This window comes from Anser anser (assembly GCF_964211835.1).
Source record: "Anser anser genome assembly, chromosome: 2".
In the NCBI taxonomy this organism is placed as follows: Eukaryota; Metazoa; Chordata; class Aves; order Anseriformes; family Anatidae; genus Anser; species Anser anser.
In genome coordinates this window covers 40,525,913-41,674,516 of record NC_139721.1, presented here as the reverse complement: position 1 = coordinate 41,674,516, position 1,148,604 = coordinate 40,525,913, and the positions used below count along the sequence as shown (strand labels likewise).

Sequence of the window (1,148,604 nt, the reverse complement as noted above, 5' to 3'; positions counted from 1 at the left end):
TCCCCAAGCACCACGTCCAACCTTTCCTCGAACACCCCCAGGGACGGTGACGCCACCACCTCCCTGTGGGCAACCCGTCCCAGTGCCTGACTGCTCTTTCTGTGAAGAAATGTCTCCTCATTTCCAACCTGAACCTCCCCTGGAGCAACTTGAGGCCATTCCCTCTAGTCCCATCACGAGTTACCTGTGAGAAAAGGCCAACCCCCAGCTCCCCACGTCCCTTTCAGGTGATGTGCAATGCCCCCTTGGGCTTGCAGTGAAGCAGTAGGAGTCACCTTCTTGACCCAACATCCATCCCACACACTGAATATACAGTCACTGCAGCCTGCTTTTTTTTTTTTTTTAAATACCCATCGTTTTTCATTTTCTCACTTTCTAACCCCGACACTGCAACAGGGCAAGCTTACTCTTTCCTCCACCTAGAAAGTGGGCAGCTGGGCCTCGATCTCCACTTCTGGTAGAGAGGGCTGAGAGACAGAATTAGGCCTTACTTCAACCAGTTCCTGTTTTATGAGTATTTGTAATTTCTGCCTCATGGCATTCTGCATTTCCTGCTTCTGCTCTGCCTTTTTGTGCTGCGTTTAACTCTGCTCTTCTTTCTGGTTCTGGCATCAGGCACCCGGAATGAACATGCTCACCTTTTCCACAGTCATTTCAAATCACGTTACCAGTGATGATAAATATGGCTTTACTCATTTTATAAACAAGCCAAAGCACAAAGGATTTACAAGACGATCTGAACAAGCCTTGAGGCTTTTAAAGTGGGACTTGCAGAGTGAAGGCATGAAAGACCTGTACAGTGATCCTACAGACTACCATTCAGCCCTCATCTAACCTGGAGGCACTTCAGGCTTTCCTTCCTTGAAAATTCCTCGGTCACCCAGAATGATATTTCTGTTCAAATCCCAGATCTCCCACCACCTCCCGAGCACACTTCTGGCTTAACCAAATACAAGTAACAAAGCACTCTGGCTGAATCGGAGTACAAGTATACATAGGACTGTGATTCTCAGTTCTAGTCCCTACTAATAATATTGCTTCAGTACTTTGTCGTATATAGTGTTCATGTAAGAAAAATAAAATTATTTCAATTTGGTGCCCAATGTGATCTCTTATTTGGACTGTATATTAGGTCGTCATTGGTACTTTTCAGAACAGAGAATTTTTCTGCTAATTGCACCATCTACAAGAGTCTAGCACCATCCACTCAGTCTGGCTAAAAGAAGATAATTTGCTATTTGCAGTCAAAGTTTTGATACTACAGCAACAGGGTCATTTTCCTATAGAAAGGAACTTTGGAAGGATGTGATTTGTATGTTGACTTTGTCATAAATGGCAGATTCTAGCTTTATTACTCATTTCACAAGCTGTTGAGAGGCTACAGTAAAAAATATTTTCCTATAGCTTTTCTCTAACCTTGGAGTGAGGTGTAATGGCTGGAAGTATGCATCTACTGAATTATCAGAAAGAGAAATGCAAAGAGAGGAGAAGTAATTGTAATAGTAATTAATCACAGTAGTTTTGTAACAGGTGTTCCGGGGGACATTTCCAGAAATAATAAACAGCAAACAGGACATTTATACCATGCAAGTTGAACACACCCTATTAGAGAATGCAAACAACATATGGTTCTTCAATATACCTGTATAAAAGTTTACTTAAGTTACGTATTTTTCTACACCATGTAAAGGAATAAAAGCAAAACATTAACAAAAAGCCACCGCAGCTCTGTAAAAGACAGTCACGTCCCACATCTCTGCTGGAGTTCTTTGTGAGTGTGGAGAAGGTTGGTGCAGTAGACTCCACTTGGCTGATACAATCCACTTGGATTTCCAAGAGGTGTTCAATGAGATGCATATACAGATGTTTTAAAAACAAACAACAACAACAAAACGCTGTTGTGTTAAAAGGAAAGGTCTGTGCATTGATTAGTAACCCTTGAATGGTATGTATACAAATTATATGAATGATATGTATACAAATATGTTCAGCTCTGGGACCCCCAGCACAAGGAGGACATGGACCTATTAGAACAAGACCAGAGGAGGGCCACGAGGATGATCACAGGGCTGGAACACCTCTCCTGTAAAGACAGGCTGAAGGAATTTGGGTTGTTCAGACTGGAGAAGGGAAGGCTCCAGGGAGACCTTATGGCAACCTTTCAGTACCTGAAGGGGGCTACAGGAAAGCTGGGGAGGGACTCTTTGTCAGGGAGTGCAGTGACAGGACAAGGAGTAATGGCTTTAAACTAAGAGAGGGGAGATTTAGATTAGATGTCAAGAAGAAATTCTTCACACAGAGGGTCGTGAGGCACTGGCACAGGTTGCCCAGAGAAGCTGTGGATGCCCCATCCCTGGAGGTGTTCAAGGCCAGGCTGGATGGGGCTTTGGGCAACCTGGTCTGGTGGGAGGTGTCCCTGCCCATGGCTGGGGGGTGGGAACTAGGAGATCTTTAATGGCTCTTCCAACCCAAATCATTCTGTGGTTCTATACAGCAGAGGGTAGGAATAAATGAACAATCCCATTGTATGTCATCAGTTTTGGAGAGTACCTCATAGTGCTCTATTCATGCTGCTTGATGCTCTGAACTGGAAATTGCTAAAGCTTACAATTGAAAAAGTGCTATGGTCTTTTTTTTTTCTTTTTTTTTTTTTTCCTCATAAGTATCCAGCCTTTAGGACTCTAGTGCTGCAAAACATATCTCATTTAGCTAATTTTGGTCACATCAATGCTTGTCCACAGCTGTCCTGGCAGCACAGCTTCACCTGAAGTTGCTACATTTAGATGACTTCATTGATGTGTGAAACACAAAGAAAAATAAAATACATATCACTGTGCAGGAATAAAAGTCACTAATTGCTTGGATCACAAATAATAATAATAATAATAATAATAATAATAATAATAATAATAAAAAGTTATATAGTTTAATACTAGGAAAAGGAATGCAGATGAGTCATCCTCAGAGGAAGACTACAGACAGCTGGATCATGAGAGTATTTTCCTGTTCCCCTTTTATTTCTTGTAATAAGAACTATGTATCATTGTTTCTCATATATTCTGCAAATTACAGAAGTGTTTTGCACACTTGCCATTTAACCTTTAGGCATTCACTACATCACTTGGCTGTCTCTTGCATGTCTGTACAACTGTTTAGCACATATAGAAGTGGCTTAGAAGGCTTATCCAACTGAAACATAAGTACAAGATAATGAAGAGTGAATACATTGCTTTAATCCACAAAATATTCTTGACAAATAAAAAACAAAAAATGCCAAAAATTGCAAAGGAGGACATTTTCAAAGTGGTACCTATACACTAGAAACGCACAGAGAATAGCCTCACCTTTAAAGGGTTATCATTCCTAAAACAAGCACCTCATTTTACCTTAGGATGGTTCATCCAGGGCTTCAGACCAGGTATTCCAAGTGCTCAAGCTTCCACTTTTCCAAGGCTTAAAACCCATCCTCCCAGGGTGAAGTGGAAAGGAACAGCACGTACATTGCTTGACAAGGGAGGGATGAGAGTCATAGGCGTGGGTTTCTTTCAGCGTGATAGGATAAATAGAACTAATTATTTTAAAACTTTAAATAATATCTAGGTAATATGCTTTATATTTTCATTTATTTATTTATTTATTATTTTAAATGTGTTATAGGTATAAATTTCAGCTACAGATTAGTCAAAGTCACTTTGTACTTTCAAATGGACTTGACTTCTTCTACAATTCTGGTTTGTCCCTATTTACGTCCCATGGTTTTCCCTCTCAATCCATCTCTCCCAGCAGATTTTGTGTTTGCCTCATGTTAAGATGCCATTGTCAGAGGCATCAGGGAGGACCCTGGGGATAGGGGATGCTTTCTTTTCTCTCCTGTCTAAAAGAGGAGGGTTGTCACAGAAGAATCTTCCCTTTCACAGGCACAGAAGTGACCTTTCAGTGTGAGGTGCTTCACTGAACCTTTTTCCTCAGTAATTAAAGCAAGATCAGCCCACGTTTGTTTGTTTCTTTTACTGCTTCAGCTGTCTCTGTCTTCTCCTCTTATTTTATCTCACTTTAGTGTCTGTGTCATTATGGGAGATCAGTATTCTGTGAACACTTTTTAAACAAGAGTATACCCTGCTTCCTGAAACCAATGCAGAATGATCTGGCTTCTTGGATCATTTCTATTTTTAATTAATCAGATCCTGGCTAAGGGATCCAGTAAAGCTAATACACCACAATTTAGCAAATTTCTTACCAGGCAATCTTCTGTTTGATCCACTGCCTCTCTGAAATTAATTTTTGCATTCTCAGTTAGGATACCACACATATCTTATCCTCAGTAAGAACTACATTTTCTAAAGAAAAATAAACTACAATTTTGTTGTAATAAATACATCTTCAATCTTCCCTCTCCCCCTAGTAGAACAGAATAATGCTAAATTGTCCAAAAATTGAAAGTGAGGTACTGGACAGAAACAGGAACAGAAAGGCCAGAGCAAAACTAACTATTTACAGTCATGAGAAATAAATGCAGCTGTAGTTAAAATAGACGGCTACGTTGTTTTAGAGAGTAGGGAGATATGTCTTTCAGTCTCATGAACATGCAATTCTGTGTTGAAAGCTTGAGGATCTCAGACTCTTCAGCCCCTCTTTGCAGCCTACAGTATCTCTCCTCTTGTCACCATCAGTCTCCACTGCAGTGTCACCTGCTTCATGCTGGTGGCACTTGTCTGGACAATGGTTGGCTCATGAATGCTTAGAAGGAGCACACTTCTCTGGGAATTTGCTGCAGCAGCAGGTGAAATGAAGCCCACCTCTGGGGTAAAATGATAATAACTTAAAAAAAAAAAAAAAAGCAATAGATCTTCTAACTTCCTCCTCTCTCACATAAAAGGCTAGGTCAGAGCAGTAGCTTCTTGGGGGAGTAACTCTGCCAAAGTCGGGCTTATTACCAGGGCTTTTACAACAGCCTTCTTACTGTGCAATGATTTCTAGTGCAATTCAGCTTGTTAAGCCAAATGCTGGGAACAGTGTTTTCTCATTGTTCTGTGTTTTTCTCCTCAGCACTTATTGGATTTTTCTGAAAAAAGACAAAGGTGTGACAACGGCACTTCTCACAAGAGGCGCCATAAGGGCAGGTGGCATTATATCTACCATATATCTGTAGTGCTGAATTGTCAAAACTTATGACTCTTGGCAGAAAAAAATAAAAATGTTTCTTTAGACATTTTTCAACCTGAGCAGGATGTTGTAAGCTTTCAAAATAGATGGAATATCCCATCCTACACTTTCAAAATAGAAAGTCTTTGGGTTCGTCATTTATAGTAAATTCTCATTTGGAATAGTTTCAGCTAATTCTAATAACAACACTAATATAAAATACAAAATTATTAACACTGGAAGTATTTTCAAATGATGAACAAACTAAAAGACTGATGATTTTCAGTGCACACTAACATGTATGATTTTGACTTTCTTCTCTCTCCAGAATAAGAATTTTTTTTAAGGATCCTGAATGCTTTGCCACAGAAGAAACTCTATAACTTGCTTAACTCTCATTAAAGCAGATTTGTAAGCAGCACTGCAATTAATATTTGAATTAGAAGTTCACCATAGCTCAATATTCCTCTTACTTTTTCTGTTTCTCCCATCTGTATTTCAAAAAGCACAAAAAAATAAATACTGAGTGAATGTTGACAAACAGGAGTCAGTCCTCTACAAGGCTAAGAGAAATAAACTATTAATAATCTACCTGGAGTCTTAGCCTTTATATTTAGTTTGTCTCTATCCACAGACGTGTCTGCTGCTAATGTGGTGTTTTCCTCCGGGCTGGAAGGATTACCACTAGACCATCTGTTCGGTCGCTTAGAAAAAATGTGATTGACAAGTGCCACTGACCTAAGGCAGACGTCTCCATTTGGTGCTGTCCGCAGAGTATAACTATGTGGTGGGTTGCTACTTGCTTTCTTATAGAAAGCGTTTCATGATTGTTACTGCCCATTTCTCCGACACATATTCAACCACTGTACACCCTTCTTCCTCCTTTTCAAGTAACTAGAACCTACAAAGCAGTAAATCTAATCTTTAAGCTGGCATGATGCTCAGGGGATGAGGCACCACAGATAGCTGAGGGCAGATAATCCTGTTTGTCTCCAGAACGGTGGAGACCACAGGAGGAACTGGCAAGCTGCAAGAGGCCCTGACATTTGCCCGTCGGCATAAGGACGAGCCACCTCTATGTTGTTGTCATTCAGCCCAATGTCTGGGATTTGGTTTTGTTTCATTGTTAAATAAAACCGGTGCTTTTCCAAGAAAGGTCACTGCAAGATTGGATTCAGGAAGAGCCTTTTATTTCCCGATGTGGAGGCAATTTTTGCTGTACTTCAGGACTCACAGCTACCGTGCAGACAACTGTCAAGAAAAGGACACCCTGCAAAGTGAAAATGAAGAGGATATTAAAACAGTACAGCAGCTTTTCAAGGTAAGGCCTTTCTCAAGGTTACATCCAGGGGAGGGCAACAAAGGTGGTAAAAGGGATGGGAGGCATGTCCTGTGAGGAGAGGCTGAGGACACTTTGGTTAATTTGGAGAGAAGGAGGCTGAGAGGAGACCTCACTGCTCCCTGAAGCTCCCTGAGGAGGGGAAGCAGAGGGAGATGCCGGCCTCTGCTCCCTGGGAAGCAATGGCAAGATGATTGGGAATGGCACAGAGCAGCGCCAGGGGAGGGTCAGACAAGGCATGAGGAAAAATGGCTTTATCGTGAGGGTGGTCAAACACTGGACAGGCTTCCTAGTGAGGTGGTTGATGCCCTGTGCCTGTCAGTGTTCAAGAGGCATTTGGCTAATGCCTTTAATGATACTCTTCAATTTTTGGTTAGGCCTGCAGCGGTCAGGCAGTTTGACTTGATGATCTTCGTAGGTCCCTTCCTGCTGAACTATTCTAACTCTAAGACAAAATCCAGGGTTACCACATGCCCAGAAGGAGGGGGGAAATTCTCTATCTGGAAAGAAGCCAAAATAAAGAGTTAATGTGATATATAACAGCCGTAGACCATTTGTTGCCAGGACCTCAGTATTCAGGTAGCTTTCCTCTATTCTTGAGCCTCATTCTCCACCCACTGTTCCTCTGTGTGTTGCAACCAGAAGGACAAAGGAGCTGGTGTTCCACATTCCCTTTAAGGGTCTGCTTTCAAACAACGAAGTAAACATCCATCTAGCTCATAAATATGATTCCTACTTTGTGGAGCTAAACTGTGGTAAAAGGGTGAGGGAAAACATGTTGCTTCATGGTGTTTAGATGCTGAAGAGATCTACATTTTTACTGATGCTACCTCAGATGATTTTTATTGGTAGTTAACAAAAGCAGGTATCCCAGAGAAATCAAATACAGTCTAATACTAAAACCTATTAGGGTGTTACAGAAAATCTTCTCTAGTAAATCTGTAGAGCTGAAACATTTTCCTTAATTAAAACCAACTGTCATCTATCGTCTAGATTTTGTCAAAAGGCTGAAAGCTGTCTGAGGGCTGAACCAAAATAATTTGTGATGAGCAGCATGCTCCTATGCAGCTCAGTGGAGCAAGAGATACAGGTGTAAGACGCTATCTTATTAAAACTTTGATGCAAAAATAGTACACCCTTGTGCATGCTAGGGAAGAAGATGTAATAGCAAACTTGAACGCTCTTGGAATAACAAAGTTGGGGGGAGGGTGTTCAGACTAACAGCACCAGAGTGGAGAGAAACTAAGGCAACTAATCAAAGAAGCAGATCTCTTTGGTGAAAGGCAAGAAGAGGGAAGAAGCCATTCCCTATTCCTTAACAGCCCTAGAGACATTCAAGTTAAAACAAGAAATGGCTTCTCCATCCCATCTCCTTCCCCGGTGCAAGTCTGTTTCCCGGAGGCCATTTCATTTGAATTAGACACAGGAATACACTCATCAGAAGTCCTAAATGACTTTCAGTGCTTTTGCTGAGAGGAAATATTCAGCCTGCTTTGCTACTCTTAGGAACCTGTTCTTAATAATCAACAAAGTACCTCTCTTTCAAAATTTCATGTCATTCTGCCTAGTTATCTGTCCATTTAGCCTGGTGCCTTCTTGGCCTTCTTGAAAGCAATAGGAGTTCTGTCACAGGCACAATGGTTTCTGAATTTAACCTTTCTTAGTCACAGCTTCTGGAACCCATACACTGAGTTCTCCTCAGCTCAGGTACCTGGTCGTACACCATGTCTCTTGCCTGAAACTGTGGTTTGTTAATGTGTCTCTGAGAACATGGCGGACAGGACTGAGTTAGGGACCTAATAGAGTATGACATATTATTTCACTTCTCTGTAAAGGAGTTTTTCTCCAGAGGGATCTAAATGACACTGCAAGGTTCAGGGTCTCTTACTGTCCACAGTTATTTAAACAGCACTGCCAGCTTCCCTTCTTCCACTGGCTATCTGTCCCATTTACTTTGATTTGTGCTTATATCTCTAAATGCTGCAACTCCACTGGTGTGGCTCTGATCTCTGGTAGCTTGGACACCCCAGGAGCTGCTCTGTAACCACTTCATGAGCTCAGCTGTGGTGAAATTCCTGTCAAGTGGAAGCTCTTGAATAAGGCTGCATGCTGTGGGGGAACAAGTCTCCACAACTTCATAAATCATATCAGCAAATGATTCAATATGCAACATGAGCAATGTTACTAGCAGATAACAACTGTCCAAAAGGGCTGTGTTAGAAATTACAAAACTTACCCATCTAGAAATGTGTACAGCCCTAAGGCTGAGGAAATATAACTGGCAAGCCTTGCTTCATCTTGGAAAGCAATAGTTTTCTTTTTTACTGATAGGGAGCCAAGGCACAGAGGGTTGACATGATTTCCCAGGTCTCAGGAAATAAGTTTGAAGTTTGTGTAGTTCAAGACCAGTTTGTCACTTAGAGTCCCAGAACAGACAAGATCATATTAGAACTTTTTTCTTGGTGACACTAAAGCCTTCAGAAAGTTCAGATTCTTTCTGGTACAGTGTTTCTATATGTGACATTGATCACTATGGACAAACTATATCATTAGAGCCATACATTTGCTTGACTGACAGGGACTTTGATCAGACTGATTGCACAGTCTTCATTAATTCTGGTGTTCCCGTCAGCCTTAGAGGAGGTTTTGAATTTGCTGCTTCTGAATCTGAGCAGTGGCTGCTTCTGAGAACAACTTGCATCGTAATTCAACCTGCCATATAGTAAAAATCATTGAAATATTAAATAAATTGAGCATAAAAAAAAAAACCACAACTATTTTAACAGAACACTTGAATTAGACTTTTTTATTCTTGAACACGCTTTCAAAGAGAAACTGAAGAGAAATGTTTTTGGAAAATGGTAGGCAGAGTTTAAAGGCCTTTTAAATTATCTTCATGACATTTAAATCAATTCGGTGAGTTGTTTATTTCTAAACTCCATTTGCATTGCTGAAAACGCCTTTCCCTCTGACATGTTTACAGCTTGTTTTATAAAAGTGTTAAAAAGCAAAAGTGAATAAACTTTTTTACCAGTCTCAATACAACCATGCAGAGACTTATTTAACCCAAAGCTAACAGGGACACATTCTCATGTACTCACAGTGTACTTTCTGCCAGTTAACAACGCCCAAGAAACATTACACTGAGCAGGAAGATAGTGAGAGGGTGCAAATAGGTCACCTAATATCTTCCTAATGACAACATTTGTCTAAAGTCCTGTTACACGCAGCTCAGTGCCATCACTTTCTCAGAAGAGAATAAGACTGTTTGCAAAGATGCCACATTTTAGTTCATGCCCAGGTTACATCTGGGTAGGACCCATTTCACTCATGTAATGTAATTAGGGCTTTTTAAGCATACTGGCCACAGATTCAATTGGTTTTACATGAATAACACACCTACGGACAATATGTGACTGGGGGAATGCAGATAGGATGACAGTGTCAGGTCTCTGAGGGCACTAATAAGCCTTAGTGGCCCTGAGCAGCCTCACCTCGGGCTTCCACCCACCTTCATAGGACCAGCAGTGCTATTTAAGCTCAACCCTGAGGGCTTATTTCTTGCTTGAGCTGTGTAGGAGGAGTGCTGGTCTCCAGCCAGGCTCCAGCCACATTCCGTGTGGTAATGGAGCTACCTGGTTGAGACCATAAGCTCTGGGCTGACTTCCTGGATTGCCCTTGGCTATCCCTGGTCCATATGGCCTTGCCTGGTGACTGTGGGACATGATCTTAACCCTGACCTGGGGACTGACTTCCATCCTGCCATAACAGTGTGATATTGCCTTATGGTCTGTACTTTTGGTTGGACCTGGCCACCATCTCCATGCCTCTGCTGTTTGCCTTGCTCAGGTACTATGGGATGGGCCGTGGCAGGTGAGGCACTTGTCCTGCTGGCTGTGGGATCCCTATGGCTCCTAGATAAACTTTTCTAGGGAGCAGCCCTGTTGTTCTTGCTGCTCCCTGACAAGCAACATCTTTTCCAGCTTCTGCTGAAATTGTCTTACCTGTAAGTGCTTTCTTTGGGCTGTTCTCAAGGTGTGGGGAAAAGCATAGTGTGAAATGAGGTGTGTAGCAGAGAGCAAATGTTAGGTTTCCTTAAATGTCAGCCTGTAGGCTGAGACCATCAACCTCAGGCTGAGGCCTGAGCACCCAGATGAGACCTCAGTTACACCATCACTGCCTTTCTGCTTCCCAAGCCCCACCTGTCCGAGTTTTGTGCAATTCCAGGCAGAAACTGAAATGGCCAAAAGCACACTGGAGGTGCAACCAGAGGGAAGTACAGTATCCTTTTTCCTTTGTGTAGCTGATCTCAGCTCTGCAGAAATCCTTTGGGTTTGGGGATGTCAAACGTTATTCCATGAACTGCACATAACATGGAAATCACTCGTGACCATGCATAGCTCATCTAGATGAGTCAGCAATTGCTATGAATCATGATTTGTTTGATGAAATATGGATCCATTCACAAGCAACTACAAAAAGGTCAAAAATCATAAAAGACATTATTTGTGAAGGACAGCATGCCGGTTTGTGTGATTACACTGTTCTGCAAAGCACTCTAGTGTCTTCAGGTGATAATTGCTGTTAGTTATTAATTACTGTTAGCAGTCCTGCTGAAGTCAGATATTGTTATCTTTCATAAGAGTAGGAAGATTCCTGATATTAGTAAATATACTCACCCTCTTCAGTCAATATAATCTCTTCCAAGTAGATTTCCATGGCAGTAGTGTTTATTTGGTGAATTCAATTTTTCACACTTAGTCACAGTAGCATTTATATGTTTTAAAGCTTGTGGTTGTGTCACAGGATGTTAGAAGCAAGCCAAACTAATGTATACCAAGAACACATTCTTGCTGTTCTTTTGAACAGGTGTCGTGCCTAGTTAAATAGGCTGAAACATAGTTTAATAGTCACATTTTATTTAATTCTTATGTTTGAGATGGGCAGGGGATGCTAACTGTATGGCTGTGGATTGAATCACTTGGCAGCTAACACTCTTTATCTTTGCCAAAACAGTTATTCTTACATAGCAGCTCTAACATTTGAGATATGTTTGATGCTCTGTTTTATTCATGGGCAACATTGTTTCAACCAAAGCCAGACTTCTGGGAGAGAAATAGGAGTATTACAGGGTATTGACATCAACAAATTATGAGTATCTAGTCTTACTGACAACTCCTCTGAGGATACAGTAGATCTGTAGGTAGGAAAAAGGGTGCCTGTTTTGCTGAATAGTTACAGATTAGAATAAGATACAGAGCTAAAATAGAATATCATTGGTTTTAAAGGTAAACAAAAAAGATTCTCCAGATAGGACAAACTGGAGAACATTATTTCTCTGCAGTTGTCTGTGCTGTTTAATTTTGTTTTCTTGACATGTGTCCTTTATAAGACGGGTTTATCTTGTCCCTGATGTGTTTTTACTAGTTAAGAAAGTGTTATTCCTGCATACTTTTAGAGTATCAATCTTTTTGAGACCTGCAGTGTCCATCTAAATATTGGGGTCCATCTCTTAAGCAGATCTATTAGGATGATTAAGGCCCATCAGACCCCACTCTAAACAGGGTCAGGTGAAAACTGGCAGTGGTTTCTCATTTGCATGAGGATTCCTCCAAAGGAAAACCTGTTGCATTAATTGCCGCCTGCAGAGCTGAGGAAGCACTCTGGCAGTATTTCAGGGTTACTCATACCCCACCCTATAGCACATATTAGTCGTTTAGGGGTGAGAGTCCTGCCTTTCAAGATATTAATCTGAAGAGGGATGTCTTCTAGCTTAACTATATTATATGTAACTATGGTAAAGACATTTTGTTTTTGAAGAATTTCTTTTAATCAGGGCCAATTTCCTTTACTCTGTGGGTCAGGTAAAGCTCCTACAGTTTTCTGTATTGTGTGAGGGAAGTAAAACAACTTGAAATTAAAAGGTACAGGACTGAAATCCTGCTGCATGTAGGTGCATTGGTGTCCACTAGAGCCCAAGTTCCAAGTTAGGGAGCAGCTACCTGTGTAATGTGTGAACAAAACTGAATACACAGGAAGAGGATTCAAAAAGCCACTCTTCTGGAGAGGCGGCCATCAGCAGAAACACCAAATGATGTGGAGATGGGCCTGTCCTTTCATTTGTGAATCACGGACTCAGACACTCTCCTGAAATTAGGCTCAAAGAGGGCAAAGAAGTGCTTTCTCATTTGATAGCCCAGCACTTACTGCTGTCTCCCAAATTATGGAAAGTCCAGGTTTAAAACCTTCCCCTGAAATGACTTAAAACCCGTGGAGGTTTTACTCGGGTGGGCAGCTGAGCTCCACCTCAGCCGCTCTCACTCCTCCTACTCAAAGAGAAGGAGGAGAAAATATGATGTAAAAGGCTCAAGGGTTGAGATAAGGAAACTAAAAGCATCTTCCCCCCATCTACCCTCTTCCACCTCCTCCCCTCGAGTGGCACAGGGGAATGGGGAATGGGGGCTGCGGTCAGTCCCTGACGCTTCATCTCCGCTGCTCCTTCACGGTCCCTCTCTGCCCCTGCTCCCCGTGGGGTCCCTCCCACGGGATGCCGTCCTGCCCGAACTGAGCCTGCGGGGGCTGCCCACAGGCAGCAGCTCTTCAAGCACTGCTCCCACACGGCTCCGTACCACGGGGTCCATCCCCCAGGAGCAAACTGCTCCAGCACGGGTCCCCCACGGGCGGCAGCTCCCCCCAGACCCCCTGCTCCTGCGTGGGCTCCTCTCCACGGGCTGCAGCTCCGGCCCGGGGCCTGCTCCTGCGGGGGCTCTCCATGGGCCGCAGCCTCCTCCAGGCCACATCCACCTGCTCCACCGGGGGCTCCTCCACGGGCTGCAGCGTGGAGATCTGCTCCGTGTGGGACCCATGGGCTGCAGGGGGACAGCCTGCTCCACCAGGGGCCTCTCCACAGGCCGCAGGGGAACTGCTGCTGCGTGCCTGGAGCACCTCCTGCCCTCCTGCTGCCCTGACCTGGGGGGCTGCAGGGCTGCTTCTCACCCCTTGCTCTTCCAGCTGCTGCTATGCAGGAGTTTTTTTATTTTCTTAAATCTGCTCTCCCAGAGCTGCAAACAGCATTGCTTATGACTAGGCTCTGCCCAGCGGCGGGGCCCTTATCTAATGTGGGGCAGCTTCTCTAAATGCCATGTAAACCCACTACAGAACCACACACTCTGGAAGAGTAACCTAACTGCTTACTGCAGTGTATCTGCGAGAAGGATAGCAGGTGTCCCTTCCTTTCCTGTTGCTGAAATTATTCTTTGCTGAATCATAATTAAGTATTCCTTGTAGGATAGAGTGGGTGGTGATGCTTTACTGTGTTTAAAGCATTTACCAAGCAAAGGTCTGAGATTCACTGAGAAATACTTCCATTTTCATTTTCCTTTTTAACAGGGATTCAGTGAGGCCCAGAACAAAATCCATAGGGAATTCTAAATACATTAACAGCAGCGTGGAGGCCTGTGACAGTGACTAGGGAGGTATCTGAAGCAATTATGCATATACAGTGCCAAATCAGTCCCATCACTTTCTTTGAAGTATGCAGCATAAATGCTTGTTCCTGTGTTTGGGAGTTCCCTCTGCCCCCATGGGGCAGCTCCCTGTTCAGTGTGTTGGGGCTTTTGGACAGCGTGTTTAGATACCCAGCCCTGTCCATGTAGGAGGAGGGAACAGGCCCTGCTGCCAAACCGCCTGTGGGTCCTGCTGGGTGCTGCAAAGGGTGTGCCCTGAAATACCAGCTTATAAGACTCATTTCACCACTTGCTTGCTATCCCTCTGCAGCTTTGCACAGATCTTTCCTGTTTGGTTTGGGGTTTTCTACTCCCTATGTTTCCTTTGAATGCCCTTGGCATACCAGTGTGCTCCAGGCAGCTCAAACCATTAAACTCCTTTGAAAAATAATAATATGCTTAATTTTTTAGAATCATATGTGAATGAATGAACCAATGAATGGGGCTTATGGGTAAATTATTCTATTAGCAGAAAACGTTGTTTATTAACTACTGGAAGAGTGGTTGAGCAGCGGCACAGATTACCAAGGGAGGTGCTGGAGCCTCCATCTCAGAGGTATTCAGGCCCTGCTTGGCACTGTCCTGGGAAGCCTGCTCTGGGTGATAGGGGCTGGACTAGACGATCTCCGGAGGCCCCCTTCCAACTTCAGCTATTCTGTGAAGCAATGAGCTCATCACAAAGTCCTTTTTAAACTGTTCTGTAATTGCTTAGTCTAAATGGCATAATAATAGCTTTTTACTTTATAAAAGGTTTTTCTTTTGCATCCATAAACAGCGTTCTGGGAATAGATATTTGTATTGTTCGGTGTTGTCTATGAGCCAATAATAGCTGTGCAGACAAAAATCAGAGGGCATTCTTTTGTAAAAGTTGTCAAAATAATAAAGTACTACACGGTAATGGGAGGAAAACTTGCATATTAATGATGTGCGAATTTTCTAGGCCTCTGAGATAATTTGTACTAATTAGCAATCATGTGTTTTTCCAATTTAGTGATTTACATATTTTACCTTTGAAATAACTCTAAAACTTCTTTTTAGCTGTGCATCTTTGAAATGGAAAATGCAGAAGCCTGGGCTGATTAGGATATTACTGTCAGAGAAAGTATTTAATGACTACAAAAAACAAGGCAAATTGTTTTTGTACCAGTTCCAGATTTTTTTCAGCAAAGCAATCCCAGACCAGCCTGAATTACAAAGTTTGTTTTTATTAATGTAAGATGACTGTCTTTAAGTGGAACAAAATGTCACACTGGCTAATATATCACCTGCTCAGCCTAAATCTAAATGAACTAATTCAAGGTATGGGTATGGGTAAGTTAGGACTTAAAAACATGCTAATTTAGGATTTTCTTCCACTAGCAAGAATTGATGGTTTAGATAAAGGATACTGAGGAAAAGCAGCAATCCTTTCGCTCTGGAATACCATAGAAGTATCTTCTTTAAAAGGCAGTTATCTTGGGTGTCTGTGAGACAGGAGGGATTACAATTTATTCCATGATATGTCTCTCACACCCAGACTGATGAAAGAAAATGGTCTCAATAAAATAAAATAAAATAAAATAAAATAAAATAAAATAAAATAAAATAAAATGAAGTATCTTTTTGCATCACTGACCCCAGAACGATAAGATGTAACACAGTTAAGGTTGCTCTGATTTATGCCATCTAGAGGACATCATGTGATGGAGATCATATGAGCACCATGTGTTCCTATGACACCTGGTTTTATTTCCAGTACACCTTATGCCCAATGGTGCAGAAGAAAAAAGAGGAATTGTTGCGGGTTGTTTTGTTTTGTTTTTCATTTCAGATTTGTCAGAGATTTCTGAGTGGCAGAGGAATCCTTAAGTGCCAGAACAAACTGTGCCTGGGTTACAGGTATCAGCCAGTCCACCTTAATTAGCAAATCCTTCCAGTGACCAGGAGAATCACCTGGGGTGCAGTATTGTCAAAGGCAGTTCTCGGTATGAGCTTGAAAGCACCATCTGACCCTTGCTGCTACAATCAGCTACCCCCAAGCCCTTCCTGGCATGGGTTTACTTCACTTGCTTGTTAAAACCTCACTAACAAAGACGCCACAATCTAGGCATCCTGTTCCTGTGCTTCACACTGCTACCATTAAAAACCCATTTTTAACCTAAATATGCCTGCCTGCAATTTAAATCCATTATTCGTTGTTGTACATGTAGCAAGCATGGAGAGGAATTTATTACTTCCCCTTCCTTGTCTGTATGCAATGCAAACTACCTGGCATGTGTTTCTTGTGAGTGAAGCAAAACCACAAAATTCATGAATCACAAACGTTTTTTCACAGCAGTTTCTTTACACAAGAAATTTCAGAGACTCCAGGGGAAGAGAAATGTTTCTTTCAATCCATTTAAAGCTTACCCAGTCCTACATTTAGCTGACGCCTTCCACGCAATAACAGGAGAGCTTTTTGCTCCCATTTCGTTACATGTCTTTATAAATCATCTTTATACAGTTAAAAGAAAGATGCAAAAAGAGACGATAAAATCCTGCCACAGAGACCCTGCTCTCAAAGCCCAGCTCCAGGTTGCTAGGTGAGAGCTGGGTGCATCCTGCTCAGAGCAGGACAAAGTCCCCCGGGTATGCAGGGGGGAGACCTTCACACTTCTCCCAGAGTCCTCGCAGGGAACAAAAACGCTGTGTTGATGTACAATATAGGGGACTGTCTGTTTCATCATAAGCATAAAAACAACTCTGAGGCAGGCTGAGTGTTATTTTTCTACCAGTCGCGTCCAAAAGATGTGCTGAATGGTAATGCTGGTGAAATGGAAGGGATCTGTGAACATGTGAAGTGGTGAAGCCTGGCTCCCGGGGCATCTGCACCTGCCCACCGACCGATTTCAATGTCTGACAAGGCAGTGCCTCTCCCACAGCCCACCTCTGCGCTAGGCACTGCTTCTAATGAGACTTTGGGGAACTTTGAGTTCTCTGACTTGGAGATCTGCAGGATTCAGTAAATGAGAAGATGGTTCTTACCAATTCTTTCAGCTTAGGCATTTCCATTGGGGGTTATCAGGATAATGAGCGAAAACAGGAGATCAGACTTTGAGATAAAATAACAAAGGGTCTGAAGGGCAAGACACATGAGGAGCGGCTGAGGTCCCTTGTTTTGTTCAGTCCAGAGTGGAGCAGGCTGAGGGGAGGCCTCATGGCGGCCTGCAGCTCCCTCACAGGGGAGCGGAGGGGCAGGCGCTGAGCTCTGCTCTCTGGGGACAGCGACAGGACCCGAGGGAACGGCATGGAGCTGGGACAGGGGAGGGTCAGGCTGGGGGTTAGGGAAAGGTTCTGCACCCAGAGGGTGGTCGGGCACTGGGACAGGCTCCCCAGGGCAGTGGTCATGGCACCGAGCTGCCGGAGTTCAAGGAGCATTTGGACAATGCTCTCAGACACATGGTCTGATTCTGGGTGGTCCTGTGTGGAGCCAGGAGTTGGCCTTGATGATTTTTCTAGGTCCCTTCCACCTCAGGTTATTCTATGATTCTGTGATTCTAATGTATTTGTTCTTCAATCTTGTTCTGAATAACAATCAACATTTATTTTGAATGGTAGAGGGATTATAATATTTTTAAGTTGTGGGTGTTTTTTTTTTTTTTTCATCGCAGTACTTTATTTTGATAAAAACATGGTCTTCACATTTTATTGCCAAACTAGTTGGTTTAAACACCAGCATTCTCCTGTGGTGGATGTCTCTGGGGAAAGGAATCTCCTTTTAGGGCCTCCTTACCAATCCTGGAGCTGAGAATCCCAAATAAGCTTTGGCACCCACGTTCTTTGTAGCTTTTGGTACTTGGAACTTGCATTCAGGTTCACACAAGTGCTCAGAAGGTGCTAAACAAGAGTTTTAAGGGGGTGTTTCTCAGTTTACCACATCTTCTGGATGGTTTGGCATGAAATAGCAGGCTAGCTCTCTGTCAAAGACCAATGCATTGAGTCACAGCCTTAAATGCCAAGGGCATTTTTTCAAAATATAAATTTCTCAAATGTTCACTGAAATATTTTATTCCAAAAGATAGTTGCTGTTCTTATGACTGACTAGCCTTCCTCGCTGCACTGTCTATTGTGTGGATACAGGCCCTGTGCAGATGAATGAATGTGCTTCATTTAAGAACAAGAATAGCGTCTGCTTGAGTGATTTACCTGATCAAGAGTAGCATGCTTAGACTACAAAATTGCTTCAGACTCATAAAAATCTGTGCTCTCTCGAATATCTTACTGTGTTGTAAGCAGACACACTTTAAACAGAAAGAGAAGCCAACCTGCAGCCATTCCAAATCACCAGGAGAAATAAGTTAAAGGTGTTACAGATCAGAGAAAAAGTACAGGCTGTTGCAGACAGGACACTTTCAGGTCCGCTTTGTCTTCTGTGTGTTTGGGCAGGTGGTAGGTTTGAAATTAACTGCAGAAAGAAGGCTGGGAGGGACGTTTTATCCCGGGAGGAGGATGTGGTCTCTAGAAACAGCAGGGTAACAGGGAAACTGCCACGAGTCTGGTCTGCTAATGAGTTGGTTTGAGTGACAACGCATAAAGGGGGGATATAAAAATGGGTTTGTACCAGTTTCTACCCATCTGGACTTCTGTACTCCCTCTTTAAGACACTTCTGGAATCTGCAGCAAAGTACATTGGGTTTTCAATCACAGAGAAATGTAGCAGACAGCCTGGTGTGGCCATGGAAAAAGGACCAGCCCGCAGTGCCGGTTTCTCTCAGCATCAGATGGAAGAAATGTGGTTTCACAGGGAAAAAAAAAATCAAATACTTTCCCCAAAAGCTCAAAACAGGTCCTCTGCAACTACAGCCTGTAACTCAGTACGTATGGTATCAAAGGGGACCTGGGAACTGATACCATTTGTAAGGCTGCTCCTAAGCCTAAAGCAAGCATGACATTTAGCCAGCAATTCGTGCTGCCTGCAGTCACAGTCTGTGTAATCCAGGCATGCACACCTACTGTGAGATCGCACAGGGCATCTCTGAAAAAGATTAGTAAGAGATTCTGCAGGGAAGCCCCAGGCCTTTCTTCTGGCTTCCATAGGAGTATCTACACAACAGGGATAATCTGGCCTCTCCAAATGAGTACTCGTTAACTACCATTATTACTTAGTACACTGGGGAAAATGTCACCTGGAGCATTCCCATTTCCCAGCTGCTCACAGCTGCTCCTCACCGTTATTCTTATCAGGTCTGCTCCTCTTCCTCACATCACCATTCAAAAGTCTGTTTTAACATGCTGGAGAAATACTACTAGTCACCACCTCAGACTAGTGTGCAACGAGGCAGGCACGGGATTTGCTCTTTGTGCCAGCATCTGTCAGCCTAGAACACTGTAGTTTCTGATATGATTCTCTTTAACCTCGTACACTTTAGCAGTCTCTTACTGCCTGCATTTTTTTTTTTCTTTTGTTCTTTTTTCAAAAGAATTACAGTGTATTTCAGCCATGGTGTCTTTTCATGTTCTCAGCCACATCCTGTGAGTGGATTATATTTTCTCCCATCAGCCTTTTAACACGGCTGCATAATTCCTCCAGATTTTCTAAGGTCCAAAATCTGGTCAAAAGTCAGTGGCACAAATCCCGGTGGCTTCCTCGGGAATCTGCTCAAGCTGCAACATTATTGTGCAGCCACTTTGTGCAGCCAGGTTCCCAAACCCACTTTGAACTATCCAAAAAACCCAATCTGTTCAGGAACATTGGTTCCAAATCACTCCATTGATCTTCCTTAGTGAGTCAGCTCTGGAAGAAGACAAATTATTTTTGTAGCTTGATAGACCTTGAAGTTGCAGTCATGTCAGTTTGGGATTTATTTATTTTTTTTAATTTAACTATAGTTGTTTACCAAGTCGTGTGTAGTAAGGAGTCTGCATAACAATTAGATCAACAATTCATAACAATTTTGTATGCCACAGAATATCTGGGGTATTTCTGCATGTCATGGTTAGATATGCATCTCTTGAGTGATGTAGATACTATGAAGATCGTTTTTGCTTTGCTAATCCCGAAAAGAGGAAAATATTTTTGTCTCCAGATCTAGTTCAGTTGATTTCCATTATAGGCAGAGAACGGGACCCCTAACAGGAATAGTGCTTTGGCACATAACGTTACTAGTCCTCAACTGATGAGGTTCTCCATTCAAACCGTAGGTGCACAGTGACACCTTCTGGAAGCCTGTAATGAGAGGTACTTGAGCCGCTTCCCTCATTTCAAAACACAAATTTTACATGTAGAAGCTAATCCTTTTCTGGTCAACATTTTGCACAGCTTTTTGGCACAAGTTCTGTAATGTCATTGGGACATATAGTAGCAGAACACTGTCCTGATGGTTGACTTTTCTTCAGAAATCAACCCCAAAGTGTAGGCTTTTTTAATGACTACAAATAATTTGAATGTTTATGCAAGAAAAAAATAGAGGATAGAATTAGTGATGTATGTTAACTGCGCGATTAAAAAAAAAGGTATTACATTCTTAACTATTTATTGACACAGATAAGGAAAGAGGGTCAGACAAAATGTAGAGGGGCAGCAATTTGCCAAACAGGAAATGAAATGAATGGCATAGATTCTTGCTGCAATCTTGCTTCAGCAAAGATTTCATTTTAATATGTGTTATGTTGCAGTTTCTGATTAGACACTCTTTGCCCAGGCTGCTGACTTCCTGGGTAGTCTGCCTGCCAATGTGCCAGGATCTCTGAGTCACGGAGGATTTTAAGCCCATGAGTTGTGCCACAGACCTCAGTCCGAGGGCTCGCAAACCCCGCGGTGCCTGCGTGCATCAGCTGGATGGGGGCCAGAATGGGAAACAGAGCCATCGCTGAGCCGACTGTGATGCTCTAACGCCCAGCATTCGGTCCTGTTACTGGAAAACAAGTTCTTATTTCTAATATTTAATTCCAGCTCAAGGATTACTTCTCCTTAAGCTTCCTGTTCCTTAGAAGCAACAAAGATGTGATATGTAGGAGTGGAAAAGGAACAGGGCTGTGAGTGGAGCCAGCAGAGGCTGATTTCCAGCCTTCCCAAGACAACACAGTAGGTGCTGACTGATACGGATACTCGGAGACCCACTGAACCCAATAGGTTTGTGACTCACACCAGCTGTGGGTTGACTCTTTGGTTTCCAAAGAGAGTTACCCTGATGTATCTGGAGAAATCTGTTTCGCCACTATCTAAAATGACACAGTCACTACAGATTCAGATGGAAACTGCATAGAGAGCCACGTCTTCCCACAATGGTCAGCAGTTTTGGCAAAAGAGTAGTACTATATAAAAGTAATCATTGTGTAGCAGAAAGAAATAAAGGCTGACAGTTCTGGCAGGACATCCATCTAGGCCCAGCCAACCCTGGGAAAATACATTGCCCTAGAAAAGTACCTTATGGAGCTGTAATAATTAGCAAAGTGCTAAGCAGAGCCATCAATAGCAAACAGTTCTGGCTGCACCGAGATCTAAGCCAAGACCAGCCATTACAATGGCTTTTCAAGCATGAGTTAATGCAATTGCTTAACCTAATGCAATCCCAGGTTTTAGCACAAAACCTCGAGGAAAATTAATCCTCCAGCAAAAGCCTAGGAGAAACCCTATGATTTACATATCTCCTACTGAACATTATATTTTGACAGTGTAAATGAAATAGCCTTGGGAGGAACTTCTCCCCAGTGTGAATTTCACACGTGGGCTTACACAAAATCGGTTCTGCTGGAAAATTAATACATTGCTGTTAATGTTTATAAAATATCAAGCACTAACATGCAGTGCCTGCAAGTAGGATGGTTCCTTTATGGACTGCTCCGTGCAGCTCTATAGTTTGTTTTACATGTTTGAAGACCCTGGTTTATTTTTGCCTCTTGAACCTAAATCTTCTGTTTCAAGTTATCTACTAACAGATCCATTAGGAAAAGCTGCTTACACCTGTCAGTAACTAATGTTGAAAGAATGCAAATATTTAAAAGTTGAAGAAAGAATATCACTAGGAATACATTCACTACAAAGTATGTTTACTTCAAATGATCTTTTTTAATTACATATATATATATTTACATTTTAATTTTTCTTTAAGGAACAAAATACAGCAAATATTAAAATATTGCTGATTTAAAAAAAAAATAATAATAAGACTAAGGAGTTCAACTAAAGTTCCTGGAAAGCCATTTTACTTCTGAAAATATCTCCTCTCCCCAAAAAGCCTCTCAGTTCTCAAAGTGATTTGCAGCAAGAGCACTTTCATGTTGATGAAAACAGCCAAAAATGGCTCCTCGCTTGCTGTTTGAATCTCTCTCTAATTCACTATGAATCGGCTCTACTCAACAGTTCAGAAACTCACTATTTCACAGTCTAAGTGAGCAGGAAACAGTAAAATAGATTAGCACCCATAAAGCCACCAGGATTCCTGCTCCTTCACATAAAAATGTGCAAACCCTCTCTTTGGGCAAGGAGCAGAAGCTGAAGTGTGAGGCCCAGCAATCTGTCCTAACACCTTAAAGCAAAGCAAGACAAAAAAAAAAAAAAAAAAGCTTTTGACATTATGTTATGTCACCCATTGAAGTGTGATTGCCAGAATGTTGAAATATAATAATGTTATTAAAATACAGATACACGTTCTATTTTGTCTTTACTCTAACTTAACGTTTTCAATTTTTTTTTTTTAATTACTGTTTAGGTTTATGATAACTGAGGTTTCTTCATTCCCACAAATGTTCAGAAAAGTCTAATATATATATATATTTAATGCCTTACATAATAGCTAATATCAATATTGAAATCGAATTGTGATTTAATATTTACCTTGTATATTACAAAAAGAGGTGACACCATATGTGATTAGGAGGTACTTTTATTAAATCCACAGTTCGTGTGTAAACCGAGAATTGTCCATAAGATATTTTTTGTAACAAAACCAAAGCCCAGGGCCAGTACTCCCAGCTGGGTTGAGAAGGTGTCCACGTTTCCCTTCCCCTCTGTCCTGGTGAAGGTGAATGAACCTGTACAAAGGGGGGCAGCAGTGGGGGCTAGAGTACAGCCACAGATGTAGGCTGTACATCAATGTACATCTATGTACAGCCACAGATGTAGGCAAGCAACTGCAATGGCTGAGGGAATTTTCTTCCCATGAGCATGTGAGAAATGCACGCGCAGGTTTGCTGTAGGAAAAGGAAGGGCTGAATCTGTGCATCTCAGCTGTTGACGTTCCTCATCTTTAAACCTCTTGTCAAAGAAGTGCAAGCACTCACTTATGCAGTCCTGTCTTACGCAGCTGGACATCAGCCTGCAACCGTTAGTCAAGGAGGGGACGATGCCTATTTTTACCAATTCTGGGAGGAGTTAGGCCTCCAAGCTGCTCAGCAGTTTCGGGATCTAGGTGGCCGTGTACATAGGCATTGATGTACCTGCCCAAAGAGCGTGGTAAGGTTGTCTATAAACACCAGGTGCTGGAAGGTGCCCAGCTTAGGTGGCTGTGCTTTTCTAACACCATTCACACTAGGGAGAAGGGGCGCTATCTTTACACAATACGATGCACTGTCGCTATGCTCTATTCTTGTTGAAAAAACATTTTTAATAATAGTGTTAGGTGACCATGGTCCTCCTAAGCGAAACGTGAAGGATGGGGCAAGACCATGGCTCCCAAAGGGTCGCGCTGCGCCAGCACTTGCTGAAACACCCCTACTAGTGCTTCCAAAGCCACCTGGGACAAGAGCCTGGAGAGGGCTGCGGGGAGTCACATCAGCCCTGCCGTGGGAGGTGACCGCCCTTCGCAGCACAACGGCTCAGAGCTGGGTTCAGTGGTGCAAGCAGGTGTTTTGCTCTGGGTCCCAGGACACAGGAAGAACCACCATGGCATACCTACTGGGTCTTTCTTCCCTTTTCCCTGCCAAGGAGCGAGGCAGTATCTTGCAATCCTGACTATCAAGCCTGGCTTGGGCCGCTGGGGACGGTGCCATCCCCGTGGGAAGGGCTGTCTTCACACCGGGCAGGCTCCAGTTCCTCTCTGATGCCAGGAGAAGGGCTGTGGGCCAGGAACGGGGAAGATATTCTGGGACGGGCTGAAACGGAGCCCAGCGTCGGAAAAGGCAGAAATCACGGCTGGGGAACAGGGAAAAGCCAGAACCTGGGTGGCTCCGCCGAGCTGCCGGGGGGAGCGGAGCCTGCAGGACCCTGGAGAGCGGCCGGCCCCGGCTCCAGCTCGCGGGGACGTCCTGGGTTTTATTTATTTAATTTATTTTATTTTACTTTATTTTATTATTTAATTCTATTTTACTTTTTCTCCTTTCCTTTCCTTTCCTTTCCTTTCCTTTCCTTTCCTTTCCTTTCCTTTCCTTTCCTTTCCTTTCCTTTCCTTTCCTTTCCTTTCCTTTCCTTTCCTTTCCTTTCCTTTCCTTTCCTTTCCTTTCCTTTCCTTTCCTTTCCTTTCCTTCCCTTCCCTTCCCTTCCCTTCCCTTCCCTTCCCCTTCCCTTTCTTTTCCCCTTCCCTTTCTTTTCCCCTTCCCTTTCTTTTCCCCTTTCCTTTCTTTTCCCCTTTCCTTTCTTTTCCCCTTTCCTTTCTTCACCCCTTCCCTTTCCTTTATTTTCTTCTCATTTTCACGGGGGTTGCCGTGATCCCGTCACCCCTCGGATCAGCAGCGTGGCGGAGGGGCTCCCCTCGGGGCTGGGCTGCGCAGGACACCCATCTGCCCCCCAGTAACATCTATTTTATGTTATTTTCTCTCGCTCTCACGCCTCCCCACAGCCCCCGAGGCCACCCGTGCCCCTCACCCCGCTCTCCAGCCCCTTCCCCCGGCGCCGTGAGCACAGCGTGGGGGCCGCCCCTTCCTCCTCCTCCTCCTCCTCCTGCTCCCCTCCGCAGCGGGGAAGCCGCCCCCCGTCCAGCCCCGTCCTCGGGCGTCCCCGCGGGGTGTCCCGGGGCGGCGGTCCCCACAGAGCGAAGGGGCCGGGCCGGGCCGAGCCGAGCCGTGCCGGGGGGCGAGGCGGGGGAGCGGCGTTACGTGCGCCGGGGGGGCGTGGGGCGGGCGGGGAGCCGCAGCCCTGCGGTGCCTTAAAACGCCGCGGCGGCGCCGGGCCGCTTTTTGGAAACGGCGGCGGGGGGAAGCCGAAGCCGCCGCCCCGCCTCGCACGCACGCTGCCCCCGGTGCCGGCCCCATGGCTCCCCCCGCGGCCCCGCCGTCCCCTCCCCGCCGCCGCCGCGGTGCCGGCCCCTCGGCCGCCGCTCCCCACGCAGGGCGCCGCTGAGCCCCCACCGGGACCCGCCCCGGCCGCATGCGCGGGGCCGCGGAGCCGCCGGGAGCGGGCGCGGAGCCCGGCGCCGCCGCCGCCGCCGGAGGGGAAGCGGCCAAGGACGCCCCGCGGGGCCCCGCCGCCGCCGACACCGTGAGTAGCGAGCGGGGCGCGGACCCCCCCCCCCCCCGCAGCCCCGGCCGCCCCCCGCCATGGGGCGCACCGGCACCGCGCCGCTGCCCCCGGCGGTGCGCAGCGACCCCTGGCGGCCGGGGGCGGCACCGCCTGGCGGGGGGGGGGGAGGAGGAGGAGGAGGAGGAGGAAGAAGAGGAGGAGGTGGAGGTGGAGGTGGGGGGGGTCGGTGTGGGCGCTGCCGGTACCCTGGGGGTGTTCAAGGAAGGGTTGGACGTGGTGCTCAGGGACGGGGTTCGGTGGGTGGCATGGGGTAGGGGGTGGTCGGACCTGGTGGCCCTGGAGGGCTCTTCCAACCCCAGTGGTGCTGCGGTGCTATGGAGGTGGGGTCGGGCTATCCCTGTGCCTGTCACCGGGCATCACGGCCCTTTGGCAGCCTGGTGGTTAACTTGCTGCAACCGCCGCTATCGCCTTCCTGCTGCTGTTGGGGGGCACGAGGCAGGGCCCTGGTTGTGTCCCGGCTAACTGAGAGCACGCTGAGACCGACTGGCGGCGGCATCGTGGTGACAGACCGCTCTAGGACCGTAGGGTGGTTACTTCGGATCTCCGGGAATTTCTTCTCTGCCCACCCTGGTCAGGGCCCGTTTGGACACCTTCCCTCTGGGTCTCCAGCAGGCTGACGGGGAGGGACCATCCCTCAGCCTCACCACTACCACCGGCCTAGCCTCCTGAAAGAGTGGCACATGTTTTTCAGCTTGGGGTGAAGTGCTGAACCTGGACAGCTCCGGGCACTGAGGCTCCTTTCTGCCTCTCCTGGATCCCAGGTGACAAGCTGATGAACCATCAGCACAAGGCCAGTACCAGTACTCAGTCACTTCTGCAAAGTGACCCCGTCTTTTTGTCGCTAAGCTGTCCCAAGGAGGCATCAGCCATGGTGAATAGTGCAGAGACCTCCTGGTATTCAGAGGAGCAGGATATTAGCTAGAGGTTCCCGACCCTTAACTCTCAGTGAGCAGGCATGTTTCAAATGCTTTCATAGCCAACTGATGCAAAGAAGCCCATGGGGTGTTGTGGCTGAAGGGTGCTGAGCCCGGTCCTGACCTTACCTCAGCCTCAAATCGGGTTGGTAACGCTTCCCAGGCCCCGTCATCCATCGGGCTGGCGGCGGGCAGGGGCACCGTGAAGGCGCCCTCCCGGAGCGGCCGGATTCCAGCGTAGTACAACCCGAAGTGAATCGCGACAACCAGGATCAATAGGGACCGGCTTGTGAATCACTATTTAATGCACTCCGGCATGAGTCATCCTGACTGAAAGCAGCTTTCAGCCCAGGACAATGTCAGTCAGCTCCTACCAGGTTGGGAATGAGTCAGATCTCAGCCCGAGTACAACACGGCGTGAGTCACCGGCTGCTCCATGTGACTCCAGAACCCAGCGCGAGCTGCCGGAGCCGCTGCGTGCTGTGAGTCACTTCGTAGTACAGGGAAATGGGCTTTCTGGAGACCATTCATAATTAAGCACGATGCAACCAAGCGCTCGGTTGGAGATGCTCTGCTCGCTCCCATCAATCTGCTCTGCGCGCCCGCTCCACTGTGTGCATAGTAAAGAGGTTTGTAAGATGCTAGGCTGAATGAACTTTTTGGTACGTGCGTGCTTGTTTTAAAGCGAGCTGCATAAAAATAACCAGAAGCAAAGACTTCCTCTGACTTTAAAGGCAGCCCAGGCAAGACTGAAGCCGCGTTAGAACTGCCGACACTGGAGCAAGCCCCTGGTCCTCTGAGGCTGTTTCCAGCAGCCACAAAAGATGAGGCAAGGGATTCCGACAGTCAGTGCCCTACAGAGGATCTGGGCTTGGTGCTGACTTCACTTAATTCCAGTTTACAATGACTTGGGTTGTGAAGGGACAGTTATGTACGTACTTGCTTTCATGCTACTTGACAATCTCAGCACCCACATAAACGGCTAGACTGGAGCGACAGGTTGCTTTTGTTGCTTTTTCTGGCTAAAAGGTATAAAATTCTTTCATGTCCTTTGCATATCACAGGAGAAAACGGGACAGAGAGTGACCCTGCTAGCTACATTTTGGAATAACTTTTTCAGTGAAGTCCTACATGTTGAAGTCCAAATGAAAGACATGCTTTTCTCTGCAATAGTACCAGCGGGGAAACAGAAACAGGGCAACGCTCTTAAACACACCCCCTCCGCCCCGTAACTGTTTCTTAACAAGAAAGCCAGACTTTACTCAGAAAGAGGTTCTAGTGCAGGTGGTGTTTTGCAGAGAGCAGGCTGATCTTGCAGCCAAACGTGCAGCACCGAATACTGAAGAAGGAGCAGAGCACATTTAAGCCCTCGGTAGAAAAAGATCTAAGTTACAAGTGGCACGATCTAGGTGCCGTTACCTGTTACTGTGTGGGTGTGATACATTTTCAGCTATTCCTTTTGAAATGTAAAGCAAGGCGTTCATCTGGAGAGATGAACCGAGCTCCTCTGAGCTGCTGCGCCTCTGGAAAAAATAAATGAAGTAGAACAGGTAAAGGCCCTCAGTTTCTGGGCATCTTATCTAAAAGCATCCCAGAACTGGTGCTTACACTCGGGGAAGGGTACTGCTTTCTCTTGTCTCTCACCCATGCACTGAAGCCTTTGACAGACTTGGGTGCAACCCATCTGAAGCTGCATTACATGGCGTGGCTCCCGGTATCTGCTCTATGAACGCCCGTCTTGCCTTCTAAATCCTCAGACCCTTAAATCCTCCCATTTCCATTACAAGAGATCAAATCCCCAGTAATATGAAATCTGCACAGAGCTCTTACTATTAAGTGGGCAGTCCGATAACTATGCATAAAGTATGTGCATGCGTGTGGGTGAGTTCATTGACATAAATTACAGTTCTTCTCTATTTAAAATAGCACACTGCTCAATGCAGAAAGCACGTGTCAGATTTGTCAATGAAGAAGAAGAGGCGCGAGTGTCAGGCTTCCTGTTCACATTTCAGTTGACAACACACTGCCAGAGGCTTCAGTGAGAGCATGTTGTGGCACCAGGTATTTCTGAATTAATAAAATGCAGATTCAGACCTACCTTGAGCTCAACCCCAGCTGCAAGCCTCGTCTGACATCAGTGGACAACGACAATCTCTTTCTTCCTACTCTGGCTGTCATTACTGGGGAGAGGTCTGAAGAAAGAGCAGCAATTGCAATATTTATGTAACCTCACCTCAAGCTCACTGAAACCCATGAGTATTCTTCATTGTTTCAGTGGAGTTTGGATCAGGCCCAAAGGGGCTACTGAAAAAAGACTGAACTACAGCCATCCAAACCTGGGCACTCCCACTGGCTGCCAGCTACTTTTATAGCACGTGGCTTCACACTCTGTGTACTCACTGCAAAATCTTCAGGCTGTGGCCGTGCAGATCAGGCTCTGGCACAAGCTAGGGCTTGCACACCTGCTTAGCTGTAGTGTGTGTAGGGAGGGAACGTGTTTTATGTTTAACAGAATCTTTGCTCTTCGCTAAGCTAAGAAAACTTTATTGTGCTTTAGCATAAAATGAGGATAAAAGTATAAACATTGTCTACCATCTTTTTGGGGGGGATGGTATTGTGATTTATTTTTTTAATCTCACCTTTGCAATTTATATTTTAAATATTCCTCCTTTGGGAAGGCTGTTTTCTGGGTAGACCACCGTTCTACTGAGAGATGAGCAAGCGCTAGAAATGTTACAAGTTAAATACCATTAGAGATGCTTTTAACCAGGGAAGTAATTTTCATTCCTGACCTTCACACACTGTTGTTTTCATAATGTTACATACAGAAATGCCTCCTAACCTGAACAACAGATAGGCATGCCACGGAGTGGAAAAGGTATGACAGTCGTACTTCTTTCCAGTACTTCAGTATTGCTCTTAAGGCATACAGGATTGCTTCTCCACTGTTGTCAAAAGTAGTTTTTCAAATACTTGCCTTAAGTCTTTGGGAGATTTTGTTCTTGTATTTTTGTTTTCTGAATTACTCATTAGCATTCAGTAATAATGTGTGTGCTTTTTTTTTTTCATTTTTATGAATCATAGATGCTGTCTAGCTAGATAAGAAGCAAGATTATGTGCCATTATTTTTCTCTATTTTTAGTTCACTGCTTTTTAGGGATATTTTTCTAATGGATTAAGTTTGTTGTTATTAAATAGGGAAGGATCTCTCTCTCCCTGGGAGATCTAGAAACTCCACGTCTAGTCATCGGTGTGCATGTTACGTTACACTGACTTACCACAGTCAACTGACCAGAGACAAGCTGATCTTCTCAACAACTACTGCCCTTCTCAATTAAACACTCGACTAATTGGCACTTCGCCATGGGGGGAATCAGACAGTTCTGTGGATTTCTCCAGGCAGAGCCTTGCTGTGCCTAGACCAGTCTCTGTATGTTTCCCTGTGCTGATTAACATCCTGAATCTGGTCCTTCCAGAGACTCCAAGGCTGCAAAACTGGTCAAACCTCACATAGGTTGCAAGTAGTCAGGGGAATCTCATCACTCACGTGGAAGCAGTCAGAAGAAACTTCCTGCAGATGCAGAAATGATTACCTGTGAAACTGTCCTACGTGACTTAGGCAGCTAGGAGGTGTGTGTGTAGCTTAAGATAATCACTAGGGGTGGATCGTGGATGTGCCAGAGTGGTCCCAAGGAGCACGGGGCAGCTGGATGCAAGAACTGTGCAGTAAAGCATGACTGAGGGAGTCTTATCTGATCTAGCCAGCAGTGCTACAAGGACCTCGGAAGAGTGTTGCCAGCAGGCCAAGGGAGGCGATCCTCCCCCTCTGCTCAGCCATGGTGAGGCCACACCTGGAGCACTGTGTCCAGTTCTGGGCTCCCCAGTACAAGAGGGACATAGAACTGCTGAAGTGAGTCCAGAGGAGGGCTACAAAGATGATTAGTAAATGATTAGGTGCTTCAGGACTGAAGCACCTGTCGTATGAGGACAGGCTGAGAGAACTGGGCCTGTTTAGCCTGGAAAAGAGAAGACTGAGGGCAGGCCTCATTAATGTGTATAAATATCTGAGGGGAGGATGTTGAGAGGATGGAGCCAGTCTCTTTTCACTTGTGCCCAGCGACAGGACAAGAGGCAACGGGCACAAACTGAAGCACAGGAGGTTCCGGCTGAATATGAGAGGGCACTTCTTTACTGTGAGGGGGACAGAGCACTGGGACAGGCTGCCCAGAGAGGTTGTGGAGTTTCCTTCTCTGGAGATATTCACAACCCGCCTGGATGCCATCCTGCACAAGGATCCTGCATGCTCTAGGTGATCCTGCTCAGCAGGGAGGTTGGACTAGGTGATCTTCAGAGGTCCCTTACGACCCTGCCCATTCTGTGACCTTTGCAACAGAAACTCCTTTTGTCACCTGGACACTGACCAACTGTCCTGCTCCATAGCCTTGATTCCCCGTGCAAATGTCAGCTCATGCAGAGAGATTTTTTTTAATTATTATTTTAAATTTCATTTGAAGACTTTTGAACTTGGTACGGGTGGGTCACACTTCATGCTGCTAAGTTCTGCCAGCTGAGACTGGTGACAGAGTTTGAGGATGACACCTCTTATCACAGTGAGTTGCTACTAGCAAAATCAGATCCCACTGACTACCCAAGAGCCAGCAGAATAGCACCTTTTATTCCTTCACTATCCCTATGAGCCAGTCTGTTTTTTTTCTATGAAGTTATGGCCTTCACCAAGCACATATAGGTGTCTTTGACAGCGCCATAGGCAAACTAATAGAATTAGACATAGAGATGCATTTCACGTTATATCCAACAGTTGGCTACAACTGTATCTATGCTGGAGTTAAATAATGCTGGAGATGGTAGAGGTAAAAGTCCTTTGGTTCAAGGTATCTCATCTCATTCCAAAAAAAAATCTGAAAGTATTTTTCCTTTCTTTTGAAAGATTCCTTTCAAAACATGTATGAGATAGCAGCCCACCTCCAGTTTTTAAGTCTTTCTCCCCTGCCTTTTATTCTCAAACCCACTTTCAACAAGGCACATTTCTGCTCCAGGTGGTGGGGAACAGAGAAGGCAGATGCCAATTCTCAAGTGCAAACAGCCTCCAGCACAGAGGATTCTCACACAGCTTGCTCTTGTTCATAACACCTTCCCGGAGGCCTGGAAATCTGAGAAGGTAAAGGAGGCTCACAGCACAGGGACTTTGGAGCAGTGAAATTTCCATTTTGGTATGAGGACGTTACCTACTGGAAGAAAAACAATTCCTGATTGTCTTGTTTTTCCCCTCCAAACCAGACTTTAGAGCATGGATCTCTCGTGTAGTACAACAGCCTAGTAAGGGCATTTAAGGTAACAGGGAATTAGAAAAGAACAAGAAACTACAAAGTAGCTGAGGGTTTTGAAATCCAGGCATATTCTGGAATATCTCTCTCACAAACTAGGTTGATGAATTTTTCCATTAACTCTCCTCATGGACTTCCTTCTCTTACCTTGAAGAAGCGATATAGCCTTGCCTGAAATTTAAAAAGGCAAAGCACTAGAACTCTGTGTGACTATCCAAGTGACTTTCAAAATCAACAGGCCAGTAACTTGGACTTGAACCTGTGAGATGTTGATCTTCATGAAGATTACAAAATTTCTTTGAGGATAAACCTATCCACTGGTCCTTTCCCATTTCAATGCTATAGTGGCAGAACAACAGTCTCCTGTCCGATTTGAGTGACCCAAAGGCACCAGGCGTAGGAGGATGTCTGTACACCTTGTTTTCCTCAGGAATGCACCCTCTTGTTCCACAGCCAAGTAACAGCTCTGGGGAACCCCCTCACCCTTGAACACACTTATATTTATATATACTTCATCAGTCTGGGCTTCTCAAGCTCCAAAGTCTTCTAGCTGATCGCTACAACTAATGTTTCCCCTGCCCAACCCTGTACATGCGTTTCTGCAAAATCATGCGACTGGTTCAAGAAAACATTGATCATTATTTCAGCTTAAAACAAAATAAGAAAGCAAAGCATTACGATCAGGTTGTGGGGACAAATTTAAACCATGTCTTAGGCTACCTATGAAAAGCAGCAGCTGGCAGGGGAGCAGTGCACAGGTACCTCTCACCCTCCTTCCTCACTCCACCACCCGTGAGTCTGCAAAGTGTATTCTCAGCTGGGAATGAGGAGAAAAATTATTTAGCTAAGCATAAGTATCAATGTATGTCATTCCCTTTAACAACTTTAAAAGTAAGCTATTAGCTCAAAATGTCATTGATGATTGAAATGTTGTCATTAATCACCTACAATGTTGGTCTGGAACATAAGAAAGTCCTCTTGCAGCATGAGCAGTCACACTTTTGTTTTGATTTCAGATAGTTCAGGCCCTTCAGCTGAATACTATGAGATAAACTTGAGGAGATAACAAGTCACTGATACTAGCTACTATAGTAGTAGGATCCACAGGTCAGTAATTCTTCAAATTAATAATGTTTACTGCAAGTCTCTTCACTGATGCAAAGAACACAGATTAGATTTTTTTTTAAGTGGTTTTACACCTACTGCATGACCCAGTCAGAGCATCTGATATCCCAAATTAACAACCATAACATTTAATGAACACGAAAACTGTTTACCAGGAGGTCTAAAAACCCCTCTCCTTTTTGCCATAAGCATTTAGAATCTACTGAAGACAAAAACAATGGCCATCATTGCCATAGATACACAAGGCAGTCATGCAATTGTTTAAATTGTTGCTAACATAAATTGTAACGTAAAGAAGCAAGTGGTTTTGTAAATTCCTACCAATACTAGTCACTGGAGTTGTTGGGAAAGCTATTGCCCATTCAAGCATACAGCACAATTCAAAACAGTAATTCTGGTGACTGACTGGAAGGGCTCATTACATAGCTGTGGTAGCAGCAGGAAAAAGAAGAAAAGAGTGGTAGTGAAATTCTGGATCCAGTAGAGTCAGCAGAAGAAGTACTACAGACATAAATAAGTCTTTTCTGTTTGGGTCCTGTCAGTAGCTCACTGCATGACCTCAGAAAAGTTGCATCATCTCTCATCTCTATAACTTTTTTCCATTACACCTTCCAAGATCATTATACTTCTATGCATACAAGTCCATACACAGGTAGTTTCAATGCTTTTTAAAGTACTTTTATTTGAATGCCTAGATGAATTGCATAATCTCAGCCTTTGTGCCTTTGCCTCTGTTCCAGCTAAGGAGCAGTTCACACCACACATGGCTGTAAAATTGCAGCATTTCTGTTCCCCTAGTTTTTTTGTTGTTGTTTTTTGTTTTTAATAATTTAAAAATAAAAAAATAAAAAGGCAAAGAAATTCAGAAAACAAGTACATATTCTGACTATACGCATGGAACTGACATAGCTTTGAGCAGGGTCTACGTCTTACGGCATGTTTAGGTTCATGGTTGGCAGTACATGGTCTCAGCACGATCACAATTGGAATACACATTTGTAACAAACTGTGCTGCAAACATGTTTTTTCATTTATTTATTTTTATTTTTAACTTTATTATATGGCCAAAGGGAGGTGGGTCCCAGTGGATTATTATAGATAACAATGTGCTTGACTGTATTTTGGCTTAGAACCAAAGCTACATTAAAAAAAAACAAAAACAAACAGGGAAGTGGTGCTGGATGGATCACTTACTCATTGCCTGTCCTGTGAACCTGGACCAGCCTGATGTATTTTTTGTCTCATGGGTCTTAATGCTATTTGCCAAAGAAGTTTTTTCAACTTTGTAATAACATGCTGCACCGCTCAGTTGTCTACCTTGCTACTCTATAAAATCTATCCTAGATTTTATTTACTCCAGGAAAACACATTATTTATCCCTGAAAGGAATAGGGAGCAATAATAACCTTCTACTGATCAGAAGATCAACATGCTTCTCGGTTTGCTTTTCTAGATTAACAACCCTAACTCCTACAATTTCTCCTTGTAAGTCGTGCTTTCTTAACATGTTGCATACCCTACACACACTGTCTTTCTTGGCATGTGATGCCCACAAGTACTCACACAGAGGAGTAAATTACTTCCCATATCTTAACACAGTATTCCTGCTAATACACCTCAGAAAGTCACACCCTATTTAGTTTGTGATCCACCCCAAACCTCTATCATATGTGCAGTATGGCTGTCAGCAAGCCTGTATTACCTGTGGTAGAAAACCATTGAACAGCTCTGTAATAAAAGCTTGGGTTGTCTTTAAGCCAACAGTCCTTTCTCTTATTTCCTGTTACTCTAACCCAGCTCTGCTATCACGAAAGCATGCTTTAGCTGCTAGAAGTATCTTTCAAAACAAGTCTTCATCACATAAGTGACCAAAACCTACTTGCTTATTCAGTGAGAAAGTTGGTCTACATCTGCCAAATAAAAACGAAAACGCATAACTTGATCTGAGAAAACATGCTGAATTTGTATTCCTTGATCCTTCCCTTTCTGTAAGTTGTGTGAGAAGTCATGCAGTGCTGAACGTTCATCAAAATGTATAGTACCAGAAAACTTCCAAGTAAGGGGGATGATTCAGAAGTAAACCAAAGAACACAACGCTACTGGGCAGTTTTTGCTGTACAGCTACTTCATCAAAGACGTCAAAGGACAATTCTGAAGAAGAACCTGAGATGGCAACAGTGGATCCAGAAAGATTTTTTTTGAATTAAGTCGTAGTGGGATGAGGTGGGGAGGAAGAGTGTATTCCTACTATTCCCACCATCTATTACCTTTCTGCTTGAAAAAAAGCAAACAGGAACAAGCTTTTCCGCTCAGACCACTGTCAGTTCAATTGTAAAATGGATTAGAGAGATGAACTTATGAACTATCCACATAAAACATCTCAAAAGGAAGAGTGGCTGGATTAGGCTATATAGACAGCATATATCTAATTCCAAATTACGCTTTTCTAATCATTAATAACTGTTTACTGTCCAAGGAAGCCTGAAATGCTATTAGATAAACCCAATACTTTATAGTTCATTACTTTCTAACTGAAATACAAAAATGCCTTATTTTTAAAAAGGACGGGTATCTGGAAGGAAAGTAATAGTTATTACTTTAATACTACAGAACTCTGAAGGAAAGAAATATGAATTTACAGATGTACTCTGCATTTCACATTTACGTTTCCACATTTTGAAATGAAGAATGTCTTGGGTTTTTTGGAAGCTATGTCCTTTTTCTGATTTTCTATTTCTGGGCATTTAGGAATTGCTTGTGAGAACAGGCCTGTGGAGTTACCAAATAGGTTATCGTTTCTATCTGCATGGTTCTTATGTTTTATTTCTCCTGCAAAACTGGAGCATCTTCTACTCAGCATGTCATACGTTTTTCCCTTGGGAGAGTGGGTGGTTCTCATAAAAACAAAATAAAAACTATTAAGCTCTATAATAGAAAAACAAATTCAGCACAAAAAAAAATCCAGTATAATTTAGAGCTGCACTCTGCTAAAATAATCCACTTACTTCTGGCACTTCTGAAGCCTGTGACAATGTCTCTGCATCCTCCCTCCAAGTTACAACACTATTTCCTAAACTTGACTGAACATTTTAGAAAGGAAGGCAACTTTTAACTATCTGGTGTTCAGCTCATCAGATTGCGTTCCAAGTGTGATATTAAATTATCAACACACAAATAACATTTGTAGCAACCAATTTTAGTTCCCCTACAATCATCACAGCCTCGCAAGGTTTAGCAACCTGAAAAAACCTACACGCCAAGGGAGCACTTGATATAGAAGGATGGCTAGTTATGGATCCAAGAATCAACCTTGCAAGTCAAAAACCTCAGGAGATCCCTTGCAACCACTAGGCTTTTATGCCAGTGCCCTAAGAGCTGTGGCTCTCCAAGAACAGACACACCTCACTTCACCAGCATGCTCCTTGGCTCCCCATTCTCATTTATATTCCCGTTTACGTGCAGAATTCATTGGCCCCTTGCCTTCCATCACAGCACTTCAATGAAATGCGTGAATTTTCCGCAGGGTTCAATACCTAGCAGCTTCTATGGGGAAAAAAAGAAAGCCCAAGCATTTAACTTCTCAGTTCTTTTGAAGCTGTGGCTTTCAGTAGTTCTTGGTAAGGCTTTTGTAACAAAAGCAAAATGAAAAAATAAAAACACGTGTCTTACTTTCCCCTTCTCTTGCTGTCTTGCAGCCCATGGGATCAGAGCGGATGGAGATGCGCAAGCGGCAGATGTCTACGACCCAGGAGACCCCAGGCGCTGCACAGGCTCAGCACAGCACGGGCAATCGAGGGTCCAACGCCTGCTGCTTTTGTTGGTGCTGCTGCTGCAGCTGCTCATGGTACACGCTCTTATTCAAGCCTCTGGGGAACGGAGTAGCAGGGGAGGGAGGTAACAGCCAGCGTGTAGGACAGCATAAGCTAAACAAACCACCTGGGAAATTCTGCAGGGCTGGGACTGTGAGAGAGATGACTGTGCTCTAGTACTAGACACAGCCTTCTGCTGTAGTGTATTTTTTTGCCATTGAAGTAATGGATATATAAAATCTCTGTAAAGTATCATCAGAAGAGATCAGAGTAGGAAAGCATTTTTTAAAAAAAGGTATTTTAGTCCTTGCCGTAGCTTTCCTCTAGGTTTTACAAGTGCACACCTGTACACACGGAAGTGACCCCCTTTTAATGAAGCTCACCTAACATGTTCAACTGAAGTTTTAAAGAAACACCACAACAACAACACAGCAGTAAGAACAGTATTTTTTCCTATGGGCATTAACGGTTCTGTAAAGTACTCTTACGTGCCTCCTTTTAGAAATCCTTATCATCCTCACTCTGCATACTTTTGTTGGAGAGCATCTAACTCTGATTTGATTTCTACCTGTACAGCCATTCACCCGTAGAAAAACTGCCATTCTATTTATCAGGATTTCATACCGAAATGGATACCTTCCTCTAAAGCGTTTCTACACAACTCCAGTTACACAAAAAGGGAGCTGTATGGCTAATACGCCTTTGACACACAGAAAATATATTCTCAGTGTCATTTTATACAGAACCAAAAGCAGCACTTATTTTTGAAATCAGATCTATTTTTATTTAAAAAAAAGGAGCTAAAAAAAATCATTTATTACGTAAATAGTTACGGTGATGTCCAAAAGCCTGGTTATATCACAGCTCTCCACTCTAAAATGCTGACTCTGCTAATGCTGTGGTACCAAATGGCTTGGATCTCAGCCCTCGGCTTTTTGTTGTCCAAATTAGGACACAAGGTCAGAGCTTGCAACACCTGAACAGTTGAAGGAATAGGACAAGCTTAACCAATCCCTACGTAACTGCATGTGTGACGATATATCTTGCTATTTTAACTTTTTTGGAAACAGAATGAAAAGTCTAACACGCTTTTTTTTTTTTTTTTTAAATTTCCTGGTATCTGGTTTTTTTTTTTTTTTTTTCTGCTGATTGTTCTTAGCCTTTTCCTTGAACTGTCAGTTCGTAGCTGGTATATCACATTCTAAATGAATACTTCAAAGCTTATACTGGTTATAAGAATCATCTGACCATGCTCCTGAATAATACTGGTGATGCTCAGTCAGCGGCAGTTTTTAAACCATCTTTCACTTGTTTCTCAACACCTTACACCTTGAAGTTTTACTCTATCATTACACCTGTTGCCACCCACTTTGTAATGGATGGTCTGTTTTGTGAAGGACTGGTTATCCAGCCTTGAGCTTCACTAGGGCTCTCAGTAAAAACTGAAAGCAATACCAAAATATGCAATAGTTTTGGATTTAGGATAGGGACTTAGGAGCAGCATAGACTGTATTAAAGGGAGTTAGGAGTAGGTGTAAGAATTCATTAGTCAGAAATCTAATAACCAAGTGTCCAGTCCTGTTTCTTTGTTTCAAAGGCAAGCAGATCTTTTGTCATTAATTAGCGGTGGCAACCCATGGCACCTACAATTCATATGAATTTAACCCTCGGGATTAGAGACTTTAAACACTGCATGCATTATTTAATAAGGATGAGGAATTAGGCAGAACACAATTCCAAAGAACTCCCACTGCAAGCTGTTGAACGGGAAAATTAATCAAGGAAGCACAGCAAGAAAGGAAAAGGAATCACTTGATTCCTTAAAGTAATGATTTGTTCACTTTCTCTCTCGTATGAGCTCCTCCAGATCCAGCTGATTCCATTCAAAATTCAAGTAAAGCTTGCTGTACTCAGTTCTGTTTCTGTTACGCCCATTATTAATTAATGGCTGAGACCAGAATTTTTACTGAAATAAGGAAAAGTCTTAAACAGCCATAGGAGTTCAGCCAAAACAGTGACAGCAAGCTGAGTGCTTCTAATAAATTCACTATCCACCACATAAGCACTTCAGAGCAAGCAAACCTGGCAGTGAGGTGAAGGGAAGAAGTCATAAAATAACCTGGTCCTTCTGCCTGGCCAGACAAGGAATCTGTTCACCATTACTTCCCCCATACACACACACACCCACACACGCCAGCAGTTAGAAGGAAATGCTTTCGAGAAGAAGATGAGAAGCAAGGGAAGAGCAGGCTCATCATTCCTCTGCTGTTGGTACTCAGCTTATCAGAAGTTATACAGACGCAATTCTGCCTTCCCTAATGAAAACAGTGAATATCCTGTAGGGTCGAAAAGCTTTGTTTTTTGCAAGATGTCAAGTCCTCTGGCTCTGATTCTACAAAGCTTCTCAGCAGGTGCATAGAGGTAAACTAAGGTAACATTTAGAGAGAGATAATTACTGTGCCTGGTCAGGATTGGAGTTTGTTACCTCGCGGAATGGTACCTATGTTAAAGCATCGCTATACAAATAGCGGTGTCATCTGAACAACTGTCCAGTGCAATCTCAAATGGCTCAGGGTGGAGCTGCATGTTACACATACAAACATCTTTCCATAAAAGAAAAAAAAGAATCTGTGAAGTCAGAGTACATAAAAATTGCATTCCATCTTTTAAATTGTTGCTAAACTGCTTTTTTAACATCTTACCTGATATTCTTGAGAATGCTCATTATCTGTGCATCTCACTATTCAAACAATTCAGAGAAAGCAATTTACTCAGAGTGTGTTAAATTACCCAAATTTCATGATGCTTAAAATTCCTATTTGCATTTCAGAATCATCTGGGAAACCAATACAAGCTCCAAAACAGAGCAGCTTGTTTTAGTTTTAAAATAATTTGTGATTTCTTTTAGAACGATTGTTTTCTAGTAGCAAGAAATGCAAAACAAACCGTAATTAAGCTATTTTTATTTCCTATTCATAAAGCCTTTCCTCAAAATAGCTCAAGTACTTTGAGCAGAAAAATTATGAATAGGAACAAAAATAACAGTCTGCATGAGTCATACAGCTGAGTTGCAGAACATCCAATATTCAGCATACTCCTAATAGTAGACTTAGAATGAAGAAATGGTGAAACAAGTCTCTCAGCCAGATTCTCACAGCCTGTGTTCGTACTACAGTTAAAACTCAAGCCTCCCGTCCGTTACTCTTCCAAAACCTGAGAAGATGCAGTATTGCACGTTTAGTCTCTTTGCCTATGTTTCCCTATACATTTCTAGGAAGTCAGCCAGCCTGCAAGGGTACTTTGTGAGACATGGCGTGTTCTTTTAAGGAGACTTAATTTCATCTTTTTACCCTTTTGTGCGTCATCCTATGAAGACTGTAATCCTTTCTGTTGGATCTGTTGACTCCCCTCAGTGTAAGAACTCTGACAAGTGCATAAATTCTTGTTTACATGTGTGAGGAATGCATAATATACCACTTTTCATATTAAAAAGGCCAGCACTATTGGCACTAAGTATAATAAAAGCCTGAATCCCATAGACCCAAAGAGAACAGAGCACTAACATTCTTTAACTACTAGTTTTCTTTTCTGAAAAAGTGAATTCAAATAGTTCACTGGTTTGAATGTATGGTTCAGATGTTGCTGAAAAATATGTTTGCAATTGGCAACATGCTTGCTCTCAAACTTCACAACAGGAAGGTTTTCCTACCTCTTCAATGCATGCCTTGGCAAAGAGAAATGCACCTCTCTCCTCTACTGTTAAGCCTCCAGCCACTCTTCTCAAACCTTAAAATGTTACAATCCTTCATCCTCCAAAACGGTCCCTGCAAATTATGGACTACCACTGAAGAGAGCAAGAAAATGAGTAAGCAGTAAATAGTAAGACTGCAAATAAGACAGAGCCACGAGCTTAAAAGGAAGAACGCAAATTAAGAATCAGCTGGTTTAACAACAAGCCGTGCTAGAGATAAATGAGATTCTTGGGGATTAAGACATCAAAATTGTTACAAAATTTACATTAAAGTAAAATACAAATGAAGAAACTGAGTTTGGTATTTTCCTAGAATTTGTAACAACTGTACTGCTTTATTTCAGCTGAAGGATTTGTATCATACAAGGTACTGCCTGTAATTCACAGGGACCTTTACTTCTTGACAAACTCCAAGCAGTTTTACAGATTATATGAATGTGTGTGCACACCTGTATTTCTCACTAAACTATGGTAATCTAGAATACAGTCCCCATGTGCTAAAAGGAAACATGCACATGCTGAAATTCAGTATCAAAAGAATCATCTGCAACTCTAAAAGGATTTTTTTTTTAACTAACTAGTTACGTATACTGACCTTTGAGAAAAGCAGCTGGAGTTGACACCTTCCCTTCCAAGGGTCATTAAAAATTATCAGTGATCACTAGTGACTGCAGCACACTTTTTTTTTTTTTTTTAACTTTAATGCTACAAACAAGCTAATACTCATTTCCAGTCAAACGTAGTCAAATGTATATGCTGCTTTTCTCCAGGCCTCAAATCTGTATGCATATACTAGCATTTACTTAATGCTGCAGTTCATAACCTCACAATGTGGCTGTATCTACATGTGATCTCTGAAAGATGCTTACCCTTTCAGCAACACATACAGAAGCATCTACCTGGCTTAGAACTTTTAGCTCCAGCTCCAGCATTCAGGCTTTCTTGAGTGACATGGTGTCACCACTCTGAACCAGAATCTTGGCACTCATCATGCCTTATGGATATAAAAAATAGCCAGCGTGTAAATAGAAAAACAAAAAAGTTGAAGTCTAACTTGCATAAAACCATTGCATCAAGTGTAACTCATGTAAGAACACTGCATCAAGCACACAATCAACACAACATAATAAACCTCAATGGAGTACATAGAGATTTTGTAGCTATTACAGGCTACTTGTGTGTACATATACTTTCTACACAGTGATATATATGATATTGAACAGTTCTGCTCTAAGTTTGCAGATTTACACAACGGAAGAACTAACATTAGAGTATAACTATGAGTATTGTGGCTACTGTTAGCTTCTGTCCTTTTAGTTGAATTTTTGTTTTTTAAATATTAGAGGAAAAGCATCTGCTGTATGTTCAATCTTTCCCTTTATAAAACTGACAAATTAATTGCTACCTTGCAGTCTTACTGTTAGAAATCAAGAGGAAGAGAGAACAAGGAGAACATCCCATGAACTCCAAGCAGAGGGTATTCCGAACTGTGAGGAAAGGTATGGTCTTTCTTAAGTGTTCTGTCAAACTAATAATAAAACAAACCCAAACCACGCTAAATAATTGGATCACCCAACATACGCAATAAACTACTATTGTCCATTTGTCATTTAAGCTGAATTTGCAAGTCACCTGTCTTGCCCCCCTAAAGAGCCAGATCTGATCTATAATCTTTAACCTTGTTTATACGCGGTGTATAAACAAATCCCAACTTTCACAGTACAACAATAAAAAAAGCATAGTAATTACAGACTCCTTTTTTTTTTTCTGAAATATTTTTAAATATATCCTTTTCCCACCCAGCAAATACATACCGAAGCTAACTGGTAGCACTCAGCCTTAAAAAAGGAATAAATGCCAAGGGGACCTCAGATCCTCTTGAGAATCAGGCAATTGTCTCTTAAGAGTTAGGCAAACAGACAGAAGCCCCTGTGAAGTTGTAATAGACCATGTCTTTTATGGTATTTGGATTGTTACTTCTTCTTAAATATTTTCATTCAATTTTAAACAATGATTCCACAAGAACTATTAGGAATTAAAAAAAGCTTAATTGTTGCTGAGGGACTTCTTTACTGCAATTACTTAGAGCAGTAAAGTGCAATTTCTGCAAAGTACAGGCAATCATCTGCATCTGAGTTTTTGAGAGAAAAAAGCATCTTATAAATATATTTACTAGAGTTTACACTTAGGTAGCTGCAGTGCAGAATTCAGAGGCACATGAACCTTGCATTTTTGTTCCATTGTGATGGCAGATGCCTCCTACCAGATGAAAAGAGTTGAAGTAACAATCACTCATTTCTCCTTTCTTGCCCTCCTCTCCTCCTTCCTCCAGCCCTGCTCCTACTCTTGAAGAAGTAAATGCCTGGGCTCAATCATTTGACAAGTTGATGTTTACGCCAGCCGGCCGAAATGCTTTTCGTGAATTTCTACGAACAGAATTCAGTGAAGAAAACATGCTTTTCTGGATGGCCTGCGAGGAACTGAAACAAGAGTCCAACAAAAGTGTCATTGAAGAAAAAGCAAGACTAATTTATGAAGATTACATTTCTATCCTTTCTCCAAAAGAGGTATATTACTTTCCCCAATACATTCTTTGATGCTGCTTTGCACAGTTACTGAGCATGTGTTTAAAGCCACAAAAATACCCAGGGATAGCTTTTCTTTCCCCGTGCTCCCACATTTCAGTGCTAACAAGGAGAGATCTAGGGCTAAAAGGCAAACCCATTGTTGAGGTGAGATAGTCAGTACTGCTTTCACTGGCTGTAAGAAAACTCTTCCTATGCTACCTTGATATGCTGATGTGAAGGCTTTAGTTTGAGGCATAACTAGCATACAGATGAAGATTTTATCCTTAATTTAAATTTTGTTTGTTGGACAAATCAGTGTGGATTCTTTTGGTATGTGTCTGTGTGTGTGTAGATTGGGTCTACTAGGAAAGTGTTGCTTGCACAGCACAAAAAAAAGTGTTGCTTGCACAGCACAAACTGCTCTTGTGCAATATGTGCAACTTGCACGATTGCAAAGCACAAAGAGCAGCTGACAAAATACGGCACAGAACAAAGCCACCGGCTTCTTGAAATTTCAAACCTACTTGTCTGTTTGCTGCTAACAAGCATGTCAAATTTCAAAGACATCTCGTGTCAGCTTGAATATAGTCCTAGAAATAGGCTGGAATTTTAAACCTTTCTATATCCCTACAAAATTCATACACTTCATTATTTGTGGTGGAAACTGTACATATAAATATAATGTTTAAATCCAGACAGTGCTTTCCAGTAATGTTAACATCTTTCTACCTCCTAGTACTTGCAGGAAAAAAAAAGTACAGCATAAAAGCAATGCCTGGAATCATTATGTAACTATAGTTTCAGTCCACATCAATTCATTCTGCTTTTTAACATAGGAATTTGATTAAGCAACAGCTTCCCAGGTTACAGTTTCCGTCTGCGTCATCCTGCTTACTCCAAATTCAGTCTCTTTCCAACAGTGCTACTTCCCGAGGAAACAAACTGTCACAAAACATTACAGAGCCTCTCTACTACAGAGCAGGATGTTGGTCTGGGAATGGCCTACCAGTCTCTCAGGTTTTAGTAACAACGGGATTTCAAGCAGTGTTATTCAAAGTAAAGTTGCTCCAGTGAGAAAGTTTCTCTAACCACATACTCAGCAGGTTACTACTGCCAAATTTCAGCATTTTTTGTGTAAGTATATTTAACAGTCCTTAGACTCTGGAAGGACACCACCTGAACCTATTTAAAATGCTTTCTTTTTCAAGCCAATAGAACAGCAACAAACAAACAAACAAAAAAAAAAAGAAAAATCAGCTACTGTACACCACTATTATTTACATGACTTTTTATTTTAATATGCAGGTCAGTCTGGACTCCAGAGTAAGGGAAGTTATTAACCGAAATATGCTGGAACCCTCACAACACACCTTCGATGACGCACAGCTTCAAATTTATACCTTAATGCACAGAGACTCCTACCCACGGTTTATGAACTCTGCTATTTATAAGGACTTGCTTCGGTCCTTATCTGAAAAATCCATCGAAGCGTAGGATTTTTTTCTTAAATGTATTTATTTTAAAACAAATGGGACTCTGGGCTATACCAAACAGGGAATTTAGTATTGATCGGATATTTACCTGAAAATAACTCAGGCAAGTTTTACTACAGACTGAATGTTTGAAACCCACACAGGGCTCTGACACAATCAGCTAACTGCAGTTTCTGATCAAATCAAGTATTACTTTGCAAAAGAGAATGAAGAGAAGATGTTAACATTAAAAAAAAAAGAACCCGGTATTTTTACAATGCAGCATGCAACTCACAGACAGATCTCTTATAATGTATATCTGAAGTACAAATGCCAACTGAGCATGAAAACTAATTTTTAAGTGGAGTGCCAGAATTTTCTTGAAAGCCAAATCAGTTGCCCTCATCCTCCCTGTGACCAAAGTAAAAACAGTTGTACTGGCAAAATCTGGGTTACACTAAACTGAGTTTCACAACCTATATGAATCATGCCTGGCACGGGTACACTCCACTTCTCTTGGTACATTTAAGGTGCATACAATGTGATAATGGAAATCAGTATGGCAATCTCAAGTTTATGGAAGCTAATGGTTGAAATAATGATGCCTATAAAACCTTTTGCTGAAAAAAAATGTTATTTTATTACTAGAGTCTGCTGGAAGCATTTTTAAGTTCATATTGTTCATGTTTATAAAGTTAAATTATTTAATTAAGAGGAAGAAGAGTCTGGGCATTTAAATTCTCAAATAAAGCACAATTCTCACATATTTATCTTCCTTCTGTAGGGATGTAAAAAGCATTTCACTATTTGTTCTTGAAAGGATGGTGGTATCAATCATCTTGGTTTTGTACATATTAAATTGTCCTGTTAGCTGACAGAGCTTCTATGGTTTATATAACAGATACTTGTACATTGAGAAGAGAAGGAAGCTGGCACTATCCTGTTCCACAGCACTATTTCAGACTGTCCAAAAGAAAAGCAACATCTCCATCCGCTAATAAACTCCATTCATTACAGTACCCCCAAAGCATTGCAGTTGATTTCCAATCCTATCTCAAAACTAGTAATCACAGGAAGCACTAGGAAGAAAGTAAGCTGAATCTGCATAATCTGTTTGAAGATCTGTTATTCTCGTAAATTCTTTATTTTAAATTACAAGATCCACTACAATTCCACTATATTAAACTTTGGAGCTTACAGTGGACTTCCATTAAACTGTAGTTTTACCCACACATTTATTTAAATAAACCAAATTGGGCAAATTCTAGAATTTGGGCAATTTGGTTCTAGAACCAAATAAGGCAGAATTTAGGAGATCAATTTGTTTCCTTAATACACTAGGCAGGAGACATGATCTCCCCTTAGTGCATTTGCAGTATCAGACAAATAGTAAGGAGCTTTTTAATTGCATAGCACCACAGGAGAAGATCTGATACAAGCTGAGTTAACAACAGCTAGGAACTGGTTTCTATCATCTTCCAAAACCAAGACAGTATTCAACACGCCATTTAAAAATACAGAGAAAAATAACATACCCCGAGAGACAGCAATACAAAATACTTTTGCCCTCTGTAGGGCAACACTGGTTGACTGAGTTGAGAGGAATTCCTTCTGTATACTGCTACTGAAGACATGAAGACATCATATCACAGAATCATAGAACGGTTGGAAGGGACCTTAAAGGTCACCTTGTTCGAACCCCCTGCCATGGGCAGGGATGCCACCCACTAGATCAGGTTGGCCAGGGCCTTGTTATGGTCCAGTTAAGGATTGCCACTGCTTAATGTATCGACATTGGTCATCTCAACTGACTTTGTAGAAGATACACCCCCAAAGCACTAACAGTACAATCTCGGTTTATGGAAAATATTACATGACAGGCAGTAACTTCAACAAAAGATCAAACAAGACCTGTTGGTAAGGCAGCATTCATGGGAGCTTGCAGTCAAACTGAGGATGCCATAGCTGCTCTTTTAATCAGGTCGGGTGAGCCTGCTCTGAACTGACAAAGTAAGTTTAACTAGGTCAAATTCTGTTTGCTGGAAAGATCAGACACACACATCAAAAAAAGTTCAAAGTGTTATCATTTCATGAGATGGATGATATAGTTTCTTTTAAGTTATCTCTCTTCCCTGCAAAGATACCTCATTAAGAGCTGGAAGACAGACTGAACACTCGTGCTTTACAGCAGACAATATATTCTATTGTCCTGAAAGATGCACTGAAATTAAAGGGGAGACAAAACTATATTGGTTCGGGCAGTTCTACGGCTAACATCAGACCATTAAAAGAAAAAGTAGTGATTTCTAAACTTACTTTCCATGTGCCATAATGTCTAACCAATTAAAATTACCTAGTTTTCATGTTACTTCTGCATTACAACATGTGGATGTTTGCAATGCCCATCCTTCCTTAAAGATCTTCAACATCTATCCTTTGTTTTAGATTTGAGCTTACACTCAACACCAGTGGCAGAATGCTGGTCCCTACCAGAATGCTGGTATCCTGATGAGAGGACCTCTTAAAAAATACACAACCCCTCCACTAACCACATTATTCTGAGGGTTTTTAATGTTGGATTTAATTGAAGGGAAAAAAAAAAAAAAAAGACCAAAGCAAAAACCCACCCACAGAAGACAGGTTTTTAACTATATTTCATTAGCATGTACTTGCTAATTACATGTCAACTTTTCTCAGGGCAAATGTGAATTACATTGAAATGTTACAATGGAGATGCTGTTACACGAATTGGAGGAGAAAACAATGATATTGACACAAGATATTATTTATAATTCATAAAGTAAAAAAGTACCACAAAGTCGATTTATCCTAGCTTGAAAATAAGCATGGCTGGCTTGCCTTGGTATTTACCTAACCGCAGGATATCATTAAGCTGTAACAACTTTACAGTCCACTGCTATTTTCTTCAATGTCTGCTCTTTACAAACCAGTAGCTCCCACCGAACACGCATACTGTTAAAGACTGCTCTTTCCATGAGCCTGCTAAGTAGTATTAAAATTGTATGGGCTCCTTCAGCCAACATATTGTGCTTTGCACTGACCTTTACATTCCAAAGTAATTAGCACAATACAAATGAAAAAAAAAAATACAGCCCAAAACATTCTGCTATATATATGACTGATCACAAAAACATCATGCATTCTTCCTGATTAAAAAGAATAGCTGAAACAGAGAAAGTGATCAGTGATCATCTCAATGTCATTTTTAAACGAGTTTGCTCTAAACAGTACTTGAGAACACACACAAGTATTCTGCCATAAATGGTATCAGTACCATATTAATGACAATAATAAAAGATTTTCTATACTAATCCCACATTTTCTATACTAATCCCAAAGCTTTATAAATGTTTGTTTTTTGTTTTTTGTTTTTTTTTTTTTAAAAAAAAAGTCAAGACTAGCGATGATCTACCAAAACAGAAGACACATCAAAACGATGGTCAGGACAAAATAATTTTAAACCCCAACATTCTCCTGTGCATGTTAACAGAATTATGTATGAGGAAAAGCCATCCAGCTAAGGATCCAGAAGCCAGAAGTGTTTTCTGAGCAGCGGGAACCTAAAGCCTTTCAAACAAAAACATGAAGACGGCACTTCTAAAATACCTTTTCTCACTCCACCTTTAAGAGGAATAAGCCTGGGAGAACTGAAGCACCTGTTGCACAGATGTGCATCCAAAGCTCACTGCTGAGCACCTTCCTTTTCGGACTCAGGTAAACAAAATGAAGCATGAAGAGATTTTAGGCACCTATGGTTTCTTTTGGATCTACTTCTTGGACTTCACCCTTCTCCTACAAGAAAGAAACTGTCCTCTTTACTGCAAAGACCAACAGTGAGGGGTGAAGCTGCTACCACGGCTGCAAGGTAACGTTAGATGAAAAAAATGTTTTATTTGAACTCCTGCTGGATACACCTACAACAAAGAAAGCAGTATAGCAGTTCTAGCTCTTTTAATAAAGTCCAGATGTAATTTGGTAAGTACAGAAAAACAATTACCATACTTTCCTCAAATAGGGATTTTCTTACATGTCACAGATGTGCATAAAGATTAAAGGACAAGCAGCACGAGGAAGCTTATGCAAACCAACTTGTGCCTGTCCTTTATATATGCTTTGAACAGCAACGGAAATTTAGGTCTTCTTGTCATCCAATCTGCAATCCTTTTTAACATAATTTTTTGGATTTGTTCCTTTAGAAATGCACCCAAACAAAGCACTGATATTAAATAGCTGCAATTAGTTAGCTGCTTAAACAAATGAAAAAAAAATCAATTATGCATCTAAATAATTCCTAAGAAGCATTCTTGCCAAAGGACCTACACATAGGCTGAAAATAAACCCATTCTGCTAATAGAAAAATAAATGTTTTCCAGATTAAGGCTGTGTTATCAAATAAGTTCAATTAAACATGTTTTTATACAAAATTATGGAAGAAATTTTGAAATGCTGAACAATGTTCTGCCTAAAAGTGTTTAGATCCATAACTAAACTTCGTTTTAAGCATTTTTCCTCTGAACAGAAAAGCCACTTTTTCTTCCTTGAACGAACTGACTGAAAAAGTTTGCTCTATGAAGTATTTACCAAACACTTCTTGTCCCGCAAAGCTCACGTTATTTCAAACTCCTGTTAAGACTGCTTCCATCATGCAAAAAACACCCCCCAAAATTTGTGTGTCTCCTTTACAGTCAATGAATTTATTCTCCAGGGACTGCACATACTCTCCCTACCCTTCCCCACAAGTTCTGTGTACACTGTCAGGATGGACCTCCTCAGCCCCAGGCTTTGATAAATTAGATAACACAGACCTAGGTACAGGGTGAGATCTCCATCTCTTCTAAAGATGTTTTTGTGGAAAGTGAATCTGAAAGTACTTCTAACCATGTGCACCATTAAGAAGCAGGCTGTAGCAAACGGGTATTTCTATCATCCCACATATGGAAAAGGTCGTAGCTTTAAAAATTTATTCTTGCCTGCAGGTCTACGATTTACATCAGATATTCAACATCTCAAAACTCAGTTCATAAACAAAATTAATGCCATTCATATGACATGAATTTAATATTAATTTCCCGGCCATCTTATCTTGTCATGAATTGGTCAGCTTGGTGTCAGCAGGACAGTCCACAACAAAATGGCTTTGCTTATATGCAACATCTAAAGCAAAGTTGGTTTTCAAGCACAATAAGGAAAAGTGAACAACCAAATCAGATTTCACTGACTATTTTAAGATATTCCTAGAAATAATACCTACTGATGGCATCTAAAATACATGCTTTGGGCAATAAAATAAATTGCATTGATCAAAGCTGGTTGCATAAACAAGCTTAACCAATCATCACAAAAGAGGTTATCACATCCATTAATAAAGCTCCAAAACCCACGACCAGAAATTTAGTCCAAGTTCAGAACTGGTATGTACACACCAGAGATTTAGTTAGCAAGCAGGTTCAACATAATTAAATTCAGTCAGATACCTTGACTCTTTGCAAAATTAGTGAATACAGCAGCAAGAAGCAAATTCCAGTCTTACAACCGAGCAAATGTGGAGAGGCAAAATACGTATCAGAAGAAGGTGTATGTTCCAGAATGTAATATATATATATAATATATATATTATATAATATATATACACACACACACATACAGTAAGTACATCATTCACATAGGAAAAAAAAAAACAAACCCATTACCAAAATATTTAATTGGTAAAATTTTAATGTCAACTTACTTATAAAAATGAAAAAATATTTTAACATTCACCATACAATTGAGCAACCTGGCCCTACCGACTATTAGCTATAGGAAGGCATTTAAGGAAATGATGGTTGTGTCAAAACAAAGGCTAACTTCAGGCATGTATGCTGCTTTGAAAAAAAAAGAAAAAAAGAAAAAAAGAAAAAAGAAAAGAAAAACAACTCATTTGCAGGAAGCTAGATGCTTAGCCTAGTTTTTAAAGCTAATTACAAAATCCACTTTCATACTGGTCCAGATGTCTTGACAATTTCTTCTTCTAACAGAACTGTCAAAAGAAAAGAAACTTTATAAGGTCTTCATACAGCTTATTTCTAAATCCTTGCAAGAAGAAACAGTAATATGACTGTTACATATCCATAGTTAGGATATGGAAATTACTCGTTAAAGCATTTGCTTATATAATACAAACATTCCTTCACTCAAGCATTTTATACAGAGACTTCCATAGCTGCCACCTTGCAAAGGGTTCTAAGGACAAATGCACTTTTTCTACATGACGCATCAAACAACTTCTAAGGTTCATAAATTATTTAGGTATCTCGGAGCACAGATTTGAACTGTATTCAGTAATAAGATGCATAAAAGATGCATAAAAGATTTTTTTAAGCCGTAATCTTAATGTATGATGTGTGAAATGGTTCTGCAGAGCTGCAGCATTCTTAATATAGAAGACTAACAAAATGAAGATGCCTTGCTTCATATTGCATGCTAATGTTAGTAATAGAAGAAGAAATAATACAATATTGTTTAGTATGTTACATTTGCGATGTACTGTTCCGAGGCTGCGCTTGGAAGATACAAAATATATGTGCAAGGGTAACATGAGAATGCACCAATTCATGATGAGGAGTAAGGAGGATTAAAAGAATGCTCAATTTGCAAGACATCTAGATAACTGGGGCTTCTTGGACTCTGGGAACTGGGTCAAACCAACCTTGCGGTTTGGACTGAGACCAAGGGCTCAGAGAGCATGCGTGAAAAGGAAGGGTTAAAAAGTTCAACTCTGATGAAGACATCTTACTTCATCCCGACGACCACCCGGACGACCACCAGAGAGTGATACGCAAGCGCAGAAGGACTGATAAGATAATTAGCATACGAAGCGAGGCTAGGTGGAGCTAGGAAATGAATATGCATAGATGAGTTGTGAAACCTAATGCATATGTAGTATCTTAGGAGATAAAAGAGAACTAAGAAAACAAATCAGACGAAGTTAGATTTGGGCAGGCATGCCCCTAACTTCCGGCGCCTAATAAAGCACCTTCATATAATCACTTTGTGGATTATGTGTCTTCATGAACGCTAACATTTTGGCGACCCAGATGGGACCTTGCGGGCACTGCTGAGGCGGCTCGCGAACTGATCACGCTCCAGCCGGCACCGAGGAGTTTCTCGGGGAGCCATCGGCCGCGACCGACCCCCGCTGCTCACAACGTACCTCTGAAAGGGTAAGAAAAAGGTGCTTTCTGGTAATCGGTACCGATCTGGTCTGGGAGCCTGCCGGTCAGACGCGGCGAAAGCCACGCACGGTTGGGCTAGGGAATTCCCGTGGTAAGCCTAGGCGCCGTCCGTCAGACAGTCGCGAAAGCGCTGCAGGTTCGGCATCAGTGGTCTGGTTTCGCTGCAGGCTCAGCATCTGGTTCGGTTCGGTAAAAGCTATAGCTGATAATGGAAAAACTTAAAAGTATTCTGGGCGGTAATGCTTCGGTACTGCGATCCTCCCCTTTGGGCTGTTTACTAGCACACTGGAAGGAGGGGTGTTTCGGGCAGGAGTTACGAAAGGGTAAACTGGTTGATTACTGTAATGTTTGGTGGCCACAGTATGAACTAGAAGATCAAGAGAGTTGGCCAGAAAACAGAACCTTACAGTACAATACTATCTTACAATTAATGTTATTTTGTGAGCGAGAGTGCAAGGGGCCTCTCTGTGTGATTGCGTGATTGTGTTGTGAGTGAGACGCAGCATCGCTGCGAAGCAAGTGCGGAGTTCCGATCCGCGGTTCCATATTCTCCGCGAGGGGAGCGGCCGGAGATGAACGAAGCGCATGACAGACCGAAAAGAAGTGCTGCTTTATCCAAATGTTGATTGGTGGTGCCCAATACACGGGCCCGGCGGTGCATCTTGCAATCCTATTTCGTTCTTAAATGTTTTGAGTGTGACAAGGAGGAAGGTGGGAGCATTATCTAAGTAACAGTTTAGAAGTTTCAGTATATTTGCGGTGGTGTTTGGTCGGTTTCCCAAGTATCGGGGGAAGGGGGCTGACTGATTATCAAAGCGGTAGAATGGAGGGCCACTTCTTTGGTGGTTCGGGCCTGAGCCCTGGGAATTTGGTAAGAAGGGGGAGTGGGGGGGGGCGCGGAAAGCGAGAGGATTTCCACTAAGTATTGCAATCAATTGTGGCCACTATATAAACTAAATGGCCACTCTATGGGTCAATCGACTATAACAGTGTCTTGCAATTAATGTTGTTTTTGAGGAGAGAAGGAAAATAGGATGAAATGTTGTATACTGATATGTTGTTTCAGCATCTTGGAGGGAAAAGGTATGGAATTAAGTTGGTCCCTGACTGAGCCTTTGGTGTTGGCATTAGAAAAGTACAGGCTGGCGGAAGATAAAGGAAGTGTTAAAAGGGTTGTTGAAGGTGTTAAAGGCTGTGTGGCATGTAGTATTTAACAGAGCTGTTTGAAGTTGAATGAGCAGGGGAAGAGGATGTAGGAATGTTAATAGTTCCGCCTCAACCCGAGGCTGAGATCTCAAAATCGCGGTGTGAGCCCTCTGGGGCAGGGGGACCGTGATGGGTCCGGGAGAGAGTTGTCATGGAAACAGAAAAGCAGCTAACTCTTGAAACAACCTGAGTTCATATGTGAGCTCAGATTGCCAATGGGACCGCTCAGGGAACTTTCAACCATTGCATTCCCCAGACCGACCCCCCCCCCCCCCCCCCCCCCCCCCCCCCCCACCCGAGACCCTTACCACCCCGGAAATTATGTAAATACCAAAATCTGGTTAAATTGGGAATTGAGAATCTGTTCCAACAAGGTCCAAAAGAAAACCCTATGGAATTTTTGAATTTTTGGACCAACTTTGAAATGCAATGGAAAAAAAAAAAAAAAAAAAAAGACAGAAAATTTGGACCTGGCTTCAGAAAACAAACAGAGGCAATTGGCTAGCCTCTTTCTAGGGCAATCGGCCCCTGATATCAGAAAGAATTTGTCTTAGGCTGCAGGATAAACTTACAACAGTCAGAAATGACGGGGACCTGGGGCATCTACCCTAGCAGGTCCACTAGTTGAAATAAAGCTAGGAAACGAAGAGAGAGGCTTGAATTTTTTTGTTGTTGTTGGTTACAGGAGCTTCTTTCTCTGTGTTAATTAGTCTGTAAATGTAATAGGAGCAACATATTCAGTGTTAAATAGTTTAAAAGGACGATTTGGAACTAAGACAACTACAATAATTGGAGCCACAGGGAAGGAGGAGGAACGGCCATTCTTACAACCCCTTGATTTGCGTTTTGGGGGTAAGGAACTAACCCATGAATTCTTGTATGTACCAGAATGCCCGATTCCACTCTTGGGACGGGATCTATTAGCTAAATTAGATGCAACAATAACCTTTGAGGATGGAGAATTAATAATGAAGGTACCTGAGTCCAAAGTAGGACAAATCCTAATGATCAAAGATAAACCCTTTGTTAATATTCCAAGAGAAGTAGAAAATGCAGTTATACCAACAGTATGGGAAACAGATATACCAGGGAAGTCGAAACTGGCACAACCGGTAAAGGTGGAATTAAAGGAAGGAGCCAAACCTGTTCGAATCAAACAATATCCACTTAAGATAGAAGCTAGGCAGGGGACAGTGAAAATTATTGACAAATTTCTCAAACATCAGATTCTGGAAGAATGTAAATCGGAATACAATACTCCAATTTTTCCAGTAAGGAAGCCGAATGGTGAGTATAGATTGGTACAAGATCTTAGAGCAATAAATGAAATAACAAAGGACATTCACCCGGTAGTGGCTAATCCTTACACATTGTTAACATCTGTGAGAGAGATATATAAATGGTTTACTGTGATAGATTTAAAGGATGCCTTCTTTTGCATACCTCTTGATAAAGATAGTAGAAAATTATTTGCCTTCAAATGGGAAAACATATTGAAGTTTTTGTACCACATATGGTAACAACTGTTTTAGAACAAAAGGGGGGCCACTGGCTATCACCCAGCCGAATGATGAAATATCAGGCAATACTAACTGAACAAGATGACGTAACCTTGAAAACAACTAACCTGTTAAATTCAGCAGTATTTCTAGGAACTGTTCCAGAAGAAGGACCGTTGGAACACAATTGTGCGGAAATAATCGAACATACCCATGCCAGCCGCGAGGATTTGAAGGATGTACCCCTTGAAAGGTATGACTGGGAACCTTTTACTGATGGTAGTAGTTTTGCGGAGAATGGAACACGATATGCAGGGTATGCAGTAACAACCCTGAAGACAGTAATCAAAGCAAAACCTTTACCACCTGAAACATCAGCACAGCGAGCGGAACTGATAGCCCTACCTCGAGCACTGGAACTGAGTAAAGGGAAGATGGTAAATATTTGGACAGATTCAAAGTATGCTTTTGGAGTAGTCCATGTTCATGGAGCATTATGGAAAGAAAGAGGGCTGTTGTCCTCACAAGGAGCCAATATAAGCTATCAAGAGGAGGTGTTAAATTTGATAAATGCGGTGCAAAAACCAAAACAAGTGGCTATTATGCACTGTAAAGCTCATCAAGGAGGAACCTTGAAAATATCAGAAGGGAATCGGCTGGCAGATCGAGCAGCTCGACAAATTGCTCGGGAGGTGTGGAATGTAATGGCTTTGGTACCACTCAAGGTAGGCCCCACTTGTCTTAATCTTCCCAAGGAACCAAGATATTCACCAGAGGATGAGAAATTAGCAAATCTCCTAAAGGCCCGAAAGAACTCTGATGGACGGTATGTAACTGCTATGGGCCAGGTAGTAATACCCCCCTTGGTGATGCGAGAAATACTTCAGACAAGACATAATGAGTGTCACTGGGGTGCAGAGGCAATGGTAACATTTTAAAATGTAGCATTATCTCTACACATATGTTAACAATGGCAAAATCAGTAATGTCAAAGTGTGAGATTTGTCTGAAAAATAATCCAGTAGCAAGAAAACATGCTGAAATGGGAAGAGTTAGAGTAGGAATAGAACCAGGAGATTACTGGCAAGTTGATTTTGTAGAGTTACCTAGGACTAGGGGATGTAGGTATTTGTTAGTAGGGGTTGACACCTTTTTCAGATGGCCAGAAGCCCTTCCCTGTCGCACCAATCAAGCTAAAGAGACAGTAAAATGGTTACTGCGGGAAACCATTCCGAGGTTTGGGGTACCATTAGGAATATCCTCGGATAGGGGGCCGCACTTTGTTTCATCTGTGGTTAAAGACGTAAGTCGGCTATTAGGAATTTCTTGGAATTTACATACTGCATGGAGACCCCAATCTAGTGGACAGGTAGAAAGGATGAACCAAACTCTAAAGGGACAGATCAGTAAAATCTGCCAGGAAGCCAAAATACAATGGCCACAAGCTTTCCCTATAGCTTTACTGAGAATAAGGATAAAGCCAAGGAGTGGAATGTCAGTAAGCCCATATGAGATTACGTATGGAAAGCCTTATGAATCCCCAGAACCAAATCCTAATATGCATATAACAGGGAGCCAGGATGTTTATAATTATATATTGTCTCTTGGTAAAACTTTAGCTCAACTTCAAAGTGTTCTGGTGTGGAACCGACCGTTGGCACTGGAAAATCCTGTCCACGACATTCAGCCAGGTGACCAAGTGTACATTAAAAACCGGAATGAAGAACCCCTGAGAGAACGGTGGGCTGGACCTTATCAAGTATTATTGACTACTTTTAAAGGTAGAAGGGGTGGATGCTTGGATTCATTATACTCGGGTGAAAAAGGTTCCCGAATTTTGGTCAGTGCGAGCAATCGGAGATACAAAACTACAGATGAGGCGCGTATAACCATACAATGTTGGGGTTCTTAACAACAGTAACGATAACAGTAATTGTTTTGTGTAAATACCTTGTAATTGAGTTCCTAGAAATACCAGGAAAATATAAGAAAGAGGAAATATTCAAAGGAGAAAATGTTACTTTGGAATGTGGAATGCACAACGATAAACCAATAACAATTAGCTCTCTACAGGTGGTCTGGGGAAAAATAAATGACTCCGGACAGAGCCAGGAAATATACGTAGACACAACCAGGGACAATACTGGACTGAAGGCTGGATGGAAGGGGAAGGCATACGTAAGGCATACGTAAGGCATACGTAAAACCATAGAATTGGGCCAACAACTGAGAGGAGCTACCACCTGAACCCTGTTTAGTGTTACTATAGTCAACAAAGGAAACTACCAGTGCATGGTAACACATGAAAATAGCACAGATTACGGGATAAGAGAGATATTGGTATATACGAAATTGGATAAAGGAATATTGGTAGCCCACCAAAAAGGATCTAGAAGAAGAAGAGAGGGCCAGGCACCATGGACACAAGTGGTACAGATCCCACCTAGGCAACCATCAGAGAATTTACTGGTAGGATTGATTAAAGATTTTGCCATAATGAAAGGAACTGATAGAATTACTGCTTGTTTGCCCATCCCAAAAGCAACAGGGGACCCGCTTGAGTGGGGTATAATAACCTCCCCACTGCCCCAAGTAAAAGGAAATGAAACAATTCAATGTAAAGAAGTGAAAGTTTTAGAGAGGATAAATGGTACACAATACTATAGGAAACTGAGCCCCCTAACATCGAGGTCTGAATGTGAAAAGAAGAACTATCATTTCATAACGATAGGCAGATTTAAGAATGTGGGACAGTGTTATTACGACGAACTACGTGTAGTAGAAGGAGTTAGAGAAAAGATTGTTTGGGAATGTCAAGAGAAAAATAAGCCAAAAGGAATGAAAGGGTGGGATAGTGATTGGACAGTAAGTTTATTGCAGAAATTCCAGTATGGAGGGAATACATCATGGTGTATTAAATGGCAGGGGAAGCAGAATGGAACTGATCAGTTTTATACAGTAAGCCGGGTTGATAGTAGTGGTAGACAAGAGTCAACAAAGGTAGCTTGGTGGACTTGTGAGAAGAAATATACTTGCGACAGTAATAATGAAGATATCAAGCACTTACTTCCGGTATTGATAGCTCTTAGGGCAGGATGTGCTTGCCGAGGAATTAAGTACAATTTGGAAAGAAATAGCCAGGCTAGTCAAGTCGCAGTGGATTGTAGCTATAGTACCATAAAAAGTCCAGGACAATTTGTATGGGCAGCCAGTAATGGAACTTGGACTACACACCCGCCGATAGATGGGGAAGTAAAAGAAATAACTCTAGGACTCCCTCCCCACACTGCATCCAATATGGAAAAAGTCTCCTTTTAAGGGAAAGTTGGAAACCCTACAAATTAGTAGGGCAAAAAGAAGTTTAGAAGAAGGGGCAGATGAAGATATATGGCATGAACCCTCGGATGGAGTAAAATTCAGTTGGGCGTTAGAATCTCTGTTTGCACAGGTAGCTACTTATCGAAATAGGGAAATGATTTATAAACTTACAGGACAAGTGAGTAGGCACGAGAGCCACGAAAGAAGGCTTTAGAGACCTTAATATCCAACTACAATCTACAACTAAAATGGTGCTACAAAATCGATTGGCATTAGATACACTGTTATTAAAGGAACATGGAGTATGTGGATTTCTAAAAGATCATATTGATCATTGCTGCATCCACATTTCAAATGTGACTATTGATGTAGAACATGTCATAGAACAACTGGCTTGAGTGGAACAAGATGCAGAACAGGAAGAGAAAGATATGACAACAAGCTGGTTGGATAAAATTTTTAGTGGATGGAATATTAGTAATTGGGTTAAGTCCTTACTGGAGACAATAATTATATTGGTGATTGTAGGGGTACTAATTTGGTTAACATTTATAATGCTGAAAAGTCTGATTCTAAGGAAGACAACCTGGAACCGGACAGTGATGCAAACTATTGCTCGGTAAATGGAACCACATCCTCAATATCCTCCACCGGCATCTAACAACTTTGGATTTCAGAGAAAGAATCTGAGGAACCCAGGAGGTGAAATGGAATGAAAACCGAATAGACAAGATCAGTTTCAGATCAAGTGAACCCAACCAGAAGAGCGAATGTAACATAAAGCAGAAGTGGTGGACTTATGAAATGTTGTGACAATCCTAATCTTTGTAATTTCCTTGATTCTTAATGATGTAATTTTCCGTGGTTATATTATTGGTGAGCACTGAGTGTAAAATATTTTAGTTAGTTAGTGAAAGCATTTGCCCTCCTCGAAAGGAGTGAAATGCTTTCAAAGGGGGGAAATGTTAGTAATAGAAGAAGAAATAATACAATATTGTTTAGTATGTTACATTTGCGATGTACTGTTCCGAGGCTGCGCTTGGAAGATACAAAATATATGTGCAAGGGTAACATGAGAATGCACCAATTCATGATGAGGAGTAAGGAGGATTAAAAGAATGCTCAATTTGCAAGACATCTAGATAACTGGGGCTTCTTGGACTCTGGGAACTGGGTCAAACCAACCTTGCGGTTTGGACTGAGACCAAGGGCTCAGAGAGCATGCGTGAAAAGGAAGGGTTAAAAAGTTCAACTCTGATGAAGACATCTTACTTCATCCCGACGACCACCCGGACGACCACCAGAGAGTGATACGCAAGCGCAGAAGGACTGATAAGATAATTAGCATACGAAGCGAGGCTAGGTGGAGCTAGGAAATGAATATGCATAGATGAGTTGTGAAACCTAATGCATATGTAGTATCTTAGGAGATAAAAGAGAACTAAGAAAACAAATCAGACGAAGTTAGATTTGGGCAGGCATGCCCCTAACTTCCGGCGCCTAATAAAGCACCTTCATATAATCACTTTGTGGATTATGTGTCTTCATGAACGCTAACACTATCACATCTTAAGTACTGAATTTTAAAGGCTTTCATTCCAATAATATGTTTTTCCACTTTATTGGACTACCATTGTTCCTGAGAAGTTTGTTGATTTTGTTTTATAATCCCCATTCCCTGATCTTAAAAAAAAATTAAAGCAAATTATCACTGTCCTACTACACTTAACCTGACACAGAAATAAGGCAGCAGTCATCTCTTTTATCCCCGTTCTTTTCAGAGTAAAAAATAAAAGGAAAAAGCAACACAAGGTGTAAAAAGGTCTATTCCACCCATCAAACCAGAGATTAAAAATAGTAGGAATATCTTTGGGTGAAGAATGGGAAAACACAGTGACTAACTTGCCACTTCTCTGTATGGCAAAGCATAGTACCTAAATGTCACAAGGTCTACACCAATATCCTGATTTTACTAGCCACCCCCAGCCAATCACTTGTGTGTTCTCAACGCCTTCAGTCAACAGTTTTCCAACCTAACACTATTTCACAATACAACATATAACATCATTACTGAATTAAGAAACAACCACAAGTCAATAGAAACTCAACTGCCATTTACTGTAAAACAGAAAATGAAGCACAGCCCGGCTGTCTACTATCAGGTATGCAGAACAGTCGAATAGTCTTACCTTCCATCTGTTTCCACATTCATTACAGACAACAAATGTTGTCATAGGTTCATCAGCACTGCGTGTTTGAACCTTTGGCAAAGGCAAGAGCCAGAGCAGAAAAGGAAAATTAGTATGTTCAACCTTTGTTATCATGTGTTCAATGCAAAGGTTTAAAATCAAAGTGTAACATTAAGTAAATACATTTGGATTAAGAATATAAGTTAACTTTTTGTACCCATTGAAGACTTTTTTTTTTTTTGGTTTGGACTGCAAAGTGATCATAAACTTATGTTTTGACAGATTTAGAAGCACTAAAATACCTAATTCAACATCAAAACTGTTCATATACTTCTAGGACAAAAAACTGCAGTAAAGCAGTTCAACTTTACATATATTTACTGATACAAAGGCTTAAAAGTCTCCTGATAGAAACACAGCTTTGTTTAAAGCAACCAACATACAATACTAAATTATAAACGTAGCTGATCCTGTGATCAAAATTAAATACCCTGCAGCACTGCTAAGCAAATTAAAGCACTTCTTGTGCATATATTAAAATAGAAAAAGGTTGTAGGAACAACTGTAAATCAGGGCCTAAAATCAGTCAAATGGCAGGTTATATACATGTATTTACTCCCTCTGTTAAGAAAAAAAATGTTTATAGATTACAACCAGTAAATTATTTCTCATTCACATAAAACCAGATTATTAAATGTAATCAGAAGAATTAGCAAAAAAAATCAGCATTGCAAAGAAACTGGCATTTCAAGCTACATAAATACTCAGCTTAGATTTAAATACAATCTTTGGTAAATTAATACAAAAAAAATTCTCCATGTAAGCACATCTAAGTAGATCCAACTGTCTCCACATATTTTGTAATTTGTTAATGTTTTGTTAAATGTTCATTTTGTAATTATAACTTTTTTCCCTGACAACGTTTAGATGTATAAGACTTCAGCTTTGAAAAAGGAAAATGAACAGTCTCAATAGCCACATACCTGGGTATAGGTACAGTTCTTCTTTTTGCACTTGCCACATGTAAACAGATCAGTTTGGGTACCTCCTGTTTTAGCCATCTGGTGCTCTCTGATAGCTTCTTTGGTCAGATTTTTGCGCATTTCTTTCAGCTCATCACTTGCCATTTCCTGTTATAGATAAAGTGCAGAGAGTTTACTAGGGAGTTTTTTAAAGAAATCATTACTAACATGCAAACCATACAATTCTAAATGCACATACCATTTCTTATCTAGAATTCACGAATAACTGCTCTATCAAAGGGCAAAGTAATTCTACAAAGTATTGCTTTTACAAAACTTAAGTTGGAATGTCTCAAAGAACACAAGCTACAAAAGGTTTAATTTTTTTTAATGCAGTTGAATAAAAGTTCAAACACCTAGAAACATTTATATGCAGACACATTTCTGAAGTTCAGAAGTATAACAGATACAAGGTAGGGGAGGATTTAAAAGGTCTCTTGAGGTAAGGAAAAAGGTCCTCTCCCTAGATTAGATCCTTGCATAACTATCTCATTGACCTACAGATGATAATGACTGTAGGAAGAATTTCCACCATCTTGACTATTTCCATATTTGTACTGAGAAATACAACTCTGCCATAATTTACTGCAAGTTACCAGAAGTCCAAAATCTTAGTATTAACTTTTAACCTTGGAAGTATGCTTCCCAAGCTAAAAATCATATACCTCATCAAGCCTGCACTTCAAAACTGTTTGCTAAATTGCACATTCCCTTATTATCGTACACCGCCACAAACCCTCTGTTAGATGTACAATAGGCACATCCCTTGTCATAATGACAAACCTTGTGTCAAGCCTGGATGCCAGGCAGAAACTCACAGAAAAAAAAAGTCCAAAAATCTGCTACGAAATCAATGCTATCAGGAACACAGGAAGAAAACAGGTAGGAACAGAAGTGTTGTTCCTCACAAAAAACCAAAATGATCATTTTTCAAACAGGCACAGGATCTGGTTTTAGATAAAATGTTTTTCCATCTGAAAAAAGAAAAAAAAATCATATTCTAAATTTAATACTTTTCTGTTAGCTTGAGAGCCTGGATTGCCAGAGACCATGTTTCCTTTTCAGAGTGGCTTCTACAAAATACGCTTCCAAATAAAGGCTCAGACCGGATATCTAGTTGTGCTGCAGCACTGTCACTGTAGAACAACGTAAACTGTAATGCCTATTACTAATTATCTGTCACCTCATAAGAATTGAACTAATACTTAAAGAAAATTGGAACTTATTTTACTCTGGCTTTTCTTCGTAATTCAAGGCATTGTATCTAAATCGTGTAAATATAAATAGATATTAAATTATCATCAATAGCCCATTTGTATTGCAATTCATAAAGAAACTGTAAGTTTAATGGTGATGGTTGACGTATGTCAGAGTAAAGCCAGACAATGCTCTTCTACTGCAACATAAATTTGTGGATGCTTTTCCCAAGTTCCTGGCAAAACAGAGATATTAAACCAGTGCCTACGCTCAATAGTGGTAGCTCTACTCAAATACAGATGTCTCATAATACTGCACAAGCCACATTCTTTGATCAATTGCATAACAACTTCTAGTTCGTTTTCCTTGACTTTAAGCATTTATTTGGGTAAGATTATGTAAAAGCAAACTTTGTTTTGCATAAAACTTCACACATACAGCTAGTTTCAAAATACTAACTGAAGAGCTCAGATTCACTGTTTGTTGTTTTTTTTTTTCAAATCTTGTATTAATGCGGTTTGACGTCAGAAACCATCTTTTTGATATAATAGTGTATTTTAGCCATTACATTTAAAATTTTAGTCCAAGACATCAGTTAAAACAAAAAATGGGCATTGGATAAAATGAAACATATTTTTGTGCACATTTACATACACATGCATGTAGAATAGGAAAAACTCAAAATATGTATTTAACTTACTGGTCCTTACACATTCCTTTATCAGCCTCCATTTGCCCTAGCCTTGATGTAAAGCTTTATAAAAATCTATTCCTTTAGATCAAAACTAGTCATGATTTTTATTACTTGATCATATGTTTAATTTCTTCTCAGTCTCCATGATATTCCTTTATACCTGATTGTGGCCAGTACAGGAAGGGTGGGAAGTAACAGAATCCAATACGTACAAGCAGAACTACAAAACTGAAATCAGATGTTAACCATGCTTTTATTTTCCTTTCCTATAACATCTAATTTTTTACTTCAGACTTCCTAGATTTGTTTTGATTTATAAATATAAAGACAGTGAGCATCTGAACAGGAATTTCTATTAAAGTGTTCAAAATGTTCTTTCAATAACATAAATTTAATTTGATTCAAAGGGCAATTCTCCTAGCTTCTTTACCCCATCATTTATGTCTTCTTTCTATTTATTGTGAAGTTTCCTTCAAAATCACTTCAAGTAATCTGTCAAGTTTGAGATAAGCTTTAAATCAACACTGAAAACGCCAAAAGGAGAGGGACTGATTTTTACCACAGTGTTATCCCATGCACAGGGGTATAACAGCAGAAGTTAGTATTTGAAAAATAAAATGGCAAGACAGGTTAACACAGATGGTAGTATTACATATCCAGAACCGTGAATTAGTTGACAGCTTGAAATCACTAGCCAGATATATTTATTTACATCTTCTGAACTTAAACTATCACTGATATCTCACGTGACCTTTCAAAAACTGCCCAGTATTCTGTTTCAGAGAAATTTGCAAAAGACAGCTTACCTGTCTTCTGACTCACAGAGAAAATCAGATGTTTAGGAACCATTAACACAGTTAACACTTCCATTTGCTCTGCACCAATAAAGCCCTGTATAATTCAGACTGTGAAAGCCACAAACAAGCCATAGCCTCTCAAAAGTACAAAGAGCTTGTATTAATTGCTTCTGTGGCCAGGATATAAGTCCAACAGGGTAACAGTTCAAGACATATGCTTTACTTACCTCTGCTGTCATTTTGGCAAACTTGTCAGGAGGTATGTTCCCACATAACACATTTTTCCTTAGGTTTGGATTCTTTGCATCCTTGAGATTCGCTATCCTACTTCGTACCCTATTTTTGTATTTCATATCAGTGTTTTTTAATTCCTGAAAAATTGGTGCTTTGGATTTAAGGAACAAAACATTAACAAGTAAAACAGCACTACAGAATATTCTTTTTGGGGGGGGGCGATCTTTTAAAACCAAGTCCTTCCCCCCACCTCCAAACAACAGTTACTTTCTTATTCAACAAAGCAGACAGTAGTTCATGTCCTGCCAAAGCATAACCGTAATTTAGCACACGGTTTGCGAAATGTGAACTTGGTGCTAATAGAATTTTAATCAAAATCCTCAAAAATCAGCCATATATTTAAGTCCAGATCCTCAACCTCATGCTGAGGATGAATTAACTTCTGTATAAAAAGTAAGAATAAAAATCATATACACACACACAAAAACCTACAGGTTTTAAGGTATGTGGTTTAGGCTGTGGTATTTTTTTTAAAGGCTGAATTTCTGAACTGATGTGTTGAACACAGTTTGCTTGGTTTTGTCCTAAGTTAAATAAAATACTCACTATACAGATCAAATAAACTAATTTTTAAGATTATCAATGTTCTCTTATCCTAAAGCACCCAGATGCACAACAAAGGATATCTTCTTCAATCTGAGAACCCAGCTCTTCCTCATCAGCACCAATAGCAATGTAATCATCTGAGCAAAACAAAAAATAAAATATTAATTATTAGCGCTCTGACGATCTTGGCAGAATTTTATATCACTGGGAGTCCATTCGGAACATCAAAATAGAACAAACTATGAAACAAACACAGTGAATTTTCTTTTTGAAACAGAAAATTTAATCTACTAAAATCTTATTATTTTGAAACTTTACTTTGAAGAAAAATAAGCGAAATGAAGAACAATAGAAGATTATAAAAAAGTAGAATAGCCTTGTATCTTTCACACACAAAAATTTCTGTCTAGTTGCAAACACAAGTAGTAATAAAAACCAATTTGCTATACAGAAAAAAAAAAGTCTTCTATTAGGCTTGGCATCTACCCATCTCCAAAGTGCATCTGTGCATAAAATAGGTTATTATAAAAAGAAAATATTCTTCATCAGGTTTTATCAATTCTTTCTGTGCTCACAACAAAAGCCATGCAATGTTTTGCAAGCATGCAAGAGACGGATTTCATTAGAAACACTGTAATTAAATAACAAACAATATTATTATTAAAAAAATGCAGAGCTGCAAAGGGTCATAAAACATGCAAATTAGAAGAAATAAACCATAGCAATCTTGGTAATATTATGAAAAGACTTCTTGGAAACCTAGATAAAATTCCAAGTACATATAATTATGAAAACTAAGATGCTATATGCAACTTCCTGGTTACAAATGTTTTTAAAGTCTATGAACTACTGATACAGAGGACCATAAATTCAAGATCTTTAGTCAGCTTTGATTACTGTCTGTGTTGAAATTTACGTGAATTAAAAGCAAAGAACAGAAGAGTGAAGAGTAAAAAAGATTACTTCAGAAGTCTTCTCACACTGTGTCAGCTTCCCCTAAGCTAAGAACAGAGGAAGAAGAGGTGGGTCATAAGTTCTGGTAGAAGAGAAGGACCCACAAGAAAGAATTCAGGTCATTCTGAGGAGTCCAACTTTTTATTTGCATCTCATTCAATTTGCCAGTTTAAAAACATCCAAGTGTACATGATGGGGGGGGGGAAAAACACCACTCACACACACAAAAAAAACCACAACAGTAACAGTCAAGCAATTTACAGATGCTTGTAAGGCATGAAAACTGAACAGTGCAAGAATCTTACTGTGATTGTATCAGTGAAACTCCAAGGTTAAATCAAAACAAAAAGGCAACCTTCAAAAATTGGAATCTGAAGGCTCACAGGACCTCTGGAGTAAGAAAGGCAGTCGTGTATAAAGTGTCACTTTCAGTCACAGATAAGACGAAAAATAGCAGCTTCCATTAAAAGACTCAAATGAGGCATTACATAGGAAATAACTTCCTGAAAAGAAGGTCCACACTAGGCAAGATATCAGTTGAACACAAGCTACAAAAAGTCCCATATCACCAGCAACAAAAAAGTATTTCAATACATACCCATATTGCCAAGGTTACCCAGTTACTTGCAGGTTGGGTGAACTGGCCTATGGGTATGTACACACAATTGGACATAAAGAATACAATAAACAAGGGCAGGGGAAGAAGAGAGTGGGAAGGACTGAAATGGAAAAGAAAATAGTTAAACTTGAAAATATAGTTTACAAAGCTCACCTCCTGTTCTGAGAGCTGCAGAGAGCATTTCTCTACATTTCACTCGTACAGAATCCGAAGTGCTTGGAGCTCGAGGAAAAGAAGGGATGAAAGAATTTGAGGGAGCACTACCCTCCTCCTTCCTGCTGCTGGAATTGCTACTTGAACTGCTAGAAAAAGGCAAAAAGAAAACTAGTATTAAATATTTTTTTCTTCTTCAGATGACTCTGTTCTAGGGCAAAACACAGATCTTTTGCCATATCCATTGATGATATTGAAGAAAAAAAAAGAGAGAGGTCACTTTCTAAAAGCTATTTATAGCTCTAGAGGTAATAAAATTTTAAAATGTCCTTAGAATGTTAGCCAGAGTATTTCACACAAGAGAGATCAGCAGGTATTTCATTCCGTTATGTGGTATGTAAGTTTTAATTCTCAGTTCTCTACATTAACATGAAACCATTTTTTCCTCATGGAACTTTGCTTTATAAAACAGTGAAGAAATACCATTCTAATATTCAGTCTGCAGTGAGTGCATTGCATTCACTCTACTTAGTGTACTGAAGTGGTACTACAGTTTAAGGTCACTTTTGCAAACTGTAAAACAGTTTTCAATTCACATTGGGACAAATGATTATAAGTTAAATTTCAATTTGAAAATGGCTCATAAAGAGACTCACTACAAACAGAAACACACTGAAAAACTAGACTTGTTGATACTATTTTGCAAATACTCATTAGCTCCTCAAGTGTCATTTACATGGGCTCATCTTTCTGACAACATACATTTTGACTTTATTAAAAAAGGTGTAGAACAAGACTGTTTATTAAACAAAATCTAGCAGACAAAAGAAGTATTCCAAACCTCTAGCATATGTAATTACCACAAAGTTGTAACTGAAAGTTGTTTAACGGTTCTCAAAGCTCAGTGCTAGGATTGACAGAAGAAAGTATCTGACAGATAAAACAGATTAAATAAATAAACAATAAATATTCCGGCCATAGCTTGACCTGTGTCTTTTTTTCTTTTTTAGTATGCCAGCAGCTATCTCTAATAGGACAAATTTGGGCCACAGTTTAAATATATGTACACACTGGTTGATTTTTCAGGTTAAAGCCAATGTATATTGAATGACATTACTTGTCCTCAAGAGCTACGTACCTTTCTTCTCTTGCTTCAGGGCTGTTTTGTGAGGAAGATGCAGGCTCCTTTTTCTTTTCTTCAGAATCTTTATCCGTTGAAGGTCCATCTGGGAATACAAAACATGAGAAACTTTTACTCAATAACTGATTTAAAACAGTGGCAGAGTATCCTTGATGGTTTCTTCTGAACCAGTTAGAAATGCTATCAGCTCCCGCTCTCTGATTTGACCTTCTCTTGCTGAAACAGCTTTCTACCCTCAACACCCTCACCAACCCAGCAAATGAAATATATGTTAACACTTAGATACTTCAGGTCAAGACCAGTATCTGCTTAAAATGACAGTGAAGACACGATGAAAATATAAACTTTTATAATTTATTTTTGCCAATTCTACTGCATGAGATACACAATAACTTCTTAAACTTCTTAAACAGAAGCTTCATTAAGTCTCTGAAGTTCATCTTCCATGTTTTAAATATGAGTTCCTACTAAACATGTCATTCTTTTCAATTATATTCACAGTTTCACATTCTATTCAACTATGTTTAAAACACTGAATGAAAGGAACTGTAGGGTAAAAGCTACCTATGGTTGCCAAAAAAAAAATAAAGGTTTTGAAGGAGTTTCACAGATGTGCACACAGTATTTTCTGTGATAGCTCTTAGAATATTGTTTAAAAAGATTTAAAGTTGCCTTTCCCACACAGGATGTATTTAATGATGATAACATCACAGAAAATAAGAACAGTATTTTATTAAAAAGGGCAATCACAACACTTATCTTCAGCCTCGTGAACACCTTTTTATTGTAAAGAGCAGTTCAGAGTGGATAAATCAAGCTCCAGCTTTGACTTGCTTTCAGAAAGGTTGACTCTCTCCACTAGTTAGAAAGATTCGTGTCACCTACCTAAAGTTAGATTTTGTGAATTCCTCTCTCTGAGCCCTCATAAATCTGGCATCATACATCTAACTCTACAGACCGTTAATATTTTGATTACAAACTTCTTTAAAAAGAACTAAAACCAGATCAAAATAGGGAAATCTGATAAGGCTCAGTCATTCCTGTAGAGATACCCCAAACCACATATCTACACCTTTGCTTAAGCATTTAAAAGTATCCTCATTTCCAAAAGAACCCCATCCCCATATATCTCGTGGGAACTCAGTGGTACAGATCACAGATTCAAGTCTCTTATTCAAGCACTTAAAGCACACACATAGTATTCTGTCTCCAGCTGCCTCAAAAAATAGATGCCTACAAAACAGTATGGGAACTAGGCAAATACACAAAATACTTCTCCAGAATACTGCCCCAGACTTCAAGAACTTAAAACTTTAAAGATTTCCTCACTAAAAATCACTAAGTAAGTAAATGAGGCTATAAGCTGAATGGATCGTAGACATTTTCTGCTATGACACCCAAGGTGCACAGAGAAAGGAAACAAAACCCATTTTAACATGCATATTGACATGATTACTTTCTATGGCAACAAACACATAATATATAATTTAAAAAATATTCTATATAGGCATGCTATCTCATTTACCCTCATCTTAAGTACATAATCATTTTTGTCAGAGGTTTTAAGACAAACTGACAGATCAGCAGGTATCCTGGGGTAAGCATTTACCCCAAGCCTCAGGACACGGAAGTATTAGAATGAGTCCAGAGGAGGGCCACAAAGATGAGGCTGGAGCACCTCTCCCAAAGGACAGGCTGAGAGAGCTTGGGCTGTTCAGTCTGGAGAAGGGAAGGCTCCGGGGAGACCTTATAGCAGCCTTCCAGTACCTAAAGGGGGCCTAAAGGAAAGCTAGGGAGGGAGTCTTTGTCAGGGGGTGCAGTGATAGGACAAGGGGGAATGGTTTTAAACTGTAAAAAGGGAAGATTTAGAAATACAAGGAAGAAATTCTTCACGCAGAGGGCGGTGAGGCATTAGCACAGGTTGCCCAGGGAAGCTGTAGATGCCCCATCCCTGGAGGTGCTCAAGGCCAGGCTGGATGGGGCTTTGGGCAACCTGGTCTGCTGGGAGGTGTCCCTGCCCATGGCAGGGGGTTGGAACTGGGTGGTCTTTAAGGTCCCTTCCAACCCAAACTATGCTATGGTTCTATGATTTGTGAACATTTATTGATACCCTGATTGCTTCTTTCACTTATGAAGGGCAGAGTATACGTGAGGCACAGGGGTAAAGTAAGAGGTAAAAACATGGCTCTTTCTACACCTGCAGACCAGTCTAACCAGGTATGTCTCAAACCAACATCAAACTTCACCAGTCGAGACAACTGGACCGTCCTCAACAAATATGCATTCAAAACTACACTATCTTTAATCACTTGAAGTTTACACAGATTTCACAGAAACCTTTTCTTCGAAATCTTTTCTTCATTTCTGTTTAGTCCAACTTCAGTAATCTGAAAATAAAGTTAACAATATTCTCTGCTTAGTAGAAATATTCTAAGTCATTCACTCTTATGGTCATATATTGGAAAGCACCAAGGACAGGGGATTCAGTGTCAAGCAGTATTAATTCTTAAACTCACACATGAGCAAGGACACTTTATTTTATTAAATACTGTACTGACAAAAGAATAGTATGCAATTAACAGCTTGCTAGACAGCATTTCAACTATCCTTTGGGGAGAGGACAAAAAAGTTAACCTTGAGAGACTAAAGTCTCTTCTAATTAACTTATTTTACATTCAGTGGTCAGACTCGAGCAAAGGGAGAATGACAGCTAATGGAAACTACAGACAACCACAGAAATTCTAACAAAGAAAGAGGGAAAAACAGCCTTTCTGTGTAAGACATTTAAAAATTCAAATGAGAACATGATTCACGTCAGGAAATCTATAAAAGCAGAAAAATGTTTAGAGAATTTAAATTATAATTCTAAGTTCCTTTAAAGAGGCATGAATATTTTTTAAACCGTTCAGCTATTAAAACTTACCCAAATTTCTTTTTTTTTCAGAAAAACTGAAATTGTCATCACTTTTAGGAGTGAAAAGCATAATTTCAGTTTTAGCTGCTGCAGCTTCAGAAGGCCATAAAAAAGTCTTTTTTTTTTTCCTTGTTTAAATAACAAAGTAATTTATCGTAAAGCCCAGTTAACAGGAGGTTAGTGAATGCTACTCCAATCTACAAGAGGGGCAGAAAGGAGGACCTAGGGAATAACAGGTCTGTCAGTCTGACCTTGGTACCAGGGAAGGTCGTGGAGCAAACCATCTTGTATGTCTTTACACAGCACATATGGGACAACTGAGTGATCAGATGCAGCCAGCATGAATTTATGAAAGGCTGGTCCTGCTTGACTAACCTGATCTCCTATGACAAAATGACCTTAGTAGATGAGGGAAAGGCTGTGGATGTTAGTTACCTGGATTCCAGCAAAGTATTTGACAGTGTCGCACAATATTCTGTGAGAAACCATCTGCTCATGCCTTGGACGGGTGCACAGTTTGCTGGCTGAAGAACTGCCTGGATGGCCAGGCTCAAAGAGTCATAGTGAACAGAGTTCAACCCAGATGGCGGCTGGTCACCAGTGGCATCCCCCAGGGCTCAGTACTGGGGCCAGTTTTGTTCAACATTTTTATCGATAATCAGATGCACCCTCAGCAAGTCTGCAGACCACATCAAGTTAGGCAGGACTGCTTGAGGGTGGGAAGGCTGTGCAGCAGGACTGGCCACATCCAATCACACGAGATTCAAGGAGGCTGAATGCCAGGTCCTGCACTCGGGTCATAACAACCCCATGTGGCGGTATAGGCTTGGGGAAGAGTGGCTGGAAAGCTGCCCAGCAGAAAGGGACCTGGGGGTGCTGGTCAACAGCCAGCAGTGGTGGCCAAGAAGGCCAGTGGCATCCTGGTTTGCATCAGAAATAGTATGGCCAGCAGGACAAGGGAAGTGATTGTCCCCTTGTACATGGCACCAGTGCTTGAATACGGTGCTCAGTTCTGGGCCCCTTGCTAAAGGAAGGATATGGAGTTGCCTGAGCATGCGCAACAAAGTTGGTGAAGGGATTAGAAAACAATAATTATGAGGAGCTGCTGCGTGAACTGGACAAGAAAAGGGTGAGGGGAGATGTCATCGCTCCCTACAACTACCTGGAAGGAGGTTGCAGTGAGGCGAGTGTCAGACTCTCTTTTCGTGTGACTAGTGATAGGACATGAGGAAATGGCCTCAAGTTACGCCAGGGAGGTTTAGATTGGGTATTAGGGAGAACTTCATGGAGAGGGCGGTCAAGCATTGGAACGGGCTGCCCAGGGAAGCGGTGGAGTCCCCACTCCTGGAGGTATGTGAGAAACGTATAGGCATGGCACTGCGGAACGTTGTTTAGTGATGGGACTTGATGACCGTGAAGGTCTTTTCCAACCTAAATAATTCTACAGCTCATACCTGATATGTAAATTAAGAGATGTTCTAAAACTATTTTTGCACTTGATATCCTATAGAGACACGTACTATTGTTATGCATAGTAAACACTATTCTTGAACATTCTTAGATTGTCATTTAGGAAATTGTTTTGTCAATAACAATTTTTTTGAATACAAACAGTACGTTTTTAGATGCTCTTGAACAACTTTACCTAATGACAGCCGTAACATACCTGTAAGATAGTCCTAGACTGTACCAGCTTGTTCCAGCAGAATCAAAACCAGATTTGAAATAACAGAAGATAGTATGCACAAATTCCATTGAGTAATACACTTCTGTGTAGTCTGGCTGGCATTATCTTAAAAACATTAAGCACTTATTAAGTATGACTAAGCAATTTTGGTTTAAGATATATATATATATTGAAACAGGCATTTCAAAATGCTCTTGGACCCATTTTTAGGTTTTTGGTGTGTGTGTGGTTTTTTGTTGTTTTTTTTTTTCTTCCCCCTACTGGGAATATATGATCAGACTTGTGCTTACTGACAAGAGTATTGTCCAATCATTCTGCATCTTCAGTCCAGATCACAAGCTTACTGAAGTTAAGTTTACTTAGTTAAAGGTCTGGACTTTTTTTTTTTTTTTTTTTTTTACTGTATACTCTTAGAGTTTGGTAAGTAATTATTTGTGATAGAGAATGTTAAATTCCTTAGAGATTTTTTTAATGAGGATAACTTCATCAAAACCCTCATAACCTAAGTGGATACACATAGGCATCTGTATAACATACTCTACATACTCAACTACTTGGCAAAACAATAACTACCTGCAAATTCCACATTATGACTTAACAGTATTTCATTCGGAGAACTGAATTTGCTTCTTCATCTAAATTGCAACCAACTAGTCTGTGTGGTTTAACGTTTTTATAACATCTGAAAGCAATCTTTCACTGTAGCTCACACAGTGACTCACTTCAGACAATGCCTGTGAGCCCTCTGCTGGGCAGCTTCTGACCCTGCTGAAAAACCATTTGTAACCTGCCATGGTTCCAGGCGAGCCATAAATATCTGTTAACACTCTGGTGATTCACAACCTTATTTTGATTTCTTCTCTGTTTCCCATGCATCTTTAAAACACATGTTCCAAAAGCATTCAACTTAGATAGTACATGCACCCTGAACAGTCAAAGATTCTTTCCTAAATTCAAAATGTCATTTATAAAAATAACTCACAAAGACTTCAGATCTCTGAGTACAATGCTTGGTACGATTAACAGCTGTCCGCTTCTGTTGCCATCTTTGATCCATACCATTTTACATGCACTATAAACAGCACAATCGAAACTGATTTCTCAAGCAGCTCAACATATGGTATTTCGTATTCTTCTGAGAAAGTCAAAACTAATGATAAAACAGAATAAGAGTACTTTGTAAGATTCCCACCCATGCTTCATGCAGCCCAGATACCCTATCTTCCAGAGTTATGACACTAAGTTCTAATGAATACTGAGCAGTGAAATAAGAGGTGAAACATTTAACCTACTGTGCTTTATTATACGGTCTACACAGGAGAATTTAACTACATCAGTTTTTAATATAAGCAGTGCTGTATTTTCAAAATTTGTTTGATTTTATATAATAAATGCACAATCACAACTGTAGCAAACCTAGCACCGTAATGTACATAGAGCAATATCTTCCCCTGTAACGAAAATTAGAGAATGAACAAAGGTCACATACCCTCTGCCCCAAGAACATATTCAGTTCTGACTGTTGCCAAATATTTGCTATTTACATTGCAGTTCCTCACATTTGACATCACCTGATGAAAGCAGTCTTAAGGTAGATTTCACAATTGTCTTAAAGCAATCTGAATGTAGCAACCATCAAAAGCAGCAGTCCCACCTTTCCCCAGCTGCATGTTACTGCCTCAGTCCCTGTGCAGGAATCAGTAACTGCAAAAGGGATGGATCAAGAATCTGATACAGTTGAGATATAATCCAGAAGAACAGTATGTTTAGTTTACAACTGGTCAGTTCCCATCTCTGACCTTCTGGATAGCCACTTGAGCACTAGTCTTAGCACAGGAAGGAGCAAGAAGGCACCTCTGCAAAAGGGAGGTCAAGACCACCTCTTTCAGCAGCAGCCTACGCTGAGATCAACCTACCATCATCATCAGACAGCAAAGACTTATTTCAGACTTCTATAGCAAGACCACCCTCAGAGGCTGAGGAATAATTCCTGTGTTTCACAATGTTTAAACAGTTACATATCAGTCAGCTATAGGTAACAATATATTAAAACAAGTTTGACTGACTGACTGACTGAAATTATGTTTAAAATAATGAAACAGAAACCTTTTTCTACTGTCTTAACAAATAAATTGCAATTCCTTTGCTCAAAGGACAGTGACACCCAGAACACTTAGCTAGGGCAAAATGCAGTATCTGGGCGAATTCCCAAAAGCTGAGAATTCTGTGGAAAACACTATTTCTTCTGCTTTGTTGCCTAAAATAAGTTGCACTATCAAAAATCTAAAAAAAAATATAAGAACAACCAATCAACAATAACAAAACAACAACAACAAAAAACAACAGGGACAGGGCCTTTTTTCTTTTCTTTTTTAAATTGTTTATTACATATTTCTTACTTAGATGAGTAACTTGAGAGATCTAGGTTCCTCAGTCCAGCTGCTGCTTTCAAGTATCTAGAGGAGGTCAAGTTAATATGCAAGTCTATTGCTGCTTTTACATATCTTACCATTTTTATGCATCAGATAGTTGGACTTCAAGATATAAGTAGAAATTTAATCAGAAGTACATGATTTCTATTTTTTACCAGTGAATTCTGATCAGATCCTTTATAAAGCATGCATTTATTTTATATTAAAATTAAGTATGATTTTAGAAGTATTTAGGCAATACGCAAGATGCTGATAAAATTTAATTACTACTACTAGCCTAATGAGCGTTACCCAGCATTTTAAAGGTAGGTTAAAAAATATCTGTGGTATAGAAGCTGTTGCTTCTTATTAGGATATATAAGTTGTAGAAAAGAAGATTATGAAAACTGTCACAATTTGTCCATATTTACGTGCATACACTGGCAAAGGGATATAAAGTCATTTTTACAACATTTACAAAAGGAATAATAAAGTATTTGATAAAATACTTCATAATTGCTAAAATGAGGCTGACTGGGATAAAATGAGACTAACAGATTTGACAAAATGAGGCTGACTGAGGCTACCCCTGAAATGGAACCCAGGTATTTAACATAGTTTTCTATATTAGTTTTCTATATAGTTTTCTATATAGTCAAATATTTAAATCAGGAGAAAATAATAAAAACTCTTTCCTATTTCAAAATTTTAAGCTTTCTAAAGCTTAGTTTATCTAAAATGGGATCCAAAGAAATGGAATTGAGTACTAGTGTTATGAGCAAAAATAACTGAAAGATACAGCTTCAGATTAGAGTGTTTTCAAATACATTAGAATTAAGTGCTCCAAGGTATCCTTGAATAACCATCTGTTAGCAAAAAGGTTTTGATAACTCTATTCATTGCTGTAATGAAAATTAAACAAAAAGTATTAACTCAATCAGTAAGTTATTTAAAACTATCAAGGTTTTAGAGAAATATGTACCATCTGTAAGTTATAACAGAATTTTAAAGGTGTTTTTTTTAAGTGTTTGTTCTCTTCACATGTCACTGTATAACCAAACTTCAAAGTCTCTACACTTTCATGTGAGTTTTGCACAAACTCTTCTGAGTATCTGTTATATTTGACAAAGGAAATAGTCACGAAAAGGTTCGTTAGTTTTTAGTACTGCAGCACAGTCAGTCTAGCTCAACAGCAGGCAAAGAGACTTCAGAAATGAGTCATGTTGCAGAAGTTGGTTTCCTACTGTTTGTCAGCCCTAATCAAAGTATATTAACTTTGTTTCTGAATACATTTTCACAGTAATGCACTGGTGATAGTCAAAGAGATTAAAAAAAAAACCTACCTTCACACAAATAGTTTCAATACTTAAGTAGGAGCACAAGTATATCTGAAGCAAGGAAGTGGAAGGATTTGCATCAAATCTGCATATAGCTGAAACAGTAAAACAACAAGTAACAAAAAAATAGAAGTTTGTGTCACCATACCTAACAGTTTCTTCCAAGACTTGATCAGAGATTTTGCTAAAGATGTAACTTCTTCATCTGTGCTTTGCTTGCGTATTGCATTCACTGACATTCCAATTCTGGTAGACTGCAACAGAAATAAAAACATATGCTATGAAAGGTGACATGAAGATAATTAAACAAATATAAATTTTTATAAAGTTGTCCAAATACAACTTTTTTAAAAAAATAAACTATTTTTGTTTGTTCTTAAGAATATTAGGATGAAATGCTGCAAACCTTTACAGAACTTACTTTAAGAACATCTACATTTTACAATGAAGTACAACAACAGTAACATTTGTATACATCACAGAAGTCTGGAGGTGAAGAGGAGTCATTAGAAGATTCCTGTTCCCAAATCATTTCAAAAAAAAACCTCTACAGAACTACTTACCTAAACTAAGTATGGCATTCAAAACATCTAACAAAGTGAAAACCTTATATAAATTTGAATGTTATAAAAATATTTTAGCAAAGGTTCTAACCTCACAATCTTATTTTTGTTTGAAGCAATGACTATATTTATATTTTGGCACGAGCAGAAGCTCGCTAACTGCTTCAGTAACTTCATATTCTTCGAATTCCCATTCGCTGGCTGTGAAAGAAGCTGTAGTATCAGTTGGGAGTGACCATGTTTTAGGTTCCTAGCAATTTTAGCAATATTGAGATTCCTTAAAATCTTAAGTACAGAGGTTTCTGCTTTTAGGTAGAAACAGTAAGAACTGCCCACACTTCTGAAAATGCCACGCTGGTGACAGGCTTTAAAACTTTGGCACTACTGCCACCTACAGGGTGAAGATGAGATTTATTTACAATCCATTCCTTTTAAGAATTAGAATTTTTTCCTTTTAAGAGCTATAATTTATGTCCTCGTGAACATTAGATTTAGATTAACAGCAACAGAAGTTTCACTTCAGAGTATTTTCAGCTAACATGTTATTATAACGGAGTACTTCCACACTTTTAGTTTTGGGAAAGGAATAAAGCATTTAACAATATAAATAAGCATTTTACTACGGTTTTATATTTTGATTGATGAGTAAATTTTCTGGATTGTTCTTAAGATGCTCAGCTTTGCTGCATTTATTATTCGGCAGACTCGTTAAATGTAATTTATTCTATGTACTTTTGAAGTGGTTTGTCATAGACGTCTTATCCTTTAAAGGAAAACTTAAATCTTTGTGTTACACTAAAAACGGAAACGATTTGTTCCTGTAAATTACTCCTTACAGCCCACACAAAACACTTCTTTGTGCACCACGGATGTGCTAAATGACTGGAAATGTACTGAAATATTCAGCAGCTATTTCACCAAAGGAAGCATATCAAAATCTCAGGTCTCAGCACCAGTTCTAAACATATTTTAGACTAAAGAAAACAGATGGCTACTCACTTGTATGAAAGGTTTTTTCAGGATGGACTCTGCACACTCAGACTAACAGAAAACACCAACTAGATGCAGCAGCTCTTCCTCTCCCTTTCACTTTTCCCCTTCTGTGGTTGAGCACTGAGGACAGGCCAAGGACTTCACTTACGGGCTGGCACTTTGCATTTCTTCCTCTACTTTTAACTGCATGCTCTTTTCATGATATACTTTAGCATCACACATCACACAAAGGCCTAACCAGAGCAGTACTGACCAACTGCCTTGACATGTTAAATATATACTCTGGACATTATGTTCAGACAATAAAAATAACATACATTTGGAAATCCAAATTGTACTTGTCACATCTGAATGAGAAAAAATGTACCTACAAAAAACAAACAAACAAGAAAACCCTTTGCAGATAACTGGGTATAACCATGGCCTACTTTTATCAGAAATGGGGAAGGACACCAACCTACATCTTTACTTAATGTAGAAAAACTCAAGTAAAACTCAAAATTAATTATTTTTTTCTCTGATCACACGAGCAGAACCTATGATGGTAACTGTCTAAACTCTCAGCTTTCTTAAAGTAGTATGTAAACTCACTTCATTTGTTTTGCTTTTTGTTGAACACGTGATCTGGCCTCACCAAAAAAGACAGGAAGGTATGATCTTCCTAACTATTTGCCTGCAAACTGACACAGGTAATCACAAAAGGTCATTGTTATATTCTCTAAATGACCATACTTCAATTACATATCAGGTTTAGTCTTCCAACCTAAGGAACTGTTACTGTGAGAGCCATTTTAAGTGGAAGATTGGTATTTTTGTCTAGTCCAATTTAACCTGTGAAATTGTATTATCTCTGTGCCAGTTTATAAACATGCAGGTATCTGTATGGATCATTCTTCTTAACTTCAAATTCCCAAGCGCTTCTCATTCACTTTTCTTTAAGAGGCTCAGACTTAAGTAAATATCTGTTTTCACCTCCAAAGCATTCAAGCTGTAGGCCAAATAGCCTTTACACGGTATGAACAACAGTCATCACACGTAACCTATATGTGAACCCAAAACAAAGCACACAGTGGTAGCTACTCTTCTCTAAAATAGACTAAAGGACCAAAATGAAAGGAACAGAGCTAGGGAAGAAAGGCAACCACTGAAGCAAGCACAGGTGCTACCATTTTTAAACTGTACGAAAGTAACAGGACAGAGAATTTGTGAGCACTTGGACCAAAAGAAAGCCAAATTCAGTCCTAGAGAATGACCACCTCCAACCTCCCAGGTCTCCACAACTTGCCAATGGGCTGGCGAGTCATTAACAAGGACCATATATCATGGCTTACTTCTGCACAGGGGTGTGTGCATGTGTGCGCGCGATTTCCAGTAAAACCTGTTGGTTAAAATAAAGACCGTCTCTCTTTAGCTGCAGCACTACCCACAATTAGCGTCAGAGAAACAATGTCTTTAATATTGTGCAGCTGCTAAACAGATTTGTAATTCTGATCACCACATAAATCACGTGCTACAAAGGCTACTGGCTCCTTGCATAGCTCAGCTCAACAGCTGTTAAGGAGGCACATCACCCTGCTCACATATAACTTGGTAGATACGACAGATTATTGGATATAATCACTTCATTCTTCTGTGGCAGAAGGCAGGTAAGAAAGACCCACGACACAAGCACAAACCCAAATTACTGACACGTACCTTCCTATTCCTTGCACTTGTAAATTGTCAGAGGATCTCCCGGGCTCAGACTGAACTGCCAGTCATGTCACAAGACGAATTGTCACTCCTTTTATTACAAAGGAATAATGAAACTACCACATCAATCAGCGGTGCTTTTCTCAAAGTAGCCCATTTTGAAAACTGCTCAAAAATGAATGTAGAAGTATGATTTTCATTTGTGTCCTGTGCTTCATCAGTCCAAACATATCAATAGATATCTCAGTCTACTTAGAGGAAGTAAGTGCTCCCACTTTCACACCATCATCCTCCTTAACGTTAGCATACTAATGACCCACCATTTCAACTGTTGCTCCAAGTCCTCCACTGTTTAAGCAATTTTGGGAGACCAAAAAAGAAATGTAGAATGGATGTTACACATTTATAAAACTCTTTAAAAAAATGTAAATTTCAGTTTAAATGAAATCTTACACAGCCAAAAAGCGTCTGGGATACAGCAATGGATACTTCAGAAAAACTTCTTAACAAAGCTACAGTCGGTCTACTAAGCAAGACTAAAATAGCTCATCCCTTTAGACTTACTGCTAGACTTACAGAGAAATCTTCTTTAAAAACTCATATGGTGCCCCCCAATACAGATTAAAAACAACCTTTCATTAGAAATATTATTCCACTTTAAAAATAGGTACCCGTGATGTGGATGGAAATAAATAAGCTTCTTTCAAATAGAATAAAAAACAGGACAGGATTAGTATGCAATCCATAGAAATTAAGTCAGGGTCACACAAGTGCCCTAGAAGAGAGACACTTGAGTTTATACTCACCAAGATTAAGAGTCCCCTCTGCTGATAACACTAGTAAGAAAAGTTTTCATTGCGACTAAAAAAGAACGAGTTATCTACCTGTACATTCTTCAGATCCTTAAGGTTAAAGGGTAAAGATAGTTCTGCTGTTTTGTATAAAACCACTCCAAGTCTCATTCATCACACTAACCAGAAGAGTTTTGCAAAGCAGTATTTACACATACATAAAGAATTTTCAGAGCACTTGCACAGAGATTTTTCATTCCAAAGGGGAAATATATACATACATACATGTATACATATATATATATATATAAAACACAACTAGTTTTAATAAGATCTGCACAGCGAAACTCAAAAAAATTAGGGTAGGAGAAGGTGCTTTGTTTCTCTGTTTTAGGAACAAGGTTGGACATAGGGAAAAACGTTGCAGAGTTGTATCAGCCATGCTCATTCATGCATGAAGGTGAAACTTTCAAATTCCTATTTTTGGTGGCAAACGGTATTACTGATAATGTACTGAAATAAATACATTTTACAAATATATAGGAAAGACTGATGTTGTTACTGATACTTTTATCTTTCTAGCTAATTCTTTATCTGCGGCCACTGTCACTTAGCAAAATGATACTTTTCAGTCTTTTGCCATTTAAGTGGCTCCCACAGCAAAAATCAGGTCTTCCACTTACCTCTGCTATTTGCAAATTTTCATAGAGATAGGTAATATCCAGTTAATTTGAAACAAAAGTTGATCACTGCAGAACTACATGACAAACTCTGAAATTTGACATGTAAATAAAGTTCACTGAGTTATTTTTTTGAAAAGTTTACAAAAGTAGTATACTATGTTAGAGATGTAGAGATAAGCAAAATGAGCGCGTATGCATCCAAGTGTGAGACAGCACCACACCTGCACAGAGGAGCAAAACCAGTACTGTAATTACCTTAAGAACTACGCTACTCAGAGTTACATGGATAAAAAAGGAAATGCTCAAATACAACCTACCTGAAGGTATGAACTACTGTTCTCTTCACTTAAAATCCAGCTACAGAACAAACCACATAAAAGCAGGAGCTCTAATCAGGTGCATTCTCCCTTACAGAGAGGGAAATGCATCACATTTCTGTTAATAAGAATCTGAAAGTATAAGTAAGGCAAGTCTATAAGCAGTACTTTTCCTTTGTCCGTAACAACATTGACTACTGTCAACTCAAAGATGACCTTCAAGAGTGGAAGTAAAGACTTAAGTGTCCTGAATCAGGGTGAAATAAGACTAGTTACCCAAATTAACAGATTCTTCAGGTGGTTTCTCCATAGGAATCTATTTTAATTAGTGCAATCTTCCAAATTTGCTGGCTTCATCTTCATTATTACAGGGTTAATTTTTGCAGCATAACAATAAAAAAAATCATACCTGTAATAATTCAAGGGTCATGGGAATATTCTTAAGCTCCTTTAATAAATCAAGAGCTCCAGCCTGAAAAAAGGAAAAAAAAAAGTCAATTTAGTAGCAATGAGGTATTTTAAAAATAGTATCAACAACATACTCTAACGTGCCTTAAAGGTCCCAGACTGGATTCAAACCATCAGTTCCCAGTTTATTCATGGAACAATTCTAGGCCAAGGAATGTTCTGCTTCACAAACTAAAAATTAACTCAGAATTCAAAGTATTCACCAAAAGACTAGGGAAGTTTTATCCCATATAATTCAAATGCCAGTCAGTGCATTCTGTAAATTGCCACTTAACCAACACACATCCTCAACAACAGGAGTCCTCAGGCACATTTCCCTTAGTAGCATCAGAAACAAACCAGACAACAGTTGTTAGTTTACAACAACCTCACCTGTTCTAGAACAAGAATTTGAGTTGAGAAGCTCTGTACAGTCCATCAATAATGCAGCTCATTATAACTCACTTTCTTAACTGTATTTATAGTGGTGTGGTAAAGCTGTAAAATTATGCTGGTTAAAAAATGATAATCAGATTACGCTATTTGACTAGACACGGGTTTACTGTTCCCCATAGAAATGACAACTGTGCATGCATGTCTACTAACAAATGCCCCAATTAAAAAAAAAAAAAGTTGAGCAAGACTTGCTTTTGAGTCTTATTTTCAACTACTGACTTTAAATATTAATTCAATGAAATATACATACTAGACTGCATAGGTTAGCGCAGACAGACAAGAGTATTTAGCCTACACCAGGCAGGCCAAGCATCAACATTTTCCAGACTGGAAGCCAGAGCCCATCCTAATGCACTAGAACATCTGAGCTAATGCATTTGTTTATTATATAGCTGCCACGCAGTTTTCTTTATTCCTCTTCCACTGCTAAGATAAGGAAAGGTATAGATTAACGTTATAAAAGCACTAGTTTTCTAGATAGATGAGTTTATTTCAGAGATGATACCGTTAGCAAACCTCCTAAATATTGATGACAATCTATATACACAGCTGCTCTAACAATTTGTTCATTTGTGATGCTGGCCTTACTTAAAAGTTTTCATAAATGCAAACAAGAGGCTTCCAAATTTCCTCACTCACTTAAGCAAAGCTCTGCATCATCCACTCCTTGCTACACGTGTTGGCAGAGTACAGCAAACTCCCAAAGGTTAAGAAATGCTTGCTGTTATTCAAGTACATGTGGTTCTGTACCTGTGACCTAAGAACAGCAAGAAGGCAAAGGACTTCTCATATTAGAGGCCACTCTGCCCAGACTAACCCCATTACCTTATTGCCTTTTTTTTTTTTTTTTTAAATTCACAGAGGTTTAGAAACCAACTTCACAAAATTTCCATCTTTCTTTTCTTTAGAAATCGATCCTTTTCTCTTTCCTTACCTCTCTCTCAACTCATCCTATTTTATGTACTTCTATATGCATTTTACATATTCACAAAGTATGCATTATAACATGCATTTTGCATCTTTTCATTTCCATTTGTCTTTGTTTTTAAATTCTTCCCAACCAACTTCTGACACCTGTTGCAAAGAAACTCATGTAATCTGCTGCTGCACCTGCACGGTCTTCCAACTTAACCACTAAAGATAGCACATAAACCAACCACCAACAGGCCGAGTAAAACAAAAGTGGCATTTTAGAGTCACATCCAAACAGGCACACTTTCGGATGCTTTCAAATGTCTACTACAACCTTTGTTTGTTTGTTTTTAAATGTGTGACAGCAAAGAACCATCTAAAAGTAAAAATTTCAGTACTTCCCACCTTACACAAACTCACTTCACTCATAAAATCAAAGCTTTACTGTTTTGCTGTCCCAAGAAAAAGGTCTTATTTAACTTTTATTCGTGCTGTACAAAGCTCCTCCAGTTTTACCTATGGAATTTTAGTAGCAGTGGTGCAAGACCAGCAAATCTCATGCTGGTTTTTTTTTCATGAAAATCTCATGCCGAACTGAGTTAGTATACTAATCCGTATCTTTCTCTAAACAGTCATAAGCATGTTTGGTTTTGTTTTTTTCTGTGCAAATATAGACTGAATTAAAACAAGTCAATTAGCTTTACTCCTACCAAAATTAAAAAAAAAAATCTTAGCCAAACAAAACAAGTAACAAAAAGAATAAAAAGTCCTTTTTGAAAATATAATCAGGTAACACTTACCTGCAAACCAACTAACTTATTAGCAAACTGTACACGGTTTGTGATTTCAAAATAAACTCAGGACACTGTAGTCTGGTACTGCAGTCAGCATAACAATGATACTGTAATACAAAGTAGGGATTATAGCTCTCTTTTTAACTCATCTTGCAGGCAAAAATTTCGAATGGAATGTATTTCTAATTGTTTTTCCAGCTGTAGGTGTCAAAACAACTCTATTGTTCCCAGCCTAAATATTTTCCAAAACTAACAGCTCGATATATAGGTTAACAGGCCATGCAATAAATCACAAAATGATGCACTGTCTGTCCAGTGCCTACATTTCATGCTGTTGTCTGTACTAAATTCTCAACATCTCTAACGCACTGGTGCTTTCTAAGCCTTAACTCTTCTCTAGTCAATTGCATTAGGTGTACTAAGAACTAGATGCATTAAATTTAAATCAAGTCCAAACTGTAAAAGCAACTATGCAAGTTTTCACAACCACTTTTCTTATCATAAAGTCGAACGTCCTCTTCAACCCAAATCAAAGTGGAAGCTGTAATTCCAATTTTTCTAGTGTAAGACTGTCCTGTTTTAAAAACTATTACAGACATTATTACAAATCTTTTTTTGCAAGACATTTCTATAATTTTATAGAAAGTGAAAGGCAATGCCCCAGCCCCATTCCTGTTGGCTTCCAGTTTACCTGACCTTTAAGCTACAGACTTAATAGATCACTCCTCTCAGCTTCCCTCAGTTGACCAGATCACAGCAACAGAATGATGTTCTCTACGCATATTTTAAAGCTATGCTTCAGGCTATAGGAAATGGAGTACGTTTCTGAAGACAACAGACCTATACAGTTACAGATCTGTTCTACTTATGGGAGCAAACATTTAATAATTTGGACAATTTTCTTCCCTAAACTTACTCAACTGTTGCTATTTTTTTTTAATCCATGGGTGCAACCTTATCTTTCATAACCATTCATTAAAGTAACTCAGTAAGAGAAGAGCGTATTTACATACAACAAAAGCTATAGGAAGGCCCAACACACATTTTAACCAAACCACATTAATTCTGAAGGAATGGTGACATCTATTTCCAATATGCAATCAATACTTGAAGTAACAGCAGAAATATGCATCTCATAGTGTGTTAAATACAACGTTGCTTGATTATTTCGTCCTTCAAGAACCGTATTTATCGCTTCAGTAAATAGTTGTGAAATCTGCACAGCTGCAATTAAAGCTTTAGTCAAGGCAAGTCACCAGGAACCTGACTCAGGAAGGGTGTCTGCACTGGCTGCCTTTTCATCTCATCAAAAGAAATGCCAAACAGGGCTCTGTCACAAACCGCAGGAACACCTCTTGTATGCGCGACTGAGTGTCTCTTGCCATCTGACTCCTGACAACTTCAGAGGGAAAAGGTATCAAAGCCTTTCTTATTGATGGGTTTCATCAAATCATTCGCAAAGACATACACCAAATACTGAGAAACATAAAAAAGTATTTTAGATTTTAAAACAGGTGCTTGGCAGCATAAGGAAACTGTCTAAAAATTTCCTGTTCACGTTGAGTAAAAATGGGGAAAGGAACACATGAAATTGTCAGGAACATGATTGTCTAGTCTGTGCTTATGTAAGAGCACATTTCTCAACCCAGCTTCATCTTTGTGAGACAACCAAGTACCTCTGTATAGAAATTATCTCAGTCACTTTGCTAAAGTTAGCATTTTAACTGCAGAGAAGGATTAAGTGCAATTAGAAGAGAAACACCTTATAACTGACAAAGACCAGCATGAAAAACACAGAGAAAGCTGCAGAGTTAAATACCGATGCACTCCTTCTCCTGACATACATCTCAGGGTTGCCACCACAGCACACACGCTTTGGATAAACTGCCAGACCTCAACTATCTGCCACAGGGGCAGGCCCTCGGCACTGCAAGGTTTCCGAGGCGGCATCAAACCCCGCAGGGAGCCGCTGGCGTGCAGCAGCGAGCTCTGTTCAAAGTCCAAACCACAGCTGGGGCTGTTGCTGGCGGTGCTCGGGCACAGAGCTGATACTGCCCCGGCGCTGGGCTTCGCCGCATCCGACCCAGGCTGACCCCAGGGAAACGCTGCGCCGCTCCTGCAGCTGTGAGCTGCCTGCACTGGGTCACCTGCACTACAGCACCTGCCTGCATGTCCCCAGCTGCTGCTAAGGATTACAGCCCAGCCCCTAAGCCACCCAGAAACGCCTGGCGGTCATTTAGCACCTACGGTATCGCCGCACTGATGCTCCCCAGCACCAGCAGTTGTTCCCGCATTATCGGGGAGTTGCCATCTTCTTTCTGTTGCCAGAAGTCTTCCGAACAACACGGAATTGACTGTACTTGACTGTCCATATGTTTTTATCACAAAACCACAGAATGGTTTGGGTTGGAAGGGACCTTAAAGATCCCTTAGTTTCCACCCCACTGCCATGGGCAGGGACACCTCCCACCAGAGCAGGTTGCCCAAAGCCCCATCCAGCCTGGCCTTGAACACCTCCAGGGATGGGGCATCCACAGCTTCTCTGGGCAACCTGTGCCAGTGCCTCACCACCCTCTGAGTGAAGAGTTTCCTCCTAATATCTAATCTAAATCTCTCCTCTTTTAGTTTAAAGCCCTTCCCCCTTGTCCTATCACTGCAACCCCTAACAAAGAGTCCCTCCCCAGCTTTCCTGTAGGCTCCCTGTAGACACTTGAGGTACGAGATACATCACAAAACAGAACCACTACTCCAACTTCAGAGTTGGGAAAGTGAGACAATGAATCCTTTTGTGCTTGCAAGTAGGAGGAAAGAAAGAAAAGGAAGAACTGTGAATTACTACATGCCAGAAAAGCCTGCAGACTAGTTTCATAAGGGCATGAATCAGGACGTGAACACCTTCAGCATGAGAAGGACGAGGACTACAACTCCCAACACCCTGGATCCACTAGCTGCAAGCCACTGTCCTTTCTGTCAGCTGTTATTGAAAGCGTTCGGTGCCACTGTTTGCTGTAAGGAAATTTGATCCAGTCAGTGGGAAACAAACAAATTTCACTGGTATAATACAAGTGGTATTTCTATAGATAGGTAAGCATTACTAAAAGCGTTAGTGGTAGTTTACGTCATGTTTAAGAGAAAAAAAGTCATTGACGTGGCTACTATATAGTACTATGAACACTTTCACACAGATAAGCTTTGAATAAGAATCATTGAGTCATTAGGGTTGGAAAAGACCTCCAAGACCATCTGGTCCAGCCATCCCCCTACCACCGATGTCACCCACTGTCCCCAAGCACCACGTCCAACCCTTTCTTGCACACCCCCAGGGACGGTGACGCCACCACCTCCCTGGGCAACCCGTCCCAGTGCCTGACTGCTCTTTCTGAGAAGAAACAGGCACTGAGTATTTAAGGCACCCATAAAAACTTTACGCATTAAGGTAGTATTGTGTAAGGAGATCAACGATATGAAGAACTACAGGAGGAGAGCCCCGCGGCCGCCCGGTACGGAGGCGGCAGACACGCCGTTTACACGCCTGCCGTTCCGTGCAGCTATCACCGGGCGCTCGCCCCCCGGCACGAAGGGAACAAGGCGAAGGCGAGGCCGAGGCCGGGGCCGGGGCCGGGGCCGCGCCGCGCCCCGCCCGCCCCAAGCCCGCCGCCGCCCCGTCTCACCGCGTTCTTCTTCTGCACCATCTTGTCCATCTTCTTGGCGATGCGGATGATCTCGTCCTCCGTGGTCATGGCGCCCCCCGGGCGGGACGCCCGCTGCCCGCGGGACGCGGCCGGGGCCGGGCACGGGCACGGGGTCGGGGTCGGTGTCGGGGACGGTCCCGGAGCCGGAGCCAGGCCGCGGCGCTGCGTCCCGGCCCGCCCCAGCAGCACCAGCGGCGGGCGCGGCGCCGCCAGGCAGCGCTCGCCGAGCGCCGGCCGCGGGAGCCAGGCAGCGCTGCGGAGCGCCGAGAGAGCCCCCGGGCGTGTGTGGAGAAAGGGGGGGGGGCACCCAGACAGAAGGCAAAGCGCAATGAAATGGGCTCCCGGGCTGTGCCGGCCCCGCCGGCCCGACCCCCGGGTTCACCCCGAGAAGCACCGCTCAGGGGTAGTTTTCCCTAAACCTTCAGCTCAGCGCCTGCGGAGGAGCTGGCGCACAACGCGCTGCACAACGTGCCCTAAGCGAGTCAGCCATTTTAGGGCTGCACGGCCTGCCTCCGCCCTCAGGTCCGCGCTGACAGCGTTCAACCTGCCAAGCTTCGGAAAGATGGGAAAGCCCTCCTTCCCTGTCACCGAAAAGACCTTCTACAAAGTCCGTCTCTTCTTGTTTTTGTGTGACACGGAGGATTTCAAATTGCGTTTTTCTTTTCTCAGATCCAGGATCGGGAATTCATACAACTGAGATGGAGACAAGGAAAAAACTTTTGCATTAGCCAAATAACACCCTATACTGTCTCAATTCCTTCTAAGTCTTTAAACTAGTCTAAACTTCGTATATGGCCATTATATACATATGCAATTATAAAGTTTAACATAAATCTGTAATATGTACCATAAATTTCTGTTTGTGAATGTCTCATTACCATTCATTTTTTGTTGTAGTTGGGAGAATAAAAAAGACAAACAGCATCATTTAACTACTTTCTCTATAAAATCAGTGTGTTTACCTCAAGAAAGCAATCAGCATTTCCACACGTTATGTAAAGATTACACGCCGATTATCCCCTACTAAGATTCAGGAGGGTGCTTATGTGTGCTTCTGGAACCTATTATTAGTAAACTGTCAAATGCTGTGGGTGCATTTGTGGGTGAGGGCTGGAAAACACCGGCATTTTGGAGAAGAGGTAAGACAGGCATTTTCCTTGAGCTGCCACTCAAGAAAGCAGTTAGAGCAAAGACTACTGACACTGCAATTACACGTCATGTACTTTGCAGCAAGACTGCCTGAAGTTCTGAAGCCACATAAAGGCAGGCGGTTTTAGAGCACTTCTGCACGGTGCTCAATGCACACAGAGGTTGCAGAATCTGCTAGTTGAACGGTCTAGACATACACAGACATTTGAAGCAATAAAAATAATTTGGGAGCTAGCTAGGATCTTCCCAGAGGGTAGATCAAGGCCATGAATTGGACAAGCATACAGAAACGTTGTAGCTTTTTCCTTTATTATATGCCCAAGGAAAAAACAAAGGTGCCATTCCTTTAAAAGATTACCTTTCCTTTCATGGACAGATTTTGGAGAAAAATAGCAATGCTCTCAACATTTAATGGCTTGTGACAGCTCAGGTTTAGTTCATTTTGTCTAGATGCACTGACCCAGTACTCGTAATAACTAACTCAGATTAAATTAAATGCTAACTTCAAATGAAATTTATTATTGTTTTTCTCACTACCGTATCAACGATAAAAGCGGTACACGACGTGTTAGCAGCTGAGAACTATCGCTACACTGTATGGTAAACAAGCTTGTTTGTGTTCTACAGTAGGTACAAATTAGGTCAGGGATAACACTTATCAGAAAACCAAAAATCTCAAATCTGTCAGTATGCTTAGTTCAAACATATTTAAGTTCTGAAATGAAGTCTTCCCGTACTAATCTATTTTAAAAAAATACCAATCAATACCTTATTCTTTGGAAATGGAAGTAAAGTTCTAAAATGCATATTAGATCTTACTAACATTCAAAACGTATCAGGTAAGGAAATCATAAATGTAAATCAAATGTGATGTAGCACTTACAAGGGGCTGCAGCAGGACTGTAAGGAGAAAGCAAATCATACATTTAACATCTAAAGTAATGAAAGGAGCACCAGAGAAATATTTCAGTAGGGAAATCAAAGACTAACCAAATGGTAATGCATATCCTTTTCTGCAACCATCTGCATTAAAAAAAAAAATGCAGCTCACATAATTATCATTCTGATTCTGTAGCACATTGTACAAATAAACTGAACCACTACTAACAATATTCTGTATATTAGCTGCTCTGTCATCCTTACTGACAGCGATTCTTTATTGGAAAGAAAAACACAGCACTCTCCATGGTTGTTCTTTTAGATGACCCTTTAACAAGAAGCTTTGTACAGCATCAATTTCTTCTATAATGTAACATTTTAACTCCAAAGAACAGGAGAGGGGAAAAAAAGATCAAAAGTTAAAACTATGCAACCCTTCTGTTCAGAGCTTCTTTCTCCTAAATAACCCATTAGAAAGAAGAAATAGCATACCATTTGTTGCACTGCATTTACCTGTTATAGCATGTTTTGACAATTCTTGTGTGACATTCTCTCAAAAGTACCATACATATGCTGCTGCAAAGAGCCAGTCCCTAATTCAGTAGTGCTCCTCATTTGCTGGACTGCAGGACCTTCCACAATACCAAGACTTAAGAGACAGAAAAGGTTCTCCAAAGAGGGTGCACCTACGAAATGTTGCATGCTTCTGCTACCTAGTCTCTTTTGTTATGAGACAGAATAGCAAGAAATTAAGGGGGAGGCTCACACAGTAGCACAAAAAAAAATTTGTAGCAAAAGATCTCTAAACTCCTGTTGATGTACTTAAAGCCTTCCATTTTTAGGACTAATATTTCATATGAGAAAAGCTCCTCTAATTTTTGTTAACACATCTACGCAGAATGTAAAATTCACAGCGTTCCAAAAAGTTTTATGTAACCACAGAACATACTCATTGTACCCCTCCTCTTTATTCAAACACTTTATGAACAATGACTTCAGTCTATCAAAACAGAATTGCAATCAGTCTGCATCAGCCAACTGACTCTGTTCTTCACAGGGAAAAAAAAACAAAAAAAGATTAGTACAAGATTCAATTCATGACAGGAGCTGTAGCAAGTGGGAGTTCTGATTTTTCATAACCGTGAGATTTTCCTCCAAACTTTCTGAAACAGCCACATGCATCTTGAGTAGTTAATTCTATTGTTCTTCAACAAGTAGGTTTTTTTATTTCCTTGGACTAGCCAAAGATTATAATGGCATGACCTGAAGATAGACCAAGTGCCATTTTCAAATTGTGTTTGCAGTAGGTTAAGTGCATTTCAAAATGCTATTTTCACATTTTTCCACTTGGAATAAGTATATGAAAATTGAAAATATTTAAGAAAATGTGTTTTATTATTATTTTATTTTTTAAGGTCACATTATTAGACTCACTCAGAAAAGTGCTTTTCTCTGTTCTGGGACAACCTCCACTTATTATTTGTATAGAGACTCAAAATACTCAAGTCTTTTCAAGACTCTCCCTCTCCCCCAACCATTTAAAGTACTATGACATAGATAGCAAATTATTCCAAGTATAAACTAATTTAAGAGTTTGCTCATATTCACTACCAGGGAACATCCAAATTCTGACTTTGAGATTCCATCTGTTAACGTAGACAAGCAGCCTTTTAAAAACTCTGATGTGTCCCCAAGGGAAAACTACCTTGTCTACACAGAGAAACTAAACCTCTCACGTTGATGCCTAAAGTAAAGCTGACTACACCTCTGCAAACTGGCTAGGCGTTTTAAGTTTTACAGGTTTTGCAGAGAAAAAAATGAGGCTGTTCTTTTCCAGGAACTGGAACTAAGAGAAAATCATTATCTACTGATTTACTTTGTGGATGCCGATTAAATTATATAAGTACTTCGTTTAAATCAGCTTTAATAAGTTATATCAAAAGCATGTTTCACTCAGGGAGAATTAATAAAACCTGCTATCCCAAAGGCAACTGGTGGTAATGAGAGAGTGGCAAGCAAAAAAAAAAAATTAGTCTTCAAAGAATCCCATTTACAGGTTAACAAGTTGACATGCTGAGAATTTTGTTACTTTCTTCATTTACCACACCAATGGTCTTATACCACATTGGATAAAGTTTAATACAATATTACCGTAATTTTTTACTATGATAATTCTAGGCAACTTTTCTCCTCACAACTGTATTGCTACTGAAAAGTGTGCCATGGCTGAAAGCAAATGGACACTGAAAACCAGTCAGTTTTTCATAAACTGACAAATTACTGTATATTATTGCATTTTTATTGTCACCAGCTATATTTATACCTGTAAGTTGCCACTGTATATTCACATATACCACTGCATCTAATACACATTTCCATCCATTAATTAGCTTCATCAATGTATTCCACGCTAACATGTAGATGTCACTCTATGCAGACAAGCAGACTTTTAGTTTTCTTTAAACTGCTTGAGGGAGGTCTGCTTTTACCACATGAAGACCCCATTCCTTTTCATGTTTTCAGCTAAACACTTTACAGTATTTCTTCCCAGATAATCTCTCTGTTTTCTCTTGGGAGTGCCTCACACTGCATATACCACTTGATCTGCCTCAAATATCAGTTAGCCTAAGGAGCATGTAACCCCTGACTAGAAAACTGCTTCTTTAACAAGTATATCGAGTGGTATGTATGCTAAACCTAACATAACTTTGAAGGGTTCTCTGACACTGCAGAATCCCCATGGAAAGGTTTAACAGTACACAGAGAGAAGACTTTGGCTCCTCAGTGTCCTAAAATAAGGGTACTGGAAAATATTTTAATTTCCTCTACCTTTCAAAATTACTGCAAATTCCAAGAAAGCAAGCTAAATGAAAATTAACCTAGAATATGAAAAAAAAAATAAAATCAATTCATGCTTAGCATTCTTCTCAACAAGGTAGCAAATCATAATGTGTTGTGTTTTTTTTCAGTAACTACGAATCATCCTTTTGTATTACAGAATCATGCATCCATTACTATGCAATACATTTGCAAGAGGTCTCCAAGTGCCCATTTCACAGCACATGAAAGCTCAACTTCTTTCAGGTATGTACGGAAAAACTCGTTAGTACTTTCCCAAACACTGATTGATATTTATTTCACAATGATAAAAACTGAAAGATTTTACAACTTCCCTACTACAGAAGTAATTTTCAAAGTTGTGTCCTTACCATAAATAAACTAAGTAAATTACATCTTAAATGTTTATATTAAATATAAATGGCTTATACTTCATAACACAAAGAGCAAGTGTTCAGTATTTCTTTATAAAATTTAAGATATGCAGGCCTTGTACATATGGCTTCATTAACATATACAGTTTGTTATTAGTCATATCCATTAACATAAACAGTGCCCCTACTTCAAAGATTCATCCTAATAATTTTAATGAAGTTCAGTATACCCCATTAGAGAGAACATGTTTTAATTAACAATTTTAATACCAGCGACAGTGTACAGTACTTTTTACCAATCTACTGTGTTGTAATCGTACACAATAGGAAGAAGAGACCAAATCATACAGCCTCCACCACAGTACAGATTTACTTCAAGAATGGCCGGAAGATTTGGCTCACAATACATGATTCAATGTGTTTACTTAAAAATGGGGAACATCTTCTAACAAGAAGTCAGAATTCTGACGTCACAAAACTGCAGTCAAATTTAAGTTCAAATGTGAAATTCAAATGTATTAGGGAGTTCGATACCCACTGAAACAAACTGATCTGCAAGCAGGACATTTTCACATCAATGCTTAAACAGGCATTTTTAAGGCATCATCCCATTTTGATGAAGTTTAACAACACAAAAAAATAAAATTAATTCTTGGAGATTTTCAATCGCAGTTTCCGAGAACAGGATCTTCATATTTAGAGCACTGACAGCCCAACTTCTCCATTTTAATAGACTGTCGTGAAAATAAACACACTGGGACAAGCTACCATTCAGCCTAAAAACACGTGCCAGCAATGACATCATGCACCAATCCCAGCATCAAATCACGTCAGGTAGTGAGTAAGTTCAGCTAAGAGATCACACACAGCTTTCAAAGGAGCTGGGAAGTTAAAAAAGACAGGAGCTCAGTATACACACACTGCTATGGGAAGAAATGGGACAGGCTTCAAATACATCCATGAAGTTTCCTCTGGTTTCTGGGCTCTTTAGAAAACCCCATCTACAACGTAACATCTCCCCTGCATAAAAAGCACGAGGAAGGACTCTTCTCAGAATAGAAATTCATAATTAAGTCATGACATTTGCTTACATTTACTTTGGTAACACAGCTCTTTGTGGATAAAGTAAGCAGCAAAACATCAGTGTGAGAAAAAAATTGTTATGCTAGCTGAGTATTTAAACAAAGTTATCATATAAAGCGTTTCTAAAAGAACATTTCAAAGCATCATGGAGACAATAGCTGAAGCTGTTTTAAGTTTAAAACGCAGAAGTGCTAGAAACTGACCACAAGCTGTGAAGACTGTGCATCAAATTGAGAAAAGAGTTAAGCTAACACAGAATAAAGCTAAGTCCTATCTCATTCTAACATCTTAGAAATACTTTTTAAACTAATCGCAACAGAAGAGAAAAAATGTGAAATGAGCAGACTAAATTAGAAGATAAACAAGAGCAGCTGGACATTGTTATCAAACAATTTCCAAACAGGACAAGAAAATAATAAAAAGATCAGAAGGTTATGCAGAAGTCTGGAAACAAGACAGTATTTGGAGAATAACAACAGGGGAATAGGGATCGATCTGAAAACTAAGGGAAATAACATACAGCTTGACTACAAAGCTTGCAATTCAGCAGGACTGCAAAATTAGCTAATGCAATTTGGGAATGACTCCAAGCCAGGAAATACAGTTTTCTCAACACAACTTTGGCACAACTACAGTAAGAATATTATGGTTTCTTCTGTGAAAGAAATTAACTGAAAGACAAATTGGCAAATATATAGAACAGTGACTGAGACTGAAAAAAATAATTAAACTTCAAAGTTAATAGACACCTCATCCACGCTGATAGAATTTGTAGAAGTTTCTCAATACCGTTCAGAAAAAAAAATCATTTTCAATTGAGATATTTAATAATCCAGAGAAACAGGATTAGAAAAGAAAAATAGCTTCCTAAAAATGAAGTGCAATACGTATGAAGAAAAGTAATGAAAGCTGAGAACTCAGACCAGGTGAACAAGCCAGATTTCTGGCAGCAGCTATGTCAGAGGGATACACATACATAATTCCTGATTTATACATTTGTACTGGCAGGTTCCTGTGATGTAAATCCAAATATACTGTAAGAGGACCACCTGATTAAGCTGGGTGAGTAGAAAGTACCTTATCTACAGGTATGTATCACAATGCTGACAACACAGATGCATCCAAAACAGGAATATTCTTTGCTTGCAAACATATTTCAGTATAGAACATTGTTAAGCAGCTTATTATGTAGTAAAAAGCATAGCGTATTTTTTAAATATCCCTAGCATGGTGATGGCCTCTAAATGCTACAGAAAAACAGCTATTTCCAGAAAGTGAATTACAGCTCTTAACTACTAAAAGCATGCATTGATTTCTGTAATCCAGTGTGTTCTAAAATTTTATGCTTCGGAAAGAAGAGACATTCTGTATCTTGAAGATTTTTTTCCCTGTAGTAGGTCTCCATATTCTTAGGCTACATGGATCTAGGGAAATATACAACCATATATTTGAAAATAAAATTCTGTTTTCTTTTTCAGAAAAATCTCAAGTTTCAAACTGAAATAAAAGAAAGTATCAGACAATAACAATTTAAAGTTATCTCAATTCCACTTGTGGTTCCACAAAAGAGAATCTAAACTAGTCAATGTCTATGTTACAAATGAGACTTCAACAATACACAAAAGTAAAAACTACATGGCTGCACTGTTTTCAGCCTGTTACTCCAAAGCAGACAGAAAAATCAAAACTGTATGCTGGAATCGCTCATGTAAAATACATCATGAACATTTCTACATAAATGAAAGCTACAATGATTAAAGCATAAGATGAATGTTCAATATGAAAACATGAATTTTTAAATGAAACTCATATTAACCTTATGCACTTCTTCAGAATTCTGTTCCAAGTCAGTATTTGACATAATTTTATAGTAATCTAAAACAACTGGCAACAAGACAGCAATGAATGATGGTGTAACAAGTACTGAGTCCCTTTATAATGATATAATTATCAGTATCTGCTTGTATGAAAACAGTTAAAAATTGTGGTGTTTCAAATACAGGATATACCTCTACTGACTAACAGTCTTTCTAGGAGGACAACCCTTCTATCTGGAGTAAGAATTAATGTTTAACATTTAAAGCTTTGTCCTCAGTAACATTTATTCTACCACCATATGCCCACTGTTACATACTTTTATACAACACTTGTTGGGTACTTTATGCATCCATTATATAAACAAAATGTTTTAATTTATTTTCAAAGAGTATTAAGAACAAACATGTCTCAAACATACTAAACTGGTCACATTTATGTTGTCCCCTTAAATTTAGTCTTTAATTACTTGTACAAACGGTTCAAAATTTTGCAATCAAAAGTCAGACATGTCTTAAAATAGTATGCTCAGTTTACATTCTATCATTGTTACCTAGCTGCCTCATTCTTACAATTTCATCAGTGGATGATCAATACTAAAAAGATTATCATTTCTTGCATTTCTTGCGTATTATTTAATCCTTGTCCTAAGTATAAATTTGCAACACAGTAGTAACACTGTAGGTACAGAAGTAATGCTTCCTGTCAGGCATGTGAAAAGATTAACGCTCTACCACAGTTGATGCTGGTGTTTTTTATGTAGAAGGCTTCTCACGTATCATTTCAGTCTACGGGAGGTAGATGTTTGTCTATGAACTGTTTTACATCCATCATCTCCTGTTCAAAGAGAAAGGTATGTATTAGTTGAAGTTCACTACTAATATGTATTCAGCCACACTAAATAAGGTTTCAAAAATTCAGTTGTGAGCAGCTGGGCTAGAAATATTGAATATTCAATTAGTTACTTGATCTGTTTTTACCACTTTGCACACTGCAAATCAAAGCAGGTAACTTCAATGCACTAGATATATCTTTGCTCAGAAGAGGTTAAAGCCAAAGAAAAAGAACAAAGGCCACCTTTTTTCTCTGTGAGGTTGAACAGGCAAGCTACATATTAATCAAGTAATGTGAACAGCACCAGGCTGAGGATGGACTGGATTTGAATGTAGCTACGGCTGCAGGTTCATGCATACTTTAAATCTTTGCAAGTTAACAGTGGTGCGAAAACCCAGCAGCATCTCTTCCTAGCCAAACAATTTTACCTTCATGATATTTCCTTCCTTAAGGAAGGAAAAGCAACACTGTGAAATAGACTGGGAAACCAATCCACATAAGAAATAATTTAATTTTTGTTTTACTTTTTTTTAAACCAGAGAAGCTCCTTCATAGGAATACACAGTAGGAGTACATGACGGTAGCACTTTATGCAAGTTTAGAAAATGCATTAAGTTATGACCCCCCCAAAAATTAAAAAAAAAAAAAAAAATCACAAAGTACTAATTGTCATAAGAAAGAACACATACATTTACATGACAACCCAATGCTATTACTGTCTAAATGTAATTAAACTGCATAAATGTTCCAAAGAGATGCAGCAATCCAAATTTACAAAGTTACTGAAACATGGAAGACCTGTTCGTTGCTGCCTATTCAGTTTTTTGCTCCTACCATTGTGCGGGTTCAAATGCTTCAACTCACTAAGGCAGCAAAACTTCAGCCAGCAGCTTTTACCATTTTAGCAAATTCAGATGGTTCAAAGAAGTTTCTGATCAGCTCCAGAGCCGGTGCAGGAAGAGAGGGCCACAAGGTCATGAGCAGAGGGAACTAGTCCTCCCCTTTCTGGCAGCAGCAAGCCATTACATCAGCTCAACTGCTCTCCGGGCCAGAACCATAAACACAGATTTTGAGGCTGCCTCTTTCTAAATTGCAACACCCCCCTCCACGTTCCTCTGATGTCTCCAAAACCATCCACAGAACGTGCACTTCTCCCCAGAATGCCAAGTTGTATTGATGCTGTGAGAATTCAATCTGCATTCCAAAGTGGTGATTATTTTAATAAGCGAGCAATAAAAATTAAGAAAAAAAAAGTATTTTATAGACCAACTAGCCTAGACCCAAAAATAAAGTCTTCTGATGAAATCCCCACTAGTCATATAAACTTTTCCCTTGGATGTTTTTTTCAGCCAGGCATTAACTTACTCAGTAAAATAAGTCAATAGCACCATGCACTTTTAATTAAAAAATAAAACAAACAAAAAATTGTTTGGAGGGAAAAATAAACCACACAACTACAACATTGTACATTGAGAAAATTACCTCATTACATGAGCTATGCATCATGCCAGAGTAAGTCCTGAAGGTTACATTGGCTGGATTTATCATACTCTTTAGCTTCTCAACAGTAAGAGAACCGAACATTAAAGGAACAAGTGGGTCACAGTCCCCATGGCACTGAAGAACGGGAATCTCCTTGTTGACACCACTGATAGCGCCCTGTCCGGGGTGAGATTTAAAGGGGGGAAGAGAAGAAGCAGACAGTAAATGAAGTAAAACTAACATATTTGAGATAAAATTACCCCAGGGCACTACTCCCTGTGGCGTGACAAAGTAAGCTGAATTCTCAAGGAAGAACATAATGAATAGCGCGCAAGTTCCCCATGAAATACATTCTATGCCTGACCACCCATTAAATTTAACAACAACAAAAAAAAAAAACAACAAGAAAAACACACCTGCATGTAAGATTTTGGCACTCATTTCAGAAAAGTTCTTCAAAAAAAAATGTGATTTCTGGACTAGTAAAACAAACCGATACTTTGTTTAAATACCTAGTCTTTAATAAGACTTGCAGACGGAACTAGTGGCAAATAGAAAATTCATCTTCAAGGAAAATCTTGCCATATTCTGTAAGTTTCCTCTGAATGTCATTTTAAGCAGAGGTAGTTACTGAGTTCTTCCTCATTTTCCCAACTTGCCAAACTCTAAAACTGCAGTGCCCTATTTTAAAAACTTCTGAGCTATCTCACTGCAGCCAATACTCGGTAACGATGGCCACTAATTCCTGCACAAGATACAACCTTCAGATATACTAATTTCACAAGTGCAGAACACCTTAAGAAAGAAACATAAATACCTGAACAAAGGAAGTTCGCAGAGGAAGCCAACAGCTGAGGGCTACGACACCTGCTAATTTTTGTTGTGTTGTAAGAGCTGTATACAATGATAAAGCACCTCCCTAAGACAAAAGTGTTAGTATTAGTATGCTGAAGGTAATGTTCCTTTTAATGTTTGTTTCAAGATTGTCAGTTTCTCCTTTAAAGAACTCTTTCCATTCCAATTTATTCTTCCTTAGAACCAATACTAAAACCAATACCAAGTATTCTTATACATCATTTATTGTATTTTCCCCCACCTCCAAGTCCATGTTATCAATTCACAAGTAAAACAGCAAATTTACCGTAACTAACAGCTGAAAGTTAAACTTGAAAGCTAGACATGAAATAAATTACTACCACTCATAACAATATCATCATTACTTTAATATTTTAATTCACTTTCACACAGACAGTTGGCATATAGACCCAACTGGTCTATAGGGCATTGGCCTATTATGATATTTTACAAGCCACAATGGTCGAAATATATTTCCCAAACAAATCCAGACCATGAAATATCTACCAAATTAAATTAAAAATACTAGCAAGATGTTCAAGAAAAAAGATTTTCAGGCAACACTACAGAAGACTTCAAATAGACTATCCACTTTAGTAGCTTTTTTCCACGTTCGTTTTTCAGTGAGCAGTAGTGATTTGCTTAACGCGAATGACTTCATTTTTTCAGGCAAAGAGAAACTGACTCCTTAAAATTTCAGCAACACCTAACATCAGCTTTTCTTAGTTCAAGTCTGGATTTCCCACATTAGGATAGCTAGGTTATTTCCCTTGAAAAAGACACAGTTCTTTCCAACCATACCTCACCTGAGAAAAGCCTCCCAGAATAATTCGATTAGAAGGAATCCCATTCTTTACTTCTTGATCTATCAGTGCTTTAACTGCAACATAAATAAAGGCCAGTAGTTAAAATGCATTCCACTCTGTAGAAAGTCTATGAGAGAGACCATCTCCCTGATGCCAACAGAAAGCTAACAAAAGGAAAATTTCATCTGCTTTGCATTAAAAAGTATCAAAAAATCTAGGACATGATAACAAATTCCAGTGCCACTATACAATTTCCAAAGAGGAAAATGCGCAAGGAAGTCTTGCAAAAGTTTCCCTGCTAGGGAGATAGTATCCTCTTTTAACTACCCAGCAGCACAAGTGGAAGACTGTTCTAACTTGCTATGCTATCCAGAGGCTCTTAAAAATAACAAAAAACCAGCACACTAGCTCCCACGTACATTTTATCATTGAGAATATGAAGTGTATGAAGTGTTTATACTGATGAACTACCTACTAGCTCATGAAGTTTTTTAAAAAAAAATGCAGTTAGCTAAACTCAAATCAGCAGTAATGCAACACATCGTATTACCTTCCCCAATGATTTTGACTTTGTCAGTCAGCAGACTGTTCCAGACTAATGATCAGTTTCAGAATACAAAGAAGTACTTTTAAGACCTAAAAAGCATTCCTAAACATACCATTCTCTGCTGCCTGCTTGATCCCAGCTTCATCTTCTTGTGAATCTGGAGAAAGTCCAATGATATCAAACCTTACAAAAATATCAACAAGAGCATTACTCATTAGAGCATCCATTCCACTTCCTTAAAACACAAATAGTAAAACTGAGATATTTTCCAAACTAAAATGCTTGTTAGTTGACTTATTTCCTAAGAATCGTCCATAGTTCACAAGAAATCATGGACAATCTGTGGATGTAGATAAAATGCTAGATCTAGTCAAAGTTGTTCAGAGTTTTGCTACCTTCTGTAATTTACTGCAGGTTCAGCAGCTCAATTTTGCTTTTGCTCCAAAAATATCAGCAGTCATTTCAATTTCATAGAATCACTGAATCACCACAGAATGGCTTAGGTTGGAAGGGGCCTCAAAGACCATCCATTTCCAACCCCTCTGCCATGGACAGGGATGCCACCCACCAGACCAGGTTGCTCAGGGCCTCATCCAACCTGGCCTTGAACACCTTCCAGAGATGGGGCATCCACAACCTCTCTGGGCAACCTGTTCCAGTGCCTCACCACCCTCTGAGTAAAAAATTTCCTCCAATCACCTCCCTTGACCTGCTGGCCACTCCTCTCTTGATGAAGATTTAACAGTTTTGTGTACAATTTAACAGTTTTATGTACAAAATTAAAATACTGATTGGAGAAATACACAAAAACCAAACACGAGTTACTTGAGAAAAAAATCAAACAAGGACTGGTTTAAGAACATTGAAATCTATCAAAGTTTTTCCGCTTTCTATTCAGAATGGATGTTCTAAATTTTCTAGATGTTTTACTGACACACCAAATATTGCTCACTTAGTAGCAATAGTATTTTCATTCCGAATCTCCACTTACTGTTGACTAAATATAATACAGACTATAAATTATATTTGTAAGATAGAATGTTTTTTGGTTGTTTCCTTAAGACATGCAAGTTAGTCCTGAGGAGTAACCACTACCACACAGGGAATTAAGTGTACTCATGAGAGCCTTTTTATAAAAGGGAACTGAACCAAAAAAAATTTGACACATCCAATTAAAACTAGCCATTTAGGTTGTTCAGGATTTTTAATAAAGAACAATGAGTTTAAACCTCAAGAATTGTCTGCAGTTTAACAAAGCACTTACCACGATGGCATAGCCATGTTCATGTTTAAAGAAACTGGCATAACTGGCCTAAAAGTAAGAATGGACAAAAGTGACATAAGGCATACACTGCAATTTGATAATACAGATGCAGTTACGTCATTAAATTACATATCTCTAATTCTGTCTTACTTTTAAACCATAATTAACATTAGCTACCCTGTAGCATCTCTTCAAGAAATCTCCCTTGAAATTAGTCACTCCAAGCGTTTATTATTCAGGGCTGATTTATCACCCTCAATGGAAAGGAGGCAAAACGCTGACGGGCTGCTTTATATATGTATACGTACACATGTAAAATCCACATATATATATGCCTCGTAATTATTTCTAAATATTTCTTGCAGTTCCACATTCTCAGTGGATGAAGGTAGCACAGCACAAGCAGCAAACCTACAGAACCAGCGAAATGCAGCACAACAGGCCGAGTCTGGCCATATTTGCTTCTCTCAACAGGAGAACCTACTTAACAACGCCTGCCTCCACTGCGAGGCTCCTTCCCACCCTTGTGCTGCTGCATGGCATCATCTCAGACAACTTCATGCCAGGGATCAATACTGGCTGCAGTTTTAATCTACTGAAACGGAGGAAAGTAAATTCTGCGGGGAAGACTAAAAGATGACAAAGGGCAAGTGAAGAGAACAGCAGAGACTGCTGAGCCCTTTTGGAACAGCTCAGTAAAGCGTCGTCATGCGGTAAAATATATAAATAATTCACAGCCCAGTAATCAACTGATACACACCAAAATATCATTTACCTATCCTCCCTATCACGCCTGCTCCCTATCTCCTAAGACTGTTAAGGCAGAAGACAACCTGAAATTTGTGTTAAAATAAGTTCAGTAAATAGACAGATAGATCTTAATGCTTTATTTACTGACTCCTGACCCAGCTCAGAAGTATTTCACTTCTCAATTGCATTATCTGCTGAAAATACGAATAAGAATATCCTGTTAATCTTTGAAATATGCTGTACATCACATGCAAATTGCATCTTCTGTACACACACTTGAGTTTAAGATTTGCATTTGCATAATGTGAAGTATTTCTAAAGGTCAATAAAATACAGAAAAATACTCCTTGTTCAGAATGGCTTTTAACAAATGACCGTGGAGGAGGGGTCATTTCACTCAACCCAGCGAAAGCATAAAGTCAAAAACAATCCTACTTTATACATAAAACTGCCCAAATATTTTTTCAGTCTGAATTAGTAACAAAAGGAAAATATGAATAAAAATGCAATTTTGTCCTGAAGTAAATAACCCAGCAGCTCCTAAAAATAACAGCATCAGAATTATTTTAAATGTTTTTAGTTAAAAAAGAAAAGTGGAGACATACAAATCCCATTTGACTTCATCACCTGTGCAAGCATCTTACAATGTAACTCTACAGAAAAGGTAAAACAATAAAAGTTACAAACTTACGCATGTGGGCAAATGTATTTTACATGGGGGCTTTTGATACCTGCAAGTGCTTCTGACCACCCATGCCTGTTAACAACAACAAAAAGAAGTATGTTAAACGTCATTTATGTTTTAGCTTAGCTCCTCTATGTTGCTGCAACAGCACAGAGCAAGTATGAGATATGCTGAATTAGGTCAGTGTTTCTAGAAAAAAAGTACATGTAGTACAACATGCTATGGATATATTACTGAATTTAAAAGGTTTATTCTGCCTCTGAGTATTTGTTGCATATATACAACCACGGACACTAATTTGAGTACCAGAGCTGTGACACTGCTGCAGAAATGCCACTCTGGCACTATGTAGAGCCTGCTCCTCACCTGGCAGGGTTTAACAGCTTCGGCACTGCAACATACAAGCACAGGTATGTGCTGCTTCTGGACTCAGTGCTAGCCCGCAGGCTGCTGTGCTGCTGCTGTAGAGCTAGGGAAGCTTTTTTCACAGGCAGCTTTGCCATTTCTGAATCACATCTCGGTGTGGGAGAGTAGCAAATTGACACCTAACCTAGCTCCTTATGGAGTCACCTAACCGAATCAAACATATTAACTTTGGCTTAGCTGGAACACTCTCAGATTCAGGCAGTCCTGAACAACACTCCACATCCCAGGTAGGATTTTCAAATCTCAAGCATGTGCTGCATGAGTGCACAGAGCCTGGGATTTGCACAGGACATGAGCCATCAAGCTTCTACAAACCAGGAAACTGGAACTTGTAATTTAAATAAAGAGCTCTGCAAGACCCATGCCAGTGTTCATCTAGACTTGAACTATACTGGACCCAAACCTGAATCCACGCAGCCTTCCCAAACATTTAGCAGTACCCGAATTTCCTTATTTCCTGATTTTTCTCATTTTCCAGTATTCCCAACTCATGCAGTAAACTAGGTAACAGAAAGTTGATTCTACGCAGCACACATCTGTAACAAATTCATCAGTGACATAGCTGCACTAACCTGTCCAACAGCAGACAAGCCATAACATCATCTTCGTTTTAATTTTAGTATCATCCTAAGAAGTCAATGTATGCGACATGAAGGTAAAGAGGTTTCAAACACACAGAGAGCGTGGGCATTTGAAGCTCTGGCTGTGCATGTCAACCTTCTTCCTACCAATACTTTTACATATACTAGTAACCAATAGTGGGTGATCTTACTCGCATAGTATGTTCAATAAAGTACAAAATACCAAGTAAGAATCTAAAGGAGATATATGAATGAGAAGAACTAGTTAGATAAGAATTTGGGAACTTTTTTCCTTTAGCCAAGTATGAAGATTAATGTGACAAATTTGAAAAACTGCACTGTATATACATTTACACTCTCTAGAACAAACCTCTATGTTGCACATTTTCTTCAGATTATAATGAGTATGTACAAATCCTTGTGCCACTTACATAGAAATGAAAGAACAACCTCTAACATGTCAGACATCTCAGAGTAAGAAAATGAAAGTTGGTAAATTGAATTCAGCAATTTAAAAATTCACATGAAAAAATACAGGTCAGTTTGTGATAATTTTGAAAATCTTTAATCTGTCTCTTCAAACAATTCTTTTTTTATGTTCTATGGCTTTTTTGGGGAAAAAAATGGCAGCATGTTCAAGGCAGCTTTAGCTAATCTAATCTGCAGCGGACTAGAGGAATAACACAGCAAGTCACCCTATTTCCACAGAGGTGTTACAACTTCAGGAGTACATTCTGGTACACTCAGAGCATTTGCAAGCTTAAGACTGTGTGGCAGCTTTGTAACTAAAACAGAAACGTCACATTTGTATGAGGAAAAACTATGTTAAGGAGCAAATTTTTCATTTTTCTCCCCTTGCCAGAAACATCAACCCCATTCGCAAGGGCTCTAATCCGGAAGACCCAGAAGATTCTGCAACCACTTGCTGAACATTTGGTGCCAAGATGCAGGAAGTAACTGCGGCCTCAGCTGCGTCCTACCAGCAGAGAGGAAGAGGGATAATTCAAACACGGTGACGAATTACCAGTCAGCACAATAAGTGAGAGCAAACATCTCCACTTGTAAAATATTGCAAAATGCATGGACTTAACTCTTTTCGAGTTACTGAGTGTCCAAGTTACATAAGTTTCAGTTATGACAGCTGACTGGACTTTTTTTTTCTTTTAAAAAAGCTTATTTCTTAAATTTAAACACTGTCAATTTCAACCTAGAGGTGACACTGAAGTTCTGTGTAACAAAAATGGAGTTCTTCAAAAAAACACTATGTAGTTTTATCCATAAAGGAGCACAATAGACACAGCATTCACAGTAATTATTTCCAGTACCTAAGTGCTTATTCCTTTAAAATCTTCTAGAAAAACAAAAAAGAGTTTCAACAGCACGTTAAAAAGTTTCAATAGCATGCTAATTCAATGGCTTTAATACTAGAGAAGAATGAATGCATGCTTGTATCCTGCCACACACAAGCTTCAAACAGGAACATTATACCACTCCTAGACTCCTCCCAAGGATTCCCTGCTCTTCTTATTTCCATTCCAACATGGAATTTCCAGGGGCAAAGGAAACAAGGTATTTTATTTCACAGTCTGGTTCTTGCTCAGGGTGGGGGTTTTTATTGGTGGTGGTGGTTTTTGTTTTTTTCTTCCAAGAGTGTTAAAACCATATATCAGATAGAGAAATCTGTAGGCAGTAGGTGACTGTCTAGCAGTTTGCTCTGAGGCGTTAAAATTCAGGCTTTCTTGATTTTAGTGTCACATACTGAAGAAGAACCCGTGAACTAACTGCACCTACTACCAAACCAGAAATAAAAAATCTTCTAAATTTAGACAAACACAGGAATGACCAGGAACTACTCTCCGGAAAGAGAAACGTCAGAAAGGCACGGGGCTTCTTTTTCCACCAAATTTGAATCCAAAAGTGTCCCATTCAGACCAAACTACGTGTTTGAAAGAGACGGAAGAGAAAGCTTTTGAGGTTCATTCTGGATATTTACAATAAATGGTTGCCAGCGTTGTTGCAGCATACGTGAAATTACGGGTAAAACAACCAAAAAAGAAGAAGTTTAAATCCCTTCAAGTCGCACCCAAACGCAACCCCTACCGCGCCCGCGCTACCAGACCGGCATACACACCCGGTATCCCCCAATCCGTGAAGAAAAATCACCTAGAAAAGAGAACCAGAGCGGCGTTAGAGCCCTAATGACGAGTGTCCCCGCCCCCCCAGCCCCATCCGCCATGAGGGAGCCGCCGGGGCCCGGCCCTGCCCGGTGCTCCCCGGGCCGCACGGTCAACCCGGCCGCCCGACCCCGCCGACCTTCCCCGGGGCCGAGAACAAAGCGGGGAAGGACGGAGAGGGAGAGGGAGAGGGAGAGGGAGAGGGAGAGGGAGAGGGAGCCGGAGCCGCCCGCCCGCCTGCCAGCCCAGCCCGCCCCGCTGCCCCCGCCCGCACTCACGGCGGCCGTCGCCTTCCTGGCGGCCGGGACGATGGCGGGCAGCGGCGCCGACATGTTGTTGCCGCACATGCACGGCGCTGCCGGGCGGCCAGCGGGGCGCCGGCCAGCAGCGGCGAGGCGGGGCGCGGGGCGGGCACGGTCCGCCCCCCCCCCTACCCCCCCACCCGGCCGCGGGGACGGCGGGAGAGGGGGGGGGGGGGGCGCTGAGGCGCGGCCGTTGGGCGTCGCGCAGGGGAAGGGGCGACCGCCCTCTCCTGAGCCCCTCTCAGCCCCCCTCAGCCTCAATTTACGGTTCGATTCTTATAAAAATCGCTTTTCTGACGTTCTATAGAGGTCAGGGATAAAGGGAAGTCCCGATATTCATCAGTCAGACAGCATAAAATAGTTATGGGAAAGAGTGAAAACACAAATACGACAAAGAGCATCGTTAGACAGAACTCATTTGTCCCTGTCAGATCGGACGCCTTCATCGCCAAATTAAATCTGGGTTATGGCTAAAGAGTGAATGGTTCTTATTCATCCTGACATGCATCGGGCTGTTCAGGCACTGCCTGCTGAACTGCTGCATCGTCCCAGTCCACTCTGAACACTTGGACCAACTCCGGATAAGTACGGCGAACACATTTTTGTCAGAACGAAACACTCGGTTCTTTGTCCTCTGCTCCATACATCTTTGTCAGATGCTTCCTCCAAGAAAGTCAATCCGCTCATTGTGTTTTGCTGGCTGGTATCTGGCTAACACAGACGCTATTTTGGCAACTCAAACAGCAGCTGAACGCGTGCTGTATTATGTGAAAGCACATCCTTCCCACTGGCACACTCCATACCAGGCAGGGATGGTTTTCTGCAGAGCAAATTTTGCTCAACAACGTTAATATTTTTGTCAGCATGGCTGCATAAAATATATGAGAGAAGTCTTTGCACCAACTGTGTAACTTTAAACACGACCTCTTTTCACATGACTATTACATTGCTTTGATATATAGTACTGATGCCAAGAGGCCCTGTTATTGCCAAAATTGAATTATTTTAACATGAGGCTTTTTAGTGTTTTATCTCTGCACTTTATTGTGTGTGTTCTTGCCTCATGCCTTGTGAGCAGTACTGTTTAATATCTTTATCAGTGACATAGTGGGATCAAGTGCACCCTCAGCAAGTTTGCAGATGATACCAAGCTGAGTGGTGCAGCCAGTACAATAGAATGAAAGGAAAACATCCAAAGGGACCTGGACAAGCTAGAAAAGCAGGACCATGTGTAATGAGATTTAACAAGTCATAGCACAGCGTGCTGCACCTGGGTTGAGACGAGCAGAGACTGGGAGAAGAACTCACTGAGAGCAGCCCTGCAGAGAAGGACTTGGGGGTTCTGGTGGATGGAAAGCTCAACATGAGCCAGCAGTGCGTGCTTGCAGCCCAGAAGGCCAGCTGCATCCTGGGCTGCATCACCAGAGGAGAGGCCAGCAGGGTGAGGGAGGTGATTGTGCCCCTCTGCTCTGCCCTTGTGAGGCCCCACTTGGAGTGCTGCGTCCAGGTCTGGGGCCCCCAGCACAAGCAGGATGTGGGGCTGTTAGAGCAGGTCCGGAGGAGGACCACAAAGATGCTCAGAGGGCTGGAGCACCTCTCCTATGGAGAAAGGCTGAGAGAGCTGGGGATGTTCAGCCTGGAGAAGAGAAGGCTCCAGGGTGACCTCATTGCGGCCTTTCAGTGCTTGAAGGGGACTTATGAAAAAGATGGAGAGTGACTTTTTGCTCATCATGTCAGATAATGATAGGATAAGGGGGAATGGTTTTACACTAAAAGAGGGGAGATTTAGATTAGAGCTTAGGAGGAATTTTTTCACTCAGAGGGTGGTGAGGCACTGGCACAGGTTGTCCAGAGAGGTTGTGGATGCCCCATCCCTGGAGGTGTTGACCTGATCTAGTGGGTGGCATCCCTGCCCATGGCAGGGGGGTGGCACTAGGTGAGCTTTAAGGTCCCTTCCAACCTGAGCTGTTCTATGATTCTACGGTTCTATGATGCACCCAATCCAAATGTGTTACAAAAATGTAGTTCTTGCATAAAAGATTCCTAAAAGATTAGGAGCTTCATGCAATGTCAGGTGCTTATCAAGCATGATAAACCTGACGCTTGCTGTAGAGGAGGTGAAAAAATTCTGTCTTCCCTTTCCACCCCGGCATTGACTACACTGTCTCCTATTTAGTAAATGTAAATGTCACGAGGCGGCCTGCTGGTGCACCTCCTGCCTAGAAGGTCAGCAGTCAGCTCATAACTGGAGCAAGCTTTCAGTCGGCGCAGCTGGAGTGAACTCGCAGCCTGGTTAGGGCTGCTGCAGAAACAAAAGCTCCGTGCGGACCGGGCATACAAGAGCTGCACAACAGCAGAGTGGCCTGTGGGGCACGGGGCAGCCTGCCGACTGCGGGCGGGCGTTCAGGGGACTTCGCTCCTAAAATCCTAAAGGCATCAGTGAAAATATCTGGGCTGTGAATCTTTAGAGCCTGGTGAGTTGGATATCTCTTTACAGGGAAAGAGGAGTCTGCATGTGAATGTTTTCTAGGTAGCCTGAGGTAGTGCAAGCTTTATAAGGCAAAACACTAGGTATTATAGTAAAAAAAATAATATGTATTTTCCCTGCCCTAGTGGCTGAAACACCCTGGGACGGTTCCGCACACCATTTCGTACAGCTGTCTGGCAGACCACCACGAGAAGCAACACACTTCGCCCTGACCCTCGCACACTTTACAATGCAGCCACCTCCCCCCCCTTCACACCCTCCCCCGGCCGCCATGTCGGGGCTGCGCTTTCCCGGGCGCGCTCCCGCCTGGGCAGGGGGGGTAAGCGCGACAGTGCCGCGAGGTGCGCTTTGCGGCTGCTGCCGTAAAGCAGCTCCTCCCCGGCGGCGGCGCTGCCGCCCTTGGGCCGGGATGAGCGGCCCCGGCGGGAGCAAGGCCCTGGAGCTGCTGCGGTCGCTGCCCAGGGTCAGCCTGGCCAACCTGAGGCCCAGCCCCGGCTCCAAAAAGAAGGTGAGCGCCTGCGGCGGGCGGGCGGGTGGGGGTGTCGGCGTTGTGCGTTGTCCCGTGTCCTCTGAGCCTGGGTGCGTGGGGCTGTCCCTGTAGACGACTGGGCGATGGGTGGCCTTAGCTAAACTTGGGGGCCGTTGTTGTGGGTGGGAGGCTGTAACAAAAGTCACTGGGTGGACCGTTCCGTGGGTAGGGAATTGGCTTGAAGGCTGCGCACAGAGGGTGGTGGTCAATAGCTCTGTGTCCAAGTGGAGGCTGGTGACGACTGGTGTCCTTCAGAGGTCTGTCCTGGGACCACTGCTTTTTAATATCTTAATCAATGACACAGACAGTGGGATTGAGTGTGCCCTCAGCAAGTTTGTAGATGATACCAAGCTAAGTGGTGCAGCTAATACAACAGAAGGAAGGCAAGATATCCAAAAGAACCTGGGCAGACTGGAGAATTGGGCCTGTGTGAACCTAATGAGGTTCAACAAGTCCAAGTGCAAGGTGAAGCACCTGAGTTGGGGCAATCCCAGACATTAGCACAGACTGGGAGAAGAACTCTCTGAGAGCAGCCCTGCAGAGAAGGACTTGGGGGTTCTGGTGGATGAAAAGCTCGACATGAGCCAGCAGTGTGCGCTTGCAGTGCAGAAGGGCAACTGCATCCTGGGCTGCTTCAACAGAGCAGGGTGAGGCCAGCAGGGTGAGGGAGGTGATTGTGCCCCTCTGCTCTGCCCTTGTGAGGCCCCACCTGGAGTGCTGCGTCCAGGTCTGAGGCCCCCAGCACAAGCAGGATGTGGGGCTGTTGGATTGGACCAACAGTGCTTTCTAGAAAGGCTTACAGAGCTAGTGAGTACTCCTTTGCTTACTTTTAACCGCAAAGAGATATGACAAGGCAAGAAAATAGATGTTCTCTCCTGCTGCAGCTGTCAGGGTTCCCCTGTCGAGTGACTTACCTTGACCCAACTTCACCAGGGTCAAGAGGAACGGGAAGAAGAGGTCCTGTACAGAGCTGATGTGGTTATTCTTAAGGATTTTCAGACTAGTTCAGGCCCCAAAACAGCGTCTTCAGGTTTAGCATCCAGAAGTTCTGAGATTTTCTGAATTTGAGGTTTAAAGAAAGTAGAGCTAATATTTTCCTTTCAGTGTTTTCTCTCAAGACTTTTTATTTTTCAAGATAGCAGCTGGGGTTAGGAAAACACTTTTTTTTTTTTAAATCACCTCTTGAAAGTAGAGATTTTTTTGTATACTCATTGGGTCCTTAGCAAGTAACTTGCAATTTCAAGTAGGAAATTAATTATTATTTTATTCCTATGTTAGCACTAACTATTGGCCTCCACAATTGTACAAGTTAGAGCTTGTACAGTTGACCTCACCTCTCTTTCTCATGGAACCTGACATCTTTAATCTGTGATTATTCTGCTCATGTGAGTGGATTTAGGAGCATTTTACTTCGCAAACAAGTTGCCAAAACAATCCAGATGTTTGGATTGACTTCACTGACAGTCTGGTCAATATACCAATTGCACTCCAGTTTTGACCCCGAATCACCCGTGTATTTGTGTTAAATGAAGCCACTGCGTACACGGCGGTGTGGGCAGGTTGTGCCCTCCCTCTGCCTCCGAGCGCAGTGAGCCAGATCACGGAACTAAACCTGATGAAAACTAATTAGGCCAAAAGTTAGTTTTCATCCAGTTTAATTCCCTGGTCTGTCCAATGCAGGGGCAGGCGGCACAAGGGATCCTGCATGTAAAGCAGCAGCGTGTGGGTGAGGGACGAGACAGCTTCCTTTGGTGGCAGGAATAGTCCGGTCTAGCGTAAAGCTTCACTTGACCTTTACGCTGCTTAGCATTAATACAGGTAAAGCTGTGCATCTCAGATCAGGTGTTTCAAGCGTGTTCATGCATTTTTTTCTGATGTATGTCCACATCGGCCTTCTTACTAATATGACAGTATACAGGAGGTGATCGGTAACTTTGGAAAACTTGCAGGCACAATAGAAAGCATAAAACATCAAACTTTGTGTCTGTGGTGGTAGACAAATAGTCAGGTACCGTGATGCACTGAACAGTTTTCAGACCTCACTTTCACTGAACGTTCTGTGCTGCAGTGTTACTGCATAGCAAGACCCGCAGGATACGGGGTGTCCGCGGTTTGGCTGAGTGTTGAACACGAGAATAGAATGTGAAGAAACTGCCTGTAGTCTCTTCAATAATGACTTCTTTAAATTATTATTGATCCAGCAGGGACTCAGTCAACGTTAGCTTGTAAGCATTACAAATGCTATTTGAAATGTGTTGCTTTACCGGTTCAAGTTGAGGAACACGATGGAAAATAGCAAGTTTGTGTATTCTGTTGTGGAGATACGAGACTTAGCGATATGGCACTGCTCCTTCCACGTGTGTTTGCAGTCCAGTCAACGTTAGCTTAAATGGGAAAACTTTGTGAGGCCAAATAGATCCTACAAAATGGTGCACAGGTATGGTCGTGCCTCTTGGAGCTGAGCAGAGATCCCTTACTACGTTCAGCACAGCAGTGAGGAATCTGAAGCTTATGGCTTATCCCCAACACAGCATGAAGAAATCAAAGTGATCCTTAGTGCTGCAAAATCCTCAGTGCATGAAGTATAGCCCTCTGACACGGTAGGCTTTTAATAGCTAGGTCAGTGAGGGCTCGCACCGCTGCATTTAATATCTGGCACTCCCAGGTGCTCGTTCCTACCATTGTTTACTGCCTGTCTTGTAATGCTACAGCTACTGGCATACCTGTGCTGTACCGAGTGGTGCAGCTGATCTGAATTTGGGGGGGGGAGGGAAATAGAATCATAGAATCATAGAATATCCTGAGTTGGAAGGGACCCTTAAGGATCATCAAGTCCAACTCTTGATACCGCACAGGTCTACCCAAAAGTTCAGACCATGTGACTAAGTGCACAGTCCAATCTCTTCTTAAATTCAGACAGGCTCGGTGCAGTGACCACTTCCCTGGGGAGCCTGTTCCAGTGTGCAACCACCCTCTCTGTGAAGAACCCCCTCCTGATGTCGAGCCTAAATTTCCCCTGCCTCAGCTTAACCCTGTTCCCGCGGGTCCTGTCACTGGTGTTAATGGAGAAAAGGTCTCCTGCCTCTCGACACCCCCTTACAAGGAAGTTGTAGACTGTGATGAGGTCTCCCCTCAGCCTCCTCTTCTCCAGGCTGAACAGGCCCAGTGACCTCAGCCGTTCCTCGTACGTCTTCCCCTCCAGGCCTTTCACCATCTTCGTAGCCCTCCTCTGGACACTCTCCAACAGTTTCATGTCCTTTTTATACTGTGGTGCCCAGAACTGCACACAGTACTCGAGGTGAGGCCGCACCAGCGCAGAGTAGAGCGGGACAATCACCTCCCTTGACCTACTAGCGATGCCGTGCTTGATGCACCCCAGGACACGGTTGGCCCTCCTGGCCGCCAGGGCACACTGCTGGCTCATATTCAACTTGCTGTCAACCACGACCCCCAGATCCCTCTCTTCTAGGCTGCTCTCTAGCGTCTCATCGCCCAGTCTGTACGTGCAGCCAGGGTTTCCCCGTCCCAGGTGCAGGACCCGGCACTTGCTCTTATTGAACTTCATGCGGTTGGTGATCGCCCAGCTCTCTAACCTATCCAGATCCCTCTGCAAGGCCTTTCCACCCTCATTCGAGTCCACAACTCCTCCAAGTTTGGTGTCATCAGCAAACTTGCTCAAAATACCTTCTATTCCTACATCCAGATCGTTTATAAAAATATTGAAAAGTACCGGCCCTAAAATGGAGCCTTGAGGGACCCCACTGGTGACCGCCCGCCAGCCTGATGCAGCCCCATTTACTATAACCCTTTGGGCCCTGCCCGTTAGCCAATTGCTCACCCATCGTATGATGTTTTTATTTAGCTGTATGGTGGACATTTTGTCCAGTAGGATCCTATGGGAAACCGTGTCAAAAGCCTTGCTGAAGTCCAAAAAAATCACATCAGCTGGTTTCCCTTGGTCCATCATACGGGTGATCTTATCATAAAAGGAAATCAGGTTAGTTAGGCAGGACCTGCCCTTCACAAACCCATGCTGGCTGGGACCAATGACTGCTTTGTCCCCCAGGTGAGCCTCAATAAGTTCGAGAACCATGTTCTCCATGATTTTACCAGGCACTGACGTGAGACTGACAGGCCTGTAATTGCTAGGGTCTTCTTTCTGACCCTTCTTGTAAATCGGCACAACATTTGCCAGCTTCCAGTCTACCGGGACCTCTCCAAATTCCCAGGATCGTTGAAAAATAATTGAGAGAGGTTCCGCGATGACGTCCGCCAGGTCTTTCAGCACCCGGGGATGAATCCCATCCGGACCCATGGACTTGTAGGGATCCAGGTGGAGTAGCAAATCCCGCACACGTTCAGGGTCGGTTGGGAGTTTGTCATCCCCACCGTCCCAGTCCTCTAGCTCAGGGCACCCTGGGTCCCGAAGCCCATCATCGGCATTGAAGACAGAGGCGAAGAAGGCGTTAAGCGTCTCTGCTTTGCCTATGTCATTGTCTGTGAGGAGACCTTCCCTATCAAGGAGCGGCCCTATGTATTCTTTAGTTCTCCTTTTTCCATTCACATATCTGAAAAAGCCCTTTTTATTTTCTCTCACAGACACAGCCAGCTTCAACTCTAGGTGTGCTTTGGCCACACGAATTTTCTGCCTACAAACACGAACGGCATCCCTGTATTCTTTCCATGACACCTGGCCCTCCTTCCAGTAGCGAAACACTCTCTGTTTCCGCCTAATCTCCATTAGAATGTTCCTGGTCAGCCACGCCGGCCTCCTGCCCCGCCTGCCTGACTTGCGATATTTAGGAATTGCCTGATCTTGTGCTTCTAGGAGGCATCGTTTAAAGAATGACCAGCACTGGTGGACATCGAGGCCTTCAAGAGCAGTTTCCCAGGGGACCTTGCTGACTAGTTCCCTGAGCAGCCTGAAGTCCGCTTTCCCCATATCTAGGGATGAGGTTTTGGTGGCACTTTTCTTTCTGTCACCGTAAATTTTGAACTCAACCACTTCATGGTCGCTTTGACCAAGGCGGCCACCAATCACCACATCTCCCGCCAGACCCTCTCTGTTCTCCAGCAACAGGTCTAGGAGGGCACCTTTCCTAGTTGGCTCCGTTAGCACCTGCACCAAGAAGTTATCATCTAGGTGCTTCATGAACCTCCTGGACTTGCTCGTGTCAGCCGTGTGGCACTCCCAGTTAACGTCTGGCAAGTTGAAGTCCCCCATAAGGACAAGGGGAGTTAATCTCGAGGCCTCTCTTAGTTCTGTAAAGAATAATTTATCGGCGCTATCGTCCTGGCCAGGCGGTCTGTAATAGACTCCCACAACGACATCCCCTTTATTCGTTCGTCCCTTGATCCTTACCCAGAGGCTCTCAACTTTGCCATCTCCGACCTGAAGTTCCACACAGTCCAGCCCCTGCTTCACATACATCGCCACCCCACCACCTCGCCTACCCTGCCTGTCCCTCCTGAAGAGCCTGTAACCATCTATCGCGACACCCCAGTCACAGGACTCATCCCACCAGGTTTCGCTTATGCCGATGATATCGTAGTTGCAGGACTGGGCCAGGACTTCTAGCTCATCCATTTTATTCCTCATACTGCGTGCGTTCGTGTAGAAGCACTTCAGGTGCGTCTCCTTACACTCAGCACCTTGTGGATCTGCCCGAAGGACCTCACTGGCACCCAGCCCCTCTGATTCTAGCGTACCTTCCCTTAGGTCTTCACCGGTGTGCCTGGTTTTAGCCCCTTCCCCCTTCGACTCTAGTTTAAAGCCCTATCTACCAGCCCTGCCAACTCCTGACCAAAGATCCTTACCCCTCTCCGAGAGAGGCCCATCCCATCCGGTGCCATCAGGCCCTGTGTAGCATAGACCTTCCCGTGATCAAAGAACCCAAAGTTCTGCCGGTCACACCAGTCTCGAAGCCACGAGTTTATGTGAACAGCACGCCTTTCAGCTTCGATCCCCCCTATCGGAAGGACAGAGGCAAACACAACCTGCGCCCCTGATCCTCTAAGTAGTCGCCCCAAATCCCTAAAGTCTCTTTTGATCGCCTTCGGACTTCTCGTTGCTACTTCATCGCTACCAGCCTGAAAGACCAGTAGCGGGTAGTAGTCAGTGGGCCGTACCAGGCGCTGGACTTTCTTGGCGAAGTCTCTCACCCGAGCCCCAGGGAGGCAACAGACTTCTCTGCGAGTTGGGTCCGGTCGGCATATCGGTCCCTCTGTCCCTTTCAGAAGGGAGCCCCCCATAACAATAGCCCTTCTTTCTTTTTTGAAGGATGATGTGGCCATGCGGTGTGTAGGTCGCCTTGTCTTAGGCGCCCCCTCCAGCTGGGACGGGTTTTTATCTACTTTATCGTTCGGATTGTCTTGTTCTAGTCCTTCATATCGATTATTTAAGGGTAGATGAGAAGGTGAGGTGGGCAGAGAGAGGGCTCGCCTACCACCCCGAATAGGCACCTGCCTCCATTCCCCCCCTTGATCTAGTTTTACCTAGTTTTACCTTTTATGCTCTAGTTTTACCTTTTATGCTTTCTATTGTGCCTGCAAGTTTACCTAGTTTTTTTATATTGAAATAGTTTTACCTTTGCTTAGATCTTTGATCCTGTTCACCATTTAGCTATGTAAGTGCTTTTCCTGGCACAAACAGGAGGTGAGTGCAAGAGGATTGCTGAAATGCTGTACTTATGGCTGCAATTCTAATTTAAAGCGCTCAGGAAACTAATTGTGTAGTTTCATGGTCTTAATTTAAGCAGTAATAAAGTTTTGAAATATAATCTTCTCTTCTGATTTGTAGCCAGTGGTTTCAGACTTGCTAAAAAGTCTGAGTCCATGAAAAGAACTATATGTATGTATAGCATGTGTAGTCTGTTCCCTTGAAGTGATTTTTTTCATTGTTAGTGTTCAGAAATTTCTGAGCACTGAGCAGCTTTCTTGTGAAATAGGAGGAAATATCAAAGGTTAATTCAGAGGAATTATCTAACTTGGGGAGAGCAGGATATTAAGAGGTAGGATTAAGTACTGGTATTTCTTTTGTTGCAATACCTGCCTAGAACTGTGTGCAAAAATGACATCAACTGCTTTTCTGAGTATTTTTCCCCTTAGAAAAGAGCTATTTTTTTTCCCTCCGAGAATCGGCATTTTGTTAAGTTGGTTATACCTCTGAAATCTTCTGTTTTATAAATATTTATCTACAAAGTCGTTGACTAACTGTGCCGTTCTTTGTTTTCAAGGAGAAAAGACGTGGTCGCGGAAGATATGGAGGTAGAAAGTGTGGCAGAGGTCACAAAGGAGAAAGACAAAGAGGAAATCGTCCCCGATTAGGCTTTGAGGGTGGCCAAACTCCATTTTATTTGGCCATACCAAAGTATGGGTTTAATGAGGGACATAGGTAAGTTTCCTCACATTTAAGCAGGCTGATTAACTTCTGAGTTTAAGTGTTCTCCTGAAGCCAGAATCTGTATAATATGCCAAAACAGGACTCACTGAAGATGAGATATTCCTCTGTGATCGTTAGCTTGCCTGTCAGCACAATCTCTCATTTCTTGGGAGATTTAATTTATTTTAATGAATTAATTTATTTTTTGTTGTTTTATGCCTCTTATTTGCCCTTTTCTTTGCATGATTCTTCGTATGTTGCATGTGCCCATGCCCCTACAGCTGAGCGCATTTCTCCTCTGAGGCCATTCCTCTGTACATGTTTGTTTTTTCCCATTCCTCTCTTCTCAGCAGATAGCCCATTGGACTGACTGGAAACGGCCCCATTAGTGAACTCCTGTGAAGATGTTAGGCTTGGAAGTGTAATCCAAAGTCTTTCTTTGTTATTTCACTTTGCTTTATTCACTCGAAGCTCTGATCTGCTGCCAGCCAAACAAACCTGCTTCTGCTCATTACTGTACATTTTAGCCATGCGAAGCTGCTGCCTTTGTCTGTCCGTGCTCCATCTGTTCCACCTAGTATCTTAAACTGTTTAATACCAAATCTGTTGGATGAGTCCATTAAGTCATCTTTCGCCATTGTTCTCAGGCATTCTGCCTTGGCTGTCACTTCTGTCCCTTTTTCACATTGTACTTGCTTGTGCCATTGTCCATCTTCCAGCTTTTTAAAATGATTGTCCTAACATGTCTTTTCTCTAGTTGCTATTCTTAGCTGTGGATCTGTGTGTCAGTGTTTTTATTCATTTTCTTTGCTATACTGACAGATAAAAATTCTGTGTTTTTTTTGTCCTTTTTGTTTAAATCTGGTTTTTGTTTCCTACGATAGCATGCATGTTGCCTGTGTCACTAACCATTTTGTTGCCTTTACATATGGTCTCAAAAACTTCTATATCCATACAGTGCTGCTCTGCTACAGGTACTAGTTACAAAAATGCGCCACATCTAGCAGACAGTTGAAGAATGAAAGTACTAATGTGTATTTATTCAGAAGTTGTTAAACTTGCAGTTTGATTTCATTTGCTGATAAAACTTCAGCAAATACCTGCACACTTTTATAGTTTCAATTTATACATGAAGTGTAACTTACAGACCTGTCCTCTATTATTAAAGGTTTTCTGTGCAAGTCTTGTTAGTTTTGAAGTGTTTTAAACTATATTTCCAAGTACTCTCCCTCTTTACTTAATTTATTGTAAGAGTAACCAAGAAGCACTTTTGATACACAGAGGATGTGCTGCAGAATGCAGACGCTGATATTATGTTAACAGCAGTCACAAGTTTATTCACAAAGAACACAAATCCAAGCCTCTGCAGTGAAAAAAATTGAACAATGTTTCGGTGCTTTTTGACCACATCTGGCACATGTGGAAACAACAAAAAAAACTTCATAATTTTTCAATGTTTTCAAAATTCCAGTATGAGGCTACTGTAAATGTTTTTCTAGTGAACATGGTAAGTGCAATTGAGAGACTATTGTGGCAGGATAGGAACATGCTGAACAGTGTCTCTACCTGTTTATCTTCACATCATTCTTTTTTTTTCTGTCTGCAGTGGTGTTTCTCTGCTTTTTGAACTCTTGCTCTGTTAGGAACTGTCTGACGGGTAATTCTGCTGCTTGGTTGTTTTCTGTTTCGTTTTGCTTAGCATACCATTAACAGAGATAAGCTTTTCATTTTTTCTACTAACACAGATTTCCAGTAGTGGTGGTGAAATAGATCATTTGAGAAAGTTCCGAGCAGCAGCATAACTGGTATGCAGGAGGTGTAGAACCAGGAAGGACTACCCAGAGGATTGGTTTGTGCAGTAAAGTTAGAACTTCATAAAATGCAACAGCAGATTCTGCTGAAGATGACAGCTACTGACAAAATATTCCATTTTCCTTTGGGGATATGGATTAATGTAGATGTTCTTAATATTTCCCTCCCTTGGAGGATGTTGAGGAAGATTCCATTTACTACCTGTTAGATGTCAGGTGCAGTGGTAATGAACTAAAAAAAACTTGTTGGATAGAGGCAAGCGGTGCAGGAGCATATACTGGGCTTGGCTGCTACTCTGACTAAATTTCTATGGAAAGGCAGAGGCACTTTGTGTTTTTATTGTGGGTGTTTTTTGTTTGTTTTTATTCATTTGTTGTCTTTTGGTTGGTTGGATATTTCTTTTGGTCAGATTTTCCAGATGCATCACTGAGGCTGCCAAGATGGATTCACTTTGAAAGTGATAGTTATTCAGAATCTTGTTGACTTACCAAGAAATGCTGATGCTTCAATTTCTTCATGTCTTGCTGCTTCCTTAAAACAGTCAGCAGATAGAGAGGTATTCTGGAGTAAAAGGATTAATGTCATGTTAGGGATGGGAACTGAATGCGTAATGCAGTCTTGAGCTCTAACTGAGGCTTGTAAGTTTAGTTTAATGCAAATATGGTTTTGGCTTATGGATGACTGTTTCAAGCATTTTCTTGGTAGTTCTAGGACTAGGTAGAAAATGCAATATGTGCTGTATATCATTGACCAGGTCTATTCAAGTTTCATAAACATCTTTTGTTCCTTTTTTTTTTTCCTCTCCCCAGCCTCAGACGTCAGTATCAACCACTCAGTCTTCAGAAGCTGCAGTACCTGATTGATCTGGGTAGAGTTGACCCCACACAACCAATTGACTTAACACAGCTTACTAATGCCAGAGGTGTAACAGTACAACCTCTCAAACGAGATTATGGCATCCAGCTGGTGGAGGAGGTATGCATACAAAATAAATTTGTTTTAGGCGGTGTAAAGCATTGAGTTTTCAATTTTTCCACACCAGGCTGTCCAACTGTCCTTCTCCTTCCTCTGTTTTGGAAGCATCTTTGTTTTTGCAAGTTAGTTTTCTGTGGATTTTTTTTGTGATATTAAATCCACTAGAGGGCACTGTGTGTTAGCAAAATAATAGGGTGGTGTTTCAAGACCAGAGAGACTATACAAAGGTTAAGGAACACATAACAAGAGGTCAAAAAAGTATTTCAGAACAGAAAACTAGAATGTACTGAAAGAAATGTCTGAAAATTTTGGACAGGCAGGCTTTTTTACTTGAACCAAAGTGACTGAATGAGAACAATATGGTTACTGTTCTCAGTGCACCAAACAGACAAATCAATATTTTGCAGGACTTAATGTTTCTTGTAAGTTTGCAGAGAGGATTGAATGTATGCCTTAAAACAGTCATTTTAATGTTACTCTAATATGTTTTGAAACTTACAGGGTGCTGATATTTTTTCAGCAAAAGTAAACATTGAAGTACAAAGGGCATCTGAGTTAGCAATTGCAACCATAGAAAAAAATGGAGGTGTTATTACAACATCGTTCTACGATCCAAGGAGCTTGGGTAAGGATTTCCACTCTTTTCTGTCTGTGAGAAGATGAAGTCATCCAAATCTCTCCAAATAGTTCTTACTGGATGATCCTCCACTTTCTCTGTTCTGAGACATCCAGCAACATATATATATATGTTATATATAACACTATGTGCTTTTTTAACTGTTTAACTGTTCACCTGCTGAGCCCTACTAGTGTTAATAGTTATTTACCAATCAACCAGTTAAAGAAATGTAAGTAGCTCTGTAGATAGTGGAACTAATAAAGGACTGTTTCTTTGGATTTTTGTATTTCAACTTTTCCACACATTTAATAACCCTAGGAAAATTCAGGGGAAAAAATGGGCTTAAATAACAATGGGTTGTTGATATATTTTATTTAAATACTTTTCCACTTAAAGTGAGGAAGTAACTAAGCTAGAGAAGGTCAGAATGGTTCCAGTCAAAATGGCTATTGTTTTGAGAACACTTTCACTGAAGAATGTGGCTTTACTTTGCTTGAGGCTGCATCCTGTCTAATATTCATTCATGCACTTTTTATTGGCCATAATGGAGATTTCATGTGTGAATGAAGCTGAGGACAAGAGGAGTAGATATTTTCCAGTGTGCAAAATATGTTACCCTGGACTGATACAAGTTTGTTTGTTTTCTGATCCAGAAAACGATCTAAATATTGAATTTAAAAGGGTCTGGAAAGTAACTTGCCGACTGTAGCAAAATTTGAGGAGAGGATACTCTCACAAATGTCTAAAAAGAATCACAGAATAGTTTGGGTTGGAAGGGACCTTAAAGGCACCTAGTTCCAACCCCCTGCCATGGGCAGGGACACCTCCCACCAGACCAGGTTGCCCAAAGCCCCATCCAGCCTGGCCTTGAACACCTCCAGGGATGGGGCATCCGCAGCTTCTCTGGGCAGCCTGTGCCAGGGCCTCACCACCCTCTGAGTGAAGAATTTATTTCCTATATCCAGTCTAAATAGGTGTACATACTGTTGATTCTTCATTTAAAATACTTACAGAAACATGAAATTCTATACTTGTTGACTGTGTAAATAGCCACTTCTAACCTGGAAGTCCATCTTTGGAATAAGATGCCATCTTCTGGCTTAGTTATTGTATCTTTCCAAAGCAGACATTCTAAATGCATTAGAAATTATGATTCATCTGGATTGTTTTAACTGATCTTTATAGTGACAGTTGTCACTAGAATTGTTTGTTTGGGTAAGTGTGACTTGTAAATATTTAATTCTGAACAAGAATATTAAGATTTGTTTTTTGCTTGATATTCTTTAATAAATGAGTTTAATAACTTCTTTAGCACAAAATACCAAAGAAAAAGTGTAATGTCTCTAAATGTTGATTATAAAGCATCATACCTAATTTTGTCTCTTCTCTGCACACAGAAATTTTAATTAAGCCAGTAGTGTTTTTTCTGCGTGGCCAGCCTATTCCAAAGCGGATGCTTCCACCTGAAGATCTAGTTCGCTACTACACAGATGCCAGTAATCGGGGGTATCTGGCAGATCCATCCAAGGTTGAAGAAGCCAGGCTTGAACTTGCCAAGAAATATGGTTATTCCCTACCAGACATAACTAAAGATGAGCTCTTCAAAATGTTAAGCACACGCAAGGATCCCAGGCAGATATTTTTTGGTCTTGCTCCAGGATGGATCGTAAACATGGCAGACAAGAAAATTCTGAAACCAACTGATGAGAGGCTGCTAAAATACTATAGCTCATGAATTCAGGACTAGAGACAACTGCAGGTGTACAGGAAACATCTGGGTATGAAATAATGGATACAAAGTGGTGTTTGTTTTTTTTAAGACTCCTGTTACACCAGACAAAACAAAAATTATTGTTTATGTAATCTACTGGCGTAGCTCTCAATTTTTTTATTGTCATAATACTGTCCATAAAAAATCTTAACGTTTGGAAACAGTTTAGAGTCTGACATAAATAAAGCGTGTGTTTGGGCACTTTCTCTTGCTATGATTTACTGTTTACTTTTTCAGAAAAAATATCCCAGTGCTACATCTGTTTTAGGGGATGATTCCAGAGAGTAGCTTGACTTGTAGTTTGCATTCTTCTCCCCTCAAAATAAAATCTGAAACATGGTTGTACAAAACAATATTAAGTTTTACAAGTGGTGCATAAAATTTTCTACAACATTAATTGGAATGCTATCTTGAATACCTCTGAGAAGTAAACCATCCCTTATTTTTTGGATGGGGAAAATTAAGAACAACTGAAAACATCGTACAAAGTACAGAAGAATTCATTAACATCTTCAAGTCTACAGCAATGATTTGCATTTTGCCACTGCCATCAATAGCAACAATGTTTGAGAGAGATTTATTTACTTATTTATTGTCTTATTCCTTCAGATGGAATTGAGAAAGACATGGTGTGCAGTTTAAAAGAATTTTATCTAAATTTAAAAAACAAAGGATAGCTCTCTTAAATCAATGGTTATCTTTATTCAAACAGCACTTAAAACTTATCCAGACACAAATGTAATGTCATCAATAAAAATGCATCGCAGAATCCAAGGTGAATGAATATCCTTGCATCTGATGACATTAGATAGTGATGCACAAAACATGCAGTAAGGGTGCAGTTTTCAGCTTGATCTCAGGCTGTTTGTGGCAGCAGACAAATTAATTTCGGAGATGTAAAAATTATCAACAAAGTACTTTTATGGGACATAGTATCAATTTATCAATAGTGTCAATTATCAGTCTGGGTAAATAAATTTTCCAACAAGTTGTCTATCGTACTATGTTATTTCTATCCTAGGTTTCATGTGCATGATTAGGATTGGGCATTTGGGATGACAAACCAAGCAGTAAATTGAAAGATGAGTCTACATTCATGTGTCAGAACTTGATCTGACTCCTCACAGGTTAATAAGATGCTTCATAATGACTTGAACTTTTAATGGAAGCTGAATTTGGCTTTAAAATGGGGATAATTTGGATATCAGGATGCAGGAAATGGTCCGGAAGACCAGAACACAAGAATAAGTCTTGCTTTCCAATTTTTTATGTGCCTTTGGAAATGCTGCTTATAGTTTCCTGTAGCTGCCAAACCATCCCATCTCCTCGAGAAAGCCGTCCAAGTGCCAGAATCTGCTTCTCCTGTGTAACACCTGCAATTCACTTGTGTGCCCCAAGAAAAAAATCATCTGCGTTTTCTTTCAGAGAATAACACGAAGCAGATTAATTTTTTTTTGGCGTTTGTCAAACCAACCCAGATTGTCGCGTCAGTCAACAAATGACATTTACAATTAGTATGAGCATCTGTAACCCAAAGCAAAGTAAAATGTCTTCCATCCTCATGCTGATAAAATAGGATGGAATCCAGAGATTAATAATGAAATATAACTAATTTTTTGACAATTTACTCTTCAGTTTCTGTTGTCAGTTGTTAACGTGTGCAAGATGCTATTAATAATGGGACCTGACTTGTGGTTTTAAGTATAGGTGAAGCATAGCAAAACAACACCAATACAAAATTGGATTGTGAATAGGAGGATTTTGGTCTTAGTGGCGTTAACATAAGTATTTTTTAAGGTGCACAACGCTTTTTTGGCACGTTAGGGCTAATACCTTGTGCCAAAACAAGTATAGGTAGTGTTAACTTGAATGTGAAGTAAATAACTTTCTCACTTTAGATGTATCCTGTTCTGCATCCTGATGATTGTTGGTTTGGAAACTTAAATGACAAGCAATACTCTTTTTTTTTTGGCCTTTTTTTTTTTCTGTTATTACAATACTACTGCCTCCATTTGGAAGGAGTTGGAGGGGGGGAAGAGTATTTATTGCCTTCCCTTATTTGTGCCATAATGTTTCTGTTTTTATGAATCAATTCACAATTGTGTTATGTGGAGGTGGTGGTACTCAACAGGAAAGCTACTTAACTGGAAGCAAAGAAGGAAGTTAGTCATATTAGTGAAGACCAGAAGACAAAAGTGTTTATGTATCATTGTGTATTTTTGGGAGGAGAAGAGGGGGGAAGGCAACTGTGTTTCCACTCCTGCTCTTTGTATTAAAATGCACAAGTTGCTGAAAGCATTTTTTTTTTCTAAATCAACTTCTTTGATACACACACGCGTGCACACACTGGTTACTGTAGGTTTCTAAATGGTTTTCAGGTGAAAGGGTAACTTGGATAAAATGATAACAGTGAAAGAAAGAATGAAAACAGGAAACAGATGTCTGGTGACGTCGAGTGATTGGATAGCACTTATTCAGTGAACGACGTCTTAGTCACAAGGCAGCTGTATCCTGGCTCTGATACTATAATGCTCCAAGTACCTTGGAGCCAAAACAGCCACGTTCCACAAAATCCGGTCATTCTACTTTATAAAGGTGATCTTTTATCATCGTATAATTGGAGAGGGCAAAAAGGGCTGTATGTTGCTTTATTTAAAATATGCAATGCTTGTCTTTTTTTTTTTCTGTTTACAGTAGCTAGCATTTTATAACACTCGTTCTGATTTTATTTACTAGTGAAAAAAGTGACAAGGCTATAGAGGATTTCCTGTTCATTTTATCTCGTCAGGAACACAAGTCTCCCAGCAACCAAATACAGAATTATCAAAAGCACAAGTAAGTTGTTGACAAGGTTTTTAATAAATGCACAATAAACAACCTCCCAATGGACTGTTGCTCACATGACGGTCAGGCTCTTTGATGCACGACTATAAGCCAGCACTGGCATCTAAGCATCTAAGGCCAATCTCTTTACCAAGGAATTTGTACCATGTTCTAATATTCATAAGATAAATGATTGCTTTGGATAACCTATTCTGATGGTTTTTAGTTGTATTTTTTTTTCATATGCAAAATGTATTATACAGCAAGAAGCACCGAGTTTGCCATAACTGGAAAAGCATTATCAAATACCTGAGGAAAAGAAACGTATTTGTGCTGTAAAATACTGAAAGTCATGTTAATTTTCAGCAATAGTATGATACTCTTGAATTGTTCCTTGGTAAAACTGATCATATATGTGAGACTGAAATCAAAAGAAAGGCCTCTGAACAAATACATGGCTACATAATTAGAAACTGTCTATTTGTTATGAGATGGACCCTACCAACAGTAGCTAGTCAGTATTGTACTTGCAGGTGGTTGACTGCAGACTTGAAGGCCAAATAAATGTATTTTCCCTTTCATTTATATGTACAACAAAGTACTTCAAAGAGCTGCTGACTTTTCATTCACTATACTGCATACTATAATATTTGTGTTGAACAGCCAAAAGCTGACCAAACCGTTCGCTGATTTCCAAAAAGTAACAAATAAATAAGTTAGTGGCCCTGATCTGGATCTTCACTGGCAGAGCGCCAACATTGTTTTGACATACAAGTGTAATTGATGTCAGTGCTCCAGGAAGTCATATAAAAGTGATCAATTATGAAGATAGCTTCCCATTGCTATTTTATTGTTTTCTATTTCATTGCTAAAATCTAAAATTTTTAAATGCTCATTCAAAGCTAATTTTGTACTGTTGAGCACTCACAAGTTCTGTAAAAATGTCTCTATTAATTTGAAATAGTTGCACAAGTTTCGTATTTTAAATATTTATTTTATCTCTCATATATCTCTAAAATAAGAGAGATCCAGTGTCTATCCAAAATGGACAGTTTAATATTCCAGATGCAGGTTTCTCTCTTAAATTTTCCTGATCAGAGATCAGATGGGAATAGTTTTACAGAACTCCCAATCTGTATTTCAGTTTATTGCATTGTGGTTTAATATGTGAAAAGTTGTACTTGGAAGTCCTGGTGTGCCAGAATTCTTACCCAGCAGAGGAAAGTTATGAACGTTAAGCTCCTTCATCTCCTAGCCCAAGTGGCCACCTTGGTCTTTCGTAGCAGAAATGTCTGGCATTGTCTAAAGAACTGCCAGTTTCTCGGTGGGAGCAAACTGCCCTCTGATCTATTCTGTCTCCTTCGGCTACGCTCCCTCTGTTGCATCTGCACCTTTCAGCCGCCTCTTCCCACTTCTCCTGTTGTAGTTGTGGGAACTACAGGGCTCAATCATTCTCACAGTGTCATCCTGTCTGGCCCACTCCAAGTTTGAAAATCTGGTTGTTTTATGTGCCTCTGGAGCAGGAAAAGTGTTGATCATTCCTGCATCTGTTTATACGAGGGGGTTTTTCGTGGCTTGAGTTTCCTGGACTGGTGTTGCTTTTGTTGTTAAAAATGTCAACAGCAAAGTTGTTTACTTGTTAACCTTGTAGATTCCAAGACACATGCTGACCGGTGCGTGGGGCCCTTTCAGCAATGGATTTGGAGCTTATTAAGAGTCAAAGAGCACTCCTAGAAGGGTATCTGGGTGCTTAACTCAAAATTGCACACACTAGGTATAAGTCTTAATGGACAGGTACGTCTGCATTTCAATGCATCAATGCCCAAATCAGTCCCTCCTTGCACTTTTGGAAACCCAGCCTCTGTAAGGTTCATACTAGTCTCCTGTTAGGATTGCCCTGTCTGGAATCTAATCTGTAAACATGGGCAGATTTGCCAGAAAGCCTGCCATTTCTTGACGTTTATATTTTTATTGTTCTCCCCTGGGCGGGTAATGACACTTAGAACAGTCTATGAAAAATAAGTTGATAAGTTAATTTACGATAAAGTAGTTCTGTGCAGATTTTTGGATTATTATTATTTATTTTTCAATGCTAGTATAGTTTGTCTCGCTCCTAATGTGGAGTACCTAAAATTAAGAAAATAAATTCAATCTTAATATCTAAAAAGGAAGGTGCTTTCGTAATTTGCTTGAATGTAGCTGTGGTTCAGAGCTTCAAATGTTAGCATCTAAGTCCGCTTTAAAGTTAATATTATGAGATACTTTCTAATTTCAAAATTAATGCAAGTCTAATTTTATATTGCTCACAAGTAGACAATTGTTTAATTTTGTAGTCGGTAGAAATCTGACTTGAAATCTTGATACGGTCAATGGAGCCTGTAGAATCACTGTGTTTAGCCTGAAGCAGACACCTGGGCTGCTAAATTGCTCTCTGGGCTCCACGGTCTGCAACAGTAGTTCTAACACACAGCACACTCGTATACACCCAAACCTCAGGTGTCTGGAGCTGAATCCCACTCTCTGTGTCTTCAGTGCTTGAAGTGTGAGCTTGGATGTTCTCCTTAAGGATCCACATATCCCCTGTGTGAATTGCCTAGCTCAGCATTGGGAACTTCTGAAGCCTAATGACGTATTTGTCTTTGAAAATAAGCATGCTGATTTAAAAAGCAAGTCAGAGGACATTGTAATGCCACAAGAAATGAAATGCTGGCAGTCATATGATGCGTGTTATCTTGCAGCTATGGGAGACAGCAGCTTTTACAAGTTACGGAAACCATTGGTAATCCCCTCCTAGAAGTCTCTGACCCTTTCAGGGCTCCCAGTTCCTGGATCTGCAGTGGTATTGCCGTTCAAAATTTGCTAATCCTCTTGGCCCCCACTGTGTAAAAGGTTGCTGTTGCTTGTGCTAACTCTAATGGATGTGTTTCCTCTGTAAGCAAAGCATGGAAATTAAAGCCACCTGAACACGTGAATCAGAACAAATGGGAGAGGAGGATGGTGCCTTTCCAAGGAGTCTGCTTCAGCAAGTGGTGCTTGTAGCTGTCAGAGGTGACAGCCATTTAGCCACAGGTGGAGTCTCATTGCCTTCTGAGAACATACAGTCCAGTGTGCCTCTTATGGACCCCCCCATAACTGCTGTGGTGAGTTGTGATGTTCGTATAAAACACATATTCGGGACTGATCCTTGTACAGATTTTGACTTGCCATTTCTTCTGCTTTCAATGATTTCTGGGTCCCTGGCACCCCAAAGACAGGTTTGTTTTTCAGTGCATAGGCAATCATTTATCCCTCCTTCCCCCCCTCCACCCTCCCCCCCCCCCCCCCCCCCCCCGATGTAAATAGCACTAATCACCACAGCAAGCAGTCTGGGTATGGGCCATGTAGTAGACTTGAGACTGCTCCAGTCAAAATATTATTCTACTTGTTTTATGTTGGGCTTGGCTGGCATGACTTTGCTGCTGCCCTGACTTTAGGACTTGTGAAATGCCTGGGACTTTGTTAGTTTTTGTTGCCTCATTTTTTTATTTTTTATTTTGGTCATTGTAGGAAGGCTCCAGCAATTACAGGTTCATCATTAAGGACAGGTATTTACTAAGGAATGATCATGAAATGAATTACCATAATGAGGATGTGAACATGTTGCAAAATTCTACCTGTGCCAGTTTTTCTGCAATCATTTGTGTGCATCTGAGGGAATCAAAGCACAGGGATGCTATAATTTCTTCTTTATTAATTGTAGAAAAGCTTCTCTGTCCATTAAGAGAACCTAGGAAGAAAAAGGAAGGCAATGATCTGTCAAGTAATTTTTGCTGCACCTTGTGAAAAGTTCATTTTTTCCCACTTTAAACTATTGCTCTCGATGAGGTTGGATGACTTTCCTTGCAGCATATTAGGAAGCCATGCACAGAACCTGCAATGGTCCCAGATCACTATGAGCATTGACATGCAGCTGTGGCACTCTAGTTGGCCCTAGTAGAAGAAAAGATCATTTTCACAGGCTTGGAAACACAAGAAACAAGGTATGAAATTCTCCATCTGAAGAGATTCCAAAATCAGAAAATGGCCTACTATTCTGCAAGCCCTACTCAAACTCTGCTGCTTGCTTAATTACCCTTTATTTTTGCTGACTATACTGCTATGGACTGTGAGTGTTCAAGAAATCATTTAAAGAATACATTTGAGGTTTTCTTGGTTGTTCTTACAGTTTTCAGCCCCGCAGGAATCTTGTTTCCAAGCATTGTTCCTGTATCCAACAAGGCTAGAAACAAATTTAAGAAGTGGGAGCCAGCATTTTTGTGTGATGGCATTATTCCAGGAACTGGTGCTTTAGGATAAACAGTAAATATTGTAGGGCTTGCAAAACAGTTACTGATTCATTGCTTATACCCTGCTGATTTTATTAATTGCCTGAGAGCATAACTCCACTGCTGTATACACAGGTGACCTCTGGTCACATCTCCTCAGCATGGAAGTAACATTCAACACTCACCTTTTGTTTCCAGCATCCAAACCTGAGGGTAACAAATGCTATATGACCTGGTGCATAACCATCCCACGCAAACAGCATCCTTTCCCCAAATTACAATACTGCTAGGATGATTTGTAGTGCTGAGATTTGCATCAACTCACTGGGATAGGGAGAAGGTCCCGTGTCCTTCTGGACAGACAAGGCTGACACCTAGTGACGGGATGGATTTATTCCTAAGGGGATTCACTGAGTCCTGGTTCAGCGACTGTTGAGTCATTTCTAAATCTGGAAGGTTTAAACTTTGAAGTGAACAGTTCATTTGTTTAATCATCACTTTTGGACTTTGTTTTCGGTGTTTCTAGTGTACTCTTCTAAAGGTCAAGTTAAGGTGGCTTGAAAGCTTGTTTAAATATTGGAACCGTGAAAGTTTTTACATGTATTCTTCTGAGAGCTGTACCCTGCAGCTGCCCAAAGCAACTGGGAGATGGCTGATAGCAATCAGTATTAAGTTCTGAATATGGTCCTCATATGTTTTTTTCTCGGTGAAATCATGGCTGATCTTGGGGTTTGGATTCTCTTTGCTCTTCCTGTTGTAATTAATCCAAAATCGAACGTGACGGGATATTATCTGGGTTGCAAAATTTTCTGTCTGCTGATGTCTGCTGACCAAGGATAGCATCTTACGAGGACACTGCCACTTGAAAATCACAACCTGTCTCATCATCACTGCAGATTCTGCTGGAAATAATGTGAGATCTGTGCCTTAGCAAACTGCACGTTGAAGACAAAGAGTAAAAGCTGCTAAAAGGCACTTCCAGAATGCTTCTGATTTTTTTTTTCTTACCTAGATTAAAATTTCAGGAGCATAACAAACTTCTAGGAATTGTGTGTGACCTTTATTAAAAGAAGTAGCCATATGAACTTGGGGAAACATTCCCTAACCCCCCTCCCCCCCCCCAAGTGTGAACCAAAGTAGTCTCTTCCTTGTAAGAAAAAGAATTGACTCCAGAAGGAGACTGCAGAGGTTCTCAGTGGTTCCCCAAGGTAATGGGTTTCACATGAAGCCATAAACTGTAGCCCTGAAGAAGCCTTCTTGGAGCAATCCTTGGGACGGGAGGAATTTTTATTTTTCAAATATCTTTTAAGTGTTTCTTCAAATGTTGGAAATAAACATTTTGGTTGATTCAGCACGACTCTTTGCTTGCAGCACTGTATTTGGCTATGCAGAGAGTCAGAGCTCAATGTTTTTCTGTGGCTGAAAGGAAACTTTGATTCTTCCTGAATGAAATAACTAGGAACTTGCACAAGCCCTGTGTTGTTGAACGGAAAAAGCAGGCTTCTTTTCCTTCAGATAATCTCTTGTATCTGACTCAGAGCTTTACAGGCAGCTCAGATTCTGTATCTGTGGTGTGTTTCTAATTAGCCCATGAAAAATATAAAGGTTTTGTATGTTAAAATCCACAGAGTTTTCATCCGCTAACTGTTTCTGATAGGATGTATCTCTGGAGAGAGTGGTAACAAATTCCCGAGGCAGAAGTCTCTGCCAAAGGCAGCGGAGTCCAGTCCCTGAGCAATATGAACCTCCAAACTGTCCAAATGGCACTCACATGTGTTTTTTTCAGAGAGGGAAAAGAACGGTGTTACACGTGTTTGTTTGGGCAGGTTTACTGTTTATACTCCTAGTGTCAGGGCACCGTTCGTACAGTTTGGTGGGCGTCCTAAAACTTTCACCCAGCAATATGTGCCTGAGCAAAAATTTGGTGTGTTTTTTCACTGCTGTTTGCAACTGGCCTTGGTTTCTCTCCAGAAAGAGCTCAAAAACAAAGGAGGCTGAAAACTAATTCATTTGCACCATCAATGTGAATAATTATTTTAAAAATTCACAAAAATTAACTCTTAACATAACTTCATTCACACTGGAGACCTCATGAGTTTTGATGAGCTGTGACTCGTAGAACAGGTAAAATGTAACTTCAACCCGTTATAAGCCATGAAAAGAGTACTAATTCTTATTTTGGAAGCTAAATATTGGTAACCTTGAATGTTGTCTTTGAGTTTAGAAGAAATGCAGTATTTAGTGAATCCCCACACACACTTTTTTTGGGGGGGGGCGGGGGGAGTCTGTTAGTCGATCAGACTAAGCCAGGTGTTTTCATTATTTCAGACTGCTAGCACAGGATTCCTGCCCCTGTTCAGAGCAGTGTCATGGGGAAGAGTGAAGTTCTTCTGGATCAAAGTAACGTTTTGTGGAGCAAAGGAGGTCATCTACCACAGCTGCATCTCCACGGGCAGGTGCAGGTCACTGCACCCTTGCAGTACTCCCCTCAGAGCAGTAGCAAAGAGCTAGATCCATACATCTGCTCTGAAATACCATGCAGCATGGAGCTCCAGCAGTGTGGGCACTTATAGGCTTAGCTGCAGGAAATCACCCCCTGTGCTCTAAACTATCTCCAAAGCATTCTCTGTGCGGCGACATTCCTCCGGCAGTGTCAGAGCCTGGAGGTGAGGGTGCATGGAGAGCCCCGCGACCCAGCCATGTGCTACCATATCCTCCTCCTGCTGTTGTAACCTGGGTGGGGAGCAGCTTGGGTGCCCCCCCAGCTCACTGGGTTAAACCCATTTGCTGCTTGCCGGGCTGGGAGCCAGAGGGATGGCCTTCCCCTGGGTTAAAGCAGCAACAGGCAGACCTCATGCATGTTTGGCGTGGAAATCCCCAGCCTATTATCTTTCCCACACATCAACAAGCTCAGCAGTGGAGGCACTGCTCCCTTTCTGGAGGAAAGATGTATGGTTAAAACTGGGGCAGATTCTGAGAAGGGGTAGCTTTTAAAGAGTTGGCTCCCTTTTTTAATATTTTCCAATCACCTACTGAGATAATGTTGCCCTGTTGGTACAGAGACAGTGACTTGCCCATGCACTGTCTGCCCACCTGTCTGAAGTCTGAAACTGCTGCAAACAGAGGACGTTTTGCTCACGCATTATCCTGAAGCCACGCTCATATTTCTCCTCCAGAAAAGCTCACCTGCAAGGGCCCCAGTATCAGCTGCCACCCTGCAATGGGCAAGAATCACATTTCCTTTTTTCAAATAATGGCAAACCCACCTGAACAATCACAGGCCTACCTCTGCCTGCTAGTATGATGAACTAACTTCATACCAAAGAGCTCCATGAATGTCTTTTTGTGTATTTGAGCAATTTGTTCAAATTATTAACAGATGAAAAATGCTTACTAAAAGACAGAGAGGTCAAAAGGAAAATATAAAGTTCTCATATGGATGAAAAAAGTTGTTATGACATGGAAAGAAGTTTAGAGGCTTTTTATTTTTCCTGGGAAATGTTTTCTCTCTTCACACACTTCCACCTCTTCAGTGCCATCCTTCCTACGAAGTTAAAACCTCTGACCATGTGAGAGGTACGTCTGTGGGCCCCACAGGGCACAAGTCATCTGGCTCACAACACAGTTTGGTTCTGACTAGCCCCTGCATGCTAATTTGTTTAGATTAATTAGATTACACATCTTTTTTCTTTATTATTATTTTTATTTGTTTGTTTTCTACATCCTATCTGAAAACAAATCTAGAACAGGGTCCCTTATTTGCTATGAAAATATCATTGTTACGCCTTGACTGATGATCAAAATTTTGTTCTGGTAAAAGCACTGTGCACATAAACCACTGATTTTGTTAAGGTTTGGCCTGGAAAACATAAATACACCACCTCTGTGTATAAACTTTACAGAGTTTCAAGTAAAACTTTGACCTGGATGCCTGATAGCCTACAGCGTTTCTGAAAGACAGGTGGAGGTCCATTGGTCACAATGTTTGGGAGGCACAGACAAAGCAAGAGCTGGCGATGTCTCCAGAGCCACTTGTTCAATGGACAGCAATGCTCTCAGCTGCAGATCTACCCACAAAAGAAAGGAAATACACTTTTAGCTAATACTGACTGCCCCATCCCTGGATGTTTTCAAGGCCAGGCTGGATGGGGCTTTGGCCCACCTTTTGAGTAGTTCTGGTTCTCTCTGATGGAGGAGTGGAGGTGTCAAAGTTGGGAGCTCCACCAAGCCTCGTAAAGACAAGCAGAAGCCATGTGTCTCCCATCCCCAGAGCTGTCTGAAAGATGCACACAAACATACTAAACAGAGAGGGGGATGATGAAATCAAATCCACAAAATATCCCATCAAAAGTAAAATTTTTTTTTTTTTTTCTTTCCAAGTATCTTCCAGTTGCAGCAATCTTAACATTGCTTGTAACAGTAGCAAGAACAGTTCTTGTGGTTGCAGCATGTCTTATACAAAGTTGACAGCCTTTCAAGGCTAAAAATATGGTAGTTGGAGACTTTGTTTTCACATCATCGAGTCCACACCTTTCAAAGCAGTTCAAAGTGTATTTAATTACAAACTCAGTTCAGCACACTGAATTATTACACGCTGCTTTGTTCCGGTTTTGTACCTGCCTCCACTGATGGTCTGACTGCGTTTTTTTTAATTGCGACTTCAGCAAGAGAGATTTTGTTGATTAATATCGGAAAACATCTGTACAGCACAAACTTGACAGAGAATGAGAAAGATTGGTAGCTGATATTAGCCTGGGGGAAGATTTTAATAACGAGATAATGCCCTAATTTTCTGAGAAGAACATTCACTTTTTACTTAAGTGCTGTGTTTGACTCGGTGGTGACTTTTACTGGTTACCCAGGCGAACATAAATAATGCTTTGTGTAAGCGCATTCTGCAGATGCAGACTGTTTCCAAATCACCTAAACACATCTCTCTCACTTTGCTACTAATTTTCCCTGGGAGAGGAACCAGCTCCTTTCCTGCCCTGGCCAGGGCAGGGAGCATGCACCTGCCTTCCTCGCCCAGCTGCCTGCGAGGAGGTGAAGCAGCTCTGCAGGGGCCAGAGTGTTTCAAGGAAAGGGCTGGCCGCAGCGTTGGTGACTTCCCAGCGTGTCCCTTGGGGATGTAGCCACTGAAATATGTTTATTCCTAAAACACCAGCACAGCAGAAGTGGGGCCCTGGGAGGGCCTGGGGAGCAGAGGCAAAGGGTGAGGAGGAAGCAGGGGTGGGCAGCAGACTCCAGCCGTGCTCCTCAGCCCAGGGGGGTTTGTGCCACTGGGTGGTCACTCTGAAATCCTGCCTCAAAGCCTGCACCAGGCTTCTGCAGGGCTGCGCAAGTATAGTGGCAGCAGTCCCTCTTCGCAGGAATATCCACGCAGAGTTATGCAGCAGGAGATATATCCATGAACTCTACCGTTTCACACGAAATGATAACTAAGGTTGAAGTGCGGATGGTTGGTTTGGGTGTTTTTTTGTTTGTTTGTTTTTACCCATAAATTAACGTGGAAAAATTAAGTTAGAAAAAACAAGTGCCAGGACCACTGGGGGGAGGTGTTATCCCGGTGATCCTGGGCCGGCTGCACCTCCTGCAGCACCCGGCTGCAAGCGCTTAGTGCAGTTTGGGGTGAGGCATTGAGAGGAAAATTTGCTTGCTTTAGGTGTTCCCAAGCTTTAATACTTCAAAATGTGCTCTGTACCAAAGCAGAGAGTGCTGCTTAAAAAAAGTCAGAAATGCCCTGAAGTGTCTTTTTGTAATTAATTGGTCATAAAAGCTTTTAACACTTTCAGTCATGCATGGAAATCAATGAGGCAACAACTTTAGGGGAAGGCAAGGAGAGTTTTAAAAGATAATGGTTAGTAAATGGGGAAGCTGCTGCTCTATTACCTTTGCATTTCCTGGTGTTAAAAACTGCAGTCTTTGAGGATATCTGTGAGTCAAAAGTGGAAAGATGAATACTCTCATTACAATGAAGTAACTGAGCTGTGGTAAACTTCTTCAGCTTGTCAGGAAAAGAAGCAGGAACAAGGCAATACTAAAAGGACCCTTGTAAAGATACTTTTTCTTCTGCAACATTTAAATGGCAATGGAAAGTATTTATTAAGCATGGTAAGTTTGGATCAGTTCTCGAGATATTTAGAAGTACATTGTGCTGCATTTCTCGACACACAGTCCCAGTGAATTTCGTCTGTAATTACTGTTTAATGGGAATAAATTTATTCCCCTGGAGCTCTGCTTACAAATTATAGAACTAAAGGTATGCTGTGATTTAGTCTTCCAGGTGGGAAAGCAGTATCAAGCAGTTAAATACTGGAACGAGCAGCCTTGAGGAATCAGATGCAACACTAATGAACAGCATTTTATTTTCATGTGCATTTCTACAACTAAAGTACCATGGGAAACCATTTCTGTGATGTGTGTTTTGTGTCTGTAATATGGCAAGAGGCACTATAAGTAGCCCACTGATAGGGGAAATGTGTCTATTCTCCCTTTCGCCTTAAAGCCAAGTAACAGATCCTTCTGTGGACCCAGGCACAAAGTGGCCGATTCTGAGATCTCTAGTATCACAAACAGTTAGAGCAGCTTATTTCTGGAATACAGCTGTGTTACCTTCTGGTTGTCAGTAGGCAGTGTTAAGCTAGGACAGAAACTATGTATTTTGCCTTTACCATCAGTAAAGTATCATCATTTTCTTTCTTTTCTTTTCTTTTCTTTTCTTTCTTTTCTTTTCTTTTCTTTTCTTTTTCTTTTCTTTTCTTTTCTTTCTTTTCTTTTCTTTTCTTTCTTTCTTTTCTTTTCTTTTCTTTTCTTTTCTTTTCTTTTCTTTCTTTCCTTCCTTTCCTTTCCTTTCCTTTCCTTTCCTTTCCTTTCCTTTCCTTTCCTTTCCTTTCCTTTCCTTTCCTTTCCTTTTCCTTTCCTTTCCTTTCCTTTCCTTTCCTTTCCTTTCCTTTCCTTTCCTTTCCTTTCCTTTCCTTTCCTTTCCTTTCCTTTCCTTCCTTTCCTTTCCTTTCCTTTCCTTTCCTTTCCTTTCCTTTCCTTTCTTTCCTTTCCTTTCCTTTCCTTTTCCTTTCCTTTCCTTTCCTTTCCTTTCCTTTCCTTTCCTTTCCTTTCCTTTCCTTTCCTTTCTTTCTCTTCTCTTCTCTTCTCTTCTCTTCTCTTCTCTTCTCTTTCTCTTCTCTTCTCTTCTCTTCTCTTCTCTTCTCTTCTCTTCTCTTCTCTTCTCTTCTCTTCTCTTCTCTTCTCTTCTCTTCTCTTCTCTTCTCTTCTCTTCTCTTCTCTTCTCTTCTCTTCTCTTCTCTTCTCTTCTCTTCTCTTCTCTTCTCTTCTCTTCTCTTCTCTTCTCTTCTCTTCTCTTCTCTTCTCTTCTCTTCTCTTCTCTTCTCTCTTCTTTTTCTTTCTTTTCTTTTCTTTTCTTTCTTTCTTTTCTTTTCTTTTCTTTTCTTTTCTTTTCTTTTCTTTCATATTGTGTTCAGCAAAGATCTGAATGGATAGTGAAACTTAGGATATTTTTTATCACAGTATTGCAATATAAGTGTATTGGAAGACTATTTTGTTCTTAGCTCTGCTGAGGACAAGATTTCGTCTTCTGGGTTTTGGCAACCTGATATTTCCATAAGCTCTGTTGCTTTCCCAAAGCCTACATACTGTCAGATATCTTGTTAGAGGGGAATTACAATGTCAACTTCATGCTTTCCATTTTCTTCCATAAGGCATAGCAAGGGCTGCAGCTCCTCCAGTTAGAGCCATGAGGAAATGGGAAAACACAGGCCCCTAAGATCTGACAACAGTCACTGTTGTCTTCTCCATGCTCCCCCACAGGATGAAGCATCTTCTGTGATGTTTCAGAGACCTCTCACAAAAGAGAAGTTCCACACACAACAAAACCAGATTGAGTCTTCTAAACTTAAAAACGTTCCAAACTAGGAGCCGCCTTCTTTGATTTTGGTATTCCTCCATATGCACACACAGCATAGTAGGAGCAACAATCAAAAGAACAAATACAGTTCATTCTATTCCTTTTTTGACAGAAATAGTTATTCACAAAGTCAATTGATTTATTTTCTCCAGTAACGTATCCAGGGAGTGATGAGCCCAGCTCCAACACAAGACCTCTTTTCTACACATCCACAGGATGAAAGCTTTGTCCCTAAGTTTATCTTGGAATTTCAGTGGAAGGTTTGTGACTGAATCCTGCTAGTACAAGAAGGGAATCAGCATCTATGGGATTTCTCTCCTGTGTGGCCTATATAACGGACTCCTTAAATTTTTTTATCATGTTCAAAGGCTAACATACTGCTAAGTTTGTTGATTGCTTGTGCCCTACCAATGGCAATGAGCTTCAGGACACAAGAAGCCATCCCGGAGCATTCTGGAATAAGGTGAAAAGAGTTGCCCAGGAAGTCCCTTTGACATGTATGAATCTTAAATGTGAATCTCAAGTGCATAACCAAGGTTGGATGATTTTATTTCTTATGGATGATAGCTCTAATTTACACAACATAAACATGAACAATACCAGCTAGAAACTGATGTCATTCAGCATGCTCAGAGCAGATTCTGCCCTACTTAAATCCAGCCTTACAAGCTTAAAGTCAAAGTGCAAGGAGAGACTTCTAGAGACTTTTCAATTTCTGTTTATCTTAAATGACTGTGGAAGAAAAGAACAGAAAGAGCTCTTGATGTGTGGAAATACATAAGCCCTATCTTCAGCACAGTGGAAATGGACAGCCATAGGAAATATAATGTACTGTGCCTTTACGTGATGAGTGATGCAGGAGATTTTTGCGTTTGTGTACAATGAATGCAATTGATTGCTTTGGAAGAGATTCTTCTAGTTTCTCTCAAAGAAGTCATCATCTCTTTAAAAAGATCAATTGGAATAAAATCTGAACAGAGTAATAAAGGAATTCCTAAGCTTTTCCACTACCAAATAAATTTGATATAGTTTTGACGTAGAACTATGAATCTTCGAATGAGATGTGGCCCAAATTAAAAGAGGAGTTCCCAGGTATCGGGCAGCCTGGTTCATGAACTTAGCTGAGATCTTACCATTTAATTGCTCTGTTTAAGAAAATACGATTATATTTATTTCAAAGGTAACCTCAGCACTTCCACGGATTTTGCAATACTGCACAACGGATGGGGACTTAGAACAAAAGCACAAGTGCAGATTCAGTCATTCTGAATTCAAACCTGCATCTATGCAGAGTCTCGTGTAACATAAATAAAATCCCTGCTGAGACAATCTTCTGCTTATTTATTTCAGGATCATATGAGCAAGCAGAGAATGTCCTAAGCTTTGTTCCTAGCACCAAGGTTGACAAGCTGTCCAGAGTCAGAATAACCCTGGCCTCATACTTCTTGCTACCGTCTCCTGCTGAGTGTAAAATATGGCTGTCTTGCAGTTTGAATAAGGCTTTTAATATGCCATGGGATGTCACGGTCCACTAAAATGGAATACAGCGTTCTGCTTGCTGTGAAATAGAAAAAAAGCTAACCAAACTGGTTCCTTCCTCCTGAGTACATAGTGACTGATTTGAAGTTCAGTCACTGAGACTAAAAGTATCAGCCTTGATCACAAAAAGAAAAAAGCACTTGACAGGTGGATTTAGTCTTCCCTCAGCATGAACATCTATTTGCCGCTAAAAGTTTGGTTAGTATACTGAAGCTGAATAATGGGATCTCTTCTCTTAACCCATCATTAACAGACTATGGTGTGAGGCAGATCTTGTTTCTTTGAATTGAGCTCTCTGGGGGGAACGTTCAGTGCTCTGGTAGAAATCATGCTATTTGGAAGGGTGTACATGGCTGGGCGAAAATAAAAGTTTATTTGAGAATATAAAGAGAAAAGACTCTTAACAGCAGGGCTTTTTTTCACCGCATGGCTACACTTACCGGAGCTGAAGTGCTGACTCCCTGTCCTCACACGCACAAATACAAGCACAGATTGCTCTGATGAGACCAGTCAGTGCTTTGTGTGATGCTGCAAATAAAGGTCAGTGAATATAGCAGCGCTACAGGAGCAGCAAACACGGAGTGTGACATCAAACGTCGTCAGTGTTGTTGGGTATTCCTACATGTTTCTCACCACCTTTACCTCCCCTTCTTCCTGATGCAGTGCTATTAATGGCAGAGCAAGATGGGATGTGAGACAGATAAGTGCCCCGTTCTGTCCAGCCACAGTGAAAGGTCTGACCAGGGTCATGGCCGTTAGTGGACGATGAGATTTCAGAAACAAAATCAGTGCACACTGCCTTGTGTAAAATTCTGATCAGTGGACACAAAACTGGCTTGGAAGATCCATAATGAAGGTGGAGACCATGTGTGCGAGTGTTGAAGTATGCTGTGGAACTGGTGAGACAGCTTAAAGATATTTTCTGGAAACCTTTGCCCTCTCTCACTGCCTGTACCAAGAAAGCCCTTGCTGTGGCCCTGATTTTGAGGATGACAGTGTTTTTCACTATTTTCTGACTTCGAAGCCAACATAGAGCTGTGTTCTCTTTCAAGTTCTACAGTGTGCTGTTTTACCATGTTGGACTCAACTAAGGCGACTGTCCAATTTTAATAGATGTATTTTCCACAGGAAATTAATGTATTGTTTCCCCAAAGCTATTTCAGTCAGTAAACTTCACTGCAGCCTGCCCAAGTCGCACGTTACTTCAGCCAGCCAGATGAATTGGGTGCCGTCGTTCGGTCCTCTGACTAGTTTTGGCCAAGAGGGTTATGGCAGCCTCAGATTTTCAGCTACCAGGTGACAGCTTGCAGCAAGATCTGGTAGCTGAACATCCCTGTGTATTTTTATCAAGGAAAACTGTGTATAGAGAGGGTCTTAACTGTTGTGTTACTTCTTTGACTATCTATACTATATATAACTATATAGTATGTAGACATGACATATAAACTAGTATGTGTATCATAGTGCCAGGGTATGGGATGCAGAGTATATGGGATGCAGAGTATATGGGATGCAGAGTATATGGGATGCAAACTCTGCCTGTGATTGTGGATTTCTATTTTTTATAGCCTTTTCAGTATATTTTTTTAATTATTACAGACAGTTTGAATTCTTTATCTTCTCCAGGAGGTACAGCTAAAATGAGAGTGGAGGCTCAGCTTCACCTCTCTAGAGATAAAGCCTTGCAAGCAGCCACGATCCCTTCCCCGAGCCTTTCTCTGTCACGATGACAAGCAGCTCACTGCTGTCAGGCCCGCGTAGGAAATCCACACAGCGACGCGGAGAATGTTTATTGTGGAGGGAGAACTTTTGCCCTGTGAAGTCACCTCCTACCAGTCACCAGTAGGTTTCTGATATTCTATCACAGGAAATTCCTGGTGGACCACAAAAGCAGTCCCCTGAGTGCAGCTGCTGGGGGGGAGAAGCGGTGCGCTGCGCCGCGGGGCCGAGCCGCGGCGGCCAGGGTGCAACCGAGCACCTGTGCCCTGCAAAACGCAGACTGTGTGCTCTTCAAACAATGTTCCAGTGAGCTATACAGGGGGGCAAAGGTCACGCGAACCATTATTGTGCTGCATTTTATGCAAACAAAAAAAAATGTATTAGAGGATGTGCTTTGTATTGTAACAAGGTACTGTAAGATTATATTTAGGCTTGGTGGCTTTGAAGCCCTTGGTAACAGAACTGTATAATCACAGCTCTTGATGTTAATGAGGAAGTTATATCATAAGGTACTCCAGCTTACTGGGAACAGTGTAGGAAGAATTAATAACCTTTAGGAGAGCCTATAAATCCATCTATTGAAGCCTCAAATGCTGGTTGTATGAGATGGATACATATATATCTCTGTAAAGCAGGAAGAATCACAGAATGGTTTGGGTTGGAAGGGACCTTAAAGATCATTTAGTGCCAACGCCCCTGCCATAGGCAGGGACCCGTCCCACTACACCAGGCTGCCCAAAGCCGCATCCAGCCTGGCCTTGAACACCTCCAGGGATGGGGCATCCACAGCTTCTCTGGGCAGCCTGTGCCAGTGCCACCCTCATAGTAAAGAATTTCCTCCTTATATCTATTCTAAATCTACCCTCTTTAAGTTTAAAACCATTCCCCCTTGTCATCTCCCTGATTAAAAAGAAGGAAGATACCAACTGGCAATTGCTGTTCTCACCTTGCTTGCCAGGCACCAGTTCTTATACACCTCAGGGTGTGGAGCCCTCATGGGCACATCGCTTTCCTCTGCTCTTCTGCCAGAGTTTCAGTAGGGTATCACAGTAGCTACCTCAGCAAGCGAGCAAGACTGGATGAACCTTTATCTGAGTGAGTTAGAGCACGACGGGGAAGCAGTCTTGGAAAGGGTGAACACCATGTGGCTGAATGCTACAAGACTGCATCTCCCTTGCCTAAAAAGCAGGCTCCTCCTTTCTTTTAAAGATAGGGATGCTTTGGAAAGAAAATGCTATCTGACGCCTGCTAAAAGCAGATTGCATGCTTCTAGAGAGCTGTTGTTAACTTTATACCAATGTCTGATTTCTGTCTCTAAATCAGCAGTAGCTTTATTATAAGGCAGAATTTGAACAAAACAAGAATTGACCGAAATATAAGCTGTTCCATTCATACTTATACAACCCTTCTACAACAAGTTAAACTCTTCTCTTCTCTTCTCTTCTCTTCTCTTCTCTTCTCTTCTCTTCTCTTCTCTTCTCTTCTCTTCTCTTCTCTTCTCTTCTCTTCTCTTCTCTTCTCTTCTCTTCTCTTCTCTTCTCTTCTCTTCTCTTCTCTTCTCTTCTCTTCTCTTCTCTTCTCTTCTCTTCATTTAAACATTCACTTCGCACAGCTTTTTCCAACTACTTGAAGCCCCAGAATGTCTAAATCTTGCCAAAAGGGCTTGTGTGGGGTCCCCATAGGATTTTGATGCTGTGCACATTTGCTGTTCCTGCAGTGCTCTCTATTCAGAGATGTTTGCATCACCATGCTGTCACTCCTCATCAGAGCACACTGTATGTAGGTGTGAGGAGCAGGGAGTCAGCATCGGAGGCATCAGCTCCTTTAGCAGTGCAGAGGGGTGCAATTATGCTCAAAGAGGTTGTGTGTTTGGGGATTCGGTGGGTTTGGGGTTTTTCATTGAGTTAATGAGTGTGACTATCTTCTTCTCTTTTGAAGGGACTATTTAGAGAGTGAACACTAACATTGTGCCAGCCTGCAGTGGCTGCACCAGGTTATTGCAACCCCAGAGCACGTAGTCTCCAGACCTAGAAGCAAGGGATTATAACGCTGTTTTCAGAGGGTGCCCATGTGACTGAGAAGCATATGAACGGTTTTTAAAAAGTGACTTACTGAGAGATGATGGACTCGGCAGAACCTGCAGAGAAATCAGATGCGCATTTTTGAAAACTGTGCCCCTTATTTTAAAAGAAAGGAAAACGTGAGGCAATCGCAGCTGATTCAGCATCCGGCAGTCTCAGCCAAGTCATATTTTACCTCTTCCCTTCCCTCCCCGCACAAAACTTCCAGGAAAACCTGCAAAGAAAAGGCATATGTGGGTAGGAGGAGACCTGCTTTTAATTTCTGTACCTCCTATTCAACACAATGCCACACAATGCACAGGATGCGAATATCCCAAGGCACCTTATACAATACAAGTAACAAAAGCACACACATGCGCAAGAAAGGGGGGAGAAGCAAGCATGACAGAGTTATAAAGCAAAATACAGGTAAAGCTGTCTTTAAAGTGCTTACATGAAGGAGCTTCATGATAAACTCATCTTTAGAAAGGAGAAGTTGGGGACTGGAGAAATATTCCAGTGATCACAAGAATTGGATTTCCATTTCAAAACGTGATTTATCAGTTTTTCTCTGTTGTGTTGAATGTAGTGGCCAGATTTTTTATGGCCCCTTCCAACCCAAGCCATTCTATAATTCTGTGAGTCTGTGATCTTCATTACCAACAGAGGAGGACTCTAGTGCAACATGCCCTCAGTACAAAGTCCACTGATGCTCCTATGGTAATGTCTATAGAGCAACCTGAAGCCAGCACTGAGTCTCATAATGGCTGTAATGATAGCCTGCAGGAACTGCTGTGGTTAGAAATATATCACGGGTATTACCGTTTGGGCTATCAAGAGGTGAGAGTGCGTGTAGGAGGTGCTGACTCCCACAGAAACACCACCTCACCTGACTAAAAGAGATCCTTCAGGGGACAGGACTGCAACCGCCATCCAGGTCAAGTGCTGCAAAGTGTTTAGAGCAACGCCCAGCATTAAGGCTGCTGTCAGCACTAAATGAGTGCATCAGAGCCTGATCAAAGAAATCTAGGGCTTCTTGCAGCCTCTTGCTGAGGCACTGCTCCGCATTTCGATGAGAATGACAGTGTTGTGGGTGAAGCACCTGGATCCTTGCCTGGCCTGCTCTCAGCTCAGGCACAATTCACTCAGATTTTGTGAGCTCATAAAATCCACGAAGAAAACACAATTTCTGAGCCAGCTACTCTTCAACGTTTGTCTGGAGTTGCCAAGAATGTATTCTGTTTTCAGGCAGGAATAATAGAAAAACACTTAAAAAATAGTGGGACACAATCTTCACAATCTTTACATACATCTAATATTAAAAATATTTTATTTTATTATTATTTTTTAATAGAGGGCTTCATACATAGATAGGAAAGTCTAGATGACTTTTAATCACAATAATGTTGGCTGGTGCATCAAAATCAAATGTGAACATACAGAGGCAGAGAGAAGTAATTGGAGGCAATATAAGTGGGCTATAGCCATGAATCACATTCTCCTTATACAATGGGGTCACTGGTGTAACATATTATGCATTACCTCTGTGTCTGAGAAAAAATGAAGCTGGTATTTGTTTATTACATTTGCATATTGGTAGACAGTTGCTGTCACTATAGTAGTAATTATAGTGGGCAAAGAGAAGCATTTTGAGTATCTGAGCTGCCTAATTCTGAATCTACCAGCACAAAGCTCTCCTTTAATCAAAGAATGGCTGGGGTTGGAAGGGACCTTAAAGATCATCTAGTTCCAACCCCCCTGCCATGGGCAGGGACACCTCCCACCAGACCAGGTTGCCCAGGGTCTCATCCAACCTGGCCTTGAACACCTCCAGGAATGGGGCATCCACAGCTTCTCTGGGCAGCCTGTGCCAATGTCTCACCACTCTCTGAGTGAAGAATTTCTTCCTTATATCTAATCTAAATCTACCCTCTTTTATTTTAAAACCATTCCCCTTTGTCCTGTCATTATCCGGCTGAGCAAAAAGTCACTCTCCATCTTTTTTATAATACCCCTTTAAGTATTGAAAAGCTGCAATGAGGTCACCCTGGAGCCTTCTCTTCTCCAGGCTGAACATCCCCAGCTCTCTCAGCCTTTCTTTGTAGGAGAGGTGCTCCAACCCCCTGATTATTAATCAGTTACCAGATCAAATACACGCTCAGTGTAATCTTACTGGGAAATTCACTAGAAAGAAGGAAGAAAAACAACAACAACAACAAAAACAGATAAATCTTTCTTTCAGCTTGCATTCTGGCTTTTGATTTTATTGTTCTGAAAATTAAAAATCAAACAAATGTGATAGTGATGTGCAAAGGAAGGGCTATCTTAGCTGCATGCAGTAGTATCTTTTACAGTAAGAATGTATTTAGGATTTTCTGTAGGTACGTATAAAAATTATTTTGTATTAGCTGAGTAAACATTATTTAAATATTTGGCTTATCTTTTGTGTGTTTGTGCACTGTAAACAAAGTTCTATGCTTTATTGGGAAGTTGCATAGACAAATAAACAGTTCTTCCTTCATCAGGACCAGCCCCACTCTGCAGCAAGCTCCTCACCTTCCCCTAGTGACCTGCTCCCCCTGCTCCCACAGCTCTGCAGATCTGGCTGCCTCCGGCCTCAGCTGGCACTTCGTCATCCCGGCCGGCTCAGGAAAAGGAGTCATTTGTTGCCTGAACATTGGGCCGAGTTGGTAAAAGTGACCGAAAATGAATCCGTAGGTTAGTTCCAGTAAGTGATTTCATTTTTCTTGTGTTTTAAATTGGCTAAAAGCCAATGGTTTGCTTAGAAACACGCTGAACACCAGTGATGCCCCCTCTGTGAAAGTCAGCTCATGCCATGCACCATATCCTTTTAGCATGTGCTGATGCCTCAAAGTGTGCACTCAGAAACAAATCTTTTTATAGTAAAATAGCTTCCAAAGCTTATCCCATAGACACTCTGCACCTAGTTTTCTTGCAGAAAGCAGAGCTCTTATCAGTGTGTGAAACGTGCTGATGTATTCCCAGTGATCCAGAATCCAAACTCCTGCGCAGGAGGAAATTTTTGCAGGGTCTTGGATCTCAGATAGGGATTGGACAGGCTCAATAAAAATTATCTTTGCTTTCTGCTAAACTTTCCAGCAGTTTTAAAAGATTCCTGTTCTGCACTGATGAAACCAAGACCTTTGGTGAATGGAGTGGTTTTCATTTGTTTAAATTTGATTTTTATTTATTTATTTCTCTGTGTATGCGTGTGTTTGTAAAACCAGAGGGACTGAAGCACTGTGAAGTAGCCCTGAGACCCAAGACCAGGAATTTAAGAACTAGTCAAATTCTGACTTGATCATCAGAGTACTCATTGCACTGTAGAGAAGCTGTCTCAGTCATTCATGGGCTACAACACCACTAAACTACTTTAAACAAAAATCTACATTGTGGAGAAATTAATTTTATTATTTTCCTTAGATCTACTTTTGAATGGCAAGATAGCCTTACTCAGCACAGATTGCAAGCTATATTTGATCTACTGTCCTGTAATTCCAAATTTCCTTCATCAGAGTTTGGGAGTAAAAAGGAACAAACTATAAATTGCTGACTGAAATATCTAAAACCCAGGTATTGAAAAGCTGGCACACATTTAATTAACCTTGAGAGGAGAAAGGGTTTTTCTGTTAGGGTGTAGAGAAAGGAGGAAGCTTTGGGTGAGCAAAGGTATGGAGAGAAGTTTGCTGATATCTTTGTAATGTAATAAACCGTAACTTAATCACAGCTGACAACTTCACACTGCAAAACAGGTCTGACACCCCCGCATGCCTCGGGCATACACAGAGCTCTGATGGCCTTCCAGGTTAGATACAGACCCATAACCCAGATGAACAATAGTCACCAACACCGACAACCTCAGCCTGCCAGGACAGAGGGAAAGTGGTGCAAAATTCAAACCCTAATTTTGCATTTTGCTCCAGATTCACAAACACAAACATCTAATGCTTTTAATTTATTTTTTATTTTTTAATAAACAGAACCTAAATTCAAAATTTAAGCTCATAGCCACTTCTTTTTTCCCCTCCTCTTCTTGTTTGCATTGGCTTCCATCAGGGTCTCTCACTGGAGTAACAACAGTGATATTTGTTTTCAGCAATCTAGTAATGTCTTCAAAGCAGAAGTACAACTTTGGGAGCTTGTGACCCATGTTTGGTTTTGACTAACGTTTGTATTTCCAACTAATGGCCTCAGTAAATAAAATAAATAAATAAATAAATCTATTTCTACCCTGCCAGTGCAGCATAAACTTACCAGACAAGATGAGATGTTCTTCTAAAGCTGCTGGTAAAGGATTGTGTGGGCTTACAATTAGGAACAATAAACAACACAACAAACTTCAGTGCTTATACTGATTGCTGCTGGGAGGAATGAGCAGGTGACTGTGCTGCTGACTGCTGTGTCTTCCAGGAGCTCATTTGCTTTGACAGCTATGATGTGAATTTGAGTTCCTTTCCTCGGTCTTGATTAATTATTGTTGGAAAGGTGGGACACCAAAGTACATCCCTTATCTGCAGGTGGGGAGCATGGGCTATGCTATTTTTAATGCAGGTTTTGGCCAGGAAGCTTCATATCCAATGGACATTCTCACAATTCTATCATTAGAAAAAAATCACAGTGTCTATCCCAGAGTGTCTGGACAAGACTTGGACATTATTGTCTGGGTTATAAAGTGACTCAGTGCCGTAGGAATGCCAGCAATGAAAAGAGGAATTCTTTACATCCCATTCAGGGGAGTAAGAGGGAATCTCTGGCACATCCCTGCATGCAGTCCAAACAGGCAGACAGCTTCCAGCTGCTGGGCACAGCTCTACTTAAAAGTGAACTACAAAGTAGGGGGAGACATGGATGTGGTTTGTTTTGACTGTGTTGTAGAGCAGAAAGATCTAGTTTTCCTCCAATTTTTTTTAATTTTTTTTTACTCTCTCTCCTCCCCACGCTTTCTGTTTGCATTTCTTTTGTTTGTTTGTTTTGTTTTTAATTTGGACTTTGCTCGTGCCTGGAAGACTCTGTGACTAAACAGAAATAATAGTAACAGGAGTGAAATCTGAGAAACGGAGTGGAAAGGGTTTCTGCAAATGGGGCAGCTCCAGCATTCTCCAAAAGGTACAGCACATGACTCAGCAGCCTCTGCCGTCGCTAACACCGTACTGACTTCTGAGTGTTGAATTACTTGGCCATAAACCTGTGTAGACACCCAACCACATGCTCTTCTTGTGGGCTCTTTGTGGAGGTGCCTCTGGGTGTCTCTGATCCCTGGGACCCAGGCTGCCTCCATAAGAAGGGTGAGTTGACGTGGGTGGTCTGGGGAGAAGCTGCCACCATCCCCAGAGAGAAAGGTAACATCAAAGAGGGACCTCTGCTGTTGTTTTCCTTCCTGCAGCTATGGGTTGGTGAGTGCCATCAAATGAATGGTTGCAGGCTTCTGCAGTTCAGTGAGCTGCCTCTGCTCCTGGGAGGGATTTAAAAGGTTAGCTGGACAGGAGTGTGTGTGCCAGAGCAGCAGGAACAAGCAGTCCTCCTGTAAGTGCCTGACAACCTCACGTGAAGAACAAATTCCTCGGCACACCCAGCAGCTGATGCTGGTGCACTGCAGCCCGGGGTAGGCACCAGGGTCTGTAGCACCAAACAGGGTGCAGAGCATCAGTGTTGAAGTAGTGATGTGGATTCAGGACTTATGTGGGTTTTGGAGCCTGGTTTGGTACATGCGCCAATGGAGGTGTCTTTCAACAGTTCTCTGTTTCTCTTTTAGGGGCATCGCTAATACTTTATCCCTTGAATTTTACTGTAAGAGCTCAGGACAGGGGAGCTTTTGCTCTTTGAAGTGTTGCATGGCAAGATGGAAGAAGGTAAGAACAGTAGGTAGAAGGTGAAGAACTTCTTAGGCCTTCATTTCAGGCTCCCATGTATCCGCATTGTTAAGTCCCTTTCCAGCTGATTTTCAGTTTCTCTGTAATGAAAGCAGAAGCATTTTGAAGATTGGCTTTCCACATCAGAAGAGATTAGATAAAAAGATGATGTAAGCTCACTTTAAAGAAAGAAAAGAAAAAAAAAAACAAAAACACATGAAGGTGACCAATCAATCTCTGTAACCTTAGGACTGATTATTAGATATAATCTTTTCATGTTTGTTTGTTTCTGTGTCATTAACTGCAGGTCTTAAGGATAAATCTTTCCACAAAACCCTGAAAAGCAGCTTGCAGCAGGGGTGGTGGTTTTAGGAATCCAAGAGTAAGTAGTAGCTGAGCTGGCTCAGCAATTTCCTGAGTTAGCATTGATTAATCCTTCTTTCTAATGTTACCTGTATGAAACAAATAGACCTTTGCCATTTCATTTGGTGGCCATTTATGTGCTGCTTGTTTAATAGCTATTTTAAGCTGTCCTACGTCATTAGTACTGCCTTTATTTTCTGTTAGTTATCTGCCTGGTATGTGTTTTTGCTGTTTTGTGTACCTCCAGGTATTATGCATCATTACTGAATTATTTTCTAAACAATGCTCTGGGGAAGCTTAGAGATCACCTGAAAGGTGAGACCTACCGTTGAATTCCCAAACTTTCAAAATCTTTGTATTTAACCTCTGCCTGAGCTTTCAAGGTATTTTGGCTATGAGGTTTTTCACGTCTTAGCCCAGCTCTTCCCAAAGCTAATTGTTAGTGCCACTGACCAGGAGTGAGTTGAGTGAGGATCTTGACAGCTCTACACCCACCTTATCCTGATTTTTTTTCTTTCTGATTTAGTGTCTGATGTAATGTGTGGCCCTGAATTCCAGTGGTGTCTCATTAACGGATTTTTTTCCTTCCTGTACTTTATTTCGTATTTAGATCGAATAAGTGTGGATGACTGCCGCTAATGAATGAATTGGCAGTCCACAGTCTTTGTTGACAGATTCAGCCAGCAATATATCTGTATTTTTTTAAGATGTTAATCAGTTGTGTGGTCACTAATGACTTTTGAGACTACGAAATTTAGGGCTAGAGTGATGAGGTAAGTGACATACTTCCTTGGAAACACTTCCTAGTGTCATGATGGTTTTCAGTGCTCACACTTATCATTAGGGGTACAAAATGTCTTGTTTCTTCCAGATACAGCACTGTGCAGTTGAATAAGTGTATTAAGGGAGCAAAGCAGCAGAATTCACAAATTTAATAAAAATTGGTTATTTGCAACATCCATGAAAAAGTTTTTGCATGGATGGGTTTTTGCCCTGTGTGGTGGGGTAAGAATCATGTCTTAAATAAGAATGACCTTCATGTATTGAAATCCGAGATATGTCCCTCTGCTATATCCCTTTGAATTCGATTCAGTGGTTGTTTAGTTTCTTTAGTTTGCAGCTGAATTACCTCATCCCAAGCTGGCAAGTTCGGGCCACCTGGGGACTCCACCTGGGTTATGGGTGCTCCAGGAAGCGTGGATGGTTGAGCGCGGTGGGTGGCACGCTGCCCACTGAGTCACTGCGGCAAGGCCTTCACTGCCGGGCAAGGGGGCATGGGGGGGAGGCGTCTTTCAGAAGAGACACAGCACTGGCCAGTGGAAAATCCAGGGTGTTTTCTCAGCAGAGAGAAAGCAGTGTTCTACCTAAGGAATATGTATGTGTTTTGCTGTTAGCATCTCTCTTGTACTGCTGAAATAGATGTTAGTGTGCTGTTCAATAGCTTTCCTATTCAAGCACAGAGGCATTTGTACAGGGTGATGTGATTCACTGGAGACACAAATGAGTAGCACTCCTGCAGATGCATTTACTAGAAAAACGTTCAAGGGTTTAGCATTATTTCACTAAGCATTGTTTAAGTTCTGAGGATATACAGGGTAAAAATATTTTATTTTCCTCTACAAGGAAAAATGTTTGAGTTCACGTTTAACTAATATACTAATAAAACCCAGCCAAAAGTCCTCTCTTTTAATCAAGACAATATCCCAGGGCAATACCGCCAGGTTTGAAAATGTGTCTTCTAACTGGGCTGCTGAGAACAAATACCATAAATAGCTCACTGAGCTCCTTTTCGTGTGCCCAAATGTGTTCGGTGTTGAGCCTGTGCAGAAAATGTCAATGTACACAGCATATCTCAAAGTGACCATCACAGCTTACTCTCCAGTTAGTTTTTGCAAATGCTGTAATTTTTGGTGGCATCTTTACTTGCTTCTCTCACAACGACTTTGATTTCTTGACACGTTCTGCCAAGGGGAGAAGGATGTCTCTGGTCCGGCCCCAGCCCCATGGGGCTGCAGCTGCATCACTCTGCCCTCTGGCCCCAGTGGCCTGGCTGGTGTAAAGCATGCTGGCCAGCAGGACAAAGCGAGCAGAGGTCCAGCAGCAGCCAGAGGAGCAGCAGAGCAGCTGAGGCAGCCCCTGTGGCCTCCTGAGTCCTTCCCCTCTCCAGGCTTTTCAGACTCCCAAGCTTGGTTCCCTCTCTCTCATTGGAGTTTGAGCATCCAAAAAGTGGTATGTTAGAGCACAAAGTTGAAAATAAAGATGAAAGTTCAGATTTGTGAAATAAAAAGATACTTAGCACACGACAAAGGGGTTTGTGTTGTTTATTTAAGTCTTTGAAGGGCTGTCAGTTCTGTTGTGCAAATAAAATGAGCCAAAAGTAATAAGATACCTGGAATGGCAGAAACTCTGTGATCAGATTTGAGACAGACTTTTTCTTCTTTTATGTGCACGCTGTTTACCTGGGACCGATGATTCCAGTAGAAGTCCATCAATACAAAGTGAAATAGCCCGATGTTTCAGTGCAGCTGACAGGCACGAGCACGCCTTCTGAGCGGGTGTATCGTGGATAACACACTTTTAACCCTACCTCCACAGAAGGGCTTTGCGTTTTTCCTTATTACTTGTCTCTATCCAGTTCAAGTTCACAGTGATAAATGTAGCTTATAAGGCACTTACAAAGATGGGTGTGGTGTGCTGATAGCATTCATGATTAAGTGCTTTCCTGTGTCAAATATAGCCTGTAATATACTACAAACAGGCAGTCGATTTTTATACAAACTGATCTGGCTGCTATCAGACTCTGACATTTTATACTAATACTTAAAATAAATCTAGAAACAGGAAAGAAAGTACAGAATTATTGTTTTAAGCAAACTGTGAGGGCTTATCTTCAAAGTGGCAGAGTTTCTATTGTATTTAAAGAAACTGGTTAGTATACTGGTGTAAAGGTTAGAAGTACGCATGAAGCTGGAGTTAACTTTCAGCCTCAGTTTTCACTTTTGATATAGATCCTCTAAGATGCTTTTTGTTCTAACTCAAAGACTTTAAAATATGTTTGCTTTATTTTATTTTTTCCAATCTTGCCAACTTTGAATTGAAACCCACTCCTATTGAAATCTCTGGGAGTTTTTGCCATGCATTGCAAAAGGACTGGGATGCAGCGGCGTGCACTAAAATGTGTGTGACTTGCTCAACACTGCAGGCTACTTACAGACGAGCTGAAGACACTTGAGCTAACTTTAGCAATCTTTTCATTGTGCGTCTTATTACATGTAACATCCGCATGTCTTTTGAGTTCCCAGTTTTAAAGGCTAAGAAAATGCTTGCAGTTTGGTCCCCTTGCAAATCAAGACTGTTTTCGATCTCAGCGTGCTCACCTTAGTGGACTTCAGAGAGAAGGCACTTGAATATAAGGAAAAAGTGTAAGGGCTAGGGAGGAACTGAACCCCAAATCTAGCTGAAACCAAAACTGATGAAGTAGAAAACATTTTAATGAGACTCATCGATGTCTGCTTAACAGAGGACACATTTCTTAATCACATTTGAGATTTTGACCAGATTCTTCTACTGCCAGCTAAGGCGATTTCCATGACCCTATCCGAGTCTCAGTATGTCAACCATCCACATGGTTTATGCCCACGCTCACACATGGCTTAGGCTTGATTTCAGCTGTGGTTTGCTAAGGGGAAAGCCCAATCGCACCTGCACTGTGATTTGACCTGAGCTTCCTTTCCCACTGTCTGGACAGATCAGGTGTGATATGATAGTCCCCAGAAGATATCTTATGGGAGTTTGAGCTCCATCTGGACTAATAGGCAGCAGTTCAGACTGAATGGTCCAGGAGTATGGAGTTTCCCATTGTGAGCCTATATTTGGGGCTGCTGTTGATTTTATTGTGTAAATGCTTCTCTTGTCTTTTCTCCCACAAGCAAAAATGACTAACTGTGGCATGTCAATGTCAAATTCTGAACCTAGGGAAATGTGAGACTTTAACAAAAATGACTTTTCTATAATGGAGAAACAAAAATGAGGAACTTCTTCAAAATGTGAAAAATCATGAACTTTAAACAATTGAGTTACAAACTCTATAAGATAAAATCCTAAACAGTCTAATTAATTTAATAGTCATGGTCTTTTTTTTGTTAATGTTGTCATGAGTTTTTACTCTTCTCATAGGCCTCGACCCTATGAAACATAAACAGGGAACTATTTAAACCCATGAGAAGCCACCCTACTGGGACTGCTTGCATGTGCAAAGTCACTCACTGGCTTATGTATCCATATTTATGGCACGAAAATCCACACTTCAATACTTTTGGCTAAGAAAGAAATAGAAAATAATAAAACAGCTTTATTAGCCTGTTAGCTTCCTTAAAAGGACAGGTATTACCAGATTTATTTATTTATTTATTTTGGGTCTTCAACTGACCAGTCTGAAAATAAAACTCAATATTTATTTTTTAAATTCAGTATAACACATTTTTGTTCAATACAGGTAAGGGCTAGGTTATATATATTGAGTAGGTGGCTGATAGTCAAGTGAAACTTTACTGAGCAATGTATCAGAACTTCTTTTTTGTTAGTAATTAGAACATATATCCCACCAGTTTAAATCAACCAACATGAACAATGTTGTCACTCTAACCTAGTACTTTCTGAAGTCATCTGAATAGTTAAAATATAGCTTTTTATTTATCTTGTATAGAAAAATTTTAAGCTGAAAGAAAAAATGAGAATATTTCTAGTCTGAGTCTTTTTTTTTTTGATTTGTCTCTCTCTCTTTTTTTTATTTTTTATTTTTATTTTTACTTTTATTTATTTATTTATTTATTTCCTCTTGCTGACTGGTGTTCTTTTAGGTTAGAACTATGAATTTGTGTGTAATTGGTACATTTTACTTGTGCAACACTGCTGTCATCAAAGGTACAAATGACTTCCTGAGAAAAGAGAATGTTTTAAAAAATCAAAATTATTGCAAAAATCACACGCCTGTTCTTGAAGTGTGGATGTTTGGTGAATCCTTGCAACAGACTAGTTTTAACACACTGTGATGACAAGGGGTGAGGGAAAAATGAAGGAAAAAATACCTGACTGACAGCACTCCACCCAGATAAGGCCACTGCTTACAGAAACTTGGGAATGGCTCAGTGCAAGGGCTGTGCCAGGAACACACGCTCTGCTGCATCCAAGAGTGGTTTTCAATCATTCAGCCCTGAAGAGGTCAGCAGTAGCAACAGCCTGCAGGCCTGTCCTCTCACCACAGGAAAGACTCATGCCACTCCTGAATCTGATTTAGGTCCTTTTCCTTACAATCTCTACCTTATTTATAGAATCACAGAATAATTTACATTGGAAAGGACCTCTGGAGGTCATCTCGTCCGACTCTCTGCTCAAAGCAGGGCTAACTTAAAAGTCAGATGAGGTTGTTCATAGACTTGTCTACTCAAGTTTTGAAATTCTCTGAAGATGGAGATTCCAAAACGTTCTCGCTGTGTTTAACCACTCTTACCTGTTCTGATTTATTTATTTATTTATGGTTGATTGATTGTTTTGGTTTGGTTTTCTGTTTTTCTTTATTTATATTTCCTTCTTATACTTGCTGAGAATTTCCTTGGCAGCAGCTTGTAAGCACTGACATTTCTCCTTTGGCTGCACACCTCTGAGAGAAATCTGGCTCCATCTTGTCTGTAGCACCCTTTTAAGTAGTTGAAGATTACCATCAGGTCCCCCTCCCAACCCCCAGCCTTTTCTTCTTCAGGCTGGCCAAACCCAGTTTCCCCATCCCGTCCTTGACTGCCCTGCACCACAGTCCTGCTGGCCCTCCATTGGTCTAAGCCTAGCGTGTCAATGCCTTTTACTGGGGAACTCAAAACTGGACATGACACAGTACACCACATGTGGCCTCAAAAATGCCGGTCGGAGGGGAATAACCACTTCCCTCAAGCTGCTGGCTGCTCTCTTGCTAACGCAGCCTGGCATGTGGTTAGCTTTCATTGCCTCAAGGGCGCACTGCTGACTCGTGTTCAGCTTCTCCACCCCAGGTCCTGCCCTGCAAAGCTGCTCCCTCCCCAGCCATTCTCCAGCTTGCACTCTTTCAGGGGCTTCTTCTGTCCCAAGTGAAGGACTTTGCATTTGTTCTGCTGAAGTTCATGAAGTTTCTCTCACCCAAAAAGGATGTACAGTGTTACACAACATCAGCAAATCCATCATCCCTTTCTCCAGAGGAAAGGTCTTTTCTATGCATCTGTATTTGAGTTTTAACTTTCTGGCTCTTACCAGAAGCCAATGGATGAAAAACTAGTCTGTATCCCATAACACTGGTTCTCTAACAGCCCTGCATCACAGAATCTCTGTGCTTTATAATCAACCTGTACACAAGTGTGTAGTGTCAGACAGGATTTATCTGGTGCTCAACAGACGGGGCTGGACATACTGTCCTGTGTCAGGTCAAAAAGGAGCAGAATATTGCAAGTGGTTGTCTCATTGGGCAAAATGAGGAAAATAACAGGGAATATGAAGGACACAACCCTAATCAAGTTATTTTCAATCCTCTGAAGAAAGCATTTAATAGTTAGGTGAACTAGACAGAAGAGTTGACGTATAAGACATTGTCGTCACAATGGACGAGTTAGTTCATCCTGGCCTTTCTGGTATCATTCCATGGAAATGTGCCAGAAGCAGGACCCTATTCCAGCTCTCGATAGGGTGTGAGAATCTCTCTTTCTTGTGCTATTGGAGAACAAGATAAATTTCTGGGCATACACACACAGGAATTTAGGAAACATTCATTGTCTAGAAGTATTTATTATTATTATTATTATAATTATTTAGCACAGGTGGCAGAAAAAAAAACACAGGGGTCTGAATTTCTTACTGAATGCCATGTCTCTTTTTCTGTTGACAGTATTCAGGAGAATGCTAATGTAGTCTTTTGGGAAGGTAGGATTTTGAGTGAAACCAGGGCTTTTACACTTCCCCTAGCGGAAGTTCTTCTAGGCTTCTTCCTGGAGAAGAAGTTCCTAAACTCTTAAGCTCCTAAACTCTTAAGCAAATTTTGTATAGTTTGTGGAAAACTCTTAGCTTTTTGCCTGAAATGCTGAAATGTCCCTTGTTGTCTATTTAAAAGTGACATGCATCTTACGCAGTACTTTCTAAAAGTGTGTGGAAGTGTTTGAAAATTTTTTTAAAAGGCTTCTTAAAAGGCTAGGTCATCACTTGTTGTGTCAGGAATATGTGGTTACTGTACTAATTAGAAAAGGCCTGGTATGCTTATTAAAATTTATGGGAGTTCTGCTTTTGAATTCAGCTGGGACAGATTCAGTATCTAAATCATAACTAAACTTCTGCAAAGCCAAGTAACAGAGGTGAGAGGAGATGAAACTTCTCCCACCATCACAGTTATATCTGATTATGTGCCCATCCTGCAGAATGGGAATACCTCAGAGCAGGAGATGTACATGGGAAGCATGCCAAGTCCTGAAGCCCTTTGTTCTTTTCACCATGAGGAGGAAATAAGGAAAACCCTCAGTGTCTGACTCATGTCAGACCATCAGTGGCATCAAGTTTGGAGTGAAGCAAAAATTATTGTTGCCTAAGGCAGTAAAGAGAAATCACGGTCAAAGGCATTGCTGAGGCTAGCTTCAAGGATCAGACTCTGAGGTGACAGACTGACCTAATTTCAGGGATTTGATAAAACCAACACATCTGAATTAAAAACAAAATATGTGAGGAAAAAAAACGTAGCTCAAAGTGTTTGAAGGGCTTTTGCCAGACGTTCTCAGCACTGAAGTTCTCACTGTTCTGGATCACTTCTTTATTGTTTATCTTAAGTAAAGCCCTTTGTAATTACGTTAATACTGATTTAATCATGGCAATCATAGCTGGTAGATATCCAAGCTAATGATAAAAAAAAAAAAAATTAAGCAGTGGACAGATTGCATCTATGACAAGAGATTGAAGAATAAAAGAATACTGCAGGGGCAGGTCATACTGCAGTTTTCCTACTGTAACTACTGTTAAAAACAAACCCAAACAAGGCAGAAAGCTAGAGCTGCTTCTTCTGCGAATATTTAATCATGCTTTGTGTAATAATGTTGGACTAGTTTGTTAACACAATCCCACGTAGTGGTGAGGATTTGACAGCCAGTTCATTACATTGCAACTTGGCTTAAAGATGGTGGGAGACGCACTCATTGTGTTTTAGCTAATTTGTGTTCATTAGCAAGCACAAAGTCATCAAAACCATGTTTGCCTTCTCCTGCTAAGTGAGGCTACAGCTCTCTCACCTGGACTCAGCATCATCCAGATATGCAGCAAGGTTGTCCCATCTGATGCCTCATCTAGAGAGAATGAGTTGGGATCATGAGGCATTAGGCACAGCTCCTCTATTTCTTAATTTCCTTTAATTACCTGGCGAGTTGTCTGCCCAACAGTAGCAGTAGATTGGAGGAGTCTTGGAGGCAGGTGGCGGAGCCACTACCTGCAGTGCCAGTACAATACTTCATCAGGCTTAGGTCCCCATCCTCAGACCAGTGCTTGCTCAGATAAGCTAGCCAGCGCTAGCAGAGGAAAACCCTTTAGCATGATTCATGTGTTACCTGAAACAATGTCACAGCCCCATTTCAGATTAGAAAATGTAATTACCCTGATCAGTTGTTTACTAAGAAATTGTTTGAAGCTTTCCAAAGACATTGTTTGCAGTCAGGGCAGTATCACTTCCATTGTGTGTTTTGTGTACTGGCCTGGATAGATAATGATGTGAGCTCCTAGAAAACGACCCTCCCTCAAAAGCACTGAAGTTTAAAAAGAGTTTACAACCCAGCTGTAGAATCTCATACAAGACACAAAATGTATCAGCCTTTAAATCCATGACTATTAAGCTCATTATGTTTTAATTTGAAGATTGGACACTCAGTGTTTCAAGGATTTATGACCTTACCCTTCACACGCTGAAGTCAGCGGGAGTTTTGTCCTTGGCTTCATTTGGAACAGGATTAAGTTCTTGTGATGTAATGTTTGATCTCCAAGCAATGAATTCAAGAAATAACTAGATCTGAGTAGTTATCAAGATCACTTAGAGCTAATCAGATAAAAGGACTGCAATTTTGAGGGAAAGAGGGAGGGTGCCTGAAATTCAGGGCCACTGACTGCCATGGGAAGACATGGTGGAAAGCATTTCTGTGTTGACTAAATTTAAATCACAGTCACAGCTGTTCTAAGCCAGCCCAGGCTGGAAAAAACCTTGTCTGACTTACAGAGCAGAGCAGCTCCGAAGGACTGCCATTTCATTTTAAATTGAAGTTCAGAATTGATGCCGAACTTAAATGTTACATTGCCCTGGGCTCGATATCTCAGATCTCTCACTGGTACTAACCTGGAAGCAAAATCTGTTCTGAAACAGTTGAGTACTGGGGATTGCTACCTTTGAACACAAACAGGTTCAGACTTTTTTCTTTTTTTTTTCTTTCCCTTCTTCACACTAATGTTAGGCTACTGGAAGTGGAGAAAGGGTGGAATTGGCTGTAGTTCTCCCATACTGATTTTCCAAAATGGGGATATTTTCTACAAGGAAAGAGCTTTTTAAATGAGTTAACACGGTGACAAAAACATCAGAAGACGCAGGCGAAGAAAACATCCTTAACCTCAACTGTGCTTTGATACGGGTGATTTCACAGCTGATGTGACCACATTCTGCACTGACTTCCAGTGTTTTACAGATGTACCTTTTGAACTTAAATGTATCCTTATATATGTGTGTCCTTATATGCACCCCGACTCCCCTTACACTCTAAAGGTGCTTGAAAACGGCAAATCTAGCACATGTAAAAAATTGTGATAATTAATTCACTGGTTTTCAGCTTTTTTGGAGAAGCTTCAGGCCTGCGTAAAATGCACAGATTTCAAGTGGATGCCTCTGCTGTGAGGGATACGCTGAGTGCAGCGCATGCTGCTCAGGACGCCAGCAGAGCTGTTAGCTCAAACTGCCAGCAAACTGATGGCTGCCCGGTGACTAAACTGGATTGTAGCATTTCTTCTGGTTATAGTGCTGGTGGCTGACTGCATGCCCTGCACTGGTGTGGTGCTGGCACACAGCTGGAGCAGAGGTTCACATTTGCAAAGTCTGGGGTGCAAAACTGAAAATAACTAGTGTGAAAGAAACACCCAGGGAAACTTGCTGCACAACGTTTATTAACTAATACTTTTCAGTGGCAGGGAAGGGGCATTTATAGCTATCCTCTTTCACCTTTCTTTGCCTGGAAAAGCAGCAGTGGTTTTAGTTTTCTCTGAAACTCATCATATTCCCTGTACCCATGCAGAGGTGAGAGAGCTGCTGGAGCTGTGGAAACATCCCCACGCAATCCCCAAGGACTGGTTTCAAGGATCTCCTCCCCCTTCACTCCACCTTTCTCCTCCTCCAATCTGCCTCCAAGGGCTCCCTTGCTGAAGGCTGTGCCAGAAGGAAAGTGCAAATCTGTGTTTTAATTTACTGTAAAGCCTGGGAGGGCTATTGATACACCCTCTTCCTACCCGTGTCAGAGATCTGCCACATGAACATGCCTCGTGTTGGAATTATTGGGAAACAAACATTTGCTGCAATTCATCATATTGGTTTTACAAATCCAGAGCTGGGTCTCACCTTCTCCGAAGCAGCAGTGTGGACATGTCTCAGCTGGCACTCCTGAACCACGGTGCTGCTCCGTTGCTGATCCCATCACCAGTCTTCTACCCAATTTCAGTAATCAGATTACAGCATATACACGTAGATTCAGTCATCAGCAAGGAAGCAGTGATTGCCTCCCTTGCTCATGATGGCATCGCATAAATCCACTTCCTACATAGAGAATAATGAACCGGAATCTTTCCTCCCGTGGAAGGCCATATCCTCCCTCCAGTCACATGCGCAGAGCCTGGACACCTAAATGCATGTTGATCACAGGGCCTTCCACAGCGATACTTCTCCTGCTCTCTGTCTGAAGTAGCCGTCCAGGTGGAATCATTTATGAAATCCAGATTTCTTTTCTCACATGTGAAGTAGCTTTCCAATATCCCAAAAAGGAGATTTTTGTGGAATGGGATAGAATAAAATTATTGCAGAATTAAACCCGTTGGTTTAAGCTATTTCTCCCACTCCCAGGATAACGCAGACACAGCTGATAGATGCCCACACAGGTACGAATGTAGCAAGAATATCCAAGTGTCTGCAGCACTGGAAGACACTGAAAATGTGAAGGGGTCTGAAAAACTGGTATTTAATGCACTGATCTTTGGAGCCTTCACAATGAGGCATTGTTAGATATAGGATCTGCTAAACAATGAGTCCTTGATAGGACATAATACCTATTCAGAAGCTCAGCTTTGCACACTTGCTCTTAAAACATCCTTAGCTCAACTTAAATTTACCTTTGTTGCACACAATGCACATGTGACAGACAGTTGCATTCATTCATCTACTTTATTTAGATCACTGACCAGCTTACCTACTGTCTGCTGTAAAGCTGAGATTGTTATGGGTTCTTGAAGTGGTGCTATTGATAGCTGGTAGTTTTCGAAACTGTCACTGTCAGATGCTTCCCTGAAATAATGTTGAGGTGAGGCTAAAGCCTGGAGCTTTGTGAGCACAACCTGGTTTTGTCTGGTTGCTTTTTTGTGCATACCTTATATGCCTTGTTTGGACACTTTCTTCCTTTGAATAAGAAATGCAGCTTACAGCACATGCTGTACTTGGTATACCAGTGATTAAAGATCCAAAAGTACTGTTTGTTGTTAGCAATTGGTTAGGCACCTCCTATTACTGCGGGCTGATAGCCAAGCTTGCAGGTCTGGAAAAGGTAAGAGAATGCAGGACACGATAGCCTGACTGTACATAATGTACTCTGCCACTCGAACAGATTTTCCTCAGTGAGCACACTCGTGTACAGCTGGCATTCCTATACGACTACGGCACATGAAGGTGACAAAAAATGGCAAAGGTTTTCACCAGAAACAGTTTGTTCTGCCTTGGATTCTGATCTTGGAAATGTCTCACAAAGAAAGTAGCTGCTTTAACAAACATGCCTGCTGTTTCAAAGTGTGCAAGTTCCCCCTGCAACACCTGAACAAAACTGACCATTTGAAAATGTGTAACCTTTTAACATTTCATACACTAAAGATAGAAATTTCAGGGCACCAAAACCTGTAGAGACTTGTTTGTCCATTTTTCCAGCTGATTTTAGATTTGCTAATTATTTGCAAAATCTAAGGAAAATTTTCCAAAACAAAAAGTGTCAGTGGTGATTTTCATGTAAAATATGTGTTTAAATTGTAGTTGTTTACAGCAATTTCTAGGGACTCATTCAGCTGGAAAAATACTTCCTACCTGGCTGAGGTGTTGGGGTGCTGCAGTTCCAAAGAGTAAAACCCATCGTGTGGCCAGGCATTACCTTGTAGCAGTCACAGGTTTAATCAGAGGTAAATGCTACTGAGCTCATCTGACACAAATCTTCCCAGAGGCTGAGTGGATCATGATTCACACTTTTGTCTGCTGCAGTAAAGTTGCAATGCTAATGGTAGGGGAGAAGAAGAAAGGAAGGGCTGCTGAGTGAACAAGTTCATGCTTGTCCTTTGGACAAGCCTGTTCTTGCTACCCTAACAAGATGGTTTGCATGGTGCTTGACGCAGGAACAGGAGGCTGACCTTTCAAGGAGGGGAACTTGTGCAGTAGGAGTAATTAATTGCCTCTGTGATGGGCTAAGTGACCATCAGAATGATCTACAAAGCCCTTCAGCGTGACCGTGGTTTGATCAAGCGTAAGGGTGAGGAGGAAGTAGTGTATTTGCACATGTCCCTTGTCTAACTGTTAATGCAATAGATGTAAATTAAAAGTAGAAGTTGTGGAAACTCCAGGAAGCAAATTTGTTGCCTTTAAGCCATCAGGAAATGAAAACGAGAAACTTAGCTCAAAATTGGAACAGCTGAGATTTCATTTGGCTCTTGGGAGCCCTATCATTGCTCACATTCACTGCTAATTTGGGTGTTGTGGGCTGATCTAGAGACAGACTGTCCCAGGTTTTACAGTTATTTCTGAGTCCTTTGATAACTCCCACTTATCCCACCCCTCCTACAGTGCTTTAAAATGACATTGGGTATTTACATTTTCGATAGTGAAAAATATAGGCCTGCCTTTTAAATGGCCATCCCTTTCTGTTACCAGGCAGCTTGATTGCCTGTGATTGAAGACAATTTTGCATGTAAATTAGGTGCTTGGAAAGGTGGCAGACATAGGGTCTGTGGATTGGCATGCACAGCCAGCAAGGTGGAGACCAGAGTGGGGACACTGTGACTCATCTGCTTTGCCTGGGAGGCTTAAAGTCCCACTGGAAGGGACTTGTTTCTCTATGGTATCTGGCCACATCCTTTTTCAAGCCAAGGAAAATATTCCTGGAAATTAGGCCATCCTTCCTGTCAAATATGTATCTTAAACATCTTTCTTATAGATCCATAGGACAAGCACAATTGCATCTAGCTAGCATGAGACCAAGCACTAATGTATGTTTATTTTTAGAGAATTAGTTAGCTGAATGGGAATTTGCCTTCTTGTGTTTTTGTGTTGTTTGCACAGTGTTTTCAGACCTGGTTTCCTAAAGGTTAAGGGAGATCCTTGCCAAGGCTTTGAGCATAAATCTCAGCTACCTCTGCAGGGTTTCACCAGCTCTATGGCACCTTCTAACAGGGATGCAAATCTTGGCACCCATCTTTGCCTTCCCCTCTCCTGGTGCAAACTAGTATAGAGGGGGCCAGAACTTACCATGTCCAGGTTTTGCAGTGCTTTCACCCCACACTGGCTATCAAAGGCAACTGGGATAAGTCTGCCTGAATTATCAGAGCACAAGTCCATGTAAACAACAGCTTGTCTGACACTTGCTTTGTAAAAGAATCACTTGGTAGCAGAGAGGAGTATCACTACAGAAATATATATCTTGGGCTTTATGGCTCATGTTTTTCATGGCTATATATGAGTAGAAGGAGTGGAAATGAAAATTTAAGTGTTTTACGTCATTTCTTCACCAAAGTTGCAAAAGCCTTGGGAAGCTTTTTGGTTAAAATTATCCGATGCTGATGTCTGTTATTTGTTAGGGCTAGTAAACCTTCTCATACACTGAAGTAAACTATATTGGCTGGTTCATGGTTATAGCATCCCCAACAATACTACCTGAGCACCTCACAGCCTCCTGCTACTTCTTTCAGACATCCCTTAGAAAATAAAGGCTGTGCTCCTATATCACTTAAGACAGCTGCAGTGTACACAAGGCACAGGTAAACCTGCCCAAGCTGATGCAAGATGTCTGTGGTGGATCAGAAAACTCAGTGTTGTTTGCTTGAGTTCTAGATTAGTCCCCCACACCAGAGAAATTCCAGCTTTCCAGTCTGGGATCTTGCTTGCTCTTTGCTCTGCCTGGCCAGCCTGAGCATCCCCTGGGCAAACTGCTGGCCCTATGGGGCTGCAGCACCTGCTGCCCTGCGGTTTCCTGACTCCCAGAAAGGAGAGGGGGAAAAGGAAGGGTGGGGGGAAGGCAGGAACAGCTCTTACCCCACAAGCCATCTGCTGTCAAAGACATGTAGTGAGCATCCCTCTGGCCTACATCACCTGGTACTCTGCCATACCCACTGCATCAGTGCTATGTGAGACCCCACCTGTAGCACTGTGTTCTGCTCTGGGGCCCTCAGCACAAGAAGGACACGGACCTGTTAAAACATGCCCAGAAGAGGCCACGAGGATGATCAGAGGGCTGGAGAAACTCTCCTACAAAGACAGGCTGAGGGAGTTGGGGTTGTTCTGCCTGGAGAAGAGAAGGCTCCAGGGAGACCTTACAGCGGCCTTCTAGTACTTAAAGGGGGCCTACGGGACAGCTGGGGAGGGACTCTGTGTCAGAGAGTGGAGTGATAGGGCAAGGGGGAATGGCTTTAAACTAAGAGAGGAGAGATTTAGATTAGTTATAAGGAAGAAATTCTTCACTCAGAGGGTGGTGAGGCACTGGCACAGGTTGCCCAGAGAAGCTGTGGATGCCCCATCCCCGGAGGTGTTCAAGGCCAGGTTGGATGGGGTTTTGAGCAACCTGGTCTGGTGGGAGGTGTCCCTGCCCATGGCAAGGAGTGTTGGAACTAGGGATTTTCAAAGTCTCCTCCAACCCAAACCATTCTGTGATTCTATGAGTCTAAGTGATGTGAATGTCACAGAGCTGGAGGAGAGGAGAGGAGAGTGCTGATGGGACATAGGAAAGGGGAAGAAAAACAGGCAAATAAGAGTGAAATTGAGGGGAGAGGCAAAGCCAAGGTGGAAGTGTTCAGTATTTCTCATGCAGTCCATGGTCTGATTCAGGTCTCTTCATGAGAAATCATAACCCACCATGAAAACTATTTCTGTATTGGAGAATGGATGAAACAGCAAAACTGGCACCACGAGGATAAGGGCCAGAAGAGGCGGAGGTGACTGACTTATTGTTAGTGCTGTGAGTCACTGTTGTATGTCAAGGCCAGCATTTTGTCTGGGGAAAGTGTTTTCCTTCAAGACAAGGGGCAAGGGGGAGCTGACTTTATTGCTGCATCTTGCAACAGCTGCAGAGCTAGGAGTAGGGTTAGAGGCGGCCAGGTGAAATACTCCACTGCTGGTTCTGTGAGTGCTAGAAATCTCTGTGGTACAATTCAAACTGAAGTTTTGGAGTGGGAAGGAGGGCCCAGGGTACTACAATAAGCCTAGAGCTAGGTTTTTGTTGTTGTCTGTTTGTTTCTGGATTCTATAAAAGCTGTAGCCTTTCTAGTGAGAAGTTCAGAGAGCAACTTTTGGAACTGTATTTGGGTCACTAGACAAAACTGCTGACTCCAGCCTTAGCAGTAGACAAGTGCTGGATAGTTTCATAATGGTATATAACCACTTGGTTATAGTCATAAAACAGAAACTGGACCCTTCTCTATCTTTAGTCATTGCTTTGAGACCGTAAGAGCCCTCAGTCTGGCTTGGCTGGAACCTGCAGCCACCTCAGTTTTTGGCTCCTGTTGTCCTAAATTTATTGTCCATCTCCAAAGCTCAGCTTTACTTTGGCTTGTGAAGTGATCGATGGACTCCCTGTTAATAAACTTGAAGCCCTTTGTTACTGTCTCCAGCCTTTGCTAGGCTTTGCAAGCTGCCTTCTGCTCCAGCTAGTTCCAACCCCACTGAAGCCCATTGAGCCCATCCCTGCCAGTGCTGGTTGTTTCAACACCAGTCTGCATCTTATTCACTTCCAGCATCTTTTTCACTTCCAGTTGGTGCCTGCCCTTATCATAGACCTCTAGTTATTGTAAAATTCAGTGATAAAGCAATCTTTTCAGTTCATGCTGTGCCTGACCAGAACAAAAGCCCAAATCTAACTGTAGGGTAAAGTACAGCACAGCAAACTCAGAAGAAGTAATTTACCCATTTTGGCTTAGTCTTCATCCCACTACTGCAGCTTTACACATCCAGTAATACAGTCAGCTCTGTCCTGGACACAAACTCTAACCCCAAGATGAGACTGTAGCCCAATTCATTTTATTTGTTAGCAGACCTATGTGCTTTAAGGTACGCTTTTTGCATCAATGTTTATGCTGCAAGCTACACAGGGTCACTCAGCTATGGTTAAGCCTTAGTCTTGAGTATCACAAAGGTGAGACAGCTCACTGCTGGATCCTACTCTCCCTGCAGGGCTGGGATGAAAGTCCAGTCTGACAACTGAGAATATTTTAAGGCAGGTTTTAAAATGTTTTGGGGTCATTCTAGGGCTGGGTCAAGTTTCTCATAACTAAAGATGGAAGCTGTATGTTTGTGCAAAGTCCTGCTAGAGTCACTGCTCCTGTGGGTATGGACAGAAAGATTTCATGTGGATACAAGCCCTTGGGATACTGATAAATTAGGGTAAGGTTAAAGAGTCTGTAAAAGAAGAATGTAGAACTGAAATTATTATTGGATGCTGTATTGCTGGTCTTGCTAGGAGAACTGATGTGAACAACGTGTTGAGGAATTTGTGATAGCCAAGAATTACATGGGTGTTGGGTTGGGTTTGGGCTTAGGTTTAGGATAACTCCAAGACAGGTAGCTTTGTAGTTGGACAGATAAAGCTCTCAGAGATAAAGTGAAGATGAGGACCATTAACATATTTAAAGAACAAATAAGTGCTATTTTTATTTCTGCTGTAGAAAGGATTTCTGGGCTGCTGTGAGGTTACTCTGGGGATTAGGGTAAGGATTCTGGACAAGTAGAGCTAGGTGTATTTCTGAATCATACAAAACATTGCAAGGATGTAGGCTTTTTCTAGTCATGATAAAAGCCTTTTGATTAGTTCTGGGGCAGGTACAAGTCACTGGGATAAGGTTCAAGGTTAGTGTATGCCTAAACACAGCTTTATTCTCCCTCCATTTGCCTGTGGATAGCAGAACATGCGCTTCCTGTTTGTGACTTTTCTAAAAATGAACGGGAACAGTTCAGGTCTGAAGGGTCTCTGGGTTTTGAGCAAGCTGGGGTCTCTGAACAATGTGGTCCTGCTCCCATCCATCTGGAATTCAGAAACATTAAATATTGAGTGGGAAAATATCCAGAATGCAGTGCCTTGCTTAAATGCTTGTTTTTGATTTTTCAAGAGCAGGAGTTGAAACAGAACTGTAGTTGTCTTTCCTGGTGCTTGTTTAATCTGTGCTTATTTTGCTAGAAAACAGCCTAATTGCCCAGGGTGAAGAGTTAAAGTTTATTTTTATGCTGCTCTGTTTTTAGCTGCAGATTGACATAACTGGCTAGTAGTGGAAGCCTCTTTGTATGAAACATCCCTTATCGTATATGTCCCTCGAGCATATTATGTGCCAAATTATCATTCCTAATAGGCTGGTTGACTTTCTGGACAGAGGAAACATCTTGATAAGTTTGCTAAATATGTTATGTCAGAGAAAGTGTATCACGGATCTTTTATCATCCGCATAAGAACTTGCTCAGTTCAGCTCTGAAGTGCCAAATTCCCTAAGCTCACCTGTTGAGCAGCATGTTATTCACGGCATCTGATTATCCAACTGTGTACACTTGGCTGCCATTTTTTTTAGAGACACTTACGCAGTGGCGTTGTGCAATGACGTCAATTCTTTTCCTGTCTGACCTAGAAGACTATGGTGACTCAATGTTGGCTAGGCACCCTTAAAGATTAAATCGAGGACACTAGCTTAATTACTTTAACAGTCCCTTTAAAGGATTTCCCAAGAATGAGAATCATGACAAATGGTAGCTTAGGGGATTTTAGTAATTCCTGAAACTGAAGCTAATGATGCAACCCAAGATATGCTCTGCGTTCCTGTTGATACACTGCAGATTTCTTAAAAGAATAAGCATTGGGAAGACTTTTGTGCTGTAAAACCTAATTTCATTTGGAGCCTAATTCTGATGCACCTATTTTGAGACTAGTCCTGCTACCCAACTGGAATATCTTACCCAAGTAAGACTTGCAGTATTTGGCCACAGTAAAGTATTTGCAAAATAAATTCAAGTCTTTCTTATATCTAGCCAAAGTAACTTGTGATAAATTAAAAATAAATAAGAACTATTTTCATATATTTTATCAGTGTTAAGAAATGGTCAAAGCTTTAATCTAAAACTATCTATCTTCAGATTTCATTTTCATCTGCAGAGCTTTGTCACAGAATTTGGAGAAGCTATATTTGCAGTTTTTACTGAAGTGAGTACTTCTGCTTGTCCCTTTGCTAATAAGCATAACAGACTCTGATCTCTGCTACTCCTTCAGAAATATGAAGTAAAACAAGTGATTTTCACCTTATTGCTCAAGCAGTACTGTAGTCTTTTTTTTATATGTTTAACTTTGCATTTATTACATCTGAACAGAAATACTATTTTTTTCTGTAGATTTTTTCACAATAAGGTACTCTGTATCAGCATTAGAACATAAAAAAATATTGGGTCAAATGTTTGCTTCAGTTACACCGGTGTATTTCCAAAGTAACTTTAGTACAGTTAGTGATTTCACCCAACACTTCTACTGGAGCAAATAAGACAGATTGTTAGCAACCTTTATCATCATTATGATTGGAAGAGAGAGCCCATCACAATCTTGATCCTTGCAAATTCTGCTTGGGTTCTCATCATTTACAGTCAGTCCAGCTTACAGACTCAGATCTGCAGGAGGAAGAGAATCTACTCTTGCAGAGCTAGAGAGAAAGGAAGATGAGTAAGTCTGACAAAATATTTTGGACTTCTGTGCAATGCTTAAAACTTGCTCAGCACCTCAGAAGAGCTATCTTCTTCCTCCATGTAGCTCTCCTAACCACAGATTAATTTTCCTTCCTGTAAACTGTAGAGCTGTTGGGGAAAAAAGCTAAAGTATTTTCCCTAAAAGTAACTTGCTTAAGGTAAACTAGGATTGATGATAATTAATGGTGATTAAAATATATAGTAATGCTTGTAAGAATACTGAAGGCAGTCACGTACTGCAGTCTCCAAACGCAGCAAATTCAAGGTAAGATGCACTGAAAAGATGCTCGAAGTTGAGCTACGAAGATTCTGATCCACAAGGGAAAACAAAAGATCTTTGAATGTCTTAAATTTCTGTGGTTAGTTTTGTAGTTGTTTGACTTTTTATTTAATGGTAGGCATTATCTGTGCTCTTTAAAGCTTAGCTCCCTAAAACACATAGCAACAAACAGAAAGTGGGCCAGAGTAACTACTGGATGGTAATGCCTGGCAGTCAGCTAAGTGGAATGTCCTTAAAAAGGCAAAGGAAAACCAGTAGTTCGGTATCATCAGTTAAATGTGCTTTTTTGTTTTTCCTCCCTGTCTTGTTAAATTTACCAATTCGAAAGGATGCAATATTGAGTTTATGATAACCAATCAGATACTGAAATGATTTACAATGGTTATAAAATGTAGACATGTATGGTTTATCTAGGTATCAATCTACCTCTCAAAACTCTCTGAAGACAAGATACCTTTCACAATGTGTTAGCTTAAAAAGTAGCCCCCGAACGTGTCAAGAGAACAGCCTCTCCTCCCTGGACCGGGGTCCTGTGGCTTGACCAGGATTTTAAGAATATCCTCAAAAAAACAAGAGTACTATGAAATACCCAACCTATTTACTTTTGATAAGAGCAACAAGAAATGCAAAGAGAATTGTTTGCTCAGTGGGAGAGGCAGAGCTGGATGATCTGAGGAGTTTTATAGCCAGCTGTGTGTACGGCGCATCCTGAATTCCACAGTAGCCCCATTTAGCAAGGCTGGAGATTGCTTCTTTCTCAGTGCTGAAAGCTTTCTCCTGCTGCCTGCAGCTTCTTTCATCTAGACCAACCACATTCAGCCTTCTCAGTAACATTTTTAGAAAGTATACTATCGAAACAAAGGGGTGATCCTGTTAATTCCATTATATCCACACATCTTTGACTTTTTATTGCTTTTTAGCTAAAGTGAATGACTTATTTTGAAGGAAATGAGTATGTTGTGTTATAAAATAATTGCTAAGTTTGGGTTTAACCAAGCTTATGTTCAAAGCATTAAGGGGAAGAAATTTTCAAGGATGCTGTCCTGAGATTCAAAGGAGTTGCCTTGGACTTCTCTGGGAACAGACGTAGAGGAAAAGAGCACTTTTGAATAGTTTGGTATCTCAGGAGCACACTAAAGTATAAAAACTAGCTTTGAGGAAATTGCTATGTCCTGAAATGCAGTCATTATTTCTAAGTAACATGAAAGAGTCTCAAGGAGATAGCGGAGCCACCGAAGTCATGAATTGTGCATATGGCATGTTGGGAATATAGCTTCTGTCTGAAAAGATCTTTGCCTTTCTTTCTGACATGTCATACATATGAGGTATTAACAAAGAGTAATCAAAAGGAACTTAAATCAGGAATAAACTGATATATGACTCGTCATGAAATATTCCTATCTTCACAGCTATTGTGCTCTTTATCTAATTTCCATAGCTATCTGATCGGGGCTGTTTATTTCACTGTTGAATTATTGCTGAAGTCTGAGAGGACTCTGTTTTAAACAATGGAGCCAGTCAGCAGTGTTAGCAATTCATTTCCATAATATCTAGCCCTGTGAGGGTCTGCAAAGTCTGGATTTGTCCTTGAAGCTTTCTCTCATACCAGATAGCTTCTGTAGATACGGTCAGAATAGTGCTGGGTTTCAAGGACAGCAAGACACATACTGTAGTGGGTGTCTCTGTGATGAGTACCTTTGATATTGTTTTTGGGTATGTATTTGCTAGTGATGATGGATGACTGTTAAATTTGAACTACAAGATTGCTTGTTTCTGAAGGAGTAAATGAACGAATGCTGCCTTCCAATTCTCAGATCACTTCATGTGACTTTCTAGGCATTTTGTTAAGTAATTATCTCCTGGTTTAAACAGCAGGGAGCTGACAATAGGGAGTTCTTGTTTGAAGCATCCCTTTTTACCAGGTTAACTTCCCTAATGCCATCTCCGAAGCCTGTATTTACTATATAATACTAAAGCAGTATTGCTATGGTGGGTGTGGAAGGGAGGGACAAATGGAGCTCCCTCTTCTTCTTGACTGATGATTGAGCAGACAATGTATGATGCAAGGATATATATATATATATATATTTTTTTTTTTCTCTCTGCAGTGTTGTATGCCATGATGCTCAGTCTACACACACACACACACACACACATATATACAAAAATTGGTAGGTCTTGACAATATTTCTAGTAACAAATGGTTGGTGCCCCATATTTACCACTCTGATAAAAATACAGATGCTACTGGTATGTGACCTGATGTTTTAACCTGCTGTGAGTGGCAGATGGCACCAGGGATATTCCAGTTTGCATTCAGTGCTAGTCAGTCAAGTGGGGAGGTATTTTGTTTGATGGACATTTTCCAGTTTTCCAATGTTCTGAGATTTTACACCTGTTTTAGCAGAGTAGCAGACCCTTACAAAGAATGGATGTGTAAGGGTACAAGGAACTGCTACGTTTATGCCTTATCTTGTCAAAGGAAAGCCCACTGACATTTTCATGAGAACATGGATGGGACAAGACAGTTGATGGATGCGCAGTGAAGCACAAGTGTCAGCTACAACCAAGTTTTTTGGAAACTCATTATGGGAAAGCTCTCGGCCTGATATTGCACTCCCGGTCTGAGGAGCAGGCTCTCAAGCTGCTGCTCCCAGTGGAGGGATGTGTGACACCAGCAGAGGTTGGCTTTTGGGAGCCCACAGAGGGATGTGAGCCCTGCTGGGTTGCTCAGCTCCCTGCCTGTGCTGCCTGGCAAGACCCACTGAGACCTCATCCATTTGTCATTTTATCTCTGCTCATCTGACACCAGAGCTGGGCTGGGAGGTACTCTTTCTCAGCTGTTCTTAGAGATTTTGACACCTGCTGCTACTTTGCACATTGTTCTGGTGGGCAATTTCAGCTTCTTCCCTGGACACGGCCTGTCCCAGTGAAAATAGAAGGGAATTTCCATGAATGTCAATGAGGCTGCACCCTCTTTAAGCAGGAGCTGGTTTTGACACTAATTCTTTCTTGAGGAAATTGTTGGTGATAATCAGTGCTGATCTGTAATAATCACCCTTGCGGTCTGCCTGTGCTGCACCCGCACCTCTCACGTGTGTCCTCTGGGTTTGGGCAGAAATAAGGCTTTAAATGCTATTGCTATAGGAGGTTTAACTGGATTTACTTTGCACATAGAGAGCTCTATTTGGGTTTATTATGGCTTGATTTGAAAGTCTGATTCCTCAAAGAAGCCAAAGTTCCTGAAGAACTTTTCCATCAAGGAGATTTCAAAGGTGCCTGAAATAAAACAATTATCAGTTGTGTGGATGCAGGATTATTCCTACACACTGTAAGCTCAGGGAGATGGCTGCAATACCTATAAAATGACATCTTGGGGAATTATCAAGTATATCACTTGTTTTTCATCCTGAACATTATACAGTACAAATAGGAAATAAAGTATTATTATTGGCAAAGACAGACGACAAACCTTGTTTTTTTGCTTGTACACAAATTGTTTCCATGTTTCATTAGCTTCTGGAGGTATTCTGCTTCTTTCCTCTCCTTGGGGACCAAAAAAGGAACTGGAACACAGAGTGTAACCCCTTCCATGCCATTCCTCCACTGACTGGACAAAGCCTTTTAGAAATTAAAAAAAACTATCAAGACTGATCTGACTGTTGCTTTACTTTATATTCATGCAGGATTTAGGAAAACATGAGGCAGGATGGAGATAATTGCAAATGAATAATTACAAAGAATAGACAGGAATAGATGGATAATTACATAGCTTCTCTTAGGGACAATATTACTTGTCATTAAATTTGATGGACTGATTTTCTTTAGGATAAACAGGCAAATGTGCCTTCCTAAACACTTAAAGTTACTTCCTAAGAAACATACGTTTTGTTTAGACAAAATTAACCCTTTCTGAAAGGAATTAAATGTTGGTAGAAGTAAAATCCTTGACTGAATTACAGCAGCTTTTGAGTGGATTGAAGAAAGCCAATCACATAATGTTTTAAGCTCCCTGTTCAAGGAATAGGACAAAAAAATGGATTAATTTACTACTTTGATTTCATAGGAGCATGCTAGTTTCCTCATAGCTCTGTAATATTACTTGTTTTGTGATGCTTTCTAAGATAGGCTGACCTGAAGGTATTCAGTCAGAGCAACCACAAATATTAGAGGAGTATGAACCTAGACGTAGGTCAATATTTTAGATTTGGCTCCTTTTGGACTGAAACCAAATCTGAACATTTCCCTGAACTTTAGAGAAATGTACTTTTATGACTGGATGTGAATCCAAATATTGCACTTCAAGCAGCAGTGAGCGCAACACAATGGAAAAGGTGTGTAAAACCTCCAGTGTGCTTACACCAGTGATTCAGTCAATTTTGTGTCCTCTGTCTCTGAAACTGATAAAAATCCAGTACTCCAGTTACCAGAGTTACAGAGGGGCAGCTTTGCTCTGATTGCTGAGCATGAGGCTGGGCTCCTCACAGTGTAGAGGCTGGGGTCTCTCACAGAGTGGTGCTGGATGGGTATTGGTGATGCCACAGGGGCTTGCAGGAGGGTGGGACACCCCACATGTGAGTTGGAGTGGCAAAACCCACATAAATCAGACCCACTGTGCATCAGAACCATTTCAGGGTCATTTGAATAGCGATGCCTTAAAGCATGAAGACTTACGCATTTTGTCAGTGCTAGAATTATTATGGTGGATATCCCCATCCACACAAATGTCCAGTCATTGTAAATCCTGCTAATTGGAAAAGACAGCATCCCAGAACTGTCATTTACAATAACAACCAAAGTGGTTAAAAAAAAAAAAAAAAAAAAAGAAAAAGCCAATTTAAAAATGAAACAAGATAAAAATAGACCTTAGGACAAATCTGTTGTGTTGCTGTTGGGTGATGGATTTTCCACCAACATGTCCTCGGCAGTGCCGACTGGTGAATAACGTACACATCCCAAACGCCTGGCAACACCAGTGCATGAGTGTGTGTATGTGCGTGTACCGCCCCACACCACTGCAGCCTGTGCGTGAAGATAATTTTTTCCCCCTCCAGGGTCGCAAAGAGCAACTGTACAAAAGACTTTTTTAATAGAATATGTTCTTATCTTTCGTAAAACATGGACCCACCCGACACTTGGACTGGTCTGTGGGCCCCACCCTTGCCCTTTTGTTTGGAGCCTGGGATCATAGGATGAACGGGGTTTGTAAGTTGCTGTTTATGTTCTTCAAACCTCATCTATTTTGTTTTACAAGAATACACCAAGCTGCTGTGGGCTTATTTGTGCTGTGGTAGGGAGTATTAGTTGGAGTGGGGTCCAGAAAAGGGAAGGAGAATGTGATCCATCTATCGTGGTCCACTGGTGATTCCAGATGTGGGGCTGGTGACAGCATGATAATGGTGTTTTAAAAATGAAGGGGCTGGTGTCTGAGCTTACTGTTCTAAAAATCAGGAGCAATTTCACTAAAATTGCTTCTCAGAAGTGCAAAATGGCTTCTGAGAAGAGCAAAAATAATGTGTCTGAAAACAGAATCATGCCTTTGAACTCCTAGGTTTTCAAAAAGAGTTGTAATGCATTACGTTCAGATGGTTTGTGACACTTCAGCAGGCACCTGGGGCATGTAAAAAGGACAACCTTGGCCTGCTTCTGATGTTTCCCATTTTAATCTGTTCCCTTCACCAGACTGATGTTTGGTTCACAGTGCTGTTACTGAGGTGTTTCTGGCCAGTGCTGAAGCTCTAACACAGAGCTCAGAGGCTGTGTGTTATTGATCATGTTCTGGTATTTGCCACAAAACACTTTTCCCACAGGACAATGGGCTACTAAATCAGTACAGTCAGACTCAGTGCCAGACACACGGAGGCTGATGGCAGGGGCTCGGTGGAGCCAGTCATCACAGAGGAAGACTCGGGAGGAACATTGTCTCCAGAGATATAACACTCTCTGTCACAGAGGACAAACGACCCAGTTGTAGGAGAATGGCTTTATCGTCTGGTGCAGACAACAGGCCAAGGTAATGAGGTAAATAATGGCATTTCTGGGCTCCCTGCCTCATTTGGGTGGCTGGAAGCGATGGGGAATTAGGAAGGGAGTGCTGTTGCCCTTCCTTGAGGGCAGGGCCAAGTGTTGTGCCTGACATTTCTCCAGGAGGGTGCAAAAGTTACAGCAGTTCACTACACGTGTAGAGGGGTCCTGCGTGGGCCAGGTCACACGTTTTGTCTGCTGCTTTGTTAGCTTTCTTGTCTGCTGTGGTTACAGTCCAAATTGCATTTCACACAACATCACAGCAGGGTCTGTTGACAGGGCTGACAGCTTGGCACGAAATGTCTCCTTACCGCCTGCCACCCAGCCATGCCACTGACAACCACGTCAACCTCCCTGAGGCTGCAGGGGACCGGGGGGGGGTGTGGGGGGATGGCTCTTAGTAAGGTCCGACACCCAGAAGCTCCTGGTCTGACTGCAGATCCAGGAGGCAAGCGGTGGTTGACGGGGGGACCTGGAATTGCTGTCTTTTCACTCTGTGTGGTGCAGGACCAGAAAGCCTTGGGACATTTCTCCTGGAGCCAGCACTTTTGGAGGTGACTTTGCCACAGATAAGCTGAGTGTGTCGTACCAGAACTTGAGACCTTGGAAACACAGAGTGGTCAGCTGCAGGACATTGGAGCTGGAACCAAGGACTCAAGAGAGCACTGGTGTCCCTGGACCTAAACTGATTTGTAGAAATGGCTGCAGAGTCCCATTGGTAACTGCCTTGGGTTTGATGAAAGGTTTTTGAATTCAAAAGATTACACATGAAGCATTTCTATAATCCACAAAATCTTCAGTTCTAGTGCTGACATGCATTGAAAGCCACTTTATACTGTTTTGCCAGACACTGGGCAGTATAGGTGGTATCAGCTAATATATTACCAAGCCTTGAAAAATCCTAAATCTTAAATTTGCTCAATTTCTTATTTTGCAAAAATAATCAGATGAGTTTAGACAACACAAAGATAAAGTGCATTGAAAACAAATGTCACTAACGCTTGCAGCATGCCTGGTCTTACCTAAAAAGATTTGTAGAGTAAAATGGAAATATTTAGCAGCAAGGAATAAAATTGTAAACTAAGTATTGCTATGTCAATCCTGTAGTTTACCTGTTTCAGAGGCCATCTTTTCAAAATTTGTTCCAGCTGAAGCCACACTTGATTTCAGTCTGGCAGGATAGCCATGGTAACAGTGTGCTTCCAGGTATTCATCAGGGTGGGGTGAAGAGTTGGACACACTCCAAAATTCTGCTTCGTGCTTTATTAACACCCTGAAACCCGACTTGCAAGTACTACAAAATAGGGGAAAATAAGGGTTGGAGCTGGAAGAGAGAAAGAGAGAGGAAAATAGCTGCAGTAGTTAAATGTTTAACACATTGTTACCATAATAAAATTACAAGTAAGGTTTCTATATCTGGTGTGAACCCACCTTGTATGCAATAGTATGACTTAAAGTTTGCTGCAGTACAAATGAATATAGGCCATGGAAGGGGACCTGATTCTTGCTTGCAGAGTATAGACTTTGGGAGACTTTTGATGTGAGTAAAATAGAGGATGGTGGAACAAACAATTTTGAGAATACAGAGCCTGCCACACACGCTCCTCAGTTTGTTTATTTATCCCCTTTTGTTTCTTTCATGTTACTGTTCAGAAATCCTCTACATCTGATTGCTGTATTAGAGACACAGTCCCTGCACCTGTGTATCCCTACATTCAATGGGACCAGTCAAAAGGTACACTGTGACTGGAGCAGAGATACCATGATTTAATTTCATAAGGAAAAATACCTGTATATGTCTCCTTATTCACCTCTTCTTTTGTGCAAGAAATGGCAGTGAGAAACAAGAAGCATGCCAAACCAAAACAAAACAAAATAAAACAAACATCCATTTAGAAAAGCACCAGCTATTTGCAGAATTGAATTGAAGTATCAAAAGCAAAACTCGGCTTATTTAGCATCACGGGGGCCAGTGGAACTTTTCCTAAACAGTGTTGGGGAAGCAGTGTAAAACAAACAATCAAACAAACAAACTATATATTGTCCACTTAGCAGAACAGATATACTTTGGAAGTATGGTAGTTACTGGTACCTTGGTTGACACACTAGGAAATTTAAAGTATGAGGTACAGAGATGGAACTAAAGATCAAAGGCTTATGTACTGCAACAAGTGCATATCCCTGGAGCTGCACACACCAACATATCTACAATGCCTGCTTCATGCAAAGTGCTCAGATAGGTTGTTTCCCGGTGAGAGTGACTGGGCTTCTTGGACTATACCTGCTGCGTTGGCCTGCAGAGCAGGAGAGAGAGCAATGTGGATGCATAAGATGTGGGGTTTTTTTAATTAGGTGTGGGGCATGTTTTCGTTGGTCTGCTGTTAGTATGATATAAATGTAGTTTCCAAGCTAGGATCTGTCCAAGTGTTCTGAAGAGTAATTTCATTTTTAATGGCTTTACCACAACAATTGGCTTTTTATTTATTCATTTACTTATTTATTTATTTTTATAGGCAGATTTGTGTGCGTCAAAGCACTCAGAAATGAGGGTGGGAGGAAGAAGTGCCAAATTTGTTTGTGGTCAACACAGATATGTCTTTTGGAAAGGTTTGCTTCTGGTGTTTCCTTTCTTAAATTTATTTTCATGTTTCCATAAAAGCATATGAATTTACAGGTAAATATATTTTTATATATAGAAAAAAATGATAAAGGAATTTTTGGCCTTATCAACCTTGCTCTGCTACAAGGCCAGGCACCACAGACTACATCTATTACTGGTCACATACTGAGTTCTGGTTTCTGTTTTGTCACTAAGAAATTTGTTTGAAAACCACAGTGGTTCAGAAACTGCTTCAGAATTGGCTCAGCTGTCTGGGCAGTGATGATCATTGCAGGAGATGGGGAGAGCAGGCCAGTCCCATCCACCAGGAGCATGACCCAGGGACTTGAATCAGGAGAAAGGTGGTTGTGAGATTTAGGGGGAGTAGAGCTAGGTAAATACCAGCGTTCCACAGGTAACATCTTTTGGTAAGCTGCTCACAGTCATGGATACGTGATTGAAAGTGAATGAGTTAACACATTTATAGGAGTCGCCATCCCTTAGCAGGAAGTTATTATCCTTCAACCAAGGAACAGTGGCTGTGTGTGTTCTGCTCTATTGTGGCATTCAGGACAATGGGTTAGTTTAAATCATCTTAAAGCATGCTATTTTGATAACTTGCTTCTGTAGGAGCGAGCCCTGATTTTGCATCTTTTTAAAATTGTTATTATTATTATTATTATTTATTATTATTATTTTCAAGGGAATACAAACCATTGTAAAGTTTTACAAGGCCTCTTTTGAGAGGAGATGTCCCACTGATTCTCATAAGGACTTTGGCTGGTTGGCCTTGTTTGAAGAACTAAACCCCAGCTTAGAGGCTTTCAAATTCAAGAGACTTTGAATTAACCTCATAAATCTAGTAAGACAGAAGTTCTCTTTAATGGGACATTTCATTATTACATGATTCTAAAGTAGTTGAAGAGTTTTCATAGAAAAACTAGAAAAGTGTAAATGAGTAATTTTTTGAATAGAATGAAGAAGACTTCCCTGAAAATGGTAATGCTTTCTAGTGAGAAGAACATGAAAATGAGGATTTAAAATAAAAATTTTAGAAAATTATCATTAGCTGTAGCAATCAGTGTAACTGTTTGTAGTGTGAATGACCCATTTATTTTTTTCATATTATCTTTGTAGTTGTGAAATTATTATTATTATTTATTTTATTTTATTTTATTTTATTTTATTTTATTTTATTTTATTTTATTTTATTTTATTTTATTTTATTTTTTGCCTGTGTCAAATCATATCCTAATTCCTTTGCTCATCCATTGAGCTATACAATGATGTAGACTTACTCTTTGGATTTTCAGTTTTGGATCTCCTAATCCTGAAGTGAATGAAATTCGAATAAGCATATATCCTGGGAATCTTAGCTATATAATAAAAACAGTCTTTTCCACACTTCCTTGCTGAATCAATCATCTGTAGGTACGAAGGCAAGAGAAGCAAGGTCCTTATGGTGCAAAAAAAGGCCATGAGACCTTCAAATGAATCAAATCCATTCATCCAGGTACTAGGTGTACTTCTGTTTGTGTTGTCCACAGAGAGGGAAATTATAAACCTCTCACAGACTGCAGCAACTGAAGGTTAAGAGTCTGTTCCCTGTTACTTTTAATGTGACTTACAGAATTAAGTTTTATGTGACAATGAAGAAAAGGTGCTTTGCTGGAAAAAATGAGATCTTCTTGTTTACACACACAGATTTCCTTCATGGAGTGAGATCTCTGCTCCCAATTTTATGAGGTAGAATAAGATAGCATATTGAAAAAGCCAGCAGATAACATTTGCATGACAGAGCTGTACAAAACACCAATACCAGTTCTGACATATGGTGCGTGTGTATGCAATTTTATAATTTGATCTTCCCTTCTTAAGATGAAGAGCTTGATAGTTGAGAAAAGAATCATCACGTGGGGGACCCACTGGCATGACAGGTCAGACGTGCTTATTATTCTTTACTGGGTGACAGGATGGGTCCCATAACTCGTGTAAAAAGGAGCGGAGTGGACTGAGTGATACTGTTCTCCTACATTCCAGTAAATCAAATGCAAGCTGTGTTGCATCAGTCTTAGTTACAGCCATGCCCAGTACTTCTGCACTGCTGCCTTCTCCCTGCTTGTGGTGTGGCATTGAGCTTTGAGTAAAAGGGATGTGCTGAGCTTTGCAAAGAGCCCTTCTCCCATCCTGCCTCTAATCTCCCCCTTCCTTGCTGAGACCACGGAGGGTGAGGGTGGCAGTAGTTCCCTCCAGCTTGCAGCTGGAGGAGCAGCACGTTTCCAGTATCAGTCCCATACAAGTATTGTTATTTTTCCTGTCATGTTTGTTGGGGTACAGCTTTTCATTTATTTTTCTTGCAGAAAGACAGGAAAGCCGATCTGGAAAAAAATACCGCTCGCTTGTCATCAGTAATTACTTGGCCGTTGTGCCAGGCATTGGCTTGCTGACAGTTTCAAGGCGGAGAGTGGGTGAGACCCAGCTGCAGCCAACAAGAAGAAAGAGGGAGAGAGATCTTAATCTGGCTTGGGCTTCACTCACCCTCCCTTCTTTTCCCCTCCATCCTTCCCCTCCTTGGGGAGCCACAGCTACTGCTTCACACAATTAGTCGTCCCCATTCTTTGCAGGACTGCCTTTCTCTGGCCTGTGCAGATTTCTGTCTGCTTTCTTCCACTTGTTAAATGTAACATCTACAGAAACAACCTACACTGAGGAGGGAAATGCCTTAGGAGGGAATAGAGGCCTTGCCCACCTACAGGAAAAAAGATAAGTAGTTTAGTCTATAGGGAGCATGAGAGCAACAAGAGGCACCATGATTCTGCAGATAGTTCCCAACAACTATTTTTAAATTCATAGAGTTTGTGAAATGTAATCTATAATATACTTGATAGCTTAAAATTGTTCAAGTCATTGCCTAGAAAGGATGAATAATGTCCCACAACAGCTCAGTGTGCCAAACTGGAGTATGATTCTGATGGATCCAGAAACTGGGAGTGCCTAACATTGCTCAGGTGGGAGGAAATATGATGTATGGAGAGGCAACAGGTAGGAGGTCTTCTCTCTCTGACACCGTTGAAGTAAAGCCACAATTCAGGTGTGTGAAATGCTTTCAGGATGAGGGAGAAGAGGCTCACTGCTGGTACAGCACAGGCCTGCAGGCTGACCTTGTGCTGCTGGCTCAGGTAACTGCTGGCTTTCAACACAGCCAGGCCGTGAGATTTTCAAATCCCAATACAAAGTGGTCTCCCTTGATGTAGGTGTGTATCTAATGGGGAAAAGAGGGACTTTCTGGGTCATATGGTCACCCACATTTGGAGTTAAGCCAGGATCCTAGTGTGTTCAGCTGCTGTGCTGGTAGATTGCAACCTTCTTTGCTGTGGCTTCTGAGTTGTTTCACTGTGGTGAATCCTGCAAGTGGTGGAAACTGGTGTCAGCCATGGTTTCAGAAATCTGACAGATTGATCTGAGAACACCTGGCAACATCAGTTCAACAGAGTTTTTTATGTGACAGAAATGAGAGCATGTTTCTCTGTGGTATCTGCTGAAAGCCCAGCTCAATCTGAGAACTCTGGGTGAGGATCCCTTTTTTCCCTGGCTGCAACACCACCAAACTGTCTAGCGCTTGCCATTATGGATTTAGATTGGATTAGTCAGCTTAAAGAACAAGAGTGTAACAGGATGATATTCTCCACTCTGTGCAAGCTGTGTCTGAGTTCAGGGAAGAGGAGATCTGGGGAGCAAACATGATTAAACTGTGAATTAAGCCTATGTAGACATAATCAGAAAAGCTAAATGTTAGGTACTTCGATATTGATTGGCAGCACTTTGATTTAAGAATCCCATATTAATCAGAGATAAAACACACTGCACTGTTTTTTGTTGTTACTGTTGTTTTGTTTTTATATCTCTTTTAAATATACTTATTTATTAAACTGATTAAAATACTTCTTGTGGGTGGACAGATCTTCACATACTCTGCACAGTGTTATGTTTCAGCCTTGTAAGGAAAAACACAAGACTGCATGAAGCTTAACATGGGTAAAACCTTTTAGGCTTGCAGGAAGGGAGTTATAAATTTGCATCTGGTTCTTAACAGCAAGGGGGACACGGTAAATCTCTGTCAGCTTTTAGGCAAGTGATAGAGCTGATAGTGCAGATGTGTTAATATCAAACTGCTATCAGTATCATGTCAGTACCTATCTGTCTCAGAATTTATAACCTGTTAACGGCAGGGAAGTGATGTGGTCTAATGACCTGAGGACAGGACTATGAGCCAAGAGGAAGTGGGGAAAGGAAGCTGCATAGAAGAACAACTTCTCTGAACAGGATGTCTGGTCCTGCTGCAGCCCAATTTTGCTATATTTTCCTTTGGAGTTCAGTACATCTTGGAGGGTCATTCTCCTGACTCATTAGGCATGTTTACAAACTAGCAAATTACATTGCTGACCGTGGTATTAATTGCTCAAAACTGCTCTTTTTTCTGGTCATTTAATAATGGTTACCTGACATATTGCTAAGTTTATCTCTTTCTCTCAAGGTTTGTGTCCCTTGGCAGAGCAATCAGGTATCAAAATCACTTTCATTGCAACTCTTCAAAGCCCTATTTTAGCAAGACAGCTTTCCAATGTGAATGTAGAAACCTTCTGCTTCACCTCGGGTTATCTTGAGAGATTTACTGGGATCCCTAAAAGTGAAAACTCAGATGTTTTCCTTTTGTCTATCAGTTTCCTGAAAGTTTCTGAGAAGTACTGCTTCTGGGGAGAGGAAACCTAGCTGTATCTGAATTAGTAAAAACCTGTGTTTCTCCACAGGTTCAAGAAAGTGGAAAGTCAAAGCCATTTTCTTCATACAATTTAGAACAAGCTGTGTAGGTAGAGCAAGCTCCAGGTATAGATAAGACAGGCAACTGCTAAGGCCTAAGGTAGATTGACCATACATGCAATGCCTTCTTTGTTTGTACGGGACCTGCAGAAGACAAGACTGGAAGCAGCTGCTGCTCCTCCACCCAAGAGAGAGTTTCATGTCCACAGGGCTGTTGAAGCAAGGAGGGGCTCTTGCCAAAATATCCAGGGCTCCTCTTGACCACTCCAGATGAGCCCCTTTTCCCTTTCCTGATTCTTATAACAGGAATGGTCATGGCTTTGTCTTGTATTTTAGAGCAGGAAAATTCAACGCTTCTGAGAAGTATTAAGTCAGCTCTGTGTACCTATGCCTGATGTGAGAGATACTACTTTGTACTGCTGTTCGCTGACAGCATTTACAAACATGCTACGTGAGTCACAGAGGATATGCAGAAGATGATCCCAGCTTCACTAAATGCTTGTATCACTAATAAATGATGAATTTGACGGGCAAATGAGCAAAAGGGTGAACACTAAGCTGGAGCAATTCAACAAGTTTCTACTAAGGATGATGATATTATGCTATATCCACTCACAGCATCAAGGGTCTGGGCCCACTGGCTTTAATTAAGTTTTTCCTGGTGTACATCAGTACAAATGGAAGAAAAAACAGCCTTGGGAGAAAGACAGTCAAGCAGTAAGAATAAGGGTGTGGTATATAGGATTAGGCATATAGGATTAGGATGTGGTGTATGGGAATAGGATTAGGTATGGCTATCCAAGTGGTTTGAGTTTCTTGGTGAGTTTCTTTGCTCAGTGTACACAGAACTTCAATGAAGCAATATTGTAAAAAAGTTCCTTCATCCAGAGCTTGTGTCAGGTTCGGGTGAAACTGGATGGCTAGATTGTGGAAGGTCATTCCTATCTGCTAGAAAGAGCAGCATGGAAGAAGGTGCGGATATGTTTGAGAGATAAGAACGAGAAAGGAGTATTATGTGAAGGATGACTGATGTAACAATGAAAACATTTGCAGTGATGTTGTTAACAGATGTAGGAAAATGCGAATAATTTTTTTTGTTGTTCTTTAATTTAAATTCCTGTTGTTTTCTTTACAGTGCCAATAATTCCTTAGTCTTCCTTGTCCTTGTATTAGATGAGATTCTCACAGAAGATATGCTTTGTGCCGCATCTCACTTTTATGCTGTGATATGTATGTTTTTTATACTCTGGAATGTGTTTCTGGCAACTTGCCATGCATGGTGGAAGGAGGAAGAGAAGTCCTTTTTGGAGGGCTCAGAGCTGGGACAAGGACTGGGGCTGGTAACCATGAGCATGGAACATTCTTTGCTACAATTTTTTGTCAGTTTGTAAACAAAATGAGCTTCCTAATTAAAGCAACCAGTAAACCGTTTAACTTGCATAACTAGAACTGACTCAGTACATTAGCCCAGGTCTCACTGACCCTGGCAGAGTGACAGGACCCGTATTTTGTGTGGATGAAATGTTCAATAATTTCTCCAGAGCATTATGTGCAAATGGGCTTTTCTTTAACAGCAGGCATGCATGTCTTCTCCTTCCACTTTCCTGTTTATCAGTCAGCAGATCTTAGGTGGACAATGTGAGAAATCATTACTTTCTCTTCATCTTTTTGTTCCCATATGTCAAATGGAGTATAGCGTGTTTATACAAAAAATATGATCATCATATTACACATATAAAGAATTCTAAACTTGACACAAGATATGTCTAATTTTGGGGTCTAGGTGGAAACTCTTTCTGGTGTATACATTAAGCAGCTGGGGTTTCTTTCACTGTTACTTCAAACATTTGGTGACACTCATAATTTGGTGTCACTCCCTTTCAGAAATTCTGGGTGTATATATGCCTACATCCTAAGTGGCAAGTTTGAGAGACATCTCAACCTAGTAGTTTGAATTAAATATCAGTAACTTTATAACCTACAATGAGCAAGCAAAAAGTGATAGTAAATAACCACCATGGTGCTACTGAGCTTGGCAATTCATCTCTTTTCTCTGTGTTCTGGGCTTTAGCAACAGTACATGGAGCTTACATAACTTTTTCATGCAAGTGCCTCAAAAGTACATTGCAAACATTGCAATGAACACTTTTAGAACAGTAAGGGTTTCTATGTACTTTTTTTCATTGACAGAGATCCAGAGAACCTATGGAAGTCCTCCAAAGCACTATGTGCTCCAGTTAAGACTGAAGAACTTAATTCCCTCAACCTGGTAACTATGCTGGTTTGGGTGGAGGAAGCAGGGATGAAAGGACAGAAAGAAAAGGAGAGGGAGGACAGAAGCCTAAGAGAATGCTTTTACTTCACTAACGAGTGAAGATAAAAGATGGAAGGAAAGGAGAGAGACATCAATTAAGACAGGTGATGGACTACTCGTAATAGGAAGCAATTCATGATATTTTGGTATGTATCCATTGCATTTTTATCTGTTATCTTTGTAATGTGAATTCTTAGGTTCTCTCTGTTTCACAGAATTGAATGCCAGGTACTCCAGGTACACATGTGCTAAACCTCAAGTCTGTGAGACTGGTCTCATTGAAATCAACAGAATTTCTTGTGGTGTTCAAATTAAAAATGAATGCATGCTTGAGGATAGCACAGAAGGGAAAGATGGATGATGGATGTCAAACTATTTCCATAGGTATAAGACTTGTGGTTTAAATTGAGAGGAATTCTTTAGGTCTAAAACTCATGGTTTTAATTGAGAGGCAGGGGGATTCCACAGTGACTGAGGAATCTTCCATTCTCCTGGGAGAAGAACTCACTGAGAGCAGCCCTGCTTATAAAAAAGATGGAGAACAATATTTTACGCAGGAAGATAATGATAGGGCAAGGAAGAATGGTTTAAAGCTAAAAAAAAATGAAGATTTAGATTAGATATAAGGAAGAAATTCTTCCCTCAGAGGGTGGTGAGGCACTGGCACAGGTTGCCCAGAGAAGCTGTGGATGCCCCATCCCCAGCTGTGGATGTTCAAGGCCAGGCTGGATGGGGCTTTGGGCAACCTGGTCTGGTGGGAGGTGTCCCTGCCCATGGCAGGGGGTTGAAACTAGGTGATCTTTAAGGTCCCTTGCAATCCAAGCCATTCTGTGATTCTGTAATTCTAGGATTCTAAGATTCTAGGAATTTATTCAGTCCTTGTGGTATAACATAGAAATGCCATACAGGGTCAGAGCATGTTCTGGCTCTGCAGTCTGCCTCCAGCAGTGTACCGGGTGATGCTGTTTGGAGAAAGGCCTGTATGGCTGGCCACATTCAGTTGTGCTTTCCCCTTACGCTTCCTAACAACCACGGATGTTGTATGAAGGATATACAGGGACACATCTCTGCCTGTTCCTTTCAGAAGCTGTTTATGGAGCTGTTTCCTATGAATTTGCCTAACCTATTTTTGAACCACTGCCTGCCTCCGCAGCCTCCAATGGAAGCAAATTCTCAAAGTTTACAACCTGCTATGGAAAGAAATACTTTATTTCTTTTAAACCCATCTTCTAACAGTTTCAGTAAGTTTCCTCTCATTCTGCTACTGCAAAACTGATGCTTAACAATTCTGCCTTCATCACATGCACCTTATCCACCATCTTCATGATTATCTCAATAATATCCCCTTCAGCCTTGCCTTCTCCAGCCTGAAGAGAAGCAATCTTTTTTTCAATCTCTCCTTGTAAGACAATTCTGTGTCTGATATAATCTATTTGCACTACAGTAGAAGCTATTAGGCCTTGTCTGCAGATGGATTTCCTAGCAGTATAGTTGGTGAATATTAATACCTCTTATGGAAATGAAGACATTGCTTCAGTGTCTGTGACTTAACCCTGTAGTCCTTCTTCCTCTGAAGTATCTGGAGGTAAGAGACAATTGTGTGGGACAATTGATTTCTGCCAGGGTTCACAGAACCTTCTTGCTCCTAAAGAGGAGTTGTTCTTGTAGTTGCTCTCTGATTTTGCCAATCAGTAGAGAATCAGTCAATGCAAAGATAGGGCTTTTCTGTGCTTCAGGCATGGTTTCACTATAAAATGAATATATAAATAAAATTGCCTTGAAAGTAGATACTTCATAAAGAGAAGGTGAAAAAGATTTCATGACAGACCTATAGATGGTATCTTTGAGCCCAGCTCTTGCCCTAGTTTCTCCATTTTGCAGCAGTTGAAGGCCCTCAATATATTTGTCAGGTAAAACTGTATTGATCTTATGCTGTAAGGCAATCATTGCATAGCTTAAACTCTCAGCTAGGCTAAACAGCAGATCAGTCAGAGAATAATTTACTGATGTTAAGGCTAGCGATGTCTTGTGTTTCAACCATCCTCCTCAGGTCTTGACTTAAGAAACAGAGACTTCTCTGTCCTCTCTCTCTCTCTCTTCAAATGCAGGCCCCACAAAGGTCCTGTTTTCTGCAAACAAGACAAAACAAGGAAATGAGCTATCATCCCTGCCTTTCAATGCAACATGTCCTCTTGACAGGTAAGTCTTGTGAACTTGTTCACCAGGGATGTGATGTTATTGTTTCACATTCCTCTTGTAACAGCATGTGATCACAAGTGAATCTGAGATACTTTGGAGCAATACAATAAAGATCCTGTTTGTTTGCTGCTGTACTGTCAGAGGGAATATTTTAGCACCTGATAGCACTGCATAGATTAGGTTTGAGAGGATGTCCATCCCTAACTAAAACAATAGTAATCTGCATCTTTTCTATTGATGCCTTCTCCCTGCGCTCTGTACCTGATTCAATTCTAATCAAGAAGGCATTGTATGGGTGCTGCATGTATAACCAGGAAGGTGAGTGGACTGTGGATTACCTTTGCTTTCATCTCCTAAACTTTTTAGAGGACTAGAAGGCTAAATTAGGGTAAGGATGCATTCTAAAGGCTTTGAAGTACTTGTTAGTAAACAGAAGTTTGACATATCTGTCCTTCACTAGAAAATGTTATGCATTTCATTAGTGTACCTCCTGAACTATTACTCTTTACTAATGTACCTGTTTTACTATTACTTTGTATTAACTAGGTATTTCTTGAGATGTGGTGAAAAGTAATTTATTTCAAAGAATTAAAAATTATCAACATGCATGCAGAGACAAATGAATTCTCTGAAATGTCACCTGGATTTTTTTTCCCTTTTTTCTTTCTTTTCATTTCTCTCTCTCTCCTCTTGTATTGAAACTTTCACTCCTATGGCTTATTTCTTAAAAAAAACCACCACAATATATGTATGTCCTTAACAGTCGCTGTTCTGCATCAGAACAAGGTCTGCTTAACATAGTACCCCATTTCTGGCAGTGGCCAAGAGCAGATGCCCAAGAGGAACTTTAAGAACAGGACAAGCATATATCTTATTTTCCTGAATGCTCTCCCAGTCTACAGGCATTGAAGCTTGATTTCCTGAGCCAGACAAGGTTTCTATATTAGTAGTCTCCCTCTGCAGGGAAAGGTGACTCCATCCCAGACAGACCCAACACACATGAATTTCTTTTCCTCTGGTTTTCTCCCTGAACTTGTGTAAGTGTCTTCCATCCAGAGAAGCTTTACAATTTCTGCATATTTGAGAAGCTTATTGGATCAAGTATTTGCCTTTTTTTTTTTCTCTTTTTTTTCCCCAGTTAAATAAGATGGCTTAATAATATAAGATTTTAAATTCTTTTTCTGTGCAAACCTTGTCTCTCTCATAGCCTTAGTGCTGTGATGAGGGCATTGCTGCTACAAATTAAGACTATACTGGAAAGTCTTTCCTAATGGTATTTGAAGCTGTTCATGGGATCTATTTAATAGCAACAAGAACATTCATGCTGCCCAGTTTTAGGCATCCAATTAAGGTTTCTTACTTGCCAGTTAGTCTCCTTAGGCTTGCTTTATATTCAGGGGAGAAGGTCTAGTACAGAATTATGTAAACTGGAAGTGTAATACAGAGCTCTGAATTGTCTTCTGGAGAAGCCAGTCTACCTTTGCAAAGAGAATTTAGGAAGACCAGATAAAGGACCTTAGATTGCTTGGTGTGAATATTTCCACATATGAAAGAAGACACAATGGCTTGATTAAAAATGAACTATATATTCCAACCATAAATGGAGAGACAATATAGATATGCAAAAAAATCCTAAAGGGTCTAAACTGGAGTACACTAAGATTAAAAATATTGTGCTTATAAAACATATAATGAAATTTCTTTAGACCTCAAGAGACTAAAAACTTGTCTTGATAACTGTTATAATTAGAACTATTACATAAAATAATTGCAATTAAAATTTACGATTGAATCAAAGAGATAAATTAACTCAGTGTTGTTAAAGATGTGTCCTTTAGGGGCAGTCATATACCAGCATTCTGTCTGAGCAGAAATTATAAGAATTGTGCTAGCAAGGCTTTTTGAGAAAACAGCTGTATGGAATAGATGCCATATGAATCTTGTTCAAAATAGCAGGGAGATTTCTAATTGCTATTTAGATTCTCTTGTTAATGAATCTCTGATTTTAGACATCTACACAGTGTAGACCAGCCTTTATTCTTAATTTGTAGAGGTCATAATTTTGAAATTTAAAAAATGAAAGTATGGCAATTATATCATCTTTCAGAATGTGGCACCTGCTCTTCAGAGGTGATGCTCATCCATGTTTTTAAATGGAAGTAGTGTTTCTATGGGCATTTTAGCCAGAATTTGAAAATCTAGAAACTGAAAAAGTAACCAAAGCCATGGCTGCATTAATGAAAATGGTATTGCATTTGCAATTCATCTTTTGAGAGCTTTGGTGACACTTTTTCCTTAGTTGCTTGTCCTCTTTCTCTAAACAGGGTAATGATTAGTGTTCAGGGAGGCTGAAGGATAATACTTGACAGGACTGACCAGCTGATCTAGGATTCATATTATAACCCCAGTTTTCAAGAGACAGGAATTGGTGGTGGTGATGAATACATGGTGAAATTGGTGAAATGGTATGTAAGAATACTTGCATTCAAAGTAATGTGTTGCTGTCAGCTTGGACAACGGAATATTATTCTTCAAAAGTCTTAAATTATATATATATAAAAACTTATAACATTTCTGATAGTCACATCCATTTTGCTTTAGAGAAAGGTCTATAATGACCCCTGTTACTATCACTGTACAGGAAAAGGGCCTCAGAAGGTTAAATATATAGCTTTCTATAAAGACAGTGAATTTGATTGAGAGCTTTCTGAGGTTTTTTTTGTTTGTTTTAAAACTGAAATGCAGGACTTGACATTTCAAATATTAGTCAAGTCCTTATTTTTATTTATATTGTATAATATTATTAAAATAACATATACAACTAATTGATGAAGTATCTGAACAGAAAGATATAAAAGTTCTCATGAGCTCAAAATATTTCACTAGTTAAAAATACGCTGTTACAGCACTCTTATGAAATTCTTTATTATCTATCAGTCTGAACTTTCCAATACAAGTGTATATCATTTGCGATATAAAATTTCTAAGCAGCTGTTAATAAAAGTTACTGGCACATATGATTTTTACTGAGCCACAGAACACAGCGTAATTCATTAAAAAGTGTAAGTTTTATGATATATATAGTATATATATATCTATCTATATAAATATATATAAATATAATATAAATATATATAAATATAATATAAATATATATAAATATATATAAATATATAAATATAAATAATATATATATATATAGTAATTTTTATGATATATGATAAATTAAATAATGCAGATAGTGTGATAATTAAATGAATATCAAATCCCAGGTGCTGAAACGTACCTGAACTCTGATTCCATGTGACAGAAGGCAAATTTATGTTAAGAGAAATTAGGAAGGGGTATTCTCTTGGGTATATTGTTCTATAACTGGATATTTCAAGGCTTCTTAAATTCTCTGAACAAACCATAGCACCTGTCTTACTACATTGGGTTATGTAGACTATTGATCTAATTCAGTTTGTTGCTACTGCAAATTAAGGAATATGTTATATGGTGCATTATCCGACTTTTTTTTTTTTTTTGTATTTTGTGTATTAGGAAAATGTGGATGAGTTAATTGTTTCACTTTCATTAATGAAATCTTACATCAGACATAACAGGCACTGAAATACAACCTCTACATCTTATTAGCTATTCATGTAGTATTTTGAAATGGTATTGTCAGTCACATTTTTGGTGAGGTGAACTTCCTTCATATGGCAAAACCTCACATATATGGGTTTTGTGACACTGTAAAATAAGTTTCTTTGGAGTACAGAAATAAAATCATTGTTGATCTTGAGAGTCATCTGAAATAACTGTTGTAGGAGGCCAGGTATTTATTGTCTTCATGACTTGCAGTCAAACAGTGAAATGATTTTATCATCATTGTGATGACTTTTTTTTTTTTTTTTAAGCAAAGTTTCTAACATGCCGCTTAGTTTTGTCATATAAAGAATAGTGCAACCAGGCTCTCCTATTGCACTGCTCTTAACATACTTGAAACAGTTTCACGCAGAAAAGCTAAGTCAGGACAAAAGCCTGGTGTTTTGGCCAACTGAGGCATTGACACAAATGTTCAAGTGAATCAAGCTGGAGAACTTGAAGAACTACTTTTCCCTTTCTGACTCTTTGCTTCAGGTTACATCTTCCTCTGTCTTAAAAGGAATATATATATATATATATATATATGTGTACCATACCTACTTCAGTGCAAAATCAGCCAGTGTTGTTTAAAACTGTTATTTGCCTACAGTTTATGCTAAGCCACTCAACTTTGTATTGAAATATCTGAGACATCCACATAAACCCTGTTTCACTGATCTTATAGCAGCACTAGGGCACAAAGACACATCCTGACAACCATAACATATCAACATTACCTTTTATTAAAAGCTAATGTGTCATTGTCCTGATAGCAGCAGAACTGGTGGCTGATGTTTGAAATGCAGCCTTCAGGTATCAAGTCATTGCTTGCATTCGAGTACATCTGCTCCTTTATCAAAATTTGTCTAAGGAGTCATTTGGTTTAGTCATCCTGGTTGCAGTTTCTGGACTGAGCCTCATATGTTGTTCTAACATTTGAGTTTACAGTGAAGATAGCCAGAAAAATGAAGATGAAGAAATCTGGGAGTGCTCTTATAAGAGATTTCCTCACCACCTTTAACACCACCTTGCAACACATCACAGGTCCTGTGAGCTGGGAGTGGCTGCAGGATGTCACAACCCCATCACTGCTGCAGCCCCTTCCATCCCTGATGGCTGCCTAAAAGTAGCTTATCTGTTCTTAATGACATGAAAGCACTACATTTCAGTTGTCTTTTTTTTTTTTTTTTAATAGCACAAAGTGTTCTATTAAAAATATTCTTTCTAATGTGCTTTTTAAAAAGGAAATATTTTTCTCCATCTATTTTAGTCAAACTTCTATATAGTGTTTTTATTCAATGCTTTTAAATGAATAAAAATGTGTTAGTAGAAGAAACCTTTATGCTTAATGGCAGGGGGTAAGAAAAGGAGAGGGTGGAAATCAATCTTTCCTGAAAACATAATACAGCAATAAAGGATACCCACTCTTGAACATTGTTGGCTGCTTTATGATTTTTTTCTCAGTTCAGACAAAGCTGTATTCAAAACAAGGATAAACATATCAATGCTAATTTTATATAAGACTCTTCCTTCTATAGTAATTTCACATATTCTATTCATATAGTAAAGAGCAGGATTTCTTTGATCTCTTCCTGCAATCTATGTTTTGCCATTTAGGCTACTACTTAATGTCTTTTGTTCTGGTATATATTTGCTAAAAGTGATGGATCATTCTGTTTATAATCAACATAACTGTCTATATTTCTGCCAGATGTCAACTACTGCTCTTTCCTGTTAAAGTTCTCAGGAATATATAACAGTAAATAACTCAGTACCAAACAACAAAAATAGGGGACGATGTTTTGGGTTCCCATGTGAAAATCTCAGTATGAATGGGGAGTTTTTAAGCTTCACTCATGATTATGTACTGAGAAATTAACAAAGAATAGGTCACTTCCATGGGGCAGGATATCTCCCTGGATGGTCACACTGGTATGATTAGGTAGGTTTGTTGTTTTTTTTATATTTAGGATCATGAGATGTGGTCCACTTGTCATGTTACATGACATGCAATATGACTGTTATTTCTAGTTAGAACAAGGGATGATACTTCCATTACTGGCTCACTTACTTTGCTTTCCTACTTGCATAGGGATCCCAGGAGACCATGACTCTTTTTTTGAGAGCATGGCTCTTTCTTACTGTTTCTTTTTTGCTAAGAGATTTCAGCTGCAGCACTCATCAGTTTTCTATACTCAGTACTACCTTGTTCAATGTGCAAAGTCTTTAGGAGACTTTGTGAGATTGCTACCAAAATATTATTTTTATCTTATCAAGCATAGCAAAGACAGTAAATTGCCCTTCTTTTTGTTGAGGTGAAACTAGGGGATGAATAAGAAAATGTATCTGTGGTTTCATCAAGAGGACCAGAGGAAAAATTCCAATTAAACCATCTTCTGCTTATTTACTCTAACATTTGCTACTACTTAACATAATATCATTTAGTTATTTTTAGCAATTTGTAAAACAAAGTGGTAAAAATAATTGCCATGTTACCTGTCCATCCGAATCACAGAACTGGTAGCCTGTTTTAGATGGACTGTGTATCATACTCATTGATGGGCGTGAGACCATCAAACATGATCCATGTTCAATATTTGGCTAAAATTAATTTTGCTCAGACATGAATCTCACACAGAACATTGTGGCCTGTTTTTCCTAAATGTTTGGGAGACTCTCTGATCTTCAGCAGCTTGACTTCTAATTGGATCTTTAATGTTTTAAGTTGACAAGCCCTAAATAGCCTGGAAACCCTGCAGTGTTATGTTACCGCAGGTTGGTTCAGTGGGAGACCTTGTGCTGTAAGGAAGGGACCTGTTACCACTGACTTTTCTGAAAGGACCTGTCAGCTTAATGCATCTTTTTCTTTACTCCCATGGTTTGCAACAGTCAAATATGGTGTTCTTTGGTATGTTGTGAAAACAGCATTTTTGAAGACGTGTCAAAAGTGTGAGTTCAGGGTGCAGACAAAAGGAGTACTCCATGGGTGTAGAAGATGCTGGGAGAATTCAGTGACTGCAGGTGTGCACTTTCTTCCTGTGTTTTCAGAAAGCATCGAGTAGTACAAGCATCCTTCTAGGAATCTAGAGTGATTTTCATTGGGCAGCTCACACTCTACAGTATAACCTTGGTTTGCCTTGGAGCAGGGACAGCGGGTAACATAGTTGACATGGGAATAATGCATAAAAGCTTCATTTTCACTTCCTCATGGAAAGTTTGTGAGTGTTGTCATTTACTAGAATTAGATTCCAGTATATAAACTCTTTTGCACTTTTCTCAAGCACTGAATTTCACTTAAAAACGCAAAGCCATCTGATGGCAAAAGCATTTAAGAAGAGCTTAAGGAGCCCGTTTTCTTAGAAGTAGCTAGCAGGCACAGGAGAGGTGTTACTGCTCAGATAGTGGATGGAGAAATGCCTGGGGGAATTTTGTGGCTTCAGATCATTATCTGCTAAGTCTCTTGAAAGCTCCTTAAAATTCCAAATGAAATGCTAGTGGCAAACAGATACCCACTAAATCTTTCACCATACAGTTTTATAACCCTCATTCAGCCAACTCCAGTCTTCAAGCAGAAGGAAAGTGGATTTAATCTTCTACAGTAAACTAGAGGAGAGTAGAAGCCACTCTGGGAATGGAAGACCATTTAGCATTTCATACTGGTTGGAAAGGTTCTGACTTATGGGCTGTGGTAGTTTAGCCTTGGTAGATTTACACCTCCTACACAAGTTAGTACCTGTAGCAGGGTAGAAGAGAAGATCTGTACCTGCACCTCAGTCTTTCTCTTTCATGGTGTAATACAGTGGTGCACATCATCCTTCATCAGCTGCTTCAGATGAGATAGTATAAATTGGAATTGCCAAAGGGTGGGAACATGCTCTGGGGATAGAAATCTCTGGCAGACAGCTGGGAGAAGAAAACTACAGTCATACCTTAAATTTCTGCCACTCTATCCATTAAGCACCACTGAGAGAGATTTTAACAGAGGGAACAACAATGCTTAATCCAGCTATGCCCATTATTTAAAATAACATTTTTTAACTGAAATTTCTTCTGGTTCCATAAGTGAAGTAAGGCATATTGTTCGAACCATTTTCTATAACAGCACACAAGAAGGAGAAGGTAAATAGGTATATCTAGTCTGAAAACATTTAATAAAAATGAAATCCAATATCCATGATTCAAAATCAGTTTTTGTTTGACTTTGAGGAAGATCACAGACAAGATTGAGAATATCAGGGAAGAGCCCATAATATTTAGTCACTGGACTACAGAATTTATGTAATGAAACATATTTCACAGATTTCCATTTACAGAAACTTCTTTATTAAGGTATTTTTAAGTGTCCTCCACATAGCTATCACTGCATCATTCCTTTTTCATGAGAAAGTTACCTCATTTGTTCTCTATCTTGTTCACTTGGACTTCATTTCACTATATCATTTAATTGGGTATACTTGACTATATATGGTATATTATGGTGCATGTGTACTAGAGTACTGGTTGCTGGATGTAATCTTACAAAAAAATGAATTTCAGCTGTCTCCAAGGAAAGGAAAGAGAATGTTTTTATGGTCCATAAGTCTGAGAAGAACTGCCTCTGCTGGGCAAATTAGATGTAGAGTAGATTTGTACAGAATATATCTCTGCCTCTATTCTAGGACTCTGTTACTTGTACAAAGAGAAAAGTACCTGTATACAACTGGTAAAGCAACCAGATTTAACTTAAGGTAAGCAAAATTAGGCTAAACTTGATGCCTTTGAATACATAACTTACAATAAAACAATGTAAACAATACAGTAATGACAAGGATGTCATTCTTTTCATGATATATCAGCATTAACTTTATATAACTGCTACATAGAAAGACTTGAATGTATCACAAATGGTAGCTGGCAGAGCTTTTTAAAAGCCTTGTTGCCTCTGACTTGCAGGATTTGTGGGTACACTTTCAGGTCATTTATTTTGGCCCACTCTTAAACTGTACTTTGATGTTCAAGTTCAAGTAAGTGTAAAAATTTGGTGTGAGCTTTAGCTGGTCCTACCCATTTTTGCATCAGTCCCATTTTAATAAAAATCTCTAGATCGTGCCAGAAATTGTCCTAGTTTTGCTCAAAACTTAATGGAAAATTGTGCCAAATTTTGTCAGGCTCCACTAACCCTCCCCTTATGGAAGCGCCACACAATGGTGTTGCACAAGTTTGTTTTTAATGGCAGATACAAAGAATTACTTCCAAGCAAGTAACATGCTATGAACGAAATCCTTCTCTCTGTTAATTCTGTGCTAACATGGATAAGGTAATGCAATCACATGATCATAAAATATGTAGAATTTACCTCTATACATTCCCTTCCTTGGTACGTTTAACAAACTGAAAAGTAGCTGGTCAGTTAGAGCTACCTCCCAGTCTGGTTCATTTGTCCCAGCGGTACTCAATCAACCCAGGAAAGGTCTCACTGACCTTGGCAGCTCATATAGGTAATATATTTTTTGCTAAACTGAACTTCTTTTCACCTTTCTCCAGCAGAAATAAGCTTTGACTCTTAACAGGGATGAAATTATACAGTGCCTGAGATGCATTTTCAGTCACTGAATTTTTGCATGTTCCTATGGAATTGGTCAAAACCTTTTCTGATGAAACACAGTTTTGTTTCTAACTGAATGGAGAAAGCATTCAAAGGCAAAGTTTTTCAGCCTGAGAAGGGACTTAGAAGGGAATTTGCTTTCTGTGTTTTGACCAGATGTGCTGACAAACATTCATGCACATTAGAAAATGCCCAGGCCACTTCCCCTATAGGAACGTTCAAGTTTTGCCAGTTTTAGTTTTATTATAATTTCAGTTTTTGCACAGATCCAAAACATTATTTAGGGTGATAACGCAGTATTCATGGTTCTTGCTGAATGGGCATCTATTCACTTTACATTTCTTTTTCAGATACCATTTTTCCAGTTTTGGGTATCACCTTCATAACCTAATGACATAATTTTAAGTAAAATCTCTCCATCCAAACCCTCTTGAGCTTGGAGGTTTCTGACCTGGGTTCACCTTCTGAAAGTCAGGTTCTATTTCAACAAAAACAATTATTGGTGGTCTGGTGTGTTCGGAATGCATGAGTCAGGATCTCCCACTTCCCAGGTCAAGAAATGGTTTGAATTAGTGAAACTTCAGATGTAACAAATTGATGGGTTTCTTTATTAAGGCTTCTGAACTGTTCAGATTCACATTTTTGTTCTACTCAGCAACTCTGAATAATGAAATTTTTTGAAAAACAATAACATCTTGGATTTGGGAGCTTGGGCTTTAAAAAAGCATCAAATATTGTATACTGGCTACACTCTTGAAATAAAAAGTCATTTAAATTCCCTCAAAATCTCTTTCTGATAACTGAAAATGCAGTATTGAAAATTGTTTTCCTTGCTCACTTCTTGGATCTTTTTGCTGTTCTCATTTAATATTTCAGTGAAAGAAATGAACTACAAAAGGAGTCTTGCTGTACCATTTTTTTTTAAAATATTTATATTGCTGAGTGACTCTACAAACATAAAGAAAGAGACACACTGTCCTAAGCAACGCAGAGTGTCAAGGTATGTGTGAAAAGGCAAGTAAATAATCCTCTTTTACATGGTCAGTCATAGTTCTGGTACATCTCCTGTCTAGTCCTGGTTGGACGACCACACATAGCCATCACAGCAGGTATGATACCTCCTTTAACCTCCACCAGTGCATTCCAGCTTCACACTTCCCATCTCTGTATTATTTCTTTCAAGGATATCTTATATCTTTCATTTTGCTTTAATTCTTATAAATCTCTTTATTTTCAAACTAACTTTCTTTGGTTTTGACAAAGACACTCCTCCAAATATCTTTTTTTTTTTTAAATTTAACTTTATCAATGAAATCTCAGTGAAAATAGCAATAAGCAGCTGTTCACAAACAAGCAAATAAACAAACAAAAAAACACAAACAAGCATAGAAACCAAACAAAGCCTGCCAAAACCAAGCATATGTAGCAAAAGCTCCCTAACCTATATAATGAATTTGACTTGTGTTCTCTGCTTTGTGCAGTTGTAACCTCCTCAGAAGAAGGTATTTCTCTTCCCCTGCATTGCACTTCTTTGCCTACTGGATATACAGCAGCATACAATAAAACTTCTGGATTTAATGGAAGAAGCAAATTGCCTAAAGCATGCAGATCCTCAAGAAGACTGGACACTTTTTCTTATTGAAAAGCTTGAATATTTTCTTTCAATAAATCTCTTACTCATGGAACCTCTTACTTATGGCTTCCAGAAGAGGACCCAGAAAACAAGAGACTAAAGATGGTCCTATGGCTGAAATAAGTAAAAAATAAATTTAAAAAATAGTCAGGTTGGATTTAGGTTCTTTGCTTTTCTCTTTGCTGCTACTGCTTTTCCTACAGAAAAAAAAAAAAAGAGGAATTGCAATGACCAGCATACAACTCTCACTTTTGCTATAGATTAGATAAACATCTTGGTTGTTATTTTATAAATTAAAGGTGTGCAGTTAAGCAACCTCACCAGTTAATCAAGAATGAGTTCCTCTGCACCTACTTGGGGCCAGATCCCAAAGCATATGCACAAATTTACTACTGTGAATAATTGTATTTTTAGACAGTTTTTTGGAGCTGGTCTATTTTTGACATCCTGTTTTCATTAAAGTGAGTGGGCACTAGATTACACCTTTTATGTTTTAGATGGCCTAGTACAATAGTAAATTGTTTGCCTTCCATTTAACAATATAAGCGTAAAATAGTAGTAGCAAAATTAAAGTCTCTCTATGCCTGAAAGTCATAGCATTGTTGGGATGTGGCCATGTATTTTTGCATTGACTGACTTAAGGGTACATGGTTAAATCCTATTGGGGAACATTTGGATGGAACTTTTTTTTTTTTTTAATAGAGATTTAAAAAATCATAGGAATATACAAAATTCTACAAAAATAATGGTGGGACCAAGACAGACACTAGTCCAATCTAGGCTAGTTAGTATCCCCTGAACAAGACAGTAAGAATGAATGTGATATTAGGCAAAATCTTTGCACTCTCTGATTTGTCATTATGATCTCTGGCTGTTGACTGGATCTGAACTCTTTCATGGCTGTCCTATCAGATATAAGCTATTCTAAGATGTTGTCTTTCAGCATCACTTATTGTCTAGAGATAACATCTCAAAACTACCAAAAGGCATGTTGCCAGGCTTCCCCCATGCCAATATAGGTGAAGAGCAGAGCAAAACTTCAACCCCAGGAGGCAAAACAGTGAGTGAACGAACCACTGTAGCAGGTGGCTCTCCTGCTGTTCCTCTCTCTCATTTTCAAAGAAAAAATGTAAAATGTCTTTATTTTATGATGAGATGGAAGAGGAAGGAAATGTAAATCCACCCACTTCATCAGATGGGAAAACCACTTGCCATTGGGTTTAACTGAACTCTTTAACTTATTTTGAAAACCTTTAGTGTTGTAAAACAGAGCAACAACCCTGGACTTCTCACTGCATGTGGCTCTTTTGCAAGCCAAACTTAGTAAGAGCTTTCCCTGTCTCCTTAACTTGCTCTCTGACCTTTTCTCCATTGGGAAACATTGAGAAGCAGGTAATGTTTGGAAATATAGCAGCGCAAACTAAACCACTTGGACTCAGCTCTGCTATAGCGGATCAAAACCAGTACTAAAGCCATTTCCTTTAGCATGCCTGGGGTCAAACTGAATTGCTATAAACAAACTGGTCTGCACCCAGAAGAAATGTTTATGTGAAAAAGTACTTTCGCTGTTGCCTTCCTCTCCTTCCCTCTTCCCCTTACAAAGCTGCTAGAAGCAAAAGGCAAACACAGCAAACAAGGATTTTTATTTATTTATTTATTACTTTATTTATCTCCCCCCAGTAAGCTTAAAGAGACAGGAGCTGCGATTTTGCACTTGCAGCTGTTTATCTTTGGAAAATAGTGCAGTTGTTACATAGCTTAAATACAAGAGGCTCCGCTGCTGGCTTTGCTGTTGGGTCCTCTCTCAGGCCTGATAGTACTTCCTTCCTGACCTCTCATGACTTCCTGCCTCTGGCCTTATCGCGGCAAAAAACTTGACACTGTACTGGCTGTGCCACTTGGAATGCATTTAAATTCCGTAAATGGAAATACCCTTACCTTTACATCTGCAAACAACTAGCATCTGTAGATCACTCAGTTATTTCCTACAGATACTTGTTTTTCTTTTAGATATGCTATGTGGAATAGAGAAAAGAAAAAAAAATGAAAAAGGGATAAAAAAGGAAAACGGTCTTCTAGGTTTTCTGCATTTTCTGCATTCTGAGAATCCATCTCCTGGGATGCTGAAATCAACTTTGCAATAACTTTAACAGCCCTGTGTCAATTTAGATCAGTTGAGGAATATGCCTCTGCTCTAAACACAAAAAAGGAGAATACTGCTGTGGCTCTGTAGGTACAAGAAATGAGGGTGGCACATCAGAATAAAGTGCAATTGTAGCCCAGGTGCTGCAGCTTTCCACATACAACACTGCTTTTCCCTGATTCTTTCATAGCTTCTAAGAAGTGCAATATAGGCTTTTAGACCACATAATGCTGGAGGGATGTCAAAATGATTCTATTGACTTAAGTTGGCCAGATCAAACTTGAATAATTCTTTTGAAACAAAATGCTGGATTTGCTGAAGAAAAGAGTGCAGTGCACCTCATACTCTGCCCAAGTAGCTACAAAGCTGTGTGAAACAATTCAGCAATAGCCAAGTGTCAAAATAATATGCTGTTCAAATACTCTTGAAGAGAAAAATATTTTTTTGCAGAACATTTTTTAACGACCATTAATACAAATTCTGTCATCTGCACACCTTAAAGAGCAATCATCTTTCAGTTTAATCACAGTGATAAAGACTTCAGAATATCACTAGGTCATGCACTCCAATGGGCAACGGGCAAGTTAGGGAAGCATTCCAGTTATATTGAGTTCCATTGGTTTCTATTCATTCATTTTAATTATTTATTTATTTATAAGTCCCTTTCCCTAAGGCCTAACTTCCAACCTCAACTTACTCTGGTATTTTTAAAATGATGTCCATATCTTTAATATATTTTTCTGAAGTGTAATCACCACAACTGGACACAGTATTTGAATAGTGCTTTCCTTAGTACCATATACAGAGCTGATATTTTTATTTTACTCTTGTACTTCTTATAATTCTATATATTCTTATATCACATAACATTTTGGTCTTAGTAATTTTGAATGTTTAAGTTTGGTGGTGCTGATTTTAACAGAAGCTCTACGCCTGCATACATATGTTTGCATATATGCATGTAAATGTGATTATATCTCTCCCTGCTTGTTTTCCTTGTTTTCCATATCACCTTTTGATAGTATTAGATAACAAATATCTCTAGAGAAGAGCTGTATTTTCCCATTTTTGTAAAGATGCTTTGAGACTGGTGGATGCTATTGAAATACAAATATTTTATTATATTAACAAACAATAAGTGGATTTATTGCACAGCCTAAGCATGGGTGCCATCTACCAATGTATATGATAAAGCAGATTGAACAGGAACCTCAGCCTCCCCATTTGGTTTGCAAAAGAACAAATTCCTGAGTGGGAGTTCCCCAACCAGTCTTTCCTTAGCAGAAAAAATGATAATACTAGAGTCATAACCTCATCCAGTTTAGGCATAGCCTCCTTCCTGATTAGTCAGTTGGAATATTGTAATCAGTGACATCATGGTAATGGTGAGAGAAGAGCATCTGTATTAAAATACCTGGATGAGTGAGTCAATCTAGAGATTGGATTCTCCAAAATCAAACTCTTCTCTGGAACATGTTTATTCTTTTCAACCAATTTTGCAGATAAACAACTGAGATCTTTTAAAAAAGTAGTGTGCCTCACATATCGAAGAAAAATGGTATTGAGTGGCTTAAAATATTCCATGCTCTCTTAAGTAAGCCTATCTCTAAAATGTCAAAGCATGAAGTTTTCCAGGAACTCTTGCATCAGCGTGAGGGATAAGGTTAGGAAGAACAAGCACCATTTAAATTGAATCCCATTTACTTCCACACTTGGTAAGCATAATTCCTAAGTGATTCTTAATGCCACACACATGTACTGACCAAAGTTTCTGGATTTTGATTTCAATAACACAAAAATTTAAAAAATAATAAAAAAGTTAATGCAGTATTTAATCCAAAGGGAAAAAAATGAGAGTATGATGATCTCTTGACATATTAGTAATGGAAAGAGAAAGTGTATCTACTGTCTGCTCAGATTAAGTATTCATAGAATCATAGAATGGCTTCGGTTGGAAGGAACCTCAAAGACCATCTAACTCCAACCCCCCTGCCACAGACAGGAATGCCACCCACTAGATCAGGTTGGCCCAGGCCCCATCCAGGCCTTGAACACATCCAAGGATGGGGCATTTACAACTTCTCTTGGCATCCTGCTCCAGTACCTCACTACCCTTACAATTGAACATATCTGTCCCATCACTGTGCTCTGCTCTACTTTACCATTGAGACTTTTAGCTGTGTAGCTGTATTGTGACCTTTGGATTCCAGGGCTAGATACAGAGTGAGCAGAGAGACTGTGTGTGTGGGCCTTGCAGTTTGTGCCAGATGAATGGATAGAAAAGGATGAAAATGAGGAATTTAAGTATGTCCATGCCATTACCAAGGAAGGTGACCTTCATCAGGACAAATACATTGTTATTCATGAAAACATTTCAACCCAACTTTAAATTAGAATTTTACAGCCTTCGTATTTTATATGCAAACCCCTGAGGGAAAAAGAAAATAAAATCATGTGCAGCTTTCAATGAAGAGTGCAAATAAATCTTTTTGATACAGGTAATTTTTTTATTTAACCAAAAAATCACCATACTTTTCAGAGTTTATGCCTACAAAGGAACCACACAACTAGATTCTATCTTATCCATCCATCTGGCTGTCTTTAAAGCCTTATCATTAAAGGAATGACTGTGCAGTCATTCCTGGATTTTATTTACATTATATTCTTGTGAGGCAGGGAAATAATCTCCACTTCAGAGTAAGTGGACAAAAGTTCATTGACTTTCTGTTGCAGGTTAATACAATGAAATGTCATATTTTAGAAGGAATTATTATGAAAGATTGTGAACCTGAGACACATTATGAACCATGATCTCTGCTGACAACTTCTGAAATTTGGTTACTTTACACAGCTTCCTATATGGGAGTGCTTTCAAACAATCTGGTTCCTCTTACAGGTAGACTTCTGAAATTTGATAGATCTATCCTGTGATGGATGCTAGTATGGCATCTGCTAAAGGAAGAGCCTTTGTTGTAAGACCTTTCTTCCAAATCAAGAATAACAGTTATAATAAAATGACTGGTTTTTTTACAAATGTCTTATGCATATTAACTCATTAGACACAGTAGGATCCTGTAAAACAAGGCATTTGTCGTTTTTGCAAATGCTAGATAAGGCAAAAGTATTTTGAATTGCATTAAGGAGAACACTTCAAGTGACAGTATTTATTTAGGGCAGTTTATGTCATAGGGAATAAGACTGGAATTAACATGGATTTTTATCATGTCCTACTGTACTTCCCTCCAAATACTTAGTAGTATTCTTATTCTGTGCCAGAATTCCTTGAGTTTATTAATATTCCCTACACATTGTGTTTGTTTCTGTTTTTTAAAGTTATTGCCAGATTATAGCCTGTCTGTGCCTGATAGTGGTTGTGTTTGTATATGAACACAGGGTCATCTGATAACAAATTGTAGCACTGTGCGATAAGCTGTGTTTAAAATGGGTACAAGCCAGAAACCTATGGCTCCCAGTATACTTTTAGAAGGTCCCATCAACAAAAGAAAGAGTTCAAGGTATTTCGGAAAAGGTCATTGATTACAACCAACTTCATGATCGTTCTGGATGTGTTCCTTCCTGCAGAGACATAATTACATTTGTTTTACAGTAGAACTTATTTTCAGCTTTGGGCAAGGACAATTGCTTTCAAACATGATTTTGACTCACATGTACCGGTTTAAGAAAGCTGTTAACTCTGAGTCAGTGGAATAACAGTAGTGTCTGTACAACCTTGCTTGGGCCTCTCAGAGAAGTTTAAATGTAAAGCATAGCGTAGTGATAGGTTGAAAAGCAGTTACCTTGCAGAATGCTGATCTTGTTTTCTAGCAGGAACTATTTTACTCAGAATATCTTCCAACACAGGAACTTTCCGCTATCTTTTACTGAAGAAGTTCATGCATCTCTGTCATTTCTTTCTTTTACAATCAGCTGAACAACAGTATTTTCTGTAAAAATTGCTATAGTTGTAATCCAAGTCAACCTGTGATTTCTTTGGGATGCTACCAGATAGTCTCTTTCCCATTCTTTCTTTTGAACAATGTTACCCTTACTGGTGATACATGTTTTGAACCTAACTCACAAAGGCATATGTCATCACGTTTCCTAGGTAATACAAGTTTGTACAAAAGACAAATGTTTTTCTTAAGCATAGCTTTTATCTAAAATGCACATTTGTCTGTAAAGCTGTGGTTTTAACAACAGGTGGTGGTTGCCTCAGGCATGTAATATTTAGGGTTACATACCTGGTTGTGGTTAATCTATTGGTACTGTGGTATCACGACTGTTTTAGATAGGAGTGGAAGTGGTTTCCAATGTGAACTAGACCTATATAAATAAATATTTCAGATGATTTCAGAGACTCTAGGCTTGCTGTAAGCTTTCAGTACATTAGCTATCTTCATCTACCCTGTTTCAGTGACTGCATAGCTTACGATGACTGAGGCAAAGAATGTTGTCTCAAAACTCCATCAGTTCAAATTAATCTTAATTAACTGAAGACCTAAGTGGTTTTTGTTGTTGTTTTCAAATCTTGTGCATTAGAAGACCATCTGTTTATTAGCACATTTAATATTCTACTGCTTGAAAAAAGGTGTTGATCAATGTTTATTGTAGTCATACTATGAAGAGTTAGTTTAGAAAGAGAATAAGTTATTAGATAGAGTTTCTTGTTTTCTTTTAAAATGTCTACAGTCTCCCCAGGTACAATTTCTTCATCTTCTTTTTGGATAAATTTTACAACTATAGGGAAAACAAACAAACAAACAAACAAAACCCATCAACCCTTTGATTTTATTGTCATTCAGAGTTCTCTGGAGTATTTATGAAACCTGGGAACAGTATTTAATAAGATTCTGTTTATTTAAAAAAACAAATAAAAACAAGCAAAAAAAACAACTTGCAGCCATATATATATATTAATATAACTTCTCATAAGACATTGGAATGGCAGGACCACAATGATTCTTGCCCAACACTGAGCAATATTTCATTGTTTGGACTCAGGACCTGCCCTCAGTGCTGTACAGTATCATAAAAGCTCTGATGTTCTTTTCAGTGCTCCAGCAGAGTGATAACCAAAGGAATTGCCCAGAGATATGTTATTTCAATAATTCGTCTAGAAAGATGCTGGAAAATATGAGTGGAGGCAATGCCTGCACCTATGTCTGCACGGGTGACCAATCCTAGCTCCTGGTCTGAAGGAAATATTTTCTCCTTACAAAGCAACAGCAAATTTCATCCTCCCAAAAGAGCCAGAAGACTCTCCACTTACAAGGTGTAATTATAAGGTGCAATTACAAGGTGTAATTCAGAATCTCCATTAGGGTCAAGAGGAAGATTCACACTACCTTCAGGATAATACTACACAATCTACTTTGAAAGCATTAAACCACTATTATTACATGTTTATTATTTTGACATTTGACTTGTGCATTTACTTATATGTTTTAGTGTTAAATTACTCCAAACCAGGAGCAGTTGCTACAGTTTGCTTTACAAACCACTTTTTTCCTTCATTTCTTTCAAAATAACATACCATCCTTCCAACATAAACACTGAGAGGAAATAGATCAGTGAGTACGTAATCACAAAACTATCTCAGGCAGCAGGCTTCTGAAATGTGTTAAAACCCCAATCACAACATACTTCTGCTCCTGGCAGTGTCTGATGAATATCCTTGTCATTTATATTCTCTTCTGGCCACTTTCCTTCAAATACTTGAAATATAATTAGCTTTTTTTAAACATAATTTCCTATAAAACAGCTGCAGTAAATACACAATCATCCAAAAATAAGGTAATACATAATAGGTTGTACAAAAGTATTTCTGCTACACTGTGGTTTCATTAACTGAGAGCCAAGTGTGAAATACCATAAACTTTTAATTCTTTTTTTTTTTTTTTTTTATTGTAGGGAAAATCTCAGGAATTTCTGTGGCTGTTTTTTCCTCCATTGAAATATTTATGACAAAAGAAGAGGGCACTCGTTGCCAAATTTTTAAGTTCTTACCTTTAGTCGATTATTTTTTATAACAAATTTGAATTAGAAACTTTCTGTAGGATCAATTCTGTGTTCGTAGTACATTTGGATGAATGCATGTGCAACAAAGAGGTCAAATGTCAGCTTCAATCTCAAAGATCGAGCACATTCAGACCAGTTGGTGCCTGGAGGTGCCTGGGCCAGTGTGGCCTCTCACAGCCTTCACACCCATTGACAGCTAGGCTGTGGCTCCCATGGCCATTGAGAGTCTTCTCTGTCTAATGGCTCTCTAAAAAGTCTGTGTTGGGCAAAAAAGAGGTGTGACAATGAAAATGGAGAAAGAATGATCCCAACGTCAAGCAACAGTAGGGTGCTGGGGAGATGAGAGCCCCAACCCTGGGCTGGGAGGTAGAAGGAGAGAGCAGCATTCGGCACCTGCATACTGACAGGAAAAGATCAGTTGTGCTCCCCAAGATGATTTTTTTTTCTCTTGAATTGAACTGACTTCACCCAGGAATGATAAGACTGTGGGCACAGTTAAGTCAGTGATGTCAGTGGTGCAGCAGGCAGCTGTGGAGAAGCATGAGGTGGAAGGCCTCTGCAGAGGCTTCTAGAAGGAGGTGCTCCGCAAGGGTGAGTCTGACCTGGCCTCTCAGCCTGCTGAGGGCAGGCAAGATTTTGAGTGAAGAGAGGTGTTTTTTTCTCAGCTCCCTTTTCCATTGTGTCTGGGGAGAGGAGAAAAATCACCTTTTGTGTAGCCAGACACAGACTCTCATTTCAAGAGTGCCATGAAATTCTCTCTCACCATCACACCCAGCCGGTCTCCACGGGTTCTTGGTAACAAGAATGAAACAAGGCCAAATCTGTTAAAGCCAGCTCCTCGACTGTTGAAAATTGGTGTTAGGTGGCTCCTCTGTAGTTTCAGGAAAATAACTATAGTTATACAAACATTCTTGTATAAACAATGTGCCATAACCTTTTGATAAAGAAAGATACAATTGGATATACTCTCTTAGAAGAAATCTGTTGACTACATTGATTTTGTTGGTATGTATGAATTAGTGTCACATTGACCTCTCAGTGTTGCAGATAAAACACCAAAACTTTTGGCTACTTCATGTATGTTCCACTTCTGCTGTCAGGAAAACTTGAAGGACTGATTTTATAACAAAGATAGTTTCATAGCCAAGATTTTCTCATGGATTATAAAACTAGAAAGTATGACAATCTAGTCTGAGCACCTAGAAAACACACTTTAAGGTTTTGCCAATTTTATTTCTTTTATAACCACATTGTACTTCTAGAGAACGCTACTTATGAAAAAATATGGATGTGAAATTCATGTCCTAATGGGAAACAAAAAGAAATTAACAGGATGGTGAAATTGCACCAAAAAAAAAAAAAAGAGTTTAAGAAGGTGCAAGCTATGCAGAACCTTTTGATTTTTTCTTCGACTCTGTCAGATTCTTTCCTGTGCATACTCCTTCTTCCTCCATCCCTGTGTGAAACTCTTGTCGACTTTTCTTTTTTTTTTTCTTTTCAGTTGACCGATAAAAATATTGAGCCAAGAAAAACCTTGTAATTTCTTTCTTTGAAAAGCTAGAATTGCAGTCATTGGAACAGCTTTCACTTTCTCAAGATATATGTACGTACGCTTTAATTGATCTTAATATACTCTTAGATAAGGTTTAATATAACCTTGATAAAGTTTCAAGATACCATTTGCCATAGTTTCACAACTGCTTTGAGATACACATATATATCTACTTCTAATATATATCAAAGGGAGTACTGTAAGGCTACATGCTAACATGCTCCTTGAATTTCTTCTCGGAAAGGCTTTTATCTCTGTCATTTGTAGCACGTACGCTTTGTAAATAAACTGGAGTTTTCACTTCCCTGCTTTGTTATTGAAAGCTATGATTTGGAACTGGAGCCGTTCTGTCCCTCTGTAAAAAGACACTTGTTTATGTGTTGTCTAGAATATTGGGGCCTGTTTGCCAGAGGATGTACAGTAGATGTGTCATCTCAGCACAGCATATTTTGTCTGCCGTTGCCCTGTTTTAAACAGTTGGGTTGAGAAACATTTTTTTCCCACAGTAGCCTTCTGCTAGCAAAAAAAGATAACGACTTTATGCTGCTACTCCAATCCACTGGAATGAGATTTGGGATTTCATTTCTAGATTTTCTCCATAAAACTGATAGCCTTATTTGGTGTTGTGTCTTTCAAAAATAAAGTTATTATCTGAGTGAAATTTCTGCTTATGAAATGCACCAAATCCAAAATCTGAAATGCATAGTATATTGAAAATGCATAACGTTGTAGCAGTTACTGAAACTAGATAATAGCTTGGAAATACTTTCTTTTGGTGGAAACATAGGTTGCTTATCAGGTGACTTATAGAAACATGCCATTTTAGTCCTGCAGTAATGTGATCACTATCTCCTTCCTACCTGAGGCTGTTCATGCTTTTGGGTCTGTTAATGAAACTCTGCAATAAAATCCTTTACTCTGAAACTACAATGCTAAAATAACAAAATAAGTGAGAGACAGTTATTTGTGGTGTAATCAACTGTGTTTAATTTGCCCACTTCCCTGCGCCTGCCATAGATAGCATAATGAAGGTGAAAATGAAGGTTAGGAATCCTCCTCCCCTTCATTCAGGACTCACGGGGGCCTCAGGTGGAGTCTTTAGAGGACCAACTTCAGCAACCCAGGACACAAGTCTTCAGAAGGGCTGTTTGAAAATGGCATACCACCAGTATGGTGATTGCAGTGATGCAATGTATAGAAAGATTCAGAATTAAAAAATGTCCTTCAGATGTATTTTATTTACCACAAGTATTCTTCAGAAGAATTTCCAGAACAACCGCAAAAATATTTCGCAGTACAAGTCAAAATGGTTCTGAGCCTTCATATCTTTAAAGGTAATAAGCAAAGCAGCAACATCATACACAAGAGTCCCAGGTGAAAACAAACAGATTAATTAAAAAGTATCTTGCTGTGAAGTGATTATGGCCTACTAAAGTGGTGTAAAGTTTTTGGAATAAAGATTCTTTATTTTGCATGTCTACTAGTTCTTTCACTTAGCCCTTCACCAGATCTTTTAACTGTTGCTATTTAATGACTAGAAATTAATTGACTAGAAATTAATGATTAGAAATCGTTACTTAATACAATCACTATGTGATTTCACTTTTTTTTTCACATTTTTTCTACCTTACTGGAAGGTGATTTTCATGTTAAGATATTTGTTTTCCTCCAGCAGGAGGAAAGGAAAAATCCTTATGACACCTTTTCTTTCTCTTTAAAATTATATATAAAACCATCAGATTTTGATGAAAATTACAAATAACTATCTTACTGAAATTGCTCAGGTTCAGTTGACCTGTCATCTAAAAAGCACTGCTTTTATTTTGACGTAATTTTGAAACTGGGTCTTGTGCCATGAATCAGCGTTAAATCAGGAGGAGGCATATTTTAAAGTGGCAGGTATAATTTCCAAACACAGCTTCATTGTTCTAAATTAAATAATTATCTGAGGACGTAAACTAGCACTCCTTAGTGTGATCTTGCTTGATAAACTCTCCCAAACTGTGAAGCCAACACCTAAGAAAAAATCCTTTTCTTAGAGCCTTAAAATGTATTTCAATTGGAATAAGTATTGAAAAACACATTTTTAATTAAAGGAAGGATAATTCCAACATTTCCTTGGAGAGACTGTGCCAGTAGCATTCTAAAACCAGAAATTGAGGAGGATTTGCTTTTCTGTAGTTGAGAGGCAAACACCATAAGAGAAGTGATGGCTTGCTTTTCATGGGTTCTCTTGTGGGCACCTTTTAGTTCCTCATGTGAGGAGCTTTGGAGATTTTTTATTTTTTTCTTTTAGTTTTTAGATAAGTGATTTATAAGTACAAAATTTGACTCTAAGGTCTCTACAATTTTTTAATCTTTTTATTATTACGAATTGGGAAAAAAAAAAAAAAAGAAATAAAAAATTGTGACCTGAGCTCTCTTTGGGAATAAGTGTTGTCCCTGTAGTTCTAAATCAGTTTCCTGTTGTTTGTTGTTATTGTTTTAAACGTTAATTGTCGTGACAACTCCAATGATGGTTGCTGTTGTGGTTAGGCAGGCCAGTGGCAGTCTTTTATTAGTAGAGCTAGGAAAGCTTTTCTTTGCTGTAAAGCAAATTTGCTCTCTTAAAGTATTCTCATAGTTTTGATGAGGTTCATTCCTAGGTTATCGTTACAAGCTGGCCTTTTTATTGAGATTTGGCATGAGAATGCTTATCAGGAAAAAGAAAAAAAAAATCCACACACACACAAAAGAGGTGTTTTATAGGCAATTTTTTTTTTTTTCAAATGGATGTGGGTCTAATTGCATTCAAAGAGCTGTGGTGTATTACAAAGCTTCCTCATTTGCACTGGACAGGGCAAATTTTCCTATCTTTCAGCAGGTAAATTTGCATACAGCTGCTTAAAAGATTCTTTATTTTTAGTTGCCTGACTTCTTTAGTAAACCTCGAATACAGGTAAATACTATAAAATAAGTACCTCATTCCAGTTAATTACTAAAAGGGAAGCTTGCAGTGTCAACCCCCACAAAATTCAGTGTGAATTTGGTAGGTCTCTACTTAATCTACTTTGATTTCTTCATTATGTTTGGGACTGGTCTGAAAAGGGGGTGTTAATCGCTGAAGTCGCTAGAAGACAATATCCAGTGTCGCTGAGAGCGAAAAGAGGCTTGTCTTCAAATCCTGAAGGTGTAGGTCTGGAAAAGGGCAGGGTCATCATTAGTTAAATGGTATGTGCAACAGAAAGTAGATATAATTAATTTATTGTGCTGTGTGAACTTCACAAAAAGGGGCAGATGTTAGGCCTTATATTTTCTAGTATACTTACATTGCCAGTCTACAACCAGTATATATACTGAAACTGTTGTGTTTGCATATATAAGATACCCTGCAAATGATGGCAGAATTCTAGCCAAATCTCTTATTTTCAAACCCAACTAAACAAAAAGGTATAAAATCAGTCTCACTCTTGTTTTTGGTGCCTAAGAGACTTGATAACTTATGTGTACAAGCTTTTTAATATATATTCTTGATGGCACATGTTGCTTACTACACTTCAGCTTCTTGCGGTGTTGTGAAAAATGCTATTACATATTTTGACTCATATCAATTTGTATTGGTTTAAATCCCCATTTTTATGTTGCTTATCAAATAAGAAACCTTCCACAGGTCTTGTATAACTCCACGTAAAAGTGAGAAAAAGATCTCTTAACAGTGGAGTTGTATGGGAAGAAACTAATTTTGGCAATCACTGATTCTGAGGTACTTACATTAAAGTTTGGGAATAAAGCAAGAAACTCTCTTCATAAGAAAATATATCTTCACCAAATACTGTCTCACTTACTCCTGTGATTATATCTGCATCAGTGCAAAACTTTAGGGTAGGCAACCTGTGCTATTCAGTTTGGCTTTCTTGAAATGGGAAAAAGGTACAGTGATGAAGAAAATACAAAAACAAAACAACAACAAAAAAACTACTGTTTTTTATTTCCCCTGTCAAAACCAAAAAACATAGTACTGCTCTCCTGATGGCTGAAAGCTGTAGCATGAAATATATATGAATACACACATATATCTAGATATGATTAGGCCTTTATCATTCCTGTGAACAGCAGCTGATTGTTTCATTGAGAGCCCAGAGTGCTCGCAGAAACTTGTGATCACCAGACATAACCTGCCAAAATTGGCTTTTTACTAAAGCAAGGTCAGAAGACTCTAGAAAGTAAATAAATATTTTTTCTTAAGCCTGACTAAACAGTAGAACCTGTGGAGCTATTTGTTCAACTGTTTTTTGTTGGTTTTGTTTTGTTTTGCCTTTTTGTTTGTTTTGTTTTGTTTTTTAGAGTAATGCTTGTAGTTTTGCATAATGTAAACTCTCAGTCCTGTTGACTTTCGGTGAAATTTGAACTCTTCAGTGATGGGGACCTGTCTGAAAATGGAAGGCAGATAATGAAATAACTCAGATAGTTCTGAAAGTAAGAACACCCAAAGCTTCAAAATGAAACACCGTTGTATATCCATCATCAGTGTTTTCTGAGACTCAAGAATTAGATTCTGACACCAGAGCACCAGCCAGCCAGAGCCAAAGTCTCTGTAGAGCAATTCAATTATTAGTTGATCTTGAATGACCAAGAACCTTTTTAATTCATGGAAAAAAGGAAGCTAAGACACAGATGTGCTGGTTTTTGAATGTATGTGGCTCATTTTGTTTGTTTGTTTGTTTGCTTCTTTTGTTTTGTTTTTAATATTGTAAAGGGCTTTGCATGACTTCAGGTTAATTACAAAAAAGAAAAAATTGTATCACAAATGCAAGGAATGCAGTATTCTCCTTATCATTTTCCAGTAAACAGGAAACTAGTATGGTATAGACTTTTTCATGCCTGTGGCCCAAAGTGGAAAACCTTACAAGAACTTCTTCAAAAGAGTTGTGGTTAAGATACTTTTCCAAATTGGCAGTTTATGAAAATTTGCTGCATTTTGTTTTCTAACCTGCTATTAGTTTTTGCATTTGGCTCAGTACTGAAGGTATACTAAGTCTTCAGAAAGTCTTTCAGAAGTTCTCCTTAATTTGAGAAGCTTTTTCTTGATCAAGCAAGCAGAATCAATATATTAGATGCTTCTGAGATCCTGGAATGTAGCTTTAAGAAATTACAACAGTTACAAATCGTGAGCCAAATCCCTGCCTTACACAAAGTGTACCAGTGATAAATGAAGGTCTTACTGACCTAATAAAATGCTACAGATTGATATTCCTTTTGTTGAGCAGCCTGTAATTTCATTAATTTTATTGACAGTAATTATAACAAGTTAAATTTATGGTAGCCATAAAGAAAAGTTAGTCAACCACATGAAAATGTCAGCATGCTCACTTTGGTATGAGCAGGCTGAAGGTTTTGGGGTGTGTGTGTGTGGTGGTTGCTGGTCTGTTGTCTTCTTCCTGCAGTCAGCTTTGAAGGCAGTTTATAAGGGCTAGGGAATGGTGTTTTTGTTGTGCCCATCGCAGTTCTGTCTGTAAAACTGAAAGGAGGTTCTTGTAGCCTTCTGATTTCAGGCCCATGTTTTCATTTTTTTCTTAATAGTATTAAGGGATTAGCTGATAGAATTATGTGAAACATCAAGCTATTTGTCCAGCTGGATGTCAACGCTGAGGATATAAGAACTGAGCATTGAGGGAGGATTTTCGGTTCTTCTTTCTGGGTGTATTAAAGTACAAATGTAATGAAATCATGCCTTTTATTTAGCCAGGCAAGTTGCTGGTTCACTGAGTTGTTGGAGACTTGCCTGTGCTGGGAATACAGGACTGGGCCTGCTTACATTAAACGTGTGCCAAAATTTCTGTATATGGCTGTGGAAATTAGCACATGTGGAGGATTAGCACTGCTGGAGGATTGCATAAACATTATAGGGCTAATGATGCTATGAGTACCCTTACCTGACAAAGCAGCACCTCCTGTAAGGAGCACCTGTGAAGATGTGCCTACTACAGGGGCACGTGCCTATTTCTCCAAAACTTCTCTTTAGTGTAAGCTGGGAGGGAGGGGTGTGTGCATGCGCTTATGTGTCTAAGACTGGTACCTAAGATTAAATTAAGAAATTAGAGTTCTGGACCCCTTAACTAGAAATTAAGTAAATATAACAATTACAAATAAATAAATAAAAATAAGGTAATGGTCATTGAAGTCAGGGAAACATTGGTGAGAAGATTTTAAAATAAAATGCCTGTAAGAAAAATACTTATAAGAATAAAACATTTGCAATGCCGTATCTTAAAGACAGAAAAAGGAATGATAACTGGCTGTGCTAATGCTCAGTTATATGATAAAGAGACATGGAAATAGCGATAAGAGAGTACAAATAGGATCCAAATTTAAAACTTAGGAATCACAACACATTTGTTCAATTTCCATACTTTTACCTCAAATACAAAACAAATCCAGGTCAGTCATTTTTTCTGTCACTGAAGCTTCTATATTGTAGCACTTTTTGCTGTAGTAATGTAAATATTGAAGAGGTACAAAAAATCTCAAAACTTGCAACTGAATTTTTGTGTGTGAGTTTATTTGCAAGCCAGAGTGTTTTTCCTGGGAAGATTTCTGGAATTTGATACAACATAGCATACTCCACCAGTAAAATATTTGTGTTTCAGAAATGCTTTTTAAGATCCTACAGTAATGCCATAAAGATAGATATGCCATAAATGAAAATCCAAGGGGGAAATCGCCCCCAAAGCACAACTTCATGATGATGGTATAAGTTGTTTAAATGTCATAGTTCTACCTTCCAGGCTGGTACTGATTGTGAAACCTCAGCTGAAATTGCCATTCTCTGTGTCCTTTTTCCAAATGGATACTGTCCCTAGAGCTCCCTGGCCAGCAGCACCAGAGCAAGTACAGTTCCTACTTTCCTGACTGATGACAAAGTGAACCCAGCAGTGGCTGAGATTGGTTTTACTCTATCTTATGCTCTTAGCATATGGGACTGTGATCTGGAAGACAGTTTGGGCGAAATAACAGAGGTTATATTTGGGTATTTCTGAAAATAACTTTTAGTTTCTATTTTAACTTGATGAGCAGAAAAAAATATTTTAATGTCTTATGACAGTAGCCTTTCTACCCCAGCTTCATTTCTCCAGATGGGTATAGGTTAATGGTTTGGCTTAGATACACCAGCCTTGCACCTTTCTCCCTGAAGTAGTAAAGAGGGCTGCAGCAGGGGAAACAGTGGTATAAGCAAGTGCCAATTTAATAGTTGTTGTTTACTAAGCTTGATATTATCAAGTCTTAACAGGACTTTCCTAAAGCAAACTTCTCCCTGGTGGCCTGTCTTCATTGCTTCTGCAGTTTAAGAAAATTAAATGAGAGTAATAGTGCTAATTGTTATTAAGTAACAGGTTATCTTTAATCAGGACATTTTGTGCTACAACATAGTGCATTTGGGAAATACCAAGATGTAAGGAGGACAGAAAAATGGCTTTGTGTGTGCATTTTAAAATTTCCTGAGTCCAGGGATGGCTGGATGCCCTATTTATTCAAACAAACATATGTTAACTCCTAATTAAATGCTAATTATTAGCTACACTACAAAAATTTTAAATGATGGGCATCTCACCAATAAGGTCCATTCTGCACAAGGCCCTCCTTTGAAGTGTAAGTAGCATTTTAAGATGAAAACCTGCTTGCTGTAACTTGTTTCATAAGGTGAAACAAAACATTATCCATACCCCATACCCAAAACACTAAATATGGTATGCGTGGTCTCCGTGTTGCATTTGTTTCTGTAAATAGTATTTCTAAACATCAACTGCAGTAAGCTGTGACCTGTTCAGACATTTTATGAAATGTGGTAATTCACATGCGTCTGCTATCTACAAGTGGTTTTTTTTTTTTTTTTTTTTTTTTTGTTGCTTAAGGAGTTATTCCCGGTGCAACTGAAAACAAAAAGAACTTAAAGAATGGCATGCAGTTTATATCTGGTAAATTAACTAATGCATATAATTCTTAATGTGAGTGCTGTGAAAAAAAAAAAAAAAAAAACAGGAAACAAAGTTGTTGCCCCTGGAATCTTGTATATTCAGTCTGCAAGAAGAGTAAATTGTCACTGCCACTTTATAGGTGCTGTTCAAAGCAATAGAAAACTTGGAGTAGTGCCTCTAAAAAGACTTGTGTTAATCCTGCATTACTTTATTTCCTTACATTGTAATGCTGTAATGTCTATCAGCAAGCATGTGAGTCAGCCTGCCCCTTGCTTGATTTCATTGTACAGATAAGGTATTTGAAAACTGGTTGCTACTCAGTAGGAAGCAAGAGCATGTAGCGTGGCTTCCATATCTAGAAAGGGTATAAAAATATATAGTGCATATAAATTGAAATAATTATCTGTTAAAAAATTAGTATTGTTTGTTTTAATTTACACCGAGCAAGGATATGGTCTGTATAGAGGGTTGTCTTCAATAAGAAGAATACTGAAAAGCAGAAAATATGCAACCTCTGATTATTTTTGCTTTTAAACATGCAAATCATTTTAATGTGCTTTTTTTCTTACCTAAATCATCAGCCAGATTTACATTCTTGCTGTTCCACTTCATTTAAGAACTGTTTATTCCCATTGTTTCACTTACCTTGTTATGTTTTTATGCTATTCTTTTGACTTTTATTAAATAGGACAATTTTCTCCTCTAAAATTATTATCTTTCCCAAACGCGATAAGGGTGAATTCCTCTTGATATATACTTTTACCAGTTTAGTTTTTTTTCTAAAGTAGTATATCAGCAGGATCGCATCTTTCATTGTACTGTGGATTCCTTTCTCTAGGTGCAGACTTCCTGGGAAGCGTAGTCTCCCCACAAGCCCCTCTCCATGCTCTGAAATTCAGAATTCACCTATTCCCAGAGCAGCAGCATGTTCTATTGCTCTATTCCAGGAATCTTTCACAAAGAGCCAAAAATGACCACGTGCTGTGCAGAACTGTAAGTTTTTTCCTTTCTGATATCATGGTTCAAACCTTTTTTTTTTTTTTTTTTTCATTTTCTCCCCCTCATCTCCTCTCTTGTGTCAGTTCAAAAAGCAGGGGAAAGAAAGGCTGTGTCATGGGGATCCAGGGTGGCTTTTGCCTCTATTCAGTCACCTAAAACGTTTGCCTCTTCTTAATTATCTTTGGTCTTATGTAAGGTTCCTAATACTTTGTTTTTATTTCTGAGGAATAAGAGATTGAGTTTTGAAGAAAGATTTTCAAAAACACTTTCATTTTCCACATGGACTGCAGTGTTAAGAGCAAAAATTACTCCACAGACCACATCTTTGAATGGGCAGGGAATCTAGAATTTTATTTTCCTGCTGGAATTTTCTTCTGGGATTTCCTTCTGGATCATACCACAGTGGTCACACAGGAATTAATCACACTTTGCACTTTCTCAGGCCCCAACCCAGATGCCCATACCTCTCATTTTAACATCTTAATACTGTCAAACTGAAATAATTTGGATGGAAAATTTCCTCTATGAGTTTCTGGCTCATAGTACCTTTGGTATCATTTTCTAATGTAAACAGAATGTAATGAATCCTCTAAAGATGAGATTTGGAAAAATACATTCTTTAGCCATGTTGTAGTGTTTTGGTGTTTAATTAATACTAAATTGCAAAAATCTGGCAGCTATCTTATTTGGCACATGGACTTGAAATTTCAGATGCTTGGAGGGAGGTAGGGAATTACTGTGGAGCTGTGGAGTATAGGAGATGTACCTCCTATAATTTTCCTGAAATAAAACAAAACAACAACAAAAAAGAATTTTATATGCTTGGATTTTTCACTACATTTCAAGCTAATAAAAAGCCTTTGCCACTACTGAACATGTCACAGAACACAGTAGCAGAGGTTAAGGAAGGCCTTTTCTACAACTAGTCTTGAGCTGTGAAAGTTGGACAGAGGCAGTTCCTGTGTTTTTCCCCTCCTCCTTCTGGCACCCTGGAGAAAGGAAGATAACTTCAAATGCAAATAGTTGGAAAAAAGGGGAAGAGATCGGTTGTGGGAGACCGTAATGTTGGGGGAAGGACAACGGACAGGTATAAGATGTGGAAAAGACTAAGGAATGTAGAAAGGTAATGTATTAGGAATTGTACGCTGCGTGAAAAGGAGCAGAAAAGTCTACAGTTGCTATAGTGTACCACTTTCCAGAGCTTGAAAATAAATACGGTGCTGAATAGGTTCTGCATTCTGACCACATATGGAAGGTCAATTATTTTTCCATTCATCCTGATTTCCTTGCTCCCATCATGATGCTCCACAAGAGGGCTTAATAACTTGGGCCTTCTGCTGGTATTGCTGAACCTACTAGAGGGCAGATGTGGAAGAGGCAATAGTACTCCAGTGGTACTGATGGTACCACTGGTACTAATGGTAGCAGTACTACTAGTATTGATAGTAGTAGAGAAAAACGTAGGGCAGAGATCACTGCAGAAGTGTTGGGGATGGGTGAGGAGGAGAAAGACTGTGGGGGTGGGAAAGCAGAGAGGAGTTCTGAGGAGAGGAGGAAACTCAGGGAAACCTTGGGAACAAGGAAAAGAAAATAGAGTTGTGACACTGATGTCCAGCTACAAACAGTTTGAGAAATATTCAAAAAATTAATTTGATAAAATGCAACTTGGCTGTAATCACAAAACATTGAAACTTTGGTTCCTTAACTTTGCCGTAATCCTGCTCCGTCATGTGCTCTGTGGGGAGTTTTGTTCCTGGTGAAGTGCCATGTGATCTTTAATATTTGCAGATCTGAATATTGATTTCTGCTCTGTTGCATGTCACTTACCAACAGTCTTGAAGCCACCAACCACAGCAAATTATTGATCCAAAATTCCTTGCCACTATTTTGGTCTAAAATTATCACTTAAGCATCACACCTGAACCCTGAAACTTGTATGGGTGAAAGGGCAGAGACGAAAGAATTCCAACTACTTATTGTTTTAATCCTTCTTGAGCTCATTATAAACATTTATTTTTACACCTGTTCTCTTGACTATGGATCCTTTTCGTTAAAGAACCATCCTTCTTTCACCATATAAGTCCTCACATGTTGAAAAACTATTTTGTTGAGGACTTTTTTGGTTCCTTTTTGCATGTTTTGGCACACTTCTCTTTAAAAAGATCCTGTAGAAGATGATGAAACAGAATCTGTCTCTCATATTCTTTTAAACTCTACACAAATATAATCTACATCATCATCGGGGCTGTGTAATGTGTTGCTATAAAATGGTTTTCTGGAGTTGCTCCAGTAGAGATCCAAAATCTGCCCCAAACTATAAAGGGGCAGATTTGTAAACCCTTTTACAAACCTGGGTTGCCTTAGCACTTAGCCTGGACTATGTTGTGGTTTTTTGCCAAACTATGAAAATCTTCATTTTATGCAACTGAAATAGAGTGGGGACGGAAAAAGACAATATTTTCTGACCTCCCTCTGATAGGTCAGTTGCCTTTAACTTTTATTCCAAAACAAGATTGATAGTATAAAAACCTTAATACTAAAACCTTAATATTTAGCAATATGGATCCTGCTGAATAGTAGTGTATGCATAGATCAATATGAAACTGCAGCCCAAAGTGCTTTATGCAGGAGACTGCAGAAGAACTGGCAATTAAAAAGGGTATTGCATCAAGTCTTAGTTGAGGATTTTGCCAGACCCTGATTCAGTTCTTTTTGATCTCAGATTAGTTAGATAGATTCTTGACTCTATAAAGCCCCGGTTTTACTTGAAGATCTTCTGTAAAGCTATTTCCCTTCAGCAAAGTATTTTTAACTATTTGACTCAAATATAATTTACTGAAACACAAGATATTCTGTATTTGTTCAGAATGAATAGATTACTCCTTCTTTACTTGTTGGGAAAGACTAGATGGTAGACCTGTAAGACAGACCAGGACTCAGCACAGTTAGAAAAAAAAACATTGCCACTGTTTAAATAGGATTCTTCCTGGGTAGAAAAATAGGTGCACATGGTAAGATACTGTATTCTGGCTTTTCATTAAATCTGACTGCATTTTAACCTATTTGGTGACAAAGGTTGTAGTGCCCCTTGCAGTTTAATTCCTGTCTCCTACCACTAGTAGTAGTAGGTGTGCAACACTCATGTTAGCTGCTGGCTTGCAGGCACACGTTTTTGAGACCAACAGTTACATAGATACTTCTCATCTTCCTTCACAGAGTTTCTGTTGCACCTGCTTAAAGAGGTAGAACGTATCAGGAAGAAACATGGAGAAGAGAACCGGCAAGATCATTTTAGGACCAGAGAGCCTGCACGGCTGCACTGTGGGCGGCCACCGATCTAGTCTCTGCCTTCACAATGCAGATCGAAGTGTGATAAAGTGTGTAGGTCACGGTCATGAGTAGCTGAGTGCTGGCTGTTACATGAAAGTTGACGTTCTCTACTAGCAGCCACTGTTTGTTTTTCGCTGTTGACACAGAGCTGAGATGTTGTGTCTTGTTACTAGCTCTATACAGAAAGTGCTACTTCCTTACTCGGTGCGTGCAAATATTTACTGGATCTTTGGACAACCAGGTGGATCAGTCTAAAGGAGACACTCAGAGAAGTACATAGAGTAGGGTAACTCCAAGGTCATGTCTAAGCTGCTACCAGTTTTTATGTGTTGTCACTGCATGGAAATAATAGGCATGACAAGGAAAATGTTAACCCTTTGGGTTGTCACATCTACTACAACTTTTAGAGGAACTGAGAAGCTTGTAATTCAGTTTCTTGGCCTTAATTGTTCAAAAGCAAGCATATTTTCTTTCTTTCTTTTCTTTTCTTTCTTTCTTTCTTTCTTTCTTTCTTTCTTTCTTTCTTTCTTTCTTTCTTTCTTTCTTTCTTTCTTTCTTTTTCTTCTTCTTTGTATTAATTGAGCAATCATCTCCAAAAATGAGACCTTCAGGACCTGTCAAGTTGATGTCTTGTGATTAGAATTACTCATCACTTTGTCTTTACATACGTCACTCTTTAAGTATTTTGTTTATATTGATAGATACAATGTGAACATAACTTGTAAATTTATTTTTTATTATTTATATATATAATTATACCTATTTTGTAATAAGCCACTTTTTGACACCCATATTGGTTTGGCTGAGAAGTGTGAAATAGTTTAATTGCTATTATATTATTCTAGAGGGTATCAAAATTGTTTTAATCATGCAGAGCTTTGAATAATTTATTTCGTATTCCTTTGAAGCCTTTCCTTCTGTATGTAGTGTGACTTAAAAAATATGAAAGTTGTGATACTAAAGTATTCTGGATTACAATGCAGTTTGAAAATGCAATTCCTTGAGAGGATTCAAAATTTGAAAATTCAAGAAAGCAAGTTTTAAAAGCATTTAAAAAACTATTTTAAGTACTAATTTTAAAGACAATGTCACAATTTATTCGTGAAATCTTTCTCTTAACGCAAACTGTTATTTAACACAGGCATAACTGTTTGAATCTGGGGACTTTGACTTCACGGTGTATGAATTATCACTCTCATGGATGAGATCTTGCTCCACGTAGCCCCTCTGTAGAATCAGGTTAAGTACAGTGTCTTAAATAGCAGACCACTTTTGCATATGCAGTTTAGGAAATTAAGTTAGGAACAGGCCTGCTGCTGTAGTGATTTTACTCGTTTAATACATAATGCATAATAAATTAAATTTGTATTACTTAATGATAGGCTTCTGTGAAATATTTTAATAAAACAAATACAGGAAGGTAACTTGCCCATTGAAAGAGTTGTTATCTTATGATAAAGTTAAGCTATGAATTACTACATACTGTTTGAAAGGTTATTTAGTGTAAGATCTGGAATAGATTTATTTAATGCTGATATAAGAAATTATTCCTTGTTTTACAATAATTTCCAGAGATTTTAATAAATATCTGATACTTTTGAAAAGGAAAATATTGTTATTCTCACTAAGTAGCTGTACCTTTTGTTGCTCCATTTGCTGTCAGTTCAACAGAACACTTAAGGAGATCTATAAATCCAGCATGATGGGCATTTATGTTTATCTGTAAATGTATGTTTGGAAGGAATATGAGCATTTCTTTTGGAGAAACTGCCTGGACTGTAAAATGTGGCTTCTCAGGAACAAAGGCACCAGATGCTGTCTGCATTATATTGTGGTCCTTTTTTTTTTTTTTTTTTTTTTTTGCTTTTGCTTTCACGTAGATTTTGTACTTGCACTGGGACTAACGTGATTTTTTTTTCAGAAAATCAGAGCAAATGGTGGGTGGGAACACACTGATGCCACATCCTTGAACTCCTTTGTGTGCTAAGAACAATGTCTGTTTTAAACAGAACATATATCTTAAATAAACCTGGAAGAATTAAAAGGGGTAAAAAATAAAAAGATAGGAGAACTGGCCTGCTGAAATGACTCTTTTATTCTGTGTGATGGTGATAGCAAGAGGCTGCTGTTTAAAAAGTGCGAGGAACATAACCGGCATTTTGGGGTAGCAAAGTACGACTTTTCGAATAATCCTGTCATCAGCTCGTTTATTGCTTGTGACTTTAAATAGTTCCCTGAGAGCCCAGTGTGAACACCACTACCAGAGTGAAGTGGAAAAAAAAAAAAAAAAAGAAAAAAAAAAGATGGGCCTCGTAAAGAAGAAGCCATCAAGTCTGGAGGCCTCGCCAGATTTCCTCTGCGCGGCGAGGCGCGGTCCGGGCTGCGCGCGAAGCTGCCGTCGGGCTGACCACCCTCCCTGCGGAGCCCAGCGCCCGGCTGGCCACGGGCCAGGCCGCCAGACGCCAGGCCCTGGGCTCCCAGCGCTGGGAGAGGCCGCTCGGGCTGCTCATACAATGGCATTATCTCAGGCCAGCCACTGCTGCAGAAACTCTCAATGCTTCCTGTCCTTGCAGCGGCAGCACAAAGTGTCCGCTTTTCCAACCGCTCGCTGACACCCTCGCCAGCTCCTGGTCGCCAGACTAGGTGTATAAATGTCTAAAGCTACTTCTTTCCTGGGATTTACAGGCACTGCATGCAGTAATGTATTGTATTTTTAGTCGCTTCTGTCATGATCAACACGATCGTGAGTCACGCAGGGAAAGGGAATACGCTTCTATTTCAGGTCCTATAAAACCAGCAGAGTTATATAGTAGAAAGGATACAAATTCTTTAATGATTATGTTCTTTTTGTCCTTAAAGAATGCATATTCTTTTTAAATTTTTAATGGTCTAGCAGCTCTTTGCAGTAAATGTCAATTTCATTTCTGCATATAGGAGCAGGATATTTGAAATCAGTTCTGTTCTTCTGCTTGATTTTAATTATGGTAAGGATTTGAGAAGTTATATTTAATGTGAACTATTTTATAGATAAGAAAGGTATCAGAACTACTAGAAAATAAATTGTAACTTACATAAAATCTTTAATAAAAAAAAAAGACATAAAAAGACCAATATAGTCTGCCATGCATATTTCTGGTTCTGTGTCTTGTTCTTGAGGTACGTTATGTGCCCCTTGGTGATGAAGAGTAGAACAGTCTTGATTTCTACTGGATGTTAATGAACTATTAACAACTAACTTGCATTTAATAAACATTTCCATTAATTTAATTTAGAAAAAGTAATAACTGTTTAGTATAGGTGTATTTTAAAGACAGTTTATTTAAAATATCTAATCTGTGACACACACATATATATAATGGTGTGATGGGCCAGATTCTCAGCTTCATTTGACCTAGACATATGTCTGACAGGTTATCTTCCTGGTGGAGAGAGTGGACTCTGCCAATAGTATCTGAAAAGCTTGACTTTTTTTTTTTTTTTTTCTGTGCAGTTCACCAAGTCTCAGTGGAGGAAGAAGGAAACATTTTTCATGCTTACTACTGCTTGGTCCCATACATAAGTATTTATATATTCCCTTACAAAAATATTTATGCTTATTTTTAGTGAAGTGTAGGGAAAGGGGATAATTCAGGTCTTATTAAGTGCAAATTTTTTGTTAAGACAGTAACTGTAGTTTTGGGAGAGTCAATAATGCCAATGCTGGAATTTGTGTAATAGTGAGATGTTAAAAGATATAGGCCACGAGTCTAAAAATGTTTGACTTATTCAGAAAATGGTTTATTATAATCATCATTCATAACAGTTAAGTCAGTGCAATCATCACAGCATGACATGGTTTTGTCTACATCACTTGAATTAGAGTGCATTATTTGGAGCAAGACAGTTTTCTGTTAACAGAAGAATGTTTACCAGATGACATCAAACATCTGAACTGATCTACCAAAGAAATTGAAAGTTTTTTTTCATGTGTTTCTGCTTAATGTTTATTAGATTTTTAAAATGTTTTATCTACATTTCTTTGCAATTTTAATCTTAAAATGAATAAATAATTGACAGACTTGTATCTTGGAGGAGTTTTTATAAAAGTCCAGGTGTAGAAGATCTCCTGATAGTAAGGAAAATATTGAGTATTTGCCATATATGTATAATTTGATTACTGTCTAAACCTATAGCTCCCTTTGCAAAAAAGAAGTGTGCAGTGCTTTTTCTATGACCTGTGTGCATGACTAACCCTCTCAATGAAGATGCCTTAAAATAAATAAACAGGATACAGATGATGAAATCAGCTACCTAGATGTACAGTAAAACCAGTGCGCAATATATTAAATAAAGACCTATAAAACTGAGGTCCTGTTTCTTCTAAATAGGTCAGGAAGATCCTGTGGTGTTTCATCAGAGTTACCTCAGTGTGACCACACTGTATGTATGAATGTATGTCAATACATTCCTTACTCATCTCTTTTATGAACACTTTTTATTACTAGTTTTTCTACTGGTCCCATAGTAATTTATCAGATTTGAACATTTTTTCCTAGATTTTAAAAAGGTGATTTACCTTTAATTTTCTACAGTCCTGTTGGTCAAATGGTTTAGAATGAATGAAGTACAGAGAAGTTGTTTCTTAGTTTTGCAATTTCCTTGATATAGAAATAAAGAACCTATTTTAATAACAGTTGTCTTCATGCGTGTTACTGGTTTACTTAAAACTAATTCCTGCAGTTGCATCTGTGCATGTAAACTTTCTGTGTACAAATCTGACTGTACTTTTAGAATCATCTGCATGCTAATAAGACAAGATCATTTAGCTTGGTTTAAGGCAATTTTATTAATAAAAGGAAAAACAAATCTCTTTCTCACAGAAACTTTATCAGAAAGTTGTTTCATACATTATTACTGGTGGAAGTATAGTTTCTGCACTGCTACTTCTCCATCAAACTACTTAGTCCCCTGTTCTGAAGTGTCAAATTTCATGTTAATTTTTTTTTTTATGTTTTGTTACAGAATGGAAAAAGTGTGATGGGAAAATATACCTACCTGTACATTGGATATATACAAGTATTTTTAGCAGAGAATGTGTTGAAACAAACATTCCTTGTTGCTTCTGTTCATTTTCTGTGAAGTGTCTAAATTAAAAATTGAAAGTTAACTGAGACGGCATTCATAAATCCATATCTTTGTCTGCTTTTAGCTCAGCAGATAACACAACATTTGGATGATTATTTCCTTAATAATAGTTTTAAAATTTCAGTGATCCTCAGCCTACAATGTTAATACCACTTTAAAGTGGAGAAGTAGTTCATGAACATCAGAGCTTTATTTTTTGTTTGTCTTGTACTTGTACTTTATGCATGTAAGTGATGATAATTAGTTTAATAACTACATCTATCTGTCTGAAAAGATAATCTGAGGAATGGGTGAGCATTTAATATGTTCATGGATTTATAGGTTTCCTGTCATGGTAGGGACCTCACAAGTTTGTCTGTTGGCCAGCTTTGTGCTGAAGTGTCTGTAATGCTCACATGTGCAAGACTGGTGATAGCCCTTTGCTAAACATGTTACATGCCAAGTCTGCTTGGATGAGTAAGAAACCATGGCTATCACTTTCTAACTTCGATGTCTAAATGAAAGACAGAGCTTATCTCATGGGAAGCCACAAGTGTTTGCTTGCATAGACTTTATGACATTGGTAAAGCAGTTTGGTGTCTTTTTTTTTTTTTCAGTCTAAAGACTTCTAATGCTTATTTTCTTAAAGTAAAACTTAAAGAGAGCTTTTCCACTGATCTGTGAAATACTTTCCTCACAGATTTCTGTCAACATAGTTATCAGTGATATGTATATATAAGTCCATTAATGTTCTGTAGATTTTTGTTTTCTTATTACTTGGTCATAGAAGTTCTACAATAATAAGAGTATATATGAGTGACATCCTCATTAGAATATGTGTAAAAACATACTTATAGGGCCTTTTGAGAAATATTTATGTAGCATAAAACAGAAGTGATTCTTTCCACCTAAATAATTAATCTACATTGATTTGAATACAGAAACATGAATTGATTTAACTAAGGGGGACAAGTTTTCTTTTGTTCCTTCTGTGGAGTTCATTATAATACATGAGCTGTATTTGTGACTTCCTCCCTTTCTGCTGCCTACACATGCATTCAGCTCTCTCTGAAGATGATGTGTTTGTTCATTTAAATGCATTTAAGCTTATTTTCATGTCACCAGTTTGGGAACTGGTAACACAGGATTTAGCCATTGCTTACTTGGAGGCTTAGTTAGACTTAGCAGCTGATGTTGAAGTGTGTGTTATCAGGCTGAATTGATACCTGGCTTAGGCTGTGTTAAACTTACTTCTGTCTGTCAACACAAGCTAGGGTTACATTTTGGACTGCAGCACAGATACATGTTATGACTGCCTTTATCCCTGTATGAAGTTTAGATACAATATTTCCTAAATGTCACTGCATTTTCAGCTTTCACTATAAATATTTCGCTAGAATTAAAGAGGAATTAACTCCATATATGATATGCTAGTGTTGATCTGAGGCCTTTGGGTAGTGTACACAAACTCAGTTTTTGTTGCGCTTGATAAAGAATGGAAGGGGAGAAAGTGATTAGGACTCATCCATGAAGACTTTGAAGCTCTGGACTGGGAAAAGCAGATTTTCAGATGGGAAAGGTAAGGAATTAGCTGATATTTCAAAGACTGAATATGAAACGGTGCCTGGGAGAGTGGGTTTCATGGAAGCTCCTGGCAGCTTTGGAGGGAATACAGATAAGTACAGGACTCTTCTCATTCTGCTTCACTTTTTCTAGCACTTCCTGACTTTTCCTTCCAGTCTTGTATAGGTTCTGACTTCTTGGGCTGCTGGGAAGGAAGGCAAGGAGTCATTTCCTAATGTGAGGAAGGTTGGTGACACCTGAGGCAGAAGTATCCAAGAGGTAGAAACATGGTCTGCAGCCACCTCTAAAGCCTGTTTTATCTCAACCTTATGGCAGTGGACGGCAAAAGAAAAGAGTAGATGTTTGAGTCTGGAATCTGCCTCTTTTGAAGCAGGCAAAGTATGCATCCCTGCTGTGTAGGCAGCATAAAGTTGCCCCTGGTTCAGTTAGTGGCTTCTTTTGTGCCTGTTTCTGCAAGAACCGGTCTTAACCTTTGATAAATGGAAATCTCTGCATTCAGAGACAAAGTTTTGTTTTACTGCTACAAGTCGATGTTCAGTGTGATTCCCCGCTACTCTTCTAACATTTGTGAATTATAACTTATTTCTGCATATCACACTTCAAAAAGTGATCAGACTTAGTATCCCATCCTCACGTTGTCCTTGATACAACTGCATACAGCTGTGTGTTTTCACAAAGACTTCCATAGATGTGTTGAAATCATTTCACATCAGGATCATTCTCGTTTTAAAGGAGAATCTTGGATTATGCTGCTTATGTTAGAGATCCTCCTTTGGAATAGCATATTCTTCCAAGAGAGGAATAATCATTTCTACTGAATTTCTGTGATTGTTTTAGATGGTTCCTGCTGTTTAAACAGTGTATCGCTGAGTTATTATTATAAACACATCACTATAATTTAAGAAAGAATGAGGGAACACAAGGAAGAGGAAATGACTGACTTTCTAAAAAGACTCCTATAAAACAATTCTGTGAGAGGATGGAATACTTGAAGCTACTTTAAAATCCCAACTCCAAATTTATCACTTAGTGAAAATTTGAAGCCAGTGATGTCACATTATATGTGAATTTGACCACTAGCTTCGGATGGAAAAAGTATCTATTTGGGACTACATAGTACGAGAATTAATAAAGAGAATAAATTAAGACAGAGTATATTAACTATTAAGTATATATTAAGACAGAGGTGAAATTCATTTAGGTCAGATTGCAAATCTGTGTTTTAGTTGGATATTGGAATATAGAATTTGGTTCGGATTAATTCAGAGGTAAATCTAGATAATGCAATTACACTGGATGTGCTCTTATATCTCTCATCTTCCAGATACTTTCACAACTTGAAATGGGGAGGAGATGGGAGAGGAAAGTGAGTTCAGAGCTGGGGTTTCTAGGTATATCTTGTTTGTTTGTTTGTTTGTTTGTTTGTTTTGTTTTTATTTTTTAATTTTATACATGAAACTGAACAGCTTAAATATTTTTTTCTATTTCTATGGAAAAATATCTAAGAAGAGGAATATATGTTATATCAGGGAGACATTTTCTTCTTCTAGACATTTCTACTTTCCACCTTTGTAAAACTTGTAATTCCTGTGCACTTTTAACTGTATTTTTACAAGTTATTTTTGAATATTTTGATAGTATTTTTGAATCAGTACTGTTAAGTCTTGAACTTCTGAAGTAGTTTTAATGGAAATAATCCACAATTTTTCAGATTACAATAGAATTTGTTAGGTACCTAATAAGTTTTAAAAACACAGAGCTTTATAAACATGCTCAACTGCAACTTTACATTAGTAACACAACCTCTATGTTTTACAAATAGATATGTTTTCAGGTTTGTTGTGCAGGTTGTACTCTAACCCAAAAGGCTGTATATGGTATACATATACATATATGTATATATATATGGTATCATAGGCTTCATATTTAAAAATCAAGGCGATACACAGAAGTTCAAAATAATGACCATTAGACAGATAAATCTGGTAGAATTAAATGCATTAATCCTTTTTTAAAAATCTAGATGGAAGAATAGCATTTACATAGCAACGGACAATGACTTATTTCATGCATATCATGGACACTTAAAATTTGGAGGGAGAATAACATTTTAATAAAGTTGTTCCTATTAATAGGAAGCTTATCTCTTCTTAAATTTCAGCTTTAAATAAGCATGTAGTAACAGGAAGTAATGAAAAATCTAACTAGACTTGTTGAAGAGCTTGTAGAATTGAGGTGATGATGCGGCTGAGACAGATAAGAGAATTCACCACAGGAATGAGACAGAGATGGACAAATGCCAAGATAAAGAAACCCAATATGATATTTTTTTTATTTTTTTTTTTTTAGACCTAGACTTATTCACCTTGGGATACTCCCAATTATTTTTAGGGACCTTACTCATTTCCTAGATGACAGATTAGAGACATTACATTATGAAGTCCTTGTGATTAGTGAAAGAAAGTTATGGAAAACCCCTTTGTTGTTCTACTTTCTTTAATGTCCTAGAATGTAACTATGATGTCTTCAGACTCCTAGTCTGAAGCCAAGAATGGTCCAGCATTTGAAATCAAAGTAAATAAGCTCATCTATCTGAGAAATCTTAGACTTTAAAGAATTGAAGATCTTGCATTAAAATATAATTTGGAGAAGGTCTTGCAGATACTGTTTGCTGTTCTTAGTAAGTAAGTTGATTATTTTTCTACTTCCATCTTTAAACCAAAAATTGTAATAGTTGATTATATGCAAAAAACCAAAACAAACAAAAAAAACCACCAAAAATATGCAACTGTAACAGCTCCTTCATCTTTTGCGTTGTTATTTACAGCTACATTAAAAGCTGAAATTTCACTTTGTAATGAAATTACATTGTTCACACCTCACTTTCTTACTGGTGCGAAATGGATTTTAACAATGGGGTTGAAATCTCTTTGTTCGTTAATATTTGGAAACATTATCATTTCCATAAAAATATGAATAAGCATCCAAAACTGAAGTGTCTTGTTTTATTAAATAGATACTCAATTTGGTACAATGATTTTGTAAGGAGAGTAATCTAATTAAGGAATTTCCATTGAAAACATCAGTACATCCTCAAAACAAAACCTCACAAAGTTCACAGTTGAGGCTTTTTATACTGAAACTCAGATGCCTGCAACCTTGAATGGCCTGGCATATTTTCAGTAGCATTCATGCAGCTCATGCAAGTCTGCTCTTTAGATGGATTTTTCTAAGAATCTTAAAGCAGCCTTCAGAGAACCTATATGACATAGGACAGATGATGTTACTTCATGTGTTTTGTGCTAGGTATTTTACAGAAACATCAAAGTGTTGGTACTGTGGAGTTGGCAGTCTCAGTCACTTTAGGTGTGACAAAAAGAAAAAAGAAAAAAGCATCAGACAAAAGATGTTACTGGGAAGGAAAGATGGAGGATATGGTTATAAGCTTCAGTAACACAGGAACGCTTGATCTTGGCACTGAAGTAATCAAAATGCAAATCAAAACAGATATCTGCATGGAGATAAACTTATTTTGAAATTAAAAGCATCTCAAGATTTAGATGAAGTCACAGTGAGTGTTCATTTTTTTAAATAAAAATCCTCATTTTGACTTTTTAGTTGATTATTCTCTTTTCTGCAAAATGACATTTTTTTTTTTAAATTTATTTTTTTAATGTCAAGAAGCTGCTTGGCAAATGGAAGCTATATATGTTCTTTACGAAATAACAGTCTATTAAGGGTGGGGAGGAGCAGAGATACTTTTTGGATGTTTCCAGTAGCCTCCTGTAATTTATCACGTGGTACAGATTTTAAAAGATCTTTATACTCAGGAGTCAATTGCCATTGTGAGGGTTGCATTTAATTCCTGGTGGATTTCTTGTAAGGCCTCTTCTCCAAGGATGGCTTTGATACTCCCCTGTGAGTGGATAGGTGAAAAAGAAGTTTGCCCACTAAAGGATTTTTCTGTTCCACATTTCTGCATTTCTGCAAAGGTATTGCATATTGTTAGAATGATGCAAGCATTTCAATGGAATGTTTATTTATTTACCTTTTAAAATAGTTTTTCTTGGTTTTGTGAAAACTCACTTTTATAGAATGTACATTTTAGACTAGACTTGTGGTCTGTTAAAGGTTAAGAAAAAATGCAGTTCCTAAAAGTATTATTATTCCCTTTTATGGATGAGCACCAGGCTTTAAGACATCAGTGTAAATAGAGTTTCCTGTTCCAGGGAAGTTTGGCTACTGCAGGAGCCCAAAGGTCCTTTGGGAAAAGCTTGATAGGAACTATGAGTTGAATGTGACCTGAGGCTCCAGGAACTAAAGAGCCAGAACTGAGGGAAACACATTTCACAGCCCTTTTGTGCAATCTTAAGTCCCATAAGCACTTCTGGGAAAGTAAACCCTTCATCATACACACAGTATTTATTGCTAAAGGAGAAATCTTGCTAATGGTTTTCAGAAATCGTTCTGTTATCTCTAGATCTGTAACTTCTTTCCTTGAAGCTTGCTGTAACTTCAGAACAAAAAACAAAACAAACAAAAAAAAAAACCTGCAGGCTTGCAGAAATGCTGAGCAGGAATAGGAATGCTAAACACTTCTCCATGACTGGTAGGCATCTTGCAGAACACAATACAAAAGGCAGTTTTGCATTCAGCATTGTTAGGAATTTTCTGAACAAAGTATATTTGAATCACTACATGAATTCTCTGCTGTTAGCAACATTACTTTATCAGAATGGTGTGTTTATTTATTCAGAAATGGGTGTCGATTCTTTTCTCCTGCTTTGCTCACCCTCTCCTGTTCACAGTTGGGCAAAATTTGTGCACGTTAAGAAGGAAGGAGGAAAACAAGCTGTGTGGCTGAGGTGACTTAATGTGATGTAGAACATCCACCAGACAGCTCTGTTAATGAGGTTACTCGTATGACTGTTACTTGACTGCATCTTTTTCTTCATCAGACCAAGTTTCAATTGTACCTCTGCCACAGATTTTCCAATGTGACATGAAGTGAATTGTGTAACCTCTCACTCTATTCTATACCATTAAAAAAAGAAGCGATAGTATGTAGTTATGTGTTCTTGTTTTTACCAGATTTTTTTTGGCAAATAAATGTATTATCATACTATGCCCTGTCTTAGATGTGATCTGTAGGCTCTGCTGTAATGCAAATATTTGAAACACTGAAGTAACTTCGAATATTTGAAGAACAACATTTTAAGTAACATTGACATTTGTTTTCATATTTTCATTTGATTTCCTGTTAGGAATATTAAAAATAACAGATTAAAAAAAATGAATTAACATTCTGGAAAATCTCAAAGGAAATATATTTTCAAGAAAAACAAAGTGGAGAATAAGAATTACATTGAGTATAGGGACTGGAATGAAATAATGCAATCCTTCTTTTCTTTATAACTTGCATTGTGCTGCACACAGTTGTCCTTTGGAAGTCGGGGGCATAGCTTTCATAATAAGAAATTAATTCTGTTAAATTACCTCAGTTTGATGATGCTGAAACTAGACAAGTATCCCTTTTTATGACCTAAACTTTAAAAAGTAATTTTAACTCTTATTCTGCAAAGACTAAATTTCAGGTATATTTGGCAGTTTATCTATAAGGGTTATTCATGTGAAGCAAAACATTGGGTGTGTGCTTTCTAAAGACCTCTGTAAATCAACAAAGCTATACATAGCACAGTCTGATGTAGATACCAGCTGATATTTCTGCAAAGACTCTCCAAATAAGAGAGGAAATTCCAAACTTCCTTATTATTCCAACATGCTGAGCTTGCTAGTCAATAAAAGTTTTCCAAGTTTTATTTAGCATATTGGTGGCATTTGGCTGTTACAGTGGCAGGACCCATTTGTTTCACGCTTGCTAGCTGTGAGCTTTTCAATAGTGTTGCACTTCATAAACACTCCATTTTTATTCTATGTAGTATAGCAATCAAGTTCTTTCCATCTTAGCATCCTATGTACATCTGCTTTTGACTAACCAGTATTAAAAACAGTATTACCATGAGTAGTTTCATAGGGAGTGTGCCACTTCTGTCCATGGAATTTGGAGAACTCTGCTTTGGGGATCTTGTTTAATATTGCATGTAAAAAGGGGAATTGAGCCTAAATATTATACAGTTTCAGATTTCTCTTGTTAAGCCTTGGTACTATTCATGTTGTCAGAAGACAGCTTCTGAAAACCCAGGGAATCCAAGCTGAAAAATAACACCCAAAATAAAAATAATAAATAGTGGAAACAAATGAGGTTGATAGGAAAGAGATGTAATACTGAGTAAGGGTTGTTATGTAATTGTTATGTAATAAAAATATGATGTAATTAAACCAATAAAAGATGTGATAAAGAGTAAACAAACATACTTTACACTATAGTGGAAAAGCTGTGATGTTGGAGAAGCAGTGAATAAAAAGAAAGCAAAATCAGAATAGCCACATTAGTAACCATAATAGACAAAGGTTTCTATGTTTTTCGATAGTGATTAGATAAGTTAGTAACAAATTTACTTGCTATTTTAAAAGTTATCCAGTGTCTTCCACCCCAAACATAACGATATTCATGTGTCTTCTCAGTAGCTTTAGCCAAGTGCTGTAAAGTGCCCAATGTATATGATTATTATAGATGAATTAATTTTGTTAAATTAGGTAACAGGCAAAAAAGATGAAGGACCTTGAATAAAATTTGTGTTGACTCAAAAATAAGCAGAATAAGGTGCAAAATAAGCTCATCTCTAAAAGCTGAGACTGTTTATCAAGCAACCTGAAGAGTAAGTGAAATTAAAAAGAAAAATATATCCCAAATGTGTATAAAATAAGTACACACAGAGGAATTAGAGAGAAAACAAGTGTAAAGGTAACATGAAAAAAGTGTAACATAAAACTCTATCTATTCCTTTATAAAAACTGTTGCAGGAATAATAAGATGGTGTAGTCTATAGGAAAAAAATCATATCGGGAAGTTAACAGTGGTTCTGAGATTTTTGCTGCTATCTGTTATTGTAATATAAAAGTGTGTGCTTTTTAAGTTGAAGACTAACAACTAATCAAATACAAATGCAAGAAGAAAATGCAGGCAAACAAGAAACGGAATCTTACATGCCAGTAAATCTGTTGAGCTGCAGAGGCATCTTTAGCGTGATGCAAATTCAAAAGGAAACAGCAATGAAGAAACTATATTAAAGCTATGTGATGCAAAGTTATGGAGCCAAGAAGACAATACAAATTACAAGGTGAATAAATGTAGAAGACAAAACTTTAGGTTGTGAAGATAGATTGCTAGAAACAGTTTTCTGAAATGAATGTGCAATTCCTCAGTCACGCAAATCGGTGATGATTCATGTCATATGGGCATCGGTGAAATAAAAAATACATCTGGAAAAAGATGATGTTACCCTGCTAGACACTTCATTTTATTACATGGGCATTTTTTGTTGCTAGGATGTGTTTGAACAGCCAGGATATGCTAACCAGTGTTATAAATATTACCGAGTGATCTAAGTGGCACAAATACAATGTGACTCCTAGAAGTTAGGGCTTAGAGGAAGGTCTTACTAAAGGTACAACCAGTAACTTTCACAAAAATTTAACTTTTCCAAAAAATGTCTTACAAAAGCAAGTTCAATACATATTCCAGAGTGGAAACTAAGGGAAAAAAATTGTCTGTAGATAACTACAAAATATTTTTTAAATGCTATAAGAAGGGATATGTATAGCTAATAGGTTTTTTAATTATTTATTTTATTTTTTTTCCTAGCAAGCTTTGCAGCAAGAAATATATCAACAAACATAAGATCTTTGATGTGTTTGGTGGATGCTTTCTGTGTCGTTCCGCATTTCCACGCCAAACTCTAGAGACAATCTGAGAAAATGCAGAAGATCAGTATTTACCCATGCTTATACACCTTTTGTCAGAAAGTCAAACACAGAACGAGTCTGGAACTCTTGATGTTAATGAAATTAAATTATACCACCACAGACAACTGGCACCCTTCACCGAGCAAAGAGAATATAATTCTCTCCAAAGTGCACATATATGCTGCCCTAGGATAGACATGTATTTGGAAAACCAGGGGTACTAAGAATGACTGTAAATAACAGAAAGCTAACAAGCAGCTGTGGTTACATGTAACAAAGAGCAACGAAGAGATGAAAACAAAGAATTCCCCAAAGGCTAGATAACAGTGTAGCTAGAAGTGTTGCAGAATTCCACCATCCTATAGCCTGCAGTTCAAAATCCGATAAAAAAATAGTGCATACCGTCTAGAGCAGGGAAGAGCAAATTTCTGGCATTTTTCTGAGACTAGGCATATGTTTATTTTGCATTGAGAGCTCACTGCAGACAGGTATGAAGCAATGGTGGGTTAGCAAGACAGATTTTGAAGATTCTGTAAAAGAAAAAAAACCACACACACAAAAAACAGGCAAGAAAAATACAAGTTGTCCTAAACAAAGAAACACTTCCAGAGAAAGTGCAGTTTGGTAGAAAACTTAGTGTGCTGATGTGTGGGTCTATTGCAGTTTTAGATACCATATTAATACAACAATTGTTGAAACTGATGAAATAAAAAGAACAGAGATATGAGAAAGTCTTTGTCTTCTATGAGCAGCAAGCTGAAATGCACCAAAATTACAAGCCTTGTTATGATCTAATTGTTTTCAGATTCATAATTTGTCCTAGGGAAAAGAGTTACACATGTTGAATAGAAAATAATTTTCAAAAGCATAAGCTGGAATGGGCATATATTTAAACAAAATCATAAATACCGCTTCACATTTCTATCACACAGGAGGAATAGAAATGTGGAAAAACACTGGGCAGTCCACAGAGACCTGACAAAGGATTGTTTAGGAAAGCACCAACCCACGAGTGACACAGAGACAGAATTATCAAGGGAAAAGCTCTTTCTTACCTGGAAATACAAAGCTTGTTCTAATTGCAGTATTTAGCTCCCATCTCTGCTCTCTGGGGTGTAATTTTCAGCTCTGTGCTAGGGGAGGTCATCAGCCCTTTGCCAGCTATATAACTATCAGCCAACCAGGTATAACATTTTTCATCTTTTTTTTTTTTTTTAACAGAACATGTGGCACCGTAATGTGACTTTAAGGTAATATTAACACCTTTATGCACTAAGTAAAGTAAAGTACATTTTAAAATAATTTTATTTTACTTTATTTATTTTATTTTACTTCCTTTAGTGCATAAAGGTGTTAACATCACCTTAAAGTCACATTATGAACTTGAGATGCTAGCATTAGGATATTTGAGAAGATGTGTAATGGTATTGATAGAATTTTCCTTTCAAACGTCCAGAGACAGTTTAATTCTTCAGTCATGAAAACATCCTGGAATTGTTGTGGTGGTAAAAATTAAAGGCTCTGTAAATTAGCTGTTAGGTTCTTTTTGTACTTTTATCATGCAAATCTACATATGACAGTTCATTTTCGTTTCCTTTTACTTTATTCCTTCTCTGATTTAAAAGCAAAACATTCCTTTTTGATTTTGTAAGGCAGATGAGCAGTTAGTACTTTAGCGGTATGTTTTGCTGTTATTGCTATAGGTGCTCCAAAATAAACAGCTAATTTCTGAAGTTGGAAGTCTTTCAGGATCCTTTGTATGCATTGCAATCCTGGATGAAAGCATGCTTTGCTAAATCTGCTTATCTTTTACACAGATTATCTGGTTGGAATTGCTCTACGACATTGTTGCCAGGTATTTCCCCAAAAAGGTTATACATATATTGTTCATAAAATCTTTGGATTAAAATTCAGTAATCTTTCTCCTAAAGAACCTTGGAACAAGATTTTTTTTTTTTTTTTAATCAGAAAATCACTCCAAACAATGCAGCTTGTCCTCAGGAAGGCAGCATTTGAACACAAGAGTCCAATTTAAAGACTGGTTTTCATAACAGTATATGTGTTAGAGTGTAACATTTATTAAACTGGGCTGCAAGACTTCTGTGCAGTCTTGACTTCAAGTTGTCAGGTTTCATGATGTTTTCCCAAATGAATATATGCATTACTATGCAATTTCTAATCTCTAAGAGGATTTTTCAAGAAAATTCTCTTCTATTGATACCCTATGGAAAAGTAAATGGTGTGAATTTTTGGTGTTTCATTTTAGCACTATTTTTTTTACACCTGTTACAAACATTGTACATTGTCCTTGGTCATAGGACACAACTTCTCCAGGGAAGTGTTTTTTTCAGCATGATAGACTACAGAATAAAACTATCTTTACCCTATTCCAGGCCAGCATAGTACTCCAAATCTTACAACTTGAGAGAAGTTAGCCATGCCCTTTAAGAGCTATCACTCTCTATTAATCTTTTACATTTCCTCATCTGGGAGGCTGAGCTCCCTTCTCTCCTTCAAAGATGCAGTACGTGTTTTCTTATTCCCATGCTAAGTTCCAGAAATGTACTCTTTCATTGTGATTTAAATGTCTATCTGTTTCAGTAATAACTACTTTATGTTTTACATATTCTTACCAGTTCAACTCATCACTGATTTGGTTTCAAACACCTGTGAAGGGCATTAGGCTGAAATTGCATTGTTATCATAAAGTCATAAGATCCTGTTGTGTGGGATTTGGCATTAGTCTCTCTAACAAGTAGAAAAAGCAGTGGTTGATGCTGTGAATGTACATGCCTACATATACCACAGAGTTATCAAAACTGTGAATATTACCAGATTATTTTTTTTAAGCGAACTGTATTCACTAGTTCTTCGGAGCATTCTTGGGGGTGTTTGAGGGGAGAAAAAAACACACAAGGATTGCTTTAGAAAACTAAAAATTCTTAGAATAAATTTCTCTACAGTAGGTAAGTAAAGTTAATACCCTTTCTAAATAGTTGTTCTTCATCAGTTTAGATCTATACATACAACATTCTGAATTATTCTATATTCTTCCATCTTCCATTGTGTTTATTCCTATGCATGCATCATCCGAAAAATATGTAACTTTTTGCTAATTTACCATTACAACTTCACAGGTCACATCAGATTTTTTTTTCTTTGACTCTTCTAATAGTGGTAAGCATTAGCAAGCAGCCTGTCCTTTCACCACCTTCTTTGTTGGACATCAGAAGTCAGTATTCTTACCTGCTGGAGTTCAGACAATGTCAAAGTGAAACAACAACAACCAGTAACTGGGGCTGTCTGTCCATCCTTTCACTGTGTGAACAAGGAGTGTTTTGAGACTCAGCATTTTTTGCGGAATGAATTGTACCAGGACTTAACAAATTAGAAAAAAAAAAATATGTTTAGGTACCTTAGTAAGTGGAGGGATTTCGGAGTAGTAACTTTTAGAAACACATCGCTCAGTCTAGGAACTGGTAGTAATTAAATAAACATTTTGATAAGTACATCAAAGCAAACGAGGCTTTAGCTGCTAATACTTAGATGGACAAATATAGCTTTAGATTCCTGCTTTAAATGGTTGGTTGATAAATCTGGGCATATTCTTCAGTACTGTGAACTTCTCCTTAATACGTTTTCTGCAATGTTTTTTACTTTGTTATAGGAAGTTCTGTTACATTTAAAGTCTGTGGCGGCTCATCTCTGTAAGAGAAATTCTAAAAAGAATCTGTGAATAATAGTTTTACTGCTATAATGTCATTCAATGATTTTGGAGGGGGTTGGTGGTCTGTAAATCAATATCATTACGTCTTTCATTACTTGGCTGGGAAATTTGTTTAAATGTTTTAAAATATGTGTCTAAATGGTAGTTATACATTACTAGAGGTAACTTCAAAGATGCCTTTAAGAAATAAATACAAGTTTAAATTTTCTTTATCTTTGTCACAAAGTTTATTTGTTGATTCTGGAGGAATTAAATTGATAACTGCAGTGCTCAGGTAGCACCCTGTGACATTTTAACCTGGGTTCAAAGCTTCTCTTGTAGCTCAGCTCCTTCAGAGAACCTTTGATGTTCTTACATTCATTCACCTCTCGTTTGCTATTGTCCTAAGTATTTACTCTCTGGAGTTTATTTAGGAAAGGTATTCTAAGATGTAGTAAAATATCTTAAAACAGAACCACGGTAGGATAGAAATGCTTACAAAGATGTTACTCACCTGTGGTCTGTCATGTACTTAGATATAAATTGCAAGGTCAGTACTGCACACATATGATTCTGGATTTATTTATTCCTGTTTTCTTCTTTTTCAAACTGCTCTTCAGACTGGGGTTTTCATTAACTGATCAAATATCTGGCCAAATCCCTGTCATCCTACTCACATGGATAATCTTACTAGATTCTCCAGGATAATTCATGTGAATTAAAACAAACAAACAAACAAAATCCCAAACCAACAGTATTTGATTTATTGTTGATTGACAGGTTTGTATCCCCATGTACTGAAGTCAGAACCATTTAAGATAAAAGCAGAGTAGGGATATAAAGTAGGGATATAAAAATGAAAATAAATTTACTCTATTTAAAACCCTGAAAAAGAATTAATTTCTTTAACAATATATTTCAATTTACAGAAAAAAATAACAACCAACCAACCAAAAAAAAAAAACACACGAAAAAAACCCACAACCGAATCATACAATCCAGTGACGTTTTTATATCTAGGAAGGGGCAATTAAAGACTAAAATAATAGTCTTAATATCCTGGATTGCTACTTTTGACGTTACATAACATGGACTAGAAGAAACTGAAAATAAAATATAACCCTTAATTTTTAATATCTGTTAAAAGTGAGAAAGTAACTGTGTTTCCTTCGAAGATATCTTTGTCATTTCCTTTTTGTAATGGTTTTCACATTTTGGTCTTAATTTTAAAGTTTAAGCTCCAACATTAAAGCTGAGTTAGAAAAATTTCTTGAAAGTTGCTTAAAAAATAGCCTTTCAACATTTGGTATCTGATAATTTGATATCTGAAATAAGTGGAACACCTGCCTTCTGTTCATAGCAAGGCTGACTGGTGGCACTAATGAACTTTATGCATGAGGTTGAAAATTAAACTGTGAGGAATTAGCATAATATGACAGCACAACATGAAATCAGAACTGCACAGTTATAACTCTTCCTCCAGGGGACACTGCTGAGAGATTTTTTGTTTGCATACTTCCTGTATATAAGATTTGTCTATTCAGTTTTATTTTAGAAAGTCTTTTTATAATTTGATAAAAAAACAAACAAACAAAACAAAACAAACAAAACAAACAAACAAAAAAAAAAAAAAAAACAAAACAAACAAAACAAACAAAACAAAAAAACTGTTTCGTAAGGCTGTTTCAGTGAATTCACTATTTTAGGGATTTACAGAGGGGGACTATTAGGTAGTAATGTATTGAGTACTGATTGTAACTTAGGAAATGATTTGCCTTCTCTGCAGTTTTTGAACAGCAATTTCTAAATGAACAAAGCCATACCGTGAAATTGAAATGATAAGTCAAGAATTTAAGTATGGAATGAAGATAATTCATCAAATTTGCTTTTAAAGTCAAAGATAAATATTAACATAATTTCTCATTAAAAGCTGAGAAAACTAAGGATGGAAGGAACTTCAGAGGCTGCCTGAGTAGGGAGTTGGGCAGGTCGCCTCCAGAGGTCCCTTCCAGCCTCAGCAATTCTGTGATGCCGTGAGCTGATTCAAGACATGCTGTAGGTGTGATATTCCTACAGAAGTTTGTCAGCCTGTTTTTCAAACATATTTTTTCTTTATTTATGAAAAGCAGAGGTTTTTGAATTTTCCATAGGCAACGTATTTCAACACATCTCTGTCTTTTTCTTCTTTAGACTATTTTTCTTATTTTTAGAGTTAAATTTTCCTTAATGCAAATTAACTATATCATGATTGTCCCATCTTCTGTGAATATTAACCTATACTGCATCAACTGTCTAGGAACATGAAAACTATTATACTCTCTCCTCTTCTTGAAGGAGAAAGGAAAGGTCACTTCACAGGTTGCAGAGAACATACATATGGTAGCAAACCATTGATAAACAACATCTGATTATCATTGTACAAAGAAAATGAAAAAAAAAATGTTGTGGACATTATTCTCTGTGAAAGTTTTACTGCAATAACTAAAAGGATATCTGTGACTTACTGCAAACAATATATATCTCTAATGATTGCACATATTTATAGAGGACCTTACCCAGAAGAATTCAAAATTTATATGCAAATTAGGTATATTAGGGAATACTTATCACAAAGACTTAGCTGTTGCTTGGATGGATTACAACTGCAGTCTAATAATTCACAATTGGCACTACCCAGTGTTTAAAAATGTAAAATGAAAAAATAAAACCTTTTTATTTTTTTTTAATGTGGGATTCTTCCTTCTTCTCTTTAATTTACATTCTCTAATCCCTAAATTAAGAGCTTAAAATTGGGCAGTATGAAATCGGGCATTGTTCAAAACAAACTGTAGCAAGTCAAAAGAAATTACCCAAACTGGAATTTGGTCTATATTAAGTTAGCAATTTCTGTACCCTTAATTTTACAAAAAGGTAAAAAATGGTTTCTCATCAAATGGACAAGATTTTTTTGTATTATCTAAGTGTGTTTAGATGTATAAAAACATTGTTTTCTGTGTTTCTGGTTTTGTTTTTTTCCCCCTAATATTTTTTTATTTATTTTGGCATATAATATGATTAGTAAAATGAATAATTATATCTCTTTCCTTTACTCACTTATTAGCAGAATAATTATAAAACATCATAGTTAATTATACATGAAAATAATGAAAAAAATCAGGTACAGTAGTATTAATTATGTATATGTCATATATACTATACAATAAGTATGGAAGAAAACACATTAATTGTGCTGATTTATATACAAATATAGCAAATTTTGTTCTATCTGTATGATCTACCAATTTACAATTTTCTAGGATCAATACGGAAAAAAAAAAAGTTTACTTAAACTTAGAAGAGAGGAGAGTTAAGCTGCACTTCCATAATTGGCTCACAGAACGCACAGTAAAAACGAAGGTTTGAATTTGGCTTGGGTTCCTCATTTCTCATTATCTTTTGAACCAATGATTTACCCTTTTCCCAACTGACTGTAATCAGTTGCTAATCTCTGATGAGTCATCCTTCCAAAGGCAGGTAGTTCTTGGCACAATCTGCTAAAGAGTCCTAAGGATGCTCTGATTCTTATGGTGCAAAGCAGGATGATGGGCAAAGGGGGAGCTGAGACGAGTGTCTTTTGGTTCACCATGGAACTGCACTGAGATCTGGAGAGGGAAAAGGGAAAGGCACGCGATCCACATCCTTTTACTGTTCAGTTGCAGCTTTGGCCAAGTTAGTTAAAACAGCAAAACAGCTGTTTGTCCTAACTTCTCAAAGGTCCAGAATGCTGTCGATAATATTAGCATATCTTTGTAAAGTGTTTGTTGGATGAAAAATACTATACAGATGCCCTTTTGTAGCATGAAGGTATGTGAAAACTCTGTCTGGAAGAAGTGTAATACAGAAGAACTCTTTTTTTTTTTTTCTTTTTTTTCTTTTTTTTCCAGAAAGTCCTTGATTACAGGGTATAAACAGTAAGTAGGTAGAGGTATGGTAAACATGACTTTTAGTTGACCATCTAGTGCTGCAGGCTGCAGTCACATAAGAATTCTCAAGGGGTATTATATCCTCTTACCGTTTTTCTTTAGTTTGTGATATAACGGCTGTTCCAAATAGTCACAGAATCACAGAATCACAGAATCATCTAGGTTGGAAGAGACCTCCAAGATCATCTAGTCCAACCTCTGACCTAACACTAACAAGTCCTACACTAAACCATATCACTAAGCTCTACATCTAAACGTCTTTTAAAGACCTCCAGGGATGGTGACTCAACCACTTCCCTGGGCAGTCCATTCCAATGCCTAACAACCCTTTCAGTAAAGAAGTTCTTCCTAATATCCAACCTAAACCTCCCCTGACGCAACTTTAGCCCATTCCCCCTTGTCCTGTCACCAGGCATGTGGGAGAACAGACCAACCCCTACCTCGCTACAGCCTCCTTTAAGGTACCTATAGAGAGCGATGAGGTCTCCCCTGAGCCTCCTCTTCTTGAGGCTAAACAACCCCAGCTCCCTCAGCCACTCCTCGTAAGACTTGTTCTCCAGACCCCTCACCAGCTTCGTTGCCCTTCTCTGGACTCGCTTGAGCACCTCCATGTCCTTCTTGTAGCGAGGGGCCCAAAAGTGAACACAGTATTCGAGGTGCGGCCTCACCAGAGCCGAGTACAGGGGGACAATCACCTCCTTAGACCTGCTGGCCACACTGCTTCTTATGCAAGCCAGGATGCTGTTGGCCTTCTTGGCCACCTGAGCACACTGCTGGCTCATATTTAGCTGACTATCAACCAGCACTCCCAGGTCCTTCTCTGCCAGGCAGCTTTCCAGCCACTCATCTCCCAGCCTGTAGCGCTGCTTGGGGTTGTTGCGTCCCAGGTGCAGGACCCGGCACTTGGCCTTGTTGAACTTCATACAGGTGGCCTCAGCCCATCGATCCAGCCTATCCAGATCCTCCTGCAGAGCCTTCCTTCCCTCGAGCAGACCGACACACGCACCTAACTTGGTGTCATATGCAAACTTACTGAGGGTGCACTCAATCCCCTCATCCAGCTCATCGATAAAGATATTAAAGAGGACCGGCCCCAGCACTGAGCCCTGGGGGACTCCACTAGTAACCAGCCTCCAACTGGATTTGGCTCCATTCACCACAACTCTTTGGGCCCGGCCATCCAGCCAGTTTTTAACCCAACAAAGCGTACGCCAGTCCAAGCCACGAGCAGCCAGTTTCTTGAGGAGAATGTTGTGGGAAACGGTGTCAAAAGCCTTACTGAAGTCAAGGTAGACCACATCCACAGCCTTTCCCTCATCCACCAAGCGCGTCACTTGGTCATAGAAGGAGATCAGGTTCGTCAAGCAAGACCTGCCTTTCATAAACCCATGCTGACTGGGCCTGATCGCCTGCTTGCCCTGCAAGTGCCGCATGATGACACTCAAGATAATCTGCTCCATGAGCTTCCCTGGCACTAAGGTCAAGCTAACAGGCCTATAGTTCCCCGGGTCTACCCTCCGGCCCTTCTTGTAATGTTCAGTTTTGCACGTGAAAAGGGGTAAAGCTGCATCTGTTTCTGTGGTCTTGGTGTGCTGTCTGCCCTTTAGAGGCTTCTCAAATGGTAGTTCTCAGCTTCTTCCTTGCTGCACCACTATTCTGTTCAGACATGTAGTTATTCCATTCAGCTTGGGCCGGAGCTTCTTTTAGATTTAGTCAAAAAGATGGTTAAACACTTCAAATTGAGAGCTTTGTTTTACAATAATTTGTTGCTGTGGAACTTACATAATTGATTTGGAATTGTTTACTATCTGGAAGATTCTTTTAATACTATTAACATGACATCCAACTCTTCTTCTAAGATTCAAGATGGTTAGCCATTTTAATTTTTATTTTTAATAATAGTAAGTGGATAAAATATATATATATATTTTAAAGAAAAATTTCCCTAGGGAATGTATCATGCTGTAAACTAACTAGGATAGATTTATTGATTCAGGCTAGAAATTTAAAACTTGTCGTTGAATGCTTTGTGATCTTCCCAGTCTTTTGTCCAAATTACCTCAGGTGCCATTTATTGTATTTAATTAACAATATTATTTAAATTATTTCTCTAAAAATATATTTAACCAGGTTATTTACTGAAGGTATATCATTGAATTTTACAGAGATGAAAAAGTAATTTATTCACAATATTTGCTGTCCATTTCTGTCACAGGTATGTCTTTCTACTCACCTCTTATTTCATTACTGTAGGATAGATTTTGACATTCACATATATAAACAATGACCTTAAAGTGCAACTAGTTGGTGGAGGAAATCATATTAAATATACGTGAACCTGTAAGTTCATCATGACATATAATGATGTGCCTTGTAAATGATATATAAAGATGTGCCTTGTAAAGGCAGCCAATAATCAGCAGTCTGTGTCCTTAACCTTTTTAAAAATATAAAATTAAATCCTAATTAAATATACAACTTAGGGAACTACATAATTCAGTATTGCATGCTATTTCAAGTTTTCATAAGTCGTGCCATTGCAGCTGTCCAATCAGTCACTGCTCCAAAACTATCAGTTTCTAGTTGTAGTTATTATAAGAAGAAATGAGTGTTGTATGCCCCCGCTTATCAATCTGTGCAAGAGAACACATCAGAAGCTGGCAAAGAATTTCTGCAAGAGCTGTACAAGTGATCTTCTTCTGTCTGTGACAGCAACTCAGTGCATATCACAATATACCAGTTTTCAAATATACCTTTTTTAAAATTTCTCTTTTATTGAAATTCTCTTACAAAAGAAAAAAAAATAGCTTCACTTATTTTATTTTTTTTCCCCAGTTGAATAAAAAAAATGATAAGGCATGTTTGCTAATGAACTACAGATAATTATGAGCAGTGGTGGTTGCTTTTAAGGAAATTTCAAAATGTGAATTTGAAATTTCAGGCTGAGTCAATAACATAAAAGGCTGTGGTTTATAAACAGACACAGAAAGTCAATAAACATGAACACCAAATGTTCTGTAACATAACGGTTTAGTGGAAAAAACCCTACTGAATACTTCACCATTTTAAGTGCTCAACAAAAAGACTTCTCTTGAGACACAAACGTATGCATCTGTCAAAGGAATACTCCACATTCTGTACTCATGCCTGTATGTAATTTAGTAACTAAATAATTTTATTTTTATCTTCTTGTTTTAATTTCAAATGAATTTGGTGCTCTAGTAAAGTGAAATTCTGATAGGCTAGTGCCAGCCAGTGCTATCTTCATGTTCAGCATCTACTCAGAGAAAGTTGATTGACTAGCGAGTCCCTAGTAATAAGGACCTCTGCCAAAGACAGGTGATATATCTGGTTTTAGTCAGGTCATCACATATTTGTTGTCTGTATTTCAGAATGCTTTTGAAGCTACAGTCTGCAACAACTCCCCCCTAAGAACTAGTTTGAAATCATTTTACAATTTTGAATGGCTGTCTTATGTACAACTGTTATCAAGTCTTTGTTACCGAATTCCAGCATCACAGAAAGGTTGAGGCTGGAGGGGACCTCTAGAGGCCATCTGGTCCAACCCCCTGCTACACTACAGCAGGTTGCTTGGATTTTGCTATTAAATTAATCTGTCAAGTGGCAAACATGAAGAGATCTTAAAAATACACCCACCCAACAAAAACCGATTGCACTGATATATATTTTATTGTTATTATCTTTTTTTTTTTTTATTATTGAAAAAATAGAATGCAGCTAGCTTTTTACTTATCATCAGTTCAGATCTGTGCTGTGGCATCAACTGACTTTTGACAAGGGCTATCTAATAAAATTAAAATGCTGAGGAAATTATATTAATCAGTAATTATATATTAATCAGTAATTAAGAAACAAACAATAAGAACAGAGAAGACACTAAAAGCAAAAGTAGTAACTTAACAATATTTCATGATATTGAAGGAAAAAAAAAGGACAGCTATCAGGAGGTATGCAAGGTGGGCAATATTTAGTGCCAGTAACGTGCTGGCTGCTGTAACCACCTCCACTAGCAAGGTTTTCCTGTTTAGATGGGCGGCAGTGTAGCTTTACTGCTGAACGGATCCTGAGTTTCAAACGAAACACAGAGACACTTTTGCAGCTTCATGGGGTTGTGACAGCTGCCAAGAAGCACTGAGGCTCTGCCCTGTGCCCAACACTCCTTGTGCACACTCAGTCTGGCCCTGGAAATAGCTGAATGTCCTCCCTGGGCAGCACAGTTCTAGTGCTAGCTGTGAGCCCTGGCTTTTTTTTTTTCTACTCTCAGTTACAATAGAAGATAGATCACTAATGTTTTTCAGTTTGACCTTAAAGAACATATGAGAATACATTAGAGGGATGCTTCTTCCCCTTGAGGAAATACAATGTGGGAAGTGTATTTTTTGAAATATTTTAATTTTTCTATCAAAAAATTTTATTTACTCAAAAATACTCTTCCTTTTGAAATCATAGCTTGAAGTATTCAGTGGAAATATATTACAAATACTACCTAACTAACAGTATGGAGAAGGCTACCTAGGACAACATAAACTGTTTCTCAGTGACATGCTGCGGGTATGAGAATGGTTTCCCTCAGAAATATTCCATTTGAAAGACGGCTGTAGCATCTTCTTCACTACTTTTTGTGCTGCAAACACTATGAAGCAAGCAGCTACATAGTCCTCTTCTTTCCTGTTGGCAGTCTGTGCGGCTCCCTTAGTTGGCAGCTGCTCCTCACAGCAGCTACAAAGCTTTTGGATGGGTTGCACAGAGGCCTCAGCAGGTAGCAGGTTAGTCGTGCTACAGACCTTGGCTTTTGGGGAAAATGGGCTCCCTCTGGTGAGTGGATGGGTGGTTATCAATGGAAACATCTCCGTGTTTTGGGCTGTTTTAGCTTGGATTTCGTTTTTTAATTGACTCTCATGGTACTTGAGCACCCACGTGCCCTAGCATATAAAGTGTCACAAACAACTGCAGCAGTTGGTGTCTTTATGTTCTGACAGGGCACAGGTCTTGCTCTAGTGAGCCTTGCAAGCCTTCACCAACTGGGAGAGAAGACTGGGAGACTACCACTGGGAACAGAGGACTATGGAAAATTAGGTATTACAATCACATAACATAATTCTGGAGTGCTTCCATTCTAACTCTGGCCATAGTAAATCACCGGTGTAGTTAGTTAATGTTTCTTAGGCATTTTTCAGTTTATTCTGTGCTGAGTGATATACTAACTTTACATTTTGTAGGATGCTGTTATGAACTGAAAGACACAAGTACGCTTTGCTATTATAAAGAGTATATGCATAGACACATTATGTCAGAAATTAAAGCTCCATGTCATCCACTTAGTTTCATTAATTTAAACCTCTGCAGGCTTTAATGGTTGAAAGATGTCAGGATGGTACAGCTAGGTACTACATACACTGTCTCCTAAAAAGATTTGACTGAATTCTTAAAAGTGTAAAATGTTATTAAATTTATCATTGAAGTAAGGCTTCTAAAATGAATATTCTCACAATATTTACATCTAGAGTTTGGTTAAACAGGCATCCTATCTTAATGAAACTGGTAAACTGTGATAGCTGGGCAGAAGTTGTCTTAGATCTTGCAACTTGTTTGCAGTAGAAGTGAGGATCTCTAGTTCTTGATGTTGATACAGAGTAGGTTTATTGAAATTCCTCGTTTTTTTTTTTTTTTTTAAAAAGTTTTCAGTTCTCTGTGATAACCGCTCTCTCATCCTTTCAGTAAATATCCTTCAAAGGGAGCTCTGAAGATAAAACGGTGATGTTAAGGGGACAAAAGAAGAGGAAAGGGGACTTTCGGTTCCCAGGTTTTAATCAAACAGAAATAGACCAAGCAAATAAAATAGTTGTGAATGATGCCTAGATAATTCTAAACACATCTCAAGGCCAAGTTAATAATGATTAGATTAAAAAACAACAACAACAACAACAACAACAACAACAACAAAAACAGTCACCATGTATTGCTCATCTTCATTTGGTGGTTTTTGCAATGCAGTTGCTAGCTGAGTTCCCTTCTCTCTCACTGCTCAGTGCAGGTCAGAGGTCTTCAGAGCTGTAACGCTCTTCAGGTGAAACTTCCCTGTGCCCTATAAAGCAAGTAGATGACTGCCACTGGCACTGATGCATGCTTGGTAATCCTTAAAAACATGATCAGATCGACTGATTTGGATTTCTGGTAGTCTGCAGAAAAAGAAACTGCTAGTGGATTGTTAATCAATAGGCTAAAAATAAAATTCACTTTCTCTATTAATAGTTATCAAGAAACATAAACATCACAAATCTGAATACTCACAGCTACCAATAACCCATACCTTCTATTTACCAGATTTGTTTTCTTTTCATAATTTAACTATCTACCTAAATGTTAGTTGTCAGGAACTGTAGTGCGCTTAATTACTGAATATAATTGCAAATAAAAAAAAAATGGAGCATTTTCGCTGGGAAAATTTTAAGATTATAATCTTAAATTGATATTTTGATTTGAAAAAACAGCTTCAAAGTTTTTATTCAGATTGCATTGGTTATAAAAAATGCCCTTTTTGAAAAAGTGAGAAGAGAAAAATATCTCTTCTCATGTAAGAAGAGATATTTTTAACATTACAAGTACTTCCAATTTCAGCAAAAGAAAGAAAAGTGAAGAGTTTTTTGTTTGCTTGATTGTTTGGTTCTTTTGAAAAATAAATGTATGATGTTGTCAGTCTAGTTTTATATAGTTTTATTCAGCTCTAGTGTTGTTAAGGTTTAAATATGTTCTTAATTTCTTTCTGATCTTGTTCATTACAGCTGATTGATCAGAACTGCAGAAGGCAAGCTGTTGAGATTTGAGGTGTCATTGTCACGGAATACTTCTGGTAGTAGCATTTATGTACTTCTGCTAAACTGCCAGCAGAAGGATTATTTACATATGCTGAAATCCCAGGTCACCTCTGCTGTGATGAGAGGTAGCTGGCATGACAGCACGTTACCTGCCCCAGCAACTTTCTCGTTTGTATAACGCAGCAATTTTCTTCTGGCTAAAGACAAAGAACTTTTCACGTGTGAAACGCTGTGAAATACTGCTACTGAAGAACACAAGATATAAACATATGCTATAAATCTAACAACCACCATTCTAATATGTAGCAACGTATCCCACCTTCTAGAGCATATTCTATTACTTTCTTTCGTTCTGGCCATTGTAAGCGTATGGGAGCTGGGCGATGGCAAAGAGGAAATTCATTTCACTCCGGTGTAGTTGGGATCAGCTTTTTGATTGTACGGTTACACGAATTGTCCTCTGCTAAGCCGTGACTTTAGCATCTAGCTTGTCACAATAAATCTTGCGCTGCTACAAGCCTGTGTTAGCTCCACTGACATAAAACCAGCATAAATACAAATAGGCTAGCTCAAACTGTTTAGCTTAGTTCAGATGCCTGATCTCTTGGAGCAGCTCCAGCATTGTATCAAGCTTTTCATTTTTTTTTTTTTTTTCTTTTTAAATCTTATCGCTGGCGTGTACCGAAGCATAAAAACTAACAGGATTTCTGTTCTTGGAAATTCAGGCACGGGGTATCTGCCCGGCCCCAGGTGTTGCACCGCTTTTTGGCCCTGCACAGCTCAGCCTCCAACCCAGATCCGAGACGGTGCCGGCCCCTCCCGGTGCAGAGTCCAGCGGCTGCTCCCTAACTTCACAGGGAGAAAGGCAAAGATCCTGGCGATCTTTGTCATCACCAGTTAATCCTTAAATAAAATGAGGGGATGTGCGGGTGAGCAGCCTGGATCTCGATCGCTGCCAATGGGGGGAAGGCGGGGGTGGGGGGGGAGGATTTTTTTTTCGTTTTGGGGGGTTTTGATTTCTTCGCTTCAGTAGGGCATCATCCCTGACTAGGGGCTCTGAGATCCAAACACTTTCCTAACTCAACGTCCTTAAAAGTCTTCATTCGGGGCGATTTCTCGCACCGTGCAGTGCTGTCGGAGCGGCGGCTTACATTTCATGGATCTGAACCGCTTAAAAGAGGCGAGGCGTGCTGCCTTTAAACACGAGTTAAAAAAAAAAAAAAAAAAAAAAAGGCTCTTGTCTTGAGAAACTGCTCGGTTTGCAGGAAACCCTCCGGATGTTTGCTGCTTTTCATGTGGCATTTGTGGTCGGCTCTGATAACGCTGGGAGCACCACTTCCAACCCCGCGCTCTGAAATAGAAACACATCGCTCGCCGGAGGATCCCCGCGCCGCGTCCCGGCGGGTTTAAAAGGTCAATAAATCAGAAGGATGAACTCCCGGCGGCATTGTTGGGTTGGGAAAGTTAACGAATGACCCCGGGATTCGTGCGACCGTGAAGGTTTCGGGAGCGCCGGGAGCAGCGCTTTGCGAAACGCCCCGGGGAAGTGAGGTGTAAGGCGGGAGCCGAGCTCGGCTCCCGGTCAGTGCTCTCGGCTTGAAGTTACAGCTCGAAAGTACCTAAAGAGTCAAAACGGAAAGCGAGAAGAGAGCTGAGATAATCTATTTATGACACCGAAAGGGTCACAGACTGCCAGCATTTTCCGTACAAACCAGGGAGCTTTTACTTTCTCGGCTTCGATTCAAAACACACCTTTCCTTCTTTGATCCTCGATCAATGAGCTGTAGAAACAGTATGCACAAATCTCCCGAACAAAGTCAGCGGCAGTTTGTTTAGTTTATTACCTCATGTTCATTATATAGCAAAAAAACATTTTCTCTTCTGCTGGAAGTGACAGCCCCCAAATTACTGCGAAGTGTGTTTGCAGGCATGCCCTCTACTTGATCAGCGCCAGGTCTCGCAGGATTTGTTCCCTTGGCTTGCGAAAATATTTCTGCAAAATACAATAAAAAGAACGGTTTGACAGTTTAATAAGAGCAACTCTTAAAAAAAGAAAAAAGAAAGAAAAGAGAAAAAAAAAAGGAAAGAAAAATAAATTTAAAAAATGGTAATACCTTCTTCTAGGCGTTAAACTCCTAGGTGGTCAGTTTTGCCCGAGTCAGGACCAGGCAGTGAGCTGGGAACTGGAAGGCACTGAGAACGCACCGACTTCGTTAGGGCAGTGCATTGTTGCCTTCTCGCTTTTTGTTTTCCTTGGACCTTGTCTCGCTTTCTCCGCTCAGCTGCGTCTGCTGCTCTCTGCATTCTCCTCGTGCGTGATTTTGCTCCAGATAAGCTCCGTTTTCTGCTTAATTTAGAATTTTCCCCGGCTCTCAGCCTTGCATCGACATCGCGCTTCCCTCTGGCTGTTGGCCTGGGATGAGGGCTTCTGAGTCCTCGGCACGTCGGGCCGGGAATGGCACGAAAGGAAAGCCGCTGGTACTTCAGCCTTGAGCCTACGGTGGGGTCCCAGTGGTGCTGAGCTGACCACGGACGGAAAGGTGCTGAGCTCCTGCCCGGTGCCACCAGTCCCGGGCTTTCTTTCACAAGCCGTGTTAAAAGCAATATGCTTTTGTAGGGATTGCTACGTGGTGGTGCACCACTATGCCCTCGGTGTACACAGGCACGATGCGCACCAACGGTGTTTGCGACTCCGCCACCTTTGTACAGCACCTGATGTATGGAAAAAGGAAAAAAAAAAAAAAAAAGACACAAAAGAGGTGCTTGAATTGCCGGACTCACGCGTGTGCTTGAGCGGGAAGAAACCGAAAAGTTTCTTTTTGCTCGCTTTTAGGCAGGTGCTCCTCTTTTGGCAATGATTTAGTCTATCTGCATATAAATAACTGCAGGCTATCCTAAGTCTGGAAATACATCTCCTGTTTATAGTTTCTAACAAACACGGCGGAGAGGAGAGCGTGGATGCTAAGTGTCTCGAGAATGACTCTCCCTAATGTCAGTCCTGTTCCCCTGCACCTCTGCTTTCTTATTCTTTTACGGAATATCTGCTGGGCTGGCAAGTGTAAAGCAACAGGTTTCTAAGAGGAAACGCAGAGTTAGAGTTCGTTAACGGTGATGCTGGCTTCGTTCATTTCATTTCAGCGAGAATCCCGACAATATTGGTTTATTTGATCGAAGCGGTTGCCCAAACAAAGGTGTCCTTAACCAAATAAACCTCTTTGATCTTCAGTTTAAAGCCCGGCGGTTTCTCAAGTAAGCATCGATGCATTTAATGGCGCCACATAACAATGCAAATATTAATCAGAGTGCCCGTGAAAACAACGTATTTTACATTAGGTTGTATGCCAAAAAAAAAAAAAAAAGTCATAAATGGTAGCCAGATAGAATTTGCCTTTATTCTAATGTGACGGACGTACTGCAGGCATCTGCTTGTGTTTATAGTTGGTTTACTCGGGCTAAGCAGAGACATCGTGCACACGATATGAAGCCAAGTGCAACAAAAAGTGCGTGCTGCAAAGCGCTCCTTAGGGACAACCAAGGCGACTTCAGCACTAAAGGCACGCTTTGGGGGAATACTGAAGAACCCCATTACAAAGCATGAAAAAGGGGGTAGGCGGTACCTAGAGGGTCTGCTGTGGGTTCGGTAGGGTGCCGTGCCCCGAGAGGTTCACGCTGCGAGGCGAGGTGTGCTCGGGTGGTAGGGGAAGGTGTAGGGTGTAGGACTGGCTTACTCTGACCGCGTCCCTTTCCAAGCGTGCCTCGCAAAGGAGCGCAGCGCTTCGCTCCGGGTGTTACGGGACATGGAGGTGGGCTTGGGAAGGATCTGTCCCTTCCACTTCTATCGTGCCTGCTCCGGTCAGCGCCCTGCCTTTCCGACCGGCCACTAAGGGGCAGGGAGGGCACCCAGCGGGGAACCCCGTGCCGTCGGAGGGCCGCCTCTTGCTGCCCCAACGGGGAAGCGGGGCCGAGGTGTGTTTGGGTGTTCCCCCAAACACCAACCCCAATCCTCCCCCCGTCCCAGGTGCCGGGCCGGGCCGGGCGAGCCCCGGGGCCGCCCCGCGCCGCAGCGGGAGCCGCCGGCAGCGCCCCGCGGCGCGCCCGCCCCCGCGGCCCCATTGGCCGCGCCGCTGCTCAAATAGGGCCGGGCGCGGGGAAGCCGGCAGCAGCGAGCGGGGCCCGGCGGCCAGCCCGTCCCCGGCCCGCACCGAGCTCTCGGCATCGGCCCCCGGGGGGGGTGGCAGCGGCAGCGGCAGCGGCAGCGGCAGCGGCAGCAGCAGCAGCAGCAGCAGCAGCGACGACGACGACGACGACGACGACGACGACGACGACGACGACGACGACGACGAGCGGGGCCCGGGCGCAGCCCGCGAGATGAGCAGCCCCGATGCGGGCTACGCCAGCAGCGAGGACCAGGCGCAGGGGCGGTGCTCGCTGCCCATCATGATGCCGGCCGTGGGCCCCTGCCCGTGGGCAGAGGCGCTGAGCCCGCTGGGCGAGGCGAAGGCGAAGAGCGAGGCGGCGCCGTCGGGGCCGTCGGGCGGGCGGAGCAAGAGCGAGGCGCGGATCCGGCGGCCCATGAACGCCTTCATGGTGTGGGCCAAGGACGAGCGCAAGCGGCTGGCGCAGCAGAACCCGGACCTGCACAACGCCGAGCTCAGCAAGATGCTGGGTGAGCGCCGGCGGGGCTGCGGGCGGGCACGGGGGGGAGATGGGGGGTCGGGGGGGTTGCGGGGGTCTGCGGGGGTCCGCGGGCTGCGGGGCAGGGGGTTGAGGGGGTCTGGGGGCTGCGGGGGGCCGAGGGTCTGCGGGGCCGGGGCGTCGGGGCGGCCGGTGTGACGGTGCGTGTGGGCGCAGGTAAATCGTGGAAGGCGCTGTCGCTGGCGGAGAAGCGGCCGTTCGTGGAGGAGGCGGAGCGGCTGCGGGTGCAGCACATGCAGGACCACCCCAACTACAAGTACCGGCCGCGGCGGCGGAAGCAGGTGAAGCGCCTGAAGCGGGTGGAGAGCGGCTTCCTGCAGCACGGCCTGGCGGAGGCGGCGGCGGCGGCGGCGGCGGCCGGGCCGGGCAGCGAGGGCGGCGGCGGCGGCAGGATGTGCGCCGAGAGCCTGGGGCTGCCCTACGGCGAGCAGGGCTACGCGGCGGGGCCGGGCGGCGGCCACTACCGGGACTGCCCGCCGCTGGGCGCCGCCTTCGACGGCTACGGGCTGCCGACGCCGGACCCGTCGCCGCTGGACGCGGCGGACAGCGAGGCGCCCTTCTTCGCGGCGGGGCTGCCGGAGGAGGGCGGCCCGGGGCCCTACGGCAGCTACGGCCCGCAGGCGGCCGGCGAGTACCCGGCGGCGGCGGCCGGGGAGAGCCCGTCGGGGGCCGCGCTGCGGCGGCACCTCGCCGCCGGCGAGCCGCTGGGGCCGGCCGGCTCGCTGCAGGGGCTGCTGGGCTGCCCGGCGCCGCTGCACGCCTACTACGGGCAGATGTGCCAGCCGCCGGGCCCGGGGCGCGGCCCCCCGCCCGTGCTGCCCCCGGTGCTGCCCCCGGTGCTGCCGCTGCCGTCGGGGGGGCAGCCGTCGCCCCCGCCCGAGGCGGCGCCGTGCCGGGAGGCGCTGGAGCACTTGCCGCAGGACGAGCTGCTGGGCGAGGTGGACCGCGCCGAGTTCGAGCAGTACCTGCGCTTCGCCTGCAAGGCCGAGCTGGGGCTGCCCCTGGCCGGCCACGACGCCGCCGAGGGGCTCTCGGCCGGGCCCATCTCCGCCGCCGTGTCGGACGCCAGCAGCGCCGTCTACTACTGCGGCTACCCCGACGGCTGAGGAGGGACTGCCACGGAGCCGCCCGGCCCCGCTCCTATTTATGTAATTTATTGGAGGCTTCTCGGGACACTTTCGCAGGCTCCGGCTGGGCGGAAAGGTGCGGTTGCCGTGCAGATTAAAAGCATGTGTTTCAAACTGGTCCTCGACTGATGTGCCAGCATGTTTACACTTCTTATTTTTTACGTCCGTGCCCGAAATTATGCTCACTCTTGCAACATCAGCACCGTTACTTGTCTTCCCAGAGCACAGTTTTACCAGCTGCTTTTAACTATAAATTATTTTTCTTTTTTTCTTTTTTTTTTGTACTTCAAGGAAATAAATTAATGTACAGCCGCTTCTGTCATTCTTGTCAGTCTTATGGGCCTCTAGGGAGGCTAAACTACGGTTAAATCACTCATGCCCTAAGGTGCGGTGAGGAGAATGCAGGTGCCGTGTGACACGTGCTTTTACCGTAACAATGACTCTGAAGGAGTAAAACAGTCACCAGGACCGCAGGAGTTTGTTCCCTGGCATGGCTGCGTTCCTGTCCCAGCTGATTTCTGTCCCTTGGAGTTAGGACACGTGACTGTACCTAGCTGTGGTCTTTGTAAGCGTGTTTTTTTTTCCCCTCTTTTGTAAGTGCCAACTAGAATTCGCAATTGTCATTAATGCATCGGGAATAATCTCAGCCCTGAAAGTGTAATCTCTGTAACAGAAGGAACTAGGTAAGTTTGAGATACTGCTTTCAATGTACTTTGTCAGATTTGGATACCTGTAGACGTGAAGGTGATTTTGCCTTACATAGTGTTTTCTATTTAAACCAAATTATTTGCAACAACTCACAAACGGTATTTGTACTGTATTTACAAGTTCTTTTACTTTCTGCCACCTACCCTTAAGAAGGTTTAGGCCATTATGCCTCTTGGGATTCAGGCTTCCACCAGTAAGGAGAAAAAAAAGTTGCCCAAATGCTCATCTCAATTGCTCTCAGTCAACTGCCGGTATAAATTACCCATTAAAACAAGAGCTTTTTTTACTGATTCACTTGTACTGCCCTGTGACATTTCCGCCCGTGCAACAACATATAGCTACATCTCCTTGTCATTGTAACACTGTCTGTTTATGCATAAAGCATACCTGACTCTTCCAGCTGGAAGGTGCTGGCCGGGGTCAATGCACAATAACTGTTGTAAAGAGTTTCAGATATTTTAATTATCAAATGACACTGGAAGAGATATCAATAATATTCATAACATAAATATTTTTAGATAAAAGTACTTTATCTTGCACTAGATTCTTAGACTACTGAATTGTGGATGAAGAAAGTCAGCAAAAATTTCAATTGTGTAATCCATGTTCAGTTTTGTCAAAGTTATGGTAATTGTGGTCTATGACAATGGCTATTTGCTGAAGACCTGTTACATACACAGCACCAGCTGAATTATTTTCAGGCAAATAATCCAGTAGAAGCATGCTTGATGAGATAGTGTTTTATATATTCTTTCAGAAAGTGTAATTTTATTTAATTCAGAGGAAATTTTGGTTATGTCCACTGACTTCAATGAAGTTGGGTTTTCACTGACGCATGTAAACTCTTTTAACTGCATGTGTGGGGGATACTGAAAAGTTCACTTGGAATTGTGGTTGTCTCAGATTATTGTGCCATCATTTTTTTCTGATTTTTTACAATGGAAAAATTACATTTTTACAATGTGAAGGGCGGCGTCAGGTTTCTGATATTAGGCGGTTTAGGTACAAGTTGGGAAGCAAGACCCATCAGTGTTTTACATTCTTATTTTAATTTGTCTGGAAAGAAACATTAAACATGTTACAGCTAGTACAAGTTTAACAGCAGTGAAAACACTTGTAGCTCCTAGATGACCAGCCCTAATGATGACCATCGTGGTTCTCATACTCCTTCATTACGGACTGCTAAACCTAGGAGGTGCTCTTGTTCATGCCCTTGCATAAATGTATTTTTTCTAAAAGAGCAAAAGACTAGCAAAGACATGCCTTAGATGCTTACATTCAGAGTAGACGTTTATATCAGTAGATATATTGAAATCATATGATTTTTGTAGCCATTGCTTTTGTTTTCTTATATTGATTTGTTGCAGATGTCCCAAGACTTTTTTTTCCCTATAATACCATAGTATTATAGTATTATTAACAGTATCTAACTGAATTACGTGATAAAATTTAAAAAGAATCCTCCTGTGAAAGAAAATGAAAGAAGAAAAACTTAATTTAGGTAATCCAAAAATAAAGTTAAAAAATATTTAGAATTAAGGTTACTGCTAAATAACTTCTAGAGAGTAATGTTATGACACAAGCATTTATTGGATATGGATGTGCATATTTTCTATGGAACCCCAACGCAGGTAACACATATCTTACATAGAATGGACATACAAAGACTGAAACCAAAAAACTCTGTAGTTCTAGCACTTACAGCACTTTTTCTTTCCCAAGCCAAGTTCCTCTTGCCTTCAGTTGCAGTTATGAGAGCTCAACACTTCTGGAAATGGTCCCAAACTGACTGCTTGGTGTAATGAGATGGTTTGGTGCAAGGTACTGAGTCTCAAAGGAAATCTATTACTGCATAGAACTTTATAACTGTAGCAAATACAGAGTGCAGGTCTCCAAAGTATCATTAAATTGCCCTGACATTGAGGTGACCATTTTCCTGCCTCCTTTGACCTCTGCTGTTGCTCATCCCTTTTTCATTTGCTGTCTGCCTTCTAATACCAATTTTTTCCTAGAACTTTGTTCGTCATCTGCATGAAATGAAGCAGCAGCTGAGGAATGCCTTACAGCATGTATCCCATCCGGTATTTTGAGCCTGTATTTTGACCTGACACAAGGTGAGGATTGAGAAACAAACATCGACAGTGGGGTTTTTTGAGATAAAAGTTCAGGACAGCAAAACGATTCCAGGCTTGTGGAATAATTGGTTTGATTCCTATGTCTGGAAGGACAGCAGTTATTTTTGCTCTGTCTTTTCTGTATTTTTCCTTTTGCTGTAGCTTCTTTCTACCATACTCTGACAAACTTATATTCCTTTTATGGCTCACATTAGCATTCTTCCATTTCTGTAACATCCCATACATTCCTACCTGGTCTGCATAACCCTTTCCTCAAACAACCTTTTCCTGTATTATCCTCAAACAACCAAGTTTCTTCCCTTTGTCTGAATTCTACCCATATGCCGTTCCTTTTCATAATTGCTTTACTTTTTTTTTTTAAAACTCTTATTCTTTCCTGCTGATAGTTCCCCACTCTCTTTATCCACATCCCTACACCTCAGCGTAATCCTCCTGATTCTGTTCCTGTCCCAGCCATGCCCTCTTTCCTACCTCATTAAGTCCCTTCATCTTTTCTCTTCTTTTCTCTCTCCTCCCACTGTGCCTGTGAGGTGGCCCCATCTTTATGAGCTTCTTCCCTTCCTTCCTGCTTTATGTTTCATGGTCCGATACTCCTCATCACACATTTTTTTTTTTATAGTTTCTATTTTGGAGTTTCACAGAGGAGAATGCTAGTCACACCTCTGACACTGAGGTGATGCCTAACTCATGTTAAAAATTAAAATTGTACTGCAAAATGTTTCTAGGATTCATTTAATAATATATTTGAAAGAACATATTTCATTTTCAGAAGTATATGACCAGTTTTACTGGAAACTTCTGCCCTCCTCTAGAGCCAGCTGTTTGGGATGGAAAATTTCTGGTTGTCCAAATATGCTGCTAAAACTATAGAAAACCAACTTGATGTTCTTGAAATGAAAAGTCCGAGATGGCTCCAGTTGTGGGCATCAGTATCTATCATGTTCACCATCAGTAGTGTTTTATTTTGTTTTATTTTATTTCCCAGAGGCTACATTGCTTTGATTAATTTCCATATTAATGCAGTGAAACTGATACTCTTCCCTTTGCAGATATTCTTAAAACTATTGACTTACCTATTGAAAATCTTATCCATTCTGAAATTAATATGGATATTCAGACAAGGACAACCTATTAAGTGTTTTAGCAACCAATACGTTTATGCCTGCATGTGGAAGGAGGACTATATTAATCTAAATTGATACAGAAATTTTAAAGTCAGGGTTACATGCTGCTGTATGAAGAAGAGAAGCCTAGGTGAGTTAGTGGAACAAAAACAATTTAACTATGGCAGCATGGTCCTAAATGATGGCAAATTTCTACTTCTTGTCACGTAAATTATAAATAAACACGGGGGTTACCCCAGTGATTTAAAAATGTATTTAAAAGGGTACATGACTGTGTACAGACGGGATTTCTCATTGGATGTCCATGGAAGAACTTCTGACTGAAAACCAGGTAGTATGTTGTAACATACCCTCATTAGTTCTTTTACTTTTTTTTTTTTTTTTGAGATTAAATATAATTCTAAGGTATCTGCCTTAGACATAGTTGAAGCATTAAAATACCTTACTGTATATGTCACTTCCATTTGAAAGTGCCGCAGATCTTAGATTATCAATGACACAAGTTTCAAAATTTTGAAAAAAAAAGTCAGCAGCAAAATCCTGAAACAGTGAAAGGTAATGTTGTACATCACATAACACAGATGAAACTGAGAGATAAATCATGATCTCATGAGTCCCTTAGTAAAATGAATCTCAAAATGAAGAACACCAGGAAAAACACAGAACATTTTAACGCATGTGTAGAAATGCCCTTTGAGATATTCATAAATTTAAAACAGATTGTTCTGAAACTTGTTGTAGTCTCCATGAATTTCACAGTGAAATCAATTTTAATTTTCTGTTTCCGTCTGTTTTCCGACTAGCTCAGAACAGTTGTTACAGGAATGTATTTTACTAATAGTGTCAATAAGAAGCAAAGTAAAAATGCTTGAGGTGTTGAGATTCTATTGTTAGGCGTATCTCTTTTCCATATTAAATCATACATTTATATGTCATACCTGCACTGTGATACAAAATAATTTCACATCCCTGACATTGAGAAACACTGAAGTAAAGTTTTAGAAACAAAGATCCTCATTAAAATCAAATTTTACTATGTAGGTGTTTAAGGTAGGATTTCAGCATCTTCTGCATTTTAAATAAGCAACAATTCAGAGAAAATCAATTTCCATCCTTTTCCTTATCAGAGAGAAAACTTGTTTCACGGAGTATTCCACAGAGTTATCAGGGGAATACGGTCATTGTTCACATTGAGGGTGGCAGCTCCATTTACCCATAGAGAATATATTTAGGTACCAGCAATCTTGGGTTTCTTCCAAGGTATTGTGGAGTTGCTCTACAGTGTCTGATTTACTTTAAGGCTTCTTGTTATTGCAGTTTAGGAACAGAATTTATCCTGCACACATCCTGTTCAAAACAAAATTTTGTCTCCTGTTGAACAAAGATAAAGAATATTAGAATATGTTTTTGTGGCTAAAGGTTGTGTCCACATTAACTGGAAAGGTAAACTCATATTTGTGAATTCATGGACGTGGACTGATTGATACAATACCAACTCTGCTTTCAAATACACAGAATTATATTTACGGGATGAGTCTCAGGTACAGTCAGGCTATATAATCTTGATTTTTTTTCACGCTTTAAATGTTTTTATGAAGAGTTTCACTTCTGTCAGTTACTGTGGTGAGTCTACATACATTGCCTTTATTACATGCATGGGCTTTCAAGATGTCCATGTATGGTCATTTTGCTTGTGTAAAATCAATGCTGGAATCAGTGTTTCTGTGAGCAAAAAGCAGATTTGGCATCAGATAATGCAATGTGTCCTTTTTTTTTTTTTTTTTTTTTTCCATACTTTTAAATAGAGTATGATGTCTGAAAGCGTAATACTACAAACACACTGATATTGATATAAGAACCTTGATTCCCAAAGTCCTGGACTTGCTTTAAAAGAACAGACTTGATTCACCATTGATTTGGAATACAGCAGCTGTTCTGCATCACAGAATCATTTAGGCTGGAAAAGACCTTTAAGCTCATCAAGACCTTGTCTTAGTGAATGGAGTACAATGAAGAAACTTATCTGGTTAAACCTGTAGTGAGTTATCTAATGCATAGAAAATAAGCTAGAATTCACCAAGATACAAGTGCTATCACTTCTACACTCAGACAGAATTTCCTATGTTTTTTTCACTACAAATATTCTTGGAAAGCAGAATGAGAAACTCATGTGAAAAGATGAAGCAAAAAAGAGAAGATGTTCAGCTATTCCAGAGTAGGTCAGAGCAGTGCTCTGGGGGAAAAAGGTGCTGTTTTATGTGTACTCATGTATAGTCTGGAAATCCCCACAGGAGATATGAAAAAACAGAAGGCGGCTGTTATTTTGGTGCTGTAAATTGAAGTACCTGAAAAAGAGCTACTCCTTAGTAATCTACTCCTTTTCTTAGTGCCCCACAAGGACTCTCAGAGACAGGTGTGTTTCATTCAGATGCAAAGAGCTTGATTTCCATTTACAGCACATAAAACACTCCTTGCTAACTTGCTAGCAAGTGTAACATCAGCTATACCCTACATCACCTATACCCTGTGTCATTAGTGTGAGGGACAGCTGCCTTGATCCAATGGGTTAGTTTCACTGAGTGGTTTGGTGTCCTTATGTAAGGAATCTTATGTAGTCACTTATAGTCTGTTCTGGTAGGAAGATGCAAAGAAAACAGCTTTGTCTTTCGAAGCCTTTCACATTTCATCCTTATAAATTTAAGCTGATTTCCAGGACAAACGATTTTGCAAACAAGCCGTCTCTCATTGAAACACTTTCTTTAGAAATTTGAGAGCCTTGGCAAGATGGGAAGTAAAGGATCTGAACAAAAATTTGCTTCAAGTACATCAAGCTCAGAGCATCACTACTAAATCACTTCAAAGGCAGAGGAGAGAACACTCTTTGAAAATCCCATGTCAGGGCTTTTAACTAGAGTGACAAACCTGAGGTTGAAGTTCCACAAACATTTTTCATGGTGACAAAACCAATAACACCGACTCAAGTTAAAATATCTATTTTTGTTTTTTAATCCAGTTTTGCTAGGAGAATAGAGTTCACAGAACTGTAGCTGGAGCAACTTCTCTACTTTGGGTTTGTGTCAGTGCTGAGAGCTTTGTTTGTGGCTAGTGGAAGACATGCAAGTGCCTGGCATTTCAGCATTGACTAGAGTCAGGGAAGCAGCTAAGTACCACTGAGGGTTTGGGGCTGTGCAGCACTTCATTCTGGTTATGATACCAGTAGAGCAAAACTGCAGCACTTTATAGCTGTTTTTTTTTTTTTTTTCATAGAAATTACTATTTCAAATTACTACTACTAATTTGACTTCAAAGTTTGGTCCTTTTAAAAATATAGAGCAGAATTCACAACTCATCTGTTAAATTTTTTTCAGAACAACAGAATCAGATGCACAATAGGGCCTGAATAACTGAATATGCATCACAGAGATTGTAGTTATGTTTATGTAAACAGCTCTGCTGCCTATGTCCAAGGGAAGTCTTACCAGAGGGCACAGCCACTTGATAGATCAGAAAGGATAAATAGTACCTGAAAACTAATTTGTTCAGGTAATCTGCATTTCTATAATTTATGAAAATGTTGCAGTCTATACCCAGAAGCAGACAGCAGACCAATTGCTTGTGTTTATAAACAATTCTCCAGTTTTAGCAGAATTTGAATTATCTGATGTGACACAATTAATGTTATTTCTTTTGACAGACACCTCAAATTCTGTAGGGGCGAATTGGACATGAATGTTCTTGCATTCCTAATGACATCAGTGCTGCTGCCAGTCAGGATAAGCTGGGTGGATTCACAGAATCACAGCATCACAGAACGGCTGAGGCTGGAAGGGACCTCTGAGACCACCTGGTCCAAGCCTCTGCTCAGGCAGGGCCACCCAGAACACGTAGCCCAGGCCTATGTGCAGGCAGCTTCTGAAGATCTCCAGGGAGGAGACTCCACAGCCTTTCTGGGCAACCTGTGCCAGTGCTGTCAGCTGCACAGTAAAGAAGTGTATCCTGGTGTTCAGAGGGAGCCTCCTGTGTGCCAGTTTGTGCCCATTTCTCTTGCCCTGGCACTGGACACCCCTGAACAGAGCCTGACTCCGTCCTCTTCGCCCTCACATCAGGTACCTATAGACATTGGTGAGATCTCCCCTGAGCCTCCTCTTCTCCAGGCTGAACAGTCCTAGCTCTCCTAGCTTCTCCTCGTAGGAAATGTGCTTGATGTGCCTAGGCTAGTTTGGAATGACTACCTATTGCTATCCAAATGTATGTTCTGCTAATAGTTGGGTCAATATGGGCTTACTGCTGTAGCGAAGCAGCCTGCTGCAGTAACACAGTATGGCATGTTCAGGCTAGTCCTGTTGCCTGACAACCTTGACATAAATGTGCTATTTCCTCTATTTGTATAACAATCCCTGGCTACCACGCACATCCTTGGATGTGAGTTTTCATTTCACAGTTCCCAAATGGCCTTCATACAATTTGCTGCGTGTGCATAGCCTGAGTATTGCAGAAATAACTACACCGATCCTAAAGTTCAGCAGGGCAGTATGTTAGCAGGGCAGTTAGACATCCAGCTGCCTTTTCTATTCCAGAATCAATTTATTTATTATGCTTTAGTTTGGATTTGCATAATAACAAAGCTTTTTATTTTATACACCACTATAATACTACAGCAAAAAAATTATTTGACACAGGAAACATTGTCTGCTTTTAGACTCCTTTAGTTATGATCTGCTGCTAGCAAGTGTGACTGGCAGTGCATATAAAAAGAGAAATTTTCCCTGAAATGAAATATTAGAAATGCCCTGCTTGCCTTCTGTTGTGTAACCTGTGCTGTTCCCAACCTCTGCTTATGAGCAGCCTGGCAACTAGGCTGCTTCCTCTTCCTTGGGAAAGACTGTTGCCTCTACTGCTCTGCTTCCTGCATTGCTCATTTAACTATCCAATACCTTCAGAAAATGTTGCCAATTGTTGTTGCTAGTGACAAACGATCTGCTTTATATTTTAAATTTTAACTACAATATTAGTGCTCATCTCTGTAACAGGGGTGCTGCCGTTTTGGGGTTAGAGTTTGAAACATGATGCTGATGATCTGTAACCACAATAGACACATTTTCATAAAGTTATTAGAGAAGCTTTTTGAATTCGACGGTTTTTGTGTTTTACTGGGGTTAGAAATCTGAAAGGAAAGCCAACAGGCTTTTCAGTGTGATCTCCTATCACACACAAAACTGTGTTCCTGTTTCCTGGAGAGAAGATTAACAGACTGACTTTACAGGCAAGCATGTACTGTGGTATGTACTAATCTTTTCAGATGCATTTTCAGACTTTAAGCCTAATCAAGAACCTTATAATCATTTTTTATTCATGGTTTAGAGAATCCTTACCTCCACTGAGGGACAAAATATGGTAATAATCGAACATCTCAGAAAAGGAACAGAACTTTAAACATTTTGTTACTGCATGCCAGAAAGTTTAACTTTGTCTTTGAATTTACATCAGCAATAAGACCATGGAATATCTCTGAGTTTTGGAAAAGCTCGCTATCATTCTTGTGAGCTATGCTCTCATCTACAGCCTGTGAAATATATTCTCAAGGTTTTCTATGTATTCTTCATAAATAGATTTCATGACCCAAATACCTTCCAAATAATACTATGGTTGCCTAAACCTAACATCATTTGAGATGTCTCAGGATATTCAAGACAATAGCACAGGACAAGCAGACGTGGTACAGGCTTTGCCGAAGACCACTGCAGCCTTGTGGAGCAGTAACAGTGTCTTGGCTGGAATACACACTTGCTCATACCATATAAATAGCTCCTTTTGGAGCTGAATTTGTCATAGACCTGAAGGGTTCTTGACTTAAAACCTGGGAGTGAATCACAGTGTCTGAGCTAGATAAAACACCACATCTTCTGCAACCTCTTCAGCTGTCTCAAGTGTTATGTGAAATTTCTGCAGTTCGTAGATAGTTTGGAAATACTCCAAGCTTCCTTTGTGCCATGTGATGAACAATAACTTTGTTGCAATGTCTCATATAAACAAACCACATTAACTTGACTCTTCATATTTCCTAAATTAGAACTACAGCAATATCCAGGAATTACAGATATTTTCCAATATTTGTAACCTTCAGGAGTTCTCATGATTCACTCTAAAGCAAGAGAAACTGTTTTCTAAAGTTTACCTTCATTATCCTTGATAACAGGAAGGCAAACAGTGTCAACTTAACTATGATTGTCACAGCTTGGAAAGCTCATTTGTCAAACAAGTTTTCCCTCCTCTTCCAGCAAGATTGAGAAGACTATCCTCTGAAACACTGCTGTATTTGTAGATTCTTAAATAAAAATGCTGAGGAAGGACAACTAATACAAAAAAAATAAATAAATCTAGACATCAGAGGTAACTTGGTGAAACTAATCATGACATTTTCCAATTTTACAAATTTTACAAGTTCACAATCTTGGGCCAGATTCCCTCAAATGGAAAAGGACAAACATAGTATTTTTCTTAAGGAAAGCCTGACCTGGAGAGTTGCAAATAGTTTGGCCTAACTTTGATAACCAAAAATATATTAAAAATGATAATTAACATTACATTGCAAGTAGTGAGAGGATAATGAAATTAAAAGAAAACAGAGTTTTTCAGGAATTGATTTTGTCAAACCAAACTGTTTTACTATGCTAGCAGAGTAAATAGTTGAGTGTTTTAGGGAGAAACAGTAAATACAGCTTGATGATAGCATAACTTTTGATGTTGCTGTTTTATGTTACTTTCTCTTATATTAAGGACATATGGTCCAGATTTTAAATTACAGTTAAGAATAGTTATCAGTGCCTTTACCTATAAATATGAAAGCTGATTTTATATGGAATACTTTTATGTTCCAATTTCTTTATTTTGTACTTTTAGTACTGAGTTGGGTGAATACAGACTAGATTTTTTTTTATTTTATCAGTGTGGGAAGGGCTGCAAAAAACATTATAAAGGATAAAATGAGAAGTTAAACTGGTCCTTGTAATTTGGATGAATAGCCTGAAAGCAACAAGATGAATTTCAAGAAAAGCACAAACACAGTTTAATAAAGGAACAAATATATATGTAAAAAAAAGACCATTATTTCTGTTAAAAAATGAGGATGGGAAGAATCTCAAAGCAACACTGGTGTGTGAACCAAGTCCCTTATCTAACAGAATGCTATGGGTTATAAATGATTTAGAACAGTTTGAGCAGCTGCTTTTATTGGGGAGTTACATCTCAGTAGAGATATAATAACTGACCGTATTTACAAGCCTAGTTCCCTTCAGTGTAAAATAAAGTACAGTACCTTAGTCTCTTTCTTTTCTCTTCACATTCTTAATGATGTGGATCTAAAAAAATGCTGTGAAAAAAGCAAAGGTCATATTGACACGCATGAAGAAGAACATATGTGACACCCAAGATTTAACAACTTTGCCATACAAAATAGATAGGAGACCTCAGGTGAGTACTGCCTCTATGTTTGCACACCACACTTGAATAAAGAGAGAGATAAAGTTAGAGTGGGGGACAGAGGTTTGAAAACATGATTTACGAGTAGAGATTGAAGGAATTAAACTTGTTGCTTTAGAAAGAGGAAACTGAGTCATGGTACTAGTTTCAAAATGTAGAACATTACAGAAAAGATGATCAACTGTTCTGCGTGACCACAAGGCAAAATGATTTATCTCAATTTATTTCCCCACAATATAAATAAAATAGGATTAGAAAGTACTTTAGTAGTGTTTTTCAATACAGATAGAATTGTGCTAGCATGTAAGCAATTGCCTCCAAAATATTAAATATTGTGTGAGCAAATAGTATTTCAGAGATCATAATAACATGCACGTTGATATTTTCCTTCATCAACAAAACAGTATGAAGCTCTTGAAATGTTCTAACAGGGCACAGGAAGTAGAGCTGCTCCATTTCTGTTACTCTTGTTTCATGTGTTGGATCCCAGCAGCGAGGGAAATGTTAGCAAGAGACTGCGCAGGAAAATAATGGAGCTAGGTATGACGTGACGCCCCATGTATCTGTGAATTTTTCAGTAGTCATGCATAGTGAATAAATTGAGAAACTGACATAATGCATTCCATTTATTATGTCAGAGCCAGAGACACTGACCTTACCTGGTAAACTGTACTGTGAACCATAATTATTGCTGCAGGTGAATGTGTAGTCAGCAATCAGTGGAAATCAAATGGCTGGTATTTTGTGACATAAGAAATGGAACATAGAAAAGTTGGACTTGGACAGTGCAAATACTTCCCAGTTCCTGAAGGTGATGGTATTGTCAAGAACACAGCTAATCCTAAAAGCACACACACACCTGATAACCTGCGCACACCTCAGGCGAGGAAAGAGGATCTTACTTAATTGGTGAGAAAATACAAGAAAACATTATTGGCTTGCCTGAAGGTTTAATGGTTGTTTTCACAACTAAAAGCTCTGTATTTGTTGATTTTAACCATTCACATCATCAGGTTATCATGTTATGTTCCTAGTTGCCAACTTTACTTAAATACATTGCAGTAGGGAGCAAATCTCTAAATCAAACGGGGTAGTTGATTCATACTAGAAAAAACAGTAATATAATCAAGTATCTGACAGTCACAAGGAAATATGTAAGTCTGGAGACAGTGCAAATCAGGAGTACATTTCCTTAAGAGGAACTCAAACATTTAAGATTCAATTAGTTTACTTCTTTTCATCATAGGTACATTGGCAGAAAAAGATATGATACATAAAATTTTACGGAGCACAGATTACTTTAATTGGAAACATGACTTCGTAATACCTGAGTCCTTTCTTTTAGAAACAAAACAAAACTATTTTCTGATTTATTTCTTGACTTTTTTTTTTAACAGCATTCAGCTATTTTCAGAAAATTGCTTTTTTGAAAAATAAAACAAAGTAAAACATAATCCACAAATAGCAGGCTTCTTGATACTTTCTACTGGAAAGATTCATTGAAAACTAACCTTCTAGTTAAAGCAAATCAGAAAATAAAGTTCGAATTAATTTTAAAATACTGTGAAAATGTGTTTGATTGTTTTTTCTAAAAAATTAATGTTTGGTCTCTTGAAGGAAAGGTGTTAGATTCATACAATTAGGTTAATAACTGCTAATCAGTATTGAAAACTTTGGTGGTCTATGTGTAACTGTTCTCACAGACACATATATCATTAAAACAAATTATATTTAAAGAGCTCTGTAATGCTTATGGTGGAGCAACTCTGAATCTAACAAAATTACTTTTGTATTATTTGAAATACAGTAAATGCAGATGCTTGTCTTGTGTACCTTCATTTATTTTTTTATATGTACAGCCAACTTTCAGTAAAGTTTTTTTGTTCAGATAGTGGCCACCTATGGTGTCTGTTTGTCCTGATGTGTACACCCATGTGTAGGCAGCTTCAGCCTGTAAGCCAAACAGAAATTTCATTTAACCAAACCCAAGTGTGCTAATCCTATCTCAGCAGGCGTAAATTAAGAAACTTGTGGTGCTGATGATAGGTTAGGGGCTCACAGATTGTTTTAGGGGGACTATTCTAATTAACAAAGGATATGCCAATCTAACTTAAGGGTGTATTTGCTGACAAATTATATTTAACATATTTCAAGATAATGTACAACATAAAAATAGGACTACACTAATGCATTGAATAGTAAATCTAGTATCACTGTAGAACCTTGTGATTAGTCAAACTTTTACTTTAAAGAAGAGATGAAGATGTTTGTGCAAAACATGAATGTAGGGACACTGGGAGGAGAGACAGCAAAAAATCCTGTTAGTTCAGCATTCATGGCTCAAGTATCATGGTTCATAAAGTATCAAGTTCATAAAGTTTATCTTCCATCTCTGCCAGATGTCCTCTTCTTGTATTCAGAAACATCCAAAGCTAAAACCAGAAGTTATCTTAGTATGGAAAAGCTATGGATGAAAATAATGCATTGTCACAATGCTGCAGCACTTTTCACATAAACAAAATATCTCATTTAGAGTTGTTATCAGAAGTCTAAAATGAATAGTTAAATGTATCCCTTCTAAGGATAAAAGATACTCCTGTGAGAAACTGCTTACAGGTCGGATAGAGTAGAAAAATGCAGTAGTGAGAACATTTTTTGTTGTTGTTGTTTCATTCTTGATATCTTATCTTCATATAAGCAGATTTTGGCAAATTTGGAGACTGTGATGTATAAACCTTGAGAAAACTGAAGCCAGTCTAGCTATGTTTATCTTATATGTCTGAGAATACAGAGATATTGCCAGGAATGGAAAGCCAGGAATTTTCTCAAAATGTACATATTATCTCGTTTTTCTGTGCTTTGCAGTGTTTATTATTTTAGTAAGATAGTTTATATATTGTAGGTGTTATATGGAAGCACTGTAATGCAGATTAACAGTTATTTTTTGTTGCAGAAATTATTTTTATTGACACATATACTTCCATCCCATTTGCAGACATAGACATAAACCCAGACAAATATATTTGCTTTCTGTGCTTTGCAAGTCCCTTCCCCAAATAGGCAGATTGGTATCTTTCTTTAAAAAGATAATGGTAGAAGCCAGTATAACTGTGTTCAAAATTGGGAAAATTTTCAATAAATTAACTCCTCTGGGTTGTATCTTTAGCAGTATTTCTTCCTTTAGGTTTGAGTTCAGCACAGTCAAGCAAGTTAAAGCCTGCTGCTGAAGTCTGTAAAACACTGCCTTCAGGAGGAATTTTTCTGTGAACACTTGCAAACTGATGCCTTCAGCCAAATTTGGCACCCAAGTAAAGAGGTTCAGTATAATGGAAGGCTGACGTGAAAAAGGAGTATGTGTGTTGTTGCAGCATATTTGGGTGTTCCATACCATTGTGCTGGTCTGGGAGGAAATCTCTTGCACCTTACTGAACTGGTGCCAAGAGCAGTGCGGTAGGCCTTGGACATGGCTCATTTGCAAGTGTTAGAGCTGTTAGAGCTCTACTTCAGTTCAAGTTGTGGACAAGAGAAGGTTCCCTCTGCATAACTTGGGTCAGAGCTACATCACACATTGTGTTGCACAGTAGAAATCCCATTCCTAATTAATGTATAAATGAGCTAGCTCAGGGATTTAGACACAATACAGGCACAGGAGCTGGATGTGGACTGTTGTAACCCATTTCTGCTACTGTTCTAGACTCCAGATAGCTCCCGCAGACTTAGGTTGCCTATCTCCACACTATCTTGCCTGCACAAGGACAAACTAGGCTTTGTTTTCAGAATCACAGATGTCTTATCAGGCTACAAGAAGCAGGGTACTAAGTACCGGCTATCTCCTGGAGATGGCTGATATGCTGTGCAGGGGAGGAGTCCCAGACCTTGTGTTTAGGGCTGCCTTGGTGACAGCACTGCTATGTGCTGCACATCCATCGGGCCAGGTGGCAATGCATGGAACTAATAGCTAACGTTGCTAGTGATTAAAAAGAGTGATGCTTCACAGGAGAATAATCTGATTATTTATTATTCATAACTTAATAGAATGAGGGGAGGATTGGTAAAATTGTGTTAAAGACATGTTAAAAACATGTAAGTACAAGTAGGTACTTGTAGGGTTACAGGGGAAGGAGGAGAAGCCTGACAAGCCTGGATTCTTCATTTCCTCATGTAACTTCTTGGGATAAGAGCTGTAGGAAACAGGGCAAATTTTCTGCCTGTCTCTGTTCTGCCAGAAGGCTGTTCTGATCAGCTTCTGTTACAGGATTGTTTCTGTAGTGTTAATAAAACAAGGTACAGAGGGAAAATACTCCAATTCCCCACAATTTAGTGTAAAATACCAGAAAGAGTTTAGGTTTCAGGCTTCTGCTCGGCCACCTGTCTTGGTTTCCTAGCCTTTTGGCCTCTGTCTGCCCTGTAGATGACAGATTAGCTGCGAACATCCTCTATAAAAGGAAATTGTGTTCTATAAAATTCACACCAGGGTTTCCAATTTAGTATCAGAGTCAGGACATCCTAAAATAAAATTTGTTTCAAAAATAGGTCAGGGGGGTGTCAGGGTTAAAAGCAAACAATCTACTGATGTCAATTTATTCTGTGAGAAAACATGCATGGAAAAGGGGTTTAGTGTCTTGTTCAGGTGCAGTAGTTTTTTTTGCTGATGGGGAGTAAAGCAAAGGCAAACAATAATAGCATGTTCCTTGAATCAAGTGTGATAAAGAAGAGTTCCTATATAGCAAAACAGGAAGTTTAAAAAAAGGCCAAACAATTGATCTTTAAGAACAGGAATGATATTTTAATTTTAACCTTTTTGTTTTGATTTTAATTTAGAATTTACAAAGTGATACAGATCAATGTCAGTAAACAGTGTTTTAGTGCATTCAAACCACAACATGGTGATGATACATTAAGAGATATTAAAATATTTTAGAGCTTTAATTTTAATTCTGCAGATGAAATGCTGAGCTTTAGCTACCTGAACTGTGTAAATCAGGACGTTTATTTACTTACACGACTCATTATCTTCCCAGCATGTTTTTTTTCTATGGATTGTACAACAAAACCTTAATCTGAGCTTTCCCAAGAATTTTGCTCTAAGGACTTTGTCCCTTTCCTTTGTTTAAATGTATGCATTGGAAGTATTATTTGCCAGATCCTGTCTATGGCTGAGGATAGTTTGTTTTGGAAGCCTAAGCAAAAACAATCAACTCTCTAACATTGTTAGTAATTTTTGTTCAAAAATTGAACTCTACCTTAACAGAGACCTTGTCTAGGCATTTGCACCTTGAATTCATTCATTTTTAAAAATATTATTACTGTTTTTGTATTTTAATAAAATAGGCCAACTTTATGTGATTTATAATTAGATATAATAAAATCTGATACTGTTAATTTAATCTTAGGGAAGTTTAAGACTGTCCTGTTTTGAAAATCATATATTAAATGTAAGTGAATAATACATGATACAAGGATAAGCTTTTTTTTTTTCTTTTCTTCTGAGTGCATTAACTTTCTGTTTATCTTACTTCAATATTCAGAATAAACTGACGCTCTTAGTTGCTTAATATTAAATATCAGAAAAAAAAAAGAGTTTAACTAATTGGTAAACACTCTCATTATTAACGTTTGTCCCATTTGTTCTGAAATTTTGGCTTCAACTTCCAGCCATTGGATCTTGCTATATCTTCGCTGATAGACTGAAAAAATGTTGTAGTGCCAGTGTTCTCTCTCTGGGTACTTAAAGAGTGTGATCAAATCATTGCTTCAGCTTTTCTTTGTTAAGCTAAAAAGATTGAATCTCTGGAGTCCTGCATCATCAAATGTCTGAATCATTCCTGTACTTGTCTTTGATGTCATTGTAGTTTGTCAGTGCTCTTAACATATTAACTTGAAATCTGATTATGCCTTCTAAGAGAAGATGCAGCACCACCAAACAGAATGATAATGGAAGTTCTGTGCTTATATTTTCTGCTGTTGTTTCATATTTCTCCTTTTAAAAATCACAGAATCACATAAGCCTCTCTGGGCACAGACTTCTCTAAAATCTATGTTCAGTTGATCATCCTTTCCAGTGGTTCTGATTACCAGAGAGAAGTCATTGTCTTTGTTCCCATGCATGACTTTACATTTGCTTATCTTCAAATGCATTGCAACTCGTTGTGTCCATGTTACCATGTGATCTAGATAGCTCTGTATCAGTGAACTCTACCCTTTCTGTTATTTGCCTTTTCCCTAGACTTCACATCTTCTGTAATGACTTTGTTTTCTTCCAGAAGTGTTAAGCTGGAGGAGATAAGAATTGATCCTATGGAATCCCATTAAAAACACATGATTTCTTGTCAGCTTATGTCTAGATGGCCATGTTAGTCCCATGCTGAGCAGCATCCTGCTTATAAGCACGTGCCATGGCTTTTGGACTGGAATTGCATAGCCAACCTGATCTTTGGCTAGCCGGCACAAAGTATGGATGGCACAGGCTGGAAAGTACATTCAGTTGTGGATATGAATGTGCTCTTTTTATATTACATTGACACTGTTTGCTATTATCAGCCAGACTTACAATACCATCAAAAAATTTATCAAGTTAGTTGCCATGATCTAATGTAAACACACATATGTTAGCATATCATTTCTGTTCTGAACATTTTTATTGACTGAGTCCTGCTATAGACATTGTTCTATTTTATCCAGCACTTTTATGAGGTTGGCAGACCCTGTAGTATTGAAGTTATTCCATTTTTACTTTTTAGTAGTTATGAAAACTGGATTTCTTTCAGTGTCCTGATTCTTCCACAGTATTCTCTGACCTCCTGAAAATTGTTAGGCATTCTGCAGAGTTCCTCTTCCACTTGTTCTTCAAGCTCATGGGTCCAACCCATTGATCAAAAAATATCTAACTTTAGAAAGCTCTTTATAAAAGAAATAAAATAGAATTTCATCAGTCTTATGGTTTGACTGCATCTAATTATCCATACATAAGACAGTTTAATGAACTATTCATTGAATATTTCTGCTGTGCCCATATTATAACCAAGGATTTATAGCAATACCATTACATTTCTATTATTCTCAGTTTACTGAAAAATCATTCTCAGTTTTTTCTTATCAGTGATCTACAGTTCTTTTATTCATGATTTTTACGACTGTCATTAGTTCTATCTTATTTTGTTTACTTTTCTTTTTTCTCTCTCAGATTGTGGCTTCTTGATCAACTGTCTCATTTCCTAATAATTGTGCCTTTTGTTTAAATATTTTCTTCCACCTAGTTTCACAAAATTGTATTTAGCTCTCTGACACTTTAAAGTAGCTGATACAAAGATGCACCTCTAAATGCATCTGTGTGTATATGTATAGTTAAGTATATGTATATATGCAGAGGACTGTTTTGTGTTTCCTTTGGTAACATAAAAGATGAGGTCTCCAACAAGCTTCATCTGTACTTTCTGTTTGATCTTCAATTTCCGAACATAAATGTCATAACACTGAGCCCTATTTATGTTACTGCTAAGGGCAAAGTGATGAGTGTAATGCCAAAAACTTATGTTTTTGAGGTCTAGAAACAACAAAGCCCATATATGTTGTCCGTATTGTATATCTCAGCTCTCATTATTGGTAATGCCTGCTAGTCACACTTAAGATTTCTGAACACTCCCACAAGATTTTGTAACCCATCTTTTCTGAACTCCAGGACCAATTTCACAACCTTCCTCCCTCTTGATGATGTGTAGGATTTAGAGGAGAGTGGATAACACTGAAGGAGACCTGTAGCCTCTTCATTTGCATCCTTGATTTGCTCAAGACTTAGGCAATAACCTCAGTCAAGAACGCTACTGGGAGTCTCAAAGGAAGCTAAGTAATAAGAGAACTACTTGAGCTTAGAAAGAAGTAGGTGAACTGTAGTGAAGATCATGTTCCTGTTTCTTTGAATCAGTAGATAGCACCCTATAGCTTGACACAGCTGTACACTGCTGAAAGGTTTTTTTATCTTGTTGAGATGCATATTCAGTCATATACAGTATCTCCCCTCCATTACAGAAGAATCATTCATCTGCCTGGGAAGACAGAGGAACAGCTCTCCCTCTGGGCAGATCTGAGTGAAAAGCCCTCGACACTTAGCCTCACATCCAGTCTGAATCTGCTTGAGGGCATGGGGATTTGGCAATTGCTCAGCTGGTTTAGGATCATAGAATGCATGATATTCTGACTTAGCCATCCACCTGAGCTAAATAAGGAAGAGAAACTGGGAAATATCTCTACCTGCCTTATTAGGTCAGTTATCAATTTAGAAAAGCAAAAAACAAGCAAAAACAACACAAAACAACAACAAAAAAACCACAAAACAAACAACAAAAAAAAACCAAGGATCACAGTGTTTTATTTTCAAGCAATGCAAGTCCTTTCTAAGAGTATAAATGAAGAGCTGTTGTAGGAAAATTTTATTAACAGAAGAATATTGGGAAAGTAGAAAATGTCCTCTGTAACAAATGCCTGACCTCTTTGTAACTTTTTAATCAGATGGCTGCATTTTCACCTTTACTTATTTAGTTAATGCACTTAGCACTTAGACAACAACAAGGGAACCTTGATTTTTTTTTTTTAAATTTTTTTTTTTGGTCATTGTGGAGATCATAGATATTTGTTGCATCTGTTTCCTGTTAAGGAAGCTCAGTGCTGCCTTTTGTCCAGCAGGTGGAAGACTTGCTGCAGTATGTATAGCTCAGCAGTCTGTATGTAAATGTTTTAAAAAGAATCCAGGTTTTTTAGGCCATCATGGCAAGCAGATGTTATTAAATACAGATTTGAATTGATATGTTGTTTGCAATGACTCTGTTGGTCAAGGAAATATAATGGTAGAGTAAAAGAGAAAACTCTGTCTGCACTAGAAAATTTAAAACCTTAGTAACTGCATCTGAGAGATGCCACTAAGGTAAATCCCAGCACTAGAAATAGCTGCGCTAGGCCTGCCGGGTTTTGTTCTATATTCACATTATCATCATAGCTCTATAAAGTATTTCCCCTTGAGTTCAAGGCACACACAAAGCACTGCATTTGGGAGATTTAGAGAGAATTAAAGTTCATTGGGAAAGTAATATTAATATTTGCATTTTTCATCAGGGAAAATATCTGCGAAAACATTAGAGAGATCTCAGTCCCAAGCAAGCAGAGAAGGCTGTAGGACTTACTGTGACTTATGTGCAACCGAGCTGACAAGATACTGCTTCTGAGCCTGTGACCTGCATTACACAGCCTGTTGTGATATGTAGATATGTAGATCATGCAGAGTGCATCTAGAGATATATGATACAGGTAGAAAGAGAAATTGCTAGTTCCCTTTTATAAATAATTGATCTGTGTGAAGAAATTTGTTTACATGAAGGAGCTAAGAATTACTTTAAATCATGTGTAATATATATTACACACATAAAAGTGAATGAATATGTTCACTTTTATGTGAGGTGAAATAAGATCTGAAGTGATTCTTTGTCTATGCACCTGTTAAACATTTTTGTGTGATTGGTATGTTACAGTAAAAGATTGCAAAGGGTTAAAACTGTGTGCTAGGCAGATAGCTGTTTTGCCATATTAAGCCTTAGCAGTTACACAAATAGGCTAGTCTTCACCATTTCTAACCAGTGAAAACATGAAATTCAGTAAGTTTCTCTACTGAATGAAAGAAATACACTTCAGTGTTATTGTCTTTTGTCTTTGAAGAGCCTGAATAAGTCATTGAATGTAATCCTGGGACAATTACACAGTCTTCTTTTTAGCCCTCATACTGCCACTTTAAGACTCATGTTTTTTTTTTGTCCTTCTGTCTGCTATTGACAAACACAGTTGATTTTTAAATCCCACAGTCTTAAATACCTGCTCAGTTCATGTTTCTGCCTGCTGAAAAGCAAATATATATTGCTGTCTTTCATGTGCCATTGGAGTGGTCAAGCACTGGGTTTGGACATCTCATGGAAGTCCTTGATGTTGGGTGGAGTACTGCAATGAGAATGAAGAAATAATTAAGTTAATGGACTTACTAATGTACGTATATTTTGGAGTACTAAAATATAAGAATATGCTAAAACTTGTGAACTTCATCTAGTTTCAGAGCTCAATGCCTTTCTTTACTTCATTGACTTGGTGACTTGGCCTAGAGATAATACTGCCAGCAAGATTTTCATATGTTAGGGTATGGTTATTTGGGAGATGAGAATGGTAGCGCTGATTTCAAGTGGACAAACAATTACTACAGAATGGGATTTGGGGTAACAATGACATGGTAAGTGTCTTGAAAGGCTGTTTTTTAGAAAGCAGGAGATAAAAATGATATATTTCCATTAGACTGATGAGCTTGGCTAAAATTGTAGGACTAAGTCTGGCAAAGGTAGGGTGTGAAATTCTGTGGTGACTCGAGAAAATATACTTGTTAGCCAAGCCTTAATGTTTTTATCAGATGAAAGTCTGCAGACATTACTCTTGAGGAAATTCAGAAGTAAGATTAATGAGTTTCCCAACTGAATGTCCTGGCTACAAGCTAGATGTTTTTTCAACTTATGCAAGTTATCCAGAAGTCCAATCTAAATTTTCAGTGGTTGTGTGCCTAAAACTGTTGTGTCTGTTCCATTCTGTGAGTGCTATTCTTTGCTCAAAAAGACCCCAAACCAAAATCAAAACAAACAAACAAACAAAAAACAACACAAAGATTTTGGTCCTTTATTTTCTGCTGTCCAAGGGTAGCGAAAATGATTAAAATTTATGTGCAATCAAGTAGAATATCTTAAGAAATGCTCCTAGCAATTGTTACAGTTCATAATGTAAATGCTGGGTCAGTGGTAAGTAGATAATTTTATTCATTTAGATGAATTATTGCTCATTTTTAAATATAGTCCCAGTTTGACTTTAAAAGCTTGCTCTTAGTTGCTGTTTGCAATGTGATGATAACACACTAACTCAGCTATGGCTGAGCAAGCTGTTGTGCTTGGGCAGGCCCACTGCTCGCAGGATCTCACAGCTGTGAGTTTGTGTGTGCAAGAAGGCTCAATGGCTCTGGTAGGATTGAGTATTGCTGCTGCTAGATTTATTGCAACAAAGGAGAATTTAAAAGGTCTGCCAGGGTTGGCATTAGTATAAGAAACTTCCACTTTCTTCTTGCTGTATCTGATGTCAGCTACTCAGGTGTGATTCAGATGATTTATAGCATGTTTGTATACAGAGAGAAGTGAGCAACCATTACAGATAACTGTACTAAGGTGATATATACACTTTTAATAACAAAATAATGGAGAAGCTGTTACTGATTTCATCTAACTTCATCACAGATAAATTGTTCCATGAGGTGGAAGATGATGTGCAGGCCAAGAACAAAGCTGGGTAGTACTTGCTTGTGAAAGTTTTGTGGACTAATCTGCAGCTGTGGCAGATGATTTTTCAGAGAAAAAGTTTCTATTCCGTGGCAGTGAACAAGGACCCCAGTTCTGCCTTTTCTTAGATGAACACACTGGGTCTCAGGCCAGACTTATGAGAATCACTCAGAGGGATTTTAAAGTCAGAACTTATTTTTTTTTTTTTTGCTTGTCTTGGTGTAAAGCTTTAACGATGTGTGATTAATATCTGTGATATAGACTTCATCTAAAGAGAAAAAATGAAGCATTCAGTTTGACATTTTTGTCCAACTGCATGTTTTCTCTGAAGCAAAGAGTGATTTATGAAGGGGAAGCACTTATACTGACAAAAGGGACATCCCCCCTTAAAACAGTGCTAATACAGTAGTGTGTTCCTCTGACAGAGAAGACAGATGTTTTTTCTATTCCTGCTCTGTGCTCCAGCCATCACCTGGATTGAAGAGAGGCATCAACAGAGCCATAAAGAATTTTGTATGGTTTTAAGCACTGAGTTCCACTGTGGGGCTAAGTCAAATAGCCTTATGGAGCATAGTGTTTTCTGGTGTTAGACCTATTTAAAAAATTGAGGTGGGAGGATAAAAACCCAATGAGACTGGGTAGGGAGTAGCAGAGTGTTTGAAGCAGGTTTGTCTGAATACCATGTCATGCCTTCCTTCAGTTACGCCATTGTACTCTGCTCCTTGCATTTTATTTATCAGCAAAAAGAGAGAAGAAGAACAGTTTGTTTTTGTGGAACAGAAAACATGGGGTTAATTATTTCAATGTGTTGCTACTGTTAGCTTTGTCACTGGACACATACGTCCTTGCGACTACAAGTTTCATATGCATGTTACTGATCTCACTACTTAGAAACAGTAAGATTTTTATTACTTAGAGGATAGAAAGAGCATACTATAGGGGTGATGCTAATATTAATTTTGAAATCTTTGTAAATCCACACTTAACATTGTAGTGACAAAGGAGAGACATTCTAAAGCCATATAAAACATGTCTGGTTTTATGGGACTTGAAATCATAAATTTAAATATTTTTGGTTTAGGTGTAATCCTCTTTTAGAAGCAGATTTCTCCCACAGCTCTGGAAGTCTGGGCCGTATGGGCCCATCTTAATTTTTCTCTTCTTTATACTTCATTGTGATATAGCAGAACCTTCAGAGCATAATTAACACATCTATTTTTGGTGGCGTACTTTTACAGGATTGTTGAAACAGTCTGTCTTATATAGCTGCCTACACTGCAGACTGAGCCAGAAAACTTTTTAAGTAAACAAAAAACAACTGTACAATTTAAGAGAATATCTGTGAAGATGAAATACCATTGTAATCAAATAACCTTCCTTCCCTTGTTGGTCTGCCTTCATCTTATTCATTTTTGAAACGACCTCCATGACTGAGATTTGAGATATGTCATCTGACACACGACCACATAGCTGTGCTTTTGTACCTCAGTGTTGACTTTTATTGGAACTGCAGACCTAGGAGAACCTGGAGGAGGGTGGTGAGGGACAGTGAGCCCTGTTACTGCCCTCAAGGCCATGACATTGAATGGCCTTGCAATACTTTATTCCTATTTTTTATGGTTTCATTCTGTAGCAGTTCTCAGGGTGGACCTTGTTAAAAACAGATGGGAAGTATTAGATTTAGATATCATCTTCAAAACTATCTGGAAATTTTGGAATATGGAAGAACACAGAGCAATTCACTGCGTTTTGGTAATATACTGAAAAAGCACAGGTTTCTTCTGGAAGAAAACAGATGCTTTATGAGACTTGCACGCTAATTGCAAGAGATAATTTGAAAGGTGTTAAAAGTGTCACTGACTTTCTTATTGTGTGTCATTTTATAATTCATGTCAGCAAGCAGGTGCTGCTGCATATGGTATGTACCAGAGTGCAGTGTATCAACAGGATGACTTGCTGTATCAGTTGCTAAATGGGAAGTGTTTGGGGGCTGAAGCCTAGCAGGGTTGTTGAGAATCTCCGTTTATGTACATCCTTCAGTTTTTAACTGTGAAACTGGTGTAACTGTGCTTGAAAATCTCTTCTTTGATTGAAATTAATGAATACAAAAACTATGAATGTGTTTCTAATATCAGATTATTCTAATTTAAGGCATCAGACATTAATGCTTTAACAATACCTTTTATAAGACATAAACTCAGAAGTTTGCAAAAATATATGAAGGAATATTTTCTTGTTAAAGAACCTTGGCTAACTGAAATAGAAATATTCACTAAAATAATAGAATTTCAATAGCAGTCTGGCAAAAAGTGCTTTTGTCAAGTGCTTGTCCATATACACATTCACACTGGGCGTAATTCCTTTTTACAGATTTTGAGCCCAATTTGTTGTGCCCCCATAGTACTCAGAGTTTGCACATACTCTACCCTCTCTTCTGCACATCCATTAAGTAAAAGCTATTTGGATAAATCTACTGATGGCCAAATAGTAATTTCTAACATGTTACTAGTAATAGTAACATAGTAATGCCAAAAGACAATTCCTGTTTAGACAAATAAAATATAGAGGAACTGTTCTCAGTGGGAAAGGACTTGACTCAGCAAAGGTTATACATACATCTCTCCTCACACCCACTAGCTGAGCGCCCTGAAGGGCCAGATCTATCACAGGCCTTTAAGACCATTAAGGGACTTCTGCATTGCTTTGTCTGGTGTAAAAGGCAGAACTTAAGTCCTGACATTAACCTTGCCCTGACGATGTGGGAGATGAAAAGCTGTTTTTCACCTCCGGGTGGCACTGCTGAAAAACAGTTCTGTGTGCTTTAAGGCTGTCCGTCATGCATTTCACAATTACAGCAGCATGCCTCATCATGCACAACAGTTAATCTGGTAAGGAAGGGAAGAGAAGCCATCTCGTGAAGGGTTCTGCTGCGGTTCTGAACTACAGGAACAGAGCTCCAGGGTTTTGTCACTTTGTGTCCATTTTCCATATCCTAGAATCTCAGCTTACTGTTTTTCAGAATATCTATTACTGGTACTCTGATTGTTTTTCTGAACACTTAATAAAGATTTTCATATAGTTTTTACATGAACCATTTATACAAAGTTATGCCTACCCAATGACAAACTGTAGAGGGAAAGTCAGAATAGAAAATTCCGTTGGATCATTTACCTATCCCAGATATAACATTCAGTCGATCAAACATTACTCTCTTCCACTTGCAAGAAGATTGTAGTGTTGCCATCTTCAAGATTCTTTAATGCCGTAGATTAGTGATAGGACCCGAGGGAACGGCATGGAGCTGTGACAGGGAAGAGTCAGGCTGGGTTTTAGGAAAAGGTTCTTCACCCAGAGGGTGGTCGGGCACTGGAATAGGCTCTCAGGGCACTGGTGATGGCATTGAGCCTGCCGGAGTTCAAGAAATGCTTGGACAATGCTCTCAGAAGGGAGCCAGGACTTGGACTCGGTAATCCTTGTGGGTTCCTTCCAGCTTGGGATATTCTGTGATTCTATGATTCTATGAAATTATCATCCTAAATTCATGATATTAACAAGAAGGTTTTCTGGGTTTCTTTTCATTTGTTACAAGTTTTCAAGGCATCTCCAAGTTAGTCTCTTCAGAACTGTCTGAGTGACCACGTTAACTGGGGATATACTTAATGGAAGATAGGGCTCACACAGTACCAGATTTTATGGAAGATACCACAGGCTAGGAAACTCCTGAGAAAATTAAGACAGCTGGTGGTGTTGCCTAGACACAGGTTATATACACACTGTCTCCCATTACCTCTTGCCTTCTCTAAGCCCAGCTCAACAGAAGGTCCTCTCTGTTTAAACAGAAGAAAAGCTGGGGCAGGTGCAGAATTATAGTGTTACCTAGATTCTGCAGTCACTTACTTAGGTTGGGTAGAGGCTACTTTATTCTTCTATTTGAAATAGCGTGGTACAGACCCCGGGTCCGATGCAGATGTAGGATGTTGGAGTAGATGTGGAGAGGATCAGATATACACTGCTGGAAGGAGGAATCCCTGCTGTATTTGAAAATAAAATCTTATAGGCAGAGCCTGCTAGCTATCATCCTACTTATTTATTTTACTGGTAGAACACTTAATTTTGGAACTTATTTTTAATTTTTTCATTTAGCTTTAATTTCATTTAGCATTAATTTACTTTCTGCTTCTCTGAATTTTGTCTTCTGGTGCGGCGAAGAAGACCTGCAAAGAATATTGAAGAGAAGAAAAAATACCTTATGAATTGGCCAGGATATAATTCTTTGGCACTTTGCTTTTCAAAATTAGTTTCTATTTCAGACTAGTAGTTTGTTCATCTACATACTGAAATATGAATATATTATGTGTTGTATTTTAGGCATTGTATTATGCCCTGATTCACCAGAGCATCATTCTGTTTTCATGTAACTGCAGTAATTTAAATGAAACAATATTCTAAACTGCAGTGCTTCTCAGTAAGGTTCCCAGTAATTCATTATTGCATCTGTCATGTACTTCAAAATGAGTAATATAACACAGGTTTTTTATTATATAATTTGATAATTTGGATAGATTCTTTGGCCTGGATGCTTGATTTGGAACTGCTCCTAAACTCTCCTAAATCTGGTCTTGGATCTCCACAGCTTCTGAACCTTAAGCAAGTCCCATTTTCTTGAAACAGCAAAACCCTTTACCTGATATCCATCCAATTTAAGCAAACAAGTTGGTGCAGCTGTGGTCAGGGAATACAATGTTTCTCTCAGTCACTGTATCCTCAAATACTTTTCCTCTCTGGTGCATTAATCTCTGCCTTTTTTGTTAAATTTAATACAGCTAACAGAGCAATTTCTTGTGAAAATGCTATAAAGGTTCATTAACTAATGTTTGCAAAATGTTTTGCATGCTGTCTTTGCTAGTGTAATTGATCTATCTTGGTAATAAGTAATTTTAGATTCTAAGAGGTGCCAAACTTACCGTACATGTGAGCATTGGAGAAGTAGAATAAGATCTTAAATACACTATTTTTAAAAGCTTACATCAAGTGTTTCTCTACAGTATTGAACCCTAGTACAAAAGAAAACGTATCAGGGGAAGTTTACAGCACAGAAGATAGATGCTACAGAATAGCAGTGGCTATCAGTAGCTTACATCTTACATACCACTCAAAGATTAATGACTGAAACTATGTTAAGGGAGTGGTCAGCCTGTTGCTTAAGTGTTCTATACAGTGTTTGCTGTTGCTATAGGTACTATAGAAAATGGTACTAAACTGACATCAACATTTGCTTTCAGCCAGGGCAATAGCGTCTGGAGCACACCAGAGCTGGAATACATGGGAGCTGAAAGAAGCAGTGTCCATCACTTAAGTATTCTTTCACATATTATTACAGCACTCCAAAGACCTTGGGTCAGGTAATATCTCTTTCACTTTTTTCCTGATGATTTTTTCTATAGACTAATAATATATCGGGATGAAATTATCTTCTGATTACACTACAACGTATTGTATCTTTTTTTTTTTTTTTTTTTTGAGGGGTTTGGACCTAAAATCTTTGTTTATAATATGTAACATTTAACAACCATTACATTTGTTTGTCTTCAGTTACTTATTCACTTGAAATCTTCTCTGTCAGCCTTAGGGAAGATGTGTAGTGATATTTCACAATTTTGCTAGAAGTTAGTCACATTTCCTCCTATGTGTGGAGTTAATCCTATGTCACTTGAAATTTTCTTTGATTTCAGTGAGAGCTCCTTTAAGTAAAATATTATTTTTATTTAGAAGCTTAACATTAAGACTCTACATTAGAAAAAAAAATGGTGTTTGTGATTATGAATACACCTTCAAAATTGATCATAGTTTGAGATGTCTCTTTTAAAAGTTATAGGACAAATTGGGAGTAGCACATTCTGCTAGAGTATAAAATTGAGGAAAATATGTAAATAAGAAAGAACAGCTTAATATCTTCCTTTGTAACTGTCAATTGCAGTCATACCTACTCTTTACTTGTGTTTTTTAAATCCAGATAAAATATTTGGCCCCTGTGAAAACTATTTTTACCAATTAAATTTCTTGTACAGCTCAGGTGAAATTAAAAGGATTTAATTTACAGAGATTTTATTTTTAAACTTTTGAAAAATCCTATAAACTATATTAGGATACAGACAAACCAAAACCACTTACTGGTTTATGTGACCTATCTTGTAAAATATGTCTTATGTTTTACTTAGTTAATGAAAATATACTTTCATATACTCACGATGCTGGCCGTGAGCCCAAGCACAGTAATTGTTGCCATGTACTGCTATTGCCTACTGGCTGAGTGTGGGATGCACATTACCAGCATTACCAAGCAGTGGTAGATATCTCTGTCAACACTTTTATATATTTGTAGTACTGTATGTTCAGATTTATGGATTTTTCCAGTGTGGCAAAATATATGAAGAGTATTCTGGCAAAATCCATGAGAAAGACATTAGTGGGTTTTGGAGGGGAGAGATACATCTTCAAAATATTGAGAAAAATATTAGCATTATAGAAAAACAGTTCCCAACAGAAAGAGATCTTGGCTGGAAGATTTACCACAAAATGCTCTGTCTCTCTGGGTCCTAAACAATAATTCTGGGATATTGTACCTGTAGCTACACAGATCCTCTAGGAATAAGTGGGACAAAATACACAAGCTGTAGCTCTGTGTGATTAGTGGAGGAAAAACAATGAAGCTCTTGAGGTGCCATATATTTGCTTTACAAATTTCTCAATTCAGACACTCTGGTTAGCCTGCTATATTAGTTGGCCTTAACAACCTATATCCAGTGGTTTGCTGAAGGTGTTCTGTATTGGGCAACAGTAGTTATATTCTTTTCTATTAGGATTTATATTGTACTATTCTTACTTTCCAACTTTTCACAGACTTCACACATGACATAAACCATCTTTGCCTACACAGGAAAGCAGCAACATTAAAAACAGTGTAAACAGCAACATACAACTGCAGCCATAAGTATTTGTATACAGCAAAGCCTATATATTACCAATTAAATCAGGGTCTTACTGTGGTAAGCCCTGTATGAACAATTTATTGAACATGATTCCTGTCTCAGCATCTACAGTCTTAATGTAGAGTGGCAAAATGCAATGAAGGGATCAAAACTTTTTATCTGCCATATCCTCTGGATCCTACTTTTCAGTTTAAGTGACATGGTATAGAAAAAACTTCAGTAGAAAGATACAGAACCTTAAGGATTACAGTGCCTGAAGTCAGTTTACCTTAAACTCATAAAGTATCTACTTATGGTTAATAGATACAGTAGTTTCTTAAGATGAAAGACATATCTGATTGAAGGAGTTGTTTTTCTTTAAATAAATCAATTTTGTTAATTTTAATGTGGTTAAATGTTGAATTAAGTTCTCGTATACTGTCCTACGAAGTGCCAGCCTGGGTAAACTACACCTTTCCTTACATTGAGTTGTGTTCAGATCACTCTTACAAGGAGACACTTCTGTTTTGTTATTTCCAATATCAGAGAACAAAGATGAAAGAGCATGTTTGGATGACATGATTACTGAACTCTTTTTTTGGAGCCAGTAAACTAAAATGGAAAGTGATACACAAACAATTTCAACTTATAATATTGCTTTTGAGCCTCAGAAACCCAACTTGAGATTTGTTTGAGAGTCAGGCTCAAACTGCTCTTCTAACAAATTTGAAATTATTTGTGCCAAGTAGGACAAAATCCACCAGGAAAAGCTGAGAATTGCTCCAGAATAAGCAGTAGTGAAGTTATTTTACTGAGATGTAGGATGGTATGCAGCTGCCTTTTTGCAGAAGTAAACTCAACACTACATTATTTTGAATTTTGCTCAAACTGCTTTGCAGACATAGATTTATCTGACTTGGGTCTGAAAGCTGAGAGCATAAAAACTGCAAGTTTGCATTTACCTTTAAGGAAAAAATGAGAAAACTACAGACAATTCTGGACATGCTGAATTCTCATTCCTTGATACCTAACTTGGGACTGCAGAGTCAATGGCTAGGTGGATTTAACTCCTACCAATATGCTTAAGAGGAATACACATTCTACTTTCATTGATTGTGCCCAGAGATGATGGTTAGTACTAAGTACTACAGGGAATGACATAGCTACATCCATATTTATAGTGCTGAAGTTAACTTAATTATCCTAACGGTAGCAAAACACATATTCTCAACTTCTGTTACCTTATTTCCTATGATGTAAACGATTGTATTTGCACATCAAAAAGTGAGTTATTTGTCTCATTATAATGCTTTTTTTGAATGTTTAAATGAGCTTATCCTTGTTGAAGTGAATACTCTATGCATTTACTCTTTGGGCCATGGCAATACATGCTTTCTGTTTGTTTGTGTGTACTCTACTGCCTTGGTATCACTTTTATCAGCAGAACATGCAAAATAAATAGTATCCTAAGAAACTGCAAACTAAACATAAGAACACAATTGGTACTGTATAGCTTGTGATTTCATTTCGCATTCTGAAATATGATAAAGATCACCTGGGAGTGACCTGAGTAGTCATAGTTGTACAATATTCAGTGACAAAAAAATTGCCATCCAGGAGATTTTACCTGAATGATGAAATAGTACAGAAAAAGTATTTGTTGTGTAAGGAACTAAGTGTGCTGTGCCAATAGACACATGACAAGAAAAAACAAACAAACAAACAAATAAAAAAACCTGTTAGATTGGGCTCTGTTTTCTTGTTTTTATCATGGAAAAGTTCAAAAGAGTAAATAGTTATAGAATTTCATTCTCTTTCTTTCTAACGTGCCCATTTTGTATGGACAGTTTAAAGAAAGAACTCAAACCAAAATACGCAAAACTTGAGGGGACATGGAAGAACTACCTTCCAATGGCTTAAAAGCATTTGGTAAAATATTAATTATTTCCCAAGAAACTGAAGGTGTGCACTTCAGCTTTACTGTAGAAACTTAATTTCAAGTATATATTTTTTAAACGATTTTATACTCATAATTCCCTTCTCTGTGATAATTCCCTTCTCTGTGTCTGTCATGTTCTACTGAGTTGCTCTGGCCATACTTCTCCAGCTTTCATGAAAGTGATTAAATGGCATATTTCAGGAACTCTTTTCTGGTACATTAAACGTGTCTATTTTTCACTGTATAGAGAGTAGTAGCTGGTCTGTACATTTCAATCTATCTTCAGATGCGTTGATCTGGTTTAGTAGAGGGAAAGAGAAAAACGAAATGTAGAAAAGTCCACATAATCAAGAATGAAGCTAAAAGTTAATTGCTGTTTCTCATAACTAGGCCAATATAGTTTTGAGGCAGTAGATTTGAAAGGGGAAAGGAAAAAGCTGTTTTTTTACACAAAATCTGAAATTGTGGAAATCTTTGCCATAAGCTGTCATGGATGTTTAAAAGTATAAACAGACTAAGAAAGGAATAGAAAAAGCTAGTGAAGAATATATTCATCATCAGCTGTTGAATTTTATGCTCTGAAAGCCACCTCAGACTCAGGATACCACCCACCTGTGGAACTGGCCAAGTGTTGTGGGCCGGAGAAAGGATCTGTAGAAACTTTGTTTGCGTCCTTCCTCCCTAAGACTGCTGCTGACCATGGTCAGTGATTCTGGCTGAACTAAATTTTGGTTTGCTCTAGCCTGAGAGTTCTGAAGTTCATATATTTTTCTTCACAACAATGAAAACCCTGCTTTTATCACCCTGGTATGGGAGGATAGTAATGAATAAAATGGGCACTGTAGTTGGGAAGATCCAACTCCTTCATGGTATTTTATCACGCTGACTCAAAGTAGTCTCTCTTTCCTCCACCCTTCAGTTTTGTTGCTGACAGATGATCCAAGAGGAATGTTTTATTCTATCCACAAACCCAAAGTCTCTGCTGCTGAAGGATTTGTGAAGACTATATGTCAAGGTAGAGTTGTCTACCACAAGTCGTCAGGGTGAGCTTTTTGAAACACAACACAGCAGCAGCAGCCTTTCACAGTAACATTTGATGAAAGCAACATCTTCTGCATAATTTCTGTTCTATACCAACCTCCTCTGCCCTTTCACCACAGCATACTCTGCTGTGCTTCATGGCATCGTTGCTCGTTGTGATAGATTTCTTTAGCAGATTGTAGGACCTGTCTTTTTAAATGCCACAAAGACGTCATGAATATCTGCTTTGCTTCAGTAATAATATCAGGAGCACAAAAATTAATAGGAAGCAATCTAACTGGGGAAAAAAAATAAACAACAAAACACACACAACAACATAAGAAAATATTTTCCTCCTAAAATTTTTCTACCTACCACCTGCAGATGAAAACAGCAAGTCTGTGATTCAGATTTTTTTCTAGTGATTTACATTTGCCAAGCAGTAAAATATTGCACTTTTCCTAGCTGTTTGAATATGCAGGCCCACTCATCTTAAAAATAGTTCAGCTTTGAGTTTGTCTTTTCGTTCCTTTGACAGGAAGGATGCTTTGGCTTCATTCTAAATGAGTATCTACTGTTTGACTTTTGTTAGTCTCTTCAGTGAATATCCTATTGTTAGCGATCTAGGTCTGCAGATTCATAGAGTACATTTTGCCAAAAGCAGAACAAAACTCGTGTTTTATTCTAGTAGAAAAGCTTTGGTAATATGTTCAATATTACATTTGCACTAAATTCTAAAATACATTTTGAACTCAGGTCTCTGCAGGAGGGTGCTGAGAGATTTAGTCAAACAATATACTTAGCTGTTCAAATCAGGTACCTAAACTTTTTTTAAAGTTAAAAATATCAAAGTTTGGATGAAAAAAAAAGGTTGAAGCAAGAATAGAGCTAAAAATACAACCTGATAAAACTTTAGAAATGGAATGTATTTTCTCATTCTAATCAACTTAAGTTGTAATTGCTTCCCAACGAATTGTTTTGTCAGTCTCTCAGAATCCCCTGTGCAGGGGATACCCTAGTGCATTGTAAATGTTTAGACAAAAGCATTTTATAACTTTTGCATTGATTAAGATATTGAACTTCTAGAATACCACTGGATGTACTACTTTAGTAACGAGAGAATAGACTGGTGTTTTGTTCATCACTTAAAAAAATTCAGTTGATTGGTTTAAAAAACATCCACAATTGGTTCATTTTATACAGTTAGTCAGATCAGAAATCTAGATATTTTTCCTTAGCTTTGTGTTTCTGAATGATATTACCTCTGGTTGTTTACCATTTGCGTAGTTTTGCCTTAGTTTTGCTTTTAAATTTTGAAGATGTTTAATTGTTTGCATTTTGTCTTTTTTTTTTTTTCGGTGAAAATCTTTATGAAAGAAATGATGTAGGACTTCATTCACTTCTCAAAACTTAATTTCATAAAAGTTTTACTTTTGCAATTTTTTCTACAATTAGAAATCATGAACATACTGCTATGGAAAAAGAGAGAAAAAGGCATGCTTTACAGGAAAACTAAACAGAGTATCAGCTAGAAAAGTTAGGGCCAGGACAAAGAATGTTGTAAGGCCTCAGCTGAGAGAGACTAAATTAGACAACTCACGCTAAGTTGAAGTAGCTGAAGGTGTTCAACATTTGATCTGTTCAACATATGATCTGCCTGCCTAAACTTTAGGCTTCGATCTTATTAATCACTTTTTAAAAGGATCACTTTAAAGGGAGGCATTTGCCTCCCTTTAATTTTGACTACAAAAATCCTGTATCAGGCCAGGTTACAAGCTACCAAATATATAAGTGTTTTATTCTACTGGGTAATATAACATCAGTTGAACTATCCAGATGGTAAGAGGTATCAACGCTGGGCATAGTTCTACCTGTTTTGGTCATTTAAGTCTATGCAGTTACTACCATGTTGGTCCAGAAGGCTGAATAGGACTTTATTGATAAAAACCCAGGTTTTCTGGGAAAATCCCAGAACATTAGATTTACTTTAATACAGCCTTCTCTTCATGAACGAGAAATGCAAAGTATATTTCCAGCTTCAGTTCTAAGGTTTTACTTGAAGTAATTTTTATCTATTAATAGGAAAATTTTAGAAAAACCAAAATGTATTTTGTGGTTTAGATTGTGACATTTAAACTGTTGGACCCTCTACTACAGCAAAGTTTAAAAAAAAAAAGAAAGACTGTAACCATTTCACTGTAAGGGACGGTGCTCACTAAGCTGGATGACTTACCTGTGTTTAGATAAAACATTCATCAGATTTTGGATGATGCATATTCTTTGCTTTCCACTTAGTCTTTCCAAAACCAACAGAAGCAGGATTTGAATGTTCACTAGCCTTTTTGCATGACCTGCTCAGGAATCAGTTTGTAAAGGATGGGACTCTAGTTATTTTAGTGAAAAATGAGTGCCAAATTGTTGTGAGAGCTGCTTGCACACTGTTTAATAATGGCATCAAAATATCAACAAAGGTAGGGAAAAAATAATTGATTAATTTATTCAGATTCAGACAGTTTTTGTGGTCATGGGCTTGCTGCTGTTCTCAAACTGAGCACTGTAGTCCTTAAATTCTAACAGTGCTTTTACAAACTCATATCTGATGACCATCATATCCTTGTCTTTTTTCTACAAGGTTAAAGATTTTGAGAGCCTGTGTTAAATATCTAATGCTCCTGGTTGATAATTTCATATGTTAAAACCCCTAGGAAGTAAAGCAAAACAAATTCTGCTGTCCATTACTTTGTTTGTTGTGTGATTACGGATTATGAAGATTAAAAAATTAGTTGGACTTCTGAAAACTGGCTAGCAGTTAAACAAGTTTCTTTCTCTTATGTCTATGTTAAAAATCCTTGCATTTGAATCCTCTGTCCTGTGTCAGCCTGTGGAAATGGGTTGTCAACAGGTAACTACAGCGGCAATGGAGAGGAATAATCTCTCCTCTTCTCATTCCTAAAGCAGTTCTCACTCTTTGGCTGTTTCTGTAATACATCTGCAGCAGAAAAGGACAAATGAATGTGTTACTCCCCTTCTAAACTGTTACCTGGATGCCAGTGAACAAGAGAATGCCTTAAAGCAGAGTTCTCTGCAGTGTTGTTGTGATTGTTTCAATTTTTTTTTTTCTTCCCAGATACTTTTTGCAATAAAATTGTACCAGTTTTCTTGCCAAGAGCTTTTATCTTATGTAGCCTAAGGGGGTAAAAATCTTAGGAGAAAAGTTTACTCTGCTGTAGTAGATATTTTGTATGTGAAATATATCTTTCTAAATCTAAAGGTACAAGAAAAAATGTACAAGAAAAAGAATAATTCCCAACACAAGATTAAGGCATAGATGTCCTGGAGTGACTCCAGCAAGGGGTCACTAAGATGATTAAGGGATTGGAGCATCTGACATACAAAGAGAGGCAGAGAGAGCTGGGATTGTTTAGCCCTGAGAAAACTCAGGAGGGATGTTGTCAATGTGTATAAATAGCTGATGGGGCAGGGAGGGGAGAGTGAAGAAGATGGAGCCAAACCCTCCTGAGTAGTATCAGTGAAATGACAAGAGGCAATGGGCACAACTTGGAATGCAGGAAATTCCACTGGAACATAAGAGAAAGCATTTTATTTTATTTATTTATTTTTTTATCATGGGGCTGATCAAATACTGGCACAGGTTGCCCAGTAGTCCCATCCCTGGAGATATAGAAAAGCTGCTTGGATGTGGTCCTGTGCACCTGTAACAAACAAATGAATATTTGCTGGACAGAAAATTTAGTCTAGATTTTAAAGCACTAACTGGCACTCACTTTCTTTATTGTAAAAAAGGACAATATTATTTATTTTATAAGTATAATTTAATTAAGGACTATAACTACCACTAAAATGCAAGAATTTACATGGGCATCACTGAGGTAGAGAAGGAGGTCTGCACTGGGACCTTGGATGCTAAGGAACTGGAGTATTTCCAGAAGCTTGTGAGATTTGTGTTTGTACTATGATGTTTGCTTGTTCATATGAACAAGCCATCATCTAACTTTTAACTGTCAGTTTAATTTGAGCACATGCAAAAGATGTATTTTCTTCCTTTTTGCCTGACTCAAAAACCAATTTGCTTATTAATGTTAAACAAGTAAATAATTGCTTGTATGGGAAATATATGAAATATGTGTAACAAATAGTTGCTACCAATTACCTCTAAAATTGAGTTGCAGTTTTAAGTTTGTAGCATGCAAGTAGTAATTATCTTAAAACTCACATTCTTTTACTGATCTAGTCAGAGTAAAAGCCGCATGAAAAATGTTAGTCAGCAAGTGAAAACACTGGGAAGTGATTTATCTTAGCAGGGAGGGAGCTAATCTTTTTCCAGGTTTTGTCCGGAAATTGATGTGTTCGTTTCATAGATAAGACTCTGCCACCAAAGGCAAACTGAAATGAGGTGCTGCAAAAGGCTTATGGGTGGAGACAGTATTAGTCAGTACTAGCACAGGAGCAACTTTGTCATCAGTTATAAATATCTTACTAGATCAAGTTAAGTGATAAGAATTATTTTATGACATTTCAAAAGTACCAATTTATAGCTGTTCTGTCAGTCTAATATTAAAAAAAGAGCAAATATAGAATCCCAAATTACTGTGAAATAAAACTTATCAGATTTGTGTGTTTTGAGGTGTATTTTTGCCAGAGGTTGGAGCTGAGATAGAAAATATGCCTGAATATTACATAACCCAGAACATTTTGCTATAAATTTATCCCAGATATACTACAAACTTTATGCTTTAACAAGACAGTCTCCTTCTTAGATATTAACAGAGAGCTCTAAGAAATACTAGGCCAGATTCACCATCGGTATAATTTAGGTTACTAAAACCTCTTTTTGTATATGGAAACAGCGGAAGGTTGGAGGAGAAACCAAACAGGCTTCCTTTTCTGTATATGGATTTTGCATCAACATTTCTTTTTGATAAAGTGAATTTTCTTCAGCCTTCCCTCCCTAGAATGGATGTGGTTGGATCACTCCCTCATGGTGCAGAACTCTCAGGGCTATGTGGTCTTTTCTGTCTCAACGAGGCAGCTTGCTCTGATCTAACCCTTTCTTTTGTGAATAGTTATGTTATAGGAGTTTCTACTTTAGGATAGTAATAATGAGGTAAAAGCTCAGGAAATATGATGCTACTACTTTATTATAAACTTCAGTCCAAAGATTTTTTTGCACTGTATTTATCCAGTGACCTCACACTAGGATTCTGGTTGAAGTTGTTTTTATTGCTCATGTTCTCATTTATTTCAGTGTGGGAGATAATATAATCTGAGTAGAATACAACAGTAGCACCTCTGTTAAGGGAATGAACTAATTCTTTAATGGTTTAGAATTACCATTTTAAAAAATTTTAAATCCTTTATGATCAAAATGTAAGTGTTGAATATACCATGCAATTAGTCACATTAGTAAAATTTGACTAACAGAGGGCATGGCTATGATTGCTTTAAAGCAAATGTAGCAGCTAAGTTTGATTCTTAGGTGGGTACATATATGTTACACATTGGCTTCATGTAACCTTAAAACTAATTTTCTTTAAATATCAACAGATTCCTTTTTAAATTGAACTGTTGTCTAATTACTGACATTGCTGTGAAGAGAAAAGGATTGAAGCAATGCTTTGACATGTACTTTATTTGCATAAAAGAGACATTACTGTTTGCCAGCATAAAGATATTAATCTGTCTTTCAACAATGTGCAGTAAGCTTTTCATAAAAATGCTTTTAATACTGAGTGACATTTATTGTCTTTCTTCTGAGCATGTCTGTAACTATATGAACTATAAGTATGCATTTTTAAAATCGTGTTTGAGTTATTTATGCATCAGTACTATTGAATTGTTTGTAGACATTAATTGAATGGCATGGTTATAATATCATAGAAAAATCTTCTGCTGGAGCAATTTGCTGCAAGTCCCCAGGCGTTAGGATAGCAATGACAATCTCTGTCAGCTGGCATGTGGCAGTCTCCCAATTACTCAATTTCTATATTATAGTTTCAAATGTTAGAGAAAACATCACTTTTTAAGATGTGATCATTGTCCTGACCTGTTAAATTCTAAATATGGCCTTTTCCCACCCAGCTAACATTTTTGAGATTTCATTTTTTCTTTCCTCATTTTCAGTAAAGCCAGAGTCAAAATCACAAAGGAAGGACCAAGAGGAAAAAGGCTATGATCAGAAATATTTCATTTAAATAACTTGCTATGGGTTTCTTTTGTTTGTGGCCTTTTTTTTTTTAAACTATTTAAACATATGGTAAGTTTCTAAAAGAAAAGTGTCTCCAAACCAGAGAACTGAAATTTCATTTAGAAAATAGTCAGATATTTGGCAGCTTTTTTTTTTTTTTTAATTTCAGTTCTGAACTGCACCGTGACTAAAGCAAAATTTATTTTCAACCTTATTTTTCTCTTATCTACATCTGCTGCTACCAGGCATAGTGTTGAAACAAGGAATATTTATGAGGCAGTAATTACCATGAAACACCTTGATTTTGCCTAAATTAATTGCACAAGTGGGGAGCTGCAGTTTCTGAACCCAAGGATCTGTGCTTCTCCTGGTGAGTGTCAGTGGGTGAGCAATGGCTAAGGGCCAAATGCCCACCCAGCCGTTCACTCACTCCCCTCCTTGGCAGGACAGGCAGAGAAAATAGGATGAGAAAAACTTGTGGGTTGAGGTAAAAACAGCTAACTTGCATACCAATTACTGTTTTAGGCAAAACAGACTTGACTTGGGGAAAACTAATTTAATTTACTGCCAGCCAAAATAGATTTCAGTAGTGAGAAACAAAGACAAACACTAAAAAAACAGCATCCCTCCCTCATCTCACAGGCTCTTCAGACTTCTCTCCAGACTCTACCCACCCTGAGCAGGGCAGGCAGGGATAGGGGCTACAGTTAGTCTATTATGGTTCCTCTCTGCCTCTCTTTCCATCTCATGTTTTCTTCCCGCTCCAGTATGGGTCTGTCCACGGGCTGCAGTAGTACAGAAAAAAAATCTGCTCCAGCATGGGGTCTCCAGGGGCTGCAGTTCAGAAGTCTGCTCTGACAGGGGGTCCTCCGTGGGCTGAAGTGCAATCTCTACTCTGACACCTGGAGCTCCTCCTCCACCTGACCTTGGTGGTCACACTGCTATTTCTCACTCTGTTTTCCCCTCCTCTTCTGCCTGCCTAGCATCTTTTCCGTTCTCCAATACCACACCCATGGCTGATGGGTTTAGCTGTGCCCCGCAGCTGGCTGAAAGCAGCCGTGTCTGGCACAGGGCAGTCCCTGGGCTCTGCTCACAGAGGCCACACCGGTAGACCCCCACTCCCAAACCCTTGACACCAATACCAACACGTTAGCTTATCTGTCTGCAGCACTGAAGACGGTGCTTATGGGAGGGACCATACCTTTGTCATATGCCATAAAAGACAGCGTGGTCTAAGACTTGCAAACGAAGTAACAAATCTTTGAACTTGACAGCATATAAAAGCCCTTCAGTTCTCTAATAACGTTTATTTATTTAGCTTCTCTGAATGAATACATATAAACAATTTGTTGCCTTTAAAAGGATAGCTTTTAATATTAATTATTAAATATGCTTTAATTTGTTTTCAGAAGACCAGTTATGAGTCATCATTATCCCTTACACAATCCCATTCTCCAACTTTAGGATTTACATTGCTCTTCACATTTAAAGGGATCACTAAAACATTTATATCGTGGTATATCTTATATATTTGCGTAGTGTATGTAATGTGATTGGGAGCCCATGGAATTCAGAATGAAACTGAATTATTAAAGATAGAAGGTAAATTTAAATGAATCAGTTCAACAAAGCTCTGATGTATGTAAAATTAAGAAAATTCACAACTGCACTAGGAAGGGGTCAAGAATGGTGTTGAAATTTCAGGCAGAATGTTAGGAATTAAGAGCCAAAGGGCATTGATAAAGGAGAAGAAATAAAATAAATGGGATTACCCATTTAATGAGACTAGGAATGATTTAAAATTCAACAGAGACTCTATTTGGAAAAGACGGGAGAAAAAAATCTTTTTTTTTTTTTTTTCCAAAGATATATCCAAAATTTCTGACTAGATCTTTAAAGCTTATAAATATTGATCTAAAAACAAGCTGATTTTGCAGATCCTAAATTTTCAGAAAGTATACACTAAGAAAGACGAAAAAAACTTGGAGTCTGGCTAGCATACAAATAGACCATAGCTACAGGTATTTCTGACTACTGTGTGCAGAATGCAGTTCTATATGTGTGTGGACATTTATGCTAAACATATTTGTACTTGTTCTTCTGACTAAAAAGGACTTATGCATGTATTTAATTAATTGTCAAACTGTGAGTATATTTAAGGGCATCTTCATTTCCTTGATGTACGGTTTCATGAAATTGCAATATGAACTAAATTTAGATATTGCTATGCTATGCTGCATATATGAATATTTCTCAGTGAATATACTAACCTCTCTCAAGGTGCATCAGTCTACAGAATCACTTTTCACTTTCAGATTCCAGGATCTGGGTTACTCACATACTTCCTTTTGTACTTTTTTATGCCAGGATGAGTACATCTATGTGTGTGTGCATGTGTGGAGGGGCACTGGGTATGGCTCTTGTCTAACCTGTCAGGTTGCCAAGCTGGTAGAAATGGTTCTCGTATATGAAAAACCACCGATTTTGAACCAGCTCCTTTTGTATAATACTAACACGTTGCTATTAATTAGTAGTCTCTCATCTTATCTTCTTGCCTGTGAAGCTATTTTAATTTACATCCTGATAAGGATTTTTTTTTTAAGTTGCAAATAAGTTTGTCATTATTTATTGCAGTATAAATAAATCCAGTTATGTTAGAAATGACCTGTTAATATAATATTTTTCTTTGAGAAAAGCATGTGACACTTGTAATTTAAAAAATATCAATGGCAATAAAAAGAAAGAAATTCATATAAATGGAATGAAAATGTGTTTTGTGGTCCCTGAAGTGGGACCACATAAAAATCACTTTTCCTCCTCATTCCTTTTCTTTCTGAAAAGAAGATATATGTTAAGTGTTAGTATCTAGAAAACATTCTGATGAAAGCCTATTATATTTTCTTTTTCTCTGAAGTTCAAAAAGGCAAAAGAGTATCTCAGTTCACTTTGAGGTTACCTTACAAAAACTTTACAATGATTACAGTAAGCTGTGATATCATGATAAATAAATGTATGATGTAGCATAACACATACTGTGTTTTTCAAGGAGGAAGTCTGATTCCCAAAAGCAAAAATAAACCTAAAATAGCATTAAACCAATAAGACAGTCTAATTGCTTAGAGAGTTTGCGTGACCAGATTATAGTATGTCACTTCTTTTTAGATCAGGTTCTTCTAAGTAAACAGACATCCTTCAGCATCTGAATATTTCCCCGTGGCAGTCTGCTAAGAAAAACACAAGAAGAGATCTATCCAACATCAGTCTTTCCGCTAGCTGTTCCCAGTGATTTATTTGAAGTCCCAAGAATTGCTTATCTGTTGAGACAGAGAAGCAGAGCCCTAGTGCCTACCCATTTGCTCTGTGCAGCAGGTCTATTGTTCTGTCACCATTCCTGAGTGATTGCTTAGGTTGACCTTGGCTGGTGCCCTGATCGGAGGTGATTTTGCAAATACTGGTTTATTTCAGCAGTATTCAAGTAACTTTTGTAAGTTGCTTTTTTCTTAAGAGATTCAAACTCAGAATTGCTAGGACTATAATTCCAACTAGCTCTAGAAGAGGGACTGTATTTACTCATTAGTTTTTCATTCTACAAGGCTTTGTGCTGTCTTCCACATCTCCAAAGGCACAGATGGCTGTATCTTCAAAAAGAGGGAGTCCGCTGCTGCTCTGCCTTATTTTCCTTCTTAATAAATCCACAGTAGTAATGACAGTAGTCAAGGATATCTCAGATACTCTGATTCTTGAAATGGAAGCCCAAGTCTGTACTGAATTGCACTGGTTTCTTTTATAAGTGGAGCACCAAAATGATAAAAAAAAATATGATAAAATTGGGTTCATTTCCTGGGTTAACAGATGCTTAACCAGGATATGCTGTTTAGTCAGTCCTCTACAGAGGAAAAGTAAGGAAGTACTATCTCACACAGATGTTGTGAGGGAAAACTCCACCAGTGATTGCCAGCTGTTAGAAAATGAAATGGTGAGAGCTGTATAAATACCAAGCAGAGTGGAACTAGAGTCAGTAGACACACAGCTGCAAAAACATGATGCTTAGAAGGGGTTTAAAGAAATTAGTACAAGTCAGAAGTGTAACTACATAAATATGCCTTTAGCATATTACGGAAACATGGTCAATATTGATTTTAGTGTATACCTCTTCTGTCAGTGTAATACAAGCCTCTATGTCATCTGTGTCACGAGGTTCCAGGGTGTTCATCTGAATATATCTCTCTGATTTAGCATCCACTTAGACAATGTTGGATCTGTATGAGAATACTGCTTTTCTTTATCATGGTCTGAAACTCTGTGCAATTTTTCTTAATTGTCAAGAATGAGTTAAAGGACAGTGACAAATATTAACTCATACAAATTATACTTTTTGTTAGAAAATCGTCTGGAAATAAACATTGTTCAATATTCAGTATAATGAAGATAAGAACATAGAATAGCACGGCATAATGCAGCTGTATCCTGAAGGCGAATGAGGCATCTGTCTAGACCTCCTCTCCAGATGCAGCCACGTTCCCCAGGCGCTTTATAGCAAGCATGAGCTAGATGCTTGGTGCAGGCATTGCTGACACAGCATGAGAATCTGACAAGTAAAGCAGAAGGAGTAGGAATACATTTAGGTAAAATTCCTGCATTTGCCTGTGTTGTATTAGAAATTATGAAAAATTAATGTAGGTGATTATCCCAGTATAAGAGAGACCTAGGCATACTGGAAATAGTCCGATGGATGGCTAGCAAGATGATGAAGGACAGGAGCACCTCTCCTGTGAGGAGAGGCTGAGAGAGCTGGGATGGCTCAGCCTGGAGAAGGGGAGACAGAGAGGGGATCTCAGTGATGTCTATGAGTACCTGAAGAGAAGGTGTAAAGCCAGAGCCAGTCTATTTTCAGTGGTGTCCAGTGCCAGGACAAGAGGCAATGGGCACAGACTGGAACACATGAGCTTCCTCCTGAACACCAGGAAGAACCTCTCTGTGCAGGTGACATAGCACTGGGACAGGTTGCCCAGAGAAGCCGTGAAGTCTCTTCCTTGGAGATATCCCAAAGCCACCTGGACATGGTCCTGGGCAGCCTGCTCTGGGTGGCCCTGCTTGAGCAGGGGCTTGACCCAGATGGCCTCCAGAGGTATCCTCCAGCCTCTGTCATTCTGTGATGCTGTGATTCTGTCGTTGGCTGTAGAGCTGAAGTGAGATGAACGGACTGTGAAAAAGCAGATAGAGTACAGATGTTCAAAATCTAAAATAAGTGAAAACAAAGCTAAACACTTCAATATCATGGAAAACGACAACCTTTCAGTTGGTTCAAACATAATTACAGATTTTTTTTTTTTTAATTTTCAGCTTATGATTTTTCTGAGATTTTGACTCCCTGACCAAATTTATAAAGGAAAAAATGCAAAAATATTTGATGGGGCAGAAAAGGAATTTTCTGTTTGCCTCAAGTAAGAATAATAGTAGTAAGAGGAGAGGAAGCTTGAAAATGCATCAACTTTCTGTCTCAGTGCAGCAGCAGAAACAGAAATTCTATTGATAGTCAGTGGTCATGTATTTACTTCATGGATTTTCTATTTACAAACATTTTTATTGCTTTTATTAATGATAACTTGTTTTAAGATGAATAAGATCAACACCAACTTATTTTTATTAAAAAATAAATACTTCATCTGACTATTGAAACTAATTAAAATGAATTAAACAATATTAATGTGTGTACAAAATTTTTTGTTGACAATAAGGTTCATTTAGGTAGTGGAAAAGACTGACAAATAGAAACTTAATGGTGATAATACCTCATAAAGTTCAATTATTTTTGAAAGAGGTGGACATTTCTCTTCTATTTCTTTCTTGAGCATATGTCCCAAAATCTTTATCCCTCTAATGTCACCTTTTAGTACTAAATAAGATTAATAACTCTCACTGTTCAAGAAATAATGTGCACAAATACAAACTGTATGCCTTCATAAAGAAAATGTTCTTTTTTACACCTCTAATTCATTCAAAATTAAATATACATATAAATCCAGTCCTTTCGTTAAATAGTGTCTGTGTATGCGAGTGAGATTGGAGGACTGTATTTCCAAATCAAAATAAAGTGAAAGGAAATATACAGTTTGGGGAATATACAATAAAGGCATTGGAAAAATGTCAATTTGATTTAAAGGATATACAAGTAACTGAAGTTACCTGTGTAAGAGTTTGTTTGCCTGAATGTACGTGTCTGTATATCTATATGTACTTAGATACATACATGCATATACATAAATATCTACTTACGACATTTGTATAAGAGTGAGAATCAATGCAGAAGGGCAAATGCTGAGTATCCTGGAGGGCCACAGTAATGGAAGCAGTGACTGTTCTCCAGACTTAAAACAGAGCGGGAGTCCTGGCTTGATTTTAGGAACATACATTCAGTGATATGTTTCAGCTCCATATTTTACGTCCACTGCTGCAAGTATGACAGTCACATATAATTCTGTATTTTCTCTCACAACATTCTGTACCTGTATTTTCTCAGAGCTTTTTCCTTGCACCTGTGGTTTACACAACCAGGGGATTCAGGCACAGAGATACAACACTGGAGACAGTCGACTTGTTTCCTCTGGGAATCCCCAGCTTTGAGTTAGATATCTTGGCTCCTGAATCATGGGGAGATGCAGGGTCTTTGGACTGGGGGTCACGTTTGATATTGTTTCCATGGCTGACAAAGAAATGAATATCTAAACCCAGGCTCAGAGTTGCATCTTGCTACAGGGCATTTGTAGCCATGAAGTTGCTTGTGGATTAGATGCTGCATGCAGGTCAGTCTTTTTTTAGATAAAACCTAGACAGGAGGAGGACCACAGTGCTGTTTCACTGTCTTGAAAACTGAGATGCATGGACTTAAATCCCTGCTCTAAAACAGGCAGTGAACCAGCCCTCCAGAGTTTTAAGAGCTCTAAGTACTAGCCAGAGGATTGGAGGAGAGCAACAGCTTACTGCCTGGGCTGTCAGAAGGGATGGTCAGGTTTCTTCAGGCAAGATGAACAAAACAGTGACAAGCTGTGCATTGCACCAAGGCTAAGACATTAAGTGGCTTAGTGTCGTCAAAGCTGTAATGGCTGTACACGTGCTCAGCAGCAAAACTGTACTGTTAGAAATTTAGGAGGCTCAGGAGACTGGGCACCTAAGAAGCAGGCAGCAGATCAGAGCAGGTGTTTGAAGATGTAAATTTTAATTAAAATCTTTACAGAGTTTGTTAGGAAGGAGGTAAACCTACATAAAGTGTCTAAGCCTTGTCTTTTTCCTTCCTCGTTTTCAATTTATGAACTTAGACTTCCTAACAACCTCTGAACTCCATCAAGGAAATAACACCAGACACCAGTAAAGGATTTTATGGCATCCTCCAGAGGAACCAAAAGATCTGTCTCTCACAGTCACTTGCCCTGCTGGAGCTTCTTGAGGTTTCTTTAGTTTATGCTTTGCAACATCTCTATGAAATATGAGGGCTGGAAAGGGTCTTTGCATCCAATTTCAAATACACAAACTGAGTAATATGGATTTAATATTCAAGGTAAACTGATAAAAGACTGGCAAGGGAACTCAAGTTTAATCCTTTGCTTTGACCCTGCTCCTTGAAAGATGCAGAAAATTATAATAATAAATAACAGATTGATAAGAAATACAATGAAATTAAATGAGTATAAAAAAAATACGTGGCAACCCTACGTTATTTAAACAAGTTAAGTTTTCAGTAAAACTTTCAGGTCCACATAGGAGTTTTCTAACCAGTAGGGGGGAAAGTCAATCTTTAATACACCAGCAGCATGAATCAGACCAGCAGTTAGTTGTGTCATTACTGTTTTCTGCAATTCCTTGCATGTTAAGATCAGTACAGGTGATTGTATTTATTAATTTGATGAAAGAATTGTGACGGTTGTGAAGACAAGTATTCAATGGAAAAAAGACATTTAAAAATGTTGTAGGATAAGAAATCCAGGGGCAGGGAGAAATATTCTAGTTAATATTTTTCCAGTTTATAGAATTTGACACACTCTGTAAGAATTCACATATCAGTGTAATGAATTATGTAGACGTAAAAAGCAAAACAAAACAAAATGTAGGCCAGGGTGGCTCTTTTTTTCCAGATGCTTAAGCTCAGAAAATATGAAAATATCTCTGACTCTTCACTTTCAGTTAGCATATTTTACAGAACAAAGGCAAATGTAGATGGCTAAATACATCTGATGTAAGATAATAAGAAAAAATAAGCAGAGAATGTTTATGCATTTAACTTTGAGACAAGCCGTACACTTCAGAATTAAATTCTAACCCACTTGAAGATGATGGGAGAATTTGAACTTCTGTCAAGGCAGAAATTTCCTATAGGAGGCTGTTTTCTGAACACAAACAGCCATTCAGATTTGGGTTAAGTTTAGTGAGGCTTGGTGGTCAAAAACCAGAACAGCTCAAACAGGCATTTTCAGACCTCAAATTGCAGTCCGTCTAACCAGTCAGAGCTCTTAAAAGCGAGGCACTGGTTGTATTTTGTTTTGCTTTGTTTTCCTTCCCATAGGCACACTTTTTTTTTTTTTTCCCCTCATTCTGCATCCCCAGCTGTTGGTTATCAAATCTCTGTTGGAGAATTTAATGAATAAAAGTCTGTGGGGATTAACTTGATAAGACGTTCATGTATATCAAGCACTAAAATGCTGTTGTAATGCAATAGTTCAAAATCTTATCAGTAGTAACATATTAATAATGGCACATTTTTTGGAAGGCTTTACTGGAAAGGATGTAAACAGGCTGGACACACTGGAGGGAACTTAACCCAGGCCCCTGCCTTCAATGTGATAATTTCCTTTTTAGCTTGATAGCAGTTTCCTAATTCCATACCTTACCGAGTCTGATTAAAAAAAAAAAAAAAGTAAAAAAAAAAAAAGGTAAAAAAAAAAGAAGTAGAGGTATAAGACGTTGAAGGGACTTGGAAATATAAAGCATATTATCAGCTTTTTCTTGGGGCACAAGGTCAATACTAATAGTTTAACTAGTGTAGCAACTGTCCTTTTTAAAGGAGTGACTCATACTGGAATGATAAAAATACTCCAGTGCTAAGTGTTGTTCCATATGGCTCAGACTTAAACAAAGGATGTCATTCAAGGGCCATAGGACTGCCAGTCAGGGAGGGCCACACCGCACACTGTTCTGACCCTGCTCTGACTCAGGATAATGCTGCAAAAAAGGCTGCTTATGTTTCTCAACCTGGGATGCTGGTTATCTGCTAAGGAAAAAGAATATATCAGCAAACATGATAATGTAATTGCTAACATTTTTTTCTATCTTGCACATCAGTTTCCTAGATGTGATTCGGATCCTGAGAAACACTGATGACTTACAGAATGAAGTTGAAAGTGTTGGGTTATATTTAGGTACCTGAGTATTTAATCAGTTTGGTTACTGACGCAAAGTCCATAAACAACAAGAAGTAATAAATCAATATCAGAAAGAGTAAAGATAGAATCATTTTTAAAAGTTGTTTGGATGTTGTACTTTCCTGGGCTGATCAAAAGAATTTTGGAATTTCAAAATTTCTCTCGACTTTGAAATCTTTCTCTTGACCTTTGGTTCATCCCAGGGATTGTAGACCAAGTGTTTGCAATAGGTGCTTGGCTTTTTGCTATACAGAACAACTTTTGCCGTATAGAACAGCTTTGTGGGCAAACTGAAGGCACTGGACCATCAATTGTGATACCCATACTGCTGTCTTTCTAGAAGACACACTTTGAAATAAAAATGAAAATTGCCACTGATCCCTGTGGTCATTAGAGTAGATCCTTTGTGTGTATCTGTCACTGTGTTCACAAAGAACCAAGAAAAAAATACAAATATGAACTTTTGCTTTTCCTCTTCTTTCTGATGAAAGACATGAGCTGAAGTTAATGACTGCCTCACAATGATATGGCCATAATTTCAGCTATGAATCAGGAAACATCTGTAAGTGTGGTGTCTTCCCATGAGAAATACAGACTATCAATATATTTTATTTCATATTATTTATTTTTCATGTCTGAATGTACTGTCAAATGCCTTTTGATTAATAAATGAGGCTTTAATGCAACATGGTGTCATTAGTATTCAAATTTTCTAAGTTTCATTTTCATTTTTTTCCATCATTATTTCTTCTGTTCCTCTAGTTTTGGTATGATCACCGAGTTTGATTGCAAAATTTACCTCATAGAAACAGTGAATTTCATAAATACCTGAAGAACTTCTCATTTCTGTGCAGTAACTTAAGGAAACATACAACCAAGCTTAGGAGGTATACACATACATTTAAAATGTTTGAAGATGGCAATACTACTTGCCTTTTCTGACTGTGGAGACTCGTCTGAAATCCAAATGCAGCAAATCCCTATGGACCTGGCTATAGTGCACTGAATTATTGCCAGCCCTTCAGTTGTTTGTTACCTCTGCTTAACCAGGTATATCTCATCTTGCAGGCTTTCATGAAGAACTGCGTATACTGTCCACACCCATTCAATGCAGTCAACTGAGTTAGCTTGCACTGCTTATATAAATGCAGTAGTCAGCCTTCTGTACACCATTTTCTGGTATGGGGAACGTACTATAGAGCTCACGAAAGCTGAATTTCAACAGCAAAATTTATTTCAAATCCATCTGTATTGGGTTTACATAGCAAAGCTTTGGTAGCTGGGGGGCCATAGGAGTGGCTTCTGTGAGAATCCAGAAGCTGCCCCATGTTAGATAAGGGCCCTGCCACTGGCCAGAGCCGAGCCAATAAGCGATGTGGCTTGTGCCTCTGTGAGAGCAGATTTAAGAAAGGGGAAAAAAACAAGCATACAAAAAGAACTGCTGTGGAACAGCAGCTGGGAGAGAGAGGGGAGAGAACCAGCCCTGCAGACCCCCAGGTCAGTGCAGCAGGAGGGCAGGAGGTGCTCCAGGCAGGCAGCAGCAGTTCCCCTGCGGCCTGTGGAGAGGCCCCTGGTGGAGCAGGCTGTCCCCCTGCAGCCCATGGGTCCCACACGGAGCAGATCTCCACGCTGCAGCCCGTGGAGGAGCCCCCGGTGGAGCAGGTGGATGTGGCCTGGAGGAGGCTGCGGCCCATGGAGAGCCCCCGCAGGAGCAGGCCCCGGGCCGGAGCTGCAGCCCGTGGAGAGGAGCCCACGCAGGAGCAGGGGTCTGGGGGGAGCTGCCGCCCGTGGGGGACCCGTGCTGGAGCAGTTTGCTCCTGGGGGATGGACCCCGTGGTACGGAGCCGTGTGGGAGCAGTTGTTGAAGAGCTGCTGCCTGTGGGCAGCCCCCGCAGGCTCAGTTCGGGAAGGACGGCATCCCGTGGGAGGGACCCCACGGGGAGCAGGGGCAGAGAGGGACCGTGAAGGAGCAGCGGAGACGAAGCATCAGGGACTGACCGCAGCCCACATTCCCCATTCTGTGCTGCTCAGGGAGGAGGTAGAAGAGGATGGATGGGGGGAAGGCATTTTTAGTTTGTTTTCTTTGTTTTTCACTTCTCTAGCTTGTTAGTAATAGGTAATACATTTCTCTAATCTCCCTATGCTGAGTCTAATTTGCCCTTCACGATAATTGTTGAGCGACCTCCCTGTCCTTATCTCAAACCTTTAGCCCTGCCATTGTAGTTTCTTACCCTTTCCCTTTGAGGAGGGGGAATGAGAGAGCAGTTGTGGTGGAGCTTGGCTGCCCACGTGAGTGGAACCACCACACCCTCTTAGTTTAATTATCAGGTTTGTAAATGGATTCTTAAAGTAAAAGCAAATTATTCACTAGTAGTTAGATTCATGTACTCAATACTAGTTCCATATGCACAACTGTCTCTTGTCTTTATCTGTACTTGTGTTCTCAGTGATTAGTGAATGTATTTAGTATCACAACCATTTTGTGCAATAAGGTAGCTGACACTTAGAAATACACTTGGGTTTCTGTAAACTGCAACTGAAATCAGAGCTAAAATGCCTTTTAACATAAAGCTCAAAAGGGAGTCCGAACAGACTTATCAGAGGCCTGGAAAAGATGGGCTACTGTAAAGGATGGAAAAAAATGTTTTCATTTAGAAAGAGATGAATAATAGAATATAGAATTTAAAAAGTACCTACAAAGAGGAATCAGTTTGGAAAGGACAAAGTAGAATCAATTAATCATAGAATGGCTTGGGTTGGAAGGGACCTTAAAGATCATCTAACTCCATCCCCCCTGCCGTAGCCAGGGATGCCACCCACTAGATCAGGTTGGCCAAGGCCCCATCCAGCCTGGCCTTGAACACGTCCAAGGATGGGGCATCCACAACTTCTCTTGGCAACTTGTGCCAGTGCCTCACTACCCTTACAGTGAAGAATTTCCTCCTAATGGCTACTCTAAATCTATCCTCTTTTAGTTTAAGATCATTCCCCCTTGTCCTATCATTATCTACCCTAGTAAAGAGTCCTTCTGCATCTTTTTTATAAGACCCCTTTAATTACTGAAAAGTCGCACCAAGGTCTCCCTGGAGCCTTCTCTTCTCCAGGCTGAACACCAGCAGTTCTCTCATCCTTTCTTCATAGGAGAAGCCCTCTGATCATCTCGTAGCCCTCCTCTAGACTCGCTCTAACAGGTTCACATCTTTCTCGTGCTGGGAGCCCCAAACCTGGATGCAGCACTCCAGGTGGGACCTCACAAGGGCAGAGTAGAGGGGGACAATCACCTCCTTTGACCTGCTGGTCACACTTCTTCTGATGCAGCCCAGGATGCAGTTGGCCTTCTGGGCTGCAAGCACACACTGCTGGCTCATGTTGAGCCTTTGGTCCACCAGAACCCCCAAGTCCTTCTCTGCACGGCTGCTTTCGATGAGCTCTTCTTCCAGTCCGTACTCATGTCTGTGTGCAGCACCTTGCACTTGGACTTGTTGAACCTCATGTGGTTGGGGGAATGGGATAGTCTCTTAAGATCACTTCTGAATCTATTTGTCTTTATGTTTCTCTATTTGAGGTCCACTTGTCTAAAGTTGAGAATCATTCTTTCTAACTTTTGCCAACTAAAGACATGAGTGGATTAAGCCCCTTTGTAGTTATTGGAGGAAGATAGAAGAAAAAGTTGATATTTCCTGACCTAGAAAAGTTGGTACAAATCAGACACAAGCAAAGTGTCTTTCTCTACTGACAAACCTGTACAGCTGACTTAGACTAAAAATCTACTTTTTAGGTAGCTGAAATCCTACCTTGTATTTTTATATAAATTCTATATTAGTCCACAGATGAATTATTTAAAACCAAGTTGCATGTAAATATGCAACAAAAATATTGAAATCCTGAAAAATTTCATAATGAAAGAGATAAAATATAACTAATTCATGTTTTTTTTTTTTGTGGATGGCTAAACAATTATAATGCCTCAATGATAAAGAATAAATAAATAAATAAATAAATAAGCCAGTATATATGTCTAATGTCTAGAAGTCTAATGATTCTTAAAAAGTGAAAGCAAAATTGCAACCCTTCCCATTAAAACAAAGTATTGACCAATCAATAACTCTTAACTCATAGGAAAAAAAAATAGGACCAAGAAAGACATTGAGTACAGGTTAAAAGTCATGTTTAGTATCAGAACTGGGAACTGAAGATGTTCTGGAGATAAGCAGGCATATAATTCAAAAGTGAAAATGGCAGCAGCCCAGAAAATTGCAATCCTACTTGCAATTGCAATTTCAATCACTGAAATGTTTTCTCATGTGGCCTGATTTTGCATTCATACATTTTCAGGACTAATTTTATATTCCCCAAATTTCCTTACAAAATATAGGAAGAACATCTTTTCTCCAAATATTAATGTCAAATTCTTATCATGTCATTTTAGTAGTTTCGTGAATGTTAGTGACCTGAACAGATGAAAAGTGCTTTTGTGTGGATACTGACCATTACATGACTGTGATAATCTTTTGTCCCGTTAGCTCTAAGTCTAATAGGAATTGAAAGCAATTCCTATTAATGTTATTTTTACTATGAAGTTGATTATTTCTTCTGTCTTTTCAGAGTATGAGATCTTTTTGTTCATAGTACACAAAGAAATGCAGTGGAGCTTTTAAGTTACATATGTCTGGACAGAAGCTTTGTGAGCCTTTTGAAATGTTACAGAATTAAGGGGCACTCATACAAGAATGGTGATACTTGTTTATCCTCTTCACCAGGCTGCAGAAGTATTATGCAGTGGGTCCCAAATTCCAATGGTGCACAGAAACAACTGATGTATTAGTTTGTTATTAAAAGTGGCTTTACATGCACTGGAAAGCTAATGAGACTAGCAGTGATATCTTAAATCATGCCCTTAAAAGAAAAAAAAAAGTGAAAAATTCGGTTAAAAAGTTATAAGACATCAGAACATTCAAACAATTAGAATTCATGAATGTCCAGATGTTCCTTCTGCTGATAAATATGTTTGGTAATCTGATAGCTGGTGAAAGCTGTTGGGGAAGATGTATACGAGTATAAACAGAATATTGGTGGGAATATAAGCAGGACATTAGCTGAGAAACATTAAGGACCTAAATAATTAGATTAATATAATATTTAAGAAAACAATGTTTATAGCAAAATATCTATACAAGATCATCTTTTAATATTTGTACCTACACATCTTACAAAAGTGGAACAAAATCAGCATTTAAAAACTTCTATAGGAATTGGACTCTCTACTAAACAAAACAGTTAAAAAGTCATTGTGGTATGCAATGGGAGTGTGTACTGAGCAGTGCTTTTGTTACTGTTCTACACAGCTAGTTTTGAGAGCTTGCTATAATCTTCATTAAGTAAAGAAGCTCTAAATCAGATTATACATCTGGCAGTAATTAAACAAAACAGTTACCATCCGGGGACGTAGTACTTCCACTGGAAAAAAAATCAACGACAACAACAAAAACCCAACCCAACATTCAGTGGTATAATAAAATTACAGGCATACATAATTCCCTTGTATCTTCATGAACTATATTCACACACATTTATCTTCATTACATCAGCCTTTTGCCAATACGTTGAACTGAGGAATGCACCATAGATGACAAACTACATCAGACCATGCAATGTTTTATTGTGTGCTGTGAAAAAAATTGTGGAATTATTGCAGTATGATATCTGAATAGAGGAGATATGGGAGAATCTTTAGCACAAAGAGGGTCATCTTGACCAGGATGTTGAACAAAAACAACAGTTAACGCCAGGAGATAGTTAATAGTCTCAGAAAGTGATTGGTAGAAGCACCACCTCATTTTATATTTTTATCACTACAAAATTTGGTTTGAAGGATATCAACAAACATATTAAAAGATAGATTAGATGACCTATGTTCCCCACCCTCATTTTTATTTTCTGTGGTTCTGTGAGTCTTTTGAGAGACTTAAATAAAAATTATATAAATTAAATATTTAAAAGGAAAATAAGGTTACAAGTAATATAAGAGGACTTGCTGAATGAAATGTTAGACAGTCTGCTCTGAACAATGGCTACCTAAGGTGAACCTAGTCTGGTGATTAACATTAGCCAAGATTAAGCAAATGGATTATGATGTTTTTTCCTAGCTGAGCGCACTTGGAATAAGACTGAGGATGTTCACTTCATATGGCATAGGCAATTTATGAATCTCTGAAAACAAGCTATTTTTTTTTATTTACATAGGATGTGACAGTGGGTGAGTATAATGAAATTATATGCAATACTTAACAGCTAAGAGACATTAGATTTATTCTTATAGTTCAGAATAAACTGTTCCACTTAGTGTCGTTATAAAATTGAGCAGCTTTGTGCAAAAACTTTGAACAATTGATTTGGTTTATGAGAATGCAGGCAATGAGATTCATTTTTGAATTCTGTTCCAGTTTCTTGCAGAGTCAAATTTTTAATGTTGTAATTGTCGTGCTATCTTAGACATTCTGGATGATGTAAGATCATCTGATTATAGCTTAATTTTAGAAGAAAATTGTTAGAATGTGACAACCTGTAGAATGAAATCGCAACTTCTACAACATGTTGATTATTAATTTGTTGACATATTTCATATTTGTATGAATGATGATAAAGTGAAATTATAAGGTATCTGAAAGATGGATAAGCAATTTCCACTATTAAAATTAATACTAGAAAGTATTTGTGCATGGTGTGCTATGCATCCATCAGTTCCCTGCCAAAACTATATATCATTCATTTTCTGCTTTGCTAAAGAAGACTTCTTTTCCTTAGATACTTTTGTAAATTCAAATTATTTCATGTTTATAATGAAAATTGACATTTTGCTTTCTGTATTTTGTCTTTGTTTTTTTTGGATTCTGTTACTGCTGGTGTCAATATGCAGTCTAATAATTATCTCTGTGTAAACTATATTGTGTTTCTCTTCCAAATATTGATGCTTACATAACTGAATGTTTTACATGAGTACAAACGTCCAGCACAACTTCTAAGAGTCTAATTCAAAAGCAATTATTATCAGTAGCCTTATCAACCAGCCTTAGTCTGGTTGAAAGGGGGTAATTTGCCATGTAGATCACCTAGGAACTTTTCTTCTGTTATAACTGCCTTCTTTTGTGTGGATCATTTTCTCTGAAGAGTAGAAAAGTTCTTGTTCCAGCTAGCAACATAAATGCCCTGAATAGATTTCCTCTAGGAACATTACTATGTAGAGAATAAGGCATGAGACTTAAAAATGTCTGGTCCAGATTGTGTCCCTAGTCTTAACTCTAAAACCTCTCCATTTAGAACTGTAATGAAAATTGAAGCAGCTAATGAACAGAGGTGTCAAAAATGAACAACTGTATTTCACAGTGATTTCAGTAGAAGTGGAGCTCCACCCCATGATAGAAAGCAAGCCACTTCTGTAGCCATCATGAACTAGCTTGTATAACTTGCTGCATCCAACTTGTACATTTCCTCCTGCATATTCCTTATGGTGGTTGTTGTTATTATTTTAAATGGAAATTTGATTGCCTATATCTATCTTTGTATACATCGTTCTCATGCAGATCTCTTTGTTTTTTAATTTTATCACTTAAAACGAGTAAAATTTGCACCATAGATAGTATATTAAAAGGTGACTTTCTTCCTGTGCCCTGATCATTGTTCAAAATAAATAAATAACTATAACTATATATATACATATTAATTGTTAATTTTATAGTGACAGGAACATTTAAGAAGTTATTAACTCTCAGTGAAGGCAAAACACCCAAGCTGAAAACAGTGCTTTTTTGGAAAAGCTGTAAGAACACAAGAGAATCTTGACAAATTTGACTTTATTTGAATCTTGACTGTCTTGAAAAAGGTAACATTTTCTTATCAGTTTCAGAACTGAAGTATTGAAGTAGTAGAATACATCAAAATATTGTTTTCCATAGCTTCATTAAGAAAAAAACATAGTAGTCAGAAGAGATTGTTCCATTAGTGGGTATGGCAACTGCATCAAGGTGACATTGTCAAAGAATTTAATTTATATTATTTTGATGACGAACATATTCCCTGAGACTACTATTCAGCTTTTTAGTAAAACTGTGCTAGAAGTTCATCTTCCAGGCTGATTAGTTGACTAGAAGTTTCTACTCTGTGCTCTAGCCAAAGCAAAACAATCATTAAGATACAGCAAATTTATTCAATTAAATGATTGTCATTAAAGTATCTGCATGTAGATTGGATTCAAATGAAAAGGCTGTTGTGAGAGTACTCCATTTTCAAGCAGGAAGACAGTCGACATAGTTGTAAGAAACAATCTGTTATTTAAAAGAACATTATGTAAATGTTTCAACCATAGAAAACTACTACTACTACTGAAGAATACCTGAAATGTAGTGTCTTTATAAAGGATTTAAAGACTTTTCTCTTAATAAAAAATCATATATGATCAGTAGGTTTTCACTCAGTATAACTGAAAATATTGAAGTGGTTGATTTATTTATCATGAAAGATAAAACTTACAATAAAATAGCAAATGATCTGTTAATTTAAGATGTACCATAGCATTAACATTTTTTGGGCCTTCTTCTGGTATAATTTACAACATAGTAAATCAGGAGTCTTTTATCTGAATCCAGTGTATTTGTCCTGGTGTAAAACTAATAGATTAGTAAAGTAAAATAGATTTTACTAATAGATTAGTAAAGTAAAGTAAATTATATTGTCTTTCAGTTTTGTTATTTTGGACTGAATATGGCTTATGAATTGAAGAAGCATGAATTGCTTCTTTCTCATAAAGATTTTGCTAATATATTAAATATGAAATGCTGTCATTAGCTTCATCCTCAAGGAAAAAAAAATGTAATTATCATTCTGGACTAGGTACCTTCTACCAAGGAAAGGTCTCTTGTACCAAAATGATAAGAGATTTGAAATTACATTGGAGAGTGTTGGGAATACTTGCAAGCAGAGCTATGCTAACTTAATCTGACAGTACTGGAGTCTTTGTGGAATTTAGAGATAACAGCTTGGATCCATTTAAATCCAATGATTTTTGGCACAACTTTCTGCTGTTCATTTCTTATAATTCTCTTTCTGCACCTTTCAAAATTAAGACTGTCTTATTGCTAGTCATATGAAAACTTTTACATCTGTGTCCTCTTTTTTTCCCCCCAGGTTGCTGTCAAAATGAGTGAAACTCCTTCAACTAGTTACTCAGTGAATCAGCCAAACTCCTCTGAGAGTGAACAGAGTTTATCTACCCGCCATTTCAATGTTACCGAACCTGTAGTGGCCAAACGGATCTGTTTCTATAAAAGTGGAGATCCTCAGTTTAATGGAATCAAAATGGTCATTAATAACCGATCTTACAAAACATTTGATGCCTTGCTCGATAGCTTATCCAAAAGGGTCCCATTACCTTTTGGAGTAAGGAATATCAGTACACCAAAAGGGAGACACTGCATCACCAATCTTGAAGACCTTGAAGATGGAAAATCTTATATTTGCTCCCATCAGAGGAAAATGAAGCCTATCAACCTAGAACGGGCTAGCAAAAAGCCATTGCCCTGGCAGATCAGTAGGCCCATCAGCGCTCGCCGTCGTGCTGTGCAGTTAGCAAGGGAGAATGAAGTTGGATTTGGACACAGAGAAAGAAAAATAACAACTCCTAAAAAGATCCTTGTTTTCAAAAATGGAGATGTAAGACTCAGACGCACCATAATTCTGGGAAAGAGAAATACACAAACCTTTGAGGCCTTTCTGGACTATATGAGTGAATTAATGCAATATCCAGTCCTGAAACTATATACCACTGATGGCAGAAAGGTGAGAATAAGAGCACTGATGAGTTTTGTATGTTTGCTTCTAGGTTATTTTTAACTGAAAAAAAAAAATTAAAATAAAGTGACTTTATCAATTATAAACTAGGGACACTGGCCTGGTGTAGTATCTAATGTGCTGAATTTCAGCTGTTGTCTTTCTATGGTTGTTCCCCTTTAGGAAGGCTACTAGCTTGGAGGAAATAAATATACATGAATCTAGTAATCACAGAGAAACTAGTGGGGATATTTTATTTCAAGTCTTCATGAAAAGCCATTTTTCTTTTTCTTACTTAGGTCTCTTTCAGGCATGCTTTCAGTTATATATTTTTTCCCTATTTAAACAGAAATTTCATTTAGTCTTAAAGCTGTTTTCTGTGATTTTTAATGTTTTAAAAATATTATGGGTAGTATCTAATAGCCATAGCTACTTTATTATTACACAGATGGACAGTGTTTTGCCATTAATGCCTTGGAACTAGGAGACCTTATTGTATCTTACAGTTTCTAAACTGCAGACCAAGTTTTGTACCTCTAAACCCAGATGATGTTGCAGCAATAATAATCCTGAATTTCATTTTACATGCTGTTCTGTGTAATTTTATCTCATTTAGTGTTTTTCCTGCGTGTTGTTTAACCGGCGAGAAGGACTTGTGATCATACCTAACAGGTATCTGGAAAGGGAATTCCATGCAGAGTGCTTGTTCAAGGGAAATCTTGTGTTTTCCCTCCGTTTGGTCAAGATCTGTATTAGGCTGGGAAACTCTCCCTAGCTCCTATGTCAGTGAAATGCAGTTTTCAAGCCTTAGCTTGCAATATATTTTGGAACATAAATTCAAATCTGTTAGGCAAGGCCCTGAACAACTTGATCCAAAGTTAGACCTGTTTTTTATACTAGATGACCTCCAGACATCTTTTCCAATACATATTTTGTGATTCTGTCCAGTTCCTCTGTGGCAGTACATGTGAAATATTTGTGATGTATTCTGAATTTTCCTTTTCTTCCTCCAAATAGATGTTCATATATATACCTACCTCCAAATTCATAGTCTTATTCCATGGCTATGAATGATCACTCTTCAATGATGAAATAAAACAACATATGCAAGCATTACATTATAAGAGAATTTTGATCTGTATCCAAGTGTTGTTTCTTGAAGTCTTTTTCTAATATATTTTTATTTATATAACAAGACATACCCTCACAGAGATAAGAATTGCCTTATAGGAATTGAAAAATTAATTCTGTTCTGTGATACATATTTAACAGTCAGCTGCAAAATGATGTAGAGGCTAAAAAGTGAAGATATTAAAACATAAAAGGGATAAATCTCTTACTTTTTTTTTTTTTTTTAGGTTCCTAATCTTCAGGCCCTGATATTGTGCTCTGGAGCTGTAGTCGCAGCAGGGAGAGAGCCTTTTAAACCAAGCAATTATGATTCCCTTGGGTATTCACGACCAGCTAAATTGCTTGGAATTGCAAATCGTGTGTACCCAAAAGCAAATGCCAAGTCAGAAAGTGAAAATAGTAAGTTCTTTGAATTAATTTTTATTCTATTATTTGGTTTATCTCTCTCAGTATAAGACATAAACCATGACAATCTTACTGGGATCAAGGATATTCTAAAAGGACAGCTGAAAATTTATCTGTAGGTATAAGAAAGATGAAAGTGTTAATTTTCATTATAAAACACGTTTCTTCTAAGTACTGAGCTAGCATGCATATTTTCTCTCAAACTGACTTATTTAGAACATGGATACAAATCTATATGTATATTTTGTTGTAATGCACTTGATTGTCATTGTTATTAATTTTTTGGCATCACATTTAATAACAGTGGAGGTAAAAGAAAACCTACAGGTTACTTTAGAGTTCTTAACTGGCTGAATTTATTGAGGAAAACTTTTGTGCCATTTTTAGGACCTAGCAAATGGGGATTTGACTTGTCATTATCATGACTTTCATTTTTTCCCCATGTTCCATGCTCCACATAAACATGAAAACCATTACAGCACTCATCCACTTACAAACTCAACATGTTTTTGTGAAGCTGCATCCTATAGGAAATTCTTATATCCTTATGACTGTAATATATGCTTTTTGGTTAAGTTTGGGAAAGGATACACAAATACATACTTTCACTACTCAAGGAGCTGTGTCACTGACAAGAGTTAGTGAGTGTGAGTTGGCCAGGGGATGATCAAGAATTGTTTCTGTCCTGAGACTTTCCGTGGTAATCCTCACTATGTCATGGAGCACATTTCTACATGAGGCACTTCTATTTACTTAAAGGTGTTTTTTCCACATCCCTCATAGTTTATTATGTCTCTACTAAACTACTCATTTTAGTTTTTCTCAGACTTCATGTTCTTTGACATTCCACAGCTTCAGAGCTGTTGGTCTGATCTCCATTAAAGGAGTTAGTCTAAACTTTTATTTAATGGGAAAGCATATGCATGGGAAACTCACAGGGCATTCCCCCTGAAATTATAGACACCTATCTATAATAGCAATGTGTCAATCATGAAAGTCTTTTTATAAAAACTTTTGTAACTCTCTTGAGCAAAACGTGCTTAAATTCAAGTAATGTGAGATAAGTTAATATTAGTTATGTTAAAATAGCTTCCTGCAAGCAAAACCTTTCAATTAAATTAAGAATTCTGTATATTTAGGTATCAGTAACGGTTGTAGATGTCTTTGTTTGGGTGTACATGCACCATTTCACTCACAGCCAGATCTGCTTGGAAGACAGCAAAATTTTATTTTTATCTTATGCTCTTTTATCTCTCACCTCTTCAGTGACAACCATAAGAGACAGATAAGACATTATTTAAAGAGCCAAATTATTACAGGTTAATCAAAACATGTTTTAAGAATATTTACTGTGTATGTAAACTCATGTTGGGCCATAGTCAAGACTGACTGAAGTCTAAAAGTATTCTCCTTGGCTTTACTGGGTTTTGTACCATCTAATCTAGAGTACTGTAGCATAAAATATATTTCAGAATGTCATGATTTAAATTCAGATTTTATAAGCAGTTCAAGTGCTTCAATGTTTACATATCTATAGGGGACTGAATCTGTAGCCTTTAGTCACGTGTGTCAATGACACTACTCACAGTAATGACATATGCTGCAGATTGTTGAATTAATCCCAGAGATATATATTTACACCTTGACTGACACATTTTAGCACTAACTGTGAGGACTAATAGGAGGTGACAAGTTAGTGACTGTTAGGGCACGGAGAAGATGTAAATTTAGTAGCCTGAAGCCCCAACAGATGCAGGTCTGTGAACCTCTTAAAAAAAGTTCAAGGTAACCTCAACTCCCAAATGAGTATAAAAAGAGAGAATTTAGAGAATTTAGTCCTTTTTTTAGGCTTTGGAGCTTCAAATAGGACTATTGCTCTGGCATTAGAAAGGGCCTATTGAAAAAATATATGATGTGGAAAAGTAGTTAAATCTTTGATGTTCTATTAAAAATTGGTTGTATTTCTCTCTTGAACAACTTCTTAAAATTAATAGCAAAATTAGATATGTTTTTTCTATTTCTTTTTATTTTCTTTTTCTTTCTAATACTCTAGAAAAAAAAAAAAACTTTATTAGGTTCTTTTGTACTAATTTATCTCTTTCCTTTTTTTGTTTCCTCTCTTTTTTTTTCTTTTTTTTCTTTCGCTGCTTGTCTGCTGTCTTATCATCTGGATCCTTATCCATGATATCTGTCTGCTCTACTTTCCAACTATTGAATGAATTTGGATTCTTTCAATGTAATTATTGGTAGCAAGAGTTGAAGTGATCTCTAGCTCTAGATCTCAGATATTCTCAGTTTCTTCTGGTAAAGAGTCCAGCAATGATAACAACTCAAATGATAACAACTCAGAGTCTTCCTATGTTCCGGCCAATCATAATGGTGTAGGAGAAAATCAGTCAGTTAATGGGGAAGAATTATCTGTGGCACAGTTTGAAGATGACATTGAGAAATCTGTTCACCTTAATCAAGATGGCAGTATGACAGTGGAAATGAAAGTTCGATTCAAAATTAAAGAGGAAGAAACTATTAAATGGACAACAACTGTAAGTCGCGCTGGCCTTTCAGGTGACAAAAATATCACCATTTGCAATGCTGCAATGGGTGCAGAAGACTGCTTATCTAATGTAAATATATCAGAACGTACAAAACCAATGGACACTTCATTTTTGGACAGCTACAATAAAGAAGATGGAGACTCATTAAAACAATTCAATGAAGAAGTCTCAGGCAAAGAATCAGAATCTGATTTAAAAATGGATGGTTGTAATATCCATCAGAAGAGCAAATCTGCAGATCTAGCTATAAGCAATGTACCTAAGGATAATATCAGACCTCGATTTTATAGGCCTCCCACCCCTGGGCCAAGACGTGTTAGACAAAAGAAAGCGGTAGTTGAAAGTGTCACCTTGGTATCTGAGAAAGAGGTTCAGGAAAAGACAATAGGACAGTTTTCCTATAGTGAGGAAATACAGAATGGAGAAAACAAATCTGAGTATTGCATGGTAGCACATTCAAGCAGAAAAAAATCAAGCGTCAGTAATCCAAAGTTTAGTGAGATGAGTGACAATGACATATTAAAGCTTTCTTCAGAGAATATAAAAGAAGAAATGCTTTTTAAAGTAAGCCAGAAAAGTCATGATTTAATAGGAACCACAAATAGGAAGACATTAGATGTGCCTGATGACAATGAATTGGTACAGAACATATTGGAGAAATCAGTTGTGGAGCAAGGTGCATATAATAGCTTAGTATCAACCTGCAAAGCTAACATCAGTGGTTTCACACCATCATCAAAAAATTACCAGACAGCTAGGCCAGTTTCAGCAGATCATATCCATGAATTATGTGATATTAAACAAATAAAAAGATCACTGAGTTCTTACATTAGATATTCAGAATTATCTCAGTCAAAAAATGAAGAAAGAAAATGCAAAGCTTCCAATTTATTAGCTTTTTCTCAAGATTCAGTGCATTCAGTCTGTCCTGGACACAACAAGATGGAGAAAATGATAGCTTCATGTAGTAAAGCACCTACAGAGAAAATAAATCCAACAACTGCATTCTCTCCTGTTACTGAAAGTGAGAATCTAATCAGTGTCAGGGCCGAATCTGTGACAGCATCACATCTGATTGATGAAAGCCAATCTGCATCTTCCCTTACTAAAAAGAAGAAAAGAAAATTATTGTCTAACTTTCTAGAGAAAGGTATATATGAAAATCAAAAAGATAAAGAAATTTCAGGGATAATTAAAAGTGAAGAAGTGCTTGTCACAAGCAAAACTACACAAGTTTCCACAACCCAGGATAATTGTTCTGAAATGCTTCAGAAAAAAGAGATGGAATTACTTGTAAAAAGCAATGATGGGTCTGACAATTCAGACAAAAGCATATGTCCTGAAGATGAGTTCTATCCCCATAATTCAGCGGAACAAAATAGATTATCACCTAATGAAAAAACAAGAACTAAGAAACGGTTGGCTGAGGTAAAATCAAAGTCAGGCAAAAAAAATAGTTCCCTTTTGTCTGGAAAGAGTGAAGATGATCTAATGACAGTTGATTCAAAAAATGAAACTGAAAGCAGTCAGGATGCACAGAGTACTGTGAAAGAAGGCAAGCATCTCACAACTAATTCTATTGAACAGACACCTAACTTGGCAATGATTTCAAAGACATTGTCAGAAATGCCAAAGGTTCATAAAATAGAAAAAGGAAGGGAGGATAACATTTTGGAAAATTTGTCATTAAAGAAGGAGAAAAAGCAAAAGAAGATGAGGAAAAATCTAAGTAAAGGTGCACATAAATTAAATATGTCAGAGAGCTCCATTACAGTAGAGGCTTTGAAACAAGAGAATTTTCAAGAGGAGATTGTTGAGCATTCACTTGAAAACTACGTCCAAACTTGGCTGAAAAACCTGTCACCAAATGCCGTCTTACCCCCTATAAAGAAAAAAGAGGGGAGTGTGGAGAATAGCGATGTCTGTCATGTTTCTAAAGAAAACACTGATGCTTTTATAGATAAAGAAGCTAAATTTATTACGAATAAAATGCATGTGACTGGAAAAAAGCATCTGTTTGAACATAATCAAACCAAAAAAACATTAAAGCCTCTTTTTGAATTGGGAACTTTAGAAGAATCATCCAAACATTCACGTCAAAACCAAACTGACTCTTTGATTTGTGGTAATACAACAATGGTAGAAGAATCCAAGTATTTACTGCAGTCAGAATTTCATCATGACAGTCAACTACACTTGTTTCATGAAACACATGGCAATGATAAAAAAGTATCAGAGTCTGATATTCAAGACACAAATCTGTGCCATAGAAAAAAATCTGAAGTTGCTGTTCAAGTTGATTGTTCAATTGTCAGTGAGAAAGTGGGAACTGATACTCAGAATAATTGCATGTCTAGCATGCTGCTTCATGAGTTACAGTCAACTTTGCTTGGTCTCCAGAAAGAACACACTGGATGTATAGGAAAAACATACAGTCTTTCAGATATTTCTCCTCCAGTTTTTGGTTCTTCCTCCAATCTCCTCCTAGCTTGGCTACTAGTACTGAATCTGAGAGAGAGTTTGATTGGTACAACCAAAGATGATATGCAAAAAGCTACCTGTAGCTGTTCTGAAGTAATTACGCAGTTACAGTTTCTGAAACAAGCAACAGTTATGCAAAAAGTTGATGAACTGAAGGCTGCTTTCTCACATTTTCAAGAAACAACAGAAAATAACTTATTACATGCTGCGAAGGAATTCAAAAAGCAGGATTCCACACACTGCCATGAGAATATACCCATACTTGAAAATCATAATGATATACATTTGCATGAAGAAGAAAAATCAGTTGAACCTTGTATTGCAAAGAACAGCTTAAATTCCGAAGAAGCTCTAACATTATCGAGTGAATTTGAAAGCTATTCAGATATACAGAAAGAGCTTTGTAGAGCAACAGAGATTTCAGATTTGAGTGCTTCCAAAACACAACTAGATGGTCAGTATGCTGATACTAATTCTATTAAATGTAACCTTTCATCAGCTATAGAGCCATCTGAAACAAATGAAGAAATGGCTTATAATCTATATGAAAAACCTCATGACAAAAACATTAATGAAGAGTCAGATACTTCAGTAGAACCTAATTCAACAGTTCACAGTGTAACGTCTAATGATAAAAATTGCATTTTAGATCAGGATACTTCCGAGATAGAAGGTGAAAAATATATTGTTGATGTTACTACTGATCAAAGGGAAGATGAAAAAGTTGATCCAAAGTCAACAGGTAATGACGAAAAAACAAACAGTCAACTTAAACTAGTTGCTGACACCTCTGCAGAATATAATTATGAGGATTGTTCTGTACAGGAAGGGAAGGAAGACACAGAAACTTGTGAGGAAACCTCTGAGAGGTTATCTACAGTTTCTCCATTATCTTTTTGTTATGAATCTAAGCAAATTACAGAATGTGACATGAGTGAAGGAGAACAGAAATTGCAAGTAGAAGAACTGGAGAACAGAACATGTTCAGACACTTCTCAATTAAAAAAATGCTTAAAAAGTCCTGCTACTTCAGACTGGTCAGATTACAGACCAGATACTGAGGAGAGTGATTATAACTTCAGAGCATCCAGTGATTTGACCAATGAAAGTGGAGAAGAAGCAGTACTTGAAAAACACTATAATACCAGCTATGTAAAAAGAACTATTGAACGACTTTATGGTAAGACAGAAGCTTCATTTAAGCCTGACTTTCAGAAAGGATTTCCTTACATGTCCAAAGCATTACAGAAAGATACTGAAGAATTCAGCTCTGCAGTGGTGAAAAAAACCATTCAATTTTTTCAAGAACCTAGGCCTTGTTTTGCAGAGAAATTTTCGCATTCTTCATTGTCATCACAAGAATTTCCAGAAATCATTAACAAAGATGAAACTACATGGAGAAAAGAACATATTTCTTCACCAACACCACAACCTATTCCTAATGGAGAAGAGACAAATTATATTAATGACTACTCAGGGGAACCTCCAAAGCAACATTGTCAACCTACCGTACATGCTAATGAAGATGAAGGAATATTGATTGATAAAGGCAAATGGCTTCTCAAAGAAAACCATTTGATAAGAAGATCACCACCTGAGCGGACTGGAATGTATGGCAATTTGGATACAACATCAACAGACACAGTGCTTGATACTAACAGTGATGATGCTCCATACTCACACTTTGGCAATCTGAATCCAGTCCTCAATGAAATATCTTCTTCAGAGCTTGAAGATATGGCTAAGCCCTCTAAAAATTTCTGCAGCTACTTCAACATACCTCACAGTAGTGATTCAGACCCTTTACAGGATGACTTAAGTAGGGAAAGCAAACCTGGCCTCAATGGCAAAATCACCTCCCTTCCTGTAGGGAACAAAGAAAAGATCAAACCTTCAGTCATGGTAGGTTCTGCTTCTACACATCTTTCCAGAGAAGCTGATACCAATTTTCCAGCCTTTACGTCTGTAGAATTTAGATTGCCTGATAACAAGGTGCATCCATTGGAACAGCCTTTAAATGATGAACCCATACAATCTCAGCCAACAGATGTTAATAATACTAACAGAAATGCTCTTCAGGAAGATTCTCTAGATAAGCTCCATGCTATATGTGGCCAACATTGTCCAATACTGATGGTGATGGTTACACCAATTAATGAGAATCAGAGGGGATATGCTTACCAAAAGGCATCCGATATTGAGAACCAGATGGGTCTATGTTTGTTGGCCAGTAAGAGTGAACATTTACAATGGTTAGGCAAAGATTTAGTAAAAGATGAAAATAATTATGTGACCCTGAAGAGGAACTTCATCAATAAGATTGCCAATAATATTTTTACCAGGTATTATGCTAATAACACTATAGATTTTATTAGTAACATTGGGATACTTACATCTTCAACTCTGAAAGACAAGAGCAATTTAAGGAGGTTACATGGTATAAAGAATATGAATTTAAAGCCTATGGAAGTCAGCAATTGTCAAAACAAGGTATCCAAGCACATACCCAGTGATTATATGGTGGACACAAAAAGTAAGCCACCCAACACAAAGCCAAAAATATGCCAAATATTAAGAATAAGCCCAATTCACATTGTTGGAGAAAAATTGTCTCCCTTGTTGACAGATCCAGCAGAAACCTGTCATTCTGAAATATTTCTAAAATGTGACACTTTTATAAATAACATTGAACGTACTGCCTCTGAAAATATGAAAAATGCAAATGCCTTTTCTACAGAAGAAGAAGAAGGAGGAGGAGGACGAAGAGGAGAAGGAGGAGAAGGAGAAGAAAGAGAAGGAGAAGGAGAAGAAGAAGAAGGAGAAGGAGAAGAAGGAGAAGAAGGAGAAGGAGAAGGAGAAGGAGGAGGAGGAGGAGGAGGAGGAGGAGGAGGAGGAGGAGGAGTTTGCTTTTGTGCCATGGACAATAGATACAGCAAAGATAAGAAAGACATGTAATAGAGATCTTGGAAGTTCGATAACATCAGATTAGTGACAACTTCAATAAAAATATTACCAAAATAATCTACTGAATGCCACATCCAATAAAACTCCCAATGTGAATACAACCCAGATGAATATAAAACATAATTGTGTATCTTTATGGAAATATAGATAATTGCTTAGTTTTTTTGTCGGAAACAACATAGGAAAAAACAAACAAACAAACAAACTGTTCTAGTGGTGGTTTCTTAGCTAAAAAAAATACTTTTCTCCTAAAGTTATCTGTTCAGACATATTTAGTAATATACAAACCATGTCTTCTGTAGAGAAAAAACTACTACTAACTAAACAACAACAACAAAAAAAATCAAATTTTAAATATCTGCCTAAATTCTAAGATAAGATACTTGTATTACATGACTTTCAAGAAAGAGTTTGAGAACTACCGTTCCATATAAATGCTTTGTCTGGGACAAAATCAAATGATATCTTTAATTTGAAATGAAAAGTAGGATATACTCTTCAATTGCTGTAATACAATGAGAAATAGAAAGTGGTAGTCATGTTAATTTTACATAGATTAACATTATCAAACAACTATTTCAGTTTTTAAAGCCAACTTCAGAACAGTTAGGTGGGTAAAGATGACTTTTGGTCTCCATATAGGAACATCCAGACCACAAATGAAATTTGCTGCTTTTATCCAGAGGATACTGGAAAAGGAGCTTATTTATTATTTAGGCTTACACAGGAGCTGAGAAGGGAGATTGTGCATCCAGACTTCTTGACTGACTTTGCCATATTCCCTTCAGAGGCTGCACCACTTACACTTAAAACTGTTCTACATACACTACAAGTGTTGTGTTCTTTTTTTAACCTTTGTACTCTTCATTTTTTTTTTCTTCCGTAAATATAATGTAATATGAGAATCCTAGGCATATTTAATACATTTCAGAGTCTTTCAATCTATTTTAGAATTGTTTTGGATGCCTGTTTACATCATTTTTTAATATCCTTATACTTATTATGCAGTTACATATGGTTTACAATTTTCAGAAAATGATTTTAAATATAAAATTGAAAAATAATGTATATTGTGATTAGGAAGAGTATTTAATTTTTTTTTTGTTTGTTTGTTGTTTTTTTTTTTTGTTTGTTTTGTTTAGATTTAACCCCTAATTCTGCACAATAACTTACTTCAGTATCAACCAAGTCAGAGTTACACCTGAAGAAGTAAAGTGCTATTTTTTCAGTTAGAGAATGAGAATTTGTCCATTCTGTACCCTTGGAGGCTGCATCTAGACTAACTGGCATGTACATGGTACCACATGCTGGACCATGGTCATTTAGTTATCCAGACTGGGGACTTAATTAAAGCCTGACACAAATCCCTTTTGGCCCATGGGCCTTGATTGTCTCCCTCTGGTGAACAAGGCACATATAAGAGAAGTAGAAACAGGACCTGGAGCAAAAGGGATTTGCAGTATGGGTAGGAAACCTAGAAGCTCTCCAATTCCTTTTAGGAGTCTAGTGTTAACCATGTTTCCTTGTAAATAACTGATAAGTTTCTGTTGTTTGAAGCAGTGTTATATTCTATGTAATAAACCAACATAAAAAACCTAAAGCAATGTTGTGATATTTACTAATAAAATGCATGCCAAATAGCTGTGTGTTTATCTGACTACACTGGTCTTATTTATGATTTTCTTACTCCCATCTTCACATTTTTGGGCATCTTTTTTGGCATGTTTTAGAACTGCTCCAAATGAAGAGTCTCAAGGATATTTTTTCATCCTTTTACCTATGGTAAAATAAAATAGAAATAAAACCTATGGTTTGAAAATGAAGCTTAAAATAATTAGAATCCAATTAAATGCCATATAGCATTCTGCATACAAAGTTTCTATGCCATGAATAATGCTGAAAGGTTAAACTGGCAGTTATATACATTACTCCATCACCTGCAGTCTTTCTGTTGGATTCATAGCATCCTGTGCTGCATTCTCAACACCTTAATTTATTCAGACGTTCAAGAGCCTTTAATCAGATGTTTATTGTAGTGTTACTGATCAAACTGAGTACTCAAAAGGTGAGAGGTGTGGTATAGCCTTAGGTTACAATTAACAGAGACCACAGCAAGCACTGAAATGATTGTTGTATTCAATGAAGGACTCCTGATTTCAGAATGTTAACAGGAAGAGAAGGAATAAAATAGTCAGCTCAGAGCAGGACAAAAGGTTGACAGTCAGATGTTCAATGCTGTCACAGAGTTTATATATTCATTAATGGTTCAGGGAGGATACAGAATATTAAGTGGCTGAGATACACAGAGAAAATAAAATTGCTTTTATTAGGTAAGATTGGAAAAGACTGAAGAGAGACCCTCAAAAACTGTTGACTAGAGGAACATGTTGATTGACAGCGGGAAAAACACCATGAAGATTAATATAAACTTCTTATATATAGCTTAATTCTGTAAATTAGCTGCAAAAGGCATACAAAGTCTTTCTGAATGAGCCAGGGTAAAATATACTTGGAAGTGACAAGCCTATCAAATAATGTGTAAAGAACAGAACAGGAGAAAATTCAGTAGGCATTTAAAGGCTTTATATAAATTATGCTATTCTTCTGGAAGGAATTAAATTTTTGTTTTGCTATTGTTAAAAAAAAGAAATAGCCAACATAACATGTAGACTATAGTCTCATGAAGAGAATTTCAGTTTATCTAGTTTGTGTCTCTACTAGAAAAACAAACAAACAAACAAAAAATCCCCACACAGAATCATGTAATAATGTAATATAAAATCATATAAATAATGTACAACATTTAAGGACTAAGTCTCGTGTTAAAACTTATCAGCTATAGTCATTGTCATTTCCATTGGAGGGGTGTTCTAGAGTTTGGGTCCTTTTGCTGATATCCATCTTAACTGTTTTCCAATTTCTATCCAAAATCTAGTCGTAGTTAGTTTACATTCATGTGTACCAAATCCATCAGCATCATTAAATTAGATATGTCTTTTCCTCCTCCTGGTATCTTTTGACAAAATCAGATATTCTCTCACTTTTTTTTCCACATAAGGCATTGTCTTCATTTCCTTTAATCATAATGGTTGTCTTTTTCAGGACCTATTCTAGCTTCAATTAATTTGTTTTTGAATATGGTTGCCAGAACTTATTGCAGCATGTGAAAGATTCTCTTTCTGAACTCTTGGACACTGACAGTAACATTTCTCTAATTAGAAATCTTTCTCTTGGTGCATCTTACAGTCACATTGTTGCATCATATTAGTGAATTGCTCTCTCTCTCTCTCTCTTTTGAATGATAAATTCACTGTTTGTAGCATTATGTTTTGGTAGTATTTTAAAAATACATTTCCTTGCATTTTATGCTGTTTTGTATTGCTCTTTTTACACTACTCTGGATTTTCTGATCCTTTTATGCTTTGATAACTCTTATTAACTATGGTACAGAACCTATGTTATGGAGTATATTGACAAAATTAGGAAATCCAGATCAATCCCAACACAAATTCATGAACAATTTACTACTATTCTTATAAATTAATAGCTCTTATGTCAACACAAACTTATAATTTCCCATTTAGGTAGTTATTTTGTTTCTTTGCAGTCCAGCACTAATCTAATTTTCCATTTAAACTACTAATTTCTCATAAAATGCTAAGGTAGTGTTCATCTATTGTAATTTCCTTGTCTAAAAAGATGAATTATTATGTCCCACACAACATCATCGTCTCTAAATTGGAGAGAGGTGGATTTGATGGATGTATCACTCGGAGGATAAGAAGTTGGCTGGATGGTGGCACTCAAAGCGTCTTGGGTTTTCAAATTCAACACATGGTGCACATAGCGTTTTCTTTGCTTATTCTCTTTCAATGTATATGGTCAAACAATATTTTTACAATTTTGTTTTATTTTCCTTTTTTACATCTCACTTTTTGACTTCGTTTGACTTCATTAACCTGTTCCTTTACTTTTGGAAATTTGCTGGTTTTAGATCAAAGGCTTCATTTAAGATATTTTTTTTGTCCTACCTTAATTTAAAATGAATCAGTTTATGATTGCTTATTCAGGGGTATTTTGTAAATCTCTTTCTAAAGGGTATTCACTGCTCATCAAATCTAATTAAAAATTGTATTTTCCTCTAGCAATTATTTCAGGAAGAAATGTACAGATTCTGACATTTAGAAATAACTTCTTTCTACCACCTAGTAGGATTTATTCACCTTCCTTCACAAGTTAGACAGTCTCATTATGGTACACTTCTTGGTTCTGACTTACATTGTCTATCTTTCAACTATTCTACTCCAAAGTAAATGTAATCCAAACAGATTCTGTTTCATTTTGCATTATCCATGTGTACACTTGTAGCTTTCCTGAAGGCTGCATGCCTAACTTATCTTTTGGGATCCATGCTCCAAGTGTGATTGCTTTTTCATAATTTTACCTCTGAATATGCAGATCTCTGTTTTATGCTAACAATAACTGCATACCTAGATTACTGACCTCATCAGTATTACAGCTTTTGTTCATTTTACTGTTCAACATCCTCTAATCATTGCTTTTTCTACATTTATCAGATAGATATTCTACTTCATGTGCATTGAAACTGCCTGTGCAGAATGTACAAGTTGCAATATATTTACTCCTTATTTCTTGGTCTGAATACTTTTTACCACCTATGTCAGCCATTATGGTACATCCATAGTCTCTCTGGCAACAGGAGCATGAGTACATTCCATGATATCAAATCCTTCCTCACGAGTAACCAGTTGATTTTATTACCTTGTTTACCTTTGAAACTGGCTGCTCTTGGCTTAGACTGGCGTACACTTCGTTGGGTTAGAAACTGTCTGGGTAGCCAGGCCCAAAGAGTCATGGTGAATGGAGTTAAATCCAGTTGGAGGCTGGTCACTAGTGGAGTCCCCCAGGGCTCAGTACTGGGGCCAGTTCTCTTTAATATCTTTATCAATGATCTGGATGAAGGGATAGAGTGCACCCTCAGTAACTTTGCAGACGAAGCCAAGTTAGGTGCGTGTGTCGATCTGCTCGAGGGTAGGAAGGCTCTGCAGGAGGATCTTTATAGGCTGAACCGATGGGCTGAGGCCATCTGTATGAAGTTCAGCAAGGCCAAGTGCCGGGTCCTGCACCTGGGATGCAACAACCCCAAGCAGCGCTACGGGCTGGGAGATGAGTGGTTAGAAAGCTGCCTGGCGGAGAAGGACCTGGGAGTGCTGGTTGATAGTCAGCTGAATATGAGCCAGCAGTGTGCTCAGGTGGCCAAGAAGGCCAAGAGCATCCTGCCTTGCATAAGAAGCAGTGTGGCCAGCAGGGCTAGGGAAGTGATTGTCCCCCTGTACTCGGCTCTGGTGAGGCCGCACCTCGAGTACTGTGTTCAGTTTTGGGCCCCTCGCTACAAGAAGGACATGGACGTGCTCGAGCGAGTCCAGAGAAGGACAACGAAGCTGGTGAGGGGTCTGGAGAACAAGTCTTACGAGGAGTGGCTGAGGGAGCTGGGATTGTTCAGCCTGGAGAAGAGGAGGCTCAGGGGCAACCTTATCGCTTTCTATAGGTACCTTAAAGGAAGCTGTAGCGAGGTAGGGGTTGGTCTATTCTCCCACGTGCCTGGTGACAGGACGAGGGGGAATGGGCTAAAGTTGCACCAGGGGAGGTTTAGGTTGGATATTAGGAAGAACTTCTTTACTGAAAGGGTTGTTAGGCATTGGAATAGGCTGCCCAGGGAAGTGGTTGAGTCACCATCCCTGGAGGTCTTTAAAAGATGTTTAGATTTAGAGCTTAGTGATATGGTTTAGTGGAGGACTTGTTAGTGTTAGGTCAGAGGTTGGACTAGATGATCTTGGAGGTCTCTTCCAACCTAGATGATTCTGTGATTCTGTGACTTCCATTTTAGAATATCAAAGAACTCCACTTCCCTCTAGTTGACCATCTTCTTCAGCATTTTAGAGGTATTTATTCATTCAAGTGGCAATTTTAGCAGTAGTGTTTGTTTTAATATTAATAACGGCTGTTGAATGTACCTTTTTCATAAAGATACTCAAAAAAATTGTAAATTTGCTTTAGCAATCAATGTATTCTTCTGTTTGTTTGTTTGCTTGTTTGCTGTTTTTGTTGTTGTTTCTTTTGTTTTGGACCTGGTAATATTTTTTTTTCTATGTCATCTTTGTTTCTGTTTGGACTCCAATCCACGAACCATCTTTTCTTCATGTTTAGTAAGACTGACTTGCCAACTTTTTCTTCCAGACATTATGTAGTGGACCAATGGATACTTGTTTTTCTCCATTATCTTGTTTGCTGATATGGGATTTCACAGGTCATTTTCCTTATCAGTTTTTCAGGCTGTATCTTCAGCAGCTTTATGCAAACCTATGCAGTTCTTCTTACATTAGGTACACCTGCATAGAATGACTTAGATGTCGTACACTTATCCAAGTTTGTCATTTATAACTTAGATTAACATGGAGGGTTATACGGTCACCCATCATCAGCCATGTTTCACAGAAAGTTGGGTAAAGAACTGCCTTTGTAATAGAAACAGTGAGCTAAATTCAGCTGTGGACAAAGCAGATTGCAGCAACTTTTAAGAAGTGTCACACAGCTCTGTTGCTGGAAAATGTGATTCTGTCAATTGCTTCTTTTCCTCAGGTCTAGCAGTTAGTACTTCCTATTTTTTCAATTTAATGTGTTAAAGCTATGACAACTCTCATGAAGATGAAGTTTAACCTAATGATAGGAATAGCTGTTTGGCAGTTTATTATTTAATAATGACAATATAATTATTTAGGAAGTGTAAGGATAATGGCTGCATATTCACAGTATTTTTCAGAAAAGTGCTCTCTCAGTTTGTGCAACTGATACTAATGCATGTATCTATGTCAGCAACAGCTCAGATATGTGGAAAGACTCATAGCAGTTGTAAACTTCTGGAGTAAGAAAACTAATTCTGATACTGTTTTAAAAGAGATTCACCCAGTTACAATTCGAGGGCTTGAGTTTTGTCCTCAAAGATGAACCAAGCACCATGTTAAGGCTCTCTGTCTCTCCACTCAAAATCTGGAGGACAATATCAGTTTTAATGGTTACTAATTCTACACCATGGCAATTCCCAAGAAATGTGTGCTTTATGCACAGAGCACAGTGGCCACACAGAAGCAAAATGTTTATAGCAAGAGCTTGACTACAAGCAGGACTTGTAGATTCTACCACCAGGCCTCAGTAATATGTTAGGATTTGATAATGTACCATTACTGGGCCTTGTTTTCTGCCTTTTATCAAAACCAATATTAATAATTCAAATATATCTGCTAAGTGGTATGGAGGACATAGATTCTCAACTCGTTTACTTCCCAGAGAGAAATATATTGACATGCACCAAGCCTAGGTCAGCCTGATCTATCTATTTCTTAACCACCTTTCCTTTTAGACATGGCTAAACATGAGCAAGTAAAAATACTAATCCTGTACTTCTAAAAATACTAATCCTTATTTTTTCCAGAATGCCACAGAAAACTAAATGCAAATTCCTCAAACTAGTGGTTTCATTGGTCCTCAAATGATATTCTGCTGCACCTTGATTCTGTGCATGTATCATGATCAATGATCATTAAATCCTTTAAGAAAATGTGCACTGCTAGCACTGAAAATACTGGGTGATACTCAAAACAAAAGTGGTTTCACTGAATCTTTCAACAGAACTGTAGGATTTTGTATTGCCTGGAGTTTAAGACACATAGAACTATTTTAGGCATCTCAGTTTAGAAAAACAAAATTCATCATATCATACCCTTACTATCTTATTTTCCAGTGTTTTAGCCAGAACAGACAGGATTAAGGATTCTGTTATGGAAGTAAAAGTTAGAAACATCAGTAAAATGTGTAGAGACATTAGACATTAGGGGACTTCTGTAGTCAGTAAAGCCCTTAAATACTGCTGCTGTATTTTAAAAGAAATTCTCTTTTGAGAAACTGCTACATTAATCAGTGGTGCAAAACAGTTTTAGCAAGCTTGGGAGGTGCTTAAAATGTTTATCATTTGAGATGGGCACCAGCTATATTGGGTGTGAAGGTGTTTTCTTAGCATTCCTTCGTAATATCCCTGTTAAAATGAAACAGGCCATAGTTATCAGCCAGCCCTCAATGATACCATTTCCCTTAATTCCCTGCCACTGATATTCAGCCTCCACTGAGCCAAAGCCTAAATACATATACTTGGTCTTGATAAAAATGAATTTTCATAAAAAGACTATTAATAACTTAGGGTTTAATGACAACACTGCAATGCATGTACATGGCAATCCCTTCGTGGATTTTGACTGAGCTGTTACATCTGTGAAGCCCAGCATAGCTTTGTAGACATACAGATCCATTCTTAAAGGTACATTCAGTGCTGTACCTTTCAGCAGAGCTAATTAGCTTTAAGAGACCCTAACATTCAGAGTGATGAGTTTGTGATTCCAGAGGTAGCTTGTTGAGAGCCTGCAGGGATGTCATTACACAGCACTGCATTGGGCAGACACACCCTAAAAAAACAGAAAGCCCCATTTCATATCTTTTAGTACAATATTTCAAATACTGTGTTTGAAAATTGATTTGCAGTCATGCAATTTAAGTTTGTCATATGGCATATGCATACTCTAAAGGATGTGAATGTAACCTGACGTTTCTTGGTTTTCACTTGCATAACTTACCAAAGTCAATATTTGCTGTATTTTTGTGAAATATGTATTTTTATATTCGTTGACATGATATTATTTAGAATTCTGATTGCTGAAATACATTTTGCTTAGGAATCTTGAGTTTAAGTAATTCAGAAAGTCTTTTTATCTTTTGATAGCTAGGAAATGGAAGGTGTCAGTCCTCACCAGTGATATGCCATCTGCAGAAACAAGTTCAAAGGTTTATATTACATTGTATGGGGATCACAGCAATTCAGGGCCTATTTTTCTTGATGGAGAGGAGGGAAAATTATTTCAGAGAGGCAATGAAGACATCTTCACAGTAAGTAATATATATTCATTGTGTTGCCTTCTTGTGTCCCGCCAGATTACATGAAATTTCAAAATCTATATGATGGAAAGACAGGCAGTTTTTGCATAGCACACATATCTTCAAACAAGAAGCAGCACATAAATGGACAAATAAATTTAGTATCTTTTCCCCCTCAGCCATCCAAAAGCCAGTTTGCTGCAATGTATTTCTTATCTGTTTAAGGAGAACTTTATACAGTGCCCAAGAAAATACCAGGAAGAAGACAACAGGTACTTGTATAGTTTTTAAATTTGAAATGGAGCAAAAATATTAAAAATGAAGCAACAAGTGGAGAATTAGGGGATGGAATAAATTTTTAACTTTGTTAAATCCCTGCTGCCTTATTTCAATTAATAGCAGTTTTTGACAACTCTAATAGAATCTGTCTGAAGCTGCTTCTCCTTGCAGTTGCACAAATAAGTTTCTCCTCTATTGGTCTTGTTCTGTGATGATTCCAGTAAGCCTGAACTTATCAAGAACTGCATAGCTTGAGTGTATAGGTGGGATAGTCAGTGGATCTCTCTAGCAGGTGTTTGCTGTAGGGCCATATAGCAAATAGGTATTTCCATTATTAACATCCATGGTAGCAAGTACCCATCTGAGAAGAAGTATGGTAGCATTGATGAGGAGCTCACCTTTTCCACAATAGTCTCACAGCTATCTGGGATGTAGGAAATACTGTTCTTAGGTCTCATCAGCCTGATGGGAGTTTCTCAGGAGAATCCAGCACCTCTGCTAGTATGCTTTTCTCTTATCTGTGATATCAAAAAACAGATATAAAATTGAAATGAGTAGATAAAATAGGTAACCAGGGTAAAAATAATCTTTTCATGAAAGAGATTTTTAGCTGTGTTTCATGCTCGCTTTATCATCATTAATTTAACCTCCAATGACTCTTAACTGCAAAATATGAAGACAATCTCTGGTTTGGACACCAGGATTCCCCTTGTAGGTGAGAATCCATAGCACCAAATGCAATTAAGGAGTGCATACTCACAGAATCACAGAATCACAGAATCATCTAGGTTGGAAGAGACCTCCAAGATCATCTAGTCCAACCTCTGACCTAACACTAACAAGTCCTCCACTAAACCATGTCACTAAGCTCTACATCCAAACGTCTTTTAAAGACCTCCAGGGATGGTGACTCAACCACTTCCATGGGCAGCCTATTCCAATGCCTAACAACCCTTTCAGTAAAGAAGTTCTTCCTAAACCTCCCCTGGTGCAACTTTAGCCCATTCCCCCTCGTCCTGTCACCAGACACGTGGGAGAATAGACCAACCCCTACCTCGCTACAGCTTCCTTTAAGGTACCTATAGAGAGCGATAAGGTTGCCCCTGAGCCTCCTCTTCTCCAGGCTGAACAATCCCAGCTCCCTCAGCCACTCCTCGTAAGACTTGTTCTCCAGACCCCTCACCAGCTTCGTTGTCCTTCTCTGGACTCGCTCGAGCACGTCCATGTCCTTCTTGTAGCGAGGGGCCCAAAAGTGAACACAGTACTTGAGGTGCGGCCTCACCAGAGCCGAGTACAGGGGGACAATCACTACCCTAGCCCTGCTGGCCACACTGTTTCTTATGCAAGGCAGGATGCTCTTGGCCTTCTTGGCCACCTGAGCACACTGCTGGCTCATATTCAGCTGACTATCAACCAGTACTCCAAGGTCCTTCTAAAATGTATAGAAACAGTCAAGCCTCTCTGCTTGCATTTTGTGCTAGATCTAAGTTAATTCAGGTCTGTCGTCTCTACTCTGCATCTTTATTGTTTATAACACTGCTTTCAGGAAAGTTCACAATATAGGGAATTCAGTTCACACCCATCTCTACTCTGTAAATGAAAACATGAAAATCAATTCTGTAGAAAGCGACAGAAGAACAGTGATTCCAGGCTACATCATAAGAAAATAATGATACTGCAAGGAGGTGAAGTGCTCACCATATGTTTCCAGTGCCTTAAAGATAAGCTTTCTATTTATATACTTAAGTTCATAACTAGTTGTTTAAATAACCTTCACACAAAGTGATTCCCTCAGCACCCTGTTATCTGTACTGTATATGCTCATCCAGCCTGCACAAAAGCTGATCTTTCAAATACAGCTTTTTAAGTTGATTTAATTGAAATGATTTGTAAAAATAAATATCAAAGCTGACCACAATTGCTTCCAAAATCATAAGGCATACCCTCCTGGAGGTGCAGGGAGAAACTCAGAGGTATGTGGGAGGTGCTTGAGAGGCAGAAATCATTTTATAGCAGGTCAGTAGCATAGATACTAAACTGAGACATGAGACAGGTCAAGAGGCTTTTTTTTTTTTTTTTTTTAGTGATACCTATAGTCTGTATTCATCTCTCACTGAGGCCAATATTGAGTGAGGAAAAGAATAGCTACAAGGGCATCTTGAGTCATTTAGACAGGGTTGGCAGGCCACATGGTTTGCCATAGGGGTTGTCTTTAAAAGAAAGAGCCGAGCTTCTAATGATAGTCTGGAGCAAAATATTTTGGAATCACCCGTTTAAATATCAGAATATTTTATTCATATAAACTAAATGAACTTCTGTTACATATCTTTCTTGTAAGAAATGTTGTGTGCTTCATCGGTTGTGTTCGTTCTACAGGTTCATACCGGAAACATAGGAAATCTCTACAAAATACGCGTAGGACATACAAATTCAGGAAATTCTCCTGCCTGGCACTGTGAAGAGGTAAAAGCAATGAGAAGGAATTTTGTCTTTCCAAAAGTAGTCACTATGACAATATGAGTCAGAAAAAATCCTCAGGATATGTATGTTCGCCTCATCAAATACTTGTAGCTTTGTCTATGAGATTATTCATGATGGAGTCTTTTTTGTGAAGAGTGAGAGGTGACTTAGGATGACATCTATCTTCACTGCTTGTTTACAGTGTAGTGAGAACTGTACATTTCTTTAAAAATTCATTGCTAGGCAGTAAGGAAAGCTGCTTAAGTGTGCTGCTGTAGTCTGAGTCTTCTGCAGCCTTTGTATGCTACAAAGGGTGTCAAGAGTTTGTTGAAACCCAAGTCATTAAACTTGGTCTAGCCGAATTGTCCTCAAATCTGTGACTGACTGTGATCTTATGCACAGCATCAGAGCTAGACTGCAAATGTTTCTAATTCTGTGTCTTTGAGGAAAAAAAAAAAAGACTAACATTCTCTTCTCTCCTCACTTAATAAAAAAATCTCAGTGAAGGTAAAGCAAATATAAAGTGAAGCAAATCAGCTAGTTCTGTTTTTAGCTTTGGTTGTAACACCTAGTGGATAGGTTTTTGGACTGGAAATGAAAATATCTGGCTTTTATCCTTAGTGCTAGTGAGGTACTATGTGTGCCAATGATAGACTATGCATGCCTGAAATACTTCCCTCTTTGTGCCAGAGTTTCTTGTCCTTTAGTTAGCAAAAAGCAGTTTATAAAGGGCTTTAGAAGCTTTTGCTGAACTCACCATTATAAGCATGCTTTAGGGTAAATTTTGATCTATCTATTGAAAAGTGCCCACTCATGTTAAATATTTGCTTATGAATGTTTGAACTCTTTGGTTGTTCAATGCTTTAACTAGTTGTTTTCATTTGGGGCTGAGACTCAATAAGAAGACAGAGTATGGTCTGGGTAGTATATAGAGATATATATATAATTGTATGACACACCCATTTAAAATGACTGATTTAAGAGACAATGCTCTATAACTGCAAAGCTTTTATAACAGTTAGGCATGCTACTCCTCGCTCAATATTCCATGGTTTCTGTGACTGTCTCTGTACTGAGATAGTTTCAGGACTGCAAATGTCCACAAAGGTACTGCTTCTCTAACTCCCAGTTCCCGTACAAGATCTCTCAGCAGATGTTGGCAGGCTGAGGTGTGCCAGGTTTTTCAGACAAGATGAATTTCTTTCTTTAAAGTTCAGTATTAAAGCAGTAAAAGTGATGAAAATGTTTCCAATAATTCTGAATTTATTCAATTAAGATTAAAGGATAAATCTCCTAATTAAGGAGATTAGATTCTGCACAGCAATGAGCAGGAGTGAAATTACAGGTAGAAATATCTTTGCTTCTCTCTACTAGTCCAAAATCTAGTGTAGCTACTGATATAAATTAGCATAATCAGGGACTATTCTAATGTATAGTAGTCTCTGAGATGCTTACTATGGAATATTTTGAATTACATAATAACTGGAGCTCCTTCAGCTGGTGTCCATATGGTCCTTTTACTGCTATATACCAGAAGTTGGGTATGGAAGAAAATTGTGCGGGGCAGACTGGTGTTGTTGCTAGCACTTTCAAAGTTTATTTACATCACAAGCAGTGCTGAAGAATCAAAACCCATTTCTTTAATATGGATATGAATATTTTGTAGTAATAAAAAAAAATTAAAGGAATAGATTTGCAAGCATTACCAAGCTTCCCAGTGAGAAGTTACCTATTTGGTAAGCCAGGTTACCTGGTGACAGCCTATGTGGATATACCAGCTGCATGGCTGTATTTTGCAGAACTGTACCTGAGCTGATAAACCCTTTTTCTCGTCTATGCTTTAGTTACTCTGCCCTGAGCTCCTGAATCTGATAGACTGAAAAGTCAGGTTGGGGACAGTTGTATCCAGGGAGCAGATGTGGCTCAAGCCCATGGTTTTGTGATCATGCCACGGAGTTCTACCTGCACAAGTTTCAACAGCATCCTACAGATGTCAAGTTCTGTTCTGTTCGGACACAGATTAGTAACTTAAATTGCAATTCTTGGTGCTGCATTAGGTGCAGTTGCTGAACCTTTTCTCGGGGGAGCAGTTTTCTTTCCCTGCACATCGATGGCTGGCCTGGGACCAAGCTAATGGGGAAACATCCATGGAGCTTCCTGTTTTCTGTCAGGGTCAGCCTGTTCTTCCAGGTAAGCATAATGTCACTTGGCTAAGTCAAGTCACAACCAGATGTTGATAGAGTTCATTGTTTTTCATCAGGCTCTCTATCACATTTTGGCAGCCACAACACACTTTCCATGCTGTTTTCCTGTGGTTATTGGACACAGGTAAAAGGTTAAGAATCACTGGTGAGGAGATGGCAGGGTTTTTCATGCTTTGAGTTTCACAGGTACTTCAATGATATCCTCCTGATTTTATAATATTTTCAGCATCTGTGTTTGCTTTAAAATAGAGACAATATTAAAGACACCTCACAGATATTGGCTTATATTTTTATTTATAAAAGAGCCAGAACACAAAAGCAACACACAACTACCGTGAAGACATCACATGAGTCAAATCAAAAACTCGACTTTCAGTTACTCTACATAGCTCTACTATGTCTATTGCTGCTACTTTAGTTTCTTGTAGGTGGCTGAGACAGGTTTGCAGAATACTTCTAATTTCTGGGTTTGGAACAAAACCTAACAATATTTCAAAAGGTTCTAAGTGTTAAAAGCTCTATCACTGATATAATACAAATACTACTATAATTATATTGTGATTCTAAAGGTCATTGATGCCAAACAATACCAAAATTATTAGATGTTGCTGCTGTTTCACTGCTTTAAGTCTCTGCTCTACCACACTAATCCATTTTGGTTGTTGTTTCTACATGGTCTCTCTCCTTCAGTGATGGGAAGGAAGTCAAAGAAGTCTGCACTTGCTCTTTCTTTTCCTCCATTTGTCCTTGCTCTTTCCTAGCCTAAGAAAAAGTACAAAGGCAGAGCAAGGTCAGTGTACCCTATGAGAGATGTGGGTGATGGAACAGGAGTGCTGGGGAAGATTCCCATCCTTCAGGGTGTGAAGGTAGAGGGGGAAAATCATAACACCATCAGTATTACTTGTGCTGAAGCTTTCATTTGAGAAAGATCCTCCTGGGACATGTTCCAGGCCCTCCTCTCCTCCCTTACCAAAAGAACAGATCAACTGTAGAGAACAAGACTAATTCATGAGAGAAACTTCCCTTCAGAGCTCTCAAAAAACTACAAACACCTCTTTTCAGGACGTTTAAAACTATATCAGTGCTTAGTGGTTATTATGGCACCTTTGGTTGACCATCAAAAATTGAAACGGTAACAGCCATCACTGTTGGGCTACAGGCTACAGGAGGAGGATATAAATGAATTGAGGGTTGGAAGTTGAGAAAATGGCACATGAATGTGGGAAAACTTACCATAGGACAGTAACTCTAGTAGGAAAGAGCTTGGTGGCTTGGAGCTGTATTTACGCCTATGATGGTTTAGCACTGAGGTTAAGAACCTGGAAAGAAAAGCATAAAAAAGTCTTGTGCCTCATTAATATGTCTTTAAGAGAAGAAGAATAGCAGGAAATGTTTCCTCCAATGATCTAGTTAGCAGCTGTAAATGGCTCATTAAATACTGTAAAGAGGGCCTGGCCAGCCCTAACCACAATGATTTGTGATCCTGAGTGATTTTTATCTTCATACCCTTAAGGGCACGAAAAGCCTCATATGCATTCAGCCTGCATCCTCATAGGTTAGATCTCTTTGGGAGACTTTGGTATTATTAGTGTAGGGGGACATACAAGCACTTCAGTAAAAACAAAATAAAATTAAAAAAAAAACCCACACTTTAAAATAAATGTTAATTAATAAGCATTAATGGGTTGTTAAATTGAATATACTCAGCTCCCCTACATGAAGTATCTGTTCTTTCCCAGTGTTCCCTTACATAATATTCTGGGACCTTGACCTTTCCCACCTTCCAACTTTCAGGCTTTTCTTTCCGAATAGGCTGTTCTTTTGTTTCTGAAATAAAGATATAATGAAAGACTTTTATTATCAAGTAATCTTGATGCTTTATAAAGCACAACAGCACACTTAAAACATCCTCTCAATCTGCATTTTGTAGTTAACAATTTCTCTCACATAGGAAAAGAAGAAAAGAACTGTGTATTTCTGCTAACCTCAGTATAAGAGGGGTCATGCTGAAGGCTTTGGAGAAGGGAGTTTCATCTCTAAGTTAGTAATTGAAAGACTGTGTCTTTTTGCCATTATTATATTTCTGCATGAGACAGAGAAAGAGAACATAGCTTTTAACTTCAGAGAAGATAGTTTGATAACAGAACAAGTGGAGAGGTCTGGATTCAGTCTGAAAGAGGGATGATGAGAGGCACTTTAAAACCAATTTCTGAATAAAAAGAGGCTGAAACACTTTCTGATTTAACAGACTTTTGCATTCAAAGAAAAAAAATATGTCTGAATTAAGCTGTTCAGAACTATAACATAGTGACTCCATAGCTCTAATTCTGAGGGACTGAGCACCAGTTGTTTGACTTTTTATCCTCAGCCATTTTACTCTTGTTCCCTTCTTCTCATGTCTTGTGACACAATTTTTGATGATATGATAATGAAGTATTTGCTGGGGATAAATCAGAGTTACACAGTGTTTGGTTACTGGGGACCTCTGCTTTTCTTGTTGCAGGAACTGGAAAGTGGACAGTCAATGAAGGAGGGAGTTGTAGCACTAAAGAGGACTGTTGGTCTGGAGAATTGAATTCTCTTGCCTGCCTCTACATAAAATGGGGAACCTGTTCATGTGGGTGCTGTAAAGAAAAAAGAAGTGGGGAAGGAAATAGATCAGGTGGTGACATGGTGAATGAAGTGGATAAAAGACAGAATTAACAGGCAGTTGTTAAATGAAAACTATTTTGAGTATTAAGGCAGGTTTACTTTGGAAAACAAAACAAAATATAACAGTACATGACTGCTGTTAAAGACCATCTAAAGTCCCTGTGACTTAAATGTGGCTGTTTTTTGTCCAAATGCTGATAGGTGATCTGTAAAAAGTTGTGTGTTCTCTCCCCTTGTTCTGGCTCTGCTAATTCACAGGCATAGGGGAAAGAACTAAATTTTGAAAATAATCCTGATATTTTCTAATTTCAGAATGCTGTGTTTACAAATGTAATGTTTTACACTTATGGAGAAAAATAGGTGTAAAGAATACAATTCATTCTCTTAATTTTTTTCTGCACAGTATTCTGTGGAATATCTGAAGGAAAGATGAGTCACTATGTTTTAGGATAAAAACTATAAGAGTTATAAATCGTGTGATGACCCCTAGTCTTATGAGAGGTAAAAGTATCAACAAATTGTGAAAATTTAGAGGTGTCAAAAATTGTGAAAATTGCTTTATTTATTTATTTATTTATTAATTTACGTATTTGTTTATTTATTTAGTTTTTCTGAGTCTCTAGTCTAGGCTTATCTGTAGTACAATACTCCAGTGGAGTGTAGAGGCAGCCAGTGAGCATTTCTGAACGAGCTAGTCCTGATGATAGAAGCAAGCTAACACTATATTGTAGAGCTATGTGTGTGCACATTAAAATAATCCGTACCTTTGCCAAGTTTCTGCTGATGATTATAATTGTATACTTTTATCTTAATTCTGATTTTTCTAGGGTTCTAACATCTGCATTCTAAAAACCACATTTTTCTATTGATACATATGTTTAATATACCATAGTCTTTACTTCAGTTTCATGGATTTTGACTCAAGTGTTATTTTGTATTTTTGTATGTGACAGAGGAAGTTGATGCTAATGTATTTCGTGAAGCGGTAGAATATTAAAACAATGCAGATTTCTGAATTCTGAGGTCCTAGAAAAATAAAATTACTGTGATGGATTTTTGCTTGTTTGGTTAACTAGTGCATTCAAAATGTTGATGGACTCCATTGCTTGCTATAGTTTTGGTCTCGCTACTTACATTGAGCCTAATCTTGGACTTCTGTTATTTACTTTTCAGCTTAATGATGTTTTCAGATGCTGCTGCGGGACAAAGGCATACTGCTGTGCATTTAAAGTTCAGTTCTCTTTGCATTCCCATTCCACATTATCTTACTTAATATTGAATAGGAGTTTTAAGATTTTATACTTAAAATATATATTATATATTTATACTTATGTCAACTGCTCTTGACATGAATGTATTTGGACTCTACAGGCACATTTGCAGCTAAATGTTATTCTAACTATAATAGTGTTTATGATATGAAGGATTGTCATCTTTTATTGTCAGTGACTGTCTATGAAGTACATGTGACAACAGGAGAACTGTGGAATGCTGGAACAGAAGCTGATGTCTATATTTCTATCTATGGAGAAAAAGGTGACACAGGATCAAGACAGTTGCTCAGATCACAGAAACCCAAGAAATTTTTGAAAGGACAAGTAAGTGAAAGAGCATTTTCTGTTAAGTTTGTCTGGCTTTTCTCTCTCAGGTGGGTGGTTATGCAAATCCAATTATGAGAGATGGCTACCACATTCCAATGTCTCTTCAAAATTCCACAATTAAGCCAAAATTACTCTCTAAAGGTATATCAGTGCTTATGGAAGATGATTAGAATTTTCATTTATAAAATAGGTAAACCATGTGCTTTAATACTTCATATTTAATTCCTTTAATTTGATTTAATAGGTGGAAAGAAAATGAAAATTTACATTTTATATCTGCATATCTGAAGTTGAAATCCTCTGCAAGTTGTATTTGTTTAGCCAATTGAGCTTTGAGCAGCTTTTCGTTTTCTGACCACATTCATTTTGATGGAACTATTCCCATTAGCAAAGTGATCAGGCTTATTTCTTTTGATTCAGGACACCTGTCTTTGATTTGTTCTGACGTTATCATTAGCTGATATTTCAAAGCGTGCCTTTGGCAGAAGAGTTTTATAGATTTAAGTAGGTCTTTGGGATTCGATGGATGGAAAAATGTTTTGAATTTCAGATTTAACTGAAGTTTTGTTGCTTGATTACAGACTGATATCTTTTCCGTGGAAGCTGTTCACCTTGGACATTTGTATAAGATTGTTATAGGACACAATGGTCTTGGATCAGGTCAGAAATCTCTTTATGTAGATACTGAATACTACTTGTGAAGTTATTCATCTTTTCCCTGAAATACAATATGTATTTTTAAAATTAAATGTATGAAAATTTTTCAGAAGTGAGACAAATATTTCTAATGAAACTGTTTAAATGACACAGTTACCTTATTTAAAATATTTTGTTTTCACTTTCAGTATGCTTTCAGGCATTATGTTAAGAATCCCATCTGTAACTCCTCTGTCATTTTTAATAAATACTCAAAAAATGAAGAAGGGCATTACTAGTTACACTCTGAAGATGCAGTTGGAGATTTTGGTTGCAGTATCTTGTCATTAGACTTACTGATAATAAATCAATCTGCTTGCAATCAAAAGATTTGTCTTGTAAAGTCTTAAGCCTAAATATTTTAAAACATAACAACATAATTTGAGCCAAATAGCAGAGCTGTTTAGGCAATGTAAAATAAGTTGTAGAATAGTTCTCTGCCCAGTTTTCTCTTCTATGCTCAATCGTGCTCCACTCTTCTATTTACTTATATAGCTAGAACATCTCAACTTTTTCTCTATTGGTAAGGGAAAGAATATCACTTATATTCTGTAGTCTTCCTCTGTAAGTGGCCATAGCTGGATGCCTTTAATCAGAGGCAGTGCTCAGATAGCTTTGAGGATAAAGCAATAAAGATATTTCTCTCTCCAGTACTCTTTCCTGCCCTACTTCTAGATGGGGAGTTGCTGGAGGTTTTGTTTACTTGCTTTGTCTCTTTTCGTGGCTGTCAATGGATGAAGAGTGCAACAAATGAATAAAGGTTTCCCTTTGAATAAGGAGACTGGAAGAGAATAGTCATCCCTAGATGTTCTCAGAAGTTCTTTTTCATGAGATTACATAGGACTGGAAAGGAAAACAGCTTTGAGAAAAAACATTTTGTGAAGATCTTGCTTTTCTCCTGTATCCCCAGTGCTACCTCCTGTGAATTTTCTAGTGAAAGTCTGCTCTTAATTCTTAGCTCCTTACTTTCAAGATCTACTCCACCACTGTTTTTGTTATGGGCTCGCTTGAACTATGCTCTTAGCAACTCAAGTAGACTGAGGCTGCACTGTGCCAAACTCAGAACAAATTTGGTGAGACAGTTTCTTTTTCTGTACCTGCACTGAAGAAGTGGGAGAAAAGTTTTCTAGTCAGTTGCCTTGACCATCACTTATGTTTGTGAACCTGTCTAAAAACCTGCAGTTTTTTTCTACAGACGGTAGAAAATGTAAGGTTACATACAAAAAGCTTACATTTGCCTTTTACCTTCGGTGGACCCTCTTATCTCAGTGTATAGCTTCCTATAGTGTGTAGACCAGAGATGTTATTGAGAAGCTTTTTTTGGGGTGGGTGAGATGGGGTGTGTTTTTGTTTGTTTATTTAGTTAGTTGGTTTTATTTTTCCTCGTTACCCAGATTTCACTACACATTAAAATCATAATGTTAACATAGATGCCATTCTTAAACCTTTCCACTCCTAGATGCTTTCAAGAGAGAATCCAATGCAAGCTGATGTTTTAGTATGCGATAAAGCAGTTGTCTGTAGTGAACACCTGCAGTGCTATGCTTGATTCACAGCAATAAACAGAGATCAACAACATCATTTTTTTTTTTCTTGTCTTTGCATTAGCCAATATGGCCCCACAGAATGGGAAGTGGCATCTTTAAACTGTCAAATGATGAAACTATCAATTTCCTGGATGTTTGAAATATCCCAAAGGATTAACACTATCTTTTGCAGTGTTTCACCACTAAGAAAATACTGCACCATTTGACCCTTGAACTCTCAAGGAATGTTTGTTTTTTGCTAATAATATTAATAATGTTGTATGTATCCTACCATGAATATTCTTATATATTTTAATACTAACTCTAGAATTAAAAATTTAAAAAGCAGATAAAGTGGTATTATCATGATAAGCTGCCATCTAATCTAATCTTGTTGATATTTTGATTGTCAAAACCAAAAAGTTTTATACTATGACTAAATGAGAAGAGTTGCGCAGTCAGAGCCACAATAGTCAAGTAGGGAGCTAGCGTCTTGCCATCCTATCAGCAAGCTCTACAGTACCTAGAGCATGTAGTTTCCTCTCCATCAGGGCAGCCATGACTCTAGCAACCTGCCAGTGAAGCTGCAGATTTTGCAGTTCCAGTAGAAGAGAGAAAGCCACAGGAAATAAGACTTCATTACATTTGTCTCTCATTAACTTTTTTTTTTTTTTAATAAAAGGAAATGGATGGTATCTGGACAAAGTTGTAATCAAGGATCCTATAACAGATCTGGATTATACTTTTCTTTGTCACAGGTCAGTGGTGTTTGGTTTTTAATAAATTTCTGATTATCCATAGTCTTTCTTCTGAAAACTGTCAAAGTTTCTTCCTGTCAAAGCAAACATATTTATCCAAAAGTGAGCTGAAGTGATCTAATTCTTTTTACTGCTCTCTGAGTTGCATCTGCCCCAAACCTCTGGTGTGTTTGAGCTAGAGAAAAAACAATAAAAATTTCTGCCATGCAACTTTCCATTTTGGCACCTAGTGAACGATATAAAAGGTACTTTTTTTGGCACATTCCTCCATATCCAACACTTTGGACCTGATGTCAGCAGACTCATTCTTCCATGTCTTGAGATAAAAGGCTTTTCAGAAGAGTAGGTTGCTGTATCTCTGGCAGACTGATCCTACTTTACTGAAACCAGCATGGAGACTAACTTAAGGTTCAGGATCAGACTTGAAGATTGTGTGAAATGGCTATCATAGGTACAGCTATCTGACCGCATCTCTCTTTATTGGCTTTACAGACTGTCACAGGGTTGCATCATAACTTGAAGCAATCCTACCTTCCCTGATTTTTCCCCTGCAGATGCTACTGCTCTGAGTCTTCTGTTCTATAGCTCATTTCCAATTTTATCTACTCCTGATTAATTCTCAACACCTTATGGAAAAATTATAACTGATAAGGATCAGTGCAAATACTAGGAATGAAAAAGTCCAGTCACGTATGAATCTAGCTACAGTTTGCCACTGGCACCTCAATTCTATTTCCTCCTCTCACTTCTCTGAGTGAATAAATAATTGTCTGAGACAGCTCAGAGTGAGCGATGTGCACAGTGAAGCTGATTTATGTTTGAGTAAGGGCTTTCTGCCTATCAGACAGAGCACCTCATCTTTGCCTGACCTAATTTTGATTCTGTATTCTAGATGAGATGAACTGCTATGAAGAGATCTATAATGCTAGTTTCATACATAATTTAGGGAGAGTTCAAATCCATTTCAGGCAGAAAAATATGGGGTATGTGCTAGTTATTCTTAGAGCCTGATGCCATTCTCGATGATCTTGCTCCTGTTATGTGTGAATCTTTCAGACTCAAATGAAGTTAGACTTGACTTATATAAGAAGATGTGAAGCAAGTACAATAGCATTGTGAAAACATAGTTTAGATGTGGTGAAAGCTGTGCTTCTGTTGGATTTGCATCCTTATAAAGGGATCTGTGGGACATGCCACAATTTGCATCCTGTTGTAACCTTCTTGCAGACAGGAAGAGCAAACATTATGCCACTGCACCTTTCATTATTGATCTGGGATCAATACAACTTCTATTATTTGTAATAATTCGCTTAGGTTCTTTTATCTCAGTTGAGGAAAGTGTTTACTTATGTTTCATAAAGAAAGAAAGAAAGAAACCCCCCCGTGAACAACTCCCAAACCAGCCAAACAAACAAAAAAAAACACTTCTGCCAAAGTCAAAGTCTTTTCACTAAAGCTGGATTTTTATATTGCAGTATGTTAACCTTGAGACTAATGAAAACAAGAGAAAGTGTCAGTATACAGATGCCATGTATACAGTACTGTGGGAATTACCAGTCATGGTTATATTACTGAAATGGTGTCTGGTTTTCAGATGGCTGGACAGTGGGCAGGATGATGGCAACATTGCTAGAGAACTGACCGTGACAGATGCCAGCACATTTCCAGGAAGTAGGTGAAAATTGGTGGGGAAGAGAACTCAGATTCACCACAACTGTACTGAATGGAATAAGGGTGCTTTATAAATTAATCACATGCTTTTTATCTATACAGGACAAGAGCTGGAACTCAAGAGAGAAGAAACTGTAAGGACTTACCTTAAAACTTACTTAGTTTTATTTAAACAATTCACATTATGCTTTGAATTAAATCATGTCAGTTATTCTCAAGCATGTCAAATTCCTGTTTATCATCTTCTCATAACTCTTTTCTGCTTGTTTACAAAACCAGTGGGCTGCTGAAAGGTGGAAATTCCAGAAAGGCAATACACTTCAGTTTTACAATAGGCTCACCGGTGGTTTCATATGCCTCAGTCCAGATAGCAAAGTAGATGCTCTTGGTGACAAGAAGAACAAATATGGTAAAGTATATTTCATGTATGCATAAATGATGCAAGAAAGAAGAACTTCATAGTTCACTGTCATGCAGTCATGCAGTGATTCCTGTAATGAATAGGAATAAATAATTATAATAAAAAATGCTTTTCCTTAGAGTTTTTACTTGTGTTAATGACTATAAAACTCATGAATTATATGTTTAGTTTACATATAAAGCATGAAAAAATCTCATATGGTATCTTGTCATTGTCCCTTACAAAATAGAAACTTGTCATCTGTAGCTTGAGTGATCCCATGAAAATGCCATGGCAAACACAGACATAAGCCATAATCTTAGATCCATCCAAGCTAATTAGTTCAACTTTCTAGGTATATTTTATTCATGGGGAGTGTATGTATATGTGTATTGTTTTGTTTCATCCTTGTCATTGATTTTAATGTCATTCTTCCAGTTCCTCTTCTTTATCAGCTTCGATCTTACCATGTTACTAGCACTTATTATAGCTAGTATCATATTAGGCACACTTTTTTTACTTTATTTTTTAAATTTTCACGAAAGTGGAGTTGCTCAGCCTTTCTCACATATTCCTAGTGACCTTACATGCATGCTTTTGGAAGTGGTAGAACAGAATTTTGCAGGACACACCAAAGGCTACATGGACAGCAGGGAAATACTTCTTTGTGTAGCCTATAAATACACCTCAGAAAAGCTGCACCAGAAAACTCAGATGTATAACATAGGAGACCAGTAATATTACAAACATTGCAAGTGGGTGTTAGTTACTCTGTTGTAGTAAAGCTATTTTTATTAGTTATCATTTTGGATCCTTTAGTTCAAAGTATTTGGTGATTCAGACACTGAATAACTCAAATCTCCTATCTGCAATGACTACTGGAAGTCAGAAAAAATAATAGCATGATCTGCAGCCTCCCAAAGGACTTAGTAAAACTTAGAAATTAAACTAGTAATAAAAAAGGGCTTGATTTTTCTGAACAATATTATAAAGTTGCCATAATATAAGAGGAAAAGACGTAGTCACCTGGGAATAACTATTCCTATTTTTATAGTTCAGAGTACAAAAAGAACACTAGTACAAAATGAATGAAAGCACCTACCATGCAGGTCTTCTGCCACCAGAACAACACTTTTCTCTCACAATTTCTTTCAGATTTATATGTTACTTAAATGAACAGTAATCTACAGAGTGGCTAGGATAGTCATGTACAACAGAAGTCCATAAGTGCTCTCTTGGGAGCTGTTGTCTAAATTTTCATTAAATTTTCAACTGCTTCTTTGTGCACGCTTTGGAGTCCTCCAGCATAAGCTATGTACTTATCTTTCCTAATGGAAAACTTCATGTTTCAGTTACTGGTAGAACTGTTTATTTATCTTCAGCAGATCTAAAGCAATATAATTTAAAGCCCTTCACTATGCTGATGGCAAATTGTATTAGGTGATGATTTAATTCAAGGTTTTTTAATTTCTCAAGAAGCTTTATCTCTATCTGAAAGCAGAGAGACCCATTGTGTTAGCTATGTGTCATCCCTGTCTTGCTCCGAGGGCTGGAATATACATTTGTGTTTTACAACTTCTGACATCTTCCCAATGGGCACAATGATCTCTGGCTATATAGTTCTCGTAATCCTGAAGACACCCTGAAAATATTATGTTGTGGACACTCCAGGAGTCCACCAGAGACAGATGCAGCTTGCAAACAGGGCAACACAATGTACTGGTAGATCGGTTTAAACAATAGTCTGTTGCTGCTGGGAACAATAAAAATGGCACTACTTTAACTTTCATCAGTATTTTGTAGCTATAAGAGGCAATTGCTTAGAATATTGGTCAGATTTAAAATTTTAGAAGCCATGAACTGTGCTGCAAGATTTGCATTAAAAATTCTAGTATGAATATATAGAAAATGAATTCTGCTTTCCTATATGAGAGCTTTATGTTTCTTGGATGATCTGCTATTTACCATGTAATTTGCTGCTATAGTCCAGTTCATTATACTGTAGTCTTCAATTCTTTTTTACAGATTTTTTTTGTAAACATATGTGCTGATCAAGAGAAATTTGTTCCCTATCATTAGCTCTTAGCGATTTTTCCTCAAGGCAGAGAATTAGATAATTGTCTCGAGATACCCTCTCCAAAAGGAATAAGGAGGGGAATTCACAGATTGGAGAGGTCAAACTGTTGAGATAATATAATTTAAAATGATAAATCACTGATTGTAATTAAATAGAAGTATGAATTAATATACTTTCATACTCCTATCATTTTTTTTTTCATTTAACTCTTAGGTCTTTTTGATGTAATTGTCAAAAGGGGAAATATATGCATATTCAGCAGTCATCAGATACCACATCTTGCTCTTGCTCTTGTTAATGGCTATGCAACTGGAAAGGTAGGAAATGCTGTTACTGATTTCTGCTTTGTAATAATATTTCATCGATTAAAAATAGCGTTGTTTTTAATCTAACACGTAATCGTGCAGCCAGATAAGGAGCTAAGAAGTGCAGAACTGAACCCAGGAAATTACAAATGGATAGGCAAATTTAGATGTAGGGCTTTGTTTTCTCAGTTTTCTTTTTATTCTTGGATGGATATTTTTCATAGCATAAATGACTTGGTACAGGAATATCTGACCATTCCAAGGTGCAATTGATATCTGCTTGTCCCATGCTGCCAAGGTATGTAGAATACCCTAGTATCTCCTCTTTTTGTGTAAGTATCAGTTCTAATGCTGATTTTAAATGTACATTTTTCCTTTTTTGTCTTTTTCTAAATAACCTATATGTCATAAGCAAATTGAAATATTCCAGGTTTGTTTGTTCCATCTTCATATTCTTACTATTGCCTTTCTTTCTCAGCACTTGCAGTATGCAAGCAAGCACACTGAGCTGTAGAATTTAGTTCTTTCTGATTAAACTCTTCTACTGATGAGGGAAGAAACTGTTTCTCTTTTTCTAGTTCTTCCCTTTATTTATTTAGGGAATAATCGCATAGTCAAAGCTGGTCCCATTCCTTTCTTACATGATTTGCATTAGCATTAGAGGGAATAGAGAACTCTCAATAGAGTTAGATTTCTCAGTGGGAATGGCATCAGGCTGCCAGACAAGCTGCTAGACAAACTGCCAGACCTCCTTGCAGGACTTTTTAGTGTTCCTGTTCATTACTGTAATTCTGATACAGGGGGATCCTTGCAGTCTGTCACATTTGCAGTGTCTTACTATAAAGAGAGCATTAATTAGACACAAATTCAAGCTTTCTCTTTTCTGCTTTGCTGCTGACATATTTTATGAGTTTGAGCAGCCTATTGAAAATCTAGATTTCCATTTTCTTGTTTTTAGTTGTGCAAGATGTTCCTCTTCTCAAAGAATGGGAGAAATGTTATTTTAAACCTCTTTTGATGTCCTTCGAATAATGAATGATAGGTTAAAGTAAAGCAAAATGTCAATACAAAATTTACAGTTGACCTTACAATATGCTTTTAATTACACTTTGATGGTATGCTGGCTCACAACCACTTTTAAAATCCATCATTTTTTTTCCTTTACATTTGAAAGTAGATTGAGTCTGATAGACAAGTTTTTCTGAGTATGAAGCTTCAGAAGATAGTGAAAATTTTCTCTAGAAAGTTTGATTATCTGAAGTCTTAAAAATACCAATTCATAGAATGATTTGAGTTGGAAAGACTCTTTAAAGATCACCTAGTTCCATGCTCCCCCTGCCATGGGCAGGGACACCTCCCACTAGATCAGGTTGCCCAAAGCCCCATCCAGCCTGACCTTGAACAGTTCCAGGGATGGGACATCCACAGCTTCTCTGGGCCACCTGTGCCAGTGCCTCACCACCCTCATAGTGAAGAATTTCTTCCTAAAGTTTAGTCTAAATCTAACCTCTTTTTGTTTGTTTGTTTGTTTTTGTTTGTTAGTTTGTTTTAAAGCTGTTACCACTTGTCCTATCACTACACTCCCTGATGGGAAGAGTGTCTTCCTACCTTTTTTGTAGGACTCCTTTAAAAATTGGAAGGCCACAACAAGGTCTCCCTGGAGCCTTCTCTTCTCTAGGCTGAACAGCCCCAGTTCTCTCAGTGTGTCATCATAGGAGAGTTGCTCCAGCCTTCTGATCAACCCTTTTGCCCTCCTCTGGACTCTCTCCAACAGGTCCATGTCCTTGTGCTGGGGGCCCCAGAGCTGAATGCAGTAGTGCACGTAGGGTCTCACAAGGGCAGAGCAGAGGGGGACAATCATGTCCCTTGCCCTGATGGCCACACTTCTTTTGATTCACCCCAGGAAATGGTTGGCTTTCTGGGCTGCAAGTGCGTGTTGCTGACTCATGCCAAGTTTTCCATCCACCAGTATCCTAAAGTCCTTATCAGCAGGGCTACTTTCAATTCATTTGTTCTGACTTTTGAAAAATTGTGAGATCATGTAACCAAGTGATAAGATAAGGGGACCAAGTGATAAGATGCGGGGAAATGTCCTCAAGTTGCACCAGGGGCGAAGAGGGGTAGGTTGAATATTAGAAGAAATTTCTTTACTGAAAGAGTAGTGCAGCATTGGAATAGGCTGCCCAGGGAAGTGGTTGAGTCACCATCCCTGAAGGTCTTCAAGAAATGTGTAGATGTAGGACTTAGTAGCACGGTTTAGTGGTGGACTTTTCAGTTCTAGGTTAAAGGTTGGACAAGATGATCTTAGAGGTCTTTTCCAACCTGAATGGTTCTATGACTCTAAGCCAGAAGTCTTTGAAATTATTGGGCAGATTATTAGAATTTTTACATTTATTAAAATCCTAGTTTTATTTAAAAATAAGAATGATGATGGAGTTGATAAAATATTTAAATACATATTCTGTATATTGTATCTTTCATCCAGTGGGATCACAGTCTGCAAATCTCAGAAGATAAGCGTGGATATTTTTGTTGCTTTGCTCTTTCATATAAATCTTATTTCTTTAACTGTTTTCTGTGAGATCAATATAGACTGATGAGGACAAACGTTATTTGGAACCATCCTGCAAATGAGGGTAGCAGATAGTTAAACTAGTTCATTTCCTGTCAGTGTTACATTCCATCCATCTTTGCCAAGTCTGTTGGCTGTTACTCTAACTCTGTCTCCAGTTGAGATATCCAGGTATCTTTCATGTTAGTTTCAGATTTGTGTCATTTTAAGGTGAACTGTTTCCGTGATTTGAAATGCAACAGAGTCCACAATTTTAGACTTCGGTATTAGGACTGTGAATCTGGAAAACAGGAAGACATTTTAAGACTAGAGTAATAGTATTGTGGAAACTCAAAATAAGCAGAAACTATATCGTGATCCTCTCTGTTTTGGATTTTACCATGTTTAATAGTTCATATAACTTATTATTACTACTTTGTTTATGTTAGAGCAAAGACAAGACTTGCTGTGAGCTCCGTGTTCACCTTCAACCAAATGGTTCTGCCATTCTTGAGTCAGCCAGGAACCCAGGTCACACAGTTACGTTCAATCTTCAAGGCAAAGTAGCTGATGACACAACAGGATATGCTGGACTGTCCAGAGAATTTGTTGTGCATGTCAAGGTAAGATGGGGGAGAGAAATTAAGAAGACTTTTCTAAAATTTACTGTTACAAAAGTAGATCACGTCTGATCAGATTTGAGGATTGCAGGCTGAAAGAGTGATCCTCGCCCACCAGGTGGAGCTAAACTACAGTTTACTAGGCGTCACTGGAAGTTTTCCTTTACTGCTCTCCTGGGGCAAGCGATGACGATACTGTAGCTGGTATATGCAAACAGGGTGGGCTGCAACAGAGAAAGAAAAGATGTCACTCCAAAATCTTTAGAAAACCTTCTAAAAGTAGGAAGGTAGGTACATACAGGAGGGCTTGCATGGGAAATTACTCAATTTGAAAAGAGAACAAGTTCCTTAGCTTGCCACACTACTTGTGCTCTGAACGTTATGCTGTGCTTCTGAAAGACAAAAAGCAGGGAAGCTGCAGAGCAGTGAAAGGTTTCTACTGTTCAGGTTGGTGTCTGCACAGAATGCAGCAAGTATACAAAGGTCAGATGTATGCTTGAATTACTTTGGACATTCTCTTATGTTTTATACATGGGAATACATGAAAAAGTGCTTAAAATAACCTCTGTGGACAGTATCAATATCAAAGATAAACGTGGAGAAAAGCTGTGCTATTGACAAAGGGCTTCTTATCTCTCATCTGAAGGGTGTGTTTCATCATGGTGCCATCATTCTGCTCAACACAAATCTCTGCCAGGCTCTGACCCTCAGACCTGATGGGAGCTGCAGTGGAACAGGTCAGCAGCAGCAGGAATCCTACTGGAAAGTACATAAAATCGGCTCTGGAGTCTGCATGTTTGAAAGTGTGAGAAACCCAAGAATGTACCTGAAGATCAAAGATGGCCAGTGTAATGGAACAGTAAGCAGTTCTTTGCATTTTCCTCTGCAGATAATTTGATTAGATTGTTAATGATAAGAGAAAATAATTTTTAATTGCTTGGATAAAAATGTGGTGGAAGTATTGTTTGGATTTAAGATTTTTCAGATCTTTTCCTTCATTTTCTAAGGAAAGACAGAAAAATATAGCAATAAAAGCTATCAGGTCCCTTTTGCACTTAATTGTGAAAATATGATTATATTTTAAAATATTGAGAATGTGTATGTAGTTAAAATTTATTTGTTGCTTGATGGCTGATGACTCTGTCAAGATTCTGTTGTATTAATTTCATTATTTTAAACTTTTATACTGGTGGGAGTTTGTTTTAGAAGATGTTGGAGTGATATTGGCATCCTAACTTTAACTGAATGATTCTATTTTGACTGAAACTAAGAACCTGATTTTTTTTTAATTATTATTTTGTCAACCAGCCATGCAGATTTTTCTTGAAATACCTCACCACTTATAAGTAGGCTGTATATGGAGGAATAGAACTAGGTTTGGAGGATGGCTAAAATATTCTAATTCTTGGACCAATAATATTGTCCACCTAATTGGACTTTAACTAATGCATATTTACACTTGAGAGAGGAGAAAACAAAAACAGAGAGAGGAACATTATTAAATAATAATTAAGACTCATTAGACTTGGTGTTTATTAATCCTGTGTCAGTTTGCTGATAAGAACTGATATAACTGTTTTGAATGTGACAGAATACAAACATGTTGAGGGGTTTAAACTGGTATTTAATCTAAATAAATTGATGATTTTAAAAAAAAAACTACTAATGAGTAAGATTTAAACAACTTCATGCAGAGCTAACTTTTTGCAATGTGGTTGTGTTAAAATGAGTGAAAATTCTCAAAATTACTCATAATTTTTATTTGGATGTTTAACCCAAGTGAGTGTGAAATAGAGCTGTTTACTTACTCAGATCTGAGATCCATGAGAGTTTTGCCATTGAATCAAATATATTCCAATTAGAGATCAGAATATTTGATCCACATTTTGGATATAGGCTTTCTGAATATTGTACATTTTTAGCAGCGTCCTCACCAATGGATGAAGAGGAGTTTTTCATGTACAGCCTACAAGCTTCTCTCTAGCAGTTTGAAGTTTTATTTTGAAGTTAAAATTGTAATATATGAGAGAGAATGCTCTTTCTGAGACACATTAAACTGGAATTTTTATAGTCTGTTCCTGTTTATTGTCCAGTAAGGTTTTCATATTCTGAAAATTTGTTGAATCATAGTGCCTTAGCCCCTGTTACAGTGATAGCTGTGTTTGTGTGCACAGTACTTTCAAATCCACAAACATACCCACTTATCATTGTTAAGAGCCTGATCCTTGGAGAAATCTGAGGTTTTGATTGACTAAGGCTTTAAAATTAATGTAAATGCTATAAAATGCAGAAAAAAATGTTAAGAGTGAGTGGTAGTAGTAGTTTGTGAAAAGAAAAATATATTTGATAAATGTTGTTTTATCGTGTAGGATTAGCAAATCTGCACTATGTATAAATTCATACACATATCCTCTTTTGTCTGAAATGGATATTTTCACATTCCCTAACCCTCTAAAAGCTGATTAAGTGGGAAATTCCTTTGAATATATCCTAGACTTTGCCTAAATCCTCACATGATTCAGAGTACTTTCATATGTGTTCTTTCACTTACTTGAATTATGTGCTTGGTCTTTTTGGTCACAAACGACTAAACAGAGCCAAGATGCAGGATATGTGTGTGTGTGTAATAGTGCAGCACACTGTGAAGTACCTAAACTTAATCTGAATTGTCATTAGAAGAGAGTAACATTTAAGTCTTAAGAAACATCCAGTTTGCCTATATATATCAATGTAATTATTGAATTTATGTTTCTTTTTTTCAATTTCTTAGGGCACGGGTGATGAATACTGTCATTTTAAAATTGAGAAAAATTTTGAAGCTGGATCTGTAAGTCTAGAATCAGTGCGAAATAAAGGGATGTATGTTGGTCTCCTACCAGATGGTCAGACTAAGCCAGTCATTAACATTGGAGAGAACAACATTTTTTTCTACCCACAGATCATCAAATGTATGTGGTTTCTTGATATTCTGTTTTTCCTTAGTGGTTACTGTTTCTGACTGACAAAATTTAAAACAAAAGCATAAAAGCTTATTTAGACTATTTTCCTTGTTGTGTTTTAGTAATTTTAAAGATGAAAAGTCTATTGTATTACACATTGTCTCCCATGTAGCTAGTTAATTTTGCTTCATTTCTTTCCTTTTATAGCAGTAAGTGATGCAGAAGAATTTTTTTTTTTTTAACTGAACAAATAATCTTTTGAGCATGAGAGTCAAAACAGGTGACAAGATAGAAATGGAGTTGACTTCCTGGGTCTATTCCCCATTCTGGCCAAAGTTTATAGAAGCCTGGGAGATACTGTCTTGCTGTCAGTTATATCACTCTTTCCTGTTTTTATAGGGAAAACAGAAGACTTACAAAATGCATTATGTAGACTTACAAAATGTCCTTATGCCCTAAACAAGTAGGGTACTCTTGGCAGTGTTCAGCACCATTTCTTCTTTAATGGTGCTAATACATGTACTGTCCCTGATTAGTATATTGATTATGTGATTCTTTTATCCCATAGTCAAATTTGAGAGCTATTTGCAGGCAAAAGGCTTGTTTACTAGACTGACCTCTTCTACTTGACTAGCTAGGGCTCAGAAAAGAGCCCTGTCACACTCTGGACCACTTTGTCCCATCTCCTTCAGGAGAAAAATGTGTTTAATTTGGTGAACAATTCATAGCCAGCTGGCTGGGATTATAACTGTAGAAAACAGTGGAAATACTATCTTTATTTTTTTATTTATTTTATATACTTATCTGGTGGGCAAAGCCACAGAGATCAAGAAATTAAACATCTAATGAAACTGTTAAACTGGACATCAGTTCAAAATTCAGAATTCTTTCAGATTTTTCCAAGACACAAGCAGAACAAGTTCATCTTGAATGCTTTGATCAGCAAAGAGAAAGTAACATACAACCTGTCCTATTACTAATTCTGTTTTATGTATATTGTCACCAAGATATAAAGAAGCATTATCAAAGTCACTGTAATGGCATCCTTACCGTTCAGTCCCTACTTGCTGCAAGGTGACAAGAATATTTCAGTCACTGTGTCCTTGTAGACAAAAGGAAAGGGGTTTTCTTTGTTACCTTTTTGGAAGTGCAGGTTTTCAATGGAAATTCTCAACAAAGCAGGGCTTACTGATGCTATTAAAATAAAGCCAACTGTTACTTTGTTACAGGCATGAGTTCTTCCAAATCCTTGTTACTCAGTAAAAGGAAGGCAGCAGGAGCTAATATTTTCTATTAGAGCAACCAAGATTTGTCTGTTTGCTATTTCATATTATCAGAAATGGCCTCTAGCAGTTTTTCTTTCAGCATTCTTACTCTTAGGAAAGGAAATATTGGGGGAATGGAGAAGCTGATCTTGTGGAAAACTACATTTCAGTAGGTCATTTCATTCATGTATCTATGTTAAATTGCTACTTAGATTTTCAAATCAGTAAATGGATTGCTACATCATAATTTTTCTACTTCTTGCAGCATGCTGCTAACAACAAAAGCCTATTACTAGTGGCTCTGCGCTACACAGAGAAAAGACTTTGGTGTCTATTGTGTTGAACAATTGAGAGATCTATTATTACTGTTTGTCACTGAAAATGTGGGAAGCTTCAGAGCAGAAAAAGCAAATGATTTGTAGCTAGTGACAGAATTTACATTTGATTGTTTCAGTTGGCCGGGAAAAGCCTATGGGAACATCTGCAGCACCCAATCAGGAAAAGAAAGGCTTCAGAGAATCTGAACGCCAACCAGCAAAAGCCCAGAAGCAAGTATCTCAAACCCCCTCAACTTTTCCACCCTCAAGTAAGTAATAGTTAACAAACTAGTTTTGATACAACATTTTAGTATGTTGTCCTTCCGTGTATGTTTTCAGTTACTTATCTCAGCTTTTCTAGACCGTTGACTTATGCATATATGCAACACGAACACATTACCAGTTACTGTTTTTCAAAAGGGCATTGGAATGTGGTTCATTGATTAGGTAACAATCAGCATGTAATTGTTGAGGATTTCCACATTACTGTTTTTCAAATTCATGATCATCTATCATAAGGACTATTTCTGTGGAAATTAAGAGGCCGATATCATAAAGAGCACAATCCAAATCCCACTGAAAGCAATAGAATATTTCTCTCACTTACATTTTCTGCTTTATAATTCACTGGGGGAAAGAGTAAGATTTTGGTGTGCTTCATGCTAGCTTTATATCTATGTTGAGGAAGTTAAGAATACTTAAATAATGTTCAGACTGCTATTTCAAACTGTATCTGATGAGTTTGTCAATGTGAATCAGACACCAAGTATGGAATAATTGTTCATAGGGTATAATACTGGGAAGTATTTTAAATAAATTCAGTTGAAACAAAACATTCTGCTCAAATTCAAACACAAGTATGGATTATTTCTGACAGTGTTGTTTCTATTTTTAGCTCAAAACAACTATCTTCAGCTTCCAGTCTATCAGACCTCATGCTGTATTATTGTGTCACAAAGCGTTCCCAAAATGTTGTGGGTTGTCATCACATAGTGTGATATGCTGAATTTAAAACTCATGGCAACAAATTCACAAACCATCAAACCTGTTATCAAAAAAGTAGGATGTTTTTAGGGTCAGGTACAAAGAAGTGATATCAACCATAAAATTGGTTAGGTAAAGTCTATAGCACTTTTTTAGAAGTATTTCTGACACTCATACATGTGGACTCTGCTTATTCAAAATTAGTAGAAATATCAGTCACTCTACCTTTCAAAGAAAATGCTCATATTTTGTAAGATATTTTCACTTAGAGTACTTTAAAGGTTAACTGACTTCGATGTTTGGGGTGCGCCTTCAAATTTTTAATTGATATTCATTAAATACTCATTTACTTTTTTATAGAATTGACATTCAGAAAACGGTGATGTTTGTAGTTACTATGCAATCCAGCAGTAGACATACTATTCAAGCTCAGGACAGATTGGTTAGGCTGACCAGGCCACCTTCTTTATGACAGCATTTGCTAGCTAATAGCTATTTCTTGGTTGTTGTTTTCACAAATAATAATTGGTTTAGGATTAAACAAACAGAAAACTGTGCTACAGCAGTATGGACTTCTATTGTTGCAATGTCAGTTCTCTGTTCTTCAAGACACTTGTACCCTACAGAGATGCTGGGACATACCATCATTCACTTAATAGATCATAGAACAGAGGATTAGAGTGACAGTCAGAAACATATCAGCTAAAATGAAGTGGGACCACATTATAGACTGCAGACTGATCTAAAGTACTGCCCAAGTGAGAACAGAAAGCGTATATATATATATATATATATATATATATATACACACGATTAGAAGATCACAGAAAGGCTAGGAATGGAGGAGATGAAGTAGAAGACATGAAAAACTGAACTCAAAGATTTTTAAATCTGCTATCATACACAAAATCAAGAGCCCTACTGACAATATAGACTTGTGTCATGTTCTGTATCAACCAGTGAGCAAGACTGGACCTTACAGGATTTCCCAAATGACTTGGTATTGTGGATTTCCCCTTTGCTTGTTCCTTTTGTTTCTGAAGTCATGCTTAAATTTCAATAGTGAAACATGAGAGTGCATACGCTAGTCAAAGTAAGGAGAGAGATGCCATTAGCTTCTACAAGGTAAACACAGTCTGTGACACTGAGAACAACTTTGTGGTTCAGCATTAACAAATTGTGTGTCTGAGGAATGATTTCTATACCCTGCATGCTCCTTTCCCATATGTCTGGAATACTGTTAGTTACTAATAATTTTAACACATTTTATTTACAAAGCTAAATAAGACACAAATAAAGTCTGATCATCATTTCCATTAGTTTTACATTGGAAATGATGATACACAAGAGTGCAATAAAATACATCGATACGTAAGCCTCTGCTCTATAAACTCATTTTTCTGATGCTTTATTTCAAAAGCATCTCTCAATCATGTGGTATTTTGGGACCAAATCACTCTCATTTTGTTTGAGATTTGGGATAAATAAATAAAACAGCAAAGTAATTTTTATGAAACTGTGGGAAGGATTGTGACTTCTCCAGCATTCTCATGAAGGGCTATCAGAATGAATTTTTGTTGCAATGGAATTATATCACAGTGCCATGAAGTGTATAAAATCCCATAACTAATCCAGAGTAACCATCAAATCTTCTTTTCAGATTGGAATATTTTTAGCCTGTAGCAAATCAATGTGACTGATTTCCATTTGTAAGAGTGCCAGTAAATTACAAGGCAAAAAACATTCCAAGTTTGTGAATTGTTCGTGCATTATAATTGTTTTCAGGAAGTAGTAGTTTGTGCTTGCAGTAGGTACTCTGTGTAACAATAGCCCAAGTATGGAACTCGGGCTATTATATATATATATATATACGTACTTGGGCTATTATATATATATATATACGCGCTTAGTATACAGAGCAGCCTGGGATTCCTTATGCTTCTTGACTGCCTGTGCATTTCATGATACTTTTCATCTGTTTGCTGGGGAATACCTGTGGGTCACAACTTACACCTGAAGAGTAGGATGTGGTGTTTTCAGAGTTACAGTGTAGGAACTAGAAAACTCAAATTACAGAAAGTAGTGTTACTTGAAGAGTGTTAAACAGTCAAATTCTGAAAAATATTTATTGTACCAAAGCAACTAGTTTGCTTTAGTTTCTACTTCAGTTACTGAAAGCCATACGCCATGAAGAATCTGTTGCTCATAAATGTTTTGTAAGAAGCAAGTCCCAAGGATTCAAATTGGCTTTCCATTTTGTCTTCAAACTTTTGTTTTATCGCTAACAACAAAGTATACTCCAGTGAATTTTACAAGTCTTTGCCATAGGCATAGCTTTTTTTTGTTTAGTGTTTGTAGTGAGTTTGGCTGGGATGGGCTCTGTTTTCTGTATTTCAGACTGATGTTGTCAGTGTTGGTTACACACCAATGCTTTATATATTTCTGAGCAATGCTTGCACAGCACTGAAGCCTCCACTGTTTCTTACTCTGCCCCACCAATGAGCAGTCTAGGAGTGGGTAAGAGGCTGGGAGAGGACACATCCAGGACAGCTGACCTGAACTGACCAAAGGGGTAGTTCATAACAAACAATGTCATGCTCAGCTATAAAAACTGGGGAGGATTTTTTTCCAAAATAGTTGTTCCTTGGGGACTGACTGAGTATAGGTGCACTGGTGGTGAGTGATTGCTTTTGCGTCACTTGTTTTTTGTGTTAGATTTTTTTCCCTTCACTTATTAAACTGTGTTTATCTCAGGAAAAAAAGAAAAAAAAAGAAAAAAAAAAAAAAAAAGAAAATCCCAGCCAGAGCCAGTACAGCATTTTAATCAAGCAAATAAAAAAACCAAAGGGCTCTGATAGCAAAACATGTAGTGAAGCAGGGACATGCATAGTGATGCACTGGGAATTCTTCAACAAATCAGTATCAGTGGCTTTTATGAATTCCACAATATCCTAAGTGAATTTATACATTTAGAGCCTCTGGCCTCAAAAAGCTTGGTTCATAGAAAGCCACTTAACAGATGAGGAATGAGTTATGGGATACAAAAGAAAATTAATCTGCAGTGCAGATTATAGTTAACATATTAACTGTATGTATTACTATATATTACTATCATCCATTATAGTTAGCATATTCTCTTTGCAGCCATATGAAAAGGCCAAATGAAGAACTGTTTAGGAATCCTTGAAGGACACAGTATATATGCAAATGTTGGTTCATCTTTTCAAACTCAGGGCTTAAATCTACCTCTTGTGTCAGAACAGATTATAAGTATTGGAGGGCAAGAGCTCCCTGTTTTGGAGAAGACTTCCTGGAGAGGAGTGTGTAGAGGTGACTTTATAGTGGTGCCATTATTGAAAATTACTGTTCCAGATATCTGATGTTTGCAAACTCCACTTTGACTAAAATACTCAAAATTAATTTCCTTCACCCCATGAGCGTCTACTTTTTCATACTTCAGTGGTGTCATTTGACATCTCTGCACATATACTCTTTTTTTAATCTAAAGGGTATGCAAAAGATCACTAGGTGCTATTCTCAAGTTAAATATGTTTCCTGAAATTATATTTGTTCAGTCACTAAAGCTGTGAATTGTGCTCATAAAGTGGTACTGCACTGCTGTTGTCTCATTTATGCAGAAACTCCCTCAGCCCAAACACAGACACTGTATACTTAAGTATGGTTGGCAAGGATATACTGTGCTTTTTTTTTTTAGTACTTTACAGTATTTAATACTTAACTTGAAGAAAGTTAAATTCCTAAACCATTTTTTTTTGATTTGAAATTAAAATTGTCTCTACTTTTGGACATGTTTCTGTTTATAATCTCCCAACACAAGACATTGGAAGAACATTTGCACATAATTCTACTCATTTCTAAATGTAAGGACCCAGAAATGTTAATCCAATGGCCATAATTCTACATCACAACATCTTTACTTTAAACCAGAATACATATAAAGAATAGGATGAGGGAGACTTGTTCTTTTCCAGTTGAGTGTTGTACCTTACCCAATCAGTACATTTTGGTGTAGACAAGAAACATAAATCAACCTTTTCAGACTATCTTACTTGCAATGAAAAAATACAATCCCCTCTCTGTTATGGTCTCCTTATGTGCTGAAGTTACAGCAGTGACTGGCAGTTTCATGTCGATTTTCATCTCCCACTAATGTTCTGTATTTCACAGAGGAAATGAGAAATCCCCAAGGTGGTGAGTGTCCCCCTCCTTCAGCTGATGAATGGAAAGTGTCAATGATGACAGGAAATGCAGGAACTCAAGTAAATGTCACTCTCTGGATATATGGAGACAGAGGAGCATTTGGACCAATAACTCTTGGCAAGGACAACAGGAAGCAGCTGTTTCTTCCCAGGCAGGAGGATGAATTTCAGGTAGCTAATGAAGGCTAAGAACATTATTTTACTGTGTACCTTTCCAAAGACTATTCTGTCACGTGAAAAGAAGTGTTTTTCTGTTATGTTTACTGCATAAAATAAATCTCTATCTAATCTCTGTGAATTCTGCATTGAATCAGCTTGGTGCATATAGTTAGCATTGAAAGAAATATTATTTCTTTCAACTCCCTCTACCAGATATAGTAGTCAGAATAGGACAATGGCAGGAGTAAATTGATTTCTCTAAGGCCATTGATTTGAAACTAGCTTCAGAAACTATCCACACATAAACAAATCACATGTGATGTGAGGCTTGTGTATCATTTAGTTACCTTTAGTAATGAAATGTTCTTGTGTACAGTTTTCAAAGCATACTATAAAATGGATATTGTGGAGTTAGTTCAATTAAGGAAGATAACTGAGCCATTTTTCAGCCACCATATTATAAATAGCTGGAATACTAGAAGATTTACCAATGAAATTACTGAGAGACCAATAAACTACCTGTTATCATGTCATTAAAAAAAAAAAACTTTTGCTATTATTTAAGAATAATCCCACCTCTATTTTAATAGGAACATTATTTCTAGATATGCTGAGAAGAAATTAACAAAGGGGCTAAAATTTCTGTTTTGTGTAAATCTTTGTCTGAGAAGCATGTGACACATCACTGTCTTCAGATAACTGATGCAGACGTTATACTTTTCATATTTTGTGTAATTTTTTTCTGCACTCTTCTAATGCAATCTTGGCACAAATCAAAAATTTTACTGTCAATATTAATAATAATCTCTATGAATAAGGCATAGACAGGAAGCTAACTGACTGTAATGTTCATTTTTTAAGCATGTGAGCTATATATTATGATCCACGGGGAATCCTGTTCTCTTAATTATTGAATAATTCATGAGAAGCATTGGGTAATAGCATGTTTACAGTGTTAATCTATACATTTTTAAGAGATGGACCAGTTTCTCTTCTCTGAAATAGACATTGCACATTATAGCTGTGTGCTCTGGATAATGATCTTGTGAGACAGCAGAATCTTTTTAACAGTACCTGGGGCTCCTACTGTATTTTTTTGCATCACACTGACACTATTATGTTCAGGCATTAAACAGCAAATGGCACCAAAGTGCTTTTTAATCTTTAGTCTGCAGAAAAAAAAAAAGAATAAAAGGTAAAAAAAAAAAAAAAATAAAAAAAGAGTAAATGTTCCTTCTTCCCCCCCCCCCCCCTTATTTTTCCTTTAAACTTTATCCTGTACTTGTTTAGCATGATAAGTCTTGAAATGCTGATAGGAATGCAATACTTTTAAAGGATTATATTTTTGCTATTTGCATCCTTGAGCTGGATATATTTTTACTGATATTTTCTAGAACAAAAGATACTAAATTTTACTATTTAAGTAATCAGCTCAATCATAGCTCTGGCCAGCAGTTCTTGGAACAAAACAGCTACCAAGAGCCTGTGGTAGTTGGGCAATTTGGAGTCAGTTTTCTTTAACCTTTTACTTTATCAGCAGTATGCACAACTATGAAAAATTCAAGTAGAACTATTTTAATAAGTGAAAACCCTTCGTATGTGGCCTTCCTTCTCTCACCTTACCCATATGAGTAGTCACTGCCTGTTTGATCCTTTTTAAGACTGTGCATGTGCAAAATGTCAAGAAGGATATAAGTTTTTTTTTCCTGGGAAATCTCTGCTTGTTTTAGGCAGAAGTCATTCTTTGCAATTTGACAAAGCCCAATGCATTTATGTTTTGTATTGATATTTGAAACGAATATATAACTGTTAACCAAATAGTCTAAAGAAGGATTGATTAGAATACGCAGAAAACATGACAGTAATGTATATTCAGTGAACAACAGCTCTGTGAGGGAGATGGTATCTCACATTACTTGAGAAGGGGGCTAGTTTGTTTGATTTACTTGATTACTTCTCTAATCCAAAAGTCTCCCAGTTACCCAGTTAATAAATCTACACATATAGAGAAATATTAAGGAACATGAGCAAGGATATGAGAATCTGACTCCACAGAACAATGCAAATTTCCTAAACCATTGGAACAATGTAAATAGCTTCTTTTTGTATAAACAATTGAATGGAATAGGCTGTTGCCAAGCTTTTATTAATAGAATTATTACTTGAAGATAATATGATAATGCTTTTATTTTTTCTTTCCTAGAAGTTCATTACAAATGATCTAAAAACTTGTGTTCAATTTAAGTAATGGTTAGATTTCAAATAAACTCCAGAAAAGTGCGGTAGAACAAGACTTCATGGAGTAGCTCTCATAAGTAAGAGCACTAGAATGCACTTTGAAAGTGCAAAGAAATTGCATATGTGCAAATCACAGAGAGTCAGAAAACAAAAATAGTATTAGTGGCTTTCCAAGTTTTGCAGATGTTCTGCTAGCTTTTGAGAACTTATTCTTCAAGGGCTCCAAAAGCTTTTTATCCCTTACTTTCACATACCAGGGTTTATGATCATTTTGCTGTGCTGCATTATGGAAAAATTTGTGGCCTGTAATTTAATGGATTTACTTTCACATTTATTCTCTCATGAGTGGCCCTTACCAACTTTTTTTAAATCTTCAAACTTTGATGAGTTTAATTATCCGCCAAATCATTTTCCCTGCAAATATCTTGATTTCATTAGGCTAAAATCTGGTCAAACTAGAGCTCAGACAGAAATCTGCCTAGACAAATTGCAAGCTGTCTCTTTTCTGGACTATGTAATCTGAATCTGATGGTCAAATGTGTGCTGTTTTTATACACTTAGATACTACAGTGGTTCAGAGAAATCTGGAACCATGCAAAGATAAACCATGCATTTTTATGTATCCTTTTTCGCATGTGAGGTAACTTTTTTTTTTTCTTTTTCTTCTGGAAATATGGGCCAAATTGAAGGCATGGAAAAATATGGAAATACAGGGCAAATGTTTTTTGTGCATAATGAGAACTGAATTTTTGAGTCATTTCACATGTGATGATAGAAAATACAATTTTTATTTTTTTCCCCCAAGATTCACAGCTGTAATAGTTCTAAGCATAGAATACCTAGGCATATGCTTGCCATTGGGATGCCTCTTTTTCCATGTGTGTAGGAGACTGAAGTATCTCTTAGTCATTAATTAGATACAGTGCTATTTTGCAAGGTATGGCCTTCCTTAATCAGCATGCAGCCTCTACTGCACAAACTTAAATTATGTTATATACAATTTTTGTGTAGTCATATGTTGTATTGTTCTGGTTTTATTTCAGGTTAAAATAAAAAACGTTGGGAATATCTACAAGATAAGAATTGAACTCGATGAATTACCAAATGAGCAGTCAGAGTGGAATTTACAGAGTGTAAGATTTTTATGATAAATTCTTTTTTGCTTTATTATTTTTTATATGAACTAAAACCCTATCTCTCCATAAAGCTTTAGCTTCATGAATCAAAAAATGATGGTTGTGATACATGCTTATTGCTTTGTCATAGGCTGCTAGGATGACAAAACTATTGATGCAGTAAGTCACCTGAACTGAATTTCTGGACTTTTTTTGAAATTATTCTTAATTTATGGAGCTTGCAGATGTAAATTTTAGTGTATTGGTGGCTTCTATGAAGTTTTGCTTTGTAAAAGCTCGCCTGTATTCCTCAGTGTTTGCTAGGGAGATCCTAACTATAAATTCAAGCTATGAAAAATTGAAAATGATGGAGAAGCAATTATTCCATGACAACTGCATGCAAAGAGTGAAGAAAGTTTGCTGAAGAGTAGGCTGGTTCTAACTGGCCCAAACATAGCTCATAATTATAACAATTTTCAGGGAGAAAAAAAAAAAACACAAAAACAAAACAAAACAAAAACCAAACAAAAAAAAAAACACAAAAAACCCACGATATTTTAAATTTAGAATTATTTTTTCTTTTCTGCTTCTGTTTTAACTCTATTTTTCTCATGATATTCAGGCATATTTGCCAGATTAAACTCATTCTAAATTCTTCCTAACGCTGACATCCATGCATAATTTCTTTCATGATTACAGATAAGTATTCATCTCCCATTTCTTATTTTGTATCCATAAGACATAATCTCAGTCCAATTTAGACAACCAGAATTACAGAGTAATAACAGATTTTGACATTTACTGAAAACTCTAACTGCACCAAAACTGAATGCAAATATAAATATTTCTGTTGCTCAAATGGCTGCAGGAGTCCTGCTTTCCATTCTGGTGGTTACAGAATATTTCTTTAACATCTTGGTCCAAATTTCAAAGGGTAACACTGTGATTTCAAGTATTTCTTTTCACAGGAAGAAACAAATTACGTTGAAAGCTGTGTTTTCTGACAAAGCAGTTAATATTTGCTATTGTTATGAATCAGCAGGGGGAGCTCTGCCAATAAACATTACAGACTAAGGATCACTGCTGCAAAAGTATTTCACGTTAGAATAAATGCATGTTTTGGTGCTAAAAGAAGTGTTCATTTTAGTTAAAATAATATTTTATTGGAAAAGTGAGATAAAGGCATATATTGTCCCAATTTCCAAAGTATTAGAATCTGAATGTAAATACATATTTTCATAATTTTGTTCACAAATGTTATGCATGCTATATCCACATTCAGAACAGAACAGCAGAGTGACAATTTTCTGCTACTTATTTCCTTTTGCTTGTGAAGACCTGTGGAAAAACTGCAGTACACACTATTATAATTCAAGACCAACAAAAACTGCTGCCATGAAAGAAAAAGAAACACTGCTTCAGTTATAGGAAACAAGTAGGACAGCTATCATGATGTACCATGGCTAATAACTTGAGAATTTAAATTCTTCAGAAGAATAGATAGAAGATGCTGGTACTCAGACTTTCTTTTGTTCTGGTGTAAAAAGAGCCAAATACAACATGAATTGATTTAATATTTCAACATATCCTCTCCTTGCCAAAGTATCCTCTCCTTGGCAAAATTCAGGAAGATATAGATGATGAGTTTCGTCCTGTTTCCATTTTAATTTAAAAATGTATCAATCTTTCCACAACTTCCAAAAGCTCAGTCTCACCTATCCTCACTTACTAGAATGTTTTCAGGCTTCACCACTCCAAACAGTGTTACATAGAGGTGGTCCATTGACAGAAATCAGAACTGATGACATTTGTAAAGGAAAAAAAAAAAAAAAGAATTTAAATTATAGATTTGTTTGTTCCAAGAATAAGATAATTTTAAAGTGTAGGGCATTTTTAAAGAATACAGGCTGGCAATTTCAGCTGAGATAACAAAGATGTGAATAAAGATCCTCTCTAGTTATAAGTAAAGTAGCAGTTAAAATGAAAATGTTTTCATACTGCAATTTTGTGTGTCATATTTACTGATCACATTATTTTTGTCTGAGATAGAAGAGTTAAAGAAACTGTTTTGTTGTTGAGAAGCAAAACACTGAAGAGAGTGAACTGAGTCATAGTTAAACTGCTTCTTCCTTAGGTGACACTGCAACATCTGATGAGTAAGAAAACTCTGAATTTTCCAGCAAACACATGGTTGTCAAAGAATAGTGTTGACAGAGATTTTGTCTTTGAACTTCCAGTAGTGGAAGCTGGAAAACCTATCTATCCAAGTATGTATTGCACAGTTACATATATATTGGTTACTTGGTTTTCAGTATTAATGTCATCTGAATTATACTCCATCTGCTGTATATCCATAAATGTGGTCTTAGCAATCTTAAAAACAGATAGTTAGACTGAGTTTGGGAGAATATACTCCAGCAAATTAATTGCAAATCATATTTTGCAATCATACTTAACATATTTTTCTTTTGGTTATGTTCGGAAGTTGTTTTATACCATGTTTATGTCTACACTGGTGACTTGGAGCAAGCTGATACAGATTCTGCTGTTTATCTGTGTATCTATGGAAAAAGAGGAGATTCTGGTCTAAGACTTCTGCGTAAATCTGGTATACCAGTGAAATTTCGGAGAGGAAAGGTAAGTCTTTAGAAGAATTTGCTTAGCTGTGTAAACATAATTAAGTAATTTTAATTGATCTTAAAAAGTTCCTAATAAAAAAGATCAGGGACTTAGCACCTCACATGTTCAACAGAGGTTTAGCAACTAAGGAAAATCAGATGTTATGAACCCAGGAATAAATGAATGAGTAAAACCACAGGCAGGTAAAGGGGAAGAAAAATTATATTAAGAAACCCCTGGAAGCTAATGAGAAGAGCTTTCTGTGAATATAAAATATTTTCTGTCAAGGTATAATGAGTTATGGCTGGCTACAAATGAGTGCACAGAAATCATTCCATGATTTCAGATCTTAGTAAACTGCTGGCTATGTACTTCTTTTAACACATATTAGTATAGTATTGAGATTAATGCAAGGCAGTTTTGAAGTTATTTCATCATTCAATTACATCTGATCTCCTCCATAAGTAATATATATATATATCATCCTGATTTTCTGCAGTAGCGTATGGTTGAATGTCAGGAACTACTGGGCTTAATCTTAGCTCTGCCGGTGGCCTTCTTATGACCTTCTAAGATACAAGCCTGTTACTTCATTTGTGAGCTATTGAGGATTAACACTTGCATATCTAACAAATGGCACGAGGCTCTTAGATGAACAAAAACAAAACAAAAGGCAGTATATAAAATACTAGTAATAACCCATTGGAAAACTCCAGAGGTATATGTACTGTTTTAGAATATGTATTTTACATCATTACTAGTGCATTAGGTATGAAGTTTTATTCAAATTGAAATTCAGAATTTAAATGGAGTTGTCTAGGGGATTATTCTAGCTGATCTGATGGAAAATTCAACATTTTTTATCAGTGGAATAAGGGCTGGTTCAAAGTACAGTTTGTTATAGAAATGGGTGAACAAGACAGTGGATTGTAGGGGGAGGTAGAGCAGGGCCTGGGATATATCATTCTGTGACAAAGGCGGCTGAATGCTGACTTGAACAACATGATTGTTGTGGTTTAAACTGTCAAGGAGTTCAGCACCACACAGCCATTTATTTACTCCCCACAACGAAGGGGGAGAGAATCAGGGCACAAAACCCAAAAAACCTCATGGGTTGAGATAAAGACATTTTAACACAGCAGAAAAGGAAGGGAAAATAATTATTATGATAAAGGAATATACAAAACAAGTGATGTGCAATGCAGTTGCTCACTACCTTCTGATTGATGCCCAGGCAGACCCCAAGCAGCTGCCACCCTGCTGGCCAACTCCCCCAGTTTTTATAGCTGGGACATCCAGTATGGGACATCCCTCTGGCCAGCCTGGGCCAGCTGTCCTGGCTATTGTCCGCTTCTGGTGCACCCCCAGCCTCCTCACTGGCAGGGCAGCACAGGAAGCTGAAAAGCCCTTGGCTCTGTGTAGGCACTGCTCTGCAACAACTAAATCATCGGTCTGTTATCAACAGTTTTCATCAAAAATACAAAATGCAGCATCATATCAGCTACTAGGAAGAAAGCTAACTCTATCTCAGTTGAAATCGGGACAATATCTACCCTTTATTCCATACCACCTACACCATGCTCAGGTTCCACACTTTCCAGTACATCCCAATTAATCACCACCTTTCTTGACTTTTGATGTATATACACATATAATTCCCTTAGTCTACAGGCAATCCCTCTAACATGTCTGAATTTATTTAATCCATGACTTTGGGCCCCATCCGTCATAACAGTCTTTCAGGGCAGAAGAGATGGTGTGTGTTGTTGGATTGTTGCATGTTTGTTGTTGTTGTTGGATTGTTGCATGGCATCCTTCAGAAAGGATAGTTTGCGATAATATATCATGTATACACAAGGAAGAAGTAAAGTTGCACAGGCAATCTTAATTCTGCCATTTGCTAAGGACTGAGAATTTTACAGACGTGAATTTTCCAATGTAGTTCTTTCCTTCATTTTCCTTTTACTGAAGAGTGTGATCTGGACAGTTACAAGGAGGGAGAAAAAGCTATATGCTTTTTACCATGACAAAAAGTTACCAACCTGAACCTTTCACCTGATCAACTTCATGCTCCTATTAAAACAGTCTTTGCCAACAGTAAGCACATGTCTAAACGATTAACAGTGACATGTCAGACTTCAGTTTCTTCAGGCAAAATGGAATGTAAATAGAGGAGGTGAGACCACAAAGAGCAAAGCATGAGAATGTCCGTATTTTAAATAAACTTTAACAAAGGAAATAATTGCCTGAACTGGTTCTTACCTAGAGAAGTATTGTGGTAAACAGTGAGGTACTGGAATAATAGTGAAGGGCAGTAGGCAGCATTTTGTATGATGGGTGAAAAAAAGTATTTGGGATTATTATTACATTCTGATTTTAGTTGTGTTTTCTCACTTAGTCTGATGCATAATCAAAAGACTTGACTTTTTGGATACAACCCCTTTGATACAGTCCAGCTACCAGTAAAATCAATAGGAATCTTGAGCCACTGTTAAGGGTTACATCAGGCTTTTAAAATACTGTTGCTTCCAGACTTTATTAATGTTTTGCAAGTTATGGAATGCCATCTCCTCTGTGTCCTAGGTCAATGCTTTTGAAGTGGAAGCTGTATCTCTTGGAAAACTGCAGAAGGTGCTGTTGCGCTGTGAGGCTAATTCTAAGTCCCAGTATTGGTACTGTGATAAAGTCATTGTCAGAGAAGCTGAGAACAACTTGGAATATGTTTTCAATTGCGAAAGGTAGCTTTTACAAGAATTATCTTAAATATAAGATAGATTTCTGAGGATATCTATGGTTTCAATAACAGTATGATACCAACAAATGTACTAAATGAGTATTTTCCAGAAAAAACAGATTTGGATTATTGTGCAGTTGTATAAAAACCACAAAATGTGTTGCTCCAGAATAAGTTGCTTGAGTTCATAGGCTATGGTTGATATCAAAGATTAAATTCTTAGATCTCATGGTTATATGTTCATGGGTCATGGTGACTAGATTATACAGTGTAGTCTTATTATACGAGGATCAGTGCTATAAGCATGCCTTACCTATTCAGGAAGAAAAGATAAAGCACACAAAAAGGGTCTAAGTTTTCAGTTTTGTCGTCTATCTCATGGGTATGTGCATCATTTGAGGGAAATGGAGGGAGCACAGAGAAACAATGTGACCATGTGAGAAGGCACTAGAACAAATAATATTTAAATAGAATTTAATAAATATTATTTAATAAATGCAGGATGCCTAGTTATCTTGTCTGGATTTTTATGAATTTGTTATGTAACTTGAACAGCTTCTTGCAACTCCAGGTGTCACATCCTCAAAAGAGGAATAAAGATACCCTCTTACTTTTTTAAAACTCTCTAAAACATATGCTTCAGTCAGGAGAGAGAGAAGCTTTTTCATTCATAGCTTTTCTAAAAGGAAACACTGCCACTGAAAAAGGGTTAAAGTAGGTCAGTGTTGGGGCTCAGGGCTAGCCTCCATCTGGGCCCAAATGTAAAGCTGAAACACTCTGCTCTGTTCCAGGAGGAAAGCATTTTTGTTCTTCAGAAATCTAGTATATTAATCTTCAGCCTCACAGTTTTATTTTACACTGATATTTTATGATGCACAGTATTAACAAAATGCTGTATTTTTGCTCACTTAGCCAAAGAAATATCACCATCTTATCTGACTTAAAAAAAAATTAAAAAAAATCTGATAACTAGTTTCTGAACATCCAACAGCTGTCACTAGATTTTAGTTATACACTATGCCTTAGTTATCTTAGTTACTTTTTAACATTTGAGATTGCAGTTTATACCTGTGATCAGGTTTTATCAGATATGATACAGGTAAGCTGTGTCTAGTAAGACCAAATTTACTTCTTAGGGACTAGTTCTAACATAAATTGGTCTGTTAACGTTTTCAAGACAAAAATAAGAAACCTAAAAGACTGCAGAATTCTGTCAAATATTTGTCATTTTAGTTACATGTTCCTATGAATTGTCCTTGATCTAGCATTTCTTGGCACCTAAAGACTTAGTTGTGATACAGTAATACAGTGAAATAAGTTTGTGGCTTGTATGGTAATCTCAATCAGAGAAGTTTCTTTACAGAAATTTAGAAAGGAGAGAATTAATAAGAATGTAACAAAACAGCAACTGAAAAACAATAAATAATGGTATTCTCTTTGAATTTCTTTTGGATTTTATTTGTCAGGAAAATGTTCAGAAAATAGTTATAATTCTACTTGTCTTTGTTCTAAAGACTCTATTTATTTTTTCCTGGAAATAAAATTGCTGGAATATTTGCCAGGGATTGCATTGACCTTTTTCCTGAGGGTGTCACAACCATTTTTTGTTCATTTGCTGAACCTGTACCTGCTGTGGCAGATGTCTCTTCAGTCCTTTGCCAGGTTCATGCTACTCCTTGGTGTGAACTTGTCAGGTAGGGTTGGTGGGAAGGGGCGGGGGGGCACCCAGGAATAGAACTCTGGCACTGTCTGGGGATGAGGCTTCAGAGACTGCTCACTTGAGACTTGCAAAGACTTTTTCACCTTTAATGCATGTACACCACCTGGTAAGCAACAGAACCGCACAGAACCTGATGACTGGATATAGAGGGTAAAGGAAGGGAGGCCTCTGCAGGTGGGATGGGCAAGCATGTGTGCCACGGCTGAATGGTGTTGTGTCGTTGTTAGGGACATGGAGAACAATACACTTGCAGCTTTGTGTCTTGTTAGCCTGCTCAGGCTCTCATGGACCTGAAACTGTGACTATGGAGAGAACGGTGCTGCTGCTGTTATGCATGCCAGGGACAGCTCCTTTTCCTCTGGGCTTTTCTATACAACCTGTCCAGTTTATGACGGTTTGCAGGCAGGCTTCATAGGAGACTGAAGGAATTAGATCATTCCTGGAGAGTCCATGGGAGTGGGCCTAACAAAGAAAAAACAGCAGCCCAGAAGCTTAATTAACGCATTTTTATTCTGTAGAAGAGCGGTGTGTGTGTGTGCGTGTGTGCGCGTTGTTTGGTTGGTTTTACCAAGCAGGAGGAAACTAAAAAAGTTGCTAATATATGTTCTAAATAAAAGGATTCAAAATAGTCATTAGCCTAGTGTATCAAGACTAGAAACCTAGCCAACATATGCCTTCATTTATATTTCTTCACACTCATCTATTTGTCCTCAACTGGTAGGGAGAAAAAGGAAGTGCAGAATTTGTTTCCATCTTTGTTTTTGTCACTGAACTTTGAATCTTTGAATTTACAATATAGCACGATAGATACACAAAAATTGTAATTAGCATTCAGACTATAGTACTGTTCCCCCCCCTCCCCCCAATGTTCTTTTTAGCTGTACAAATAAATATTATTGTGCCACATGAGTCCCTTAGGGACAGAGGTATATTTTTATGTTTTCACAGCTCTTACATTTGCACAACTATAATTTCTTTGTTGGGTCAAATCCTAAATTTCTACTTTAACATCTATCAAATCAGCTACTGAAGTTTTTAGAGGTTGTATACCCTTGCTGTCCCCTTGTATTTGGTATGAAAATAAAATGTAGATAATTCACTTATATTGCCATATGTTGGAGAAAAAACTGATTCCTACTGGCTTTCTTATATTTTTTTTTCTCTTGTTTTTAGGTGGCTTCCATTTATGTCCCAAGGTGTAATTCATTCAGAAATTGATCTGTATCCTCAAGGTAAGTTTTAGTGTTACTCTATGGAAGTGTTATCAATAAGTTGTAATTTCTTCCTCTGAAGAAATTTAGGCTGAACTTAGACATTGAATATCAGAGTTAACCATTTTGTGGCTTCCTTTGTTATATTTTTAAGAGAGTACAGTTTGTATTTATATTGCATGATGGATATAGGTGTTAGTGAGGAAGTAAGGGACGGAAAGTTTTCTTGGGACGGAAAGTTTTCTTGTATTGGCATGAAGGCTTGAATCCAAAATGTCCTTCATCTCTTCTTTCAAATCTTTTCTTTAACATTGAAGGATAGATCCTTTATTAACTGCATTTTTGTTATATTTTGGCAGAAATTCAAGTAAATCAGCAGCTGAAAATGCAACAAGAAACAAATGGTAAATACTCTTGTCTTCTGTCTTTAATGAAGACTATTTCTATTTCAGAACTAATTGCTTTACACACTTATTGCCATTTATATTTATTTTAAAACATGAATTACAGCACACTATTTTAATATTTAGTAAACTTTGAACTTCACATTCTAATTTAAATAATAAATTACTTTATTTATGCTTTTTCTTATTCCGTATTTTTTCTTTCCAATAATGTTAATTTTTTCTCTGTTTACTTGGAAATTCACATTTTTTTCTATTATTTTCTTGTTATCTATCTTAATTTCTGCTTTTTTAGTTAACATTTTACACCATGATTCTTTCTCCCAGATTACATATAGGTTTGTACTCATCATTAGCTTTATATTTTCTGTTTCACTTGTGATTTCATATTTGTTCATGTTGACTTTTCCATCCTCACAACCAGTGCAGATTAAATTATGTATCTTAATAACACATAACCTTTTCTCAGCTGTGAGAAGTGCTGTAGGTTGAACAACAATTTGTAAGATGTCAGGAGAAAGTTTGAAAATGTTTATTCATACATTATTATATCCATGGAGACACAAATAATTTGTTTTAAATGGCATCTCAATGGAAAGTCATTAATTATAAATTTTGTATGTAGTTATTTTTACAAATTATATTCGAATCCCATTCTCTTCTTAAAATCCTTATTTTGAATGAAAACTATATTTATCCTTGCTCCTTTCTATGTCTTTTTTCAGAAGGTTTGTATTTTCAATCTGTTCATCAGTCTTTGTGTCTTACCTGTTCTGCTAGCCTAGATTCCATGAGGCCTGCACCTATAGATCCTTCTGTACATAATTCAAATCAGTCTGCAGAGTCCTTGAATTTACAGATCTCTACTTTGTGTCATTTAAGCTACGCTTGTCTGGATGTATATTAAAACCTGCAACAGACACAAATTGCTTTATCAACCTAACAAAAAAATGACAACAAGAGGGAGTAGATTAAGAGTATATTTAATTGGCTTATCGTCAATGGAGGTGGACTTGCAATTTTGATCACAGCACTCTGAGTTGGTGAGAGAAATATCTTTGTGCTGTCCAGAAGACCTGGTCAGCTTTGTTATTGGCAAAACTTATCTGCTGTCAAAACAGGTCTGTTTTATAGAAACATAAAATGGATTTGTTGCAAATGTCCTCAGTCAGAGTTGGGTAGCCAAAAGTATATGCACCAAATAGCTTAATGTCTGGGACGCTTCCTGAAATAAGAAACAGCGAGAAAGAGACCTGAAGCTGGGTATCCCATTCCTAATGGGAATGCTGTGATTACTGAATGAGTGGCTGACCTGAGATTTTGTTCACTTTTTTTTCCCATGAGTTTATATAAATATCAAAATTTCATTGTCTTTATTTTTTATTTTTTTTCTCAAACAATTATTTTCTGGGCAGTAGAACTTTCTAGTGTATTGTACTGTTTCTAATCTGTAAAGAAAAAAAAAAAAGAAAAAAATATCTAGAAAATCCCCTGTGGTAAGGTACCATTTTCTGACACCCCTGGGCATACACTTGGTGTCAGGTTGAACCTTTCCTCCATGTATCCTAAACGAAAGTCATCTCTTTAAACATTTTTTCATATTATTTTCTCCTCAGTGTGTAATCCTCATCAGTAATTAAGAAGCAATTGGTCTTCTACCTCATCAGAACAAAACCTAGCTTTTTATGCCAAAGAGAACGAGAATTACGTGTTTGCAATATTTACCATTTCCAGTTTTTATTTGTAACCATGAAGGAATGCCATGAGAATTTCTGGCATCAAAGAGATAAGAAAATTTAGGATCCTTCTCCTATACTTATATTTTCCTTCAAACACAAAGCCCTGTTTTCAGAAAAATTAAAAGCCTCAAAGTCAATATAGAGGAGTACAAGCTAAATTTTTTTATCATATTTTTTGGGGGATGTTTGGTTCCTTTTTTACCTTGAGAGTTGCATTGCATTCAGACTGTTTTACTGATACTACACTTACCCTTTGGAGGCAGCACTGTAGCTAGCTAAAATATATGGTCTCAAGAGTACTAACTGTTGTTTTGACGCTGTTTTGCTTAACAAAAGAGAGACTTAGAGAGAGCATAATAGAACAGAAAAGGCCATCAAAAACACTTGAGGTACGATAAATCAGACAGTGAACAAGTCCAAAATAAAATAAATTCATTTTGCCTCTTTTAAAATTATTATTTCTGAATGAATTTTGAATTTTTCACTGTATTGGAGGAGTAGTGGTCATATTTTATCCTTTGTCTATACCATTTTTCATAAGCATGAAGTTGTCCTTATTTTCCAGCCACATAGTCTGAAGTGACATATTTTAAAGAAATTAATATTATACTGCTGGAAAACAGTAGAGGCTGACTTTTTTGGTAAATGAGCTCTTTGAAGGGGCAAGGAGCCTCCTGCCTTATGATCTTTGCTTCTGCCCTCAGTGTATAGAAGCTGTTCACCTTTCTAATTGATGTTAAACCTTTTGTAGTCTGGTGCTATAGTTCTTTTGTCGAGAAAGTGGGTATATAGAGAAAGCTGTAGGGTTTTAAATTGTCTAAGGCACAGAAGGGAAGAGGTTGTTACAAGCTGGAGACTGACAAGTTTCAATGGAAAATATGGTGATTCACTTCCTTATGTGTATCCAAAAATCTTCTGTCACTTTTCAGAACGAGGGTTCAGCCAGACCTCAAGAATTTGGAAAACAGGACATGAAACTTCCTTGCTCCAGTTCAGTCTTCATGGGACAAATTACTAATGGATAACGGGGCTGGCCCAAGATGTACACTTCTGTCAGACAACAGATTTAATTCATTCAGGCACTACCAGACATCCTTCTATTAATAAAACTGCAGTGTACACTGTGGCATTTATTTATAAGATGACTGTGGGCTGGTATTTCATTTGTTGTTTGCCTTGCAGAGAATGAATTAAAGTCACTAAGTGGAAGTTGTTTCACACAAGCAAAAGCTGAAATAAAAAGAGAGGTGGAGAGCATCCAATCCCAGCTCTTCAGATGTAGAAACGCATTTTCCAATTATGTATAGTTGTTTTTCCTCAATTAGATTTATATTAAGCTACTTTCAGATACTTACATAACTTGTGTGCATTTTCTGGAGACAGAAGACATTTTACCATCAGGGAAGCTTTATATAAAATGATTTTCTAAAAAGTCCTCTTTTAGTTTTAGATTTTTCTCCAAAATCATTTCTTTCATGCCAATTTCAATGTCATGCCTCCACCCAAGCAAACAGAGCTCTTGCTGATGTATATAAAATGAAAAATTGTATGCAGTTGGGATGCTTTGATACTTTTTCTTGTTGCATTTCTTGTTTATACTTTTTGTCATAAACCAGATTCTGGAGGATGAGCTTTTTCTGTGACAGGGGTATTGCTAGAAATCTTGCCAGGCACAGCGTTCATATTTCCAGCATTAAAGATTGATGAGGATTGCAATGTACTAAAGTTACACACCTTATCTGAGTTTGAATGATGTAGTATTTAGCCAGCCTTCTATTGCTACTCCTAGCATCGTTACTTTTTAAGTGCACATTGGTTACAGTTCCTGGGTTAAAATATGCTTTTATTTATATCATCTAAGTAACTTGCTACATATCAGTAATGGTTATAAAAGCATTTTTATTTTATTTTTACTTTGCAGAAGGAGACTGGAAGATTACTGTAGTCACTGGAGATTTTGAAACAGCTGGCACAACAGCAACAGTATCCCTTTACGTTTACGGAGAAAAGAAAGCTTCTGGTCCTATTATTTTGGGATCTGGGAAACACCAGCTGTTTAATCCCAACAGTGAAGATACATTTAAGGTACAGTATGGTTTTTACATAAACACTGGGGAATTCAAAACATATGCAAAATAGCTTTTCTCAAAACTGGAAAATAATGATAACAAAAAGGATTCAAAGCAATATGTGTATAAAAGAGTCATTTAACATTTCTGAGGGAGCGGTGGACTTTTATGATAGTAAGATTTGAATCAGCAAATGTATTCAGAACTGCATCAAGCAGACACGCCTCTCAGAATCTGCTTCATACTTGCATTTGCTTGATGTGCTAGTTTTAACTAGACATTGTTCGTTTGCAGACTGAAAGAAATTTCTTTGTTTGTTCGTTTTGTTGAAATAATAAGCTATGGCTAGTATTACACAGCCATTTTTCGAAGCATCCACTGTAAATTCTTCCATGGGCTTCTTCAAGGTTTCACTGACAGACACACTCATGCAAGCCTTTTCTTGGATCAGATAAGGAAAGGGAGGAAGGATAGAGACTAGAGTCAAGTTGTACCTGGTTGGTTAACTCAGGTCATTTAGACTAGCAATGTCCTACTTCTCCAAGGAAAAGGGAAGGGACTGTAACCGTGAAAGATGCTTCAGAAGCCTGACATTTCCCAGGGAGTTTCCAACTTCCTACAAGTTCCTCTAGTTCCTTAGGACTCTACCTGTTGCAATTGTTAACAATGTAATATATAATTTAGGTTGAAATAATTTATGCATAATAAACAGATGGAGAATCAGCAACAGATGTGACAAAGTCACACCTTTTTTTTTTTTTCTTTTTCAGTTTGAAGTGTAAATATGTAAGTTCTTGCAGATGCAAGTCAATGGTGGCCTTCACTTTATTTTTATTTAAGTTGCTAATGACTTGGCTAAAGTTTCCAAATAATGCTGGGTTAAAATTATCTCGTATCAAAACAGGAAAGTGTAATCAGTGTTCATCTGCCCTTCTGAGAGATATTTCTGTCAATATTCTTTTGGCAGCAACGCCACTTTCTGAGGTGGGAGGCTTTTCTTTTGAAATCTGTCTTTCCAGATATGACTTCTTGTAAGCATTTAGTTTGATGAAGCACATGCCTAATGCACTTGAGAAACTATCCATCTTTCCATTTTTTTTACATATTATATAATGTGATATGGAGGGGAGGCAGAGTGGGGCAACCAAACGCGCAAGATATCTAATGCCAGGGAGAGGCACACAGCTACTTTAACTCTGCTTCTGCTGGATCCTGTGTCTACAGTGCAGGGAGTTATTTCTCAGCATAGGAATTTCTGGCTGAGAGAAGAAAAAAAACCAAAACCACACAACACTGCTTATGGAGAAGCAAGTGTCTGCCTTCTTTTTGCTGTTACTCTCACAGTACAAACTGAAGCAGATATCTTTTTTCAGTCCTGGTGAGGAGAAGACCCTATACATTTCAGCCTCAGCTTTACATCAGAAAAAAAGACTGAGAGTCAAAACAAGTTTCCCAGATCCTTGGTCTATCCTCATACCTGTGGGGTTGTTGATCGGTACTGGCTAATCCTCAGCTAAGGGAATGAAAAATGAAGTGATCTCTTCCCCAGATATTTCTCTGCAGTTGTCAATGAGAAATTCCATCAGGAACTTCGCCTGCACACATAAAACCATTGGTTTCAACACATGTGGCTGAAAATTTATCCAACAGCCTTTCCCATCCTGAGCCTTTTGCACAGAAAGTTGTAGCTTCTAGGAACCTCTTCCACAAGCATTTGCTCAAGAGATGAGGCAGCGAGGTACCTATGAACAGCAAAGCTCTGATGGGCCCCGAAGGCTGCAGCTCCTTGGTAAATTCAGCCTATCTTGTCAGTTGCCTGCTTCACTGTTTCCAGATGGAGTAGTTTGTCCTCAGATGGGCTCAGCAGATTTGTCTCAATGTAGATGGCAATGCTACTGTAGCTCATCCTGCTGGCTGAGAAGTTGGAGCAAGTTGGCTGGTGTGGTGGAACAAGGAGAGCAACTGCTTGAGGAGGACAAGAGTGGCTCTCGGCAATTTGTCAACCACTGTGAGGTAACACAAACATAGCATTAATAAATTAGATGTTACCATCATATGTCACCCAGGCTTTTCTAAGGCACATAGCTATGTAGCTATGTTGCATAGCTTTCAAGGTGCTCTAAGCAAGCTACTGGCTTCCATGCTCCTGTACCTCAGGTAGGAGGCACATAATTGTTTCCCAGCTCCTGATTTCACACAAGCCTACTCAAGGGAAGCCTACTTGTCCATGCCTGGTCTAGAGCAGAAAACACAACTTCTTTTAAAAGGAGACCATTGCTCTTCAAGCAAGCCCCTGGCCTCTACCAGCCCCTCTGTAGTAGGCAGGCTGCTGGCTAAACTTACTCTTTCATTCCAACTGCTCTTCCTTGCTTGGCTTCTTCAGAGGCCATGTCCAGTTTAGGAGGAAATCCTGCAGTGCCCAAAGCTCCAACTGAAGCTTTGAACACTCCCGTTAGGACCACCAGGAGCACCCCTGAGACTCTGGCTCATGAGGAGGTGGGTGGGAGGCAGCTACCTGCGGGTACCTGCCCATCAGCACTGAGAGAGCAGGGAGCTGCTGGGCTCCATTCCAAGCAAACTCCCATTCCTCTAATAACTGGTCCTAGCTCTTCTGTGCTTTCTGGTCACCCCAAAACCTCTGTGTGTCTCCCTGAGGAGGCTACAGTGAAAGAAACTGTAACTAGTTTTCCATGGACATGCCAAAAATCAGGGGCAGAGCAAGAGGAACAGAAAAGCAGACAGGACAGAAAGACACCAGGTGCAGAACTCAGCCTGACTGTAAGCAGCGTTTGGCTACACTGTGGCTTTAGCTTGGGGTCCCAGATAAGCCTAATGCAGCCCCTGAAGTGGGCCCCTGAGGGGCAGCAAGGACCTCTTACAGCTCCAGGTCACCACCTTCACAATGAGTGCCAGAAGATGCACGGGCTGGCTTTGCAGGCCCACATCTCCTCCACTGGAGGGCCAGGTGCAGGAGAACGTGACCACAAAGATCCATGCGGAGGAGCACGTCTCCTTCTGTTCTTCCAGGCTCTGGGTTGCCTCCTGTGGAGCTGCCTCGCAAACAGAGGCAACCAGGGCCAGGCCACTGCCCCAGACCTGAGGTCTGGGAAGGAGCCAGAGTTGGCAGGCCAAGGACCTGGCCTGCAGGCCTGGACGGGTACAAGTGTGTGCTAGGGGCAGACAGCCCAATCACCCGTCCCCTGTGCTCCTTGGTACCTCTTCTGGGGACACTGCCTCTCAGGAGGAGCCAGAGTGATGGTGGCCCCTTACTGGGCTTGCTTACCTGGATGGGCTGGGGCAGCATGCCACAGAGAGCTGCCAGGGCTGGCCCAAGTGTGCCCTTCTGCATCCAGAGCCTGATGTCCCTGGTGCCTCTGCAGCAGTCAAAATGCATTGCTGAGCAAAGGGCCAGGGCAGCCCCTGCCTCCTCCTGGGGCTTTCTCCTGCTTGCAAACGGGAACAAAATTATAAATCCCCAAGTGAAAATTAGCTGGCAAGTGCTCTTGGACCTTTCCTGGTGCGCAGTGCAGTGCTGAATGGTGTGGCAGGACATGCAGGGAGACAGCATTTAGAGCCACAGCTCAGACTCAATGGTTTCTGAGGTTCCTGAAAGCAAGTATGTAAGGACAGCCTGTCCCCACCCTGCATTGCCCTGCTGATGCTCTGCTCCAAGGGCTGGCAGCAGCAGAGGCTGTGTGTCCTCGGAGAAGCATTCAGCTGCCACAGCCCATAGGCTTTGCTTTCTCTTGCAGGGAACATCTTTACTTGCAGCGCCAAACCTGCATGGAGACACTCACAGGACAAATGAGCACAGCCACTCCCCACATAAGCACTGTCCCATTGCCACTGAGTGCAAGGGAGAGGCACTATTTGGGAATGAGGGAGCCTGAGGGCTCAGGTTTCTCCTGCACAGTGATGAGGACTGACCTGCTCTGTAGGAAGCGCAGCAGCAGCTCCAGTTCAGCAGAAGTGCCTGCTTGCAAGAGGAGGAAAGAAAGCCATTCCTGCCTTTCTTCAGGCACTCAGCTGACAGAGCTGAAACAGGAAAGACACCCACAAAATGGCGGCAGCTGAGTCCCTCACCAGCGTTTCAATGGAGAGAAGGCAGGTCACCCTGGCCCCACTTCACTCCTCCTGCTGGCCTGGGAAGGCCCAGAGAAAGAGCTCTGTAAGACCCAGGCTGCTTTTTCTCTCTCCTGCTGGCCAGTGGACTCTTAAAAGTGGTCCCCAAACCCCCAGCTACAGCCCAGCAGCCAAGCAGAGAGCAGCACTCCCTGGAGAGCTCCGGCCTGCAGTGTGCTCAGGCTGCTTCCCTGCACCTCTCCCTGATGGGAAGAGCGGAAAAAGAGGCTTTCTGTTCCTGCTCCCCAGAGAAACATGCTTACAGGCGCTCTACCTGCAGCAGTGGGAACTGCAATAATTCAGTGTAATGTAATAGAAAAAAAAAGACAATCGTCATCCACAAAAACAGTCAATATACTGGGTCATTTCAAAATCTCTTTGGCCACAGGTGTAATTACAAAGAAATGACAAATGTCCCACCAAAACAAAACAAAACAAAAAAAAAGAGACAAAACTGTACTGGAATGATCTTAATTAAAAAACAATATTAGTAGTTGCATAAAAAGTACAGTCAACTGCATAGTAACTGGGTTTCCTAAAAGTAAATCATAAATATTCAGTAACGTAAAAAGTCATGAAAAAATAAAGTTATTAAAACTTGAGTAAATCAAAGTGTACTCTTCTGTATACTCCTGAGATTTTGTTGCTCATCTAGAACTTGATTTTGATGTTGCTTGCATTACAGTATAAAGGCAGTATAACATCATTAAATTTGGTTACCTCTGATTACTGGTTTTGTAAATTAGCTTAAAAACTGTTTCACCTCCAGTATAATGGAGGTAGAATGTAACAGTGCCCTTAGAGACTTCGATCTGAGTGCAGCATATGAAATTCACTGAAGATAATTTAGAGTTGTGTAACAGGAAGAGTTATTATTTCCAACTGGAGTCTTTGGTTCTAGGTTCTCACAAGATAGTTGTGTGTAAACTGTCCTATATTTGCTCTTGTGGCTTTGATATTTTCCAACCAGATGGGAAAGTCAGGGAAGAACAATATGGGAAGGGGAAAGAAAAGGAATTTAAATTTGATGGATTTCCCCTTCTGCTCTATAATTGTTCCAGTGTGTTCAAAGGATCTACTTCTAGGCTATGGCTTTCTGATTCTGTTACTATTCAGGCATAATTTTTAGGGAATAATTTTTCTGTTGAGAGTCATTCCCCCTCCAACAGAGGGACATCAATCTACTGTAAGTTACAGCTTCTATCAGAACTCTGATATGTTTCCAGCATTTTCCTCTGGTGTCATAACAGTCTCTGAGTATTTCTCAGTATTTTGAAAATACTGATTTTGGCAGTATGTTGAGTTGCTCAAGACACTGAAACTTTAATTATATTGTAAATTACATTCTCCAGAGCTGTGTATTCTGCATCGTCATTCTTTGAAGCATGGTGAATTATCTTTTATGAGTGTACACATTGTTTGATAAAGAAATGCTTTTCACGTTTTATTTTAATGTTTGGTTATGCCAAATATTCCCTTCTGTGTCCCAAAGAGAAGTGAGCAGAAGCCTGTAAGCCTATTATCTTCCCTAAAAGCCAGCTACAATGTCTCAATTTTTATTATTTCTACACAGAATAATTCCCTACAAGTTCCGCTCTTCTAGTAATAATGAAGTCAGTAAAAGCACTGGCTGATTCAGTAATTCTACTTTCAAAATACTGTATCCTAGCCTTACTCAGAGTGGCAGGACTTAGCTCCTCCTTAGCAAGGATTCTCCCATGCCTTGCCTTGTGACATTTGCTTCATTGTCAGTTTTGGAGTCTCTTTAGGGCAATGTTAGTCCTACTGTCCTCAACGCATTGTCAAATTCATCTTCACTGACAACATATTAAGCTATTAAGAGTATTGGATTTTTTTTTCCTAAGAAATATTAAAAATTTTCACTATAGTGAAGATATTTTACAGTCAGTGGCTGTCTTTGTAAGGAGGATGGTTGTTCCATGTTTGCAAGTGTGGAACATGCATGATATTTCAGGAGAATTGGACATTGGAATCCATCACAGGTGTGAATTGTGCTCCATGAGTGTTTCTATAGCTCGTGAAGCTGGCCTCATAACCAGTTACACTATTTAAGGTTTCTTCATTTGTATGAAGCACCCTTTAAACACAGATTTTATTTAATTTATATAGTCTATTACAGCAAAATGTCGGAGAATAATTAGGTAGATGAAAAGCAAGGCTCCTACTAATATTTGGAGAGACACTTGATCATTAAGTTTAACAAATACAGTATTCCTGTGATGAAGTTGCTAGAGGTGTTAAAACCAGCTTTTTTCCTTCTACTTATATGTACGTTGTTTGTGAAGAATTGTGTTCATCCAGTGCACCTTATGCTGTATTGCATCACATGCTGGCTTTATACTTAAAAGATTATTTGTTGTTTTTCATTTTGGTTTCCTTCACTTTGCATAAAAGTATCAGTTGTTTTAAGTAATCTGTGCATTAATAATTAACATTACTTCCTTTAGAATCAGCCTTACAGACTATAAGAATTTGTCATGTTTCAGTGCATGTCTTTCATTCCTGTACCTTGGATTCATATTCATTGTTTCATCAGTCAAAACTGAGATGTCTAAAGTAAAATGAGAAGCAGTGCAGGGAAAACCAAATGTTATAAAATAGGTTGTAACAAATCCATTTTCATGCTTTTCCTCCCATTGTTAAAATAAAAGAGCTTGTAATGAGCTCAGTGAGAATTCTTCCTGAGTGGGAAGATTGTAAAAGTGACTGTGAGCACTAATGTAGCTATCCACTCTCTTAACCATGGGACTGCTGATGCCTAAAAGCTAGGCATAGCTTGTGTCCTGCTATTTTCCAGCTGTCCCTGTTTGCCATAATGGCCACTTAGGTCCAGAGACTGTTGAATAAAACTTAGAGCAACCCAGGCTTTAGTCAGATATGCTTAAGGCAGCATAAAACAGACATATTGCTAGCTTTAACTCCACTTGAAACTGTCCATCTCTCTACTAAATCTGTATGATAACAACATGAACCTCATTCCTTACTGAGATAAAAGGGAGAAGTATGTAAAACTATCTCCAGCAGCTACAGGCTGTGCACAAAGCAAAATTTATCTGGTTCCAAGAAAGCAACGTAGAAGGATTGTAAAGAGCTCGCAGACAACCTCGGAGAAGAGCACAATTCAAGTCATCTTCAAGAAATGAGGGGGAGTGAACATGGTGTTGCTTCTTCAGTAATTTTGCAGTATGGGTTCTATAGTATGAGCATATATATTCCATTTTAGGTAGTTTCTTGAGGGACTTTTATGTCCTGTTACTCAATTTCAGGTTCAGTCTTTCAGCCATCTATGTATAATTCCCCTCCACCACTATCTTATAACATTGCAACTCCAAGGTGAAAACATATTGAAAAAACCCTGTTGGTGTCCCATGTGAGTCCTCTCTCTCAGTTTACACTGTCAGTTTAGTCTCCCTGGTCAGCTTCAGGCAGTTGTATCTGAGATTTTGTGACTTTAGTGTCCTTTGCTAAGGGTCTCCCTGTTAAGATCTCCCTTATTTTCCTGTGCCAAGGGCTCAAATTCAGACATCCATACTCCTGTCTTGCCTTCCCCTCTGCCATTTTCTAGTTTATTTGTATCCATATGCCTCCCATCATCTCAGTATCTGAGCACTTTTCAGAAGTGAGAAGTATGACTAATGATTATGGCTTATTCTCTCATTCTTAACTCTTAAAAATCAGTTTTTTTATGGGCTTGGCATGACTTTATAAAGATAATATACACTTTTAAAAGTACAGGGCTTATGCTAAATATAGTGAGATCAATGCACCTTGCACTGAAACAGAGATGATAATGTTTGTGGTGGTTTCTACTTAACATGGCCAGCTCTTTGGCAGTCTGTCTTCTGTGAAAATGATTTACACTGTGCACTGTAGGGATTTCTTAGTACCACGGATGTTGAATCTGGTTCTCACCTCAGATATGATGATGTCAATAAGGTGACTCCATTGCACTGAGGTCTGCAGAACTGAAGAATAGTTGAGGTTAGAAAGTCCTACCTCCCTGCTCAAAGCAGGGTCAGCTAGACCAGGTTGCTCAGGACTTTGTCTGCTCAGATTTTTAACATCTCCCAAGCCGGAGATATCTCTACAACCTCTCTGAACCTCTCTGGATAATTTGTTCCAATGTTTGACCACTCTCATCCTTTTTAATTTTTTTTTCCATATGTTTAAGTGGTTTTATATTTCCATATAAATATTTCTACTAGTGCCAATTGCCTCTCGTCTTGTCATGGGGTACCACAGAAAAGAGCTTGACTCTGGCCTTTTTACCTTCTCCCTTCGGGTATTTATGCACATTGATAACATACCCCCTGAGTTCTTCTCTTCTCCAGGCTGACGAGTTACAGCTCTCTCAGCCTTTTCTTATATCAGAGGTGCTTCAGTCCCTTTGTCATCTTCATGGTCTTTCACTGGACTCTTTCAGTATGTCCATGCCTCTTGTACTGGGGGGCCCAGAACTGGATGCAGCACTCCAGATTTGTCTCATCAAGGCTGAGTGGAGGAAAAGGATCTCTTCCCTTGACCTGCTAGCTGTGCTCTTCCTTCTTCAGCACCTAAGGTTATCGGCCTTCCTTACATCAGGATAAAAAAATATCCTTTACTCCCTAGGAAGGCAACACAGAAAGCCTGATGTGCTCCCAGTAGCCTACACGGTTGAGAGAAGGCACTGTATTCAACTGTTGGGTGTCGTATTTTTTTCAGGGCTGATGACTTCATGCCTGAGTGATAAATATTGCTGTAAATCCACCAGGCGATGACAGACATATTTTTCAGAGGTCGGTTCATAGTCTGCCAGGTTATTACAGAATCAATGGTCAAAAGGAAAGTAAATCAGAGATCCACTCTTACTCCAAGGTTTTGGATAGAGGTGACTGTTCTGTATGTACCTTCTCTTAAATGAGTCTTCATGAATCTTCAGACTGTTCAAAGCATTGTTATGTGCTCACCAGCATAATCTTTCTTATGATCCATCAATTCTTCATTCATAAGGTGCTCTCATCCAATCACAGCATCATCCTGTTAGCATGATGTGTGTGCATGTGGTGAAGGTTAAGTAGAACTTAAGTTTTCCTACATGGCCAGACCTTTGTTGAGCTTTATTACAGCCAGTGCTAGGCTGTATTTCAGTTCACATCCTCTGGTAGGCAGTGTTTTAATTCCCCATCTATTGTCAAAAGTTTGACATCCAGTAAAATACTCCTGGTCTAACTTGGAAAACTGCCAACCACTCAAAAAAATCTCAGTTATGGAAGTAGCTACATTCTCCTAATACAGAAGTTTCATGCTTATTTTTAAGGCCTGACACCCTGATACTCTAAATACTTGGAGCTGGCATAACTATCCACAATGAGAATGAAAAGAGTTCTTCCACATCTTTAATGTTATTCTTAAAACATTTTCCCGTGTTGTACTTCAGGGTGGAAAAAACAAGCTGTTGGTACCGCTAGTTGAGCAAGCAATGGTAATGTGACATTTTCTTTCTCTAATTAACCTGGAAATGGATAATTGGCATACATTTTAGTGAATGCTAGCACGTTGTTAGCCTATATTGGAAGGTCAAGGGAATGAATATGATATGGAACTAGCTATAGGATGAAAAGAGGTTGAGTGGACTGTAAAAAAAAAAAAAAGGTGCAATGAGCAGTGCTTATTTACCCAGTTTATTTGTGTGACCAAAGCAAGTATGAAGGAAAAAATAATGCTGATTTTTGTGTGGCCTGTAAACCTACTTCTTACATGTCTATATCCACCTTTTTCATTAGACTATTAAGATGTGAACATCTATGGCATATTCTGATTCTTGAGGTAATGCATAATTGTACCAAGTTCATTGACTACAATTCATGAATAGGCTGAGTTCAGACTTCTGGAAAATGCAAACTCTGTGGGTGGACCATGGGTGCTTTGCTGGTACATCTGTTATGATATTTTTGGCAACATGTGCCAGCTGCATGTTCACAAATTAAAAATGTCTTTTACATCCAAAGATTTCTCCGTTACATACAGATGCTGAAAAATTTAAACTAATGAAGTCAATGATTTCTCATCCTTTTGGGAATCTGCTGCACATGACGCCTCTGAAATTCTGTTAATGAGATTGCTTTACATGAAATTAATAACTGTCTGTCAAATATAGCCTCTAGCAGTTGTGTTAGACATTGAGATTTTGGTGGAGCCACTCTTGAAGTGTTGACTTATACAAATGATTTTCATGCTAGCCTGAGCTTATTTCAAAGAGACTGCAGAATAGTGTCTGTACAACAGGAATATAGTGACATTATTTTGCTCCTTCCACTATATAAAGAGAAATAAAGTTATTACATATATTCTTTCCATCCATTTACTGAAGTATCTTTCCACTGAACAGTCTCTTGTTAAGGTCTCACTTTACTTTTCACTTAGTTAAACATCTCAAGTACGTGAAAATAGGTCATACTGACTTCACTCAAAGTATCTGTATGCTAGGGACTGAAAAGAGTATTTGCACAGCTCATTTAGAAACAGAATTAAAATGTAGTCCTTGCATTCTCCTTAGGATTAACTTCTTCCTAATAAATCTAGATTTTATCTTAGGGAAAATTGTAGAATATGAGCTTTGTTAGGCTTCAATTTCAAAAAGTAAGGACAAGTTTTCTACGGCAAAGTTTAATGAAAATGTTCTCATTGCCTTTGTGGAGAAGAGAGTGTAGTCCTATGTTTTTTCAAAAAAAAAAAGTAGCAGTAATGAGCAAAGAATACAGTTGTATCAATTATCAGGCAAAAAATACTATTACAAAAAGAAAAATATTACAATGAGAATAGAATTACTGGGATTATTGTACTCACAAAGATATTATGGTTATTAAGTGCTGGCGATCTCTCTCACATAAGCATAAGTGTCTGTATGAGGCCAAAATGTCCATTCTCTTCAGAGCTCATCACAGAAATTGGCACAACTCAGCTGACACATCAAAAGGGGTTTCACAGTCAATCAACAAGTGGTGACTCTGATAGTATGTAAAACTATCCTGGGAAGGTTGTGAGGTTAGCATTTGTGAGAAGACCTTCTAATAGGCAATCCCTAGGAAGGTCAGCATATCTGATGTTTGTGATATCTGGGTTCTTTTGCCTAAAGGAGATACCTGTGTTTACAGGCTGTTTTTAACTCTGTGGGACTTTGGGTCTTTTAATGATCTATGCATGGCTGACCTAAGTCAAATCAGAAAGGTCCAAAACTGTTACCTTTTAAACTTTACAAGTTTAAATTTCCATCCACACCCAAACTCTACTGTATCAAGTTGGAGATTTTACAGGAAGAAAGTTTGCAAATTAATTTTTAATATATTAAATAAACTAACCTTTGAACCGTCACAATGCTTTGACCATGTTCTTTGTTTGAGGATTGAATATCTTATGATTTTGTCAATTCTATTTCTTTTTCTATAGACCAGAAAAGATTAAACTCAAGCTGCCACTTTTGCTGCCACACTTTTGTTCAGTGGCCACCAGCATTAGTGTGCCTGGAGAAGCAGTACTATCGGTCTGAGGGACTATTGTGCTAACTCAGATATAGTTCCAAGGACTCTAGCAAGTTTGCTCAAGCCATTGTAGACTTATCCTAAAATACATCATGTAGCTGTTTCCTTGTCATTTATGCAGTTTTGAGTGCCTACAGCATCTGTTTACATTGGTGGAATACATTATTATGTTGACTGTGTTTTTCAGCAGATATACAACATATTCACTTGAGCAACTTGTTCTTATTCTTCCCTTATTCTGTGCACAACTTCTGCTAGCATCAGCAGAAACTGCATTCCCATATAAAAGAGAGACGAGGTAATTGTAAATGACATCACATTATCCATGAGAGAAAATACTAGCTTTATACAGTTAGCTGGGAGATCTACATCTGGTGATTTTTGACTGAGTTATGGGAAAATAGCAACCAACCCAAAATCAGCAGAAAATTTTAGAATTTTCTAAAATTTTGGACAGAATTTTGGACTTGCGTCTTCTGAGAATCTCAACATTTGTGAATAGCGCTTTGCAGTGTCCCTGTGAGAGAGGTTAAGTGTTGCCCTTGTTGTAAATTTAAGAAAGTGAAGAAAAGAGGGCTAGTGAATAATGTAATGTTTCTCAGGAAGCCTAAAGCAGATCCAGGAATAAAATATAGTTGTCTGAATTCTAAACTGGTGCTTTAGTTCTGGGACCCTTCTGCATGGGTCTCTACATGGACATTTACTGCATTTCTGTTAGAAAGGCTATTTCCATATAAAATTCAGTTACTTTTGCAGCCATGAAACTATAGTAGAGAACAGCTAGAATAAGTTTTTTTGTAAGCATGTTGTTTACTAGGGCAACAGAGTCAAATTTGCTGTACAACTTTTTGCAGAATATTCTGGGTGTGAAAGTAAATTTATAAATGTCATCTTGTGTTCAAGACATGCAGATGTTCAAGATGAAGACTGGCTGGGAGAGTTGGGTTTGTTTAGCCTAGAGAAGAGAAGGTTCCAGGGAAACCTTACAGCAGGCTTTCAGTACCTAAAGGGGGCCTAAAGGAAAGCAGGAGAGGGACTTTTGTCAGGAATTGCAGTGATAGGACATGAGGGAATGGCTTTAAACTAAAAGAGGGGAGATTTAGATTAGATATTAGGAAAAACGTCTTCACTATGTGGGTGGTGAGGCACTGGCACAGGTTGCCCAGAGAAGCTGTGGATGCCCCATCCCTGGAAGTGTTCAAGGCCAGGTTGGATGGGGCTTTCTGGTGGGAGGTGTCTGTCCATGCATGTCCTGCCTGTCCATGGCAGGGAGTTGGAACTAGGTGATCTTTAAGGTCCCTTCCAACCCAAACCATTCTATGATTCTATGATTTAGTCAATAATGGAAATGAAGGAACAACCTCAAGATACAGTGCTTACAGTTGGCAAAATAATATCATTAGCTCAACCATGTTATATGAGTATTTTCCTCTGCATTTCACTGCAAGAGCAAAATTTGACATATATTTGACAGAATTCCAGTTGGCAAAATGTAATGTGTTAACTAAGTCAATACCACTGAGAGACCAATGTGATATCTGTTCTGACAGAAAGATAAATTGTTCCTACCCCAAAACTACAACAGAAGCTGCACCTACGTTTGTAATTGTATTATGTTTTCCAGAACATCTTATGCAACTGATTTGATCTCTGCTGTTGACATCCTTGCCTTCATTTCCACACAAGAATAAACATGATATTTTTTGGCCCAAGAATGCCCTTAAACAATTAGTCAGAAACATAAATATTATTAAACATGTTTTCAGATTGTCAGTGTTCTGTATTTTTAATTATATTTAAGAGACCTTTCAGTCCCAGAAGTATGCCATTATCTATAATGGCTCTATGTTCCTGCACAATTTACCATTCTAAAAATCTCATAATCTGAGAATTTAGTAGTAGTCAAAAGCACACATACATTTGGCTTGACACTTTGGACAAATTCACAATCAGCACATGGTCATAACTTCTTTAATGTTGCTATATTGTGTCCTCTTTTAGAGGCTGAATGTTAAGGAGGGATAGGAAGCATAGAAAAGACACAAATACAGAAATTTAGAGATGCTAAACAGGATGTTAGTGAATCTAATCAAACTGTTTGCAAATAGGAGTGTCTCCTGGAGAAACATAACCATCTGGACAGTGCTTTTTGTTCTGTATGGATTTTTCTGGAAACTCCATTTGATCAATTTTGGTGGGTTACTTATCCAGTGTTCCTTATCCAGTAACAGGAAGTCCTTCTATTTCATTTTTTTTTCTTTCTTTTTTTTTTTTTCCTTGTTCAGTTAACGTATCTCTGCTTATGTTTTGTGAGCTTTTCTTTCTGGTTGTACCAGTGGTATGCTAAATATCACCAACAATGTTGAAACTCTGCAAATTCACCTGGAAATTTATCTCCCATCTTACCCATCTTAGATTTCCTTCTGGGGAAAAAAAAAAAAAAAAAAGCATATTAACATGATACGCTAAATAAATCAAGGAGCCCACTTTTCAGCCCACTTGTGTGGTGATATCCGTTATATATGTGTGGGATTTTTTTATCAATAAACTCTCAGTTATTCAAATGACTGATTAGATACTTCAGAAGACAAAAGAGGCTTTTCAACAAAGTTTCCTGATCCTGACTCAGTGACCTGGTAATGAAAACTGTATGCAAAGATGCTTCTGACACTCTTCCTTCAACAAGGGCTAATTTAATCATGGGCATGAGGTTGCAAGGTTTCAATGTTTGTTTATTTGTTTGTTTTTTACCAAATTGCCTTTTAAAACTTTTGCACCACAAATAGCAGCCAGTGTCTCAATCTCAAGGGAATACCACCTTTGTTTTGGGTCAACGATATACTCCATTCAGTTGGCAGTTAAGGGGGAGGGTTCTAATATACTGTTATATTTGTTTGCAAGGCAACCTTAGCAGTCACTTGCCCACTGCAAAGGTCTCTGCTTTGTGGCTGTGTGAGAGGGTTATTATGGTAACTTAGCCTACATCTTGGCTACAGTTGTGATTAGTTCCAGAGAGTTTTTATCTGCTGTTGTAATTTTGCTGTATTAGCAGCATATTTTTAATGGGCATGATTTTATTACAATAGTTGTACGTCAGTTAGCACCTCTTACTTTAACATACTGTTTTAATATAGGAAAACCTGCTACTTGGCCGTAAGTGTGATTCTATTCAGACTTTATACCATTACCATGTGTCATGATATCATCTTCTGAGCCCACATTGCACCAGGCTTGTCTCAGGGAAGCAAGGAAATGGTGATCAACTAAGGCTGCAAGATTCTCTTCATGGTGGTCATGAGGACCATCACGATGGTCATGAGGACCATCACCATTTAGTGATGGTCCTCATGACCAAGAAATGTCAGAGTTAGACTAGCCTGTGTAATTGCCTAGGAAAATATTTCAACAAAAGAGTGAAAGTGGTATGTGTCTATTTTGCCTGTTCCCCAGCTCCACAGAGCTGTCCCATTAAGAACATTAGTGTGCAGTGTTTCTTTGCAAAAAACATTGAAGGGAAAACTCTTGTTCTGGGTCAGACATTAATATTACCTTCCATAACAGTCCCAATGGAGACCCAAATCCTAGTTCATCATTTTTAGTCATTCTGACAGCTGGGGCAACGTTCCTGTTTGTTATCTGCTTGTCTATTTTTAGCTATCTATCTATCTATTTATCTATCTATCTATCTATCTATCTATTTATTTTATTGCTAAACAGTAGCAAATTGGTATGATGGTAAAAGAAACAACTATTTTTTTTCCCTCTCTGTGATTAATTTCCCTGTACCATCAGCTTTCAAGCACATCACTGAAAATGAAAGTGGTTAACCCTGCTTTTGTGCTTAGGTTCCTGCCATCAGCATTGATCAAAAAAGTTCTGCAGTCCAAACCAAAGTGGCTCTTATTTCAGGGCTGCAGTATTCAATGTGACATAGTCATGTTTTATTGTTTAAATTTGCTGCAGTGTGGCATCAGCACTTACATAAAGGGTTAACCCTGACACCAGTGCACATAAAAATAGAAGACAAAGCGAAAAGTGGGCCACAGCAGACTGATAAGTGGTAGGAATAGTTAATGGAGCTCTGCTGATGGTAACTCTATGGACTGCGAAATATATTACTGCGTGCAGCAATGACTGAAGGTACTTCTGTTCATTAAAGTATTTGTCTAGAAATAGAGTTTTACATTAACACACTACAAACTGGATGCTGTCAAGAGATCTAAAAAGCAACTGAATTGTTTGAGCCCTTTAGTCACTTTAAATAATACAGTACTTGAGTCAATTAAATTACTCTTGCAAACTACTTCATATGCTTTTATTTGATTGCTCTGGGACTCATATTAAGGCTTCATTTTCTGAAGAACAGAACTCTGGGTTACATGTTAGCTGCACGCTTAGCTTGCATGCCCAGTATAAGAAGGATTGTTAAAAGATAACATTTTATATTATTTTTATTTTTTTTTGTTGTCATTCCAGATTAATCTCAGGGATCTTGGGCAGCTATATAAAATCCGCATTGGCCATGATAACACTGGAAGTGATCCCAGTTGGTACCTGGAGGAAGTCAGACTTGAAAGACTAGTCCCTCTTTCTCAAGAAGAGATTTGTCTACCCATAGAGTGCTGGCTTGCAGAAGACAAGGGTGAAGGTGATACATGGAGAGAATTGGCAATAAGAAACCCCACAAAGGAACTTTTGCCATGTACGTGCTCAGTATTTTAGATCATGTGTTCACTAGCCTTATCCTTTGAGTATATGACAGCTTTTCATTTTTATTTTTTTTCCAGGGCAGACTGCCCCAAAGTCAGTGTAACCATGAAACAATCCCTTCCATTACAAGACACTTTCTAATTCCAAACAAGTGGGAAGTGATCATTTTATCCCACTCCCTTGCTCCGTACAATCAGAATAATAGCTGTGGCCAGGGTATCTTACCCCTGTAAAATTCATGGAATCTCATAATACCCCTAAATCACTGGCAAATACTTCTCTTTAGAACAACTAGCCCATACATGTAAGGCATGAAATCAAGGCATATCAAGGTATGTAATGTCATCTGACATCAAGTTCCTTATAGCAAGTTTGATGTCATACTTTCTTTTGCTGCATAAGATATTCTTTACCAGAAATCTATGATCTGAATCATCACATTCACGTTTTCCAAATCAGACTCAAGTCACAGCCATTAACATAGAAATTGTTAGCTACATGGTGGCACTTTTGCGGCCTCAAAGTTTATCCACAGCTTTGATGCACTCAGTTCTCTTCAAGTGAAGCAGAAAATAGCCCATCATATCAAGTTATTATTTAAACAGTCCTGAGCTTCTATACAGGAATAGAGAACCAGTATAATCGTTTAGCACAATGCTTTCTTAATAGAATTCTCTTGACATTAACAGAATGACAATGATACAGCTGTTAGACAATACTGTCCAACATTGATAGGTCTTGTAGACATAGCTGCTATGATTCAGGCAAACTGTATTCAAAATAAAGTAGTGACTATTGCACAGAATCAGTGGTTCAAGATAAAAATGGGTCATCATGCACTTAGTGAGATCAAATCATTTCAGAAGAAAATATCAAATGGGAAAAATATTAAGAGAATGTAATTCTCTGGAAAAGCTGTAAAGACTGGTGATATGTGAATGTTTTCTATGGGTTTCAAGGCCAAAGAGGACTACTGATCTCCTCTGTTAAAGAAGCCAGAAGATACTGAGAAACACATCAGCTGACCTCTGCTCTTTTTTTTTTTTTTTAATTATTCTACAGAGTATTTAGTGAATTGAATTCAAGATTTCAAAAACTGGGACTGATCAGGATGAACCAGACCCCACGGTGCATATACCACAGTGTAAGAAGCACAGCTGCTTCTTACAGTTAAATAAAAGTCATATTCTGGTACAGTAGAAAAATAGTGGAGAAGACAGTTAAGTTATATAAACAATCAGTTCAACATGAAGAACTTAAATCTGTATTATGTGTCCTGAAATACCCATTGATAGAAAAGTACTAATATTCTGGTAGGTGCACTTTATTCAGGTGGTTGTAGGTGATGGAGCAAGGTGAAATGCACTGAAAAATCAGGTCAGTGCTGTCAAAGGCTAGGAATATTTTTAAAACAGCATGTTTATTCAGACTTTTAAATCATACTATTACTGAATCTTTCATTACTTTTGCAGGAGCATTATCTTTATTAAAATATATGTCTCAAGATTTTAAGTAAAGATGCATTAGAAAGGATTTGGAAATTTCCTGAAATTGTAAGTTTTACAAATTACTTATTGATTTTAGGCACATTTAAATTGAATATCAATATAAACTCAGCAAGGCCTCCCAAGGATTTCCTATTTAGCTTCTCAAGAACAAGCAAATGAAACACTATCCATCTGCATTTCCCATTTAAAAGCTAATTGCTTACAAGTACTGGACAAACCACATCAAGTCATTTTCTCCAGCAGAATAAATCATGTACTACTTATTACTTAATGATAATCTGATATGATTTAGTAATTTGTCTCCTGTACTTTCAGTTCAATCTGGTATCTACTAGTCGTAATACACTTAACTATGAAAATGATGTGATGAAAACTTTAAACAAAATGAACAAATACAAATTAGGCTCAGAAGGCACACTTTTTAATTTGCTGTTCTTTAATACTTTATTACCCAGCTTCTTCTGTGGAAGAAAGGGTAGTTTTTCTCTTATCGCTTTTTTGGCTTTCTCCAACCAAACTCTACTATATACCCAACGAGGACTCAAAACTGTGGAGTTGATTTTTGATTCCTTGTCTTTATTTTTTTTTCTTTATAATTTATTTTCTTCATTTCCTAAGCTATTTACAGATTCTGACAGCTTTTCTTTAACTTCCTCTCTGAAATCCTTTCTTTTCCATCCAAATTTCTCATATTGGTAACCTCCTTTAGTTTTTCTGACTGTCCATGTCACTTTTTCTAGCAGTTCCAGACATTATTTTTAGTTTACCAAATGAAATGAAAATTCTGATCTAAGTTGATGCAAGATATGAGAAGTTTCAAAATTTTTTACTCTTTTGTTTATTTGACTATAAACTTCAAATAAGAATGTTCACATAACTGAAGGAATACCTGTACTGATTTGAGACAGAAGACAAATCTTGAGGCTGTGGCCAGAAAAAATCCAGCTCAAAATATTTAGACTTTTCCACTAGGGAAAATGTGCACACAAATACAGAAAGAGGTTAGAATGTGCTGACTGACTGAAAAAATGCAAAAGATGACTGATGCAAATAGTAATGACTCAAGCATTATCTCTACAAAATTTGTATCCTTGTTTAATCACTCAAGAGGCACCAACTACTTATGTAAACAGTCCGGATTCATTTTCCTATTGTAAAATTGTTTAGTAAGTGTTTTTGTTTGTTTATTTGTTTTTATTTTTGTTTTTTGTTTTTCCCAAAGTTGAAATGTTCTGGAGATTGTAACCTTCTCTGTGTTACTCAGGATGAAATTGCTGGGGCTATGAAATCTGAACAATAGTTCAGAAATTTTCTTCTGTTATGTTACATTACATGCATCACAGGGTTTGCTTTTTGTTTGTTTGTTTATTTATTTATTTATTTATTTGTTTGTTTTGTTTCTCTTTGAAGTAGCTGATCTTGTGCAGTAGTGAAGGCAAAATGACTGACTAGGAAGATTTGTTCGTTGCTCTACTTGGGTGTTTTGAGAATTTAAGTCTAATGCTGCTATGTTTTGGGGGCTGTTGTTTGAGACTTTGGCAGTGCAGTGTTACAACTGACAGTTGACTGGAGACATTTCCCCAACTGTGTCAGTGCACTGTAGAGATGTGCTGTAACTGTTTTGCTACAAGCCAGGGCTGTGACCAGGAGAGTAAATGAAGGGAGTCCAGAGACTCAGACTCCAAAGACTAAACATCTTTTCCCCTTATCCTCCCTCCTCCACAAATAAACAGCAATAGGAAAACATCATTGGAAACTTTTATCAACCCCAAAACTTGAGAACAGCTTATTAGCAAACCATATTTTTCTTCTCAACTGCCCTGAGCAGCTTCTGAAAGGCTATCTCCTGGTACTTACAGCTACAATGAGCAGATAACCTTCATGCCAGGCCCTTTCCCTACATAAATATTATGCTTATATAGCTAAGTACTGAGGCTGAACAGGGAAAGAACGTGTTCACATGCAAGGATTTAGCTTGAATTTCCGGTGCTAGACTCCTAGGATAACCATTACACATATTAAATCATTCAACATTTTCCCATATGTTTTTTAGAATATTTCTCTGAATATCAGGAGTAAAGCCTGCGAACTGTAATTCTAACTGAAATGTCTTCACCTGATAGTGTTTTTGTATTTATGACTCCTCACATAATATATGTTTCAGTTCTGGGGAAGATAGTACATCTCAACCACTATCAGCCATTAAGAATTTGTTCTCTTTAGCCTTAATGCTGCCCCAATCTGTATTTTACCCTTCTGTCACAGCAGTACAAAACACTGGTACTGCAAATCAGGTGGTAAGTAGTCAATGATAAAATCCCATGACAGAGATTCCATCTTTCTGTTTAATGAATCAAGCCAAAATGACCATTTCATTAAAGCAGACATCATATGGAAATAAGAACCTGGAGCAGTACCATGTTGCACAGTACTAATATTTTGTATCACCATTCTTAACTGAGGGCTGAATAGAAAAGGTGTGATAATTTTAACATTGTACATCATTTATCATCTCTCTAGATTTTGTATTCCTTGGCCCATTTGTCTGTTTACACTGTCAGACTGATGGGAGTGGATTGGTACAGTGAACCTATAGGTGCTAAAAAACCCAATGAGCTAAGAATCCAACATTTCTGTCATGCATATTTAAGGAGAAGTTACTCTGGGCTTGTTCTAGACTGTTCCTCTAGTGTGATGGCCAATTTCTGTCAAGATCATCCTAATCGTTTTCCTGTAATATATCCTTTTTTTTTTTTCTTTTTCTTTTTCTCTCTAAAACCACTCTATGCTACAAACAAGAAAGATATAAGGAGGTCCAATCAGGGAATTCAGTTTCTTGATTCAAACTAGTGTGCTGTTGTAGGCACACCAGTGTCATTAGGCTCAGCTGTAATGCAGAGGAAGCTTATCTATTGTACTATGAGTAATGTGATACTTTTATTTATCTGGAATTCATCTTCTCTTCACTAGAATTCTAAAATAATGACCGTGCTTTTCTTGTAGTAGAATTAGTTTGGAAGGAACTAACAATGAGAGTGTAATGTTTACGAAGTCAGCAGAAAAAGACAAATATTTCTGCAGCAAAAACTTTCTTTTTTTGTTATTCTCACTGATAAATTCTTTAATCTTTTAAAGATTATTATCTTCTCCTCTCAAAACATAACAAAATATTAACTTAGTGTTTAATGCAATGTAGCCTGTACTGCTTCCTCACTGATTATATTTTCAAAGGAAAATATCATAGGTGACTGAATTCTGTACATTACTCCCTCAGAAGGAAATGAGAGTCATACACTTTGCTTGCAAACTGGGGCTAAACTAACTCTTGCTATTGGCAAGTGATCAGGAATATACCTAACCTTCTACACTGTAGACCCTGATTCAGGTTCTCAGAATAAGGAGTGTGAAAAAGGGGTTCTTTAGCTTGCATTCTGTTGCCCCTATATGCCTTTAGGTTACATTTTCTTAATAAACAGAGAAACAAAACTTCCTTTCTTTCTCCCCTTTATCCAGGTAGTTCATGTTCTCATGTTATCAGTAGAAGACAGAAGCTGGATTTAGGACTTGACAAAACACCAGAATTCTCATGGTAACATTTCAAGAGGCAGTATTAGTGCAGTTTTACTGACTGAACGAGATTTGATGCTTGTACATCTGACTGGTCAGTGACTTCTACATTCTTTTTGGCATTAGGTACCTGTGCCATTTTTAAGCATAGTAATTATACTGCTTTAGTGTCTGTCTTTCATGGAGCCTTTTAGAAGCTCATCACATGTGCCTGAAAACATTTCACTTCCCTTGTTTCAACTTTTTCATCCATGCACCCACGTCCAAGAGTTTTCTGCTTGATTATAGAACTTATCTTAAGCTACTCTTTTAGGAATTTGTGGATCTTGATCACTTACTTTCTAAAAGGTCATTTTCTTTTCTAGTGAGTGCTATCCGAGATTTTTTTCCAACTATTCTGTGTTAATTAATCCTCTTGTATCTTTTATCAAAGCTATTGAATTTTTCAAGACATTGGTTCTATTACTTCAATGTGTCCCACATTAGACAGAACTGCCTAGATGTGAGTCTGACAGCTCCCTTAGACCACTGAAATAGTATTCCCTATCTTCTGTTCAGTAGTTGACTTTATTTTTCAACTTTTTCTATCCCATTTTTTGCCAATTTTTTTCTATCATTTTTTCTATCCCTAATTATTTTGCCTACTTCTCGGCTTTGTCACGCCAGTTTTCAGTTGATGTAGTTTCGTTAAATCAGTAGTGTATAGTAAAATGAAATTTCTACTACAGTGCAGAAGATCAGGCTATAGAGTTCTAATTATCAAAGTTTTGTGATTGCTTTTTCTTACTGCAGCATCTACTTTTCAGATGGGCAGCAGTGGGGGCCTTGGAATAGATCAGTTTCTCAAAGGAAATTAAACCAGAGATACAGAGGCTGAATATATTTTTAGGGTCTTTTAATTTTATTCAACGCACACAACAAACAATGAACAGAAATCCACAAACAGGCAAATTTCACATAAGGTGAGTTTTGCTATCTCAACAGTATTTTCAGCTGGTAGGTTTTCTCCAGACTTGGTTGTACCTGTCTCCCGTGCTCATCAAACTACTGGTGTACTTTGCCTTATCTGTTACAGAGTGGCATGCTTTTCCTTGTTCTTATATTTAAGCAATTTCTAGCTCAACAGCCATTAACACTAGCATCTTTTGTAGCTGTTCTGCAATCTAGAGGAACTACTTGACAGTTTAAAAAAACTGCATCAAGTCAAGCTACTCTGTACCTAGGTTTCTATTTCTACAGAAAATGTTTAACCTACACAACCTGTTTAGTTTATATGTTATATATATGTTATAGTATATATGTTTATATGAATGTTTATATACTGTCCAGGCATTTTTCCATAGTGGCATGTGGCACATACAGGACATTTGGGAGAATATTAGAATATTTTCCTTGCTTTTTTTAAAAATTATTATTATTTTATTTTATTTTATTTTATTTTATTTCTTATGTTTCTTATAAAATGCATTGTAACATACAGGCAAGATAAGGTAAATTAACATTCCATTTACTGTCCTAATATAGCAGCCTAATTCACAGAGTATTGTTAATTTATATGAACATTTGAAGCATAAACCGGTCCTTCTTTTAAGGAGGTTCCTTTCTAAATAATACAGATTGTGTAGCCTAAATAAATGCCAGACCTAACATTCTCCAGATGGTGAGAGATGTATAGACACAAGGAGCTATGGAAAATATTTTCCAGTTCTTTACATTTCAACATGTACATGTTTTCTACTTCAGACTGAATTATTTAGGCATGTGGCAATAGAAAGCTGTACTTGATTAGATCATTATTATCTCTCTGGTTACCAGAGAGAAGCACAGTGCTACAAAAGCAACTGTCATTTATTTATCTGTTAATATCTTTGTTTTGTGATATAATTCTCTCTTATTCTGTTCTGATATGTCCTGTACTTAAACTATTTAGTTTGGTCACCCTCCAGAAATTAAAGAACTTATTTGTATTCTTTTCTTCTAATCATTTACTGTTAAAGGGTTTCTTTAAAAAAAAAAAAAAAAGAAAGAAAAAAGACTGCTTTAAAGTAGTGCTTATAGTTACGGAAGTTTTGCAGTTTTGATCACAGAAATTACTTGTAGGTGTAAGTAATCCAGATACCAATTTTTGTATATAAACAGTCATAGTATAATCAGTCTATGCCCTTTCCTTGCCTCCCACAGATATTCTGCTTTTTCAAAACTGAGAATGTAAGCAAGAATGTAAAAGCATGGAGGAGACTTCATGTTGATCTGTCCCAGCTTTTACTAATTTGTAGTGCCTTCCACATGTAGTCCAGCTCTGTTATTCAAATGGGTTGTAACAGATTAATATAATTTTTATGTTTTGTTTTGGAAATGCGACTTTCCCCTCCTCCCTGAAAGATTTTTGCCCTTCATGATCAATATGGCTCTTTGCTTTCTTAAATGTTTCCTTTCATAGCATGTTTTGACTCATTATCCTCTGTCCTTTAAACAGTGCATTTATTCTTCTGCTGCTAATCTACACACAGTATGAGCACAGTAAGAGTTGTGATATACAAAGAGTTATGAGTACTTGGCCTCACCTCAAGCATTATGTGAAGTTTTGGCAGCTCCCTCACAGGGGAGCGGAGGGGCAGGCGCTGAGCTCTGCTCTCTGGGGACAGCGACAGGACCCGAGGGAACGGCATGGAGCTGGGACAGGGGAGGGTCAGGCTGGGTGTTAGGGAAAGGTTCTGCACCCAGAGGGTGGTCAGGCACTGGGACAGGCTTCCCAGGGAAGTGGTCAAGGAAATGAGCCTGCCAGAGTTCAAGAAGCGTTTGGACAACGCTCTCAGACGCATGGCCTGATTTTGAGGTGGTCCTGTGTGGAGACAGGACTCAATGATTCTTGTAGATCCATTCCAACTCATGGTATTCTATGATTCTCTGATAATAAATGACATATAGCTTAATTATGCTAATTAACAGATCTATTTGTCTTTGTTACGTACCAGCCATTTTTTGAACATGATTCATTCTGTTAGAAACCTTGCAACTAGTTTTTATAAGGCTCTGCCAAATTTTTGATGTGTGTGTATTACTGAGATCAGTCATGTCACAGGCTAAATGGTGATATTCTAATGCATGGATGTGAGAGCTGCAATGAATGCTTGGCAGTAGAGAAAATAATAAAAACGATCAGGACATGCCACTCCTATTTTGAGTCATAGTTGTAATAGTAGTATAGAGTTGGAGACAGTGCCCTTGCCAGTTCAGGGTAATTTTATATGAATTAAAAGTATTCTAATTTGGTTGAGCATACAGTCTATTCATCAACTCTCCCTTCCTACTTTTGAGTACATATGTGGGTATTTTCTGCCCTTAATTATCTACAGGATTATTTTACTACCTTTTTAACTTCTCTGCTGGGAATCAGAAATAAGTATTCTTCAATGATTGTAGATGATGTGATGTTTGAGTTTTATAAGTTTTATAAGCTTTTATAAGTTTGAGTTTTATAAGGAAGGAATGAACGAAAATTTATAGAAATGTCAGATTCTACTAAGTATTTGGTAGCTTAAAATTAATAAGGTTTTAATAAATATTTGTAGGATACTGTCCAGTATAAAGCATTCTGTGATTATTTTCTGTTTTCATCTTAGTTCCATGCTAAAAGTAGTGTTATTCCAAAGAGCTATTAAAATTATCGATTACTGAAACAATAATCTTCTCTGTGATCTACTAGATTGCAGCAGAAATGGCCAGCTGTGGTTAGAACAGAAAGAATGTATGGAAAAATTGCCATTAAGATGTAAACAGGAATTATTTTTTTTGGAAAGTTATAATTAGAAAACCTGCAATGAAATTTAATAGTATGTAATTACTACAAATATTTATTTTAAAACAAGTTTGCATATCTGGATAATTATAATGGTATTACTGTGGTATAAAATATATTAATACAGTAACTCTGAATTATATCCCAGAATTCTTTGAAGGTGCACAATTTTGTCTAGACTAGAAGGAAAGACATTATAAAGTTGTAAATATATTTCAATTGAGAGCTACTTTTAAAAGTGTTAACATACTCTAGTGATAAATGTTGAAACCTTCAAAAGTAGTTGGGTATCCACCTTTAACAGATGAGGGAGCCCATTTGTCTTCTTGCCCAACGTTCTACGTGAGGTGAAAATCTAAAAATCTGAGGATTCATGATTACTATTCTCATTTTAAGGTCACATGAAGGTTAGCTGCCAGAAATTTCTGTTTTGCACAAATCTGGAGGTAGACAATGCCTTGGGACCAGTGAAATATAACTATTGTTTGAAACAATGACTAGGCACAGTTAGATAGTCTCCAGATAACTTACAATGATTTTGTAAATTACATTGTGAAATCATGAATACTCAACACAGAGTGAGAGAAGAAAATGGAGCACTAGGGAACATTTACTGGATGGGCTGCTTTGCTGAGCAGATGGACTGCTATACTCAGCATAAATACTTTTTTTTTTTGAGTTTTGTATTTTCATATTTTTTGTGCAGATAATTGCAAGATTTGAACCTAGATTTGACAAATGTATTGATAGCTGTTGCTACTTCCAAACTTGAAAGTCAAGGTACTTTTCTGGCCAAATTTTGTTGGGAAAGCTTTTGAATAATGTACAAACTATAAGGTTAATTTCAAGCTTTTTCTTCTTCTAGTGCTGGTGTATGAGATCCATGTATACACAGGGGCTAAACTTGGTGCTGAAGCAGATTTTAATGTCTATATCAATCTTATTGGGACAAGAGGAGATGCTGGCAAAAGGAAGCTTCACAGATCTAAGAACAATAATGTAAAGTTTCAACATGGACAGGTGAAGTAAAAGCAATGCTGTTTGTGATCAATAAGAGTAAATCATGACTTGCAAAATATTTCTTAAAAAATGTAAATATCTTCTTATTTACAATTTTTATTCAAACAGTTCACTGCTTTCTCACGTATTTTCTTTATGCAAAATTACATAATTATATCAGATGAACAATTTTTACATGCTGATTTTGCGTCAGTCATTTACTGACAGCACTAGATAGCAGAATTTGCATAGTGTTGATTATTTATATGAGACATATAGATAAAATAGTAACTATAGCATTTGTGTTCTCCTGAACAGACCACCGTGAATTTTAGAATCAAGTTCTAAATCCTTATTCCCAAGTTTTCTAGTCTTGGCACTAGAAAATGTATTGTAGAAATGTAGAAATGACCAAAAAATTCTTTGCAACTTATCATTGTGTCATGCCAAAAGAATCAAGTGCTATCTCTGTGAAGTAATTTAAAGGTGTTATTCACCTCAGAAAGCTTTAAAAGATCCTCACTGTCTGGCCACGACCAATATAAGACACCCATGTTCATTTTGTAAAAGGAAAAAAAGAAGTAACTATTCTATCCTGTTACAGTTAAAATGATAGCTAAAGTTAAGACCTTAATTATTTTCCTTGTATGTTTCCACAGATGGACATTTTTTTCATAAAGGCTGTTTCACTGGGAGACTTGGAGAAAGTTCTGATTAGCCATGATGGAGCTGCTCCAGGTAGGATTTAACTTCCTAGAGACCAATCTGTTTTCAAGTCCTTTTAAACACCACGAACGCTATTTATATTGCATCCTTCATTCAAAATGGGACAGAAGGTCTTACAGTGATAAAAAGTCTTCCTGCAGAGTAGTCACTGTGATGGGATGGTGAAAAACAGTGGTAATGGTCAGCAACAGAGGACATAATTTTAATTCCAGATAATCCACTCTGTTTCAAGTTTATTTGTAACAGAGCACTATTTATTTACATATAGAAAATTTGTGAGAATGTTGCTCACACAGGTAAAATAGTCTTTCATTAAACAAAGAGTGAAGATCAAATGGAATGGAAATAAAAGATATTCAACAGCTGCTTTACTACCAAGGAAATATTGAATAGCTATAGCATTATGTCCTTGCTCCTTTGGGCAATGGGAGAAGATGTGGTTGTTAATTTAATCTGTGCAAGTCAATATGGACCTAATCCAGTACATGGCATTGCATTTAGTTTGTAGAGTTTTCAGGAAACAAAAAAAGAATTTTGCAATGAGACGAATTTTTGATTGAGGCCCTTGAGTTGTGTATCTCTGGAACAAAGTAACTGAACAGAAAGATGGCGTTTAAAAGCATTGAAGATGTAAATACTGCAAATATGTTTGCAGGTTAGTGGCTATGAAGAGTCTAAGTGAAGAGAAGGGTTTATAAAGCAGTTCAAGACCACACTGATGCTAGATTAGAAAAGCACCGTTACTCTACTCTCTTATGAAATGGCGTCAGGCAATGCCCAATTTACTGACTGTACTGTCTAAGGCTCTGAGCAGACTTGCGACTATGTAGAAGTAGCCTTATTTGTTTGGTTTTGGTATGGAGTGTAAATCTGATTCTCATATCTTTGTAGTTCTCTAGAGTTTGCTGCCTTCAGCAATACGGATGATCATACCTGAGAGTTTCATATACAGACATGCCAAGACATAACTGTGAAGGCAGTGTAGTGGTGCCCACTTTCACTCTGTCCCCCCATACATCCGTACCATACTCTCCTCTTCCTTCACCTCTCCCATAATAGACAGCATAGCCATATCACAGAATCAGCATTACAAATCTGCAGCCAGACTCAACGATCTTAATGGATTTCAAAATCTGTCCTATTTGTCTAAAGAGAATAATGGATTGAATTCTGTGTGTAATAATATTTATGCCTAGGTAGTTGAAATAATCATTCATTGTATGCACCACAGACAGATCTCACAGGTCTCTTTTGAACTCCTTCCCAAACTAACCTGAAATAAGCCTGGCCTGAGGTGACTGAGAGGTGGATAAAGGAAGGGCTGAGAGCTAGAAAAAGATGGTAATTCAGGAGAGAGGCCATCTACAGACCCATTTTTTTCATGCTGAGAAGGGAGAATAAGGGTTCCTTTAGAGGTGGTGCTGTCCTTTAGTTGAATCACTTGCCCATAGGGCAGGAGATCTTTAGTCTCTATTTGAGAAGTACCCTTGATGGAGCATGGAATAGATACTTTCTTTGGGGTAGGAGAGAGAGACACCTTTGTAAGGTTTAGGATCAAGGTCATAGTCATCTTTTGCAGGTTTCTTTGTAGGTGCATGGATGGAAAATGCTCTTATAATCACCTGGTTTGTGTGCCTTTGTAGCCTAGTTTAGGCTTGCACAGTGTCAAGAGTATTTGGGGTGTACCACAATGCAGTGTCCTTTTTGTAAACTCTGTTGGAAAGGTCACAGACTGCAGGGCATAGATCTTCTCCCACAGCCATCATGACAGCAAATAAAGGAAATTTTTTTCGTCAGCAGGGTTTTGCTGTTGGCCAGGTGTATGTCACTAGATGATGTCTTATCTGCTGAAAGATCCTTCTCCTCTATACAAACCCTCAAGACGTTGCTGTACCCTTTCTTCTTTTTGATCAGTTTCAAAGTGTTCTGCCTGTTTGCTAGTGAGTCTTGGCCAGGCCAGTAGGCTACCTCCAAGGAGGTAGCATCTGAGCTCTGTATGAAGTATAGGGGGATGGAAGGAAGCTTGCAAAGCGTCCTAATGTGCCATGGACCTGAGTCTTGAAGGGGAATTGGCATTCTGATCCATGCATTGCTTGGGCAAGCCCTCCTGTTAGGACAGATATTGCTGCCTTCTAGGGGCTTCCATACTCGGATGCAGCTAGGAAGGCAGAGCATGAGGAAAACAGGACAGTTGTCTGCTTCTGACCAAAACCTCTCTCATGCTGTTTTGCTACAATGTGCTGGCAAGTAACAGTATTACTCAGGCAATACCTTGTGAGACATGACAAATTGTGGGTGGTGCAGACACAGTGAAAACAGGGTATTTGGAAAGGGCTTTGCATACCAGTCACTAGGATGGGCACTGGGAGTGATCTAAGCGATCAACATAAATATCATAGCATCATAGAATCACTGAGGTTGGAAAAGACCTCTAAGATCATCTAGGCCAGCCTTTGACCTGAACTCCACCACTAAACCATGCTACTAAGTCCTAAATCTGCATGTTTCTTGAAGACATTCAGGGATGGTAACTCAATCACTTCTGTGGACAGCCTATTCCAATGCTGCAACACCCTTTCAGTAAAGAAATTTCCCCCAATATCCAACCTGAACCTTCCCTGGTGCAACTTGAGGCCATTTCCCTTTGTCTTATCATTTGGTGCTTGGGAGAAAAGCACCATATGACAGTGGTTGCCACTGTTAGGGAAAGTACGAATTTGGTAGCCTGACAGAGGTGAGGCTGACACAGGTCCATGCTCTCAGGTCCCCACTAGTAGCAAGACTGAGTACATGTTCCCAACAGGCACACCAGAAATATATTTATACGACGTATATATGTATGCACATGGCTGGCCACCCAGGTCAACAAACAGAAACTCAGCACTCATACAAACAAAAATAGGACCAATGGTTTCATACATTTGCCCTGTCCAGCTGAACAGAATGGCAGTCTGTCAATGGGAAATATGTACATAATGTATCTACGTATAATGTATAATGTAATATATACATATAATATATGGTATGGTTCTGTCAGGCCTCCAGTAGCTGGCCTTAGACACTCAGTCTGCCCAGTAATAGCTCTGGATCCTCATTCTCCTCAGCTGCAGGCATCTGGGTGTGCCAGACCCCAAGCCTCACAGCTCCACTCCAGCTTCAGATAAAGATCCCCAGCTATAATCTGATGGCCACTGTCATATCAAGGAGATTGACCAAGTCAGCTAAGAGAAACCCAGCCAACACTAGAGGATTCTGCACACACACTGTGGATTCAAAAGTCAATGCAACAAAACATGGAAGACTGAGAGAATAACTAGATTAATAATTTTCTTGTGCAGTTTTTCAATGTTCACTAATGTATGCTTTGTATCAATGAAAATTATAAACAATTTGCTTGCCAGCCCTACTTTTTTCTCCCTGTTTGTGGCAAAGATAAAGCTCTGTTAAAAAACAAACAAGCAAGCCAACAAAAACAAGACTGGAACAATGCCCTGTCTTTTAGTTTATGAGAATTTCCATTTATTTGGTGAGATCAAGTTCTTAAACATTTCTTCCTAGCAATGCAGTAAACCAGTAGCAGTCATACCTCAGTTAATCTCATACTGATGAATGAATTTATTACTTGAATATTACTTGAATATATTTTTTTCCCTATTCATATCACTAATGTCTATATTTTTTATAGAATCCAAAAGTATGTTAAAACTTATGTAGCTTTACTTTAAAGTGGATTCTCTGACCTATCACAAAGTTTCAGGTAGAAGGTGATTAAACTCAGTGGTAAAACTATAAAGTGCTTAGGTGCTTTGTGATTTAAATACCATATAAATTTAAATTGCTGCTGTTGCAAGACCAAAAGAAAATTTTTCATGCTATTTCCTTGGGCAAGAAAGCAAAAAGAGACTTCAATAAAGACTATGATATTTCATATTAAAAAAAAATAAATAAATCTCTATAAAGAAGGTTCTTTCCTCTCTTTACAGAGGACAGATAAACAAAAGCATGCCCTTGAAACATAGACTTTAAAAGTGGAAATTTGAAAAACTTTTGAGGAGGCTCATCACATGCCCAGAAGAACTCCTGTTGTTTGTTTACAACAAATTTGTTTCTATCAGAATTGTTAATATAATGTTTACGTAGACTGATGTAGTATTTTGACTTTGCAGTTTATGCAAATTTGCCTATACTGTAAAAGCTAAAGCATATATTTTTCAGAAGCTAAGTAAGAACATATGCAAATGGAAACAGTAGATATTAATGGTCTGTTAATACTGTTATATGCAATAACAACTTCACTCACAGAAGACCAAAAATTCCATCTTTCACACAGATCTTATTTAACTGCATAAACAGATTTGTCCTAACATCCTTGTGCCTGATCACAAGGAATCAAAAGATGTAGGCTGGGATGGTGATGGTGTTGGCAGTTCACAGATATATGCATATACTTGTCTCCAAGAAAAAAAATCCCCCTTCTTAAGATTAAAATAGCAAGGCAGAGAAGAATTAACATTGTACCTCTTCCAAGAGACACAGAATGATAAGCTTTCGTTGTATTATTTTATCTCATCTATTTAGTTGAGCTCTGTGCTAATGGGACCTGTTTCTGTGATGAAAAAATATCATCTGGACTTTTATATATATTTTTTATTTTGACAGAAGTATTATTTTAGATTATAAACTTTTTCATTTCAACACAGGCAATGGATGGTTCCTGGATAAGATTGTGATAAAATATAAAGAAGGAAAGGAAGCTCAGGAGGTTGTATTTCCTTGTAACAGGTATGTCATTCATGGAGAAGCAGAATTAGTTTGTTACACTCTCGGCAACCTGGGGAAAATTTTGCAGAAAAGGTATGTGCACACAGCCTAGATATGTGAGCAGTGCGCAAGAGTTTCTCAAAGGACAAGGGTTGCAGAATTTTGCTTCTGAAGCCAAAGTTTGTTGGAACAGTAGCAAAAGGAGTCATAGCCTAATGTGAAGAAGCCCAAAACTGGAGAAAGGGTGCATTGATATTTCCTTTATCTTGATTATACAGAGACCACATGAAAATAAATAAGCTTTCAGTTCTTTATCTTCTAAACAGTATTATGTGTAAGGATCTAGACATACTGATTTTGGTCAATACCTCTTTCTCAGTCACTGAAAACATTATATACATACCAGAAATCTTTGGAACGCCCTTAACTTTCCTCCTAGAGAAGGGCTAAAATATTTCCTTTCATTTAGTAAATCTCTATTTCTCTGTCTTAGTAGGTCTAGAATGTTGCTGCTATGGACAAAATTGGAAAATGCCTGACTTTCTCAGTTCTAACAATTACTAAACAGCATGTTCTTCCAAATATTTTATTACTGGAGGCAACTGCAACCTGAAATTTTAGCTGTCAGTAGGTTGAGTCACATGACTACAACATAAAAATAAAACAACAACAACAAAAAGTTAAATATACCAATAGGCAAAAGCAGGGATTTGTGTGTGTTACCTCTGTGTATTTAAGTAAGGGGGATTAACTGCAGGAGTACAGGTGTGTTTTTGTAGAGAAATAAAGGAAATCTACAGGAAAGGTCCTTAAATTCATCTGCATAACAGAAAAGGAAAGTAAAAGAAAAAAAAATCAGTTAATTGTTGCATATTTGTAGAATATCTATAAACTTCCAGATCTTCCAGGTTTTATCTATCCTGTTAAGTATGATGAATATAACTGACCACTGCAGATTATATAAACCCCTCAAAATATACAACTGAGTATCTGATCCTGTAAATGCTTACTACATCATATAGTATATTTAATTTGAAGTACTATAGCACTTCATAAAACTGTCATGAAAATTCCCATTGTTTGATGGGAGAGTGAGCCAAATACTCCCAATATGAATAATGCTAACTCTGATGAAGGCATACAAGAAAATTGGGTCTAGAAGGTACTTTAAAGACCTAATTTGATTAAAAAAAAAAAAAGAGAGAAAGCAAATGTCAGATTACTTGTTGATTATTATCAATACTGATAATTGTTATTAATCTTATTATTTTATTTATGCAATGAAAGATGGTTAGATGAATATCAAGATGATGGGAAAACTCAGAGAGAGCTAACTGCCAAAAGTAAGTATTTTGTTACAGATTTCTTTTTTTGTGGTAACAATACAGTGTTATTTACTGCCTAATTATTACTGAAGATCCTTTCTGAATATGACCATAACATAAGAAAAAAAAAAGTGATAAAGAAGGTTGCTCACATTATTTTTTTTTCTGCTAATATTTTAGAAGATGGCAATTCAAAGAAGTCATTCCTTAAAGGTAAGAATTGTTTTCTACACAATTGTCTTTGCTGTTTGAATTTAACCTCCAAATCAGTAGTAAGTGGCAAATATGTGAGCAAGTGACCTCATCATATAAGTAAGCTATCAACTGTGAGAGAAAATGAATACAAATTGGCTAAAGATGATCTACAGAAGTGATAAACTCTTTACAAGTAATTGAGAAAAACCTTCTGTTCATAAACCATTTCTGGTTTTCTTCATATTTCTACTATTCTGTCCTGAAATCAGCCAGGAATTCCTCTGAGAAAAGATTCAAGTGTTGCTTTGTTTATCTTAATGTCACTGTCATTTAATACATGGGGACAGATACCCTGGCAAACATGAGCATATTGAAAGATGTGTTGTGAAGTGGCAGTGAAAGCATTTTCAGTTCAAAGTCCACCAGGGCAACCAGGGCATTCCAAAAGTAACCAGAAATATTGCAAGATTGAGCTCCAAATGTGTTAGTGAAACTGGAAGTAGTATACTCATTTTGTTGACTAAATCTGCTTGGATTTTTGGAGTTAAAAGATTTTAATAAAAAACTACCCACCCAGTTGTCTATTTATATGCCTGCAAAGACAGTCTATCACCATAGACTAGCACCATAATACGCTAGGACCTCCCAAGTGTTCAGAATGTGAGATACCATCTCTGTGTTTCTCCCTAACCAGAAAAGAGAAACAGACTGATACAAATTTCTTTATGAATATTTTACTGTAAATGCATATTCCGTGTAACTGTGTCTGAGAACAGTATGGGAGAAACTAGAGTAAATAAAGTAATGTTTACATATAGCTCTGAAAACAGTGGCTTGCCTTCTGTAGCATGAGTGCTGATCTCTCGATATAATTGCAGTTTCAGTGAAAATATAATCATTTGCATTCAATCAAACAGTTTAGCCAACAGTTTTATTGTTCCATGGCAAGATAACTTTTACAAGAGGAGACTGATTAACTCAGGTAAATAAAGACTTTCCCACAGAGAGATTTGATTTTCTTGAGTGACTTGGAATTGTACTCTACGTTCTGCTCAGCACACATTTCTGAAATGCAGCCATAATATCTGTTTCACCTTATGTTCAGAAAATAGACTGTATTTTAATACTAATCTAAGTTTTTTTTGTTTGTTTGTTTTTATTTTCGGTACAGCTTCATTTTTTATTATGTTACTATAAGCAGGCAGAGATGCAAAGGCTGCTGAGAGCTTGTGCATGTCAAGAACATTAAGGCACAATACATTGATTATGAGGTGAAAGGAGCATCTTATGCTTTATCAGTTTGTGAAACATCACACTGTCAAGATGTTCAGGAGGACCCAGGGGATGTGTCATCATTAAGAAGAGATGAGGGGTTCTGAATTATGAAGATATAAAGAAGAAGAGCATTTTTTAGGAAGTCCTCTGCCAATTATCTATGCAACACCTTAGCTTGAACTTCTCTTTAGTCATCTTTTTCTTTACCCAAGAGTTCATTCCAGTGAGGAAATGAAATAGATGAGAGACTGCTTTTTATACCTTTTGTAAAAGAGATGATGAGCAGGGCTGATCTCAGGATTGTTCATTTTTAAATTGTGTTGTCTTAATGGTAATATTAGAGGTATTGTAAGTGAAAAAGATTGAGATTTTTAGTATGATAACAAGCACAAGAGGTTTGGAAAGTTGTCGTATATTCAGTTCTGTGTCAATCCATTGTGATATAGTACTAGTATTAGTACCACTAGTGCTGATAAAATTCCAGAGGTGAAGAGTCTTGGAATAGAAAGTAATTGCTTTAAATTCTCCGAGCATCTGCAGCACTGAAAACTTTACATGTTAGAGAAGATAGCATTAATAAGCAGTTCCACTCACAGCAGATGTGCAGACCGTCCATATAATGTACATTTCCTGAATGCAGCAGTTTTGATGTTAGGGAGACAATATTTTATGCATTCATGTGGTCATATATTATGTGAGCTGCACTCTGCAAGTGGGCTTCAGGAAAAGTCATAGAAAGTTGATTGGTAAAATTTGGCATTTGGTGATTTCCAGAATAAAGATAAGCTCAGGTCAGGTCTAAAGCAATGGTTTCAAAACAAAACATGTAGTAAGTCACTCTGAAGGTCGGAAATCTCATTCTCTTTGGAGAAGGCTAACAAGCTACTAACCACCAAGCCAAATCAGAGAGTTTGAAAGTTGTCATCGCTAAGCGAGTTACTTGACTACTCCCGGTTCTTTTTCAGACAGGCCCCTCTTATGCCAGCTTTAATGAAACATAAATTCCAGATCCCTGTGAACGCTGCTGGTCGCTATGGATTCTGCCTAGATGCAGAAGGCCCATGTCAATTTTTTTCAGCAACTTGTGTACATGTGTAGATTATGGAGAAGCTTTGGCAAATCAAGCATAGGAACGGATTTATTCATCTTCTGTTTATTCCTCCATGTATGTTTGATGCAAGAGAAAAAAAGACAAAGGAGATTGTATTGGCAGAGAATATGGATAACTGTTCTCAAGTCACAAATGATGAAGTCATTCTGAGGGAGAATGGGACTTTACATCACTCTCTAAAAGTCTTCTACATTGCTACTTCCTCATTCTGTTTTTTGTTTTTCTTTTCCTTCTCTGTTTAAAATAAGTTGAATATAATTGGAGTACCTAGTAAAAGATTTTTTCTCAAAGCAAAACCACAAACATGTTCCAATGTTGTCCATTCTGCAGTCAGTTAAAATGAGCTGGGTTCCTGTAGTGTGGTTTGTAGGGTGCTCTGTGGCATTGTGGGCTTTTGTGGGTAGCACACAAAATACAGTTCAACTTCAATGAACGCTGTTCAGTTAATAGATATTTCTAGGTTGGATCTTGTGTTGGGAAAGGTTTTTGGTATTAAGACATTTAGAAAATTCATAAGAAAAGAGAAAATATGCAGTAAATTCTCCTTTGACTTTGTTTTCAAATCATTCACTATCTGGCAAGCTTTTGCTAATGGAGTAAGAATAATCACAGATAACTAAATTTCAAATAGCATGGTTCTGCTTCACCAGAATAAGAAAACTGGAATAATATGTCCTAAAAACAGTGACGGCAATCCTCTAACAACACATAAGTTGTTAGTATTTTGAAAGAAGAAAAAAAACACTTTCCTTTTTCAGTTTTCTGAATTATATAACAAAATGTTGACTTTATGTTTTACCTTGCCCAATTTGCTATGCAGAGAAGTCACTGAAGGTTTGATTTTCACAATTTTGCTGCAAGCATTTTTCAGGCTCCAAACTAGTGGTTAAAAGAATTTCTGGAAAGATATTTTTATGATTGATCTCATTTCATTCCTTAAAGTCAACAAATGCTTATAATATGTCTCTGGATATATCTCTGTAATGTGAAATAAGATCTTTGGTTATATTGCTTAAGCGAAGAGAAAATATGGAGATTTCTTTCTGTTTCTGAAGTTCTGTTTCATCTCCACCATTCATTTTAGCAGTATTATACTGATATCTCAAAGAAAATGGGTATACCATTGCACATCTGCTAAAAGTAAAATAACACAGTAAAGCACTAGTCACTCCAAACGGAAGCTAATGTAGTTCAGTAGTATCAGGGAAAAAGGATTTTTTTTATGTGGCCGTGCATATGAAGTACAGAAGGTGACCTACCTACTCAAGACAAGCTATCTGATTTTCAGAAGTTACTGAAGAGTTTGGAATTTTCTGAAATTCCAGATATAGAAAAACAATATAGAAGTCACTGAACCCAGTATGTATTAGTAATCGGTCTCCTGTCTGATGACTGCCATCCTTATGAAGTAGCTGTCTAAGATAATATAATATTAAAAAAAACATTTTTTTCTTATTCTGGCATGAGCAGATTAAATGAATTTGCTGAACAGAAAGAAAATACTGAGAGTCTGGGTTAGCTCTGTTACCAAGCAGTAGAAGCATTCAAAGCAAATGTAGGAGAACAAGCAGTCACAGATGCTAAGAGGCTTTAAATCTGTTAACTACTGATTTATTTCCTGGAAAACTCCCAGCTGGTGTCTTAGTCTTTCTTCTGAAATGAAAATTAAAAACACAATTCTGCACATTAATTAAAATAAATCACCTTGCCCAAAATACCTTCTTTAAACATGCTGCCTCTTGGAGCAGAAGATAGGCAGATATGTGTCCTTGCTTTCTCTCCTGAAGCAGGAAAGAAAGCAGAAAAAAGAAAGCTCACCTGGGAAACACAGTAATGCAAAATTATCTTTATTTCCTTTCTGCTCTTTCCAGGGTCAGTCTTCAAAATGGGACATGGTTGGAGTGGATATGAGGTTCAGGGCTATGTCAGGAGTCTTTGTAAAAATTTGAATCTGCTCATAAACCCTCAGAGTGCTCAGGAACAGCAGAAGCTCAAATGATGCTTGACTTCACCAAGTGTGACACCCTGAAGGGTACCACATGCCAACCTGGCACAAGGAAATAAAATTCAAAGCTGGCACAAATGTCAAACAACAAACATTCCTCATTAGGCAAAGTCTGCATCTTCCATAATACTACATCTGACTCATGAAATGACCTGAAAAAAAGAGTTCAGATGGAAGGATCCTTTCAGCTCCTGTGTTACTCAGCAGACTGACTGTGAGATGTGTATTTGCCTGCTGTTTTGTAGCTGAGCCCAGAAGAATCAGGGAACAGTCAGATGTGATGAGAAAAAGCTTCTATAACAAGGGGGAAAACAGATTTAGCTAAAGAAGATGAAGCAAAAAATCAGGGGAAAAACCGTAAGTCAGGAAAACCAGAAAAGGTTTTCATTCAATCTCCACCTCCAAACAGGTGGAGGAAAACAAAAGGTGTGAAAAAAAAACAGTACTGTAAGAAAAAGAATCACATCTAATTTATTTCAGAACTAAACTATTCTACAGGTTATTTTGTCAGCACATTGCATTGTGGGCTGACACAAAATCATGAAATAGTTCTCTTTTATGTTAATCTCATTAGCAAATTATCCTATTATCACAGTATTGGTCACGGACTAAACATAGGTTTTTAATTTCCTTCCACTGTTAAGTTCCCTTTGCCATGCAGGATCAAGTGTTGTATCTGCAAATAATTCTTTCGGATTCAGGGCAAGATTTACAATCAACCACTTAAACAACTTTCTAATCTGTATTATCCATCTAAGACACGGTGTATTTTCACACACCTGGAATGGTTTTCTGCAGTTTCTGAGTTGCATTCTGGACTTTCAAATATTGCTATGAATACATGTCATCTACCAAAAAGAATGTCTGAAATCCATGAGCTGAGTTCAGTGAACTTTGCAGTTCCCTAGATTTTGGATTCAGTCCTAATGAATGATCTGACACATGAGCAGACTGAACATGACAAATTAGGTTAGAAAAATCTGAGAAACGAAGTTTAGTTTTCATTATTTAACTATCTGTGTATTAGCCAGCAGTTTTTGCAAATGGATCATATACAAGCTTTCCAAAATGTTTTCTTTTTCATGTAACATAGGAACACTTTAAGTACCAAAATTTAATAAATGAATTACTGCAATTAAAACAAGTAATTTGTTATAAGGAATGCAAAAGCATAGCCAAATATTTACTTTCTTTCTTCCTTTGTATTAATTTCTGCTTGCACACATATTTGGATTGTTGTGTTTTGTTTGTAAAATCTTATTCACATTATAATTATCTTCAAGAGAATGAATGTCTATTTGTCTATTTTTGTAAAACAGGATGTAAGCTCCTAGTTATCTTTAAATTCTTTGTTGTAATAATAACAAAGGCATTCATTAGTCTCTTCCATTGATACTGAAAATGGGTTGTTTTTATTTTGTTTAGCTCAACAGTGGAGAGTGCAGGTTAAAACAGATGGAGATTCCCCAGAACCACAGGATTGTAAAAGGACCCTTGTGATTTATGGCTCAAAGGGCAAAAGTGATAAGATCCTGCTTTCTCCACAAAGACCAGGACATGTGTGTTTTCTACCCAGAGCAACGGATGAATTCATTGTAAGTCTTAAATATACAGTACTACACAGAGCTTCTCATGTCATTACTCTACAGCCAAAATACATGTGGAATTCTAGTTTTGTTGTTAAAATGACACATTTATTGCCAATGACAGAATGATGTAACTTTAGATCTTGGGTCGTCTTCTGCTTGTGGTTCGGTTCTACTACAGCCAGCTGCCATGTTCTCTTTGAATTTTCAGTATGTATCAGGGAAACAAACAATGCGTTTCATGTAATTTATTGCATTCATCAGCTTGTCTTTTTTTTTTTTTTTTCCTGCATTGCAGTTGTTACAAAAGCAATATAAAACTATTTGAGAAAGCAGAAAATTAAGGATTGGACAGTATTCCTCTGGGACCTGAGTGGCTTTTTCTTTCCTTCATTTCAGTCTTTCTAAAGCATTCTCCACTCTGCCCAAAAATGGTTCTGTCCCTGAGGCCAGCAGGCAGCAGATTTTCTGGATAATCATAAATCACAGGAGAATGCATATCAAAGTTCCATGGAGGCACTTGCACTGAGGCAACAGCATATACATGACCAATATTAAAATCACCCCTAATACAGACCTGACTACCTGTACACCTCATACACATCCTGCTGCTTTGAGAGTATTCATCTGAGGTGTCTTTTTAATGGTCAAATTCTGTCCTGGCTTGCTAGGTTACATCATTGTAAACTATGTTCATTGGCCTGAAGTGCAGCTTCTAGATAGACAGAAGAGAGAAATAGCTTGCAATTCAAGGCAGTTTTTTAAACCTCAGAAATGCTTTTCAGTGGCTGCAATAAACATTCTGAAAACAAAGACAAAACTACATTTAGAAAATGTTGTCAAATATTAATCATAATGACCTGATCCAGGCTGATTTTTTAAAGTTTAAATAACAAGCTAAAGCAATTTAGGAACTTTGCAGTAATGAAAACATTGAGTAAATGAAAACATAAATGACACTTGTTAAAGAAAAGAAAGCTGCTACTTATTAGAAAACAGAGAGGAAACTCTGAGCAACAAAAGGCACTTCCTAATCCACTAACATAAACTGAAGAGGTCAATAGAGGCAGTGTCTATCATTGCATAAAGCAGACCTCTGCTACATGTAACGTGTTGGTAATTTCCCAAATGACATGTACTCTTTGTCGATTGCCTGATTTCACCGACTGAGTACCATGCTAGGAGAAGCTAGTATTGTCATGTGTCTGTCCTGGTTGTCCCCACTACTCTACTATCCTAGGTTCTCTACTATCCTATGTACCATAATACCATATGCATCATACTGAGGTTCCACCCTAACAGTTTTCTAAATGCTTCTTCATACTTTGGGTTGGCTTTGGGTTCATGTCTGTATCTTTCTGACAGCTATCTGTGCCCCTGGTTTTGTTGCTTTCTTTGAAAATGTTAATACTATTTCAGTGTTGTTTACTGAGCGTGAAATTTTGTCTCTTTGCTTCAGTTCTTACAGTGTTTTCCAGTTTTTGTAGCACTCTAAGGAAGTCAAACTAGTAGGCCCTGAGGATCCTCAGATTCAGATATCATCATAAATTTCCTCTTATCTTCTCTAGGTGGTTCAGCTAATAAATCCAGTTTCTTTTTACTCTCTCTTTCTTTGTTCTTACTAAGGCTTTCGGAAGCTTTGCTCATGTTCTCCCACTGTAGCAGCAGGCTGGAGGCACGAGCATGATGTCACCAGTGAATTCACAGATGTTTCCAGTGTTTCAACTTTGAACAAAGTTTTTTTTGTGAATTCAACTTCCCAACAAGCAGCAGTAAATGAACTTTTAAACCTCCCCAAGATCCTGGTCTTAGACAAATGTTCTTAGTGCAGTAACAAGTACAACAGGTTATGTGCTATAAGCAGCTCATGCTTATTTTGAAACAGTAGGCTTATTTTTGATCTCAGAGATACATTTATTGCACACTGAGGACAGGAAGGCATGTAAACTCCTGATCTTCCAGGTGTTCTCACAGAAATGTATGCAGATGTACATCGTATTCAGAATGATTATTTGATCCAAAATATTTCAAATCAACTCCTGTGAAAGAACAGGTGTAGTTTAATTGCATGTAGCAAGAGCAAAAAATAGTTTGTTAGAAAAAACAGCAGCACGCTAGCACGTTGTTGGGTTTCAATGGTCTCACATAGCTGTAGTAGAGTGAGTGATCTGCTTAAATAAGAATAAATTTAATTAGAATACATCATTTATAATAAATAAAATGAGAAATAAGTAAGTTTGTCTATGTTATTGAACCATCTGGGAGTTCTAGCACTGAAGATAGCAAGGCAAGAAACCATGCCAGCTCCAATGAACAAACACATTGGAAAATAACTGGGAAAATGTAAGTAAACTGACAGTACAATAGTAGATTTTTTTTTCTTTTATATTTCAGTGATGATAAAAATCAATTGTTGATCTCTAATGGAATGAGCAAATTTGTAAAGTATATATATAACTTTCTCCTAGTCCTCAGCAGGTTTCTTGGTTGCTTACAGAGTAAGCTTGTCAGAGCATGCTTTTGGAGAGTCCTACTGTACTGTACACTTTCTGTTATACAGATAATTATAAAATGCAGAGTTACATTGACTGAGTGATCTTGGGATAAAGATCTTTAAAACTATTCTCCAAAACACTAGCACAGGTAGTATGAAATGAGTGACAGTACTGTAACCACAAAGCTCTGGCAGGTACAACTGTTCATAAATACACAACAAATATGGAATGTATATTCAGTTAAAGACTATAAGGATGACAGAAAATTTTAGATTATGTAATGCTAATATGCTAGGTATTTTCCAAAGTGTGGGATGATGCTCCAGACAACAAGTAGTTGGATTTCTGGAGCTTCTGACAGCTGTTCAGGTGAATTTTAGGATGCTTTACCACACCCTTTACAATTAGAATCATTTATGCACAGATATATATATATTATAGAGACGTAATGAAGAATTTAATTTAAGCATGCACCTAAACAGTGAATTTTACAAAGCTTTAATTACATTAGGCTTGATGCCTTTGGACAAGTCCTGTGTGATTCAGAAAGGAAAAGGTTTAAAATATTATGAAATTCTCCTACCATTTTCATCAGTTACTTTCTCTGAGAGCTTCAAAACCCCAGTGGCTTTGCCAAGGCATCCTCTTAATTATAAGAACTATGCTCCTTCAGTCATGTAATGGAAAAACACTGTGTTATTTAGTATATGACAAATCACGTCCAATTCAGCTCAGATTTCAAGTACTGAACATTACATAAAACCATTCAGAAGAAATAAATGTGGATAAATTAATCAGGAAACTTTAATCATAAATAAAAATGAGGTAAATAGTTTCCTCTTGCAAACATTCTGTAAATTTAAAAAGAGGATGTTCGTTGAATATGTACTTTGTGATGGATTATTTGTCTGTCTCTGCATTGAAGGTCATTTTGCATCAATTAATAGGCATTGATGGAAGGCAAAGCCAATTATGGGATCAAAGATAGGTTATCATATTCCAAAGGGAAACTGACCATATTAAATTGCTCAGAAAGTGATTATGAGCATGATGTAATGACAATGTTATGTTACATTGATGAAACTAAAGAGAAAGTATAATAATAACTGTGGAAAAAATCCCAAACAAATAACATAAAAAGGGGAGAATGTAATATCTATTACATTCACTTGGAAATATTTGGTGTTTAATTCAACAGATTATGGACAGTATGATTGCTAGTTCTTCATGGCTCAAAGGCATGAAATTCATTGAAATTTTGGTTCTAGAAAAAGAAGGGAAAACAGTGACTCTTAAATAGTCAGTCCTGTATTCTTAAATTATTTTCCTATATCTGATCTGTCCATTTTCTACAATGACTATTGAACATGTCTTTATGAGAATTTAGAAGTCCAGAGAATTGCAAATTTGGGTAGCAGAAGACAACGTAAAATGTGAGGTACAGCTTGCCCTGTTAAATAAAAATAACCAAATTCTGTAATGTTGCAGTTCAAACCACAGAGCTTTATTGAATGAGTGGTACATGGCATTTAGAATAGCTGTGTGATACAGTCATGAGATCTATCTGCAAGAAATAAAATCTGCAGGCAATCATTTTAAAAATCAGTAGTCTGGCTCTGAAAGAGCAGGAGCAATGATTTTATTGTGTGTGAGGGGACCATAGTTTAGACGGGTGAAGAAGCTGTGCACTCTTCTCTTGATGAACCTGGATAGTTCCCTTTAAGTTTAATAGGAGATGAATGCACATTTTTTAAGAGGAATTAGACCATTTACTGTGCCATAGCTAAAGATATCATTTGCAGCATACACAGCATGAATGAAAAACTCTTGACAAGAAATTCTGCCCATGTATTTCCCTATTTATGGAGCAATGGTGGAGACCAAGTCAGGATGTGAGGATGTGGTAAATCCAAGAGGCATAACCCTCCTCACATGTGCATCACAGTCTGGGATGCCCTTAATTCTGTATACTTGACAGCATACAGGCAAGCAGGGCAGTCTAGGCTCAGAGGACAAATCTGGTGTCCTCGTTGATGTCAAGATACAATTGTGTGTCTATTTTACAAGCTGTGAAGTTACAGTTCAGGAACTGAGAGATTCCCTGCAGCCTTGGGGCTGCAGAACTGTCATAGAAACAGGCCCATGCTTCTGGTTTTACATAGATGGTGGGTGGGAACTCTTCTCTGGTCCTTACAGAACAATGCCTTGAATCCTGATTTTTTTTTTTTTTGAATGACATGGCAACCTCTTTTGACACTTATTCAAGAAATTTAGACTGGAAGGCATCTTTTAAGTCATCAGGTGAAATTTCTTGCCACATTTCATAAGTTCTACTTCATAAACAGTTCAAGCTTCTGTAAAATGATTTTGGCAGGTTGCTGTTTTTTTAAATTAACAGTTCCTTTTCATACACTGCGGTTTTACCATTTTTTATCTGCATAACGTTTATTAATCAGGGTACCCAACTCTCTCCCCAAATGACAAAGACATGCTTTCTATACTGTTTTTCCCTAATAAGAATAAGTTTACTAATATTTCCCTGCATGTATGTCTCCATTAAGCAAAGGCACAAGAACTATCTTTAAGCAAGGTAGGTCAGCACTGAACGGCTGTCAAGAGCAGAGCTAATAGCAGAATAAATTAAGTTGTTAGGAGCTCTGTGCTGTGTCTTAAGAGCCAGTCTGCTAGTTGTTCTAGAGCATGGTTCTGTAAGACTAACTTCAGAATCTTACTATGATGCTACTGGGTGCATAAAGGATTTATTTCCTGGCAACAGTCACCAAAGCTTTTGTTGTAGCTGGTCTGGGAAAATAAAATGCAATAGGTGGGAAGAACAAGGCTGCTGGCAAAGTTTTCTGTTTTGATCCTCAAAAATAATTGTTACATTTTTTAGAATAGTTCTGTTTTCTGTTTCACTTGAAATTCCCTTCCCACCAGATCTTTCTTCTTGTTGACCAGTGAAAGGCTGCAGCACCCTACTTCCTGGGGCTCAGAAGACTTATTGTGCAGTTGCTAATGCCATGCAGATCATTACAACTTGATGCAGTTTGATCGTCCCAATTCCCACAGCCCTAGGTTGGATGGTTTAATCACATCTCACAGAAGCCCACAGCCAGCAACGAGATACTGAATTTCTCATGTGTAGTATGGGAACAGGGCTATGCTGTTCTACAGAGTTATTTCTGTAACATTCATGATTCACATTTCTGCAGAAATATCCCTCCTCTTTTCCTCAGAAGTGGTTGTAAAGTAATTTCATGTTCTAATTCTAATCATTTTGCAAATGAGAATTTAGTTAAATTTTTTTCTGCTCGTAGTAATTATCATTAATTTTAATACATAACGTGACTGCTGATATCAGAGCCTTTAATTGTAAGTTAATGTACTCCGGTAAGGTCATAGCTTTACATATTACCTTTTGTCTTATGTGCAGATATTACTAATTTTAATCTTGGCTCACCCTGATATTAAAGGGTCCCGCTCACATTGCTAGTAAGAGAACAGAAGGAAATAAAGAAGGCAACCTCACCCATGGTGAAGAGAAGGATGGATTGCCCTATCATACTCATCCAAGCCATAGAGCATCTCCATTGGTTGATGTTAAGTTAAGGGATTCTACACAGCTGGGGAAATCTCTGTGAGTAAAGTGCTCCTGACAGTACACTTTTCCTTATGATGTTTGTTGCAGGTTGAGACTGGAGATGTGGGAGATGTATACAAGATTCGGGTCAGCTGTGTTGATGTGCCAGGCTTTGAGGGCTGGCATTTGAAGTCTTTCCACTTAGAAGAGCTACATGCAAAACAAAAACTAAACTTTGACTGTAACTGCTGGCTCTCTATTAGCAAAGACGACAAGGAGCTTGTGAAAGAATTCCCTGCAGTCAATGAGGACCAGAAAACTTTACCAGGTGAGAATAGTGAAGAGATACGAACAGTCATAGAATCACAGAATCATAGAATGTCTTGGGTTGGAAGGGACCTCAAAGATCATCTAGTTCCAACCTCCCTGCGACATGCAGGGATGCCACCCACTAGATCAAGGTTGCTACAGGCCTCATCTAACCTGGCCTTGAATACCTCCAGGGATGGGACATCCCCAGCTTCTCTGGGCAACCTGTGCCAGTTCCTCACCACTCTCTGAGTGAAGAACCGTGCAAACTAACCTCTCAAAAAGAAATCAACAATACATATAGAATAGAGCACTTGGTCTGCATTTGATATCTTCAGTGGCTCTGTGGTAACTGTTTTCATACAAGCACTGCAAAAATGCTGACCATTTAAGAAGCTTTAATTTTCCAGTTAAGTGACAAATTGGGTTTCACAGTTGCTAAATCTTCTGCATGATTCTGTGTGCAAAAATGAAGAATATAATTATATTTTTTAAAGGTATAGCACATGTTCAAAGCTATGGAAATGATTTGTGGTAGATTTACTGTTGAATTACTCAGCTTATAATAGCTTAGTTACTAACAGGAGGAATTCTCATTGTAGAAAAAAAAGAAAAAGTTTTGTATTTGTTTTTCCCTAAGGCCCTTTTTTTTTTTTTTTTTTTGACGTGCTGAGAGTTTTAGAATATATTCAGAAATGCCCTTGGAATGTGAAGGCCTGTGGAGACACTGCATTTATTCAGAAAATTGGGTAGTTACACATGAGATAAAAGTAATTGGAGATATGACTGCTTTTCTAAACTAAAGTTCCAGTAGTGCTAGTCCCTGACCATCTCAAACCTGTTCACAACTTTAAAAGAAATTATAGCATTAAGTTAATTAAATGTTAACTCAGCAGGACAGTATGTTAAAAATGACATTTGAAAAAATTTTGGCCATTCATTTTGTCTAAGTAGCAATACATCTGCAATTTAATGATCCTTCTCAACAGAAAATCCAAATCTGACTGTGTAGGTTGAGGGAAGAAAGTGTGTTTGTACAGGAGCAACACAGAGGCAAAGAAGTTTTACAGTTGCTGTCATGTGCCTTAAATTAATAAATGCATTTGGTAAATTTTTATACTTATATGTCACGCATCCAGCCTCTGCTAGTCTATTTTACATAAACTTTACATAGTAGTTTATTCGTTGACCTGTGATGGTTATTAACTATTGCAAAGATCATTCAGTTTCTAGCAGTCCCTGAACAAATTCAGATGAGTTCTTATTTTCAGGATCTTGTACAGTAAAATACAATTGGACAGAATTTGTCTGGATACTGGTAATTCTAAGCTACAGAAGTCTAAGTTGTCTGAGTACAATTTCACTTGAATTTCTAAGGAAGCTAATGGAAAGAATTTATTGAGCCTAGCTTCAAGACATCACATTCACAAAGAGTAAACCGACTATTTCAGATTTTTTGGTAGTTGCAGAAATAAAAAAAAACAGTAATATCACTAAATAACCTACATTGTTGTTTTCCTTTAAGTACATCTTTTATATCACTTTTTATTTTATTTTATTTTATTTTATTTTATTTTATTTTATTTTATTTTATTTTATTTTATTTTACTTTTGTTTTATTTTATTTTATTTTACTTTTGTTTTGTTTTATTTTATTTTATTTTATTTTATTTTATTTTATTTTATTTTATTTTATTTTATTTTTATGCAGTCCATAAATATGTTGTCTCTGTACATACTGGTGACTGCTGGGGAGCAGAAACCTTTGCAAATGTTTATATCACTCTTTATGGGACAAGAGGTGACACCGGTGTAAGGAAACTCCATACATCGTTAACACCAGGAAGAAAATTTCAAAGGAGTAAGGTAATGGCACAAAAATGCCATCTTACATGTTACTCTACTGCATCCCTAAATGCCTGATCAGACTACATCTTGTTACAGAAGAGCAAGAATATGGAAACAGTATTTGTCTTCCAGATATTCAGAGCAGACCAATACCACTGTTGTTTCCTTCCTGTACCAGTACATCCCCACACAATAATCAGGGCTCTGTGTGAGCACATACAGAACAGATTGCTGGGAGAACCTCTGTGATCACACCTCTTCTTTCTTCTATTCTGAATTTAGGTCATCAAAGAATTAAAAAATTTAGATACAAAATTAGTTACAGAAATTGCTGTGAGACTTTTGTATTCAGTGCTTTTTCTGTAACCTAGTATAAGCAATAACTGAATGTCTACTCAATAACTTTAGATGGGAGACAAGAATTCCACGTACAGTAGAGAATGCACATAAAAATGTTGCTTCTAGATGACCAATAACAATACAATTCTTCTAATGTGGTCAGCTTTCATAAGCTCACTGAGCATTTAAGTTTGAAAAAGCATATAATCTTATTTTTTGCTCACTATCAAGATATACATTATCAAGGAGAGTACTACATTTCTGTGAAATAATTTCATTGAATAATTACCACAGCACTGGATTTGGTACATACTGGGGGAATTTCTAAAATTGATTTTCCATACATCTCAGGACTATATATACATTATATATTATATATATATATTATATTATATATTTACAGAAGATAGCACTTTTCAATAATTATTTTACCTCCATGAACAGATTTATTTCCTAAAATGTCCTAATTAAAAAAGTTCAGGATTTTGGCTTACAATCTGGCTGTCAAGTCCTGACTATTGTTAAAAAGAAAATGGGTATTTTTGTCATACAGAAGTACTTTTAACGTTAGCAACTGAAAAGCTACTTCTCCAGTATTTTATTTTAAAAGTAGCACAGATAACACATAGGACTTTGGTGAGACCTGCATTTTTTAGAGATCAGTTTGCCAATAACTTCTTTTAGTTGCCCATTCAGCAGGTTTAGTAAGTTCCTACTACTGAGTTAATGTTTTATTGGGATGATGGTGTTAATTATAATCAAAGAATCAGAATCATAGAATTTCCCAAGTTGGAAGGGACCCATAAGGATCATCGTTTCCAACTCCTGGCTCCACACAGGTCTACCCAAAAATTCAGACCATATGACTAAGAGCATAGTCTAAATGCTTCTTAAACTCCAACAGGCTTGGTGGCGTGACTATGTCCCTGGGGAGCCTGCTCCAGTGAGTGATCACCCTCTCAGTGAAGAACCTCTTCCTGATATCCAGCCTGAACCTCTCTTGTCACAGCTGGACTCCATTCCCTCGGGTTCTATCACTGGTCACTAAAGAGAATAGATTGGTGCCTACCCCTCCACTCCCCCTCGTGAGGAAGCTGTAGGCTGTGATGAGGTCTCCCCTCAGCTTCCTCTTTTCCAGGCTGAACAGATGAAGTGACCTCAGCTGCTCCTCGTATGTCTTCCACTCTAGGCCCTTCACCATCTTTGTAGCTCTTCTCTGGACAGTCTCCAATAGTTTCACATCTTTGAAATCATAGATAGTGTTGTTTAAACTCCAGTTGTTCATAACCTTGTTGACCTTTATAAGCTACCATCAAGACCATCTGGCCCTAGGCTGGACCTGGCTTTCTTATAAAACAAGAAAGAATTTAGTGGGGCATGTAATTTCCTTTTTTTTTTTTTTTTTTCCCCTCTTTTTCCTTACTGTGTCTTTTCCATTCTGCTCCTATCCCTGGTATTTTGCTCAAATTTCTTCACATTTTTCCCATTCATCATAATCTCCTTTCTTTTGCTTACTTGTCCAATTTTCTGTTTCTGCACTAATTTCTATTTTGCAAGAAAAACAAAAATATAGGCTTTTCTAACTGTTGGAGAGGAATTTAGGAAGCCATCTGGTAGTGAACACTCTTTCTAGATTTCTAATTTTTCTTTAGGACTATTAATATAAGTAAAATCTGAATGATCTATAAAATATAAATTTGCCTGATACATTTTAGAAACTTGAAGTGCCCTGAAAGAAATTTGATTAAAACCAAAATCTTGTCATAACTGTTTGCCTGTCAGAAGGTATATACATTTTAATGTGATGTGCAATGATTGAAGAAATACAAATTGTCCAAAGATCAGAAGAAGTTATGTCATTAAAGATAAACAGGATTCAATGTTAGATGTAATCAGTGTGTGCTTTCTTAGATTCAGAGGGGAGATGTTATGTTAAATGTTACTAAAAATATGTATATGTATATATCCTCAGCAAAATCCAGGCTAAGCTTTCCCTTGACTTCAAGCATATTTGAGTCCAAACTTTTTTTTACTAAGTATTTCCCTTTTTTTGCAGGTGGATTCATTTTTGGTGGAAGCTGTTTCTCTCAGTCATTTGCAAAAAGTGGTTATAGGGCATGATGGAGAAGGATATGGGGCTGGCATGTACCTCAAGATGATAACAGTCAGGGAATCACAAGACTCAGACAAAGAATGGGTCTTCCCATGGTGGAACTGGCTTGATACTCATCTGGGATCATGTGAGACTGTTTGTGAGATAGTTACAGTTGGTAAGCTCTTCTGCAAAACTGGTCTGCCTCTCTACATATTTTTGAATTTGGCTATAGACCTTTCAGATCTCTATATTGTCTTTCTTTTATTGCAAATGTGATTTTTCAGTTTGATTTTTTTATTATAGAAAGACTGCATCTAGTAATGTCAAAGTGAATAAAATTCTGTTCTGTAAGTATGTTTTGTATGAAACTCTCACCTTCTGAATTAGATTTAGCACATTGCAATGAAAGATTTAAAGCAGGTAAAAGTTTTAGATGAATGCCTTATGGGGATAAATAGCTTAAGTTTTATGCATTAATTTTCAGGTCACTTAGGATCTAATTTGAAATCCAGAGAAAAATTACTCTAGTTAAATGAGCTTAGTACCCATGGTATTATTCCACTGTGCAAAGAAACAGTGCCATTTTTCTATGCTCAGTTTATACTCATTTCAAGTTTACTACACCAAAAGTTGTGCAAATCCAAATCTGGATGTATCTGGCAAAAGAACAATTACAGCAGAACCTGTGGCAAAGATTCCTTCCTTCAATCCTGTGAAAACAATTTCATGTAAATGAGCTGTTAAAGTTCATCCAGAACAAAGAATATGGCTTCAAATGATAAGGTGCCCTTGATAGATATGTAGGCATTCAGTTGTATATTTTTTTCTGAATTGTAGAAAGCAGATTTTTCTAAGCTGTTTCCTTCCATTAAATCATTTTCATTTCCCATAAAATGGTTAAAATGGAATGAAAATGAAGGATAGCAGCAATTAATAGAGAAAAAGAGAGGAAGATGGTAATATTGAACTCTTAAGGATCTGCAAATATTTTCATGTGCTTACAATAGGTTTATCTGTCAGTCTCACACTATTATAACACATTATATTGCTAAGTATTATATAGTTGCAAGTGAAGTTCATTGTTATTGTTCATTTTGCAGTAGGTGTCTACAGGCTACAGATGGCTGGTTCTTCTAAATGATAAAATGGTTTCAGTAACATTGATTGCTTTTTTTAAGAACAATTAATTAGACCTCTAAAAGGTGTCTGACTGTTCTCTTAGTAATTACTTCCAAACATGACAAGGAGAATAACATGGCATCGAGAAAATACCTGTGAAACTAAAGTTTAAACACAGCAAGAACATTAAGCTGTTAAATTCTTGGCAAAAAAACAAAACAAAAACAAACAAAAAAACCCAATATAATAAAGGTATTGATGTGTTCTTCTTAGTGAACTGTTGCCATAGATACAACATAACCTGCAAATAGAGCTTGCTTAGTGTACTGTAAAGGCTATGGGCCTGTTATTTTATGCCATTCTGTCATACTGTTGTCTTTCCTCTTTCTCTTTGATCATTTTTAAAGGTAGAAGATTGATTTCTTGTCCTAAGCTGCCTGAAATCAACATGCAGTCATCAGGTCTCTGGATAATGGACATCACTGGGTCTGACTTGAGCAATGAAGTGGATCCATTACACCTTTCTTTCATCTTCTACGGCAACCTGAATCACAAAAAGTTGCCACTTCAAGTTACAGGAAAAGCAATTCAAATCAAAGTACTTCAACCTTTATCTATTGAAAGAAAAGCCTAAGGATCATGTACCTGATGACCCTCTTAATTCTGAGATAAATTGTTTCTTTAAACTAAACTACCAAATTGATTTTTAAGTCCTCTATGTATTTTGGCACAGGTCATCATTTTTGTTTGTAGGCAGTAAGGCTGTCACTGGGGCAATGTTTTTTGAATGAGTAGAAATGAACCTTTTCCCAAGGTTTCATACTGACAATGTTTAATTGAGCAAAGTGGTTCCTATGTGCTTATCACAGTGCATACCAGCCTGCAGGTGCTGATTTACAGTTCTTGTTGATCTCACAAAAGCAATTTGTAAACATACAATGTGCCATGGGATGCTATAGAGATTTTAGGGCAGATGATGGAGAAGGAAGAATTGTGTATGAGATGAAACTTAACAGAAAGTTCATTTTTGTCTTTCATGTAATTTATTCATCCTTGTCACCATGTTTTTGCAGTCTAACTTCTTTTTCTTGCATTGTTTGCCTCTTTTATTTTTGCCTGTCTTAATCACTTTATTTTTCCTCTTGATCAGCTCCTTTTCACCCACAAGTTTTCCCCTTTATTTAGTTATTCTCATCTTCCATCATTTGTCTTCACTTCCTCCTATTACTCTTCAACTTAAATATTAACAACCTTTTGATTGAATGAATGAATTTGACTTACATTGAAGTATGGCCTGCTTCTTTCCCAATTCTTTTACTTTCCTCTCGTAACTATAATTCCGTCCTCAGTGCCAAAGCTGTGTTACTGTTATGCTATTCTGATTTTACTCTCCATTAATGTAGAGTACATCTCTCCAATACAGTAGAATTTGGAACTGACCTGAAGGTAAACACTACAGAGAACTCCTCTACTTTAGGAAATCCGTGAACCGCAAAGTGCTGAAAACTAGGAAAATATTCAAGGGAAGTGTGACTATTACCTGTCCTGTTCTTGTATTGCTTGTTCCATCTTTCCATTGGCCTTTGTGGGTTCTGAGGAAATGGTTGACCCCTGTGAGAAAACTGGAAGTTTTCAGTTGGTTTGTTAGCCTTGTTTTAACCTTGATCCTGCATCTGCAGAAACAACTATATGGCCAGACTGATGGAATGGGAGCAAGTGGACAGACAAGGCAGTGGGAGCTTCTCAAACCAGCTTTGTATCACAGAAATATGTTCATGAAGCCACATCCTGAAAGATGTTTCTTCATGATTGGCTGCTGAAACAGCAGAAGCAGGTAGCAAGGGAAAAGCAGGAAAATAAAGGTGAAGGGATCCCTGTCCCAAAGAGTGAGTGAGAATACGTTACTTTTGATCATGGGGGTTCATCAGAAAGCAGCCTTGGAGTCATGAATAAAGAATCTGTTCCTGGTTCTTCCTACTAGTCTGGTAAATAGGACTTAATGATTACACCAAGGAAATAATTGGCTGTTTTTTCATGTTCTTCCTTTCTTTAGTGAAAGAGGAAGTAAGCACACCAGATTAGGGTATAAACATGTTCCAAAATGAGGAGTACCTAGTTCTGCTAAAGAACCTCTTCTAAATATAAAGAAATGGTATGAAACTGGAAGTACCCTGTCAGAGGAAAGGTCAGGTCCCATGCAGTGCTGCTAGCTGGGCAGTATTTCAGTGCTACTGTCTGGCCAATATTTGCAATGAAAGAGCAAGGGAAAGCATATAGTTAGAAAGGGGAAAAATGGTAACAGTTATAAATCTGCTCCAATTCTTCAGCTATTGAAGTTTGCTCAGCTGTTGCATACAGCTGTCAACTACATTTGATCTGGCATAATTAGAATGATATCCATTCATCTCTTTTTCTCACTTAGGATGAACTGGCAGATATTGGCTCACTCTACAAAGTTCAGGTAACTGGACCACATGGTGAGCTAAAACAGCCATGGCACTTAGATTTACTGCATATGAAGCACACAGGCACAAAGGAAGAGATGTATTTATCTTTTGACTGCTTGTTCAACCCTAATGAAGACAAATGTGTGGAACTGCCAGCTCTCTATGCAGATCAGGAGCCTTTGCCTGGTAAGCTAAGTCTGTTTTTGTTACTGGGGTCAGGATCTGTGTCACTGGAATACCAGTATATCTCCTGGGCCTGAAATACTGTATGAGACTTTCCACAAGAATTTGATTAAGGAATATGATGCTTTGCACTTGCATTTATCACAAAAGAAAACTGAGCAAAGAGGAATCACTTGTATCAGGATTATGACAGATGTTATAACTGCTGACACCAGACATAGAATATGGTTTCTTTCATGTGAGACAGTTCCAGTTTTAGCTCTTGATTATTTATTATCTCTTCAAATTAATGCTGTGTCAGCTGAAGATGTGTACAAAATACTAACTTGTGTGTGATATTACCTGAATCTTCCTATCCACAAAGAAATGTGTGACCTAGAAAAGTAGTCAATGTTTTAAGAATGAAAGAATTGCAGACACCATACAAAACAGATAGAATTAAAGAAAAAACAAACAAACAACTTGTTACAATCAGCCAGCAAAAGGGTAGCCAAGAATTTCAATTGCACTAGCATATTATTGATGTTGATGAGAAATTTATAGTACAGCTAGTATTATTCCAGTGAAAATATATTGAGTTGCAGTTTTCTCTGATGTTATTAATACATGTGAATTGTGTATATGATGATGACAGAGATATGATAAAGTGATTACCCCCAGTCCCCCAGGAATATGGAGAACAACCAATTGCATACTGATGGCTTGATCACTCGCTATTTAAGAACAGGATTCCCATTTATGCAGCTCATTAGAATAAAGAGGATTGATGCGGATAGTAAAGATCATGTATTGAAGCTTTTAGTGACAGTTAAGGGGTTTATTGCCAGAGGCTATAGTACAAAGACTGTTCTGCTTAAACAGAATAGAAAATAGGAAAAGATGGAAGCTGCCCAGAAAAAGGAACAAAATATTCCATGTGAAGTTTGGCACACTGTTCCCTAGGGATATTTTCCTAAATATTTTATCCCATTTAAAGTTGAAACTTGAACAAATAAAATAATGAAGACCTTATAAATCTCTGATTTTATGTGGGTTTGCATAACTTTAAACAATTAGTAGCCTTGTACTCATGTACTGAAAAAAAAATAAATCTTATGGTTTTTGTCCATCAGGTTCAAAATAGCATTGGATGTTGCATGTAATATATTCAGGATGTAAAATGCTAAATACGATAACTCTGGTGCTTGTTAAAATCTCTATTACCCCAATTTATTTATGAAAAAAAAGGGGAAAATTATAAGTATTGGTAACTATTTTCAGAATTTGGAATTGCTAAATGTTTAACTAGATATTACTAACTCCAAAAAGTTCAAGCCAAAATAAAAATTCTAGAATTCATCTCTCAAAGTCTTCGTTATGCTAAGAACCAAATGGAGATAATGTCAGAGAGCAGTAATGTTATTAGCAGAGCAACTCAGTTGAGGTGAACTGAAAGGCTGAGATGTTTTCCTTGGAAAACTTCTAAGAAGAAGATGTGTACAAAGTTTCTGACACAAATTGTCACATAGTTGGGTAGTATTTACTAACTAGGAAGTTTCACACAGACCATTTAGTGGAGTCCAGAATAAGGGAAATGCCTTAGGAGGAATTCTCTTCTAGATTTAACTGACTTTGAGTATGTGAGCAGTCCTTTTGAACTCACACGTATGTCCACAGTTGAAGTAATGACATTCGAGATACTTAAAGATACACCTTATGAATGATCCACAACTGAAACTATTAATACCAATCAGTTTTTTTTTTTTTCTCTGTGGCCCCAACACTTATTCAGTCTAAAATTTCTAAATATCAGCTTCTTCCTTGTATTCTAGCTTATCTACTGGAGACAAATCAGTTGTATATGTTTGCACTCATTGTTTCTTCTAAAGAGACACATTTATGGAGATGTCTTCAATAAACGTCTTGGTAATATAAATTCAAATAAAGACAAAAGAACAATTCTGAATGATAAAGATCGTTGCTATTCCCAGACAAATCAAACAACAAGTAGAGAACTCTTTAGGGAGCAAAGTAAATGCAAAAAAACATCCAAGTAAAGAATATCCTTTATCAGTTATGTCAGCTGCCTGTTTGTAATGAAGGCCATGTTATTATAAGTACTTCTCTTCTAAACTAAGTAATTCCATGAAATTTAGCAAGGCAAAAATAGATATCTGTGTTCATTTGTGATCTTCAGGAAAATCACAGCTACTTCTTTAAGGTGTTTTTAGTTTGCTTTTAGTTTCTCACTGTTCCAGTCTGCTAGTGATAGGCAATAAATTATATTAATCCCCCTATGCTGAGTCTGTTTTGCCAGTGATGATAATTGGTGAGTGATCTCCCTGCCCTTATCTCAACCCTTGAGCCTTTTCCATTGTATTTTCTCCTCCTTTTTTCTTTGAGGAGGGGCAGTGAGAGAGTGGTTTTGGAGTTCAGCTGCCCAGCAAGGTAAAGCCACCACATCATCTCATCTGGTGAGACATGAGGATGATTTAATTCCCAGCAAATTACAGTTATCAATTGTCATTGAATATATTTTTAATAATTAAAAACAAACAAAACAAAACAAAAAACCACACATGCACAAATATTTAAAACTGATTCTCTGAAATTGCTTTTTCTATCATCTGTAATATTTATTTCTTAAAAATGATTGCCCAAGCTCAGCCTATAGGTAACTTCCTAGGTACAATTATATTAAATATCCAAGGTCAAACAATTGTCTTGCATGCTTGCATTAGATTCTGTGGCATTATCTCAGGGATGTATTTGCCTTCTGGATATTAGCTAGTATCACAGAAGCAAATATATTTTCCATTTTCTTTTCTTTCACCTATCCATCCTAATATTTTATAAACATATTTTTTAGTCTATCTGAATCATTGTCTAAATTATTTATCATGCATCTTGGTGGACTTAAAAATAAAATACACTGATTATTATTAATATTATTATTTCATTATAAAATCTGTGATAATTCTGTAAAGGACATTAATGTGCATATTAACACTCATACTGACACAAAGTCATTGCACACTTAAATTGTGAGGTGCTTTTGAAAATGTTGTTTTCAGTTACGATTAAAATTTTAGAACTTCTAGCTCTTAGCTTCTGTATTTCTTGATGCTTTCTAGATAATTTCTTGATGATTTTTAGAATGCCATTGTTGTTAAATGTAGTTGAAATCATGTATCAGAAGTTATATAGCAACATATATCCCAACATAGAAGTTATCTGAAGTTAGAAGAACTTGCAATATGTAGTTGTCAAAGTAACCATTGAAGATGAGTGTTACCTTATATTTACTAATGTATTTTTAACACCAGTTATGAATTGGACTCTTCTGGCTCATATTAGGGTTCTGTGATGCAAACTAAGTATTTTTTCCACAACATGAACACAAATTCCAACATCCCCCCTCCATCCACCAAGTCTGTTAACATAAGATCATGAGTTAAAGTGCTTAACATCTGTAGCAATAAACATCTGTATTAACAAACATATTCATCTTTAATAAAAAAATCACCCAGCTTTACATTTTTACAGTATATAGATAAAATATAACTTTTTCACTGCTTTGTTAATCATAATAGGTCATTGTTATGTAGTAGTGTACCATGATGTATTGAGGCATGGAGAAGTATTAGCTTGCTTATTGATACTTCACTGCACTAGATACCGTTCAGTCCAGCAGCTCACGTTTATCAAGTAATTCCCTTTTCATTAGAGGCAATGATAAATTCCATGTTACCTTCCAAAATGAAAGTAGTTCAGAGATACTTCAGCTAATGTATTCTTTTGACTTATTAGACTTATTAGCCATGGCTTGTTAGCTCAAACATAGCACCAACCTAGCAAGAATGAGTCTGGCTTGGGTGTTGAGGTGGTGAAGTGAGTCATAGTGTTCTGCTTAATTTGACTAATTCGGATTCCTGCTAACTCAGGCCTCTCTTACCACACACTTAAGTAGAGATGAACCCTGTACTTTTGATTAGATTCATAATATCAAGTATTGAATGGGTACAAGATGATTTGCTCCACATTCTTGAGCCTTTCTTAGTATTTTTCCCCCATTGTAAAAAATACCTGTACCACTTGATTTCAATGCAAATCTAAAATCATAATAGTGTAAAAAGTTTAACTGTACCTCTGACATTCAGATAGGATATGGTTGTGCCATTTAAACTGTTTACCCTGAAAAGGTATTGAGATTTATATAGGCAAATGTTACTGAATTTTGCTCTAAAAGGTATTTGAATAAGTTTTGATTCATAGTAAATTTAAAAAAAAATGGCAAATTCAAGATAACACCTTATCATAGATCATCAATCATAGATCGATGATCCTGTCTAATTCATGTTTTCTTTTTCTCTTTTTAATGAGCACTAGGTGATCATTTCCAATTTTCAATGATATTGACTTACATCTCAAACAGTCCTCTTTTATAAAGAGAATTGGACAGAGACAAAGAATGGCAAGGTTGAACAGAACATCTTATTTTAGTGGATTTTTGTCGGTAGAGGGACGTTGTCTATTTGATAGTGAGAATAGTCCCAAATCACCCTGAAAACTTTTACCCTTTTCCCTAGAGTCTCATTTATATTATGCCTTCCTTCATAGGAGTTCCTTTGTATATTTTGTTCTGTTTTGTTTTGTTTTGCTTATATAGCAACAGTCCTTTCTCTTATCCAAAATCTTTGAAAATTAAAGGCGAAATATTTGCTGTGACTACAGTGAGCTTTGAATCAGGCATTAACAGTTCCATATGGAACTTCTAACTCAGCAAAAATATTAGGTATGTTTCTAATTTTGGTACGTATCTCCCTTGAATACAGATATTATGAAGTAATTAGTTGTGTGATTAAAGTAGAGACCATGATTAAGTATATTAACGATCATGGACCAAAGCAATAAAAGTGTTTGTAGACATTGTGATTTCTAATCCACACTACATGAGTGGTCAGATCTGTGGTCCAAACTCTTTCTAATCTAATTCACACAAGCAGCCTTTTGACTTCAATGGGTCTGCTCACATGAGCAAGTTATACATATAGTATACCTACAACAGTCTAGATGAATAATATAGAGGCTTACCATCATATCCTAGCTCCTCTAAAAGCAAAAATGCCATTGGCTAAATTCCAAAGAGTCTCTTGGACAGCTCATATGCTTTCAAATATCTAGATCTCCAGCAAGGGCAAGTCTGCATAGCTAAGTTCACTTTATTGCAACTATATTGTCTTTCATCTGACAGTGCATATTTACCTGCCTTGAAGAAAGGGATGAGCTATATTATAGTTCCAGCCTAGGAAAAATTTTTTTCTATTTCTTATCATCAAACATAAGCGATGTCATCAATTACAAGCACTCTCCCAGGTCATGGTTTAAATGTGAAAAAAAAAAAATCCAGGATAAAATCCCTTAAGTTAATAATGACACAATGAAATAAAGTTACTTTTCAGAAAACAGATTTTTTCAGTTACCATCCCCACATAGCAAAACATGAAGAGAAACAAAGACATTTCAGTATATCACAATGAACGTTAGCAGACTAATACAGCCCCTTCATTATTTAATGAATCCTTTTAGATATTCATTTTTCAATCAGTATGCAAAACCACCCAGTATGCAAAACCACTCTCATTCCAGTGATGTGACCTTTTTATTTTAGACACATAAAGAAATAGCTATATAAGATGTCACAATATTTGAATTCAGGCCTTTTGATTATAACACTCAATATGAATAGCACTAACTTGTGAAAAGAACTGTAAGAAAAGCTTAAAAATAAATATCCTCAGAACACTTTTTTTTCCTCCCTGTTTTCCTATCACCTACGCATGAAAATAAATGACAGCCTTAGCTCTGGGTTCTTAACAATCATTCTCAAACCTACCAGAAATTTCTCATAATTATATCTTTTTAGAGGATGTAGTTTGGCTAAATGGAGCCATTTCTGTCTTGGAATAAATTTGATTCAAGAGGTAAACTATACTGAAAATATCAGAAGTTTCCAGGATCTATACTGAGTTATTTGTGTATCTTGTGATGTATTTTAGACTGAAATATGTATTTCAGTTTTGAATAATGTGTGTTTCAATGCTTTCTGGCTTGTATTGTCAATTGTGCGACTGAAAGTGCTTTCTCAGTTGCTCCTTGGTTCTGTGTTTGTGTAAAGCACTATTTCTCTTCGTACACACACATTTCCTGGAAAAGCAAACCAGGACCAAGGTACGGGCAAGCAGCAGAGTGAGGCTGGAAGAGTTTCTGCAGAATGCAACTGTCACACAGTCTAGACATTGCTGAGATTTGCTTTACTGTGCCAGTGATGAAGACTGTGGGAGTTGTGGCTGTATAGTTTGGAGTGGTCAAAAATAGTTCAGTACACATAAAATGCTGGATTTTAAGGGTGGTCAGTCCTTCAACATATCAATCCTAGACCTTATGACAAAAACCGTTCATGAGATAATAAATGCATTCTTCAATACATTCATGGTATGTGTGTATTGCTTATTACCCACATCCCAAATGTGACTTTTACAGTGGATAAAAATGTTCTCCTCCTTCTGAAGTGCATTGGAAAAACGTGTTTTACAAGCCAGTGTGGCTGCAAAGATAGCTTTTTTCCTTAGGTCAGAGTAACAATGCTTGAAGTTGGAAGCAGAACATCCAGACTGTCTAAGTTTAGACTCCTAACTTTTAATGTCCATCTCTAGAATATAGGGGAACCCATCTTAGGTGTTTTCTACAGCACCTGCCTTTCTCTGCTGACTACGTAAGGAGCTCATATTCCTAACATAACCACCAAAGTTAGATACCTAAAGTCACAGCACTGGCAGTATACAAATTAGCACAGATTTATTATTGTAGTCTGAATAAGAGCAGGCTTTCAACATTAAAAATACAAAGAAACAAATATAAAACTTCTCATTTTTTCCCTGAGCTCCTTCTTGTTAAGATGATGCAAATAATCATGAATATTGAGATTGTGACCTGCTTCTGTTTAAGTGTTTCCTCATTCCTTGACTCCATTATAAATTTGGTGGCTAAAGTCATTTGAAAAATGAATATAAGATTTTTCCATGAAGTTTCTTTGGAAATGATGTTATCTGATCTCTTCTGAATCACCTCCCTGTGTATTGTGTCAGAAAGAGGCAAGGAAGAAGCTCCACAGCATGGCCATACATGTCTCTTCTAATTGTTACTATCACCACAGCTGAGAAAACCAGGAATGCTTTCCCTTAAACTCAAATTTCACATTTCACATTCAAATTTTACAGCTGATTTGTATATGAACATTATTATATGTACATGGGAGGTTCATTAGAGACTGATACAAAATGTGAAGAGGATTTTCTATCTGTGTTAAAGCAGATGTTGAAGTTATTTTTAATTCATTATTTCTGTTTCACATTAACTTGTTTTAACTTCAAGTTTATTCTAATAGTGTTATGGTCTGACTAGTGAGAAAGCTTGATAGTCCTGATGCATTAGTCCAGTGAAGACAATTACATGAGTTTAACGCTTAAGACAATCAGATCTCGGCTTTCTTCTAAATCACTTTATAAGTGCTAAGCTCTGTTTTCAAGAAGAAAATATGGTATGAGATTCTGATAAATTTGCAATGATTTCTACCAGGGATTGGTAGATAACACAGGTGTTGGGCAGGAAGACAAGCAGGATTTTCTCATGCTGACTTTTTGTTTTTGTACATATATATATATATATTTTTTTTTTTCTTTTCCTGAAGTTGTGGAATATTCAATCCATTTGCACACGGGAGACTTGAAGAAAGCAGATGCCACTGGTGAGGCTTATCTTTGTATTCAAGGAGAGAGGAGTGACTCAGGGAAACGATGGCTTAACTCAAGAAACAGCCTGATCACTTTTGCTAGAGGGCAGGTAAAACAATAAGCAAAAATGTAACTGAATCTGTGAGTGTCTTTTTGTTAAAACTTATGTTTACATACAAGTTTTCATGTACAGAGTATCAAAAATACTTTACTAACTTTTGCATTCCATTTATACACGATTTTCTCTTTTAACTAAGAGGTGGTTGTCTTCATAGGTGACATTTTAAGCATTACAGAATGGTAAAGCAATTAAATTGATAAAGTAATTTTTAAATAAATTAAATATACTCTAAATATACTTTAATATATTTTAAATATACTCTAAAAGTTCTAGTTTAATATTGCAGACTTTTAAGGCGAGAGAGGTATCTGTACTTTGTTTTAATATGGCTGACAGAGCTGATAGTATTGCCTTTCTACTTACATTAGACCATGACCTTCTCTTATTAGCTTTCCTGAACAGTAATGTCCTTGTTCCAAGCAGCATTTTATTTTTTCATGTTTCCAATTTTTCCACACACTTCTTGCTTTTAAACATTGTAAACACATTCTTGCATTTTTGAGTCTTAAAAGGCTTTTCCTAGAAGAGCAATTCCTAGAGTAGTTACTGACTTAAGAATAAAGTAACTAAAACAAATTTCAGGTCAAACAGAAATACCTATTTCAGATCAAAAGAGAATATCTAGCTGACACTTTATTAGACCCTACTGTTTGGTCTATGTTCAGGTTTGGAAGAATTTGGAACTTTAAAGGGCTTTTCTATATCCTGGGTGACCTTAGTCACCTTCTTCTATAGAAAAGATCTCATTAACAGCTATTTGGAAATTCATCTTTTAACAGCTTTCTTTATTCCAACTTGCTCCCAGATGGCTAATTCTCTGTTCTTAGCATTTGCTTTTTTTTTTTTTTTTCCCTACTTGACTCTTGTGATCAACATGGTCCTCACAATATCATGAATTTTTGTAAGTCATTGTACTTGGCAGCAACTCTGGAATCAACAAAAGGTTTTTATTTTTTGCCTTCTCAACCCAAAGCAGATCCCCATTTTTTTGTCTTGAAATTGCATTTTCAACCCAATAAAGATTATTTCTCTGTCTACACCAGGATAGCTCATGAAGTCATAAGAGATGAAAGAGGCTTACTTGTGGAGATTTTGCACTTGTTTTCCCAAGAGATTAGACAAATCTATTCATGAATATCATATTTACAAACCTTGTTTCTAAGGCCCAGTTCAAAAAAGCCAAGAAATGCACGCTTTAAGCTATCTGTTTCCCTAGTGCCAGTGTGAGCTGACTTATGTTAGCTTTCCCATTAATAGACAAGAAAGATGACTGAGCAAAGAAGAAAACAAACATGTAAGGTCAAGAAGGTGACTATACTAGGATTTGCAGTAGGAAAGAAGGGAAGATACCATGAAGTATGTTCATCATGCAGTTCTAGTGTATGATAAAAATCTATCATAGAAATAGCTTCAATGAAAAATCTTTATTCCAATAACACAGTGGTTGAAATCTTCCTGCAATACTATTCATTCCCCATTTACCTAATTCCTGCTAAATTATCTGTGATTTTTAGTGAAAGTGCAATTGCTTCACATTTTCAGAATTATTAAACACCTGTAACTTTCATTGAGTTAGCTTCTGGATCAAAGTAACTTTCAACACAAGTAGAAATTGAGCTGATTTGGTTGTTTTAGTCTATGAAAGTGCTAGACACGAGCACTTTACTGCTGGAATGTGTATTTAATGTTTTAAAAATTACTTCTTGGTAAGTACAGCAACATTTTGAAATTGATAATTTACAATATTCACTGGTACAGAAAATATCAGTTATCACATGTACTGTTTAATTCTGAACTCAAAGACAGTGGAATAGCATGAATGAGATAAATTTACTTCCATTAAACACAGAGCAATGCACAAGGCTGAAATAATAAATATTCAAAAGCAGATACATACTAAGTTTAACTATATTATTTTTAAATTATTTTCACATTGCAGGTGGATGTTTTCAAAATCAAAGCAGTATACCTTGGCAAGTTGAACAAAGTTCTTGTTGGATTTAAGAGTCCAAAAAAAGGTCAGCATTTTTTTTTCAGTTAACTTATAGTAAAATTAATATAGATGATCAAATTTAGGGAATCCTGGAACTTCAGAAATATCTTAAATTTAAGATTAAAAATCACAAGTGTTTTTTTTTTTTAATTCCAGAAAAAATGAAATTACTCTCAATTTCTTGCTGTTCGTTATTTCTGTTGGACTATACATGTCAAGTATCTAACTTGGTTTCACTAAAGTAGGCAAAACATTCCTAGCAAATACAGTGACAATGTAAAATGGTAAAATTATATGTGAAACTTTTCTCCATAGAAGTTACTATGTATTTTTGATTACTGTCAACTAAGCCTTTATATTTCACAAAGCAATATGACTTCATCCTTTTGCAATTTTGACATTTTTTCTTCCTTTCCATTTTTGGGTGATGGACATTTTCATTTTTGAGTTTTTTTTTTTTTTTCCCAGTACTTCGCTACTTCTTCTAAGAAAATAAAATAAAAGAAAAGAAAATCACTCCATCAGATTAGGAAGTGGAACATGGAAGGAAGGCTGTTCTGGCCTCATAGTTTTTTCTTCTAATCCCATTAGAAACATATTCTTTCTTATGGGATTTTGAATAAGTGAGGTTGAGTGGCAGATAAAAAGGCTGCATTTCCTGCAGCATTTTTTTCTTGTCCTCCTTCCAGCTCAACAGCAACTCTTGTTAAAGGAAATTGCTTACCTCTTAAATAGCAACAGCAAGGAGCATCATGAATTGATATTTTCTTCAATACTTTGGCTACAGTTTTGGCACAACAGTCTTTAGAAGCAAAAGAACAGAGGCTCTGCAAATATACCACTCATGTGGTTAATGTCGATAATGCAGATAAATCTTTTCCAGTGCATGATAAACTGAGTCTTTTATTTTTATCTTTATCAAAACAAAAACAAACAAAAAACAAAACAAGAAAAAAATATATAAGATAACTCTGTAAGTTAAATTCAAAGACACGCGTACACAAATTGATCTGGGGACTATTTCCCATTTATTTCCTGCATGGTAACATTGAAATGAATGATCAGACTTTCATTGACTTCAAGACTTGGAGTATAACCAATTTTACCAAGACTTGGAGGTCTGAGCCTTCAAACATATTGTTTCCAGAGAATCAATAAAATGGCCTCCAGCAAGAGAAATCCTCCAGCTAAGTTTGAAGCTTATTACGTAGTATAGATCCTTACCAGAAAGGAAGTTGTGTTTAGTGGAAAATTTACAGACCAGAAGGCCAGCTGCATCGTGGGCTGCATCACCAGAGGAGTGACCAGCAGAGCAAGGGAAGTGATTGTCCCCCTCTGCTCTGCCCTTGTGAGGCCCCATCTGGAGTGCTGCGTCCAGGTCTGGGGCCTGCAGCACAAGAAAGATGTGGACCTGTTAGAGCAGGTCCAGAGGAGGGCTACAAAGTGCTGGAACACCTACCTCTCCTATGAGAGAAAAGCTGAGAGCTGGGGATGTTCAGCCTGGAGAAGAGAACGCCCTGGGGAGACCTTGCAGTAGCTTTCCAGTACCTAAAGGGGGCCTACAAGAAAGCAGAAGAGGGACTCTGTTCATGGAGTGTAGTGATAGGAGGAAGTGAATGGGTTTAAATCTAAAAAGTTCAGCCTGAAGAAGAAAAGGCTCCAGGGTGACCTCATTGCAGCTTTTCAATACTTAAAGAGGACTTATAAAAAAGATGGAGAGCAACTTTTTGCTCATTCAGACAATGACAGGACAAGGGGAAATGGTTTTAAACTAAAAGAGGAGAGATTTAGATTAGAGATTAGGAGGAAATTCTTCACTCAGAGGGTGGTGAGGACTGGAACAGGTTGCCCAGAGAAGTTGTGGATGCCCCATCCCTGGAAGTGTTCAAGGCCAGGTTGGATGAGGCCTTGGGCAACCTGATCTAGTGGCATCCCTGCCACGGCAGGGAGGTTGGAGCTAGGTGATCATTAAGGTCCCTTCCAACCCAATCCATTCTATAGATTTGTATAGTAGAAATCCTGATATACTGTTTTCCTTTAGGACATTTATAACATCATTTCATATGTGGGACCTCTGTGCCTTCCCATCCTTTGGGGCACTAATAGATCTAATCTGTCCATTTGTTTATTTTCACAAGGTCTGAAAAAAACTTTAAGAATTCTTCACTATATCAAATATACCAGAGAGTAGGAGAACAGACAGATACATACACACACAGTCAATATATTTTCAGAAGTCTTGTTTCCTTAAGAAGTCAGACAAAAGAAAACATTTTATTGATTTTCTAAAGATAGAAAATTATGACTGCATACGCAGAACATTTTGTTGCTTAAAAGGTATAAATTAATAATGTTCTGTTTATTTTCAATCAGATGAGTGGTTCTTGGAAAAAATTGTTATAAAAGAAGTCAGCTACCCTTTTTCTTCTCACGTCTTTGCTCACAATGACTGGATCAATAAATGCTCTAAGAAAGATTTTGTAGAAGTGGTAATTCCGCTCAAAGGTAATGCCAGCAGAAATGTCCTCAATTTGTGTGAATCAGTATTGCATGGTAAAGCAGAATAAAGTCAGCACAATGCTACCTCACAGTGTAGCCAACCTGAACAATGGTATACCGATGTGTGAGTGGCTGGGGCCAGGCCCAAGGCAAATCATGTCTTCTGAAAAAAAAGGAGGAGGAGGAAGAAATCATGCCTGGGATGGAAAAGGTGGGAATGGCAACGCTGCACAGCTTGTTCTTGCTGCTGCCAGAGGAGGTAATGAGTAGTCTACCCTTTCAATGGTTGGCATCACCCTTCGTGAGTAGCAGCAAGTGCTGGCAGCATGTATCCTGTCCTTGGAACAAAGCAAAGAAGATAGGCCTGGCACCTGCACAAATGTCACGTGTGGATTTGTGAGGCTGCTAGCCTGGTTTTCCACACCTTCACAGGGCTACAATAAGTAATAGGGCTTTTGTGACTTTGCCGCCTGACTTGCTTGTGCTGGATCCAGCCCTACAAGGCAAAACAATTTTATGTTGTGGCTCATACTACCTTATAACCTAGACATGGACTCTGAATATATGTTTGTTCTCAATGCAGAAATGTCTGTGACATCTCTTCTTACAAAACAAATTGATACTAAAAGTAGAGGACGATGGCAAATGTGGGTACACTGTACGCAGGTACCAGAAGACGTGCCTGATATTCAAGTTGTTGTATTTGGAAGAAGAGGGAAATCTCCTGCACAGAAAGTTCAGAATCTGAATGATAATCCATTTTTGGTTAGTTTCTTTTTTATTTCACACAAATCTTACCAAAGTTTGTCAGTAAAGTAACACTTGTAGCTCTATATGTGAAGTTGTGTGGAATGAATTTTTGTTTGACAGAGTTAATGTTTACACCCCCATATCTTAAATAAACAGCACTTGAAGAAGTTCTTACATGGGGGCTGATACATAAGACTTACCAAAGCTTTCTTCTTGAGTCAATTGCAACATTGACATGAAAAACCTTACTAACTTTGAATTAAGGCTAGTAGTCTTTAACAGTAAGTCAATAACTAAAGAACTTATTTAGTACGTCCTTTACTTTTTATTTCTCTAACTTTATCTAATCTGTTTTCACTACTCAGAAGCTATGTATCTTTACCATGAGCTTGGGCCTGGTCAAATACCAGTTCTGTGATTTATGCATTAAATTAATGGTAGCTTCTGGACAGGTGTTTGAAACTGGGCCACCCCTTCTCATAAACATTTTTCTTCTTAAACATGAAAATTCAGTCATTAGTCATCTTCTGCAAATAGGCAATAAACATCACTTCAATTTTCCCCCTTTATTTTTCTAACAGTTGACTGTTGGAGATATTGGAGATATAACAAAAGTTTCCTTTGTGTTATCCAGTCCATGTTTGGGAAGAGGAATTAAACTTCACAAGGTATTCCAAATGCAGTACATATAAACATAAAATACTCTGCTTACTACTAGTATAATTAGCTGTTGTTGAAGACAGATTGGTAGCTTCGGCTTTGCACAACATCAGCAGGGCCACACATCTTGTGGCTCAGTTACCTTATGTCTACAGATGATTGTCAGCAGCTTCCAAATCTCTCTGAGGGTAGACCTACCTTACTTCTGCCTTCTGACACACAGATAGCTATACCGATTCACTGATGTGCAGATCCATACTGCATAGTTCACCATGACGTGGAGGGCAGCATTTTCTGCTGATGTTAGAAGATGCTAATCCCTGCATGGAAATACTAACAACCTCCTGACACAGAGCAGCCTAATTGTGGAAAACTATTAAACTGGTGCTTTTTTTATTTATTCAGTACAACACATTCATCAGTGGACCTTGAACATCTGACTGAGATTTAATATGTACTTAAGTTCTCTCAAGAAAATGGATAGTGAAAAGATTTAATGTTGTCAATATTATGATTCAAGCAGACTTTAAATGTATACCTTTCCCCAGGTGTGTAGGAAGATTGAATAGAAGGGTGTTGGTCCTGATAACACCTGGGCTTTGGGGAAAAAAAATTAAGCTTGGAGGTTAATGCAAGGAGAAGTTGTGTTAATGAACTATTCCTGGAGGCAAGTGTCCAAAAAGTATTGTGTACATAGCACTGAATAATTCTCAAGATAGTAAAATAATGGTTTTCTGAACTGGGCCACACAGTTCCTTTACCCTACTGTAGATTTAAACAGACAAGGGGTGATTCCCTAGATCAATAAACAGTCTAGAAACTGTTCTGATGGGAAACTCTAGAGACAGCTGCATTCCAGGGTAGAAGCTGAATGGGCTTGTGATATTCAAGGGGTCATTAAGTCTAAGTTTATGAGCTCCACTGGAGAGGAGGAGTTTATCTTTTTCGTATTCTCTCCCAACATGTGTTTGTCAGCTAATTTTGTAGTCTCAGATCAGGCTATAAGAATGGAAGGAATAGGTAAGCAAAACTAATTTCTCATTTTAGAAATACCTTTCCAGGCCATTTGATAAAACATTCCAAAGACTGACACTACCCTCACAACATCCATTACATAATTAAGTAACGTAAGATTTCATTCCCCAGAACAGGTGGCTCAAAAAATGGCAGAAAATTCATAAAAGTCATAGTTTCCTATCTGCTTTCTTTTCAAAGACAACCCTCTGCAAACGGCTAAGTGATTTTTGTTCATACTTTTAAATACTTCAATAGTTATTTAATAAATGGTTTATTAGTAGCTATACATTTTTACTATCTGAAAGTCAATGGCTTGCTATAGACCTGTGTAGTCTCTTCTACTGGTGCACTTACAACTCACAACATTAGCCACAGTAAGATATACTGCTTGTGCCAGTAATACACTTTTAACATCTATTACTCATTTATCAGTATGTTTATAAATTATTTATATATGGAATCTTAATCTAAAATATAGAGTGTTGGTTTGGTTTTAATAGAACTTACAGTGCAGTAAAAAAAATAGATATGCTTTATAGAAATCGAAAGTCTATTGGACTCAGTCAGTATGTGTAAGTTCACTAAGAATCAGTGGTCAAGCCAAGTCCCAGTTGAAAAGAGCGAAGAATTGTCTTCCTTATTTTCTCATTAAATGAAAGAAGTAATAGACAAAATTTCAGAAATCTCACAAAACCACAGACTACAGATGCAACTGCAAAAGATAAAATAGAGATAAAATCTCTACATTCCTTTTGCTACTTTCTTGTCTATTCTGATTTTTACAGTACCATCAGGCTACCATAAATTTTCCTGCTGATCTATGTTTTACTGTATACTTTTTAGAAAATGATCCAAGCTTAGCTAGAATTTATATATTTTCTGTAACTTTTGAAGACTTATATACTAGAGAAAAAATTTTCTTGCTTAAAAGCAGTCTGTCTCCCTTTCCAAAATGAAACAAAAATTACTTTTACTTTCATAAAGTAAAATGTAAATATATGATTTGAGATAAAGTTCACCCTTAGATGCAATCTTATGACTAACAAGAATTTGTCAGGTACATTTTACTGCATAAATTTACACTTTTTTTTTTTTTTTCTGAGGGGGACAGTTTCTGTTATGTTTATGTAGTTATAATTATATTATATAGTTAACCCTTTGTCTAATTTTACTACTGAAGGAGTTTGTGATACTCATTGATATTTAATTAGGGATATTTATCCTGATAGAAGTTAGGGAGGATATCTGTGTGTGAAAAGAAGATAGACATTTAGTAAAGATATTCAGTTATTGCAGGTGCAAAAATGGATACACAACACACTGCAATTTCAGTGGAATTTAATACTGTCAAAAATCCTACTGTTTATTCAAATTACTAACAGTTTGGTTCTGGAAATCATCATGGAAAATTGTTTACATTCATCTGGAAGCTTTTTGCTTGATCTTATGAAGCACTGAGCACATGGCATAAGCAGAAATGGAAAATGTTCAGTAATTATATTTTTAGGAACAAGTCTGCCAATTTTTTAAAAAATTAAACTCTCAAATTCCTAATAATTTATATAATTCAATGATATAATAATGTATACATTTCACAGCCTACACTTGAAGTCTATGTAAGGAAATGCATACTCAAAAGTCAGGGTTTCCAAACAATGGTATTGTGTATCCTGTATGATGAGACACAAGCTTCTGTTGCTGCTGCAGGTGCCAGCAGAGGTAGTAAGTCACCATAGTAATTTTGGGAATCCCTGCCTAAAGGTTTCAATTACAAGTGACATTTTTACCTCTTCCTTTCCCTTTCCCTTTCCCTTGCCCTTGCCCTTGCCCTTGCCCTTGCCCTTGCCCTTGCCCTTGCCCTTGCCCTTGCCCTTGCCCCTTTCCCTTGCCCTTGCCCCTTTCCCTTTCCCTCTCCCTTTCCCTTTCCCCTTTCCCTTTCCCCTTTTTTCTCTCTTTCCTTTTACTTTTCCTCTTGTCCTGTATATAATAATTCTATACAAAGAGATTCTAAAGTCTTAAGAAGTCATTTCTGCAGACTTGCAGTTATTAGCAATGTATCACGTTCAGTCCTGAATATTGTAGCACCAGAAATATTCTTGCATATGCTTGATACTTTATTATTCTGTATTTTATGAATGGCCCTAGAATAAAACTCACGACCTAGGTTGCCCTCTTGTGAGCCTGATCTCTGAATTAACTGCATCAGGAGCTAGGAAAGCAGGATCCCAAAGCCATGCTTCTTCAGCTGGTTTGGAGGTTCTAAGTTCACAGATTTGGAACCTAATTTACCAGTCTCCGTTGGAGTACTTAAAGTTAGGAGGAATTAATTTGGACATGGGCTCACACTTCCTATTGGAATTCATTCTTCAAATGACACCTAATTTCTGCTAACTTTGAAAATCCTAGCTGTGACACAGCAAGTCACATCGAAACAAATAAAAAACAGCAAAACAATTTTTTTTTTGAAAAAATGGGCAAATTTGAAATTCTGGAATTTTAAGTATGTATTGGTCAATTTAATCCGTATCATTCACTTGGTTCCTTACAAACAGGCCCTATGCCAGTGTCAATACTCCCTGAGGAATACAGCTATTAACAACAGGCTGCAGAATCAGGGGCTTGCGGCACCCACTGTAGTTCTCCTTAGGCAGAATGTGATAGCTTTTATAAACTGTCTGTGTAAAAATAGGAAAAATGTCAGTTTCTACAGGGATGGAAACAAGAAACAAAATATTTCAGAGAAGGACATTTGTTTCTGCTTCTGCCTGCAGCTTCGGCTAAAAGATCTGGACACTAAACAAGACTTGGGCTTTTTCACTGAAGCCCAGTGTCTGTTTGGAGAAGATGGATCTGAGACTGTGACAGAGCTAGCAGCAGTCAGACCAGACAAAGCACCACTCAGGGGTATGTTGCTGAACAAGAAATAAATACATAAGCAAGTACACAAACAAACTCCCACAAAGTTGTGAACTACCTAATGGAATGAGCACAATGAGCAAGACTATGAAGCATTTTAGAATAAAAAACTCACTCAAAATTATTTTTAAACATTCAGTCAAAATATTTGGGTCTTTAATAACATGTATGGTTCACATATTTTTTCTGGTTTAAACCAGCTGATATATTGTGTTCACTAGGCTAAGTACCAGTTTGGAAGTCTGAAAAATACATAAAGCCCAGCTAGTATATTTTTGTTGAAATCTTCAGAAAAAGACACTTATACTAGGTGAGGGAGGAAATCACAGATTTAAAAAAGGCATATGCAAATTCATAATGTCATGATTCACAGAAGGAAAAAAGAAACGTTATTTCTGAGGTTTTATTCAAACCCCATTTCTGCTGCAGTAAGTCACTGTTTCATTTAATCACTGTATTTAAAATATAACATCTTCTTTTGTTCTGACTACGTTGTAGAAAATATTTAGCAAAGAAAGATCATTCACTATACTCAATGAACAGAAGTCCTCTCAGTTAAAATATTTAAAACTTTTTACATTTGCTATCTAACTAGACCTTAGTAGTCTGTTATAATATTTAATTCTTCACATAGTTCACCGAACCCATGTAGAAAAGATCATGTGTCCTGCTGTCTCAAGCAATATTTACTACGTAACTCATCAGCAAAAAGTCATGGCAAGCTGTTCTTTGTGGTGAATAATAACAATAATAATAGTAATAATAATAATAATACATAACCTAATAAATAGCTGAGCCATTTTTCCTGAACAAATTAATTGATGCTGGCCATAATTATCAAATTGCCAGGCAAAAACAGAATGCAGCTGATCCAGAAAAAAAGAGTGGATTTCATCTGTGTTGTATCTGTGTTTATGCTTTGGTACAACATTATTACATTGGTATATCCTAACTTAATTTTTAATTCCTACAAGAATTTAAAGCTCATTAAAAAGCCTGACATAATCAGTGAGATCCTTTTAGCTGATTTCAGTGACCACTGGATAAGACTCCACAACTAAGGCAGTGTTTTCCGCATTTGTAACAGTAAACATGGATTGTTGCATTGATTCATAAAGGACATTTCATCTTTAATGCTGTACTGTGTTGTAGTGAGGTAATTAGCAAGCTATATGAAACTCAGACAAAACATTAATGTCAATTATGAAAACTTCTTTCCTTGGTCTTGAAATCAATCTTTCACCTAGAATATATTGATTTATAATGATTGGTAATTGCATTGCTAAGTTTGCTGATTTGGTAACATCTTGTGTCATTGATTTGGTAATGTGTCACTGATTTCTCATGACAGAAGTTCATTACTCAGTCAGTGTTCATACGGGAACATTGCCTGCATCAGGGACTGATGCAGACGTATTTATCACAATATTTGGAGAGCAGGGAGATTCCTGCAAAAGAAGGCTAAACCACTCACATTTTGAAAGAGGACAGGTTAGTACTGAGTTACGTTCCTTACCTGTTTAATGTGTTTCATTTATTGCTTTCTTCCAAAACCGTATTTCTTTTCAATTATAAAATACAAGCACTGATTTTACACTGTAGTAACCTGTGGAAAAGATGTGTTGCTTACTAAGAATGGACATTTTACTTGAATTTGAATAGTAGTTTAAGTAAAGTTCAAGTTGCAATAAATTGAAAAGCCACAAACCATTAGTAACTGTTCTTAGAAACTGAAATTAAACCCAATGATATATAAAATTCTGTGGCTTAATTTTCAGTTGTCTGTGAAGTTTACTTACATACGAATATCAGAGTGATATGATGTGACTTCTTCCTGTGACTGCTTCTTTAAAATCTGCTTCGTAAAAAATATGTTCTGATACAGGTTAAAAAGAGTTTTCAAATGTGCTATTATATGCTAATTAACCTATTTATAAGTAGAATCATAAACAGGTAAAACTGCTTGCAAACGTACTGTAACTGCTCAAGATAAGTACTAGGAGAGAATTTCTGGTCAACCTTTGCCAGTTACAATATCAATGACTATATCTACACAACGTGTTCACACATGCCCTGGAATCAGTCTGGATATCACTAGATAGGATTTTAAAAAGACCTTTCAATTGATCCCTGTGCAATGAAACAGGATCCCCTATACTTGTTTCATACCTTTTCTTAAGATTTCTTGTGATTGAGATACCATAGTTTTCCTAGGCAGTCTGTTCCACTGCTTCATTAGGTTTGACCTTAGACATTTTTTTTCTTTATTTGCATTACAATGTCAAAATATTTTCTCAAGAATAAAACCATGGTAGGTTTGCCATATTGATTCAGCACGAATCTCCAGTCCAGGCTCATGTTTCTGCTGGCAGCCAGTTGCTGGCTTCCACCTAAGACCTATACAAACAAGAGAAACATAGTATATACTCACCAGGCTGTTCTCCCAGCCTGTAATTATTGTCAGTTAAATATCTTCTTGAACCAGCCACAACATCCTTTTGTTTTATAGCCATTGGTAATTTGTTTCATAAATTCACATAATTTCCTTTTAAACATGTGATGAGCATCCACGATGGCCTGTGGTAGTACAGACCACACTTTAACTACAGCCCGCATAAACCTTCCATATACCAGTTCCATCTGATTTCCATTCTTTTGCTGGAAGACAGTGTGAATGATTTTTTCCCTGTCACCCCATCTTTGCCTTTCTTGGTTTTATAGAACTCTGTTCTATGCTCACTTGTTATGTCTCTGGGTTGTTCATTGTTTCTTGAGTAGAAGAACACATCTTTATCATCCTAGTTAACACTGCATGTCATAGAATCATAAAATGGTTTGGGTTGGAAGGGACCTTAAAATTCCTTCCTCCTAGTTCCAACCTCCCTGCCATGGGCAGGGACATCTCTAACAAGACCAGGTTGCTCAAACCCCCATCCAGCCTGGCCTTGAACACCTCCAGGGATGGGGCATCCACAGCTTCTCTCGGCAACCCGTGCCAGTGGCTCACTACCCTCTGAGTAAAATATTTCTTCCTAAATATCTAATTTAAACGTTTTTTAGTTTAAAATCATTCTCTTTCTCCTATCACTACACTCCGTGACAAAGAGTCCCTCTTCTGCTTTCTTGTAGGCCTCCTTTAGGTACTGGCAGGCTGCTACAAGGTCTCCCCAGAGCCTTCTCTTCTCCAGGCTGATCATCCCCAGCTCTCGCAGCCTGTCTTCATAGGAGAGGTGATCCAGCCCACAGATTATCCTTGCTGCCCTCTGGACCTGCTCCAACAGCCCCACGTCCTTCTTGTGCTGGGGGTCCCAGAGCTGAACACAGCACTACAGGTGGGGTCTCACAAGAGCAGAGTAGAGGGGCACAATCACCTCTCTTGCCCTGCTGGCCATCCTTCTTTTGATGCAGCCCAGGAAATGATTGGCTTTCTGGGATGCAAGCACACACTGACGACACATGTTGAGCTTCTATGATTCTGATTCTCATCAACCAACACCCCCAAGTCCTTCTCCTCAGAGGTGCTTTTTTAATATCTTTTTTTTTTTTTTTACTTAAGTAATATATTTGCAACCTCTTTAAAATTTTGTTGACACCTCCTCTGCTTCTATTTTTTCTTCTTTGTAATAGATCTCTTAGCTCAGCTCTAGGTATTATATTCAGAAAACTGTTGCTGTGAATGGACTGTGTGATATAGAGGACTGTGCACTTTGATGCAGGACACTTACATACTAGTTTACCTGACTTTTTGAATGTGTCATTTCACATTCCTAATGACCCTCATTGCCTATTGTAATATGAAGATAACCAATACCTCAGAGAAGAATGAAAAGAGGTAAAGGTATATATTTCAATGAAGCTTACCCCTCCTTTAATTTACTACTGAGGAAAATGACATATGTCATGTCATTAAGCAAATACGCTTAATTTACCCTTTTCTTAGAAATAATATAGTGCTAGATTCCTAAAAAAAATTAGTGTCCTATTATCTACTGAAATTCATAGAATCTTAGAATATCCCAAGTTGGAAGGGACCCATAAGGATCATCGTTTCCAACTCCTGGCTCCACACAGTCTACCCAAAAATTCAGACCATATGACTAAGAGCATAGTCCAAATGCTTCTTAAACTCCAACAGGCTTGGTGGCGTGACTACGTCCCTGGAGAGCCTGTTCCAGTGTGCGACAGCCCTCTCAGTGAAGAACCTCTTCCTGATGTCTAGCCTAAACCTCCCCTGTTGTGGCTTGACACCATTCCCATGGGTCCTATCACTGTTCACTTAGGAGAATAGATTGGCGCCTGGCCCTCCACTCCCCCTTGCGAGGAAGCTGTAGACCATGATGAGGTCTTCCCTCAGCCTGCTCTTCTCCGGGCTGAACAGGACAAGCGACTTCAGCCACTCCTCTTACGTCTTCCCCTCTAGGCCCTTCACCATGTAGCCTTCTCTGGACACTTTCCAGTAGTTTAACATCCTTTTTGTACTGTGGTGCCCAGAACAGCACATAGTGCTCAAGGTGAGGCTGCACCAGCGCATAATAGAGCAGGACAATCACTTCCCTCAACTGACTACCAATGACGTGCTTGATGCACCCCAGGATATGGTTGGCCCTCCTGGCTACCAGGGCACACTGCTGGCTCATATTCAGCTTGCCGTCAACCACAAACCCCAGATCCCTCTCTGCGGGGCTGCTGTCCAGTGTCTCATCGCCCAGTCTGTACGTACAGCCAAGGTTGCTCTGTCCCAGCACTTGTTCTTGTTAAACTTCATGCGGTTGGTGATTGCCCAGCTCTCCAACCTGTCCAGATCTCTCTGCAAGGCCTTTCCACCCTCAACAGAGACAACAACTTCTCCCAATTAAGTATCATCAGCAAATTTGCTCAAAACACCTTCTAGTCCTACATCCAAATCATTTATAAAAACATTGAAGAGAACCGGTCCTAAAATGGAGCCTTGATGACCAGCTCCCAGCCTGATGTGAACCCATTTACCACAACTGTTTGAGCCCTACATGTCAGCCAATCGTCCACCCCTTGTGATGTTTTTGTTTAGCTGTATGCTGGACATTTTATTATGAAAGGGGAGATATTTAGTGATTTGTCCATAGTTTTTCTATCAAAAGTATTAAGCTGTATTTGTCTTTCCTCTTCTGCTTTTTCTTATAGTTTCTTGCAATCTCTTGCAATCTTTTTTTTTTTTTTTTTCTCTAGATTTCATTGTTTGCAGAATCCTGCAGCAACAGTCCAAACAGTGTTATTAAGGTATAGGAAAAGTGATTGTGACATTGTGATAACTCTGTAATGCTTCGTGTTCAGTTGAGGTGAAACCAAACTAAAACAGAACAAAACAAATCATAGAATCATAGAATCATAGAAATATCCCCAGTTGGAAGGGATCCATGAGGATCATTTAGTCCAGCTCCTGTCTCCACACCAGAACACAACAAAAATCAAACCATATGTCTGAGAATATTGTACAAACACTGTTTGATCTCCATCAGGCTCGGTGCTGTGACCACTTCCCTGGAGAACCTATTCCAGTGCTCGACCACCCTCTTAGTGAAGAACCTTTTCCTAACATCCAACCTGATCCTCCCCTATTGCAGCTCCATGCTGTTCGCTCAGGTCCTGTCACTGTCACCAGAGACCAGAGATCAGCACCTGTCCCTCCTCACCCCTTGTGAGATGAGATCTCCTCTCAGTCTCCTCTTCTCTAGGCTGAACAAACCAAGTTACCTCACCCACTCCTCATATGTCTTGCCCTCTAGACCCTTCACCATCTTCATAATCCTCCTTTGGACACTCTCTAAATGGTTTTGTCCTTCTTATCTGGTGGTGCCCAAAACTGCACACATTATTTGAGGTGAGGCCACATCAGCGCAGAGCGGAGTGGGACAATCACTCCCCTTGACCAGCTAGCAGTGCTACGCTTGATGCATCCCAGGGTATAGTTGGCCCTTTGGGCTGCCAGAGCACACTGTTGACTCATGTTCAACTTGCCATTGATCAAAACCATCAGATCCCTTTTAACAGGGCTGTTCTTCAGCCTCTCATCTCAGAATCACAGAATCACAGAATGGCCAAGGCTGGAAGGAACCTCTGAAGATCATTTAGTATAACTCCTCTGCTGAGCAGGATGGTATCCACATGAGTTTTGAATATCTCCAGAGAAGGAGACTCCATGACCTCTCTGGGCAACCCGTTCCAGTGCTCTGTCACCCTCACAGTAAAGAAATGCCCTCTCATATTCAGCTGGAACCTCCTGTGCTTCAGTTTGTGCCCATTGCCTCTCGTCCTCTTGCTGGACACAACTGAAAAGAGACTGTCTCCATCCTCTTGACAGGCTCCCCACAGATATTTATACACATTGATGAGGTCTCGCCTCAGCCTTCTCTTTTCCAGGCTAAACAGGCCTGGTTCTCTCAGCCTGTCCTCATATGACAGGTGCTCCAGTCCTCTGATCATCTTTGTAGCCCTCCTCTGAACTTGCTCCAGTAGTTCCATGTCCCTCTTGTACCGGGGAGCCCAGAACTGGACACAATACTCCAGGTGTGGCCTCACCAGGGCTGAGCAGAGGAGGAGGATCACCTCCCTTGACCTGGTGGCAACACTCTTCTGAATGCACCCCAGGATACCGTTGGCCTTCTTGGCCACGAGGGCACATTGCTGACTCATGGTCAGCCTGCTGTCCACCAGGGCTCCCAGGTCCCTCTCTGCAGAGCTACTCTCCAGCAGGTCAACCCCCAGCTTGTACTGGTACTTGGGGTTATTCGTCCCTAAGTGCAAGATCCTGAACTTGCCCTTGTTGAACTTCATGAGGTTCCTCTCAGCCCAACCCTGCAGCCTGTTGAGGTCCCTCTGAATGGTGACACAGCCCTCTGGGGTATCAGCCATTCCATCTCCTAGTCCTTACATATATCCAGGATTGCCCTATACCAGGTGCGGAAATCCAGCACTTGCTCTTGTTATATTTAACGCAGTTGGTAAGTGTCCAGCCCTCTAATTTGCCAAGATCTCTCTGCAAGGCCTCTCCACCCTAAGGGAATCAACTATTCCTCCTAATTTAGTATCTTCTATGAACTTAATATGCATTCTAGTCCTGTATCCAGCTCATTTATAAAAATCTTGAAGAGAACTAGCCCCAAAATGGAGCTGTGGGGAACCCCACTAGTGACTGGCTGCCGGTCTGATGTAACCCTTTGAGCCTGACCCAAAGATTCCATTTGTTCAGGAATTACCAGAAAAAATGACGTGCCCACCCCCTCCAATGTAGAATATATTGTCATGCCTCCAGGTAAGTTCTCTTGTGAGGGTGCATAATAAATGCTGTGCCTTTTACTGATTCACTTGCTTAAGATGTATAAAAAAGAAAGTCAAGTGATATGAAGTATCTTTCATACAAGGAATGACTAAACAAACAAGTACTGTTTGGCCTAGAAAAGGGATGTTATGAGGAAAGGATAAGGAGATAAGAAAAATAAAATGGCATATAGAAAATGAGTAATTCTACTTTCTCATGAAATACGAGAACTCAATAGCATTAAATGAAACCTGCAGGTGGCAGATTCAAAGCAAAAGGAGGTGGCTTTTTACATAGTGCATAATTAATCTATTTTACTTTCTGCCACAAGATGTTGCAGATGGTAAAATGCCTGTTGGTGCAAAGAGCAATTGCACATTGTCATGGAAGACAACCGGTAAGTGAAAAGACACTCTGTCTTGGGAAGTCCCTGAACCACAAATTGCTAACACTTGAGAATGCTGATATTAAAGAATTATCTCTATAAATTTTCCCTCTTTCTAAACTCTTCCCCAGGAATCTATTATTGGCAGCTATTGGTGACAGGACTAGATGGATCTGTGGTCTGATATACTATTACCAGTCTTATATTCTTTTTATAAGAATTACATTAATGAAAAAGTTGGAACAAGGTTTTAGTGACAGTATCACGAATAGAAGGTGAAAGAAAGAGATGTAAAGGGCAAGCTGTCTTGAGGGACAGTATCACTGGAAAATATGAAGTGGACAGGAAAAGAAGACAAAGTTAAGGAAACCTGAGATATGAAAAAGGAAGAACTCGCCTGGTTTCTCTTGATTGATAAAGGACTATAATATAAGGAAAAGCTAGGAAGACAAAAAAATATAGCAAAATATAAGAAAATACATTAGGGCAGAAAGGACAGCCTGTTTCTGTTCATTCAAGTAATCATGTATAACTTTTTTACCAATTTAGTGGGTTAAATAAATGTGGATTGTAATTTTGCCTAGCTAACACTTTATCTAAAGCAAAAATAAAATCCTTTTGGCTTTTATTAATAACACTTCCAGTAGTGTGTTTAATACATTTCCTAATGCCTTTATACTGAGCAGGGAAAAAAAATATAGTGGCATCAACCAAAAGTACATTCTTGCTAAGGCTGAAGGAGTAGGCAATTTAATGTATTATTATGAAAATTCATTGATAACAATGGGTGATTATGACCACTGTTGTCTAATGACTGTTAATTATTATCGCAAAGAATGAGACTAATGATAGGTCCCTTTTTTAGAGAGAGTTAGCTGTGAAGGAACATGAATATTAGCGATACAGTCCATTTCCTCTAAGTCAAGGGTCATGTAGACTGACAAGAAAATTATATTTAGCTTGGAATTACAAAGAATAAAATTAAAAAGCAATGAGTGCTCCCAAAAAGTTATTTACAAGATGTTCCTCACTGCTACGTCTTAGTTTGGGCTGCATATGCATTACATGGAGGTCTGTAACTTCCCATGGTAACTGTTGGGGAGGTCATGTGTATAACAAGGTAAGAATTCTGGAAGTCCTAAGGCTGTGATAGGAATAATAACTCAGATGTTTTCTTTCTCTGAGCACGTTATAGAGAATATTCCCACACTGCTAGGAGAATGGGCCAGATGACATAATAATTTTTAAAAATCATCTCTTCTTTTGTTGCTTTCTGGTCATCATGCTTTTTCCTGTCTGGTGGCAAATTGGTTGGCAACAAATAAAAATTACAACGTCTGTTTCTACTATCCATCTGCGTTTTTTTAATGTCACCCACACACATGCCCATGTATCTACCCACTCACTCACATTCTCTCTTGCACGGAACACATTCATTCTCTCACTCATATAATTTATTCATCCCAACATGCACTAGTGCAGTTGCCATTTAGCTTTTGTTTGCTGGTAGCTGTAGCAATATTTAAACAGATGTCTATTTACATCCGAAGAACACATCAATTCTTGCCTGTATGCGTGCACAGCCTTACTTATAGTTTCTAATGTCAGTATCATCCTTTGTTTGCATAGTCATCAACAGTGTCAGTATTTCTGTTTAGAGTTGAATAATGCTGCATTTCCCATTTGAAAAATGGGATAACTTAAAATATAAAATACTTTGACATGTTTAAAAATCAAATGCCTTTTTAAAACCAAGTTCAATTTACAAGGCCTGTCCTGATATTTCAAACACTCTCTTTGATTCAGTTATGAGGGAGCGGCTGAATTTTCATGAGACTTCTGCAAGTAAATTAATGATCTGAGGTTTCTTTCCAGTGAAACTGGTGGGATATTTTTCATAACAGAGACTGAAATACAGTGATCATGAACAAGGAAAAATGCATACATTCAAGGGTCCACATATTTTCTGAATAAGGTCTCTAAATACAAATGTCAAAATAGCAGAATATTTTTCTTTTCTGTTCGAAAGGAAAAGATACTTCAGTATTAAAAGGAGTACGTCTTTCCAAACATATTTTTTCAGTTTCATGGTATTTATTTTGCCTTTACCTTCTCAGGTCAGTATTTCTGAGATGAGAGCAGTAGACCTTGGGCAGTTAAGCCAAGTGCTTGTTGAGCACAATAATGTGGGTTATGGAGCTGGATGGTACCTGGATCGGATTGTCATCCATGACTCAGGCAAGACTGATGGCCAATATGCATTTCTTTGCCAGCAATGGTTAGACAGTGGAGTTGGCGATGCACAGATGGAAAGAATGTTGAGACTTCTTGGAAAAGTCAGGAATGGAATGCTGACAGGAAAGATTCATGGTAAGGCCCTAAATCATCAAAATTCCTTCTGGTTTTTGTTTTAATTGTAATTCATATTATTTTTCAGGTTATTTTTAAGACTAAAACCAAAATACAGAAACAATATAGCTTAAATTTTAGTTGTACCTCTCAAAGTGTCTCTCCAGACATGGCATATAGAATTATAATGTTGAGGGAAGAAAGACTGGAGCAAAAAGAAGAGATTAAGTGATGGAGGCAATGGAGAAAGTATGTTTTTAGTTGAGGATTGTAAAAAGCTGAAGCAGAAAGAGGTAGGTTGTTCCATATGGCAGTCAATGCAGAGCAGAAGGCTCCTGCAACAGTGATGAAATTACAAGAAGAGATACAAAAACTCTTTTAGCAAATGAGACTTTCCCGTATGTTCATATATTTGCAAAAAGCATTTGCTTTTATTTGCAGTTTTCTTTTTTTACTTACATCAGTGGCATGAGTTCCTGCAAACAGTTAGTTGATCTGAACCCAATATCCCATTCAAACTGTTTGCTCAAAGGACCAAAATTCAGAAACAACTTAGACATTGAAAACATGGTAAGTCTTTTTGTACTTTGTCATAGGACTGGATTTCTTAGCTGTTTCACGTCTTTTATAAAGAGGTGTAAAATGTTGCTTTGGGTCCATTTATGAAATTTGTCTCAGAACTGGTAGACCAAACTATGTAAAGTTTAACTAATCTGAAGATGTTAATTTGCATTCTGAATCAACAGTTTTGTACATTGATCGGTATTGATTTCTGTACTCATGGATATTCCATTTTATGCTTAAAGTTTTATATTATGCATAGTTGCAGACACAACTGTAGTAAGTACCCATATATTTAGCTACCTGTACTTTGTCCAGTATCAGGTATTTTATATCACCTCTGGAAATACAAAAATAATGTTACTGGGACAACAGAAGGACAGAGTAGCATGGGGATACAAACATCAGATGAACAGCTTGAGTAGTGATAATTTCAAAATAAGAAATAGCTGTACTGCAACACTGCAAGTATTCCAGGTCTCTAAAAAGGTAGATTCCTTAAGTACCCTATTACAGAGCACAGCAGGCTTCTCCTGAGGGTTATTTGGAGCAGAAGCCTAAGGCTGGTCAGGGTCTATTGTGTCTCTCTTCACTGACTATATAAAAGGTGTGAGAAATCTTGCATCCTTATCTAGTGTTGGAATGTAGCTTTGTAAAAAAATCCACCATCACATACATATAGTCATCAAAAATTTGAGTGTAGACTCACTAATATTTTCTAGTCTATGGTTGTTAAAACTCAGTTGTGAAACTATTCAACGTCAGTTCTCATCTGTGTATATAATACCTTTCAGAAGAATATTACAGGTAATCAGAAAGCCTATAAGGAATTTAGAAGTAAGACTGATCAGCAAAGATCACTATACCTCGGAGGTCAGAAGGTATATGGATACAACAGGACTTACTAAATGTCAGACTGAGTCAGATTTTATAAAGGAATTAAAACAAATAGCAAAGGTTCTTCAACCATTTACTTACAAAAAGAAAATGGAAAGATAAGTGACTATGCAGGAGCAGTAAAGTGGAGACTAAAGGTGACGTAGGTAGAGTCTTTAAACAAATTGAATACTTCTCCCTGTTTTCATTAAGGACCCACAATGTGGGCAAGGAAAGCAAAATCAAAGTTACTAGTGGGAATGAAGTTATTGGAAATCACCAAATCTGAAATGCAAATATAGTTCAAGTTTCGTGTAGTCAGTGGCAACCAAAACAGTCTTTAGCCCAGAATATTGAAGGAACAGAGAAGTGAGGTGGCAGATCCAGTAGCAAGGTTGTAAAAAATTTTATGAAGATGAGAAGTACAACTTTTAAATAGCAAAAGTAGTACTTCCATCTAAAATATAGAAAATGTAGTTAAGATGCCAGAGGTAAATAAGAAATGAAAGAAATGAGTTCACAAATGATAAATTGTGAAACAAAGTTGATACTTTTTAGAAATATTTTCCAGAAAGAGAAATGTAATGGCATTTACTCTTTCTAAATTTCAGTACTGAATTTTATTTGCTTTATGGGAAATTATTAGGTAATTGGAAATTAGAAAGTGGAGAGTAGTAGTAAAAGAAAAATTCTAAAGAGCTAGAGAAGGGAGAGTGAATGTGTTAATGAAATCTGTTGGAGCTACAAAGCCAGGGTTATTGACAAGAGGATGAAAAGGCTGGAAGATAAACCCCGAGAATTGGAGGAAAGCAATAGAACTGAATACAGCAAAGCTAAAACACAATTAAACCCGAATCCAACTATATATTTAAGCTCTTAATTCTGGTACAGGTTCCTAATTTGCGTAGAATTTATTGGGAAATTAGGAACTAGGTAGTAGATAAGAGTCTAAAATACTGTATTGGATCTGTATGTCTTTTAATGATTTCTACTACAAGAGTTCTTCAGCAGTATATGAGTAGGAGAAACACCTGGATTTGATATATGAACACAGAATAATTTTGAGAAAGCGATGCGATTTGGTTGTGAATGAAGTAATTGTAACCCTACAATGTATGGAAGCATTATCAGTAAAAACAGAGAAGTAATGACACTGTGCAAAGAAACAATGATATTTCACCTGGAATGCTGTGTACAGTTCTGACAACTGTGTCCAGAGAAACTTGTTCAAACTTAAATGGATGTAAAGAAGGTGCGATGACTGGGGATATGGCAAGACTTTGTTGTGAAAGGATATAAAACAAAAACAAAAAACTTGATCTATACAGACTGGCAAGTTAAAGGTTGAAAATGGACACAGCTGAGATCTGTCAAAGTAATTGGTGCTTACATATCAAGAAGGAAAAAAGTTATTTAAGCTAATGAACAAAGTTGTCATAGAAATAAATGGGTTTCATCAGACACCTACTGCCATTCTGTCAAAATTAAAAGATTTCTGAGAAAAATAGAATGATTTTTAGCATAGTTCTCTTGTAGACTAAACTAAAGAAAATGAAAGAGATTATACAATATAGTTAATATGTAACAGCAGATTAAGGTGCTGTAGGATCCAATAGATAGTCCTTCCATTCATTGTTCCTAGGCAGCTATATAATAATAGTTTAATAGGCTTAATATTTCAGTATTCCAAGGCTAAAAAAATCTGGATTATGTCAGAGTTGATATTGTAAATTTTCATTTTAGTTCTTTTTTTTTTTCATGGATATCATTGATTTTATTTGTATTTAATGTTCACAGACCTGAATGTGGGAGCTGTTTATGATTAGCTGTAAAGTAATAATTTTTGAAGTTATTTTAGATGATTTCAAGGATTATGAGAGCTTTTTTTTTTTTTTTTTTTTTTACTTTCACAGCATTCTGAATTCATGGCATAGATCCTTACCTCCTGTAAATTAATAAAGCTTTATTTAAATTAATTTATACCAGGAGATAAAGATTTGCCTATTGTGGTTAGAAAACAGGACTTTACAGGACAATAAAAATTACTATTTCCATTACTCAAAATAATTCCAGATTGCAAAATAACTATTAGAAATTATTAAATTCATACTTTGGCTCACTTTGCATAAACAAAGCTCAGTTTGTTGTGGTCCATTCTACACAAGTCCAGGTGACCAAAGCCTTTCTGTAGAAGTCATGATTGTTTTTAATGAAAAACATGATTTTTATATTTAATTTTATACTTATATTTATTTATATTTTATTTATATTATTTTATATATTTATATTTATATATGAAAACATGATTTTTATATTTCAAGTTCTGAACCAGTTTATCTCTTCTTGTTACAGAATATATGTAGCAAATTTTAACAACCTAATTTAAGTAGCTCCTCAAAAAGTTGGAATGCAAACAGTAACCTCCAGGACCAATGGCAAACCTGATAACCAGTACTATCTAGAGGAAATTATGCTGGTTTTAGGCGGTGATTGGTGAGAAAGAGATTAAAATAATCAGAGAAAACAATTAAGAAGGGAAAAAGGTCAATAAGTTGTCAAGGCTCTTCATAAATCTCTGGTATGGAACTGGCAGTCTTATCTGCACAGTCCTACTAGCCTGGTCCCTCTTTAAAGGGCCAGCTGTCATTACAGAAATGCTGGTGTCTAAATCTGTTTCTCTGTGTGTACTAAATCAATAACAAGTGAATCTATTATGTTCCAAGGTTTTAGTTCAGTGCAAAGGTGGGAATGGTTTGCTAATCACTCACTAACGCAGCCCATTACAAATTGCTGTATTATTTTGGATATTCAGCAAATTAATTAATTATTTGCTACTATTTTGCTTCAACAGGGACGTGGGATGTCTTTGTGACAACTAGTGATATTTCTTCTAGTTCCTTGAATCCTAAAATGTCTCTAACTGTGTGTGGTGAAAAAGGTGCCTGTACTTCAGTCATATTCGCAAAAGGATCACTTAAAAAAAAACAGGTTTATGAGACTTCAATTGAACTAAATAAGAAATTCAATACTATATTCAAAGTTCGCCTAGAAATTGAAGAAGCTGGAGAAGGAGAGACTTGGCATTGCCGTGAGGTAAAAAATAAAACTAAAGCATAATAGTTCATATATTTATTGTAAGATTATCTTATTTCCACATTCCTTGGTCAGTACTTCTGTTTTCCAGTTCCTTTTGAAATTACATAATTTTTGATTTACAAAAATAAATGCGTCTGCTAATTCAACACTGATAAATTCAGAGAATGCTCAAAGCATTTGTTAAAATACCTTTGGATAGCAAAAATCTTGTAAATTTAATTGGATTTCTGGAGGGTGTATGCACAGATGTGCCATTACCTATAGCACACCCCATTGTCTCTTTTTGGAGCTGGAGCCACTGACATGCAGTGCAGAATTTACATAACCCCAAGTTGACTGTTACATGTTGTGGACCCAGTGATCTGAGGCAAACAATTAAGCAAGACACCAGAAATGCCTTTTGATGAAAATATCTGCCATTTAAGTTGGCATGTGAAAAAAAGAAGTGAATAGTAAAATTGACAATCTTTCTTCTGATATCTAAGATGCTGAAGTTAAAATCTGATATCACACTGAAATTGCTGTGGCACTTTACAAAATATATCTTTATCCTCTTAAGCTGGGAAAATAAAAAGGGGTTTAAGGGAAAGAATAATCTTCTTTCAAACTGCAGCCACACTTTTGCCCATAAATACTTTTATTCTGTACTCATTAAAAATTGGAGAAAAAAAAAAATTTAATCTCTGTTACATGATATTAAATAGACATCTGAACCCGTTGACATTTAACTGGTAGGCAGGTTGCTAATTTCATCTTCATCACCTAACAAATCTATTGATAAAATTAAGACTGCTTCTTGGAGACAGTGTATCACAAAAAAAAAACGAGAATAGAAACTTGGCTGTTGCAGTGGTATCTATTAATCTGCTTTACTTCATTAACTCATAACAACAACTCAAAGCTGAGTTAGAAAATAATTAGCATCATTTATATAGAAAAAGAAAAGGTACAAATTTATATCAGGTAGAACTAGAAAGAAAATATAAACTACCAGGGTTTTAGGAAGATGTTTGCTCTGCTATTCCATGGATTCTGTAGCAGGACTGGTTGAATTCTTATATGAAATAACTAGGTTGATATAAGGGTTGTGGATAATATTATCAAAGCCAGGTTATCAGTCTGTTTACACTGCTTATTAAATTTACACTGCAGGATGGTCAGTTCTATGCCATTTTATTTTGATTTTACAAGACTTTCTTCACAGAGGCTGAGATTTCCACTTTCTATCACAAGCAGGTGCTTCAGATGGTTGAATCCCATATATAGTTTCAGAACTCAAATTAGAACTGTAACTGCAAAATAATTCCCTTGAAGTTTTTGAGGAAAATGGAATCATTATAAAGTAATATCTGGGACAAAGAAAAAAAAAAAAGAACTTTATTTCTGAAGAACGCAGAAGCTAATATCTTTATTCTTGATATTCAGTTCTTGAAGAAATAAAGCACAGTCAATAAAACGTGATTGTCAAGAAAATGTTCAGGAATGTAGATGTTAGTATGAAAGGGAAAAAGTATTAACTCTATATTTTGTCTTTCTTTAAAAAAATATATATTCAATATGTCTGCCATCATGAAAAATAATAGGAGTCTTTGGAAGACAAAAAAAAAAAAAAGCTACAATCTCCCACCAACAATTGCTAAACAAAGATCATAGAACTGTCTGAGTTAAAGGTTTGGTCATTTTTAAGTGATAGTGAGTTAACTCATGGAGAAATGAATGAGTAAATTTTCTGTGCTCTGTTAAAAGTGGGGTTACTTCCTGAAACCTATTTTCAACTGTTTTCTCTGGTCTATCTTAAAACAGTTTAGAAAATGGGACTTTTATCTCCTATTGTAGTTGACGAGAAGAGTCATTATCAAAATCTCTTTCCTTAGAATAAGACTGAGCTGCATAGCTCAGTATCACCCTCTGACTACTTTATATACAATGTTTAATAGAAATTCAAAATATTCAGTAATATAATCTGTATATTCATATGATACATATGTGCAGATATATACATGTCATAAACATGCTCAATTTCAATTTTTCATTTTTTTTTTCCCCAGAAATGCTAATTTTTCTTCCTCCAATTACACAGAATGAGAAGACATTCTGCCCTAAAAAATGTTATGGTTTATTGACATTTCTCACAAGTTGAAATAGGCATATCAACACTTCTTTTTCTTCCATATGCTGAATGAATAGATTACATAAAGGAACCTTTTTGAACCATTCCAAATCATTTTTTTCCCTGTAGTGCAACAGTATCTACAGCAATACTGCTGACAACACTTTAATTACTTTTAATTGGGAAAATTTAATTGGGAAAATTTCTATTTCTTGTCTTTTAAAAATCTGTTAAAAAAACAAACAAAAAACCATTTTAGACAAATTTATTTCATCTTCTCTTTTGGTATTGCACTATGTGTCAGTGTTTTTCAGCAGTATGTCTTGCTATAGTTTGGTCTAGAGCAAGTGACACATGCTAAAAGTATTTCTTTTTGTTCTTTGGTAAGGTAAAGCTTCAACACAGAGAAAGTAAAAATGTTCTGGAATTTCCATTTTGTTGCAACTTTGCAGATGATGAAGGAGTAAGAGTGGCTGAGCGTCCAGTTCTCACAGACTGTTCTCCTTTTCCAGCAGGTTTGTCACAAATCAGAAACACTGGAAAAGATGTGGCCAGTTATGATGGCTCAGATTTTCAGAGCATTCCAGAGGATTTATCAGAAAAATTGTATTCATTTTTTAAAAAGTATCTCAGTTCCTGTAGTTAGTTGTGCATTTTGCATTCCAAGCCTGAGATCAGTCTGGGACACATAAAAGAGCAAGCATGCAGCACTAAAAATATTAAAAATGTTTTGACCGGTATTCAGAGTTCTGCTTTTTCTTGGTAATATTATTTGGTTCTCTCTCAAAGGAAGTATAGGAGATCCAAAAGAAATAACTCTCGTAATGTCAGATAAGAAGGAGGTCCATCACCCCACAAACATCTGTTTGTATTGCTAGACTTTCAGGCATTCTTCTAGTAGTTATATAGCATGAAACTCCTTCTTGTGAGTTGTTCCTTGATCACCTCGAGACCAGATAGTTTTCATTTGTTCTGTGTTTGTTCACGGATTTGATAACCACAGTTAGTGAAGAATGCATAAGCTCTTTTCCTAAAAGAATATTCTACCATGAGAATAACACAGTTACAACTAAGGTTTTCCCAAAAGATAAGGGAATAGATCATTAGAACAAGTAATCTGTGTGTTCCTTACTTTAATCTGCTGTGTTTTCAAAGCTAATCCCAAGAAAAACACTTGGGCAGAAGCACCTTGAATATAAATTTGAAAAGAGTACTGCTGGGGTATTCCCTGGAAAGGCACTTTGCCTTTTAAATACTTTCACTTTTTTTTTCTTTTTTTTTTTTTTTTCTGAAAGAGCACAAATGTTTAAACCTTCACAAATGCTGCTCCTCTTTCTAATAAGCTTCAAACATGAGGACACACAGTGTTTTCTTGCTTCATCTCCATATTTGTTGTCTTTTTCAATCAAATGTTTTGGTGATGTTCTTTCTTATTTTGGGGGCCAGATCACCAGTGTGCTATGCATTTCTCTGGGACTACAACCAGGAAGTTAACATGGTCAGCCAAGAAACGCACAGCTGAACATCTGTGAGATACATCAGAGAATATATATTTCTTGAAATTGTCTGCTGAGGCCAATAACTGGCCTCAACTGGTACAGTATAGAGCAGTCAGCCATGGGCTGGACCATTATCCAGAGCAAATGCAAAAACTGTCATCCATCTGATGGAGTTCAGCTTCATTTGAACTCAGAGAGGCTTGGAGAACTGATGTTTTTTGAGTAATTTAATGTTGTCCTTAGCCTAGGTACTGTTACATTCATAAGTGTTATTTATTTCAGTGTATGCAAGTATGCAGTAGAGTATTATTTACATTTTTTATAATAATTTGTGATCTCTGTTTTATTTTTCATTTTCTCTTCTTCCTTTATTCAAGGCCCACTCACAAACTATTTGGCTCATTATTTGTTATTATAGTGGTTCATAATTTTTTATTACAACACTTCTGTGTTTTTCTAGGCATTGTAATATTATTTGACCAGTTGATCTCTTTGGGCAGGAACAAAAACTAAGAACATGATAGTAATTTATTAAATAACATATTTTTAAAATCTGATTAAGCTTTGTTAAACTTTTCATCTTTTTCTCAATAGTGAAAAGCTATGTTCTCTACATCACCACGGGAGCATCTCCTGGCTCAGGAACAGACGCAGATGTGTATGTCACGCTGCAAGGCATTTTGGGAGATACTGGCAGACGAAAATTAGTCAGAAAAGGAGGTGATAATTTCACTAAAGGAAAGGTATACTTATCATTTATGTGTGATATTTTGCAATTTTATAGCCCAGTCCAATTCACATGGGCTGAGTGGGAGTCCATGTGCGACAGTCTACAAAGTCCAGTTTGTAATGCTTTGAGATTGTAAGTGTATCTGTGTGTGAATACCTATATCTATATGTATTTTAAGAGGAAAATACTGATGTTTATGCAACTGATGCTAACAATACTGAAAAGTAATGAAGTGACTATATCAAGTACTTTTAGGTTCAATGTTGCAAATATCGAAGGTCTTCAGTTACAGGCCAGTGGCTTAATACCTGTTTTCTTCCCTTGCTAGTCTCCAGGCTGAGGCTTCTTTCCACCGCTTCTGCCTGCTCACTGCTACTCTGCTCCTTATTCTGGCTCTTGCTCCCTCTACAGACAGGCAGCCAGGGCCCTCCATAGATTTCGTTAAGTCCACTAAGAAAGTCATGTCCTCACAGTGCAGGAGAGAGTCTCTCAGCTTACAGATGTAGACCAAAGACCAGCATAGCTGAGAGAGATGCATTTGCCTGTAGCATTGTCAGTATAAGCATAAATTAGAGAGAATTTAGCTAGCAAATGTTCTGTAGAAATGTGGGCAGGTTTATGGCAGAAAGCATGTCTTTGATGCAAAACCTAGACCCTTTTGGATAAAGGGAGTGAAATTTTCAGCTAAAAAGTTCACTAAAGTTTTTAAATGTGGGGTTAACTAAATGTTTATATCTTCTGCAGACCTTTATTTTAAAACAAACTTGAAGGTTAAAGCAACTAAAAAAAAAAAAAAAAAAGAGATCCTGAAACAAACATTAGTTACAGAAAATTTCAACTGGAATAGCTAAAATTTAGAAAGGAAACACTAATGTCTCATAACCAGAAATGCAGAACATATTTTACAATAAAGAGTGCTGTCTATTTTCCTTATAGCTTGTGCACCATTCTACCTTTTTGAGCTCTCAGAGAATATTGTGATTGTGGTAGTCTTTTGAATTAGAAGTATCATACAGTATACTATTTCCTTCTGCAGGTGCCAGCTGCCAAATGAATGACAGTTTCTCTAAGGAAGCAAGTTTGCAAATCAGCTTAGATTGATAACCAAAGCAGAGGCATGATATGTAAGGTTACAAGTAGCTCAGTTCCTAACTATTCCCAGTTTCGTGAATTCAATGAGAGTTGAAAAGGGTCATTACCTTGCTGGGTTAGACACATTTGAAATGATTCATAAGAGAAGTGACAGAGTTTAAATCTTTATTTTTAAGGGACTAAATGCTTGTGGATGAGGGTTCTTAATTTGAAAAAGACATGTTTGTCTTCCCTAATTTTGAAATTCATATTACGGTTTATTGGTAACCTATGTTTGAGTCATTGTATGTTAGAGCTACAGTCCTTTTGCTATCACTTTCATGGAGTAGTGAGTTTAATGTAAGTTTTAGTGGATTTCTCCTTAAGTCTTAATTCTACAAGTGTGCACTGAAGTTTTTAATCAAGAGGGACCAGGGATGCACATGCAGAAATGTTACCTAGTAAAAAAGAGATTAACTACAAAGATAATCTGAAGGATGTTTTTATGGTGTTTGCTTATACTCCTGTATGGCACAGAATTTTCATTTTTTTACAGAGTAAGAGGCAGAGCTGGCATGTACCCATCTCTTGTTTCCATATTTGGCATTTCATAGGAGCAGTATGTGAATGCAACATAGTATTATGCTTATAAGTAGATATTAGCATAGGAATATTTTAGGGCCAAAAAAGAAATTACTTGTAGATAATTAACAGAGAAAACTTAGAATTCTAAGTCTCAATTTACTCCTTGTTCAATGAAAATGAACGTATTTGGTTAATTGACAAAGACTAAATTGTTTCTGCAAGCAAGACTCCTGCCTTTGCAGCATTTTCTTCATGGCGGGTTTTGGAAATTTCCCAATGTTTTCTTCCTATTATAAGTAATCTCCAAAAAGACTCTCAAGTGTAAAATGTCTCTTTCTGTACCAGCCCAATCACATATTGTGCTGAGCACCCCTGCAGTCAGAGAATCTGGACTTGGTGGTTTAGGGGATTTTGGCATATAACAGACATGGAATTTGCATTCTGAATCTTAACAGTTGTTCTGACATTTTAAAATGTGCTTTTCCTTGCAATAATTTTTCCCCTGACTACACAGTAACAGCTAGTGAACTGGAACAGTGTTTCTGTTAGAAATCACATCGAAATATGGTGTTAGTCCCACAGAATGTCAGGGCTGCTACAAACAACAGCTTAGCAATGCAGAAATGCAAGAAATGTTTAAATATTCAGAGGACCTTGCAGAGGGTTGGAGGTATACTTTTCTCATTTAGCAAGTCTTTTATTTACATGAGCTCAATTACGTGACAGTAAAAGACTGAATTATCTTCTTACATCTGAAAAGTTTCTTTGTGTCTTTCTAAAGTCTTTACATCTGCAAAATCATTGGAGAACTGTTAGATAAAGTACTGTGCATGAAATTATTCATTCACCAGTAAACATCCTGTCGCTCACCCCATGTCAGAGAGAGTAACACTGTCACCAAGACAGCTGAGCTTCTGGTGATCCATTTAGAAAAATAAGTATGAGGTCAAGTGCTGCAAGAGCTGTATTCTTTTGAATTGCTATGACATTGATGCCTTGTCTGATGTTCTCCTAAAAACTACAAATTTAGACAAAGCAATCTTATTGCACTTCTTCATGCAGTTCAGGTTTCATGAATTCCTAATACTATTTATTCATACTTCATGAGTCAGTTCACTTCTGATAAATGTTACCTGCTACAAACACTTTCTTGAACCAAGTGTGCTCAGTGCAGACATTTTGTAAAAATCTAGACCCAGCTGTGTGAAATCATCTCAGCCTTACCGTATCTCCACATTGCTTCTGGCACCCAACGTTTTGCAGCTAATGAAATTCTTTCTGCTTCTTTTATGTGGTCTTTGATAGACTTGCTGTATGTTCTGTCGTATGGCTGTGAGTTACATTCTCTTTGAGAATGTGGCTTTTTTCATATCAATTCAATCAAAGTCCGTAAACTACACTGAATATGTTATGACTGATATTTAAGTGTTTTAATCTCTGTTTGATGAAAGTGGCCAGTATTAAGTACTCTATGTCAGTAAAACAGTAAAATCTCTGTGAATTTTTACTTCATTCTATTAGTTGTTGAAAAGATATATCCTTTATCCTGCCCTATATTTAGACATCAACTGCTCAGGTTGGTACCATGGTAACTGCAGCACATACAAAAATTGTCACTGAGAGGTGACTGTTGGTGTTCAGTTTCCATACTCACTTACAGATTAAGCATTGGCAATTTTAAAAATTACTTCTGTAAAAAAAATCCCTGAGTGACAGAATACACTAAAAAGGGCATGAATGGGGGACAGTGTACTGTGGCCACTATAAAGAAGTCAATATTTGTCTGCAGTGTACACATCACATCATGAATACTATTATTGTATAAATGCAGATAAACCGTTCTCTTATGGAAAGTGTACCTGACATAACGATTAAACAATTGCAAAATGATTTTTTGATGAATTATTGCAATATTATTATCTTTTTTGATGAATTATTGCAAGACAAGAAATAATATAAAGATCTGCTGCCAAAAATTAGAAAGTAGAAAAAATTAATTTGCTCTAAAATTAATTACTTGGGGGGTTGCTCTCTGTCTATATAGAGATGCAAAATAAATATTACAGTTTTAAAGATGAAATACGTCTCAGAACTTTAATTGCCTATAATGTACACAATCATTCTAACACGATGGTTTGAGTTTATTCTGCAGAAATGAAGTGAAGTAGGAGCTTCCAGGAGGTGGTTTCCTTCTTTCTTTTTTCTTTTTTTTTCTTTTTTTTTTTTCTTTTTTTTTCTTTTTTTTTTCTTGTTTGTTTGTTTGTATGTTTTTGAATATTTATCTTAAAAATGAAATGAGTTATCCCCAGGGGGTACCTTCTGCTTTCTCAAAACTATGGGGAAATTAATTGTCTTACAAAGACTTACTTTAGATAGCAAAAAATAGGTGAGTGAATTCTATGCTGCATTTATTTCATTAATTTTTAGTTAAAAAAAAGATAATTTTGAATAAAATACAGCTGAGATTATTAACTTGATTTATCATAAATTTTAAGAGTCTGCTCAACCCAAGCCTGCAGTTTTCAGCAAAGTATTTAACCACTTTTTCTCAGTGCAACAAGAACTGAATTTACTTTAATGTAAGTTAAATAGTTTAGAAAAATTATCTAATTCAGTTTTAACAGCCTCTACTGATGAAGGGCTCCTCTAGTTGAAAAGTTGTATCAAAGCTTAGATATCCTTTTTTAAAGATTCACACTATTTTGTGTCTAAATTTGTCAAGCTTTATCTTCTTAGGCACTGGATTTTGTCACAGTTTTGACTCAGCCTGGATAGCTCTCTTGCACCGAATTTCTGCTGACTTTGACAGTTTTTATGACAATAAGCAAATCCCTATGCTTGTCTTTGACAACTTAAATAGATTAGAACATTTGATTCACTGGAAAGCAGGCTTTCCAGTGATTTATTAACTCCCACAAATCTTTTCAGAGGACTCTTCAGTTTAACACCCTACTTCTTCAAGTGTCATAACTAGCAATTGTTTTTACATCATCTCTAAAATCTTCTTTACCTCCGACTAGCTCATGAAAACATTAAAGTGCACAGGTTATGAACTTGCCTCACTACTACACATCTGCTTGAAAATATTCCCCATTTACAGCCGCACTTGGAGATGTACCAGTTAGACGCTTTATAGTCCTATTATCAGCCAGCTTTAGCCCACATGAGAGTCAATAGAATGTTGGATTGTGGTGTCTTAACCAAAACATTACACAATCAAATGGGTTTTTAAAATTGAGGAAAATTATATCATTTCTGTTCTCTTTACCTGTCAAACCGTATCTCAAACCTGGACTGTTATTAAATCAGTCTAACAATCAGGCTGCATCAGATCCATATGAGTTTGACTTTGTTCAAAGTGATCTTTTTCATGTCTGTGTGTATTTTTATTTTATTTTAATTTCTTTGGTGTAATATGATGTGTGTTTACAGATTTAGATGTGGCTGATGATACCATTTTCTGTAGCAGTCATTCTGCATTTTATTAAGTGTACTATACTTGAAGCCTGATTGCAATGCCTTTTACAACCTAGTTGAATTGTTATAGCTGCTGATTATTATAATGTACCACTATTCTTTCTTATTCCTATTACTGTTCTATGCATAAAAAATCTGTTTCAAAAAGATTCTACTCTAGTTATGCTAAGCAACTTAACATAAGGTCAGTTCTAGGGCAGGTATTAATTTTATTTAATTATTTATATTTACTGCCCCTATTCTTTCATTTACTCTCAGCTAATCCTGTTGAAAATGGATGAACCATGATAATTGTAAGGTGTCAGAAAACTCAAATTATGCATTCATTGTAATTTGGGCATTTTTTTTCATATAAAGTTTTTAAAGAATTTCTGGATGAGAATTTAACACAAAGGAAAAAAAATGCTTGCAAAAATGTCAGAGGTTTGGATTTTTCAGATATGTGGAATCCCCTATTTTTAAAGAAACTTTAAGGAAACTTTTGTACAGAGCACAGATTTGAAGATGCTAAGGGCACAGTCAGAGGTATTGTTCGTCCTTCCACTGAGCTGGGTGAAGATATTACTGCTACTAGTGCTTGCCATTGCTACTGCTTACCACCCAGTGTTTCTACCCCTTGAGTCTGCTGGCAAAGTGACATACATTCAAACATTTTTTAGTTTAAGCAATTAATGTTACTAATAGTTTGGGCTTTTCCACTAGATCTATCTTGATAAAATTTGGCTTGACACAAGCTGGTTTTGTCGTTGTAGATGCACAGCTAAAAAGGTGATAATCTCTGTTTAAGAGAAAGCAGTGATGTACAAGCAATTGGGACAGGACAGTGAAGTTCAGTTCAGCACAACTGGAAGATAAGATGTGACCAGAATCTGAAAAGTGATGTATCAGCACAAGTTATTTTTCTCATTTGTCTCCTCTACAGGAATGTTCAGACACTTCCTGATTCTGGCTCAGTGTTACAAGGGCTTTTATCTTGCCTTCCAGTGCTAAAACTCGTTTGACTTCTGTAGAGTTTCTCCAGATTAACAAGTGAGACCAAAATAATCAGGCAGCAAATCAATAGGTTTGCTAAGCTTAATAGAAAAGGTCCTTTATCTAGACACTATCTCCTTTTCCAATAAAAGCCTATTAAAATGATAGTAACATTAGCAGTATGGGAAATCACTTGTGCATACAGGTTGATGAAATTAAGCATATGGTGTGTCTTGACTTGCCATTTTCAGTTCTGCTGGGAATATCGTCATTAACCAACCACCAGCTCTCAATACTGAGCCTATAAAATGATTGGCATTTTTAAAGGTAAATATTGCATAGTGACTGTTCAAGTGCTTCTTCTGTTACAAGAGCTATTGCAACTGCTACTGATATGTTGCCAGCATTGACATTGAAGGTCACTGAATAAAGCCAAACGGGGTCATAGATTGAAATTAAATGCTCAGAACATGGGTCCAGGGATAAAAAGAAACATTTAAAGAAAATCTGAATATGAGTTAATGAAAATAAATTCCAATTAGTTCAAAAACGTTGCTCGCATGATTGTTTTTAAGGATTTTATCAATTTTTTTTTGTCTTATCTAAAAAATACAAAATGTGTCAATTCTGGTTTTGTGAGAGGAGTTTTTCTGGGTCACAAAGATATATGATGCAGGCTCTTACATTGCCAGTCTCAGCTGCTTCTTCTTGGAGAATATCTTTCTTTTTCCAGGCAGTGCGTATTAAGAAAATTTAGTGGACTGTACGTACACACAAATAGTTTCAAGACTATTCTGAGAAAATTACATATAAGCTCTTATGAATAAGAAAATATTATTATCAACATTTAACTTTTTTTTTTTCCCATTCAAATACAATTTGCTAGCAGTAACTATAAAAAAATTAACATTTTTCTCAAGGGTAAAATTAATTTTTTTTTAATATTCTATAGGTTTCCCTGTCTTCCATGTTCTTTCTTTTCTTTCCCTTTTTGCAAAAGAATTAACCTTTCAGTGACTTAAAAGGTTAAAAGGTCCCCATCTGTAAATCAGATAAGAGAAAAAGTATGAAGAGAAAGAGAAAAAGTGTGAAATATAAGACCTGTCAACAACTCATATATTTCTTATTATTTATGCGTATTCCATGGTCTGAAATGAAGCCACAAAAATATTAGCTAAATTATTAATAATGATTGAATTTGTTAAAATTGTAATGAAATATATGTATTTATGTCATAACCTGTCATTTTGCAGACAGCTTACAAAAAGTGGATTAAGTTTGGCAAATAAATCATCTCTAGCAAATTGTTCATCTAACTAACAGTTATAGTTACTGCTTTTTTCAATTCACTTTTTTTTTTTTTTTGACTCTTGACAACACATCAAGAGAAAAAGTACTCTTGTCTGTGAGGTGCGTTTACCCCAACTGTCACAATTCCCAATCTAGTTAATAGTTTTTCAGCTTATAATTCATTATAGGGGTGAATTTTCTGCAGATTTTACCATGGATTTCTGAGATTTTTCATGCTTCAAAATAGGCACTTTTAGATTAAACATTGGCAAATGCTGAGGTAGAATGTCTATTGCAAATTGAACGTTGAGTTTTCACAGATGGTTATTCAGCCAAAATATATCTTTCATACATTGCCAATATAAAATTTGTGTTACCTGTGGCTGGATTAGGTTATGAATAACCCAAAGTATGTGCTGCACCTGAGTTATTAAATGCCTTCAGATGCACACTAGAGATATCGGTGTACAAATATTTTAGCCATTACTGTGTGAAGAAATTTCTAGTGTAATGAAGTTTACTAACAGTCAAGCATAGTGCAAGTCAAACTCAACTAGCCTACTGCTGGAGATAGCACAAGTCTAGTAGTTTGCAGAATATTCTCTGTATGTTTCTTTATTCCTAAGTCTCTCTCCTTTCCAAAAGTGGATCACTGACAACAGATTTTTTGGAGATGGTAGTGTCACTAAATTAGTCATCTTGTAGAGAACTCTTTTCTCTTAAAAAGTATTCTATTTTAACAAGTATTCTAATCTGACAGAAACTTCTTCATGTTTCCAATAAAATAATTCATGTACTTTGTATTAATATAAGATCACCATTTGCAAGAAGAGAGAAGTATTTTTAAGATAAATTTTCACGTTTTGGAGACTTAAAATGTTTCTTTACTAACAGAGACAGGTCTGTATTCTTCTTTCTTGAGTTTATCTGTGGTTTTCACCCATGTTTTTCACCCATGTTGGGCGCAAACTAAAACACAAGAAGTTCCAGCAGAGTATGAGAAAACACTTTACTGTGAGGGTGACAGAGCACTGGAGCAGGTTGCCCAGAGAGGCTATGGAGTCTTCTCTGGAGATAACCAAAATCTGTCTGGATGTAATCCTGTGCAACATGCTTTAGGTAACCCTGCTTGGTAGGGGGCTTGGACTTCATGACCTCCAGAGGTCCCTTCCAACCTCACTCCTTCTGTGATCCTGTGATCCTGTGATGTTCCATCTCCGTGTACTTTTAATACAGTTTATTTTGTAAACGTAGCAAGCCTGCACTTACTGAATATGCTTGTTCAAGCATAATACTGTATCTTTACCAATACAGTTAAAGATGGAATAAAACTCAAACTCATATCACAATTAAGGTAAATTAAGAATTCAGATTAGTGGCATTCAGTCATCAAATAAATCCAGTAGGTAACAATATGTAATTGTGGTGCTGACACTAAATGCTGCTTTTTTTTTCTTTTTTTTTTTGACTTAACTATGGAAAATGTAGAGTAGCCTCTTTCCTTATTCTCACATTCTATCTAAAATTTCATCCCTTCCAATGTATTTGCTCTGCTGCTGAAGTGCATCATTATCCTGAAAACCTTCATTTCCATCTTACACTTTTGCCAGTCTAAATTCCCTGAGCAGCTGATAACCTTGAGTCATCATAAGGAAGTACAGCAATTCAAGTGCCTGTTTAACACTTTTTCCTTAAAATCATTGTCATCTTGCTGTTCTCATTTTCCTCTTTCAGATGATAACACAAAGGTGACTTAGTAAAAACTGATGGTTAGATGATGCACCATAGCAGCTTTTGAATAACACAGTTTTTCAGTCTAGAAGAAACCACTGAGTAATTCAACATCAGGTTAGCAATTAATTTTAGGAAGCTATTAAAAACATTGTTCCCAAACATACATGTTTACATGTATATATTAATGAAAAATGAGGAAAAAAGTTAAAGATTTCCCAACAAGAATGTATCTGAAGAAAAAAAGTTTACAATTTTTCTGTGGTTTGTATATATATATATGCATATATATATATATGTATATATTTTTATGGGTGCCTTTATGTATTATCTGCAATTTCTAACTCAATATTTTGACTCACTGAGGGTCTCATTCTTGGCAGTATTAGGCAAAGTATCACCAGCAGGTCAAGACTGATGATCCTTACTGTCTACTCAGGGTTGGTGAGGCTGCACCTGGAGTACTGGGTACAGTTCTGAGCCTCTCAGTACGAGAGAGACATGGACATACTGGAAAGAGTACAATGTAGGGCCACCATGATGATGAAGAGACTCTCCTGTTTGGAGAGGCTGAGAGAGCTGTGACTGTTCAGCGTGGGTAAGAGAAGTCTCAGGGGGAACCTTGTTAGTGTCTATAGATACCTGGAGGGAGAGTGCAAAGAAGATGGAGGCAGGTTATTCTCAGTGGTGCTCAGTGCCAGAACAAGAAGTGATGGGCACAAACTGGGACGCAAGATGTCCCATTTAAACATCAGGAAACATTTATTGTGAGGGTGACTGAATATTGACACAGGTTGCTCAGAGAGGTTGTGAAATCTCCCTCATGGAGGTTTTCAAAAGCTGTCTGGACATGGTCCTTGTGCAAACTGCTTTATGTGTCCTTGCTTGAGCAGGGGGTCGGACCATATGGTCTCCAGAGGTCACTTCCAAACTCAGCCATTCTGTGATGCTGTGATTATGTTGCAAGCTGGTCAGGCTGCCCTTGGTGATACAAATCTTTCATCAGTTTTTCACCTGGAACTTCTTGCTGATGGTGCAAGAGGTCAGTTTTTCTCTGTTTAGTCTCTGTATAATCCTTTGAATAAAGATTGTTACCGTGTTGGTCTGGACAAGCATTTCAGGGTGAATTAGACAAAGACTTCATAGGATTCAGTTATCATTATTGTGATTCAATCTCCTCAAAAACATATTTATAACTAAATCATGTAGCATATTCCATCACAAATAACACTAGTTTTTACCAGTTGTGAACCTTAATAGAAATGAGATGATAATTCATAACTCTATAAAGCAAAACATTTGGAAGATCTCTATGCCAAGAAATTAATCTCTTCTTTCCAGCTGAGAAAGTAGGTGTGAGACACAATCAGCCAAAATCACATTTGTGGCAATATTTAATATCTGACATCTCAACATTTTCTTTAGGGATCCTTCATGAGTGTTATCAACATTAAAAAAAAATAAAAATTTGTGGACTTTCTGACATATAAGGAATATTAGAACTAATTTAAGCTTTGTAGTGGGTTTATGTGGCAAGATTTTGGTAGCAGGGGGCCATAGGGGTGGCTTCAGTGAGAAGGATCTAGAAGCTGCCCCATGTTTGGTAAGGGCCCCACTGCTGACCAGAGCTGAGCCAATAAGTGATGTTGTTTTGCACCTCTGTGAGAGCATATTTAAGACAAGGAAAAAAAAAAAAAAATCTGCACCACACAGCAGCTGGGAGAGTGAGAGGAGTGAGGAACAGCCTTGGAGGCACCAAGGTCAGTGAAGAAGGAGGGGGAGAGGTGCTCCAGGTGTCACAGCAGAAGTCCCCTGCGGCCTGTGGTGAGGACCATGGTGAAGCAGGCTGTCCCCCTGCAGCCCGTGGAGTACCACGGTGGAGCAGGTTCCACGCTGCAGCCCGTGGAGGAGACCACAGTGGAGCAGGTGGACCTGCACTGATGGAGACTGTGGCCTGTGGAACACCCCTGCCAGAGCAGATTCCGGGCTGGACCTGTAGCCCGTGGAGAGGAGACCACGCAGGAGCAGGTGACATGTCAGGAGTTGCTGCCCGTGGGGGATCCAGGTTGGAGCAGTTTGCTCCTGAGGGATGGACCCCGTGGTACGGACCCATATCTGGAGCAGTTCTTGAAGAGCTGCTGCCTGTGGGAAGCCCAAGCTGCATCAGTTCAGCAAGGACTACATCCTGTGGGAGGGACCCCACAGCACAGGAGACAAGAGTGACCGAGAAGGAACGGCGGCGAAGAAGCGCTATAGACTGACCATAACCCCCATTCCCCCGTACCCCTGCGCTGCTCGGGGGGAGGAGGTGGAAGAGGGTGGTTGGGGAGGAAGGTGCTTTTGGTTTCTTTCCTTTGTTTCTCGCTTCTCTAGCTTGTTAGTAATAAGCAATAAATCTTACTATCTCCCTATGCTGAGTCTGTTTTGCCCGTCACAATAATTACTGTGCGATCTCCTCGTCCTTATCTCAACCCTTGAGCCCTTTTCATCGTATTTTCTCCCCGTTCCTCTTGGAGGAAGGGGAGTGAGAGAGCGGTTGTGGTGGAGCTCAGCCGCCCACCTGAGTAAAACCACCACAAGCTAATAACCTTTTTCTAATATTCTCATTAAATTCAATTATTATTATAACTAATCCTATATTAATTCAAATCTGGGATCAAGTTTGTCATTCTTTCCTAAGAGAATAAAACGTTATTTCTGCCATTCTTATTCCATGCATTTCATCCCTCAGAAGGGAGACATGGCTAGTCTATCTTATTGAAAGTAAGAAATGTTTAAAATGGTGTTCCACATCTTTAAATGTGAAATTTGGTAAGGAAAATCTCTCAAGAAGTGAGCATGAGCAGTGGATTGGTCTATGTAGGGAGGTGGAAGTGTTTTAGCAGTAGATTACAGAATCACTGAGGGAGTCCTGCTTAATGCAGGAGCTTTGCATCTTTAAACTTGTCATCTCTGGTTCTGTTGGTATTTTTTGAATTACTGAAAAAAAATAAATCCTAATTTTCCTCTCACTTTCATATTTCAAAGTACAGTGTTAACTTAGTTTGATCATTCTGTTTCTCTATTCATGTCTTTTTGATACTGAATTTTCCAGGTAGATATTTTTCAAGTGGAAGCAGTAGATATCGGGACTCTGCAAAGGATGGTGGTCGAGAAAGGCAAAGGCTCTGACTGGCTTCTAGAGAAGATTACTGTGAAAGAGTCAGCAGCTGCTGGGAAAGAAACATTGTTTATGGCTCAAACATGGCTTAAAGACAGAAGTGATGGAAAATGTAACTCAGTAACTCTGAATGCCACAGGTCAGTATTGTCTTGAAACTATCATTTGGTAAGAAATTCATTCCAAACTGAAGAATGTGATTTGCTTCTATAAACAAGTTATGGTATAAAACATTTCAATAGAGCATGTCATTATATAGGGAATGAATGTGGCTGAACACTGTTGTTTTTTAGTACTATTTAATAACCTCTATTTGCAAGAGAATAATTTGTGTTTTGTTAATCTAGATTTGCAGTGGTGGCAATGGCTGCATTGGCAAGTTTTACTTCTACTTTGAAACTTACAAACACTTTTTAAAGCTTCAAATGCTTCTGCTTGCCATTTGATAGGCATAGGAAAAGTGGGGTAGATAGTAGGGCAAACTGTGTTTAAGCAGTGGAGGATATGTCACCATTGTATTCAAGCAGACTGTTTAACATGATTTATGCCACAATGTTAGGGTAGTTTTTCCCCAAAACTGGGCATACGTTTGGCTGATGCCAAGTGGGGACACCTAGAGCAGGCTGTTCAGATGGGTGTTGAAGATCTCCAAGGAGGAGACTCCACAGCCTCTCTGGACAACCTGTGTCAGTGCTCCATCACCTGCATAGCACAGAAATGATTCCCGACATTCAGAGGGAGCCTCCTGAGTATCTGTTTATGCCCATTGCCTCTTGTCCTGGCACTGGGCACCACTGTGTGTATGTAATGTATATTTAGTGTATATAAGGTTATACAATATGGTTTTACACGCACACACGCAAAGAAAATAGAAGGGAAAAAGAAAAAAAAAAGCTTTTGATTATTTCTCCAAGAATGCATTGATTTGGTAGAAGAATTTTTTATTTTTTTTCTGTGAGGTTTTTTTTTTATATATATATATATATACAATAAATGGAACATCTAAGCTTGGTTGAAAGTGGTTGAAAGAAGACTTTGGTCTATACTGTCTGTACCAATAGATATACCAATTCATCTATACCAATAGTAGTTTTGGTCTTTAACAAGTCCCACAGAAACCAATGGGAGCTGCTATCAGCAGGAGGAACATCAACTCCTAAAATGGGCATTAAAAGCATCCCATTAGTTCTGAGCATAAATTGTATAAATGAAACAGAAACATTTTAAAATGAAAAATACTTGAATCTTCAGGTTACAACCATTCCATAGTAAAGTGCTAGCTGTAGAGTCAGTTCTTTAAATATACTGATATGTAGGAGATGGTGTTTAAGTAGAAAATCACATTGTACACTTCCTAGTTAAGTCTTAATCTAAATGATACAATACTTAGCCATTTGCCTCACTAGTCATGAATGCAGACATTTATTATCATTTAGACATGGTTTTACAAAAGTATTAATTTGGTCTTCAATCTTCTTTAATTAGAAATTCAGGAGAGGAAGAGCACTTCTGCCTGGCCTTTAGGAAAAGAGCAAATGAATTCAGGTATAGCTCTCACAATTACATATACTGACTTATTCATCGGTTTTGAAATAATAATGTGAAAATATTTTCATCACAATATAGCATTACATTTACTGGTGCTGACATTAGTTTCACTTTTGTAATAATAAGAAATGTCAATATATTTACTGAGCTGATCTGCACCTAAATGCTCCCCGTGTAGAGTAAGACACATCTTAGGAATATTACCTCAGGTGCTTTGGTTAACACGCGAAATCAGAAATACCTTCTAATCTTATTTTTTTTTCCATTTTGTTTTCCTTATTTTATTTATTCAGAAGGCAGATGGAGGATTTATTTCACAAAACATCAAGAAGAAACAAAAAAAGACTTTGAAAAGTTGTCAGAAAATATATCCAAGTTGGTTATGGTTTTTTATGGAAGCAACGGCAAGTCAAATCCAGTTTCCATGGAAAACAAAGTGGAACATCAGGCTAAGAACCAAATAACATATGATGTAAAATAATATATAGATTTGTCTATATTTGCATTTTCTTTGATTTTCCTTTTAAAGAGAGATAATCATATATATGGTGAAAATATTGTAGATGTTATTCTTTAAATATTCAAGAAAAGCAGAATTGAAATTTTTAGTTGCATACTTCATTTTTAAGTTTTGGATTTCTCAAGTTCATGACGATCAAGTATATCCTTTTTTTTTCATTTATATGTCAACAAATTGTCATAGTTAATAATGCCTATCAATTTAAATGACATCAAGTATTTACATTTAGATATCAGTGTAGTCTGCAATTTGAATTTGATAGAATAATTATAATGACTGCCCCTGGAGTATAAAGCTAATTTTTTTCCATAAGTGCCTGAAGTCAACCTGGTTCTGCTGCCTAGGAACCCAGTGGGACTTACAGAACCAGTACTGATGCAAATGGGGCTAGGTCAGTGCTGATCCCCGAGAAGAAAACTTCCTCTCTTCCTTTAAATTAGGTACACATGTATCTATGTTTATTTTTGGATGCTAACTCGTAGTTTTGTTGCTTCCTAGATACATTTACCATCTGATTTGGGAATGGTTTATAAAGTGAGACTTGGACTCCAGAGTTTGGAAAACAGCATGTCACAGTTGTCTCTTCATCACTTTAAAATGCAGAACACATCCACCCTGGATACCTTTAGCCTGACTATAAATAAAACACTTCCTCTTTCTCTTAATGGAGACAGATGGATTGAATTCCCTGTAGAGTGGCCATTAAAAGAAACACTTTCTGGTAGGTATAAATGTACATTAAGGTAGTAGAGTGGTACAGGAAGTTAACACATCCTAATATTACAATTGGAATCTTTATAAAACCAGAAAATTTTGTTGTATTTATTTAATGATAAATAAAGCCTGGATAAGAATTTTAAATGTGTGAAGGAAAATGTTATCCACTCAGCTTAATGCCTGTGTACCATAAAGGGTGAAATGCAATGCTCACTTAATTGCACAGAAACTTTATTATAAGCTACATAGAATAGTAGTAAGAAATATTGCTTTCTTGCAATATCATAATATTTCTGTTCTCCTGTATTTAGTCCTCAGCTGCTCATATTACTGACATTAAAAACACAACTTTTTTAATTCATTTTCTATTAACTGAATCTTTTTTTCCTTTCCTTTCCTTTCCTTTCCTTTCCTTTCCTTTCCTTTCCTTTCCTTTCCTTTCCTTTCCTTTCCTTTCCTTTCCTTTCCTTTCCTTTCCTTTCCTTTCCTTTCCTTTCCTTTCCTTTCCTTTCCTTTCCTTTCCTTTCCTTTCCTTTCCTTTCCTTTCCTTTCCTTTCCTTTCCTTTCCTTTCCTTTCCTTTCCTTTCCTTTCCTTTCCTTTCCTTTCCTTTCCTTTCCTTTCCTTTCCTTTCCTTTCCTTTCCTTTCCTGCCCTCCCCTCCCCTCCCCTCCCCTCCCCTCCCCTCCCCTCCCCTCTCCTCTCCTCTCCTCTCTTTTTTTTTGTATGTTGCAAACAAATATTCTTGGGAGAATAAATAAATAAATAAATAAAAACTATACAAAACAAAAACCAACCAAACAAGAAAAAACAACAACCACCACCAAGCCCACCCTCTAAACTACATATAAACATCATTATTGCCTTTATATACTCCAAATATTTATGTCTGGTACAACTAGCTCAACAATTGTCTTACATATAATCTTTGTTAAGCAACATAAAAGATATCCTTTCACCTGAAGTCTACTATATCTTCCATACTTTTATAATGTGATACTCGCTAAATGCCACCATTTACCAAACAATTCTCAATTTAATAAACAGACCAAGTAATGATACTTAATATTGAAATCATTTCTGCCTGAGTTTTATGCAGAAGACAAATGAGTAAAGACTAAGTCAGTTATTCAGAATAAGTCAGTGTTAAATGAACTATTCTGATACACTTTGAACCGGAATTTATGGCCCAGTTTCAGTGAGGTGTTTATAAATTTCTAAATGTAAGCATGCAAAAAATCTGAGTGGAATTAACAGGTTTGGTGTTCTTTTTTTTTTTGTATTTTTCTTTTCATATTTTGACTGTAACTGAAAATTTAAATTTCGTATTTAAGCTTTAGATTTTGTATTGCTTAGAGCTGTTATTTTCACTTGAAACAAAGACTTGCACAGTAACGGATACAGACTAGGGCTTAATGGCTTTAGTCTCCTACACACAAGATTGAAACAAGAAGGACCTCCAGATTAATATAAAAACATGACTGTAGCCCTTGCAAAAGACAGATCACTGTCACATGCAGATATATTGAGGGTACATGTACATACACACAGAAACAGTGAGAGAAAGATGCAGCATAGATGATAAATAGGCAGTGAGACTGGAGCCCTAATGACCTTGATTCTTACTCTTCATCAGTGACTTCATCACTGACTTCTTGGTTGAAAACATCATTTACTGATTCTTTGTGTTTTCTTCTTTTTTTTTTTTTTTCTTTGGAGGGTTGGGGGTGGGCTAGTGGAGGGGGGAGTTTGTAATATTTTCCTTCTTTGTAATGCACTTTGAGATCAAGAGGTAAAAATCACAAATAAGGAATAGGTAACATATTATCTATATGTTCAGGTAAAAAAAAAAAAAAAAAAAAAAAAGCTCATCTCTGTTGCATTTATTTGTTTCCACATAGGGTTTAGAAGTGTTCAGTGAGGGATTTGTAACCACAAGGAAGAAAAAACTAGGACAGTGTGAAACATTCCCCAAATCTTTGCCATTTTATGTCCAAGAGAGCTTTAAGCAGTTCCACAGCAGGTGGCACACATGGAGTTCAAAGTGATCCTTTACACACAAACCTACTTGAAATTTATTGTGCAAAACAGATCTGCTTCTCTGCCAGATTTCTAAATCTAATTTATTTTCTCCTCGTTTTTCTTTTTCTCAGCTAAAAGCAAAACCAGTATTGTGCTAATTGAAATGGAAAGCAGCTGATCATAATCACCTTAAGTGAGAAGCTGTGTGCCGTTGAATTTCAGATACAGCTCAGTATACTGTCATTCATAGAGTGCCTTAGAATTTCATCTCTCAGTTGTCTTTTCCATTTTTTCATTTTGTACTTGGGACTGTGATGAAGCATGGCTAATTCAAGCCATCAAAATACAGTGCAAGCCCTGGAGATCTGGCTGTGTACCAGTCCATATGTGCCTTTGGGTATATTAATGGGGAGAGGCCTCCAACTGAGTATATGCATAGATTCTCTGTAGCGTACCTTCTTTTGAGATGCTTGCACCTCAAGAATCCCCAGGGATAAAACAGTGCTCTCTCTCTCACTCACAGGGTTGTACAGAAAGTGAATGAATTTTGCACTACTGTAGCATTTAATGCAAAACAATGAAATAGAGAAAAGGTTAAATAAAAATGTATTATGTTACTTTCAAATAACTGATTATTTTCACAAAGTAAAAATAGAGTCATAATTCACACAGAGATTATGAAATCATTGGAATTTTATAAAATTAATGGAGTTGTAACATTCATATATGTATTGTCCTTATTGAATGTAACTTCTTTTCAGAGATTTCCCTTCATCTTTCCTCCCTCCAATCTATTCAATTCACTACAGAGATAAAAGCTTATTTGCCCACACCTATGATGGTTTGATCCCACTACCTGAACAAAGACCACCGTTTGAGGATTTTAGCCCTCTTCCCTGGCCTACTTCAGTTTCCTTCAGTTGCTTCTCTTTTTACAAAGTACTCCACCAGTTCTAACCTCTGTATAATCTGATCCAAAGTTCATTTAACTCTAACTTTAGTTGACTACAGTGTGCCAGGGCCATGATAAGACAATAGATCTTATTTGCCCTGGAAAGTCTCACCTGGGACCTCTAGTCAAGCCCCTTCTGCACGTGAGCATAGGACATCCATTTAAGATCATGCCTGAGCTGCATTAGATGTGCACCAGTCTTTAGACCTGTCTCTGGCCCCATCTCCTGAATAGACTTAGGACAAATGCTGTAGCCTTGTGTTCAGTTCTGTCTTTGTCCCAGCTATTCCCAGCTGGACCACCAGAACGGATCCCGGATCTAATTCATAATTTGCCAAGTTTGGGACTGCTGATGGCTCTGCCTACTACATGCAGATGCTGCAGGACAGTTCCCTGGTCACTGCTTGCACTGTGGTCACTCCCAGATCCTGTCTTATTCTTCCTCATGGAGCAGTCCCACTCCTGCTGCTCTCAAGCACAGTGATCTTTGAAACAAGCCTTCTGAATGCAATCCTTTTGTTCTTCTCTTGAGCTGGTCTAGCTTCACATCTCAACTTTGAGATCTGGGAGACTGTATCAAATAGAAGTCACGGAAAATAAAAAGAGGTCACTTAGAAAATCAGAGGTATAGTCAAAAATAACACTACCTAGATTCTTTCTTCTGTGTTGCAACCTACTTGCTGCAACCTACTCTGACCAAATATATTGTTTCTTCTCCTGTCTCTTCATCTTGTTTGTAACACCATTGACCATATCCCATACAGTCCTTGTATTTCATCTTTTATTCTATATCTTACCACGCCATGATTTGTTCTTCCTTAGGCAGCACTGATTTTTTATTTTCAATATTTTTCCAAATATATATATTTTTATTTAAACTTGGCTGTTTCCTGGGCTTTTCCTAACTTTTACCTTTACAGATAAAGCTATATACCTCTTTGTGACTCTGAATTTCTTACTATGCACCTGCTCAACTGCAATATGCATGCAACAAGAGTCTGTTCTCTCTCTCTTATTGCTGATGCTCGGGAAACAAGGCAAGGCTCATGGAAGAGAGCTAGTTCTTGTACTGAACTCAATATTTTAGATGATCATTAGATCTGAAAGCTGATAATAACAGCTTGTGATCCACTTAACTGTACTTTTCTTGACTTTGAAAGGATGCAGGTAATCTGCTAATATAAGCTGTCATGTTCTAAGCTTTGAGCCATTTTCTGCAGAAGCATTCTGCAAGGTCAGGATTCATCCCCTTCTACCAGGGTAGAATATAAACAGATGCTTTGTGAATGCATTTACTTTTAAAGGTGTTCAGATGCTGTCATCTTGTCTTCAATTAAATAACTATAACTATTGCATAAATCACAAACTGCACAAACTCATGGGTGACAACTTCAGTCAAGATAGACTTGTCTTCCTGGGGTGACCCATAGTCAGAGGATGTGCTCCATTATAATAAAGTTCAGAGTAAGAATTTAGGTGCTCTGAAGGACTTGTTTCCCTAGCTAAATTCTGTCTTTGTAAAGACCCCAAAGGTGTTTGATGAATCTGAAACTTATTAGGATTTAATCTATTAGTCATTTGGCATTAAAAAGAAAAAGGTAACTAACTGGCTGCGGTAATTTCTCCATAATCTGAAACTGTGAAAAACAGCATAAAGTATTGACATGTTTTTCTCTCACTGAAGGTTGTCAACACCACCAATGTTTATAGTTACAGGACAAAATTAAAGAAAAATATTTTAAAAATTGAATTTAATTATCACGTCAAGTGTGTAATAAGACAATGATTACTATCATTGTCAAGTATAAAGTGTCATTTTTAATTCCATCTGATTGTGCATTGCTATGTTGTCAAATAGCTATGCAAGGCTGAGACATGGTATTAATGTGATCTCTTTCTGCTTGATTTTGCAGAGGTTAAATATCATCTAACAGTATTTTCTAGAAATATTTTGACTGTGAGAAATGTCATGCATATGACTGCGTGTATATATGGTACTTATGGTGACACAGGGGACAGATCCCTTCTCTGGTCATTGGAGAATGTCCAGCAGGAAGAGAGCAATGAGGTACTCTGTATTTAAAATTAAAGTTACTTAAAATTTATCCTTTAATCCATTCTTGTACTTCCTATACATTCTTTTTCCTCTATACTTGAAATAATATTGTTTAAGATTGTAATATTGAACAATTTTATTTTAGTCATTTCTAGTTATTGTGGCTGCTGTTGAACTGGGAGAACTGGACAAAGTTGTTCTTTTAATCAGCAGTAAAACAGGTAAAGTACTTTTGCTGCTCTTTAAAGTCAGTGATGTGAATCACACAGATAATCTGTTAAGAGCAATACAATCACCACCAGAGATAAATTCAGATTAATTTCCTTTGGTTATTTTTTTAAAAAGATAAAATTTTATAAAGCAAAATCCTACATTTTGTCGCATTTAAATCCTTGGAGCTGAAAGCTGTATCATTATTGCATCGAGAAAATAAACTATTGCATTACAAACAAGAAAGAAAAACAGAAGATTAGGATAAATAATTTTGTTCTCCTACTAATACACAATGTAGGAGAATAATTATAACTCAATTAAGAAACTGGCATTGTTTAATTTTTTTTCTGTGATTCAGTTATTTTTATTGTTTTCTCCAGCTGTTCTGTTTTCTTACTGTACCTTTTTTTTTTTTTGGGGGGGGGTGGGGTGGGGTGGGGTGGGGTGAGAGTGTACCTCTTTTAAATGTGATGAACTGTAGCTTTGCCAACAAATTCCATTGTCTCATCTGTAGGATGGTTATCATGCTACTAAGGAATATTCTAAGGATGTTTGTAAATGTTTTCAAGTCCTTTAATGAAATTTCTTATATAATTGTGTATTGTTACTTACTATGTATTGCAGTTGACCATTTGTAGACAGGTTTCTAGGAAAGCAAGGGATATACATTTCTACTCTGTCTGTCTTGTTTGTCTGTCTGCTGGCTCCTCATAATAACCTTCTAAACTCACCATCGAGCTTCAACCAAATTTGAAAAATGCATATAAATATCGAAGACTTTTGGGTGGTCAACACATTCTGCACCAGAGCATGATCTGCTCGAATGCTAGGGTCTTCAGAGGGGGCACAACATGGAGCTGCAGATATTACAGTGGGATAGGGAAGGGGAGGGGCAGCCCCGCTGTACTGCTGTTGGGGGCTCACTACGTTTGTTTTCTGCAGTTTCAGCCGTGAAAGTTAACTACAGTCATCTGTCTCACTGACAGTCATTGAATATGGCAATTACACATTGCCAAAGGGCACCACAGAAAACATGACAGGCAAGATTTTTCCAGTCAGGTTTGAAGACATGATTCACAAATGAGGGACTTTGGTGCTCATTGGCTGTGTGTGTTATGAAGAAAGGATTGGACAGGTGTATAATACATTTCTTCCAACAGAATTACTTAGATGATAAAGCACTTTGGATGAGTAAGAGTGTCCACATTGTGTCTAGAGGTTTATTGAGTTGTTTGGATGTAGACTTTGAACCAAAAATCCCCAAGCACAAAAGCTCTTTAGTGTCTGAAATCAAATGTACCCTGCAGGACTGGTCAGCCCAGGCAACGTATTGATTTTCTATATTTATGCTGCTTCTACAATCAGAGCTGGTTTTTAGGATCAGGTGGCTCTTTCCTCACTGCATGCATGGTTTGAGATTTTGAGATCCCCAAGCTTCTGAGTGTCTCCATGCACTGTCTGGGCAGATCATGAGTGCAACACCATGCCCTGAATTCCTCCACAGGAGCCTGATCCTATTAGACTCCTACTGATTTATAATAAAAGAGACTTAGACAATAGGAGAAGATATTGGGACACACTTTGTTGAAGAGAGCTGCAGGGACAAGTGACAGAAGAAAAGAGAAAGTGAGTAGTCTTCATGACTGGCTAGTGGCAAGAGATTCAGGCCAGTGTCATAGACAGCATGTACCCGAAGCCCCCAGCAGAAAATTCAAAAGTGCAATTCAAAGAGCAATCTCTCTTATACGGAAGAGGATAACACTGAGTTGTTGAACTTCGTTCATACCTGTCATTCAATAAATCTTTGTAGTGCACATGGAATGGAGTTCCAACCCTTTTGTCAACCAGTCACTGTGGAGGAAGCACCAGATACATATTTCTTCTCTTCCTTCCCAAATGAGCCTGCCTGAGTTGTACGGAACGTGTTCTGCATGTCTACTGCTCTCCTGTACTCCTCTGCTTCACTAAGACAAGGGAAATACTTCTAAACTTCTAAGTAAAGGTTTTAAATAGAAACAAAGTAAAGAATGTTTCAATAATTGAAGGATTTTATAGTCAATTTTTGTTATATCTAAATGAATCAATAAATGATGTTTTAATATTTTACATAATTCTTGGATGCACAGTACATTTTCACTATATTTTATTTTCTTGTTTTTAGACTGCAAACTGGACATTAAAAAATTGCATTTGAAAGAAGCTTTAAAGAATCATCCTATCTATGTGTTTGAAGTGAATGAGTAAGTACCATACGAGAAGTTAGTCACTTTGTAGTATAATATTAGAGAACACTGAGCAGGCACTGGATTAAAAGGATTGTCATAGAATGGGTCAGTCAACAGATTTTTATTTTTTTTTTAAAAAGTCCATCTTCCACTGTCCCATGTAAACTGATAGGATTTTTTGATTTAACGTATAGATTACTTACCACAAAAATATATGTTTTTTGTTTTGCAGGACATTTTCTGTGGATCCAAATAAGCCAGAAATACAGAGAGAGATCCCAGTATCTTTTATTATTACAGGAGACAAACAAAAGAATGGCACAGATAGCAACTTAAATAAGGAAGGAAGTCAAGCAGAAAATCAGACAGAGTATACTATTAAAGTATACACAGGTGACAAAAGGGGAGCAGGAACTGATGCCAATGTGCATATTATTTTATTTGGGGATGAGGACAAATCTGAGGTATTTCACCTCTCTCAGTCACTGGAGCATCAAGATCCCTTTGAAAGAGGAAAGGTGAGGATACAAATTTCTGCCTGTTTCAGGATTGGGAAAGTAAATATTAAATCTATGCAAGACTTTTATGAAACCTTAGGCATTTGTCCTCTTTTCCATGCAATTAGATGGGATATAGACACCTTTCTCTGTGGTTAGCGTTTTCACCAGAGTAACCAAGGGACATTTTACCTCTGGTATATGTAACTGACCATGACTAACTATTGCTGTTAGTCCTAAACACATCCTCATATTGCATCCACTCATCTGCTCAGTTACATGTTTCATTGATCTGCAACGCACAGCATGCATTATCTGTGCATGTGCATATATGTGCAATATTCTTTGATGTTACACAAACTTTGAATATTATGTTTGAGAATACATCAGTCTCTGACATCCCATTGGTTTGCCTGGCAATGGAACGTGGTGTAAGCCCATAACCAGACAAAATGGAGAAGTCCAACTGCATCCTGGGCTGCATCACCAGAGGAGTGACCAGCAGGTCAAGGGAGGTGATTGTGCCTCTCTATTCTGCCCTCGTCAGGCCCCACCTGGAGTGCTGTGTCCAGGTCTGGGGCCCTCGTCACAAGAAAGACGTAGGGCTTTTAGAATGAGTCCAGAAGAAGGCCACAAAGATGATCAGAGGGCTGGAGCACCTTTCCTATGAAGAAAGGCTGAGAGAGTTGGGAATGTTCAGCCTGGAGAAGAGGAGGCTCCAGAGGGACCTCATTGCAGCCTTTCAATACTTAAAGGGGTCTTATAAAAAAAAGTAGACATTAGGAGGAAATTCTTCACTCAGAGGGTGGTGAGGCACTGGAACAGGTTGCCAAAAGAAGTTGTAGGTGCCCCATCCCTGGATGTGTTCAAGGCCGGGCTGGATGGGGCCTTGGCCAACCTAATCTAGTGGGTGGCATCCCTGCCTATGACAGAGGGGTTGGAGTTAGATATCTTTAAAGTCCCTTCCAATGTGAGCCATTCTATGATTCTATGATAATATGATTCTATGATAATATGATTCTATGATTTTATTCAGAGATTTGTAGTTCTGATATAAATATTTTCATAAGAATGCTTATTCTCTATAAGGTATCCTAGTACCTTAACAGAACGTTCTGTTTTTAATAAATATGTTACTTTGGCAAAGGAATTGCTCCATTTACTCACTACCTCTAATGGTGACCCTTATATAACAAGAAATAAATATATTTCCCATATTTTTCTCCTGTGGATTTCTTGAAAGGTAATGAATGAATAATTAAAACTCCAGTTAAGATATCTTCCTTATGAGATCTACTTCGTTATTTCCAGCAATAGTAAACGTCTTTTTACGTATAGTTTGGCTCAAGTTTTTTCAGCCAGAGTGTCTGTGGATATCCTCTAAAAGATCTTCACCATGTATTGACTTCTATACTGAGAAGTTTAATAAAGCTAGTTACCTACAGGCACAAGGAGCAGATAAGAGTGTCTTGAGTAATACTTCCTTCTGCTTAGTACTACACAGGAGGTATCATTGCTCTTTGAAAAAGAAGAGTAAATACATAGAAATTATATTATTAGCTAATTAACAATCTAGCTAAATCTATGTAAACCAGTGAGATCTTTAAGAAATGTCTAATGAAAAAAAAAAAAAAGGATTTGATGAAAATATATATGTGGGAGATATAATAGTAAATGCTGTACAAGCCTTTCTCTTTTGCATTCTTAAACATATATTTATGTATAATAAACTGTAAACATTTTAGAAGGCTATGTCAACTGAGATAATTCATGACATTTAGTAAAAATACTTCTTTGATATATGAAAGTCAGGAAAGAGATGTGGATTTTCCTTCCCTAAGATTTGTCTACTCTACTGTATAAATTGTCCCACTATAAGATTGTCCTACTGTAAAATATAGAGAGGATCTACCAAAGACCTTTGCTAAGGAAAATAAACCATACCAGGTGTCACCCATCTATTTCAAACTGATATTATTACATTTGAATTAGTCCTGAAACGGGCCTTAACAAAAGTATAAATTTCCAAATGTATATACGTAACTTTTTATAACTGGCTGTATTTTAATATTAAAGGTTGATACATTCAAGATTAAGACAAAAAAATTAGGAAGCCTACATTCCATTGAAATTGGTCATGATGGAAAAGGATTTGGTAAGTATACTGCATGTGTTCAACAGGCTTGTTAAAATCTTCTGCTTGAATATCTGCCTGACATTTGGAAGGTCTTTGAAGTCATGCTATTGCTACAGCTAGCTAATACAAATCTGTATACAAATGAGGTCAGTTTGACTGCTCTTGCTTATACCACCCCTGTCTTTATCACATTTTCCTTGACTTTACCTTGACTTTTTTTTTTTTTTTGCTAGAAGAGAGGAAATATAGTTAGTATGTATCTCTGAAGGCTTTATTCTTCAATCATTGTTCAGCCAAAACTTTTATCAGATGTGTTGAACAACATAGGATTACCATGACACACATGGCTTTCCTTCGTGTGAAAGCTAAACTATAAGGAGAGCACTGGACTGCAGCAGATCTTGACCTGATTTTAAGTTAGGATGCAGCTACAGTATGAACCCAGACATGATGATAGAAACTGTTTCTAGGTACAGTGTATTACACATAATCTCTAATACCTGAATTTACCAAACTATAAGATAAGAGATTAGGGCATACAGCATTTGGAATTTACATTTACTGATGCTATGAAATTAAAACCTAGAAAGACAGAAAGATAGAAGATAGAAATATATAAAGAGAAATTGCAGGCAATGTACAGCTTGAATCACAAAGGTCTCATTGTTTAATAGAGTTAAATCCAGTTGGAGGCTGGTCACTAGTGGAGTCCCTCAGGGCTCAGTACTGGGGCCAGTTCTCTTTAATAACTTTATCGATGATCTGGATGAGGGGATCGAGTGCACCCTCAGTAACTTTGCAGACGACACCAAGTTAGGTGAGTGTGTCGATGTGCTTGAGGGCAGGAAGGCTCTGCAGGAGGATCTGGATAGGCTGGACCGATGGGCTGAGGCCATCTGTATGAAGTTCAACAAGGCCAAGTGCCGGGTCCTGCACCTGGGGTGCAACAACCCCAAGCAGCGCTACGGGCTGGGAGAGGAGTGGTTAGAAAGCTGCCTGGCAGAGAAGGACCTGGGAGTACTGGTTGATAGGCAGCTGAATATGAGCCAGCAGTGTGCTCAGGTGGCCAAGAAGGCCAAGAGCATCCTGCCTTGCATAAGAAGCAGTGTGGCCAGCAGGGCTAGGGAAGTGATTGTCCCCCTGTACTCGGCTTTGGTGAGGCCACACCTCGAGTACTGTGTTCAGTTTTGGGCCCCTCGCTACAAGAAGGACATGGAGGTGCTTGAGCGAGTCCAGAGAAGGGCAAAGAAGCTGGTGAGGGGTCTGGAGAACAAGTCTTACGAGGAGCGGTTGAGGGAGCTGGGATTGTTCAGTCTGGAGAAGAGGAGGCTCAGGGGCAACCTTATTGTACTCTACAGTTACCTTAAAGGAGGCTGTAGCGAGGTAGGGGTTGGTCTATTCTCCCACGTGCCTGGTGACAGGACGAGGGGGAATGGGGTAAAGTTGCGCCTGGGGAGGATTAGGTTGGATATTAGGAAGAACTTTACTGAAAGGGTTGTTAGGCATTGGAATGGGCTGCCCAGGGAAGTGGTTGAGTCGCCATCCCTGGAGGTCTTTAAAAGACGTTTAGATTTAGATCTTAGTGATATGGTTTAGTGGAGGACTTGTTAGTGTTAGGTCAGAGGTTAGACTCAGTGATCTTGGAGGTTTCTTCCAACCTAGATGATTCTGTGATTCTGTGATTCTGAGATAATCTAATCAGGTGAGTTTTACTAAACCACTCTGGTAAGTAAGAAATACACTTAGGTTTAGTAAAACCTTATTTATTAATAAGGCATCAAGAGTGTAGCATGCCTAGGATGAACCAAACAAAATACTGCAACTGGCAAATCTTTTTTAGGCAAAAGTTGAACAGGGGTTTTCTGACTACCTAGTCATATCATACATGTGATGGTACTGAAAACTACATATATATACACGTCTATAAATCCTCCTGCTGAATTTCATTTTATTAGTGTTAGCTACTGTACATGCACACAATTCAGCTTAACACCGGGGAATTCTACACCAGCAGACTTTTGGTGCTCTGAGAATTGCACAGAAGCCTGCAGGGGAAATACACATTAAACTTGTAATTTCTGGGTCCCAAACCATCAACAACATGATTATCTTTACTCTCCATGTTCTGATCAACATTGCATAGTGCCTTCCTAGCACAGCTGGTGTGTGTAGATCCATGTTAAATCCATGACTTTCTTCCTCTATTTTTTTCTCTGAAATTATCTCCAAATGTCTTTTGTCGTGTCAGTTGTAATCTGCACAAGTCTCCTCAAAGGTAACACCTCTTTGAAAAGTTTCATCTGTTTGCTAATCTTTCCTATCTGCCTCTAGATTTCTCCATACCTAGAGCATTCAGTGAGGTCTGCTGGAGTTATGTCAATAAAGGATAAAGCATTAGATTATAAACTTTTCAGGAGAGCAAACATAGCTTAATATTTGTTTATAAAGTGCTGTGCAAATTTGAGGGACTGTAAATTTTTATTGCTAATAATCATGACTCTGAATTACAGAGATTTCAGGAAAGGTCATATATTCCAAGTAGAGTCTACGATATATTAAAGCATTCAGAAAATTTCATTAAAGGAGTTCCAAAAGTACTTCACAATTTCAATAAACGACTCCTGCGGATTGAAGATGAAAAATGTAGACACCTTTATGGCCTAGTTATACTAGATAATTGTTTGAAAACATCCATGGAAGGGGAAAAACATTGCTATGCCTTTATGTTTTATCTACATTGGTACAGTTTGCAAAATATTTTATGTTATGTTTTTAGCCTACTTACAAATTATATGTATATATATATATTTAGCCTACATGATAGTTTCTCCAAATATTTGAAAACCAAAATCATTTGTTAGAATATAGTATTTTATCTCTAAGACATGCAAAGAATACCAAAAGGTTTTCAGCTGCTAGCAATATGATCCTAATTGGTTTTTAAATGTTGTCATTAAGTGTTTACATTGGCAAACACAACTAAAGACATCATCACAAACATTACATTTGTATATAATAAAGTTATATTTTAAAAACCTTCATAGTTTAATATTGTATAAAATAAAATACTATAGCATAAGAATGACGGTATTTTTCACACATCAAACTTGTTGAATATAGTAGAGTATTAAATATATTCTTAAAGCTAAAACAGATATTAATGTTGGCCCAAAATTGAGATGTTATTCTGAATCATTACTGACAGAGAAATGTGGATATGAACATCATTCGGGTTCATCAATTGGTTTATATAAGCATATATAAGTATATATAAGGTTTATATAAGTATAAATACATTAATTAGAAAGGAGTAATAGAGTTTTCCTATTCTTAGATGATCATTAAAATAATAAATCTACTAATATAGTCCATCTTTTTTTTTTTTTAGTTTGGTAGACACTGAAGATCAAAGCATATTGGGGTGTACTATGAGTGCATTTCAGACTGCAGAAAAGGGCAAAATGGGATTTCAAGAATATATTTGATATTACAATGCACTCTGTTTCATTTGCCTTATACCTGTTCCATTCAATGTGGAAATATAAGTTAAGCTGTAATAATTTTTTTCCTTTATATTTCCTGTCAAAAACATCAAAGACCTCCTCAAAAAACTGAAAGAAGTTGGTAATAATTTGAATTATCGACTTTTCAGTTTTATTATTGATATTGAGTCCATTTGAAAGTGCTGAACCACACAGGGTTTGGAAATGAAATCAGAAACATTCCTTATGCTTTATATGTGTTTTAGTTATATCAAATTTGTCTTTTCTTCTTCGTTCTACAGAAAGTGGCTGGTTTCTGGAAAAAGTAGAAATCACAGATGCATCTAGGAATTCAGTGTATTGCTTCAACTGTAACAGGTCAGTAGATCAATTCATTATTACTCTGTAGGTGCTGTTTTCTTCATAACAACAACTACTAGTGGTCTTTTTAGTCTCTCAGTTGTTTCTCTTCTGGTTTCCTAAAACAGTACGAATTTTGAAACCATGCTGTTTTTCTATCTGTCCATCCCTGGTAACTTTTGAACCTTTTGACCATTTTCCATCTAATTTGCCAGAAGAATATTTAGAGGAAGACATTGTATTTTTCCATGGTATTAAAACTGGATGGCTGTAGAAGAGACAGACGTATTTGAGTGCCTTTGCTGAGAGAAGATAGTAGTATGCCATTTTCATGAAGTAGAAGCTGTCTGGTGAACCATTGCACAAGTATTAGCACATATGTAGCTCTGACTAGCATATCATATGTACACAGACATGAGAGGGAATTAGAAATAAGGGATGGTGGGTGGATAGTAGGATATGGCAGTATAGATACAATTCTGGAGAAAAAAGGTTTTTTTTTTGTTTTTAAAATAGAAACATTAAAATCCTTCTGTTTCAATGTCTACCTAGTATCGGTCTAAGATATGTTCAGCTGAATGTAATAAAGTTAACAGAATTTTTTTTACAATGACACGTAAGAGGTAAATTTAGAAATTTATTCAGATAAAGGGGTTTTAGGGTAAACAGGTTCTAATGTACAAAGGGAAGATCCACTTCAGTCTGTGTCAAACTGAAACAATACACTTTCAGAAGTTGCAGATTAAACTGAATGGTATATTTGGGGTGACCATCCATTACAGCATACAGTTTGCAGCTTAATACATTTCAGAGTAAACAACAGAAGCAAATACATTCTTGTCTTTCTAAGTGTAAAATAAAATTTTAATGCATCTGGAGAGCAGAGAAGTATGACACCTTACAAGTTTTCAATATCTAGGAAGAGGGATGTTGCCTGGTGATCTGAAAACATAAATGGTAGCCAAGAATATTTAATTTAATTCTTCAGAATGTTTCTGTAAACTTGACAATTCATCAAAGCCAAATCTCAAACCTGCAACCAAAAGAAAAAGCATCTATTTTTTTAAATTTTATTTTTTATTCCTGGATAATCGGTTAGACTCTACAATCTAAGTCATGAGAGTGCAGAACTGTTAGCAGCCTCAACAGAAGCTTCAAGCCCTCAGTGCCTGACAATCCTGGTCTGCAGCTTGCAGGGGCCAGCTCTACAAAACATGATTAATGTCACGCAATATCTCAGAATATATCTCTACACAGCACTGCACTAAAGTCTTCATGTAGGTTCCATAAAACTTCCTCCAAACACATGTTCTAATCTTCTAGATACCTAAATTTAAGTTAATGGGCATGAGCGAAATTTCTTAGATCACAATATCACTTAGTTGTGCAACACAATCCATGAGAGGATTTTTAACTGATGTCATAGAATCACTGAGTGGTTGGAAGGGACCTCTGGAGGTCATCTTGGTCAACCAGTGCTGAGTGGAGGTGAAGGATCACCTCCCTTGACCTGCTAGCAACACTTAGCCTAATGCAGCCCAGGATACCATTAGTGACCTTTGCTGCAAGGACACATCGCTTGCTCACATTCAGTTTGGTGTCCACCAGGACCCCCTGTCATCGTGGCGCCCCAGAGTATTGACTGACACAGAAGCTATGGGGCACTCCTGAGATACAGGAAACTATAAGTACATGTCCTTTTTCCAGCTTGCACAAAATGCTTATGTCATATCCTACTGGGTAAATAGTGAATGTGTTTATTCTCTCTCCTCCCGCACCCACCCCACCAAAACAAACAAACGAAGATTCCTCTCATATCCTCTGATACAAATGTTGTCTCTATAAGACATTCATCACTGAGAAACGTGAAAGGAGCTCTGCCTCCTTTACTAACTTGGCATTTTATCTGGCAAGACTAGTTATGTTGCAGCCTGGAACTGTTTGGCTTCAGATGTATCTCCCAGCTGTTCAACAGTGCAATTTCAGATGTGAACTACGTTAATGCTATACCAGCTGGGAATTCCTCCCATACTCGTTACTAAGTAGAAATGACATCAGCTAGTCTGGAATAAGCCTTGCAGAAGCATTAAAAGGAGCAGAAGCTTTGGAAAATCTCTTTGGAAGTGAATGCCATTGCCTCCATGGTTCCAGTTAACCAGTCTATCTGAGTTTTAGATTCAGGCGGGTTTCTGGTATAGTCGATGGTAAAACCCCTGTAGGATCTTATGGGGCATGGTTAAGGCCCACCAGTATTTTGTAAGCCAAGGAGATATGAGAAATAAACAGTTCCTGGTATGGAATAAATGGACAATAGCTTACTATCACAGAACACACTTTCTTACTCTAAAATATCCTGATTTTTGCCACTCAATGAAACAATCTGCTCATCACCTGTTGTTATGCAATCTACACATAAGATGTATGTATATTTAATATAGTTATACAGTTACTTTAAAATTATGCATATATGGATACTGAAAGAAACACCACTCCTCAGATTGGTTACTCCTACTGTATAAGACAATGTTGAAACTCTCTTAGAAATAAAAAGGTGCAGAAGCAAGCCCTTTGTCTGTTTGTTAAGTTTTATATATAGAAATATAGAATTAGTTAGATTGTAAAAGACCGCTAAGATCATCAAGCCCAACCATTAACCTAGCACTGCCAAGTCTACCACTAAACCACATCCCTAAAAGGCATCCACACGTCTTCTGAATATACTGTATCTTTGAACATGTTCTATGCTTTTCTCTTTAGGTGGCTTGCTGAGGATGGAAGTGAAGGCAGCACTGTGGTGCAACTTTATCCATAGCTCCTTGTCTTCTGATTCTTTCTGAGTGTACTGCTTATCTAAATTCCTGATTATTTGATTTACTTGTATTTTATAATTCTGAAGGTATTGTAATTACTGTGAAGGAATGTCAAAACAATGCATTAAAAACATCACAGTAAATTAAACATGTCTAATGTGAACACTGCATTCCAATCCTGTTAGAGCTGCTCAAAAATTTTTCATGACTGAAATTTAGAAAACATAAATTGAGATCTGTAACATGGCACTGTGGACTTGAGCTGAGCATTCATGATGGTAGACATATGTAGTAACGTTTAAACATTTTGATTTCAGTAATAATTTGTGAATAATTTCAATTTAGCTTGGGTCAAATCTGTCAATAGTTATTAAATTGATAAATTGTTTCAATTTCAACATTTATTAAAATTTATATTTCCTCAGAATCATTTTCCAAACAAACCGCACAACTCTTTAGACTTAGCATGTATTACTTCCTTTTCCTACAAGATACCATGTATGTAACAGTCAGGAATAAAGAACGTGTTATTCAGGAGTTCACTCTGTGTTAGTAAGTTTCCCACTGACATTTGATTGCAAAATCTTGTGGCTGAGCCAGAACCTCAGCTAAGAACTTTTAAGAGAGACTTTTCATCATCTGTTATCACTACCATTGCAATAGCTTGCCGGGTAACTTAAGCAACTCTCTGTTCAGCTTGCTGATTTTTACAGTACTCATTCTTACGCATCCATCTGCCTCTCTAAATCTATATGTGTGAATGCCTTTACTTCAAAAAATACCAGTTATTTATGAAAATGCACAATAAATAGAAAAATATTTAGCTATAAATGCACGAATGTCTAATAAGTAGATCAATGTTTGTTTTGGTAAACTTTCATATTGCCAGAGTTGACTGAGTTGACTGAGGAAGAGTTTAGGATACAGATGAGTCTGAAATGAAATCATGAGTTACACACCACTCGAAGTTTCATGTATGTAATCAGAATACATATACTGTATATTAGTTACATAAGGCATCTCTCTGCTTAATCAAAGACCCCACCCTTAGTACCTCCAAAATTTAAAATCTGTATGAAGATCTGAATTTTAGACATGTTTCACCTTTAAGGCATACCACGCTTTGTAGCAGCAATGTGCTTCCTATAATTATAAGAATTAAATAAATTTCTAATCTATGAAATGTTGTCTGGCTTTTTAGTATGTTTAATGTTTATTTACTCACATTATTATTTGAAATGAAGAATGTTGGCCAGTATCTGCATGGGTGATGAGATTTCAGTTGTTACTTTGACTCAGAAAATAATAAATATAACAGGTCTTGGTAGGTACTTTTATTTTTATCTACCTTATACGTCATCAAAGGAAGAGCTGGTGAAGTGTGGATGTGATCTGAGTGAGCAAAGGAACAGAGTAAATTTCTTCTGAAAGTGCTCTTTTTGCTTACACTGCTACCATGCGCACTGGAATGGATTTAAAATTGTATCCCTAGAGTGCACAGTTCACTTACTTAGTATCAGTATTCATTACACTGAATCACTTCGTTGTGATCTATTATGTGATTTGTTTCATTATTATGTCTTTCATTAATAGTTTGTAATACTAGCTCTCTTTGATGCCATCTCTGATTTATCAAGTGTAAATAATGCCTTCCTAATCTGTTTTTCATTACTAGCAGTGAATACCCTCTTTCAGCAGCTGGCATCCTTATTTGAAAATTATTTCCTCTACTTATACAGTGTACAAATCAGATGTTGGATTCACTTACCTGGATCCAGAGTCATGTAAACACCTCCACCCTTTTACATCCAGAACACCACCACAGAAGAGGGTTTCATTTCAAGTGCATCACGGGTGCTTGCAGCACATATTGCTAGGGGATTACACTTTGATAAGAAAGCTTGAAATACCATAACGTCCTTATCAGGTCTTGCTTCAAAGACATGCCGGTTAGCATATTTAGCTTGTGACGAGAGCTAAACTCTAACCTTGCCTCTTCCACATGGTATACAGTGATGCCTGTTGTGTTTGGCACGCAAGTCACTTAATCTGTGTCCCCTGCAAGTGGATAGGGACAAAAGAGCTGGCCAGAGAAATACTGCAGAGGTGCCAGCTCATGTGCACTCTGTTGTTGCTGCACAGACTAGGAGCCTTGCTTTTCTGCTGCCAGCAGCCCACCCTGTACATAGAGACCCAGAGCATATATGACATCCGTGGTGCCTCCACAGGGAACAGGGGTGTAGCACAGAAATGAGACTGCCTGGGTCAGCAAGAGACCCAAGCATTTGGCATCCTTGGGAGCCACGGAAGGAGCAGGTAACTCGACCAGTTGGAAGAGGCAAGGCTGTAGTGAAGAGAAGGGTTTGACTTTTGCTGCCTCTCCCTGCCTCTCCCTGCTGCCTCTCCCTGCTGCCTCCTGTCATTACAGATGACAGGGCACTGGCTAGAGGATTTTGTTATTCTTATTATTGCTATTATTATAGTGAAGCAATAACAGTTCATTTTACAGAGAAAGCCTCAAGCTCGAGCTGAGTGCTAAAATACAGACTCTAGAAACATAGCATAGACTCTTAAACATAACAAAGTCTGATGGCAACCATTCAACTCCAGTATTAGTTAACTGTATCTTTTTTCCATATCTAGTTCTTCTGATGTGCTTTTATAGATATATGTTAAGTTGATCTAGCTGACGTATTTCTGTCCATTCAAGCCCTATGAGTATCTCAGTCTCTTCTGTTAATGATGTTAAGGATTTCAAAAAATATAGCCATGTTCTGACTGACTCATTGGACCATTTAATCTCTGAGCAATTCCAAGTACTGCCTAGCTGAAACTCGTCATACTAAAGAAAGCATTCCCTCCCCCTAAGTATATATGAGCAGTTGTATTAGATCTATCCATTTTGTAGCTTGTCAGTTGTGGAAATGGAATCAGAATAAGAAAAAAGGATGTTCCAAGTGCTCCTTTGAGTTCCTTTAGAAGTCTTGGATGAATACCATCTAGTCCAGGGGGTTGTTAGTGTTAGTATTTATAGAAGTGCTTGCAAATGTAAGCATCCTTTGCTAACACATCAATTTAAAATGTTCCTTTGGACTACTTCCCCATAAAGAAAAGCAGCAGTCTCAAAAAGTCAGCGAACTCCTCTGTACTGACCAGTGCTAAGAAGCATCAGAACTTTCTGTGCTGTGCCTGAATCTTTATTTTACAACTCTTTTGCTTGGCATGAATTCACTTTCATAGAATCATAGAATGGTAGAATGGTTTGTGTTAGAAGGGACCTCAAAGATCATCAAATTCCAATTCCCCTGCCATGGGCAGAGATACCTCCCACCAGACCAGGTTGCTCAAAGCCCCAGTTTTAAACAGGTGAAGCAAAAAAATGGGAAAGAAAATGGGACTTATTACCGTCTTTTTCAAACTTTTGAAAATTCTTAATTGTGTATTAAATGTAGTCTCATACATAGGACATGTTAATATTCCCTTGAGCATTCCATAAATGCTTTTTCCATTTATTATAAAGTGTGATTTACTTGCTTGCTTCTTGGGTTCTGCACGCAGAATGGCAGTGAAAGTGTTGTACGCCTTGTACAAAGCTTGGCTGTAAGCTCACTTCCTGTGATGTCTTCCCATATGTCTGTCTTCTGCTATCGCTCATTATATATTTATGTCTATATTTGATTATGCTTTTAAATACATAGTATGAAGTAACATGAAAGGTAACTGACATCCCATTTCTAATTAATAAATGTAAATTTAAGAAGTCTTGAGTTGAATCTTTCAAAATGTCTAAGGAGCCATTTCTTCTTTCATATATAACATTAAAGTCAGTATGGTGTCATCAAAGCAGTGATGCTCTCAATCATTCTGGCCCCATAAACTTGGACTTGTTGTTTTGAGTAAGCAGTGGAATGTATTGACATATATTTAATGCCTAGACATTCTGGAAATAAATATAACACAAGAAACTACAGCCCCCAATTCACCATGAAATTTAAGTATACACCTAAAACAAAAGTATATGCCTAAATCATAAGTATATAAACTATCCCACTAAGCTTGATGTATAGTCTAGTTAAAGTCTGGTGTGCACCTAAGAGCCCTGCTACATTGAATCTCCTCCTTTGCAGATCTTCTGAGGTAGGTGCATATGGGTTGGATTTTCATGACCGACATGTTACAAAGAAGAGATCTATGTGTAAGAAATACATCTAGAGGTATATTACAAAACTAAGTAATTTCTGAAACCAGTGAAGATTTCAGAGTATTTTTTGTAATTGAAAAATTGAACTAATATATTAAAATACTTGATTCACCCTTCTCAATTTTAAAGACAATTTTATAGTTCAAGAACATTTTTGTGTGAATCTACCTGTAGACCTATAAATAAAGTAATTTCAAGCTAAAGCAAGCAAGCAATAATTGTTAATACTCAGTGTTTTTTAATAGAAATTTAATATTGATTTTCTAAATAATTTACCAAATTACCAATGTATTTCTGATTTGAGTTTTTGTTAATTTAATGAAATACTAGTTTTATTGAAAGGAAATGCCTTCTCCCTTTCCAGTGAAGTATCTATGTTATCAGAACATACAATGGCCTGTACCCCTTGTGAATGAGGCTATTTGGGCAAAAAGGCAATTAAATAATTTAGTGTGTAAATATTAAAGTTATATTCTATATCACAACTTCTACTGGCATTTGTGTAACCTAAACACAAATCTGGTGAAAGCATCTGAAACTTGCGAACATTTTGTAAAGTAATTTTCATTTGCCGATTCTAAAGTAATTGAGTTGCATGTTTGTAAGCACGTGTGCCTGAGAAGCTCTGCTTTCATATGGAATACTGCTTAAAGTCAAAAGTATGGAAGACACACTACTGAGGCTATGTCAGAGTGAATGAATAAAGAAAATGGATGTTCATCAGATTCTCTGTCAGATCACTCCAGCTTTACATCATGCACAACAAGAAACAGTGCGGGAAAAGGCATGTAAAACAGGTATAGGAAGGTAGTTAGAAAAGAAGGAGGAATGAAGGAAGGAGGAGAGGGAGCAAATTTGCTAGCAGAATCACAAGATCTTCTGGAAGAAGTCACTGAAGAGCTCCTTATGACTTGGGACTTCATTTCTTTCTGAGGGAACCTTCTTGGGAGCACTGCTCAGCAGGAGGAACCAAGCCCTGCCAGAACAGCAGTGTTTTGCACATCAACTTCATGACACAGAACTGCCAGAACTGGTCTCCAAAAGACTGAGTCTGGTAAGAAATTGTTGTGGTTTAACCCGGCTGGCAGCTAAACACCACACAGCCGTTCGCTCACCCTCCCCCCTCCCTCTCTGGGATGGGGGAGAGAAACGGGAAAGTGAAGCCTGTGAGTTGAGATAAAGACAGTTTATTAAGACAGGAAAATAATAATAACAATAATAATAATAATAGTGATAATGGTAATAGTATTAACAATAATAATGTGTAAGAAACAAGTGATGCACAATGCAATTGCTCACCACCCGCTGACCGATGCCCAGCCTATTCCCGAGCAGCCGGCCCCCCCACCCCGGCCAGCCACCCCTATATATTGTTTAGCATGACGTCAGATGGTATGGAATACCCCTTTGGCCAGTTTGGGTCAGCTGTCCTGGGTCTGTCCCCTCCCAGCTCCTGCTGCACCCCCAGCCTGCTCGCTGGCAGGACAGAGCAAGAAGCCGAAAAGTCCTTGGCCTGGTGTAAACACTGCTCTGCAACAATTAAAACATCAGCATGTTATCAGCGCTCTTCTCATCCTAATCCAAAACATAGCACCCTACCAGCTACTATGAGCTACTTAACTCTGTCCTAACTGGAACCAGGACAGATATCCACCCCTTATTCCATACCATTTATGTCATGCTCAGGTTACACTCTGTCCAATACATTCTAATTAATCACCATTTTCATCTATGATATATAGCAATCATGGTAGTGATGACATACATTATTATATAATAATTAACATACTACAATTCAACTCATGGGCTATTCTCACCCAGTATTAAATCCCCTTGAGGTACACACCGGACCTCCCCATTCTTTTGCATTACCCACCAAGTGCATCCAGGTCCCTGAGCAAAAGCAATTCCACGAATGGGTTTGCCTTTTCCTGAGGCAGGAGTAGCCCAGACTGTTTTACCCAGCATGTTTCTTACGTGCACTACAGGAACTTTATCCCCTTCTACAGTGCGTAACAGGTTTGATTGGGCAGGTCCAGCTCGGTTGGCAGATCCCCTGGTATTGACTAACCAGGTGGCCTTTGCCAAATGTGTATCCCAATTTTTGAATGTCCCAGCACCCATTGCTTTCAGTGTAGTCTTCAACAGTCCATTGTATCGTTCAACTTTTCCAGAGGCTGGTGCATGATAGGGGATGTGATACACCCACTCAATACCATGTTCTTTGGCCCAAGTGTCTATAAGGTTGTTTCGGAAATGAGTCCCGTTGTCTGACTCAATTCTCTCTGGGGTGCCATGTCGCCATAAGACTTGCTTTTCAAGGCCCAGGATAGTGTTCCGGGCGGTGGCATGGGGCACAGGATATGTTTCCAGCCATCCGGTGGTTGCTTCCACCATTGTAAGTACGTGGCGCTTGCCGTTGCGGGTTTGAGGGAGTGTGATGTAATCAATCTGCCAGGCCTCTCCATATTTATATTTCAGCCATCGTCCTCCATACCAAAGAGGTTTTGACCGTTTGGCTTGCTTGATTGCAGCACATGTTTCACAGTCATGAATAACCTGTGCTATAGTGTCCATGGTCAGGTCCACCCCTCGATCACGAGCCCATCTGTAGGTTGCATCTCTACCTTGATGGCCTGAGGTGTCATGGGCCCATCGGGCTATAAATAATTCACCTTTATGTTGCCAGTCCAGGTCCACCTGAGCCACTTCAATCTTAGCAGCCTGATCCACCTGCTGGTTGTTTTGGTGTTCTTCAGTAGCCCGATTCTTGGGCACATGAGCATCTACATGGCGTACCTTTACAACCAGGTTCTCTACCCGGGCAGCAATATCTTGCCACAATGCCGCAGCCCAGATGGGCTTGCCCCTGCGCTGCCAGTTGTTCTGCTTCCATTGCTGTAACCACCCCCAAAGGGCATTTGCTACCATCCATGAATCAGTATAGAGATAGAGAACTGGCCACTTTTCTCGTTCAGCAATATCTAAAGCCAGCTGAATGGCTTTTACTTCTGCAAACTGACTCGATTCACCTTCTCCCTCAGCAGCTTCTGCAACTCGTCGTGTAGGACTCCATACAGCAGCTTTCCATCTCCGATGCTTTCCCACAATACGACAGGACCCGTCAGTGAACAAGGCATATTTCTTCTCATTTTCCGGTAGCTTGTTGTACAGGGGGGCTTCTTCAGCACGAACCACCTCCTCCTCTGGTGATATCCCAAAGTATTTGCCTTCTGGCCAGTCCATAATCACCTCCAAGATTCCTGGGCGACTGGGGTTTCCTATTCGAGCCCGCTGAGTAATCAGTGCAACCCACTTGCTCCATGTAGCATCAGTTGCATGATGCGTAGAGGGGACCCTTCCTTTGAACATCCAGCCTAGTACCGGCAGTCGGGGTGCCAGGAGGAGCTGCGCTTCAGTACCGACCACTTCCGAAGCAGATCGAACTCCTTCATATGCTGCCAATATCTCCTTTTCAGTTGGAGTATAGCGGGCTTCAGATCCTCTGTATCCCCGACTCCAAAACCCCAGGGGTCGACCTCGAGTTTCCCCAGGTTCTTTCTGCCAGAGGCTCCAGGTGGGACCATTCTCCCCGGCTGCGGTGTAGAGCACATTCTTTACATCTGGTCCTGTTCGGACTGGCCCGAGGGCTACTGCATGAACTATTTCCTGCTTAATTTGTTCAAAGGCTTGTCGTTGCTCAGGGCCCCATTCAAAAGCATTCTTCTTACGGGTTACTTGGTAGAGCGGGTTTACAATCAGACTGTAATTTGGAATATGCATTCTCCAAAACCCCACGACACCTAGGAAAGTTTGTGTTTCTTTTTTGCTAGTTGGTGGAGACATAGCTGTTATCTTGTTGATCACATCCATTGGGATTTGACGACGTCCATCTTGCCATTTAATTCCTAAAAACTGGATCTCTCGTGCAGGTCCTTTAACTTTATTCTGTTTTATGGCAAAACCAGCCTTCAGAAGGATTTGGACTATTTTCTTCCCTTTCTCGAAAACTTCTTCTGCAGTGTCACCCCACACAATGATGTCATCGATGTACTGCAGGTGTTCAGGAGCTTCCCCCTGCTCCAGCGCAGACTGGATCAGTCCATGGCAAATGGTAGGGCTGTGTTTCCACCCCTGGGGCAGCCGATTCCAAGTATATTGGACTCCCCTCCAAGTGAAAGCAAACTGTGGCCTGCACTGTGCTGCTAGAGGGATGGAGAAAAATGCATTAGCGATATCAATTGTGGCATACCACTTGGCTGCCTTTGATTCCAGTTCATACTGGAGTTCTAGCATGTCCGGCACTGCAGCACTCAGTGGTGGCGTGACTTCGTTCAGGCCACGATAGTCCACTGTTAGTCTCCACTCACCATTAGACTTTCGCACTGGCCATATGGGACTATTAAAAGGTGAATGAGTCTTGCTGATCACTCCTTGGCTCTCCAGTTGACGAATTAGCTTATGGATGGGACTCAGGGAGTCTCGGTTGGTGCGATATTGCCGCCGGTGCACCGTTGTGGTAGCGATCGGCACTTGCTGTTCTTCAACCCTCAGCAACCCCACAACAGAAGGGTCCTCTGAGAGACCAGGCAAGGTAGACAACTGTTTAATGTCCTCTGTCTCCAAAGCAGCTATGCCAAAAGCCCAGCGGAACCCTTTTGGGTCCTTGAAATATCCTCTTCTAAGATAGTCTATGCCAAGGATGCACGGAGCATCTGGGCCAGTCACAATACGGTGCTTTTGCCACTCATTACCGGTTAGACTCACTTCAGCCTCCAATACAGTTAACTGCTGGGATCCCCCCGTCACACCATAAATACAGATGGGCTCTGGCCCTTTATAGCTTGATGGCATTAGAGTACATTGTGCACCGGTGTCTACCAAAGCCTTATACTTCTGTGCGTCTGACGTGCCAGGCCATCGAATCCACACAGTCCAATAAACTCGATTGTCCCTTTCCTCCCCCTGGCTGGAGGCAGGGCCCCTCTAGTCCTGGTCAGAATCTTCATTTCTGTGTTTAAAGGACTGCCTGCTGGAAGTTGGAGCAGCAAACCTTTCAGAGAACTCCTTTTTCCCAATTGTTTTCCTTTGCAATTCACGTACCCGTGCCTCTAGGGTCGCAGTAGATTTTCCATCCCATTTTCTCATGTCCTCTCCATGGTCACGTAGGTAAAACCACAGGGTGGCGCGGTGTGTGTGCCCACCATATTGTCTTCCTTGCATAGATGAACGTTTACCCCTAATAGCTGAGACACTGGTTTGTACAGGTGGGGGGGAAGATAAATTCTCTTTAAGTTGGTGGACCTCTTCAGAGAGTTTCTCCACAGCTGAGACACAGGCCTTTAGGGAAGAGGAGAGATTTCCTTCGTACTGCCGGAGTATTTTAGTCACTTCATTCACTGTGGGATTCTCCTCCGTTTTCCAGGCTAGCATTGCCAATGAGCTGGCATATGATGATGGGGCACTCTGTACAAACTTCCGCCACATGGGTAGTGTACACCGGACTGCATCTGGATCTGCGGATGTTTGTGCGTCGTCTAGGTCCTTATAAATTACTTCCCGTACGGCCAATTCCCTCAGGTACTGAATTCCCTTCTCCATGGTGGTCCATTTGCTTGGTAAACATACAAGTTCTTCCTTGAAGAGATACCTTTCCTTCACAGCTGACAGGAGACGCCTCCAGAGGCTGCGAGATTGTGCTCCATCTCCAATTGCTTTGTCAATGCATGCGTCCCTAGCAAGGGATCCCAGCCGCCTGGCTTCCTTGCCCTCCAATTCCACATAATTGGCTCCCGTGTCCCAGCACCGGAGCAGCCAGGTGACAAGCTGCTCGCCTATACAGCAACCAAAATCTTTTCGCACATCTCGTAGCTCACGCTGGTATAGAGTCCGGGTAATTACTGTTGATTTTTCGACATCCTCATCCTCATCTTCAGTCTTCTGCACCTTTGATGGCCGGTGTAGAGTCCGGGTAGTTACTGTTGATTTTCCGACATCCTCATCCTCATCTTCAGTCTCCTGCACCTTTGATGGCTGGTATGGAGTCCGGGTAGTTACTGTTGATTTTTCGCCATCCTCATCCTCATCTTCAGTCTCCTGCACCTTTGATGGCCCAGCCTCGTCTTCACTACGCCCAGACTTAGCAGAAGACTGTCTGCGTTTTAAACGACCTGAGCCTCTATACCATTTTTTCACCTTGTCTACAGGGGCAACTTGCACTGCTACAGCTCGTTTCTCTGACCCAGCCACAGGGTCTGCCACAGGGGTTGGAATACCCTCTGCGGGGTCAACTTGCACTGCTACAGCTCGCTTCTCTGACCCAGACGCAGGGTCTGCCACAGGGGTTGGAATACCCTCTGCGGGGTCAACTTGCACTGCTACAGCTCGTTTCTCTGACCCAGACGCAGGGTCTGCCACAGGGGTTGGAATACCCTCTGCGGGGTCAACTTGCACTGCTACAGCTCGTTTCTCTGACCCAGCCACAGGAGTGGGAGCAGCTGCACGAGCTGGGGCAGCTGCAGGAGCTGGAGCGGCTGCAGGGGCTGGAGCTGGAGCGGCTGCAGGGGCTGGAGCGGCTGCAGGGGCTGGAGCTGGAGCGGCTGCAGGAGCCGGAACGGCTGCAGGAGCTGGAGCGGCTGCAGGAGCTGGAACTGGAGCGGCTGCAGGAGCCGGAACGGCTGCAGGAGCTGGAGCGGCTGCAGGAGCTGGAACTGGAGCGGCTGCAGGAGCTGGAGCTGGAGTAGCTGCAGGAGCTGGAACTGGAGCGGCTGCAGGAGCTGGAGCTGGAGCTGGAGCGGCTGCAGGAGCTGGAGCTGGAGCGGCTGCAGGAGCTGGAGCTGGAGCGGCTGCAGGAGCTGGAGCTGGAGCGGCTGCAGGAGCTGGAGCGGCTGCAGGAGCTGCAGCTGGAGCGGCTGCAGGAGCTGGAGCTAGGTTGCTAATAGCATCAATTGCAGCTCGATAGGCACAAGCCAGACCCCAGCACGCTACAGTGATTTGTGTCACTTTGGAACTGCCAGAGTCATGACACCTTTTTTTCAAGCATTCTGCCAGCTTTTTAGGATTTTGCAGTTGTTCAGGGGTGAATGTCCAAAACACTGGAGGTGACCACTGCTCTAGAAACCTGCCCATATCCTCCCACACTCCCTGCCACTCGCAACTATCCCGCCTCAAGACAGATCTCCGGATGAGATTCCTAAGTAGTTGTTTAACCCTCCACAAAATCTGAAGCGCATTCAGGAGACATAACAACAAGAGCAGGCTGGTCTGAGTATCCCAAGGATATTCAACATCTCGGAGAACCACCGTAACTAACTCGGGGGATAAGAGGGTGGTGGTGAAGGAGAAAGGGAGAGTGAACAGGTAGGGAAACATGTCTTCCCCTGTCCCCTTCACAGATTGGCTCCCTAACGAAAACAGGCAATAGGTGTAATTGCTAATAGTTTCCGAGATATGGGTTCCAAAGTATAGAGTCGACGTCAGTGCTGAGTACAAATACCAGGTTAAAGTCATGACCAGATATCTCACCATTTCATAAGCCATTGCTACACCGCACAGTACCATAACAATCTTAAACCAGGGCCCGGAAAGGATAAACAGTGCAACAGGGAGCACATACAGAAAGTAACGCACCATAAAACTCAATTTGGAATACAGGTACAGCAGACTGGAGATTAAGGCAATCAACATCGTGACTAGCAACTATTAAGCAGGTCCAATACTTATACCAATTTTAGTTTAACACACTCTGGTCAGATTTGTCGATATCTCAACCCTTCGGGCCCCACGTTGGGCGCCAAAAAGGCTGTTGTGGTTTAACCCGGCTGGCAGCTAAACACCACACAGCCGTTCGCTCACCCTCCCCCCTCCCTCTCTGGGATGGGGGAGAGAAACGGGAAAGTGAAGCCTGTGAGTTGAGATAAAGACAGTTTATTAAGACAGGAAAATAATAATAACAATAATAATAATAATAGTGATAATGGTAATAGTATTAACAATAATAATGTGTAAGAAACAAGTGATGCACAATGCAATTGCTCACCACCCGCTGACCGATGCCCAGCCTATTCCCGAGCAGCCGGCCCCCCCACCCCGGCCAGCCACCCCTATATATTGTTTAGCATGACGTCAGATGGTATGGAATACCCCTTTGGCCAGTTTGGGTCAGCTGTCCTGGGTCTGTCCCCTCCCAGCTCCTGCTGCACCCCCAGCCTGCTCGCTGGCAGGACAGAGCAAGAAGCCGAAAAGTCCTTGGCCTGGTGTAAACACTGCTCTGCAACAATTAAAACATCAGCATGTTATCAGCGCTCTTCTCATCCTAATCCAAAACATAGCACCCTACCAGCTACTATGAGCTACTTAACTCTGTCCTAACTGGAACCAGGACAGAAATGCAGGCTTTTGTGCCAAAATACTGCCACATGGCATTGTTCTAATGCTTCAGTTACTCTGAGCTAGAAGAAAATGCAGAAAGGTTAAGCACCAAGCAGCATTTGCCAGAAGTGCTGCCCACTGAAAGAAAATAGATTTGGGAATAGTCTGGAATGGATACATGCAAAAAATGTCATAGTTATAGAGAATAAAGATATTCTAATGGTGAAATGAGAGGACTACAAGCAGAGCTTGAGTATATTTTGGTAGGGCTTTCTTTGCTATATAGCTAAAGAAGACTGTGAAAATGATAATGGTTGGGAATCTGGGGAAAACCAAAACAAACAAACAAACAAAACCAACCAACCAACCAAACAACAACAACAACAAACACTGAAAAACAAACAAAAAAACAAACAAACAAAAATCAGTGGAAAGATAAGAGGACTGGAGCCCAAAGTATTTCCTGGACATTTAGGTTTGAGTTGTTAACAGTCTACAATGAAAAGCAGGAAAAAAAAAAAAAAAGTGTTCCTAAACAAGACAAAGGTGGTTTGCAGTTTGGTGTTTTAAGGAGGATTAAAAAATAAATAAATAAAGCAAACGGCAGCTGCAATTCAGAACAAGGCAAAAGCAGTACTTGTGATACCCCTGCAAATGCTTTCTTCAAAGAAAGGTGGAAAAAAAGAAAGCCACGAATAAAATGTGCTTCAGAGAAAAAAGTAGCTTTACATGAGAAATGGATGTGTCTGTACTTGAGTTAATGAAATATGTATTGATGTCTGCGATCACATTTTTGCCCTTCAATTATATTTCATAATTAATAATTTCTGAGGTTTAGCAACAACATTGGCTTGCTGAAGGCATGCTGGTTTGTACACTGTGTGTATACAAACTTTTCTGGCCCTGATACAGCTCCATAGAATCTATGCCAGTGTAACAAAGAGGAAATTTGTTTCTGTTTCTTGGAAGCAATTTCTTCAACACTTACATATTATTTGGGACCCTTTCCATTTGTTATCTTTTAAAGTAGAAAACAAAACAGAAGACATTCCTCTGGAAGTATTACACAGCCTTGAATTTAATTTAGGTTTAAATGTTCATCTACCGCACTGCCTTTGTTTTGCAGAGAGATATTTTAAGTGTGAAAAGCAGTGAGAAAGAATATTATTCCACTCACAAATACCACAATAGCTGAATCCAAGAAGAGAAAAACAGACCAAGCAAACAAAATAAACAAAAACAACAACAACAAAAAGAGGAGGAGAGGAGAGGAGAGGAGAGGAGAGGAGAGGAGAGGAGAGGAGAGGAGAGGAGAGGAGAGGAGAGGAGAGGAGAGGAGAGGAGGAGAGGAGAGAGGAAAACGTCCATTCTCTTCCCTCTCTCCCATCCCAACCATGTGAGGCTAGGGTTTCAGCTCCAAGAGCACAGTTCCCTCAGCAATCCCATATTACCCTATAACCTCCACTATAAATTTGTAGCATCTTTTGGATCTGTATATGTCAAGCAGACTGAGTTAAAGTAACTTAAAAGGCACACTAGAGCATTTTATTAAAGATGTAATAATAAACAGAATAACTTGGGAACTTGTTGATATATATAAACCACCAACTTGCAGATAAATTAGCTTCAGTATTAAGCACCTTCTCTGCTGAGTAGGGAATCTTAAGTGGATATATTGTATTAAATATAGGTGCTGACTGAATTATTAAAATATACCTCTAGAAAGAAGCAATTTGCATTAAAAGTCTAAGGCAATAAAGATCATATGGACCATAATGAGAGTGAAATTAATGTGGGGTTACAAAAGGAACAGAAGTAAAAGTACAGCTATACCACTGCAACAGAGATTGCAGAGCAAATGTATATTATTTAAGAACCATTATGTGATGATGTAATTAAAGACTCTTGTAATGTGTGGTAACATGCAAAAGAACAAGCAAAATTAGGCTTATGTGTGCTCTTCACCTTTCAAAGCCTGATTTCTGTGTGCTTAACACTCCTTGAATAATGCAGCAACGCATGCTATAATCTTTTCCTGAAATCTGAGGCATGTATCAGTACAAGCTAATCTCCAGAAGGCAACTTTATACTTACCGTGCACATTCAAGAGTTAGAAGGCATAATTTTTAGCTGTCCATATAACTTCTCTTTAATTAATGAATTTGAAAGGGCTATATTTAGTCAGATATCTTAATGTAACCGTACCCTATCATAGTCTCATTGGCATTCCCATTAAGATATTCCAGCAACGTGGTTGAACTGTCTCACTGCTCTATTTTAAGGAGGGAAAGGAGGGAGAGGGCATGCTTCTAAAATATTCTGCAGGGAAAAAAAAAAAAAGAAAAAAAAAAAAGGTAAATCAGTCGCTCATCCCGTACCTTTTGGGTATGTACCCAAAATGAGCAGAAGGGCCGAGGGAAGGCAGCAGACGCTCTCCCCACCCACGGCAGCGGGGGCTGATTTGGGGGACGGGAGGCTGCCGGCCTCCAGCACCGGGGAGCCCCCGAGGGCGGAGGCTGCGCAGGGGCAGCCCGGGGGTGCCGGCAGCTCCGCCCTGGGGGGCTCCTCGATTAAAGGGGACCTCTGCGGGCACCCCTGCTGCCGAGCCCCGGGGGGCGAGCTTTACAGAGCGGCCTCGCTCCGGGGGCAACCGGGGCTGCGGGGATGGGGCGGCGAAACGGTCCTGGGGGATTTTGCATGGGGAAGGGTGTGGGTAAAATGGGTGGGCATCGGATGGGTAGGCATCAGACGGGTGTGCATCAAATGCCATTTCTCCGGGTGGAGGAATAAAGCGGTGTCTCCTCACCTTCCCCCAAACGCCTCTAAGAAAGTGTGAGTCACGACATAATTTGGGAATCGCACCTCTCCCGCTTGCATCTCGCCAACTTGCGGCAACTAGAGCAGCGTTTCCGACGGGACTGGCACGGGCAGGGGCAGGGGCTGCTCAAGGAGCTCGCCGGGCTCCCCGCGGACCCCCCCATCCCCCTTCCTCGCCCCGACGGCACCGCGCCCCTCCCGTTACCCCGGGGCACGGCGCGCCCCGTCCCCACCCCGCCGCCCACCGACACTCCCCAGAGGTGCCTCCGCGCCCCCCCCCGGCTCCCCTTGGCCGCCCCGTGCCCTTCCCGGCCGGGCGGCGGCCGAGCGCCCCTTTCCCCTTCGCCGCCCCTGCGCCGGCGCCGGTGCCGGTGGCGGTCGGGGGGCGGCGGCGGGGGGGGGAGGAAGGATGAGGTCATCCTCTTCCTCGGCGTCAGTCAGCTGGGCGGCGGCGGCGGCGGGGCGGGCGGAGGCGGGCGGGGAGGCGGGGAGGGATGCTCGGCTCCGGGCAGCGCTGCCCTGCCCGCTCCCGGCTCGGGCAGAGCGCGGCGGCGGCCCCGGTACCGCCGGAGGAGGAGGAGGAGGAGGAGGAGGAGGAGGGGAAGGCGGCGAAGAAGGGGGGAGCGGGCTGAGCGCGGCTCGCCGCAGGCAGGCGGCGCTGCGGGCGCGGTCGGCGCGGAGGAGCCGCCCGCGGGCGCGGGGCGCGGAGCCGGGGCCGCGGGGAGCGGCGGGGCCGCGGCGGAGGGCGGGAGGCAGGAGGCAGGGGGAGGAGGAGGAGGAGCAGGGGGAGGCGCGGGATAAAGGAGCGCCCGGCGCTCCCGCTCGCTCTCCGGCGGGGCCGAGGGAGGCATCATGGCCGCGAAGTCGGACGGGCGGCGGAAGATGAAGAAGGGCGGCGAGGTGGCGTTCACGCCGCTGCAGAACTCGGAGCACTCGGGCTCCGTGCAGGCGCTGGCCCCGGGGCTGCCCGCCGGCTCCGGGCCGGGCGGCGGCAGCGACGACGACGAGGCGCCCGGGGGCGGCTGCTGCAGCGGCGGCGGCGGCGGCGGGGACGGCTCGGGCGGCGGCTCCCGCTGCTGCTGCTGCTGCTGCTGCGGCGGCGGCAGAGGAGGAGACGGCGGCGGGGGCGGCGGCGGGGGCTCGCGGGGCTCGGGCGGGGGCTCGTCCTCGCTGTGCCTGCGGCTGGGCAGGGAGCAGCGGCGCTACTCGCTCTGGGACTGCCTCTGGATCCTGGCCGCCCTGGCCGTGTACTTCGCGGACGTGGGCACCGACATCTGGCTGGCGGTCGACTACTACCTGCGGGGCCAGCGCTGGTGGTTCGGGCTCACGCTCTTCTTCGTGCTGCTGGGCTCCCTCTCCGTGCAGGTCTTCAGCTTCCGCTGGTTCGCGCACGACTTCAGCACGGAGGACAGCACCGCAGCCGCAGCCGCCGCCGCCGCCGGGCACTGCCCCGGGGCCGAGAGCAAGCTGCTGGTGAGCAGCAGCTCGGCGGCCGCGGACATCGACGCCGCCCGGCCCTGCACGCCGCAGCGGCAGGCGTCCACCGCCAGCAAGAGCAACGCCACCAACAGCAGCAGCAGCGGCAGCAGCAACGCCGCCGGCAGCGGCCCCGCCGGCAACCGCGGCGGCAGGTCGGCGTCGTGCGCCTTCTGCGTCTGGCTCCTGCAGTCGCTTGTCCACATCCTGCAGCTCGGGCAGGTCTGGAGGTGAGCGGGAGCCGGGAGGGGGGCCGGGAAGGGGGCGGGAGAGCGGCCGGAGGCTGTCAGGGGTCCCTCCTGGGGCGTCCCGCCCCGTCGGGGGGCGCCGCGCCCGGCTGCAACCCCCGGGCGCCGGGACCCGTCGGAAGGTCCCGGGGAACCCGTGCGAGGAGTTAGTGAAGAAAGAAAGGGAAAGGGGGAGCATCCCGACGCTATCCAGCCTCTGCGGCGTGCGTGGCCGCCGGCCGGGAACTTCACTGGCAGCAGCGAGGAGTTTCGGGAAGCGCCCGTGCACCCCCCCGGTGCGGGGTCTTGGCACGGTGTGGGTGGGCAAATGCTCTGCTCTGCATCCGCTCCTTGCCAAGAATATGTGTTTGTACGTATGGGATGTAGCAGAGAATGCCTCCTCCATCAAACTTTTGAGCCGCTGCCGGCGAAAGCGCTCGCAAGCAATGGTGCGTGCTTCACCGAAAGGGTGTGCTCAGGTGGGCTGTGGAGGGCGCCTGCTGAAAAGGGAGATGACATCATAGTTTGCAAAAGTAATGCTTTCCTGGGTTTTAAGCACACTTCCAGTGAAGAATTTTGTGGAGAGCAAACGCCCTGAAAATACATTTCGTGCTGCCCAAGCAGGGCAAAGTTCAGCGTGCGCAGTGTGTTAGGAGATGAAGTTTCCATCTGGGATTGGGGCAGACAGGTGCTGCGTTGTGCTGCTCATCCAGCAGGGCAGGGCACTCAAGCAACAGTTGAAAGCATTTTGGGGGTTTCTCGTTCAATGGGTGGAAAGGAAATACCTCAAGTTTGCTTTGGAAACCCTGCTATTTCAGAATTATTTCATTAGAGAGTTTAATTCGTTGTTACTCTAAACTTCTCTCCCTTGGATTCTTAATCTCATTCGTAATCCCCGATGTGGTCAGGGACTATTTTTTACTCTGTTCATGCAGCTCAGCTCTGTTTGTGGCCTTTAAGCATCAAGGATCACAAGTGCTACAAGGTAACAGACTGAAGACCTTGGGGTGCCATAGCTGTCATCCACATTTGAGATGCTGAGGTTTATTATAACAAGTAGAATTTTCTATGCTTGTGAAACCGACTTGAAGTTACTAGTGTGCTTGTTATAAGGTATGGCACAACAGGACTGGAAAAGGGATTTCTGAATGAAAAGTGATGCTTTGTTCTAGATCTTGCATGCTTGTAAGCTCTTGTATGCTCTGTCTCCATGGCTGAACCCAAGATAAATTTAGGACTTTCTGAATGAGATGGCTTTTATGTAATGTTTAGTGCCAGTTCTCTAGAGACAGAAGGGTAGATATAATGGCTCAAGTTGTACATACAAATTCATGTCAATATTTGTCTGCATAAAAGATAGAGTGTGTGACATGCTGAGTGACACAGAAGAGAGTTTAACAACTCACGTCATGACTCTGTGTTGGAAAACACAAAGAGAAGGGGGTTGGGTGGAGCAGGGTGTGATCAGCAGTATTGTACAGCAGTTCTGCCAGAGGAGGTGCCTGGGATTTACAGCTCTCCAGCTGCTTGCTTTTTGGTGAAGCGCAATCTCTTTTAACATAAGATTTGCTTCTTTCAAGACTACCTAGTCCTTTGTATTTAAAGCTAGCTGAGCTTCTTTTAATCATGTATAGCTTTTCTTCATGTTTATGTGCAGTAGCGTAAGACTACCAGAATATTAAATTGACAGGGCATGTTAGGACATTATTTATGTTTTAGCCTGTTATGCTCTTTACCTTTTTCTTCTTTCAGTGAAATAGAGACATAGAATTGTTTTTCTGTCAGTAATTTAGCAGTGCTTGTGTTTGTTGTTTTTTCAAAAATGTACAAATTATGTGGTCAATTGTATGCAGTCTTGCATATCAGTGCATCATAATTAATTAAAGTGACTTCATTTTAATTCCCTGGGTATAACCCTCATAAGGGAGATCCTTAGCAGCCATCTGAAACCAATAATAAGTGTCAAAAAGGAGAGGTCATATCAATCCCTGAGAAACTCTGTGTTTAAATGAGGACTCAGAATTAGCATGATTTGTGGAAAGTAATTATGATTTTCTGGAAAATGGAGCGTACACGATTTGTAGTCCGAAACTTCTTCTCCACAGTGTCACATCTGCACTGCCCTGAGCAAACAGCCCCATGAGAGTTTAGGCTGAAGGAAGATCAAGTGTATTTAGTCGCACGTGTAACTCCTCTGACATAGCTAAACAGACCTTGGTGGCTGTGTTAACATCACAGTCCCCACAGGTGAGAAAAGCCCTGTTTTGCTTTGCTCTGTGCCCCCCTCTGTGTGTTTTCTCTCAGCTCTCAGTTTTCTCTTCTCTTTCTTTTTTTTCTGTTGGCCTTGGTTAAACCTCTCCTATACCTATATTTAAGTTTCCTAGTGCTTATTGTATTGAATTAAACACAAGTGACGAATGACAGTGATATTTCTGTCATTTCTCTGTTGACAAAAGCCCTAGGTATGAGAACTGAGGTTTGGGTGTTTGGTAGTTTTGCGTGTGGGTAAGGATATCAAGGTGTGTGAAGAGAGGTTTGTTTGTGCCTTGTTGTGAACATGGGTGCTCACTCTGGCTTTATTCAGCCTTCATTGTCCCCTGTCTCCTCTTAAAGTATTAAACCAATTCTTGAATTATTCAATTTCCTTTCATTTGTTTAAATGCCAAAGATTTGGGGGGAGTTGTGTCAACAGTTTATTTAAGGAGGCCATCCTGAGGAGCACTGGGCACACTTGGCAGTCCCAGTGTCCTTGGATTAAAAAAAATAGTTTAAAAATATGTTTTTAGTTATTAGTTCTGTAGGCTGACTTTTAACAACTCCAAAGCTTTTCCCCATTTTGCATTCAAGATTAATTTTTGTTTACAAAGCTATTGAAAGCTGGATCATTGAAAATGATTGTGTGTTAATTTTAACTAAAATGTGCTAATGGGAAACGAATGAGGTCTTTAATGCGGCATGGAACAATACTGTAAGTAGGCAATCTAAAATTATTAAAACAAATTTTTGCTGGAGTGTAAAGAAGGGGAACTGCAGGAACAGCTAAGCTGCAAATCAGTTCCGAATAAAAGAGTGTCTTTTTTCTTTTGAAATTGGTATAATTTTTCCCTCTCAAATCATAGAATACCGAATTCTTCCATTTTGAAGAATAAGCACATAAATACCTTCTCTAAAATTTTCTTTTGAGGGGTGTTGGATATCCACAGACTTCCTGAGAACACTGTCCCTCAATTAAAATTCCAGTGGAGCCTCTGAGGATTTGCTTGCCACAGCTGAGTGCAGACACAAGGCCTTTGTTGGCAGCTAATTTTGTAATAAAATATGATCACTGATGAGATTTTCTGGTTTTTGAAAATGCATTGTGCCTTCAGAGGTAGATACAGATACATTCCTTACCCATACTTACATGAAAGCCACATTGTGGAGCCCTGTTCTCCCCAAAATGTAATGAGAGATGTGGCTTTTTATTAGCAGACTCTAGGGAGTACAAAGAAGATACAACGCACAGGGTCTTTGTATTCCATTGTAAGGAAGTGAATGCTTTAATATCCCTCCCCAATTTATAGTCTGTAAGGACTTTGTGGATGTATGTGGGCCAGTAGGATTCAGATAAACTATTGGCCTTTGAGCCTGGCATGAAACAATGTAGACACTGCCCTTGAGCATCCCTTTGATACACTGAGCTTCCCAGGCTTAGCCCTGGCTTTCAGATCTTGCAGTGGATAACAGGACATGGTGACTGGATGCAAGAGATAATAGCATTCATTTGGTGTTTTTAGAGACAGGTGGTTTCCTTGAGAGCTTTTTTTTTTTTTTTTTTTTTTTCCCCACCTGGATGAGATTCCACTGGTCTGGCCGGGGGTTTAGGGGACCATGACTTGTGGAAACTGGGCAGACAAGAGGAGGATACTGGAGGAGTCAATGGTGCTCCTGTTGTGTTGTCTGGGAAGCAAGAAGTAGGTCTCCAAGACAACTTCGTACCTTGAAGGGGAATGGTGTGAGCAGGCTGCCTAGGTACTCAGAGCGCTCAGAGGTTGTCATTTTGTCTGAAAGGCTGCAGTCAAAGTGCCTGAGAGGCAACTGTCAAGTTTCTGTAGCCGACAAGGCCAGAGGAAGGGTGAATCATTGGAAAGAGGAGGACTTTAAATTGCCCTTTAAATTTATTTCTGGGTAGATGAGATGATAGTGAGATGGCTAAGTATATCCCTGTCGACAGAATGAGGGGTTTTGGCTGAAATTTGCTAGCTGTGTGGGAACCCACACAGAGGAGGAGGAAGATAAGCCAGCTTAATCACTGACCCTTGCAGGTGTCGCTTGTTTGGGGCAGTTTATTCCAAAGTGGGTCTGGTTCCCTGGATCATAGAATCACAGAATGGCTTGGGAAGGGACATTACAGAACATCTAGTTGCAGCCACCCTTCCATGGGGAGGGATGCCACCCACTAGATCAGGTTGCCCGGGGCCTCGTCCAATGTTAAACACCTCCAGAGATGGGGCATCCACAGCTTCTCTGGGCAACCTGTGCCAGTGCTTCACCACCCTCCCTTTAGGAGTGAAGAATTTCCTCCTAAAATTTCCTCCTCAGAAGTGCCCTGCATTATGCTTCCTCCTCTGCTCTCAGTTCTGCCTAAATATCTGCACCATCTTCATCTACAGCTATATTTGTTTGTGTGTAATTTTAAGAAATCATTATCTTTGTTCTCCTTCATGGTTCTTATTTGGAAGAAACAAACAAACAAATAAACCACGTTGCAGTAGGACTGTAGGTGTGATGCTGGATTCTGGAAGCAGGGTGAGCTGTAGTTCCTCTGGTACCCTGTGATGGCATTTTTCACAGAGCGGGATCATTTGCTAAAGAAATTTCATTATCTGCACTCATAAGCTTCACCTCTACAATCAGCTGATGCTTTTACAATTTCAAAATAATAAGGGAAATGGTGGCTGCATGATTCATGAGAAGTCCTTACAACTTTCTCAGGTGCTCACTATTAATGACTGGGCCCTTAAACTGGAACTCTGAACAGGTAGTTCAAATTAGGAAAAATACCATTAGATTTTACATCAACCCACCTCCATCCTCATGTAGACTTGTTTTTTTTTTTTCACTTTTCCTCTATCATGTAGTTTTGACACTTTTGTTCAGTAGTAACGTAGGAGCTTGGTGTAGTTAGATGGTCAATAATTCCAGCTGCCATTGGGCTTCACACTGAGATGTGATAATATCTCAATCTGACACCGGCTTTTCTAACTGTTTTGAAATCTGTCAGATAATTTGTCACATTGAGTCCAAATTTATGAGTCATAGCCATTTCCTAGATAAGATTATTGCATATCCTCCCCATCTGTGTCTTAGTAAAGTGAAATGCTACCACTCAGCAATACCATATTTCTTTTATTGAGTTACTGCAGTTCTTGACTGAAAGTCCTGCTGGCTAACTATTTTGCTTGCTGCGTCTTTAGGATTCGGGAAAGGTGATGGACTGTCAGAAATAGGAATTAAGGTTTTTGTTATTTTCATTTTTCTGGAAACCAGGAGTAGAAGGTGCAGACTGCTTTCTAGGTGGCCTAACTACATTTAAAGTTTCACTAATAAATGGAGCAGTATGAATATTTCATTCCTTTTTTTATTATTTTTTTCCCCAAAGTCAGTGATATGCAGGTGAAGGCTGTGCCTTTCATATATATATATATATATTATTTTTTTTTTCAGAAACACAATTGTGAAGCTTTACTTACCATGTTCTTAAAAATCTCTTACAAGTCTGCATACAAATCAGATTTGGTATTCAGTTTATTCTAATAACCTAAGCTGCATGTAAAAGATGCTGATGTACTTTAGAAGAAAGATACTCTGTTTTAATAATTAACAAGGGTTCTCTCTATAGAGAATATTTATCACTTACATAAGTTTTTGGATTTTCAAAGGACTGCTTAGGCACTAAAATTTCTGATTGCTCAGTTGGCTTAGTAGGTGAACCAATATTTTATACAGAGGATGCTTTCTAGCAACTTACAGATGAGAATAATTTATATTTGGCTTTTTCCAAAGAAGTGGAAAATCTATAACATTTTAAGGTTAGTGCTCCAGAGGATTTCCTGTCACTATGTGTAGATGCTGTTCTAGAGTTCTCTATTGAAATGCAGGAATGTCTGTATACACATGCCATGAATTCAAAGAAATGTTTCATGTTATAATTTGTTCCTAGATGTTGTAATCTTGCAGAAAATTCTTATAACCAGATGAACTTTTCTGGCTAAAATTTCCTCCTGTTTAACTTGCATTAGGGAATATATTTAATGCTGAAAGGTCCAAATCCCCTTGGAAAAGAAAGAATGAGGAACATCACAGTTATCCTGCCCCATATCTTCAGGTTATTTACGTTGTAGCCCACCTTGTCCAGAACAGTACTCTCAGTCAGCTGGGTTAGTCCTTAATATTTGTCCGTAAAGACTGACTTGCCTACAAACATACAAAAGTTCTAGTAAAATTAAAATGAAATCAATATCTGTGTCACTTAACAATAGTAGCTTGTTCTCCCATCTCTCTCTTCCAATTAAGTAGCGTTTCATATACTGTGGGTTAATCACAACAGTGACTTAGTTTCAAGTAAACAGCTTGTTTGGGAGGGATTTATCGTACACAGACAAAATCAATAGTTCTTTTGCTTACATTTCAAGGTACAGTAGACATTTGTGGTTGCTAAAATATGTTTACAAAGTAGTGCCACTTTTGTCCATTTTAGCACAACTGTCAGTTGTATACATTGTGTCAAGAAGACATATAGGAGTGGAAGTGGCAAACAGTCTATAAAAAGAATGTTGTTTGTTTGTTTGTTTTGTTTAAATGAAAGGAGGCTGATATGAAAGAGAGCATGAGAGAATTGAGGGAGCATACAAAAGGAGATGAAAGGTTATGAAAAGGCACAGGAATACCAGTTACTCCTTGGATGCTCTTTACCTAACTCCAGCTTATTTTACTTCAACCACTGACCAAATAGAGGCCATCTGAATAATTTTAAACGTGATTGCATGAGATACTGGAGAAGAAGTCAGAAAATAAGAATAGTTATATAGCTGGACAAACACAGAGAAAATGTTAGATGCAATTTTAACTCCAATTGCAGCCAGTAGTCATCTGAACAACAATAAATCCAAATGTGAGGTACAAGTTTGGCATCAGTTTACTGCAAATACAGTACCCTTAAGTATGTTTTTGTAAATTTTAGAATTAAGAACAAATAGGCCTTGGGTATATATTTTTCCAAGAGATTTTACTTGAATTTCCTAACAGCCATAACCTGAATTAGCATCTCCCTGTGATCTCTGATTGTTGAAGTGATTCCTTATCACTCTTCCTCTCATTCTGTTTCCCTCCTGGAATGGCTGAAAAGAGTAATAAGGTATTTTTTTCCCCAAATAAAATATTTGCTATACTACATTGTTATTTCCACTACTTTTCCTTTGCTACAACACGCTTGTGCTGTTCAATATGTTCATGGTATAAGATTTGTGTGGTGAGCTATATAAATCTTCTTGATTGGCAGAGCTCATCAGTGGGGGTGGTTAATGCTATCAGTTACAAATGATTTGGTATCACGATTTGGAGCAAATGGAATGAGACTGTTTTGTGGGGTGTTTTCAGAGGAAGTTTGGCAGTCAATGATGTGGCAACAAAAGTAACTTCTTGTTCTTCTAAAACTGGAAGGTGTGACTTAGGCAAGACTAATGTACCAAGGACCAGTACCAGCTGCTTCAGAGAAAGATGCAGATGTTTTACCATGAATAAAAAGTGAATTAACCTATGGATGGAAGAATGCTTTTCCTTATCCCTGTCAGCTGCTATCTATCAGATTGATTTCTGTCCTTAAGAATGAAGGTTAGTGGTGCCACAGTTTGCTACATTACTCACTATAATGGGATGTTTTCATGTAAACATCTAAATCTATTCTGGGGTCCTGCCAACTTCTTTCAGAGTAGTGTTCTTCTGTCTGTTGTGCCTAGGATCAGTTCCAGCAGGTCCAAAGAGATTACCTTGTAACAGTGAGCTCGAGACTTCAGTTCTCTATAGAGAGCCATGTAACCTTACACTGAAAGCTTTCAAGTGTACACGCAGAGAAAAGAACAGGAAGACACTGGACACATTTTCGTGGTTTAATATTGGTTAGTGTGAAACAATCAGCTTTGTCGTAATAATTGTGTTGTCTTTTTTATCTTAAAGAAGGGTATGGGCGGAGTTGTGTCACTTCTTATTTTTCATCAGCCCTAACCTTTATATTCTCACTTTGTATGGAAATCCTTCTGTGAACCAGATCTAAAAGGGGTCTTGTCACTGCAAAGCAGAATTTAGATGTTCTTTCAGGCAATAGACCTGAAAATATGACCTAGAAAATTTGGCTCAGCAGCCTTGTTAGGAAGTTCCTTGAAGAACTTAACTACAATGGCCCATAACCTTTGACTTCAAAGAGTCCTTGAGGCTTGTATTTCTGCATTTTGGCTGTGCCCAAATTGCCCCAGTACACACACCTTGAGTTCCCGTTTCTCATTTAAGCCCCTTGCAAACCAGGAACTAGGCTGAGTGGCACCAAAATCCCTTAGTGCATCCAGTTGTCAAGCATTGTTTAAACCTTCTTTAAGAGCATTGATGAGCTCAGATCCCTGACAAGCATTATCAAATCTGCCTTATTTCAAAGTAGTACTGGAGAAATGTCCTCTGTGATTAGAGTATTCAGGTTTTAGAAGATCTGAGCCCACTGCCCTTTCCAGCTGTGAGGGCTCAGATCCTGTCTGCCAGAGTGCCCTCTCTACTGAGGCTTGGGAGAGACTGGATGGGGACATTTACTCTTCTTTGCACTGGAGCTGCATCATCATGCTGACAGAAATGTAACACTCATGAGGCCAGAGAGGAAGAGCACAGTTCTGTGACCTAATACTTAAGGCCCTCGAATGGGACCAAATACAGATTTCCCTGTCTTTCCTTTTTGCTTAATTGATTTTAGTTGCCCACCTTTTAACCTTCTCTCTTTCTTATCCTAAATGTCTATGCTGACAGTATTTCTGTTTGCAAACATTCATCTTGCATGTATAGCATAGCCACAAACAAGATCATTGTAGATATCCACGTGAAAAATACCTGACTAGCTTGTAGGAGCAGCTCTAGACAATTGAAATAGGCTGACAGAAGGATTGGTATATTCATTTTTTTCATCAACCTTTCTCTGTCATATACAGTCAACCTTAGAAAAAAGAGAAAAGACATTTTTTGATGTGTCACTCAGTATCTGTTTCATCCTTTTTGACTGCGGTCTCGTGCAAAAGTAAATTAGACAGATATTTAAAAATGCTTAAGTCCCTGGTTCTTGCTCTGAGTTTCTTAAAAATGGATTTTATTTTTTTAGTTGATTTTTCTTAATGTAAAAAGCACAGTTTTGTGCCTGAAATAACACCTGAGCAATTCTGTGTCTTAGTTTCCCAACTTCTTGTCTCCCAACTCACCAGAAGCTCCACAGCAAGTAGAACTCAAATTTTCAGTGCGCATCATTTTGGTTGCATTTTTTTTTTCACCTATCTAAATTTCAGAAATGGAAAACTATACCTCAATATTACTTTCACTAAAGTGATGTTTATTATCACTTTTTTTTTTTTCTTAATGGGGGGAGGAGATTTAACATGCTTCAAATTGGCAGTCAAAAGTAGTCTATACTTCTGAAATTATTCCTTAGTCTTTTAATGTATATTTATCAATATAGTTGCTATATGGATATTTTGAAGCTTAATATTTATACAATATGTTGAGGTACTCATGGAAAATGATCTAGGTGAAAACAATTCAAAATAAATTATCTTTTCAATTAAAAGTAAAAGTTAATATTCAGTTAAAAGATGCTTTAAGTTAAACATGTTCAAAACCTGAACAACTCTCCATAATGGACATCATCAGGGCATTTAAGCAAAAAATTAATATTTCAAGGATTTCTTTCCCCAAAGATTTGTACTTATTAAGCCCATAATGTGCTAAATGATGTAAAAAAAATCCTGTCCTTCACCCTCTTTTCTTAACTTACCCACTTCTGCTGCTCTAAGTTAGCTCATCACCTCGTCTCTTATACTGTTTTCATTATCTGTTAGTCTGCTTTTTAAACTGTATCCAATATGCTAAGTTAAAAAAGGGCCTCGTAAGAAGTGTTGGGACTTTTTTTTGAGCATAGAGAGAATGCTAGGATCAACTTCAGTCCAAAGCTTCCAAGCACCGGACATTTCTGCTTCAAAAACAGTGACATGTATGGGTGACAGCAGACAAATGAGGTGAGTGTAGATCTCATTACCTTTCTGGTAATAATGGTGGAAACTACATTTAATGTGGAATTATTGGAAAAAGCATAACTGTATACAGAGTTCATAGTATATTAAACAAAGATGTTCTGTAAGTAAAGACTGGGCAATTAAAGAAGATTTACCCAAGTGAAGCCAAATACAGTGCAGAGGATAATTAATGTGGCTGAGATAACTCAATAATAATGGCTTTGAACTTTTACAATAGTGCATTAATGCATGTGTCAGAAGGAGGGATTGCATTTACAATCAACAACCATTTGTTAGGACTTTTTTACCACATAGGTTAATTAAATACTTGTGATAACAGAATATGAAGATTACCTTACTGAACTAAGGGCTGTGCTTGGTCCTTAAGTATGCCATTCATTATTTTTCGTGTACCTAAAAATAAATTTTTTTAGATGTGTTTTTTCTATAACCAGTCCTTATTCTGAAAATGTCACTTCTGTGGCAGAGCAATGCCATTAATAGTCAAATTGACTTAGAGAATTAATTAGCTATTGGCTTTTTTTGCCTGCATGGCTGTTCTGGAGGGCTGTTGGAAAAACTAGCAGTTTTAACACAAGCCACCCCACTGTCAGTTCCTAGGCTTTTCCCTGAAGAGAGAAGCAGAGCATGAAAGCTGAGGAGCTGAGAAGCTCAGAGGAGCTCTAGATAAAACGGACCTGTTCCTTTGCCGGATAGGAGCTGTTATGTAGGTGCTGACAGGGGAGTTGGACTTGCTTTATGAGTGTGTGGTGGTTTTAACTTCACCAAAAAGTCTCTCTAGAGGGAGCAGCTAGTCTCATGACCAAGCTGTGATTTGGGTCACGGGAGGTTCTTCGTGTGGGACTTACTTCAGACAGTTCAGGGCAGGTCTTTAATCCTTGTGTCTCCTTTTCTCTTTCTGTGCAATGTATTAATGGTTTCTAGTCTCACCTGTGCTGGTAAGGTAGTAAGCTTTTTGGAGGAAGGATTTCTTTCCATTCCTTCAGAAACTTTGTAGCACAGCAGAAAGCTGGTATTATTTGGAGTTTTTGGGGTACTTCTGTAACACAAGTAATGAGCAGTTGCTACTCCTTGTAGTTTAAGAACATGCTCAAAATAGAGTGGTGTTTCTGAACAGGTGCCTTTCCCAACTCCTCTGAAGTCAATTCCAGAGCTGGACTCAGTCCTTCTCCTTTAGTATGGCTATTCCTACATGTCCTATCTCTTTATTATGTAGTCTGTGGATTCTCCCAAGGAAGCCAGCCCCTTCTGTGATAACAGCCAGCACTTTTCTACAGGGTTCCTATCTTTTAATAGGACAGGTACCAGACCTGTAGTATGTCCTGCTGCTGCAGAGTTCATATTAATAAGCTTTTATCAATGTTATTTGCAGTGTTTTACAGATGAGCAATTTCTGTGATAAAAAATGAGGCGATACATGCACATCTTTATATTTATGAGATATCAAATGATCTGACTGACTTCCTTTAAGTGTAGAAAGTATTGGATGGGAAGAACATCTTGAAAAAATGTTGACTGTCAGCTAAATTACGATTAAGTATGTTTCAGTAATGACATAAAAGTGTTCCTAATGGATACTCTAAGTAAGAAATAGACATGAATTACAAGGAAGAGTATACTGTTTAAAATTTTTGTATCTAACGCTAATTCTTAAAGGAACCTTTTAAATTTCCATAAAATAATTCATTGAGCTTTGAAACAATTGGGGTTTAAATTACCAGCTTGTATTAACACGGGATGTTTTCAATACCTTGGCAAATCCTATCTTCCTAATTTTTAATTTTATATCAATACCTAAGGAGTAAAGGTGTCCAGCAGCTTTATTTGACATCTAACACTAATATAGGAGTCAAACTTAAAAGGACACTGTTCATGATCATCATAAAAAAAAAAATAGAACGTACAAGTATTCTTTTGAAGTTCAATTATGAATTCAGTTTGACCTTGTTAATGACTTGTTCTGATATCTTGAGCTTGAACTTTATTAGTGCAAATATTATGGAAGGTGTATTTTAAACCTGAGAGCCAGAATATTAATAAAAAGCTTAATTATGTATTCATTAGTTATATTCAGAATTCAGATGGGTTTTACTTAATTTCATTCCCCATCCAATCAAGGATCAGAAGCAATGACACATGATTTAAATAGCAAATTGTTTTGGATATTTCTAATTAGCAGACATGAGGGACTGGTTATTAAAGAAATTAACTTTGGCATGTTGAAAACTGAAGAGTAACCTTGAATTAAGAATAAACTCAATATTTAAATCTGTTCACAGAAAATTTATAGAAAGATTTAATCAATTTCTAGTGTGTATAAGCTATTTTCTCATTTATAAACAATAGAAATATGATAGAAATATGTCTTCATATGTTGTGCCATAAATCATTCTTTGGAGAATTCTTCATGGATAGCACCTTAAGAGTTGTGTGGATGGAGAATGGGAGATATAAAGATTATTTATGTACCTTTCAAAACTTTATTTATGTACATTTCAAGTAATCGTTTTGGGTTCAAATGTTGCAGCTGTCACTCAAGAATGCACTTTATTCTGAGAATACCTCTTCAACTAAATAAATTCTAATTTAGTCATAATGCAGAATATGTCACACTGGATTTATCTTACTTTGTGAGAATCTGACACTACTTCTTTGGTGTTTTCACTCTGCCACCCTCAAAAACCTGTGAAGACTCCTTTTGAAGGGGCAAGGGTTTGAAAAATGTTTGAGCACTTGAAGGATCCGTGGAAGAATTGGGTCCTTCTCCCTGTTCCTACTGGCACTCCATGCTCAGTTAAGTGTCCTTCAGCTCCACTACGACCCAAAGCTCTTTGATTCTGTGATGTACCAGTCTTGATGCCAGAGGAAGGCTGTTTTGCATCTCCCTTGGAGCTGGATTTCTATGAGTGTTATTGTATTCTGCTGGCAAGGAAGCATATAGCTATGGGAATAGTCTAGGACACCTATTGATTGCCATCACTGAATGTGTACGTAGGTGTGATTTGTTGCAAGAAATTTCCTGACACAGGCTGTCCCACATCTTTTTTTATTTTCTAAGGTGAACATCATTTTAGTATATAGTCTTCACAAAGGGAAGAAGAAGATGAAGGAATCAGGTAAAATCCATGAGCTGTCAGTCACGGAAGTATCTTTTTTAATTTTCTTTTTCTCTTGGCATCTATTTTTATCATATTCAAGCATTAGCTCTGAGAGAGAAATAATGTTCACTTCAAAAGCCACTTCCTGCTCAATAAATAATTCAGAGCCATAGATTGTTCATGAGGAAATATCAACAAACTAGTAGTAATTTAATACACCGAGCAATCGCACTCACTTTAGCCTACGTATGATTTAAATAGAATATGACAGTTTAGGGTCTCCATTTGCCCTATGGCACATTGGGATCAAACTTGGCAAGTGATTGCAGTGTTCTCATATCTTCTGAAGAAGTGAATGAAAGTTGCATAATTCAGAGAGGATTTCTTAATTACATGCTAAATCAGAGTTTGCCTGTTTGTGTTCTGAATCCAAATTATTGCCTAGGACCAGCTTTAGAGCATGTGAATGTTTTCTCTGTCCTTTGTTAACTAGCATCTCACAATCATGTCTTTTTATTTTTTTAAGCTTGAACTATTATTTAGAAGCACAGTTTAAGTATGTTACCTGTGTTTGCTTTATTCTGTGGATAAAGGTCTATGTCTAGCTGTCTGACCTGTGATATCCATCTACAGAGGTCAACCTGCTGTAAGTTTTATCACACTTTTCTGTTCTAAACACTAACTGTAGTACTTTTTCTTCTTCCTTTTTCACTAGTAGGCCAAAAACCTATGTCACAGGGTGTTAGCTACTGATTGTGCTGGGAAGGTTTGTGTTTCTGTCTTAAATAGTTATGGTTAAAAATAGATGAACTCCTTCTGACTCCAGTATCCTCTCCCTAGTGGGAGGAAAATGTAGAGCTCAGAGTATATCTATGTTATGGGCATTGTGTGCTACTAGAACAAGACTACATATCTGTCATACCTAAACTTGAGTTAGGGCTTCTCCTTTCCTTCTCCACATCACTTTATGTGGTGTGGTTCATCTGTATTTGGACTTGGTGCATCATAAATATGGCATAAAGTTTCTTCCTTTTTGGCTCTACACATGCAAAATCAATCTAAACTCTGCATGACAATAAATGTTCCTGTGAAGTGGCTATAATCAATTGAACCATAGCAAATTTATCTCTGGTTTCCATCTGTGGAAGTGGTTTTGCATTGAAAGCAAGGGATGCCTACTGTCAACGGACGGTAGGTGTAATGCATAACTTCCTAAATTTGTCCTTTGTGTCTTCTAGGGTCTGTATCTCCTAATGAGCGTATCCTTAGGAAGTCTTCCAACCATAACAGAGTGTTTATCCTGAAGATATATAATGAAATCAAACATAGGTACATGTAATTGCCTTGGTGATAAGATGCACCCCAGGGCTGTGCTTCTCCAGGAAAAGAGCAGATTGCAATTGAGGAGTAACATGTTTTTCCATGTTCTTGGAATGGAAATAATTGCTCTTCCTACTTCTATAGCATTCTCCCATTCATCTAGCTGATACAGTGAAAAGATAGCCAGGGCTTCTCTCACAAACATCTTCACCTACAAAGATGGCTGTACCTGAGCAATTCTTTCTCCAAAGTTCCATTATAAGCTGAATAGATCTAGAAAGGACTCAAGGGGAGCCATTCGTCTTCATGTGAACCCATGCTCACCTGCAGAAATAGCATGTCTCAAGATCTGACTTTTTGTGAAAGTATGCTGACCTTGGTTGCTGAACTTTCAGTTTAACCTGATCTTGCAGTGCGAATATGCCAGAGGTTTTCGCCTTGGAAAGAGTCTGCTGATCATGTGTCATCCATGTGAAATCGGGGAACATTAGATCCACGGTAGATATGTCTCCTTTGATTCAAAATGTCTTTAAAACTTTAAAATGTTCAGAAATTTCATTTATGTTCCAGTGGGATAAGAGAATGGACACTTGATGGAACAATGGTGATCATAACTCAAGGACAGTGCTATAAGGGATGTGTTTTGGAGTACCAGACATTAAATGCAGCTGGATGGAAAATATGTCTAAAGATACACTGTTCTTGTCTAACTGAGAAACTGGCTTCAAGTTGAAGCTGACATATGAGGAAGGCCTTTAAACTGAGAAATTGGAGAAGACTGTGGGAAACTCACTTATCCCCCCCTCATATATTTCTATATATACACATAAATGGGTGTGAGATGAGTAAAATGGGGATAATGAGGATACAACAGTGGAAATGGAAATGGAAGTGGAAATCATAATTTGAATAGCAAAGAAAAATAAAATTATAAGCTGCTGGGAAAGTAGAAGGGAAGAGGACACATTGCTGCTAGGAATATGCTTGATCTGTTTAGTGCCTGAGTGATGTCCCTAAGGAAAAGATGAAACGTAGATAAAGACCTGACAAAAACCTGTGCAAGAAAAGGGAAGAATTAGGACCATCTGTGCAGAACCTGAATTCATGACTGGAAGTGGGTGTTTGAAAGTTTTTTGCTACTGAGGAAAGACAAATCAAAATAGAGAATTGCTGGTATACTACTGCGTATTAATGATGTAATAACTTGAAAGTGTAAGTATGTGTTTGGTTATTTTTTTATTTTTATTTTTTGAAAGGACTGCAAAGGTGATTAGCTGTAATGGCTTGTTGGAGTCCTATTGTGAGAAGGGTAAACATTCCAGAAATCTTTTGAAATGTTATCATTATGGGGGATTTAAACTACCTAAATCGATATTGGAGAACACAGCCTATTAGTAACCATCGTAAATGTTTGCATGTGGAAGCTGACAGTCTTCATCAAGTAGCTAATGTATCAATTAAATGTGTTACAGTGTCTTGTTTTATATGTGAATGTAGTTCTAGAATTTCTCAGTAAGCAATGAAGACACTATTGAAAGGTGATAACACCAAATAACCTTCAACAGAGTAAACACAGATTTCCTCAGTTTATGTTTCTTGAGGAAATAAAAAATAATAATTGAAAAGATTGTTTTCTGTTTCAAAAGACCAATAGGGACTGGCTAGTAGAAGGAACTTGCAGGTATAAATATATAAAGAAATTCTAAATTTCTTAGAAATCAATGATGCTAACACTGCCAGGAATCTGAATGTCAAAAAGAGAGAAAGATTTATAGGTTTGGCTCTGAAATAAAGTGTATATATTAAAATTTTGTGACACCATTAGGAATAAGCAAGAGACACCTTCCTCCCTCCCTGCCTTCCTTCCCAGCTGTCTGATCAGCAACTCAAACTGAGTCTCAGAGGTCAAGAGGTTTGGAGATAAAGCAAGAATTCCCAAAGCCAAACTGAGCTGGGCTTTGCAAAAGAAATAACAAATAGCAAAGCATTCTTCAGCTATATAATAGGGACAGAAAAAGGATGAAAGAGAGCTGGTATCTTGTGAGGATGGATATTAAAGATAATCTAGATATGGCTCAGTGCTTTCCTTCATTTTTCAGTAAAGATGATGATGTTAGCACGGTAGAAAAGGGAAGATAGATAATGTACACGGAGGTATTAAAATAGAAATTACCACAGCTACAGTGAAACCAACAGTGAATGAGTTTATCTTAGTAAAATCAGGGGGAATGAACAATTTCCATTCCAGAGTACTGAAAGAACTGGTGAATTACATGTATATGTTGAATCTGTTAAGACAGATAGTACCATAAGGCTGGAGAACAGCAAATGCAACTGTATATTTAGGAAGCTGAGAAATTATACAGCAACTATAGATCTATGAGTGAGTGAAGCTTTAGGTATCCTTACCTTTAAAAACTTCTAAAGACACACAATTAAAGGGGCAAGTGGAATAAAGTGCAACTGGACTTACTAAAGATAGATAGCACCAGGCTTGACTGGCAATTTTCTTGGTAACGTATTAAATTTTATAAATGAAGGAAATGTGGTGTGCATACTCTACATGGCAGGAAAAAACTGCCATACACCCTGGAAGTTTTCAGCAGAGATGGGCGAGAAGGGGGTTAGCAAAGGGCTGTAGAGTAGGAAAGAAACCAACTTGCTAGCATGTATGTTTAAGAACAACACATGCATTATTATCTGAATTATAACAGGGGCACTGTGTAGTCACAGCCACTGTTTCAGTGAATTATCAAAAGCTCATGGTGCACTGAGTGTTTACACCCCTCATAGCATCTTCCTTCCCACCCAGGAGACCTATGCTCAAACAACTACGTTGCCATTTTGTAGATATTTCCAAACTATAGCTGCTTTTGTTTTCAAAATTCTGAATTTTATATCAGATAGAAGCTTGCATTTCACAGCCTGGTCTGAGCATATTGGGATTTTGTTTATTCTCCAGGCATGATCTGAACAGATAAAAAAAATTGCTGGTAGGAATACAGTCAAAACAAATTGAGGCTTTCTACATTTTGATTTTGCTCCACAGAGATGTATTGTCACATGCTATGAAATCAGAGAGCTTAAAAACTTCAGAGTCAATGATTTAAGCTTCCGCTAAATATCTTCTCAAACAGGATCCAAGTGTCTGTATCTGTGGCATACCTGGAGACCACAGTTAAATTAGAACTCTCCATATGTTGCGGCATGCCATAAAATTGTACTTAAGCTTTGCTATGATAATATATATGTGGGACCAAGATTCTTCTAAAGGTACAATCTTTGTACCTTTTTACCTGATACATAATCTCAGAGGAGTTCACTGGGTGCTTAGCAGTCACAAGGATTCAGTTGCTTACTTAGGTGCCTATAAAGTGACAGAGGAAACCAATTGTTACAGCTGAAAATTGCGTCCAAATTTTTATAATTTAGACCTGAAGTGTAGAGAAAAATTAAAGAGCTAGCATTTTTGATTTATTATTATTATTATTATTTATTATTATTACTAGACCATGTGCTTAGTACTTTGTAACACTTCCTGCTTGGAGTTTTTAGGATTACAGTAAAAAGACTTTTGACAGTTCCTGCAAGTCAAGGCAGCAATGTGTTTTTTGTTTGTGTCCTATAGTATCCCTAAATTGAAATCTATAAATAACATGATATTATTGTGAAAGCATCCTTATTTTAAGTTTTATACTTTACTTTGAAACATTTTTACCTGCTCCTGAACAAGTGCCATATTCAGAAAATGAGACTAATTGAGAAGCAGAACAGTACAGTTTCACTGAGCCCAGTTTTGTACACCTTGTCCAAAATTGTAATGCCATTGTTAAAATAGTGTTGAAGAACTTTCTTTAGACTGTGTTCAATAGTTTTGTTGTTGGTTGGTTCATGCTGGAGTTTTTCTAACCTCAGATGTGGAGGTGATTCTTTTCCCCAGCATTACATAGAGCTAAGTGCTTCAGAAATTGAGTTAGTTCGAAGAAAAAAAAAAACGTTGTTTTGGGCAGAGTCTGGAACACACTCGTTCTTCAAAGTACCACAGCCCCAGATAGTTAAATGGTGCTAAGTGGAAACTGTGGTTGGGAGTAGGGCTGGCCAGTGTAATTGCATGGTGTGTTAAAACATCTAGCAGCAGAGGAGGCAACTGGGCAGGTTACCCTGCATGCCGGGCAAGGGCAGAGGCACCCATCTTTGGGATCTGCATAAAGTCCCCACAGGCTTAACCATGTGTCTGACTCCTTTATCAGCCACTGATTCCAGTTCAAGGAACTCATAACATAAGTAGTATCTTACTCATCCCAGGCAAAAATGACAGAATCAGGCCATTAGGTGGTATTGTAAGTTTTCTAATAATAGCTGCAAAACGGATTACTCAATCACTGTGAGCTGTGGCACCTTTTTTTTTTTTTTTCATAGAGTTGGGATTTTTATTTGGCGAGTACTGCTTTAGCAGCTGTCATAGTGAGAGGAAACACCGTGATGTGCAGGAGAAGGCACAGCCACATGTGTGTACTAGACTTCATAGCTGGCACAAACGAGAAGTAACAGCCATGTCAGGATGCCAGACCTTCTAAAATTTCGTTTTGTTTCCTACCTGTAGAAATACATACAGAGCTCTGATCCTTCAAACACCACAATGCCTGTGTTAAGTACATATACAAGCAGCTGTAGAACCAGGAGCAGAGCTTACTAAGCTCAAAAAAATATAGTCACGATCGTCAGAGAAAGAGATGATTAACTAAATTAATTACAAAGTATGTGTAATACAGAAAAATCACTTTAGGATTATATGATTTCCCCACCTTTAAAAGAAAAAAAAAGGTAAAAGGTAACTACCACTCATTCAGATACAATAAAATATTGTTGGGCCAAAAGATTGGTTCAATTTCAGCTACAGATTTGGACTCATGAGTAGACATGAGACACCTTAGATAGCAGATTAATTTGCCCTGCTAGAGTATCCAGGAGTTGTATATTCTCCTGATATTCTATATTTGCATCTTCCCATGTGCTTCTTAATCCTAAAACTCACTTAATTTTTTTTAGAAGTCAGCAAAAATGATTCTGGTTGTGCTTTATGCTAGTGAATTTTTTGCTGAAGAACAGGACACATTTCAATAGCGAGATTAGCTAGACTGTGAAATATTACCCCTCAGGGATGTTGTAGGAGACCAGTTGCATGGATCATTTAAATGCAATTAGAAAAAGCAGTGGAGGATGGAGGCAGGCAATTTCCACCCACCTCCCCGACTCCCCCCCCCCCCCCCCCCCCCCAGTAAGTTTGACAAAATGTCATTTAGGGAAATAATAACAGATTCAGGTTGCATTTCAGAAGTAGTTTGGGCTGAAGAGGAACAAATTTGGAGACAGTTTATTTCAGTAATTTTGTGAAAATGCCTGCATTTTTGGGAGAGAAGTCCTATGCTAAACATGTGACTTGTCATTTTGAAATGGTATTTTTCATTTAAGAATTGGCTCACACTTGTTCCAGGTTGACATGAAAATATTTAATTACATTTTCTTTTCCTGTCTTTCCTCAAGCTCACAATGTAATTGAGCTATTTTTTTTTTCTCTTACTGAACCGAAGAATCTATTATTTGCACAGTTCTGGGGCACAGTTCTAGAAAATACACTGAAAAATCAGTTTGGGTGTTATAGAAGGACGGACTTCATCTTTTTCTGTGAGGTCTTTATTATTTAAAGTCCCTGATTTACAGGTGGAGTTGTCTGCCTCAGTTAAAGTGCTACCTTTAGTAGATTTCAAGTTTGATTTTTCTGAAAAATTGGGTGATATGTATCAGTGACTTCAGTTTCAGTAAGAGATACACTTGCTCAAACCCTCTCAAAACTGGGCTCTAAGTAGCTAAAATTTGGTGTTTAAAGCTGAAGCAGTTCAAAAAAGAACTATACTAAAGACTAAGAGGATCTTTAGTGGTTCCTAAATCTTAGATTGCTCTTTGGCACAGGGGTGAACTTCACCTGCTGAGCACTGGAAAGTTGCCTCCTTTGTAACTTTCACTGCGTACATGTCAAATTCTGTGACAGAGAATTCTCTGTGGGAGAATTGAAATTGGTGAGGCTTCATAAAAATAAGAGGTTTGGGGCTACTGGGATTAACACTGATGGAATTTAACAACCTACAGTAAATCAACAGACTCAATAGAGCTCAATATACATAATTTCATTATTTATTTTTTTTCCTAAATGGTGATCAAAAATAAACTCATGCTTAGAAATGAAAGTTATCCACAAAAGGTTATTTTTGCCTAGTTGCTTCAGAAAGGTGGTGTTTTTTTCCCCTCTGTTGCTGTCTGTTTTTAATTAGGGAAGTAGAGATGGATGTGTAGAATTAGGTTGCACATAATCTCATCTGAATATTTAATCATAAATGATTAAGATGAAGATTTATAACACAGATTTTGACATTCTGGCTGATATAGCAAGGTTAATAGAGCTATATTCTCCTCAGTTACAGATTGTCTGGGAAAGCAGGAAAGCCAATAGTGTCTACAGACATTAGAGGGCAATAAGGTCTCCAAAAATGTTCTTTCTGTTCTTTATTTTTTAGAAAAAGGATTTATGCTGATATTCTGATGTAATTTAAAAGATCTGTGAGAGAGAGTGTAAGCACAGACACACACAAAAAAAAAAAGAAAAAAGGAAAAAAAAGATTAGACAACACAATATACAGTAGCGGACTCTGATAGAAAAAAAAAAAAACAATTCTACAGTATCTGAGAAAAACTGAGATGGCATTTGATAGAATATTCAGCTAATATGATATGGTATGACCAAGGGCAGACATTGTCCTATGCTGTCCTGTAATACTTTTTTGGATTAGAGACCAGTGAGTTACATATTATACCCACTCTGTAGAATATAAAACCTTTGATACACTGGCAACCCACGAGTTCGATGTGGCAACATATTAGCTATAAAAATAACTGGTAATTTACCAGTTTTAGGAAATTAGGAAGTACAGTAGTACTACAGTTATTAGTACATTATTAGTACAATATATCTCATAATCTCCCAAATTAGAAAGAATGATCATTTGGTTACAACACTATACTGAAGGACCTGAACTATCATTAGATAATCTTTGATTTGTTGGAAGAACTAAGATACTGAACAAGATGCATCCCACACTCCTACCAAAAAATAGGCAAATAAATAAATAAGCCATGTATGATGGAAATTGAGCCTCTACACCCACAATTCAGTCTGAAATTCAGTTCAGCCACTATTTCAGTCTGGAAATGTTCAAACTCCATAAGCACCATAGTTTAAGCTATGCATTTACATAGGTGACAAAAGAACTGCTTCTGACAAATAGAATATAATATTAATATAGTTGGTCAGGTTGATGTCTGTGTCAACCCTAGCTGTGCCTGGGATCCAAACATTAAGTGCTCCGCACATCTCTTATGAAGATGCACTGAGACAAACAGTTTCCAAGGTTGCTGATGAATATTTCTGGCATCAAGATCTCAGAAAGTGAATTTATTAACTCAGGTGTGGTGCTGTTTTCTGGTCCTGTGCTAGTATACCCACATGATGCCTCTTGGCCTCATGCAGATGTAGTAGCCTGCTGATGATCGCTCTGTGCTTGTATTTTCTCTCTGTTCGTGGTAGGTCTTAGGATAGGATATTTATGGGTACTAGCATCAGGCATACTATATTGACACTCAAGTCAATGAAAGTTGTTACCATGGTCTTTCAAAAGAGAGCTAGCAGATTGACATTTTTGAAAATCTACAGTGTAGGAATTCACAAAGACTGAATTTATCCTAGGAAATATACTCTTGCATTCAGCTTAAAGAAAGGAGTTTCTCCCAGGAGGGAAGTTAACAGTGGAAGACTGGTGATAGCTGCTTGGTGCTTTGAATTATCACCCTGGAAGAACCCATCTCCTCTGCTGCCCGTAGAAGAAGCCCACAAAGCCGAAGAAGTTAACCACTGTAAACATCTGCCCACATGGCTTTCCATCCTGTTCTCCCTGCTTCTATTTTCCTAGTCCTGGACTGTCCTTGCTGCCCCTTTCCCACTTCCTCTGATATTCCCTCTGCCTATCCCTATTGTTGGTGCTCAGTGTTAACAGAACTTGGGTGGGAACACTACCTAGGCTGCTCACAGGTGGCTCTCGTATAACATTAACCTGTCTCTGATGCTTATATCTGTTTGCCTGTGAAATTCATCTCATAATTTGTGCTGAGGATAGAAGGATAACTGTTCTGCACTGTAGGGATCTGTCCTTTTTGGTTTTGTAGAGGATAGAAAGGATTTAAAAACAAACAAACAAACAAAAGAAACCTACAGTTTTCAGTGGCAAGTGAAATATTTAAGCCTTTTTGCAAAAGTCATTGTTCTCTTTTTGTAAAGTCAAATCGACATGATATCTCATTAGTATGTTAATCAGTACAAAGATAAATGTCTTATATATAAGAATGAATACAGGTTATGATACCAATTAATTGTTAGGCTTTGTAAGTATAAACTACAGTATCTATAAAAGTTTTTTTTTTTTAATTTCATAGATAATTTAGTATTCTGAATATATGGTGGTCATAGCTGAAAATTGTTAGTCTACAGCAAGATGTGGTTATTGTCTGTGCTTTCTTAGGCAAAAAAAAATATTTAGCTCTTTTTGTTTCTTTCATACGCTGTTGAAGATTTTGATGGAGGAGGTTTTTAAACTACTTTGTAAACAAATATGAGGTGATCAAATTCACATAGGCAAGTGGTGAGTTGTGATCACTGTTTCTTAACAGCTGCATATTTATTATGAAGCTAAGTTTGAGGTCTCTTTCTGTGTTGTTGATCAGCTGGATAGTTATTTACTGCTGCAAAACAAAGCTTCAAAACAAAGCTTGATCCATGAACAAAATCCTGGTATTTTGTACCCTGCTACGTATAGATGTGTGTGAGGCAGAACAATGTGTTGTTAGCTCCCATTTTATTTGAAATTTAGCCCTTCTCAGCAACTTTTCTTCCCTATGTCTTTTTTTCTTTTACTTTCAAAGCTTTGTCTTAGGATATGTTTCTGTGGGTAATTACACTAAGTGCCCCCATTTGAAAGCCTACTGATTAGGGCTGGACCTTTAACCTGTAAACTTTCTCAGGCAGAGACCATAACTAAAGTGCTTATAAAATTTGTATGTCAGCAATAATGGCTAATATGTCTGGAATTGGAAAATAATAGCAGTATCTACTGCGAGGATTTTCAGAAAATTAACACGATCAAGTCGACCATCTTAGCCCTGATGCGAGAGATGCCTGCTTTCCTAGTCCGATCACCCTTTTGTGTGGGAATTATATGAAGTCTGGAAAAGGGACAGCGTATCCTGATAACTGGCTGCTTTTCCTAGCTGTATCAACAGGAATAATAAGGGATATTTCCCCTTCCGCCAAACCTTCATCCCTTTTATCCTAAAGCCATCATGCCTGCAGCAGCGCTACCACATTAAATTGTAAGGCAGATTCGTGATGGGTGCTTGGGAGTGAGTTAACAGCCATGAACTGACAGTGACCTGAAACATAGCCAAGGGCTGAAGGTACTGAAGAAATGCAGAGGTGAATGGTAAATGTGTTAAGATATGATGCATGTAGCAGCCCTCCCAGTGCAATTCCTGAAGGGAAAGCATAGTAAATCTGGATGACAGACGTGTCTTTTTGTATGTGCAGTATTTCATTCATGAGGGAAAAATAAACACTTTTTTTGTTTGTTTTCTGTTGAGTTTGCGAAACTGCAGACAAGTGACAGTGTCAGTTCATACAAAATAAAGAAATAGTTAATCTCTGCTGCCTGTATTAGAAGAACAGATGTGACAGTTTCCTGAAAAACTTTTCCTTTCATATGTTGAAGTCAGGAAGAGCATAATAGTAAGTTAACTTAAAATAAGAACAAGTTTTCTTATTGACAGCTGTCAGTAAATATCAGTATAGCAAAAAGTATTTGACCACACCCTATAGTAGTAAAATTGGTAACTGCTAAATTTGCTGAGACTGGTCATGGATTATTTATTTATTTATTTATTTAGTATTATTATTATTTTGTTGCTAGGAAATGACACGATTCAATTTCCATCTTGAAGCAATTTTTATTGCCATACTTAGAAAATATGAAAAAATCTTTACTGGCACTGTTTGTAGGAAATTTCATTTTTTCAAAGCCATTCTACTAAATGTACTAGAGTTTCATAATAGCTTTTGATTAAAATAGGTTGGCTTTTTTTTTTTTTCTGCATCCTTTAAATCTCTTCTGCCAGTGCTTTATTGCATTAGTTCAACTTTACTGCTGTCAAGGCAAAATTCAAGGGATGCTTGAATTCTGCCAATAGGCAATACTTCTAGACAGCAATGCAAACAGTATTTTTTTAAGGGATAATTTTAGCCAGAAGAAAATCCCCACAACAAGGTTTTGCAGAAAGGCAGTCTATGTATCTGTATTCCTGGAAACTACTTGATGTCCCTAAGAGGTTGTGTAGACATAGACCTCCAAATTATAATATTAGATATGTCCAGATCCATCCTTTCCCCTTATTTCTGGAGGAACCTGTCTGGTGCTTCTCAATGACTCAATTTCAGGCACCATTACTAGTGCTGTCCCTTTATTCTTGGGACAATTCATTACTGGTATAAATTTTGACCAATGATGACTTAAGAACTATCTGCAGTTTCACAGTAACAATGGCTAAGAAGGCTGGTGGCTTTCTGGAGGTCTTATTGGGACCTACATGCTCACTAGTTTCTTTGAATGTTTCCATCATGAAAACTCTTCAAAGCATTTACTTTAAGTGAATGGGATTGCTTGTTTCAGACCATAATGACAGCTCAGTTTTGCTAAGGTTGAGCACTGCCTTGCAGGACCTTTATGGATGCAGAAGGGGAGGCCGAACCTCCAACAGCATGGTGAGAAAGGACTCAACAAAATAAGATGTGAACAGTCAAGATGAAGTGAACAGTCAAGAAAGGGGAAGAGGGAAAATCAGCTTAAACTTGTCTCTCTCTGTTAATATCATGGGTTACTATAGATACTAATAACAAATAGGTAAATTTCAATTGAATTTCAAATTTTAAATATTTAAATATTTTTAAAAATCTTATCAAATGAAAATATTTATCAAATTATTACTATTGTTTTAAGTCATCAAGCTTAACACTTTGCAAATGACAGAAAGAAATCAAATGGGGATAGCTTTCTATCATTAAGTTTAAATTACATCCACTGTTTCGTGTTTTATTTTTGAAATTAAAGATTCTCTTCTGAAAATTCTGGCCCAAATCCATAATCAGAACTGTAGTGTACTGGAACCCTCCAAAAATGTAATCTAAATTAAATAGAAGTGTGAATACACAGTGGATTAATTAAATGACATTAAACTCTCATGTGGATACTCTGAATCAGAATTAAAAGTGTCTTGATTCAATTTAACATAATTTCCAGAGCAAATTAGTTAGATTAAATGTGCTGTAATTCTGAAGGAAAGTGTCTACACAGAGGTTTATTATGTTTTGACTAATCCACTTTAAAAATGAATTCAGATTAACTTTCTCAAGTGACTCTTGCATTGACAGACCCTTAGTAACTTGCTAAAATGAACAACGCTGAAAGGATAGTGCTCAAAAAGAAGACTATAGTCATAACTTATAGCTCAGACTTGTATTTTGTGTTGCAGTTTTGTATAATTAAGAGGCAGCTTTATGTCTTGTACCATGAAATATGCTTCGTGGAAGTATAAATATTTTTTTCAGTCAGACAAAGGGGAAATAGTTATGCAGCCTCAAAAAATGAAGTGCACATGTTGATGCTTTTGTTATTTACAAAGGAGATTGCTATATATGATACAATTTTGAGTCTCAGCAGGGACATCCCATGTATTTCTGGTACTGTTAGAACAGAACAGAATCACAGTGTTTCTCAAACAGGGAAGAGAAGAAGAAGTCTAGTTCATGTTTTTTATTTGGAAAAATATAACGGACCACCATGGACCTATTCTACTATTGATTATAAGTTGGAAGAGAAATCATTGGAATGAGGTAGAGTAGTGTCCTAGTATAAGGAAAAGCAAATTCATCACTAGCTTTACAAGGTGAGTACGCATGTGAGTGAATGAGAAGAGAAGGTGACTGTGGCTTGGTATATGTGCAGCAACAGAAAAGGCAATGGAGAGGAAGAAGGAAGTGGGGAGGCACAAGTGTTTTTTTCAGCAGTGGTGACTACTGTGCAAAAAGTGTGGGCAGACAACCCACACTTTTTGCACAGATCAACCCAGAGACTAACATATTTATTTTGGTCAACAGTTTGGGTTTTTTTCCCCTTTTTTTGACTGATACTTTATTATTGTTTTTGTGGTAAGTAATTCGGGCTATTTTTAAGACTTCAGGACTCAGTGCTATATAACAATAATGTGATGCAGAGAAGCTACAGTGTTGAGGAAATATCCAGTCCATGCTTTAATCATACTTCGAACATTCGTCCTTATATTTATCCACTTTTCTTGTACTGTGTCCATTACAAGAACCTTTAAGACCAAATATCAGCCTTCATGCAGTTACAGAAATTACAGCAACTAATGCTAGGAAAACAGAGAAACAGGTGCATAAGAAAATGAGATTTTAAATGCTTGCTTTAATTTTACCACAAAAATAAGCCCTGGGAACAAAGCCCTGATTGGAAAAGTGCAGAGAATCAAAAACAAGTTGCATGGGTGTCTTCACTACATCTTTTAATTATGGGGAAATTTTGCCACATTTTCATTCTGTATTATTATCAGAGCACAATTTTCATGCCTTTCATATTCTAAAAACTCCAGAATGACACACACATTTATTTCTAGTATTAAATTGTGCTGCTAAAGCACATTCTGTTTGGTGTGACGTCCTTTCAGTTTAATTTTCTCCAGAAATCCGTTTCATCTTTTCAGAATATAAATGGCATACTATTGACCCTTCAACTTCCTGCTATTCCCTCCTGTCTTCAGTACTCAGATGACTAAGTTGGGAATGTGTTCAAGTGGTGGCATCTGGCTCTTTGGGGAGCTCTTTGAGCAATTATGTTGGCAGCTTTACAGATGGCTCTTCACGCACTGTGGGGTGAATCTGAGCTTTTATCTTTTAGTTATCTGTGATTTGGAAGAACTTGCATGCTGGTAAATAACTGCGCTCTTCCCTTCTTGAGCATCCGTTCAAGGCTAAAGTAAATTCAGCTGTATGAAAAGCTCATTGCTTTATGAACCAGACACAAATAAAAAACATACAAATGGTCATCTACAAAGTTGTTTTTAGAGGCTCAGATACACAAATAGCATTCTTCTCAAAGTCTCTGGTATCTGTCATCCAGATCACAGACATTGTCTTTTTACCCAAATTTTTTCCAACTGGAAATGTATGTGTTAATGCTTGAAAGAGTGTTTCCTCAGCTTATACTGCCCTTTAAAGACTAATTGACTCAGATGTGTCTGGAGGACCTTAAAACCTGGGTGCTTGGAGGTGTTTTCTTTTTTTAAATCTATGTATCTGTTATAAATATTTAGAATAATTAGAAGATGGCCTTCTCAAAAGGTTGTATCTTCTCAGAAAACAGTTAGTGAATACTGAAAGAGGATGTGGAAATAAGATGGAGATCAGAGTGCATTGACAGCGCAAGAGGGTGGAAGTTACGAGGCTCTATGTCCTGTGATTTTTAGACCCAAGATAAACAAAAGCATGGAAACCAGACAATTTTGTCTTTGTTTTCAGTGCACATCTCACTTATCTCAAGCAATTTACTTAATTTGTTTTTGGGATATGCAGGCATGTGTAGGTAGGTATGAATAAGTCTTGAATATTTGTCAGTATTGGTAACAGAATTAGCCTGAGCCTGTAAAGGACATCAAAGTCCAGAACAAGACATCCTTAAGTAAAGGCCCCATTTCAGCCCCTTCCTTTCCTGAATCCAGAGGACAGCAGATTCACATATGAAAATGAAATGACTGCACCTGAAGACTTAAGATGGGGTATTTGTATGAGAAATCTGAATTTTTAATGTTAAGGATTTTTATCTAAAATCTGTTTACAGAGCATAGTGAAAAGTCCCATCTTCAGGTTTTTTACTTGGAACCTGTGAAGGGAATTGCTGGTAGGGTTAGTCTTCTGATAGCCTACATTGGTCTAGGAGGGTTTGCTTTTAAGCAAGAAAGAGGGCGCAGCAGCAACCTGGCCACTCAGTTGTTTTCTTTTAGTCTTTTCTTTACATTATGATTCCTATAGATAACAGATTATAGATTAATAGGTAATGTGTTGTTCTCAAAAAAACTGTCCTAGGTCACTGAAAAAGTTAGTAGTTATATTACTGCTAGGATTGTGCATTACCCATTGGGGTCTGAGCTGCTGAATAATCAGCTTCTCAATGCTGATTGATGGTGAAATCAAAGTTTTTTAGGCAAGGACCAATTTTTTTGTATTTGCACAGCTTCCCCTGGAGCGAAGAGAGGGCCTGGGACCTGGCAATGAGATAAACACTCCCAGAAATGCTGAAGAAAGAATTGAGGTACATAAAGTAACCTGGAAAATCCTGGCATCAGGATGCTGTGTCATTTGAGAAAGTTCTCTAGAATATTTGTGGTGATTAAAATTGCTTGAATATAATCTTTGATTATAAAACATGTTATAATGCGTTCTTTATGAAGCATTCCAGGAATGAGGAGTTTCACATAGCATTTCTATTGAGATGGATTTTAAGCAAATACACCATATCTGAGTTATGTGTTCATAATCTTTTTTAATACTTAGAAATAGCAACTTCTGGCTAATCTTTTTCCAGTTATAAGTCTGTAATATACTCATCTGAAAGATTAGCTGATATTTTGTAAGGATACCTACAGAAAAATGTGAATCAGCTTAAAGGACTTAGCAGGAATCCAGATTTTTTATATATCCTGTACAAGATTGAACTGCAGTCCCTGAAGATCCTGTGTTCACAGTCCTAATCTCAGCGAAGAAACAGTAAAAATTCTTAATGGACTGTGCAGATCCTGTGACTTTCCTGTGTCTTAGCTGATTTGATTATTAAACTGTAGCTGTTTTTAAAGAGTTAATTTCTGCCTGAGACAAGTTGCACAGAGAGGAATGCAGCAATGGCTTTAGACAACCCTTCTGCTGGCATTTAAGAGAAAAAATAGGGAGCTAGCTAATTCTGAAGGCGATCACAACTCTCCATTCCTGCTGCCTGGGGGAGAGAGATGAACAAAACTGGCCAGACTCAGAAGCACCAGACAGGAGCCTAAGGGAGAATGCTGAAGTTAGGTAAGATAAGATATAACCTGGCTTTTGTGTCAGTGTTTTCTCTGGTTGCTTTTTCCTATGGGTTCTGAAGGAGCTGTTCTGAGTTACTGTATTTATCATCCGGCCATGTCTCCAGAGAGATGTCCCTTGCAGATGTCAAACTCATTAGAACCTACTGAAAAATGAGGCTGATGTGCAGTGAAGACATCTGACTGATGAATCCAGGAGTTTTTTCTTGTTTAGGTGCACACCTTTGGAAAACAACCTAATATAAATATAATAAAACAACCTAATCTTGTGATGAAACCTGGGCATATACCCCTGGTGTCTCTGAAAAGAAATCTGTCTGTTTGACTAAGAAGAGCCAGACTACGCACCGGAAGATCATTTGGTCTAAATAAGAGAGGCCAAGGTTTCAGGGAGTATTGTCGTGTGCATTTAACCTGTGCTTCAGGAGCAGTTTGGGGGTCTAGCTCAGTCATCTCCGAAGTAGGGTACATGCACCTCGGGGGTGTGGGAAGAAAATATTTATCATTAATAAATAAATACCGTTAATAAATAAAATAACATATTTTAAAATAATGCTTATTTAATCTTTATCTCATCCATTTTAGTATCTATTTTTGTGTGTTTTATAATCTACATAACATTAGTACAATAGTATGTGTATGTAACTTAAATAAACATACATTTATGAGGGTTGCTCAATTTTATTTTATTTTTTCTGATAGGCAGATACAATCCAAAAAGCTTGGAGACCACTACTGTAGCTGATTTCTCAGGTGAAGGACTATTGGGCCCTTCCACCCAGCAGAAGGCAGAACTCTGTCAGAAGGCTGCCTTCAGATGATACTCTCTGAAAAGTCAAATGTACAGTCTCTCTGCTGTAGATCTGACAAGAACACAGAAGTTATGTCTAAGGGTAGCATGTCAATGGGGTTTTAATCTAAACTGTTGATGAATTGAGGTATATGTGGCTTATATATTAAAGTCAACTGACAGTAGTACACCAAAATCTACCACAGTGTATGTATATGGAGACAACCAGCATCAAAGCTTATGAACAGTCATTTTTGAACTCTCATCCTGGTGAGCTCAGAGAATAGAAGAGAAGCTATAGCCTGCAGCATGCCCTGGGTTTGGTAGAGCAGGGGCTGTTGACCTGACATAGTGAAAGCCAGGACCACACAGGAAGAAAGTCCTGAGGGCAAGGCTTGAAAAAATGGGTGCTTTCAGATTCTGCCTCTGAGCTGCTTGCAATTGACACTGAAGCATTTAGAGAAGTCAATTCTCTTGTTATTTAGGGCCAAAACAGTTTTATATCAACCTCTGTATCTTACTACTTGTATACACTAAATACAAAATTCTCTTTCTGTATTGCACTGAACTCTTATTTGTTTCCAGATTTCTATATGAGAGTATGCACAATGTATGTGATATAGGTAAGTCCATGCTTTACTAGCTTTTGTTTCTAAAAGACTTTGAGGCACAATATATTACAATTGTTTAATGTGCAGAGTCATGTCATGAATAGCTAGAATAAGTTACTTGCTGCTGCTTTGTCTTTAAATTAAGTGAGCAGCCATGTTAAAAGGTTTCTAAGAAATTAATGGCATCCCTTACTCCACTTGCTGTAAGAACAATGTAATTGCATAGAGGATGAGCACAGTGATATATGCATATATTTATGCATTCCATTGTGTAACTTCAACAGTTCAGGGACAAGTAAAGATTCCAGTGTGGTTCACACCACACAGTGCACAAGCAATACAGCCACTAGCAATATTTGGCGTACTTGAACTGGAAAACATTCTCAGTAGTCACTATTTTTTGTCAGCAGTGCTGCCACCCAGCTTATACCACATAACTCTCCTTTGGAGATTCGAGTGCAAGATGGTTCTCCCAGGCTCCTCTGAATGCGGTGAAACCTTACTGTGCCTTCTCACACTGTCAGTCCTTGGCTGACATAAACCTTTCAGCAGCTATCCTCCCTGTTCCACCACAGAGGTAAAAGTCACATAACCCTTGATGGCCGTTAGGCAACAGCAGTTTTTAATAATAAAATTAAATAACCCCAACTAAATAATAAGATTTTTCCCCTAAGAATGCATACTAAACTTATTTTCTGTACCTAAGATTAACAAAGTTCTAAAGAAGAAAACTGCCCATAATAAATGATAGAGGGTAAATGAAAAATACGTATAGCAGTTATAGGTTGGGCATGGGATCATTAACTATGCTGGTATTCCTGCAGTATTGCCAACTTGATCTTTAGATAATCTCCATTTGCTTACAAAATATGAAATTTTAACGATAATGAATTTCAAATTTTTTTTCGTTCTACTTGTTGGCTTTTTAAGATGAAGGAGAAAATTACTTCAAGATTTTTCCTAAGCATATGGCTCAGAATTGTATTACTTTTTAAAGATGTATTATTTTCATGTAATCTCATTACACCAGCCTTAGGGAAAATACCAATTATTGTGTGATTTGCATGAGTTGGCAACACTGAAACAGTATCATGGTGTGGTGTAGTGCATCACATGCTAATATCACAGCACTGAGGGGGCTGATCTGCTGTGTTAATTCTTTATTCTGTGGGGGATAGCTTGAGAAACCCCTTCCCTGACAATAATAATCTCACTGCTGACCCTTTAAATATCTTTAATTGTTTTAAAAGCTCACAGAGAACAATGTGACACTAGTTTCTCTTTCTCCTGTGGATCTAGTGGGAAGTGATGAAAATAACAAATACAGAACAAACAAACGAAAAATCCACGGGTTAATTCTCCTTCAGGATTACATCATGTTTTACACATTACCACTGTTCACAAAAGTCTTTCTAGCAATCTTTTGAAGATGACATTCATAGCTCCCAAAATAGGTACCACAAGGTAATTTTTCTTACCAGTTCTGAAGATAATATTTTAAAATTAATTTTGCAAGCGGAGTTTGTTTTTTAGTTTGCAAGTCAAAGGTTTTATGGCTTCAGAATATGCTGTGTCTTATTGCCTTTATGGATTTATTGTCCAAGATTTAGACTGAATAAAGTAGTGACACATAAGAGACCAAATTTTGATGGCATTTACTCTCTTGCGAATTCAAAGTAACCCCTCTGATTTTAATTGATAATACTGTGGGTTTACACTGAGATCATTCAGAAAGCTTTCCTAATTAAAGCTAGATTAAGAAAGTGAATTACAATTTATTTCATTAATAAAGTTTATCATTCTAAAGGTTTTAATTCAGGATGAGATCTCCAAGAAAATTCATTTTTGTGCTGTCTTCCCAGTCCACTCAGTGAAAGTGTTACTGTCATCTACTGTTAGACTAGAGATAGGCCTTGGAAACCTCCAGTTGCTTTTGTGTTAGCATTAAAGGTTTTTGTTGTTGTTTTGTTTTGCTTTTACTAAAGCTTCCAATGCTTGCGTACTTTCAAGAGAGTGTGAAGGCATGAGACATTGAGAAGGTGGGCGTAGTATGAGATTGTAACTTGTAATCATGAGGTTATTGATGCTGAAACAATAAAATTTACCTATATTATCATTTATCAGACATGCTAATCTTACCATGTTTACTAATTTATTTTAATATTTATATAAAAAAGACTGATAACTGTCTTCAAATCAGCTATTTTAAGAGAAAAAGTTACCGTTTGTTCTCAGTCAGCCAAGAGGGCCAAGAATTTTCAAACTGGGGTGAATGTTAGCAAGGACTTCCAGCCTGGAAGAAGGAGGGAGCAAGTGATTGGATAAGATTGTCCAAGAAGTGACTTGGAATCTGCTTCATGCTGTTATTTTGAGCTATGGAAGGGGAATGGGAGCTGAAACCAGTTAGGAGAACATTGCTGAGGTATTTGATTTGATCATCTTGGAAGAACTTCACAGTTCTGCAATAGCAGTAAGAAGAGCTAGGAAAACATCTTATTTCAGGCAGCTACTACAGCAAAATATTTATGAAAAAAAATAATATGTATTTACACCTGCAGTCCTTTTTCAGCTGAAGAAACAGTAGTTGCTGAATGCATTTAATTTAGAATTAGAACACTAATTATTAAAAAAGAAGCCTTCTGAATATTGAGATAATGACAGTTCTAGGGGTATATTAATGAATCTGCATGAAGGAAAGACAAGGCTGGAAAATGGATAATCAAAGCACAAGCTATTTTAAAGCAATTCCAATTTTATCTCATGACCTTCGCAAAGATATTCAATATCTGTATCAGAAAATATTGTTTTTTGCTTTTTCTTTCTTTTTTTCTTTCTTTTTCTTTCTTTGCCTGCCTTCCTCCCTTACCTCCTACCTTCATTCCTCCCTTCCACACTCCCTTCCTTCCTTCTTTCCTTCTGCTTGCTTACTGCTTTAAAAATATTTTCTTCTTTATACTCAAGAAGCAGAGAATAGATAACACTTTGGACTAAATAGGGGTCAAAATACATTTCTTATCATTACCTGTATTTGTAGAACTGTCAGTTTTTGAGACCAGCCAAATAGTTTAAAGAAGTGTACATTTAGGGTAACTTTAAAAAATGTTCATGTACTGTCCAGAGGTGATAAAAATAAGAGTGCTAGATAATATCTATTATCATAACATCTGAACATCCCAAATAAACATTTAAACGTATTAGAAACTTAGTCTTGTTTTATAAGTTTATGAAGCTCAGAATCATCACCTGCTCCTAACTGGTGGGATACTGTATTAAGAATCTTGCTGTTCTCTTTGTTGTTTAGGGTTTGACATAGCAATGTGTTTAGGAGATAACCTGTCCTGTTTTTTTTTTTTTCCCTCCAGTGTAGTATTTAATGGTAGCACAATATAAATAATAATGGTTTGACAACTTTTTCATTTTTCTGTTGTATTCTCATCTGTTTCTGTTAATCACACAAATGCTGTTTTTAATTGATGAATGAAATTATAACTATGGCAGTTCATGAATCCAAAGACAGAGAGTGATCTGGTGTCTTCAAGACCCTTTCCCTATACTGAAAACCAAAGTTGGAGTCTGGTTGGATTGGGCTTATAGCTTTAGGTTTCATGTGCTTATTGGTTGCAGGACAAAAAATAAGAAATGCCTTTGTTCTTGCATGGCTATGTCCTCACAGATTGACAGAAGTTATACACCGTGTAAAGTTTCATATCATGCTTATTATAACACTTAGTGTTGGATGAAATGCTGATGTTGTCTACACAGAACTTCATAGCTCAGTAGCCTTTCTTCTTTCTATTGCTGAATTCCATCAGCTTCTGATCAACAAGATAGAAAGTTATATCACTCAGTACCTTACAGATCCTGGTGAATTGCATCTTTTTGTTGTTGTTGGTGGTGGTGGTTTTTTAATTTTGTTTTGTTTTAGTTTTTATTGTTGTTATTTTGGTTTGAATTGTTTGTTTTAAATACAGGAACCCCTGCTTTGAGTTCTACTTTGAGTTTTGAAAGTGGATTTGCCCTTGCTTTGTTTGAGTTTGATTCTATTGAGTTTTAGTTAACTTTTGGCATTCCAAGGACAACACCAGAGTCAACCATGCAGCAGTACAATTAAAAGTCAGGAATTCCTTGGATGCTAAGACAGGGTAGGAAGAGAATACAACAAGTTGATGAAAAGATCCCAGTTTCCCTTCTTCCATCATAGGAAGTCAGCTAACGGCTGCAAAAGGGTATAAAAAAGGATAAGTTGCATTAAGTTGCCTTGTATACCATCCTCCATTTTGTTATGTGGTTATTTAAAATAAGTCACTTTAGGAAACATTTCTCAACAAGATTTTCATATCAAATGCCATCTTGTTTATAGCTGAAGCATCGTCTCCACCTGTTTGTTTCAAAAAATCTTTTAGGGATGCTTTGTGAAATACAAAATTAAATTAATGTTCAAGAGGAAGAAAGGATAGTAGTGGTAATAACAAAGTAATCTAGATTCAGTCTTACATCTGTAAACAGTCAGGCTTAAGTTAGATACAGAGGTGGGTTATATACATTTCCTCAAAGAGGAACTGAGCAGAGTGAAGGCATGAATATGGGTCTCTCTCATAGTCATACCACAGAATGATTCCCCTATCAATTGGAGCTCCCCATTGGAGCTCTCTTGCTTCATATAAAGATATGGTCGTAATGCTGGGGAAATGAGTGCTGATTCTAGAAGTGGTGGGCTTCTTTTTGGCCCGCTGAAATGTTCTTTCATCAATATAAAACAGAACAGTTCCAACAAAAGTGACTAGGAGAGGTTTATTTAGTATGAAGTCAAGTTCCAAGGAGATCCCTACCACTTGCCTTGTGTGTCTTCTCCCTTTTACTACTGCCCTGCCCTTATTTTTATTTTGCGAGCTTTGATTGTATGTGAGTATGGAGTAAAATTAAGTTCTGAAACCTTGCATTTTTATTGACTCATTTCCCACCTAGTTTTACTTTTTAAAAAGACAGTGAAAGTATGCATCTGTTCCTGTGTATTTTTGCAGAATCACAACAAAAATTGTACTAAGCTTATTTCAGAGTTCATCCCTTTAATGCCTAAGCTGTTTTTTTCACAGGGTCACAACTGAGACACTTACATTTAATAATTAATTTTAATATTGTACTTTATATTTTTATGACACCTGCTGTCTCTAAGGTCTTTATCTAATTCACAAAAAAAGTTACAATTTTAGTCTTATCCCTTTGAGGTAAGTAATAACAAATATTTTCATTATATAGCTTCTTTTTTTTTATTTTTTTTTTCACTGGAAGGCTGAGAAAAAAGTGTCTCTTATTTTCAAAGATTTTGCTGTCTTTGATTTCATAGTGGTTTGGTTCCAATGATTTCCTTTCCCCTTCTTTCCCCTTCTTTCCCCTTCTTTCCCCTTCTTTCCCCTTCTTTCCCCTTCTTTCCCCTTCTTTCCCCTTCTTTCCCCTTCTTTCCCCTTCTTTCCCCTTCTTTCCCCTTCTTTCCCCTTCTTTCCCCTTCTTTCCCCTTCTTTCCCCTTCTTTCCCCTTCTTTCCCCTTCTTTCCCCTTTCCCTTTTTGGGTCTAAGGAATAATAAGCAGGAATAACATTAAAGATTTTTTTTTTTAACCAGAAGCCACATCCACTTATCACATGCAATTAAATAGAATTTCCATTAATGTGTAGAATGAATTATTTTAGAATGAATATTAGAGGGCAGTAAAGTTGAAGAAAACCGTCATTCTATTAAAGTGGGAATCCAAATGTGTGGTAGTCTACTCTCATGGGTGAGACAGAATAAAAAGCAACCCATAGCAGGTCTGGATACTTTGGCTGATTTAAAACCCAAGGAGAGCAGAGCTTTTATCCTATCTGATTAGCTCACTTACTGACTTGCTTGCTCACTTTTCTCATGGTGTTTCACTCCCTAGGTCTTGGCTTCCCCACAGAAGGGTGGCTGCTGCTGGTTGGGCAGAAAGTCATTTTGGTTCATGCTGTGTTGCTGCTCATAGTCACCCTTTCAAGTGTCATCAGCCAAGGTCTGTGGGCATTTGCTGGCACCCATGTGCTTGCAGCAGATTGATCTTCAGGATCTTCCCCCTACTTCCAGGAGATATCCTCCGGCCAAGATCTTCACCTGCTTCTTTCCAGGCACCCTTCTTCTTTCTGAAACCACCTCATCTATTCAGGAACCCTTCTATCTGACAGCAATTGCTTTCTCCAGAACCCAAGCCCCCAGTTTCCCAGTTTAAATAGTCTCTCTGCAGAAGCACAGCACATGATCAGCCTGCTTATTGGTGGCTCTGCCTCGTGTTTCCTTATTAATAGGAGGATTCAGGGCATTCCGCTTTTGTTTAGTCCACTTTTTACTGAGTTTTGCTCTTAGCTTCTACCACTTGGAGCTAGTGAGCAGCAGGCTTCTCCTTGAGAATTTGAAAGTTTCATTTTGGACACACATCCCCTCACACCCATTATTGTCTGCCTATTAGCATTCAGAGTTCAAGCTATTTTTTCACCTAAGACACCCATCTACATTGGGCAAACAAGAAATTCTTATATTACAGTTTTCAGAATCCTCCTTGCTATTTTCACCCTAACTGTTCTCCCTGCTATAATGGTTTTAAACCAAATTGTCTTTATTTCTTTGGAGACTGTTTGCGCAAGGCTTTATCTCTAAACAGTCTGTTGTGTCTTCTCTTTCTTTTTTGTCCTCATCTCAACCCTTTTAAGATTATGAGTTTTATTTTTTTCATATTCTCCTGGGCGTGTTCCCAAACCAGCCTTCACATCCAGTGCTGCTATCTGCTCTGCATACCTTTTTTTCATCTCAGCATTCAGCTGTGTTAAACTACCTTTTCTGGTCTGAGAAATGATTGATACTCATGGGTGAATTTTAATTGCACTGTACAAGGAAGGGATCATGTGATTCCCATTAACATTTATGGGAGTCATATAATTAAATCCCTATGCACCACAGTGAAAATTTACCCTTTTATCTCCTTCCCTTTGTTGGGCAGTTGTATGCTATATAGATGGAGTAGTTTGAACATATTAAAAGAAATGCAGAAATACTGCTCTCTTTTTCTTTCTTCCTTCTCCTTCCCTCTCACCTGAAATTATCCTCCTTTTTAAGGGAGTAAATTCTTAGGAAATTCTTCCTTGCCATCACTGAATATGCCACAGTCAGGATGTGAGTTATGAGTATGGAAGGTTGTTTCTTGCTGTTTTCTGATTCTGTCAGACTTCCAAGACTTGTAAAACTTGGATGTTCTCCCAGCAGCTGCCATGTAGCTCCACAGATGACAGATTAAGTTTAATTTAGCAGCCCTATATAATGGAAGGAGGTCAAAGTTTTCACTTTATTTTGGTTGTTGATTTGAAACCACACAGGTTGACAGTAGCCAGAATCATTATTATGTGAGGAATTAGTAATTGCTTATGAAATAAACACAATATTCTCAATAGCGTCCCAGGTGGATAAGATTCCACACAGCAGTTGACAGTGCAGGAATTATTAGTGCTTTTAAAAAGAAGCCATAGATGAAAAAAGCACTGGGGCTCGACAGACGTCTGACCCCAGGTGGTGATTGCACATGGTCAATGGTGAAAGCAAAGTACTGTCAGTGTAAAGAAAGTTTTAGTGACATTGCAAGTGCTACCCTAATATTATGGCTTAATTAGATTCTTTTGCTAGTGCAATAATGGGCTTTCAGAGACAGCCGCTTTTATACTTATATATTGTAAAGAGGAGTGTAAGTAGCATTTATTTCCTTCTTGTAAAAATTGAACTGGTCTCAATGTGATTTCTGCACTTTCTATTAGCTAATCGCACCCAGGGCTGTGGCAAAAGGAACGGTGTCGTCCACTGCAAAAGGAATGTTGCTATTTCCCATTTACATAAACTATAACTCGTGTTCTGATTGAGATAAGCAATGCCTTAGCAGTCATCTGCTATTAAATGCTGAGTCATTGATTGCTGTTTCTGCAGTATCTTGCTGACTCCAGCGATGCTTCAGCTCCTCGCTTCCTGGTCAAAACAAAGACCTGAATCAGAAGAGGCAGCAGCAAGCTAAATACTGTGAATGCATTTTTAATTTAGAAAAGCCCTCACTAAGAACAAGTTTTCACATGTTTCTAAGTCAAAACTAGCTTTAGGATATTGGGGTGTGGGTTTTAGTTCTACCTGATTGCTCAGGTCTTTTCGTATCTTTTCGTATGCATGTGTGTGCGTGTATGTCTATATTTGTACGTTTATATATAGTATGGGTATATACATTTATACATATGTATGCATATATATTTAATTTAATATTTTTTATCTCAATGTTGGCTAAAATGGTTGTTGAATAAGGTAGGGTCCACATTAAATTATCTGTACATGTTATGCAGTAATTAATCTCTAGCACTTAATTCCAAAAGTGCCCTTACAATTGATTTACATAGACAATACCAACATAAGGCAAACTGTGTCTTGGCCACAAGAAAATACAGTTCATTTCATTTGTAAATGTTGTTGAGATTGGTCTTTGCTTTGACAAGACTGCATCCTTAATTTGACAGTGGAAAATCTATATAGACAAAATGTTCTAAACTTACTTTTTTTTTTTTTTACTAATTTAACTTCACGATGCAGTGTAAAAGTGATGCAGTGTAAAAACTGGACTAACGCTGAAGAAAGCTTTCCTATATTGTGATAAAAAACAAAATGTAAATTCCTGAGTGAATACTTAAAATAAACCTGAAAAGACTATTACCAAGCAGATGTGCTTGTTGATTCCAAATAGAATGATATAAAATTTGACATAAATAAGTTTTGAAAGTTATTTCATACAGTCTCTTTCAAATTCAAACAAAGATATTTATTGTCCTTATAACATATCCTGTTTTCTCTGTGTTACCATAGCCATTGTTAATTCTTGTAATGAACAGGTGTTTATTAAAAGTCCTCCTTCAAGTACACACGAACTTCATTATCTGTCTCTAATTTCTGTTGCTTTTCTGTGTTAAATCCTAATTCATTTTTAAGACTAAGATTTTTATATGAGCGTTATTTACTGAAGATCTTGAGCTGCAAGTATGAATCAAACTTCAAATATAGTTACTAAACATATACTGCTTATATTCAAGCTCTTTCATAGACAGCTAGCACATATTATGGCAATTATTATTATTTCATACAAAAATCAAGTCTTGCCCCGATGACTGTTTTTCAATTATTTTATCACTTTTTGGTCTGTAATGCAGCAAGCACTTTAAACATTTACCTGTCTGAATTCAATGCTAACAAAATGAGCTTTTACCACCTCAACAGTGGTCAGTGACTTTCACTCAGCCAGTCTTTAGCCAGTTGAGTCTCACAAACAAACCTTAAATTTTGGTCCCAAGTGATGTCAAGTAAATAATACCTCCAATCTTTTTCTTTTGAATCAATCTCCCATTGTATCAAGTGTACATATTGTGTAAACTTTCTTGATGTGTATTGTCTTGGCTAATATTTCAGCTTGAGCTTTAGCTAAAATTAGGGCCATCTGTCAAAGCTTTTTTTCAAATGCCTTAACCCTAAATTTTCAAATCATTTAATAATTTCAGTGCACTTAATAATCCAGTTGGTCACAGAAGAATGAATGTGATCCTAGTCATCAGCCATTTGAAACCTCCTCTTCTTCTATTTTTAATAAACCATAGTTTATTAAACTAGGATTTAGTGAATTAAAAGTAATTAACAAAACTCCTATTGCTTCTATTTTGCAAGTATTGCTGTAAAATATTTAGATTAAGTTTTAGGCTGGAGAAGTCTTGTTTCTGTGGGAAGTGTTGAATTTTCACCCTTTGGAATTTCCTCTACAACATGCTGGAAGCTAATACTCTTTTCTTCTCCTAATGGACCAAAATGTGTGCACTATTAACATAGTGAGCTCAAAAAATACTTGTAGTTTTGTCTTCCATTAACACCTTCATTGAACACAGGTCAGCCTTGATTTTTATCCCTGATGACAGAGGGACATACTTTCTGATAATATCTTCACACTTTAGTAGTTATCTTTTTTTTTCCATGTAAGAAGGTACTGTATAGTGTGATGGGTTCCCAGAGTCTGACCCTTATATGAATCTGTTCCTACTTGCAGTGAGGAGACGGATGAGAGGAAAAATGCGATGGCTGTGGGGCTATGTTCTGTAAACAAGTGGACTTGTTAGAGCACATAGACAAAGCAGATCATTTTTGCTGATTCACTTCTGTGTTGTCTTGTACAGTAGTTCTGCCTTTGTTATGCCTTGAGCAAAAGATGTAAGAATGAACATAAGCATAAAATATAATAAAGATGAATTTGCTAGTTGTCATGCTGTCAGGCCTCACCTGCTTCCTTTACTGTAAGCAATTTACGTTCCTAGGGTTTTTACTAGTTTGAAAGGACTCATTAAACCACAAGGGAATGTATTGGATTCTGTTTTAGCTGAAATAGTAGCTTTGTTAACTACAGATACACATAGCTACTCTGCAGTTTGGAGGTTCTTGAGCTAAATTAACTATTGTGGACAAAAATTGAATACAAAAAAGAAAAAGAGAAGGGGGAGAGGAAGAGAGGGCAAGGCAAGGCAAGGGCACACATGCGCAATGAAAGAAATTTACTCTTCTTCTTGGATAACCTGCTTCAGAGCATGGTGAATTTGATGATTCTGAGTTCTGTGCTATTGCCCCTCATTAGCTATGTACGCAAGCCACTTCACTCGCAGCTAGACTGAGCATCTTAAGACTATCCTGCAGACTGCAGTGTGAGTTTAAGACAAAACAGGGATGATTTGGAAATGAGGAAAAAAAGCACATTCACCTTTCTAAACCCAGACTAATTTACCAGGGTCAGCACTTTTCCCATGATTTCTTCCACATAAGTAATTTGAAGAGACTGTGTAATTCAATTCACTTGTCATTCCCAACTTAAAAAAATATTATATGTGTTGCTTATGTATATCTTTTAATAAAATAAATGACTATTACAAGTACTGAGACATTCAATATATTGTGTGACAATACATTAGTTATTTTGTTCAAAAAATGGAAAATGAATATTGTGTGCACCAGAACAGAAGATGCTTTATTTAACACATGATAGAGTCATCTGCTGAGCCCCCAAACTACCAGTTAGCTCACTTTCATTTTGGCCATGGGAAGAAGAGAGATGTCCAAATGGGCCTGGTAAACGTCCTTCACATAGATTCTATTCTAGATTTTAGCAGGGCTCTAGAAATGCTTAGAATTTATGTGTGTGTATGTGTGTGTGTGTTTTAAGAGCAATTTTTTTTCATTTTCTTTGTCCAACAAAGACTTAGGACTGCTCCAGAACATACTTTGTCCACTGGACAACATCTCTGTTATCTACTTATAACAAAACTCCAGTCACCAGTCAGCAAAAAGTGCTCCACAGGAGCCCCTGCTTTTGGCCCCAGATCCCAAGTTTCCATCTTTCTGTCCCAGGGCACATTGTATTTGCATTCCTAATATTAAGAATTCATTCCGCTGGTGCAAAAACAGTCAGTGTTTCCCTGTGGTCTGATCTGAACTCCTTTCAGGAGTGCTGCATCATGGGTTGGTGAAAGCAGAAAAGAAACATTTTGTTAGAGCATCACTGGAAGGAGGGATGGGCTGTGGCTTTCAGAGGTTTCAGAAATCTATAAGAGCAAGGAGTAGCATTTCAGGTTAATCTATTTCAGGATTTTCTCCAGGATATATGTAAGTAAAACTTACAGTGCAAAAGAAAGAGTTAAAGCAGCTACGCTCTTTGAATGCTTTTATTTATGTTTTACTGCTAGGTATACAGTTTAGCTCTCTGAGTTGATGAAAATAGCAGATTAGGATCAGTTGGGGTCAATGTAGCTTCATGTAAACATTAAGACAGGTTCTTTCTTTGTATTTACATACACTAGATTTTACAGTAGCAAAAGATTATCATATACAATACTGGTTTACATCAAGCTATTTAAACAGTTCAAGTAACATGGATTGGTTTCCAAACATACGGTGTGTTTCTCTCAAATGACAGATACCTTTGCAAAGACAGTTTCACTCCTGCACTGAAGAAAACAAAAAAGATTTGTGGCCCTTTGTAACCAGCTTGTAATTCTGACTTTGCTTTCTGCAAATGGAGAAGGCCAGCCATGTATTTTGTGACTTTTATTAGAAAAAATGAAGTTAACTGAAAGGTTTGATTTCTGTAAAGCAGTGCATGCATATTTAGTAACACAAATGATTTAGAGCTATTGTTAAATCCCCTGAAGCATGCAAATTTTTGTTAAGCTTGATTAGTATTTGTTAGTTCCATATGTTCAAAATCTTTCCATTTTAGGCCTTCTGTTGTTCAGTAAGGATTAATTTCCAATTTAATCTTTCTGTCTACATTGTGTCCTTTACAGGTACAGTCCTACAACAAGACAGTATCAGTTATTGTTAGAGAGTAAATTGTGCTATCTGTATTAAAATACAGACTCATTTTAAAGATCATGTGCAACTAAGCTGATTGCATTTACTTCAACAAAAAGTAGCCTTGTGCCATATGTACCTATATCTTAAGTAATATTCCTGTTTTCATAAATTACATCTGAAGGATTTAATTGTCATTTGAGAACATTCATTGTCCGTGGGTTGGAATTTCTCTGTCTTTCCAAAAACTCTTCTTAAAGTTACAGTTATGTGTACTGTACTGTTTAGAAAATCTTTGGCTTGAATTGTAGCCCTCACAGTTGCAAACAGTATGCCCAAGAACAAACCTTAAGGAATATAGAAGAAAATATAAAATTAAAAACATACATTCAAATTTTATCTATGTGCATACAGACCTAGGCTCACCGTTGCTGAGCATTTGGAGTTAGCCACGTTTGTTAGCAACATTAGTCGGTAATTCTAAGAACTCAAATCCTGATGAAGAATGGACTTCTCTGCTGCTCAGCTTCTCCCTGTGTAGAATCCAGGACTGTACATTGCTGGAGAATGCAGCTAATCTAGTATGCAGTCCTGTAGTAATTTACAATAAATATGTATTTGAGGAAATTGGGCATTACCATCCGCTAGCTAGCTAACTGTGATTAGATGCTTTGAAAAGAAGCTTCTTATTGTAAGGTATGAAGAATTAAAGTTAAAACCGTTTTTAATGATCTGCCTGTCCATTGATAACAAGGATTTCTATCAGTTCATTCTGTTCAACAGAATTACCATTACTCTGACCAATACTGAGAGCAGACCTAGGTGTTGGTTTTTTTTAATTAATATTATTTTACTTCAGCCTTAAGAAAAATAAGAGAGAATTAATTGTGGGACATTCTGTTGTTTGCACTTTTGCCTTAATTAATAACATTGGATACTCTTTTCTCTGTGTTGGAGCATTATTTAGATATTTTAACAGACATTTCCTTTTTTTTTTTCAGTCCACAGTAGCAAAATGATTTAACTTGAAAGGTCAGAAAAGTAATTTCCAGATTTGCATAAACTTAAAAATGTCAGAGGTATGTCCACTCTGGATTGCTATTTCTAGTTATTTTGTATGGGATTTTTGGTGTTAAATATCTGCATTTTTCACACAGAAAGGGTCTTGGGTTGATTGGTTTCCTTGGTAACAGCTCTTTGCTCTGATTGCATAAGCACACTGGAGTGGTGCAGAACAGATTACTACAGAAACACACTGGAATTAGTCTGATGTAATAGGATGTTGTATGAACTGTTACTGAGTTCTTAATTCTATTATCCTTTATGTTATTCCCATTAATACTATATTATAGTGAAATAACATGTAGGTTACTTAAAACTAATCAAATTTCCTTTAACAAGTTAGTTGTAGGCTTCTGAAATAAAATTTTAACTGAAGGAAAGTAACCTAACAAGACTCTGAATGAAATGTACAGTCATGAATGGTGCAAATGAATACTTAATTCTTGGTGAGTGAGCTTGCAAGATGAAAATATTTTTACAGTTTAAATGTCTGTTGATGGATTGCCTCATTCATCTTTTCTTCTTAGTCCATGAAAGAGTTCCCTTTGGTACTTTTTACCAGATTCTCTATGTCAGTCTCCAATACTCTTTAGAATGTATGTATTTTAATAGAAATTATATTATGGAAATTATAATTAAATCTAAAGTAGTGGAGAGAATTAGTTAGATCAAATGAGATATAAATACAGCAGTAGAATTTTTGAAATGGATACATTTGAAACAAAAGGACATCAGCTGGAAAAATAAAAAGAAATTGTACGTGTTACAAACCACCACATGCCAGACTGCTGCACTGCTGCACAGGAGGCATTTGAGTTTTCTGGCATCTTGTGACACTTCTCAGGTACAGTCCCCAGTGTTATTCTCGTGCAGAAATGAAAGTGTCTATGTCCAGTCCTAGGATATCTGGGCAAGTGCTGGCTGCAGATGTCTGTAAGGCTTTGCTTACAGTAACTAGCATGGTGGTGTAAGAGGAACCAATCTCTGGAGTGGAATATTGCCGAAGTCCTCATGTCCGTGTCAGCATTTCCATTGTTTCTCATTGGACTGGTTCAAATGAATTAGATGCACTCCAGGGCATGGTTTGGGGTTTTGTTTCATTCCAAAGAAATCTGGTTGTATATACCCCAAGACTTCTTTATGATCAATGGATTAACTTGCCTCCCTAAAGTAAATGTAAACTGCTGGGAGGTTTGCTTTAGAAACACAGTCCTGACCAGAGCCAAAATTACTAAAGAAGGACACCCTGAAAAACCCTCAGGGCCTCAGTGTTGTGGTCATTTTTTGGACACAGAACAACTGGTTGAAAGGTGTATGAAAGCTAATCAAACTGAAATAAAACAGGTGGAGAAGGGAATCCTCCCCCTAAAGGAGTTAATACATTTGAACAAAACAATAGATCCTTACTTGTGTTCCATAACTGACTATCTTCATCCCTTTTTCAGCACAATTACTATTAGTGAGAGTCATGCCTGGGATCTGTGACTGGTCTCCTTGCTGTTTCTTTGTCTTTCCTCTTGAGTCATAGGACACTTTCTTTTTCCTCTGTGTAACCAATTTACCTCATCTTTGGTCTGATAATTACAGTAGGTGCTTGTGTGAAGAGCTGTCTTCATTTCTTTCTTCCTGTGACATTGAGAATCTAAACTCCTTTCAAGTCATTCATGCTGTGAGGCCTCTGAAACCCAGCAATAAATCTGGTCTTTGTTTTGCTTCTGAGGGAATTCCATTACTCCTGGACTATTTCCTTCAGAGAAACTTCCCTAGGGAGATTTTCTGAGGTATCACATTATGTTTCCATTTAAGTAGGTCTTCCTAGCAGTGGGCTTTCTGTATATCTGACTGGAGAGAGATGTGACACCACCTTGGCCAATTCTGTCTACCCAGAAAAGTTCATTGAAACAGCAATTTCATTAACACAGATGGAATATGTAAGTAGGACACAGGCAACAACACCATACCAAACCTGGAGCTCTTAACTGAAAAAGTGCTGCCATTGTTTAATTAGAAAGGGGCACATTGCTGGTGGACATCTAACCTGGCTTCTCTTTTCAACAAAATGTCCCTTCTTGCTCCAAGAAAACAACAGTACATGCAGTGGGTTCAGCACCATGTTTGCTTATGCAAATATGCAAACAGGGTTGCTTTTGAGAAGTGGTGCCCTGAAAAAAGATCACAGTATTTGCCATAGAACTGCTGAACTGCTGGAACAGAGTAGCCTGTCATTGTTTTGTAAGTTTTTCTCTTATTATTTTATTCCACATTGCTGGCAGTTGTTTTCTCACTGAAATTTCAGAAGGTCCAATTAAATTTGTAATAGTATATATAACAGAAGAATGAAGATGTATAAACCCAAAACAACATATTGCTTGCATGGAATTGTAAGCCTAGCTCATGAGAAATGAATCTGATAGTTACTACTGTTTTTAAACATTTTCAACAAGTTCAAAACTTTGGAAAGAAATTTCCATATTTTTAATTGTGACTGAGAAGTTTTTTGTGTCATGTAGATGACCCTGAAAATCACTAGGGTTAAATAATGAAAATGCTACATTGAGTCAAGTTTAAATCAACTTCAAAGATTTATGGATCTTAGTAACTCAGAACATTACCAATATATAGCATAATCAACAAATACATCATAGTACCTGCTAGAAGCTCTCTCAGCATTTTTCTGAGTTTATTTAGATGGTTCATTTGGAACTTTAAATATTTCTCCTGAGCTATATCCTGTTGCAGGTGTTGGAACAAGGTTGTTTTTAACTGTGGTTGAGTTTTGTGACCCAGTTTATGAAGTAGCCAATATACAGCTGTACAACTCAGCAGATGACAAATTGTGACACAAGGGCAAGAAATGAGCTGTGGATAGAGATAACCCCTTAAACCATTTTCAAACTGAAGAAAGAAATGTGGGAATTCCTGTGCTGAAAAGAAGTGTTGATTTCAGTGTATGCACAGTATGTAGAAGCAAGACAAAGGACTGAGTTGGCTGTCTACTTACATGTATATATCAATACAAAAAAAGAGATTTCTCCAGAATTTTTCAAGGATTGTCACAGAATCACAGAATCACAGAATCGCAGAATCATCTAGGTTGGAAGAGACCTCCAAGATCACTTAGTCCAACCTCTGCCCTAACACTAACAAGTCCTCCACTAAACCATATCACTAAGGGCTACATCTAAACGTCTTTTAAAGACCTCCAGGGATGGCGACTCAACCACCTCCCTGGGCACCTCCCAGTCAATAACTACCTAACTTTATTATAAATTAAAAACTTTTATTGTGTAATAATACTAAATAACTAAGAATGCTACAGTATTTTTTGAAGATTTTAAAGGCATAAAACACACTGTTTATAAATATATTAAAAAAAAGAAAAAAAAAGTAGTGAACATTAAAACCTAATGTTCAATGCCTTCTTCACACATTTTATACAATGGTCTGTAAGGTAATCAGAGAGTATCACAACAGTTAAGGCTATTAAAAATGAACTATTTTATTAAAGATAACTAAAAATTACAGGTCTCTTGCTTTTACTTCTCAAGTCAATTTGATTTACATACGCCTTTGTTAGGAAAACTTCTGTGTTACCACTTAAACATTTTGGAATAATGCTCTCAAAACTAATGTAATTAATTTTGTGATTCCAGATCAATCTAGGTGCCATTCAGGAGCTGATTATTCTTCCAAGGCTGTTTCTCCTTGGGAGTGGGTTGACTAAATTTCAGACTGTTAAGACTTTATTCAAAGCTGAGTACTGTTTTTCTTCCTTCTAATTGAGTGCACACTCCATTTTGTTGGCTTAGTCTGAACTTCCTTGAGCAGAAATGATTTCATTGTGTTTTCATACAGGGAGCACCTCAAGAGAGTCTTGGTTTTGGCTGTATTTTTGGTGATGATGTGATGCATATAGATAATGACATTGTACAGAAGAAAGGGTGGGAAAAGTTGACCTTGAATAGTACTCACAAATGTTAAACTTTATTCAGAATTCACAAATGTCTAGCTTATAAATCTTATTTATTATTTTTTAAGGTGATGCAGCATCTGGTGGAAAAATTAAACTGTGGGTTGTTCAAAACTCAGTCAGAAAATCAATCTTCTTAACCTGTGATTATTATCAATTTTGTTGGAAAAATCGAGTGGCAGTAACATTTCACAGTCAGTCCTTTCCATGCCACCCATTCTCATGTCAGGCTGATACTTCTTCTTAGACAAATCCAAATCCAAAGCAGCAACAAGTCAGTGGACTTAAATCTACTTGAAACTTGCAACTGAGAGAGCGAGAGAGAGGATTTAGTGTATCTATGCCAGCAGAAGATTGGGAGTCTTAAGCTGCTTGCAAGCCATCCACGATATAGTTGTGCTGTTGAAAGTCAGATGGCTTATACAGTGTGCCGTAACTCTGCCTTTTCTTGCCCTGTCACGTGCAGGGTAGACACAGGCATTTAAACTGCAGGGCTTCAGTTCAATCATTTTCTATGCTGTCTGGGCAGGTGACCTGTGTTCTCCTTCTGGATTTCTTCTAATATTTCTTGGTTATCAAATTTTACATCTAAGTTCCCTAAGTATATAGGATAGCACTTTATCTCTTTCTGTCCCTCAGAGAGTTTGAGTAGGTTGAAAGTCATATAAGTATATATATAATATGTATATATATATAATAAAAATATGTATATATATAATAAAAATATGTAAATATAATATAATATAATAAATATGTATATATAATTTTTGTGTCTTTTTTTTTCCTTTTTAATTGTAACAATTATTTGAAAACTAAAGATAAGCATTAGGGTGTTAGATCAAGGTTGGTGAAATTTGCAAATTTAAAGGCACTCAGAGTTAGGAAGGGAAAGATAGGGTAACCTGCAGGAAGAACAGGGCTAGTTACTGCAGCAGTGAATACTGCAAGTTCACTGTGCTTTTCCTTCTGCATGAGTAAGCTGTATTATATAAAATACATCCTCTTCAGATGCAACACCAAGGCTTCTCTGAAGGATCCTGAAGGGATTAAGTAGCCTATTCAGGCATCTTGAAGTTAGAAAAAATATAAAGGCCTAAAGAATATAAAAGAAAATTGCACATTTTAGCTGTTAGACAGACTTAAAGATGGGTAAAAGTTATGTCTGTAGCAGTGAAAGGGACCTGAAGAATTACTTGTCAAGTCCCTTCTAAAACCATCAAGGTCAGCTATGAGGACTGGGTTATTTGTCACAAATTGCTGCAGAAAGTCTCTTCTTTAAGTATCTGAAATTTAACTTTCTACAGCGTTCCTATATTCAAAATTTCATCAATACTATGACATTGGTTAATACAACATACGAATGAAAACAAAGATATATGGCCAGATGCCATTGTAGCTTGGTACAAAAGTGTAATACTGTCTTTAGTTCATAAACACCTTCTGCTTCCATTTGGACAACTCAACAGGAATAGGTTTTAACTGTTCAGGATAATACCTTTGCTCTTAAAATGTCTGTCTATACTAAAAGCTGACTGAAATTACATAGAACATCATTATAGGTGCTGTCAGTCAGTGACTTCCAGATCAACCTTATTCATTTTATAATTAAAAACATTAATTTATTACTTGATGTGCAGATTACAAAATGCAGGTGTGCTGTCTAACCATCTTCAAAGAAATTTCTCATTGTAGGGCTCCATAAAACAAAGACTCCAGCAAATTTTTGCCATTTATTTATAGCAGTATAAACAAGCTCTGATGATAAAGCAAGAAAAGTTTCTTGATTCTGTTAATGTGTATATTATAAATTATCAGTATTTATGTATTAAAACAAGCTGGGCACCAATTTGGCTGCTATGGTCAGTCTGGCAGTATAAAAAAAAAATAATAAGACTAGTATTTTTGGTTAAAGAATTGAGTGGTGTAGAAGAATATACAAATTCCTATATCTGCCCCTCTGAAACCTCAAGACATCCCCTCTGCTCTACTCTTATAACTAACGTAGTGACTATATTCCCTTTCCTGTGCCTCAGTTACCAGATTAGATAATAAACTGGGTGACACAGGAACTGTTTTTACTATACACAACTGTTTTTTGTATACATAGAGAGGTGCTAGAGGGTTCTGCCCTTCATTTAGGGCTCCTCTCTGCTGCTATAGTGGCATGAGTCTTCTCTCATGCAATTTATTATATCAAAATAAGCACTTACAATTCAGAATAAAGTGTCTGAATAAGCTGTTGGTTAAGAATGTGGCATTTTTACAGGTTTAATCTACATCTTGACTTTTTTCTTGCCCTTGCTCCTCATCCCATCCCTAAGCTTCCTTGGCCAAACCATATCGCTTTCTGGAGATTCAATTTCATAATTTCAGGCCACTGGCAGATACATTTGGCAGCTACAAGAAACGTTAAGCCATTTTATATACTATATTTACATTCAGACTTACATGTGGTATCGAGCCAATTCTTGTAACTACAAGAGGCTGGAATTTGGTTTCTAGAAAGTAGCATATGTATTGTTACTGAAAGTATGCTACATTTGTTGATCTTTATAAATGTTGTTTAAAGACTGTTTTTTTTTGTTTGTTTTGTTTCTTTTTCTTTTTTTTTTTTTTTTTTAAAGGCCTAAAAACTTCAAAGTTAAAGCACAACAAATTCTGTTATACCTGTCTAGTGTCAGTAGGGTATTTTTAAGACTCTCATCCATTAAAAGGAGAGAAATAGTGCTTTTCCTAGTAAGTGTGGAATAAAAGTGATAGCAGTCACAGGGTAATTGCATGATTCCATGGGGCTTTTGGACTGGGGTAATTAGGGGATTCTAAAATATGGGGAGGAGAAAAAGAAAAAGAAAAAAGAAAACTTCTAAATCATTTTTTCCCCTGCCTTTAAGGAAAATTCTGATTTCTTAAGGAAAGTTATTTGAAAGGAGTAGGAGGAATTAAAAAAGAATTACAGATTTCAAATCTATTGTAGTTACAGAACCACGAGAGACATTTCAGTGTTGACAGTAATCAGAAAGAATCATCTTTAATGCTGTTTTCAAAGATATCAGAAAAAAAGAAATGGTTTTCTGTGAGGGAAGAACATAATCTGATAAAACATACTGGCAATATGAATTCTTACCATGAATATTGTTAAAAGCAGATTACAATATGGGACTAAAAATTAGTGTCTGTCTTGTGTCCTTGAATTGGCAGAGAGAGGTAGGGAGAGCTGAGGCTACTAAGCAAGCAGGAATGGAGTTGTGGCTCCCAAACTTTTGCAGCTTTGAGTGGAAGCACAGGCTGTAGGGTGCATCAGAGAAGCAGTTCGCCCTGGAGAGGCATTTGTCCAACATTAGGCCAGCAATGCATGTCTATTTCTGTAAAGAAAAAGTATATTTTTTAGATCTATGTTTTTTTCTTGAAATAAAGGCCATATATAGTTCAGGGATCCTCGATCCTCTAAAGAGTGAACTCAAAGCATGTTTCTCTCCTGCTCCATGGGTTCAAACCAATATTTTTGCCTTGGATAGGAGATACTGGAAGGACTGCCTGTGTCCTTTATTCAGATTATTGTTACTTCTTCTTGCCACGCCTTTCCTCCTTTCTTTTTTCCGTATCCACCTGACCCTGCTTGTCTGTAGAAAATATGCAGAGGTCACAATGGCCTATATGACATATCATGAAAATTTCAAAATTACCAAAAATTCTGACAGGGTCAGGAGACTAAACAATATCTCAGACCCTCCTGCAAAACTTAAAATAGATTAATTTTTATTCCTTAAAAGAACAAAGATTTTTCCTGTATAAATTATTGCACATAACCAGCATCTCTCAAATCTTTCCTGAGGTTGCAGTTCTTTGAGATTCAGCACTGATGATGCTCGCTGGAAGTGCTGTGATTACTTTAAGCCCTAAACCTTATTAACATTTTCTAAATATCCCACTGCAGTGCATTTTATTGATGTGATTGATCAGGACTCTTGTGTTTTATTGTTACTAATCTTTAATATCTAGATAATAAAATTTTAGTCCAGAAATATATCTTACTCAGTGTAACGTAGTATTGAACAAACCATCAGCTCAATATAAGGCAGCTCATATCAGTAAGGTCAATTTAACAAGGTATTTCCTTCTTCTCTTGAAAGCTGACACAACCAGTGGTCTGTATTCAGACAATTCAGACATGTATCTGAATTGTGTGTACCTTATTTCATAGCCATAAAGCAAAGATGACTCCATCTGTTTTGTCGATGTTAAAGAGTGAATGCCTTGTCCTAAGAAGAAATTAGAAAACTGTGTCTGGTTTCCCCTTCTTCTTCTCTTGCAATGCAGAGGCACCTCAGTCAAAACCCAGTTTCTGCTGTTACTCTTAAAAGTCTGAGGGAAGAGAGCTCTTGTGATCATTTTGTGTTATTTAAGGATTTGTGTAATTCAAAAGAACTTTCTAGTTGGGGTACCTTTGGGGCTGGTTTATGTTACTAGTCTACCCAATGCAAGGAAAACTGAATTTCTAAGAGGGCGGGGGATACTGTCTTTCAGGCTTCTGGGTTTATTGCCAAAATGATGTGGAATAACTATATCACAAAAGGTAGAAGATATTTTTGTGGCTTTAATTTAAAACAAACAAAGTTATGTTACATTGCCAGCAGTGTTTACTTTTGTAATTAACAACAGTGAGCCTCCATGTGGATATTACTCAGGTTTTCTCATGACACTACTGTAGTTGCACAGTACTGCAGAAGCCAGTACTGCAGAAGCCATACACATCAAGGGCACCCCATATTCAGAGGAGCTTTGGAGGTCTTGCTCTTAGTTTTGCAGTGCTTAGTTATACCATGTTTTAATGGTGCTTAGGTAACTGTTAGTGTGGCATTTTCATGGTTGTTAGAGGACATCATAACAGAAAATTACTGTTGTTTGAAAATAAATACAAGTTTGAGTTGCATTGGTCCTGAGTGAGATACGGCCTGCTTCTCCTGCTTGCACTTGTTTCTGTCGTTTGTCAATGCAAAAGCAGTTCTAAACACTTCCATCTTGACTTTATGATTTTTCTGTCTGCTTTCCTACAACTCCAAAAGTTACAGCTTTCTGAATCCTAATTTGCTGCTGATCAGAAAGGGTATTTGTACTTCGGGCAGTGGAAATACTTTTAAAACTCCTCAAGTGCTGGCAGTGTAGGAAAGGTACACATCAGGTTTTTGTTTCCTCTTCATCTTCTGCTCACAGCCGTTGCACTTCACAGGTTTGGGGGGTTGAAGATGATACAAGAATAGTAGCCTGCGAACTTTTAAGTAGATTTAAAAATAATTAGCTAGTCAGTTTAAGTAATATTTTTATATTGGTCTTAACAAAGAAGTTGCTAAGAAAGTAAATAGGGACTAACTGAATGTTGATTCTGTCCCATTGCCCAAACTTTTTGTAGACTGATTAAAAGATATAGAGCTAAATGTATCACTAGTATAGTAAATGTAACTTCACAGTCTAGAGTGTACCCATTTAAACTGTGGCTATGGATTGTTTCTAGTTCCTTCTCTGAGGTGTATTTTATATATTTTTCTTTTATTTTGTCTGACATTTAGGACTGGCCCGTAAAGGATAAAAACTAACTTATTTTGCATAAGATCTATTTTTTAAAGCAAAATGGACTTTGATGTTATGTCAACAGATGCTGTTTGAAAAAGTTGTGCTGGAATTGCAGTTTATTCTCAGTTATGCAATGACTTTAACAATTTCGAGGGGAAATCAAATGCTTGAGTTATTTACTTCAGGACTTGTATTTGGGTAGGGAATGGATTTCAGGAAGAGAAGTGTAGAGAAAATATGAATGCAAATAAATAAGAAGCCTTTATACGTTGCCCACAGCCCTGTTTCTTTACCTTGTAGTCTCTTGTTTCCAGGAACTTTGTACAGTTGAACTTTATTTTTTTCTTAAATAGCTGATGACCATCTTTTGAATGATTTGGACATGAAAATATTGCCTATTAGGTCTACCACTGTTTCTTATTATGTTTGCAGGCTAAATAATGCTGCAGAAAACATCAGCATTTCTTAGTTAGCAGCAAAGGATGATCAATGGTTCTATGATAATTAGTATAGTTGACGGTCAATCAAAGTGATGAAAATAAAAAGCTCTGATCAAAAGCCCTTTTCTTCTGTGTGTTGTAAATTAGCATAAACATAGCCATCCCTTCATAATGCCAGTAAAACAGCAAATATTGCTTTGGCATAAAAAGAACACTGATATGGTTAAAGGGCAATGGAATTGAATCCACTGCAATATCCATTGCAATATTAATATTTTTTCCTGATTCCTTTAATTTAAACAAATCAAATTTTAACAAAACAAATACTTCTTCTTAGAGGTGTGGAGGGTGTTGCATTGCTTGTTTTTAATGTCTGAGATCAGCAGAAGAGGACGTCAAAACTGGTTCATATAAACCAACCAGAATTAGTGAGGCCTTAGCGCAGGGGTGATTATGTCAAGAGAGAAATTAGGTTAACTTAAAAAAAAAAAAAAGCAATAGTATCAGGAAAAAAAGCTCACAATCTAGAGTGGTAACCTCAGTTCCTGAAAGCTTACACCTTGCATCTGTTCCCTGAACTCTGGGAAGCTGTGGGAGCTGAGCTGTGACAGATTGCATGGGCAATGCAGTTTTACCTTGTCACACTCTGTTTTTAGTGTAGCACCTGTGACTTCCATTTATTTAACTTCACTGCCATTAAGGAGATGACTCATGATATTTGTAAGTACTCACATGATTAAGCCCTACTATCTAATGATAATTTTATTCTGTGTAACAATAACCATGAAAAATACTGAAGACAAAACCTTGTTATAAGATCCACCTTTGTGTGAATCTTACTTTCAAGAGGCAGAGGATAGATCTTTTATAAACAATCCTTATTTATAAGATTTCTTTCTCTAAGGGTTAGAGTTAGGCACTCAAGAGATAACATTATTAACATTAATAACATTAAACATGGTGACAGATTTGTTTTCCTTGACCTCTACTAATATTCCATGTGTCCCAAACTAACTAAAATGCTTCAATACACAGATGTTTCAAGAATATTCCCCATTTGTATAACAAAGCATTTGTTTCCCTTTTGCCACCATTATTGTTATTGATGACTGCATATCACTTCAGCTACCAAACAATGAAATTGCTTCACCTTTCTTTCTTCCAACCATTGTAGACATTACATGTTGTGGCTAATTTTTTTTTTGAAAAAAAAAAAAAAAAACAAAAAAACCCTCCACTGTCCATATTTGGTACTTGAAAGTTGACCTTGACAGCAGTGAAGTCTTATGCTAAAATGTTAAGGTATCAGTTAAGTTAAGAGGGAAAACAGGACCATGTCCTGGAATATTGTCATTCACTACTTACCTACTTTGCAGTATTTTCACTTACTGGGGGGTGAAGCTACACAAAAATTTAAAAATGTTCATGAATGCTCTTCAGGCTGATTTTCATTTGATCGTACCTTGGGCCTTTTTAGTTCTTTTTCACTGAATATTCCAACAACTTGATTTGCAGGAAGAAACATTTCATGAAATTTCTAGCACTCAGTAATGAATTCAAAGACAGAAGGGAAGGTACCTGTGTACAGCCAATCATCCTGATCAACCATTTTCTAGACCAGGATCATTTGTAATAAATGAAAGGGGATCAGACTAAGGGGGAAAAATAATCATGTGAGTGTATGGGAGGACTATCTACATGCTAGATAGAGAGCAGGACATCTCAGCAGTGTATAAGTGAATAATCAACAGGTTAGAAAAATTAATACATGAATTCCAAATATAATATCCTCTGGATATTTTGGAGGCTTATTGGGCTTATTATACCATAGTTTTTGAAAACCTGTTTGTTTGTTTTTTAAATTTTAATTATAATTATTATTTTTTATCTGAGGTAATGTGGTCAGATATGGCACATGATTTAATTTCTTTGCTTCTTTTTGAATAGGACCAATTTACAAAGAACCTTTTTTTATTATTATTTTTATTTTTTGCATGGAAACTGATGTCTAACTGAGTAGATAATGACCGACCAAGTAGGTATTCAGATAATTTGTAAACATAAGAAGCAAGGTAGTGGTGTTTTGTTTTGTTTTGTTTTGTTTTGTTTTGTTTTGTTTTGTTTTCCTCCCCTGTTAATGACTATAGTGCATTAAAACTTTTCTTTTTAGGTCAACGAATGTACGGTCAGTGCAGATCCTATGAGATCTTTGGTTAGACAAGTCACTGTAGTCAGTTGACTTCATGCCTGAAAAACACAAAAATGGTTTATAAAGCAGAGCAGAGACCATTTCATCCACTGAACAGGATTTCAGAAGTATAATTTACCAGCAATTAACCCCCCCCCCCCCCCGCAATGTAAGCCAAATTACTCTTCTCTTGGGATCCCTACTACCATTTAATTTGTGTTTGTTTTATCCTTTGGCATTTTATCTTCTAATAAGCCTTGAAGGGAGGATAGAATATTAGCTTTTTATTAAAAGAAAGGACAAATAGATGCGGGATAAGTACACTCTAATGGCCAAAATTTTTCAAGATTTTTGGCTTCAACAGCATGCAAATAAACATCTGCATTTACTGGGCTGGAAAAGTTTGTTTGTTTTACACAAAGCATTTGCAAGAATATATTTCCAGATAATAATTTTTACCATCTCTTCACCATTTGAGTAGATACAAATTTCCTTAGGTTATTTGTTTGTGGAACTGTGTCACTGTACTTCTGATTCAGCATTTTGTATTTCTGTGTTCCCCAAATTTGAATATTTCTTTAATAGAGAAGCTGATATTAAAATTAAATTCCTCTAGTTCTCCATTTATCAGACAGCTCTCTCATGTGTGACCCAGACAGTTTATTGCCTTGGCCAGCTGGTGCTGCACAGTGAATAACCAAAATACTACCAAAAAGTGCCACTAAAATGAAAATAGAATGGTATTTCTCAGATTCTCTTGCCATTTTCTGAAACAACAGATCTCTGAACTGACATTCCATTTATCTAGCCCAATTTCTGGTTATAAAATTAGGGTAAAAACGCTTTCAGAAAGGTCATTTTTATTTTATATGCTTTTTTTTTTTTTCCCCATTTTTTTCACCCACCAAGACACTTCAGTGTACCTAGAAATACACCAGAGGAGCACAGCCTCAACTTGAAAGTGTTTGAAGTGTGATTAGTTTAGAAAGGTTTGCAGTTTCTTGTACTTTCTTTATGCTTTTGCTCTCTTCAAGTCTGTTTTTATTACCTCTGATTCCCAGAGAATATTCGATTACCTTGCACTATAAACTGTCTTCTCTCTAGAGACAATTTCTGAAGAGAAGCTTTAGAAGACTACATAAATGTCATTAAAGCCCTCAACTGCAAATATTTAGCTGGTGCCCACCTTTGAGTTGCTTTTTTAATCTCCTAGTAGTAAGGGGAAGCATCTCCATAGATGTGTTCTCAGCTGGGGTCTCCAGCCTGAATTCCCTTCAACATGCTCCATGCCGACAGGAGTCTGGCTTAGGGCCATGTTCTGTAAGATTAGCAGGTGGTCTAGCGTACAGTGTAGTTCTTGACCCCAAATATATTTAATGAAGGAGGTTGCTGGTATCTTGGTGGCACACACTTTTAAATGAATGGGTAAAGCTCAAGTGCTGTAAATCCCTTTTGCTTTTGTGGCATAAACATAAAACAGACCTTCCTGAAAGTTTCCTGAAAAGCCATGTGGTATGCAGAGGTATATGGACCAGGCTAAGCATGCTACTTCTATCCAAACAGAGGGACTTAAGCTCCCAGCCCAGCAACATCCAGGAGTTTGCCTTGGGTGTGTGCATAGGAGTAGATTTACATTCGTAGAATCATAGAATATCCTGAGTTGGAGGGTTCTCACAAGGATCATCGAGTCCAACTCCTGGCAATTTGACATTGGAATAGTGTCCAAGGTTGGGCTTGGGCTCTCACTTGAATTGTGGTTAAAATACAGACAGAATTAATTTTCTGTGCCTGTGAGGAAATTTACACAAAATAGTGCCTATTTATTCATTCATTCATTATGCTTGTGTTGCAAGGGGCTAATATGGCTATTTAGGGCCTGGAATGAGAAAAAATTCTGCTCACAAAGAATAGCAGTTGAGCTTTGGGTATATTTACCCCAAGCGACTAGAGGATTTCCCTGATATTGCTTAATGTATTTTTCTCAAAAGAGGAACAAAACTAATTGCTGAGACCTTTGTGTCCTAGGGGATGTGTCATGGTGAGAGAAAAATATTCTTCACAGCCATTACCTTCTCATAGTTATTTCTTGCCAGACCCTCAAGGATAAGCTGTCAGTGCCCGTATACAACAGATTATATAAGATCATAATTTTCCACTCCATATAAAATGTTACTTTGAAAGCTACATTCTGATATTAAATAAAAATACTTCGCACTATATTAAGTCTTTCATCCAAAGACATAAAAGTACTCTCCAGTGTTATTATTCATGTATAACAGAAGATTAAAATGAGCCATGCAAGGGTGAGGTGATTTGCACAAGGTTACAGGGAGTCAGTAGTGGTTGTCCTAGTCTCAGACCCCCTTCTGAAGCTAAAATGTTGGGTGACTTGGTCATGCTGTTTAATGCAGAGAAAAGCCTCCCTGTTCATATGTAGCACTAACACAGCAGGAGGATTCAGAGAGCCTAAATGTCATTAGCTCAGATCAGATTACAACATAGAGCTTTAATAAGTGACTGCGATGTAAATCCAGTAGACAAGTTCAAATCTTCTTGTTGGACATGAGTATAGATAGGTTTTACAGAATAAAAAGTAGTACTAGATACAGATCCAGGCAAAATTTCTTCAGTGAATCATTTACCAAAAACTGAATATTGGGGATAGGTGAAACTGTTTGCTAATCCAGGTTAAAATGTTTTATCCAATTCACACTAAATTCTTTCAGTTTAATTAAATATCAAACACTAATTTGATGTTTTATTTTATTTTTATTATTTTTATTTTTTTTTGTACTCACCCAATGTTTTATATTACTGAATCCAAAAGAGTGCCTCCTTATTCTTACTAAAAGTTTACTTGGAAGTGAGAAAAACTAAATTGTTTTATGTTTTTGACAGATAGTTAGTATTACTGTGTACATGGACTGTACATCATGTAAATAGGCTTGTATTACTCGGAGGTGTGTTTTGTGCCCCTCATCTTTGCAATACTGCTAACGTGGTGTAAAAATATCTGTGTAAGCCAAGATAGGGACTTTTCATGGGCACTGGATATCAATTTAAAGCATTATAATTGCCAAGTTCTTTCCACACACATTTTTCTTGTATCTCTCCCTCCCATTACCACTTGCTACACAACACCAAGCAGGGCTGCCCACAAACCTCCTTCTCTGCTGTTCTTTTGCCGGAAAGGAGCCTGCCTGAACCATTACCTAGCTCAGGAAATCTCTGCAGCCCTCACCAGCAATGATAGTTTTCAGATCCACAGTACTCCAGAACTGTGACCTTCTCTCTGCCCCTAGGGAAATCTGCTCGATTTGGTAAGATCATGTTTCTGTCTCGCCTGTGCTCCTTCTCCCCCAAGTCTAGCATCCTGCTCAGAAGGGATTCACCCTCCTTGATCATATATAGTTGTGTCCATATGCATTAGGTGACTTATCTGAATAGCTGTCTTGACAATTTACAGTGGCTTTCTGGGTTTGAGAAATAGCATGCCGATCTACAATATTAATGTCAGTGATAAATTAGGGTTTCAGTCTCACAGTACTGGCTGTAAAAGAACCTTTCTCACACATTCAGTGCATTCCTCTACACCTGGCCTTTCAGAGAAGCTCCACTTACAAGGCTTTCATCGTTCTGAATTAGTTAGATCTCTCTCTCTCTCTCTCACACACACACAAACACACACACACAAAGTAGACAACACCTCTGCAAAGTTTTTTCACCAGCTATCACAAATGTCCTACATTTCAAGATAATCCATTAATTTTATTGTGAGGGGGAAACAAATAAACAAGCAAACAAAGCATGAAAAACAAACAAACAACAAAAATCCAACACCCAAACCGACCTTCCCTTTTGATGTTTGAGAGTGTCTCCTGGCATCCATGCAGGTATTTTCTACAACATAGCACATCTACTCATGGCCAATACCGAGACTAGTTCAACTGAGGCACTTCAATGGTTGTTATTGTTTTAGAAACTGTATGTGCAGCATTTACACACTACTGTGATTGTTTAAATCTTGCTGAGCTACTGTTTAGTTTACATCTAGTGCATTTGCTTCTAACATCTACTAGTGCATATGCTTATCCTCCTCTTTAATATATGGGCATTGACTCTTGTCTAACCTTTTCGAGGATTGTCCATACACCCATCTAAAATTTATGCTTTTCATTGTAGAAAATAGTTATTTAAACAAGGTAACATTTATACTGAAGAATCGGACTGGTATGGAAAGAAATATCTAGGATACACAGAGAAAACTTTTTTTAAAAAATGATGATATTGCTTAGTAGTAAGATACATTTGAATTAATTAAGATACATTTGAATACTTTCACAGCCACTGCCATCTTCACCAGTGTCCTTTGCCAATCAAGCATTATAGAAAGTAATCACAAATACTGACAAGAGCACAACTGTATGAGCCTAGCAATACCTTTGCCTGCTGTAACTCTGGTTCCTTCTTTCCTGTTATTAGCTCTGATGATCTAGCATATGCAGATGTGTTCATGACAGGATTCATGGACTTGGAAAATCAAGTATTTACCTCTTTTTCTCATCCAGTTTTCCTTTGATCGCTTTGTTTTTCCAGACATGAATTCTTCAGTTCAAAAATTACTATATAGCATATGTAGCCCAGGTACTAGAAAGAGCACAGCTGTGCAGTCTGTAGGTTTGTTAAGATAAAATAGCATCATGCATAGACTCAGATCAGGCTTAGATCACTTAAAGTTAGTTTAGTATCTCTGTGTGGTAATGCGTTGTCTACCTCTGCCTTTCTGATGTCTATCTGAATAGCATGTCTATCTGAGGTGACTGTAACGCGTAACTAAGAAGCTGACATATCATACACTGAACAGGTATGATTTGTAGGGTTGTGGGTTTTTTATTTTGTTTTGTTTTGTTTTTGTTACATGTAGTTCAAGATGGGATAGAAGAAAAAAATTTTTTTAAATGAAAAGAATGTCAAGCAAGTGATAATAACTATATTATTTGATGTATTATTTATTTGTTGGACACAGATAAATATAACAACGCTATACAATGCAACACCATAACAATGACACAATCCTTCATCAAAGAGCTTACCATATAGAAGCCCAGTCCTAAAAACCTGGGGAAGATTCTTAATGGTGCTTACACATATTAGGGATGGGCTGTAAATAGTATTGTGAATGATGGAGTATCAGATAAAATGATAACAAAGAAAAATGTGAAGAGTACAAAATGTCAAAACTTGGGATTTGGTTTGATATACAAACACTTTTTCTATTATTATTATTTTTTTTTGGTATTTTGTTTATATCTCTGTAATTACCTACTTTCTCAATTCCTTTATTAGATTTAATCTCATTTCATTTATATGTTTTTTTCTCTAGTAAGAAAGGACAATGATCTATTGCATATTGATAAAAGGAGATTTTACAAGCCTATAGTTACTTCTACACACTGCAGTGCATTAGCAGTGTAAAGGAATAAGCCATGAAGCATTTGTAAATTAGAATATTCCTTGTATTAAAGATTTTAATGCCTTTAACATTCATCTACTAGAAGTTACCTAAGCCTGCTCCAAAAATCTAATCCCTGAAGGTTAGGTGAAAACAGCTTTCTGTTAGATGTCATTCAGCTAGATTTACAGAATGAAGGGTGACAACATCATGTGAGAGCCATTCACACAAACTGTCATGTTACATTTCCAGAAGGAAAAAGATTTTAACATTCCGTTTATATATATGTTGGGCTTTTTTCTTATCTTTTCCCTCTTTCCCTTGACCCTTCTGGAATTTATTTTCTCCACTGTTTCTTTGGGGCAAAGCCTTAGCACCCTGTAGGTTTTCTGTTGGACATTCTGGCTTGCACTCATGACCCAGCTGAGCGGACTGAAAAAATGTGTAGCAAGATAAAGGTCTGAATCCTCTCTGAAAAGCAGCCATTCTTCACAAATGCAATACCAGTTACTGAAACAGAATTACTGTGGGGCTGTACTTGAATTTGTGTTGTGAATAAAATTGATTTGAAAATTACCCATGCCAGTTTACCTATTAGAATAAAACAAATTATATTAAATCTGTATTGGTATGTGCCTTGCATCCTGCTCCTCTCTCTCTAGAATGCAGAGAGAACAGCAATACAGATTGCAGACAGGACCCAAATTCAAAGTCTGAAGGGGTGATATTTTTTCTTCTCTCTTCCAACAAAGCACATTCACCTGGCTTCTGGTGGAGCTGATGACCCTTCTTTGTTATTTAATAGTTCATTATTTGGAGCAGCAGCATATGTCTCTTAATAGAGTGTGAGCTGAAGAGTGGGTCCAAAAAAAAAAAAAACAAAAAAAAACCCAACTTATTCCATTCCTACCCATTCTACACACTCCTTTATGTACAGCTCACTACATCTGTTTTATTAGTGAAGCAGAAATTCTATACTGAGATTAAATACTGAAGATACTATATATACTGTCTCATATATTAAGCCAACATTGTGATACAGCTGCTGTGAGCCCCTCTTCACCATGTACATGTACTGAGCATGCATGGTGTGACATGGAGCTGATTTAGTAGTGTTTTTTATTAAGAATGTCCAAAAAAATGTATTTTAACATCTCACTTCTCAAGTTCTGCACAATTAAAGAAAGAAATATACTTGCCAGCAAGCTATATTGCAAAGAAAAATGATTATAGCATTCAATCTGTGTAATAGCTTGTAAAATGAAAGCTGCAGATTATATTTTAGACACTGAGGGGTTCTAAATTAACTGCTCTGACCAAACTAGGAAATCCTGAGTTAAATCTGAAAATCTATTCTAGGAGTTAGATCTTATCGCCGACCATTAACAGAAAGCAAAGCTGCAAGATGAGATTCATAGAATCATAGAATGGCTTGGGTTGGAAGGGACTTAAGGTCCGTCTAGTTCTAAACCTCCTGTCGTGGGAAGGGATGCCACCGACTAGATCATCTGCACAGCCTTTTGGTTTAATCTCGGATACGGTCTTTTCTTTTCTTGTGTATGTGTGTGTTTTGTTTGCTTTTCCTAAATAATAAGTAGGTCTATTAAGGTGCCAGTTATGTCCATAGGTAAAACCCCTAAGCTGAACGCCCTCATCTTTTTCCTAGTTTGAGGTAATAAGCACATCAGGAAGTATAGACTGAAACCTGAAATAGTACTATTTGGGGCTTGTTAACATAACTGCTCTGTGAAGTGCACACCATTTAATACCACTCCAGTAGCAGTAGTTTTCTGTTGTCTTCCTATGACTCTGTGGATCTATAGGAAGGAGAGGCAACTTGTTCTGTAAGTCAGTAGGAAATAATTCAGACAGTTTACCAATAATCTCAACATCCCCTCTGAATGAATGTAGTGTCAATATAAGCACAAATGTTCAAATTTATTCTATGGCAGAGATATACCAGCAGAAAAGTAGAGTTACCTCAGTTAATTTTGCATTCTCAAGGCACTTTTGCTCATACTGTTGTACTATATCTCTAGTTGTATCACAGAGGTCAACTAATATTAGAAACAGAAGCAGCAGTTATGGCCATTTTATTTTATATGCTTGATGTATATTTGGGTAGAAGATATGATATACGAAAAGTGAAGAAAACAGATGGAGAAGAGAAGAAAGATGGAGAATCTAATTACTGACTTCAACTACATCATTTCAGGAGGTAGGAGAGGACAGACTCAGGTGCTCAGTGAGAGAGTGGCAAGCAGTGGACACAAGTCACAGCCAGGCATGAGGAACAAATTATTCACCATGAAGGTAGGCAAACATGAGAGCAGGTTACACAGAGACCTTGTGGGATCTCCACTCTTGGAGACATTCAAAGTCTGACTGCACAAGGCCCTGAGCAACATGATATAACTTAAAAGTTGGCCCTGTATGGAAACAGATGACCGCCATTAGAAGGTGGGCCTATGTGGAAACAGATGACCTCCATTAGGACTTTCCTAACAACATTTTATACAATTCCACGACTTTTTTCCCCCTTCCCCTTCTCCTTTCCTTTTCCTTTTCTTCCTCGCTTGTGTTTTTTTTTTTCTTCTTCTTTCTTTTTTCCTGAGTGCAAATCCCCACTAGTGAGCACACTGCTGTGCTTCAGCACATCATCACACCTCTCTTCTGGAGCATGGCAGGAGCCATCTGCCAGGCACGTGCAGCTCTGGAAAAAATGCATTATGGAGCATGAAATTCACTGAAAAGTTGTGTCCATCATAAAGGGTTATTCAGTGAGCCAGGGAAGAATTAGTTATTAGCACTAGATCTTAAGTATTAATCTCAGATACTTGACTCAAGTCAGGGAGTCACACTCAGCATGCCAGACTGAGGCAGACACTTGCCTGGATGGCCACAGTGAGAAACAGGAGACTGGAGAATGAGTCTCATACTGAATGCAGATTGCATAAGCCTTGGCAGGTTTGCTCTGATTGTATTTCATATGGAAGTCTGTTAGTCTCAGTTGGTCCTAAATATTTATTTCAGTCACTCTGGAGCAGCTCCACAGTCTCTTTAAATGAAGGGTGATGTGCTGCAGAATAAGTGCTTACCTGTGTTACCCTAGTTAAGACATTTAGATGAGCTCTGGAAGGATGGAAGAGACAAAGTTTGCTGAGAAGCTCAGATTCCATTAGTCACAGGAGAAAAGGCCATTTTTTAGGAAAATTTATGTCAATATTTGATGTCCATCTTGGCTTTCTTTTCTGCTGAAGTTTCCTTTCATTGTGAGTTTCCTAGTATTCTTTGAAAAGTTAAACCTAAATGTTCTTAAACTTCACTAGTAATTTGGATGTGGAGGGCTTCTGCATTGATATCCTTTATTTCTTTACTCACACAGCTCCAACTGGTTCATTTTTAAAGGCCTTTAGAGCTCATTAGGAGTAGCAGCTTCACATCTGAGAACAAAGAGTGTCCCTTTGGTTTTTCAAAGTTGAAAATAGCGGCAATCTAATTTCAAACTGTATTTGTACTAAATTCAGATATTAGCCATGTCACTGCACTGTATTTTCTGTGTTGTGTTTGGAAATAAATTCAATGATCCAATATGATTTCTGAACCTGGAAAAAAAAAAAAGGCCTTCAGTTTAGATAAGTACTTTCAAAAAGGATTTAACATCTATTTGACAGAGAAAATGCTATAGTTTTACAAATACATGTGTAATTCTCTTTTGTAAAGGCAATCCAATGTGTCACCACAATTGTATGTTTTCTAAAGATCATAATGTTGTTATGTTTTTAATATTCTCATGTATGTCTGAGTATAGATAAACTGAAAGCATGCATAAGTTTTTCTTAGATTCTTGCCTATAGATTATATGTTTTTTTTTGAGGTTTTTGGTCACTTGTTCTGATGGCAATCAGTCTTTATTAAATAATAAATGTAAATATTTTGCTATGATGTGCTATAGTTCCTATGACCTAAAAAAATCTTTTCACTTTGTCCATTTTAAAATAGTCTGAAGAATTTTTATTTATTTATTTATTTATTTTTAATTTGGCTGTTTGACTCTTATTTCATTGCACAGGTAATGATGTATGAGACATATATTTTGTTATTTTTAGTTAATATAATAGCTTTTTTTCATGGTATTCTTTGGTCTACATTAGACTATAAACTCCTCAGGGTGGGAACTGTCTCTAACAATGTCACAAAAAAAGTTATAATGAGATTTGGGGGGTATTATTTATGATAAGAATAAGACTAAATAATGTCTTTAAATGAATCTCAGACTGGTTATAGTGGTTTTTTTTGTGCTTCTTTAAATGAGCTTTTCTTCATCAGTCTGCTCTATGTGTGTATTCAAAATTAAATTGCAGATCTTTTCTTTTTATAAAAGCGGTCATTTTTTGGAAACCTTTTTCCCTTTTAGTGATGCTGATAGTGATGATGCTTTGCAGGATAATAAGAGCATTGGTTTGTCTGTGTCACTTGCAAAGTTATTTAATGAAGTTGTGAATGTCAAATCCTTGCTGATAAATGATCACAATGAACGTAGCTTGCTTTTTAAACTCTAGACTTTATTTGCAGGACTATAAAAGCTGTCTCTCTGACTATAATATTCTTCATCTATGATCACTGAGAAGCAATGAACACAGGCATCTTTTGAAGCAGTATAGGGTTGTAAGTATGAAACAAACACTTGAGTTCATTCTGTAAGTCCTTCAAGTGATGAAATACCATAGATTTTCATTAAGGTTTTGCATGGATTGCTAGAAACAAATCGTGGTAACAAATTCTTCTTAGATTACTATTGCTCAATTTTGAATTCAATATGTTTATTGCTAAAAGGTTATACATTGTCATTCCTACTACTGTCAAAGAAATGCAGACTACTTCTATAAGGCTCTTCATGGTTTCAGGCAGAAATCTGACAGAGCATTCATATTCATTGCTCCTTCAGGAGGTCTAAGACGATTTCTGCTAGGTATGAGTGAATAGAGTACAATTTGGACATTGAAGTGAAAGATCTCGCTACTTGGATAGCATCTTTAATACTCTTCTACTTCCACACATTTTAAAGGAGCATTCTTAGTCAATCCATGTTCCCTCCTTCCTTCCTTCCTTCCTTCCTTCCTTCCTTCCTTCCTTGCTTCCTTCCTTCCTTCCTTTCTAGGTTTGCACTTTGAAGAATGATGAAAGAAGCACTGGTTTATTTACACTGACATAAACCTCTTAGAAATATATCTTACCTCTGAAATAATTGCTCCTGGTTAAAAAATATACTTTATCTGCTTACAGAAAATGAAATGTGGTTTGTAAAATCATACAAAGTCAGAGTCTGGTCTCTAAAATAGTTGTTTCCCAGTGGAAAAGAGTTTTTATAAAGCACTCTCAGTAGCTTTCCTCTCAAGTGTGTCTCATGTAGTGTGCTGTATTAATGTTATGCTGCTTCTGGTGTCCCACTAAGTTCATTTAGGATTAGCTTATATATCCATCTTCAGTAAAACATTTTCACTTTACCTTGGGAGGTTTGGTCTTAGCTGGTGTTTTTTTAATCTATGTATTACCTATATAACTCCTGATCTGCAGTGGCTATTTGCTGATTTCTGGTTGAAACTCAGTGGCTGTGTTGACTGCATTTTCAGATAGTGTTGATCCTCTGTAGATGGGGATTTAGAGCACTAGCAGTGGCCTTTCATTTTAAAATGCCTTTTCTTCCTAGTTAATAGATAGATCTTCAAGGTGTTCATGATCTTCAAGATATGCAGCCTCTCTGCTTTATCATCTTATTTCTGAGGATGGCTTTAGGTCAGTTTGTAGAATACTGGAAAGCAGAAAGTTATTACTGTGAGCAGTGTTTTGTTCTAGTCATCTCATTTATAATGTTTATAATTGTTCATTCTTCATAGTGCTAAAAATATGCTTCTCATGTTAAAATATGAATGTTTTGCAGCTTGCAATCTAGGTACCAGCCTTTACAGCTTTTGTTCTGCATTTTTTTCACATATTGGAGTCATAAGATCCTCCACAAAAATTAATGCAATCAGGCTACTGGTGTCTGTCTTTCTCCATCAATAAACAAGAATAGCAGCTAATATTTGTCATCATAACAAAGACCTTTTCATCTCAGTGGTTTTTTGTTAAAGATAAAAATTTAATTATACAGTGGACGGCAATTTTGTTTTAGCAATATGACTAAAGGATTAGATGATATAATTAACATTACTTATAAATGCAAATCCAGCCATAATACAAGATGCTTGATACTCCAGTTAAGTTAGTGGATTACCCCTCCTTCAGTTCTATTAGCATGATTATGTGCCAATCATATTTTATTTATTAAAATATGTTGGTTATTATTTGCTCATACTTTCATACTAAAGGATTTGAGCAGGATTTTGCAAAAACACTATGTCTTTCACAAGAGGAAAATTAGACCTTGAACATATCAGTGGTCAACTAAAGAAACTTCTATATACTGTTCCAAAAAGGCTACTGTTGTTGTTGTTGTTTTAATAAATACATTAAAAAAAAATCAGTTAATTCAACTTCACAGGATGATGTGTGTTCATCTGAGAATTTATTTTGGGCACTGTAGAATGCATTATATTTAAAGGGAGCATTTAACTGTGATATTACTAAGCTTCCTAATTTGCTCTTGACTTCTTTGGTAGCACCTATCAGAATGAAACAAAGGGATTATTTGGCTATGCAGCACCATGAGAGTTTTCTGGCATTCAGCATTTTTTTACATTGTAAAACTTTTTTCTATATATTCAGAGAAGGGTGATAACAGAAGTTTGGAAACCCCTTCTCAGCATGTGGTATAGAATATAGAAAAGCCTATATGCATATTTCTTAGTTTATTGGAATATTAACTTGAGTTTTTGCAATTCATCTCCAGACTATGAATGTATGAACTGGAGTTGCTCTTGATACTGAAATGTCTAACTCTTAAGTATCTATTCAGGTATTCTTCTTTCCTGGGTTCCTGTGAGACTTTTTTCCTGAAATCCTGTGTTCTGCCTTCAGTTTGATGCATATTTCTTTTGCATTGCTCTTCAGAAATTACTATTCTATTTCATCCCTTCACCTACAGGAGATCAGTAGCTCTTTCTAGCTCCTTTCTGCAATTCAGAAAATTGACCTGAATAATCCAGGTATCAGAGTTTCTTCCACTGAGGAATTCATCTCATGAAAGTGTGATTCATTTAAATCAGACACTTATCCAATATTCTGTGTTTGTATTTTAAAAGCTATCTATTTAAGAACAGCAATGGTGATAAATAATTTGAATGTCTATGATGCTTCTGTTGAGAGACTTCAATGTGCAAGAGAGAAAGGAAAAACTAAAATCTCAGAAAACGTAAATTCTTTTCTCATAGCTAGTTTGGGATTGCCATTTTGCTACTAGCTCATCTTTTGGTGACACCAGACAGCATTGCTGATTTTAGGAGAACAGTGAGTTCTGGTAGGAAAACATCCTAATATCATAGCCTACATAGTCTGTTGGCTTTTCTCAGGTTCATCTCAGACAGAAGCTGTTTCCCATGCTTCCCCTTGTTTCCCATGTTTCCCTTTGAAACATTCTTTTGAATGTTTCATTTAATTTAGTATGAGATGAAATTGTAAGCTTCTAAATATTTCTCTTGGAAGATTAATTTAAGTCCTAGCAGAATTTGTTATGACAAAGAAAATTTGTGATTCTGAAATTCTTTAAAGGTAAATCAAATTTTCCCATTCATATTGACTCAAAGAGACTCCTTGAATTCCTTTCCTTTCAGATAGTAGTTTAGACCACGCTTTTTATTTTGGGTCAAGAGGCAGTCATGTTTCCCAGATTATATTTAAGCAATAACAAAGCATAGTAGAAGGATGTGCAATGAAACTTCTCTAAAATTGCTATCTTTCAGGTGAATGATAAAACCTTATCAGTTAGAAAAATTCCAGTGACATCTATCACATTGAATCAAGGTGTCATGTGTTGTTTTTCAGCCTATATTGGTTATTTTACAGCTAGCTTAAAAATTTTTGTAGAGTACTAGCTGTGGGAAAATATTCTTTTTCTAACTAGTTCATGGGTGCTAGTGAATCATTTCGTTATACTGAACAAAGTAATTTATTTCTGTCTCAGTTTGCAAAATACACTATGATGTATAGACATCATAGACATAGATATAGACATCAGCTAATTCTTGTGGTCCAATAGGTAATTTTATTAACTGTATTCTACAAGCACTTTTTCTTTGGAAAGGATGTGTTTCCTGGTTAAAGGAGCTCTTATTTTTTGTTGGATACCTCAAAAGAGAAAAGTATTTGGGGGGGGGGGTGTTTTTTAATTTAGCAACTGTATTTCACTGTGTGACCTTTTATTTGAGGTATTTTAATAGATAACCTGTTAATGTATCATACTTTTATTAAGATAATTTCAGAAGTAATACATGTAAATTAGATTTTCTGTATTATACATAGATTCAAGAAAGATCACCTGTCATGCTGTTAAAGTCATTGGAGTCACAGGAGTGCAAGACTGACCTACATCTCTAATTCCATGAGCAAATGAAGATATGAATTAGAACAGCCAGTAGATGTCAGTAAACACAAATCTGAATGAGAGAGGTCTGAGAATATTCAGCCTTTTGGGGTGTTTGGCTATTCAGTATTGAAGTGTGATTTACATGGGAGGTAAAGAGAATCAAGTGTCTCCCAAAGGAGCTGAGTATTGCATTTTTATGTATCTGAAGTATAAGTGATAAGCATTGTTTTTTTTGTTTGTTTGTTTGTTTTTGGTTTTGTTTTTTGGTAAGCATCTTTCCATGGGCAGAGGGAAGAATTTCCAGTCTTTGCCTGCAAATTCAATATAGCAGCTGTGCAAGATTACTTGATTCCAGTGCTTGAGTTTAGTGGCAACCCATAGAGACAGTGACTGGGATCAGGGAAGAGGAACTACAGCAACAATTCCTAGGAGCTTACCCCTGCCCAAATCTGTACCAATTTTCTCAGTCTTTGCCTTCCCTCTACAGACAAAATGCAACTTAGGGAACCATTATAGCCTATGTCAGGAAGTCACTTCGAGGCACTGATGGAAGGAACAGCAAGACTTGGCTCTGAAACTGTTTCTCCACACTGAGCATTGACAGAGTTTAAGATCAATTGTAACGCTGGCACCATTCAAAATGATTATATTCAGAGAGTCCATCCTTAAATATTCTCTCAGTTGCATAGAATGAACATCAGAAGTAGGTCTTCTTCTAATAAGAGCATTTTAATGACTCTGATTGTGACAAAAGTACTTTTCAAAAGGTTTCAAAGAACAGTGGAGGGTTGCAGCATGGCAATGTATCTGTAGTACTTATACCACACACTGTTAGCACGCTAGGATTACTATTGAATTAATAATGGACTCAGGCCCTTCACAGGAGACAGGGTGGGCACTCTTTTAAATTGACCCATCAGAGAAAAAATGGTGCAGCTGCCTTCTGTATAACATCCAGGTGTTTGAAGCAGAAACTGTGCTGAGAGGGGGGAGTCCTGGGGTCTCTACCCTTACTTCTGTGAAATCCCTATGGATTCATTGCAGTTCAGTAGTCTCAGCTTCAATAAGAAAAGGTTGATTTTCAACCCCTTTTCAATGAGTGATTGCAAAATACTCTTAGTTCTGAAATGTCTCATGCTGGAGGAAGAAAACCTGGTGTCTCCCACGTCATGAGTGTGATTCCATTCATCAGGTTGTTACCTTACAGAATGGCTTCAACAGAGTATGAAACACAGCTGAGTTTTAAAGTAAAACTATGAATCTTGATCTCTTATTTGAAAAAAAAAAAAAAAAAAAAAAAGATTGCAGGGACGGGAGTGATTTTGGAACAGTTCTTCTTAGGCAATGAATGAGGCTCTCTGTCCTTGGTGGCCTAAGTTGTTTGTCAGTAGCATTGAGTCAGCTGCTTTAGCTTAGAAGAGAAATGGGATGTCAGATACATCTCTGTGCTAAGCATTTCTGGTGAGAGAGGTCTGGGCACTTCATTGTTTAAAGGTTTTGAGTTACTGTGCTGAGATGTTTTGCCTTGTGTTATGCACTACATGTGAAACCAATATGCTTAATACGAGTTTCTGAATACTACATTTCTATATTGGCTGTTGAGTGGAGGGGCTACTGAATAATGATGTGAGATTGAGGGCTTTACATAGTGGACTAGGCACTATCAAATATAGATAGTTTTCTCCTGTGATGCTAATGGAAGCCATCCATCCGTATGTGTGTTAAATGGCAATGGTAAGTGCAGGGAGAACACTATATTTTGTTATTACTGTTGCTGCTTGCAGCCTTTAAGAAGGCTATTTTAACCATAGTACAGAAGTGTCTCAGTATCTTTGAAAAAAAAGAATGAAATCTTTTTTTGTGTGTGTGTGTGTGTGTGTGTATGACTTTTGAAGGACTTCACTTCTTATATATGCTTATTTCACTTCAGTGAAACACCTCAGTTATCTTGGTCCTGTTTTTCATACCTGCAAGTAAATGAAAGCAAGTCAGAAGTAATTTACTCAAAACAGAACATTATTTTAGTTATGTGCTTAAGGGTCAGCAAAGCAAATGGCAAAAAGCAATAAAGCTTTAAAGCACATCTCTTCCCTTACATAAATCTTGTTTTCTCCCAAGTTTCAGGAAATGCTGCTCAGCTCAGTTACTTTCACAAACAACCCACAAACCACAGATGTTGTGATTTTTTTCCTTTTCAAAACTCTCTCTCAAGCTTCTGATGATAGCCCCATTCATCTTCATCTCCAGCCTTTTTTCTTCAACTGATTTCAAAGCAGAGGCCTGGAAAGAAAGCACTTGCAAGAACAGTTGTAGTCAAATAACAATATTCTCCAAATAATAGCTCCAGACACTGATCAATCAAAAGTCTTTCTCTCTGTTTTTGTTCAGTTTCCAGATACCTTCATCCATGTCAGCCTCAGGGGCTTTAATACTATAGGACCCCATAAACTGAGGTGCATGTGATGCAATTTTCATATATAATGCAAATATTTGAGTGATGCAAGTATTGTTTTCCCTTTTCCATATTGTATTTGTCTTCTCTCTGTATCTCTTGGTGATATGTTGTGATAGAATTCATGTGCACTTTACGCATATTTGCGTTAATAGAGGGTTCCAAAGATTTAAGCTATGTAAGGAAAAGTTTAATTTTGGTCTATCAAGATTTCCCATAAGAGAAAATCCTGACCTTGCTTTTTTCCATAAGTCTCTGTTGTTTTGCTAGAATTGAAACTTCTAAATATTGACTTACTGTTTTGTGAATATGAAGACATTTCTTTTTTCCTTTGCTTCTAAATTTTGCTCGTCTTAAAAGGAAACAAAACATTAAAAAAAAGCTATTACTCTCATGTACACGTATATGGATTTTATATTTACATTCTTTATTTTACCTGCAATATTCCAACAATCTGGTAAAAAAGAAAGTGCAAGCAAGTTTTGTGACAAATTTTATATGGAAAAATCAACTACAGACAGCAAATTGAATACGCTTAAATGAACAGGATGTCAGGTAGAATTGTATCGGACTGACTGCATTGCTGTGGGTGAGCTGAGTGTAATACAAATGTCTGTATTGCTTCTGTACTGCTTACTGCTAGTCAGATGGAAACATGTATTATTGGGTGCAATATGTCGTGCAGTTGGAATGAATGAACTTGGGACAAGGGTCTTCCATTAGACTTGCTGAAGAGAGTGAGAAGTAGATAGCAGTCTAAAAAGATTGAATGGTGTGTGATTACATGGCAGTGAAAAAGCATCCAAGAAGATTAGGTTTTGGTGCAGGGAGGTCTAAAGTAATGTCACAGCATGAAAACCAACTCAGTGTACTAAACACAGTGCACATAATGGGACTAAATTCACAATAATGCTTTATAATTATACACATAATTAAGCAGACAAAGTAGCTAGTTGTGTTTGAAAAATACATGTAGCTGTAGATTTGAAAGTGGCAAGTTAAAAGTATGTCTATTGGTTTCTTAGTTTCTCTCTAAATTACAGGGGGTTTATTTCTATTCCTTTTTAATTTTTCCCAAAACTGATAAGCACTACAAATGGAAAAAAAAAAAAAAATCTCTGCCCTTTGTTAGGCATGAGGAAACTGAAATCAATTCAGGATTTCAGCACAGTTCAGCCTTTCTCCAAACACACGAACATACTATACAAATTTTGTAACTGTTCCAAACAAGTCAACTTGAAAAAATATTTCTCACAAATACATACTTTTTTTTTTTTTACCATTTTTTCAGTACGCAGATGTCTTCTATTAGATTTAAAGTGTTTGCATTTTTAGCACTTGTTGCACAAACTCTTTTCCCATTGAGATAAGGTGCACAAAAACAGAACAAAACAAAACAAAAAACAACCAAGACATCTTTGCTCCTAACAGAGAGTCACAGTGAAAATGAATTTTGTTCTCATGCCATATTAGCCCCTGGGGAGATAGGACCGCAATCCAGAAGTAATCAGGATTTTTTAATGAAGGAAGTTAAAATGTGAATAAAAGCTCCAGCCGCTTATTCAGGCACAGGAGATCCTATTATCCTTTTATTCTCTGGTGGGTGCACCGTTTACGTGACGGAGTCTTTATTACCAGAAGTTGGCAGTAGAACGTGACACAACCAGTCTCCTCCTTGAGAGGGAGCTGCGGTTTGTTCTCTGAAAATGTAACTGGAAGATATATCTCAGGTTCTTCACTGGAACCTGCAAAATGATCTTGCTGTCTGCTATTTTCTTCATATGTACATTTCTATTTACATGTCCCACCTGGTCCATGGTCTATGTTGGACCAATACAAGTCTTGCAGTTTTTCCTCATAACTCTGTGTGTCTAAACACCTGCTCCAACCATTTCTCCTGCTGTCTTCTGGACTCTCCCTAATCTGCCTGTCACTGTCTTACCATGATCTGGGCAACAAGAGGTATGATATTCCAGCTGTGTCAGCACTAACTAAGCACACCATAAGAAGATTTGCTTCTGGACACATATGCTGCTGGTTCCTGTTTGCTGATAGTCTACTGTTGTTCCTGGTCTTATTCCTGTCTATCCTGTCATTACTCATTTATCAGTGTACTTAAGGTTTTTTTTGTTGTTTGTTTGTTTATTTGTTTTTGCCCAAACATGCTAGTACATATTGAATTCCATGACATTGAATTTGGGCTAGACCTTGAAATGGCCAGCATCACTGAGTTCTGATCCTTCCTCTAGAACATCACAGAATCACAGAATTGTAGGGGTTGGAAGGGACCTCAAGAGATCATCGGGTCCAACCCCACAAAATATCTTTTCTTCTTTCTGTTCCATCATGCATTGGAAAAAAAATGAGATAGGAATCAGGTGAGCCCACATAAAGCTATTCTTGAAAGACCATTTTAACTGAAAAACATTTTTAAGATGTCTGAGTGAGGTGTTTTTTTTCCCCAAGCAGAAGGGTGCTGTTTTATGGAGATTTCATCTAGACCGTGTTTTGTAAGTCTAAGGGAATATAATTCAGCTTTCCTTATATTTTGGGTAGCTTTATATAAAGCTAACCTTAATGACCTACTTAAGGCTGGAACTTATGTTTAGTGGATGGAGAAGTCAGTCATATTTTGGGGAGTTAGCGAAAAGATGCCCAGAGTGCTGCAATACTAAGCCATAAATTGAGTGTTCTATTTAAATCTTTATGCAACAAATTTCCTGTAACCTAGACCCACGTCATTCATATTCTAAACCTTGTCAGAGTCTGATTCAACCAAAAATTTTAAAACACTTTTTTTCATTTTGGAATTGGAGAGAGGCTTGAGTCATTTTAAATTTATCTTCTTCTGTAAGTATTTTAGGCAGGCAGTGAAGCAAGTACCAGGTTGTTATTGTGGTACAGGCTATACTAAAATAGAAAAAATATTGAATGCCAGTATCTCCACATATCTACTTCCTTAAACTTACAGAAAGCAGTGAAGCTTGTGGGAAGCCAATGTTTTGAATAAAGTGAGCAGAAAATCAGAAAATAAAATTAAAGTATATCTAAAAACATGAAAATTATTTATTTTATTTTATTTTATTTTATTTTATTTTATTTTATTTTATTTTATTATTTTAATTTAATTTTTTAACAATCCAGCATTCAGCTGACAAAACCACCAGGTAGACTAACAAATTGGCTAGAATTCCTGGATTCAGATTGCCTGATGAGGTAATGCTTTTTGCTTTCACAATATATGCTGCAGAAGTTATATTTTTGCTTTCAGTGTATGCAGGGCTTTAGCTTCACTTGCAGAGCTAATGCTTGCAGAATATTTGTACCTTTGTCTTTTAAAGCTGCTTTAATTTTGTTGTTGTTGGAGGGGGGGTGTGTCAGGACCTGCTTCAGCCTTTTACTGGGACTTGAAACTCAAATGTTTTGAGTCTTTTAAGAAATATTTTCTGTCAAAGGACACAATGATACATTCAGAAAGTTCATTCATGGTTACATGCATCATTCATGGTTTTTATTCATATATAATATCCTATTTGTTTTGAAAGCTTACTCCCAAAATATTCCATTGTGTTGGAAATTCCCCGGAGCACATTCCTTTTACAAATAATCCAGTCTTTTATAGGTCGCTTCCAATTTGGACACTTCACTGAACACAGCTGCCACAATTAGAGTCAAATTTGTGATTTTCTCCATTGTATGGTACCAGTGTGAATGATACATAAACACAGCTGGCCTAAATGCAGATTTCTTCACATGATGGTGCCTATCAGCAGCATCATTGCTCTGAGGCACTGACCCAGGGAGGCCAAATTAAAAATCAAATTAAGCATCATAAATGAAACTTCATTACTATTCACACTTTGAAAATCACTAACGGATATGGTTTATATAAGAAAATTGACTGAATGTCCCTGACTGAAGATGTGCACAGGTCAGTGTAAGGTTTCATCATATCTCAAGACATTTTGGCATCAGATTGTTCCCAGCTCCTGCAGATATACATATTATTTCAAAGGATCGTTGAAAAAAGGGTGAAGCTGAAAGAAAGTTTCCTTCCCCATGTGTGTGCCATTCACTAAAAAGATCAATTCAAACTAAAATGACATGGAATTTCAGTAAAAATTGTATTCAAGTTATTTATCTGTGAATCACAGACTCGTACTGAGATATGGATTTGGCAAAAAAAAAAGCGAAAGGACTAACTGGACAAAACAGCAGAAGATGAGCTGCAGTGCAGGGACTTGGGCAGAAAAAGAAGGGACTGGGATCAAAAAGAAGGAAAAGTTTGTAAGAAGATTAGGCAGAGAGGATGAATCCAGGTTAAATTGTGGAGGAGAGAAAGGGAAAGGTTGAAGCCTGGGTCTGTGATGTAGATCCGGGGATAGGGAAGAAATGAAATGAGTAAGAAAGAAAGAAGTTGAGCAAAAGCTGCGATGCTGGAGGAGCACATTACCAATACAATCAAAATTTCTGAGAGTGACGGAGAGAGAGTTAGTGAATCTGGGCTATGCAGTAATGAAGCTTGTTTTTCTCTAAAATGTGTTTCAATCTATTGAGAAAGACAGAAGTTTCTGAATGGCACAAGGGTGATCAGAAAGAGAGTTTCAGGTTCAAGGCAGTTAAATTTTCCTTTGTGAGACTAGATTCTGTGCCTGATTATGTACCACATGTTTTATATAAGAACGCTAGATAACTATGGTTCTATTATTCTATAAATCTTTTAAACCAGACCTCCACAAATGGTCACTGATCACATGTATTTTTCTGTGTGTTCAGCTGAATTCTTTAACTTTTGGGTTATGTCCTCTCAAAATAAGTTGGAAGTAACTTAATTTCTCATGTGCCAAACAAAAACACCTATAGTACTATCTCAGTCAGAGAAGTGTACTGAAAATAGATCGGTTTATATTTGAACCACTAGAGTATCACGGTGATGAGCACTGCTGCAAAGCCCAGGAGGAAGCTAATTCTGTTCCTGGAGCAAGGTTGGACAGGACGCACTAAACATGGCACAGGACCATATACCAGCCCTTAAAGAGGAAACAAAAGAGAAGCAGAAGCTTGACCAGCTGATTTTTTGCAGAGCATTGTTCCTTCCTGTGAGCTGAATACAACAGTGGTCCTGAGGGGAAAAACAGTGTGTGAACATGTAATTACAAGACTGTATCATAATGTTTATACCCAAAGGGACTGGATTAATTTTGCACAGGCAACCTTACTTCTGACATTGCCTGACTCTGAAATGCATGATTAGTGACTGTAACCAGGAGCAGAGGGACTGCTCTTTTGGTAGTTCTCATGTGTTTAAAAGAAAGAAAAAAAAACAAAAACAAAAAAAAACACCCACACCCACACAACTCTTCAGCATTAATTTTATTTCAAATGCAGTAACATCATTTTATCATTTTCAGTCTTATAGTTGTAGGTGAGTTTGTTTGTTTTACTAAGACCATAATTTTTGTATTTAAGGTAGGTTTGTATTAATTATTTCAGCAACCCAAACTTAAGGTTAAATTTAGCATGTGAGGAGCAAAGTATGTAGGACAACTCTGAGTAACACAACAATTTTCTTGATAGTCTGCAGGGACTGGCAGCATAAAATTGCTTGTTTAATATTCAAATCTGCTGTGAGATACTCCTTGCAGTCCTTTCTCAAATGACTCCTTGAGCTTCCCCAGAGACCCAGGCTGCTCAGGGTGGAAGGCTGAGCCAGGAGAAACCAATATTTCTCCTTGTTTGGAGGCTGTGGTACTATGTAAGTGAATTTTTCTGTATGGAAAGGCTGAGTGTGAGGCTCCTACAGCAAAGTCCCTTTCTTCACTGGTCTGTTTGTGTCCGTGGCTCTCTGCACTGAAATGCTCCTCAGCTCTTTCCCAGTCAGCAGTATCAATCCAGGACAACCTGCAAGAAAAGCACCTGAGGACTGTGAACATTCAGGGGACTAAAGCTGGATTTTAGTTTATATGATTCATCCTACCACAGGGATTGGGGGGAGGTGGGTGATATTTTTTTTCCTTCTTTTTTTCCTATCTGGATCTTATATAGAAGCGGTGTTAACCTTGCCCAGTATTCTCACCTCATAATACCTCAAAGATCCATTACTCTGAGTACAGTACAATCTGTGATTCTCTTCTGGCTACACCTGATTTTGGGGCCAAACGTTTAGCAAGAAAATTCAGATTCAGCAGCACAAGAGCATTTAATGAATCTACCTTGGTTTTGCAGATTTGTCCCTCTAGGAGAGGGAGCTTTTTTTTTTTTTTCCTTCATTTTCAAATGTGTTGGTTGGTTGGTTGATTGGTTGTTTTTTTTTCTAATTTTTATCAATCCACTGTTGTGGTTTGTTTGTTTGTTTGTTTGTTTGTTTGTTTTAATAAATTTAGTTCCAACTAGAGTTATAGAGTTTAGTTCCAAGCAGAGTTATGGAGTAACTGTATAACAACTGCAGAACAAAGTACTCTTTGCTTTTTAACCACCAGAGTAAATGTGTTGTGCTAGAGCTATCTTCCCATTTTCTAGTATGAATAGCTAAGATTCTTCCATTATGAGAAAAATTTGCCTCAGATTACTGGAATGTCTGACTGCTTCATAGTCTTATATGTCCCTGGATTTGGTCTAGCCAATTAAAGATCATGTTTCTTAACTTTCTGCTCTTAAAGAGCAGATTCAGACAGAAGGGGAGAGTGCCAGCTGGGGTTTGTGATATATATACATAAATATTACAGCTGCTACATGTTTGTACTGTCTTTTTTCCTCTTTGGAAAACTATAAAATCATGAGGTACAGTACATGTCTAACTTTGAAATTTCTTGTGAAGATGCTAAAATGTATAAAATTTCAAGTTAGGAATGGACAGTAGCTCTGTAGAATCAGACTTGTTTCTGTGTTTTTCATTGTATCCAGCATTTGTCTTGCCACAGTCTGATTTTCCATGCATGCATTTTTTTTTTTCCAGTAGATTTTCATGGAATAAAGCGTTTAATATATATATATATATATATATTTAATAATACTGCCTGAATATCTTATTTTAGAAGAAATATTTTGCATTCATATGATCAGTGGCATTTCAGCATTTAAATTCATTGATACTAACTTGAAACATCTGTGGAAGATAAGAAAGCACTATTGTCTCCTCATAGGAATAACAATGAAAAGCAAAACAACATGATGGCAGTTAGGCTTGAAAACTGAAGCAGAATAGGCTACTTGATATATGTAGCAAGACAAAGTTGTGACTTAAACCTATAATCACTTTAGTGGGATAACATTGCAAAACAAGATCATATACTTACATGATAAAAGCAAATTTGACCACAGTTTCTTGCATTTTTTGGTGTGCTGACTACAAACCTATTTCAAGTGTTCAACTGCTGGAATAAAGATAAAGACTCCTTCTATCATGAATAAATGTTTTAGTCTTTCCAGGATAATCTTTCCATCATGCTTCTGAAAAACCACTTTCCCATGAGATTCTCCTGAAAGCTACGGGCTCTTCCTAATGGTCCTACCTTTTACTTTCTTTCTTTTTTTTTTTTATTATTTTTTTTTTATTTCAACTAATGGTCATGAAAGAGAGAACTTGGCTCCAAAATAAAGCAGGGCTGTGACTCTAGTTTGGCTACTTGTATAGAGAAGCCATTAATACAAAATTTAGACTTGAAAGAATTTGACTTTTAAAATGGGCTACAAGTTGTGCTTATGGTATCATGTTTGACAATAGAATTTCTAAGGGAACATAGAAATTGACATTTTACATCAGACCCCATGTTAAGGTAAGCTAATTATCTGAAGATTCTATATAGGGCAAACCTTTTCAGGAAAAGGATATCAGAATTCAGGGTAGACCAAGGTGAAGACTATTTCTGTTTTCCTTCTGATTGATAGGAGTTTTACTTAAATGTGGAAATTTAAGAATCAATGCTACTGCCAAAACTTGCACTGTAATAGTTCAGATACTGCTATCTATATAAATATTTTTATTTGACTCCTATATTCCTGACCTCAGGAATTCACAATTGAAGTGAATTCTATAGTTTCATTACCTAGCATACCAAGAAGCATTTTCAGATAACAGTTTTGAATATTCAGTAATATTATTTTTTTCTGTTTCACTGGGTACCCTTTCACATCATGTTTATGATTGCTAACTATTGTTTTCACACTTAGAACACAATTGTTTTCTTCTACGTGAATTATTTTCATGAATATGAATTGAAATGAACTGAAAACTGGGTCATTCTGAAACTATTTTATTTAATATACTGATTTTTGCAAAACAGCAGGCCCTTATTGTACAGTAACTGAGAGCAATCTAGTTACCAAAGCATGGAAGGCCGGGGCTGAAATCCCTCTTCTAGTGTGACAATCTAAACACATACCTTTTAACTTTGGAAGAGATCACCTTAACCATGAGCCTGCAAGATGTGCTGGGAAGAGCTGTTTCCATTTTCTGTAAATATCAGCTTGATATGCACTGAGAGGGTAAGGAAAAGTGTAAGAAATGAATTCTGCTGTTTGTATCAATAGTGGAAATTGAGGAATGAACTGAGATTATATGTCCTTACCTGTTTCTCAAGTCTTGTGAACATAGCCCTTTGTTCTGCAGGCAAAGCAAAACATCAATTGCTTACATATTCTATACTAGTATCATTCCCATTACTTTTATTGAGTTGACAGCTCCAGTATTTTCCAATTATACTCATGGTCAGAAGCGTGGTTTTTTTTTTCTTCTTCTGAAAAGCATTCTCATTTCTTTTCCTTGAGCATCTCCATTAGTTCAGCAATATTCTCTTTGAAAGAAGTAACAAGCTCTCTGTACAATATTGCATGTGAGACTGACAGAGTTATAGGGTGTGATGCATTTCTGATCTCTTAAAAATGTATACCACTTAGGTGAGCTTAGGTATACCTCCTTGAGGTGAGCTCACAGACTGAAAGAAATTCAAGATCAGATCTTCAGTGCCTTGTGTAGCAAAGACATTTACATCAGCAGCTTTTGTTCTGGGAGATGGGATCAGCAATAAGTACAGTATGCCTTTGCAAAGGAAAATATCATTTGTTTTTATGAGTGTGAGCAAGGCATAATAACACATATTTTTGCAGGAATTATAGACCTTCATGTATAGCTCTGTTATATTCCTTTGTCCTTCCACACTAATAAACAGTTAACTGCTCCAGAGTTCTGTCTCAGGCAATAGGATAACGACTATATGGCCTTTATAGAGTGAATTTTTCATTCATTTTTATACTTTTGATATATAAGCTTTTAACCACGGCAAACAAGCTCTGTGGCGTAACTAGAGGTTTGGGAGCAAGTTATTCTTGTTTGATAGCTCTGTAGTCTCTTAACCCTTAAAAACTTGTCAGGTTATTTTATATGGAATTTACATCAGATGGCAACTGACTACGGTTAATTTGAACAAACATATATGCAAATCAGAAACTTGACTTCTGGTGAAACTTGTAGCTCTGAACTGTTGTATTACCTTTGTGGACTGCAGTTTGGAGTATTTGTTGCTACTCTTGTTTTAAGGACATTAAGTAGAGAGGTTATGATCCAGTCTGCCTAAATCCTTCTTACAATGGAATTAGGAAGCTTTGAAGCCTGCTGAGTCCTAGACAATGATTCAGTCTGCATAGTTAGTAAGACTGTTAAATCCATGAGACATTGAAATTGATACCCCCCCAATGCAGTCTGAATGTTTCCTAAGCACTAACATTTTGTCAGTCTGTATGTACACAAGAGCATTTCCTTCTGGAGAATTGTGTCCCCAAAGGTATACTGCAATCTAAGTTTAAGCAGAAGGGTACTTGAACCCTTGGAGAAGCCCCAGATGTTAGACTGTGCAAAGTCTGTGTCTGGCTTCAACTTACATGAGGATGCTACTGGACAAATATGGATGAATCCCATTTCTGTCCTAAGTGATAAGCAATATGACAAGGACATGGCATAATGTGATATCAGTAAATAAGGAAGTCCTCTCACAACTAAATGTTTTAGCTAATAAACTGGACTTGAACTCCTGCAGTACTTTCTCCCCTTCTGATGGGAGAAGAGCTCTTGGGTAGAGAATTTGCTTGGGCACTCTCCTGAGGCAGAGCCTCAGCTCTAATTAGGTTAAAGATAGCCTGGCATCCAGATCTCCCAACTTTATCACACATTTTAAATACCAAGACAGTTCAATGAAGTGCTACAACTTTGGTTTTATTTGGCATCTGTCCTCAAAATGGGGCTGGTAGATGAGACTAAGTGCAACATACAAAAAGAAGCTAAATCCTTTAGCTTCTTTAACAGACTGGACTGACGTCATCTGAAAATGCGTGGAGCCCAAATATAGGCAGGACAGAGGGTGAAATACGTAAGCAAGAAAGAATGGATATACTTTTGCAAGTCTTCAAATGTACCTGACTCTCTCCATTGACTTGCAGAGAAAATGGGCAAACTAAACTGCCTTCCCTCGCCAAACACGTAAAACTGAGGTGATGCAATATCTAAATTGAGCAGACTGGATAATACCCTGAAAAACAATGTTCTGTAGCCAGATGGTTGAATGAAAATGGCATGAGTCTCCTGCGGTATGAATATTGCAAATGGCAAAATTTCATGTTGCCCTTGCCAAGCAAAAATTTTGTATAATGAACCTTATTGCTGGAGGGAGGAGTCACATGTACAACCTTTTCTCAGACTCTACATGAACTCCTTCATCCAAAAGGTGCAGTAGCCTACTTATACCTTCTGCCCTATTGTTAACGTGCTGTTCTGTCTCAGCTGTACAGCTTGAGAGCAAATGACTTTGATGGATTCATATTAATTTTTATATTTCACTGTGACTAGTTTATCATGATGTTCAGGGACAAAGCAAAAGATCTGTATCAGCCACATTTTGATATATTACACCACCTCCACAGGGCAGTGGTTTTGTTTTGAGTATTATTCCTAAATGACTGGTAAAACAGTGTAATATGTAACTGCTCACCTAAGGTATAGAGAAGTACTTCGTTAAAACATGAATTGCTCACAAATGGGGCCCTGAATTTTTTGGACAGGTTGAGAAAAAAGGAGTATTTGTGTGTGTTTGGGAGCTGGTGGGAGTGTTTTGTTTTTCCCCATTGCGCATCAAATTGATGGTTCCTGTTTTAACTAACTGGGCAAGTCAATGGGATAGAATTGTATAAACCTCATTCTTTTTGACCTATTTGAAAAATCCCATGTGGACTTAACAAAATGCCTTTTCACAGTGAAGGGCTTGTTGAAAGCATATCATAGCCTGTTCAGCTTCCTTTGCAGTCCTCGAATATTTACCAGGTTCACCAAATGTACTGTCTTGAGCTGAGCCTGCAGATGCTACTTTACTTTTGTTCAAATCACATATAAATTAAGTATTATGATCTTCTATTGACCAAGGACAAGCTTGGCCCTTCTTGTTCTCAGGTTGCTTGAAGGTTTGTGATGGACTTTTTTTTATCTGTAAACTGCTATGTGCTGTCACAAATAATTTTTATTTATTTATTTTTTGTCCAGAGTTATCTAAATAGTTGCCCTTCTGCATATCTGCATATACACATATATATTTTGAGTTTATCCAGTTTTTTTGAACAGTGAGATTCCAATCTATGTGAGCACATTTTTGTAATCCCTTTCTTCTAGGTCTGTATTTTTTATTTCTTAGAAGAGAGAAGCAAATTAATTGTACTTTACAACATATAATAATAAACACTTTTTTAAAAGTGTATGGTTATACCAGAAATCTTTTTTAATCAGAAAAAAAAGAAAAACTTTTAAAAATTGAGGACTGATTACTCTAACCTTTAACAGGGAGTTCCTGTATCTTCTTTGAGGTTTAGCCTTGGCATGACATTACACAGAAGCTGTACAGAAGCTTTAACTTTAGGACATATCACTCTTATTTTTATACTTTTTCCTTTTAACAGTGGATATCAACTCAAATGTTTCACCACTGTGTTTTCAAGGCACTTAATGGTTCTGGTATAAAATATTTGACATCTCCGTTTGTTCCTGACTGCTCATTAATGTAAGATTTGGCAGGTTATGAAGCCTGAGACTGAACTGTGTGCCTCTTAAAGATTTTAACATCATTTATGATGGTGGAATTCACTTCTGATTACTGGTTAAAATAATAATTTGTCTACACACTAAAATTTAAAAGAATGTTTTACTGCTTTTTTGACTTTTTAAATAAGGAGCTGATTATGTTCCTATGAGCCCTGAAATAATTCTCTGCATGATCCTTAACCTTTTGATTTATTATATAAAACAAATTGACAGTCAGAGAGGGATTATGTTAAAAGTTCATGGAATATCCAAGTCACCTACTCTCTGAAGAATTCTCAGATCTGGTTTAGAGATTTTTCCAACAAAACTCTGTTATCAAGCACAAGGAGGAGGGACAAGGGAAAAGGAAAGTGGCTTTCTGAAGCCAACTGTTTTGAATAAATGTGTCAGTTGGTTTTGAAGATCATCGAAGCCCACAAACTGAAAACAAGCTTCCATCGCAGCTGGGCCTGGTTTCTTCCTCTTGGTTTACCTGGCTGAAACCCACCCCATCACTTCTCAGGTCTTCTGCTGGGTGTGAGGACAATGCAGAGCCTGAGAGCTGCTCAGGGGAGAAGCAGGCTTTTGCCAACCCCACCAATACCTTGAGGCATCTGGGAATTAGGGCTGCACTGAAGCCCCTTATGTCTGGGTCCTGCACAGCCAGGCTGTGCAGTGCTGGGTCAGGAGGAGGCAAAAATGTGTTAAATAAGGCTGCTACATAATATGCAATTGACCTTCATGGCCTTAGGTCAACTTCACACTGGCTGCTGAACAGGTGATTTTAGCCTGGTACAATAATGATTTCTATATATTTTTGATCAGTGTGAGACTTTCATGTGCTTCATTTTTTAAAAAAAAAAAATCTGGTGCAAGGAGCTGCAATGGCAAATTTGTAGGATTTATTGATTGCTTACAGCACTTCATAACTGGGGTCTCTCTTTTTCTTATCATTTCGAGAAATCTGACTAACATGTATAATTCTTTCTCCCTCCCCCAATATGCATTCTGGGAAAACATCCTTACCCCTAACCATCTATCTTTCTAATTTGAAATGAGACTCTTAAAATATTGACTTTACCAACAGTATATGAATTGTGAGTTCTGAACATCTACACTGATTATCTTGATCAAGCTAATTTATTTTAGGGATGCCCTGTCCTTGGTTTTAAATTATTAAGTGCTTTCTTGGAAGAAGGAGCAATTGGCATTCTGTGATAGTTTGAGAAATTCAGGGTGTTCTTTTTTTCTTTAATATAGTATAGCCATGGTGTGGAAGAATTACAGAGACATGGCTCCAGCTGTGCTACTCAGCTTCTGTAAGCAGAATTAAAATTACATATAAATGCTTTAATTGCCCTTCAGTTTGTAATATTACAAACACAAGCTGTGGCTTTTTTTTTTTTTTTTTTTAATCTATAGTTATAGGACCGGTATTTTTTTAATATTTAATGTGTAGCCATTCTTATTTATGTTGACAGTTGTGGGTTGTGGACAGTAAGATAAGGTGTGTGCCTCAAAAGACATACTCTTGGTAGATGAAGCACTACAAAGCTGGTACTTGACATTATTTTCCTACCTGGGGTGACTCACTAGATTTTGATTAATGTTTTAAAAGAAGCCAACACTCATTAAATACAGAGTAGCTATTATCAACAGCTACTATAAATGAACCCTAATGGGGTTATTGAATTTCATTTTACATATCAGCAACAGCTGTTCTGTTCAGAGAGTTCCCATTCAAAGTCTTACAGTCCTATGTACCTGAATAATTTTTGTATGACTGAGTGTTCCAGTCTCAAACTGTTGATGGGTTTAGATGCCTCCTGGTGCCACTGTGGAAACTATGAGAGGCATGCAAAATCAAGGATAATAAAATATGACAACATCTTGTATCATATCATTAAACAGACTGTTTTTATATTGCATTCACTCAGGCTTCTCCAGTGAGATGTAAAGTTGTGATCGGTCTTGTCCTTTATAGAGGGGGGAATTCATTCCTTCTGTGAAGTACCACACACTAGATCGCTTGGATAATATTTTTCTAGTCTTAGGTGGAAGATATATTTTGTTGGTAAAATAGTGTGTGCATGGCTTATCTTACATGTTTGTTTTGGTAGGAAATTATTTTGACTGCTTTTTTAATTTAATTTTCTCCTGAAGGGAAAGAGAGCGGAGACAAACATCTACATTTTTTATTTTAGTGTTCACTTAGAGATTAATGTCTATTCAACCATGGAACTTCATATTGCCATATCAGCAAAAACCTGTCCAAAGTCTATGTAGCTATGAATTTCTGTCACTTCATAGCCCAGAAGTTATTATTATTCATTTAGCATAATGGATAGATTGTGATTGCTTATGCTAAACAACCTAGGCATCAGCTAACTACTATCACAGAGTTAACAAAATGGTGTGGCAAGCATAATGTACTGCTTCTATAATGGAAAAGTATATATTTTTCATTTTTTATAGCTAGATGAGGAAAGCACATTTATTTCATCCTATCCTGTTTGGGGCTTGGATAAAAACATATGCATTTTTCATGGAAAGAGTCAAACACCCTTGCAAATTATGAAAATGTATTTGGGTTTTTGATCTGTAGTCCCACAGTGACCCTAAGGACTCAAAGTCCATGATTTTTCACCTCCATATCTGCAGTAGAGTAGTACCATATTCATGTCAAGGTCCTATTGAAATTAGTTGGATTGCTGTTAAAATAAAGGACTCTTCAACAAGAGTATAGCTGCTTTCATTAATAACGTGATTTGCAATTGCAAGCGGTGGTCATGTGATGGTCATGCATGTCTAAAGAATGATAGCAGATTGTGAATTCAATTTAGCCAGACCTTTACTTCTGTCGTATTTCAGTGAATCTAGGTTGACTTTCTCATTTTTTTCTTCTTTTTTCTTACTTTCTTTTTTCTTTCTCTCTTTGTTGTGATTTCAGAAGCAAAGCTTTTACTAGTGAAGCTTTTTTAAAGATAAAACTGCTAACATCATCCTCCTGCTAGTCCTATGTGTAATTTAGTGGCTTCGAAGAGATTCTAAAGTACATGCAGCATTAACTTTACTTCTTATTCTAAATCACCACTCAGAATGGATAGACTTCTTATCCTTAAAACTGTATCTATCTCTCCAGACTCCTAGGATCATAAAAGGCGTAAAAGCATGAGACACTGATTGTACTTAAGGGGGGACCATTATTCTCTATTCTAGATATTTTTTAAAACTCCATCACACTGCAAGAGGCAAATGCTTGTGCTGTGCCTCTCTCAGTTGTTCTATTTATGCAAAAACTCTGCAGTGAAAATCATCTCCAATGCTTTCAGAGAGGAGAATATAACTCTGTTGGAGGCTTTTCCATGGCTATTTTGTTGACACACCTGATCAGTGTTGCACCATTACACAGACCCACAATGAAGTTTATATATACCCACCAGAAATATTTATCCCAGTAAGGGGTTCCCTGCAAAAAAAACCAAAACACAGTGCTAATATGGACTGGCCAAAAGTGCTTTGTTCCAGAAGTTTTATGGGCTCTTTGGATGTAGCCCAATCTGAATGCACACAACACTGTCATCCTTGTTTTCCACTCTAGATACTGTTAATCGCATTTGTCTTTATGATGGAAGATTAATAGATAAAATCAAAGATCTGTTCCATGTTTACTTGGCCCCCACAACCTCAGGGAATATTCTATATCATAAACCGTCAAAGGACAGGTGTTACTTCAGCTGGCTTCCAACACAAAATTTGGTAGCACTATACTAGTAAAGGAGATAAAATAAACGGGGTGATAAGTATCACTCTTGTTTTCATTTACTCTGAAGATGTTTCCCATGCTAATTTGCTCCTGGCTTAAGTAGAAGTGCCAGATAATGTTAGGACAACTCAGTTATCAGACTCTTGACAAACTCGATTTTGCCTTCCAAAATAGGAACCATAAAAAGTGCAACATTTCTCTTTCTTTATTTATTGCACCTCTCTGCAGATCTTGTTGTGTCTGTCTGTATGTACAGGACTTTAGTTCTAAAACTCGTAATTTAACAAACAATCTAACCTTGTTGCCAACTCAGCTTTCAGTTAATGAAATGCTATCTAGCGTGACATTAGCCCTTGCTACATAAGGACACTGTTGAAATGCAGCCCCTTGCTGGGTAGGCTAAGGCAGTGTAATCAACCTGAAGAGCAGAGCACTTCATACAGTGCAAATGTACTCCTTCCTGATCATAAACACTTCCACATTACTGCATGAAGTCAATAAGAGTGCATAATACTTAATAAATTGAGAGGCCCTGATTATGCATGAGTTAAATCTGGGGTTTGGATTGGGTAACTGTCAATGACAGTTTGCTAGGTTTCGGAGACTGTGGTATTTTAAGGATCCCATGACAAAGTAAGCACTTATAAGTGCCTGCACCTTACTGCATGAGAGATTTCTGCTTAAAGTGACCACAAGTAGTAAGACATCAGTGAAAAAATCCTTCTCAAAGGCACTGTCTTGCATACCTAACTTGTCAAAGAGTGCACTGATAGCAAAGGAAATTTTCCTAGTAGTGAGACTCCCAACATGTGCTAGAGCAAGCTGATTATAGAAAATAAATAGCTTCAACTTTGCAAACTTACATTTTAAACTGACTGCCATCTCCTTATGCACTATATGTGAAACATCCTGAATTTTTCCAGAATCAGTAGAATTTCAGTATCAAATTAACTGGCAAATATAGTACATAATTATGTGGTAAAAACAGTCTTGATTAAAAAGTGACCAGATGGGATTAAAAATTTCTAGTGAAGAAAATAATGTGACACCACAATTATAAATACAGAAGAGAATTGATGCGTCTGTTCAATTTACCTATGAGTACAAATACTTAGTTTGGGTACTGTTGAATGAAGCCTCTTCCTATTCGTATGATACAGAAGTATCTGAGTGTATCTGAGTATCATGTATAGGAAATACTGGATAAAGTTTCATCCTGAAGTGTTTATTCCTGTGAGCAGAATTCTGTCATTCAGAATGGACTGTGTTTGATGAATTCTTCTGCAGAACCAAAGCAGAGTTCAAAAGAGGAGAATTTTTTCCCCGATGAAGTCAGCAGTGAGTCTGATGAAAAAATCACTCTCATCAAACTGCTGCAAGGCTTAAGGGTATTCTGGTTCTCTGGAAATATTGTATCTTTTGCATTTAGTCCTATTTTGACAAAAATTAGACTCAAAACGAATCCAACAGCAATGACAAAACTTTTCTGCCATCAGGAAGTCCTAGTTCTCAACCAGCTCTTCATTTCATGGGCTGGAGATGGCAGACTTCTGATGTACAGAGCTTTGGCTGCAAGGCATTTGCACATAGGAGCTCTACATTAGGTTTACCTTTGAGGTCTACCTGTGCTGCTTCCTGCTACATGTGAAAGAAGCAGTTTGATTCTTTAATACATTCTCTTGCATAGGGAACAGTGGCCAACAAATGAAAGGCTTTGATTGATGCAGTAATGGAAACCAGAGCTGGTAGGAAACAGATATTTTGAATCTATGCATAATTCTAACATTTGGAGCGTAGGTTGGTGGCAGATTTGTGCCAATGTGAAATGGAAAGAAAACCCAAATTTCAGTTTCTTATGAAATAGACATTCCTTTCCCTTCTCATTGACTGTTTCCAGTATAAGCTTTGATGGTTTGGGTTTTTCGTTAATGTAACATTGTACGTAAAATTTAAAAATAATGTCAGCCATAGGCTCCTAATTAGTGTTAAAGCTTAATAGGTTCAAAAGTATGACTCAAGTACTATCAAAGTTTGACTTTTGACTTTCTTCCACTGAATATCAACTGGTCAGTCAACATAATTTCACAAAATAGAAAAAGGAAAAAGAAAAAAAAAAAAGATGGATTTTTAAAGGAAAACTGTATTGCTCAGTCATACCAAATGCCTTCTTGTCACTTAAGAAGGCTTTCCAAGTGCCATATTCTTAAACATGGTATTACTTATTGAAGTGTTTTGTACTTGAAAAAGTGTTTTGCTTAGTATACCTAGAGTTTGATTGAATTAATTAAAAAATAATAATCTAGATAAATATACTTGTGGATAGGCATTTTCAAGGAATTGCATATTGGTAGGGGTATTAACAAGCCCTGCCATTGCTACCAGATAGCAAATTAGTAATTTCCTTCATGTGAATAATGCCTGTGAAAATGTATCACCTGATCTGTCTCCTTGAATCTTCCTGTAAATGCTTCAGCAAGAATTTATGTACAAGAGAAGCCTGTGTAAAGGTGTAAGTTATAGATGAATTAAGCATACACAGGAAAAGAAAAGAAAAAAAAAGTAATTTTCATAGAATCACAAACATCTAATAATCTCAACCACCACCAGTAGAGCACCATCTCAGGAGTAAAGGGCTCCTACTCCCTTTTTAAAACATGACAGAACTAAGTGAAGGAAGGATGTGGAGGATCACATGGAAGTCCAAATAAAAAGTGAAGCTCTTAATGAGATGCCAATGCAGTGTGGAATACTTCTTTCCTCAGAAAGAGTGAAAGGACTGCACTTGGAAAGAATGAACCCAAGACAGCAGAGGACAGTATGCATACTGAATTGAGAAAGTAGCATACTACAGTGTTGAATGTTTATCATATTGTATGGTGCTAAGTAACTCTTTAAAATCACTTCCTCCAACAAAGCAGATGACCCATTTCTATCTGGCAGAGAATGAAAAATAAGATGTGTAATGGTAGAAGTGTGTCCTAGGGAGTTTGTTTCTTAAGCATGTGTAGTGCTCTGCCTTTCAATGCATAAGTTCTGTGCCTGGTGCCAGCTTTATTTCACTCACCATTGAGCTGTGCTTCTAGCAGCTAGTCTGACAAAATTTCTTCCAAGTTACAAACATCTGTGATTTGTCCAGGGTTGAACTTCAATGAAGACCAGTGCACAGTGATACTTAAGCCCTGCATGTAATAGCTCTCTTGCTAGGGGGCACCACTGCTGTGATCTTTCTTGCATGCTCACCCACCACGTAGAAATTTTCACTGGCCATTGTGTGATCACCCGATCCATTTCTGTGGACTGTGATCACTTATCACAGCACGAGACAGATGCCTTCTCAGGTTTTACAGGCAGTACGGCCTCAGTAGTGTAGCAGTGCACACACACCAGCTAATGAGTCCTCGCATTCACCCAGATTCATTACTCTGGGTGCAGAACCAGAAGGCACAGTGGCACAGCAAGATCTCTTAGTGCTATTCCTCCCTCGGTCCATTCTCCCCAGGGGAGCAGTGCAGAGGGAAAGAAGTTTAGAGATGAAGCAGAGGGGGAAAATTCATCCTGCTGGGAGCAAGCACACTTAGGCCTGCCAACCTAAAACAATAATAATAATGATAATAACAACAACAACAACAACAACAATTAATAATAATAGAAGACCACAGTGCACGACAGATTTTCTCAAGGTAGTGTGAATGCAGTAGATGAGTGCACTGAGTCACATAGCCAGACCTAGAGGCATTTGGGGCATATGAGTGTGCTCAGGTGCAGATCTCATGCCTCCAGGGGAGGCTTTTGACCTGCAAGTGCCCAGGGAGCCTTGCTGTTGTTATGTTAGAAGGCAGCTGTGTGAGAGTTTTTACAAACATTTGTACTAATGTCCCCAAATGCTACCTTTTTAGAACTTCTCTTTCAAGTTTACATCATATTTCATCCAATATTTGTTCCAGCTTTTCAGGAGGCATGTCAGCCCCGTCTTCCCTTCTGACTTCCCTAGCACCCAAGCAATGAAGTTTTACCCACATAACTCTTCAAAAGCATTGTCTCAAAGTCATATACCTGTAAGATGCAAGGCTTTTTTTTAGAGCTGGCACAGTGAAGATCTTGTACCATCATACAGCCTGTGAAATAAAAATGATTGTGGGACTTATTAGACTAAGGCAGTGAAAAGCGGAGATATCAAATACAGCAAATAATTTTATGATTAATCCATAGAAGGAAAAATGCACCAAACACATTTGGATTCTAAATTGAAGGAAATTACAATCTGCTTGCAGATATTTTGCAAGAAAACCATGAGGCTAAATTGTTCCCTAAAATTACTTGCTCATAATCACAGTCAAGAAAAAGAGCTTCCTCAAGAAGAATAAGTGCAAGAATAGCTTTAATCTTAAGGAAGGGCTAAATCTCTCAACCAGTAAACCAGAGCAGTAGACTTGGGTGATGGACGGCAGCCATTGTTCTTTGGCACTGAAGTGCTTCCAGATTGTATGAAATTATGAAAATGCTTCAGAGGGCTGGGAGGATGGCAGTAACCCTCAAGCCTTTCTACATGCAAAGTTCCAAGCTTCTGGTGCTTATTATCTTTTACTGATTTTCTCTCTCCCGCCACACAGGAGAAAAAAAAAAGACAAAATAATATATGATAAATTTATATTATATATAAATATATAAATATGATAAATTTAATTTTGTAATTCTCCTTCCCTTCCAGTGTCTGTTACCCAGTATTTACTGCTCATCACTCATTTTTCATTAAATATAATTTGTGCTAAAACTGGGTTAGTGGTAGGAACATCTATGCATGAATATTTTGTCAAATTGGAAATTGCTGACTGAAGCTCTCAGAGAAAATCAGAGTTCATTACTAAATTAAGCTGCTGTGATTACAGTTTTACTCTGTGATGGTGTTTGCATCTGTATTAAATATGGGGATAGCCACCCTTTTGTGTTATCACAATGCAGATAAGGCCTTAGTGTGGGTTACATTCAATTGTTTGAGCATACCCACCTGGGCACTTCTGGGCACGTTCTCTGCATATATCCTCACAGGTTCTCAAAGTCCATATATAACCATTATTCCACTCCCTGTTGCAACAACTCCTTCTTGTCTGCATGTATACAGTGGTATTTTCAACCCTGTGCCAAATCCCCATATCATGCACGAGAGGAGTTTCAAGGAAAGACTTGCAGAAAATGGACAGCTGAGTGGGAAGCCCTGTAAATTAATCAGAAGGGAAACGGTAGAGAAGTGTACAAGAGAGGGAGGAATACCAGTACCTGGGCTCTGAGGGTGGCTGAAAGGCCAAGATGAATGTCACATCTCTGTCTTCACGTCTTGTCCCAAAGCATCAAAATCTGCTGGAGCTATTCGCTGAGGTCAGATCAAGTATTTAAGTAGCCCATGCTGTGCTGTCAAAATTATTTCAGTTTCATGCTCATTCTTGGCTCCTTGTATTTATTTACCTCTGCTCCCTGTTCTGATTTGGGATGCAAGCTTCCTGTCCCTCCTCCCAGTTGTAACATGCCTCATGCAGGTTGTAAGTGTGTTTGGTACCCTCAGGGCATGTCCACAGGACCGGATGCTGCTGGTGAAATATGTGTTCCTTCAGCTGAACCACAATCCTCTGCCAAGACTGCATGGTAGAGTATGTCTCGGGACACATGGAGCGCTGTGTGAGCTGCAGTTTAAATGGCTTTTCAGCTGCTCAGTGTCAGAAACTTAGGTGCAAGAGGCCTGGACCTTGGCATATTGGAAGCTGAACAGCAGGTGAGTGACACTTATAAATGTCAGTGGCATGTCCTAGGCAGGCATCAGAAGCTGACATCAGGTCAAACATTGACGGTATATGTGCTCTTAATGAAACAAGGCCAGAGCATGGGCCCTAACCTCTAGCCTTTTCCCTGGCTTAGCTATGGACCAGGCCAGCTATCACTCACAACAGATCAGAGAAAGGCTGTTCACTAGCACATTCCCAAAGGCAGGGTCTTGGACCACATTATTGTTTAGTATAGATGAAGCCACAGGTTCTCTGAAATGAAACAAGGAAATGTTTCTAGACCTCCTAATCCTTCAGTGTGACCACTCAGCCACAGTCTCAGGCTGTGCAGTGGTAATACAGAGCTGACTAATGTGATGACCATGCAGAATCTTTGATTTTCTCCTATGAATACCTCTTCCCAGATTATTGGCCTGACCCACACTTCTAACAGAGTGGAAACCCATGAGTGACCACGTTGTTTAGCTGGAACAATAGATAATGGTTTCTCCTGTTTAGCAGTTACATTGGTGAAGAGGGTTTTGATTATAGATTTTCGCAGACTTATGATTTCCATGAAAATGTAGTCAAAGAAAGCAGCTTTAAAAATATATATATATATATATTTTCATTAGATTTTTTAAAGCAGGAAAGAATGGGTCAGAAAAACAAAGCTGAAATATCTATTGTTATTTCCTAAACCTAGCATTTTTCTCATAGATTTAAGTAACTTTGACTTAGCCTTGATACTCTTTTCACTGGCATCTGAAGCTCTTCTGAGCCTGTTTTTTGGACTTATATTTGAGTCCAAACCTACCAAAAGTTGTCAGGGTTTCAGTTACCGCAATGTTCTTGCCACTAATGTATTCTGAAAGTGAGCTCTGAGAAGCTATCATCTGGGTTGTCAGAGAATTAGCTATTCAGGCTGGACGAGCACATTAACTTCTGGGTTGCACAAACAAAAGCTCCATTTAGCTCTTGGTTATTCTTTAAATGTCCTCATGATAACTCCAAACCATATATCAATATGAATTTTTGTATATCACACTCTAAAATATTCACAAACTCAAAAGGTATATGTATACTCCATCACTTTTGTCTCTCACTGGGGTTTGTTTTCTTTATTTTCATTTGGTTGTTACTTGACTTTCCATGCAACATTTTCTAATTCTCACCTCCCTCTTCATGGACTGAACAGTTCCACCACTGAAGTTGGTCCGCTCATACTGAGTATAATTTTCAGCAGAAGTTTTTCTCGGCTCTTCCCAGATTCGTGTGCTCTCTAAGCCAGTTGCTGAGCCAGAAGACAGATGCAGGGATGCTGGGAAGCAGTACACTTCTTCCCATAATTGTGTCTGGAGTGTCATGCCAGTCTCCAAAGGTTGCCTGACTATGCTGCAGTTTTGTGCCACAGCAATAAGATGTTTGTTACCCAGCAGCCATCCTGCCAGGCATACCATTTAGTAATCGCAGGCTGTATCTTCCAAACTGGAGCTGCACTGGAGCTATTTTCAAACCTCTTATGGCTCAGCAATTTCAGCTTAGTGATTCTGAAGTGAGACACATCGCATAAGCCATGCGCGCTAATGTGTGGTAGGAATTGTGAAATGGTGCATACATTGAATTTTGTTGTATTAGGATGGTGCCTATGCTGAAATCTTGCCTGAGAATTTCTGATACTATGGTGTCTCCTGAAACTTGGTTTTGGATGTTAGATGCTGCTTCATCCTGATTCCTAAAAGAAAAGTTGGTTTTAGAAACTTATGACAGTATTTCAACATTCTTGCCTCCTACAGGATTTTCCAGCAAGGCAAATTGCTGTTTTTTGTTTTGCTTTGTGTTTTGTTTGTTTGTTTGTTTGTTTTTTCTTTTTCTTTTTCTAAACTTTGATCAAGGTTCTAGTGACTATAATTATGACAAAACTTTCCAGAAATTGATATGTGTTTAAGATTCTGATTTTTGCCTGTAAACAGAATAAAGGACAGCATTGAACATAATGAAGAGCACACATATTGTCACATATTTAAGATGGTAATGGTGCTGCAAATTCATAATTGAGGATAACCAGCATGAATCATTGAGAAATATATTCTCAATTCTATTAATATTCTTATGGACTCTTATAAAGTCAGTGGCAATTAACGAGGGCACCTGGGTTCTGAGGTTAATTTGTAGATAACTAGGACTAAGCATACTTCAAGTTAGAGCTTTCTCCTTTAATGCCTCCCTAAAGGAGTCCCAGGTTAGGAGATAAACTATTCCTTGTGGCCAGCTACACTGGGTAAGTATCTGCTATGTGTTCTGGTAGTAAATCTGACTGACTGGCCATGGCGGTCTGATTTACTTGCTTATTTATTTCAGAGTGGTGAACCCTTTGACTCTAGATGAACCGAGGAAATTGTGAACACTGATAACATGAGCTTTAAATTACTAAGGCTGGTCTGTTCCTCATGCGAAAGTTGTGTTTGTGTGTTCAGTCTCGGACTGAACATACCTGGCTGTGTTCAGATCTCTTTATACTGTAAGTAGGGATGGATGGGAAAACAAAGTATGTGCGCACTCTGCATAGAAGTTTTAGGCTTTCTTTCTTCTCAGAAAATATTTATGTCTACCTGGGAGGCTAAGCCCAAAATTCCTCTATGATTAAATAGTTAGAGCTCCTTTCAACAAAGTTGTCAAATGTGTGTTAATATATGATGCTCTGGTGGAGCTATTTAGGTTTCACTACTTGCTAAACTGTAAAGGATTTGTTTCTCTGTGGTCAGATGTCATCTTTGATCCGGTAAGATTAAGCTTAAAGACCTTTTCCTCTGTCTTTTGGCAAATGATCAAATCCAGCTTTCTTTCATAGTCTTCTGAGAAACATGTCAAGATTATCAAGATTTCTAGTACCTCACGTTTTTTCACTGTATTGAACCCCATAGGTTACAACTTGTTCTGCAAAATATATGATCTGGAATCTCATATTGCAGGAAGAAAAAAGTCAAATCAATTTAAGCCAAAGTATATATATTTTGGCAAATAGGTAGTATTCCCTGCAAATGTCTGTAGAAATTTTCCAAGGATCTGATTCTTAATCAAAATAGCTGAATGTATGAAATGGGATAAGATATGGTTTACAGTGCTACTTTGCTCAAAGATTCGGAAGAAGACCTCAAAATGCCATGCCTTTTCCTATCCCATCCTGTCTCTTGATACACTCTTAGTCTACCCCATAGCGAGTTTTGTTCTTCTCAAGGCAAAATGGAAAATGGTGTAGTCTGTGGCCAATGTATTTGACCTTATTAGCTCTACAGTACTTGAGTCTCCTCCTACCCAGAAGAAAAAAAAAAACAGATATTGTTTAATTCCTCTTCTGCTCACTGCCTTTCTAAAAGGGTTCAAATTCAAGGACTCTGTTTTAACACATTTTAAACAACAGTTTTAGTACCCAAGCCCCTTGTGGAGGCTTGTCCTCTTACATTCTGATGTTTCACCTTCTGATATTTGAGGTGTAAACTATATATGTCCTGAATGCTGGGACTGTCCTTCCATAGGGCAAAATGTGTTTGGAATTTATTAACATGACCTACTCTGTTCTTCCTGGAGTCTTTTAGAAAACCTGGGAGTTTGGAAAAGGGATTTGATCCAAAAGGTAGAACGTAAAGGAAACAAGTTTCTGTGGCTGTATGGAAACACACCGATTACCTTTATCCCTCTGTCTATTCAGCGAAATCGTTACATTATATGCAGTGATGTTGGCAATTTATTCTTTGCCTTTAGAGAGTCCACATAATCCTCTTTTCTGACCTGTAAGTAGTAGGTTATGGGTGCAACTACAGAAATATGTAGAAAGCTTTTGTATTTCCTTGGCTAGCATTATATGTTTCTAGCTAATGAATTACTTAAAATTGTTAGGGACTGTAGCAGAGCTTATTTACAGCTCTATTGATTTTTGTTATCGTGAGTGCCATCATTGCCTTCTCTAGCCTTAGATGAATGATCAGTAACTTAATAAATGAAAGCAGTGTTAGTTCATGTTCAAAAAGGGAGCAAGCTAGTGCAAGCTGTATGACCATTGGCAATTAAAATAAAGATTTCAAACATTTCTTATTAAATATATATATCCAGTTTGTGAGTCCCAGCTGTTGATGTGGATTCTGTAATTCAGTTAATAAGCAGAGAATGAAAACTGGTGTAAATAAATGAGGTAGGAGAGGTCAGAACATAGCCTGGACTGGGGTGTCAGGGACCCATGTTCTATTTCCAGCTCTGCCATCTATTTGATCTGATGCCAGGCTGTTTGAACCATTTTCTCTTTGTACTTTTTGTCTATCATATACAAGACCTTTTGTAGCATAGTTTTCTTTTTATGGTTTTGAAGAAGTGATGAAATGGATCCCAATTTCTGTCAGTATCAGTGGATATTCACACAATACAAAAACAAAAAAAAACAAACAAATCCACACTATTACTCAAATTTATCTTACAAAACTAGATCAATACTGAAAGATAGAGTTCTACAACAAATGGAAATATATGGATATATATATATATAGATATATGTCAACCCCTCTAATTAAGGTGGTGTAATGTGTTCTTTAAATGCTTCCATTGAATCACTTATAAATTGACTTGTCAGGAAGCTGATTCTCCCATTTGCAAAATGTTTCAGGACTGCAGTAGTTCTTTTATTTAGTATTAGCGTGACCCTGTTTTCCCACAAGCATTCTCTCTGCTTCACCACCCCTACCCACACTCCCTAAAAAAAAAAGTGTTATCCAAATATCTGTGTCTGCCTTCCATCCAAGATAAGCCAATAGATCTCTGTTCAGAGACAGAACTCCTCCTGGACAGGCTAACTTTTTAAAATGAAATTTCCATAGTCAAACTCTGTTACAAGTAAAAATTTTTTTGTAAGACACAGGTGGAAAAAAAAAAAAAAAAAAGCACCAGCCTGTTTCTGAAAAGGAGAAGAACGTAAAAAAACAAATAATCATTCTTAACCATAGGAATAGCATGATCAGATAATAGTTACTGTAGAGTAGAAATGAGTTATCTGAATTTAAGTATAATATATATATATACATGATTGGTTATGTTTGATTAATTGCTAACTTTGCAGATTAGGACAATGATCTCATATAAGATGTACAATGAAACTGTGAGAACTTACCTAAGGAATGAGGATAACTTGAGTAGAAACACACATTGTACCAATGTACTTGGAAAATCAGTTTAGACAATTTCTTGTCCAGAAGAGATGTGTTTCCTCCATGAAATGACAAGCAAATAACAGTCTACAAAATGTACGCATAGGAAACGTTTTTATCTCTCTTTTTTCTCTTCATCCTTTTTTCCTCTTTCTTACTCATGCTTTGGAATATTTTATTTCAAAGTCTTGAAAATGGACCTCGTACATTTTGGGTCTAACTTTGGCTGTGGAGCAAAGAACCTGTAAATTTCTCTGCTCAGTCTTTGATACCTGTTGAAAACGGAGACACAGATTCTACTTTCCAGGGAAAAAAAAAACACATTTCATTCAAGGTGCCTCCATCTGGTCATGAAACTTCAAAAGGAGATAGAAACTTTTAATGCTATGCCTTCCAAAATGCATGTTTGTACATTCACATACTACAAGAACTGAAATAAGTAAATACCCCAAAATAATTAATATATATTTCAGAAACATGCATGGGATAGATTTCTTGGATTCACAGTTGTATTTGGCAGCTTTTCAGTTTTTAATGTTTTTCAATTAGTAAAGCCCTTTTTCTCTCTAGCATTCACAGTAGCGTAGTATTTATCCTTACAGTTTTCTGTAGGAGAAGCCACATGAGAGCAGTCTTGCCCACAATGGCACAGCAAATGCAAATGTGAGACTCAACTACAAGCCTGTATACATTGCATAGATGATTGTAACCATTAAATATGGGTTAACTAATGTTGCTGAAACAGTAGTGTTATACAAGACTAAGTAGCAAAGTGGGAGTGTGGAAAATGAAGGTCCTACATAACTGTGCAATGAAAGTCTTTAAGTCCCCATGTAGATGATGGCTTTTTTTGTTATTATATGTTTGTTTTGTTTGTTTGTTTTTCTTTGTGTGTATTTGTTGTTGTTGTTTTAAACCTGAGTTGTAGGCAGCTCTTTTGTGTAAAACAAAAGCTCAGGGTTAGGCTTTGCGGTACATTTGAGTGCTTGTGAACAGTCACGCTCAGAAAAGCCTGTAGGCTTCTTCAAAAAGTAGAGTGCCAAGTAGCATCCAGATAGAAAATAAAATTGGCTCAGCTAAGGGCAGAAGTATGCAGAATCAAAACTGCCTGTAAGTAGACAGTACGTTTGATTACAAAATGGTGTCAACAATTAAGACCTACTGCTCTTTTCTTCCTTCCAAGCTAATTGAAAATGAAAAAAAACATTGTGAAAGAAAAGGGAATCTAGCATTAAACTCTCAGGCTGTCTGATGTCACAACTTTGAGGCCAATGTTACTCAGGTAAAAGTTTCATATGCGAGTTGAAAGTTGAAGAGCTCTGGGAAAAAAAAGAAAAAAAAAAGCAAAAAAAAAAGCAAAAAAAAAGCTATGTCAGGAAAAAAAGTATAGAAAGATCAATGCATTAATTCTCCAAGAGGCTTCATTTAGTGTTTTGCTGAAGAGGAGAAGGCTTTGTTTTGATCTATCATTTTCATGTTGTATTTTAAATGTTGCCTATAAATGTTTGTTGCCACCAATTCAGAGCTCTAGGAAATATGCCCAGCACTAGATTATTGCTGTCTGGGATATTTTTCTAAGAGATTATGCACAAAAATTTGCACTGGATGCTAGGATGTGATAAAATCAATTCCCAGTTATGTATAAAAAATAGGACAGGAGGATGCTTACAGCACTTTTTTTGTAGAAACCATTAAATCAGATATTTACTCAGTTTCTCATTAGATGTTATTCAGAATTGCACTGACATAAATGGATTATGCAATAAAGTATGGGATAATATAAAAATGACAAAACAGCAGACTGAACTGAGACAGAACTATACTTTTGTTCTTTTGGGAGTAATAGGGTTGATGTCTTTTGTGTCCATCCCTTCTTGGAATTTCAGAAGTTTTAGGATGGGTATGGAAAAATTGTAAAGCTCTTACAGGCAACTTTGAAAAAAAAAATATCAATAACTTTGGTTCATATGTCAATAAATGCCTTGAATGGTCTCTGTAATTAGCTATTGCTTAGTCGGGGGCAATCTCTCTCCAGGTTATTGACGTATGAGCTCTCTGGAGAGTTGTTGCCCTAAGCACTGTGTTACAGTCACTGGACTCACACATGTAAGAGATGCTCTAGGAACCTGCAGGCTGCCTGGAAATCTGCTTTGACCTGCTTTTGAACATCACCGACTGCTTCTTCTTGCTGTGTTTTAGCTCCTTATCTTGCCTTCTGCAGGCCTTAAGATAGATCCCATTGCTGCCTATCCTTGCTTATCCTGAGTCTTCTCCTTTTTTGGGATCCTCTTTGCTACCTGAACTTCTGTGAATAACAGTTTTTGGCCTGATTCCTGACTGTGTTCCTCAACTCAGTTTATATTTTGGGCTTCTGGACCCTAACAGTCTCTCCATCTCATTGAGATGGCCATGCTGTTTTCCTCATGATCCTCCCTAAGCTCATTAATCTTTCTTCATTTTTCTTCACATCAGCTGCAGCTGGGACAGTATCCCCAGTCTAACACTTCATCAGGCCTTGAGCCAGACAGGCTGTGGGTTTCAGACAGGCTGATGCAGAGAACATGGATCAGTATGAAACGAGAGTGCATTGTCTGATTACAGCGCATTTATCTCAAATCATTAATACAGTTAATATCTCTTTTCCTGTATATGATACTCAAATCTCTATCCAGTAGCAGAAATCAGATGACAGTGCTAGAGTGATGGAAAACTGTTTCACTTTGCTACAACTTCTGTATTGCATTAGTACAAAATGTTGACTGAAAATTCTACCTCATTTCCAGAGATGCCTGTAAACATGGACCTCGCATGCAGTTTTATATTTGAAGATGTTCCCATGAACATTGCTTACAGGAAGATGCCTTCAGCACATTCATGGTGGAAAGGAGGTTATGTATGTTCTGTGTCTGTATTAGCTTTCTGAATGATCCTGCACTTTTTCTTAGATCCCTTTTGGCTGTTACACATAGTTTGCGTACATCATGCTCCCAACCAGGAGAAGTAGGCAAAATCTCAAAGAAACGTGAACACTTTTGTTCCAGTAAAACTTTTTAAAAGTCCAGCATACTTTTTGTGGTTTACAGAATGTGAATTTGAAATCTAAAAGGCTGCCAAAGATGTTAAGGAATGTTGAGTACATTAATATAATGTAAATCTACCTTTTTAAAAGAGTAATTAATAGAAACAAAACTGGAAATCACAAAGGTGGTGTGAGGAAAAGTATATATTTCCATTGTGCATTAAAGGAAACCTTGTAGACACTTGGGAGAATCTGCCTCATGATACTTTCTTTTCTCTCTAAGTAGAAGAATATGTTTACAGTGTAGTTGTTTATTTTTTATATTTATTTTTTATTAATTGTTATTGTTCATTATAATGTTATAAGTTCATTTATCAGCAGTATAGTCCATTCTGAACTTTGTGCATGGATTCTGGTTCCACTGGATGCTATAAAAGCATATCAGATGGAATTGTGTGGAATTCACTTGTGATATGCTTTCTTCTTTTAGTTTTAGAAGCATGAGACATGGTTAATTTGAGCAGGTTGATGATGATAAGAGTTACCTGGCCAAACACTTTTAATGTAGACTTGTTCCAGGTGAGCACTTAACAGCATCAAAGTGTCCTAGAGTTACACAAACTGGTAATTGTATGAAAGTAATTGGTCTCGGCTCTATTCTCATTTTCTGACTCATGATGAAGGAGCATCCCCTCCCCAAGTCCATGTTTTAGTGAATGCACTGAAACAGCACCTGCTGCTATTGTTGGCTGTGAGGTCACCCAGGCCATGGACTTTGGTTTTGTTACCCACTTGCTGGGTGGCTGACCACAGCATACCATGGAGGCAATGGAGGGAAGGACATGGAAGGAAAAACTGCTTTTACCAGCTCAGACAGTGCTGCTGCCAAATAGTTGGCTGCAGTTTATGACCACTAGGGCAGAAAGCCTTTGTATGAGAAGGTAAGATTAAGCTCTAATTAAATAACTGCAAGGGAATCATTGCAGTAGTCAATGTGAAACACCCATGAGAGGAAAAATCAAGTTAGGATGGAAAGGTTTTATTGAGGCAACTGAGAGCATATTTGACATGCTGCGTAGACTGATTCTGCTAGGCAGGAACCAGAGAAATTGTTTTTAACATGAGAACCATTGTGACATAGGGAGCCAGATTGGCTGAAAATTTTGCTTTCTTTTTTTCTGGTAGATTGCCCTATTCGAAAATCTGATTGTAATTGAAATTGCAACCAAATGAGTTCTCATAATAGACAAACTAAATATACAAGGCCATGAGAACTGTGATTCAGCAGATTCTGTAGGTTGGGCATTCAGATGGGAGATAGACACGTGTTTGAGTTTTTGCTCCAGGAAACACTTATATCCTTGCCTTGATATATAAATAAATCTTTGGGTCTTATATTTCATGAGAATTAAACCTTTCAAGCTGGACCAAGCTAAAAATTTCTTTTTATTTTTTTAAAGGTATTAACATAAAAATTGCTAATATGCACTGCCCTAACCGCATATCTCAGTCTTTGATTTTAGATCACAGCAGAGCTTGTTTACATTGTCAGTCCATTTTGTGTCCTGAAGCAAGTTACGGGGAAAAAAAATAATAATAAAAATAATATAAATATAAATAAATATTATATATAAAATAAAATATATTAAAAAAAATTTGAAATTACAAAACAAATTTGGAGTTCCTGAAAGTTTTCAGAACTAGAGTTATAAAAAATTATAAAATGTTTTCAGTGTGTTTTTTTTCTCAAAATGAAAACTTGTATGCAAAGTAAACATTTTTAACCTTACAGATCCAATTTAAAATGGGCAGTAAAAAAAATAAATAATTTTAATTTTGAAAGATTATTAAAAAGAGAAGCAGCATCCACGAGCTTGTTGTGCTTTTCTAATTGGTCCAGGCTGTGCATGTGTGGGAGAATCCATTTGGAGCAGCCTCAGTGAAGATCAGCCCACAGCCCACTGTACTCATGGCACTGCCCTGTAGCTAGGTCATTGCAGGGAGGAAGCCTCCTGTTCTCTTGCTACACATGATCATGGTCCATGCCATGCAGTCTTTTAAATAGGCTTGAATTCCACTAAAGCTCTCTCATGTATCGATGAATGGAGAAAATGTTTACAGCATTATCTATTTAACTGGCCTCATTTATTTTTCTCCTAGTCTTCTAAATGAAATGTTATTAAAATTAATGCAATTAATCTATCTTCCAGCCATTTAACATTAGCTGTTTACCTAAAGAGTACAGGAATAGAAGTGCTTTTTAATAAGAGCATGACTCTGAGTTTTACTTGTGCTTAAATCAAATTAAGAGTGTAATTAGAGCACTGATAACAGTGCATGTATTCCACAGCAACTAAGAGAAGGCTTTTGTTGTCCTTCATAGCAATACTCTGAGCCCTCTTAAAGCTCCCTCTATATGGCCTGTATCTTCTCAGATCTTATCTGTACACGTACAGATGTAGAATCTTAGCATTATCTAGGATGGGAAAGAATTTCAAGGTCATCAAATCCATACATCAACCTGACCTACCGAGTCCCACCACTTAATCATGTCCTTTACTGCCATATGTAAAAACTCCCAGTGGTGTGAAAGGAATATTTCATCCTTCCTCTTTATCAACAATAAGAATAGTACTTTTATTTTATCTTTTACCTTTTTATCCTTAATAATATATTTCATTATCTGAATGCTCTCATTTCAGACTTTTGCAATAGTCTACCCCAAGAGATTCTGGTCTTCATGCTCAATCTGATACATCTAATCACTTCTGTATATGTTACCTTTCATAAACTGGTTCTTGAAGATATTATTCAGATTGTTTCAGGTAGTTTCAGGATGTAGCTTTATGGATGATACAGGCATATTTAGCTCTTTCACCAGTTGTGCCACCGTTTCATTGCCTTACACTGGATGAGCCGTGGTCCCCATGTCCATCACATGTTAAAGATGAGGCACAGTGAGAGCAGCAGTTTATAAAATGATATGATACCTGAGTTAAATATGAGTTCAATATCTGTATTTATATCCTAGGAGAAAACAGCTCCCAAAGGAAAAATATTTAGATATCTCAGCTAATTGATAGATGCAATTTTTGACTTTTAACTCTTTAGCTTTAGCTCTGTTACTCAGATCAAATTAGGTGAGGAAAGTGGTATCCTCAGCCTGTAAAATGTATGTCTAGGCTAATAGGTAATGTATGTCAAGGCTAATAGATAATTGCTGGCTTTTAAGGAGTGGTAAATTCTAGGTTTTATTTTTAAATTATGGTATCACTAGCTAGGTTTAAAACGTGATGGAAGTTGGGTCCCTTAAATATGTAAATTAAGGTTCAGATAGAAATGGCACATGGCATATCATAATAAATAGAAGACATCTGGCTTCCAGTTGGTGTCTACCAGTACTAGTAGACTGCTGCAGATTTCACCTCTTTTGCAGGCATGCGGTTTATCAGGGGGAAAAAAAAAATCTGATTACTCTCAAGAAAGGCAAATATGTCCCTATTGCATCAGGAAGCAGGGGAGAGAGCGAGTGGACAGTCTGAACACTCCCAAGGGAAAAACTGAGGAAAAACTGGAAGGTTGGTGAGAATGGATGAGCTTGCTACTACTTCCCTGTACCTGTAGCCACCCTTTTATGCTCAGCATGTTCAGACACTACATGATATGTGGAGGGAAGTCCAGACCAAGATGTGAACACATTCAGGTCCCATTGCCTTTCTGGGAGCTGAACACACAGAAAGATGGCAGGATTTGTTTTCTTTAGACACTGTAATGATTTCTTCTTTGAAAAGCTTGTGTAAATAATGTGTGACTTCAGTTATTTTAAAGATGGGCATTACAATTCTTGATTCAGTTTTACAGTTCTTCAGAGAGGAAGTTCTTTGTCTTGAAGATACTATCAATGCCTATTATGTTGCCAGTGAGGTGCTCTAAGTCAGAGTTAGAATGTGATTTAACTATGCTGAGGCTAGACATAGGAGAGAGAAATCAACCTTCAGCTAAAGAAATTCTAAAATTACTGTGAGACTCCTGGTTATGTAACTATTGAACTATCTGAGATATGATCTATAAAGTGCAGCCCAGTCATTAAGTATTGAGAGGTCTCTTGCATCTACCCTATTTATTCTCTAATATTTATTCCTGAATCACTGAAACAGTCAGCAGTAGGGAACAGACGATTAAGGGAGGATTGCACAACTAAACACTATATAGTGATTACTCATTCCAGAAAAATATTTTTTCCTTGATATATTTGTATTAGACAGTACAAATACATTTAGCTTTTAGAAGAATCTCACAGTAGAACAGTATATTTCTAAGACATTCTATGAAATTAATCATTTTTTCCAACACTGTTTACAGCTTTATAGGTGAACTGTGAACCATCATCTCTGAATCTGTTCATAAACTGCTTTAGGCACTTAATTCAATATCTCTCAAATGCCCCATATTTTGATGATTGCTGCTCATTTTAGCTCTAAATTTAACCATGTTCCACCAAACTTAGTATCCCTCTAGTATCCCCTTAATATCCCTAGTATCTTCTCTCTTATTGAAAACTTCACACCATACTTAAAATATGTCAAAGTTCACGCAGAGCAAGCGATGAACATGGAGGTAAGACATGAATTCTTCAGCTCTCCTTGCTTCCCACAGTCTCTTCTGTGTCACATTCTGCCTGAACTGCAGGAAGGATGTATTCAGTGCTGTGCCCAGCAGCCTCTACCCTCAGCTATACAGACTTGCTGGGGCACACAGCGACTGTCCCCGTCCTGCCTGCGCCCTCAGCAGCCAAGGTGCATTGCCAAAGCCAGGAGCTGGGAAACGCTCCCTGGGCTCAGAGTTCAGCTGGACCTGCGATGTTCTAAATTACATTTTGTGACATGAGATTTTAATACCTGTCACTTGAGATTTTTGTCTGAAGTTAAGTGCTCTTCCCAGTGTATACTGCTGTCATTTTATTTTAAGCATGTGCACAACTGGCCAAACCAAGCCGTGACAATCTTGGCAATTTTCAGCGTATTTAGAGCCTCCCTAGCCAGCAGATTGTTTCCTGTGCAGTTAATCGTAACCTGCACCTGATCACGTAGCCAACTCAGATTGTTCTGGAAACCAGCTGTTGGTGTTGATTGGGTACTGGCCACAGCCAGCAGCAATTTAGGAGGACCAGAGGTAATGGAGTCTATCAAAATCTGTTACCTGAATGATAGGCTTTAAACACAAAAGCAGACTGGGACCATTCTGTCTGCTGTCAAGATGCTACTATGCCACTAAGAAGTTATGGCATAGCTGAACTTGCCATAGGGATCCTGGGATTTGAGATGACCTGGAAGGAAAGAGGAGGAAGAAATCTGCAACAGGATGTTGGGGGGTACAGGTCCTTGGGCTGAAAAATCTTCTTCGTGAACGTGCAGCAGAGTGATGTTGCTTGGTGGTGATAGCACAGAGTTTGGGATTTGGGACACAGAGTCTCTGAGCAGCCTGGCTGCACACAGCTGCACCTTGAGCATGGCTCAAGCAGACCTTGGCTGGTGTTCTGGTGGCACATAGCAGATTGCAAATGTTGGTAGGGTATGCGAGTGTTAGATCCCTGGGCAGATTAGGAAACAGGAACAGGTTTCCTAGATAGGTGGTTCATGCCCTTGCCTGTCAGTGTTCAAGAGACGTTTGGACAATGCCCTCAATAATATGGTTTGATTAGCCCTGAAGTGGTCAGGCAGTTGGACCTGATGATCTTTGAAGGTCACATTCTATTCTATTCGTAAACTTGACTCTTGAAGCATTTCTGGTCTTGATTTTGGCAGCCAGTTTTATGAGGTGGTCATAGAAAGTCGGCCTTATAAATACAAATGCTAGGAGGCACTGTCTGCAGAATGTTAACCAGCTCTTGGTCTGACGAGGAAGCAGTCACTCCCGTGTCTGAGTGGGAAGGTGATTTGAAAGAGAAAAGCGCACACAACTGGTTTAAAAGCATTCAGCAGAGCAAACACCGTTTAAGGCTGTATGGTATATAGCTGTTAAGTCAGCATCACAGTAGCAATAAGTTCTTAAAGACCTGAGAACAGAGACCTGAAAATGAGTGCCCGAGCAGAAACTGTGAGCTAAAAGAAACCTATAGAGCAGTTTCAGATGGATCATGGGGGTAAAAGTTACAAACAGCAGGTGCTGTTACTGAGCCCTGAAGATGATAACTGAGCTGAAATTTCCAAGAAGAGGCTTTGTGGACAACTTCACTCAGAAACAACAGCATGGTTCTTTCCACAGTGTCATGAGCAATGTGGGGAATATTCTAGAGTTTCCTGAGCAGATTGCTGGGCCTCACCAACTTACTTGACACAGATATTTACTGTCCAAAATTGCATTTGTAGCTCAGGTTCCTACCCTCAACGGAGAAATTGCAGGAGTGTAGGTTCAGTGCTTACACATCGGGCGTTGGCAGTGAAGGTGGAATGGAGAGCAACTAGCAAACTTGTTATCCAGTCTTTCTTAGCAATCATTAAAGTGTCAGTTCTCACTATTTTTTCGTAGCTGCAGGCAGCAACATTACTGCTAATTTTCAGCTCCCTGCTAACACTTAAATTAAGACTCTAGAGAGATTTGGTTGGGTTTTTTAGCGCCTGAGTAGTCATTTGACAACTTGCGAAGTAGCAGATGAATACTGGTGAGGTTGAGAACTAGGTGTTGTCCAAGGGTAAATATGTGTGGCAGGGAAAAATCACAACAAAAATAGGCTGTACTGACCTGGGAATGAGGATATTTGAAATAGAATTGCTTCAGGCAAGCCTGTTCTCAGAGTATAAAGACCAAAACAAGCTCCCCGGCCTTACTGATGTGTATGGAAGAATTTGATGTGACCTTGGAAGAGTAGTGTGCTTGAAAACCAAGAGTCGAGAGAGCAAAGGTCTAGGCTGGGGACTTAACAGCTTAAACAGAAAGCCAGGATAAGGTTTAAGCCTAGAGTTTAACCTGGTATAACATGCAGCATGAATGCCATGATGGTGTTTAAATCAGACTGAGGGAAGCAAATCTCTCGCTTTTCCAAATAACTCTTGTTGCTATGAATTAGCAGTGTGAGAGGATCATGAGTGTTTGTGCACAAGATTTTGCACAGTTAAAAAGTTCTCTATTATGGAAAAAAAAATGATTTGCTGAACCTGATTTTCCATAAGGTGTGGTAAATAACATGCAACAGCACATGCTGATGGCACCAGGAAGCTAGCTAATTTCTGCATGGTTTTAATATGAAGATTTTCCACTGATGTTACAGCTTTGCACACACAAATTTCTGAGAACTTCAGATAAAGTTATAAATGAGAGGTCTGATCAAAACTTTGCAGGTTGGGCCAAATTAAAAAAGCAAAACAAAACAAAACAAAAAAACACATTTGCATGTATTTGTTATATGATAGTTTATACGGTTTCTTTAATTTACACCTTTTTTCATTTTACAAACACACATTTGGATTTTACTGAAACCACAATATAAATTCACAGTGTAAATTTCTGTAAAAAATAAGATTAAAATCTAGAGAAATTCATTAAATAAAGGCTGATCAAATCGGTGATACTAATGGCACTGTATATGACTATGAATGCTATCAAGGATTTATAAATCAGAAGACAGAAAAATGATCTGTGTATAAATCCAGATATTTCCACTGCTTCTCTAAAATCTGAGATTTAAATAAGTACTAAATATCTAAAAAGAGTCCTCAAAAGAACAGTACTTGGCTTTCTCCAGTCTGGAATCCAATAGCTTCCTGTAGAACTTGAGTGAGGTTTTGCCTTGTCTTGGGCAGAAGAACATCATTTTAGTAGTCTCTTCTGACACCTGCATAATGCAGAATGTGAAACATTGAACTGAAAGGCATGGTTCATTTAATTTAAGTGAAGACCTGGATCATTTAATCATTACTGCCTGACAAAATAATTTATAAATTACTAAGCAGTCTCTGACAGGGAATGATACTTTAAAAAAAAAAAAAAAAACAGACAACACTTATGTGGAACTGTTGTAAGCAATTTCCATTTTATTCCTTTTCAAAATGAACTTGCACTTACTTACCTCGAAGATGAACATAGGCTCCAACCTCAAATATTTAAGTGCACTAGGGAGAAACTTAGGCTAATACTGTATCTTTCTGTAATCTGCAATGCATGACTCTAGTGTTTCTTGGCTCATCCCTCTGTGTTAAAAATAGAAACACTATTCTAAAGCAAGTTGGCTTATAAATTTGACTCAAATACCCACTTGGCACCCTGTTTTCCTGGTGATGATTGTATGGAATATAGTCCCCTTTGGCCTCTTTTGCAGCTCCAAATGCTCCCTTGCAGGGCTGGTGTGACAGCTGCAAAAACAGATGCCAAACTCTGTATGGTACCGTATTTTTCTGTGTATAATCCTTAAGTAGTTTGTGTAAAACAAAGCAACTCTGCCAGTATGCACCCAGGCCATTTCCTCTGATTCAGCAGTAAAAGAAAGTTATTTATGGGTATAGATAGTATCATGGGAAATTTACCTCTTTGCTCCTAATATCTCTAATATTACAGGAGGTGCTTTCTTTTCCCCAGTAACCTTCAGTCACTGCCTCTCATTTGTGTGAATTACAAAAATATGTCCTAGTACTTAACTGGTATTAGCTGGTTTATAGTTGGCTTATTAGAAGTACAGGAGAAATACGCACACACACAAAAAAAAAATCTATATTTTTAAAGGTATTATCATTTTCAGCTGGCTCCCTGAAGGTCTCTGTTTAAGGAGCATTTCCGAATGTGTAGGCACTTCAGAGCTGAAGTGGGGTGGAGTGTACATCGCTTGTGAGAATCATTTCTACTTACTTTATTTCATATCATATATTTTTTTCCTACTGTACTCTATAAAGGAGGTACCCATTACTGTAAAAGGGAATAGCATAATAGTACTTACTGATGCTTTTATGTCTACGGTATTTAAAGCACCACTATTTTCAGGCTACTTTTTAAAAAGATATACAAGTGATGCTTATTTTATGTATTGCTATTTAAAGTTTTCTCTCAAATATGTTAATCCTGTTTTCTCAAAGAAAATAAGTGTTTTCTGTTAACTTACCATTTTCAACAACAGTTTTCAGATTAATTTTTTTTAATTATTCTTAAAACACAAATGCGAAAAATGTTCCTAAGCTTTTCAACTTGGCAACATCTTAATCAATTTTTATGACTTTTTTTCCACCTGCTGTAAATGTAAGAACAAAGAATATAACCATAGTAGCAAGAAGGATATATAAGCTTATATTCATGTGTCTGTTTGGAGAGGTTAACGGATTATATTTGACCTTGAATGGCTAGGTTATGTGTGTAGACTTGGAAAACAGCATTCTCTTAGCTTTATAATATAATAAAATTTACAGTACTTCGTGTCACCCTGATTTCACTGTCCTGCATTTGTGACCCTTTGTTTCAGAAACACTGCCCTAAATCCTTATTTAAGTACACTTTGTATTAAATTGTACTTGAACGCTGAGAGACAAATCATATTGAACATGAAGGATCTAAAGTGAAGAACTGTTAGGATTTAGACATTTTGCAGTATTCTTGGCAAAATGTCTTACTGAGTAACTCTTTGAAGGTGTAGGTCTTCATGCCTTCAAAATTATATTCACTACCAAACGAGAAGAATGAAATTCTAAGGTTTTCCGAGAGGTTACTTAGAAGAGATAGAGACTGAAGTTGTGCATGTCTTTTGCGTTTTAGGGCAGCTGTCAATATATTTTGTCCACATAACTAGAAAATCATACACACGCATTGGTCCCTTCCTTAGACCTACCTTGTAAGATTTAAGGAAAGCTGAGTTCATTAGCTTAATTCCAAGCCCAGGGTAATATGGTCATGACCTCTTTTTTCTGTCTTAAAGTATGGGCAAAAGAAGCTGATGTCTGCTTGAAGCATGGGCTGAAATGAGTGTGGCTGCTGGGACATATTGTGCTTTCTTTGAACTCCAAACACCTCCATGAATACATTATGGCCACTAAGACCTTTTCTGCATAACCAGAAAAAATCTTGGCATTATTCACATATACATTTAGCAATGTTGTAGCCACTGAATGTACCATTTTAATCCTCAGCTTCCCCATTTGTAAAACAGTATTAATGATGTGTATCCACTTCAGAGGCCAAAGTACAAATTCCTAATGCTATATTTATGCAAAGTATTATTAAATGACCATCTGGCAAAGGACGGATTCTGGCTTGCAGCCCTTTGTTCTTTCATCTACGCCTTCTGCTACTATTTTTTAATATTTCTGAGTTCCAGACAGATCTGCAAGCCCAGCAAACCTTTTAACACCTCTGAAAGCTTGGGATAAGCTAAAGAATTCACAGTAACTCTTGCAGTACACAGGGGAAATGGGGAACAAGGATCCCAAATTCTCTAAAATAGCAGAGATTTTGTTCCTGCTATCCCCAATTATTCCCCACAGGAGTGGATGACAATTCATGGATCATTTAGTCTGGTTCCTGCAAACACAGCCAAGCATGTAATAGATGTAATAGTCCAGAAGAGACCACGGGAAAATTCAGCCTGTCTCTGCTACAGCAGCCACCACAAAATGCTTTCCTTCCCAACATTCCCGTATATAAGGCACAGTTCTCCCAGAATTACAGTGTCATAGGAAGAGAGCAGCACCTGGATGTCCTGGATGCCCACAACACAACAGGCTTTGCAATAGTTCCATGCAAAGTAGACTGTGACTGTGCTACACAAGGCAGTTTTTTCCACCCTCACTGCCCCTTGAGTTGTCCACAGTCTGACCTTTATTTCTTCTTTCCTTCAAACCTGGTCACAAGTATTTTACCTCTAAAAACACAGAGAAGTCATGAAACCAGGAAAGCAAGTGTTTTCTCAGCTCTACCAGGAAACCTGCCCTTCCTGTCCCAAAACCGCAACATCCAGCCTCAGCTATGGCAGAGTCTTCAAAGGATAATTGCATGCATCCAGAGGAGACTGGAAGAGTACAGTTCTTTCTTCTTTAGTTCCTGCAGACAGACAGTCAAAGCCCTGAGTCAGAGGAAGTCAGGCCTGAAGTACAATTTCAAAGAATCTTGATGATGACTTTGCATTAGTGCCTGTCATAGAGGTTGATTCATATACTCCTACTGTAACAGTTCTTTTTGCAAGTGAGAACTAGGCATAATAGGAGATGAGGTGCTCAAAAATGGAGTAGTAGAATAAATTGAAATTAGCTGGTGGGACTAGCCACTGTTCAAGAAGGAACTAGAGAGATGTTTGGGAAGGAAGTGGCTGAGCTGCTAATAAAATGTAACATCATACTAGAATAAATTACTTACCTACAGCCCTGGAGTGTAACAAATATTATACTTCTCTTAAAAAATTTATGAGGGGTGATCCTGAGGAACATAAAGCACTGACCTTAAATTAGGATCGGGAACATTAGTTGAAAGAAGCAAGATAGACTCTATAAAACATTAAACTAAGCATAATATAATAGATGCAAATTAGTCTGGCTTTTGTGAAGAAAAAAATCTAATCTTCCTAATCTCATAGAATTCAAATCTGTCATTAAAATAGCAAAAAGCATTTTGTCAGCCAGTTCTTTATCTAGATTTTTTAAAAGACTTTGCCAAAAGCCTCTAGCAGGATACTATGTCTGGCATTTGTTACAGTAGGAGGCTGTCTAGGGCAGGAGGCCATTTGGAGCAGCAGATGACTTCGCCTATGATAAAAAGACAGCCTAGATCAACCCTTCCAGTAAAAGGTGCCTTCCTTTGCAGTTCTGCTCCTGCTCTTCTTCCTAGCCCCTGGCAGGGTGTGAGGCACAAGGAAGTGTCTAGGGGCTGCTGCACAGGAGAACAGAGCAGGATTGCTTGATTCAGGCTGGAGGCAGCAGAGAAATGTCAGCAATTTCTGTGAGAAGGATAAAGGTAAGCACTACCAGAGGGATGAGCAACAAGAAGTCCTCAGAGAGAGAATGCTGAGGAGAAGCCAAAAGAAGCCCTTCACGTACCTGCCCAAAACTTCACTGGTCTTTCCTCGCATCCACATGTCTTGTAACTCAAATTACCCTTTACCTGATTTTGTTCCTCCTCACAGACCTTGAAAATCCTGCTGACTCTTCAGGCATCTTAGGAGCCAGCTCTGCCATCACAGTGTTACTGCACCAAGAAAGGAGAAATTCAGCTGTGCCTTGATATGAATTTGTCAGAGGTATTTAAGGAAATTAAGATAGGCAACCCCAAAAGTGTTATAGACTATAAACTGACTGAGGGAAACCAAGAGGAGCTATAGGTGTTTTATGGTCAGTATGGAAGTAGGTTAATTACCATTTTTTTTCCAGGGCATTATAACCGGACTGATGCGTTAATGACTTAAGAGTGAAAATAAGATGCGGTAAAATTTGAGAATAACAAAGTGTTATTTAGCTTAATCCCAAACAATGAAGATGGCAACTCTCTCTTCTTTTTTCATCTAATTAAGGTAGACCCCAAATATATGATAAAATGAAAATAATATGTAGTGTTAGGATATATTTTTTTTCGTGCATGAATATATTAGTCTACCTTAAATCCATACATCATAATGGCTTCTCAAATGGCATCATCTTGGTATACTTTGCAAAGACAGTGGAAGCTGTTGCCAGCTTCAGAGATCCCGTGCCTCATCTTCAAGATGCTGAAAATTTTGTTTTACCAAAAGAGAGTTAAAGTTGAAAGGAAATCTGAAAAGCTATGAGAGGTCAGCATGTTTGACCAACTGTCTGTAGAGACAAGCTGGCATGGAAAGCACTAAGGAACTGAACATTTTTGTTTCAGAAACATGAAGAATTATATATGCACCCAATATGGTTTTGATGTTCCCCTCCTGAAAAACTAGTTTTCTAAACAATTTCATGAAAGGGGTGGTCTTCAGTCGTTGCCTCTCATTCTCACTGTCTCTGAGGGAGAAGGAAAACAAAATCTTGGGCCTTTTGGAGATTTAGGAATGTGTCAGGATGATCACATATGCTCTGTAGAAGGCTGCTACCTGGGTCTTGTCTGCATAGTTCAATTTTATTCTGAAGTGGGAAGAATTTGTCACTGAATTCTGGTCAAGGCAAACAGTTTAGTCTAACCAGCATGATAGTCCTTTGTGTATGCTTTAAATTTAACAGCTGGGCACTACAGCAGTTTAAATATTTGTATCATAAAAAGAAATGAAACAAGAAACAAAAATGCACATCAGTAAAATGAAAGACCCATGCTTATAATTCCAGAACAAACAATAATTTAATAAAATTTGGTTCAGTTACAATTATACGAGTTTTTCTGTCTGCAGCATGGAAGACGAAACTTTTAACAATAAATTAAAACACCAGCAAGCTAGTAAAATTAACTGAACCTCTTTCAAAAATATTTCCTCCCTCTCCCTGACACCCCCCCCCGCCAAAGAACAGCACCTAAATTATAGTCTAGAAAAAAATTAAGAAATTAGTGAGTTAACTGGTGAATCTAAATTGTAAAGCTAATTGTTGGTGTCACTATAATCTGTACACACAGAAGCGCATAAAGGGTGAAAAAATAGCAAGAGTTCTCATGCTTTTTCTAGAAATCAAACATGTAAAATTGACCTCGAGAAGTTTTCTTCCACTCCACAAGCTAAAGAAGTTTAAATAGTTCCTTAGAATTGATAGCAATGGTTGAAAATATGAACCTGACATTTTAAATAGAGGAGGCAGCAGCTAAACCCATCCCTTTACTGTATTTCTAGCTAGCAGGTGAAGTGTATAAGCTCAAGGGTTATAACAGAACAAAATAGAGGTACACTAGTTCAAACAATATTTTTATTACTGCTACCTGAAATATCAGCCTGACTACATTGCTTGGAGGAGGGTGAGAAGTGCAGGAGAACACTGTTCCAGCAGTGCCCTTTAATCCACTGCCTTTATAGCTGAAATATTTCAGTTATAAACTGAAAAATATAATATTTAAGTTAGTCCTTTGAATGATCCATTTAAATTCTTTATATCTGTCTGAGCTATTGACCATATTAGACGTTTATGTAGACTGGAAGACTAAGCAGATATACTATAGGGAAGTCATACCATTTTTACTTGTATTTGAATGATAACTCATGTTGTTAACATGGTTACAAACTAGGAATACATACTTTAAAAGGTCACAAATTGATTCCCCATTGAGATTAAAGATCCTTTATGTATGTTAATGATAGCCAAAATGAAACTTTATCTTAATTTGGGCTTGGTAATGTCTTCTTAGGATCTGGTGATATAAAAAGTATGAAGAAGAGGAGGGCACAAGCTGGCTGTCGTGAGAAGTAATCGTGAGATTATGTCGTGAGAAATAATAGGCCTTTTATCAGTTACTTGGTATATATTGTATCTCTATCCAATTTTTTTCAAATAGAAGCACTTGAGCAAAAATGATTTAAAAGAGATACTGAGCTTCAGAATCTGGGGAGATTCTATATTCTAATTCAGATTCTAGAATTCAGCTACCAAGAGTCCTAGACTACCATGATCATTGTTTTCAGTGTTTTTTTTTAATGCACAGTCATTCTTGAAAGGTACGCTACTGCAGGAGCTTTGTGTCCTTTTAAATAGAGGGCAGTAGAATTGCTGTAGTAGAATTTCTACTTATACTATTAGAATTATATTGTGTGTAGTTACATTTCGTATGGGAAAAAAGCTTTAAAAGGGAAAGCCATTTTTCAAGATTTCATTACATTTAAGACATGCAGTGACAAATGATTTAATTTATGCATGCTACATTGCTTAAGTCTACCCTTGTCTGCTTCTCAATTTAAGCTTTGCAAGACTAATTTTTCAAACTCTCATTTGTTGGAATCTCAAAGAGAACATAATTGATTACAATTAGATAAGGTTTTTAACAGGCATAATATTAGTTTTGCTACTTGTGTTGGATACTATGTCATAACATAAAGTATTAGCAAACAATTGCAAAAAAAACAGAGAATATTTGCATGTTTTCATTTTTGGGCATATGTGTATGCATGTGCATATATAGAGAGAGTGCTATTCTCTGTGTTGTGTATATATAAACCCACAAGAGGTCTGCTACCGCATATTCATATTTAATTGGAGGAAGGAATGCTTAAATATTTGTAATCTGTCCAATATCTAAGTAGAATTGTAGCCTATAATCCTCTCTAAAACTTTTATGCCAGTCCTATGTAATATCCGTACCTTTTGCTAAGAAAAGAAGCAGAATGTGTATTGCGATATGTATATTACCCAGGTGGTGGTTTTTAGTCGTTTTTGTTTGTTTGTTTGTTTGTTTTTGTTTTGTTTTGTCAATCCTGTAAGCTATTGCCAAAACCTAAAAAGATGTTCAACAGGATAGTGCACAACAATCTATGAGTCCAAGCTGTAACTAATCCTTTCTGAATGCATAGGACTTTCTTCAGTATGTGTGTTAACAATTGATTTTATTGGGAAGAAGCCAGGTTTGTTTGCTGCAGCCAAGGGCTATGGTGGTTTTGGATGAATGAACTGAAAGCATGCATAAAGGAAGTCTTATGCTGTTCATAGCTAATGAATTTCTCTGGTGCAAATTCAATATTAAGTGCAGATTACAGCTGGAATTGTTCTTGGGGGAATTCAGGAGGATATTGCATCTTATGGGGATGCTAATTTAAAAGAATGGCTGGCCAGGATGCATTTAATAACCATTGGAAACCATGATGCAAAAGATGAGAACAGGGAGAAAATAGTGCCTGATTTGATACAGATGGAGGGTAGCAGTCTTCATTATGAAGTACCTGGGATTGCCATGACTTTTATGGAATAGCTAGAGTGCTTTTATTTCCTGAAATGTGAGAGGAATTATTGAGTCTTGATTTATAAACAATGTCTACTGAGAAGCAATAATTTTCCTAGTCAAAATTGAATTGGTAGGGTTCTTACTTACATCTAGCCATTTTAGAAAAAACTGGAATCAGTGCTGTGCTAACTTATTAATTTAATAGAGTAGAAAATGAAGCTTAAAAAAGTTTAAAATGAAGGAACAAGGTGGGTAAAAGGCCACAGCCATTTCTTCTCTTCAAAAACAATATATTGTTTCATTTAACATGGAATTGTATTTGTGTGTACAAATGTAGCTATCGAACCTACATACATATTCATTCTGCAAGTATGTTCATATCTCTGTTTATGTATAAGGTAGCCATGTATGTGTGAGACAGAGTTCCAAGCCCTAAAAAGAAATGAACTTTTCCAGTTGCTTACTTTGATTCTTTTCCTCTGTTAAAAATGCTAGTTTTTCCTTTGCCATTCTAGATGCTTCGAGATGGCTGGTGTTTTGGGGAAAGTGTAGGAGGGAAAAGAGAGGGTTCTGGGAGGAGGAGCTGGTGTTGACAACTTGTTAATGAAATTTCAACTTTAAAACACACCGAGGATTTCTGAGAGATAATGTTCTGAAGAAAAAAAAAATCCCTCACTTAACATGACATTTTAAATATAATCTCTTTCACTTATATAGCACCTGCCATCCCAAGGAGCTAGTATTCTGCATATCTTAATTTAATTAGCCTCCAAATATACCTACCATGTTTTTGAATAGTACCATTCCCATATAGAAATGAGAGAGGTGCAAGGAGATAAAGAATGTAAAAAATGCTATGCTGCATTAGAATTAATGAATTAATGCATTAGAATTAATGACCTGTCTTATGTTTCCTTCAACACAGGAGAATACTTAGGAGGATATACTGAGGAGACAGGCAGGTATCTGAAACGTCATCTGCTTTTGGTTAGATGCTGAAAAATAGCTGCTGGTTCTTGTCTTAATACTTAAAACTATACAAGTTGAAACAGCATCAGCCTACAGTTAGGTGTGTCAAGTATTGCTTAGGTAGTGCATGAACTTCCTGCATGTCTTCCCAGACTGGGATTTCACAGCCCAGTCTCCCATTTCTAGGGAGTTACTCAGCCAGAAGGCTGCAGGAAAGGTTTGTAATAAGAGCACACTCTGCTCTTGATCATTTAAAGTTGCTTGGGCCAGAAAAACAGAACAAGGGTTTAGGGGCACTTTGTGTGCAGGAGTGATTGAGGTTATAGCCTGTATCGGGTCCATGTTGAACTGGTGGCACATAAATGTTGGTACATCCCATAAGGACAATTTCAGAGAGGAGATAAGGACTTGTTCAGCTGGGCCGATGTGGTGGCAGCTCTGGACATTGCCATCATTCTAGAACTCATCATGAATGATATTGGATACACCACTGATTGTTTCCTCCTCAGAAGATTTGTCAAAATTTGTATCATGCTCTTGGCTGTAGGTGCTTAAATTGGATTGTTTCAGCTCCATGTGCGCACCTGTTTTTGTGTCTTATCTTTTTATACTGAGTATGTTACTAGCCTTTCTATCACCATTTAAGTGATTCTGCAAGTTTATATGGGATATACTGTGAGAATTGAGACTGGATGTTCCTCACTCCTTGTGCTAATCTTTTAGAGTATTTCCTCCCTTCAGCTTGAAGAGTCTCCCCTTGTCACCAGGATACAGTTCAAATCAAGCCAAGACAGTGATAGATGAAACCCCACAGGTTTGCCTTGAACAGCAGTTTTAAATGGGAAGAGCTTAACAGGAGCTTAGTCAAATTCCTTAGTACAGTAAAATTAATTTCAAGGTCTCAAGAGGATCAGTCTTCTTTATGACTTCTGGCACTCCCTGCTCCCGGTCAAGGTCCACTCATTGCAAACCTAGGCCAGATTCCCAGAGTGCTGAAATTTGTTTCATCAGCTTCCAGGACAGCTTGATATACTGAAGACCAAGAGCATGAAAAAAACAATGCTGAAAGCCAACTAAATGAAGGGATTTAGACTGGTTCATTTAGGGTTTTTGTTTTGTTTTTGCTGTTTTTGTTTGTTTGATTGTTTTTGCTTGGTTAGTTTATTCGGTTGGGTTTAATTTTGAATGGGAATGAACAGGTTCACTTATTTTTGATCTGTTCTTCTTTTAGATAAACTGGTTTAAGCCAATTCAGTGCTAAGCATCAGATTAAACCCCGGGGGGGGGGGGGGGGGGGGGGGGCGGGGGGGAGACGGGGGAATGAGCTGTAACAGAAGCATTTACAGCTGGACAGCAAATTATAGCAAGGGAAAGGTAATATGGCCTTTATTCTCTCCACTGAAGTAGCACATGAGCCTGGGAACACTACGGGAATTGCATCCTGCAAGGCGGGCTGAAGGGAGAGGCAGCCTCTGGCTGAGCTTGTTCTTAGCCTTTGGCTGAAATTACTGGCTGTACCATTTTGTTAGATTTAGTTGGGAGAACTTCTGTCAATATTACCTCATTTCTTTGCCTTAATTTCCCTAGAATGGTTTTGGTCAATCTTGGTTTGTATCTGTAGGAAAATAAAGTTAGGTCACAAGTATGCAGACTCTTGTTGGGTGTCCAACAGATGTAAGATATAGCATGATACAGTATGTCAGTGCATATATATGGAGTGTGAATGCATGCATTTACGTAAAAGCATATATATAAAATCCTCATCCTGTCCCATTTCATTGATCAGACCTAATATTTGAAGGAAGCTAGAGGGCTCAGTCCCACTGATTTCAATCAGAGTTGGGCCTCTGCCAATGCTTTCTGGGAAGTGGGATGTTTCAGTATTCTGTGAAGATGTAGCTATAATGTGTTTCTAACATAAAGTAATCTGGAGCCAAGCTTAATCAGATACACATTAGTGAATGGAATGCACTTTTCAAATAATGAAAATCTCATTGGACCACTCAGTGCAAGATAAGAAAATCACAGCAGATGCTACTAAAGCAAAGGTGGGTGTTGAGGGCAGAGAGTGCCAAGAAACACTAAATGTATTTTGCAGAAAACCCACTGATTTTTGTGAGTGTCTCTTTCTTTGTGTGCCATCTCTCTGCAACTAATTTTCCCCTAGGAAGTTGTAAGGTCACATTGACCTGTATGTTCAAACCATGCGGTCAGGAAGGGAAAAAAGATAAAAACGTATTCGTGAAAATACTTAAATAGTCAGTACAAAAGTAAACCCTTGGCCCAGGAACAGATTTTTCTGCAGATTTTTTCAAACTTGATTTCAAAAGCAAATTAAAAGAGTGAATGATGGTCTTTATCTTGACCTAGGGTTTCAGTGCTTCACAGGTATTTCATGCCAGTCTGCAGTCAGGTTTGGAACATGCACAACAATAAGGAAGAAAGAATCACAGGTCCTTAAAGACATTGTTGATCATTAATGTATTTTACAAGGAAAATAAGTCTTTTTCTTGTAGAGATTCTGTTTGCTCTTTTTGCTTTCAGGTCCATCTTGACAAGCACAAGATGGAAAAACAGAATGTACTAAGAAATCCATTAAGAAATATACTTCAGTACCAGAATGTTTTTCTCTTCCTTTCAAGTAGTTTATAACACTAAACAAGAGCTTTAACTCTTTGTTAAAAGAGAAGAAAAAGAAAAAGAAAAAGAAAAAGAAAAAGAAAAAGAAAAAGAAAAAGAAAAAGAAAAAGAAAAAGAAAAAGAAAAAGAAAAAGAAAAAGAAAAAGAAAAAGAAAAAGAAAAAGAAAAAGAAAAAGAAAAAGAAAAAGAAAAAGAAAAAGAAAAAGAAAAAGAAAAAGAAAAAGAAAAAGAAAAAGAAAAAGAAAAAGAAAAAGAAAAAGAAAAAGAAAAAGAAAAAGAAAAAGAAAAAGAAAAAGAAAAAGAAAAAGAAAAAGAAAAAGAAAAAGAAAAAGAAAAAGAAAAAGAAAAAGAAAAAGAAAAAGAAAAAGAAAAAGAAAAAGAAAAAGAAAAAGAAAAAGAAAAAGAAAAAGAAAAAGAAAAAGAAAAAGAAAAAGAAAAAGAAAAAGAAAAAGAAAAAGAAAAAGAAAAAGAAAAAGAAAAAGAAAAAGAAAAAGAAAAAGAAAAAGAAAAAGAAAAAGAAAAAGAAAAAGAAAAAGAAAAAGAAAAAGAAAAAGAAAAAGAAAAAAAAAAGAAAAAGAAAAAGAAAAAGAAAAAATACAGTACATTGGTGCACCGAGTTAGACAATACACAGAAAGATCTTTAATGCCATTATATGTCTGGTATAAGTTAGTTAATGAGCAGACAGGATTCTTGGGATGATAGTATAGTATATCTGACCAGCATGCCAGCTGAAGTACCTTTAGATACCTCTATCTCAAATGTCAGTAAAAGGTAGGGGGGTTCTAATTAGAAAAAGAATCAAAGTATTTCCTGGGGAAATATAGCAAGGCAAAACAGCATACTTAGAACCACTGAAGTCTTTCCATGAGGCTGCCTTGCTATAGTAGTGAGTCTTTCTCCAAGCACTGAGCATTGTGTTCCTATCTTCCTCTTGCCTTTGTCTCCCCATGGCTTCCAATTCTTTCACCTCTCCCTGCAGCTCTGGTGCTCTGAGATCTTCACAGAAACATTTCAGTAAGCTAAGATGACAGAAAACTAACCAAAAATTAAATGGGTTAGTTCTTGATCAGCATGGCACATTAAAAGAGCTCAGCATGTATTCAGCTGTGTGCAGGAGCTGGTGCAAAGAAGGGAGTGGGTTTGTGCATCTGGGATTAGTGGAAGGTGGGCGCCAATAGGTAGACGTAGGCTTCTGCATGGCTTTAATTGCTTTTTTGAAATGGCCTTCAAGGCACAGGGTCATATTTGTCTTGTATCTCTGTAGGTGCAAATTGCAGAGACAAGTAAATGTGAGCACAGAAATGGAGGATGGTAGCAGGAAACCCTTCTGATCATTATAATTGTCTTCTTGCATGAAGAGATGCTTTGAGAGAGCAAAGAAATGCTGCCAGAAGCAAACATGTCAAAGCCCTTGGAAAAACAATAGAATCGAACACCCTTGCAACTGAGACAAACATTTTTAAAAGGTGCTTCACTTCCTTCAAGTTTTTTTTTTTTTCAAAGACCAGTTTTCAAACTTAATTAGCATTCCTAAGACATAAAAGACCTTCTCTGACATGGAAAATGGTAGAAGATATGTAGAAAGCAAATGCGTTACCTTAGCTACCTGTTTGGGGTGACATTTTAAATACAGAAAATAAAGCTGGTGGAATTATAGTGACCTTTCAGCCTGAACAAATAAAATAACATCTGCCAAATCTAAATGGCTGCCTCTAGCTGTAGGAAATGATATGCATCTTTGAACACTAATGCATAGGTCTTTAGTAGAGCTAGCTTTAGTAATACCTCCTGGACCTAAACAATTTATTTCCCAACGGAGCATGAAAGACTGAAAATTCACAGAGTGTGGTATATGTGGCAAGGGGCACATGGGGAGCAACCATGGCTGTGCATGTGGGGAAGCTGTCTGCATAGTTTTCCTCCCTCTAAATCTATCACGACACCCTCTTTTTCTTTGGAAAACCCAAGAGGAGCTGCTTGGTTTATCCATGTATGTTTGCATTGCTCCTCCTATATGTTCACATTGCTGTGTACTGAAGCAGTCTTCCAAGTTATTTTCCCTTTCTAAGTTTCCTCTGGAAAACCAGGGCATCTGTGGCCTGGGAGCCAGTAGTAAGCAAACAAATTGCTGTTAGAAAGGAAACTAGTGGGACTAAAAAGGGAAAGCTTCTCTTTATGATATTCTCCATAGGAAAAGAATAACTTTTAAAATGACTTTTTCTGCTTCCCCAAGCTCTTTTAACTTCTGATGGCAGCTATGCCAGCAGAGAGAGCAAGTTCTTGATTGTGCTCTCAAAAACCTGAGAAGATCAGTTCATAGTTTTTATTACCTTCTTTATCAGGAACACTTATATGCCTTCACTTCAAATACTCCTTAAATTCAGAGCTGCTGCACATGGAAAACCTAGTTCTGCACTTGGGTGATTGGGATCCACAGGGGAAGGAAATATCATGGGGACACTGGTATTTTACCTACCTGACATAGAAGGGATGCAGGCCCCATGAATTGCAACAGTAATTAGCCAAAAACACTGAATTTCTTAATGGTTTCCAAAGGTTAAAGGAAGTTCATGCAATTTGCTGCCTGGATTAATAAAAATGTTTTCTAATTCAAGCAAATAGTGCTTTATTATTATTATTATTAACAGTAGCATTATTAGCAGTATGTACAACTTTGGTTTCATTTGTGATATGGAGAGCATTTTTAGTCACTGTGCAAACAGCTGCAAATACATGTATCATATCTTCTTTGAAGAAGCCATAAACTGCAATCTAGGCCAAGAATCAGGCTTGTAACAAGAGATAATTTGGAGATTGGGTGTCAGTCTGAACAAGGAATTCCAGCTCTGGCATCTGGCATATGTCTGAGGGATTTTCAGTGACAAGGATGGGTAGTTAAAGAACTGTCTGCTCACTATACAGATGCTAGAATTACATTTTATTATATTTAATTTACTTGTAAGCTTTCTTTTTTTTCACCAGTGCTGTATCTACAAACGTGGCCATAAGACCTACCGTAACAATACCTTTTTAGTTTCAGTATTAGACTCCCAAGATGAAATGACTGGCATGGTAGATGAGGGGAGAGCAGTGGATATGCACTTCAGGAGGGCTTTTAACACTATCTCCCATAACATCCCCCATAGAGAAGCTCTTGATGTATGGACTGAATGAGCAGATGGTGACGTGGATTGAAAACTGGCTGAATGGGTGGGCCCAGGGGGTGGTGTGACACAAAGTCTAGTTGGAGGCCAGTAACTAGTGGTGTACCCCAGGGGTCAATACTGGATCTTATCCTCTTTGGCATCTTTCTTAATGATCTGGATGATGGGCGACCAAGCTGGTGAGGGGTCTGGAGAACAAGTCTTACGAGGAGCGGCTGAGAGAGCTGGGCTTGTTCAGCCTGGAGAAGAGGAGGCTCAGGGGCGACCTTATCGCTCTCTACAGTTACCTTAAAGGAGGCTGTAAAGAGGTGGGGGTTGGTCTGTTCTCCCACGTGCCTGGTGACAGGACAAGGGGGAATGGGCGAAAGTTGCGACAGGGGAGTTTTAGGTTGGATGTTAGGAAGTACTTCTTTACCGAAAGGGTTATTAAGCATTGGAACGGGCTGCCCAGGGAGGTGGTGGAGTCACCATCCCTGGAGGTCTTTAAAAGACGTTTAGATGTAGAGCTTAGCGATATGGTTTAGCGGAGTACTTAGTGTTAGGTCGGAGGTTGGACTCGATGATCTTGAGGTCTCTTCCAACCTAGAAATCTATGATATCTGTGATATCTGTGATGGGGCAGTGTATACCCTTAGCAAGTTTGTGGATGACACAAAACTGGGAGGAGTGGCTGATTCATCAGAGGACCATGGTGCCATCTAGAGGGACAATGACAGTGTGGAGAGATGGGCTGACAGGAACCTTACACATGAGGTTCAACAAGGAGAAGTGCAAAGTCCTGCACCTGGGAGAAAAAACTCCAGTCACCAGTATGTGTTGAGGGCTGCCTAGCTGCAAAGCAGATCTGCAGAAAAGGATTGGGGGGTCCTGGTAGAAACCAGGTTGAACATGAGCCAATAGTGTGCCCTTGCAGCGAACAAGGGTAATGGTATCCCAATGGCAAGGTTTTGCCAGCCCATTGAAGGATGTGATCTTTCTCCTCTACTCAGCACTGGAGAGGCCACACTTGAAGTACTGGGTTCAGCTCTGGACTCTTCAGTACTGGAGAGAGACATGGACACACTGGAGAGAGTTCAGCAAAGAGCCATAAAGATGATGAAGAGACTGGAGCACCTCTCCTGTGAGAGAGCTGGGACTGTTCAGCTTGGACAAGAGAAGGCTCAAGGGTGGTCTCATCAATGTCTATAGATACCTAAAGGGAAGGTGCAAAAAGGACAGAGCCAGGCTCTGATCAGTGGTACCCAGAGCCAGGATGAGAGGCAATGGGCACAAACTGGCACACAGGAGGTTCCTTCTGAACATCAAGAAGCACTTCTGTGCTGTGTGGGTGATGGAGCACTGGCAGAGGTTGCCCAGAAAAGTTGTGGAGTCTCCTGCACCTTGGAGATATCCAAAAAAACACCTGAATATGGTCCTGGGCAGCCTTCTCTGGGTGCCCTGCTTGAGGAGGTGGTTGGACAGATGTCCTCCAGAAGTCCCCTTCCAACCTCAGCCTTTCTGTGATTAAGTTTGTAATGGAAGGGTAAAGCATATCACCCTAAGTTAGTCAGTCTCAACGGACATACCAGAGCCAAAACAAGGTTTGGAGATATCCTTAAGAGCTCTTCTAACCTGAAGCATGTTTTGGGAACCAGCACTGGGGATTATTCCCTGGCCACATGCCAAGGGCTAGTGCCTGCTGCTGAGTGGGGAGCAAGTGTTCCCTCCACAAGTCCCAGATGAGCCTTCCAGCTCCAGCATTTTCCCCCTCATCCTGATTAGGAGCAGATTGCCCTGTGTTTCCTGGCAACCCTCCGTCCATCTTCATCCACTTGAAAGCACTCCTGTGCTACATTAGGCTCTTAATTGTTCTGATTTTCAGGGCAACCTCATGAATTCAGACTTGATACTGAAAATGTTGTACTTTGTGTAGACATATAGCTGTTTGGGAACTACCTGCACACAGATTTTGTGTTTGTTTTGTTACCTTTGTAGCATTTTAAGAATACAGTCTCCCAAATTTTAAAAGCCTTCTATCAGTTATACCTTTCACTCTTCGAATGAAGATTCATTTACTGAATGGGAATAACAAGCTTATACATACACATCCGTATACAAATATGATAGTGTTTGTGTTGCAACACCTTGATTATTTTTACCCCTATTAAAAATCGTGTTAAAAATTGGTCATATACCCCTCGGGCTGTCCTTCTCAAAATATAATGTAAAAGAGATTGATGTGGTCTTTTCTCTTTTCTCCTGTTTGCCCAGGGAATTCCTGCCACAGCAAAAATCTTTCTTCATTTTTGTTGTGTGCCTGTGTTATCTCTGCCGTCTTTTCTGAATAACTTTACAAACAAAATGGCTGTTGAATTCACAGCAAGCTTAAGGTTTTGTTATAAATTCATACCTTTTGATACTAGCTATTCCTCAAAGCATTTTTTCTCAGAGGCATTTGCTATCCTTCAGTGCTTCTGGGGGTTTGAGCTATATGTTGAGATGGAACTAATAATGAAATCGAATATTCCTATTAGACTAAAAATTGTAACTCTCTAATAACACAGTTTACTTTCAAGTCCTAGATGTAATTGCTGTCTTGCCAGCTCATACTATTTTTTTTTCCTTTGGCTTGTGTGCTACTGCCAGCATGTCACCTCTTATGTTCCTTCATCTTTCTCTATAATGCTCTATTGTACATTGCAATATTAAAAGGGCAAACTGGGAGGTCTGTAAGTTGTCAAAATTCCCATTAGATTGCTAAGGGTCTTTTTCTCACTGGGGCCCTTTGGATTTGGCCTATGGGAATTGATGAAAGGCTGAAATGAAAATGCTGCTGTTTGCCCTAGACCTTTCTCCCCAGACAAAAGCCAAGACAGAAACTTTATTCCAAAGATTTCTGAACATTATATTTGCAAAGCGCAAAGACAGAATTCATGGTGCGGTGTTCAACTTAGTATTCAAGACCATTTCTTTGTGAGATGCTGTTCAGCACTGCCAGTACTATTAGCTGGCAAAGTTGTTTTTGAATTTAATCTTATATAAAATTCTTCAATCAAGCAACATTTAAAGTACATTCACTATTAGTCAGGACCACTTATAAGCACCAACAGGAAGTTAGCTTGAATTCATGTTAAATAACACTGACAGTCATTTGCATATCACATAGAGATCACATGAATACTGTCTGTCCATGTCTTAATGAGTGACTAATCCCACATTCCTTCCTGAATGCTTATAGATTGCTCCATCCAAACAATGAGCATTAAATTGTTAGGTGTTTTGTATTGGAGGATTAACTGATAGCTTTTCCTGAGTACTTCAAAGAAAAAGCTGAAGCATAGACTGCTGTATAAATAGGATGAAAAAATAGTTATTTACAACATAGATATTTCCAAACAGAATTCTCAGTTGTGTGTTTTCCCTGAGCTAGAAAGAGCAGGCAGGTCCTATCAAAGCTCTTATAAGCAATTTGGAAGGTTTTTTGGAGGCAGAAAGGGGAAGGTTGGCAATAGTTCATTTTTACTGGTTAGTGGAGGCAGCTAGCTCCTGCTGTTTCACAGTGTAGGATTACGTGCAAGGCCCCAAGAGTGACACAACCCAGATTCATCCTGGCACACACCAGTAGTCATGAAAGAAAGATGCGTATATGGAAGGAAACACATTATATTTTGTCTGTGGGGATGAAATATAGCCTGTACCCTACCCACTCTGATGCTCTGGTATTTGTACTACTGCTGCTTCTTTTGACTTTTGCAAAAGATTCTGCAAGCATCTCCTCTGCTTTAAAAATGATATATATTTTTTTCTTTCCTGCACCAAGGAAATCACAACCACCATTTCTTTTCCTGTGGAAATTGACAATGGAAAGCTGCTTTTTCTGCAGGCAGCTTCATCTATTTAATTTATCAAAGACACCAGAGAAAATAACAAATAACATGGGTTCTTGTGAATAACAGAGTGAAGTTTTTCCCGCTTCTAGGTGGTGAGTTTGACCAGACATTCACGAGCTCACCACTGAGAGGTTTTCTAACAGAGCTGGCTATGAGCTGGTGCAGACCTCAAGGGTATTTACCCCCCTAGCTGCTCCAGTGCTTCACCTCCATGTTGAACCCACTCCCTGAACAGTTCAGAGCAATAAATAGCCCATGTCCCTCTGGAAATGGTTTGAGAGATGGATGCTGGGAGAGAATCAGCTTCCCTGGAGGGGCCTCAGCATCTCAATGTGTGCAGTGTGAATAATAAACACCGGTACCCAGGAGGAGCCTGCTCCCAGACTGCAAGGTCTCCAGCTGTGGGATTTTCAGAATGTGCTGTTGTACACTTTGCTCCTGTGGAAACTAATACAGGGCTAAGAAAGGCAAAGGGTTCTTGATACCTTATCCTAGCCTTATTCTAATATGGTGTTGGGATGCTGCATGGCTGCTTATCTGGAGACCTGAAAGATACACTTGCTGCCCAATGCTTCGAATAAGCCAGAGGCACTGCTTTCCAGCTGTGCCCATTTCTTAACTCTACAAGTGGTCACTTCTTCAAGTGTAGTCAAATAAGTGATCATGAGACAGGTGCATCTTCCCCACTGGTCTCACAAGGAGTGTCTTGGGACCATTTCCAAGGGCTATTATCATAATTCTATCATAGCTGGGAAGGAACAAAGGAACAATTCAGCTTCTGCTGCAGCCCTGGGGGCTGGTGAATTGAGGATGCCTATGATTATATTCCTGTGGCAGCTGCATGCTATGGATTCTTGGCCATGACTAATTACCTTTCCAGGGAATGCCTGAAGGTCTCTGTGGGAATCTGTGATTTTCTGCCCCTTGATTCTTCTTGATATCTTTAGCCTGGGACACGGAGGCAAACCTGGATTTGTTTCCCAGGATGTTTTAGGATGAATAGCATGCAGACAGACTTAGTAGCAAATGAAAATATGATGTGAAGAGGAAGGTAGGAAAAGAGGGGAAAGAAATTCTGTGTAAGTCACTATTGATCATGGACGTCAATTGTTGTTCAGAAGACAGAGACAGCCTTCCACTTGAAGACCCCTGAAAAAGCTTTCAGGCTGCAGGAGGAAAACCAGGAGACTATAGAGGAGTCAGGATCTGAACTTAGCTCTTTGGAGTGCCCTAGCATTAATCAGCAAAGCCATGTTTCCCTAACAGTTTTGGGTAAATTTTGGTTTAGGAAGCCTTTATGTACTCTTTGAACATGATGGGACATCCCTTGGCCTCTCAGAGGACACAGAGCAGGGAAGATCTCTACTCTGTCTGGTCTGGTTTTGCGTTCCTTTGGGAAGCCTCTCATCCCCAGGAGTCTGGTCTCACATGGGTATCACTTCCAGGGCTGCAGCCATGGTGACATGTAGAAAACTCCAGTATTTCCCACTAGTGGAAACCAAGGGGCCTCTGGGGCCCACAGCAATTTCATCAGCTCTTGATGAAGCAGTGGCTGTGGTTAAAGAGCACGCAGGTATGTGGTGTCATACAAAAAACAGGAGTGCAGTAAAAGTTGTTAGTTGTGCTGCTGAACATCTAAATGGCCTCGTCCCTGGTTAAACAGGAAAGGCAGCTGTTACACAGCATCAGTGGCAACAACTAACTGAAGAAACACTGTGAGACATGTAGCTATAGATGGCTCCACCATGCTACAGAGCTTTTTTCTAATTTCATTTCATCATTTTCCTTTTTTATTCTGGCCCATAGTGAGCCATGCAGAAAAAGCATGAATGTTTGCCCCTGTGAAGTATCAGGGCAGTGTCTTGAGGAGCTGCAGATGATGTCTATATCACATCTTCTGACAAGGTTGCACCATCCTTGTCTCAGAGGAGCAGCTGATGGCCACCAGGCTCTGCCCTGGGCCCTGATGCTACAGAGGGAAAAGCTGTTGTGAGGACAAGCTCCACAGACAGGGCATGGACAGCCTGTAAACATGGGGAGGCACAGACCAGTTGGGATATTCTGGGGCTGCCAGGCTGACAGGGAGACCTGGCAGGTGAACAGATGTGGAATGCTCCAGTTTTGAAATTAGAAACATGGAAATAATGGAACTAAATATTTTTTTTTTGTCTGTCCTGTCTTCTCCTTATTAAATCTGCACCTCCTCATACCTGCTCCTACTGTCTCCCTATAACAGCAGTTCACACACCATAGCTCTGCAGATTGGCCTTATCAAGAAAGGAAGAGTGCTGGGGTTGACTGGTCACATTTGATGAATTCAGATGGTAGGAAAATTCAGAAGGCCGTAAAAATTCAGATGGCCATAAAATGCTGCTATATGACTTGTGGCCATTTGGAAAGGATCACCTAGTCGTGGAGGATGCTGGAGAATGTTTTAGAGGTCATAACAAAACAGATGTAATCATTTTGTTTATGATCATAAAGTATCCTGCTTTGTACAAAAGTAAAGGAGATACTTCTCTGATATCTTTGAATAGTACAAGGGAAAATTAAATTCAAGAATTTAGGTTTTAGTTTTGATTTTTGTAATGGAGGTGTATTCTGGAAATAAAGCTTTTAACATCTTTTATGATGAAATATTCCCCAGTGGGATCTGTCCTCATGGATCTCATCTCAGTGACACAGATGAAGATGCTGCACTCATAATTTAAAGTAAATTAAGCCCAGACTTTTGACTGCTGGTAAATTGCCAGAACCGTGCTTGGTTGGACAAGCTTTGGTCACTGCTGTGCTACAGAATGTATTTCAGTTTCCTTTTGCACATTAAACCTTAATGCTCCCATCAAAAAGTAATTTGATTGGAGAATTAAAAATTGGCTGTTACAGTTTGTTCCTTCCTAGAAAAAGGAATTAAAGCTGAACTGATTTGTCTCCTTTTTCAGAACAAAAAGAATAAGTGTTAGCATGTTCTGATAAGAAAGTAAGTGTTCCTGCTAAGGAAACTCTTTTTTTTTTAAGTATTCGTGCACACCTAGTAAAAAGGCACATAAGAAGCAAAATAGAACAATCTGTTGTTATTTAACACAGCAAATACTGTTGAGATACAAATACAGTTAAGTTTTTCTGGTAACCAGGCAACAGAAGAAAATACCACTTTTCTGAATTGCTGTTTATTCTACTGTTTTTTAGCTCTACAGTAGTGATTTTTATTCTCCACACCTCAAACACAGAAAGAGCAATTGTTCACGGTATGGCTAAATTGTTTAATGTACTGTTTGATATGGGGCAAATTAGATATAAGAATAAATGTCTCAGATTGCTACAGCTAGCCATTAATGATTTTTGATCTCACAAATGTTTCAGTAGATTATGTAACGTAAGCAAATGTCCTCTACTGACTTAGGCAATTGTAATAAATATGGACTACATGAGGCATGAAATCAGAACATTTTCATTTTTCCACGGAATGCAAATGGTCTCCCATTCATGTGTATCATCCTAAGGACTTTTTAGATTAAGCACATGGTAGCAATGTGATCTTTGACACTTCTAAACTGAAGGCTTTTTTCCAGAGCTGCGTATATTACCATCAGATGGATGGTTTCATTAAGGTGAAAATCTGTAGCAAGAAGTACTCAGAGCCATAGCCAGGCTGGGCTTTCGTATGTCTTGGTGCTTGTGCATGCAGATACTTGCATACATTGTCTGAATGAAAAGGAACTGAATTTAACTCTTCTTAATCTCCAAAATCTCAATTTCTGGCTAAAGATTTGCAATAAAGTGTGCAGGTGGAAGAAAGGAGGTGAGTGCAAATGGAAAACTTTGGGATAAGAAGCCCAGAGGACGTCAGAAGACTGAAAGACATTGACTGAGCCAAACTACATGCGAGGAGAACATCTCAGTCCCACATACATGGGAACAACATGTCCACCAGCAATAAGAATTTGGTTTTGCTGTTCCATTTATTACAAGACTCAGCCTTCTATGCTAAAGGGAATTGTATCTGTGAAGCACAATGGAGCAACTTCTGAAATAATTTCTTAGAAAGTAGTAATGGGCATAAATGACACCCAGTTACTGTGAAGAATACTGAGTAAAAAAACAAGATCTCCTCTTACTCCCAGAACTCTCCAGTTTTAATGACACCAGGATATTTACCTAAGGTCTTTTCTTGAAAAAGTTCTTTGAGACATGAACAGGCTGTAGTCAGGTTGGAAGACTTCAGCCCAGCTGCCAGTGGCATCTCAATTTTCTCTTCCAGAATATCTGAAATCTGAGGAATTGTCTCCTGTTTGGAAAGTATTTTGAGGATCTCTTTGTCTGCCTTGTACTGTGGCAAGAGCTGGGGGAGATTTATTCACATATTCAGGACAAACTATCACATTCCTTAGAATAAGGGAGAAAGGAGGGAGATTTTTCTGCACAACAGATAAGGGCAACTTATCCCTACCGTGGGCTTACAAAACGTCACCTGGCTTTGAATTTGCTGAGTAAATGCTATACCTCACTCCTACAGGAAAGTATTACGTTGGTCAGCTGCCAATTCCTGGGGAATGAACCCTGTGAGATTATTTACATGCATCCCAGTTAATCAATTAATGTTTGTAAGGCACTTTAACTTGGAAAGCACTCTTATAAATATTTGGTATTATCATATAATTACACTACCACATCTCAATTAAATGTGCAATTGGGCATGGTTTAATTATGCAATTAAATTGTTACCAGAAGTATTTCAAATGTAGGTATGTCACTCTATGCTGACCCTCCTCAAGTTTAGCATGAGAACCTGGGGCAAAATGAGGACTCTTGACTTTTGAAACTCTGGAGAGTTTCTGATCAGAATGAATGTCTCCTTTGCTAGCAGAGAAATATATATATATATTTTTCTGCAACCACAAATATAGGTGACTCTTTGCTTCTATTTGACTTGCATCCTGAACATTTCTTGTGTGCAGCACAAAGGCTGGTCCGCTTTCCTGTTTGTTTCTGACTTTGCTGCCTTCCTTCATTAATATAATGGGGAAAAAAATGTCACTCGGGATCTTGTCTCGAATTTATATCCTTCAGGGTTATGCTTTATCAATGGTATGTATACTGTGCTGTTTGATGTACTGAAGTAAATTAAAACAATTAAATGCTGTAGCATTCTCCATTTCCTCCAGAGAGTGAAAAAGACATTAAGCCCCAAATAACAATATATAAGTTGCTATATGATTATTAGCAATATAGGAAATATTGCTTCCTACTCCCTTCTCTTGGGTTTTGTTGTGGTCTGTCTAGAAAGGAAGGAAGGAAGGAAGGAAGGAAGGAAGGAAGGAAGGAAGGAAGGAAGGAAGGAAGGAAGGAAGGAAGGAAGGAAGGAAGGAAGGAAGGAAGGAAGGAAGAAAAAGAATTAAAAGATCTGGTATTAATTTTTCATAGTACATTTTATACTCTTCTAACTTTTTCCAGCTATAGGAAATGCTGTTACTTCTAAGGTTTTCTCCACAAATATAAGAACTATAAAACTGTGGAATTTGAGAGGGGTGGCAGAGGGGATTTTTTTGTTTGCTTTTTGACTTTTCTCATGATTAGAAACATTAATAGACTATCTTGATTTATTAGATGAAGTACTTACTTTCCTAGATGGCAGAAGTGGTTACTTTCCCAGGTGGCAGTATTGTTACCATATTTCCCATTCCTCCTTTCTTCCCTTCCCCCTCTGATGCTCAAACTCTCTCTTCTTCAGTCCTCGTCATTTCTTCATGTCAATTAAATGTTCTTTGGGGAAATGGATAGGCAGCTTTTGTATATTTGTACAGCACCTGCACAAGGCTGTAGTTGAGGTCTCTAGATGTAATCACAACTGAAACAATAACACACCTGCAACTCCATGTGCATTGGCAACAATTTGCTCCACAATGAACCTACGATAGTTTCCAATGCAGAACTGTCATTAATTCTTCCTATTTCTTCCTTGAATGGCTGTATGTAAGAGCCACAACCTGGCCTCAGAAAAAAAAATATGAGTTCCACCAGAATGATACCAGAGGACCAGAATAAGAAAAACTCTTCAGGGCAGGAACTACCTCTGAGTGTGTCTGAATAGCATTTGCTGACAGCAGGACTCTTGTGAGTGTCTAAGATGCAATTACATAATGCATATATATATAAAATGGAATGTGTCATTACTGCAGTGTTAAGCTATATTTGGAAACCACAACAAGAAAAGTACTTTTTTTTTTTTTTTTTAATTTCACTGTGGGTAAAAAGAGTCTGATATATGATGCATTTTATTAGACCATCTTTTTATTTTAATAACTGCTAATTTGCACACCTAACATCAATTGCTGGTACAATTAATTGTGGATGCAAATGAGAATGTTTAGCTGTCTAATCACCTGATTGTGCCTATAAATCAGTGACAGTAATTATGTGTGTAAATGCTCATTTCAGCCTGCAATTAATTTGACCAAAATTGATAGGACAGGAAAAAAAAAGGAGAAAGAAAAAAAAAAAGAAAAAACAAAAAACTTGGGCTGAAATTTGGTCCCCGGTGTGTAAAAAGAGAACGTATCTTCTTCCTCTGCCTCTTGTGTCTAAATTGCAGAGAGCTAAGTAGACAAAGAGCAATGACTCCCCAATCCCCAATAACTCACTGCCAATGTTTCACAATAAAGTGCAATGGGAGAGGAAATATTTCCATAAGGGTTCATTAATCACAAAGTATTTGCCATGCACAACCACTCTGCAGAGCAGGTAAAGAACCCTCAGGGACGTTGCCTGGCACAGCATGTCATTTTCATAATAGGAAAAGTATTTTTTGCACAAATGCTGTAGAACTGAAGTTGCAGATGGCTCCATTGGCAGGGCTGGAGCCTCCTGGCACAATGCTCGGCAGCCAAAGCTACTTTAGATATTTATAGCAAGGGTTAGTGATAGCTCAAAAGAAGGATGCTGAAGATTCTGTCTGCCCCACTGTGTGCAATATTCCCAGGTGCGCCCCTTGAAAGGACATATGCGACAGGCCAAAAGCAAACAAACACAAAACGCAAACTGCAGAATGATATGCAAGTCTTACCTGTCCCTGTTGTGGGGCAGGACACTAGGGAGAGGTCCAGGAACAATTAAACTGATTGCACCTGAGAACCTGGAGATCCAACAGACCACACTAGCAGAACTATATGGAAAAGATGGTTTTCCACCTCCATGGCTTCTTTGAGAACTGGGCATCAGGCCATTTCACCCTACCTAACCTTGAGGACACGGAGAGCCCCTGTTATCCCAGTATACTCTAACCCATCTGGACCTGCTCAGTTTATTTGCATGAGAGGTGGGGTTGATACCTTGCTTTCTGTACCTCTGTGGTCTTGATCTCTGAGTCGTTCATTGCTACTTCACTCCCAGATGGAACTTTGATAAAACTCAGAACCACCTGATATAATTATAATTTCAGTGTGAATTTAATGTGTTTTCCTTATATACTGCTACAATGTGCAGCAGAAATGCTGCAGGCTCAGATATGTGTTCTCAGTTCTTTGTGCTACTCCTTGTTTGTGTTTGATGCACGGTCCTGAGTGAAGCTGTTGCTCTGCTATGATATGTGCATTGGGTACAAGGACAGTGTCATTTGCTGGGACAGCTGGATCTTGGGCTGCTCTGACAGACAATCTGAGCTATTGTCAGGCAATGGGTGTTTTTGTTGTTGTTGTTAGGTGGGTGTTCAGGATATAAAACCTTGTGTGTGACACTCTTCCAAGGGCTGACCCATGTGATCTATTTGCCTAAGTACTGAAAGAGGTTTTAGCTCCCCTCAACAATGTGCAACATTGCAGGTTCCCTTTTCCAAGGCTGTTACTTGGACCCACTGTGTGCTAAGGACTTCATGGCTTCTAGGCATCTAGAAGAGAGCTCCTGGTCTACCTGATGCCGAGCCTGGCTCTGTCAGGAACTGAACATCATTATTTTTTTCTACATATGAAACTACAACTTGTGGGATTTCAGTTCCACGATATTTTAAAAGTTTTGTTCTATTTTGTTTTATTTTTGGTCTGATTTGGGATGAAAATCTTACCCAACAATTACCACGGAATAGAGATTTCTTAGCAGAAATTTCCTGCTTCCTTCAGGATCTTGGTGGGATGGTTACGATGAAGAATAATGTATCTGAAAGAGGAGAGGCCAGAGAAGACTCAGCCTGACCTACAGACAGACAGACATAGCATTCAGAAACAATTCAGCTGACACGTGCTTTCTGCCCATTACTTCTCTCATCTGCTGGTTACCACTATCAGCAGCAGCAGCCTGTTGGGCTCCTGGCTCCTGCTGCTGCTCCCTGCTGCTGTGGCACGTGAGTGCTCTTAGTGAGTCATTTCCAATCACCAAGGGGACTCACAGCCACATCTCCACTTCTCCTAAAATAGAAACTCACTGCTAGATCTTCTCTCCTTCTAAAACAGGCAACCTATGAGAAAAAGCACTATACATTTATCAGTATCTGAAACATAATAATAAACTCACTAGAGCTGTGGAGAAGCAGGGCTATGATCTAAGCAATAGCAAGGGCCCAGGTTGGCAGTGCAGGTGGTCTTCCAAGGTGAAATAGAGCCACATGGAAATGGGCTTCATTCTTTGTAGTCTGCGGTCTTTGCAGTAGAGGCCATTGCAGAATCAGCTTTTTTTCCTTCCATTATTTGAAAAAAATCTCTGAGGGAGGCCATATAATCAACACATCCCCCTCACATTTCAGTTCAGAAAACTGTCTTTGAAAGGAATACTATTTAACAAATGAGATAATACTAAGTTTTTTGAACAGTTTCATGAAGGCAAGTCTTGTCTGTGGTTTAGTTTACTCTTACCACATCAACTATTATAAATAGCAGGATGATATTCCGTTTAAATAAACATTCATTACATGGAAGTACATTGGGAAAATGTGGGTTATTTTCAAGCACAAGTGTTACCTACAGGTACATTATTCTGTGTTTCTATAACCTCTCTTTTTTATTTCCAGGTATTTCCACACTATATATTTGGGTATCCGGAGTCGACGGAGTGGAGAGAATGACAGATGGCGGTTTTATTGGAAAATGGTGTATGAGTATGCAGATGTGAGTATGCTGCATTTGCTAGCCACGTTTCTGGAAAGTGCACCACAGCTGGTCCTGCAGCTCTGTATTGTTGTGCAGACTCGTACACTTCAGGCTCTCCAAGGTAGGGGTTCATTTAATCTATTTGTTTTTTATCATTTTAGGAAGATGTAATTCCTATATATATTTATCCTTTCAAACTGCTGTGTCCCTTGCATAAGAGCAGATCTCGCCTGCTAGCTGCTATTAAGCTATTAAGCTGTTAACTATGACTCTGTCAAGAAAGCCTGTACTGCTGGAGTTTTTTAGCGTTTCTTATTGGCCCTGGATTGTGGGTAGGATTTACAATGTTTTGCTTTCTGCACATCTTGTAATAGAAGAGCTCTTCTGATTATCCACCGGGCCAATGTGAAAATTGCATCAATCAAATTACTGCTCCTCTCCCTATGCTTCTTTTTCTGAATGCTCAAAACCCTCCGAACTCCAGTAATGATGTTCATAGGGTATTATGCAAAACAGAAAACAGCACAGCAGAAAGCAGCTATTCTGTGAAGAAAATGCCAGAATCTGTGGAATACGTGTCCATCATTTCTCGGCCATGTTTATCTGAAATAATACAAGTCAGCTGCTGAGCATTACAAGAACACTCATTCCTTCAAGCTCTGGGTTTTCTCCTAAGGCTGATGCTTTCAGCAAGCATCATTACTTCTTTAAAATGGTAAATGCATGCACATGTCCTTCCAGGGGATTGTCAGTCACTGGAACAGGTATAAAAATACCTCATTCTCCACTTCTTTTTTGATGCTACTTTTGGATATCTGGCAGCTTTCCTTTCATGTTGTACCATTGTTTTGTCTTGCGGCTGCATGTGGGCAGAAATTATTGGCAAGTGAATGAAGTGAACTTGGGATCCCGGTGTCACAAATGTCATGAGGCAGTGAAGAGGGGAAGGGAGGAATGGCGGGGGGGGGACGACGACAGGGAGAGGAAGGAAATTCAACACTTTTGCTATTTGTTTTTAAGAAAATTCATGTGCTTGCCACTGTACAAGATTGAACTGTGACAGCACCTTGCTCCAAGAAGCTCTCAGTCTCATCAGCTTATTATGAGTAAACATGTGGTGAGACTGTTTAGGTGTAAAGGAACTGGGAGTAAAGGGGTAACTGCAAAAACCTTGATTCTGGGCAGTTTCCTGTGGATGGATCAGAGGTTTTCCATTTACTTGACTTTGAACTGATGTCTAATACAGGCTCTCCTGGTTCCTGTGGTGGTTTGTTTTGTTTTGTTTTGTTTTGTTTTGTTTCTTTAGATCTGAAACTCTGTCACCTTAAGGGGAAAAGAAAGCCAAAGTTTCTATTTTAATTAGTTGCCTAAGAACTTCCTACAGCTATTTCTCAAAATGCTGCTGCCCCACACCAACAAGTCCAAACCCTTATTGTTCAGGAGATGCTATTATCACTTCAAGAAGCTTGGACCCTCCAGAAAAAGATGCTCCAGAGAGAGACTCAGGAGATTAACATAGCCTGAATACTGTATGGTCAGCTGTAATTGAGCTATCTTCATAAACTATTAATACAGAAGGCCTCTCACACTCATTTTTGTGCAATAACAGATCTGTCTATGAGAAATGTGGCTGGTGAGTAGGCACTAAGCCTGAGATGTACTCTGTGAATGGTTGTTAATTAGAGAAAACCTGAAATTTCAATTTAGAAGGCAAAAATTGTTCCTGAAGCCTGCAATCAACTCTGTAAATTCTGTGTATCAGAAACCAGAAAGGGATAAAACCATAATTATGCATTTCAGCTGAGAAGGCTGACAATATTTACTGATCCGATCTTCCCCCATTTTCTTCCAGCATCCCAGGAGAAAAGGCCCTATTTAAAACGTTAGGAAAACTAAACAAGGTTGTAGCATTTTCTTAAACAGTGGTACCATTATATTCTCCTGATGAAACTTAATATATTAACATATGTTGCCAGCTGTGAAAATCTTTTTTCTATTCTTTGTACTTTAAAGAAATGCTAAAGATAATGCATTGTACTATAGGCTGGCAGATTTGCTGTGAGGTTGCATAAGGAGAACATAATTTCTCTCAGTGGTATCATGCTTCAACTGGGTGTTTAAAAAGGCTATCCATACTGTACATGCTTCAGCTAGCTGTCCGCTCACTGAGCCTGTTACAGATATTTCTAACAAGGATCAATGAGCAGAGGTTTTGATTGATTTTCTTTGTTTAGAGAAAGCTGCTTGTTTTTTGGTATCGTTCCTTTAGCTCTCTCTCCCACAGGATAGCATTATCATGACAATTGGGAAATGCTGACACTGCCGGTCCACCTCCTTAAAAGTGTGCTTACATTACAAACCACAAATTTGGCATGGGGAGCGAGGGATACCGGAAACATTTTGGTCTCTCAGCAGAGTATTTCTAATATAAAGCCATTAATGCCCACAAGAAAAACTGTTAAATATTTTATTTATGAAACTTCATTTATTCCATTCTAAATGCACCAATATAGCCTCATTCCCAACAGGAGAATGCTGTCAGCATCGCTGTAGATCTCCTGTTTTGAAATGGGTGTTGGCTAGGTGTATTTTCCTGCTTCTTTCAGTCCTTAAGCCTTGCTAATAAAGGTAAAAATACATACTGACATGTGCAGAAGTCCTTATGAAGATCAAGAAAAATGCAATGTGATGCATGCAAATCCTCCCTCTCAGTCTTCCATAGAGTGCAGGGAGGGCCATTTCAAAAGCCAGAGGATGCACCACAAGGATTCTTTAGCACTTGCTTGGGCTCCCTAAGTACGAATTAAGAAAATGCATTGTTAACTTCTAGCAAGGACTGTGTATCACTGTACCGTGACTGCTGCAGCAAAACATTGCTTAGGTAGGAGGCCACAGACAGTCAATACAGAGTGCCTTCATTCTTAGGCATTGGTACCCAAAGAAATCTGAATATTGATAAAATAGTATCAAAATCTCATGCTTATTAACTTCAAATTTTATTCTTTAAGATTTCATCAAAACTTGAAAAATTAGAGGCAATGATCTTTCTTATTCTGCCTGCAGCCAGCAGCCATCTCCCTCCCAGAGTGGAAGGAGTGAAACAGGTTATGGGGGAAGCTGATGATTTCTGAGCACTAATTGCTCAAGAAGATAAACAAGTTCATTTTGATGTTGTAATAAACTGGAGCTCTGCTAATCTTCTCTCGCTCATTTTACCTATTACCTCCACCTTTTCCACCCTGGTCCTTTGTGTCTGAGGAAATATCTACTGTCTAGAAGACAGAAGCGCCTAGAAAATAAGTAATTCCTCATTCTTTTCCTCGTGGGAGTCTGTTTCCCTTCTTTTCTCTTCATGCGCTCTGAGCACAGCACTCCCACAGCAGCTTCTCTGCTGAGCCAGCAGCACCTCCAAACTGCATTGCCTTTTTTGTAATTACTCTGTAGAAAAGTAATCTAAGAAGCTTCATGGTGGGAGTCACTAGCTTCACCAGCCTTATTCTAGGTGGGAACTGTATGAGGAATGAGGCAACTCTGTATGTGTGGGGGACAATAGCAGAAAGTCCACAGAAAAAACTGATGCTCATCCTACATCCATCTGTTTGCATAAGGACATATATGTGGATAGAGTGTCTAAGCTGTCTGCAGATGAGCTAGTTCAGCTACTAGAAACAGTCTAACAGCAATATCCCAGAGGCCAGGGTGAGCAAAATGATCTCAGTGCAAGCCTATACCAACCACCTGAAACTCCTTGTGTGCTTGAGCACTTCTCTCCATATTTTCAATTGCACTCCCAGGGCTGGGCAACCAGGCCCTTCATTGGACGTTTGGTTCTTCAGGCCACAGAGAGTTGAAATAACAAAGGTGAATGTGTTTGGAATATAGGATTACCCAATAAATTTGTTCATAGTGCCAGCACTGGAGAGGGAGGGGGACACAAAGTCAGCATAGGTCAGGGCTACCCCTTCCCGTGTCACATCATTTTGGAACCCTTCCTTCAGACTAGCAAACATCCCTGGGCCTTTTCTCTTTATTTCTTTGGGTTTTCTCATGGTTACATTTGATTTTAGAGACTCCCTGTGTTAACATTTGTGAAAACAAGCAAGCAAAACAGCCTGCAGTTCTGACTGGAACTCCTTTATGTTAGCATAGACTTACTGCTATCTTATTCCAGGCATGGTGTTGTAGCTGCTCCCAGATGAGCAGACAGACAAGATTCCTCCCTGGATTTACCACACATTTCATTATGTATATTGTATTAATTAAGACATTGTTTAAATTATAGATTAGTTTCTCATTCCTGTTTACTGCATATTATGCTGGCTAGTCAGCACTTGACATTTTATTCTCCATCAGACCCTGGGGAGTTTGCTCTGGCTTCTCCATACAGTACTATTTATCAAAGTCTCTATCAAATTTTGATCAAAGTCTAATCAAAGTTTTTTTTATCATATTAAGCTACAGTTCTTTATACAGACTGACAGTAGTGCAGAAGCAAAATGATAAATTCATCAAGTTTTGTTGAAGTTACCACACACACACTCACAGGGCCACTGGATTCTGCTGAAACCACATTTCCATGAAATCTCTCTGGCCAGCCATCTTCCCATTTTCTACCAGCTCTGCTGGAAACTCCAACACTGTTTGTGTGCTGACACACAAATACCCACAGTGCCACCAAGGATCACTCTCTAGACTTTCTGCTCCAAACAGGTCACTGTTCCTGCCTGAGCTGAGCAAGAATTTCAGAGACATGCTGGTAGTTTATGACATGGCTGATAGGTCCTAGCTTTATCCGACTGAAGGAAATTATGTGTTAGCTAGTTCATTATAAACTCCTCTGGCAAAACTCATCCTCACGCATCAGGAATTCAAACTCTTTTCACATCAGTGCAATAAACTGAAAGTCATTTAAGTCTTTTTTTTTTTTTTTTTTTTGTGAGGACAACGCTGTGCTTTACAAGGCTTTTTCTTGTTTCGTGACCTTCACAACAATTTTGGGTTGCTGTGTAAAATGCTGTGTACATTTGCAGTGCTCTTTAAATAAATAAATAAAACAAAAACAAAAATAAAAAGAATTCTGATGGAAAATCTTATACAATTCAAAGTATATTTGTATGGAAATAAGGTGCAGCTCTTGAGTTCTGGGCAAGCTGCCACTGCTTTTCTGTGTGCTGTCAAGGTTCTGCACCACTGCAATCCAGCACCCAGCCTTTCCGGAGAGAAAGAAAAGCAGAACAAGCAATAGTCACAGAATCTGCCTGCAACTTGGCAAAACAGATTTTCAGTGACAAAGATGAACAAATATGGTACACTATGGAGTAAATGTGTCATCTATAAATGACTTAAACTGATCAATATGTCCCCCTTGCAAATCTTAAAATGTTGTCTTGCACTCATTAGGGTAGAGCCATCATATTAGCACATCTGTGTTTCTGATAGGACGAGAGAGGACTTCCTGAAGGCAATCATGTCATACAATCCATTTCATAACCTGATTAGAATCTTAAAACTAGTTATATCCTCTGTCCTCAATATACCAGTTGGAAGTTTAATTCTCTGATTGATAAAGACCTTCTGCTGCTGTCCTGCCTTTTTAATTTCGTCAGCGGTCTGTCCTTATTTATTCTTAACCTATCCCTATTTTTACACTTGTTCCCCATGGAAATGATGATTCTGTGATCATATAGTCCATTTCTGTCCTTTGTTCTTGACTTTAAACAACTTTTGAACTATTGTACTATTTCAATCAAATATAAAAATACAGCAGAAATCTCAAAGATAATTAAGTTTCTTTAAATGTTGTGAAAAATAAATAAATAAAAACAAACCAACAGGTTAGTCAGAGGAGAAAGAAAAAAAAAAAAAAGACAAATTAGATCCTCCACAAAGGGAAAAAGCGGGCAGATTTCAGCCATTATCCATTTTGTTTGGCACCAGCCACTAGCCAGCCCAAGCATGTATCCTTCCAGATGAGCCATTGCATTGCTGTCCCCTACCCAGTGGGACTATTGTGATAGACAGACAGAATTAGGGAATAGGAGACACTGTGCAAAGAAAGTCATTCATTCTGCTGTTTATTCTCTCATCTCATGAGAGGTTCTGCATTCTCTTGATTATCTTCATAGACTTTGCAGTTTTAATTCAGCAGTTCCAGTTTGAATTCATCATTGGGGAATATGGGTGACCAAGACCATAGATTATCTTAGATTGCATTTTGCCAGTACTCTCATATTTCTACTGGCAATATCTCACTAGGTATGACCTAGAATTGTAATTCCCTGTTGACTCAGACATTGCACTGGTTAATGCTAGTTATTTCATGATCCTTTAAAACACACACGGGCTCTTCTGGTGTCATATCACTCTGATGAGGCTTCAATTACATTATTTTTTTTTATTAACAACTAAATGCATGTAATCCAATTTCATCTTTTTTTTTTTTAATTTTATTTTATTTTTCCAAACTGCAAGGTTCTTGTGAATTTTCCACATATCACTTTCCTTTTCTACATCGATAATGTCTCCCAAAACCTTATATTGCTTCTTAAAACCAAGGTCAGTAAGAGAAATATTCAGAGAAGACTGGTTCCAAGTGTAATCAGTAAAGAAAAAATGAATAGTAATCCTACTCCAGTCCAAGAGTTTTTCAATAGCATTTCAAGAGAATCCTGCAGTCTTATTTTTTTAAGCAAATTCATTTACCTGTCTTATCTATCTTCTACTAATCCCTGTCTTCTCACACTTTACCAGTATTTTCCCACCAGCATACTAATAGTTATTCTACCAAAGTTTTGATAGATTAGATCTCCCACATTTTATTTGTTGAGATAGAAGTTACAAAAGAAACATATCGAGTTGGTCTCCATTCTGTGGCTCTGTTATGATCTACTTTTTTTTTGGAAAATATACGTTACCTTCATCTTCAATTAGTTTTTGCTTTAAAAGCTGCTCTAAAGCTATGATATTTTGTTTTGAAGCTCTCATTGTAGGTCTGTTTTAGCCCATTACTTGTGTAATGCATCACATTTACAGTCACATGATACCAGTTTTAAGTGGATGGATTATTTAAGATGCTTCTCACCAGAAGCAAGATTTCATACGCTGGCTCTTTCAGGATCCCAGAACAGAGATTTTCTAGTTCCACTGAGTGACAACATGAAGCTTGAAATTCCGCTTCTATCTAACACAGACTCATTTTCTGTTCTCTTTTCCCATTAGCTGGTTCTATATTTTATCCATTGATTTAAGTGCCCTTATTGAAACCTGACCTTCAAGGTACTGTTTTATTGTTGATCATCCTTTTTCCATTTCTATCTTGGCATTGTTTTTGAGGTGGGTTTGCATACAGTTACATTCTGAGACTTTTCCAGAAGTTTTTCCTTTTTCAGAGTTTAAAAGATCCAAAAATTCCTGTGTTTTGACTTAAAGAAAATCCAAGCCTCCTCCACAAAGAAGTCCCTGAACAATTAATTTGTGTGGCCTTCACTCATTTCCCTAAATTTCTTATAGATAGACTGACTACATATCTATTTTTGTTTATCTCTTCAGTTTGTTAAATTGAACATTCATGTGATCTAATGGTTTGGTTTTTTTTTGTTTTGTTTTTTTTTTACAATTAGCCATTCTACAACAAGCTCAATACTTTCTATAAATAAGTTAAGAAAGAAGCATCTCTGCTTTCTGTCAGAAAATCTGTCAGTTGTCACACTCCAGAATATCTGGGCTGTCTTCAGCAGCATTTGGTCTCCAGCATATATCTGAGAATCGAAGTCTCCCATAATGATACAATTCTCTACAGAATTTCTCCCTGTAATAGAGATTTGATCATCTCTATCCATATCCAAATTTAACTCTGGAATTCTGCAGCAGACTCTAACAACTACCCACTATCTTTCCCCAAAAGTAATTTTGCTTGCAAACAGGATCTGTTATACTGGCAATCCCTTTCTGAAACTTCAGTCTGCCCTTCCATTCCCACACTCGACTTTTACCATTATTTCCATCTTTCCTGAATACCAGCTTCCCTCCAGTATCTACGTCCAGGGGATGATTATGAGTCCATGACGTTTCCGTAACCCTGTAGTACACTTTGTAACCCTATAGTACTTCATGTCCTACAGCCATGGCTTTATTTCCTGCTTGATACCCAGATTCATTGCAACAGTACTGCTCTTATTCCTTAAATTAACTGATTCAATTTTCCATACATTAGACACTAACCTTTCACCAATCACCTTTAGCCTCACTCACCAGACCACAGCTCTCATTAATCACTTTTTTTCACACTTCTTCCTGTATACCTTGATGTTATTGACATCCATATACCAACTGGTGTATTCTTGTTTCCAGATATCCTATTCATTCTGCATTCAGTCTGCAGCTATAATATATCAGTACAACTTCATATAAAGGAGGAAACATATGCAGTATGGTATGATCACAGCACATCTACAACAAACCCAGTGTCCAGGTCTTCAGCCTCTGAAAATCAACTAGAGAATATATTAGTGAATATTTTTCTTCTTTCCATTTAAGGGCAGTAAAAATATTTCTCTAGCACCATCAGGAACAAGAGTGGATCTGCCTCCAACATTTTTTTCCAAATTGTATGTTCTGGTTAATCTTTCTTACTGAGTTTATGCCTGTATCTTTATCCCACGGATTCTGTTTACTTCCTATTAAACCATCATAAAAAGTCCACAGAATCACATAACACCATATCGGCATATCAGTATGAGTTTGTAATATTATGGAGAAAATAATATTTGCGGAGCTTTGTTACTTATTACTCATTTTTAGCACTCAGTAAATCATGGGAAAAATGAAGAATATACTATTCTTCTGATGGAATAGCAGTAAGGCTTCATTACATGACAGCTTGAAATCTGCATGTGTCATTTTAATAGAAAAAGGTAATTAAAAACACTATTAGGAAGACTTAATATATGTGCTACTCTCTAATTTAGTGCTACTATTTTTGTCCCCTTTTTTTCTGACCACATTAGTGAAATTTTCAGATACAGATGTCTCCAGTTTAGCTTCACAATCCTATTAAAAGACTGCAAACAGCCAGCTGATTACCAAAGATATTAGCTGGGTGCCTCCTTCACTATTTTTTTTAATTGTCATATTTTTTAACTGTGAGTCCAACTTTCTGCAAATAATTTGTAATAACTTTAAAGTATTATGCCAGTCTGAAAGGAAATAAAGTCCCAAAATGACATGCTCACAGTGGAGTTTGTGCTGACCTTTGTGAGGCTCTGCTCAGCCTGCTGAGTTTCCCCTGAAGGGCAGCCCTGCCCTCCAACACATCCCAGCAGCTGTTCCACTCTGGTGGGTCCAGGCTTAAAGACTGTTATGAACCCAGAGGTCCTATGAAGGGAAATTCTTTGGGGGATAATTGGAAGGAATGGCAATAAATAAATAAATAAATAAATAAATAAATAAATAAATAAAAACCACTTTCATGTCATCTACAGGATTTTAATCTTAATAGTGGTTCCACATAGCTGCTAAGATATACATAGTGGTAAAGACAGCCCAAGATGCAAAGTAGTGCATTGAGTTTCTATAAGCGTGATATATTGCCTACACACTGAATTTTATCTGTTAGGGAATGTCACAAAGTTAGTGGCATATCCTTCTGCTCCCTTTATGTTGTGCTAAAAGCACATTTGCCAAGGAACAAATTCCTAGTTTCATGCTTTGGGTTACTATATTTTCTATGACGGGTACTTTTGTTCATGGGTGGGAAAAAAAGTGAGGTACGCTTGGCACAGAAAAAGCTTTTCTGTGTCTAATATAACAGTGAGAACTTTCAGTCACGATTGTTTTTTACCCAAAGACTGCACCATGCTGCAAAGATAAAAATTAACTTGAATTTTTCACCATGCAATGGCCTTTAAAGCTTCAGTCAAGGAGACAATAGGCATGTCTAACTTTACTCTGAATACATATATCCAACATTTTCTCAGTCATTTCCTTGCCCATCCATGATATCCGTCTCCCTTATTCATCTTGTACTTTTTGTCCTGCCTGCAAAATTGATCTTTTTCCTAAAATTTACGAGAAGGGTAATCCTGCCTGTTGAGAGTGACTTTAGCTAAAAGTTCCATGACAAAGTGGGAATGCATGCATTAGAATGTGTCTTGCACGATTTTCAAGTTTAGATGTATATGGGATATAATAGAGGTGATGAAGTCACCTATGGAGATTAGTATCCATAAATTATATTAGGGATACTAGTATTTTTTTCTGTTGTGCATACACTAGATGAATAATGAATGGTGAATATAAATGAAAACCAGTTGTATTCCTGTTTTGGCTCAGAGTTTCATAAGTATCAGTGAATAATATCCTATGCAAAAGTAAGACTCAAACAAAGGGTCCAGTATGGCACAGGAGGGTCACCCTGTGGGAGACTTCTCATAGGAGTCAGTGGAACTGCTTCAGGAATAGAAACTACTCACTGGACTGGGGCTTACAAGACCATTGTTTTACAAAAAGTTATTAAATAGCTGTCTTTTGTGTTAGGCTTGACAATATACCCAATCTAATGGGGATAAAAACCCATTAAATATTTTGTATTCGTTTTTTGTTTCCCTAACTAAATTATAATGACAATGGATTTCAAACCCTTTTTTTTTTTTTTTTTTTTTTTTTTTTTTCCTGTGGGTGTTATTTTTCATAGTGTGTCAGTTAATAAAGTGGTAAACTGGATTCTCTTCTCTCCCTATAATGAATACAATTTAAAAACAAAACATTAATGGGTTTTGTGCTACAAAGGGAGAAATAATTTCTGAATTTAATTCTGATTGAGGCATTTAGCATATCATTTGTGCATAGGTGGCCAGTGTGCTCTCATGAATTAAATAGCCTGGGCAGGAGGAATCCTATGATATCAGGCTACTGAATCACTATTGATCCCAGCCCATTACATTTAATAGACACTACGTCTGCATGCTCTATACCACCCAGTGGACGTTTCAAGGTGCAGAGGAATTCTTTCATTCTCACATAATTGAGTTCAAAGCGTGAACTGAATCCTCTCTCAATGTAGCTTTCTCAGCAATAGTTCTCCATTTCACCTTCCAGCAGGCATCACAGGGTCTTACAGGAGCTGCAGAGGTCTGCAAAGCCCCTCCTGGTGTCCCCACAAAATAACGCTGGACCCAACAACTTTGCGGCCCTGTCAGAGAGTGGCCAAGGGAGTGATAAGGAACAGCCTGCAGCTGCTGGGCACCGGGGCCATGAGGTCTTTGGGACTCACATGTGACAGCAACCCCTCTGCTAGCTTCTGTGTGGCTACGAGCAAGGCTGCCGTATGTCCCAGGTGATGGGGACAGTCAGGTGACTCACAACAGATTTCCTGATTTGCTGCAGTTTTCAGTCTGTGAAATTAAATAAGCTAGCCCCAGCCTGAGCTATCTTGTGCCCTGTTAAAATCTGTGGTATCTCAGGGGCTGCTTTGTGAACCATGCTGTTGTCCCCTTCCCGAGGACAAGCAAAGGGTTGAGTGTAGCCCTCCTTCAGCCATCTGCTGCCACCCTTGCACCAATGCCTTCAGAAAGCTTATGCAACTTCAGGCTGTTCTCAGGTTTTAACAAGTGCCTTCAGTGCTCTCATATTCTCTTTCCTGCTCTGTGGTAAGATGTGTTGAGTGGTTAATTGTGACTGGAAAGGTGGCATGCTGTAGATAGCAAAGAGCTGTCCATGTGCCATCTAGTTAAATAAGATCCTTCTCAGGTCTCTCATGCCACAAAAAGGCATCCATGGATCATTTTAAACTTCTAGGTTAGTCACTCTTGGTAATGAACCTTAATAAACAAGGCATCCTTAAACCACAAAAAATTGAGCTCTAGTGATCTTCTTGATTCTGAACCTAAGTAGCATGGTAGCATTTACTGTCTGGGTGTTTGTAGCAGCTTGTCATCTCTATTACTTACAGCACAGAGCATAACTGCTTCCTTCAGTAACTGGGGTTTTTGCTGGTTTTGCTCAGCAGAAGATAAAAAAATGCAATGCGAGTCCAAGGCAACAGCAAACTGTAAATGGCTTCCCATACATTTTTTTTCAGATCTACTGCAGTCCCAGCAGACTTTGTAAGCATGCCACGAGAGCCATACTTTCATCTAGAGGTTTTTAATCAGGTGTTTTCACCTCCAAGCACAATAGACACTAAAACAGTTTGCAGTATAAAGTGACTTTTCTAGGTGATTAATATTTTATATCTTTTTCTTGTCATTTCCTTCAAAAAGTATCTTTTTACTTTCCATTCCTATGGAGTCAGTTTTGTTCTAAAGAGCTGTCTCAGAAACACCAGAAAGTGTCTGGAATGGTGGATTCAGCAGGAAAGAAATGGGGTTACAATCATCTCCTCAAGAAAAAGTCCAAGGTGTTGTCTATTTCTGTTGTGTTTTCTTCGGGCCCTGAACTACACTTCCTTAACAATGGGGATAGCAGCAAAGCTGGGACGGAAAGTTAGAAGGAGCACATTATGTAGGCGTATGCGTGGCTAACTTCTTCCCCACGCCTGTTTCTGGGTGTTTCTGCTTTCAGCTACCGCAGTGCCATTCCTTGAGACTTGGAGCAGCATAAACAAGGGCAGAATCAGGCCTCTGGCTTCGCAGCAGCACATCGTGTGGCAGCATGCTGCCTTTGGAGCCAGATGGGCGTTCTGAGCAGGGCATAATGGATTGCAATTGAATTGATATTTTAAGCTAACAAATGTTTAGATCAGAGATGCTCACAACACAAGCACTTACAATACAGGGCTGATTGCAGCATGGCAGAAAGTAGCTAAACGCTGTAATGAGGAAGGTGGTGTCAGCATTTCACTTCTAAATTTCAATTTTCAATGACTTTGAGCAGCTGTACAAATGAATTTTAGCTGAGGCTTGAATAAGGACACAGGCAAAGACCCAGAGCATTCCAAAAAGAGATCCCAATTCACCTCTGTGTGAAAAACCTTAAGTGTCAGAGGGTAGCAAAATCCCTACAAATAGGGTCCTGAACCCGAGACATAAGTGAGGTGATAAGAATGGGTGGAGCTTTGAAAAAGCTCTCCTGAAAAGATCAGCTGGTTGTAATATACAGAGCAGCGAATGAGCTCTAGGAAAGCACACCAGCCTTACCTCATCTAAATGAAAGCTGAAGAACTGGACCACAAGTAAGTTGAACAGTGGCACAGTCACAAGTCTTTTGAGAAAGTGCTCTCTTTAAACCACTAGCCTGCATCAGACATTCCTGTGTCATAAAGGATCACTGAGGCCAAGCAACCAATAAGAATGACCAAGGGCTGAATAATCTTATTAATACTAATGATATTCGGAATTTTAACAGTCAATGCTCAAAATGCAATGATTCTGAAGGTATTTCCACATTTACATATTTCAGAGTTCAAAGTTTCTAGTGGGGAAAAAAGAGAAAAAGAAAAAGAAAAAGAAAAAGAAAAAGAAAAAGAAAAAGAAAAAGAAAAAGAAAAAGAAAAAGAAAAAGAAAAAGAAAAAGAAAAAGAAAAAGAAAAAGAAAAAGAAAAAGAAAAAGAAAAAGAAAAAGAAAGAAAAAGAGAAAAAAACACTTTCTTTATGGCAGGATATTCCTGAACTGTTTATTGTAGAATTTCTCAGACTTTTCAGTGAAGTGTCTTTTATCAGTTAACACAAATGAAATAGGTGGCCTGCAGGTCCAATACATATGACTTGTATTCATCCGTTACTACATTTGGGGAAATCTTCTGCTTTAAAGGCGCATTTTTTTTTTTTTTTTTCCTCCTACTTCAGGACTCATAAATAGGGAATAGACAGCAAGACCAAATCTTCCAGATCATACAATCAGAAGTATTTAAACTGGCTCCACAGAAAAAAATTAGGAAGATCAGACTTTTAAAAATATCTCCCATTTCAACAGTCTTGATATCTGTATACACTGTGAACTGATTTCAAGATTTGATGCTAACTAGAGAGTTCTTTATTCAGCCTTAAAGCAGAAGAGACAGATCACTGCATACAGAGAGGTTAAAAGTAGAATTGCAAGATATTGTGGAAGATGGTTAGACAACTGTCCTAACATGAGTAATTTGTAGAACAGAGTCCTCAACTTGGAAACAATTTCAGTTAGAGACTTCCACACATTTTTCTACATATGATCTATACCTGCCATGAAATAAAATAGCCCTGTTGGCAAGACTGCAGAAAGATGGTTCTCAGATACAAAATTCCTTGTCCCAGAAACTGTATAGAAAACTTTGCCAAATGTCTTCACTTGCAAGCCTGGAAGAAGAGAAAATAAAGATACGGGGAAAGCTGGAATATAATGAAGATAACATCAGATTTTAAGATCAAATCTTTGGGGTGCTATTCCTGTTTCTTCCAGTAACATACCAATAACCCAACACTTTGACAAACACTTTTAAAATTGGGTATCTAAAGTTAGGAAAAGGGATCCATAGCTAAGCGTGCAAATAGGTAATCTGCTTTTCAAATGAACAAGCACATATAACTTTCAAAAATGTTTGCAGTTTTGTGCTTGTAAATACTTTACAACTATAGATGAATTGTCTAAGTATCTGTTAATTCAAATTACTGCCTGCCACATCAGGGAACTGAAATCATAAAACCTTGAAAGACATGAAAATATTCGTGAGTCTTTTTAAGATATCCTGAGAAATCATGATTATCTTGTGACGTGTCTGATGATAATTCAGTAACAAGGTATTTTGCAACCTAGAATATTGCCTTGACTCTGCTAATAAGTGCCATAAAATCATTACTGGATTTTGAATATATGTTTATTTATTTATTAAAAAATAGGGTTGTATGGAACAGATTTTCTGTAATTTTTACTTTTCTATTGAAGTTTATTGTGCCCAACAGACTGTTAACTTGCATATAAGTAGGTCTACATTTTTGTTGCTTGATAAGATGGCCAAGAGGAACGAAATCTTTCCTTAGGGGTAGTATTAATTAACTAATATTTAGTTTTTGATTGCTTCCTTCATAAGGACATAAAAACATACGTACAAGTTCATTAGCATCTTGCCGGTGAATGCTAAAATGTTTATTAGTTTTTCACAGTGACTGTTTGGTGCTGGCTCCAGTTAAACACTGCTGCCCAAAAATTTATTCTCTGGTTTATTAATCTACAGTGACAGACCCTATTTCCTCCTTCTTCCTGTCCTCCCTTCCACTCCCCCTCCCAAACTCACTTTTCCCTCCCTGCCATTGCAGAAGATGCTGGTTTTAAAGGCAATGTCATAAATTTTGAAGCAAAGGGAGGTGACTCTTATAAACAGATATCCTGTTTGAAAAACACCTGTCAAAACCAAATTCTTTAGCTGCTGAGTACTTTTGCATACAATCATTAAAATATATTGAGCCCTCCAAAGCCATTACAGAGGCAGTCATGCTATAAATCACAGTGTGTTTTTTCATGACCTGTCCTAACAGTTAAGGAAATGTTGGGTGTTAGACTAGAAGGGATCTGTCTGGGCCACCAGTCCCACTCTCCTGCAACAAAACACAAAGAAACAAATGAAACAATGCCTAGCTATAAAACACAAAACAGTAATCAACAAAAATAAGAAATATGTCATCTAATTGTGTCCAAAGTGTGGTAAGAACAGGCAAACTGCCCAGAATGATGCACGTATTTATGTATGGAGGGACTCAGGGCTGAGATCAGAGACTTCTTGATAAGGCACCAAATCTATTGTCCTCCAGCCAGGGCATGAGCATTTACGCTGCAGGTGCTCACCTGTTCCAGGAGTACGAGTCCCTGAGGACTTCAGAGGCGTGAATGCCCCACAAATGATTGCACGACTGAAGAGTTATTAAGATGGAATACCAGCTTCATTTCAGTTTGGTTGGCACAGAGAGCAACAGTGGTGGAACACTAGCCCCCAGGCAAGTCCTTGGGGTGCTGACAACCCGCTCCACGGTGCTTTTGCTGCTGTTCTGCAGTGTGACTCGGCTGGTACCCCCGTGTGCTTCAGTCCAGCAAACCCCACAGTACACTGCAGTTCCCGTGGTGTCAGCACTGCTTCAACCATCCCAAAGCCTGAAGACAGCAACTTGTTTTCATTTAATTTGTTCCCCCAGCCAGGGCTGTTACATTCTGAGTGAAATCCTGATCAAATTGCAGTCAGTGACAATAATTCCACTGACATTTTGGGGGCCAAGTAATCACCTTCTGTCTTCTCTCTTTATGTGTGGACCTTAGCAGATCACAGAAAGATGTCCTAAAAGTTATTCAGACTTGGCAGAAGTCTGCATCCATCTCTGCAGACTCTACATTTCCTTTAAGCAATTGCAAAGAAAAAAAAAAAAAAGTTATGTTCATGATCATAAATTGTTCTAGCCAGAGTGTTTCCATGTTCCAGTAAACTTCAAGGTGTCACCAGGGAATACAAATTAAAACTGACTGCAACAGTTGGCTCTATATTTTGTTGTCAGAGAGCAGCATTCATTTTCTTCAGTGCCTGGTTTCTGTTGCATTTCTGCTTAAGAGAAAAACAACAAAAGGAGGTAAGGAAGCAAATCAAGAGAGCATGGCATAAAAGCTAAAATATGCTAAAATTATACCTTCTTGTTGCCATGAAGTTCTATAACCCAAGGACAGTGAAAAATGAGATTAAAAATAGCAGAAATACATTGTTCTATGAAGGGAAGAAAGAGGCCAGCAGGTAAAGGTAGTGGCCAGCAGAGTGCAAGCTCGTAATTGACCCACCAAACCTGAACTTTGTATTTTAATTCTCATCCTTGTACAAACTTCACTCAAAGCTGTTCTGAGATGTAGGACTAAGTCCTTCCCCAACATTACGCTGAAGAAAGACACTTGGACCATATCTTGCTTTCCAGCCAAAGCAGCTTCCTGGAATGCCTGCAGCACCAGCACCATGAGCCCTCACAGCGGCCTGCAGAAGTGTGCAGGCTTAGTGCTGCCCACGGAGGTCACCTCCAGCTAAACCCCTAGGATAACTCATGTTGCAAGACCTGCAGGTATTGCAGGCAGTCTCTCCTACCACATATGTCAGTGACAAAACTGCTGTGGGCCCCGATGAGCAGATCTGTGTCCTGCAGGAGACCAGCCTTGAGCTTGCTTAGGAGCAGGCCGCTCCCCGGCTGGGCTGGGGCTGTTTGAGCAAGCTCTGGGGCACTGGGTCCCCAGCTCCAGCCCTTGGCACAGAGTAGGTCCAAGGGAACTCTACAGGGAGTTCACGTTAACAGTTTGGGTTCAGCTTCGGTTCTTGATAAACAATGGTTTGCACTGCTCTTGGCTCATGTTCGGGTGCAGTGGCTCAGTGCTTTTGACTTATGCTTCTCGGGCATCATCCACTGTCACACGGTTAATGGGAGTGATTATTTCAAATGGATGCTGGTAGAACATGCCAGTGCTTTCAAACATCATTGATCATGTGGCTCAGGTGCTTCTTCTGACTTGTATATTAAATGAGATTATGTTTGTTTTGGCTTGTTGTGTTTTCTGCCAGAATTCAAGCTATCTCCAATGAGCCTGTTTTAGCAACATTCTCCTTTTTGTTGTCTGCTTGGATGCGGTCTTGGTCTTATCCCATTGATTTCAGCTAGCTTTTTATTCACACCTTCTTATAGACACTGCTCTGCATAACCAACTCTTTATAACTTGGAATTTTATTCAAGAACATGAATAGTTAGGTCAGCAAATGGGAAAACTTTGTCTTAAACTAACTATCCCTCAGTCAGTTGTGGAAGAAAAGATTGCCTGAAATCAGCATTACAACAAATGGACAGGTGTCAGCTGCTTGTATGTGCTCCCTAGATTCTCATACGAAGGAAACATTGGAAGCTGCTCAAAAAAAAAAAAAAAAAAAAAGAGAGAGACAGGGATTTATTTATTTATTTATTTTAATTGGGAACATCAAATGTCAACAGTATCCTGCTTACACAAATCTGATACAATTTATGGCCCAGTACTGTTATCCCTACCATCAGCTGCCATGGGAGCTGCCTGAACAATGAGTCTTTATTATGTGTGGAGCATTTCATACCATCTGTGTCCCAGAACACTTTACAGAGACAGATAAAACAGTCTCAGTAAATAACAGCAGAGAATAAATAAATTTAAAAGGTTTAGGCAAAGGAAAGCAGAAATAATTCAAACACTTAGTCAGACATGCAGCACAAAGCACGGCAGTAAATGATGCCATGTATTTCTTTTGAAAATACCAAGAAATTAGAGCAGCTTTTTCCATTTACTCTCTAAAATACTGACATGACTGCTCAAGAAAGCTAAAGAGAATTAGTGTCATAAACAAGCAGTCTGGAGTCGAAAAGAGGCATCCACACAGCGTTAAGCTTTCAGTTCAGGAGATCACCAATCCTGGTGTAACAAGATACTTAAACTGGTCCATGTGATTAGAGTTGCTCAACTGTAGAAAACTGGGCATGTATATAAAAAACTTACTGAACTGTGAAGATAATACTAAGGAAACTGCATGTTAAGGGTAGAATTAATCTCACAGAACTTTAGTTCCGTTTAAAAGTTAGTTGTCCCATTTAAGCTACTTTTGTAGCCAGTTAAGAAAGACAAGTGAGATGGTTTGCCCTTCAGACATGCTCACTTCTCTCCACTAACTAGAATCAGAGCCCAGGTAATTTGTTTATTTTCAGTGTCTGACTTTAAGATGACTAAAACCCAGAGAAATAGTCACATGTTCACTTGTTCTACGTCTTTCACTGCAAGGTAGCTGTTTGGAAAATCTGTGGCTTAGAGAGCTTTCCTGTGGCTGTGTGTTCATACCAGGAGTTTTTATTACTTTATCTGAGAAATCTTGAATCCTAAAATGCTAAAATGCTAAAAGTCAGATTAGCATGAATATTGAAGTAGGATGTCACACTTCAAAAACTTGTGGTCGAACTCACAGCAGTTGCGCGTCAAGCCTGGAGCAATGAGAGACTGCAAATGTTTGTGACTTAATATTTCCACAGGTCATGTACTGAGTTATAATATCTAGGTTGCCCTCAAAAATGACAGAGTGTTGCTGTCTGTAGCAGGAACAGCTTGTTCCACCTGCAACAAGATCAGCCTTGTACAGAAGGTGGTCCAATATGCTACCTTGGGAGTGTCCTTGTACAACTGGTTTGTCTAATTCATATTGGCAGACACAATCTGAATTCAGTGAATCATGAGATACACAAGATTTCATCAGTGAGACCGTTTGGATAGAACACAGGAACACTGGCATCCATGAGCTGTTTCAAAGAGCTGTTAGGGAGGAGAAATGTTCAGTGGCGAGTTAAACCACTTGGTTGCAAGTGCCTCTATTACAAACACTGTATTGGTTTTGATCTGGAAAGGGCATGCATAAGGAAACAGGTTTTCTAGGGATGGAATATGAAATATCTGGCCCAATCTTAGAGCCCGCTTTACCTGGTTCTCAGACAGACACGTGCAGATTCTGCACTATGTTTTGCAGTTCTTGCTTTAGTAATTATAAAAGCCTCTCGTATACTGTAGACGTATCTTCACTGTTTCAGGGATCTTAATAAGGATTGAATAGCAAAACACAAACATTATACTATGTCAGCATAAACAAAGCCACAGTTATATCAAAGGTCCTACAGGCATTGCTCATTTGTACTAACAATTCTTGCTTTGCAATCAAGCGATACATGCCAAATTAATTATTTTAAGCACCTTCCACCACTTGGCACTTATTTTGGACTGCAAATGGGAAAGTGAGGAGAGGACCAAAGAGCAGCGAAAAGAAATTCCTTCACCATCAAATAAGCAAGGCATATGATAGAAGAGGATTTAGGAGACAAAAAGCCCTGAGGAGACTTTTGGAGGTCTCACTAGTTTGTTTAATGGGGAACCATCCAAAATTAAATGTCTGAGAAGCTGGAGGCTGAACAGCTTAAGGTACAGTGTGCACACAGAAACATTGCTGTATTAACTGCTGGAAGAAGCATAAATTATGCATTTCTGATATGTCTCTATAGGCCCTGTAACCTTTTTTGCCCCTTAGGGTGCTCGTTATCTGCAGGAGCAATTAACAGATAGTATCTAGCAGCTAGTGTGATTTCTTACCTTTAGAGTGATTTCAAATCAAATAAAAAGGAGGCTAATAGGGCCAAGGAGACCTGAGCTGTGAAGTTGTTTCTGATGTATGTTGGATAGAAATAATCAGTAAATTGAAGGTACATGCTGCCAGGAAACCTAGATTATGTCTAACTAGTTTTGCTTGCTGAATCTTTTATATTTCTGACAGATATTATTGTTACTGTGAGACAGTATGCAAGTGATACAAATAATGGAAAAAAACTTTCATTAAGTAATTCTGAAAGGACATGTTTAAATTGTCTTACTTCAGCAACTTCAAACTGATTATTCAAAAGATCTGATTTTTGCACTACCAAATAATATTAAAGACAAGAAAAAAAAATAAACACACACTTAGAACTGGTCATCTTAGAAAAAGAAGTTCTGATGACTAGAAATATGCTTAATTCATAAAACTGAGTGGAAATTTTTCAACATTTAAGATATTTGAATAGCTTAGGAAAAGGAAAAAAAAAAGATCAAGTGAAAACTACAAAATTCTAAGATCAAATTTGTACAAAACTAATTATCCTATATCATCAAAAATCTAAATGAAATATTTCTTAGCTGAAAAAGCAGATTATTGAATATAAATCAATATAAATGTTGATACTTATTGAGCTCTCTAATACATGGTCCTCTAATATTATATGTGATACCCCATCATTTTTTTAGTGGTAATGTGCATTAGTTTCAATTCTTTCCTAGTGCATGAAAATCATACTGAATGCTACTGCCTTATATGCACTGAAATACATTGTAAAAGACACAATTTTAAAATAAATGTAAATAAATCATTTTATTTTGGGCCAAAAAACAAAACCAAAACCAACCAAACAAAAAAACACCAAACCCACAAATTTAAAATATATGCCAAAATGTTAATTACTGTCATATCACTTTAGCCCATTGTTGTGGTTTAATCCAGCAGGCAGCTCAGCACCACACAGCCTTCACTCACTCTCCCCGCAAAGTGGGAGAAAACTCTATTACAGCCAAAACCAGGACACCCATTTGAGCCATTATTCTCCAATGCCACTTTTTTACTATCTTTACCGTATAGTGAGTTTGCGAGTCAGATTTTTATAGATTCCTACACCATGCAGAACTTTCTGATTTCATTTAGGATCCAGGCAAAGTCAGAGATCTGGCTGCTGCAATCCTGAACAAAACTGAAGTTTTACATCTCAAGTTCTTGGTGCTGGGGATATTTTTCTCCTATGAACTTCAAAGTCTTGAACATTTGAAAAAAATATGCTTGCCAAAAGCCTTGATTTTATCATAGTTTTCTGATGATTTGTTAATGAACTACATCAAATTCAAGACTTTATATTTTATTATGTTTAAAATAAAAAAATAATTCATGTGACTGGAAGTATCAACTCTTTGAAATAATTTAACTGCATTTGGGAATAGTATAAGAAACTGTCAGGGAAAAATCTTGGACTCATTCAGTTCACCAGGAGTTTGTCCTTGCTCACATTGTGGCCAGGATTTCACTTCCAGGAATAGCAAAACCAGGTAAGAAAGGAGATGTGTAGAAACATGCTTTTATTTTTCTCAAAATAATTAAAATAGCTATTGATCCTTAAAAGTATGTTTAAATTATGATTAAAAGCACAGTTTCATCTTGCATACAGAAACAACAGCAGCTTTTTCTTCTTCTTCCTTTTTTTTTCCTTTTTTATTTTTTATTTTTTATTTTTATGAGTCAAATGATACAGAGCTTTCATAAGCAGAAAAGGATGATATTCAGCTTCCAAGGAAGGGACATATTTTGGCTGACACAGCAGAGGCAGCCTGGTTAGCATTTAGGACAACAAAGACAGTCATCTAATTCTGGTTGTTGCTGTCCTCCTCTACAAGAGATAGAGAAAGTAGACCAGGAAAGAGGGCAGTCATAAGGTCACAACTTTGATCTTGGAGGATTTCAATTATTCAGATATTGATTAGGATGACAATTACACAAAAGCTACAAAAGCTAGCTCCTCTGTACAAAAAGAGGAACACATTTGAAAAGGTTGCCCAGAATTGCTTTCTTTAGCCATTTGTTGAGGTGACTGCATAATGAGAGCTTATTTTAAAAAGTGCCTTAATAGATGTGACAGCTGTGATAAATAAGCTGAGTTCAGGAAAAAGCGAAACCTTTCTAGAAGTGGTTAAAAATCTGCCTTGTGGTGTGGAAACACAACATTTGTTTCACCATCACAAGAATTTAAACTACTTCCAGAAACTCCTGTTAGGTTACAAATTGTTAGAGATGACCATACTCCTTCCCATGATATTGTCTCTCCCCTACATTAGCTCTGAATAGGTCTCTGTGCTCACCAAATTCCCTAAAAAGTTAGATCTGAATCAAGAACATACTACCAACACAAAGCCCCATGTATCTCCATGTGTGTGTGTAAAAATACTTACTTATTCATCCACCTAATATTAGAAGGATTTTTTGGGGACTGATGCCTTGCATTCTGCATTTGCATTCTGTCCAGGACAATGTGTGATTATGCAGTGCACCGAGATAAAGATTTTGATCTGGCTTTTTTGCCACTGTATGGACTTTCTGATTCCAAACTGGGTGATCCTGTGAAAAGTCCACCTGTGTAAAGTAATTCTGATTCCCATTGTAGTTCCATAATCAGCTGGAACATCCTCAAAAATTGCCACAATGGCAGTTTAAATTTCCTGTGCAGTATAGATTTAAATACATTGTTCCATAGTCGGTGCCAAATAGGTCAGTAGAAGTGAAATCTTACTCAGTCGGAATATGATCCATCCCTACTATTGAACTGTTTACTCATCATACAGAGACAGCATTTCTTACCTACCGCAACAAAGGTTTTTCCAGGAGTTTCTTTAAGCTAAGGACTGCTTCTGGGACAAAGATTCCGGACCACATTTACAATTAAGCCCTTATATTTTTCTAATGCTTCAACACAGGCTTAATTTATAATTTATCAGAGGATTTAATGCATTTTTATTTCTTCATTTTCAAGAACTGGAACGTGAAAACACTGGTATTGCCTTTAGCACCACTGTTTACCTAGCATCCTTGTGCCCCATTTTAGCCAAAGGTGATTCCTCTGCAATTAAAATGGGATTTCATCTATTTCCAGCCTCTTTCATGCCGCTCCTCCGACACAATCTGTAATGAGCAGTTGGTGTCCAGCTGGCTCAGTCGTGTCCAGAATCCTGAAATTCCAGCCTCTCCCTTAGCTCAGGGATGCTGCTTGTCAGCCGCTGCATGTGCATATTCAGCCTGGGAGGGAAATCCCTGCAGAGGCTAGAGGTCTCAGTAGCATCAGCTCTATTTCGAGGAGCTTTAAAAGGTGCAGATTATTTTAGAGCCCAAGAATCGCCTAAAAATACATTGCCTGTACGAGTCCAAAGTCGAAACAAGGGAGCTGTGAAGCATGATTTGCTGCTCCTGTAGGCCACAGCAATTTTTGTGTCAAACAACCAGCCTCCACGTGCCTGCTAGACGAAGCAGCCCAGAAAAACCCTTCCAGGTGCTTTATGCACTGTAGAGAGCAGGAAAAGGACTATTCACCTGGCAGATCCCATTTGTCTTTCACTGTCAAAATGTGCAGGAAATCCTTCATGCCTTGCTTAGGCTTCGGTAAGACAAACGAAGAGAGCAGGCACTAAAACGTACCCGGGCTGGGCTGCTCTGGGGCTGAAACTCCCCCAAAGCAGCATTGCAGTGCCATCTAGTGAGAGGCACCAGGGCTGGGAGCAGCTCGAGTATTAAAAGCTCGCCGTTTACAATTCTTGACCAGATCTGGCCCTGCTTTACCTGTGCAGCTCCAGCTCCAGGTTGCACAGCTGTAGGCATCCTGTGAGTAAGTTTTTAGAGAGTTCCCTTCAGGGGGAACAGTGCTTGGGCTGAACCTCCAGGGGGGATGGATGGTGGCCCAGTTCCTCGCCAACCTCTGCGATGCTGCAAAGCAGTGGAGTTATACATACCTCTGCCAAGTGCAGCTTTAGCTGTTCCACTGAAGAGCCTGAAGGAGGGAGAGGAGGTGTGGATGGCTCGAGTAGTTCAAAGCAGAGACTTCAGCGTTTTAAACACTTCAGAGAGATCCCAGGAAAGCGAGGCTTGTTCTTGCAGGAAGAGATTTGGAAGCCTTATGGTGGCTTCTGTGAGAAAAGCTGAGGGCTGAAAAGATGCTGCTGTGGATATGATCTAGAGATTGCAAATCCAAAAAAAAAAAAAAAAAAATCAAATGGGAATTCAGGTCAAACTTTATCCTTCACATCTATGATAGTAAATATACTACCAGATACTGGCATTGAGAGCAGTAAAAACAGACAGGTGAAAGGGATGCTGAAAGCAACTGGATGCAGAGAATAACAAGCAGGAGGCTACAGCAAAGGAGTGCTCATATCTGCTTGCAGAGGTCGGGCTGCTTGCTCATCCCTGCTGGCTGCCTTAGCTTGCTTGCTGGGGCTGTTAATGCATGGTGTGCCTTTAATGCAGTCCCAAACTGCTAAAAGAAATCACAGCAAGGCAGATTTGTTATATTTCTTGGCAAAAACAACTCCACAAATAACAAATAGTCAAGGCATCAAAATTCATATCCATTTTTAGGAAAAGATATGCACACATTTATTACCAGTTTTAAATTCTTTATAATATCAAATGTAGCTACATCCAAATCCAGAGGGAGTCCCCTGCAGAAAAAAGGGAAATATATTGCATCAGTATTTCATTACACAGTCCACTGATCACAAAACACATCCACTCAAGGCTTACCCCAGAGTCCCTATGCAACACGCTTCTCACTCTGAACAAATGCAAGCTCCAGAGTCTCAGAAAAGGGAGTTTAAACCACAGTCTTTCATTGTAGCATCTTGTGCCCTGTAGATAATTAACACACTTCACAAACCTCTGGTTAAAATTTTGTTTTGTTTTTTTTTGTTGTTTTAATCTTGCCTTGTCACCGAACGTGTACATACTGCAAAAATGAAAATACATTCATTGAGTTAATGATTTTGTGGACTGACATTCAGTATCTCCTGTATTTTCTGCCTTCCCTAATAACTGCCTCAGCTATTGTCTGCCATATTTACTCATTTTGGAATATAGGAACCTCCAGCTTCTGTGTAACAAGCTGAGAGTAACGTGTCTAGGAGCAAGCTGGCAGGGTATCACCTCAGCCCCAGAGGTATCATCTGGCCTATTCAAACTTCTTTATATTCCCTTTATGGTGGTTATATGGGGAAAAGGAGTTGAGGAGGCAAGACTCAAGCAAGTTAAATTCTCTAAAAAATGCCCATTTAATGCATCAAGGTGGTGGTTCCTGAAATGGGCATGAGAAAACAAATATTTTTCCTGCTTCCAAATATGACAGATTTAGTAAGTTAAGAGATCATGATGCTTACCTTAATGGACAGAGTGACATACAAAGTCTGATCTCTGCACTCTGTGCAAAGTAGGTATTAAATGTGGTTAAACCGAAAAGGTATTTTTCAAATACCCACTTTACACAGCCATAAACCACTTCAAGAGGTGGAAAGCAATGAGAAATCAAGCTCCCAGTGATGAAGAGAGCAGTGGTATGCAGGGACACTATGCTATTCAGTGACAAAGTGGTTACAGTGTAATGCAAATTGTTCACTTTAACATTGAAGCTGCCTGAAATGCTCTCACTCCTGGTTGCATAACAAACCCAAACTCAGATACTGATTGCTTTCCAGACTCAAGCACCATTCAGCTAAAACATCACTATTGTTCAGACTTTTGAGAAATTTGGAGCAGTTTATGCTGTTAAAACAAGATTCTAGTTTCTTGGTTTGATTCAAACTGTATGAATTTAGAACTGAGCAGAACATTTGTGTCAAAAAAGTTAATAGATGAAAGCATCCTGTTTTCTTCCCACAGATGTTCTACTACAGTTGCAGTTTCAACAGTGTGTCTTTCATGATATGTTGTCTCTTGAAGCTGAAATTTGGAGTGTAACTTTGAGAACATAAAGATGAGAAATTGGAATCAGAGACTGTACCATAACAGTCCTTATGGGAAATTTCTACAGAGCTGAATAGCATTTAAGTAAGCAGGGTTCTGTCAAGGTGCGTGTAGGAATATGTAACTTTCTTCATTTTTCTTTAATTAGTATTTTGCATTGAGGTAGTATTTATAAATAGTTGTTAACTTTCTCAAATTGTACTATGCATTATCCAAGCATACACTGAAAGTGAAAGGGAAAATAAAGAGTCTGGTTGCTATCAGTGAAGGTAAAAAACAGGTTCATAACCAGTCAGCTGCCTTGCCCATCTAATGGGGATGAGATTTACGGAAGAACAAAAAAGAGTTCCGTTCTGAATCTGGGTATTTTACTGAAGTTCTTTCTGTGAGTGAAAGAGACCGGAGAAAGAAAGACTATAAAAGAGCGTCAAAAGACGTGGGTTGGTGGACAATGGAGAGCTGTATTTTTGGCAAAGCAGAGGCAGAGAGAGGAACAGAAGACAGTAGATGAGCTAATCACGATGACAGTTACAAGGAGGAATGTTGACAGGTCTTGCCCTTAACTAGAGGGTAATCTCACTGGGGTGTGGAGCAGGATACTTTAGTTTTGTAGGTGATCTGTTTGGGACCTGAAGTTAATATGAGTAATAATTACACTGGCTTCCTGAAAAGGACTGCAAACCATATTACTGTCTGCTCTCTTGTCTGATGGTTACATCTGGCTAGCACCACAGGCCCGTTGGCCACAGCTTAATAAGATCTGGATAAAGGAACAAAAGTGAAGAGCCACTTAGAGACTCAACACTGTGAGAGCTGAAGAGCTCGGTGCACACTAAGTGCCTTGGAGTGCCTTCCCTATGGCTCGAGTACTGGCACAAGGGCAGCTCTCCCAGTTTTCCACTGTTTTATTCAGCCTCGACAGGCTTAGGTTTCCCCTGGTCTTACCTTAGTAACACAAAAACACTTCTTTGTAAGCAAAAGCTGAAGACATCATCCCTATCCAGACACCTGCAGAGCAGAAGCTGTTGCTACATAACAAATGTGTCACAAATGTGAAGCTATTTCTTCACCTAACTGGCAGCAGGGTTTGTAGCAAGTGTCCATCCTTCTCTTTGCATTCCTAATCTTCCCTTTGTGGTACTCGTGTGTGTGCATCACAGTTTAAGGCAGCTGTAAGCCTAACAAGAGGCACTCCTCTGCACTTTCTTTATGTGAAGCCCTGCTGGCCTGCACACAGGAGAGGACAGGACCAGGAAATGCCTCACGACTTGTCATCCACCTAAAACAGCAGGCTGGGATGCACCACCCTGGTCTCTTACAACTGATGCACAGCCTAGTGCCCTCTATCCCCTTTCACTCGATCACTTACTAAACTTGTACAGGAGGTGCTGGTGCTATGAGGAAGACAAGCTGGGAGCAGTTTTTTGCACTAAATATGGGCTAAACAGGGGTGACATGCAAAAGTGTGCATCATGGATGGTGTGTGGGGTAAAATGCCAGATGACTGGGGAAGGGTTAGAAAAGACAAATGGAGGAGGGCCACCACATTTGAGTGTGATATGCAAAGCACTGAGAAGCTGCAGGTCATGCTCAGTAATGAGAAAAAAACAGAATCTGAACTGGAAACATGTATGGACTAGAATCATGCATGCACCTGGGGAGAAAGTCAGAAGATGTGATCACTGAAATGACTAAAACATCACCGTATTTTTTGTATTATTATTGTTTGTTTGTTTGTTTTTTGAGAGCCGGAGTCTGACAAATACCAATCAACAGAAAGCAACAGTAAAGGCTGGGAAGCAGGAGATCAATGGGACAGAAACATTAAAGATTAGCTTTAAGCTGTCATGGTGACAATGAAGCAAATGACAGAAGAGAACTTAAGAGGAAGAAAACCCTAAGGAGATTTTTGAAGGTTTTGCACAAGGTAATGGTAAGCCATCCAAAATGAAAGGCCTGAAAAGCTGGAGGCTGATCAGAGGAAGGCAGACTGTACACATAGAGAGAAAGAGATCTGTTCAGTACAAGACCAAGCAGTACAGCTCTTCAGCTGCAGCTGACCCAGCTCTGTTGAGACCAGGCACCTTCTTACAAAGCCAACAGAAAACGCATCTGGGCACTGACAGGAGGATGAACCACTGCTGGCCAAAGACTTTCATTTCATTCCTTGTAACTGGGCTCAAGCAACCTATGCTGAACCACTGGATTTACCATCTACAAGGTGGTAAAGGATCCCTACTGACGTTTATGCAAATAGAATTAAAACTCCTTCCATGAAGTGGAAAGAAATGTCTGAATATGAGTCAGGCAGAGACGGGGACTTTGCCAGTGCTAGTACTTGTTGCAGTATTATTGGAACAGGTTGCCCAGGGAGATGGTGGAGTCACCATCCCTGCGGGTGTTTAAGGAGAGGTTGGTTGTCACACTTAGGGACATGGTTTGTGGGTGACATTGGTGGTAGGGGGACAGTTGGACCAGATGATCTTGGAGGTCTTTTCCAACCTTAATGATTCCACGATTCTAAGATTATGTTACAGTGCACCAAGCAGGAGAAAAGAAAAGAATGCCGAACTGAGCAAAGGAACATCAAATCTAGCTATGCAGAAGTAAGCATGAATTTCTTACTAGTTTTGTAAATAAAAGTTTATAGGTTTGGTTGCCTTGAACAAATGGGTGCAAAACCAAATAAAAAACATAGGTCTGAAATTCCTTCTCAGAACGGTTAGGAGAAAAAATAAACAGCAAATGATAGAATCAGAGGCCAACTGAGGTTGGAGGGGACCTCTGGCAATCATCTAGTCCAAACATCTCACTCAAAGCAGAGCCATCAACCTAGAGCTAGTTGCCCAGGACCGAGTGAAATGAATCAATTTCATTATTAATTTTGGTACTAAAAGAGGATGCTTCAGCAGACTATTTACTGTTATAATGACTGTCATACAGTGCCTGGGAATCTGTGCAATGTGACATTTTTACAATTTTTCCATGCAATTTTTCAGGAATTGAAAAATGAATGATGTGCTCCTAAACACTGCAGCTTGTTTAAAAAAAATAAATCATAGGTCATGATGATCTTGTTTTAGATTAATAGAGAAAAATGATTTATTTTTCTAAAGTTTTTAACTTTCCTTATCATTTGCAAAGAATGCCCGTTTGTTCTACCACAGCTTGGGCAACTGCAGCATCCTGGCATGGTAGTTTTACCCAGCTGGGCAGCTGAACTCCACTACAAACACGCTCTCACTCCCCCTCCTCAAAGGGAAACGGAGAGAAAATACAATGAAAAGGGTCTCACAGGTTGAGATAAGGACGGGGAGATCACTCAACAGTTATCGTCATGGGCAAAACAGACTCAACATAGGGAGATTAATATAATTTATTGCCTATTAGTAACAAGCTGGAGCTGTACAAAACTAAAAGCAAAACAAAAACACCTTCCCCCAACCCACTCTCTTCTACCTCCTCCCCTGGAGCAGCACAGGGGAATGGGGAAGGGGGGTTGCGGTCAGTCCCTGACGCTTCGTTTCCGAAGTGTCTTTCCTCCTTCTGAACTGACCTTGGGGTCTGCAGGGCTGGTTCTCACTCCTTGTTCTCCCAGCTGCTGTTGCACAGCAGGGTTTTTGTTGTTGTTGATTTTGTTTTTGTTTGTTAGTTTTTGTGTTTTTTGTTTGTTTGTTTGTTTTTCCATTTCTTATATATGGTCCCACAGAGGCAAAATACCATCGCTTATTGTATCAGCTCTGGCCCTTTGCAGCCAGCTGGAGCTGGCTCTGATCTTACATGGAGCAGCTGCTGGGATCTGCTCACAGAGACCACCCCTGCGGCCCCTCAGCTACCAAAGCCTTGCTGCATAAACACACTACACCTGGATAGGGGCAGCACTCCATTCTGATTCCAGAAATCATTAACAGAATGGGACTTTATAAATTGAAAATAATTTTAATAGAATCACTGTACATTAAAGACAGAATTGAGCAAAAGGCATAGTACATACAAACTTAATTTCATGAAGATTATTAAAAGATAAAGACACTATGTTCAGTCCAATAAATACACTCATTTTGAGAAGTAAAATTTTCAGATAAGGAAAAATATTCATTTTCTCTGTTTTATTTCTTAGCCTTTATTACAAGTAACAACTGGAGTGAAAATTTATCTCTGCCTTCAGGTATCCAAGGGTTTTAATCTCTGTTGGAAAAAAGAAATTTCTGATGGGTCACAATTTTTTTCTGTGCAGTCTCCAAAATAACTTGGCTATGTTGATTAGCGTTGCTATCATAAAGGTAAAAGGTTAGTTAGGAAATGTAGCTTTTCTGAGGTGTATGCTTATTTTACATTTAGGCATATAATTGGATAGTTATATTACAATATTAAACTGTGCAGTCAAGTTGGTCATTAAATCATCTTTCTCCTTATTTTTCTTTCTATTAACAGAAGAGTATTTTAAATAGATCTTCAATGTTTCTGTGCATGACAGAAAAATATTCATAACACATTTCTTCAACTTTGGTAGAAGTTTTACATGACTGTGATAAAATCCTACCATTATGGGTTGGCCCCAGCCAGCAGCCAAGCACCCACACAACCTCTTGCTCATTCTCCCTTTTCCCCAGGTAGATGGGGGACAGAATAGGAAGGGGAATAAAAAAAAAAGAGAGAGAGAGAGAGAGAGAGAGAGAGAGAAAACTCCTGGGTTGAGATAAAGATAGCTTAATAACTGAAGGAAAGAGAAAAAATATATATAGTGAAGCAAAGGCAATCACCCACCAGCTCCCATGAGCAGACTGCTACCCAGCCAATCTCTGAGCAATGGCCACCTTGTAAGCCCAACCCCACACCTCCTTTTTTTAATGCCATTGATTTTGCTTAACTTTTTATAAGTTCATTTTTAGAGTGAAGCTGGCAACTTCATATTTGTCTATGAGCATCTTGAGTTCAATGTTCAACAATAAGTAGACCTCAATGCATTTAAGTGGCTTCCCTGTCCATAGCTTTAAGGCTGCTTTGTTGTATTTTGCTTATGTGGGAAGCTGCCTTGCTACCTCAGTGCATCACCACAGCAATTAACCTGAACAGAATGCTGTCCAAATAATGCTTTTTCATGTTTGTTCATTGGTTCAGACTTCTGTGGTCCTCCATATTAATGTTTCTGTATTTCCGTCTTCTTTTGTCAGTTTTCCCATTCTCCACATGTACATCTTTATCTATATCGATCTATATCTATATCATCTATATCTATATCTATATATACCTATCTAGTTATCTATCTATATCAGTATATCTTTGTGTACCCACATACAGGAAATAGGGCCAGGGTGTGGTGTACTTGGCATAAAATGTCCCCCCAGACCACCAGTGCTCTCCCAGGCAAAGGCTTGACATACCTGTGAAGTTAGTACAGAACCAGGGTCTATTTCCAGAGGGCAGTTTGGATGAGACTGCAGAAAGGAGACTTTAGACATAGGAGTGCATGCAACTGTTGGCCTATTTTATTCAACAGTCTAGACATATTTCTGCACCATATCAAGGTATTTTCTTCTACTTCATTGCCTTCCATCCACCACCATTCTTGCTGTCCATTTTCTTGCCCCTTTGCGTCACTCACTCTTGTCTTCTTACAGTTATATTGTGTAACCCCCAAATAAATCTTCTCTAAGGGCCTTCTGTCTCCCTGGAAACAGTGGGAACTGATGCTCGTTTTACTAGGGCAGCAGCATGCACAGCAAGCAATGCCCACGTCTTACCTCCTTTGAGCGGGGACTATTCCAGAAAAAGAGAAATTTTGCAAAACTGAAATAGGGATATTCTCTGAAACTAAATTGGACAGATTAAAAATATATCATGATAAGATCAGAGGGGCTGACGATGCTGCTATTCCAGGGTCATTTGCCAGCAGGTGCCAATATGTAAGGTAGCAGCTTGTCTCATCACCCTGATACCCAGACACACCTCATAGGAGGGAAGGAATGTGACATTCCTTCAGATCCCATGCAGTGAACTGTCCCCTCTCTCTGCAGCTGCTTGCATATGATATCAGCTAGAAGAAAAATAAGGGGAAATGGCAACAGGCAGGTCCATACTGACACACATAGGTGCTGTCATGGAGCTTGCACAGAACTCTCAAATTTCTGTGTAGGGTCAGTATGTTCGGGCAGTTGGCTGATCCCGCTGGGTTAATTGCCTGTGGGGGACAACAGAGACACTGAGGCGTCGTTTCCTCCTTGGGACAGGATTAGAGGGATGGGGACAAGGGTGCAGTGGTGCCAGAGGCCAGGAGAGGGAGTCGGAACCCATGTGAAGGAAAGGGAGCAGGAAGAAACCCCTCCACACCTGCTTCCTTGGTGGTGGGATTGATGGGTGCTCTCCAGAAGCCACATCAGGGGTGGCCACATGATGAGGAGGAGGAAGCCAAACCCGTGCTTGACCAGCCCCATGGTGCTCTCCCTGGGGCCGGCAGGAACCCTGGCTGCCGGTAGCATAGCCTACCCAAAATGCTTCCCGCAAGGAAAGAGCCTCCCTGCCCAGGACGTTGTATCCTTGCCTATCAGCTCAGGTCGGCAACTTGCTGCCTGAGATGGCACATGCTGAAATGAGAAACGTTTGATAAGTGAGTTTTCAGTGGTATCATCAAGCAGGCAGCAGCAAGTGGATTTTACACTTGGATTGTGAATTATTGTGACCATTTTGTGAAGTGTTTTGTGGACAATCAGATATGGTCGTTTCTGTTTATGTGCATGTGTGTGAAACCGTGTGTATATACCTACTGGATTTTTCAACCTATAAATAGTTTATCCATGTCTATATTTTATATAGGTACATGTGATTAATTATACAAATAACTAAATATATTTTTATCCAATCTTGTGATTCCCAAAACATGCACCCTCCTGCAGACTGTAATCAAAATGTCATCCACTTTTCCCACCTTTATAATGTGAAAATGGTGCAGACTGTGGATGTGTGTAACTTTTAAACTGCACTTCCTTACTGCTGTGTACTCTAGCTATGAAATAATGTTTAAACACTTTCAGGCTTCAGTATAATATAAATGGTGTGATAACTTTTGAAAAATCAGACCAAGACGAATCAAAGAGGAACTTATTTGTTCATTTGTTTTGGTTTTGGTGTAAAACTGAACTGGCCTTGATAGGCTGATTTTTAAGTGTTTAAAGTGAGTTGAAGCCTGTTTTTCAAGTTTCTAACTTGTTTTTCAATATAGGTAGCATGTGTTTTTATTTATTTATTTATTTATTTTGTGGGGTTTGTTTTGTTTTGTTTTGTTTTGTTTTCAAATTTATTTCAAGCCTTGAAAAGTTCATGCATTGATGTCTGATAATATTTTCTCTCCTTTATTCCTCCTATCATTCTCCTTCTTGAACCCTGAGAGGAACTGTCTAGGAAGATCTCTTCTCAGAAAGAGCAGTCAGGCACTGGGACGGGTTGCCCACGGACATGGTGGTGTCACCATCCTTGGGGGTGTTCTAGGAAAGGTTGGACGTGGTGCTTAGGGACATGGTTTGGTGGGTGATATTGGTGGTAGGGGGATGGTTGGACCAGATGGTTTGAAGGACTTTTCCAACCTTAACCATTCTAAGTATCCTTACTCTTTTTCCTGATATCAACACATAGGTCCCTTTGAAACTAAGAGCAGATTAAAAATCAACTTTACTGGTGAATCAACCAAAGTGAAAACAGTCACTTCCAATGTGAGAAATAACTGTTTCATCATCTTTGTCTCTGAAGAGAAGGCCCGGGGGGTTCTCATCAAAGTCTATTAATACCTGAAGGGAGGGTGCAAAGAGGACAGAACCAGGCTGTTCAGTGACTCCAGAGAGTGCACTGGCACCACCGGGGATGCACTGCAGTGAGTCCAGAGAGTGCACTGGCACCACTGGGGATGCACTGCCGTGAGTCCAGAGAGTGCACTGGCACCACTGGGGATGCACTGCAGTGAGTCCAGGCTGTTCAGTGGTGCCCAGTGGCAGGACAAGAGGCAATGGGCACAAGCTGTGCCAACACAGGAGGCACCCTCTGAACATCAGGAAGCACTGCTGTGCTGTGTGTGTGATGGAGCACTGGCATAGGTTGCCCAGAGAGGTTGTGGAGTCTCCCTTCCTGGAGACATCCAAAAGCCACCTGGACAGGGCCCTGGGCAGCCTGCTCTGGGTGCCCTGCTTGAGCAAGGGTCAGGCCAGATGTCCTCCAGAGGTTTCTTCCCACCTCAGCCACTCCGTGATTCTACCCTGCCATAGACTCCTTGCAAGACAGTCATCACCTTGCTGCCACAAATATTTCTTAACTAATTGCATCATACCAGCACTGACGATACAAGATTTACCTCACTTCAGTGAGCCTTGTGACAGCACCGTGGGTTGTTAGCCGGCTTTGTCCCAGCAGCAAGTGGGTGCTGTGGGCAGCTCAGCATGGGGCAACTGCCCCGGGGGTGCCCGCTGCCTCCACAGCTCAGCAAGGACTGGTCTGAACATAGCTGGAATGTTTTAGTAAACTTGTTAAAATGTAAAATTACACTGTTTCATTGTAGGAGATAAAAAAATAATGATACTGAACACCATGTTTAATATTTACTGAATGGCCCCAATCAAAATCAGATCTTTTCCAGGCAGACTGGGAAGTCATGGATTAAAGCAGGTAATAATTCTTTCAAGCATGCCCACCCCACCTAAACACACAAAAAAATAACCATCAGCTGAAGACTGGGTGCACAGAAACAGGCTTGGGATGCTCCTGGACTTCACAGTAGTCAAGTGAGGTGGCATTTGTGTGTGTTAGTGTCTTATTTTTACTCCATGTACCTTAAGCTTAGGAGAAATGTATTGCATCAGGCTGAATGTCAGCCTCAGAGCAATGCCTTGCTGTGGGATTTTCCAAGGTTTCTATGACTTCATTTTTTGTGCTCCAGGAATGACAAATAATTCCTCATCTCACACCTTCCCCTCACACAGCAGGCATGAGAATCAAGTGGATGAAATTCCTATATTTTGGTAGCATCTGACCCACCTTGACAGCTTATGTTGGGTCACCTTTGAAAAACAGTGACAACAAAGTCTCTAGGAGAATGAAGTACTTAGGATTTTCTCTTAACCTTTTTTTTCCTTTTTTTTTTTTTTTTTAATCTTGGTTCCATTGTCTACTGTATCCCCTGGTGCCAACATCAAAACAAACCAACCAACCAAACAAACAAACAAAAAAAGTCACCCCAAGAAGGGGCTTTCTCAGTTGAAAACACGTATTAAATGTTCTGTGATTATGATGAATTGTGGAGCTGAGATCAGACAAGTGTGCACATAATGTTTCCATTATTTTGTCCTCTTTAAATTAAAGCTTGATGAGAATCAATGTCAGTGTCCTTGCCCTTGTGAGAAGAAAGGCAATACTTCACCCAGAAGTATGAAAGTGGTCGATACTTCTAAATGGAAATAGTTAGAGATGTAGTATGTATGTATGAAATACTAAACCTACGGCAAGGGCACAAAGTGCCCACCTGCTGTCTGAACATGGATAAAGATATGTGATTTTGACCCCTGTTCCTTTATTGCAAACATGTAAGAGACTTTCATGGGAAGGCAGAGCTGAACTGGCTTTACTGTCCAAAAATGACAGAGTGAGAATGAGCAAAGTATGTTTGTAGCAGAAAGCAAAACCAAGAAAGAGATAATTACATTAATTTATCTTTCCCTATTAAATTCAACTTTCATATTTTTTCTTAATGGACTAATCAATGCAATTTGCCAGATTTTGAGCTGGTATTTTTTAATACCATGATGCAATGGATTCTGTTCCTCTCAGTATGCCTGCTTCAAAAAAATTTGCCAAGTAGATTTGAATCTTCTTTTAATGCAAATACTTCACTTTCAGCTGGATACAGAAGTATCCCTATATGATGTTATGTTTCACTTGAAAATACATTTTCTAGATTCATTTGCTTAGGTTTGTAGAGAATAGAAAAAAGTAAACCTCACACTTCTGTCTGTATTGTTATTAACATTCTAATTGTTCTGTTAAGTTGAAAAACACTTTATAAAGTTATGAGTTATAAATGTTTTAAGCTCCCAATGAGTTATGGCATTTTAAAAAGAGGTTATGAGGATTTCATTAAATAAATATTAATAACAATAATTGTTCCTATGGTATTGCACAAAATAAAAATTGCTGTATATTCTGGAAGGAAGTTCAAAGGCATTTTGCAAGAACTTAGCACAAAAGGTATCGTAAAGCTGCTACTTGATGCACTTTCCATCCTATTATACAATAAAGCACTTTGTTCTGGATTTGTCTTAGGAGATGCAGTAAACTATTCAATAAACTTGCCACATTTTGTTTTATGAAACAGAATTTCGTCTCCAAAAAGTATGCTATACAGATCAGGCTGGACTTTGTACGGCCTGCAATGGCTATTAATATTAATCTTTGCTTTTCATATTTTCAATTTTCTAATAAAACTGAGAAATTATGGCCATTTTCCATTTATATTCCATGATATTCCATAGAATTAGACATTGAAACAAAGGTAGTTTAGGTATTTTTGTTAAATTTATATGGATACTACAAATAATCAGATATCAAATTCTAGCCCTGTGACGTGACCTCTGTTCTTATACATTCAGCTCTCCTCTTGGTATGCTTTATTTTTTATTTATTTCTTTTTCTGCTTTCCTTCTTGTCTCTTCTCCATCTTTTATTTCTGCTTCCTGTGTCTCTCCTCCCTCTTCCTTCCTCTACTTCTTCATCTTTCCTCCTTCATCATTTTTCTTTTTCCACTCTCTTTATCATCTCGTTTGTTCTTTATTTTCCTTCTGCGTTCTCCATGGCATTCCTTTTCTTTCCCTGTTTCCTCAATTTCCCTTTCCTAAGTTCTCTTTTTCTTTTTTCTTCTCATACAAGGCTAGATTACAGGAGGATAACAGTCTGATGGATATCAGCATCTTTCACAGTGGTTCCGTTCCATTGGCAAATACTGCCCAAGAGGGTAAATGCTGATAACCACATTTGTACATAGATAATGTGTTAAGGAATAACACCAGTACAAGGTTAGATTGTAATTTGTGGCTCACAGGCAGATAAAAAACAGGTTCTCTGACCTAGTAACCTTCTAATTTAGCATCAAAAGACAATGAAAGATAAGCTTAGAAAGGCATAGGGCATGCTGTCCTTAATATGTGGGTTTTCTTTTTGACTCCATCACAGTTTTAACATGTGATTCTGGGCAAGACAGACAATTTCAATGTATGTGTTTCATCATCTGAATAGGTGAGGATCACATGCCTGCCTTACAAAATGTTGTGAAAGGAACACGGGTAATCTATGCCTCAAGTATTATGGGAGAGTCTGTCAGGATTGTGAAGTATTGATATTTATTTTTCTCCTACATCCACCACTGTATCCATCTCTCAATGTACAATATACATAAGTGCATAACTGACCGATTATTTCCTAATATATCCATGCTAGTCACGTGTACTGCAATCACTCAGCACCAGTGTATCTCTTAACAACAGCCTCATTGACTGTGATTTCTGATAATAACTGCTGCATAATACAAACCTCTCCACACCCTTATAACCGGTTCTGGCCTCTCTAAGAGATTCTTAAATATTTAACTGTCTGCACTGTTGAGACAACTAATTTATGCAATACAGTAACAAAAACTCTGAAATAGAGTAGGTTTCACTTGTGGTAAACCTCTCAAGCTCTGATATATTTGCATACTCATAGACATAAATACACAATATAGACGTTATAGAGGCAGAGAGACAAACACCAATTCTAGTAGTTGCTTAACCAGTAGTTGTTAAAGTACAGAGTGTGATACTAGAGTATTCTTTCTTCATGTGGGCTGAAAGCTGAAAGCACAGTGTTTCATTTGCTGATATAACATGTCCCGACTGCTTAATCCTGGGGATAACTAACACACTTGAATCTATCTTTGGTCAGTAGCAGAGACAGTTTAAGCACCCCCTTGCTATTGCAAATCATATAGTCCCTGGGAAGGAAGGACCTCTGCTGGAGGCAGAAGCAGAAGCATGATCACAGCAGTCTGCTCAGGGCTTTTTCCAGTCAGGTCTTGAAAATCTCTAAGGACAGGGGACTGTACAACTGCTCTGGGCAGCCTGTGCCACTGCCTCACTGTCCTCATGGGGAAAGTGTTTTGTTACATTCAGTCTGAACCTCCCTTGTTTCAACTTAAATCCATTTCTTCTCTTCCTCCCACTTTGAACCTTTGTGAAGACCCTGGCACTGTCACTTCCTTCAAGTGACTGACAAAGATATACCCTGTGACAGGCGTCTGCAACCACAGGGGTCCCTGTGATGCCCTGCTCTCACCAGCTTCCAGGCAGAGAACAACCCATTAGCCATCATCCTCTCAGCCCAACCAACCAATTTCTTTACCCACCCAGTTTTCCACTACTCCAGCCTCTAACATTCTGTCTTGAGTACAAGTGTGCTGTTGGAGAAAGAGCTGAAAGCCTTGTAGAATCAAAGTATATGACATCCATTGTTCTCCCTGGTCCAATAACCTTGTCACTTTAGCATAGGAGGCAATCAAGGTTAGGCATGATTTACCCTTGGTCAGTCCACATTGACTGTTCCCAACCATATTTTTCTCCATATGTCCTAAGATGTGCCCAAATGTGCTCCAAAAGTGGTCACACCACAGTTCTGTATAAAATAAAAAAAAAATAAAAAAAGCCACTATGTGTTTGTGGAGAACTGATTCTACTGAAAAATAACCTGGACAAAAATAGTTTTATTTTGTGCTGGATGATGTCTGCTGTGATCCACTTTGCTGCAGGGCTGTGTTTTCACATGTGTCATGAGTACAGCGGGGGAGGTGTGGAGATGGGAACCAGTTCAGGGCAGGAAGGGTGGTGACTGATTAAACCAGTCTAAGTGTCTCCACTGATGAATATATTAAATGTTAATTCTTGAAATCCCTTAAATCGCATGTAAATGCATATGAAGATTGCTTGTCATGTCTTTGTAGAAGTTTACTGCAGCTTCCTACACAAACTGGTTGCGCATTCAAAGTGTAGATGACATGTTTACAACAAATAATTTGTCCCTGGACTGTTTAGTGCATGTAGTTACAGTAAATAAAGTAGGATTTGTATTTTGTTAATCTCTTGGTCTTTGCTGTACTCTGCATTCATGTGGTAGGTTACAGTCTCTTCTCAAGTGAAAATGGAATGTAAACAGAGAAAGCTTGGAGGAAAAGGTTATTAGGGCTTTTAAAGGAAGCCCACCAAACAACTGTGAAATATGTACAAATTTCCAGTGCCTTAATGATTACACTTTTTATAACTGCAAAAGCATATGTTCTTCCATGCACCAACCTTAATAAAAGCCAAAAACAGAACCCTGCCAAAATAAATAAATAATTAAATAAATGAATAAATAAATCTGTCTTATATAGCAAATTAAAAGTTTTAAATTAAGGAATTAAAAAGATTAAAAGATCTGCCATGCTTACTTTATGCTTCTAAAGTGTGTTTACTACTTACTTTATGCTTCCAAGAAACAATGACTTAGAAGTTTTTTTGAGCATTCTCTAATTTTGAACAACTGTTTCAGCTATTTTTTGAAGGTTGTCCCTTCAAACTTGTCCCAAATTAAATTGTTTTCTTTAGAGAACTAGTGGGCTTTATAGCACTTTTGGTAGTCTAAAATCCTAAGTATAGAGATTAAGGCAGAGGTTACAAAAGAACAGTCGACAAAAACAGTGCAACACTTTCTCTTTAAGTCTTAGTTGAGAAATCCGGGTGTCCCATTTGCCTCCACATGAAACATAAGCTCCAAAAGGGATTTGACACAGTTAAATGGTACAGTTGAGTTCACTCTGCTAGTCAATGTGAATTCTATGTGAAGAAACAAAGATGGTGTGTTCCGATTGTAAACTTAATACTGGCCCATTTCAATTCCTGATTCTGTTTGAGCAAGTCCCATTGAACCAACCTCCTTGTTATGTGATAGTACTCTATTGCACTACCCATACCCTTATGGTTCACGTGCTTCCAGCTCATATGTTAATAAACTAGTCAAGTCACTAATTTCAACAGCTTTGACATCATCTCCAAGCTGCAATCCTACAGGCCTGAACCTGTTGTTTTTTCAGCAATGTCTGTGTTCCTCCCAGGGTGGGGGTGGTTATAATCACGTATTCCCACCTCTATCGTACTGCTGCTAGTTTATTCTCTTTCCTACATGTTTGTATAAGAGCAGAGATGCAAGGGTGCTAGATGTGGTAGGAGATACTTTCCAGCTCAGAATAATTGTGACACATCTGCTAATAAATGCACACTTGGCACCTGCACATTTTTTGCCTGCCCTATCTCAATGCCATTTTCTATTCCTGACTCCTGCTCCATAATTCACCAGCTTCTGTTGTTAACTGATGTTTTCCATGTGTTGTTTTACCAAGAAAATTCAATTTTCTAAATTGTAATGTATAAGGTATTTAATGCCTTAATTTTTTTAACCTCTCACTTCACTTTGTAGATCAGATCCTTTTTTTGCTGAATGTTTCATCAGTCATCTCTAAGCAGAAAAAAAAAAAAAGGTTAAAAAAATTGAACTACTAAATAATATTCAGTAGTCTATATAGAAATATAATGGAGGTTCTGTCATAGGAACATGAGGCACTGCATTTGATCAAACTAAAGGTTCTGCTAGACCAATAAATTATTTCTGACAGTAGCCAGTAGGAGAGATATTTAGGCAAGTGTGTAGGAAATATGGCTCCCACCTCTTGCCATGAAGTTTTTTCTGTTGCACAGCAGGAGTATGAGAAACAGCAATCATAAATTGAAACAGGAGATATTCTGACTGTATATACAGGGGGAAAAAAAATCACCAAGAAGAGAATTAATCATGAAACAGGTTGTCCAGAGAGGATGAGAACCCTCCCTCCTTGGAGACCTTCAGAAGCTGTGAACAGCTTGGCCTGTATTCAGTGTTGATCCTGCTTTAGATGGAGTTTTACTAGGTGACCCTGGTCTTTCCAACCTGAATGATTCATTGATTCTAGAAACCCTAGAGGAGTAATTGCCCCTCTGCAATCAGAGTTATCACATCTCTGAGCAGTTCTCATCCTGATTGCATGTGTCTAAATTTGTTCGTCATGATATGAACAGCTGCAGTTTTGTCTGTTTTAAAGGCAACAGTATTTAGGGTATAATTTCATGGAATTTTACTCTAAGTCCATTATTATTTTTATTCAAACATTGGCTCAAATGTCCGCTCCTTGAAAGCATGGACTGACATCTGCAGCTGTAAAAAAGAAAGCATCAGTAACACTTGCAGTACACCTTCTTCTGTGGAAAGACGTGTGCCCGATAGAAAATCTTAAACTGTAGTCCCATAGGGGAATTGAGTGCATCTGAGATGCACTTATAAGAGGTGCATCTGCTGTAGGTATCAGCCCTTCTTTCTACAATAATAATGCAACATCCCTCTGTTTATGATATGACATCCAGTAATTGCATCCTGTTTGTCTCTTTAACCAAATGTTCATGAACTATAGTAATAATAAGAAGCACTTAAGTAATATTATGAAGAATTTACACTATTTGTTGTACATTCAAAATAATCTATGAACAGTTTGAGCTTTTTTATTGGTTTGGCAGCTTGCATTTCTAGAGAAAACTAGAAATTAATCCTGCAGACTGGTGTCTTGGCAGTTGCAGCTAGGGCCAAAAGTCCTAATTTGTCTGAAAAAACATATGTGTTCCACACTGAAGTTGTGGCAAGACTAAGGCAGAGCACAGTTAATCAGCATTTAAATCTGGGATCTTGTGAATCTCCATTCCATTGGAGACAATTTGAAAACATTTTTGCATTGTGAAGGGACTAATTTAACAAAAGGATTCTGTTAACATATTGATTTCAGACTCAGTGAGCGAAGATGTGCATTTTTACCTATTGTTTCTGAAAATAGTACAAGAAGTTAAGGGCGTACAATGCCTGTCAGATCTCAAGGAGTCGTAACCCATTGCCAGTTCAGGCATACATAATTTTTTTTTTGTAGAACTCGACTTGAGATGACTAAACTAAAAGATTTCCTGTCATGTTTGAGGAACGGGAAGCAAAAATCATTTGTCCTTTAAGATGTCCTAGGAGGCACTGAAGAAATTTCAGAGACTGTCCAACATGGCTTTGATGAGAAAGTAATTAAAGTCACTGACTGAGCTGTCCACATGTTTGAGTCAGATAACAATGTAATTGACTGTAATGGTTCCCCTGCTGAAGGACAGTAATCAGAAGATAAATGTGACTGAAACCAAATTTGCTGAGGGAAATTTTATTGACATTTCTAGCTAGTAGTAATAAGTCAAAAAATTAGGTTTAGTGTATGCAAGAGTTAAGTAGGCTATGCTATGCTGATTTTGAAGGGAAAAAAAAAAAAAAGTAAAGGAAATATAATCCAGTGACTATTTTCTTTCTTTGTTTTAATAGCCTGCTATTCACAGTTTACAGTAACTATTATTGTCTCTTTTGTCTTGTAGAGGTTATCACACATACACCTCAGCTGCTCTACCAACAGCAACTGACTTTGGAAATAATGCCGATGGACCCAGCCTACATCACACCCTCATCACACCACACAGCATCTTTAAGAACTCATCTATTCCCTCCCCAAGATGGTTAGAAACTAATTTTAACTACAGATAATTTTGTAATTTGCAGGCAAAGAAGTCAGTTTGACATATTCCTCTTAGCCTGATTGAATTAATTTTAAATGCTTTGGCAGCTTTTCTCCTTGCTGCTGTTAAAAGAATTGTAGATAATGACACCACTCACAGCTGATCTCAATCCTTCCTCAAAAGGAAGAAAATAGCAACCTCTACAAAAAACACAACTTCATATTTTTTGATCTTCCTACAGTTTGAATTGCTTCTTTTCTCCACCCACCCACCAACCCCCAACCCCCTACACAGTTTTTTGTCAATTCAAGGTCGCATGGCTATTTTGGAACATAAAGTAACTAAGTATAAATATTCTGATTTTTTAACTGTATGTGGTTTTCTGGGTATGCTGAGAACCAACTAACATTTTCCATTTCTTATGTCAACAAGATGCAATGCAAATCAGCTGAGAGAAACAGATAGTTTTACCCCTGAAACTCAATGTGTGTTGGAGTACATTGGTCATAGTTCTCTGCCAGTCAGTGATACGTCAGCCTTGGGGAAATTTCAGCTCCTTAGTCAGAGGGGCACCAAGAGACCTATCTATGAACCATAATTTAGCCCTAAATTTCAGCTGCACAGTTCTCATAGTTGCTGAAGACACTAGTGTCACTTTTAGAAGTATCCTGAATTTGTATTACTGACAGCAAAAGCACTACCTTTAAGTAGTACATAAAATATATTGGATTTGAAAGTAACAAACTCTACACCACATTTTTCTTCCAATATTGTTCTTCCAGAAACTTTTCAGCACAGAATCTTGCATAAAGGGCATGCTTGAGGGCTGGAGCACCTCTACTATGAAGACTGAGGGAGTTGGGGTTGTTCAGCCTGGAGAAAAGAAGGCTCTGGGGAGACCTTGTAGCGGCCTTCCAGTACCTAAAGAGGGCCTACGGGGAAGCTGGGGAAGGACTCTCCTGGAGTGTCTCAGGGAGTGTAGGGATAAGGCAAGGGGACAAATAGCTAAAAGAGAGTAGATTTAGATTAGATACAAGGAAGAAATTATTTTCTATGAGGGTGGTGAGGCACTGGAGCAGGCTGCCCAGAGAGGTTGTGGATGTCCCATCCCTGGAAGTGTTCAAGGACAGCTTGAATGGGGATCTGAGCAACATGATCTAGTGGGTGGTGTCCCTGCCCATGGCAGGGGGGTTGGAACTAGGTGATCTTTAAGGTGTCTTCCAACCTGAGCCATTCTATGATTCTATGGATCTATGCTTAAGGCATCATTTTTAAAGGAACCCACAGCCAGCCTTCAATTTACACGTAAACTAATCATTCACACACATAAGCAGTAGAAGTGCACTCACAACTTTTTATATCTCTTAAATGAGGATGACAAATTATGGGCTCATAAATCATTCTTATTATTCAAATTCAGCCTATAATCACAAGATAAGTTTCAAGGCAACATTTGTTCCTATTCCCTCCTGAAGCTGGTACTTGTCCTGGTTGCAGCTGCTTATGGCATTAACTTCTAAACTGGATCACTTAAGTGATCAAAAATTTTACATTCTTGTATTTCTCAAAGGCTTTCATAATAATATAGTTGCTTCTGTAGATAAAATGAAGTTTAAGGCATGTGAGGATGTTGGGGGAGGAAGGGGATAAGAATTTTTCAAGCTAGTCTTGATTAAAAGGAAAAAGGATGTAGGACCAGACCTTCATCCTTTTAAATCACAGGCTTGGAGAATATACAGTGAATACAGGAAAAAAAAAAAAGAGTGATGTTAATGGTCAATTCTTTGTAGATGACTGTGATGTATTGATTGATCCTTCAAATCTAAACTTCAGCTTAAGACTCTAGTTCATCAAAGTCCTGGTATGGCTTCAGGCATTTGAATTCTTTTACCAAAGCTCATTATGAATAATATTCACCTCAACTATAAATGTTTCACTAAATTCACTAAATTCAGGTTCATTTTTTTGAATCTTTGAAGTTAAGCATTCTCTTAAGTCTGGGCCATCTTCATTGTTACGAATCCCCTGCTAAATATATATATAGTGAGAGCTGATAAATGTCTTTAACCACATTTTATGGAAGGAAAAATCTCATTTTTTTCGTGTACAAATGGCTTTATTCATGACAGTTGTTCAGAAGCTTTAGCCCTCCCAAAACATAACATGTACCACCATGAAGGTGCTTCACACTGAGATCCAGTGACAGCAATACATTAACTCTTCTGAAAGCATTTTTCTATTTAGCATTGGCACTAAGTATGAAAGTAATTTTTATCTGAAATTCAGTTCTAGTATCACAAGGCACTTACACGAATTTCTTGGCAGACTTCTCCTACTTTTCCATCGTGCTAATGATAGGTCTTTCTGGGCTCCACAGACCGTGCTGAAATGAACCCTATGCACAAACAAAATGTATTAGTTTTCAGCCAGATCATCTTGACAAGCCACCAATTGCAGAGCTGTGCAAGTGCTGGTGCTGGTGCGAGGGATGCGCAGGAGTGAACAGAATGGAGTAGGAGTCTGGGAGCCCTGCAGGGAAAAGGAGAAGTGGGCTGGGAGACCTCAGCCCTGATTTTCTGGAGGAGAAACTCCCACTATCCACCCAAAAAAACTCGCTTAATCAGAAAACTGTTGATTAAATTGGAGGTTCACTCAGAGAGGGTCAAATACAAAAGTACAGCGAGGATATCTGAAAGTATCTGAAGGAGTGAATCCAAATGCTTATGTCTTAGAAATGGTTTGGCCAATTTTACAATCATTATGAAAAACAAAAAGAAGACATTCAATCTTCGGCAACAACTCTTTACAAGGTCGGAACAAGAACTTGTTTTATGATTCTGATATATAAACAGAGTAAAGGAGCTGCTGAAATGAAATCAAATCATTGCTTGTATTATTATTTTCCTACTCTTTTCACAGAAGAAAAAAAATGGTTTCTAATGCAAAATTCATATACATATTTTACAGTGTGGGATATTCATTAATAAAAAACAAGTTTTTACTGGCAAAGACTGTCAGAAATAGAGCTAAAATTATATATTTTGATGCTTCAAGGCTAAATCTTGATCTGGTCAATACAGGACTATGTCTTTATTTTAAGCATAATGGTTAATGATTTAACTAGTTTTCTAACCTTCTCCCTACCTTGTTTGTTCCTCAGGTAAAATTAAGACTTTAAATTTCCTTTCCAAAACCTGCATAGTGCCCTCATATCAGTAGTGACCAAGCAACCGAACACATTTTGCAGAGGCTCTGCAAAGACTACTTACTTTGTGTAGCACCTCAAAGATTAAAATGATTTGTTATATTGCAAGGCAGAGTGTAGGCAACTTACTCTAGAAAGTCAGTTCAACAAAACACAAAGAAAAAAAACTCCAAATCAGCTATGTTGCACTCAGTGCTTGGTGAACTCCCAGTGCTTGCTGTCCTGACTGCAGGGACTCACGTCAGCTTCACTTGGCTGCAAATAACAGCTTCTTCAAAGCCCCTAAGCCCAGGAGGTTTTGAAACTCTTTTGAAGCCCTTTCCTCAGCATTTGTTACTGGGTCAGCCAGGGTGCAGGCTGTTGGGGATCCCTCCTTAAGCATCTACCTCACCTCATTTTGTACCTCACCCGAACCGAAAATAAAGCACCCACGTAAGCACTGGGGATTTCACTGCAACATGCAGCATCATTGGTGACTGTGGGTGAAGTTATCAACATTGTATAGAAAACTGTATTTTCTAATCAGTTTCTAACAGGCCTACTTTCCTTCTTTGAGATGGTGGTGCCCTCCCTAGCCTAACCACTTATCATCTTAGAAAGATCTCCACAACAGCCCCCAATGTGTTAGGCAACAGCAAGAGCTTTTCAGTTTCTTTTTTGTCTGCCAGCTAAGGTAGTGGCCAATTGAAATGATTGCTCAGCAGCTCCTTCAAATTGAAATATTATTTACAGTTTCAGATACAGAGAAAACAGATGGGACATAGACCCTGCTTAAATCCTGAGCCCTATAAGCTTCTTCATCCAGGCAAGACACCTGCTTCATTCTCTCTCCCAGAGAATGTAATGCTGCTGCTGTTGCAGCACCTCCCCACTCCAGCTTTTTCAGAGCTTCTCTAGCTGTTTAAGACTTTAAAGCTCTGGCATAAGTCATATGTCCCCCAGACACCTCTGCTCATAATTCATGATAATGTCTTCACTTGCTTCATTTTAGGAATGAACTCTTTCTATAATTTTTTTTTACCTGCAGTAACTATGTATAGTTTCTTACTATTGCATCATTTTTACATTCAGGGAAGATAATTTCTGCTAAATGAAGTGAGTAGCCCATTTTCATCCACCAAGTCTGAAAGCCAGGGTCCCTAATTCCTGGGTCAGAGATGTCTCCAGTACCTAGAATCTCTCTCAGGTTCTATCTGATTTCACTCAAATACCATTAGCTGAGATCCTAGTGAGATGCAGGAATAAAATGGAAGTGGTTCAGAGCTGCACTACCCTGTTAAGTAATCATGATCCCAAAGATAGGTGAGAGGAAACTTGGAAGAATTAAAGAAATGTGTATTGAAAGATGCCTAAGCACTTTGCACCACACAGTCCACTGCAAACACCTCAGACCCAGATTTACTGTCACTGAAACACAATCTTACACAGCTCTACTGGCATCCCTAGAGCTGCAGATCAGGAACTGCTTTATTTAAAGGTGTCTTCAGAGAAAACCTGTACTAGTGATGCTGGTCTGTGTAAGCAAATTTTAGTTGTAAGGCTAAAATGATCAGTAGTCGTTCCCTCTGTTTCTTCCTGGCTGCCTAATGTATTTCTAATTATGGAAATAGCAGACAATAGAAATATGGGCTATGCTTTTTTGTTGTTGTTTGTTTTGGTTTGTTTGTTTGTTTGTTTGTTTTTCCTTAGATAGCTCTCTCAATCTCCTTTAGTTTTACCAACAATGAAGATCCACGTTCGCTCAGTTTAAAATTCAGTTCTGAAGTTCCTCTTTCTGTGCACGCTTCTTTTTCATCCTATGTTAAATGTCAGCATGTTACCATTTTTTGGAGATCCTTAACTTTTCTTTGAAAGATTTCTGTACCATTGAATATTTGGGAGCATTAATAAATTCCTTGTTCATTTTTAAACATAGCTTTTGTCAGAGGAGTGCAAGGCAGGAAAAGAAAGGCAAGATCTCCTCAATATCAGGAAGACATCATTGGCTTTTCTAATGTTGTATCCTGATAAAAGTAATCACAAAATAAGAATATCACATCGGATAGTATCCAAGCAAGTATCAGGAAATCAACATTTCAAGTGTATTTAGATGTATAGATGACTGTAACCCTAAAACAAATGTAAATTACATAGCCTTAGATGAGTAACTTGTTGGTATAAATAAATCCCTCACCACAGCTTTTATCAGAAACTCCTCGTATGTGTGGTGACCCTTAGATGACTGCAAACTGCTGAGTCTGTTTGTAAAAAGCCTGGTTAGTCACAGTATTATCAGCACTATCAAAGAGGCTCTTAGAATGAATCTGACGTTTCTTTAAAAATGCATTAGAGTAATTGAACAATACCTTTGAATGATGTAACTTTTATTTAGCAATTTCAGGAATTCTACCTGGTTTTATAATCCTTCTCAACAGATGCAATGGCAGCAATTAATCAATTCATGAGCCGTTTATCTGATATACACTCAACAAAGTGCATTTGAACTGCCTCATATCCATACCCCGGATGGGGTTACAGTTAACTGTGTTTGCATCACTAGGATCTGAGAAAATCCAGGCAAATCCTCATATTACCTTTCCAGAAGCAAGAAAAATCTTTCCTATGAAATGGCATCACTAACCCATGGGTGGCAATAAAAAAAAGAGGAATAGGAAGAACCAGTCAGTGCACATATACAGGCATGGTAAGAGGCTGATCTTCACAGCCTTTTGACTGAGTTCAAGTGCGATACCCCTTTGTACCAATATAATATCTGGAATGACTTTCATTTAAGTGTTTGCTAGTAAAGGAGCTTTCTGGTGCTGAGTAATGGCTTAAAGGCTTACTCCAGCCAATCAATGTATCACCCTAATGTCATTTCTGTAGTTGCCTACAGAAAACCAGACAACAGTGTGGACAAGGCAAAGGAAAACAACATTGTGCAATCTTTTATTTTTACTTTTTTCTTTTTTTTTCTTTTGTTTGGTTTATTTCTTGTTAGGGGAAAATGATCAATTGACATGTTGCTAACCCGGTATTTATCAAGTTTCTGAGCCAATATCATGCTGTGTGGCCACTGTATCCCTAACTACTTTCATAATCAGTTGTAGTTGTATCTGGGCTTTCCAGAGGAGCCTGCAGACACTTGTTTGAAGTTACACTGAATAATATTATAACTGCATAATGTGAACAGAGCCTTTTAATATATATGGAGAAATATCATGCTTACATTTCAAATATTTTTTCTAGTAAGCTTTCATGAATTAAGAAAAGACCTTTTGAAGTCTCTTTATAGTCTCATATTTCAGCTTAATTGAAATACTTGGATAAAAGTGAGAACAAAACTTTAGCATTGAGGCATTCAAGCAGAATATCTTACTTTTCTCAGCACCTTTAAACTGCTTCTAGGGATGACCTAGTTTGGCCCTCCATAGCTTATAAAATCCTCAGAGGCAAGTAAGAGAAAGATTTAATCTCTAAGTAGACAGTAAATTAATCATTTCCAATAAAATTTCTTTATAGTTATGAAGTCAGCTTACAGTGGCAAATATAAGCAGTATTATGAATACTTATATTCCCTATTTAAGAGGAAAATATAAGTATTCCTACATGAGGACCAACAGCCCTGAAATCCTCTGCAATAGAAGCATGCGTCTAAGGTATCAATTGGTTTTACTTAAGACTTGGATCAATAACATGTTATACAACCTGTTAAGGAGTACATTACAGATCTCTTCTTGCACCTGTGCTACCTAGCAAATCTGCATTTTTTAGCTCAGGTTTTAGTGTGTAGAATTCTTTTAGCTACAGAGGTCCCTATTTTGTTCTTTCAAGTTTTAGCCAGTATGGCTATCCTGACATGGTAGTATCAAAAGACTTCAGCTACATAGCACTTCAGTGATAAATTATACATAAAACTCTCCCATTATAAAATGCATAGCTTACACTTACTTGGGAGACTATACCCGACATAAAAATGTGAGCAGGATTCATGCACAAACCTATCAGAAAACCCTTAGGTGAATTCTTTCTAATTTTGCTTGCCAAAAAATAGAAAATGAGTTTTCAGACTCTAGGGCCTCTCAGTGAATACACCTTATGACTGATATGCCTACCATCTAATAAAAAGGAGATGTTAGCTTAAGTATATTTTTTCTAGTTTCTGATGGCAGTCTGATAGCCAGAATCTAAATCAAACAGAGCTTTGTCCCTTGAGCTGTGCCTGTGTAAACCTTACTGTTTAATTAAGCAACTGTACCAAGGATCATCCATATCATATAAATGATATATTGCTTCTTTTCAGTACATACTTACCTAGCAGTCAGAGAACACTTGAGGGTTTGTGAATAAAAGAAAAACTGGAATTACAAATTCAACAGCTGTTCATGAGAAGTCTTAAAGTTATCACGTTTGTTACTCTTTTTATTTAACTCTTATCTAAGGAGCCATTTGGCTGCTACCATTTGGCAGGACTACAAGACTGCATTAATCCAGATCAAGGAACAATAATACAAGCTGCCACTTTGATACTTTTCTTCACTAATGTAGTTTTGGTGCTTTTAGACAGGATGAATATCAGCTCCAATTTCCATTTAGTACTCTTCATGATTGATGTTTACAATCAAGGTACAGTATAATGCTTCTGCTATCAAGCCATACATAGCATTCTGAGCACCAGAGGCAGAGTTTCCTCTGAGACAATCTTTTTCTTTTTGTAATTTAGTTAATTCAGGAAATCCCAAATTCACTGGCCATGAAACAGTGCTGTAAGGTTTATCTGTTTATCAAAGTCATATGCTTGACAAATGACTACAATGGTGAATGGGAACATTTTTTTCCATACTCCTATGGCTTCAGTATTAGTATGATGTTATCTTGAGATTCCTTACAATTAGTCATTGTCTTTTATTCTTCCTTGTAGACTTGCAGATGAATAGTCAGAGGAAATATCATGTGCATTAGTGTCTCACAACGTCAGGAATGGTTTCTTTTGCTGCTCACAAACTCTGATTTAGAAGACTGCTCCAAGTGGTCATTAGTGGGATTTTCCTCGTTTATTTATTTTGTAGGTTATGTACCTCAGATCTATACTTTACTGAGAATAGCACTGGAAAGACTCCAGACACTGAGTCACCTTTTCAGAATCCTCCTGCCTTTTCTAGAACCTCTTTGAACTACCAGACTGTGAAGGCCACATACTTAGGGTAGCTGGACAGTGGAGTGCTTCTCCTGAAAAGGAACAGATTAAGCTGTCTTCTCATAAAAGCTCTTGACATTCCATGGTGAAAGTCTTGACTCTAAATTGCCAAGGTAACTCTGGCTTTTGGTTTTCATTGGATTCTCTGATTGGAATCTGAATGTGGAAGAGAAGTTTTATGACCAGTTCACCTCTTCCTGGTAGCAGAAGGACCAAGTTACCAACACTATGGTTCTTACATTATTTTGGTTTTGTTCTCTTGCAGAAGTTAATGCTTACCTGTGGGCAACTGCTCTCCTGTCATAAGGTCTACTTAGTGTGGATTACAACTAGATGTGATCTACTCGCAGCTGTATGATATTTTGTAGGAGGGATGTATGAATCAATCCAGATTGAATGGTGATAAATGATAAATAGCTGACAGAGATGGCAAGGGGCCATATTGATATTAACAAACCAGGCTGACATGATTTGTACCACAGGTGAATATACTGACCTCCTTCTGCTCTAGCTACCTATAAACAAATTCAATTTCCTTTGCTTTCAGGTGGCCACCAAAGCACAATCTCTTGCTGTCATTGCAGAGTTCAGTCTCACCTTCTTGCACACCACATAACAGACACAAATAACAAAAGAATTTGGGAAATAAGACCTTACCATGTTCTCTCTTTTAAGTAATATGCCAGAACAACAGTTGTTATCACTTCTAAGCTGAGTAATTTAGTGCTTAGATGTCTAAACAACCTATTTCTTGCTATTGCATTTGGTATTGCTGAACCACTGCACTGCTATTGACATGAGAAGGTGTAGTTGGCCAAATACACTTCATGATTAACTTCTGAGCTCTAGATTATTGGATCTTAATGGATCATCTCCTGCATGATCCACTAAGGTCTGTATTCGTCTTCTTCCAAACTCTCTGGAAAGCTCATCTTTAGCATAAGGTATTTATAGAGGAAACTAGGTGTAGTGTCGCATCTAGGATTTTATTTAATTACTCATTTGTCAGAGCATTTGTTGTTGGGGTGGGATTAGATTGATTGTGAAATTAAATGATATGAAAAGGCCCAGAGCATAAGGATTATTTGTGCTCTGGATCTAAATAATGCAATATTTAATAGTTCTTCATAATAAAGCAATAAATCCTACATATGTTTTTGATATAAATAAGACCTAACATCTGACCGAAAGATATGCGTATGACCCATGAATTAGACTTGGCCAGGCCATCAACTATTGGCAAATGAGGAATCAGATAAAAGACAATCTTTCTACAAGATACCTTCCACAAAAATACATTGGAATGTGTCAGGACTTGTTTAATAAAGAATTTAAACCTGCCTTTGTACAAAAGCCCCAAGTGCCCCACTTCGTCACCATAAAGAAATAGAAAACTACATCATCATTTAGGCAGTGCAAGTAGATCAGAAACATGCCATTTCCTCAGCTGAATAATTTTATTTCATTATAAGAATAAAGTTGAAATGTTGAACAAATAATTACCATAACTAAGGTAAGCATTTTATTCTATTCAAATAGCAAACCGTTAAGACTCCTTACAAATCAATTTAATTACATAGATTCTTCCAGGGTTTTTATTTGTTTGTTTGTTTGTTTGTATTTTTTTATTTGTTTTGTTTTTCTTTCTGAGTTATAGACAATGCTTGCTGAGATTAAGATTTTTCAGTGTTCATTACTACATGCTATAATGGTACAATGTACTGAATATATATAAACTCCTTATTTATTTTCAATAGGTAATGCACAGTATAATGCGTGACTGTGTGTGTTGGTCTTATTGAAGGATGTCACTTGTGATGAAGTTCTGCAAAACAATGCAAGAAAGGCACCAGCTGGCAGTCACTGCCAAGAAAACAGTGGTAATTTCAGTCCCTATGACGTATATATATATATAAATAGCCAGTCTGCAAAACAGTGGTAAAATTTCTAATACAACCCATAGAAATATGTTCATGGAACTGTTACAATAAAATAAAAATTGTTTGCTTGGGCCATAATGTTAAAGTACATGTCACCAATACGGTCCAAACCATTTGGAACTGCTGGTTCAAAATATATTAACATAACAGCTGTAGGGCACACACTTTAAAAAATTGCCTATTTACCCAAAATGTTTCTAGTACATTTGTCTAAGTAGGCAGAATTTAGAGATTTTGAGGACAGCAGGTCCCGTACACATTCTGTTGACTTCACCATGTTCTTCAGACAATTCAACATAATTGTTCCTCTTACAAGCAGACTTCAGTTCTCCATTCTTGTTATTTACTGGAGGGAGCAGGGAAAGATAACCTAGTAATAAAAAAATTCTTGTAAGTAGGTTTAATAGCTTCATTTTGCCGTCTATGCAAGCCTTTTGCAAAGGTACATGTTCAAATTGCACAATTCTTTTTAACTGTTTTCTTAACTTCGATTCTTCATATAAGTGATATCAGCAGGCCTGATGCTTCAAACTTCATTGGTTTGTAAACAGAGATACTGAGCAATAATGACCAACTGATATGTAGCAGGTTTCCATTTTATCATATTATTACTTATAAGAAATATATGAGTGTCTACTGATTTAGAAACCTGATTCTCTTCCAGTATCCTCAGCTTAGTTATGTCTAAAATTTCTAATCCCAATAACTATGAAGAGAATTTAAACAGGTCTAGATCAAAAAAGTCATATTTGCCTGTGTTTGCTTAAAGTCTGAATAAATGGTGCTGACCACTGTGAAATGTCTCCTTTGTGCCAATATGTTCTCAGGTATTTAGTGACAGCTGTTGAACTGTGATCAGTGTTAAGTATTTCACTGCTGATTCCAGTGTATAAAAATTAAGGTTACTAAATAAATTTAAAAAAAAAAAAAAAAGTATTATACTGTAGACATGCAGACATTTTGGTTTGGTCCGATCCTTAAAAAGTTCACTGGGCAGCTGTATCATTTTCTTTCTTATCTTTCTGACTAGAACAACCTACTACACAGCAGGAAAATCCATGCACTGGCATCTGTCAGTCCTCCACCAGGGAAGAGTCAGAGTCAACCCTACAGTGACTGATTTTGCTCTGCAGTCTCTTCTTCATCCTAGTGGAGGCTCTTCTTTTCTCATATCAAGGGCAAAAATAGATACGATATTACACCGAAAAAGTTTCAATCATGTTTTCAGCCTTTTCTGAAAACTGAAAGTTTAAATTATTTATATCAAATATGAGTTTGTGAGTGCAAAGAGGAGTGACTAGGGCATTGTGTTTTTTTTCAATACAAGGACGGATGGCTAAGAAGGGAAGTTAGCAGGTAGTTCATAATGAATGAACAGATGTGGCTTTTCATAGAGTGTGTGTTTAAGGTGCTGAGCTTCTTGCTGGAGGATGTTCTGGGTGATAAATGTTATGCAAGTCCAAAGGGAAGTTGGGTGCAGTCGTGTGACAAAAAAGACTTGGCTGCTAATGTTGCTCAAGCATAAATCTACATCTGGGGAAAGAGGTGAGCATGGCTGTCCTGTTTGTGTACTTTTCGCTAGGTGACTGATCTGGGTCACTGCCAGAGTGATAAGGCTACATGCAACTTTGCCTGAGCCAGTGTGGCAACTGCTATGTTCCTAATCTTTTCTTGACTGTATTTATGTATGAGGGCAAATTTTCTTTTGCTTTGTTATTATTAAAAATAGTGAGTCATCACCACTGTTCTTTGCAGGTAATCAGGTATTTTTAAAAGACTGACAAAGTTGAAAATTATCATAAGATCTGTGTCTGTTAAATTAGCTACCTAAATATTATGGGTTTCTAATACTTAGATTAGCTAAATAAGCAAACGTCCACTACTGTAGGAATTCAATACTTATTGCCTCTCAGCAGCAAGGCCTGGGTTTCCGTCACCCTAATTCTCCTGCCAAGAGGTTGGTGTGGACTCCTGCAGAAACTGCAGCAGCCTGCTGAAAATTATTCTAATCTTAGCAACCTTGTCAGGACCATTATTTCTGAGGATGACCCCTCCACCATGAAGTCAGTGACACTCGTATAAAGTAGCCAGTACAGCCTGCCAGAGGAGCTGGTGAGGGGCATGAGCACAGGGAAATGATGGTGCAGAGCTCACAGCCTCAGTCATATCCTGCAACACAGGAGCATGCACCATACTCAGTTGTCTGAGAAGAAGGCACTAAAGATGTACCAGCTTCACTGATAAAGCTGCATCTGCCTGAATGAAATGTTTTGGCCTGCATGAGGCAGAATGTCTTTCATTTGTGGTGAATTTCTCTTTTAGTAACCATTAAGGCAATGTTTTCTTTCAAGGCTTCTTTTTGACTTTTTTTTTTTTTTTAGACTGTTTACAAAATACCCTACAATGAAAAAAAGAAGTGTGCAGTATAAAATGTGAATAGCTTTTTTTTTTTTTTTCACCAGTTTTAATGGTCAGATACTATTACTATTACATTTACATAGCAAGCAAGCCAAAAAATTGATCTGCAGAGATTTAATATGCAATGGACAGGCCATTTGCCTCTCTGAATTGTACATTTTTAACTATCACAACACATTTCTGTGAAAACGAATATTGCATATCCTCAAGCATATTACATATTATTAAGGAGAGCATCTAGTATCCTTACAGTGACCCTGAGTAGTGCTGCTACTGTGAGAACAGGACAATGCTATCTACGATGAAAAAGGATATGTAAACACTGACCACCAGCTTTTCCTCTTCCATTCATTGAAGATTAACAAAGCTATGTATTTTTGCCTTGGACTATATGTGACTGGTGGTACCAGTTATAACATATTGGCAGCTTGTTTTGTTTCATTCCTTTTATTCTTATCTTCATTTCTTCATGTAACACATTTTCTGAAAGACCAGGACACTGCATGCATTTGAAGATTTATTGATGGGTTTAAGGGAAAAAGTATGATGCTTTCCGTAAAATATTTATAAGCTTGGAACTATCTGTTCTTCTTAGTAAGAGAAAATAGAGCCTTTTAGTAAAGGAAGGGAAATGGATTAATCTTGCAGTTTTTCCAAAGGTTATTGTGTTGATTTGGAAAACTGTAGTTTCATAGAAATTAAGGTCCAACTGCCTGTATATCAGTATCACTTAAGTTTTACCTAGACATCTTATGCTAAGCAGAAAGACTTGAGCCCAATTGCATTTCATTTCTAAAAATATATATTCTGGGCTACATTGAGAAAATGGGATGAATTGAAGGTTCACCATTGCATCCAGTATCAACGAAACTACTTAAATAAGCTCCATTTCTTAAGAGTCTGCCTATGTCTCAGTATTTAATTTAGAATATAAGAGCAGAGACATAATAATACTTTACAGGGGTGTTTGAGGCTTAACCGTAAATATCGAGGAGATTTTCATTGAGAGGGTTTTTTGACAGTGTGGGCTTTATTATCTGGAAGAGGAGTGCAACACAAGATGGATTTACTGACACTTCATGTTTGCTTAGAAAATTCTCTCAGGACAGACGACTGAGACATGTTTAATTTAAGTCTGCACTATATCAGACCTTGAAAATCTTTTGGAGAATTTTTGCATGCTTGTTTAGGGTGACCATGCTGGATGCCTTAGGTTTTTAACTAATACTGTACTTCAAATATATTTATGACAAATGTAATTACATATGATCGGGCATTAATAATTGATTACTTAGAATAAATATTCATGATCTGAGGCATAAAACTCACTAAGGATAAGTCAGTTGTTAGCCTATTCCAGGTCTCAACATCCATCTCACTGACCTTCCTACAGTACCCAGCAGATTTTCCATCCTAGCGCTTTAAGTTGTAAATGTTCATCCAAATAAACAGCTGTCTCCTTTCCTGACATACCCACAGCTCTTCCTCACTGGCATTGTCTGATTGTCTGCAGCCAGTTGGCATCCACAGGGTGTCAGAGTACATCATGGCTGAGGAGGGTTAACCTTTCAGAACTGTTTACCTCCATATGTGACCAGTTTTTGCAGCACTGCAGTATTGTGGAACAACCTCTAAGTATAGCCTTCAGATGTGTTTTTAGGAACACTGATTTATAAATAAATACAGTTGACAGTCTGCTGATCAGAAGGCTATATTTACCACACAGAAGTTGACATAGTGTCATGTAGGATTTGACAATTAACCTTGAAAATTCCTGAAGTATGTTCTATATTTTTTGATTTTTTCTTTTTTCCTGAGTAAAAACCAAAATTGAAAGAAAGAAAGGGAGAGAGAGAGAGACGTTTATGGCACAATGTTCCTTTGGATTGCAGAAAATAATCTCAAACAGTAAGTGAGCAATGGTAATGGGAAGCAGTTTATACATTGCTTCTTCTTCTGTTCTTCTGTACTCAGTTAATTCAGAAGAAAAATTGGCCATGTCTACTTGTTTTTTCTATACCCTATACCTGTGCCAGTAATTTACCTGGTCAGATGAGGGATCATACTTTGATTTGGGCAAAATAACCCCGGGAAGATATGCCAGATAGAGACTTACACTGTACATTGAATACACGGCAAATGAGCCCCTCTTTGCATTAGCCTGGATTTCCTGGTAGGTAATGCTACCCTATGGCTGGTTAGCATGCAGCACTAGCACACCTGGTGGCAAGTAGAGCAAATCCTAGTTTGAATGTGCTTAGGTCTTCAGCTGTTGGAAAGGGTCCTTACATGCATTCACATTCACTTTCCAAGGTTTAGTCTGTAGACTGTTGCAAGGAATTAGCAATTTGTCAAAGGACTTTTCCTCTAGAATATAATTTACAATGAACCACGATGTGTTCTCCCTCACAGAAGGTTGCTCTAATGGTGCTTGTACGTCACCTTGAAATTTTCATTTTTTTTTTCTATTTTGTTTAAATAGGAGCTTCATCACAGAAGATATGCAAGTTCTTGGGTCCATAATTGACCCAAAGCAGAAAAGAATATACGGGCATCCTAGGTAGACAGAGCCTCTCTTCATCTTCTCTGTGGAAATGGCAGAGCAAGGACAAATATTTAAAAGTCAGCAGAAGAAAACTATCATCAAAAACATAGTTCAGGTCTTAGGGAAAGTGTGATTTTTCCCATAACAGTGCATATGCCTTCAGCCAGATGCCAAGACCAATGTGGTTTCAAGGTGCCCTATTTGTTCTTTCCAGTTCAAAAACTGTAGTTAGTCTCCTTTGCAGGAAATGAGGAAATGCTTGAGACAGTGAATCTGGTTTTGTCTTTGCACAAGCCAGACACATCTGCATGTAATGAAATACCCATTCCTAATGTATTTTATGAAGTGTATAAAGCAAGGACAGAAATCAATGTTGCAATAGGAAATCCTTGCTAGATGTTAGACTTAGATCAATAATTATATTTTAAGACGCAGTTATGAGGTTCATGGTAAAAACAATGAAATAATGAGAAGAACCTAAATCATAGTTAAATCAGGGATTTAGAATATGCTAGTTAGACTTAAGATTCTAGAAAATATCAACCCTGATAGGGGCAACCATGAACCAACTTCTAATTAGCCCAAGAAATGGAAGGTAGCCTTTTCCACTTATTTCCTATCTGAAGGGCTTCACAGGTGCTTGATATTGGCAATGCAGATCTCTTGCATAAAATATAAAGACTTAGATAAAAAGAAAAAACTGTTGTGAAATTGTTAATTTTGGACATCCTGAGCCTGACTGAGATCTGCGTAACTGTGTAATCCCTAGCCACATTGCAAGGAGGAGGAAGAGTGAATGGTGATGGTTAATGTTATACCCATAAATTCCAAAAAGCTTCCAAACTGGAATGGGCACCAACAGTTCAATGTAAGGGTTTATTCTAAGATGTAGTAGGGATCTAACAGCAAACTTAATGTCAGTGTTATTCTTAAATGTGGAAATCTTGGTGCATAGGATTTCATCTGAAGTGCTTTAATTTCCAAGTCGCACTGACATCAGGGGGTAAAGTACCTAAGTAGTTAAAGATCCAGGGTTAAGTTACTTTTGAAACCGGAGCCAAGACTTTCATAAATTTCAACTAAAATCTTTCTTCTGATGGAATTAACACGACTCAAATCCTACTGTGCTATGTTCTCTTTGCACCCTGTTGTACCATAGGTCACCATTCAGCAAACAAAAGTAAACATTTTTACTCCCAAGGTGATGTATTGGCAAGAACAGTCAACACAGGAAAGAAAACTGCATTAAGAAACAGCTCTTTATGTTCCTTTGCAGTACCTTTTCCTCTCACGGTTCAAAGACTACGTGTGCTGAAAGCAGTTCTGGAAAGCCTTATTATTTCCTCATAGAAGGTATCACAGGTGTTTTCTAGTTGTTTATAACCCATTGAACCTTTGCTCACTTTTCATTCTTCCCTCACCCTCTTCTCTCTCAGACCTTTAGCTTAGGCAGTTTTCTGGGGCTTTGATGCTTTGTATTTGAGGGAAGAAGCTTGGATTGCTTGGCAGGTTGACCTATTTCCCAAACACATGCAATCACTCCCACCAACAAGCAGTTCTTAATTCACAGACGGTGACTGAAGGACAGCTTTCCAGTGTCTAACGATCCCCTGATGCTGTGGAAGGCGAGTAGCTGTTCCTCCCCATGCAAAGAGCATGGCCAGGAGAAGAACGACGTGGCTATACTACTCCACAGCTCATCAGCTGAATCAATAGTCCTTTAAAACTGTTGGCAGCAAAGGCAAATGACAGCCACCTTCAAGCTGCTTTAATTTGTACCAGGTTAGCATATTGGCAAACTCCCTTGTTCCTCTCTCCAGCTGCCTTGTGGGCCAAGGACCTACATTTCATACAACAAATACATGTGATTATTAAAGCATTTGCCTTCAAAACTGCAAAGGGTGCTTTGATTAACTTCATCCCAGGAAATCAAAAATGTGCAAACTAATCTTACTAATAATTTAAATAATTATTTGGCATTTTAGCCAAGTTATGCGATGTTTGCCTTTTGGGATGTAAGGGCATCCCTGCTGTGCTGTGGATACCTTCTTCATGCAGCCCACCTGGATTGGTATCCCATTCTTCCTCAGTTCTGTTATCACGCATGCCTTATAAAGTCATTCATTATACAAATTGGCTACTTCAATTTATTTTTCTGGATGTCATTTGCATCTTTAAAATGTAGTGTGGGGTGTTAGCTTATTAGTCAGTTTTCTTTAGCTGTCACTCAAAGTGACTGCACGGCTTGATTCCCTGCTGGCTAAAAAAAATTAACAGAGAAGCTGCCAGTCAATTTTACCAAACAGTCCAACAATAGAGAAACTGCAAACCTAGAATATTCTCCAGTTTCTGTAATTATACATGGTGCAGAGTAATACCTGTGTGATAGTCTTGCATTCATTATATGAGCTTATGTGCTCACAATATAGAGTTCTATTTTAAGGACATTATTACCATGTCTGTTCAGGTTGGTGATACCTAGTGTACATTAGCTTTTATAGAGTTAGGGAAATTTATTACTATTCTATTTACAAATACACTAATAAAATTGCAGCTTGATTTCTATTCTAAAAATGTGAATTTTTTTTAAAGAAGAGTTGCAAATCTTTGCCCCCTTCATATTGAGTATTTCAGAAAATATGGATTTAAGCCAAAACTTATTTAGCCAATGCTATTTAAACACCATAGATATTATATAAGCATGGATATTATATAACAAATAGACAAGTACCACATCTGACTATGGTGGAAAGTGCCACTAACCAGAAATAATAAATTCAAATCACATTTAAGTATACCGGAAAAGACATTTGCAAAAGGCCCGTGAGGATTTACAAAACCAAATCCCACAAACAATCCATAGAATTTATACTCATTAATACTTGGTCCTGAAATCTCATTCAGATTAGGAAAACCAGTGAAAACTTACGCTTTTGTAAAACTAACTTAAGAAGAATTCATTCACCTAACAGCTACTGCCGCTGAATTGACATGAAAACCATTAGAAGTTTTTTGGCAGAAATGTGAAGTTTTGACCAAATTTATCACCATTCTAATAATCTTGTGAATGGCATCTAAGGTTGGAAAAGCTCCAAGCAAGTCTCTCTCATGCTCACCCAAAGGCGTGACGATGTTTGTGGTAGGCCTTCTCAGCCTCTTCAGAAGATAGTGGTTAAACACTGGCTCAAGTAGGTACAGGCACAGAACTCCACCTGCAGTAGTAAGCAGATAAACAGTTCATTTCCTGATATAGGACATAGAAAGCTGATAATCTGATAAAACAGGTTCATTTATATAGCTCTTAAGAATAGCAAATTGTGGTCTTTCTGAATTGTAATTGTTCTGGCCAGGAAGATTGGGCTTGCAAGAATGAAATCCCTGTCATTGCCCAGTGCTGGTGAAGACTAATTTGAAAGCCTTTTCTCCTTATTGCTTTGACCTACTTTAGAAGCCCAGTTTCCTTTGGTAGATTGATTGGTACTTAATTGGCAGGAACTTCCTAAATATGCAAGTTGTTTATCTTTTTGGTAGCCTAATTGCTCAGGAAACAGGCCTCTCAAGATCCAAATCTAAGCTGATAAACTAGCTTTTGCAGCGTGGACACAGATTATACTGCTGGTTCATGGACAAAGGTGCCCAAGCCTTTGTCTGATAAGCACTGTATTAATGAAGGCAGCTCATTTGTTGTTTGAAAGTTTGGCCAAGGAGTCTACTCCAAACTGGTTCTGAGGTGTCCCTGAAGGCATGACCCTTGTGGTTAGAGTAATAGACTCTGCTTCAAAACTCCTGGGTTCCTCCTCTTGAAAAGCCCTTGTATGTTGATATTTCAGGCAAATCATTCAGTTCCTCTTTCCTTCGGTTCATCCATCAGGAAAATGGATGTCATACTGGCGTGCTTCATGAGCTATTTTGAGAATAATGTAATGTCTATAAAGAATACTAAAATATTTTGAGAAAAGGTGTTAGACCTGCAGAGCATTGTTAAAATGTCCCATTCACAGGAATACACACATTCTGGGAGATAATATGTTGCTCAGCTTGAAGAGCTTACAGAAATATAATGAAGCTGTAAGGGGAAATTCTGTCGCCTTTTCAGCATAGATAGTGAATCTTATACTGGGAACAGAAACAATGTGTTTTAATAACTGGATATTGGCACACAACTTTTGCATGAACATCACTCAGATATCCTGTAAGCTTCTGAGATATGTAGTTTATGAAGTCTTACAATTGCACTGAGAATAAGATATGTTGAGTTCATGCCTATGACTTTACCTATTTTCATGCTAAATTTTGAATTTATAGATCTAGATACTCTGTGAATACTATAAATGATTTCAATGCAGACAAAAAATGCAATCTGACAGCAAATAACTACAAATATATTCCTGCATTCTACAGAACTTAACCTTGATTACTTGACTATTGTATTCAGGTTTTTCTCATCTCATTACGAGAAAGAGAAGTAATAAAATGAATAGACATACAGGGCAGAGGTTATTCTAATGACATAATTCAGCAAGTAAGAGCATTAGTCAGAAGAGAAGAAAGTGAACTGAAACACACTAAATAATGAGAGATGCTTTGGAAAAAGTAAGAAGCAGTGAATACTACTTGGTAGTTACACAAGCAGACCTTTGTCTTCAGTAGGGCATTTCATATTAAAATTTAAGTTAATAAAACTACAACACTTCCTTTAAAATTAGCAGGAATATTAGTTTCTTATGGAACTGCAGGAGGATTTAAAAAAAAAAAAAGTAGTTGTTTAACAGGATTATGAAAGAGCTGGATGACTAAGGCTAGTTGATAAGCTGATTTGGGAGGAATGCCTGACCAAGAAAAAAAAAAATACTAATAGGTTCAACCTGTCTGTGTCTAGATACAGGCTGGAAACCACAGTAGTGGGTTCCTGGGACAGCCTGCTGCTGAGAGAATTGTGAATGAGATGATAACTCTCTAGGTTTTATGGTGGGCCATGATGCATTCCTGAACCCAACAGCTATCATCTCAATAGCCGTCAATCACAGGCTTGGACATCTGATCCTAATGCTGGGACAGCCATGGAGACACCAATTGAGATGGGCCTGGGGGTCTGGAGCACATCTAGAGAAAACAGAATGAGTTGGGAAAACTGAAAAAAACAAGAAATATGAGGAGCACTGGGAAAAGAGTTCATGGAAAGTCTTATAGATAAGGTAACAAGTTTGAAAGGGAGGTGTCTCAGGGAACACCTGGGATACAGGTGATGCTGAAGACTTTTGGGGGCATAAAGACTTGGAGGAAAAGCTGCAGAACCATCATGAATAAAATGTTTAAGGAATAATAGGTGTTATTTTGTGGTAGGAGAAGGAGGTATTGAGCATCTGAGAAAGCAAAAATTGGCTCACACTCCAGCACCTCTATAGGCCTTAGTTTTCAGAAACAGAAAGGTAACAAATCTAATCTTGTGTTCCTAAGTTGTCTGTATCCTAAACAAAACAATCTCTCTGTATCCTGCCTGACGAATCAGGTTAAAACTGAAAGTTAATAATAATAATTTAAGTACACAGTTATTGTAAGAGTGCTGCACTTATTCCTAAGATGTTATCAGTATCTGTAATACATTGTTCCAAAATAGTCAGCAACAGAAACAGAATATGCTAAATTCAGTAGGGTATAGCCTGGCCATGAAGTGCTTAGAATTCAAATTAAATGGTACTATTTAAAAAATATAGCTTATTATTGGTATCTTAACATTAAACATTTTAGAGAAAATCTATAAGCATAAAGATTATATTTCCAAGTTACCTGAAACATGATGTTTGATTTTTACAGTGATGAGTCTCATTCTTTATTTGGCAGCTGTGGCATGGCTAAGAAGGCTATTTTTTTTTCCTGTTTTCCAAGGAATAACTATGTTTTTAATTGGCTGAAGAGACTTTGATTTCCAGTTACAGAGCCCTCTTTTTTTTTTTCTTTCCCTATTCTCAGCCAGAGCTATACTGTCTCCAGCTTCTAGGATCCTGTTTTAGTTGTGTATAGACTGGAGCATTCATTGTTAATAAGATTTTGGAGAAGCAGATAAATTCCAGAAAAGCAGGGTGCCTATTAATATAATTTCATAGGTTCCTCAAGCAACAAAAATAATGAAGCAGAAATAAAGATCCCTACTGGTTTCTTTCTTCCCTATTGTAGTAATAAACATAAAATGTCCTCATAGTTGTCTCTCACAGTATCTCCTACACCCACTATATCCTTAACCACTACCCTCAAAATACATCATTTTTTACTCAGATCCCTTGGATTGCCACACTGTACTGTTCAATCCCTGCCTTGTTTCCAGTTCTCTCTCATGACTCTAGGTTTGGCTGGATAAAATTCGATATCTGCTGATGTTAGTTCAATGATATATCCATGTGGATTTGCCAGCTGCTAGGCACACAGCCACTTACTAATTGGTCCCCAGCTCTTGGAATAAAAATGCCTAAAGTCATAAAAATGCCTGAAATTCAGTCATAAAAATGCCTGTAGTCTTCCTTTCAGTGGGAATGCTTATTTGGACCATTCTCTACATGTTGGTTTCCCTCCGTTTAACAGAACTTCATATTTTTGAGACATCTATTTGTGTTAAATTCTGTTTAAATCAGTTGATCACTTTTTAAAAATTAATGTGGAACAGACTGTTGTGCAGATGACTAAAGAAATTGTAAAAGAAAAAGTGCAGAGAGAAAAATAAGTATAGATTAGCCTGACATCAATATGGTTTAATATATTAGAAAGGTTAACTGGATACCCAGGTAGCAAAGAATTAGAGGCTTGATAGTAGAATTCTGCAATTTTGAAGAATTCTTCTTTTATGAAGCTTAGGTCTTGTTATCCAGCTTGTTATCTTTCACTGACAGTCTTTCAAGTTAGAATTATTACAGCAACTATAATGAAAAATCTATTTATTTAGTTTTTAAGTTATTGGGACTTAAAATCATGCGATCTTCATTTGAAGTAGCGATGAATAGGGTTCATATTAAATGAATTAAAAAGCTGCCATTTTGATGGACATGAAAATTAAGAAAGAATGAGTGAGGAAATGTTTAGCAGTACTTACCAAACATTTGTCCTTGCCCTTGTCTTGTTTGATAGCATTATGAATTTTCTGAATGACTAAATGTAATATTAGCTAGCTGGGTTTCCAGTGACTGGCTAAGTTTTCCCAGTTTTTGCAGAGATGTGAGGGTAGTAAATAGAGAGTAGGACAGATTACAGTCATAAGTCAATCTGAATAATTTCTCAAAATTATCACACCCAATTAAATATGTTTTAGTACAGAACGATGTATTTGGGAATCAGAAACACAGACTATACTTCCAGAATGGGAGAATGTCTGTCCTGAAAAACAGTGACTCAGAAGATAACACAGTAATCAGTAGAGAGAACAGCTTTCTCATTGTCAAGTTATGGCTTTGAGCTTTCTTTTTATCCATGGATGTACGAGAAGGAAGATAAACAGCAAACCTGTTGAAATGATCATACACCATGGTGAACACCGCTAATAGGACCGCTGCTAAAAGCCTGTGCTCTGTTCTGTAACTTAGAGTGGAGCTACTGAAGGAAGTTCAAAGGAGGGGAACAAAAAGGTCTCAGAGGCAATTAATAACCCAGTCAACCACTGGAATATTAAGACTTTCAGGGACTAATCAGCTCAGAATATTGGAAAAAGGTTTAAGTAACTCACTCATTATCTATGGGTACTTGCACACACACACAAAATCGAGAGCTTGAAACAGGGAAGATTTCTCAATCTTCTAGACCAACATCAGAAATTGAAATTAGACTAATTTAATCTTGCAGAGGGTTGCAATTTTTGACACAAACCACAATTAAATAATGAAAAGGCTTTTCAGAGGAAATGCTGAGTCATTATTTTACTTGGAGGCTTCAAATTATGCCAGTTTGTGTCTATGTACCTAAATCTAAATATAATGTACATATAAATTGTACAGAGATACATAATATTTACCAACGGATATCATGTAGACGTATCTAGATATATCAGAGATAGGTAAAAATATAGCTGGAGAGCTTCCTTACTAGTAATTAATAGCCTTATAACTAATATTGAAGACAAAGACATAAACATGATACCTAAAATAACCCAAAACTGGGCATGAGCTAGAACCAGAATTAATCTCTAGACTCCCCAGAATACATTGAATGTTCTTCAAAACATTTAGATTTTGCACACATTTACATTATCTGCACAGCAGGTGAATATATGGATTTTGTTTTGGGAAGGAGGCAAGAAGGTTAGTAATTGGCTTTCCATTAAGAGGAAAAAAAAGAAAAAAAAGAAACGTCTATTTAAAAAAATATTGTGAAAAAAAAAATATATGAAGTCTGTCAAAGTGAAAGAAACATAACGAAGAGTGAGAATTGTATTATCTCAGTTTGATCCAGGGGAAACTTAGATTGCACCATGTACCAGACAAAGCTAACAGTTCCAGTTTTCCCTTTGCTAAGGATTGCACAAAGGCTAAATCGATTTCCTTTTCAGAGTGATGCTAATTGCTTTTTGTCCCAAAGCACCATATCAGGCATTATCCTCAGCATCTCTTCAGAGCTGAAAAGCTTAGATAAGCTTAAAAAAGCAAATGCAGAAAAAAATATTATATAATATTTCTTAGACAAATTATGTCATATAATGTACTAACTTCAGACTAACTTTAATGTGCAAGTAGGAGAAGTATCAGTTGTTTAATGAGGGAGAAATTTATCCCCTTTCAGGAAGTCAGTACAAGCTTACAAACCACTGAAAACCAATCCTAAATTTACGGTTTAAGGAGATTTAAGGGGAGTAATGGCCCCATGCTCGTACATGGAGTCAGTGTTTCATTGCCATTGAGCTGGTCCCATGCTATGGATTTTTGATAAGACTTTGTACAAGGTATTTTGGATATTTTTCATGATAAAGTATATCTTGGCTTCTAGTCTTCTCTGTGTTGGATATTGGCTGCTCCTAATACAGTATCTGAGAAAAAATCTCTGCTATATCTGAAATATTGATTTAGCCCTTCCTTTCCCAAAATTTAATAGACATTTCTAGAGCTAGTGTAATACTGCTATGTGTATTTTATGATATTCAGAACCTCTTGAAAAAATACTTAAAAGCGGTAGAAAGTTTGGATCAGCCAAATGCTATTCCTGACTGTGCCACCACATTGCAGCCAGTATGATCATTTTAAACTGTTTTGCTTGTGGCAAGCTGTTAGAAAACACATCAGAAAGCTTGGTTAATAGTAACAACATATATCTTTCACCATCTCATTTCAGGCTTATGAAAATTGTATTTGGGTATTTAACATTTGTTTTAAACTTGCTTTGCCAATGCTCTTGACATTTCTGTGGATATTCATTTAGCCACACAGATGATAAAGAGCCTTAGGGATACCAGGAAAATGCTTTAAGGAGTTATTCTGAGGGCTATATATGATGGGACTTTCAAAGAGGTTCTCTTCCAGTGTTTAGTCTTCACATATCTGGACACAAAAATGTTCTATTTTTTTAAGAACAATTACTTGGAAATGCTTCTAAGGATTGAGTCTTTTTTTGTAGATTAATACCCTCATCTCTGAAGCACCATCACATCTTGAGCAATGCTACTCAATGATAACTTACATATCTCTCAGGGTGCCCTGCATTATGCTATTTTAAAGGTATTGAGGGCTCCTAAGTGAAGAAGTGAACAAACCGATGTCCTAAAAACCTTTGCTTTTAAAATTCTGAAGGTCCATGAAACATTATACTCAAGTCATATAAACTCTACAGAACTTCAGCCAAATTACTGACTGAATACCAAAGGTAGATGGAGTTAGGCTGGAAAAAAAAAAAAAAAGTGCATTTTTAAAGTGAAGGTAAATAACCCTTGGTAGAATGTTTTCCACTTATTTTAAACATTTGAATTACTATGCCCCTGTTTTAAAACAAGTATGGGAGTATGGGATTCACTCTGTGTGAGGCAAAGCTCTGTGATTTGTACTGTACACTAATTATTATCATTTTATCTCACTTTAAAGATACATATATATATGAAATGCATTACTTAGGTATCAAATTTTGTGCTTGTTTCACTAAAAAAAAAAAAGAGAGAGAAGATAGTAAATTTATTGTGACTAAGTTAATTTAAAACTAACAAACAAAAAAATGTTGATACATACTTCCTTTTTCCCGAATTCATACTTTTCTCTACAGACAAAGAAACCGTTATTGTAGTAACTTTCCAATCCTCCTGGGTATTAGGTGCATTCTGCTCCCACACCATCTAATTAAATCTCAGGAAATCATGTGGAAGCTTTGAAAGTCTCCAATATCCATTGTATGAGGTGGCCAGTGCCTTATGGGAAGCTGGCAGGTAGCAGAAAACACTTCAGAGGAAAGAAGGTGTGTTGAACAGAACTTAACTTCTTGTACAGAACTTAAGGTGTGTTGCTATGTATTCCTGTGCAAGGAAAAAGGCTTTTTCTTGAATAGTCCTGGAAGGAATAGGTACAGTCTGGTCCCTGAAGCCTGAATGTCACTTTTTGTCCCTGAAGCCTGAATGCCACACCTACAGGTGTGGTTTGTGCATGCAGAAATATATTGCAGGGATGTGGTGGGTTGACCTGCTAGACGCCCACCCAGCTGCTTACTTACAGAGCAGGGGAAGAAAATAGGATGAAAAATTCTGTGAGTTGAGATAAAGACAGGGAGATCCCTTACCAGTTACCATCACAGGCAAAATAGACTCAACTTGTGGAAAAGTTATTGAACTTAAAAGAGACACAAAGACAAATTAAAACAGTGCCTTCCCCCACACCCTCTTTTAACAAGCTCAACTTCACTCCTTTGTTCCCAACAGTTCCTTCTCCTCCCTGACGCGTGGCACAGGTGGATGGAGAATGGGAGTTGTGGTCAGTTCATAACAGCCTGCCTCTCTTGCTCCTTCCTCCTCACACTTTTCCTCTGCTCCAGCATGGGTGCCCCTCACAGGCTGCAGTTGCTTCAGGAGAAGCTCCTACAGGGTTTGTCCTTCAGGACATACTCAGCTGCTGTGGTGCGGGGTCCTCCAGAGGCTGCGGCGTGAGCTCACACTACTGCTCTCCTCCTTCTTCTCGAACCGTGATATTCAGACTGCCGTTTCCATTCTCTTTTTTTTTCCTCTCCTCTGCCTATCTGGCAATTTTACCCTTTCTTAAATATGTTTCCACAGAGGCACTGCCAGCTGGGCTGATGGGCTCAGCTGTGTCCTGCAGTGGCTGTGTTGGAGCTGGCTAGAACTGGCTGTGTCTAGCACAGGACAGCCTCTGGTGTCTTCTCATTGAGGCCACCCCTGCAGCCTCTCCCCCCACTTGCTAAAAACTCCCAGTACTTTGGAAAATAGTTTTATGTAGGATTGATGGGGAAACGAATGCTATTTTTAGTATCACCACATTTTCACTTTAACCGATTTCCTTCAAAATTGTGTATAGTTGTTTGTTCTGTCTTTTTTAATTGTTGGTTTGAGAATTATTATTTTGAAGTTTTACTTTCCTGACAACTTTTGATATATGGGTTCAGTCCACACCTAGAGCAAGCAGCCTCCAGGGTCTGGCTCTGAGCTGGAAAAGCCTGCATACAAACCTAGAGAAAATTTACTACAGTGACTTTGCAAAAGAAAGCATAAAATGCTAAGAATACTTTTCTCCCTGTTCATACTCTGTTGTAGACTAAGCACAACGTTCTTTCTTTAATTTAGATTTTCTTTAGGAATATGAAAATATCCATAAATTCTGATATGTTTTAACGGAATGTTTTATGTGTCTACCGGACTATACCATTTTCTCTTTCCCCTGTTAGGTAGCAGGGAGAGGTGTTACTGTTTCTGCCATTGACTTTATGGAAGGTGTCCAGCTGTGCAGCTTACAGAACCAAGCAGTGCGGATGGACCCTTCTCCTGTACATGGTGCCATATGTATAGCATAGCAATAAGCTCTCATGATGGTGTTTCTCTTCATGAGGTAGTGGCAGGGGCTCTGTTCTGCTCAGGGTTGCTGCACTCTCCAGATAATCCCTTGATTTCTATAAACTCCTTGCAGCAGCTTCAAGATGTCAAAAGCACTTTTTGCCTCAGAAGAAATGTGCTAATCATGGAAATGAGCCTGAAGTCAGTGGGTATGTTTATGCTGCACATACTTCACTGGAATATAAAGATTCCAAATTACCTAACAGGCAAGAAGGAGTCTAGCTGTGAGAGTACAGAAGTCTAAGTTTAGCTTACCAACACGCCAAATTATTTCAAGCTGTCTTGCCAAGGCTGGCAGTGTGCAGACTGTGTGACATACTTGAGCACCCTACAGTTGTCACTGCCTGTGAAGGACTGGACTTGATTAGTGGCTAATAAGGACTCCTAAATTTTAACTTATAAGGCTTTAGGAGAGCAAGAAACTAATAAATATTAGGAAAACACTTGTGAGAGAGATCACCCAGCATGCTCAGCCACCTGGTAACTGGCATTTGTTAGCATATTCCAGCAGTGTGTCAATTACGTTTACAGACTGATGAGGTGGTATCAGATCTTTTAGTTGCTGTGCCCCAAAACCCTTTATCATTAGCTGCCTATGAAGAAAAGTCCCAAAAAAGACAAGAAATATTCAGCACTAATAGTCCCTGTGGTCCCTGCATGCTAAGTTGAGTTGTTGGGTTTTTATTATTTTTTATCTACAGTAGATTTTATTCATAGTTTCCAAAATAACTTCTGAGATAATAACAACAAAATTCATGTAAAAGCCATAGTTTGGAACTGGGGGAGAGGCAAAGCAAGACTTGTTCATATTAACTTGAAATGAAATTATGATCACCATTCAGGTATGCCTTTGGGCCTGTTTAAAGTTATGATCAGGATTGCTGATCAGCAGAAGTATCTCAACAGTATATCTAACAGTTAGATTTGCTAAGGCGGACATGACCTTGAGTGCAAGCAGAGCCAAACCATTAGGCAGGTGTCTAGTACAGACCCCAAGGTTCTGCTAAAGGCATGCACAATAAGCTAACCTTTTGGCAGTTGACCTTGGTCTTGCACACTGAATCTGAATCACCACTGGAAAAAGATTAGGAGTCTGTTGAATGAGTAAGATTGACTGTAATTGATTTAATATATATAATGTTCCTAGGCTTCCAGGGCAAAGATGAGTTGCTGTGGAGAGATAAATTAAAGAAAGAGCTGGAAGTTGTCTCATCAGGAAGTATCTGTAGAAAGCAGCTGCATGGGAGAAGCTATTCTTATATATGCTAACGTTCTCTAAGCTTTACTGAGCATGCTAAGAGAAGTACTATGAAGCATAAATCCCATTTACATCTCAATGGGGAAGTGTTCCTGTCATCCCCCACACTGCATTACCCCATCCCAGTATGCAGCAGGAGAAAGTTAAAGCATATGTTGGAAAGTGAAATGATGAAACCCTCTATATTACCTTGAACATCCTCAATTATAATTGTAACCACTGACAAACACTGGAAGTGGGAACTACAGGAGACTCACCCTCGAAAACTTTCACTGCCACGTTTGTAGGTAGTGAATGGTCTAAACAAAACTATAGAAATAGAGTGTTTCCGTAAGGTGCCTCTTCTGTCTGGACACCATCAGTGGCAAGTAAGGAAAAAAAAAAAAAAAGAAAAAAAATCCTTTTCTGACCTCAAGCATTTTGTTTCAATTGCACAGAAAGACTATAAGCAAAGACAGCTAATATAAGACTAACTTGCTAGTGGGGGAAAGTAATAGAATTATCTTACCAACATGCTTATGCAGAATAACCCTGGAACCTGTTCATGACAACAAAGCCACAAAGCCTTAGATTACAGGCAGGTAGGTTAAGATCACCATCCTGCATATTTAGGGGGTTAGACCTGGCTGCAGATATTAAGCTAGTGGTATTTCCCTCTTCTGAAAAAAAAAAATGTGCTGGCAAAGACTGTGTCAGCAAGGATCCTTGTACATGAAATGTTCCTAGCCATGAAGCCTGGTCTGCTACAGAAAGCCATCTGGAGACAGGCAGAGCTGATTTTCAGTGACCTTCTTTAGTTAGTCCACAGCACAGGCTCTTGAGGCTGTGCGGATGGATCCCAGTATGGATGCTTCAGGACAGTGCTGTGTCTTACCCTAATACCCCACACCTGCAGTCACCAAGGGAAAAAATAACCCAGTTGAGGGCAAGAGTTTGGATTGTTATCCCTTCAGATAATAGTAGAGTTTCATCTGTAGGTTTCATCCCACAGTCTTGGTCAGAGAATGAGACCCGTAAGCGCGAAACACACACTGAGAACCTGGACACACAGTCGCAGACATGGCCAAAAACTGCCCCTGGAGCATGCAAAGTGTCCTGACTACTAAACCACGTGTGGCTGTACAGTATATATACCATGTTGTACCTTGCCATGTTGGTGCATGGCAATAAAAGAATTAGTGCAGAAACCCATAGACTATTGTTGGGCTGCCTGCAAGGCCTCCACAAGTACTCACAGAACAGCCTTGTAAAGGCTGTGTAAATATAGCAAATCATTTTCTGAAGCTGGAGGGGAGTAGTTGTGATATACTGTTTCCTACAGGATTAGGGCCTGAAGGCGAACTATGAGTGTTAGAGATTCTTGGCTTTGTTTCAGCGAAGCACCTGGAAGCTTGGTTGCATATATTGTCACTTCTCCAACTGGGTAGGAGGCTCATAAAAATAGGTTTCCTTTAAAAATATTTCAGAGTTCCAGATCCCAGGCAAAGTTGTCATTCCCAGATGTCCTGCTGTGCTTGTTATTCCTGCTTTTAGCATGAATTTACTCTTGGAAATGGCACAATGAGTACAAGTTTAAAAAGGAGGATGAAGCAGAGAGAGAAGCAAAGGCAAGCATTAGATTTCTGAAATCAGATTTTATGTCAAGGAGCACTTTCTCTAATCAATTCATTAACTTGTAGTGTTTTCAGCTGACCTGAGGTATTCTTTGCTTTATTGTATAGAGACTTTATGGACCAATGTGATTAGATTAAAAGTAGTTTGTGATTCTGAGTTAGTTTTCAAAGGCACTCAAATACCAATCAGGAATAAGATAAAATTGACATGAGAATGAGACAGATTTTTTCATTTATACTCAAGTCACAGGTTTATATTGTGGGAGCAGAAGGAAAATACAAACCAGTAAATTGTATATGCTGCTTAGATATTGAATTGCTCTCCTCAAAGTTAAATAAATTTTACATGTTTGGAAGAGCTATAATGCAAAGGCAGAGGTGTCAGCAGGATACAATTAAGTTGTGATTGTCAAGCAGAGATGTAGCATGGAAAGCCCTATCTGTTATGAGCAATTCTATTTGGATTACTCTTGAACAAAACATTTCAGTCAGATTTCTCACAAATACCATTGAGGAGAACTTCATTAGCACTCCTGTAGCTATTTGAGCTTGTTTCCCTGAAATAACATCACATTTGTAAATGTATCCAGCTCTGTATACATTCTCTTTTCCCTTTGTTTGCTTTCACTTGTGAAAGTCATGTTAGTGGCTTTTATCTTCTCTTTAATGAGCTGTAGTTTGTTGTGGTTTATTATGAATTATATTTACAGTACCAATACATACATGCTACACTCTCAAAATGAAAGAACTTCTCTCATATGGAGAAATGACTTATTTCCAGGGAAAGACGTTATTGTTCAATCAAGGCAATTCTGCTCTGCGTTTCCAAATAGGAAGTGCATTACCTCAAGGACATCTGAAAGTCATTTGTGATTGTGAAGTTGTCATTCCTTCATACAGTTAATACAATTAAGTAATGCTAAACTGTTAACAGAAAAAAAAAAAAAGAAAAAGAAAAAAGAAAAAAGAAAAAAAAAGAAAAAAGAAAAAAGAAAAAATATATATATTAAATTGCCTTTTTCACTCAGAACAAATTCTAACTGATTCCTAACAGAAAGTTGTGCTAATACAATGTTTTACTGGCTATTCCCACTATTGAGACTATTGTCTGTAGGCTAAACTACAAAGTAGGTACTCTCTCAATTAGTTGTTATTCATATTTTTTCAGGTGTACATTTTAGAAACAAACAGAAGCATCACTTGCCTCATGTAGTATTTGAAGTAAACTTTTTCCTGTTCAAAGCCAGTGTTTCTTTCCTCTTCAGGGCAGAACTAAAGAGATCAAATCACATCCTGTGGAAACAAATTGAAGGTTCAATGTTTCACAAGGCCAGTTTAGGAATTTGTGTTTTCCCAGACTTTTAATAGTCTGTAATGGTTGAGTATATACTTTTTGAGTATATATTCACTGAGAATGGATAGTTAATCTTGATTTCCAAAATTAAGACCCTTAATACAAGACTCTGAAATATGAGACTGTGAAAGACACCAGAAAGCTGCGCTGGTGCCTGAAGAGTCACTGCTGAGCTTGAAAGGAAATCTGGTGCTTGTTCTTTATGAACTTGGACTCCACAAAGCTGACTCCAGTCTTGTCTGCTCATTTCTGAATGGCAACTAAGCATTCCCAACTGCTGAAGTTAAACCATCTCCTTTGTCACAAATTATTTGTCTTCCCTTACAACTCTTGAAAATCCTGTCCTTTTTTCCTGATGCCATTTTAGTGCCTTTAAAGTTTTGTTTTGATAGTAATTATTTTGAAATATGGACAGGGAGATTTCTATGAACACATGCTTAAAAAGGCATTGATATGTTATAATTAATTAATTATCCATTCAGTTCTACAGTAATTCAGTTTATTGCTAACCATTCCCACTGAATCGTTTATATTATTAAATTTATTTATTAGCAATGGTGCCTTATTTTTAAATTATTTTTCTCATTATTAATATTATAAAATTTTAATAATTATTTAGTGCTTGGTCTCATTAATAAAGAAAAATGGATGGTGCCTATGAAGCATTTATTCTTATCTTAACTCTATATCTCTAACACCATTAACACAATAGCGCAAGAGTAGACACATAATACTTTAAGCTGTATTTCTTTCTTTTTGTGCATTCCCTTGTCACCATTTCCCTCCTGTATTATGTCAGTATCCCTGAGTTTGTTCTGTAAAAGCCAAAGATGTTTCCCTATTAATGACTATTTAAATAACTGACTTACCTTGCTATTGTACTTGCCTCTTCCTGTCACAGAAAATGACTGTGAATTAATTAGCACTAGAACACTGGAAATTCCTATGAATTTTAACATTTTATCTGGAACATTCTGTGCGCATTAATGAATGATTTTACACCTCCTAATGCAAAACTGATGATATCTGTACTAACCTCTGGGGGAGCGTGTGAGGTCATTACAGTTAGATTTGCAAAGAAAATGTATGGATTTCTCTCTCACATTATTATTTTCTGTGCTGATAATGCTATTGTTGAGCTCTTGCTCAGACTGGTTCAATTGTATTGAAAGATTCTCTTATCCTTTATCCTATTTATCTACTTTTCCAAACTTTTAATTTCATAAGGGAAATGAACTGTGTTTTTTCAGAAATACTTAAAGCATTCCTACAGGAAAACAAGAATCTACATTTTCAGGTGTTACTGTTGTCTCCAGAGATAATGGTCACTGAAAGGCAGCCCAGCATGAAAAGCAAATGTACACATCAGAAATGAAAATACAATTTATACCATGTCTCCTTCCTGTCTTACTCGTTGATTGCTTATTCTTGGTGTGAAGGAGGATTCCAGAAGTAATGTTAGTGTTTTGGCATACAGACATCTATGTAGGAAGAAGAATGATGATGTTTTATGGAATCCTAAGTATGTTTTGTGGTACTGCTTACATTTTTATAATCTTATTTTTTTAAAAAGGCTTTTTAAATTCATGGATTCATAGGAGCTCACAACATAATTAGCGCCCTGCCAGTGACTGAGGGAGAAACATTGGCAAAAGCAATCCATCCTGAAAGCAATGAACCCCTGCATACTACTTACTGAGCAAAATCTTACTGGATTAAGCCAGGTGGATAGCTTAAATAAATAGACTTTTTTTTTTTTTCCTTCAGAATCAGGCATCATTTCCATAATCTACATTTTTCTGGTTTATTTTTATTTTTTTCAGAAGTGAAGGGTAATATATATGTGGGTTTAGGTTTACTATTTATTTATAAAATATGCAAAAAATTTATAATATTTAAGTATTATATCCTTGATAGTTAGTTGCTAAAGAAAGCTATTGGAGAAGGAAGAAAACTACTATGCATACACATCCAAAGGTTGTTGAAATGATTAAACAGCTTTTAACAGCAGACAAAAGAAATGTTTTCTTCATTTCAGTTTTATTTACTTCACTAATTAGCTCAAAGTTAAGGAACTACTTAGAAATCAAGTAAGCTGAAATGTCATTATCTTTTATGGTCTATGAATTCATTCATTAACTGTTTATAAAATTTGCTCTGTTAATAAACCAGTTTTAAGTATAAAATAAGCTTGATACATTTTTTCTCCGTATACAGCATATTCATCAAAATTTTATTTGAATAATAAATACATTTCAAAGGCTGAGTTTCTGCATTTTGGTTGAATTTTCATTTCCATCCAAAGCATTCATACAGGTCCTAAGTAAATAAAAAATAATAATCTAGTAAAGAAGAATTATTCCTTTCAACAGAATGCTATATGAGTTAAGCAGTAGAATAATTTTTAGAACTGTATCACCACTTAAATGGGAACGTAATGTGTATTTTTGGTTATGGAATTGTCACTTGTGAATGTAAGTAACAGATTAGTTTAAAAATTAGATTCAGTTGCAAACCAATTTTTTTTTTTTTTTTACTTACCAACAGCAGTCAAACTCACTTTAGGAAGAATGAATAGTACACACCCAAAATAAGTACAGAAAGGTTTTTGTAAAAATAAATTTTTCACTATTTTTGTATTTTCAAGTGAATAGGAGTTATTATTATGAAAATAAGATTGAAAATCTCATGAGGAATATTTTTGTATTGAATACTTTTTATAAAAAATATTTGATAGGCATTTCAGAAACGTTTTAATCCAGGGCCTTATAAATAGGCAATTCTGTGATATATGGGCGATACAAGGGCTATATGAACATTAATTCATAACTCTTTACTAATTAAATCTGTACTCAGAATTTTAATTCAGTAGAAAATTCCAACATTTCTAAAATTAATTTAACCTCCAATTGGAAGAAAATGAAGTGTTGACATTTTCTACGTATTAAGATTCTGTTAAAATGTGGTGAAAATATCAAAATAGGCGTGGTTTTTTTCCCTCAGCAAAAGTAAGGTAATTAAACTTTGATATAACAGGAGTTAAGTTAATTTAAGTAAGATTTAGATATATGCTTACATTTTTATTGATTTAGTGTACTGTATATGGAACTGTAATTAAAAAGTAATTAATGATTAATAATTAGTTAGAAAGGCTTAGTTGCTTTATATGGAACTTCTTTAATGACTTACTAAAATCAAGATAATCATATTCTTTAATACAATAACCATAGCAGATTCTGTTAAATCGCACAGTTGACAGAGTTACCCATTTCTGACTTGCTCAAAATTGTGAATTAATGAATTTGTTTCAAACATAAAACTGCCAAGGAAGCATTTCAGAGTATAGTTTGCTAGCCGCTCATGTTTGTGCATATCTAACATGCCAGTGTGCTTGTAAGGGCAATGAAATCTCAGTAATAGAGTGTCCACTTCTCATTTCTGGCTGAGCTAAAGGAGAAGGAAGAGATTTTACAACCTGAGTAGCAAAGAGTGCATTTAAATCCGCAAGGATGTCACTGGTTTCAACCAAGTGCTGACATACTCATTATGCCTTAACTGCATCTCCTGTTTCCTCCTAGGTCTTACTGCTGCAGCATCTCTTGTATCCCTGGCTTGGGCTTTGGCTTCCTACCAGAAGGCTCTCCGTGACTCCCGTGATGACAAGAAACCCATCAGTTATATGGCTGTTATAATCCAGTTTTGCTGGCATTTCTTCACCATTGCAGCAAGGGTCATTACTTTTGCTCTGTTTGCCTCGGTTTTCCAGCTGTACTTTGGGATCTTCATCGTGCTCCACTGGTGCATCATGACCTTCTGGATCGTCCACTGCGAGACAGAGTTTTGCATCACCAAATGGGAGGAGATAGTATTCGACATGGTTGTTGGGATAATCTATATCTTCAGCTGGTTCAATGTCAAGGAAGGAAGGACACGCTGTAGGCTTTTCATTTACTATTTTGTGATCCTTTTGGAAAACACCGCCTTGAGTGCTCTCTGGTATCTGTACAAGGCTCCACCAATCTCTGATGCATTTGCCATACCAGCACTGTGCGTAGTGTTCAGCAGCTTTTTAACAGGCATTGTTTTTATGCTAATGTACTATGCCTTCTTTCATCCCAACGGACCAAGGTTTGGGCAGTCGCCAAGCTGTGCTTGCGAGGACCCTGCAGCTGCCTTCACCCTACCCACAGAAGTGGCAACAAACACTCTTCGGTCCATCTCCAACAACCGGAGTGTCACAAGCGAGCGGGATCAAAAATTTGCAGAGCGGGATGGGTGTGTGCCTGTGTTTCAGGTGAGACCCACTGCACCGTCCACACCTTCATCCCGGCCACCAAGGATTGAGGAGTCGGTCATTAAAATCGACCTGTTCAGGAACAGGTACCCAGCCTGGGAGAGACACGTGTTGGACAGAAGCCTGAGGAAGGCGATCTTAGCATTTGAATGTTCCCCTGCTCCTCCACGGCTACAGTATAAAGATGATGCCCTCATCCAGGAGCGCTTGGAATATGAAACCACATTATAAATGAAACAAAAACACAGCTTGAAGAAGCTCTGGCATTACAGTCCCAGTTAAGGGTTGACGGTAGGGCTGTAGGGATAACTAAACTGCATACTACAAGTAGAGCAGCAAGCTGTAGTGTTCTTAGTCTGGCTACCATCATGATTATCATTTGATCCACTGTGTGCAGTCTGTCTGCAGAACACTGGTACAGCAGCATCACCTGAAAGCCTCAAAAAACAAACAAACAAACAAAAAACACTGACCCACACATAGAGATCAGTTACTCCAGCTGGGAAAACTCACCCATGTGTCATTGCTGCTATGAAACTCTGACTGCACAGTACTTACAAGCAAACCAGTAGGGAGGCTCTGACCAGAGCTTTCAACTTTAGCCAGTAGTGCATTTTATTTTAGAAATGAATTATTGATATTTGCATAATCAATGGCAAAAAACAAACAAACAAATAAACAAAAACTTCAAAAATAACAAAACTGTAGCACGCAATGTTGCTGTCATTAAAACTGGTTTCTGCGAAAAAATAGGAGCATAATAGTCTTCAACATCCCATAAATACACTATTCAGGTTATAATAGGTTTGCAAAATAGTTCTTAATTAAAAAGATACATCATCATCTTTGTAAGGTTATAAATGGAAAATAAACTAAATTCTGATTAATTAGCTCATAAACATTGACACCACCAGAACTGTTTGTTTTCTGTGGAATATCAAAGTCTTTCTAACTGCAATTTAAGTTCTTTATCTTGCTTTTAACAGAAATTCTATGCAGCTCACTTATGGTTTTCAGGAGAAATAAGGAGCTCTAGCACGTAGTGACGTAAATTAAATGATAATCATGATTCAGTGTTCAATTTGCAAAAAAAAATATATATATGTAAAAGAACAGGGAAGTATAGTTTTCATATTCTAAACTTTTTGAAGGACCCCATTCAGATATTTCGGAAGAAACCACAAGGAGATGAACACACTGAAACTTCTTTCTGTTTCAAGACTGTGAATGCATGATTCAGTGTGTGAATGTATGCAGGGGTGACAAGAGACTGTGACATGCCATACCCTTCTAGTGCCAAACATTGTATAACTGCAAGACTGATATTGCCTGAGGGACAGATAACAAGTGGCACGAGCCGTACGAGACCAAGAAGCAGGAAAGAGAGATCCAGTTCTCAACGTGTAGAGACAGCTCTGTTTATTCCCATCCAAGGTGAAAGTGATGTCTTTTAAAGGCTTTCAGCCACCTCTTAGTAAGTATATTCAGTGAAGTATAATATAACCAAGCTATGTGGAAGACCCTCTTCTGCCTGTTCAAGACTTGTTTCCAGATATGTCTAAAAATTACATTGAATCTCTTGTAATAGAGTGCTTTTGCTGCAAGCTTTTGGGTTTTAAATACCTCCCTAAATCTAGTCAATGGTATCCTTTATGTTAAAAGTATCCCCTGATGGTGCTTTCAGATGCATTAAAGGTGCAAGTCAAAATTTGATAGTATTTTTTTTAAAGCTGGTGCAGAGTGAAAAACTCATGAATTATTTCAATATTTTTGTAAAGTAAAAATATGATATAAAAAGGTTACTTTTTATAAACCTCAAATCTTTTAATACATTTCATTCTCTTTATAGCTTAGATTTTAAGAATTGGTCCATGAATTTTATCAACTAGCTTCTGCAGGTTGATACAAACCTGGTTTTCACATTATGGATTTGTTTTGCAGTGTAATGCCATATGAAAGCCTACATGGGTACTTTTAGAAAACTCCATAAACTGTGGATCCTGCTTCTAATGAAAGTGACTTGTAAAGACACCAAGCAATTCCATAAGAAACAATTTGCTATAACTATTTCCATCCGTTTTAGGAAATCGAAGCAGAACTGAAGAGTTACTGTTTTAAATGGCATTGTCAGGATGGAGAAGACCTGATGGTTGGTATTTTAATCTTCACTGTCAGGTATATTCAGTGTAGTCACTGCTGTATATGCTGCTGGGTAAATTTCAGTCTTTCCTGTTATTAATATTTGTACTATGAAAGAGCAGAGGTTACACACCTTTGTTTATTTGTATGCGTTCAATTAGCCATTTTTAATGTTGACTTTTTTTATTAGTGAAATGTTCAGTATCTGTTGATCTTTGCTGGGGCGAGTTCTTCAAAACAAAACATCTGTAGAAGTGCAGAAATCTGCAAGCCTGAAGGAACTTTGTGCAGATCAGAAAACACCCATCTTTGAAGGGTTTCTTAGGTATTTTCGAATTAAGCAGTGGCCAGCTGCCTCTATAATCACATTTAAATAAAATAATTCTTTGATAGTTCAAACCCAAAGCTTTGTACAAAGTGATTGCCCTTCTCACCATGCAGATGTGTTTGATTGTACAGAGAAAAGCTCTCGTGTTTTGTCAAAAAAAAATAATAACATATCACTGCAAGGACTGTTAAAAAAAGATTTGGGGAGAAAACCCTTTGTCCAGACAAATTCGGTAGAACCTTCACTCCAGAATCCAATGCTGGGTCGCACAAAGAAATTGCCGTTTTCCTTTGCAAACAAGGCAAATTGTAGGCTTTGTAATCCAAGACGTGAGGGTTTCTTTTGGAAACCATTCTATAAGTTTGCTACTTCTTTAGTAATTAGGAATGCGAACATGAGTGAGGCACCATGGGCAGTGCTCTCACTCCACATGGGCTCTTGTGTCCCTGTGGTACCTCCTGGGGAGAGGGGCAACATCACAGCTACCAGCAAGCCTTGTCCTCTTCTGATGTCCTTCTCATCCTGTCTCACTGTTCCTTGGAGCTGTAAGCTCTTTGGTTGGGGCTAACAGAACTGAAGAAACATTGCTTAATGCCGAATTTAAAGGGTTACAGTCTGGAACAGTGCTTGCACTGCACGGTTTCTGAAGGTTTGTGATGTTTTTGTTTGATTTTCTCTCATTTGGTTTTGGAAGGAAGGACACAAAGGCATTATTGGTTCATTTGTTTGTTAATATCTACCATTTACTTTCCTTACCCTGCCATCATTTTATATTTTTTTTATTTTTTTAGTAATGCTTGTAAATTTATCTCAAGCAAACTACTGCAGGTTCTGAGTGCACAGCGCCGCACGTGGCAGTACATATACACAGTGGCAGTATGCATGCACAGTGGCAGTACACATACACAGCTTGTCTTCTGAATGCAGTCTGCAAGGGGGAGAAGTCATTTTATACAGAGTCAAAAATCTGTTCTCCAAAATCTTGCTATGTTATGTTCGTAATGCCAGTGATACTTGCGCTGAGAACAGGACGGCCATTGTAATCTTAATGCTCAGATGACTATGTGGATAGTTTCCTAATTTGCTTTGCTGTGAACAGTAACCTTAAAGGCTGTAAGAATTTTTATAGAGCTTGCCAAGATTAAACATAGTCCACACTGAAATCCCATGATGGCCTTATGGACAGTTAATAATCAATATGCACTATTCTTTTTAACGCAGACAATTTTAAGGTCTATCAATAAAGTCCAATTAAGACAGCAATAGCAAAAAAAAATAATAAAAATTAACTTCTGTTTTTGAAATAATGAAAAAAAAAATCAGGTCTTTTAAATTCCATTACAGATTAACAGGAAAATTAAAAAGTTCATAGTTACATTCTGGTAAATAAAAGCAATCACGTCTCTTTGTTAGAAGCAAATATCATGTAAGCATTGTCCTAATGAACCAAAAAAATTTGCCAGCAAATCTGAAGGTAACTTATGTGATTAAAGACTTGGTCCTAAAATTTTGAGAGCTGTGAATTTTTATGCTAAAAAAAAAAAGGAAAAAAAAAAGATAAAAGGCAATTTAAGTAGTAGTTGCTACTCTAATTATGTAAAGGAGACATAATGCATACCCATGTTCATTTAGAAAACATATAAGAAAATGTAAGAAAACTTTTTGTCTTATTTTAAAAGAAGTGTTATTTGTTCTATATTAAGATAATCTTTTTTAAAGAGTTATTTGAAAATATGTGCAATACTTTTTTTTAATGCAGTTTTAATAATGAAAAAAAACTAATTTCCACTTTTGTTTATGTCAATCAAAATATGCTTCTCGTGCTAGAACAGTGTTTCTGTGCTTGGGTTATTTGGGCTTGATGGCATATAAATGCTATTGTCATTGGCAAATCAACAAATTTTCTATTAATTAATTTCTATAGCACTGGGATTAGAGAAAATTTTCCTTCCAAAATTAAATGTTAGGCCTCAGCTGCCTGATTTTGTAGAGTTTTAAGTAGAGGAGGAAAATTAAAAATGTTTTGGAGCTGCGATTTTTAATATATGAACTGTTAAACACTTTTTTTTTTTAATATATGATAATATCATCAATATATCATTATATCTCCAAAAGAGCAATTCATGGGTGGTGTTCAAACTGAAATTGCTGCTATTTTTGGAAAGGGTCTCCCAATCACTCTAAAAACCAACATGTTCATTTACTTTTTATTGGCCCGCAAATATCCACAACTAGCCTGTTGTATTTTTAGAACAGTACATTACAAAATTTTAAGTATTTGTGACTTGAACATACAATTCCTTAGAAGCCTTAAAAACGGCACTGTACTGAGTTTTAGTTGGCTCTGCCAGTGATTCAGCTCCCAAAATCACCGTCCTTTTTCTGCTCAGCCCCTGAAGTCGTGTAATCCAGAGTGACTGAGATGCTGTGATTTAACTCTGCACCCCCTGCACTGCCTGCACAATGCCAAGGAAAAGACCCCAGCAGGTTGCTGCGGTCCTACTGCTGCCTCTCTTGCTCCTGTGCGTGGTGGGAAGCAGAGTAAATTGCATTTGTGCATCCAGCTAAACAAGCGTAGTTAGGTTGAGGCCCTACAAAGGTTGCGTGATGAAAATAATCACAACACGTGTCCATGAATTTACAAGCTCAACACTGTAATTACTAATTCTGCAGTGTAACAATGCAGAATGTGGGAAGAATTGTCTAAATACACAATAAGCCATTTAATTTTGCTAATTGTAGCAATTAGACTAGCTTGCATGAAGCCCGTGCTCTCAGCAGAAAGCCAAATGGAGTAAGTGGCAAGCAGCCATTTATGTACCAGAGACATTATGTTATGAAACCCTCCCTTGATTGTTTATAGAGCTAGGTCTTTTCATTACAGCATTGAATCCATTCCTCTTTACTCTGATAAACCAGATAAAGTTCAAAATTATAATAGATTCTTTTAAATCTGGGAATGAAAAAAAAAAAAAGCATCAGATTACTGCAATTCACACGTAGTGATTTTTTTGAAATACATTCAGTCGTCATTTCCACTTGGCTTCAGATTGCTGAGTGATCTGCATCCAAGATGATTTCTCACATCTGGTATGAGCAGACTTCGTAATGGGAGAGATGGGGATGACCTCACAAGGTCTTGCTCACACAAGGTTAGAGGAATAGTGTCGCTGATTTACAGATCACTTGCAAAACTTTTTTAGCATGTGAGCAGTCCACCAGGATCATCTGTAAGCCTGTTTTACCATACTGACCTCACTGCAGGTGTTTGGTGGGATTTCTTCACTTTCACACTGGTATGACCATGAGAAAAAAATACAAGTGAATAATTGCATGTACACTAAGCAGTGCTACTGCAGCATGAATCAAAACATTTCTTCTTTTCTCCTCCTTAGTTCAAACATTTATGAATATATCCATTCTGACTGAGTTGCCATTGCGTGATCCTTTTAAGGACACTGAGAAATGCCTATGAAACCACAGTTGTTTCCAATGATCCTTATACAAACCAACTACTGACCAGCACCTTCATTAAAAGGAACTTTTCCTAAACACATAAGCTTGGCTCCTGTACTTATATTTTGTTCTGAGTGCTTAGCATCTAATTCTTATGCAGAGAGTCGTATACACTCGTTAGTAAGCCATGTGCCTACTCTGAATCCTGGAGCAAATAGGACAGATACGCAAAATGCAGGGGGAAAAAAGCCCTCTTCAGCACATTTAGCGGGTGATTTGCATATGCTACAGATGTAAGAGAGGAGCTTGCATATAATTTCAATAGAGTTATAGGTGCTGTATGAATTGATAGATATGTGCAAGAAATTGTGAGATAAGTGGCCAGCCAAGATTAAGGTCAAATCTAAACCTCTACATGCAGGGCACTGTAAGATAAAAACAACCAAAAAACTAAAACCTAACCAAAACTCTCATTTCCAGGAATAGTTAAGCTTAAAAATGCAATGGATTTGTCAATGAAACTACACGCTACATTCGTAGAAACAAAGATGTGACTGCTATGGATACAAACATCTGTATCTGTAGATTTCAGCCTTGTATTTCATATAGCTTTGGAAGCAATTGCTTTTGGATTGTAGTTTTGGGCATGCCATAGCCCTAGGCATGCCATCATCTTTTCTACATGAGGAGTCAGTTCTTCTATAGGCAAGGCCACATCCAATTCACCCATGTGTGATTTCCTCACCATAGAAAAGCTGCTAATCAAATGTCCGGAAGAGCCCTCAGAGATGTAGCGCAGTGCTCGGGCAAGACGCAGGCTGTGTTTGGGTGTTTGAGCCCTCTGGTGGCAAGGGCTGGGTGTAGTCCCTCAGTCCTTCCCCAACCTCACGCACCGAAGAGCCCACAGAGAGGAAAACCACGTGCATGGGTTGGATGAAGCCACAGCACACGGGGAGCAGATAGCTGTGCCATACCACCAGGACTCAGTGCAGGCACATCAGCGGCCTCAAGTTAATGCTGTGATCCTCCAAACTGCAAGAACCAGAGCTCCTGATTTATTTATTTTTTCATGTGGAAGGTTCACGCACCTAAAATTTGGCTCCTGGCCTTGGTCAGAAACATCTTGGTCTTCACAGCTCAGCTTCTGTCTCCCACCTGTGCCCACCAGTATCCTTCAAGCTGGTATTCTTTGAGCTGATTCTTGAAGCCTGTCATACCTGAAGGGCAGGGGTCCTCTGGGGTGCTATGAGATGGAGCTTTGCACAGAAATACTCACAAATGCTTTTCCTGCAGTAGGCTTGGAGCAAGTAGAGACTGAGGGGAGAGCCAGGCTCAGTTATCTCTTCAGCTAGCAATGATTCATATCTCTATCTACTATCTCTCAGGGGAAGGCTATAGGGCTGCACACTACTGAGGAGAAGGGCATGCTCACTCCCTCTTGTGTTGAGGCTGTTCTCCCTCTTTGTGGAAAACTTAAAGGCTATGCTGTGCAATGTAGACATACTTCCAGTGCTTTGATGTATTCAGTCCCCTTAGTGTGGAGGACTCTGAAGTTGTTGCACATGTCCAGTGCCATTACCTGTCCAGCCAGAGTAATGTCCACAGCAAAAATTCAGGGCAGATGCAAAATCCCTCTGCTCACCTTCCAACCTGACCAAAAGCTGTATGAACATGGTTAGCACTGTGACAAAGCCTGAATCAATACACGCTGCCTTCAGTCAGGTCTCTTAATGCACTGTCTGCTACCCTGGCCACGTTCACCTGGTTTCTTGTGGAAGCTCAGGCAGACTTCATGTGTGCACCAGAGCTACACCACGTGGCCATCTCTGTAGCTTCCCGAGCCCGTGGTGCACTCTCCTTGTGATCCCATGTCTTTTGCAGAACAAAGTTCACTTTGGGCAGAGTAAAGGGCAAATTGGCTGTATGTAGTTTAGGGATGCATGTGGAGTAGACACAGCTTCTCTGGACAATACGTATGAAATGAAGTAGTGTGCAAATTGCACAGGGTATGACGTACACAAGTAGTAAGATAAGTGTCTACAGCTTGGAGCATGCTGTAAAGAGTACTCTTTGTTACAGTGTTTGCTTTTCCCATAATAAAAATAGTACCATCATGGCTCTTACTTGAGAGCAAATTTACAGTATCAGATGTGTTTACGTATATATACACACACATGCAATATATATACATGTGTTTATACTCATGTATGTATGTATATATTTGTGTGTATAGTTGTGACAATGAGTCCTGAGATTCTACTAGGAATCATATAGTTCATTTAAATTCTATAACTAAAGAAAAAACATCAGGAGCACCATCATCAAGGGTAATCAAGTGATAAGTGCAAAAGGAAAAGCACATTATCGGAAAACACATTCCAGTCATTATTGAAAACAACTTTGAGATGCATTATGTCAGTAATTTAATGAAAAGTTGTGGAGGAAAAAGGTCTAATGCTATGTTTCATCATCTTAAATATTTTGGTAAAAGAATAGAGTAAAAAAAAATAGAATTGTATCAAATAAATAAGGATTTGTCACAGTAGAGAAAAATAAAATCATGTAGGCAAATGACAAAGGGACTGATTAACCCTTTGTTTCATTTAATGTTGGTTATATTTGTTTCACTGAGTATCAGTGTTATTGATGTCAGTAATTTATCAAGGAAATAACCTGTAATAAATCAGCATGGTTTACTTGAATTTGACTAAAAACACTGAGAAGAGTGTTTGTTAGCCAGCATACATACAGTTGCCTGATACATGCTGTCAGAAGGACAGATTTGCTGGTTCATGGATTATGTACTGAAGATAAATTTCAGATGCATGCATTTGATGATAACAATACCTCTGTCACTTTGTACCATGAATGCACAAGAGCTATTTCTGAAATCCTAATTACTGTTGCTTTTTTTCAGTATGCATTCTGCATTATTATCTGTGTATCCCAGCTTGTTTCTTAACTAATGTTTGATAAGAATTAATTTAACATTTTATAAAGCTGAGGAAAAGATTACTAGCCAGTTAACCAAAGGCTTTTGTTTTCAATTGTGTGATACACATAAACATTTTTTAAGCTTTAAAAAGGTGTAAAGCCCCAGTTCTGCAAATCCCTTGCTGAACACAAAAATAGCTCATTGGTCTTCATGAAAGCACGGGTTGTATTGAAGCTTAACTCCTGACCCAACCATCATTCAGGTATTCTGTCACTCATTCAGCATAGCACTTGGAAATGATTGTAACTTTCCCACAGGACCTGATTTATAGACAGATACAAAACTAACCATGGTGGCTGTCTCAGATGAGTTCAGAAGTGGCCACTAATCTCCCCCAACGTCATTCCGGCATCCCTGCTTTGGGACACACAGAGGAGATACCTCACGGAAGACATCCGCGGGATTGCCACGATGCTCTGGGCAGGGTTTAGCCTTCAGACAGCACTGCACAGACAATGAGAAACCTTCACTTATCAGCAGAAAGAGAAACTGCCACCAGTTATAGCTGCGCAGTGCCAGCATATGGTCACATATTTGTGGCTGCTATTGATTCCTCCTATTTCATTTTATTGGAACAGCTTGGAACTTGTCAAGCTTTCCTTGGGTTGATTTGCAGTTAATTAATTCAACAGACATTTTTAATCTCGCAAATTTGTGGCTTGTAATATAGTAATCAAGCTCCCGTGAGCGTACGTTAATCAGCTGAGGGGGGAGAAAACCCTGGTTAGCTGCGTGCAGCGTGGTGCCCACACTGCAAAGGGACATCTACAAGAAAGGCAACATTCATCCCAGCTAAGCTCTCATCGTTCATCTAATGAATCATTCATCCATTTGATTTGTCTTGGATGAGCCAGGAGTTGTATTTAAGGAGGATTGCTGGGGCTGAGACAGCTCTAGGTACTGTTGGTGGGGATCGACAACTCCCCATCTGGTCACCTGTTTCCTTACCAACCAAAGAGTCATTCTGCCCAACAGCAGCCCAGTTTCATTTCTGAAATGACCATACCTCTTGTGGAACAGTTCCTCCTGGATAAATGACTATATAAAAAAACGTATAACACTAGGACACTAGAAACCAGGTGAATGAATGGAGAAACTTTTTTTTTTCTTCATTGCCTTTAACATACAAGTGGATTTTAGCTACTTTGATGTGAAGCACAAGGGAAAAAAAAACTTAATGTCTGCAGAGGATGCACACATGCGTACATTAGCTGATGACTAATCAGTATGTACTTTTTTATTGTGGAAGCATATCCACTGGTAACCTCAGCAGGGAGATCAAGAAGACTTGAAATCTAGGAAGTAAGTGATTCCTCTGGTCAGGGTTAAGAGGCGTTTGTGAAACACTGTGGAAAAGCTGCTCCTGTTGTTTCCGTGAATAAAGGGAGGAGCAGAGTCTTTCAACAGGAAAAACAAAATCAAATGCCAAAACACTTTTTATGGTGCAGTTACTCTTTTCTCTAGTAACGATGTTGGTTAAGAAAGCTCTAGGCATGTTACGAACTGTAACATACGGGGAGACAGCAAAAGACACTTCATAGATATAACTGTTGCTATTGACAGGAGATGTTTATTAGCAATAAGATAAAAAAGTGTCTCAAAATAAGGCCTGAGAGACAAGGATTTTTTATGGTTGTTATGTCAATGATTGTTAAATCTAGAGATCATAGATCTTTATAATAGCTTATAGGTCAAAGATTTTTTCTTTTTATCGGTCTTTACAGAGGATAAATCTCAGATGGCTTCCACAAAAAACATATCACATAAAACAGTCTCATAAGATGGGTTTTCTGTGTATGGAATATTGTATGCTCAGTGTTGTTCAAGTGCTTGTACATTTTTTCATGATCTCAGCTTCTAATGCAGTACATGCATAAGCTAATAGTGGATTCACAAGTGCATCTTCCTTTAGTTCAGTAACTCCCCACATCAACTTGCTCATTCATGTACAGGTCAGGAGCACATATGTGGTGGGGAGAGAGGTGAGTGTGCACTTGTAAAGGTGCAGAGCAGATGAAAAATAAAGATGGAAACCAGTAGATGACATGGTAAAAGCCTTATAGTTAGGGAACAGCTGTGAATCTTTAGAGTAGGTGAGCCCTCATGGTATTTCTTCATGCTCAGGTATTCTGTCACTCAGCTCATCATGGAAATCACTGCTGAAGGACTTTCAACTGTATTATAAGTTATTATTTTTTGCTTTTTTAGAAGTAGAAACAGTATCACACTGACTCTCAACAGAAATCACTGTGCAGGCATCCATAAGCTTCACGCATGATCTGTAAGTGTAGCGTGTCATAACAGTTCTGATTTCTTCAAAGATCCACTTAAACAAGTTTGCAAGATGTATTAGATATTGTTCTGATTTTCTTCCTTGCTTCCATTTTCTTCCTATGCTTATGCATGTCATATGCAAACCCCACTGCTGAGAGAAGATGACACTCAGGTTATAACACAGATTTTTTTTTTTCTCATGTAGTAGTACAAAACACAAAAATTCATTTGCGTAATGCCTAGCTATTGAGATAAACTCTATAATTAGAGAAGGAAAACCAAGTTAATCGTGCAAATATTGAATTCATTTTAGCCAGTGCAAAACAGGAAAAAAAAATAAAGATAGCTGTCATATTTTGCTGTTTGACTCATCTTGCTTCATAATTCCAAAAGCTGTGGTATATGCCCATAATAACCTGAAATTGAATATTCCTCGTTTCTGAGATACTGGCAGAACAGCCACGAACTGGGGATCCCATTAGATTAGCAGGCACAGATCTCCTAGCAAGCACAGATCCACTGTGTTTCTTCTTTAACCGGACTGCAGTTCCTTTAAATCAATGGGAATTGATTCTCAAGGGCACAAACTGCCCTCTGTGTAATTTGTTCTACATGATGGGACAGATATTTTGCTGTCTATTCTTTGAGTTGTGTATTATTAACAAGCTAATGTTTATTCTAACAAATGAGCATCACTGTATTTTCCTGCAGGTGCCTTTCCATGTATAAGGCTATCTCAGCAATGGAAGCTGGCTCTCTTCTTGTTCCCATGTTCATTACCTGCATTTTTAATCAAATGCTAATTTAACAATTGTTTGTCATGCTGCAGATCCGTGCAAAGCCCAGTCTGACTTCTGGATTTGACCCAGAGCATTAGCAAATGTGAGAGTCACCTTCTCACTGCAAGCATTGGACATGGATACCACTGAGATGCAATAAACAAAGTTCCTTAATGTGCTGATTTTACAGTAATTTTCCAGGGTGCAGTTGTGCTTTAAAACTTTGTGCAGCTCTCTGCAATCTTGTTTTATTTCAAAATAAATAAATAAATACATAAAACAAAACCAAAAGACACAGCAGCAACAACCCCCCATCCAAAAAAAAAAAAAGAAAAAAAATGAAATTGATACACACACACATAAAAAACAAACAAACAAACAAAAATCTTTAATTGCTCTTCCTCATTGTATATTGTTCTTATGGAATTTGCTATGTGTGAGGAGAATGTTAGTTAATTCACATCGGAACAGCCTTTCCTCTCTACACATCCCAAATGGATTCTTACAAAAACCATTAATAAACTCCGTAGCAATTAAAGAGCGTACTCTCCAGTCATTATATGAAAATGTACAGTCAGATAAGGCTAACTAATTTGTACATGCTTCCACCTTTCATCTCTTAAGGTACACAGCTCAAAGTTTGTTCTTCAGATCATCAACCCCTCATTAGTAAAACTAGTGAGCCTTGCAAAGCAATTTCATGTGAGACAAATGATCCTGAAAGACTCAGACTTGGTAACAGTTGTACAGTTGTGCTTACAAAACCTTCTTGAATGGTCTACAGCTAAGCAAAAATATAAATAAATAAAACAACAACAACAAAAGGCACTCTCAAAGGACCGATAAAGAAATTCTGCCTGGTGAACATATCAATAAGTCACACTTACACCAGCATATTGGACAGGAGCATTCATTATACTGTGATTTGCCTTTATTATAGACAGTTTATAGTCATAAAGGGCTTGCTAGAAGGTCCTCCATAGCAAATAGATGCTTTCACCTTTAACAGACTCCAGTAAGCCCCAGGAGTAAGCATGTGTGCATTTCGCTTTCAAATTTCACAATGCCTATCCAGATGACATTTATTTTTAAGGAATCTCTTCAGTCACTATTTTACAGCTCACTTGTACTCCACTACCAAGTGAAGTGTCAGTCATTGTCCATGCAATTCTGATTAGGCTAAGTCAAAGAAAATATCTGGGGAGGGAATATCAGGCTTTGTATTAAAAAATAGTCCACTGGAAATAATAATAAAGCATTTCTAGGTCTTCCAATTCCGTGAGTCACTGGATGAGTCCAAAACACCTGGCTGGGTTCCAGAATAAATTTAAATAGCTGTTTAAATTTTCAGATGTCTTATTAAGGTATTAATAATATTTTAATATTTTATATGAAAAAAAGTATCCTTCAAAGTACACGTTTCAATTTCAAGAAAAATCCATATGTCACTAAAGCCTAAGTCATTGGGCTTTCAGGCAGCAGGGGAAAAAGTGACAAGCTGGGGAGGCAAAATTTTAATCTAAGCTCAGGCAGGAGTCCCCCTGGTCCGCCCACCAGTCTGCCACGCCAGCCCTTCCCAACACTTGTGCATCCTACCTTTCACGACTGGCACCAGTGAAAATTGATCTAGCACTCGGATCCCAATCAACCCCATCTCAGACTTCAGTGCTGGATCCCACAAGGCAGGGACAGGGGCACCTCAACGACAAGAGGGTAGGGTCAGGCAGGTACAGGCAGATCCTCTTTCATTCCAGTTTCTCCAGTGGCTGCCACTGACCCAGCTGACCTGGTGATGGGGAGAGGGTCTGCCTCTTCCTGGCGCAGATGCTGCCTTCGAGTGCTGAGACTTGTGGGTGGTGTTTGTAGCCTACCACTGTGAAAAGGAAAGGCAGCGAATAAAAGTTATAAAGCAGTGAAGGATTAGATGAAGAATTAAATACAAAAACACTGAAACATCAAGCTGGATGCCTAGTCCTTAGAGGTTAGTGCTAAGAACAGAAACAAGTTTATTAGCTGGTGCAATGCAGTCCTCAAAGATGCCAGTTGCAGTTTTCTGTCCTTTGTAGATTGATATGCAGAGGGAAAAACAAAGGATTGCCTTTACTGTTGTTTCACACGAGGAAAAACATTTTTCCAGCTGTTTCAAAGGTGTGCCTTTTAGCATCTTGGGTTTTATGAAGGCCTGAAAAACACTTCTCTCCCCTCCAAAATTAGGCTACCTTTTTCTGCTTAGGTTTACATAAAACAATAAAGCCTTGCCTTCTCTGAGAAACTGAGATTCCCACAATCCCCCTCCCTCCCCTCTTCCCACTCCCTAAAAAAATATAACTGAGCAACTGAGCAGGAGCCCCTGACAAGCATTTTGGGGGAAGCTGCAATACCACACTGCCCCAAGAAGTCTTGCTGCACTCCAGTGCTCTAGTTTTCCCCTTAGTTCTGTGACAAAAGTAGGAAAAATTAAAGGCCACGATGTGCAGAGTGTGCAAGGGTAATTGGCAACTACTGGTGGCTTTACTCTGCCATCTTATTTTTTAGGTTCAACACACTTTGAACATCAGTGATTCCTCATTTTGGGCACCAGAAATGAAGTTGGGAAAAACCACACATTACTTTTGAAAATCATCACCAAAATACAGGAAGATTAGAAAGTAAAATCAGGAAAGAAAGAAAAAACTTTTAAAAAGAGCTTCAGGATTTCCTTTTTTAATAGAACACAAACATCAAAGAAGGCGCGGATACATTTCTCTCTTTTATAAGTTATAAAAAAAAAAGATATACACACATGTCAGAAGTATAAACCTTATGTTTTCACAGGCCGATCACAAAAATAAAAAATAAAAATAAGTTTTTGATGCTCCTTTCTGTGATTTTCTCAAAGTCAGGTGCCAAGAGCAGAATTCATGACTCCAAATTGCATGTGCGAGTGTTGTTGCAGGGATCAGCAGTGGGATCCAACAGCAGGGCATACAAGAACCAGCACAATGCACATTCGATAAGGGGATGAATTAATTAGGTGGCCACTATTGACAAGAAGAACATATCTCCAACTTGGCCTGTCTCCTAGAAATAGGCTTATTTGTGAAATTCATTTCCAGAGCCTGCAGTCTCCTCTTGTGCTTGCAGACAAGCTCTGCATTTAGGTAGAGAAAGCTGCCTCGCTCTTGTGGTCAGGCAGGAATTGGAAGGGAAAGCCAGGGCTGTCTCTGTGCCAGAGCTGTTGGCCAGAGCTTCAGGACCAAGGTGCAGGCCCAAATCCCTGCTCATCCTGGGTAGATTCAAGCCAGCACTTCCTCAGAGAGTCTCCTGGCTGTAGGAGGGAGGTCACCAGCCCTCTTGCCAGATAAGAAAAGGCCACCATGCCTCCTGATAGGCAGTAGTGCTGGGTGAGTGTGGGGAGGTCCAAGGGGAGATACTCTGTGGTCCAAGGTGCAGGCTGATCTTCTCTTCGGGGAGCATGGTGCTTGGGACAGTGCAACTGGGTGGCCCCATTGCTCTGCCTTGCCACCTGCTTGGGCTGGGTTTTACACAGAATGTGCTGGAACATTGGCAGAGGGGATCCCTATCACATGTGTATGTCCCCTGCGGATTCAGACATGTGGGAACATCCCAGGCATGCCTCCAGAACATCTATCCTATCAGTCCCCACAAGACGTAGGCACGGGACCCCTGGGCCTGTAACTCTCGGGTGGCCTCAGTGGAGGATGGGTGCGTAGAAGTTCACTCAAGCTGAGATGGTGGTGTCTTTGGGCACAGGCAGTGATGCATCTTCAGGCACTCGTGATGTATATCTGCCTTGCAGGAGCTGCAGTCCCAGAGGTAGACCAGATCTTATGTGATGCCTGATAAAAAGTAAATGACTTCCTAACAATACAAAAAGCCTGTAAAAAAAAATGCACATGCAAATAGACTCAAATACTTGAAATTCAAATTCCAGTAGTATATTCCGTGTTCATTCCTATGTTATTATTACTAAAATCATTTTCTTGTTTTGTTCAGAAATCATAAAGACTCCTGCTTGGTTTTAAGTTGTTGCACGATATAAAATTAATTCCAAAGGGGTGGATTTTTATTGTATATGTCCTGGATTTAAGTTTTCAGTTATTTTTCGTAAATACATTTTACATCTAACTACCTCAGCTGCCTTTTGTTTTGTTTTGGCACATAAAAAGTCATGCACTTTCTATATTTGGGGATTTGGGGGGGAGGAGTTCTTTCCATTTTGAATAACCAGGTTTAAAGCCATGTTGATCAATTTATAGAGGAGAACAACTTAACAAGACATAATTATTGACAGTTGCAGAACATACATTTTATTTTTAGGTTCTGTTGGGGTATAGTTTAATGAAAAACACCATAAGCTGCTTATTAATTTGCCTTAAAAAATGTGTGCTCTTTCCTATTCAAGTTGTGTTAATTAACTCTTATCTTGTACACAATTTATGTGACAACAACTAACGTAACAGTTGGCAGATAAACAGCAAATTGAACAGAATGGACCAATAGTTTCTCAGTTCTCTGTTGTAAACTGTTGCATTATACACTGATTGTGCTAAAATAATTGTTACTGTGCTTATACTCCTTAGTCGCTGTTGCGGAAATGAAGTTATGGAAGATCACATCTGTGTTTATGGAGCAGTGTAGATATCCCCCCAGTACAAGCACAGTGACTTGAGGTGAATGATAATCATTGCTGAACTTGTGCTTTGACTTGTAAACATTGTAAAAATGTATTTGGTATTTTATTTGAAATGAAGAATCAAAATAGTTATTAAAAAAATCTTCCTGTAAATATATATATTCTGATTCCATGTATACAAACATTCCTTTAGAGTTCAGATTGTGAAGAGTGTCTTTATTGGCTAGAGACCGCTGTCTCCCTGGCAGAGGTTACATGTGCTATAGTAAAGAACACAGTGTGTGAAGTATTTGATGTACTGCAGTACCATAGTTCTTTTGGTCTGTTAAGTAAGTTGCAATTTGTGATGAAATGAAGTTGAAAGTAGTGCTTCATACTAACAAATTTCCTTGGTTACAACTTGATTTTTCTTGTAAAACTTAAAAGGAAAACTTGAAAATTTTATATATTTGGATTTTGTAGATTTTTTTTATTTTATTGCAACACAAGGTACCAAAATCATTAAATAAAGTACACTGTGGTCATTTTACCATGGCTCTAGAGTCTTTCTTAAAACTCTTCTACCATGGTGGGTCAGCGAATGATGCCATCTTTTGAGCTTCTGACATTATCAAACAAGAGCAAAGCTGGCCCTGCTTGGACTAGGGGTTGGGCCAGATGATCTCCAGAGACCCTTCCCTCCATTAATTATTCTATGATATAAGCCACACTGTCACAGGAGCACTATCCCTAAGCACAGGAGTGGTGCGACAATCTTACTGGTGTTGTCACAGCAGGGAGCTTGAGGAACCACCAGACACCCCAATGGCCACCTCACCCAGAGCAGGGTGCTCCAGCCACTGAGGTCAGGGCCCTGAATGGTGTTTCGAAGGAAGACCTCCCAAAAAGCTGCCCTTGCCCAGCGGGCAGGCCAGCAGGCCCTCCCTGCTCCTTGGCCCTCAGGGCCTAAGTGCTCTCCAGCATGGGGCCAGACTCCCTGACTAATCCCTGGGGGTCCACAGCACCGTGGAGAGAGAAGCAAGAGGAGCCTGACCCTGCTTGCTGGACAGTGGGGGTGCTCCCTAGGCGAGGGGAAGAGTTCTGGACTCTGCTCTTGGGGTTCTTGAAACATTTCAACCACAATGAATACAGAAAGAGTGAACAGTGCAGAAAGCCAGGACAGAAACCCCTCCATTACTTGAGAAAGCCACTGCTCACAGAGAACAGGAGATGGTGCTCTGTTGCTTTTATTCTCCTTTCAGACTCCTGAAAGCATCGCTATTTACTGTGCAGTGAGCCCGATAGGGTGATGGGCAAGGGAGAGGTGGGCCTTGGGCCTCACCCAGCCTTGTCCTTAGCATGGTAATTGGGAAAACACCAGAGAAGAAGCAACTTCCTTGATCTTCCTGTGTTCAAACCCCCTAGGGTTGAGGAGGGTTTAGTTTCTTCTACTCCTGCCTCCTGCACAAGTGCTTTAATTACTAGATTATTACACAAGTTGTTCTGACTTTGCCTGCACTACCAATGGTCTTAATAGTCCTCTTGGACTTCTTTGCCACATTCGGGTGTGCAATGTCACCCCAGGCAGCACCTGGAGTTTATGCAACAAAGGACAGCACCCAAATCTCTCAGCCTTTCTGCCCCTTAGCCATGCTCCCACTCCTTAGATGCTTCTTCTCGGCCTCTCTTAGGTGACCAAGAAAGGGAGACCTGGGAAAAACAACCCACCAAGCAGCAACTAATAATTAGCGTGAGTTCAAAGAGAGGAAACATATATATATATAAATATATATGTTGAGTAACTGAATTTGACAGACAGCACATGGTGATTACATGTGACTGATGGATTCTTCAAGGTTTTGTTTTTCACATATAGCTTGTAGCTTGGCAAAGTGCAACAGGGAAGCAGCAGCCCAGCAACACAAATGGTAACTGTCCTACTGTCACAGGAGTCCTAGATCCTCTGTCCCTGTAATTCTGTGACTCCCCACCAAAGAAACCAGTAGAATCCAGAACGAAAGAAACTCATAAAAAATTTCTTAACTAATCATGTGAACCAGGGGGCAGAAGACATCAAAACCACAGTCTTGAGCACTGTAAAGTCATTTGATGACACCCCATAAGTATACAATTCATGAGGTGAAAAAGCATTAAGTGGGTGGGTAGCTGCCATGGTGTGGGACTAGTTACCTTGGGGTAAAAGGGATTTACTTGACATGTTTCTAGGCAAACTATTAACCTCTCAGGCAAAAGTCTCCTCCAGAATGTTTTAAATGTAGACTTTCCACATGAGAGAAGCAAAGCAAATTCTTTCTGAGCTAAGCAAAGATAGCAGACGTTTTAAATAGATTCTTAACAAAGGAAAGAAACAGAGAAAAAATTGCAAGTTGCTTGAACGGTGCTTATTCAGAACAGTTGTCACCTCTCCTGCCTTAGAAGAGGAGAGAAATGGCTATGGTTCCTGTAGAAAAACATGCTCAAACAAACAAACAAACAAACAAAACACTAAATATAGGGACTTGATAACAAAAAAAAAAAAAATGCCTAGGCAAAATTATCCAAGAATGTTTTTTTCTCCTACTTTACTTAGCTCATATGAGCAATATTAACTGCTCATAAAGTACCCAGAGACCTATGTGTATGGGAAGGAGCTGTGCCTTCCTACCACCACAATGGGAATCTTGGAAAGCCCAACAAGAGATGGAAAGTTCTCCTGTATACTGCACAGCGACAAAATGCATTTATTCAATGACTTCTGTGCTATATACTTGAGGCAGGAAAGTACTTACACTGTATAATATTTTTGCTGTGGGAGTACTTCAGACCCAGGGTCAAGCACAGAACCAAAAGTGCACTTGATGTAAAGACGGGTTGGAAACCTGCTGTCTGGCATGTTTTGGGGCTAGTGAGCTCTAACGTACACTACACTCTTAAGTAGGTTGTTCACACAGTAATACCTACTTAAACTAGTTTACATTAATGTTATTCTTTTGTGCTCACCAGTGCTTCTTTTCACTGTGAAAGGGGGAAGAGAACTCAATTTACTGACAAAAACATAGCTCCAGAGCATGTAGAGCCAGATAGACCAGACAGGCATCTTTTACCTGTGTGCCATTGCATTCATCTTGCACACTGGACCATGCATATCGTAGACTTCATGTTTGTTCGTAAGCAGTAGGCTTTTCCAAGATAGAAAGATTTCTCATTCACAGGCTACACACAAAACTAAAGACAAAGCGATGCTCGTACTTAGTGGGTCTTCCAATAACCAAGCCATTTATTTTCAGTTGGGTTCTTGTTAAGTGCTGTGAGCATAAACTGTACTGCCATGAGCACATCAATAAGCGTGGGAAGTGTTTCCCACTGCTGTGTGAATGCCACAGGCACTCACAGGACTGGCATTATTAACCAAGTAGACCAGATTAGAGAGGGAAAGATCAATGATAATGTCCCAAAGTATGGAGGGAGAAGCCTAAGTACTTTAGCTTTATAAATAAATTGAAATTGAGCTAATGGATTATTACGGCTCCTGCAGTTCATCTCCAAACTATCTCATAGTTTTAAGCAAGTTAATCTTGTATTGACCTTAAATTTCCTGTGTCTGTAAAGTTCATAGGAGTCCCAATTTGGAATTTGATCAACTCCATTGTTGGAAGCAGAAATCAATAAAAAAGGGGAAAGTCGTCTGAGCACTGGCTTGGTGCCAGAAGCATCTGCCTTTACTGCAGGTTGTCTCTGTCTGTCTCCAGCTTAGTCCATTATTGAGTCTCTCGTCTTGCACAGTGCTCTGCAGGGATGCTTGTTTCCACCTGGAATCAGCAACAAAAAAGGTCACTGGGCAGTGATGTCTGTCTGCAGGAAAGAAGGTTTAGCTGGAGCTTACCCTGGCGTTATGGAGGGTGGTCAGGGCCTGCAGTTCTGGTCCTCTCAGATGGGACCCAGCAATGCTCAGTAGCTCTGAAAAATGTGGCCATTGTTTTTCAAACTGAATATCCAAAGTGTCTCAATGTACAGTGGCATTAGAAGATGCTTTTGGAGAAATAAGCTTTGACTCCTGCACCCACCAGCTGCATTTTCTTGATGAGACAACTCGCGTCTCCCTGTGAAAGAAGACGTTGTCATGAATAATGAGCTAATTTTGAAACATGCTCTGAAGCAAATTCTACCAAGTAAGTAATTGTGCTGTTCCCCCGATACCTGTGCACCATTCTAGCTTTGTCTTGGCTGTCTAGATTACAGACAGTGTTAATTTTCTCACTCTGCTACTCAACAGCAAACTAGCTATTTCACAATTTGTACTTAAGTGAGGGTTACAGAGAACATCTGGAGGCTCCCCTTAGATGGATCAGGCAGCATTATGCAATTCACCCTGTCCTTATTGCATTGTTTGTTCTTAACAATCTTTTTTGTAACTTTTCCAAGGGTCTCTCTTTAAGGCTTTCTCTTTTTTGTTTGTTTGTTCATTCATTTATTTTAAAGGCCTGTTTGTCTCCGGTATTTGCTTTTTTGTGTGTTTTTCTTTGGGGATTTGCTTTTGCCTGGGGCTGCTTGCCATCTGTAGTGTCTATGTTTCAAACACTGTCACCTTCTCATGATGATTCAGATTCCAGCGGGCTGTGCCAGTGCAGCAGTGCGAGAGGTTACGTTGTACCTGTGTGGTACTTCATCAGAGGTCTCATGTCCTCAGGTGTGTCCTACCAATGTCCTGATAAAGGCAGGAAACTTAATCCCCAGAACAACTTCTCTGACTGGTTAGAGTAGTGTCACCTTTTGCCTCCGGTTTCTTCCCAGGATCCATTGTGCTGACTTGCAATTTCTTTGACTTTTATGTGTCACTCAACTTCGCCCATATTTTCAAATCTAAAAAACAAACAAACAAAAATAAAATTAGAAATGAGGACTCTCTGCTGGCCCATAATGGGCTAGAACACTCACTATTCCTGTAGAGGCATTTTAAGCCTCCAAAGGAACGTAAATAATTGCTGTGTGCTTAAACGCCGTTATAGCCTAAAGCGTATAGCATACCTTAAGGGTAACCCTTAATCAACATCTCCAAATATCATACCCATGTGAGCAGCATACTCAGTGCAGGCTTTTATGAGTTTGTAAAGGAAAAATGATGTTGAAGTTTAAGTTAAGTCTTACGGTATAAAGGAGGAAATGGGCTGTTTTGTCTCCAGTGAGAAGCCCTGGTGCCCATGCAGGGGTCACAGCTCTTGGGGAGAGGGAGCTCTGCCCCAACCAACAGCTGGCAGGAGAGTGTTGGCAGTTAAGAAGAAACATGCCTTACAGTCATATCTTTCTAAAGCATGAGCTGCTGTGTGTGACTTGTAGCTAATAATTAATCAAGTTTCAGATGAGCTTTTGCTTTAATATCTGATCCACCTGATCTTTAAAGTTATAACTATCCAACGCTATTCTATTTGTGTATTGGTAGTAGATTTTTATATTTGGACACATCACCTTATCCCAAATTGTTACTCTGTGATAGCAAGGTATGAGGCTGGATGATGCTTTCCCCCAGATTTCAGTGATAATGTCTTCTTCAACACCCTACTGGGACAGGATTTCATTAAAGTGACATATTAATCTAGCATGGAAAATAATTCTTCTTCCCTGTAGAGCATCTCTGTGAGGCTTTTTTACAGAAAGAATTACAAAACAAAACTTGTCTTCAGTTTCCCTGTACAGATTGCTAGGATAAGACTGCTGCATGGTGTGTGTGTGTCTAATCTGTTACAGAACCCCATGGAATTGCAAAAGGGCAAGTCTTCTTGCCAGAATTTTTACCCATTATCTGAAGCAGTCCTCACCAGTGCGTGCCTTGGTTTACATGGCAATATAGACAGATGATCTGATCTGCTCTGGTGTGGCACATCCCCTCCGAGCTGTGGCTGAGAAGTCACTGCACGCTATTTCCAATCAGTTATGGCATTTCGCTGGTAGTGCAAACAAGTGGTACACTAGAAACCTCATTTTTAACTTCTTTTAATATTGTTTTAAATACAGATCTCACAAAACCTTTTACTTAATTAACTTTTCTTGCATAGATAATTCATTTCACCAGCATACTATGCCACAAGATGCTTCTTCCTGTGCATAGAGATAATATGCTCTGTTTCTATTTCTGCCTGAAGCAGAATTAAAGTAGGAAGGGAAGCGTTTGGTAGCACTTTTATCCTTTGGAGTACTTTTTCTTGTGTGTACCATGCAACATATTTTGAGATCACAGCTCCCACATTTCCTAAAGGAAGAAGAAGAAAAAACAGGGCAGCCTTCGAGAAAAACAAAAAATCTTGGAAGAACATAAAAGCCTTGTGTTCATTACAGTTTGCCTTGAAGAATTTATCTGACGTTTCTCTGAAAGTTGAGTTATCAGAAGCAATAATTTGCTCTGCATTATCTACTACCTCGATTCAAAAGAAGTTCTGAAGAGGTGTCATTTGAATTCACACAGGAAGCCAGATCTCTTAATAGATGATCTACTTCTTATTAAGGCATCTGGTGCAGTGGGAAGAAAGCAGAGCAGCTTCTGGTCTCAAGATCTTTTTGCTATTTCTCTTACAAACGCCTCGAGTTATAGGACAAATATGCAAAGACAGAGCCTAGAGATGAAGGTGTAAGTGTCCAGATCAGACCATACAAAAGGAGACACAGCTGGACAGGTGTAGCAGGGAGGCTGAGAAATGGAGCTGGGCACCGTCAGCTGCTGCCTACCCCTAGACAGGCAGTGTGCTGTGTCCTGGCACTTCCCAGGTCCTGCATGTCCAGTTTTTAAGCAGCAGCTGCAAAGAGGGCTCTTTGGTGCTGGCGTTTTCAGTCCACATCAGGCTGCGTGAATAGCTTTCCTCTCGCGTGCCAGTTTGCATCGCCGCTGTTTTACCTGCTATGCAGCCCTGACCTGAGCTCTTCCTGCATGCTGCCAGGACGTGAACATAGGATTTGGTATTAAAGCCCAAAGCTCAGCTGAAGTATTCAGCTCTGCTTCAGCAGTGTGGTTTCCCACCCGTGCCAAGGCAGCAATGCTTTTAAATTCTCATGACCTCATTGTTTCTGACATTAGAAATGCTGGCTGCAAACTTTCAGCCAGTATGCCTGGGGGAGGAGAGGGAAGAAAAAAACAGCCAAAATGTTTGCAAATCATCCAGTTTTATACTGTAAACTTCCCCATGCAAAGATCCCTCCATTGTTTGCCCTTGGATGCCTGAAAAAGTGATGCAATGTTGTGTTTTTCCATGCTAGGAGTTATTGCTTCTGTATTTGTAAGTATGAAAGAAGCACCCAAGGGGCAAAGGACATCGAGGATCAGGCATATAAAACAAGTTTTCCTTTCATCTTAAAAAGGGGGCACAACTGCACTATCTGAGCATCACTGAGCCATCTTGCATTTTGACAGTTTTTCAAGATTAAGAAAACCTGCCTTGCTAAATATTAATCCATTTCTGTGCTGGGGACAGCAGAAATTGGTGAGGGGCAGCACTGCTCACTGAGCTAAGAGGCAAAACGGATGTGAGGGGGGAAAAAAAAAGAAAAAAGAAAAAAAAGAAAATAACTCAGGAGGATAGGAGGATCAAGAGTTTCCATTTTTGATGTGTTCTTGTAATGTCAGTGGATTCTTGTGAGAAATTGACCTTCAGGTTTTTCTGCTGAAATAAAAGGTGAATCCAGCACACGCACAGAACCATATGGGATCCCAGGAAAAGAAACTTGGCTCACCAGCATATGAATTACATGGAGCCAGTCGTATTTTCTCCATTTGATTTATTTATTTCAGAGAGCTGCCATCACCTGCTGAACATCTTCAGTTTGACTTTGCCCCACCCCAGCGACGGCATTTACATTGGGATGAATCACTTCCACCTTCCGATGCATCCTACCAATGCTCAGCCAAATACCTTTTCTTCTCCCCAGTTGCAAAATAGTTGCTGTTCCCAGTAATTTAATGTTAAATCTGACTGAATTTGATGGAAGCACATTCTCATTCTGTCCCAAAAAACTGACACTACAGGCTCATGCATTTTCCTTCTTCGTGTCTCCTTTGCCATCTCTTGCTTGGCACCTCCCTGGAAAGCATGAGTGACTGGTGAAACAGGACAGCTTGCCAAGGAAATAAAACTCCTTTGAAGGACAACCTTGACAAAAGAGTATCAGTCTTTTTCAAGAGATCCCACCTCTCTGGGTGAAATTCCATCAGGAGCCAACAGTCCCTTATGTCTGAGTGTCTGTTTCCCTCATTGTTGAGCCTGCTGTTCCTCTGTATGAACCTGCCGTTCCTCTGTATGTTACTTTGGTGCTCAGGAAGACCATTACTGCAAATATTTGTACTTTGGGACCTGAGTATTTCAGGCTTTGTCCTGATGCGAGCATGCTGCTAACACGGATGCTGTCCATTTTAGACACTGGAAATGGGGCCCAAATCCTCAGAGGTGCAACCTCCCAGTTGATGAAAACATCCCTAAAGACTTAGTTCCTACACTTACAGTAATGTGCCTGATAATCCAGGAACCATTATTTGCTTGCTGTCATGGTATGGCCCATGTTTTGCTGTTTGAAGAGATGGTCTGTTAAAAATTAACACATCTACAGAAACTACTTAGTCCACAAGCTAATAAAAAATGATTAAGCAAAATAATGACAAAGCAAGCAGGAAAGATATCATCTTGACATTCTCAAAAGTAGCAGGCGGATTGAATAATAATGGTCTGCTATTTGTCTTGCAACAGTAGCTAAAGTAGGTCCCACGTTCCTGTTTATACAGATGAAACAGGGAATCACGCGTGCACACACACACATACATACGCTGCTGCCTAAGTAATAAGATTAGATAGTATCTGGTCCTGTAGCCATTAATAGTCAGAAGATGTTAAGAGGTAAGAAACTGAAAAAAAAGACTGATTAATGCACTGCATTGGCTATTTTCTGTCTGCCTTTTTCAGCCAACTCTATTCACATTACCCTTCTCAGTGCTTTTCTGGGCACTGGTGGGTGCTTAGCCACCTACATGCTGAGCTCCGCTTACCTTTGTGCAGACAGCAGCAAAATCAATCTTCCAATTTTAAATGTTTGCCAAACTGTACATCCACTGTGCCATGAGGAAAGCACTGAAAAACTAAATAATGAGGCACCGTGCATGGAGCAACCAAAGCGAGCTGAAACTGGTGTGTTCAGCCTAACTTAGGTCCACGTGCAGCCCAGATGCTCCACCAGAAGGGCTGAATAATTTACGTAGTATAAGAGCATCTGTCAGTTCATCTATCAAAGCTGCCATGCAGAAGCCTTATTACCTCCCAGAAGTGGTGTTTGTGGATGCTGTATGTATGACAGAAGATACCAGAGGCTCTTTATATAACGCTTTTTCACTTGTCAGAACAGCAGCTTTCCCTTGTAAGGTTTGCTCTGTACGGGGATCTTAAAGGTGGTGGGGGGATGTGCACAAACAAAGACCAGAATTTAACTAAATTATCTCCTCAGCTGTAATTTCTAGTATCTGTTCAGCTGTACCTGAGCCAGCCCTGGGCCAAGCAAGATACTTGAGGGTACTCAAGCCACTGAGCATGGGGTGGCCAGGCCTTCTCCTGAGGCTGCTCCTTCCAAAATCCCCCCTGCCACGGCTCAACTCAGATGGCAAGTTCAGTCTTGAAAATAACACCAGATCTGCTATGTTTCTGTGCCAGCAGAAGGTTTTTGCAAGGAGAAAAAGGGGCCAGGCTGCTTTATTTCTCTAAATGTGACTCAAGATTATCCAGAATTAGGATTCCAAAGCCAGTTTGGGGTTTGGGTGTGCTTGTTTCATTTGTAGGCCTTGTTTCATATTTCTCATTCACAGCCTTTAGAGATTGAGCCAAGTTGCAGGAAGCCTTTTCCCTCAAGCTCGTTCTCACAAAGCAAGTTCAACATGCCAAAAACTCTGTCTGGAATGTGGAAATCTACAGGAAAAAAAAAAATCGACCACACAAGCCTTCAGCTGCTATGCCAGTTGGTTAAGAAAATTAATCCAATGGACGATAGACACAAAGGAAAATGAATACATTTCAGAAGGGACAGGGCACTGTTAAAGTTTTGGTGGATCCACGATGAAAGTAGTTTTCATACCATAAGGTATGAAATCTGACCATTAAAGACGTGTCTGGAGAACTGGCAGCTCCATCACAGCAGCTCGAATAGGAGTTCAGAAGCGTTTCTAGGTGTCTTTGGTGGACTTCAAAGAGATCAAAAAGAGAACTAACAAATACCCATTGGGCTCCATACTTCTCTTCCTGCCTACGTAGTAACTGAAGAAGCACTGGAACTGCTCTGGGCACAGCACAGACCCAGCTGTACGAAACCACTACTGGGAAAAAAAAAAAAAGAGTAAAAACCAGTCTGGGATACATGAAGATCAGGTATATCTGCAGCAGGAATCACCCCAATTCACCTGCTACATATTCCCTGTAAAGATGGCATGAAATTAGGAATTCCTGACCACCCTGATGTTTAGTAAATTGTTTCTTGTTAAAAGGAACTAGGTAAAAATAGTTCAGTTTCTTGCCTTGCAACTTTAATGCTTTTTAATATATGTTTTTAAACTTAAGATTTTCTCTATTTTATTAGAACTTTGGCATCTCTTGTTTCCAGAGCATGCAATGAAATTAGCTAGCAAACAGAAGCCAAACGTAATTTGAAGAACTATGCTGCACTTTCTGCAGTTATAGTAAGCTGTATGGACAGTCTTGCTGTCAGATTCCTTTTAGCTGATTTGGTTTACTGTGTGTTAGGCAGAAGTACTCAAAAGAAATTTAAAGTGGTCTTGCTCACATGTGGTGGCTGTAACACAAGGCCTGGTAGAGTAGGTTCGTTTCTATAACAGCTGACTCAATTTCCTAGTGCGGAGAGAAGTATTGCACCTACTTCATATGTGCATAAGTAAGCTTTTTTGTTTAAGAAAAATTCTCCCTCCATTACACTTTTTTAAGCAATTTTTTGACACGGAGAGATCACTATAACAATTAAACAACGTTTCAGGAGGCAACATCTGATATTATCACTCAATGTATGTAGTGACCAAAAGCCAAGATATTGATAGTCTGTTATTAACAGTCTGTGCAAAACAAAATTATTTAAGGAAAGCAAACAAGCAAATACTGTGAATAACCCATGAGGAGAAGAATAATTCGCGTTGAGACCACCATCCATTTTGGCTAGTCCTGAATGTTAAATATATATTTTATATATATAATATTATATTAATTATATATAATTATTATATTATATATATTAATATATATTATATAATTAATTATATAATGTATTTTTAATATATATATTTAAAAGGGAATTAGCATCTTTGGTCTGTATTGTCAAAGACCTTTGTAGAAATGAGATGAATAGAACTAAGAAAATAAGTGGCATCATATAGTCTCATGAAGTTTCAGCAGAAATGTTTAGGAGCATTATCTTTCTTAATATACATCTTCCGTGCTATTACACTCATGCAGCAGTTCTAAGCACATTTACTTTTGGCACCCTGTTGGTACGACAGGCTTAATAGGGATTAAGCACTGCAGAGCTAACAAGTTAAGTGTCACCGTAACTGTATCTTTCTCTTCAGAGTAACAAGATGAAGCAACATAATGGTATACTTGTGCAGCAAACCCAGTGCAAGATGAATCGCACAATTGTGTTGACAATGCTGATTAACTGCTCTAGCTTGCATTTCAGTGATTAATTTCATATGAAAGCATCCTAATAATAGATGGCCAGGCTGAGCTCTGCCGTTACACAACAGGACAGTAAATTGGCCAGTAGGAGGTTTGTTATCTTGCTGAGAGATAATGACAAATACCTATCAGTACAGCAGTCACTCTATTCCTACTTCCAAACAACCTAAAAATGCACATCCTGGTTATGCTGTTTGCACGGAGAAATCTGGAAAGTCTTCAGCATATCCAAAGGCTAATCATGTAATCAGTGGTCTAGTCTAATGCTGTGAAATTTTCCTTTAAGTACTTCTGCCTAACACGCAGTAAACCAAATCAGCTAAAAGTAGTTTGTAATCCTGTTTGTGTAAGTCTCCAGATCTGTCCCCCCCTCCTTCTCAATGAGATTGGGTGTGCAAATGATTATCTACCCTACTTGCACAAATAAATCCTATTAGTCAGTATTTATGACTTATTTCTTATTGTGGAATCTTAAATGTAATCTTGGTGGTATTGCAGTGCCTCTTAAGGCCTCCTACTATATTGATTACAACTATTAAAACTCAGACCTTGTTCCTTATGGGATTTTTGTCCTGTTTTCCACTGTTGCCTCAATTACTTTCCCTTTAATTCATTCCTTTTTGGTCTTTGATCCTTCCACCCCTTATTCAAGCACTAGGCAGGAAGAACTTTTCAAGGGTATTACGTACATAAAGGTTCAGCAGGACAGGCCATGTATAATTTCATTTAGTTTAAACACAACAAAACCTCAGAAACCTGTTCCAACTGTCAATTTTATTTGAAAGGTGTCTTCTATACAATTTTATATATAGAAATAAATATGAAAGGCCTATACAAGTACAAACACTTAAAGAGTTGCAATACTGCCCTTCATTTTTCATACTCATCTTTCAATACTTCAAGGGACAAAAATTGCATCAAATATCCCACATTTAGCAAAATAAATTTTACAAAATCTCAGATCACAAAAGGTCTGTTCACGCCTACTGGAAACTTTTAAACCGAGTTTTCTTTTACATACAGACAACCTCAACACTCAATTACATTCAGCTGCCTTTGACAATTTCACAACACAGACTGATTTACATTTTCCTCAAGATAGATATCAAAAACAAAAGTCATACCTATGTCGCACTCCAACGTGACACCTTGGCATTATCAGTTTTAATGATACACTGTTTGAACACAATATTTTTGAAATACATTCTGATAAATTTAAAGGACAATCTTGCCTTCAAATAAAAACTTTGATACTTTTTAAAACTTCAGAATGGGCATTTGCTTTGGTGCAACATGATTCTTCATGAAGCTTTAAAAAAATTAATTCAGCACCGCATAAAAGGCTTTTGATATAAAGCAACAACATTATAAAATAAGAAAGCTTTTTGGGTTTTTCAAACCATGATTTATCACTGTATGGGAAAGAGTCTATATTATTCTAATGTAGGGTATCCTCCAGATGCCGTTATGCAATCCCACTGATTTTCACAGTTTAAAAAGAGTATAAACCAAAGCACATACTTAATTGTTTGGGGTAATGGATATTTATTTGAATACAACTGCTCTTTTAAAAATTTGGGGGTTGTCTTCTTTACTTTAAGGAAAAAAAAAAAAGAGTCAAAAAAGGTCAAAACCCAACACTATTGAAAGGAGACCACATAATATAAAGAAAAACTCTTTTACCCTTTCTTAGGGAATTTGTCCTCATTCCAAAACAAATTAGTATCTGAGAACTCTTTAAAGAGCTGTAGATTAAACTTGCTGGCAATCAAAGGAAATATTTCAGATATTTCCTATTGGGATAATAGAAGTGTAGGCTTTAGTTCAGGGAAGAAAAAAAGTAACTTACTGTAAGTGCACAAAAGCCCAACCCTACAACTTCTTCCTGTTCATTCAATTGTTTTTACTTGAGGGAAGTACATAGAAAATCCCTCTCAACCCTGATTTAATAACTCACATAAAAACTATGTTTGAAGAATATGGAGGTTTAACAGTTTAAATGTATACTATATATATATATGCATATATATATATATACACACACACACACCCTGTTTTTCAAAAGAACCATCACTTTTTAAAGGAGTGTTGTATTAATTTTTTCTTTCCTTTATTATAAATCTTTCTGGGCTTGTGTTACTAAATAGTACCCTCATTTCCATTTCTTAAAGTTTAAGTGCTTGGTTCATTCATTTGAAGGAGAATTTGCACATTCAGAATCACTGTGAAGTATACAGGACAACACTGTACTTGAGGGTAAATATCCATTAAGGCTCAGCTTGGAATAGCAGCCATGCTGTCATGTTGTGATTCGCTCCACATCAGACTGGTTTCCGTAACAAACCTGCTTGGTTCACTGCAGTTCTTTTCTCTACTCTCTACTCATTGCTTTCTGAGCAAACCCAGTAAAACCGAACAGTTTTCACTGCAGGTTTTACAGGCACAGCTAGAGGTTCTACAGGCCACAGAAGGTTAACTGCTACTGTCAGCAATAGGTTTGTCAGCAGCATGAAAGCAATAACCTAGAGAAAGTTTTAATAAGTGTTGTAGAGTTAATCTGGCCTATAAAACTTATTTGCTGTGATGATGATTAAGACAGTAAGACCCTAGCTCTCCTGGGTCTAACATCCAGATTAAAGCAGCAACCATAGGTGACGCGGGAAAAAAAAAAAAAAAAAGGAAAAAGAAAGATGAGACTATGAACAGAAATACTTTAAGTGTCATTTTTGCATAAACACTTTCAACATAGGAATGCATTTATCAAAAGTTAAATCATTTGTAATGGGGCAAACAAAGTTTGGGCTCCTCAGCCCAATATTGGACAAGGGAAAGAGCAAAGGAAAGTGTCTTATATCTTAGAATATACAGCAATATCATTAGGACAGTATTTAAAAAAAACTATGATTAGAAGAACGAGTAAGTCATATTTATGACTTTAAGAATATTGTAACTAAATAGTAGCTTACTCAGAAGACCTTAGTCTTCCTTCTGTCGCGTTTGAAATCGTTCCATTAAAGCCCTACATATATTTCCTGGTATTTTCTGATGTTTTTCTATTAGGGCCTGGAGTGCTGCTTTTGTCTGTAAGGAAAGAGAAAAGGGTTGGGTCAAATTAAGTCATCTTTATATTGTTCACACACGAACACCATTTCTAGGCTCTTTTTCATCCTTTCAAATACTGGAGAACTATTGCAAGCACAAAATACTATTTTTTCCATTATTAAGCCCACATGATTTGTCTGTGGGATCACTACCAAGAAACAAACCAGCAAGCTAGTATCTTTCATCTGTGTTAGCTGTGTTCACAAGCTCTATTAGTGATACGCAATAGTAAAATGGTGATGGAGTAAGCTAGCAGAGACCTAGATCTATAAAGCATGTCAGTACCTGTATACTGTACTGCAACTCAAACTTCTGTCTATGCCCAGGTTTGCATCAGTAACACTTGGTATGCAAGAATTTTGCTTCTACACAGGATCAGAAGCAGCACTGGAAACACAATTGTGACCCATCTAAGTACATTTGGCTTTTACAAAATAATTATCCCTGCATCCAAGTCCCCTAAAGGAACTGGTCCAGCAAAGCATGCTTAGATCAAACCTAAATAACTGCATATGACCACATTATTCGCTTGCACGCAAAAATGTAGCAGGCCCAGAAGTTAATAACAGCCATTCTATTATATAATACCTGTATTGGGAACATTGAAAAGCAGTAATACACAAAAGCTATGGTGAAGACACACAGCAACTTTCCTGTTCTGTCTACAGAAGCACAGACTATTAAACTCTTAAGGCATGAGACAGAACAGAGACCTGTTGCTTTTGCAGACCATGGGTCAACAAGGGGAAGAGATTCTTGGTACAAGCTCTCACTGTTCCTGTGAAGTAAGTGATCAATTGCTAAGTCCTGGGAGCAGGTCCCTGTCCATGTCCTAAATGTCCTTACAGGAGTAAAGCTTCTATTAAGCTCACTTTTTTTTTTTTTGCTATACATAATGGGAAAACGAATACCATACCATAGTCTGAAACTTGAGATGAAGCACATTAAAATCAATGTGGGATTCTAGGGGATTCATATTCCATGGGCTCTATCTAGTAGAATGCACCCTTAAGGCAGAAGGAAGCGAGGGTGTGTACAAATGTAAGATTCCAAAGCATGGCTGAAAGTCACTTAAACACACCCATTTGCTTCTGCAAACCAACAGTGCTGAGGCTCTGTCAGACTGAACCCCCAGAAGAAGCACTCAGTTTGCCATAAACAGGGCATAAGACAATGCAGATAAACATTTCAAGAAGTCATTTTGCAGTGATCTAATGAGAGGATAAGCAGGTGATGACAGAAAACTGAACTGACACCTGCATTGTCAAAAAATAAAGATCTTTCAGATGAAGTTTTTAGAACGCTAAACATGACCCCCTGTGAAGCTTTCAAAACGGCTGGTTCAGTGCCCTCAATCTGACTGCTTCACACACGTTTTTATATCTGCGCTGTGAAATCTATTCATAAGTTGAATGAATATGAGAACCTGACAAGCTTCTCTACAAACCACCTAAATCTGAAGAAGGAAAACATTCAAAGAGTTAATTTCTGGGGTGAAAAGTTGGGGGAAATAGAAATGGAAACAGACTGTACAAAGCCATGAAATGATTCAGCTTTAGTTGTTCCATTGCATGGAATTTCAACAGTTTGTGACCTCAGATTTGCTGTATTTTAAAGGCTTCATTGGTAATTTTCTAAGTGATCAAGATCCAGAACGCTTTCCCTGGATGAAGCCCATGACTTTCTTTAGCAGCCCAGAGCAATCTTGTATGACTGAACTTCCTTAGGCCCCAAAGCAAGTTGTTTCTTGAAGCAAACAAAGAGTACAGTATTGACTTTAAAAGGCCTAGAACATCTGCAAGGTGTAGCAATGCACCCGCATTTAGGAGGGATATTTAGAGATAAGCAAGTACAAAATTTACCACGATTCCATCAACTTCTACAACTAGTTCTATGACAGGAATTGCTATCTTGACAAGAATATTCCAGTGTTTTCTACCAGATCAGTAAATATTTTAAATATATATATATGTAAATCTGTCTTACCTTAGCAGTCAGTTCCTCAGCAGTTATATTTGGATCATATGGAATGGGTTCTCCAACAAATGTACGAAACTTGACTGGAAACCCACCGTACATAGGAACTACTGGCAATCTAATACGTTCATATAGTTTTCTAAGTATTTCTAATATTAAAAAAAAAAAAAAAAAACAGGTGGGGCGGAGAGAAGAGAGACACACAGATTACTCCACAAGGTTGTTTTTTTCCCTCACCATGTTTTAAAACTGAAACTGGATTGTCAAGTAATCCAGCCCATGACCCAGATTCTCAAATGTGTCATCTCAAGCACTATTCCACCTTTCATTTTCCAAAATTTGCATTAACACTGACATAAGACTTGCTTCCAAACTCACTTTAGTGTGAAATATCCCCCCCAAAGAATAGCTGCAAAGATGAAAGCAGAGAAAGTTCTATAGCTGCCTCTGGAGAGTAAGGCAACATATACAACAGGGGTTACCATTTAGCTAATTTTACAGGTTAGCATAAGAAACTGGTATTGGTAGAAGACTGCTCAGTTTAATCCCATTGAGGTCTAAAGGATCAGAAATAGTCTTATCTACCTAAAAGCCAGTCATGCTGAAATGCTGAATTGCTCTTTCAGACCACACACTGCTTACGGTGAAACAATACATAAAGAAGAAAACGACAAAAAAATTAAGTCAGCTGTAAGAGGACACTTCTTCCTCATGTCACTTCCTAAGCATCTGTCCCAAATGCAACTAGAACAGATTCCTTGCAAAATGAGTGCTAATATTCTCTTCTTCAATTTTAGACAAGAAATTTCTTTAACTTAGTGTTGGCATAAAAAAAAAAAACACCTTTAGTGACAGACACGAATTTTTCTGTACACAACTTATAAGAACAAAGAATACTCAAATAGTATTCAAGCAAGAGCAATGTGTCCAGCAATGAAAAGAATTAAAATCGTCTAGCACCTCTGTTGTATTACACAAGTCACAATATTTTTCTGGCTTAAACAGTTTGGGAAGATTCTCTAGAACACAGTAACAATTAATTGCTATTTATTTTTGTAGAATCTGGAGAATGTGTGAATCACTCTGCACATCTACATTGGATGCCTGGGCTTTCTCCATGCAATATATAGCTTCTAATTAGAGGGGAAATGAAATAGAACTGTTTTGTCCTGCAGTCCTTTGATTAAGATGATGATGCCATATTTTAAAGAGAACATGCTGTACAGAGGAGACTGTTCAGGTCCTTTCTGCTAGCAGCAAGTTGAAGAACACAAAAAAAGGTGCAGGGGCAGTTAACAAGAGCAGATCAGCAGAGATATGATTATCCTAGAGGTGGACTCTTCAGACAAACACCCATCTATTAATGCACTGGAACTCCCAAAAACGAGGAAAGAGAGCAGGCAAAAGCAAGATTTTGTGAGAAACTACAGGTTTAGAGCTGCACAGTATACTAACTACGGATGAAATATATTACAAACCCTTTGAAGACAGAGGTCTAAGCATAGAGTATTAAGAGAATATTTAAAGATACTGTCAACTGTAAACCCTTGCTTCTTAACAGACAGCAAAAGACCTAGAGTTGGTCTAGCAGACATTAGCTATTCGCCTTTTTCTGGCTACTTTTTCCTTTCTTCTACTTCTTTTTGTAAGCACATTATCATGTTGACAATAACTTAGGTGAGCCAATACCACATATAATGCTGATATTAAATCTAAATAAAAATCTCTGGATTCTGCTGGTGAGCAAACCTCAAGAAACAAGGCTATGTCAAATCTCAGATTTATATGGGGCTTATTTCTAGAGAGATGGGCTAAACACATATGGAAAAATAAACTACAAAAAGTATATATAAAATATCTTACTTATTTTTCCTAATGTCCTAATGCCTTCTCGAACATTTTGTGTAAACATAGGAATGATGGGCTAGGAGGGAAAAAAAATATTAAGAATTCAATGAAGATAACACTATCTAAAAGACTCCTACCTCACTTAAACCCAATGTGCAAATTAATTTCAGAAGTGTTTGTCATACAAGGACATACAGAGAGCAAAACAAGGATTCATTAAGTTCTTGTGTGACATTCTCCCATGAAGTTTCGGCCTGGACAATACTGCAAGGTTTCAAATACTGCAACGTTTCAGCAAGTCCGTTTTCTTAAAGCAGCACAGGTTTTTAGAACCTGTGAAGCATTTAAGCTGCCTCTTGTCTAGAAGTATTTGCACATTTGTGAATTAAGTGGTTAAACCTCTTCCCTAATTTATAGTTATGCTCAAAGAATTGACAGGACTGGGACCCTAAACTTGTCTGATTCAGCTCTACTGTGCTGATTGCATTGCTTCACACATGATGTGTCATATTCAGTACAGGTCCATGAGTCACTTCTGCTGATGAATATTTGGAATGGTGTTAATATTTTAAGCTTTTATTGCTGTTTTTGAACTTGCAAACAGCTGTCAAGATTTACAAGGACTGCGTGGGGAGGGACTTTCTACTACATGAAGATTTTTAACATCAATTTACAAACAAATTATCAAAAAGAGAACTCTAAGATTTTCACACATCCAGATTCTTTCAAACTTTTTTTTTAAAGCATGTAAATGAGTTAGTAAATTAAACTTTTCATACAGGTATCAAGTCGTTTAAAAAGTTGTTTTAAAAGTTTATAAATAATCCAGTGCAACAATAGAGAATAAGAAGTGCAGTTGCCTAAGACAAATGGTAATGCATTTCCTTATTCTAGAACCATCTTCTTTGGAACAGCTTGCTTTTGACACAGAAATAAGAGATTTCTGCATGTACCAAGTTGGTTTATATGGCAGTAACTCTGGCAAGCAAACTGCTGAGGAGAGACAATCTAAGGAAGCTGAAGGTCCCAGTACTGACATTCAGAAACAATTTTTCTTTCCAAGAAGAATTATATTCATGATTAAGAGTGCCTCCAACACTATTTATATTCTTCTGAATCTCTCAGTTATTGGGCAGGAGCGTGGAATTGAAGCTGCAAGATCTTTGTGAGTGCACAAAGGAACTGAATATACATTCAATAAAATAGATATAAGCACTACAAGCATAGCTAAACCCCAAGTATGGCCTTTTGTATGCTATTACAGTGCATTAGTAAAATCTAATCTGTTGAAAATATCCTGTAAACTGTGTTATCTTCCTCCTGATAAAAGTGAAATATATTTAAAATTAGGTCTTAAAAGTATTCTAGTTTGGTATAAAATTCAGAGATTTAACTAGTCTCTCTTTGACAGTACCTACATATAAAACTCTTGGAGTGACAGTTTTAAATCAGGAATATACACACCTATACACATATGAATACATCTTTCAAGTACAAATAGAACGAGAGGGACTCTGAAAGGGTTATTAAAATAGATACAATTCAAATGTATCATACACTTCTGTGCCTTTCACAGTCGGTCCCATATAAATAACCACCTGTCTACAAGGACCCCAGACAATGTTTAATATTTGACAGAACTGAAGAGAAATAGTTCACACCAAGGAGCGGCAGCTCTTGCTGCTGCTATATGCCCCAGACATCCCTTACTAGCATATAAATACCAATGCAGTATATAATGCCAGTGCTTCTAGTATGAGTACAACAGCACAGGCAGGTCTGCTGAGTCACAGTGTACTTCAATGGTAGGAAAAAGAGAAATACTTTTGTTTTCCAGCCATTCAGATCCGTCACAACCCTGACCAGGTAGGTATAAAACAGCACAAGCTTACAAAGTAGAAACTATCCTGGATTTCATCTCTTATTCTTTTAAGCTCTGGATTTCCTGACCACACTATTCCCAGGTAGGTGACTCCAAAATCTTCTAACAAAAGGGACAAAAGTCTTGAAATTTAGTTAAAAAAGCAAGTAGACTGTATTCATGACACTCAGCAACGTAACACCAAATACTTGATAATCAAAACAGCTTCCCCTGGAAGAAAGAACCAGTAAGTGAGCATTTGTTTTGCTTTTCTTCTGCGAAAAGTCATACTTACCACTTTTGCATCAATGGCAACCTGAGCAAAGCCCTTTCGATTACCCCACATAATAACGTATGTTTCATCACTAAAAAGTGCTTCCCGAACTCCACCTGGAGAAATAATTAACAGATAGCCTTTCTTCAGAGTATTGACACATGCTTCTTTTGGTCCATGCAAAACTTCAAATGCGTCAACTAATATTTTAAAACCTGCAAAGTAAGATGATATCAATTCAGAACACATTAATTCATACTATCATTGTGCAGAAATTGCCAAGACAGAACACAATGGCTAAAATTTGTCTGCTAGCCTAAAACCCCAAAGATATTGCTAGAAGGATTGGTGCATTAAGTTCTGCTTGTAAATTTAAGTCTAAAAACTTGAAAATTTATGTTTTCCATTCCAGTAAAGGCACGTGCTATCTCACAATCAGGACGAAACTGGGAAAAAAAAAAGGCAAGAACTCTGTGGCATATTTCATATATCCCTTCAGAGTAGTTAAGTCTGCTCTGGGGCACTGTCTCCTTGCCCATGCTCTACTTTTCAAATAAAGTCCAATAAGAGAAAATTCCAGCAAATTGTTGTTTTGTTAACACACAGAGTAGTCCACGCACAAGGAGATGACAAACAGAACTTAGCATTCCCTGTGTTCCTGATCACTGCAGGGATTGAATCCTCGGGTCAGTTTGAGTACCCAGGTGGCTTTTCATCTGAAAATAACAGCAGCTCACCACAGAAGGATCTGGTGAGCCCGGACTGCGTATACACATCTTAGGTGAAGATTTTTCATTTAATAAAGTCTAAAATTGCAAAGTTACATAAACTCCTCATATGTTAAATGTGAAATGTCATACTTACCCTGTTCTTCAATGAACAGCAGAACATCAAAAATTGCTTACAATCATCAAATGGACACACATGTGCTCAATTTAGACAACTAATCTAATGTAAAAGAACATAACTAGCAGGAAGCCAGTCATGTTCACTTACACCAATAATTTTTCAATTTATGTAGCATTTGTGAGTACTACATACTGAAACAGGAGCTTCAGATCACTGAGGAGCATGGGAGAGATTTTTTCTTTCTTGAAGTTTCCCACTGAGCCAAACTTAACCCGATCAACTACAAACAAGGGCACAGAACTGATCTAGTCAAGCCTAACCCTCAATAACAGATCACCTTTTTTTTTACCCTGCAAACGAAGATTTGTTAACACGAACAGGCATTTGTTTTGCGTACACACACAAAAGAAGGTACAGCTAAGAAGACAAAGCTCTGTCCTTTTGTACACAGTGCATAAACTAAGGACTCTGGAAGGAGATCATGAGGCAGCATATCATCAGTTCATTCTTAGCTAAACTCCAATGAATCTTTGTAGGTGACATGAGTATAATTACTCCTGATTTCTACATACACACAATCAGAATCTATCCATGAGCATAACAGCAGAACACAAGCTCTGCTGTAGCTGTCTCACAGCTTGTTGTATCTGCTTTGTACCACATGTAACACTGGCAGGCTTCATCTAGTACCATTTGCACAGGTGACTCCTGAATTAGTTTTTCACATTTCATTTCTCTCAGGTGTTTTGATTCTGGGATTTTAAATAGCTTATTTTTAATTTTTACAAGGTTTTACATTCCCAAACTCATTAAAGCTCTTTGGAATGCACCTGGGGATGGGAAGCTGCTCATCTCGCAGCTCTTTTCTGTCAGTGAAATCAGGAGAGATACAAAACAGGCATAGCAAAGGTAGAATCACGCAGGAAGATGGACTCCAAGGAGCTGTGAAAATAGCTTTCCTTTCCACAGCAGACATGCAGGAGGAGCAGGGATAACACCATATGAGTCTGTCCATTTCATAGATCAGAAAAAAAAAAAACAACAAACAAACAGGAACAGAATATAGGCCATACTTTGTAGTAGGGAACAGTGGTGAGGTTTCAGGTCTCCACAAAGTTCCTCAGCCATATTTTCCCCCTTTGACTTTTACTGTAAACCTTATATTCTGAGCTGTATTTCATAGTCTAGTCAGCAAATCATACTTTACTGTTAATACCTCTACTCCAACAGCAGAAAGGAAGAACCTGGCAAGTCAGAGCAGCAGAAAGACAGGAATTAATCCAGTGGTCCGGGAGAAACAGCCAGGGTACTCTACACCCAAGGTAAGGGTCATCATAAGAAGCACTGGGGTAGTACCTGGCTATAGCATGACAACCACCAGGAATCTACTTTTTCCTCTTCAAACAATAAAAAATATCCTAAACGCAAAGCCAGAACATCAAGGTATGCTAATTTTTCCAAACACCAAGAAATCCAAAGTTGATTTTATTCAACAGTTCAACCTGGACTCTGCCCTTTGCCCTAGCACACTCTTCTATTCCCCACTATTCAGGAGAAGACTTCATTTTAATTCAACCTTCGAGAAATCAACATAATCCTGGGTATTACACAGATGAGAATTTAAAGGACCAGGGAGTACCAGAATGATTTTTTTCCCCTGTGACCAACATCTAGTATTAAAAAAAAAAAAAAGGAAAGAAAAAAAAAGAAAATTAGCTCAAGGACTGCATTCCATGTCTTTCTGCCCCAAAAAGACAGGCAAGAGAAGCATACATAGTACTGATTTAGTATAAATTGAGACAATTTCCTTTTGCATCTACATGAAAGAGAGATGCATTAGGCAATACTCAACAGGAATTTCCAGGTATCTAGAGGAGTTCTTCTATTAGTTTAAGAGAGACTTAGAGGAGAAGCTTGTTTGATCCCTTGCAGGCTCATGAATCCCTCAGGGGGCACAGTAATATTCTATAAATACGATCCAGTTAATCACAGTTAATTCAGTACAGAAGCACCCAGCGCAGAGGAAGCAGTAAGACTGCATATTGTCAGCTGCATACTGGCATGGGTCCAAGATTCAGATTCATGGGACAAGCCATTCCTCACGGCTATTCATAATAGATTCACAAATCATAAAAACAGAAGGATCAGTAAATCATCTGATCCAAGTGTGTCTAAATGTATTAGGATAAAAGGATGGCCATCTTTCTGGTTTGATTCACAAGAGAAGCTCCACCTACCTACGCTGCCAGTCACAGATTACTGTACAGGCTTTGAGACACAATCCAGAACAACAATCTGGGCTCCTTGGACTTGTCTTCCCTAACAGCCTTAAATCATTCACATAATCAGAGTTATCTAGTTTGGAAGGGCCATCTAGTCCAACCTCCCATGCAAAGTGGTCCATCTGGGCCAGGCTACTCAGGGCCTCAGCCAGCTGAGTTTTGAGAATCTCCAGGGATGGAGTTTGTCCAGAGTAGCTGGGGAATCTGTTCAGGTGTGTGATCATCCTTATTATAAAATACCTTTCCACCTGTCTAACAGGAATTTCCTGTGTTGCAGCTTGTCTGTCACCTATCACTCTACTGCTGTACACCTTTGAGAAGAATCTGTCTCCAACTTCTCTGCACCCCTCCGTTAAGTAATCAAAGACAGCAATATCTCCACCCACCTTTATCTGTTACAGACCAAATAAATCCAGTTCTCTCGGCCTCTCCTCATTGTGCACTCCAGCCTCCGGTCATCCACTGAATACAGCTCTAATATGCCAATGTCCTTCTCATACTGGGGAGTCCAAAACTGGACACAGTACTGCTAGATGTGCTCTCACAAGTGCCAAACCAAGAGAAATAATTTCTTCCCTCAACTACACACATGCTAAAAAAGGCCAGCATGCACTCAATCTTCTTTCTTGGCCATGGCAGGCAGGTTGGAATTAGATGACCTTTAAGGTCCCTTCCAATCCAAACCATTCTATCATTCTTTGCTGCAAGGGCACACTGCTGATTCATGTTCACCTTGTTGTCCACTAGAACAAGGAACTCCTTCCTGACAAAGCCAATTTATACTCAGTCTCACCTGTACTGTCATATGGGATTATTTCATCCCAAATTCATAATTTCACATTCACTTTTGTTGAACTTTGTAATGTTTCTGCCAGTCTTTTTCTGTCAAGTTACTCTGAATACCAGCTCTAACCCTTGGATGGTCAAATGCTCCTCCAGTTTGGTATTGCCAGTGATCTTCCTGAGGGTACACTACAACTAATATTTAATTAACAACTGTACATAATTATTATATTTGACTCCATATTATACCCGATAAACTATGAAATAGATTGCACTAGTCAGATGTATACAAAAAGTTTGATAATCAACCCAAATCCTAGTCTACTGGCAAAAGCAGTTGTAGAGACAAAGACCTAACACTACCCACATGAAAAGGTTCTGTGTTTAGGGATTAAGGCTGAAATAATTTCATGGCAAAATTAGTTCTCTGATACAAACTGTTTTCAGTAAAAGCATTGCTGATGTTGTATATTAGTACATTACGTAACAGTCCTATAAATTCACAAGACAAATTATGAGATTTTTAGTTAAATTTTATTTGGGAAGAGAACTGGATACTAATGTATTTTGGAAATTCAACTGCCCTTTCCTACCCCTCCAGAAGAAAAAAAAAACTAAATCTCCACATAACTAACTTGACTTATTTCAGCATGGTTTTTCCCTAGGCTGTCCAGCCAAAAGTTTGCCCTAAACATACTTTTCATTTTTTACATGTTTCACACAAACTTGGACACCGCCACGGCTTTCCTCTGGGCAAGATTCTACTTAAAGTCTTCTTGGGGATAGTCTCAACTGCCCGCCATGCTCAGTTGAGTGGGATACACAAAGGCATCCCCTATTCTCCCATACTAATGTCACCAATTTTAAGGGCACTGCTTCCAGTGTATTTCTTAATCAGGTTATAAACCACTCATTCTGCCTATATTAAAAAAAAAAGAGGAAACACCTCATTGAAGTATTGGCTATCAATTAATACAAAGACAAATTTTTCTCCCATTGCCTCTTTCTTTGTTTCTAAACACTTTAGAGTTGTTAGAGGAGTTGCCCAGCCAGGAGTACAACCCATTCCTGCACGGGCCAATTGCATGAACTGATTCTTGAATATGCTCTTTACAGAGAACATCTGTTCTCCAACAGACATCAACTACATTTGTCTGAGAGTTTGTTCTGAAAGCTGTATTCTTGCACTTCAACTTTCATTATTTACATTGTAAAAAAAAGCATCTATAGAGTTTTCAAACTGATCGTTTATAATGAAGCATGTTACCTGGTATTCTGGAGACAAAATGATCAGCTACTATGTAGCAGAATCTCTTCTTTTCTAAAAGAAGTCTAGATATGAAATAGATAATGTCAGCAGGACAAGCTCCATGATAAAACACAACAAGTGCAGGTCCTTCTGGAATTTTTTCATCACCACAAATCTCGTAACCTGTTAGGAATCAAAGACATAAGGGACGTCAAAGTATGATACAATTCTATCGCAAAGAAACTAACTTGCATCAAGCTGGCAAGCTGAAACCAGTATCCATTGAGAAGTGTTAGAACAAACTGACAGCTAAAATGTCAGGAGGTGACTTGCAGCATTTACTAAGTTGCTTTCACAGGAAATACAAGCTTCATTTAAATCAGATGATCTACATTTAAAGGAAGACAGAACAACAACAACAAAAACAACAGCCTGGATCTCTTCAACTATTGTATAATTTTACCTTATTTTTTTCAGTTCACTGCCTTCAAGGCTGTAGCCCTCTGAATCAATCATTCAAGATAAATCAAAATACAGATTGGATAGAAGTGTTGAAACGCTACTATTTCAAGCTATTAGCTACCTTTCAAAGTCAAGTTCATTGCCATGAGTAACTGTTTAAGAAGATTTGACATGACAACATCCATTTATGTGGCTCTTTTTATTCCAGCATGTGAAGCTCATCTTTGTTACTTATCTCAGAGTTATACTTGCTCTATTTTTTCCATCACTAAGCACTAAAAGCTGTCTGAGGCTTTATGTGCTCAATTGAAACATACACGAACACATACAAGTTTCTTACTGTACTTGTATTTCTCATTTAGTTAACAGTGAAGAAAATATTCAGTTAGCACAAAATAACAAAATAGACCAGTTCAAAACATATTCAGTTAATACTGAGCAGTTTTGTTAGCATTTGTTTTTGTTTTCTTTTTAACTGCCACTTCTGAAGTTATCAGAAGAATCCCCCCACGCCCCTCTTTTTTAAACTTCTGTCTGTACTTTTGGCTCCTCTCCCACTGTTTTACTTTCTACACCTGTGTAGCTGCAACCTATAGCAAACACACCTACCTATCACCTCTGCCATCACAAGTGACCGCTAGCTGAGCTCCCTGCCAGCTGTGCACAACCAGAATGATACCTGTGTCTAACATTTGCACAGGTTACAGGTATCACACACCATTTTAGGGTTCTGTTATTTGTTGTTGTTGTTTGGTTGGTTTTTTTCCCACTGCTGTGAGATTTCAGGAGGAAAAGTTCTTCCTGTTATATATCAATTAACCAAGTGGGGAAAACAGATATCACAAAACATTTCATTATTTAGTAAGAGAAGTGTTCAGAGAAGGTGGAAGCAGCTGCCAGGGCAGAAAAAAAGTCACATCAGTAGATGATGGACTGGATAAGAATATTTTCTGTGCAAATAAAAAGTTAGGCTTTTTATAAAAAAGAAAAAAGTTACTACGGATGAAAAGAGCCAAGGCCTTAAAAAATCATTTTCTTATGAAAAAAGTAAATAGCTTTTCATTATGAAGTGAGCATTTTAAGCTCTTTGATTTTGCTGTTGATTTTGATCTAGTGTACTTTCACAGATTTGAAAGTTACATCTTAGTCTTACAAAGCCCATCTGATACAGCCGCTGCACCATCTGGCTATCAATGCCTTGAAAACCCTCTTCCCTTTGACTGGAGAACAAATAGAGATGATTTTCAAGAAGGATTTGTCCTTTATGTAAATTGCTCTTAAACATCTCTTTCTCCTTTAGCTGCATTTAGAGTGAATGGTTCTGAAAGAGGCTTATGATTTCCTTAGAAAGAAAAGCCAAATCATTTATTAAGTCTGTCTTTATAAAAGATATAATAGTAGAGGGACAAGGAACAGAGCCCTTAGTTTTGACATTCTTCTACTAGAGAAAGCAGTTGTCAAAAATACATAGAGAGAAAGAAAATACAAGAAGTGGGGTTCTGTAACACTTTTGGGCTCTGAAGTCAAATTAAAGTAGTAACTAGTGAATGAACCAATGCTGAGGGTTCCTTTTAGCCACTGTTTGACATTACGTTGGTTACTTGTAATTAAATTACGCAAACGCGCAGAAATATTAGCTATTAGGTAACTGTCATTTAGCTTCCAGTGTTCATATATTCACTCAAAGAACAGAAAGAAGGTTTTTGTTTTTTATTGCTTGCTAAAAAGTTCATGGGACATGGCAAATTAATTTGATTTTTAACATAGCTATCATTTCAAGTCCTCCTGGAATGAGGAAAATCCAGTAGTTATTAAAAAGTAAAAAAGAAAAACAATTCAACAGTTTGAAAAATAGCACATATTCAGCTAGATGAAAGATCTCAAGGTAGCAGAAAAGGAATAAAAGTGCAAGACTGAAAACTTTACATCCAAAAGAGTCTCAATTGCTTTTTCTCCCAACTCTACAATGGTTGAAGCACAACTGGCAGTCATTGATTTGGGGGAAAAAAATGGCCTGAATTTCAAATTTCATCCAACAGCAACAACAATCAGATGTACATTGATAATCCTCAAAGGTAAAGCCAGCAATAAGAGCTTCAGCACCTTTTAATGAAAAGTCAGATCTTGCTTACCATGCCATATTCTTCCATGTCGATCCCATATGGTAGTCAACATTTTTCTTGCACCATCCCAAATGTTACCTGAATTATCTCCACTTAATTTCCTCTTCCTTTTATAAATATTTAGAAGGATAACAGTACTGTAGATAAAGGTGAGGAAGAAAATTCCTGGAAATATAAAAGCTATTGCAAGTGGAAGCAGCAACCATGAAAGGTAGACTGTATAACCCAGATAATCTTCAAGATGCTCCACACCAGTCCATTCTCCCAGTAAGTGAGCCACACAGGTTAAGTAGGACAGCGATATTGGTCCTGCAGTACAGGATTCATTTCCACCTATCATCCTCTGTTTAATCAAAAAAAAAAAATGCAGATGAATAAAGCCTTAAAAAAGACAGCCATAAACCTGCGTATACTGCATAATCATACAAAATACTGATGCATTTTATTTGTATACCATGTACTACACAAGCCAGTAGGCCATGTTAGAAACAGAATGGTTCACACAGCAAAACCATTACTTGATTCTTTTCGGTCATTTTTGCGTAGCGGAAATGCTGACAGCTCTAATTTGAGAAAGATAGAATGGTTTTTTCTTCTCAAGCTATTTTCTCTCATTAAAAACTGCACATCTTATAGAGATCCAGGACATCTATTTTATTTCCAGTTCTCAGAAAGCTGCATTGATTAGTTGATTAGTATAATTTATTGTCCTACGTCATATGCAGTACACTCAAATCTTTGTCACAAGCATTTACTCCAGAAGGAAACAGTACAATCTCAAATTCAGTGCTACAAAAACCCTACCAAACACTTGCACTAACCATGAACATACAATGACTCAGTAAGAAGATGGCCTCAAGTAAGCAAGTCTTGCTCATGTAGAAACTTTTAATTGCATCTGGAAACTTACAGATCATGAAATGCAAGTCCCAGAAGACAACACAGGGAGGTTCCACAATGGAGGAGAAAAAGATCACAAAAAGTCCTCAGAAAGCTTTAATTGCTCAGGATTTATTGTGTCTATGCATACGAACCTTCTTCCGTGCCAGTTCCTAAGAAGTTTCAGTGTTACTTCTCTCTGGGCTGATATTTCATACTTCGTATAGTTCTGGAGTAACACTTTTTTTCTCTGATATGTAGGGTTTAGGGGAAAATTTGCTATTCACTTCATCTTACAAACCTGAGACAACCTGTATGCTGGGATATCTTAGCTAGAGTTCTAGAACAAGAGAAATATCTTTGGAAAAAAATTCCTAGTCTAGAAAAGTTTCAGTCAAAACTTGGAGTAACTGTTAATCAAGTTAAGGGGGGGGGAGGGGGGAAAAAAAGCATTTTGCAATTATAATGCAGACTTGCAGAGGGAAATGGATGGATTTTAATTAAAACCAATAATTTCTGAAAGAATCTGAGGGTTTTTTTTATTACTAAAATGTGACTTACAACATATTACTGCAGAGTTCCTATGCAGAGAGACATGTATCCATCACTCCTTTACTCTTGCTGTTTCACAAGCAACAAGAGACTGAAATCCAGAAGATAATTTTGCTAATGCTATCAGAATCCCAATGACAGCAAATACGAAGAAACAGATCAGTTTTACTCCACACTTGCTATGAGACACTGAAGCATGCACCAGAACAGAACTCAGCTCACTTATTTCCCCAGTCTCAATTGTTCCTCCCCCATTTTGATATAGCAAGGATGTTCCTTTCACTTGTGTTTTGAAATTGGCCTATACCCACATTGCTCCAGGTAACTCCTATTCAAGAGAAGACAGAGGATCTCCTGACAAGAGCTTTGCTCCCACGATCCATGCCTGTTCCACCAATCCAGGCTTACAAAACTCTGCTCTGCAGCATGTTCTCGAGGACAATGAGAAGAACAGCTGATTAATCTTCAGCTAAGTATAAGCACATGGCATAAGTTAAAGGCACTTCACCAATTTCATGCGTGTGCATGTAAGGGGTGGCAGGGAGGATCAATTTGGACAAAAGGATGGGAAAGAGCATGTGGGAGAGCAAGGGGAAGTTCTTTCTCATTCCAGTTGTCAGAGACTAACTCCAGAAGCTGTGAGGCAGCAAACAACGACAGAAGTCCAAAGAACACAACTTCTGAGACCAAGTAGGATTTAGGAGTAGGATTCAACATTGTATTTACCAGATCGTCATGCCTGGACTTCTCCACTGGTTCCACCTACTAACCAGAGAACAGTACGTAGGCATGAGCTATGGCACAAGAGCTTTTTAAAACTCAGAATTGGATACAGAACTTCAAAGATTATTGAAAGTTATGCTTTCCCTCCTACTACATTTTTAATTGTTTATGACTTTCTCCAAACACAACATCCTCATCAAGTAAATTTTAAGTCCTGTCCACACATGTCGGTCTTGCAAAATATCACTTGGCCTTCTGCATGAAATGTGATTGCATTTGAGGTATTGCATCTCACTGCAATTTTATAGGTTTGCTTATGTACCTGTGCAGTAACCTGTAACATAAATAAAAATTCTTTCCTGCCAACCACAGAGATAACAGCTGAAGTACTGCCTTCCCTTAGGGACCACCAATTCTACTCTGAATAATGCTGTTTCCTAATCTTGAAGGGAATCATGGAATATTTTAGAGTGGAAAGAATCACTGGACAGCACTAATACAACCTCTTGCACAAAGCAGAGCCAACGAGTTAGACTGGGTTGCTCAAGGCACTGTCCAGTCCCATTTGTAGTATCTTCACGTATGGAGATCCTGCTGCTTCTCTCAACCCCTAATCAAGTGCTGGACCACCCTCACAGTGAAAATGCTTTTCCTTGATCTAGTTAGAATTTCCCTTACTACAATTTGTTCCTGTTGCTTCCTGTCCCGTGGCTGAGAACTCTAATCCCACCTTCCCTGCAACCACTCGCTAAGAAGAGCGGTAAGATCCCCATTAATCCTTCTCATCTTCAAGAAAAACACACACACACCTCCCTCCACCTCCCCATGTCTGCAATGTGCTCCAGTCACCTAACAGTGTTGGTGGCCCTTCTTTGAGTCTCCTCCAGGCTGTCAGCACCTTTCTTGTACCGTGAGGCTCTAAACACGTGGTTTCATGAGTGATGAAAAGAGGGAAATAAATGCTTCCCTGACTACGGCCTTGCCCATGCAGTCCAGCATGCAGACAGCCATCCTGACCCATGTTCAACTTACCATCCACCAGATAAAGGTCTCCCCCAGCCTGTAAATTTGCTCTCCCGTTAAGAAATCTGGCATAGGCCCTGATGGTCCACAGGAATGCTCTGTTTCCAAGCCTAAATGTGATTTACGTTACAGCTGTACCTAACGCCCTACCAAAGGTAAGCGCAGCGGGGATGACAGACTCTCTCTCCATCACCAAAAAAGCACACGCATGCCCTGAATTTAATAAAGGCCCCACACAGTTCATGTACGCTACTAATAGACAGTCATTTTGGGCTGCCCCACTTCAGAGCTGTTTAGCTGATGACTGCCCAGCAGCGCTAAAACTACAAAATTAAGCATCCTGACTTCTTGAAGCACCAGTGACACTACTCTGATCGGGACCTCCTTCAAGCAAAGGAGGAGAGACTGTCCTGCCCTCCCTGTCAGAGGTGGGCTGACATCTGTCACCACCCAAACCTAAAAACTGCAGTAGGGGTGCCCTACTACCAAGTTCCAACCTTGGCCAACTTTGCAGCAGAATCCCTCTGTAGTATGAACGCACCCTTAAAAGACTTATTTAGCTGGCATCTCTAACACGTTTCCTGCCACGCAGCTCGAGCCGCATGCTTTTAACTTCAATACAAACTTCCTAATGGTGTGACCGATAGCGACTGTCACTAGATGATAGTGGTACAACTTCTCATTTGCCTAACAACATTGCACGTGGACTTACACTGAAGGCTTTGCGCTGACGGAGACTGGAAACAAGGCTAACATACAATTCCTTTCGTTAATTTCTAGTATATGGCCCAGACGAGCCCTTAATTAAACTGCAGCTGTTCTCTTCGGCAGACACTGGGCTACCTGAGCCATGGCTCACCGTGTCACGAGAAGCAGAGCACCAGCACGCTGCAGTCTCACCACACGCCTGAAAAGTCCAGGTGGAACCTCCGGAAAGCATCCCAGTGCCCCAAAACTGGAAAGTTACTGAAAAACAACAGTTACAACACGCCCCAGCCAGCAGAAACACGCCGCCTTCTACTGTGCCGGCCAGATACAGGAGGTATTTGCACAGGAATTAGCAAAGCTACCACCAAAACAAACGAAAACAAGACGACTTCAGAGCCTGACAACGCGGCTAACAGCATCTGCGACCTAAGGGGGAGGACCCTGTAGCTCGGAGCGTGCCCCGGTGCTGTTTCGCAGCAAGAAGCGCCCTGCGGAGCCCGGCCGGAGCCGCGGTCACTCGGCCAGCCCCGGCCCCACGCTCCCCAATTACAAACCCGCGGTAACGAGCCCGGTGCCGGTGCCGGTCCCCGCTCACCTTCCCCTGTTGGCCGGGGCTCCGGCTGCAGCCCCGCGCCCCTCCCGGGGCCTGCTTTTATTCCTTCGCCCACCGCCCCCGCGGAGGCCGGGTGCCCGCGGGGCGGCGGGGCTCGGGCGGCTCCTCGCGGGGCGGAGGGAACGAGGGCGGCGGCGTGAGGGGAGGAGGAGGAGGAGGAGATGGAGGAGGAGAAGGGATGGAGGGAGCCGCTCGGAACCCCGCGCCGTCGGGGCCGCGGGAGCCGCCCGGACCGCGGCCTGCACCGCACCGCGCCGCCCGCAGCTTCCGTGGCGGAGGCGGCCGCCAGGGGGAGCCGCCGCCATTTGTGCCGCCGCCCGCCCGCCCGGCTCTGCTCCGAGCCCTGCTGCTGGGCTCCCGGAGCCCGGGGAGCGGGGCCGGTGCCCCGGTGGGTCCCCTGGGGATCTGGGTCGGTGTGGAAAAGGGGCAGTGCTCGGCGTCTTCGCTGCCCTCTTAACCGGGTGGTCAACCGCGCAGTGGGTTGCCTTCATTACACTGCCGGACCGTGGTTTGTGTGAGGGCTTTTGGTGAAGATCTTTCTTTTTTTCAACCAGTAGGTATGCGAAGGCATGTTCGTAGAATCACAGAGTCGTTAGGGTTGGAAAAGACCTCCAAGACCATCTGGTCCAACCATCCCCGTACTACCAATGTCACCCACTGAACCATGTCCCTAGGCACCACGTCCAACCTTTCCTTGAACACCCCCAGGGACGGTGACGCCACCACCTCCCTGGGCAACCCGTCCCAGTGCCTGACTGCTCTTTCTGAGAAGAAATGTCTCCTCATTTCCAACCTGAACCTCCCCTGGAGCAACTTGAGGCCATTCCCTCTAGTCCTATCACTTGTTCCCTGTGAGAAGAGGCCGACCCCCAGCTCCCCACACCTTCCTTTCAGGTAGCTGTAGAGAGCAATGAGGTCTCCCCTGAGCCTCCTCTTCTCCAGACTAAACAACCCCAGCTCCCTCAGCTGCTCCTCATAAGACTCTTATAACACTTGTGTTCACATTCTCCTGCAGAAGCCATGTGTTGTCGTCCTTTGCTTCCTGTCGGCTGGCCTGGAACCTCTGCAGTCTGTGTGGGATGCTCGTAGTGTCCTGGATGCTTGCTGGGACCCTTCCTGACACTGCGCACTCGGCAACTTCTCCAAAAGGTCTCCACTGACCAGAATTCATGCTTCCCACCTTCCCCGTTCCCCTGTTTTCCATTTAAAAATGTAACGTGTTTAAAACTGCATATGCCTACACAACTGCAAGTATTTGTGCTTAGACTTAAAAATACAGAGGTCTCTTTCCAGTGACATTTGAAATGGTCAGGAACTTCAAACCTTAGATTCACACTGAACATGGAGGACACAGACAAATTTATACCAGCCTTATTCCGCAGTTTGACAATTAGAAGTAAAATGACTTAATTTTTATTCAGTTTGATTAGGGCAACAGGAAGGCAATATGATATGCAAATAACATTATCTAAACAATGTCTGGTATCTGTTTGTTTGGTTTTTACAGTGTTTGGTATTTTTGACATGTTTTGCGTACAACTCAACTACTTGTTCTCTAATTATTTCCATAAACCAAAACTTCTTTGGCTTAAATCTTTTTAACCAAAGATAAGGAATATTAAGGAAATGTTGGTATTCCTACCACAGAGTAAAGTGCAGTTGCTATATTGAGGGATTTTTTAAGGATTTTACTGGGGAAGGATTTTTTTATTTTTATTGTTTTGTGGGGAGGGAGGGGTTTGGTATAGGGAAGGGAAAAATAGTAATATATTCCATTATAGAAATAACTCTGGAAGAACCCTATGAATACAATAGACTTCATTTTTGAAAGTAAAAAAAAAAAAAGGGATTCGTTGGAAATAACGTCAGGGTTGTGCTGATGTTATGTATTTGATAAAATTGGTGTGGGGACCTCATTCACATGCAGACTGTATTCAGTGTATGTCTGCTAATATGCCTGGACATGAACAGGAGTCCAAACCACACAGTCCAGAGTAGTTTTGCCCTTCAGCACAGCTTAAGTCATGCTGCTTTAGTTCTCATACGCTACTCCTGAAGTCGTGCATGCTGTTCTGTGCAGTATCTCACTGAATTTAGTATTCCTGAATCTTAGCAGTTTGGACATGATGTTTTAAGCAATGTTGACATAGATTTGACTGTCCTGAAGCCTTGGATATGATTCCGGGATCTACTTGTTATATAAATAAATGCAATAAATAAGAGGATATTGCAGTTATACCAGGCTTGGTTCCAGACATACAGGTTTATTTAGCTACTGCACCAGCTGGACTGAAATTCAACAGTTTTCAAAACAACAGCACCATTCTGACATCACCTTTAGGTAAGATAAATTTAGCATCAATTGGGTAAAAAACTCTGCGTGTCTTTGTCATGCTTTTTTGACTATCTTTTACATTTACATAACCTCCTGGACTTCTGAACTGGGGTTGTTCCATTGTGTGTTTTTATAACTTTATTTACATTATTGACAATTTATTTTTCCAAATCTACCAGAACTTTTTCCCCTAGTGCAGCATCTTAAAAAGTCATAAACGTGTTTGATTTGGAGATGACCAGGGAAAGGTCATCTCCATTTGCTGGGTTTTCATTTCTTTTTTTATATATATTATAGAGAAGCTAGAAAATTTGCATTGTAGGGGTCTCATCTCATAGGCAATTACAGTTGTATTTTTATGAAAAGAAGCTCTACTTTCTGGTAGTTTCTGTAAGACCAGTTTCTAGTTCTAGTTGCTATATTAGAGCAGTTCTATATTAGAATTCTGTATTAGAGCAGTATTCTAACATGTTGGGGCGGAGAGGGGGGAGTTTAACTATTTTTAGTAGAAAAATCAGTCTTATTCTTCATTCAAAACCACTTGGTGTTTCTAAATAACATTTTTGTCCATCATTGTGAGAACCCAGTAAATACTCTAAGACAACTATGATAGAAAAAAAAAAAAAACAACAGAAAGTAAGTTTCACTCCATCTCACTTCAGATAAGCTGTAGATAATGTAGGGATGCATGTTTAAGATGAAATAGCCCAGAAAAACCTTGAGTTTTATTAACAAACTGTTCTGAGCTGTCTGAGATACAGCAGCTCTAGGATCAAATCCCCACTTTGAAAGATAGCCATTGTCCTGATTACATATCCTCTATCCAAGGCTAATGCTTTATTCCAAGTTGCAGCATGGCCCCTACCATCAGGTATGAGCACATGGAGTTTGAAAGTTGTGTTACTTTCAGAATACAGATGACTGAAGCATATTAACTGATGTTAATGTGCTTGAAAAACAGGATAGGATAGAGAATGATGCTGTCTAGTCCTTTCACATGGTTCTGTGATACAAGGAATGCTTTTAGATTTATTACTCCTAATTCCTGTTGCTTTATCATCTGTGCTTATTTTAGTACTTCATAATCCTTTCTTTTAGTTCATTTTCTCACTTGAGTTAAGCTCAGACTTTGAATTTTAGCTTATATTGTTGGAGTGCATTATACACGGCTTCATGGTTTGAATTCCTATTCACGTCCAGGCATACTAGTCAGTATCTTGATTTGCTTTAGTCTATCAACTCCTATGCATGTTGTATCTCTGCTGAGAGAAAAACCTTTCTGCCTGCATACTGCAGTTACAGTTAAGGGGTTCAAGTAAACATTCTTATGTTCTATGACAGATCTGAGTTTTTTTTCAGGACAGGACTCTTGTCTTTTTGCTCAAGGGAAATAACATTCTTCAAGGGATGCTCACCTGTCCATTCTGCTCCGTTTTTCAGATATGCAAGAAATATTTATAGAGAAGCAGCATGAGAAGAGAGGTTTATTTTAATCCAAAAAATGGATTTAGTTTTCTAGTGACAACTAGATAATGTTATATGTATTTTCTTAGATGCCACATCAATTTTGGGGATGTGCAGGGGCAAGATATGAAAAGTACAAGAGGAAAAACTGAGGCACAAAAATTACTTTCCTTCATGCTTGAGGTTAAGAGACTTGGTTGCTTTTAATGGCACATTGAAAAGATTACATGAAGTTCTCCCACTCCCACCAATAACAACATCCCAGAGCTTGTAAAAACACGTTCTGTTTTGTAGCAAGTTTCTGTATTCTGAAGATTGTATTAGGAAAACAACCCTGCCTATATCCTCCCTTCCAAGCAGGCACTTAGGCTCAATCCATATGGGAATGGACGTGTTGCAGTACCGCATTTTTAGGCAAACCACCAGTGGTTACAAGCCTCAGGCCTGCGTTAGATAAGCTCCCCTCACCCCACTCCCTGGGAAGCCTGGGTGAGTATACCACATCTGTACTGCAAATAGACTGTGACGCAGTCACTCCGACTACAGGCTGCCTCATCTGCTAAATCAGTATTGCATGGTGCAATAGTGCATGAATGTACCAGCACAGACTTGAAAGTACTTTCTACATGTATTTGCAAAGTGCTACAGTTAACTGAAGCTTTTTTTCCTCTTTGAGAGTATAAAACTAAATTTTGCCTCAAAGTGTAGTTGGAATCTGAATATTCAGATATTTCTGTTACTGTTACTTCTTCCCTAGAGTTAGCCAGATTTGTTTCATTCTCTCATAAAAGGGGATAGGAGGCTTTTTTTTTCTCCATAAGAGGGAAGTCCTGAATGCAGAATTCTTACTTTCTAGGATAGTGAACCATTAAGCTGATGAATTTATATAAGTCTAATATCTGTTTTAATGGGATTGTTTCTCTTCACACACATCTCTAGAAAAAATGATCCAAGCAACATATCATTAGCTAAAATGAAACATTTTCTCTTCTCACACTGTTTTGTGTGAGGTCTGGTTTGTAAGGTACTGACAGAGTGCCTGCTAGACTGCAGTTCATTGGGACAACACCTACTCTGAGATACTTTTCTGAGACTGGACTGTGAACAGCTCAGGAAAGAAAACACAGAACTAGGCAAAACTTTTCAGACTTTCAGATGTATGTAAATATTTTTTCTTAGGAACCTGTCAAATACTGGCTACATGATTTCTTCTTGGTAAATTTAGCACTTGCATTGCTATTATACATAAGTTTTCTTGTTCAAGGGCCCACTCTTTCTGACTTCAAGAATATCCTCAAAAAGCCATTGACTGAAGGAGCTCACACAAGGGAACCTTCAAAAAGTTATTGTTTTCTGCTCTTGAATCTGTAGAAACTTGTACATTAAACCAGTTAAACGCCAATTAGTCATCACTGCCACAGGACATTGTTTTTTACTATATACTGTAAAAACAATGAAATAAACATAAGCATTCTAATCACTTTTACGATGTCTATCAAATCGGTCCATTAAAGCCTTCCATATGCTGCCTGGGATCGTTTGGTGCTTCTTTATCAAAGCCTGAACTGCAGTCTTTGTCTGAAAAGAGAGGAGAAAGTTGGCCTTTACATACCTACGTATGCGATAAAGAACGGTACAATCACTGACTTCCTGTCACAGTTTTAAAAGGTATCAGGCAATTCACACACAGATCTACTTTAAGAAAAAAGTTCTCTATTATATTGGCTAGTTATCCTAACAATGCTCTCCTTGGAAAGGAAGGGAATAAAAACATTGAATTGCAGTTTGGAGAGGCTCAAATTATTGGGACTTACCAAACCTGAGATTGACTATGTCAAAGTAGCCTTTAACATATGCAGACATTAAGCTTATGCAACTTTCATCCCTGAAGGTTTTCAAGAGCACAGGATACAACCTCACTAGTCTGATCTCATGCTGTGACCAGGAATTCGGACCTCCATTTTTCCTCCCCAGCAAGAATTCTTCTGAGTTTATCATACTCAGCACGCACATAAGACAATTCATATCTAAATTCTGTTTACTTTTATGTGAGATTCAAATGCAAGTTTGTGACAAGGATGCATAAAATACTAGGTATTTCTGCTAGTGAGAAGGAAATAACCTCTCAGTTTTTCCCGATGTATTTAAATTTGAACTAAGTGGAGCCAAGTACTACAGTGATCTACGCCAGAACCATAGTAGAGTATCACTGGGAATATAAGAGTAGCTAAACTTTTCCTGACAGATTCAATTCCTGGCTCCTTTCCAAGGCTGTCAACCTTGACCACTGTCAACCAGATGGCTGTCAGCCAGACCACTGCTCTCATCTCAAACACAATTTAAGTCTTTAACTAATAGGAGTTATCGCAGTTATCAAAAGCATGCATGAAACAAAGTTAGAATTCCCAGGAAGATAGAGCTCACACGCTTTGAAGGGGTAAGGGCATCCCAATGAACTATTACTACGTCAGTACATACTGATAAGTATCCATCCATTTTATAATCCTGAAGCTTAACTACCTGTTACTTCAAGAAGCTAGTAAAAGGGTACTTGTCTTTTTTCAAGGGTACAAAAAATGGTTTCAAGTGCATATATAATAGAGGACAAAATGTGTAGTTCAATATTGCAAGTAGAGCCAACTTACCTTTTCAACTAACTCATCTGTAGTTATATTTGGATCATAAGGGATCGGCTCCCCTATATATGTGCGAAATTTAACTGGAAGTCCTCCGTATGGAGGAGTAAATGGCAATCGTGTACTTTCATACAATTTTCTGAAAAATCCTGTAACAGTTAAAGGAGAAAAAAGTGAGATTATAATCATAGGAAACACAATAGAAATGTGAAATCTGATGGATTTGGAAGACTCCTTAAAAAAATGCATGCTTTATCTGACAATCAAGAAGAAATTACAGGATTTAGGTAGCTGTTCACCAAAACAAAGCTTAAATGAATTAATAGATCACTAAAATAAGACTTCATTAAAGAACCAAATCACACAGCCCCAACCAGTTACCCAAGCTAGTTCAATATTTGAGATACCTCTGACCCCCAGCAGGCATGTTAGAAAAGCTAAGTTACTCAGAATCTGAAAAACAAAGTCCAGAAGAAAAGTGAGCTAAATTTAAGAGAAAAGTGGAGGGTACATGCTAAATGCTTAAATATATATTTAAAGTTCTTACTTCGTTCTTTAAACATCCTGTATCCTTCTCGTACATTTTGAGTGTACATTGGAATGATGGGCTATGGAATCATGAAAAACATAAGTAAAAACATTATATCGAGGTTGAATTTATGTTTTAGTTTTTGTTAATGCAGCTAAGAAAATGACTTGAATACAGAAGATAATCATCAGTTGTTCAGGTAGCAAACATGGAATTTTGTTATCACTGATATACTGAGAGCTGAGTAAAGCAATGGCAGTTCATTGTATTTGGAACTTGTCTTACATTCCTGCACCGAACCTTCTGATCGTTTATCAACATTCACATCTCAGTTTGGGACACAGATGCATGCTAAACATTTTTCTTAGGAAGGTATGGACAGACAGACAGTGCATCACCTGCTGGTAGCCAACAGTTTGCCAAATGTTTTCCACATCATAGGCGATCATGACAGAGGCTCAGACTTCTGTTCTGCCTAACCAAGGCAATAAATCACCACGCTTCTTCACACTGGCATTAAGTGCATTGGCTCCGAGTTTTATGTCTTTGAATCCTTTTGAAAGCCCTTCCTGGACCTCAGGAATCTTAGCTAAAGACTGTACCAATGAAACTGGTGTGTTTTCAGAAAATTCTGGTAGACACATTTTTATTTTCCCAAATGAAATAAAAAAAAAATAAGTAAACGAGTAAAGCATGTTGAATTATAACAAATAACTATTTTTTGCCATGATGAACAACTACATATCCTCTTTGCAACGATTAGGAAAAAATTATAATCGAGCAATACAAATTTTGTGGATTTGTTAAGAATCAAGTATGGCCTGAAACTGTCAGCTTCATATAGGTCACTGATAGAGGAGATCTACATAAGCCTGAAAAATTTACAAAACTCACACAATTGATATTACTTTTAATGACAGCTGCTATTTAGAACATAGAAAAAAATATACTAATGTGACCTTTTCACCAGTTAGTCTGCTTTTCATTCATTATCTATGAAATATATATTTGTTTATGTGGGAGAAGACATTAAGTGGAGCTAACCAAACTATCAAAATTATTTATTTTGCAATGTGGAAGTTACCTTTAATAAAGAGGTACATTGTTTAGTATATATATTTATGGAGATAACCCAAGGTTGTACTCATAGAAATACTGGGAAGAATTTTAGTTTTCATAAATGTTACAAATACTATCCTCCATTATACTAATTTTAGAGAGCTAGTTTTTAGTTGAATTTAGAAGTGATTAAAATTGAACAATTAACATCCCAAGTAAAGGCATTTTTAGAGACTATCACACTAGTCTGCACAAAAGTTTTTACTTCTTCTTCCTATTAGTAATTGCATGTTTTAGCTAAAAAGATTAAATATTGTGCCATAATATTCCAACAGACAGGGAAGTCCAGACTTCTTTCAAGCAATTAACTACTACCTGCTCTCTTGAGATGATATTATGACACAAGAACATGACTTTATACCTTTAACTCCCTCCCCACCTTCTGAATGTTCAAACCTACAGCTACAAATGTCCTTGGAGCACATCCTGCCTACTACGGCAAAGCAAACAAAAAGTGAGCACACACATGCAACGTAAGATGCACTGTTCTTTTGGGACACTTAGCTGGGAGGGGCAAGTGCCAGGTTGCAGTTTCTGCTCTCAGAATTGCTCTTCTATTTTTCTTTCAGAGACTTACAGTATGAATACAGCCACTTACAGCACTGTACAGCTATAGCATGGAAGTCCACATGGAGAATGGAGAATAGTAGCTCATGTAAATGAACTACTGTTGGTGTAAGAGTTAGCCCTGGTTTCACTACACTGTGATGCAGTGCAGTACTTACCTGTGAGCAGGCAGATGATTAAATCCTTGGGTTTGACTTAAGGATTGTTCCAACCATGCAGTATCAGAATCATATTTTTCATTTCTGATGTTTTAAAGGGCAACTGAATCAACACTCTCGTAGCAAAACAGAAAATTAGAAGAGCAACTTCAAAAATACAATTTTTCTGAATGTATTAGTCCTACTATGACTGTGCTGTTAGAAAGATACAGAACTTCGATAGCTGTTTACAGCAAGGTATCTATCTGGGGCAGGCAGGCAGGCAGAGAAGGCCTAGTGATTATTTGGTAACCTCTCAGCTGCTGGTTCTTTTTTCTCACAGTTATTTTTAGTCCATCTTACTGGCTTTTTTGGATGCAGACTTACATCCTGATTAAGTCTGGTTTTTCTGCCTGTGCCTTAGAAGTGCGTACCTTGAATAATCTGTGTTAAACTGATATTACAGTAAAAGCTTAAAAGTGAACTACCTTAACATCCTGCTGAAAGTCAGCAGGTCGGTGTATCAAACAAACTCCGTAACAGAAACCAATTTATGTTTCTCAGCTCCCACAGACACTGCTGTTTTTAAGTCACCATTTTTCAGCAAAGTGATACTGTATTAAAAGGTGTATATCTTTCCCTTTGGATGTACACATAAAATGTAAGTGGGAGTCTAAAAAAAAACACGTTATGCATTTATTGCAGTATCACTGACTGAAACAAAAAGTTTTGTGATTTCTCTGGCTAAAGTTAAAATCATGTGTTATGAATAAGAGTGGTCAGCTCATGAAGTGTTGCAGAATGCAAGTGGGCGTTCACATTTGGCTCACCTCATCAGTTTCTCAAAGTAAGGTCTCACCGATGTACACCCAATATAATAACATCATTGGAAGAAACTTCTAGAAATCCCTTGGACAAATAAGGCAATTTATGTCCTCATTTACCTGGACAGTACTGGACTATTCATGGCCTACTGCACTACCGTCCTTAGGCAATTACAGAACAAGAAAACAAGTTCACTTCATTATTGCAACTAAAAAGAAAGACACGAGATACCTGAACTTGAAAGTCCTATCTTGCAGTCTGCAGTAAGATTTCATAGTTTGCAGACAAACTAACAGTGATTGTATCAGTACATACAATGATTCTTTTTTTCCCCTGTATCATCCCTTTCCATTCTTTGGAACCATATTTTGAACATGTAGTTGAAATTACTTTTCTGAAAGTGATGAAAGAATGCCTTCATACTGTTAGGAATCACTACCATAGAGCAGAAACCACAGAAAAAAAATAAGAAGGAAAAGGACCTAAGTAAATCCAAATAAAGAACTCAAAGCAATGGGGATCGTTCAACGAGGGGGGTGGGGGAAAGTTACACACAGCAAAAATATCAAAGTATGTAAAGCTGTGGTATCAGATCCTTCAGAATATGAAATTATGGGAAATTATCATAAATTAACTCTTAAAAATAATCAGTAATATCTTCTAAAGTCATAACTATTGGACACTTTTAAAATAGCACATTAAGTTTCTGCTATTAATTGAATACTGTATGTCTAACGTTTAAAATGCTGGAAAGTCATCTACCAAAAACACTTAAATATTAGGAACAGTGCAAGAAAACATCTCTTAGGCTGTAAGGAAACTGGCAAGCAACTACAACAGTTACTTGCATACAATGATCAGCTGATGAGCTACAGAGAAAGTAGCAGCATTCAGTCACTAGGCTGATAAAACCTGGTACATATTAAATAAAAGATTGTGCCTGTAAAAGAGCACAGTCCAACCCATAGGGCTGATGAGCTGAGAAGCAGTAACCTATAGATTTAATTTGCCATGCTGGAACTGAGCTGGATCACACCCAGCCAACTCAAAAAATCACTGAATAGTTGAGGTTGGAAGAGACCTCTGGAGATCATCCAGTCCAAAATCCTTGCTCATATTGGTTAGCCTCCAGCATGTACTGGTGCTTGGGGTTAGTATCCCCTACGAGCAGGACTTGGCATTTCCCTTTGCTGAGCTTAATGAGGTTTCTGCCTGCTCACTGCTCCAGTCTCTCAAGGTCTTACTGGAAGGCAGCACAGCCCTCTGGTGTATTGGCCATTCCTCCCAGTTTCGTGCTATCAGAAAGCTTACTGAAGGTTTGCTGAAGGTACACTCTGTCCCATCATTCAGATCATTAACGAAGGGTTAAACAGCATTGGTACTGCACCAGTGACTGGCCTCCAGCTTGACTTTGTGCCAGTGATCACCACTTTCCCAGCCCAGAAGTTCAGGCAGTTCTCGATCCATCTCACTGCCTACTTACCTAGCTCAGATTTCCTCAGCTTGTCTATGTGGACCTTGTGGCAGACAGAGTCAAAAGCCCTACCAAAGTCAAAACAGACAACATCCACTGCTCTCCCCTCATCTCCACACCAGTCACCTCATCATAGAAGGTCATCAGGTGGCTACTGCTGATCACCCCCTTGCTCTTTGTGTGTCTGAAAGTGGTTTCCACTATTAGTGGCTCCATCATCTTCCCTAGGAACTGAGGCACACTGACTTGCCTGTAGTTCCCCAGATCCTTCTTCTCACCCATCCTGAAGACAGGTTTGATATTTGCTTTTTTCCAGTCATCAGGAATCTTTCCTGATCCCTATGACTTTCCAAAGACAATTGACAGCTGCCCTGCAATGACATCAGCCAGCTTCCTCTGCACTCATGGGTTCATCCCACAAACCAGACTTGTAATTAATTCCTCCTTTTTCTTTCTTCATCCTGTGCGCATCAGTGTACAAGCACTTCAGAGGAGCACCCAAAGCATGCCATTTTCCCAGAAGAGAGCTTTTTTCCCAGTATGAGAGCTTTCCCCCAACACTGTCCTATAGGTACGTACTTATTTGCCTTCCTATGCTCCGGATGAGCTCACTTCAGCAATTTTGTTGATTACCAAGTCCCTACTGTTTACATCACCCTCGACCCTTTGCTAAATGAGCTTGTCCACCACTTCCTCACTTGACTGTTGATTACTCCCTCCCTTCCTCTTAATCCCTAGTTTACCATCACCAGTTACAGGAAAGCAGGGCCTCATTACATCGTGACAGCCTCCAACTAAATACTAAACATAATTCTAGCATTCTTTTAACTTCCATGTGTGTATATTATAGAAAAGAAAGAAAACCAACGTGTTTGAAGCACTATTTTTATTGGAAATTTACAAACAATAGTTCCTGCTTATCTTTTACCTAACTAGATTCAAACTGTTTTTTGGCAAAGATAAAATGCAGGGATCCTCAGAAATGAAGGCTCTTCCCCATTAGCCCACCAAAGTTGAGGCACAGACAGAGGGTATTACTGAAGGTCAGGTCACTGACATACCTAACTTCAATTGATACAAATGTATGTCCAGGAAGATCATGGATTTACATTAAATAGTAACATTTTCCTTCTCTGACCCTGTGTAAGCAGGGTAGTTACACAAGATGAAGTGGAAACTGAATGGGGAAATCTGCAGGCAAGAACTGAGGCTGAAACTACATTCCTTGCTTGCTTTTCGTTAACTTTTCCAGAGGAAGAACTGTTAAACTTCTATAACATTAAATAAAGAATAGGAATGTGTATTCAGATATGCAAAGTTATTTCTGTCTTGAAACCCTCCTGTTCAAGTAATCTATGCCAGGTTTGGAACTGCCACGTAGTTATTATGAGTACTGTAAAGTGTGTTTGGTTCTCAGTTGATGGCTACACGGTATGTATAATAAACTCGAAGCAAGATGATGTTAGTCTTCTTTTGCCTTCAGCCATGATCCAAGTATTAGGAAAGTACATGGATTGCTACATTACAGAGCAAGTTCTGTTAGTTTAGACGAGCCATCCCCAGTCTTGAGTCAACCTATGAGACCGGTTTGACCAGTAGTGGAAGGGATGCAGCAAGGGTAAATAGGAGCAATCAAACTCCAACTTTGTCAAAAGATGGACTCCAGTTAATACTGTGGCGTAACTTCATATACAATTTCTTATATATGGTTAATGTTGCCCACTCTGGTGTTAAATGCACAGCACTTTTTTTTTTTTTTTTTTGTGTTTTGTTATCTAAGGTATTTCTGGTCAAAGATCTCCAGAGAAATAGCAAAGATGCCCAAAGTTCAGTGGAATCTGCAAGTTAATTACAGCGATGCTCACCATACTGAAATCCAGGTGGCACTATATTAAGGTCAAAAATTGAATTAAACACTTTTGAGTATTTAAAAAAATATATATTACATTTAAGAGTTACATTATAAGGTCACAAGTGAATTGAAAACATCTGGCAAAATATTATTCAAATGGTTGAGGCAGCTTGAAAGACACATGAAAATAAAATGAAGCAAAATCACTTGTTGAAGTGACATCTCTTTCTGACTGTACAAGTATATTATTAATACAGAAGAGGAAATACTATAAGGTAATTAAAAATGCCCATATGAATTTGATTGGGTTTATCCTGTTCAGATTCTGGTATTTTCTAGTAGTGGTGGCGTATAATATATGAAGTATTTTGACTAACATTTACAAGTCCATGCTTTTTGACAAAAAGGTAGAGAGGTGGAACAAAAGCACAAAAATGTGACTTTTAAAAGACCACATAACAAAGAGGTAGAAATAGGACTCCAGGTCTAAAAATACTTTATCCATTGAATAATCCAATTCCTCTGTTTTTTTTTTCTAGAGTTTTGTTACCTCCCATAAGATTTCAAAAGACAGATATAGTTATGAAGAAACATTAAACTGAAGCATGCATTTTGCAACCTTAGGTACTTTTTAGTAGGAGTTTTGGCAAAAATAATGTTATGGGAAGAACTCCACTTCCTGTAAAAATTCCCTGTAAAAATTCTCTTATATAGATGGAAAAGGATTACCTTTATTTGGAAGGCCAAAGAAAAGCACAGGAGAAGATGGGGCATTCATAACAATGTACAGAAGAAACTTATGATTTCACAATTCCATGGGAAAGTACTAGCACACATCCAGGCTTCATCTATTCCGCAATGAGCTGTCACACACACAGTGCTAGGTGTGCTAAGTCTAAATTAAGAAAGAAAATTGGCCTCTAGTTTTGATGATAGGAAGTGGCAGTTAGGAAAGAGACAGTGTTGCTGCTCTTCGAGCTCTATGCCATCCCAAATAAAATTATCTGCGAGAGTCTATATCAGAGAAAGAGTTTCACATGTGGGAGTCTCACAGATGGGAAAAGTCAGAGCCAGTGGTGGAAGCTCACATTTGTAGATATCATCCATATGGAAAATCTAAATGAAACTGTGTCCATACATATATTTGCACAGTGTGAATCAATGGAGACACTCCTCTAGAGAAAGAAAGACGATGCTGAGAATCAGACATCAACACCAAATATATTTTGGTGCTCTGTGTCTACTTAGAATTAATTCTTGTCTTGTACCATTGTGCACATTTGCAGCTGGAGGGTATTAAGTTCCACTTCTGGTTTAGTATCAGCCAGAACACATGCAGCTCTGGTACTCAGACACTATTCCATGATGCAAATGGAAGCATGGTAAGTGATGGAGATAGAAAAACTGCTTCAGAAGTGCACATATTATTCAAACTCAAATGTAAATGTAGACACACATTGTGTTAAGCTGATGCAATCTTTCACAAGCATGAAGAAAAGTAACGGCGAGGACAAATCCTGGAACCTTTCAGAATATAAGAAAAGAAAGGAATGTAACAATAAGATGTTAAAGAACCACAAGAGAATGATCAGGCAGGTAGAAGTAAAAGAAAGATAAAGTTAGAAAATAAGTATAGTAGGATGAGAAAAAAAAACACACATTACAACAACATTGTGAACGACCACAGTGTAGATTCCTGAAATACAGTCAAGACATGTTAGATGCCCACAAGATGGAACTGTAGAAACAGAACTGAAGAAATGAATCTGTTGCAAGGCATCCAGGAAAAAAAATCTACACAGTTCCATTAAACTCATGCTCCCTATGGTTATTGTGTTTGAAGAAGGTGGTGGGAAAAGGAAAAGAAATCTCTACTCCCAAATCTCTCCTTCTGTATGGAATATACTCCAATGCTTCTAAACTGCATTTTATAATGAGACTTGCATGCAATAAGCATAAACTGGGATTGGTAGCATAATACTCACCACTTTTGCATCTAGAGCAACCTGAGCAAAGCCTTTTCGATTTCCCCACATGAGCTGATAACTTTCATCACTGAACAGTGCTTCTCTAACTCCACCTGGTGATATAGACACCAGGTGACCATTCTTCAGTGCACTGAGACACTCCTCCCTCGTACCTGGCATAACACCAGTCACTTCTAACAGTAACTTGAGTCCTGTAATAAATAAGTAGCATGTAAGAACAAGATTACAGCTAAACAAAAATCTAATAACTGTGTTTAGACTAAGGCAAATTTGCACTAAGTAAATAAAATATGTACAGAGTAAATATTGGCTAAGTGACAGTGTTTTTGCCCAAATGTTATAAAGATAAAACAGTTTATCAAGAGCACCACCATAACCCAATGCCTACATATGCTCTTTTCCATAATTATCAAACCAGCAGCTATGCAACTGAGACTTGTGCTTCATAGCCAGATATCCAAAAACAAACATCTAATTCTTCCTCCTGCTTTTTAAATAGGTTTTAATACAGAAGAATTATCTTTTTCAGTACAATACAGGTTATTGCAAAAATAAACACCTAACAAACACCTACTTTTAGTGTTCTCTTAAAATGTAATTTTTAACATAAACATTAAGGTTTTTAAACTGTAAAATTGGGTGTTCTGCGGTTAAATTGCAAACTACTTGGGTTAAATTGGGCTGCTGTATGACTCTTTAGATGCATGAATGGCACAAGTTAAGAGGACAGTTTCAGCATTGCACAAACCAGTGAATGGTTCACACAGTTTATGACACCAAGTTGGGTGGAACTGTTGACCTGCTTGAGGGCAGGAAGGCTCTACAACGGGATCTGGATAGGCTGGATCAATGGGCCAAGGCCAACCGTATGAGGTTCAACAAGGTTAAGTGTCAGATCCTGCGCTTGGGGCACAACAACCCCATGCAACGCTACAGGATGGAGGAAGAGTGGCTGGAAAGCTGCCTGGCAGCAAGGGACCTGGGGGTATTGGCTGATAGCTGGCTGAATAGCTGGCCAGCTGTGTTCTCAGGTGGCCAAGAAGGCCAAGAGCATCCTGGCTTGTATCAGAAACAGTGTGGCCAGCAGGGCTAGGGAAGTGATTGCCCCTCTTTACTCAGCTCTGGTGAGGCTGCACCTTGAATACCGTGTTCGGTTTTGGACCCTTCACCACAGGAAGGACATTGAGGTGCTGGAGCATGTCCAAAGAAGGGCAACAAAGCTGGTGAAGGGTCTGGAGAACAAGTCTTATGAGGAACTGTTGAGGGAATTGGAGTTATTTAGCCTAAAGAAAAGAAGGCTCGGGGAAGACCTTAGCACTCTCTACAACTACCTCGAAGGAGGTTGTAGCAGGGTGGGCTCTTCTCCCAAGCAATAGTCTCTTCTTCCAAGTTTCTTCGACCAAGCAAGAGGACAAGTAGTCAGAGTCAGTATTACAGAGCCACTCTAACAGTAAGTTTTTTAAACAAGCTGTGTGCCCTACTCCAGGCCTTGTTCAAAAGTATAGTTTTGACATCATACCCCACTGCAATGTCTACCCCACACAGAGGGTAGGTAGGTAATTAATATCCTACCATTTACCAGACTCTTCTGCAGTCATAGCCCATTGCTGATGAAGCAGCATTAGATTAATAACATAGTCCTAACCTACACTTTCTAATGAAGCATGACATTTCATCCAAATACATCTATTTGTTGGCTTTGGAGTGTCTATCAGTATTTTTATGACCTTTCACTTACCAAGCAGAGTATTCTACCCTGTTTGGCTTTCTGCATCTACCAGCTTACACCCCGGTCTTTTAGTTTAAAAGCTGCCTTCAAAACATAATAAATATTAATTCCACAAAACCCAGCAATGGTTTGATTGAATTCATGATGCCTAAATACAAAAGAACATGTTCTTACCTGGTAAACGAAAGACAAAATGATCAGCTACTGACAGACAAAGTCTTTTCTTCCAGAGAAACAGCCTAGATAAAAAGTAAAGGTAGTCTATCGGAATAGCTCCGTGGTAATAAACAAGAATGCCTGGTCCTTCTGGTAGGTTTTCCACACCGTGAAGTTCATAACCTGTTTGGGATGTAAAGCAACACACCGACAATGACAGCTGTAAATTATATAGCAATTTAAAACATTTTTTACTATCCTTTATTAAAGGACTTCCATAGAGTTGTAAAAGCCTATGCAGTAGCTTTAAAAGAATTACATTCAGGATGGAATTTTCAGTTAACAGCAAAGAGAAAGCCCCTCAGCCACCACCTACTCAATGGACTAATTCGTTGATAAATTTAATCACCAGATCAGACTTTAACCTGACATTGAACCAGAAGTGTTGGCCATTAAAAACTTTTTCCACCTCTAAGTGCAATAAAAAACAAACAAGAAAACATTATTATACTGTTATGACTCTCATTCTCCCAATTAAACTGCTTCAAACAGACAAGGCTTTCCTGTAACATGAAAGTACAAGTTTCCAATCTGTATCAGAGTGAAAAGTTTGGAAATAGATAACCTTTTAGGTAAGCATTCAAGTTAAGCAAAGTTGGGCTGGGGACCCTTTCACTGTGTTTTGACATAATAAAAAGTTGACCTGGTTCACAGGCTCAAGTCCAAAGCAGAATCCACAAGAATCCCAAATCCCAAATGAGTCTTCAATGCATTCACTTAACAACGGAAGGGAATTTCCTCATAGGCATGGACTTCTATAAATACCTTTCCTGGCTCTTCCTACATTTGATGTAGGAACCAGGCGGAACCAGAGTAGGAAGCTAATGCATACAAATGCTTGAGAAAGCCACAGCTTCTACTAACTAGAAAATCTATTCCACCTGGTCTGCCTTTATCTCTATCCCTGCTATAGCTCCTTTCATAAGCCATTTGAAGAGAAGGACAGGGATGGTACAGGCAGGGTCCTAGCAAGAGGTGGAGAAAGTTTTAGACTGCAGTATACTTCAAAATTACAGGAAAAAGTTGTGAGGAAGGGTAGCAACACAGATAGCCTGTTATTCTTATCCTTAGGGCAGCAAATTAAGTCTTGCTAACAGTCTTAAACTACGCCTGTGGTAAGAACAGGTACCTAGCTTGTGGCTGAGAATTTTCCTAGGGATTAGGGTGTGGTGAAAGCGTCTAAAGGTTAAATATAACAAAACTGAGAAGTCAGATTACTTGTAAATTCTGCTATAGTACAAACAGAAATAATTAGATACCACATTTATTTTTCCATACAGCTCTTGGAATTATTTTAAATTTTCATAACAGTTTTCTCCAACTAAAAATACAGTAATTACAGTTCCAAACAGTTGTTTTGATCATATAAGCGGGTAACAAACAGCTACTAAAGTAAAAAAAAAAAAAAAAAAAAGAAAAAACATTTACTTCCCTTACAGAGAAGTTAGCAGAACTAACATTTACACCATACCTCACTCAGAATTGTAATTCAAAGCTTCAGGCAAGTCTTGTCACACTTACCATGCCATATTCTTGCATATATATCCCAAAAGCTTGCCACAGTTTTTCTTGCACTATCCCAAACATTGCTCAAGGGATCTTTTGCAGCTTTTACCTCATCATTCCTCTGATATATTAAAAGCAAAACATTAGTAAGGTAAATGAAAAAGAGGATTGTTAAAGGAACAATAAAAAAAATTAACATTGCACTAATTGTCAGTGAGATGATGACCATGTGGAAAAAATATTTCTTCAGGTATTCCACAGCAGTCCATTCTTCCAGTATGTAAGCAAGGCAGCTTAGGTAGGTCATAGGTAGCTGTCCTGAAGCACAGGATTCTTTTCTACCTATCATTTCCTGCATGAGAGAAGGGGAAAAAGTTTAATTTCTCTGATTGTGAAAGCTTCTCATTTAGAAAAACAATTTACTGTAGAGTAAATTATTTTCTTATAGCACGGAGTTATACATTTTGTCTCTCTCTGTCATGTTATGATAGCTGCTTTCCACTATTGCCTGTAAAGAGTGATGAGACTATCACATACACTTACGGATCTTTCTATACTGCTAGACAATAGGGACTCATGGTACAATGGTTGAAGTCTGGTGTACAGCCAGGGGATCAGAAAAGCAAGCTACACACCTTAGGAACACCTTTATTCCCAGCAGACCTTCAAGACAATTGAATGCTCGAACTATCAACCTCTGGAAAGTTACCAGCTACAACAGAAGGGCATTTTTACATTAAGCTCTTGTAGAATCCTAAATGAAGGATGAGGACCCACGGAACACATCCAGTGTCAAAAACATTTATCTGTGTAAGATTTCTATGGTTAAGCGACTTAATTTTTAGAAACTCAAAAGAACGTTAAGTGCTTTCAGCAGTTGGCCAAGATGACTGCCACCAGAGATCTGGGCTCTTTAGATCCTCCTCAGAACCCAGCCTTTGGTTCTGGTTCTGCTCTCAATTCGGTAGCTAGGTGAGGGAAACCAACAGAAGAGCAAGTGACTGAGCTAGAGGAAGAGCCGGCAGGAAAAACCCAGACAACTGTGGCCTCTTCTGGAGGGCAAGAGGTGACTGGGACAGCATTTGCTACTGCTAGCAGCACTGTAAAAAGCAGTACTTCACCGCTGTTCCCCATCCATACAACCACGCCAACAAACCCTTCTTTCAGACTTTCCAGGCTCCATGGGCCTGGTGATGTTTTTGCCCCAAGTGTAGCTATTTCCTTAGGCTATTCCTGCACCTGGCTACCTGCATTACAGCAGGTAACGGTCTCTCTGTAGTGCAGCAGCATTACAGCACCTCTTGCTTGAAGTCTTAAGCATTAGCCAGACATTACAATCATTTTCAGCGATTCGTAACTGAATGCAGCTTTTATTTACCCTAACCAGGTTACTGCTTGTTTAACAAGCAACTTTCCAGTCCAGCACCGGAACAAGTACAAACAAGAAACAAATCACAGCTGCCATAGTCAGTGCCAAGACCATAAAGCACGGCAAGCCCAGACTCTTCTGACTTCAGCTGGCTACTTGCATGAGCAAACCTGTTCTACAGTACCGACTGCAACTCCCGTCTTTTTATTTCTCTGAAGCACTGGATAAAATACTTAGGTGACCTGGTGTAAAGCATAGCTCCAGTACCACAGTACACCAGCTCAGCTCTCCAGGACACGGGATAGCTTCCAACCCAAAGAAAACAAACACAGTAACTGTAAGGAGAGCAAACTAGGAGCGCGAAGGAAGCGAGCACTGCTTTAAATTATGCTCAGCGTGTCGCAAACAAATGAAACCTACATGGTAAATAGCATCACTAAATTAGCAGAGTTGTTTATATATGGATGACAGGTGCCTGGCTCAGATGTACCAAGATCTAGAAGTTCTCACTGGAGATAGATTTTATAGGTACCATGAAAGAAATAAAAGCAGCAGTCCACATGATTTGGGTATTAAAATCTCTACTTTGAAGGTGTTTAAGAAGGATAAGGTGGATGGTGTGGTGCTACTCTATAGAAAGGACGTAACTACTTGTTAGAAGTTGGTGATAACAAGCACTGAGGATTTGTAGTCCTTATTCTTAAGTGTGCTCTGCTGAAAGGGCCTAGGAGAAGGCAACGTTAAGAGCTTGTCTCAGGCTACCGAATCAGAAGTATTAAACACTGCTGGGAATAACTCATTCAAACCTGTAACGTGGGGTGAAGGAATGGATGTGGTGTTGTTATGGAGGCTTCAGACTGGGAACAGAGACTACTACAGCCTGCAACATAACTTAGATCTCCTTGAATTTGGAGATAAAGCTTCCATACAGATAGTAAATATACTGATAATAAAGTAAGTATTTCTAACCGCTGTATGATATGAAGATTAACTTGAATATATTAAGAATGTCAATTGCCAAGTTCCAGTCTAAGATTAATATGTCCAGGTATCTTGTTGTACCTAACATCCTTTTAAAAAAAAAACAACAACAACAACAACAACAACAACACATTCTGACCTCATTTTTAGTAATCCTCAAATCACTAGGGAAAATCCAGAGGAATGGAAGAGATTTAATATTACTCCAAAGTCCCCCAACACAAGTAACTACAGTCTCAGCAGCCAGAGAAATCACCAGCAAGACTACTGAAAAGCTGGTACGGGACAAATGTAACTGATGCCACTCATTGCAGTTTTGTGGGAAATGACCTTGCAAAAATATGAACCTCACTTCTTTGAGGGGGTGAGAGATTTATATCTTGTGTAGGCTTTACGTGAGCAGCTGCTCAGAGGCAGCACCCACCTTTCCACCACCACTCTCCGGATCTGGCCCTATCTGCAGCAGTACCAGCTGGCTCCCTGCTAATACATAAATAAATGCTGGCACAAAGCAAAGCCACTACTGGGAGCAGCCCATACCTAACCTGGCCTACAGTGATTATGAAATACATTACTAATGCCACTTGGCATTTTGTTTAAAAAAATGAAGCTCATTTTGACATCATCATTCATTTCATATGTTAAGTGACACGACAAGAAAGTTCCCATCAGTGGCAGCATGCCCACCAAATGAGAACTGATTCTGTATACTGTATTATTTAGGATTTTCAGAATTTTCTCCTAATAATGGGATGTTACATTGATCAATGCAAACAATGTAACATCCCACTGATTCCTTCTCCATCTCACTTTTGATGTAACAGAAAATGACTTGCTGGATGGAAGACTACTATATTTAATCTTGTTTGCTCACAGACTACAGTACAAATGAACATTGATTACTTATTCATTTCTGATTTAAAGTTTAATACACACTGAAAAAGGCTGTAGAAAAAATAAATTCAAAGACTTAAGTGTCCAAAAGTAATTTTAAAAACCTACAAAACAGGTATCAGCAGCACAGATTTGACTAAGGACACATGAAAGTAGTCTGGCACACGTGGAGTGAGCTAACTTTACACCTGGGTGAGAGGGTGGCTAAGATACAAGCAAGTTCTACACCATTCCAGTTGAATCCAAGCCAGAGTGGGAAAAGTGACTGAAAATTTGACTAAGCGAGAAAACAAGAAGGAGCACGGCTTTTTCTGGTAGTTAGGATGCTCAACCAGGTTTCAGTTCCAGCTCTCATACTTCAGTTGTACACTTCCTTAAACATTTCATAATGAAAAAATGAACCATCAGCAGGGTTTCAACCATATGATGTGAGTTCGAGTCCACCGTGCCGAATGTATCTCTCCATACTACCTGTATAACAAAGACCTACAACAGAACAGGACTTCAATTGTTGTCATGTCCTACTGGCTAGCTCTCACCAGTCCCTCGTTGAGACCACAAACACAATTTTGCAGCATCCATTCTGTCCAACACTACACAGAGAACTTATTACATACCTGTTGGAGTGTATGTTACAAAGCTTTTACTAAAGACTTGCTCGGTTATGCACTGCAGGACAACACAAGAGTTAACAACACATTTACACATAACTGCTGTTTTGCCCCCAAGTCTCAAAATTCTAGGGAAAAGTTTCTCTTCTGCTTTTATCAAATCTGAGCCAAGAGCAGCTCCCATGTTCTTTACAACTGAACAACCTGTAAAAAGCTAGCAAATGGGCACAGCGTTTTGTGAAAAACATTTTTTAGTTGTCTTGGTATTTCCGTATCTCATCTAGCAAGGGATATGAAGCGTTACTGTTCTGAGTGATCTCGTTGTTCTTTTAGAGAACATCTATGTTGACATGCAAGATGTTTGTTTTGGCTCCACCTATAAAGCATATCAAATTCCAGAGTAATAGCCATATCGACAATGTAGAATTACAGGTGATGTCACATGGAGACAGAACTAATGTCTCCCTACTTATAGGGGAGCTCCCCTTCCAGCAGGAGACTCCTGTAGCACACATCATTCAGATCCCCAGCCCTTGCTGAAGGAGCATTTGACGATAAGGATAATTTTATCAGCTAACATAATTCCAGGGAACAGAAGAACAACAACAAAACTGCCACAATAGACATGTGGCAGAAAAAATAAAACCTTGCAGTTGCCTTTCAACCTCAACTAAAGACCTGATGATCTTGGTCTCAGTGCTCAGCTGTTTGTTCCTGGCAGCAAGCTCAGCAGATCCTAGTGGGACGAGCAGTGTTAAGTAGCTGGAGACTCTTCTGTATTGAATTTTTTGACACCTGCTCTTCTGTGGCAGGCTCTTACTCTCTATTCTGTCAAACTCAACCGCCCCGTTAACAAGGGAAGCAATAGATCAGTTCCAGCTCTACATCTTGCCTCTCAATGCAAACAAAATTCAAGTTTCGTGTTTTCCAGAATTTTTATGGCAGTTCCACAGAAAATAATTCTTTTGTTGTTCTCACAGAGACATCACCTACTCTTCTTGCCACATAAACCCACGTATCTCATATGTTGCTATGTGTCTACAGCTTTCCCCTAACTTAATGGATTAGCAGCACATCCACCCCAAAAACTGAAGGCACCATCCCTCCAAAGTAGGAAACTACCACCCTGTAAGCAATTTCAAAGCCCAGTCCTTCTGCTTTTGGTAGATATTCGACCTTTTGAAGACACCAAGGGTACCTAACCCAGCAGATTGCTTCTCATCTACTCTCTTAGTACTCAAACGCATAGAATCACAGAGTCGTTAGGGTTGGAAACGACCTCCAAGACCATCTGGTCCAGCCATCCCCCTACCACCAATGTCACCCACTGTCCCCAAGCACCACGTCCAACCTTTCCTTTAACACCCCCAGGGACAGTGACGCCACCACCCCCCTGGGCAACCCGTCCCAGTGCCCGACTGCTCTCTCCGAGCAGAAATGTCTCTTAATTCCGACCCCGGCCGAGAAGCGCCCCCCGCCGCGCGTCTCACCTGCCCGCGGCAGCGGCAGCAGCACCAGGCACCCCGCCGAGCCGCCCCTGGCCCGGGATAAGAGGCACGGCCACCCCCGCGCTGGGGCGAGGCGGGGCTGGGGCTGGGCCTGTCAGCCCCGGCGGGCTCCGTGCCCAAACCTCCATTTTTAAACCGCCCGGGATGCGGAGCCTGCCGCCGGTGCTGTGGGGGCACCGCTGCCTACCGGCAGGCAATGGCGTCGGGAGGGCGTAGGCAGGCGCCCACCCGCCCTCAGGGCTCCCCACAGATGACAGGCGGCCCAGCCGCTGCGTCCCGCGGGGAGCGGGTTTCGGGGTTCGCCACACCGGCCGTGAGGGGGGAGCGCCGCACTCACTGCCTCTGGTGGCATGCCCTCGGTCAGTGCGGGTTTTGCGTGGACTGGGGAAACTCACATCAGCTGTTGAGCTGGGAACGTGCAATGCTTTCACAGGATCATCACAGAATGGCTTGGGTTGGAAGGGACCTTAAAAGATCCCCTAGTTCCAACCCCCCTGCCATGGGCAGGGACACCTCCCACCAGACCAGGTTGCCCACAGCCCCATCCAGCCTGGCCTTGAACGCCTCCAGGGATGGGGCATCCACTGCTGTTCTGGGCAAAGGAAAAATTCTTTTAAGGGCTTAGAACAGGATGCCAGACAGACAAAGGGTATAATGAAATAGAAGGCAGTCAAACCTTGCTTATATGGCTAAATTAAGCAGAATACTCTACTGTTTTACTATTACTCATTGTATGGCTAGTATGACAGAGGTCATATTTAGGCAGATAAGATCAATAGATACCAATTTTTAGGTTCAGGAAAGGATTAGCGTGACCTCTTTAGGACAGGTCCATTAATTTGAGTTGAAACTGGGCAAGAAATTCAGGGATAACCACAATTTGTAAATGAAGATGAGAGGAACCTACAATCTAGTTTCCTTAGTGAACACCAGTAACAAAAATATATATATATATATATATGATCAGAGTAAACTTCTTAAGATTGAAGAGGTTTCTAAGGGAGATTTCAGAGTTTATCTTTTCCACGATAAAACATGCTGATTCAAGTCTGGCATGGGTCTTGAAGGCAGGCAAAATAGTCCGTCAACTGCCATTCACAGTGTGGCACTGCCCTCACCCTTTCAGAAAGATCCACCCAGACTTGAAAATGCTCAGGGAGCTAAGCAAGCATATTCAGTAACACCGTGAGGAGGTTTTGGAATGCTTGCCCAGCAGGATTTATTCCTAAGGAGGATTCTTCAGCAGAGACTCCCTCCAAACTTTTGAAGAGTCTTTGGATTCAGCTGACGTGAGCAGACTGGCTTGCCACCTGCACTTCAGAAGACACAGAGGACAGCAAGCAGTGCTCCTACCTGACCATCTCCTCATATACCCACATTTATCAAAATGCTGAGACAGAAATTGCTGTCTTTGCACAAGTCCCATGAGATAAAAATTATGTCTGCAGTACATTTCTTCCTGCCCATACATTAGGCTATAGCTTTGGTTCAAGGAAAGTAGTCACAAACCTGTGGAAAAGCATTCACCAGTGATGCTTCTCTGCTCGCTTCTGGCTTTTATGGGTCAAGACAGGTTAACAAAATGCAGAAATAAAGTGTTAAAAATTATAAAAGTAAATTTATGTGGTCAGTGCAGATAGAAAAAGGGTTGTATGTAACACTTACCAGCCAATGCAAAATCTAGCTGAAATGAAGTAATTTGTTCTGTTTACATGTGACTTGTTTTCTTGTATTTGCGTGATTGTACTGTCACGCAAAGAATCTGCACAGAAATAAAAGAACTAATAGTACTATTGAAAAACAGAAGTATAATGAAATAACAACCATGATAACATGAATATTGAAAGATGCGTTGGAATAAAGAGTATTGATTAGCACTGGAATGGGCTACCGAGAGAAGCTGTGGATGCCCCATCCCTGGAGGTGTTCAAGGCCAGGCTGGATGGGGCTTTGAGCAACCTGGGCTGGTGGGAGGTGTCCCTGCCCCTGCAGGGGGGTTGGAATTAGGGGAAAGATTAGGGGAAAGAGGTTCCTTCCAACCCAAGCCATTCTATGATTTTATGATTCTATAAAAAAGAATTTCATAGCTGTCTTTGCTATCTCTCTCTCTCTCTCTCTCTCTCTCCCTCTCTCTCTCAGAATAATCTTGAAGAATGATTGGAAGTTTTTTCAGTTTTAGGGATTGAGGCCTGCAGCAGCATATTTGGATATGAAGGGAGATTTCTGATGGCAGATAAACTACTCTGAGGGATTTATGTTATAACATGAAAATAGAATTTAGGAATTCGAATCTCATGGAATGAGAGAAGGTGTTAAAGAGATGCAAAATTTCAACAGGCTGAAATTTTAAATGAAATAATGGCCTAAAATTATAAAAAGACATTTCCAAAATAATTGTACAAATAGCTAGTGTACAATGCATATTATCATGAATATGAAGATTCTATGAGAAATAGAGGAAAAAGAATCTCAGTATAAGATGCTGTCTCTTATGAATCAAGAGCATACGTTAAATGAGGAAAAAAGTAGTCAAGATTTTGTATCTTCAAAACAAAAGTAGCAACCAATGAAAATGAGAGAGAAATTCAAAATTAGCAGGGCTGGAAAAGTACTTTAATTTTGAACAAGGGCAATAAGATGGAGCAAAGGCAGATTGATGGTAAGGATGAAAGACTGGAAAGTACAAAGGTGGAAGGAAAAAATAATGTTCAGCAACTGTAAGGATAAGACGAGTTAGTTTTCTTTGTCTATATCAGAAAAAATGTCTAGCAGATGCAATTGCAGACCAAGTAATAAAGATTTTTAGCAGCTTCATGAAGTTAAGAATACCTGATAACTGAAGAATAACAAATTTAGCACCGATATTTGAGAAAGTAAGAACAGAACAATTGGGCGTTACCTTTATTATGCACTGCACAATAAGTTTCAGACCAATGTATTTTAAGAAAACAGTAATTCCGGATGTGGAGAGATGGCAAACTCATGTCTCATTTTCTAATTGCAAATCCTACCAAGCTAACCCAATCTGTCTTTGCCAAAGAAACTAGGCTAAAAAATAAATAAATAAATAAATAATAAAAAAGGAAAAGAAGTTTCATCTATCTGAGCTTCATGAAAGTTTTTGATATGTTATCTTACAGCAAACTGAATGTTTTGATGTTCATAAAACCTGGCTAAAAGGGTGACAACACACTGTATTGAAAGATGTTATAAATGGCGTACCTCATGAATAAATCATAAATGAAATGATTAAGCCATTTCAGCAGTATAAAGAGAGTGGACTAATGAAATTTACTTGTGAGCAGCTTTGTAAGCATCAGTACAAAGAAGAACTATAATATTCTATGGGAAGATGAACAATCTTGATAATGAAACAATGGGGGGAAAAGTTATTTCAGGAATAACTGCTAAAACGCCACGGTTTAAGAGTGCGATGGTGCCTACCATTGGTAGGAAACATATCAGTGGAAGCAGATGAAGAGAAGACTGGACTATACGAACCAAATCACACCAGTGGCAGAGCTGCCAACTTGTTGAAACCATGGAAAGGATTTTTTTAATAACCTTAGGGTTTATCTGACAAGATTTTCCGGTAAGATTAGTGAAGAGTTACATCCAGTGTAGAGGCTGTAACCATGGAAGGCATTACTGAAACATTCTTTAAAATACTGTATTTAAATGCATTTCCTTCCTGTTTATAAAGATTAACTTAGATTGAAACAAATTATAAAAATGTCCAAAAGGTGACAAGGATGCAAAAGCTTGTCTTAGGAATAAGACAGAGGCATGTGTCTTGTTTTATCTGCACCTAGCAAAATGAAATTTCAAACAGGGTATCGCTGTTGTCTTTATATAATTTTGGGGGTAAATTGGGAGAAAAGTAACTGAGTTAAAGGTCAGTTGAAGCACAGAATAAGTGAGTTTTAATGGACAGTCTGTAAGTTCAGGTATATTATATTCAGGTAAGATTTCTGGCAAGAAGAAGAAAAAGGCTTGAACCTGTTTTCAGAAGTAATGGAGTTTCTATTACTATTTGTAAATTGAATCTAATAAATAGGTTATGGAAAGCTGGAGGTCCCATTTTCATGTTGCTTACAGGACACTGGAGGTGAGTTGTTCAGCGAGCTGGCTTGCTTTGCTGAGTGCCAGCTCTCTTACATATACAAGACCATGAGAACCAGGGTGCTTTGCTATTCAGTTTCTGCATTTCTTTTTTCATACCCTCAACCTCATTATTCTTCTTTTTCAAAGCTGTTGTCCTGGTTCCAGTTAGGACAGAGTTAATTTTCCTCCTAGTAGCTGGTAGGGTGCTATGTTTTGGATTAGGATGAGAAGAGCGCTGATAACATGCTGATGTTTTAATTGTTGCAGAGCAGTGTTTACACCAGGCCAAGGACTTTTCGGCTTCTCGCTCTGTCCTGCCAGCGAGCAGGCTGGGGGTGCAGCAGGAGCTGGGAGGGGACAGACCCAGGACAGCTGACCCAAACTGGCCAAAGGGGTATTCCATACCATCTGACGTCATGCTAAACAATATATAGGGGTGGCTGGCCGGGGTGGGGGGCCGGCTGCTCGGGGATAGGCTGGGCATCGGTCAGCGGGTGGTGAGCAATTGCATTGTGCATCACTTGTTTCTTACACATTATTATTATTAATACTATTATCATTATCACTATTATTATTATTGTTATTATTATATTCCTGTCTTAATAAACTGTCTTTATCTCAACTCACAGGCTTCGCTTTCCCATTTCTCTCCCCCATCCCAGAGAGGGAGGGGGGAGGGTGAGCGAACGGCTGTGTGGTGTTTAGCTGCCAGCCAGCTTAAACCACAACAGCTGTTAATCTAGGCCAACTGTTTCCAGATTCAGTGCGAGCAGATACAGTTGTCCTCAGCCCACTAAGGCTAGAAACATTTTAAACAGTGCAGCTAGAGTTTGGCACTGTAAGGAAGTGTAACCCATCACTATATAATAGGTTTTCATCCTGCCTTGTCATGCATACTTTGTTAAAGGTTTTCAGCAAATCATTTTCTGATAGCAGAGACAAGTGGCAAGGAATTTTTGAGTCTCTTCCCATTTCTAAAGAAACATTGTTCCTTGGCAGGTATCGTTCTATTTCTTTTCTTTATACATTAATATTTTGTAAATCTCCTCTGCGTTCTTTTCCAATGTATCTCCTATCTACTGATGCTCAGATCAGTTTCCCTCCCTCCCTGTCCTTTACATCTAATCTCTGTCTGCATTATTCTCAGTTGCTATTTCCCAGTGCTAGTTCTTAAACTGAGATTCTCTCTCTCCTTTCCACATCTCTGAATCTTCTGTTCTCAACACTAACCCATCTCACCTGAACAACCCCTGCCTTGTCACCATCCCCTAGGTTCCTGGTTTCTTGGCTGTTTATCACAATGTCACCAACGAGAGCTTCCCTCTCTGATTTAATGCATCCTTCCCAGGACCCCTTCATGGACCCCCAAAGCTGTTGGATCTCCCCACCTTTATTACCAGGAAATCCCACTGTCCATTCCTAGCTCTTTTATGCACTATGGATCCTTTTTTAAAAAAAGACTGCTCTCCAGTCTCCTCGTCCATCTTCATCTTTTAAACCCCACTGATGTTTCCCAATCCCCCAACATTCCTTCCCACAACCTCCACTAGTTTCTTGTACTCCTCATTACCTCCAGTCTCCAGGAATTCAGTTGCTTCCATAAAATTTAGTTGCCTACACTGAGAGTCTTGAGCTATTCTTGTGCCTAGAGGTAGCAGAACTAGGATGAGTTGTTCTGTTTAGATGTAGTCTGATCAATGCTATATATTTTGCCAAATTACACTATATAGAGAGGACAGCATCTTTGTAAGTATTTAGATATTAAAACCTGACCTTCTTTTTAACATAAGTACATCAATTTAATTTTCATAGTAGGTCAGCCTAGACACAGGTCAGAAATATAATTTCCTTGAAATATATATATATATATAATATATAATTCAGGAATATAATTACCTTCAGGTAATTTCCTTGCATTCACTCCAGATTCACAATGGAACAAAAATTTAGCCTTCGTGTCAATGGCTAAAAGCTCAGTAAGCATTTGTTAAAGTCAACCAAGAGCTGAGCATAGATTGTAGAATAGAAATACTTCATTCTTTGCCTCTAGATTGTGATGATTACATCCCAACCTGCTGTCAAAAAGGTTCAGAAAAGAGACATGAAAAAAATCATCCCAAATATACACAGAGATTAACGAATGTTTGCGGAAGCTACATACTGTTTTCTGGATTGCAACACTTGTGCATGAGCAAAAACATACATACGTAGTTTCTCTGACAACTTATCACCATTCAAGGCAGAGATAACCAAGCCCAGTGCTGTTGTGAGCAGTCAGAAAACTAGTGATAACCGTAAGTATGCATCTTTTAACAGGACTGAAGTTTATCTATGCACTTGCCCTGTGGTGATGTTGCTGATGGACACTTACGCATATTACATGGCTATTAACTATTATGTGTACCTGAATACATGGTAATTTTCTAAACTCATGCATATATAGACACAGGAAAAAATGGCTTTGTCAGCTCAGACATCTTGCCTGCACATAACGTTGTACAGCTCATACCTTGGCTTGGCTATAGTCAGGACTGAGGTCTCCACTTCAGAGCAGTCTAACTGAAGGGCTCCCCTGAAGGGCTCCATTGCTCTTGAATAATTTTGCACCACCACAAGCATTATAGACCTTATTCACCATCGAATCCCAATATAAACATTGTAATATAATTCAGGTCCTGATTGTCAGGAGGCTAGGCAGCCTTGCAGTAGTTATTACTTCAGTTAAATACTGTAATAGCATTCTTTCTATTGCAAGCTGTTGAGTGGAAGTATATGTAGCAATTGCTTAAGTGAGTAGAATGTGCACAAATGAAAATGAAGTAGATTAGCTGTAATATCAAGTGTGGGTGACATGCCTCCTTTATACACCCTTGCAGTTTGCCCACGCAGGATGTACACACTGAACAAGGCCGAAGAATTATAAAATCTCACTGGAACATGGGTTTTACCGAATGGATCAATTTAGGATGTTTCAGCAATTTAAGAGGAAAGTCCTTAACAAGGCATTATTTGGGTGTGTTGCTTTGTTGCTTTTTTTTTGTTTGGTTGTTTTGTTTCATTTTGTTTTGTTTTTCCCTCTTCTTTTTCATCTTCTCATGTACTATCAAGTTATTTCATTTGGACATTTATGAAACTGATTAACGTGTATTTTTTTTTTGGAAATGAAAAATGTTTTTCTCTTCATTTGCTATCTGAATTCTCATCTTAACTAAACCACCGCACAAATAAAAGGCTAAAGCCTGTTTGAGTTTGTTGAGAGTCTGAACAGCAAAGAACATGTTTCTTTTCATAGAAGAATATATTCAAAGAGAAATGAGAAAATATTGTAACTTTATTTCAGGTTACAGGAGTGTTTCATTCATGAAGAAAAAGAGAAACCATAAATTGGACAAACCTCACATACAGGATGATGGGAAGTCAGAAGTTGTAGTCAATTTTCTTACTCAGGCAGTTTTTCCTGTGATAGAAAGTACAAGAGGTTAATGCCTGCATAACATGCTTGAACCAGAATTGGACCACTAATACATCTTAACAGTTATTCAATAAACCACCCTTTCACACAGTTAATTGCAAAATATTTTAACTATTTTATATTTTCATATATTTGAGGCCAGGATTTTCTATCACTAGTAGGCCAGAGTTTTCTGTCTCCAGTCCTGGTAACACAAAGAACTGAATTCAAGCACACTTGAGAGACTTAAAGGGCAATGGCAATGATTTCTGCTATCACTCCACAGAAAAAAAATGCTGTCAAATCCTTTTATTCAAGGAAATGGATAGACAACTCTCTATGGCCAGAGCAGAGACACGGTTGCTAAAGAATCACAAGGAGAGGACTGGAAGGGATCTTGAGAGGTGATCAGGTTCATCCTCTTGCCTGAGGCAGCGCCTCTGTGTCTTCACAGATGTTTGTCTATCTCAGTCTAAAAATAATCTGGTGATAGAGATTACCCCTCTACACTTCAAGACTGTTATTATTATTTTGTTGTGATTTTTCTGTAAAGCAAACATGTTTCAGAAGGCAGAGAATTTGGGAGGTCCTTTGCAAGGGATTTGAATGGTGATGGATTAAGGCATCTTAGTATTGCACTAAAATTAGTAATAATCACAGGTGCACATGCATTTTCCTCTTTGCAATTTTAGATGTTCAATTCCTGGCACGTGAAAAAAATAATGGGAGCTCTTCAGGAATATGTAAAATGGAGTAATTTTTGGAAAAAAAAAAAAGGTATTAAATAATGCTTTCAAGTGGTTTCTCAGGAGCAACGCTATCACTTGAAAAGAATCTGAAAAACAGGGAAAAAAGGTTTATATTTTAATAATACAAAAGCAAACCCAAACCATCATACTTTCTTAACCAGACTGCTTTTAAACCATTTTTCTGTCCTGCATGTCTTTCAATCCCTGTTTCCTTTAAGAAAAAGTACCAAAGTGCTTCTTGAACTTAGTTCTTTTTTGGTCAATATCTAAATTTTCAGTGATAAGCCACACTTCGTGCCTGATCAAAGCTAGGATTTTCAAGAACTCGATGACTAGTAAGGAATTAAGTTGATGATTTATGATACAGTGACTTTATTCTTCCTTAGATTTACTCATAACTCGGGTTACATTAATATCTGCAATAATAGCTACTAATAAAATCCTAAAAAATTCCGTGTTTCTAAAATAACAAGAGCCAGCCATGAAAGAAGTTTTTTTGTTTGTTTTTCTTTTTTGCATAGCCATGTTTCACAATAGAGCCTGAATTTAGTAGACATGCTGCGATGTGTTAAACTAAACTGAATTAATTTTATTTCATTCACTGTGCCAAAGATCTTTCTAATAGGAAAGAAGATTCAGCAGAGCAGGGTCCTTGATTCTCATTCATATTTGAGCTCATTTTACACTCCTCTAGCAGTGTGAATACACCTGAAAAGTTGCTTATTATTTATCTGTCTCCTGGGCTTCTTCACAGTGTTAGTCCCCCTTGTGTATAAGAGGGATTCTATAAAAAGACAGAGTATGTACATATATATATATATATACACACATATATATAATGTAGCTACTTTAATTTTTAAAATCCATTTTGTATTTTCACATGTATCATTCCTTCCTATGCCCACCATGTGAATGTGCCTGTGCTCAGCCACTGAGGATCAAATATCTTGAATCAGAAAAATAGTCCTTCTCATAATTTTTTTCCAGGAGTATTTTGTAATAAGTACTGCTTCCACCTGTTTGAGGATTGGACCAATATTCTCTTCCTATCGGATAACTAGAGTTGTTAACTATAGCTGTCAACCAGCAAGCTTGAGCTTCCAGTCAAAGGTGCTTCCAGTCAAAGACAAAGAACTTTGATGTCATTCTGTTGTGTTTTTTGTTTTGTTTTGTTTTGTTTTGTTTTGCTTTGTCACTGGTCATGGGAAGATAGATAGGAGGTAACAAGCAATGGCCAGGGGTATTTTCATCACTGCTAGCCTTGCCTTTGAGAAAGTTATGAGATCTTGGTCAATCCAATATGTTCTTGCACGTTGTGATTAAAATCATGCTTGATAATTTAGCATGCATAGTCTTGGAGATTTTATTCTGGATTAAACAGGAAGAAGCATTAAGTAAGTGGTTTCCATATGGAGTTCCACTTTCTTTTCAGTGAGAAATCACAGAAGTTGGCCTTTTCCCAATTTACTAACACAGAACCCACAGCTGCCTAACTTTATGGCTCAAATGTTTGCTGATCTGCATTCGGAGAACCTGCCTGTTCTTTCCTTATGAAAGAGGTACTCACTGGCTATAAGAATTAGTCCACAAAGCTCATTTGACAAAGTGCACCAGATTATAATATATATATAGATTAAATGCTGTTGGACCTTTCCGTCTGCTCAACTTTTTTAAAACCACCCTGAACTCTCTGTTAGAATTGAAGGAGTCTATCATTTCTTTAATTCAGTCAAGAACTAAATCATCTGGTAGCTAACTTGGGACACTGCATGACATTTCAATTTTTCAATATTTCCACAAATATATATATATAAATATTTTAATATTTCCACATCCAATTGTGCACAACTTTTTTAAGGCACAGGCCAATTTGTTCCTGTCTTTAGAAGCCCGTCAGTTAGTAGGGTCTGATTTTGGTATTCACAGCCTTCCTGGATCTTTTTGAGCCCCTGGAAATTTATTTATTCTTACATGTATTCAGCAAGGTGCTTTTTCCAGTGATAACAGGTGTGATGAAGTAGGAAGAAATCAAGGCCAATGTGTCTGCTTCCTCAAATGTAGTATTCACGTTTGGTTGGGTAACTCTTTTTTTTTTTTTTCCCAGAAGCAATACTAAAGTTTAATCCAAAGATTAATGTACCTGTGCTGTTTCCTAAACCTCATTAATCTGAGGCTGAGGTGTATGCTGAGGTGTATATCAAGAGGGCCATCTCCTCCACAGCACTATTTGTTTCAAATGGTCTGATAACCTGATTACATTAGCAGCCAAGAAATCCAGGGCTACAGCCATCTCCACATCAAGGAAGTGTACAGGACAGATTGTGCCAAGGCTTGTTATGACACTAGAGTGGATGGAACTGTCCTTTGTCATCACAGTTCATGCCAGTTCAAGCTCTATTTGTGTATTCAGTGAGAAAAAGATGTATACTGCAATTCTTCCGTTGCCCACGTCCCATCTGTAACTTCATCCATACTGCTTCCAACCACTGTGTCACTACTGAGGATGCCGGGGGGGAACTCCACTAATTGCAAAGGCTTCTAAATTTCTTACTTACATAATGGATTATGAAACCCATCACTCAGTAACAGTGAACAGCTCCTTAGCTTACCCTATGAAGTTAACATGCTTATAAACAACAACTTGAAGGTAAAAAAGAAAGTTACTTCTCCCAGCTGGAGTTCTCTGAAATAGATCTGTCTTTATGGATACTTGCTTCTTGATATTCTTTCTTTCTCCTCCAGCATCTACTACAAACATGGACTCTTGGATTCTGACATCAGGAGAGAATCAGACTGATGCCAGACAGTTTTTTGTCCTGTGTACTCATGCGTGTGAAGGAAGCAAAAGGGATCATAACCTACCTCTTTACTGTAAGGCTGAAAATGCTTCAAGCTCTAAAGACTGGGCACATTACAGTGCAAATATTTGTATATTAAATGTATTTAAAAGAACTTTAATGAACTTCAGTTACTTTGCTGTTGAGAATACCTAGAGATGGCATAATCTAGCCAGTTCTTAATGCAGTAGCAGCTCAAATACAGGATACAGGCTCAGGACAGTCTCATGTCAACCATGGTCCTAGTTATCTGTTCTTCAACAGACAGGTAAAGGTTTGTTGATCCCTAAGGAGTAAAATAATTCTGGTAGATTAAAAATATATCTGTATGTTCTTAAATGCTCTATTATTACCTGTAATTGTCAGGTAAAGGATGAATCCTAAGTAGTGCACTCCCTGGTGATTTGGTCATGGTATTAGAGATTTCATCTTGAATTGATGTCCTCTTTCAGTTGCAGCCCTAGGCCCTGTGGCTGCCTGTCTGTCCTGTGACTCAGTCCCACAGCTGAGATCATTCTTATATCCAGCCGTCAAGGGTACTGGTTATCCACATAACTCCGAACCTAACAATTGAAATTGCAAACAAAATACCAATGTTCCTTGTATGCTTTCCTGCTCCTGTCATCCTCAGGGAGGAAGCAACCAACATTTTTACCATTTCTATTTGCGAACACACAGTTAAACAAATGAACTAATGAATCAAAGAATGTGTGAAAAAAAGATGTCCTTTTTAATATCCTGAATCAATATAAATACATTAAAAATACATTTCCTTATGTTCTTACTCATTTTCTTTATATTCCTAAAATACAGTGCAGAAAGTACTCTTAAAAATACAGGGTATTTGCTGTGAAGTGTCTCCATTTAAATCCAGCTATCATTACAATTCACTACAACATCATGAGATGTAGACAGATAGATTGATAGATCAATAGACTGCTTAGTTAATAGGAGTTTCAGAAGTTCTTTATAGTAATGTGGCCCAAAGACTCATTGAAAAAAAAGCTCATCTGCTATAGCCTGTAGGGTCATCAAAAGAGTATCTTTTTTGGAATCTTTCACCCAACAAAACCATTCTGCTGCAGCTGCAGCTGAGAGTAGCTGATAAGGAAAAAATAAATTTGAGTAGATTTTTATTTTCTTAGTTTTCTTGCCCAAGTTATGTGTCTCAATTTGATGATGCCTCAGTGAAAAAGCATCTGCTGACTACCAGAAACGTGGCCAGTATGAGAAGCTGTATAAAGTCAGACTTCAAGATTCAAGCTCCTTTTGCATCCTGTTCATTAAAGTAAAAGTGAGAGAACAAACCATTGATTTTGCATCTATGGGTCAAGACCATCTTTGAAACTAACAGGAGCACCACTTACCTAGAAACTGTACGTTGTAGAGCTGATATTAAAGTCATAGTTTGTAAACAGTTTAATCAAAGTTATAGCAAATAATTAACTCTTCTATCAACACCACCCAGGTGTGGAAATAATCTTATTAATCATCTGGGTTACAGCAGTGCCTGTAAATAATATTGCATAACAGTTATCATTATAGAGAGTCTTTCTCCATCACTATTTTTATTTTCTTGAGTGTATTTTATATATGTCTAGATACAGACTGAGCTTTTGGGTTTTGTTCCTTTTCTAAAAAGAGATAAGAAGAGATCCATAAAGCACCATACTTAATAATAAAGTTTTAGAATAGCAAAGTCTATGTTAAAAACAGTATTTTTGTAGTTCTAGTTTTTCTTTGGTTTGAACAAATAAACAAATTTAATAGGGATACAGGATCTAGACTGTATTTTTATTGATTTTATTGATTTTACTTGTTTGGTGAAAGTATGAAAATAAACTTTGATACACATATATACTATGACACATTTTTGAGTTTTTAAACTGCATATATCTTAACATACCATTGGTAATTCATGTTTGAATGTTAGTTCAGCATAAATTCTTATCCAAAATACAGTCTCTCACTTTAAAGTTAATTCAGTATATTTTCTCATTCAGGAACTCAATTAACTCCTTTAGATCAGGGTCTCAAAGCTCAGGTTAGGTCACAAAGGAGAGAAACATTTATAGAGGTGGATTCTGCAGAGCAAAAAAGACATGAATAACATGATAAATATTGAGCATGTACCTTAAATAACACATTTGCACTAACATGTGTGTCCAATGGGAGGAAAATTACACCACATTTGTCTACAAGAGAGCAGCTAATGTTGCAATAGTGAGCCTAAGATTGGCAATTTGAGACTTCACATTAGCAAATCTTAATGTCATTTCTCTTTAGTGCTTCTTTGTATAAATTACTTGTAAATGATAAAAACAAACAAACAAACAAAAAACTAAGGTCCTATATGCATAATATATAAAAGTGGCTTTTGAAAAATGTGTATAGCAGGACAACATCTCGTATGTCTTATTTGGGGATTTTTAGAGCACATAAGTAAGTATGTATGTGTAACATCCTTTGATCCCATAATTATTATCATCTATCAGCTGGAGAGTTGCATTACAGATGTATTTCCCTTCATATAATAGTGGTAATTGCATCATCTGTTGAAATAATCTGTTGAAATTCCAGAAAATTAGATTTATTTTAATACACTGTTACCATTTCATCTTGCACTCTTCTGATTAGTTTTCCTCATCTTACATAAAATTATTCCCAGTCATTTGGGAAAGACAATAATTACCTCGAGTTAAAAGCCTGGCACCACGTGCAGAAATGGTAACTTGCCTTATGTTTAAAGCTGCTGAAAGGAAGATGGTTACTCCCAGCTTAAATGGAGACTCCAAGGGAGGTTAGAACCAGTTTCTGAAAAAAAAAAAAAATCATTACAGTAAACCTATCGAACCTATTTTAGTAGGTTGAACACTACTGTTCTATTGGCATGATATTGTTACTGTGTAAAGTTTAAAGTGCGTCAGGCATTTCTAAAAAATATACCTATGATGATGCATAAACTGCCACTATTCCCAATTGGTTATAGAAAGATATCTTAGGCTTGGAGTGTAAAATGTCTTTTTCGTCTCTGTCATTGTATGCCATCTGGTGAAAAAGGTCCTTATGATTTAGAAAAAAATATATCCAGGTATCACAAGAACAATCTGAGACATTCAAAGGCCCTCACCGCTGAGACTCATAGTCACATTGTACATGGACATTTCTTCTCCGACACATAATTTGTTGTTGAAAGTATAAAAACACAGTTCCCTCAGTTTTCACAAACTAAATCTGGATTGCATTGTTGACAGTTTTGGATGAAATGCAATTCCAGAACTTTTTCTTTTTTAACCTTCTACAAAATTACACCCTCACTTCTCACACTACTATTTTTCATTAGCAGTTATGATCAGGAATCATACTAACTTCTATTCAAAATATCGTTTAAGTTCTGTAATCATAACTTCAAAACAATATTGGTGTAATGTGAGGTTTTCATACATAACTCCAATTACTTTTGCTTTCTTGCTTTCTTGCTTGAAGAACACTGTTTTGATTTGTAAATTCTCTCTTCCTTGTAATATAATGATAATGAATTCCATGGTAAGCATTTCTTATTGTCTTTTTTCTTCACAGTAAATGACATGAAATATTAATTGCTCAGTAAAAGGAAGCACAGACAACTTATTCATGAGTACAGATAAGAGACACTTCATTTGTCATATGAACAGACATCAGAGTTTTAAACAAATAAACCCAAACAGAAAAAAGCAACAAGCAATACTTTTCATTTAAAAATGTGATTTTTAACATTTTGCAAAAAGTCTTATCTGTTTGTTTATATTTTCTGCTTAGAGACTACATGTAAGCTGAGTTGTGTTTCGTCGATGGTTTTCTTTTAATATTTTACCTTGGCCTATAGAGATAACTACAAGAGATGAGAGGCTGCCTGTTGCTCCTTCCCTTATTCCTCAGAACTGCTTCGAAGCCCCGTGTCTCCAGTCCCCGGGGGACATACGGTCCCCCTCACCTGGGAGAACAGAAAACCTGAAGTACTGGTAGTGGCTTATTTTACCCAGGCAACAGGAGAAATCTCTCTGGTGGAATGCTTGTATCTCATCCAAAGGTTTATTCAGAAGAGAGAAAGATTTTGTAGCTAGTCCAGATTGGGTATTTCTTCAACAGCCCACAAACTTAGTACTGTAACATTTGCTATTCAAACACTGTTTTAGCCAGAATTTTATTTTATTATGATTTTAAAAGCTACTCTGGTCAAATATGTACAACGGTAACACTGTAAGTTCATCACTCCTTCTCTTACTCTCCCAAATATGACATTTTATTCAACCTTCTTTTAAAATATATCTGTTTCTAGTTACCCACTGAATTAAGTACGCTGCTCCTAATTCTGTTTTCAGAAATATCCCTTTTGATTGTCCAGGCCTTTTGAAGGACTCAGAACAGTAGTTCACAATCTTGTGGATTCTGGCAGATAGTTCAAGCAGGAGGTAAGTCAGTAACCAACCCCAGCTGCTTCACTAGGTGACATCCTTCTTTAGATAAGCAAGATGTCCAAAACACAGTCTGCATGTCCAAATTAAATTTGATCTGGTGTAACATCTTTTTCACAAAGCTTCCCAATGACTAAGCCTCCTTAGGCTGTTTTATCAAGGAGAACTGGATCAAACAGAATGAAATTAGGTGAGATAAATATTTTTGTCTTCCTGTTTCATTCTTGCTGTGTTCAGCAGAGCTGAAATTTGTACTTTCTAGGAAAAATAAGCAAGATTTCAGTGAGGGGAAAAAAAAAAAAAACTGATAGGAGCACGCTACAGAATAAATGAATAAATGGGGGCAAACCCAGTCTCCAGAAGTCTCAGATATAGCTAGATGGCTACTAGAGAAGCCCACAGAATATCTATTCCACTTGCAATGACACACAATGCTTCCACATTACCAACCTTAAGAATTTTAATAAGAGATCAAGAGCCATAGCAATTAAATGTCACAGGTGGAGAACAGGACAGATTAAGGGAGTTATTAATGATGGAGATATTTGCAACAAGAAGAATCTGTTAAAGATAAGTCCCAGATGATACTGTAACATAAACCTGTCCAGTGCTAAGAGGAGGAAAAAAAAATGTTGTCCCTGCAAAACCAACTTAGGGAAAATTCTCTGCTTATTATGAATCCAGGAAACAGATTAGCTCTGAGCACATAAACAATGTACACCATAAACACACCTTGGCGATGTTAATGCCAATAGAAACAAAGATATTTTGTCCTGCAAGCCCAGGATTAGGAAGGAAGGGGAAAAAAAGCCTCCTACCCTTCTCCAAAGATAAGCAGCAGAAGCACTAGCACATGGGATCGATGTAATATTTGGATTATATTACACAAATGTAAATGAAATGATCCAGACTCGTTTTCGTTTGCTTGCCCCTCTGGAGGTAATAACACATGCAATATGCAAAAACTTAATTTTCTCTCTAAGGAGAGATCTTTTCAAAAGTGTTTCAGACTCAGTTTTAAAACCCTGTATGTTTTTCACACTCAGGACTCTAGGACTCTATTCAAGACATTATTCCAGACCTCGGTCTTCAGATATGCTGTCTAGTTTGCATTTATTTATTACCAAGATAACCATTTGATCTTGTGTCAATATTGTCGTTTAACAATGGTCTTTCATGTTTCACCCTTCCTGTGTTTGTTTGTTTGTTTGTGTGTTTTGGTGGTGGTGGTGTTTGTTGTTGCTTTTTTGTTTGTTTGTTTGTTTGTTTGTTTGTTTTCCCCACTTATTTCCTAGGTCAAAAAGGACATAAGCAGATGAAATTCAGTTCCTCACCCTTCCTTCTGTTTTGATCCCAGCCTCTCTGGTAATAGCCAATGTATTGCAACCAGTTGCAACATTCCCTTCATCCTCTATGTTGCTACTGGGTTTTTGTAAACAGTGTTCATATATCTTAGGGCAGATACTGGCACAGCTTGGTCTGTATTTCATTAGAACACTTTTCTTTAAAGCCAAATGAAATCTCATTTGATCCCTTCTAAGCAACTTCTCCAGCACGTGAACAATCCTACTAGATAGAATCATAGAATCATAGAATATCCCAAGTTGGAAGGGACCCATAAGGATCATCAAGTCCAACTCCTGGCACCGCACAGATCTACCCAAAATTTCAGACCATGTGACTAAGTGCACAGTCCAATCGCTTCTTAAATTCAGACAGGCTTGGTGCTGTGACTACATCCCTGGCGAGCCTGTTCCAGTGTGTGACCACCCTCTTAATGAAGAACCTCTTCCTGATGTCCAGCCTAAACCTCCCCTGACTCAGCTTGACAGCGTTCCCATGGGTCCTGTCACTGGTGATTATGGAGAATAGGTCACCTGCCTCTCCACTCCCCCTCGCGAGGAAGTTGTAGACTGCGATGAGGTCCCCCCTCAGCCTCCTCTTCTCCAGGCTGAACAGGCCCAGTGACCTCAGCCACTCCTCATACGTCTTCCCCTCTAGGCCCTTCACCATCTTCGTTGCACTCCTCTGGACACTCTCCAACAGTTTAATGTTCTTTTTGTACTGTGGTGCCCAGAACTGCACACAGTACTCGAGGTGAGGCCGCACCAGCGCAGAGCAGAGCAGGGCAATCATTTCCCTCGACCGACTAGCGATGCCGTGCTTGATGCATCCCAGGATACAGTTGGCCCTCCTGGCTGCCAGGGCACACTGTTGGCTCATATTCAACTTGCTGTCAACCACAACCTCCAGATCCCTCTCTGTGGGGCTGCTCTCCAGTGTCTCATCGCCCAGTCTGTATGTATAGCCAGGGCTACCCCATCCCAGGTGCAGGACCTGGCACTTGTTTTTGTTAAACTTCATGTGGTTGGTGATCGCCCAGCTCTCCAATCCGTCCAGATCTCTCTGCAAGGCCTTTCCACCCTCAACAGAGTCCACAACTCCTCCAAGTCTGGTGTCATTGGCAGATTTCCTCAAAACACCTTCTAGTCCTACATCCAAATCATTTATAAAAACATTGAAGAGGACTGGCCCTAAAATGGAGCCTTGGGGGACCCCACTAATGACCAACCGCCAGCCTGATGTGGCCCCATTTACCACAACCCTTTGAGCCCTGCCCGTCAGCCAATTGCTCACCCATCGTATGATGGTTTTGTTTAGCTGTATGCTGGACATTTTGTCCAGTAGGATCCTATGGGAAACCGTGTCAAAAGCTTTGCTGAAATCCAAAAAGATCACATCAGCTGGTTTCCCTTGATCGACTAGATGGGTGATCTTATCATAGTGGTGTGCTCTACACTACCTCTCCCTCTTTTCCTTCTTCACAGTCTGTTTCACCTCTGGTGTAAAAACCTAAATATTATCTAAAACCACACGACTGAGAATCCATTTGTGCAAAGTACTAGGTAAACGCAAAAAGGTCTTCACCTGCTCCAAAGAGCAAATGGAAGGCATTCTCAGAAAAAACAGCAGGGGATGTAATAACAGTGATAGATCTTTTAGTAGGCCAAATGACATATCATATATATAGTTTCTAAGTCAGGTCAAAAGGCAATGCTAAAGGAAGAAAAACAAAGGAAATGGTGGTAAACAAGAACTGTGGAAGTCGTGGACTTCTCAACTCTAGCTGCTAGAACTGAATACAGGGTGTAACATTACACTGGTTTAAGTAACCACAGAGTAATAAAAATAAGTTTAAGTTGGATCTGATTGCCAAGGATTTGAGCTCTTAGCTATACCTACTTCTTTTACTTTAGCACACTTTTATCTCAGTAGTAAGATTATGAAAGAAAGGCTTATATCTGAGGCACTGCTGTCTGGTGCTGAGCACACATTTATCCTGATACTCCTGCCTGGAGGTGCAATGAGACCTTTGCTCTGCACCCTATTGTAGTTCTAGCATGTCCGGCACCGCAGCTCTCAGCGGTGGTGTGACTTCATTCAGGCCCCGATAGTCTGCCATCAGCCTCCACTCTCCATTCGACTTTTACGTGGGCCTTATGGGACTATTAAACGGTGAGCGAGTCTTGCTGATCACTCCTTGGCTCTCCAGCCAATGAACCAGCCCATGGATGGGAATCAGGGAGTCTCGGTTGATGCGATATTGCCGTCGGTGCACCGTTGTGGTAGCGATTGACACCTGCTGTTCTTCGACCCGCCGCAATCCTACAACAGAAGTGTCTTCTGAGAGGCTGGGCACAGCAGACAGCTGCTTGACCTTCTCCATACTCAAGGCAGATACGCAACAAGTCCAGCAGGACTCTTTTTGATCCTTGAAGTACCCTCTCCTGAGGTAGTCTATGCCAAGGATGCATGGAGCCTCCAGGCCAGTCACGAAGGGGTGCTTTTGTCACCCATTCCCAGTTAGGGTCACTTCAGCCTCCAATACAGTTAGCTGTTGGGATCCCCCTGTCACTCCAAGGGTACAGATGGGTTCTGCCCCTTGGTAGCCTGATGGCATTAGGGTACACTGTGCGCCAGTGTCCACTGGAGCCTTGTACTCCTGCGGTTCTGATGTGCCAGACCATCAGATCCACACGGTCTCGTAAATCCAGTTGTCCCTTTCCTCTGCCTGGACAAGGGCAGGGCCCATCTAGTCCTGGTTGGAGTATCTATCACTTAATTCTTGCAAATGTGAGGAGGAAGATATATGTTCCTTAGGGGGTGGACTTGTTGGGGCAGTTTTTGCACAGCCAAGATGCAGGCTTGTAGTGGGGCAGAGAGATTTTCTTCATATTGCTGAAGCAATTGTATTCATGGGCCCATCAAGCTACAAACAACTTATTGTATTACTAAATACAATTCCCTTTCTTGTCATTAGAGAACATCTTCATGTTTAAGGTAATGTAACTTGATTGGCCTGTGTTTTACCAGTATGGACTAAAACAAAGTGAATCTGTAAAATATAATATCTATACTTACTGGCTATATTCTATAAACATAATTTATTAAATTACTTGAGATATATTCACAGAAGAATTGAAAAAGAAGGGATAAGGACTGGAATAAAAATCGGTCCTATGGCAGAACTGTAGAAATGGTGGATGTGTCAGCTCTAATAATGTGAGACAGAGATGCATGCAAAATTAGTTATTACTAGACTATCTACACCTCATTGTGAAAGAGCAATACAGTCACATATGTGATAAGCACACTGATAGAAATAAAGGAGCTATGCTATTTTACTTTCTAGGGCAAGACACAAAGCAGAAGCCAGAACCCAGTCAGCCTGGTAACTGGTCCAGCCATCTGAATGGCCTCCAGACTCTCTTATATACATACAGCAAATTAAACAGAGACCCTCAGTAACTTTTACTTGACTGTTTTGATTGTATTTTATCATTCAGTGAGAAATTTTATGAGCAGCACATATACAGCTCAAGAGCACTCAGCAATTGTTTATCGGCTAATACAAAGAATAGACAACTGGGACTAACATGCTACCAAGTTAAGCATCAACCTGCTCACCATTGCCTTCCAATTCTCTGTTTTTTCTTGCTGTCGTCTCTCCTTCAGTTGCTAACAATTGCCACATCAATAATTACGCTTTGCCTGCGTTTTTACTTTTCTTACCTTGCATCGCTATAGCTCAGGTGCTGCCTCACACCTCAAAACCAATCTTCTCAAACTCTAAGCTACCGATTTGCCACACCAAACTAGAAAACAGGTCATGGAGAGCTGAATCTAAATCCTTGGGCTGACTTACATCTCCTGTCCAGATCATTCCCTGAGCAAACAGCTCTGGAGTCTTCTTGCTTCTGCCAAATCTACGCTGTCCCCTTTTTCTTTCACACAGTTCTAAAAGCCTCTATTTGCCTTTTCTGCTTGGCTACACAGCAGTGTGGCATAACTTAATTTCTGCATAAAATCCATTTGCTATGCTGATGTAACAAGCTATGTCAAATGGTTCATACTTTTGTTTGCAACTCTGACATCAATGATAGTAAAAATAATTAAGGAATTAATTCTCCCAGCTGACAGTAGTTTTGTGACTGAAGAAAGCATAAACAAAATTCTGAACAGAAGAATGAAAAATCCATTCTGTATATCATGGTATGGAGGCCTGTGTCTGCATTTAGATTACAAATTTACATTCTAAACATCTTATTTACCATAGAAGAATTTACCTGGTAACCTCTTGATAAAGCGATTAGTTGCTGAGTGGCAGAGCCAGCCCGTGTTATTGCAGGAATCAAATGTAATCTATAAGAACAGCATTGCAGTAATAAGCAATAAGCATAGGTCCTTCCAATGCGTTTTCTGCATCACACTGCTCATAAACAGGCAGGTGCTCAGAATGTAATACGTCCAATACTAGCTTCATGCAAGTCATCCTACAATTTAGCTCCTTATAACATGCTGAGGAGACACAATAAATGAAAGTACGCAAGTCAATATTCAGTGGGCAGTCAAGAATTAAATATGTCAGCAATTGTCACTGAGTCTCGGCAACCAAACATTTCAAAATGTCAATATGGTCAAAATGCTGGGAAGACAAACCAAGACCATAGCATATGGCATGCTTTGCTTGCGTATCATTCATTTTGTTACAGAGGTCTAAAACTGGTTGATGATATTGCTTCTGTGACACTTTTGTAGTTAGTAGAAACCAGTTCAAAGCAATTTTTTTTAGCCCTAGTTTGTGTAACTTATGAATACATGAATATATGTACCATATTATTGTTTGGAATGCAAATTTATGCTTAAAAACAACTCCAAAATAAATGCGTACACAAAGGAAGTTAGAATAATTCTGAAGGTAGAAAACTGACGAGATGATCATGAAATCATCAGATCATTAAGCATAGGAGATTGTCCTAAACATAAATAATAAAAAAAAAATCACCCTTTTTTGTGATCACTTTTCATTAGACTTAACAAAGAAGCTTCTTAACAAATCTTCATCTGAGATTTTATTTGCTGTTTGGCATTGACCATCAGTTTACTTTCCTGGCGTTAACAGCCATCCTTAATATGTGTTTTGTGGCTGCTATTAGGATAAGAGAATCCTCTCATAAAGGATGTCAGAAGTTCCCTTGCACTCTGAAACAGCCCTCACTGCTTTCCACCTAACATAACTGGAAATATTGATTAAAGTAGTAAATATTGTAAAACTACTAAATTTGAAAATATCAAATACATTTTATGGTGTTTTAATACTAATTAAATGTTTGTTCTTTTTAAAATACTAAATAAACCATCATGTAGTCTTAGCAAAATATCATTAGTTACTCCTGCAAAAGAACTGAGTACGTTACAAGTACTTAAATGAGTTGTAAAGGTGTTTTCTTTCAGTTTTGAGTACCTATACTCAAAACCCTTGTACTAGGCTGACTGAAGGACAGGAAACACACAGCCTCTCTTCTCCATAGTGTTCTAATGAACACTGCAGGCCCTGCTGCTAGTCACGTCACCCCTGAGGAGTCCCTGCTGGAACTACAGTGGTTGGAGCCACAGCATAACCTTTTAGAACTTTGATTATCTTAAAAATTTTCCAAGTGTTAAAGCCATCTGCACAGTCCCTTAGGTACTCATCCTGCTTCCACTAGGTTGCCCTTGAGAAGAATCAGAAACTGTGATTTAACGTAATACTGAAAATTAGAGCTATGCTATCCACCCTTGAAACACTGTACAGTGACTTCTAAACAATTATATTGCATGTAACAATTTGACATGTAATGATCCTTCCCCATGCAATTACGATACATTAAGAAGCATACACACAAAACATAGGATTGAAAGTGTTCCCACTGGAACAAGGAATTGTGTGCAAGGAAGACTCCTATGCTGAGTTCCCCCATTCTTACTTGCCTAAGTAAGAACATCATTGTAAGTGTACAGGAGGGAGCATCAAAGAAGGTTAGGTCAGGAAAAGGTAGCGACTTCATACTAGAGATATTAAAATTCAGGTTTTACTTGTCTGGCCACTGCGATTAAAAAGTAACAAGCATTGCACATGCATGTCTGAAGAGGAAGGTGACCAAGGAAGAAATTTACACTTAATTCAGAAATGTGGAAGTAAACATAGACTCATAAAAAAAAAAAAAAAAAAAAAGACAATTCTAAACACAAAATAACCTGCACACACAATTTCAAATTCTGCTCAAAAAAAAGTAAAACTGGTGAAGAAAGGCAGTCTATTCATGGACATTCCTTTTGTTTGCTTTCTAGGTAGCACTGGGACTTTCATTTCCTCCAGGCAAAACACTGAAAGACTTGAATAAGATTGCATTTTCTATTTTCAGCTTAAAAAATAAGACACTGCCCACAGCATCCTCTGAAATGTACAAAGAAAAAATCTGAAAAGTTACAGGCTTTATATTTTCTTGGATTTGTTGGCATTTTAGCAATATTCAGCAGATGCAAAAACTTCTGCGAGCTCAAAGAAATACATTTTCTAGAGGACTACCCTGTATATACATCCCTTGGAAGAACATATGATAACTAGGTGATACTAGACAAAAAGTACAAAAAGTTCTGCTGCCAGAGAATATCTCTTTGTATTTAACTCCTAGTAAAAACATAAAGATCTGAGACTATTTTTCATTTTAAATACATAAAGATGTTTCAAAAGAAGCTGTGTATACTCATTGCTTCACATTTTAAATAGAGGTGATTGAAAATTTCTGATGTTATTCTTCAGTAAATGCAGGTTCTAAAGGAGTACTCTCTTAGAAATTTAAGAGGATTTCAGAAGAAATCACCATGTCTCTAAGTTCCCAGAGAACTTTTGTAGTTTTTTTAACGCACTATTAGACAAAGTTTTAATTAATCTGAGGCGCTGAGATTTGGGGAGCATATTTGTCTTTGGATACATTTTGGTCTGTTTGATTTTTTGAAGATACAACACAGACTCACCCTTCAGCAAAAGACTGTACTTTTAAAATAATTCTCCTCAAATTAGAAGATAAGATTAAAATAAAATAAAATAAAATAAAATAAAAATTAAAATAAAACCATAGAAATTAAAGCCTATTTTCTAAGAGCTCTGGTTTAAAGTAAGTAGTAAAATGCATATGTCATGATAAACCTGAAAAAAATACTCATTCGGAGATTTCAGGTCAAAATTACCTTGAAAACTCTGTACTAACAAAAACAAGGAGATGCTCTGGGGCAGTTTTTCATGGCAGCAGGTTAACTAACAGCGCAGTGCTCTTTGTGTTTCTAACTCACTAAAAGCAGGTTCAAAGCTGTGCGGTTCTTTAAGTGCTTCTTCAAAATTGGTGAGAGTGAAAGGAGCCTGGGAAGGAGCCCAGGACTGCCAATAGAGATGACAGCTAGGCATGTCATTGGTAAATCGCAGGATTTACTGTGCTAAGGAGTGGGGATGAAGACATTCTAGATGGAAAAAAAAAAAAAATGGAAGAAAAAGCAAGAGGTAATAAAAGAGCAAGGCTAAGGCTTTGACGTGTAAAAGACGCTGAGATAGATAAATCCTACTCAGAACAGATAAGCAGTAGAAACTATAATAATTTTCTGGTGAACACTGTAGTAAAAAACAGTTTACACAGCTGTCAGCAAAGATTTTTGGAAGTCATGGGCAGAACGCCCCCTGCTTGGAGAGGCTCACAAGCCACCCATGCTGTTCCAGAAGCTGGCCCAGCAGCTGGGGAGTTGGGTCAGCTCCACAGAAAAAGAAAAAAAAAAAAGAAAAAGAAAAAGAAAAGAAAAAAAAAAAAGAAAAGAAACTTATGGGGACTATTTTATTTTATTTTATTTTATTTTAGCGCTGAAAAGGAAGCACCTGTATGCACAGGGCTGCTTTAAAATAAATCTGTGAAATGCTGTATTGTGCATCAAATGTCTGGCATTATAGCTTGTCTTACTCTGGCCTGAACACTACAGGATTTCTTGCAAAGGTTGCTGAAATGCCATAAGGCGGGTATAGCAGAATAATTTTCTCGTGTCTGATTTATTTTCAGTTTAAAAGTCAGTTTGCTAGTCTAATCTCTCACCACTAGCATAGAAACTCCTGAAGATTAGCAGGATGTCCCTTTCAGGCTTTTATATTAGCCAGTGCTAGAGCTGACATTTCCCAGATTCATAAAGATGTCACTCTTTTTACCTGATACCATAGATTCAAACGATAGCTTGCCCAGAGCATCTCACAATACTTGCTGACTGTGTAAAAGATCCTGCTTTCATCTCAGATCTTTCCTTTCCTGTACAGTCCCTTACTTAGGCCTTTGAAAATCTGTTGTGTGGCCAAGTGCCATGGCCCCTCTTTTTTCCACATACTGCCCCCTCACTGTTCAACCAGCAGAAAACTCCCCTAGGCTCATCACCATGTTAGAGCCCTCCCATCCCCTCAAACCAAGCTCCAGAAGGCATGGAGAGGCCAAAAGGCCTGCTAGCAGCTTACAAGCTCAGCAACCACGGCTGGTGGAACGAGGTTCCTCTGCTGGAGATCCAGGACCAACCTCCAAGAAGCCTGGGCACCTTCTCTCAGTGCACGTTCCTGCAAAGAGCTGAGGGAGGAGATGGTGTCCCAAGGGCACAGACACCACCGGCCTACTGTCCACTGCAGCAGAGGGTCTTGGTGGAGAACCCAGCTCACTGGCAGCAGAAGCTGCTCGCCCTTCAAGGCTGGCATTACCCTGCATTTATGGAATTTCTCCTTGGATCTGCTCCTGTCTCTCCCACCCTCTGCCCCGAAGCTTCATGCTAAGCACCACCAGGGAGCCTGCTGGGGCCTCCCTGCCCTCCTCGGGGCAGCAATTATTCCTGCACAGTCTTTCTGCAGGACCTAAGGAGCCATCAAAAGCCCCAGCACTCATGCTACTGAGATTCCTGTTCAAAGCATGAACTGAACACGTGCTGGAGCACGGGGGGAGCCGGCCTTGCTTCCCAAACTGGATGTCTGCTCTGAGGCCTCCTAACGCTTCACACTGTGGTAGCTGCTATCTTACTGCTCACTGTTTCTAGAGGAAATGTCAGGCGGGTGGAAAACTCAGATTGCTTGCCCTAAGAGACTGCAGGGTGTCAGGAAGGGTGAGGCTGAACAGCAGGCTGGGCTAAAATGCCTGGCACCAAGTACACCGAAGCTCCTGCAAGACCTATCTTCCAAGAAGGCCTTAGCCTGAACCGAGCCTGGGAGGACTCATTTCTGACGTCTCATGCAGTTATACACTTTAATTACTGGTTTTATGCTGCACTTAACATTTGAGAAATGAAAAATACATTGTGGAACTACTAACTTTTAATTTCACAGAGCATACGGAGTCTGCTCAGGGAAAACACATTTTCTATTTCCATTAACTCTGGTGTTCCGAGGTACATAAAGCAGTGTGCCCCAGTGGTCAGTACTGACTTAGTATGTTGGCTACTCAATGAATAGAGTATGTAAAACACCATTACTTCATTCAGCTAAAGAACCTCTCATGTTAGGACAAACACTGTCTCAGCTTCGTAATTCAACTCTTCACTATTTTGTTTCCTTCACAGCTGCGCACTGAAATGACAGCACAGCCAGTGGATTTCCTTGCATTTCCAGTGCCCTCATGGGGAATGCTTCTGATTACCTAAAAATATAACACCCACTGATCCTTTTATTTTCCAGAATCATCTTGCCTGAAAGAAAGGGATGTGTATTTTTAAGCTAATTTCTTTAATATGTCATTGACATATTGATTTAAAAGTCAGAGGTCTGTTATTTCTTGCTTAGCTTCATAACTCTGTATTTAGTATCGCCTACTCATAAACTCTCCCAATCCCCCCACCGGCTTGAAATGACTCCAAAAATGACTGTCATGATTTTTCAGTTCCTTAAAAAAACTCTTTGTACATCATGTGTCTCTAAAGGAGTAATTACTTTTATTACGTGAACATAATTTCTCTCTCCTTGTTCTGCTCTCGAGGTCTGAGGACAATCGAATTGTCACAGCTTAAATAAAGTACCCCTTCTCTTTCCTAAAATATCCTCATGCCACTATTTCTGGTACTTCCCTTTTCTCTAGTCTCTAGTCTGGTAAGAAACGTATTGTTTGTTTCTCCCTTTTCTGTATCTGTCTCTCCGTCCATATTTGAAAACATTTTCTTTATATCTAGTGTTGTCTTATCCCTTCTGGCTGGTGTATCTCTCAGGTTTGTATTTTCTTTGTCTCTTGTAGATGTGTTCTTTTTTTTTTTTTTTTTTTTGCTTTACTCTGGGCTTTGGAGTTTTTCTGCTTTAAATTAATTCATTACGTATTCTGTTTTCTAAACATCCTGAAGACTTTACTCTATATTTTACACCTGCCACCAAGCACCCACCCGGCCAACAGGGAGTCCCATGGTGGTGGTGGCACCAGGTTCTTCCGAAGGAGAGGACCAAAGTGTGGAGCTGCCCAGAGCTCAACCATGCACCATGCAGGATGGGATTTCCAGAAGTGCCTATCAAAGCTGTGCGCATCATCCTGGAGCCCTGGACTTCAAGCTGTAAATGAGATTTAACACAGACAAGATAAAATGTCTGTAGTTAGGTTTACGTCTTGTTTATTGGGTGGCTGGTATTATCCACGCTTGCTACCCACAGAGCTATCAGCATAACAACAAAGGCGGGCTGAATTTGTATTATTCACGGTTACGCTACTGTCTGTATGTTCAGCACATCAGAGGTACAAAACTGATTTGTTTACATTGTCATTATAAACCAATGCTAAATTGATTTATGTTCTACTTTCTTCTTTAATAAGTTTTCTTCCAGAGCTTTCATCTGATATTTATTCTCAACCGTGAAGCAAGGCAGAACTTTCCGATATGTCTTCTCTGATCTGGCACTGTCATCTCCAGGCATTGTCTAATACAATTGTTTACTTTCAAGCATTAAATCACTTTATTTTTCTATATTTATATTTTATTATCAGGAATGGGATTATTGTTTGACTTCAAATTCTTTTCTCTGTTCTAACTGTGCTATTTCTAGTTATTACTTATTGGTCTTATTCTTCTTTCTTAGGTAATCTAATGACAGAATTAACTGCTCTAACAAACAAGGTCATCACCTTATGAGGGAAAAAGTAATTCATACTCATAGCTTGTACTGTATCCTTTTGAAAATCAATTAGATTTTTTTTTCATGGACTTTAGTAATGACACAGCCAATACCTATGAACTTCACAAATATGTATATGAACAATTACATAAAACACACACACATATGGAATTGTTGTATTGATTTCAATAAGGCATCTACAGGTTCTTCATTATGTGTGCTACTAGGATACAGCCTGGAACTCATCCACACTGCCTGCTGGGAACAGTGGCTGGCAAATGCTGTCCCCCAGGAACCATCTGGGAGGCTGCTGAGTGTCTTGGGCCAAAACTGTTGCAGGGAACATGCAAGTAATTAAGCAGAAGTGATGACTTCACGCCAGCACCTGGCCCTTCCCCATCCTGTTTGCTTTCTCTGTGCCTGAGGCTGTCAGTAAGGATAAATGCCACTGATGATGCTGATGTTTTGTTGTGCTTATGGCTAACCAAGCTAATCCCAAACTTGCTGTACATTAGGCAAACAGCCAGATGAAGATGGCAATACCTTTCAAATATTAGCCAAGGATCAAACTGAAAACAAGATGTGCATTAGTCTGTACTCCATTTACTAATGCTCCCAACCATGCTCCCAACCGTCTCTTCAAATCACCCACAAGCATATCTTAGCTACTATCTTTTAGCTCATCTTTGTGGAATTACTGGCCCCTGTACCCCAACCTTTCCACAAGTCCGCATTTAATGATTCAATGTGTGGCAGTAAGAGCCACAACTCACGCTTGTGAAACTCTGCCTGTGTCACCCTGCCTATGCTGATCCCACGCAAGAGAGCAAGAGGCTCTCAGCAGACACTGTGGAGCTCGCTGGGTTGTTGGTTAATGCACAGTGGTTACACAGGCATTTGCTAATGGATAAGTATAGGATAAATCTGCAAGCTGTGCTGTTTCTGATCACAGTAAAGGAAGACAAATACTCAGAGAGGACGGTTGGTTGTAGGGGAGACCTTCAGACTTTATGCAGACTTCCTTGCCTGATTTAAAAATTTGATTTATATTTGATTTCATTTTTTACATGATTTATAAATCATGTCCTGACCCCTGATCTGATCGTCACCTGGCCAGACGTGCCAGTGATTTTACTGCTTGCAATAACAGAGCACAGCCACTGAGCTGAGTGTGCAATCTGAAAAACACACCTCAGTGGTGAAAGCTCTTCCTTTTTTTCTGTGTGGTTTTGCAGAGCGTTTAGCACCCCAGCTTTGTACATCCATAACACCCAAAGAAAATCATTAGAGCAACAGCAAGGCCAGCACTGACACCAACCCCAGCAACACAGATGGTAGCTACGGGAACAGACAGTCTCTTCCTTTTGATCTCTTCTGTGGACATTCTGCACACAAGCCTAGGGAAGAAAAAAAAATCATGCATTCCATCATGTTTTAATATGAAATCTGGTCCCTCTTTCTACAGCTTCAGTGTACTTGTTCCAGTACAAACAGGACAGGTCATTACTCTGGCATGGAGCTGATCCTAATCAGAGACTGAGAACAGGGATCTTCCTCAGGTCTAAGACCTCTGCTGTGCACTTTTAAAGCTTTTTGTCTGTATACGTATTTCTGGTGTGCTTAAGTGTTTAGAAACTTGTGGATTAAAAGAAATTTGTGGTAAAATCACATAACTGTGAACAAATTTATCGTAAAGCATTTTGCTTTTCCAGCCTCTGGAAGACTCAAGCAACTACAGAAATCTTCCTGACTCACAACTGGAAATCTCTTCCAGCCAGTACCACGGTGCAAAAACTCCTTCCCCAGGCCTCTCTCTGTGCTACAAGCCACTGTTATCAGAAAATGCCAAAACACCCTTCTCTCTCTGTTTCAATTACCTGCACACCTCATCCATCCCCGCATGCCACTTTGAAAAGTACTGTTTGGATTCATTATGGTTTTGCATTGTTTCAGGAAATAATGTACTTCATCCTTAGTGATATGTAAATCTAGCACTTTCTAAAGATTTAACAGAACAGAGTTAGGGAAAAGAAAAAAAGCCCATGTGTTTCCTGTGGAAATATCTTTTCTAATCACTGTGTTTCGGTACGTCAGAGGGCAGTGGGGCAGCCCCTGGTTTTGTCACACAGGATGTCCAGGATGTGAGATCTGATGTGACACCAGCAAGAGAGCCCCGTCCTCGGTCTTGAATTGCTTTCATGTGTCTAAGTCCTACAAGTCTTAAAACATTTAGACAAATGACCTAGGAAAAAGGACTATGGCTTTTTCCTCTCCCCTCCCTTTCCTTCCTCTTTTACCTCTTTCTAATTCAGAAGAAATGCATGCCTGATCCAGGACCAATGTGGTCTCACCGGTGACCCTGACGGATGGGATATCCTAACTTCACTACTGCCTGATTCTGCCACAGTCATACTAATTAAAAACATGACACAGCGAACAGATGGGTTTTGTTTGGACCTGTGTTATCAAAAGCATTATCAAAAGAACAACCCAACCTTTCAATTCACAAGGGCCCAATAGATCAAATCTTCTTTAAAATTGGAATTTATTATGCTGCTGAGGATTAAAAAAATAATCTAAACTCCATTAAACAAAACATGCATTGAGTTTGTCTCATTAAAAAACACATAAGAAACTAATAGGGAAAAAAATCAATCAGCTTTATCTTTAGGAACTGTTTTAATTTAAAGCATGTTCTTGCTGCAGAAAATGCTAGGGACAGTAAATGATTTAATACATGTAAGACAGAAGCTGGGAGGAAACGCAATCTCCATTTTGTATTTCCTATTCTGTCTTTAGATCTTGCCCTCCTCAGCACTAGTTTTTCAGTCATGGTGTCTAAAGGAATGCAGTCCTGAGTTGTTTAAAGATTTGTTTAAACCTTTGCAAGGACTACACATTAAAATTAGTTTATGTTCGGAAGTTCGGTTTCAATTACAGTTTTAGTGAACTGGAAATGAGGCCAATGGGGAAAGATTTTATTTTTGCTAATCCCCATATAGTAGCAACATAAAGGGTAATTCCTCTCACTGTAACTTTATCACATAGGTGCCTTTTGCTAAAATCACTGCTAAAAACAAGCACGTAAATTATAAAATCATACAAAGGTAAAAATGCTGACAACAAAAACAACGATGTTGTATTAACAAACACTAAAATAACACCAATGGGAAAATACAGGGAGGAGAGTAATCACCTACCAAATGCTGCTGCAAGCTCTCTAAACCTACATATTTTTCTGAAACAGACAGTAAACAGTTCAGAGTGATAAACCCTTTTGTGACACAGATTGTCTGATTCTCCTATCACTTGTTTGGAAAAGAGTCTTTTGATGTTTAGCTAAAATAGATGAAAACTGTCTACACAAAAAAGTTGTGTACTATTAAATGGAAAAACGGTTCAACAAAAACATCACAGCGTCACTCCCTGTAACCTTACTGTAACATTCCCAACCTGATGGCAAGGTCATCTCATCACTTGGCCTATCTAGAATCAGCCTAAGACTGAGGTCAAGAATAAAAAAAAAAAAAAAGAAGAAAAGACAAACAATTTCTTATGACCTAGGCCAAATGCTTGCACCTGCTACTTAACCTCTGTGATAACTAGAGGTCAAGAAAAGCACGAGCTTATCTAGAATAGAGAATGCATGTCTGATGTCCTATAGAAAGAACAACATCAACTATGGGCAGTGACTTTTACTTTAAAAACAGATACCTTTAAATAAATCTCTTAAAGAATTAAAATGTCTCCCTTAAAATATCACAAGCTCTAGCAATTTATTAAGTTTTGAAGACTTCTCAGGATAAAATATCTGAATGTATTAAAATCTCAACTTTCTCATGTTCAAGAACTCATACTAATAATGCTTTCAGCAAGTTTCATTGTATTTTTGGTGCCTGTCTCTTAGAATCTGGAGTGCAACTTTTGCCTGTTAAGAAATTAAAAAAAATAAAAAAAATAAAAAATGAAAATAAAAATCTGGTAGTTCAGGTACTTCATTCTTTACATTCATGACATAAACAGGCAAACTACATCATCTAAAGGCTGTAGGATTTTCTAATCAATGGAAATACTGTTGTATTGGAAAAGTTTGGAGGAAGGAACCCCACCCCAAAATCTCGTAAAACACACTTTGTTAAAGAATTTCATTCCTAGCTGCTGACACATTTCATGATGTTGACAACAGCTTAATTCCTCCATGAGGTTTGCCCACACTGTGCTCAAGTAGGATGGGTCCATTCTGATCCAGTCCATTCTCAGTGACAGCTGAGTAGGTGAAATCTTCCGTGGATCACAAAAGGAGTAAAAAAAAATCTGGGGTAAATAGTTAGGAGATACTGTAAGTGCAGAAAATGAAATACTGGGAGGAAAGGAAAGAAAATCTAAAGAGGTCAGTATACATCTCTGAACTGTTGAGCTATCGGAAAAAAAAATATATATATATATATATTTGGAATATTCTGCACCTTTCTAGTTGCAGGCAGAAAACAGGTAGGGATTGTTTCACAGCATAAATGGTCTGGTGAATGTATGAATGAAAAAAAAAAAAAGTGTGATTTTCTTCCTGTGTTCCAGAGGCTGAAGGACCACTTTCTGCCCTGGCTGCTGCTGCCTCTCTGCCAGAAACCACCATTCTCATGGCTCGGCTGCTGAGACAGCTCACATGAACACTGCTGGCCCGTTTTTAACTCAACCAGCCTGTTCAGTTCATGCTGGTTATTCAAGTATTAGACCGACCCAGATTATTTTGTTTCTGGTGAACCAAACGGTCACAAACTTTCTCGCTCACTGGCAGAGCTGTGGCCATGGTAGTTTCCAGCAGGGGAGGTGAGTACAGCAACATCTTTAATGGCCTTGCCTGCTTGCTAAATCATCACCTGCCCACAGCGAGAAGAGCTTTATTTTAGAGCCTGGAGAGTCATGAATAAAAATCATTTAATGATACATTGCTTAACCTACATCATTCCTGGGATGTCATCCAACATCATATTTTCTCCAGTGGCAAACCAGATTTAATAAGTCCCTATCCCTTGCTCCCATGTCCCTGTCACATGCCTCATCACTTCTGGGAGTCATCAAGAGAAACTGTGCTCAGAACTGGATCATGGAACTGATATTTTAAAAGAACTAAAAAATCAAGGTGTGTGGAGAGAGGGCAGAACAGAAATTTATTGCATATCCACTAGATAAAATGTGATGTTAATAAATGAGATGCTGATCAGGAGAAAGGGCACTGCTATGTTTTATGTTAATGCTACATTAGAAGTTTTTGGCAAGCTATTCTTTGTTAGCATTTGTGGGCTATAGGACACCACAGATTTCCTAAGACATTAGAAGTTGCGCTGTTTCTGTAGTAATAAATAAGCTCAGTCTGGGATAGGTTGCAATGGCCACTTGGGAAGAGATCCTAAAATTTTAATAGATATTTCTGTAAAAATGCTATTATTGAGTTCAATGCTCAGTTACAGTCAAAAGTAAAATGAATGCTAGCAAATAGAAGAAAATAAATAGAAAGCAAAACAGAAAATACTATTACACCCACTAAGTATCGTTCAAGGTTGGGAAGTTTATTTGGGAACTACCACAGCATACTTGGCTTATTCTTATCTTTTTTTTCTTAGCCATGGTTAGCTATGGTTGGACATGGCTGAAGGGGGATGACTGCGATAACTGCCCCTTGGTTTGTCTCTTTACATTATTCTTTCCTAATCGGTAGCACTGTAGGTATATCTGTGAATTTCATTAAAGTATCTTAATTTAAAATATTTCATACTTAGAATTCTCATACAATGAGAATATTTTCCTTGTATTGTAAATATACAGTGACCAGCTACTGCACCTCTGGCTGGGTAACCTAGCAAAGAAATACAAGCAGTCAACAAGGATGGCTCCACAGTAACGAACACCAAGTGCTGGACTACCTCGTATCTTTCCCCATGTAGCTCTGATGGGGTGTCCTCCCCATCCCATGCAGAAGGCAGACTGGTGGGGTGATGGCATGGGGTGCAGCAGCAGAAGAACCCCTGTCTCGGGGTGCATGCAGGGACTCATGGCGTGTCCTCTCAGCCACACGTGGATCAGCAGGTTGCACAAAGCAGAAGCACCCCCATCGTCAAATGGAGAACCTGCACAGCCCAAAGAGGCGAGAGAGGGGTGCCCATACACAAACGTGCGTGGCGGATTGGAGCTTGGGGGGCGAGGTATGAAAAGGTTTCGGTAACCTGTAGGTGCTTGTCAGCGTTTTCTGAGTGTCTTGTAGTCTGGTTTCTCTGTTGGACTGCTGTTATTGATCCGCCACATAAAGTTCACCAATTGCTGGATAATTACCTGTTCAATAAATCAGTAAACCAATTTAATCCTGATTTGAGTTAAAGCCTGTGAGTCAAGCAAGTCTTCTCTGCCACACTCCCATATGTTTAAAAAGTAACTTGGCCTCTTAAAAAAGACCTTACTATTACGAAAATAGTAAGCAATTAGCTTAAGTACCCCTGAATCACACTCAATTTACAATAGCTCTTTAAGTCTGATGATTGAATATTTCATTTCATAGGATAAATGTAGTTAGAAATTACATCTTCCTAATCCTCTAATTATATTGCTCTTCACTTCAAAGAAATTTGCTGGTTGGGTGCATTTATGTGTCAGTCCTCTCTATGTGTGGTCACCACTTAATATAAATTTGTAATAGAGAAAGGAAATTTCTTATTTGTAAATTGTATTTCAATAGGTAGTCTCTCCTCAAGTACTTCAGTGCTATTTGCAACCAAACTGTTGAATTTTGGGAGCTACTTCCCAAATGATTAAACTGTCTTCAGTTAAAATATAAGACTATGAGAAAATAAGGAAATCAAAAATACTTGTTGGGCTAGGAGAGTGCAAAAAAAGCAGAAAGCAATCAAAGTGTCCCATTCTGGAAAAAAAAAAAATATATATATATATATGAAAAGAAAAATGAAGCTCAAGATTTGGGATCTTCAGATATGAATTGGGAAGCAAGGTGGTTCAATTGGGAAGCAAGTAGTTCCAGACAAACAATGTATCCCCAAGAATTTTACAGAAAATATTAATCATGAAACACAGAAAATAAATTTAAAACCATATAACAAAAATGTAGTAAAAAAGAAATGCACATATAGTTGTTATGAACTTAATAGAAAGAAAATAATAAAGCTACTGGTCATTTAAAGTTCTAACATAAGAAGAAGCTCTAGTAAATGGCCAGCCTATGGCTAAATCTTGCCCAAACTTCAGATCTTACATTGCACCCAAGGTCATACTTGCATCTGCATGTCAGGACCTCAGCAGGAACAAATACAGTGACTATATGGAAGATATTATTTTTATTATTGAAGCACTAACATTAAATTGCTCTACTGCAGCTAGGCAAGGGCATGTCCCTAATTTGCTACCCTGTTTCTTGGGATGCTAGATCTGCTAGATTAGTTTTGTTACCCTGCAGTTATTTCAACCAGTACGATCTTGTTTTGTGGTCAGTGGTAGCTGCTGAGGTGAAAAATTAATTGCTTCTATAACTTCTTGCCTATGGCCATGTCCTTTGATTTGTCTTTCTTTGACATCACTTTTTGGACTGTTTTAAAGTTTAATAAATCTCCACAAAATTCTCGCATTTGTTATACAAAGTAAAGAATCCTACCCACTCTTTAGATTAGAAGCACTCAATATGTGCATAGTATTTTTTATAATGGCCTGTGACTCCAGCTCTTATACAATGCCAGAAAGTATATGAACTTGAAAGGAAAAATTAATAAGGAACAGAGAAACATAAAGTTATTATTTTCAGAGCTGCCCCAGAGAACTGTAATAAAACTTCCTAATAGGCACAGTCAGAGAAGGCTGAACCTATGAAATCTAGCCCAGTTCAAAGAGAAATGCACTTTACAGTAAAGAAGAATTAAAGCTACACATCTTTAAATTAATTTTTTAAGGTGTTCCCAGTGCGTTCACAGTCACAGGATGTGGTCTCCTCTGGCTTCAGCTACATCAGCAGCACTTTCAAAAGTGCAAAATGAACAGTGGCTGCTTTAAAAATCAATGGTTTGGTCCATTATCTAGGACTACATGACTGAGTATGATTTAACAGCATGTACTACCATACAAAAAAAAATAATAAAATAAAACAACAAAAAAAAAGGAATATAAAAAGTTAAACCAGAGACTACAATCAGTAGAAACAGAAGTATAAGGCTAACAGGGTCTGACAATTGGCAAGACCAAACAGGTACTGCTCCAATTAATTATTGTTCAGCCAGGATTCAGAGTTGTTTGAAGACAGCAGGCACTGGCGGTATTCGTTCTGGCACTGTGAAGACGCATGAAACAATGGGACGATCAAAACCGTGGTACAAGCATTACAAAAGTTACCTGTTATCTTTCTAGCCCTTCTGTCTTTTGTCTCCAAGTGGGAGCTAAAAGATGCTTTATGTAGGAATTAAAGCTGCTACCAATAACTGATGTGACTCCCCATTGCTGCAACAAACCAGTAATCTGTTCTGTGGGAATTTCTCCACTCTGGCAAAATGTCACGTAAGATTATTTGCCATGGCTTATACAGAAAAAGAAACAGAAAAGATTCGGCCCCCTGTCCCCCCCCAAATCCTACAGTCTCTTATCCCCCCAAAAAAACACCTACCCAACGCTTCAAGGTATAAAGATATGAACGATTAAAATTCATTCTGATTTAAAATAAAAAGACAGAGAGCTGTGACCTAAGCACTCCTTTATTTCTTGCTTTTCAATAGGCTTCTGTTAAAAAACTTTCGCTTTGCTTCTGTGAAAGCTACGTAATTACTGTTCAACAGTGTTACTGTTTCACTGCAATGGCAAATGCCAAACAAACCACAACAATTACAAGAACCTGCATCTCTCATAGATCTGTCTAGTGACATAACCCGAATTTGGCTATAGCATAACTAGAGGAGTCTGTCCATCACTAGAAGGGTGAGACTTAAGGTATCTTTAAGAAGGCAATCATGGGATCAAAAATGTACAATATGGTCACTAGCAGACCTAAATAACATGCCTGAATATCATGTTCTGTTGCTGTCCTTCTAAACATTTGTTTGGCTCATCAAACATTTGAAGAAAATACTGATTTACCTGGGATGGCTTAATATATTTCAAAGTTAAAACAAATATATATATATGCTGAATAAGAATTAGGAATGCAAGGTTTCTGGGACTACAAGAGTTTAATTCTCCCTGACACCGTTGCTGCAGAAGATTAATTCCTCATGCACCAGATCACTCATATCTAAGTGCCAAAGGGGCCTCTGATGCTGAAAAAAATCTCTCTTACAGATGGTCATGAAATCATCTGTGAAACTACTTTGACCTTGTGATAGCTTTGATAGCTTTTGATAGCAGTTGCACAATGGGTTCTAGCCTTCAAAAAAAAAAAAAAAAAGGAGATAATTCTGAGAGACCTGTAGTTCTGCAAGGCACAAATAGTATTTGAGTATTTGTTCGTTTATACATTGCCAAACATCTTTTTAGAGGACTCAAGGGTCACTGGAGCTTAATCCAGTTCTAAATCCTTCTCAGTTTCTCCTCTTTACTAGAGTTTGTATTTCAAGCCAAAAGGAAAAAAAAAAAAACCTCACTATGGCATAATTTTCCATATACACTCCACAGATATGCTGCCATTTGCCTTCTTCTGTCCCATAGTTTACTGGAATAATGTCCCTTTAAGCCACTCTTTCTCTTGCAAATGTAAAGCAAGAGACTGAAAAGGTACAGAATGCCAAGCAGGAAGCCATAAGATAGAAACATATGATTGGAATTTAGTTCAACCAAAACCAGTGAACACAATGCAGAAAGTCTTCCTGATACTTCAGCTGAATCTGTTCTTGCCATATACAAATTGCACAGATCACAGATTTTCATGTATGGGATTCAGGCTACATATCACTTCCTGGTAAGAGAGAATACAGTGCGTTGAATTAAATACTCTTAGATATTTCTCTGGGTTTATGCATTACAGAAAAATGATAGAATGACTGTGTTTTGAAACATGTAACTCAGAAAATTTTGCTCTGTTTAAATCTGTTTATAAACCAAGCCTTTGATAAAAGACTTGGATTCTGATTATATTCTGATAGGTATGTAATCCAAACATTTCCTCCATGAAAAGAGTGAAGGTTCTTTTCTATGAGTCCTTACGTAGGCATATAATATATACCCCAGCCTGACTCAGAAATATTTGCCTTACTCCTACAGCACTTCTTTCACACAGTAAGGTACACGTACTTGTAAGGCTGGAGCTCAGAATTACAGGATAAGAGTTACTCTGAGAACACCTTCCGTATATAAAATATACACATTGCATATATTTGTTTTGGTTTTGCTTTCAACAGCTAAGGGCAGCATTCTCAGCACCCCCCAACTTACCCTTATTTGGTCAATAGTCGTGGAAGTTAGTCTTGATAAGGGATTTCAAAAGAAGGAAGAAATGAACAGCTTTAAAGCCAGCCAGGAGGCAAGGCCACACTGTGAGAAGCACAGATAGATGTTACGAAGCCAGGGTCACTGGCAAGTGGAGGTCTTTGCTATCGCAAAAAAAAAAAAAAAAAAAAATTAACTATAAGGTCCATGAAAGAAAGGCTTTGATGCTGAGGGCAAACATGATGTGTGAGAGCAGAAAACAGGAGTGAGAGTCAGGGAATGAGACAAGGCAGTTGTTCAGGCCAGGACGTGTGAGAATAGAACATGGGCCAGTAGAAGAAAGTGGGCAGAAAAAGAGATGGATCACCAGAGTCTTCCAGGCATGTGGAAGTGGAGTGCTCATGCACAATGCCCTCTGCCACTGGTTGTAGCCCATTGCCCTACTCTTCATGTGTCCTGCTCATGAACTTCCCCTGGCATGCTAAGGCAAGGTCCATTTGCTACAAGCTACAAATTTTGCTCAACTTGTACTTACCAGGTAATTTTTTTCAAGTTCCATTGGAAGGGCATCTCAAACCCGTACTGTGCCAATGTGAAGCAGTCCATTTTTTTCCTACAATGCAAACTCCTTGTCAAGCACAGACTTAAACCAGCTTCATTACATTTTTAAAACCTGTATCATCAGCAGGTATTTTTTAAGGGTGGCTTATTTTACTTTTGCTTAAGCACATTATTTGCCAATACAAGCTAAAATGACCTAAGCACTGTTACACACACCTTTCTGCTAGTTAGTGAAACATTTTAAAACCCTGTCTGCTAAAAATCATACTCAAAGTGCATTGTCCTGCCTCAATCAGACTTATTTGTGCAGTGTTGGTCCAAAGGAGACATCTCTTCTAGGACATAGTCCGACTAAAACAAGGAAAAGCAGAGGTGCAGACTGGCTCACAGAGAAGGAACGTTGAATATGCCAGGGCTCTTCAGCTTGGGAAAGAGATTACAAGGAATGTGATTGACACATACATAATCCAGTAGCATAGCATCTGAGTACTGATCAGTTAGTCAGTTTTCTAATATGGTAACATCTCTGGAAGCTGATAGAAGCCATATTAGAAATGAAGAAGGTGACTTCTCATGCAACAGCTGACAGACCTGTGCAATTCACTGCCAGATGATGGCTCCAGGGGAAAACTGGCTAAGTAGCATGAGGAGAAATCCACTGTGTTACTAAACAGGCAGAAATCTTATGCATCAGCTGCAGATGGCTGGAGAACACGAGAGTATCAGCAGGGATAAACATCTGGCCTTACCTGCAGGTGGCTCCTCCTTGGGGCTGGAGGATATTGGGCTTGGATATTATAAATATAAATAATATACATTTTTAAATACTTTAAATATTATATCCAATATTGAGCTTGGTTATTATCACACAACTGGAACACTGCAATTGAGGGCTCTAAGCTTTTCAGAAGAGATAGGCAGGGAAGGAGGGGCGGGAGTGTTGCCCTCTGTATTAAGAAATTGATAGATATTGAAGAGCTGCTTCTGAGAAACAGCCACAGACAGGTTGAGAGCTTGTGGGTAAAAGTTAAGGACTGGCCCAATAAAGGACACCTTGTGGTTGGGGTCTACTACAGGCCACCTGATCAAGGGCCCAAGGCCTGTTGACGAGGCCTTACTGCTTCAGCTGTAAGAAGCATCATGCTCGCACACTTTCTGCCTGATGGAGGAAGAATTCAACCACCTGGATGTCTGCTGGGAAAGCAGCACAGCAGGCTGTAAGCAAGCCAGGAGACTCCTGGAGTGCTTTGAGGATAAATTCCTAGTCCAGGTGTTAGCCAAACCAACCAGAGAAGCATTACTGGATCTGGGGCTCACCAATGCAGACGAACTCATTAAAGAGTTTAAGACTGGAGGCAGTCTGGGCTGCAGTGACCACCCTGAACTTCAGAAGAGTGAACTTCCAGCTATTTAAAGACCTAGTGGATGAGACTCCCTTAGGGACAGAGGAACTGATCAGAGCTGGCAACTCTTTAAGGACACTTTTCTTAGAGTGCAAGAACACTGCATCCCCACTTGTAAGAAAGCAAGTAAGAAAATCAGGAAACTGGCTGGTCAGACTGAGGCACAAGAAGGAAATGCTCAGGCAGTAGAAGCAGGGGCATGTGGCCTGGGAATGCACTCCCACTGTAAGCAAAGAGCAGGTTTGAGACCACCTGATGAAGCTGAACAGGTACAAGTCTACTGGGCCTGATGCCATGTGTCCCAGAGTCCTGAAGGAATTGGATGATGTAGTCGCCAAGCCTCTCTCCATCATATTTGAAAAGTTCTGGCAGTCAGGTGAAGCCCTTGGTGACTGGAGAATTGGAAACATCACTCCTATTTTTAGAAAGGAGGACCCGGGGAACTACTGAGCAGTGAGCCTCACCTCTGTGCCTAGGAAGATCACGGAACGGATCCTCCTAGAAGCAATGTTAAGGCACATGCAAGACAAGGAGGTGATCCAAGACAGCCAGCATGGCTTCACTAAGGACAAATCGTGCCTGACCAATCTGGTGGCTTTCTGCGATGGAGTGATTGCATCCATTGACAAAGGAAGACCTACCAATGTCATCTGCCTGGACTTCTGTGAGGCCTTTGATGGGGTCACACATGACATACTGATCTCTCAATTAGAGAGACATGGATTTGAAGGGTGGACCATTCAGTGGATAAGGAATTGGCTGAATGGCCACAGCCAGAGAGCTGCAGTCAATGGCTCTATGACAAGGTGGAGGCTGGTGATGAGTGGTGTCCCTCAGGGGTCTGTCTTGGGAACAGTGCTGTTTAACATCTTTATCAATGATATAGTGGGATCGAGTGCACCCCCAGCAGATGATACAACAGAAGGAATGGACACCACTGAAATGGATTTGGGCAAGCATAAGAAGTGGGTCCATGCAAACCATGCAAAACCATGATTCTTTACTCAGAGGGTGGGGAGGCACTGGAACAGGTTGCCCACAGAAGTGAAGGTGTTCAAGACCAGGTTGGATGGACTTTGGGTAACCTGATCTAGTGGGTGTCATCTCTGCCCATGGCAGGAGGATTGGAACTAGATGTTAAGATCCCTTTCCAACCCAAGCCGTTCTATGATTCTATGTAAAGAATAACCCTATTGTTCTTATACAAAAGCATTCTTTGTATTTCACTTGAAATGTAGTATTGTTTCTTTAGGAGTATAATAATTCCCAAAATATTTCACAACCTACAATTCAACTCAGCACAAGGCTGTTGCTAAACAGTTTGTGTTGAAAGATTTTTGTTTTATGGCTTTTTCAGTTTTGAAATACTAAGGTGACGTAGTTTCTTAATTGCAGATGCAGTTATAACCACATTAGTCCTAGAATTGGTATTACCTTTGCCTGTATTTCTAAAGTATTATAATTAGAAAGTGATAGATACATAAAGTCCCGAGTAATGACAGTATTTAATAATTTTGGTTATATCAGATGGGAGAGTATGCGGGATACAATTAACTTTAAGATTTTTGTTTGTAATAGATAGAATTTGTTGTTGGATGGTGGTTGTCCTACTGTCACCTGTACGGTCAGTCCTGCATCCAGATTCCCCTTCACGTATTTCCTACCTGACACTTCTTAAAACTCCCAAGGATATTTTGCGTTCCCATGAGGCCATATAGCCTTGTAACCCAGAATGTGCTAATGCAGATGAAACAAGACAGCACAGCGGACAAACACCAGAGCAGATTACGTGTCGAATGCAGCTAACATAAAGCCCAGTATCCCTCATTAAAAGCAAACACCTTGCAGGGGGGGGCTGAAAACAGAGCATACGTGTATACTTCTTCTATAACTCTGCCAGTGTCCAACAGACGAGCTACCAGGTAAGACCACAAATCCATGATTTTATTATCTGAGAATTCGCATTCCCCTCGTGTCCAGGCCGCGGGGACAGCGGGCGCCCCCCCACGGCTGCCGGGCCGGGCTTGGTGCTCGGGGCGGGCCGGCTGCTGGCGGCGGTTCCGGCGGAAGGCGGCGGCGGCAGGGCCGCGGCGTGGGCCGGGGATGGTGCAGGACCCGCGGGGGGTGCTGGTGGCCGGGCTGCTGCTGCGGGCGGGGGCGGCGGGCGGCATCGTGTGCCTCTGCTCCCGAGCCTTCGTCGAGTGAGTGAGGGGTCGGGGTGCGGGGGGGGAGACCGAGCTGCTATAGCGGCTACGGGGGGAGGGGGGGCAGGAAAGGGGAAGGGAGGGGAAAAGTGGGGGAGGGAGGGGAAAAAAAGGCAAGGAAGAAAGGAAAAGGGGAAAAGGAAAAAGGGAAAGGGGAGGAAAAGAAAGAGGGGAAATAAATAAATAAAAATTAAAAAGGAGAAAGAAAAAGAAAAACAGCCGCGCGCGGCTGCGGGAGGGCCCGCTCGGAGGCGGAGGGAAGGGACTCGGGGACACGGGGAGGTGGCCGGGACCCCCCAGGCGTTACGTCCCACCGAAACGACACCTTTCTGGCCCTAAAATGCCCTCTGAGGGGATTCTGCCTGCCAGCTGTGTTTTCTGAGCGCCTCTAGGCTCTTTACGTCAGGCTTTAGGGAGGCCTTTTTCGGGTTTTTCGTCGCTTTGTTTAATGGTGGCCAGCTGCATCAATGTTCCTCTTTATTTTTGTAGGGATCGGAAGTTATATAAGCTGGGATTAAAAGGATTTTATGTCAAAGATGACAATGACAGTACAGGTAAGGTAATGTACAACATGCTGCGTGGCCATATATTATGTGAGTTGTGTGTGGCTATTCGGGGTACAGTTGGACTGTGTAACCACTAGCCCATACCTTTGTGCCTATTTTTGGCATGCTTTTCTGTACTTCTGTTACAAAGACAGTTGTGAGTAAAAACGTAGCACGTATGTAGCTTTCAAGTCACTACAGTCTTGATGTGGAGCTTTGTGTCAAACCAGGCACGATGCTTATTTCTGCCCGCACAGATCTATCAGCTCACATAATCACTACCTGGTGCACAGAGCACGTTAGCTCACACATGTCTGACTTCTCTCAATTCATAATTTCACCTTCCCCAACTCAAAATTAATTCTATAACAGAAGGTCTTTAGATCCTTGGTGGGCCAGCTGGCAGCAATACAGTCCTCTGCCTCTTCCCTAGCCTAGGATATTAGCTGGTGCTGATGAATCTGTTGGGCCAGGATTAGGGGTAGAAGCAATGATGCTGATGTCTTGCAAGGTACACTATCATATGATGATGGCTTGGTTTGAAAGGAGGAAGTGTGAACAGAAAGGAATGTCCATAGAAGCTAAGGGTGAGTAGCACAGGGTACGTGGAGGAAATGTGAATGGAGTGAAGCAGCAGGATGTAAACCGTGTCTTTGTACATGTATAGCTGAATTCTGGTGAGAGTAATCAGTTAAAAGCAGAAGGATCTTGTGCTATAACTTAGCAGTAAATATACCCTGACCAAAAAAAAATCATAAATCTCAGAGTTTTATCAACTATACCATAAGCTTTTGTATTTTGTAACTTTAATGAGTATAGTCAATACACACTTGACTTTCTCAGTGGCATTTGTCATATACACATGCAATATTTTTTGAAAGTTTGATAGATACGCAAGCAGGGATTCAATAGTTGATCAGATGTTTTGGAGATGAATAGGTTCTGCAGTTCCAACAGTACATCTTTGTAAAATCATACCATCTTTGTTATTTTTGAAAGAATTGTAACGAAACCGGCAGTTTCTTGTATTTTAAGTTTGTTGTGATATGTGCCAAAGCAACTACTTTAAAGAATTTTCTTTTTATAATACTGTGGTGGTGGGGTTTTTTGTGTTGCTTGCTGGGGATTGGTGCAGTTTGCTTCTCCAGTTAATGAAGTGGATGTGTGTGGTGGTTTGACCCTGCCTGGCAGCCAAGCGCCACACAGCTGCTTGCTCGCTTCCCTCCTGCTCCATGGGATAGGGGAGATAATATGAAGAGCACGAGCAAGAAAACTCATGGCTTGAGGTAAAAGTGGTTTAATAGGTATGGGAAAGAGGTAAAAAGAAGGCAAGCGATGCGAAGGAAATTGCTTGTTACGTCTCATAAGCAAATGGGTGACCAGCCAGCCTCTGAGCAACAGCTGCCTAGGTAGCCAAAAACCCTTCTTCTTTTTCTACCCCAGGTTTTATTGCTGAGCATCACGTTATATGGTATGATGATCCCCGTAGCCAGGCGGGTCAGCTCTCCCAGCTGTGTCACCTACCAGTCTCTTGTCCGCCCCCAGTCTAATGGCTGGGGAGTGCAGAGTGGGGAAAAAGAGCCTTGATGCTGTGCAAGCATTGCTCAGCACTAGCCAAAACACCGGTGTGTTATCAACACTGTCCTAGCCACAATTCCAAAACACAGCACTGTCCAGGCTGCTGTGAAGGAGGTTAATTCCATCCCAGTCAGACGCAGTTTTGGCTGTTGAAGTTGGATTTTGGTTTCTACTGTTAGTCATGCACATTAGTTCTCCACTTGTTTTTGCTTCCTGTTTTTGCTAAAAATGTGGTGTGTGCATTCCAGCCTGGGAGCAAAGGCATACAGAAATTGAGAACTGATTTGAAGTTGTATCCCTTCTTCTTTTGTAGGATGGCAAATGTATCATGCTCACGAAAAGGAGAAAATAATCATATTAAAATAATGACACAGTTGGAAAGTTTGGAATTCATGTGATAATATTGAGTTAATGGGAAAAAAATAACGTATAAAACTTTGCATTTGTATCAGTGTTACTGTTTTTTGATGTGCTAGAGCAAAAGATGAAAGATGCTGTATCTAGTAATAGCTTCCCATGTACTTAAGAACTTTAAATGGCAAAGAAAGCTTAAGAGATGATCCTGCTATTTCTTATAGGCCATTGTGATGCGTGGAGGTGTCAATCAGATTATATTCACTTAATATAATTTGTTAATAGGGGAAGAACAAGCATCTGAGGAGGAAAACCGTTGTCCCAATGTGGCATTCAAGGTGGACGGTAATCATGGTCTGGCCCTGGAAGAAGTTGAACTAGACTCAGAGGCTGAGCTTATGAAGAGTATGGGATTGCCTCTTCACTTTGGCGGACAGTCAGCTCACAGGGACTTTGTGGTAAATCTTTATGTGCTTTATTTGTTCTGTTTACTTCGTCTTTCCAAATGTAGGGTGTTGTGGTTTAACCCGGCTGGCAGCTAAACACCACACAGCCGTTCGCTCACCCTCCCCCCTCCCTCTCTGGGATTGGGGAGAGAAACGGGAAAGTGAAGCCGGTGAGTTGAGATAAAGACAGTTTATTAAGACAGGAATATAATAATAACAATAATAATAATAATAGTGATAATGGTAATAGTATTAACAATAATAATGTGTAAGAAAACAAGTGATGCACAATGCAATTGCTCACCACCCGCTGACCGATGCCCAGCCTATTCCCGAGCAGCCGGCCCCCCCACCCCGGCCAGCCACCCCTATCTATTGTTTAGCATGACGTCAGATGGTATGGAATACCCCTTTGGCCAGTTTGGGTCAGCTGTCCTGGGTCTGTCCCCTCCCAGCTCCTGCTGCACCCCCAGCCTGCTCGCTGGCAGGACAGAGCGAGAAGCCGAAAAGTCCTTGGCCTGGTGTAAACACTGCTCTGCAACAATTAAAACATCAGCATGTTATCAGCGCTCTTCTCATCCTAATCCAAAACATAGCACCCTACCAGCTACTATGAGGAAAAATTAACTCTGTCCTAACTGGAACCAGGACATAGGGGCATGTCTACTCTTCAATTATTTTTGAGACTGCAGTTCACGGAAATGTATCAGAGCTGGGGTTAAGCGGCTTTGCTCAGGTACCTCTAGCGATGTATACCATCGTGGTCTTGTAGTTTGTAAAACCCATTTGCCAATTGGACTAGATAGGTTTGGCTGTGCTTTGTGCTTCCCTGTCTGTATTGCTTGAGCTGCTAAAGGGAGCTGGTTTAAAACAGCCATGGTAACACTGGTGCTCTGCTGCAGGACAACGTGTGTATTCCAAACTGAGCGTGTGTGTTCACATCATCCCCTTTAACCATTTAGCTTTAGGTAGTAGTAGAAAAAGCTAGTTACGTGCATTCCCCTTGTAGCTGATCTTCCGAAGGACAGGAGTTAGGCTGGGGTACTCTGCTTCCTATGCAGAGCAGTTTGGCTCTAGAGGAAGGATTAAGTTTTGTGGGGGTGAGAATAAGGTAGTGGGATATTCACTGTGACCAATTCATAGAATACAGACCTCCCTAGAGTGAGAGCGCTTTTTTGCAGAGCACTCTCTTATTCTGACCTGATTAATTTGTTAATGTACAAGTTTCTCCTATTTACTGTTTTAAATGATGACATTTTAATAGACCTTACTTACAGGCATCTAACTTCAAGCCCAAGGTATGCGTATGATTTGTGTTGCTATGTAGTAGTACTGCAAATAAGTCAAGTGAAAAATAATACATGTTTTTACTAGATTACTACTAAGTGGTGTGCTTTGCACCGTGTGTATTAACATGACATGATGAGGGATGTGAACAAAATATTAATGCCAGTTCTCTGAATCTAACTCCTTTACGTTACACCTTATGCATTTGTCAGTGCAACAAAACCAGGGATTGCAGCCAATGAGGCATTTGGGGTAATACCCATACATTTACAGGTTTTTGGCCATGTGAGTTGTATTCCCTCATCACCACCACCACCCTTTTACATGCCAAGTTTAATTTGGCAGTTTATTCAGAAATTTGGCAGATTTATCTTATAGAACATTGTGTTGTTCATGGATGTTTTTGTCTTATGTGTGTAAGCAGAGGAAGCCCCACTGAAACAAGTGGAGTTGTATTTGTTGAAACCTTAGTGTTTCCTTTCAGTAAGAGGTTTTTGTCTTCTGTTTCTGTGCCCCCCCAGCAGTCCTTGATGTTACTGAGTTTTACTGTTGAGCTCAGCCCAGTGACAACAATTTCTGACTAACCTCCCTTCAGCATTTTGTGCTGTTTCACATTGATGTATTTTCTTGTAAATCCCTGAGCAATGAATGGCTTCTCTCCCAGCAGTCCTACTTCTGTCTTGAATTCTGACTTCTCTTGGTGCATCTTTTTTCAGAAGCTCTTGCTGTTGTTTGTCACAACTTTCTCAGACATGTGAGCCAAAGTTACGCAGCTGGGCACTATCAGACCCATATAATCCTAAGCCCATTTCCTGGGGAGAAAGCTAACATTGGGGTTGCGATCAGAGGGAGGGTTACAACAGAAGCAGAAATGTGCATGCAGGGAGGACAAGAAAAGACTGCCTGTATGTTTTGGACTTCTAAATATGTTTATCCATTGTATTTTAGGCAACAGAAAAATATAGAAAGAGAAGTAACATGAAGATTATGAAAAAGAAAAAGAAGAAGAAGGAATTACAGCAAAAACACAAGGATAAAATGGGGCAGGAGTGCCAGGATCAAGCTAATGGGGATCACAAGCAGTCCATCTCTGATGACCCAGCCCCAGCTACAGAGCAAAGTAAAACTGAAATTGTAAGTGAAGGGAACTGTGGAAGTTCAGAAACTCTTGCTAATGAGGCCTTACCCAGTGAACTTAAAGACAAATGGGAGAGGTACTGGAGCGAGTACGGAGAGGGCCTTCTTTGGCAAAGCTGGCTGGAGAAGCATAAAGAGGCCTCATTACCTGAGGCCACAACACCCTCTGAGCCTTGGAATAGTCCAGACACCAAGGAGGAGTGGGAGCAGCATTACAGCGAACTGTACTGGTATTACTGGGAACAGTTTCAGTACTGGACAAGTCAAGGATGGACTACAGAGAGCTCACACAACGACAGCATGGAAGTTCACGGGCTAACGCAGGAGGCAGATCTGTCAGGAAAAAAGGACCTTGTTAGCCTGGAGGCTGAAGGCAGCGAAGTGCTGAGCTTGGAGCTGTCTCCCTCTCACACCAGAAGTGAGGAAACACTCACTTCAAGTGCTGAGCCCCATAACGAGATAATCTCTGGGATCTGTAATTTAAATCTGAATTTGGACGAAGTGGAGCAGAGCAGTGCACCTCTGGCAGTAACCCATGAAGACCCTCAAGAGCACGGTTCCTCTAACAGTGAATGCCAGTGTCTTTGTGCTTCAAGCCAGAAAGAGCCCTGTGATGGAGGAACCAGGAAAAGAAGTGCATCTTGTGAAAATAGAAGTATTAACCAGTCAGGTAATACAAAATCGCCAACATTGATTCTACCAGTATATTCCTAACTGGTTGCATACAAAAATATAAAAAAGAAGTCTATGTCTTTATTATGCCATTTTAAAACATGGATTGAGTATTTTGTGTAAAGATTGCATAATTAATTCCTTCTTCTTTCTTCTGATTCTCTGGTACATATCTCTCCTCTCTAGCCTGTATATTGAATGTGTTCTTCAGGCACAAGTGATTTTAACACGACATATACTTTATAAATCTCCTAAATGTACGACAGAAAGTGGTGAGAGAGCATTGTTGGTGCTTACTTGCTTGCTTATTGTTGGTGATTTATTTATTTACTTTAGTATTGGTGTTGCAGCAGTGTCATTCAGCTGATGTTTTTCTCACTGATAGTCTGAAAAAAATGGAAGAAAACTCAGGTTGATGTTTTCATGAATCTGACAAATTTAAAGACAGCTTATATTTCCAAAAATGTTTCACAGATTTTTTTTCAGATTTTTTTTTTGTTGGCAGGTTGTTGGTTGTTTTTTTTTTGTAGCTTGTTTTCCCTTCTGTCTAAAAATGCCATGCAAAATAAACTCTTGTTGTGTTGTACAAGTGGACAACCGTCTGTTACTGTGGACCAGATGACTCTCAGAGGTCCTTTCCAGCATTAAGCTGTCAGTTAGGCAGTGAGCTGCAGTCATCATTACAACCCCAAAATCATCTGTGCACAACTAGTGCTAACAAGTGGAAGTGCCAGGTTGTAGACAAGCACAGTGAGAGGCAGAGTCTGTGCCTTACAATACTGGAAGAGTTTCCTTGAGGGATGTACAAGATTGGGCTGCAGACGTTTTAGCCAACCAGTTCAGTGTGCAGAGAAAGGAGATGGCTGTCCTGTTTGCTAGTTTGATAAGCAGCAGTGTAACAGCTTTCCTGACTGATGTATGCTTTCTTCTACTGAAGAGGAGGGATGAAGTACGTGATTAGCATCTTGGGACTTTAGTTTGATGCGGAAAACCTCTGAGTCTGTTGCTAGTGACCTTCTAAGGAAGGAAGAAGCAGGTGTGCTCCCATCTTCATCCGACAGTAGAGTTGAAATGACAGAGATGAAAGAAAAATCTACTTTCCAACAAGACATGAGAGAAGGTGCTGGAATCCTCTGTTATTAAACCTATGTGAATGTCTTCACGCAGCTAATTAACTGAATACTAAGTTTAAGAACAAGGAAAAAACTATTCGGAATTTGTATCCCGTAAGCATTTTATTTTTCTTGGAGATCTGAGGTATTTTGATGTCAGTCCTGCTTAAGATTATTAACTCTGCAGTGTAACTAGTACTGGAAGCTTGTGTTAGTACGTTGTCCCTCAAATGAAGATAGGTAAAGATCTGGATGGTTTGGCACCTGTGCCTTATTTGTCAGATTCGGATATGTAAAACATCTTAACTGTATCTGCAAGTGTACTATGGGGATGGGAAGATCTGGAATTGATCAGGCAAAAGGAAAACGTGATCTCATCTTTTTAGGTTCACAGGGGTCTTGTAACTCGTGTAGTTCAAATGACAAAGAACAGTTGCTGTGTCGTGACACAAATGAAGATGAAGAAGAAGAAGAGCCTCCTGAAAACAGAGTTGCCAAAGTTAAGAGAAGGTAAGTCATGACATTTAGACCATCTTTTTTCTCAAATTGTGATTTATAGCATCTATTTGTTTGATCAAGATGGTGAGTTAAAATGTCAGTGCAAACCCACATAGTCTTCCATCACTGCCTACCACTTTACCTGGCAAGAAGCAGCAGATATTTCTTCTTTTCCATTGCTGTATGAAAAGAATGTATGGCCTCGATGCTGAGTTGTGTGCAGGGTGACAATACCTCGTGTCACTGAAGTATATAAGATTGTTAAATTGGATATGATGATTTGTTTAGGTCTAGTTAATGCAGAAGGTCTGAGAACATTATTAAATATTTTGTATTGTTTAAATTAATTATGTGCTGCCAATAAAGTGCTCAGTGCTGTGACAATCATAAAATAGCTAATCTCTGCCTTGTCACAGTTTTTTTCTTTCCTCTGTTGCAAATTTATAACCACAAAGATGATGGGATGGCTCTTTTTTCTCTAGTACGTTTACAAACTCAAAGATGAGGGGAAGAATGGAATTATCATCTGCTAATGATGTTCCTTTTGTTGTAACATTTTGCTGTTGCCATAGGATTAATAATGGATAAAGTGATAGATAACGTAATAGATGATGAAGGTAATTTGGAAATCAGGTGAACAAATGCTTTGTGTTCATCCGTTCTGCGTAGGGCTTGGTATTAAACATTTTGAGAAATTATTCAGAATAGCTGGAATATTTATAACCCCTATGGAAGGACATAATGTCCCTGGTGTTGGATAAAAAGAGCTTATGCATATAAATAGGCTAGTGTTATCTGCCTTTTTTGGTTTCAGCAGTGTGTGGGAAAAATTACTGAAATTCACATTTAAGTGGTGTCAGTATAGGAGTTTTAGTAGCATTTCTTTAAAATAATAGTGGGCGGGTTTTGTGGTGTGGTGTTTTTGTTTTTTTTTTTTTTTTTCTACCAGAAATTAACTTTTTGGTCATCTGTGTTTTTTCCTAGCCATGAACTGGACGTGGATGAGAATCCAGTGGAAGATCCTGAGGAAACCTGTTCTATTTTGGGTTTCAAGTGTGGCACAGGACAAAAGTAATTGCTTATGAGGAGCTCGGGGTTTCTTCACAGCAAGTCTGCTCTGTTAATATTATTTAAATAGACCGTTCATCTCCATTCCAATTTTGTTAAACTTCTTGAAGATAAATGCAAAGTTAGTCTTTGCACTGTAAGCTTGAAACTGTAAGCTTTAGCAATAGAAATCCAAAGTTACAGAGATGAGTTAACAAAAAAACAAACAAGAAAAGCACTTTGAAAGACGGACATAACTCATAGTGTACTTACAGTTATGTAACTGCACATGACTGGATAAATAACTGAAATGGCCGCTCAGTTACTTAAATTAGGGATGCTTCAAGTCTCAAACTGTTAACGGTCCTCTTAGTTTGGAGTCTGTGGGCTTAGATCATAATTTCTAGATGTTTTATTTGTTGGAATGAGGTTGCTTTATACTAACAAAATGATAGTATGTGAATAAAGCATTGCCATGTTATTGATTAGTGAAATTTCATTGTCAGTAGTGTAACGTAAAGATATGGTCATCAGTGCCATTGAAGAAACATTGTAGGACACAGCTAGAGTGTAGATTAAGTCTAGGGCTTCTTTGTGATGTAAGTTGTTTAATACAAACATATATGTTTCAGAGAGGAACGTGTCTTGTATCTGACACTCTGTTCTACTTCATAAAAACTAATTACGTGAAATGCCCGTATTTCTTTTTTGTTGTTGTTTGGAAATGTGTTTACCAAGGTACGAGAGTACCTGTTTTGAAGGTTCTTTACAGCCACCAGCATGATGCTTAATTTTACAAATCAAGATTATTTCTCCATTTCCTATTCTTCTTAAGTCTGGTCTGGGAAATTTTATCTACCCAAAGTTACGAGTCTATTTGCCAAACAGGGTAAACGTTTTCACAAAACTATTTCAAAAAGGTTTAAATGTTTTCTTGAAGGTATGTCTGTTTTGCAGCTTTATCCAGTTATACGTGTTTTAAAAGAATATTTAGATCAACAGATGTCTCAAATATTTAGGTCTAACTCACGTTCTGTAGACGTATACATTCATGTTAAAGCTTCCCAATTGGAAATGGGCCAACTAAATCTTTTTTCTTATTTTCAGGTATGATGGAATTCCAGATTTTACCCACCGAAGTGTGCAGTACTTGGAGAAAAAAGCAAAACTCAAGTCCAAATTTTTGGACATGCGTAAGCCAAGGAAGAGTAAGAACACACACATCTTCTTTACAGAAGAACCTGAAACATCTTCCCAAAAAAATAAAACTCTGAAGAAGGTGGGCTTAATTGTTAGTGTTGCTGTAGTTCTATAGAATTGTCTGTTCCCTTGAGCTGTTGTTGCATTATGGAAAAAAAAAATGCACAGAGTAGGTGACACTTTTTTTCAAGCGCCAGTCTGATGCTCTTTATTCTTCTTTTGCTCCCCACTCTACTCCTCATCCTGCTTAGGTGAAAGGTAGTTAGGTTAGAGTGGATATGGAAAGGCATTGGTGGATTCTTGTCAGTCTGTTAAGAGGAATGGTGAAGTTACATGGAAGTCATTCCTAATGTCTGGGTGCATCATTCCTTTAGAGGAGTGCATAGATTTCTGTAGCTGTTAAAAAGAAAAGGTATCTTTGGTCTTAAAGTGGATGTGAGGACATTTGTTAATGTTGTCATTTCAGTTATGAGGAAAAAAAAATTGTATATATTAGTGTATTTTATGCAAATCCCTATTATTAATTTTAGTTGTTGTTTCTTTCATGTAAAAAACTGCACAGGACTTCATGTGTTGATTGCTCAAATGAGGTGTTTGATGGAACATCAGCAACAGGATTGTTCATTCTGTAGAATTTCAGTTACTGTTATTTAGTCCTGACCCTCTGTTGGTTTTTTTAGTGATACCAACATTCTTGCTTAGACCTCTGTCTGCGTATATTTCCAACTATGACTTCATTCCTTAAAGTAATTGAGTCTCTTTGAAATGTTACCTCAGATTGTAAATGTTACTTTGCATTCTTGTGGGATTCTTGGCGCTCCCTAATACCCCATTGTAAAACATTGTTTTCTGGTGGTGACAGTGTATATTGTCTTGAACTCCAGTACCATTGCTGTAATTGTGCATCAAAAGCTTGGTCACTGTGGTCTTGCACCTGAAGCCAGCCTTGCCTGAGGAGCAGTTAGATTATGTGAAGGAAAAAGGTTAGAAATTTCCTCAGACTTTCTGGTAAGGAACTGTCCTAGGCCTAGTGCCACCCAGAGCAACTAAGGTTAAAATTGAGCATCTGCATATACCGTTGAAAAGTTTGAACTGACATCTGTATGTTGGCCAGGATGTAATGCTGAGTTACCTACTGTGCAACAGATCTGATGCACGCACCATTTGGTACATCTTGGAGGTGAGGCAACTGATGTGTGAAGGTTATTTTACATGTTTATGCTAACCTGGAAGGCAAAATACAGCTGTTTGGAATGCAGATCAGAGAAAAAAATAGTTAATTAAAATGTAGTAGTCTTGGTCAGCTGTGCTCTGGCAAATCTGACTATTTATATTTCAGATATTATTTGCAAATGATTCGCTGTTGATATTGTGGAGTTTCTGTTTTGCATGTAGCTAGTATCTGGATACCAAAGACAGCTTATTGTGAAAAAGTTGTGCAAAGGGAGCAGAGCTAAAAACTTGAATGTTTTTGGTTTGCTTGTTTGTAGATATTTTACTTTTTTCAAAATTGGAAGACTGTATCCATGGTAGGTGATTTTGAACTGTAATGCTTTTAAACTGCCCTATTTGCACCTGGTTACCAGCACATCTCACAGTCTGTGGTATTTGACAATTCCAGGTGGAAGAGTTCCTGAAGCAGGTTAACAAACCTGTTGAGGAAGCCGCGTCCCAGAAGGCCTCTCCTCAGGATAAAGTGGAGGGGTCGTCCACAAGCAGCGACTCGGAGGATCAGGAAAGCGTTACCACCACACGGAGTGTGAGATTCAACATTCAAAACCCTGAGCCCCTGCCTTCCAGCGTGGGTGGTGGTGAACCTGGGACAAGTAAGCCTGAAGAGGAAGCAATGGTCACAACAGCAAACGGTGCAGATTGCCAGGGCACGGGGAAGCTGGAGTGTGGCTCTGGAAGGGAGCTGGTCCCTCTGGACATACCAGATTATCTCCGGGAAGAAACAGAGGATTTGAGCCCAGGTATTCCTAATTCCTACAAACTGAACATGAATTGGCAGTTTCTCTCCCAAAGTACGGCATTGCGTGGTATTTATTTATGCTGTGTAGTCAAAAAGACTTCCTCGGTCCAAGTGGTAATTTAGAGCTGTACCAGTGAATGTAACTTGTTCCTGGAGCGCTTAAATCCTATGTCTCACCTTTAATTTAGATAGTATTTCTTTATAGATGAACAGTTATTGTTAATCTTATGTGTGGTCTAACAGGTCTTTTGCTCACGCAACTTTTTCTCCTGTACGGTAAGAGTGATTAATTTCAGGTAGAGGCATGGACCATCCAATTTTGGGTTCACAAATGCACCTGGCTGAGCTTTAGGCAACATACATTGTTGAAATTTTTTTTTCTAAGAAAAAAAAGTCATTTATTGTGTGAACCTGCTTATTTAACACTTGGAAAAAAACGAAATGTGATTATTCAGGTTTCCGCATAGAGTTTAATCCTTTCCACAGTTATGTTAGAGTTCTACTGCAAAGTTCTCATCTAGATTGGTTCTTACTCCTTTTTTTATATATGGACATGAAACTAATCTCTGATCCATTTGGTTGCTCACTATGGAGAGCTTATTGCCGTCAGTTGAAGATCATGTCTTACCTGTTAACTTAGATAATGGGTGAAATCTTTTCATTTTAGGACTGTTACAGATGCATGATAGATTACTTTATTCCTTTGTTATAAAGGATGCCCTTTTTTGACTTAAACCACAAATCTGCATAATCTGGCAGACAGTAATAAAGGTCATTTAGTAGTGTTGAACATTTTATATCTTGACTCTTATCTGCCTACCAGTTGCATTTCTAGTCTATGAGAACAGTAATTGTTAACTTTTGCAGTGTCTTCCAGTTGTAGATGAAAAAGGTACTGCAAAGAAGAAGGAGAAAAGAAGGAAGAGAAAGAATAAAATTGCATTGGGATCTATACCTGCTGAGATTGCTGCAGATCCTGAGCTAGTCAAGTACTGGGCACAACGTTACAGGCTGTTCTCTCGGTTTGATGAGGGGATCAAACTAGACAGAGGTACGTTTAGTACAAAGTACACTGACTTGGTGATATAAAATGTATCCAAACTGGTGACCCTTCTTGCAGCTTATTACTAATTTTCTTGCTAAGTGGAGTATTACTGAGTGTGCGTTTGCAGCTCTGGATAAATTCCATCAGCCACTGTGCAGACAAACAAAAAATCTAAGGACTTCCTTGGAGCTTGTAGTAGAGCTCCTAGCATGGGACATCCCTCTTTCTGATAGTCCTGATGCTTGCTGATGATCATACCCAAATAATACTTGATCAGGACTTTTTCAGAAACTGGATGACTTTCTTTATTTCCAGATGATCTTGGAGGTCGTTTCCAAATTTAATGATTCTATCGCTCTATTCTATATATCTTATGAAATAATTTTGTGAAAATTTGAGTTGTGCTGATGAATGTAATTTTTTTCTGTTAAAATAAAAAGTCTTTCAGCAGTCATTTTCAATGTCACATTTTTCCATGTTTACATGGAAACCACTTCCAAATCATCAGTTCATAGGTAAATGAGGAATTAGGATTACTACTTTGTATTTGTGTGGTGTTTTTATAAGCCTTTAATTTCTAATTCTTTTCCATATAAACACATAGATTATTTGGCAGACAAGACACTGCTGTAAAGAAAATAATGCATAGTATGTAAGAGGATGTCTTTCTGTTTTTATTTGTTGCAGAGCATAATTGTTAGATGTATAACGTTTTTTGCAGCTATGTTGGTGTGCTTTTCCTTGATAGGCACCAAGTTCAACAGCATTCTCTGAGAATGAGGCATATCTGTACTCTTCAGTGAGACTTTGTTTGCTTAGCAGATCCCTGGGCTGACGAGAGTTTATCATCTTGAAAGCCTGTATTTCCTGGTTGAATGCATTAAGCTAGAATTGCTGGGATTAATGCTAAACCTTCAGCTGTTTGTTTTTAATTTAGGTGACCTTGAACTAAGTGGCAAAAATAGACTTCTCTTCCCTTTGCAGAGGGCTGGTTTTCTGTTACTCCTGAGAAGATCGCTGAGCATATTGCAGTCCGTGTTGCCCAGGCGTTCAACTGTGATACGATAGTGGATGCGTTCTGTGGGGTTGGAGGAAATGCTATTCAGTTTGCTTTGACCTCGAAAAGAGGTAAGTAGGCATTGTATGTAGCACGCTACTTTGTTTCTTCAGTCGTTTTCCCTAAAAATTTGGGTATGGACTTTGTTCAATGATTATTTTTTTTCAGTGCTTCTGAAGCAACAGAATCTTTTTTGCTTCAACAGAATAGTAATAAGAGCTTTCTTTTTTTAAGAAGGACCTATAAAACTGTTATCATACTTTAAGTCAAAGTTGGATTTATGTTGTACTAGTCAAAGTTACTTTTACATGGCATAGTAACTAGTCCGTAGGATGCTCTGAAGAGTGATGATAAAGGTTAAGTTCTTTTTGCAGTGCCAGCCCGCAGCAACACCAAAAGGCTGCTGCTTTTCTCAACAGTTACGTTAGGTCTTTGCACTCAAAAACATGCTACATGTGAATAGTACTTAAAATACTGGAATGGGATCACCTGCAGGTTCAGCAGGACCAAATATAGAAAAGCGATGATAACTTGATACTGGTATAAATTCCTGTTGCCAGGTAATGAAACTGCAGTGAATCATGACAGCACTTTCTGTAAAAATATTGACTACTTAATCCTCCTCTGCTCATCAAACACTCTGGTAAAATACCAGCTCAAATAACACTTCTGACTAATTTCTGAGCAAGAAAAATGGTAGTTTGTACTGCATTAAATTTGGTAAGCTATGATGCATTCTATAAATATTTTCTAAATTTCACATAGTTTCTTGTATTTCTTGGCTAAATATGTATGATTTTCTACTGCCCTTTTATTATAACTCTCTTGCTCTGTTGGGTACTCAGTTTTCAGTACAAAATGATCAGCCACAAGATAAGAGTTCATCTTTAACAGAGGAGAAAAATGAGTTTCCAATTGCCACTGTTTAAGCTGTTGGGCTCCTGCCAAGATGGAAGAGAGGAGGACTGCCTCCCATAGGCACACAGCTTTGCCTGTCCTGTACTTGAGCTGAGGTGGGGGATTGTCATGGTAGTAGATGTAAGACTCCCAAAACTCTAATGGCGTGCAGAGGCTTCCCAGTTCTGCAACAGCAACTGAGCCTTGGCTGTGGTGTTTCCATGCTTTGGTGTGAATGCAGCCATTCCTCTATTTGTGGAGCCTCTACAACAAAGTAAAGGACCTTCCTTCCCCTTTGAGGAATTGAAGCTTCATGTCTACTACTGCCTACAAAATAAAGTCATCACTTAGCACATAAAATGAATTTACAGATGTGACTTGTATCTGGTGGCCGCATGAGAACATCTTCATCTTGAAGCTTCTACCTGGCAATTAGGTGGCGTCCACGTGGTGGTCAGATGGTTTGTGCGCTTCACAACTCATGTTACTTGTGCATTTCCTCTCGTTCATTTGCAGTGATCGCTATTGATATTGATCCTGAGAAACTCAGCCTTGCACGCAGCAATGCCGAGGTGTATGGTGTGGCCGACAAGATTGAATTTGTGTGCGGAGACTTCATGGTGCTGGCTGCTGACCTGAAAGCTGATGTTGTGTTCCTCAGCCCTCCCTGGGGCGGGCCTGACTATGCCACCGCTGAAATCTTCGATATCCAAACGATGATCTGCCCAGATGGATATCCTTTCAAACTTGTGTGTCATTGTGGTTGTGATTTTCAGTCATTTATGTTTTCTCTCTTTCTACCCGTCCTCTTTTGAGATGGGCTTTGCCACATCCAGTTTGCTGACTGGAACTCATGTAAGCTTTAGTTGAAGTTACAGGTGTACCTTGTTTGTTTAATTCTCCTCCAGCCTCAGCTATATTAAATCTAAACCTAAAATTAAATACTTTTATTGTTTTTTATTTGAAAGAATAATTGTCATATAGGGTTATTTTTAAAAGGAGGAAAAAAACTTTTAGAAAAATGTTCACATCTTCTAACTTAAAGTACTCATTGAATGTTTTTAATTTCTTTATAGGATTTTATTCCAAAAAACGGAACTGATCAAATAGGCGTGCGTAACATATAGGCAATAATTAGTGATATAAGTTATGACTGATTATGAATTCTTTTTTTAATGAAAACTGTCATGTACAATGTAAAGTAGCAGCTACTTGTGATGTGGGAAAGCATAGAGGAATACACGCAAAATATTAACCCTTTTAATTAATGTATAAAATTTAATTAATTTATTCGCATGGTAGGGAGCAGTCATTCAGTTGGGAAGGCATTAGCGTAATAACTTCATCAAATGTGAAGTGATGTTTTTCTTTTCCAAATAATCTCAGTTGTTTCTCCTTCGGCTAAATTATAGCCATATTTCTAAGGGTGAAGAAATTTTTGTTTGCATATGTGGGATGATTATGTAAAATGGATTAGAAAGCAGATATAAAACAAATGTACTGGCTATAAACTGCATTTCAATTTCTAAAATGCTTCTCTGCAGTCCAGTTAAATTTTCTAGGGAAATTAGTAATTTTTTAGCTTTCTAGTGAAATAATGGTGAAATAGTTTCTGCATTTAGACAGTAGTAATTTCTGCATTTCAGAACAGTATTTAACTTACACAGCCATTCCATTACTGCATAATAATGTAATTTGGGACATGCTTTCAGAATGAATGAATATATAACAATTTCTCCTTCCTCATTCTTCTTTTTTTCCTTTACTGGCTTCTACATTTGAAATTTTCAGGCTCTCCAAGAAGATCACCAACAACATTGTGTATTTTCTACCTCGCAACGCTGACATTAACCAGGTAGGTTACTGGATAACAGCTTGATAAATACAAAAAACTCATCTGGCTTAAAACCTAAATATTATAAGCAGAAATTTAAGATTTTTAAATCTGTTCAGCTGAATGTGTTGGGTTTTTTTAAGTTTGAACATTATATTAAGTGATTTCTGTGTTTCCTGTACTTTTGGCATATTTAGAAATGGAAGTACTAGGTTATTTCCATGTTTTTGAAACTGTTCCTTCATAGAGCAGCAGACTGGAAATACTTACAGACAGTCCAAACCCAGTATATATGAGTGCCAGACAGATACATTCATATAAAAGAAAAAAAAATAACCAGCTCTTACCATCTGATAAATTGCATGGCTTTCAGTTTATGAAGGAGTTGCAGGAAATCACTGTACAGCCTGATAGCACTACTGTCACTGCTGTCATTTTGATTAGTATGTCAGTACATTCTCAAGCAAGAGACATATGAAGTGGGCCCATGTGAACCTAATGAGGTTCAACAAGTCCAAGTGCAAGGTGCTGCGCCTGGGTCAGGGAAAGCCCAGACATGAGCACAGACTGGGAGAAGAACTCACCGAGAACAGCCCTGCAGAGAAGGACTTGGGGGTTCTGGTGGATGAAAAGCTCAACATGAGCCAGCAGTGCGTGCTTGCAGCCCAGAAAGCCAACTGCGTCCTGGGCTGCATCACCAGAGGAGAGGCCAGCAGGGTGAGGGAGGTGATTGTACCCCTCTGCTCTGCCCTTGTGAGGCCCCACCTGGAGTGCTGCATCCAGGTCTGGGGCCCCCAGCACAAGAAGAACATGGACCTATTATAGCAAATCCAGAGAAGGGACACAAAGATGATCAGAGCTGGAGCACCTCTCCTGTGAAGACAGGCTGAGGGAGTTGCGGTTGATCAGCCTGGAGAAGAGAAGGCTCCAGGGAAACTTCATTGTAGCCTTTCAGTACGTAAAGCAGTCTTATAACAAAGATTGAGAAGACTTTTTACTTGGGCAGATAGTGATAGGACAGGGATGCCCCATCCCTGGAGGTGTTCAAGGCCAGGCTGGATGGGGCTTTGGGCAACCTGGTCTACTGGGTGGCATCCCTGCCAATGGCAGGGGGTTGGAACTAGATTTTCTTTAAAGTCCCTTCCAACCCAAGCCATTCAGTGATTCTGTGAATGTCAAACTCAGCCTCTTCTTTACTGACTGATATTAAACATGCCAGTCAAATACTTTTTAAGTAATTAGATGACTGTAGCATTTCCCCTGGGTGTCTGGTTTAGTTTCCTCTGTATATTTTTTATGTTAATTATGTCTTGTAGATTTTAAGCTAAGAAGGGAGCAGTAAGATGTTCTTCTCATGTGCATCATACCACAGAAATTTCCAGGATTATTTCCTGTTTTTTCAAAAGCTGTGTCTGACAGAGCAGAAGAGGTCTTCAGATAAGGTCTGCAAAATATTCTGCAGCAAACACACAGCTTGAGAAATAAGCTGAAATTCATGTGGCTTAAGTAATAGCATGCTCTTTACCTGTGCTTTGCGCAGGACTGTTTGTACAGTGGGTGATGATTTAATTGCATTTTATATTTCAGGCTGGTAAAATGTTGGTACCTTATGAATCTTTAAATGAGGACTTTAAGAAGAGTTTCTCTCGTTTCAATTTCTAACCATAGTGTTTTAACAACTGTAGCATTCCCACAGCGAAGAACCACCTCACCAGGCTTCTTCTCTACTCATGAGCGCTTGTTACTGGATTTACAAGTGGGCAAAGGCACCTATATCTGATGTCCCTACAAAAGCACCTAAGAGTGTAAGAGTGCTTTCCACAGCCCTGTGTCTGTTCCTGCTGAGCAGTTCAGCACCTGTATGTGGTTAGGTTAGGTGTTCTGCTGCCCCTACATCTTGGTACAGTTGGTTCTGGATGTTGTTGGCATACTCAGAATATTCCTTGATGTACATCCAGGGGTACAGCTTTACATGAAGTGCTGAATTGTAACTGCTGTCACTCAGAGTCATGACTTTGTGGTCACAGCTTAGTTGTTAAAAGCAGGCTAGAGGGGTGGGTTCAGCTCAGTTGTCCAGGCTAGAGGGTGTTCTCTGGTCCACAGCAGACTGCGTGCAAAGGCCATGGGTTTGGCTGCCATCATCTCTAGCTGTATTTAAGAGCGATGCCACTAAAAATCTAGAACTTTAAATCTCTAAAGGAAATGAAGATTTATCATTGAAGTTCTTAGTACAGATGGTTTTCTTCTCAGTTCACTCGTGATTTTGCCCACAGTCCTGATCCATCCTTTTCTCATGGATCAGACAGGGTGGCTTCTGCCCCAACAGCTACCTTGGCAGGGGTCTGTGAACACCCCTGCTAGTGTGCAGGGATATAGCCATGCTTGTGAACGTAGTCCATGAACACTGGAAGCCTATAAAAGTCTGAAGTAAATATTGAACTTTTTTTTTTCAGGAGATTAAAACCTGAAATCAGAATAACTTAGATAAGGCATTATTTGCTGAATAGATTACCCAGTGCCTTAGATTTGAAACTTGTAAGGTTTAAGGTTCATTTGTGATTACATTTCTCAGGCATGTCAGATTTCCCTCTTCTGTGTCCTTAAAAGTTCTCTCTTTGCATGTACAGGCTCATACCTCAGGCTTTCAGGTATCCCATGGCTGCCAGAACAGCCGGTCTGATAGGCTTAGCTTGGAAAGTGGCGGTTGTTAAAACTTCAGTACCTGCCTCATGTCTCTCACTGACCGACCTGAATCTACAACCAAGGTGTGCTTTGCCCATTTAAATAGATAAGGAGCTGATATAATTGCCGCTGCAAACCTTCATGCAGATGTTTGTACTGTCTCTAAGCCAGTGGATCGGTGCGAGGTGGCTTCTCTGACAGCGGCTCTCAAGCTCCCATGGAAATAGATGCCCATCAATTGGAATCGACCTTAGGGCAGAAATAGTTCAACTGTTAATTATGGTGGTGCGAATTTAGTGGAAAACACGTGCTTCTTTTTAGAGTTAGGTAGCTAACGTAGGACAGGGGTCTTGCTGTGAAAGAAGCCGGTAGCTGACTTCAACTGAGCTGTTTCTGAGGGCTCTGCGTTCATTGCCTTCTTAGACAACACCCGCAACTTTGTTCCGCGTGGTTTTATTCCAAAAGCAGTGCTTACCGTGCCTGCAGTCATGGCCTTGTCTGTGTCAAGTTGATCCTGAGGAGAGAGGTTTTTTCTTAGGCTGAATTTCCTTACAAGATTCACTGAGTGTAGGTGGCAGGCGAAGAGCAAGCTTCTGCACTTCTGCCTCGAGAGGGAGCAGCGAACCAGTGGAATGCACTCGGTGTGCTTTCAAGCAATGTGAAGTGTTTCCCTTAGTTGTGTCAAATCTCCCGGTTCATAAGCATGTACTTGCTACAAAAATTATAACGCATAGGTCCATTTGTAAGTTGAATCAGTCTTTCAAAAACATTCTTTCTAGTTAGGGGAATATTCAGGAACCATGATGTGTGCGTGTAGGTAAAAGTAAGTTTGACCTACTGAGAATTCCTTCAAAGTAGGAAAGAATTAGAAATCGCTATCTCAAATAGGCTTGCATATTTAAATAAAAATTATGCCATAGCAAAATTAAGTGAAAATGTTTGATATATACTTGGGCAGTTGAAAGCCATTCTTGCCTTCTGTGAGGTATTAATTAGGGTACTTCTATGAGTTGTTAATTAAGGGTACTAATTTAAGCTGATATTAGTTGAAAATAAATGAAAATAGAGAATATACATGCATTGGCAAAATTCTGATGAAAATTTCCTGCCCTTGTTCTGCTGTTGATTAACATGAGGGAACCTGAAGTCAGGGAACATTCAGCCTTTCCGGGCATCCTCATCCTTCCCAGCTGGTTCATTTCCACCAGATCAAGGGAAAGAAAGGAGGTTCCTGCAGGAGATCCAACATATGGGTCTTAAAACTTCACCCAAATCTAATGAAGACCTCTGTGAGTGATTTGAGAAGCCAGCTGGTTGAGACTGGTGAAATACTGTCTATGAAGTGTTCATTAAGCTGTAGAGCTGTGCTCAGCCTAATTGTACAGTGTACTTACCTCAGGGACCAGGATTTATCCCAAGTATCCTGCTTTCTTGCACAGCCTGTTTTCTGTACCGAGTAACGCATCTGTATCTTTGTATTTGCAGCAAAGAAAGAGGAATCTGGGATTTGTTGTTGTGGAAGCTTCTTCATAATGGTGGGATAGTTTCTTTTCAGCTCATTGCAGAAGGCGTTCCATTATGTAGGACACCAAAATGTGTCCTGCTGCGTGGTCACGTACTCGTGTAGCGATGCTGTGGCCTGTTCTTCTAAGTGACGTGAATTGAGGTGTTTGTCTTGTCACTTACTGTGAGAATGGGGTCTTGGCAGTACGATGGCTTCACCCAAAAAATGGGTGAGGTGCATATGCTGATGATGTGTGAGACACGTTACCACATCAGCATCTCCACCAGCCTAGACAGCTCGAGCGATGGAGTACTGGTGAACTGGGGGTTCATTACTTACCCTGCCCATGGATAGTGGTCCACTGAGTTATTAATTGTTATGAACCTTAGAGCAGAGAAAGCAAATCAATTAGAATAATGTTGGCCTACTCGTAAGACAGAACACGAGTGATTTTGCTAAATGAAGGTGATTCTGAGAATGAAATTCCTAATTATTACTCAACTTGAGAGCTGTCTTTTCAGATGAGAAAAATTGTTCCGGTCTATCCAAGATCCAGTCTGTGGCGGAAGAAAGACACTGCAATTTGAGAAAGATTTGCCAGTGTTCGGAAGCCTTATGGGTAGATCAGATGAAGCTGTAATGTATACACATTGTCTCTAGGAGGGATCTGGCTCTGTGGCTCTGCTCAGCAGATTACAGCCACAACGCTGTGAAGTCGCATCATGGACCTTATTAACGTGCTACGCAGTTTTTGTACTAACGGGATTTGTGTTGGTATGGGGTAGGAGAAAAGGCTTAAAGAAAAAACAAGGAAGTGTCAAGAATTTTTCAGAAGTGGGATAACTTAAAAAACAGCCGCTCTTCAAAATTCAAGTCTATTTCACAATCAAATTTTAATATAGTTCCAGTTTCGTAAACAGGAACTTATAATACTGAAAATAATGCATTTGCCTGTTAGACTTGCTATTAAAGTCCTGCAATATTTCCCCATTTTCAGCCAGCAATTTTTTGACCTTAAAGTAGTGTAGCATGACAGAGGAAGAGGAGCAATGCTGCTTTTTTGGTAGTATGTTTCGAAGGGTAATCTTCTTTCTTTTAGGCACGTTTAAATATTATTTCTTCATCAAACCATATGCAAAGTTTTACACTTCATAAAACACTGGATTATGTTCTTAACATAAACTTTACCATGAGCACAACTGTTCATTGCTGGCCACATTCACCATAATTCTGTAAATAGGACAGATCAGACAAGATACTTGTGTTTGAAGTTTACAAACAGAACAGCATAAGAGGCAAAACGTTGCCAGGTGCGTATTTTTTTTTTCTAAGAAAGCTGCAGATAACTTAGTGCTCAATATCTGCAGGAGGAGTTTTTCCCTGTCCTTAGAATTAGAGAATACCTCAAGGGTTTCAGCTTGTGCAAGGGAAAATCATGTTCTGTCTTTCAACTTTCGATAAATACTTTTTTTTTCTGAACGTTAGTCAAGGCTGTGGCAATTCAGCTAGCTTTCTTCATGACTGCGTCGCTCTGATGGATGTCTCTGCTCTCTGAACCTTGCTAAAAGGAGGGGACGATGCAGCTTTAAGGAGCATGGGTCCACTGGAGAGGCATGGGACATACTTATGGCAGTCTCCCACATAATTCAGCTAGTTAACAGAACCTATGTAAACTGGCATCGTAATGCAAATTGGCAACCTCTCTCACTTAAGCTAGCAGGTGAATTAATTCTTTCTAGCCAGTTGTAACTCAGTCATTTGTGAGCTGACCAGCCAGCAACCTGCTTGTTTTTTTTAATTGGTGTATGACACCGTTGCTGCTAGGAAGTTCTTAAAGACTGCATTTATTCACTCTATATACTGTGTTTTTAAAAACATAGGCAGGGTAAGAGGCAAGCAAAAGTTTACATTTGTCATTATGTAGAGTTGCTAATATTTTTTTTTACTTTTTTAATAAGTAGGTCACTGTTCAGACCCCGTCCATTTTCTGTGTTGAAAACTTAATGTGTATCTTTACAAATTAAAGTGGTGTAAAATTTTAAAAAATAGGTAGATACCTGGATTTGGGATATTTTGGTTTGGGAAGGGCATTGTCTGTTTGATTTTTATTTTGTGTGTGTGTATAATAGCTATACCCAATTTAATGTAATCATTTCTGATTCATTCAAAGCTTTTTCTGTCCTAAATGTTTGTCTTGCAGATCTAGCTTATGTTTCAAATGTTGCCTTTGTTACTTGTCTAGTGCTTAGAGTGATTCCCTGATCCTAGAATCAAGCAAAGTGCTCATGACTCTAGTGGTCACAAAAAGAATGCACATCATGCAGATGCCTCTTCTTTTCCTGGCTCCCATAATATGTTCATAGTCCAGTTTGGAAGCATCTAGAATTAAAAAACAAACAAACAACAAAATAACTCTTATTCTATCTGCAGTCTAGTGCTTAGATGGTAAGATGTTTGCTGTGCTTCAGGTTTTGAAAGGCCAGTTGTTACAAATGACTGATCAATGAAGAGAGAGTACAGATGGGTAAACCTTTCTTCTTATTTATTTAAATAAATAAGCCTGTTTATTATTTATTTACGTAAATAAATAAATATGTTGCCATTCCACATACAGAAAACCATGCCAGAGACATCCGTTTAACAAAAGAATATATGGTAACATCTGTGAGTTAAGAAATTTGTGGGAAGCTGACGAGTAAAACTAGCATTTGCCCCTTTCAATTCAGCTATGATTTAAGATTAGGTTGGTAACTGGAGACCTGGCCAAATGTGACCTGCCAAGCATTGTCACTTTTATTTAGGAATAAATACAAAGATGAGCTAAGAAGGAAGCAAGAGGTCAGAAGGTGATCTTAAAATAATTTGATGCATTTTTAAGATGCTTGGATGTTAGAGTAGTTGACGCTTAAAAGACTGGAAGTTGATGTATTTTGTAGACTGATCTTTTTTAAGCAAATGTAATTTCTTACAATTCAGGTGTAACTTCTTATTTTCAAGTGGATTTTTTTTCCTCTAGCCTTTAGGTTTTTTTTTTCCTCATTTTTACTAGTTGTGTAAAATGAAACGATTTACATCTTAAAAATGTGACTGACTATTGAGGCAAAATGCTTATTTCTCATACCCCTGAAAACTTTCTTGTGGGGAAAAAAAGTGTTAGTGTACTGATCCAAAGTAACCTGAATTCATGGCTAAAACAGGTAGGAAATTACTAAAGGAATTTTGATATGATAATAAAACTGCAGGGACATTGGGAAACCCTTTGAGTACAGAAATACAGCTGAGCGATACAAAGCCATTTTGCACCTTCAGCAAGTCCATTTCCCTTTTTATATTTCTCTTCTGATATCCCCTGTTCTAAACTTAAAGCAAGCCAGTTGGCTGCCTTCTTTAATGCTCTGACTATCTCGGTAGCTGTAGACCAATTCCATTAAGAGTCGCCTCTGGCTGCTCGCCTTCCCCAGGTGTGGGGACTGTGGTTAGCAAGCAGAGCCAGGGTGGTGGGGAGACATGGGCATGGCGTTGTGGGGAGGGTGACCTGTGCAGCCTGGCGACTGTCGGGATGGGGTTAGGAGTACCAGCCCTGTAGGCTGGTGTCTACAAATGATCATTGATTCAACCATTTTTTGGTTTGTATTTTTTTTTTTAAAGAAGCCTTTTCACATGTATCACTGTAGTTTAATTCAAAAGTGTCATAGAGATAGGCAGAGATACCCGTGTATATATATAGTTATTTCTAAAAATAGATGAGCATCTTTGTTTTTTCAAAGCGCTGTTCTGTAATCTGCTATTATTTTTAGAAGGTGGCACTCTACCAGTTCAATACACCTGGAGGGCTGCGTTCAGCTCTGGGGGCCCCAGCACAAGAAGGATGTGGACCTATTGGAGCGAGCCCAGAGGAGGGCCACAAAAATGATCAGAGGGCTGGAGCACCTCTCCTATGAACACAGGCTGAGAGAGTTTGGGTTGTTCAGCCCGTGGAAGAGAAGGCTCTGGGGAGACCTTATAGCTGCCTTTCTATTCTTAAAGGGAGCTTATAAGAAAGATGGAGAGACTTTTTGCAAGGGCACGTAGTGATAGGACAAGGGGGAGTGGTTTTAAACTAGAAGAAAGGAGATTGAGATCAGATGTTAGGAGGAAATTCTTCCCTCAGAGGGTGGTGAGGCACTGGCACAGGCTGCCCTGAGAGGTTGTGGATGCCCCATCCATGGAGGTGTTCAAGGCCAGGTTGGTTGGAAACAGGTGATCTTTAAGGTCCCTTCCAACCCAAACCATTCTGTGATTCTATGATAATATGTTATGTTTAAAAATGTTAGCTTTTTGTGCAGCAGTTTCTCCTTATTAAGCTGTCAGGCTTGACTGAGCCCTTCCGAGGGAAGCTTGCAGGCTGGCAGCTTGTACAGAACTAAATTTGCAGCCTCCAGCAATTTGCAAACAAGCGTGGTGGTGATGTATTCGTGTTTTTCTCCTCTGAATGCTGGCAGTTCCATCTGAGCAGGCAGTGCCTCCTTGCTGGGCTCCCTTTGCTTCCCTGGACCTCCCACCAACGTGAGAAGCTGAAACATTCATGGTGCACCGATGAGTTTTGAGAAGTGCAGCCATGGATTTCTGCAGTCCTGGCATTTCTGTTCTGACTCCGTCCCTGCAGAATATATGCCTGCGTGCTCATTAGATTTTTGTCACCTTTGGGTTTTCAGATATTTTTTAGGAGTCGTTTGAAATTAGTTATCCTGGATTTAATGCTTCAAGACTTGAAAGCTAGACATTGCATGCGTGCTCTCAGGTGTCCTTCGGTAAATGCCACCCTTCAGCAGAGGAGTGACATTTACTTGCGTTACTGAAAAAGTATTTTGCTTTATTTGGTCTTCTAAGAGAAATATTTAGTAAAGATTTCTGTTTAATATGAATGTGCTAGTCATACTTATATATGCTTGGTTATACATATTGTGCCCTGAAATCAGGAGTGTGTAATCTCAAGAAAGTAATTTCAGTATCATTATCCTAAATTGACTAATCCAGTCAGTATTTTAGAAGATTTAAGCAGCTATAGCTACGAAAGGCAAAGTCACTAACGCTTTTTGGGAGAGTCATTCCATCTTTTGTTTGTAATAAAAATAAGAGGAGAAAACTAACGTCTTCGTAGGAAAAAAAAAAAAAAAAAAAGGATTGTCCTGCAATGTTAACTGCTTTTAGAATTTCAAGTAAGTAAAGATAAGTCTTAAAATTAACATTCCTGATCACTTGCCAATTCAGATTCTTGTGCTATTTTTAAACCAGCCTGCTTCTGCTTTTTTACTTAAGTGGCAGGTTCCTCTTTGACAAGAACGTGGAAATTTTTTTTTTCCTATCACCGTTAAATTGAAGGATGAAGAAACTGCTCACACAGTTGTTTTTGTTTGCAGATACAAAAAAAAAGAAAAAGGAAAAAAGAAAAGTAAATGCATGTTTTAGATAAGTGTGGTGATTTTCTGGGCAAGTCAATAAAGGTTCAAGGTATAGTTTAGATTAATCTGTTATTTCCTCCTGATAGTAGGCTGTTTTTTTACTTGCAGTAAAATAGAGGAAGTTCGGCATGTTTATATTTAAACCCATGCTACAGTGTGACATCTCAGAGGAGTTTAGAAGCGTTAATAACGCAAATCGAACTTCAAGTTTTAGCTGGCAGTACCACGGGCTTCTTGGTTTAAAGATCAGTTAAAATCTACTGCAGGCTTGCAGACCCTTTTTTTATTATTATTATTTTGTTGTTGGCATATAAGGTTTTCCAGCATAGGGAACCGTAGAGACGGTTTTCCTGTAGCAGGCAGGAAAAGGGCTGCAGGGAGCCGAACCTGCGGGAGCTCCAGTCCTGGGGGGACACGCCGCAGCAGCCATGGGTTGGCCTGATGGAGGAGGAAAAGAAAAAAAGAAGAGGAAAAAAAAGCCAAAGCTGAGTTTTGGTGTACTTTTCCTTCTGTCTGTGCCTGTGAAGCCTGCGGAGAGGAGGAATCGGTTGTCTGCGGGGCTGCCGTCTGCCAAAGTGGTGCTGCTGGGCACTGTGGATGCGAACGGAGGAGGACGGAGCATTGCCTGCCCCAGTCCAAAATACAAAGTCTGCTGCAGTGTTTCCCTTGCAGTTACCTTCTGTAATCATTAAGCATTAGGGGTGCTCACCAGGCTCGGGCAGCAGAGCGTGAACGTGACGTTCTCACCCGGGTGACTAAACAGGAGCGGAGTGCTGCGCCGCCTGCCCTGGGACTGCTTTTCCCCAGGGCTCTACCTCTACCTGCAGCATTCCTCAGCTGTTACTCAGCTGCCTTGCCGTCAGCACTGTCTGGGACTCCCATGCACGCAGCAGCAGCAGCGTTTTTTTGGTTGCAACAGGAACAGGAAAAAAAAAATGTAACTGTTTTTTGCAGCCTCCTCAGCCTGTTTGTTTTTTCTTGGAGTGGCGGGGGTTAATTTTGTTGTGGTGATGTTGTTTTCCCCACACGCACACACTCTTCAGTGCAACCTTTGTGCTTCCTAATTTCAGCTTTTGTTCTTACTCTGCCCCAAAACTTGGGGGGGGGGGGGGGGTAGAGGGGAATTTTGGGTCACAAGAACGCCACAAGTCACTTCTGTGATGAAAAGGAGACAGAAGGAGGACCAGAGGCATTAGACAAGGAATATTGTTGCCAGAGCAAAGGCGTTTTACGTGACATGAATAAAAGTTCAGGGGGTTTGCCACTTTTCCTGTGCATTGATTGATCTGCTTTTTGTTCTTTGTTTTTCAGATTGCTTCTTTGGCGGGGCCAGGAGGGAAAGTTGAAATAGAACAAAATTTTCTCAATAACAAACTGAAGACAATAACAGCTTATTTTGGTGATCTAATAAGGCATGACCTCACCTGAATTCAGCATGGATTCTTCCAAACCTGACCTCCTTGTTTACTTCTTTGCATAAGCTTTTGTACAGCTGGCTTGTTCAAAATGACTTGAGCCATTTTCTGCTTTAATTTCTATTCACAAAAAAGAATGTTTTGTTTAATGCTACTGTCAATAAATGTTTTATAACAATTTTGACAAAATTCTAAGAATAGAGTAGCTGTGAATGTAGAAAAAATCTTTATAAATGCAGTCTTGCAATGTTCAAGTCCAGCCAACTGAAGGGGAGTTCAGGACTTCTTCACAACTCTGGTGCGTGCTCCTTTAGTGTTCACTCTGTTTTGGGCACTCAAATAGTTTGAAAGACACAGTGTGTCAAGAAATAATATCTGTGCTTAAGAAACAAGAGCAGCTGTACATAACATGGAACCAGGTGGTCAGATAAACCACCTGGTAAAGCTCTGAGCTGACTTCTCTGGGTCCCTGTGCACTTGGAAACTCTTTCAGGTTTCCTTTGTGGCACGCAGGTCCACGTTTGCTATAACGAGTACTGCAGCTTGTTGCAGCGTGGAGAGAGAACGGGGTGTGTTTGTGGCTGGCAGCAGCGTTGTACCCTCCTCTTTGCTATTTGTTCCTTTTTTCCCCTTTGTTACAGATATTTAGGAGAAGAGTTCTGGCTGGAGGTTTGTCCCAGTAGCTTAGCTGAGGAACACACAGGTTTGTGTTCCCCCAACCCTTTTTGAGGCCTTTGGGATACCTGGTCCTTGTGCGGGCATCAGGGAGTGGCAGGGGGGAGCCCAGCCCTCCTACTCTAGGTTTGGGTGGAGAACAGTTACTTTTGGACGTTTTACCAAGCAGAAAAGGAGTCAGGAAAGAAAAGGTGTCTGTAGGGCACGGCCATAGCATTCTCGCTGAAATATGCTTACAGTAAGTATCCAAGATTAATTTTGGTTATTGCTTTTGGGGTAGAAGTGTAGGAACACAGCTTTGAAGATACTAAGTGCTGATTCTCCTCCATCTGGAGTGCAGCATATCATAATGTTGGAGGCAGCAAAGACTAAGCATTAAACCATGGATTTGCATTGATGAACAAAGCTCTGTAGAGTAACTGCATAGAATAACCAAATGAGAGGAATTTTTTTTCTTCTTCCCTTGTAAGGAAAGAAATCCAACTTTTCAAATCAGGAGCCTAATGTGTTAGTATGCATGGGTTGTTAAAAATGAACATGCAACCTGACCCAGTGCAAGCTTTGAGTGCAGTAAAACGGCACCCAGGACATCACTCTTCCTAACTTTACTGTCCATCCAATACCAGACGGTTGCTAAATGTTAAGTGTTTCATCCATGTTTCCCATGAGGTATAATCTTTTGACTTTTTTTTTGTTTGCATCACTGCATTTTGCCACTGTGCTGCAGAGCGGAAGTGCTGCGATAGTGCTGGCCTCTATGTCAGTATTTAAAGGGAGCTGGAAAGGAGAGAAGTTATCTTCTCTGCAATAAATCTTATAGAATGGCAAGGAAGATCCTTCTCTTTACACCTTCCTCCTCCTGATATGTGTTCTCTGTAGATGATCCTTCTGCTATGAGGAAGAAGTTGGCAAGAGTGCTGATATTACAGAGGCCTACTGTAGCAGTGGCAAATGTAATGAAGTTATTAAACTTCCACTACATGCTAAATAAAAAAATAATAATTATGAGGCAAAATGAAAAATAAACTAATTTATACTGTGTATGTTACAGTTTTCTGTACACTAAAATTGGACTATAGTGGGCTTAACAGCTGCTTACAGAAATGCTGTCGTCTTATTCTTTGATCATCTTTCCCTGCCGAAGTCAAGGAGTAGCTTTTGAAGCATTTGGGGATCAGTTTGCCTTCAGAGAAATGGTCCAATTTTGTTCAGTGTCCAATCTTCAAAATGAAAAGCTGAAACATGATATAAGGGGTACAACATATACTGTCCTAGTAATGTTTGCTTCCAATGTAATGAACTTAGTGGTAAACAGGAAAGATTTATCAAAGGTTTCTGCTGAGCTTTGCAAGCACATTAAGAATCAAAAATGGAAGAATATCCTTACTTATGCATGTTTCTATGTAACCAACAAGTGCAAAATACATCTAAGATAGTTTTTACTACAGGGTTGTCAGTAGTTTCAACCAACAAACTCCATGGAGGACAGCTTCAGTCATGACAAAAGTTTCTCTAAAACATGGTTCTGTTTTATATGCTGGAAAAAGGTTAACACGGCTGAGACACAGTTAAATTTCGAGGCATCTCCACCCCGGAGTTTTAATACCCTGTTCAGAGTCCAGTAATATTTTGCATATAATATGCAAGAAATTAGTGTTAGGCTACCAGGAAACTATGTTGCCACTGTGAAGTAAGTATTCTTAGAAGCTTGGTCTCTTGCTGATTTTAATCTGTAAAATAAGCTACAAGAAAAATGCAGAATTTCTTTTGGAAGTCAACAGCTATTCATACTAAATACCATGAACGCATACTCTTACACTTTCTGCCATGCTCCTGAGCTCCTGATCTCTTAAGTTTATCGTAATTAAATCAAATACTAAGCCCAGCCCATCGGTTTCTTTGTTTCTTTTGGCATGGAGAGATGGAAAATGCGGCTATGGAAAGCACACTGCAAGGTGCAGTGCAATTGCAAATTCAGTGGGATCAGAGCAGGGCAGGGGTGAGGCTGAACAACTGTCCCTTCATGGTGGGAAATTCAGCATCGCTGCCCTTCTCTGAAGGCCACCTTGTTAATGTTATGGTAAAAAGTCACTGTGCCATGAAGTTTTAGCGTACAGGTTTTAGAAAACCTTCCCCAAGTGTAGTTTCTGAAATAACATCTGTCTCTGTATGTGCAGCTCGGGGCTTACACAAACAAATTCGTGCTACACCACAGTGACTGTGGTAACACTTAGAAGAGGGAAACCTCATAAATAGCGCAGGGAAAAAGTTACTTGCAGTACCTCATTGAACAAGGCGGTAGAAAATTGTCTCATTTTCACTTGGTTTGTTCTCTGCTTCCGTCTGCCTCATGCTCGCCATTTACTTTAACTCTGCTTCCCCCCAAAACGCAAATCTTGCAATCCCGTGTACCAAGGAGGGTGGTCGTGACCCATCACGTGAATGAATTGACCATCACTAGTTTAGCCTTTCCAGCACAGGTATCTTAGTATCTGGAATATCTTGGTCGGGTTCTGGGTCCTTAGAGTTGATTTTCAGTGGTACGGAAGTTTCAGGTTGCTGTACAAAACCAGACCAAATCTATTTGGTCAAGTGTATTCAAGTGAGGAAAGCCTACAGTGCGTTGTTTCACCAGTTTTGTGGCCAAAAAGATGAGGGGGGGGGGATGCAGCAGAGGAATAAATGCTGCAAAACCAGGCTTGAAACCAATGCAGACCCTTTCCTCTTCCAGCTGTTGGAAGAGGAAGCTGCCAAGCGCCCCAGCCCACTGGGTCAGTGAGGGGTGTTAGAGGGGTGTTACCGATTTGCCTTGTAACTTGGGAGCCTGCAGAAGGGCTCGCTGGCTGAGGAGAAGCTAAAGGAAGGGCTGAAAACAGGTGGGCAGGTTGAACGTGGTGAGGCTGGAGATGCGCACAGGCCACGAACGTCCTCGCTGCAACCACGCGGGGAGGAGGCAGGAGGAAAGGCTGGGCCTGCAAACCAGGCCCGTCCACCACAGGGCCTGGTTTCCATCTCTAGTCAGCACGGTCTTTACGCTTAAAGCGAGGTGTTTGGCTCCATGTTGTCCCTTGAAGGTGCTGGTGGCATCTCTTGTGCCCAGGTGAAGTGAGCAGGGCTGGTGTCCAAGCCAGAGGCGTTGCAGCAGCCGGGCTCTGTGTGAGGGTTTCCCTGCGCAGGGGAATTCCCCAGCCAGGTGCAGTGCAATGCACCCCCGCAACCATCAGAAGGGTCTTGCCATTTGCTCATCCTTTTCCCTACATGTCTACACAGAAAGAGACAAAGATCAGTGCCTTTCAGCAGGCGTCCCACTAGGAGTGCCTCTGGGTGTCCAGGAGCCTGGGGTTGCCACCTCGTGCTCATGTGCCCTTCTTCAAGCCTCATGCAAATGACTTTTCTGAGATCTTCCTTTTGGCACGTCTCTGAGGCCTTGGTCTGTCACCTCCCTTGTTCCAAAACCAGGCAGAGTTTCGAAGCGCTTCCCAGCAGCGCAGGCTTCATCGAAAACCTGCTGAAGCCAAGCCTCGCTCCGGGTTTTGTGGTTCGCAGCCCGCCGAGGAGAAAAAGTGCTGTTGGAGGCAGTCTGGGTCTGATGACAGCGCAGTCCTTCCTGTCTCTGTATGGCTCAAGTCGTTCTCTTCCTTATTCTCAAAACTGCGCTGTGACCTTCTTGTGAAACTGCTGTGGTTTGTTAGAGCAGCACGATGGCTTGGCCAGAGCCTCTACAAGGCATGAACGTGAGAAAGGAGGCTCACAGGGTGCCTCTGTCGTACCGGGAATAACAAAACACCTTTCACTGGTCTTTTATCCTAAAAATGTGCCTGAAGAATGTGTTAGCAGAGATGATATTTCTCTGCACGGCTACTGCAAATTGATGCAGTTTGAATAAATACATTTATCATATCACAGCACCGCTATCGAGAGCTCAGGGGGCTCTTCACAGTGTCATACACAGCGATGGTAACAGTGGCAGGAGCCTTTGTGAAAGGCGGTATTGTGATCTGACAGCAAAACAGGTCCTAAGGTACTCATTAAATTGTTCCAGGCACGGGGACAGCCTATGATTATGTCAAACGGGAGCAGATTGTACGCTCTGCTCTGCTGGTGTACACGAACTTAGTCTGAAAGCCTGCCTAGGGAAGGTAAGCACACACAGCCTTGCCCTACAGCCCTGCAGAAGGGCCCAGCCAGTGGTCCCAGAGGGATGCTCGGGGGAACCACAGGTGACACACAGGTGCTGGTGCCCTCCGGGGGATGCAGGTTGCACAGTAGCTTATCCTCTTTCTTTTTTTTTTTTTTTTTTTTTTTTTCTGTATGTTTGGGTGTTCCCAGCAGACAAACGCTCAGATCTGTGCTTCTAGAAACCAGCTGTCCCCAGGTGGAAGCTGGAGTTCCCCAGGAAGAGGCTGTGTGGGCAACCCGGGGCTCCAGCTGCGGGTGAAACCTCACTGGGGGAACTGTTTTAGTGCTGGGTTTTGACACCGAGAAGCCCCCGTCTCTCAACAACAGTGAGTCTCGTGGAGATTCTTCACCTAGTAGAGAAATTACTGTTCAGGGTCTTTATGAACACTTTCAAAAATTGCTCCATGCAAGTGTTCCTGGTGGCTCAGGAGCAAGCTGAGTGCTAAGGGTGCTGAAAGCAGGGCGGATTGCAGGTCCGCAGGAGCTGTGCTCAGGCTGCAGAGCTGAATGCCACAGTTCCTGGATTGTAGCTGCTGCAAGAGAAACTCTTTGTGCCCAGTTTTGCTTCTTGCTGCCAAGTTTTGCGACTTTACTGGCAGTCTTTCGGTTTTCGCTGCAGCTTGTAAAGAGCATTGTCTGGGGAAAAAAAAAAAAAAAAAAAAGACAGAAAAACTAAGACCTGGATGCATTATAGTAGTTCAGAAAGCAGATAAAAATGTCCAAAATTTAACTGTTTTGTTGTTTGTCTCTGCTGCTGCTTGGATTTATCAGCTTTATTTAAAGAACTTTGTGCATGTATTATAAATAAATTAAAGAAAGAAACAGTCTGACCTCTTGTACGTTTATTTCCTCTGTTAATAAGAACAATCACCTAATCCTAAATTAGTTCGTATAAAAATTCAAAGAGGAGAAATCATTTAATCTATTTGTAAGTAGAAATACAGTTAGGTGCAGTGGCTACAGCATCAAGGTCTGCCAAGAAGAAATCCAATTTGGCTGATTTGACAACATCAACACTGTCCAGTTAGCTAAAAATAAATAAATAAATAAATAAAATAAAAAGTAGCTATGCCAGCACAGGAGGCTCAGGGCTCAGAAAACCCTAGAAGATTCATGATCTCAACTGCGCCCAGAGCAGGAACAAGTGACAAGCAGCTGTTTGATAGCTATGAACCATAACAGAAATGAACGTGATTTTTTGGTTCATTTCAGCAGAGCTTGTGGACAGACATGGTTGGTGGTGGGGATTAGGGACCTGGGAAAAATGCCTGGAAAGGAAATTCCAAGGAGTGACAGACCGCAGCTTGGCAGCAAGAAAGGACCCAGCTTATGCGAGGAACAAGAGGAGCCATGATCTATAGATTACAGCTATTAGGTACCTGGCCTTGCAGAAAGTCTTAAGAGAGAAGGGAAAAGCAGAAAGTCGTGCCCAGCCTCCTGCAGGTGTTTGATGGGGTGACCGGTAGTAGCCAGGAGGACTTCACGGATCTGCTGATGCTGAAGGAGCTACAGCCTTGCACAGCAGGACCGTGGTGGGCACAGATGAGGTCATCCGTACAAGAATAACTTAGATAAAGCAATATTAATAAAAGATCAAATTCCTGCTAAAGTCCAGGTTGTATCAAGCAAACGCTGCCAGTTTCTTTCCCCTCTTCTTCTGCAGTATGAGCTTTATACTGCCTTTTGGTCAACACAGGGAAGGTTTTTTTTCATTTACAGTAGAGGAGCAATCAGATGACCCTGGTGACAGGTGTCAAGTCATGTTTGTGAGACTCCACGCCAAGTGGTGAAGCTAGGATCATGACCAGCAGTATCATTTTCCACAGCTTATCTCAGAGGTCATGAATACAATAGCTGCTCCGTGCTGGCCACAGCAGGACTCGGAAGCACAGCAGCACACCAGGAAAACTGCATTTTAGAGAAAAATACCACAGATGCTTCAGTTGGTAGGCCTGGGAGCCAGCTGTCGTGTGATGGGGGTAAAGAATAACTGGGCAACCTGACCCGAATGGGCAGGGTGGTGATGCCAGGTACCCTCTTCACAGCATCTGTAATGCTTCAAGTGCCAAATGGTTCTCTGAAAAAAAGCTGGGGCAAAGAGGCCGTGCAACTGGCAGTCGGCCCCTGTCTATCCAGGCTAGCACCTGCGCTCACCTTTCCTGGTTAGTTTTTCACTAAAAACAGATCAAAATGAGTCAGTGGCCTGAAGTGGAGACATGTAGCTGCTGAGGTGTGGTAACTGTTAGTTTTCTGGTCGTAAGAGAAAATAGGAATGCTGCAATTTGTTGTTTGTACTATAAAATGTGTTTGATAAGACTATCATGGGTTAACACAAAGAGCTGTGAGTAAACAATATATGTAGGAGCAGACAGTAAAAAATTTTGGATTTTTTGGTTGTAATTCATGACTTCTTGCTGACCCTTCATTATTTTAGTTGAATATTTACTTGGTACCATGGATGGAGAGAGACCCAGATCCCTTCCTTGGAGCCAAAGAGAAATTCCTAACTTTCTGTCATGTAGCTTTCCAACAAGGGCGACCCAGACTCCAGTCCCAAAATCAGCATCCAGCCTTGCAGGGGAGGTTACTGCAGCTATGTCTACATCGGCAAGCCGTGCAGCACCATAGGAAGGGAGCTACAGAGGAACACAGTCAGTGCTCCCATGCAGCACACGTTGCTGGGATTTTGCCATGGGGTAGCTCTGATCTGGCCCTGTGGGATGAGTGCACATCAGTGGTTGAAGGGATCTTCTGGTTAGGATTCACGTGGCAGGAGCCCAGCTTGCACACTCCAAGACTATGCTGCAATGTGAGCCACAATAAGAGTTGAGCCATTAAATTCATTAAAAAAAAAAAAAAAAAAGTGTTCTTGATCCAAATTGAACCACCAGTTTAGAGATACCCAGGGAGAACGGGTACCCAAGGGACTGAACCCCAGCTCAGCATCCTGATCCAGCTGGAAGAACTGAAGGACCAACCTGAGCCAGAAAAAAAGGGAAGGGAAGGGAAGGGAAGGGAAGGGAAGGGAAGGGAAGGGAAGGGAAGGGAAGGGAAGGGAAGGGAAGGGAAGGGAAGGGAAGGGAAGGGAAGGGAAGGGAAGGGAAGGGAAGGGAAGGGAAGGGAAGGGAAGGGAAGGGAAGGGAAGGGAAGGGAAGGGAAGGGAAGGGAAGGGAAGGGAAGGGAAGGGAAGGGAAGGGAAGGGAAGGGAAGGGAAGGGAAGGGAAGGGAAGGGAAGGGAAGGGAAGGGAAGGGAAGGGAAGGGAAGGGAAGGGAAGGGAAGGGAAGGGAAGGGAAGGGAAGGGAAGGGAAGGGAAGGGAAGGGAAGGGAAGGGAAGGGAAGGGAAGGGAAGGGAAGGGAAGGGAAGGGAAGGGAAGGGAAGGGAAGGGAAGGCAAGGCAAGGCAAGGCAAGGCAAGGCAAGGCAAGGCAAGGCAAGGCAAGGCAAGGCAAAAGAGAAAAGAGAAAAGAGAAAAGAGAAAAGAGAAAAGAGAAAAGAGAAAAGGAAAGGAAAGGAAAGGAAAGGAAAGGAAAGGAAAGGAAAGGAAAGGAAAGGAAAGGAAAGGAAAGGAAAGGAAAGGAAAGGAAAGGAAAGGAAAGGAAAGGAAAGGAAAGGAAAGGAAAGGAAAGGAAAGGAAAGGAAAGGAAAGGAAAGGAAAGGAAAGGAAAGGAAAGGAAAGGAAAGGAAAGGAAAGGAAAGGAAAGGAAAGGAAAGGAAAGGAAAGGAAAGGAAAGGAAAGGAAAGGAAAGGAAAGGAAAGGAAAGGAAAGGAAAGGAAAGGAAAGGAAAGGAAAGGAAAGGAAAGGAAAGGAAAGGAAAGGAAAGGAAAGGAAAGGAAAGGAAAGGAAAAGGAAAGGAAAGGAAAGGAAAAGGAAAGGAAAAGGAAAGGAAAGGAAAGGAAAAGGAAAGGAAAAGGAAAAGGAAACGGAAAGGAAAGGAAAGGAAAGGAAAGGAAAGGAAAGGAAAGGAAAGGAAAGGAAAGGAAAGGAAAGGAAAGGAAAGGAAAGGAAAGGAAAGGAAAGGAAAGGAAAGGAAAGGAAAGGAAAGGAAAGGAAAGGAAAGGAAAGGAAAGGAAAGGAAAGGAAAGGAAAGGAAAGGAAAGGAAAGGAAAGGAAAGGAAAGGAAAGGAAAGGAAAGGAAAGGAAAGGAAAAGGAAAGGAAAGGAAAGGAAAAGGAAAGGAAAAGGAAAGGAAAAGGAAAGGAAACGGAAAGGAAAGGAAAGGAAAGGAAAGGAAAGGAAAGGAAAGGAAAGGAAAGGAAAGGAAAGGAAAGGAAAGGAAAGGAAAGGAAAGGAAAGGAAAGGAAAGGAAAGGAAAGGAAAGGAAAGGAAAGGAAAGGAAAGGAAAGGAAAGGAAAGGAAAGGAAAGGAAAGAAAAGAAAAGAAAAGAAAAGAAAAGAAAAGAAAAGAAAAGAAAAGAAAAGAAAAGAAAAGAAAAGAAAAGAAAAGAAAAGAAAAGAAAAGGAAAAAAAAGCTCTGCTAGACATCTGTGATTCCTCCTATTATTATTATTTCTACACACGTCTGTCTCTACAGACAGCAACTGAACACTCCTACTTTGCATACCAGCAGAAGCTCGCTTTGCTTTCACTTAAAATTCATTTCAGTTTGCGTTGAGTGATGTCAGGCTGGCTGGCAGCCTGCAATATTTCAGCCTCTGTGGAGCAGCAGTCCCAGGTGGGGAACCACTTTCACAGGACCCACCAGCTGCAGGTGAGATTTCCGTGGATCAGGCACATGGGGATTTTCCTGCGCTGAGCCTTTAGGGCTGGTAATTGCAATTCTTTCCCTTCCATGGCATTGTCTATGGAATAAAACTATATATCACCTCGTGTGAGAGCCACAGACATGCATAGTCCTTACAGGCGCTGGGTGAGAGATTAATTTAATAATAAATATTATTCTGTTAATTATATATTTGCTGTGGGCTTTCCTAAAATATCATATGCTGCCATGTAAACACCAGAGTTATCTATATAGGTTATCTTACACCCCACCTCCACCTCCTTCCCATCTTTCCAGACCTTGTGAGCCACCAACTCCACGGATGCTGGCCATCCTCACGCCTGTGGGTGCTCGGGACAACACATCTCAGGAGCTGTGATACAGAACCGGAGCTGCTGGGTGTAACTCAGAAAAGAAATTATGCAATGCAGCCAAAGAAATTAATGAAGTGGTAGCAAGTAGGGCAAGATTGTTTTGAAATAGGAATGAATTATGATAGTATGTTAAGCTGATTATGCATCCGGGTTGAGATGTACAGAATGGGTGGGCTATGCCATAGCTGGGAGAAGCCAGGCGCACAGCCAGACCCGCACAATGTGTGTGTTTGTGTGGCTGGTGGCAATGAAACCCATTGCCCTCTGCGGAGAGTACTGTAAATGTGAGCCGGGTCTGCCAGATGGCAGACATCCGGAAAGACACAAGGAGAGAGCAAAGCGTAACCGCATTGTGCATGGAGGTAAGCGGGCTGAGCCTGTCCACAGATGGGAATCTGCAAATCACAGTCCTGGTGCAAGCTCACGGGAAAACGCTGATGAAGTCAGAACCAAATTCCTGAGCCTCCTCTGTGTAGCTGAAAAATCAGGACGAGGGTTCAGACTGGTCTCATCTACGGTTGCACAAATCTAGAGGAAACTGCAAGCCTCGGTGTGGCTGAGCTGCTGTTGGTGTAGGGCATACAGAAGGGATGTAGGAAGACAAAACTGAGTTCATACTGGTCCTGATGCTCATTAGCACTGGGGCTAATTATATACTGGATCACCCTGTACATGATATTAGATTGAAAGGCCAAAATCAGAAAGCATGAGGAGTGCAAATATGTTCCTACTTCTCTCTTCCTTTGCTTGCCACTCGCCATGGGCAGCCATAGGGATAAGGTGTCCTAGCGCTGCTGAATGCCAGTGTGGGCTGGGGAGAGGGCATTTCTATGTAGCTCTTTTCTTGGTTGCACTATGCTAGTAGAAACAAAAAATATTCTAGGATTGAATTCCATGAAATAAAGACCAGAATATCTGGAAGAAAAGAAATCTCTCTTTTCTTTTTTTATTTTTATTTTTATTTTTTCTTTCCTGCATCCAACCTGTATTTGACTGTTTCTTGATTCTTTGCAAAACTTCTTGTCTTTTCCCCTTTCAAGACAGGCTGAGGAAACAGATAGCAACACGGTCCTCCTACCTTGCCTCATCTGCTTTGATTCAGGACTCAGGCAGGTGAGGATGAGCTGCTGCTCTCTGGGGAGAGGGTGCTCACCAAATACTTGTGGCTCAAAAGTCCCTGTGTTTGATCCCTCAAAGATCCCCAGATCCCTGGATGCTCATTTTCAAGATACATTAAGAGAGAGGCTGGCAATAGGGTATTGCCACCTGACACAGCAGGAATACACCAGCCCATACCTCTTGGAAATGAGGAAGAGAAAAAGCCTCTTCCTCTTACCTGCTTGACTCCCCACCTCCTCCTCAGCTCCTAGTGAAAAAAAGGAAGCTCAGAACAGCTGATTCAATTTACACCCAAGGACAAACCTGTTTGGACAAACGGGTGTGTGTTTTGGAAGCCAGCAACTGATACGGCTTTTGAGTTTCGCCTTACCCCAGTAATAAAAGGACCCCAGAGAAGCGCCGTGATTTGGGTGTTGGTCTGTGGCATATGTTAACACCTGTGCAGGAGCTCCTTAGACCTTATCTGGCGTGTGTATTTGTCAGGGGTCTGGACTGATAGAAGGGCACTCTGTAAGGATACGAGCTCCTCCACTCTGCTGTGCTATAAGGGGTTGTTAGTGACTTGTCAGTTCATGTTTTCAATTACTGTTATTACTATTATTTTAAAACTGTGGGTGTTTCTAAAATTGCTTTATATCAGATAATAAGTATGCTCATTCTTTAGTTACAGTAATTAGCATTCTGAGTTTGATTCTGCCACCTCAATTGCTCCAAGAGCTGGGGCTGGTTACCACATACACAAAGCTCTTAGCTCTTTTCTATAAATAGATTATATTATATATCCTAGTTTTAACTCTTGATGTCCCAGAGAGTATTCTTCCTACCGTTGTCTTTTCTGTGACTCATTCCTGTCATTCCTTTACAGTTTCTCTCCCACCAAATGATATGTCTTGGAAAGGAATGCCTCTTTTTTTCTTTTTTTTTTTTTTTTAATAACTGAAATAAAAATGCGATTCCTAAGCAATTCCCATGTCTTGTCATGTTGCTGTGGAGCATATTTTCTCTCACTGGCTCTGATGAACAGCTTCCGTATCAGCCTCTCATGGGCCACTGTGGCATTTCCTACCACTTGTGCATGCCTTCTGTTGCCCCAGGAGGGGACACTGCAGATAACTGCCAGGCTACCACGTGGAGCAGCCTGAAAATGCAGCGAGTGACCATCTAGCTGAAAACAAGCTGGTAGGATGTGGTTAGAGCAGAGAAAAAAATCTTGCTTTTAAAAACTGCCTTAAGAAATGTCTGAGTCTGTGCTAAAAAGAAGCAATGCATGAGAGCAAGTCAATACCAACAAAGAGAGGGGATGATTCAATAGCGTGGCACTGCTGGATGTAACTACAGCTTAAGGTATGCTATTAAAGTAGAAAAAAAAATGTTTTCCTGAAAAGCTTAGGGTATTTCACTGAAGAAAGCTGAAAACAGACATTTTGAAGGAAGAACAAACCAAAGAATTAAAAAAAATAAAATCCAGACCAGAAGATACCCTGGGAGATGGTCCACAAGGACATGCATTAAACCGAGGAAAAGAGACTGGGTTATCTGATAGGAGTGAATGAACTAATTTTTTTAAGCCTTGTTAGGAGAGTGCTTAGGTATTTTATGGTCCATCTCCTGGATGGGAAACAATTTTCTCATACTGAATCAAAATCTGATTTTTTAATGACGGGGAGATACCTAGAGCCCAGAAAGTGTGCTACAGTCAGGTCTAGTCAGTTAGGTAAACTGTTGTCCTCCTCACTGGGCTACACGTGCACATCGTTCGGAAGCTAAAGCCTGTTCACCTTGCTGCCCAGTGCTTTGCTGCTCTTCTGTTGGTAGAGCCCAGCTGGATTTCTTGCTGTACAAAAGCAACAGAATTGCTGGCAGATATTCATCACGACAAGTCATCTGTCTTGTAGCTCACTTCACACCTTGGGTTTGCCATCACCCGAGTCACTTAACCTCGCAGGCACATTATAAAGCTTGTATTTTTCTCACAGCTGGTATGGCATTGTCTATCCATGCAATAGCTCCAATTGCTCAATAGCAAACACATTCTCCATCTAACAGCCAGCTTGAGGAGAGATGAAATGGCTGTACTGGAGCATTTGCACGCAGGACATCTTGCTGTGAACAGGTACACAGTTCTACTACAGGTACAGAAAGAGCCAAACTGACTTTTTTGTTAAACGTGCCAACGTTAGAAACACACTGGTCTTATTTTTAAGGGAAAAATATACACGTGCTCCCATTTCTAGAAAACATATTTGATTTCTAGCAGGTCTATTTGTAGCAAGTGCCTCCACTGATAATGAGGGACGTTTCACAGATCTGACTTACCGGTGCCCACCTACTGCACGCAGCCAGCACACCGTCCATCCTGTGGCAGCCAGCGGTACTGGCAGAGCACACAGCCAAGTAATAAAGGCAGCAGCTCAAATCTCTGCTCCTGGCTTGGCTGCTGCCAGGGCCTGCCTTGCAGTTGTGCCAAACTTGGACACTTCCACTTGTGTTTTACATGCTCGGGACACCTGTCTCAGTGTGCCAGAAATGCCGCAGATGCCGTCTCACTCTTCCAAGGAAGGCTTCATCCCAGATAAATTCCTCCCCTTCAGGAGAACGGTGCCAGCCCACTATACACTCTTGAGGGAGATTGCAGCTCATTAAGATGCAATGAGTAACGTGTTTGAAAAGGTAATTAAAATGTTTTTCAATCATTCTTGTATACTCTTTTAAAGCAGTATAAAGCTTGATCATGCCTGTGATTGTACTTTGACCTGATGAAAGCTGTGAATGGAAACATGTACAGTAGGTAATATTTACTCTGGCAGTGAACCAGTAGGCAATGTCTACTGCTTTCGTTGCTCTGTGGAATAAAACTTTTGAATTTTGCACTGTACTGAACCATTTATTGTCTTGAAATTGGCAGCAGTAACACCCAGCTGGATGCCTGTGTGTTTTGTGTTTGTGGACAGGCTGATCCATGGGAAACAATCTAGCAGACAAATCAACTTCTTTATGAATTAAACAAAATCTTTATTTGGGTATGAGGTATTTGAGCCTGAGGGAGCTATTATTTTGGAAAAGGCCCATACAAGGGCTTTCTAAAGCATGGGCTTTGTAAGTCTTATGTATGATATTCTCATACAGCCATTAGTTATGCCTTGCTCTGCGGAAGCCAGTGGATTTCTGTGTAAATGGCAATGGGGTCCAAAGCACTGAGCTGAAAGACAAAACAGAACTGGGTGTCTGGCCAAGCTATTGAGCTGCGTAAATTGTCCTTCTGCCTCCCACCTTCTTGCAGCCTTTTCCCTAGGACAGGAATGACCATTTCCTATCAGTTTCCCTACTGCATAACACTTAAGAATTTCTTCTAACCAAAAGAGAGAAGGAAAAAAATTACCCACAAACAGCTGAACACTCAGTACCAAAAATAAGCATTAGCATGTCAAGATAATTCTGTGTGCTTAGAGTCAGCCCTATCAAATCTCACAGTCTCACGAATGTCATGGGATCTGATGTTTTCTTAATTCTCCAGCTGATGATAATCAAGGAACCACATAATAATCTTGACTTCCTTAACAAACTTTAAAAATCTCTTGTAAATTTCTAGCTTTGTGGTTGCTGAGAAAGCATGATGCAAGAAAGTCCTAAGTCCTGAAGGTAAATAAAATCATCCCACAGTCATTCCAACCCTTTATTCACTCCTCCTAGGTTAATATGCCTAATGGTTCTTTGATGCTTCTTATACACGAACAGACAAAAAATTGGTTCATAGTGAAATATTCTGTAACAGTCTCTGCTCTCACCCTCAGTCAGCCACCTTCATGATTTTTTTTTGTTCATTTGCAGGTCCAAAGGTGTATGCTGATAATCAGCCTACAACAGTGTGCATTGGATATTCTCACAATTTACACATGCCTTGTTTTCTCTGTGCCTTCAATAACAGGCTCCTGTGTTCTTTTTCTTCCTTAAATTCTGAGTGATCAGGCTATTACACTGGTACTAAACAGAAACAGGCCCCATGCTCACAGACCTCCTGCAGGATTTGGGGAAGGTCAATGTAATAGTTCCTCATCCATTTCTGTATGAAATGAAGATAACCATATTTACTTTTCTCACCTGTTTGGGACTACAGACTATTTTGGACAGAGTTTGCTTCTTAGCACAGTACATACACGGCCCTACACAACCAGGCTTTATTACTGCTCTCTATTTACTTTTTATTGCCCTGGGAGCAGGAACTGGGGTTCAGTTTTTCCCCTCTCCCAGGCTCCCACGGGCTTCCCCTCTCCCATGGTCCAGAAGAGATGTGGCAAAAGGAGAAATCTGGTGCAAAGTGTTCCTGCATCTGTGCATGGTCCACATGCTAATGATCTGCAACCTGGCTACTGCGAGGTGGGGGGCTTGCAGGGGCTTCCACACAGTGCAGGCTGGGCAACACTTTACAGTAGTTAACACCAGTGTGATAATGCTGGCATTCACTACTGTGAATTGTGGCTGGCATGACTAACCATTTACGGACAGTTCTTTATTAAGAAAAATAAAAAAAATAAAAAATCAGGATAATAAATTCAGTTTATAATCCACATCAAGGAATATAATCTGGGCAGGACTTTTCTCAGTGATCCGGAAAATACTGTTTGCTGCCAGGTAATATGCTTTCAGAGGTGGACGTAATTTTTTTTCATGACACTTTTCTGAACTATGATAAGCATTCAAAGCACAGTCAGTTGCCTTACTCTTTTTTTGTATCCATATAGCTTTAAGATGTCTGCCATTAACCATGTTTCAGAGTTTGAATGCTTGATATTTTCAGGAAGAAATGTGAAAAAGAAAGAAAAACATAATAGTTTCCGATCATCAAATATTTTGGGTGAGTCATTCGCCTGCATAGCTAGATAAATGCAACAGGACATCCTGTAACCGTTGTGCAGTTTCTTTAACTTCTTTGTGTTCATTTTTTTTTTTTTTTTAATCCTACGACATAAATAGTGAAGTAGGGAAGAAAATGGCAGTGCAGTCCTCTCCGGGCTGTTATACTCTCCTCTGCACTTGGATCCTCTCCCACGTCTGATGGGGAACTCCTGGGGCAACTACCCACCTAGGTACTGAGGTACAAATACGGGTTGTGTTCTCCTCCTGGCAAGGAACAGGGAATTCAAGGGCAAAGCCTCCTGAGGGAGGTTAGAGAAGCTGATGTTATTTCTCTGATCCTTTTGTCTCCTGAAGAAGCTTCAGGAATTACCAACATCAGAGGGATGAGCCTTCACTGGAGCTTTCCAGGAAATGAACTGAAGGGTCTGTACCAGCAGCAGTCCTTTCTCTCACCTGCTGTTCAGAGACTAACCTCCCCCCAGCCATTTGTTTAGCTCTTGCATGGCACTAGAAGAATTTCTAGGAGATTTCTGGTCTTTCTTTTAGATACTGATAACAGGATGCAGCTGACCAGAATACCAGTAAGAATGGAATAACTGAAGTCAAATTCTGCTCCCAGCAAAAGAAAACAATAAGTCATAAAACATAACAATTCTGGTTATGCAGTCAGTATATTTAAGAGTAACAGAGAAAGAAGGAAAAGCTAAAGCATTGGCAGGAAAAAAAATGTTTTGCCCATTCCATTCTATCGGCAAGTACAAACAGAGCTTTGAATTTCAATCTATCAGATGTCAATCTGTTCATACCCAGAGGCCTTGGAAAATATATCTGGTATCAGGTAGATAAACATCTAGTCAGTAATCTTGGAGTGAGCCTGAGACAGTTTGTGTTTATGTGTTTGTGTATACATGTGTAATCAACAGAAACTAAACAAAACTAAACAGATAGCTTTATGACTACAAATCAAATGAAAGGGAATTAGTGGAGAGATCACAAATGAATAAAGCCTAAATTTCAGTAATAATTCCTGCAAGAATTTTGGAGGCATGACTTCACACCTGAAATAACTGGGATCTTCTGAAATTCATCTTCCTCCTTGAAATCCTTTTTCAAGACTTAGCAGACCCGTGGCATTTAAAAGCAATTAGCTGATGAATCTGAAATGGTCATGTATCACTGGGATATGGAGGACTGTGTTGCCACTTACTATATAATGTCTTCACTTAGTATCAGGAAATGCCTCTCTGTGTTCACATAGGACGTGGCACAGTGATATCTAGTTGTGATCATGATAAATCCCATTAGTAATGACCAGGAATCAACTCTGTCAATAAGTCTCGCATCTCATGACCTGATGGTGAGATGATAGAAAGTCAGCATCTAACTATTACTATTACATATATTAAATTCTGGCACTCTTCTTCCTCTGTCTCCCATACATACGCAACCTCAGTATGCAGAGCAAGATGTGACTTTTTCTTTGTTTTCATTTTCTGTTTACATCAACATTTTCTCCAGGGTGAGGAGTTCCCTTTGGTTTACATACCTTTCATATGGACTTCTTCCACTCCCTCATTCTTTGAGCCTGTTCCTGATCTGGTCACAGGTACGTTGGCAGCAGGCATTTTGTTCTTTATATTGGCAAACTTTTTTTTTTTTTTCCACTTTTCAATCACTGGTTCTCCTTTCCTCTCACAGTGCTATCTATTTCACAACCATTTTTGTCAACAAAATACCTCCCACTCGCTATGTGCTTTCCACCTCTGGATTCTTGCCCCGAGTGTAGACTGAGAAGTCAATAGAGTTGGCACTGTCTCTGGATTTACATGTGTATATGTTTATTTATCCGCAAAAAGCCCCAGCTCCAAACCTCAAAGCCTTATTACAGTAAGTAGTGCTGATGTGGGTGAAAAAACTTTAACCTTTTAATTCCAGGAACTACTTGAAATGCTATTTTCTAGTCTTGACTAAAAGGTAAAGGTTAGTATACATTTCTTCATGGCCCTCAGCAGCCCTTGAGCTCTTTCATCTGGCTCCGGGTTCTGCAGCCTCCATTGTTCTACAGTACTATTGTAGAGCCTTTTCTTTTTATCTCCTTTAATTGGGATAGCTTTCCTGAATAACTTGTTTTTCCCTGCTTTTCTTCAAACATTACCTGAAACTTACCTTCCTCTCGTAATTGTTCTTACACAATTGTTCTCTAAAACCTTTGATTTAGTTGGCTTAGTAAAATATGCTATGAAAAATGTCACAGGAAAGAAAGTGTTGCTTTGTTCCAGATGGTATTTTTATTTCTGTAATGGCTGGGAACTCACTTCAGTTTACTTACTAAGCTGCTTTCAATGCTTGTTGTTAGTGACAGCAGTATCATTTTTCTGTCATGTTCTCATCACTTTGTCTGGTGTAGGCACTGCAATCCTTTACTTCTCTTTGGACATCAGAGCATATTTAATAAACCAGTTTAGGGTTGTACTTGTTTCCTTTACCTTTGATGACTGATGCAGTTGAGCCAGTTTGCAAAAAATAGGTGTCTTTCCTGAGTATTGAGTTGAAAAGTTTTTTATAAATTGACACATACACAAACAAATAGTGAAGCTGGAGGGGAAAGAGTTTGTGTTATGCTGCTGTTAGTTTTTACATCTACCATCATATTTTTTTTCTGTAAAACCTGTTTCATTGGAACCCACATACTAGCTAATATCAGGAAGCATAACACTCACAAATGGTATACAGAAGCACACACAGAAATGCATTCAGATGTTGCATGCTGTTTTTGCATGAAAGTGCATAATTCTAAGCCATCATATCCATACTTAGCCTATTTCAGTCTAGCAGAAAGGCACCACCGCCAGAGAACTGGTATGGCGGTCACCACTGTCCCCTTCCTTAAACTCCTATATCCTCCTGGTTCTCATCATTGTTCACAGGCTAAGCAGGAGAACAACAAAGAGACTAAAGAAGCTGCCCTTCCATGGCTAGGCTTCGTCCCGGTGTCCCGGGGCCGGCAGCCTCAGTGAGGCAGGCCGGAGCTGCGGTGCCCATGGAGGCGATGTGGTGTCACCTCCCAGCAGCCACGGCCTGTGCCTGACCCGGCTTGTGGTTGCGGGCTCTGCAGATGCTGCAGGACTCCTCTGCACAGCAGTTTGATCCTGGCTGGTGCGTTCAGCCTCGGAAACCTCCAGACAGCTGCTGGCAGGAGGAGGTGAACATTGTGGCCGTCCTGTGCAGGTGCTTCCTGGCTGCCTTGGAGCTGAAGCCGGGTCCAACACCCCTCCCATCCAAACAGCCTGCGTAGTCTTCCGTTCAACAGCACAGCCAGCTGATTGGCAGCCATCAGACTGTCCAAGAGACATTTCTGTGCCTCACAAACATCTGGCTGTGCCTTTTGTTTTCTTCATGTCCTGCCGCAGTACATCGTTGTAGGTACACTCCCCCTCACGAGTGTGAGAGCCAGGGAAGCCGTCCTGAGGACCTGGCTGGAGCTATCTGTATCAGAAACGTCTCCCCTAGCAGGGCTGCAGTTTTGCCCCCAGATCTCATCGCTTTCGCACACTGCCCATCTGAGGATCCACAAAGTCTTGGGAGCTCCTTGCCAGCAGCCTTCCGGAGCACGCCATCAAAGCGGTCTTGCAGCAGGGCCTGGAAGCGGCAGCTTAGCAGAGAAGTCCTCTACACCACTGAGTGTATCTTTCCTCTGGCTGTCTCGTTCAGCCTGAAAGTTTATTTGAGCAGTAGGGACTCCTTCATGGAGATTTTTGGTGCTTTTCTTCTTAAAGAAGTAGCCCCTATTGTTTCCTGCTTACCCTCATTCATATTCTCCACTGCATAGATGAGGAGGACAAAAGTAAATGGGCTACTTAGTTGTCGAAGATTTTACCTGCCAACAACATTTCTAAGTGCTATCATTTAATATTTTTATCATTTTCACTAGTATTTATTCTGGGCTAACTCTTTCAGGAAGCACCAGATTGCTAGGTTTCACTGCATTCTTACAACTAGCACATAGCCATAGCTTTGCCCTGTGTGCCATAATAGCAAGTTAATATCATTGTTGTCAGTCCAAGCCAGACTCTTGCCAAAATTGCTATTTATAACTCACTTTTTAAGAAATAATCTAATGCTGAACACATCTACCATGCAGTTGTCAAATATTTGCTACTTTGAGTTTTAAATGTCATTCAGCCTTTAAATGGAGCACAGAAATTTTGCTGTAGCGGGAAATGTTAAACCTATGCCATTAAAAGAGTGGTTTTTTTTTGTTGTTTTGTTTTTCTTGTACACTTTGCCATAGTGGCATAATTGGATGAGAACAAATGTGTCTTAACAACTTTGTTACATTTTACTTTTTTTTTTTAACCAGGATTTTGATATTCATGTTATGATACTAAAATGGATGTCAAGAACTGTGTTTCTAAATCCAGCTTTTAAACATTAAGCATTGAAATAACTGCACATTGTGCTGTCCTGTGCAAACACTGGATACTGCAGTCTGGATGGGGGGGCTCAGCCTTGTACACAGCAAGCTGGCTGTGACAGTCTCACCAGTTTTCTTATTCAACAAATTTCTTCCAGCTGCTACCTGCTCTGCAGGTGTGCTGTCTGAGAGCTAAAGGAACTTCTTCCAGTTCAAAGGCAAATGAATACTGGGAGAGCAGGTTCAAAAATTGTGAGGAGGGAAGGGTGCACATGAATCAAAAGCATGGTCTCACTTTGGGGCCAGTGTAGCTGAAGGAAGACCAGGTAGGGCAGGAGGGTGGGTGAGTTAAAGGGAAACTTATTTGAGGAAGCGTTAAGAAAACAGAGATTAGCAGACCAAAAAGAATTGGACGGAAACACAGAATAATTTGGGTTAGACTCCAACTCAAATCAGGGCTAACTAAGATCAAGTTGCTGTAGGCTCTGTCTGGTAGTTTTGAGTTTCTCCAAGGACAGAGATCCTACAGTCTCCCTATCCACTTATTCTGGGTTTAACCACTCTCACGATGAAATTATTTTTCCCCAGACCCAGCTGGAATTTTTATTGCTGTAATTTGGCCATTGCCTTTTGTCATTTCGCTTTGCACCTCCAAGAATCTGGCACATTCTTCTCTATAACACATCTTCACATAGTTGAAAGCTATAATTAGACCTCCACCAAGTCATCTCCTCTCCATTATGAACACAAGTCTCAGCTTCTCTTCATATGTCAAGCAGTCCAGTTCCCTAATCATCTTCACGGCACTCTGCTGAACCTGCTCCAATTTGCAAATTGATCCCTGGTGAGGAAGAGGTGAAAGATAATAGGGTAGGAGAAAAGCTACGAGACAAAAGAGGATATGGAGGAAAACCTGCAAAAAGGAGAGCCCAGAGCAATTAGAACAATGTATGCAAAAGAAAGTGGAGGATGGGAAGGCAAAAAAAAAAAAAAAATAGCAGGAGGAAACTGGCCATGTAATTCCCACTGTGACCTGTAGTAACTATGTTACTAGAGCATCTCAAGAATTTGGCCCAAAATGCTTTTATCTTAGAGACCTGTTGTTCCACTGCTTCCCTTTAAAGGTTAGTATTGACATGCATTTCTTTCAAAAGTGGCTCACTAAAAAAGTAATTAATTTTTCAGTAGTGTGCATAAATTATGGACAGCATGAAATGGGAGGTTAATCACATAAGATAGTCACGTAAAAGTGAGTGATGTTGGCTTTTTTTGCATTAGACTTAATCTTTTACAAACACAGATATCTAAGTAAGACAACTCTGAGACATAAATGTGGGGGTGACAGATAGTGATGCCTTTTCTCTGATTCCTTGATTTTCTTAATTGCAGCAGGCATGGCCATGAGCTTGCTGTGCGACCACTTTCCCATTTGTTTTGAAGCATCCTGGTCTTCCAGAAGGTACTCTCCAGCCTGGTGGCATGGGTGTCATTTGGAAGATTTTGCTTGAAATGGTTGTCAGGGCTGTAGCTCTCTCTAGTAGGAAGAGATTTCTTCTACTGCTTTGGGACTGCTGTGATCTGTACCTCTGATCATGAGATTGACAGATCAAGTGGCTGTTGCTCAATGACCCCATCGCCATACTTTAGCAGACATTGACTTGACACACTGGGGCACAAAGCTACTTTGGAGGCCTGTTAATGTCAGTCCTTGACAACGCACTACATCTGTGCAAAGATGATGGCGAAGCAGAGCGACATTTTGAGTAATGTCACTGAGCAATGGAACTACAACTACCACCTTGAGTATTATTAATTCTTAAAAAGGCACGTTTGCTTTTTTTCAGGAAAACATTTGTGTAACTGTCTACAAATCTAACCCAGTGTATGTTTTTAAGGATTCTCTTGCATTTTTTTCTCATTCAGGATATTACTTGGTCAAGTAGATATTTTACATTTTCAGCTGTATTTGCAGATTATGAAACACCTACCTATCTCTGCTGAGTGACCTTTTTTTCACTTTTGTCATCTTTTTTTATGGCTAATTAGCCTGCTTAATCACCTGAAAAAAATGTTAACTGTTATCAAAACCTGTGACTTATACTGAAATAATAATGTTATTAATAAAAAGCATTAGACAATTTGTAGAAAGAGCTAAAATATTCTCAGCACTATATACTCTTAAGTCTAAATTCTGAACTGAAGAGAAAACCAGAAGTCAAACAGAGTAGTAGTAGAAGATACAGAGTCATTCTCTCTGGTCAGCTGTGTCCCACCTGAGCCCATTTAAGAGACTCAACGAGATGGAATTCAGCAGAACAATTTTGGAGAGGATATCCAAGGTGCTGGGAGTCCTTTACCAGATACACAATGGTTCTGATACCCTCCACTATCCTTGTATCTCCCTAGTCAGTTGCCTTCCTGTGGGGATAAAAGACTTGGAAAACATGTGCTGAACATTCAACAGATATTCATGCCCTAAATATTATTTTTTCTATCTACTTTTACCAGCATTATGTAGCAAAAATTATAAGGCAGGAAAAAGTGTCTGTACAGATGTTTAGGTAGTAGATTCAAATTAGATTAGAATCGAATGTGTATTACATATTCTGGTTAAAAAACGTTATAGATGGGTTCATTCCTTTTATCTCTGAGATTGCACAATTCACAAGCACCCTCACAGCTGTACCTGAAGAAACGCTGATACAAATAGCAAATTAGCCGTGCTTATTATTAGGCAATTTGCATGCCTAATGTAAAGTATGCATTTTTATGTGTTGAGGGACTACACGGTGCAGGTCTGTTTCTTTTTGTGAGCAAACTTGACTTGCTTCTGAGTATGAGCTAATAAATTTAAACCTTTGTGTGCAAGAAGGCTGGCTTGGTGACAAGAGTGTGTGCACAGGTGTGGAACTGAATTGTTGTTGTAGTTTCTAGAACTAGGTTCCTAGCTGTAGGAATTAGTTGTAAACTGTTTTCTTTGTTCATAGAAGCTGTTATATATATATATTCTGTTACTGTGTAGCCCATGCAGGCAAAAAGGCACATATGCTAAATGGGCCTTTTACTTCATACAAGTAAAAATTAATTTAGGCAAACCAACAACTCTTAATATGCATGCCATCTACAAGACTAGCCTAACAACCCCACATCTCAGTCTTAAGTTGCTTTTGGCATTTTGAGCTGTATTTCTACTGGCACCCTTGCTTCTAAGGCAGTGGTTCAATGCAAAGTAAATGTAATTTTAAAGACTTCTGGACCAAAATTTTAGTGACCCTCTAATACAATGAGCTGACCTGATATCTTGAGTAGAAAGTTCTGAAGGGTTAAATTTGTATCAACAGATTTTAATCTGGCTTTGCCATAGCACAAGTTCAGTGGCTCTCACAGAGCTAGACCCATCCCAAGGGTCTGCCCCAGTGCCCTCTTACCTCCACACTGCTCACCCTATTTAAAGATAATAGTTCTTAGATATCATCAGCAAGCTTACAATCTTACATGCATCGGCCATCTTTGATGCATCTGTGAACACTTACTGTAGTCAGGCTTCTTTGTCATAGATCTTATCCTAGATTGCTGCCTTGCAACAAATCTCTTCATCAGATTTTTTCCTTAACCCTTGCCTTAGCATTCACACAAGTCTGCCGATGCAGCACTGTCACTGACTCAGAGCCAAGCTAACTAAAGTCAAGCTGTAAATCTATTCAAGACATAAAAATAGCTGGTGTTCTTCACAAACTGTCCATCCCAGTCCTGCCCCTTACGCTACATCATGCTGCAGCTGTTTGTGGGCAATGCATATCAAGACGCGGGTCACCATTTTCTGCAGGTGATTCAGTGGGGACATCAGAGGGACCTGGAAAAGTTAAGAGCAGAAGACAAATCTCTGAAAAGTTCTGAGAGGTGAGTAGGAAATTAAGAACAGTGGAAAGGAAAGGAGAGGTGAGATGGTGCTGACAGTTGCTATCATTAGAGTGTTGTAACATATCCTGAACGGGTATATACATGTACTTTCAGAGAAAATAGAGGACTCTGTGACAAAGAAACTAAGGTTCCCATTTGTTACAGTTGAAGTCACTCCCCTTAAGGCAGAGGAGGGGTCTGAGCACAACAACCTACCCACATGGAAAAGGCAGCCAAGGAGAAATAAAATATCCTTAGCAGCTAAAAGCAACACCTATTCCCAAATGCTCCAAGAACACTTATTTAATTTTTTTTCCCCTGGATTATCTTGCATTTTTTAGTAATTCATTCTCGTCCCAAGTGCTTTTCTGACAGACTGTCTAGTATCTGAACAATGCTGCTCCCTAACTCTTGCATGTCCCTAAGCCATGTGGTACCTCCCCCTTACTGCCCGTAGTGTTCCTCTGACCACCATACTTTGTGTCAAGTCAAACAGCATTTCACACTCCTGGAAGCTTTCCAGATCTGTGATCCCAGTGTGTCCCAGTGTTGCTGACTTATCCATAGCAGTCCCCTCACTTGGAAAGAGCCATTTTCTGTATTATTAAGTGTTAAACCTTTGTATAAAAAAGGTTTCACCAGTGGAGAAATTTGCCTTTGCTACCCTCCACCCTGTTGCAAGTCCACAGTAACTTCTGGCTCAAAGGCTGTAGATCATGCCTTACATCCTTCAGAAATGTATATGCCTTCCTTCAACCCAGGAGGTCTCCTTTCCCCCAAATCTAAGCTCTGTGTAGGTGGTTTTCCATCCTTTACTGACTCTGATGCACAGCCCTTCATGGGTTAGGAGCATCCTATCCAAAGAATCTGTACATGGAAGCTACCAGCAGCTGAACTGATCCAGGCAGGGCAGAAGTTGCTGGTCTTAGGCCTTCAAACAGCCTTTGGAAATGTTATCAACCTGTCTAGCTAAGGAAAGAACAAGGATTGCTTTGGTTCTCTTGCTAAACCAATCCTAATGACTTGTGGCAGAAACCAGAACAAGTACATGGCATGCATGTTAGCCAGGACACTGCACATCATCACAACCACCTGCAAGAAAGATGTGGCTGTGATGATGAGAAAGAACAGACTCTGTCCTGGACTAAATAAAGTACCCTAGGATGTTCAAAGTGTGGGGCCAGGTGACAAACACAGCTGCTGTTGAGATCACACGTGCTGCCATAGACTCAAGAGGAGGTCAGTAATAGCCATAAGGAACATCAGTACTTCCTCCTCCCTCAGAAGATCTTTCTACCTCAGACTTAGTCTTCCTGCCCCCTTCATATCCTCTCCTCAACACCTCCACACCAGATAAGCAGCTACTCAAGGCTTGGCAGCTGCTAAGGAACAATTCCCAAAAAAGCAGGCATTGCCTGCTACGGACAGTGTATGAGATTCTTGCTACAACTCGATCCTGGACAAGAACTCAGGCAGTGCCCATCTTCCACACCTGCAGTTCAAATTATGTTTGGAAACAGCTGTCATGTCCAGTTTTGTTCAAGATCTGGTTTTCTTTTGCACTTGTTTTTCAGTGACTTCCTGTATTCTTGATTTGTTTCCAGCTGAGAGCTTTATCTGGGGGCTTTTCATAGCAGGGCTGGATGGCATCAGAGATATTAAGGGCTGAAATCTCAAACATTTCAAAGCCTGGGGGAAAGCTGCAGTGGATGGGACAGCACAGCTGGGATTTCAAAGTCAGCGGGCCTGGCTTCAAGAATGGGATACAAAGGGCTTCAGGGGGAATCAGCAACTGGGAACAGGAAAATCAGAGAAAAGCTGATTTACTGTTCATGTCCAACACATGCATGATTTCAAGTTACAGCACACAGCTGTCGACCACTCAGCAGAAAAACAACTAGTCAGGTTGTCCCTGACAGTGTGACCCTCCCAGTTTTCACAGGAAAGGAACAAGCTGCAGCTGGAGGAGGGACTGGTGGTACTTCCACTTGTTACACCCCTACCCTGCCACCATCTGCTCTAGTAGCTCTCTTTTGAGTTTCTGTGAAGGAAGCAGCATACAGGCTGGAGCCTGGCTTGGAAGGGCAGTTCAGTAACCCTCCAGCTTCCTCTTAGACACAGCAGGGCCACTCGGAAGCCTGGGGGTAACACAACAGGTTGTGGCAAGAGCTAGGTGACTGCCAAATGCAAGAAGGGGTAAGTGGGCTCATTCAGTGTTACAGTGATTTGGCAACTCCATTATCTAAAAGGGTTCAGCAGCAGGTTTGTACTTTGCATGGCTACACACCATCAGATGGGCAGGAGATATGGAAGACGTGAGTGTCATATGCTTTGGCAAACCAGCCAGGCCGAGCTGACAGCAGCACAGTATCTGCAATGACCCATGATGGCTCATTTCATCATTCCTGCAGATGGAAAATTTGCCAGGTCAGGAGACGAAGAATGAAGAAATCACCCTATCATGTTGCCACCACAGGTAGCACAGCTTTCCAACATGCCCTCTGTGGCCAAAAAGGGTGCAGACTGAGAACTTTGTGGGTGACAGGTGTCACCTCCCCAAGGCCAGGCTGACTGGTAATACACCAGTAAAAGTCAGGTGTTTTCAGGTTTCTTATAGCCAAGGCAACCTTCTTGATGCTCAGTGACACTGGTGATGACTGTCTTCTGTCCCAGAGAGGAGCTCCTTCTCACAAACCCTGGGGAACAAGGGGAGGGGGTTGATGACTTCAGTCAGTACCAAACGTTTCCATCAATGCTACCAGCTGGCCTCATTAGCTCAGTGCCCACATATGTTGCCTCTGCTGCCCCAGAAGAAACGAAAAGCTGTGCCATGCAGGGATCCTTCATACTGCTGTGTGGCTGTGACCAGGGAAGGGCTGCCTGCCTTCCTGCTGCTACTGCAGCTGTCCAAGGGCGGCTTAAACACCGCGCTGCTCTTGCACAGCAGAATTGCTAATCGTGGTCCAGTGCCTCTCTGTGAGGAAATTTTCCATGAAAAATGGCTGATCTTGGAAAGGGAAAGCTATACTTCTAGAGCGGCCCACTCTGGAAGCCACCTCCAGGAACAGCACGTTGCCTCTGAACTAACATTTCATGTGACACTGGACGGGCAAGATGCAGGCTGGATGCCCAGTCAGGCTGCTGAGACTAGGCATAATGCCCATAGTTCAAGGCAGAAAGAAAAAAAAAAATCCACCCAAACAACAATCTCTCTGCAGTGTAATCTTTCTAATTTGAAATGACCACAAACCTGCTCTTGAATTAGCTCAGATCTGTTCTTTCAGGTAATTATATTAGTGATCACAGTGCTGAATTAAACATAAATGAAACCCACTCTTTAATAGTGTGGGCAGACTCTTTGGACCAATAAAAGTATCTGCAAATAGCCACAAATCATTGGAAGTAAAGGGCTCCTGGAACTGCTTGTTTGCCAGCTCACCCTTATTATTGCCTACATGAATGAGCTGTGAAGAACTCATCAGTTCAGCTGCTTTTCTTGGCTCTGTGAATAAGATGATATCCATGAGAACCAAGAAGACCTTTCATTTGATCTGTCATCTCTAAAGAAAGGCAATCTGGACTTTCTACAGAATACACATAGGCCATTTTCAGTCCCCATCAGAATACTCACAAGTGCCGCACCACAAGCACAATCTCACTCATTCCAACCAGTTCTCAAAGTGGCTAGCAGTGTTGGACATGTTTCAATTCACTAATGAGCGATTTTTCTGCTCACAGCCATGAAACAAGCAGGGAAAAAAAATAGGAAGGATTCCTGTGTATAAAAAAAGCTAATGGCAGGTGAATAAAATATTTAAGATCAGCAAAGACACAAAAGAAGCAGCTTTTTCTTAATTTTCAGGATTAGATTATCTCAAGGCAAACACTTTTTCTGTGTGCTGTATTATTATCGCTCATTCATGGGCATTTGAATTAACAAGTTGAAATAAAAAAGGGTGAATTTAGGTTTAATGGCCAGAAAATGTCAGTGTAATAAAATGTAAGAGGCTGTGCATTAAGCAGACTACCATCTACAGGAAAGATGCCAGATTTCCCTAATTTAATCTACTGAGTATGTGTTGTGTTAATCCAAGTGACAGGTCAAGTGCAGGTTGAGTCAACAGAGGGATCTGTGCATTATTCTGCAAAGTGTTGTTAATTCATCACCAAAAAAATCATCATGCAGGTCACAATCATAAAGTAAGATAGGGTACACTACAAATAATCACAATGCAACTACAATAAAGAATATTTTTTGTTGGTGTTCTTTTCGTTTCTCTTTAGTGTGGCAAAAATTATTTTCCTAGGCTTCAAACTGTAAACAAGAATAGGAACTGAAGAATATCCACCAGAGAGTGCTTTAACCTGCTGCTTCATAGTTGAAAGTAACATTTCTTCCTTTTAGTCTTTTTCTTTGAGAAGCAAAGTCTTTATCAAGAGAAGCAAATTTATTAGAATAAAATTTGAAAATATTCTTCTTACATAGGCCAGTATAACTTTCTCTACAAACATGGGTTATAATAAGAAATGAGGCATTGCAAAATGAATTCCAAAACATATTGCTTTTATTTTCTGTTTGCTTTTTGTCCCCCAACACTTTGCAATGAATGAGAATGTGACTTGGATCTAATTTTTTATAACCCATTTTTCACTATTTGTTAAAAAAAATGCCATGTTATTACAAAGCAGGTTAACAATTTGGACTTTAGCTATATAATGATAATCTCTAGAGGAAGAAATAAAATACAGAAAAACAATGCAGTGACCACGTAAATGCTGGAATCCCTAGAGAAAAGCTATTTTGCTGTCAACAAAATGAGAACAAGTTTCCAAAACCAACTCAGACTAGAAAGTCAGATGATTTCATGTTTTAGTTTTACATATATCTTTGATCTCTCTTTCCCTGTTATTCTATGCAGAATTTACATCTTTGTAAGCCTATTTTTGAACAAAGAGATCTTTTTCATTAATTAATTAATTAATTAATTTTTCACTGAGTGAACCTGGGCGTTCCTTGGGATCTCTCAAATGACTGCTCTGGATGCTCCACTTCTGGTTTCATGACTAACTAGCATTCTTCTATTTCTGCTCTGCTTTTATTTTCAAGAATTCTCTAGAAAGTAATCAGAAACTCTGGGAAAAAAAGGAATATATAAAAACATAGCGAGAGAAATTATCTTTTGAACTCCGGTGTTTGCATTGTCTGCGATAAAGTTTGATTTACTGTCCTGAGCCATTATTCCCTAAATTCTGTGCCACCTCATACTCCTGGATATAATCCAAGTAATGACTGGATCAGTAGTCACCTCACGGGTGAAAACCTGGATTGCTCCACAGTCTGTAGGCTACGTATATGCCAGTAATTAACAGTGACTGAGGAAATGTTCCTGGACCTTGGAGTTCTGAGTCTGCAGATCATATAGGTCCCTGGCCCAAGCCAATTATCACTCCAAAAATTTCCAGAGCTGGTCTGGAAATTAACACAGGCCAGCAACTACTCAAACACCAGTTTGCATGTAGTCCCCTTATTCTGGATGCCAAGAGAATTTAACAGTTTGGACACGGACTGTTACAGCACCAGTTGGCCTCAGCACTGGAGAACTTTCTTGCAGCCCTGTTTGATCCAGTAGTAGCAACACGGTCTGGAGTTAAGCCTGCCCAAAAAGGAAAATCAATTGCTGAGTAATAAACTCTGGCTAACACGACTCACCGCCCTTCTTTCACTACAGTGATAGGCTTAAAGGAAACTTCAAGTCTCGTTTTACATATCTCAAATCACCCAACTTTCTTGATCTAAACACAAAGACATTTTAAAACATGTAACTACCAGTAGATCTAAAGAAGTAAGGAGGCTGGAACCGGGTTTTTATTTTTTCCTCTTGGTGAATATATAATGAGAGAGAGAGTGAGAGTTCATTTCCTGCTTATTCTGTTTAAGGTAGATTTGGTGCGTATTGGTTGTACCAGAGAAAATAAAGATGCATAAAATGGTGACTTATATTAAGTGATACTAACAACCTTTTTTTTTTTTTTTTTAATTCGTATAAAGCACAGTATATTTATTCTACTCCAACCCTTCATGCCCCAACAACTTCATGCCCCAAACCCAAAGACAATGTAAATTAAATCAAACATTTCCTTTTTATATAAACTTTCCATAGGAAAAAAAGGTTGTTTTATTTTTTTTTCTTTTTAAATGTCTTGGGGGAGGGGAGAAAATCTTTACCAAATTTTTAGTGACAGATCTACAAGACACTGGTTTAATCATTGATGGTACAATTCAAAGACGATAAGCAGCTGTTGCCCTCCACCTTTCAGAGCTCTACAGATATACATGGACATGTGGGCCTGATTCAGAAATGTGGCAAATCGTGTTCTTAGTGCTTCTACAGATGGAGTCTTCTGTGGGATCAAGGCAGTGGCCTGCGTGCTGAAGCCACAGCCTAGAGAGAAAACTGCAGCACATGCTACAGCAAAGCGATTGTGACAGTTGTACATCACTCTGTGTGACAGGCCATTAATCAATGCCAAAGTCCCACTGGCAGAGTTTGTTTTCCTGGGAATGATTCAGGTTCTTTTCTTAAACCCACAGGCTGTGAGCTGCATTGAGCCATTTTCAGCCACCTGGATGCTCTGATGGAAGTCCTTGCCATCTCCTCAGTCAGCTCCAGCTCCCAGCTAATTAGGTTTTACTGGTGGCCTTCAGAAAAGGATGCAGGGCTACTTTAGAGCATCTTGCAACTATTTACCACCTTGACAGTTCCCCAGACTTGTCCCACTGTCTTCAACACTTTATGTGGAAAGCTTCAAAGCTTTTATTTTGAAATTCTGCCTTTGTAAACCTCCACGACCCGAACCCGTCCAGGTGGCCCGGCAGTACACATATGACGCCTCAGCTCCCGTTGTCATCGAGCTGTTCAGCTGCATCCTCTAGGCGTTGTCCGCACGCTCTTGCTTCCTGTTTGGAGTTTTGCTGATGCGTGAGGTTGTATTTCACTCTCCAATTGGCCAGTAAGCCCCCCTTGGAAAAAAAAAAGAAAAAAAAGAAAAAAAAAAGATAATATTATTAATAATGATGATGATGGTGATGACAATAATAATAATGAACTAATCAAAGATAATTTGATCGTATCTACTTGTTCTTTGCTTTTTCCAAGCCAGCTTGGTGGGTCTTCCAACCCGCGGACCCCAGACGTTCCCCAGACGGGTTCTGGAGAAGCTGGCTCCTTTTTTTTACGGCTGCTGGTGGCCCGGTACACCTTCCTCAGCCCCGCCGTACCCCCTCCGCCGGCCGCACTCCCCGGCTGCCCCTACCGGCGGTGGCAGCGGGCAGAGCCCCCCGCCCCACCTCGTCCCTCCCCTCGCACCTTTCGCAGCTCCCCGGCCCCAGACGACCCCCGGCCGTGGGTCGGGCCCCCCCCCAGCTCCTTCCCCCGCCGCGGGGGCGGCCGCTGCTCCCCGGGAGCCCTTTCCTCTCTCCGTCCCTATGCAAATCGCGCCCCGCAGCAGGAAGTAGGCTGGCGGGCTCCCGGCCAACCGCCGGCACCGGGGCCAAGTTCCCTCCGCCGGCTTCAGCGCCCGTGTCCCGGCCGGCGGGGCAGCAGCGCCGCGCTCCGCAGCCCCCCGCCCCCGGCCCGCCCGCAGAGCCCCCCGCAGACGCCGGCGACTTCACCCGCCGCCCACCGAGCCCCGCACACGGCGAAGTAAGTGCTTTCGGCGTCTGTCCGTCCCTCCGTCCGTCTGTCCGTCCCGTCAGAGAGCCCCCACCCCAGCCGCCCCCACCCCGCAGCCCCCCGCAGCGCCGCCCTGAGCCGGCCCGTCCCGCACGGAGGAGGAGGAGGAGGAGGAGGAGGAAGAAGGGGGCTCCCTGCTGACGGTGGCTCATGGGCGCCGGGCAGGCTCCGGGGGTTGGTCGTGGTAAGGGGCTGCGGCGGTGGGGGAGAACAGGGGGGCGCTGGGGGATGCCTGGTCCCCGCCCGGGGGGTGCCCGACCCCATACAGGGGGTGCCCGACCCTACACAGGGGCTGTCTGACCCCATGCAAGGGGTACGGAGCGCGCTGCGGGCATCTCTCCCCGCCGAGCAGCGTGTACTGGAGGGGGTCTTAACGGGAAACGCGGCATTAGAGAGAAAGAAAGAAACCCGCTGTAATCGTCCTCAAAATGAATGATTTACCTCTTGCTGCTCTTCCCCGGCTTGCGTTGGGATCTTCAGGGCTCCTCAGTGTGCTGTGCTGTGTCAAATTAACTGGTCCAAGGCTGCAGTCGGTGTCTCAAGCCAAGGGAGCAGCCTTGGTTTACTGGGTGTTCCTCGTTAACTGCTTTTCCTAAGGGAATAGCTCCCGGAGCATCTTCCAAGTTAAAGCTGCTTCCTCCTAACTGGGGGCTCCGATGTGCTTCGGCTTAAACGAGAGAGCAAACGGCCTCGTGGTGTTGCTTGCTGTTACCATAATGATGCTGTACGCCCAAGGAATGGTCGTGAGGGGTTTCCTCCTAATTTTCACTAGGAGGATCTGAAAGCCAGGCTGGATCTCCGTAGTGGTTGCCATACCTTCAGTAAAGCCCCTGCATTTGGAATTTCTGTTGAAATTGCATCTTCGCGTCTGCAGTGAATGGGTTCGCAAGAGCTCACCTCGCTGCTTCACTGACCTCTGTTGGCACTAAAGACCAAAGAGATTAACACCTTAAACTTGTTTAGCCAGATCATACTGCCGTGGATGTACACAAGGAGCACAAAGGTTCTTGTTCTATTGTTTTATCTGAAACCCGAAATCAACACCTCATCTCTTGCCTTTCATTCCCACCTTTGAAAAAAGCCCAGTCTGACCACTCTTATTACAGCGTGCTAAAACCAGAGTTGGAAATGACATGAAAGACCTTTGTAGTTTAGATATCTTGATGTTAGTTGCAATATCTGTATAATACGGTAAATAATTCTATACTGATCATACTATTACTAAAGACTTAGTTTTTATTTTCCTTTAAAAAAAAATAAAAAAAAGGAAGACTTGGGGCAGTTGGGCAGTTACAAAGTTAGGTTGGGGAAACATGGCTTGGTTTTGTCCAAGGGGTAGTCAAATTGTGTGAATTGCTTTCAGCCCAGTACTGAATGCACAGTAGTTGTTGCTTATGTCTTATGACAGGACCTCATATCTTTATAATGGGTACCGCCATCAACACCAAGAGTGTGGATGAGGAAAATCATACAGTTTTCTCTGAAAAAGTAGCAACTGGCTAGATATCAGTTAGATGCCCATAACAGGATGTTATGAAGTCTTGGGCAAGGATGAAAAATTAGTGAATTCTGATATCAACAACTTTCTCATTCTGTTCCTCTCCTTCAAGATTTGTAGCATTTTTCTTTCTCCATTTCAGCTTTGTGAGCTACAGACTAGAAATGAGTTCTTGCTCTAATAACATGAAGTTCTATTTTGATCGTATGCTGTTGAGATACTTCTTAAAACCATAATGGTGTAGAATGAACTTTTTTTTTTCCTTTTTTTTTCCTAGCACTGTAGCTGGCTGGCTTAAAGTTATTCTGCTTTTCTCCTGTAGTTTGTTGAGTAAATAAGGTTGATTTGTTTCTTTTTTTTTTTCCTCTTTTTTTCCCCCTCTCAATACAACTGTACAGAGAACAAAGTAAGGCTTACGCCTTTCCTCTTAAGTTCCTTGACCAGTTGCACAATGACTTTTACTGACAGTGCAATGAGTTATGAAACTTTCGCATATGAAGTTAAACCTTATTGCTTTGTAGTTGTTTAATATTCCTGGCTTTTAATGTTACCCTTTCAAGGGAGTTTCCATAAATGTGAAATTTTCTCTTGCATGTATTTAGGAATGTATAAGCAGCTCTTTCATATACTGTTTCCCTCTGTTTTATCTATGTCATTGGAGTGAGCTGTCTTCCTATGACCTTGTTGGCTTCGGTAAGATAAATAGCATCACGCAGCAGCAGGCGTTCTGGGAAGAAATTCCTAAAACACGCAAGGAAAATAGTCCAAGGCCCTCCAGGCTCAGCTTAGTAGCTGAGCTTCAGCGTGGTTGCTCACAAGACCCGAGATGCTGCGCCTGGCCTTTCTTGTGTTGCATGCCAGTAGCGTTTGACCTATCTGTAGCTATTCAGGAAAGTTTAAGAACTGCCATGTTTAATCTCAGATGCGATTCCATTTCCGTCACAAAAAGATGTTTTCCTATCTGTACTTTGCATGTTATTTGGAATCTTAATGAACATCTTTGAGGTTTTTGAGTGGAAACTTGCTGACCATGAGCCAATTTTTATTTTTGTCAAAGGGCTAGGTGATCTGAGGAGGGAACAAGATCTTTCCTCCTTTCCATATGTGCATATTCTGAGTAAGGGGCAGCTGTGACTTTATTTCTTGTGTTCAGGGAAAAGTAAAGCCAGTTTTACTCTTGGGGTTCAGGGGGTCCTTTGTGAAGGCAGCTCTTTGTAAAACAGGTTGAACCCAGAAAACGAGCAGATGAGGAACAGTGTGAAGGTTTAAAGAAATTAAAAGGCAGGGGGCAGTAGGTATAGAATAGGGTCCTTAGCATTCTGCCTGTGATAGCATGCCTGTGCACAAAGTTGCCTTTCCACGGCACCAGTGATCCCTAAAGCATGTAAGATGTCGTGCGGTAATGCAAGGGACTAGAGGAGAATCTGTTGGCTGGGAATCTTCAGGGTTGTGCGGAGTGGTGATACTTCCTTATGGAGCTATGGTGCTGAGTATGTACATACTTGCACAAAATCATGCCAAACTGCTATGTAGTACTCATTGTTATTTTACCCTTAAAGCATTTCCATCTCTAAGAGCAGTGGCTTCATTCTGTAGAGTAAATTGTTGCCAGCTCACAATTAGATTTATTTTTTTCTTTCAGATCATATTCCTACCTCTGTCAATTATCTGCTGCTTAATAACTCCCATTTACTTGTGTCACCTCTTTCATGCGAGTGTAGGAGTGCTAAAGATAGCGTAGAGGGAAAGACTTCCCGACTTACCAAGCCATGTCACAGGAAACTATGTAGATAAACAATACAAAATTACATTTGTATGGAAACAGCCTTTCGTGAAGCATACAAATAGGAGGAGACCATCGTCCTATAAACAGTAATAGTACCTTCTCAAAGAAATTAATTTCTACTAATAAAAAGCAAATACAGTGTAGCTGTCCTTATTGTATATGTTCCTAGTTTAAATGGCAGTCGTCCATCAGGGAAGGGTGGAAAGGTCTGTGCTTTCTTATTTGTTATTGCCTGATGCAAATACATTTCCTGTTGACGTTGTCATGATATGGTGTAATTTCTGAAGCTGAATCAGTCATGGTAGGGTTTGGCATCTTTCCGGAAAATGTGGGCTGATGGGACAAAATGTAAAGGCAGAATTTCATCTTGTGTTGGAAGCATCTTCTCCAAATACTTATGAAATGCTTGCATTTGTAGTGCATCCTAAAGAACTGCTCCTCAAGGTGAATAGATTGGTTATTTCTGCCAGCTGGACGTCGGGAGAGGGATGATATTCTGACAGTAGTGCTTATCTGAGGGGGAGGAGGAGGACATGAAGGAAAGGTGAAGGGTGTATGGGTAGATCTCATTTCTGTGGGGGAAAAATGGAAAATTGGCACTACTCAGGCCAGTGTTTGCTGTACCCTGGGGGAGCAGTGTCTATCTTTCTCCAGCTGCTGGCATCTTAAGTATCTACAATTGGTTCCTGTGTTTGCACAGCTTACTATCTTACCCGCTCAGTTCAAAGTACTAGAATGATAAACAGTCTGAACATTTTTGCATGTAGCATGAGGCTAGTTCTTCCTGTCTAAATTGTGGTTGGTATGTCAAAAAATTTGTTACTTAATTTGCAAGGGCCTGCATTTTACTTTGCACGTTCTTCTGACCAAGCCCCTTCTTTAAAGTGCTTGCGATAGCAAACCATGAGGTCTTAAAAATAAGAAATTCAGTAGCTTACCATAGGAGCCGAAGGGTAGGATATAGCTACTCTTCTGGAATGGTGGGTTTTGGAGTTTTCTCTGTTTTAGCAGGCTACTGAAAGTCTGTACGTGATGAAAGCTTGGAAGGAATGGGCCCTCTCTGAGATGTGTTCTTAATTTTCTCAACTACTCCTTTGTTGGTGTAACAGAAAGCCATTTCGGGAAGTTCGTCAACAAAAATGTAGTCTGTTAAGTGGGTTTACTGATGTGGTTTCCATAATATACTGCCTTATTTTACATTTGCTTTTTTAGTTTGTACAGATAAGTGCATACAAACTGCTTTTTTTTTTTTTTTATGATGATGATATCTTACATTAAAGCTTTTTCTTGGGCATAGCCTGAAACAGGCTATGCCCAAGAGGTAGTGCGGAAGTATATTTGACTGATAAACAGTTTTGTTCTTTCCGTATATGACTGTATTAGGGTATTATAACAGAATTAATATTAAAAGGTAAGAGTCTGTTTGAGTGAATTCCTACATAATGCTAACATATCTATAAATTAGTAGGTCTGACCTATGACTAAGTTTTACTCTCTCCAGATAAAAAATAAAAATAAAAAGTATTTCCAAGTAGTATCACCAGAGTGGGAAAAGTTCTGAGAAGTAGTACATCTATTGCACTTATTGAAACTGCTTACTCAAGTATCCCTTAGCAGCATCCTGAGGCTTTTATTCATTAGACCCAGTGGACAGAAACTGGTTTCCTCCAAGGCAACCCCAACCCTACCGTGCATTTTGATGTGATTTCAGAACCTCTTCAGTAAGTGCTGAATGATACCCGCAATTTAGGGGAGGTGGAGGACACGGTTAAAATGATTGCCAGCACTAGTGTCAGCACCACTGAGGAAGTGAAAGTTTTTGGTAAACACGCAGGAAGGGGATGGGCAAGAGAAAGAGGAAATTCTATGTTGGATGTCCTGGGTTCCATTTGTTCAAAATACATTGCGAGAGTCATTTCAGTGTGTAGCTGCGCGGTAGCGAAGTGTGCAAACGGGATTTGAAGTACATTTCTACGACTACAGACCTACCAGTGCCAGAGATCTGCTAGCCTATGCAAAGGCTGGAGAGAAGCATTACAGCCTGGCAGGGCTGTAGGAGAACTTGCCTTTTAAGCAACCGTCCCGCTTTATTGCTAGCGTGGCACTTTGTCTTCCTTTTTCTGTCCTGCAAGGTCTTTGTGCTGTCACCGCTTTCCAGCTGTGCTTGCAGTAGCTGGGAGAGATACCGAAGCAGCTCTGCTGGTGTTGGTGAAGGAGTTCTGGGCCATGCTATGGTGAATGCTAAGTCCATTTCTCTTGGCATGTAGATGACCTGATGGATTGCTCCTACGAGGCAGGCAGCAGACAGCAGTACTCCAACTAGGCCTGACTAGGGGAGCTTGCCTCCTTTGAAAATGTCCCTCTTGGTAACAATTCCTGTCCCTCTGCCATAACATTTACCTGTGGGTCTGAAAAGTCTTAGAGTCACACTGCTTTGAATGTTTCCATTAGTAATAATGTGCTGTCCTCCTTTTTCTTTTTTCCCTCTATTTCCTGGGAAAAGCAGTATTTCAATCTTTTTCCTGCTGCAGTACTACTCTCTTCCCACTGCTGCTTCCTTTTTTCTTCTTTTATTCCAACATCATTCTGTTGTTGCTCTCCAGCTTTGCCGTCAGGACTGTCGGTGGTTTAAGTCTTACTTCACTGCTCGATTTAGATCTCTCTGCAGCAACTTTTTCTTTTTCTCCTTCCACAAAACAGGCATTTGTAGCATAACCTTTTGTAATCTACCTATGCTACCTTATCAGGGAATGTGTGCCCAGAAATATGTACCTCCAGCCTCTCGTAGAGGTGTGAAATCCCATAGCATCCCAGCCCGGCAGTACCCACAAGGGTCTTTCAGGATGTTTTAATAAGCCTTCTTGAAGTGCAGCTCTGTACTTCTCTAGACGGCCAGCAAGACTCTTCTATCTAAAATGTGTATTATGTGTACATACAGTCTATCTTTAGAGTCAGCTGTCACTGCTAACTGCCTTTGGTTTAAAATAGTGTCCTCAACCTTAGTTGAAAAAAGGTTAGTTTCTATCTTGAAAATAATCAGTGTGAATTGTCTCCTACCTCATTGTCTGCTATCGTCTGTGATGCTGCTTCTGTCTCTCCTGGGTCAAGTTTTGTTTCTCTTGTACACAAGAGGCTTTTCTGTGGTGTACAGTGTCACATTTGAAGGGGTTTTGAGCCAACATTGACCCTTCTTGAATATCCAACTGGTTTAGTGTAGCTGAATGTGGATTTATCAGCATGTGATGAAGAAACCAAGGCTTTATGTTGTGTGCCTGGGGTGCTAAGGTAACCGCTCTAGCTCCAGGATTTCTATGCTGAGCTCCTTGGTGTCGACATGCCCCGTACGTTCTGTCCCTTCAGAAAGTGAAACTTTAGCAGTGAGAAGGCAGTACGAGTTTTGAAGAACCAGCTTCTGTGGTGCAGGCATCAGCAGAAAATTGCTTTGGCTGATGGAGTGGACAAATGGAAAAAAGGCCCTTCAAGTGAGATATTTCTGCTATAGATGGAGCACTTAAGTAAGTCTGAGAGCACTGGATACATGTGTTAGAAAATTAAAAAATCAGCATTTGAATAGCTTGTTTGACTCGGAGATCTGAACGTTATTCTTTTCTGTAAAGTATTTGACTATGTACAGCTGAAGTCTTTTCCTGCTATGTTTTCCTCACTCCTGTGGTAAAAGCAAAAATATCAAAATGTTTGGTACAGTAAGACACAGAAAAGTCATTGCTCATTTGAGCACAGAGTACAGGTTCAGTGGCGTGACTGTTGTGTTGATTACGTGCTCTGTGTCTTGTCACACTCATTAACAAAATGTGCTTTCCTAGGGACTGTAATTCTCTCTACCCCATTAGTTATCCTGTGCATTCTTATTTGATATTTCATTCTCCTTTTATCTCTTTGTTGCTTTGGTCTTCCCTCTTCATTCATTTCCCAGCATCAAACCCATTTCTGACCTCTCAGAGATTTCAACATCCTTCCTTCCCTACACCTTTTCTCATATGGTTTGCGTTGTCCAGAGAACTTCCTGTGCACGCTCAACAATGAAGCAGTCTTACTGTTTATTAAAGTGTCTTTGTTGCACAGCACTTAATTCTATGGGATTCGAATGTAAGTTCGCTGTGGAGTCATTACAGTTTTCCTCAACAAGACTTAGGTAGCAATTGTGAACACTGATTTATTCTTAGTTCTTGCTCAAGAAGTTAACTGCATGCTAAAGTTGCCGTGAGTGCTAAAATCGTATATAAACCATGGGGTTCGTGCACTGTCTGCTGTGTTTTTTCTTGGTAAGGTGTAATCATGTGGCTTGCTTATGAGCTCCATACTTCATATTTGCAATTACGAAAGTTATGAATTCTAATGAGCAGCCAGCGTGGTCATAATAAGAGAGCAGTAAAGTTCTTGCAGTCTGCAGTATGAATGTGAAAATATTTATTGTTTTGGACCTAGAGTTTGCCACGAGTCTAAATCTGCTAAAATTATCACACATGCTTCCATGCTCTTTAAGGTGCATGTCCTGCACTTTGTTTAGAACAGCCTGGCCTGGGGCTCTGACCGTCTGCAGAGCTCCTGCAAGAGGCATGCAGTCAATTACGGGATCACAGCCTGATTCAGTGGAGCTGGCTGTGGTCACAATAGCTAGGTCTGCATCTGCAATCAATTGCTAGGCTCTTGAGCATTAAGCAACAGAAAATATTAAATGCTGTGCAATCAACTCATGACACTTTGTGAAAGCAGCAATGTTGTTTGGTTTTAGAGAGAGAAAGCAAAAAGTGTCCAGACATAGCCAAAACAGTAGCAGCGGTCAAAGTATTATTGAGATTCTGAAAATGAAAGAAATTGACATTTTAAGCAAATGTGACATGGTTCTTCAGGCCTGACTCAAAAGTGTTGTCCTCCACTCAGGACTTCTACTTGGTGTAACTCATCTCAAATATAAAAGAACTTGCAATTCTTGCACAGCTGCTGTTACAATGACTTACAGAACTATTTTTTTTCTTATTCTTGCTCTTGAGAAAGGTCATCTGCAAAGACATATATGTGTTTAAAATCCAAGGTCTGTAGTTATTTCTTAGAACACTTGAACTAGGAAAAATCAAGTGAACTGACATACCAGTGATTCAAAATTCTCTCTCCGAAGAGTTTCCAGATTCCCATTCTCACTGCTCTCTGAAAATTGAAAGAATGTCAAATATTTAATTTTGGTCAGCTTTCGAGAAACTTCTTGTTCATGTGCACAACAAATGTGAAAAGAATGCTTAGAAACTTGCGTGTCAATTCTTATTCCATGTTCATTCAGTGATGTATTTCCTTTCATGGTCTTACTGTCACCACAGCTTGAGCATGTAGTTTCACAAGATTTTTACTAAAGTGTGCTTCTGCCTTTACAAGCCAGGCTTTCAGACCCGAACTGCAGTAATCTGCAGTCCTTCAAGACTGATTGGTAGGATTATTTGTAGTCATATCTGTTCACAAAGCCCTGAACTCAAGAACTTCATCGAAAATACTCCAAAAATTGCTCATGATATATAGCTCTTTTAGTTGTATTTTTCATTTTTGTAGCAAATATCCTTCTGGTATCCCTGCACGCAACCCATATTACAGTAGTTGTTTGAACAGTTTACTACGCTGGGCAAGAAGGCACCTGGAACATGCATGTTTTAGATTCATGCTCTCAAAGGAATATAATTAACATGGAGTTTATAACTCATTTTTTTTTCCTAATTTTAAATAGACCTCTGTGAAATGCCAGAACATGGAGTACAATCCTGAGCCTTTGAAGCTGAGAAAGGTTCTGCTGCTGTATCTGAATAAGGTTGGGTGGTTCCTAGCTTAAATACTTTCACAGTTGGGGCTAAATGTTTTCCTAGTATTACTGTAAAGATTAAAAAGCATGAGACTTCATTTCTGCTAGTGCAATTTACTGACACCAGATTCGGCACTGTCTGATTTTTACAGAACCATTGCAACTTCCTCTTGCAACCAAAGAAAATTTGTCCAAGGTTTGCAAAGTTCCAGGAGGAACTGCAATCTGAGTAAGAGCGTTAGTACGCATCAGCATGAATGATTTAACCCCAAATGAGTTAAACCCTCATCTAAGTTTAGAGTTCATTCTTGAATCTTAATTACATACCCCACATCACTGACCTGTGTTTTGGAAGGTTTGCTCCATGTATATCAAATGTTGAGGGCAGTACAGCTAATGAAACACAAACTAGTCTACCGGAGAAGTAGCTCTTTTTTGCAACTGAGTCAGCTGGCTTGAAAGAGGGTGAAAAAAATCTGTTTTTCTCTTGTGGGTTATTTGCAAAAATAAGTGCTTCATGCAGCTTTAGACAGGTACCCAAGACATTGTATGATAATATAACAAGAATGCTGTGTTTAAATGGCAAGATTGGCCATAAGTGTGTGTCAGTGTTTAAACATGAAAGTTAGACAGCAGAATAAGAAAGCCTCTGGCCAGTGGAGGAGGATGGTAAATGCAGCACGGTGCAAAGTAGAATGGGTTAGAAAATGGTAAATAGACTGGGTTCATCAGGTAAGAGAGATAAGGTTCATTGGTATAGAAGTCACTCTGCACTAATTTAATCACAACAATCTTAATCCATGATGAAAGTGGATTGTAGAATGCATAAAACCAGGTAAGACTGATAATAATTTGATTTATTCCATGGGGCTAAGGTTGCCTGAATTTGAGAGGACAAACGCTAAGATGTGCTAGTGATCTTTCCCTCCCTTCCCTCCCTTTTTTAACACACTGAAAACAGAAGGTAAACCCAAAGGAGAAGTAGTGACTTTCTATGAGACCACCCTTAAAACCGTCATCGTGGGATTTTTGACTGTGAATTTGCTGTTCTTCATCATGTTTTCACAGGCATGTTGAGAAAATGTCATTGTCTTTAGTCCTCTGTTTACAGTATAGCAGTGGGTTTGAATTTCAGGTACATCTCAAAGCAAGACATCGTGTCTGCAAAGGACTCTGTTGCCAGCAACATCCTTAACTAGTTGAAGGCCATGTTCATAAATAACCACTGTTCTCCCTTAGCCACAGCAGCTATTAATGTTAGCTAAATGTTAGCAAGCTGCTCGCTTTGTCCCAGCTGTTCTTCTGAAGCTCAGTGAAACAGGGAGAAGCTAACTAATTTGTCCTTCATACGTCTCATAGTAAATGCAGACACTTGGTACTGCAAAGTGTCTCGTGCAGAGTGCCTGGTTACTCAGTGTGAGTTGTGTGCCTATGCCTTTGTTCGCAAGTAAATTGACCAGAATGTTGAAATCAACTAGATCGGAGTCAAACCACTGTGTATATAAACTAGGCATTTTAGAAGGATGCAGCACTGCTTGCTGCGCACCTCACCCGCTTGTGTGTGAGGCAAAGTGTGTATGTGGGAGGCAGAGGGAGGGAGCAAGGAGCTCGGGCAGTCGTGCTGGGAGAAGAGGATGGTTCATGTGCTTCTGGCCTGGCAAGGCCCACCATGCTGAAATGGAGCCCGCGGAGGTGTGCTCTGTGCTGCAACTGCTCCAAATGTGTTCTTGAGAGAAGTTGCCCGAAATTTCTTCCTCTGTCCTGGTGTGTCCGTCCCTTAGTATACACAGATTTCTAGACCTTGCCCCAAAATCTGACCATTTTTGCGAGTTTCTCACTTTCCCTACCGACAGCAATTGCACTAGTCATTTGCAAGAGAGGGGAGAAGGATCCTCATCCTACTTGTAGATGTTGACGTCTGTAAAGCTCAGGGTAAATACTGGACTACTGAACCTTTAGCACGCTGCCTTTATTGGCCCAAGTGGTAAATTTAAAGCTGAAAAAATTGTATGTGAATCGCAGATATGCTCCGATTGGAATGCAGACGTAGTCCTTTGAGTTTGTTCAAAGGAGTGGAACACTTCTGGATACTTGGAAAAATTTTAATTCTCTTCAGTGTAGTGGTTTGGCCAAATTTTCATCTGGAAATGGAGATTTGGTTATATGGAGTTGCTGGTTTTCATTACTAAGGTTCTTTACTAGTAAAGAAAATGAGACTTTTTACATACAGTTTGAACAACACTTAAGTCCGTGAAGTATTCGGAAACCTTCCTTTTAAGTTGGTTAACATGTTGGCACATTTTTATTCTGTTCCATTTCATTTGATGCTTTTGAAGAATTCGATAAAAGTATTTATTCTGTTATGACAAATTACGATGTTATTTGACCTTTTCCCCTATCTTCAAAAGATAAAATACCGTGGAAAAGAAGTTGAGGAAATAGAAGATGCAGTTGCCTGAGGGCTGGCAAAATGAATTAATTCATTGTTGATATTGACTCAAAATTCTCAAGGATGCAGTTGAGGCAAATGATTGTAATAAAATGAAGTGAGTGCTAGAAGGTCAGGAACCAGATGTTAGCTTAATGTAGGACTTGGTTCAAAATCAGTGCCAAAAGGACTGACTACATAAATCTGGAACATTTTCATAATACATAAAATCTATTATGCAATGTTAACAAAGTTACAGTCTTGTGTGGATTAATTTTCTTGTGTTTTGGTATTTTTATTCAACTGAATAAACAAGGAAAAGAATCTCAGTAGTCTGTATAAATTATATTCTGCATCATTTCAAAGTAATGTTTAGTTTCAGAATTTTATTTTCATCTTTTTATAAGCATAATAAATTTATTGCACTACCACAATGACATTACTTCTTGATTTTTATTTATTTTTTATTTTTTTACCATGGCCAAATTTCCCACGTGAAATTTCCCAAGCTTCTAGGAAATTTATTTATTAAAAAAAAAAAAAAAAAAAGAATGGATTTATAGAAATAGAAAACACTTCTTTCTTGGTCTTCACTTGGTCCCCACCTCCTCACCCTCTCCCTCTATTCGTGTTATAGGAATAGACCCTTTTGGATTATCATTTATGCTGATATTTATTATACATATTACCCTGTCATTTTGAGTTCCAATAAAGGTCAAGGAGCTGAGCGCTGATAAACTTACCCTAACCATGGAGGCTTAATGGCTAGACACATGAATGTTGGGCTGTGGATTCGAATACAGGAAACTACCTGAACTGACACAGTTAATTTTACCAAAGTACTCTATAAAGGCTGTTGTGGAGGGAAATACATAATCCTCAGAGCTCTCCTGACCGCACATAATTTCTACATAGCTGTATTTGACCATTTCCTACTTGGAAGTTTGAGGTGTGATAACTTAAGTCACCAATTTTCTATTTAACTTAGCAATGTGTTATTTAATATTAGTTATTACATAGCTAAAATGCCTGGATTTGTAAGTTAAAAATAAAACAAATTAAATTAAAAAAAAAAAAAAAGAAAAAGAAAGGAAGAAGAAGAAGGGGGAGGGGGACAGGAGAAGTTTCTCCTGTGTCTGCAGTGAAACACATCAATACAGCAGCTGCAGGTATTTTATCGCACCAAGGTTTCCTGTTCTTATATCAGCTGTCTGGGAGGTTTATTTTTTTCTGTGTGTTGTAATACACAGTACGCTTCCACTATAGTCAGATAACAGCACACATTTTTTTCTCCATTCTAACTTGAATTTTGATTTTAAAAAATCTTTGAATTAGGAAGTGGACTTAAATTATAAATGTTACCTAGCCTTTCACCTGATTTCACTTTGCAGGCAAACATGGGAAAGAAAAAAGGACACTAAAGGGTAGAAGAATCAGTGTCAAAAATGCTAACGAGATCAAGGAAGGATTCTGTCAGCCCAGATTGGTGTGTAAAGGCAAATATTTGTGTGCTAATGTTGGGAATCCGGGCTCTGAAGAGGAGGACCAGAAATACTGGTGCAGGACTGAAAAAAACAAACATTGCAGAGGAAATAGAAACATGACCTGTAATGGGAATGTAATTGTTGAAGAGTATGAAGGTGATAGAGTGTAGGGTGATGTTTTCTGTAACTGATACTGGAAAATGGTAAAAAAATAATATGAGATGGAGTGGGCAAAGTAGAATTTGTCTTGCTCACGTAATTGCTTTGAAAGGAATTGAGAAAGAAGCTGACTGGGGTAGCGGTGCCTGTCTGCTGCACTTCCCGAAACTCTTGGTAATACCAGTCTCTCTTGCCTAATGATACATCAGTGTTACACTGAGACTTTTTTAAAAACACTTTCATTAGCGATGAGAAAGTCGGAGTACCCCTGTGGTATTCGGAGGCATTAGAAACACACAGGCAGCTGAGAATATTGTGCAGAAAGAATGGTCTGGTAAAATAATGTGGAAAAATTTAATACCAAGGTGCAAGGTTGTGCCGCTGGAGAGATGACAGTCTGCTATGATGAGAGTTTGTCATGATGAAAAATGAGACAAACCTGGATGTCTTAACTGATCACAAGATGATTATAAAGGGCCAGCATAATGAAAGTTTGAAAACAATAAATTCATTGCTGAAATTTATTGGGGATCGTATTTCTGTCTTTGAAAGAAATAACAGTGTTATTTGTTGTAAGGCATTGCTGAAAGTCATCTTGGAGTGCGTGACCAAGTCCAGCCTCTTATCCTTAAGAGGGATGAGATCAAACTGGAACAGATATGGGGAAGGGCTGCTGGGATGACCACTGCAAATGGAGAAGACCGAGAGGGCTTGGTCTTTAAAACCTAGAAAAGAGGCTGAGAGATGTGGCTTCTTAATTGTCTGAGAAGATGAAGAGCTATTTAGGCTAAATGCCATTACTGGCCTCAAAAAGTGTTTAAGACTGGGAATTATGAGACAGGTTCAAAGCCAGTGGTGGTGAGGATCTGAAACCTTTCAGCAGTAATATTTTGTTCCACCCCACAAAGCTCTGTATAACTGGAGCTCAATAGACTTGTGACTGAGCTTATATGACGCGATCGTGCTGCTCAGAACAGATCTGCCTTTCCCACAGAGTAATTCTTGGTCCTGTGTTCTGGTCGTGGTGATAAACCAGATAGCTGTGTTGTCTTGCTCTTATAAAAGTGCACCCTTGGAAAATTTGAGGGTTTGACTTAAATGTTTGATGATTTCTCACAGCCTGTTACATACACTATAGTAATATTTGGTTTTTGAAGGTTACATTGGAGATTAAATTGTTTGTTGTCTTTGCTTGTTTATATATATGGATGTCAAAATATTATTTTGTCCTTGTCTCACCTTTTGCCAGAAAAAGGTTGAAGTAGGTTAAGAACTGCCAAAATTTTCTGTTCTAGAAATGCTGCCAGCTGAACTACAGTGTCTCACAGCAACAAAAAGTCTACACTGGGCAAGGCTGTCATAGTTAAACACCGGGTAGCTTGAGGCTATTCATGCTCCTTCTTTATAAGCATTTCAGAGAGCACATGGTGGTTTTTTGTCCCTGTGTCATCTAAGGGATTGATTCAGTCTGGGAGGCATGCAGATGACGTAACCCGGTCCAATAGAAATAAGCTGAATTAAAAACAGTTTAAAATACATGAGTTGAGGAGCAACTGAGACATACATAACTATTTCAGCAGAAGGGTGGGGGAAGAACAAACTGCTTAAGTCCCTGTAGCTGGTCTCTAGTGCAAAAACAAGATGTAGGAAGTGAAACAAGCCCAAGATGAAAGCTGACCCAGGATTTCTGTACTTGCAAGAGTCTACTTTAATGAAAGTTACCAGGCAGTCAGGACTTACAGTAAGATTTAAATATATACGTATATACGAAATGATGAATGGCAGGTATAAGAACAAGGCTGAATAAAACCAAAACCGATCATTTTCAAGACAGCACATAGAGTCAGGCAAGGAAAAAGGAATCCACTTCAGTTCAGTTGCTCTGCAGTTCAGTTCTTTAACATCACCCCTGACCACAGCTAATTTATTTTTGTCGCTGTTATTCTCACTCTAGCCTAGTAACACGTCTTGAGTGGCACTATGGAAATGTGTATAGGCCAGCACACCTTTGCTGAGCTCTACCACCTCACAATAAATTCCTCTGCATGCCTTGGAGGTTGCTTTGCTGTTCTGCACCATGTGACAATGGGTCAGAAATGAATGTGGTTTTCCCAAGTCCCTCAGAGATGTTCCTCCACATAGTCCCAATAACAGAGGTAAAGAAGATCATGGCAACACAGGTACCACAGTTGATGCAGTAGCAAGTCAACACAGAAAGGAAGTCAGCAACAAAGTTTAAGATAAATGAATTCCTTAAATTTGAAAATTCCCTCCCCCCCCCCCCCTTTTTTTTTTCACATAGAATGTGAAAATGAAGCTGTTAAATGAAGTTATGGATAAAGTTGGGTGAGGGTACTGAGAAAGCAGGTGTTTGTGTCCTTGGACAGGGTCGACTTACAATTCTTCCTCCCCAGCAGTTTTAGACCCAAGTTTGTTTGTTTTTCAAACTCTGTTTTTGTATGTTTGTTTTTCAAGACTCTTCTGCCTTAACCTTGAAGGTAATGCAGAGAAGTCTCACAATCTTTATTATTCGGGAGATCTAACGAAGGCATCACAGTCTTTCCTTCAGGCCTTGTAACTTGTGAAGTTGCAGCAAAATAGCAGACATTAAAGGCTACACTAAGACAAAATAGTATTAAGCTACAGAAGAAGAGAGGAGGGAAAATAAATTCTTTTCAATTTTTGAAAGATGTGTTAAAAACTGAAATGATTACCTTTCTGTTCTCCAAGCTGCTTTAAAGTTTCAGCTTTAAAAGCAGTGTTGTATATACATGAAAATAATTGCTTCCTGTTATTTGACTTGGGAACTTAAATATAGAAAGCAGCGTTAAAGAATTCGAATAATTTGGGGGTCTTGATTTTTTTTTTTCCTCCTTAATGTACCTCTGTCTTATTTGTACTGTGAAGGAACATTTCTCTCTATGGATGCGTATACACATATATGCATGTTCTATATATGTGTAAGACAGTTCAGTGACTTAAATGAAGAGTTTACTGCTGATAAAACTTATAACTGAATACAAATTCATTTCATTCTAGTATCTATTAAAATACATATGTTTATATCTGTTAAAAGACTAAGCCACCCACAGAATTGGTGTTTATATACGAGATTACTGTTCTTTTGAAAAACAGACACCTATTGAATAAAATTGTATGCTCAATGTTGTAGTTCAAATTCATTAAAATACTTTTTTATTGGAAAAAAAAATCACCAAAGTCTAATCTATTTTAGTTGTTTTATGAAAAACTATCTGTAAAGATTAAAATAAAGCTGCTCTAAATAACTGAAAAATCTGTGAGGATTTGAAAACCATTTACTTTAATATATGACTTAACTCAAGAAACACCAAGATGTATCAGGTTGATTTTTAGGAAATGGTTTCTAATTTGCACTGTAAATATTGTATGTAATAGAATCACAAGGATGCCAATAGTTGTGATCATGAACAAAGTGAAAAATAAGATCAGCTTCTTAGATGATACAGAAGATAAGCACTGGGAGGAAACGAAACCTCAAATGCTAAAAATGGTGGATGGACAGGCAATGGTCACACGATCTCTGCCTGAAGCAGCAGAAAGCAGATAACACAACCACACTTCTGGGATAGGCAGCAGCTTTTAACCTTGAAGAAATGTTGTGCTAGTTTCTGATACCCTAGCAATCTGTTCTGGAATAAAGACCCGAGTGCTGCTGTAGCAAGATGAAATAGGGGAAGATAATAGGGGATTCAGTGGGAAAAATTCAAGGCAAATGTCTCTCTAGACACCAAAGTCAGTGTCTGTGAAACAACCCAGCTGTGTTTGTAAGGATAGTTCTGTGGATTTTAGAAGGATGCCTGAACTTGGATTGCTGTCACCATGCTGCAGATATTAATTCAAGTATGTCTCTTTATCTTTCAGCAATGTTATATGATATGATGCTTTTTGTTAGGAGAGAACTTATTACTTTTTTTTTATTTATTTTATTATTATTATTTTTAACATATGTATATAACATAGCTGCTAACTGAAGAGTTTCATGTCTAGAAGTGGGGAGAGGACAATAAGTGAAAAGCATGGATGAGATGTAGTATTTTCTGTATTGAAAAAGTATTGGATGGGAAATGTCTGAGTGGAGACTGATAGCATTTCCTTTGGTGTCATAATTATTTTTATCTCTGAAGAACAATAACATACTGTCATTTGTAATGATGCTGTATTGTTTTCTTGCTTACCATACTCTCTTCCTTTTTATATCTGCTCTAAACACTTCCTTGATATTCATTGTGATACAGGAAGAGAGAGCTATGCAAATAAACACTTTACACTAAGTAAAATATTTTATTCATGCATGACTGAACTTTCCCCCTTCAGATTTTCCTTATGAGTACTCTATAGACTAAGAAAGATGTATACTACATACACGTTTTATATTTCAAAGATATATTTTTTTTGAATGTGTAATGTGCTAGGATTGAATTTTTGTGATTAACTCTGGTAATTACATAGCATTTTGTATTTTGAAATCCATTATTTAATGTGTGTTGATTGGAACTCTCCCATCAGTGCCTGCTGTTTATACTAGCTCTACAAATCCTTAATACCACTCTCAAAACCCTGGGAAAGAACTTTATCAGATTTCAGTAAAAATGTGTAATATTGTTTTACTGGCATTGCACCTGGCATTGCCGATGAAACAAACTGAGTGTAAACCCTTCAGTGTATATACTGCAGTGACTGCTGCAGTCAGTCATTGAGCAGAAGCTTTTGAAACCAGGACAGTTAAGTTTGCTTTGGGTGTAGGACTGAGCTTGTGGAGTTTTACATGTGAAGTCTGGAGCCCAGTGCACGCAGCTTTACAAAGTGCCAGCATGTGTAGAAATAGAAGATCTTGTGGCCTTTGAAGAGTTCAAGAATCTTTCATTTCATGGTATCAAAAGAACGTGTGCTCATTGATTCAGTTCCTAGTGCTTGAAATACTTTTTCAACTTTTTTATACTTTGTCTCCACAGTCTGCCTATCCTTGTTTAGAAATAGCATGTCAGAAAGTTATATATTATATCAATGCAGTTAAGTCTATAATATATATATATGTTAAGTACTAAACATTGTTTTATGCCATTGCATTTTTTCATATGTTTCTTTTGCAAGAATGAGAGGCCTGCTTTGTAAGGAAGCTAAAAGTCCCAGGATGTATCTGCATTAGCATTTTAGTTAGCCAAGCTCTGTGGCTAGGTCTAAGGGTTTTCATCTCCTTGGGGGGGGGGAAGAAAAAAAAAAAAGAAGAAAAAAAAAATTCTTCCTGATGAGGCTCAGGATCTTCTCTTTGGTGCATCACATGTATTTTTTCACATACTGTAGTTGTGCAATTTCACGTGACATTGGGTATACTTCTGTGGGATTATGTGGCACCTGCACGTTGGTATTACTGATCTATTGTTGTTATTGTCACAAACAAATGCTAACCTTGAGCTTACCAACAGAACCTCACAATGGGCTTACTGTTCATGTGCTTTAAGCTGCAGAAAAATCAGAGTGAAAATGCTTTTCTATGAGTTTACATTGGCACTCTGTGAGCTGCAGTCCCTAAAGATATCTTCAGCTTTCTTACAGCAATAGGCGAAATCAATTTAGATCAAATTACCTTATGTCCTCAACTTTAGCTGTTTGTTCTGTAGAAGCAGAATTATTTAAGAGCAAAAATGGTTGGCACTTAGATGGCTAAACACCTGATCTTGCAGATACAGCAAGTAATTAAACACTGGGCTTCCAGTTGTCTGGTGAGAGCACGCAAACACGAGCATGGGTGTACAAAAATTGCCTATGAACCATTGCTACAGAACAAGCCATCCATATATCCACAATTATTAAAAATAAATGATTAAAATCCTTCTCATTTTTTTTTTAAATGACTAACACGTAACCCACCCAGAACTGAGCATTTGGAAAATCTCCCAATGGGCATTTTCACAAACCAATATTAAGCATTAAAGATTTTGGCTTCTAAGGGAAGATTCTGGCTGAAGTCCCCTGCAGGGCCTTCAAGCAAGTAGTGGAAGATTGGAGTGTTGACAGACAGGAAGAGGAAACCGTGTGCTCTGCATGTGTGGGGTGGTGGTGCCTGGTCAGTGGCTATTGATTTTCTGTATGGTTCCTTTTACTTCAAGAGAAAAGAAGGGGAGCAATGAGTTCTCATGCTGCTTGTAAACCAGTATCACAGTTCACTAGATCCCTGTTGAAATTATACGGACAGCCAGAATTTGTTGACAATAGATAACATAATTTGCAGAATTGGAGGGGACATTAGATGCCTTCCTCTCATTTTTAGAAGAAAACGTTCAGCCCACACACAGGACAGTGCGTCTGTCATTATGTGGTGCTTCCTCAACAGCGGGAGGGGCGATCAAAATGAAAGTGTGGGAAGGTGAGACCTGCCACATAGGAGTGCTGCATCTGGGGTTTGTTTTATTGTTATAGCAATGCCAGTTAGTATCATGACTATTGCCAGTATTGTTACAAAAGTACAAGTCTTAATACAGACCCAGACCAATACAGCTAATTCTGCCTACAGGGATAGGGTGCTTAAGGTGCCATTCCGCTGAAGCGGTCAAACAGCCTGCAGGTAGGCACCTCTACCATAATTGTTAGCTGTGACAACCTTTTCTTCACAAAGATGGAGGTAAAAGTGAGATGTGTAGGGCATAGCAATCTGCTTTAGCTTCTCCAGGTGTGTTTCGTTTACTTCTGGTTTGCTTGAGCCTGCATATGCACTGAGCCCTTTTTTAAGTTTTACATTGTTCTTCAAAGAACTGGCTTTAGAGATTAATTAGGGCAGGGGGAGTGAGAGTGTGTGCCTGCAAGAGAAAATATGACTGTAAACCTAGTATTAGAGCACTGACCTGAAAGGAGGGAGAGACGAAGGAAGAAGAGGTTTGTAAAGCATTCATAGTGGATTCTTTCAAGAGTAAGTATAATTACTGTCCTCTGAGGGAGGAGCGTGGAGATAACATTGTATATGTGCTTGCTGAAGTACTGTGTAATTACATCATGGGATTAGCAGTCAGGTTCCAGTCGTGTACATGCTAGCAGCTGTATCTCATCCGATTTAGCAAGGATGCACATCCTGAGAGGAGGATTATTCTTCTAAATTACATTGGAGGATAAATACTTGTGTGGTGGTTTATCATCACCGACACACCTATGGTCGATTTTAGACCTTTGTAACAGGCTCATCTGAACAAGGAGATTCACTGCTGAAAGTCATAGCAGCAGCATATCTGCCATGGAGCTGGGACTGCACAAATCATCAGCGCTCACCTGAGGATTGAATCACGCTGAGCTCCCTGTTAGACTGGCATATACAAAATAAAGTGGGGAGATACAGGAATTGCTAACTCCAGCTGCGGTTCTCATCATTTGGAGTGGGTTTTTTTATTTAGTGCTTTTCCTGAAGATCTGCTACACTAGAGCCTCTTCAATATTTCCTACATTTTACGAAGCAGCTTTGTCTCTAAAACACTGAAACAAGTTTTCACTACGGTAATTACATTTGCTCTTACATTTATTTGGAAGTTCACAAAAGAATCAGAAAAATGGAAAGGATTTGGGGGTGTTTGAGGAGAAAAGATGATAAATCTAAAAATGTTAGAATGGGAAATTAATATTTTGAAATATTTACTTCATCTGTGGACTGAGATAAGAAATCATTTATTTCCTTTGCCTCAGAAATAAAACTTTCAGCATGCGTTCCTAACATTAAGTTGTTCTCCCAGTAAACCGTTGTGTATGAAAAGGAAGTAAATTTTTGTTACATAAACCAGGTGACTAGATGGGAAACTGCTTGGCTTATGGCATAATGTTTTTGTTTAATATATTTTTTATTCCAACAGGAAATATGGGATGTATAAAATCAAAAAGGAAAGACAATCTGCATGGAGATGGGCTAGATTTGAAGAATCAACCAGTACGTAAAACTGAACGAACTATTTATGTGAGGGATCCAACGTCCAATAAACAGCAAAGGCCAGTAAGTAGATAGTCTCAGGGGAGAATTCCAGTAGCAAGATCAAAGCGTGACTGGCATAGCTTAAATTTCAATCCAAAACATATGCATGAAGAAATCCAAATTGATCATTAGTCTGCAGTTTGGCTTTGTGCAGTTCACCCTCAAAGAATAAACACTTAAAAAAATTATTGATTAATTACTTCATTACATATCATAATTTCTGCATGAAAACAATAATCCTTGGAGACCTTTGATCTAGATACAGCTGTGTCTGTAGAATAATGCTAGGTAACTTTAGAAACTTTTTTTTTAGTTTGTTTTATCAGTGTTGTATATTAATAGTTGTGGGATCCAGAAGTTGTTTATTTCTCTACCTCTACCATTCCTAGTCAACTTTCCTTTTATTCACTGAAGGCCAGTATTTGACCTTGCACAAGCTGTGTACGTAAGAATTGAAGGGGAGCAAAATGGATGCAGTTCTAAAGTGCGCAGAACTGTGGTGTAAGAGGAACTAGCTAAAGGAGGGGTGCTGGGAAGGGGAATCCCATTGGGTATTAAGGGGGTTCGATGTTTCTCAGATTTGCTAGTTCCTCTTTCCCCCACCCTCTCTACTGTGCTGAGGAAATGATATTTCCTAATTGTCCTTATTCAGGGACCGTATTCTCTGTGGGTGTGGCTAACACCCTTCTTTTGCATGTCACCAGCTCACACAGTGGACTCAGTGGACTCTGGATCAACGTACACAAATCACAATTGCCATTTGCATTTTTTTTTAATTTTTTAATTGCAATTTTCATCTTTCAGAACCTTAGAAGTGTAGCTGTGCTTGTAGTTCTTTAGCATGATAGCTCCTCATACTGGCAATGTGATAATAACTGTCCTGTTATTGCAACTGTCCCTTGCATTAAGCCTGTTCAGCAGAAGTCACAAAATGTGAACTTCCTCACAGCTTGTGTCGCACTTTCCTGAGGTCTGAGCTGCTCAATTTGAAATCTAGTTGGGACTTGCTATATTTTTCCACTGTAATTTGCTTTTGAAGAATGGTCAGAAATTATTGCAAAATGCTTCCTTTTAATCTAAGACATAGATGATAATACTAAAGTAACTGAATAATGTATAATTGTAATGTAGACTTGTCACAAAAATGTAAAACTGCTTAATTAAAGACATATTTCATTGTAGGCAAATACAGAGGCACACCTTTTACCAGGACAGATATTTGCCAATGAAGGTATGTTTTCCTAGAAATGTTACTGCCTGTGTGCTATGCTTTGTCAGCCTGTGAGATAACGAGACCATTCCTTTGGCCTACCTTTGTAGAAGCAGAAGAGCATGGAGTCATTGTGATAGCTCTGTATCCTTATGATGGCCTTCATGAAGATGACTTGTCCTTCAAAAAAGGAGAAAAACTGAAAGTTATTGAGGAGTAAGTATGACAGTACTGATTATATGGTAGTTTTTCTTCAGACTTATCTAAATCCCTTTTAAATTTTTTGATATCCTACTCATAACATGAGTTTATGAATGTTAAGGGAGATCCCTTATAAGTGAAAATATAAATGTACGTGTAGTTTTGATAGGACTTGACAGCCATCCTTGGTAATGATGACCAAACTTTGATCAGATGGAGCCAATGGCTTCTAAGAGGAGCTTGAGTACAGAGACAAGGTGATTTTGCGCTTTCTGGCACAGGCAAAGCTCTCAGCACAGTGGAACCTTAACAACCCTTTATGACTTTGCTTTCCTTTGAATACTATCATTTTTTGTTTGTTTGTTTTCTTTTCTAGGCTGGGAGAATGGTGGAAAGCTAAATCTCTCATAACAAAAAAAGAAGGTTTCATTCCCAGCAACTATGTAGCAAAAGTAAACACCTTGGAAACAGAAGAGTAAGTTCCTCTATCCTCTCAGTAGGGGCAAATTTATTTTTCACCCTGGTGTTGTATCCTTTGTGGATGGGGGGAAAAGGTTCTAACTCTTTGATGTACTTTCCAGGTGGTTCTTCAAGGACATAACCCGAAAAGATGCTGAAAGGCAACTTCTCGCTCCTGGAAATGCTCCTGGAGCATTCCTTATCAGAGAAAGTGAAACATTAAAAGGTAGGCTTTGGGATGGGTGATTTTGGAATTGGTAGTAGAGTTAAAAACACGTGATCTGGCTTCACAAAAAAATGCATCAAGTGGCACTTGGTAGGGAGTTATTCCAGTGTGTCTTATCTGAATTTACTACAGCTACTTAGGAATGAGAAGGATGAGAAAATCACCAGCGAAAGAGAGAGGAGTTACAAATTATTGAGTTGAGATGGTGCATGGTGGCAGTGGTGGTTGTGTATGTATATGGCTTATTACACTGAGGAAAAAGCAGGAGTGAATGAAAAGATCTTTTTCCTTCCTAACGTTTGTGATTCTTTTATTAAAGGACAATTTTAGTTGTAAATATCATAAGCTGCATTTTATAATAAAGTCTTTCATTATTGGGTCTGTATCCATCACTAGAAGTTTTAAAATATAGTTAGTGCATAATGAGACTTTACTCTTCTGCCTTGTAGTATGGTTTAAAATAAATAAACAAAAAACCTTTTTGATAAATATTTCTACACAGCTCTTTGTACTGAAATGCTTAATAAAAGCTCCAGACTTTTCAGCTGAGACAGAGAACATAAGGTGGTTCTCCTCCCATATCTTGATTCTAACAGTGTCCTAATTGGATGCTTCAGTTGGATACTCTAACATTGGACCCTCCAGAGGAAGACATGCTAAACCCTTCAATTGATCATATGTCTTTCCTCTCCACATGGGTAGTTTTTTGGCCCTAACATTGCAGATTCTTGGTCAAGCATTGGAATGGGCTGCCCAGGGAAGTAGAGCAGTCCCCAGTCCTGGAGGTAATTAAGAGGTATGTGGACATGGCATTAAGGGACTTGGTTTAGTGACAGGACTGTTAGTGATAGCTGTTAAGTCAGGTTAACAGCTGGACTTTATGATCTGAAAAGTCTTTTCCAACCTAATTCAATGATTCTTGACTAGGTAGCTCTTTGTAATGGGCCCACATCACTGTTTCTGTAGTCTCAAACGAAGACAGAGGTCTAAGTTCAGCAGAGACTGATGGGAGTAATGCAAAGTACCCACAAAATATTTCTTCCTGTCTTCTTCTGCCACTGGATCTGCATGTGGAGAGAGAGAAGGAACTGAGGTGGTTTCTTGTCCTTTCAAAATGGATGACAAGAATTGTATAAGTGGAAGAAATTAAGAATTTTGTAGTTTAGGACAGATATTATGCTGCCCCATCTTAACTCCTAGCTGAGGTCAGGATCCCAAGTATTAAGAGATCTTTCCCTCCTCAATGCCTCAAGCCATTTACAAACAATCCTTTTGCTAGTTGGCCCATGGCCCCCAGTGTGTTCCTTTTCCAAGATGCTGATCTCCAAATTTTAGCTCCTGTCTCATTAGTGTGACAACTGTGGAGTTGCTTTCCCAGGTGGTTCCACTCAAGTCAGTGGGACTTTATGCAGAAGTGTGTGTTAGTCATGGAGCTGTCTGAATTATGGAACTCTAAAGTTTATTGAATAAGATTGAAAAAGAAAGTCAGACTGTAAGCATTTTGGTAACTGGTTCAGAACCAGCTATTGGCTAACTTCCTCATGCTGATTGCAAAATGGTTTTTGAGGAAATAGAGGAGTGGGAAAAAAAAAGTAGACAAGGTAATTTTGTTGAGCTCAGCTGTGTGTGTGAACAGGACAGACTTGCTATCTGTTAATATTCATTCTTTCTTTATCCACAGGCAGCTATTCCTTGTCCATAAGAGACTATGATCCGCAACATGGTGATGTCATTAAGCACTACAAAATTAGGAGTCTAGACAATGGAGGGTTTTATATCTCTCCAAGAATAACTTTTCCCAGCATCAATGATATGATCAAACATTATCAAAGTAAGTTAAATCCATTAGTGGATTACTTAATAGAATACAGCCGTTATTTCCTGTGAAGGAAAATAAATGCTTTCTTGTTTTGTTTCAGACCTTTTCATCTTTTTTTTTCTAAATAACTCAGACGTGCATGTTATTGAAGATAAAGTAAAACTTGTTGGAACCCAAGTAAGGTTGTTATATAATCAGACCTAATACTCCTTGCTCTGTTGCATACCGTTGTAAAATAAAAAATAGTTCTCTGAAACATCTCACCATAGTGATGATGATGTGAAACTATAGTAAGAATTGACTGCATTGGAAACAAATTCTGTATTTGAGATTAAATTTGTTATCATGATTAGCAGAAATAGGTATAGACTTGTAACTACTGTCTTCTTATATCTGATGATGAGAGTTGAAGTTTTTTTTTTTCTGCAGATTTATTTATTTATTTCATCAATGGAGTTTTGAAGGCTGTAAAAGAAAATTACACCTACAGAGAATGTACGCATTTATTATTAACAAAAGGAGGGGGATAGGAACAAGTTTCCACCTATATTTTAGCTACAAAAATGACTTTTTATTCTGTATAACCTCGTGGTGGGTAACTCCAAAATATATTTTTTTGTCTTGTCACTGGGAAGGCAGAATAAGAAAGATGTGAGACAGGAAAATAACATTCATTTTTCAAAGCCACGCCGAAGACTTGGCCATGACATTTCTCTGAGTTGTTAGATATGCGTGGTAATTTTTCTGCACAGCTTATAAATCTGAGAATTATTTTACATTTGTATTAAAGTTATAGGTGGTAAATGACTGGAGAAAAAATAATTGTGACCTATTAATGCTTGCATTCTTATGTACGCACACATCTAAAACCACACAGCATAAGAAAACTTAAGGACAGATTCAGAATAAAAATTTCAAGCCTGACACCAATGTGCATCTTCATACTTGCTGTTAGCAATCAGATCTTATAGTTATTTGGTACAAATTGTACTAAAACAAAATAACCTGATGGTAGCCAGATGTGTGTGGCACTTCTCTATTAAATCTGTCCCTGAATTTCAAAGTATAGAAGCACTTAAAGCTGTGTGAAAGCACTAAAAAGATTACATTTTCATAAGGCACTAACTTGTTTGAAAATTATCTTGAGCTGGTTAATGCACACCTAAATCAAGTGGTCTTTGACTAAATGGATTGCAATGGATTTTATATTTTGTTTTTCCTTTGAAAAAACAGAGCAATCAGATGGCTTATGTAGAAGGTTGGAAAAAGCGTGTATTTGTCCTAAGCCTCAAAAACCATGGGATAAAGATGCATGGGAAATTCCGCGGGAATCAATTAAATTAGTGAAGAAACTTGGAGCTGGTCAGTTTGGAGAAGTCTGGATGGGTAAGTTTATTTCTTTGAAAAGAATATTTAAATCTGCTGAAAAAGTACAATTTAAGAATCACTCAGAATAATAGTGGGCATAAGCCTGGTATGATATACTTGTGAAAACAGAATAGTCAGGCTCAGAATATACCTTCTCATGAGGAAAAATAATAGGAGAGAGGATCTTGTGAAAGATAAGGTACCAGACACAGACATGGAACAAATTGTCTTTCAGTGAATTATGTGTGAAGTTTTTATCATCTATTGGCAAAGAAGAGACTGAAATATAATGGATGGGACTACCATAACCTGGTGAAAAAAGGAGATATTTAATACAAGATTATTGTTGGAGCTTGCTACTCAGGAAGCAGGTGGCTGATGTAGGTAGAAGATAAGAGACTGATCACCCCCAGCCTTGAACTATCATGCAGGTCCCCAATAATGAAAGTGTTGTAAGACTTACAAGTAGTAAATTTTAATATATAACCAGCTAAAACTGATAGTGATAATTATTATAATCATAATTAACCTTGCTTGTTTAAAAACATTATTTTCTCAGCCTAAATGGCTTCCCCTGGCAAAGGGCTATGACCACTGTCTAATCGTGTTCTGCAAAAATGTTTTAACTCTCTTGCTTTTGAAATGCTGCCTATTCAGGGGTCTGAGTATTCTTTTGGGAAGCATATTATCTGTTCTGTGTGTTATTCATTAGTTACGCACATGTTAACAGTTGCCATCTTACTTGACTTGAGATAAACTATGCCTTCCTTCCAAAGTCTTCACTATGATGTTTCTTCATGTCAAATCATTGTCTAAGCCTTCCCTGACTCTCCTTTTTGGAGGTTATATTTAGATAGCAATAAAATCGTTTTAATACTATTACAACTTTTTTTACTGTTGGTATTATCAAGATTCTATAGGCAGGGCTTTTCTAAGAAACTTAGAAGCATATCCCAAAGCTTATTAGAAGATGCAATGGGTGCTCTAGTGACCCACAGGAGTGCAGAAGTCTAACAGGAACACACTTGATATTTCATTGTTTTAAAGAGATGTTTTCTAATAGGTGCAATTTGCTGATACAAATTATGCAAAAATGTCAACAACACATCTCTGTGATGCAACATAGACAAATGCAGGCTTTCATCTGCCTTCACAAGAAAAGGCTTAAGAAAGCCTCTGGCTGTGTTATACATAAATGACAATTTACTTGCCAGTTGAGACAAGCGTCAGCCATTGTACTCTTCCTGATAAACCAGGGCAAGAAATAATTAACTGACATAGAAATGCTGTGGAAGACTTCATGGCAGAACGTTATCACCTGCTTGAAAATGTAGATCATTATGGGAAGTGACTACTTCTGCATACACACACAAAGGCATAAAACTTTAAAAGGGTGTTTCTGGTTCAAGATGCTTCCTCTTATTTGTGTCATTATTTTGACATCTAAATTGGGCCTAACCCTTTTATCTGAATTGTCACACTGTGAGAAAAATTAATGTACTGTGAAATGATCACTGTGTTTCCTCTTCTTTGCTTCATTTCTGAAGCGAGAGAAGCTGATTTGCTCGGTGCAGATCCTTTCAAATCAGGAGCTTGGTTAATCTTAGAGCCAAGGAAGTTCAGACTGAAAAACACTTATCAGGTCACCTGTACAGGATATGAACAAACACTGTTTATTGTAATGATGACTAACCAGAGGCATCAGGAGTTAAATATAGATACTGAGATATAAGCTACTTGTTAGGCTCTCCTGATTACTTACCTCATTTGGAGCAAAATCATGTTTAGGCCGTAGTATGAATGAGAAATACTATTCCATAGCTTCAATACCAAATAAATTTCTGCTTGCTAAAGGGTACCTAGAATTTTGATTTCAGAGGGAACCGTGTCCAGTTCAGAAGAACTGTGTCCAGTTCTGGGCTTCCCAGAACAAGAGAGATATGGAGCTACTGGAAAGAGACCAACAAAGGGCTGTGAAGATGTTGAAGGGACCTGAGCATCTCTTCCTCTGAGGAAGGGCTGAGAGGGCTGGGACCCTTTCACCCAGAGAACAGAAGGCACGGGTTCAATCTTATCAGCATCTAGAAATACCTGAAGGGAGGGTGGAAAGAGAATAGAGCCAGTCTCATTTCAGTGGTGCCCAGTGCCAGGACAAGAAGCAGTGGGCACAGAATGAAATACAAGAGATTCCATGTGAACATCAGGAAGCAATTCTTTACTATGAGAGTTGACCAAGCACAGGATGTCCAGAGAGGCTGTGAAGTCTCCTCCTTGGAGATCTTCCCCTAATTCCCCTCGCTACAGGAAGGACATGGACCTGCTCGAGCGAGTCCAGAGAAGGGCGACCAAGCTGGTGAGGGGTCTGGAGAACAAGTCTTACGAGGAGCGGCTGAGGGAGCTGGGCTTGTTCAGCCTGGAGAAGAGGAGGCTCAGGGGCGACCTTATCGCTCTCTGTAGGTACCTTAAAGGAGGCTGTAGAGAGGTGGGGGTTGGTCTGTTCTCCCACGTGCCTGGTGACAGGACGAGGGGGAATGGGCGAAAGTTGCGACAGGGGAGTTTTAGGTTGGATGTTAGGAAGTACTTCTTTACCGAAAGGGTTATTAAGCATTGGAACGGGCTGCCCAGGGAGGTGGTGGAGTCACCATCCCTGGAGGTCTTTAAAAGACGTTTAGATGTAGAGCTTAGCGATATGGTTTAGTGGAGTACTTAGTGTTAGGTCGGAGGTTGGACTCGATGATCTTGAGGTCTCTTCCAACCTAGAAATCTGTGATACTGTGATACTGTGATCTTCAGAAGCCGCCTGGACGTGGTGCTGGACAGCCTGCTCTGGGTGGCCCTGCTTGAGCAGGGGGTTGGACAGATGGCCAACAGCCTCCAGAGGTCCTTCCCAACCTTAACCACTCTGTAGTATATGGGAAGATAGAGACAATATTGTTACTGCAATGTGAAGATTTGCGAGCATTCTCTTATAGTCTTTTAGTTCAACAATAAGTACTTTTTGAGCTTCCAAGCTGACATCCTCCTCCTGCACGTTTACTTTTGGGTTTTGGAGAAAGCTAGCATATGTTAGAGAAGAATCTCTTGGTTTCAGCTGGAACAGAGATAATTTTCTTCCTAGTACCTGGTATGGAGCTGTGTTTTGGATTTAGGATGAGAATAATGCTGATAACACATCTATGTTTTAGACCACTCAGTCATTGCCCTCGGGGGGGGATGCAGGAAAGAATCAGAAAGGTAAACAAACGTGCAAGAACAGATGGGCTGAGATAAGGGCAGTTTATGAGGTAAAGCAAAAGCTGCATGCATAAGCAAAGACAAATAAGGAATTTATTCACCACTTCCCATCGTCAGGCAGTTGTTCAGCCATCTTCACATGACAATTTCCTGGGAAGACAAATGCCATCACTCCAAACACCTGCATGCCTCCTCCTTCATGCCTACTCAAGTCCTGCACACAGCTCTGGGGTCCCCAGCACGAGAAGGACATGGACCTGTTAGAGCAGGTCCATAAGAGGGCCTCCAAATGGCTGGCACACCTTTCCTGTGAAGACTGACTGAGAGAGTTGGTATTGTTTAGGCTGGAGAAGGCCCAAGGAAGACTTTATTGTGGCCTTCCAATACTTAGAAGGGGCTTATAAGAAAGATGCAGAAAGACTTCTTACCAGGGCCTGTAGTGATAGGACAAGGGGTAATTGTTTTAAAATAAAAGAGGGGAGATTTATACTAGACATAATTAATTGTTTACTCAGAGGGTGGTGAGGCACTGGCACAGGTTGCCCAGAGAAGCTGTGGATGCCCCATCCCTGGAGGTGCTCAAGGCCAGGCTGGATGGGGCTTTGGGCAACCTGGTCTGGTGGGAGGTGTCCCTGCCCATGGCAGGGGGTTGGAACTAGGGGATCTTTAAGGTCCCTTCCAGCCCAAAATATTCAATGGTGTCGATGGTGAAGGAGGAGTGATGTGTTGATGTGCAATAGGATGCAGAGAAGCTGCTATTCCTCAGTCTCTTTCCAGCCAGCATCCTGGAAATACTGTACCTCCTGCAGCTGCAATAGCCTGAGACATTGTCTGACTTCTAACAGTGTCATATCTGTGTAGCTCAGGTTGTTTCCAGTATAACCTTATAGGGAATTAGTGTGAAGGCAGAGGAAGGAGAAAGCTGCCTCTTGTAGACTCGTTCACAAAGCCATTCATCTTCAGTCCTGGAGATCTGGTCAGAAATGCTTTTGGTAGGCTCAACTTATTGCCTATTATGAGTTTGTATCACAGCTTGGCCTGAATAAGCCCGTGTGAAAATCTGGCAACCTGCCTGTGAAAATACCATGATCAACTCCAAAAGAAATGGGCGAAACACAATTTTTGGAGGATTCTATTCATACATGTAAAAAGAGCATAGCTCTCTGTAAGCAATTGTCAGATTCCTCAGATTTGCCTATTATTTCTCATATCATATCTAATTTTTAACCAAAGCCTAAACTGCTGAGGGGCTTGCTTCCTGCCACGGTATGAAAGGGTTTTTCATCTTTGGAGTTTAGTTCATTCGGGCATCTTCTTTAGTGAAGTGATGAACCGGAGTAGCACTGTAAGAGTAGGGTCTATGTTTTATGCATTTTTGTTCCTAGTGTGCACAGATATGATGTGAACCATAATGCTCTGTGACATTAATAATCCATGAATAGAATTCTCAAGTAGGGATAAGAGAAAAGTTAACAAGCCAAATGGAGCCATTACGGTGTATTTTATTAATGAGACACATTTTGCTTGCATCTCAGGTGTAGATTCTCTCATTTTGTAAACCCCAAATTAGAATATAAGTTATAAACGTTTTGGGGTGTATTTTCTTATGCAGCTGTTATTAAAATCAGAGTAAACCATACCTCAGAAATACTATTATTTTCACGAAGACATCTAAAATGAACCAAGAAAACTGGCTAGTACATCTCATCAGCATCACAGATGTATTTTTACAGTACATACAGGAGCTGAACATTAGTTGCAAAGAATCTGAATTTTATGTCAGATGACCTAGATGTAAGCAAGAATGTCATTGCTTATCTATCTGTCCTTTTGAGTTCATGTTTAGGTGGCAAAGTGAACATCAGTTCATTCATACTGTACGCCAAGGAATACCACGACACAGCAAGTGTGGGGTCCTCTTGGTAATCATAAGCGACCCGACCTGAGGAATAGGACATTAAGCTTTGGTGGTACAGATGCATGCTGAAAAGATGCTGCCTGCTTCATGTCTGTCTAGCCTGATATTCTAATATAATGCTCCCCTTCATGTGTTATTCGTACTCTGCCACTTCTGGCTCACAGGTGATGGGAGCTTTCTCTCAGGTGGCTAGGTGATACCAGCTTATCTGAAGAGGCAGGGACTCATGCTCTGTGAGGGCTTTACTTGTAATGGGTGGGGGAAAGAGGTAAAACAAATTCCAGTTTTGCTGAGCTGTGTAGAGTCCATTTTTACAGACACCATAACGTGTGCTGATGAACCCCTACAGTTCACAACCACCTTTCCTCACTGGCTGTGTTGTTCTCACCACCTCCCCCAATGCCTGATGAAATAAATGAATGAGAGACAGATCAGGGTCAAATGTCTCTAATGCTCTCATGCTACTTTGTTTTGTATGTTACCACCAGAGGACCAGGATAGACTGTTTTCCTGCAGAGAACATCAGTATTGGGTGAGGTTTTTGTTGTTAGTAATGCAAATTTTCTGTAAGCAGAAACGTAGTCTGATGAATCTCTAGTGAGTATAAAATACTGTTATACAGTTAATGTTAAGAGTGTAGATCAGAATTGTCTCACAGAAGTAAAGGTATTAATTAGTATGTTTAGCAGAGTATTCAACAAATGGGGAGTGGAACTGGTGCTCTCGTTCAGGGTATGGTGTAGAATATTACAAACTACAGATATAAGCCTTCTGCTTTTTAAGCAGAAAGAGATGTATTTAACACCTGTTTTTTTGATGGATAGAAATTGTATACCTGAGTTTTAACGGCAGAATTTGACCTGTTATTGTCATTTCTTCTTATTAGACCATCTAGAGGCATATCTGTGTTATGCTTTGACTATACTGTGCTTGGAAAAAATATGTTTAATAATCATGCAGTTGAATATTTGATCACAGTTATAGTGGCTTTTCTCAGGTGATGATCTTTCTTTTAAAAAAGGTGATAAAATGTGCAGTGATTAGAGCAATTACTTAGGATCTAGAAATTATTTCCTTGCTTTGCCACTGAGCTCCTATATTAAGGCAATAAGTAATACACAGAAATTGCAGGCTCCAGTTTAGAGGTACATCCATTGTGGTAATACTGTCTGGATTGTTGCTGAATGTGGAACTGAGGTTATTTCTCTGAATCACAAAAGCTTTACCTCTCCAAGAAGCGTTTTTGCAATGTTGAAATGTGTGTGGTGGGGGGGGCAAAAGGCTGCGGTTTGATATTACTGGAGCAATCTGTAAATCTGGAATGAAGATGTTGCATTTATATCCCTCTCTTTTTCTATTTCTTTTCTTTTTTTATTTTCCTTTTTTTTTCTATTTCTTTTCTTTCCTATTTCTATTTCTTTTTCAAATTAAAAAACTTTACAAGATAAACTTTAGGATCAGCTCTTGCTATTCTATTGATTTTATTTAATGCTATTTTAACATTTATTTACTGATATTTGCGTTTTATATAGTCAGAGTATTACATTACAAGGTTTGATAAACAGAGAAATGAAACAGCCACAATTGTTTCTACTCTTGGCATGTGCTATGTGGAAAGGAATTATCATGTTTTAAATCTTGCTCTGAACACTGCAGGATTGCAGTCCTGCCAGCATATCTCTGATGGTCACGAGAATGCTCATTTGGTTGCACTTTACTGAAGAGTTCCATGTTGAGTACTGAGGGTTAAAGAAAGGATTATAAGCATGAGACTGGCATGCATAAAATGATTCTAACCATGGTGTTTAAAGAAGCTCCGCAGTCTTGTAAGCAATCCATGGGCTCTATTAGATTTTGAGACGATTTATGTGGATGTTTATTAAAACACCTCTTGACTGTTTTAGTATTTTCCCGTGGGCTACTTATAAATGAAAGCTTGCTTTCTTTATTTTTTCAGATAAACCATTCATAAAAAGTAGAAAATTGATTATAATTGACTGCAGTGTATCACTGGCAAAACGTAAAGGAATTTTAGTGTAAATATTTGTGCTACATGTGATTGCTTGTTGTCAGGCTCCTGGCTGTTAATGGAATCTAACCTCACCAGCTTTATGGGTTCCTGCTAGTCAGGGTGCTGCGCGGTGCAGGGTGACTGCAAGTGCACTGAACATATTTCCCCCTTTTAGGTTATTATCATAACAGTACAAAAGTGGCCGTGAAGACTCTGAAGCCGGGAACGATGTCTGTGCAAGCCTTTCTGGAGGAAGCCAACCTCATGAAAACACTTCAGCATGACAAGCTAGTCAGGCTTTATGCTGTAGTGACCAAAGAAGAACCTATTTATATTATAACAGAATTCATGGCAAAAGGTGAGAATGACAGAGGATCTTCAAGCAGGGTTTTAGTAAACACTTCTGTTTATTAATCATTCATTAGTCAGTGCCCATCCTTTAAAAAGGAAGCAACAGAAAAGGAAAACTTGGGATTTTAACATTTTTCTTTTGTATGCTCTGATATAAAGTGAGGGATCTTAGAGGAGGGATAAGGATTTGATTTTATGATTCATTATTGCATTTTTGAAATTTTTTTTTTTTTTTACAGATTTCTTAAATGTATTATTTTTAAATTGTTTCAGGTGCAGAGCACAACCCTCAAAATAGCTCTGGTTCCTTTGGGTTCTAATACTTAACCATACTTAACTTTGGTGTCATAACAAGACGCTTAATAATTAAAACCTTAGAAATTGTCTTATATAGCTCTTGAATTGATAAATACTTGTTTAATGAGGGTAGCGATGAGTATTCCTGAAAGGATTGCTGCACTACTAGAAAGGGGCAACCTGTAGTAGAGTATCACTACACAAAATAAGTGAGGTTTCCTTCTCAGATTGTCTTAGTTAATAGTTTTTTTGTTTGTTTTTTTTTGTTCTGTTTTCAAGCAGTTCTGCTGATGACTTCATAAACACTAGCTACCATTCAGCAATTTATTCTTTACCACCTTGAAAGAATTAATGAGTGAGATTCTCCTAGAGAACTTTCCTGATAGTCTGTAGATTAGGGTAATTATCCAATTCAGCACCACTGAGCTAAGGTATGCTCTGATGTGAGTTTTCTACACCCAGGGAAATTGCAAAACTTGGATACCTGCCATGCTGGCTCGAATGTTACTGTTATTAGGTCGTGTAAAGAGATGGGCTTACTGCAGTTGGCTTGAAAGTACATGAAAACCATTCACTGCAAAACTTCTGTGACTCAGAAAATTGGGGACCTAGTGGGAACTTTATTCTGAAAATAAGCTACACTGACTTAATCTTTCTCTGTTGTAACAGGAAGTTTGCTGGATTTTCTGAAGAGTGATGAAGGAAGTAAATTGTTGCTTCCAAAGCTAATTGACTTCTCTGCTCAGGTAAGTTTTAAGAAACATGCTCAAAATTAAGGGGTTCTATTTCTCTCCAAGTCTGAAACTCAGAATGGGAAGCTTTATCCTAAACTTTGTCACATTAAAGGAGAATTTAGTTTTCAAATGTTTTGGTCTGAGTAAATATGGTTACTTGGAACGAGAGAATAGAGGAAAAAGGTGTTTCAAAGGGAACTTGTGAAGTTGGGTCTCCCTCTTTGATACTGCTGGCGATCTACTTAGATGGCAGTGGTATACGGTCACTTTTCTTTGTGGAAAGGCTGTTTTCATTTCCAACAGAAGTGAAGTGAAAGTGTACAAGTTCTGTAGAGTGAGTGCTTATGAGATGCCTCCAAGTAGCATTCATTGGTGGTGTCATCTTTATTTCTTAGGTTAGGTCAGTTAGTCAAACTTCTATGTTAACTTCCACAGAGTAATGTCGGTTTCAAATTCATATGTAAATTACTGTGAAGTAAATAAAATCTAATCAAATGATATTTCTTGTGAAATATCATTTGGTATTTCTTGTGAAATATCATTGGTTGTGAAACCATGGGGATAGTCTCAAAATATACAAGTTATCCCACATCATAAGAAAAAATTTAGAGAGAAACCCCAAAGTGATTTACATGTCAACGTCTGTATCAAACGTGCCTATAGTCCAGTGTTCTGCCTCTGACAGTTATAAACTATAAATGTCCAGAGAGAAAACTCATGGTGAACTAAAATAAGATCAGGACTTTTTTTTTTTTGGCCTTGGTTGACACACTGTTGAGCTCTGCACGTCTCTTTATTCACACTGTTCTGGTAAGGCAGTTTACCTGCCTATCCAAACTTCTCAGGAAGACTGAAAACACAATAAATAGTAGCTGAGGATTGTCTTCTTTTTTACCCTTGCATGCCTGTGATGTTTCCCAAGGCTGAGCTTCTCACAGCCACGCTGCACAGCTGGCGTGCCTACATGCACGTGTCTACGCAAGAATTATGTTGCAACAAAAAATTCTGAAACTCTACCCATTGCGGAACAATACGTTAGCAATGGACTTGTGATTCAGCAGTATGAAAATGGTCAGGAAGTGTTTGCACTTAATACGTTGCCTTTTTATCTAGAGGAATGGCCTTTGTCACCTTTGGCCTTGTCAGATAGGGAAGGACTGGGAGTGAGAGAAGGGGAGGGGAGGCTGTGGCTATGTGACTAACAGATAGCTGAAGAATGTAATGCCCTTCAACATGAACCCACTTCTGGAGCTGATTTTTTCAGTATTAAAGACTGCTGTGAGCTGGTGTTTGCATTGCCAGATGGCTACTCAGTGCTTCACTCACTGAATTCATGAAGCCTTTGTCTTGAACAATCTTGAAAGAAATCTGTATTTACAATGGATAAAATAGTCTGATTTTGAAAAAAAAAAAAAAAGTTAGGACTGCTCCCACAGGTGAAATAAACATCTTGTAAAAAGATAGCATTTTGCAAGCAAGTAATTGAATATACTACTACTCTGCTGTACTGATTCTGCTGTTTTGTTATCTGAGCATCTGCATGCATCAATTGCCATTGTTAACAGCAACAAAGGAGGATTTAGGTGGACTTAAGTCTGGTGGTAACTTCAGTGTACAGCTGTGGACTCGGTTTTTATTTTATTTTTTTTTAATTTCTATATTTGGCTGTACTAGCAGTCCCAATTTGTGAAATTAGGTCTGTGGAAAACATGGCAAGAAAATGCTTGCTAGGAAGGCAGTCCAGCTCAGTTTCTAAAACAATCTGCCCTCTGGAAGAGCTGAGGTTTCTCTTTTGTGTTTTAATTAATGTGTATGAGTAGGGGCTAGGGAAATCTAGGGTTGGTTATGCCCTGGCAAAGATAATTTTAGCCACTAGAGATGAATGCTAGCAGTCTCTCTAATGAGAGTGTTTTAAAAGAAGCTGAGTTTTGCAAACATATCTTCAGCACGTACTGCCTGCTTTAATACAGAACAGAACAGTGGCATCCCCTGTAGAATTCAGCAGAATTGTGAATTTTTAATATATGCCAGAAACAAAGTCAGGTACGTGGAGAAATCAACACCTGAGCCTCTTTCCCTGTACTTACAGCCTATGAGACCGCTGCTTGGTGAGTGCTAAGTAGCCCAGCAACCTCACCAGCTGGTCCTGTAACTTCCTTGGTCTGACAGTCATGAGCTGACACAACTTACGAGCAGTTCCTGGTACTTCTGCTTCTCAGCTCAGCAACCAGGCTGAGGAAATGCAAAGGTGCTGTTGGCTGTTGGTTCCCAGTTACAGGCTTGGGTGTGAGCGAATTTCATTGCTTTGTCCACAAGCTCTGCTGCCAGATCTTGCTAAGGCAGCAGACCAAAATACTCAGTGTGCAGGCTCCTTGTATTCCCCTCTGTCATTTACAGGCAATAGCCTGGCTGTTGCATCACCAGGGTGACTGGCAAACTGGATCTTAGTAGTTGTTTCCTGTCTTGCCCCACAGCTAATTTACCCAAAGAGCTTCCAATTCTTTGTCTCCCAGTTACTGAAATCATGCTTGTCCCTGTTTTATGAGGTCAACTAATAACGTGTGATGCAAATTCAGTGAACTTTTTGCATGTGTAAACTCTTCCTACTTCTTATGCGAATCTGTTATCTGCTGCTTAGCATACACACGCTGTGTTTAGGAAAATTATATCGATTATTAATGGACATACTCATGTCATACTTTTCAAACTGGTCAGTTTTATCACAAAAACAGTCATTTCTGTGCAGCACTGGTACTTTCATTAATCCTTCCATGATCTACAACTTTGTTAGCAACTCTTATCCCCTTCTTTCTGCCTTTTAAGACTGCAATGCCATTAGACTAATAATAACATTGAAATAAAAATAATGATGCCCTCTAATATTCCAGTACATAATTACTCTTTTTTTTTTTCCATGTGGGTCTGCTTTAACTACATAACTGTTTGACTGGAGAAAGTAGAATACATTTTTGCAGCCTTTCCTGGCTCACCTTTAGGATAAACTCTGCTGCAAATGGAAAATAGGTATTACAATAATTATCATTTGAAGGATTAAAATGTCTCTGTTTCCCAACAGTTTTCAGATACAGAGGGTCTATACCCTCTTCATAGGCACTTACCCTAATGATGTGAAGATGAATTCTTTTTTCAAATTCTGCAAGCAAGTGTGTTTTATTTTATTACATGTCTGGCCATCATTGAAAGGAATCTGGTTTTGGTTAACCCTAGACCAAAATAAAGTCTTATCCAGGTCAATAGCATGTGTTTGCTTAAACCTTCCAAAACCGTAGGTTGTTTTTTCTGACACTCTTCCCTAAGAACTGGGAATTACCAAATTTAAAGCACTGTGAACCTCAGCAGATGCTACATTACTTCCTCTTCTTTAACCTCATCGGGATAGTCCCTCACGTTGTAGCTGCTTTTCACTGATTTCCTGTGTACTCTGACTTACATAGGCTGCTTCACCTGCTTTAGCAGGAGCTTCCCACAGAGCCACGGGCCTGGGCTGGTTTGCAGTGAGAGCAGCTCTGCGGCCACCCTCCGCCCAGCCCAGCAAAGGAAAAGGGATGTGGCCAGGATGTCCTGCTCACTGCTGAGCCCTCAGATGCAGCCTCGGTTGTAGAGCACCCTGGGGAGTGAGAATCACTTGTGTAGCAGGCAGCAGCAATTCAGAGGGAACATTGAAGCCGCCTTTATTCACAAATCCCTGGCTTCTACTGGGTGCATTTTCACCTGTAGCTTTCACATGTACGGATCCTGAACAGGCAAAAAAGCCCCATCTGTCAATGCAAAGGAAAGCCTTTTAAAAGTACCTAAACCATACCCAAAGAAACCATTTCTAGATGATTTTGGTTTAAAAATTATAGATGAAATAGGGCTGGAGAGGATTGGGGATGATTTAGCCTAGTGTTTCTGAGTCTTTTGGACATCATAACATCATAGGTCATGTCTTTTTCTTTTCTTTTTTTTTTTTCCTCCTTTTTATTTTTTCCCCCGGAATTGATTTAATTTGTAATCAAATACAAACCAGGTGCAACCTTGAATACTGATTCGTCACTTTAATTTATTTATTCTTTGTCCATATTTTACTTCCCTGTTTTGCAGGTGAGTAGAGGCTGTGTGACTTTGGATTTACTGGCAGTGTTCAGGTGTCTCATAAACACCCATATCCTTCTAAACTGTTCTTTCCTTTTTACACCCTGAGTTCTTACCCCTTTGTTATTCATGTCAGCCATGCGTGCATCCTTGATGCTTTTAGTGAAGACTGAAGCAAAAGCAGGCATTTAAAAACTTCTGTGTCATTTGCATGTAGCCTTCCCCATCTGTTTAATGTAAATATTTTTGTTGCTCATCTTGTTACAAATGCAACTCTAGAATTTTTCCCAGCTTATACTTTCTATTTGCAGAATGTTTTGTGGGTGAGTTCTTCTGATTTTTGTCATATTTGGGTATTCTTTTACAATTTACAATTTGACTGTATCATTTTCAGGGCTTTCAGACCATGTAAGATTTGGCCAACCTTTTCTTGTTGAGCACTTCCTTTACAAAGTGTGGTTTGCCCTTGCACTTGTAATTGTTGTTTCCTTGCTGGCATGGCTGTTCCTGAGACTATTTTCCCATAAGGTTGCACCTGCCAACTCTCCAAGTTGTTTAAGATTTGCTTTCCTAGGAAAAACAGAAGTCTTCATATTGCCATTCTTTCATTATGTTTCATTTTCATTCCCATCTGTTTCGTGATCCCCGTCACCCAGTTTTCGTTCTCAACATGGTATCGTATATTCTCAGCATGATATAAAAACATCCTATCAGGTTAACCCGGAACAATCCCGTCTGGCCTTCTTAGTATTCCACATTTTTACACATAGCTTACAAATGCACAAGTGGGATTGGTTACAGATGTTACTGTAACCCGCTCTCTGCATTAACAAACAGCATTGCAAACAATATGTAAAACATGTCTCGTTTGAAATAACACTTGCAAAAATGAATCACAGGCCTCGGAATGAAAGTTGAAATGAAACATGTCTTTCAATTGAAAAGCTGAGCTGTTAAGGAATCCAGAAGTTCTCCAGTTTTGTAGAAAAAAATAAAATTAAAAAAAAATTGGCAGACCTTCACACTTCGGGGGGGGAAAAAAAAAAAAAAGAGAACATGACTGCCCATCCCTGTATGTGCTGTTTAGCTTCAGCTGTGGCATTTCACCAATGCAGCCCGTGAGTTGTGACCAAGTGCTTTTCATTTTCCGAAAGTGTAGCTTTGCTGTGAAAGCAGAGTCGCCTCTCCTGAGACGCTGGTTTGTTAGGTTCTCCCCTCTCCCTTCAGAAGGTGTGAAGGACTGGGCAGAACACATGGAATGCTTCTTTTAGCATCATTGTTTGCTCCCTGCTTTTCCTACCGTTTTCTTTAAATATTTTGAAAGAGTTTTATTGTTGTTTGTGAGATGACCCACAAGCATGCTGGAGAGTTAAGTAATCACCATGTTTTACAGGCAGAAAGAACAGAAACCGAGAGAAAAGAGCAGAGCTAGCTGAAGTCACCACGTCAGTGACAGAGCCGTATGCAAAACGTTGGCTCCGAGTCATTTATTTATCGTCTGACTTTCAGCTGAAGATTTACAGTCTGGAGGCTGTTTTACGGGCTGATTTATTCCTTCCAGGAGTTAGTTAGTTACTTGTCATTCTTACATTGTATACATAGTTCCTACCATTTAGCAATTGCTTTTTATTATTGTTATTGTTAAATAATTTAGCTTAGGTAATTCTACAAGCATGCCAGTGGCTGATTACAGGTTATGAGAAAACCGGTTTCTTTTTGAGTAGCAGTAGTGCAGTGTAGGCAGGATCCTCTCTTAAAGGCCACAGAAAATATCCTGCAAGCCCAAGTAAGCTTTTCTTTCCTGCTTCTGACTTGCATGTCACTGAACAGCCTTGACAGGTACAAATGATCATTAAAAGAGAGGGAAAGAGTGCTTTCTTTTTCTTTTGTTCCTGTGGATTTCTCTACATCTAACATACCATTTGGCAATGAAAACCCAACAATTATCAGAAAGAGTTATCGCATGGGCTCTGGCACACATTTCCTTCATCAAAAAATCCTTTTGTGTGGGTTGTTTTGTTGTGGGTTTTTGTGTGTGTGTTTTTTTTCTTTCTTTTTTTTTTTTTTTTGTTTGTCGATCACAAGGGCTTAACATGAACTAGACGTTTGAAATGTTTGAATTCAGTTGTTGATTTTCTGCCTTTCCCCTCCTGTTAATCAGAATTCCTTGCCCACTCATTTTTGGGGATTTTTTGCATGCCCAAATGTTTGTACATACACGGCTTCTTTGAATTTCTCTGATTCAATACAGTCAAAACCATTGCCCTTGAATTTCATGGAAATGTAATTTGTATTTGCTGAAAACATAGTGAATTGTTTGCTGTCACATTCTTAGTTTGTGACTAACAGATGATAAGTTCAGTGGATTTGGCATGAATAAGAGGAAATAAAAAGGTCTTTCCAATGGCTTTGCTTGGCTGGGCTTGGAAACTGAAAATCACGGCCGCAAACTTCTCTTACATGAAGTGGTTCGTCATTGACCAGCCAGCAGTTAGTCCAAATGTTGGATCTGTGCAGGGAAGTAAGAGGAAAGTTGATTCCTGCTTGATTGTTGCTGTGTTTTCACAGTGGCATTAGTGCACCTGTCTGCGTTTCAGTCGCATCTGCCAAGCTGGCCCGTCCCATTTCAGCATTGATCTTAGAGCAAAACTTTTGCTTTCAGTTCTCCTTCTTCCCCAGACCCAAATCATCACACGTGGAGGAGAGAATTAAATGCTACCCTTCTATTTTATGAGTAGTCTTTAAGTCTCTAGTAAGACTCTCTGCGGCAACTATTCACTAGTAGCTGCTTCCTTCATTATAAAATACCTTTTACTTATTCCTAGAAAATTTGAAATGCAGATGTTCTTCGCTTTCTTCATCATCACAGATTGCCTATCTGGTTTAGAGTAAGAACACCCTTGTCTTGTGTAAGTGAAATTTAAGACTGCTCTGAAGAAGTGGCAATATATTGGTTTGTAAGAAAAGTTTTTTAGTGGCAAGAGGTGGGAGGGAAAGTGACTGTGTGTTCCACTGCCTGAACAACAAAAGAGGAACGAAGGTAACGGGGTTTCACTGCTGTAAGTGGTAGTACTGTGTGCGTGCGGTGTATCCCTCGGGGACTTTTTAAAAACGGATAAGCAGAAGTGGTGTGAATGTTTTCTTAAAATTTTGCCAGGTGCTCCTGCCTGCTCTACTGCACAGCTGAAATGTGCGGCTCTGGCACTGGCAAGGTGTCCGTGTGCTCGTCTTCTCCTGAGACGGAGGGGAAAGAGCTCGTGTACGAGTGTGGTAGGGACTGGGGCGAAAAGGGCCCTTATGTTTCACTGCTGCTTCATTAACAAATCTGGGAGCTTGTGCTCCCCAAACAATGTGGATGGCAAAGACATGTCACCTACAGAAATTCTGGACTAGTATCTGTGGCACAGATAGCCTGTGGGCCTTGCCTGGGAGTGGCACCAGCAATCTCACAAGGAAAAGAAATACTGACAGCTCCCAAGCACTAGTCTGGTGTTATTTTTTTCCTGGCTCCTATTAAACTTTTGGACAGCATACTAATGACACAAAAGTTTTACTGCTCTGAGTTGAGAAACTATTTGCCTTTTTTTTTTTTTTTGAAAAGTAGTATGTTTTTCTTTGTGGGGAAAATAGGGCAGTCTGGACAAATGCATTAATCACCTTTAATTTGATTTGGAAATTAATTTTGGTTGCTGAAATGCAAGTTAAATTTACTTGTGATAGTATCTGAGTACTTGCTGTTGCCAAATGCTCCTCATGTATGAGCAGGTAGATGTTGTCGGAGGTGAAAACATACATAAAGTTATTTGACCTGTCTTAGTAATTACCCAGGTTTATACCAGGTAATTAGAAAGCTGGTGGGTTTTTTGTTTGCTTGCTTGTTTGCTTTTGTTTTGTTTCATTTTCTTTTAAAAAACTTTCTGCATTGTTGCTTGATGAAACTTGAAAGAACACGTCTCTCATTTAACTTACCAATTTCTTCCATTTTCTTATTATTTTAAAAATAAACTTGTTAGTAAATTAGGAAGGAGAATACTGTAGTAGAAATCTTATGAACATTTCTTTTAAATTTTTGATTTGGGTATCTTATCCTACCGGCTGTTATTCATCCAAACTATTCTTTTGAAGCTGCCACTGTAAGTATCATTTTGCAGGACTGGATCTACACGTAAGTTTTGCATGGCAGTCAACCTCTCCTAGTTTCCATGTACAAAGTGCTCCAAAGTTACTGGTAATGAATAAGTGAACGTGCCTTTGCTGGTGCATTGAAAGAACAGAGAGGCCTGGCCTGCCGATGGCATTGTATTGTGCTGAAATACCAAAATAGCTGTTTCTTTTGTTACAGATTGCAGAAGGGATGGCGTACATAGAAAGGAAAAATTACATCCATCGAGACTTGAGAGCAGCTAATGTTCTGGTTTCGGACTTACTGATGTGCAAAATTGCTGATTTTGGACTAGCTAGAGTTATTGAAGACAATGAATATACAGCAAGAGAAGGTATGTTCTTTTGTTGTTTTGTTTTGTTCTTAAAACTTCAGTCTCTGGGAGGAACTGAGGCTGTATCTAAAAATAATATGGTCACCAAGGACAGAAAATGCCATAAAAACTTCCTAGAGACAGTGTTCTAATGCCAACAACTTTTAAAAAGACCCGCAGCTTCCATCCCACTGAATTAAATGCTGAGAAATTATGAAAGTTATTTTTTCTTCATATCCTAAGTGCCATGTGCACCTCCCTTTCCTTACCGAAAGGAAGCAGCCCTGGTAGTTGTAGTTGTTGGGAGAAACTTTTGCAAAACTGGTTATCTTTTGGAGCTGCTTTAGGAGCTGCAGCGTTGATTTGTGTGTTCAGCAGCATTGCTCCTGTGAGTTAGGGATGCTCAAAGGCTACCTCCATTTCCCTGCTCAGCACACGGCCGGGAGGTAACACTGCAGCAGGGGCAGGACTGGTGAGAGAGGAAAGCATACTATCATAGATTTGTCTGTGTTTTGCTGTATGTGTTTTGTTAATATTGTCACGGATTGTTTTAAGGAGGGCATAGTCAATTAGCTGTAGTGAAAAGTTTTTTTTTTGTTTTGTTTTGTTTTTCTTTAATGTTCCCATGCACAGATTGCATTAGGGTAAATACCCTAAAGCTTTTCTGAGCGTGCCTGTTGGCTGGCTGTCCCGCTCTCATTTTAAGGACACTACCTCATGTTTTCACACCGGCTGGGTGGAAACTGTGGTAATGTAGGATGAGAATGGAAGAACCAAGGTATGCGGAAGAAAGAGAACAATGCGTTACAGTTGAGATTAAAGGGAGACGATTAAAGGGCTACTCAGAAGTCACTAGGTAACCAGTGACTAATTCAATAGGAGCTCAGAGGGAAGGACATGATTAAGCAGCTTTCAGAGGTACAGAACCCATACCTGTGTTTTTTTTTAGCTAGCTCTGGACACTGTATATTGATTAAATGATCCTTTCATGTTATAAATTCCTTTTGCTGGGTTTCTTTGATCGGTTTCCTGGCATTCAGTAGTTTCCTAGCTTACCTGGTATTTTGTGCCAGAATGACAGAGCAGGGTAGAAAGGGCATAAATAGGATCTGTTTGCATTCCTCTTCTTTGTCTGAAGAGCTCAAGTAATATTCCCCAATGATGGCTGCTTAAGGGTTTCATTTCTAACTAGATGTAGTTTGCATTTATATGGGATTTTTTGGAATCAGTTATTTAGACACGAAAGACATATATTAAGATATGACTTGCTACTCCTTTTGCATCTGTGGCTGTTCAGAAATAATCGAGTGTGGCATATGTTAAAGTGCATGTTGAAGAAAGATGGACTTTCTTTAAAATGGTAGAAGTTAGTTAAGTCTTGTGAAATTCCAGCTGATGGTTTCCTGGTTTCAGCTGGAATAGAGCTAATTTTCTTCCTGGTAGCTGGTATGGTGCTGTGTTTTGGATTTGGGATGATAATAATGTTGATAATATTACCAGAGTTTTTAGCTGTGGCAGAGCAGTGCTCGCAGAGCCAAGGCCTTTCCAGATTCTCGTGCTGCCCTGCCAGGTGCACCAGGAGCTGGGAGGAGACACAGCCAGGACAGCTGGCCCAGGCTGGCCAGAGGGATGTCCCATAACACAGGGCATCATGAGGAACGATAAAAAAAGGGGGAGTTGGCTGGGGTATGTGTGTGGGTGCTGCTGCTCATGGTCTGGCTGGGAATTTATTTTTTATTTTCCCCCGATTCTCTCCCCCATCCCACTGGAGGGAGGGAGTGAACGGCTGTGTGGTGCTGAGCTCCTGCCAGGTTAATCCCCGACAAACGGGATTTGTACGATTTTTCCCTGATCACTGGCAGAAGGTAAAATGTTTACTGCCATTTTAGCAAAAATTCACAATACCCGAGAGGCGCTATGTAACGTTCATCATTTGATTTGCACTTTTAATGCAGGACATGCAGCATGGCACCACGTGTCTTCCAGCACGTCCGTGTTGGTAACTCCTGGATAGAAGGAGCTGCTGGTAACTTTGCTGATCTAGGGGTACCATAGACAAGTCTCTTAAATCCTGCCAGTGGCTTTATATAGAGTGTTTAAATTTGCCTTTGACTGATTGAAACTGTCTTGTTTTTCAGGTGCAAAATTCCCTATTAAATGGACAGCACCGGAGGCAATTAACTATGGATCTTTCACTATTAAGTCTGATGTGTGGTCATTTGGGATTCTCCTGTATGAAATCGTCACATATGGGAAGATTCCTTATCCAGGTATGGACGTACGATTATACCATTGCTCTGTATTTATGCTTTAGTGTCAAAAGGCAAAGAAAATACTCAGGGAAACAGCTGGCGTTTGATGGTAGCAACACCAGTGATTTGAGAAATGTCTTGCGGGTAACGTTAGTGTTCTGAAAAACTATCATCAGCATGTATGTAAGCCATGTGCCTCTTGGGGATAAATTTTAGTAAATGGACTAATAGCACCTTGAATGAGGAGTCATTTTTATATATTTAAAAGAACTTACAGCAGAATTGCTGTAATTGTCAAAGATCCCAACTTCACAGGCTAAAGCACTGTCTCGGGGAGGACACAGTGCAAGTTTTAACGGTATTGTGTAAGCTACTGGCTTTTTTTTTTAATATCATAATATGTGAAAGTAGAAAGAAGTGTGTTTGCACAAGCAAATAGGCACTAATACTTTGTCATCATGAGCTAATCTAAACAAACAAGAAACAGAGCCTAAAGCAGTGTTGCTGTACCACGTGGAATAGTTTCTCTTTGTTCCCATGGTTCAGATACAAGACCACAGGGGAGTACCTCAATAATGGCTGCCCTAGGTAGCCGTGAAATGGTGATGTGCTTCATGTTTCCTTTTTCTTTCTGTTAGACAAAACACATATTAATGTTTCCAGTGCACAGAAATAGCCTGCATAAAGGATATTTGTGCGTATAAAACTGTCACATCTCGGGCATAGCTGATTAACTCAGGGCAGCAGAGTGCGTTCACATAAGCTTGCTGAGGTTATGGAAAATTAACCTAAATTCTCATGTCTTGTGGGCAAATGGAGAAAGTGCAGCCATATTCACCTGGCCTGCTCACCTCCATTTAACAGACGGAGTAGCTCCTGAGATAAAGCCTTCGGATCCGGCAGTTTACAGGCAGGAAAGGGAGAGCAGATATTATATATTCAGGCAATGCTTTTCCAGCACTTCCAGTGCAGCAGCTCTTGCTGTTTAAACGGTGAAACCGTTTTCACCGCCACTTCACAAGCAGCTGGAACTCTGCATCCTGAAACTCCAGGGATGTCAAAGCGACAGAAGTGGGTGACCTGAGTCCCGAACCCTGCCGTGACAGTAGGCTTAACACCTGTGGGCACAGGGAGACCAGACTTCCCATGCGGCTCAAGCAGCCGGAGGAAGGTTGGTGGCAGCCACCTTGATGTTATGTGAGGGAGGAACACATCACCTTTCCGTGCAGGAGGCAGAGCCAAAGCAGACGTTCTTATCTCTCCTCAAGGCTCCAGTCCAGGGAAGCACTTAAGCTCAAGAGCAGCCCCCTTAAACTTCAAGAGGTGATGGAGCTGCTTGCATAGCTAAATGTTTAAACATACGCTCAGGGTCATTTTTTAGGTAAGGGCTATAAAATATGTGACTGAGTAGCTGGTCCTCCCAGTCTTATTCTAAAAGAGCTGTTCATGTCCCCAAGGAAAGATCAGATGGAAGCTGTCGGCAGCAGGGTAATTCATGGCTCTTCCCACAGTTGCAAGACTTTATTTCCCATTAGCACATGCCCGTGCATCCAGACACTGGCCCATGCTGAGATGGCCTCACAAGGTTATTTCTGGATGCCTTGAAAATTGTCGTTCCCCGAGCAAACCTACAAGCTCACCTGGAAACCAGCACTACAAAAACACAAAACTCCAACCAATACTTGATTCTGCAGCTAAGCCTGCTGTCTCTCTACCTCCGTAAAACACATCATATTTTTATTTTAAGAACAAAATCAATTGGTGCAGCAGACACTGTACTACTGTTGGAAAATATGTCTTCTAGGGGAAGCCTGGGCAATATTTTTTTTTTTAAATATGGAAGCATTTTTTATGAGTATCATAAATAAGCCATACACTGCGAATTAATTTATCAGCCAGCGATTAGAAGGGGAAGCCTCTTGACTGCATACTGCTTGTAATAGTTTGCAGGCATTGCTTGCATTCAACTGCAAGAGGGATAAATGTCTATTTTAAATAAAAGTATAAACTGAAGTAGCCTAATAGGCAGAAAGCTGATACTGAAGAACCAGCAGGACAGCAAAATAAGTGGATGACCAATTTACTTCACATGAAGAAACGTGACAGGTTTAGGCAAATTACCCCAGCGTGGCAAGAATAGCCCAGTGATAGGGTGTGAGTAGCAGCTGCTGGAGTAGAAACAGTAAACTGATTTTTCAGTTCTAATGGGAACACTTCAAAATATTATTTTCAGGTATTAACCAGCTTCAGCAACTGGAAAATTTTCAGCATAAAGCTGCATACAAAGTGGTTTGAGTTATAGCTGACAAGTAGTTAATGCTAGGAATGAAAATCTAGGCAGGCAGCTTGGTAGGAAGCATTTCCAGCCAAGAAACTTGGAACTTCTGTGATCTTTGTTCCTAAATTCCAACAGCTGTTTCTCTTCCTGAGAAATTCAAAGCAATTAGTGGGACTATAGTTTCAGGAACTACCTCTGAAATATGAAACAAGTGTCTGATTCTGTAGGCAAGTAGGTCAAATTGGTTGTAAAAAACTAATTTCCAGGTGATTACACAATATGTAAGTTATTGGAACGAGCCATGTTTGCATTCCAGTTATGTCAGCTGTTCTTCACAAGATGCGCCACTTTCTGTACACTGGGATTCTTCCTTCACATTGCTGTGCTTACATCATTTCCCGGGCTGTAACATAAGGAAATCTTTTAACTGTGAACCTTAATAGGTACCGCAGTGTAAATTAACACACGCGTACCAAACCTTTAGAGTTAGTCCTTTGCTAGCATATAAGGTGTAACAAATATGCATGCAGGATGTCTTTTACTGACTAGGACATAGTTTTGATGAAACAGGTATCTCTCTAGCTGAAAGAAAAAAAAATAACTTGGAGAAGTTAAACAAGTAGCTACTCTGAGAGTACTACATCAAACGTGGGGTAGACAGGTAAACCTATCTGTTTGTTTTAAAAAAATACGTAAGTATGTTCATGATGCTGTACTTAGTATCCAATACTGATAAAAGGCTCTTCATTTTGGTCTTATGAACTTAAATGATTATTTAACATTTTTTTTTCTGCAAGTTAGCTGAAACAGTACTCAGCATTCAGAATGTATCAATAATCCTAAAGACAGTAGATCTAAGCACAAGCCTTTAAAGTACTTAAACCCAAGCAGTCAGATCATTGTTCCCTGTAAAAATACTTCATCGGCTTTCTTTCTGTATTTATTTTGGCTTTACTTTATCTTTATAAAGCAGTAATTCCTTATTCTGTGAAAACATCCTATTCCACTGCTACCTTCAAAATACTCTTTTGCTATAACACGTGCAGTGTTAGGAAAACTTCCCTCCTCCTTCCAAAGCAAAACTTTGAAAATACAAAAGATGTGCCCGAAGTAACCGCTCTGATTCAGACCCAGATTTCATGGCTGATGGTATTTCTAGAGGTTAAAGCCAAAACGCTTGAACTGAAGGAACTCCGACCTTTGGAAGAATTTGGAGCAGTGTCCTATAGTTAATGTCAAATTATTTTGGGGAACTAATCCTACCCTTCGCAGATCTTAGAATTAACCTCTCCCTTTGAAATGAAGGGAAAGAGGATCCACTGTGTTCTGTTACAGTGGTATCTGCTCTTCTAATTGAGGAAAAATTGGCTTGGTCTCACGGTGTGCATATTGTGATTGGCAGAACTTCCTTGTATATAAGGAAAATCCCCTTAATTCAAGTCATCTTGAATAATCAAAGTAGTTATACTGAATTAATTTGTCATTTGGTTGTGATTCAAATGTGTCCTTACCCGCCAAGTGGCTTAAATCATAGCCTCGGTGCTCAGGCAACGCGTGCAGTGCTCTGCAGCGGCGGAGCTGCATGGTCACGGCGTACCCAGGGGAGCAGCACACCTGCACCTCCACCGCAAGCCTTGGCATCAATCGGAGCAGTGCATGTCACACACTCACCTATCTGGAGGTTAAAAAAAAAAAACCACACCACATGTTAGTCTTAGGCAGAGCTGCACCATGTGGGGAACGTGGTCTGAGGAGCAGCCAGCAGCTGTGGGGTCGGGATACCCTTCTGGGTAGAGGTAAAGTCCTCACTGGTGGCAAATGTCCAGGCTGGAACACAGGTGCTTCCTGCACGCCCTGTCCCTGGAAGAAAGAGCGTTCACTGAAGTACAAAAAGCTTAGAGTCTGGCTTGGGAGAAGGTAAAGCTGGCAGGAAGGGGCGAGTTGAAAGGCAGGCTTCGGGGTAGGAAGTGGTTTTCTTGTCGGCCCTGGCATAGCTGACCTCATGTGCAGGACTGCCTTCCGAGAGCAGGTGTTGCAATCGTTCTGTGAACCCATCTCTCAAGGATATATAGGAGGAAAAGAATAAGATTTAAAAAAAAAAAAGAGGAGGATGCAGTCTGGGGCTGGTCCACAAGAGAGGCATGTGAGGCTCGGGATGCACTACTGGTTGTTACTGTTCTTTTCCTCAGAAAGAGAACAACAACGGGGAAACAAAGCAAAGCTCATCACAGCTGATGATATGTTTTTGCACAACCAGAATAGTATGAGCAAGAGGGAGAGGAAATTGCCTGTTACATGTAACGGTATCGGTGATGTCCACTATCTTGCAATCAGCAGCAGATTTGCAATAGTTAATATAGGAGAAAAAATCTGTGTGCAACTACACTGAAGGGTGCATGAATGTGGGGCACCGGCGGTGTGGTTGAACAGGCATGCTGCTATGGAACAAGCAGGTTTGCAGCTCTGCAGCTAGAGACAAAGAGGGAAGAATGACACAGTTGGCCAGGGTGGGATTTTGGCTGTGGATCTCACCACCTCTGAAAGCAGGAAAAACAGGAGGGATCTGGGGAACAGAATGGAGCTGATTCTGGAGACAAGCAGTATGAACTCTTCCAGGCATTTTAGACTCGGCACTAAAGGCAGTGCTATACTTGAAACAGAAATCTCCTCCCAGGATTTTCAGGGCAAATCCCGCTGTGTCCATGCGTACCTAGCCCTTGTTTACTGAGCCCTTATTAGTAGCCGCCTTTAATAAGTAGTAGTAGCCCTCTATTATTGGGTTAGATGTGTTAGAGTGAAGTAAATGAACAAGAAATCAAGTCAAATAGTTTCTTAAAGAGTTAAGAGATCAATTCATCGAAACCTTTTTTTTTTTATTATTATTATTAAAGGTATGAGCAATTCAGATGTGATGGTTGCTCTCCAGCGTGGGTACCGGATGCCACGTATGGAAACCTGTCCAGCTGAGCTTTACGATATCATGAAAACATGCTGGAAAGACAAGGCAGAAGAGAGACCGACGTTTGATTATCTACAGAGTGTGCTCGATGACTTCTACACAGCAACAGAAGGGCAGTATCAACAGCAGCCATAGAACAAAGAACACTTTTCCTGTTGACATGGAGCACTGTCACAGACTGTTACCCGGACAGACTGCTGTAACCAATTACTCCGTGAGCTTGGACGTCTTAACCAAGTGTGGAAGCTGAAATGCTGACGGAAAGACTAATTCTGCAGCAAAATAATCACGCTTTTCTTTGGTTAAAACAATTCCTCTAGAGGTTGAAGTTCTCTTTACATGTTCTGTGTTTTGCAGCTGCAGAAGCATACCAAACCAAGTCAGCTTTTTGGGGTGGGAAGGGAGGCAAAAGGAAAGCAACCATGCACCTGTACAGTCTGACAAACCCTTCTCAGGATCAGTCACGGAATACAGTACAAGGAGGCCTTTATAAAAGGGATGCATGAACAGCTGTCTTCAAAAGAAAAAGTCATGAAGGAGACCTTACAGATTTAAGACACGGTGTTGCTCTGAAATCACCTTTTTTGAAATGCAGCGTAGTGTGAAAATTAGTTTTGTATCCTTGTAATCGCAGTTGGAGTACTGGCACCTCTTGTAAGACTTTCTAAATGTAATGATTTCCTTTAAGGAAGGGTTATGTATGTAATTCTTTACATTGAAGATGATTCTGTTTTACTGCTCTGTCACTCGTATTAAGTTTAATTTTCAAAGCAATGCAACAGCCCTCTCAGATGCAGAAGCGCGTACATGACAGGAGAAGCAGCAGCATACCTGGCTCTGTGTTTGACCTTCGGTTTCCCACAAGGCCGAAGTCATCATCAATGGGAAAGCACAGGACTTTGAAGGAAGTTAATACTTTTATTGCAGTCACTGAGAATGTTACCCGTGAAAATATTACCTGTGAAAATATTTTAATCGTAATTTCTAACGGTCTGTGATTATTCGAGTATTCCTTATATTTTTGCTACTTTAATCGACTAACCTAAAAGCTGTTTTAAAGCGAAAACTAGCTCTAGCACAGTCAAAACGCATTTGTGGAGATATGCAATAGGCTATTCAGTTACGTGGCAGTAACACTATAACGTCATTGCTCAGTATCTAAAACTGTAATTCATAAAAATGAAATGCAGTTTGCTAAGCTCTCTCTATCAAATTGTTCTCTCCGAATGAGTTATCAGAACAGCTGAGCTAGTGCAATTACAATGCAACTACAGTATAAGTGGGCTTTTTCTCTTGGTGACACTGTTCCTACCACTGAAACCCAGCCCATCTTTGCCACCTCTCACCCCCATTATTTAGGCAAGTGGTACTTAGCAGAAGCTTACAACCCTTTCGATAAAGCTTCGGTGTGCCTGCAGCTAAAGTTCAGCAGCATAAACAATCATTGCCTTTGTTTTCCATCGGCTTCCTTCAGTCAAACTAGGCTGGTTAAGCAGACTATCAGATAAATATGTAAATATTGTTTCTATTGTATGGTGATTTTTAATTTTAATAAACGCTTAGTCTGAAACAAGTTGTACAGTAGTAATTTGGGGAAAAATGCCTGATACTGTCTGTAGCAGTAGTTGCCCATGGAACATAGGAGCCTCTGCTTATTACCCCTTAGAAGGGTAATCTAGAATGGTACATATTGATGGACTCTGCATGCCTGATATCTATTCAGTCTTGGGAAGGTGAAGCAGGCTGAACCACCCATGTCTGCAGCTCTTTTTGGGTTTCTTTTCAGCAGGCAAGAAAAGGTTTAGTCCTGAATTGTCCTTTAAAACAGCTTCTCAAAATTCTTTAATGTAACAGTCCATTGCAACACTTTGGAAAAGATTACAGCTAAAACTTGGTAAGTACTTCACTACAGGTTGTGTTTTAGCTTAAGGAAAAAAGCTTAAGAGATACTATAACTTTGTTTTTCAAACCATTTCCTGAAGCCAACAACCTGAAGCCAACAAAAGTGATCCAGGAAGCAGGAAGGTGCATGGAAATGCCATTTGCTCAGAGTATAAGAGATTATAGATAGCGTGCTGCAAACATGCTAGCATACAATCTCAGACAAGTGACGGAGCAACAAAGCACAGCATGAAATCATTTGAAGCGATATTATAGTAAGTTTCTAGTATTAGCCCATTGTTTGACCATTGCTGGTCCAGAGCAATTTGTACTCAGCAGCCTTCTTGTTCAAGGGATCAGCACTCAGTGCACTGTAGCACTACACCAAAATATTTTTTAATAGTTAGAATAGTTTGTGTGGGAATAGAATAATATTTTAGAAATTCTACCCTGGAGATAATCCATATTTAAGAGAAACAGTTCAAAGCATGAGACCTGCACTGGCTCAAGTCCTACCTCTTCAGACAGGTTAAAGACATACCAGAGTGATTACTTATCACCGCATTCGAGCAGACCAACTCAAGCAACTGGTTGGTAAGAGCATTCACATCCAAAAAGGGCTATTACAGTATCACGCAGGAAGGCTGCACCACCTAGCGACTCCACAGGAGGGGAAGGTTCTCACTCCAAACTGGGTTCCCTTCCACCATGAGAAGCAACAGAAACTGATTAATTTACAGGCTCTGCTTTGTCCTAAAAATTCTTCAACTCTTAGAGGCATAGTATTTTCACAGTAGTTAAGGAAAACCTCACACTCACTGACTGAAATTGCCCTAAGGAAGCTATTTCAAGTTTTATCGTGCCCCAGTCTTGCTCTTACATCGCGTTAGTAGACACAGGTAAGGAACAAGCAGAGCTATGATTCTTTCAGCTCAATATCACCACCTGTCAATCGCTATGACAGATCAGCCTCAAAGCTTATGATTTTACCTTTTCTTTGGTTTCATTGATTTTCTCACCTTTATAAAATGAACAGTCAGAGCTTAATCTACTAATTGAAAGCTTTATTATAAACAGATTTTTCAGAGTTCAATGCATGTCCTTAGTGGTAAGTCAAACAATACTAAAACAAGTTCCTTTACAAAGTCAAGTTAACCACAAAATAGCAAAAAGCCAGATAAGACCTCGTTTTAATTCTTTTATGAGGTCAAATGTTAAACAATTTGGGCAGTTTATTCCCAGGAGGGTAGTTCTCAGGTGAAAGTCACTATTTTCTGAAGAATCAAGCTAATTTATAAAAATACAAGCTATCTGATTTTTGGGAATCTGCAACAAAAGCAAAATATTTAAAAGGTAATAAGCAGCAGAGGAGGAACATCCCACTTTGCATGAATCACATTTATAAGTACTGAAGACCTCAATAGCAGTTACTCAAGAATTAAAATTGTGTATATTACATATTTTATATATTGATATACATCTCAAATCCCATCCCCATATCAACAGTAAAAGCAAAAGTTTAGGTCTACAGTTACATAGCTCTAAATTTGACCCAACGTGATTTAAAAAGTCTTGCATTAAACATTTGTCAGTTAACATGACAGCTGCTTTTTTCTACCCTTAGATGCCATCCTTACTAACAGTTTAAGACTGATGAAGCAACCCAGTAACTGCACGTTTCATTAATCAAGTATTATTCTTTTGTTTTATGAGCAAACAGTACATGTTTTCTTGAAGGGGTTGAAACATCTTCACACTTGCCCCAGCCTTTACCAAGAGGTGTACTAGCAGTGCCTGCTACCGTGGATTTCAGGTTAGCCAACAAACCTCTCCGGGGTTTTTGTTGTTTTGGTTCCTCAATAGAGAAATGCTTTTTGTGTTCGAGTTCTTTTTGCAGGGAAGACACTGTTTCTTCAAGCTCAAGAACACGTTTAGCCCAGTTCTGAAGATTATTCATTTCTTGATCCTATGAGCATATGGCTGTGTTAGATGCATGAACACTCCAAAGACTTTCATATAGCTTAATTTTCTATTTTTTTCTATATTTCTATTTTACTATTTTCAGTAAACACCCCTGTGATTACTATGCTAAGTGGCTATTCAGTAGCCATTTCTTCTGAATTTCTTTTATGTAATTAAGAGAACAGCAAACTATTGGGCCATCAGATATAGAGACTAAGTCTGACTGAAGAAGCTGACACTAAAACACTTAGCCACACCATGCAAAGAATTTCAGTTGTTCAAGGAACCAAAAAAAAGAAGGCTTTCCAGTCTTAAGCCACAAACTAATCACTAAAGCAAAACTGGTCAAATCAAAACTCATAAGTTTCCTAACCAGGACTGAATAAATCCATTGAGTGGGCAGAACGCAGTCTTCAAGATACTCTCTAGTCCTTGTGGTTAGAGAGACACACCTTTCTAAGTCTTAACACCAATTAAGAAATATGAAATGCAATATGAACAATTTTCAGTCTGACTTTACTTGAAAATTAAGTTACTGTCTGCATAGTCCCAAGTCTATCTGATACCAGTCTTACTTCATCTGGAAGTTACATATGAGGCACTGATGCAAAATGTCAAAAGGTCAAATTTCTCATTTTTTACTTCAGAGTCTAGTTGATGCCTAAGGTCAGATGCTGTCAGCTTTATGAAGCTTTTGAAATATTAAGTGGTTTACCTGCCCATAGCTCTTACCCAGCTTGGGCACCTCTGCAGGAGTGCCAATACAGCTTTCAAGCCAAAAATGTTTAGGTTTTGTTGTGCTAACATTAGTGTACTAGCTTGCTTGCCCTCCCTCAGCAGACCATTTCATGATTAGACAGGAGAGAGGATTCCGCAAGTGTTCCAAGCAGTAGTTTCTGTGCTTGACAATAAATTGGGGCATCTTCAGATTGGCAAGAAGTGTCAGCACTGTTTCCCTATCAACTGAGTCTATTACTTAAATTGAAAAAGGAGTCTTAGGAGCCTTGTGTCACAGGATACTAAGCCAAAAAGTGAAACTTGAGGGGTGTAAGTTCAGGAATTTCAGAATGGAACAAAGGAAAACAAAAAACAAGCAAAAACATTATGCTAACATCAAAAGCAGTTAGCGAGACAGAACAGTGTTTTTACATGTACAAAGATGCAGAAACATCAAATGTAACTGCAGAAACAAGCCACGTTAAAGTTGTTTTTAAATGGCTGTCAAACCTTGAGCATGATTGTATGCTTCAGTCTGCTGTTCTCTTCTGCCATTTTTCTGTAGCCTTCATTAGCTTCTAGCAGAGTTTCATTTAATTTCCGTATTTTCAACTTCAGAGATTTTATAAGCTGAAAATAAAACCCATACACACTGAAGTTCAAGACGCCACATTTTATAAGCATTTGGTTTCTGACTAGAACTCATACAGACACTGTAAGCATTTCTGATTAATACTGAGCAGTGCAAACTGGGAGATCAAAGCAGCGAAGACGAAGACTACTTCTTCAAACCTGCCACGTCCCAACCCATCATTTCTAGTAAAAATACAGCTGGAGTATTCAAGGGCCATTGTGATGAAATTGTACATTGATTGCACAGACCTGGCAATCAAAGAACAGCAGCACAGACTTCTAGAAGTCTGCTCCTTTTCCATACGGGTAGTTGTTAGAAGAATGCTCTCATCTCATTAATACTATTTATGCTCTGACCTGGAGTACAGTTACAACAGAATGCTTCACCGTTCTGCTAGGAAGATGGATTCTTATATTGGCAGATAAAGTCTTGAGAGGGAAAAGAGTCAAAACCAGCAATATTATATCAATGTTTAATTCTACATGGTTGCAGGGGAAACATCTACATTGCTAAATTGGAAAACCTTTGCCCCGTGTTTAACAGCTGAGTGGGAGGGAAGAAAAGCAGTCGCTCACATGCACAGATACTGTGAAGCAAAGCAGTGGAAGGGCATTGATGACAGCAGCTGCATTAAACTACACTCACTTCAGTTATTGCCAGGCAGCAATCCCATGACTGACATTTTCCAGCCTCGCAAAAGAATCAATATCGAATCCTCAAATCAAGCGTAGAAGACAAACTTGCTTTCTAGCATCAAAATTTGAATTTGACACAGGAAATGGAAAACGTTGCAGAGCTCTTGAGGACAAGGAGTGGAAAACAAATGCCAGGGCCATAAAACGAGACATTAAACTTGGTAAGGAAAAAGTTATTTCTGAATTATACTTTTTCAATAGAAAGGGATTTAAGTTCACTTTCCATTTACATGGTTTATTAGAACCAGCTGGAACTGTTTCTCCAAACCCTACTCTTATTTGCTACTAGTGAAAGGAGCAAGGCTCATCTCTTCCCTCCTCCCCATCTTCTTTAACACAGGCCTTACAATGAGTTTGAGGTGTGGACTGAGAATGCCTACCTAAAAGATAGGTATTTTGTTTTCCATAACACAGCCTGAAGCCCATATTTCCACCTCTACAGGCTATTCAGAACTGGGGGATCTTGCCTGTTTAAAGGACTGAGACCTCACCCCTTATTTAAGTGGATGGTGGAATTCAGTATTCGCAGCAAGGATGGGTTTAAAGCACTATTTTGGCTCTAGATCTACACATCTACCAGATTCTTTTAACTGTTCCCCTGTGTATGAGCAGGCAGCATTTCCAGAAGGAATGCACCGAGGCCACAGCAGCAATGTTTACAACACATTACAATACAAGCCCATATATTTCCCTACTTCCACCTCATATTATGTTTGCCACGTGACTTGTCAGAGCAGTAGACACCTCTACAAGCCACAGTAATGCCAGAACACAGCCAACCTTTGACAAGAGTCATCCACAACTGGGTAAGAACTCTTTTGTAAACTTGACACCCATTTGCGGGAATTTTCATCCCCACAGTGGGATCTTAAAGCATTGAAGCCATGCCAGAATTTAGGCCTGTCATTCCCAGATTTGTTAAGTATTAAGCAAGAGCTACCTCATCCTTCTCTGTGCATTGCTTCTGCAGTCCTTCATTGGCTCTCTTCATCATCTTGTTTGCAAGATCTATAGGCAAAAAAAGAGTTTGATTTTATACACAAAACCAAAAGTAGATGGAACAACAAATATCCAGATTAGATTCCTACCTAGTTCCGTGCCATTTTCAGTAGTCAGTATATCTGAATTTGGACTTCCCAGAGCCAACAATCTCTGTGACTGTTCATCAAGTTGTCTTTCCAATTGCAATATTTTACTCTCTCTATCCTGAAAAAAAGAAAGGGACATGGTAGAATTTATCTAAACTTCTACTTAACCTTACCTAATTTTCTACCAAGACCATCTTGGGCTTTGAATCTTCCTTTATACCGGCCACGCAGCTGCATAAGAGGCAGATATAACTACAGAGAACACTATTAAAAGCTTCTCCCCCCAAAATGGTGTATAGCTGTGGCTTAAGTGGACATATAAACAGAGTCTAAGTAGGCAAAAAAACATTAACTGTTCTGGTAACTGAGTCATCATCCCCACCCTCAATTCCAGTCTGAACGGCAGGTAAGAGTCAGTTATTTTGTTATTTTGCTTGCCCATTTTTAATTATCTGCCAGCCTGAACTAGCAAGTAAAGGTAAACTAAGTCTTATCTTTTAGCAGCAGCCCAACTTATCTCCATTTATTTTTTACAAAAGCCAAACCAGAAACAGCAGCAAAAACACAAACAGAAACAACAAAAAGAAACAAACACGTTTGATTTAATATTGTTTTAGAACAAAAGAAATCAGAAGTCACACAGGACTGATCTAGAGAATTATTGACAATTGTTTCTAAGGAGACCTCCACAGAGTTTGATCTGGTAATGTTTTGATAGAAAATTAGGTATGCAACCATCTGAGGAGAATAGCCATTACGTGCAAAAATAAGTAACGCTTGTCATACAAGATAAGTATGAAGGAGTTGGAAAAAGGAGAGGCCATTGCACTATACAATATTGATTGTCAGCACCTGAATAGAGAGCTGTAAGCTCAGAAGTGTTTACCTATTACAATGTACAACAGAAAACACTTCCCTCACACCTTGAGAGAATCCTGCTTATTAGTGGACTGAGATGTCTGATCAGTTCCTGGACAGGTGAGTGCAGAGAGAAAACACCTCCCGTGTACATCTTTCCAGATGCGCTACTGTGCACTTCTTTTACAAATACTTATCACTAAGGTAGCACACTCGTGCAGTTCTGAGAAGCTGCACACTCTTTATGCTGTGCAAAGGAATAGTAACCTACTGACACCAACTACTGAGCAGCCCTAGTTGTGAGTACATTCAGATTAAGCTCTCTCCTGTGTAAAGTTTTATTTCTCATCACTGCTTTGTTTTCCATAATCCTCCGTTACAGAGCTTCAGAGCAGAAAATCATTATTAAAATAGCAATCCTGTACTAAATTGCCCATCTGCCCTTTCAGGCTAACTTTTCACTCTGCACCCTGCAATTCCAAGGATATTCACACAGCCAGACTGCTGTATACACTATCCCTCTAGGTGTTGCAGTCATTGCATTACAGAGAAAGATTTAAGTGAACTGGGCTCTCATAGACTAGGAAGTTTAGGTATATGCTATCAGTAATGTTAGACACAAAACATCTCTATCCCTATGGATAGTTTTAGGCATCAGAATAGCTAGGCTGAACTGCTACAGTTATTTTGAATGTTCAGTGTTACATTTAGAACTCCTGAATGAGTCTGAAAAGCACTATTTACAGTTAAGAGGCGAGCTTATCAGCACACAGTTATTAGCAGCCATCAAGTAATACCTCAACTTTCTCTTGCTCAGCTATAAATTCTTCTATGGGAACATAATGGTCTTCAAGTTGTTCCATTGCACACATGTACGCATGTTTCTTGATGGCCTCCTTATACATTTCAAATTTGCTCTCCAGTTTTTCTTCATAGCTGTCTTTCATATCTTCCAAGCGGTTGCTGAGAAGGATATGTTAGTTTATTTAACAGATTAGAATTATACAGCTATTACAGTTTGGCTACGCATGTTCAACTTGCAACACCAACATTATTTATCTAATAATAAATAGTAAACATAGAAGACAGACGTACTCTTCTCCCCTGTCTCCTTTTTATTCTCAATCATCTTACAGACTTGCATCAAGGCATAACTTCTAGTTGTGCATACCAAACAGAATGCTACGGAAGAGTATGTATTTAACCCTTGAACTCAGCCTTGCTGCGGTTATTCTGACCCTTTCCTCTCTTCCATACGAGAGCTATTAAACACAGCTACAGACCTCAGCACAAACTACGTCACTCTTGTTTAGAAGCTGAAGGTCATAATAGTAGTGGCTAATAGTAAAAATATCTATGTGGTACTTTGTTGGTCTACCACACTACACTACGTAAGCACTTCACAGCTCAAGTGCATGAATCTCCAGTGACACTGAACTTGGTATTTTACAGCTGCAGAAGCGGTAAGCCAGTATCAAGCTAACTTCAGACATAAGCACTCAAACGAGTGGAAATTGATGCCTAGGAGGAATTAAGATACTCTATCACCACGACACACCTTTGTCAACTAACTCACCAACCCAAGTTACAAACCCTTTATCATCACACACAGACACCACTCAGCCCCCAGGAACTACAACCAGTTAGAATCCCAAATGCTCAAGTGATTTTAACAAGGCTAAACAAAGCTCAACCTGAAATCTAATTTTGAGTGTAAGCACAGTCCTTGCTTCAGTTTCAGTTGAGGCACTGAAAACCTCCTGATATATCTCGAATTCTGTTGGTATACCAGTGATCAGTGCTTGTAGCTACATCACTCTCATAAGACTGCTGTTAGTATGACTTAAAAAGACAGTCTGCATAATATTTTCAAGTATGGGGTTTAGACCATGTCTTGAAAGATCTGTGAACCAGAAGTTTTACTAAAAAAATCCACGAACATGTAATGGTAGGTATGATTACACTCAGACCTGATATTTGAAACCTATTTCTGGGGGTGTGGGCAGGTTTTTTTTGTTTGTTTAGTCTTTTCATTAAAGATCGAGTTTGCTTTGTTTTATTATTTCAGGTTACAGAAAGTACATGTTAGCCTTGTCACAGTTTAAAATCTGGCCCAGCAGAGACTGAACATCAGCCCACCAGATAAGTATCACTAATAGCTAGCTTCATGTGTTTGGCCAAAGTCACCCAAACGATTTTGAAGTCAGAGGTGTTAAAGCATAGAGCGTTCAGCTGGCAACTTAACTTTGGGCTAGTGTTTGTTAGCAACTCAAACAGCAGGAAACCATTTTCAAGAAGAGATGAGATAAGAGGAAGTAAATTCAGCTTGAGCAATCTGGACACACTTGAAGAAATCCCCAAGTTAGTAACATAAGTTACTGGGGCTGCCTGCATTAATAAGACAGTAAGATAAGTTCAAAAGTCATCAAGAAGCCAGAAGGAGAGCTCAAAGAGATACGATTCAAACCACCTGAAGCACACGCATGTATATTAACATGTGGTGACCAAGTGCTTGCCTTAGAGCAATCAGAAGCCTCAGTTAGGTACCTACAACAGTCTTCTGTATTTGCCAAATATTAATAACAAGACAGGACAGCCTGCAGTAATTGCAAGTTACAAAGTTCATCAGAAAGCAGCATTACTTTCTCCTTGTACATAGGAAGAGGCGAATCTGTAAAAGTTTATTTTAATGTTCCTCTTCTCTTTTCATCTGAATCTTTGAAACTAGTCAGCCCTAACTTTTCTAAATAGTATATGCAAGACATGCATGCTCATATGTAAGTGTATGCCTTTAGATATGTGGAATTCAGTTTTGAATAGGATTGTAACGTGACTTGCCTCCAGGCTTCCTCTGTTTCCAGCAGCTGTCGGAACATTTCTTCTGCCATCTCTCTACGTATCTTCACCTCCAGAAGGAGTTTACTTTGCCTTTCTGCAACTAGCTTCTCTTTTAGATTCTCTGTAGTTTTCAAGAGATCCTAAATTTAACATATTTCAGTTCAGAAAAGAAACTAGAAGTACATATCGATACGCACATCAAAAAGATGTGTTAATACAGACGGACATTTACAATGGGCATTTCTCTAAGCCTCCTTCCATGGGGGCTGCACCGAGGATTAAATATTTTCAAATTTGATTTTCTTCTGGTGCAAAGCCAGTCTCCCTCCATCTTGACAGTTTATGCTATCAAAAATATGTCTGGTTTGGTACATTTTGGCATTTAAATATTAATCAGTGGTTAGTTACCACTAGATTATAAAACGTTGTTTTTAAAATGCCACATCTTAACTTCCTCTTGCCATTTCCAAGAGCACAAGCAACTAAATAACATTGTGTTTTAAACAGACATACTACTTCCTTATCTGTCTCATTGTGCAGTCAGTTAAATTTTAGCACTTGGCTTATCTACAAAGCCACAGAAGACCTCCCACAACATTTGTTCCCTCACAGCTAGATCGCTTTAGGTCTAGGTTTACTCAACACTGAGCAGATGTATGCAGTTCTTATTTGACACAGCTTCCAGCACACCTCTTAGAACAAGTTTCTAATATCAGCGCTAATAGCAACGGCTTTCCTAGGTTCAGCTTTGAGTAGATGTTTATCTACCTCGTGACTCAGAATGGTGATGTCCACTTCCTCTTCTGTGGAGGCTTCAGTACAGCCAGGAAGGTCATCTAAAGATGTGTTAGCATCAAAGCGTACGATAGGTTTGCCATCACCTCCAACTAACTTTGGTGGGAAGTAACCTAAACTTTTGGGCAGGATTGTCTGGATTACCTGAAAAATCCAGAGGTGACCACAATGTTCAGTGCTGTCAACGTTGCAGAAATCAGAATACTGGGAAGTAGCATGAACGTGTTGTTGTATTTACAATAACGATTGCAAGTACATTAACAACATTTTACACGGCTTTTAGCAGATAATTATCTATACAAAAAAACTACAGTACTTTAGCAAAGTGAAAATGGGAAAGATTATCTACTAACAAACTTGGTGTGGTTGTCTAGAAAGGTGTTCTCTTTCCCCCTAAAATAACAGAGTTTAGCACAGTTTCCTGGAAAGCTGATGAAAAGCTGAGAGCAAACCCCTAAAGCATTTGCTGCTTTCCTGAAATTCTGCGACCAGGATCCAGCAATTCATCCTAATTAGGGAAATATAATAAGTAATTATGTCATAGGACAGCATATTAAAGAAGCTTGTCTCCTCAGTGTATGCTCTTATCTTATTACAAAAGCTGCAGCCAAAGATAATTAGAAAAAAATTCTGAGATGAGATTAGACATGCCGTTACAGACTTGAGAGGTATAAGAACTAGTCCATGCACTAGAAATGGGCTTTTTTTTTTTTTTGCCGTGAAATAGAATCACCCACCATCCCACAACCTGCAAGAAGCAGCTTCTATGGAAACTAAGTGAACTTAAGACCAGACACCAGCTCCAAGTCCTGAATTTACTGGGAGCAGAGCTAGCAGAAAGCATGAAAGTATGCTTATCTTTGTTGTTGTTGTTTAAAGGCCTGCAGAAGAACAGCACACTACCTTCAAGACTTAACTTACAAAAAGATGCTTTCCCTCTTTGTTATTACTTGCATTTAGCCAAATAGAAGCAATGCAGGCACAAGAGACCTTGACTGGACTGCAAAATGAGAAGCTACTTCTTTTAGTACCACCACTAGCCGCCTAGAAAGTTTTTGAACAATTGTCAGCTTGTGCAAACAGATGCTTAAGTGCACACAAATTAAACAATTCATCAAAAGCTTCAAATTTAATCTTGCACTTCCTAAAATGTACGGCATAACCAGTCACGTTTGAAACTTCCCAGACTACTTTTCAGTGTCTGTGGTACAGTCCTCAACAAGCCACAGACAGCTGCAGCTATCTTGTCTTGCTACCACAAACAGGTTTGAGGACAGGCCAGACTACTGGAAGCCATAGAGAGAAACTGTGCACAAGAACTAATACGACACATCTACAGTCCTAATCACTGAAGTCCATACTATGTGATCATTCCACAAAATGCTAGCAAAACTGCAGAATAGCAAGCAAATTAGATGCACCCTTACCTGTTTGGCTATAGCTGAAAATTTCATTACATGCAGTGTTTCATCATACATGGAAGCATGCTGATTGATGTTTACAATCATACAAGCTTTGCCTTTTCCACAGAAGAATGGCTGAAACAGACGAGTCAATTTGCTCTCTCTGAATGGAATATAGCTTGGCTTCATCCTCGTAGAAAAAAAAAATAATGAAAATGTGGAGAAAAAAGTGAAAAGGCCTGTGTGATACTGCAGCTTGGCTTAATTCTGTTTCTTTCAGGAAACAGATCAAGTAAGATGCTCATATTTGAGCCTAAACTATTTTGTCTCAAAGATCAAAGTCTTTCTTTTCTCATAAGCTCTCCAACAAATTAAAATATTTAAAGCTAAGAGAAGTGAAGTGCCTGCATCGCTGTTCCCTAGTGTTAGAAAACCATTTTGGCTTGTACCAGTATCTAAGTACAGGACATCTGTCAATTGTCTGATGAGTTCACCTGTATGATTTGTTTTGTCTTACTCCCTTCCACCTCAAAAAATACAGGAAGTATATTGCTTATATGAAAACACTAAGAAAAAACTTGGTAGTCTTGCTGCTAATCCCCCCCCCCCCCCTTTTTTTTTTATTCTCCACAGTTTTAAAGAAAATTTTAAATTCAGGTATTCCAGTGACATCTGCAATAAAGAAGGCTTAACAATATTTTACAGATTCATATTTTCCTCTTACTATGTGAATCCCTCACAGAAGCATAAACGGACGCTTAGGGTTTCAACCTAACACTCAGCATGCTGTTTACAACTCTTTACCTACTTTGGATTTTGATTCTGCTTCAGTGCTGCAATGCATTTTCCAAGGATATGAAGGGAATTATTAATATTTCCTGCTTCTTTTAGTCTGTCTCCAAAGGCTTGTGTTTTATTACACCTCTCTGATCCAGCCAAGTCACAGAAGGACAACCTGCATGCAAGAATTATCCAGAACACACAAACAAACATGTTTCTAAACAGCATAAAAATAGAGTTTGTTTTTTATTTCTTTATACATCTAAGTTGTAAATGTGTAACTCATGTCAGCCCACCTAGATCATGGAATAAGTTGTACTTATTACGTACCTTGTCCAGAAGGCACCATGCAAGGTATTTAGCACAACAGCACTGAACTGTTTTCCCATTGTATATAAAGATATTTCAATAAAATTGCTGCTCCTGAGGCAGCCTATTCAGCATCCTTAAAGAAGGCTGCTTGTAGGCTTCATTTTAAACTCTGTAGGCATTCTTACATTACAAAAAAAATCACTTTAGGAACTCAAATTTTGTGGCAATAACAATTTAAGTGTTTCCAGACAACGTGAGAGAAATGCATAAACAGTTTTGCACTTTGACCATCTTCCACAGTTCAAGGAACACAAGGACAGAAGATACTAGCATGCTTCAATAGTCTGCCTCTTTTGGATGCAGAAGTGGTTTTCTTCTGCAAATAAGCAGCCAGAAGCCTTTCCCAGAACACCTCAGAGTTCTTTGCTTGGCTATAGCAATTATGTGCTTCTAAAGTCAGGCCACTGAATTGTCCCTTGTGACACAGCAGGCTACAATCAGAAAATTAGCCTGGTTAATCAAGGAATTTCACTTTTACTTACTATATTGAGAGCTCTTAAAATACAGGAAGATCTGGAAGTTAGATAATTTACATAACCCAACTATTGCTCACTTACATATTTATTTATATATCATCTTCATAAGATTGTAGCCTTTCACACATTTGAAGTACATATTAATACTATACATACTAGTCATACTAATAAGGCAACTAATAAGGCACATATTTGAACTGTGTGAAAGGCTACAATCTTATGATCTCTATCCTTTCCAGTACAAGATTAACAGCTTTTAGAAAAAAGCTTAAGCAACATACCAACTGTCATTCATTTAACAGCTGCAAGCTTTGACAGCAGAATACACTAGACAAGAAGCGGTAAGGAATACAGCAGCAGTCATTTCCTCGGGTGATCTTAGAATTTTTAATCACGGTAACATCTGACACTAAAAGGTGTTATTTCATGGTGAGGTGTATTTGTTACTATCTCTGCTCAGCAGAGACAGATCAGTAGGAGCTATGAATGTACAAAAACATTCTGTTGCAGGACTGCCTTCATTCCTCCATGTCAAACTAAATAGATAATTAATCAGGGAACAAAACTGAACAATCATTTAAATAGCCAAAAGATTAGGCCACTTCCTCTAAATCAGAAGAGAAGTGTAAGGACTTAATAATTGCTCTAATCAGGTGTGCCTACAGTAGTATTCTAGATGAGGAGAACAGTTTCCAAGCAAATCCCTTGATCCCCTCCTACTGTAGTCTACACCACAGAGCAGGCCCAGAGCATGTCACCCACATTCTTTTTGAGTGAAAATAAACTTGAATTTGTGTTCTAGGTGGACACCAAATGTGCAGCCACAGATATTCAACCCATAAACTGGTACAGCTTGCACCTTCAGTCTTCAGTGTTGGCTGCTGCTCCCTGACTTGAGAGGTTGGCTTCTATCAGCCAAACCTTTGAATTTTGCTGACCTGAATATTTTAGTGTTGTATTACCGAGTACTGCTTTGTCCCCACTCCCACCCCTCCATTACACAAGATATTTCCCCAAATATATGTATTACTGATAGAGTTTTAACAGGTTCCCTCAGCCAAGCTTTTACAGAGTAAGAGGGACAGGAGTAGAAATGTTGCCCTCTCAGGTGTCCAGTCGGTTTTATGCAGCCAGTGCAATTCTGATTTCCTTCTCAGCAATCAGATGACTTGGTTTTTGTATTAAAAGAGAGTTCACCAGTTTAGAAAAATCTGATAAGGTGTAAGCATTCTAAAATATTTACATTCTGGTAATCAGCTGAAGCATTCACTTACTCTGAAACTCCAAGAACATGTGGTTGATGTTCATCAGTTAGCTTTAGCAGCCGGATTGAGAATATACTGTGACTGGAATGGAAATAAGCCCTTTTTAGTAACCAGAATTATGAGAATTAAGCAGCCACTGAAGCAAAGTAAAATGTGTAATGCTACATAAAATTCAGTGCAAAAGAACAAGAATTCACTGATTTACAGTAGTTACTTTTGCAGTGCATTCATCCAGCAGCAAAAGACAGAAATAAAGCTTTATTTTGGAACTTCTCGTTTTCTTCTATACAGGGGAAGGAAAAATATTGCATGAAACCTGGAAGCTGTCCTGAAAAAAAAAAGCCAGTTCCCTGAAGTCTACTGATCAGAAAATGAGTACTGAGGTGGCCACTTGGTATACAAAATGTAGATGGTATCTTAACTCAGTGAATCTGAAGCATTAACTTCCTAGAAATGAATAGGTTAGGGACCAAGTTAAGGTTAAACAATGCTGTAATTCTTTCTAGTTCTCAACATACACAATTATTTGTTTGGTCTCAAAATTATTCTCAGTTTTCCAGAACGGTTGAATTTTCAATACTTGAAATGCCATAGTTATTCTGTTTCAGACATCAAGCTGCAAAGGCAAGAAAATGGACATATGCTAACTGATACCAAAGAAAGTTCCAGAGCCATAAGTGCCCTGTCCCCAGTTTATCCAGTAAATCAGGAAGCATGTACTATAGGAGACAAAATTCTCCAGTAAAGATTTAAAGCAGTGCTTTAGCCCTCAACACCAACCCACAATTAAAGAGTGAAGTTTCTTAAAAATAAAAAAAACAAATTACACACAGCATGGTTCAGGAACAAGCTAAGTCTAAGTCAGTGCATTCTCTTGAGCAAATAAATATTAAATAAATATTACATGCTAGGCACAAAACTCTGCCAGAAAAGCACACATTTCTATTCTGCACTATAATCTTTAGTGAAATTCATGTAGAAGCATAGCTTGAGATTTGATGGAAGCTGTTGTTAGCTAATACAAAATGTGTAACTATTGCTTTTTAGAGAAAAAGCAGCCTCAGTAACACCATGATTATATTAGTTGAATATGCAGCATGTCCCTCCACACTTAAACAAATTAGTAAGAGGACTTTTAGAAACAATTAGGAAGACGGTTTCAACAGAAAATATACCACCTTATTTTATTAACTTCCTCCCATTTGATTAAACCAGTCTCTCCTTAACTCCCCTCCCAAAGCTGGCTAAGAGCTAGGGTCTTAAATCTTAAGATACCAGGCAAGCTCAACTACAGAACAGCAATCTTGCAGCACCAAAAGGCACTGCAAGACTCACTCCTTCCTACATTCCCTATTGACAGGCTCCTGGTTTCATGCTGGCAGTATAATTCTTGGCAGAATTATCCAACTTTTCCTTCAAAGTCTTTGCGCAGCCCTCCCCAATCAGTCATTAACACTTGTTAAAATCTATAGGCCTGATAGTACTCAAAAATAGATAAGATTTGATCTTTTTTGTTGTCCAAAGCCATGAATGGCAACCCAAGTCCAGCTACTGCTGAGGTCAAAGGGCTTCTCTACACTTGTCCAAGCTTTCTTCCAGAAAGAATTTCAATAATAAAACCAGAATCAAGGAAAGTCTTAAGCTAATGTTGAAGAGTGGTTCATTCCACAGATATTCTGAAGTTTTCTCCTCCTTTCCCCGCCTCCCCATCCTTAAAAGAAGAGAGACAGAGTATTCTTATAAAGAGAGGAACAAACCTCCTACTTGATTGCTCATTCATTCTAGTACAAGCAAAGCTTCGGTTCTTGTTTCCTATTTTTAGTATCTTGCAGGCTTCTTCAGTACTCTGAGTGTTAATCCACTTTAAGTCTGTGAAAAGAGACCTTTTACACTTCTGATCTCCAAAGACATTCTGTGAAACTGCTGAGGTCATAAGCAGCACTGTTACCTTTAATATAAGAATTGCCTCCTTGATCCTCACAAATTCTTAAGACTCTACGCTTCTGGTTTTTAGATGTAGATAACACACTTAATAGATCATACACATATTCGTTATAAATCTCACAAAAGGAAATCCACACAGATGCTTGTGTTCTTTGGCGTGTATTGGTCCTAGGTGTGTCAAGTGGAACAAAGTTCTTCTCTCCTAGCCAAAAAAGAAAAATAGTTTAGTGGTCAAATGACATGAATAAATCTTAATATCTTAGTAGCCTCTCATGTTGAGGCAGTATATAGAACCTTATAACACGAGGAGGTTTGTATATATGCATTGTACAACGAGATATAAGTACTGGAAACTGAGTTTACCCAGAAATCTTCATACTTCATAGCAGCCATGTGTACCCAGAACATGCACAAGTTCTAAGCTATTCCCCTTCTAATGCAAGCTTTCAGCACGTTAGCCATTAGTTTTGCAGAATGAGATCTCCCTCTCCCCCCAAAAGGAGCAAAGCTATGACAACATATTTTACACTGTTACTCTTCCTCCGAGTTCAACTATTTAAATTTGGTAAAGTTTTTTGATTTGTAGTGCAGTATAGAGATTTTTAAATCCAGCAATAGTTACCCACTTATATTCCTAAGTTCATTTTTCCCCCCCAAAGACTTACCTAGTAGATCAGAAGGCTGATTTTTTGAAGTACAGTTGGAAGAAGTCAACTCCACGTGACACATATTTGTAACAGCACCTGAGATACTTTCCGTCTCCTGGAGGAAACAAGAGACTGTTACATCCAAATGAACGGACTACTAGACCAGCAGAAGTGAAACGTGACAGTCATTCGAGTATTTAAGATTTAAATATTGAACTAGCATAAACTGTTAAGCCACCCTGACTCCAGCTGTGATAGAAATGTTTCTGACAATACTGAACTCAAATCAGCACGTGTTCTTTCCCTCCTCACAAGAATTATTGCCCTCTGCTACTCCAAGCAACATGTCTTGGGGGCCACTTGCCACTATTATAGGAGAGACGTTACAGTTCAGGGAGAAACAAGGACATCTGTCAGATTGTGACTGCCCAGAGCGCCTTTATGGACTAGTGGACAAGTCTGAACAGTATTTTGGGTCAACCGAACTGGAGAAATAAGCCTCTTCCAGAGACAGGTGGCAGGGTAGGGGGCAAAGGACAGACAAAAGCAGCACTTAAATAAAAGTCACAGGCTCGTGCCAAGTCTGTGAGCATGAGTCAAACTTACTTTTTAAGACCTCACACCAAAGGGAAGCGATGGATTCCTAAAGGACTCAAAGATCTGATAAACCAACAGCCTATGACTAAATTAAAAGGCCATAAAGATTCTGTATAGATAACAGCACATTTTGAGTACACACCTTTGCTAAGTTTCTTCACGTCAACAAAATTTAAAAACCTGCCAAGACTTGTCAAAGCATAGGCTTCAAATTATCTCTAGGACAACAGGTGTAACAGAAGTAGCATCTCCTACTATTTAGAGATTCCTACATCTCCAGGTAGGACTTCCCTCCCTGCTTCCCCATATTTTATGCACCTGTGTAAGTTCTCATTAGGGCATTCGCATGGATTTCCCCAAACCCAAAGCTAAATGGAGGTCATCCGACAGCAGAAGAGAGGAACAGATTCAAAAAAGCAGCAAAAGTCGCACCATGGTCTAACTATTAGAGTGCAGGGAGATGTTTATTATGCATCATTATTATGGATTACCTACTGATACCTATGGTACCCACTTAGTATATCTAAAATGTAATCTTCACAAATAGCAAAGTACAGAGTACAAAGCCAGATCTCATCTTTATAAAACGTAAATAGCATGCAATTTCATTGCCATTAATTTAGAAGTGTTCATTTTACAAAGACTGCACTGTCAGTATGTTTATGTTGCTTGAGTAGTTACAAGTAAAACCACAAGCTGGGACTCTATTCATTCCCTTTGTAAAGTACAAAGAGAAATTCTAAAGCAGGGAGAGAGACTCGCATGTGTACACCCATGAAAAACTGAATGTAAAAAATATTTGTGCACATGATAACAAATAAGGTTTTGTAACAAGATTTTAAACCTGAGTGAATTAGCCATGATTCTATACTATTCTTCAAATCATAAGATTACAGGGAAGAACACTAAGACTGACTGAAAACAAGTGGGAACAGGAACTGACTTTGTCTGCCAGTGACAGAGGCTGACATTTAATAGCAAGTAAGAGAGCAGGTGGGAATAGGAGTGTCAGTAAAGCAGCTTTTAATACAGCAAAAAGCAATATTTAACCCAGTGAAAAGAACAAGTAAAGGGAAGGAAACAGGGTGCAAAGTACACCAAGCAAGTTTTTGCAGCAGTACTGTATAGCAAACAAACAGCAGAACATTAAATACAAGGGTATTACGGTAATTCAGAGCAGTTTAAACAGAGAACGAAAGGAACAGCAGATTCTTTCTGCATGACTTGTAAACTGAGCCTGGGAAAAGGGCCCACAGAAATCCATGTAAACCAAAACCAAGCCCACCAAACCATATCTGCTCTCAGATTACAAGCCTGAGCGAGCATCCGAACAGTGATGCTATTCACAAGCTATCAAGAAGCATGCCTTCAGCATGGGGGACAGCTGAGCTATCAGCATGGAAGCATTGTAACATGTAAGCAAGTTCTTGTTACGCATTATTTTCTATTTTTACCTTTCTTTCCTGATGGTGGAGTCCTGCTTGCTTTTCACTGCAGCGCATCAGCATCTAGATCACCTACTGTAACATTCAGCAGCTAAACTATTAGCAAAGTCAGACAGTGACTTAACAGAGAGGAATGTTTGTGAAGTATGGCATTATCTTCAAAAACAGCATTTGACCTCCTGTTCTAGACTCTGACTTCCTGCTTGTTCCTTCTTGTAAGCTGGTAGGTTGCATAAAGATTTTAAAAAATATTTACCCTCTATCCTCCTGATCATCTCAATTTTTCTTTAAGACCCTCAACAAGACCCTCACCCCCTGCACAAGCACACACACAAAGTATGAGTGAGCTTTTAAGACTCACAAAATAAATACACAGTCTTCAGACCTTTTAGATTTTTTAATCTGAGGTCTTACCTCAAAAGTTGATCAGACTGACTAAAGTTCACTTTGCAGAATTTAAATTAAACAATAGAATTTAGAGGGGAACTTTACATATGAATTGGAGTCATAGAAGGATATTCTTCCAGAGCTAACCAAGTACTTGAAGAATGTTTGTATTAAAGGCCAAAAAAAGAAGAAAACCCAGGCAATTGTTACTTCTATACTTCCCAGAATTCATTCAGACTTGCTCTGAATCATAATCAGCTGAACCTACTGAATTTTGGCATAAAACATGGAATCGTACTTCTGATTTACCAGAAGTAAATGATCAGAACATAAGGAAAAAAAGCCAGACATCCTGTGAAAATTTGCAAACAGACTTCCAAGCATAGGAAAGTCAAGCATACAAGGGTGCCCATTTTTGGATGAGAGCCGTTTCCTACCCTGCAAATAACAGAACTCACTAGATATAGAGAAGTCTCTGCTATTGGAGCTATTATACCAACAGTCTTGGTGTTGAACTAGATGATCCCTAAAGGTCCCTTCCAACCCAAGCCATCCTGTGATTGACTCGGAGACCAGTAAGATACCTAAAATCCCCCTAAAGCAGGCTGCAGTCCTTTTAGGAAAATCATTTTGTGGCATTTCATTTTACTTGCTGTTATCAGAGAACTTTCTATATGAAACCGCATATATAAACCACAGGTTTACAAGTTTTTAACCTGCCTTAAAACCATCTTCCACCAAAAGAGACTCCTCCTCTTTCCTGCCCCTGCTGAAGAGTTACCATCATCTCCTCTGAACTAGCACTGGAATTTGAGCAGCTGCCCAGAGAAGCAGTCTGAGGACCTGACCCCAAAGAAGATTCAGTAAGCAACGACGAGAAGCAGGTTTTAAGATGGGTCAGCTCTTTCAGAGGCTTTTCAAGGGCTAGGTGCCACCACTTGGAGAACTGCCCCTCTGTGGAAATCCAGGCTTTGGCTTTGCAACAGATTTTGTTTTGAACTGTGTGCTGCTGCAGAAAGTTCTTGCAGTTTATCCCGAGTCCCAAAACCACCAGCTGCCTTACTATGTCAAAGTTCATAAAGAATCTATACTGTAGACTAACAGAAATCTAAAGAATCAATAGTGAAACAGATCACCTGATATCAAGTATTTAAGAAGCTTTATACAGTAATAAGGAAGTATTCGGTCACTGACCTCTTTCAGTGATGCAAGAATAGCAGCTTTAATGGCTTCTTCTTGTTTAACTTGTGCATCTTCTAGTTTCTTAACATCACTGCTCAAATATGGCTTAAAGTTCATCTTCAGATACTGTCTTCCCCTTATGTGGTTAAAAATCATGTCAAGTGAGCGAGGTAAAATACCAAAATCTTTTGAAGTTCCTTAAAATAAGGGGAGATCAAAGTTTAGATATTTGTACAAACTTCTCATTGAATTTTGACTTGGTTGATATAGATGCTTTTTGGCAAACTCTTTATACCTTGGATAGTGAATGTCTTGCCTGCATTTGTAACCCCATAAGTAAACACCAGTCCATTCACTCCATTAACGTACGCTCTTACTATCTCTTTTGTTGAGCCTTCAAAAAATTCACTTTGAGAAGTTTCTGGTCCAAAGACCTTGGGGAAGAGAATGGAAGAAGTGAACGATACGTGCATAAAGAAGCTTAACGTATCAGAGCATTGAACACTAAACAGCAGTGACTAGTTTTGTCAGAGCAAGCTGAGTAGGAGATATCAGCTTGTTTTCTGCAGAACGCCTGCTAAATTCTTAGAGATACTCAGATTCTTTAAAAATATTTTCCTACTTCTAAAATAAACTGCTCAGAATACTACTCAGCACGTACTGTTTAATGGATACCTTCAACAGCTCTGCTAGTGATGCACAGCTCCCTCCTCCTCTCTACCAACCACCCGCAACTGAGGAGAAGATCAGCAGTTACAGCGGCCTAAATGAGTCAAAACCTGGAATTGTTTCTCTTTTGATATGGTAAGAACAGAAGTTTTTGTAGTAGGTAACAGAATTAAGAAATTTTTCTCCATTATAGAAGGTTTAAGCAGTTAGGCTGCTGTTCTTTCAAAAGTAAGTCCCTAAACACACGCTTACATAAGTCCCTTTAAACATGCAATTTCCTGTAACACTTTCCAGATGAGGACATCTGCAGGAACAGCAGAAACACAGTAAGTTTGTGCCTACAAGAAGCGCCTGTGGCATCTAATCCAAGAAAACAACAGAGCTGCCAAAGAAGCTTCCTTGTCTCATTTAATAGGAAACTGCATTGTAACACAGCTCTCTTGACAGCCTGTAAGTAAATAATAAGCAGTCTGCTGGGTTTTTAATGCCACGGTACCAAAGACGACGAATCAAATTGCACAATGTAGTAGAAAGACTCCAATTTTTATCACTACAGTGGATAAATAACTAAAAATAACTGTAACTAAAAACAAGAAAAAAAGTTTGCTTACCTGAGAAAAGGTGAACCTGTGCACAGACTGACCAATCCCTCTCTCACTGTTTTTCATCGCAGAAGACTCTTTGGGTGCATGAAGAATTACTGTCTGGGGATCTTCAATAGTTACACAACCCTTAAAAAAAAAAAAACAAGAGAAGGTAAACTAAAACATCACAATTATTTAGGTAAAAACCTATGTAAATAAAGCTAATGTTTTCATCCATTTACCACAACTCTGAACTCTTGCAAAGTTTATAGATAATCTCTTTTGAGGTGTGTAACAACTACGGAGATAGTCACTTCACATGAAAACCAGGGTGTAGATAAAGTTAAGGCAATTGTCTGGAGCCTTCTAAGAGCTTTAATCTTTTTCTTGGATTCCTTTCACCAACTTTTCTCACTTTTCCCTTTTCTCTCCCTCTTTTCCTTCTCCCCTTCTTCCTTTCCTCCCTCCCTTTTCTCTCCTCTTGTGCCCCTCTCCTTCTTTATCCCTTCCCCTGCCTTCCTTCCCTTTCCACCCTTCCCTTCCTCTCCCTCCTCACCTCCCACCCCAAGCTGCCATTTCCAAACCCTAGTATTTTGTGACTGGGGCTTGCAGTATAAAAGCTATGAAAACAAAGCTATAGAGAACCTTAAAATGATTGAAGTGGAAAAAAGGCAATGTGAAACAAGTTATGAATAGCATAAATGAAGTAAATTTGAAGCATACCCTTTGATTGAAAGATGGTGTTATCAGTAGTGAAGAAACCTGAATTAGTTTCAAGTCTAGTTTGATTGCTTTTGCCCAACTAAGTAAAAGGCAAGATACAATTACCTGGCATTCACATAACTAGGTAAATGTAGAATACAATACAACAGGAAAATTGATTTTACACCAGACAGGCTACCAAAACCACAAACTGAACTGTCAATATAGCCTGATGGTGTTTCAAAGTATCAGCAGCAGTGATTAGCAATTGTAGCTACATCTGACATCTGTGTGCAGAGGCTGGCCACACTAACAATCCACGTGCAGCACGTACACAGGAGGTACTGCTTTGCCTAGCAGTCTCAATAACCAGTCAGTCTGACAACTCATTTAGCAGCTCTGAGAGGCTGGGTACTGAGTTTAGGCCAGTCATTTACTCACTGTACCAGGCTCTAAGCCCCTGTGCTCTCTAACGTCCCCTCCAAATTGCAGGATGAGGAATGCAGGTTAGCTGTGCTAAATCCTAATGAGCTACAGAAGGATCCTACCCCAGCAGCACATGCCATCAGCTGCCTCCAGCCTCACAGAAATAGCGAGTAGAGGCCCTGAAGTAGTCAGAACTGCAGAGCTGTAGCATGTCACTCTCATTGTCTACCCCAGCTAACCCCACAGCCAGGTTGGCATGAGTTGGACCACTGCTGTCAGCATACATACCAACGATATCATAAAATGGTTGGAGTGAAAAGGGACCCCAAAAATCCCCTAGTTCCAACGCCCCTGCCATGGGCAGGGACACCTCCCACCAGACCAGGTTGCCCATGGCCCCATCCAGCCTGGCCTTGAACACCTCCAGGGATGGGACATCCACAGCTTCTCTGGGCAGCCTGTGCCAGTGCCTCACCACCCTCTGAGTGAAGAATTTCTTCCTACCATCTCATCTAAGTCTGCATCTGCAGAACAACTTTCTCCAGAGTCACTGATAGGAGAGTAGGATCACTGCCAGTTGTATCAAGAACAGAATTTCATCCTGTGCTTATGCCTTGCTTGCATATATCATTATTTCTATAAGCAACAAGCGATCAGTTAACCTGAGATTTTGCAAACATTCATAGTTTTGGGAGGCTGAGAAAGCCTTCATACCACGCAAAATACTGTACAGCTAATATCTTGGAAGAGTAACAATTTTATTATCTACATGAAGACAAAAGCTTTAAAACAAAAGTCTTCAGCACTTATTCTTCTCCTCCCTCACTGCTTTTAAGAGCATACAAGTAGTTTCGTTGATGGTCAGGCATTCAGAATTTCCTATTCCAAAGAAGGATAGGAGACAACTTGTAAAACAATTTGATTTTGTAAATCAATTTATCCTCACAGCCAGCTCAGATGGCTGAATGACACCAAATTGGAAATACTGTGGCAGTGCATATTAGCCAATGAGGACTGACTACAGAAAACTATATTGAAATTGGGGAAAAAAATTCCTACTGAAAAAAATTGAAAGGTTTCACCTCTGGCAGATTAAATGCTAGAGCACACACGAAAAAAACGAAACAGCAAATCTCAAGAAGTAAATCAGAGCAAATATTAAATCCTTCTTCAAACAGGTCAGGTACAAATTATAAAGCCCATGGGGCCTTGCAAAGATCAGGGCTGACAGACACACTGCAGAGAGCTCATCCTCCAGGGACAGCTGAGTACAGCAGTGTCTGCAATGGGGGAGTAGGGAAGGAGGAGAATTGCTGTGTTTGCACGTGCACGTGTGTGTGTAAAACACCAAAGCATCTAAAAGTGACAGAATAAACTGTAAAAGTTATAACTGTAAAAGTTATAGAAAAAAATGACAGGAAGAAGAGCAGCAAATCAACCCAGACCAAGTATTTTGGACATTCCCAAGAAACTCAAGGGTTAAATACGTGTATTACTCTTAGAAGTACATGAAACTTTCATTTTTTGAGCCATGTACAGAGACAAGAGTGACAACTTTTAAATAACATATCAATGTTGTTTCACAAGAGCTACAGGTCTGTATTGGGTAAATTAGTAAAAATTGTGATAAAGTCATTTACACAGGTTATCCACTAATCCTATCCAGAAGAAGTACATGGCTTAAAAAAAAAAGTCACAGCTTACAATACTAGATCTATTTGGGGGAGAAGAAAAAACTTATTTCTTAATTCTACAACTAACCTGAGATTCGTGGTTTTCCAGTTCTGCTATAGAAAAGGGCCTCACCCTCAAGAAAACTTTCAAAGGTTGGTATGCCTATTCATAAAAAAAAAAAAAGCATTGTTATAACGGCCTCTTTTTAAATAGAACAGCCCCAAACCATACCAGCATACATCTCTGATGTACTGTTTCCAATTTTATCTTGCTGCCTCCCTCTCTCCTTCCTTGTGAGGTTCACACCCTGAGCTGTCACTTGCTTCTCGACCTCCTAATGCCCTGAAGTTACCCCCTTCCTCCACGTCACCCTACAACTTTGTGGTCTTTTCTATGATGAAGCCGATATTTTGATTTAAAAAAAAAAAAAAAAAAGCTATTGGAGGTGCAAAATGCACTGTCTCCACCTTCTGGCCTCCCTCTGTATTGAATTCGAGCTGCAGTTTTTAATTGCCGCTCCGTGTTTCTACACTTCCATTTTGTACAGAGCATGTTCAGGTAACAGAGCGACACACTCCTACCTTCAAGAAACCACCTCTTTACCACCACCTTCCTCACAGCAACAGCTCTCCCTTGCTAATACAGGCTTTTCCACACAGCTCCTCATACTAATGTCTCCCCATTCAAGTGAAGCGATAGCAGTGACAGGGGGATTTTGAGGGACCCCAAAACTCCCTGCTTTCCCAGAGATATTCAGAGGCCCTGCTTTGGCAACGTGATTCAGCAAAGTCTCACCAGCTCCCCACAGCCTTCCCATGACCAGCACACTGCTCAGTGTACAAGGTTAAACCACCTGAGTGCAATTAGGGAATCCACTACTCTAAAAAATGAGCTATGGTTATACCATCTTCAAAGACAGGCTGCAGCAGAGCACTGAAACTTTATTTCCAAGCACCTAAGAAGCTTTCAACAAGGATCTGTATCCTTTTTTAGGTTACTGATAGGAACATTACGGTCACATTACATTCAGTACAGTTACTGAAATCCTTTACTTCTTCCTCAAAAGCTTAGTATGCACCACTGAGTATTGACCACCTGCATTTGCTACAGGTTATAACCTATTTGTAAGCGATGAGTAGTAAGCAGAATAATCACATCTTGGGGGCAGAGCACTTCTTACTGAAGAAATGTTTGCCTGAACTAAAGCTTGAAAAATAAAATAAACAGAAAGCATGTCACAAAACCAATCCACACCTCCTGCTCCTCCGGGTTGTACAGTACTGTTGACTCCATAGGCAAGGGGTTACCCACCAAGTCCAGAAAAGAAACTGATTCCAATATATCAGATACTTCTGCAGGGATACAGCTTTTCCCCTCATCGTCCATTGCTCTGTACAAAGGAACTTGTAAGAAAAAGTATATATCATTTTTTTTCACAGAACAAGCCAAAAGACACGGGGAAAAAAAAAAAAGGAGCAAGGTACTGTGTATGTGATCAACCAAAAAATACCATTTTTTTTTTTAACAGAACAAGCCAAAACAGACAATAAAAAAAAAGTGAGCAGGGTAGTATGCACATGATCAACAAAAAATATCATTTTTTTCACAGAACAAGCCAAAATACGCAGGGAGAAGAACAGGGAACACGGCAGTATGTATAAAACCAGCCACTTCTGAGGAAAACAAGGTACCCAGGGCAAGGCTGGGAGGAACCCTGAACACACCGGGGCTGTACTTGGGAACCCCGAGGCTGGGGCACACGAACCGCCTCGGCCGGGCGCCCCTTTCCCCTCAGGGCCGCCCCACACCCGTGAGGGGCCCAGCCCCGAGGCCCCCCCCTCCCGCCATGACAGGGGGCGCGTGCAGGGCGGGAAGCCCCAAGGGCGGGAAGCCGCAGCACCGCGCCCCCAACGGGCGCCAACCGCCGCTACCTCGCCGCGCGCGCCCGAGCCCGCCAGAAGCACCCCCAAGGCGCGCGGGGAGCGTTTTGGGCGGGGGAAAGGCGGGCGCTGATTGGCTGACGGGGAGGGGGCGGGGCCAGCGCTGCGGGCGGCAGGGGGCGCCCGCTGCGCGGCGTGAGGCGCTGGGGGGGGCGCAGCGCGTGACGCGATCGTGAGGCGGCTCCGGCCGCCGTGAGGGGAAGGGGAGCTGCGGGGCTCGGTGTGGGCAGCGGGCGGTCCTGCGCGGGGATCGCGGCCGTCACGGAGCCGTGTGGGCTAAACAGGCGTTGGGGAAACGGGGGAGCGGGGCAAGGGGCTTCGCTCTGCCGAGCGGGAGCGGGGCTGAGGCACTGAGGTGCCAGGGTTTGCTTATAAGGGTAGGGTGGGAGGACAGAGCCGGAAAGCTCACAGGAAGCTCGTAGGGCCCCAGCTGATGGGTGAACGCAGAGGGGACGTATCTAGGGGGCACTGTGTGAACGAGACAGTCAGACTTGTCAGCCCTCTCTGCATCCTTCCAAGTGCATTAGGTCAGCAGGTTACTGGGTTAGGCTGAGTGAGGAAGACTTGGGTGCAATGTAGCTAGTCATATACAAAGGTCAGCCAGTAACGCTCCCCATCTGTTAGTTGTCTGCCTGTTTATCCCCTCTAACCTGACCGAAGTCATGAAGTCCTAAGAATGCTTTTCAGAGCACCCTCTAAGATAAAACTAACTTTAAAAATGACACTAAAAATATGTGTCAGGCAGCTCATTTATAAAACATTACCAGAGATGGATCTTTAGGAAGACACTGCTTTTTTGCCCTCTATTGACGCATTTCTTTGAACAGCTATTCCTACCCAGTTCCCAAGGAAGCAGGCTAGCAATGTGTAAACGTGACAAGATTTCTCACCTCCTCAGTTCACCACAGCTCTTGAGCCTGCTAAGACTAAATCCTTCTAAGGAAGGCTTTAAATTTAATGAAATTAAGACAAGTGGGCAGATGAGGGACTCCTGCATCCCTTGGCAAAGAAAGCTCAAGCTTTGGCCTCTGTTTTGGGTCTTGGTGAATGCAAATGGAACATGAGGCCCTCCACATAAACTTGCGTCCTCATTGCTGCTTGTTTAATTAAAGTTCTCCAATGTGCTCAGGGCAGAAGCTAGAATGGCAGCCTCATCTTAAATGCATGAAGGGCATTACCTGACTCAGGGCTTTACCTCTTGTACATTTAAGAATCACCTTTCCTCAAAAGATTAGTTTGCAGAATAAACCCAAGCCCACACAACCACACCTGAGAGCCCCAAGTAGCAACAAATAGATATTTTGTTGCTTTACATAACAAAGTATAGTTTACATTTTACATTGCTTTTAATATTCCATCTATGAAAATCTAAACCTCAAAAAAACTAGAGTTCCACGGCTTCATTTTGACTGTGGTTCTACAAACAAGTCTAGAAAGAACTTGCTATATTCAACATAATCACCACAGATTAATTTATTTTTTTAACAGCCTCAACTATTGGACTGTGAAAAGTGTGGGGAAAAAAGTGCTGCTTTAGTTCAGCCTTGCATAGCAAAAAAATTCAAAACCCTGTAAGTTTACATAGGCATCAGTTTTAATGCTATTGCTCGTCTATGATTTCAGCCAAAATTGAATTACTGATTTTTTTTCCCATAAAGGATTCAAGTGCTGTGTATGTCCATACAGTCAAACTCTAAAGAAACTGTGATGCCCAAGTTTCATCTTCCTCATGTTGCCATTGATGTATTCATCCTCAAAAGATCAACAAAATGCTGTCCTCCCCCAAAGCACGCTGATTATGATTTCTGCTGCCTTTCTTCACGAAAATCAGCGGACTACCAAAGACCCTGGGCACAAGTATAAAAACGCACTGCCATGAAAATTTGTAAATCGGCTTTATTCAGGGTAGATGACCATCTTTTAGGCATCGGCAATAGTGACTTCGACTTCTACACCCGGTTCGATGCTGATGGAAGTGATCTGCTTCACGATCTCAGAAGGGCTGTGCAAGTCGATGAGCCGCTTGTGGATGCGCATTTGGAAGCGGTCCCAGGTCTTCGAACCTTCACCACAAGGTGTCTTCCTGGTAGTGATTCGCAGAGTCTGCAGCGAGACCATAAACACCGGGTATCAGGCTGAGGCACACAGAAGCCCCGTCCCTTTTCAACATTTATGGCACTACTACACAGCTGTCCCAAGTGTCAAAGCACCTCGTCAAGTCATTATCATTATGTTCACACTGTATCGCCCTCAATTTAGCAGTACTGCTTTTCATCTCAACTTTTGTTCTAAAAAGATGTTCTCAGTGCTCATTTGCAGATAAAAAAAAAAGTTTTTTCCTGTCTTGGAAGTTTCCGTACCTTGGTGGGCATGCGAACAGGTCCTTTCACCTTTAGGTTTTTCTCCTTAGCACCTCTGATCAAATCGGCACAGACTGAAAAAAAATACAAAATAGTTTCAGGCTTGGGAGTTTTTTGTTTAAGTGAAGATTAAGAAAAGATACGTTGGCTCGGAATAGCGTATAGAGCGATCACTGTGATTCACGTCTAAGTTCTCTTCATAGCCAACTGCACGGAAGTGGAAGGCTTACCCCACAGCTCACAAACTCACACTGTAACAGCAGCCAACAGCTCTTACTACACGTTAAGCTACATTTAAGCTGTCAGCAGCCCAAAGACCAGGCAACAAACGTTGATTCTACAATATTTACAGCATATGGCTAAAACACTAGCGAAGTCAGTTCCTAAACAAGACAAAACAACTCCTTGTTGCATGTTAAACTTGTAACTGACCACTTAACAACAGCGACAACAAAATATCAACCAAGAAACGCGCCTTTTGGTTCTTACCCGTTCCACCAGTAACATCTAAAATCCCCGCAAGAATTGCGGGGCAGAAACTGCACTTTGACATTCACACCGACGATGTGCATTTTCGGTACAATGAAAAGCCCTACAGTCTCCATTATAAATTAAATTAGAACCTACCTATCAGCATATGAAGCCCTTCACACGGCTAACTTTGTTAGCTGCAGTCACATACCAACAGGCAAACGCTAAGATCTCTAATTCCAACTAGTTTCAACACATTGCATTTTGCAATACATCGTATGTATCAGTTACTTAAAAAGCTACCCGGGTTAAAACAAAAAAAGGTCTCACTCACCCTTCTCAAGTGATTTCACGTTGCGACTCGTCAAAGTAATTCTGATGCGATGAATTGCCACCTCTTGTTCCACAGGTGCCTTGCCGGTATCCTTAAACGCCTGAAATGTCAAAGGTGTAAATATCAAACCCGACGGTCAGCACCATCTAACACCACGGCACGACCTTTTAAAAAAAGGAATTGTGGACTGTCAAGAACGACTTAGGTTAGGGACTACTTATTGGACCGAGCCGGTGGTGTTATCAGGGAGGTACAAGGGTACGGAGCAGGCAGAGGGAACACGGGGGATGGTGCATGCTGTAGCTGCTCCGAGGAAGAACAGCAGAAAGAAGAGGCAAGCTGCAAGGCTACCCCTCCCTGGCTTGCCTACACGTAAAGCAGGCTGTCCAGACACTGATCCTCCTTGGGCTCAAAATAAACACCTCTGAGATTTTATATACCTGGCAACCTCGCCACAAATCAATTTAGGAAGATACCAACTCCACAGGGGCAAACCCGAACAGCGAGAACAAAGAGAGGCAGCTGGCCAGAAGAAGTTAATAAGCCCACCGAGGAGACCGGATTTAAGAACGGAAGACTCTCACAAACAAGTGACGGCCCCACGGCGCCTCTCCCCACGCCGGCCGCACGCCCCCGGCCCAGCCCCGCACCGCGGGTCCCCCCCCGGGAGCCCGGCGCCGGCCGAGTCCCGGCCACGCGGCGCCGGGGGCGGCAGCGCCGTGCCCGCTGCGGCCCGCCCCGGCACGGCTCCCCGCGGGAGGAAGGGCGGGCGGAAAGAAGGAAGGGAAGGAAGGGGGAGCCCTCGGGAAAGGCAGCGCCCCCCGGAGCCCCCCGACCTCCGCGCGGCGCCCCAGCTCGGAGCCGGGCAGCGCGCAGCCGCCTCCCCTCCGCGGCGCGGCCCCCGGGCCCGCAGCCGGCGCCGAGCCTGCCGCAGCCCAGCCCCGCTCGGCCCCCGGCTCCTTCCCTCCCCGCTCCCTGCCCCCGGCTCACCATGGCGGCAGCGGGGCCTTCCTGACCGACTTATTCCCGGGCGGGGGCGGCGCGGGGCCCAGCGAACAGCGGTGAGCCAGGAGGCGGCGGCGGCTGCGGAGCGGGCTGCGCGGCGAGAGGAGGGCCCGGCCGCGGGGCCGCGCTTATATAGCGGGCGGGGCGCCGCTCTGCACGGCCGCGCCGCCTCCATCCGGGAGCTGCGGGACCTTTCACCCCCGCTGCAGCACCCGGAACCGGCCGGGGGAGCCTCGTAGTGGTGCTGCGGGACGGGGACGGGTCCTGGGCTGCACAACGGGGTGTCAGCGCGGCCCTCCGCCTCTCCTGCCCCAGGGGAGGCCAGGCAGCTGAGGCTTTAAGTGGTGTTAAGCAAAAAATCCTGCTTTCATTCCCTCCCGGGCCCAGGGACTTTAATTAATTTTGTTTATTGAGCTCCCTTCCTTCAGGTTCTGCTCCAGAGGGATGTTTTCCTGACGGGAGCACTCGTTGGTGTGGCCTGGATGTCGATAAGTGCCAGCCGCAAAACTTGTTGCTCGAAGTATGCCCATCCTGCTTCCGTCGCTACTAACCTGATGGAGAAATGGGTGTCATAACTTAAGAAACAACGGGTGATAGTAAGATCATTGCAATTAGCTTTTAAAAATAGTATATCAATTCTAGCTGTGGGTATCTTGTCCATTAATCACAGACGTGCATAACGTTAGCAAAATTAATGCCACCTTTGCAAGTTTAGTAATTACTACATCTGTTCAAAAAAGCCTGCTTGGTGTTTTAATCTGAATTTTGTTTCAGCTGTCACACTGCTATTTATATATTTTTTTCTGTGATCAAATACTTCATGGGTCTTCAAATGGTCCTTAAATTTCACATGAGATGCATAACTTTTGTATGCCAATTACCGCACCGCTCAGTTTTGGATTTGTTTTGCAGCTGGATCACTTGTACTTGCTCTCTGTAGTCTCTCATTTGCTAATGCATTGTTTCTGAATTTGATGGTGTATTCTGATAAAGCAGCTTCAATAAAGATTAATACAGAAGTAGTCATCCTGTTACAGCTTCCTTTGCCAATCGCAATCCATACTTGGAAAATCTGTTTGGTGATAGTCCTGTTTCTCCGGCCCCTTCCTCCCTGCAGTGAAAGCAGCTTTTGTTTCTGGTAGTTTGTTTTCTGATCTGATTAACAATTACATTAACAACTTTGAACTCAATTATGCATAAGGAATCCATGTTTACGCTGTTATCAGCTGTTCCAACTACTTCCTGAGGAAGTTTTCCATTCTAGAAGTGTTTTATATTCATCATTCTTAAATACATAACCTCACACCAATCATGCTAAAGCACTTGATGTTTCCAGTAATACAGATGATTCCAAATCAGCTGTCTCACTACACTATTTACTTAGAGCATTTGTGAATATCATTAGTAAACTTTATTTCCCAATAAAATGTTAAGTAGCTTGGTGCCAAGAACTAATTCCAGTGGGATTCATTTATAAAGACATCTGACTGATTCCTCATTGATGACACACATCTGTAACCTTAATGTTTAATTTACTTACATTGAATTATATGTACACAACTAAGCCAGTTTCTAGGTGTTATACCAAATAAGTCCATATACAAATATGTTAGATCAACACTGTTCCTGTTGTCTACCAAACATATGCTCTAATGGTAAGAGAAATAAAGTCAAAAGGTGCATTTCATATATTTGGTCTGTGTTATTTAAGTGTTGTCATTTATTTCTTGTTCCTCTACCAAGGATTCAGGTGTTCTTTTGTTTTATTTTTTTTTCCCTGGGATTAATGCAAGGTTGACAGTAAATTCCTGATTTTGTTCCTTTCTTACGTTTTTCTGATATTGGCGCCACCTCAGCTTTCTGTGAGATTTTTTTTTTTCTGAGCTTCCCCAGATTTCTCAAAGCTTATGGAAAATCCACATTAACAGCACACAAGTCTCCTGTGCCAGCTCTTAAAATTCTTGGATGCAAGCTATCTGGAGCTGCTGATTTAAAAAACGCCTTACTTTAGTTCCTATGTTTAAGGCTTTCCTTAGTTATTGTTAGAATTTTCTGATACTAATGTTTTTGTTTTTTTTTGCCAAAAATCTAAAACAGAAATTTATCTAAACTTTCTGCTTTCTCTGAAATAATTTTTTTTAATTACTCCTTTCTGCTGTTCACATGGGTAAATATCCATTGTCAATGTAACTTTTAGCTCACCTTCTGAATATTCTGCAGCTTTTAGGATGTAATTCATATCTTGTATTATGCCTGTTTTCCCTTTGGTTACATATCGGTTTTAATACAGGTTTTTCTCCCAGCCTGTGCCAACTTCAGTTTAGCTATGAAATTCTGAGTTTGTTCAAGTAATAAATACGGTGTTGGCATACACTTTTTAGATGAAGCTTCCAAGAGTGCTTTCCTTATATCACATAACTAAGAAGGTAAAAGATCAAGAAGCAAGCCATCCTTTTAACAAGACCAAATAGCCTGTAGCAAAAACTATTTAATACCTAATTTCATGATTTGTCACTCAGAATATTCTCCCATGTCCATTCATGACATTTTATTTTTTTGTTTTTAACATATAGATCACTTATTTCCAATGACCAGCTTATCCTTCAGAAATAGCCTGAGTAGTGATCTGAATATTTTGTTATCCATATATTTTCCACCAGATTATAGTAAAACCACTTTGATGCAATTTATGCTTCCAAATTAATTATTCAGTTCATCCTGTTAATTAATTATGTATGTGTTGGGAGTTAGGTTCTTGTAATCATTTGTGGTCCTTTGCTTAATTTTATCTTGAACATCTTTACTTTGTGATAAATGAATGCTCATCTGGTTCTTTATCTCTTTATTGCCACTGAATTTAATCTTGCCACGTTTTGCCTGGGAAGATATTTTTCCCCTGTGGCTGAGGCTAACATCCAAATTATCCAAAAAATGTTCCAATATTCTACAAATCTAAATCCATTAAGTCTATTGTCAGTCTAACCTTCTGTCCTCCTTTGCTCATGTGACAAAACAGATCTTTGAGGCCTGCTAGGTTCCTCCTAGTGCTGGGGTGGTCATGAATCAAGAGCAGATTCTGGTATGAGCCTACCTACGTGACTGAAGGACTAACTGAATGAGCGTGCGCCTGCTGGCACTCAGCATCTTCTGAAGAACTACGGTAACCAGTCCCGAAGCGAAGGCTTGTGAATGGTTCGGACGGGGCTCACAGTAGCTTCCTTAAATTTGCTTTGTCATTTTGGATAGCGATTATTCAATGCTGGCATCTCACGGGAAGTGGGGCCAGGGTTACGCCAGGTTAAGCCTGTAGTCTTTGCTTTCAGTGGTGGTGAACATATTGCCGAAATACATTCCTCTTTACTTTGAAAATTACTTCCTTCTCCAAGTTCTTTGAAAACTGAGATTTTATTTGAACTTCTGGTCATAAAATACCTGTGAAGCAGGATCGTACTCAAGGCTTCTCAGGAAATCATCAGTAGGAAGTGGAGTATTTAAACCAGTCAGCAGCAATCCAATAAAAGCTATTTTCAAGCATTTTCGGAAAGGCTTCAGCGTTTGCTTGGGCTTAATTGCAAGTTGCAAGTGTCTGCAGATCCTCTCGTGTTGACTTGAAGTTATTCAATTGTCTCATATCTCAGAAATCTCCGACAAGTTCTTTGCTCAGCACTTAGGTAGAACCTGTTAGTATCCATCTGTAAATTCTGAATATCTGTATTTACTCTGTCCACAGCTACCTCAGCTATTGAAGCTCTTCCAGAAAACCTGCCAGAACTGAAAGCAGACCCCCTCTGAAGGCTGATTTTTGTAGCTGAGTAGCTAGCCGGTGACTTAACGTACTTTGCAGGTGGCAGATGGACAGAATGCATCAGCACCGGTCCATAGCTGGAATTCTAATACTGCACCTAGCCTGTCCATTTAAATCTTAATTTTTTTTCTGCCACTTCCACCCTATAAAATATAAAAAAATCAACATATTAGGCTTTCTTTACTTTAATTTATTATGTAATTGAGGAGAAAGTGAACTAGATCCATGACTCAGAAAAAGAGCGATTGTGCTTCGAGGGAGTCCTTTATAGTTGATAAATGTAGCCACAAATATTGATGATAAAGAGACTTTTTCAGATGGGCAGCACCATCTTCATAGTCATCGCAAGCTCGTTCCTCGCATATATGTACTTTACTACTGACAGGTAATACATTTGGCTACTAGTATCATTGACCTGGTTAGAGCCTGTTGCCTTGTTCTTCCGACAGGAATAATAGTAAGAGAGGTAGTTAACGGCTAATATACTACAGCAATTCTGTTGATGCTTAATGTGGTACATCACTGCAACATACCTTTGAACACTCAGGACTGAAATAAGACAGAAACATGTAATTTGTCAGTAATCAGTGAACTATGTTCTGTGGATGAGTGCCAGCGGTACAACATAAAACACAATACTAGATGCTTACAAAGTGTTAATAAGCACCGGCTAATTTCCTAAATATCCCGCTGTGCCAAATTCCCCCGATTCTAACCCCGCGTTCACATTCACGCACCTCCATGTGCGCCTCCCAGCCTCTTGCCAGAAGTGCGGTTCACTTCCCACTCTCGGGAGCGCCGGTCCCCCCGTTCCTAAATGCGAGCTGGAGATGTGGGCGCACGTTCTTGTGCAAGCCACCCCACGTGCTGCCAAAAATGTCCCCCGGGTTCCCACCTGCTCCCCAGAGAGGGGGGTCCCAGCTGGCGGCCTCTTGCTGAGGGTCCCCTTGTGGGTGGCAGCTGCTTGCCGAGTGCGATGGGGAGGACACCTCTCTTCAGGCTGACTCCTTTCCCCAAAAGGCACTCGCTGTTTAATCTGGGTGATCATTGTATTAGGCAAACCTCGTTATTGTTAGTTTCCCCTTGGCATTATCAGCTGTGGGGCAAACACCCTGTGAGAAGAGCCAGGTTTGGGCATTCAGCTCACACGCACCGCTTACGCTCGCATTCCTACCGTGTCACCTGCCGGTATCGAGGCCACGCTACCAAGGGAGGGCGTGCAATTCCTGCGCAGAAAACCCCTAGCGTCAGCCCAGTAAAAGCAGACCTAGTGGGCACAGAAACAGAACTGGTATTTCTGCACCCAGTTTCCACTTTAGACATCACCTGGGAAGACTTCGTGTGTGGAAAGGTGAACCAAGTACAAAATATTTATTCCAAACGACTTCTGCAGTCCAGCTTTTGCCACGTCAGGCAGTACCACTAGGCACTGTTTGTCACAACGGCTGATTTACCTGGGAAAAAAAAATAGTTCAAGACGACGCAATAGCTTATAGCATGTGCTGAGAAGCTGCATCTATTTCCCCATATCCACATGGCTGTCCGAGCGCAGCAAGCTGTTCTAGCAACTGGAAGCGGCTTCCAGGCCAGGCGCTGGCTGCGGTGCTCACCTCACTGGCTTCTCTGCAGACGCCGTGCTCAGAGCACCGAGGGGTCAGCAGCACGCCCCAGCTTTACAGACTCTCACAGTACATTTTGGGCTAACACAGACTCTAGGAGCTGTCTTTCTCTTCAAGGTCTGCCTCCTGCAGAGACTTTGTGGCAAGCTACCAGCAGCAGGGTGTTTGCGAGGTTGGGTGTCTGTCCTTAGGAAGAAAAGGTTGATACTGCTGCAGTAATTATGTTTAGCAATATATGCACTACACATATTTTGTTAACGATGTCTACTGTTTTAGAGCCCTGTTATGAAGTCACCGATCGCGTTTTATTTTTTTCTCTGAAAGAGCAGTTTAATTTAATCTAATTCTTTGGTGAGGCAGAGTAGGAGGGAATAGTTTCACAGTGCCTGTGCTGCCTCTGTCATGGAGCAGGGATAATTTCAGGAATGATTCGGACCTCACACTGCCTTACGCCTGACGAGCTAGCCTCTTGACACAGAATGCATCACGTATTTTTTTTTTTCCCAGAAGTTTTTCTTCATCCCTTCAAGATTAATTTCCTCCTTGCGATATTCCTGAATCACCTGTTTTTCAGATGATGAATGTTTGCAAGCACTGGAAAATTTAGGAAATGCTTGCTACAGATGATGAGGAGATGTAAAACAAGGGGGGGAATTGGCATCATGATTGTCCAGGAACGTTAGAGAAGGAGATTGGTTGCATCTCATGGTTTTATTTAGATTACAACCCAGCGTCAGACTGACTTCTTTGTTGCTTGTGAAGAGCTGCCCTTCCCAACCCTGCCGTCTGTAAAGGAAAATCTAAAGCCAAATTCAGTAATGCATCTCCTGTTGTGACCTGACCCTGTGTGAACTAGCGAGGTATAATTATTCAAAAACTGACAGAAAGAGGAATAACATAAAACTTAGAACCTGGAACTAAATGAGATACCTTTGGTGCTAAAGATGTGCTTTAGCAACAGGAATTAATAGCTGCTGAGGAAATCATTACACTGATTGTTCAGAACAGCTGGACAGATCCACGCTGTAACATGAAAGCGATCCAAGAGGCATCAAATATTAAGAAGTTTTGGTTTCAAAGGTCTTGCTAACTTCTTATAAAGCTAATGTGGCAAAGCGGCAGCTGCAGCCTACTACTTGGAAATTATGAGGTTGTGGTTGGGGGGCAGGAACAACGACTGCAGAGTTTCTCATGTCGTTTCACAGAACACTCGACCATCCTGCTTAGGGGAACTTACACGAGAGCAAGGTAAGTCTATTAAAGCTTTGACCTAAATACACAGCAGAAGTTCCTATTTGACTTGTAATGAAAACATGGCTTGTACATTTCCTTTCACACCAGCCTGTAAAACATCACTGTTACAAATACAGAATATTGCTTATTATCCCAGGAAATGTATTATAAAAATACTATAAAGTAGAAAATACATTTCCCCCTGCAACAATCACTCAAATTGTAGTAAGAGCAACTATACTTGAGTGCACATGATCACTCTTCCATCCCAAACATCCCCACCTCCACGCACAGTGAAAACTCTAGCGACAGGTTTTCCAAGGGGAGCAGGATTACCTACTTGTTTAAAAATGAGGTAAAAATAGCATTAGGACAAAAGAAGGCTGTGGTCAAGTATATTCAATTTTTAGGCAAGTAAAGTTAATTTTTGTAGTATACATAGAAGGTGTTTTTGAGTATGGTAGCGATGCCCCCTGAAAAAATAAATATCAATACCTGTAGTTTTTTCAGCATTATGATCTCATGTTTTTCTTTCAAGTAAAAAATACTTACATTACAACATCATCTTTCAATAATTTCATCTGTTTGAAGATGTTTCTAAGACCACCCAGCCTGTACTTTGTTCTATCAGTGGCCCCCTTTCCGCAAACTTGTAGCAGGTACATTTCCTTTCTGAGAGTCCCTGATGCATTCAGAGGAAGAACTGCTTCAAATACACTCTTGTGAAATATTCCTGGTGTGAGGTAGAGTCAGTCACTTTGTTCTGGCTGGCACAAATGTATATGCTAATGCCTAGGGACTGCTTTTCCCATTTCCTGGAAAAAAAAAAAAGAAAAAAACACCTTTGATATGGAAAATCAAGCTTTTTACTATTAAAATCATAGTGTATATAATGTATTATAAAGTATAGAAAATAAATTTCTTTTCTTTCACTGACAGCCCAGTGAGCAAGTACCTGTAGCATACAGGAGGGAAATTCAAACACCATCATAAGATGATTCTTCAATGGGAATGTCACTGAAAAACTTGTAGCAAATTGCCTTTTTTTTTTTTTTTTTTGGAGTTTTTGGTTTGCCTCATTGCCTCCTCCAGCCACCCCTTGTCTCCCCGCACAAATGGCTCTTTCATGCTACCCTTGCTATGATTTTTTCAGGTAGTGTTAATTTTTATGGTTAGGACACTTTTTCCAAGCACGGTTCGTAATTCAACACACAACTTTATAAAATAAGATATGTAATATGAAAATATTCAAGTTGAACAAAAAAAATCAAAAATTGATTTCCTCTGAACATCAGCCTTTGACGTGAAGGAGATATTAAAAATAAAGAACATCCCCTTTCTCCCCTTTAAATCAGAAAACATCTAATAGCAATCATTTCATTCCCAAAAGCTGTACAAGGATGTACGACTTCAACTGTCTGGAGAGGTTCTGTTGCACTACATGCAAAGAGAAATTCAGGTGACATGTCAACGCAATGATACAGTCCTTTAAAAACTTCGCGAGTGGCTTTTGTGTTGTCTGCAAATCCCATTAATGAAACTGTTGGATAAGAGAAACAAGGTTGTGGCCAAAGTACATGATAGCTATCTGTCTAAACTTACTGTATTACATAATACATACAATTAACTGCTATTAAAAAAACACAGCCTCGCTGGTGTATGAACTCCCACGTGAACACTCGTCTTTTTTTGATGCCGCTGTTAAGGTGCAACTTTCCACACTGGTCTCTGGGGCCAGTTTCACTGGTGGCATGTGTGAATCAAAACTCTTTCACCATTTTTGAAGCGGCTGAGCAAAACACATGGCCTGAAAATAAAACTGGCTTTTCCTTCCACCCCTTTTTGGGGGGGTGGGGGAATAACTTAAAAAGGGCTGGACATTTACATTTCCAATATGCAGCCTACTTTGCTCTTTGTAGCCTGGCTCATGTGCAGTAGAATATTTATTAAGTTATGAATTACCCTATTATCCCAGGTGCCCTGCAAAGGCAAATGCAGTCACCTCCCTGCTCTGCCGAACACTCGGGCTATTGAACGTCAGGCTGGGTAGGGAGCGCAACAACTCAGCCTCGTGCGCCGACAAACCCAGGTCGGATGGTGCCTCTACTATCAAATTGTCCCACGGCATCCTGAGCTGACGGCGTACTGGGACAGAAGCCAGTAGACTTTTCTTTTTTGTTGTCGTCGTCGTCGTTCCATTTTCTTTCTTTAACTGGTTTAAAGGCTGTTCGTTTGACAGGCAGACAAATATTTGGCAGCTGGGTTAAGTGAAGCATAGAAAGAGGCTCTTTGAACGCTGTATGAGATATTCACAGCAGATGAATGACTAAAATAAAGTATAAGTAAAATATTCAGCATATAGTTAATGTTAAAAGTAATCATTAATTTTCTACCCCTATTTTTATCTTTGTTCTAGTCCAGGCATTTATAAGCACAGATGCTAATAATGCAAAAAACCCACACCAATACAAATATTAAGCATCCACTTAAGCCCCCGTTGATTTTACAAATATTTGTGGTATTCTGTAAAACATTATTTCTCTGCAGCAAAGCAAAGAATAAAACTAGATGCCTATGTTTAGATTATAATCATAAAATACATGAAGGTAAAAATAGGGAGTATAAAAATAACTCTGGATTGTGATTGCTGAAATTATTTGCATTTGGAGTCTGTGGCAAATGATATGAAATGCAGTCCACCTCAGAAAGGTCCAGAATTTCTGAAAAGTCCAAAATTTCTTACTATTGAATACAGAAGTAACCCAAAAATCTTCATGCTTCCCATCCTGTATTAGTGATGTCCCCACCTCCAAATTATATAGTATTTTTATCACATGAAGATAGTGTTGTTACCTCTTGCTTTCTGGGTTGAGATACAGTATCACAGAAGAAAAACAACACCAAAACAAAAAAGGAATATGAAATAAGTGGACACAGAAGAAGCCTCTAAGGAAAGAGAAGCAAACAACAGAACACGCCAAGAGCAGGGCTACAGGGGCTCCCTGCTGATGGGAAGCCAGAAGCTGTGTAACAGTGAAACAGATAACCATTGCCTGCTTAATTACCAAATTTGTCTAACAGTAATGCTCCCACACCCCCCAAAAAGAGTACTATAGGAATTGCAGTTTATGCTGGTTTATAACTGGTTATGAAATATCTGTAGATATTTCTACTTGCAAACTAAAGGCATTACACCTTCAGTAATAGCTTATAGGACTGTAACATAAAAGTAATACAGAATGATAAAATGACACTTCCATGTGTGTTTTTTTTTTCTTTTTTTTTTCTCCCCCTTCATCTTTCTCATTCTTCCCAGAAATTGGTTATCAAACTGCAGAACTTAGTTGATGGTATGACATGAGACCCCTGACACTTACCAGTCGGGACAATGGAGGCTTTGTTTGTTCCTAGTCACAGTCATGATGATGTGGTCACTCTCGTTTGGGGAGACCTATGCTAAACCAAACAGGGTGTACCTGGCTGGCAGGAGGCTGGAGGGCACAGCCTCTGGATGCACCACAGTGCCAGTGATGCTGCACTGGCTGAATCCGTGCAATGCTGGGTCCCAGACTTTCCAGTTTGCTAGACCTTACAGTGGTGATCAGGACGAGAATGCTAGTTCAGCCTTTCAAGCTCATTGTGCCTATATATAGCCTGCTGAGACATTTAGTCCATAGATAGAAAAAGCAATGTCCCTTTCTATATTTTACATCGTGGCAAGGTGACACTGATACCAACACTCTGCTTCCACCACAAGCAGTAATAAAGTTCCTCCCTCCTTTGACCTCTGCAACCCAAACTGGAAATGGACAGATGAGCTGTGCACTGGCTTCACACGTATTTCATGCTCAGAAAGTATAGAAAGATGTTGGTAAACTACAATTACCTGGTTGTAGCACTTTCTCCAGGCCTTCAATAAATCCTTTGTTATGGTTGATAAGCTGCAGGTGATCAGTTTCAGGAATGAGGAGAACAAATGAGGGATGAGATATCCCTAAAGTTTGTATCCCTTAAAGTTTAGCTTGACTTGTAACTGTGACTTACTAAACATCTGGAATATCATGTGTTGCATACATACGTATGGGGAAGGAAAGAAAAAAAAACAGCTTCCAGGCTTGGGGAAAAAAATCAGATGAACAGAATTCCACAGGAGCTGTAACACCATCGTCTGAAACAGCGCTCTGCTAGCATCATGTGTCCTCTGCTAGCATTTCATACAGAGGTATGCAAGTCTGAGAGAGCAAAGTGCAACGTGCAGCTCCACTCATTGGCTTTTATGCTAGCTTTAGAAGCAAGAAGGCATCTTCTAGAAACCTGAAGCTTGAAATGAAGAAAACAGAGGATAAGACTCCAGTGGATTAAATATAAGAATATAAGAATAGATGGGAAGAAATCTTCAAGGAATTAACAAAAAGTTAATTCATAATTCAAAAAATATGATCTAACAATTCATAATTAATATTTAATAATTCATAATGTTCAGAATATAAAAAATGAGAAATCTGCCAAGACTTTCTGGTAGGTCTACTGATGTTAGAGCGTGAAGAAAAAAAAAAGCCCAAAATTCCAACCTGAACCCCAAGACGACAAAGTCATTGCAAAGAATCAAAGTGTTCCTTGCATTTAATGTTGTCCCTGGAGGAAACAGAGTATAGGTTTATGCTAGAAACATTTCTGTAGGAGGACTCAGGAGCTCAGGCACCTATAAGCATTACTATAATCGCAGACTTATTGAGGTTGGAAGGGACCCCCGGAGATTGCCTAGCCCATCCCCCTGCTCAGTGCCACATCAATTTGGTCTGAACATCTCCCAGGCTGACACCCCAACCTCTCTGGGTGACCCATTCCAGCGTTCGACCATCCTCACAGTAAAAAGGTTTTGCTTAATTTTAAGTGGAGTTTTCTGTACTTCAGCTTGTGCCTCTTGTCCTGTCACTGGGTGCCGCCGAGAAGAGCCTGTCTCCGTCTTTACTCCCTCCCAAGCAGGTAAATCCCTCTGAACCCTCTCTTTTTTGGGCTGAGCAGTCCCAGCATCTCCCCCAGGCCCGTTTCCCGACCCCTCGGCCATCTCAGCGGCCCCTTGCTGCACTCCTTCCAGTCCCCCCATGCCCTCCTTGCTCCAGCAGAGTCCCGAGCTGCCAAAGCGGCCTCCCAGACACATCCCACCAGGGCTGAGCAGCGGGGACACCCTTCCTGGGGATGCCCTGGAGGAGCTGGGGCTGCCCTTGGCTGCCACGAAGATGCTTGGCTGCTGTTGGCCGCCTCTGCCACCAGGGCGCATCGCTGGCTCACGGTCAGCTCGGTGCCTGCCCTACAGACCTGGTTTCCAGCCCCCTGGTCCCCACTACGGGTGCCTGGGGTTCTCCTGCCCCACTTGCCAGGCTTTACAGGTCCTTGCACGGATTTCCATCAGCAGGTTTCTCCAACCTGGCAAGGTCCCGCTGAATAACAGTGCAACCATCTGGCGTATCAACCACTCCAACCAATTCAGTATCACCTACAAACTTGCTGATGCTGCCCTCTGTCCTATCATCCAGGTCATCCCCAGAGACATTCGACTGTACTGGCCCCGATATCGATGTCTGGGGTGCACCACTGATGACTGGCCCCCAGCTGGACTTCACCAGTTTACTTAAGGATGTAATGGGAAACAGTGCCAAAAGCCTCACTGAAGTCAAGATAAGCAACAACCACTGTTCTCCCTTCACGTAACAAGCCCATAATGTCATCACAGAAGCCTACCAGGTTGGTCAAGCATGATTTCCCCTTCATAAACCCATGCTGACTACACCCGATTACCTTCTTGTCCTTTGTGTATTTGGAATTGTCTCCAGGGTTATTCATTCCAAAGGACTGAGGTGAGGTTGATTGCCTTGTAGTTTCCCAGATCCTCCTTTCTGATGACCTTGCAGATAGAGACATTTACCTTCTTCCACTCCTCATAAGCTTCCCTCACTTGCCACAACTTTCAGATATTACCGTGGCCTCACAGTGACATCAGCCAGGTCCCCCAGCATTTGTGGGTGCACTCCACCAGGTCCCATGAACTTGTGTATGTCCTGTTTGTTTGAATGTTCCCTAATCTCTTCCTTCCTCTACCAAGGGTAAGTTATCCTTGCTCCAGACTTCCCATTGGTCTCAATAGGCCCAAGATTCCTGAAAGCAAATCTTACCATTAAAGATTGAGTTGAAGAAACAATAGGCTAGTACCTTGGCCTTCTCCAATTTTTTTTTTGTCACCAGCTGTCCTGCCCCACTCATCAGCGGGCCCAGATTTGACCTGGTCTTCCTTTTGCTGCTGATATGCCTGTAAAAACCTTTCCTGTTGCTCTTCACAGCCCTCGCCAGATTCAGTCTGAGGCAGGCTTTGGCTTCTCTAAGCCCATCTCTGTATGTCTTGACAGTGACTCTACATTCCTTCTGAGTGAAGCCTATAAAAAAAAAAAAAAGAGAGAGAACATTGTTATGACAGGATCTTCTGATGTTCCTACACCTTGAGTACCTTGCAGAGTTATCACTCTATCTTGAAAAAGAATCCGGTAAAATTGACAGAGGCATCTGCACTGATGATTATGGTTCAAGAGTGGGTCTTGGCTATCCAATATTCTTCTGTCAAGTATGAGAGACAATTTGAAGGGCACTGGGTTTTCACAGACTCAATGGTATCAATAAGCACGAAATACCAAGTTTCTAGCAGTTTAATCAATACACTATCTGGACTGGCAAAATAAACAATGCATATAAGCATCTAGGAACTACTAAAAACTTTTTTTTTTAATGGTATTCTTTTGAAGACTGGAGAAAAACCTCTAAGGTCTGATATTAACACGAGGCGTGCCAATGGCTTTATCTGACAGTTTATCTTATGCGCCCTCAGCTAATCATTTTAAAAGGTAACTGGCTTATTATGATAAATTTTGTAAGATTTATTGCTTATTTTAAAAAGTTATGCAACGTGAAAAACAAGTTCTGGTTTTATAGCATAATCATTTTGACAAAGAAAACACAAAGAAAGGTTATTCCAACATTTACCTTATTTTTTTCTCAATTCCGGCAGGCATTTCCACTAAAGAGGAACAGAAGAGCAAGAAACAGTTAAGTTTAGATATGCTTTATAAAGCATTAATTTCAATGAATGAACAACCCAAATACCGTAAAGACCTACAGAATCATCTCAAATTCACATAGTTGCTCATTTCCAGGATTTCACGGGGCTGAGAACAGATGTGTGTCAGAAACCAGGAAACTGGCTCAATTCCTTTGGGATTTTTTTCCAGAATGGAAGCAAGGGGGAGGAAAGGGAAAGAAGAAAAACAATTTGACAAACATCACTCTTGCTCTTCTGTCTTAAAAAGAAGCAGAGTTTTTGAGTAGAATGACAACATTAGCTACAGCAGCCAGATCTTCGTAGTTCCAGACAAGGGCTGAGATCTAGACAGATCTGTAATTATTGGTTTTGATAAATCAAGGATCAGAGCCCTCTGTCTCTAGCATTGCCTAGAGCACTTCCTCTCCCAGACATGTTCCAACCAGATTAGGAAAGGCAGTAGATAAGACAAACAGTGCAGTCATGAGCAGAGAATTGTTCAATGGTGTACACTTTAAGCACTGGCAAAGTATCATCATCACTGCTTTAAACAATCTTCCTTTTCATTGCTTTCAGTATCTTACCTGGTACTGACCCATGCGTTAAGAAGGGAGCGTAATATTTCCCCTCATCCTCCAGTTTATGTTTTTTTGTATCTATGCACCTCCCTTACAGTTCATATTTTCTCTTTTTTTTAAAAAAAATTTCCCCCTTTACCTCCAAGATCTAGGAAATTTCTGTTCCACACAAGATCTTCTTGTAATACTTCAGATACTGCAGTTTACGATATACCAACTAGCAAGTTGCAACAAACACCTGGTAGCATGGAAAGTTTATAAAAGCACAGGTTGTTAATACGTCTATCAACTTATGCTCAGGAGTCTTAGAATGACAAGAAGGTCTCTTGTGTCAACAGGGAGATCGGGTAGTTTACATGTTCCATTTCAGAAACAACAAAACTACTTCTAAGAACAGGAAAAAAAAACACACGCACTGGCACTCTGCATTCATTTATGAAGAAAAGTTTAAATACAAAAACCGAGTTAGTCTAAAGAACCACTCATATTTCATAATTGGAAACACCAAAAAACATTAAGTACAAAACCTCCCAAAAGCAGTCCTTTTTTGTATTTCAAAACAACAGTTTCTTTTGCTTGTCCCATTCCCCATTTTTTCCCCTAAACGAGGCAGCACACCGGAGATCAACCAGAAAGTCACATTCACCAATATCTTGATCCTTGCCTCTCTATTCCCCTCCATGGTTTAAAAACCCAAAAGTTCAGTTAAATGTCTTTATTTATAATCTTCTTATAACAAAGTGACTTTTTTTTTTTTAAATATAAAAAGAGCGACAAAGTCTTCAGATCAGAGAGGGGCTAAACCCATCATGTTTGGAGGGAAGGTGGAGGGAAAGACGAGCTGCCAATAAAAAAAATGAGTTATCTTCAGTTTTTCTAGAGGCTCCCCTTAAGGGCCCTGAGGCTGGGCAGCAGCTGGGCGGCGCTGAGGCGCTGCTCCACGTTGGCCTTCCAGCAGCAGCTAATAATGCTCCGCAGCCTTCGGCCCGCGGGCGACTCGTGGAAAACGGCGGCAGCCAGAGAAGGGCGCAGGTTGTAGGCCACCACGGCGTAGAGCACGTGCTGCCGCTCGCCCAGGTAGGGCTGCTCCCGCATGACCATCTGCCAGAGGGTGACGGCGAAGGAGTAGATGTCCGCCTTGGCGGTCACCCTCTCCCCCTTGAGGAGCTCGGGGGCACGGTGCGTGTACGTGCCCCCATGCTGGGAAACGTGGGGGCTCTGGGACAAGCCGTCCTCCAGTTTCTGGGAGCAGCCGAAGTCTCCGATCTTGCACACCCCCTGCTCCGTGATGAAGACGTTCGCAGGCTTCAGGTCCAGGTGCACAATGCCCTGCGCGTGGAGAAAGGCCAGGCCCGTGGCGATGTCGCAGGAATAGCACACGGCCTCCTCCATGCTCAGGGCCTTCCTGCTGCACCCGCCTTCCTCGTCCTCCCCCTGCCTCCACGTGTCGCTGGTGCCGTAAATAACGTGGTGCAGGGTGATGTTGCCCACGTACTCCATGATGATGGTGCCCAGGCTGTTCTGGCTGGCAGGGGCACACGTGCTGGCGGCCACCACCCGTACCACGTTTTCGTGCTGCAGCCAGGCGACGTTCAGCTCGGCCCAAAAGCTCTGCCGCGATGCCAGACGGTTCTTGCTGCTCTTCTTCACCTGCTTCACAGCCACGGTCGCACCGTGGTAGGTGGCTTTGTAGACGGACCCAAAGCCCCCAGAGCCCAGGGGCTGCAGGAGGCAGAGCTGGTCCCAGTCGATGGAGCACCAGGCCAGGCGTGGAGGCAGGCGGCGGACCCTGGGTGAGGAGGTTCCTCCCAAAAACGCCTTCTCCTCTTTGCCAGGGATAACTACGGGGCTGCTGCAGGGCCTCAAGTCCACAGACGGGGAGAGCTCCAAAGGAAGAAAGCAATTGAGAGGAATAGGTGAGGGCATAATACAGTGCAGAGCACAGCAGGCAGTTACTCAGACAAAGACTGGAAAGCTTCCCTGACAGAAAGAACCCTGTGCTGTCTTCCAAAGCCTCTTTTATCCTCTCCACGATTCCCCCTCCCACCCCCAGATGAACTGCATCTGTCACAGCTAGCTGAACCCCAATCAGGCTCACCTGAAAACATTCTTCTCTGACCCTGAAGTTAAACTCTAGAAAGTCAAGGCATATGGATTTTAAACTACAATATATTAACTCACATGTATTCCACATACTTTCTAACCTCAAGAGAAAAGAAGGATGTTCTGTCCACTGAATGCCTCCAGCAAAATGCCCTGGCAGTAAGTAAACCAGTGACTGGTGAATACGTTTCCCCTGGGCTCCAGGCAAGAACGATCATCGTCAGATTGCATTATCACAGAATCACTGAATGGTTTGGGTTGGAAGGGACCTTAAAGATCACCTACTTCCATTAAACAGCTCAAAGTCATGCTCAGAGGAAGCAGCTGAGAAGGTGAGTGGAAGCATTTGATTAGCTTATGCAGGCATAGCTAAATTTAAGAGTGCACTTAAAGAGACCTGTTACTTAAATGTGACTGGAGCAAGGGGACTGGTTTGGCTGCTCGCTTGTGCCCACGCAGGGCAGCAAGCCTGACAGCAGCATAAAGGCAGAAAGTGCTCTGTGCCACCCGTGGGGTACAGCAACTACCATTATACACAGGGGCTTGGGCTTCTCTTCCTATCACACCCCATGCAGTTTAGACACACGTTTTATTTCTAGATCCTCTGTAGTAAACGTATCACTAAATTTACAGAGCTGTTCTGGCTCAAATTTAATTTTGCCTTGTTGGTCCCAGTGCTTTTTGCAGAGGAGCTTTTTGCTCTTTCGACCCTGTTTTCATGCATCCACAGTGCTTATGCTAATTGTCTTAGTGTTTGGTACCTGCTGTACTGCTCAAGCACCTCAGCATCCCTATGGGACTTATAGAGCCAAAAGCTTTTGAATATCGCAGCAAGTGTCTTTCTGCACTTGCAGACAAGTATCTTGGAAAACTTGGTCCCTATCTGGGACCTCCTCACCCTTGAAAACCTTCATCTGGACATCAGCTTTGTCAAGACCGATCCTACTATGAGACTTCAAAGGGGTCGTGCCTCTTTCCCCAGAGCTCACCTCTGGGCATCACTGGCTCTGCAGACAGCTCCCGCAGCGTTTTCCAGGTGTTTTGTTCCTTTTGTTTTGCTTCCCTGTGTAAGATGCAGCACAGGTGCTTTGAGGGGGGAAGGTTTCAAGGGTGCTCAGAACATCTGTAAGAACTGGAGTCTCCTTCACCTTGAGAAGGGTTTAGCTCTTTACCTAAATGAGCAAATGTAATGTCCCAAAGACAGCTGACCCTGCTTGAACTCTGGATCAGCTCAGCCACAAGGTGTCAAAGGCATCACCCTGTAGTGAATGAGGGATGAGATCTTCCTGGTACTAATTTGTTATCTCAGTTCACAGGGAAGCCAACTTGGACAAGTGATGAATGAAAATGGGAAACTTGGGTTATTGCCCAGCAATGGCAATACGAAACAGATTGGCTGGGGAAGATCTAGATAAATAGGTGCTAATGCATTGTAGGGGTTGTTACCCTACAGAGTTAGAGAAAAGCGCTAGGGATGCCAGAGGTGGCCTGGGGCATTGCTCCAGTGACGATGATGGCACATCAATGGATGTGATGGCACATCAGTTGTGCAGGGACACCTTGGGGCAGTGGGGGCAAAGACCGAAGGAGCTTTAGTGTTGTTTTAAGCATGCCACAAAGTAAGCTTTGTAGACAACAGGAATTTTACGCTCCTTTTCTGAGCAGCAGAGTGATTTTATGTTTGCATGAAAAAGTCTTCACTTAGGATCTGCACAGGAAATGTATTCTAGGCAGGTGAGTTGTGATGGCAACAAAAAGCTGCAACGAGCAGACCCATCTACACTGGTGAGAGAGAGAATTTTTTAGGCTTATTTTCCGAGTCATTAAGGCTCTAATTCTGGCACAGACTTTTGTGCCGTATGGTATATAAAAACAGCAGAGAGACAATCTCTGCTATGATTTCTCCACGAACTTCGTCCTTCTCATGGGAAAAGTGCACTTGTCACAATCTCTTTTCACTAGACTGAGGTTGCAGAGAAGCTTGAAGGGAAAGTTGGTTGAGGGAGAGGCATTGGCAGAAGGAGGTGTGGACAAAGGGTCTGTGAGTGGACCTGTTAAGCAGACAATTATAGGAGCATAATTATTTGAGATTTTGGTTGTTGTAGAACATGGTAACAAAAATATGTTCATAAAACTGAGGGTTAGTATTAGGACTGTTCCCAGATTTTATTGCTTGAAGTCTCGTTTGGAATTATAGGGCAGGTCTTCCATACATTTGTTTGTTTGTTTGTTTATTTTATTCAAACTCCATGTCCTTTTTCAGTAATTTTCCTGTTCTCCTTTTCTGCTGAAACCTTTCTACTTCTCCCCTTTCATGGCAAGGTTGTTGTATTGTTCTTTGGGAACCTGCTGAATTTCTGAGCAGGAAGAGGGGCATTTTGGGGTCAAAACAGAGTTACTGTAACTGACTGCCTTGTCTGAAGCTGGCTGTTGAGGACTGGGGCAGGGGGCATCCAATTTCTTCCACTGTGAATGCAGTTAAAACAGATTTAAAATCAACCAAGCTTTTATTCTTAGTAATATTTTGTTCCCATTGATGACACAGCCCCGTTGCTCCCCATGAGACACAATCACCGCAGGACGTCCTTGGGGCTCTTCACAGCCCCGTTCAGCCCCAGCACTACTGCCTGGGGAGCAGAGCTGCTGGGGGCAAGCAGCCCCCTTCCCTCCCTGCCACCCTTCCCCAGGAAAACCCAGGGCATTGCAACAGGCACCCAAGGAGGCCTTCAGCCACGCTGTTCCCATTTCACCACTATTCCCACGGCGACGCAAGGAAAAGGGAAGCTGTGTGAACTGGTGCTTATCAGCCTGAGCTCTGGCTGCTTTGAGTGTCAGTGAGAACAAATACAGAGCGAGACCTTTTAAAAGGTAACACCAAAACACACAGCCTGCGTCCTGAGGGCTGCGACGCGACAGCAGCAACAACCCACGGCAGCGATCGCTACGTGCCAGGCTCCTGTGTCGTATCCTCCAATAAAACACGCCTGGGCGCCTGACGCCCCAACAGCTGCCCAGCCTCATCCATGCTTCGAGCTGAAGGGAATACAGCAGCGGTCTCGCCGAGTCCACCCGCTTGCGTTTCAGCTATATATCAAGAACTCTTTGTCTGCCAGCACTGTCAGTTGCTACCGCTGCTCGGGGATCTGCAAAACAGGAGGCAGCCCTGACACTGAGGGCCTCGCAGCCTACCGCGCTGGTGCGGATGCAACGCACCACAACAGATACGTACCAAATACCCGTGTCCCTTCTCGCAAAGCAGAGCTTGATTTTGATCAAGGTGCATCGCTGTTGTGCTTCTCAACAGCCACCTTCTTTTCTAAACCATGAAAAGGACCGGGGGTCGGCACTGATTTTGGAGATTTTAAGAACCTATAACTATATTCTTCTCCATGATCGCTGCTTTATTTATTTGTGCATTTGTTTGGGGTACAATGCACCAAACCCTTCTAGGCCTTGGCGTTCAGTGGATGCTAAGAACTGTTTTACAGCATAAAGCTAGCACTGTGTTTCTACTAAATTACTTTCTAATCATGCTAAGGGAGACAAATTTACCTCCTAAGTACTACTTAGAGAGTCCTACTCTGAAAGCGACATGGTTCCTTAGCCTGTGTCTTAGTGACTTCTGAGAGTTTTCTTTACCGATTCTAAATCAAAGTTTTCTTTTTTTTTTTTTTTTTCCATTTACCGTCAGTCTCTGTGATCTCAGTTTGGGGTTTGATGAACCTACATTCTTTCTCACTCGTTTCGCATTTTACAGTCCAAATGTTGCTTCCAGTCACACCCCATAGACCTCAAACCATATTCTGAGTTGCATGAAAGCAGTTCTGATACAATCAATTGCGCAGGTGGAAGCGGTATCATTATTTGAAGCCAGTCCATACACACAGCTTGCTCTGAAGGCAGGCCACCCATTAACCATTTTTTGACTGTAAGCAGAAGCCAGAAGAGAATCCAGTTTGTATTTTAGTGTGTGCTTGTTTTGGTGTGACAAATGACACCTCGGAGAAGCAAATAATGAACAAGTTTTCATTAAAGCAGTCAGAGGTAAACCTAAACGTCAAGAATACATCTGCAAGAACTGTGATGCTACTTTACAGCACATCTTTAGAGCCATAATAATAAATGTTTAAAAAGGTTAAACCCCAGTTTATAAATATTAAGATCAAGTTTCAAACACACATTGCCAAACAGTTGCTTGATGCTTTTTTTTTTTCTCCCCAGTATGATTACTCTGTGCTCAAGTAAGAAGCAAAGGCTCTCCTTACCAGAAAGCTCTGAGGTTTTAACCGAACTGGCAAGGCAGGTGAGGTTTCACAGTGATTTACCCTGACATCCTTGACCGCTAATGGACCAGGGATAACAGTTTGGGACCTGCTGCTGTGGATTAATATCACACGTGCAGAAGAGCACCTTGAGACAAGATAAGAGAATCTAAACATAGGTATGAAGATGATGAAGTGTGAAATACAGGCTCTGACCTGTAGCAATAGTTTCTGGCAATGCAAAGACGGGTGCCTACTCTGGCAGGTTTAGTGCTATCATATGGCAGGCCCCTTATGCAGCATTTTCAGCCACATCGGCCAAGAGCGTTTTTGCAGTCTTGCCCCTGTAGCGATGCTGACAAACAGCCTTCCCAGGTCATGGGGAGACAGCAAAGACCAGTGGTGGAAATTGAGACTTGTAGTTCAGGGACTAGCAAACAGCCTCAGAGCTAAACAAGCAAAATGAATCACCCACAGCAAAGGGCCTAGGGGATAACGTTAGTGCTATTCACCGCTTGGTAATAGCTGCTTTCCCAGGCACAGCAGATTTAATGATGGTGCTTAGGACCAGAGTCTTGAATTCAAGGGGAGAATGCTGCTCACACGGTGTGTAAAAGGGTCAGTCTCTCCCAGCAGCTCACACAGCCCCCCGACCACAGGTAATGCCCAGTTCCATGACTGGGATAAACACCCGGCCACAGCACACACAGCGGCTCTGCGATCACCACATCACCAGAGAGCTGCGCGGAGGGGCAGAAGCAGGAGGGTCAGCTAAATCCAACGGCTCTGCAGCGACGGGCTCAGCACTCCGGTGGGCCATAGCGAATCATCCGCGGTTACCCTAAGTTAAAGGGTATTAAACTTGCCTGATTAAAGTGGTTCATACAGTTTAAGCACATATTACGTGCTTCGTATCAGTGAATAAGCAGAAGCTTCTTGCAAAAATACTGCTGAATAGAAATATGCCTAAGCTGAACAGAGCACACAAGCTATTGAGCACTCATGTAGTACTTTACTGGCATAACACCCAGGCACAGAAAAAGGAGACAATTTTTAGGTGCGGACAGACTTCAGTGAATTCAGGGGTTTAGTCTACGCTTGTCATTAGTGCTTGATATCCCTACACTAGAGCTTTAAATTGTTCATCTCTGGCATGCCCCCTTAACCACACAGAATCTATATTTTATTTTCATCTTCAGTGTAAGTACTTGTGAGGGAACTTATGGATTTGCCCATGACCATGTGTGTAACAATTTAATAAAAAGGCAAAAAGCCAGACGTGAGCTTAATTTCAAAGGCACAGCCTGCACAACTTCTCTACTGAAAATGTATCTAATACTACACAAGGATAGCTGACAAACACCTTCCTCACGAGAGTCTGTGCGCCCTGCAGATAAATTGCTGTCTCTCGTAGATTAATCAAGTATTTGGTAGAAGCTCTTCCAACTTGCCTGGGAAACCAAGCGCTGTGTTAACCAGGAGATACCTTTACAAACTGCACAATTCACTTCGGACTTGAAAAACAGAGAAGCTTAAACTTTTTGAAGTGAAACAAAACAAAATAAAACAAAACTCATTTCTCAACTTTTCCAGGTTTGATTGGCTACCCCCCCACGCATGCATACACATACATACATACATGTACACACACACACATGTTTGTGTATGTATTTGCATATACACAACAGTTTAAGCAATATGCTGATTTTCAGAAACTGTCACTATTCTGGTACTCTGCATTATTTTATACCCACCAAGCAGAGATCTGGCTGATTTATATGAAAATGACACTAAACCATTCTTCTTTGTACAGTGTAGTTCAGTGTGACAGAGAAAATCAGTGCCATGGGCAAACCATCAATTCAAATGATTTTCAAACCAACCACAGCATGCATTATAATCCCGTTTTCAGAGTGCTCAGCTGTTAGCTGGTGTCTTTTCAATCCACTGTGAGGCAAACAAGCTTTGTAGCTGGTGATTTTATGACACAAACATCCCTGAAGGAGACAAAGCTGCGGAATGACAATGACAATGAAGAACACAACTGTTAATTATAATTTTAAAATACTTATTTATCAGAAAATTTTGATTTCTTGAAGACACACAGGCCATTACAACAACAAAAAAAGTATACATATATATAATATACTGGACAAGATGTTACACACTGTATTTATTATTAGTTGGAGAAGTTTGTAGTGAATTACCTGGGATACAGCACGTGAGCAGGAACTTGTTACTTCATACTACTGTGGTCTGTCATTCTCAGCATCACTTATCTCCGCTGTTGTTCCAAATATTGTAACAAAACATTGCTGTTTATGTGCCAGAGTCCCTAGCCAGTAACGATAAGCAGCAGCTAATCCCCTACTACACATCTCGAACTTTTAAGCACAGACTAAATTTTGTAATCAAGCTTATCTTGCTGACCTACTTGCTGCCTGTTTGCGATGGCAAACCCTTGCTGTGCCAACTACGGCAAATGCCACTTTGGAAAACTTAATTTCTATCTGACTTAATACAATGTTTTGATTTGCAAAGCAGGGAAGCCAAAAGCATGTAGCTGCTCAGTTCTCGCTAGTCTAAGCTCTGGATAACAGGTTTAGATTTCTCTGCCAAAAACATTCCGTATGTCAGGGTCAAGAAAGAAAAAGAAAATAAATAAACATAAAGTGAAGAGGGGAACTAGCATAGCCTTTCTCTTCCACTCCTGGAGGACAGAGAGACCAGACATACAGGGGATACTGAAGGGCCATTTTTCTGTACGTTCTTATGTGAGGCTTGGAAAAAGGTGGTTACAGGAGAGAAAGAAGGGATGGATGGCTGTGTTTTTGTGCAGCTCTGGTGATCTTTCTGAATGTCCCTTTCCACAAAGCATAATTCCTTTTCTTGCCAAAGGAAGAAGCAAGATAAGAAAATGAACTCAAAGAGCTTGAAAGCCCCTCAGCACTAACTAATGTAAAATCCTTAACGTCCACCATTTTGTCTAGCTCTACCCTTCCAGGAACTGACACGGGACACCCGGCCTTTTCACCCACGTGGGTACTACAGAACAAAGAATTTACTCCCTCTTTTAAGGTGCAAAAAATGTTGAAAGGAAAATTAAATAAAAATAAAATAGAAAATCCCGTTCCCTGTTGAAGATGTGCCAGTTCACATGTGACATAAGAAAGAACAAAGGTTCTGGTCATGCCGAGAATATTTACTCTTTGGTTAGTTCGAGCTAATATCCAGCTCCTCCAAGTCTTGGAGGAAACCCCTGAATTTAACAGGGAAATGTTTGGAGGGACCGTACCAAGAGATGTCTGAATGCAACATAGATACCATCCACGCAAACACATCCCACTTGTCACAGAGGCTGACGGGGTTTTTAGAGGGTGTCAGTTTGGAAGGAGGACACGTTAATCCAGTGGTGGTGGGTGACACCATCTACAATAGTGAGAAAACCGGGTGGTTTTCTCTTGGGGGGAGTGGTGGGAGCTTTGCAGATTATTAAATACTTCAGTAGCCTACTATGGATCACGTCTTGATCTTATTTCTACACCTTTCAAACAAATTTGGATAACAGACAGTTGAAGACAGGAGCCTCCTCATCCTGCAGCTGTACAGCTGTTGATTCTCAACATAACACAGCCAATCCTCCCAAGCAAGTTAGAAACCTGTGACACAGAAGTCATAAGTCAGTTCAGATGAAATAGGTAGGGATCACAAGAAAGAAAAAATGTCTGTGTATGATAAAGCCAATGACTCTGTAACGATCATTTCTCTCAGACGGGGGTACAGGAGGAAATCTAAAAATTAAAGAATCGGAAGAGAGAGGAACCCAAGAGCAGGAAAACACAGACAATGCAGAGGACATTTCCAATATACATTCTGAAAAGCAATGAAATGTGAATTTGAAACAGCTACACAGCAAATGCTAGTCGTTTACTTTCCTGGCAAACAGTCCATGCTAGGGAAACAGCTATATGGAAAAAGAACAGAGGCAACTTTCTGCAATTGTGGGTAAGCTGCTTGTCTGGTTTCACAGTACCTCTTCCCTCAGTGCATTAGTCAGGCTTCTCAGTGAGGCTTCAACAGCAAGGTCACGGGCAGACAGGAGGTCTGTGGGATCAAAACAATGAAGTTTCTCCTGGAAGCATTTCAGAGAGACAAGCCACATATTGTGCCTGTAACACACGCCGCACCCTTACAGTTTACCCTACAAACTATAACAATCAATGTGAATTACTTGCATTAATCCAAAGTGATGGAGAATCACTTGCCTGCTTCTCCCACGAGTAGTCCCGCCATGAAAACCCCAAACTCACCTTCTGGTTTCTGACAGCATTTCAAAGCGCAATTTGATGGCAAACAATTGCTTCCTTCAAGTCAGATCTGCCTTGTCACAGACACAGTAGCATCATCCAGCCTGTTCCTTGGTGAAATCATGAAACGCAGACATTTATGCTTTAAGATTTTCTGAAAAACTGACATTTTACCAGTCATAAATCAGAAAGAGTTATACCTTTGCAAGATCAGAGTAAGTACACCCAGCAAAACTTGATGTATTTAAAATTACTTACTGTAATCCCAAACATGCAGACCGAGATTATCTATTGAAATGCCAGGCATAAGGTATTCATTAACTAAAACCATTCTGTAATTTTATTGATATATTTTGTGGAGTTCACATATTTTTGTACAGCAAACATAACACTGTAGGCCACAAGAAGCTGCAGCACTATTGTTTAATAGCAGCAAGGTATATTTTATAATCAGGGTATGTGGACAATAAATAGTCTGTTTCTTTGGATGTGAATGTTTAAAATGAAGTTCTGCTGCAGCTTCATAATGTGATTGCTATTTTACAGAGCTTATACACAAAAATATATATGCAATCTTTTTGTCTATATTTTATACAAATACAACAGTAGTTTGTGAATACATTTTAAAGTACATATACATGATAAGCAACTCGATTTCCCATATCACAGGATAGCAAATTTTAAATGCAAGAAACATATACAAATTCAGTCTGGAATGCAGGGTTTTCTGTGTTCTTTTTTTTCTATATTTTTGACTCAAAACTTTTATCATTAAAACATTTTAGCATATAAGTCCAAACAATTTTTCCACTAGTTAAAAAATATAATTTCAGCAATCCGAGTCAGGTTTGGGTGTGTCACCATTCCCCAATATACTCTTTTCCCAGTTTTTGTCTAAATTCAAAGGCTTTTAGTAATATACAGTGTGTTCTTCACTCCACACCGTACAAAAAGCCCACATTTAATTTTAATTGTCATCTATTTTTGTGAACAAGAGCTGGGCTTGTCAGCGTTTAAATTTGCATGTCCAAAATTTTACTTTTGCAAGTGCATATGAATACATTGTGGTGTTGTACAAAGTTCATTAATGACAAATTAAGTCACAGTATAAAAATATATCATACAACTATAGGTCTAGTATAGTCCTTTTTTCTATGGGTAAAAATACATCTGAATGAGACAGGGAGGTTTGTAGCACCATGAGAGGAGTTGTATCCCAAGTTACATTAGCAGCATGATCCAATATAACAATATTGCAGGAGTGTTTCTGAGGAGATAAACATTCACTCTGGTTCAACTGTACCACTGAAGCTTATACTGAAAAGTGTTTACATATGATTAGCAATAGTTCTGTGTCACTTCCAGGGCTAGATAACTGTTATCAAAAGACACTGCCTTCCAACAAAGTAAGACACCCTTATTACATAAAAAGCTTTGGGACTATCCAAACACATTTTGAGCTACTGTGGCGTTATTTGCATGTTGAGTGTCACGCTAAGTAGGCTATGGTTTTAATTGTACACTGGGAAGATGCAGGATGGGCAGCTAAGTCTATACAGTTTACTACATACCAGGTAAGTACATTTATTTCAGAGGCTTATCTAGAGACCGAGAAGAATACAGGATAAGCTGCTAAACCAGTGTATGAGACAGACATAACGAAGGATGCAGTCCTGCTCCCCTTGACGTTTACGGATGCAGGATCAGGCCCTAAGTTAACTTCAGACAGCAGCATAGCGTTGATAGCATAGGATAAAAAAAATCTGCATCAAATACTGCGTGTTAAGTATTTCTGCAATAGTTTACCATCCAGAACTCCAGAGGACACAGTTTACAATTGGTGAGGACAAACTCCTAATATTTTTTTTTTGACTGGTATTCAAAATGGCAGTAGAAGACAGTGTAGTTTGAAACATGTAAACCTAGTAAAAACCATTGTAAAACCCTTAAGAAAGACACACTGGTTCTGTGCAATATAGCAAATTGATAAGAAAACACTGTAAAAATGTACCTGTTTAAAATTACAATGTCTACCATTTTGTACACAAAGCATTATACCAAAGGCCTACATATATGTAATCTAATGGCACTTGAAACAAATTATAATAAAAGGTTTTATAATAAAAAGCATAACCTGTAAGAAACTTTCTTAAAAGGTTTAGGTTTTTCTTTTGAAAGTGCTATATCTTGTAATATGTGTAACATAGAGGTTGACCAAGCTTTATTTTAAAAAATATTGGCCTATAATACATGTTTAGCTCACTAGGCAAATGATCCTGAAAATATGTACTCTTAACATTCATTATTAGCTTAATAAAGCAATCAGCTCTGGCTCATGTTTCAGTCAGTATATGGTTTTTAAAAACCGCTACTGCCAAATTAACAATAAATCACTCTATTCCACAATTTACTACTAAATAAAGCACAAGCAACAAGTACACAAAAATATATATATTAAAGAAAAAAAAAAAAAAAGACCTTACTAGAAGTTTAGAAGTTGCACAAAGAGTGGTGCATGATCAGCCAGCCCTCCCCCCTCCCTCAAAGCATCAATTTGAAACCTAGAAAACAGGGTCTAAAAACTGACATTTTAGTAGCGGCCAATAACGACTCTGCCTAAACATTATTTGAAAGCACTAAGGTGTTAACATTGCTTACAGTGTCAAACCTGCTTCCACGTAATCATACATCCTCGCTCAGCGGCACGCTAACTTGGCCGACTGAAGCCCTGACTGAATGAGGTTCAATATCTTGTCTGAGGTCCCTACTTCTCGAGTGAAATGTACGTCTACCTCTGAAGTGAAATGTCAACCCCTGCTCAGGAAGCTAAGGCACTAACCAAGTGGTAAGGACTCCGGCTAAGTACTGAGAACTGGGTGTTGGCCGAGTGTTTGTTGTGATGTGTGTTGTGTTTTTTTTTTTAATCAAGTCTAATCAGAAACGGAGACTGATAAGCAGGTGGCACTGCCTCTTGTTGCATGTTAGATGCGCCACATCAAATCCCTTCCGCGACTTGTCTGGCAGAGCATCTGGCAGCGGCAGGTGAGATTAAACTTACTGGCGATGCCTGAATGAGCAAATTCCTCCGTGCCATACCAAAAACTCCAGCTTTGAAGCTCCTGGTGCCTGCACATTCCCTGCCCAAGAGGAAGAGTGCTGCCCATCAAATCTGCAGCCGCTGCCAGAGCCGCCCGTGAGATGGGGGAGCGCTCGCAGCTTCCCTCTGCCAAGGGGAAGCTCCACGCGGGGCAGAGCCCACCGGAGGAATGAAGTCCATTGATCTTCATTCCTAATTGATTTAAAAGACTGAGAGTAAAGCCAACTTCTCCCTATATGCATTGTGGTTGCTGATTTAAACCAGAATTACATTCTGCTGCATTCACCTTGTGCTCTGTTCACCTGTGTTTTTCTATCCTTTATAAAGGTGACGAGAAAAAAAAAAAAGCAATATTGAACAAATCATTCAACTAAAGATGTAAGTAAGCAAGCGATCTGTTTCATAGAAACCAGAGGAAGCAGTCATGAAGCAGAGCTAAAAGCCCACTTTGAGATAACATGCTCCTAAACCCAAAATCTAGGAGTAGTTTGTAGAATTTCAAAAGGTATTTTCCTTATTAATACATCCTTATTTTAATGCCTTTGGAACACAAACACATTTATAAAAATGTTATCTTTCAGTAATAAAATTTAAATACACATATGTATAAAATAGTAAAACTACACCTGCATATTGCTCCTAGAATTAAAAAAAAAGTAGGAGCTACTGATAAAACATCCGGAGCATGAGCTCCTTAAATGGGAGCAACTTTTGTTTCTGTGAAGTATATTTAGTTTAACCACTTAAAACCTTGTACGAATCCTCATTATTGTTTGAGAGATACTAATGTACTTGATTTCTATTTTTTAATTCCTTGTACAAAAATGACAAGGAAAAGCGTGTTATTGTTGAATTACAGCAAATCTAGTTTGCTTTCATGCATCACAGGTTTGTTTTTTTTTTTTTTCTTTTTCCTCTTTTGGTTATTAGGGGTTGGGGAATAGAATATATTGCATTAGGTAAAAGTGGTGTAAGCAATATGCTTTTACTTCACTCCTAAGAGTCCTGTCTTTAAATCTTGGCAGTGGGCAAAAAGTCCCTAACCAAGTACCCAGGTGTAGAAAGTATGATTAACATCTAACTTGTTGCTTAGGAGGACATAACACACCATGTAACACAACTGAAAAGTTCATTCCAATAAAAAAAAATATCAAAAACTGGTATTTGCAAATTTACATTCACTCTCTGACTGCACACTAATATTGAACTGAAAATAGATACACACTTTCTGGCTGGACTCGATCCACCCTTTGGCGGTGGCAGCTGGGAGAAGACTGATGCCTACAAATGTGAATACGCTATTGGAAGATTCCTATGCAGTACTCTTTCTATGCTACTAAAGAGAAAAAACAGCAAGTTAAGAATTAAAACAAGAACTGCGACAAAATATTCTGCATTACTAAATTACAACACTTTTATATTTCAAGATCAGCCATTAATTTTGCCTGTTTTCCTCTACCAGAGTCATGAAAGCACAACACAGTTCCAAATTCAACTTGAAACTTTTGTCATTTAGGCAAGCAGAGATTCTCTGTTGAAATTCTGTTCAGCCATGATTTTACAAAATTAAACTATATTTTTTCTTCCAATATTCATAACAGGCCACAACAATTTAAGCCAGAAAATGGCAAAATTTGTAACACCTTTTATAATGACTTCAATACAAGTCAAAATGTTATATATATGTACATGTGTATATATGAACTTCTATATATACACATACAAGTTTTCAGAAAAAATCTGAATTCTATATTTATTTAAAAATTTAGAATTGTCATTATAGAACAGATCAGATGTCACCATTTGGGAAAAGTTTTGTTTTTTTTTTTTTGGAAAGGGACTGGGGAATTTTTTTTTCCCAAATCTTTAGGAATCTTTGCGATACATGTTTGAACTGGATTCTTTGCAAATGCTGTAATATATAAAAGGTAAAAACGGTAGTTCCACCACTGACATCAATAAAACAGAGTGGCTGGTATGGTTGAAAAATTTTTTGAAAAGGGATGCATGTTGAAAGTTTGCTTGGGATGACTTTCTAGTGAACATTTTAAATGTGTTAATTGGCAGTGAAAATGAAAACAATACAATGAGACTTTAAAAAAAAAACAACAAAGTAAACACAGCTGAGAATAAACACTTTCAAAACATTAAAAAATTTCTTACTGGCTTCATGAGATTGGTACTGTACAAAAGCAGAGAATTTATAATGTCTTATAGTAGGCACTAAGTTAAAAATGGTCACCTAAGGCATTTCTACAAATAGACAGTAACAAGCCAGCTTTGTACATCCTATTGGAAAGCTTGATGAAATCGTGGTAGGGTGGTGGTTGTGCTTAGACTGCTCGTGAATGCTGCTGACAATGAGTGCAGAGACCCAAGACCTATACTATTGCTAGGATCTTGTGGATCCTGTGTTTGTGGTGGAAGTTGAGTCATAGAAGAATGTGCCTCCTCCTGCGTATAACTCATTCCAAGGTTTCCCACTGAAACAGAAGGATTATAGGGAGGGCCATTTACAGGTATGAAGTTGAACAGCTGAGAAAAGTCCAATGATGGGGTGTTTAGAGGTTCACTAATAGGAACAGAGCCCTTGGAAAGGGAAACCTCCCCAGACCCATCATCTAGTGGCCCTACTTGTGGATCCAGCCCTAGTTTTGATGAAGATGCTTGAGAATCCTGGGATGAAGAAGGCATACCACTTTGCAACTCCATTAAGTAACTTTCTATTTCCCCTTTCAATGGCTGTTCTTTTTCAGGCATAGAAACTGCGTATGAGGTAGAACTGAGCGGATATTTCAACGATAGCTGGTGAGAAGGGTGGACAGACTCCATATCTATTGGACAAGGCATTCCCAATGGTAATGATGTGGCAACCATTTGGTGTGCAGATGCAGAACTCTGCATGGACTGAATCTGAGTGTTGTAGAGATTTAATTGCAAAGTGTTTGTAAATGGCTTTGATGTCAGTTCACTGGAAGGTAAAGACATCACTGGAAGCAGCTCATCCTTAATAGGCACAGAAACGTTGCAGGTAAAGGGATCTAGAAGGTCCATTGGCTCTGTTTTGACCTTCAAAAGTTCTTGGTTGTGACTTTTCTTCATGTGGCGCGTTAGGTGATCCTTCCGCCCAAATCTCTGTGCACAGTACTGACAGAGGAAGTCCTTTCTTCCAGTGTGCACTACCATGTGTCTACGGACATCCTTTCGGGTGTAGAACCGACGATCACAGTGTTCACACTGGTGTTTTTTCTCCTTCACTCCACCCGATGACTTGCCTGCATGAGTTTTTAGGTGCTCCAGCAGCACTCCTGTGCTTTCAAAAGTCTGCAAACATACCTTACAGGTGAGGTCACCGCTTGTTGCTGCATGCAAAGCCAGGTGACGTTTGAACCCAAGCTTGGTATTGTAGTTCTTTCCACATTCTTCACACTTAAAGGCCTCTTTGTTGGGATTGTGTGTATGTAGGTGATTCTTTAGGTGATCTTTTCGGTGAAACATTTTCTCACAATAATTACACTTGTGGGTTTTCTCAGGAGAATGAGTAGCCATATGCCTTTAAACACAGATATATTCTGTAAGTAATTATTTTGATCAAAAAACACACGTGCTCATTTTTTAATGGCAGCTAAATACTACACTAAGGTTGCTTTGCAACAGAACCTTTTAACTGAAAGCATGACGCTACAAAGACAGTTTGACAAATTAAAATATAGCAAAACACGAGCCATTTCTCTTAAATTGACACTTTAGTTTTGGTGGGTTTTAGCTACTGTAACAGGGGTATAAGGGCAAGTATGAAAGTACTTGTGTAAAAGTCCATAGCCAAAAAATTTCAGTCCATACTCTTTTCTTGTGACAATTCCTTATACAAATGAAAATTCTATTCTCATTAAGAAAACAAACAAACAGAAAACAAAAACAGAAAACAAATTAAGAAACAAAATCAAAGACATTAGCTTGCAAACTTATGTAATTTAGATTTCTAGAAACAATCCAATGGCTACTTTTAATTAACACATCCTCTCTGCAATCAGCTGAAGGCGTACACAAATATATACTTTTACACGGCTTAACACGGCCAACATAAAATAGATAATATAATCTGAAAGATAAATAGAGTTTAATACCTTAGTAATTTGTACTTAGAAACAAAGGCCTTGGTGCAGTCTTGTTGTGTGCACTTGTAGGGCCTCTCTCCTGTGTGAGAGTATGAGTGAACCTTTAATTTCTCAACACTGTTAAAGGCCTTGTCACACAGTTGGCAAGGAAAGTTTTTTCTTGGTTTGGTTTCACCACGCTTACGTTTCCCTGAAGGGACTTTCTGGGTATCTCTTACTTCTGACAAATCACCAGGAATGACAGTGGCCATCGCAGCCTAAACCAGGCCTTCTTGTTGGACACTTGGGAATTGCCCAACTCCACTAAATGATTTAGCTTTAGATGGCTTCTCAAGTTTCATGTGGTCGTAAAAGAAAGCAAAAGGGGACTGGAAAAAAAAAATAAGAAACAACTAGTTTGTAACTAAACTTAAATTTTGAAGTTTACTTGCTATGTGATGCTTCTGAATAAAACTTAAAAATAAAATTAGGTTCAGCTGGTCTAATGTAATACCTGTAGGTTTCTTTACACTATTTGCTGCAACTCTTAAAATGCATTGCTCAGGATGAACAGATCCACATATGCCCTGAAATTACACCTCACAACTTTCCCCTCAGGCATTGACGGAGAACAGCAAAGTTTCTGTCAGATTTCAGGAGGCATCAGACAAAGAACTCACTTCAGAACATATGAAGATGGCTTTTGGCAGCTTCAGGTTTCAAAGGAATTAAAGCTGTGCCTGTGGTGTTTGTACGGACATACACACACATGCACGCACACATGCACATACACAGTTATCAAAATGAAAATCTGTACGTCTTGAAACGCAACTGGGTGTTTGAAAATCGATGTGAAAAGCAGTGTTTTGACAGCCTGGGGTGGGGGTGGGGGGCGCAAAGCTCATATTCTCTGATATACCGGCTCATTTTGGTTACTGTCTGTGTGCCTATTCTAGCAAAACGCACACGTTTCCAGTAATTTGTAATGCCAAGTGAAGTTCTCCTCTGCTAACGGAGGCTCAGTGTGTTAATAACAGAAACCTCACAGATTAGGCTTTTTATCAGCCCGGCACGGGAAACCCACATCCTCCTCACACCACCCTGCAAGGCACAAGGGTTTTAAGCGTTGAGGTTAGCTGGGGATGAAGGCTCCTGGTCCTCCGAGAGGACCCCAGCCCCTCCTGGGGTTCTGCACACTGTGAACTAAACCGGCAGCCTTCAGCTCCAGGAGGTGGGTGATGCTCACGTCTGAGTTGTTGCCAAGAACGGCTTTAAACTCGCAATCTGGTAACATATAGTAGCAACTGGGCGCCTGTGATTACAGGGTGCTCAACAATCCTCCATTGTCAGAAGACGCTGACAGCTTTTATTTGATCGCTGGAGCACAATTGCTACTTTAGATACCCAAACCGGTGCTACCCGTGATGGAAAGGGTCAAAGGCGAGGTCTGCAGTGGCAGGGGCAGAGAGGAGGACGGCGGAAGGGCAGCACCCAACGCAAGCAGCGGGCAGGGCCGAAAAGCCCCCAGATTTGGCCTTTCTCTGGCAAAAGCAGCAATCCCCCCCACCCTGGTGTCACGGCCCTGCAGCTGCCACCCGACATGGCCTCCGCTGGCACAGCTGTGCGAGGGGAGGCCAGGCGGCAGCAAGGCCGGGGGCAGAGGCAGGGCTGGGGGCTCGGTGGCCGGCCACCCCCTGTCCCCTGGCAGCAGGGCTGGGGAAGCCGGCAGCTGTTGGGACAGGTGGAGCAGGGCGGCCAGGAGTCAGGCAGGGAGCACCAGGCAGCAGCTGCTCCGGCCTTGTGCCACCTCCCCAGTAAGCAAAACAAACACATCCCAGCTGGCAGCCAGGGGAGGCTCGGTAGCTCGGAGGTCCCTGCCATAGCCCCAGCGTGGCACTGGAAGAAAGCGGGGAGGAAGGAAAGCCTGTGTTTATGTCAGGACGCGGCAGGACAGGACATGAGGGGTGGGGTGACAGGAGGGGGAGAAGGGGATGTGCCTCTTTAATATCTGCATGTGCATTTTTACGAATGCTTCAGATTCGAGATTTCCATTTGAAACGCATATACAGAGCATGTCTTTGTCTATGCCTCTTCCTCCCTCCTCCCCGTAACTTCTCTCTTGTCTTTGTAAGAGGAGAGAAACACTGGCAGAGCAAGATGGAAACCTGCTACCTTTCAACCCTATAGTCTTTGAATAGCAGATTAAGCTATACTATACTCTTAAAGCAAGAAGTTTTGTAAGACCACCTTTCCTCCCCCAAATTTTACACGGAATCACTAGCCTCTTTAAAGATACCCAGCAACAGAAAAGGTGTTTCTTTAAGGACTCTTATTATTTCAGATTTGCCTCTGGCCCATTCCCACTCATGGGACGAAGCTTGGGGACAACGATTCCACGAGTGGGAATGTGCACAGGTCTTCAAAGAATCAGCTTAATTTCAGTTTCTGTCTCATAAGTGACATTCTTGTTTATAAGTGAAAAAAATTACAGTTGTTTGGAGACTTGAGACCAAAGCACTTCTGCAACAAAAGTAAATGAAGACCAATTCCAAACACTTCAATGGAGCTGCCAATGTAATCAAGAGGAGGATCTCATTCACATCAAAGTTGTGATAAGTTTACAGGTTGAAAGATTTTTCAATATACACTTTAATGAGAATCTGGTAATAAAATTTACTGTGCGTCCATAAACAAATACACCGGTCTTCTATGCACATTGGCCTGAAGATAGAATGAAATCTCATTTTAGCCTGTTCTTTCCTGACAACTCAAGTTCTGAGGGAGAAAAAAAAATCCAGCCCCCTCTATGTTTAGATACAGCCTTGTGGGCACCTATGAGACCTGCTTCCCAGAGCGTCCTGAAACACCTACTGCCTCAGTGTGGGGAAGCAGGGCTACCACCTAGTGCCTCCCAGCCAAATCCCCACCTAGCCTGAGGTACAGGCAGCGTTAGTGGCAAAGAGCGAAGGAACTACCTCTACTGCTTGCTGTATGAGAGCGTGCTTAATTTGACCATGCTGGGCCACGGCAGCAAGTGGCTTCCATGCCAAGCAGATGACAAGAGGAGAAGCAGGCACAGCTGGCAGGATGCAGGGAGGGCGATACTGGGTTGAGACGGGACAGCGGACAACAGTACGGGGGTGCACAGACAGTTGTGGGGAGCACTGCGTGGGGGTAGGAACATCTAAGGACAAGAGGACAGGGTACTCTGGTAACGCTGAGGGGCAGGCAGGTGGGGAGCTGAACATGCGTCGAGCTGGAGAGACACAGCATACCAGGCCATGCAGAAGGGCGATGCGCAGGGTCTGACGCGAAGCCAAAGGCAGTGTTTGTTGTGGAACAGCATACGGAGTTTAACTGTTAATTTAAACAACTATCAGCTTCTCACTCCTGTTCTAAATGCAAGGATCACATCTCAGGCTTGAGGCCATCCTATATTCAGGCCAATATTATGTTACTTTCGTCTTCTCCAAAATTTCAGGTGATCTAGTTGCTGTACCAGATGCAACTCAGCACATTCATATGGATGACGAATTCAAGTTTTGTTTCTCTATGATCAAAACTAATTAAGCTGACTTTGAACTGTGTTTAAGTGTCCTTAAAATGCATTATTAGAACAAATATAGTATGGATTCAATCTTTGGCAATGACAGTGTTTTATTAAAAAAAAAAAAAACATGTAAGTACTATTATCTCAGTATCATTTCTCAACAGATGAAGCAGTTAAGAACTTCAGTATTGATTTCTGAATAGCAAATAACCACTTTCATTTTTTTTTCTTGTGGATATATAGACTGAGCAATGGAGATAAAACTTAAAAAAAACACTGATCCTCAAATATTACACTTTCCAAAGACCAGCTGAAAGAATTTTATGAGTAATATTGCCTCTCTGTGTCTCAACATAATATCACTTAAAATCCTCATTCTTATTGGTGCTTTCACAACTGCAGGATGAGTGATTATATGCAGTATCAAATATAACAAACACATTACACAAAAGCTCATATATAATACTATTTTTAAAGAAGCATATACTTAAAGCAGGAATAAAGCAGCCTCTGTTCAATGCACACCTGATGTTTGCCCACTAAAGTCCTCAGATTTTGGTCTTAACCAGTTCCGCTGACTCTTCTTGGAGGAAACCAGAATCCAGTACTTCCCATTTTTACTGGTCTGAAAAACAAAAGGAAGAATGGACTAGACTCTAGTGAAACCAGTATATTCAGAAAGTCTGGGATGTGGTAAGACCGGGGGTTGAAAAGGATCAGAAAGGAAAAGTTAAAAGGGATACAGCCAACCCATGCACAGAACATTAAGTACTGTTAATTATAAACTTTATGAATCAATTGCTCTTGCATTATCAGTAGCAATTAATGCACTTCAATTTCCAGTATACTTACATCATTTCAACTAACTCTACACTGGACAGTAAAAAAAAACATAAATAAAATTAGACAAAAGCAAAGGAGTTTTCAATAAAGTTAAAACAAACCAAGAAATCCACAGACCACAAATAATTTAGAAATAGCAGTGAAACATGTAAAACGCTGGGCCCAGACTTGAGTTTCTTACTCAGAAAGGACTGAATAAGAGAAGATTTCTGGATTAGGCCCAACTTTACTAGAACCTAATGCCTTTATTCTGCTTAATTATACAGGAAATAGCAGCTTAAAAGGTGACCTGCAAAGGAAAATAAAATTAATTTAAAAAAAATAATAAAGCATCCTAATGATGTACGCGCTACAGGTAAATCCCACTAGAGGGCAAGTCTAGGTGTGCCTGAGCAAATCCAGAGGGCCTTTCTGGAATTTCCCTTACATCCCCCTTTTCCCTGCCACCATCCTTTTTAAAATTGCAGTACATCTTCCTTTTCTTGCCAGAAGGCCTCCTGGACGACACAGGTGTATACTGAAAACATGCTCAATGCCTGATTTTGGTGGAGAGGTTTATCCCCTCCATCTCCTCCAAGTATGCAAGGGCAAAGCCCTGTATAGTGCACATACCCTATGTGACCTATTCAGCTGAAGGTATCTGATAGGAGCCCTGGAATAACACAACATTGACCCCCACACAGTTTTCCAGTCTCATTTTCCATTCTCTCTGTTCAAGTTTTCTTTATTTTGGTACCAAATTCAGCTTTGCGCAGCCCCAGCTTCCTCTGCTGGTAAGCACAAATGTAAGCTAACTGGCATGCTTGAACACCTGTCAAAGGCAGAAGTGCTTCACAACAACCCACTGAAGCCTTCTGGCAGCCGTGCAGCATTTATGGGGGGCTTTTTACGTACAGGCAGGTGGCAGAAACAGCTCCAGTACCCAAACCAAAACTGGAAGCTTTGTTTTCAACTAATGAGAAAGAGAGGAGACTCAACTCTCGCCTCCTCTTTCAGAGGTCCCCGCATCACTCTGTTTTTGGGAGAAAATGCTGATGACTCCTTGCTCCCTCTCCCAGCAAGACCATTATAAATCAGTTACCCTGTGATGCCTATCTCAACATATCCCACTGTCACAGCAGAAAGGAAGTGCTTCATTATCCAAATGTTTCTCCTAAAGTAGCTCACAATAAGCAGACAGCATTTCAGACAGCCACAAAAATTTAATGAATTAAGTCCTAAGGGACTCAGTCCCTTCACTATTGGTATTTACAGACTATTTCCAGTTAAAAAAAAAAAAAAGTGTAAAATAATATAACAAATATAATGCTCTCTCAACTGTATTCAACGTTTTTCATTTAAATGCTTATGGTACTGAATTCTCACATCTGAAGGAGCTCTAGCAAAAAGTAGATGGCCTTAGGCACTGGCCATCAGAGGCATGGAAAGACTATCCTAGCAAGGGAAACGGGAGCAATGGGAGCAAGTAAGGATGGTAAATGCCAGATGTACTTAAAATACTGAACGGAATGAAGGTGGAAAAGTCAGGTGCTCTTTCTTATTCATTACCTCACAAATATAGCTAAATCTCAATGCAGTGGATCCAGATGAGGGCAATGCAGGATCTCAACTTCTACAAGACCATTATTAAGTCAAGGAGTTCAACAAGATACATACAAAAGAGGAGACGTTTGAATGAATGGCAAGAAGATCTGCCACATTTGATGAAATTAAACGAAAACACAAGATAAAAAAAAAACAATGCTTCATGGCAGTAAGTCAGCTATTGGATAAAGGACTTTCTCCTATACACAGGATACCACAGTTGTCCATTATAATGCTGATTTTTAGACCACCTTCTTCAGAAGCTTTTGGTGCTAGAAAATCTCTGAGGCGGAATACTGGACAAAGACTTACCATTCTTCTCGTAACTGCTTATAGTGTTACTAAGCTTTCCTCTCAACCAGATGAGATAGAAACAATTTTTAATGAATATTAAAGCTCAAATTATTCTTCACATGAAGCAGAGAAGCATCACAATGCAAAATGCATTGTTACATGCACATACATGCCTGAAACCCACATGGGAATTTGTACCAAAACAGACTTCCATAATTTATCAGATTATAATTCTTAGAAATTATCAGATTTCTAGTATCCATGAGGCGTTAATTTTGCCAACCCTACAAACACTCAGATAATTGCCAGTTAGACAATATTTTAATTTACCAGGTCTAAGGAGTCAAAGGAAAAAAAAAGCCCCCAAACACTAGACTAAATCACTTATTCCTGCTTTCGATAATAAAAAGAGAGACATTTGTTTTTTCAAAATTCGCAGGTCATCTTTAAGAATCTGGAAAAATAGCTGCATTTGGAAATGTTTTAAAACATGATTTGTATATGTAAACTAAAAGGATAATGAAGACATTAAACAAACACAACCAATAATCCTCCCCCTAGCTTGCATTTCTTACATTTGTTGAGAGCGTCCAAACACAATAAAGGAAAATGTCAGTGTCGTGGTTATTTTCTTTCAAAATAAGGGAGTTATAATGAGAACACAGTATTGAGAACACAGTATCTGTCAGCAAGTGTCATTGCATTTTGAATACAGAGCAGTGCATCAAGTTTCGATTCTTGAAATTCACCAGTTTATAAAGCAGAACAAAGGTCTTAGAAACATCAGTCCTAATAATGACAGAATTAAATATTCAACAGCATTACAGAGTCATCTTGGGTTTTAAATATTTCTTTAAGGAAACAAAATGAAAAGTGGTTACTTACCCTATGGAAACTGTGATTCTTTAAGAAGTGCTGTCCGCACAGATCCCAGGTGAGCAAGTACTCACGTGAACAGGACCAAGTTCTCTGAAGACAATAATGTCCATCCAGGCTGTGCCTGTCTACCCTCAACGACTGCTACCATCAGTGGCGTAAGGCAAGGGACTCCCAAACTGTGCTGTGCACATCCTTACGACACCCAGCGTGGTGTGCAGCAAGAGCATCTCCAAACTCTGCTTTCCACGCACGCTGTGGGCTAAGAGCCATTTTGTACACGCTGCCACCAGCATGCTGCTTTGAAAAGTGGCCACCTCCAGCTTCAGCGTCTGCTCCCGGGTGGAAACACTGCCTGCTGCAGCCCTGCCGGTCCCAGTCCTGTGCTCCTGCCTCAGGAGTTTGGATGCTGGATGAGAGGGGGCTGGAAGGTTTGTGGTGGCTGATAAAGGAGCCAGGCCCTGGGCTTGGCAGGGAGAGGGAAATACGTGGGCAGAGGTCAATGGCCTGGCTGGGAGTGTGGCATGAGGTCAGGAAAGCTGAAACACAGATGGACATCCCAGTTTGGGAAGATGGAGGATGAATACGTGTAGCCAAGGAAGACAGGAGCTGCAGCTGCTAAGGATGGTAATGGAGAAAACCATTACCAAGTTTAGGATGACCCAGTCTGACCTCCCTCAGATTTGTTACTAAGGAGTAAAAAGATTCCTTCAGAGTGAAGGACAGATCGCTTGTGGTGCCTCTGTGGAGAACACGTCTGGAAGAACCACAGTTACTGTAGCAGAAAAGCCACTTCTTTTCTTTATTGGGTGACTAATAAGTATTGGAAGAGGAGCTAAAATACTGACTGAGGAAACCTGCTCTGGCACACCGAGCAGTCAGGCGATGGCAGTGGTAAGGAGTAGCAGGGGGAGCAGAGCTATGGAAGCATCCAGCAGTCAATGCAGCCGCTTCCTTTGGTGTAGAAGAGCCAAGACAGCAGTCAGACAGCACCCCCACTACAGAGAAGCAGAACTGAACTACGAAACTCCTCACCAGGTCTGCCTGTCTCAGCCAAGGCCATCAAAAATGTGCAAATATCATCAGAGCTCCTGAAGATGAAGGAGTGGGTTAAGACAACTGAAGAAGGAGCACCACTTAGTCTCCTCACGCTTTCCTTGCTCTGTGGGCTTGCACACATGCTTGTCATTAGGCAGTTCAGTTTGCGGAGGTGTGGATTTAACCCTCCTTCCATCAAACTCCTCTGCTAGGCCACAGAAGGGGCTGTGAGCACAAGTGGCAAAGTGCTTGCAGTGCTCCAGGACAGCACGCTGGGACCTGCAGGCCTGCAAGGCTCCGCCATCCTTCCCAGATCATCAAGGGTCACCAGGCCTACTGCACACTTGCTTTGACCTCAGGGCAAGCGGTAGGTCTCAGTCCACCTGACCTGGTAGAAAGACGCTTGACTTTTGCAGGAGACTCATCTTAAAGCAGATGTAGGTAGCAGGTCAGCCTCCAACATGGGTCTTCCAGAGGTGCCTCTTACTGAGAGCGATCTTTCGGTAAGGGAGAATCTCAGCTGGAAAAGTTGATCCCACCAATGGAAACAGTCAGGCACGTAAGAAAAATCCATGCTTAACTGGCAAAGATGCTGAAGTTCTGATGACTTCAGGGCTGCCCTTCTCAGTGCTGAATTAAAATCAGTCTTCTGACAGATGCAGGGGTCTATGACACTCTTTGTTCTTGGCAGGTGATCTGATACACATTTATTTGAACGGCATGTCACTTTTTAAAGGAAACAGCCAGTAAAGCCTATTCACCTTTGGCACCCTTGTTTAGAAGGACAATCCTGTCACTGGTAGGAAGATTCTCCCCAGTTTGCTCCAGTGAGACCGATAACCAGAAGGTGCTTTAACCAGGGAGCTTACCGAAGCCAGGAGAGGCTCACTTCTGCATTTCCACAAAATGATACTTCATCTAATTTTCTGCTTACTTTATTGTGTAATTTGGAAGAGATTTGAACAGCAAACAACATGTACGCACATGCTTCACCCCTAAGCAAAGAAGACACCTGGCACGACCGTCTATAAACACGGCACTGCCAAATGGCAGGAGGGACAGCTTTCAAACCCCCAGAGCCCTGCCTTCAGCCATCGTGGCCTTTTGTATGGGAGGTAGCGAGAGGAAGAGAGCCAACAGGTACATTACCTTGTAGTAACAGAACTGGTTGAGGTTTTTACAGCTGCTGTTCTCTCACAAGCCTACGGGAAGAAGTGAAAAGTCCAAGGGATCCACACAGAGGCCCTTAGGGTTGGTGAGATGGCATTGACAGGTGGGTCTCAATGTCATCAAACTTGGCCTTTTATAGTTTTAGACAACAGATATCATAAATAATTGTTCAAAGATGTAGACACTAGCCCTATTGTACAATAGCATTTCATGTAAGGGGAGCACACACATAAACAAACTAATCACAAAAGAACTGATAAGTGTTGGTTTTTTTTTTAAATATATATATATATACACGGCCGTATTTATCTTATCTTGAACTTCTTACAGCAGGAAGCCAAGTTCAGAAGAACCCTTTTCCACAGAATCAAATTCTAGTCTACCGTACGCATGGTCCTTCGTGGTGGGACAGCAGTGAGAGCAGGCATGGGCTGTGGTAAGACAAAACAAAACCCAAGCATGCACCAGGAGAATTGATCATTAAAGCTACTGCAGGAAAAATGAAATGGTGTGGGCAAAATAATGAAAATATCTACCCAGTGATCTTGGGTATAAACACAAGAATGACTTAGAGATAACAATACAGAAGGCTTCACCCCCAGGGAAACAGTCTAACAGCTAAAACATAAGGAATTAACATAAGCACTGAAACTAACACCAGGCAACCATCGTGGTCTATTGTTAGTGACAGCACACTGCTAATACCTAGTGCGTGTGCAACAACGGCCATGCTGCAAAGCGTACTATGTACAAGGCACAAAAATACAAGAATTAAGATACTTCATCAAATTCAAAACTTTAACAAAGCCTTTTTTTTTTTTTTCTTGAAACACATCCACAAAACAGAGAAACTTGCTGAAACTGCATAAAATTGAGTGGGGATAAACAACCGTACCCTTTCAAACTAGTGTGAAAGATGGGTAGGCAAGAGGAACAAATGTGCTCACTAAGATGCCCAGACCCACTTCGTGTTTCCGTGAATAAACAAACAGATCCCACTAGTAAACATTTGTTAAATATACATTTTTTTTCAACTTAATAAAGGAAACATCTGGGGGAAAAAATCTAAATTGCTGTGGAACAATGGCCACTATATGAAGACAGCATTCATCTAGATTTGACTACTACATGCAACACTTTTTTCATGATCATGAAACAATCTGCAAATCTTAAAAAGCTGTACTACAGTCACGAAATATGGACAATCAGTTTTTTAATTTTAGAAAATAACTCATAACATGCTAGAAAGAGTATTATATAACTTTTTTTCAGAATATATAAAAAATCCTATCATGCTTATCTTTTTTTTTCTTCTTAAGTTTCTGGAAAAGTAGAAAACAAATTCACCAAAGTTTATTTTATCATGACTTAATAGTCTGTAATTTAAAAACAAAACAAAACAGAATTTCAGAATGCTAACCAGCATCTCTTTGTGGGCTTTCCATATTTTAAATTACTTAGGTCCACTTTAAATCTTGAGAGCTCAGTTTTGGTTACTAAATGTTCCAAAGGATTCCAAAGAGCTGCCTAGAGTTTAACCCATCTGATGCTTGCGGTTTTACGGGCTTTTTAAGAATCTCCATGGCACTGCTTAGAAGTTTCTCTAAAAATTTTGGAAAGATTGTGATACAAACAATGTTGATGCTGTAATTATTTTTAGAATGTTTAAAACCTGCAGAAGTACTTTTATGTATTTTGGAGTTAAAACACACACACCAAAAACTACCAGGAAAACAATCTACATTCATGATGCTGCTGATGATTATGTGAAAGCAAACATTGGTTACTACATGATCTGCATATAGGACTATGGCATTTTTATAATAAACCCTAAACAAAAGCAAATCCTGCATATGTACAAGCAAACACAGATAGGAAATGTGCCTATGAGATCCTACACTACTACAATTAAGAATTAATTGACGTCTATATGAAACATTATTTTCCTTTGTCCCAAGAGTGAAACAAGACATTCTTAGATCTAAGAAGATGAGAGTAAGTGTGTGGGACAGATTAACGGTACATCTAGCCCAGTATTCTGTCTCCAGTAATAGCCAAAAGAACAGAACAGGTCACAACTGCGTGACATTTCTTACCAATACTCTTCTGACCTGCAACTATTTTCATGTCAGGGGCCTCCTGAACCATTATACAGTTTCTGTTAATTTAGCAACTTTCAGCACATCATTCTTCCAAGCAGTAGTTCAGGTTCCCCTTGGAAACCATATCCCTTTCTAATATCCACAGCATACTTTAGAAAAGTCGTCCCACAGGTCTCTCCGCTACCAATTTTATGGAGAACCTTTTGAAGGCTTAGAAGCAGCCTTCTCCCTTAGCTTTGTATGCTCTTTTTCTTGTCCTTCTACTGTTCTTCACAGCTGGCTCCCTTCTTCATAGTAAACTTGCTCACCCACTTGCTCATCCCCTAACTTACACCATTTATGAATGTGATGAACAGCACAGATCTCTGTGGAATCTAAGTGGGACACTCCTTTAATTCTTTACTTCTTTTTACTTCTACCTTTTGATCCTACCTTTAATACGTCATTTATCTGTGCAAAGACCTAAAGACACTCCCTCTTGCATTATAGCTCCTTAGTTGCCTTAAAAAGCCTTTGATATAGTTTACTTGGGAGTTTTGAACCAGAACATCTTTAATTCTCGCTGATGCCTCCAAAGAACTCCAACATGACCCTAAAACAGGGCTCTCTTTTACTGTTCCCAAATCATACCTACCCAGGTGGCCACCAATTCTATGCTTTATTGTGGCTTCTATCAAAACTGACTGATAGACATTTCAGATTAACCTGCTGCAGGCCTGCCTGTCTCGGACCACCCCCAAAACTGATTTACATCCTTACATTTCAGATTTTTTTTCTAAACCTGCATACTTGAGGATATACCACTTAAACAACATAATTAGGTTGCAGAGCACAACTAGGTAGACAGAAATTTAAAAGCTTTATTTTTCTGAGAAAGAGTCATCTGCCCTGAATTATAATACAAGATGTTTTTAACAGTTTCAATGATCTGTCACGTAAAAGGGTTTCTGGTACCGTGGTCTGCCCGGTGGAATTCACAATGACACTGGTGAACTGAAAACAAACTCCACTCACGTCTATTACCATACAGCATAATCTTGTGCAGCTAGTGATCCCGGCTCAGCCGGAGACAGACAGACCAAACTGGAACGGCACAGAAAAAAGCAGCCACCAGTCACGCTACTTTGTGCTGTGCTCATCATTTAAGCTGAAAATGTAAAACTTACCAAAGAGCTCAGTAATTTCACTTGAAGGTCTGCTATGCAGACAGCACAAAGGAACTGGCTGTACTGGAGAAATTAACAGGGTGCCAGAAGGCAGGGACAGGTTTTAAATAGCTAAGTCTGTAAAATAAGCAGGGACTAGAAAGTCAGAAAACACTGGACTACAACAATCCAACCAGTGATTCATCCTTTGGGCTTGGAGAAATCCTCTACCCCACCGCAATTTTTGTCTGCTGAGGGAGAAAACACCCATCTCAGTAACACAAGCTCCAAGAGGGGCAAGGCGGTGGGAGGAAGTGTCTGAAAAATCACAATACCATACGGAAGCTGAAGTGACTGCAACAGGGCGAGACCATTCATAGGAGAGTTAGATTTGCCTCACAAAGTTAGGTTAGATGGTTGGGAAGCTCACACATGGGACAGACAACTCCTGACAGAGAAATAAAGTGACTGAGAGAAAGGGTAGCCTCCCCCCTGTACCTATTACACATCCTGAGTTTACATGGTGTCTTATGCAGCAGCCCAAAGAACACAGCAGAAGCCCAGTCCTGTCCTTACTCACACAGCCTGAAAAACATTGGCTGCGGCTCAAACAGGGCTTAGCATTGCTTTTTTTTTTTCTTTTTTTTTTAAATAACCTCAGGTTTTTATATGATTTATTGGTGCTATTTCAATTAAAACATTGATCATGACTGCCCCATCTCCTCTGCTTCTTATCCCAGCCCCCGAAGTAAAGCAAAAAGTAAGAAAGAGTGCCCAATTTCTAAGCAGCAGCAAATCCTCCAACACACCCGACAGTCAAAGAACTGCTGCTCTATCTGAAAAGAAAACAACTTCATAAATTGCTGTAGCCTTACATTAAATAAGAAGTGTCACTTACAGTTAGCCAAGATGGCCTTTGCTACTATTGCAAAGATGCTGGATGACTGTAGCATATGAGCTTATGAGCTAAAACACAAAAGACTGAGGAAAGGATAAGTAAAGACGCAGAATACTTAAGGTAGAAACAAAACATATATTCTGAGAGATTCGATAGGTTCTGCTGCTTGACATCTCAGGTAAAGGTCTATTGCCACATGTATGCGAATGACTTAAAAGAGTATGGAGCAAGGGACAACATGCAGCAACGAAGCAAATCCCTCTTCAAGCTGGTCAGTTGTCTGCATCAAAGCTGTTGTCAACGAGCCTTTTGCAACCTGTGCAGCACAGGCACCGCAGGTATTTTTGACTCGGTTCTTACATACCAGCTTCATCTACGCAGCGCTGTTAGCATACACATAACCAGCCCGCTCTGCTTATGCAGAACCCACAGGGTGCCTGCACGCTGTTGTGTTAAGAGAGCATCCTTGCTAATGAGGTAAGGACACAGCTCTGCGTTTTTTCCCATTTCCCATTCGGCATGCTGAGCAGTTTGTGCGCAGTGCTCTGCTGCAATGTGTCATGCAACATACTTTGGGGTGCATACCTGAATCTGTAAGAATTGAGATGTGACGCCAGACTGCTGAACAACTAAAAGCACTCATGCATAATTTAGACCTAGACGACTGAGCGCAGCAGAGGGAGATGAAGCCAGGCAGTTAGGAACTGGAGCAGCCACCTGGAGAGCAACTTCTGGAATCAGGAGACTGGCAGCAACTGCTAGTTTCACGCAGCAAAGGCAGAACTTCCCAAAAAGTCCATACAGAGCCTGCCCTGGAGCTACAAGACTAATCTGGGAGCTCCTATCAGTCTGATGAAATGTCATCAGCATGCAGTCACCAAACAGTTTTGCCATTAATCATCAGATAATCAGCTCGTTACTGGCAGGGCAACCAAGCCAGGAAGGCTCACAGCAGCGTGATGAGGTTGCTCCACGGCACGTCAATGCGCAGGAGGTCACGTACAGCTCTGAAGGGATAGGGCTGCTCGCTGGCACAGAAGCAGGTGGCGAGAAACAGACCTCTTCCCTGCTCTATCCCCACCTCTGCCTCCCAAACGCACAGACTTAGGGCTTCACCAAGACCGCGTATTCCCTCACAGCCCTGCCAGACACAGTTTATCACAGTAAGCATTCACTGGCACTAATGTTAGGTGGTCTGTGATGAAGATTTTACATCCTGCAAAGTAATTTTTGCTCTCCGCAATCCAAGACACCAGTGTAATCAAGAGTTCTCTATTTTTTTTTTAAAGCAACTTAGTCCAGACACCAGTTCCCTGATTTGCAAGCCTACGTGAAGTGACGGTAGAAACACGCACACATGACTTTGCCTTGAACAGCTGCAGACTGCCAGCGGGGCAGGCTTCCAGAAAGGTGGAAGGAAGACGGTGACAAAAAGGATGGAATAAAAACAGTCTTATGACTGTATGGTATGCAGCAATGTTTCATGCACGTTATGGGAAAAAATCCTGGAGGGCAGATGGAAACATGAAGTGGAGATGCTTTCGTGAGTCCCAGAGTACATTCCTCTAACAAGCTGTCCAACAAGACGCCTGAGCTCCTTTCCTGCTGCGGGAAAGTAGCTGTAAACTAGTGAAAAATTTGCAATCAAAAAGGTATGTTTTACTTTAATTTTATTTTTAATATGTTGTGACGGGATGAGCTTTACATAAGTCATGTATTCAACTCGTGTTTCAGACAAGTGTTCAGAAAAGGGATTTATTTACTGATTTAGCTGATGGTACTTTTTGAATAATAATTAAAAAAAGACCTTAAAAACAGTAGGTTGTGCAAGGAGTGAGATCCCAAATACTGTCAGGAAACATTTCTAATTAACTCAGCTAGCATAGTGGTCTCATTTTGGAACACCATCTATGTTTTGCTGGGTGCTGGAGGTAGATGTGAAATGCTTGACCGGTGTTTTGCTACAACTGTTTATGTTTAGCACCTTTGTATTGCCTGTTTCTTGTCCCCTTCCAGAACTGCATAATCCATTTCAATCTTCTGTGACTTCTCCAGGAAACCCTCCTTTCACCATTCTGCCTTTGCAACCTCCCACTGAGCTGACAATTTCAAGGTTCAGATCCACCTTTCATTTATCTTCTGAAATCTGATGGCTATCTTTTAGCTAATAACTCCCCTCTTCATATGGGCTGCGGCTTTTTATGCGCTAAGAGAAATCAGAAAAAAATAAAGATGTTACCACTCACCCCACTTATTACAAGCTACTTCAATAATGCTAACTAGGTTTTTCCCTCTCGACCACATCCAAACTCTTTTCCCCCAACTTTTCTTTTCACCGTGTTCCCTTCAAAACTGCAGGATGCTTTCCAAATTACTTCCACATACTACATATGCTGTTGTAGCTTTTTCTGGGGCATACGGAATGGGGTAAGTTGGTTGCTATTGTTTCGAAACTTGAAATGGTCAGGCACTGCTGGGTAGGCATTTGAATATAAAGTTCTGGTTGTTGTTTTTTTGTTTGTTTTTTTAAAGAAAAAAAGACAGTAGGCATTATATTTGTAACTGTACACATGCGCAACTAACTGTCCTTATGCTGAAGGATATTACTCCCTGGCAAATTCCTGGGAGGTGCAAGGGCCTCATTTATAAAGACAACAGGCAAACTCGGATAATGCACTACAAGGTTACCTGCTAACAAGATAAATTAACATTTCCTAGAAGGAAAAAAAAAAAAAAAAAAAAAGGAACTCCTTTACCTTGCAGTATTTGTGTCAAACCTCCCTCCCACACACTCTTTTTGTGGCTCCTACAAGTTACTGTAAAGCACACTGGAAAATTAAGAAAAATCTGTACTAGTTGTTACGTTTACACAAGCCCACTATGCTAAATAAGGTTTTAGAAAAGCAAACCGGTTTGAAATTCCTCGGGCGCTTCACCCTCAGCACGCTAATGAAACTCAGCGACAGCGTAGCTTTAGATTTGAGGCTGCATTAAGATTTATAAACACTCTGAGCATGACTAAGGTCTGGAGCAGGGGGGCAGCATAACCAAAGCTGGGGAAGGCTGTGATTAGTGAGGAGGAAATGAGAGGAGATCAAATCAGCTGAGGAAGGAGGCAGAAAAGTGCAACTCGTGTTTGGGACTTGGCATAGCAAAGAAATGAATTGTTAAAGCTTTAACATCGGCCTGAGGAGGAGGATGCCATTTCAGTAGACTGGGGAGCAGGAGCAGGAGAAAGAAAACCACACGATATGAAAAATGCACAAGCATCAAAAAGCGTGATCAAGAGCTCTTGTATTTGTGGGGTCTGGTACTGAAAAGAGAAATCTAATAAACCCCATGTCACCAGCACAGATTGTCACAGATGACACTGGCTAGGAGGAGGTCAAACTCACGCTTCAAACTGAAGGGCAGCTCGCATGGGCAGAGGCGAGGGACAGGAGGCGGCGACACGACGAGTCCCACGTAACACCATCCATCCTCTACGACTGTGCCTCCCCCAAACGCACGCTGCCCTCCAGCCCCCCGGTCCTCTCTCCTTCCACCCACGTGAGGGGCGAGGATGCTGGAGCGTGGAGTCGAGCTTTGCCGTGGCTGTGGCTCAGCTGGCACGGATCCGCTCCTCGCCACGTCTAGCTCTGTGCCTTCCCCGCACAGCCGGGCTCCCCCGGGAAGGCAGGGAGAGGGCAGCGCGCTCCTGGGTATGTCAGCACCGACAGCAGGGTCACCCCTCTGGTCCTTCTAGACCCCTCCGGGCGACAACCAGGGCAAGGTAGCTACAGGACGGTGACCTGGGCAAAAGCCAGTTTCATGCCACTCCTCATGGGATGGGGCTCTTACACAGAGGGTAGAGAGGAAGGAGAAGAATCGGAGGTACGAGGAAGCTAAGACAGCAAAGCTTCCAAGAAGTCCTTCAGCAAACCAGGACTGACAACTAGGCAAGGTTAGCTGAGTGAATGAGCCGAATTTACTGGGTTTGACGTGCAAGAATCTGGGGGATGGTGGGGAAGGAGCACTAGCTGTAAGGCTGCTGTTCTTTGGCTGAGGTGTTAAGAGAAAAGAAGACACGCAGGGATCAGAGCTGGAGCAGAGGAGTTTGGAGGCGGCCAGTGAGAGCACATACGTGCGGATGAGGAGCCCGCAGCTTATAAAGGCACATGCCTGCTCCGAGCTGGAGAACCGCTGAGTTGAACAGCGAGGGGAAGGCCGCTACCTGCGCCAGGACGCTCCAACCCAGAAAAAGTAGTTTAAACCTTGCTGCGAAATTATTGTGCAATTGGGCATGCAATACTTACTGGATCGGTTTCCTCCTCCAGCCTCTGCAGGATCCTGTAGCTGTTTCTTGAGTATTGTTCGCATCTGATGAGTAACAGTGCTTCCAGCAGGCCCAGGCCGGGCCGGACAGTGTGGCATAGGTGAGGCTACTGACCTTTATTTGCTGGGCTTTTACCTGGTTGCCTCGGGCCTCTGCTGTGGCACTGTGCACCATCCGGGGAAAAAAATAAATAAATCACTCCTGGACTTGGTGGCAATGTCACCGGCAAAACCCCAGCCTGGGGATTTCAGAGGGCACTCATCGAGAACCCCGCTGCGTTCCTTTGTCTTCTGACGCATCCTTTGTGGTCTTTTGCATTGAAGCACCCCTGAGGCCAGACCCAGGTGTGCCCTCTGGCTTTCACTTACGTGGGCAGTGACCTGTACCTGTCCATCCCGTAATGATCCTCATCTGAGTAAGGACAGACATGCAGGGACCGGAGGCCACACGATTCCAGAGCCTTTGCAGACCCTTCGTGACCAGTAACTCGCCACAAGCAACCGGTTTACAATCGTTATCATAAAGAAGAGCCAACAACACGTATGAAGCATTTACATCCACTCTGGATGATCCTGGAGTGAAGAAGGACATGGACAGGGAGCCAGGCGGGAAGAAATAGAGTGCAGAAGTCAAACTAGCACATTATAAACCAGTAACTCAAAGAAACCTCGGAGAGGAAACTCACTCACTGCTACGTGCATTTACTGCACTAGTAGGCCTTTTTGATACGACTTTGAGAATTAAGTTCAGCACACACACGACACTGACAGGAACTAGTGTGGTCAAGGTAACATCCTACTGCAGGCAAAACCACAGTAAATTGTTAATTATTTCCCAGTGATCAGGAGTCCAGACATTCTTTCTCACTACCTCGATTTTAAGGTTTACAAAAGGACAGTTCTGCATGTTATTTGCTTGACTGAATCCTATGTTTCCATACTTAGGAAAGCAAAACAGAAGGAAAAAGAAAAAAAAAAACAGTAAATTTTTCATGCAGTTCTGTTTGTTAGGGCAAATCTTTATTGAACATACAGAAGAATATCATGCAGAAGGGAAAACAAAACAAGAACAACAATGAAAACCCAACCCCCCCCCAAGATCATTCCTCATCCTCTGACTTTAACAGCCTACTCTAATAGGTAACAGAAACGGGTCCGGGCACCTGCAGTAACTCTTTTCAAGTGCGTCTTCTCAAACCACCGAGATGCCAAAAGAACAGGTCAGGTGGACACACATTTCACGTCTGGTAAGCCCCGGTCCCGTTTCTCTGATACCCCTCTGTAACTTTGAGCAAAGGGGGCTCAGATGTACTGCTAATCAGCTGGTGCGTTTTTATTAGCCTCCAATCCTTGCTTAAATAAAGAAACAAAACCACTTGATCATCTACCTCTCTGACGAGTATTCCCTTCCCACGCAACCTGACCTGCCAATTCCTACCCACGGGGCTCCTGCAGATTCCCCACCACAGCGCTACCACCGTCCTGCAAAGATTTCGCCTCTAAAACGGTAAAAGCTTCATCTCCAGGCTGCAAAAGCCTGTAGGCCACCAAGTGTTCAAGTTTTCTATTAGATATACAGGCTGCTTTTTATTTACAAAGGCTTGGATGTTGAGCCGACCCCACCACAAACAAAACGGGTATTTATTTACAGACATCACTAGCGATTTACAAGAAAATGTAATAAATGGGTCGCACACGAATGTGAAGATGTCTGAGCAGCTGAAGTGCTAGGCGGCTAACTGGGTATTTCAGCTATCTAAGTTAACTTCAGTATTGCATCAAATGCTCTACGAGAGCGACAGATCACTAATGCCAAGTTAGTCATTTTCAGTAACAGTTCTCATGGAATTTTTTCCTTCTAAATAATCAAAACAATTGGTCATTGGACCTTATAAGGAAAAGTGCCATACCAAACGGAATTTCATAAAATACAGCTGGTTTAACTTCATGGTTCCCCCTCCAGCGCATCCGCAGCACCTGAATATTGGGACTGTATTTTATTTTATGATTTAAACAAGAAGACAAGATAATACTATTAAAATAATTACCAGTAGACTAACTTGGTCACATAGTTTCAACTGTTCTTATGACAATGAAAAACATCCAATAACACCACAGCAGAGCAATTTTCAAACTAGTAAATACAAATACTTTATTTTTAACAGCAAAGTCTTAGCCTGTGAGATGCACTGCCAGAAGGCAACATACAGCCAGGCAGACAACACTTATCTCTATCTGGATCATCCAGAATTGTAACACGATTTTAAGAGGGCTTCAGAAAAAATAATAGCAACCCTCTTTTTCCAGGACGGGATCCAAACCAGCAGAGAGTTAAGAGAGGATTTGCTCCTCTGTATCTTATGGTTATACCACCCCCTGAAGCATCTGATAGCTGCTAATATCAAGACAAAACACAGGACTAGACAGAACAGTAGTCAGAATTCCTGTTGTGTCAGATCTAGAGAGGATAACACCTTTGTGAACTCCAAGCAGCAGCCTCCCACCGCTCCAGAGCGTCTCTTGAAACATGCAGTTGAGCTCGCCTCGAGTCTAGCAAAGTATATGTTTTAAGACCTCGGGCACTGGGACACCTGCCAAGTCACAACAAATATGTATACACAATCTAATCTACTTAAATTTTGAGTGGAAACTCTGTGCCCTTTAGATATATCCCTCAAGGCTACGAATAGCTTACTTGTTGGACAGGATGAAGTTTCCCTGTGTAAGTAATAACCGAGCTCGTCTGGCATCTAACCACGCCTCCCGGCTCCTTCCAAAATCAAAGATCGAGGAAGGAGGAGGGATGGGGATGAAGGTGAGGAGATTGAGGAGATAGGGGCGAAAGCAGAGTAAAGAAGAGGAAACAGACAAATTATAGGTGGATTAAGAACAACAAGGCTCCCTTAACAGAACAATTATAAGGAAGCGATTGCTTCCCTCCCCTTTATTTGGCAGATGACAAGTTGGTTAAAAAACAAAACAAAACAAAAACGAAACAGGGAATACTGTGAACAGGGGGAGGAGGGGGGAAGGGGGGGGGGACTAAAAAGCGAAGTGAAGCAAAGCAGAGGCAAAGCAGCAAGGTTTAACTGCAAGGCAATGCTCACTGTCCAACAGATCTGAACACAGAGAGGATTATTCACAGCCTTGGTATGGTCACCTTTTCTTAGGAAAAAGTGTCCAGAAAGCAAGCCAATGAAATCCTCGGGAGCCTGTGCTGGCTTCTGCAGCTAAAAATAAAATTAACAAGAGAATAATCAAAAGAGTTTAGTGTACAGATGGATGCAAATGAGCAGGGGCACATCGCACCAGCCCAAAGCGGTAGTTAAATAACTGTGGTGCTTTCTAAAATGAGCTAATGCTACTGTTTTTCTTTAGAAGCAGGTGACCATTGTGTTTGAAATTTCATACAGCACTTGTTTTTACGACCTATGAACCCTCTGCTAAGAAAAGCTAAACAACTGGATAAATTTTAAATAAGGGATCTTTGCATTTGGACGCTACAAGAAAATTTTCACCAGCAGCCTCGTTTCCTACCACTGACCAATCTCTTATAATATAACTATTAATCCTTTAAAAAGCTTGGTCTGATTGCACACAACAGTGGGCGGGCTTATCTGAAGTAAACCCGGTGCGATACACACTACTTGTTTTAGCAGGATTTATTCTACTCTTAACAGATAACGTTACAACTACATGTTTCCCAGTGCAACCACCCTGCTTACACAAATCTGAGTAGCAGAGGGCAGGTGAGGGAGATGTGGAGGCTCACGCCCATGCCACCGATGTTTGTAAGCGCACAAACCCGCAATCTTCAGGAAAAAAGAAACGCTGCGCTCGTGAACACGAGGCGCGGGTTCATGACAGCGAGCACTGGGTAATCCAGTCTGACAGCACGGCACCCACCCAAGCTTTCCGTCGGCAGCACCATACGAGAAAGCAACACTCGGAGACTCGGCTGTAGAAATTAAGTTTCTTTCCTGCCTCCTATCAGATCGCAGAAATCTGCGGGAGCAATGAAAGGTATGCATCCCCTTCTCCTGCAGAGAGAGCTGGGAGCTCGTCTGACTAAACCACGCGTGCTACGTATTATCGGCCACACACGAGACACTTGTTTCGGACCCGTGGTGATGGCAGTCGTCCTCCTCACCCCCAGCTGCTGAAGGGATGGGTACACAGTGGCCAAAGAGAGGACGGGTTGTGTGAAGGAACGGCTAAGAAAAGCAGCTCAATGCCGAAAAAAAAAAAAAAAAAGGGTAGAAAGGCCTGATGATTTCCGTGTGTCCCTTTCTGAAATCGTCTGTGTCCTTACAGCAGGGAGGTGCTTTTGGAGGGGCCTGTATCCCAAATGGGAGCTGAGAACATCAGACGTTTGTATTTCAGCCTCATCGTTACATCAGTTGTCACCAAAACGTTGGGGTTTGCACCCAAAAGGCTGTACGTGCACGGATGAGGGCTGCTACTTCACCTCAAGAGCAGGGCTGTGGGAACCAGCACTGAGGCACCTCACTTTTTTTTTTTCCCCTTTCTTTTTAATTTTCTAAAAACAAAACAGTGAAGAATCACTCAGCGTGGGTATAGATACGGTACAGATAATTGCTGGCAGTTAACCTCAAGGCCTGATTCCTCATCAGATTTGATATCTGACTTGGCAAGCAGCTTCAGCAGTTACGTTCCCCTCTCTGGAGCGGTCCCAAAAGCCAAGCAGCTATCTCTATCTCCAGAATTAGGTAACTGCGCCCAGCGAGCGCCTTGTTTACCGGGCCAGCCGCAGGCAGAGGACACGGTGCCCAGCCCGTGCCCCAGGCCGGCCAGACACAAGCCACCTCCTGGCTGCGGGCCGGGGCAAGGCAGCGCCAGGCCGGAGGGATGGCACACAGCTCCGAGGCAGGGCTAACAGCCCCGGGAGCGGGAATGGGCACTTCTGTCCAGCTTGCAGGCCAGGGCACAGGCTGGCAGAGCTTGGTTAACGCCCTGAAGAGCTGGAGAAGAGACGTCTCAGGTGAAGGCTTCCACCTCCAGCTGGGTTCCTACAGCTCCAGCTGTAAAAGTCACCACGGAACTGCACCTAGGTGTTCCCTATGCCCTCTCCTCACTGACCAGGCCAGGCAGCAGCTCAGCAGCAGAAGTTTTAGCACCCCGCTAAGCTAAAACCCTTTGGGGCTCGGCACCGCCCCTCCATCTCACAGGCGTGAGGGCACGGCTCGTGGCGCAGCAGGCCGAGCGCAGCGGGATGGCAGAGCAGCACGGTGCCGCAGCTCGGCGGGGACAACAAGAGGCACTGGACGGCTAAACCCATGTCACCGGGGACACGTGCACTTCCCTGAATGAACCCGGCCTGCCAAACACCCGCAGCAACCTCTAACTACAAGGAGAGGCAACGGCAACTGTTTCAACTGGCTACTCCCACCACAGAGAAAGTAAGATAGAGGTTCACAGCCCTCAGTTCACAACCAGAGGCTGCTGCCAGCCTCCGAGAGCAACACGGGGCCTTCTGGAAGGTGAATCAATGAAACAAATCCAAGTATCTGGTACACAGACACAGCACCACCTCTGATACTTCAGCACTACCTTCTGATTTAACAGGAAGCAACACTCCCACGTGATGACACGGGAGAGTCTCAGAACTGCATCAAATCCAGAAAGGCTTTTATTTTTTTTTTTTTTTTGCCTCAGTTCAATATTGAGGAAAGGTGGAAAAAAGTTATCAGGCCATACTATACCTGACGATAGTATGGCCTCCTGCTTGGAGCATGTTTTGAAAGAAAGAATGAAAACACGAAGGTAAAGAGAAAATACAATAAAACGTAACATGATTTTTAAAAGCTGAACAATGTCAAACATCCAACTTTCCTTCAACATGACAAAATACTCGTTATACAAAGGAAGCACAACAGTTGTAGTGTAACTCAGTCGGACAGCTGATATACCACCACCCGAGCAGCGGTTTGCCAAGCCGAGAAGAGAGGGGTTAGTTCCAGGATCGCGAGGCAGGAAAAGCAGCAGATCAAGAGGAGATGACAACAGATTTCTCCCTGAAAAGTGGAAGGATGTTATTTATGGAGTCCTGCCAAGACTGGTTGTCAGTCTTTTTTGATTCAACATTTTTATTTCTATACGTACTTTTTTTATGCCTGTATGTGAGCACTACCAAAATTTGTGGAAAATGCAAACTGAGGTACCGGAAGTTTAGTACAGACTGAAACAACCCATAAGAAAAAGTGCGACAAATCTTAAGGACAGCTGCGACAGAAAGGGGATGAAAAGTTGCAACAAAGGAGAACTTAAGGCACTTAGAGACTAGTGACTTCCGCTGAAAAGTGAGGAATCATTGCTTGGAAGTAGCACAGAAGGATAATGTCTGTGTATGACCATCCTATAAGCAGCTACTAAAAGTCACTAAAGAGAGCTGTTGCAGAAGGAAAAAAAAATGAAATGATTCAAAAAGCATCTGTATTTCCAGTGCAGAAGGGGACATACAGACATTACTATCAAAATCTTGCTAGGAACACCATGTACAAATCTGGTAATACAGATTTGAAAAAGATTTATTTGGGTAGCATGACAAATCATCTGACAAAAAAAAAAATAAATCACAAAAAGTCTTAATAATTACACCAAAGACAATCAGAAGGGTTGGCACAAAAGATAAATATAAACTTATCATAAGTAAGTTTAGGCCAGAAACTACAACGGTTCCTAGCCAATAAAACACTGCTTTTCAGTTTACCTGTCAAAAGATGGAGGAAAACACAGCTAGTTTGCAGGTGGACCTACACAGGGTCACAGACAGACAGACGGACGTGGTTCCTGGGACAGCCTGCCGCTCGTCCCAGCCAGGGCGACTTGGTCCAGTCCCGCGCCCCTGAACTCCCAGCACAGCACAATGATGGTCCCCACGGGTCAGGCCAGGGGCCCAGCACCAGCCAACAGCAGACCACGAGGAAAGGCAAGTGTACGGTATTTTGGAGAAGTACCACTGTTTGTGATTCTGTGACTTCCTCAGCTAGGTAAATTTAATAGCTCCCCGAGCACTTCTTTCCCACTATTTTGGTGGTCCCTTTTGGTACCCACATGAACTTTTTTACTCACAACATCCCATGGCAAGGATTTCCAGCTTCATTTCACATTTTATTAACAACTACTCTCTTTTAGCTTGCTCTGAACCAACCTCCCACTATTTCTCTTAACTTCTTGATAATTTTGCTCCTCCTTTATCTCATCTATGTCATTCACAATTCCTTTATGGTCTGTGATTTGAAACCTCTACTGTGTTCTCCCTTTTGTAGTCTCCTACCAGGATGAAAAGTCCAAGTCTCCTTAGACCTTTCCTTTGTGGAAGCTGTTTCACTACTTTGTTCATATTTACCACCTTTTCCTGTATTTTCTCCATTCTACCGCTACCTCTTGTATGGTATTCAAGACAGGGACACTGTGGCTTGCTGCCTGTTTTATGGTATATGGTCTTCACATGCTTCTGCTGTGGTACGTCTTGCAGCAGGGTGTTCAGACACTTGAGCGGCTCAAAAGGTCACAGGAAAAAGTTCATGGAAAAAGTCTAATAAGGTTAGTAAATAAAAAAAATGCCACATCTGGCCTTTGACCAGCAAATTACTGGAGACCAGAACACTCTGGGAAAGCTATAGTGACATGCTTGTTCCTGTGCCTGTCACTACATGTTTGGTTTTGCCACTGTCAGATACAAAATGCTGGGCTTTGATAACGCACACCGGTATAATCATTCTTACTAAACAGATTTGATCAGCATTTATCAAGCTGATTAAAAGCAGGATTCTTCATCTCAGGCCTGCCTTAACCGGGCAGGTAAGACCTGAGATAACAGTTTTCTGTCAAGCCCTGATTTGAAAGCAAGACAATTCCTCTGTTAATTCACACAAGAATTGACAGTGCTGTCAGTAGGTGCACGCGCTAGCTCAAATCCAGCATATTTTACTATTGGCAGAATTAGGAGTATCACATTTCACTATGCTGCCAAACACTTGCCATCATAAGACAAACTTCTCTACGTAAGACAACAGATGGCTTTGCCAAACTGCCATTGTTTGGGCTGAAGTTTTACAAGTTAGTGTCTGCTTCAGTATTTTGTTTCTTTACTTTTTATTCATTCAAAACAGTACAGACGTTTAAAAAAAATCTAAGGAAAAAGAAGTTTTGCCTTCATCAAAAAGCTCTGGCGGATTTTTCCTACTTATCCTTTTCCTAGAGTTTTGAACCCCTGTTCTTTGGGATGGAGACTTGAAATCAGACAGAAATAGTGGTCAAGCTGTCATTCCTGTGAATTCTGCCCAAATCTGGCCAGATGGATTACTTTTTTTTTTCTTGATTACTTTTTCCACAACCCCTTTAGTCATTCAGAAACCAATCTTTTGAGTCAGATAATTGAACGCTGTCCTAGGAACTCAGAATCTACCGGAGATCTCTGTCATTTAAATTGAACACTATAGAAGAGGTCGTTAATTTTCCAGGTCCTTGGCATGGGTCTCCAAGGAGCGATTTGCAGAAATACTTAATGTCTGCAGTTGCAGTGGAAGGCAGCGAAAGCTGTGTTCTCAAAAGATTACGAAGACAATAGCTTTGAAAAACTAGGCCCAGTAATCTCAAAACAGGTTCTCCTGAAAAATGCCACAGAAACTTGATTCTTAATAAACAACCCTCAGGAAAACCACAAGAGCCGTTTACTTTATTTTCATGCTGGATTTTACCCTGGTCATGCATTGCAGGCTGTCTTGCTTTGGTATCGAAGTGCCTAGGGTGCAAGTCCCGTGGTGTAGCACCTCTCTCCATCACGAGAGCCAGAAACGATGTACCACCGCGTAGGTACGTCACAAGGGTACGGGCTGGGGCTGCAGGGCAGGGTTTCTCCAAGTATCCAGAGCCTGCGGCAAAACATCAAATGTGCTAGGGAGCATACCAGAACTCTGCATAAATATGTTCCATTGTCAAGATCCATGTATAAGTTTCCAGCCAGCAAACTGGCTTGTGAACTCCCATCTGCGGGATATATACAGCTCTGAGAACGAGCATCCCGCTGGGTACGTGCCTTCAGTGATCCAGGGCCTGAAACGCAGGGCAGCCCCGGAGCGCACATGGCAGTGACTGAGAGGAACGTAATGTGGCTTTGTGTAAACGGGGGACAGAAGATTTTACTGCTCGGTTTAAAAACAGGAGCGTCACCCACCATAGTAAAGTGACACACAAAATTAAACAGTGTGCATATGTGCAACTGCCAGTATTTTAACTGCTTCCCCCCCGCTTTCCTTTCCACACTTCTCAGCTCAGCTCTGTAAGCCTGACAGGGGAAGGACAGATGCCTGCTGTGTTTTCCTTTTCAGCCTCTAGTACACTGAATCCTAAAAATGGATGCTATTTTTTTTTTTTTTAAGCACGCGAACAAAGCAACACAACTCCTAAAGCCTCCTTTAGTTCTATTTATTCTTACACGGTCATCGGTGCTTAGAAACAAACATTCTTCCTGTCCACCGCTCTCCTGTGAAAGCCCACAGTATCTATAGTTACTGGAGAAGAGTGCTTCAGTTATCTAGGCTCCGCTCCTTCCCATGCTTTACTTTCAAGCTTGTCCCAGAAGGCTTCCTTTCTCAGAGGATACCACAACCACGATTTCGCTCTTTCTAAAGGCAGCGAGTGAAATTCTCTCTCCTCACTGGGAAGCTCGTCGCTTCTTAAAACAATCAGATACTGCGATCACATCTGAGACCAACGATCTAGAGTCACTTCTGATCGATTTAACAGCTTTCAGCCAACCTGCCAGGTCCCCAGTGGTGCAAGAAAAGTTGAGAGACTGCAACTCTACCCCTAAGAAATGCTGCTGGGGAGCACAGGCTGAGAACAAAACAACAAACCAAAACGAAACAACAGCTACCAACTTCCCCCAGACCATTTTTTCCTACTTAGTTGTAGGTCTTCCTGTCAAAGGAAAGCATACGGGGTAGGTGGCACACACCACCACAGTAACACTGCAAAATTCTCACCAGGACAGAAATAGCATCAGGAAGAGCACCTCAACTTCCTTCAGAGTGTCCATGGTTTTCTAACAGCCCTGAAAAGCCAACACCACGACAACTCCCCTCTTAAGAATGGAGTGGCATGAGGGTGCATGGGCAGAAGGACTGTATCAAGTAAAATGCTTTCCTAGTCCTACCTCTCTTAAGCCATGCTTGTTTACAAATGCAGTCTCACACAAATGAGAGAGACTTTCGGCTGATTTTGCTGGGCTGTTACCCCTTGGCCACTTGAAAATCAAATTTTCTAAAGAATATTTTGTGTTTTTAGATAGAGGTAGCATAAAAGCATTCCTCCTTATGAGAGGATGCTTCCCCCTGGTTCAACGGGGCAGCAGAAATTTGTGCCTCAGAAATGTGGGGCATAATTCTGAAAGGAGCAAACAAACAAGCCAAAAATCCAGTTCGTGCAAATATCCTCCCAGGACAGCCATTTATACGATTCTTCCAGTGGTGCACAAGGTGCTCTGAACAAAGAGAGCACGTTGCGGGAGACAAGGAAGCAGTCCAGCGCAAGCCACGTGCTACGGCAGAGTCCTTCCCCGGTGTGCGAGGTCAGAGCCCAGGGAACTGCTGTTGTACACGACCCAGGACAGCAAAACCCATGGCCTGAAACTCTGCTGGGAGATGGGCATTGCTGGGGGCTCATCGAGGAGAGCAGACAAGAATCCTCTGACGCACACACGTACTGTATCTGATGCATTTCAGAGGACCGATACATATTGCAGGTACGTCCTTGGTCACAATCTGCTAGCATTTTATCCATGAGCTCCTCACCATTAGACAAATACCCCTCGGTTTCCTAGTGCTCCTCTGTCACAGAGCACCATCCAACTAAGCAGGGAAGAAATAAGAACACAAACATTTTTCTTTTGCAAAGACTGAGTAATGCGTGACAGAAAAATGATGAAAGCAGAGTAGAAAAGCAATTTGGTACAGAAAAGCACTACATTAAAAATAGCAAGGAAAGATTCAGAAGAGTTTGAATCAAAACAAGTTAAAAAACAACAACTGAAGAATGCCTATAAATCAAAGACTTCAAAATACTAAACAATAAGAGACTTCATTATGAAGAAAAATAAACATAGGGAGACAAAAGGACCAGATCAGTAAGATGTTTTATAGTGCTGTTAAAACAACAGTCCACCTGGAGAAGGTAGTTCTCACTGACAACTTTGAAAAATTTTATGCTCTACAAATCAAAACTGTTGTTGAGGAACAGTTGCACAAACTTGAGATAATGTGAAATATGTGTAACAATACAGGAAACAAGCCACTTCTAGACAGGCAAGGAGAGAAAGCAGAAACCCAGAAAACCTGAAGCAGGCAAAGAAACAATCAGTTTGCTCCTTGTGAAGGCAGTGGGATGCAGTGACGATGGCTAGGAACACACACCCTGGTACTCTTTTACTATAAGGAATTCATCAAGGGCTTGACCTCTTGCCTGCCTCGTCGTTTCAAATACAAAAACTCCTCTTTGGTAAATACATTCTCGTCTGTAAAACATAATTATGGTCTGAAAGTTGATGCTAAAAATAACTCTAAGGAGCTTCGCATTCATGTCTTCTTGATTTCTGTATCAATTTACTTGATTGCAACAGTCAAGTGTACGCCCTCTGGTCCTCAAGACTGAAATGAGTTCTTAGGAGGTTCAGTCTTTTCGAGGTGTTTGACAGGGTGACAGTTTTGCATTTACATCTGTAAATAATAGTTTAAACATTTATGTGTGACTGTAAACACATAACTATAAAGGACAAAGCATTCACAAATGTTTAGTAACTTTCTTAAGAAAAGCAAGCATCTGAGTTAAAAAAAAAAATTAGATTAGGGAAACTTGAAAAAAAATAAAAAAGAATACATATTCCACTAATCCATACTGGCATGCCAGGAAAACTTAAAGACAATTTGGAACGAACTTCACAAATTCTTACAATTAGGAAATACATGAGGAATAACATCATGAATAAGTCTTCAAATTAGCAAGTGACCAAGAAGTATACACTTTGCCAATTTCAGTTCAAATCAAAATACTTCATGATACAAGCATATTTTTAGTACTTTTACAAATAAATGATTTCTTTGGAATAAGATTCTTCACTCACTAACATTTTCATTTTTTTCCTGCAGTGTCAGAAACAGCCATTTCAAGATGACTTTCACGAATCTGCAAATTTAAAGGGACAATAGATATGCAACCTCACACAAAGTCGGTGCGTCAGAAAAAAAAAAAAGGACAAAATTCTTTTAAACAGGAATTTTGAAAAAGGCGTTTTTCTTCACTCTAAAGACTGCCTGAAACGACCACGGGGCTAACCTGATGACACATCTATTTACTATATTTTCTTATGCCCGTTATTCAGTTGTTGGCAGTAAGACAACTTTCATTTAGCAATAGCTTGGACCCCTCGTAAGGGAATGTGTACATAGTAGCTCTCTAATCTTGCTGCCCAGCTGCTAAGACAGTCACATGAGTCACTTGCTGCCTTTAGAGCAACACACACCACTTGCTGAATTTAGAGACAGTCTCTGTTTCTGCACTGGCCATACATGTAAACGGAGCAGTACCTATCCTAAACGCACACCAAAACGTCTAGGTGTTGTTTTTTCTTTTTTGTTTGTTTTGTTTATAAATGTGAAAGTGGTGAGCCAAAGAACAGTTTTTACTAATGCAGTTAACAACCCAGCTCCACGAAACGATTCGGGAGCTGTTTTTGCAGCAATCGTTTCCACACAAGTTAGGCTAACTCCAGGAATCGGTTCAAAGGTAGGTAACTTCATCTAATTGCTGAGCGAAAATACAGCCGTAGTGGAATGAGGGACTATCTGCCAGGACGATTAAGTATACAGCTGCGGAACAAAACGATTTACAACAATTCCTTCCTTATCAGTTTTTCAAACTGTGGCTGTTTGGAACACCATCTTATTCAGCAGTGTACTTAAAAACACTTTACAAAAAGACTGGCATAGCAACTTCCGCGCAGCACCATGAAACTCCTCGTCGAAAACATTAAAATCACCAAGATAATCTATACACGCTGCATAGGAAGTATTTTCACATACAAATAGCAGACAGCCTAACAACAAAGCACGGTTAGTTCTTTGGGCTGTCACTGCTTTCTCAGTGTAGGCCCTGTAATGTTCCGTTTACCCTGTACCACGTACTACCTTCCTTCCCATATTCTCCCCGTCTCTCACTCTGGCACTGCTGTTTGCAGGTGGCTGTGTACGAAGTGATCAGCAACACGAGGCATTAAGCTATGGCTGTACGTGGTCACAGACCACTTGTGTAACAAGCACAGAACCGTACTTCAAATTACAGAGCTGATCTCACCAAACGAGGACTCTCTTAAATTACATAAGATTACCCACATCTCTGGTGCAAAATACATTGGCCCTACTTGCAAAAGGTGTTTCAGTGTGCCTCAGGAAGCAGCACGTCAAACCCTACCTAACTCTATTAGTTTCAAGCATGGCCAAGTTCGTCTCAAAATGTTCTTTACAGACATCTTGCCACTAGGAAATCACAGTAGGTAATGTCCCAGCTCACCAGTCAAGCAGCAGCACATTTTCAAGTTAAATACTCTAATCTGACAGATAACATCAAATCGAGCTCCATAACTAGCCAGAACAGAGTATCAAGTAGCAATAACTAAACATTTCTCTCATGTTGTACCGTTCTGAATTAGCATTTGCAAAAAGAAAATGAAAATGATTATTGCTAAGCTGTTTCAGCAAATTTTGCACTGTAATTCATCTAAGTACAAGCAAATTCCTTGCCTTAATATCTAATAACTAAAAAAAATCCCGGTCACTGATGCACACACAGTGGCAGTCAACCTACAGTCAAATTTCAGTCTCACACACATATCTACTGTTCTTCCGAGTAACATTGAGCAGTTCTGAAGTGAAAAGATAAGACAGAACTTACTTTTCAGATGTACTTTGTGTGCTTTACAGACCTTCCTGCAAAGTCAGTATTGCTGTCTCCCACCTTTGTGTGTCTCTCTACACAGAGACAGTATAGAATTACAAAAACTGAATGAGGAAAATGCCACTTCAGGAAACAAAGTGTCAGAGGAACATGGAGCAAGATTAGCAACTGAAACAGGTAATTCCAATAAGTTTCCCAGTCTCCAATCCATCTAGCATAAATTCTCATCAGTCTTTAACTTCCATGTAATCAGTAAAGCATTCCTTTCAGGTATTTGGCTATCACAATCTAATATTCTACATTAAAACTAGGAATTGTTAATGCCCCTACACCGAGAAAAGGAGTTTGCATTCACCATTTTTAATCATCTATTTGTCTCAAATAGCCACAATGCTTTAAAACAGGCCAAAGCACACTGACATGTAAAACAATTCTTGGAAAAAAAGGCTGCAATTTGATAATGCACGCATTACACATTCTATTAAAGAAGCCTCTCTCCTGAAGAATTTGAGTTTATGGGTGTATTTCTGTGATAACCTGAAACCTCTCAGACTGATCTAGTAAGAGACAGCTGCCTGGTATAAAAACATTCCCTACAGAATGATGTACGATGGCTTAGTGGATTAGCATGTTAAAAACATAATCTCTTTTGACACAACTATTTTTAAGCTGTTTAAAAAAAAATAAAAAAAAAGTATAAAATATTAATTCTGTTTTCCAACAAACATAACTTTTGATCTGCTGAGTCAGAGGTGTTATGCATAATAATCACAGCAGGAGTACAAGGCTAGTTGTGTTTGCTTGGAGGAAAAAAGACAAGCACAATTCTGTGCAAATAATAATAATAAAATCACAGAGCAGAATTCAATTAAAAGCAAATATACCGGAGGGAAACAGTAATTCTGACAAAACAAAATACTTTTATTCCTAGGAACACTCCACAGTACTAGAAAGTGAAGTGTAAAGCCACAAAACATTTACATTCAAGTTTTGTAATACGCACTCCCAACACTGGACTAAAATGCCAGGTGTTACCGAAGTCAGTACCATATCATTGTGCATCACATTTAATTCTGAACTCTAAGACACAAACCCAGTAAGCTCACTAACCTTAGAAAGCACATCATCATACCCTGTCTGAATGTAGTAGAAGAGCTCTGTACTTGTACAGCTCCCAGAAATAGTCGTGGCAGGGTTCTGAGTACCTCTGCCTATGTAGGTGTCTATCCTTTTTACCTCAAAAAAGGTTATGGATGTATACAACTTTCTTTCCATCAAGTTTTGTTGCAGAAAACTACACTTCTCTAAATGAACATTATATATTATTTTTATTAATTTACTACTATAATACACATTTCCTTACCGAGGGTTTCAAACTATTGCTAAATGAATCCCAACATCTAAATGTTATTTCCTTGGTTGAAAAACCATCATCAGATTAGTATAGCAGTTATTTTTCTTTGCTTTCACGACAGTTCAATACTTCTCCAATATTTTTATTGAAAGGATTTTTGTCCTTTTCAAAGCACTCTAACTTCACGTGCGGTTACATTTAATTGACCTTTCAAGTCAACAGAGTTGTAAAAATTATCCCGAAGTGTCCAATTTTGATACTGCAAGAAAAAAAAAAAAAACCTGAAAATGTTATTTAGTGAAGATCTTATTCCAGAGAATTCATTTATCTGTAAAAGCCAGAGTAAAGCAGTTCTCTGTTCATACTGCAGAAAGAGACCATTCCTTCACTGCAGGTCTGCTCCTCCCAAACTCAGGACATTGCAGTGCCATCATTAGGCAGTGTCCCCTGCTGAGAAGCACATGACTCCGCTGTTCTATAATGTACCCTGAATGACCACCAGTTGCTGAATGATGCTAAAAAAATACTGACTTTAACCTATAAAACCCTGAACAGTTTGATACTTGGCAACCTAAAAGATCACCCCTTTTCGTGAAGGCCATCTGAAACTGTCTCAAATGAATGTTGTAATACGATAGAAAAAAAAGTTTAAAAGTGGGGAAATATCATTTGCTCCCCAAGAAGCATTTCAGCTTCGGCATAAATCTCTTGCTCTGAGACAGGCTTATACAGACTATGCAGTTACTACTGTACTTCTACAAATGACATAGCTAGAATTTGACAGATGGAAATCTCAGATATTTGGAGATAATGAACTAGAGGCTGAATATCTTGGAGGTAGTAGTGAAGAAGTACTGTCAGCATTCAACTGGATTTTAAGCTTTGCCAGAGAAACCTGGGACATGCGTTTTTATGGACTTTTTGTTCAACTTCATTTGTTTTGATTTATAGCAAAGCACTGCTGAGGAGGCCAAGGAACCATGCAAATAAATGTGGTCAGAATCGGAAGGAAAAAAAGTCTCCCTCTTCCATCTTCAAGTTTCGTAGTTCAGAATTTGTCACTTAATAACTTTGCCAGCCGCTGTAATGTACTTCTCAAAAAAGTATCAAGAAACAGACTTCTTAAACAACTGAAGAATGCAACAGGTGAAGGAAAAAAATAACAAAAAATTTCTGTCTCCACGGAACCAGTCTAAATACCCACAGCAAGGAGGCACAATACCTGTTCTTATGTCCAGACTACGTATTCTCTCAGATATACCCTCAACATAAAATCCTACCATGAATTTATAAAGTTGTTAAATAACAGATAATCTCCATCCACTAGACCTCTTAAATCTCCTACAAAGGCCTAAGTTACAAGAAGTTTGGACATACGCATGTACAGATGCCATTCAGAGCACTGTCAGCATCAAAAATGGCCAGTTTTATTTGTATTTGGGGAAGAAGAATTAATACATCAGTTAAGCCCCATCTTCTCCAAACTGCAGGTCTTACTACCTCAATGAAACAAGTATGACTTAAATACTACTACACGTAACAGTTACAGAGCACTTGCAACTTGGTAGCAAATTTCTGCCTGCCTTTACACTTTTTTCTTAAGCTATTTACATAAAACCTTTATGATAAAATCACCACCACCAAATATCAAAGTACTGCCTTCGTGATGAAGGACAGAAGCTTAGCAGAAAAGGTTATTTTAGCTTCAAGCACAGTTTAACAACTAAAACTATAACAGGAATAGCCTCCAAGGTTTAGGACGTCCCCAAAGTCTTCGAGGGTTTGCTCAGAGAAAAGAGACTTTCTATGGCTTGATTCCTGATGAAAACATTGCCCACATTTGAAAAAAACATCACTGTACGCAAGTACTTATTAAAACAAAACCTTTAGGGTCCACCTAAGGAAGGACTGCGGAGTTCATCTCACGATAACAGAACGTATCATGAGTTTCAAGGTTGCAATGGGGCTGTGCAAGTGAAACCAGGAATTCTCAGGATCCATATCTAAAGAGACTGAGGGCCAGTGAGTGGTTTAAGTCATCAGAGCCCTTCCGTGACCACACCTCCCTTCTCACTCAAGGCTGGAGGAAAGATCTGGTCTCCTACATTCAGTGCTTTTATGAGGCTAACTACAGAAGAAATAGAAAATAACAACATATTCAACCTCCCCAGAGTGAAGCACCTTTCTGCCCCAATCAAATGGACCAGCGATCAATGCAGTTAAAAGCTTCTTAAATGCACTCTCCTTCCAGTACAAATACTTAAGTGTAATGAAGAGTATGAAGTTTGTTCTACATGAGGCACAGATAAAAACTGTACTAGAAACCAGAATTAATACTCAAGATGGACTTAACTTACTTGTTCTCAAATATTCTGAAGTGGCCAAGTTCTCAAAGGTAAAATAACGTTATACTACTGGGGATACCTCTAAAACCAGTATTTTTTTGAGGAAACCGATTCCACAGTTTACCATTTCTGAAAGCACAATCTAGATTTCTGTTTGCCCTCTGTGACTGATGCTAAGAGTGTGTTTGACGCTGTTCACCGCTTATTTGATCAGTGCTACAAGGCTGCAAAACCTGACATCTTTTCCTCATAGCTTAGTTTAACCTTCATCCGGTCTGGGGCTATTCCCACCACCCAAATACCACTATGACTACATTTTCCATGTTACTCTACACCCTGCTTTTTACACTTGTAGCATCACCAGCACAAGTCAGTTCCCAGCACTCCTCAGCACCAATTTCTGCAGCACAAAAATGATCAGCATCAACCCTTAATGGGACACAGATTCAACCTGAGAGAATGAAAGAGATTAAAACAAGTTGAAGAAGTGCTGGGTTTTGAAACCAGAAGGAGAGGAAACACTTGTGTAGGTAAGACAAAACCTCTTTAAAAAATTACAACTGGGAAAACATTACAGTTTACAAGTAATGAGAAATTAAACTAGTTTGATATAAATATTTCATATATACTTTTTAAAGCAATTTCAACACATATTAAAACCAGCCTGAATAATTAGGATAATTAATATATTATGATTCTCAGTAACTTTTTAAGTAACAAATAATGTAACTGTTGTTTAGGAATAGAGCTGATTTCATTGTACTGGTATGCTTATAACCATACTTAAACACCATTTAAAATAGCATGTAGCAACACCATCCTTTGACATATGCAATAATATTTTTATTACTTTTTCTGAAACTGATTAAAATATAGCCATAAGCTATATGTTTGTGCTGGGGTATAATTAGAAGTGGTTTAGTCTAAACACAATCCCAGTATTCAAAAGAATTAAAGAAAACTGTCAAGTCACAGAGCAAAAAAAAAAGTCTGCAGATCCCCACTAACTGGCATCTATTGTGATCAGCTATGTCCAGGCTCTTCCCTAAGCTACGTGGTTGACAGTTTCTTAGTGTCCTAGATGAAACAAATTATGCTCCCATTGACCACAATAACTTCCAGAGAACAAAATAAGCTTGAACAATGCCTACGTTCCGCTTTTAAGCAAAGTACAGAACCCCACAAGAATTCTACATTGGTTTTATTTCAGTTGAATCCTCATTCTGCTTAAAGTACTTGCGAGGGCAAGAGCACCAGTAACTGATAACAGGTAGTTAACACCATAAATTTACACCTCTGTAGAGTATCATCCTATGAAAACATAAGGATAGCTGTAGGCAATTTCTACTTTTACATATTTATATTGTATCTATACCTCCACGTGATAAACACAGTATTCTTGTTCCGCCTCAAACGTAGGCAGCTGTACTAAATGCACAATTAGCATACATGAGAATTCCACACGTGACAGTAAGAGTTTGAAGAAACTTAACGTTTACAAACTTGTAAATGTTTTATTACTAACTATACAGGCTTGATTGAAATTTAATAGTAAGCTGCCAAAATTTTTCCTTCTGCCTTTTCTTTTTTGTAATAAGATCACTGGTTTCTTTTCAAAAATGTCTCTTTTCAAAAAAATTCCTATATTACAACTGATTCAAAAGACATGACATTCTTCCTAACCAGCCAGATGTTTCCTTCAAATATGTATATATATATATGTAACGTTCGTGATAAATACATATACCACACAATAAACAGTTTTATTAGAAGTGACAAGCACTTGGTACAGTAAAATCTAATTTGCATACACAGGGTTTTTCTCCTGTTCAAACATTTAGTGTAATGAGATCTCATTAATTCAGAATCAGATGACTTGCAGGGCTTTTTAAAGTACTCATGCCCTGGTAAATCTGATACCCTGTAGTATACAAATACATACTCAATAAGTGAAGAGGGAAGATAAGCTTTCTGACTTTTTCCTTGCTGTCTGATTACTTGGCAATTCACAGTGAATGTGCACAAGACAAAAACCAACCCTCTACATCTCATTTCATGAGGAATACTTTAGATTTGGCAGTCTCAGAAGTGTAATGTGACCACGACCATAAACAGAAGCTTTCAGGGTGAAAGTCAGCAATACACAGTGCTGGGCTACCAGGTAAATTACCTGTACGATGCGAGTAAGGTACACTCTCTGTGCAAGCTGCACAGCTAAATGGCATGAAATAAAAATATTCTTTACAGAAGTATGGAGGAGATTATTATAAGTTACGTTAACTTTGGTAAAAAAACAACTTTGACAAATAATTCCCTTTAAACACCTTCTAATCTGATTTCTAGGGATATTCTCCTCTGAGAGGGGAATTTAGCACATTAAGTGCAAAAGAAGCTTATAGCAATAGAGTTTACTGTAACAGACACTTTTTTTCATTTTTCCAAGTTTCATTACATAATTATTTCTTAATTGCATTTGATGGCAATTCCAGATTTTTCTTTCCTGATTCCCACTTGACTTCTCAAAACTGATTTGAGCTGTTTCACTCTGGAGTTTTGAGTTACTGTTCTGTGCATTATAGCCACACTTGTCTACATTGATTTGTTTTATCTGTCTCATTTTTTGGTTTTATAATAGTTCGGTCCTGGATTTTTTAACTTTATTTTTCCATTTTCTTTCCTTTAAACAAATAAAATAAAATTATGCACATCAGGGCGCATTCTACTCTCTTCATGCCCTTGCAAGTCTATCAGAACTGTCAGGGTTGGGCATGTGTAAATTTGTCCATCATTTTGGCCATGCATTTGGATGTATTTGACAAGGTACCTACACTCTGAACAGACAGGGGGGTAGAAAAAGAACAGAATTTATTACAAAGAAGGCTATAATATAAATCAATTTATTCCTTCGACATAAGAATAACTGCATAAGCTTTCCCACTCTTTAACTGTCAGCTATGTACATATGCTGTCATCCCAAATCACTGCTATGCACTGTGGTTAACTTTAATGCCATGATCCTACAATAACTGTTTACAAGACACGCAGGGTCCATTTAAATACTAACAATTTTTATATATTCTATGAGAAGGCCCCATCATTTATAACTACTTTTAAAAGCACGTAATATCTCGTTAATTTTTTTAAAAATGTAATTCTCTTAATTTCTGCTAATTCAGCCCTGAGATGAGACAATAACAAGTGAACAGTGATACTGAAGTAGACAAGAAATACTTTAACAAGCCTGTCTAAATAAAACTCAGCTTGCAGTAATGGTGATCAGCTTTATTCAACATTAGGTTTTCATAACCTGCATACGATTAGAATTTTTCACATTTCATGTTTGGTGGACAACTTTTCACTGAAAATTCATTAGTATTGCAGTCTGCTCAATTTCAGGCAACAGGCCACTGTGTTCCTTGAAAAATTAAAAATAAAATATAGGCATCTGCATAAGCGATTCTACTGAGAGCTAATCAATACATTTTACATTCCAGTTACAAGTTTGTATAATTTAAAAAAATCAATATAAATTTAATTAAATTCTAGATGTGATTTTTTGATTAGCAAGAAAGACACACAATTCCTTACGATCAAAATGCCCAGAAAAAAATTTAAAAAAAGTCCCTGATACTTCAGAAACTTAAACATTTTACATTTGGTCAATACAAAATGTTACTGTGCTCTCCTACTTGAATTATTTTTAAATAGTTTTTTAAGGCTACCTAAACATTTGGTAATTGGATAAAGATGCTCAACAGTTCAGTGGATAGATGCTGCACCTTTCTTTCAAAAGCACTGCAAGCTAAATCCTCCCTAGCTGCAGATATTTGGAGTACCTCTCCTTGAAAGCAAGTGCTCTGTCACTTCGGTGGAGGTGGCTGCTAGCTCCTTTTAACTCTACACTGCCTTTGAGAATGGCCTCAGTGCTGCAACATACTTCACATTTTCCAGAATATTTTCCCTTGGTAAACAGATAAACTTGTTCAAGAACCTCCCCAAAGGTATTTGCCTGCTCACAAAAACTAGTTTTAAATACATAAGAGGTTACAGACACAAAATGTAAAAACTTTGTTTTAGCCTCTGAAACAAAACCTCCCTTTTAACAAAACAACCTTAAACAGTTACAAACATTGGTTTATTTAGTGCATGAGTAGTGCCCTCTTTAACCCATTAATTTTAAAACATATGCACTGCCCTGAAAGGAGGAGACTTAAGGGCACCATTTTGACTGACTAACTGCAGAGATGGACGACCATTAGAAGTGGCTGCGCTTTGGATGCGGTGGCTTTTTGAATTTCAGAAACTCCTGCAAAGTTTCTTAATTTAAATCTCAAAGTTCTACATTGGAAAAGTCATTTTTCAGGCTTACTAAGTAAAATGTACACACCAAGAAACACACTTGAACTAAGCATTCAAGAATAGTTTAATGCAGGTCAATTTAAATTCCTCTATTTGCTGTACTGTTGTAGAATACTGCAATTATTAACTTTTAAACATTATTGAATAGGATTGAGAAATATCTTAAAAGCATTTTAATACATTTAGAACTCCCCAGTTCATCTACAAGAACTAGGGTAACTTTACCAACAACAGCCCATAGTATTTGTTTCTTCAGGTGTTTTAATTTTAGAAAATATTGAAATATTTTACTGAATCATGTACAGAACCAAAACAACATATAATAGAGAAGATTATCTTAACTCTTAGAAGTAAGGAAGCTTTGACTGTTACTTCTATTTTTATTAAACACCACATCATCCCTGTAAGAAGAATTCAGTTTTCTTCAAAAAAAGAATAATTAAGTTTGTAAAAAACAATCCTAAACAACATTTAGCTTCTGCTATTATCATCATCATCTGGATTATACTTTAAAATTAAGCCCATTTAGAAGAGTATCAAGCACTGTGAGAACACCCTTCCCTCCTTCCTCCTCCCTATGTCCTGAGTGTTGCACTGTGGTTGGACATACTGGATTTACTTTGTAATGCATAGCTGTAAGTCAAGAGAGAGACTCCACAACATGTGTGTCTTTCATATTGCTATGATCAGTGCCTACACCTTTTTTCAGTACTGCTAAATTAAGGATTTAGAAGCTCTTAAGCGGGTATAAAGGTTGCAACATATTAAATATTTTGTACTGATTGTCACAGATGCAGTATTTGAAGAGTTCTTACACACTGTTCTCGGCACCATTAACTAGTTTAATACAGTCAGTTCTGTAAATCTACCCATCTACCTACCTACCCTGGTACACTAAGGAAAAAAAAAAAAAAAAAAGAAACCACACAACAGATGATGTACTGTTATTAATTTATCAACTTTCTATAAATTTTAGGATAATGTTCCTTCACTCAATAAAAAGAAGAGACCAGTGTAAGAAATATTTGGAAAGGAACTTTGAAGTAAGAATCCTCACTAACTATAAAAAAGATCTCCAAACCATGAAAGACAGCTCTGGAAAAATGTTCAATTTCATTTCTTTATACAAACTGATTAATCTTTCTTCCTTAATGAACTTCTTTTCTAGCCTAAGAGTAGCTGATCTGATTTAATTTTCACAAATGTGACTCAGTGGAAAACTTTGAGATTTCTTCCAAAATCTCTAACCACAAGACTATCCTAGTCAACAACTACTGTACTACAGCTTCTTTGGCCACACTTGCAGAAAAGGTAGAGATCATTTGTGAACAGACACTGTTAAACACCGAGAGCTACCACAACTGATACTCAAATTCCAGAAGTTCAAAGAAAGCACTTGCTGGAGTAGCCTCCCTGCAAGTTTAGCACTCCCTCTTCCCTCTCTAGAACCCCCTACCTGCCTTCAGCTTTTCATCTAGAAGCAAACACCAAGACTGCAAAAACAAAGGGTGTGTAAGGGAAGCACTGAAACTCCTCATAAAGCTATCAAATTGCCAAGTTAAGAGGCGATGTTAATTTTTTAATAGGATATTTTACTGAAAATTAAAATCCATAGGAGGTAATTTGAACAAGCAAAGCATTTCACATCATTACAGTTCAATACTTCCAAGTTAAAAATTCAGCAAAAAACTGTACCAGCCAAAACCCATGCTAAAAGCACGCATGCACACACACATGCACACGCATACCATGAAACCAGACCTCGGTTAGGATGATTTTTCTCTTTTTTAAACAAAGCCAGAGGCAATTCTTCCAAGTGATGCTATAATTACGCAGGTAAGGTGTACTTGTAAAAAGCCCCCAGTTTGGCCAACTAAAACTTACAGTTATTTTCACTATTTTTGAAACCTTTTGGAACTGTTCAGAAGAATTAGGTGTAGAACAAGCTCTCCAACGCTTTTCAACAAACTCAGGTGTCCCCAGCAAAACTGCATTTATTTAAAGTAGAAATAATGCACTCCACAACTTTTACAAAATGCCTGTGAAATCGCACTGTACACATAGGTCTCCTCCCAGGGAAGTCACAGCCAGCAGAACAGCACTAGGGTTTAACATAACAACCTGAGACCATTTCATTTCTGCAACACCCTTTCCAAAAAAACGCTCTCCAAAACACAGCATTTTAATCAACACACCAAGAAAACTCCCCTGAAGACTCGCTACGCACAAAAGAATTGCTGCGATCCGAACGAATCTGCACGTTTCCCCCAGTTATCTATGATTAATTTCTCAGACCAGGGCTGATTTGAGACCTTTCCATTAAAAAAAAAACACAACAACGAACCACCCCTCTGCTAGAGGCAGAGGTACTGCAGAGGTGATGATAACCATAGGAAAAGAGAAGCTGTCTCTTTAAAATGCCCTGATCCCACGTGGAACCAACATCAGCAGCACTTTCGCATTAACTTCAATGTGAGGCAAGATGAGGCATCATTATTTTATATAAATAAAACGAGGAGGCTGCGGAATACATTCTTTGTAGGACACAAGCAGGTGAACTGGACATGCCAGGGAAATCAGCAGCCACCCGCAGAAGAGGTGCCCTGCCTCTGAGCACTCTGAGCTCTCCCTATGGAGCATTACCTCAACCCCATACTACTCTGAAGAATCCAGTTTAAAGAGAGGAGGGAGCCACCACGAAAACTGGAAATTCAAAGGCAACGAAAATGCACTTTATAAACCGGAAAGGTTTACTCTTTGCCTCACACATCCTAATTAGATCAGGAAAGTGACACTACAAAGGCTTTACATTCCGGTCCGAAAAAAAAAAAAAAAAAAAGGAAAAGGGAAAAAAAAAAAAAAAAGAAAAAGACAGAGGAAAAGAAAGGAGCCCCCATCTCCAAAACTCCCCCAAACACACAAAAAGCATTAAAAAAGGAAGTTATAAAGCAGCATATAGAGCATTTATCTTATCTGGGATCACTGCACATTACCCCAAAGTTATGCACTTTCTGCACTATCATCTCCCCCTACCTCTCTCTCCTGAAAGGGATTTTCACGTTTTCTCATTGTCGGTGGCGAGTTATAAGAGGCTTTTGCCTTCCCAAAGAATTCATCAACAAAAAAAAAATAATAAATATTAACTCCTTGCTCCCTGAAACCTTAAAACGGTCTCGGGAAGGCAGGGGTTTTATTCTGTTCCCTTGAGGAAGAAAAGGGGGAGCAGCCCCGATTTTTAGGTATTTTTTGGCATTTTTTTCTGATTTTTATTTTGTTATATGCCTCAGTTCTCCCTCCATTTTGGTTGTTTATGATACTGACAACAAGCTGTCCCTGCTCTCTCTCTCTCTCTCTCCGGATCTCTCCTGCTTTCAGTTAGCAAACCCCCCTCCCCAATGCAACGCGACTCAGCACTTACTTGGGTTCACACTTTTCTCTAAACACACACCGATGGGGAAGGGGAAGGCTTCTGGGCCACTCGGAGGGGGAGAGCAGGCAAATTCGTTTCTTTATTACGAAAAAAAAAACTTTTGTCCAAAAAACGACGGGGAAGGGGGGTCGAGCGCCCCAAAGTCCCTCCGGATCCCCCCCAAAGCCGCGGCCGCCGGGTCCGGGGGACACCCTCCGGGTAGCCGGGTCCGCGGGGGAAATTTCTGTGCGAAATTCGGCCGGTTTGAGGCGGGGGGCGAATTTATATTAATTTTTTCCCTCATTTTTCGGCACCGCGGGCTCTTAATGTCTTCCGCTCCCTCTTCGCCGCTGTCACTGCCTTCGCGGCACAGGCTCCGGAGAGCCCGGGAGGGGAAGGGGGGCGGCCGCGCAGCTCCTGCCCCTGTCCCCCCCCTGCCCCTGCCCCCGGCCCCGGCCCCGGGGGTCGGCGGCGGGCACCCCGCGCCCTCCTCGCCCGTCCCCCGGGCAGCCCGCCGCCTCGCCCCGCTCCCTCGCCGAGCACCAGAGCGCCGCGGGGAGGGAGGGAGGGGAGGGAGGGGAGGAGTGGAGGAAAAAAGTCCGGAGAGAGGTTTTCGCTGAAAATCATCTCTTTCTCCCGGCCCGGGGAGGAGGCAGGGAAGGAGGGAGGGAGGCAGGGAGGGAAGGAGGGAGGGAGAGAGGGGGGCAGCGCTCGCCTCCCCTGCCCCTGCTCCCCGCTCCGCCGGGGGGGTCCGGCGCGGGCCGCCGGGGGCTGCGGGGGCCGGGGGGCGCGGGATGGAAGGGAGGGATGGGCAGCACCAACTTTTCCTCGCCGCTCGCCGCTCCTCTCCCCTCTCCCCCCCTCCCGCTCCTCCTCCCCCTTCATAATTTAAATAACCCTGATATTTCCCTGCTAAACCCCGGCGCCTGCCCCCCAAACCCGCAGCAGACTCACCGCGGGAGCCTCAGCATCCCCTCTGCGCCCCGTTTCCACCCTTTACAGTGTTCTCCGATTTTTCTGAAATTTTTTCCCCATATTTCGGGCTGGACGCGGCGGGCCTGGAAATTGTTTGCTTTCCCGTCCTTCCAGCAGCCATTGTAGTGTATGCGCTGCGGTGCAGCCCAGCCTGCCGCACACGCCGCGCCCACACCGCCCGCCGCCCACACGCACCGCGGGTTGGACGCCTCCCCCCGTCACTCAGCGCCGCGGCCGCGCCCCGCCGCCGGCGCCTGCGGCCCGCGCCGCCCGCCCCGTTGGTGGAAGGAGGCGCCGCTCAAGGCCGGGGCGGGCCCGCCGCCGCCGCCATTGGCCGCCCGGCCCTGCCGCTCAGCGCCGCCGGGGCGTGGGCGGCGGCGGCGCTGGGCCGGGGGGAGCCGCGAGGCCGGGAGCGGGGTAGGCTGCGCCCGTACTTAAGCGGGCTGCCCGAGCCGCTGACGTCTTTCGAATTGGAGACGGGGCTGCCCCCCTCCCGCCGCGGGCTCCCGCGGAGCGAGGTGAGTGCCGAGCCGCGCTCCTGCGCCGCGTCCTCCCCCCCGTTCCCTTCCCTTCCCTGCCCTCCCTTCTCCCCGTGCCGGGCGGCGGCGGCAGCAGGTGGGGCCGAGGGGAGCCCGCGCGCCCGGCCGTTGGGCGCCCGCGGCCGTTGGGCGCCGGCCGTTAGCCGCGCGGGGCGGGGGGGGGGGGGGGGCTCCCCCTCAGCGCCTGAGGGGGGACGGGGCGCCGCTGCCCCCCGCGCCCGGCCCGCCGGCGGGGCCCGTGTGGGGTACCCGCTCCCGCCCCCCTCGTCTCGGCCCCGCGCGGCAGCCGGGAGAGCCGGGGGGGGGGGGGCGGGGGGGGTTCGTACGGGCCGCGCTGCGGGGTTCGGGGTTTAATAAAGCGGTCCGCGGCGCGGTCAGCGACCCTGTGTGTCCGTGCGTTATTAAAAAAAGAAAGCTACCGACTGAACGCGCACACGCACAATAAGTCACTTTTCGGCTGGGGGAGCCCATGGAAAAAAAAAAAAAAAATATCCCGGTGGTTTATGAACTGAAAAAGCCCCGGGGGAAAGGAGTGCAAGCAGCAAACGTATCTCTCCGCCGCACGGTTTCTAACCGCTAACGTGCCAAAGCGTAATTAGGGGCTGCGGCACCGGAGGAACCCCTGGTTGTGGCTGGGCTCGGACCTGCGGGCCGAAAGCAGGCGCACGGCTCCGGGTGCAAACCGGGGGGACGGACTGCTTCCTGCCAACCTGCCGGCTCGTCAGCCGGCCGCGCTCGCGGGGACCGCCTGCCCTCCCTAGCTGATACAGCCTCACGCCCTGAAGTGCTGGGGAGAGAGGGGCTGTCAGACCTGTGTGCAGTCATGGGCTTTTCCAGGCGTTGTTTGTCCGCTCACGGCTGGGCAGCTCTGTGGGAGCCTGAGCTGCCTGCTCGAGAAGTCTGTGTGCGTGACGTGCGGTGTGCATCGCTTCTCAGTCTGGGGGTGTCTGTGGGCTCCGGCAGCGCGGTCAAACTGAAAATGTTAACGGCCGTTTGTATAATGAACAGCGATGGTGGTGTGCCCTGTGATGACTGTTGTTTCAAGAGGGGAAATCTGAAGTCAGGCTGATACCGTACGCCTTAAGACGTGCTTGCTTTTGTAGTACTTACACTTCTATTACCAATGTAACACAGCGTTGTGACTTAGACACATGCAAACATCTGAAAACTTTGTCCGTAGTACTGACTTGGGTGAAGTATCGTGGTGTGCTTCTCTTCTACTCTTCCTCCTCCCTCTCGAAGACTGGGATTTTGCTATTGTTCTGCATGCATGCGTTTCCATTTTAGTTAGAAGTTCCTGATCAGAATCCTCTTGCACCCACAAAATAGCAAACAAGCCTAGCCTATAAACTTAACTTGACCAGCGGATAGTTCTCTGAGGAAAGCAGAAGGCTTTCCTGATGCTGTTTTTTAAAAGGCCCATTTGCAGAGAGTTGTCATGTGGCACGTAGAAAATAACCCAAGCGCCTGGTGAATATAGTTTCACAAGAGGTGTGACATCTAAGGCTTATTTATTTGAAATAGCTTACTCTTAGCCAAGGACAAACCTTCATTTAAAATACCCTGTGTGCTACTGAGAGCAATATTTGACTTTTTGGTAGCTGATACCAAGCCAAACTGGCTTTTTTACTGCAGACCTGCAGTTATCAGTTTCCAGTGTGAACAGTAAGAGGTTTAAGTTCAGACTTAGCAGCAGAATCTTTAGGCAAAATAAACCAAGGATGAGGATGCTGTTCCAAAGTCTCTTTAAGAAACTGTACTTTTCTGCAAAGATTTCTCCTTCGGTCCTGCATTTCCGCTTCCATTGTCATAAATAGTCATCCGGTCAAGGTTAATTCATATTTTTGGCTAGAACTCTTCTGTTTTGAAGAAAAACCCGAATGACCACATCAGTGCCAGAGGCGATGTATGGGAAGCAGTAAAGGGGGTGAGGGTCTGCTACTCTTCTCAATATCCTCATCATGGATAAGTGTAGATTATTGGCATTGAAGTCTCTCAAGCTTATAGTTCTTAGAGCCAGTGTCAAACTAGATGAAAAATGTGACAGAAGCTGTCACGCACGGTATAAGGGGGTCTGGTCTCCTTGTGGTGAAACATTTCTGTTTTGTTAAATGTCTGATACAGCAACGCAGCGGAAGGCTGGGCGCTTCTGTGGACCTGGACACAGGTGATGTGATCCAGCTAAGGAGGCAGCACAAATCTGAGAAGGTTTATTAGTGCTTTGTTCGCTCTCTCTGTTAACTGAAGTATCTAAAGCGCGTTGGTTGTGAACAGTTTCTGTGTAGCTGTTTCTCCCAGATGTGGTTGCTTCCTCAGCAATTCTTCACCAGCTGAGATACTGGTGTAAGTCACCTCAGTGGCTCCATTTTCTGTAGGAACTTATCCAAGAATAAGGAGACCTGATGATAAGCCAAGCTTGCCTGAGCTGTCTTGCTGCTAGTGCTTTTAAAATTTTGGACAAAACAAAAAAACACAAAACTGCTCTGTGTGCGTTATTAAAGTCCTTCATTAGATGCTGAAGTTCAAACCTAGTACTTGGTTACTATTAAAAGCAGATGCTTAACCTGTTTCTTTTCTGTTTCTAGCCAGGGTCCGAGTGCCTATAATGTCCAGGCATGCACAACAGCTTAGAGACCATGACAGAAATCCTTGCATAGCGGTAAGATAATCAAATTGGGATTTCTGTTTCTATGCTTCTAGGTTAAAATGCAAAAATAATTCCTCTAGAAATTGCATTATGGATAACACTCGTGCATTGTCATTTTGCATTACAAGTTCCTTAGAGTCTGAAGATGGGAAAAGCTGAAAATCACGTATTAGAGTATATGTGAAATAGCAACCTGTAATTCCATATGAATGGGAGCAATACAACTGATAGTAACTGCTTTGTTTTTCTGTCCTTAAAATCAGAGCCTGAAATCCTGGTTTGGCAAGCCCAATGTATGTGTTGTTTTTTTTTTTAAATAGCCCTTTGTGTGTTATACCACGAATCTTTGTAAACAATTATTTTGTGGAATATATCCTTTCTATTTGAAGAGTATAATGTTTGTTACAATTTCCAAATGAAGTCATTGCTTGGGGATTACTGATTATCTGCTGGGATAGATGTTCCTTTGCTCCCTTTGATGCTATGCTCATCTGAGGAACTGCCTCCTATCTTCATAGATATTCTGGGACTTGTTAGAACATTTAGACACTGATACAGTGACTTCACTCAGCTCTGAAGTTTGTTTTTCCTATTAAAGGAAACAGATGCCTCTAGAAAATGTATGGATGACAACAACTATAAAAAGGATATGTGTACTGATTATTTTTTGAAGTACAAAAACTGCAGAAAATTCTGGGTAAGCAGGTTTTTGTAAGCATCACGGATTCTGTAAATTTTATTCCACACCTTGCTTTAAGTGCGTTACTTGTGATACAGTGCTTTCTGAACTCTTTGGACTTAGCTAGTGCTGACTGCTGCTGCTGTTCCTACGGTGACTTACAGACATTGGTAGAATTCCTAGGTAGTCTCAGTATGTGTTGCTGGACGACTTAAGGAGATGCACATCAAAATACTTCACTTTGTTTTCCAAAGTTTACCCTCTTAAATTGTGAGTCAGTGTTCTTGTGGTATGTTTCTCTCTAAATTAGTCAGATATTTCTGGCAATAAGTTCTGTTTTGCAACGTGTGTAAGGCTTGAGTTCTGAGATGTAAGACAAGTTCATCTATTTTTCTGTTCTTATGGGTCATATTCACTTTAACCTAAGATAAAGCTCAGGAAGAGTTTATTTGGTGGTTATTTCTTATTTCTTTCTGTATTGTGGCAGGAAAGTATCATTGGGAACTGTGTGCAGTTAAACTGTTCTCTATTGTCATTCCTCATGCTATTGTAATAGTCTTTTAGCTGATGCCTTTAAGTACTTGTGTAAGCCACCAAAAGCCTGTTTACAGACAATTGCACGTTAGTCTGATGTAGTGTCATGGGAATACTGTAATCTGAAGCAGCAGGGTGAACTATCAGGTAGCTTCGGTTAAATACTAGCACATCTATTTGTCAGCTAATCAGATCTAGAATATCTGGCTCCTCATATATAAAGAGCACTTGTGTTGAAGAATCTCATTCAGTAAGAGCTCAGAGGCAGAGACTTCTGAGAAATGTGTTCTCATGCTTGCTTTCTTCTATTTTCAGCATGACATAATGATGCAGAGGAAGAGAAATGGTGTGAAACCAGAGATGCCCTCAGCAGAAGAGAGAAGGAAAATCTTGGAATTGATAGAGAAGCCGTACTGACTACAAACTTGCACTGTTTTACTGTTCTCACTGTACATATGGAGACCGGTCAGCAGCGAGTTGGCCTGTTATAAAGCAGACTTCACTGTTGCCATATCTTGGATTAAAATCAGCTCCTAAATTTTGAAATGCGTGAGCTTTCTGGCATAGGACTGGTTCTGTGTTCATACTGTTATTCCTCATGGGATCTTGGCCTCTCACTGGAAGACGTGGGTACCAACACAATTTGTCTAGGCACCTCGGAAGCAGAAACTAACTTGCTGTGAAATGCTAAATATTAAACCAGTGGGACTCCCAAACAGTCTGTTTGAAGGGAGGAGGGCGGGAGGGGGAAGGTACAACGTAGTTCCAAGGGTGGGGGTGGCCTAGAAAGATCAGTATGAGCAACATCTCTTGTATCGAGCTGTTCTGATTAACATTCTGAATTTATCACGTGTGGCCCCATCACTGTTCTCACATGAGTTGTATTCCGTGTCCCTAGTTTAAATACGACTGTTCATCAACTAAAATCCCAAATCCAACAAGCTGTCATTAGGCTTGCAACTGCACTCCTCAGTGAAATTGGAAGGTTGCTATACATCAGCTGTGCAAGCTTCGCTCGCTACAAGGTTAGAGAAGTTGGTGAAGATGGACGTGAACTCTTGGGTCTGAACCGAGTAGTGCCTTCTACTGATAGTAAACAGATACTGGGGGGGCTGTGTTAGGGGTGGGACTTGTAGGCATGTAAACATGCACTTGGAGTGACATAGCAGGTTTAACTATAGTACATCTAAGACTCTGGACAGCTGAAGCTCTGCGTTTGGAAATGCTTACTCATACGAGACTACAAAGCTCAGTCTCCTCAGGCACTCTAGTCTTAAGACCGATTCCTTATCTACACTGGATAGCTCGGTTGCTGCCTGAGAACAGTTGTTTTCTCTACCTTGAGTACTTCTTGATGTCCTGGCTTAAAAAAATCACACCCTGGGGTAAAACAGGAAAAAAGCCACTGTCATGAGCTCAAGTTCCATGTGAAAACCTTTAAGACTTGCTGCGATTAAGTTGGCAGAACTCTGGCTGACCTCCTGGAGGATGGTGTAAAAGTGTTGTCTCTATTTAGACTGTTTTGGAAAGACTTCATGGCTTCCTGTTTCTCCTTCTGTCTGGCTTGTCTCATCTCTTTCCACTGGAGGCCTATTTCTATGCTTAGTGGGATTTTATGCTGTTTTCACCTTCCCTCTTGTCATTTGACCTGACTAGTAACTAATAGAGATCTGCTTTTCCTCTCTTTCTTTCTGGCTGCTCTCCTTTTACACCTGAGTGTTGAAGTGGATCGATCGTGCCATTTCTGTTACTGGAAAGTGTGTGTAACTCTATGCCTTCTGAGTGCACGGTGCTCTGAGCATAGCTGTCCAGCCTCCAAACCATGTCACAAGTTTTCTAGTGAGTTCCTGGCAAGGGAAATAGACCTTCAATAAAGATCATGAGATTCTTTATTTTGAAATGTTTTCTCTCTACTTAACATTTAAACTTTGCTGTCGCTGTTCGTTGTGGTTTTTGTTTGGAGCAGAGGAGAAACTTTCAGAGCAGACCCAAAGGCTCTACCTTGCCCACCACTTCTAAATTTGTTCAATATCCTCTTATTTACCACGTTTTTCTTCTGAATTGGCACCGATTCTTCCTTTTACTGGTTTGGGCATTTTGGCCTATGTTCCAGTTCCAGCTTTTTTCTAGTAGCTCCATTCTTTCTCTGCCCTAATGTAGTCCTGCAATGGCTTTCTAGTACAGATTTACTTCATGAGGATCCTGTGCTCTCCTGAAAGGAGGATCTCTTGCTTTCATTAGTCAAGCTTAACAGCGGTACTTCCTCACTGGCCATGCCTCTCGTTAACCTTCCTGTTCATCTGCGGTTTTGGAGGAGCTGGCTGTCCGCTTCTCCTTAGGGTTGTGTCTCTCCGGACTCTTCCAGCATTGCTGCTGTGCTCATCTAAGGGCACCTTCTCTCCCACGTGGCGCAGGCTCGTCATTTGGCACCTCAGCTGCATCTTTGGGCATGGTCTCTTTGCTCCTATGGCTTTAGTTGCTATTCTAGTGCTTGCTGTTTTCCTGTTGCTGCACTCAAGTTTGGAGATTATGCTTAAATCTGCTGTATGCTTTAATTCTTTGCAACAAATCAGCATTTCCTCTTTGGGATTATGCTTTTTTGGGCTGATGCTTTTCTGCATGAGCTCAAGTCTCTCGAAACCATCTCGTTTATTCTAGGTTTTTCCTTTCAGATTTTTGACTGTAGAAATGCCTCTTCTAGTTCGTGCATTTACTTTTTTTCTTTTCCTGCTAATATTTGCTTGGAGAGTTTCCACTGTTTGTTTTCCCTTGGAAGATGATTGACTTACAAAGCTGTGCAGGGTGTCTGTTATACTGTGTCTTTACAAAGAACTAGGACTGGACTTCAGAAAGCCAGAAGAGGAGATGCATTCCCTGCTGGAAGTATTTCGCAGTGCAGAACTGGGATTGTAGGGCAGGCTAAGGCATATATAATACAAGGACAGTTTTCTAACATTGGACCGTCTGATCATCCGTGGACACGCATGGTAAGCTCCTGGGAGTTAGGGCAAACCTGATTTTAATGAAGATCTGAGGGCAATGTAAGCAGTGACCGTGTGCGTTTCATTCAGGTAATCAGTCGTGTTTTTCTTCCATTCACTGGAGGTCGCTGCTCCTACTTCTGAAGCTGAAGGACGATAGAGTAATAGCCAAAACATAGGCTCTTATGTATGAAATGGTTGATCTGTTTTCATTATTTTTTTGTCGTGTGTTTAACTGTCTTTGGTTGTGAGCCAAAGATAGCAGTCTTTTCCTCATATCTGGGTTTATATTCCTCACTTCACTGAGACACTGAGGTAAGCTGTGGACTGCCAGTCTTACTGGGCAGAAGTAAACTGGGCTGGGCTCGTCGTCTCACTAAAGCGAACACGTTCCTGTGCACTAACCTGGGAACACATCATGAAAGACCAACGCGGTTCGCTCAGAAGAAGGGAAAATACCTCCTGTGGGTTTCGTTTAGCAGCGTTAATTCTTAATTTTGTTTGTAGTACAAGGGCCAAATCTGGACAGTGGTGGTAGGATGTTTCATTTTTTGTTTGACAGCTGGATGGTGCTGTTGCACAACCGAGACTATATGAAAACAAAATCACTACACCTACTACTGGCTCTTTCTAGCTTTTTTAGCCTCTTCCCACGGAGATTAAAAAAAAAAAAAAAAAAAATTTACGCAGGAGGAAGGGAGCCTTGGTGTTGTCTCTACAGTATAAACAGAAGGGAGGCTGGAGTCTCAGCTGCTGGAGATCAGGGTTTATGTGCAGCCTGAGAAGTCTTGGAGTCCGGTCCTCAAAAGAGTATTTTTTCCACTGTGGCCATTTGATCAGAGCTGAGCACTGAGCCAGCAGCAGCTGCAGGCTCTCTGCCAGGCCCAGGTAAACATCCAGACTCGCATCTGTGTGTTTTACCAGCTTGTATTTCCCATTATTCTTCAGCACAAGACTCACATGTTTGGCCCTAGAGCTTTCTGCTGCCGTGGTTGGTATGAGTTTGTGCTCCTGGAGGTGTTCGTCATCTAGCTCCAGTCCTGAAAACCAATTTGGATCTAAAAGGTGAAGCTTTGCGAGGCGTGGGGTCACATGTGCTGCAGCTGTGAGCCTAGTTTGTGGTCTTCCCTAAACAAAACCGGGCCCCTTCACCCTTCTGTGTGACCAAGGGCATGCATATCTAGGGAGGCTTTGCTCAAACTTGTGTAGAAGAGATTGGATGAATTTGGTGTGCAATATTACTATGCTTTAATGACTTTGTAGGCAGCCCTTAACTTGTGCTAAATGTATTTACGTCTTTTAAGGCAGTCTTCCAAAGGAGCTATGAAAAAAGCAATCATAGTAAGAGAAAAGCTTGCAAAAACTGTATAATATTGGCTGGTTATTTATTCTCTTTTGAGAACTTGAGGCAACTGGAGTAATTCTGTGAGTGTGAAAAGTAATAGAGCAAAGCACGCAAACTTTTTTCTAAATTTGTGTTGCAGCCTATTTGGTAGAAAAATGCGAAAGGGATACACTACATTTATACCTACTTAATGTGGTGGGTTATCAAAATAAAGCTTTAGTAAGTTTACATACATGGTATTGTGTACTTAACTAAGACTTACCAGATCTTGATTAAACAGAATCCTGAAAGAGGGAGAAATTACCTTGATGCTTTCTATCTCCAAAGCCTTTTCTCACTGACTGCAGTTCACAGTGATCTTTAAGTCACGCTTACTTCCATTTCAACACTCAAGCCACTAAACTGAATGCAGCTGCCTTGTAATGCCTGTACACCTTGCCTGTCTCCCCTTCAGCATCCCCTTCACTAATTTCAACCTCTTGCCTTGCACTAATGCCAAGTTCTGCCCCGTGAACTCTGTTCTCCTATTACACTAGTTTTGTGGATTTTTTTCCCCAGGTACAATACTATTTTATCTCATGATTTCTCTATTACTTCCTTCCTTTTTATCAATAACTTTCCTTCCTCACTTGTCCCATAACTTCATGATCACCATCTATGTACAAGGTGCACCGTTTGTTGCGGAGGTTTCATTCTGCAGCTTTATCTTCCCTAATTGTCTTTTGCCCAGTCTTCTGTCACAAGCTAGTTTCTGTTAGCTCTGGCTGGGATATCTTCCTGCTTATCTGTTATACAACTTCTTTTCTTAGCATTACATTTTCGTAGTATACAACTTTTTTTTTTTCCTAAGCATTTCTTACAACATTAGCTTTTACTTCAGCCCCAAAATGTGCCCCTATAGCTCACCTCTGGTGATTAAAAAGAACAGGTTACTCCAGCTTATGTATGGGAATGTCTACACCTATATACGTATATCTATATAAATTGTTAATTGTAACTAGTGAAAGCATCTCAATATTTCTTAGAAGTTCTGGTAGCCCTTTCTCAAAATAAAATAATAATAATAATAAAAAAATGCTTTTGAGTCTTATTTGTTGTATTGTATGGTGGTGCCTTGTGTTTAGTGCAGGCTGTCGTTTCCTTCAGCAGCATCCTGCTGTTCCGTGTTAGTCTGAGCAATGCTCTACGCAGCCGTGGCACTGTAGGAGCAGTAAAAATAATACCAGAGTTATAGACCAAGAGCTACAACCAATTTCCAAACCTTCGCAATGCTGAAGTAGTATGGCAATGGACTGATTATTATTAATTGTTCCTTCCCTGGATAATCTCTTCTAAAGAGATGCGAGGGCTATTTAATAATAGAACATCCTGAACTGGAAGGGACCTACAAGGATCATTGAGTCCAAACACTTTCTGCTGATGTTGTCTGTGGGAGTAATCACTAATGTATTATATGTTATTTAACAAAATCAGACAAGTTGGAGAGGCATGGCTCTTCTGTAAGTAGGAGAGAGGTTTCTTTTAGTGGTGGCTTTTAAAGCTAATAAAATCTTCATTGCCACTGAAGCTACTTTTAAACAGTATTTTTAACAGTACTTTTATACACCTACTTTTAAAATTAATTTTTAGAATTGCTTTTTTTAAATTTAGCTATATATGTTTTTTTCTCTTTTACTGAGGTAATTGAAAGATTTGCATGTCTAGGTCCTTTATTAACTCCAAAATAATATTTGGATTCACAGTCTGCCTGTTTCAAGGACTAAGCATTCAATGTGAGCAGATTCTGTCTGAACCTCCACTCCTAATCTATTCAACTCTATCTGCAGTTATTCCGCAACCTGTTACTGTTTCATACTGTTGTGTTGGTTTCTTTTAAACTTGAAGATAGCTGGTGAATTAGATTTTGTACTGTTCTCCCGATCATTGCTCTTTCTTTCAAAGCCCTGGTACCCTTGAGCTACCGCTTTACTGTTTTTTACTTCGGTAAACAGATGCGCTCTGCAAACATTTCCTGATAGTTAAGTGCCTTGGCAGAACTCAGACTTGAAACTGAAATGAAAATCTGTAGTTGTTCAATCTCTGCTATTTTTCTAACATAGTTTTCAGTTTCAGTTTCAAAAAGTATCTTACCTCCTCTTATTTCATATTTCCTCTGGTTACATCAGTGGATACGAGCTATGGTCCACCTTTTGAAGCTGCTAAGTAACAAATGCTTTCTGTTAATGCCAAATTCGTATTTTACCTGGAAAATGTTGTTACCCTTTTACAGTAAACAGTACCACGAACACCTCCTCCTGTTTTAGATTTTTCTCTGACCTACACTTGTCATTCCCTTTTAGTGAAGATGTCTTGTTTCTAACATCCTTATTGGCACTGAAATGTATCCATCTTTGACTATCTCTTTATCTCAATGTTTTTAATTTACACCTTCTCCCATATACTTTGATTTTTTTTTTTTCTCAAAGGTTTTTAAATTCAGCCTTTGCTTTTGGAAAGATGCAGTTAAATTCTTGGCTTTTTTTTTTCTTGTTGTTGTTACTTTGTTTTAACGCTTCGTGTGACACTTTCCTGGCACAATACCCACCCTGAGTGCCAGGGAATATTAATGTCATCCATTGTCCTGTAAAATAAGAGTAATGGCCCTCATACATTGCAAAACACCATTTCATGCATGCTATGGATCAGTAATTTGAAATAAAGTAACCAAGCAATAACAACAGCAAAAAGCAACCCTCTTTATAAATTTATTACTACTGGAAGGGATGAAAATGAAACCTTTCTTTAACTGGTTTTCCGTCAAAGCAATGGCATATGAATATCGGGTGATGTTAATAATACTACTAATAATAAAGTACTCCAAACTTTGCAGTTAGGGAATTCTGTGGGTCAGTTATCAGATTTTTGTTGTACATGCATACAACAAAATTGAATTAGGGTCTATCAAATATGAGTATTGCCTGTGTAGATAACACTATACCATGTTATATCAGTGGGTTAAAAATCGTAAGCAGTAAAGATACTTACACTTTAAAGTTATTCCAAAATAGAAAGCGATTGCAAAATAAATAAGAAAATGTACAATGACAGGCAAAAAAGCTTATGCTCAAGATAGAAAAAGTACTACTAAATATACTAAAAGCAGTTCACACTTGTAAGACAAAATTAGACAAAATAGTAGAAATAGGGCACGTCAGCTCTAGCTTGCGAACAGTTATAAGCCAGTGAAGAATTTAAGCAATTTTCTTTGATGATAAAAGATTGCAACTGTTTGTCAAAATAGATTTTGCATTATTTTCACAAAAAATATCCTGCTGGCAATAGTGTTTATTATGACACGTGAATCTCAAAACGTGTCTTGCCTTTAAATGTGTGGACCCCTAAGCAGTCCTTGGCGTTGGAGTTGCACATAACTGATGAAGTGGTCGGGGACAACGTTGCATACAGGAATTAGGGTGACAGGAGTCATGCTTGTGGTGTTTTCTCCTGAATTTTGTTGTCGAGTGGAATTGAATGAAGTTGCTGCACTGGAATATCTTGGTAATATTCAGTGCTTGCTTCAATGCATAGGTAACAAGGAGGGGATAAAGGGATAGATCCTAAGGTAGGGCGTGCACTATGAATTTGCCATATCCTGCAGTGTCAGTCTTCAGTACTTTGGCTCTAAATTTCCTATTGGCTGGAGGATTCAAACAGACTTTACTGATGGCCTAAGAAATGCTGTGTCTTAGTATTCCACTTGACAAGTTCAGCAATTCCTTAAATAAAAGATGATAATTTAAGATTCTGGGCTAGTCCAATCCTAAATGGAAGAACTGCTTTGGCTCTTAAACTCAAAACATAGGTCCTTAGGGACCTGTTTGCTCGTCAGCTATCTCTGTAGACGGTGAGAACCTGTGGCTGCCAAACGTGTCAGTATCAGAAGTCCCTGGTGCTTCGTGTTGTGCTCTGCGCTTTGGTGCTGCTGGGCTGGGAGCTGGCCTCAGCTCAGCACCGCTGGGACTGATGGAGCAAGTGTTTTGTTCTGCCCATCCTGGGGAGTGCTCGTGGAGTCTGCTCAAGTGGGGATGAGGGGAAAGAAATTTATTTTTCTGCAGGGTGTTATGTGATGCTCATGTTTTTAGTGATGCCTTCAGTAACTGCCTCTCCAAGTCTCGTGTTGCTGCCCTCCATCTGGTCCCTCGTTGTCATCCCCACCACGAGCACTGGTACAAGGCACTAGCCTGGGGAACGTAGGCAGCCACAAAGCAGCACAGGAAAAATGGGGAGAAAGGGAGGACCATTGCTTCTCAGCCCAGCTGGACACTTCACCATGCAGCTGCAGCATCACTTGTGCCCCCGGGCTAGAAGGGACGATACAAGGTGTCCAAGTGAGCAGCAAAAGACAGGGAGCAAATGCTGAGGCCATTGCTACCACCCCAGGTCAAGCAAGGCATTTTGTGCCTGCTAAAGGAGGGTTTCGGTATCTATACCCATGAGTACACAAGGGCTGTGCTTCTGGAGGTGGCAGGCAGCTAAAACCAGATAAAACCTAGAAGGAGCAAAGAGCTCCCACTCTCTCCAGCTGGGCGTTTTAAATAGTCTTCTTGACAGTGTGCTGGTCTTTTTAGCCATGGACGTGATCACATTGCAATTAAATGCTGGAAACTTACGTATGTGAGGAGCAGAAAAGCAGTGGAAAGGCTTAGTGGTAGGTTTCACCTACCCATGTGTTAAAAGCAATTTTCAGGTTTCTGCCCTTTAAATTCTAATGTTCAAAACCCCAAGAATCAATTAGGTTAATAAATACTTTAACACCTCAGCTCTTTTAGGGTTGCTGAGGGACAAGAAGAGTTCACAACGTGCTTTGGTTTTCTGTGGTGTAGAGAAATTGCCAGCCAAGGGTTGGCAGAGATCACCACTATCTCTCTTAGTCTCCTCCAGTTGGCAGCCGCAGGGGATTGTGCTCCCAAAAAAGCTGCTGTAAAGCCACCTGCGGACATGTACAAAGAGCCAGACGGTCCTTGTAGTGGGGAAAACCAGTTCTCAATTTGACCCAAATGGGTACAGATCTGCCCGGTTTTGTGCTGGTCCAGAAATGGAAGTTTCTGAGTGTGCTGGTGAGGTCGCAACAATTTGGCATGTGTAAGACAGTGACTAGCTGATGACGTTGTCTCTGAAGTCACAGAATCTGATGATTTAAAATGTTAATGGCTTCACCTATGTCTTGGTTTGCAGTCTTTGATTAGGTAAAGAATTGCTGTTGACTTGTGAATGACATTTTGTGCGTGTTTTTCCTCTCGTTTATCTCCAGGTCCGTATTCACACTGCTAGATTCTGTGCAAACCCAAGAGAAATCGAATTCCCCATTCAGTAGGCGATTAATACTTCTCCTGAGATGTTTCTGATGCAGGAGGCTTGCAGATGTTCTTATACAAGCCTTTAAAAGGACATTCAACGTGTGGCATTGCAAGAACAAATTCAGCAAACTTTAGGTAAGCAAATTGGCTTAATTTAATGAGCCAATTTTCATCAAACTAGATGGGGCCAGATCAAGTGCTTTGCCAAGAAACTTACTTTTATTGGTGCAGTATACTTCGGTACTTATTAAACTATCAGTTTTATGCAGTATTTTTGATGGAGAAGGAGCGGAGCTGTTGGAGTGGGGAGATTTCCCACCAAAAGAGGGCGTGATGGGGATGGCTCAGCTGAGCACAGCAGGGATTATTGTGAGCTGGTAATTCAGGTTTTCAAAGCAGAAGTTGATACAGTGCTCCACAACCAGTCCGTGGAGCTCCAAAATCGTCATCTGAAACTAAGCCCGAAGCAACATGAGCTATTTCACGTGCCCGCCTCACTGCTTTGTGTTTCAGCACAGATAAATCTTAATCCTCAAACAGGCTGGAATAGGAAATTGTCGCAAAACCAGAAAGCATCCTTGCACTTCTCTTCCCACAGTAACTTCTGGGGGTTCCTAACAGGGCAAACCATTCACCGTGTTAAATTCACATACATAAACCCTTTTGTGGGTAATGAATATTTTGGCATACTCAGAGTTGCTCCCTTGAAATCTGTGTGGAATAGGGGCTTTTGACATTTCTGGCCAGAAAGTCAGTTCTCTGCATCCTGAAAGACTGAGCCTAGTGATATGGTTTAGTGGAGGACTTGTTAGTGTTAGGTCAGAGGTTGGACTCGGTGATCTTGGAGGTCTCTTCCAACCTAGGTGATTCTGTGAGAACCACAAACGTTAGTCATTTTTTTAATTAAAAGTGTGAGTACTCCAGCGAGAGATGCTTGCACCATCAGAAAGGATTTTTTTTTTTTTTTTCCCTCCTAGAAACTGCCTCCCCATCTCTCTTTCTCTACTGGGGGATGTGTGTGTGCTTCAGTCTGCTCTGTGTTCTCAGTGGGTCTTTGGAGGAGACCTTACTGACCACCTGCTTTGGATTTAGCCTGAAACAGCCTGTCAGGCAGCTTGCAGATAACATTGATTCCCACAGTATTTAACCAAATGACCTTAAAATGCCTAAATAAAGTGTGTGTGTGTCCTCTGCACCTCAAGCCCCTGAAGTACAGCATAAAGATTAGGATTTTTTGAGAGATCAGAAGACTTTTTTTAATATTTCTCTTGCTTATGTTACAGTAATTGATTAATTTGTCCTGCTGTCTCTGGGCATACAGCACTCCTGGAGCATAAAACACAGTTTACCAGACTATTTCATACCCTATTATGAAGGCAGGTCCCTTACAATTGCTTTTCTTGAGTAAGACATCCACAAGCCTTTTGTTTCACTGCCTGATTCCATTTCAATACATCACTTGTACCTTCATCAACCACCGTATGCTGACTATTTTCTTAGGTAGGGTAATAAGTCTTCCCTGAATGTGTGAAATAATCAGGCGAGCCATTATTAGATGTCACTGCTTCAGCCACTGAATAAAAGCTTTGTTAGCAAAGTGAAATAGAAATTAATTTTACTTTAAATATTAGCGTTTGGTTGTGAGGGCATCTGTTTGCCAAGTTATTTTATGTTTCTTCCTATACATGTTCCTTAGACTGTACCATTGTTTCCTGGTTTCTGAAGCTGAAAGAATATTGTTTTTATCAGTCGCATGGTTTTTGTTAAAAGGGAACCTTGATTCGGTCCTCTTAAAATTAGAAGCATATTTTGATACTATTTGGTTATTTTTTATGTTAAACAACCCGGAAAAGAGAAATTTCTAAAAGAAATTTCTTAAAAGGTTCTGGACATTTCCAAACAAATATAACAACACTAACTAGTTGTCTTTAAATTATCTCATTGTGTTTTATTTTCTCTTCTATTTCTTTTACTGCATCACCCCCTAATATATCCCAATAAAGGCATTTCAATCACCATAATCATAAAGCACTCAATTTATTAAAGCACATCCATATTCATGCAATCTATCCTAAAGAACAGCCAGCAGCTTACATTCCTGTGAATCATCTTTACTTTCACTGACGGATCAGAGGGAAGCTGTTAGCAGTCAGTAAGGACTGAGCTGCAGTGCTGAGTCCTGCTGGGTGGTGGGAGAAGGAGCTTAATCTGTGTGAGGTGGACAAGAAACACTTTGACTATCAATACTGGGAACATGTAAGAAAATGTGTTGCTTGTGTCAGGGAGTTCAGAGGTTATTCTTCTTCCAAATGAACGTCAGAATGTCCCAAGACATGATGATAGCAGCCTTTTGAAATGTTGTCTCTTTGCTAAACAGAAGGAAAGCTGTTTGAGAGCGATGCAAATGTGACAACCTGCTTATTAGCAGGTGTGTCACCTGCTCCTAACAAGTTACCTGGGTGTAGAGCAAACAGCATCCCTAATGGTCAGCTTCACCTACAGACATTAAAAGAAAACATCCAATTAACTCTCACCCAGCAGAGTTAAGGTACATTTTGTTTCAGCAAAGATGCCAATAGAAAACCAAAGTAATGCTTTCTATTCCCAAGAAGCCAGGTTGGCAACTCTCTGGTACTCTCCTTCCTCAGGAACTCCAAAGACCTAGTCCTCAAGAGAAAAAAAAAATAAAAAAATATGTCAGCCAAGATTTTATTAACTTAGGGGAGAAAAACAACTTCCAAATTCCTCAACACAGACCATGTTTTACCAGCTGTGCTGAAAAAATGATCTGGGGAATGCCAGTTAGTGGCACTGCTGAAGAGGCCATCTCACCCTATAATGAAGACAGGTAATTTCCCAGGTAAACCTATCCTAAGTAATTTTTTACTTCATTTTTCAAACTTCTAAGCTGTCTTCGTACTTCATGTGCAGGTTTTCTCTCTGTTGTGGCAATCACATTTTAGTTCTCAAAACCAGAGGCATATTTTCCCCTCTTCTTTGAGACCTGTTTAAACTATTTGGATGTTATTAAGCTAAGTATCATTTATAAGGATAATTCAAGCAACAGGAGACAGAATGGAAAAATAGAATAGTTGAGAGTATTTGCAGACTTTAAGAAATATATCTTGCTTTAGCATTTAATAATAAAGTTATGTTTTTATCTTTAAAAAAATCCCCTGGAAGAGGATTTTTATTGCCAATATAAAAAGATCTAGGCCATAGCTACTTCACTTTCTTGAATAACAACTAGAAGTCCACACACACCTGTAGCATTAAAGCTCCCAGGTTAGCAAGTGAGAAGATCTGGCACCTTGATTATGGCTGATGCGTGTGGGCAGGGAGCACTGCAGTCTGTGCCCTGTTCTTTGTAGACCTGTGGCATCCCCAGTGAGGCCAAGGACTCTTGTATTTGTAGACCCAAGGCTACGAGTTTCAGACCAGGTTTTCAGAAAGGAAAGCTGTGATTTCAGGCATTTTCTTCCCTCTAAGTGTTGGGCCCTCTGCCTATGTCTCAGGCTATGCTCATAGTATGGAAATGTTTGGATGCTTGATGTGCCTCAAATCCTGATGTTTAACTGTTAATATCACACTCCTGATGCTTTTACACCTTCATTTAGCTTCCTCAAGAACCTGCACCACATGCTAAACTCCCAACTCCTCCTCCTGTCTGGGGAAGTGGAGGCAAAAAGGAAGAAGAGATCCGGGAAATCTTGCCTCCACTCGTGCACTCACAGAAATTGAGCTGATTTGGGAACCTGGAGCCTACTTTTCATCCAACTTTCTTGTCCTGAGGGTAATCCAAAGCTAGTCTTCCCTTTGAGAAGACAAGTGTGTCCACTCCAGTCACCTCAGCCCTTGATGGTAGAAATTCACCCCAGGCCACGCGGTCAGAGTGGAAGTGCAGCGGATGGTCCTTTGCCATGGAAATGACCGATCAATGCGATTTTCAAGACATATTTTGACTGCAAGCAAGTGTGCTGAAGTGTTACATCGTCTGTGAATTTGGCTTTTCTGCACTGTGGGTTAATGAGTAATCCACTGTGTACCTTTATCTTACAGAGTTTTGTGTTAAATTGTTGGTTGCACCAGAAGGAATGGAACTTTTTATACTAATTAATAGTGATAATTTTTGTTTAATATGGCAGCTGAGATCAAGGAAACAAACTGTTCTAAAGTGAATTAAATTGGAGGGCTGAGTTATCTAACAGATTCCTGTTGTCAAAATGCGGAGATCCTGCCCCCTTTCCCAACCCTTCTTCCCCTTGCCCAGGGACAGGCTCACCTTCAGCCCTCCCAGTTCCCACACGTGTGGGATCCCTCACTGAGCTGATCAAATTTGCTAACCCAGCAGGTTAAAGGGAACAGCTTCTGTGGGGTTAATGGCTGGCCTTATGTAATTTCACGCTTAAACAAAGTGATTGTGCAAGCACTGGGACACGTGAGCCGCAGGCACGACACGGCATCTGCTCACAGATGATCATTTGCGATTGCTTCCCCTCTCTTCAATTATTAACATTTGGGCCAAGAGCCCTCCTGTTTAAGCCTGGGTTACCACAAACAAAATTGATGAGTCAAGACTCCGCAACAGCTCATATCCTCTGTGGCTCACCAAAGAGACCTCTAACACCAAAAGACTCCAGTTGCATGACATGAGGTTCAATTCCAATTTTCCCATCTAATTGTTTGACTTCTTACCAACAATAGTCTGGGAAGAAAAAAAAAAAAAAGGCAAGAAACCAATCTTATGAGCATTGCTTCCTGTTTTCTGAAGCTGACTCCAGAACAACAGTTTGTGTAATGATGATGAACTGTTAAATATAATTAGGTCTTTTTCCCTATGGATTTTGTAATAAAAATTGTAAACAATATTTTGCAAATAAAGCTGCAGGCCTACAGGCTGTCACTCCCAGATGGCATGAATTAGCGGAGGAAGATTTGTTGTGCTTCCTTTCCCCGGCAATCCACCCCTCCCCTGGTTCTGGATGTGCTAGCCCTGGACAGGGATGACTCAGCTGCTGGTTAATCACCTGCTGAAGTGCTAAAAGTGATAGCTTGGCTCCCTTTCCTTAACAGTGAGCTGTCGAGGCAGACCAGCAAGAAAACGCTTTCCTGCAGCTGGTAGAATTTTCCTGCCTTCACATCTAGATTCACTGCAATTAGAGGTTGGTGCCTTCATCTGCACAGATTTTACTGTGATTCAAGGGTCCCTGTTGAGATGTTGTTTAATAAAAGCTTCCTGGTGCACAAACTGCTTGTTCATGATAAAGATGACTTTTTACAAGCATCTCTGTAAAGCTTTCATTAGCAGAAGAGCAATTGACATGAACAGCTCACCCACAGTGTAACTGGAGAAATACGGGGCAAGGATGTTTCACTGTTTTACGTCTGACAACACGGAAAGTAGGAGAGGATTTCCAACCAGAGAGACTGTCCCCCAAGAGAGATCAGATCTGGAAGCACATTCCAAAATCTTGCAATTTCAAATTACTGCTTTCTGGATTGATGACGGTAGGGAAAGAGAGGGGAAAAGCTACAAATCACATGGGAAACTTTACCAGCCCCTACATCCCCAAGGGACCATATGTGTCCAACAGCTGCTAGGGAGAAAAACAGGGAGAAACTATGGTCGTGTTTTGACAGGTCTCAACGTCTTTTACAAAGCAATTGGGACAGCGTGAGAGATACTAAACAAGCCCAGTTTACCACAGTCAGTTTTAACGAATGCGATCCAAGGTCCTCATGGACTATTTCTTTCGGTGTCGGTACCTCCTTCCCCTAAATATTAGAAGGAACGCAGTGTGTGAGCCAGCTGCCTGCTCTCAGCGCTAGTAACACCAGCCACCCCTGCTGACAAGCAAGCAAATATTGTGAGAAGATCATCTCCAAGTCTCTGCTGTGAACCTTGGCAAGAGCCAGCGTGTGCTTTGTGTTCTCCACCTGCTGCGGTGCAGATTTGTACTGCTTAACCTAACCAGCAACAGTTCCTCGAGTGGCTGAAGTTTGAGGAAAATGCAGTCACAGTTACCTTAGCTGCCCACCATCTAAAGGACAGAACCTATTAAGTGCAAAGAAAAAAAATCGAAGCTTTATTTACAATGGCAAATATTTTGCTGGATGTATTTTACTTTGGACTCTGCTGTATGACTGAATATATTTGGGAGAATTGGCTCCATCCTCAAGAGAAGAGCATCTTCAGCTCTCCTCCCTCCCATGGGGATGGCAGCAGCAGTACTATGGCCCCTCTTCAGCCGGTTGACCAGATCACCCATTCCCAACAGATATTTCCCATCCTCTTTGTCAGGGTCCTCCTAGCCAAAATTCTCCTGCAAGCCCATGGTTGCACAACGCTGAGTAAATTTCAGTCCTGGAGGGCAGAGAAAACAGTGCCAAAAAGCATTATTCAAAGTTACAGGTCTGTGTAACTTCTCATTGCAGCGATGCCGTCGTAGAAAAAGTTCATCTCTTGGCAGGGTCAAGCTAAATGAACACGTGTAATTCCTGTTCTCTATTCTTGTTTTTGGAACAAGTCTGATTGTTATTAACATTTTTGTGTAGGAAGGTCCAAGGACATGGCAGAATCCCAAAGCCAGGTTTGCTCGTATAATCGTGCTTGCTGTCTCTCAGCAAGTTTTCAAATTAGTCGTGTGATAAGTATGTTGTTTGAGAAACAGATCTCAGATTTATTCAAAGACATTCTTTCACATATTTTTCCATGAACATCCCACATCTTTAATATTATGGTATATTTAATATATTCCATATATTTAATTGTCTGGTATAGTAAATGTTGGACTTGATACTATTTAGGGTTCTTACCTGCAGAGGTAACATTCCAAAACATCACCGCACACAAAATGCAGATATCCAAATATCTGCAGAAAAACAAAAGCAAGGGCACACATACATCTCTAAATAAGCGTCATGTAATACTGTATACTCCAACCTCAGCGGAATGCCACTGCTAAGCTGTGTTCTTTGATGGATGACAGCACATGCAAACCTTAAGAGCCAAACAAACGTTATCAACATTGTACTGACTTTTTTTTTTTTGGGGGGGTCTTTCTCAATTCATTTTCAAACCATCAGCCATGAGTGCTGGAAGTCTTCATACCAGTGAAGCTATTTACCATTCTTTTGACTTCATCTTAAAATTAAGCACAATGTATGTGTATGTAGGTTTACAGGTATTTTTTTCTTATGATTTATTTTTTTAAGAGTGGTCTTATTCCTTAAAGGATTATACTCCACTTACAATCAATCTATTTTGCTAATCTTCTTTAAAATATCCAAGATAACAGCAATCAATTTATAGCAATTCTTTTCTCTACGCAGACAAAATACAAAGGTTCTTAATATTTTCAGCCAAGTTTCCTTATATATTCCAACTTGGGAGTGGCAATAGGATGAGAGCCAAGGAATTTCCAGAAATCTTGAAATGCTAGTAAGTCATTACTGACGTGGTGCCATGAACATTTAGTTGAAAAAAGTTAGATGTAGGATAATTCTGATCCTGATTAGCACTTACTATCAATGCACCCCACCAGAAGTCAAAGCGTGCTTTCACAATGGGGAAAGAAGAAAGGTAGCTACTTCCATAACTACAGAATAAACTTAGTGTTTCAGCATTTTCTGACCACACATAGTCTAATGCTGCAAGACAGCATTTTAGCTGCTGCTTTTTCTGACTCTTCATCACTACAAGTTATTATTGATTTAAGTTACATTTGTTTTATAATTTAATCATTTATTGGTGTGAAAATGTTATTTGAAAATAGTTGTAGGTATATAAGATCTGGAGAGTAGTCCCGTGGCAGAGGATATCTTCCAAAGCAGATTTCAGGGAAGAAAGTGGTATGAAGCCATAACGAATGCAGAACTTCCTAAGTCCGTCACCTCAGACGCTCTAATGGTTCACACTTAGGAGCGTGAGCACAGACATTGTAGATTTCTTCAGCGTGTTTTCCAACTCATACTTGGTTTGTAGAGGCCTGATTTGTTGTTCTATAAAATCACCTCCAAAATCCTCGGCCAAGGAATGATCTCTCTCCTAGCTTTTCCCCTAGATCCATGGCTATCTTCAGTGCTCCTTTTTGTTATTAAGAGAACGCTATTAAAAGGAAAGAAAATATATAGATCCATATAACTCAGGTGGATAACATGTATGGATATTCATGGTAGGGCTCTGTGATTTTATCTTCCATAGTATGATAAAATGCAGTAAGACGAACAGTACATGTACAAGAAAATACAGAACAGGCCTCCACAGCAGAAATAACACAGCACTTTCTTTGGATTTGAAAATCCATTATTTCTGTGTGGCATTATTCTAAAAATAAATAAATAAATAACTAAATAAATAGCAAAAAGGCTAGCCGTGTGGCTGAGTTAATATATGATTATGCGAATATGAAAGATGTGAATATATCAGTGCCTCCTTAAAACGGGTTCCTAGCAGTCAGGGTGCTACCCCACAAAATGCCTGCTGTTTTTAATGAGCACAGAGACTACTTATCCAGGAAGGAAAGCATTGCATAGATAAGTCGCCACGACCTCAGATGTAAAGCACTAGCCTGCTAGGGAATAGCAAATTGCAAAGACTTGTTTAAAAGACTTTGAATAAAACCAAGCAACAGCTCTCCCAAATCCTCTTAAGCTAGTTGTTCAAGGCCTAGAGGAAGATGATTTTGTTTTGGCCTACAATTGCCTGTGACTACCCAACTATATCACTGTTTTTGTCCACTGGTCTACAGTGACATCACTTGTGGAATTCTTGTGGAATTGGTGGCAGTTCTTGTAAGGGCATCATAGAATCATTAAGGTTGGAAAAGATCTCCAAGATCATCTGGTCCAACCATCACCCTACTACCACTGTCACCCACTAATCCATGTCCCTTAGCTCAGAAGCAAGGTTGGAGACAAATTTCAGCCCATTACTGCAGGTTATGGTCACTTCCACAAGCCAGCTCTGCCTGCTTCAAGTATTCCCTTCATATTTCCACTTGCATTACCCTCCACAAGTATGACACTGTACTGCAATACTTGTATTACATTCCCACTTTGTATTACAGAGCAGGGTACTCACGTGGTGACTGTTTCTCATTTTCCACAGGCCCAGAGATGTAAGTCATACTGAAAAATATGGAAGCTCACCATTTTTAGTCAGCTATCATAATTTTGTCCTCTTGCATTCAAACAAGTTTATGCTCTCAGTTGCTTGAGAAGCAATTTACATTGACATCTACAGGTCAAAGACACTTGAGGATGAATTAGCCCTAAAGCACATTATACAGTCTAGTTTTTGTCATGAGTAGCAGTTGCTATTCTTGTCACTATAGAGTCACATGAATTGTCTATGGCAGATGTAACGTTAGCCTTAAATTCAGGTGAAACTATATTTACGTATATGTAGAGCAAATCCTTAACTATACAGTGTAATCTATACCAAAGAAATATAGTTACAGCTTAGGAAAACTTCGGGCTCAGAAATAGTGTTACCTCAAGCTCATTACATATTTTACTTTTTTGTGAGCATGTGTGTGTAAGATTAACTTGGTATTAATTTTTAGGAAGCTGTAACACAGGAGATTTCAACTACATACCTTGTCATTTTACTGTCATCCGCTGTTGCAGACTGACTTGATGCCAGAGCAGGGAGACTGTGTACTTCCTGAAGGAAAGACTTCAGGCAAGCACCTCACCTGGCTCTTCTGCTGGGATTTGTTCCTTCTGAGATTTGTTCCTTACACAACCTTTACCCACATGATTCCTTAGAACTGACAGCTCTTTCTTGAACTGTTAAAGGCTTCCCAAAACACAGGTATGCTGTTTTGCAGTAACTGTATCATGTCTGGAGCCAGATTTAAAATTTAGTTAACCATACGTGGTGCATTGTATGAATTGTATGAATTTGCCTCAAGGACAACCATCAACATACCAGAAATACGCAGACAGATCAATAAGTAATTCAAAGTGTATTTTTTTAAATTAATATAGAGAAGCCCATGACACCTGCTCTCCATTTATGGATGATGCTCATCGAAGCTTTCACATAAAACAGATGCCTCAACTATCACATCTCTGTGTTAGTCTCTCAGCAAGCTTCTTTTATACGGACACAACGCAGATGATGCAGACTCCCCCGTGGGGCTGCACCATCACCAAGGTTTCATAGCCCATATCATGGCACTGAGGTTTACAATGCCAACAAACAAGACTTATTCTGCAAAATCTTCATTGTTGCTGTTGCCTGCACCTGCTGACAGTGCCATTGCCGCTGCTCCTTTCCTGCCTTGCAGTCCACGTAGCTGTCTTCAGATGATCAACTGCCAAAAGTTACCAGAAAAGAGGTGTCTACTCAGTTCCTTCCTAAAATGAGATCATGATGAAGACCAGCTACCAAATAGACGTGTGCTGCTCTGGAATATGATTACCAAGTTCATAAAATTATATCTCAGCTGCTAGATTTCTGCTTTCCTCCTCAGTCTCATTCAGAGGATCAAGTCAGTGCCAAGAAAAATCATATTCTCCATGCTTTGAATTAAGGAATAATAAGACATCTGCTACCACAAGAATATGAGCTCATATGGAAAAGAAACACAGCAGGCAACAAAACACCATGCCCTGGATTGTCTTTAAATCACTGTATCGATGACTGTCAAGCCAACCTTGCCATCCTAGTCAACTTTGGGACCCAGTTATTGTGTTAGGGACTATTTAGTGTTCCAAGCAACGGTCATGAAACCAGTTATTCTGGTAGGAGCTGCCTGATGTGAAAGCAACTCTGCACTGTTGTCAGCCATGGTGCTGTCACAACTGAGATACTCTTTTGTGTTCTACCTTCTTGTCTGGGTCTCAGATCCTTCTTTGAGGAGTTTTCTTGCTGGGTGCAGGAGGAAAGAGTACTTCTGGGCATCAGGAAAGTAATCAGAACCACTGTCATTGTGGAAGTCAGCCGTCTGTGATCCTGAGAAGTTCGCATGGTAGCAAAAGATCTCCACACTTGCCTCATATCTCCTCCTGAATCCAAGGGAGGCATTTCTGTTTCTTAACTTCCAGGGCATATCTCTGCACATCTGTCATTCAGTGGCAGTTGATGTGCTTAGTATTTACGGGAGATCAAACCATCAGCAGGATACGGTATTATCTTCCAGTCACAAAGTAATCATCACACATGCTAGTACTCGTAATTCAGAAGACAAAGATCCTGTGTGATTTTGCAATATAGCTCTGTTTACTTCTTGCTACTATTCAAGCCTACGATGGGGATTGTCTCTTTCCAGAAAGACAGCACACACACAAGCTGTAGCCACCTGGATCACTATCACACAACATTCATCTCTTCCAGTTGCACAGGTAGATAATAGGGCCATTATGTTCTACTCCAGGACAAGCAGGGACAAGATCTTTCTTTTATGTCATCAAGCAGACTGAACTGATGAATCAGATCCCCTTTTCTAAAATGCAGACCTGGACTATGGTATGCCTTGAGAAGCAATTTACACCTACATCTACAGATCAAAGACTTTCTCAGTTTATTTTCTCTCAGGAACAATACTGCCTGAAGAAATTGCTTGTTAAAGAGACCAACAAGATGAAAAACACAAAAACACATTTTTTTCTAGACACTTAAATCTTAATTGCTATCATGCAGCTGAAATAGTTTCAGTTTCTGGACATGAATCTTGCTTCATTTGACCAATAACGTTTTACCACTGCCTCAGCTTCATTCTAGATGGCTCTTCCCTGCAGAATTTTTGAAGACCTGTATCAGACTCTTCTTAGTGGTATCCAGTAAAAGGACAATAAACAATGGGCACAAACTGGAAAAAAAATCCATACAAGTATGATTTAATTTAAAAAGTGAGCATGGTCAAACACTGGAACAGATTGCCTGGAGAGGTTGTAAAACCTCCAGCCTTGGATATACTCAAAACCTGGCAGTACTGAACAACCTGCTCCAGTCAGCCTTGCTCGGAGTAGAGGTCCCTTCCAAGCCCAATGATTCTCTGAAGCAATAAAAGATTTATGGAGATACACTTCTCATGCACATTACTAGGAAAGATCCTCTATATTTTTAACAGGTGAGGAGCCCACAAGAAACGCATACATGACAGCTGTAGTAGTTGACTTTATTACCAGCAAACAATGCTGTGTACATACATATGGGCACAATATAAGGCATATCTGTTTTCTAATTAGTAACTTTAATTTCCTGAAGCGTACTGCAAAGTGAGCAGAATTTCAGAGACAGAAAAGATACAGAGCTGAAAGGACAGTTAAGACAAATCTTTTCTTCATCAGTCTGAATTCTACCTCACAATCTGTCATAACTGTAAGGCTATTTTTAACATGCTTGTTTGACCCATTGTTTCTTGCTCATCATTAACAAAATAGTTCTATGTAAACTTTTCTCAATCAGTAAACATCACTAAGTATATAGACAAAGGAAATGAAAGTAGCTTCTAGGCCATCATGGGACCTTTTTTTTTTTTTTTATAAAAGTCACCTTTTTCTTTATAATGTCTGCAATTAATTTCATACTAAAGAATTTTATAGTCTTAGTTTGTAGGTGTTGCCAATTGCCAATGGACTACTGTGACATGAGATGGGTTTAACCAGCATGTGCAGAAACGGTATACGTTTAAGGTATAATCTTTTTTCTTGTTTAGGATTTACCTAAAGTCACGGTGTTGTTCTCAGTTTTCTGGTGGTCATTGTCAGAAAGGGCAAGGCTTCCTCAGCCTACCAGAGGACAGCCCAAAGAGTAAAAGGAAAGTAAAACAAGTCACTGTAGGCACAAGGCAACCTTCTGCCCAATCCAGAGGAACAAAACGTGATGCTGTTACTCAAGCTGGAGTTGTAGTGGTCCCATTGACTCCAGTTCCCTCAGCACCATTCCTTTCTGAAATAATCCCAGGAGAAGCCCTGATTATACCATGCGATACCTTTGCTTTTAGTAGCTTGATGTCTTTCTTGGCAAGATGTTTGATAGCCTACCTAGACTGTTAGTCTTATAAGTGTGCTCCACTTAGGAGGCAAAAAGTGGAAATTGTTCCTAAAATATTGCACTTAAAAGGTATGCAGAATTCTACTACAAAGTTGCAGGCATTGTATTAGCTTTTAAAATAAATTAGACAAAAAGTCAATTAGCAGCACAAATGTCATTTACATTCATTCCTTCCCACCCCCCCCAAGACATAGTCATCTGTGAACCCTGAGATCACCAACCCCCCAAACTAATACATTACATTCGTTTTGCACCAACAGAGCACATTTCCATTGCATAAAACTTCCGTTTGTATGAACTTGAATCTGTTGGTTCAGGAAACTCTTGAGTTCCTCAGTTTACCAAGGAATGGTAATGGCACTGGCAGTATAGCCCCTCCTCACGGTCCAGTGAATGACACTGAGAGGTCAGGTCCATTAGAGGCTCTCCTGGCTCCCAGCCAATCACAAGATTTCTTGGTCTCATCTCCCCCCCAAAAATGCCAATTATTAATTTGTGAAGCAGAATGGTATTTAAGGCATTATAATAGACCACCAAGGGAACCTATTTCAATGAATTTATTTCCATAATAAGGCAAAAAGGAAACAGTTCATTGGATAAGAAGTTCAGATGAAAACGGTTAAAAGCTAATTAAAAAGCAATTTTCTTAAAAAATGTTACTAACTAGAAGTGAGGCACCTTAAGTTCACAGCTGCTACAGAAGCAGACCTTTCCTACCACCACCTTTAACAAGCTCTGCTTCTGCGTTGCTGAATTTTGGCATATTTTCAGTCCTTCTTCCCTTGACCTTTGAAGTTATCCATTAAATTGTAGGCCCCAGCAAATTCCGCAAGGAGAACAGAGATTTTCACTGGCAGGATGCTGTAGGTCAGAGGAGTAGGAGAAGAGGAGACAAAACCAAAACAGAGTTCAGAGGAGTTGTGCAGTTTTATCACAGAAATCATTTCACCTGGCTAATACTAGCCAAAAAAGCTACTATAGTTTCCAGAATACAGTACCACTGGTCCTGTCGAAATACTGATTACACTCATTTGGCTGCCTTTGTTGTTACCATAGATCAATTTCCTGGCTCTTGCAAGCCAGGCTGGAAGCGCTCTATTGCTGGGGCAAGAAATGCCAGAGGGACACTTCTGAGGGGCAGGCCCAGCCTCTAAAGCCTGCAGTGACACCACACTCCAGTGGAGCGAGTAAGCCAGTTAGACGTTTCTGACATTGTTCTGTGGTCCAAGGGTAGAACAAATCCCTAGAAACTAAATTAAAAAAAAAAGCCTCCAGAAATGTGGAGAACTTCATGAGAATTCGTATCAGCAAGTAGAAGCCTAGTTTGCATTTTTAGTCAGAAGTTTTCAGTCTGGCCAGAAAAAGGGAGAGGAAAATAAGGAAGGATATGACTTACTTTTTCAAAGCAAAGAAAACATACAGACTGCGTGGTAGGAACAAAATTTCTTGGTCTTGTCGAATAGCAGTCATTATCTTTTCAGCCACATACTCTGGCTCTAAAACAGGAAGCAGACGTGACCACCTGAAAGAGAAGGTGTTTTCTTATAACAAATTTCTTTGGATTCACAAAGACGACAAATCAATTACATTTCATGTTTCAGCTAAAATGAATAGTAAAGTACCAAGGACTTTGTCACTTAGGTTGCCCAGTCACTGAACAGCATTTTAGCCGTGTGAGGCCCTAAAGATAATAAAAGCAGAGCAAAGTCTAGCTTGTAAGAACCATAAAGGAAACATGAGCACGCAGCATGCATAATGTGGAAGTTGCATAAAGACTTCACAACAGCTTACTCACTTGGTCTCAGCGCCATCAAACATTCCTGTGCTTATGAAATAAGGACACACAGTTGTAGTTTTAATACCAGTCTTCCCCAGACTTCTCATCTCTACATCAACAGACTCCGCAAAACCAACTGCTGCAAATTTACTTGCACAGTAATCTGTAAAATAAAACAGTAATTGCAATTAAACATTTTAACTTAATTAAACCTTACTAAACAGGTTCAGTGAGTCCTACCACTGAACGTGGTCACAGGAGCAGTAACAGTATTTGACAGAATGAGGACAAAACGAGGACAAAACTATTCAGTTTTTATGGTGTGCAACACCAGCACTAGATTATAAAAACTATAAACACACTACCACCAGAAAATTGCTGTCCGATAATAACACTTTACAAGGGAGTAGGAAGCATTTCCATAGGTTACTAATAAGACTTGTTTGATGTGATTCACTCTTACTTTCCTTCTTCTAAGTTCACTGTTGTAGATGGGAAACTGTCTGCCAATCACCTCTGTCACCTTCCTGCTTGCTAATGAACAACAGCAGATTAAATTATCTTTTTGTACCGGGCCTTATCATTGAATCCATGAACTAGCTTTTTAAGCAAACTCAAGCTTTCAAAACTCTCTAATGTGGTTTCAGCTTGCATCTCAATTTGTCTTCATTATCACTGCCTTGAAGCTAGATTTCTTTTACTGCTATGCCACTTATTTCATTTTCCTCCTCACTTTGCAGGCACTTTCCAGGAATTCCTTCTGAATTTGCCCTGATCTCAACACTTTCACTGTGCAGATTCTCTTGAATGAATGGCAGAGAGAACACAAAATGAGATATCACATATCTACCACTGTGCCACATTTGGATTTAGTAGGTTTGAGATCAGGAAGCCTATACAAGACCCTGCTTAGCTTGAGAACACGTCTGCAAAAGAAGCGGCCTCTTCCCCACAAAATACCTGTAGGTTAACTTTGGAAACTGAGAACCACAGCATTTGTTGTTTAAGTTCTATATGAAGCTTCTAGATCTTCTTATTGCCTTGTCAGTGTTTCACAGCGCTGCTGAGCACCTGGAAAACTTTTTGAAGGAATGCTCTATTTAAGGTCAGCTGATTTGAAAGTATCACTATTTGCTTTACCTATACACAAAGACTCAGGAACTCAGTTAGGACTTTAAACCCCACTAACTGTCTAAATGAACGTTAGCTTCAATACACTACCTGCAAGACGATTGACTCCAATCAGTCCCGCTGAGCTTGCGATGCTAACCAAATGTCCATGGTTAGAGGCTATCATTGCTGGGAGGAAGGCTTTGCAAGTCTGCAAGGTAAGTCAGAGTTCCAGTGAAACATTTTAGCAAGTAAGCTCCCTGCTATAATATTTTGAGGATTTTATTTATAGGGAAGTTCTGCCTGTACTTTAAGTAAGGTGTCTCCTCCCCACCCTCCATTATACAAGTGGGGAAAAAAAAACAGGAATTGTTTGAACTCTAACCTAAGCTGGGACCTTGCAGGTCCTACCAGTACTGTTTTCTCTTCAGTGTTAAAGACAGATGCTAACTTGCTGAAAGGTAAAAAACACAGCTTCAGCTAGCTGTAGTTTTTTTTAACCGCAAAACTTAGCACTGTATTGTTTCAGATGGACATTAAGCCCTCGCTACAAACTTTATAAACCAGCAAAAATTTAAATTTCATGTCTTCCTTCCATTAAATTTACTTAATCTTTGTGATTGAGTTTAAGTAAGAAGCTGAAGCATGTTTTAATATCCTGTTTGCAGTTCTTTAATGGTAAAAACACTATATAGTGATCATTCTTCCCTGAAAGGAAGAAAATTAAATTATTCATTTTGGACAAAAGCCCCACTTACTTAGTATAAGAGCATCATCTGAACATGTGGTATTTCTTACTAGAACTATCATAACCACAAAGTAACTAGAACAATAACAGAATTGAGCTGTTCTGTTACTAGAGCAGCAACCTCTAGGCGGGGCCTGCTTCACATCAATGAATATTGAGGGATATAGCATCTGACTAGCCTCAGAACCTAGCAGATGGCAACCTTCAGTTCTTAAGAGCATTTGTAAATGCTAAGCAGTTTTGCTTCCACCTACCTACCCAGAAGTTCCCAAAGGATCTATTCTCCCACCTTTTTTTTTTAATCTCACAGACTACAAGGCATAGAAAATAATTTCTTGCATTATTTTTTACTGAACTGATGGGATCTCTATATCCTTGCATGTTTTACTCAATTCCAAAAGGCAAAATTAAAACTGTAAACATGTTAAGATATTTTAATACGTATATATAAGGAGAGCATTACCCAAAAGTGTGCCATTATGTTCACTTGCATAGTTTTTTCCACAAGCGAATCTGGAGACTCGATAAACCTCTTCCCAGTTACAATACCAGCGTTGTTGACTAGGATGCTAACATCACCAACTTCTTTTTTAACCTAAAACAAAAGCCTTAAGATTATTATGCAACAAATAAAGCATAACAAAAAATATTAATATATAAAAATAAGAAATAGAAGTGTTGCACATCTCAACCAAGGTGAACATATTACGCTTGTTACAGATCCAAATACCTCGTGTTCTTGCATGTTCTCACCTGTTTGGAGCTGATCTCATCACTGGACTTTCCTTGGAGCCCAGCAGCCCCAACAGCTCCAAGCGTGCCTCTGCCTTCAGTACCTACAGTTCTTGCTATGACTGTTCCAGCAAGCCCCTACTGCAGAGACCTTTACTAATACAAGTATTTTGCTACATTAATCCAGCCTTAAACCCGATGAATGATTCTGTATTTAGGGCCATTTCTATGCCATGCTGTGAGGCACAGTACATAAATTCTCATGCTAGGTGAGCTAGCAATTACTTAATAGCATCTTTGTATTTTGGGCATTTCAAGATTCCCAAAGCTGTCTTACACAGGTTCCACATCTTCTGACTGCAATTGTTAGACACTAGCAAGCATTACACAGCAGCTTCTCCACTAGTAGTAGCTTCACGTGTATGCCACGAGAGCTATCCTGTTAAACCAGACCTCCCAGCACCATCCTGGAGGAGCAGACTGAGTTCTCTACCTCACTATGTTAGGGTTAGAATGAGCAGTCACTTTTGATCATAAATATTGCACATATGTATAAACAGTGAGAAAAACAGCTTAGAAAATTAATTTCTACCTTACAACCGTCTCCTTTATTTAAATATCTTGATTACTTCAAGCAACTTTACAGGTCAGGAATTTAAGCTTTTTTTTTTTTTTTAAAAAAGTTGATTTTCCGTGAAGGCAGCCTGAAAGAACACCATAGTTGCAGTGGCATTAGTTCTCAAGGTAACACAAGAAGGGAGACAGTCCTGGGAAGGACACTAGTTTACCACAGAAGTTATACAAAAGCTTTAGGGATCTTTTATTTTATCTTTCTTAAAAAAGGAAGCTTTTATTCAGGCATCTGCAGTTTAGGTGAGGGAGTGAAAAAACACATGCATTCACAGACTGCAAAAGCCTTAGGAGCCTTCTGGGGCAGGGCACGGTGCAGAGGCTTTGTTTCGAATATATTTGCTTTGATTCTAACACCGAGCCAGAATCCTTTTGAAATGGTTCCAGAAAATAAGTTGGCTAAACAGTAACCTCTGTGCATGTAGTTCAGTAAGAGGAAGCACAGTTCTCATTTTAGCTCCAGAACGAGAGCTTCCAAGAATAGACTCACCTGACAGGACAACTATAGGCAGCTGATAAAATCAAGGTATTGTACCAGTTTTCACAAAAGGAGAATTAAAGTATTCAATGCAGTATTTCAATACTGTTCAGTAATCCGAGCTATCCAGGAAATAGGAAGTGAGTTCACTATTCTGGTTGAATTTGCAACTTGAAGTGCTAAAACAGGTGCTGATGAGTAGCTTTGGGAAACTATGCTCTTATGCCCTGTAGCCACCCAGTTCCAGATCACAGGAAATTCATTTCGTAATGGTATCTCATATCCTACATAAATACAGTGACTGAGCAGACCAGAGGGTAGGGTAGCCTGTATAACAGTAAAGAATTGAGTTCACCATTTATTCTCTTAATTTCCCTGTCTTCCTTAAACTTGTTCCAACTTCTCCATGTTTGTTAAACCAGTAAATGTTATTAAAAATAAAGGAAGTAGCCTTGGTAGGATTATACAGAATAGCCTCGATATAGCTCCCTAAGCCAGAGCCCCTCTCCACCTCAGTCAATCCCCCTCAAAGTGCTGTCATATAACAATTAAAATATTCCTGAAGCAGTGCCACATGATCTTTGCAGTCAGCCTTAGACAAGTTGATCCAGTCACCAACGTATGCACTTCCCGTTACAAGTTAAAAAAAAAATAGTCTGAGTTCAGAGACAGACAGTAATCATTAGTAAGTGATGCTGCAGTACAGACTGCTGCCTCAGGTCAGAGGATCTTAGCAAACCTGGAAGCATGGACCCATACCCTAGGGTCTACCCCTAGGAAAAAGAAATACTTGAATAGACAGTCATGCTGTTTCTAGGTGCACAGGCACGGACAGAGGTGATGGGTGCGGTGCATACAGTTTATAACTTGGAGCTTGAGACATTCAGGTTAGGAAGAGATGAAAACACTGTCATATGGCAGCAAATAAGAACAGCCTTGATCACCCAATTCTAGCTAGAGGCAAAAACCTGAGCAACCTCTTCCTTTACTCGTGTTTAGAGATTGCTGTCTCTAGCAAGCTTTCCAAAATATATTCACACTTAGGGAGAATTCAAAGCAGACCCGAGTGCCTTCACGCAGCCCAGACAAACGCTTCCAGCTTCACAACACCTTTGGTCACGCTGCTGCCCTGCTAACCAGATGTGGCAGCTCCTTGCTCAAGCAACTGGCTGTTCTAATCCCCTTCCCCTCTCAGCTATCCCTGTGCACGACAGAGAGCCAAGGCGCTCACACCAGGCTTCCTCATTCTGCTTTCAGGCCAGAACAGAAGACCTTCACCGAATGGTTTAGTGGGGCAGGGAATGTCAGCCTTCCAGAACTGTAAACCTCTCCATTATGCAGAGCAGGAAAGCATGTTCTGGGCGTTTGTTTTAAGCCTAGGTAAGCTAAGCATTATGCAAACAGCTGATCTGGTTAAGCATCTTTTTCAAGCATAAGCGCTATTTCCTGTTTGTTTCTGCATTTATATGCACTCTGTGTGTGTGGAAATTTGGTAGTGACTAATTCCCGTGAATCACAAACAGCATCCCGAAGTATCTGCTTTCTATGAAGGGAGGTCCCCCCTCACCCCCCCGGCTGCCTCCAAATTTTGGAAGAAAGCACTGGGCGTTTTATAGGCAACATGAAATATCACCAGGAAGTGTGCTTCTGCTGTGCAAAATAGCAACAGCAAGGAAAGTTCTTCGAAAAGTGGAAAACTGGCTGCGAACTGCCATGTTGACAAACAAGCAACAAAAAACAGCACACGAGCAAGCCAGTAACATGCAAGAGACCCTGGAAGTGAATGTGACCCCAAATGCAATCTTGCAATATGATACTGAAAAAGCTTCTGCTTCCTCATAAACTCAAAGCCCCCTGTGCTTAAAGACTAGCTAAACTCTGGGGAAGGAGGAGGAGTAAATCAGAGAAGGCCACATTCCTTTTAGGGCTGGTAGTACTTCTGCAATAGGGATGTTATGAACACATCTCAAGGCACAGCTCTTGATAGCCAAAAGCTGCCCGCCATACTGTTGGTACAGGACAGCAACAAGGACACCACATACCCAGCACTTTTTGGTTGTCTTCCTACTGAAAGGACTGGTCTCTGTGTGACTGATGAAGTACCCAAAGCAGGTAGTTAAGAATCATTTACACCTCATTTTGGCTTTAAAATAACTGAAATTATTGTGCCATGCAAAGCAGTATCCCATCATATCGGTGTGAACTGAATTCACTATGGTCTTGTGCCTCCCCAAGTTATTGTGCGTAGCTGAATCACAGGAGAAGCAGCCCTGCCTCATTTTGCGAAGAGGGAGGCAGCACTCTGAGCCAAGACCTACTACACAGCAGTAAATTAGCAGTATTAATCAGTGTTTGATGCTGCTGTGGTCTTATTGTTGCTAATAAGACAAGAAAGCTTTCAATGTGGTTCTGTAACAGCTGTCAGCAAAACATGATACATCTGAAATAACCGTGGTAGTGTGTTCTCTTCTCTGTGGATCAGCTGTTAGTGAACTGCTGACATAGTATCGTAAAGAGAGGATTCATTCACTGACTGGTTACAGACCCTTTTACCCCCTCCCCACTCCTGTCTCCCTCTGTTTTTATCATCCTTAACCCATGCCACATCCCCTATACTCAGCCAGAAAGGTTCTGCTGCTGCTCATCCCCAAGAGATGGAAGTGTCAGATCAGGTCTCATCTTCATTCCAGTGCTCTGCAAACTACAATACTCCTTCCTCCTCTCCCAGCTCAGCCAGGAACAGTTACAGGCACATGGTGAAACGTGCAATCACTCTGCAGTGATGGAAGATGTGCACCTCAGCCAGCAGAACAAACCTGCGAGGGTGACTGCAGGCAATTGGCATTACCACAATCCAAGAACAGTGGTATGAGCCCCCAGTAAAGCTTTACTTGTCAGAGAGCTTGTTCTACAGTCATTTCCAGATAGAAGAAACACAGAAGGCTAGAGCTTCTTAAGCAGTACTTTAGGGGACAAAATAGGAACATTATTTCAGCCAACAGATGTTCCTGAAGACAGCTGAACTTTTTTTTTTTTAAGAATTCATCCTCAGGCAAACACTCAGTGTGGAAATTTTCTAGTCCAACAGTTAAGTTTAGCAACATCTTAAGCAAATGAGAACAGGTTGTTATAATGGAAACTGTTAAGCAACTTTAGCTTTTGGCATTTCTGCTAGTCCTGCCCAAGATATCTAACCACGTGCTATATTTACAAAGCTCTTTAGAAAGGAAAATATTGAAGCCTTCGAGATATATTTATTAAATCTGTTCAAGTGCATTTGCAAAAATCTACTCACAGCCAGGAAGTTAGTCAGAATTTGCTTAAGTCATTAATCCCTTGTACAAGGTATGGTCTTTAAGGTTAACGTTTTGGAAAAGATTACCAGAACATGAAATACTGCTTTAGCTTCAATAAGCTGACTTTCTGTATTTGCCAGTAAGCACTTGCTAAGTAACTGCATGAAAGTGAAGCCACCCAGCTGAAGCTAGTTATTGAAAGAACCAGCTTTTTTTTTATTTTTAAAAGAACAAAAAGGTATACAACTCTAAAAATAAATAAATCAGTATTCTTAGAATACATAGCACATGCAATAATCAAATGAATTAACTTTAATCTCCTGCTTTGAAATGGCTAAAACTTCTATCGCAAACACTTTGGAATGATGTCAAAGGCACAAATGAGATACTTTACCTGATCTGCTACTCGGTAGACTTCCTGCCTTTTGCTGCAGTCACAGATGTAAGCATGTACTTGCACTGCTCCATTTTCTCCAGCCAGTCTGCTCGTTTCATGGAGCCCCTCTTGATTAATGTCCCAAAGAACCAGCGTGGCTCCAAGTTTGGCAAATTTTAAGGATAAGAGTCTTCCAATTCCACTTCCTGCTCCTGTTATTAATACTATTTCACCACTAACGTTCTTTTTACGTTTCGGCACAAACAAAAACACCAGTGACTCCAACATATAGTAAGTTGTAAGTCCAAGGACTCTGAGCATCTCCAGGAAGAAATTCATCTTGAGGCTCTTTCTTCAGATATCTGGTAAAAGACAAGGTTTAGTAGATAAATCAGCTATAAAAGAGACCATGTAAACATTAATCTTGCAGAACTGAAAAGCGTTTTCCAATTAATTCTAACTATTCTTGAAACAGCACTCAGAAGCAGGCTAGCGAGTACATAGGCTTACAGCTGCATGTCTGACCCGTTTATCCTGTTTCCATTTTATTTCCAGGACATTTTACTCCTCCAGAATGGAAGACAAAATTGATTTACCGTTTGGAAGAGACAGGGAATACCTGCTTTAGAAGTTCCCCACCCTTCACAACACGAGTTCCAGCTCTGCTCCCAAAGACTGTAGACATCTTAATAAAATAGCAACAGTTGCCCCTTTAGCATCCGAAGCAGAAATGCATGGCGATTACACGTCAAAACTTGTAGCTTGATCAAGTTGCTTGAGTGCTGAAAACCTACTATTTCAGGTCAGGATTATTTATTTATTTTTTAGGACCATGGCTTTTTGTGCTTGTAGGTACCTGTTGTTGTCAAGCAGCCATGCAAATGAAGGTACAGTCTCAACTGTGTTGAAGAACTACTAGCATAGGAAGCTTCTGAATACAGAAGATTTATAAGTCTTCTCACCAGTACTATTATTTAATAGTACTATAATTACCAGTACTATCATTATTGTTCAAGTGCAAAAAGCAGGCTCTCAAGGTGTTTTACTTCGGAATGCACTCTAAAGTTGTTGACTTTCTTCTCCTCACATGAAGGAAGATGTCATGGGCTTGAATCACATCACCTCAGGTATGTGTTTACCTGCACACTCCATACTCATCACAGCAACTCTCACAATGAGCAGGCATTTAAGTCCTTGAAAGAACACTACCCATTCCCTAGTGTATGAATTCTATGCAAGAAAAATACCCTTGGTCTAGGCAGGTTTTTATCTCTAGTTACAGCACAAAGGATTAAATATCTTCCTTCTGAGCTAAAGGTAGAGCATGCTGGTGCTTACACTTCAACCTTTAGCGCTACATACCTGATTTGTTCACATCTTAGTCAACACTGGTATCTATGTACATAGGTAGTCATGTTTGACAATTGCCAAAAGATAATTACTTAGGTCTTGGCTACATTTAATGAACTTTGCTCAGAGTAGCATTTGGATGTACATGTTGTCATGAGTCTCAAGTTTTGGTGCACGGGAAACAACTCCATTCCTGCAGAGGGACAGACACCTTCAAGGACAGAGCAAGTTAGTTCAGAAAACTTTATAGCACAAGCATTAGGACATCTTAAAGCTATTCCAGTAACAGGAAAAAAATTGCCAAAACCATAGTGGGTAGGTAGACAAGTTCATCTTTTGCAGATTTGTCAACGGGTAAATGTTTTCTGTTCTTAGTTCCCTTTAAAAGGGTAGAGAGCATTTCCAGAGGTTCTAGCATGGGGGGGGAAAAAAAAAGACAGTAAAACTGATTCTGGTATTTCTTACAGCACAATAATATTTTCCTAGAGACGAGAGTGACATTTCCTGAAGTAGACTCTCACAGCTGCAGAACCACAACAGATATATGCAAAGCTAGTGTTACATGGAAAAATTGTTATTAAGCTTCATGTGCATAAAAAAACCAGCAAGTATCTAGAAACTGGAGTTCTTTGCTGGGCCTAAAACAGAAGCAATAAGTCTTCACAGTAGATACAGTTGCTGAGTTTAACTTCATCGCACTAACTTAAAGCAACAAATGTAACACGCTCCCTTTGCATGAAAGGAAACTGGCATCTCTGGAACAGATACCAGTGTTACAGGGGCCACAATACAGTTCTTAATCCCTAGGAAGAGGCAGTGGAGGCAGCTGCCTTCAGAGCAAAATATACGGTTTGATCTCAAACCAGTTTGCAATGTGTGTCAGTAGTTTATTACGATAATCAGGTATTAGGCCTGCATGGGGCAGAGGCACACCAGAGCTCGGGGAAGTGCTTCCTTTCTCAGAGAAGCGGACTTGTTTTAGGCTTACAGGCTGTTAGATTACCCACTCCAGACCCCTCACAAGATGCGTAATTCCCAGTGAAGTGCCTCACCTGGGCAAGCTCTGGCTGGACCGGGAGTGCCCTGTTCTTGCTGGCTCACTGCATGGGTGCTGCCCGTTTCCCCCAGTACGTAACCAGGAGCCCCCAGAGGCACAGCCACCCTTCCCAGCACACTCGGCCGATGAGGGCTCCCCAGCTGAGGTGAGCAGGGAGCGGCTCACAGGTGAACAAACCGAGGGTACCTTTGGCACACGTGCCATCATCAAACCAACGGATCCATACCGCAGCCCTTCTGACACCACACATTGCTTTTAGCATATCACTGAGATAAGTGCAGAAAGCTTTTGCATTGTGGCAAAGAGCAAAGGTCCCCCAGCAGCTTATCAGTGTGATTTCTTTGCAGCTATGGACAATTTCACCAGCGCAGGCTTGGTGCTGATACTCCCCACCAAGCAGCTCCTAGAGACCACCAGGACAGAGCTGAGGCCCCTGTACGAAGCCACAACACCCCTCTGCTAGGGAAAGAGCCCAAAAGCCGTCCTTTAACCCCACGGACAGCGGGTGGCGAGCACAAACCCACCCCCTGCCCCCGGAGGGCTGCAGCCCCATGCATGCAGCAGCCCTATAAACCAAGGCAGGCCGAGGACCCCCAGCACAGCGCCACACGGACACCACACCACCCTCCAGACACCATACCTCCCTATAGACACCATCCGCCCTACAGACACCACCCCACAGCCACCACACCGCCCCGACCCAGCCCAGCGCCCCCTCCCCAGGGGGAGGCCGCGCACCCCCAGCCCCGGGGGCGGCGCAGGGCACAGGTCCCCCGGTCCCCCCGTCCCGCAGCACCCCAGTACCTGGCCGGCCGGGCTGCAGGGGAGGGAGGCCGAGACCCGCCGGGGAGCACACCCGAGCGGAGCGGGCCGGCCCCGCCTTTATGCCGCCCGCCCGCCCCGGCGCGGGGCTCACCGGATGCCCGGGGGCGGAGCGGGGCGGGCCCCGGCCTTCCCCGGCCGGGCTTTGCGTTTAGTTCGTGCTCGACTTCAGCTACGGGGGCTGTGATACCGGGAAGCACCGGGCAGCCCCAGCTTCAGAGAGAGTCCGTGCGAGCAGCGGATGCTGGGTTCCGCCGGAAAATACACGACTGACGGCGTTTCTTTGGCGCTTAGATCCTTTATATCCCCCCTTTCCAAACTGGCATGTTTGTGTTGCTGTTACCCCTTTGTACTAAATACTAAATACTTTTCTTCCTTCCACAACACCTTCTCTACAAAATATTGCTGAAAGCAGTCGAAAGGTCTTTTCCTTCACGTATACGGTGTGGGGTCAGAGTCCGGGCTCTGTGTAGAACCTGCTGCACCCTCCAGAGCTGCTCGCTGAAGAGAAACTAACTGCTGAGTTAGGATATCTTAGTGGGAGTCAATGTCTTCTTGTAATAACATAGCACATCCAGGGGGCTGATGATAGCCAAACAGTAACATCGATGAAATTTGGTTTTGGCTGCTGCTTTCCTTTGTGGATTGTGTTGTTTGCAGTGGTTTGTTTAAAACAAGGAAGTGTGAAAAGCCATTCATATTCAAAAAGGTTTAAATAAAATACGTGTTTTGTAGTTATACTTGCAAATTAATAATGTTTAACACAGGGACTGACCTTATGATCAGAGTAGGAGGCTAGAAATTGGGATCCTTGTCTCCTTTCCCCCTCTTCAACAAATATTTCCTACGAATAATAACGTCACTGAGATAAAACTCACTGAAATAAAATGTCTGAATGTCTCCAGTTTGTTTATCTGCATGATGAAATGCTAAAGTTAGCCTGAAGAATATTCTTTTTAGGAGTGCCGAGTTACTGTCTACCATGCTTTGGGGTCAGAGCAGACCCAAGCAGAATCACCACTCTTGATTCAAGTCCAGACGTGGCACTGCCCTCAATTGTGTTAGATGAAGATGTCTCCCATGTGCCACATAATATCTTCAGACCAATTTGTGAGTGCTGGCAAAACTCCAGCAATGCAGAACTGGGCCTGGTGTTGTTTGTGTGCATGTGTACCACCACACGGTATGTGTTCAAAGGAACCCAAGGTCAATCCGATCCTAAGAACGAGTTTGCGCAACTTTGTAAGAGTCACTTTTGCTTGTCTGTAGTACTTGGGCTACTTGAGTGTACTGCAACTCTAGCAGGTTTGCATTGAGGGCTGGACTTTATCTTGGCCTAGCTTAATTTCCAAAAAGCTCCTGAGCTGCTTTTCATGCCTTACATGAAACTATGGTAGATTCTTCATGGCATTGATCATGACTTCATCACCATTTAATCTTGACCGTCACAATGAATGAGTAAATGAAGTAAACAGAGTAAGGGTTGGTCTAAGCTAGACAGATGCAACTGCATGGTGACTAGGACACTCATCCTCACCTCAGCATAAAACAACAACATGACTTGCTCAGAGCCATGTTCTGAAATTGTGCTCTTCACCCAGACAAGAATACCTTCTGTGTGAAGCCTGTAACACCTATGTTTGCTGTGAAAGTCGGTGATTAAATCAGCTCTTATGAGTAACTGATGTTTGTTGATGGTAGAAGCGGTGTATGCCCTTCAGTCATGGAAAAGTGTGCCAATCTCCGCTATGGGAGGATTTTGACAATGATGGTGTGAACAACTTAAAATCACATTTTCCACTTCCCAGGAGAACAGAAGTGTTGTAAATCAAGCCCTCATCTAGCAGCTTCATGTTTTCTGATCCCTCCACTGGGATTTTATTTGCTAATACACAAGCTATAACTTTGATGAACAAAGAACACAGATAAGCAATAGCCTGCCATGGTAAGGTGCAAAGAGATGGCTGCTGTGTAGCTCTATGCTCACTGCTTTTCCTTTATGTGCCTCTGGTACATATTCCTCATGGTACCTCTAGTTTTAAGAAAACCTTCTGTGCTGTAAGTGGAAGTGTCTCACAAGAGATTTCTCCCTCTCCTCTGTGCAAATAAAAATGTCTAAGTCATTAGTTAAGGACGTTGGGCTGAAACATCACTTATAAAAGAGATGTGTACAGGGTGTCAGGATTTAAAGGGAGAAGTTGGCAAAAAAAAAAAAGTTAATTCACAATAATATAATTCTGAATGGTAAACAAGAGTAAGGCATCTTTCTACCACTTGAAACTTTTAAAACTTTCTTCCTAATAAAATGTAATGCAAGGTTTCTGACAGAAAAACTAGAGACTCAGCAGGGAAGCAGAATTAGCAAAAGAGCTCAGGGGTCTGTAGCGGTGTTTGGGAAACGAGGCAGCACTGTTGATGGCCAGTTAACAGAAAGAAAAGTTAGCACGGTTTTAATTAATTGAGTGTATGTGAAAGCAGTGGGTGGGAGAGTGTGTTCTAATAAGGCAATAAGCAGGGTCTGGAGGAGAACTGGGATGGGAACAGCAGAGCCTAACAAAACTAGGGGCTAATTTAAAACTCCATATACTGGGGGGAAGACTCCAGGTGAGGCTGTGATGAGTACCTCGTCTGGGCTTTCAGATCTATGCCCTGATGGAAAGTCAGGGCAGTAGGGTCTGTGTGTGGAGATAAGTGATAGGGAAGAAAAAAACATATGAAAGAGCAAACATAATGACTCTGTGTCAGACCTTGTCTTCACTCCTCTGCTTTTACTTCTTTACAAATTCTGTTGTTTTTCATCTTGTTTTAAACAGTAAAGTCTGGAGGCAGCAAGGGGCAGAAGTTTTAGCATGCTCTAATGTACTCTATAACATATGGCCTCAAATTCTCTGAGTATTCAGCCTTGTTCCATACTTGTGGCACTGTAAGCTACTGTAAAAAAAAAAAAAAGAGGGAACTTGTCCTTTTGCCCCCTCATCCTTTCATTACTTCATGTTTTATTGGCCTCAAGGAGATAGTTTCCACCTTTGTGCACACTGATCTCTTACACACCAGCTGATGTGATTACTAAGCATCAGGTTTTTGGCTGTTCTGAAGTGCCTCTCAGGAAGAAGTACCCTCTCTCCCTCTCAAAGAAACTTTGTAAAAGCCAGAACATGCTCGTAAGTCTTATGATGGTTAAGTTTGGCTTGTTGTGCTTATCTTAGAGGTTGAGACAATGCTGCAAATGGCTGTGGGAGGAGTAAAGGGTGCTACATTTCTCTGCATTAATAGTTGGTCTGTAAATTGAAGAAAAAGGTTACAAAGGGAAAAACTGCTGATAAAAAATAAAATTATCTTTTAAGTCCATGATTTTATACTTAGTTACCACTCGCAACAACATTCATCCTTGAGTTTCTGCTATTTGCAGAATCCCAGGATTGGTGATTTTGGATTTTAACTTATCCTTTTCTCTCTCATTTCAGTATTACTAGGGTCTTCAGTTGCACAGAAAATCCAGATGTAGAAGCTGTGGTGAAACCAGTTCTTTACAGAACATGTCAGTTTGTGAACATTGACCATGAAATATTCACAGGCATGTACTGCCTTGGATGAGGTTTCGCTGTGTTCCCCTGGTTACTTGAGAAGAGCCCCAAACCTGCTACTTTCAGAGTCTCACAACTGCTATCTGAGGAACCGAGGTAACTCACCTTTGCATTTGCCAGTTTTGGTTTAAACTTAAGTGCCACTCCCCTACATCTACCGATTCACATTTCTGTAGCCCACTTAATAGTTCATTTAAGTGTAGCAGCTGCCCAGAAGAAGGTGTGGGTGTACAGGCCTGACTTCCACCAGGTGGCTTAGGCATGCAGGGTGTGCCTTGGTAGTACACACTTACGTTACGTGGAACACACAATGCTACGTGCAGTGCAAGTGCTGTTTTCATGGTGTCAAATTCTGATCTAAACCAGAAAGAAGATTTGTATTCAGGACTTTGATGTCTTGAGTGCTCTACTAACCAGGCTACTGGCCTACGTGGTGCTGCTATGTGGCTTAGACAATTAGAGAGTATAAGGAAAAATAATTTTAATATATAAAACCAGGAAGAAAAAAATCTGTCCAGCACTTTTAGACACATATACCAATGCTTTTGTAAGTGGTACAACTTTTCAGTGTGTATTATTTATAGTAGTTCCACTTTGATGATTTTGTTACATTTGCCTGCATTTGTTTGAAGTGCATCCACTGCATTTGTTAATACATTTTTTTCTGCAACAAACTGTTGTATTCACATGCATTATATCTAAATTCCATATTTAAAATATTCACTGTTGGCACACAGCAGTTCTGGTTTTAATGCCCATACCGAGCTTTTGATACGTGAAACTGAGCGTCCTGTTGCTAGCTGACAAAGGGCTGATGCATATGGTATCACAGCAACACAAAGTGGTATTATACAAAATCTCACATTTTAAAATATACCTACATCCATGAAGTTTGTGAAGAGAGGAAGTCTGTCCAGGAGATCTTTACTGCCAGCTAGCTCTAAGGAAAAAAAATATTGCTGCTTTTGTAGTCCTTTATCTTTCATTGTATTTTATACTAGAAAACTTTGAAAAACAGTGTTAAATTAAAAGATTTTTCCACATCTGACTTGGAATAGCCATGGGAGATTTTGACATTTGTGATCTATTTTATTTATTTATTTTTTTTCAGACATCACCTGTCTAAGTGTTAAAACTTACCCACAGAGAATCCTATCAAATCAACTCAATGCTAGAGGCAGAAATTTTTGCCCTTTTCTTTTGGTTACTTTAGAATTCAGGATACAATCTTAGCACTCACTGTGGCATTTCTCATCTATCCGAATATGAAGTAGGTTCCTTATATTTCCAAAATGCCTGTATTTCATATTGCTCATTTAATTTCTGAAATATTTTTCTGTGCTACAGTTGAAATCTATAATGTGTTAATTCCATACCTCAAAGCCAAACTAAACCATTTTTAAAAAGCTTTACTGTTGCCCATTTAACTTCCTGCAGTTGAAGGATAGTTCCACTAACGTTATTTTCCTCAGCCTCCTTCCCTTTCCTTGAAAATTATGGTTGGACAAAACATGACGACTGAGCCTGCTTTTAGACTGCTTCTAAAATGTAAGGATTTGGGTTAGTGCAGTTGGTTTACAGCATATTTCTGGACTTTGTTTCACAATCTGTCAGGCTGATATAATTGCTTACTTTTGAAACCCAAAACAAGGGTCTCTGTACTGGGGAAAGAGTTCTAGGAGCGCTGTGAAGAATTTAAGAAAAAACCTGAAATGAAGTGATAGTTTTTAAGGGAAGAAACAGAAATGAAAAGCAATAATCAGGCCATGATTTAAAAACATAGTTCACCCCTGTCTTCAACACCGAGTGAATACTAATCCCCCTGCACCTTCCCCCCATTTCAGAAAGGATCTAGTAGAACTCAAAAGGTATGCAGAAGACTGATAAGGATGGTTAAAGTACGTAACAGCTTTTGCTTAAGAGACTTTTCAATAGTTTGGAAGAGAGTTGAAAGGTGATAGGTATGATAGAGGAATATAAAATCTCTAATGATGTGGACGACATAAATTCAGTTTCTTAAAATAAATAAGTAGGTCACACAGGTGAATATTGTCCTCAAATTTCAAATGAAACAAAAGAAATTGCCCTTTTACTCACCACCCTTAGTCCTAGAAAGCTCTTTTCAGAAATTCAGCAATCAGTTCATTTATAGATAAGTATTGGGCATTTTGTAAAGTGGTCATGGAGAATATTCTTATTCTTCAAAGCAGCAGTTTAAAGAAAGAAGTATTTCATTTCAGAAAGCTAAGTTACATGGTCGATCTGACATGACTGATTCATGTGTCTATACAGTACTGGCTGTAAAATAGTTCTTTACAGAAGAACAGCCATACTGTATTAGACAAAACATCTATTTAACCCAGTATTTTACTTCTCAGGTAACCAGCAGCACGTACTTAGGAAAACAGTATAAGAACAGGGAAAGCATACAAGTGATATTTCCCCAGTGCATACAGACACACTCAGTTCAGGGACTTCTGAAGCCACAGAAAATAGTTTTGTGTTTAATGGTCCTGATGGATAAATGGAGCAAAGGCAGTTGACATACTCGCACATTACAGCAGCTTCTGAATAACTATGGAAACGTCGCTTTTCTGCCTTTTGAGCTCTGGATAATCTGTGTGAATTTTGGGGGGTGTGTGGGGGGGGGAGGGGGCGTGGGGGGGTTGGGGGGGTGGAGGAGGAGGAAAGAACTTTTGAATGCAAAATGTATGATTTCAATTTATCCATATTGTTATGTTACCCATGTACAATAAAAGTCTCATGTTTTATTCTCTTTACCTCCTTTATAGGCTGGAGAATGTAGGTACATATTATTTATACTGTAGCAGTCAAGGGAAGTGAATAATTATTGAAGGCACCAGGTACCTCTGAAGTGCAAAACTTAGCCTATCTGTTGCATTTCAGACTGTGATCCATGGATTGTGTAATCTGTTGATTATCTGTGACAAGGATAACTAAAAAAGTAAATGTCTTCTCATTGAGCTTGATTTTGCCATATGGGGACATGTAGCTTCACTGGAAAATTTCTAGGCATCTGCAAACTGAGATGGAAAAAATATTTTCACAAGGGAAGATCAGCAAGGAAAGTGGGAAAAAGCTTCCCATTGTGTTCAACAGAGATGTCCATCCTTTTCCTTCCTTCCTTCCTTCCTTCCTTCCTTCCTTCCTTCCTTCCTTCCTTCCTTCCTTCCTTCCTTCCTTCCTTCCTTCCTTCCTTCCTTTCTTTCTTTCTTTCTTTCTTTCTTTTTAACCAAAGGGCCATCCAAACTTCTTGAAGGAAAACAACGATCTAGTAACTTTTTGAGAAAAGAAGAACCACAGGGCAGCTTTTGCAGTTTTGTTCCAATGGTTTTCAGTTAGAAGCAACCAAAACTGAACCTAAGATTTGAAGATTCAGTTCTTATTTTCATGTTGTCTGCATTTGTTTATTTGCACTCCCACATACTTGTGGGTGTGGTTTTGGCTTGCTTGTTTACAGTGCTTTGCTAGCCTGCCTTTTTGTGTTTGGCGTAACAGAGAGAAAACAGTGGTCAAGGAGGTGTGGCCAAAGTGATGGCCCAGCTACCGTTCTCATGCTCCCCGTCTTTTCTAGGGAAGACCAAAAAGCCCCAAGAAACAAAAAGCCGTGTGACGAGGCTGCAAATCTCAGGTAACATAAGAAGTGGGCTACACAGGCCTTTAGGGTGAGAACAGTGCACAACCATAGCCCCTGCCTCCCCAGGGCTGAGCTTTGACTCTGGTTTGAACAAATGCTCATAAAAGTGGTAGATAGGCATGGTAATTCTCTAGCAGCCGTTACTCTCCAGGATCTGTGTGGTTACAGATACCGTAAATTTAATAAATGATTTTCAAAATCGATCTTTTTAGTACCGAGCCCTCAGAAGCCAGGGCCAGTTTCCTCCATGTAACCACCTGGGAGCCAGCTGAGAACCTCCTCATTCCCTCTGTCTCTTGGTGCTGCCATCACTGGGCTCAGCAGGAATAGGGACTGAGTAAGCAGTCTTGTTTTTCTTTACGTTATGCACTTACAAAACCCAATCCCCTCCTTTCATATGGTGCATAGAGCCACTAGTGCTCCAATAAAGCTGGAAAGCAGAGGCAAGGGACCGAACTCCGGACACCGCTGCTGTCACGCACCGGCCCCTCTAAATCCATATGCAAACACTTATGCGGTAAGCATTTACACGGGTTGCCGGCAGCCGAGCTTTAATTGCAGCTCTAGCTGCCTGTTTGCCTTCGTCAACTTAAACCGCGCCCTCCCAAACCCGGGGAGAAGAGGCCGCCGCGCTCCCCTCACGGGCAGCCGTTGGGGTTCGCCCCGCTAACGGCTGTCCCAGCGGCCCCCGCAGCGGCCATGGTGCCTGTCGCCCCCAGGGCTGCTGGGAAATGTAGTGCCGGGGGGGCAGGACATGGCGGGTTATTGCTGAGCTCTTGCCTGCCTTCATGAGGCACAAGTGGCTGCGTAGGGCAGCTGCTGGCATAGGCCGAGCTGGGGGCAGCAGGGACATGGCCGCCAGGGCTGTCGCCCACCTGCAGCCTGCCCTGAGCGGCCGGTGGTGGCAGCGAGGGAGGGGAGCAGCTCTCCTGAGGGAGGAGGGGGGCATTGGGGCGGTTGTTCAACAAAATGGTACCTGTGGGCTGTGCAGGCAGCGGGGAGGGAACCCTGGCACAAGCAGTGTGCTCTTCTGCTGCTGAACTTAGCAGAGGAAGGCAGCTGGTAGTGGTAATCACGTATCTGAGAAGAGGTTGGTTTTGTCTCATTAATAATGGCAAGCGAGTAATGCTACCTGATAAACTGGTACATATCTGATGCTCCAACACCACTCCTGAAAGTGCTCTGTGTACCTAGGGCTTAGCCATGCCACTGTGATGAAATCTCCCTGCCTGGAAAAAGCACCTGGATGTTTATTTCCACTCCCCGTTTTCACAGTGTCAGGGCTCAGCATTGCAGGCCACGTTAAAACCAGACCTGCTTCTCCATGCTGCCAGGGCAGTATCTCTTTTTCCACATTTGTGATGCTTATGTCTTAAGTCATCCACAGTTCTGCAGCTTGCCATGTGTTCCCACAGCATTTGCTTTGGCATCTTACTTGCATCAGAAACAGAGCACAGTCCCTCCTCCTTTAGGAGAATCCTATGTACTCTCAGTGAAACAGTTTGTATATCCATATCCAACTTGTATTTACTCTATGTTGTAATTCTTGCAGTCTTCCAAACATCATTCTTGGATATCAGGTTGTATCTCATACACACCTCTCTGAGGAATGAGATTCTCAGCTCTTCTCACCATTCCCTTTTTGAGAATTACTACCTCTTGTGCTCCCCAAACTCAACAGTCCTTCCTACTCAGCAAACTCACTGTTTTATTCTTGCCCCCCTTACTATCCATTTTCTCTTCACTTTCTTTGATTTCAACTCTTTAAATATCAAAATCAACCCTTTCCTTGCTGGATGCATTGCTGAAATGGTTACCTGTATCTCAGATGTTCTCCATTGACTTCAGAAGTCTAAGGAAGGACTTTTCATAGAGAAAGTTGCCCAGACACTTTAATATCAGGACAGGGAAATGAGTAGGACATTATGAGAGGCTGGTGGCAGATCAGTTCCCAATATAGCAAAGCCAGAGAACCTCTTAAGCGTCAGGGATATAAAATGTGCCAGAATCCATTGTTAATGACAGGATCTGCTTCTTTCTTCATTTCTGCTGTTAGAACTGGAAAACTGGGACAGGGGGACCTCTGCTGCATGCACCTGCTGATCCCTCAGTGAAGTCTCTGCAAGAAAGGGGAAACAGCAGTAGTTAAAGCAGGAAGAATAAAGCACATGCAGAACCTGCTTTGCCAACCTGACTTCTGCAGGTCAGGACTGCAGCACACGAGAGCCTTTTGCTGCATGGGCCTGAACAGGAGCTAGGAGGGAAGAGTGGCAGCAGGAACTTTTTAAGGGCACCAGTCCTTGATTTCTTTTCACTGGAAGTGGAAAGGGGTACTGGCCTGAATGATGCCAACCATTTAGTTAAGTTACCCACTATAAATTGCTGAAAGTTTACTGTAAAGCGCAAAGCTCCTCTAACAAGAAATTATAGGAGTACCTTGCTCACAGGCTGAGTTCTTTCCAAACTTGTATAGTTAATGGCTGACATTACTCTTCCCACATTTGCGAATGGTTTTTGTCCGACTCTTCGTTATTTCTGTTTCTGATGTATTTCACTTCTATAGCATTGTTTCTGTGTGTAACGAAATCTGAATGAAATTTGGGTAGGAGGCAAAGTGCCACAGAACAATTCACCCATAGGCTTGCTTGCTTTGTGTTTTTAGAGAAACAAACCTGTGTTTCTTAATCTACCAAATATTTATCCTAGTATCATGGTGTTCATGTGATAGGAAAGGAAATCCATTAGGTTTTGTTTCATGTGCTTCCCTGTAAATCTCCTTCACATTTGGCAAATTTGCTTTGCTGTGTGGAAAATTGAACTGTAAACATTTTGAAACTAGCTCTTGTCTTTTTAACTGTTCCTCTGAAGCATTCCCTAGTGAAGCTTATAGTACTGAACACTATTTCCTAATGGCCCTATAGTGGAAAAAAATTTTTAAAGCTTTCTGAGTGCTGTGACTCGAAATAGTGGCTGTTTGAAGAGGATGTAGTCATTAGGTGTTGCTGGAAAACATGTATGCCTATCTTTTAACAGCTTCTTTTAACTAGATGGAGACACAGAAAGCCACAAAGGAATCACACCATGCAAATCAACAACACTTCATTAAGTAATGAAAGTCAGGGAATGAAGAATTATGTTGAAAAGTCTAGTTTTGATCTCATCCCTATACATTTAGACTTATTCTCTTGTTATATGAACTGTCAATAAGAGGTCTAAACCTGGGGACAATTGAATGTATGAAGGTCAATGCAGTACACGGGTTTCAGATTTCATAGATTAATATGATTCACAAAACAATCTATAAAGATTTATTTGTACTAGCATGGAGGAATTTCCTCCCTTATTTAAACAGTATAGCGAAACCTCTTATGACTGTGAAAACAGAAGTGAAAATCCTCCATGTTGAAGGGCATAGAGCTCCTTGAACAGTTGAGCCAGCAGTTGAGCAGTTGTCTGTCCTGAACAGCTGAACGAGTGGTATCTAGTTTTCAGATCTAATGCCCAGACTACTAATTAGTCTTTCCAGTGGAGCCATTACTCGTCTGTATGTTCTCAGCATTTTAACACCATTTCCCCTTTGTAGAAAGTCCCTCCGCCAAATTTCTACTTCAATTTTATTTCTCCTGTTTCTTCTTTATTAATGTATCCCATGAACTTCATCTTGTGTACTCTGCCACCTCCTATATAGATGAAATGATGCATTCCTTCATTTGTTTAGGACCTGTAGCAGCCAGGGTACAAAACAAGGGTAAATATGTGCAAAGTGGAGCAGGCACCGTGTTATATACAAAGACACAGTACCAGGTGTTCTTTGTGAAGATTTGATACCCTTTTACAAGTCCTGAGCACAAGCACATTACAGCTTCATAAACTGAATAATAAAGGTATTCATTAAATCTTCTCCCATTCATGTGTGTCTGTTCAGGTTTCACCTTGTCTGATTAACAACACTTAGAACAGTTGCAGGTAGAAACTGAAGGTGGCTGCAGTCTTTGCAGGAGGTTATTTTCCAGTATTCCACATCAGTTCTAATACATTCATACTGCTCTTTAGGGAAAAATGTACGTATTTTACACTCTACAGAATAGTTCACATAGATAAAATACAAACTTATTAGGTTTATGACTACGTAAATAGCCAACAAGTGTACCATACATAAGCTCTTAAGCCAGAAAAACTGGGCCAACAGTGCATTAAAGACTTATGAGAGATAAACCATGTCATTTTATTTCTGAATGTAATGGCCACACAAAGGAAGAGAGGCTTGCATGCAGAAGGGTGAGGAGGAAGTGGGTGAGCTTGTGATTTAAAAAGCTTATCATTAGTTCAATAATTCTGCCAGTTTCACTGCAGAAAAATGTGTTAACACATTGTTAAAATTGCTTTGTAATGTGTCATGCTCTTTCAGGACGTGCAATTCAGTAACACTCTGATCTCTGAAAACCGGAGAGTAAGGAATTAAGATACTTTCTAATGCAACCCTAGCTCTGCTTCCTGAAACTGGCAATAATCACTTGGAATTATCTGCTGTTACCCAGCTGTTTCCCGAGTGTTAGGTAATGCTGAATTGAGGGGTCAGGGGATTAGCTGGAGCAGCCTGAGAGAGCTGTTATTGAGATATCATCAATAACATTCGTGAGATTGGCATGGGATGATTCACACCATGTATATGATCAAAAGAAGAGAGATTCGCTAAGGAATCCAGAATGGCCACAGCCAAGTTGTATACAGTATGTCAGTGTGGACTCCTGGTCTTGTGGGAGACTCCTGGTCTTGTGGTCTTGTGTGGACTCTTGGTCCTGCGGGTCCTGGTCTTGTAGGAGGTGCTGACGTACAGCACAGTGTGGGTTGTGGGGGTTCATGGCGGGCCTGTGAAAGTGTAGCTTTGTGTAAGAGTCATGTGGCTCAGAATAAAATAAATGGTTGTAAAATTTAGCAGAAGCAGGGTTAATACTGGATACCAGACTAAATGTTTTGAGTACACAGATGTGGGGGACAATTTGGTTTAATATGTCTCACTTAAATATGTGTTTAGATGTAGCAACGAGATGGAATGGAATTCCATGGATGGAATCAGAGTCAGAGCCTTAATTTTAGAACAGTATGCATAATCTTTAAAGGCAAAATATATTTATGTGAATTAAACTACAGTCGCTCAGAGAGAGAAGAGCTAAGGTGATTTGGGAGTTTGCTCTCTCTTCTGCATTTACTATTGACTGCAGAAGTGTGAATGACACTGAACACAATGCATGGTGGTGTGTGATCCTGGTCTGATCCCTTTATGCTTGGCTATAGTGGAATGAGGCCAATGGTCATGCTTTGAAATAGCTAGAATATTTTAGAGCCAGTGAGGGAAATTAAAAATTTGGTCTATCTCTGCCAAATCCTGACAGCATATTGAGGACATCCCTCTCCTTTTCACTTGCCTTCTCACCTTTCCCTGAGATATGTTGACCATTGGCAGCATTCCCGGCTCACCCTCTTTAATTCCCACTGAACTGTTCATATTGAACTTTGATTCCCACTGAACAAGCAGTGAAGCTGTAAGCGTGTAAAAAGCTGGTGTTTTCCACCTTACCTTTTCTGTTGCTGGACACATGCCAGAGACATCAGTTTGATTTCGAGTTCAGTCATTACAGGCTACCTGATGTACCCGATGTGCTGTAGTTGGGTGCAGCTGACCTCAGGCATTTCCCAGGCACACTTCTTTTTATGAAGGGATAATTAGCTTGTTTGTTTGTCTTTGAATAGTAAAGATGAGGCTCTTCTTGTGTTAAGCCTATTGCATTTGTACCAAGATCTGATTGAAGAAACAGAGAATGCATTGCAGCAGTTAAATCACTTCCTCAATCCACTTAGATCCTTGCGTTGGGTGGAAGATGAGCTCAGGCCAATGACTTAAGTAATTTATGGATGGCAGAGGTGTGTTAGCAAAGAGATCGTGATCGCTATAGTCACCCAAATTATTTATAACCATGTGGTTGTAAAGTGCTCCAGGAAAGTAAGAAAGTAAGAGGTCAAGATTTTCTGGCAGCAGCTTCTGGAAGGAACAGAGCCAAGATCTGCAATGGCTTGTGAGCGCTCTGTCTACTCATCTGTGGTGAGGAGGAGACTTTTTAAATCTCATGGAAGTGGAATGTGTTGTACTTCTGTCATTCCCAGTCTGAGGGTTAAATTTACATTTCCTTCAATGTCTCTCCAGCTAACATGCAAATAACTTCCATGTGTCACTTCTTTTCTCTTTAAAAATAGTTTGAGTTCCTTCTAAACTATGTTCAGTATTCTGAATATACCCCCAAAATACAAATGTCCCAATGCGCTTGAATGTAGTTTGAATTTCTTCATTTCAATATATCCTTGAGTTAGAAGACCTACTCTGATCTCTCTTCGGTGCTAAAGAACAGTAGTTTCCTAGTATACCACCTGTGTCTTAAACTCCAGATACCTTTCTGTGCACTAGTTTAGATAATTTAGATAATTTAGATAATTTAGATTTCACATTTCTGTTACACAGACAAAGAAACTGGGAGTGAGATGAAATCGCTTTGTGGGGAGCACAGGGAAAGCCACTTCTCAGTTTGGGTTAGATCCCCAGAGCTCTCATCTCACAGGCCTGGTTTTTGATCATGCTGAACCATTACAAACCAGGCCGTCTTTTTGGCTGCCCTGCCCGTAATCCGTTGGGTGATCTCAGGAATATTTGGCAGAAGGACACAGAGGTTACATTTCCATATTTTTGTAGACTCTTGTAGGGAGACGAGAGTTGAGCTGAGGGAAACACAGGAAGAACTGAGTCACTATCTGCTCCGAGAGGCAGCTGAAGCTTGGCCAGTCCTCCAGGGCTATCTGGAGAGGGTGCTGCCAGTCCCCAGCCAAACAGGCAGGAGGTATGGAGGGGAGACAGCCTCGGGCAATGAGAGTGGGAACTAAGCATCCTGAATTAGGAATACAATGGTGGGCTGAAGGTATTGCAGGGTCCTGTTGGTGGGGAGGAGTTGGGACAGCTGTGCTGTGGAGCAGAAGGGAGGTGGGAGAGAGAATAGAGGGTGAGGTGGTGGTGCTGGGGAGATGCAAGGCACTTTGAAGGACCCATTAGTTCTGCTGCCCAGGAACAACTTACACTTTCAGAGCTCTGATTACCATTCAGAGAAAGAGATGAGAAGAAAACAGGGGTGACAGAGAAAAGTTTTGTTTTCCTTTATGATAAAGCGGGATTTCAATGAAAGGCACAAGATCACATCTAGGGCCAATAACAGCTTTGCAGGCACTTTCACCAAGAATGTTTTTGTTTCTCTGAAGATGAGATTACTAGATTCTGTCAGAGCTGTTTGTCTCCATGGTAGCAGAGCAGGCTATGAAGGGAACAAATGCAAACCCAAGTTTTCACTTCATCTGATGTTGTTTTCTTAGGACTTGTCTACACTTGGATGCTTAGGAATGTTAAAATGAAATAAACTAATGCACATGTTCTCAGTTGCATTAAACCTCTATGTGGGCACTGTCAGTCATTGTAACTTAGGTCACTATGTCTTGGCCTACTGTGCAATAAAACTGCCTTTCTTCTGAATATAATAAAGCCTCACTTATGTACATTGACTAGTTAATTTGTCTTGACTAGACATTTTCCTTAGTGTCCCCGTGTAAACGAAGCCTTAAGTGAAGACAGTACTGAGGCCACATTGTTGGGCAATGAAGATCCCAAACTTAGCTGAGAATGTTGTAAGGATATGATAAGACCAGACACCAGCTTCTCCTTAGGAAGCCCTTGTTAACACAAATCTAAAAATATCTTCTTCTTGATGCAGACAGTCACATCTATTATAAGACATTTCAATCTGCCTTTTTCAAAAAGTTTATAGTGAGGCAATTCCAGAAATATTTGGAGGCTTCATATTTCCTTGATCCCAGCCAAATTGGTTTCAGGCCTCATTATGGTACGGAAACTATAAGACTGTCTTATTAGCCTACTGCCAATAGCCAAAGACTGAGTTTACACATCAATTATCTTCAAAAAACAGGGTCATGAAGTTTGGGGACATCTACGGTAGACAAATATACTTCATTGGTACATATGCTTCAAAAAATTTACTGGCACTTCTTTCAGTGTAAAAGGTCACAGTGAAAATGACAGTTGATCTTGTGTTACAGGATTTGTTGCATGATGAATGACAAGGTAGGATGAATATGGGGTCTCATCAAGACAAAATATTGTAGAAATGGCTCCACTAATTGGCGTAGCTCACAATTTCTTATCTTGCTATAATGGGTATACTACATGACTTGAATCATTTAAATACTTGCATTTAAATCATTCATATTTGAAAATACAAAAAGCTGCAAATATGTTTTGTCAGTGGTCATAGCTGTAGGCACTCTTGCTTTCTTAGAAACTAAATAGAAATGTGTTTGCCACAAGAACAAGAAATAGGGCGATTAAGATCTTCAGTCAGCTAAGAATGCATTTCACACTTTTCATATCAAAAGAACTTACCTTGCTGTATTGAAAAGGGCATTTCCACAGGATGACAAATGTTGTTGATAAGCGGGGGCTGATCATATCCCAAAAATTAATTGAATTCTGGAGATAGAGATGTGGGAGAACCACAAGAGTTAGCAAAAGCCCTTTGAAAGATGGGCTTCAGAGATGAAGATTACAGGGATTGAAGTTTGTCAGCCCATACAAGCATGTCTGTCTGGACTTGGATAATATGTCATGTTCTTTAAAGAAAATAATCCTCTAAGTCCTGAAGAAAGTAAAATGAGAGGTAGAGGGGGAATCAAGATGTATATGGTTGATATCTCCAACCAGAGCAGAACTATATGGATTTTGTTTGTTCTTTTTCCAAATTGTTAGTTGCACTGTAGAAATTGAATTAGTTGTTTTTCACCAACAGCAAAAGAATAATACTTTAAGGGATAGGTCCTTAACAAATAGCTGATGCTGAAATATCGAAAGTAAATAATCAAAAGTAGGAGATTCCAACGAAAATAAAATTGTTGTATTGGGAAAAATAAAGCAGAATTAATAAAAGAGAGTAAAGAAATGCATTATACACTGAGGCCACCTACTGGGTATTGTTGAATTAGCAGAGGAAATGTAATCAGTTGGCAAGTGTTAAACAAAACAAGAGCGCTATCTTGCTCTCAAAAGAAGGGGGTGGGGGAGAGATATTAAATTTATGTTATGGAAACTCGGAATTTTCTGACTGCACTAATCAAGAGAAACAGACCTTTTTATGGAGTTTTTTTTTCTTTTTTTTTCCCTGTGGCTATGTCTTCTGAAGGGACGTTATCATTTTCCCAATGATAACATTGTCCCTTGTGCTCTTTAATAAAACTGATATGGCTGAGATTGTGCTTAGGGCATCTGGATTCTGCTATCCTAAATGAAAAAGGCTATCTTCATCTTTCTCTTTTGTAAATCGAAGTAGGTTGTTCTAAAGGAATCTTGAAAACAACTAAAAATAGTTTATTCGGATGTTTTAGACTAGTCCTAGTCAAACCAACTAGTAGAATTTATTCATGATGGCGTGGCAGGTAGAGTGCATTTTTATTTCTTGAAGCCTAATCAAAGTATTAGAAATAATGACTTAATTGTTAAAATGAATTTACTGTCTGGATTTGCTAATGGCAATTTAAGATAAAGTTGCTATGAGAAGAACCTAGCAGTAAAATTGGTATGCATCTTAGATTTCATAAAAAGGCCTTGGTATTCGATCTGTCAAAATTCAGTTTGTTTTCCAAGCTGTCAAATTTAGTGTTTATTCTTCAGCCTAAAAGAACATCTTTTCCTGGATGAGTTCATCGGCCCAGCAAAGTCTTTGAGCTTTATAAATGTTGATGAAGAGTCAGGAGATTATGGCTGAGTGTAATACAATTTCAGCACCATCTTCAGGGGAAATTTGTGTGAGTACAGCCTGCCTGACCATAAAACTGAAATACTTACAAATCAGTTTTACAAGAGCTGAAGGTTCTTTGCGTATGATCTTTTCTACCATTTGACTTGCAAAAAAATGTGTCTAAAAAGTAGAAAATTTTGGGAAGATGGAATGCCATCACTAGAAGATACCTGCCTTTTAGGCACTTCTCTGTTCCTTTTACTTCCCACAGTTCTTCCCTCTGTTGGTATGGAAAAATGGGAATTACTAAAGGATGTGTAGAAATTTGACCATTCGATGCAGATTTAACGGACAAACATAATCTAAACAGAAAACCATTATTTTACCACCTGTATCAATGCAATCTGTGGCAATGAATTATCCTAAACGAAACACCAGATTTTAAATAAATCGGGGTAGAATATCAAGAATTTGGCAAAGGAAGTGTGGAAGGTGTTGCTGAGCTAATGCATACACTAATGTGTTGTGGGTAGTGCAACAGGCTGCAGTTAGAACCAGGCTTAACGTGTGGTCCTGTTAATGGTTCCCCGCTACTGGCAAGAGCAGTGCTGTGGCCCCACTTGTGCTCTACCAGCTCTTGTGTGGCAGGCTGGTAGGATGAGGATGTTGCACGACATGGGAGTTCGTTGCGTTGGAAAGATGCTGTGGTGTGTTGCTGTAAGTGCATGAGAAATGGGCTTTGGTTTGTCAGAGGGTAAAGCAGGCAATGCCTTATGAGGTTTGGCAGGTCTGAGAGAAATGTATTTGAGTGGGATGAAAAGACAGCTTCATGGCTGGCCCTTTTAGGGACTGTGTAAGGAACTCTGATTAAGTCATTGTGGAATGCATTAAAACAGAGTGGAATATGAAATTTAGGAAATAAATAAAACTGAGCTAAGTGGAAAAGAAGAACTTTCAGCCTTCCTGACATCTGATGCTTACGATTGCCCCAGGTGATGGGGTTGCAGGGAGCACAGTGCATTGCTTCCTTTCAGTCTGTACGCATGGCTCAGTCTGATTCCGAAAATCTGGGTGTGGGGAGGTGACTGAATTCACAGGGAGCTCTCCTACCAGCTTTTGATCTGATGGTACGACAGGGCAAGAGCCTGCCTGGTTATCCAGCAAAACCTTGGACGGTTTTGTTCTCAGTTGTCATGATTTCTGTTTCTGATTGCTTTGTCAGTAAGTAGAAATGGAGAATACAGAGCTCAAGAGCTTATTCCACAATTAAAAATTACAATTAAGCATGGGATAGACATGGCTACATTGATGGGGAGAAGTCTGAGTGAAACACATACTGTATGTACAAATGATAGGGGAGAGGCATGATCTGTCACTCAGAGCATTTGAGCAGTGCTCTGTACTTGCTGATGCTGAAGCATCAGAAGGGGGGAAACGTGCTGTCAAGGCTGAAAGTCTGCTGTATGGTTTTCCAGGCTTTTCACGGTAGATTTATAGTCAGTAAACTTTTTAAATAAGTAAAATTATAGGGATGTATTCAATTTTTTTGCTGGCTTCAGTATGTTGCTGATCTTCTGTGTATATATTTTTTTTCTTCAGAAAAGTTTCCAGGGAATGGATTATAGATTTAATTTTTTTCTAGTATACTAGTCTTTGACTGGTCTGCAAGAGCAAATCTAACTTTCAATGTATATTCTACTTGGTATTTACTGAAACCAACTATTAAAAAGATTATGTATCACAGCCTCATAAAGCATTAACCAAATATACTCACAGTCTCATTCATAAGCTTTTAGTAGAATCATAGAATCACAGAATACCCCAGGTTGGAAGAGACCCACAAGGATCATCAAGTCCAACCCTTGGCTTCACAAAGGAGCACCCAAAAGTCAGACCATGTGTCTGGGAGCATGCTGTGCCTGATGCACCCCACGGTACGATTGGCCCTTTTGGCTGCCAGGGCACACTACTGGCTCTTATTCAACTTACCATCGACCAAAACCCCCAGATCCTTTTCTACGGGGCTGTTCTCCAGCTTCTTATCCCCAGTCTGTACATATATCAAAGGTTGCCTCATCCCAGGCGCAGAATCCGGCACTTGCTGTTGTTAAATTTCATGTGGTGATTGCCCACCTCTCTAATTTGTCAAGGTCTCTCTGCAAGGCCTCTCTACCCTCAGTAGTCAGCAGCTCCTCCCAATTTAGCGTCATCTGCAAACCTTCTCAGTATACCTTCAAGTCCTGCATCCAAGTCATTTATGAAAACATTAAAAAACACTGGCCCTAAAAAAAGGTCTATGGAACCCCACTAGTGACTGGCCTCCAGCCTGATGTAATCCCATTTACTAGAACCCTCTGAGCCCAACCTGTCAGCCAATTGTTCACCCATAATATTATGTATTTATCTAGCTGAATGCTGAACATTTTGTCCAGAAGTACAGTGTGAGAAACCATTTTGAAAGCTTTACTGAAATCCAGAAAGATTACATCAACTGGCTTCCCTTGGTCACCTAGATGGGTGGCATTGTCGTAAAAGGAAATTAAGTTTCTTAAGCAGGACTATCCCACCATGAACCCGTGTTGGCTGTGACCAATGACAGCATTGTCCTTCAGGTGTTTTTCAATAACTCCCAGAATAATTTTCTCCATAATTTTACCAGGCACTGAAGTGAGACTGACAGGCCTGTAATTACCAGGCTATTCTCATTCTGAATCAGATGAAGAACAGACTAGTGTCAGTGAACAACCGTTATCTTGTCATCAGACTGGCAATTTTTTACAATGCTTGAACACTAGTGAACACCTCACTCACACATTTTATGGGGTAAATCCATTCTCTATTTAAAAAGATGAAAAAGATGGTAGTAGAAAAAATTAATATATTTGAGTTGTTAGGAACCTTATTTTCAGAAAGCCACAGTTTTTCACAGGAGATGTTAAGAAAACAGAATTGTGCTTCTTATTCTGAGCCATTTTCTGTGCAGTCAGTTAAGAGCAAGGACAGATGAGGTCTGCAATAAATCATCCCAGATTGGGTTCCTGATGTATGTCCTATCTAAATGAAATCGTAATTGCTGACCCATCTGTTAATTCACATTCCTTTCATCTGAACTTTGTCATTAACTATGTCACAAAAAGTCTTAATTCCATTCAGTGTTTGATTTTATGGTGGAAAAAATAACTTGTCCATTTTATGGACTCAAAGACATGCTTCTGTATCATCAGATGGGTTCTTACTTACAGGCTGAGCAGCAGCTCTGTTGGACAACACCTGGTTTATTGGAGTGGACAGATAGGAGTCAAATATGAGCCAAGACTGTGTTCTGGCTGTCAGTAAGGCAAACTGCATAGTGGGCTACAGTAGGAGGAATGTGGCCAGCAGGTTGTAGGAAGTCGTTGTCCTCATCTAATGATCTACTAACAAGGTGAAGTAACCATGGACTGTGGCCTGGAATGTCCAGATTGGGCATTAGGAAAAACTTCTTTATTAGGCTTGATAGTGCAGCACTGGAGATTGAGTCCAGGAAGGTTGTGTTATCTCCTGATTTTCAAAGCTTTGATAGCCAAAGCCCTGGCTGACCATCTAGTATAGAACAGAGCTCCAATTTAAGCAGGAAGTTAGGTTACAGACCTCAAGAGATCATAAAATCATAGAACAGCTTGAGTTGGAAGGGACCTTAAAGATCATCTAGTTCCATACCCCTGCCATGGGCAGGGATGCCACCCACTAGATCAGGTCGCCCGGGGCCTTATCCAAGCTGGTCTTGAACACCTCCAGGGATGGGGTATCCACAGCTTCTCTGGACAAGTTGTTCCAGTGCCTCCCCACCCTCTGAGTCAAGAATTTATTCCTTATATCTAATCTAAAACTCCCCTCTTTTAGTTTAAAACCATTCCCCCTTGTCCTGTCATTATCTGAATGTGCAAAAAGTTGCTCTCCATCTTTTTTACAAGCCCCCTTGTAAAGGTACTGAAAAGATACCTTCTGGCCAACATGTCTATGAGTTTGTGATAAGTCCTGTGAAAAAGAAAAGATAATTCTGCCTGCATGAAATGAAAGTTGGCAAAGTTTGGCTTCGCTTAGTACAGGCCATGAGTATTTTTCATGTGCTTTAGGAATTATTCCAAATACAGTGACATCATTCGCACAACTCTGGACTGCACAATGGCTGCAAAAAATGACTGCTATCATTTTGGCTGTTGGTAGATATCTACAGGGGCACAAATTTACATAAGAAATGTCTATGAAGCCCCTACAATCCTCATCCCAGGTTACTTGCTGATACATGCTCCATAAACAGGATTAGAAAACTCTTCTGTTCTTTGAGTTTATTAAATGGTTCTACAGCAAGTAGCCCATGAGTCACAAGAAGGAAGTGATCAGTCACCACAGCCTTCTCTTGCTCTCCTGGCACTGTGCAAAGATGCATCATACCCTTGGTTTTCCTCTTTTTCTATCAGTGCCTGCATCTGTACTTGTAAAGAAAACAATGTCAGAGCCTGAACGCTCTCCCGTAGTCATCTGTGCTGTGGAATTATTAGTGTCATGCCTGATGTGGTTTTTGTCTTTACCAGTCAGTGTTCTCCCAAGTGTGGCTGTGGTTTTGAGGACAGTACAGGCGTTGGGTGGCTCCTTGAGGTCACCCCGTTATTGAGGAAAAGATACTTTAAGTTTATAGACCTTAGCCACTAGACACACTTTTTATTAGTATGCTTTTTGCAATACAAAAATGTCCAGAGTTGTGTGTGTGAAGTAAGAGAATCTGTTTTCTCAGGTTACTCACTAAACATAAAGAAGATTCGGTCAGTGGCAAACATCGAATTATTGTTAATAGATTCAAGTACCGTAAAAACTGCTCATTTAGTGTCTGAGATTAAAGAGCTTGCAGATGTCCTTCTGATTAAAACCAAAGTGTAATGATACATGTTTGTATCTACAGTGCAATTTGTTTCTAGTACCCTTTGATGTCTCCCAGATGCTTTGTTTCGTGAAAGAGCAGAGATTCTCTATTTACCTTCTTCACGCCACCCTTGATTTCTATATCTCTTACCCTTCTCCCAACTGTCTCCTCACCAGGTTTTGTCATCCCAAACTATCCTACTTCTTCTTTTTACAAGGGTCACTCTGATGTAAAGTCATCCTTGCTAGGTTACTCTGTACCTTTTCACTCCTGCTGTACCCTTTCAGTCATGCTCTTGCTATTCATAATATACATATTGATTTTACACAGCGGCATAGTGACATTTTTTTGGTCTTGTTCAGTATTAATTTCCTCATAATTCATAGCATTTCTTTTCATTTTTTGATCATTATTCAGCACTGAGTTGATATTTTCATGTAACTACCTATTATATCTCTAAAACCTCATTCCCTAGTAGTAATAGCCAATTTGGGGCCGTCATTAAAATTGTATGCAAAGTTAGGATTGTTTTTTTTATGTATCATTTTACACTTGTTTACATAAATGTAATTTCCTCTGCTCTTTTAGTGCTTAGTCACTCAGTCTCCCAAGGCTCTTCTGTGGTTCATTTTCAGCCCTCATTCTTACTTGCATGGAAGCATCGGCAGCAAACCATGTCACCTTTTGAGTCACACCCTTGTGGTCATTTTGGATACAATGAACACCTTGGATGTAAGCACAGGTCCTAGAGATGCTCCTGGTTGTCTGTGACAGAGGGAATTTATTCCTATGTCTCCTATTTTTTTAAACAATTTCTAATGACACTTAGTCCTTGTCAGTATACTTTCTTTAATCTTTTCAAATGACTTCTTTGAATCTGGATAGACTACGTTAACTTTTTTTTTTCATTTTTTTTTTTCTTTGACCATATGAATCTTGATTCTGTCAAAGAAAAACAACAGATCTGTGAGGCAATGTAGTAGTTTTCTTAAAGTATAATAATTTCTATCTTTATTCTGTATTGCTGTTGTCAGTCATTTACAGGAAACAGATATTGCCTATGCTTATATATAGAGATATATTAAATGATATGAATGGAAATGAACTCCTGGAAACATGCAGAAAAAATATTTCTGGAATATGTAATGGTTTTGCTTTGTTTGCTTTAATAATCCTGTGATAGAATAGCAACAACATATACATTGGATATCTGCCATTCACAGTTTCCTCCGTCAGGAAATATCGTTGTTGTGAGTTATATTTTCTCATCAAAAAAATTCTGAGTAGTTACTCAGAGGCAATTACTCACTAGTAAACAGATATTATTACTTTTTCCTATTCCATTGCAATGAAGATAAGCAAAATATAAAGCAATGCTACAGAATATCTGTTTTGACTGAGCAGTAGGTTGTATTGTAATGTGAATAAGAAAGTAAAGGACTCTCATGACTGCAAAAGAATTAGAAAAATAAATCCTCACAGGCTTATTGTGGTTGAGTCATTAAATCTTCAGTCTTTATTATGATGAATTAACTGTAGAAAATGAAATGGCAGACATTATGGAACTCAGGTGTGGAATGCAGAGCAGCCCCCTGTGTGTTCCAGCAAGTAAGCATCTACTCTACAGAAGAAATTACTTGACCTCAGGCCTGGCCATTGACCTACAGAGCCATTTATCTTGAATATCTAAATGCCCCTACCATTAATGGAAATGAGTACATAGAGAGAACTAGAACTCTCCTACATCTGCCCACAGCACTTGTGGTGGTCAACCATGAAAATATGTTATTTATTTCCTCTGAAAGAGGTGGGAAGGAAGCTGGAGAATGTACTAAGCTGCTCTGAGTCCATTCTGCAGGATTGTGGTGACGATGAATAATTGCTAGATGCTGTCGGACTGCTCACACGTGGAGTTCAAGAACAATCTCTCTCTGATGTTTTTTATCATCAGCCTAAACCAACCTGGTGGCATAGACTCAAGTACTAGAAAAAGGTGGATGATGCACTGCTCTATGTATTAGTTAATCCATACGACAATGCTGCTGTTTCTGTCCTGTTGGCTCTGTGCTTGGACAAGGTTAGCCCAAGGATGAAAAACATCTGTGTGAAACAGAACCCCTGCAAGAATCATGAAGTGAAGAAAGGCTTTCTGAAGAGTGTAAAATGCAGTCTACTTTGGAGTTAGTCAATCCACATCTGTAATTGATCAACTGAATCTATAATTTAGAAGTCCTTTTGCATTCCTTGATTGTGCATTCCTTGATTGTGCTAAGTTCGGACATAGCATTACCCATGAGTAATGCTTTATATGAGCTTTGATTGGCTAGAAGACCCCATCCCATGCTGGCAGACAGTGACACGTTACTCAGTTATTCATGCTTCACTTGCTTCCTGGCCGGACTACAAGAGTTTGATGTATTTGGTCACCAGGCTTTTCAGCACTTAGAACAATTCACCTAGAATAAAAAGCCCTCAGCCATGCTGTTTATTTTGAGAGTATCAGACCTGTCCTCAGCTGTCTGCAATCTCTTCCAGCAAAGAAATAAAAGGCAAGATTTGGTCCTTCTCATCACAGCAGGGTTTCCCGCAATGGCCAAAAAGCATCTCGAGCTTCGTGTTGAAAACTACACTCATCTGCCCTTGTAGACCATTCCCTTTGCTCCCAATCTCTACCTCAGTAGGGGTAAATGCTGTCATAAAAGGTTTCTGTCCAGGAGACAGAATGTTCTTGGAGACCACTCTGGGATTGTGAAATAAATATCCTGGGATATAAGGACAGTCACAAATTTGACCTTCCATGCAAAGAACAAGACACGTTTATTTGACTTTCCTAGCAAAAAACACTGGGACAACATAAATATTTATAATCAAACCATCTCTACCAAAAGATGATGCTTCACTGCCCAAGCATCTTCCCTGGGGAAGAAGATGAGAGAACAAACAGCACGTGCAACAAGCAAGAAGTCATGCTTTTTAATGTATTTTGGAATGACTCTCTAATGCCATGCTAATGAGAGAGGCATAAAGAACTCTTGCAAAGCTGAGCAGAAAGGCACTTAGAGCCTAGTTCCCATGCTGTAAGCTGGTCCTGATGCAACCTTGACACCTGCTTCTTTGAACAATATGTAAATGGCATCAAGAAGGTAAATGCCAGCTTAAAACACAATTGGTTCTGCCATTTGAACATTTGCAATACTGTCACAGGGCATGACATAGAAAACTCATCGTTTTTCTCCCGTTAAAGGTTTTATGGTTGAGGCCCAAAGCCTGCAAAGAACAGTCCCAGCTTTTCTCTGTGCTCAGCCCCCAAATCCTTACTCAATGAACTCCAGTCTCCGCTCCCTCTTCCGGATGCCAATTTTTTTGTCAAGCTAACAGCTTTCTTATCCATGACAAGAGCTCTTAGGCAGACTTAACAAACACATCAACACACAAACTAAAAAAAAATTGTCACATTGACTGCAAAACCTAATAGTAATAACAAAACCGAAAGATAGTGTCTGCATTTTTATTTTCTACCTTTTACAATAATTCGTCTTCTTTCATCTTCTACTTCTTGAGATTCCAACAGAAAAATAATAATATTTAACATTTAACTTGTAAGACATTTTAGTGATAAATAGAGTTGTGTGCACTTAAAAGAAAAATGTGCAGTGGAACCAGTCTTGGAAACCTGGTGACAGAGATTCCTGTCAGAGTTTCATAAAGGACTTGTGAGATTACATTAATTTCCATATCTCATTTTCCCTCATGTATAAATAATTAGGAACTCTATCTGTCTACCGGAATGCTTTTTTTTTAGTGGTCATTTTTACCACTGCAGACAGTGCCATGCAAACACAAAGTATAATTGACATTTGCTACACTTTCTCTGCAAAAATGTAATTGCACTCTCCCCGCAAAACATTCATAGTTTAGCTGATAGTTTCACAGCTTCATCTGCTTAATTAACTTAACTCATATGGAGTTTCACTGAGCAATAAAGGCCAGACTGAAGATCACACAACTGGAGCCTTACATAATACAGAAGGTATTAAGTCTAGCCACCATTAATTTAAGCTTATTTTCTTTTAGACTCTTAAGTAAATTCCAGAGTCACCACAGCATCTTTCCTGGCACTCTTCTTGTTCTTTGTATGTTCTTACCCTTTCCCAGACAGTCTTCCTATGAAGCCTACAGTTTTCTGATGTTCTAGGAGGTACCAGCCCTCTCCATTACCTTTGCATGCCATCTTGACTTTCCAGCTTCTTAAGGTGTGCGACAGTTTGAGATGGTAAAGCCGAGGGGAATGCTGTCAGAAGGCAAATCCAGCCGATCGGTTGTCTGCAGCCCTTCACTGAGGCAAGATCTTGCTTTTGCAAGAGGCAGTTTCTCCAGTTTTTGAAGATCAAGAAAAGACCGAGACACTGGAAATTCGTTTCAGAAGTTGGTCAGGATGCTGTTTCTGTAATCAGTACAATTGGTTACTTAATTTTATGCATCTAGAATAATATGTGACAAGGACTAACATTCTCTGCATATAAATGTGAAATTAGTGTGCATATTATTCGACCCTTTGCATAACTGTGTGCATATCTGTGCACACTAACATGGAATTTACAGCTGAATGCCTTAACCTGAGGAATTATTTTTGTGATTTCTTTCTATCACATTATAATTTGAGAAGTTACAAGTAACTGGAAAAACACAAAGAAATTTTTAGAACACTCATTAAAAAAAAAAAAGATAATTGATTAAAAAGGGAAAATTGCAGGGTAACAGGTTCGTTTTGAATATGTGTTTTTATTTGTTTTATACTTAAATCAAATGAGAAAACTAGCTTCAAGAGAGGAAAGAAATTATACTCACTCCATAAGAGCATATTGTCTCTTTCTTAGTTCATTCTTTAATTACATTAAAATCTTTTAATATTTTCATTGTTTGAAGGTAATCTAACACCCTACATAGCTACATACATCATCAAACAGAAGGCAAGAAATTAGGAACAGGAACAATTCTAAATTATTTACTGACAAATAGAGTACACGGTTTATATAGATTACACAGAGATTAATTAAAAATAACCCCGTCTGAAAGTACCTCTTTTACTTTTTTTACATGCAATGTGTAAATATATACTAAATTAACTTGCTTTCTTTTATTGTTTTATAAGGAAGAGCTAGGAAGCTGTGTGCTTTTTGAGACCTGCATGTGTGAAAGAATGAAGAGCAATTTTCACAGCAACACTTTGTTTAACAGACAAGAAAAACATGTTAAGAATAACATCCTTAAAAATTCTTAAATATCATACACAGAATGTTACCTGAAGAAGGACCAAACCTAAATAACCAATGAATTCTGTTAATGACTAGGGAAGTTCAAATTCCTAGTGTTAAGGTTTCTAAAGCTGTGTAGTTTTAGTCCTTCCTTTCCTGAACAATGACTTTATGTAGCTGGTTGAATATCCCAGTATAATTCACAATAAGCTTTATTGTTTTCCTAAGTACAAAACGGAGATGGCAAATATAAAACTTCTGTTAGCTCATAAAATTGTGGGAGTCACCTTCTCCTTCTTCATCCTCAGTAGTTCAATTTAAAATCAAAATATTTTTCATAATTCACAAATGTTTCTTTAAGTCTCTGCATTTTGTTTTCATTTTTTGCTTGCAAGGTTGCACATGAAGCAACAAAAGTAGATGAATTCATGTGGCCAAGAACACAAGTTGATGCAGTCACGGAACTTGATAAATTGCTGGCACTGAAGATCTTCAGAGACATATTCTTTTAGTCTTTTCTTTTCATTGAGTGAGTCTTCAACAAACTGAGTAAATTCACTCAATGAAAGATTGCAAGGTAAATGAAAGATTAGCACCACTTCTGAAGGTGCCAAACCAAGGAGAAATTTTTAGCTAGCCCTGAATATGTTATATATTCCCTTCACTAACGGTATCTTAAACAAACAAACAAACAAACAAAACTTAATTGTGCGTGTGTGTGTGTTTTAAAACTGTTAAATTCACCAAATCTTCATTATATGGTTACTGCAATATGCTATTTAGATATTTCTGCAATACCCTCTTATTTAGTAATAAGTGTAATGATGATTGCATTTACATTTTTGACACAGTTCTTCGCGATGTATTTGACTTTCTCAGGTTGCAAATGAAGAAGCCCTGTGCTTAAATTGAGGCATTTCCTCGACAGAGCAGGCAGTAATAGAGGCTTCAGAAACTGGGAATTGTTGATTTCTCACTCTGAGGGCATTTTGCCAAAGAATTTTGCTTGAGACTCATGGAAATACTTGGACTAAATATATGCATACATGGGACTGGAAAAATATATACGAAGCATGTGTTTCTATAGGAATCCTATTCACCTAAAACATAACAAGATTTGAAAACACTTTTTCTTTGTGAATCATATTGAAAATGACTGTGAGCTTGACAGTCTATCTCACTGCACATTTTTACAAGGTTTGTAGTAATCGATATTTGCTGATCAATATTTGGCAGAGAGAAGAAAGAGACCATGAAAAGAAAAGACACATTCTTAAGTGTTTAAGTAAAAATGGGCGTGCGTTTTTCCACTTAAATTTCAACTGTGATCCTTTTGATGGTGCGCGTTATGTCTGAAATAGAAAATGAAAATGAGAACCTGATAAAAGAAGAAATGTGGATCTCAAAAAAAACATTTGAGTTCCTTTTTTTTTTTTTAAAAAAAGATATTTCTGTATTGATTCTCCAGTCTTGCAGAGTTTCCTCTCAATAAAATATGTAAGAACAGCTGCAGACATTGTGAGATTTTAACAATGAATAAATTACACTTCCTGCAGCACTACTTCCAGAGCCCGTTGAAACTTATAGGATGTTTTCCCACAGTAACTGACTTGTTCAAGAGTTTACTAATTCATGCTATATATAAATATTCAGACTTCTGCTTTTGTAAATGCATGCCTAATGTGCGCCAGCTGAAGGCGACTCTCCATGCTGTCTCCTGCGGCGATACGGACACTTGTCTGGGAAGGCAGGCTTCATTCGTACTCAGATGTACAAAGAAAGCTCAAAATCTCGGCAGAACTTCAGACTAGTTACCTTCTTTCAGTTGTCTTTTCTTCGGTCTTTTCACTGGCTGTGTGGGGAACACACTCCTGGAATTAAGATTAACAGTTGTGAGCAGATTCATTAAATATAGTATCTTAAAATATCAGCTCACGGCTGATAAGCTGTACTGCTGGGACAGCCTGATAATACCTGGAACATATCAGCATTACCTGTCTAGGTAACTAAAAGGATGCCAGAGTTCCTGGGAAAGCCCTCTTTCTTTCTCGTCCTACATGATGCACATCAGGAGCTATAACATGCTGTGAAATCTGTGTGCCTTCAACTGGCAATTGAAGTAAAAGCATGAAGAATTGCAATGCCATTTGATGGGGTATTCAAACTGGATCTAAATTCGTTTGGGAGAAAATGCTTATTCTTTGAGACTGAAGCGTATAGGTAGTGTACAAAGATTTCATTACAAATGGACATAGCCAGACAGTGGGTGTCTCTCTACACATTAGTTCCAGGCTATCTGTATGGTTGCTGTGGCTTGGACATGACTGTAAACTATATCCACATACTGCGCAGGCTTTGCAGAGCCAGAGAGTGTCTGTCAGAGCCTGCAGATGCCTGCATCTGTCTCACAGTGTCCGATCCTCTCAGGAAGGTGCACAAAACACCTATGCTTTTTACACTGCATGTCTGTTTAAGGTTATATCTTCCTTTTGTTTCTGAGGATATTTGCAAACTAGCTGTTTTCTACTGCTTCAGGAGAAGCAAAAACTATTTCTTGCTGATCACTAGACCTGCACAATAGGGACATCACCATTTTTCATCTCTACTGTATGTCCTGGGTGTCGTCGTGTTTACAGCAGGTGAAAATCTCCAGTCAGGACATCTCAGCATGTAATGCCAATGGAAACTTGCATTGCAGTGAGAGTGATAGGAACCATCTCCTGCAGGAGAGCCTAAATACATGACTTTTCAGTGTAGTGGTTTGCTTCTTTATCCTGTGCTGGAGGACACTATTTGTTATGTGTTCATAACTGTATCTTCCCACTCATAGCATAGCTAATGCTCAGGGAGTTCCTTCACCAACTCTTCTGTATTTTTCTGTGTCCATCATTCTTTTCCCTCTGTAAACTGGTCATCCTCATCTGCTCCTGTTATTTCATGCTAGCAAGGACTTCCAAGTCTGGCTCTGAGCCATGTCAGTTCTTGCACATCCAGCAATCTTCTGGGCATCTCCTTTTAAGTAGCTTGCTGCCCTTCAAATGTGACATTAACAATTTGTCCTTCTGATTCCACTCTTGTGCTCAGTCTTTTCTTTTTGCCAGGCTTGCAGTTATGTAGGGCACTATTAATGCTGCCCTCAAACACATTAAAGAAGACAAACACAAGAGCAGTCCCAGGAATATGAATAACTATGGTCACTTTATAAAGTGTGCATGATTTTTCTGATACATGAGGCAATTTTCTAAAGAAAGTCCCCCAAATACTTTCAGCCCACAAACATGAAAACCACACTGAAATTTTGAAATGTGCATGAAAAGGTATTGCTTTCAATATACAGATGTTTTCATTCATCAGGGGGCATCTCCCGTGTGCACAATGTTTGTGTGGCACAGAAGAGACACGGGCAAGACCTTAGAAGCAGCAGCTGGATCTAGGATCGTACAGTTTTATAGCAGTGTTACGGAAATCTGTTTCTTTTAAAATGCTTTATTTCTTTATGAATCTATCCTGCTTTTGAAAGGTACGCTGCTCACTTTGGGGGCTTGTGTAGGCAGCGGGTAGGAGGCAGCAGCAAAAGGAGAACTGACCCCTCAGTCTCTTCCAAAGTGAATGGTCTCACGATAAAAGTGTGCGCCTTAGTTGGGAGGGGAAACAGAAGCCACTGGCAGCTTGGAAAAAAGAGGAAAAGGGGAAGCGAAGGGAAGGGAAGGGAAGGGAAGGGAAGGGAAGGGAAGGGAAGGGAAGGGAAGGGAAGGGAAGGGAAGGGAAGGGAAGGGAAGGGAAGGGAAGGGAAGGGAAGGGAAGGGAAGGGAAGGGAAGGGAAGGGAAGGGAAGGGAAGGGAAGGGAAAAGTGAGCCTTCTGCCTTTCAGGTTTCACGCCAAGCGTTGCGGAGGCCGCAGCCTGGCCGCTGCAGGTGCAGCCCGGCGCTGCCCCCGGTCCCTTCCCCCGAGGGCCGGCAGCCCCTGGGCCGCAGCCGGCCCCCCTCCCCGGGCCGCGCTCCGCTCGGGATCAGGTCCGGAGCCAAGGCCCGAGGCAGGGCCGGGCCGGGGCCGCCACCTGCAGGCCGCAGCGGGCCGAGCAGGGGAACGGCGGCGGCGGGGCTCGGCCCGGCCCCTCAGCGCCGCCCGGCCAGAAAAGGGCCCGGGAGTTTGAGGCGGGTCGGTGTGAGGACCGGGAGGAGCTGGGCACGGCTCTCGGGGGGCCCCGCTTGCCGGGGAGCTGAGTCCCGGCCCTCTGCGGATGGTTTCCACCTGCTGTTCCTTCTTGCTAATAGTCCTACCTTGTATGTAGTTATTTATCCATACAAGGACCATCATCATTTTATCCTGTGGCAGCTTTAGTTTTCGTAAATGAAAAACATCAGTTCTAGGTAACACACAAAGCACTCTTTATAAAGTACTCCAGCAATTCCATGTGATAAGAAAGAGATTAAACAAACAAACAAACAAAACAAACAAACAAACAAAAAAACACAGAATTTGAACCCAAACTTCATGTCTTCATCAGTATTTTTCATGACAGGTTTGCCTTTCCAGAGATGTGGATGAGAAATGGCAAGAAATCCATCTAGCTGGGAACACGTTTGCCATGGCTTGTTCAGAAGCACTCCTTGCAGCCCAGAGAGGATAATGTCCTGTAATGCATAAACGTCTTTCCCTTGGCACTTATCTCAGCAGAGACTGTGATGTGGGGCAGATTTTACCGGAGGAAGGCTGCTTACCTAAAATAAATGCGTTTGAACACCTGCAGCTAATTCAATAATCATCGGAAAGACTTCAGTTGTTGTAATGCTTGCACTGCCTGCAGCATCCACCTATGAGTCTGTTGTTTCCAGCCTACCCAATTATTACAAGTGTATTAACTCTAAATAAATGCTAATCTATGAAGTGAAGAAAGAAGGAAAAATTAAACACATCAACACCATTGTGATGTTTTGGTGCTAAATACTTCATTTTTAAGACCACATTGAACTTGCATATAAATTGTTATGTAATGATGCTTCCTGTCTCTTTCATGATGAATAGTCAAAGCCCAAATATTTGAACTCATAACCCTAAGAACACAGGGTGGAATTCCTCCACCCCATTTTTAGCCATTGAAACAGACACCTCAGGATAGGAAAATCACCCAAACTTCTTCATTGGCTGGTAGAAATAAATTGCTGCAGAAGGATTCATGCTGCCATAAAACAATCAGGCAATGAAGCGAGTAGCTTGGGTCTGCCGCCTGTCCTTCAGCTAGCCAAAATCAAGTGAGACCAATCACATACTTACTACTGTGGGACATTCAGGTGGGAGAATACAGATTAGTATAAATAAGTGCTGCACAGTTAGATCTTCAGTCTAGAGTGTGCTGTAATTCTGTGTAATATATTTTGAATGTAAGCAAGCATCACCAGCAAATGTTCCTTCTGCTATTTAAGCTCAGGAGAGTGCTTCAGTGGTTTCTGGTGATGAAAAGGAAGACGTTCATGTGTGAGCGAAGCAAACAACCTCATAATATTTAGAAGGAAAAACTGGGAAAGACTCCAATTCATTTAACTGGTATTCTTCATTCTGTGTTTTTGTGAGAAAAATAGGACATCTGAGAATAGATGCCATACAGTCATAGACATTTATTTATTAAACCCATTTCACCTTGACTGGTTAAAAAGAGAGTGTCTACAAAAAGCACCAGAAACCCCTGTATTTCTCCCACTTTGGGTCCAGTTGGGGAATTTTACTGACAGCGAAGACAGCTTTGCTGCCTCTCAGTGTGGTGCAGCAGCTCGCAAAGTAGCAGTTTTCAGAGGAGGCGTCCTTGCTTCCAAACAAAGACAACTATTTTAACTGTTTGTTTTAGTTTGTGCTAAGAATGGTAGCAGCCAGCTTCAGACTGACTTTTCCTTTTTCTGAGTCACCTACTCCTCCCTTGGTCCCTTTTCCACAGAATCATGATGGGAAAAGTACACTGGGGGCCAGAAGAAGGCTAGGGATATATCAGTCTTGTGGGAACACTTTTAGCTTGCATGGAAATGTGTATAACCACTGAATTAGACATTTTTATGGTTATTTCTGTCAACTATTAAGTTGTTTGGGGCTATGGTGTCACCCAAGACCTTTCTAATAAGGCAAGACTACGTATTTCTTAAAATGATTGCCAGCTCCTGATTTTCTTTCCCATATTTATTGGGAGCCAGGAGGTCATTGGTATCACAGACTGAGTTGTGACAGTGTATACTGAGGGTTGCTGCATTAAATGAGACTTTGCACCTGACTGATACCAGCTAAGGCTAGTCCAGTTCAGAGGACTAGTTAATCAAATGGGACAAGTTAATGACCCTTTAAATATAATTTGATTGATGCTAAAGAAGGAAAATGCTTTACAGGAGAATGAATTTTTTTCATAAACTTTAAATTAAGGGAAATACTAAGAATCTTTACTTTTTAGATCAGAGTCATCTGTGGGAAGACTGGCACTGTGGCGAGCTGAAAACCCCAGTGCTCTGGGAAGAACAAATCGTGACGTGGACATCAGCCTCTCCCTGACTTCTGTGTAGCTGTGGAAAGCACCCAGGTATGGAGAGCTCTGATGCCACATACCTACCTGGTAGCTCCATCTCCTGAGAGAAGTGAAAAGTGGGAGGGCAGTCCTCTGTTATTTGAGGTAACATAAATTATAGGTATCTTTTCTAATGCCTGGGGGATTCTGAGCAGCTTTACATGCTCTAACATAAAGGGCCAAAAGTGTGGTTGGGTGTCTGCATTTGTCTGTGAACAGTGACAGAAAATGTTCCCATCGGTGAGGGGCAGGACGGAGTTACCTGGTCAACCTCGAGCTCTCCAACAGCCTCCACTGTGCTCTGGATCTCACCATACTTCAGCAGGGGTCCAAATCCTCTGAACCTATGCAGAGTTTTGGTGGGGAAAAGAAGTATAAAAGGTTAAGTGTCTTTCTATAGCTTTTTCTTACTTTCCTTCCTGAGATGCCTGTCGGTAATACAGAGGCAGTAATTCATTCTGCCGTCACCTGCTGAGGATAAATCCCCTTTCTGTCAAATTGTTAGCACTTTCTCCCCAAATTGTGATGTGTGACTGCAATTCCTTGCTGTCCTTTGATAAAAGTCATGTCTCATGAAGGAAACAAAAATGTTCTCCCACACCTTATGGTTTGCAGACCGGTTTGGCACAGATGATAAAAACAGTTTTCCATATAGCTTTCTATTTTGTTGGTTTTCATTACCTTATTGTGGTTTATAGTTTTAGGAAAACTGGTTAGTTCTTTCTGACTATGACAGGCTGAAAGAAATATATCTGGAAACAAGTATTCCTTATAAGAAAGAGTTTTTGTAGTCTTTGCCTCTAATAAATGGGTTTGATTTAATAGTCAGGAGGATTTGAAAATGGATCTTGTCATGTTTACAACGAGTGGAATATTATTTTACTGTTACATTTTAGCAACATTTGGGACCCCGCCAGCAAAGATGAGGAGAAAGTGCACTTAAAGAGCCAAGCGGGGGCTAGCCTGTGATGTGTGCCTGTGATGTACTGCCTAGTGAACACCACAAGCACAGTTTTACGCTTACCGTAACAGCCAAGCATAAGTCATCAACTCAGCGGAGAAACTAACACTGTCCTTGTTTCTAGTCATCCCCCAAAGCATTGCACTGCTGATATACATTTGACTAAGCATAGAGGATGAAAGCAGAAACAACTTTGCTGCTTTTCATTTTTCCTTGGTAACCTGTTAAAAATTTTGATTCTCAGGAAGCCAAAAAAAGCATAAAACTTCAATTGCTACATGTAATTCTGATCTTTGACCAGAGCAGTTTATGTATTTTACAGGAAAACTTAGGTGGAACAGCTTCCAGGGCACATTAGGCTATTCATCAGAGACACAGCTTAAATATTGCCTACAACTTCTTTGTAGAATTAGAAAAATATCCTAGTTCTATGTGGTTAATCACCTTTTCCAAGTGTCACTTAACAAAACATAGTCTGAAAAGATTTACTCCTCTGCAGAAGAACAACATATAAGCAAGAAATTCTGTTTTACCCTTTTTCTGCACTCATGCCAGTGGGCAAACATTTGTTTTGCCTTATTTTTTTCTGAGTAAACAAAGTGTCTCTGTGTTGCTTGCCTTGTCAATGACCTAGAGCACTATGGTAGCTTCAACCATATCCCGGTTTAAGGCATGCTGCCTTTTAATCCCATCTGCAGCTAAACTTTCTCAGCAGTGCTCTTTTTGTGTGGAGGAAATATGGATAATACAAAAGTCTCAGAGAAGAATCCCAGGGACTGAAACGTCTCTGAGGTAGTTTTTGAGTTGCATATGAAGAACACAAAGGATAATTCTCTAATAAGAAAGCTAAGAAGCTGTAAGCGAAAATATTTAATTGAAGCAAAATACTAGGACAAAAAAGGATTTATGTGTACTGAAGAGCTAAAAATGTCACACCTCTCACTTTTACATGTAATACTATTCAATGCTAAATATTTCTTCCTTGTATTTTCCCAGAAAGTTGACAATTCCCATTAATAGTACAAGAGAAACACCATGTTACAAGTCTAGTATTCTCAAAATCTCCTAGTGTTCATAATCTGCACTTTCTACTTAGATTTTTAATAGGTTATATTGATAAGTATCTGAATGCATCTATGTTGCAATAATGTTAAAGGAGCTATTTTTAAAGTATTTTGCATTTGGTGGAATACTAACCACCAAATCTAATCAATCAGCATTAGAATCATTAGGTATGATGCCATCGCCAAGCTGGAAACATGCCTTTCATTTAGAAAGTGCGTGTGATGAGAATATACTCAAACAATACATCAGTTGCAGATATGTGTGGTTGAAATCACGTATGTTTTACATTGTGAGAAATGTACAATTATTCCAAAATTATGTAGGTTGTTATCTAGTAATTCTGTTTAATGCTTCTGTTGATAAACAAATAACCTTGTTTCTTACATAAAAGAAATGGTGTTTTTCTTCCTGATTCTTAATCAGTTATTGCAGTGGTTACCAACTCTCTAAACTAACTCTAAACTTATGGACTTTCTTTGGAAGAAGAAGTTTTCCAACTTTCTTTGGAAAGGAAACTATAAAAAATGAAAATTGAAAGAAATCATTATTTAGAAAGCCACTGTAAAGTCTGCATAGAAAGCAATCAGCTATGATGAAATTAATGTCATATATATATTAAAGAATTATTTATGTATTATGTATTAAGTATTATGCATTATTTATTAAGTAACATAAAGAATATATTTATATATTAAAAATTACATATCTTAAGGTAACATCACCAGTTTATGAGGTGGCAGACATAAGGAAATATATATAAGGAAAGCATGGTCCAATGTTACACAGCTTAAATATTAAACGGAAACAATTTTTTTCTAATTTCCACTTCCACGTGGGATTAAAGTGTGGGAGCTCACCTCCTGAGTGTGAAGGAGGCATGATTAGAGACACGGTTCTGCTCTTAATTTAAGGTAGTTGATTAATTTTGGGACTCTCAAATTTACCACTTTAGCGGTAAAGGCACCACTGTTCCTTCAACGTGCCGGAAAATTTAAGCTAGGTATTGAAGGACTTCAGATAATGAAGGAGCCATCGGGTCTAACCCGATTTCCTACTTTACGCTTATTTGCTGTCAGGATCTCAGTATCTTTCAAAGACTTTTTTTCACGACTGCCACTTCTGAAGGAGGATGCATCCTCTTTCTTTATTTTCTGTTGCTTCCTAGCATATCATCCAACAGAAGACACTGCTTACACTTTAGCCTACTTTAACTCCCTCTATTGCAGAAAGGAAAGCATGTGTGTAAGTATAAAATAAGAATATATACACTTGCATCTGCATGAAATTTGTATTTATTTTAATAAAAGGAAAAAAAAACAAAAGTGAGAAAAGAAGCATTATGTCATGTGTTTTAAAAACACAAATTTGACTTTTTTTTTTTTCTTTTTCTGTAAAAGTCAGTACGTGTGACTCAACTGGAGAAATTTCAAGAATTAAAAACTTCTGGAGACCCACTTTCAGATATACATAGGTCAACTGCTACAGCTACACCATTAATATATTTACACACACACACACACACACACACACATACCCTTTCATATTTTGGTACTTTGTGTTAATTATATGTGTGCTTTCCTTCTACTGTACTAGACTAAAATCACTTTATAGGTCAACTGAACTTTGTGTATATTCTCTAATGTCAAAAACTCAGGAAGGACATTAAAATATATTATAATAGAGCTGAAAATTATATCAGGTCTTTCTTGATAAAATGAAAACCAAGGGGATTTAGAACCAAATTCATAGAATCTATTTTGGATATGTTCTTCTGGTGATAAAGTACTGCGAAAGTTTAACTTTAGCAAGGCACAACAGAGCAACTTGGCTTACTATAAGGTCTGAAGGAAGAGAAAAATCCACCCCCCCACCAAAACTGTAATGTAGGAAAATGGCTGGAACTAATGCATGGGCAACATTGACAGCAGCTGAGGTGCTACAGAGCTCTTAGTGTCTTAGAGCATGGAAGTATTTCACAGCAGTTGTTTAGTTCTTAATTACCAGGTGGGGCGGTTTAGATAACGGAGCATTATTGTGTGTCAACATCTCTGTTATTTGTACTGGGCCTATCTATCATTGCTGCTACTTTAAAAATGCATCTTCTAGAAGGAGCTGAGTTAGCTAAAAGATAAATCATTTAACATTGTTATTTGTTGAGTAGTTTCTGGATATGGAACTAATGACTTGCCTGACTTGCCTGTACTTCATAAAAATGCATTTGTAAGGCCATGAGTTTATAATTAAAATGCTAATGATTTTAAAATGTTAACAGTAAAAAAATATTTTGTAGTAATTATCAAAAATAATCAGTTTTTATGATTTGTGAGTCTTTTTATTTTGACTGAGGAATTGAGAAACAGGAGAAAGAAATCAGGAATAAAACATCAGTTTCTGTCCCTACATCATCTCTTTATCTCTCATGAGTGAAAAATAGAAGCAATACCTTTACACATATATTATGTCACTGTATTTTCTGTGCTTTCCAAATTACAAGTGTGGATATCAGAACAGCAACCATGTTTTCCCTGAATGTCTGAACTACTAGTAGCATAGAACAATTTTGTGAAGAAATACTTCTAATCATCAGCCTGTGGCTTGGTGGAATGACAAGCAACACTTCAAATGAAGAATTGCTACAGTGGTGCAGTGAAAAAATTACCATCTGAGATTTCTGAGTCTTCCCTCTATTAGATAGGAAGGCCACCCTGCTATATGGGGAATTCATGTAATCCTAAGGAGACATCTACGATGTATGCACCTGTACCTGCACAATCTGTCTAGGCTCCCTTACAGGCAATGCAACAGAGGCGGCATTGCTGGGTAGGATTCATCTCATCCTAAACCTGACAGCAGTAAGAAATCAGGAGAATGATGAAATAAAGGGCACTCAAAATGCATACTGGAAATATTAACAGTTCATTTGTTAACAACATTTCTGTGAAGGCTGTGATGGACTAAGTGATAGAGGAGCTGCTAGAATGGCACTTCCACCAACACAATGTGTTTGATCAGTGAACGTACGGGAAGCATGGAGTTTATGAAATCGTTGAGCAATGCCTTGTGACTGTTTAAATCACTGCTCTCTCAGGCAGTACTGTCAGCTGAGGTTAGTTAATGAAAAGGATAACCACCTGATCATCTGCGTGGCTTCAGTGACATTTCTGTGCATTTGTTAAATGGCAATTAGATATGTATTCATTATTTTTCTAAATTTAAACCATTATTTGTTATTAGCAGTCTGTGGGATCCTGAAATATCTGAAGTATTGAACAGAGACACTTTACTGACTGAAGAAAGGAACTAGAAAAATCTATAGTAGTAATCAAGGTAGAATTTTGATCTGTTAATAACCGAGCAATTTGGATTGATTTAGGCCTTTTCTACCTCATGAAATTATATAAAGTATTGAAAATCATGACATAATATAGAGATCAATAACATTTTTTCTCTGTATAAAAATAAAGAGATGAAGTTTCTACTTCTGGTTAGTCTGAAAAATTGTATAAGCATGAAGCCTCCTTGTCCACAGCTTGTAAGAGTGAAAACAGAGACAATATATTTGTACTTTACGTCACTTTCACTATTTTTTTCCTTCCCAGGTTAGAGATGAGGATATCAGAACAGTGGGATTAAACCATTTGATCAAATATAAAGGCTACATCCCCATCTCCACACAATGTCTGTCTTCACTAGAGCTGTGTATTTCAGATGGTTATCCCGAGCTGGCTATGACTGTGCATCACATACCCAAGAACTACATGCAGACATTTTAGGTCCGAGTCTAGAAGGGTACCGCATAACAATATCTATGGTATACGTTATCTCACATCAAACAATATACACTGGTTTCTGCAGAGGTTTTTAAAAAACCTCTTCCTCCAGAAGAAGCTTTGATGTGGGACAAGAACTAAGCTGCCCTGAGCCATCCAGCCTGCGGATGTAATAAGACAAGCTGCTGCAATGAGCCTCTCTCTGCTCGTCTGGGAATCAGGAGTCAGAGTGTACTGTGTATGGCCAAGACCACCGGAGCTCCATCTGAGGCGCTCAGGTCGTGTCACAGAGTGGCATGGAAATGTCCAAGATATTACAGAGATTGCTGAGAAATTAAAGTTGTGTGTGGTTGACACCCGTTTATTTAAAGATTTTTGTTATGTTACAAAGGGACCTAGTATTATTCAAATTTTCCTTTCCTCCAAAAGATTGTAATTTGAATATGACTGATGTTCTTTATAAGACAGTTGATTCTACAGCTTCCTGTATAAGCAAAATATGCTCTCAAAAGGTATGTTTTACTGATGGGTACCAGCACATACTTTTGTGTGACTAATTCTAGAATTTATCTTTGGATTTTTTTCCCTTAGGACTGTTTTGTGCTAGCTTCATTTTCATTGAGAGACAGTTGAATTCTTTATGGCTTGTTTCTTTACTGTAAGTGGTAATGCTTCACTAAATCTTTAGAGGGGGATTATTTACACTTTCTAAGATTTTTAAAATGTGAAAGATGTTAAATTTTTTATGGCTTTTCTTTCTGCGTGAACAATAGTTCCTTCTTCTCATGTTTTGAGATTTTGCTCAGAAATTGAGAATTCAAAGAGTAGGAGATGAAGTCAAACATCCCTGCCTGGATTTACTGACTTTTACTGAGAGCTCAGATAAATATGTAAGTAGAATGCTGTCACAAAATGAGACAGCGGGTTGTGGCTGAGAATCAGTATTAAAGGACAGTTATTTAGAATTATATTGCATGCTGACCATTGTCAAAAATTATACAAGAAGCAAATTTTCTGTCAAAGAATGAACATGCTTTTTTTTTTTTTTTCTTCACTGAAAAAAATCAGATGGCACTCGAGGTCCTAAGAATAATTTGCTTTCAATCCTTTTTCTTTTGATCAACAACTTTATCCAAGTTGCTGGGGATCTCCGGGTAAGATTGGATGGATAACCAGTACTATTTTTCAAGGAATGAAACCGATGAGACAAAGGCTCAGCCTCATTTTTTTATTTTTATTTTTTTAATTAGAAAAATGCACTTTATTAAATAAATGCATATAAATTCATAATGTGCACAATGCTTCTAAGGTCTGGCAATAATGCATTTGTCACTCCCATGCTACAAATGGGAAAAATTAATACAGACTGAACAATTTTGTGAAAAGCCCAGCCATTAGTGGAGGTGGTTATGGGAAGCACACAGCTTCTAGTCCACAGCGTTCCCAGTGAACCATCCCATGAAAAATTTTGATTTCTATACCCAACTATACCTTAAGTATATTAGAGACAGAAGCTGCAAGAGGAATGCTAGTCACCTAAATTATTAAAAATTAAAAACACCGTTTCTTCATAACTGAATTCATACAGCTGGTTGGACTGCAGGGATGCTAACTAAAGGAACATTTTAACTAAACCTCCCTGCTGATTTTGCAGGCATATGGAAAAGGAAAGAATGAAACGATAAAAGACAGAAGACACAATTTTATATTTTAAAAGCCAAAAAGAGTAATATCAAAGGCATAAATAGATACAACTTTTCCTTTTGAATTGCATCCATGTTTTTGCTGGCTACATACTCTGCATCATAAGCAGGAAGTAAAAGTTGGTTTCTGGTGAAACAAGAAATAAAGCATTATGGAATTATAAAACTTTACTTTTGAGTTGTATTCTAGCACAGAAATCATTTAATACAAGAATTTCCCTCTTTCCCCTCATGTCGTCCTGGACAGGAGTCTCCAATCCAATTTGTTCTTTCTATGATCAAAATAAATTGAGAAGTTTTGTGATGTTGTGAATTTTAATTACTAATACCTAACTTTTATGCAAGCCCTGCTCAGACCCTAATGAAGTTTGTGCCTACATTGATTATGGTGTTGAAAACTTCCCAGCTCATCTGTGGTATATGATGTTCTGTGCATAAGAATTCAGTCCTCTTCACACCTCCTTCTTTTCTTCTGTAGAGGTTGGGTTGACAACTAAATAGACCAGACCCGGGCCTGTTTACAGCCAGGAGCTCTGTATAAAATATGCTATTTCAGGATGATGAGCAGTGGAAGCAGGAACAGAGCACTGAAGAACCAAGACGGCTGATAATCCACTTCTGCAATGGCTAAATCCATGCCTGCAACCTCTCCTGTCACTACAATATGGCAACCTACCAGATAATATCACCAGAACTATTCTCACTCAGAGAAGTACCTGCTAATACTGGGGCATTGTTAATAATCATAGGTGACAGGTATCCTGGCAGCCGTAACTATAATGATGGTGCCAAAAGTACTTGGAGCAAAGACCCTCAGCAGTCCCCAT

At 39.4% G+C, this 1,148,604-nt stretch overlaps 18 protein-coding genes and 13 long non-coding RNA genes across 64 annotated transcripts; 17 read left to right on the top strand and 14 right to left on the bottom strand.

Annotated features, from left to right (window-relative positions):
• Window positions 1-6,202: 6,202 nt before the first annotated feature.
• On the top strand, window positions 6,203-50,338 carry RGS20 (regulator of G protein signaling 20). 2 transcript variants are annotated; one of them, XM_083824817.1, is made up of 5 exons: window positions 6,203-6,463; window positions 36,479-36,627; window positions 41,756-41,842; window positions 42,676-42,910; window positions 44,216-50,338. In XM_083824817.1, exons 1-5 carry the CDS (start codon window positions 6,341-6,343, stop codon window positions 44,402-44,404), a joined length of 783 nt encoding a protein of 260 aa, XP_083680943.1. In that variant the 5' UTR covers window positions 6,203-6,340; the 3' UTR covers window positions 44,405-50,338. The 2 variants fall into 2 exon arrangements, with proteins under 2 accessions (XP_083680943.1, XP_083680942.1); XM_083824816.1 differs by lacking the exon at window positions 6,203-6,463 and adding an exon at window positions 24,554-25,357.
• Window positions 50,101-105,916, bottom strand: LOC310894565 (transcription elongation factor A protein 1). 3 transcript variants are annotated; one of them, XM_083824815.1, is made up of 17 exons: window positions 105,756-105,916; window positions 105,435-105,466; window positions 102,303-102,368; window positions 100,862-100,909; window positions 99,710-99,780; window positions 99,051-99,124; window positions 98,207-98,308; window positions 97,390-97,566; window positions 81,044-81,106; window positions 75,744-75,849; window positions 67,244-67,331; window positions 66,106-66,254; window positions 64,460-64,516; window positions 63,767-63,921; window positions 60,813-60,959; window positions 59,830-59,901; window positions 50,101-50,422 (listed from the first exon to the last, which is right to left on the bottom strand). In XM_083824815.1, the coding sequence occupies exons 1-17, from the start codon at window positions 105,822-105,824 to the stop codon at window positions 50,414-50,416; spliced, it is 1,485 nt and encodes a 494-aa protein (XP_083680941.1). In that variant the 5' UTR covers window positions 105,825-105,916; the 3' UTR covers window positions 50,101-50,413. The 3 variants fall into 3 exon arrangements, with proteins under 3 accessions (XP_083680941.1, XP_083680939.1, XP_083680940.1); XM_083824813.1 differs by lacking the exons at window positions 97,390-97,566; window positions 98,207-98,308; window positions 99,051-99,124; ... (3 more) ...; window positions 105,435-105,466; window positions 105,756-105,916 and adding an exon at window positions 86,915-87,162; XM_083824814.1 differs by lacking the exons at window positions 50,101-50,422; window positions 59,830-59,901; window positions 60,813-60,959; ... (4 more) ...; window positions 75,744-75,849; window positions 81,044-81,106 and adding an exon at window positions 92,071-95,910.
• Window positions 50,429-59,165, top strand: LOC310894564 (uncharacterized protein). 2 transcript variants are annotated; one of them, XR_014580010.1, is made up of 2 exons: window positions 50,429-51,605; window positions 55,942-56,389. XR_014580010.1 is itself a non-coding variant. In XM_083824812.1 (2 exons), the coding sequence occupies exon 2, from the start codon at window positions 56,615-56,617 to the stop codon at window positions 57,638-57,640; it is 1,026 nt and encodes a 341-aa protein (XP_083680938.1). In that variant the 5' UTR covers window positions 50,429-51,605; window positions 56,396-56,614; the 3' UTR covers window positions 57,641-59,165. The 2 variants fall into 2 exon arrangements, 1 of the variants encoding a protein (XP_083680938.1); XM_083824812.1 differs by lacking the exon at window positions 55,942-56,389 and adding an exon at window positions 56,396-59,165.
• Window positions 77,278-81,037, bottom strand: LOC310894567. Its single transcript, XR_014580011.1, has 3 exons — window positions 80,635-81,037; window positions 78,847-80,405; window positions 77,278-77,518 (listed from the first exon to the last, which is right to left on the bottom strand). It is a non-coding gene; the product is annotated as an uncharacterized lncRNA (long non-coding RNA).
• On the top strand, window positions 85,507-92,720 carry LOC310894571. The gene is made up of 2 exons (XR_014580014.1): window positions 85,507-86,743; window positions 87,605-92,720. It is a non-coding gene; the product is annotated as an uncharacterized lncRNA (long non-coding RNA).
• A 2,686-nt stretch (window positions 105,917-108,602) lies between the features above and the next one.
• MRPL15 (mitochondrial ribosomal protein L15) lies at window positions 108,603-121,555 on the top strand. The gene is made up of 5 exons (XM_083824811.1): window positions 108,603-108,775; window positions 116,032-116,189; window positions 118,799-118,964; window positions 119,466-119,589; window positions 120,981-121,555. The coding sequence occupies exons 1-5, from the start codon at window positions 108,677-108,679 to the stop codon at window positions 121,316-121,318; spliced, it is 885 nt and encodes a 294-aa protein (XP_083680937.1). The 5' UTR covers window positions 108,603-108,676; the 3' UTR covers window positions 121,319-121,555.
• A 25,381-nt stretch (window positions 121,556-146,936) lies between these two features.
• On the top strand, window positions 146,937-147,999 carry LOC310894570. The gene is made up of 3 exons (XR_014580013.1): window positions 146,937-147,023; window positions 147,491-147,587; window positions 147,895-147,999. It is a non-coding gene; the product is annotated as an uncharacterized lncRNA (long non-coding RNA).
• On the bottom strand, window positions 147,575-166,273 carry LOC310894568. The gene is made up of 3 exons (XR_014580012.1): window positions 158,587-166,273; window positions 149,080-149,314; window positions 147,575-147,688 (listed from the first exon to the last, which is right to left on the bottom strand). It is a non-coding gene; the product is annotated as an uncharacterized lncRNA (long non-coding RNA).
• An 85,196-nt stretch (window positions 166,274-251,469) lies between these two features.
• Window positions 251,470-254,136, top strand: SOX17 (SRY-box transcription factor 17). The gene is made up of 2 exons (XM_083823909.1): window positions 251,470-251,982; window positions 252,168-254,136. The coding sequence occupies exons 1-2, from the start codon at window positions 251,685-251,687 to the stop codon at window positions 253,115-253,117; spliced, it is 1,248 nt and encodes a 415-aa protein (XP_083680035.1). The 5' UTR covers window positions 251,470-251,684; the 3' UTR covers window positions 253,118-254,136.
• A 27,072-nt stretch (window positions 254,137-281,208) lies between these two features.
• RP1 (RP1 axonemal microtubule associated) lies at window positions 281,209-498,636 on the top strand. 7 transcript variants are annotated; one of them, XM_083823904.1, is made up of 60 exons: window positions 281,209-281,328; window positions 285,753-285,848; window positions 310,652-311,302; window positions 312,652-312,823; window positions 329,678-329,841; window positions 332,485-332,571; window positions 334,626-334,758; window positions 338,871-339,022; window positions 339,607-339,685; window positions 341,930-342,005; window positions 343,600-343,676; window positions 343,779-343,810; window positions 343,956-344,085; window positions 346,367-346,470; window positions 349,459-349,632; window positions 350,276-350,488; window positions 352,400-352,577; window positions 354,288-354,419; window positions 359,323-359,525; window positions 362,795-362,884; window positions 365,001-365,133; window positions 365,352-365,503; window positions 368,069-368,223; window positions 371,113-371,171; window positions 371,510-371,554; window positions 375,215-375,378; window positions 391,499-391,724; window positions 401,472-401,626; window positions 402,265-402,343; window positions 407,032-407,113; window positions 408,380-408,435; window positions 408,598-408,630; window positions 414,429-414,598; window positions 420,773-420,992; window positions 422,685-422,839; window positions 425,217-425,430; window positions 426,782-426,972; window positions 428,797-429,007; window positions 436,734-436,885; window positions 438,837-438,915; window positions 441,264-441,395; window positions 441,973-442,154; window positions 442,721-442,807; window positions 446,588-446,720; window positions 448,084-448,223; window positions 456,529-456,781; window positions 461,049-461,290; window positions 463,792-463,918; window positions 465,497-465,645; window positions 477,853-478,057; window positions 479,403-479,462; window positions 479,759-479,937; window positions 480,484-480,706; window positions 485,587-485,741; window positions 485,875-485,950; window positions 488,104-488,182; window positions 488,400-488,685; window positions 490,741-490,819; window positions 494,586-494,661; window positions 497,401-498,636. In XM_083823904.1, exons 3-60 carry the CDS (start codon window positions 310,664-310,666, stop codon window positions 497,453-497,455), a joined length of 8,484 nt encoding a protein of 2,827 aa, XP_083680030.1. In that variant the 5' UTR covers window positions 281,209-281,328; window positions 285,753-285,848; window positions 310,652-310,663; the 3' UTR covers window positions 497,456-498,636. The 7 variants fall into 7 exon arrangements, with proteins under 7 accessions (XP_083680030.1, XP_083680029.1, XP_083680032.1 ...); XM_083823903.1 differs by having other exon boundaries at window positions 285,753-285,876; XM_083823906.1 differs by lacking the exon at window positions 285,753-285,848 and having other exon boundaries at window positions 456,685-456,781.
• LOC310895747 (oxygen-regulated protein 1-like) lies at window positions 312,838-320,655 on the top strand (the record flags this gene model as incomplete). The annotated part of the gene is made up of 1 exon (XM_083827377.1): window positions 312,838-320,655. A coding segment is annotated over exon 1 (5,349 nt), but the record flags the coding sequence as incomplete, so codon positions are not given.
• A 14,928-nt stretch (window positions 498,637-513,564) lies between the features above and the next one.
• On the top strand, window positions 513,565-746,468 carry XKR4 (XK related 4). Its single transcript, XM_083823753.1, has 3 exons — window positions 513,565-514,547; window positions 653,228-653,427; window positions 731,109-746,468. The coding sequence occupies exons 1-3, from the start codon at window positions 513,694-513,696 to the stop codon at window positions 732,053-732,055; spliced, it is 2,001 nt and encodes a 666-aa protein (XP_083679879.1). The 5' UTR covers window positions 513,565-513,693; the 3' UTR covers window positions 732,056-746,468.
• Window positions 669,603-688,457, bottom strand: LOC310894062. Its single transcript, XR_014579544.1, has 2 exons — window positions 678,142-688,457; window positions 669,603-678,059 (listed from the first exon to the last, which is right to left on the bottom strand). It is a non-coding gene; the product is annotated as an uncharacterized lncRNA (long non-coding RNA).
• LOC310894059 (DGAT1/2-independent enzyme synthesizing storage lipids-like) lies at window positions 745,470-781,624 on the bottom strand. Of its 10 annotated transcripts, XR_014579540.1 has the most exons (11): window positions 781,397-781,624; window positions 776,926-777,259; window positions 774,350-774,514; window positions 769,190-769,383; window positions 767,049-767,109; window positions 765,195-765,334; window positions 763,073-763,187; window positions 753,178-753,270; window positions 752,294-752,510; window positions 751,996-752,219; window positions 746,486-747,673 (listed from the first exon to the last, which is right to left on the bottom strand). XR_014579540.1 is itself a non-coding variant. In XM_083823760.1 (8 exons), exons 2-7 carry the CDS (start codon window positions 777,254-777,256, stop codon window positions 763,083-763,085), a joined length of 996 nt encoding a protein of 331 aa, XP_083679886.1. In that variant the 5' UTR covers window positions 777,257-777,259; window positions 781,397-781,624; the 3' UTR covers window positions 760,862-762,727; window positions 763,073-763,082. The 10 variants fall into 10 exon arrangements, 2 of the variants coding, with proteins under 2 accessions (XP_083679886.1, XP_083679885.1); XR_014579534.1 differs by lacking the exon at window positions 746,486-747,673 and adding an exon at window positions 745,470-745,668 and having other exon boundaries at window positions 751,996-752,510; XR_014579535.1 differs by lacking the exons at window positions 746,486-747,673; window positions 751,996-752,219 and adding an exon at window positions 745,470-745,668.
• Window positions 781,625-781,752: 128 nt separating this feature from the next.
• Window positions 781,753-784,379, top strand: LOC310894060. The gene is made up of 2 exons (XR_014579542.1): window positions 781,753-782,308; window positions 782,430-784,379. It is a non-coding gene; the product is annotated as an uncharacterized lncRNA (long non-coding RNA).
• Window positions 784,380-785,397: 1,018 nt separating this feature from the next.
• On the bottom strand, window positions 785,398-811,190 carry LOC310894058 (DGAT1/2-independent enzyme synthesizing storage lipids-like). 5 transcript variants are annotated; one of them, XM_083823757.1, is made up of 8 exons: window positions 811,155-811,190; window positions 800,018-800,143; window positions 799,807-799,912; window positions 798,244-798,408; window positions 796,338-796,531; window positions 788,397-788,457; window positions 787,859-787,998; window positions 785,398-786,791 (listed from the first exon to the last, which is right to left on the bottom strand). In XM_083823757.1, the coding sequence occupies exons 1-8, from the start codon at window positions 811,173-811,175 to the stop codon at window positions 786,687-786,689; spliced, it is 918 nt and encodes a 305-aa protein (XP_083679883.1). In that variant the 5' UTR covers window positions 811,176-811,190; the 3' UTR covers window positions 785,398-786,686. The 5 variants fall into 5 exon arrangements, with proteins under 5 accessions (XP_083679883.1, XP_083679880.1, XP_083679881.1 ...); XM_083823754.1 differs by having other exon boundaries at window positions 799,807-800,143; XM_083823755.1 differs by lacking the exon at window positions 811,155-811,190 and adding an exon at window positions 805,137-805,202 and having other exon boundaries at window positions 799,807-800,143.
• Window positions 811,191-837,592: 26,402 nt separating this feature from the next.
• On the bottom strand, window positions 837,593-843,781 carry LOC310894061. The gene is made up of 3 exons (XR_014579543.1): window positions 843,629-843,781; window positions 839,443-839,548; window positions 837,593-839,346 (listed from the first exon to the last, which is right to left on the bottom strand). It is a non-coding gene; the product is annotated as an uncharacterized lncRNA (long non-coding RNA).
• Window positions 843,782-847,627: 3,846 nt separating this feature from the next.
• TGS1 (trimethylguanosine synthase 1) lies at window positions 847,628-878,072 on the top strand. Of its 3 annotated transcripts, XR_014580344.1 has the most exons (14): window positions 847,628-847,787; window positions 848,280-848,344; window positions 850,553-850,725; window positions 852,949-853,807; window positions 855,308-855,431; window positions 856,404-856,490; window positions 857,574-857,745; window positions 859,288-859,639; window positions 860,516-860,689; window positions 861,668-861,811; window positions 863,154-863,372; window positions 864,416-864,492; window positions 865,788-865,913; window positions 875,410-878,072. XR_014580344.1 is itself a non-coding variant. In XM_083825754.1 (13 exons), the coding sequence occupies exons 1-13, from the start codon at window positions 847,690-847,692 to the stop codon at window positions 875,524-875,526; spliced, it is 2,661 nt and encodes an 886-aa protein (XP_083681880.1). In that variant the 5' UTR covers window positions 847,628-847,689; the 3' UTR covers window positions 875,527-878,072. The 3 variants fall into 3 exon arrangements, 2 of the variants coding, with proteins under 2 accessions (XP_083681880.1, XP_083681881.1); XM_083825754.1 differs by lacking the exon at window positions 865,788-865,913; XM_083825755.1 differs by lacking the exons at window positions 847,628-847,787; window positions 848,280-848,344; window positions 865,788-865,913 and adding an exon at window positions 848,370-849,621.
• A 2,394-nt stretch (window positions 878,073-880,466) lies between these two features.
• Window positions 880,467-889,245, bottom strand: LOC310895009. Its single transcript, XR_014580349.1, has 2 exons — window positions 888,896-889,245; window positions 880,467-881,003 (listed from the first exon to the last, which is right to left on the bottom strand). It is a non-coding gene; the product is annotated as an uncharacterized lncRNA (long non-coding RNA).
• On the top strand, window positions 884,287-887,527 carry LOC310895008. Its single transcript, XR_014580348.1, has 2 exons — window positions 884,287-885,074; window positions 885,384-887,527. It is a non-coding gene; the product is annotated as an uncharacterized lncRNA (long non-coding RNA).
• A 1,168-nt stretch (window positions 889,246-890,413) lies between the features above and the next one.
• On the top strand, window positions 890,414-904,273 carry LOC310895007. Of its 2 annotated transcripts, XR_014580346.1 has the most exons (4): window positions 890,414-891,663; window positions 892,952-896,971; window positions 897,237-899,747; window positions 901,322-904,273. It is a non-coding gene; the product is annotated as an uncharacterized lncRNA (long non-coding RNA). The 2 variants fall into 2 exon arrangements; XR_014580347.1 differs by having other exon boundaries at window positions 890,414-896,971.
• Window positions 904,274-904,408: 135 nt separating this feature from the next.
• On the bottom strand, window positions 904,409-911,896 carry LOC310895006. The gene is made up of 2 exons (XR_014580345.1): window positions 907,922-911,896; window positions 904,409-906,768 (listed from the first exon to the last, which is right to left on the bottom strand). It is a non-coding gene; the product is annotated as an uncharacterized lncRNA (long non-coding RNA).
• Window positions 907,215-960,082, top strand: LYN (LYN proto-oncogene, Src family tyrosine kinase). Of its 4 annotated transcripts, none has more exons than XM_083825759.1 (13): window positions 907,215-907,450; window positions 928,510-928,583; window positions 929,808-929,856; window positions 929,946-930,051; window positions 930,413-930,511; window positions 930,618-930,721; window positions 932,403-932,552; window positions 933,774-933,926; window positions 941,247-941,429; window positions 942,389-942,465; window positions 950,891-951,044; window positions 953,162-953,293; window positions 958,445-960,082. In XM_083825759.1, exons 2-13 carry the CDS (start codon window positions 928,515-928,517, stop codon window positions 958,645-958,647), a joined length of 1,479 nt encoding a protein of 492 aa, XP_083681885.1. In that variant the 5' UTR covers window positions 907,215-907,450; window positions 928,510-928,514; the 3' UTR covers window positions 958,648-960,082. The 4 variants fall into 4 exon arrangements, with proteins under 4 accessions (XP_083681885.1, XP_083681884.1, XP_083681882.1 ...); XM_083825758.1 differs by having other exon boundaries at window positions 907,217-907,450; window positions 928,510-928,646; XM_083825756.1 differs by lacking the exon at window positions 907,215-907,450 and adding an exon at window positions 907,580-907,664 and having other exon boundaries at window positions 928,510-928,646.
• Window positions 960,083-962,035: 1,953 nt separating this feature from the next.
• Window positions 962,036-986,603, bottom strand: LOC310894756 (kinesin-like protein KIF20A). Of its 2 annotated transcripts, none has more exons than XM_083825248.1 (19): window positions 986,465-986,603; window positions 985,788-985,936; window positions 984,621-984,695; window positions 981,759-981,878; window positions 980,774-980,912; window positions 980,491-980,675; window positions 976,886-976,982; window positions 976,225-976,422; window positions 976,034-976,145; window positions 974,286-974,357; window positions 972,192-972,338; window positions 971,408-971,573; window positions 969,954-970,124; window positions 969,186-969,325; window positions 967,145-967,310; window positions 965,490-965,607; window positions 965,342-965,409; window positions 963,583-963,702; window positions 962,036-962,359 (listed from the first exon to the last, which is right to left on the bottom strand). In XM_083825248.1, the coding sequence occupies exons 2-19, from the start codon at window positions 985,917-985,919 to the stop codon at window positions 962,087-962,089; spliced, it is 2,499 nt and encodes an 832-aa protein (XP_083681374.1). In that variant the 5' UTR covers window positions 985,920-985,936; window positions 986,465-986,603; the 3' UTR covers window positions 962,036-962,086. The 2 variants fall into 2 exon arrangements, with proteins under 2 accessions (XP_083681374.1, XP_083681373.1); XM_083825247.1 differs by lacking the exon at window positions 986,465-986,603 and adding an exon at window positions 986,258-986,356.
• Window positions 986,604-988,351: 1,748 nt separating this feature from the next.
• On the bottom strand, window positions 988,352-990,788 carry RPS20 (ribosomal protein S20). Its single transcript, XM_083825254.1, has 4 exons — window positions 990,629-990,788; window positions 989,639-989,738; window positions 988,834-988,907; window positions 988,352-988,576 (listed from the first exon to the last, which is right to left on the bottom strand). The coding sequence occupies exons 1-4, from the start codon at window positions 990,629-990,631 to the stop codon at window positions 988,394-988,396; spliced, it is 360 nt and encodes a 119-aa protein (XP_083681380.1). The 5' UTR covers window positions 990,632-990,788; the 3' UTR covers window positions 988,352-988,393.
• A 14,301-nt stretch (window positions 990,789-1,005,089) lies between these two features.
• On the bottom strand, window positions 1,005,090-1,006,982 carry MOS (MOS proto-oncogene, serine/threonine kinase). The gene has a single exon (XM_083825253.1). It carries the CDS (start codon window positions 1,006,889-1,006,891, stop codon window positions 1,005,842-1,005,844), a length of 1,050 nt encoding a protein of 349 aa, XP_083681379.1. The 5' UTR covers window positions 1,006,892-1,006,982; the 3' UTR covers window positions 1,005,090-1,005,841.
• Window positions 1,006,983-1,015,950: 8,968 nt separating this feature from the next.
• Window positions 1,015,951-1,067,220, bottom strand: PLAG1 (PLAG1 zinc finger). 4 transcript variants are annotated; one of them, XM_083825249.1, is made up of 4 exons: window positions 1,067,038-1,067,220; window positions 1,026,907-1,027,006; window positions 1,022,862-1,023,220; window positions 1,015,951-1,022,287 (listed from the first exon to the last, which is right to left on the bottom strand). In XM_083825249.1, the coding sequence occupies exons 3-4, from the start codon at window positions 1,023,101-1,023,103 to the stop codon at window positions 1,021,024-1,021,026; spliced, it is 1,506 nt and encodes a 501-aa protein (XP_083681375.1). In that variant the 5' UTR covers window positions 1,023,104-1,023,220; window positions 1,026,907-1,027,006; window positions 1,067,038-1,067,220; the 3' UTR covers window positions 1,015,951-1,021,023. The 4 variants fall into 4 exon arrangements, with proteins under 4 accessions (XP_083681375.1, XP_083681376.1, XP_083681377.1 ...); XM_083825250.1 differs by lacking the exon at window positions 1,067,038-1,067,220 and adding an exon at window positions 1,066,093-1,066,986; XM_083825251.1 differs by lacking the exon at window positions 1,022,862-1,023,220 and having other exon boundaries at window positions 1,067,038-1,067,211.
• A 214-nt stretch (window positions 1,067,221-1,067,434) lies between these two features.
• On the top strand, window positions 1,067,435-1,072,003 carry CHCHD7 (coiled-coil-helix-coiled-coil-helix domain containing 7). Its single transcript, XM_083825255.1, has 4 exons — window positions 1,067,435-1,067,576; window positions 1,070,183-1,070,256; window positions 1,070,843-1,070,941; window positions 1,071,773-1,072,003. Exons 2-4 carry the CDS (start codon window positions 1,070,203-1,070,205, stop codon window positions 1,071,872-1,071,874), a joined length of 255 nt encoding a protein of 84 aa, XP_083681381.1. The 5' UTR covers window positions 1,067,435-1,067,576; window positions 1,070,183-1,070,202; the 3' UTR covers window positions 1,071,875-1,072,003.
• A 4,805-nt stretch (window positions 1,072,004-1,076,808) lies between these two features.
• LOC310894754 lies at window positions 1,076,809-1,089,480 on the top strand. The gene is made up of 3 exons (XR_014580141.1): window positions 1,076,809-1,081,254; window positions 1,083,768-1,083,979; window positions 1,084,737-1,089,480. It is a non-coding gene; the product is annotated as an uncharacterized lncRNA (long non-coding RNA).
• Window positions 1,089,481-1,093,233: 3,753 nt separating this feature from the next.
• SDR16C5 (short chain dehydrogenase/reductase family 16C member 5) lies at window positions 1,093,234-1,106,728 on the bottom strand. The gene is made up of 7 exons (XM_083825246.1): window positions 1,106,484-1,106,728; window positions 1,103,291-1,103,634; window positions 1,098,224-1,098,355; window positions 1,097,124-1,097,223; window positions 1,095,921-1,096,065; window positions 1,095,522-1,095,647; window positions 1,093,234-1,094,986 (listed from the first exon to the last, which is right to left on the bottom strand). Exons 2-7 carry the CDS (start codon window positions 1,103,609-1,103,611, stop codon window positions 1,094,893-1,094,895), a joined length of 918 nt encoding a protein of 305 aa, XP_083681372.1. The 5' UTR covers window positions 1,103,612-1,103,634; window positions 1,106,484-1,106,728; the 3' UTR covers window positions 1,093,234-1,094,892.
• Window positions 1,106,729-1,139,039: 32,311 nt separating this feature from the next.
• Window positions 1,139,040-1,146,266, top strand: LOC310894755. Its single transcript, XR_014580142.1, has 3 exons — window positions 1,139,040-1,139,281; window positions 1,140,168-1,140,293; window positions 1,145,904-1,146,266. It is a non-coding gene; the product is annotated as an uncharacterized lncRNA (long non-coding RNA).
• Window positions 1,146,267-1,148,604: the final 2,338 nt, after the last annotated feature.

Bases quoted from the DNA above. Each gene is read 5' to 3' on its own strand.
- RGS20 (XM_083824817.1), top strand. From the start codon at position 6,341: ATGTGGAGGCAATTTTTGCTGTACTTCAGGACTCACAGCTACCGTGCA. The intron at 36,628-41,755 runs GTACACGCTCTT...GCTACCTTGCAG, and splicing joins TGCTGCTGCAGCTGCTCATG to TCTTACTGTTAGAAATCAAG. The intron at 42,911-44,215 runs GTATATTACTTT...TTTAATATGCAG, and splicing joins CTATCCTTTCTCCAAAAGAG to GTCAGTCTGGACTCCAGAGT.
- LOC310894564 (XM_083824812.1), top strand. From the start codon at position 56,615: ATGGTAACACATGAAAATAGCACAGATTACGGGATAAGAGAGATATTG.
- LOC310894565 (XM_083824815.1), bottom strand. From the start codon at position 105,824: ATGTGCGGCAACAACATGTCGGCGCCGCTGCCCGCCATCGTCCCGGCC. The intron at 66,255-67,243 runs GTACGTAGCTCT...GCCTTTTTCTAG, and splicing joins CCTGAAGCAAGAGAAGAAAG to CAGTTCAAGTAGCAATTCCA. The intron at 63,922-64,459 runs ATATCCTTTGTT...AATCCAAAGCAC, and splicing joins GGGTTCTCAGATTGAAGAAG to CAATTTTTCAGGAATTAAAA.
- MRPL15 (XM_083824811.1), top strand. From the start codon at position 108,677: ATGAGCGGCCCCGGCGGGAGCAAGGCCCTGGAGCTGCTGCGGTCGCTG. The intron at 108,776-116,031 runs GTGAGCGCCTGC...TTTGTTTTCAAG, and splicing joins GCCCCGGCTCCAAAAAGAAG to GAGAAAAGACGTGGTCGCGG. The intron at 116,190-118,798 runs GTAAGTTTCCTC...TCCTCTCCCCAG, and splicing joins GGGTTTAATGAGGGACATAG to CCTCAGACGTCAGTATCAAC.
- SOX17 (XM_083823909.1), top strand. From the start codon at position 251,685: ATGAGCAGCCCCGATGCGGGCTACGCCAGCAGCGAGGACCAGGCGCAG. The intron at 251,983-252,167 runs GTGAGCGCCGGC...GTGTGGGCGCAG, and splicing joins CGAGCTCAGCAAGATGCTGG to GTAAATCGTGGAAGGCGCTG.
- RP1 (XM_083823902.1), top strand. From the start codon at position 310,664: ATGAGTGAAACTCCTTCAACTAGTTACTCAGTGAATCAGCCAAACTCC. The intron at 311,303-312,651 runs GTGAGAATAAGA...TTTTTTTTTTAG, and splicing joins ATACCACTGATGGCAGAAAG to GTTCCTAATCTTCAGGCCCT. The intron at 441,396-441,972 runs GTAATGCCAGCA...TTCTCAATGCAG, and splicing joins AGTGGTAATTCCGCTCAAAG to AAATGTCTGTGACATCTCTT.
- XKR4 (XM_083823753.1), top strand. From the start codon at position 513,694: ATGGCCGCGAAGTCGGACGGGCGGCGGAAGATGAAGAAGGGCGGCGAG. The intron at 514,548-653,227 runs GTGAGCGGGAGC...TTTTATTTCCAG, and splicing joins CAGCTCGGGCAGGTCTGGAG to GTATTTCCACACTATATATT. The intron at 653,428-731,108 runs GTAGGGGTTCAT...GTTTCCTCCTAG, and splicing joins TACACTTCAGGCTCTCCAAG to GTCTTACTGCTGCAGCATCT.
- LOC310894059 (XM_083823759.1), bottom strand. From the start codon at position 777,256: ATGATAGGTGGAAATGAATCCTGTACTGCAGGACCAATATCGCTGTCC. The intron at 769,384-774,349 runs GTAACATGCTTC...CTTACTTTGCAG, and splicing joins TTTTGTCTCCAGAATACCAG to GTTTTAAAATATTAGTTGAC. The intron at 767,110-769,189 runs GTAAGTATGACT...TTTCCCTCCTAG, and splicing joins TTGCCATTGATGCAAAAGTG to CCCATCATTCCTATGTTTAC.
- LOC310894058 (XM_083823754.1), bottom strand. From the start codon at position 811,175: ATGCAAGGAAATTACCTGAAG. The intron at 796,532-798,243 runs GTAAGAACATGT...TATTTATTACAG, and splicing joins TTTTGTCTTTCGTTTACCAG to GACTCAAGTTACTGTTAGAA. The intron at 786,792-787,858 runs GTAAGTTGGCTC...CTCTCTTTTCAG, and splicing joins CAGATGAGTTAGTTGAAAAG to ACAAAGACTGCAGTTCAGGC.
- TGS1 (XM_083825754.1), top strand. From the start codon at position 847,690: ATGGTGCAGGACCCGCGGGGGGTGCTGGTGGCCGGGCTGCTGCTGCGG. The intron at 856,491-857,573 runs GTAATTGCTTAT...TCTTATTTTCAG, and splicing joins AAGTGTGGCACAGGACAAAA to GTATGATGGAATTCCAGATT. The intron at 857,746-859,287 runs GTGGGCTTAATT...TGACAATTCCAG, and splicing joins AAAATAAAACTCTGAAGAAG to GTGGAAGAGTTCCTGAAGCA.
- LYN (XM_083825756.1), top strand. From the start codon at position 907,631: ATGGGCGCCGGGCAGGCTCCGGGGGTTGGTCGTG. The intron at 930,512-930,617 runs GTAAGTTCCTCT...TGTACTTTCCAG, and splicing joins AACACCTTGGAAACAGAAGA to GTGGTTCTTCAAGGACATAA. The intron at 941,430-942,388 runs GTGAGAATGACA...CTGTTGTAACAG, and splicing joins AACAGAATTCATGGCAAAAG to GAAGTTTGCTGGATTTTCTG.
- LOC310894756 (XM_083825248.1), bottom strand. From the start codon at position 985,919: ATGGACGATGAGGGGAAAAGCTGTATCCCTGCAGAAGTATCTGATATA. The intron at 969,326-969,953 runs GTAGATAAACAT...TGTTAAATTTAG, and splicing joins TCACCATTCTGAGTCACGAG to GATCTCTTGAAAACTACAGA. The intron at 962,360-963,582 runs GTTTGACAGCCA...ATATGCTCATAG, and splicing joins AGCATACAATCATGCTCAAG to GATCAAGAAATGAATAATCT.
- RPS20 (XM_083825254.1), bottom strand. The intron at 988,908-989,638 runs GTGAGTGAGACC...ATTTTTTTTCAG, and splicing joins CGTGAAATCACTTGAGAAGG to TCTGTGCCGATTTGATCAGA. The intron at 988,577-988,833 runs GTACGGAAACTT...GTCTCGCTGCAG, and splicing joins CTGTTCGCATGCCCACCAAG to ACTCTGCGAATCACTACCAG.
- MOS (XM_083825253.1), bottom strand. From the start codon at position 1,006,891: ATGCCCTCACCTATTCCTCTCAATTGCTTTCTTCCTTTGGAGCTCTCC.
- PLAG1 (XM_083825249.1), bottom strand. From the start codon at position 1,023,103: ATGGCCACTGTCATTCCTGGTGATTTGTCAGAAGTAAGAGATACCCAG. The intron at 1,022,288-1,022,861 runs GTATTAAACTCT...CTGTGTTTAAAG, and splicing joins TCTAAGTACAAATTACTAAG to GCATATGGCTACTCATTCTC.
- CHCHD7 (XM_083825255.1), top strand. From the start codon at position 1,070,203: ATGTCCAGGCATGCACAACAGCTTAGAGACCATGACAGAAATCCTTGC. The intron at 1,070,257-1,070,842 runs GTAAGATAATCA...TTCCTATTAAAG, and splicing joins ACAGAAATCCTTGCATAGCG to GAAACAGATGCCTCTAGAAA. The intron at 1,070,942-1,071,772 runs GTAAGCAGGTTT...TTCTATTTTCAG, and splicing joins AAAACTGCAGAAAATTCTGG to CATGACATAATGATGCAGAG.
- SDR16C5 (XM_083825246.1), bottom strand. From the start codon at position 1,103,611: ATGAATTTCTTCCTGGAGATGCTCAGAGTCCTTGGACTTACAACTTAC. The intron at 1,097,224-1,098,223 runs GTAATGCTCTCC...CTTACCTTGCAG, and splicing joins ACATAATGGCACACTTTTGG to ACTTGCAAAGCCTTCCTCCC. The intron at 1,094,987-1,095,521 runs GTAAGTCATATC...TCTGACCTACAG, and splicing joins GTTTTCTTTGCTTTGAAAAA to CATCCTGCCAGTGAAAATCT.